Source organism: Filicampus tigris, chromosome 6 (assembly GCF_054856515.1).
Source record: "Filicampus tigris isolate MCC_2025a chromosome 6, RoL_Ftig_1.0, whole genome shotgun sequence".
In the NCBI taxonomy this organism is placed as follows: Eukaryota; Metazoa; Chordata; class Actinopteri; order Syngnathiformes; family Syngnathidae; genus Filicampus; species Filicampus tigris.
Window position 1 is genome coordinate 24,360,339 of NC_141222.1, and position 955,566 is coordinate 25,315,904.

A 955,566-nucleotide genomic window follows, 5' to 3' on the forward strand; every position below is an offset into this window, starting at 1 on the left:
TTACATTTTTTCATTACGCCTTCATATGTAGCTGCTTTTCCAACACAATAAGAGTCTCAACTTATATGTCAATATACTGTGCATGATCCAGATCAGTTAAACCCACCTAAAAATAAATGACAATAAATTCATGTTTAACATGTGACCGAAGCGCAGTTCTAAATGAAAACTGACAGGCCAGCTACCAATGTTCAGTGCGATCCAGTGATCTACATTGATGACTTTGATTCAGTAGCACTGACCAAATAGTAGAAAGTGGGACACACAGATGCCATTGCTGGACACACTCCAGACACACACACACACACACACGTGCGCCTTTTAATGATGTTCCCTGATAACAAAATAGATTACTAGGTCCTCACACACAGTATGCTCCAGTCCATTCGACAGACATATTCGCCATGCCCCCAAAGCAAAAGTTGGCAGAGACTTGACAGCTCAGTAACTAACCTTGAAGCCGCCTTCAATTTATGATGAAGAATGACGATTTTTAATACGACTTCCAACCCGCGCTCAATAAAACAGGTCCCACGGTTCTTGCAGAAAATATGAAGCTAAACTTGTTTTTCTGGCAAATTGTAAGATTGCTCCTAGCTTGAGTGTTTTGCTCCTCTTCAAGGACACATTTGTCCAAACATGCCCTTGAAAATTCAACACATTTAAACCCAAATAATGAGCTCTCCTTGAACACATTCCGTTGTGTTTTTAAGCCTCAGCAGACCTGAATCACACAGTGATTCATTGTAAAATGTTACCACTGGAAATTGCAGCAAAAGAGCTCACTGGAGCTTCAGTGCTCTCACAGCAGCATTACATCAATACATAATATTATATTTGCTATGATACATTGCATTTAAACTTATTCTACCTGGCCTTGCGAGAAAGCACTTTAACTAGAAGTCAATTCCAAAGAGAGAGCTAAACAGAAATTATGTATGACTGAGTGGAGCCTGGAGTGCCATTGGATGCAAAAGCTAAACTGTGCTGAAAAATTTAACGTCAGCAATGCAAGGCATGCTGCAAAGGAGCCTTTTGTGCGCAAAGGGAATGTGCCCTCAACTAATGTGCAGTTGTCCTTGCACTCCCGTTGCCATGCCAGTCCATCATGTCATTGAGTATATTTGCAACTTGGTTCCAAAACATTTGTGACTCATCTATGTACTTCTTTGCAAAATTTAATTTGGCCTTCTGATCCGTTTTGCTGGTGAGTGCTTTGCACCGCAGTTTGTGGGTGAAAATGTGCATTTTGCGCTTCGTTACAACACATTGAATAGCAAAACTGAGAATCAAGACAACTTTCAAAAGAAAGAAGAAGAAAACCCAACAAGACGCTTCCAAAAAAGCTTCGCTGGGCTCACGTCACCTACCGCAGGTAGTCGGAAATTGAAGCTCTGTGCTACTTACGCGGAAGCAACTAGCTAGCAAAAACATCGGTTGGCGACTAGTGCGCTAAACACGTTGCAAAGTGGCTCCGAAGTCAGTAATCATCGCCTATGCGGTGGTGACTAAGCTACATTTTGGACAAGGGTCAGACTCACGAAGGGATGATGAGAAATGACGGAGAAGCCATGATAAATGCTAAGCTAACCTAAATTGACACAACTAGCATGTTTAACACCACAATTAAGTGCTTATGAAGGTGATTGACTCCACTTTTCACAGATGTCTGGCTGGCCCCACGTTAAAGCGGAGAACATCCAACTTTTAACAGCAAAATAGCAGGCAAATTAATAGTAGCAGGCGAATTATCAAGTGCCTGGATTCTAACGAGAAAGTCACTTAACTGAACCGGAACCGGAAATGAACTCACTTGACAGTGTGCGTCAGCGAGGAGTAATGGTCTATGTTAAAAATCTGTTAATACAGTATGAAATATTTAGAATACATCAGTAATGTTATTTGTTTGTTTTCACAATAGAGTCATGAGTTTTGACTTTGAGGTCAGCACTAAATGTTTTCAAAACAATATTACAGCAGAGCTTTTTATTTTTATTTTTTTTTTTGGAATAAATTTAGCTTTGCTTTTAGACAAGAAAAGAAAGTTTGATGCTCCACACAATGTGGGACAAAAAATAAAAACTGTTGATTCTGTTAAAAACAAAAAAAAGAAAATAAATTGTTCATCCATTACATTGTCATATCGTTATTGTTTAATGAAAGCTTTGTTTCAGATCCCTGGTATTAACCTGAAAAAAAAAAAAAAAAAAAAGCTGATTCCCAAAACTTCAACTGCTCTACAAAGGGGAAAATGCCATCATCATCATAAATTATTCTTATCATTATTATTGTTATTATCATTTGTAATACTGTTGCTGTAGAGCTAAAACAAATCTTCTCCGTGATTAACGCCTTTCCTATCCCAGTGATGACCAGGAGAGAGACCGTTGTGCGGTCGAGCGAAATGATCGCGGCCGACTGAGGAATATCCTTCTAAATGAAGGAGAAACAGATGTGGGGTTGTCGTTTGTGATTAATTGTCAGACGCTCGGCACATATTTTCACATAAAGCACATCGAGGAGCGTCAGAGCAGCCATCTGTAATTGATGATGAGAATAGAGAATTGTGCAGACAGTCTGCATGAGTGCAAGAAGAGCTCACTCCCTTGCACTTGTTTAACATAAAAAATGGCTTTAATTTCAGTTCTTTAACAAGGAGAGCCTTAATGCAGCCCAAAGGTCGTTAAGTTGGGGGTTTCAAATGAAAAGGCTTTAGCTTTGAGCGTGCGTGCACTTTTCTGTTAATTGCGTGCTTCATGTGCAGCATCACCGCTGATGCATTCCTCTCTGGCTACATGCATCACCTCGAGTTCATGTGCTCATTTTGTCTGTGTGCGGGAAATTTGAATTGATGTTTATGTCCTCAATGACATGCACAAGGTCAGTGCCTCTGCTGCAAATGTAACTTTCACTGTCTGCTTTACAGCTATTGTTGCATTCTGCTTGTCACTAGATGGCGATGTGGAGCTACGCTGAAGCCAAGTGGACTCATCCTGAAGTACCATTTTCTGCCCTTCAACTTTGTGTTTACTATTGATTCTATTTGAGACGTGTCCGTTCCTCCTTGTCATTGTGGCCCCACAGAGATTGTTTTTGGTGATACTCAACTGTGACACTAAAAAATGCTACCAGAGAATTTGGATCAGTACGGAATTGTGCGCCTTCCTCCTTCACATTTAAATGACTCATGCATTATTCAGTGAGAAAAATGAAAATTGTTCAAAAAGGTGAGGGTAACAATGTTAATGAACGTGAAAGGAAAGGTGACCCAATTGGAGGTAATTAATATCTTTCTTAATAGCATCAATCATCTGGATTTTCTTCACAGCTATTTTCATTCATACTCCACCAAAGCTTCATCATCACATGCGAGTTGCATCAGAACAATTCCAGGACTGTTGTCACAAGGGCGCTCCAGCACGGCAATGCTCTTCTCGTCCAGGAACTGTCAGATGCTCGGTGTTGTGGGCAGGCTTGTCATCACGGTGAAGTAATCGCAAGTTGTCCTTCTACAAATCTCACCTCTTCTCACGCACTGAACAAAGCAAATGCCACAGCATCTCTTTGTAGATGTGCTGGTTGATATTTTGGCCCCTACATTGAAAGGGAAAACTCATAGTGTGTTGTTTGAGTTTGAAATACATGTTTGAATGATCAGGATCGTTATCCAGCTTCTGCAGACCTTGCTGATTAAGAATGAGAGAAAACAGGCAGGACAGCGGCCCTCGAGGAACAGGATTGAAGACCCTTGCGCAAGAGAAAGCGGTTGGATGGATAGTGACTTTGCAAGTCACTGATAGTGTAATGGTTCACTCATCTCACTTCCATATAAGCAGCATGGATTCAGTTACCACTCAAATGACGGTGTGAAATTGAGAGTGGATGGCCATGTGTCTTGATACAGTATGTGTCCTGTGACCACCCTGTGGTGTTGTCTGCCTTTGAACCAGAGTAAGATGCGGATAGGCAGCAGCTCCCCGTGACCCCAGACAGGATAAATGGTTACAGAAAATGAATGGATTGATGGATGTGGAAGTCATTTTTTAGGAAAAATATGCCTCTAAAATAGACTGAACTTCAAATTCCGTCTCAAGACGTCAGTTCAGACCAATCAGGAGATTACTGCGCTGTGTTTTGATTGATTGACTGGTATTTATTCGGTTTTTGAACAGGCCAGCACAAACATCTCATTTTTTGAAGAAACCAAACAACAGTGTAGTACAGTAATAACAAACAAACAGAAAAAAATGATCATGGCAAAAAAAAAACCCCAAAAAACATAACCAGTAGCAATAGCTAGGCATGTGCTGCTCAAAAAAGGAGCGGGAAGTAGAAAATGTATAAAATCCCACCATCTCACATTTATACTACAAGCCAACATACTAATCAAGGGCGGAGCCATGAGTGGGCCTGGGTGTACACAGGCCCACGCAGATTGACAGACTGCCCTCCCACTGAGATTCATGAAAAATAAATATGTATTTTAAAATTATTATTACATTAGTATTCAATTATTTTTTGAATTTGCATTTTGTTGGTTTTTTTATTTTTTATTTTATTGAATATTAAGAATGGCATAATTGTGGTTGTCTAAGGATCTGAACTTCATATTATTCAGTTTGTCATTTTATTTGAATATACGATGTGTCAAAATTCAGGCCCACCCTGATTTTTCCAGGCCCATCCATTAGCCCCGTTCTAGCTCTGACACTGACTCACGTCCGTTTCCTTAATGGTTAAGTTACACCTATACAAGCCCCACTAATACAAATAACGGATTAAGAAAACTGATATATAGTACATATGGTTACTATCAAAATAATGGTCTGCATAATTTAAAGTATTGTATATTTCAGCAATAATTACATACCAACAATGGTAATAGGAATAATATATACCAACATGGTAAACAACGAGCAAATTCGAACGAGGTTATGGAAATGACACATGCCAACAAGACAAGTGTCAACAAGCACATACCGACAATGGAAAGAAAGAGCCGGTGACTTCAATTGTTTCGCTTTTTCTTTGGCTTTTTTGAGACACCAACAGAGCCCCAATATGGTGTGTTTGAGAAGATGAATTTGAGAAGAAAAATAGAAGCATTCTTTACAGGAAATCAACCCAGGGTGCACCCATCACAAGCACAATGTCAGTTGGGATAGGCTGCAGGCCAGCTCACCCGTGACCCTAATGAGGAAAAGCGGTGTCGGAAATGGAAGGATGGATGTGTTCCACTGCATGGAAACAGCCGCGATTGAAAGACTACAAACTAATTTGCACGCAAACTTCAAAACATAGATGTTAGCACTTTTTTTTTTTTTTTTTTTTAAATGTGGCCATGGCTCCTTTTAAGGGTTGCCAAGGTGATTGTGAAGGTTACACAGTGAACCTCTGTCATACTTTTTAAAGGTCTTTTTACAATACAGAAGAAGCCTAAAACTTTGCCACTCAATTTAAAGTTGAAAGGGTGTTTTACAGTGAAGTGTGATTCAGTAAGGGGACTCCGTGGAAGTGCATTTGATCTTTCTTCGTCCAATTATCTTGTTCGGTTGCCTAGCAGACATTTGTACAATCACTCAAAATACCAAGCAGAAAAAAAAAACACTAGCTTTAATTGCATTGCATGGAAGAATAATAATGGCTGTAAGGCAGAAAATGATAAATGTGTTCATATGTGCAGTGCACATTATTCTTGGATTCCAGGTGTGTGTGTATCACTTTCGTTCCGCACACAAATTGATTGGCGTACATAGTTCACACATCCAGATGGCCAATATACGTTTGCGTATTCATCTGCAATTATTCAGAAGCACAACATACTGTAGGTATAGACAAATATGACATTGACAATCTGCTCCCCATGTGCAGTGCATAAACCAAAAACAAGGCTATTATTTATTTCACGGCTGTATTTTGCAGTCAAGGTCTCCTCGAACAAAATGTCGGCAACATTTTCTACACCCACCCCAGAAGAGTTTTTCATGTCCTTGTATGATCCAAACAAACTCATTAAGACGTTGCTTTACTGTAGAGGTCGTTGACATGCTTCAGATTCATCCCAAGTGGTTACGTGTCATTGAATAGCACCTGTGGATGTTTTGGTATGTTGCTTGAATGCTTTCTGCAACTGTCAAATGTCGCGTTGCCAACAGACATCACGTTTGTAAAATGATTTTTGCTCCACTTATTGCAGTTTCTTTTATACAAAGAAGAGAACGCCATTAGTTCTTACAAAGGAGAATGTTAGGGCCACACTGAAAAGAAAATTAAATCATTCTACTCAGAGAATGAAACACATTTTTTTTTCTTATAAGAATAAAGTTGCCGACTATGAATATCAACATATTCCGACTGTATATGAAGATAAGTACTGTCAAAGATCTTGTCAAGTAACACTTTCTGTTACGCAAAGGAACATTTTTCCTGTGCAGGTGTTAAAGTTTCATCATGATATTACACATACTGCCAGGTGGCAAAAGCACAAGTAATCTTCAATTGTATCATTAGTAAACAAACCCTTCTAAGCCGTTTGACCAAAACAGGTCGATTAAGCAAATACTGTACGTAAATTGCTTAAGCGATGATTTAGTTTGAACGTGTCAAAAAAAAAAAAAAAGTCGACATAAGCTGGTTGAAAGTGAGACCCAACACCGGCCGTAATTTACATTTCAAAAGGTAAAAAAATAAAATAAAATAAGACAAGTGAGAAATTCAGACACAATCATTCATTGAGGGACTGTTTTCTTTTCTATTGCTCGGATAAATGTATGTGCCGTTGAAATGGCTAATGCGCTGATGTCGCTGATGGATAGCTATTATGTTTTGCTAAATTCCTTAAGGAGAACCCAACTCCACGTTTTGTAGCTACCTGTGAGAAAATGCCCTCCACGAAGCAGATAATAGAGGTTTGGTTCTCCCAGTCTGTCCTTTTAGAAGTGGCTATTCGGCCACCAGGCAGTCCTGCAGTGTTCTCTCTCCAACTCGATTTATCCTCTTCACCCACAGTTTTTTTTTTTTTTTTAAAGTGAAAGTCAAGCCTAACAATTTTTTCAAGAATATGTTCGAGTGTCCAACTAGTTGAAACTAGGCATTCTGATAAATATTGCATTTGTGGAATATGAGTTAATCCACCAGTTTTTAGCCATCTCGGGGGGCGGCCATTTTGTCACTTCTGTCGAGCTGAAAATGACATCACAGTTGCTCGGGGCTCAGGTAACGACCAAGCACAGCTCACCTGTTTTCTGAAGCTGAGTCGTGATTGGTCATTATCTGAGCCCTGAGGGTGTGTGTTGTCATTTTCAGTCGACAGAAGTGACAAAATGGCCGCCCCCTCAGATAGCTGAAAATGGATTTTGCCGATGAACTCATATTTTATATTGATCGTACTGCCTTGTTTCAACTAGTGGGCGTGCATAGAACATATTCTTGAAACAAATATATTTGGGTTGATTTCCTTCTTTAAGGAACTTGATGGTAACCACTAAAAGTATTGAGTTATATCTGGCATGTCAAACCCAAACACAGTTTTGTCATTGTTTTTGTTTTAGTTCAGCAGGAGTCAATCCCTAATTTACTACCACCTGCAAGTATTCCTGTCCTTTATACTTTCTTATTTTAAATGTATGATTTCAATGGGAAAAAAACCCTGCCTCAAGATCTATACCAAAAGGTTGCTTGGTAACTAAAGGCAAACACTCATCTAATACCAGGTCTTAATGAAAATATTAAGTACTACAGTGCACGGATGGGAGGTTTTTTTTTTCCCAGGCAAATCTAGGGAGGTTGCTCAACGACATATTTCCACTCAATTAGTGAAAAAGCGAGCGAAGGGGTCGGCCTCAAGCGGCGTATTTTTAATTGTCTTTGAGTTGCCACTAAACCTCGAGGATCAACAAGAATCTCATTTAAATATTTGACATCTTTGTTACAGCCACATCATCACCTATTAATTACAATTTTAGCCGACTTTAGCCACAAGCCGGTTTGCTACATTGAAGTAATTAGCCCTCAAGGACGAACGCCCCTTTGGACATGACAAACGGAAACACACTTTATATAGGAAGTGCTTTTGCATGCTCTAGTGGGTACGCCGTCGGAATATGGAGCAACAGAGGGGGAAAAAGGCTCAGATTAAATACACTCAACGGGCACAGGATAATGAATTCCAACACGAGATCACAACAAAATCACCCGAACAAACGTCTTACGAGTTGAGTTGAGTTGGTCTATATGTATCCTGTGATTGGCTGGCCATGGTGTACCCCGCCTCTCACTCTAAAGTCAGCTGGGATAGGATCCAGCCCACTTATGACCCTGGCGAGGATACAGTAAGAAGACGGATGAGTTACATTAGAGGGACATGTTTAGGAGTTTGACATTGGGAAATATCTGCGTTCGACTGAGTACCATTCTGGTAATCTTTGTAAGGGTTCTTGTATTCAATCTCATTAGACTGCACAGGTTGTACAATAGACACCAGAATGCCAAAAGATGAAGTAAAAAACAGAACAAAAGCTGTTCTTCACACCATGACTTCCCATCAAGGTCAATTTGTGAAGCTTTATCGTAATTGCCTCTAGTGCACGATACCGCACAGCAGGACTCAGAGTGTGCGTACGATATTTTCTTATCAGGAAGACAGAGCAGCTCTGCAGAAGTTGTGTTTGTCACTGTGGAGCAGCAGACACATTAATGAGGGTGTCTCCCACTTAACAACCTTCGCACGGACACACATGAAGACATTAGAGTGGAACCTCGAAAGTCCATTTCTAAAATGTATTTTCCCTCGTAGGAAATATAATATAAAGTAAATTATTTTTTCACCGGATTCAAACTGTGACGATTTAGAATTTGCGTGGTGGAGTTTGGAGCCAAATGCAGGCAAGGCAGGAGTTCTCACAAAAAAATAGTTAATTTAATTTCAAATTGAAATTTGATTTCAAAATAACCAAAAGGCAAACACGGTAAATGTAATCAAAAAGTACTATCAACAGATGTCCAAAAATGAGATAAAGTAACTCACTAAATCAGGGAATAAACCAACTACTTAAAGTAAACAAGGCATGAACTGAAAAAAATGTGACAGAGACAGAAACAGCAAACACAATGAATCCAAAAAGACAGCAAGAAGCAAGGAAACACAATTCAGGCAAATGATGAGCCAACGAGGAACACCTGGACAAGTCACGAATGGCTGAGGGATGCCCAAAAAAACAACGAGCAGGACAAGACACGAACCACGAGAAAAGGAGACACAACATGAGACAAAACCAAGTACAAGTCCAAACAAATAAAAACACGGATCATGATCAAACTGCCACAATCCTAAAACTTTTATTACCTGCACAATTAATGCTTTAATAACATTTTTGGAACATTTTTTAACTCTCATGCAAGCAAAGAAAAAAAATAACGTTAAACTATACTCACCTCCCTCTTCCGAGCTCCAGTTAGGAGGTGAGCAGCAGTATTTTGGACCAACTGGAGACGCTTGAGGGAGGACTGGCCGACTCCAAACTAAAGTGCGCTACAGTAATCTAGCCGAGATGTAACAAAGGCATGGGTTACTGTTTCTAAATGCTGTTGCGAAAGGAACCCTAAAAATATACCCTAAAAATGCATCAGTTTCAAAAACAGTCGTTACCAACAAACAGGCAGAATGTCAACGCAACACAATACCGTTTACTCAAGTTCCACACTGTCCATAACAGGACAATACATTGGCAGAAAAAAAAAATCAGTTTTGTTCACTACATTTTGAGTCCACGAGGTACCTCTGATGGTTTACAACTGTATATAATCTTGTGCTTCCGCTGGAACTACTTTGGAAAGTAGGCCCGGAAGTTCAGAGGTTTCGCTTTAAAATCTGGCGTTAATATGTTAAAGAAAAAGTTTTTGTTCATTCAGTGATGACTGAGTAGTTTACGCGTCCAGCGTGGTGTCTCAAAATTGCCCATATGTTTCAACGTGAGTATGAGTGGCTGTTTGTTGTACAGTTTGTGGATGTGGATGGAAAGTTGACTAAACAAAAATATTGTGCGACATTTTGGGCCTTCAACTTTGGAGCTACCAGTTTCAAATGCATGACGGCATTCAGAACAAACACACACACGACTGGTTTTCACCATGCCCCACCTGGGCTCAATCAGTGCCAAAGAGATTTGACCAAAATCCCACACTGACTCTCTGGACGCCATGCCTGCGTGTTTCAGAGCACCAGCCTAAATAGTTTCCTACCCATTAGCCTTATTAATCTTTTTTAATCATTTGAGTGTTCATACCCATTAGTGTCAGGTTGAGTGAGCCGCATGCCGACCTGACGGAGATTAGCAGTCAGCAGGTTGAGTCACGGCGATGTTGAGTGCAGACTCACAAGCCAAACACCTCCCATTAGCGGCACGTAGGTGACTCGCTCTCAATTACTGACCGATACAAGATAATCACACGGGGTGACATTTTAGAGAGAGGCTAAATGAGGAACACACACACACACACACACACACACGCACACATTGCAAAGATGCGTGCACACGCATAGTGGAGAAGAAGTGGAGCAGGTTAAATGAAGCGAGGGAGACATGGAGGGATGAGTTAAATGAGCGAGAGAGGAGTAGCTTTCCCCTCCACCTTCTGTGATTGTATCCATCGAAAGAAAAAGTCTGAGGCCAGATGGTCAGCAACGACACGGCACACAAATACACGCCCATGCACGCGCAGGCGCACTCAAGGATTCCGAGAAGAATGCATCTGGAAGGTGTAGTGAAAAGTGCCTTTGCTCAAACGAGCCAACAAAAAAGCCCATTGGAGGTAAGAGAAAGGGAAAAACACACTTCGACTGGCACACTGGAATACAGATCCCCACCAAGGCCAAACAAGTTCCACTTTCCCGAATACACTCATCCTACATTTGACTGAATGTTGTCTTTCATGCATGCTTTATTCTTTGAGTATTATGGAAAATAAACAGGTAGGATGTGTTGCTTTCGTGATCGATCTATCTATCTATCTATCTATCTATCTATCTATCTATCTATCTATCTATCTATCTATCTATCTATCTATCTATCTATCTAGCTAGCTAGCTAGCTAGCTAGCTAGCTATCTATCTATCTAGCTAGCTATCTATCTATCTATCTATCTATCTATCTATCTATCTATCTAGCTAGCTAGCTAGCTAGCTATCTATCTATCCATCTAGCTAGCTAGCGATCATCCATCCATCCATCCATCCATCCATCCATCTTTAAAATGACAACTTCTCATACTTATTTTTTTAAACAATATACTTATAATAATCAATCATACTCCTTGGCATTAACCCCGCCCGTCCAAAAGTTAATGTGGAAGTTGCTTCTCTAAAATCCTGCAAACAAACAAATGAAAACATAAAAAGATGCTCATGAAAACCTAATCACTTTGGTGATGATTATATCCTTATTCATCTAATTATATGAAAAAAAATAAATGCAAGACGGAGAAAATGGTGGCATCAAGATAGATAGAGGAGGAGGAAAATAAAGGACAAAATAAGACTTCCTTTTCATCTGCACTTGTGTTGTTTCCTCATGCGACTGTTTGGAGCCGCTGGCGAAAGGGCTTGTGTTCAATCACACTTTCCTCTGAGACAGAAATTAGAGTGGAGGCGCATCACACACACGTACGCAAACACACGCTCACACACTGCCTTCAGCACACCGACTCATATGCATCTACACACACACATGCTTGTCTCTAACCAAAGAATTCCCCCCCCCCCGCCCCACACTCCCTCCTCCCTGCTGGCTGGCTGATGCCAAGGGGCAGGTCCAACATGAATGCTGTCTCATAGCCGTTTGTCCACGATGATAATTCAATTAGTGAGGAGGATGGCCAGTGCGCTGCAGCACACGGCGGTCAGAAGTTGTGCCAGAACCCCAGGCCAGGTTACAATGAGAAAGGGAGAAGGGGGGTTCTATTACCTGATGTTACCTGCATGTCATAACAAGAAGAGACAAGGTCCAACCTGTGGGGCTAACCTATCTTTGCCGGCTCACTTGCAATATACTGTAGGGCAGTCAGAGTGCTTGGATCACCGCACATACACAGACACATATTACACTTCTGTCACTGTAACAAATATGCTTCATTTGTAAAGGGCAGGACACATTTTGGTAAGATGAAATGGATGCCTCTATATTGAACATGTTGCATTTCCAAGGTGGTCCACCAACACTACATGCCGTCAGGTTATCTGTATGGCTCTAATTTAAAGGGATAGGAACATGAACACAATTTTGATGCTTTGATTTTAAGAGGAGTTAGTGCATACAGATGAGTTCATGTTACCTCAAATATCCTGTATCAGGGACGCGCAACTTGAATACTGGAGGGGGCCACAATTTTTCATCATTGCGACGAAGGGGCCACATGACGACACATTTCCTAACCAGATGTATGACAAAAATGCTATTTTAAATATGGATAAAAAGTGTGTGTATATTACATTTTTGTTTGCATAAATGATCCACCATCCTAACCTAACAACAACGAGTTTGAAGCAAACAACAAAACAACAATATATTGTATTTTTTTTTCCAGTGCAATGGGCTCTCTTGCATAAAAATTACAATTCAACAAGGGCACAAAACTTAAAAAATTAATCATGTTGTACATGTTTTTCACATAAATCAACACACTCAAATTGTAATATTATTGAAATAAAATGTTTGTCCCGCATATTATTCCAAATACGCATACAATTATTAGGCCTACTCACAAGCGCAACTAAAACACATCTGCTATCTGGTGGTTATTGATGGTATTACAAGTTAAAACTACAGTTGAGCCCTGCATATTCGCAGTACGGCACCCACAGATTTACATATTCACAAATTCTTTTGTTTTTTCAATATTTTTTTTCAAATTTGGATTTTTTCCCCCCATTTTTTTCTGGTTCCCCACCGCCCAAAAAATTCTCCTCCGTTTTCTGTCGAAAAAAATACAATGAATATCCTTGAGATTCTTGAAGATTTTTGGAGGGTCGTAAAAAAAAATATATATATATATATATTGTTGTTCTTGTTGTTGTTTTTTGTTTTAAATTAAATCAAGAGCCACCCAGAGTACAGTTGCAGGCGGACTGCGGACTGCTGGTTCAATGGAGATTAAGTGGAATTAATACGGCTTTTATTGTAGTTAAAGAAGGAATCCAGTAAGACAAAACATAAGCTGGAAGTGAATACTGCAGGAAATTGAAACTACAAAGGAAGCCTCAGCCACAGCTCAGTGGAAGAATGTATGTCAACATATGTAGGTTTACGGTTAACCCTAACCCTGAGATCCCAAATGATTTCTAAAACCAAGCATACACTTTTTGCAAAGTGCTTTTAGAAAAGAGGTTATTTGTTCCACCCAAACAATTAGAGATCTGACTTCAATGTCAAGCTACGAGGCCATCCCTTATATATAAACATTCTCTATTTGAAATAATACAGTTCATGCTTTTATGCTGGTTTATTGATTTCCATAATGGCAAAAAAAAAAATCAAGAAAGAATTGCAATAAGAAGCATGTGCAACAGCTCGCACACGGTCATTAATACAAGAGCACACACGGAGGTAACATATGGTCATCTGTATTGTAAGACACGCACGCATGCACACACACATATGCACAAGTGCATGTGCGCACGCCCACACAATAAACCATATACACTAATGCAATGCCTCACATGTCTTGCCCTCCTTCTACTCCGCTGCTCTCCTAATATCATTCTTGACATGACACCAATGTTTTTTTTTTTTACCTCCTCTATACATGCTGAGAGGAGCGCTGAGCATGGTGTCCTCTTAACTGGGGCAGCCAGACGGACAGTGTAGACGTGTGTACGTGTGTGTGTGCGTGTGTAGCACAGTGTCTTTAAAAGGGCACACTATTGTTGGAGGGGAGATGGTGCCTCATAAAGTCGCCCCCCCGCCCCTCCAAAAAACAAACAAAAAAAAATCACTCAGGAAGCATTTGTTCCGGGAGCAGATGACTACGGAGATGAGTTGTTTTTCTTATATAGACAGTGAAGTGCACATACACAGATGCACCGACTACAAGCTCACTACACCTCCTTACACACTTACACGCACCTCTCCCGAGGCAGTGAGAGGGAAGATGAGTTGATGGAGGATTGCAGGTAGTGGATGTTATTAAAGGCATCCTATTTTTAGTGGAGAATGGAGGCTGAAGTATTAGAATGCAAGGCTTTCCTGCGAGAAAACTACACAAGAGGCATGAAAAATAGATGAATGGAAGGCTTCCATATCCGTAATCATATAGGCATTGAGGTTGAGAAAGACAACAGCGTGGTAATGACTCAAGATCGAGGTTATTTTTCCTTCCGTTAAGTGGTTTTAACGTGACTCCCCCCCCACCCCCTCACCCACCCGCCACGCATGAACACACCTAAGGGCACTTTTAGCCTTCCAGTGCGCACACATTTGCGCTCGGTTCACAAGTTCAACAATGTCCCGTTAACATGTGAACTGATCACATATGGCGCTCTTTACGAGGTCAGGCGGACGAGTGTAAACCTGTAGCTTTTATTTTGGCGGGATATTCCACTGAGATGGGATGAAAGCCGAGCTGACAACGTAGCAGGACACGGACACCCTGCAAAGCTATTGAGCGGTGCGTCTTGTGAGGCAAACACAGGAAGTGGCCCACGGCCACACAATTGGAGGACTGTAAGAATTCTCACTCCCAACACTTTGCGCTCACTGCTTTGCTTGTATTCAAATATAACTTTGAAACAGAGTTGTCAAAAACCACCAGTAAATGATAGACATTAGTTGCTTTTGGAATATAACAGCTTTTAGAATACATAACCTTAGAGGTAAAACACTAACTATTCTAAGATGCATGGCAATCTCTGATTTGGTCAGGTTTCAAAATAATAATTTTCGATATATAGTAAATTCTCAAAATACTTAGTGCCATAGTCAGAACAGCATAATATTAATTGTTGAAACAATAAAATGCGCCTGAAATTAAAGATGAAAGACAAATTGTGAAGGTGATTGTCTTAGAGATGACTTTATTTCTTATTGTCACACAGGTGTAAAAAAAAAAAAACATTTGCTGCTGTTAGTACTAAATTAAAATAAAAAAATAAAGAATACAACCCTCTGCTTTGTTAACAAGCAATGACTCAACGTTGACTGGAAGAGTCTTATTTGGTTATGGAGCTGGAGAAGGAAGTGACCGTTATGCCATTAAAAAGAGAGCTTGATCATGAGAGAAATATATTGAAGATTTATTTTAGAATGTTAAGGAAACACAGCGAGCCTTATCAGCAGAGGTGGGCATTTTACTAAAAAAAATCCCCGTTCGTTTATCGCCTTCCTTTGCAGCCTGGGTCCGTCTATCCGCCTTTTTGTCAGATAGACTTTTTAGGACTGTTATACTACAAAGTGGGGACATAATTATATATTTTAAAAAAATACCTGTGCATGTGTACATATCTTTCACTTATCTATACCGTATAATGCTTTGAACCTTAAAAATCAATTTGTTCATCCAATTATGCATGCAATGAAGAAGTTTAGCTTTAATCCATTCTTACTGCACATTTCAACATTTCATTAATATTTAGGACATTTGAATTACATACAGCAATTGCTGCAGATGCACGTATACGTCGCCGGGCGAGCTGTGATGTTAGTGCGCATTTGCGTGTGCGTGGAGGTGGGGCGTGTGTGCGCGCATGAGTGTGTGTCATTCGGTCTGCGCTGGGACTTTGATGTGATCTGATCACTTGTGATTTGTGCTTTGGGGGCCCTCAGTGGCTTGTGGGAGAAAAAACACGATGGTGTCATCATGTTTCAAATCTCTTTCTTCTGCTCTGCTAATTGGTAAGAGCCACGGGCTCTACTACAAGACAGATGCAGCGCCATCGCGCCCACTGGGACGGTCGTGTGTGTGCGCGCGTGCGTTTGATTGCAGGTGGGCGACGGATTTGGCATTCGATGCAGACCGTTTGCGCGCGTGCGTGTGGGGATGCGTTTGCTGCGAGATCGCCGATGACTTTTCCTGATATGAATATTTTGTCGGATGTGTGAGGCCTGTCATGTCTATCGAGGGTTATTACCTGTCATATCCTTTTGCCGCCAACAATTTGTGATTGTCCTTTCTTGTCTGTGTGCATACAACCCGGCGTTAGTACTAGTGAGTCTGTTGCTGTCGGGATTGCATTACAGCTCAAGATGTTCGGTGCCGGGATCATCCGGTCTACAGCTCTTGACAGCATGCTCGAGGTGGAGGAGGTCAACTTCTGCAGTTCCTCGCAACGGCGATTCATTCTTTAAATGGCCCCCCTCAGAGCATCCCGCAGTGGTTATGTACTGCCCGGTTTGACTCTTACTGCTCAAGCAAATCGCTTGCAAGGGAAAGTCAAATGGAGTGGCGGTGCCTCATCTGAAAAGGTTGGTAGGGTAGCCAAAAATGTTACTTACGTAAGAGTACTGTTATCTTAGAAAACTACAAGTCAAGTATACTGTATGTAAAAAGGAGTAATCCGAATCACTGGCAAAGCTGTGTGTGTGTGTGTGGGGGGGGCATTGCCTGCTCAGAGAACATTGGACAATATTATAGACGTCTAGTTTTGGACATATGGACATCAAGAACATGATTGTTCTGCATCACATGGTGGTACCGTATTGGGGCCATGAATCATGAGGGGATGCAGAGGGAGGGGAGCTCGAGAAAGTGTATACCCGGGCAAAAGGAGCCTCTAAAAAGCAAAGAGGATAGGAAAGGATAGATGATGAAGTAGTGGAAGTGAGGGAGGGTGTGAGTGGGCAGAATGTGTGACATCTGGAAAGTAAATGGAGGATTAGGAGGATGGGATGACACGAAATGAGGGTAAAATTCGGCACAATGTAAAAGGAGAGTTGCCAGGTGTTTGAGCCGAAGGGGTAACGTCAAGGTGACGGGGGAGGGAAAAAAACTTGAAAGTGCTCAAAGGGAAGAGGTGAGTCAAAGGAAGATAAGAAAATGCGGAAAAAGCACACTGATAACCCTCCTCCGTGTCTTGTGAGCAAAAGGTGGGCGGGTCTTGTGAGAAAGTGGAGGTGGTGGGTCAGGTAGGTTCAACATCAGCCAAACAGAGGTGAAGTTGGGTTCGCCGCTTACACATTCAAACATCAGATCTATAGGGCTGATAGAATGTAGACACTACTAGAAAGTCAAAGGTGACAAGAAGATACAAGAAGATGGAGAGAGCTCATGTCAGCAAAAGGGAAAAGAAAAATGTTTTGCGTAAAGAGTAGTAACTTATTCCTGGATAAAACTGACAAGAAATTTTCATTCTCTCCAAAATGCGTGACTGTTCATAGATTCTGCTGCGATGGAGATTGCCGTAAGGATTAAAGCGCCTGAAAGAAGCATAAGAATTTGTGGCATTGATGTGATGGGACCCAAAGTGTTGTTATTTTTCTCTCACGGGGTTTCAAATCTCTGGCGGATATTAAAAATAAGCCCCTCTGGAACTACTCTCTGGTTGGTTTCGCACATTTTAAGAGCTTTGAGACAATGACATGACATCATTGATGAGGCACAGTGATGCCTGCCCATGAGTTCACCTCTAATGGTCTTACAATAAAAAGTGTGTTTATCGCCCCCAATGTAGGACTTTAATAGCAGTATGGTTTGACACCAAAATGCTTCCTTTCCATAGAATGGTGCCTGCTTGGCTTGCCAGGTCTACTGGCAACACCAGTGGTCAGGATTCTACTTATATCAGTTTTGTGGCACCTTGACTTACAAGTGAGCTGACTTCAACGTTTTGTGAGCCGTCGGTCTGCCAATTTTTTTTGCCCTGAGTTGTTGTTGTGTTGAGTGATAGATGGTGCCAGTGAACTTCACAGCAACTAGCAGTTTGGCATATAGTGAACAATCCTTCACGAGAAAGAGGCCAAATGCATGTTTTCAAAACAAACAGAATGGCACGTTGTGTATTTCAACAAATTCCATAACCTTGTCTTATAAGAGTCCACTAGCTTCATGCTAATGCTAATAAAAAATGTTGTAGAAGGGGCTGACGAAACTCGCAGTGAGAGTCAACCCGAGAGAATTAAGCACACGCGGGGCTTACTGTGGCTGGGCCTGGACGCTGCGATATTAAACTCCACAATCTCCACTTGGCTGCATTGCTGTTTTCTTGATGCCTGCAGTTCTCCGCTTGAACGGAATGTATTTCCTTATGCTGAGGAGTAAATACAAGAGACCCTTTCATTGTTATTGTATCTTACATTGTTATTGTATCTGGCTATTATTACTGATGCTTTAATGAGGCATGCTTTTCAGTCTCCCAGGATACCCTTTGAGGAGGACATCAACTGTCCCAAGCCGAGGCCAATAGAGCCGAGTTGTGAGGCGTCAAGTGGAAAATAGGTATTGGTAAATTCTTTACTTTGATAGGGTCATACTTTGTTGTGCTATTACTTTTAGACTCAAAGTTAAGTTTTCGAACAACTATTTTAAAAATGTGCCGAGGATTTTCGAAGGCTGTGCAAAGTGCTAAGAAAAACATTATTTTACAGTTGTCCCGGTCGAGTTTATTCGTCTGTAAAAAGAAATGACTTGTCTTTAGCAAAACTGATTATATGATTCTTGTTCAGGCAGCTCTCACAATAAAAATAAAAATAATGACAAAACATCTGTTGATGGCAATTTGAGCAAGATAGCAGCAATCACATGTCAATATAACCATTAGAAAATCATCAGAAAGCTTATCTTCAGTTTTGATCTTTTATATTAAGTATTAGGACTTTTTTAGGTTCAAGTTAAATAATACAAGTAGGGTAGAATCCCAAAACAATTAAAATGATTGATGCCCGGGGCCTTATTTTTGTGCCAGGCACAAGTCCATCGCAAAGCGCAGTCAAACTCTGCACACGAGTGGCATTTTCCTTTATTTTGGTATTTTCAGACGTGCGCAGTTACAAAGGGATGTTTGCGCCACTGTGGGAGTAAACACAGCCAAATGACTTTCTAGCCAATCAAAGTATCAACGTTCCATCAAAGTCTCGCATTAGAGGCGCATGCATGTCATTTGACATTGCGAAAACAGAAATAGACTCGCTGGAAATGTGCAGGGTGCGTTTATAAGGGACTGCAAGCAGACCTCCGCGGGTGGATGATGTAAAGTGTCAGTGTGTGACAACCCCATCCAGCAATGGTGAGAATGTTCTCACTACACACATTGACATCACAGGTGACCTTTAAAAGCTGGAGAGCGTGCCTGTAATATAACCCCCCCCCCCACCATCCTCCGTCCTCCATGCATTACCCTTCTTTTATATGAAAGAAGCAATTATTTCTCATCTTATCTAGAACCTCCCCCTCCCATTCTCATTGAGTCCCTTTCCCTTTTCCTGCATCACTAAATTTCTCAAACGTCTCCTCCTCTGCCGCTATCGTCAACTAGCCAACGCAAAAAGTACAGCATGTCTGATTTGCCTAAAAGCTGCTGGTGATTTGGCACCGGGTCATTACGGTTAATGCCGTTTCGAGTTTCCATCTTTATTGGACTGTATTGTGAGGTGTTTGATCTATACGTACACTTCTAAGCATCCCCTCTTCTCTATTCCACCGCAAAGATCTGTGACAGGCGTAGAAATGAGACGGAAGACGCTAAGAGACTTTTCAATCTCTTCTGAAAAGGAAATTGGAGCAAAGAGGCGGGGTGCTTGGAGAATGGGGCCAAATCTCATACATTTCTGGAGTTTTCATAAGTTTATTTCATGGCAGAATGGTGTTTTTTAATATTTCAGCTCCCCAATTGAGGGATCACGGTTGAGGACTGTATTAGAACTTCCACACAAGCCTTGTGCTTGCAATATCCTCCCAATTCAATTGAAATGAATTCAATTTTTGGGTCATGTTTTGAGCTCTTATATGTGGGACTAAGAAATGTGAAGATTTGACATTACAACCTTGATAAGGGAACATTCACACAAAACAGTTTTGGTCTGAAAACTGGTTTTGGTCGTTTTTTTATACAACACAGCTGTGAAGTGTATTTCAAAGTCACTTTTGAGGCTGCATAGATGTAGTCTTGTTTCAAAAAGTGACATTTTGTGGCATGTTCCTTAATACTTACAATCATTTGAATAACGGATGTTTTTATGTTTTTTTTTTTTTTTTTATAAATGGTGATCTTCATTTGACTTTGACTTGGTAATCGTGAGACTTGACATGACTCATACATAACACGTCTCACCTGATTGCATTTGAAAATCTGCATTTTCAAGATAGTGTGCCAATTTTGTATTTGTGTAGTGCAAGCAAACATGGCATCCAAAAAGTATGCTGTGAATTAAAAAAGTATGCTGTGAATTGAACTGCAGCATTAAAATTGTGAATTTGTTAAAGTGGAAGTCAACACAAAAATGTTCTTGACAATAATAGGTTTGACGTGCCCCCACTGCACTGAAAAAAATGATTTTTGAATTTACTCAATTGTATTTTGTTAGGTGGTTGCACAAATTAAAATCATCTGTATCCAGATACATTTTTAAAATGTGTATAGGCTTCTTAAAAAAATCTATCTGGATTCAGATGATTTTTTTTCGTGCAACCACTTGACGAAATAAAATTGAGTAAATGATGCACAAACACGGCATTCTGATTCATATTTTGTTTGTGGAATATGAGTTAAGCAGCAAAATCCACCCATTTTTATCCATGTCCGGGGGCGGCCATTTTGTCACTCTCTATCAACTAAAAATGACATCATAGTTACTCTGGGCTCAGGTAAAGACCAATCACAGCTCACTGTTTTCTGAAGCTGAGCCATGATTGGTCATTACCTTAGCCCTGAACAACTGTGATGTTATTTTCAGTCGACAGAAGTTACAAAATGGTTGCCCCCTGAGATGGACAAAAATGGATGGATTTTAGTGCTTGACTCATATTCCACAAACAAAATATGAATCAGAATGTCGTGTTTCGACTAGTGGGGTTGCATCGAACATATTCTTGTAAAGAAATTTTGGGATTGACTTCACTTTTAAACATTCACATAGCTACCTAACGTAAGTACAGAATACTCAAAGTGCAAAGTGGCTTCGTTTCAAATACATGTCGCGACTGAGCAAGATTGTATGACTGTATTCGTGACTTGCAAACCCCGAGTAATGACTTGCTTGATTTTTTTCCACAATCACTCGGGACTTGCCTACATTTGACTTACTGCCACCTCTGTCTTGAGTTGACACTGGAAAAACCTCAAGAAAACTGATAGCTATTATTATTGCATGGAATCGCGTGAACGTAGCCCAAGAAAACAATCGACCGCAACAGGTTTAAATTTCGCCTGTTGGTGTTGTGGTGAGCAACAAATCAGTTGAATAAAGAAGAAAAAGCTCTTGGAAGTTTGATGAAGAGGGGGCCGATAAGCGAAGGAGATGTGTTTCAAAGGTGTTAACCTGTCAGGTGGTAATGAAAGTGTGACATCTGTACCTCTATTAAAAACTCCTTTAGAGCTATCACAATTACATCTCCTCCACACTCTCGTTTACTCTGCTCGCACCTCTAATTGCTGCGTGGGACGTCACCTTTAACTGTCAAGCGTGCCTGTATATCTACACAACTCTAAAACAAGATCAATTCACCAAAATAGGATCAGTTTAATGTATTCCATGAGATGTGCTTAAAGGGATGCAATCACGCGGCGGTTGCAAACCCAGCACCCAACCTTTTTATTTTATTTTCGAGGCGTGGGTGGATCCTTCGCTGGCAGTCTTGATAAACAGCACATGCACTTTTAATGAACTACATCGGGCTACGATGGCGAGGCACTAACAAGAACAATGACACTCAATCATGGTCGAGTGTTTTCTCATGTGTGTGCGTTATTGCAAGTCTGTGTTCCCCCCCCCCCCCTTGTTCCCGCACAGGGCCTGTGCGTCCAGAATTAGCGGCGAGACATAATTGCATGAAAACTAATTTCATTTCTGAAAACCTCACTTAATAGAGATTTCATTGTCTCATCCTCTGTGGTTATAAATTATGTGAATCACGGCTCTTTTTTTTGCCTATAAGTATATATGAAAATTAAGCTCCTTAGTGGATAATCGTTACTGTTTGAATAATGATGACTTGTAATACATTATGGGTTATCTCACGTACTTCAGTGGGCCGTGCGGAGGAATTTTCAACAGTCATTTCTATCTTCATTTCATCCTGGTTTGCTTTGTGGGGCTGATTTGCTTTTAATGGCCATTTAAAAGTCTGCCAGAAGCATCAATATGTAGTCATTTCACCAGCATCAAATCAAATTCCAATTACCATAGTTGCTTTAATTCAGATTACACTTCACTACTGCAGGGGGAGCGCTTTGGCACGAGAGTTTTCTATAGCATACGCTATGTTGGTGACGCCATTTCCACCAGACAGAGTTTTTTTTTTTTTTTCTTAATTTTTGGGCAAAGGCAACTTCATGAATCATTCAAGAGGTAGACCTTATAAATGTTTAAGTGTTTTTCTCGGGTGGTGCTTGCCATATTGATTCAATGCCATAGTAACCTTTTCAGCTATTAGGGCTTGTTGCACCTCATACGACCAAACGCCCCAACAAGCTTTTGGAGGAACACTGTAAGAACAAAAACACTGAGTGTATTTTTGCATGGATCTCTTTTGGCAACTTGGTGTTCCTGATAGCGTTATTTTCACGTATTCATTTTTAGTTTCTGATATGCTTGGTTTTGTTTTGTTCAAAAGAATGACACATTTGAACAGCAATCTTTCAAGTACGAGCAATTTGTTAATGACAATGCTCCGTGAAAGTGTGAGTTGTTGGCGGGGGGGGGATCGGGGCGGGTTGGGGGTTATGTGGTTATATTCAAATGCCTTCCATGACTTCATCAACATTAATCATGACACGGGCCACCGCTAATTTTCACACTGCAGCCATAATTGTCGACTACGGACGTGTTCAGGGGAGGCAGAATCTTGAAGAGTAAAAACCTAAAAAGTGATTTAATCATTTCTTTTCAATGCAATCCTCTGGTCCGTGCTTTATATTGATTTTGTTCCATCCATCCAGTTTTATGCTGCGTAGCTGGTTCAGGGTCACAGGGAGCAGGAGCCTACTAGTCGACTTGACGCAATAGGTGGGCTACACTGGACCGTTTGTCAGCAGGTAGAGGCAGACAAACATTCACTATCACATTTACACTGTCGATAAGTGGGGACTGACCCATCCACTGCCCGACAAGAAACCACATTTTTCGTTTGTAAATCTGATGTGTAAATCAGAGTCCAATGTCACACCAGCCTCGAACCTCGCTGCACATAATTGCTACTTCATAAACGGATTTCATAAATGTCCTTGAGGTTCTTCAGATACCTTCAAGCGGAAATCAACCCAAACAATTTTTTTTCAAGAATGTGTTCCCAGCAGGCACACTAGTTGAATTACAGTATTCTGATCAATATTGCATTTGTGGAATAGGAGTTAAGCAGCAAAATCTCCCCCTTTTTATCCATTTCAAGGAGTGGCCATTTTGTCACTTGTGTCGACTGAAAATGACATCACAACTACTCAGGGCTCAGGAGGTAACGACCAATAACGGCTGTTACCTCCTGAGCCCTGAGTAGTTGTGATGTCATTTTCAGTCGACACAAGTGACAAAATGGCCACCAACGGAGATAGCTAAAAACGGGTGGATTAACTCTTATTCCACAAACGCAATATTTCTCAGAATGCCTTGTTTCAGCTAGTGGGCTTTCTAAGAACATATTCTTGAAAAAAATATGTTTGGGTTGACTTCCGCTTTAAGGGTGACTAGAGATCCTGTTTTCCATGGACATGTCCAACCAGCCATTTTCATATCATAATGAAATTCTTTAGTAGTAGGAATGCAGTCTACCATTTGGCTGTGTAGTGCCATGACGGTTATAACACACAGGAACCAGTGACTTTCACTCTTTATTGGTTCTCATCTCATCAGCTACATTGTTTAAAGAAACATGTTTAATGATTTATTTATTTAATTCCCAGGGCCAAACACTAAGTAGAAACTATTTGAATTTGTTTTGAAAAGACATCTATTAGAAATAGGCCCTGGCAAAAAATCCTCGGAAGGACGGAAATGTCCGTTATAATTTTGGGAGAAATCAACACGTACTGAGACTGTAATCAAATGAATGCATTAGTGAGACTTATGATGATGACAGCGGGGCCATGTTGCCACAGGCCACAATTTTCTCAGTGAAAATGGAGTGTCACCAAATGGGCATAGGTGCCCATTTTGACTGATGTCTGGAGCAATTATAAAGGACGGATCATCTTCCAATGGTGACTACACGCTAAAGCAACCAAAACATTGCTGGATTGCGGCCCAGACGCTAAGAGCCATTATTATGCGTACAGACTCCCTCTACAGCAGGCTGAAGCACTGTATAATCAATAAACTGGCAAGCCTTTGATTCATCTCCTCTCTCTCTCTCTTTCTCTGATTTTATGCATGTTATAGGCAGTGAACGTTGTAGATTTATTTATTCGGGCCGACTTTTTTTTGTCTGTGTGTTTGTTTGTTCTCATCTCTATATCTATTTCAATGCAATTGCACATTGATTTTGATATCAAGGATGAAAAGTTTCTCCACTACAGCTTCACAATTACATTTACAACGCCTGAGATTTCTATTGTGATTTTGTCCCACTTTGACAGCCAAAGACATTCCCACAATGCTTGTTTTTTTATGTTCCTTTCTGGAACAGCTTTGTTTGATTGCTGTGTTCTTGGCAAAGATGCACTTACATTTGAATCGTAAGCTAATGTTCTTTCCCCCTTGTGTCTGTCTGTATGTATGTGTGTTTGTGCTTTGGTGTCTGGGAGAGAGAATTTCTGAGAAAGTCAAAGAAAAACAACAACATGAGTGAGCCAAGTCACACAGAAAAAAATTCAAATATATGATTTCAGAATATTATGCTGAGCTGATGTTTTCACGTAATCGATGCCTCTAGGAATAAATTGGGCTCAGCAAATCATCAATTTTCTTGGACAGGACGGCGGTACATAATTTTATGCTGCTTGACAAGATAATGATCATTAATACAGTACATGCATGTGAGCTTGATGGCCAAATGAGTAACCAGATGAAAGATCAGCAGAAAGTGTTAAATTAATTGAAATTGAGTTTCAGTGTCATTGATAGTGTCTAAGGTCGATACGTAAATTTCAACTATAATGAAATACGGCTGTGGTTTTACAATGGGTACCAGTAAAAGTGGGCACCGGGAGGTTTCCAGGCAACCTGGAGAGATGACCTATGCACTGGCGAAAGTGTGAACTCTTATTACAGTCATCTCATCGTACCTCTTTGCAACCAAAAGAAAAATTTAAAAAAAAATAGCTTTTTGATTAAAACAGTTCTTAAATGGTAATATATGGAACTGACACAACAGTTATTATGTCACTGTTTTATATTTAGTCCTTTTTGATGGGGCAAGCTGTTAAATGTCAAGTGTCAAGGCAGCAGCACCACAACAAGAAGCCATTTTACCTCTAAAAGTAGATCAAAATTAAATCAAATTTTTTGCGCTTTGACTCAGATGTACCGGACACAAAAATTTGGGCTGCATTTGTGAAACTGAAACAAAAGTCCCCAAGTACAATTTTCTCTTCTTGTCAGGACAAAAAATTCTATCTGCAAATATGAAGGACATGCTGAGTGAATTAAATATATTAGAAACCATGCTTTTGGATTGAAGATGACTTTCAAGAATGAATGCGTGACTGTATCTGATTTTTCACATGCATTTTCTTCAGAACAATTTCCCCCAAAACTTGATGAATGTGGTCCAAGTGAATAATCAAATTAACAGTCGACGCTCAAGTTCACTGCAACCAAAATCAAAGTACAAATCCGCAAATGAAAATACGAACATTTAGTAGATGAGAAATAAACACTACCGGTAATTAGGAGTGTGTTTGTTAATCTATCTTTGTTTTAAAGGTGAAGTCAACCCAAACAAATTTATTTTTCAGAATATGTTCTATGCAGGCCCACTAGTTGAACTACGGCACTGATTAACATTGTGTTTGTGGAATATAAATTAAGCAGCAAAATCCACCCACTTTTAGCCATCTCATTTTGTCAACCATTAAAAAACTTGAAAAAACGTGATCTGAATCTAGTGTCACCAAACCTGCTGTTTACTTCTTCTCTGCAGCGTTAATGTCGATGGGAAATGCTTATTTCACATGGAAGCACATGCTTCATAAATGTGTGTTTCTTCAAAACAAACCCAGCATGTTTCAAAGGCTGCGTGTTGACAGTATGTGTGTGTTTGCAAGTGTTTCTTGTCTACATAGCTCATGATAGAACATTTGATATAAATGTTTCAATTGATGAATATCTGTCTTTAGATCCATCAATCACTTTCCCAGAAGGCATCGCTCCCTGTGGGGTGTTCAGGGCCCCACTGTAGTGTCTGTAATGTGTGTTCAAGTGTACATCGCAGCTTTTCTTGTTCATCATGGATGAAATATAGCACGCTTAGATTGAAACTTCCCCCGACAAAGCTCCAACTCATACTTTTTATTATATTGACATTCTTTTCTATAATATTTCCCATCCACTATGTACTGTACCCAGATCTCTAGCCGGTTAATAAAATTGCACTGCACTTTATTATGAGCCACAGTGTGCTGACAAGTCTTTGGCACGGCACGATTCTTCACTTTGTTCTGTGCAATCAAAATGCTTTAAAGCTGAAGTGGAGGACCTTACCCTCTCAAGTCAATGTAATCTTGATCCTACAATTTCTAGAGAAATCTCGCAATATGCTGAAATCCTAACACTGACATGGTATCATTTAATATGAAACCATATGTTAAAAAATTAACTCATTCACTGCCATTTGACGGATTTACTTGTTTTTTCACAGTCCAGCCATTCAATCCAGGAATTTATTGATATTTTTTTCAATTTTTTTCAAACGTTAGGGTAAAAGAGGGTCTGAAAATGTCTGGCAGTGAATGAGTTAAACACTCATGTTCGAGAATGAATTTTTTTTTTTAATCCAGCTAAATGAGCAACGTTCATTTTTTGGTTATGAAACACTATTCAATTTTTTGTATGAGAGGCTGACTAATGCAACATAATGACAGGGAATTATCAATTGGGGACACATTGGTTTTAGTTGTTTATCCCACTTTAGGTAGATTGAGGTCTAAATAACAGTAATTGTGCTTTAATTTACCCAATAATTAAATAAGAACATTTTGTCTAAAGCCCATTCTTAATTGATAAAATAGACACGGTGTTAATACATCTTTGTCTTATACACTTATAAAGTAGAAATGTGCATTCGTAGCTTAATATGTTTCTTATTTTTATTTTGTGCAAGCTGGATATGTCTGATAACAATGAAAACATTAATTGAATTGAAAATACCTCAGGAAATAAATATGAATGCTAAGACAACTGCTGTGAAGCTGAACTTGTTTTCTTGCACAAATTCACCTTCGCTTGCAGAAAACAATAATCCAATAATGTAACAGATAACTGTAAGAAATGATAATCATCCCCCTGGCCTGAGGTGCACGACCGGCTTTTTTGATTGAGTTCTGTATTGCAGGTTGAAATCTTAATGACAGCATACAGCAAGAACACTCAATATTACCTTGACCAAAAGTGACAAAAATATATTCATATTTTTCACTATGGTTCTGCAATAGCTACAATGAATTAGTGTATTAAAGATCAGCGCAGATGTGCTGATAGATATATATATTAGTGCTGTCAAGCGATTACAATTTTAATCGTAGTCAATCGCATTTTTTATAGTTAACTCGTAGTTAATCGCATATTTTATTAATTTATTTTTTTAATTTTTCTGTCCGATTATTTTCTTGAATTTTAATACCCTTAACATGAAAAAGAGGATTGATTTTGTTATGCAAATACTTTATTCAAGCAAAGTCAACCCAAACATATTGTTTTTTAAGAATATGCTCCATGCAAGCCCACTAGTTGAAACAAGGCATTCTGAAAAATATTGCGTTTGTGGAATAAGAGTTAATCCACCTGTTTTTAGTCATCACTGGGAGCGGCCATTTCGTCACGTTTTTCAACTGAAAATGATATCACAGTTGCTCAGGGCTCACGTAACGACCAATCACAGCTCACCTGTTTTCTGAAACCTAGCCATGATTGGTCGTTATTTGAGCCCTTAGTGCATCTGTGATGTCATTTTCAGTCGACAGAAGTAATAAAAAGTAATATATATATATATATATATATATATATATATATATATATATATCTATAATATATATGTATATATAGCAGGACACACATAAATTTACCCGTGCTGGAGAAGATTTTTCTTGAATCTGAAGACTTCCCAGTGCATGGAAATTGAATCATAATTGATAACTGTTCATGGTATGTTTGTGGATTGTATAAACAAAACAAGACCAAGCCTTATTTCACTCTAAAAACAGTCCAAAGTAACCCAAATTGGGCCAAAAAGGGACAGACACGTTGACCCCAAAAGGTTGGCTCAAATTAATAACCCAAAAAAGAACCCAATTTTTGGTTGGGTTGTTTAGTAGAAACAAACAGCTTTTTGAGTAGTTTTATGGGTTATTCATTTGACCAACTTTTTGGCTTAAATGAGTGATTCAAAAAGTTGAACTAGTTCCTTTTTGACCCAATTTGGGTTACTGTGGGCATAACTGTATTTAGAATGTAGCAATAGCCAAAGAAGACACAGTTTACAAGTCGATTTACCGTACTAGGTTTACCAAGCGTGTCTAGAAGTAGCTTTTACTGGAGTACTCTTACTAATATGATAAATCCAATAAAAACGGCAACATGGTCTTACAGGTGTGGGCTGCTCTAATGTGTTGTACCGTAGTACTGGAATAGGAAATCCACTTTCCATATTGACAGTCTGTTGTGCATTTGCAGCAACTGATACAAATAATAACTTGCACTTTATTTTTTCATTTCGTGAATATCTCCTTTTTTCTCTTGAGTTACATGGATACAAAACAATTCAAGGTCATGTTTAAAAAGATGAGATCTGTCCCCAATGTTAATTGATAATGGCATTGAATCAAAGGGCTGAAAACCTGTGTTTTTTTTAATCCGTATTTCAAAAATATTTCCATCAAAGTAAGGAGGTGTTTATACTGCCATGGGGAGTGAGGGTCACATTGAATATTCAGATCACAATAAAGCACTTTGTAGAACTTGCCTATGGTAATTTATTGATGATAACGTTGCTATTTGAAGTGTTGCTTCCGGTGTTACATTTGCCAGAGCTCTGAAGCCAAAAACAAAGCCGCAGGTAGCAATTCCTCACCTACAAACAGGCACTCACTGCCCACTGCTTTCACTCGTCTCATATGTACAGCTGGACGAAATTGAGGCTAACTAAAGCGTCAACATGGAGTCAAACCACCTGGTCCAACTCGTCTGGATGCTTTTTCACAGGGCTAAAAGCAGAAATCCCTGCGGCACTCCAAACATAAAAAGCCCTTTGTGAACTGCAAAAGAGCATAAACGTGTTGAAAAAAATCTGCACAGAGAAGGTAGCGGCATTGATTCGAAAATGTTTATGTTCAAACACAACCAAATGTCAGATTTTTGAACAAGCCATCTGTGCTGCTTCGTATCAGTTAGACATTATTTTGTGTGCTTACATGATAGCCTGAAGTTGCAAAATTATATTTTGAATCCGTTCAGAGAATTCAGACAGACACACAGTAAAAATAAGCCATATGCTCACTTTTGGAAAAAACACACATCATATGGGCCTAATTTTGGGCAAGTTCACCTGAAGTGAATTGAAATGCTCTTTCTGCACACTCTGACAATAGTGGCCCTTTTAAGTGGGTGGCAGACAGCAATCACCTTGAGATGGAGTCCGCAGATATGGACGGATAAGATAAAAAGAAGATGTGCGGGAGATAAGTCTTTAACGGACAGCAAAAGGATCTAATTAGTACAATGACGATTTGCTTTGCCATTCAGCTGAGTCAGCCCTCCTGCTGCCAACCTTTTGCGTTGGGAGAGCAAAAGTATTGTAAAGTACAGTATTTAGTGATGGGGAATGTCTACTTGCAATAGCCCTCTAAAATATACATTGATGCCACAGCTCTTGCTTTTTTTTTTTTAAACTCAGTGCTCAACATGCATCCCACTAGTCATCATGATAAATACAAAATCCATACTTGCTATTGGCCCAGCCGTATATCACTGGTGTCAGGCCAAAACTTCCCATGTCCAAATTTAGTGAAGTTCTTATTTTTTTCCCACAAATGAATACTGTTTGTCAATCACAAAATCTATTCATACGTAACAATTGGAAACATTGATTTTTGTTTGTTCCTGCTTGTATTATGAGCGTGTTGGGCAAGGTTCTGTTATATGTGTCATCTTCCAAACCGCTTATCCTGTACAGGGTCGCGGGGAGGTGCTGGAGCCTAGCCCAGCTGACAATGGGCGAAAGGCAGACTACACCCTGAATTGGTCGCCAGCCAGTCGCAGGGGACACGCAGACGCCGTCACTGAGCGGGAACCGATCCCACGCTGCCTGCGCACAACTCGGGCATGTGTACCACTACGCCATCAGTGACGTTGTGTATATGTGTGCATTTTATTTTAAGAAACCGTGACCGAAACCATGTTGTTTGCTTATGTGAAACTAATGGTTTTGATTGATGTTGACTTTAAGGATTGAAATGTACTAAAGTCAGCTTCTTTTAGAGCAGGGGTGCCCAAGTCTGAGCTCATCAGCAAGCTCAGAGAAGCCTGATAATGATACTGATCATTTGAATCTAAAACAGGCTGGATAGGAGCCCTGGAGGGCCAGACTTGGGCCCCCCCACTTTAGAGTTTGCATTCAGATCAAATGCGTATTTATTCCATGCAGTTAATACAAATTTCCCCTTGGTGTGGGAGTCGCCAGGGGCATGTGCCAGAGACTGACAAGGGGTGGCCCTGGCCACCATGTAGCTCCGCCCCGAATGTTAATGCATCGACAAACCTGCTGTTATTTTTGTTACATTTTATTTTATCTTTTTGGTTCCTAAAAAGTGATCATTTTGGAAATGCAAGGATTCTTCCTGATGAGACAAGGCTGCGCCTTTGAAACAGGATAATTTCAGCAAGCCCAAAAAATAAAAAAGTGTGCTCTAAGTCTTAAAGTCCAAGGGAAGTTTGGCATCAGCATGTCAGATTTACATTTAAAATGGGACTACCTGGGAATTGCTTTTAAATTGTGAAAAAAATGCTTCCTTTAACATACAGTACAATAGCCCCCCCCCCCCAAAAAAAAAAAAAAAAACTACAAGCCATTAATCCAATATCCAAATGCCTTAAATAACATGCTATGAGTGACACAAAGTTTAAAACACAAAATTTTTCTAAGGGATTAATTTCTGGTGGAGTAAAGGATTAATTTCTGGTGGAGACAGTTTGCCCCCTCTGCGGATGTCAGGTGATCGACAGTCGGCACAGTAGAGGTGTGAAATGCTATGAATAAATTCAGCTGCCAATTAGACAACAATGACACAGCAGCTCTATGAAATCTAATTAACTTCACTGTTTATTGAGATGGATTACCAAACGAAAGCAATTTTCGAGTCTATGATAGTACGGATTTAATTACTTTTGCCTTCTTTCAAAACAAAACAAGCCCTAATATCTTAACTGCATGGATCGTTTTTACAGGCCAGTAAAGGGGGAGCTACTGAGTTACTCACTACAATTTTCTGAGAGAGAGAGAGAGAGAGAGAGAGAGAGAGAGAGAGAGAGAGAGAGAGAGAGAGAGAGAGAGACCTGATTAGCCCTTAATATTTTGTATATATTTTTTTCACTTTCTGTGCTTTTCCATCAGCTATTTTCCAGATGTAGTGATGAAACCAACCATCTGTTGTGCCAATTACTACCCTCTGTTGTAGCAGAGGAAAGTAAAGAACAAAGTGGATTTGGATTTATACTTGGCAGAGTTTCCGCTTCCAATTATTCTTGCTTTACATGCTACAACAGGGAATCGCTACACTTTTTGGATTAAAAAAAAAAGAGTTAAAACTTAATCACAGCTTTATACTTTCAGTATAGTGTAAATATAAGAGGGTGAGCAACAGATCTAACACGCACATCTTCAATAGACTGAACAACGTGATGCATTGCCAAGCTAAACACTCTGGTACCAAACAACACATTCAATATCACAACAGGACAATCACTCATTTGGGCTGCAATTAATTAACGTAGAACCTTTTTAATCCCGCTTGGGCGGCTCAGGTATTAATGATGCAGAGGCAAAATCAAGCAGGGTTGATATGTCTAAATTAAACTAAACCTTTTTTTTGTGCTCTGCTGGTCTGATGAGACAAATCATATTTCCTTGCTATCCTTTTGTGGGAAGGAATTTTACTTAAGGCATGTCGACGGTTCCTCTTCTTTTTGCACTTAACAACATCGCACGCTACTGTGGCCTTGGCGTCTGTCACACATGCCTGCTTTATTTTAGTTTTTAATCTTTCCCTAATCTGCTTAATGGAGGATTTCTGGCAAGGGAAATGATGAAAATATTTGGCCCGCACACAGATTGCACAGTGGCCTTGACGCTCTGAAACATGAACCCAACAAAGGTGCACGTCAAAATGTTTTTCAGAAAGTCTCGGAGCTTCTGTGTTTGTAACAAAATATAGTGTCTTTTCCTCAAAGTCTAAAGACCCAAAAGTGGTATAATTTGCAAATATTAGGAAAGATCTCAAGTTTATCAACACAAATTAATCTAATGAATTGCCACCGTTAATTCCAATTTGTAGTCCGAATAAGCTCTTCAAACTGTGTCTCGTGTGAGACGAAATGTAAACATTTTGTTTGTTTCTTCACCATGCCCTTCTAGGCTGTTACCTTGAAGAACGAGTTGAGGTAAAGGTTCTATCCTAGCTCATAAATATGTAAGCCCAGGTCGTGGCCGCTCTTGTCAGACAATATGACTTGTGTGATATTTTACCACTGATGCAGTTATTTTTTCATTAGCATCTTGGACACACCGCTGTGACTCACCGTTGTGGTCTCAGAATGAAAATATCGGCCCCCGCACATAAAAAAAAAAATAAGAGGCACAATCTGAATTTAGCCATTTATAGCCTCAGGTATTTCACTGACAAAAACACTTTCTTTTGATTATCGTCATCTAAGGTTTATCAAAAGCAAATTAGGCAACTTCATTAACCTATTTCATAGGACTACTCTTCCAGTTAGCTTAAATTTCCTCACAAAATTAATAAATAAATTAAAGTGGAGACATAAATCTTCATCAGAAGTGAAACGTTTCTAGTGCAACACAATTTATTGAGAAAAGCTGCTTGATTTCATTACAGGGTATTTAATCCAAAATTATTAAGGGTGGTTATTAACCTTTTGCACCTCCGTCAGTTATTAAAGTTTTTATTTCACTCGTGTTAGGCAAGCATAATGAAGCAGAAAGCTTGCCAAATCTTAGCCGGCAAGATAGCTTAATTAGCTCAGGTGCTGCAGAAACGATGGCTCTTTGTCAACAAATACATTCTCTGGACATGTTGAACTTTTACACTTATTCAATTTAAGAACTAAGTTTATTCCTATTTTATGTTAAATTTGTATTTGGAACATGCACCCTTTATGAAGCCGGGTAATTGGTTTGGTTACCGACTGCTTCCATGAAGTTCTAATAATAATCCATATGACAATCTGTTGTGACATCCGAATTTAGCAAAATTAAGAACGGCTCACTCGCAGACACATTTTCAGAAGTACTGTATTTAATTGTTAAGGCTAAAATATTGGTGGCATGAGGGGGTGCGCAGCCAGTCCCCCACAGAAGTCACCAACCCCCTTTGAAAATGTTCTGGGTTGATCTGTTGCCTTCAAAAATGTTTGCCGAAGTTATGGCAGTTATGCGACCCTATTTTGGTAAACTGGCGCCTGTGCGCTGAGCATAAAAACAGACGTAACTTCAATTTCATGCCAGCACAAGTCTAGTGTTTTTGGGGCCATGTCGCGCTGGGCGTTTTGGCGGACGGAGTTGCTTCACTTTGGCATAGAAATTTCGTGCAGGGTGATTTTTGATGTACCACTTGGGGTCAACATAATTATAGGCTATTAGGTGTACGATGATCGGCTGATCAATAAGAGATTAATGTGCGCGTTGCTTGGGATAGAGGGGGTGTATACTTCGAGAAAGGTACATCCACATCCCGAATATGAAAATGTAGAGTGACCCCAAAAAAATTGAATTTTTGCATGCATTCATACAGGAAGACATCATTTAAAAAAACAACCAAAAAAATCAAGAGAATTCCGTCGTTTCTTAAATGGCATGTTTTAAGGTTTCAATTACTATGAATAAAATATTTTTCTTCCGTCACTCTTGTTTTTTTTTTGATTGTTAAAAAGTTCCCGTTTTTTTGTGTCACCCTGTATTTTGGGTAATGTATAACAGATGCCAGCCTGAGTTGTACCTTCCATTGCGGTTATAAGGCGATTAGGTGAACCGGCAACCCGGACTTTTAGCTCAGCGGTCTTCTGTGACTGACCTGGCCCACTTTAAATTAACCACCTGTTTAGATTTGCTTGCAGTTCCTTATAAATGTGCCCGCTTCGATCGTCTGCATGGACTCGAGTGAGTCTATTTCTGCTACTGCAATGACAAAGAATGTTCGCCTCTCGCGTGCTAATTTTAAAGGCAATGGGAAGAGCCGCTTCCATTGGCCGGGAAGATGGTCAGCTATGTTCACACCCACAACGGTGCAAACGCAAACTACACTCGTCTGGAAAACTATCCAAAGAAAATTCCACCCACACAGTTAGACCACACTTTGCATTGGACTTCCACTGGCCACAATAATAAAGCCTTGATTGTGAGTCTGCTTACTTCACACAAATATTTTTTTTTTCCCTCGTTCCGGAATAAGTGCCACACAAAAAAAGCGCAGAAGTTTGCTAACGTGTGAGGATTTGTGAGGTACGCTGACATATGACCGTTGTTTTGAATGCTAAAAGGTTTTCTCCAAATTTTGATTGAATTCCAACTCGCGTCACCTCAGGGGCACTGAACTTTAAAAGTTGTGCTGTTCCTTGATATTCTTTGTTAGGACTCTACCAGACACAATTTTCAATGTGCAGTGTGCACACTTTTTTTTTTGCAATGTTCCATCATCTGAAACAGATTGTCCTTGCCCCTTATCAGTGTTCACACCGCCAAAGCAGTTGTTATTTCTCACTTGTAGCACTTTCATGTTTGACACCTTCCTTGAATCACGCTCGCTCATCTGTATTATGCGCCCAGGCCCATTTGGTGTAACTGCCTCATACTTTTTACTCTACCCAAGTCCCACAACAGATTTTCACACTTTTTAGTGTATTTCCTCATCTCACCTAATTGTCATCGGTCCCTTAACAGCATACCTAATTAAACATTTTTTTCCCTCATCCAGCACTCCCTTTATGCTTGTACGTCATCATTTTGTTTCACTTTTCTATGCAGGCATCCTCATTCCCACTGCGGTTGCCTCACTGCATAACCAGAATTATATCCTGGTTTGGGGAAGGTCATGTTTTTGTCACTGTGGTGGTTATACCTAGTACAGACTAATTATGAAGTCCTCGATGCCTTAGTACAGAGAGCGAGGGTACCAAAATATCATGGGGTTATGAACAAATTGGTTCCGGAGGGAGATGGAGGACAGGAAGCAGCCTTTGATAAATGAACCAATGAAAGAACTGAAATGGAGACTATTACACAGGAAGTGTGACTGACTGACATATAACAAAATTGTGGAAGAATTGTCATAAACAGAAGCACCTTGGACTACTTCTCTCGGAAAAGCAACGTGTTTGTAAAGTCTCTATCTATTTATTCAAGTCTAGATTTTGATTTGAGATTCTGAGACCTAAGATTTTATTTGGGTTGCATTTTTTCGGATTATTCTTCCTTCCTATTTGGGATTAGTAGAATCTGAGAACGATAAAATCCAGACCTCATCTGTTAACTGCAAAACGTATTTGAAAAAAAAGGGGGATTTATATGTTTTTTTTTACCGTGTTGGAAGTGCAGGAGTCACCAAGTTTTTTGAAAGTGAAAACTACTTCTCGTGTACTGAGTAATGCAAAGCGCTGCCCCTTTAACTCATTCACTGCCATTGACATATTTATTTGTCTTTTCACAGTCCAGCCATTCAATCCCAGGAGTTTATTTTTATTTTTTTCAAACGTTAGGGTAAAAGAGGGTCTGAAATTAGTTAACGTTTTCATGTGTGTAATTGGTCAACTTTGGAGCTCCATGAGCTTTTTAAGTACTAGTGCTCCAAACATCTCATAGGTTGTCATTTGATAACGGTATTTTGGAAAATGTGAGATTTCATGCTCGGTTTTAGACTAAACTCACAACGATCCTATTTTATCTACCTACTATCCTACATTGAACTCAAAATGTTGCATTAAAAAAGACGGTTGACATTAAGATTGCAATTGCTTTATTCGTGAAGAGAGAGTTTGAATGTCGCCAGTCCTGACAACTGTGAATCTTTTTCATGGCCGTGATATTTTTTTTTTCATGAAATTATATAATGCATAAAGGTCATCACATCTTATCTTGCACACCAAATTCTGCGATATCCAGTGCAACAAATTAATGCATATGCATATATTTTCTTAAAAAAAATATATATATATAAATAATTAATAACTTTGACTCCTGTGTGGCATTCCATTGCACTTTTCCTACAGAGGTCTGGAATTTCTACTTCCCAGTTTTTATTTTTTCAATACAGCATTATTCTTTCATCCGACATCATTCGCAATAAAACCCACTTCCTGCTCGGAGCGGTGACTTATTTGTGGAAACCCACTAGGGCTTATGGCTACGCAAATTCAGCAGATCTTTACACTTTCTCCGCATTGCACCTGATCAAGGGGCAGGAGAGGGGGAGGGGAGGGGGGGGGGCGAAATCCCCACACATGCACGTTTCCAATCTCCTAATCCTCCCTCTGCTCCCCGCTTTCCGCCGTGCCTTTACCCTTGCTTTCCCCAGCTGGATGAGGTGCCATTCAGAACACAATCAAGCAAAGGATGCCAATACAAAGCAGAGCTGAATCGCATGCACGCAAACATACACAAACGATCACAAAAAGGTTTAGCGATGATGAGCCAGTCGAGTGCTGCACTTGTGACATTCATACGCTTCCGCGCACAAAGTGATGCATGCTGACTTGAATCTCTGCTAAGGATGATGAGGGATGCAAGTGTAGAGTCCTCTTAAACACTTGCTTATGCATGAAAAAAAAAAAAAATCAAATTTTTGAAGTAGCTACTTTAACTTGTGTGTCCTTGACTCACATGAACGCACACATGCTCTTTATGAATGTGTGTGTATGGAGGCTTGGCGGGTAATTTACTTGACTTTCTTCATGTTACTGAAAGTGTTCTGTTTTACATTGTCCGGATCAGATTCAAAGAGGACGAGTTTAAAGCGTCACTTTGGACTGCCTCACCTGCTATTCAACACAAAAGGAACCAAACAGGCCAATGTGATCTCGCAATCTACTGTTTGATACGAGCACTATTATGTTGTCAACATTTAACTGTAGAACCAAGGCAGGAGATATGTCATGAAAGATTAATAGCTCAGTGGTGGAAAACCTCCGCATATTAGATAAGTGGATCGGACTGCATATGATTTTTTTTTTTTTTTGACTCAACACAAAACAACTGTTGAGTCCACTACTCGAGTAGTACATTTTTGTTCAGTGAATGTAAATGTACAGTGGAGCCTCAGAAGTCCCTAGCCAGCCAACCAATACCTAAATTCTGAATACATTTTATCCAAACGAAAGACTGAAAATTGAATGAAGCCTTTGCAGGGGTTAAATCTTTGAAGGCAAAAAACATTCCAAATGCAGTACGGTACCTGTATCATTTTAACATTCAAAATAGTCAATTTCCACGTCCATTGTCAAAATATAAATTATGTAGTCTAATTAGCACTCAACCCTGACAGCAACCACAACATGAGTGGAAACACTTTAGAAGTAAGTTCTATTCTTTGTCCGACTTCACTATCTTCCCCATAGTGTTCTTTAAATATTTGGTCAAATTTGAAGCTGTCACACTGCCAAACCATTCAAGTTCCAAGTGACCTCTGTGTTTCACTTAAATGAGAAGTCAACCCAAACACATATTTTCAAGAATATGTTATATGCAGACCCACTAGTTGAAACATGACATTCTAATTAATATTGTGTTTGTGGAATATAGCAAAATCCACCCGTTTTCAGCCGTCTCACGGGGTGGCCATTTTGTAACTTCTGTCGACTGAAGAGACATCACAGTTGCTCAGGGAACGACCAATCACAGTTCACCTGTTTTCTGAAGCTGAGCCATGAGTCACAAAGGTCCGAGTACAAGTCCGCAAGGTCCAAGTCCTTGTCCAGATGAGATCAAGAGTTAACAGTAAGTCCAGAAAAAAAAAAAAAAAAACTATTTTCACGACCACAAAATTAGAAAAATGTCATTATACTCAAGACTCTCCTTAGATGGCATGGAACACTTTGCTTTATCAAGTGTGTGTGCTGATAAACAACAGAAACAACTTCAAAAACAATGCTGCTTTATTAATGGTGGTTGACCTCGGGCGAGAGACGAGGAGGAGATTGGGCACCGGGGAGCAGCAAACTGTACCGAGCAGTGAGAGGCGACTACAAAACAGCGCCGTACTCAAAGCTAATGAATGAACACGAACGTGTCACTGCGGCAGGGTTTGCTGTCGCGGTCAGGTTAACCAATCGGATGGCTATTTTGATCATCTAAAAAACTTGATTTCAAGTCCAACGGTTGATTCCAAGACAAGTCCGAGTCAAATGTCACGGAGTCCCAGACAAGAAATCGATTCTTGACACGAGTACTACAAGCCCCTGCTTGGTGGTATCTTGCATACTCTATGTCTCATAGTACATATCAGGATGTGTTGTTTTGTGCAGTTTGACATTTAATTTGAAGCTCCATACATCTTGGATGTTACAAACGATTGCATTTCGTGGGAATTGCCGCTTATTCCATAAACTAGCATGACAGCCACAATAAAACTGACTTGAATTTTAGAGAACATTAAGTGGATATTTTTTTTTTTTTCACTATTTTCATAACATTGGAATTGGCCTCAAACATAAGTCACGCTACAATAAATTCAGTCAAGTGAAAAAAAAAAAAAAAAAAAATGCAGTTATTCTTTAACAAGCTTGCCATGACCTTGCAAACGCACATCTGCTTTCAAGTATCTCACGCAGGTGGGGCGGTGACTAAGAGGGCCGCTGCAACATCCCCTCATATTTGTTTATCTTTGTGACTCATGAACATAATTAAGCGTAGCTGTGCATTGAAAAGTGCCATAAACTCACACAGCTGTTTCATGGCTCATCAAAATCAATATCAATTTGATCAAATAGAACCAGCGCTCCTCTCCCAAGTGAAAATAATCACTCTGACAACGACATTAATGCACACTTACAAAATCGAACGAGATCGAGAACGACGTACATAAGACACTTACAACCGAATGTCACTTTTAAAAGAAATATCCCCCTAATATCTTAATGACATTTTCAAAAAGTCATTGTACAATGTTCGTGAGCTAAACGTTTGATGGCGGGTCCGGCACTAAAATTGTTTATCACAGCCCATGGTTGGTTTTCCTATTACCATTGCAACATTGGATGTAAATCCTTTCAAAGCTCCCTTTGGGAAATAAAACTTTGATCCATTTTATCATAGCTGCAGGTACCTTTGAAAGTTTAAAAATTCTTTTGTTTTATTTTTCTCATGCAGCTACGCATTAAAGTATTTGATGCGCCTCACACTTTATAAAAAAAAAAAAAACATTATGAGTGCAAAAGTAAGTAATCAGAGGTGAAGGAGGTTCAGATGATTACCACATAAGATTGTTGTTCAAATCCCCTAAGACCAAACGGCAATTTAAGTTGGTTTTTTTCGTACTTACCGCCATCGCTCTCGCTCTCCTTTTTACTTTTATAAGTTACAAGAAAAGCTCCAGTTCACTGGACTTTTATCTGACCTATATGGTGTTTTGTTGGAGGACTTGTTACGAGTCTGACTGACGTCCCCCTCCTGAGGGGACAGCTCATGTACATACACACTCGTACACACTCAGTCATGCACTCAGTGAAACTGCTCAGGGCCATTGTTGGCTTTGACTGATGTGACGGCCGCGTTGCGTTGACACCTCCCCGACACACTATCTTTTTCGGACGCGCTTCGCTGTTTGTCAACCACTTTGAGCAGAAGGCCTAATTTGAACACATATGTGTCTGCGCGCATATGCTTTCGGCACGTTTGGCCGGCATCATTACTACGCTTTCCTTGTTTCACTTCTGAATCGCTGTTTGCACATCTAATCCAAGCCAAGCTGCGTTTCTGGCCCTTTGTGTTTGTGAGCGGGTGCTCGTGCTCTGTGCACATTGTGCCACTGTGGTGTCACTATGTGAGGGTTGTTTGCTGTTGTTCTCAGACTAGATCAGGGGAAAGGCAATGTTAGCGTAGCCCAATGCATGGACGTTGTTTAAATGCAAATACACTGTAGTGCCGGGATAGCAACTGGGAATAGAAGACTGGCAGGGCTGGGAAGAGCACAGAGAGGGAGAGGTGAAAAACAGGAGTTGCATTTGCAAATCCCGCCTTAATAGTAATAATAGAACAAACACACTTTCACCTTTACAAAGCCAAATGTTGTGTATATACTGTCTATTAATATCAGTATGTATGAGGAGCATTTTTAATATCTTGGCCTGTGCCTAATAACCACTACATTTAACCAAAATTGGCACTCTTGTTTTTAATAGTGCAAACTACAATTAAATAGTAGTAACAATTAATTACATTAAAGAGAAAGTCAAATAATGTCTTTGCAAGAATAGGTTCAATGCAGGGCCGCTAGTCAAAACATGGCATTCTGATTAATATTGTGTTTGTGGAATATGAGTTAAGCAGCAAAATGCACCCGCTTTTAGCCATCTCAGGGGGCGGCCATTTTGCCACTTGCCGTCGACCGAAAATGACATCCCAGTTACTCAGGGCTCGGATAACGACCAATCACGGCTCAGTTTCAGAAAACAGGTGAGCCGTGATTGATTGTAACCTGAGCCCTGAGCAACTGTGATGTCATTTTGAGTCGACAGAAGTGACAAAATGGCCGCCCCCTGACATGTCTAAAAACGGGTGGATTTTGCTGCTTAATTCATATTCCACAAACGCAACATTAATCAGAATGCCATGATTAGAAAAGTGAAGGCGCATTGAACATATCATGTAAGTAATTTTTGGGGGTTGACTCCCCTTTAATACATTAAGATCAATCAAAAGCATTATTATGCTGAATTTTCGCCTGCAGTTCTTTTCAGTCTCATTGTGCAGGTGCACCTAAAATTCTGGCCAGCGTAGGTCATTCCTGTTGTTTGCTGTTGTTCTCAGACTAGATCAAGAGGAAGGTAAATGTTACTGTGGCCCCATGTACATGTTTTAAATGCAAATGCAGTGTGATGATGAGGACAGGGAATAGAGGACAGGCAGAGCAGAGAAGGGCAGGGACAGGTGGAGGCGACGAAGAGGGAATAAAAATTTTGGTGTGGAGGAGGTAAAGCTGAACATACAGAATGGGAGATGATGCACTGATGGGGGAGTTTGGTCAGGGATGATGAGACAAGAGGTCATAAAAGAAGAGAAAAGTGGGTATTTTCGAGAGAAGGGACAGGTGGAAAATGGATGCTGAAAGAGAGTAATGGAAAAGCCCACTGTGAGGAACTAAAGTGGAGGACTGAGCTGTGACTGAAGCATCATCGATTACTTTGCGGTGTCACCGGGTGTGAACATTAGTGAGTGCTTTTGAGTGTGTGATATTTGCGCTTGTGTGTGGGATTTGATATTTAACCAATGAGATATGGAATAAAAGTTAATGAGGCTAGTATGTGTTTGTCTGCGCCAACAATAATGTACGCTGTCTGTGTAACTTCTACAGTATATATTTGTACAGTATAATAATAATTTTACCCAGCTCTGTCGTTTCTATGACACGCCCATATCATCTGCTTTAATCCTCCTTCATATTAGTAGACCAGCCAGGACACTTCTCATGTTGTGTACACTCTAGAATCGGTGCTAAGGAGAAGCAAAATTTTCTTTTCTCATCTTCTGTGTATTGGAACAACTGGGGCTGCTTAATTAAAAAAAAAAGTTTTCCGTGCTACATATGTCTCTACTTGACATTGAGCATTCATCCAATGTTTACAAAAGCAAATATCTCTCAGCACTGGGAATCAGTGGAGCCACAGTTAAAAAAATTTGGAAGCCAAATGGAGAGAGACTTTTTGGAGACGCTCCATAAACAGCAGATGGAAAGCTAACTTTTTCATCAAATGTTTTTTTTTTTTTTTTTGTTTTTTTTTTAACATAACCGTGAAATGAGGGGAGGAATTTGGTGAGCTGGATTCCTAAAATCTGCCACCAATGACTCTATGACACCCCCCAAAAATAGATTGTATAATTAATGAAATACATATAAATCTATTTTATCTGGGTTGTTTAATCAATGAAATATACATACAAATGTATTTTATCCGTCCCACACAATCCAATACAGGCCTAAGGTGATGCATGTGGTTGCTTGCGCCACAATGGCATTAGCACAGCTATAACAAATGGCACCGTGTTACCCTCCTACACACTCATATTGCCCACCCACACATTCGGTGATGTTATTGTCAGCCATCCCCTAAGTGAAGCAATGACTCCTAACAGGCTTGCTTTTGTCAGCAAAAAAAACCAACCCAGCTCAGTTTCTTAGCTGGTGCATGACCCACGTATATTTGACACTTTTAGCTCGCCGGCCACCCATTTTTAAGTAACCGTACAACGATATACATTACCCCAATCTTTTGTACATTTGTACACTGTGTGTGTGAGTAATGAAAGGGTTATCGTCGCTTGCAGTCTATGAGCTCATGTAAGTGGCCTCAATGGCCAGCCCACACACAACGTACTGTAGCGCGCTTGTTAATGTGGCCAGTATACGGCAGATTCATGTATATGGCACATTTATGTATGGAAACAGTGGTGGAGTCCGTGTTATACACCAACCTACTCTGTGTAAACTATAGCACATTTCTACTCTGTAAAAAAATATTTTGGGGCGGCTAGAACAGTAATTTAAGTTGAAACAAATTTAAAATATAAATGATTGTTGGATAAGCCAACAAAGCAAGCAAGTTGTCTGCTCCAAAATAATTGTTGAGTTGCTTTTACCTGTTTCTTTAAGTTGTGCAATACAAGGAGCAATTAGATCTGTAAACTCTTATTTCTTTGTTGTAAAATACAAAACTTAAAATATTTTGTTGAATTACCCAACTTCAAATTTTATCAAAGTTTGTTGCCTTGAGATTTTGGGTTCACTCAACTTTTTTTTTTTTTTTTTTTTGCTCTTCTGTAATTTGTTGTTCAGTGGTGCCCAGAGATATGAGTGACTTAATTTATCGACGCGAGTTCTTTTTCTTCTTTTTAGACACGAGCCATCATTTGACCCATTTTTTTTTCTTTGAATTGCGAGCAAACATAAGATAGCCTGCTAGAGAGTGTATTTAAAACAAGAGCATAAAGCAACTTTGCATTAAAGTCTGTTAGCTCAATGCTAACATATAATGGGCAACAGCTATTTAAACACAAATGGTGCAGCAATAGCAAGTAGTCCCTTATTTAAAAATAAAAAAAATTACAAATGTTTTTGACTGAAACAAATTAATAGCATTTCCATTCATTTCAATGGGGAAAGATGATTTGAAATATATTTGAAATTAAATTAGTATCTTAAGGTACCACTGTAGTTGCAAAACCCTTTTTCCATACAATATCATGTAAAGTGAATTAAATGTTTCAGGCTCAAATTGTTGCCATCAAAAAACAAAAGCAAAAAAACAAAAATACAGTTAATGTTGAAAGCAACATTTTAAGATTCTGTCAAATGAGTGTACACATCATTTAAGCTCTGTAAAATAAAAGAAAAACAGGTAGAACATTTGAAAATGCCTTCCAGACCTACCATGAAAAGGAAACAGGAAGCGATGCTGTTACCCAATGACCTTTAGTTTGTCGGATATGCATCGTTTGAGTAATCGTATTGTCAGCATGTTATCTGCTTGGCAAAATCTGCTTTTCCTATAGTGCAGTTTTCAGCATCGCTGGTGGTATCATAAACAAACAAAAAGGAAAAAACAAAGAAAAATCAAAGTAGACTTTTGCGGGTTAATCCTTAGATGTTCCCTGAGCTGATGTCTCAAAAGCTTTCCTGCCTTCTCACATGAGGATTTGGCCTCTTTTTGCTTGTAGAGCTTCCTCTGTTCATCAATCAAAACAACAAATACATTGTTAACTTTTTAAAGCTGCCAAATTAATATGCAAACAGTCTAAAAAGAAATAAATAGCTTCATTCATGAGCACATTTTGAGGGAAGAATGACAGGTGGCACACCAGCAAGAAGAAAACATGCTTGTATTTTGAGCTTCAAACCCTCACACTCCCCAAATGTGTCTCCAAATTTGGTGACATTTATTTAATTTTTTTGGGGCCCCCAAATATCTTGTGTTTTGAGTAAACAAAAATACAAATGAAAGTGATGGGGTTTTTTTTTCATTCTGCAGCGATTTTAATTATGCAAGTGTGTTGTATTGCCTTGTTACAGAATATTAACACAGCAGTTTGTTAAATGCTGCCCGCTCCTCGAGACATAATTTGTCATCATTTTGTCAATATGCTGTGCAAGATTATAATATTACATTCTTTGAGATGTGAAAACATGGTAAAATCTGAATCTTTTAAACTGCACCAAATCAACACTATGAAAACATTATAAATTATATTAAAATTAAAATACTGAGTCAAGCACCGAAATGACTTTTTTTATGGTCCTCTGTGAAAAGAAATGGTGCATAAGCATTATTAAGCAGCAATTAAAATAAATGTTTCTGAAAAGTAGGCCCATCTACAATATGTTGTAGTTTAAAAAAAAACAAAAAAACTCACATTATGTTAACGTACACATTATGGGACACTTACAATATCGGTTATCAGATGATCAATATCAATCAGGATATTGATTTGCCCTAAAGACAAGTGTTCTAAATGAAGTCAAATGTGGCCACGTTTGCAGTCTGCTGTCTATGTGTGGCCTTAAACGACCAATACAATTAATTGTACATTCTCTTGCTGTGCTTTGCCATATTGCCCTAATCTCTATTCTCAACATGCCAGCACCCGATTTCCCAGGTTGCTGCAAATTTCCTTCACAGAATCTATCTGAACTTTTGATAGAAGAGAAGTATTTAATTCTCTGTGATGGTTTACGGTCTGTGCTTTCATAACTGCCCATTTCCAGTGAGAGCACTGCAGTCGGGAGTGGAGGGTCTATTTTAAGTGAAGCGAGATAGCTATATGGCACTGTGGCTATATTTAATAAAGCCTCCCGAACTGCGCCAATCTCCCTTCCCGGGGCTATTTTCTCGTTCGACTGGCTATGAATGCTTCTGTTTAATGCAGAGTGGTGGCCAGAAGATGTCATTCTATTGCTGTCGCTATTTAAAATTCTGTCAATAAACGCAAGAAACAATTAGAGGAGCAGGAAAGGATAGAAGGTCATTTTAGGACCTTTCGGGTTGGTCTACACCACTTGGTGAAGTTTAGCCCAAGTCATTTTGGCAAATTCACTGCTTCAAAGTTTGTGGGAAAATTTCGGGTAAGGCATTTTTCTGTTCCCGGTGTGCAATGGAAGGTCCATAAAGGCATGGCACCTTTTCGATGAGGTAACATAGAGATCTTGCAATCCCAAATTCTCACATTGTCGAAAATCCTATAGCGTGGCTTCACTTCTTACCTCGTGGCAATATCTTCCTAAATTTTAAGTCAATAAATTACATAGTGGTGAAGCAAAACTATTTCAATCAATATATTCTTCACCTTCTATCTTTAAATCCATCTCTAACATATCTCTTGCAGTTCACTATCAATACACTAGCAATTGAGATTGATAACACTGCTCTGTTATCCAAGAACTTTAATTCAAGGGGGATTGATGTAAATGTTTTTACAGTCCTACATTCTATGTGGCCCCCTGTATCTAAACACTGTATTCCGATTAATATTATGTTTGTGGAATATGAATTAAGGAGCAAAATCCAACTCAGGAAGCTGCCATTTTGCCACTTTCTGAAAATGACATTACAGTTGCTCATGGCTCAGGTAACGACCAATCACGGCTCATCTTGCGAATGTCACATCTCAAAAGTCGGAAAACTTGCTGTCGACTAAAAATGACATCACAGTACCCAAGGACTCAGTCTGTGAACGTCACATGGCCAAACCCAGGAAACGGGTGAGCCATGAGCCCTTGGGCACTGTGATGTCATTTTCAGTCGACAGCAAGTGGCACACTGTAAAAATAGTTGGGTTAAAAATAACACAATTTTGGGCCAAAAATTGACCGATCCGCTACTTGGGTCAATTTGACCAAACTTTCTGGGTTGTTTTCTGCAAAAACAACCCCAGAAATGCATAGATTTGAACAAAACAACCCCAAAAATTGGACTGTTTTGTACAAAACAACGCAAGTGGGTTAAATTGACCCAAATGTGTAGCTTTGAACAAAACAACCCCAAAAATTGGACTGTTTTGTACAAAACAACGCAAGTGGGTCAAATTGACCCGAATAGTGGATCGGTCCTTTTTGACCCCAAATTATGTTATTTTTCACCCAACTGTTTTTAGAGTGCAGTACAAGGCAAAATGGCTGCTCCTTGAGATGGATGAAAACTGGTAAATTTTCTGCTTGCTTCATATTCTATTAAACAATATTAATCAGAATACCTTGGTTAGTGTGCACACATGCGCAACATCAAGCCTTATAAACAGGTGTGCCATGGCAGGCAAAAAAACATATGGCATAGCTTTAGAAGACTTGATGTGTTGAGCGTGTCCCTCCTATATGTGACAGTGTCCTTCCACTCGTATTTGCATTTTCAGGTTACGTCTCTCAAATGTCAGCTGAACAAACAGGCCCTTTCATTTTATAGAGCATTGTGCGCCCGTGGTCTGATAACAACACGCTTCTCAGAGTGGGGAATTGATTCTCGCACATTGCCGTGGAGGCACCAAATGTTTGAAATCAGAACAGCTTACTCGACACCGATATCAGATGCGAGTGTGTGTACAGTGTTTTGAGGGTGGAATGGCTGGGGTGGTAAAGTGGTTGTCTCCCAACCCAAAGGTTGTGGGTTTGATCCTGGGTGTCCTTGAGCAAGATACTGAACCCACAGTTGCTCCTGATGCTGCATTAATACAGTGGGTACATGAGGAGAAGATAGTGTTCAAGCGCTTTGTGTATGTTGAACGTAGAAAGCAAAAGCCGATTTGCTTTGACGTGAAGTGCCCATATGCTAATGAGCAACACCGTTTTCCCTTTTTTTTTATATTGTTTTGATTCTTTTTTTTTTTCAAATCTTAATCTCACTGTTAGCGGTTTAAACAAATTTACAAATAGGTTAAAAACATTTCAAGTTTGTAATAAAAAAGCTACACAATGCAGCGGACGGGTTAGCAGCAAATTATAGTTAACAGAAACTCATTAAATAACAACAATTAAAGTTAAAAAAAACTACTTTAGTTAACGAAATAAAATAAACAAAACTAAAATGCTTTAAAAAAAACTAAATCCAAACCTAATCTAACTAATCTAAAACTACATCTTGTGTTTATAAAACTAGCGACATTTTGTTTTAAATACTCTATTTAAAAAAAAACTAACACTAATACTCAAACTAATAAAATCTAAACTAAAATGAAGCATTTCCAAAGAAAAAGAAAAACTAATAAAAATGTACAAACCTCTCCTAAAAAGGAATTAAAAGTAGCTGAATTAAATTTAAGTCAAAATGAAATTTAAAAAAAGCTAGAATCTTAAAACTATTATTTAACTGAATGTCATTCTCATCCATTAAAGCCATAAACGTTGTTTTATTTGATTCTACAGTATGTCTCTCCTGCAACATTTAGCGTTGTTGCAGTGCTCCCCCACACCAACACCCCCACTATACATTTCTACCTATAAACAGATCCAACACCAGCATTCCGCCCTCAGGCTTCATTTCGCCACTGCATCACTTCTGTACGTCAGTGTCATCCGTGTGACTCAGTTCCAAATATTTCTGCAGAGCCCCACATCTCTATATATGGTTCGCCTGCGGACCGGAGCTGCATGGGTGTGACTCTGACTCTGTGCCGCATCACTTTGTCTACCTGCAGTACAACTGTGCGCCACTCCGCAACATGAAATATCCATAAGTCAGCTTGGGCTGTGCAGATGCCACTGTACACGCTGAGCCCCTTAACAGGGGGGGGGATAGTGTGTGTTTGTGATTTGTAGATGGAAAAGAGAGCGAGTTCAGAGGAAGGTACATCTGTCATCTTCTACCCCTGCAGAGTGGAGTGAGGCATTGGCGTTTTTTTTGGGGGGGGGAGAGGGTGTCAGAGCATGTGTGTGTGTGGCGCTAATCAGCTATCAGAGCGGCAGCACAGGAACCAGAGTGAGCCAAACAAAGTTGGACAGAAGGATAGGTGGCGAGTACAAGGGCTGCATCTGTCAACCTATCGGTTCCCTGCACGCGTGGGTGTTTGTGTACAGCGCCAGAGTCTTTGTTACATTGCAAATGAAGGAAAATGGTGGAAAGGGCAATTGAGGATTACAACGAGTTGAAGAGGCGGTTGGAGAATTGATAGTCACTTTTGTGGAACTGCAGAGGATGGAGGGTGGCGCGATGGGAGGTCAGAGGGGAGCGCAGCAGGTAGAGCGTACATCTGTCACCTTCTGCTCCAGGCTAGCAATACTCCAGAGGAACAGAAGGGGAGAGGGGCAGGAGGGTTTAGGAGCAGGGAGGGTGGGGTTGTATCACCAGAAGAACATCGCTTAAAGGGCTTATGATTACACCTATTTCCAAGCTGCATCCCTGTTGTTTCTATTGGTAAAACCCCTAAAATATAGGCAAGCGAAGCATGGACTTTTTTTTTTTTTTTTTAATCCTCCAACAATTGAGATGGCGGATGTTTGAGGTAGCTGCAGTCAAAAGGTTGTGCAAGCATTGTCTCTCTATCAGAGTACTCTATCAGGTAACGACCAATCGCAGCTCACCTGTTTTCTGAAGATGAGCCATCAGGTTGGAGCCCCTGAGCACCTGTGATGTCATTTGAAGTCAACAGAAGTGACAAAATGGCCGCCCCCTGAAATGGACTAAAATGGGTGGGTTTTACTGCTTAGCTCATATTCCACAAACGCAACATCAATCAGAATATCGTTATAGACTAGTGCGGCCGGATAGAACATATTATTGAAAGAAAACTTTTGGGTTGTCTTCCTCTTCAAGCAATATTCCAATTCGTTCTAGATGATGTACAGCACGAGGTCGGCTGAGGTAGATAGATAATAAAGTTCGTAACGGTTCTTTTTTTTTTTTTCATGTCAGGCTGCTACTTGATATGATTTACTGATCGTGTTGAAATTTTCAGTAAGAACCAATAACTTGTATAGCATAGGGCCACTTTATTTGGGGGGATAATTGGAAATACAACATTTGTGCAAGTTCATTTTCTCCCTACACGGCTAATAAGTACGTCATTGCTAAATAGAGTTGCAGTCAATTTTTCACCAATTTATTTTCTTGAATTTTGGTCTTGATGCTGTTGGTAAAAATGTCAGGCAAATCCAGTCACATAAAAGAAGTGAGCAAACGCAACAAGACGACAGGTAGGGAGAGAGAGAGAGAGAGGGAGAGAGAAGAGGAGGTCTACTGAGGATGACATTGTCCCAGAAACTTATGAATAACATCCCAGTGTGTCAACTGCTCTCTGAGTGTGTGTGCGTGATGAAGCAGAAGAAGTCATAGGCTTAGCTGTTGTCTGTCGTGCAGGGTCCTCGTCTTAGTTTGGTCCACTGGGACTGCGAGCCAAATAGAATGACCCAGAAAGGCAGGACAACACAGCTGTCCGGACGTCAGAATATCAAGGCAATGACTCCGCTCACATCAGTCTCTGCACAGCTTGCCTCTGTCTGCCTGAGTCATTTACGCAGCCGCCACGCTAAAGAGGACGGACAGACATTTGTTTTTCGCGGCTTCAATTAGATGCCTTCTCTCTGTATGTCATTACATTACAGAATGCAGGAAACATTTTTTTTTTTTCCCACCACCCAACTTACTATCACATCATGAAAATTACAAATTTCAGTTTGCGCATAAATTGTGATATGCTGAGTTACATTGATGACGTGGAAAAAAATGAGCAGCCATTTCTATGCATGTAGACGGATGGATGGACGGGGTGAACAGATTGATAGATTGATAGGTAGATGGATGGATGGATGGATGGATGGATGGATGGATGGATGGATGGATGGATGGATGGATGGATGGATGGATGGATGGATGGATGGATGGATGGATGGATAGATAGATAGATCATATTAATATGACATACTGATAGTAAGCCTTAGTAAACTATGCAATCTTAAAACACTGTGTTCTTATTTGCAGTTTTGTGCAGTAGTCTTTCCGCTGAGCAACTGTAAAGCATTGTCCCATATCATAAAAATATGTGTTTTAAGATGATCAAGAAATGGCTCATTTTTCCCAAATGAACTGCACATTTTGCAGGTTCTGGTTGATGAAATAAAAATGGACAGAACAGAAATAATAGTACATTTTGAAAAAGATGGAACAAGAAAAATGTGGTTTATTATAACAATAGCTCATGGTTTATTTTCTGCATTCACACAATAAACCTTTATTACCTGCTATGGTTTTGGAATCAAATAAAACGGTCGATATTAGCAAAAGTCATACAAGCATTGCTTCATATTTCCCAGTAAGTTTGAATTCAATATGTTCAGCTTCAGTATCTGATGTGCATGGCTGGCACAGACAACCGCACATTGGAAATAAAATTAATTTTGTGGATATTTCAGAAAATAAACGCCTGCGTTGCTTGCAGCGTGAAGTGTTTTCCACCCTTCTCAAAGTCATCGCCACAGCCCGTCTGTTCGGCTCAGTCAAGTGCGGGAGAAATTAATGTTTGTGCGATGAGCGAGCAACAGTATGTGTGTCGAGCATCAGGTGCGAGTCAAGCGTTTTTCAGATGCTCTCGGGGCACCGTAAACACTTTCTGAGGGGTGAAAATGAAAATGAGGTGACCGGTGAGCTTGTTAATCACTCAAAAAGGTTGAGCGATGATGTCCGGCTTTAGTGAACAAGAATCGGCGGAGTCACCATCATGCATGTTGGACTGGAATACAATGGAGGGTCACATAACAATCCGTTATGCGAGAAACAGTATGTGTGTCGAGCTTCAGCTGCGAGCCAAGCAATCTGTTATGTGACAAACTAGTTGCTGTATAACCCCTGTTATATAGTGGTTCATCGATTTTTAGGTCATCGTTTTTGAGGTTTTATAGTACACACAAGGGTGGAAACTATGTCGGTGGGTTTGCAACGGTGTAATAGAGGCGTAAATCCCCCCCGAAATGAAAGAAATACAAATTATATACATATATATAATTATATACATATACATAATTATATATAATTATATACATATACATAATTTTATATATATATATATATATATATATATATATATATATATATATATATATATATATATATATATATATATATATATTTCAAGATTTTACTCAAGTGAATATCGGTTCCAAGCTTTGTGAAAAAAAAATGAAAAAATTAACTGATAATTGTTTTGCGATTAATTAGTTAAGAAAATGTCATATATATATATATTTTTTTTTTGGGGGGGGGGGGGGGAATTTTGGGGTCACCGTTGAAGTCCATCAACAGAACAAATGAAATAGCAAACATTTTGTTTGTCAGGTGGCGCTACAAGTCTACATCCTGGCAACACTTGAGATGCCCTTGAGCAATGCACTGGCCCCCAGGGTCATAGCAATGTTTGTGCCCGTCACATTGACATCTCCCTGCATTACTGTATGTGTGTGGTCTGAATATGTGTGGCGTACAACTTAAAAAAACAGCCATAGAGAGGATGAATTGAATTGATTGATTTGTACACTGAATTCGAGTTTCACCGGCGTCACACTTGGCGATGGTCTGCGGTTCGAATTGCAAAGTCAAAGGCAACCACTCGTGAGGTTCCGATGAACGAGTGGTAACAAAAGTCGATTGCAGCCTTACTGGTCTTCATTATTCATTGTCTTGATCTGTTTTTCTCTGAAGCCATTTGCTCGCATCTTTCGTTTTATCATTTCCAAATTCAATCTTTTTAATGAAGTTAAGAGGGAAAAAAACAAATGATGCAAGAAGAAGCAATGTATTGGTTTTGGCCTCAGCGGAATAGAGCGGAAAAAGTCAATATGTCAATTGGTTAACTGATGACAGCAATTCAGGTTTGCATCACCACTTTCTTTCTGAAATAGGGCGATCTGTTGACAAAATGTGATGTAAAAATGGGGTAGGTTTCCTTTTAAAGATGCTGCATAATTTTGCAGCACTGCCTAACACCAAGACGTGTATTGGGTTCTTCTCAGGATAGGCAACTAAGCACTCATTTATCAATAAGCACTCAACAATTTCGCGTTAGCGCCACCTGCTTTGTAGCACAGTTTTGCCCCTCAGAACTGCTGAAGTGTCCGATATTTACTGACACGTGTCTGGGGACGAACTTTAAATCAATATTGTGGTTCATTGATTGTGAGGGTGCGTGTGTGTACATTAAATTCTCTTGAATCCGTTCAATAGATTTTGTTTCCTCGTGTAAGAAATGCGCATAGTATAAGTGAGTGTTCAGGTTTCCGTGTGTGTGAAAGTATGCATGCTCGGACATCCATCTTTGCGAAAAACGATCATTTGCGCGTGTCAGCGTGTGCGTCATGGCCACTTGATAAAAGGCCCAACAGCCTAATTGAAGATCTCATTGACTCAGTTGTGGGTCACGATCGGTGTGCAAATGCATTCATTCCATTCTAATTGCCGGCATCACTCACGGCTCTTCCTGGTTTGCGGGGAGCAACATTGCGCCGTGAGCACAATCAAAGAGAACAACTTCAAATTGAATACTTTTCCTTGCTATTTTGTGCGTGTATGAAACGCTTAATAGCAAATTTGAATGCTTGGCTATCAGACCGTAACAATGGAATTTTCGCGGACTGCATGGATGAACCTAATAAAGTGGCATTCTTAGGAAGATGGGTGTGACCTAACTTTGTTTGATAGAGCATTGTGTGTGTGTGTGTGTGTGTGTGCATGTGGGAGTGTGTGTGTGCGTGTTATATATTCGTTAAGCTTGGTTGGCTTCACGCTGTTAGGGGTCGAGCATAGAAAATCGCAAATGAAGCATGTGCACATCCAAATGTGTTGATCGGTCATACAATATGAGTATGTGCCCAGAGGTGAGAATTTTAATGTGTATGATATATACACAGTATGTGCACGCACACATGTTATGATGAAGACTTGGGGTGCTTATTTGTATCTTTAGACTCATCTGTTACGTAAAACAGTTAGCTTGACGGTACATTGGTCTCGAGGGTCACACGTCCAAATTGTGGTCTCCAGTTTAACAGCAAGGTGCACATTAAAACACAGTAGTTCAATACAGCCCATGAAAACCGAGGCAGAGGCTTTATTCCGAAAGCTCAACTCAGTTTTATTTATAGATCGCTTAAGAAACACACACAGCTGATACTTTGTGTATATGTAATATTATTGTGAGTCACTGTGACATTATGCACAGTTAACAATAACACAGCAAACATGAACGCTGCGTTTGAATATAGGAAAAGTAAATAACTTTACTTAATTATTACTTAAAGTAGTAACCCCAAATTTTTTTCAAGAATAAGTTCCCAGCAGGGCCACCAGTTGAAACACAGCATTCTCATTCATATTGCGTTCGTGGTGGCCATTTTATAATTTCTGTCAACTGAAAATGGCATCACAACTACTCGGGGCTCATGCTTTAAAACATAAGTTAAATAAAAATGATGGTGAGTTTGACCTTTTACATTGTTTACCATATTTCCGTTGTCCTAATATTTCATTTCTGAAAAACCATCGACCAGCAACTTCCAGGTATGGATAGTTTGACCTTGGAAGTACCACTGTATTTCTTACATCTGTGTTAATTTTACCCAATTGCACCTGCAATTGCACGCCCACATGCCCAATAGATTGCCCGCTGTCCAGATTATTGCCACACATTTTCAGCACAATTTTTCCCAAGTAACATAATTACTTTTTTCCCATTAGCAGCAATGTGAGAAGAGCATCTTAATTCCAAAATAATGAATAAAACTGTCGCTTTATCTTTGTTTGACAAATAATTAGTTTCAAAACATGGCCTTACCAGAAAACATAATGTTGCGAAAAGAAGTGAAAAGCGTGCACATTAATTTTTCACTGTTTGGATGGTAGAAAAGTGCATGTGGTGATGCGGCAGCTAAAGTAGACACGGTGTTTTCCTGTGCTTTATCATTGTCCCGTGCTGTCTAAAGTTACACATTGCTTCTGCATCCAGTGTTTGGCTTGCAAAGGGTGTAACATAAATTAAACAAAAAAAGCATTGCCGTGCCTGTCCAAAAAAGGTGCCTGTTTGAAAAGTAGAGCTTGAGCAATTCAAGAAAAAATGACTTTTATTTCATATTTTGTAATATAATGCTGCTTCAACAGAACTACCCGGTTGTGGTACCATAAAAAAAACAAAAAACATCAATTGTTTCAATATAACAGATCAAGACTGGATAAGCCTATCCACCTATTTTGTCTATACTATTGAACTATTGATTTCAAATCATGACACAAGGAATTTGAGGGACTGGAGTTAAAGTTCACGTTCATTTTTTTACAGCTGCAACACCAGACTATTTTTGCAAACTTCATAGTGTTTAAGATGGGTACACGCATCCTGATCTTTCAACATCTCAACCAATGTTCAAGACGTGTGGAAACAAATACACACGACAAGAAGAAAATCATCATGCTAGCTGCTCTTGTGGTGTGCGGTGTTCTCGACATATCCAAAACACTGCACAACACATACATAACAATGTTGATGACAAAAGATTTGCGAGCGGTAATATTGAACAGATTTATCATTTACTGTTGTTGGCCTCATCGTTTTCCGAGCAGTGACGGGGGTGCTATTAAAATAATCTTTAAGATGATAATTATTCAAATTTATTCAATGAATTAATTCCTACAATGATTCAGAGGGATTGTCCCATGCAAGTTTGATATTTATGAAGGAAATACCATGAGGTCCACCACGCACGTCCACGGAGCGCCGGATCTGTCTGCCCGCGCCTCAATGAAATACACCAAAATTGCATTAGACCACCGCTGCAAAATAGACCAACCTTTAGCCAGTCTAAAATTTTGTCTACTTTATGTCACCAAATTGCGAGACGCGCCGGGGGGCGAGGCAGAAAACAGCTCGTGAGGCGTAATGCGTCTACCAAACTCACAAACGCTGAATTAGTCCATTGTTCCGACATGAAAATGCGCAAAATGCGCACGTTTTTACTTTGCCAGTCCACCAAAATAGGGTTTATTCCCCAGATTCAAATTTGGAGTGTATTTTAGAACTTTTATGACAGTAAAGAATGCTGAAAGGTTATTCATAATTTGCCTGTCAACTTAATTTCTGTACTTGACAATGTTTTTTGATGGCATCAGTTTAACTCTGGAATAAATTATCCCAGCAATCATTCTTTCTTGTGGGTAATGAAAATTGAACAAATGGGCCGATAACTAATGTTACTTTTTGAGCGCAATTAAGTACACACCCCCGTGGCTAAATAGCTCTTTATTTGTGAAGGGTTCCATGAGCGTCTGAACTTACACTATACCGTACAGTAAGACGAGTGTCCATGTTATCGCCGAAGGACCACTTTGAGGGGGCATATAAAGTAATACTGTACTTAGTTAGTAAACTCCTGGTTGGAGCGATAGCTTTTCTTCCGTTTGCTTGTGCCCTTGTCTGCAGCAGCACAAAATACGTTTGTGTGTGTTTGTGTAAAGTATCTACAGCACATGAATCACCCGACGCTCTTATCCTGTCACAAGAGAGGAGGAAGCGAGCGAAGGAAGTGCAGCAAGAAAGGAGAGGATAGCCAGGGTGCACACAGAGGCTAATCTGGAAAAGCGCTTCGAAAAGGTAATGAGAAAACTGGCAAAAGATAAAGAGTCATGCACAAAGCATTTATGGGCTTTGTGCAGGTTAAGAGGGAAACAATAGACGGCTTAGGACATTTCAGATGTTTGAAGATAGCTACAGTGACCACAGTAAAAATCAGTTTCACACCTCTTGAATGTATTTATAATGTGATGCAACTATTTCAGGGAGGTTTGCTTCATCCCTGCTTGAGAGCTGAAAATAAAATCTGAAGTGTTGTCATGAAAATAAGCAGTAATGAGAAGAGCTGTTGTACCTAATAATGCAAAAAATGCAAGGACATTTTGAGATGATCTGAAATGAAAACTTACAAAACAATTTACAGCGTAACAAGCTTTTTTACTTGTTTAAAACTGCGACAGAGCAAAGGATAAATTAGTTACCGCAAATCAATGGGGCTCATTCCTCCGGTACAGCTGCTGGTGCTTTGTGACTAAAGTGAATTACTGTTGCCTCTAGTCTGGAGGATTAAAGTGATATTAAGATGGGCATACCCCGTCGGCTTTTGGTTGTGTGGGAATTTGCTTTGGAAATATCCAGTAAGTAACTGGTAATATTACAAATGCGTAGTTTTGTGGTTAAAGGACCACGTTGATGTAATCACTTTCTTTATGTGTGTGTTAGCAATAATAGCATAGTGTCTAACTTGAATCTTTTAAAGTGAAAGTCAACCTAAGCATATTTTTTTCAAGAATATGTCCTATGCAAGCCCACTAGTTGAAACAAGGCATTCTGACAAATATTGCGTTTGTGCAATATGAGTTAAACCACTCGTTCTTAGCCATCTCCGGGGGCGGCCATTTTGTCACTTCTGTCGACCGAAAATGACATCATAACTGCTCACGATGACCAATCACGGCTGACCTGTTTTCTGAAGTCTGAGCCATGATTGGTCGTTACCTGAGCCCTGAGTAGTTGTCATTTTCAGTCGACAGAAATAACAAAATGGCCGCCCCCTGAGATAGCTAAAAACGTGTGGATTTTGTTGCTCAACTCATATTCTACAAACGTAATATTAATCAGAATGCCGTGTTTCAACTAGTGGGCCTGCATGGGAACATATTCTTGAAAAAAATATGTTTTTCCGTTGATTTCCACTTTAACTTGAAAGCAATCGGAGTGAGCTTTGTGCACAAACTAAAATGACAATTTCTGCCATTATAAAAAATATATGTGATTAATGAAAACGTTAGTTATTTAATTATTTCAGTCATACTGTAAATTACATTAAAAAAAAAAACAGTACTACTGTACTGTGTTTTTGTGGGCATGAGTGCACTTTTGCACTCACCGTTAAGTGTGCTCTAATTCTTTATCCATGGGGAATTTTCACAAATGTATGTCATAGAGATGTTAAGACACGTGACCTATTAAGTTATTGAAAAAAGGCATATGTCTCCATGTTGTGTATTTGTTTCCCACTATAATAATACAAATCCAGTAGTATAATATTTTGATTCAATTTGAAATCTTAATGTCAACCATTAAAAAAAAATGAGCCACTGCTTGCTTCAGAATTAGGCAAATAGAATTAGACAGAGGGAGGTGAGGAAAAAAAAGAAGACAAACGTTTGAAGACAGAGTGGTGGGCAGGCTGTGCTGGTGATGGATGACACTCTAGGGGAGAGTTAGACTTGATGCGGTGCGATTCTGTATATTTATTTTGAAGGCAGTGTGCTATACTTCTCCGAAGGGTGAAAAGGAGAGATGGAGGCGGGTAAAGTGGTGACATTAGATTGCAATCGCAAACCGTATATGTCAGTCAGTTGAGATGCTCCTCAGTCAACAAACATTTCATTTGCATGTTTGTCCTTTATCACAATACAGTGGAACCTACAAGGTCAAACACCAGGAGAGTGCTGCGATTTGGAGTTTAACCCGTATTTCACCCAAGATGTCAGCAAATCTAATGAGACTCGGCAAGTATCTAAAGCAGTGGTTGTCAGACGTTTTCCACCAAGTACCACCTACATTTTTTTTAATACTGCTCTCCAAGTATGATCATCATTGCCAACATTAAAATACAGTGGCGTAGTAGTCATACGTGTTCATCTAAAACGTGACTTTTTTTTTTATCCTGATAAAAGATACTGTACTTAATGATTCAACTATTTCACTTAATTTTAAAGAATAAATGCAAATGCATTTACTTAAAAGTTAAATACAACTGAACTGTACTCAGGCATTGTTTCTGTTGTATACCACTAGAGGGAGCCCGTGTACCACTAATGGTACTTGTATTACACTTTGCAAGCATTATCTCCTTGGTGTTGCTACTATCTTGTGGTATATGTAATTAGACAACCCTTTTGGAGGGTTTTCTGATTTTCACTATTCATGACAGAACGTCAGGGCTTCACTGTACATTACTTCCTGTGTGTGTGTTTCTCTTTTGAAATTATAACAACTAGGAAAGCTTCACAGAACGTATTTTGTTTAGCTTCTGATCTTGTATATACTATCTGTATATTTGTCAAAAAGCCATTATGTTTTTTTGGGAAAGCATGTGTGTTGATGTTTGTGATCTCGTCTGCAGTGAGAGAAATTAATCTTTTTTTTTCACCCCCTATTGCTCTACTATGCCTGTGTGTTTGTGTGCTTGTTTGTGTGTGCGCCCATGTGTGGGCAGTCAAGTGTATGAGTGTGAAAACTGGATTTAAGAAAAAAAAAAAAAAACTGAGCCAACTCCTGTGCTGAACTTTTCACAGTTGCACAGTAGTGGCTATATAACACAAACACAACGCACACAAACTTCCCTGTGGCCAAAAGGCGCACGCATTACACCCTTCAAGAAATTAAAGCACTTGAGCAATATCTCCGTATCCAATCACAAGTCTTAAGATTATGGCCGTGACCAATGAGGATAAAGCGCTTTAACTGTGTGTATCTGTCAGATATTCAAACGCCCATGTTTGGCTAACAGGGCATGGAAATCCTAAATCTCCATAACCAATTGCAAAGCATTCAGGTGAATTAAATTTAAATTATTTGCCCAGGCATTAAATGGCTCGCAGATTATAAAATGTGTACATTCATCATTTAATCTCAAATTGGTAAAAAAAAATGAAAAAAAATAATTTGGTGCGACCAAAAAGCAGAAATAAGATTTGTGTCTCTCTCTCTCTCTCTCTCCACACCAAAGCAATAAAAGTAATGAGTGCACTCCAACTGGCATTGATTACTGTGCTCATTAGTTAATTTAAGTTAGATACGCTCTCAGTTCACAACAAGCTTGGATGATTTACTCGAAATTTATTCGAAGATGATTTGACCATATTACGATGCTTTTATGAACTGGTTTACAACCTGCTATATTGAGCCGAGTTCTATTTCAAGGCCATTCATGACGGAAGTTGTGGATTGCTCATCAGTGTATGGGCTTGTACACAAAGAGACAGAGGCACCCATTCAGGAAAGACCAACAAAGGCAAAAGCACACGTGAGGCCGCACACAATACAATGGAGCTGTGATCACGACAGGAGCCATAATAAAAGCTCACAGGAGAATCGCCCATGGCAAATCTTAACAAGCATGACTGAGATGCGATAGATACGTAGAATGCATGCATACTGTGTACAAAACATCAGAAGGCTTAAAGATAAGCACATACGCAGCAAACATAGGCACTTTTTTTTTGTTTTTTTTCTGTCCCCGTGCGTGCAGAGTGGTCGGAATCTTCCCTTTGTATGAATGGCTGCATGTCTCAGTCTGGGAGTGTTTACAAGCGATGCAGGCCAGTTAATAATGCAGCACCTGAGGAGATGAAGTAGCCTTCACTTTGGTGGAAGAGTGCAGATAGAAACAGGTTTGCAAAAACAATGTTTTTACGGATATGACTGCCATTTAAAACTGACGTTGAATGCACGGGTAAATCTGTTTTATGGAAATATAAGTCACTCCCGAGACAATAAACAAGCTTTCTTATCCGCTCATTCATGAGAAACTGCAACGTGTTCAAAAAAGATTTGCCAAAAATAAACTGGCGGAGCCAAAATGCCAAAGATTGCATCAGGAACAATATTGTGCTTAAATACACTGTGGAACATTTTTTTGTTTATGTTTTGGTCGGGGTCGATGATGACAACACCTGTCTCAGAAAAAGCCACATATTTCGTTTTCCATTTGTTTGAATCTGTTGAGAAATGGTGTTAAAACCATCAAACTTTATGAATGGGAAATTATGTTTTCGAAAATGCAATTAAGTCCGGGCTGGTAGGCAGCATATACACTCCTACGCTTAAATGATCTGCTCTGCAATAGGGATGCGCATCTTATTTTGGAATGTTTTAAATGATACTACCGAATAATATGAAAAAAAAAGGAAAAAAAAAAGAATGATGCTTTCTTATATATCTTGTTTTTAGCTAGAAGTACAGCAACTTCTGCAAGAAACTTACTCATTCAATAATTCTTTTCATCATTTACATATTTTCTGATATCATGACATACTTGGTACATATCACTGCTCAAATAATACAATCCCAATCCTCCATTGAAATATGCTGCCATTTTATGCACATTGTCCTTGATTACTGCATATCTAGAAGTATTACTAGTGGAATACTGTAATGACATTGTCAGACTTTCGTCATACAAGCGCTTGTAGGCTACATATTAATTAAGGAATCCAGTTGAGAATCACCGGTGTAGTTGTTTACTCGCTTGACAACTGGTCTGACTGCATGCGTTCATCTATGAATGTCAATGTTTGTCTGTCCCTATATGTGCTTTGTGATTAACTAGCGACCCGTCCAGGGTGTAGTCTGCCTTGCACACACAGATAGCTGGGAAAGGCTCCAGCTACCTTGTGACCTATAGAGCAGGATAAGCAGTATAGAAAATGGATGATAGATGGAATGCTGATGAGAGAAAACAATATAGTACAAAATAAGGATTAAAGTGGAAGTCAATCCAAACATATTTTTTTCAAGGATGTATTCTATGTAGGCCCACTAGTTGAAACACGGCATTCTGATTAATATCGTGTTTGGGGAATATGAGTTAAAGAGCAAAATCCACCCCTTTTTAGCTATCCCAGGGCAGCCATTTTGTCACTTCTATTGACTGAAAGTGACATCACAACTGCTCAGGGCTCAGGTAACGGCCAATCACGCTCAGCTTCAGAAAACAAGTCAGCCATGATTGGTCGTTACCTGAGCCCTGGGTAGTTGTGATTTCATTTTCAGTCGATGGAAGTGACAAAATGGCCGCCCCCAGAGATGGCTAAAAACGGGTGGATTAACCCTTATTCCACAAACGCAATGTTTATCAGAATGCCTTGTGGGCCTGTATAGAACATATTCTCGAAAAAATATGTTTGGGTTGACTTGAGTGTAATTACAGGGTTGATTGTAATTCTTTCATATTCAATGTAAAGAATTTTCTCTGCTTAAACTCATCCCCAGGTAGGTGACATCAATTATGTTAAAAGTAGAGAGAAGGATATGATGTAAAAAAAAAAAAAAAAAGCTTCTGCTCTATTGGGAGACGTGTTTGAGGTCGAGGTGGAAGAGAGCAGAGAGCCACACATCCAGACAGAATGAATAAGATTAAAGGGGTCATAAGGGGCAAGATCATTTTATTGCCTGTTTATAGGGATGCGAGCCTACAGCAAAGCAATGATGGGATGAGAAGTGGGCGGGTGGTGTTAGGTGGGTGCGGGTGGGTGATGGCAGTGGCCATGGTAGAGCATGGGAAAGAAGGAGGCATGAAGGTAGAGCCAGCCTCTGGGGCGTAAGAGTGAAACGGTGGACGTACGCGTCAGCACACGCTGACTGCTCAGTCTAACCCACTGGCCCGAGCAGTGTGGCATGCAGCCAAACAGGAAGTGGGAAGAGTGTCGCGCATGTGTGCGTGCGTGCGCGCACGCGCGTGTGTGGGAGAAGGTGTGATTAGCAAAGCGCGAAAGCGACGTGATGGGGATGAGTGCCAGAGTGTGTGTGCGTTTGACAATGACTAGTGGTGCAGAGTGGGAAAATTAAGGAGCCGTGCAGTTTTTTTTTTTACAGACAATGGCCAAGGTTCAAGCTCAAGAAATCGGAGAATGGAGAGGAAAGGGGCATGTAGGAGGGAAGAGGCAGTGCGGTGGTTGTGGATGTATAGGAGGAGACAGCTGGATGTGCATTTAGGGGGGAAAAAAAAACACTGAGCATGCTGATTGTGGAGGATGATGATAAAGGGACAGAAAGGAAAGAGCAAGGTAATGATGGCCAAAAGGTGGGGCGATTGGATGGGCAAGGGTTGTGAGGCACAGGAGGGGGGCGGTGTTTAGATCTCTGTGCAGACAATGAGCCAAAAACACTGCAGCTAGGACTGCAGAGAAAAGTTGCAGTTGATTTTTTTATTAAAGATTTGCTTGGACATTAAAAAAAATGCTGTAACTTCATGGCAACATCCCTCCATGAAGACACTACGCTATACAGTAGGAACAAATAACTCAGTCAGACACTGCAGACTGATGTTTAGACATAATTTAAAAAAAAATCCAAGTAAAGTTTAATCTGTAAATAGTGAATGTATTTTTTAATTCATTCATTTTTTTCCCAGATCCATAGGTGCGTGTTGATCCACTTAACGCGTATTCACATCCTCTGTTTTTGCAGACAACAATTTACACATTTACTGTACACTGAAAAAAATGTCGTGTTGAATTTACTCAATTTTATTTCATCAGGTGATTAAATAAAATAAAATAATATGGATCCATATTCATTTTTTAAATTGACGTATAATCCACTTAAAAATGTATCTGGATGATTGTATTTCGTCAACCATTTGATGAAATGAAATTGAGTAAATTCAACAAAAACATTTTTCAGTGTACATAGAAACTTTAAGCAATTGTAATTTGTTTTTATCTATATATTTTTTATTTATTTATTTATTTTTTTTAACTACAAGATGCTGTTGTCATGTATTCCCTTGAAAATAATATTGTGTGATTTTTCTTTTCTTTTTTTTTTTTTTTTTAACCAAGCATGGTTGATTGGTTGATTTTGGTACACTTAAATTGAATTTTATTTCATCAAGTGATATAGAAAAATAATCCCGATACAGTTTAAGTAGATGTATAGTCTACTTCAGAAAAGTATCTGGATACAGATGATTAGATTTAGTGCAACCACTTCACAAATTAAAATTGAGTAAATTCAACCCTCCCCGCCCCCCCCAAAAAATCAGTGTAGAAGGTGGAGCTACACCACCTTTTTCCATGTTCTAATGGAATAATTGAATGGCAAGAAAACCAAAAGAACATTTCAAAGATTAAGATTAAGACCAAACCCACCAAGGCTGTGGTGAATCATAGCGCTTGTTGGAAATCCGGCTATACAGTATGAGTAAGGTCCACGTTTGCAGCAGAGTGAAACAAAAGGTGTGTTTGTACCACAATGGTCGTACCGCGGCTTGAACGACTTGGAATCTCCGACGCGGAGTGGCAGTTGGTGGGAACCGAACAGGAAAATGAAAGATTGCCGAAAACACAGATTAAACCGAGAGACGAGGACCAAAAAAAATGCCGGAAGATGAAGAAGACACCAAGTGTAACTAAGTGAGCGAAGTTATGATGGAGACAAAGCGAGATAGAGGGCAGGGGGAGGGCAGGAGAAGGGGATGGGAAGCAGGGCGCAAGAGATGCGAGAGTTGGATTAATGAAATAAATGCAGCGGACGGCTCTGGAGAAAACAGAAGAGTTGCAAAGGGAAAGAGAGCAGATTTGGGGATGTATGGGGGTAGCGCAGAGGCAGAGATGAATCGTTTTGTAGATGTGCTTTTGTGTTGCCAACTTGCCACCTCAAGAGTAATGCCTTTTTCCCGTTAATTCTTCCTCCCATCCTCCTATATTCCCTTTTTGAAATAGAGCCCATGCTCGCACACATGTATGCGCATTGCCACACTCTCACAATGAATATCTGCGGTGATTCATGTAAGCTGTCTCCATTCCAGTGAGCATTTGCCAGCTCGCTAATAGGAGAAATTCTTTAATACCGCGCCACTGTGGATTTCAAAGCCACTTACTTGGTTTCCCATGTCCCCCGACGCACTCAGAAGGGCCCCAGCTACAATCTATCGCGATAAATAACCACGATGCAAGGGCGGGTCGGTGCAACGGAAGAATAGGGTTGACTTGTGGACATGCAGGTGAACAAAAAGGGATATCTGCGCGCAGGCATGTAAGGGTACGGTCACGCAAGCAGCACGCTAAGTGCGGTATTCCCATCTGGAAGAGTTTTTAGTGGGTTACTTTGATCTTGGTGCTTATGATTAATTACTGTGTCTGTCAGCGCCACTGAGGGCCATTCAGCTCAATATCCACCATGAACTGCATCAGCATGTTCAAAGCTCAACTTGGTATCTCTTCTTTCTACACTACGGAGGGTGGGGAGAGCTGCCCACATTGTTACTTGATTAACAATTTAATGGGCAAGGAGCCATGTTTCGTCACATGAAGGGCATTCAAAATGGCCCCGCATCATTCAGCGTGATGCGATTTCGTTCAACCTCACTAATTTATGAAAAAAAATTGAAAATGAAATGTGAAACGATGGACCTTTTAATTTGCCCACAACCTGGCCCAGGACTTTTGATTTAAAATTTCCTCCGCCAGCAATAACGCACATAGAATTATTCTTTTTCATTCATCATCCTAAATTTATGATTACCATACTGTCTGAAGGTTTCAAGTGACATTTTAGCATCGATCATGCGGCGTACCAACAAAGACACTTGTCTTAGCTGTTATTAATAAAACGTCGAATCAATAAAAGCAACACTGACTACGTTTACATGCAGTCAATATCCGGGTTAAGGGTAAAATTCTGACATCTGAAATTTTTGGAATAATCAGTGAGCGGACAGAGTTACTCCCGTATTTGAATAACCTGATTTAAGCGGCGACGTCGTGATGTAAATAGACGTCATTTCCGCTTGTTACTTATTATCGTCAATAAAATACATTAGATTTATTTATGTCATTCACCACACGAATGAAGGTCGCTCCAAAAGTGTGGTGTCATACTTACTTTGGCTTTCGCCATGTTTTGTTTATCACTCATTGTGTATTTATGGTGGGTTGTTCGCCCGGCACCGTGCATACGAGCGCTTTCTGCACTACAAAGAAAAGGATTCTTTGCGGTTGAGCATGCGCAGAGTGTCCCGTGCAAACGGGGTATTCCGATCGGCGTCTACATGGGCGCATGTTCGTGTTAGAAAACGAGTAACCCAGGCATGATATTCGGAATTTCAAAAACCTGAATAATTGCGTGTATTTACATTGCTTTTAAAAACCCGAATACAGCCAATATTCAGGGTTTATAAGCGTTATTGACTGCATGTAAATGTAGTCACTGAAAAACAATTGTTTGGATTTACTTAATTCGAACGTGTATATCGGTTCGCATGACTAAAAATGTGGTAAGCCTATGTAATTTTCCCGTGTTTTTCTCAAAAATAAACAAATGATGTGTATTATAGTTTAACACGTTTTAATCATATGCAACCGAAAATCAAGATTTTTTTTTCAGTGAACTTAGAAAGACATGCCGTTAAGTATAACTATTTCCTTTTTGCCCCCCGGTGTTATCGTTGTCATTACCATTTTTTTTCTTTGCCTTATCATCCTTGATAACCTTGTGAAAGGGTAGGCCTATACACACCAAAAACACACACACAAACACACACACACCCACACAAAGTAGATGGCGATTATCTGGAGAAAGCGAAGGCCTTTTTTTTTCTTCATCCCATTTTGCCCATTATTGTTCAGAACACTTGTTTAACGTATTATTGTGATTTAGTTTGAACCACTGGACTATACTAAAATAACAATGCATACATGCATTTATTTATTTTTGAAAAACTCACCAATATAAGGAATAACATGAAATACATATCAATAATAAACGTTCGTATAAACGGATGCCATAAAAATGTCCTGATACAAACGCTAAACTCTGAACGTCTGAAGCCTGACTCGGTTTGCATAAAAATGAAATCTGCACGCGAAGTATGTCATTTGAAAAGTGTGTCCTTGTTTCCATAAAAGGTATCTTGAAAAGTCTTTCATTTAAATGACATTCATAAAAAAAAGTAACCTTTATCAAATTATGTTAATGGCAATGTAAAACATTCATAGCTGATAGTACCAAGACTACATTTGGATTCTTCTGACTCAGTCTTTAGGGCTCACCTGCAGGAACGTCGTGTTCCTGCAACTCAAGTGGAGCCCCGGCGTCATTAATATTTAGCCGCGCAATGCTAATGATCTCCCTGAATCGTATCATTGCACGGCACCCTCCAATTAACCTCCCCCAGAACTCCATCGGCTTCCATCCTCTTTGCCATCCCCCTCCCCTCACGTACCCCGGTTGACTTTGGGTCTCTCTTGCTCTTCACTGTGTCGATTCTCAGTCTCTCTCTGGGACTCGCGCCGCCTTTGCCTCCCTAACCTCTTTTTCATCTGCAACTCTCTTTGGCATATTTTGCCTCTCAAAGAACGTGTGCTCAGACACTTTTGCCTCTCTTCTGTATGTGTGTGTCAGCATGTGCGCCCCGGGTTTTATGCTATCCAAAAGTAAGAAAGACACGCCGTGCCTTTTAGAGTTCACATGCTCTCCTTAGAGATCCAAAGCCCAGTCCTTCGTTTGTCCTTGGTACATTTTTTATAAAGCCAATCCACGATTGGTTGGATGAACCTGCTTGTCATGTTATGTATTTATTCATTTATTTATTCATTTATTTCACTGTGCTCGGCAGAGCTCCCGCGACACTGAATGTGGCTCCATAGAGTTTCTAAAGGCTTAATTTAAGTTTGACTTCAATGTCCTGCTGCCCATGCACCGCGTGGCCTATCAGATAAGAACATTTCAAAAGCCTCAGTATGAGAGTATGTGTGGTATTTTGGTGGGACGCAACTATTATCGTCAGTGGAAAGAGTGGATGAATTTGACTTTTTTCTTTTTTCTTTTTAGGGCTTTGTCATTCCATCACACCATTAATAATTTCTCTTGACTTGGGTCTATTTTCGATACCAAAACCTACCAATCGGCATTAAGGCTATTTAGGGTTTACTAACCTTGAGACCGCAGCTACGCAAATGTACTGCCATTGTGATTGCCATAAAAACATAATTCTTGTAAAGAAAAAGCATGACTGATACGTAAACAGGTCTTTTGTTCCGTTCTCAGAAAAAAGCAGCAAATCTCCGATGATCATAAAAATGCGCCTGCAAGTCGTCCACACAAAGGCTTGATGATGAATACACAAAACTAAGCAACGTCGAAAAACAAAGAGGTGAAAATGTGTTTTTCTGATTCATGTCCCTCAGCCTGACGAAGCATTTTGTCATTCTTACTTTGAATAAGTGTTTTCCAGATGGAGGGAAACAAACGCTCATGATTTTAATTTCATTTGAGAACCCGCAACTTGAATTGCCAAATATTTCACTTGAAACATCAACTAAAAAAGAAGACAGGCAAGCGACTGCGTTGGGTTTACTTTGTCCTCAGCTCAGTGTGTTGACAACTCAGGTTTTGCTTGAGTACAGTTCAGAGTTCAACTGAAGAAAATGCCTCAGAAGTCAAACAACACATTGGAGAATGTCAAACAAGATGTCTCGTGTAATGCCAGCAAAATCTTGCGAGACTTATATGCACACACATACATATCTAAGTACATTACCGCTGGCATTGGGCCGAAACCTCCTACGTCCGATTTTTTTCACAAATCAATATGATTGGTCAGTCCCCACGTGAGTTTGCTAGTTTTACAAATGATTCACCAATATGATATGTTGAAAATGGGTTTGCTCTGGTGCCCGGTTCTAAATGTATAAACAGGCAGACACTATTAGGTACACATGATGCACAAAGAACTGTATTAAACATTCAAGCATTTAGATTGATGCCTCAAAGGTAAGTCAACCCCAAAACTATTTTTACAATAATACGTTCAATGCACCTTCACTTAGTCTAAACACGGCATTTGGATTAATATTGCATTTGCGGAATATGAGTTAAGCATCAACATCCACCCGTTTTAGCCATCTCAGGGGGCGGCGGCCATTTTGCCACTTTCTGTCAACTGAAAATGAAAATGAAAATGACATCACAGATGCTCAGGGCTCAGGTAACGAGCAATCACGGCTCACCTGTTTTCCGAAGCTGAGCCGTGATTGGTCGTTACCCGAGCCCTGAGCAAATGTGATGTCATTTTCAGTCGACAGAAGTGACAAAATGGCCGCCCCCTGAGGTGGACAAAAACGGGTGGATTTTGCTGCTTAACTCATACTACACAAACACAATATTAATCAGAATGGTGTGTTTTGGGGACTGCCTAGAACAACAAAAGAAAAAGTTTTGTCCGTGTAGTTTTTGTTCTACGTAGTGGTTAACTGCACTACATGTGCAAAGAGATTTTGCTAATATCTTGGCTATTACTTTATCGACTACCATTCATCATGAAGAATTGAGTTAAGTGGCATTGATTGTTAATTAAAACGAATGGATCTTGAAGACATCGGGAAAACACTACTTGGCCACATCCAGCAAAGGTGCTGTTGTCTGCTTTTTTTTGTGGCTTTTTCCCAGCTTGTTGTCCTGTGTGAGCTACCAATGAAGAATACGTGAGATAGAAGTCGACCTATACATTTTCCAGCTTCTGAGTTAGCATCAGGGGCGATTAGTTGGTAGTAATTCAACTTCCCTCCTACACTAGAGTGGGGAAAATCTGCATTTTGTGTGCACGCATGGGCAGCCTGAATATCTGAAGGTACAAAGCCACGACGACTGCGCGAACATAAAGCAATGTCCACGCTCAGGGAATTCTGTCTGATGTGCCAATTTGCCATGAAGGCAGTGTGAAAGTGGCTTTAGTCGACACTAGTTTTTTTTTTGTCTGAAGAGCAACATGACGTCCGCGATGGGACGTTGGAAAACATCCACGCACACCTCCGCAATGGAGGCAGCATTGTTCTGCCGAATATGACGCTGGCATGGAAAAAGCAATTAATAACATTTAGAGCTATATTCTTGCACATTTAATTCCACATAAACATTGACCATTATTATATTTGTAAAAACAATTTTCGATACAGCTCTTGTATTGAATTGTCTCTTAATACATTTATTCCACTCCTGCTAATGTATGACGCTACTTATTCTTCCCTGCATCTCCCCCATTCGTTTTTTTTTCTGCCTCCCTCTCTTTTTGTAGCAGTGATTGTGATGAATAGAGTCATCTTAAGTGTTTCCTCTCTTTTCGCATCCCGGGAGGAATTTAATCCCCCTCGATTTCTGCCCCCCGCTCTCTCCGCTCCTCCCACCGAATCCCCGTGACTTGGTGTAGAATCATCACTCCACCCTTTTAATGCAGATGCACCCGCTACCTCCCTCCACCCTTGGCCCACCCTCTTTACTCTTCCACTAATCAAATCACAAGCATTCTCCCACACTTGCTTCCACCGCAACCTCCCCTACTGCCCTCCAGTAAGCAGGTGATTTGCAGGATGGCGTCTGAATGCGTATTAATAGCAGTCGTATACTGCTCATGAGCTAAGAGCAGCCTGCGAGGATGGTTTTAATGTGCACGCAGGCACACTACACAAACAAATCCCCATGTAGTTCCACAGCACTGCAGTCATTCACCAAGGTTGCGACCTCCAGTCGCGATGCATCATAACAAGCGGGAACATTCAGGCAGAATTTTAATCAACCGATCTGTGCCATCAAAGAAGCAGCATCATGACCGCTGACGCATGACGACTTTAATGTCTTACTCTCTGACTTTTTGAGGCACTTGGACCCTTGAAGGTAGCGTTAACGGACAATTATATTTAACTAGGGATGTAACGATTAATCGGAAATCGCATTTAAAACTATTCGCCTTGATTAATCGATTAATCGCATCAACTAATCGATTAATTGAGATGCTTAAATGATGTCTTGAAAATGATGTCTTTTTTCATTCCAGATGCATTGCACATTTTGAATGTGTAGATCAAATTATGCTTTTGTGACAAACATCATTGCGTATTGCGTTTGTGGATGGCTGCAGAACCACAATAGTGCACAGAGACAAGCATGGTAGCAATTTTTTAAAAATCGAGTCAAATCGAAAATCGGGAACTGAAAATCGCAAATAGAGTCGGGGCTATATTTAACCCAATTATGGCGTGATTTTTCTGGGATGCCTGTCATATTTCTGACACTTGCACCAAGCTGGCTTGTAATACAGAGACCAATGTTTCCATGGTGACCCCTTGGTGGTTGATAATAAAGGTAGCCCGGGCAGGACACCACTTGTTGTGATAGTGCAAGTGTGTCACGCTCAATCGCTCAGGAGGTCAAAAGTCAAAGCGGACCGAACGGAGGGCCATATTTTCCCCTGTGCGTAGCTCGAAAAGGCACCGGGCCCTATGTTTATCTGGGCGCGCGTATTCTCCCATCCACGCAAATTTGTCATTTATCAACCTGGGTAGAGCAAAACTGCAATGTGGGCGTTCCCGGTCAAATATAGCCCTATGCACATGCTGCACATATTCACCTGTGAATTGGATCGCCAGGCACCGACTTGATGCAGCAATGCAGAGTAAGCTACAGATATCCTTGCAAAAATAATGCAAACATCGTACACAATAGATACATTGGAGTCCGCCCCTTAAACGGGTAGGGTGTGGCGTCGTTTCAGTCCGTGCTACCACAACATTTGACACAACTCTGTCACTGCTACAACAATATTTCTTTTGTCAGTTTTCTAAATTAAATATATATACTATTATGAATAACTTTTCTTCTTCGAGGAACTATTTTGCTAACCATTGACTTAATTTGAGGAGAAAATTGTTTGCAGGTTAATCTCAGGAACCCGAAGCAAGGGTTTTATTGTGTGTGTACTACTTGGCTAATGCTAATGCTACTAGTCAGAATTTAAGGGTATGAGGAAGGATGGCGGCCACATCAGGAGAATGTTTTTTTTTTGGGGGGGGGGAGGTTGGTGCAAAATTCCCCAAACTGAAAAAAAATTATACAATGATGCTTCTTTAATTTGCGACCATGACTTCATTAGTTGACAGACGCAAAGTGTTGATTTTTATGTTCCACGGAGATTAAGAATATTACACTTTCCAATTGTGGGTGAAGCCCAGCAGCAACGGTATCTACCGGTAATGTAACTGTAAATCAGGAAAAACTAGCAGTTGCCCAAAACTTTGAATTCAGGAAAATAAATAAATAAACGGAACACTTTCCCGGAGTCTTCACTAGTCACTTCCAGGCAGCTTTAGAAGACTTTTTGTCACCATGCGCTGAGCAGGGTTTAGCTAAATGGAGCAGAGCAATTTGGTATGAAATGTATCTGCATTACAGCACTTGGCGGTACATGCCTTTGATTTGCCAGTCAAGATGCTGACGGCCGGCTCTGTGTGGCGTCAACAGCAAAGGCTGGCGGTGTTCAAAGCCAGGGGAGTGACTCCGTTTAACAGGCTCAGTGTGTCGTTGCTCCCGGTTTTAAAGCAACGACATCAGAACTTGGCAGTGTACGTTGCTTTGAATACATTTGGAGCTGTCCAATCTTCATTATATGGACTTGAGAAATACACACCTGCAGCAAAACATGCACACAAGTCACAAATAATGCGCCTCCTCCTGCGGATGTGGGAGTAAACACACTGCAGCTTGCTGTGCTGGATGTTTTGGCAGAAGCAATGTTTAACACTGCCTCATCTGCTCTCTGCTTTGCCAGCACTGCCATGGGACACATCCAGGTGCAAGGGGAGAGAGAGAGAGAGAGAGAGAGAGAGAGCGAGAGAACGAGGAGGGGAAATAGAGATATTGGAGAGTACCGCCATTAAGACAAGGGAGAGCCGCAAATACGGCAGAGCAGCAGTTCAAGTTCAAGGAGTAAAAACAAAAGGACATGGGGGAAGAACAATAGTTGGGAGAGCACAAGCGCCAAAAAACAATTGGCTGACACGTCAAATATAGAAGGTGGAGGTTAAGCTCGAATAAGCAGGTGTTGATCACAATACCGCACCCGTACTGACACCTCAACAGATCAAACAAATGGTGTCATCAGAGCCAGCAGCAGCAAGTGCGACAGAAACAGATGACTATAGAATTCAAGAAATGAAACGGATGTTAATAAGACATTTATCAGGATAGTGCGTCTTGGTGCAGTAAAAGATAGACACATGAAAGAAAGACAATTGCTTTCTTATATTCCACCCAACGAGCAGGTGTCGGGTAGCTGTCATCACTCCATCTCTGGGTCATATGCTACTACAATGCACATTCAGGAGTACAAACACAAAATCTCTCAATTCTAGGGTTGCAACGATTAATCGAAAATCTAGTAAAAAACGATTCAAACTGATTAATCGAACAATCGACAAACATCATTGTGTATAGCATTTGTGGATGGCTGCAGCACCACACGAGCGCACAGAGACAAGCATGGTAGTGATTTTTTAAAAATCAAATCAAATCGAAAATCGGTAACTGAAAATCGAAAATCGAATCGGTGTTTCAGTGAATCGTGACATCCCTATTAAATATACATACTACCAGAGCTGGGCGTTCCATATCTAACGGACCGGTCCGTTTATCCGTCAGTGACGGATGCCCGTTTTGCTAATAGACGGATTAAGTATCGACGGAAACCCCTTTATTCCGTCATGCCATCTGTCATGAGTCTATTTTTCGCGGCGAGGCTTCGATGGCTACGGGGAGGAAAATAGTGAGTTGTTGTTGCTTGAGGGGCAGCTTTGAGTGAGGGATCAGGCTGTGAAGAGGCTTCCAAAGCGCAGTGAGTCACTATTTCTCTTCAAACATCACCCAGCGGGGGGTGCTAGTGAAAGTTTAATCGGACTCGCCGACGGACGCCCGCTTAAAATTAGAGGCGGACCGGCCTATACACGGGTACTATTTAACCCCCCCCCCCCCGGAAAAAAAGGCCAATGACGGGCGACGGAAGGGTATCCTTGCTGCAGACGGATACCGGACGTTCAATTTTTTTGTAAAATTCCCAGCTCTGCATACTGCAATATTGTATTTTCATTTTTTTTTATGCCAACAGTTGTAGCAGATTAACTGCTAAGTGAACAAAGCACAGCTCTTTGTTTTATTATTTCCATAACTGGAAATTTTATAGCTAGGCAATGTATGCCAAGTTATAATACATGTAGATTATTGTTGACTCAAGGCAAACTCTGTTTCATATCCTAACTGAAGTTGGAACAAAGACATAACACAGGTAAATGAAACACAAACCTCCTGCAGTCTGTAATCGAGCAATGCGTTGATGAATGTTTTATTCCAAAGGACACCAAAGAACGAGTGGGTTGAATGTAATCTCTGAGTTGACATCTTATTTTTCGTGATTTTATTTGTTAAAGGCCAAACCCTAACATGTGAGGACATAAAAATTGTAAGGTAAAAGTCCTGGAATAAGTTAAAACATTCACAGAAACAGAAAGATCTACCTAGAGGAAGAAAGTCCAGAAGGCTAAAAGCAGCAGGAAATGACTCATTTTTAGCATGCATGAATCCAGCGGGGACGTACATGTTTGCTTCTGGATTTGTTGTCAACTCTTCATCTGCCAACAACACTGGCAGCAATATATGGAGTTGCACTTTATTTGTTGGGAAAAATATTGGCTTATTACCCCCCAATATGATAAAAAAAAATCAAAACGCGTCCTCAATACTTCTTTTGTATGTCAGCATAGCAGATTAGCCCTTCAGTGAATACTCATTTGCACTCGTGTAAATTTATTTTCATGAGGTTTTCAAAAATAAAGTTCTAGTGAAAGTCAGGGAGGAAAAAGCCCTATAAATAAAATTTCATAAATTTGACATTAATACTTGTTAAATAAAATAACATTATGAGAAATCCATAGTAAAATCAATTAAAAAGCAGTGAAAAATCAACAGAAATAAATCTGTAGACAAGTTCAAATGAGTTCAACCCAAAACTAACAGGTTAGCGTCTCCATTTAAACCATTAGTGTCCTAACTTTTTATAAGGGCCACGTAGAGAAAAATCAAAGGCGAAAAGGGCGGCTTTGACATCTTTCATGAACACTAAGCTATAATATATTTATTTTTATGTCTTTTTATTTATATTTGAATAAAAACAGATCGGTAATAAAGACAGATTTGTCATGGCCGCTGGTCCTACCAAATGATGACTGATTGGTTGAAAACGTGGAAGTGAGAGATGAGAGCAAACGTGCCGCTCTGTGTAAAACTTAAGTACCATAGCACAAAGCAGGCAAATAAAAACAAACGTTATTTCCGTCTGTGTTGTGAGCTTCTAAAAATGAATGGCCGTAGTTTGGGCACCCGGAAAAGAATCAAAATTGAGAATCGTTTGGGACTGGGATCGAAACGAGAAACCGGAATCGTTCAAATTCAAGTGACTCCCAAACTGGCGCTAGGTTTTGCCCTTATCATTTGAACACCTGTGCCCTAACGCTACATAATGATGTTTACGAGTCACCAGCAAATGTGGCAAAAAGGTTCATTTAGAAACCTGCATACATATATTTTCATTTTTTTTTATGACATTCCATTTTCATGATTTAATTGTTGTCTCATTGAAGATGGCTGGACATTAAACGGCCTCGTCTCAGTCTTTTGTTCCCAGTGATGAAAACAGCTCATCAATGACAGCATCATTATGTATCAGTGTGCAATTTTGGGACTGCTACAGCACTCAGTTGAGCACAGACCTCTGCCAAGGACAAACGCTCCAAATTTGGATCGTCACCAAATTGTGCTCCAAAAAGATACCAACCAATTTTGTTGTTAAGATTCATGCATTATTCACTGAGAAATTAGGGATTAGGCGTGTTGAAAAATGCAACCTTAACAAAAATGGAAAGAAAAGAAAAACTGGGTATGCAGAAATATTTAATCAATTCTTGGTCAACACCCTATCACTTCACAAACTTTTATGGGAATTGATTGAGTAAATCTAAATCAGCAGAAATATATTTAACCACACAAGAAGGTCTACTTATCGATATGGCAGTTGCCATAAATACAATTTAGTTAAATCATGATTGCGGCACGGTGGTCGACTGGTTAGCACGTCCGCCTCATAGTTCAGAGGTTGTGGGTTCCAACCCGGCTCCGGCCTCCCTGTGTGGGGTTTGCATGTTCTCCCCGTGCCTGCGTGGGTTTTCTCCGGGTACTCCGGTTTCCTCCCACATTCCAAAAACATGCTTGGTAGGTTGATTGGACACTCTAAATTGCCGCTAGGTGCGATTGTGAGTGCGGATGTTTGTCTCTGTGTGCCCTGCGATTGGCTGGCAACCAGTTCGGGGTGTCCTCCGCCTATTGCCCGATGATAGCTGGGATAGGCGTCAGCACGCCCGAGACCCTTGTGAGGAGAAGCGGTGTAAATAATGGATGGATGGATACATCTTGATTTTCTGGGGTGGCATGCTGGGTCATCACTTTACAACAAGAAGAACTCCAGTTCTAAATTCTTGACTAGGGGCCTTTTGGAGCCTGGTGGGATGCATGCTTAATCAAAACAAAGATTTTCTGCAATTTCTATTGCCAAGGACTCAAAATCAGTAGCCAACAGGTTAACCTAAAATTGGGAATTACACTTCGCATAATCAGTTCAAAGTCTCAGAGTCAGCGTCCTCAAGAGTTTCGGGCTCAAATTCTTTAATTACGAGGCCACCCGAATGCGTTGTTGAAAAAGCACGGGCGGCACTTCTACTTTTCATTACCAGTGGCTGTGCATCCTCTCACATCCATTCATCTGCTTGTGGAGGTCAGACTCTTGAGGCTGACATTTCGAAACTGTCACGCAGAATGCTGTCAAAGTGTGCGTTGTTGTGTGACATGTCTGTAAGTGGTGCGTTTTTCCATTTGTTTTTTGAGAGCAAAGTTTTCAGTGTGTTTTGCTTGTGTGTACAGAGGTGTTAATTGAAATGTAATTGTGGTTTTGATTTTGGATTCGCTCGACCTCTAAAACAATTTAATTGGAGACAAACGATTCATGTGCAGAAAGGCGTGGTGCATTAGCAAGTTCCCGACGGGAAAGTAACCTAAATGCACCATGTCGCCTGTGTAGCAAGCATGTAGCTAATGTGATTCTGACGTCCCTGAGCGTGAGCTGTTTAATGACGTCCCAGTTGGAGTTTGCTGTAAAATTAACCACATAACAAAAAGAATTACACGCGGTGTATATTCAAACACAAGAGATGCCTCGTTTTTAAAACATCGCTAACGCTAATGCTTAAAAGGGAAGTCAACCCAAACATGTTTTTTTTTCAAGAATATGTTCTATGCCAGCCCACTAGTAGAAACAAGGCATTCTGATAAATATTGCGTTTGCGGAATAAGAGTTAATCCACCTGTTTTTAGCTAGCTCAGGAGGCAGCCATTTCGTCACTTCTGTCAACTGAAAATGACATCACAACTGCTCAGGGCTCAGGTAACGACCAATCACGGCTCACCTTTTTTCTGAAGCTGAGCCGTGATTGGTTGTTACCTGAGCCCTGGGCAACTGTGTTGTCATTTTCAGTCGACAGAAGTGACAAAATGGCCGCCCCCTGAGATGGCTAAAAGCGGGTGGATTTGACTGATTAACTCATATTCCACAAACAAAATAGCAATCAGAATGCCATGTTTCAACTAGTGGGCCTGCTGGGAACATATTCTTGAAAAAAATATGTTTGGTTGACTTGCACGTTAAGCGGTAGGAATAGTTATTGAGTGTGATAAAATGTACTGTTCTCTTTCCTACATATTTTAGTCTTGAACCAGCTTGCATCATTACCTATATAAATGTAATAAAAAGTAAATAAATCACAAATCAAATGACAACAACTCAAAGTTCAATGCTTTTCAATGAGCGTAGAGTTTGTTTTCACCGACTTGACCGCCACCTTGACTTGTGACATCATTTTGACGTAAGCCCAGAATTGGTCATAGAATCACCCTCTAATACCTGCGTGTTTCCCGAAAATTAAACACCTGCAAAATATTTCAGCCCTTGTAGCAGATTTTTTTCATTTGAGAGTTTAGACATGTGGCTTTCACACAGGCCTGAGTTTATTATTATTTACTGTTTCAATAAAACGAAATAATATATAACATATAATAATAAATATTATGTTTTGAAATCAGTGAATAATCATTTTAATGATCTGTTTTCAATCTCCATCAAAATAAATTGTGATTATTATTTCCAAAATGTTCAGCCATAGTGTGTGTGTGCAGATTACTTGCCAACACAGATCCACACACAAAGACACTTTGCCATCACTGCACAAACACAGACCGCACGCGCACACACGCACACACACAGACACTTATGGAATTAAATAAAGTCAGCATTTTGCAGCCAGTCGGATGCAGGGAAATAAAACACCATGTCATTTAGTGCTGATGGGATGGAGCCGCTATAAATAGTCATTTCCTGCTTGGCTTTAATTAAGTGGCACCACTGTCAGCTGTCACGGAGCACAATTATCAAGCAGACCCATTTAGCCAGCTAACCCTTTCCGTGTCTCTGTCGGTTTCATCCCTCCATCGGTCTGCACCTCATCTCTGTGGGCTGTCTGCTTTCATGTCCACTTCCCCATCCCCATTATCCCCTTTGCTCGGTTTTACTCCGCTACCTTGATCAAACCAGACTATGAGTGTTTACCTTGTTTTATTCCTCCTCATATTCTTCTCCCTCGCAAGCCTTTTGTCTTTTTCTGTTTGCTTTGCCCAGTGCCCCCTATCTCTTTCTTTCTCATCTAATCTGCTGCAAGTTTTACTCTCCGACAGCTTGTTTCATCTCTCTGCCTCTGTACTGCACTCTGGCTTTTGTAGGTGATTTTTCTCTGTGGTTCACATTCACCCTGCAAACCCCCCCCCCCCGTTTGCTCAACTCCCTGTATGTATGGAGCCACGTCTAAATTTGAGCGTCATACTTTGTGTCACTGAGTTCTCCTTGCTCCCCTATGTGTGTGTGTGTGTGTGTGCGTGTGCGTGCGACAATGTTGCTGCGGTGTTTACTTAAAAGGTCTGGTGCAGTTCTGATCGAAGCTACTCCCTCTGTCTTCATCTGAAAGCTCTGATGCATGTTATTCCCTCGGTACAGAAAGTTAGAGAGCAAAAAAAAAAGGAAGGAAGGAAGGAAGGGGGAGAGGGTGTAGTCGAGAATGAACAGTGAAAGTGGAAAGGGGAGGAGGGAGGGGATTGAGGAAGTAAGGCCATGCAGGAGAATGGAGATGGTGCGCGTAGGAAAAAAGGAGAAGGGCATTGCAAGGACAGTGCAGAGGAACGAGCGAGAGAGGAGCTGGAATGCGCTCAGGGACACGCAAAACAGAGAGCGCACGCATCCAGCATCCACCTCTGTATGCATTACTAGTATCTACAACCACACATAACTGGCCTCATGGCACACTTGATGACAACACACAATAAGTCTTTGCAATTTGAGTCAATCCCAAGACTCCTGTTTGCCCTTATTTCCTCTGACACGCTAGCATAAATACAGCGCGCTACCAGGAGAATTAAGTATATCATTTGACAAATACTAAATCACTCCTATATTATGCTCATAACCGGTCTATTTACCAGCCGCACGAGTGTCTCTTTCCTCAGCGAGCCCCACAGCCACTACAAAAAAAAAAAAAAAAAAGATAAATCCTGCCACAACATGCAGCAAAACACAGCGTACAAGTACGTTGCTTTGCCGGATTTACATTTTGTATAAAATCCCATTAAATTGCTATTTAAAAGAGCCAAGCCGACCGATTGGTTTGAGACCAAATAACAAAATGATTTCAATGCTACCTCAGACAGTCAGCTAATAAATGTATAATTATTGTGTGTTACTTTTTTGTCTGGAGGCTTACTAAATCAGGACCTAACTCAGCCAAGGCACATATTTCACATGGGAAAAAATTTCACGGCACAGCACCCGTGATGATGTCTGACGGCATACCGATGTGCCACATCACACTGGTTGAGAATCACTGACCTAACTGATTGGCAGAGGTGGGTCGAGTAGCCAAAAAAATGTACTCAAGTAAAAGTGCTGTTACTTCAGATTAATATGACTCAAGTAGAAGTAAAAAGTAGTCATTCAAATAATTACTTGAGTGACAGTAAAAAAAAGTATTTGGTGGAAAAAACTACTCAAGTACTGAGTAACTGTAGCAACGTCTCATTTTTTAATTTTTTTTTGAAACAACCATTCAATCAGACGAAAATACAAAATAATCATCTTCAGGAAAATTAAAGCTCATCCAATCAATAAAATGAATAACATTTAATATAAAGTATATCTTAAAATAATCTTAAGGTAAATTCAAGTACTTAACAATAAAATAATAATAGTATAAATAAAAGAAATACATTAAGCACAAATAGCACAAAATTTCAGCCGATGTACTTTGTTTTAAGGTAGCCCATGAACTCGTCTAAACTGTGTGTGTGCGTGTGCGTGCGTGTGTTTCAGTCTGTATGTACGTGACAAAACATGCAAAACAAACATTTCACTCAGTGATGTCTACTAAGCTTTAACAGTTGTTGGCTCTCAAGGTTCTTGCAGTGAAGCTGTGATCGTTGAGCAGTGAACAGGAGTCCAGCATGACTGAAACGTCTCTCACAGGCTGCAGACGCAGACATTTTCGATCCATTTCATCCGAAAACAACTCTTTCCCGGAGCTGAAGTTGAATATGATCGCGTGACGAGACGGCCATACGGCTACGGAGTAAATGTAACTCGTTACTACCCACCTGTGCTGATTGGACTCTTTTAAACCATATTCCAATCAAACACTAAATATAACGGAAAATAAATGTGATCTTTGAATGCAAATGCTTTTTTTTTTTATATAAACTTAAAAGTTTTCATGGAACAATATACACTCCCGTCAATTTAGTGTCTGAAAAAGAATGGCACTTATAGCCAGTGGCTGAGCTCGACTTCTTTGGTCTGCTAAACCACCACAAATGTTTTTACAAACCCCCCAAATTATTGAGAAAACGCTGATAAAGATTCATGATATATACTCTACGGAGAATGGGGGGAAATGTGGAAAAGAATTCCCGGAAAAAAAATAATAAATCAACTATCTGGCCAAGCACCTGGGGGGTCCAATCATATTTCGGGGGGGCAGTGCCCCCACTGCCCCCCTCTACCTCCGCCAGTGCTTATAGCATACAGACTGTAAACAACAACTTGTACATGCTCATCGAAAGCCACCTCCGACATAACCTTTGCAAGATTCATGTATTCTTCACTCAAAAAGTCTGGTAAAAATGTCATGTAGTTTTTGCATGGATTGTATTCAACTAACAAACACCCCAGCGCATCACCAGAATTTGCTGGGGGTGTTTGTTTTGTGGCGAAAGTCTTGAGCCGCCTTGAACTTTCTTGTATTCGGACCATTTTCACAGCAGACATTTTAACAAAGTAAAGCACGAAATAAATCGGACAAATACGATGAGCAGGATGACTCCATGAAACTTTGTCGTGGGCTGGTGCATTAATTAGCAGTTTTCACCACATGTGATCTCACAACCTGTCTGCTCATCATCCTCCATGAACCATGAGTAGTCTTAGGTCATTTTTTTTTATGTAATGCTGCCACCTCACAAAAAACACAGACACAATCATGGCTTTGCTCGATTGAGTTAATTATTTATTTGGCCAACCTCTGCATGTAAAAGGAAGCGTGCTACATGCTTAATGTTTACACACATTGAATCACATTTAAAAAAAAAAAAAAAACCTCACGGGAGGCGAAGGCGAAAGTGAACCATAGTTTGTCATAACTGGTGCGTCAGTGAATTTATCATCCAAGAAGTGCACCACGCTTTCTCCCATAGTGGAAGGACATCAGAGACATACACACATAAACTCTCTCAGTAGCCATTTTTTGTGTGGGGGTGTGTGTGTGTGTGTGTGTGTATAGTCATGTCCATGTACACACATTTTGCTTGACTCTCCCATCCCTACACTTACACACATAAATACACACACACTGAGATGAGAAAGTCCAATTATCAGCTGGCATTCCTCTCTCGGGGTAATTTAATGCATTGGGTGAGAGCTTCTCATTTATGTTTGGTAATTACACTCTCTCTGCTTTACACTCCCTTTAATAAGCTTTAACTTCACTGCATAAACCCAAAGATTACACGCGCGCACACGCACGCATGCAGATGGACATTTAAAGACATAGTATTTGCTGCTATTTTATGATCTATAGAGACCTGCATGTACACGCACACCCACGTGTCAACTCTAGCTGCTGATGTCCCAAAATTCGCCCCCCACCCCATTATCATTCATTACATTATTGCACTGTTACTATTATTTATTTATTTGCTGGTGTGCGTGTTTTGGTGCGGGACTCGCTATTATTCCTTGGCAGGATTCATTCCTGCACCTGAACTTTCATAAGAGATCATGTTTTGCATTGTGAAAATGCTTATGAAAGCCATTCTTTACGGGGTTTCACGACTGCCTTTGAATTTATGTATGCGTTTGTGTAATACGTTTGTATTTGAAAACTCTTAAGTCCACGTAGGGATTAAACAGATGCAAAAGTTACGAGTGCACACTTTTGCGCGCGCGTTTGTGTGTGTGCGTGTGAGCTTGCATATTTCCTCGACTTGAGAAGTCGTGACTCTCCATCAGCAGCCGAGAGAGGAGGCGCGAGTGTGTGTGTGTGTGTGGGTGTGTGCGTGTGTGTGCCGCGACTGTCAATGGAACATCTGAGAGACCAAATTATAGCTGTGTCATCCGCCTCAGTTCTTGTTTGAGAAATCCACTGCATAATCATCCAAGTCGTTCCCATTTGTGATGAAAATATAAACACGAAATTGCCCCGTGTCGGCTTTTAAACAATAATGGAGCGCAAAAACACAGATAATGATTTGGGCACAGGCTCTTCAACTCCTGCACGTTGCTCGTCAAATAATTTCCACGGATCAAACGAAATTTCATGAACTCCAAGTTGCTTTTTAGTGCAATCAAAACACCACTTCACTGCGGCTAACTTTTATTGTTTTTATTGAAGATGAGAATGCCTTTGACAGCAAAATGACTTCAGGTAGCACTCCATCCTGGGTTGATTTTTTTTTCCCCTGGTCTAATTATATTCCATCTATCAGACCACCTGAGTGCCAGAGATCCCCTACTTGAAGGTATTCTGTGTTCATCCCTCAAGCACATGTTGTTATTTAACTAAAGGATATGCAGGCTTTTGCATTTGCTCTTTTAGTTTCAGTATTATGTTGATGGAAAACGTCGATTTGTAATACGGAGAATAAAAAATACGAGCCCATTGTGTGTTTTTTGACTGATATGTTTTGAGGTAGAACTGTGTAAGCTCCAAGTGAGCTTTCTGACTCCCTAGCTGTGTTCGATTATGACCGTGACTTTGTGTCTTTAATTTCCTTCGGCTTGATGTTAGGCTGGCATTGGATATTCAACAGATTTTCTCCGCTAAGTGAATAATAAATTATTAAAACAATGACCAGCAATATGAAGAGTTGTGCGCTCGTTGGTCAAATTAACCCAAGCAGTGGATCAGTCCCTTTTTGACCCAAAATTGTGTTATTTTTAACCCGACTGTTTTTAGAGTGGAGGCTTTTTCAAATCAGTTCTTTTAATTGCTTCTTATTAACGCGTCCAGTGGTACCTAAGTGTCATTGTTATTTCCATTCATGCAATATGCCTATGAGATGCTCTGCTCTGGTCCAAATATGAAATCCCTAAGTTCATCCATCCTTTGCCACAACAGATTGCCACGTCCTTCTGTTCACGTTAACTGGAGGCTTTTAATTGTAAGTGCTTCAGAAAGTGTCAGCACACACACAAACATAGCTACTCATTAGTCCTTGGCAGTCAGCGCTGCAGGTGCAAGGGGGAATCACCTGACTGCATTTGAATAATGTAATAATTTGCTCCGATCCCTCTTTCCTGGCTCCATGCATCTCTCCATCTTGACTTAGACCCAGTACTTTACTCATCCGTCACCAATATCTTCATCCTGACATTCAATGTTACGTTTCCTGAAGCATTAAATGTTCTGTCTGATTTCCAACTTGCCTCCGTCTCCATTTGTGCAAACGCAGCCCACCGTGGGGCCAACCTGGACCTTTTCACAGACAAATAACTCTTTGACAGCTGAATATTGAAAGGCTATTCGTGAACAGTGGTGCCAAATTGAAATCATGATTGAAATGTTAACGCAATTGGTATTGGCTGGCCGAATACCTGCACTGAAGCACACGCTGACAATCATGTGAAGGTCCTCGGTACACAAAGAATGCTGCAGAGGGAGCGGACGGTCAATTCTGTCTAATAGCAAGGCTACCTTTTTATCTTCCCACGGGGATGCTGGCATTCAATTAGCAGTTTATATACCTCTCGCCCTTCTGCTACATATCGACATCAGTAGTGACAAATTAGTGGCGCCACCTATTATTGCATATTTACAGTTACACGGCAACTTTGGAGAGCACTGGCGCAACAAAGTGTTTACCGTGGGAAACAACCCCAAAAATGGGCAGCTTTGTAAAAAACAACCCCAAAAATGGGCAGTTTTGTAAAAAAAACAACCCCAAAATGTGGGCTGTTTTATACAAAACAACGCAAGAAAGTGGGTCTTATTGATATTTGTGGAACGGTCCATTTTTTATTTTTTTAATTTTTTTATCAAAAATGTTATTATTTTGAAACTAACTGTTTTTAGAGTGTAGTTGAAACTCTGTCAAATTAGAGAACTCTCACTTAACCCTTAGAACACTAACGTTAAAATTAGTAACACCATCACTAACATCGGGTACATTGAAGCGGATAAAATATAGTTTTCATCAATTTATGTAAAAGTACAACACTGTATGGCAAATTGGAAGTTTTCGTCTTTAATTTCACGATACGAAATATCACAGAAAAAATTGTGTGGGTGAAAACACCCGGCGTTAATGTTCTAGGGTTAAGAACATTGTTTACACTGGACAGTTAAAAATGACTAACTGTACATTCTGAACAGTTTGACCCTGGAACACAAATCCCATTTATAGTATTTACTAAGAGCACCACACACCACAACTTCATATTGCACGTGAAGAACTTTTGATTTACCCAAGGACGGTTGAGAAAAAGAGTGCTGCTCATCTGAAAAATCACTCAGGTATCAAGCGCAAATGGAACTCAATTCCTCCATTTATGGGCCATCGTGTTTAACTTTAACTTTAGTTTGGTTGCCTTCCATCCCCATTCTCTCTCTTGAGGGAATAGGATAAATATCGACGTGGACGTGTCGTGGAAAAGCTGCGCTGAGCTGACTCTTTGCAGTTCACTCATGCTCCGACAGGCCTTTTCAAGTCCGTTTCCGTACAGAGGATGTTTAAAAGTAGGCACAGGACACTTTCAAATTAAAAACTTGATAATGAGCGACAGCACCTGAAATAATTGAAAACATACATACAAACACCAGATATTTGCAGTGCAGGAAAAAAAACAATGACACTCAAAATAAAAACTATCACTTTAATGACTTGCTCCATTAGATGAATACATACTTTATCCTTTCTGGTGGAGGAAAAATAAGACAACACAAATAAGTACAAAGAAGTAGCTGGGGTGGCAATTATCACATTTGATGAAAATCTGCACCTCCTTTACATGAATTAAATTGATCTCAATTAGAAGAACAAATGAAACTATTTGGCTTGTTCTTTTCTGCAGACACATTGTGATTTTGACCTTTTTATCTTTGATTTGCAGTAATGCACGAACTTCATTTAGAGTGTATTCCACTGCAGGGCACCCAGGACTGTTTTGTACTTCCCGCAGGGATGTAAATTGCAGAAACAGAAACAATTAAATCCATGTGGAGATGTGTGTATACATATGCTGTAGTGTATTTCTGACCATTGTTTATTTGAGTAATTGAGGGTGCAGGCAGAGGTGGGCACCATTCCGTCAGACTAACGGACCACTCCGTCAGTCCGTCACTGAGGGATTCCCGTAGTTTTAAAAATAACTGACTACTGACGGAAGTGGATTTTTGTCTGCCAAATTAAACACTAACCGCATTCGGATCTGGTCACTCCGATTGGCTGTTAGCTAGCAAATCAGTGCTCGGAGGACCAACGGGAAGTGACAAATGCAGAAAAACAGTGAGCACGCCTCCGCTGCCTTAATCTTCTTACAAGTACAAGAGCGAGGGTTGACAATGTAAGTATTTCACAATACCGTGTCAAGAACGTGATTGTTTACTTGGCGTGGGAGTTCATCGTGAGCGAAGAATATAGCTGAATGCATTGTTTACGTTTTTATAATCCGCCCCCGGCCAACAGCTTTCCGGTTGGAGTTTTCTAACCATGAGAAATGGTGACTACCGCCGCCGATGGTATGGAAGGGTATTACATCTTATGCATGCGCAGAAGGTACTTTAATGGTCGGCGCCGCTGTCTGTCATTGCGGTGTATTCCCCCAGCCTGACGTGGCGACAGCCAGCCGGACGCCACAGGGGGTGTCTGTCTCTGTTGGCCAGCGTCTTTTTGGTCTATCAGGGCCATAACTGACGGACTGACCAACGAGCGATTATGGTTCGGTTCACCGTGAAAAATGATGGACTGGCGAATGACGGACCAGCAAAATGTTAAAACGTGTTAAAAGCTTCCAAATCAATTCAGTTTTTATTGCAGAAGCATAATCTAATACTGAAAATTGAGACAGAATCAAGCCAGCCAATTAATTGGTCTGGAGTGACCCCCTCTCCCCTCCATTTGATTATATTTTTCTCTTTCTGCTGCCATCATGCACATCTGGAATGTTTTACCCGAACCTTGAAGTGTAATTTCAACCTAGTTTCCTATTAAGTTCCCGAGTCTAAATAGTAAATAAGGTAGTGGTTGATTAAGTTGCTCAGTGAATGACTGAGTCTAAGTTGAAAGTTTGTGAATGAGTGGGTGACTGGGCAAGTGAGTGATTGTGGTTATGGATAAAGTAGGGATGAGGAACTCGGTAAATGTGTGAGTAGGTGGTTGAGTGAGTAGATTTATCGGATCACGGAAGTGACTCAGTCTAACTTTATCTATCGAGCATGTGAGTGAGTTCATAAAAACTGGATAAATCACGAAAGCATGTACCTATTTGGAAACATTTGATAAATAAAAGTAACATGAGATTGTGGTTATCCAAATTCTGTACAAATTGAAGTTTGCCACCAATCACTTCACTGTGGACAGAAAGTCTGCCATTCAAACAATGTGCTATCACACAGAAAGTAATCAATTACACGAGTAAACCAATGCTTTGAAATGATCTTCCTTGTCAAGCTCGGATGCCGGCAGTTGCTGAGGATGAAGTATCATCTCTTCAGAATGTTAATACTGTGAGTGTGATAACAAACGGGCTCTTTAAGGGAAACGAGAAATTGAATCAAACTGAGAAAAGTAGGAGAGAAAATATTAAAAATGTTCACTTCTCCGTGCTTTTCCCAAGTCCACAGCGGTGTGTTTGAGCTGAATATAATTCAAACAACCCCCTAAAGCCTTTATGATATTACTGCTAGAAATAATACAGTAATAATGGATTGAATGTTCATTTTCCTGCAGGTTATGATGGAGCATTTCGATAGGGTGGCTATGATCTCACAGGATCTTATGTATGTGAAATGGAGTGACTTGATTCTGCCTGAGTGTTGCAACAATTTCATAGTGGATGCACAGGGCCTTGGAGAGAAAGAGAGTGATGGGAGGGGAAAGAAAGGGAAGAGCAGGGGTCAATCCTTTCCAAAGTAGACCTGTGGGTGTTCACGGTAGTTAAGTGACAAAGTCCTCGGGCTCTCGCTGCACGCATGGCAGACACCGTTCCAAAGAGTTTCCATGCAAAGAATACAGAGAGGTAGAGGTTTCCATGGATTCTTTATTTCTTATTTCTATTTGGGTTTTTATTTACAATGAATTAGAGTAACAAAACTGTAGCAGGCAGAATGTCAGGGAAGGACGGACCAACTTTTGTTTGGTTGCCAGTCAACAGCAAATCAGACATTGCATTCCATTTTCTATGGTCCACAAGTGTACTTTTTTTTTTTTTTTCCAAACACAAAGCACCTGATTTACGAAGATCACAAATAGCGGTTGCTAAACTGCGTGGTCACGCTAACAGACTGAACACCAAGTTGGTGGGCAAAAGGATCGCTTCCTCTCCATTGCCTTATTTTTTTTTTTTTTTGCCAGTGCGTTCTATCGCCATAGAAATGCACTAATTGTTACCTGCACTTTCTTTCAGATACAGTATTTATTTTTTTATTTTTTGCATGATTCATATTATTATTATTCTGTGGAGGTGGTGGGCGGGGTGGGGGGAGTGAACGATTCGGTGAACAAATCTTTTAAATGAGCGTTTTAAATGAACACTCAATTTCTCGAGATTAACATGCACCCAAGTGTATCACCCCCATGCCCCCGCACACACCAGGTGCCCTTCAAAAGCATTCTTTTTCTTTGTGCTCATGTATTATACGGCCCCACGATTTGCTGGTATCCATGCTCAAAAAGTGGCATACTACCTGCATAGGATTTGATGGGTCGAGATTTCTTGTGTTCAGAAACATGTTTTTTTTTTTTTAGTGTAACGGGTTCTCTTACCTTGCAAACAGTTTCCGCTGTCATAAATTTTGCTTCACACTATACGAATGATGGCCCACGAATGGATTTGTGCCAAAATGGGTCAGGGTGAGGAACAAAATAATGGCTGTATACAAAAACCCGATGTTGTGGGCTCAGATCAGACTGACCCTCGCTAATTTGTGAGCTATCCTCGAATCTGTCGCCGCTTCCGGTTGTGAAACCAAGTCCTCTCATAAGAATCGTGATACCCCTTCGAGCTTGTGAATGCACACACCCAAGGGCTAAGGGGCGAAACAAGAACAAAGGGGTGGAATTGGGATCGGCCCTAAATTTATTGCCGACAAGAAGCTTGTTAGCCCGTAAAAATCTATAAATTGACTGCATCATTTAATCCACCGGATTCAAAATGTGTGGGAAAAAAGTATCAGAAATTACAGTATTTCTACCATTTTAGTTTTTGTAAAAAACATATCGAGTGTAATAAGATATTGCATCCCTTAAGGTACGGCCGCTCTAGATCTTGTGAGACATTTGGGGACGTTGACAAATTTTGCGAGTCTTCATCCAGCCTTACAGAATCAGGGAAACAATTGTTTACCCTGGAGGTTCCACCATATTTCAATTCTAAGAATGGTTCTAAAGTTGCTGGTGATAATGGTGGATTAACATCAGCTCTCTCTTGCTTATCTTTAACAAACTAATTTTAGCATGGGTTTATTATTGTCCCTTTACTGTGTCCTGCTTGAACAGAAAAGGGCCTTCTCCAAACTTCCCCCACAAAAATGAGACAACAGAATTGTTTTAAATGTCTTGGGAAAATAAAGGAAACAAGATTTAGCAGGATCTAAGTGGCCCGGTCCAACCTCCTGATGGATTCTTAAAATGATTAAGAGGCATGTGTGAGGACCTTTGATTGACTGCTGACCAACCAAGGATGTCCCTTGCCTTGTGACTAAAGTCAGCTGGGATAGGCCCCAGCTTACCTACGATCCTAATAAAGACAGGCAATATTGAAAATGTATTCATTAAAATGTTTGTGGATGATGTGATACACACACATTAATCATTAGTTAACTGGTTGTGTTGCTGCTAAGCATATGCTGTAAAAATAAAATGCGCGAGGAAATCAATTCCCTTAAAAGGTATCCAAAATGCTTGAATGTTGTTTAGTTTTATGCAAACGTCTTTGAATTTACTGGAATGGCTTTTTTAATATGCGGCCAAATGCTACAGGTAAGAAAAGAGCAGGCCATTAAAATGTGCCGCCGCAGAGAAATCCTTGTGTTGGTGCATTATATGAACACGGTGTTCCTTATTAACCGTGTGACAGTTCTGTCGAAGCTGTGCGGCGCAAGGTGTTCTCTTCCTTGGATTTGAAAGTTAAGTTTTAAGCTGCAGCTTGACACTACAAATATGTGACGTTACCACAGCAGCTAGCGTCTTTGAACTTCATCCAAAACCTGCTGTGTATTCAAGCCTCCTTTTAAAATGACCGTAGAATCTTCGGTGTTTCATAACAACACAGACGTTTTGGTTTCGCTTTGTTTCAGCCGTTTCGCTCTTGTTAAGTCCTTGAAAAAGTCTGAAAGAGTGTGTTATCTCCAAGCAGCGTGAAGGATGCCTGCACTGATACTCAATTACACGTCCTGTTTATAAATTCAAGACAGGCTGTTCGAGGAGGTTATTTGTCTGGATTTAGAAGCATTTTTTTTAATAGCAAATAATGGAACTTAAATCAGTTGGAGGCTCATACTGTCACCGTCAGCATTTTTAAGTGACATAGGGACCGTCTTTGAATTAATGTTTCAGCCGTGATTTTTTTCACACCAGAAGTTTTTTGTTGAAGTTTTTTTGGGGGGCAAATTCAGAAATGTACGACCTTAAGGTTTTCTATTATTTAAGTTTCCACTTTATGGGTATGAGCATGAAGGTATGTGAGTAATGGACGCTTTCGTGCCTATCATCAGTTATTAGACTGAAAATGAGTGTGAGCTTTAAGACATTTCTATGGTTATGCGGGAGGGGGCACACATGCACGCCCGCACTCTCGCACACACACACACACACATATGATAATTCAGTCATGTTCAGCAGGAAAGGTGTCATAAGAAATTGAATTCACCAGAGGCAGAGACTCCCGAGCTCAATTTTAACTCAATTCCAAACCCATGAGGGAATATGTAAATGTATGCGCCACGCTAGAGTATTTGAATGTCTCACTGTTCCACGTAGTTGCAGAGAACACCCACACCTCGCTATCAAATTGCTTTTAACGTAGCAAAGCCATAACTGTGGCCTTCTAACAAGCTACCACTAGGACACTGATGCTGTGTACGCTCCCGCATTTTACAACATTATGGCAAGCCTGTTTCCGTCCCATTTGACTGGCGTGCTGTTCGACTGTGAACTTTGCATCACCTCCAGAATGGCAGCCACATGCTGTTTAGTTGTAAGACGGCTGTGTTTACACGTGTATGATGACATAAAGTACTGAAGACAAACGTAAAAAGATTCCATCCTAGTTACTGAATCGTGGCCGCCGTCAGCTTTGTGAATCAAAAGGCATATTTCTTTCAAACGATTTGTATATAATCGAAATGAAGTCTTAAATCATGTTTGCGTCATGTTTCCCTAATGACATGAAAAGCTGGCCTGGGTCCCATCCCCATTAATGGAGGAGGCGAACGAAACGTGACAGTGTTCACAATGCCGGGATGAAAAATGTCCACGAAGGTGTGCCGTTAAACTGACATGACACCGCCGATACGGAAGCGATTAGGTCATGCTCGATCAGGCACGTGCGCGCCCACACGCACGAGTCAAATTAAAGTACGCGCACACTAAGATAAACGTTCTCTAATTTTCACGTGTCCTTGTGTTGGGACTCTTCCATTTTTATTCGAAGCTACTAATTGTCTGTTAATCAGTCACTGTTAATTGGTAATTAAGCATTAAGATAACACTTGCTGTTAAATATGTGATTGAAATAATGGATTGCATGGGATCAAACCGTGTTTATGTGCTCGCATAGAATTAGAACCTGCTCTCCTTCATCAACCGCCACTGAATGAGAGCTAAGCGCCTTTGCTCATCTGTCTGTAATGGAGATGGAATGAAGGAAGACAAAAAATACAAAGGGGCTATATTAATGTTTAACACAAAGATGAAATGGAAAATGATTCGGAGAGGGATAGGGCAATGCCTACGGGCAAAGAAGAGAGGCAAGGAGGAGATGGAGTTTGGGGACAAAGACGGAGGAAATAATTTAGAAGGATTTAAAACCCTGGAACACTTAATTAGGTAGCAGTACTCAACCAACTTGGGACTCTGCAGCCTTGCAAGCGCCTCACGAAATGAATGAATACATAATCTGATGTTTCCTATTGACAGACTGCTTGTACGTTCGCAGCAAAAACAACAGGCCTTGTTTGAGGATTGGAAGTCGCATTGATTGAAGACAAAAAGGGAGGTGCTACAATGTTGCACTTATAGAACACAATGCACAGTTTATGAAATGGGATTTTGCCAAACACGGAGGGAAACAAACAACTTGTAAAGTCTGATCATAACATTAAACCTCCAACACAGTGAGACTTTGCTGCAGAGGAACAATTCTTCCTAAAGATCATCTGTAAATTATGACTGGGTTGAGTGGCTGTAAAAGAACCATATTTAACCTTTGACCTCAGCTACGATACCTCAGCCACCAACCATTGGTGTGTCATTCATTCAAACTGAAAAGGCTGTTGAAGCGGTGACATAGATCAGTCATCCTTTTAGAAAGAAAGAAAATGTTAAGGTTGAGTAATTTGGCTCCAAGAGAGCGCGCTTTGACCTTTGAGCCCAACGACTTGAAGGAACCCATATTGGATATATCATTCAAGCTCAATAGGATTCCTGCTTTCTGCATTACAGGAAGTCCTGTCACTGGGGCGACAGTAACGATGGGCAAAACACAGCTTGACTAACTGGTGATGTACTCTAAGGCTAAAGCATCGAAGCAACAAATCTTCAGGACCAAATCCATTCATTCCATTCCATGCAATTGGTGTTGATCTAAATTTGTATTACCGGTGTTAGGCCTGGTTATTCTTTACTAAGTACTGTTCCGGTTATTAAGATGAGCGAGAGGCTTCGGGTCTCAGTAGGAATGATTAGAGAAAACAACAGGCTGTACCTGCTTACATTTTCCAAAAGTCAGAACAGCTGTTATTTTGAGTTGGGTTTGCCAAACTACTTGGGGTCAATTTATTAATGATATGCCCAATGTATCTCATCCAGAGTAACTTTTCAATGCTCTTTGCGGTGAAAATGATTAACTTGTAACACAAACAAAAGCTCTGTAGGGCATACACAAATGTGATATTCACTGTGAATAACTTATTTTTGCCAATGATTAATGTGTGAGAGACAACTGTCTTTGCTGCTTTGTTAGCATGTCAAAAAGCCTTTTCATATTTTTTTTGTGTATATTTTACAGTGACTATTTGAATATTCTGATGTTAACTGTGGTTTGGGTCATTGTCTTGTTGACAGGTGGCTTTTATGATACTTGAACATATTTGAACAACAGTGTAGCCATTGTTATTATGAAACACACCCACATCCCGAGATATTTGAATGTGTCGACAAAAACACATGCTAATTAGACAGCTACAGACACAAAGACGTGCCACCCCTGCACACCCGACTAGAGACAGGGAGGCTGGTTGGCACCCACTGATGGAGTGCTGAAGCCTTGATAGTGACAGTTGCCCAGGGCTGTAGCACAACATTGTGGGTCCTTCACATAAGCAGATTGCCTTTGCTAGCTTTTACCACTCCAATGCATTTTTTGGAAGCTGCTTTCGTCATACAAAACACTGCTAATGACATTGTGTGAATTTGGTTGTTATCTATTCGACAAAAATGGTTCAAATGTATCTTTTAAATGTATACACTGTTTTAAGAGCCATACCTGGTGAAATTGCAGTAAGTAGCTCAAATACAGTATTGTATTATGATGTTTTGCTAGCTGCAACAATGACTACGTTTGCATGGAGTCAATATTCGGGTTAAGGTCAAAATTCCGATTTCGGAGTCATCTGGAATAAGCTATTTTCATGGCTTGAGCTGACAGAGTTACCCCCCACATTTAAAATAACCTGATTGAAACAGCGACGCATGGACGTCATGACACTATTATACATCATCTGAGCTTGTTCTTCCACTTACTTCCTCTCCTCGCTCCAAAAGTGTGGTTTCGTACTTTCGCTTTCGCCGTGTTTTGTTTATCATTAATTGTGTATTTCCAGTGGCCAAACACCGCGCATTCAAGCTGTCAGGTTCATCAATTAGACATTTCATAACACAACACCAATGAAGAGGAAGACACTCAGTTCCTTGTTACCATCTCATGAGGAGAGCGGAGAGATAGCTCCATTTCTGCTTCCTGCCGTCCTCGTGAGGAGAATGCCTCATACGTTCTAACCTTATCTCTCCGTAACATCCCTTTATTAACTTTCAGGATTCCCCGGTTACATGGGTGTTTCCAATCTCAGGGGCGGGGAATTTATGCAAGCCTTTGGAAACACTTGGACTTGTTTCTCTGTGTGTGTATGTGAGTGAAAGGTTACTGTGTCCATGCGTCATAATTACGCCAAAAAATTACATTGCAAAAACATTCAGTCACATCCACAGCCTTCTAAACCTTATCAGATGGTGTCAACAAGTCTGCTATAGATAGATATGAAAGCAGAAGCAATTTCTTCATTGCGAGCACATACACGAGCGTAAGCGATATTCTTCTTTGCAGGCAAATATCACATCGTTCTTATGTTTAGTTTACAATACACATATATATTGTAAACTAAATCACTCGAACATTTGTTCATTTAGCGTAATCAGCAAATGTGTGATAACTATTTTAATTATTCCTTCACAAGCACTTCCTGTACTACAAAGACCACGTGTCCTTGCGGTTGAACATGTGCACAGTGTCCCCCGTACAATCGGGGTATTCCGATCGGCGTATACATGTGCATATATTGGATTTAGAAAAGGAATAACCCATGCATGATATTCGGAATTTTAAAAAACAGAATAAGGGCATATTCGGGTTATTGTGCACATTTACATGGCTTTTAAAAACCGAATACTGCCAATATGCAGGATTTAAAAGGGTTATTGACTGCATGTAAACGTAGTCGATAACTCATTAAATATTCTTAGCAATTATCAATACAGCATGTAGGTGGTAAACATATTCGATACCTAGAGTTGGGAAAGTTAATTTTCTACACAAACTAATTCAAATTTCAGCTCTTCATATTATAAAATGAACTAGTCCAGTTCATGATTCATATTAACCTCTGATTGCTGAGTCACACTTTGCCAGAATGTCTATGCTCGCAAGCGTCTTCGTCTGTCACTCTACGAGTGTCGAGTCCAGCCCTGCCCTTTGTTGTTCATTTTGTTTGTGCTATTCACTGCCTGTTGGGTGATTTTGGTTTATACTTTCGTATATAAAGACTTTAACTTTGCCACTTCCGTGTCCTGTCTGATTCTGGATCCAAATTCTGCTCCTTACATCACAGTCAACTTACTATGAGTGGTAAATGGAAGCGGTGGGAACTTTACCCAATTTTGCCGGTCCATCCTACGTCCGTGACAGAGACGTGGCAGAGATTTCATAATTTATAAACATTATTTAAAGCTCATTGGCTGGCTAATTTCAGATTCACAGCCACTTACGGCTGGGAGTATCTTGTGAGTGGTCACCAGACTGACTGGCAATGTCAACTTTTTTTGATGGAGGATAAGTGCTACACTACAGAACCTATCACGGGACATCACGAGAATATTTAAGATTGTGTTAGAATGCAATACTTCACAATATAACGCAATCATTAAGCGAAATTTTGCAATAGTATTGCGTTATAACAGAATAGGTTTTCCGTTTTTAATAGCGGTGTTTTGCAATAAAAATAATTATTGCAAAATAATGCAATGCTATTTGAGGAGGAAGATGAAAGATTCCCACTTCGGAATCGTAGCTTTAAGTGTAAAGCAGTCCCGGCATGAGCATGATTGATGATTTGAAGAGATTTTTTACACTCTAGAGACGTCCCAGACATGGACAAAGGATGCACAGGGATAAGGTATGTACTAAATGTTAATAGTTAGTCAAAACAAAATTGCTATCCCTCTTTTTCCTACGCACCATACATACCTCATCCCGGATTACACACGCAAAACAGGTTGGGCGTGTTTCTGTCAGTCAGAAGTGAAATGGGCATCCTGTGGCATAATCCATGGTATTACATGCATTGAACCACTAGAGGGCAGACTACGCCTGTGAGTACAATGTTACTGCAGGGAACTCACATGAAAAAGAAAAAGAATGACTCTACAGTGTTGTTAGAGGCAGTTAATAAAGATTGTTCCGTGGGAATGCAGAAGAGAACATTGGTCTTTCGTTTTCAAAGAACCTAACGCAACATGTCAGTCGGTACTTGACCAGGTTAGGGACGATTACTGGGATGGACAAAAATCCACTTCCGTCCTTTTTAAAAAACACAGACCATTCCGTCCCTGGGGACCATCTCTGGTAAATGGTTTCACAGTGTCCTTATATTGTGGCCAGTGACTGTATAGCTTTCTATAAACTCATTCTAAAAACCAGACACCAACATTCCTATTTGATCCTCTCTTTCTTTTTAGGTGATGATTCAAACACGACTTAAGACAGAAGCATTGTGTGCACATCTCCTGACACCAAACGTTCGTCTGACACTCAAACGCTGCTGACTGACAGCAGCGACACACTTTTCTGACAGATCAAACCTGATTTACGATGCATGCGTGCCGTCTGCTTGTGCACGTGGTTCATTCCGAGAGCCAGAGACGAGTCAGGGGAATTAGGGGTCACCATTGAAAATTGCATTGTCACATATGGCTTGTAGCTGCTGGGTAGTTACTACCCAGAACTCCCTGCCCTCAAACACATTGAGGCATCACATTTTGACTTTGCTTCTTTTTTTCTTGTTCAGTTCCATTGAAGGACTTCATTATTTGTCCCCTTCTGGATTTATCGACACAGGAAGTGGGCCATGGCTCCAAAAAGGCAAATGTAGTAATCAAATCCATTGACCACCAAAGTGTAACCATCACCACTGTATGTATTTTTACGTAATCCTGCTAAAACACACAAACATCAAGTTTCATGGATTATTTACCAAGAGACTGGCACGTTTTGTAAAATGCCCCTGTAAAACTCACATGAAATAAAATATAGATCTTGGCTCATTCTACGCCGCTCCACAATGTTCTGTGAAAATCATCATCAATTATATGAAAGCCTCGAAGTGGAAATTCTTTCATATACTCCTAAAGTCAAATAATTTGAAAGCACACCATATTTTGGGAAGAAAATATCAAAGTCAACATCAACAATACAGTTAAGAAAACGTATGTGCATGAGAACACGTGCACGGGAAGGCTGCGAGTAAACAAATCTGAAATGATGAGCCACAGGAGAAACGGATTGTACTCGTAAAATACTGTAAAAACATATCGCAACCCTAATTTCTGGAGGAGAGCAACTTGTTTTGATACAGCAGCTCCTCAACATACATTGACAGTATCCACGCTTCTGGAGCAAACCAGACCCCAAAAGTGAGTTTGTGTTGTAGCACGTTTTTAGAAAGGCAGTCTCTCGCTGAACTTCTCCGACTCATATAGTGAAATTAAGCAAATCGTACCTGAATCTTGATTGATTGATTGATTTATTGGTTCTTGTTTGCCAAAAAACAATCTTTTATCCATGAAGTGTCATTTCTGTCCATACGCTAGACAGTAGCAGCACTATAGGTTTTAATATTAACACATAAACATTGCATAAGCTTGTTTCTCTTCTTCTGGTCAAAAAAACAGTGGGATGTCTACAATCTGACCACTAGTACCGTTTCCTGATTGAACAATACATCTAAAAAAAAAAATGACATGGTGTAATGTGTTGCTATTGAGTTGTGCAAGGTAAGACATTTGTCAGATATATCTTAGCTAAAGGGTATTATTTAGCTTTTAGCCATGTTAAAATGCTAATTCCTCACCAAGACAACCCACAAAGTGGTACTTTCCTCCATTCAGCCATCTCTTAGCATCGCTGCTTTCTAAGCACCAGCTCTGCCCAATTCAAGAACATGATAGAGTCCTCAATCGTCTACGTATAAGATCCAGGAGCCAGCCCCCATGCCGCCCCCGGACAGACTAAACACACACACTCCCTTGCTCGAGCAGTCAGCATGCCCGACAAGCGTGTCCGGGAAAGAGGCGCTATATGTGCGGTCACCTCGGCCGAGGCGCCGGCGACAGACCATTCTGCAGGTATTTGTCTGTGATCGTCATTTCTCAGAGGACTGCTTGGTGAACCTTAGCCAGTACAAAAGTGGATTGGCCAGGAGAGGCCAGAACCGTAAGTAAATCAAACCGCTAACTAAATGATGACATAATATTAGCTTTAATGTACTAACATTAGCTTCGTTGTCAAGCACTATGTATTTTGTTGGCAACTCAGTGGTCAACTCGGGAGAATCCTCCACACAGGAAGGCTGGGGCCCAGATTCAAACCCTGATCCTTAGAACTGTGAGGCAGATGTGCTAACCACTAACACAATAATGAACAAGTAGAAAATCTAACAAATAACCACAACATCCAAAAAGAAATTAAATATAGTATCAAGTAAAATATTATATAATTCTCAATTTGAAACTAAATCTAACAGACTATTCACGACAGGAACACAGATGACTGACAGATATGTAAAATGAGAAACACGTACTTTACATTTGGGAGACTATTCAATCTAGAGTTGGAGCCCAGAAAGTGAGTGAGGAATGTAAAGTACCAAAGTGACAGGGTGCCAATGATTATTCCACATCAGCGTTGTGTATAAACTGCATGGAGACGAAGTGATGTCTTTAAATGTTATGTTGATGTTCTGCAGATGTAGTAGTAAATAGTGCAGAATAATTGTGGTTGTGGAAGTGGGCTCATTCATGACACAGATGCTGTGGACAAACTTCCGTTACCAAAGAGCAGATTGCTACATAAAATGACTTGCTGGGTCAGCATTTTGCCAATGAGGACCAGTTTGGCGTAAACAAGCAAAGGTGGTACGATGGGAGACTTCTTCTAACAACTTCAGTGCAGCCATCGTGATGTGAATTTTAATAGGGAACAATGACACCCAGTAGAGCACGGACCACAGCAAAGGATCAAAAAAAATAATTTGGAGAAGCACCAAATTGTACCCACCTCCTGCATATGCTTGAATTTTGTCATTAAGATTCATGCATTATTCACTGGAAAATTACTGCATTCTGGGTCTGCACCAAAACGTTTTTCTTCCTTGCCTTGTGCCCTGACCTTTAACTCATTCAGTCCCAAGGACATATTTATACGTCCTAACATATAAATATGCCTTTGGGATTGAATGAGTTAATCAATCAATATTTATTCAACTCATTCACTGCCAATAAGATATTTATTTGTCTTTTCACAGTCCAGCCATTCAATCCCAGGAATTTATTTAGATATTTTACATATTTTTCAAACGTGAGGGTAAAAGAGGGTCTGAAAATGACTGGCACTGAATGAGTTAATGAACATATCGACGATATCTCTGTTTCTCCAATGTTATTATTATTATTATTATCATTATTATTATTATCATTATTATTATTGTTGTTGTGTCTCCATGTAGGCAGGTTGGTTGGAATGCTGGATGACAGCTCGATTTTTTACACTTTTAAAAACCAATTTCTAGACTTTTTTTCTGGAAACCTTTAAACAAAGCAAGGCTTGTAGCTAAAATACATTTCCATTTCAAAGGTGTACTTTCCTCCCACACCCCTCATTAATATATGAATGTGGCAGAATGTGTCAAGTCGAATGAGACACAGATTAAAAATAAACAGAATTAGCATGTCAGGAGTGTGTAATGGTTCTGTCAATCTTAGCTGTGATGTGCTGAGCATTCGACGGCAATGACATGCAAACGGAAATTGTTCCTTGCACCGTCATATTTGAACCAAAATGGGTAAATACAAGGAGAGCTACTGTATAGAATGCTGTCAATTATGCATCTATATTGTGGAGTTTCTCTAGGTGTTACATGAAAGCAGGGTGAGTAAGTCTGCGTGAGTATGTGGCCTCAGGCGGTCAATGAAAGGTGCTGCTGAGGGAATTCCCCCAAAGGCAGAGATCCTCAGTTAAAAGAAAAATCTTGCGTCTCTACCGCTTCTTGCGTGCCACAGATGCACAAGCGCATCCTTTTTGACTCTCAAGGCTAGGGCACAAACACACGGAGCCATGCATTCAATGAAGTCATATGTGTAGCCTTGCTTTTCAACATTGCAAACACACAGAGAATCGCAGAGAATTAAGTGCTAATGCAAAAAAAAAAAAGACGAAACATCAACCATAACAATCAACATACTTTGGAATATTTATTTTTCAATAAGTCGAACATAACCAAACGTTGGTCAACCTCCTATTGGTTAACATTTCATAACTATTTCCCCAATTAAAACAGATGGTTAATCATTAGGTGCTGGCTGAGCTGAGGTCTTGAAAAACGAAATACTTGATGGTGTTATGAACTCTGAAAGTTTGTGTGATTTTACATACCAATTCCCCCCAGAAAGTTTTGGTTGATTTCTGAATTGTACTACCTCTGTTGCATTCCACTTCAGCTGTTCCTTATAAACACAAATTGAAGACACATTACAAAGGGTATTTCTACAGATACACACCACGATCAAAATCCTAGCTCTGACAAAGTGATCCATTTGTAGATTCTCCCGAACAAATTTTTTTGAGTCAAGATTAGCGTCTGAGGTTTTGTTATACCCCCACGCGGATCACCGGTCTCTCAATTAAGGCACCCCTGCTGTGATTGAGCAACACGCAACAATCTGTCAAACTAGTTCACAACGCCGAAAATATGGTGGCACTCGTAGAAATGAAGCCAGAGCAGGGTGGGCTGTCATCCTGTTTTTATAGATGGGTGTGAGTCGTATAATGTGATACATCACTGCTTTGGTCTGTGAGCAGCAAAAAATAAAGCATGTTGAGAAGTTTGAATCCAGATTTGACCTTATTTCCGCATATACGCATAATATACAGGTTATACTGTACCGCACATCCAACAAAGGCACAAAAACATCCGGACCCATTCCCCCACCCGAAGGCGGAGGGAGGCTACCCTCTCATGTCTCTTACCGTGGGCTCTTGAGAAGAGGACTGGTACCAGAGACCAAGCTGTGTATGGAGACTAGCCCAACTGTATTGTATCTAATCAGATCTTCTCAACCTCGCACACCATCTCAGGCTCTTTCCCTGCCAGAGAGGTGACATTCCCCATCCGTAGAGCCAGTTTCTGTAGCCGGGGTTCGGACTGCCACGGCCCCTGCCATAGGGGGTCTGCGGGGGGTAGTTGGTAGTTGGAAACGCAAACAGAAGCCTGTTTAAAATGATAGTTGGAGCGGCTTTCAGGCGATTACTATTTTGGTCAAGCCGGACAAAATGGTGTAGGTGGAAGGCGGTAAACGGACCATGCCCTTGAACCAGATTTTTTTGTAACATGTTGCAGGCATCAAATTAAAAATGAGTGAATAATTGCAACAACAAAAAAAATACATTTATCAATTTGAACATTAACCCATTGTCTTTGGAGTGTATTCAGTTGAATATGTTGAAAAGGATTTGCAAAATCAATGTATTTCACACAACGTCACAATTTCATTGCAATTGGGATCTATAACATCAATACGTGTACTGAAAAATGTTCTAATCTCATATCATGCATATCCAGGTTTTACAGAGACACTTGTTTCGCAAAAGGGTATTTGCTCAGCGAGCATGTAGTTTTTCGCCGGACACATTAAATAGGAGGCCTCTCATGGTTGCATTAGCTTGGTTGTGTTTTTCAAAGTGCTCACGGCAATGTCTAGAGTTCACATTGTGGGTCTGTGCGTGCATGTTTGTGTCGCTCGGGCCGCAGGGGTCACCCTTGTATGTGTCTTCATTTAGCTGCAGCACTGTTAACTAATTCTGACATATGTGGCTTCGCATGTGCATGGCTAAGCGTGTTGTTTTGTGTGTCGACGCCTGTTCACCCGACCGACTCCGCTGTGTTTAAATGACATTTTCAGCACTTTGCTCCATTTCTTCAGCTCCATTTTTCACCGCCGTTCTCCATTTTAGGGTTTTATTAGATAGGACGACTCTTGCCGCCGGCAATTGTCATCGCAGCACTCTACATTCAAAGGCGTGTGTGTTTTGGAAAGCAGTGTGTGTGTGCCGAGTGCGCGCGTGTGCTTACTTACTCCCGGCTTCCTGAAATGTACACTAAGTCTGCTTAAGGTGGATTTGGTGTTTTCTAAGATCGCATAAATCCGTGAAAGTTTGATATTCCTTCCGCATTGCCCTTGACTCCGTCTTCCACAATGCATTATGCTTCAACTTATCATTCCATGTATTCTACTATCACTTTGGACCCTGAATCCGCATTTCTGTCATCACGCATACACACGCATGCGCACCCGTGTGCACACACACACCCACGCACGCACACAGCCCGGGGGCTTCATCTATTAGAGATCCATCCATCACATATAACTTTAATACGTGAGGAATAAAAAGATGCTTACACAGCCAAATGAGAAATTTCTGAGAGTTGCTTGACGGAAACCCGCACAGACACTTGAACACACACACACATATTTAACAAGGTCAAATGCACTGAACCAATTACGAATATCGAGATGATACTTTCTGCCATATGTGTGTGAATATATCTTATAGTAGTGAGTTGTTGTTGCTTGGGGGGGCAGATTCGAGTGAGGGACTTGGCTGTGAACAGGTTACCAAAGCGCAGTGAGGCACTAACTCGCCAACGGACTGCCGTTTAAAATTAGAGGCGGACCAGACTATAGACAGGAACGATTCAATTTTCAGTCAAATGCCCAGCTCTGATGATTACATGGCTGTATACTGTATGTGTTGTTTTCTAAAGCTGACCAAGGGCATATACGGCATAGGCTAAAGCATGTATTCAGATGTCAAAGTCATCTTTTCTGCTTTTCTTTTGACCGCTTTCAATGTTGTTTTCGTTCTCAAGGTTTTTCCTCCACCCACATGGTTGCTTGGGATTTGTAGAGTAAACTCTTCTGTCTACGTTTTGATTGAACGCAAGGATGCGCGGCCACACAGGATCACTGCGAATGCTCGCTTTTATATTGACAAAAGGATTTCATTCATAGCAAATTATATGCACATTGATTCGAAATAATGTTAATACTCTGAGAATTCCGCATGCAGTTCAGCAATCAATAGATAATTTAATCCCCATCTCTAAATAGAAGTGACCCGAGAATGGTCTAAACCAGAAAACACCTATTTAATAGATAATTTATTCCCCATCTCTAAATAGAAGTGACCCAAGAATGGTCTAAACCAGAAAACACCTATTTAATACCCTCTTGAATATGAAATACATTTCTTGTTGTTATTATTAAATGATCATTCTGGAAATTGTTATTTAACTCCTGACCTCGGAATCTTTACCTTTCAAAGTTAGCTTTTCATTTCCTTGAAATGTTTTGAATGAGAAAGCATTCAATGATGTTTGTTTTCCACTGCTCGGCTTACTAGTTAAAATGACTAAATAAATCCAGTTTATGTTAATTATCATTCATACAGCCTCAGTCACGGTTGGTTTTGAAACACCTCTTTTCATAGCAATACGGTACTTTTTCTTTTTTTTTTTACTACAGGACACAGTCAACATTTAAATGCCCATCTGAGGGAGTTCTACTAAGTCTTTCAAAAGTTATTGCCATTTCACATCATGAAATTGACCAATCTCGTTTTATTCCTCCCTTTTGTTAACCTCGCCACAAAATAGCAAAATCGTTAGAACCTGGAGGGTGCTTGCCACAGTCAGCTGCAAACGTACAAGCATTGTTTTTGCCCAATAAACGTTACCTGAGCCTAAGGGGGGATATTTGAGCTGAGGGATGTGCAATAAAGATGAGCATGGATGGCAGCGTCAAACATACCCAAACAAATCTATTATGAGCTATATTGATCCATACTGAGCGATAGGCACCTTGCTGCAGTACTGTGATTTTAGCTCTACAGTTTGAAGGTGAGGGGGGGGAATAAAAGAATTTCCCATGAGATGTTAGATGTAATGGAGCAAAGTATGCCCAATGTTTTTGCCATTTGGATTGCTGATGATTAAAACTGCCATTGTGTTATGCGATTCTGTGCTGCATAATGCGATACGGACATTGTTACCGTGTAATGGTACCTATGCCTGTTTTACATGCATTCAGCGCCCTGCACATCTCTTCTGTTGTGCAAAATAAGAAAACAGAAAAGCATGTTTTAGAAACTTTTTATCCACCTGCTATGTATGCAATTGAAAACATAACAGGAAATATGTTGGATGTTTAAACCGTAACTGCTTCATTTAGCAAGATAATTCCAAGCCACACTTGCACGTGTTACAAAAAAGTGGCTTCAAAAAACAGAGTGCCAGCAGTCAAGATATGTCTCCCACTTAAAATGTGTGGTGCATTATGCAGCACCAAATGAAACAACAGATGCTGCACATCACGCAAGAATGGGAAATAATTCCAGAAGCTTCAACAATTTGTTTCATTGTTTTAAAATGTTAGCCAGAAACGTAAAATAACACAGTGGTAAATCTGTCTTGGTTTCCGCTTTTTAAAAGATGTTTTGCCGGCATTCAAATGACTCATTTTGAATTTGATTCATCAAAAAGAGCGTATACAACCTTTATAAATCTTGAACAGGCAACACGGTGACAGTAGTTGACTGATGCTTTACTTCACAAGTGCGATATTAGCTGTCAAAGTTGCTAGCTTAACAGCATCCCCGATATCACTGAAAGTGTACTGATTTGATCATTCTTATCATTAGTCCCGTTTGGGTTCATTTATCAATCTGTGATCTGTTATTATTTCTCTCCTAGAAACACACACACACACTGTACATCCCACACAAACAAGAAATGGAGGAAAAGCAAAAAAAAAACAACAAAAAAAACATGTATCTGCCGCAGTGAATTTCTTTCCTTCGTTCCTCTGAGTCTGGCCACAAGTGTTGTTCTGGCAGACACACTGATGCGAAAACAGCTGCACTTACCTGACCTGGCAACAGAGGACAATACCTCCACTACATAGCATGGGTCACTCAAAAGGCACTGCTGCTGGTGCAATTTTAAACGTTTTAAACTCCATTTTGGATGAATTCACATATTGACACTCTAACAGCAGTAGGAGCCTAGATTGCACGAAAAAAGGCATGTTTCAAAAGAACCGCAGTAGTAGACAATGAAAATAACCGATGGCACGGACTTACAAAAGTACATTTTTCCTTCTTTCTTGTGGCATTTTATCCATCCATTATCTGTACCGCTTCTCCTCACAAGGGTCGCGGGGCGTGCTGGAGCCTATCCCAGCTGTCTTTGGGCAGTAGGCGGGGGACACCCTGAACTGGTTGCCAGCCAATCGCAGGGCACACAGAGACAAACATCCGCACTCACAATCACACCTAGGGGCAATTTAGAGTATCCAATCAACTTACCATGCATGTTTTTGGAATGTGGGAAGAAACCGGAGTGCCCGGAGAAAACCCACGCAGGCACGGGGAGAACATGCAAACTCCACACAGGGAGGCCGGAGCCGGGATCGAACCCACGACCTCTGAACTGTGAGGCGGACGTGCTAACCGGTCGACCACCGTGCCGCCGTGGCATTTTATGTTTATATTTAAAAAGAAAATTGTTCTTCACCTTCTCCTGATATTTCGAGTCATGTTTTTTTTTTATTCAACCATTTATTGAAATGTTTTTTTTGAGAGGCGGGGGGGGATGAATGAAAATGACAAAAAAAGCCCTTATTGTATCTTTTGTAGGCCTTTAAGATGTGTATTTGAGTACTCCGAAAACATACTGCATGTGTCCAGCTCACACATGTCCCTAATGAGGTTGAGTAGTATAGAAAATGGATATTTTGAACATTAAACATCTTGCCTTTGTCGCGTATCGAATTTAATATGGGCTGAGAAGGTCTTCAAATCATTGTATTCATTTTTATTTACAGTTTACTTCATTTGAATTGCTTACACAGTATATCATGTTTCCCGTTGACGTAAACGTATAACCAAGGTCACGCACAATGCTTAAACAGTAGCTATAAAACCTAATTTGCTGCCAGTACTGCGCTGAGGTGTACTAACCATCTGTTTTTATTTACTGAACATAATACAAGAATAGGTGAAAAAAACAAGAATGTCCTTGTCATTCTTGGTCTATCAACAACAAAAACGATGGAAGTGAAACTGTACGAGGATGTAGTTTGTCTCTCCCTTTGCAGCTACAACAGTTTCCTACAAGATTTGGGTGTCTGTTTATCTGGAAGAACATGTTGGGGGTCATTCAGTGTACTAGATACGGTACCGCGCCTTCGAAGCATTGAACTTGCTGCATCCCACAGGCATTTTGTGTGCAACAATTCCTGAGATTCAATTCCTTTCTTCAATTAATATGAAGTTGTGACGGGGATTTTTCATAGAGTCGGTGTGATTCAAAACACAATTTAACTAACTTTATGAATTGAACCAGATTTTTTGGGGTGGTGGACAACAATTTGCCGGGCAACATTTTGGGTGAATAAGTACTGTATATACACAAAGAGAGATACACTAAAACAATTACTCACAGCTGCCTGATTTGTTACCATTTGGAGTCATGTCTATTGATATTAAAGACTTTCTGGCTTTATTACTGAGCGATCACACAAAATTGTTTCATCTTAGGTTGCATCTCAAACCATTTCCCTGCTATCAAGTCTCATCAAGGCTCAAAGAACTAACCAGTGTCCAGTGTTTGTCTACATTTTCTACATATCGAGAAAATTCGGCCAAGTCGATTTATAAAACATTCCATGCTGCCGTCAAGTACATCTGCTGCACAAACTACTTAAATACCCATCTGAAATAGTGTACACTACCTGGAGTAAAATAAGCAAAGTATTGCGTGAGCAGCTCAGTTCATTCGATGGCTTTACCGAACACCATTGCCTTGTAAAATTCATACCGCATCTTATTGCGGGTGAATCATATCATCTACCATTGAGAATTGCGTAACACATTTCAGATTTGACCTGAGTATTAATAGGGTACCTGCCATATCGGTGGTAGTGTGTCAGCCTCAGTGATGTTGATGAACATCACTAAACATTTACATTTACAGTATGTGATCAAAAAGGTAAAAAAAATACTACTAATAATAATGTTTATGCGCGTTACATTGTGGTCACCTTTGACAATAAAATCCTGGTCCATTAAGAGGCGTGCCCAAGATGTTTTTCAATACATTACAGTACAGGTACATTACATTAAATAGGAGCCCAAATGTCTGCACCTTCTTCGTTGGAAGATTTTCACCAAGCCATGTCTGCTGCATCCAGTGCCATCACTTTCTGTCTCACAGTAAATTATTCAAAGCTTTTTTTCGCTTCAAAATCTCGCTGCTGTTCTTTGGTATGCATCTGATGTGGCATACTTTATGTGTCTCGTGGTACTCCCTATTGATTTCACACTTGTTTGCCATACGCCATGCCTTTGATAGAATCACTTTCCCCTCTCTCTCTTTCTCATTTACCTTTGAAAGGAGGTATTTATCCGAATTAAGTGGAGCACACTCAAGTCCACCATTAGAGACGGAGATATCACACGCGATGGCGTGCGTGTGATGGATGTGTTTGGTGGTGGGGGTGTTGGTCAAAGAGGTCACGTGGATGATATGTTGTCATAGTCTCTCCTCTCTCTCCCTCCTTCACCGTGCCCCCGTGTCTTGGAATTGCTGAGTCGGGATTCTATAATGAGAGAACAGTGACGTGGAGGAGGAGTAAAAAAGGAAAACTAAGCAGAGTGGCTTGCGGGAGTAACAAGGGGGGGGAGAGGGTCAGGGATGGAGAGATGAGGAGTCATGAGATCACCTTATAGGGAGAGAACATTCTTGGTCAAGGTCTTCCCTAATGAACAAATTATCATGCAGCGACTCACTCTGCACCTCCACCCTCTAGGGGCTTGCATCCTGTATCTTGTCTACCCCCCTTTCCCATCTCTTTCACTCTCCACACATTGTCACTCATTCACTTTGACCCTCCTTTCTTACCTTGCTCACCTTTATCTCTCACTCTGCACTTGCTCTACTCGGCCAGTTTGACCTTGGCTCCTGCCTCTCTCAAATCCCCTCCCTTTTTCATGTTTATTTTCTGCCGCATTCCTGTTTTCTTTATCTATGTTGCTTTCCCTCCTTTCCACTATTTACACCGCCGCACCCCAACGGCCCCATCCCCCTATCCCCCACGCCCTCCTCCTTTCCAAGTTCTTCCAGGCCTGAGGCAGTAGTCTGCTACTTGAAAACCTCTCTATCAGCACATCCCTGCAATAGTCAGGGCTGACAGTCATTTTCACTGCAGAATTGGCTGATTTACCACATAGTCGCACACGTGCACACACGTACAAGCACTTACCGTTATGTGCGCCGATAACAAATAAGTATGTGCGGACGCGTATCTTCTACATCACTAATAACGGCAATGGAATCTCATCCATGAATACTTCATTTCAAATGTGCTTGAAGGTTATGTTTGCTTCAAGGTGCGTCTGGTCCCCCGGTGGGTACCCTCCGCTTCCTTCATCTCTGCATTAATAGACATTACAAGTAGTCATGTATAGCTCAGACATTTCAGATACTTTTGATTCCAGTCTGTTCAGTAAGAGGGCTGTATTTACTGTTCTCAATCCCAGACTTGGTGTGACATTCATGTGGCCCGGGGGCTACATCATCGCTACAGTGGTGCAGCATTGTGCCATGCTGCACTGGGCAGACACAGGGTGTAGTACATGCTATGAACTTGTTCAACATCCCCACATAGTGTAGATGGGAAAGAACACTAAGAGAAATTTCCCAGTAGTGTACGATGAGAACATTTTTGTAAATTTGTTGTGGAGAATTCTGGTACATCGATAAAAAGGTCTGAATCTGCAGAATTGTGTTCTTATTTATTTATTTTTTTTTGTCATAAAGGTGCTAGCGCGTAGTTGCTGGACTAAAAGAATGCTTTGTCATGTATTCAGACATACAAACTAAAGAAATAGGTTATTTTTTAGTGTAGTTGAAATAAAATGCCTTTATATTTAAAAAAGAGCAAAATCAGAGCTGAAGATAGCCGGGCTGCTACACAAAGTTGAAGTGAATAAATATCAAAAGTTGTCCATCATTTAGTACTGTATATAATGACAAAGGTTCAGGACAAAAATCAGTGATTTGAAGTCATAATAAGGGCATGAGCCTAACAATGTTGGCACGCAAAGGTTTCTAAGTAGATTTTCCGTCTATAAGCCGGGGTGCCTCTATTTTTAAACGGCCGTCCGTCAGTGAGTCCGACGACACTTTCACTTTCACTATATATATATATATATATATATATATATATATATATATATATATATATATATATATATATATATATATATATATATATATATATATACACACACATATATATATATATATATATATACACACACATATATATATATTTGTATAGCACTTTTCAGACATAAAAATGCAACTCAAAGTGCTGTAAAACATCCAAAGCAAAACATAAAATATAGATAGATAGATAGATAGATAGATAGATAGATAGATAGATAGATAGATAGATAGATAGATAGATAGATAGATAGATAGATAGATAGATAGATAGATAGATAGATAGATAGATAGATATAGATATATATACATATATATACTTGTATATGACAGCATATATTTTACCTGTCTGAGTTTGGAATGTTGTTGTTTTTCTTGTTTGATAAAAACAGTGATATGTCTCGCGAGTGAACCTTGAGGTACAGCATTGCATCTAAGTCCAGTGTCATAGTGTCATATATTGTATTTCAAAGCAGGTTGCATATCTTCTGCAGGAATTCAAATCTTGCACTTTAGCGACATCCTTCTTTGTCATCCATGACACATTATGTCAGTATAGAGGTGTAGGCATGGAAGAAAGCAGTTTTTCTGTCTGAATCATTCCAAGAAGCTATTGCAATTACATATAAGAAGGCAAGAACAAACAGAAAATACAATACAGAAAATCCAGAGGTGCAACAAAAGAGGAAAGGACTCGCTCTATTGATGAAGCACAGCAGTGACAGACCTCGGTGCATGATAAAACATAACACCCAAGGGAAGGAAGGATGACAGTGGAAAAAGAAAGAAATCCACAAATATTTTTCCGCAGCATTCTCTCTCTCTGCTAATCTAACAATGTGATGAGCTCAACCATTTCTGTAAATATTTTAATGGTTACTAAATGTAGTCCAATCAAACACAGATAATATATTCACATTCTCCTCATTTTGCCCTAAGTGACCATTATGAATAATGGACCCAGAGCGTCCAACAGTGTGTGACTTTTTGAAAGGCTCACAAACATTGGCAGACGGTCATGGAACAACCAACGTTAGGGTTAGAGACTTTTATTCAGGGACAAAAGGCCTCAAAGGGCATGTATCATTGCAAACATTTTACATCAGATCAGATGGAATGAAACTGAATTGAAATTGTAACGAGATTTAAAAACGTTCTTGTGTTTTTTGGCAACATGAAATAACTGCATATCTGGCCTCGGATGAAACAAGCAGGAAGGTTTTACTCACCGTTGTACAAATTTCTCTCATTGGTATTTTGGTTTGTAGAAAACATCTCTTAGTATTCAGTTCCAATTTCTAAGGGAAGTTAACTTTTTGTTGATTTTAATTTGACCTTTTATTCTCTTTCTGTGAGTGATGCTTACACCTACTGTGGTCCTTAGTTTTCTTCTTCAATAACCGTTTTAAAACAAGGATATTGGCAGTATTCGTTTTCTTAAAGATCATGTAATCACGCACAAAACCTCAAATATTCTCTATTTCGGTTTTTGAAAACCCAAATAAGACCCAGGAGTTTTTAACCAAAGAGATTTGGTTTCCTCTTGTCGAACGGGGCATTGATATGTGTTCTTCGCATGCTCTTGCTCTATCCGCATGGAATCTGAAGTACTTGTATGTGTTTATGTGCACTCTTGCGGTAGCGAACTAAACTTGAATACGTTGATTTCTCCTCGGCATTTTCATGTTATTTTCCAGACGTAGGCATTCAGACTGACGGACCGATTCGTCAATCCATCACTGACGTACGCCCGTTGACGAATGACGGCACACCTTTTAAAAATGATGGAATGACGAATGGCGTAAGTGGGTTTTCATCCGTCAGCGTAATCATCACCAACCGTGTCCGTCGGTGATGTTCCGTTTTCTGTTTTTCTGACATTTTTGGAGGTGACCGACCGACGGACAAACGGACCAACAGACTTCGGACGGACTTAAACGATGGACTGACTGACGGACTGACGATTACTATTCAGTTTGTCTCAAAACATGATGGACTGACGAATGACGGACGGGTACCCTGGCCGCTGACGGGTGACAGACCTAGAAAGCAACAAGTGGAAATGGCGTCTATTTGCGTAAAAATAACCGTGCGTCGCCGTTTAAATCAGGTTATTCAAATGCAGTAACTCTGTCCGCCTACGCATGTAAACGGGTTATTCCCAATGTTCCAGAAACCATAGTTTTGACCTTAACCCGACTATTGACTGCATGTAAAAGTAGACAGTCTCATCATCCATATCTGTATACAAATAATTCCTACTATAAAAGTGATACCCCCAGCAACAAAACCTGTGTGGGGGAGTCTCAACACAACTGTCTAAAAACTGCCTCCGAGAGCGAACAAAAGGAAGTACTTTCACCACAAGAAGCTTGACTCTACTACCTTAAATTCCCTTCAGCCAGCCTCCAAAAGTATGACAGCACTCGGCTGGATGCAGCCACCTCAATCCTTTCATGAACACAAAATCCTCAATGATGACCTTTGGTGCTAGCACCCAAAGAATATTTTCCCACATGTTGCAAAGCTTCAAATCCAGGGACATGTCCCTGTAATCAAGTTAGCTGGCTTTGCAAAAAAATATAGTGTAAGCAGTCTCACAAATCAGTTTTAGCGCTGTAAAAAATGGGTAGGACCACTCACTCCTTTGAAGAGATAGTGGCCAAAAGCAAAATGCAATTGCAAACGCTGCAGGGCAAAGATGCTGTCAAAACAGCCGTTTTATCGGAACTTGAGATCATGTACCGAAGGTCTTGCTTCTCTCTTCTCCTTAGTGGATTCAAGCAACAGAGACATTTGCTGCACGTCAAAGTTATTCTTTTACCGTTGCCGAACGTTTTGCGAACATTTGCGACATTGAACGAACCCTGACGAACTCTGACGTGAACACAACATTCACTGCCTTTGAAAACACTGAATTGTTCGCCGCTCAGTGGGAGACGGGCTTTAGTTAAAACAGCATAAGAAGCCTTTTAGTGAGATGAAGGCGCCTCAGATTATACAAAGATATGGTATATATACGGTATATATAAGCAAGCAATTTTGAGCTGATTTCCATGAAATTGGGTAGGGCTACATGTGCTTGGATTAAAAAAAAAAACATGTGATTTTGGTGAGGATCATACAGGAATTTATTTGTATTTTCATTACAGGACTCAAGTCCATGAACCAGAAAGCAGCTTGCGAACTAACTAACAGATCTTGGCAGAGGTCATGTCCTGCACTGAGTTACTGTTATGTAAGGTCATTAAAGAACTGCCAAAACAAAACAAAAATCTAATGGGTTGTAAGACAGTACTACATGCCAGAAACTCACTTGCTTGTTTTAATTCCAGGACAAGAGAGCAAAAAGGAATTTTGTATCTTCTCATTTTTGGAGGTGGGTTGATGTTACTTCAACATTTTTTTCTTGTAATTTATTACTATTTTCACTTCTGAACTATAAAGAAAGAAAACGCTAACACTTTTTGGGGGAAAAGTTCGGACATTTTAGTATGCCATAAATCAAAATCCTGGAGCGAGTGATCTGTCTTCCCCAGATCAATTTATGAGATTTGTATAAGCAACAATCTACGATGGCATGTGAATATACCTTCCGCTCCGAAAACCCATCCACAGTTCTTTCAGTATCAGAAAGTAATAACATCACAATCCCAAATGACCTCGGGGTTGTGATTCTCTTATAAGACTCGAATCAAAAAGCACACAGCAGACAATGACGAATTGGTGATGCAAACGTATCCATTATGAACATCATCTATTAGCATACAGAATTCTTCAGTACTCTATCAATATTCTTCCCAATCAAAGCGTTCTTATAGAATGACTGGATGATCATCTTTCAAGGCAGATCATTGGAAAACAACTTTATGCACCTCTGTCAGCTGAAACGTGTCATAAATGTGATCGGTTTTCCTTCTCAGTGGAAGCGTAACGCTATTCCCTTTTACCAGTTTTTGACTTCATCCGACTTTAGAACGCAAGCCGCCTGCAGAGCACCGTCACCGCCTGCTCTAAAATGATCACACTCGCTCTCAGAGGCCTCTTCAGCCTCGAAGCAGACTAAGGTCGGCTGGAAGCATCATCTCGCATCCTGAAAACCTCCTGTTCTCCACCTTTGTCGCCCTGGGTGGTGGGATACTGAGAACAGTTGGAGGACCTTTGGCCCCAAGGTGTCTTGTTTAGCTCCTCATCTCCCCGCCTACCATCTAAATCGCAACCGTATGTATTCCGCACAACCTTCGTGACTCTTCAACACATAGTAATCACACGACAAATGCTTCTTCAAGTTCTTCCTGTGGTTTAATATTTGGGGTCAATTCGGACTTCCAAAAATAATCAGAGATCCTCTCATTTGAAATGGAAATTCGTGTTGAAAAACAACACATGAAACCCCTCGCTGTGAAATAGAGGTGGGATAAATAATTAATTGTTGTTTTTTATGTATTTGTTGCTGATATGAGACAGATTGGGGGCTGATTTCAATCCCACCATAACGTTTGGTTTTTTTTTTTTTTTCCCAGATAAAGGATGTTCATTACTGGCAAACTACAATGCAAACAGAGCAAATGCTAAACCGTCCCAATGCGGTCCCAGCCTTGAGGTTTGTCATTTGCCTTTGTTTGAATAGGACTCTCTTGTTCTTGCCACTGTTTAGCGCGTGTCTCAGCAGCCGCCACAGTTCAACGTGTGCTGCTTCTATGTTATCTTAAGTGCCTTTTCTCCCCCGGGGCATATGAGAAAGCAAGATGTGGGGTGATACCAGGGCCAGGAAATCAAAAATGAATATATCAAAGTAAGTGTGGCGCATATGTGGCATATAATGCGTGTCAATGTGAGACAGCGCGTATGTGTGTGTGGTTCAATTATCCGCATGCAGTGGCTGCCTGTTTACCTCTTTGTGTAACCGTTGAGATGTGTGTCCGTATTTTATCATGGCCCAGATGATTCAGGGTAATTGCTCCTTATATGGTGACCTGTCACTTCACATCACTGTGACTGAGGAAGGGGCAAGAGGGGCAATTTATTCCACCTTCCTATCACCCCTCTTCTCTCCTTTTAATGGCGATTATAAATGATTTATTCTCTACGACCACATATATGTGTCTGCATTCTACAGTGAGGTGTTAATGTGCTCATGAGTAAATTCTGAAGGTAGCGATTCACCAGTGGCATTTTGTGTGTGGTTTTTTTTTTGTTTTTTTGCGGTGGATAAATTAGGAGTAGCACATGCGGTGCCCTTTCATATTTGGCATTTGCCTCTGTTCTTGTACAATATGTATTTTATATTTAGGATTCAATTGCAAAATGAATCTGGATAAAGTTCGTCTCACAATCCGTTGCCTTTTCAGATTCATTTCCTTAGTTTGAGAACCACAGCCTAGATCTGCACCCAGACTCCTTTGATACTTTTAATCAATGATGATGTTTGACTTTCTAATTTTGCAAAACATTTTTTCCCATAGGAAAAGGGATTAGCCAAATGAATTCATTTGTTGCAGGCTCAAACCATCGTGATAAGGTAAAATCTTTTGTTCCTGCATAATACATCTATCCCGTTATATTCTACTCAACCTCAGAAGCGGCCATGGAATATGAGAAATGCACCTGTTTTTAGGTATCTCAGGGCTCAGCCATTTTGTCACTGTCTATCCACTGAAAATGACATCACAGTTGCTAGGGGCTTGGATAACGACCAATAACGGTGCAGCTTCAGGAAACAGGTGAGCCGTGATTGGTCGTTACCTGAGCCCTGAGCCACTTTGATGTCATTTTCAGGCGACAGAAGTCACAAAATGGCCGCCCCCTGAGATGGCTGAAAACGGGTGCATTTTGCTGATGAACTCATGTTCCACAATCAGAATATTAATCAGAATGCCTTGTTTCAAACAGTAGGCCTGCGTCGAACATATTCTGTAAAAAAATATATGTTTGGGTTGACTTCCACTTTAAGTTATCATATGCTATTCAGTGGCCTACATTTGGGTTTGCCGCCCCACCTATTCTTTTTCACGACTGCGTTTTTCGTCTGCCTACCTCTTACTGCGCTTACTTAACTCTCATCATTAAAGACTCGCTCTCACTTTTGGTGGATATGGTTTGGTAGTGGAACATTTGGTTTGTTGCTCTCTGAAAGTGTGACTGTGAAGCCGCTGGGATTTGGTGGAACATTAAAAGACAGAAGGATTATTGTGTGTTCAAACAGATGAGAAATAAGGATTAACAGACACATAGCCGGAGCTGGTGGGAGGGAGGACATTAGACATGAAAGAAAAAGCAAGAGAAACCGCATGTGTGTGGAACAACATACTCATATGTGTATATACTGTATGTGCTATTGTGCATTCTCTATTTTATGGAGCCTTTCATCCATGGCCCAGCGGTAGTTGTAATTGGTCTCTGATGGGAAAGACCCACTGGGTTTGAGACAGACGTTGAATGGCGCCTTTAAATATTTCAGCCTGGCCAAACGTGAGGTCTCTCGCCTCGGGCTCACTTAGCCGGCTGACCTCGCTTCTGACAGAGAGCAAGGAAGAGAACCTCATAGGCAAAAACGTGACATCTTGAGATGTTTTCATATGCTCAAAAACCTTTGGAGGTGGGGGTGAAAGTATGAGTCACAATTGGAGCAACTGATATTTAGCATTTAACATATGACTCGAGTCGTTGAGCCATGCAGTGCAGCTGTCTTAGCGTTGCACACACGCTAGCACAATCTATAAGGACCAGTTTACTTCCTGACCACTGGAGAAGGGAGTATAATTGATTAAACAATTAATTTACTGTAAAAAAAAAAAAAATGTAGTCAGTTTTTAAATGTATTTTTCCATTAATTGTGTATTGAACAATTGAAGCAAATTGAGTGCACTATACTTGGCTTGATCTGCCACTGCCAGCGGTGCTTTTTCATAATATAACGAGATTCAAAAGTAGCAGTTTATAAAAACAAAATCTACCTTTTCAAAGTAATATTGTCTATGTTTTACGTATACCATCAGAAAGATATCAATTCAATAACAACTGTAATCTGATAGTGCAGTTGCACTCTTTTACATTAGAACGTAATTGATGGACGGATGGATAATCTTGAGTGAATTTATTTCCCTTTTAGTAATAAAGTCCTCATTTAACCTCAAGCCAATCAAAGTCTTTAACACGACACCGCCAACAATACACCTGCCAACTTGCAAAATGTCATTATTCTGATAAGTAGCAGGTGATTTCTTCCCGCCTAACATTTGCTACTTGATGGCTGTGATCTGAATGGCAAGTGTGTCACAGTTTTGTAAGAAATTAATGAGAAAATGTCACTCTAATGAAGCTGACCTCCCTTAGCATGGACATTTTGGGGGGGTTTTCTAATTTCTAAAATATTTCTGAATTCCCCCCCTTAATTAAATGATCAATCAGTAAATTCCCGTTAAATCTCGAATGGTTCATCTCATCATGACATTTTCGACAAATGGATATTTTCAACTTAGTGTTAACATTTTGGGGAACAAGGCCCATTTCTGTTTCCAGTGTACCAAGCAAGGCCCACAATGGCAAACATGGGAGGACCATGAGGAATGAACTACAGCAAACTTTGTGACCCTTTCTCCGGTCACACGTCAATGATCTCTCGGCTCTGTTATGTTCCTCTGGATGAGTCAAAAAAAAATCAATTTTCACTTTGGTCTGGCGTCCCTATAAAGTCAACTCGGTTCAGTCAAAAGGTACTATCCAAGGTGATGGAGTGCAACGTTTGATCCGTCTAATAAGGTTTAATGCGTTTGATTAAGGCTGCGCAGATGTCCAATTTATTTGGGCCTTGCGTGCGGCCATCATAAAGATAGAGGTGAGCTCAGACCGCCATGCGTGGTGCTTCTGCTGCTCTGTTGTCGAGCACTCAATCATTTGCCAACTCTGTGACACGCTGTCATTAAATTGTTGTCTAAACTCCAGGTTAAGCCGCTTCCCCCGAATCTTTCCTGTGAAACGCGTCCTCATTAAAGCGTGTCTGCCTGCGCCTTGTTAAACGAAACGGGCATCTTATTTTGCACATCAGTGCCACGGCGCGCAGCATAACACCAGATATTTGTCTTGCCTTTAAACTTTACCGGCAGCCCCTTTCCCATGGTGTTCTGCATCTCTCTATTTTACTTTCCCGTGCCTCCCTCTCGATCCGTCTTTTTGTACGCCTTTCTGTCACTCTTTTTCTTGCCGTCTACCCACTCACTCCAACTTTTTGTCCCATCCTCCTCCGTCTCCTCCTCTGTGGATGTATTCTCCCTCCCTCTCCAGCCTATTCATGCGCCGTGCACAGATCCCAGGCACAGGGAAACAGATAATTCCCTGATTCTCTACAGAGGTGCAGCATGTAAAAATAGAGAAGGTTACCTTTCATGTTCAATTTTTAAAGGAATGTCAGAGATTTCCTCAAGATGATTAAAAAGGAGCACTGCTGACAAGGTCATACGGAGACACGCTCACGCGGAGATGCTGGTCCTAAGAACCCTTTGCGATCTGATGCTGTTTCCGAGACATAAAACAGCAAAGCAAAAACTGGAGGGACGGGGGAAGGAAGGGGGGTAAAGTGAGAACATGAATGTCTCACAGCCAGGACAGTGTGTTTGCATTGCTCCTTCTCCCAGGAAAGTGGTAGACTTAACTCGGCTATTAAATATTTCTCTTAGCTGCTGTCATGTTTGTTGTGATAACACAAATTATTGCCATATGCGTTGCCTCATTTCTGCATAGGAACATTTATTGGTGCTTGTGTGTGAAGCCTTATGAAGGTTTAATGTTTTAGCTTTAAGCAGCCTGGTATCACTGGAGACCAATTATCTGCCAGGGTTAAGGAAAAAAAACCCAGTACCAGAGACGGTAGATTGTGTGGGGTTCTGACAAGGCTCCAGCATATTTCCTTCGGCAGGCTGTTTGTGTATCCTGCATGTATATGCATGTGTGTCTGCATTATTAATCATTAGAAAAACTCATTAGCTGACACATTTATAATAAACACAGCCACTTTTATCATGTTTACTATCCCCCAAACGTAACAACGCAACAGATTTCAACCAAATCATGCTAATGCCAGGAGTTGAGGTCATGCACTGCAATTTAGCCGTGCACCCCCACCGCCACCCCCCCCCCCACCCATAATCTTAACATATTCCGAATGCGTCCCAACACTCTAACTATAGCAAAGACTGACAGGGTTGCAGTGGGACAAAGTGGAGTTGGCGTTTGGAATCTTGCATTCAGAGTGCGTCCGTCTCCAGAGGCATGGATGAATGGCCTGATTCTCTCTCCACCTCACTTTTTCTCCATGACTTCCCGGACCTCTCTCTGTCTCTTTCAAACTTTCTCAGCAGCCCCTTGCTCAGGATTTGTGCATTGTGTCTCTTTTACATCCCTTTTCATATCCAGGCACTCGAAAATAGCTTTACAAAGCTGGTTGATAGACTTTATGGCATAGCGCTACATGAAATCAATTCATTTACATGAAATACAATTATTCAGATCCAAATACGTACAGTAGCACCTTGGTTCATGAACAATGTTGTTTACCAGGAAGAATTTAAAACAAATATTGATTCCCTTCAAAAACGGTCTTGGAATTCACATGGAACGCTCACCTGTGTAAACATCGTTTGCTGCATGTCAACGGGTGGACTGGCCGTCGGGTATTCGCCCAGTGGGCCGGCAGTCCTCTGAGGCCGATCGCGACGGTGTTGTTTTTGTCCGAAAAGACCGGCCCACAAATTTGAGGGGGTGGCCTACTCAATCAACCTCAATCAGTATATAGCAAGTTATATTCAGATGTGCCAAATCCACATCCAGAAAGTGAAAAACATTTTTTTTTTTCAATTTTCTTATTTTTGCGTGAATGGTGTTTTCGCGTTACAGACATCGCATTAACATGAATTTTATTTATTTTTTTTTCAAAATTGGACATTGGAAGTGTTTTTCACAGGACAGCGACGATACAATTACATGAAAAGTAAGCATGTCTTGCAATGGTGAAACGCAAAACTGAAAAAAGGTTGGTGCGTGGATGTTGCGCAATATTGAAGAATCTCAGCTTAGATGTTGCAAAATGTGCAAAAATCCTAAATATGTTCACTTGAGGAACTCTTCTAGCCTCCACGTCTGTGAGCGGGAAAGTCGAACTGCTGGTAAGCAGGTTGTAATGTTTGAATATATTTTATAAAAAAGGACTTTGAGTGGCTTTTTTGAGCTTTGAGCTAGCATCCATTACATGTCTTGAGCAATTGTAATTGATTAGTATTTCCAATTAACAATAATACTAACCAATTACCATTACCGATTACCAAAACCCACGCAGGCACGGGGAGAACATGCAAACTCCACACAGGGATGCCGGGGCCGGGATCGAACCCACGACCTCTGAACCGGGAGGCGGACTCGCTGTGCTAACCAGTCGACCACCTTGTTTCAAATGTAATTTTTTTAAACTATGTTTTCAATTCACCACTTTATAATTTGTAATCTGAAATTTGAATTTAATATGAATATTTACCATGTCTATACACTTATATGTCCGTCAGATATGATCACATAAGGCTTTCATCGGTCATGCTTTTGCAGGATTGTAATAGCTAAAAGGAAGTAGCATTTTTATACACATTCTGAATAGTCTGTCGAGTCAAGGGAACAAAATGTCAATACACAGTCACACTCATTGATTTTAGAGGTGAAGTGTTTGTTTCTTTCTTTCTTTCCTCTTAATTCTTGAGATCTGCACTCTTGTTGTGATGATGACAGCTTGGTTTGTCAGTTTAAGGAGAACTGTCCGCTTGCCTTAAAATCAAATGTATGCAAAGTGTTATCGCAAATTGTGATACTTTTGACTGCAGTACTTGCAAATGTCCCAATTGTGTGCATCAGGCATCATTTATTGTTGAGGTGGACAGAATGTGAAAGGTCTCTGCTGTTTGTCTGCTGAGTCATGCTTTATCTCACTACCCTCAAGTGGAGCACTGACATCTCTAGGACATTAGGCCCGGCAGAGAACAATCTTACCATGAGTCATCTGGACACATTCTGATTGCAGCTCTAATTAATAGCGGCAATGTATGCATGTACATACCGGGTGTGCATTAAAAATCACAGCATACCTATCTAAGTTGACGTACCATCTAAGTCCCAGTAGATGCAAGCATTACTGACTTCTTTGTGGTGCATGTTTCTGTTTGATTTTATTCAGATTGTAGTCACAGTTTATTTCCTGATGCATCAACCATCAGTCAAGTCAAACAAAGGCAGAGCAGGAGGTATTCACTCATTGCTATCACAGACTGATTATCCCCACTTTTCTCATTTCTGGTGGTAACAGCAAGGCATCAAAGAACACTTGCCAATTTAGCGTGCGGATCTTTTTATCAAAGGGCACATTGGCAAATATAGGTAGCTTCGTCTCATAGAACAAAATGAAACATACTTAAAGCAGCACTGGGCAAGAATTCAACCTTAATAAAAAATGTTCACAACTCTTTTGATGAAACATTGACGTACAAGTAGTTGAATGGGACTTTTGTCATGCCCTGGGGGGGGGGGGGTCTGTATCATTTTTACTGGCACTAAGCAACTTTGAGGAGGATGGGAGCAACCCTGGCACACAAAAAAATACAAATGTCCTGAATAGCTTTACGGCATACTCACTTCCTCCTTTCGCCATAAGGACGGAAGTCGGTTCGAACATCACGACACTACGCGCTGGCGCGCATGGGAAATGTGGTTGACTTGTCAAAACACTACCACGTTTGTCTACATGGCGCCGCCATAATCAACAAAATCTGACATACTACACAGTGTTGCTTTAAAATAACATTTTGTCGCCTTCCATTGACCATGTTGTACTGTCAGCACTTTCACATTCACACAATTATGTTTTACTATTTCATCCTTTTCTGGATCTCAGCTGGCGATACAGAACACATGTGCCTCCATTCATTTGGTTTGCAAGAGACTCTTGAGCAGACAACTTTTGATAGTAAACATGATGTTCTGAAATGATTATTGACAATGCTGGCCTAATTTTCCAAACTGAGAATGATGTTCATGAATAAAACCAGATGGATAAATTGGCAATTAGCTTTTTAATTTATATTTCTTTAGAAGTATCAATGCAGTACTCAAAGGCAGTTTGAGCTTTGGGCCAAATCACAAATCACCTTGCTGCCTTTGCATTAAAAACTGAGGAGATGAATAGAGAAAGTTGTTATTAAAATATTGTCGTACATGTGCTAGGTTAGATAAAACATTAAAGATACACATACAACATACGCGGATGTCAAAGGTAAATCTTTTAAATTCTTATTCATTCTTTTAATTCTGACTGTTTTTTTGGGGGTTTTTTTTGCTGCTGACTTGTTTTTGACAATATAAATATTGTTAATAAATGCATGGTGTACCTAGGCACTGTAAATAAGTGCATTTGGTCTAATTTATACTAGTGCTACATAACATAATACCATCTGTCAAATTAATATTGTACAATAAATATTTATGTATGTCTATAGGATCATAAATACGCCCCATAAATACTATAGTTGTAAGGTGCTGGAAAAGCTTGAAAAATGATATTAAAACAGTTTGAATTTGACCTTGTGTACTGAACAACATCATCTGTTGTACAATTTATGTCGACACTCTGGGTACATGCTGCAACATTCTTTCCCCCAACTGATTTAGTGTACTGTTTGAAGCACCGGCATTTTTATTTATTTATTTCTTTGCTTCTCTCGTCCTTGAGTTGATTTTAAGAGGATTTTGCTTAAAAGTAAAGCCAGCCGAGAGAATATTTTCTTCAAGTGTGCATGCGCAAGTTTACTGTACTGTATATCCTGAAATTATTGTTGTTTTTTATTTTTTCTGACTTTATTTTATGTTAAGATACAGCATTACAGCATGTGAAATAAAATCCCTGATAACTTTCTATGACTCAAAAGATGTATGCCAAAGCTTTTAAAAAAGTCTTCCGAAATGACAAATGTGTATCCATTGTTATCCCCATTTGTCCAATTACTGCATCGTACTTCTTTATCTCTTCGAGTGAGGCGATTTTTGAGCATTGTCTGACACTCTTTCCCTTAGACATTCTGCAAAGCCTTTTTTTTTTTTTTTTTCCAACCGTAGCCCAAGCTGAAAACCTGAGTCACTTCACTGTCTCCCAACACTGCATTTCCTTTTCCCCATCCCTCTCAACTTACTTTGTGTGCATCACTCCTCCTCCTCCTCACCTCCCCTTTCACCTAATGACTCCCTGGAGTCCAACCACACTCCCACGACCGTCTACATGTTTATTTTAAATCTCTTCCAGTCTCTACTTTCTTATCTCCTTAACATCCAAAATGGTTAAAAAAAACACCTTGAGGGGGGAATACATGTGAGAATAACTTCAATGAGGCTTCAGAAGGCAGGTGTGCATACGTGCATACATAAGGAGATAAATGCGCATACCTATTTACTAACTGTATTGCTGGATGGATGGCCCTATGCGCAAGCCACGATTCAAACTCTCCAGAGAAAAGGGACGTTAGCACTCAGGACACATACACATTCAAAGACCAGTCCATCGGGTTCACACGTCTCCTAAAATTAGAATGCAGGTCAATGCAAAAACTTTGCAGCGTCAGCAGCTCTGTTGCAGACTGTAGTGAAATCACACAATGGGGCAGAGGACTAAGTCGTGGTTTTTAAAATTGTGTTCCCCACACCAGAAGAAAAAGGGAAAGATTAGATTATATTTGTGCACTGTGTGGCATTTTTCTGATCCATCTGTGACTTTGTTTGGAAGTGTGCAGAGAAGAGGCTGCGAGAAAGCAGCTTGGTACAGCCTTGGTTTGTTTTTATATACTTTTTTTTTAAATTTTGGTTGCGTGCTAATATGCATAACTGTTTACCATACAGTTCCTTCCAATTTTTGACGGACGCCGCATAAGATGTTTGCAGCCTCTTTTCTTCCATTAACCAAATTGGCATCTTTTCCCCCTCAAAGTTTTAGTATGTACGATATCCACTAAAGTGGTGGTGAAGTAATTATGCTGAAGACTGTCCTAATGCATATTGAGTTCATTAGCACTTTTTGAAGAATGATTGGGATTTGTGGATAAATAAATAAACCAGTATTTTATTTTATTGGTTTAAAGTAATCAACAGGCCATGCGGCCGGCGGGTCGCCAGTTGCCCATCCGTGAATTGGACAGACTTTATGGTTAATGACCTAACATAATACAGCAGTGTGTACAGAATGAAATATTTTCACGTGGCCAATTGTTTAGCAAAATTGGTGGTGTTTAAGCCTCAAAGTGTCAGTGTGACCATCTCTCATCTCCCAAAGCAAGATGAGACACTCAAACACTGTGTCAGCATTTTAACCTGCAACTCTGTCTGCGCTAAATGGGAACGTGATCTATAATTTATGTCCGCTTCTTATGAGCATCTGTCAGGATGTTTAGTAAATGTGCGCATGTATGTGTGCGTGTATGTTTAAAATGTCTTTATGGTAAGGGCTTTACAGACTAGTCAACAAATGACATATAGAGATTGACTCGTTGCTTATAACGGTGTTTTTCAAACTTTCAAGGCACATTTATTTCATTGAAAAAATCATGCGGCACACCACCAGCTGAAATAGTGGGGGAAAAAAAATCTTATTTTAACAATACAAGCGTTATTTTGTTTGTGTAAGCGTTTTTTTTAACATTGAAGAATGACGTTATATTATAATGTTTTGAACAGGCATTAAATAAACACAAAGAAAAAAAGTATTTTATAATGTATATTGATACTTACTCAGTGTGAAACATGGACCTGTTTGGATAAACATGCGTCACTAATTCGCTTGTCTCTCAACAAGGACAATTAGCTACCTGCTGCTGCTGCTGCTGCTACCTACTGGTACGGAAGAGTACTACAATGTAGTAACTACATGATTACGCTGCCCGGCGCTAGACCGCACAGACACACAAATTAGATTATTTCCCACGGCACACCTGACAATATCTCACAGTTTGAAAAACACTGTCTTAAAACATGTTTTTTGACCTGCTTGATTTTAGCAACGGATGCGTGTATGAATGGAATGAGTCGGACATCTTAACTGATTTCTGAACGCGCAGCTTTGGTAAGAGATGGAGAACTAGGGGATGGGAAAACAAGCTAGGCTCCTGCAGGATTTTCAACAATTTTCTGGGGAGGGAGAGTTGGAATTATTTAACAGCATATGAGGAGGTCCGTGACTTTTTGCAAATTCTGCAAGTCTCCACAATGCAGAACCCACAGCTGTGTTTAGCCCAGAAAGAGGACAAGTTTCACTTTTGGACAAGTTGTGCAAATTTTACCTGGCTGTCCCAGCGGCAAACACAACGTGCAAGATGATTATTTTTTTTCTCTGATTGGATAAGCTATCACACCACAGCGAGTAGCCTGCACCCATGTCAAAGCTTTACAATGGTTTTGTGTTGTTGTTGACTTTTTTCTGTGTACATTTGAAGTTTGAACCGTCCCTTGTCAGTGAACTTTGATTATTGTAGGACTAATGGTTATTTCAATAATTGATCAAGCTGCCACCTGATTCAAATGATCAGCTCAAGCTCTGAGAAGCCTGATAACGATCCTGATGATTTGAATCAGGTGTGTTGGAGGATGGAAGACGTCTAAAACATGCTGGATAGGGGCTTTTGAGGTCCGGTGCTGGACACCCCTGGTCTAGCCCGACCCTGCACAAATTTAGACTTCGCACCAGTCTTGCACTGGCGGCATGAAAACAGAGCTCTGTTACATTATGTCCCATGGACATGCTTTGATGTCCTACTTGTGAACTCAGTTGCCAGCAGTTTCAAGGTGGTCATGGCAACATTGTTACTAAGGCTTTGCTAGAAGATATGTAGACAGCGGAAGTGAGCCAAAATGAAGAGTTGTGTTTTTTGGGAGTTTTTTCCCTTTGCACCCGGAGAACATTTGGTAAAGCTGTGAGTCATGTTAAACTGTTATTGTAATCTTGAGAGGTTCGCATGTTAAAAGCATGTTAAAACATATTGGACCTGCACACAGATCCACACATGTATGATACAAGTTTATATGAATAAACAACAAGTTCATTAAACCACATCTCAATTTTACGCATTACTTTCATTTCTTTGTTTTTGTTGAGATATATATATATATATATATATATCGTGGGATAGATTATTTCTATTTCCATGTTCCCGTTTGCTACGGAAATTTTTTTTTCCAAATACCAACAAAGTGACCAGGGAATGACTTGTGATGAACTTAGAGGTTCAGCAGTGTTTCAAAAGCAGAACTATGAGAATAATAACAGATAATTACTCAGAAATATGAATTACACACACATACACAAAAACATGTCTTCACCAAAACACCATCAGATGGATTTAGTGGGGCATTGCCACACTTGCCCCTTTGCATGTAGGCTACCGGTTGAAGCCTTTGATGATGATACTGAAAATGATTCACATGTTGAAGTTGTCTTATTTTTTTGTTGAGACTATTTTATGTGATAGTGATATCACAATGTAATGACCAACATCATATAGCTTTGAATTACATTTCATTCTGTTTTGGAATTGAATATGTGATATTGTTATATTGTTTGCTGTTTTGTATTCAATACAGGTTGTTAAAAAAAAAAAAAAAAAAAGGGGGGGGGGCGTTACCTTGTTGCCTGTGCATATGTCGGCATGCATATGCCTGCATGTTGTACGTTGAAAAGACAAAGAGTAAGAAGTACAGACATATATTCCCTGGATATAAATATAGCAGACTATAAAAGCCATACCCACACAACAGAACATGTCCAGAAGGCTCCAAAAGAACAGAACTTGAAGACGAAGAACCTTGCATGGAAAACAAGCCCGCACGCTTGCGTTCACATATGCAAAATAGTTGCATTATTCATTTGATCATATATTTATAATACCAATCAATTATTAAAAGCGGTAATGCAGTGATGCAGTTGCAATTAGCAGCAGACCATTTTTATCGTGTTTTTTTATCGTTCCTCCTCTCTTGTTACAATGTGGCCTTTCGCAGCTTTTCCCCCATTGTTAAACAGCACCCACTTTTTAGGAAAATATTGTGTGTTGAGTGCGTATTGATCTTCAGCCAGGTCGCAGCCCGCGGGATACATAGACACGCACGTGCCGTAGCTGTACACAATACACAATCACGGGCAGGAAGTCGGGATGTTGTACCACTCGCCCCGCAAGTTCAGAAACACTCTCTCTCGCTCGGGTGCACACACATCTACACACCCCTACACACACACACACACACACACACACACACACGCGGAGGTACAGAGCTATTCATCTCTCTGGAGGAGGTCAAGCTTTGAGTTATGCCAGGATCTCCTGGCCCGGCCACAACAACCTAAGCGTGGGTGGTCGAGGTGAGTGTGCGTGCGTGCGCGTGTGTGCGCGCGCGTGTGTGTCAAGAGGACAGGGGCAGAAATGTAATGAGTGTATGGGGCTTTCGCAGGGCGATTAAGGTGGAAAGGGGAAAGCAAAAGGTGTGAGAAGAGGTCCAGCAGTTCAGCTGGGCCTGTGTGATCGCTTGAAGGAAAGTCCAATGAAGTGGAGGCCTGCAGCATTTCATATTAGAGAGGCAGAGAGGCTTACAGAGGTCAACGACGAATGAGCAAGAATACCTAAGCCGTACCAGGTTGGTACAAAGATGCCGCAGCTGCAAAATGTGAACTCAGGATGTATTTAATGTGCATATTTAGAAGCGCATCGCTGTGTATGTAAGGAAGTCCATCAAGCGCATGTGTGTGTGTGTGTGTGTGTGTGTCCTGGCAACAGCAGAGGGGCAGATGCTGTCGGCACTGCAGGCCCACTGCTTTACAGCCTTCTGCGGAAATGTTTCAGTGCCAACCTGAGCTCTCATCCACAACCAATAATGTGCCGAAGCCCACAGCGGAAACTCGGCTAATGTACACACACAGGTCATGTACACGCTGAAAGTAAAAATGGATTCTATTCTGTTTGTTCATACCTCAATTCAGGTCACTGAAAACAAACTTTTTGGCATCTATAATCAGGGTGCACCATTTGCGTAAGGACTTCAAAAACTGAAACCGGATCCAACTTTTTGGGGAAGGGGCTTCTCTCGTCGGTATGATCTGATGGTGTGTTATCATGTGTGTGTGTTAGGGAGAGTTGCATGGCTTAAGTGTGGAAGGAGGTTAACTACTGTGCAACTTAAAAATAACACACTTAAGAATAAGGGTTGACATATTACATGTCACCATGGCGGCGAGTTTAAAAGCCAAAAGTTTTATATGAAAATTAGGGACAAAATAGTCAAAGTATTTTTTGAATGAATTCCAAATTGTACACGCTAATGACCACTGAAATACGTTTATTGCACACAGTAAGGAAAATGCATAAGGAATAATGTAGTAAGTTTCTCATATGTCTGGATCTTAATATAAACGCTCCTGTACTTTTTCCAAAGTCACTGCGTAAATGTTTCCATCCATCCATTATCTATACCGTAAGTTAGCTAAATGAGCAGTAAGGTGAATGTGGTCCGTTATTAAAAAGAATGCACTACGTACAAAGTTAACACACAGTGTAATTACAGTACACCGTTACAGAAAGGCTCACGCAAACATGCGTGGCGACTCCCTAATGAGGGACAAGTCTAATAAATGGAAGCTTGGGTGACTGTTCATTGAAATTCAAGAAACAGTTCCTGCAATCAGGAGGGGGATGTTGAAACACACTCTAGCGCCCTCATGCACACTAGCCAGGGGGGCTGCCTAAAGCGACATTCAGGCATATTTTATGAGTGGCAATTTAAACCATTCAAACATCAGAGCTACTGTGGCATTTAACATGTGGAACATGGCTCGGCAAACTGCCCATACCTATATTTTACTGAGCACCTTTCTCTACTGTTGTCTTTTTTTTTTCTTTTTTTTTTTTTCTTTTTTATGACTCCTATCAGCTGTCATTTTCCAGAGTGGTCGAACTCGATCCGAGCATGTCTGCTGGCCATCTCACATCATCCTGTCCAATATGAGGCTGTCACTTGCCTGCTGCTGTAGCCTCGATCACTTTACAGGACTCCATCAAGAATTGAGGAGGGTGCGTTGTCACCAAAGAACACCCGCCACGTCAGTATCAAAACGTCTACATTACCTGTCAATTGAATACATTTTCCCATTGTAGAAAAGTAATGACGTAATTGAAGATCTGGCAGGTTGAAACCATATAATTTAAAGTATGAATCCTCAAAAACAAACTTTTTTATTCAACAAACTTCAAAGAAAAATCACTGTATATTTCTTGCAATTTGTATCCAGTTGGGGGGGACCAAGGACAACATGGTCAAAAATTTGCTTGGATCATTTCACATGGACTCATACCTCACATTAAAGCCAATGGCCCAACAGTATATGAACAGTTTTGGCGAAATGTCATACTACAACAAAAGGAAGCATAAAGAGTCACACTTCTTAACCCATTCACTGCCAGACATTTACAGACCCTATTTTACCCTAACGGTCGAAAAAATGTGAAAAAAATATATAAATAAATTCTTGGGATTGAATGGCTGGACTGTTAAAAGACAAGTAAATTCATCAATGGCAGTGAATGAGTTAAAACAGACATGACACATTTTAAGCAAACACAATTCAGATAGGTTAGGTTAGGTCAGGTTTTTAGTTTGTTTGTTCATGAGCATGAGTAGGCAAAACGTATTCGACCAATGTCCATGAAATGTTGTTCAGTGACTAAAACGATCTTAAACGATTAACCCAAACATATTTTTTCCAAGAATATGTTCCCAGCAGGCCCAATAGTTGAACCATGGCATTCTGATTATTTTGCGTTTGTGGCATATAAGTTAAACAGCAAAATGCACTCATTTTAGGCATCTATGGGGACGGCCATGTTGCCTTATGTCGACTGAAAATGGCATCACAACTGCTCACAACGACCAATCATGGCCGACCTGTTTTCTGAATCTGAGCCGTGATTGGTCGCTGGTAGCAGTTGTGATGTCATTTTCAGTCGACAGAAGACAAAATGGCCGCCCCCAGAGATGGCTAAAAACGAGTGGATTAACGCTTTTTCCACAAACGCAATATTTATCAGAATGCCTTGTTTCAACCAGTGGGCTTGCATAGAACATATTCTTGACAAAAAAAAATTGTGTTGACTTTCCGGTTTGATAACAAAACTCAGGCATGTGAGGAAAGTTGTCTTAGAAGGTGTGCAATTTAAGGCTGACGCAAAGACCGTTGCACCTTGACAGATGTCTACACTCCACGTCAACGTTCAAGACGTAAGGCTTCTTGTCTCTGTCTGACAACAAATTACTAGTAGCAATGATTTTTATAGTGTGGGAAGTGGCAAATCACTAATGCAGTGATTCATTGATTCGTCTAACAGACCATGCAGGCTGCGAGCGTTTTGCCACTCTTTGACAGAGTGAATGGTTGTCTTACTGTATATGTACCCTGTGATTGGCGGCTGACCAGTCCGGGGTGTGATCTACCTTTCACCCAAAGTCATCCAGGGTAGGCTCTGCCTCCCTTTGACTCTGAACAGTTTAAGCTGTATAGAACATGTGATGGATGGATATCATAAAATTGAATTACACTTCCAGAAAGGACAGCAGTATAAAAAAAAAGTCAAGTGAACAAACTAAAAGTTACCACGATTCTATTTTCAGAAAGAAATACAACACTGGAAAATACAATACGTTTTGGGGAGAAGCGAAGGAAGTCAGAGAGGACGATAAGGGGAATGGAGGATAGCTATGGAGGAAAAAGAAGGCATATAACAGACGGATGCTGATGACAAACTTGCAAGAAGAGGAGAATGTGAGTGAAACAGAAGGAGAGGTGAAAGGCTGAGAGAGGTAGATGGATCACGACCAAGCTAAGAAGAGCCAACAGCTGTGAGAGCGCAATTTGATCCTGTGGGGCCCGCACACACACACCACACAGTGTGCGTGGGTGTGCGTGTGTGTGCGTGTGTGTGTGTGTGTGTATACGCAAAAATGCACAGGGGCACAAACACATGCTCACACGATCCAAAAGAGCCACATTACACATGAAATATTAATGGGGCAAAGCAATCAGCAAAAATGGAGATGGAGGAGACAGCGAGTAGGGCTAGGGGTGACAACGAGAAGGACGAAAGCAAATATGTCTCCTTCCGGTCCTGCAGGTGAAGTGTAGACTATCAGCAAATTGATATGCATTTTGAATAAATGCATAATTAACTTGCACAAACAGCATATCGTCGCTGTCCTGTGAAAAACAATTATGTCTGATTTTTGAAAATGTGTTAATTTTCACGTTATGTCTGTTACGATGTCTGTAACGTAGACATTCACGTAAAAATATTTTTTTTTTATCTTTAAAAACGAACATGTTTATCTCAGGACAGCGACGACATTTAGAATGAAGTGTTCACAACATTAGATGAAGTGACATAATCGAAGAAAACAGCCTCTGGAATGACCTTCCATTAAATGTTAGGCAAGCCACCCTCTCTGCGCATTTTTAAAACTCGTTTGAAAATGTATTCTTATTATTATTTTTTATCTTTGGCTTTTGACCCGACGTGAGACTGACACTTTTCTGCAGTTTTCCGGCGTCTATATTGTATATAAGTATCATTAATTTGTGCAGCAGCTGTTATGAAATGTGGTATATAAATACAATTTTATTGTATTGTATTGTATAAAAAAATAACAGTAAGAAACAGTCATGTGAAGAAATCAAATAAGAGCTTATAGTAACTATAAAAGCACTATGTACTGTAGCTGGAAAAAAAAAAAACAACTGGAAAAAGAAATTATAGGAGCTGCTGGTGTCTTGGAAGTGCCCAAAACTCAGTGCAGAATCCTCCAAATGCTTTCAGTCATTCAGACTGTATTCTGGCCACCCTTAACCGGTCTCATAGGAAAACAATTTGTCATGACCTCATAAAAACAATGAGTGTTTTTGTAGTAGTCGAAGTATTGATGAATCCCAATCAACTTGGGATGGTCCATATGAATGGCGTTAGATGGTTGGTGGGTAGCCACCATGTCCAAACAAGGCTGTGACGCGAGCAAGGACGTGATGCTTTGGCCTGGAATTTAATATATGGAATGAGCTAAGTAGGCCCCGATAGCTTGTGTGGAGTTTTTCTTTTTTAATTTTTTTTTTAGGGGTTAGGGATAGGGAAAATCCTTACAGGAATGCATGAAGGCATAGCCAACAAGGCTAGGAAAGTGTTTTAAAATCCAGTGGAGTTACTTTGAAGGGAAAAACTTTGGATTTGAAATATTGAGTATCTTTCTTCTGACACGCCTCACACTTTTAAAGGGGCAATTTTTACAATGTTTTTTCTTCCCTGTCCTTCAGTTCGCTAAAAATGGGAAGCGACTTTGTAACAATGTGGGTTCCGGGATGACAAGAGCTGAGAACCTCTGTGCTAAAGCATCAAGCAAATAGATTTTCAAATAGATCAAAATCATGTCTGTGTCTATAGGAATACTGTGATGTCACGCAAATATTAGCTTAGTTTCAAAGGGAGAGATTAACTGTGATTGCCTCGGCTAATCAAAATGCGCGTGTTTCATGTTTGTGTGCGTCGGTGGATGTGTGAGCGCGCGTGCCTGCGCATGTGCGCGCGTGTAAATGAGAAAGAGAGTGCATCTATGTGTTAATTCATGATGATGAAGCACTAACAGTCAGGTGTGTTTGTTCACTTACGCTCCTTACTGCCCCTTAAAAGCTTTGAGTAATAACGCCATCAATCAGCAGGCGCGGCACCAACATGTGCGAGTGTGACAGAAAGGTCAAAAACACGGGGAGGTTGCGCAGAGCACAGGCGGTATCGCTTCACCGCAGGAGTTTAATCAGAGGGAGAAAATATGGCCGCCTGTTCACGCGCTCACGTATACACGAACAGTGAGGACATGAGCGTGAGTGGAGAACATGCATTAGCGCACAGCAGTAGCTCGCCTCTAATGAAGACAGGAAACATTGTGGAACAGAGTGTCTAGGCAGGTGTGATGAGAAAAGAAGCAAATAATGAGATCAGCGCTGCCAAGATTACAACACTTTCATTGCCGTTCTTAATCTGCTCAACCGACTTTTCTTTATCACGGAGGATCATCTTCCCGCTTTTAATTTCCTGAACGGTATGGCTGAGGCTTTGTGTTACGGTCAATATACAACATCCAATGCCATATTGTGCAGTGCTGTTCTCTTATGGTGAACTGAAGTGAAAAAATAGATGTGTAAAGCCCCTATACCACTAAGGGGCGAACATTTCTGACTGTTGGCGAAGGTAGAAAAATGCGCGTTCACGTCAGGGTTCGTCAGGGATCGTTCGTTCGTAAATGTTTGCCAAAGCGACGTCAGACGTTCGACAGACATTCTCCTGCTCTATTATTCTCGCAAGGAAATTTTTAACATGTGCTGGTCTGGGCTGTGCAATATGACCTAAAATTTATATTACCATATAATTGAATCCTTCACACTAATGATATATATCGCTATATCCAATTTAGGTGTGAAAAATTCTAGTGGACATATTTCTGAATGGGTTGCACATTTTTTCATCAAAGCTAAATTGATAATAGAGCCGAACAACAAAAAGCAGATGAATGTCATTTTAATTTCATGGGCAGATATCAAAACGCAACATAAGAATTCTGCCTTCCTTGGTGCAAAGGAGCACAATTAAGATTGCTGATATTATAAATGTTTAGTACTCTATAAATTGATGCGGTGACCATACTGCAGATTCCTCCTACTTGAGCAATTTATGTTTTTTAAATACAGAGACGGACGACGACAACAAGCGTTACCACAATTGGTCAGTAAAGTCCAAATCTATACCGTCAGGCCAAATTAATACCGTCTTCCAAATATATAGTGTATACTGTGCACCAAACACGTTGCCAAACATCAGTCTTGAGCATATAAGAAGCAAGCCCAGTTATTAATACCCGACAGATAATTGGTACGCTTTTATGTTAAATTCATTCATGGAGAGTTGGTGGCGTGACGGCTAATTTGTTTCGTCTTCGCCTCCATAACAAATTGTTGCCTCCAACATCAACACGCCATCCTGAAATTCTGTTCAATCACTAATTTAGGATGCTAAAAAAAAACTTCAATTAATTACACTAACATTGTATAATACGGCACTTGTGACAGCATTAGTGGCTAGTGGCTAGCAGCTAGCCGCTAAGCGAGTGCCCGCTATAGGTTGGTAAGAGCCAACAAACTACTTTGCAAAGGCAGTTTGTGAAACGGACTCGAATTGCACACATTATTACTGGCAGCTTGACACCGTTGAGGCTCCTGCTGATCAATTTTTAACAAACCAGGCGTACTCAAATATACTGTTTTAGTTAAATTGGTATTGTGGTTCTGATGTCACCTTGTCCCATAGCCCAAAATCTCACTTACGAATATTTCAAGAGAAGAAAATAGTTTGCTGCTATGCACGGTTAAAATTTAAGAAAACATTGTGATTAAGAAAAAAATTGTGTTCATAATTGTCCTTTAACCAAGCAAAAATAGATTTTTTTTAATGTTATCCGTATACTCGATTATTCAATGGAAATTTCAGTAAGATGTCCGAATATCAAAATATTCGAAAGCTGCAGCCCTATACTGAACCATTACTTTTGATTGTATGTCTGTCTACGAATTTACGAATATTTGCAGATCTCTTTTATGGCTAACCACATCCAATGCCCTGTTGTATCGCACATAAAGGACCACCCTCTGAAATAAAAAACAAAGAAAAGATAAGCCATCTTCATTGAAGTCAAAACAGTTTTATGGCTCCTGTGTTTTCTGTATGAAAAGGGTTCAAATGTGTAATGTGTCCCTCCTTACTTGCCTTACTATGCATGCGCCAGTCTACCCGGGGTCCACGTTTGACTCTCATTATGTGTGCATACTTTAAAGATGTGCAATGCCATTACATAATTCCACAAGAAAAACATACTTGCAGATTCACTTTTGAAAGCTGCGTGCCAACATCGACATATTTATCAGGTGAGGCCTACGGACCTAAATGAAATATTTTCAGTAAGGCCGTAACAGACGAGACTGGCCATCAATCAAACAAAATCTCACCATTCATTCAACAGTCAGACAGAAATAAACGATATGGACAAACAGGTCGGATTTTGGGCTATTACAGAGCTGGTGAGGTTGGGTTGCCATTAGCAACTTCTATTTTTCTGAGACGTCACCGAGAATTTGCGACCGTTCATTCAGGAGAACATTTGTGAGATAAGAAGTCACTGATGCTCTGTCGTAGTTCCTCCCCAGGGTCAAATTATTTCTTACCAAACTCATCCAAGCGTGCCTTTGTGGACCTCGCTGTTTGCATTGGGAATGTAAAAGGGCCTTCCCCAAATTGTTCCCTCAAAGTTAGACGTGTTTGTCATGGTAAGATGGGGGCGGGAGGGGGGTGGGGGGGGCAAGGTCTCTGCAAATAGGTGTTCTCTCAATATCTGTGTTCAGATATTGTAAGCGAACTGATGATATCTTTTTAATATCATATCAAACAGGTTTTATTTTTCAGTAGTGAAGTACTGTGTCATACTGCTAGATGTTTCTGATACTACTTTGTTTCAATGAAACAAAGTAATGGAAAAGCAAAGGAAGAATTCCATGACTGCAAGTGGACCGAAACAAGTGTCAAATGGATGCATATGAACCCTTAAAAATTTCTGGTTCAATATGAAAAGTACAATGTTTACACGGATATCTCATATTTTTTACTGAAACCCAAATAAATCAATACAATTTAATCACATTCTGACTTCAGCTGTGTTTTTTTTCTGGCGTGAATGTATAATCGGGCGTTGCTGTCTCTTTGCTGAATGATTGAATGTTTCGTTTCATTTAGTATTCAACACCTCACTGGGTGTTGAACGTTGTACATCAATACTGGCAGGGAAAACCTGCTCCAAGCAAATAAAGAGGAAGTGTCAAGTAAAAATCAGCTCCGGCCCTGCCTTTTATTTGCCAACAATCTGTAACTTTCTGACAACCTTTGTGTAGTGCGCAACATTTCCAGAGGCTTGGCATGCTTGTTATTCCAAGACGGAGGGAAAAGGAGGAGGAAAGGCTCCATGATCTTCATTAGAAATGACTCAGCTGCTTTTTGCGGCTGTCAGCATTTCCAAAACCTGATGGCGTTGTGTCAGGGGCTTGCTAGGGAAGCTGGTCAAAAGAGGAACGGAGAGTTTTGTACCAAGTGAGGCAAACTAAGATATCACATGATCCAAAGAAATACAAGAACAGATGAGAAATAAAGTGATTGACATATATCAGTTTGGAAAGGGTAAGAAAGAAGTTCCTGCAACTTTTGGAGTCCAGCAAACCATGGCGAGAGCCATTATCCACAAATAGAGATTGCATGTAATGGCAATGAACACCCGGCCTTCAAAAATGACCCCAAGGGAGCAGCGACGACTCATCCAGGAGGTCGCAAAGGAACCCGGGACAACTTATAAAGAACTGCAGGCCTCCCTCACCTCAGTTAAGGTTCATGACTCCATGAATGACATCCATGGCAGAGTTCCAAGGCGAAAACCACTGCTGACCAAAGAGAACACGGCATTGTAACGGTCTGTGGCTGCTTTGGACCTGGACAATTTGTTGTGATTGATGGAATCATGAGTTTTGCACTATACCAAAAAATCCTGAGGAAGACTATTTGACCATCAGGTTGATCAGGGTTGATGATGGGTGTTCTGCATGCAACACATGACGCAGATCCCCTATACTAATTGACACTTTTATAAAGTGTAATGTATGAAGTGCTGTCTTCACAAATGAAAATGCCTTCATTTTCTTTACAGGCGCTTGCCTTTTTCCGCATTCTGGGCTTTGCTTCCGCAAGGAGAAGCTGTTTTCCTCTTTGGTCGTCATGGTAATGAAAGCAGAACTTGGCATTGGTTTCGTAGTAGAGTGTGGGGGGGTTGGGTTAGGTAAAGCTAGTTTGAGAAATAATAACAATGGCAGGGACTGGTATCCTTCAATGGGTAAAAACACAAATACGAATCTGACGACAAACAAAACCCACTAAATTCAGACAAGATTTGCTGTGGTAAGTGTTTGTACACCAATGGGGGGGATTTTAGAACTACTGTGTCTCATAGTGTATCTAAATAAAATATCCAACACCTCTTACCAGTTAAAATTGAGCACAATTATCTTCACAAGGGCAGAATGTACGGAAATATTATTTCACAGCTCTTGAATTGGATCCCTGCGCCAAATGAAGCATCCTGTGAAATTCAGTAATAATGATTCAATAACTCTGATGAAATTCATTTTGGTAGGGATTTCCTGTAAAAAAAAAAAAAAAAAATCTGAAAGATCATTTGAAGAATAAATGAGAGTGGTGCAAATTATTTCCCAGCAATCAGCAAGACAAAAATAGGCAATTGTTAAGGTAATGGCACAAAATGATTCGGTTGATTTAATGTCATCAATCCAGGATGCGTTTCACTCTCGGGATTTGCTTTCAAGCAGGCAACATTTAAACACCTCTTTGGATCAGAGCAGCTAAGGCAGTTAATGACTGTGCTCCCTGTTTGTTAAAACCTTACCCAACAACGCGTCTATTTGGCGCGTAAAGTGCCGCCAGCGCGACGTAAACACTCAGCCGACAAAGTGCTATTTGTCATTACGGCGACGCAATGAAGCAGACATTTCACAGGGTTCTTTATCGTTTGTGTACATGCTTTTCAGAGGGGATTAGTGTTTGACCACTTACATCACATCGGTAGGATACCTTAAGAGCCTAAAGGTGCAAATAAAGAGGGGGATAAAAACGTGAGCAGATGTGCCAGAGTAAGCCAGAGGCAGAACATCTCCCACCTGACACGAGGATTGCGTTCGGGGATAAGCAAAGGATTTGGGATCGTTCCACTCTGTAGTATGTTTCAACAATGGTCCCCGCTGTTACATGGCTTTGTTTGTGGAGCAGTATGGACATTTTGTGCATGTTTGAACTGTGAGAAACAATATACTGTATAACAATACAGCTTTGACTTGGACTGGATGTACCTTTGTGGCATGCACATTGCGCACATATCCTGATGGGAAATGTCACTTTGCACAGCAGCCGCTGCATTCATGCAGGAGGGAAGTTCCCCACCGGTTGACAATGTTTTGCTCTTTTTCCCTAATACAAATTTTATCTTATAGTATATTACACACAGAGAGCAGCGATTCAATCATGAAATGACATTGTATGAATAAATAATCATCGGGAATATGTTTAACCAGCACGGCCATGTGTTTAAGCATATAATGTTTTACAAAAAGGGTTAGCTGGTCAATGCTTAATTTTGAATGACACTGTCAGAGAAGTGTTGAATGTGTTGATTATTGCGCTTATATTTGGCAACCATCCATTTTCTTTCCCTCATGCGGGTCTTTGATGAGCTGGAGCTCATCCCAGCTGACTGAAAGGTCAAACAAATTTGAAGAAATTCAAAACCATTTTCCCAATGAATAAATGAGTAAATTGTCATTGTTTGTTCAAGGGACATGATAAGACCTTGATTAATCAACGTACGATGGTTTAAGTAACAAGTAAACATGTCTGACTGTCATACAAGTGCAAAATATTTTTTTTAGAACTACTGGGGAAGTCAACCCAAACATATTTTTTCAAGATTATGTTCTATGCAAGCCCACTAGTTGAAACAAGGCATTCTGATAAATATTGTGTTTGTGGAATAAGAGTTAATCCACTCGTTTTTAGCCATCTCCGGGGGCGGCCATTTTGTCACTTCTGTCCACTGAAAATGACATCACAACTGCTCATGGCTCAGGTAATGACCAACCAAGGCTGAACTGTTTTCTGAAGATGAGCCGTGATTGGTCGATCCTGAGCCCCGAGGAGTTGTGATGTCATTTTCAGTCGACAGAAGTGACAAAATGGCCACCCCCTTAGATGGATAAAAAAATGTGTATTTTTCTTCTTAACTCATATTCCACAAACGCCATATTAACCAGAATGCCGTGTTTCAACTAGTGGGCCTGCTGGGAACATATTCTTTAAAAAAAATATGTTTGGGTTGATTTCCACTTTAAGATTAAAATACAATCACACACATACACACACACACACAACGCCCAGCAGAGTTGATTCACCTTGGTTGCTGCATCTCACTTTCTTGTTCGACAAGGATAATAAGTTAACTACAATTCAAATAAATAAATAAAATAAACAACAAAACACTTAAATTTAATACTAAATGAGGCTGTGTGTATTATAATCTTGCAGCTTTACTGCCTTTTTATTTCTTTTTTTTTTTCTGGTCTCATACTTACAACGTGTCCTGGTGTACTTTATTGCTATTGCAGCAGAAGTAGCCATGCTCTAAAATGCAAGACATCAAAGCTAAATGGCTCATGAATAGCAAATTAGGCTGAAGTTACATAGGACCAGTGCTCCGAGGTCAGACAAATCGAGCACAAACAGAACGCAGGACATCAAGCAATTTCAATCCCTGAAACCTAATTTGAATATCAGATGCTGTTGCTAAATGCTATTAAATACGTCACTCTCTTCATTTTCTCTACACTTATCCTTTTTGGCCATGTGCTGGAGCTCCAATCCTCTTTTGTTGCAGCACAAACACTAGATAAGGTCTTTAGCAGGGAAGGGAAGTCAACACGGGTTAAGTTTCCCCCCCCTCGCACACACACAGACACACACAAATGCACTTTACATTCAATATGCAAAATGAAAGAGCGGTTCATTTAGTAATGAAAGAGGATTCACTCGGTTATATCTTAATGGTTGGGGCATGGCAACATCACGTTTTATTTTGTTACAGCTATAGCTGGTATGAAATGCGCTGTATAAATAAAGTTGTATTGTATTGTATTCATTGGGGCAGTAGAAAAAAAAAAAGTGGCCTGAGGTGACCCTATGCAGGTAGGAGAACCTGAAAATGTGCTCATACTGTGCCGCGATTGCTCTGGGTATTAGTCGCATTCATGTTATCAACACAAACACACACGGGATGGCAAAATAAAAAAAAAAAGGTGTGTGGGTCAAGCAACAGGGGGCGTAAGTGAGCCTTTCAAGTTTCACCCCAGCACAATAGTGAGAGTGCGTACGTGTAGGAGTGTACGTGTGACCTCTCTGCAGTTTGTCAGGTTGTGTTTACCCTCTGCCAGCCGCAAACAGTTCACTTATCGTGCTCGCACAAAACTCCATCCAAGTAAATAACATTGTTTCACTGATGCCAGATACTCGGATAGCTTTCTGCGGGGGATTTCACCTGAAAAGGCCTGGCAGACCTGATGGGGGAAATTAGAAATGCAGAGGGGGTTTAACAGAGCGGCGGCGTGGAAGCACCGGCAGGGTTCAATATAACAGCAGCAGCGGCAGCCCGCTACTGCATTGCGTTCCTCACTGAGCAGCTCGCTTCAACTCAAGACAGCATCACCACCGCAGATACTACTTAGAACAGACTGCGTGTTTATCCTGAGTTACATCCACAACATTGGGTAGCCTACACCTGCACAAGGGAATGACATCTAATATAAGAACTGTGAAATCAAAATAAAAACATATATAATACGGCTCATTATTACTGTCGGACAGGCTGTGTCAAAAAAATACATCAATAGCCTTCGTTTAGATTAGGGATGGACCAATTATCGGCCGGGCCGATTATCTGCGCCGATATTCAGTATTTTGACGATTATTTAAATATTCAGTGAACTTTATAAGAGATTCTACTGACCCTGGGAACACATTGAACTTTTTTTTTAATTTGAAGTGAATACAATGCAATATCTCTTTTTGTTAGAATTTTACAACAAAGATGGCCACATTGCCAAACATTTATAATAATGACTTTTTTTTAAATTGTTATGCAAATCTGAAAAATTATTCAATAAACATGGTCAAAGATGATTAAACAAAGTTCAGAGGGTTTTTTTTCATTTTTATTTTGACACAAATATTTTCCTTTTTAGTGAAAATGAATATCGGCCCCTAATATCGGTTATCGGCCTCCTTGACTACTAATAATTGGTATCGGTATCGGCCTTGAATAAAACATATCGGTCTATCTCTAGTTTAAATCCATATATCTGTTTTCTCTATTATACTGTCCAGGGTCACAGGGAGCTGATGCCTATCTGCGTTGATTACACCCTGGACCGGTCGCCAGGGTCAGTCACTGGGAACATAATAGTAAATAAACAGAAAAGCATTCACACTCACAGTGACATTGTCACTGCGTGGGAACGGAGCCCACACTGTCTGCACTGAAAGAGGCGAATATACTTTCAGTGACTTCATCCTTGATTTCACCAGATGAGAGCATATTTTCCTGCATTTGAGACATTTGTTACATTTGTGGTGCGAAATGTATCTTTTCTGTCAGTGCACCAAGTAAAGGGATGGGACTAATGAAGGGTTCCAAATAACAGTCAATATTGCCACAAAATATGCAAATGTGCTGCCAAAACTGGACACTTTCTTATGCACCCATATCCAGAAGTTTTGGAATGGCCCAGCCAAAGCACAGACCTAAAGCCTGTGGGGTGAACTGAAGGGGACTGTGCACAAGAGATGAGAAATGTGACACTGCTTTGGCGAGGAAGAGTGCGCAATTATTGCCATGCTAAAGGATGGACTCCTAATCAAGACTCAATGATGTCATCAAAGCAAAAGGCTTCAATAAAGTATTCGTTTAGGGTTTCAGGGAAAATTTGCCTTCAAATAAAGTGGCAGGAGAAGAACAAAAGGAACACGGGAAGTTGGGCATTGTAAGCAGACTCTAGACTCCTGCGTGCGCCAAAGGAGTGTCCAGCGCATTTCAGTGCCATGCCAGCTGGAGATGATGCAACAATGAGGAGTTGACTATTAGTAAGCATGTGGATGATGGAACAGAAGTAGCATGAGTAAAGCGAGTGGGAGACACTTAAAGGTGATGAGGTTGACAGCAAACGTTAGTCACAACTTGATTGTCTGGTTGCTGTCTCTTGATTAAAAAAAATTGTATTTTCTTTTTTGTCTTACTGTTTTGTGACAACTGTGAATTCAAAAAAAATAAACAAGCTATTGTTCATAATTAAGTTGTAGGAGTCGTGCTTTAGTGCAATAATGAATGAAAATTACAGCATTTAACTTATCTTTATACTTGCATTGTCATTAAGAATGTTAAATTGTTTCCTTAAAAAATACCGGCAGAGTTATTTAAGGTTGCAGATAGTTTTCCCCTGAGGGATTAGTTTTGTTTTGTTTTTCTTTTCATGTGACATGCTCAGGTTATAGAGGCAACTTTTATGTTTTATTGTACTCTATTTTTATTTTTATTTTATTTTTTTCCATCTAAAAAACCTGGTTTGTTCCACGGTAGGACTTACAGGAGCATTGTGTTGCAATGCATTGTCTAGGCTGACTACCATTGGCCACTGCAGGCTTAAGCCCAGTATAAATTACTGCAGCATGCCACTGTTATGATTTCCCACTAGGATGTGTGCCAATGAACGCCTCTTTGACACAAAGAATGAATGAAGCCTTTCCCCACTGTTGTGTGCCACCGCCAGTCCCCCCACCCCACCCACCAAACAACCACCCACCACCAAAATAGCTGCACCAGCACAAATATGACACGGGTCTACAATGGGCTGACAAAGCTTCATCACTCTCCTTTTATTTCATGAATATGAGAATAAAGATGTGAAGCCAGCAGGCATGGACGGGGCGAGAGGGGTGTCAGCAGCCGGGACAGCAAGCCATTTAATCTCACTATATGACAGCATGCAGGCAGGGATAGGGGGATGCAGCTAAATGAATTGTGTGTGTGTGTATGGGGGGGGGGGGTTGAAGGTCTTTCCTCTGCAACCCACAAACACACACAACGACCCAACACCGCCTCTGCTTCCTCTGTTCCAGCCCAGTGGATGAGTTAGGGCAGAGAATGTTGCAGGGGAGAGAGCGAGAGGGAGAGAGAGAGACAGAGAGACAGAGAGAGAAAGAGACAGAGAGAGAGACAGAGAGAGAGACAGAGAGAGAGAGAGAGAGAGAGAGAGAGAGAGAGAGACAGAGAGAGAGAGAGAGAGAGAGACTGCAGCATCGCCAGCTACAGCAGCAGTCCTGAGCAGTGCAGGTGAGAGGGGGAAAAAGCCAAAAGAGGAGGAGGAGGAATAGGAGGTGCAAGTTGAGAGAGAGAGAGAGGGAGGGAGAGAGAGAGAGAGAGAGAGAGAGAGAATGCGGGACTCTTGGAAAAAGACGCATCTTCACTCGGTCCATTTCCGACATCCCGAGCAGAGTGCTGGCGAGGATTAACGCGTAATTGATGCCCGTGCTGGGATCTCCCGCTTTAGCTCGTCAAGACAGGCGCTAAATTAGCAGCCTCGCTTGGTTACTTTTTAACCGTTGGCATTTAATAAAGTGGCTGCGGGAAGCACTGGTGTCCCCTTCCAACTTGCGCGTCGGAATCCGATGGCTTGGCACGTTGCTCCGCCACTGCGGGGAAAGAAAGCAAAGGCATCCGCCGGCTCTCCAGGTAAGAAAAGAATCTACAGGAAAATACTTTTTCGCCCTTGAGTGATTTTAGATTTTAGATTTGACTTATTACTGGTCTTTCTTTGCGGTGTCCATGAGTAGGGAAGCGCAGCTCGCCTCCTCTTTTGTGTAGACTGGAGGTGCTGCATTGCAGTTTCGGTAAAGTGAGACACGCGAGAAAAAGCTGCTGTCCCATATGTGACTGGAATAATGAAAAGTGACGACTATAACACAGCTGTAACGTTTGAGTGGTGCGTCAGTTAATCAAGGGTTTCTTTTTGTTCCTGCAGCACGTTGGATTTCTGTATAAATATATCACGCGGTTTGAAGAGCCCAGCAAGAACAGGACCGAGTTGCAATAGAAGTTGGAAAGACAGGAGGAGAATAAAGGAAAATAGTAAGACATCAGCCAACAGAAACAAAGAGTGTCAGTCAAAAAAGGGAGAAAGAATAAATCAAACACCCACACTGTGGGCTACAACACATCACTAAAGAGCGATAAAGAAAGAAGAGGCAGGCCTGCCACTGCCAGTGATTCAGGAGGCAAAACTGTGAGGAGAGAGGCAAGCAGAGCAGGACGGAGCTATGCATACACTTGGTGCAGTGCACTCTTCGGCGCAGGCTTTCAGCCTCGTGGTCTTGCTGCTGCTGCTGACTCAGCTGCCAGGTGCACGCTCAGCTCTCCGGTACCGGGTAGCGGAGGAGGGCCCCCCTGACGTCAAGATAGGCAACGTGGCCGCAGACCTGGGCCTCACGGCGGGTACGGGCAGCGGGGATGTCACCTTTGCCCTGGAGAGCGGCTCCGAGTTCTTCAAGATCGACAACGTGACCGGTGAGCTGACGACAGGGCCGAGGCGTATCGACAGGGAGAAGCTGCCCCAGTGCCAGATGATTTTTGACGAAAATGAGTGCTTCTTGGACTTTGAGGTGTCTGTGATTGGCCCCCTGCAAAGCTGGGTGGACTTGTTCGAAGGCCGCGTCGTCATAACGGACATCAATGACAACACTCCTTCCTTCCCATCGCCGGTTCTCCAGCTCTCAGTGGAGGAAAATCGCCCAATTGGCACACTTTACCTTCTACCCACCGCTACAGATAGGGATTTTGGGCGGAACGGTATCGACCGCTACGAGCTGATCCAAGAAGGTGCAACTGGGTCAAGTTCCGCAAGGCGCACAACGGGAGGAAACCCCATCGGTAGAGTAGATGGGCTTGGGGATAGTAGGAGAGGCAGGAGTGGAGATAATGTGGGAGGAGCCAGGAGCACTGTGTTTGAACTCCAAGTGGCAGATATACCAGACGGTGAAAAGCAACCTCAACTCATTGTCAAAGGTACGTTGGACCGCGAACAAAAAGACTCATATGAACTGATACTACGGGTTCGAGATGGAGGGAACCCCCCACGATCATCTCAAGCTCTCCTGCGGGTTTCCATCACGGACGTAAACGACAACAGCCCGCTGTTTGAAAGGCCCACATATGAGGCGGAAATGGCAGAAAATGCCCCTCCAGGAACGCCAGTACTTCAGGTGAGGGCTTCAGACCGTGACATTGGTGTGAACGGGCAGGTGGAGTACGTTTTTGGAGCGGCCACAGAATCGGTCAGGCGGCTGCTGCGACTGGACGAGGCAACTGGATGGCTGAGCGTTCTTCACAGGATTGACAGGGAAGAGGTGGCCCAGCTAAGGTTCACGGTCACGGCTCGGGACCGGGGCCAGCCGCCACGCAGTGATCGAACCACGGTCATTTTGGCAGTCCGAGATGAAAACGACAACGTCCCGGTTGTAGAGATTCGAAAGATTGGACGAATCCCAGTGCGAGATGGAGCAGCATTGGTACCTGAGAACGTTCTGGTAGACACACCAGTCGCTCTGGTTCAGGTTTCGGACCGAGACCAAGGAGAAAACGGGGCTGTGACCTGCACAGTTGTAGGCGATGTCCCATTCACTCTGAAGCCAGCTGGTGAAACGGCTCTCCCACCCTTACCTGCAGATGAAGCCTTTGACAGGTGAGTCAGAAATGGTGATTTGTTCATAAACAGGAAACTTAATTAGTTCCAAAATATCGACTGTAGTTATTCTTATAAGATGATACAAATACTCAATGATAGAAGCAGTAATAAGGCATACTGAGTAATGGGGATGAAGATGATATAGCACATTATCTGAAAAAGAACAAAACCTATGCAGTACAAGTGATTGTCCCCACATTGTTGCACCAAAAAGAATCAGAGAATCCAGAGAAGAGTACCTGAAGTGTTGTTTCATGCTGTTTTTATTCAATTCAGTTCAAGTAGGCCACTCATTCACTAAAACCAGAGAGTGGATAAAATGTCACGCTATCTGTAAAATTGGATCATAAATATTCAATAAAGTCAAGGGTTTTCCGACTCATTTAGTAGTATTATTGCAACAGGGCATACTCTAAATGTCAGCGCTTTCAAGTCAGTTGTAAAACTATTTTCTGAAGACATTGACGAGCGAGTGAGAAAAACACGAGGCAGAGTAAGCACGAGGCAGAGTATTGTGGCTACCACAATACTTGCTTAAACAGTGTTACAGTTATTGTACCGAGTGTTATCATTGTCCTTGACAAGAAGCTCATGAGATAATGAGTCAGGGAAAGAAGCTCAATAATTATGCCCCTCTGCAGTTATCACTTGTGCTGACTTATCGACTACAGGCCCAAAACAATGTGAATGTAAACAGTCAACACACTGTATTATGGAATGTGCATTCTTTTAACGATCTTAAAAAGCACCTGGATACATGTACTGGATACTACATGAATATCAATAAAGATGTGTTGTATTGTATTGTATAAATGTGTGCTTGACATTTTTTTTCACAGGAACAAGAAGAAATTCTTCCTGCATACCTCAGCCTTGCTGGACTACGAGGTCACAAAAGAGTACAGCGTGACTATTGTGGCCGTAGATTCTGGAAGCCCTAGTCTTTCCAGCAACAGTTCACTGATGGTGCGAGTTGTCGATTACAATGACCATCCCCCAGTCTTTGCCCAAAGTGTAGTGGAGGTCCACTTTGCAGAAAACAACTCTCCCAACGAAAGGGTCGTCACAGTGGTGGCCGCAGATGCAGACAGTGGCAAGAATGCAGAGATCGCGTATTCACTGGACCCCGTTTCAAACGGGCCATTCTATATAGATCCGGACAATGGAGATATTCGTGCCACTGGCATCCTGGACCGAGAACAGCGAGAGAGGTATGAACTCAAAGTTATTGCCAAGGACAAGGGCACCCCCCCTTTACAAGGTTCAGCGACTGTTGTTATTCAGGTGACCGACCGCAATGACAATGCGCCGAAGTTTGTCCAGGAAGTTTTTACGTTCTATGTCAAAGAAAACCTGCTTGCCAACAGCCCAGTCGGCATGGTCACCGTGACGGATGCCGATGAAGGTGAGAATGCAGAACTCACCCTCTTTGTAGAAATGGACGGACTGGACGACAAGCAGTCAGGGGAGAAAAGTGCGGGGGACAATGGAGAGAAGGAGCAAGAAGAGGTGTTCTCCATTGAGAACAACACAGGCACCATCTTCTCCACTTTGTCATTTGACCGTGAAAAGCTTTCCACCTACACCTTCCGCGTACGTGCTGTGGACGGAGGAGAGCCTCGCAAAACCGCCACGGCCACCGTGTCACTTTTTGTGACCGATGAGAACGACAACGCCCCCGACGTCACCTCCCCAGCCAACGATTCCTACACGCTGCTCCCGCCCGCAAGTAGTGCCCGCACTATAGTCAGGACTGTGACAGCCGTAGACTCAGACACTGGCCCGAATGCGGACCTTCACTATGCATTGGTTGGGGGGAATCCCTTCAGATTGTTTGAGATCGGCCACTCCAATGGTGTGATCACACTGGCAGAGCCACTGGAGCGCCGCCACAAAGGTCTGCATCGCCTGGTGGTCAGGGTCAATGACAGCGGGGCCCCCTCGCTGTGCGCCACCGCCTTGGTCCATGTCTTCATCAACGAGAGCTTGGTCAACGCCTCCCTGGTGGACGCACAGGTAATATTTCCATGCACTATTGCACCTATGCCCGCACAGGAAGCTTGTTCAAGTAGGCAGAACTTGAATGAAAAGAATCTTAATTGGAAGAGGCAATGATCTGTCCTGTTTTGGTTTGTGCAGATTGTTCTACCGAGATGGTAATGATATCCAGACATGATTCTGTCCTCTGATCCATTCCAATAATGGGCTACACTGATATCGCATTACAAAAGAGGAGGGTACTAATTAAAACTGATTGTAGCTGTTTAAACTAAAGTGGGAAGGCGATTATTTTCTTGATAGAATTAAATAAATGGATTCTCCACTCTGGGTTTGCAGTTTTTTGGACCTCTTTAGGACTTTAATTGTGTGTATATTTGTCCCAGATAAAGAATCACGTTTATCTTTTGAGGACTATTGGCAGCGCTGATTTCTTTGTTGTTTGAATCCTGCAGGAGTGTGTTCTTAGTCCAATATGACTTCTTATAATGACTGCGTAGTTAAAATAACGGTTATTACTGAAGTGGCTCTTCTTTTACGGTACATTGAACGCAGAGCCGAGGGAAATAGGTGTGTGTGTGTGTGTAAGAGTGTGTGTGTGCGTTAGCGGTGATATTGTGTTCGAGGCAGACAGAGAGAGACTCACTGGCCCAGTTTTGGCCTTCCAGAGTCTGTTGAAGTATGTTCATTTGACTGGAAGCTGCACTTAAGCAGGGTAGCTTCGCTATAGTAGGCCTGAATATTGATGAGGTTTAGGCGTTTCTGTTGTATCATGCTGCACACGCTGTGCATTAGTATTCAGACATAAAACAAAGTACCTGAGAACAAGGTCCAACTCTAAATAAGTCATTTTCCAAGAGGAATGAGCAGAATGTGAAGAAATAAAACATCTGCGCTCATCAAAATGCGTGGTCTCGCGGAACAAAAAAGTTTACAAGTACAACTGGCTTGTAGAGCAAATTGACTAAACATAACAACATTACTGTTACAGCAGAAGCAACCACAGCAGTGCAAATTAAGATTGTGTACTGCTGGTACAAACCCCGTTTTTCCTCCCGTCCTCATTATATTAACAAAATCCCCATCCCATTATGCTAGAAAAAAATGTCTCAGTTAATCTACAAATGCTGAAAAGTAATAAGTTCCACAAAAAATTCCCTCTCTGGTGTGCATCAAGTAAATTGAATTGGCTAGTAATTAAATCGGCTCAGGGGCTACGTGGGTATGTTCCAAAAAGTATGTTGTTTTATCCCACAAGGTGATCTAGTTTGGAGAGTTTAACTCCAAAGCAAAGGTCTCCAACTGTCAGGTCTGTGAATTTACAGTGATGTGAACAGTGAACAACTACAACGGCTTGGAGGCATTTGCAAGGAAAAGGACAGTCCCTCCCTGATAGCATTGGACTTTTGACTTAATGTCCGCCATTGACTACAAGTTACCAATCTATTGATGTTTGTTTTTAAGATATTTTAATGGGATTGGTGAATATCTCTCTTTGCATTCTGAATGCTAATAAATAAACTCGTACAGGCTCAACCATCAACCTATACTAGCCTAAACTAGTATAGGCTGAATCGACAACCCTACCCCATTTTAACTAACTTCGTGTAGACAACAACTTTGCCTCCGGCAAAAGTTGGGCAACAACTGAGCGAAGAAACATATTCCGACACAAGCCAGTACACCTCAGTAATATGAAGGTTTCACTCAAGAGTAGAATGACAAGGTCAAATTGAACAACAAGAGAGCGTTGGAGGCTATTACAACAGAACATTTGGAAAGTGTTCTAACAATAGTGGTGACAGGAGGAATAGAAGACAATGGGCCTAAATGACCGGCACGGTGGTCGACTGGTTAGCACGTCCGCCTCACAGTTCAGAGGTCGTGGGTTCGATCCCGGCTCCGGCCTCCCTGTGTGGAGTTTGCATGTTCTCCCCGTGCCTGCGTGGGTTTTCTCCGGGCACTCCGGTTTCCTCCCACATTCCAAAAACATGCATGGTAAGTTGATTGGATACTCTAAATTGCCCCTAGGTGTGATTGTGAGTGAGGATGTTTGTCTCTGTGTGCCCTGCGATTGGCTGGCAACCAGTTCAGGGTGTCCCCCGCCTACTGCCCAAAGACAGCTGGGATAGGCTCCAGCACGCCCCGCGACCCTTGTGAGGAGAAGCGGTACAGATAATGGATGGATGGATGGGCCTAAATGACCACAGCCATTGAGTCCAACAATAGGCTATAATGAGTCCAAACTGGTATAAATTGTGTCTTTGATTACAATACATGCATAGCTTATAGTATGATTGCAGGGAGCGATTTGTTGGAGAAATTGAGTAGAACTCAGGAAAGAGACAATACCTCCATTTCATAATGAAGTCAAACAGTGGTGGATAGATGCCAGATGTAATTAGGCAGGGAAAACGCCTGCTAGTGCCACCGCATCATGACAGGAAGTTGGTCTTTTTTTTATTCAGCAGCACTGGTGTTCGCTCATTAGCAACAATACAACGATGCTGTCGGAGCTAGTTATTTTAGACGTTGTTGTCATGGTACAACTTAAGCATCCTTTATACATCAGACTTGCACTGTTTTGTAAATGCGAATCGAGATTTGGAGATCATGATTACGCGGGCAAATTTCCACATAACTCCGTGTTGTGTTAAAGCATGAGTCCGGAGAAAAAGGCACATTTCACATTTCACCAGATGGGTTAGATTGTTGATTTAATATGAATATTTTATGGCATACAAAATGAATGGGACCCTACGGGAGAGCTGAAACAAATTCTTCACACAAACTCAACTTTAAAAGCTCGCTGCTCTGACATGGAGTACATGTGACCAAAGACTTAATTAAGACTTTGAAGACAAAACTCAACCCTTTGGTTTTTCAGTGGTGTAATGTGTTATACAATGTTCGTTGACCTCAAACCCATCTCGATGTATTTCAAAGTGGAATGATTCAATTCCACTCGCACCTTTTAAATCAAAAAACGATTTTCTGATTCAAAGATGGCAATTAATTTATGAAATTGACCAGATAGTTGTTGCGGTCACCCGAGTGTTGATTTACAACAGGATATAGCAAGACGATCTCTACTAGCTGCGGTTCAATCCGCAATAGCAGAACATGAGGTTTTTTTTTTTTTTTTTTTTCTTATTTGTCAAAGCGCACGACGAGCAAACGGTAGGAGAAACATGATGCTGTATACCAAGCATAGTCTAGCATATCACTTAGAGGCATAATTTGATTTCTACTGTATGGACTCAGCACCCAAAGAGACATTATAGTGTGTGAATACACTAGGTTAGTTGGGCATGCAAACCCAAGTAAGGTGCTAATATTTCCTACAACTAGAGCGACGGTCACCGACGTGGTGGCACCCAAGGACCACATGAGTTGGCCAGTCATAGCTCAGCTTCAGAAAACAGGTGAGCCGTGATTGGTCGTTATCCGAGCCCCAAGGGTCTGTGGTGTCATTTTCAGTCGACAGAAGTGACAAAATAACCACCCCCTGAGATGGCTAAAAACGGGTGGATTTTGCTGCTTAACTTATATTTCCTATTAATCATTTTGCCTTGTTTCAACTAGTGTTGTGTTTGGGTTGACATCTTCTTTAAGAGAAAGAAGTCAATGTGGAATAATATTACACAAGAAACAACGTTTTTTGCCCCCACGCTCCAAATAAAGAAATATGACTTAAAGACATGCAGAAGCTGTCTTTCTCTAGTGACATGCTATATATTCTAAATTAACTAATTGTTTAAAATACTTCTAGCTGCTGGATTAATATTAAATTATTGAATCCCATGCAGTTGTATAATTTCCCCATAAAACTAAAACATTGCTTGTTTCCTTGGGATTTTAAAGCTATCAATATTTTTGTTTCCGTGTGTGTGGTTTACAATGTAGCTTGACATATCTGCATGGGCGCCTTGGCGCAAGGCTTTTTTATCCTTCATCATTAAAAGAAGTGGTACTTGACACTAGCCTTGGGAGAGGTTTTACACTTTACACATTCCCCACCTGGATAATTAAGTGATGAATTAATTATAAGAGCTGACGCCACCAAACTGCAGCTCTCTTGCAAATACACCCAGCTACAACAGAGCTCCAAATTTGGATCAATAGTGTGGTCAGAAGAGAACATGTCATGGTTGCAGCATCTGCATCCGTAGTGGGAATCAGATCATTCTCAGGAGAGCACAAGATGTACAGTATGCAGACAAGATATATATATGTATATATATATAAAATTTTAGAACGCATTAAAAAAAAAATACTCCGTTTTATTTACTTCCTGTGGCACCTTCCCTCTTCCCACTTTGCAGCCAAACTTAGAGGAGAGTCACTGTCACAAAGACAGACTTTTACGTAGTTTTACTTTAAAAAGTAAGACGGCTCATTGGAGAAATGCAAAATAATTAGCACACATTAGTTGTACGTCTTTGATGTATCGTTCAACAGTTGTATTTTACAGGAAAAGCATTGTATTCAACGATAAAAAAAAAGAAAAAGATTTAAGAACAGACTTTGGATCAACATATACTTTAATTTTTTTCCATATCCCTTCCCAAGTTTTACTCAAGTAAATAACAGATCCAAGCTTTGTAAAAAAAAAAATTGTAGTTGACAAATACGATTAATCGTGATTAATTAGTTAAAAGATTTTAATCATTTGACAAATATATATATATATATATATATATATATATATATATATATATATATTACTACTAATTAAGTATTAGTATTAAGCAAGTTACACAGAGTAGTACTCACTGAAGCATTCATTATAAGTATTGCAGGGGAAGAGTCTTTTCTTGCGGGTTACTGCAAACCCCGGACCACACACTCACCTTCACCCTTGCTATTTCTGCAATTCATTCGCGCAAAGTCTTATTATTAAGCCGGCAGAATGTTGCAGGGATTACTTGAGTATATCATTTCCAGCCTTGACAGAGGAGAAGAAATTGTCATATGAGCTTTGAGACTACATGTCAGGGCTGCATAATGAGGTGTCTAACGAACAGACAGCTTACACTGTGGAGTCATGTAAGTGCGGACATATATAGCATATCAGCATGTGTCTCTGTTTCTCTGTTCTCTACGCAAAATGATTTTCCGAGCATTGCTTTATATCAATTGGTCAGGTATCTTCAGATTGGTGACTAGACAAGCAGAACTACAAAAGCTCATTTGTCACCCAGAGCTAAGGTCCATAAACCAGCCATAAATGTGTTCCTTGAAACAATCATGTTACGAGAGTAGGCTACGGGTGTGCATTGATATCAGTGTTGAGCATAGCTGGAAGATCACAGTCTTGGAATCATGTTTCAAGTGCAAAACATATTGCATTCGAATAGCCTCACATGGACGTCAGAAATGTATCGCCACCTTACGCATAACTATCCTTCCAAATCTCCATTGAAAAAAAGGGATAACGAATCTTGCATAAATCCACTCCCACACTTGCCTTCACAATTCCAGCATTTGTCTTTTGAAGAGACAAGGCTTGTAATGGGGATACAGTCATTTTCTGCCATTTAGGTTTTTGTGTTTGTCTCTTTTTGTGCACGTGTATTGACTGCCGTTGCTGCTTTCACTGCGCGACCTTGAAGCCTGTACTTTGCTTTTTCTCATAACGTCGTCTTTAAACGACTTAATCTGGGCTATTTCCTGTACGACCTAGATGATGCGCACAATCGGATTACGGGCGCAATTTAAAATGCTACAACCTCGACGCAAGACAAATTATATATTTAGTGACACTCCATGTGTCTGGGAATAACGGAAAGGATCCCCATAAAACACAGTGATGGGTTTAATTAAGCTGAAGATGCTGTTTGATGTTTCTCTGTGTCTCACACCTACTGTGCCATTCTCGATTAAGGCCTTTTTTTTTAAGACTCATCTGTGATTTGTCTCTTGGCAGCACAGTGGGGGACAGCTAGAATGCTTTGTGTGGGATTTTATTTTGGCTCAGGCCTTTTCTGTGTGGAGTTTGCATGTTCTTCCCGTGTATCAGTGGGGTCCACAAACAGTTAGCTTAGTTTGTCAACACCATTCAAAACTTTTATGGACATTCGACTTTTGAGGTTTTACGGTATTACAAATGAAATGCGCCTTATCCATTTTGGTAATTGCCGTTCGGTGTTGGTTCACTGTACATTTGTCATTCCCTTCTCGGTGTACCAGCTTTGTTTGTTTGCTTCTGAGTCCCTTCTTACTGGAGCAACAAAGCAGCATGCACAATTTATAGCCAAATCCAATTTGCTTTTGAATGGCTCAATGTACAACAGTTGGGTTAAAAATACCAATTTGGGGTAATAAATGGACCGATCCATAAATTGGCCCACCTTCTTTGTTTTGTACAAAACAGCCCAGTTTTGGGGGTTGTTTTATACAAAACTACCCATTTTTCAAGTTGTTTTCTCCAAAAACAACTCAGAAGGTTGTTTCAAATTGACCCAAGTAGTGGATCGTTCCGTTTTTGACCCAAAATTGTGTTATTTTTAACACAATATCAGCCCAGCTAACTAAATAGAGAGCAATTTTTTTTAATTTGCCCTGTTAAATTATGCGTCAGCGTGGGGTGATTGACCCGTAATCAGTCCAGGTGATACCCCAGCTCTCACGCTTATTCAATTTCGAGACTGATGAACCCTGTGGCCCTGAATGGAGTAAGCACTGTGGACATGAACGTATCGGTTTTAGCTCTTGGTTTTTATTCCCCCCTTGTAACTTTGTGGCTATCTGTTGTTGTTCTCATTCCAGGTAAGCCGAAGCTTGCTGGCTCCACTGTCACTGGACATTGCGGGTGACCCCGACAGTGAGCGTGCATTAGGTAAACAGCGCCTCAGCGTCGCCATCGGTGTCCTGGCCGGAGCCGCGGCCGTCATCCTGGTCATCCTCCTCGTAGTCACGGCAAGGCAGTGTGGCGCTCAAGGCAAGAATGGCTACGAAGCTGGTAAGAAGGAACCGGAAGAAGATTTCTTCAGTCCATCGGGGGCCCAACCGCAGGTCGGCCGCGGCGGCGGATCCGACCGAGGCCGCAAACCTCGACGGGACAAGCGCAGTGGAAACGGTTCCGGCACAGCAGCCGGAGCTGGCAAGTCAGACAGGTCACTCTACAGCGGTATCGTCACCGTAAACGGGCTTCGCCGCCACGCCAATGATGACGAGGAGGAGGATATTAGCAGTGCGAGTGAGCGCCTGGCAGCTCGTTACTGCGCCGTGGACGGTGACCCCGGCAGCCCGAGGATGGGCGGTGGAAGGAGGCACCAGTCAAGCCCGGATTTGGCCAGGCACTACAAGTCCAGCTCGCCTCTCCCCGCAGTCAATCTCCAACCGCACTCTCCTCCGGCTGAAGGGAAGAAGCATCAGGCAGTCCAGGAGCTGCCGCCCTCCAACACCTTTGTGGGCAGCGGCGGCTGCGTGGGGAGCACCGGCTCCAGCAGCAGCAGCAGCGGGGGCAGCGGAAGTGGAGACGCCATGTCCCTGGGATCGGACCAGTGCTCGGAGTACGGGTGCCAGACTGGCAACAAGTACAACAAACAGGTTTGAGAAGTCACTCGTGTCATATTCACACTCATTCGCTTTGACTCTGCTCCCCTTGCGCTCGTTTCAATTCCAAACCGTGCTGAATATTGACGCTAAGCCACTTCTCTCCGTCTGGCTGTCGTGCTCTTTGTCCGCCTCATGCCGCCTGATCGCTGTCGACTCCTCCCCCGGCTTCAAGTCTTCTTATTTACACATCAGCTGACATACTGTACCGCACACCCCGCAGCTCACATCTAAACACCGTTTTATCTCCGCAAAATAGCACACACACACACACATACAGTACACATTTCAGCATCCTAAGCCTGTGAGCCACGTGTCGGTACCCCGCTGTCTAAATGTGTGTGCGCTCAGCATCGTGTATTAGCAGGATCTAACGCGAGGGACAATGAAGTCGAACCCCCCACAGAACGACAGCGTGTGAATGCGCATGTTTTTGTTTGTGTATAGGGGTAACCCCCTGAGGAGTTCAGAGCGTGGATGTCCACGGAAGGAGTGGGCGCGTAGTTGCCACCAACAGGATAATTGGTCATGTTACAGTATAGTTCATTTCATTTCGTCTTGTCGCGCGCTTCTTCTTCTTGACTTTAGAAATAAATGTGCATTCATTAAGCCATGCGTACGCAACGCTCGTAAAAGCGGTGCCAAGACGATGCGGTTAAAAGCCCAAGTCCGGCTGACAAATAAATACTGCATCAAGACCGGCCGAGTCCACCTCCTGCCCACACACGTAGGCCTCATCTATCATCTCGGATGCACTGACACAGCATGGTCTCACAAGTCCAAGGGGAGTGCTGCCCTGAGTGATGCTTGAGTGACAGCTCAACCCCTCTTAAAGGGGCAGCGTCTTGTTTGCGTGACTGACGGCTCCAGATTTATCCTCCCTGTGGTGAAAAAGTGCTGATGTGGTCATTAAAAGAGAACCAGAGGAGCTTCTTAGGCTAATCAATTCATACACAGGACCCGCTGATCCTGCTGAACACACACACACACACACACACACACGAAGGAGTGCGCACAAAATAATGCGCACACACTTATGAGGTTAATCCATTACGGAGTCAATCCTCTTAATCTGCCTTTCCCAGGGTAAGAAAATGCTTACTGGGAGAGTTTTGGTCTTGATGCTTACGTGCACTCAAAACATGCCAGCACACATTGAGGGACGCGCAGACACACAAACTGACAGCGTAATGAATTATTGATCGTGCGGAGTAATTAACTCCTCCGCAGCCTGCCTAGGGTGCACCATCCACCATCCCGAGTCCACCTCCAGAAGATCTCACACCCAGTCATTCCTCGCCCTAAAGACTGTGGGTTCTTGTACGCGTCTGAATTTGTTAACACAAACAGTTTCCACACATGGGTTTGTGTTGGTGGGGGCCTGACTTTCTGCTCGGGAGGATTACTTCATTCAAATGCATTTTCTATGTGAATGCAAGTGAGAGATAGACTCGGGGACTATAAGGTGGCGGGCCTGTGCAAAATGTGGGAGGCTGGGGCGTTGACAGAATTGGGAGCAGCAGCACAGCGGCGGTGGAAGGGAATTAGAGGACGTTACAAAGTGGGAAGATGAAGTAAACGAGATGGGAGGACAAAGTTTAAAATTCGCAGCTATTTAAATGCGTCAGTAAAAGCAGTACAAAAGAAAAATCATCAAGTGATGTCAGCACATCATGATACTCGCTAGGGAGTTCCAAATAATGAGTAAAATGGCTGATAGAAACAATTGGGCGTCCTGGATGAGGGGGCTGGATTGCATCAGAAAAAAAAAAAAAAAAAAAAAACAACATGGAAAAGCTGTCCAGTCAGTGGCTTTTGCGCTTTAAATACCTCGGCCAGAGGCACTTTGTTCTTGTGTTGTCCATCTGTCCCTGCCATGCTTTTGAATGTTATATCTCAACAACACCTGGAGCAAATTTTGTTGCATCTGGCACAGATGTCTATTAAAGGATGAACTGATGATGGCGTTTGGAGGATGAGGTCAAGGGCACAGGGAGTTCACATTCTTTTGTGTGGGTGTGTGTGTGTACAGTACCTCCGAAATGCTTGTACTGATAAACTAACTGAATAAAATGAAGAAAAATTGTCTTTATGAAGAAAAAATACTTCGTTTTAATTGACAATGTTATTATACACATTTTTCAGGGTACATTGAACTCTAAAAAAGGGTATATTTGGTTCCACTAAACAAAGTAAAATTCTCAGAGTGATTTAGAGAATTTACGCTGAATATTTTAATCTAAAATGTTACTCTGTTTACTGGGGCCAAATATAGTCTTTTTAGAGTAAAATGTACTCTATGAAATCTATTGTGTAGTAGTAGTACAGGATGAAAAGAAAAAAAAAAACGGCCCCAACTTTCAATAGACATCATTTCTTAAAATAAAAAAAAATACGGAATCAAATGCAACTTGAGGTATAACTAGTTTATTGTGTTTAGAAAATCACATTAAAACATTATACTCCTTGGCCTTTTCTTCTTCAGAAATCCATTTCAAATTTCCAAATCCAATCTTCTTACAGGTCAGCCTGTATTGGCAGCTGTTGTAGTTTCCAGTCTCATCTAGCTACTAAAATAAAGAAATCAAAAATACTAGACACACTCATGAGTTTGCATTGTAGTTCCATACCACTGCAACGACGATAATGATCATATAGTTAAATAAAAAGCTCCATAAAAACCGAGAACGATCATAAATACCACTCGTGAATCAAATTATATTGTAAAAAAGGTGGGTAAGAAGTCAAGAAGATGCTACGTGATACTGGCACATAATTGACTACCACTTAACAAATGAATAAAAAGGTGGGCCATTAAAAAAAAGGGTCGCATTCTTTCAGTAGGCATCTTTTCATGCTCGTTGCAACATTTTTTCGGTCAGTACCAAAAATACCCATTAAAAGTAGAATCGTTGCCTGATGGCTTCGGAGCAAATGGAGAGGGGGAGATAGAGTGGCAGAGAGAAAGAGCGGGGTGGGGGGTGGGCGGGGGGGCCGGTTTGGGTGGCAGCCAAAGTGCGAGAGTGGACTGCTGAGATGTGGGTCATCAGGATACCCGGTGGCATCAGGACACATTAATGATCACAGCGGTCACATGGCACTGCAGTCAATATGGGCAAAGTGGCCTCGTTTTGCCCTCAAACCACTGGCACCACACACACACACACACACACACACACACACACAAACGCACACACACCAAAGCATTCTTCCTGGCTAATGTCCACCATGGTTTCTCAGCGGTGTCCATTCATTTATTTGCGGTTCTCGCGTTTCATTTCTGTTACTCTTCATATCACTTCAACGTATAATGTCACCTTGAGGAATCGGTTTCACTCTATCGCAGCAATTTCCCCCCCCCCCCCCCCCCTTTTTTTACCTCCAGTTCGACTTTCACCTTTGGCGCTTGTTTTGTTCCCCCGCTGTATCTGCCATATGTGTGGGCAGGCTACCTTTGTGCCGTCCCTCGCCCCGCTCTGACCTCAAATAGATCGACTCAGCGTTTTCGCAACTTCTTATACCGTAGTGAGCATTTTCTGACTCGGACTGTGTCCGTCGGGTGAGAGGGCCACAAAGGCATTATCGAACCAGGGACAAACACACACACACGCACACGCGCGCACGCACACGCATCCGTGGAGTAATCAATGGCACCTTAACAAGGCCGAGACCGCAGGTGGGTTGACAGTGCAGTTTTTAGTTCCTTAAACGACAGAACAGGAGAAGGTCATTGCTAGCTTCTCAGCACATCAGGCCCCTCTGTGATTGGACAGGCCAAGGACAAACTACCATGATGAGTTTTCCGCAAATAATCCGGACAGTCTTGTTCATCTAATTGGACTGTATGGACGGATGTGGGTGAAGCGATTAGGTCTAAAGGATTATAAAATTGAAAAGCAGCTTTTCATTTCTGCAAAATCCCCCTCGGGATTAAATATGATGAGCGTCTGTCATGGACTGACACCCGGACGCGGCATGTCACTTGAGCACATCCGCACAGGCGCCCGCATTAAAGGTCGAAGGGGTGAAGGCGCTGTCAGCCATGTAAGCGGGAAGCGCACAAGCCGCCCCTGTCCCTGTCTTCTTTCGCGGCTGTTACACAGCCGCCGTAACCGACCCGTAACCCCCTGTCAGGATGATACCAAAACACTGACACATTCATTAAAGTCACGGTGAGTTCAGGGCACGCACTCGGCCGTACGCTTGGGGAGGGGGAGTCAGGTGGGAAAGGTGAGGAGTTGAGAGCAAGCGAGAGGCAAGCAGGACAAGGTAAGCAAAGCGTAGATGGGCCAATGAGCCCGAGCCCGAGCGAAAACGGATGTAGTGACCTGGAGACCAAGGGTGAGAGGCAGGGAGGGTGGTTGTGGGCCTTGGTGCAGTCAGCAGACATCAGGGTGGGAACATGAGCCACAAGTGTGGGAGAGGATTGGGAGACAAGGTTGAAGAAAGGTTCAAATGGATCCAGATGCTTGTTTTTGTTTCAGCGCCTTGTGAATATCGATTTACACTTGACTCATATGGGAACACAAGGGAATATTTGGGGGTGAAAAAAATGCCTCCACAGCTCTTGTTGTTCAAAGAAAAGATTTACTCCAGCACTTTTACATCCCACATTCACTCTTGAGGTCAGTTCAGAAATCGCGTGGACTCGTTTGATTTATACTTATAAAAAAAAAAAAAAAACTCAACAGTAAACTATTAATGGGAAGAATCAGACTAAGGGTGCGGCGGCCTTGGCGTGATCCTTCTTCTCTGACTTTTTAAACTTGAGCTTATGGTTTTGCTAGCTGACAAAGTGTGACAAAGCTGACAAATTTAGCTGTTGACACACGATATGCAGGTCAGAGGTCTCTTGCTCTCATTCGCACAAAAAAATGTTGATATAGATACCATGAATATCAGTTGCAGTCAATTGCTTTGTTGCCGTAGCCACATTTCCAGACAGTACAATAAATGGCATACCAGATTAAAGTAAGACAAATTATAAATGGCCACGTTTTTAGTTAAAGCGGAAGTAAACCCCTAAAAATGATTTGCAATCATATGTTCTATGTGCCTTCACTAATCTATGGCAAAGCAGCAAAATCCAACCATTCTTAACCATCTCAGGGGGCAGCCATTTTGCCACTTGCTGTCAGCTGAAAATGACATCACAGTTACTCAGGGCTCTGGTAAGGACCAATCACGGCTCACCTGTTTTCTGAAGCTGAGCCACGATTGGTCGTTAGCAGAGCACTGAGCAACCGTCATGTCATTTTAATCTGACAGCAAGTGGCAAAATGGCTGCCCCCTGAGATGTACAAAAACAGGTGAATTTGACTGCTTAACTCATATTCCACAAACGCAATATTAATCAGAATGTTGTGTTTTGGGGCTGCATATATCATATTATTGTAAAGACAATTTTGGGGTTGACTTCCCGTTGAATGTCTTCTGGCAAAAAATGACAACAGTGAATACATTCTATTTGAGTTCCAATTCATCCAGGCATGCCTTTACAGATATTTTATACACTGGGGAAGAGAAAGGGCCTTTCTCTAAACTGTTCCTACAATTTGCCCATCCCCTAATTTAATCATGAATTCCCAATACTACATTGCAGACGTTGGTTGCCACAGGTCTCCACATCCACTTTAGAAAGGGACGGAGAGCCGCCGCTGCTGCAGCTGCTGTGCTGCTTCTCACACACATCATCATCATGTAAATCCACATGTCCTCCACGGGATATGAGGATTAGACCTCAAAAGGTTTTATTGAGGTATTTAGGTAAGGGTTAAGGCTACTTTATAGGCTTCCCAGAATGAAAGTCAGCGGTAAGTCCTTGCTATAGATGACATTCAGTCACCACTGGTGAGTTGTTTCTGTTAGACAAAGCCCCCCCCCAAAAAAGAGAGAGAATTGGAAGGCTTGCAAGAGTCAGAGAGTCAGAAGTGGTCTCCCCCCCCCCCCCCCCCCCCCGCACATCAAGGTCACCCTGGGCTGCAATGTGATTGCAAGTTGCATGTCTGTCTAGTCTGTTGAGCGCAGCAGATAAAACACACATGCTGATAATGTCACTGTGGTAGCGACTCCTCTCCTTGGCCTTTGTTTCAAGTTCCCTGAGAAAATGGCAAGAATGCCGGAATGTCATTCCCACTCACAGCTCACAGACAAGCCGAGGCATGGGATACGCACCGCAGACTCCGTCAGATGTGTGATTGCAACACACACACAGACACAAAGGGACCAGCCCAGTAAAACACGCTCTTATGAGTACATAATGATGCATAATTACACACATCCATTCTTTCTGCACATACTCCCCCTTCCACCACAAAGCTCTGATAAGAATGTGATGACACACAAGTCAGGATAAAAAGTTTGCCAGCTCTTACATCAGTTTCTACTTGCATTCCCTCTAGATGGAAACACACACGCGCCGCAGACACGCGTGCAGTGGAGTACACAAAATGATCTACATAGCAAGCCCCACACTGAGATGCTGCCTTTTATTTGCTTTCTTCAAGGCTCTATGCTTTAGTATGTATCTCTGCATTCAGCTTGTGTGCCTTACAGCATTATCTTAATGGCTGTCTGGGGGTTGAACAACATTGCCCAATATCTCTAAACAAAAGACAACCTCCCTCGCAGCGGACCAGGAATCCAAATAGTTTAGCTAGCCCGAGACTGGCATTCTCCTCCTACACAAATGTCTCTTTAGCGCATTAAGTGTTGGTTTGAATTTACGGGAAAGAAATAGATTTTGAATTGAAGTGAAACCGGTTGAAACCCAGCTAAATTGCGCGGCGTCAGATGAGGTCAAGTCAAAGCAAATGAGACGCACGTGAGGTGGTGTGTGTTTGCTGACCCCGCCGGAATGCCGGATCAACTGGGATTTTAGTGGGCCGGGTGGGGTGGAGGGGGGGATGATTGACATTATTGCCTTTCTACTATCAACTTTGTGTTGCTACAAAGAATCATTACCATCGCCTGTGAGGTTCTGTTACTGACAGTGAGATTAGACAAAATCAAATATTGCCCAAAGGAATGAGCTGTTGGGAAAAGAAATGAGCTGTTGGGAAAAGAATAGGCACAAAACAACAAAGGTGACTGGATGGATTTCCCAGAGGTGGGCATTCAGTCAGAGTGACGCGTCACGCCCGTTTTGCGATTCACGAATGATGGGGCACCGCGTAATCATCGCTAACTGCATCCATCAGCGATGGTTCGTCAGTCCATTTTCTGAGGTTCTTTTGGAGGACCGACAGACCGACCGACGAACTTCTGACCGAAACGACGGATGGACGATTACAATTCAGTTCATCACGAAAAATAACGGACTGATGAATGGCGGACTGTTACACTGGCCGCTGACGGACAACGAATGATGGACAAACAGCAAAATTGAGTAAACTGCCCATCTCTGCCACTTCCTCTGCCTCATTATCGCAAGACAGTCATGGTAATTTATTATAAGCTTTGATGATGATTTGGCAATGACTAAAATCGGATGTTCACGAACTTTGCTGTATTTAACATCATATTTTACAGGATCCACCTTCTACAGACCTTCTGTAGTTCAATCAGGGACACCAATAATGACAATTATGATTATGATAGACGAGTATATATATGTCATTTGTTGCTCATAAAAATCATATTTTTAAGTGCTCACAACAGTTATAAGATATGAGTTGCATGTCGTCGCTGTCCTGTGAAAAACACTTATCTCCAATTTTGGAAACTTTTATAATTTTCACTTTAATGCGACTTCTGCCACGCGGAAACACGATTCAGGAAAAAAATAAGAAAAAGGGAAAAAAATGGAGATAAGTGTTTTTCACATGAAAGCGACAATATACATGTATACCGTGTACACATGGTAGGTAAACTTGCACTTTGCTCTTCAATATCGACCTCCCTTATGTCTATTCCAGCGCTTGGAGTTTAATCAACTCGCACAAAGGAACAAAGAAGAGTATGTGGTGCACTCAGTTGGACAGTACATGCAAAAAGGTGATGGAAATAGTTATGCAAAGACTAAAAATAGCTTGAAGGTTGAATCGTGCAGTGCGCTTGCACTCCAGGACCAGCAGTACATAACGCGACTATTTTTGCTAACGGCGACGAAAACAAGACTACTTTTGAAGCCGTCTATTATGAATGACTGTCTGTTCCATAAACTGTACACCTGCACTCTCTGCTTCTGAACCAAATGCTCTGTAAATCAGCCAGTAAAAGGGGGCTCTTTCCAATGCTCCCCCCTGCACTCCTACATAACCATCCTTCCTTTGCCACATCAACACGCACACTTCATCCACCGTCTGTCTTCCTTTTGATTGATCTCTCGGTTCCCTCAGAGTGGTTCATTTCTTTTCATTGCTCTCCATCTGGATATCTGGAGCCATCTTTTAAAAACCTGTTTTTTTAATGACATCGAAGATTTTTTTTTTTTTTTTAATACAGCTTAATGGTGTCTTTAAATATAACAAATGGCTCCTAACAATCCACCCACACCCCCTTCTGTTTTTAGGCTGTTGTTTAAGTCGGCCACAGTGCTTTCATTTCTCTGATTTAGTTGAAGGAACAAAGGAACAAGCCTTAAGTGGGAATATGCGTAAGATGCCGTGTCTTTCTATTAATTTTTGCTTCTGGCAAATCTGAGCACATTTCTCACCGGGTATCGGCTTATTAGATCTCGTGTGAGCGTGAAAGACTGGCCATGGTAGAGCTCTAGTCCAAAGTCAATGTTGTAGCCCCGGGCTAAATGTAGCCATCTGTTTTTCGAATTGTTAGTGGAAGATAGATAAATCGCAAGATCAAAATGGAGATAGAAGAAGTGCGGTGCGGGTGCGCGGGGGGGGGGGGGGGGGCATTCAGAAACTGAGTGGGAAAGACTCACAGGATTATTGGTCAGTGGCCACGAGTGAGAGAGTGATGCTGCGTATAGGGAGATCAAAAGATGAAATCAGATGACTTGGGCAAAAACATGATTCTTCAGTGCAATGTGTGGTTGGGGCGCAAGGAGCGAGAAGCTGCAAAACTATCTCGCGATGGAATGAAAAAGATAGCGGTAAGTTGGGTCTCAGGTTAGCGAGGAGGGGGACAGAGGTGGCTTAAGTCCACAAGTAAAGCCACGCTCAATGAAGAAAGAATGAAAAGCCTTCTACCTGCGGTGTGGAGGTTACATAAATTTGAGTGGGCAGGCCTCGGCCTGCGGTGATGTTCCGGGCAGTGTTATTGACCCATGCCTTTCTTCATAGGCGTAAGCCGGTATTTATGAGAGGAAGTGGCCATGTTTTTCCTGATTCTGTTCAACCCCACTTTGCTATTCAGTGCACAAGTAGAAATTGGTCCAGCCAAGACCAATTGTCTTTACATGTTCTTCTCTTAACACCTACGCCCTCTTTAGGGAAAAATTCAAGAAAATACAAAACGTAATTATTTGATTCTTGCCAACGTTATTGTGGTTAATAAAAACTAACTGAAAAACTAAGGCTAAATTAAAAAAAAAAACGTTTTTTTTAAACAAAGTAAAATAAAATAAATGCTTGAACTAACTGAAACTACATCTCACGTTTAGAACACTAACCAGAATTAAAGCAAAAAATGTCCTTTGTTTTCATCTTTTTCCATCAATTAATATCATGCATGAGCTTTTGGAGTTCATTTTAGATGTATTTATCCTGGTAGAAGAAGGAAGGACAAACAGCTGTTTGAGAACTGTAGTTTATTTTAATTACACAATACATAGCCTTTTTTTTTTTTTTTATATATATATATCTTGCTCTCGAAAAATACTCCGTACAATAATATTACATGGGCTAAAAATAAAAAAGGGCAGTACCATTGTGATTCTGTACAAATACACAAAATTGAACTTCACATTTTATTTTCCGTCGACAAGTTAGTCACTTGCCAAAACTGACTGATCTTTGATCATTTTAACAACAGCTTGGCCCCAGTTCAGCAGACCAATTTCAAAGTATTGTAGCAAAGTCGGTATTTAATGGATCAACACTGCACCGGTGCAAATCACTTGTGCATTATTTAAAAGTCTCTGTTCTCTTGTTTTGAAAATACACACAGCTATTATGTAGATAGCCACTCACAGCCCTTAAGGTAAAAAGGGGGAAATGATATCAACCAAAAAAAAAAAAAAAAAAAAAAACACAGCCATCTTATTGAATATCAGATGTGAAGATATAACACAAACATGTTTTAATCAAAGTCATGCAAATGTACCAGCCAAATTAGGGCTCCTGAGAGGTTTCCATGTGGATGAAACAGCAACCTTTAATCGTGTGGATGAAAGAATGCTTGACAAACTGAAATGCTATACCTGATGTATGGGCACAGGCACACAAACATTTAGATGCATAAATGCGACACACAGTATCACACACAGTAAGATTAGAAGCAAGGATAGAGTGTGTTGACACCAATATTTCCTCACACACACACACACAGTCAAGCTCTCTCTCTCGCTCTCTCTCTCTCTCTCTCTCTCACCGTCTCACCGGTCAGTCCCTTTTTAAAGCCTGAGTAAAGAAGCGGCTGTGATGCCGTGTTAACATGAAAGCTTTCATGGATGTTAAAAAGAGCCGACTTTGATTAGAATGTGATTTGCGAAAGCGTTCTTAATGCTGTCCGCTGCTGACGACGATGCTTTTTAATCCAGCGAAACCGTGGCAGGGTAGCCCTCTGTCAAAAAATGTTGAATTGTTGAAGTATTTCACCTCCACATCTTTTTTCTTTCTTTGAATCCATCTTATACAAGCCCACTGTACCAGATTTATATGGTCACACTCGCAGGAAATTACAACCACAAAGCGACACCACTTTCAAAAGCGATCAAACGCCTTATTTGAAATAATTGAGTACACACTGCTAATTGAATATCAAAAGGGGTTGCTATTATTTCCATGTTCATCTTAATACTCACTGTGAGTTTTATGAAACAATGTGACTATCACATGATCACTGGGAAATATGAATCATTCTTACGACAGAGAAAACAAAAGTAAAGTGGTAGCTTGATTCATTCTGAGACTATTATCTGCCATATTGTGGTTAACACTGGTATAAAATGTTTGTTTGTTTTCCCCTAAAATTATCAAGGGCTAAAGTTTACAATTACCATTTGGACATTTATAGTGAAAGAAAAGTCACGGAAATCGACTCGCTGCACTCCGAAAGCACGTTTATACTGTAAGGAACTGCAAGATCTCCACTTGCGGATGGTGTAAAGTTGGCCGTTGTAAAAAGGGTGTGCCTTCCATGCCTGATTGTGTGTCTGTGTGTGGCAATCCTACCCCATAATAATAATAACAACAATAACAATAATAATGCATTCAATGAACTGATTCCTTCAATGATTTAGAGCCTTTGATGCATTCTGTCTGCTGTCTGCTGTCTGCGTGCACCTGGATCAAATCCGCTAATATTAAACCGCCTGTGTCACAACTTAGACCTGCTTTCACCCGGTCTAAATTGTAGTCCACCAAATTGTCAGGTGCGCCGGATAGAAATAATAGAAAACGTGCTTGGTCTGCTAAATTCTCTAACGCGGTAAACTAGATTTGCCCTAACACGAAAATGAAGATATGCCAATTTGCATGCCGTGCATTGTCTATGAAAATAGGGCCCTCTGTGTTTCCTCAGTATCATGGGCAGTTCAAAATTGACATGATCCAGGGAAACATTTTACTTCATCCCACACAGAAACAATGACATGTTTGCTGCTATGTGAGCAGCCTTGGGCCTTTCTGCAATCACTCCCCTGCACTCAATAGCACTATGTTTTGTGTAGCCGCCCCATAACGACTGCTCACACAATTATTTTAGACAGCTTGGATATGAATGTAGTGCAATGTTTTGCTTGGACAGTTCACCCTGGGAAGACTAGAGCTAACTTCATTTATATAAGCCATGTGTGAGACCCTCAGGGAAGTGTGACCCTTGTTTGTCGGAGCCTGCACATGGATGGAGCACTGGCCTATGGGGGAAGCATGTAGAGATAGTTTAGCAATATTTGTGTGAATCACATGAAGATGGGGGTGTCATCAACATGAGTCATTCTGTTGGCGTACTGTATACCAAAAACGTAAACCATTAAAACTCTCTTCATGGAACTTTCACCCTATATTAATAATAATGCTTAATGCTTATGAATGGTGTTACCGCACGCTCAATGAAAATTGATACCTGGAATGAAAAGTCTACAGTGGCAACAGGGCATGTGACTGATAGGAGGGAGGGAGATGCTTCCAATTAGAGTGTTGCTCTAAATGCAGCCAACATCAGCAGCCCGGTGAGTTTCTTTCACACGCTCACGCCTTGCGCAGAAAATCAATTTCCAATTTCCAATATCCCGGAGTGAGTCGCTTCCACAATTTGAAAGCTCCACAAGTGAGATTATGAATAGGATGCAGCACAAAGACTCGTAACCGATGATTGGGAAGACTAATAAAAGTAAACAATGACTGCTTTCTCCATTTTTCATCCTCATAAAATACCCGTATTTGTTGTGCTGGAGGATTTTGTTTTTTTTCCTCCGAACCAACGGGATCTCACCTAACCAAAATAAATGCATTGGTCAGCGGTGTTACATTCAAATGAATGCATCAACCCAAATATATTTGTCTGCAACTGGCGGTGATGTTTGTTAAACTTGGGTCATCATTATCGTCCATATTTTTGATTAGCAGTATTTGCTGCACAATAAACTCCTGCTGTTGTGGTTATCATGCTGTGTTAGTGGGGAAGACGCAGCAGGCAACTGACTGGATGCTGTGCCAGACACTGTATAAATTACAAATAACTAGTAAATAATATGTATTTTTGCTTGCTGTGTCAGTCTCAGATAAACTGTTTTCTCAGCATTGGGCAGTAGCAGCATTACAAGTAGCAAAGTTACTAGTTTAATTCCGTTTCTCAGTCGCGTGGTCATCACGTGAAGCTCCTTTCCTGATCTAATAACTCTTAAGCAGCCACAGAAGCTACGTTTCCCCAAGCAGTACTGAAACCTAAATGCATATCTTCCATTCGACATGATGTAGATATCTGCTTTAGGGTATAAAAAGATTCCCCGGAATTGTCTGATAATGCAGGATAAAGCGCGAACAACTGGAGACAATGGCGGGGGGGGGCAGAGTGTGTGTTCTGTACGTGTGTTCCTGTATCTCAGGAATCCCCATGATCATACCTTAACAAACTCATGCTACACTGAAAAAAGTTTATTGAGAATTTACTCCATTTTATTTGTTCAATATACTAATATAGGTCCCTGCTTATAAGTTATATAAGTAGACTATACATCTACTAAATAAATGTATCTGGATCCAGATGATTTTATTTTGGGCAACCTCTTGACGAAATAAAAGTGAGTAAATTCAGCACACAATTTTTCCAATGTACTTATCGAGTCCTCACCGAACAATTATACCGCTGAGAAAGCTTCTTTCAACATTCGAGATGTCCAACACAAATTTAGGATACAAATTTGTGTGTTTCAGAAAGTTAATAACAATTGCCAGCTAAGATAGAAATCAAATCTCAGTCAGCAAACATCAACGGCTAACATAGTGTAGCGCCTCTCTAGCATGTGTCACTATATTGAGAGGTGGCTAACCTGAGTTCTTAACTTCTATCAAGAATATGCCAAATTTTAACAAACAACAAACAAAGTCCCCGCGATTATAGTATGTGCATCTATTTAAGCTTTGTCAAAACTTGCTTGTGTACGCAGTAGCCTCAAACAAAATGGCTCCTTCACCCAAAGGCAAAAATAAACATAGGTACCTTTCAATTAAGCAGGTTCACTCCTGTGGTCCAAATGGCAGGAATGAGGAAAGCAAGAGATGAGACTCCACATTCAACACGCAATGTCAGTCAAGTCCTCCCAGTCCACAACGCTGCGCGGCTCCGGCCAGGTCCTTGCCGTCCTCGGCAACGTAATAATCCACGCAGGCCTCAGTTGTTGTGTTAGCTTGTTGCTAGCGACGTAGCAAAGTCCATGCGCACTGATTAGCCTCTGTGTTAGGGACTAATTCCCCGAACGGAAGCCTTCTGCTGAATAGTCCACTCAAACTGACCAACTCTATCACTGCCAACGTTTTCCAAAGAGTCCTGGTCGAACACTTTCGCCAACAGTGATATAAGTACACTTTCTCTACACTTCTACACGTTACTCCACTCATCGGCCATCTTCGTCCTCTCTCTCTCTCTCTCTCTCCCGCCTTTTTGATCTCTGTCCCAAACTCACTTCCTGTCGCCTGACCCGGACATGATTCGCTCATTTACATAAGAAAAGAAATAAAATAATGTACAGAATAAAACTGCATGTATTTCATATATATCATGTGCTATTATTAAACAAAATGCATTTCAACAGAAAATATTATACAACAATTTATTTGATATTCACTAACATTATCCAATATACAACCTTCCAATATTGAGAAACCTCATTACCTTATTGCTGGTAAATATATTTTAATGTTAAACATAATTCCTATTTGTTAAACTATGAATTTATGAATCTACATTAACTTGAAACAATTAAGTAAATTTGAACTCGGTTTCAATAGCATTAGCTAGCGCAATAAATATGAGAAGACAGATGAATATTATTTATTTAATAAATATTATTTTTGCAGGTTATTTCGTTTATCAAGGTAGTTTGGTGTTTTTTTTAACTCTTTAATTTTTTTTAGCTACTTTTGACATTGTATTATTGCTTATCTTAGTTTGTACATTACTCACGTGGGTAGCTTCAGGGCACCGAAGTTTAATGTTTAAATAACTTTTTTGCGCACTAAAAAGTATAGTTTTAGCTCACTACATTTTCCAACCACGCAGTCAACCACGGAGGGAGCGCAAAACACTTAATGAACCAAATGATTAATTGGAAAAATGATTGTCAGATTATATATTATTAATTTCCTAATATAGTTTCTGTGGTCAGTGTCCTTGTTTGTTTTTTTTTTCATCATAATGGCACGAATCTGCTAACAGGTTTCCACAAAAGGATATCAAAGTGAGTGTACATACAGATGTTTTCTCTCGTGAATGTCTTCAATGTGGGACGTGGCGGTTTTCATATTTTTTCTATATTTCCAGTAAAAACTGCACCATTCAGATGAAAAGTGTGAATTTCACATTTTGAAAACGTTATTTTACTTGCCTTCCTAATGAAAGTAATGTTCCCCTATGCGTTTTTTTCCTCTCTCTATCCATCCAAAAAAAACAATTCACATCTCTCACACATAAAATATGGAGATCAAATTTTTTTGGTAGGCAGATAAAATATTCAGAATGTGGGTATCTAAGAAGGTGTACAGTTTGGTGCTGATCCAAATTAGTCATTGGCAGAGGTTCACGCGCTACTGAGTGCCAATTTCATTTCATTTTGTGTTTGTTTGCATAATTATGCGACAACTATAGAACCGATTCTCGTAAAACTTTTGAGCAAGGTTGAGGACTGTGCCAAGGAAGAACCCATTAGATTTTGGTCTTCATCCAAAAAAGAAAGAAATAAACTTGTTCCGATACCAACATTCTGTTTCCTTTCATTCATCTTGCAGAAATCACCACAGTACGACGCAGGAGATAGGTTTACAACGATAACGTGTGCAATTTGGTCCTAATTAGAGTGTTTGGCCTTGGCAGAGGGCTGCACTCTAACTAATGCCATTTTAGTTTACATAAAATAATGTCCTTATATGGGGTTGAGGATGAAACTCACTGATCCATTTCCACTACATAAGCAGACATAAAGACTCACTGACTTGAGCCAACGGTTCATTTCAAATGTGCCTTCGTTCTTTCATCCAGGCTGAGGTCGCAACGGTTGATAATCATTATTCCTTATCGGTTAGGGATATTACAATAATATCTACATGTGAATTAACTGCTAGCAAATTGCCAATTCATACTGCTGAGCAAAACAGACATACATTGTAAAGCAAGAGTGAGTAATGAAAATAGCTCATTAGTTTTTAGTGTTCACCTGTAGGTTCGGTATGCAACAAACATTACTTTCAGGCCCGGCATAACTATCTCACTATAGAGAACGTGGAATAATTTGCATTTTTAAGCATTATCTTTTAATGCCAGAAGTCGCATATTAATCAGTCCGACTCCTCGGCGAAAGGCTCGGCTCAGCGTCGGATGCGACAGCAGAGTAATTTCTTAATGCCCGACTGTAATTTTCAAAGGCAATTTGCGAAACTGGAGCCAAAGTAGCAAAGTGTGATGTAAGGTTATTGATGGGAATGGGCCGAATCCTCCCCTGCCTTCTCATTAACTCGCCTCTTTTCCTTCTTCTTCCTCCGTTCGATGGCCCGGCTGTGCGCTATCTGTCTCTGGTGTATCGAATGGCACATGCACGCGAAGCGCCATACACATCAACACACATTAACGCGCACGCACGCGCATGCAAGAAGTCTGTTTGCATACCAAAAGCATATTTCATAGCTCAAAGAAATTGAAAGCCATATTAATTATGCAGACTACACACGCACACACGCAGACACACACATATGGAAAGAAAGAGTGAGGGTGCACTTGTGCTCCATTCTTCCTCTGCGTCAAAGGAGTCAGAGTGTGAGAATGATTGAGTCGCTCTGCGTCAGGGAGAGAGCGAATGAGAAATTGTGCAGTGAGAGAGAAAGAGTGCACTGTCCTTAACCGTGCACGCTCATGTTTATGTGTGCGTGTGTGTGTTTTGTCTCGCCAGTATAACGCCCTCTCTGTGTCCCCCAAGCCACTCAGTGTCACTCACACACACTGAGGCTATTGTCAAGACGTTGGCCGATGCGCCCCCCAAGGCCATTTGTGTGCCACTCTGTCCATCACAAAAGGGCAGAGAGGGCTTCACTTAAGTCAGTGGTGTCCAAACTCCAACCCTTGGGCCACATGCGGCCCGTGTCCCATTTTTAACAAACCGGCAAACCAACTGGCCACAAATTCTAAAGTTATTGTGACACACAATGCATATGCTTGACATTACTGTACTTCCGCTTGTCCTACGTTATAGTACCAGCTCAGCTCCACTCCCCTTTGTTTGAGCTTTTGGTTTTGTGCTTCGAAATAGTACCTTGTCACAGTGATCGCATCATTTCAAACGAGACACAACCGTCAACTACGTTTTTTGTGGGAATAGGTGGGGAAAAGGCTTGGGAAGCTCTGATTTGTTTGTTGAGCTGCAGTAACCAAAAGTAACCATGGCCAGCAGATGGCAGCATTGTGTCTCGATGCAATCAGCTTGTCGCAATGGAATCTTTAGGAAATACGAAGTTACAACTCCTCGTGATTGATCAAACGTTTTGCCACGTTAAATCTCCCCCAAAGAGTGCCACAAAAGAGAGAAAAGACGATGGAGATTTAAATTTAGAAGTAGAAGCGATTATGTAATGTATGTACACACACACGCATGCATGCACACGCACGCTACTTAATACTACTACTACTATTAAGTAACGTGCAGATAGTTTGTAAACTTTGTCAAATGCAAAATTCTTACACTGGTGATTTTTGAAAGTTACTCGATGGCTCATTGGAAAAATCCCAATTAATTTGTGCGCTTTGCAAAGCCAAATTCAAATACCGTATTACACTTTTGGTGTATCGTTCAACAGTTGTATTTCACAGAAAAATAATCGTATTCAATGATAAAAAGAAAGCTATTAGAACTTTCCTTGAATAGAAATATACTTTAATTTTTTTCCACATTAATCCAAGATTTTACTCAAGTAAATATCAGTTTCAAGCGAGTTGAAAAATACGATTAATCACGATCGATTATGGAAACATTTGCGATTAATTAGTTAAACTTTTTAAATCGTTTGACAGCACTAATATACTATGTATATAAAACAGGGAACAGGCATATGTAGATTTTTTTATCTCCACCGTACTTCCTTGATAACTTTACTATACTTTCCGATTTACACAGTGCTTAGGACGTTTCAGAAAGAGCACAAAAACGTGAATACTTCATCTGAGTTTTTAGCCAAAACCTAGGTACGCGTTCCACAGAAAAAAAAATGCAAATACTGTACGGGAATGAAGTTTATCTTCATAGTATCTAGCCGTGTACATGTACATTTCATTGACATGGCGATAACAACTCAGTTGGACCAAGCGTTGATTTAAATGACATTTAGGTTTTTTTGGACTATGGAGATTTTGCTGTATCTTTATGCGCATTTATGAATTGGAGTGTGTGGTCTTGGCGGGGCCAAGGCCAACACTGCGTTTTCTTCTATCTGACAGCACATTAGGCCAAGCTCTGTTTAACCTTGTAGCATGAGCGACGCTGATTCTAAACTGGCGGGATGGATTTCAGTTTGTTGTGGCGCGCCGTCACGTCACCCTTCTCTCGGTTCAGCCCGTCGAGCATCACAACACGACGACTTGATGTGGGCGAGAGCGAGGCCGGCGAGAGATGTGAGGCAAAAGACGTGGCCAGATATGATAAACGACACAGCGTGCAATGCGAAAAAGACAAGTGTGACTTGTCGGAGATAAAAGTGACAGCATATGGAAAGAGAGAGTGGACAGAATGCGAGCAAATAAGAAGCGTGCGTTTGGTAGGTGGAGGAGAGTCCTTGCGGTCAGATATCCGCCATCCTTTATTGACTGTCTATTGTTCACAGCGGCACTCCTAATTACTCTCAACAGGACGCACGTGTGTGTTTTGCCGTATGCGCGCTTATGTGTGTGAGTGACTACATCCTCATCCTCACTTTTACGCTACCATTCACTGCCTCCCCACAGTGATGCCATTGTCCAACCTCCTCTGGTCAAGCCTTAATGGACATTAGCAACGCTCCTAACGCGCACACAATTAGAGTCTAATGGTCCACGCAAGTCGAGAGCAGTCATACATATGTATGGACGCCGCTCGCACGCACGCGCGCACAGAGGGTCCCTTGTGCGCCACCATCCTGTTGGCGTCTTTTTCCCACAATGGTCGTTGTCATGGATATTTATAAGAGAATGACTGTTATAGGGATGAGCCGTGGAAAGCCATGAGCATCACGAGTGAGCCGCACACACACACACACAAAAAAAAAAAAAACACTGCAACAAAAGGAGCTAATCTGAGTCATGGGCATTTGTCCGGTAAGCCTGGCCTCACATCACACTCTATGAGCTTTTGTTGCCGTTTTGTTTTCAACCCCCTATACATGGCCCGGGTTGCACAAAGGGATAAACATTTCAAAAGCCTGCGAACAGAGTCAGTGATTTTCACTGTTTTTCGGTGCGTGTGTGTGTGTGTGTGTGTGTGTGTGTGTGTGTGTGTGTGTGTGTGTGTGTGTGCGCGTGCGTGCGCGAGCCCAGATGGAGGCTGGGAGTGGGCAAGTTTGGCCGATGCCAAAATGGACAGCTTGTTGGTAACAAAGCTGTGGTGGGTAGCAATGCGGTAGGCCACGAAGTGATCACGCTCCACACACACACACACACACACACGCACGCACACTTGTACAGTAAATAGTTAGCGCTATTCTTAAGAGTTAAGTGGACACGAGCTGCGGTTCAGCTTTAATTGCTCCCAGCAAGAGGAAGTGATCTACGGTCTTTCTGCACTGCACTGCACTGCAACGGTGTTTATCAGGCAGCGGGGATGGGTAGTACCAGTGGTGCCCGCATGAGGGGCCCGCACTGCTGCAGTGGAGAGAGAGAGAGAGAGAGAGAGAGAGAGAGAGAGAGTGAGAGAGACTGCATCAGGGCGATCAGATGACCTCGCTGCTGCAGTTAATGTTCTCTGGCACTCAAACACTAAGGCGCTCCCTCATACCGCGGGGCCGCTGTACTACAAGTTAACGCGTGCGTGCATGCGTGTGTGGGTGCATGTGGCGGGAACAAGGGGACCGTGCCACAAAGTAGGTATAAGTAGCGAACGCAGTTCTTTATTTCTTTCTCTAGCTCTTTATTGAGTCCTTCTGTACTTGTGCCGCACTCCCGCCCCCTCCCCCTCCGCTTTCTCCGCACCTCGTGCCCCCCTCTTCCTCCCTCCCAACCCTCTCCGCCTCTCCTTAGCTCCCCCTCTTCTTCCTCTCTCTGCAGTGCAGCATGGTGATTATCATTCCTCTCACAGAGTCAGGCCTGATAGTCAGATACTGCTGAGCACCCTTCTACATCACCTGCTCCTAGAGGGAGCAATGGAGGGGAGGCAGACGCACAGAGAAGAGAGGAGTGAAGGAGGAGGCCTGCCTGCCTGCCGAGAGAGAGAGACAGAGAGACAGAGAGAGAGAGAGAGAGAGAGAGAGAGAGTGTCTGGAGGAGAGGCGAGAAACGTGGATAGGAAGATGCTAGGTGTTAGAGTGCAGGAGGATGAAAAAGGGACGACGGCTCGAGCTGCAAAGGTGGTCCCACTGCAACAAACTGCATATAAACGTGTGTGTGTGTGTGTGTGTGCCCGCGCGCACACGCCTGCAAATAAAGTGCGCCTAATGTGTATATCATTCCACCATTCGCACGGCGGCCGAGTATTTGTTATGGCAACACGGCGCCCTGGCTCATCAACATGTGGGAGCAGACAGTTGCTGTTTGTTTGGCGTCGTCCTTCCTCCCGCCAGCTGTTTCAACTTGCTCCAAGTCATCTTCTGCATTCTGCAAATACCACGAGAGTCTCGCCAAAAAAGGCCCCTTATAGCCACCCCACTGCTGGTCAGAGTCTGTCAACGCACCGGCGAGAACTATTTCTTTCGTTTTACCTCCACCGAGGAGGCGATGTTTTACTTGTTTGTCAGCAGAATTACATGAAAACGTCTCGCAGGGGAGGGGTATGGGGCCAAGAGGACCCAGGACGTTTTAGTACATATTTTGAGGATGTTTTTTTTTTATGTCATTCATTCTTTAAAAGAAACAATGTTTGGATTATGATCTGTAAAACTGTTGTCTAGGTTTTACAGTCTTTTTATAAAAAAGAATCAAGAAGTCAACATTTGCAAAGGTAGCCCCCCCTCCAGAACTTTTTTTTTTTTGTTTCATTCGATGCGATAAGTGAGTGGCCATTAACAAAAAATATTGAAACGATATAAAACATAAACATGAAAACTGAAGCTAGAAAGTCAGTGATACTCCAGATTGTAGTGACTAATCATAAATGGCACCAACTCTTATATTTGATTGAATATTAAGAATGGCATAATTGTGGTCTGAACTTCATATTATTCATTTTTTGGACTATACGATGCTCCGTAAGAGAAACATTCAGGCCCACTCGGATTTTTCCAGGCCCACCCATTAGCCAACTTCAGGCTCCGCCCCTGCTGTGCAAGTGTACAATATAGTGTGCTGTTTCCCTCATTTATCCGATGTTTTTCTTCATCTCCTTCCCGTTTGTCTACCTGTCCGCTTGACCTCACGCTTAACGCTCAGTAAACAACACGTCTGTTCTTTGCAGCCAGGCCTCCAGGGGAAACGCATTCCATGCCGCTAACACACACACACACACACATATACACTGCTATATTTAAATTAGTCGTGTAAATATATCACTTTCAAATGAATTGTTAACACATCCGTCTCGTTCGAGTGGCTTATTGTGGAATGCTTCCTGTCAGCATATTATGTCTCCTTCTTTCATATTATGTCTCCTTCTTTGCATAACTCGACAAAAGCCGCTTCAAAAGATTCACATATGAACGTTTCATGAACAAGCCTAAAACTCACAACAAAGCCTGTGAGTGCACTCAATCACACAGGAGGTCAAAGGTGAGTTTGCTCTATTCGCAGGCCCCCTTTGGCGAAGTGATAAAACAGACAAGTAAAGTGACGATAACAAAGCAGCGTTAAGACTTACGGACTAGTTTGTGTTGATGAGATAAAACAAAGCATCAAAGATATTCATCTTCATATCTCACCAGCTAATTTCACACTTAAGGCACATGTGGGGGGGAAAAAAGAGAAAATAAGCCCTGGTGGATCTAATGAAATATTCATGGTGAAATGCTAAGGAGTGCAAGAAGTATGTAAAATGGTTGAACATTTTAGAAGACCCCAATTTCTCTCTCGTTTTCAGTGGAAATCAAGCGGTTCAAATCCCTTAATCAAAGCAATGTAGAAAGCAAAGCAACCTCTTCCTGTTGTGAAGTGTCATTATTTTTAAGCCACTGCACCGAGTACAAATCGAGAATCATTTGTTATCAAGCTAACAGCCATTAAGTCAGTTTGCTGCCGGAGAGACATTGGACCTTACTTTCGCAGACAGGCGCACGTGCGCTCGGCATAAAAACTGCCGCATCTTCATTTTCGTGCCGCAGCAAGTCTAGTTGACTGTGTTTGGGAATTTGGCAGACCGGCTACGCTTCGCTGGGCGTTCTGGCGGACGGAGGGTGTTTCGTATGGCACGCCAATGACAATTTGGTGACAGAAAGTAGAACGGGTTTGGGCCAGGTGGTGTAACATGATTTTGGTGGATTTGGCAGACATATTCTGTGTGTCCTCATATTTCATTCATCAATCTGACATCGGCGTCCATCGAACCCTCGGAATCGTTGTAGAAATCAATTAATTGAATGAATTATTATTATTATTACTATTATTATTATCATCGTTATTTCTTTGTGGGACGCACGATCAGTAGTTGGACTCCAAGTGTCCACTTCGCAGCGGTCAACTTTACATCATCCGCGAATGGACATCTTTTTGCAGTTCCTTATAAAGGTACTTTGTGTGCACCAATCTCCTGCACGGACTCCAGTGAGTCAGTTCTGCTTCCGCCTTGTCAACTGTCAGCTGTGTTCACTCCAACAACGGCGCAAACCAGGGCCAGAGCCATGGGTGGGCCTGGGTGTGCACAGGCCCACCCAGATTGAGAGACTGCCCACCCAGTGAGATTCATGAAAAAAAAAAATACTTTTACATTTTTAGTAAATTATGAAATTATTTGTGTTTTGTTTTTTTTCATTGAATATTAAGAATGGCATAATTGTGGTTGTCTAAGGAAGATCTGAACTTCATGTTATTCGGTTTGTCATTTTATTTGAATATACGATGTGTCGGGACAGGAGGATTGTGTGAAGTGAGAGAAATATTCAGGCCCACCCTGATTTTTCCAGGCCCACCCATTAGCCACATTCTGGCTCCGCCCCTGGCGCAAACGCCCATTTATAACGACGGTCGTCTACGAAAATGTCAAAAGGAAGAGCACTCCTCTCCTGCACACAGTTAGACTGCACTTTGTGCTAGATTTCCGCTAGCCACAAAAATAATGCCCAATAACTCAAGACAAAAAAGTGTCTTTGTGACCTATTGGTTCAAATTATTTGCTGTGTCACTCCCCACTGAGGATGCAGTACTTTACAGTGCATATTTGTGTCTAGGTTACTAAAAAATTCACTTAGTTGGAAACATTTTATGAAGCAAACAATTTCCATTTCTCTGTTTGACGGCTTACTTTTCCAGTTTTAGCCATTACTGTATCTTGACAGTATTTCAGTGCAGAAAAGCACCGTCATTGCAACAAAAACGGCTAGTAAGGAAGTTGTTTTGGTCGTAAGGATGTTTTTTAGAGAAACAGCAAGCAGAAATCAAGATTACAGTAATTCCCACAGGACTGAGATCCACATGGTTCTGCCAGCAGTTCCAAGATTCTCAGGGATTCTTCATAGTAAATACGGTTTAGCAAAAAGAGAAATAGCAAGGAAATGTCATGATTTATTTTCATGTTTATCACAATGAGCGACGTCCAGTGTCCAGTGTACTGGCACTAAAAAGTCTGGGTACTGCTGCCTTTCAACTAAACTATGAATGTGTGTGCATGTGCTTGGGTGTGCATTTTTGGAATGCCAGTGCTAAGTAAATATTTTAATAATTTGGTGTTTGAGTCATCCTTTGAAGCATTAATATTAGGAGGGATATAGATATATATAGATGTTCCTGACAGTTAATTTAATAATATGAAAATCTTTTTTCTGGACGTGAATTTCTGTATGTTGCCAGCTCTGCATCAGTTAGCTGTCTTAGTAGTACTTTGCAAGAATACTGTAGACATTGACTTACCCATTCAGTTTTGTCCAGTGCAGTATTTATTCTATTAACCTAATTTTCATATTTGCTAATATGGCTGAAACAAGCCACACAATGACTAGGTCTTCCCTCTCTTTAGGGACCGCTAAGCGCCCTCAAAGTATTTGGTAAATCTGGCCTTTAATTGAGTCTTACAATATCCCATGTGGATAGCTATGATCCACTTTTTGCAAAGACATGTCCACGAAATGAACTCGACTCTTAAGAACGGCAAGCAGCGTAATTAGGATGCAAAGTTTCACCCCTCAATCTCTGTTAGGAAAATATCAGCTACCTGACAGGCGAGATTGCAAAGAGGATGTCAGGTGTCTGTTCGATTGACGGCCGGCCTTTGGCTGATTCCACGCAAAAGCACAACAGCACCAGCAGAAAAATAACTCAGTAACAAATGCGGCCGTGTGTTGATAAAAGAGGTATCCCTTGTGATAGCGGCCAGTGGCTAGTTAGGATTTGTGTGAGGAAAGTGCGTATTGTCATCCATCCTTAGACATTAAAAGTATGGATGCCTAAAAGCCTCAAAGCCTCCAGTCTGCTCTACATTTCAAGTGATCACATGGGTGTAGACTTGTATGAACCGGTCTAAAGTCATAAGTGACGTAGCCTACGTTGATAGAGCTCCAGACGTCACCTGACTGGTGTTGTTTACACCGCAGTGCTAGCAAGAGAAGCAGCAGCTAAAATGAATGGCGCCAGCATCAGATTCAAGCCATCAGAATTTACTACGCGTTTCATTCACATTTATATTGAACAATACCACCCAAAATTTAAACATAACCGAAATGTATAACGTGCTTTTTACATCAATGAGTCATTCATAATGAAATGGGTTCAAGTTTAGCGCAGTATTCGGATATATACTAGTACTTCATTCATCTTCAAAAGCAGCGGTACAAATGGATGAAATCCAGATTCGTAATGACCCTTCAACTTTGGTATCTACCTGCTAAAGATAGTGTTGTCACTAGCAGGATAAGTATTCCTTCATGTAACTCTAGCCGTTAGCATTTAGCAACAGGAAGGGTAACACGGGGAACTTGCTAATAATAATAGTTTACTACCCCTTTGTTGATATACAATTTATTTATCTTTTTTTTTACTTTACATATTGTCACTTGATGACCAGTTGGTGATTAGCAAGGCTGGAGTGGGACAAAATAATCTCCCCTTTCATTTTGTCTTAAAGTAGCCCCTCACAATTTGCACGGCGCAACCGACTTGGAGGCTTTAGCTGGTCATATTTGCTGCTGGTTATGCTTATTGTGATGATTACATGTGGCAGCACTGCCCGAAGAGTGTATAGCCTACAGTGTAGGCTACCAATAATTGGACCTCTCATACATTTCGTATGCCCCTCGTTAATACTGAGGTCTGATGATGTGTCTGGATGGACAACTCCTTGTTGTCAAACCCCAAATTTATGCAGAATATGCAGAGATCCCAAAGGACGGCGCTTCTCATCCAGACAAGCATGTTTGTTGTTTTACTGCGTCTGAAGCTCGTCCTGTTGATTCATTATGCAGGCCAGCATGTAGCAGGACACAAACTCCACATCCAACTGCAGCGCACGATTCACACAAACGCTAGCGCGCGCAGATGTTGTCTGTATACAAACACATGTGTTGAATATGCAGACACATGTAACAAGAAGAGAGGGGAGACTGTTAATTAACTCGAGATCGTTAATTCTCTTTGAACCGACTGGTGAGGAGGTTTACACACTAATTACCTTGATGGCTGAAGCAACCTGTGCGCGTACACACACATGCAAATCCTCACATTAAAGACGTAGCGGGCGCATCCTCACAGGCTGACATAACACATCTTGCGGGCTTTGAAAGCCTTATGCATGCCTTTAAAGCGCGCTTACACAAAGGTGCGAAGTCTAGCTCGTCTAGCCTATGTATACACTCAAGAGAGACACGCACACACACATGCTAGTAGCGTAAATGGCATGAAAATGAAAGCTATTTTAAGATTGTTTTGTATTATTCCAATCAGGGCCACCATACTTCTGTTCGACACACAAAAAGTGCACAAACCGTGTCAGGGTTCCGATTGCATATGTTTGTACAGTGCAGCTGCATTGCATGCACACATTATACACACTTGCACACACGCACAGTGGAATGGAGCTCCCATGTCACTATTGAACACTAATGGCCTGTGTAAGATGTACGGGAGGGGTTTTTTAATGTCCTCTGTCAAACTCAATTAATATTCCATCAGGCGTGAATTCATAGGCAAAGACTGCACCTTTCTCACCATTCATCAGCGCGTGTGCATGTGTGTGGCTTTATGCGTAATGCAGACACTCGTAAAGCTGAAGAGCAGCTACAATAGCACCCCGGGGCCTAGCATTTCTCATTTGTATCAGCAAAAAGTTGCACACGCACATAGACGGGCGCTATATTCATAGACAGCGCAGCTGCACTCAGGCGTAAAAACTGACACATCTTGATTTTCATGCCGGTGCAAGCCTCTTTTGGCTTGTTTGGGAATTGGCCAGCCCGCTCTGCGCCGCGTTCTGGCGTACCGAGAGCATTTCCTTTGACGTGTGCCTGGCGCACATAAAGTCGTGTGAACTTTACGCTTGCTAGAACCATTGTCGAACTGTTGGTGCAACTCTGCTGATTAAGAAAAAAAAAAAAAAAAAAAAAAACATGCTCACCAGCGTTTCATTGCTGGTTTTGCTAGTATCACCCACGGACACGATCGATCGGGGTGGGAGGCGGTCTCCAAGTGCCCACTTCACAGATATGTGATCACCCGAACCAAATTTATATCATCCAACAACGGAGGTCTGCTTGCAGTTCCTTATAAACGTACTTTGTCTAGGGTACAAGCAAATCAGTTTCTTTTTCCGCCATGTCCAGGACTAGCAACGTGCCTCTTGCATATTTCGAGGGAATGATAGGAGCTGCTTCGATTGGTGGTTAATCAGGTCATCTGTGTTCATGCCCACAACGGCGCTAAACGCCCTTTCTAAAATGTGCCACACTGCACCTACTTGCACAGGCCTGCAATAATACCAAAAGTTGGTCTAACCCACCTCCGTGCAGTTAGACTGCACCTAAGTGGAGGACATCTTTTGACCACAACTTTTGAAACCCAATGACCTAGAAACTCAGAACCAACATCAACTCCATTTTCAGCACCCCAGAACACGCTTTACAAGCTTTCATGGCTCCACAACCCTCTCTTCATCCAGAATGTATGTCAAATGGTCGTTTTTATCACTTCTGTCAAACAGTTCTTAGCTCCGCCCCGACTGACCACGGTTGAGTGTTTGCAATATTTGATGCTCAATAAAGTGTTAAAAAGTAAATGTGACGTCATAAGATGTTGCAACATCAAAACCTCCAAGGAAATAGTTTAAACCCCCAAAAAAGAAAGAAAAAAGGCTCTTTGAATCCCTGTGGGCGGAGTCAAATGTTTAGGCGTACCCCACGTTGAGCCACGCCTTGAACTGCGATCTGCAGCCAGGGCTACTCGACAAAAACAGCAAATAGGTGACTTTTTCAGTGAATAACAAAGGATTGGTTGCAAAAACACTTACTCCACCAAAATACAATCGGTTCAGCATTTCACCTCACCCAGAATGTTTTACAAACAAGTTTGCTAGCATAATTCTGACAAACGTCAATGGGTTTTCATGAGCAAAGTCAAAGGAGTAGTTTTCAAAACACAACTTTGACATCAAATTATAGACTTGAAGTTTAAAGTCTAATTAAAAAAAATAAAAGTGGTAGTAGCAGCTGGGACTAGATGAAAAGCAAAAGCATGAAGGTCAAAACACATTCAGTTTGGACACTAATTGAATTTAATGAATCAAATTTTTGCTAAAGACTCATGTCGATTTTTTTTTTTTTCAGAGGTTGAGAGTGAGCAAGGCAAAAAGTGCGAAGGCGTTATGGCAATAAAGCCTGCCGTAGGGAAGAAGAAAGGGACTCATAACGAGGTCAAGGACGAATTATTGATCGATACATCATAAGTCTGACTAGTACAGAGAAGAAGTGGAAGACCGGAGGCTCGAAAGAAGCTAGTCCAAAGAGAAGAGTGAGAGTTACTGTTGTGAGAAGCAGAGTTGACTGCATTCAGAAGGATGGCTGGGGGAGGAGTTTCATTGGGGCGCTTGAGTGGAGTGGAGGGGAAATAAAATTAGCAGGGTGAAAGAATGAAAGAGGGCACCTCAGACCAGCAAAGGAACCAGAGGGAAATTGAATTACACTGAATTATGGCTGAACTGATGAAATCTGTAGCGGAACAGACTCACGCACGCGTACACCAACACACACACTCGAGGCACCGAGAGATCATCCATTGAAAAAAAACAAATTACACATTTTTCAAGTTGTAAATCTAAACTCTGCAGCAAAACTACTTTTATTTTTACATCCCCATCTTTTTGTTTTTTTTATGATCCCAAACAGTTGAATTCTTGCTCCCGTTCATCATTCTTAATGCTGTGATGAATTAAAATAATTATTAACTTTTTTTTCATGAATTACCTCAAAAGTTGAATGTAATTTGTTCCAGGAAGATGGTCCAACTCTAATTTATTCCAACTTTCCAAAAGAAATAATCATTTAGAAAAAAACTCTTCCAATTGTAATTACCGTCGAGGCACAACATTGTAAAGTTCGTAACTCATACAAGTGTACAAATAAGTTAACCAGCGTAAAGAAATAAGAACAATCAAAGGTTAACTTTGATACATGAGTGATGGACTCGCTTATGGAGCATTCCTGCTTTTACTTGGAAGGTGAGCCTCCATGTCTCTTCTTTTTTTTTTTTTTGTCTTAGTTGTATAGTAATGAGCATCAGCAACGGAGTGTACCACTTTACGCAATATGTTCCTTTTCCAGTCCCACGGTCGTTGCCACACTTGAGCAAAAAAAAAAAAAAAAAAAAAAAGAAATGTTTTTTTTTTTAAACAAATTGTCCTGAGGTGTGAGTGCGAGCATAAATGATTATTTGTCTCTACAGTATGTGCCTTTTGATTGGCTGACAGCCAGTCCAGGGTGTAGCATATCGCCCAAAGTCAGCTAAGAATTTCATATTATACATGTTTGCTTCGTTTCAGAGTTTCCACTTTCTTAATTCCCAAAGGGCAGTTCTCGAATAGCCGAAGAAAATGTCACAGTGAAGGGCTCCTCCTTAGCTCAACCTGCCCTTCAGTTTCATTTTGAATCTGCAATATTTTCAAAACTATGTTCCTACATTTTTTGTTATTCCATTCCCCCTGCGACCATAACCAGATGTGACAAACTGTTTGTTTTTTTTATCTAATGTATTTGCTTTAAGCCAGGAGTGGAGAAGGTAATGTGACTGTGAATTAACCTGTGCTCAGTTGCCATAGCTACATACTCTCGAGTCTAAACTTGGATGTTTTTCAGAGAAGGCATCCAATGTCTGGCTTGTGTACATAGTAAAAGGGCATCGGGGTCCCGCCTTTTCATTTAGATATGAGAGGAAAACAGTTTGACGGCAGGTCCGGATCAATTATTAGTGACGTCAACATCCCCGACGTCAGAAAAACAAACCTGTTGACTCAAACCACTCAAATAAGAAAAAAATCGATTTTAGCTTTGTAATGTCAAATCTTCGTCTTCCTCATGTTGTAATCAAATAAGCAAAGCCCAATAGAAACAATATCTGGTCTTGTTCATCCCCCAAATGTTTGATAAGCGCTGAAACCATAGATTTGTCCAAAATATAACTTGGGTCTTGAACTAGAACTAATATAGCTAATGTAATTAATTTATCAAGAGTAAATTCCAAATATATTTGTCTCTATAGTCGTGCCTCCCAAATGAAGCTACTATGAAAACAGCTTTCATCTCAAGGCAAGGTTGGGACCGTCTTCTTAATTAATTTTGCTGTCTTTTACTCTTTAATCTTTATTAGGTGAGATGTTGAAATATTCCCTCTATGTCTGGAAGAAAAGAATACGACTTTTTATCCCAGCCGTCCGTCACGTTTCCCTCCAGATTATCCCGAGGCGACATTGTATCAAGCCGTGGTTTTTCCCGCCCTAATCTGTATTTTTTTTTTTTTTTTTTTTGCTTCTTCCTCCCTCGCACACGGCGTGTTTCGAAGCTGATGGAAATTGAAAGGGTTTTAACGTTGGGGTGTTCGGGTAAACGGGTTTGAGAAGAGCTATGCGCTGTGTGTTCTAGAAATTGGCTTCTGGGTGCCGAGTGATCCCTCAGGGCCACAAGGAGTCGTTTAACACTCTGTGATGTACGCTTCTTCGACTCCATTCGCTACACGGAGGTGATTTGTGTGTTGGAAATCACAGCAGGTGTGATGCCGGCTTTGAGGGAATGATGTGGACTTACTGATTCATCGTTTCCCCCGGAGCTTTGTCATTGGTGATTCTTTACAGCCCACTGTTGGGACACATCCTGATTGCATTGAAATGTTGTTGCAAATTACAAAAATGTTTTTTTATGGTAGTCAAACTACGGATGTATTTGTAACTGCTCGTCATATGATGCTTCAAGTTCAGTCTCAGTGCAAAGCCCTACTCACGCTTATGTAAACGAAGAAATGTTTGATATGATAAAACATACTTAAAGTGGAAATCTACCCAAACACATTTTTCCCAAGAATATGTTCCCAGCAGGCCCACTCGTTGAAACAAGGCATTCTGATTAATATTGCGTTTGTGGAATATGAGTTAATCAGCAAAATCCACCCCTTTTTAGCCATCTGAGGGGGCGGCCAGTTTGTCACTTTCTGTCCACTGAAAATGACATCGCAACTACTCAGGGCTCGGGTAACAACCAATCGCGGCTAACCTGCTTTCTGAAGCTGAGCTTTAAAAAGAATGCACAGTAAAAAAGACCGCTGAAATATTGGGGGTGCTATCATTCTCATTGGGGGTGCTATCATTCACTTTAGGGGTGCTTCGGCACCCCCGAAAATGGCCTCAAAACACGCCTGTGGTACCTAATCTTGTGTCCAGTAAATGTGCCAAATACAAGTTTGTTTTTAAAGTACTGTAAATTCCCCAGCTGCTGCAGCAATGTCAAGATCCAAATCATGAATAAACGCTTCAGGGCAGGCTAAAAGGTTTGTCAACACCAGCCACTGCCCAACAGTTTTAATCTAAACGGGATTACTCAAAAAGTTTGAAAAGCCGCCGTGATTGGTGGATGACATTATCCTGCATTGTATCCGCGTGCACATAAACACCATCAGATAATCTCAATATGTCTTTGCAGACCACTGCCCATACCAAATCCCCAGATTGAGAATCTCCGATTAGGAGTCTCCCGGATGATTAATCCCATATTGTTTGTGTTTTGTGTGTGCATTTGCCCCGCAGGGGACGCTTCGCCGGGTGACCTTCTCAGTGGTAAGCCAGGCCCAGGATGCCGGTTGCTATGACAGCGGCCTGGAGGACTCGGAGACCCCCAGCAGCAAGAGTTCATCTGGGCCACGTTTGGGAGCCCTGCCGCTGCCCGAGGAGGGTTACGAGCGCACCACACCCGAGGGCAGTGTGGGGGAGGAGGAGCATGTGGAGAACGGTCAGTGGGCATACGCGCACACACGCAAAATCCATCTAATGGGCTGAAAGCAACTCACGCTAGCATTTTTCTTACCCGGATAAACCAACGTGTGTGCATGCAGCGCCACTGGGATGTCAACGGTTGTGCCATTGAAAGAACGTAAAGATCTCACCCAAATATCGTTTTTGAACTCATTTATGAGAACAAGCAGAATATTGTGTATATCGTGTAATATTATGTTCTGTTTCTCAAGGCTTTTTGCACACTCATTTTTATTTTTCACGTGAACACCTTTTTCTACCCTTGACTCAAATGTTTGTATTATTTGTACTGCACATGCAGAATATATGACTTCTTATGTTATTTATGTCTTTATTTATTTATTTATTTGAACCTTTGTATGTCTGACCGCAGGTAAAATCTTTTGTTTCGAAAAGAAACTTCTCGTTGTTTTTCAAATCAAGTCACTACCAAGGTATCGGAAAGACAAAACTTGTTCATTCTCATCTTTCCCCCTGCACAGTTTATGGACATGACAGAGCTGGAAGAACTTTGGTAATGCATAAAGGTCATTGTGACCTCAAATCCTTTTGGGTCTGTGCATGCGGTTTAATGCTGCTTTCACACAGACAGGAGAATTCTGGAGATTGTTTTTTTTTTTTTTCAGGTTTAATAACTTTTCGCCACAGTCAGATGAAAAGGGGGATTTAGCATGGAGACATTTTAATGTTTGTTTAGGCTCTACCTAGAAGTACTTTGAGACGGGGAGCCTACTGAGAGAAATATTTCTTTTTTTTGTTTGTTTCATTTCATTTCGGCATTATTACAAAATTATTTTTTTAATGTGAATGTTGTCATTCAGTATGTGAACAATAGGAGTGCTCAGATCACAATATTAAGTGTAGAGCACCTTGCAGTTGCAATTTTACAACGTCCGCAAGTGGATATCTTCTTTCAGTTCTTTGTAAACGTACTTTACTCGTTCCATGGACTCCAGCAAGTCCGTTTCTGAATTCAAAGGGAACGAGAGAAGGCCCTTGCATTGTCTGGAAAGCAAGTCAGCTGTGTTCACTCCCACAATGGCGCAAACGCCAGTTTTACAAAAATACCAAAAGAAAGATAACTAACTAAACTGATGCACACAGTAAGACCACGCTTTGCGCTAGACATGCGCTAGGCATGAAAAGTGAGTCTTCAATGAACCTAACATGTTTTTGGAATGTGGGAGGAACATGCTGCCCTTGCCTAAAAATAAACACCATATACTCAAAAATGTCTGCTTGGGCAACTATTTTTGATAAAAATCTGTAGTACAACTTTGTCACTTTTGGCATTTGCAGCTGAATAACCATTCAACAAATAAACTTTAACAAAAAAAAAAAATCTAATGAATAATACCGAACAATTGAGAAATATACAAACAAATATTTTGTTGCCCAAATAATCGTAGCACTTTGCCTCTCAGGGTTAGAAGACAATTTTAGAAAACAATAATAAACTGCCTTTAAGACTTTAAATACAATTCTGACTGTAACGCAACCTCATCTATCATCTTTATTATTCCTGATTTAAAGTAATTGAACATGATCTCACAATTGATCCAGTTGTGACTGCTTTACAAAGATAATAATGCTAACCTTTGTCATCGGGTCTGAGGGGGCATGACTAACCTCTTGAAACAGCACTCACGGGATATTAAAGGATTTGATACGCAACCTAATATATTCCTTGCATGTCATTAAATTCGAATTTGTCATCCTGATTTTTTTAATAACGCTCCTCTGTCTCAGCAATGGTTTCCGTTTCCAGCCGACCTTTCACCTTTCAAGCAATAATGCTGCCCAACGTTTTCACTTTGATCTTTTCCCTGTTTTCTTTTACTCTTTACTTTCGTAAGTGAATATGTGATGACAGTGGTACCTTGACTTACAGGTTTAATTGGTTCCGTGATCAAGCTGGTAACGCTATTTAGTTGAAGATCAAATCAATTTTTAAATGAATTGATATGCCATTAATATTAAATGGCATTAATATGCCATTATGGTCCCCCCGCCCCCCGCCCCCAAAAAAGATGACAAATAACACTGCACAGTAAAATAGAAGTAATAACATATAATAAATAAGAATGTAATAAAGAAATAAGCAGATTTCATGGTGTAATTATGCACTGAAAGTCACACACATTCACTGTAGTATTCGTGTGTTGACATGTGCCTTTTTAGTTTGTGATGAGCTCTGACTCCAGCTCCGGTTGGCTATCTTGTCCACACTGCTTACAGGTGTTTTTATTTTCCATTTGTGTATTTGTCTCGTTTCAATAAATGGCTGATTTCCATCAGCGACTATCGTTCTTTTCATTGTACCTTTTTTTTTTTTTCACTTCACTCTAGCAGCAGCATAGCTTAAGCTCCCTTTTAATGGCATTTTTTGCACCAACACAAAGCAAAAAAAATCTACTATGTGACAGCTCGTAACCCGAAAAGCTCAAAGTTTGGGGCTCTTGTAAGTCAAGATACTACTACACCTTTTTGTTTGTTTTTTCTGAGTTGCTTTTTCTTGTGCGTTCAGATGCCAGGCAGCTGCCAGATGTGGCTCTAACCGGAAAGTGCACGCGGGAATGCGATGAATTCGGCCACTCCGACACGTGCTGGATGCCCGTCCGCCCGTCCCCTCGCCAGCGCCAACGCCACGGCAGCGACCCCCCGCGGCTCTCCACCTTCGCCCCCGGCGACGACAACAACAACCTGCGCAGAAACGACCACGAGAGCGACAGCGAGAGCGCGGGCAGCGCCGGGAGCTCGGAAGCGGGCGTGGTTATGGCGGGAGAAGGTCAGCGGTTACCACTAGTCAACGGCGATCCTCTGGGCACCCTGGGAAGAGCCAACAAGAACATGGGCGATCACAATCGGAACCTTCTCAACCGTAAGATGACCTCGGCGTCGTACGACACCTTCAGCAGCGCTGGCTTCGGGAGGCGCCATCAAGCTGAGGAAGGAGGAGAGGGAGGGCCCAACCCGGCGGAGGTCATACCGCTGACCCGGACTGGAGGGGACTACAAGACCACATCCTGCCTCACGTTGTCACGCCGCGAAGTCTACCTGTGACCTCCTCCCCATGCGGCAATCACCCCCAGTGGCCCATCGCCACATCCCGAGGACTTGTTAGGATGTGAAAATGTTGATTGGGTTCTCGAAAGTTGTACATGCGTTTGAAACTTCAGGATTCTAATATTTATAGGCACTTAAACTTTAGCGAGTGATGGATCAACTATTTTGAGAGCTCCTGTACTTTCCTTTCAAAAACAAACGAAACAAGAAGAAAACAACGTGTGGAAGTTGCCTGCAGGCAATGATTCTATTACGTCCATGTGGGGGAGGAAGACTTCGTCCCTTCTTCTTTTTTTACCTGAACCTGACGCATGCCTGACCTTCTGCCACTGAGGCAACTGTGTGAAGTATAGAGAGCGTGAAAGAGAGAGAGACTGAGTAAATCACAACGCCATAAAGGCTCCAGTATAAAATAAAACTTTTAGGACTACATCGTCAAACATTCAGTCACGTCCAGTCAGAGTAATAAGGACAGCAAAAAAATGACTGGGGCATTTCGGTTTTATTCCCGCATTTATTAGCGCCACACTGGAAAGCAAAACAAAAAGAAAAGTAAAATGAGAAGAAAAAAAAAGTTGTTCAAAGATAAAAACTTGATATTTGTGATGTTTCAAGAATAAAGTCATTGTGTTACAATAAAACTGTTGTAATATTAGAGGGGAGTTGCAAAACGTGATATAAGAATAAGCATGTAATACAAAAATATTGCAATTGCAAGGCATCATTTTATGAGAATTAAGTTGTAAAGTTCCAAGGACAAACTCATCATCTTCGGATAAAATGTGAATTTGACCTTTTAATGAGTGAATTCCCACGAAGACATGAGCGCGACCGTCTAAGATTAATATATCTCTCTGTAGAGGCCCTCTGTATATTTATCAGATGATATCACTAAATCCATAAATAGCTAAATACGAAAGATTTCTAGGTATTGATTGTATAATGTCAACTAATGAAGCGATTTCAGTGAGGTCACTTCTTTCTTCGAAATAGTCATTCACGCAATCACATTAAACTGTACATCGTCATACAATTATGACTTTGTCCTAAAATTATCACTTTGTTCTCATAAAAATTCATGTTTCCCTGTAATATTACAACATGTGATTTGATTCTCAGAATATTTTGACTTTATTCTCCTTCCTAAAAAGGAAGTCAAGTTTCATCACAAGAATATGTTCTATGCAGCCCCACTAGTTGAAACATACCGCGTTTGTGGAGTATGAGTTAAGCAGTAAAATCCACCTGTTTTTGTCCATCTCAGGGGGCGGCCATTTTGCCACTTTCTTTCTACTGAAAATGACATCACAGTTGGTCAGGGCTCAGGTAACGACCAATCATGACTCATCTTCAGAAAACAGGTGCACCCTGATTAGTCGTTACCTGAGCCCTGAGTAACTGTGATGTCATTTTCAGTCTGCAGATGGTGACAAAATTTGTGGAATAAGAGTTAATCCACCTGTTTTTAGCCATCTCTGGTGGCGGCCATTTTGTCAGTTCTGTCAACTGAAAATGACATCACAACTGTTCAGGGCTCAGGTAACAACCAATCACCAACCAATGCTGACTTGCTTTCTGAAGCTGAGCAGTGATTGGTCGTTATCTGAGCCCTGAGCAGTTGTGATGTCATTTGCAGTTGACAGAAAGTGACAAAATGGCCACCCCCTGAGATGGCTAAAAACGGGTGAATTTTGCTGCTTAACTCATATTCCACAAACTCAATATTAATCAGAATGCCATGATTACACTATTGGAGGCGCATAGAACATATTCTTGTCAAATAAATGTATTAGGTTGACTTACATTTTAAGTCTATTTTTGTGTGTGGCCCTAATACTGTGCTGTTTGATTCATACCAGTTAGACAAAACACATAGATAATAAAAACACAAATATATTGAAATACCTTGAGGAGTACCTTACACCTAGAGCTTGGAGACATACTTTGTACCTTGATGGATAAAATTGTAAGACTATAACTGTACTTTGACTTCTGACACTGTACCGATGAACAAGTGTACAGTTACATCAGAAATGATCTTTATGAATCTGAAAGCAGGTTCGCCTTCATTTGTAATAACAGACTGCACCAATGTGATTTCTTTTTTATGATACAATGTAACCACTCAGAACACAGAGCATCAATAGTATCACAGCGCGTTTAACATATTGCCTTCGCATCCAGCCTGTATGTATATAAAGTATGCGTGTGTTAGAGAACAAAGCAGCGTTTTATGCTCACCTACATGACCCGTGACCCCCGCGTGAGCGCGAGCACGCCAACACACACGCGCTTGCGGGCATGTCAAGATAGATCCGTGCAAAAGCATTTACGCATTCTGGAATACATGTGCATACTTTCAGTGACATTGTAACATAAAGACAAATGGGCATTCGCTTTCATGCAGAAACAAGCACACGATCATTAGGAGGATGTGCAGTCATTATGCACTGTTTAAGTGCAACACTTTGCCTGATCCCCTCAAGCCAATATTTAAACATGAAATATATTCAAATCAAATCCTGCTCCATTAAAGAGAATTCCATCTACTGTATGTAACATTAGCGAACGTGCAGATAAGACGTATTCAGCATAGTGTAAGTAGGACTCATAGGAAAAGGACTAAAAATAAAAGCTGACTCTGCATGAAAGATAATGCTAACTACTTCTTTGCTCTTTAAAAAAAAAAAAAAAAAAAAAAAAAAAAAAAAAAAGAAAGAAAGAAAGAAAACCATGAGCCTTTTTTGGATAACATGCCTATTTGGATACATCTGTAATATAAGTGTGTGCTTACCGGGGAATGGAGATAATGTTGGCAGAAAGAGGTGACATCTTGAAAACAATCTGGAATTCAGCACCTTTTTTTATTTGAGCAAATGGTGCCAACCCGACCCGAGCGTGCGTGAACTCCCTCGTCCTTCCCGCGAAGGAGCGGCGGAGGATCGAGGCCAGCACATCTTAATTCCCATCATCAGAGCGCGGATAGGGATAATAGGGTTAGCACGTCCCTCTGGTCTTAATGAGTTCCTTTTCTGGCTCTTCTCCTCCCTTGATCTACACATATCTTATTATGAACGTCTCAATACGTGAATGTAACCGGAAATTGTCGGGAAGTGTGTTTCCTCATTGTTCTGGAAGAACGGACTTTTCAAAGGTTGCGCCGCGGTTTCACAAAGATTCCAATGGAGGATGAGAGTCTTGATACGGAACTTAACGCAGGAAATACAATGATGACATCAAAGCCGGTAGGGGGCACATTTTAGGTGCACAGTGACACTTTGTATACATGTATATAACTTCACGTCAACAAATACGTGACGGACAACCCTGCCCTTGATTTTCAACTGTCCCTTTCTGGAGTTATCTTTATCTCCAAATCTACTGAGCTTTGCCCCTGATGGACCGAGGATCAATCCACTGACATGGACACGGTAATGAGACGGGATTGTTGGAAATGGTCATGTCTTATCGGGTCTCGTGACAGAAAAGATGATAAATGACTTTTTTTTTTCTTTTTTTTTTGCCCCAACTCTGCTCTTCAAACTGCTGTTTTAAGGCAGTTTCAGTAATCGCACCTTTCAAGAAGGGAACTTACTGTAAATGAATCCGTGTGGGTGTGTATCTTTTTTTTATAATATACTGCACGTTTAAACATGTTTCACTACTGCAAAAAACAAGAGGGGAGACTTTAATGAGGACATTTTGTCAGACAACAGTGGACATTTGTCATCCCTCTTGTGCTGTTTCTCTTATAGCCATGTACAGATGAAACTACACTGTAGAACACACAACTGGAAACCATAAAGGACAATGGCATGCTTAAGCTCTTCAAATCTGCACTTACAGTGAACAAAAAAAAAAAAAATGGGGGGAAGATTTTTTTTTTATTATTATTCTTGTTATTATTTTTCTCTTCTTGTTTTCTTTTCTTACGCGGCTCACTGTTTTTTGCTGTTCCCTTCCTCTTATTGATATGAGAACTAATTGCATTTGCTATGACAAGGTTGAAAAAGGACCTGTGGGCACATGGTTTGGTATGAAGACGAATCCTGTAAAAGTTTGAATTTGACATTAAAAATGTCAAACACTCACACGTCTGCTCTTTGATGGCGACTATTTGACCTCCCACATTCGCAAAGTGGTGAAGAAGCGAGAAATGATTGAATTTGAAGCTCTCATTTGATAAGCTTGCCTGCACGCTGAATTCTCGCGGTATCACAAAGCAACTGTGTGTTTGGGGGCGGGATATGCGGCTATGACGAAAAATTTTCTCGGTTGACTAATCGGCTTGTGTTATTTAAGACATTTTATAGGCATATTTACATTGCCAAAAACATCAACTATCACTCAACGCCATGATGCCATCCGTGCCAAATGTACGACTTTTGGGGCATTAACATTAAAGAAGAGAAGAATTTGAAGAATACAAGAATATGTTCCCAGCAGGCCCACAAGTTGAAACGTGGCATTCTGATTAATATTGCGTTTGTGGAATAAGAGTTAAGCAGCAAAATCCAACCGTTTTAGCCATCTCAGAGAGCGTCCATTTTCTCACTTCTGTCGACTGATAATGACATCACAACTACTCGGGGCTCAGGTAACGACCAATCACAGTTCATCCGTTTTCTGAAGCTGAGCTATGATTGGTCGTTATCTGAGCCAGAGGGTGTGTGATGTCATTTTCAATCGACAGAAGTGACAAAATGGCCGCCCCCAGAGATGGCTAAAAACAGGGGGATTAATTCTTATTCCACAAATTTATCAGAATGCCTTGTTTCAACTAGTGGATTTGCATAGAACATATTCTTGAAAAAAAATACGTTTGTTTTGACTGACTGATAGTAAGCTACAAAGCAGTTTTGTTGAGCATTAAAGGAGATGTATCATGCTATTCTAAGATTCCTACTGTTAACTATTGGCATTTACATGATGATATATTATTACCTTTAGCATAATGGCGATCAAATTTCTGATGAAATATGGTTCACCAAAACCCCGCCTCTCCCAGTGGTGCCTCTTTCATGACGTCGTCCCAATGGCAGCAGTGCAGAGCCCACCAAACAGGAACTGCTGGCTTCTGGAGAAAGTGGGCATGTGTTTACTCGGCAGGGGCGGTACAGGGGTGGAGCTTCACATTGTGACGTCACAATGCGAGGACCTGGTCGTTTTCTTGGGTCGGCCATGGCTGGTGCTTGGAGAGGAGGAATAAACAGGAATGCTTTAAGATGGATGAACGGAGGAAAAGATTTTAACATGGCTAAAAGCTAAAAAAAGAAAAAAAAAAAAAGTTGATTCACCATAAACTCCTTAATTTATCCACTTGAAAAGTCGGCTTTGTCATCATTTGGCATTTCATTTCAAAACCTATATTTATTTCATTTTCTTCCCCCACCCCCAAAAAAATAAATAAAAGTCTGCCGTCCATACAGATGCACATTTTAATTTCAACACCTTAATTAACATGTATGAATAATATAATTACAGACATGGCATGTATTCTTCTCATAATTCCTGGTAATGTTAAGGTTGTCCTTCATATTGGTGTTAACGGTATTGAAACACAATCTTCGGTCCAAGATACGAAATCTTATTGATCTCCAGAGGCGAAATTCAAGTGAGCTGTATCACATGATAAATTTAAACACGTAGAATTAGGATTATTATCTTTGTGAATGCAGGTATTTGAAGCACCTCATATCTTATTACACAGTGCAGTGTACCTAATGAGGTTTCTGGTCTTCCTATAGCCATTAATTAACAAATGTAATACGTTTCATTCATGGCACTGAAATCAATTTTAATGTCTCTATTTCCTTCCATGGGTTTACTGTCTGTAGCTGTTTCGACATGGTGAATGAAGATTATTATTGGTGAAATGTCATTCTGCTACATACAAGACAAATTCACTGAAAAGAGATGATTGTGCCATTGTCATTCCAAGGTTGAAAATGTGACTAATCTAAAACCAAATCCTTTCCTATTACTCAATCCACATGATTTACATTGTTACATTTAAAAAAAAATATATATATATATATATATATATATATATATATATATATATATATATATATATATATATATATATATATATATATATATATTACATTTGAGCAATAAAGCCATGGGTAAACTGAATATTAATCTGAAAGAAAATAAATATAGTTTGAACGGAAGACTTGCATACAGGCTTGAATTGCACTAATCTAAGCGTGAAGGACTCCAAATGTCATCAGGTCCTGCAAGCAATTTGCTTTGGTTGAATATGCAACGCTGACACCTTGTGGTCGTTTACAGGTTTGCTACTGCTTCTACAACAATTTTAACAGACAAGGGGATGCAGCTGTGATTGTATTTTTTATTATTATTTTCGTTTCAATAAGAATGGAAGAATAAAAAGCCTTGAGTCCTAAAGCTTTGTGCTTAAAATGTCTGTTTAGTGTGTGTCTTATTACCAAGACTGCCCTTACACATCCTGCTGTTAAGATAGAAAGGTGATACAGAATTCATGGCACTACTGGTTAGCACGTCCGCCTCACAGTTCAGAGGTCGTCGGTTCAATCCCGGCTCCGGCCTCCCTGTGTGGAGTTTGCATGTTCTTCCCGTGCCTGCGTGGGTTTTCTCCGGGTACTCCGGTTTCCTCCCACATTCCAAAAACATGCATGGGAAGTTGATTGGACACTCTAAATTGCCCCTAGCTATGATTGTGAGTGCGGATGTTTGTCTCTGTGTGTGCTGCGATTGGCTGGCAACCAATTCAGGGTGTCCCCCGCCTACTGCCCGAAGACAGCTGGGATGGGCTCCGGCACGCCCCGCGACCCTTGTGAGGAGAAGCGGTATGGATCATGGATGGATGGATACAGAATTCACACATTGATCATTTAGGAATACAAACTCCTGTTCCTAAACATTTTATGGAATATGTGGTATAAAGATAAAAAATAAAAAAAAGAGCGGCACATGAAGTAGTTGTAATTCACGATTGTTTTTGAGGGAAAGAGGTGTGAAATCTGTACTGTTGACTAGCCAGTAAACTTTCCATATGATGAAATAGCACTTATACATCATAATTGTTGTTATGCTTCTTTTAATGAGCACAAACCTATCATTTGGGGAAAATGATGGATGGATGGATGGATGGATGGATAATATACAATTACAGTAATCTAATTAAAGGCCACAGTTCAAATCTATTAGCGAGCATGACATGACATCCCTAAGGACTAATTTTCTTTTGACCATGAACAATGTCATGCAAGTATGCCTAGTAAGATGTATTATAAGCACCCTTTATTAAAAGGTCTAACTGATGACCTATCACAACCTAACTCAATTTTGTTGTTCCCCAACAAATATAAACAATAACTGCAGTGGGCTTTGCAGATAAATCACCAGATAAGTGGACAAGTGCTGTGTAAAACTAAAATAATAGCCAGCCGTCTCAGGAGCCTCAATGAAATTCCAGAGCTAGACTCAGTGGATGTGTTTTTCTTTTTTCTTTTTTTTACTTATTTTTTTATTTTTTATTATTGATTTCATACAGATAGTAGAACATATTGCAAGGGTGGAGCCCTAATACACTAGCTAGTGTATCAAATGGTCTTTTGCGCTGTCGAAAGCCACGAGGATTTAATTAGAGGAAAGTGCCATGCCTTTGAATTTGTTCTATGCGTCGATCGAAAAGATATCATTGTGGATATGGTTATTACATTTCCTTATCTTGCTTCCATTTTGCATATCCCGCATAAATCATACTTAACATCACAAGCAGGCTGTCAACACCAAAGTCCAGGATCATTGCTGCGGCGATAGGGTGAAACCTGTCAGGTTGTTGTGTTTGTCTATTGAGGAAAGCCTTGCAGCAGAGCCGTAAACAGGCGCTTTCGCTGATGTGCCACGCTCTTGATGTGCTATTTGATCCTCTGTAGGCTTTTTCATTTTCTGCCTCTTCATCTTTTTTCCACGGCCACATCGGCCTGAGCGCATCAAACGACTGCCCTCCTTGATAGAAAAATGACATGTTATCACATTGGAGCAAACTGAATCCTTTAGCAAAGTATACACATGGGAGCCTAAAGACGCAGTGTGACATGACAGGTGACAACTGAAGGATTATTTACTCTACGGTAGCAGGATTAGGTTTGGGATACGTTCTGGGTTAGTGGAGGTTAAGGGATAAGGGTTAGAGGGTTAGAGTTGCGTCAGGTTGTTGATTGGGTTTGTTGTAGCAATTTGGGTTGGATTAGGGCAACATTACGGGATATAAATTAGGAATTGAGTGGGAACTTGGTTTGTGGTTCAGTGTTGGTTTGGTTGCGTTGTTAAACTTGCATCAGGTTTAATATACAGCGTGGTTGTGGTTTGGTCTATTTTTGCATTTGTTTTGGTGAGAGAAGATTATTTAGGGGGGGGCGGGGTTAGGATTAGGGTTTGGGTAGGGCTAGGGTTAGATTTAAAAAATGCTGAGTTTTTGGAGCCAGTTCAATAGACTTGCACCATTTAGGAGGGTCAGAGTGATGCAATGATTTAAATAAAAAATAAAATAATGATCATATTTCATTCAGGTATTATTTGTTACATGCAATTTTCAGTTTCTAAAATTGTCAGATAATTTTCTTTTCTCTTGTTGGATCTCATTCATTAATGAAATGTGCAATAATGTGCAGATTTTCGGCAAACCTTCAGGGGTTATCTGAACGCAAAAAAACATTGTGGTTTTAAAAATTGTATGGCCTTTTATTATGGAGTTTTTTAAATACAATTCATCCTTATGTTTGTCTGCACGACAAACACGGCAACAATAACAATTACATTTGACTGCTCAAATCATTTTGCCTTCATGGACATCACAGGTAAGCATTCCTAGAAATGGTTAGTGGTGGAAATAAGGCTTCATTTTTGTACAAGCTTGATGCATTTTTAGGCTATGCATATAGCGGAGGCCTGAGGGACTATCAGCACTAACATCACAGCTGGCTCAGTAAATTGCCCAAATGCCATTTCCCTCCTGAACAGCTGCCCGATGCTCTCAAGGAATGACAAATATCGGCATTGTTATAGCACATTTTCACACAGTTACGCCACTCTCGCACACAGTTTTCAGTTTATATCATTTTATGACCTGCTGCTGTATATGGATAATTTGCATTTTGTTTGCCTCACAAACTTGACATTACATCACTTTGGTTCAGTCCCCACAGCAGATGGCCGTGCAGCGAGCACGTCTGTGTGAAGGTGACGCCGTCTGAAGAAATTCTCCTCTTGAGGAATCTCGACAATGCGTGCGGACGGGGTTAACGAAACATTAGAAACAGTAAGATGTGATGCAGTTGAACCTGCGAACACAATGTAAAAAAAAAGGAGGCCGAGGTCATCCTTGGAAAGATGACACATTTGGTGTGATTTTGATTAGAATGGATTATACTGTAGGTTCTCTAAGATTGTGAAGGTAATGTAACCGGTGAATTATTGTATTGATGTTCATCAAAACAACAAAAGCGCAGATGCTCAAAGCGAATGTGAATGACGTCATACACTTAAGCATGACGTTTTTATATTTTCTTTTTTATTACCCATTTAAAAATCGCAGCTAATGACTCCAACAAGCCAATAATCAAGTGCTGTCATACTCTCACCTCTGCGTGCAAATTAAACGTGACCAATCTTCACAGGAATCACCGGAGACTTAAAAAGAAGTCTGCCGGATAAAACCTTACAATTAAGCAGAGTAAATTAGCTGTTTTGTGTTGAGGCGTGCAGTATGGCTAACAGCCCTCTGGGATCCCAGATGGGTTGAAATACAGATGCAGCAACACTGATTACACTGTGTTGGAACACACTGCGGTGGATCATTACAAGATGATAACCGCCAGTAATAGATTCAAGCATACATATGACTTGCATCATGTTGCATAGTGTAAATTTCATAAAAATAATCATTGTTATCATCATCATCATCAATTAAAGCCATCAGGGTTTTAATAATATCATCTCTGCTCGGATTAGTCCTGGTACTTGAGTTAACGACAGTCCGGCACACTAGTGGCCGGACTGTAGTTAACTTTGGTTACAGGTTACATCACAGGTTTGCATCCAACAGGAGCGTAAAATAGTATTTTCTGTTTGATTAGAGCATTAACCACAGCATTGGGTACACCACCTGTAATATCTAATGATAGCAAATGATTACGTTTGACTGACACTGTCAAAGCTATTCATTTAGCAAAGTTGATCATAGTGGTTATAGTGCTATAGAACTGCACTGCATTGTAGTCAGGGTGTTTTTTATGCACAGTTCTAGCATTTGACCTAATTAGATTTGCAGGTGCAACTGCTGTGGCCGGTGAGTTTGTTATGCAAATTTGCATGAAAGTGTTCAGACTCTCCATTTCTGTCAACAGTCTTTATTATTCATCAATGAATGGCTCAGACAACAGCAAAAAAAGTGTCATGTAAATGATAAATATCATACCATACACACCAACAGCAACAATAACAAATAAACAAGGACATTTGAGTACAAACAGCCCGAACAGATTTTTCATTAAAAATGTATATGAGAGCCAAAAAGACGATTAAAAAAAAATCTAGTATGAGTGGTTGGCCGAAAGCTATAACACACGTCAATTATTTACTGCATGATTCTATAACTCAATGAATGATCATTGTATTTATTGCAGTGGCGTAAAGCCTTGTTCACCTTTGTATTTTGCAATACTGTGAAGAAATCGCCTTGCTTAAGTGAAAATGCTTTTTTTTTTTTTTAACGAACATCAAAGAGCGCCCAAATCTTACAAGCAGCATCTGAATGCAATTGCGCACAACAGTGTAACATTTAAAGGGATGTCCATGCAATAGGATCTCGATGAGTCACATTGAATCAAAGCTCATGTGCAGATGATGCGGATACAGAGGCCAGCAGCAACAGCGCCATCGTGTGGGGAACACCTAGTGGAAGTTGTGCGATTTAAAAGGAGATAGCACTGTGTGTGTGTGTGTGTGTGTGTGTGTGTGTCTGTGTGTGTTATATTGGAAATGGGGAAAAGGGTGCGCCATCTTAAAGTGAGTTAGTTTGTGAATGTTAACGTTATTGATTGTAGATCACACTAATATGTGCATATTCTTACAGAGTGTGTAGTCACAAGGCAGATCGTTAGGGTGCGATTTGTGCGTGCTACATTGATGTAACAAAGGAAACATAACGCATGCTCACACTCTCAGTGATGCGCAGTGGCGAAACCCCGCAAAATCCCCAAAACTGCGCATGGTGTTCAACCAAGGCTGGTAATGTTGGAGCGACCACCAGGGGGTGCTACAATACGATGGCCAGACCTGCGAGGGATGTTGTCATCAATCTGAGCCCCTGTGAATTTAAATCAATAGAGACAATGAGTACAATACAGTAAGAGAATTAAACGTGTGACAAAAATGTTGTATCCTCATACTACTGTGTAATAAAATGGGGCTCAGTTAGTCTTTGACGTGAAGAGTGAGGTCTTTGGCCTGCTCCACTTGTAAAGTGCATTTCAAAAACTTCTGTTGTGATTTGGTTTTTAAAAATAAAAGTGAGTTGAATTGAATTAAATATATCACATCAAATAATGGTACTACCGGTACTATTTTAAAATTAAATATAAATTAATAGTGGAGTAGATAGTGTAATATTTCAAGTCGTATTATTATTTCACAAAAGTATCAAGAAATATTTTATTACACAAAAGTTTGGGGTCACTTAAAACGGTCATAATTTTTGAAAGTTTTTTTCAATGACAATAACTTTAAATTAATAAATAGATAAATCGGTCCTTAAAACTTTAAAACTTCATACGTCAAAAATGAGGACATTATTTTAAATTACATTTGCAAAAAAATATTGAATTGCACTTTCAATGCTCCCAAATGTGTTTTTTTGCCCATTATAGAGCTACATAACATTTAGCAAAACCAACATATAGAATACAAAAAAATAAACCATTGTGTCTAACCTGATAGGCTGAAGTTGGACTGGTGAAGGTTGCGCACTGGTGGAGGCTGGTGCGAGGTCGGTGAAGTTTTGGCCGAAGGTGAAGGTGTGATATATTTCGGGGTTGGATCGACATCACACACAGGCCCATCATACATCCCACGTGTGACCCCTTTGTCCTTAATCTGTTCAGAGGCATGGGAAATGTTGCGCCGATACTGCATACAGAATTTATTTCAAACTCTCATTTCTGTACTGTACCTGGTTCCTGAACTTTAAACGTTGGTAAGCAAAATCTGGGAAGGGCTTGCGGGGGATGAATCGGCCAGTACCCTGCTGAACTTGAAGCTTTCCTTCCTCAAAAACCACTCGGCCTTGACTCAACACCAGCATTGCAGCCCCACGACATTCCAGACCCTCAAAGATGTTATATTCTGCAGACTGTGAGAAGTACATATTAGGCCTACAAACATGAGAAATTCTGCGCAGCGATGGAAAATGTTGTATAAAGAAATATATCGAGGGTAATAATACATATCGTAGCATAATGAGATGCAAATATTCCTCAACTATGACCAATTCTAATAAACAATAGTAGTAAATCTTCTTGCCAAGACAAGAAGTGTTTGGGCTGAGATTAACGATAGCTCATATCACAGAACACACACACACACATATACTATTTATTAGCCCAGAAAAAAATAAAACAAAGAGCAAGGAGGGTTTATTTCTGCAAGCAGAGCATCAGAGAGAATAATGCATGCAGTAAAACTGCAGCATTTGAGAAGATGGGGGATGAAGGGAGAGAAAGGCTCGGGGCAGAGAGCAATATGATAAAAACAGGGGGAGGGGGTAGAAAGATGCCAGTGCGGGGTGGGTGAAGGGGTGCAGGGTGGGGGGATTAGACCCGAAAGCCGACAGCAGTCTGGATTACAGTCTCTGAAAGATGGGTGCTAGACGAAATATATCAAATACTGCCTGATGTTGCGAACCGTGAATTCCATTTAAATTCATGTAAGGTCATTTAAATGCATGCTACCTTCAATAAAGGATTTTTTTTTTTTTTTTTACAGGACAGAGAGCAGTGTATCAGTGCATCTATTGAAATTTTAATGGTATCTTTAATGACTTCACTAAATTGTCAGGGGAAATTGACAATTCTCCCTTTGTGGTGTCAGCCCTGCGTGTCTAATGCCTGTAATTTCTGGCACATTAGCACATGCAGGATGGCCCCTTTGATATTTTATTTGTTTTTTTTAATCCTGTTCACGCTCATCCTGCCGCCTGTCCTCCCCCCACTGCTTCAACTTTATTCATCCTGCGTCGTTCTCACCGACTGTTGTAGTTTGGACGTGATGGTTTTGGTGCTGTCGGGGTCCCAGATCACGACGTCTGCGTCAGAGCCCACCGCTATCCGACCTTTACGGGGGTATAGATTGAAGACTTTGGCGGCGTTGGTAGACGTGACAGCCACAAACTGGTTCTCGTCCATTTTACCCATGGCCTGGGAGGAGGTGTGGGGGACAAGAGGTACAGCAGATCAGAAGTAAATATAGAGGAGTCCCAAATATTAAAATTATTGAAAATAAGGGCCAAGAAAAAGAGGCAGTCCTGTCAGGGAATTTTTAAGTGGAATTTTATTCATGTAAAAAAAAATAACACACACACACATGCACACGCACACACATATTTGTTTGCTCTTACCACAGCTTTGTCCCAAACAAAACTCATCCTCTCCTCCACTCCATTGGTGCCCTCTGGGATTAAGGTGAAGTCTTCTTTGCCAATTGCTTTCTGAGAGGTGCTGTATGCGCAGTGAGCGCTGCCCACCACCTGCAGGTCGCCACTGTGTCATAACATGATACATTGTTACCAACACACACTTAGCACTGCAACAGAATTGAGTTGTACGGTACAGTTTAATGCTGTAGTCTATTATCCTTACAGATTATACTGTAATTGGATTTGATCATTTAAAAAATTACAATCAAACAAAATTAATCACAGGATTTGAAGTGAAGTCAAAAGTATTTCAATGATCTGTCGTAGGGATGGGCAAAAAATTTGTTGCATTAATTTAGACTACATTTTTTGCTGAATTTTTTAAATCAAAATGTATGTAATTTTTAATTTATAAATTGCCTATTATTTATGTCATTAAATTGATTCACTGATTTATTGTAAAATCGATTTTTTCTTTTTTAAATAGTAAAACTATTTTTTTTCATATGCACGGTACATAATCATTTTTACTTTACTTAAATAATTAGTTCATTATTTTTTATAATTTTAAGTAATTTAATCAAAAAAATCTAGTTCAACATCCTCCATGAACCAGGAAGTAGTCTGCTAAAAAGAAACAGACCTTTGCACAATGCTGTAATTTGTATAAACGAGTTAACTTGTTCTGTTTAATTGCCCACCCCTCAGACATCCCATTAATGGCCACCAGGTGTCCTCACTGAGCGTACCAAAAAAAACAACTGAAAGTCAATCATACAACAATGCAACTTTAAGTCATGATCACAATTTCTCACTGTGTCTTCAAAATTAAAACAGCCATTATAATACGTTCTTCACTACATCGTGATCGTCGTTTATTGATTACAGTAAGCGCATTAGGCTGGATAATTGTATTATGGTGTAATCAAGTTGAAAGATGGTTATAAAGATAGGGCATGTAAGTACCCTGACTTTTGTGAAAAATAACCTAAAAATACATGCTTTCAGTTAAAAAAAAGAAGGTGCCGTGGGACTAGCTTGAAAACCCACAGTGGAGGACCAGAGAGGAGTGAGGAGGACAGAGGCACTTGGTATCCAAGGCAACAGATGATGGAGAATTCACATTCCTGTGCTATTTATAGAATTAGCGGCACTAAAAAAAATGTACAGTAAGAGATTTTGTACATTCTATTCAGAGAACTGTCTGACTTCGTAAAGTGTATAAATTCATAGCATTTCCTTATTCCAGTCTTTTTGTTTGCCCCTCTTCTTGTCAAGCAATGACCTCAACTCTTTTTATTAAAACAAGTTTGACACTGTGCATCGTGTGAGCAGCTGCTGTTACTGGAATACCAAACAGGTAATGAGCATTAAAACCTTGCCTGCGTATCCTTTGGTGTCACTGATCTGTTTTAAAATTCACATTATGCGGCGCTTACAGCTATAAATAACTCAGCGTTCATTTCAAAGTTTGTAAACCCACTGAGGGCTTCATTATCCCGATCACATCCCAGTCAAGTCCTACCAGGCCAGAAGTGTGTGGAGGTGGTCTGGGGTCGTGGGATCAGGACTCAGAGGTGGGGAGGTCACATAAGCAGCAGCTTTGGCCCAGTTCTTGCTCCAGTAATGCGAACCATCGGTGGCCAGGCTGGCTGTGATTGGCTCTCCAAAAACGACAGAACCTGGCGATTCAACCGAAAAGGGATTCACAACTATTTATGTAATACAGCATTTATAATGTAGACAGGCATGAGGATTTCCTGTGGTGCTGTGTAATGAAGTATAATTGGGGATGGCGGAACGAGAGAGCCACCTTTCCTCCGGGCCTGGGTGATGGTGTCGGCCGCACTCTTACTCATCACCTTGGTGATGTAGACAGGACAATTCACGCGGTTGCCAAGGGTGATCGCACGAAACACCGCCTCAGCCTCCACCTGTACTTGGAAGAAGCAAGGGCGCATCAGAGCTAGTCGATGGTTTGATGGATGGATACAGTGACGCCATTTTGTCACTTCTGTCCACTGAAAATGACATCACAACTACGCAGGGCTCAGGTAACGACCAATAACGGCTCAACTTTTTTCTGAAGCTGAGCCATGATTGGTCGTTATGTAAGCCCTGAGCATCTGTGATGTCATTTTCAGTCGACAGAAGTGACAAAATGGCCGCCCCCAGAGATGGCTAAAAGTGGGTGCATTTTGTTGCTTAGTTTATATTGCACAAAGGCAATATTTTTTAACACGCTATGTTAATTATTTCACACGACATCCTGTCCTGTTAGGATCTATTTAAAAGGGAGAGACCTTTTTTTTTAAATTACGGTAGTTTATTTTTAAGATCAAAATTCGGGGCACAGGGCTCCCCCAAGGTATGCCAGTCAGTCATTTGGATCAGAGGGATGTTGGATTGGAATTTTGGTTGTATGGACAGGTGGTTATCAGATGGCCAGAATGAGGGACGGGCATCTGTGTTTTGATAGACCGATGGATGGCATCACCTCTTCAGGACGACTCAGAGGATGGCCTTCAGGTCCTGTGATTCCCATTCCAAGGATTTTGGATTGCTCCTAAATCATGGATAAAAAAAAAATAATAAATGCATGAGGTTGGTCACAGCCTTTAAGGGCGTCTGACATACAGTGTAATTTTTAAAGCAGAAGAGACTGCTACATTGAGTCAACATTTAGTTAAGAACTGAGAAGCTGCCATTATAGCCACGAAAGAAAGATACATTCGGCTCCACTTACCTGAGCAATCAAATCTCCATTTTCAGCATGAACTAACACCACAGCTCCAATCTGTTTCAAGAAGGAGAAGGCCTCGTATAGCTGAAAAAGCGAGCAAATATAACATATTAATGACATAAGAATAGCGTCTATCATAAATGAATGTTGGTATATGTAAGATTATTATTAGACCTGAGAATCTGTCATCTGGTACACATCCTTGTAGGCCATGTACACCTGGAAGGAGTTGATACCTGACAAAAGTGGGAACAAAATGAACTTCACATTGACAACATTCACAAAATTAATGAAAAATGTTAATTTTTCATGATATGAATGTGATTTTGCGTCTACATTTTGGCATAATCCTGTTCTGTTTGGGTTTTTTTTCCATCTGGAGTGGTGGGCGGTTCCCTCGAGGGGCACACCTGCAACTCATTTTAATCAGCCTTGTATAAAAGGACTGCTAAGTTGTTTGCTCCTTGTCGGAGCATTCCTCTGCTTGCTCCTGACCATAGTACCAAGTATTGAATTTTCTAGATGTCATCTTTTGTTCTTGTTATGTATTTTGCTCTCCTTGTTTCTTTGAGTTTTTTGCCATATAAGTATTGAATCTTTTGTTATTAAAGATATCCTCTGTTGTACTTTCCGAATTTGGAGTGATCTTGTCTTTTCACGACAAGAAATTTTAGTTATTTTCTTGCCTTTAGCAAGCATTTTGGGTTATTCTAGTTTTCCCGTTTTGTTTTTTTTTCCATACCAGCGCTCTTTTTTTAATTTTTTTAACTTTGTCGGCTTTGCACATTTTTGTTTAATTGTAAATAAATTGTTTTTGTCAAAGTCTATCTGGTTTCCTGCTTTTGAGTCTTTTTCGGATAACTCCGGAATCGTAACATATTTGTTTGAAGGGCATGAGTCACATAAGCATCTGTTTTGTTCCAGAACAAAAGTGATTGTTTTTTTTTTTTGTGCTTTGAAAAATTGGCTTACATGCAGACGAATAAGGAGGACAGTGCATTTCCTCTGTGCTTTCCCTCTAAGAGGATTCAGAGCAAGGCCAAATTGTTGCAAATGTGTCTCTGGTGTTCTTTCCAAAGTAGGGATTAACAACAATTGACCACAATTAGCCACCAGCACTTTAGAATATGTTTTTTTTTTTTTAAAGTGAAGACAGATGTACCTTTCTCCTGCACCAGCATCTCCAGCTCATCTTTAACGGTTTCATTCCACTGAGGGATGTCAACGTGGAGGGAGTAGTCACAACACGCCCTCTTATCTGCAGCCTCCTGCCAGACTTCAAACGCCTCCAGCAGGCTGTCCCCGAGCTCGGGCGTCACATGGTCAACTGGAATAGTGGCGGGTCGGAGCTCAAGAGCGTGCATGGCCTTTACATGGTTGCTGTATCGTCACGTCTCATGCAGACTCACTGATCATGGTCGTGCCTCCGGCAAGCGCCGCTTTGGTGCCTTGCAAGAAGTCATCGACGGGGCGTACGCCCAGGTAGGGCTTCATCAAACAGGTGTTGACATCAATCCCACCGGGGATCACCATGCGGCCGTTGGCCTCGATCACTTTGATACCATCGGGGACCACTAGATTTTCCCCTACTTGCCTTCGGATAAAATAAGGGGCGGTGCAATCAAGGTGGAGAAGGGCCATATATAGTTAGTTGTTGTAACGCGGATAAAACATATTTAATGATGGCCTAAGACATTTGCACAGTGAAAAGTAGCAGCAAGATATATTTATATTGTGTATACGTACTTAATGAGCCCATCTTCAATGTACACATCTGCGTAAAGCGACTGGTCATCATTGACCACTCGCCCTCCTTTAATCAGCAGGCTGTCACCCTATAAGGGGAAAAGGAAATCAGGAGTGAACAGATGGCATTATGGTGCACATATTAGTTGTGTTAGGCTCATTTTGTCTTCTTTATATTTTTGATTGATTCATTTATAACAGACAATAGCGTTTAGGTCGTTTAATTACCTGACATGTTCATCATCAGAGTGTACGGACAGGCGGAAGTAACACGCCGAAACATGTCAGGTCATCAAACGACCTGAACACTATTTTCTGTTATAAATGAATCGGTCAAAAAAAAAAAAAAAAAAAAAAAAAAAAACATTGTACGTATTGCTTTGGTCATAGATGGCATTCATGCTAAGGTGAATGCAATCCGTCTCATATTATTTTATATATTATCTGGTTGCTGGAGGATTGCCGTTTGGAAGAACAGGATGGATAGTTGGAGAGAGCGAGAGAGAGATGAAAAGGAATGAGCACGTGTTGATAATGCTGTCTAAGTATGCACACACTTTTCCACAGAGGACACCTAGCAACAGTGGAAAATGTTATGTCTCCATGGTAACCGCGGTAGAGGCGGGAAATCGTTGTATATTTAAAGGTCTTTGCCATGAAATGTTCGGCATTTGGTGTTGGGCCATTGGTACTTATATTAATCCATCTGAACGATAAAAAGATTTCAGTGAAAGCCTGACGCTACTCCCAGCTCAAATCCGAGTTCCATCCTCACGACACGCAAATGTAACAAAAATTTAAACAGCGTTCCTGTGCACGTCTGTGCACATTCAATGTGAAATTGACAATTCCAAGTGAAGAGGCTTCGTGATACAGGACAGTATTTTCAGCCTCGCTAAGAATTTAATCTCCTCTTCCGGCATTGGCAGCAGGGATTTCCAACAGCTCCATCTTACCGTCACATGGGGGAGGTTGTTCTCCTGGCAACTGGTTCCAGACATGATGGTTTCTTCCCCCGGGGTGCAGTCTACTCACTCGCGGTGCCCCCCTTTTGTTACCCCCACTGTAAAACGCGGTGTCGGCGTGAACGCGCCCAGAGAAAAAGGCAAGCGACTATAGCGCTGTGTGCGTGCTCGCACACGGAGTAAATGTGCACGTGCACAGGAAAAGCGGCGTGCACACGAGCGCCCTCACACTTCACCACAGTGATTGCAACACTGAACTGTCACGTTAGAACAGCTAGTGGCGCACGCACGAGCACTCAACACACGACAATGGCAGTTTATTTGCATGGTTGCTGTCCACTTCAGCACCACAACGTCCCGACGTGACTGCGCACTTTCTGGGGAGACATTTGGTAGTTTGAGGCACAAATGCATGTATAGGTGGACATGCATGCATGTATGGTGCCCTTTCTTTCTTTCTTTCTTTCTTTCTTTTTCTTTCTTCTTGCCTCTCTATCCTCCACCCCCTCTCTCTCTCTCTCTCTCTCTCTCTCTCTCTCTCTCTCTCTCTCTCTCTCTCTCTCTCTCTCTCTCTCTCTCTCTCTCTCTCTCTCTCTCTCTCTCATCATAGCCTATCAACCAAGGCCCAAGTTTTGGTCGGTCACGTCGTTATAGCTGGTCCAGGCCCTGAAGTAAATAAAGTGTGTCTAATTCATGGTATTTGCTGAATGAATTTTTTTTTTCATTCAATCTATTCCAAATATTCCAAATATTCTAAACTTTTAACATGCATAGCAATTGTTGTTTCCCCCCACCATATCCCGTTTGAGCAATAGGTGTAGCCTTCTGTGTATTTGGTTTTCACTATTTTCCAAGACTTCTCATTTAAGTCGGGGGGGGGGGGGGGTTTCTACAATAATAATAACAACAATTGCACGGGCAGGTGTGTTTATGTATGACTATCTTTTTATATGATTTTGACAGCCATAATGTGCCTAGCGATAACTGACACCATAGAGTAGGCCTATATGCAATATGAATGAATGAATGAATGGATGAATGAATGAATGAATGAATTAATTAATCTATCTATCTATCAATCAATCAATCAATCAATCAATCAATCTGTCTCAGAAGTTACCTTTCCATGTGTGGTTTCCATCCCCGAGGGAAACGCCGTCTCGACCCCTGCACAGCCACGTTCTCCCTTGGGGGAGGTGGTCCGTGAACCCATTCGGGCTTCACCAGAGGTTTTGCCGCCGGTGGAGTCGCAGATATCCAGGAGTCTCTCCCGGCTCCCGCTCCTCGGGGTGCGGCCCCCTTTCCTTCCAACAGCGCAACTGTCGAAGTCGATGGTTTTGCTTTCAAACGCCCCCTCCACGGAGTCGAACATGCCGTAGCTCTTGCGCTGGTTCGGCCCCGTGGCGATGGGGGCGGCAAAGTAGACCGGTAGCTCATCTTCCCGGTTCCACTGCCTCCTGCAGTCCGACATCGTGACTTCCACCCGAGGCTTCGGCTACACTGTGAGAGAGGATGGAGACAGTAACACGCGATGTAACCGGGCACAGACGGTCCCGCCTCCTCTTGTGATACTGGTTGGACTGTACTTGTCTCAGGGCTAAATGGAGGAGGATTCAATCCCCACAAAAAAGGATGATGCCGTTTTTATGTAATTTTGATGTAACCTCCGCCGCAAGTATCCAGATAGGTGGCTCTTTGTTCCCCTCTCCCTCCAAAGCCTAAAGTGGGAGTGATGAGAGGATTAAAGCAGCACATCTGGAAGGACAGATTTGAATATGCTTCAAATGCCCTCACTTATGTGTCACATACGTCCTCCTGCAAAAAAAAACATGCAGGTACCCGCAAGTCAGGTAAAAGGTCAGGTAAAATATCCCTTGATATTTTAGGAGATTTTATTTATTTGTACTAGTCTGAACACTGACCTGCGTGCTGATTGGATCAGTTCTACTGATGAGAGCCGCCTGTATGGTTCTGTTTCTTTTCAAGCTTGCAGTGAAGCTGCGAGGATGCAAATATGCATGGGACCCAAACAATACAATACAATACAATTTTATTTATATAGCGCATTTCATAACAGCCAGAGCTGTTACAAAGCACTTTTCAAAACAATAAAAGGCTGTGATACATTCTCACTTAAACAGGAGCCAGACATTTTTAACGCGAGAGGAAGCTATCAAATCAGACGAAGCCAACGTTTGATTGTCGTTCCTTTTAGCCAATAGGAAAAGAGTATGTTTTAAGAGGGCGGGGCATAAGTTAGTGTTTATGGACTGGAGCGTTTAACCGAGACGCGTGAGAGATTTACCGTCAGTGTTCCGCGCTTTGGTACCACAAGAACACTAAACTTCTTTTTATTTTGAAGATATCAGGTGATTTTGAGTTTATGTTTGTTCGAGCTTGTGCTGTCTTGAGGTTTCATTTCTTTCAATCAGTTGGCATGCTTATTGTTGAGGCGAGTTAGTTGTAACATACACGAGAATGGTTGTTATTTTTTATTTTTTTTTGCATGTAAATGCACTGAATATTTCCACTCCATGCTTTCTCCCTTCAAGTTACCAGCTGCTACGTACTTATGTGGCTCTCTTATTTCAGCTGCACGTTGTTGCCCACTACACCCAACGGCCACTTCATAAGGTAGCCTACATCTACACACTGAAACTCATTGCTAGTTGTATCAAATAAACTTTGCTTCTACACAGACAGCGACTGTCACTTGTTATTGGCGCTGTCGTATAGGCATTCATTTTATGATTTATATAAAATGAATACATAAATATTTTTTTTAATTATGATTGTGGTCGTAGTTCACAATGTTTTGCAACTGCAGTGCATCATATGAAGTGCTTCAAATGGTGCTTTGAAATGACGTGATTTTGCTACATGCGAGGTACAATGTCAGTTAAACCTGAGCAGTCCTTCTGCAAAGACAGAATGGATGGTGGTATCACACTGTCTCATGTTGTGCTCATGTACGGTTTACCTCGTCATTAATAACTCTTGGCATACTGGAGCCGTACAGTGGTCAAATGAGGTTTCAATAAGGTATATCGTTTTAGCGTTAAATGAATGGATCCTGCATGTGGCTGTTTCAATGGATTTACAGCTCTTATATGACTCCTTCCCACATTTCTCATTTCAGGACAGACAAAAGGAGGACTTTGTAGATTTGCTGACCACTTTCAACACCCAGGAGTTATGCTATGTCCTGAATGGACACACGCTCCCTATTCACCCCAAAGTTCCTTCTCCTGTCTCCAATAAATTCAACTCTCACCCTCACAAACTACTCCTCTCTATACGGATGGAGTCCACACTTTCCTCAGATGAACTTTTCTCTCCTGACACGGTCCCAAAAAACAAATCCATGGAGGTCTCCTCTGAGCCTTTGTCTGAATCATCCCCCATTCCCAACCCTGCTTCTGCTGGCCCGAACTGTAGCAACCCCACACCCTCCACAGATTCTTGCCAATCTAACATCCCTAGGAGAAGAACCTTTGCCTCTGTAGCTAAGCGAGTGATAATAGAGGAAAGACTTAGAAAAGCAGAAGAGGAAGATGACACTGATGAAGAAGAAGGTGAGATAGAGGTTAAAATGATGCATTATCAGGTTACAGAACAAAGATGTTTTGTTTCTCGTCACCCAGGTTTTGGGCCAAAACTTAATGTGAAAGTCAACCCAAACATATTTTTTTTAAGAATATGTTCTATGCAGGCCCACTAGTTGAAACACAGCATTCTGATTAATATTGTGCTTGTGGAATATGAGTAAGCAAAAAAATCCACCCGTTTTTAACCATCTCTGGGGGCAGCCATTTTGTCACTTGGTGACATCAAAATGACATCACACAGCCTCAGGGCTCAGATAACGACCAATCATAGCTCAGCTTCAGAAAACAGGTGAGCCGTGAGGGTCTGTGATGTAATTTTCAGTCGATAGAAGTGACAAAATGGCCGCCCCCTGAGATGGCTAAAAACGGGTGAATTTTGCTGCTTAACTCATATTTCGTATTGATCATATTGCCTTATTTCAACTAGTGGTCCTACATAAAACATAACCTTGAAAAAAATATGTTTGGGTTGACTTTAAGGTTGTTTTTGTTATTACTTGCCTTTGGACCAGCATTGATATAAGCTATAATATAGCCTTACTGATAAATACATAACCAAGATACCACTGTCTTCCCCTCCAGATGAGGAACCAGAAGACCTAGCTAAGGACCAGATCGAAGAGAAAGCCAAAGCGGGTGATGCCAGAGCTCAGACCCGGGTGAGTGGAGGCACATGCTCACAAGATGGACTCTTGGCATTGTTTTCAACTGTGCTGGTGCACTGCGTGCTGTCTACTTCTGTGTGAGTGTCTATTTTTATCCACTTGCAACATGATGCCATGCGTCCAGCATGATACATAAGATGTTGCTTTGCCTTCAAACGTGGTTTCACCAAGTGTTAAAGCCTACAAATGATGTGCTTTTTCTGTGTAATAATCATGTTAAATTAAAGATAGCAGATGTACTTACCTGTACAAATATTAGAACATAAAACTACGGGGAGTAATGGGAAAATGAATGTGGGTCTAGACTTTTGAAAAGCCACCAAGCTCGAGTCCCGCGTGCATGGTACTTATTCAAAGGAGTGTATCATGTATTTGGACATACCAAGCACTTAAATAACCACAGCGGGTGTGTGCATGTGAACAGTGATTTCATACATTCACAATACTTCACACATCATTGATGGATGGAACGTATTGCCATGATTTCAAACAAGATAAGAGTCTGTGTTCCCATTCCTCAGCAAACACATTTAATAGTGTCAGGAGACGGTTATAAAATGTCTGTTAATATTAGCAAATTGTCACCTGAAACCCTCCGATGGCCTCCTCCACCCCTGCAGATGGAAATGTCTGTGCCTGAAGTATAAGGAAATGTTGGATTTTGAATTAATCTGTGTGATTCATTAACCTCAATGTGGGATTTTTAGATTACAGTCGTCTTTGTCTTGCGTTCTGGATCGTCAAGGAGAGGTCAGTTCTGTGACCTTTTGTCACTTAAGGGGTGAAATTCACATTAGGTTTACCGACACAATATAATGAAGTCCAACAGAATATAATGTTACCATCTGTCTTTACAAAATTGAGCATTTATTTGTTTATTTATTTTAAACTTGGAGTTTGCTGTTGAAAAAAAAATGCATCATATCAAACATACACATCTAGCAAGGCGTATCTTAGTGGATCTCATTTCACTTTGAGCAAGGCACCAAAACCCTAAAACTGCTCACATTCTCTGGATACTAAGTGTAAAATTCATAAAAATAAAGACAAAACGCTTCGTATTGGATCACACTGGATTGTGAAGTTGTACCCAATATCACCTAATGTATATTAAAATCCCAATTACATTTCTTTTTTTATTTTGCTTAAAACTCAGCTACAGCTCTAACCGTCATAATGTTCTTATTGTTCTTTGTATTTAGGTTAGGCAACAGCACACACAGTGAATTAATCTTCTTTACGTCTCTTCTGTCCATCAGCTGGGTCAGCACTACTTGATTCTTGCCGAAGAGGAGGATAGAGATCTAAACAATCGTCTGGCTGTTAATTGGTTGATAAAAGCTGCAAAACAGGGAAGAAAGACTGCAGCAAGAGCCTTGCAGCGCTGTTGGATGCGGAAAATAGGTTATTGTGCCAACACATATGTGGATCTGTGTGTGGTGTGTGTGTGTGGGGGAGTGTGTGTGTGCGTGGGTGGGTTGGGGATGGGGGCAGGGGGAGATTTGCATCCTTGATTTTTTTTTTTTGGTGGTCTCTGGCATCCTCACCCAGGAATCACTGCAGAGAACGAGGAAGATGTTCGTAAACTGTCGGCGGAGAGTAAGTTTGAGAGGGCGGTGCGTAAAGCAGCCATGATGATGTACTGGAAGCTTAATCCAGAGAAGAAATCTAAAGTGGCCATGACTGAGATGCTGGAGAATGTCAGTCAGGCCAACAAAGGACTCGGTAGGAGCCACCCACACACATTCAGTACATGATATGATCAATGAGATGTACGGATAGCATTTTTTCAGCCTGAATACAACTACAAGTAGTTACATTTGAGTATTTGCCAATACTGAGTACCAATAGCCGATAATGTAATTTCATTTTGCCATTGGGATGGAAATCTAGTTTTATTGTAATCACATATTGTTGTATAAAAGTACAGTATTGGGACCTATACCAATATTTCGGTGCATCTCTAATAATCAACACAACATTAAAACGGCAGGTTTATCCGTCAAAGTTAAATGAATATAGGTTTAAGTATTACAATAAACAAAACCTGACAATGATAGTCCCAAGTTTCTTTGGTATATTGTAGTCGAATGGCTTTGAACAATACTTCACATTGAGTAAGGGCATGCCTGCAAATCACTTTTTAATTGTCCCCAAACATTAGGAGACGCTGCAAAAAGGATGTCTGGCCCCACCTCAGACGAGACTCAGAAAATACTGGAAAACATGGTCGGCAGTGAGAGTGAGTATCCTTTGAGGCTTCATGGTTACGGTACTGTCGCTTATGGACCACAATCCGTTTTGTCTCCCCAGCCAATCAGCTGGTGGACTTGGACGACTTTGTTGAGATGACTAAAAACTACGCGCAAGGTATTGTTCCCTCATCGCCCGGGACAGAAAACCCTGATGGCACGGAGGTAAAAAAAAAAGAAAAACAAGAAAGAAAAGAACATCATAACGGAAGCATACAGTTAATAAACATTCATGCGGTGTGAAAAGTGTTATATCTGTGTTTTGACGTGCAAGGCTGAGCTGGCCCCTTTAGAAGACAAGAAGCACCAAGGCGGGTCTTGGAGTTTTGGCAGAAGGGGGATGATGCTGGACCCAAAGCAGACCAGCGCCCTTAAAAAAGCAATAGATATGAAATCCCGCTTGATGGTATCGTCTTGAACATCATCGTTGATGTTGATGTTGGTATTATTTCTTCAAGCGGTGTCTCTGGTGTCATCAGATGCTGCACTATCCGGTTGATAGTGTGATGGAGGTCAAGGAGCACCTGGTGGACTGGGCATCGCGGGCCGGCGTCCAGTGGCTGAGCACCATCATCCCTACGCAACATGTCAACACGCTTATCTTCTTCTTCATCATCAGTAACCTCACCATTGACTTGTTTTCCTTTGTCATCCCGCTATTGGTCTTCTATCTCTCCTTCATCTCCATGATTATTTGCACACTGCGTGTTTTTCAGAGTAGTAAGGTGAGTTCTTTTCTTTTAGCGTATGAAGTGTGTAGAAATAGCATCATTTGTGATTGGCTAGACTTGAGGATTTTTAACAGCTATCAAGAGGTGAAGCTTTATTCAGATTTGAGAATACAAAGGAATGGAATATACCTGTAATAAGATTTGACTTACTGTATATACACACTCTAAAAATAACACAATTTTGGGTAAAAAATGGACCGATCCACAACTTGGGTCAATTTGACCCAACTTTCTTGGTTGTTTTTGCAGAAAACAACCCCAAAAATGGGCTGTTTTGTACAAAACAATGCAAGAAAGTGGGTCAAATTGACCCAATTTGTGTATCGGTTATTTTTAACCCAACTGTTTTTAAAGTGTAAAGGTATCACATACTGTTCGGGTGATAAGTCTGAAGGCTAAATTTGAAATGCTGCAAAATGTTTGACGCTTTCTAATACTGCCAACGCAGCAAATATTGTTCATATGAGAGAAGATCGGACAAAATATGTTTGCTATTTTTAATATGTTTTGCCTATTGTAAAGCTTGATGACACTCTAAAAAGAGTTGGGTTCAAAATAACACAATTTTGGGTCAAAAATGGACCGATCCACTACTTGGGTCAATTTGACACAACTTTCTAGATTATTCTGCAGAAAGCATCCCCCCAAAATTGGTAGTTTTGTTCAAAACAACCCCAAAAATGAGGCTGTTTTGTACAAATCAACTCAAGAACGTGGGTCAAATTGACCCAATTCGTGGATCGGTCCAATTTTTACCCCAAATTGAGTTATTTTTAACCCAACTGTATTTAAAGTATATATTGATAGAAAACAATCGGAAGAATGCCTGCTCTTTATAAAAACCCATGTGGTTGTTTAAAAAAGAAAAATCTCATATGTGGGAAAGTAGTCTTTCATTTTACTCTTAATTCTCCTTGCTTTTACAGACCTGGGAGAACTTTCGAACTCTGACATCTCTCCTGACCCGCTTCGAACCTGGCCTGGATGTTGAGCAGGCAGAGAACGACTTTGGATGGAATAACCTCGAGCCATACCTCTATTTTATATTGTCAGTCTTCTTCGTCATATTCTCGTTCCCTGTTGCTGACAAGGGCTGGATCCCCTGTTCGGAGCTGTCTACGGTGGCCATCTTCTTCACGGCCGTCAGCTACCAGAGCCTCAGTCCCATGGCTGCGACATATGCACGACGAGCAATGGTCATAGAGGTGAGAGGGGTAACACGCCATTCATTTCATTTCATGCATTTGTCTGTTTTTGAGCAGAATGAAACACACTTTTCACATATAGAGGCCAAATAATAACGCAAATGCATTAATAAACAAAAATGATCAAGGCAAAAGAGTAATTGCCATGTACGCTAGCCAAAACAAAGTGAGTTCTATGTGTGCTGCTCAAAAAAGGAACAAGAAGAAGAGAACGTATGTTAAATGCCACTCCCATTGAAAGATACCAAGATGTGTTTAAAACGAGTAAAGAAAACAGGACACTTTTTGCAGTTGTTAAGGGACCAAAATAGCTGCACCACATTGTACCAACTAATGTTACCATACTGATGTCACATCAACTTCAATGGCACATTCTTAGAGACAATCTCCGATTGGCACATTCTTAAAGAGACAGTCTCCCACGCCCCACATAATTAGGCAACCCAGTTAACTCAATTAGCTCACCAACACCAGGTCAAACGAGTATGTTCAGAAATTAATTGTCACAAAGTGGCATATTTGGGTTCTTGTTGAAAATAAGACAATGACTAAAATCATCGTTTCCCATTCTTGAAATGACATTGAAAAAAAGTTACAATTTGGATGTAAAACAGTTAATTTTATTAAAACAATAAGAATTCTAGGGCTTGCCGCATGTGGCCCATGCGCCATACTTTGGTACTCAACTCTGTGACCCATTTTGGGGTTTTTGTGTGTGTGTGTGTGTGTGTGTGTTTGGCAGACCAGCTATGTAGTTTTTGGGGTTATCTTCATCTTAAAAGAAAATCATTGTTTATTATTTCAGGTTGCGTCGTCTCTTTGTGGCCTGACTCAGCTCCTGCCTGAAAACATGACAGTGCTTGGCACCTTGGGACGCACCTTTGCAACTTTGCCTCTAGGGGAGTCAGTCGTGCTTCAGCTCAGTATTCCCTGCTTGCTGTATGTTTGCCTTTTTTACCTGTTCTTCAGGTAAGCAACCTAGTGAGCATCTTTATTCTAGATAATTGTTATACGGACAGTGTTTCCTTCTTGGACGGCTGCGATTGCATGTTCCAAATAGCTTTATGAGATTACATTTTTGCAACGTATTAATTCATTTTCTCCTTTCTTTCTGCGGCTAGCATGGCCCGAAAGCGTGGCTTTCGGGGGACATACTGCATCCTGGTGCCCTACCTCGTGTGTTTCATGTGGTGTGAATTCTCAGTGGTGCTCCTCCAGAATTCCACGGCTGTGGGTATAATCCGCACCTGCGTGGCCTATTTCCTCTTCCTGTTTGCTCTGCCCGTTCTGGCAGTGGGCCTTGCCATCATGCTCTTAATCCAGCTCTTCAAGTGGTTCCTGGAGCTAGAGCTCACCAAGATGATCGTTACTTTAGTCGTATGCGCCATCCCCGTCATCCTCCGGCTCTGGACGCGGTTCAGCACGTCTATTCTGGGTGTTTTCCGCTCAGTCACGCACCGCGGCCCTGTTAAGTTCATCTTACTTTGTATCTCCATGGTGATCCTCTTCTTCTCGATCTATGTGTATCACTCGGAAGGTCAAAAAGTCTACAACTCCACCTTGACGTGGGACCAGTACAGTCAGGTGTGCGGACCTCCTGCCTGGCAATCCAAAGGTATGGCCAAGACGCAGATCTTCTGCAGCCACCTACAGGGACACAGGGTCACCTGGACAGGCCGCTTTAGGCACGTCACTGTGGCTGAGACGGAGAATGGGGCGCAGTCGGTCATTAACATGTTGCCTGTGTTTCTTGGGGACTGGCTGCGATGCCTCTATGGTGAGAGATACCCGAAATGTGAGCCAAAGAATGTGACGAATCCAACGGTTTCCAGCTCTACGCCAGTTCAGGTCTCTTTGCCTATGCTGCTACGAATTCAAGAAGAGGAAGAGATGTGTCAGATCAAGGCTCTGGCCAAACACACCTGTCATGTCAAGCGCTTTGACAGCTACCGGTTCCAAGTGACCGTAGGGATGATCAGGAACCAAAGCTCAGAAGCGGACGATCAAGGCAGGGATATCGTGCTCATGGCCAGCCACGAATTCCGACAGGTCCTGCTCAATCTGGAACCGGGTAATATGGTGGAGTTCTGCACCAAGCTGGAGGGCCGTCTCGGAACCAAGGCCCCGGCCTTGGAAATGAAGGCTATCAACTGTCTGGACTGTGTTTCTCCACTTTTGCCTGGTGGCAGGCAGGTAAAAATCGAGAGGGACTGGAGACGTACGACAATGCGAGCCCTGAATTTTGCATTTGATTTCTTCTTTTCTCCCTTCCTGTCAGCAAAGATCACTGGCTGAGAACAGACCCAAAAAGGGCACCAGCGCCAAAAGTGACAAACTGTTTTGTTCAAACTTAAGCTTCCCTATAGAGCCACCTTGAATGTCCTTTTGTGATGAGATTCACGCATATCAACCAACAGACATGATTGTGATAAAAGTAATGTTTACTTTTGAGTGGGGATGAGTTTATACAGCAAATGCCAAACTAGCCAAAGTTTGGCTATAAAAATCTACACTTCCTCAGCGTGCAGGATAATGTGTGTGTTTTTAATCTATTCTTTTTCTGGATTGCTTATATTGTTAAGAGTCACAGGGAAGCTGTGGTCTGGTAAAGTACAAACCCCACCCTGGTCCCAGTCATCCACAGGGAATTGTAAAGAGTGGTAATTGATCACATGCAAGCTGTCCAAAATGTATCTAGAGACCCTTAGTGCTGATGTCATTTTACCCACAATGCTTAGTTTAATGTCAACGTGGTAAAGGGCATGTACAAAGAAAAGGAAAACGCGAAGACAAGCCTTATCTTAAGTTATCGGTCATCGGTCTAATGTCTAGTTTCGTGAAAAAGGTCCCTATTAGGACACCTGTCTGTTTCATCGACCCTTTGGAACCACTCGTTCGAAGTCGATATGTAGAAAAACTACATTTGCAAAATCAGACAGGTCAAATGAAGCCAGTTTGTTCCCTGAAGTGAGCTATCGCAACATCAAGAACATTGCCAACACCTGAGAGGACTTTGATGCTGTCAAGGGCCTGGACTCTTATAATTACTTTGTGTCTGGATGTTTGCTGCATTCAACACAACAATCTTTTCTCATGACAGCAAAGGTATATTGCCTTTGGTTAAAAAGTATGTCCGTCACTACTTTATGTCAAACGCCCGTTCATTAAATTGTTTGTATCCGGATAAACTCGTCTTGCTGTATATTGAAGCCTTTCAAGCTAGCTTGGCTTGCTAGCTGCTAACAAAGAGATTTCTTATCTTTAGTCACATCTCAAATTTACAGTGGCCTACAATGTTAAAAAGGTTAATCCTATGACCCACTGCACGTGAAAAAAAAAAGGACCTGAAAGTGATCAGAGCATATCTTTGTACAATGTGATTATGTAACATGGTCACGTCGAAGATTTAATAGCCATTGTGCTCGTCGTCTTTCACACAGATTATTCGTTTTAATAATTTCTTTTAATGGATTGGTGAAAACGAAATCTAATTGGATGTTGTATTAGTTTTTGAAAAGTTTTATTTTGGAACAAAAAAAGGATTTAGTGCTAGTTTTGTTGTTTATGTTACACATGCTACATGTCTTATCTGAGGACGTATCTTACTATGGATGTCACTTCATCAGAAAGTTAACCAGAGGAGGATTCATCGTTTTACAGTAACTCACTGGTCAATATTTTTTCTGTTTTATACAATATTATGATACTGCCAACATTTTAGATTAAGCATACCAGTCAAAAGATTTAATGGTGTCCGTTATTTATTATGAAATGGAGTCAGTATACATTTTGCCCTCCTACTGTATATTGCAATGTAATATATTGCAAGGTCTACTTTACATGGGTGCACTACTGAAGTGAAACCTTGACTTTTATGTGACAAACTGGTACTTCACTTGTACACTGAATATAAGTGGCTTCTTTATTTTGCCTTTATGGATGTGTGCAATGACTATAAAAGTGCTTGACTATCGAAAGGCACTCCATTTGTATGTTTGTTATTATTTTTGAAAGCTATTGTTACTACAGCTTGTGCTTGTATGCTTTGAATTAGGAAGCCCACACACTATAATTTTACTTATTAACCAAAAGGATTACAATGTGGTTCACATACCTGTATCACACACCTCTTGACTCATTTGTTGCCCGGTTTCTTACCAAGCTATTAGGTCCCTAAGTCTTTAATTTGTTGTAATTTCTTTTATTGACAACCTTTTATCCTCTCACTCCGAAAAGATAAAGAAAGAATACAACCCAATGAAATCAGATTCAATCATTTTATTAATGCACATTCCATCAGTCACATTTTTTTTTTTTTCTTCAATCTTTAAACATTTTTTGTAAGTATTATAAGATATACAATTGAGTAGCATTGAGTAGTGGCAACATGCTGCTGCTGCACCCCTGAACACAAAATCCTCTCTCGGGTTGTATATGATGATGTAATCACAACTGACTGGTCGCAACTCACTATTGGAGCGCTAAGTCCCGGAACTTATATAATGTTTTCTATTACATAAAACATTTCCTTGTGGGTAATGGATTATATTTTGCCAAACCAGTTAGTTCAAGCTCTACATCCGAGATACCAGGTAGACACCAATAGGGGTACTGTAGTTTCAATGTGTGAACGATTGTGTGAAGAGTGAGGAAAAGCTAGTCACGTTCAAGCGATTGCTTTTTTTTTTTGGATGCATGGTTTCGCACAATGAACCCTTTTTGGCAGCAACTATGAAACACGAACCATTCCAACCCTGCACTGCCACCGTCCCACATCCTAAACCACGAACAACAGTCGCATTAGGACCAAGGTCACTTAAAAACAAAGCACTTCACTGTAAACAATCAATGTGTGACCGGGCCACACAGTTACGTCCAACACGTCACCTCATTACAACACCTTACTGTACATTGTGGCTTTCGGCGGTCCACCCCAGCATAGCGTGTGGCACTGTGAGGTAAAGAGTGCGATGACAATAACAACCGTAATTTCAATGATAGTACATTTACATGACATTGTTGTTTTATGTTTGAGTTATGGCATTCATAATGACCTCTGACCTTCATGCATATGAAACCTCAGTCCTTGTGACAATTTGCTGAATCTAGGGGCTTATTTATGCGCCGTTTGCTTAGATTCCTCAGTTTTAAAGGGGAAATCAACACAAACATATATTTTTTTCAAGAATATGTACTACGCAAGCCATTCTGATAAATATTACGTTTGTGGAATATGAGTTAATCCACTTGTTTTTAGCCATCTCCGAGGGCGGCCATTTTGTCACTTCTGTCGACTGAAAATGACGTCACAACTACCCTGGGCTCAGGTAATGCCCAATCACGGCTCAGCTATAGAAAACAGGCGAGCTGTGATTGGTCGTTCCCTGAGCCCTGGGTAGTTGTGATGTCATATTCAGTCGACAGAAATGACAAAATGGCCGCCCCCTGAGATGGCTAAAAGTGGGTGGATTTTGCATCTTAACTCATATTGCACAAACGCACTATTAATCAGAATGCCGTGTTTAAACTTGTGGGCCTGTTGGGAACATATTCTTGAAAAAAATACGTTTGGGTTGATTCACTTTAATGATTGTAAACTTTACATTCGCATTTAAACATACATTTGTGACAAACTACAACTTTAGGCCATTGTTCATTGACTGGCCTTAATGTGGCCAAGTTTGATCTTAAATACAAGGTGTCTGCATAACTTTTTTTTCCCACAAGGAGAATTCTTTGAAATAGCATCTTAACACAAGCCCAACACAGCAATTCTGTACAATAAATTCAAATGTTGATTTGTGCATAATATCTCTCTCTGTTTAACCAGCAATACTTATACATATACCAAAGCTATTGCATCAAGTTTTCTTCTGGATTAGTGAGTTGCTTTTATAAATGAGGTTCATGTTCACTCATAGTGTATTTAACAATCTATTTTATACGTTTAGCACTCTAGAAACAAAAGTGGCAGTGGCATAAAAAATAACACTGACTATTTACAGCATTAGGTAAAAAGTGTACACATTTGTTACCTGCAGAAGAGCTCACGATTTTAAAGCAGAAATACTGCCACACTGTTTTAAATTGCTATTATTGCAAAGTGGACAAGATAATGGGTCACTTTTTGCGTGCAATCTCCAAGAGCGCTGCTCTAAACGGAGAGAGATTCTGCTGCAACTGTCACCAAAAAAAAAAAAAAAAAGAATTAAAAAAATGGAATAAATTCTGGTTATTGTGGTCACCATACAAGATCACCACTACCACGATGTAATACTTGTGGCGAGTGAACACCACCACAGTTTAGCCATCGTTTTGTCGTATCAAACAATCCTGTTGTGCTGCTACCCAACACACTGAGTCCAGTCTTGCCAAACGTTTCTAGAGCACATCAGTGAGGAGACAACATTTCATGGTCATTGCAGATGGAGAGATGTCCCTGCACCTCTATTAGAAAACGTGTATGGGATGGGTAGGAGACACACAATTCAGAGGCTCAAATAAATGTCATTGTTCATTGGTTATTCCTCAAAGTCTCACTGTGCGTTTGTGACAACTGATGCAAAGGAAAATATTTGTCCATTGTTCACTTTGTTGCCCATCCCTGTCACTGTGTCTCCGGGTTGACACGGTCCTGGAAAATGTACAGGTTGTTGGTGGCCGCTATAGCGATGATATTCTCTGATGGATGCCAAGCCATGTGCAGGATCTTCTTGCTGAAGTCCAAGCTATCAACGCCTACATCTCCACGGCGGCGTTTTCCTCCGGTGTAAACCCGGCGGGTACGTAACACAGCCCGGGGCTTGCTGCTCTCCCGCCAGGCCTCAAGGGTCACACCCCGTCCCGTCTCCCTGTCAAACATCTGGAAGAAGCTGTTGTATGCCCCCGTCATGATAACGCTGTCAATAGAAAGGAAAAGATGAATGACATACTTTTCGGATTCCAGAATGTGTGTGAAATTGTCTCTTGGGTCGACAACAGAGGAGACAAATGATATTTATTGGAACTACAGTGGAACCTCTAATGCTGCAGTTGTACTAATTAGTGAAAAATTAGGGGGAGAAAACTCATCTAAAATTTGACTCTCGAGCAGCCGTAATACATGACATCAGGTCTTTGTATATTTTGCAAGACCACAGTGGGCTACATCTTGCAAAGGAGAAGCAAAAGTGAGAATCTAAAAGCTCTTCAAAATGAAATGCTCAGCGAGCTGTAAATTGGGGGTCCACAAAATAACGTGTAATAAATTATTATGGTGTATCATTATTAAAATAGGGCATACCTTCATACCGCAGCTTTTCAACACTTTATATTGTTAAATAATTTCTTTTAAAAAAAAATTAAAAAACGTGGCAATTGACCAATAGTATCGATTTGTGAAAAAAATATTAAATTTACCACATTTTGACAGAGGATGTTTCGACCACACGCCAGAGATTTCAGCACCAATTAAAAATAAACATACTAGACAAAGTGCTCGTTGGAACCAATTAAAAGCTCTGATATGAATTTGTGACGTATCGCATTTAGTTACTGTGACATCGTTGCCTGTATCTCTCCCACACTCTTCGCATGTAAAGTTGTACAACTGAGGCAAGGCAAGCTCGAATCAAAAGTTTCAAACGTGGATAAATCACTGCTTTGGCAACTCACTTGGAGTTCCCTTATGTCAAACAGATTATGTATATTTTGGTTGAAATGTGACAGCTATATTCCATGGGTATCTTGTGGTGTATAATGTACTTTTTCTCCCTTGTAAATGGTTTCTGGACCCCAAATGTTTGAGAGCCCTTGATTTAGTATTAACTCCACTGGTGGGTTTTTTCCCCTTATTTTGTTTTGTTTTGCTTTTGTAATGCCACACCTGAAGAAAGCCAGTGAGAGAAAAAGGAATAAGTGTTATACACAGAATCTAGCAGCAGAGGAACACGTCTCAGTCTTGGTAAGGTAAAATGTTACCAGAGAGACACTAAAAATACAAGACAGATGATGTAAAAGAAGAATGAAAAGTAAGAAAGTGAGCTGCATTTATGAGATGAAACCATAATTGAGTTTTACGAAACAGCAACGAACGTCTTTGAACTCTCTAATCTGACAGTTACCAATGCTAAAATAGGTTCACTGGTGACAGTTCGACATCTCGTTCATTTCATTTCCATGAACTGGTCAAATGTTGACCAGTGATCCTGAAACAGATTTTGTTAGACTTCAGATATTCCACTGTATTGGAATGAGAGGAATCATGAATGTTTAAATTCCATCTCTCACAAGCATCATCTTCAAACTTGGGTCATTTAAACTTCATTCAGGAAATAAAATTATGAAATAAATACAGATTATTGCCTTTAACACTGCGTGTCTCATTTGATAACTCACCTGTCCGAACTGTTCCAAACACACTCGAACTTGTCAAAGATGCAGTCATTCTCATAGAGTGAGCACAGCTTACTCCTTAGGTATTCGTGGACCTGGATAGAGGGAAAATTAAGAAGCCTGCATTTGTGGAGAGGTATCTTTTCCAACCACAATTTAGTCACAATTCTCTCTTGCATTCCACTTTTGCTGACACTCTTTACTGTGACTCACAGGGTACCACATTCTTACCTGATACGTCTCGACGGGGCCTTTGTCCATGTTCAAGTCCCACACCTTTGCGGTGAGGTAATCTCTGGTCAGCAGGTAGCGTCCACTGTGACTGAATTTGACATCTGACACAGAGGAGATGATTTCGGAAAAGAAGGAGCGGCTCCCTGGATCTTCAGGTTCTTCAAACACTGGACAAACAGTTTGACGTTCATGGGAGACACAATACAGTGACGTCTGACATGTTTTCTACTGTTATGAACACTTTATCCCTTTTTTTTTTTTTTTTTTAAAGAATGTAAGCGGCTTACATTTTGTGTGTTTGTCACAAAGCGCAGAAGACCTCATGTCACAGAGGCGCAGGGTGCCCTTACTACTGCTGTACACAAAGAGGTGACAGTGTTGAGGGTGGAACTCTGCCGCCGTTATTACCTCTGTAAGATCCTCCATGTTGGTTGGCTTTATGTCCACAATGTCTAGCAAAATGCACTGTAAGGAGTCACACATTGCACTGGAACATTGTTGATCAGTCTCAATGGCATGGGTGGTCTACTTCCTTAGTTCAGTGAGAGGTACTAAATATTTAGAGGGGTCAACCACAAAATTGTATTTACAATATGATCCATGCATCCCCACTAGTCTAAACATTCTGATTAATATTGCATTTGTGTAATATGAGTTAAGCAGTAAAATCCACCGATTTGTGTCCATCTCAGGGGGCGGCCATTTTGCCACTCTCTGTTGACCGAAAATGACATCACAGTTGCTCAGGGCTCAGGTAACAACCAATCACGACTCAGCTTCAGAAAAAGGGTGAGCCATGATTGGTTGTTACCTGAGGCCTGGACAACTGTGATGTCATATTCAGTCGACAGAACTGGCAAAATGTCCACCCTCTGAAGTCGACAAAAACAGGTGGATTTTGCTGCTTAACTCATATTCCACAAACACAATATTAATAAGAATGCCTTGTTTAGACTACTGGGGCTGCATAGAACATATTATTGTAAAGAATATTTTGGGGTTGACTTCCCCTATTAATATTTTGGACCTCTCACTGAACTAAGGAGGAAGACCACTGCAAAACCTCAATAATACACTTGCAACCACACTTATCGTTGACAGGAAGCACAATTAAATGATTTTCCATCAGATGGCACAAGGAGGATAATCAACCTGTGTATCCACATGTTGCCATTCGTACAACAGATAAGTCAAGACACACACACACTGAATTAAGTATGCTTTTTGTAACATTTTTCTTCGGTGGTGTGCCGTGAGATTTTTCTAATGTAAAAATATAGGCACCATAGTAACACTGCTTTTAAAATACTAGAAGTGTGATGATATTTAAATTTTGGGCTGGTGTACCTGATGTTGTGGCTGGCCAGTAAGTAGTATCCCTATATATGGTCAACATATTTGTCCAACATGCACATCCCACATTTTAATAGCCCAGCTCACACCTCAGCACTTAATCAGGAGCCAAACATACGCCTCAACCAACCCCAGCATGCATGCACACGCTGCTCCTCTCTCTGTTCTATTTGTGGTGTCCCCGAGTGGTTCAGAAGAGCGTGTACTTGCCCTGTGAATTATTGAAACCCTTCTTCCACACTAGAAGAAGAATCTGATTTTCTAGGTCATCTTATGTTTTAATGGGGAATTACCAACTGCACCCCTTGAAAGACTGCAGCGGCGCAGCATGTACTGGATGCATACTCGGTATAAATCAAAACATGCTGGTTATTTTAAAGATAATGTGGAATTTATATTACAAGAAATGTATGATTTTAGTACTGCAGACACTATATTTCAAGGGGTGTATCCCGGATGGTAACTGTTCAGTTTAGATACTCGCACTCAAAGCAACTAAAAAATGCAAACTTGGCACTTTGCTGGGTGTGTCATGCAGAAGCATTAGCTATTCAAACAAGTGCATGTAGATACATGCATGTGTTGCAGCAACAATGCTCAATGATCTGCTTCTTTATCAAATGTGAGTATTTTCTATCGGACATTTTTTTTTCTTGTAAAGCATTCTATGCAGAATAAATAATGCATTAACATGAATAAAAGGTGTCCATTTTAGTTGGGAAAAAATAAACGGATCAATAAGTAACAACGAATGAGCCCGCAGACGAATAAAATAGATTAGGAAACCAAGCAAGGATACTGAAGCTGCGGTCAGTGATGCCCAGATGCCACATATTGATGCGGAGGTCATCAGCTGACAGGTAGGTCTCCCCGTCACTGTTGACTGATATGGAGTTGACATGGTAGGTGTGACCATTGGAGAACACGCGTCTGGGGCGGACCTCGACCATCAGATCTGTGGGCCTCAGTACTGGCACCTAAAAGACGGATGAAAATGAATTACAGTACAATGCATCTGAGCCGAGATGTGTTTGTGTGCGCGCACACGTGCATGTGTGTACCTGCAGGGAGGTGATGGTGGAAATGTCCTTGAGGCGGCCCTCCTCATCTTTCAGATTATATCCCTCTGGTCTCTTGTCTCTTTCACTCACCTTCCACAGTTTAATTGTCTTATCTGTGGCATGCAAAATCACATTTTCACATCGTTTGGAGTTGAGTTAAGTCCAGGAGGAAAAAATTAATCAAAATATAACCATATAAAATATAAAAGCAGTCAGTGCGATGGCTACTGATGTCGAAACTGTGAAAGTACTCGAGGTGATGACTGAATTCTTCAATCGTATTATTTTTTTTTTTTAATTAATAATAACAGAATGCAATTCCCTTATTTTGCTGAACGCCAAAGAGATGAGTTGGAGATACGTCACAACATGTCATAGCAATCGCTAGATACCATACAAGCATGCCCCCCAGAGGCTGTCGGCAGTATACAGACTTCTGTGCAATATCATGGAAGGCGTAAAGTGGAAATCAACCCAACCATATTTTTTTAAAGAATATTTTCCCAGCAGGCCCACTAGTTGAAACACGGCATTCTGATTAATTTTGCGTTTGTGGAATATGAGTTAAATAGCAAAATCCACCTGTTTTTAGCCATCTCAGGGGGCAGCCATTTTGTCACTTCTGTCGACTGAAAATGACATCACAACTACCCAGGGCTCGGGGAACGACCAATCACAGCTCACCTGTTTTCTAAAGCTAAGCCGTGATTGGTCGTGATGTCATTTTCAGTCGACAGAAGTGACAAAATGGCCGCCCCCAGAGATGGCTAAAAATGACTGGATTAACTCTTATTCCACAAATGCAACATTTATCAGAATGCCTTGTTTCAACTAGTGGGCTTGCATAGAACATATTCTTTAAAAAAATATGTTTGGGTTGATTTCCACTTCAATACGTATTTTCAGATGGTGCCATGGCATCATTACCATATAATTTATTTTTCGTCTATGAACTCCGTCAGTTGCAACTAATATTTGCCATTCAAACAGCCTAATGGGCATGGCAGCCATATGTTGTTGTTTTAATTTTTTTTTTCAATATACTATGGGACTGTTGTGCTCCAGCTCATTCAATTCTGCCTTCCAACAAGTGGCCGAACAGGACATGGCCTGGACCAGAATTGTGTTGATCTACATTGCTGCATACTATATTAGTTACATTTAACTCATTCACTGACAGACATTTTCAGACCTTCTTTTACGCTAACGATTGAAAAAATTTGAAAAATTTAAATTCCAGGGATTGAATGGCTGGACTGTGAAAAGACAAATACATTTGTTGTAACTAGTTGAAACAAGGCATTCTGATAAATGTTGCGTTTGTGGAATAAGAGTTAATCCAGTCATTTTTAGCCATCTCAGGGGGCGGCCATTTTGTCACTTCTGTCGACTGAAAATGACATCACGACCAACAAATGCAGTGAATGAGTTAAATTCAGATGTGAGATTTCACAACAAATGATGAATGATCTGCGTTTTATTTGCAATTTAAATTGAATTCTCACCATTGGTGGAGAGGAGAAAATGTGCAGCATTCTGTTGTGAGAGCCATTTAATCTTGTTGATTTTCTCTTCGATCTCCAGACTCTTCAGGTAGTCAAAGTCTGGCTCGTGACTCTGGAAGGTGCTGTATACATTATACTCCCCTGAGTCCCCTGTCTCCAACACCTCCTCGGACTCCCCTTTAGACTGGCAAATAGTTGGAAGAATCAAATGCTGATTTAACCCCACTGAGGTTTGTACAGTAGGTGCTGACATATTTTGTGAGTAATTCTGTATGCTTCTGTGCTGACCTCTGTTTCTCTCTGGAAGATGACCACTCGGCCTCCTTTATCCCCCGTGGCCAGTAGGTCCCCTGTCTGGTTGAACTCCACCGTGGAGATGACATCAGCTTGGAACAGAATAAAATGGGAGTGATTAACCCGAAAAAAAAAAAAAAAAACTGGATTCATCATCCATTTGCACAAAGATGGATTCCGCCTGTCGGGCCATACAAAACGGAGACTCAAGAGGCAGATCACACGCCATCTGTTCTACCTTCAGTGACATAGTCTCGTAGGAAGGTGTGGTTGATCTTGGGGCTCTCAGCGTCCTCGCCCATCTGAAGCTGAAGGAGGGTGACCCGCCAGCGTGCCCGTCCTGAGGGGAAGGGTCCGATCCGTTCTCTCGCTTCCCACCCAGGCTCCGCCCATGCTGCTAAGGCCTAACGTAGGGGCCTGGAACAAGGCATCCTGGGTAACCAGCAGGCCAGGGGGGAAATGGGAAAAGGTGGTAGCGAGCAGATGGAGACTGATAATGAGCTTGAGGGGAGAAGTTTAAGGATGCCGGAATGTGGAAAGCAGTGGGGGAAAAGATGGAGGAAGAGAAGTTGAGAGGTAGAGGAGGGGAGAAATTAATGTAATTGCTAGTGATGAACATAAGAACAAATAGGCACGTCGAAAGGCAGGCTGACAAAGCATGGACACAGCACGTCAAAAGTTATGACCTTTAGTGTTACGCGCCCCTTTGTGAAGACACACTTGTGTCTTTGCAAAAGGTCCAATAATGTGCAGTAGCAGCAAATCCCTCAGGTGAGGGAGGGAAAATGACAATATGTTCCACCATATCTGGATTGTGAATCTTGTACATATACTGTAGCTGAGATAAATACAAATATTTACTGTATTCATCCTATGGTGGTCTGCCAGTAAATACAAGGGTGTGGTAGCTTTCCCTGCGTACTTTCCAGTTCACTGCCCACACTCTCTCTCACACACACTGTCAAATAGATAGTCCTTGATGGAGAGCAAAGGAGAACATGATGTCTTGCCTGTGCTGCAGGAGGACGGGTGGCACGGAGGTAGACAGGCCTCAGCACACCTTCAAGATCGACTGCTGCCGTGGATGCTAGATTCCTGACGTGGTCTGAGGGTCCTCCGCAGTGTGCCCGGGAGAGGATGACAGGGGAGGCAGAATGGCGGTGAGAAGAGGGGAGGAAAAGGTGGGGGAAAACGAGCACGAGAGGGGGATAACTAGGAGGATGTGGATTCACTGTGCAATGATGCTGCTGAAGTGATCCTGTGCAGCATCCACTGTGTCATGGCAGCCTTCTTTAAAGGCAGCCAATCACAGAGCCGATGTCCTCGGAGAGCCCTCCCACTGCAGCTGATGAGGTGGAAGAGGCCAGCAGGGGGAGCATGTGTACCCTCAATGATGCGTAACATGGCTGGAATCAGGGATGTCTCTTTTTTTTCTAAGAACATGAAAATTAGAATTCATTGATTTCATGACGCCTTGAAATAATTGATTGGCCAGGTATCCATAACCTAATTAAAACAACAACAACAATATGACCCCTTTTGACTCAGAGACTCGCTGTCTCTTCATCGAAAATCTGGAAGGTACCATTGCTTCATAATGACAAGTAAGCAATTTCTTTCCAACTGCGGTCAGATCAGTTTTCATTCCTCACTATCTCCCCTTGCAGAGACCCTATAGTGAAAAAAGCGGACCTGTAATGGTCTTTACCATCTATGAGTCGGAAGTTTAACACCATAGCATGCACGCACAGGATCCAAAGTTTAAGTGAGTCACGTTACGTCACCATCCATCCATCCATTATTTATACCGTCACGTCACGTTAAAACGCTGATAATCATTTAATATACGTTTTCCACAAAAAAAAAAACAGAGGGGATGGGGGGAAAAAAATTCTGGCAAAAATGGGGGGGAAAATCCATGAAACAACACTGAAAAAGAAAAAGACAAGACATTTGCGAATAGGCCATAATCCACGGGTGACGATCTGCAGAGGTCAACTGTAGTTTTAATTTGTAATATTACCAATCACCACTAGATGTCTTAGTTGCACTTGCACCTTCTTATACTGCCCTATATGACAACGTTAGTAGAGTAGGCCTAATATTTTTGGGTGGATTTAGAATGATATGCAGGACAAACAGTACCTAAATAATACTACAATGTTGAGTTTACTTTTGTTAAAAAATGCAAGGGGTTTGAACATACCTGTATTTATTTACTCACATTGTCCTCTAGATGGCAGTAGTTCTTTTACGTAGGGCGCAGTGGCTGTATATTATATTCCGTCGAGGGAGAACTCGGTCAAGCGACCGTGGGGGAAAAAAATGACAGGGCGCGCAAAAAGAAAGCCCAAATCCATTCAGGTAAATTCTCGTCACCTTACCCTTCCTCCTTTGTACACACGCATACTGATTCAAAAAGTGATACTCACGCTGGAGAGTTGATGCACGTGGTGTTTCGAATAGGTTGCAAAGTGCTTCGTGTTTGGGTCTGTTTGGCATGCTGTCTGGACAGCGGTGCACCAACATGGCAGCAGCACGGCACAGAGCGGACTCGTGGGCAAAAAACATAGAAATAACGGCGTCACCGTTTCGCAGCTATTGTTGACTTGTCTGTCTCGTGTGTGCTGTAGCTCAATGAGAATGCATGGTAGTCATGAGTTACAAAATGCTCTATACGCCGCTATTGTGCTAGCAAAACTAATCAAATATACTTTACTCGAAGCTATGATTTATGTCCTTCAAGGGAATGGGTAAGCCGCCAGTGCCCGCAAAGCATTTTCTACACGTTCAAAATACAATTTTTACAACACAAACTGTAAAACAGTATTTGTTTCATTCATTAGTAATAATGTCGTTGTGACGCCATATTCGTTGCGGATATTTCGGTTGAGCCTCTTCCGGTTTGGCGAAGTACGACAGCCGTGCCTTGACTAAACAGCTGAGGCTAAGATTTTTTTTTTTTCAAATTCCAAAAGCAACACTATACCATATAAATGGTTGTGTTCCAATGTCCTCTTTGACATCAAAGTACCTAGAAATCAACTCTACATTTGGATCACATTAGATTCGCCGTAGACTGGGAAAAGGTACCCAAAACATTAAGCAACCGTACTTTTACACTGAACATTTTTAGTGCTTTGTGGATTTTGAAACATATAGCCTTTACACTAAAAAAACAAAACAGAAAAGAACTTAGGTACACAGTACACAATGTTAAATATTGTCTAAATGGAAATGTTCATACTAATACAATACAATATTTTTTTGTTTATACTGTGCATTTCATAACAGATAGAGCTGTAACAAAGCACTTTACATACAAACAATAAAAAGGCCATAATACAACAAGTGGAATCAATAAATTAACAAAAAACACTATACAATAGACACCGGTAAAGAACCGAAAATTTCAGGTATGTTGGCATACATTGGATTGCAATTTCTCAGTTGCTCTGTTTTTGTCAGGAGTCGGGAGAAGGCAATGGAGAGGTGAAGAAACTGTGTCTTGATGATGTCAAGACCCCGGCCCCGTCTAAGGTGTCTCCACAGCAACGTGATGAGATGCTGCAGCTCTACAAATTGCAAATGCCTGAGGACCTGTACCATTTCTGGGATTTGTGCAAGGAGCTTTGCCCAGACAACCCCTGTGGTAAGATCATCGTTGTTCTAACCACTCTACCAGTGGACTAAGTTAACTAACTAACTAACTAACTTGCAGAGATTAATACATTGGGTTTTTAATTTTGGGATGGGCTAATGAATTACGAGTCCAGTTTTACAAGGAACGGCATAAGACAAGTGATCCTAATTTATTAAAATACTTTACAGCACAGGTCACCATAGTTGGGCCCTTGATTAAAATCTGTTAGTAGGTAAACATGCTGAATCACATGACCATAGAAGGACTGTAAAAGTGTGTTTTTCTCTAAATGGGCCTGTGTTATGGAAAATAATTATTTAGCAAGCAACAGCATAACATTTTTGTTGTTTATTTAGGCCACCTGATACAGTATACATACTGTTAGTTACAGCATACAATACAGTTACGCAAGTAGGATTTATGATTGAACATAGTTTAAAATCTCAATATTTAGATGTTAAATTATTAATTAAATATGAAATAAGCTATTTTACAAAAAGAACATCTTTAAATACATCTGCGCTTAACTCTACAGAATATTGCATACAAGCCTCAGTGGCCACTCTGTATATCTACTAATGGATAATTTATTTACAATATACATATTTTTTTCTAGGTGCCCTGAAAGACACACTTGGTTTACAGTTAGTTGGTCCCTTTGACATCTTGGCTGGAGCTCACAAACACTGCAAAAATGCCTCTCCTAACTTCCACCTTCACTGGAGGTATTTCTACGACCCACCAGAATTCCAGACCATTCTACAGGGCAGTGGAGAAAGCCAGCATCACATCGGCTACTACAGGTACTAAAATTTACACCTTACTTACCTCTGGAAATGATTTAACTTGGTCAGCTAAAGTAACAGCTCGAGTGAACAGGCTTTCTGGCAAGGGAGAAATGGACACAACTATTAATCATTGTAAAACATATGGTAACTACGTGTTTGTTTCTTCTTCAAACTTTTAATAGAGATAATCCAGACTCACTTCCATCCTTTGTTGGGGAGAACGAAGCCAAGAAAGGCTGCACTATAACACAGATGGGAGACAACGTGTTTGCTGCTGTTCAGTAAGTACTGTTAGAGCTCATGCCATGCTTCCTTGCTTAGCAGACCAAACAACACTCCTTGTTAGAGACCAATCGTATTGTAATCGATTAACTAAAATGATGTGATTGTAGAAAGCGATGTCAGCAGTTCAAGTAACTACAGGCAGTGGGAAAAGGCAAAAATATGCTTTTGGTGCTATGAAAGCTTGGTGGAAGAACATTGGCTACATTTACATGGACACATTTGCTCGGATTAAAAGCCTGATCGGAATAAAAATGCTTCATGTACACGCCCCGTTCGGAATATTCTGACTCGATCCAGCCAACGCCGATCAAGATTTTATTCCGAACGAGAGAGGTGGTTTATGTCGATTGATAATCCGCTCGGTACGCATGAAAACACTTATTCCGAAATTTCGGAACAAAACGACTTTACCGTGCATGTCCGTGATGTAAGTATATGCGTTTCTGTTATTCCTGCAATAGAAGAAGAGCGAGCGAAACACATGGTAAATGGGGAAAAATATGCAAAATGATGCTGACGTTTAAAGTAGAAAAAGTCGCTATGGCTTCTCCGTCAGTGACAATCTGACACTACGTCACTGCCGGACGCCCATTTTGATGACATTTTTGTTGTGTGGTTGGGGGGGGGGACCTAACAGGCCGACAGACTAACTGATGTGCTTAACTGACTGACAAACTGCCGATTACAATTCAAAATGACGGACTGACGACTGACAGACCAACGAAATTTAGTAAAATGCCCACTTCTGGACCATCTGTATTCTTTGTGTAAGTCAAGACACACTTTGAACTACAATATATGTTTTACTGCTTGACAGTCTGTTCCTGCTAAGGAAGAAGAAGGAGAAGGGCAGGCAGAAAACGGGGGAAGACAATTTAGAAAGCCTGGCGGCAAAGCTGAGTGAGCGAGCGGAGACTCTAAACTTGTCTCTAGAGCAGAAGACCAAAAGCATGAAGCAGCGGGACAAGAAGGTATCTCCCCCAAAGTTAGTCGTGTTGTAACCTCACTCATACTACACCTAAGCTTACTGTATGCCCTCCTTTTATGCTTTTCAAAATACATTTGTGATGTTTGCACTTGTTCGTGTGGTATATGTTTAGCATAACGAGGTTAAGTGTCTTTCTTTCCGTGGGACATTGGCAACATTATCACATCACATCAAAGCCGCCCCCAAGGATCACGCTTTAAATACTAATATTTAATACTTTGATGACCTGCCGAAATGACATCTTAAATTTTCCCTAGGTTGTCACCAGAACATTCCACGGTGCTGGCATTGTTGTACCTGTTGACAAGAATGATGTGGGATACAGAGAACTTCCAGAAACTGACGGTCAGTCAATACGTATACAGTGGCACCTTCATTTACGAGTTCTATTTACTCTGATATGAATTCAATTTCCTCATTGAAGTTGAAATGCTATTAATCGGTTCCAGTAAGTTTCAGTAAAATAGCCCTATATTGGAAAGAAACAAGAAAAAAAAGGTTTTATACCGTTTAATTACTACATACACTGTAGTATTTGTGTATTCGAGATCTGCCTTTAACGTGGAAGTCAACTAAAAAATTTTGTTTGCAAAATTATGTTCTGTGTGGCCCCATTAGTCTAATGGGACGGCTCAGCTTGCGAAAGTCACATGACCAAACTCAGCAAGCAGGTGAGCTGTGATTGGTCATTACCTGAGCTCTAAGCAACTGTGGCATTTTGACTCGACAGCAAGTGGCAAAATGGGCCCTGCCCGAGATGGACAAAAACAGGTGGATTTTGCTTCTTAACTCATACTCCACAAACACGATATTAATCAAAATATCAAATTTAGACTAGTGCAGCTGCATAGAACATAGTATTGTAAAAAAAAAAAAAAAAGACTTGACTTCCACTTTAAGGGGTGTGGCCTAGTGAGGGACATGAGGAGATGAAGCAGGTCAGTCTGTGTGTATTCTTTTGGTTTTGTGTCTGACTCCCCTCGCCCCACATGCATTACACTAACTTTATTGCTAAAAACACCATAAAATATTGGAAAAAAAAAATGAGACTATGCAAATCCATGGCTGCCAAACTGCAAGTAGGTGGGGGAGTCCAATGTACTTTTGAAACTGTAATAAGGGAAGGTCCCTGTGTCCTTCCGCATTAGCGATCTGTATGGTGCTTTTGAGGAATTATTCTTTCGTCTCTTTATTCTGCATCCAGCTGCTCTGAAAAAGATCTGCAAGGCCATTGCCGAAGCACGGAATGATGAGGAGCGCGTCAAAGCCTTTGGTCCTCTCCAGGAGATAATCACGTTTGTTCAGTTTGCCAACGATGAATGTGACTACGGTATGGGCTATGAGCTCGGAGTTGACCTTTTCTGTTTCGGATCCCACGTGAGTATTGTGGAATAAAATGTGCATGCAATTTGGGCAGCAACTAACGATTTTTTTAATCATTGATTAATCTGTTGATTTTGTCGACTAATTGACAATGGGTTAAGAAAGACATTTCTTAATACCTACCCCTTTGTTCCAAAACAGGGCATTATTTCAAATTGACAGTGCAGAAAATGTACTAACATACATTTGATTATTGTTCAGTTACTGATGTAGTCCATAACATGTCAAAAAATAGGCAAAAATGTTTTGGGTTTTTTTGTTTGTTTTTTTTAATCATTTTTTTTTTAAATGTTGCACACATATAATCAGTCTGCTTTCATGGAAGCATATAGAAAATATAAATTACATACTTAAATTCAGAGGATTTTTTAAATTACCGGAACATAGGGTCTCAAAACCTTGCACGCCTACATGCTATTAAATTCTACTTCCCGTTCATGCTTATGTTACTCGCTTCAGTTTAGTTTTGTTCTTAAAGGTAGATAACGACAATGTGAGAAATTCTGGTCAAACTTATGTCATTAATTGTCTCCTCTTTCTCCAATAGTACTTCCACAAGGTTGTCAAGCAACTTCTACCCATGGCCTACAATTTACTAAAAAGGAATTTGTTTATAGAGATTCTGGAGGCCCACCTCACCAGCCGTAGCCATGACAACCTGGATCAGCTCTCATCTTGTTAAATATGTCATGAGTACATCACAGTCCATTTCCCCTCCTTGTGTGTCAATGTTCATCAACCCTGGTTTTATTGGTGCTGCTGTTATTAATTGTTTGTTCGTTGTTTTTTTTCCAATGTAAAATAAAGTATTTTTTATATTTTTAACATTGGTCCTGTCTTTATTCTTGATAATGTTTTGTAAATATATGATCACTGCAATATGTTGACATTTCATGTTTCCATTGTAGAGTGACAACATTTTATAGGGCACGTGTCTTGCATAATTAGAAGACGTAGTCATTCGTTTAATGATCGTGATCCCATGTGGAAGAGTCAGGGGGCAGTGTTATACAGTTAACGGTAGCTGAATGACTCGCTAAAAACAAGTCTGCAACTGAAGTTGCACTGCTAGCCATTCACTAAACGCAATGTGTAGACCTAAATGAATGCAAACGATATAAAACGATCATTAAATTTACCATTTTAAGTTCTAGGTTGTGTGCCTAAACTTAGTGAAACTGGATTTAAAAAAAACGTCTTTGTCCAGCCATAACGCATGCCACTTTGCTCGACTGTACCCAAGACTTATTGATTTATTATTATTATTTTCCTGGCAGCCGACATTAATTCTGTTGCTCCGTGAAGGGACTCAGGCCAAGGTGGGGGCGTAAGGACACAAGGAGGAAGCTTTTATAAGCTTGCTGAACCCAGTGTACCTGGCACCTATGTATCTCTGTTTAATAAAAACAGTTTTTTGATGTGAGGACTCCACAAGCAATTAACTTTTCCCTCCATGGACACTGCAGTAGAATATATGAGGGGTGGAGGCACCCTTCGCAAAACAAGAATGCAATGGGTCCCGCATGTCGTTGCATTTAAAGTCCATCGGCGATAGGTGAATTACACAAGGTCCAGTTTGAAAAGTAACGTGTAACCTCGCCAGATGTTTCCATAAGGGACTACGTTTTCTTTCCTCTACAACTGCGTAGTGTAATTTGGGGGAAAAGAGAAAATACAAGCTTTATTTGATGCCTGATACAAATTGTTTTGATTTGGTATGTTTGAGTTTTCAGAGTTACTGATTGACCCTGAAAGCATCATCGATTCTGCAGCGTTTCGGGGAAGCGCGTCAGAGGCGCGTTCTCGTCCACGCGCTCAAGCCACAGAGCAGCATCCCATGAACACAGGAAGCGCTTCGTTTGCCTTTTAAAACAACACCAGCGTTTGTCCTCCGTCGTCACAGACTGCTCACAACGCCACGGGATGAACACCTGCGAGCCGTGTGGATTCTGAGGCCCGCGCGCTGACATCCATCTTGGACCGGCTCAAGGACCCCCCCCCCCCCGCGCCATTCCTCGACTTTTGACCGCGTCGCTCCCAGCTGCAGACAGACAGAATGTCCAGCAGCCCCGAAGACGCTTTCTCCGGGGGCGGCGGCTCCGACTTAAAACTCGCCTCCTCGAACAACTCGTCCCCGGAGGGTGGACAACCGCCGCCGCTGCACCAGGGCCGAATACGGCAGGTGGGTGTCAACCGGTCCGTGGGACCGCTCAATGATGCTGAGGTGGCATCAGTGATAGGCGTTGCCGTGTCTTCTCACATCTGCGCAACTCACGTATACCGCCACCCAGATGTTACAGTTACCATGTGTGGAGAAGGTTCTTTACAGTGAAAACAACTGCGATGAGTGATTGTGTATCAGGGGGAGTGTCGGAGGTAACTGAGCGAGTTGTCAACAACACAAGGCCTGTACCGACACTATAGTCCCCATTAAGAGAGGATGAGACACTTGCAGTTTGCATTTGTGTCCAAACAAGACCTCCATTATATAAAATGTCAACATACAATTAGCCTGGAGGACCTGGTGTAGTCATGTGTATTTATTTGGTGATGTAAGGCAGTTGATTGTGGATGTTTTTTTTCCCCTATTATGTTTCTGCCTTGGCACTAATGTGATTTCAGTAATGGACTGTAGTGCTAAGCACACTTTACTACTCCATCATTGCTGGGTGGGGCCACTGAGCTCACTTACTGTACTTGGATGCGATCAGGAGACTTGAGTATGAAAAAAACCTTGAAATATTAATTGCTATGATTTCATTCAGTCTTCGCGATGTAGCATGCGCCATAAAATTAAGATTTTCATTCTTCTATAGCTAATAATACCTGGAGCCTAGCCACCTTTGTGCAGTCTGCTCGCATCGTCACCCAGAAAAATGTTTGTTTTCTTGTTGTTGTTGTTGTTGTTTTAAGACTTTTGGTTCTCAGCTTGTTTTTTAATCACTGTTTGGAGTTATATCCGTTTTGTCGTGACACAATAGCAGAAAATACACGCTGATTTATAGGACATCAGGGTAAATGTTTGTAACTTTAAATGTGCATGGTTGTAGTGCTTTAAAGCGTTCCACCCCAGTGACAAGTCAATGCAACTAAAACTACTTTTTTTTCTGAGAGTGTCGTGTTGACAGCATGTAGGACAGCCAGTATTTTGTGGATGTGTAATCAACTTTCCCCAACTGACCCTACCATGTGGTCATGGTTAATAAACACAATTAGTCCCCTTTCCTTTAGCCCCAAAAATACTTTTATATACACCAATATTTGGCACGTGTCCCTCGAAATTCTTTTTTTTTTTAAACTGAACATATGTAATGCTTGATGGAAGCAGAAGTGTCTTCTATGATCCAGCAATAAACTGCTTTTGCCTTACAGTTGTCATAAAAGTCACTCCAGTCAGATTGGCGCCTTAATGAAGGATCAGCACAACAATTTTTCCCTTAAACCTGGGACTTAGCATTAATTCAAATGACAGGCTGGAAATATGCATGTTTTTTTTTTTTTTTAAGACTCTAAATTGTAGTTAAGTGTGGATTTAAATGTGCAGGGTTATTTGTCCTTCTGTGACCTACGATTGGCTGGTAACCAGTCCAATATGTACCCACATCTTGCCCTCAGTCAGCCGTGTTAGGCTCCAACACACCCATGACCCTATTCAAGACGAGCAGTATAGAATATGGACTCCTTCAGTGATGTTTGTTTTCAAAGGGTCATATTAGGGCTGTGCAATTAATCGAAATTCAATTACACTTACAATTATTACACTTCACGATTACAAAATTGGCATAATTGTAAAGAAAAAAAAAAAGATTATTAATATGCATTCATATCCAACTTTGTTTACACACAAGGAAATTATACTTGAATTTATACATTTCCACTTTTTATTTTTGCTTTTTAATAACTAATTCTATAAAATTTGTTTGGAACTTACATAGTGGTGGTGTTTCAAAGAAATTTATTTGTCTTTATATTTTTTGCGTTTAAATATTTCCTTGTTTTGTACCCAAAAATAAATGATCGTTTGAATAATCGTAATCGTGATTCCTATTTTTTTCATAATCGAGCAGCCCTAGGTCATACGCTAAATGAACATTTTTAGATTTTAGCCATGTTGAAATGCTAATTCCTCACCAAAACCCCCCCCAAAGTGGTGTTTTCCTCCATTCTATTCACCAATCTCGGAGCATTCCTGCTCTCTAAACACCAAATGGTGCCTCATCCTTGAGTTTGACACATGCGTCAAAGAGAATATTCATGTTTCCAATTAAATACCCTCTGCTGTCTGAATTTCGAGCTTGTCCATTTTCTGTGTGAATGTGATGATGTTGCAAGGTGACGAGTTTTGTGAGGATGCTGGTCTCAGGTGGCGGAGAACATGAGAGTAAACAAGGCAAAGCCTTTGAAAGGGCAGAGATGCTTCAATATAATGAATGCAGTCATCACTCATTGTAACAATAGCAGTCAGCAGTGTAAAGAAGAATGGCGACGTGGAAACCGTGTGATGCAGTACACGTCCTAAAGACAGATAGCTTCGTCTCGGCCAAGTGTGCGCGCAAATGTTGACTGTTCGAGAACAGACAACAATCTTTGTTCGAGTTCATCTCAAATGTGTTTGGGGTTCTTGCTAGACGTGCAATAATGAATCAATTAATCGTATAGAGACCTCATTTAACTTGAAATTGTCCAAAATTACATTCCAGCTTCTCAACAGTAAATATTCTTAGTGTAAGCTTCTGTGAAAGCAGTCTGATTATACAACGGGACCACAATTTTTGTTGCGTTAGGTCCGTCTGTCTGTCAACTGTATTTAATTTGGATAATTTTATTTGAATCATTATTTAAATACATGTTTTTTTTTCTTTTTTCTATATTCAATTGCAGTATTAGTGTTCAAATTGTGCATAATGATAGAGTAGCTTATAATAATACTGTATATCCTTTTCTGAAAATAAAACCTCTTTCTCATTTTGACGAACACTTAGGCCTACTATGCTACTGCGGTTAATTGTTGGTCATAATTGGTGATACTTGGAGAGCAGAAGTATTTCTTTTCGGTGGTACTTGGTTTAATGTATGTATGGATGGATGGATGGATGGATGGATGGATGACTGCAATTTTGCAGCATTTGATACAGATGCTGATTCTCCAGATAGGAAGGTCTGGCGCTTGCCAGCTTCTAGTCAAACATTTAAAGACGTTTTCGACTAGACAACATGACCTATTTCTTTCTTGGGAGGAAGCAAAGTTTTTCTCTGAGTACTGTTTTTTTTTAAAATAGCTCCTCCTTCACCAAATGCACTCCTGACTGCCTGCACCTCTTGTTATATACTACGGCTTATCCTCACTTCCTCTCACTGCCTTAAATCGTGACTTGAATCATTTTTTATTATTTACCCTTCATTTCTCATTGTCTCTGGCTTTCTTCCCAATATATCCATCACATTGTCTATTCTCGCCATCACCTGCCTTTCTTTCTCCAGTGTGGTGGGACTTTTGCAGGAAAGAATAATGCACGGAGACCTGGATCCCCATTACTTTTCGCTTTCATTAACTATTGCCGCATGCTCAACCACAGCACCGCAACAGTCTTGCATTTTGTGAAGCCTCACGCGGATGTTTGCCAAGTTGTGGTTTCTGTCTGATGTACGCATGTACACATACACACATTAATAGTTGTAGTTTGTATTTAAAAGAGCAATAAAATAGTCTGAACAGCTCTCAGGAAAAAAAAAAAAAAAGTAACCACTGAAGTAAGAATCAACGGACGGCCTCCAGCACTGGAAGGAACAGATGTGATTAAGATCTGTGTAGAATATATTTAGACATTATCTTAGGTATATAAATGGCTTGATAATTCTAATTTTGACTGATTAACTCTGCCAAGGAGGCAATTTCTTTGTGTGTCCGTCAGTTTTACGTAAAGACAGTCAGGATCGGGCGATTTTCATCGAGTCAAAGTATACAGCGTGACTCAATAGAAATATTTACTTTGTGGGCTGATTTGAAAAATATTTTCTCTTTTTCAGTTAAATATGGTGTTCCATAGGAGATCAATTTAGGGAAACTGGGATTACTTTGGAGGAGTTTTGCATATTAAGGATTGTAAGTCTGATCAAATTCAATACGTGAAGTAATTGGGTGGATGTGGGTTGACGTTTGAGTTTGACATTTATTTTAGCATCCAATTGAAAACATAGAGGAAAACAGAAGTGTTCATATCTCCATAGCCTTTGAAGCTTGAAGCAGCCTGGCGCCAGACCTGACGCAATGTGCCACAGCAGACTTATTGTTATCTGGTTTCTTATAAGTGTCCGGTGGCTATTAGAACTGTAATAATATTCCCGTCTGCAGTCCAGAATATTTACAGAGCATCTGCCTGTTTATATTTGGGTAGAAATGCCATCGTGTCACTCCGGAACATGAGCTGTATACTTCATAACTATCTTAGGTGACCTAGTTATGATGTCATCTTACTTACCCTCTCAGGAACGTTTGGAAGGAAGCATTATAAATTAGGATTGGCCTAACTTGTATGTTTTATAGAGTAAAAAATGTTCATGACAATCAGCACATACTAAATCAAAATATCATTTAAAGAGGGAGGCAACCCCCCAAAATGTTTTACAATATTATGCTCTATGTATCACCACGGGTCTAAACATGGCATTCTGTTTACTATTACGTTTGTGGAGTATGAGTTAATCAGTTAAAATCCACCCGTTTTTGTCCATCTTTGTCCATTTTGCCACTTCCTGTCGACTGAAAATGACATCACAGTTGCTCAGGGGTTAGGTAACGACCAATCTTGACTCAGCTCCAGAAAACAGGTGAGCCAAGATTAGTCGTTACCTGAGCCTTGAGCAACTGTGATGTCATTTTAAGTCGACAGAAAGTAACAAAATGGCCGCCCCCTGAAATGGACGAAAATCGGCGGATCGGCTGTGCAACTCATATTCCTTAAACATAATATTAATCAGAAAGCCGTCTTTCAACTAGTGGATGCACATAGAACACATTTTTGTCAAGAATTGTTTGGGGTTGACTTTTTTTCTTTAAGAACACGTATTTAATGACCACCTCTGTGAGCGATAAGGATACACTGTATGGAACACCAACAAAGGAGACAGTGGAGATTGTCATATTCCATAGAGGCCAAGTATTTTTTGACCTGCCGCAGGACACATTTAGATGTGAATTATTCATTATGGCCTTCGCGTTGTGTTTCCTGCTGGAGATGAGCAGGAAGATAAAGAGGATGGCTTGTGATCAATTGCCGTCTTAGAAGCTCTCCCCCACTGCCTAAATGTTGGAAGCCTCCCACCAGAAGCTCAGAGCAACTCTCATCACGGTTAGTTATCGTTAAACAGATCTATTAGAAAGATGAAGTGCTCATATTTTGTTTAATTGCCTGCCTTCATGAACCCTTTTTCCCCAGTGTGTGTGTGTGTGTGTGTGTGTGTGTGTATGAAGGCTTCACTCAGGCTTCCGGGTATGGCTGCGTTGCTGCTGCAGTGAGCATTAGGTCACACGCTTCACTATTTGTGATACATTCAACTTGGAGGTGAAATCACTTTATGCCTCAGTAAATTGAGCCAGCTGACGCCAGATGAGATCAGCCTTCCGATGGGAATATAGTCTCTCTCTTTTAAATCATTTTGCGCACAAACAGTAGTTTGGAACGGTAAAACAAAATCAAAAGTCACCCAGTCTCCTCTTTTTATGGTCATATGATGTATTCCACGTAAATGATAGTTGATGGACTCGCAACCGGTCCAGGGTGTACCCCACGGCTCCTCTCACCAAAAGTCAACTGGGCTAAGCTCCAGCTCATTTTAGCCTGAACAGGATACACGGTTATAGAAAATGGATGTACCCTATGTGATTGCAACTTAATGTATATAATAGGAATGACAATACAGTACATATTAAAATATGCACCTGGTAAATAAAAGTGAGATTGAGCAGAGGGCCCTCCTTGCAGTAATAAGCTACAGTACCTGATTATTTAACTCATTCACTGCCATTGATGAATTTACTTGTCTTTTCACAGTCCAGCCATTCAATCCCAGCAATGTATTTTTATTTTTTTCTAATTTTTTCAAACGTTAGGCTAAAAGAGGGTCTGAAAATGTCTGTAGATGAATGAATGAATCGACTCACTTTATTACAAGATTAGAAATATCAGTGTGAATGTGATTAGTACATGTATTGCAGGTTGGAATAGGATTTTTTTTTCCTAACTGATGATTAGTGAGAAATTTAATTAGGGCGACACAGAACGACACTTTCCTGCTTTTTCGATCCATACAAGATTGCATTGTGATTAGCAATTGTTCATTAATGACTTGGTCTACACAGCAGTATTCTCAGCCTGCTCACAAATGTCCAAATTTGTCCACTTTTGCTGCTAACGGTTTTAATTCTACTTTCGAACCACTTCAGCATTTAAACGAGCCTTTTTGAGGTATTTTTTCCCCCTCCGTTGTCCCAACACGCAAAACAGGAATATGGTTGTTGAGTTCCCACTGGGCTATAGCCTATAGGGCCTGTTCTCTTATTAATGTGAATGGCAATCAGACATCATACCCAAGGGACAAGCGTTATACTTCAAAGACAAAGTCAAATATTAATAGAACGACTATAGCAGCCCAAAGGGACCTTATTGATATTGGTTATACTTGCATGTTTTGCATTCGACTGACAGTGGCGTGTCATATTTAACAACGCATAAATCAGGTATTATTTGGAGGAAGTGAGGAATGTTCTTATTGGCGTAAAAACCTGTGTACGCTGCGTATTTGACCATATAGATTCTTTTAGACTGCTCGAGACTACTTTGCTGTGGGGAAGGAAAAAAAAAGCACTGTGATGTATGTGGCTCGATGTAGCAAAAGCAATCAGTTAATGCGGCGCTCTGCCTGGAAGGCTGCTGCTCGTCTGCCTGTGCACTGGGAAGCCTTGTTTACTCAACGGCAACAACACTGAAGGACGTCGTGTTACTGATAATGTCATCCATCAGATGTTTCGGAAAGCTGTCTAAGCATGACTTGGCTGCTACAGGGTGTGGTCTTTTAGGCTGACCCCCCCCCACTACACCCACCCCTCCAACCTGTTTTCTCCAGGGACCTCCATCAAGGTTTTTAAGGCCCCTGCTTTCCCCCCCACCAGCCTGGTCTCCATGTTGTTTCATGGGCGTGGTCCCACGGGGGTGGCTCATGTACCACGTGGTGTTAGATTTGATTCAGTGAATTGGTTTCATGGGAGAGACTGCTTGCACTCTGCGCGCTTTACGACCCTGACCTTTTAAAGCTATGAGAGGCCCGTAAAATGACATTTAAATCATATCTGCGAACGCATGCATCCATTGCAGGAATCGGGAGTGTGTTGGTTGTGTTGGCGCTAGCAAACATCATTTAGAGGCTTGTATTTTAGTCCCTACCAATATTTACAAGAATTCCTGTCATAAAAGGGCTTGGCTGTCGATGGCTAACAGTCATCGATCGCCGAGTCTGGGCTGGTGTGACATCATCGCCGTGAGGGGCCCTTCCACCTCTAGGAAATTACACACAAACACTGCCACACCCAGTACTTCGCCAAATTGTCTGTTCGGCCAGTTAAAAGAAACATCAATTAAAGCTTTGCTGGGAAAAAAATAAATTAAGCTTTATTCACAGAACCGTTTTGCATTCTGTCTACTATCAGTCCGTCTGGCTGTCAATAATGTCACCTCACAAGTCAAGCTCAGTCCGTTCTGGGAATGGTTCCTCAAACGTGTGTCAAACTCAGATTCAGATTCTGTCCACCACATCATTTCATGTGGTTGACAAAGGCAAATCACGTGTGTCGACTTCCTGTGTCTTGCTAAAATACCAAAATTGCAAATTGTCTTAAATGTTAATAATAGAGAGATATTCCAAACATTTTTCCCCTTTCAAAACAACTTGAAAAATAGTTGAAAACTGGATTCTGTTGCGTATATGTGATAATGAGGTATCGTACATTTATATGGGTTCAACGTCATAATGCAAAACTATGATGCGGCCGGTGACAAAAATGAGTTTGCCACCCCTGCTCTGACACATCAGTTTTTCCATTCAGAATAATAGAAATACAAATAGTCTGATCCAGGATTGAAACTGCCACCTTAAAAAAGATTTAGGTATAGACATGAACTGTCATATAAGTGTGAGCATTAACACCCAATGTCAGGGGTGCCCTTAAGCTAGTCACCACCCCTCCAACACAAAATATACAGCAGAGTGTGAAGTGAATTTCTCCTTGGGTGATTATGATGAGTATGAAAAAAATAAAATAATTACATTCAAAATATATTTATCACTCAATCTGTGGTAATATTATGAATAAATTACTTCAACGTCTAGTGCATCTCTATCCAATGTTACATGTACAGTATTTTCCACCTCTGTAACATTTGGTGACTTTGGTAATAATCAGCTCTTGTGCAAGCCTGACAAACACACACTAAGACTGGTACAGTACGGTTAAATCTTTTTCAGGCATCAGTCATGTGATACAGGCTCGCAATCAATATCCTGAGGGGAGAGAACATCTGCGTATAAATTCATTGCGGGCGCTCCCATGTCTCCAGTATAGATTGTGTAATGCCGTATCTTGTAGGAGGTTATGTTTCCATTAGGAAGCTCTTGAGTTTGATGGATGTGTGTGCGTAGTGGTTTTGCGCACTGTGATGGGTGCAAAAGAAATACAAAAAAAATAATAATACTTATCATTTTGGGATATCATTGATTATGTCATGCTCTTGCCAGGAGTTATGCAAGATTATTACCACTCTGAATGTCCGATAGGGAGCTGTAGCTGATGAGTGAGGGACAAAAGTACAAAAAGAGAAGCTACTGTACTTCGCTTTGCAAATTTTCTATGCTAAATGTCGAAGCTCGACCGGAGGTCTGACCTTCAATAAATGGAATACAGTTGTCGGGACATAAAAATGTTTACTTCAACATCCTAATGGTTTGCTTTTAATGTAAATATAAGTTAGGAACAGAAGGATGTGTTTGTCTCATATCTTTAAATTTATGAGTAAAATTCAAATTGGAAGTCAGTATTTAATTTGAAAGCAAGGATGTGATTTCAGTAATGTATAATGATAATGATCATAACAATATAGGTCTGAGTTGGAAAATAATTGTGTAATAATCAGAATTGCACTGCTGATGAGGCCATCCAGTATATTTGGTTGCCTTTTTGATAAAACAATGACATGTTAAATACATGAAGAACATTATAATAAACAAGTTGCCCTGATATCCTACATATATTTAACATTTCGCAGTGATTGGGTTAATGTCTAATATCGTGAACACGATTTGTCCTTGCTTTCCTCAAGAGATGCTAACGAAAATGGGAAGCCCTTTCAGATCATTTCCGGCATGTAAGTGTCTTGCTCTCGCAAGCGTAACCTGGTTAACATTATGTCTCCCTTAAGCCTAACCAATGTAAGAACTAATGAAAACGAGCATTTCCGATGAAGGGAGCAGCGGTGAGCGTTGGGGGTCGTCGTCGTGTAAAACGCACGGCCTTTTCAACGTCTAAACGAGCAGTCTCAAAGCAAGACCCTCCCTCCATTAAATCACGGATGCATTGTAATGCTGTCGGATCGCCGTGAGTCAGAGCTGCACCTCCATTAGCGGCAGGACACATCATAAACAACAGTCATAATAATATCAGGAATATTCATAATAAAATGCAGCCGATGTTTCTGGGTTATTTTAAGGAATCGATCTTAATTGTAAAGCACAACAAGCTTGTTTTTCTCCTCACTGTGAAGTCTGCAGGTTTATTCTAGTTCAGGTCAGAATGTTCTAAAAATAAACCTGCAAGATGCTTAAAGGCAGTTGAAGTTAGATTGTTGCCTGGTGATGGAGCACTCTTTGCATGTGTGAATGTGTCTGCGCTTTGGGGGTGTTTTCATTGTTGTAATAGTGCTTAATTGCCACATGGTGGAGAGTTGAAATATTCAACACTAAGTGGCAGCACAAGTGCTGTGAAACACTGAATGTAGATGCATTTTAGTTTTCTATTCTCGCATCGATACACGATAATCAGGGTGTGGATGCTGGCACAGTTTGACCTTCATACTTTATAGTTTGATTGTTTTCCCATCATCGTTATCTGAAAGTTAGACAGCAGACAGAATGTGTTAACCGCTTCATAACAGGATCAAAAAGCCTTAAAACCTTACCTTAAAGTGGAAGTCAACCCAAACATATTTTTTTTCCAGAATATGTGCTATGCAGGCCCACTAGTTGAAACAATGCAATATGATTAATATGAAATATGAGTTAAGCAGCAAAATGCAGCCACTTTTACCCAACTCAGGGGGCGGCCATTTTGTCACTTCTGTCAATTGAAAATGACATTGAAGTTGCTCAGGGCTCAGATAACAACCAATCACGGCTGACCTGTTTTCTGAAGCCGAGCCATGATTGGTCGTTATCTGAGCTCTGAGTAACTGTGATGTCATTTTCACTCACACAGAAGTGACAAAGTGGCCGCCCCCCGAGTTAGCTAAAAATGGGTGGATTCCTCATATTCCACAAACATATTCTGGAATAAAATATGTTTGGGTTGACTTCCCCTTTAAATTGGATACAGACACTTGCCATGTACACTCACTTACCACTGCAACCACTCAAACTTCTTGGATGAGATCCTGCTGTATGCTGAGAAGAAATAGACTTTATGAAGGTAATATTGCTAAGCTTTTGATGTGCAAACTGCAATCAAAATATTGATCAAAACAAGGCATTTATTAGCATTCATTATCTTTGTCAAGACAGAATTGGTGTTGGATCTCATTAGATTGTGCGGGTATACCTAGTGAATGTATCCTCCGTTTAGTCCGGTAGGTATTCTCCTAAATGTCATTATCTCATGATAGGAATGCAATGGAAAGGATCAATAATAGACATTGATCAGCACTTGATGCATACACGCAAAATGTATTGTAGTAATAACAACACACACGCATTATTTATATAAAATTGAAATCCTATACTTTTTTTCCTCCCAATCTTGCACAATCGTTGAACCTAAGGGATTCTGATCCTTGTGTGTCACCCAAGCCCCACCTCCTCTTAAAACACACATACAGCAATCTACTCTTAGTGCACTATTTTAGGATCAGCTTACATGCTAATCGATCCGTTTATTGATTTTTCTCAGTGAAATGTGGGCCCGAGATGGGCATTACAGTAACTGTGGCTGCATTTAATTAAACTTTAAGTAGGTCAACTACTTTAATGTTTGTAAAGTATGAGTCACAAAAATGTCACATACTCAATTTGGGATAAAAAGACAGGCTTCTTGGTCAGAACTGAAAGATGGAAGGTGGGATGGATTTGTATAAATACATTTAAAAAAAAAAATAATAAAATATATACAGTATATATTGTTTTAGGGTTGCCTTCTAGCCCGGTGTGTATTTGAATATTATACCTCCACTGCTGAGCTTTTTCAAATTATGGTCACAAGCACTGCATAATATGCTTGAATTTGATGTCACCAGCAGGAGGCGCTAAAGGTGCAGCTCTCGTCCACAGGAAGGTTCATCCTCTTCTGCCTAGTGCAAGTCCAGCATACAGTGCTAGCAGATAACAGTCACTAATGGTGGAGTGATTCAGCATATTAGCGCCGGTCAAGATTGATGACATTTTGTTTTGTTGACTAAAACTTGTAACCGTAATTGGACAATTTGACAAAGCACTTGACACACATGTACACTTATTGGCTTGCGGGCACACATCCGCTCAACCTGTCAAACCACGTTCCCTCAGTGGTGTGGAGGGTGCAATGCAGTTGAGATGCAGACTGAGCCACTTAACTACCATGCTTGGGGGGGGGTAGGATATCAGCAAGTTGTCAGCAAGCCAGCAATGCTTGTCCACTGTTGGCACCCCTCTTGCAGCCTAAGTGGTATGCGCCATCATCTCTGCCGGTTCATAGAAAGACACTGTGTACCCAAGTTCACCCTCTGTCTCCCTCCTCTTCTTCCTATATGCCTTTGATGCATTCTTACAGCATCGAAGGGGGCGGGGTTGGGGGCATTATGTTGTATTGCGCAAATGATTGATTTCAGCCGGATGACAAGAAAAGATGGCAAGTAATGTAAAAATTGCTTCTCTTGCAACGAGCAGCCGTTTATAGTGATTTATCTTACGGAAGCCTTCGAAGCTACAGATTCAGCACACTGCAATTCACTACAAAGATGAGGGCCAGAAGCAGTCATGTGAATCCAAAGATAGCTTGTCAGACACGTTTGCATTTTAAGGGGGCAGTCTGAGGGTAGCTTCTTTGATACGACCACTAGGAGGCGCTATATTGAGAAAATTGTACATCGTGCCTCTGTTCAGTCTGCGCAGGGTTTGAGGGGAACGTATTCCACGTGACACCCTGGTGACCTGTCAATCACAGTGGTGTACACATATAAACAAGCATCTCTCAACGCTCACTTTCCCAATGTGGTCTTTAATTAATCCAACAATAATGTTTTGGATTGTGTGAGAAAGACTCAGATAAAATTTCCAGTGCGTTACGTTGCAGCCATATTGGACACGGAAAAGTGAAGTGATTATGAAGATGCCTTGTTCATTTGCTGTTTGGAGACGTATCAACCGTTTTACACTCAAAACCAGAAATTTACATATTGCACAGAAACGGCCACCCCCTCAAGGCGGTGTCTGCAGCATAAATTAAAAAAAAAAAAAAAGGAAAATGATCTTCATTTTAGATGCCAAAAAGGTTGTGGTGCGGTGTTTTCTTTTTTCTGTATGAAACAGGTTCAAATGGCTCCTTCAGTCGCCGACGCCTGCCCTATACTAATACAATACAATTTTATTTATGTAGCACATTTCATAACAGCTACAGCTGTAACAAAGCACTTTACAAACAACAAAATAGCCATGAAGCAACAAAATGGAATCAATAAATTAACATAATGCCCAGAACTGGACAGTCCGCCTATGTGACGGACCGGTCCGTCTATCCGCCTATGACAGCCCATTTTGTAGGTTTCAGTCCTTTGCAGATTACATTGGCTCTAAAAAAAAATATATTTTTTTTTAAATCACACCATTGTTCTTTAGATTTGCGACTGGTATTTCCTAACACAAAAAATAGCTACTATGATAATATTAGATAATAATTAGATTACTTTTTTTTACGCACGGGCCTCTATGGCACCACCCATGTCGATAGGTGTGCTCTCATATATCATACTGAACAAAACGTCATACACACTGAAGGACGTGTTTCACTATTGTCTATGAGAGTGTTTACATTGTGGATGTGTGAGAGTCTTTCAGCATTGTGTGAGTGAAAAAACAAATCAGTTGCGGGTATGAAAGCAGAAGCCCTGTTTCACTAGTGTGTGTCAGCGTTTCATTAGTGTGCGTGAGAGACTTTCAGTAGTGCCTGTGATTATGTGCGTGCGTGTGAGAAGTAATCCTGAATATTGCCCCTGATGGCCCCTCATAATGAATTATTACCCTCTAAAGTAATCAAGCTTTTGACTTCTCATGCCACACCGTAAGGATTTCTATTTTTTTTAAATGTGTGTTTTTGACACAAAAGCAGAGAGATTAGCTTTGGCTGTAGCGGTAGTTTGACTGTTGGCTTGCAGCTGCGCTAAACCCCTTACACACTGAAAACTGCAAACGCGCACATGCACACACACAAATGCATTGCAGAACACACGTTTTAAAGCCACATCTGTTCACATGGAAAGAAGGGTTTTCATGTACTGTACATCTGGACTGGGTCATATCCTGTGCGTATGTGTGTGTGTGTGTGAGGTTAAATAATGACCGAATGGATGAGTCTTACTGTCATCATTCACCACCCCTTTTCTGTCATTATGTCCTTCCCTCGTGCTTGGTTGGACACACAAATGCTTCATTTGCGCTCTGCATAACTAGATGTGTGTGTATGTGTTTTGAGATGTGAAAATCCTCCAGCGTTATCCTGTGGGAGCGTCTTCATTTTTCTACAAGGACACAGTGAAGATAAAAGTAAAGGATGAGAGGAGTTGAAGGGGATTTTTTAAGTCGGATAGTCCAGTAGGGGTCATTTTGGAGACACTTCCCTCACAGGATTTTTTTTTTTTTTTTAGATCCTAAAGTCCAACTTGGATTAATTTACATCAGAAAACGTTCTGTCTTTTCGCTTTGAACTTTAAGTATTAAAATACTTAATACATAAGGTGTTATTGGTACTTATTGGCACCTGCTACGTTGAGAGACATTTTTTGCACTTATTCATTGATTGGTAGAGACAGTCCTAGTTAGGAAATTGCAGTCATGGCCCATGCTGCTGCCCACTTGAAGAAGGCGCGAGAGCTCGAGCTTCATCCAGAGTACAAGGCGCTGCAGAAAGCCCGGGAGAGGCGGCGGCGCCAGCGGGAGAGAGCTGAGCGAAAACGGCAGGTAAAGCACGTCTGTCACAGCTATTAATCAGAATAGTGGGGGCGCATAGAACATATTCCAAAGAAATGTTTTGACTTGACCTCCCCTAATGCGGGAAAAAAAGAAGAGTTTATTCTCTTACGCATAATAAACCCAGTGAGATGTTGCACAATACACTGAGGTCTGACATGAGGCATATTTTTGAAAATATTAAGTTTGTTGTTTGATGCACTGTTGCAATGCAGAAAAGCAAATTGTGTTAAGTATCAGTGCTCAAGCACGTCAGTTCACTTGAATCATTATCACGTCATGTCAAGTGGCCAATTACAAAAGCCTTATCTGAGATGAGATTCAGATGAGCGATAGCACACTAATAATAGGTACGATTTCGCAGAGATAACTCAAGTAAATATAGAGTTCAATTTAAACGGATGATTTTATTTAACTGGGCAAAAATCCAGTCCTTCCTGGCCCTGTGTGGGAGATAATCATGCAAAACCATCTAAAATCAGATGTTTAATTTCACTGAATATCCATAGCTGCTGTTTGTTTTAGCCACAAAGATAAGAAGCAGCATTTTCATACAACATAAAATCAGAATGTGGCCTAATGTACGCTAAAGTTAAGCTTGCATTTTAATGATACTGCATTGCAGTTAAGATGCTTCAGTATTAGCATATACACAGGAAGAGTCTGTATAATCCAGTATCATTCGTTAGATGACTGACAAATCCTGTACAGTAGTACAGATTACAGCTGCTTTTCAATCAAGTCAATCTTTGTTTGGAATTCTCTTTTGTCAGTATACTCTGGACACGCACACACATTCGCATATATTTCCATATGCCACGGATGTTACTCATAACCAGATTAAGAGTACTTGCCGGAATGGTGTTGTTGTTATTAGGTTTAGTTCATTGAGAGTTTATTTTGTATTGTCTGGGATGTCCTCTTTCATTGGCAGTCCTTGAATGCACCTTATGCTCATTCAAAAGTGAAACTGGTGTTTCTGCTTTTTGCCTGTTGCAACTTCTAACAGCCTGTGTATCGGGTGTGTATCGCTCAACAGAAGACAATTCGATACGTTTTTTTTTATATATGGGTTGAGAAACGATTCAAGGATAGTTGGATTTGAAAGTGGAATGATTTGATTCTGTTCGATTTAGTGGGATTAGGATTCAATTCCATATGGTACGGATCAGTTCGAGAGGGTATGATGCAATTACTTTTTTGTTGTCATTTTACATGCATTTATATGTACTTTTTAGTACTGTAAATGAGTACTGTAAATTAGAGCTAATACCCTGCACACACTCTGACAATGAGAGCGCCACTGCCACCTATTGTAGTGGATATGCAATTACACTTTATTCTAGTACAGTGGAAAAAAAATAAACCCTCCCCCTATTTAGGAAGGACTGTGCTAGAAGCATGGTGTAGATGTTTTATGATCCTCTCGTCTTAAGTGCTTTGCTGCCATCTTGTAGCATCAGCTTGTCTAGATGGCACTGTTGGTTTAAAAAAAAAAGGGTAACTCAGTGTGCTTTCAGCCATATGTTGAACAGAGAGTGCCATCTTGAGGGCTCAATAAACAACCACTGGTTCATGAATCATTTTGAAGCCTCATTTTCCCATCACTACTCACTCCTAGAATTCTTCCACAGTCTGATTCTGGAGTACAGTTTTCAATTATTTGAATATATAATGAATATTTTATTTAAAGCAACACTGTGTAACCTTAAGTTTTCATTGATTATGGCGGCGCAAAAAGTGGTAGTGTTTTGAGTGAAGTCAACCGCATTTCCCATGAGCGCCAGCGGCGCAGCACATAGTGTACTGTCAGGAAATCCTGAGCTCTCGCACGGCTGCATTTGGACATATCTGTTTCTAGTGGCTGTGTTTAGGATAAATGGTGATGATGTCGTGAATCAAATTGTGTCTAAACAATATACTATAATGAAGTTTTGTCTTTATAACGAATGGGGAAAGGAGCGAAGTGTCATATGGTGTAAAGCAGTCTGCATATTTGTAGGTTTTTTTTTGTGTGGCAGGGTTTTTGGTTTTCTCCTCAAAGTTGCCTAGTGCCAGTAAAAGCGATACAGAACCCCTCAGGCCATGACCATTCATCAGTTGTAAGTCGATGTTTCATCAGAAGAGTTATGAAAATATTTTGTTAAGGTCAAGTACTTACACGGTGTTGCTTTAATATGTTTCATTTGATATTGCTAACATACTTATTGCATCATTTCCTACAGAAGATACCGATTCAACAAATTGAAACTAACTCCAAATTTGTCCGGGGCGTGAATAATTTGGTGTTTCACCGTAAATGGTAAATTACTTGTATTTTAAAAGCAGTAAAACCCAAACCAAGCCATGCAACAGACACCCAACCAACTGTGGTTTTCCATGGTGTTTCCATAAGATTTCCAAAATACTGAAACCGGACCTGTGTCATTTGTCCAGGCGTGACCTCCTGCACCCCATCATGACTTTTGACGTTCCTGAAGAGTAGTAGTAGTGAAGTCCGTGCACGCTCCAGTCCAAGTCAAGCCCAGCTGTCATGCACGCCACTCTGGGCACACACAATGGTGGAAGAGACGGTCTGGAAGGGTAAAAATAACCAAGGCAGGAGAGTTGACAGTTGTTATCATGCTGACTGGGAGAGAGCATTGGTAGACGAAGAGGAGGCTGGACTGTGGGCCTTGGCGAGAACTCAGAATATGCCAGGGAAATGGGAGGCTGAAGGGTCTTTTGGCTGAGAGGGGACAGAGTGATGTTATTACTGAACACTGTGGATGAGATTCAGCATGTAGCAGCGGCGGGTTGAAAACATGGACACATTTAATGTCCTGTAGGATTTATCGACCATTTGTCAGCCTAATGTCCGGAAATTGGGCTTGAGTGGGAAGACTTGCACAGAAGGATTGCGTATCAAGTCACTTTCAGGTTTCAGTTTTCAAGTTGACAAGTGACTTTTGGACCTAATTTGCTCATCATGGGCAACGCGGCAACTTGTATGTCCTGTAGATCAGATAAAATCTTAAAAACTACTTGGAGTGAACAAGATTTGAATCAACAAGGCGACCTGGGCGGGGCATCTGGATCTAATGAGTCACTGGTAAGAGACCAGTAGGTTCTGTTTCTGTAATGTACTTTTTTTTCTTGACTTCTTTTTCCACAGTCAAAATGGATCTTTTACATGAAAGGTGGGCTTTGTCTGTGAGTTGTGAAATCTCATGTGATAGTTGGCCCTTGTTCCTGCACAGGGGGTGTGGCTTTATGCCATATGCAATTGAGTTTGAGTCTGATGTTCTGAGAGTTTGACAGTTTGCATAATGTAATTTGTACAATCTGTACTTAAATACCAAGTCAAAAAACTAAGAATGCATATTAGAGTACATTAGCATAAAGAATAAGGACTTTAAGTAACAATTTGCTAATGTTTTGCACCCGGCTGTGGAAATGCTAAACATGAACAAAACTTGAGTAATCCCATCATGTCTTAAAGTAAATATTGTGTCATTTAACTCTGTTATCGCACTACATGAGAGATGACCTGGCTGGTCCACCAGTATTACAGACCACTGAAGTATGTGATCTGGGGTTGCTAAGGCGATTGCATGTAGGCTATGTGCTCCATGAAACAAGCCAGTGAAGTTGTTATGTTAAGATACATTTTGCATGTATTGCTCATTTAATTTTAATTTCCAGATATTTTTTTTTTCATGTTGTCATATCTGATCAAACAGTCTGATGCCTGCACCCATTATGCAACTGTATATGTAAGTTTATGTGCAAGCAGTAATACCCATGAGTGTGCATGGATTGAATGTTATAAAAAATATTTTTGTCATGAACATATTAATTCATTCACTGCCATTTACAGATCCACTTTTACCGTAAGGTTTGAAAAAATGTGAAAAAAAATATAAATAAATTCCAGAGATTGAATGGTTGGACTGTGAAAAGACAAATAAACACGTAAATGGCAGTGAATGAGTTAATGATAGTAATAATGATAAGAAGAAATATGTGATAACATAACAACGTGATAAAATACTAAAACAAAATATATTTAAATGCAGCAATGTGCAACTGCGCACAGCAGGAAGAGTAATGCGTTAATAGTACTGTACTGAAACTGGAATTTATGTTAACCTAATGTTAGACATGAACAGGTTCGAACATGTAAATATATATTGACTTTCCAAAAATAGAAAATAATTTTGTGTTGATACCCCAACTGGTCTGGACATTTGTAACTTATGTTACAGTGAGCTAGTTCGAAGGACTCGGGTTGTCCTGCAGAATATTTCTGGATGATACAGAATCCAGGTCAGAGGATGAGGATCCCGCTGACCATCTGAACCACGTCACTCGTCTCCTTTCCAGCCTAGACGATAACTAGGTTAGCGTTCGTCGAGTAAATATATTCCCGCAAAATGTGTAAACTTTCATTACAAAACTTTTCAAACAAACTTTTTGCAGTCTTGCTGTCAAGACAGTGTATAAAGATACACATCATTCAAAATGTTTAAATCAACTCTTATGATGAATGCAACAGACAAAGAGCTATGAAACAGGGCTATTCAACATTCTAATAAGCACTTCAATGTGTTTCCTCCTTCCAGTCGGACAGCAACACCAGCTTCCTTCGGGCTGCCAGGGCTGGAAACATCGATAAAGTACTTGAGTTCTTGAAAAACGGAGTTGACATTAGCACCTGCAACCAGGTAAGGAAGCTAAACATTCTCATCAGAGTTTGTCTTTGTTTGATTCGTTGACAACAAAGGGATTATTAATTGAATGAACAACTTTTTAGATAAATGATAACTCATTTAGAGGGCTTGTGAACATTAGAATTGTCCAAATACTCTTATCATATTTCTGTAGTTCTCAATGAAAGAAAATGGATTGTCTTTGTGTTTAATCAATAAAGACATTTCCAAACATCTGCTTTTAAAGGGGAAGTCAACCCAAACATATATATTTTTTCAAGAATATGTTCTATGCAGGCCCACTATTCTGATTAATATTGTGTTTGTGGAATATGAGTTAAGCAACAAAATCCAAAATCAGAAAGCTGTTTCAACTACTTGCCCTGCATAGAACATATTCTGCTTTAATTTAGAAAACCAGGAACAATGGACAAAACCAGGACCTGTATCATAATTGATGTCTGTGCATTTTTCTATCATTTTCTAACCCTTGTTAGAAGGGTTCCCATCCATCCATTATCTGAGCCACTTTATCCTTACGAGGGTCGCGGGCGTGCTGGAGCCCGTCCCAGCTGACTTCGGGCAGCTGGCAGGGTACACCCTGAACGGGTTGCCAGCCAATCGCAGGGCACCCATAGACAAACAAGCATTCACACTCACAATCACACCTAAGGACAATTTAGAGTGTTCGATGAACCTATCATGCATATTTTTGGAATGTGGGAGGAAACCGGAGTACTCGAAGAAAACCCACACATGCAAACTCTACAGAGGAAGGCCGGAGCCGTATTCGAACCCTTGACCTCTGCACTGCGAAGCAGACGTGCTAAACAGTTTATCACCGTGCTGCCCACCCTTAAATTCAATTTCAATGCATTAATGATGTAGTTATGTTTGCATAAAAGATACCTGTTTTTTTTTATTGCTTAAATCTTTGTGTGTGTTATTTTTTTTTTAAAATAACAAAAATATACAGTGCTGTGTCACGGTGACTTCACACAAAAAAGCCTGCTCAGCATCTCGATCTAATCCAACCCCCACCACATTAACAAATCCTTCCCCGTGCCTCTGCAACGCACCACTCTCTTTCTTCCCACCAATAACAGCCGTATCCCCCCCACCCCTCCCCCCAACAGCTGGTCTTTGCTTCCTACTTGCACCCAACCTCAACCGCATTCCACATAAGAGTAAGGAAAGAGGAGCGTGCAAAATATCTTACCACCTAAAAGTCAGACACCAACATGATTTACAGTTGTCACAAGGTGGATTAAAGCATTGGAGGGCGAGGTGTGTGTCTTGTGTGTCAAAGCAAATAGCTGTGTCATTACACTGATATCTCTTGATAGCAACTATTTATACTCTGGGCTCTAATTGGTCAGCTGAGTGGAAGTGGCTGCTACCCACCTCTAACTGCTGTTTGCTGTCCCTATCACCATGGCTGTTGTTTGTACTCAGCCTGCTCATTCATGCGCACACACACATATCTCCCGAACACACAAACACACACACAGGGTCCACCTTGCTCTCTGCAACAAGAGAACACTGCCCTTCATAATATCCGTCATGTGTCAGATGATCAAATTTGAGCCCTTGTCAGGTGACCAAAAAGTGTATGACATTTTATTTATACCCATGTGCATGTGCGTGTGCATGTGTAAAGGCAAAGGTGTAAGTGTAACATTATATAAAGCAATAGAAAGATTAAAGCTTAAATAAACCCCCACATTTTCTTGACAATAATATGTTGGATGTGCCTTCACTCGTCTAAACACGGCATTTTGATTAATATCGCACTTGTGGAATATGAGTTAAGCAGCAAAATCCACCCGTTTTTAGCGTTCTCAGGGGGCGGCCATTTTGCCACTTTCTGTCGACTGAAAATGACATCACAGTTGGTCAGGGCTCAGGTAACGCGCAATCACGGCTCACCTGTTTTATGAAGCTGAGTCATGATTGGTAGTTACCTGAGCCCTGAGCAACTGTGATGTCATTTTCCGTCAACAGGAAGTGACAAAATGGCCGCCCCCTGAGATGGACAAAAACAGGTGGATTTTGCCGCTTAACTCACTCATATTCCACAAACGCAATTGTAATCAGAATGCTGTGTTTAGACTAGTGGAGGTGCATAGAACATAATATTGTAAAGAACATTTTGAGGTTGCCTCCCCCTTTAAACTCAACTGTAAATTACAGATTTTCTGTTGCCATACGTGATCTGCAGGTGGTAAGAACAAATAGTGGTGGTAGTGACCCCACCTAGTATTTTATCCCAACATAGACAAAAGGACGGGTCTTTTGGGGGTCCGAATTCATTTATTCTAGTGAGCGATGCTGCATTAGGGCACAGGTTCTATTAGAGCAGAGGCGCTCCACTCTTGGGGATTACGTTAACCTCTTCAAAGGTTTTTATTGCTTTCGAAACAGCGCAATACACTATGACTTCGAGACGCGTCACCACACGTGACATCGCAGACAGCAGACCCGCTTACATGCGCGTCACCTTAGGAGCCCTATGGATAAAGGATTGTTTTACCCGTGATGAGCGGAGATATTATTGGTTGCAAGGAAATGAGCAGAAATGATGCCTGTGGAAAAGCACTCAATGCAATTACAGGGCCATTATCCGCAGTGGTCAGCAGAGATTATATAACCAAAACCTGTAATGGACTTCATGGAGCTGATTGTTCAGAGTTTATCACTGCACATAGTGTATGTTCCTCACTAATCTATTCAAATATGTTGAGTTAATATTTATCTACCAACATGAGTGGGTACATTAGTTCAGTGAGATCCAGGAAAAGTGGCATTAGTAGATTCTTACAGGTGGTATGACGACATACGTTCATTTATAAGTGAATCCAAAGATCTTGGAAAGCAGCAGCGAGATCAAGTGTGTCGCCAAAAAGCCAAAGGCTGCCAAGTTAGTTTGGAGTCAGAGATACTCCTCGTGACTGCCAAAACAAGAGTCCTCACGGATTTCATGAATGAGGCAAACAAAAACAGATCTTCATAGGGCTGCTCAATTATGAAAAAAAAAATAGTAATCACGATCATTTTGGTAATAATTGAAATCATTTATTTTTTTGGGACAAAACAAGAAAATGGTTAAATGTAAAAAAAATATGAAGACAAATAAATTTTTTTGAAACACTATAATTATATAAGTTCCTTTTGGACCAAATAAAAATGTGTACAATTAGTTATTATAAAATAGGTTAAATAAATAAATAAAATGCAAGTATGATTTCCGTGTGTAAACAAACAGTGCATTGGATATAAATGCATATAAAATAATCATATAATAATGGTAATTTAAAATTTCAATTAATTGCACAACCTAGATCTTCATTTATTTGTTGACAGACCATTGAGTTCTGTTAAAACATGGGAATTTATATTATGTTAATGTTTGGGCCAGGCCTGTGTGCTTGTCATCTGTTTCGTGCTCACATTTCCACAATTAAAAGGCCATTCCTCCCCTCTAATCCGCCCAAATGTTAATCCTCTGTCAGTGATATTACTCTTAAACCTACTTGTGTTGACATTATTTCCTCTACTGTACTTGTGTATTATTTAAATTCACGAGATGCTTTGGACTATAGGACATTAGTTAGCATGTGGTAAGGTCGCGTGAACATTCCGTTTAATCTCACTCGACTGGAGTTCACTTAAATGTCGTCGATTTGCTAGCAGCTAATGTCCATTAGCTAAATGAAGCTTTTAGTTAAGGCTCAGAGGAAAAAGAGATTTACTGTGCATGTGTGTGCGCACGCTATTGTCTCTCCATCTTTGTGGGGCACAAAATTTTACATTCCACCTTTATTACGTCATTGCGTGGACATTTTGACTGATCCACACAAGAACTGTGTGACTGTGTAGGTTTCATGTTTTACTGAATTTTTGGACTATATTACTTTCCGTCTATATTCACGAGGGCCAGCTTAACCTTCTTTAATGAGCATCGAATGCAAATTGAAGTTATAGTAAGTTTTGGCTACACCGAATGTGCTATGCGTGAAATGTCCCCAAAAACATGTATGTTAATGTGTGGGATTTGCTTGCGTCCTTTTGATGACAAGTTAAAACCTGCGAGGCTGCATGCACATCCAAATGCGCAGTGAGGATCATCTTGACGCACATTTGGAAGCTGCTTCATTTTTGCCTTTTGGCACTGCAGTGACAAAAATATCGCTGACTCACTAGGCTGTGTGATTTATAATTCATTGATGGGACGGCATTAGAGCCCTGGCAATGTGACCACACGAATGCTGTTATGCGTTATGATGAGCTCAGCGTAACCACGCCAACCTGACTGTAGCAATGACGATTATGATGTTGTATTGCACGTTATGCAATACACTCACTAAGCGTATTGTTAGGCACACTTGCACACTCTGCTTTTGCAACGATAGTAATAATAGAAATATTTAATAATATGTGCCTGATATGGATCATCAAATTAATATGTATAGTAGGGCTGTGCAATTAATCGAAATTCAATTACAATTACAATGAATACACTCCACGATTATAAAAGTGGCATAATCGTAAGAAACGATTTTTAATATGCGTTTCTATCAAAATTTCTATCAAATGCACTATGTTTATTTATACAAGGAAATCATACTTGAATTTATACATTGGCACCTTTTTTTGTTTTATAATAACTGATTTGATCAATTTTGTTTGGTCCATAAGGAACTTACATAGTGTTTCAAATAAATTTATGTGTCCCTATATTTTTTACCTTTAAACATTTTTCTTGTTATGTACCTCAAAAAATGCTGAATAATCACGATTTCAATTATTACCAAAATAATCGTAATTAATATTTTTTTCATAATCAAGCAGCCTTAATGCACAGTACCTGTATATATATATTTTTAGAATGCAATGAATTCAAATTCAATTCAATATGAAAGTAGTGACTGATGGTGTAGGTGTGTACTTGTCTGAATTCTGTGCAGGCAGCGTGGGCTCACTTGCCTGTTTAGTGACGGTGTAAATTTGAGTGTGAATGGATGTCGGACTCTCTATGTGTCCTGGTTTACTCGCAACCAATCCTGGGTGTAGTCTGCCCAAAGTTTGATGTGATAGGGTAGAATTGATACTTGAATGGATACTTCGCTTTGTTTAATGGCCACGCATTTAATTGAAGTATTGTTGTGATATGTGTACATTATACATGCGTGAGATTATTCGGGCCCCAACAAAAAAGTCAAGTTACGTAGCAAACAAATGTGGGAAAATGCGTTACCTTTCAATTTCGATCCACTTTCTGGCTATAATTTGTTTGCAAACACACTGCTGCTCATCACCAAAGGAACACCATCCCTACAGTGAAGCATGGTGCCTGGCAGAATCATGTTTTGGGTTGGTTTTTCTTCAACTGGGATTGGGGGGGTTTAGTCAAAATATAGTACGTAGCAATCAGCAGTGACAAACAGTAACAAAAGCATCAGGCTTCCGCAAGAAAGTAAAAAATAGGCGGGAAAAGATTACTAGAACAACTGGAGTTTATTTGTGATTAAGCAGAGTCCTTTAAATGGTAGGTGTGTGCTGACTACTGTTTAGAGAGTGAGTTTGAATGTGATTCATTGTTAATTCTAAATGCAGCCACATCCCAGCTGTAAGAGGATTTGCACAGGTGTGCAACCGCATTATTTCAGTTGTTTATTTTTACTTTCCGTCTCGAAATTATTTAAAAAAATAATCTGTTGAGTTGTGCAAGTTTTAGGTTTTACAATTATCTTAGTATCGTCTTTATTTTAAATGACAAAAACCTGGCACTTGACCAGGGGTGTGTTTACTTTTCATAACCACTGTCAGTTTATGCTCGACTTTATCCTCATAAATTATTTTTTCTCATTTTACAGTTTTACCCTTGTAAAATTATGACTGTTTTCCTACGGTATTACAAATATATTTCTGTACAATTGTAACTTTATTTTCACCGTATTTGTATTTTTTTAAGAATTTTTTTAGTTTTCCTGAATTCAAATGGTTGTTTTAAAATGTTGACTTTTTTTTGTAAAATTTAAACACCATACAAGGGTTAATTTACCACTCTAAATTTAAATTTGCAAAGTATAATGTTTTTGCTCTGTGTGGCCTCCTACGTCTTTGTAGTGGTCAGATAAAGATACAATATTTGACTCTGCATCCATTTTTTAGTGCTTATCCTATCCAGGGTCATGGGTGAGCTGAAATGTTTCCCTTTTTGATATGTAAACTGACATTTTAGACAAACAACCAATCACATTCACATGCATAGAAGTCGTGGCAATTCCACATTTGGCTAATTAAAGATATATCGATAGAACTATATCTCAATTAAAAAGGGGCTGCATTAGATTGAGAATGTATTTGCACATGCATTTTTATTTTTTTTTTGTACAGAGCATAATGGCAACCTTCAAACGAACCCTTTTAAAGTCACTCAAGTTGCTCACTGATCCACACTGTGATGGGCATAGCTTGCTCCCTGAGGACTGCCCTCTTTTCTTTTTGAAAGGATGACATTTAAGTTGCCTCTAAATATGAGTACCCCTGTTTATGTACTTTGGTGCCCTACTTACCCTCTATGAGTGTGCAGAAATGGAGCAGTAACATGACACCCCTTGTGGCATTTAGGAACTCAAGTCTTACCCCTGTGCATGTCTGCGCGTCCACATTTTGAAAAAAAAAAAGTGGGCCTTCGTCTGTGCGTATGTGTGTGTGTGTGTGCATGTCATACGTGCGCAAGTGAAGAAAGCGGGTGCCGGTAGTGGAGTTGTTAGCAACATCGCAGCTCCTCTTTGACATCAGTGCCAGGCTAATCGTCAGAGCCAGCAGGCACGGACGGGGAAGAGGAGGAGGACGCGCCCGCAACTTTGGACCTAAACCCGTGGACCGTTGTTGATAGTTTGTGCTCCATCATTCCAGAATTTGGCTGGAAGCATAGTTTAGGAAGGCGTAAGAAGGAATTTTGGGGAAGAACTGAAAAGATAAAGACACTGGTTTGACAAGAGGGGAGTGTGAACGGTAGAGGCAAGACTGCAGTGAACGACTTTTGTAGCTAGAAGAAAACAGTGCACAATGGAAGAAGAGGAAGATGAGGTGAATATGCAATTTTGTACATTATTTTACACTGAGTGCCATTTATAAAGTGGAAGTAGAATGTCTCCCTTGGATGTTGTATTCACAAAAGTTTGTCGAGGGCTGCGCTGTGATCCAATGAGGACATTTTCAAATTCCGGTGTGGATCCAGGATTTGTTTTGCATCAACTCTGCCAACTACAAATCCAAAGGTTTCTTTTTAAGTTGGGTTTATTGCCATCATAACTGAAAAGCAACGATTACTACTACTACTCCTTAGAATATCCACAACATTTTATGATGTGGATCCAGGATTCCTTATCAAGCACTGATTCGTGAACAACATAAGACGGTGGACATTTCCGCTAACTACGGGACACTGCTGTATGATCCTGGTGTTGTTGAGGAATTGTAAACAAAATGACAGTAATTGTACATTTTCTGTCATGTCTGGAAACTGCATTGCAATTCTTCGGTTATCTTGAGTGACTGCCACTCCATGTCAAGTTGACTAATCTCCATCAATGAAATCTAAAGGATTCGTAAGATCTATATATAAATGCCATAGATATGCTACTGTATCAAAATGTAACATTTCATGTACTCTTTGTGTTTGTTATCCTTGTAGAATGGTTTGAATGCTTTGCATTTGGCGGCCAAAGAGGGACACCAGGATCTAGTGGACGAACTGTTGGAGAGAGGAGCACCAGTTGACTCATCCACTAAGGTGTAGTTTCATATAGATATCCTTCAATATAAAGTGGAACTTCAAGTTACAAACTTAACTGGTTAAGTGAGCCTGTTCGTAACTTGAAAAGTTCAGAAATCAAGGTCATTTTCCCCAGTGAAATAAATGGAAATGCAATTATCCGTTCCAGCCCCAAAACTAAATTATACTTACCCCCGACCCCCCTGCCTTTTTTTTTTCTTAAACCAGTGTATGGTTAAAAATCAACATTCAATATAGAAAAAAAATGAAAACACACTATTGTAAAGAAATAGAACATTTTAAAAACATACTATTTATTGCTCATTTACTTTAACTAAGGAGGGGAAAAGGGGGAGGAGGATTGTGACACTGGACTTGTGACAGGAGTGAATGTCAGACAAGCTGTTTGTTATGTGACTCCCTCCATGCCTCATGCTCGGCTCTTGACAGCCAGCAGGGAATCCGTTGCTCAAGTCCTTTCATTGACACCGGTGTGGCCTTTGATATTAGCTTTTCAGGAACCCAAAATAAAAGCATCAATCATTGTAACATTTGGTTCATTTTAGTCACCAACATTTGATACTAGAATTGTATATTTCATTGAGCAACCGTTCCGTCACATACTGTTGATACTAAAATAAAATTGAACTAAATAAGGAAGAGCTTCACGTTGGATATCATGCACGGGAATTTGTTTTTAACCTTACAGTATATCATGGGGTGCATCTATTTAAAAAAAAATATAGGCAACGTAAGTCGGATTTTAACATTCTTAACTGACTGTGATATTAAGTTAGACTAGGACTGGACAGGCTTTTGTGCTCAAGGGCCACACTTGATTTTGAAAACGGTCAGATTAGCCTGGTCATTCGTAGAGGAGTTGAAAAACTTGCCTGAAAAATATGTAAAATTAGTTGATTTTGTTAAATCAATTCTCATTTTTTCTGCACTGGTGATCCTGCAAACGCCTGGTGGGCCGGATTAAAGAATGAAGCGGGTCGTATGTGGCCCTTGTGCCACACTTTGCCCTCCGGGATTGAACTAATAAAACACTTACTTTTGGGACTTTTGAAGCATTCTGCTGTAATTAGTTGCAGCTGGCAACTACCTATTTAACCTATAGGATGCAGTAGGGTGCGTCTCACAAAAAATCCTGATAGAATAATGGATAGAAAGAAGACCAATGTATAAACATCCCACTTAACCTTTACTTCACTCCACAGAAAGGAAACACCGCCCTTCACATTGCCTCGCTGGCTGGGCAAAAAGAAGTAGTCCGACTCCTGGTGAAGCGAGGAGCTGATGTAAACTCGCAGTCTCAGGTGAGAAGTCTTAGGCTTGATCACAATCGGGTTGATTGAGACACAAACAGTATCATTTGTGAACTCAACTGCGTGCATCGACTGCATCCACACAGAATGGCTTCACTCCACTCTACATGGCTGCGCAGGAGAATCACTTGGAAGTTGTACGATATTTGCTGGAAAATGATGGAAACCAGAGTATTGCAACAGAGGTAACTTTATGGAAATGAATCAATATGTGTTGATTGAACTCTACAAACACCTTGTATAGTAGCCAGGGTAGGCGTTATTCACGCAATTGCTGAGATTAGCAGATGACAATCAGAATAAACTGTTTACAGGGGTGAGGTGTTTTTGTTGGTTGTGTTTGGGGTATTTCTTAAAAAGTTGGGCCACAATATCTGTAAGTCACTATCTGAAGATTTTTTTTTTTTTTTTTAACATTCACAACCCATTTTGCGTGAATGTGACGTCCGCATTTCCCTCTTGTCTTTGCTCCTAAAAGGATGGCTTCACCCCACTTGCCATCGCACTCCAGCAGGGTCACAACGCAGTGGTGTCCCTGCTGCTGGAGCACGACACTAAAGGCAAAGTGCGCCTGCCCGCCTTGCACATCGCGGCCCGCAAGGACGACACCAAGTCGGCCGCTCTGCTGCTCCAGAACGACCACAACGCTGACGTCCAGTCCAAGGTGAGCGGGTGCCACACTGCTGGATTTATGGCGGAGCGTAGCGAGTGTAGGGCAGAGGTCAACAACCTTTATGAAATTGAGAGCTACATAATATTGGGCACTGATTAATGTGAAGGGCCGCCAGTTTGATACACACAATTTTGAAATGACAAATTTGCTCAAATTACATCATTTTGTGTTATTCTTGATAATTAGTGATTTGTTTATGCAAAGACACTTATCAAGTTAATGATTTCTAAAAATAGTTATTAATAATAACACTGGTCCATAAATGTTTCCTATTTTTTTTTTTAACTCATTCACTGCCAGACATTTCCAGACAATCTTTTATCCTAACCTTTGAAAAAATTCAAAAAATATATAAATAAATTTGTGGCATTGAATGGCTGGAGTGGGAAAAGACAAATACATTTGTCAATGGCAGTGAATGAATTAATCAGAGATGCAGGTAAACTTTTCTAGATGACATTTTTGGGCTGATTTTGCATCTGCTCTAGTTTTTTTCTCTAGCACATCAGGTTTTCATAATAATACTATAATATAATAACAATAATATAGCAAATGTTCAGTAATAATTATGAATTCAGGGTTACATTAAGTAACAGATGATTTTTTTTCTGAAATGTCATAGCTATAAATTATATTGCTTGCTAAAATCCGTATTGCACAAGCTTTATAGGTAAAATGAAAAAAATGAAAAAAAATGAATTTGTCTCAAAGACCCGATGTGCTAGGAAAAAAAAGTAAAGACATTTTAGGAATCTGCGTCAAGCCATCTCTGATTAAAATTTGCTGTTGACCAGTGTAATTACAAAAAGTGAGAAACGGATACATAAGTATTTATACTCAGATTTCTCTGCAAGTTTAAAATTTTTTTTTAGTTATCACTTCTACAACGTCCTGGAAATCACAGTGTCCCATCTTTGGTGAGCTATTTTAGAGCAGGCCAACAGGCTATTCATGTGTTGGCACCAGTTTGGTGACCCCTGATTTAGGGAAAAGGAGGAGGTATAACAATGGACAGCAAAGGCAAATAACAGCCTCCTAAAGTTAGTGCATCAACATGAATGCAATTGAATACATTGATCCAGTGAAGCCAAGGTCTGCAAACTTTCATTTTAGAAGTTAAATGAATGTGTAATTCTCAAATGATCGTCAACGTTTCTGGAAAAAAATGTTCTGCCAAGGTCAGGAGGACAGTATTTTTAAAAGGATATCGGATCTAACTCTGATCAGATGATGAGGAAACTGTTCCTTAGCATCTTTAAAAATCAAAGGAGGAACCCTATTGATTTCATCAGTTTCATCAGGAAGTCAACCCAAACATTTTTTTCAAGAATATGTTCCCGCTAGTAGAAATACGGCATTGATTAATTTTGCGTTTGTGGAATATAAATTAAGCAGCAAAATGCACTCGTTTTTAGCCATCCCTGGGGCAGCCATTTTGTCTTCTGTCGACGGAAAATGACATCACAACTGCTCACAACGACCAATCACGGCTGACCTGTTTCCTGTCTCGGAGCCGCGATTGGTCGTTGTGAGCAGTTGTGATGTCATTTTCAGTCGACAGAAGACAAAATGGCCGCCCCCAAAGACGGCTAAAAACGAGTGGATTAACACTTCTTCCACAAACGCAATATTTATCAGAATGGCCTGTTTCAACTAGTGGGCTTGAATAGAACATATTCTTGAAAAATAAAAAAGCGTTTGCGTTACCTTCCCCTTTAAGAGTGCACTACCAACGACTTCCATGTCTTTTCCTGTGTGACTTTGTTGACTTTCCTTGTTATGTGGTGGCGAAAGCACTTTCCTTACCAACCCAAAACCCTATCCTCCCATTTCTCTATGCCTACTAACCAGATGATGGTCAATAGAACCACCGAGGTACACTTACCGACTCATCGCCGCTCTCTCTTAATTCATTTGTGTCTCCTTTGACCATCTCTTGAAGCTTTGTTGTTTTTAGCGTTCCCCTTTTCAGGCCCTTGTAGTCAGGCATGCTAAAATGACACTTATAACACACAATAATACGACTGCATGTATTTATACCCCGGCATGGCTCACACTTTTATACGTTTACCGTCTGTATACAAGCAAATCTTATTGCCACATGCGATGTGCTTTAATCACGTGTATTTAAAATTCCGCTCTTTTTACTAGTAGTTACTTGTTAGCAAAAATGTTATTTCGCTACTGCTCTTTTTCTCTCCATCACCTGCAGCATGCGTGCACCTAAGCCCGATGATATCTGATGTGTTTTTTCGATCTTTAAGTTAACTCTGTTTCTTAATCAAATTGCACCATGTCTATCAGAATGGGAAGGTAAGGAGTGAACACATCTACGACTGACTGTACTGTAGTTTAGCGCTTATACCGATCAGTGTCCATTTGTCTGTGGGCAGATTCACGAGTAGATGCTTTGTGCAGTTTGCTGTTGTTTGGTTTTTTTGTCGTACAAGCTTTGACTTTTTCACCAAAATCGCAGTAAAGAAAACTTTGCATGCGTTATTCTGGGCATGTTAATTTTTTTTGGGGTGCTTTTTCTTATGTCTACGTGTGTGTGTGTGTGTGTGTGGGGTTCTATTAAGCATGCTGCCTTACAGTAATGCAAGTACAGTTGGATGAGATTTCTGTTCTTTACCAGCTTTTCTTTTTCTTTCTTTTGCAAGTGTTCTCCTGTTTTCACCTGCTGTTTCCACCATTACTCCCTCTCCTTTCCTTCTTGTCTTCTCCTCTGCTCTCCTGAACCCCCGCCCCCCCTGTCTCAAACAGAGTGGTTTCACCCCTCTGCACATCGCCGCTCACTATGGCAACGTGAATGTCTCCACCCTGTTGCTGAACAGAGGAGCCGCTGTGGACTTCACAGCCAGGGTAGCCGCGCTATTCCATTTTCTCTAATCACATCAAGGCACTTGGTTGTGTGTGCGTTTACTCAGCAGCTACAGCCATTATACTTCAACTCAAAATTAAGGCACTGGCATTTTCTCATAGGCTGTTGAAATGTACAATTTAATGTTTTCATCGAGAGTACGGTACCAGAAGTAAGACCGGCGACTAAAGTTTTCTTGTCATTGGGAGTTGGATGTCTTCACTAAATCTCTGCGAGGTGTCCATGAGATGGTCACCACACATGAAATGCATATTATTTTATCCACCCCTGTGTTCTCTCTTCTCCTTTTTTTCACATTTTTCCATTTCCTGTTATTGCCAGGAGTCTATTGTTTGTTGATGCTTTCTTATTGAAAGAGCTTGTTATTTATTTGTATGACTTTGTAAATTCTTTTTACGATTCAGTATTTTAAAGCCAATATCTGGGCTGTGCCTGAAAGTCACTGAGTTGCTGTAATCTTGTAATAGCATTCACGTCCTTCCCACTGTGTTCTCGTCTATCCTGTCAGAATGGAATAACGCCTCTGCACGTGGCCTCAAAGAGAGGCAACACCAACATGGTGGCCCTGCTGTTGGACCGAGGAGCTCAGATCGATGCTAAAACCAGGGTGAGTCAGCAAACCGGCTTTTGCAAAACAGTCAACATAGCAGCCGTTTAGCCTTTGTTCCAGCGTACCTTGAGCCAAGACACATATTTTACATTTTCCAGAAAAATCACACCACCGCACACCAGCAAACAAAAATGTCACGTGAAGCTCTAAGTCAATATTCTTCCTAATGTTGTGGTGACGTTACATTAGATAGGTTAGCAATAAGCTAATAAATGATCCCGTTTGGTCATAGAACATCCATATGGTATTGTTTTAATGTTACTATGAACATTTCCTGTTATTTAAGGTGAAAATGTCAAAAGTTTTGTTGCGTGTGTATTTAAGTTCTTGTTTTGTTAGTTTTTTTTTTATCTGTGTTTGGCATTATTAGTGTGTACGTACTTATCCGTAGTTATTTACGTACAGTATATAACGATGTTATAGTTGGATGTGCACTTCGGACCACAATGTTCATGGTGTTGTTTGTATTGCTGTTTAAAAAAAAAAAGTCTTTCATAAGGCTTATACTCAACTGTTTACTCAAGAATTTAGATGCTAAACCGTGACGCTGTATGCTAAGAGCTCATTGGCCATTCTGCCCTCTAGTGGAAACATGTTTCATGGTTCTGCTGTCATTATATGTCACTGATATAGATGGAATAAATGAACAATCATTTTTGCACCTATTACGTAAAATTTAATATCCTCCTGATGCTCTCTCACGGTTACCAAATGCGCTGCTCTATTCAAGTCAACCATCTTAACTCACTTGAACTTGATCATCGTAGGATGGGCTTACGCCTCTACACTGTGCAGCCAGGAGTGGACATGACCCAGCAGTTGAGTTGCTGCTGGAGAAAGGAGCGCCTATTTTAGCCAGAACAAAGGTACTACTCCACTAATATACTCATATTTTGTGATCGGCAACTATGGTGTAATCTATTAGAGACACCGAAGAAACGGTAAAAAAGAGAGCACTCGTATCTACAAGAAATGCATTATATTGTGCCAGCGTGCCTTATGAAGTGTCACGCTGTATGACAAAGGGAACATAGTACATGAAACAAAGAGACACTCTTCCAGATCATAAATCAAAGCCCTATAACGAGCCGTTTCTCTCATTACATCGTGTACCTGCCTGGTAACTGGTAAGGGCATGATAGAAGATGATGCTATGTTTCTTCATCAACCACAGAATGGATTGTCCCCACTGCACATGTCAGCCCAGGGCGACCACGTGGAATGTGTGAAGCTGCTGCTGCAGGACAAGGCTCCAGTGGACGATGTCACATTGGACTACCTCACAGCGCTGCACGTCGCAGCTCATTGTGGCCACTACAGGGTCACCAAGCTGCTGCTCGATAAGAAGGCCAATCCCAATGCCAGAGCGCTAGTATGCACACATATTGGGCACGAACGTGACAGCGGGTCGCATGAGTTTGAAATACATCTTTCTCTCGCTATTAGAATGGATTCACTCCCCTACACATCGCTTGTAAAAAGAATAGGGTGAAAGTGATGGAATTGCTGGTGAAATATGGAGCATCCATCCAGGCTATTACTGAGGTGAGACGCTCGGATGTTTTTTTTAAGTCCAATAATTGATGCTAAGTAACCATGGGATATATAACCATCTTTGCTCCAATGATTTTCTTTTTTAGTCTGGTTTGACACCCATCCATGTCGCTGCCTTCATGGGCCACCTCAACATTGTTCTACTTCTACTGCAGAATGGAGCCTCTCCTGATGTCCGCAACATTGTAAGTTTGGCGCTATATCAGGGTGATTGAAAAGTAACTCCCTATTTTTAAATTATGCATTTATTGAGTGGTTTTTTTCCCTCATTTTTTTTGTTCTTTATTGTATGCATTTTTAGAAGGAATTGATTAATTGACCATTAAATACATTGTCTTTGTAGTGCATTCAAATGATTATAGGTTGGAAAGGATTTGCAAATCATTGTATTTTGTTTTTATTTACATTTTACACAATGTCCCAACTTCACTGGAATTTGGGTGCGTACAATAGAAGGGATATATATATATATATATATATAAGCAATCTCTGTCATAAAGCATTAAGACACACCTCTTAACCAATGAAATAACAGTCAAATCAAATCTGGCATTGGACAGCTTGGTTCTCTCTGATTCTTATAGGGGAAGTCAACCCAAACATATTTTTTCCAGAATATGTTCAATGCAGGTGGAGTTGTCATATTCCACAAACGCAATATTAACCAGAATGCCGTGTTTAGACTAGCGTGCCTGCGTACAACATATTCTGCAAAAAAAAAAAAAAAAAATGTTTGGGTTGACTTCTTCTTTCCAAGACAAAACAATAATTCTGCCTTGCATAACAATGTTCCGTCTTTGGTCAAAAGCGTGGCGAGACAGCTCTACACATGGCGGCCCGAGCAGGCCAGATGGAGGTGGTGCGCTGTTTGCTGAGAAATGGAGCACTTGTGGATGCCATGGCCAGGGTGAGTCAGCACTGACCATATTTCTGCTTCAGTACACCTGTACAATCTAATAAGAACTGAACTGTTCTTGTTGTGGACCTCATTAAGACTGTGTGTGCGTAGCTAATGTTGTGCTGAGTGTACATCTCATAACCCAAGTTCATCCTGCAATCACAGGAGGACCAGACTCCCCTCCACATTGCATCCCGATTAGGCAAAACCGACATTGTCCAGCTGCTCCTGCAGCACATGGCCCACCCGGATGCTGCCACCGTCAATGGTTACACCCCACTCCACATTTCAGCCAGAGAGGGCCAAGTGGAGACAGCCGCCGTGCTGCTGGAGGCCGGGGCTTCACACTCGATGGCCACCAAGGTGAACAAAAGAATGAGTCTTACAATACACAGCTAAACATGACTTCAATTTACTTGTTATATATTTTTTTTCTATTCTGGTTTTCCCACTACCACAGAAAGGATTTACTCCATTACATGTAGCCGCTAAGTACGGAAGCCTTGATGTGGCAAAACTACTACTTCAACGCAAAGCTCTCCCTGATGATGCGGGCAAGGTGAGGTGAAGCTGTTGTTTGGGATTTTTTTTTTTCTTTTACTTTTTACCTCTATACAGAATGTTGCTTTAAAGACAATCACTAAAATGATTGTTGATAACCTGTGTAATTTCTAACCTGTGTCTATGTAAAGATGGTTTGTTGATTTGTTTGACTTATTCAGCAGTATGATAATATACTATACCAGTCAGATTTCGATATGATGCTGTGTAATTCTGCAGTTCTATAGTATTCATCATCAACAGGCCTCACTTGGTAAATAAAGCATGACAAATTTATTTATATTGCACCATACACAGAACAGATAACATGAAAAAATAGTATATTTAAAGCAGAAGTCAAACCAAACATATTTTTTTCAAGAATATGTTCTATGCACTCCCACTAATTGAAACACAGCATTCTCATTAATATTGTGTTTGTGGAATATGAGTTAAGCAACAAAATCCACCCGTTTTTAGCCATCTCTGCGGGGGGGGGGGCATTTTGTCACTTCTGTCGACTGAAAATGACATGACGGTGCCTCAGGGCTCAGATAACGACCAATCATAGCTCAGCTTCAGAAAACAGGTGAGCCGTGATTTCCGTGTTTCAACTAGTGGGCCTGCATACAACATATTCTTGAAAAAAATATGTTTGGGTTGACTTCCCCTTTAAAAAGAAAAAAATGAAAGGGACAAAAGATATCAAATTGTTTTTCTGTATAAAAAGACGAAGGCAAAAATAATTCTAATTATTATTATTAATGAATTTGTGAAGGGCGGCACGGTGGTCGACTGGTTAGCACGTCCGCCTCACAGTTCAGAGGTCGTGGGTTCGATCCCGGCTCCGGCCTCCCTGTGTGGAGTTTGCATGTTCTCCCCGTGCCTGCGTGGGTTTGCTCCGGGTACTCCGGTTTCCTCCCACATTCCAAAAACATGCATGGTAAGTTGATTGGACACTCTAAATTGCCCCTAGCTATGATTGGGAGTGCGGATGTTTGTCTCCGTGTGCCCTGCGATTGGCTGGCAACCAATTCAGGGTGTCCCCCGCCTACTGCCCAAAGACAGCTGGGATAGGCTCCAGCACGCCCGCGACCCTTGTGAGGATAAGCGGTATAGCTAATGGATGGATGGATGAATTTGTGAAGGCATCATTTTTTATTGTTGTGGATTCTTTATTAGATGTAGATGTATGCAGATGCAGCTGATGCAGTTTATCAGTGAATATGTCTAAGGAATTATAGACCTACAGAACTGTTTCATGCAACTCAATCGTGTAACAAAATGCTTACTCATACAGAATGGACTAACGCCGCTCCATGTAGCGGCTCATTATGACAACCAAGAGGTGGCGCTCCTGCTGCTGGACAAAGGGGCCTCACCGCATGCTACTGCAAAGGTGAGGACTACTGCCTCACAGTATTGATGTATGGCTGAACCTTGTTAGTTAGCATAAACCACACATTTGATTGCAAAGTTGCAGAGGGTTCTGCTTTACTCGTGATGAGGAATTCATTTTGCCGCTGTTTGCTTTTATTTCTACAGAATGGCTACACTCCCCTTCACATCGCGGCCAAAAAGAACCAGACTAACATTGCGCTAGCCCTGCTGCATTATGGTGCAGAGACCAATGTTCTGACCAAACAGGGAGTCAGTCCTCTTCACCTGGCTGCACAGGAGGGACACGCCGAGATGGCCAGCTTGCTTCTGGGCAAAGGAGCTCACATCAACACAGCAACCAAGGTCCCAGAAATAGTTTGGTGTCGATGCTCATAGAGTCAAGCTGGTATTTTTTTGTCTGCCCAAATACATATGGTATTGAACTTTTTCTACTCATACAATCCCTGTCAGAAATTAGGATTCACCATTCTCAGAGGATGTTCATTTAGTTGTTTAACTTTGTAGGAAAAAAGACATGACACTAAAGTTATTTCAAATGGCAAGGTTCTTTTTTTTTTAAGAAACACTGAAAGAATTCAAGGAAAAAAAAAAAGTGGCATTCAACGATAACGGCGATTTTTATATTGTCATCACATTACAATATTACAACATCTCCATCGTGATGTGATCAACATAGACCATGATACTTTGTGCCACTGAGCCAAGTGGAACACATGAGAAGAAAATGACTGGCCAAGTCTATTTCTTTGTCACTGCTGTGATCATGTACAAAAACGTAATATCGTGACATTTGGATATCATGACATCCCCCGTAGTCCGCAACTATTACTTGTTTAGACCAAGCAGAGGGGAAAAATACGGAATCACTCAATTCTGAGGGAAAAAAATATGCAATCGTGAAAAAACAACAAAAGAGCACACCGCTAGTACTCTGTTGCACCACTTCTGGCTTTTCTAATAGCTGGCAGTCTCGGAGGCATGGACTTGAATGAATGATAAACAACTCTTCATCATCCTGGCTCCAACTTTCTCATCACTTTTGCCAGATCAGCTTTGCAGATAGCCACTGCATGTGTAACGAACCGATCATTGCTGTTTATGGTGACCCACAGTGTCTTTTTGTGTTACAGAGCGGACTGACTCCTCTGCATCTCACAGCACAAGAGGACAGGGTCAGTGCTGCAGAAGTATTAGCCAAACATGATGCCAACCTGGACCAGCAAACAAAGGTACACACGCAAAAACACATCTTAGCAGGTGTTTTTAATCAAATTATAGCTCTTCACCCTTGGGATATTTGACAAAAGCATGCTGCAGACATGTTATTAGGATGACTGTTTTAAAGAGTTTAAAAAAAAAAAAAAAAAACACGACCCCCTAAGAGTCGAATAGAGATTCTGCCATTTACTGGCCTCATTGACGTACCGCCATTTTTTAATGCTGTGCATTGTGTATATTCTTCAAAAGTAACAAATTAGTTTAATGGTCACATCTCACGTCAGCCACAAAATCAGGATTAGTATGACTTTTTCTTTTTCCTTTTTTCTGTTAGGTAACACATTGAGCTGCACCAAATAGCACATTTTGATAGCTCATGAAGAAAGAGTGACAACTTGACATTGGTAAATTGACAATAAGTCGTAAACTCTGCTATTATTTTTTTCCACACGTCAGCTTGGCTATACACCTCTAATAGTAGCCTGTCACTATGGAAATGCCAAGATGGTCAACTTCCTGTTACAGCAAGGTGCCAGTGTCAACGCCAAAACAAAGGTAAGATCCAGGTAGCTGTATTAGGGCACTGATAAATATTTGAGTTTTCATTGTAAAAACGATTAAACACTTGTGTTCCATCTGCCCTGTAGAACGGATACACACCTCTCCACCAGGCAGCACAACAAGGGAACACGCATATAATCAATGTTTTGTTGCAGCACGGGGCCAAACCGAGTGCTACTACAGTGGTGAGAAAAACGGCAAAAGTCTTGGCAAATATTTTGTGGCCCAAAAATAAGAAATCAATTATTTTTCCTCATTTTAGAATGGAAACACTGCTCTATCCATTGCCAGGCGTCTGGGTTACATCTCAGTGGTGGACACGCTGAAAGTGGTCACTGAGGAAGTCATCACTACCACAACAGTAACTGCTTTGAATGTTTGATTACCAGTAAATTGATTTTAAAATGCATGCCATGCGCTAACATTTTTTTCTGTCCTCTCAGACGGTCACAGAGAAACACAAACTCAATGTCCCAGAGACCATGACGGAAATCCTTGATGTGTCTGATGAAGAAGGTGAGGATTTATTGTTTTTTTTTTTTTTTTGGTCTTTCATTTAACCATTGACTGCAGTTTACATGTTGTGGATTATGTAGTGTTAAAAGAATTATGTTTCATAGCTCTGGGGTTTGAAGACGATCCTTGCTCTGAGCTGGAAGGTACCGCTGCATTTTGTCGGTCCACCTGGTGTTAATTATACTAATTTGTTATGCTCAACTACCATTATGTTCAAATTCGATGTGTTTTACCACAGGTATTCTCCGATTTTTTTTTCTTTTTCCACAGTGTGTTGCTTGTGTAATTGTATAGAACAATCTTGTGTCACTATTCCCTCTCAGGGACCTAAACATTTAAAACACAAACAGAAAACGTCATGCTAAAATTGACACTACTTTGTTTTATTCGCACTACACTACTTATTATCCCTATTTAACATGTTTTATTTAATGAAAACAAAAACTAAATAAATAAAAGTAATCTATTCCTACTCATCATAATCAACAATCTAATTTTTTACAACAATCTAAAAGCACAGTGTGACATTGTGAGAACTCTTAAATCATATCACAGCGCATCTGTTTTTCATATTAGCATCTCAACACTTTGTAAACAAAACATTTTGTTTACATAGACGTGTTTATTTGCATGCGTTTTCTCCCAGACTCCAGTCTATTCTCTCAGCATTTTGCCTTTAACATGTCTGAAGTCATCATCACTGTTTCAAAAAAATGTCTGTATTAAGATGCTGCATCACCTGCACACTCTCAGAATCACAAAACCACAAGCTTCGTGCTGTTATATTCAAATTCAAGTCCGAGTTGGTGTCCCTCAGCAAATAGAATATAATATTACAATGTAACTTTTCATATTCATAATGACCGAAAACTGAATTAACATGTGAAAAACTAAAAAAAGAAGAAATGAAACTTATAAGATGAGCAGGCACTGCCGTGGGGTGACAGATTAAGATTATTTTTTTTAATTGAATGCTATACTTGAGAGGTGCAAACATAAAAAGGTTGTATTAATGTCAGATGAGTAATCATGCAAATATGTCATGTTGAAATGAAATATGTACTGTTGTACTTGCTGACACCGCAAACATGTCTCTTGTGCAGGTGAGGACACTATGACAGGCGACGGAGGCGAGTACCTGAGAGCAGAGGATCTCCGAGAGCTTGGCGATGACTCTCTACCAGGACACTATTTGGACAGCTTCAGCTACATGAGCCACAACCTGGACAGGTCGCAAATAAATACAAAACACCACACACTGAGCAATGCAGTAGAACATATACACCAAAAAAAAGGGGGACGTTTTAACAGTCCGATAAAACCAAGAGTGATGTAAGAAAAATATTTTATTCATAATAATTCAAACCTAAAAGGGGGAATCAACCCACACAGATTTTTTTTCTAAAATATGTTCTATGCAGGCCCACTAGTAGAAACACAGCATTCTGATTAATATAGCGTTTGTGGAATATGAGTTAAGCAGCAAAAGCCATCTCAGGGGGTGGCCATTTTGTCACTTCTGTCGCCTGAAAATGACACACATATATATATATATATATATATATATATATATATTTTTTTTATACAGTATATTGATTTGTTTGTTTATTTATTATCCACACATGTTGTGAATAAATAAATGTGTCAAACAGGCCTCAGCACCAAAGCTTCCATCAGAGGGATGGCGTTCTCATTGAGGACATGATTACCAGCCATCAAGTGAGGATAAATTATATTTAAAAACAATAGAATACACTGACACGTTTTGCGAATTATCGTCAAAGACAAGTATCGTTTTGTTGGTCTGTAGGTGTCGGCGCTGTCGAGGGAGCAAGACAAGGACTCGTTCCGCTTGAGCTGGGGGGCTGAGCACCTTGATAATGTGGTGTTGTCGTCCAGTCTGCTGCACTCTGGGTATGACTTCACACACGCGCACACACCGTTACTGGTTTCTTGGTGAAGTGACACTGCAGCAGTGTTATATCATTTAAATGAGGCTGCTCACACACATTTAATGGCGTTGTACGTTTAGATTGAGTCCCTTTTTTACTTTTGTCTTTTATTTTTCTCACTTTAATTCACTTTTCAGTTATTTTTTTTCCCTCTTTTTTATTGTCTTGTGGCTTCTGTGTGCACACACTCGTCTGTTGTGATTTGTGATAGCGTGTTGTTGTTGTATTCTGCTTTTAGCCATTCGTCTCCTTGCCTAGACCATGACAACAGCAGGTGATTCTCTTTTGTTTTGCCTTCGTTCTCTGCCTCCTCTCCTCTTTGCCCTTTTACTCATATGCTCTTCGATTTGCCTTATCATAAAAGTAAAAACGTTCCTCCATCTCCATATTACTCCATGCATGGTTTGCTAATGCACGATTTTGCACATCTTGTTAACTACAGATTCCCCAGATTGGTCAATTACAGGTCATCGTAATCTGGTACACAATCCAATACAAGATCTGAATCCTAGATTCTGATCATTAAGATTAGTGTTGATTGACACTTTCTGAGATTCATTTACAGTACGTTTATTACTGTGCTTGTACATAGTTTGATCAGCATCATACAGTGAAATGTTTGTAATATTTCACCTTATTTCTATGTTGTATTAATAATAGCCGGATGAACAATGCTATGTAACAACAATAAGAATAATAATTCATATTTTTAATAATTAATATTGTTTATTAAGGCAAGTGTAATGAGAAATACATACAGCGTATCTATTCAGTGTGAGTTATCGTGTTTAATTATTGTGGGCATCTTAAACTTAGTGTGGAGAGAATTTGCAGAACGCTTTTTTAGAGGGGAAATCAACCCAAACACAGTTTTTTTCAAGAATATGTTTCCAGCAGGCCCTCTAGTTGAAACACGGCATTCTGATTAATATTGCGTTTGTGGAATATGAGTCAAGCTGCAAAATCCACCCATTTTTAGCCATCTCAGGGGCGAGACCATTTTGTCACTTCTGTCGATTGAAAATGCTCAGCTTCAGAAAACAGGTCAGCCATAATAGGTCGTTACCTGAGCCCTGAGCAGTTGTGATGTCATTTTCAGTCGATGGAAGTGACAAAATGGCCGCCCCCAGAGACGGCTAAAAACGGGTGGATTAACTCTTATTCAACAAACGCAATATTTATCAGAATGCCTTGTTTCAACTATAACACATATTCTTGAAAAAAATATGTTTGGGTTGACTTCCCTCTTTAAATTGTTGATTTTTTTTTTTTTTTCGACAGATGTATAATTCTTCCGAAAGAAAATTGTTATTTGCCTGCCTTGCTTGCAACTAACATATTGAGTGGAATGAAACTTGAGAATTGCCTTGAACCAACTGTGACCATAGTGTCCTTGTTTTCATATCAATGCTGAACGTTGATGAAACTTGAACCCCTTTTTACCGTCTTTGCTTTGTCTGCATGGAGTTGCTTAGTCAACAAAATTATTTTACAATCTACCAGCTTTTATGCTAATTGTGGTACGTGCCTGTCTTTTAGCTTTCTGGTCAGTTTCATGGTAGACGCAAGAGGCGGGGCTATGCGAGGCTGCCGTCATAATGGCCTAAGAATCATCGTGCCGCCAAGGAAGTGTTCTGCACCTACCAGGGTGACATGCAGGCTAGTGAAAAGACACCGTCTGGCCTCCATGCCCCCGATGGTCGAAGGTGAGGGGCTAGCTGGTCGCATCATTGAAGTGGGACCCACCGGAGCCCAGTTCCTGGGGTAAGTGTGTGTTGGACTCGGGGTCAGTGTGAGTGGCTGTCGGGGTGTGTGTGTGGGTGGTTTTACGCTGGTGTGTTCTGTTCATACTGTCTTCTTCACTCCTTCCTGTGCTGCACATGGATCAGTAAGCTTCACCTTCCCACAGCTCCGCCCCCTCTGAATGAGGGCGAGAGCCTGGTCAGTCGCATCCTGCAACTAGGCCCTCCAGGAACCAAGTTCCTCGGGTAGGAGGGGTTCACCCTGCCCACCCCAAGATCCAGTATTCATCCAAGATTCTTTCTTTTTTTTTCCTTTTTTTTTTATGTTGTTGTGTCTTTCATGATAGGGTTAAAGGTATAATTTGTCTGGATGAGCAATTGATTATTATTGCACTCCAAACCAGTAAGGGGGCGGCACTACAGTGTCTAAGTTATTCAGCCTGGTTGAAAGATGGGCCGGTATACAATCGGCATGAGATTATGCATTCAGCTCCCTTCCTTAGGTTTCGAGTAAATAAATAATGTTCATTTCAATGTATCATTTTAATCTGCGTATCATTTGGCTTTTCCATATTCGGTTGGCAATCGTCAAAGAAAAAAGTGTGGAAAAAGTAACTGATTATTTTGTTCTGTAGTTAGTAATATGAAATGTAAGATTTTTCATATTTCAATTTTAGGCTTATATATACTTTTTTAAATTATTAATGGTAAAATTTAAGAAAAAGAACAAAAGAAATAGCCATTTTTTCATTTGTTTATTTTTTGATTGCCAGTTGAAAAAGAAAGTACAAATGATTATGGAATTGGCTTTTGCTTCTTCTGGCCACAGCGCTTTGAGGAACAATGTGGCACTGCAAGACAACCAACTAGTGGGTTTTTTTCAGACTAAAATTATGCCTTTAGAAAGGTTCCAAGCACCAGTCTAAAATATTTTTTTTTGTTGCCTCTTATATTGTTGAATTATTCCTGTGTTTTTTTTTATACTGCACATCCACTGATCTTGTTTTGTTATTTTGCTTTTGGTGTGTTAATAGAGAACGAAATATTTTTCTTTTCTTTTTTTTAATATAAGAAATGCCTTTTAATGTTTTCCTGCATGACTTACGCCCAATATTATTTGAAATTCTGTTATTTTTCTTTTGAAAATGGTTCATACTTTATTGCACATATCACATTAGCTTTGACATATTGTAACTATATTTCTCAAGTAATTCTAATTCGCTTATTTTGTTTCTCCCATTAGTCCTGTGATTGTGGAGATCCCACATTTTGCTGCTCTGAGGGGCACCGAGAGGGAGTTGGTCATCTTGAGGAGTGAAACGGGAGAAAACTGGAGGGAGCACCACTGTGATTTCACCGAAGAGGAGCTCAACCAGATACTTAATGGAATGGATGAAAGTAAGGGATCAAAGCAGTTGAGTCACTGATGGGATGCCAATCGTGCAGGTTAAAAAAAAAAAAGGGTGTATAATGACTAACAACGTTGCAGCACAGTCACAGTAACATTTGTGTGACTTTAATGCCACTTTTTGGAGATGATTTTAAAAATACATATTTTACATCAATGCATACATCTTGGAAAGAAGCTCCCAAATCACTGCCAAACACAGTCGCTGTTGAAGCTGTTATCATACCATGAACTTTATGAACTATAATGTTATTTTCGGGAAGAGGTGAGATCTCCTGAGATTTGCAGACATATGACACTTGGTATGTGTGATAGAGTGCAAATTCTTAAATTATGGGCAATGTTACAGTCATATTTTTCCTGGAACATTCTAGTCAAATCACAAATTCTAAATTATGTATGCATTCACATTTTGATGACAAAGGGGTTCTCATATCTTGTAGTACTCAGACTTGGTCTGAAGACCACTTTTGGAGGGGTGTGAAAGTGGGGTTGTTCTCTCGCTCAGACTCAACTGCAAGTCATACATATGAGAAACATCTACTATGTTATTTCTACAGATGGTTTCGTCAAGCTTTTACCTGATCTTGGGTTGAACTTTCCTGAATCTTTGTGTTTCAAAGACTTGTTCTTGTCTTGAGTTTTTGAATGTAAAATTTCAACACCATTGGTCATAAAACTTGCGATTCTCCGTTGCTAATGTTGAGTATGTATGGATTTCATAGAACTGGATTCCCCCGAAGAGCTCGAGAAGAAAAGAATCTGCCGCATCATCACGCGGGACTTCCCACAGTATTTTGCCGTGGTTTCTAGGATAAAGCAGGACAGCCATCTGATCGGTCCAGAGGGCGGCGTCCTCAGTAGCACTCTTGTTCCTCAGGTGCAGGCTGTCTTCCCTGAGGGAGCCCTCACCAAGAAGATCCGAGTTGGGCTACAGGTCTGTACCGTACACGCATGCGATGTGGGCCATGAGATGACACATGTTCATGGCTTTTGGTAAATGTCTCAGGCTCAACCCATTGAAGTTGACATGGTGAGAAAGATCCTTGGTAACAAGGCGACATTCAGTCCAATTGTCACACTGGAACCAAGAAGAAGGAAGTTCCACAAGCCAATCACCATGACAATCCCGATTCCCAAGAGCTCAAACAATGAAGGAGTCGGACCTGTGTATAGCGGGGAAACGCCAACTTTACGTTTGCTTTGCAGTATTACGGGTAAGTCTGGGGAATTTTTTATTTTTTTTTCACTCAAATAACAAAACCTGTTTCTGTTTCAGGCGGGACAACACCGGCTCAATGGGAAGACATCACCGGCTCTACACCTCTTACCTTTGTGAATCAGTGTGTTTCCTTCACGACCAATGTGTCAGCAAGGTAACGATCATGTGTAGTGCATGTTTTCGTTCATTTACCGTGAATAATATTACACTGTCATGTCACTGACTCTTAAGTGTCTTTCGCGTTTTTAGATTCTGGCTGATAGACTGTCGACAAGTCCAGGATTCTGTTAGTTTTGGCTCTCAGTTGTACAGAGAGATCATTTGTGTCCCCTATATGGCCAAGTTTGTCATCTTTGCCAAGACCTTGGACCCCATTGAAGCACGCCTTCGCTGTTTCTGCATGACTGATGACAAAATGGACAAGACGCTGGAGCAGCAAGAGAACTTCACAGAAGTTGCACGAAGCCGAGATGTTGAGGTGCAGTGTGACACTGAGTGGGAGGAGTTAAATCTAGAAGAGGGACTCTTCTAGAGTGTGATCAACATTTAGGATTGGCTTTTGAGTTTAAAATAATAATCTATTTAATGAAAAACAAGCAGTGGAGTGACACCAACTCACCAGGATGGCTGTCAGCCATAAGTGACTGTTCACAGGACAACCTCGTCATATTTCCAAGTTTGCCGTTGTACTTTTTTCGTTTAAGAATCCCACATACATCTGCTAACCATCAGAACACATAATGTGATATAGATACATATATTTCCCTGCTTGAGTGTATGCTTCAGATTAACCGCCACGGTGAAGTCTTCCTACTCCCACTGTAAGCAGTTGGCAAACAGGTGGGAATCTAAAATGGTTCACCGCTACCCTCTGTTGGTAGTTTGGCTCATTACCACTTCTCAAATGCGTGCAATTTAAGGGCAAGCACATCAGACCCACATTAACCCCTCCCAATGAAAAAAAACTCAAGCAACATATCTCGACCTTGGCGCTGGATGAATAATGATAATTCTTGTTATATTAACTCAGGTCCTGGAAGGAAAACCAATATTTGCTGACTGTTTTGGAAATCTGGTGCCTCTAACGAAGAGTGGGCAGCATCATGTCTTCAGCTTCTTTGCCTTCAAAGAAAACCGACTAGCCCTTTTCATTAAAGTATGTCAGCGCACAGGGTTTTACACATTTAAACTTTCTACCAGTTTATTCAGTGAGTCAATTGTGTTTTTGAATTGATTCACAGATTAGGGACACAGCACAGGAGCCATGTGGTCGGCTTTCCTTCACCAAAGAACCACGCACATACCGCAGTCTGAACCATAATGCAATCTGCAACCTTAACATAACCCTCCCAACATATTCCAAGGTCAGTCTAAAATTGAATTAAAATCATACTAGATGTGAAATATGTCATTGTTGAACATTTCTTGTTTCCTTCCTTCTCGTAGGAGTCCGATTCAGAGCAAGACATTGATGACGAGGTAAACAAAGCCTTCCTCATGCACTATCACAGCAATAAATATAATATTGTTGATCAATATGTTTTTTTCTACTTTACCATGCAGAGTGAGAAGAGTGACAAGAAATGTAAGTGAAGCTTTTACAGTTTAAAGAAATGTATTGAAATAGTTCAGGTGATCAGCATCACTGGCGTTACCATTTAAATGTCATTTTATGTCATCTGATACATAATATGAAATTATGACATTCTATTCTATATCAGTTGTCACTGTCTAATGGAAAGCACATGCAGTGGTGTCTTGAAATACAAGTGACCTGACTCAAGAGTTTTTTGAGATATGAGCTGTCATGCGGATGATTTTTTCGCTTTTATTTGTGAGCTTGAACTTGAGATTTGAGCGCTTTATAGTAGCAGTGAACACAATTCAACTCACTTCACAACAAGTAGCAGTTTGGCAAATGTTGACCAATTTAAAAAAAAAAAAAAAAAAAGAGGATTCAAGCTGTTTAACTCATTCACTGACATTTTCAGACCCACTTTTACCGTAACGTTTGAAAACATTTGAAAAAAATACAAATGAGTTCCTGGGATTGAATGGCTGGGCTGTGAAAAGACAAATAAATACGTCAATGACAGTGAATGAGTTGATGCCACTTGCAGTTGAGTTTACTGTCGCACTAATCATACAACTAAGAGAATTACACCTCGTAACAGCATCTTTTTCAGGGACATATCTGCATATTCATTGGAATTGGAGTTTGTAAAACAACATACTGTAGCTTTCTTAGAAAAATGTCCGTTTAGCTTGATGCTAACAAACAATGAAGATCTCCATTGGCATGCTAATGGGTGGCATCGACAGTGTCAGTTTTAGAAGAAACGCATATTCGAACGCAAACGGTGGAACAGTTCAACAGACAGATCATTTAACAACACTTTGACATATATCCTCTATGAGAAATAACTAATATCCAGCATTTTACTGAATCACTCACAGTAGTAGTAGAAAAAAATCTCTTCTTTTCCGGTTATGTCTTTATGACAGCGCAGTATAATACTGTCTCCTGGTGGCCAAGGCCAGAACAGCACAATGAATCGAATTGCAGCATTGAATCATGATGCACAAATTGTTTGATTCTTGACCATCTATTTAATTCTGTTATTATTCTACAGTTTTATAAAACGCAATATTATAGAGTGCTATTTCTCCTCGTTAAAAACGTGAACACATTTTGGGGGGTGAGGCTGGAACAAATACATTTCCATACATTTCAATACACCACTGTACTGTTTCTCTCAATATTTCATCTGAAACATCAAACAACACAATGATATTTGTGATCTTTTTGTATTCAAACTAAATTTGGACATGTGCTTTTCATTTGTAATTCCATGTTGTAGAACACATTTTATAAACATGGTGACGGTGACATTATTGACAGATGATAATTGGTCATAAAGGTTGTGACATACAGTGTTAACCATAGAAAACATGTATATGCCAAGATATGCACTGTTTGATGTGTTGCTTAAAATTTGAATGGCCCTTGCTGTCTTACTTTTCTATACTAACATGTCTTTACTGGTAGCTACGCTCTGGCTGTGCATTTCTCTTTCTCTAATTCCTCCATAGTGGCTCTTTCTTTGCTTCTCTTACCCTCTTTCATTTTTTTAAAGGTCTTTGAAATGTACTTATTTAAATCTACTTAAACCAGTTTAGATGTCACGCTATTCGAGCTTGATCTTATACCTTGAGAATCGCAGTCTTATTTAAAAATAGTGCAGCAATATAAGTGCTATTTATAGGAACCAGGAGCAAATTTGTGTTGTTCTGTCCAGAAATAATAGTAACAATATATTTGTTGTCTTGCATAATTATTTTAAATGTAATTTTAGCCTCTGTTATCACTGCAACTATAGAATTATCTTTTTATTTACTGGTTATTCAGTTACATTTCATCTAATCAACTGCACTGTAAATTACATCCATAGTCACATTTTATCATAACTGTTAAGTGAGACTGTGCAGCTCATTGGATTTTACTCACCCCACTCACCAGTTTTATTTATTAATTATTTTAGATTACACTATGTTATCTGTATTTAAGTTATTTATCTTACAAAATAGTAGTGGAAATACAGATCAAGTTTTTATCACAAATACCATATTTTCTTTTGAGTTCTGGATTCATTAACAAGTCACTAAAAATCTTTATACTAATAGGCTGTAGTTCTTGATTTCTTACCAGACATGACTCTCCATGTCAGTAGCAATCTTGAGAGATTTTTGTTTGTCGGTTCTCCATCCCTGTCCCTTTGTTCCGTACAATGTTTTTTTTGTTCTTGTTTGTTTTTGTTCTGTTTAGTGGTTTGATTTTTGTTATGTTTAATTTCCGCTCACATTAATTGGGACACTGCTATTATTATCAGTTGTTATTAAAGGCATTCAAACTCCTTAAATACTTTTCTTAGCTTTGCTTATGCTATTGCTGCTCTACTCACCTAAAACTCTTCTGGATCACTTTTTCCTGTTTTTTGGTCCTTTTTTTTCATCTTTTGGTCTCTGAAGACTTCCTTATTCTCTGTCCTGTCCTATCCGTCCTTCCTTGATTTCTGAACTCAGTCTGGATTTTAACAGCATTGTCTTGATCAAAGTTTTCTGATGTCTCTCCTCCCCACTTTATTTGTCCCCTATGTCATTTACCCTTTTTGGTTGATGAACTTTTTTAACTGAAGACGATGAATCTGAATCAATGGAGACATTCTCACTGAAAACGAGTCAACCTCTGGACCCTGCAACCCTTGCAAGCCCGGATCTTCTCTCTGACATGTCAGACATAAAAATGCCTGTTTTGAATTCTGAGCAATTAGATCACTTGAAAAAATTGGAGGCAGATGGTTCTGGATGGAATGAAGAAAAGGAAACTCCTGCCACCTATGAACTCCAAGAGAGGCGTGGAATGGTTGGAGGGATTCAGAGTAACCGGAGTAGTAATGCTAAGGAGGACGTGCAAGAGGATAGTGCACAAAAAGCAAAGAGGTTCTCGGTTTTAGAGTCACTTGAGGAAAGCAATGTTGAGACAAAGAGCACTTTAAGCAGACTTGCCACAGAGGATGCAGACATGACATTCTTGGAGGCATACGTTGGCATCGACAAAAAGTTGGAGCAGCAAGCTGCATTGATGGATGATTCTCAGGAGAACGTAGTCCAAGAAACTGTTGAACAGATTCTTGTGAAGTCTGATGGTAAACGAAGGCCCCCTGACATCAAGAAACCTATTAGGAGGAAGATACGAGACAGAGAACGTTCTGGACACAGTAGCTCTGAGGGAGAGCTGGAAAGGATGAGCTCTGAGGAGTCTTTAGACGGGGATGCTGTTCTGAATGACAGTGACCTTGTCCTTGCACCAGCGATAGATCCGCCACCTTCTCCTCATGTGGTTGAGACACCAATAGGATCAATAAAGGACCGGGTTAAAGCCTTACAAAACAAAGTTGACGAGGAGGAAGTACAGATTTCAAGATCGTCCCTTACAAAAACAAAAACGGAGAATGAAATGCCACAGCTCCCCAGCGTTCCCAAATCCCCCAGATCTCAGACGGAAAGATTAGAAGAGACCATGTCTGTTAAGGAGCTGATGAAAGCATTCCAGACTGGCCAGGACCCTTCAAAAAATAAATCAGGGCTTTTTGAGCACAAAGCATTGGCGTCTTGTGATTCCACACCAACAAGTGAATTAGCAGATTTTGAAGATAAAAAGGGGACTGACCAAAGTCCAAAATCTCCACCACAACACAAAAGTCAACACCTCAGAGTTCCCCATCATGAGAATGACTTTCAGAGAAGTGACAACGCTGACTCTGAAAATCCACCAACAGGCATACTTAAAGATACCTCTAAGGAATCGCTCCTAATATCTGATGCAAATGTTGGAAAGACCGTCACATTTTGTGATGACAGAGATATTCACACATACAGAAAGTCAACTGAGCCTTTTGAAAAGCAAAGTATGTCTGTTAAAGAGCTAACAAGAGCTTACCAGTTTGGGAACGAGTCTTCAAAAAGTCAAGATGGGCTTTTTAAATACAACTCCAATGCTCCTCCAAGTAGTTTGTCACCGGAAGCAGTCACTCTCAAAGAAGCCACTCGCCCACGGGAAGCAAAATCTCAAATTCAAACTACAAATTACAAGTCCCTCGATGCATCAGAGTTAATATCAGATGTTGTTTGTTTCGGGAACAAGGTAGACAGGGCCGATACAATTCAGCATGACAAAGGGAGTACTACTCCTCAGAGAGAACTATTAAAGGGGAGGGGCTGGGGAATGCAGGTTGAAGAGCAATCTATCTGCACAGGTATGGCTTTATCTGAAGATTTGCAGATAAGCCCTGACCGTAGGCCTTCTGAGGACTTCAGTGCTGACATCAAGGCTGAGCTTGAAGAAAGTCCTGAGTACCAGCTATTCAAGCAAACATCTACAGCCTTAGATGTGAGCTTTCAACTGGAGAAATCTGATGTGGAGTCAATGGTTGATAGACGACTAATCTGCAGTTCACTCAGGGAACCTATTTCTCCTATTGATGAAAGATTTGCATTTACCCATCAGATGAACAATGATAATGAAGTTAAAGAAATCACAGTTGAGGAACCAATACTGGAAGAAGTCCACATTAGTAGGAAAACGGATAAGCAGGTATGCACATCAGCAAAAGATATGTCAGGAATGACATCCTTTATGAAAACAGACTTGGATCAGTATCTCCAAACCAAGTCTGTACCAAATCAGCCACCACATGAGTTTATTACTGAGGAAAATTTTGAACAAATTATCCTAATTAAGAAAAAAGAAAAAGATATCTGTACATTTTCATCTGGTAGTATTGATGTTGGTACAGAACAAGAAACTGATCATAAAAAGATGAAAGATCAGTCTTTGAAAATGGAAGCAGAGGATGATGGGCTGTCATCAAACAATGCATTTTTTTCACAATATGATAGTGAAACTGAAAAAATCATAATTGAGGAACCATTAATTCAGGAAGTACACATTGGCAGGAACACAGATTACCAGCAACCGGCGACAGTGAAAGAGATGTCAGGGTTGGTGTCCTTAATGAAAAATGACTTGGATCAAAGTGTAGAAACAAGGTTTGTACCAGACCAACCACCACAAGAGAGTATAATTGAAGAAAATTTTGAACAAATTATCCTAATAAAGGGAACAGACTTTCATCCATTTGCTGGGTTTGGCACAGAAGAGAAACATTTTGAAGAAACTGATATGAGAGAGGACAAAAATAAGACACCCCGTTCCAGTTTGGGAGATGACTATGAAGAACTTACAGTGGCCCCCCAGATGAACAGTGATGATGAAGAAATCACTATTGATGAACCACTACTTGAAGAAGTTCATATTGCCAAGAAAACAGACAACCGGGCACCCACAGCAGTGAAAGATATGTCAGGGTTGGTGTCCTTAATGGAAAGTGACTTGGATCAAAGTCTAGAAACGAGGTCTGTACCAGATCAACCACTACAAAAGATTGTCATTGAGGAACATTTTGAAGAAATGATCCGAACAAAGGGAACAGAGAAAAATATTCACTCATTTGCTTCCGATGAGGCTGGGTTTCGCAGAGAGCAGAAATATTTTGAAGAAACTGATATAAGAGAAGACAGAAATAAGACACCTCGTTCCAGTTTGGGAGATGACTACGATGAGCTTACAGTGGCCCCTCAGATGAACAACTATAATGAAGAAATTGTAATGGATGAACCACAACTTGAAGAAGTCCATATTGGCAAGAAAACCAATAACCTGGCACCCACACCAGCTAAAGAGATGTCAGGGTTGGTGTCCTTAATGAAAAATGACTTGGATCAAAGTGTAGAAACAAAGCTTCTACCAGACCAACCACCACAAGAGAATATAATTGAGGAAGATTTTGAACAAATTATCCTAATAAGGGGAATAGATGAAGACTTTCATCCATTTGCTTCTGATGAGGCTGGGTTTGGCACAGAAGAGAAACATTTTGAAGAAACTGATATGAGAGAGGACAAAAATAAGACACCCCGTTCAAGTTTGGGAGATGACTATGAAGAACAAACAGTGACCCCCCAGATGACCAATGATAATGAAGAAATCCCAATTGATGAACCACTACTTGAAGAAGTTCATATTGCCAAGAAAACTGATAACCAGGCACCCACGGCACTGAAAGCTATGTCAGGATTGATGTCCTTAATGAAAAGTGACTTGGATCAAAGTCTAGAAACGAGGTCTGCGCCAGGTCAACCACCACAAAAGATTGTCATTGAGGAAAATTTTGAAGAAATCATCCGAACAAAAGGAACAGAGGAAGATATTCACTCATTTGCTTCCGATGAGGATGGGTTTGGCAGAGAGCAGAAATATTTTGAAGAAACTGATATAAGAGAAGACAGAAATAAGACACCTCGTTCCAGTTTGGGAGATGACTACGATGAGCTCACAGTGGCCCCTCAGATGAACAATTATAATGAAGAAATTGTAATGGATGAACCACAACTTGAAGAAGTCCATATTGGCAAGAAAACCAATAACCTGGCACCCACACCAGCTAAAGAGATGTCAGGGTTGGTGTCCTTAATGGAAAATGACTTGGATCAAAGTGTAGAAACAAGGTTTGTACCAGACCAACCACCACAAGAGAATATAATTGAGGAAAATTTTGAACAAATTATCCTAACAAGGGGAATAGATAAAGACTTTCACCCATTTGCTTATGATGAGGCTGGGTTCGCCACAGAAGAGAAACATTTAGAAGAAAATGATATGAGAGAGGACAGAAATAAGACACCTCGTTCCAGTTTGGGAGATGACTATGAAGAACTTACAGTGGCCCCCCAGATGAACAGTGATGATGAAGAAATCACATTTGATGAACCACACTTTGAAGAAGTCCATATTGCCAAGAAAACTGATAACCAGGCAGCCACAACAGCTAAAGAGATGTCAGGGTTGGTGTCCTTAATGGAAAATGACTTGAATCAAAGTGTAGAAACAAGGTTTGTACCAGACCAACCACCACAAGAGAATATAATTGAGGAAAATTTTGAACAAATTATCCTAATAAAGGGAATAGATAAAGACGTTCACCCATTTGCTTCTGATGAGGCTGGGTTCGCCACAGAAGAAAAAAATTTGGAGGAAACTGATATGAGAGAGGACAGAAATAAGACACCTCGTTCCAGTTTGGGAGATGACTATGAAGAACTTACAGTGCCCCCCCAGATGAACAGTGATGATGAAGAAATCACTATTGATGAACCACTACTTGAAGGTCATATTGCCAAGAAAACTGATATCCAGGCACCCACAACAGTGAAAGATATATCAGGGTTGGTGTCCTTAATGAAAAGTGACTTGGATCAAAGTCTAGAAACGAGGTCTGTATCAGATCAACCACTACAAAAGATTGTCATTGAGGAAAATTTTGAAGAAATGATCCGAACAAAGGGAACAGAGAAAGATATTCACTCATTTGCTTCCGATGAGGCTGGGTTTGGCGGAGAGCAGAAATATGTTGAAGAAACTGATATAAGAGAAGACAGAAATAAGACACCTCGTTCCAGTTTGGGGGATGACTACGATGAGCTTACAGTGGCCCCTCAGATGAACAACTATAATGAAGAAATTGTAATGGATGAACCACAACTTGAAGAAGTCCATATTGGCAAGAAAACCAATAACCTGGCACCCACACCAGCTAAAGAGATGTCAGGGTTGGTGTCCTTAATGGAAAATGACTTGGATCAAAGTGTAGAAACAAGGTTTGTACCAGACCAACCACCACAAGAGAATATAATTGAGGACAATTTTGAACAAATTATCCTAATAAAGGGAATAGATAAAGACGTTCACCCATTTGCTTCTGATGAGGCTGGGTTCGCCACAGAAGAAAACAATTTGGAGGAAACTGATATGAGAGAGGACAGAAATAAGACACCTCGTTCCAGTTTGGGAGATGACTATGAAGAACTTACAGTGGCCCCCCAGATGAACAGTGATGATGAAGAAATCACAATTGATGAACCACTACTTGAAGAAGTTCATATTGCCAAGAAAACTGATAACCAAGCGTCCACAGCAGTGAAAGAAATATCAAGGTTGGTGTCCTTAATGAATAGTGACTTGGATCAAAGTCTAAAAACAAATTCTGTACCAGATCATCCACCACAAGAGAATATTATTGAAGAAAATTTCGAACAACTCATCTTAACAAAGGTAAACAAGAAAGACATTCACTGTTTTGCCTTAGATAAAGTTGATCTTGACGAAGAAGTGAAACATTCGGAAGAAACTTTTATAATAAAAGACAAAATTAAGACACCTCGTTCCAGTTTGGGAGAGGACTGCAAAGAACTTGCACCATTCCAGGACGTTTCCATTGATGAAAAGAAATACACTGAGAGGGATATGTCAGGCATGTTGTCACTCCTTAGTGGTGATTTATACCATTATTTAAAGGAAGAACCAGTACTGACGCAGTGCCACCCAGAAGTGGAAATTGTCCATGAGGATTGCAAACAAGTAATAATATCAAAAGACACTGACAGAGAAGCTGAAAGCACAAAGCCATCAGATGATACCGTATCAAAGCAAAAGGAATGCAAGACTTATTCACATGAAGTGATGGACGAAAGTTGTAACAGCTTCCTGGTGGAAGAGGATGTGTCTAAAATGTCTCCTGATGTAGAGTCACATTTTAGTGACTACAGTGAAAATACTGAGAAATTTACAAAGTCATATGAAACAATGGATGAATGCAAGAATGAATATAAAGAAGATATGAATTTTGGTGCCACTGGCCCATTTATACCACAAAGGCCAGTTGATTTAAAGAACCTTGACACTGACGGTTTTGTTGAACCAGTTAAGGAGCTTTATCCACAAGACTCTCTGGAGGCAAGCCCGGTCTTGGAAGATATATCTTCAAAGAAATCCCCTGATTCCATTGAGCCAAGCCCTACTAGAGAATCTCCTTGTCAAGACTCTCTTGAAGGAAGCCCCACTCAATCAGAGGACGCTGGAGACAGGATATTGCCAGCCAAGGCAGCTGTGTATGAGGATTATGCATCACAACTTAAAGCGTGTTTGGCTTTTGACACAAATATGTGCAAAGATGAAAATGAATCAGAAAACTTTATGCAAATGGAGGGTGATAAATTCCATGAAGATGAAAAGGAGGATTATTCCACAAGCAATCGATTTACACCAGAGGAGGAGATGTTTAAAATGGCAGCAAGGATCAAAACTTTTGATGAAATGGAACAGGAAGCAAAAACAAAGAGAGATATATCCCCATATACACCATCAGAGACAAGTGATCATGAGGATGTTGAGCTAGACATACAAACGGCCCCAGCTACAGATAAACCAGAAGAATATTCTGAAAAAACTGTTGCAGAAACAGATATTGGTTCAAGTCATAGTATACATGAAGAGAGGGAAGAATTTGAATCACAAATACTCACAGAGTTTCCAGGATGTGAAGAGTCTCCACAACCCTGCGAAGAAAGCCCATCTGAAATACATGACGACGATAGTAATTCAAACAGTGGTGCTGTTGATTCACATTTTTATAGCTTTGTCACAGAACACCTCCATCCAGATAATGACAAAAATGATAACCTACTGCCAGGAATTACTGAACATTCAACTATAGTGTATACTAAAGAAACCCAATATTTTACATCCAGGTTTGACGATTCTGTAGCCCACAATGGACGAGCTGATGAACAGAGGATTTATGATTATAATGATGCAGAGGACAGGCTAACACTTCATAAATCACCTCCTCAATCACCAAGTGATGACAAAACCTCTGATCAATTTCAATTTGAAGAGGGAAAGTTATTTGAAATGACCAGAGGGGGCGCAATTGATCTAACAAGAAGTTTTGATGAAGATGTTGAAGGATATGTATTTCTTCAAAGAGAGCGACATCCAGTTGATGAAGTTGTTTCAGAAGAGACTGGGAAAGAGCAAAGCACCTTGTCCAAATTTGACAATTGTGATTCAGTTGGAGAGGAAACTCTACAGATTCCAACAAAGCACATTGTTCCTACTCCCAAGCCCAGAACTCTCATGGCACACTCATGTGAGAAGTCAAAGAGTGACAAGCACCTTTCTGATCTTGGTAGCTCAACAGAAGTTCAGCTCGGTTCCCCCACAGGTTTGCAGAAGCTAACAATTCTTGAATGTGATGACAAAAGCGTTCTAAACTATCCTGACTCTAAAATTGCCGATCCTCAGTCAAGCACAAACACTGATACATTAGCATACCCAAAGCAAAGCTGTGATTTATTATATTCCTCTGCTGATGAAGATGAGGAAGAAGATCAGTGCTCGGTCATTGAAATGTCTTTTTCAGGTGCACAGACTATTGCCAATCAAGGCAGCGTAACAAAGGAAGCTAATCAATTCAAACTGGAAAGATCCCATAAGTGTGAGCCAGACTTGGTTAGCAAAACAGAAGACCCAACCGTGATTCGCAGAACAAGATCGGAGACAGATGGTGGTCCATGTAAAGCCTCTGGTAAAAACAGCAGGAGTTGTTCGGACAGTTCAAAGCCCACATTTGAATCTAGCCTTTCCTCAACCAGACCTCTTGCCACAACAAAACAAATGAAAGGGATCCAAATATGTAAGACTGAAGAATCATCTATTTCTTTGGATACTGATGACATCAGCAGCTCAAGTCACAAGAGTCCAGATTCTGTCATCTTTATGTACGACATCCCAACCTCAAGCAGTTTCGACTTGGATCCTTTGACGGTCGTGCAACCGTCTTCTGGTACAGTGGATTTGTTTGAATCCAGGCCTACCTGGGATGACACGATGGAAAATCAGATGCAGAGAATCACCGATGAACAAACTCCAGAGTGCATGGCAGGTATGCCCAGGTCAACACAGGCTTTTGCTTTCCTAGTTCTTCTCCCTGGCAGCAAAAACTCTTTTCTTCTTCGTAAGAGCAGTCTGCCATCGCGTGTGTGCATGTTGTGGTGTTTTGCATGTTGAATAGTTAGTTACATGTCCATCTCATCTGTGTCTGTGTCCTATCTCAAGATTGAATGGTCATGTTGGTTTTAGTTCACAAGCTTACTTTAATGCAGACTATTGGTATCGCTGATACTAATTTTGCTTGGCTTATATTACTAAACTTCATCTGCTGATCTTGACCATATAAATCATATTTTGGATACTCTTTTAAGAGTGATGAATCCAACCTTTATCTTTTCATCAATGTCAACATTACATTTCCACATTTAATTTCAGCTGTGTTATAATCAGTAAAGCCATAGTCCTTAGGAAAATAACACATGCAGTACAAGTGCAAGTACAGTTAAAAATATTTAATTTTAATGTGATGGCATTTTAGTGGATTGGCAGGATGATGCTGACAGGAAAGAGGAGACATTAACAATCATTGCAGATCTCCTTGGCTTCAGCTGGACTGGTAAGCTGTCATTTGTGGAGATTCTCTTTTTTTAATCAAAATCTGTTTTGATCATGCTAATATTTATGTAAAACACTGAAATGTATGTTATTATTTTGTCAGCAAAAACATTTACCATTCCTTTCATATGTTGTTGTTTATTACCCCAGAGCTGGCAAGGGAACTGGAATTCAATGAGGATGATATCCAATTAGTTAGAACACAGAATCCCAATTCACTTCAAGAACAGAGTCATGCCTTACTTCAACACTGGGTTGAACGGGAAGGCAAACATGCCACAGGTACATATTATTTCTGCCTTATTCGAAAAGACAAACTAGGAGTAGTTGTCAACTCTGAATATCGGAAATCACTGCATTTCAAGTTACATGTTAAAGACCCTGTAAAATGATTTCAGTGTTTTCTTTCTGTATACATTGAATATGTTTTAAGATAAGTGCTGAACATGCCAAGACAGAGAGCAATTTAGTCATGGGTTGTTGAGATAAGGCGTTAAACCTAAGTTACTTGTAATGATAACTTAATCCATTTCTATCTTCCACTACAGCATGCAGTTAGCAAACAAGCAGTGCTAAAAATGCACCTCCGCTGGAGTATTGTGTTTAACTGTATGTTATTTGGGCAACATTTTCTCAGTTGTGTGAACCCATGCGTGTCCTATGGTTAACTGTTTATTATGTTCGCTAACTACCACATAACAGACACTTAAGGAAAAGTAAACTGCTTATTAAAGTCAGTGGCGCGCGTTATTCAGCATGTAGACCACATTGACAGTCATTTGAGCACATACTGTACGAATGAATGTATTTGACTGAGAGTTTGTTGCGAGTTAAGGGCATGTTTTCAGCAGACAAATCCTCATTCTATATACTTTTAGATGCTATATACTTTGTTTTCCCATTCAAATATGGCAGGCTTGTTAACACTCTTCTCAATGGTGTGTCAACTTTATAAGACCTTTTATTTTCATTTTACAGAGACTTTGTTTTAAAAAATAATTTTTGATTAACATACTGCAGCTATACAATGCATATACTGTACATGCTTCTGACAATCATTGTGAAATAATTCCACAGAAGACTGCCTGATTCAGAGACTGACCAAGATCAACCGGATGGATATTGTTCATCTAATCGAAACCCAGATGAACAAGTCAATTCAAGAACAAACCTCCAGAACATATGCAGAGATTGAGAAGACACTGGACCATAGTGAAGGTAGTTTTAGGATATTTTTTTCTGTCAAAGCATGTTCAATCAGTATACTAAATTAGTATTTGTAATATACTAATATATATTTTTTTCCAGTGTCAGTGGCTCTGTCTTCAGTGCAAGAAGACGTGGATAGCCCCAGGATTGTGAGAATGGTTGAATCAGATCGCAAACCTCCCCCAGCTGTTTCGGAAGAGGACCTCTCTGTAGCTTCTCTACTTGACATTCCTTCATGGGCAGAGCCTGCTGGACATACCCACTCAGAGAGCATGCATGGTGACCTTTTGGAGGAACTTGAGATCTCACAGTAAATTGGCAGTTTTATTCATTTGATTTCTAAATATGTGACGTACTGTATATTAAGGCTGGATGATTATGGAAAAATGATAATCAGGATTATTTTTATTGAGATTGACATCATGAGCTCACCTGTTTTCTGAAGCTGAACCATGATTGGACGTTATCTGAGCCCTGAGCAACTGTGATGTCATTTTCAGTCAACAGCAAGTGGCAAAATAGCCACCCCCTGAGATGGAGAAAAATGGGTGGATTTTACTGCTTAACTCATATTCCACAATATTGAACATCTAGTGTAGTGATTTCCAACCAGTGTACCGTGTCACATTAGCGTGCCATCAGAGACCATTAATATCGCCACAGGAAATATCCAATTTCACCTAAATGGTCAGGAAATTATTAATTTATGACAAAGAATATACCTTGGCTCATCTACAGTATCAATGCCAGTGGCATATCATGTAGTGACTGGGAAAAAACAATTGAATTTTCTTCCATTAGATTGCCGAAGATACTTTGACCAGCGCATCTACCTTTTCTATAGCATTTTTGGTTGGTGGTGTGTCATGAGAATTTTCTAGTGTAAAGTGTGTGCCTTGTCTCGATAAACGTTGGAAACACTTGTCTATTGCCCTTACAAAATTGTACTGATTATACCGTTGAGACCATTTTTAAATAATGTTCATTAAGAGTGCTGAAAAGTAACTTCCCAGTGGCCTTACCCTTGATGTCAGTTAATTCATTTTGAATTCATTCAATTGAGACTCAAACTCTCCGGCATTTTGTGTAAACTGCTTTTGTACTTAGTGTAAATGCCTCTACAGTTTAGGGATTTTACATATGATTTATATATATAAATATATATATATCATTTGAAGGCTTAATTTGTGCCTGTGTCTGCTTTGTGTATTGCAGTGAACTCAACCCTAACCTGTGGACTTCAGACGATGTAATTTCACAGGAACGTACACGCTATGTCAACCTGGAAGAGCAAGTAAGTACTCTTCCCATCAAAACAGAAGCAGCAATGAAGAGCAAAGCACCTCGAGTTTATGATGTTGAGTACAAAGTGAAAGACCAGCAGATTTCCTGCAATGTTGAAATTCAGGTCTCCAAGCCGTTTTGTGGTATTGGTCAATGCCAAGTAAAAGAGAAATGCAGGCAAAACCTCTCTGGGACATTTGTTGCTAAAGAGGATCAGTGGTCACCTGAAAGTTTGAAGTTGCCATCATCTGGATCTATCAGTGACATTAGTCTGATCTTATCTGAGTCAGATCAAGCTGAGACTGACTTTGAAGAGATTCATGAATACTGTATTTCCCAGATTGGCGCTCTAAATTACTCCAAAGAGAAGTTGAGAGGAAACTCTGGTCATACCATGTTTGCTTCACCAAAGATTCACCAAGCAACTCTCGCAATAACTGAAGAAAACACAGATATAGATAGAAAAAGTGAAGTCTTACAGAAGTGTGTTGCTGAACTCACAACCCAATTCTTCAAGGAATTCCACGGTCATCCCAAGAGCCAACAGATTCCTGTGAACATGGGCTATGATCAATTTACATCAAGCAATGAAAAAACAAAAACCCAAGTTAATACTAATGTTGGGTTTCAGGATAACATGTCCTTCATTGATGATGATGATGATGATGATGATGACGACGATCATGATGATGATGATGATGTCCAGACAGTTGAATCCATTGTTCCCACAGCCAAGTACCAACTAACGGATGATAGTAAAAACACTATGGCCTGTGACTCAACCGAGAGCGCTGATATTTGTAGTTCAATTAGTCCAGACAGCGAGAAATACAGGGCAAAGACTGTCTCTTCCAGCCTTTATCTGCCTATCTATGCACAACAGACATCTGAGCAAAATGAAACATTGTCTCCCACGTCCATAGATTATGACACTTGTGTCTATGAAAAAGGTTTCTCACCAGAAGAATTTTGGACATTAAGTGACACTTTACCGAGACTCTCATCACCCGAATCTGTCATGTCGATCAGTGATTACAGGGCAATGTCTCCTGACTCTCCTCTTAGCAAAAGGAAGGGTTTTACGGCAGATCTTCCAATAATTGATGTTAGTTGGGCACTTTTTTCAAGCACTGATGAATGTACTTCTCCCAAAATCACTGAAAATAATACAGATCCCAATCCTTCAAGTATGTGTGATAGTAGACTGCAATTTGTTGGAAGAGACAAACCTACACAGAACTTTGACTCTCGAGTTGAAAAACACAGTCCCCTTTTACCTGACAATCTACTTACCCAGCAAGAAATTACAGGTTTGACTTCCAACACTGTGCCTTCTGATTTGCATGAAGTAATCTCTGTAAATCGAAAGGCCTTGCGAGATTTAGGCACAAATAATCATGAATATGAGTTGTCAGATATGGAATTCCGTCCATTTTCACCACAATCTCAGACTTCTCAGTGCAGTTTCTCATTCCTTGAGCTCTTGCTCTCTGAAGCAACTCGTTCCCAACTTCAAGGTCAGTATTGTGATTATTTTTTAAAGTATTCGGGGGGTACTCCAACCTTACCACAAATGATACAACATCACAAAGAACAGCTCAAGGTTAGCACTTTGGAAACAAAATTGCCTTTTGATCATATTTATCTGCAAAATGACAATGACGAAATGTCAAATGCTTATCAGTTACCACGTGTGTCACATTCAGTACATAAAACTGATCTCCAGTATAACATGAATGAGCCCTCATCAAATCTGATTGAATGTTATGATGCGAACAACCTCAATGCAAATGACCCTGAATCACGACAAAGTGATGTGACAATCGATAAAGGGGGAATAGACTATGTAAATGAAAAGGAAATATTTCAGTGTGGTACTCAAGTCCTTAAGGAAGAGAAAGAAAGTAAGGAATCATTTCTTGATTATTGGTTTTCCAAGTTGGCACCTCAACCTTCTGTCTTACGACCATCAACATATGATCCAGATTCTTGTAAAACACAGTTAAGAAAAAATACAGCAAAAAACAATCAAATGAAAGATTATGTAGATTCTAGTTGGATGAACGAATCAACAGAAACAAATATTTATTCAGAACACAAATTTCACAAACCACCTCTGGAGACGGCAAGAAGTTTATCAGAAATACAAGAAAATAAACCAGTTGTCTTTAACTTTGTGGAAAGACCAAAGTACACTTTAGAGTTTCCAAAGGGTCAAACAATCGCAGTATGCAAAGGTCAACTTTCCAATGTAGAGTATTTGATCCAAAACAACAGGCAAGAAAATATCATGTCATCCTCTACAAAGGTAGAAGTGTCAATTCGGAAGTGTCCTCTATGTTCTGAACTGATTGAAAATGAAGTAGAGACGCATTGCAACTTTTTCTTAAACTACATTGAAGATAAAATACAACCAAGAAACATATACTCAAATCTATGTCTCAAACATAGTTTTGAAAACAGGGAGCCAAAAATACAACATTACTCGTTTTCAGAAAAAGCAGCTGGACGAAGCCTTAGTATTATAAGGAAACCCCATGGAAAGTCTTTAGTCAAATATTTTACATATGACGAAGTTTTGTGTGGCAATACTGATGAAAACAAAGCAGATGCCATGTCTGAAGAAGTTGAGTCGAGACCGAGTTTGGTGCTTCCTGGTTCCTGGTTTTCTGACACAGATGAGTTGGCCATGGAGGGGAGATCTCCTTCTAGAGAGTGTGAAGCATCTTATTGTGAACACATGGATCATTCTCCTGATTCACCTGTTCCACATTTTAACAGAGTCCAAATTGAGAATTATGACCAATGCTTTAACCAAACGCCATACACACCACAATTGAGTATTTCAGATTGGGAAGGTCGTGATTTGTGTCTCACCAAACTTTTAGATGAGACCAGACCGCTGTCTCCACAGTCAGTTTCATCAGGCATAGAGTTAGATCACTTATTGAGCTGCAGGGTGTTGTCTCCAGATTCTGTTTCTTCAGATCTTGACACATCGCTACTGCGGGACTGGCTGTTGGACTTTAGAGCGTCCTCCCCAGATTCTGCGGCATCAGTTGAGGCATGTTCATTTAGTCCTGATACGATTGTTTTTCAAAACAACAGACAACATTGTAATTATTACTTAAGCTATTCTGAAGATAGGCCAGCTTCTCCTCTGTCTACATTGTCTGATGTTGAGTATTCAGAACTTTGTCTCAAGGATGTCTTTGAAGACAGCAGGCCAGAATCGCCAGATTCGGGATCGGCAGAACATTTCACAAGAGAAACTAAAGTCTCTATGATTGCAGGACAAACTCAGACATGTGCACGACCTTTCACATATGCAGATGTGGTTCGTGGCTTTACACATGAAAAGCCAGCAGATGCCATGTCTGAAGTCACGGCTTTTGAGTCCAGGCCTATTTTGCTGCCATCTGATTCCTTTGACGAGTTGTCTGAGTCTTCCATAGCTGAGATTGCCCTGGAGGTGAGACCATATTCTCCAGCGTCTGTAGCATCTCACTGTGAACTCAGGGCTCTGTCTCCTGACTCCCCTGTTCCTCATTTTGACATAGCCCAAATTGAGAATTATGACCAATGCTTTAACCAAAGGTCATACACACCACAATCGAGTGTTTCGGATTGGGAAGGTCATGATTTGTGTCTCACCAACCTTTTTGATGAGTCCAGACCCCTGTCTCCACAGTCTGTTTTATCAGACATGGAGTTAGATCTCTTATTTAGCAGCAGAGCGTTGTCTCCAGATTCTGTTTCTTCAGATCTAGACACGTCGCTACTGCGGGACTGGCTGTTGTACTTTAGAGCGTCCTCCCCAGATTCTGCGGCATCAATTGAGGAATATTCATTTTGTCCTGATACGATTTTTGTTCAAAACAACAGACAGCATTGTAATTATTACTTAAGATATTCTGAAGGGAGGCCAGCTTCTCCTCTGTCAACATTGTCTGATGTTGAGTATTCAGAACTTTGTCTCAAGGATGTCTTTGAAGACAGCAGGCCAGAATCGCCGGATTCAGGATCGACAGAACATTTCACAAGAGAAACTAAAGTCTCTATAATTGCAGAACAAACTCAGACATGTGCACGGCCTTTTACATATGCCGATGTGGTCCGTGGCTTTACACATGAAAAGCAAGCAGATGCCATGTCTGAAGTTAGGGCTATTGAGTCCAGGCCTATTTTGCTGCCATCTGATTCCTTTGACAAGTTGTCTGAGTCTTCCATGTCTGAGATGGCCCTGGAGGTGAGACCATATTCTCCAGAGTCTATAGCATCTCACTGTGAACTCAGGGCTCTGTCTCCTGACTCCCCTGTTCCTCATTTTGACATAGCCCAAATTGAGAATTATGACCAATGCTTTAACCAAAGGTCATACACACCACAATCGAGTGTTTCAGATTGGGAAGGTCATGATTTGTGTCTCACCAACCTTTTTGATGATTCCAGACCCCTGTCTCCACAGTCTGTTTTATCAGACATGGAGTTAGATCTCTTATTTAACAGCAGAGCGTTGTCTCCAGATTCTGTTTCTTCAGATCTAGACACGTCGCTACTGCGGGACTGGCTGTTGTACTTTAGAGCGTCCTCCCCAGATTCTGCGGCATCAATTGAGGAATATTCATTTTGTCCTGATACGATTTTTGTTCAAAACAACAGACAGCATTGTAATTATTACTTAAAATATTCTGAAGGGAGGCCAGCTTCTCCTCTGTCAACATTGTCTGATGTTGAGTATTCAGAACTTTGTCTCAAGGATGTCTTTCAAGACAGCAGGCCAGAATCGCCGGATTCAGGATCGACAGAACATTTCACAAGAGAAACTAAAGTCTCTATAATTGCAGAACAAACTCAGACATGTGCACGGCCTTTTACATATGCCGATGTGGTCCGTGGCTTTACACATGAAAAGCAAGCAGATGCCATGTCTGAAGTTAGGGCTATTGAGTCCAGGCCTATTTTGCTGCCATCTGATTCCTTTGACGAGTTGTCTGAGTCTTCCATGTCTGAGATGGCCCTGGAGGTGAGACCATATTCTCCAGAGTCTGTAGCATCTCACTGTGAACTCAGGGCTCTGTCTCCTGACTCCCCTGTTCCTCATTTTGACATAGCCCAAATTGAGAATTATGACCAATGCTTTAACCAAAGGTCATACACACCACAATCGAGTGTTTCAGATTGGGAAGGTCATGATTTGTGTCTCACCAACCTTTTTGATGATTCCAGACCCCTGTCTCCACAGTCTGTTTTATCAGACATGGAGTTAGAGCTCTTATTTAGCAGCAGAGCGTTGTCTCGGGATTCTGTTTCTTCAGATTTAGACACGTCGCTACTGCGGGACTGGCTATTGGACTTTAGAGCGTCCTCCCCAGATTCTGCGGCATCAGTTGAGGCATGTTCATTTAGTCCTGATACGATTGTTTATCAAAACAACAGACAACATTGTAATTATTACTTAAGCTATTCTGAAGATAGGCCAGCTTCTCCTCTGTCTACATTGTCTGATGTTGAGTATTCAGAACTTTGTCTCAAGGATGTCTTTGAAGACAGCAGGCCAGAATCGCCAGATTCGGGATCGGCAGAACATTTCACAAGAGAAACTAAAATCTCTGTAATTGCAGGACAAACTCAGACATGTGCACGACCTTTCACATATGCAGATGTGGTTCGTGGCTTTACACGTGAAAAGCCAGCAGATGCCATGTCTGAAGTCACGGCTTTTGAGTCCAGGCCTATTTTGCTGCCGTCTGATTCCTTTGACGAGTTGTCTGAGTCTTCCATAGCTGAGATTGCCCTGGAGGTGAGACCATATTCTCCAGCGTCTGTAGCATCTCACTGTGAACTCAGGGCTCTGTCTCCTGACTCCCCTGTTCCTCATTTTGACATAGTCCAAATCGAGAATTATGACCAATGCTTTAACCAAAGGTCATACACACCACAATCGAGTGTTTCAGATTGGGAAGGTCATGATTTGTGTCTCACCAACCTTTTTGATGAGTCCAGACCCCTGTCTCCACAGTCTGTTTTATCAGACATGGAGTTAGAGCTCTTATTTAGCAGCAGAGCGTTGTCTCCAGATTCTGTTTCTTCAGATTTAGACACGTCGCTACTGCGGGACTGGCTGTTGGACTTTCGAACCTCCTCCCCAGATTCTGCGGCATCAGTTGCGGCATGTTCATTTAGTCCTGATACGATTGTTTTTCAAAACAACAGACAACATTGTAATTATTACTTAAGCTATTCTGAATATAGGCCAGCTTCTCCTCTGTCTACATTGTCTGATGTTGAGTATTCAGAACTTTGTCTCAAGGATGTCTTTCAAGACAGCAGGCCAGAATCACCAGATTCGGGATCAGCAGAACATTTCACAAGAGAAACTAAAGTCTGTATAATTGCAGGACAAACTCAGACATGTGCACGACCTTTTACATATGCAGATGTGGTGCGTGGCTTTACACATGAAAAGCAAGCAGATACCATGTCTGAAGTTACGGCTATTGAGTCCAGGCCTATTTTGCTGACGTCTGATTCCTTTGACGAGTTGTCTGAGTCTTCCATAGCTGAGATTGCTCTGGAGGTGAGACCATGTTCTCCAGCGTCTGTAGCATCTCACTGTGAACTCAGAGCTCTGTCTCCTGACTCCCCTGTTCCTCATTTTGACATAGTCCAAATCGAGAATTATGACCAATGCTTTAACCAAAGGTCATACACACCACAATCGAGTGTTTCAGATTGGGAAGGTCATGATTTGTGTCTCACCAACCTTTTTGATGAGTCCAGACCCCTGTCTCCAAAGTCTGTTTCATCAGACATGGAGTTAGAGCTCTTATTTAGCAGCAGAGCGTTGTCTCCAGATTCTGTTTCTTCAGATTTAGACACGTCGCTACTGCGGGACTGGCTGTTGGACTTTCGAACCTCCTCCCCAGATTCTGCGGCATCAGTTGCGGCATGTTCATTTAGTCCTGATACGATTGTTTTTCAAAACAACAGACAACATTGTAATTATTACTTAAGCTATTCTGAATATAGGCCAGCTTCTCCTCTGTCTACATTGTCTGATGTTGAGTATTCAGAACTTTGTCTCAAGGATGTCTTTCAAGACAGCAGGCCAGAATCACCAGATTCGGGATCAGCAGAACATTTCACAAGAGAAACTAAAGTCTGTATAATTGCAGGACAAACTCAGACATGTGCACGACCTTTTACATATGCAGATGTGGTGCGTGGCTTTACACATGAAAAGCAAGCAGATGCTCTGTCTGAAGTTAGGGCTATTGAGTCCAGGCCTGTTTTGCTGCCATCTGATTCCTTTGACGAGTTGTCTGAGTCTTCCATAGCTGAGATGGCCCTGGAGGTGAGACCATATTCTCCAGCGTCTGTAGCATCTCACTGTGAACTCAGAGCTCTGTCTCCTGATTCCCCTGTTCCTCATTTTGACATAGCCCAAATCGACAATTATGACCAATGCTTCAACCAAAGGTCATACACACCACAATCGAGTGTTTCGGATTGGGAAGGTCATGATTTGTGTCTCACCGACCTTTTTGATGAGTCCAGACCCCTGTCTCCACAGTCTGTTTTATCAGACATGGAGTTAGATCTCTTATTTAGCAGCAGAGCGTTGTCTCCAGATTCTGTTTCTTCAGATCTTGACACATCGCTACTGCGGGACTGGCTGTTGGACTTTAGAGCGTCCTCCCCAGATTCTGCGGCATCAGTTGAGGCATGTTCATTTAGTCCTGATGCGATTGTTGTTCAAAACAACAGACAACATTGTAATTATTACTTAAGCTATTCTGAAGATAGGCCAGCTTCTCCTCTATCAACATTGTCTGATATTGAGTATTCAGAACCTTGTCTTAACGATGTCTTTGAAGACAGCAGGCCAGAATCGCCAGATTCGGGATCGGCAGAACATTTCACAAGAGAAACTAAAATCTCTGTATTTGCAGGACAAATTCAGACATGTGCACGGCCTTTTACATATGCAGATGTGGTGCGTGGCTTTACACATGAAAAGCAAGCAGATGCCATGTCTGAAGTTACGGCTATTGAGTCCAGGCCTATTTTGCTGCCGTCTGATTCCTTTGACGAGTTGTCTGAGTCTTCCATAGCTGAGATTGCCCTGGAGGTGAGACCATATTCTCCAGCGTCTGTAGCATCTCACTGTGAACTCAGGGCTCTGTCTCCTGACTCCCCTGTTCCTCATTTTGACATAGTCCAAATCGAGAATTATGACCAATGCTTCAACCAAAGGTCATACACACCACAATCGAGTGTTTCAGATTGGGAAGGTCATGATTTGTGTCTCACCAACCTTTTTGATGAGTCCAGACCCCTGTCTCCACAGTCTGTTTCATCAGACATGGAGTTAGATCTCTTATTTAACAGCAGAGCGTTGTCTCCAGATTCTGTTTCTTCAGATCTAGACACGTCGCTACTGCGGGACTGGCTGTTGGACTTTAGAGCGTCCTCCCCAGATTCTGCGGCATCAGTTGAGGCATGTTCATTTAGTCCTGATACGATTGTTTTTCAAAATAACAGACAACATTGTAATTATTACTTAAGCTATTCTGAATATAGGCCAGCTTCTCCTCTGTCTACATTGTCTGATGTTGAGTATTCAGAACTTTGTCTCAAGGATGTCTTTCAAGACAGCAGGCCAGAATCACCAGATTCGGGATCAGCAGAACATTTCACAAGAGAAACTAAAGTCTGTATAATTGCAGGACAAACTCAGACATGTGCACGACCTTTTACATATGCAGATGTGGTGCGTGGCTTTACACATGAAAAGCAAGCAGATGCCATGTCTGAAGTTAGGGCTATTGAGTCCAGGCCTATTTTGCTGCCATCTGATTCCTTTGACGAGTTGTCTGAGTCTTCCATAGCTGAGATGGCCCTGGAGGTGAGACCATATTCTCCAGCGTCTGTAGCATCTCACTGTGAACTCAGAGCTCTGTCTCCTGATTCCCCTGTTCCTCATTTTGACATAGCCCAAATCGACAATTATGACCAATGCTTCAACCAAAGGTCATACACACCACAATCGAGTGTTTCGGATTGGGAAGGTCGTGATTTGTGTCTCACCGACCTTTTTGATGAGTCCAGACCCCTGTCTCCACAGTCTGTTTTATCAGACATGGAGTTAGATCTCTTATTTAGCAGCAGAGCGTTGTCTCCAGATTCTGTTTCTTCAGATCTTGACACATCGCTACTGCGGGACTGGCTGTTGGACTTTAGAGCGTCCTCCCCAGATTCTGCGGCATCAGTTGAGGCATGTTCATTTAGTCCTGATGCGATTGTTGTTCAAAACAACAGACAACATTGTAATTATTACTTAAGCTATTCTGAAGATAGGCCAGCTTCTCCTCTATCAACATTGTCTGATATTGAGTATTCAGAACCTTGTCTTAACGATGTCTTTGAAGACAGCAGGCCAGAATCGCCAGATTCGGGATCGGCAGAACATTTCACAAGAGAAACTAAAATCTCTGTATTTGCAGGACAAATTCAGACATGTGCACGGCCTTTTACATATGCAGATGTGGTGCGTGGCTTTACACATGAAAAGCAAGCAGATGCCATGTCTGAAGTTACGGCTATTGAGTCCAGGCCTATTTTGCTGCCGTCTGATTCCTTTGACGAGTTGTCTGAGTCTTCCATAGCTGAGATTGCCCTGGAGGTGAGACCATATTCTCCAGCGTCTGTAGCATCTCACTGTGAACTCAGGGCTCTGTCTCCTGACTCCCCTGTTCCTCATTTTGACATAGTCCAAATCGAGAATTATGACCAATGCTTCAACCAAAGGTCATACACACCACAATCGAGTGTTTCAGATTGGGAAGGTCATGATTTGTGTCTCACCAACCTTTTTGATGAGTCCAGACCCCTGTCTCCACAGTCTGTTTCATCAGACATGGAGTTAGATCTCTTATTTAACAGCAGAGCGTTGTCTCCAGATTCTGTTTCTTCAGATCTAGACACGTCGCTACTGCGGGACTGGCTGTTGGACTTTAGAGCGTCCTCCCCAGATTCTGCGGCATCAGTTGAGGCATGTTCATTTAGTCCTGATACGATTGTTTTTCAAAATAACAGACAACATTGTAATTATTACTTAAGCTATTCTGAATATAGGCCAGCTTCTCCTCTGTCTACATTGTCTGATGTTGAGTATTCAGAACTTTGTCTCAAGGATGTCTTTCAAGACAGCAGGCCAGAATCACCAGATTCGGGATCAGCAGAACATTTCACAAGAGAAACTAAAGTCTGTATAATTGCAGGACAAACTCAGACATGTGCACGACCTTTTACATATGCAGATGTGGTGCGTGGCTTTACACATGAAAAGCAAGCAGATGCCATGTCTGAAGTTAGGGCTATTGAGTCCAGGCCTATTTTGCTGCCATCTGATTCCTTTGACGAGTTGTCTGAGTCTTCCATAGCTGAGATGGCCCTGGAGGTGAGACCATATTCTCCAGCGTCTGTAGCATCTCACTGTGAACTCAGAGCTCTGTCTCCTGATTCCCCTGTTCCTCATTTTGACATAGCCCAAATCGACAATTATGACCAATGCTTCAACCAAAGGTCATACACACCACAATCGAGTGTTTCGGATTGGGAAGGTCGTGATTTGTGTCTCACCGACCTTTTTGATGAGTCCAGACCCCTGTCTCCACAGTCTGTTTTATCAGACATGGAGTTAGATCTCTTATTTAGCAGCAGAGCGTTGTCTCCAGATTCTGTTTCTTCAGATCTTGACACATCGCTACTGCGGGACTGGCTGTTGGACTTTAGAGCGTCCTCCCCAGATTCTGCGGCATCAGTTGAGGCATGTTCATTTAGTCCTGATGCGATTGTTGTTCAAAACAACAGACAACATTGTAATTATTACTTAAGCTATTCTGAAGATAGGCCAGCTTCTCCTCTATCAACATTGTCTGATATTGAGTATTCAGAACCTTGTCTTAACGATGTCTTTGAAGACAGCAGGCCAGAATCGCCAGATTCGGGATCGGCAGAACATTTCACAAGAGAAACCAAAATCTCTGTATTTGCAGGACAAATTCAGACATGTGCACGGCCTTTTACATATGCAGATGTGGTGCGTGGCTTTACACATGAAAAGCAAGCAGATGCCATGTCTGAAGTTACGGCTATTGAGTCCAGGCCTATTTTGCTGCCGTCTGATTCCTTTGACGAGTTGTCTGAGTTTTCCATAGCTGAGATTGCCCTGGAGGTGAGACCATATTCTCCAGCGTCTGTAGCATCTCACTGTGAACTCAGGGCTCTGTCTCCTGACTCCCCTGTTCCTCATTTTGACATAGTCCAAATCGAGAATTATGACCAATGCTTCAACCAAAGGTCATACACACCACAATCGAGTGTTTCAGATTGGGAAGGTCACGATTTGTGTCTCACCAACCTTTTTGATGAGTCCAGACCCCTGTCTCCACAGTCTGTTTTATCAGACATGGAGTTAGATCTCTTATTCAGCAGCAGAGCGTTGTCTCCAGATTCTGTTTCTTCAGATCTTGACACATCGCTACTTCGGGACTGGCTGTTGGACTTTAGAGCGTCCTCCCCAGATTCTGCGGCATTAGTTGAGGCATGTTCATTTAGTCCTGATACGATTGTTTTTCAAAACAACAGACAACATTGTAAGTATTACTTAAGCTATTCTGAAGACAGGCCAGCTTCTCCTCTGTCTACATTGTCTGATGTTGAGTATTCAGAACTTTGTCTCAAGGATGTCTTTGGAGACAGCAGGCCAGAATCGCCAGATTCGGGATCGGCAGAACATTTCACAAGAGAAACTAAAGTCTCTATAATTGCAGGACAAACTCAGACATGTGCACGACCTTTTACATATGCAGATGTGGTCCGTGGCTTTACACATGAAAAGCAACTAGATGACATGTGTGAAGTTACGGCTATTGATTCCAGGCCTATTTTGCTACCATCGGATTCCTTTGACGAGTTGTCTGAGTATTCCATAGCTGAGATGGCCCTGGAGGTGAGACCATGTTCTCCAGCATCTGAAGCATCTCACTGTGAACTCAGGGCTCTGTCTCCTGACTCCCCTGTTCCTCATTTTGACATAGCCCAAATCGACAATTATGACCAATGCTTCAACCAAAGGTCATACACACCACTATCAAGTGTTTCGGATTGGGAAGGTCATGATTTGTGTCTCACCGACCTTTTTGATGAGTCCAGACCCCTGTCTCCACAGTCTGTTTTATCAGACATGGAGTTAGATCTCTTATTTAGCAGCAGAGCGTTGTCTCCAGATTCTGTTTCTTCAGATTTAGACACGTCGCTACTGCGGGACTGGCTGTTGGACTTTAGAGCGCCCTCCCCAGATTCTGCGGCATCAGTTGAGGAATGTTCATTTAGTCCTGATGCGGTTGTAGTTCAAAACAACAGACAACATTGTAATTATTACTTAAGCTATTCTGAAGATAGGCCAGCTTCTCCTCTATCAACATTGTCTGATATTGAGTATTCAGAACCTTGTCTTAACGATGTCTTTGAAAAGAGCAGGCCAGAATCGCCAGATTCGGGATCGGCAGAACATTTCACAAGAGAAACTAAAATCTCTGTAATTGCAGGACAAATTCAGATATGTGCACGGCCTTTTACATATGCAGATGTGGTGCGTGGCTTTACACATGAAAAGCAAGCAGATACCATGTCTGAAGTTACGGCTATTGAGTCCAGGCCTATTTTGCTGACGTCTGATTCCTTTGACGAGTTGTCTGAGTCTTCCATAGCTGAGATTGCTCTGGAGGTGAGACCATATTCTCCAGCGTCTGTAGCATCTCACTGTGAACTCAGAGCTCTGTCTCCTGACTCCCCTGTTCCTCATTTTGACATAGTCCAAATCGAGAATTATGACCAATGCTTTAACCAAAGGTCATACACACCACAATCGAGTGTTTCAGATTGGGAAGGTCATGATTTGTGTCTCACCAACCTTTTTGATGAGTCCAGACCCCTGTCTCCACAGTCTGTTTTATCAGACATGGAGTTAGATCTCTTATTTAACAGCAGAGCGTTGTCTCCAGATTCTGTTTCTTCAGATCTTGACACATCGCTACTGCGGGACTGGCTGTTGGACTTTAGAGCGTCCTCCCCAGATTCTGCGGCATCAGTTGAGGCATGCTCATTTAGTCCTGATACAATTGTTTTTCAAAACAACAGACAACATTGTAATTATTACTTAAGCTATTCTGAAGATAGGCCAGCTTCTCCTCTGTCTACATTGTCTGATGTTGAGTATTCAGAACTTTGTCTCAAGGATGTCTTTGAAAAGAGCAGGCCAGAATCGCCAGATTCAGGATCGGCAGAACATTTCACAAGAGAAACTAAAATCTCTGTAATTGCAGGACAAATTCAGATATGTGCACGGCCTTTTACATATGCAGATGTGGTGCGTGGCTTTACACATGAAAAGCAAGCAGATGCCATGTCTGAAGTTACGGCTATTGAGTCCAGGCCTATTTTGCTGCCGTCTGATTCCTTTGACGAGTCGTTTGAGTCTTCCATAGCTGAGATGGCCCTGGAGGTGAGACCATATTCTCCAGCGTCTGAAGCATCTCACTGTGAACTCAGGGCTCTGTCTCCTGACTCCCCTGTTCCTCATTTTGACATAGTCCAAATCGAGAATTATGACCAATGCTTCAACCAAAGGTCATACACACCACAATCGAGTGTTTCAGATTGGGAAGGTCATGATTTGTGTCTCACCAACCTTTTTGATGAGTCCAGACCCCTGTCTCCACAGTCTGTTTTATCAGACATGGAGTTAGATTTCTTATTTAGCAGCAGAGCATTGTCTCCAGATTCTGTTTCTTCAGATCTTGACACATCGCTACTGCGGGACTGGCTGTTGGACTTTAGAGCGTCCTCCCCAGATTCTGCGGCATCAGTTGAGGCATGTTCATTTAGTCCTTATACGATTGTTTTTCAAAACAACAGACAACATTGTAATTATTACTTAAGCTATTCTGAAGATAGGCCAGCTTCTCCTCTGTCTACATTGTCTGATGTTGAGTATTCAGAACTTTGTCTCAAGGATGTCTTTGAAGACAGCAGGCCAGAATCGCCAGATTCGGGATCGGCAGAACATTTCACAAGAGAAACTAAAGTCTCTATAATTGCAGGACAAACTCAGACATGTGCACGACCTTTTACATATGCAGATGTGGTTCGTGGCTTTACACGTGAAAAGCCAGCAGATGCCATGTCTGAAGTCACGGCTTTTGAGTCCAGGCCTATTTTGCTGCCGTCTGATTCCTTTGACGAGTTGTCTGAGTCTTCCATAGCTGAGATTGCCCTGGAGGTGAGACCATATTCTCCAGCGTCTGTAGCATCTCACTGTGAACTCAGGGCTCTGTCTCCTGACTCCCCTGTTCCTCATTTTGACATAGACGAAATTGAGAATTATGACCAATGCTTTAACCAAAGGTCATACACCCCACAATCGAGTGTTTCAGATTGGGAAGGTGGTGATTTGTGTCTCACCAACCTTTTTGATGAGTCCAGACCCCTGTCTCCACAGTCTGTTTCATCAGACATGGAGTTAGATCTCTTATTTAACAGCAGAGCGTTGTCTCCAGATTCTGTTTCTTCAGATTTAGACACGTCGCTACTGCGGGACTGGCTGTTGGACTTTCGAGCCTCCTCCCCAGATTCTGCGGCATCTGTTGAGCCATGTTCATTTAGTCCTGGTGCGATTTTTGTTCGAAACAGCAGACAGCATTGTAATTATTACTTAAGCTATTCTGAAGATAGGCCAGCTTCTCCTCTGTCAACATTGTCTGATGTTGAGTATTCAGAACTTTGTCTCAAGGATGTCTTTGGAGACAGCAGGCCAGAATCGCCAGATTTGGGATCGGCAGAACATTTCACAAGAGAAACTAAAGTCTCTATAATTGCAGGACAAACTCAGACATGTGCACGACCTTTTACATATGCAGATGTGGTTCGTGGCTTTACACATGAAAAGCAACTAGATGCCATGTGTGAAGTTACGGCTATTGATTCCAGGCCTATTTTGCTACCATCGGATTCCTTTGACGAGTTGTCTGAGTCTTCCATAGCTGACATTGCCCTGGAGGTGAGACCATATTCTCCAGCGTCTGTAGCATCTCACTGTGAACTCAGGGCTCTGTCTCCTGACTCCCCTGTTCCTCATTTTGACATAGTCCAAATCGAGAATTATGACCAATGCTTCAACCAAAGGTCATACACACCACTATCAAGTGTTTCGGATTGGGAAGGTCATGATTTGTGTCTCACCGACCTTTTTGATGAGTCCAGACCCCTGTCTCCACAGTCTGTTTTATCAGACATGGAGTTAGATCTCTTATTTAGCAGCAGAGCGTTGTCTCCAGATTCTGTTTCTTCAGATCTAGACACGTCGCTACTGCGGGACTGGCTGTTGGACTTTAGAGCGTCCTCCCCAGATTCTGCGGCATCAGTTGCGGCATGTTCATTTAGTCCTGATACGATTGTTGTTCAAAACAACAGACAACATTGTAATTATTACTTAAGCTATTCTGAAGATAGGCCAGCTTCTCCTCTGTCTACATTGTCTGATGTTGAGTATTCAGAACTTTGTCCCAAGGATGTCTTTGAAGACAGCAGGCCAGAATCGCCAGATTCGGAATCGGCAGAACATTTCACAAGAGAAATTAAAGTCCCTGTAATTGCAGGACAAACTCAGACATGTGCACATCCTTTTACATATGCAGATGTGGTCCGTGGTTTTACACATGAAAAGCCAGCAGATGCCATGTCTGAAGTCACGGCTTTTGAATCCAGGCCTATTTTGCTGCCGTCTGATTCTTTTGACGAGTTGTCTGAGTCTTCCATAGCTGAGATGGCCCTGGAGGTGAGACCATATTCTCCAGAGTCTGTAGCATCGCACTGTGAACTCAGGGCTCTGTTTCTTGACTCCCCTGTTCCTCATTTTGACATAGCCCTCATCGAGAATTATGACCAATGCTTTAACCAAAGGTCATATACACCACAATCGAGTGTTTCAGATTGGGAAGGTGGTGATTTGTGTCTCACCAATCTTTTTGATGAGTCCAGACCCCTGTCTCCACAGTCTGTTTTATCAGACATGGAGTTAGATTTCTTATTTAGCAGCAGAGCGTTGTCTCTAGATTCTGTTTCTTCAGATCTTGACACATCGCTACTGCGGGACTGGCTGTTGGACTTTAGAGCGTCCTCCCCAGATTCTGCGGCATCAGTTGAGGCATGTTCATTTAGTCCTGATATGATTTTTGTTCAAAACTACAGACAACATTGTAATTATTACTTAAGCTATTCTGAAGATAGGCCAGCTTCTCCTCTGTCTACATTGTCTGATGTTGATTATTCAGAACTTTGTCTCAAGGATGTCTTTGACGACAGCAGGCCAGAATCGCCAGACTCAGTGCCTTCCGATAATTTTGATTCAGTAAATTGTGCCTTAAATGCAGTCTGTCCGTCTCATGCAAACCCTTTTACACTTGCAGATGTGTCATCATTGTGCCCAGTATTTACTGCCCTCCATCCTTATAAAAGGTTAATTTCACCTTTGTTTGATCCCCTTTACAATGAAAAATGTTTCTCTTTCAAAATGCCTTTTAAATTTGATGAAGTACAACAGTATGTTCATTATCCACAACTAGTCCCTTCCTTTTTTACACCAGAATATTCTTCCCAACCTGCTGAGGAATATAAATTCAATGAATCACATTCACAATCACATAATATTCAATGTTATCAATTATCAGAAACTGTATCTGTTTCGCCAGGTGCATCTGTATTGAATCAAAATTATGTTGATCCATGTCATGATGAGATCAAACCAGATTCTTCTAAATCTCTTGTCCTCGTCAGTGAAACTCAAAACACAATACTCCAACAAAACATGGCTATAGATTCATTTAGTGACCACTCTTTGTCTAATTTAAGACCATCTGCCCCTGGAATTCTTGATTCACCAGAATGTTTAAACCACCAACAATCTGAACAATGTCTCATCAATCAAAGCGTTGACACAGACCAAAGTCTTGTATACAAGCCATTCCACAGGAGATTAACGGCACACATATATGATCCAGTCTGTAGGGGAAAACATGTCTGCCACACAGTCATGTTAGGTGTAACTGATAAAGGCTTTGAAAAGACTTCTGAGAAAAGTAACGTTGATTGTTTAACAGCTACTCGGGAGGAGCAATTTCTTAAACAAGCTAGTAATTTCAAAAACATAAACCGCTTCAAGCCTCGACTGAATGAGGTCATGACTGGCAATAATAGCCAGCCAGAGTTGAGTCGCATGCCATCTGTGAAAGAAAACATGGACATTCATGACACTGTCAAAGTCACAGAAGCCTTCAGTAAACCAACTCAAACAAGAAATGAAACAATGGAACAAAGACTACTTTTCAATGAGCATAAAGGGACAGACTCTATATCCCCATTAACGATGACATACACCCAAGATGTGCTTTTTAAAGACATGACAAGACAGTCGGCGAGAATGGACAAAAGTTCCTTTCTGCCGGTAAGACAGCAAAAGGTCTTGCAATGCAGAGAATGCAGTGTGGCTTCCATAATTCATAATTTTGGCCGTATACTGTATATTGTTGGAATGAACCTTTTACTTCAAGCTTTTACTAATTGCACACAATGGCCCCACTACCATGGCGTGTTTGCATTAAAGCAGAAGGAATGGTTTCTTTAGGGATTGCCATACAGCTGTAGCACAGCAGTTATTGTTATAGTTATAAAGTATTGCGCTCAGCATTTTAATGGCGAATGTGGTGCTCTCTGCACTGATGTTGTAACAGAGCATCAGCCATTTACAGGGGGTCCTTGGTTTACGACGGTCCCGACATACGAGGTTATTAATGCAATTAACTAGTTTGCACAGACGATTAAGAATACGTTGTCACGTGCAGGGATGGGGTACCTTTCACATTTAAACCTGGTTCGGTTCTGTACCGGGAATCAATAACGGTACTCAATGGTACAACTTTTAAGGATTTTTGGGGTGTTGTTAGTCGTAATAAATTATCATTTGTTCAACATTAAAATCTTTTTTTTTTAATATACATTTTGACTAATAACAAAAAGGCATCATGAATTTCAAACAAATGAGCAAAATAGTATGGAGTAAAAAATAAGAACATTTTACAAATAATAACATTTAAATAATACAAACAATATATTAATAATATAAAATACAAAGTGTGAAGTAAACTATCCCGTACTTTGCCATGTCCACCCCTGCGCTCAATTGAAGCATGCTAGGAATTGTGAGGCTTCACCATCGCTACAATACACTTCATTAATACTTCTTTAACTATATTTTTTGGGCTTGCCGGCAGACGAATCCCGCTGGCTTCCAGTAATGTATGTTTAGCCTGTGTGAATTCCTGCGTGAGTGGATGACGTCGTTACGCTGGTGTGCATGCACTGCTGCGTTCAAGTGCGTCATGTAATAACGCCAACGCTTCCACTCCCACGCAGTCACATCTTAGAAAGACGTGCTTCAGAACTGAAACATGTCACAGTTTGATTTCACATGAATTGGTCCAATTTCATACAAATGCTTAGCTGTAATTGTGACATTAATGTGTAAATGTAAGTTACTGATAGACTATGACACTTTCAGACTTGCGTACAAATTCAGCTTGCATCACCGGCTTACGAACAGAATTGCCGTCGTAAACTGACGACCCCCAGAAAATATAAAAGCTGCATGTTCCACCTTCACGTAACACATACTGTAATACACATTTTGACACAAGAATCACTTGTGCCCCCCTCCCTGCAAAATGTCATTGTATTTTCAATGGCATATTCTGATTTAGTGTACTCTTGATAGTCAAAGGAAATTTCTCAATCACTTATCAAATGATGTAATGTGTTTGATTTGGATATGTTTTTGTAGTTATTAACAGTTATAAAATGCCACTAGAATGATATCTTGTAAATGCTAGTGGGCTATAAGTGAATTTTTGCAACAGAGAGACACCGCTCTGAAACCTGGCCTTGGAAAAAAAAAATGCATGTTTCATTCGGGTCTTCATTTTTCATCAATCACAAATCATTTTCATTTGTTTCCATTTCATCATTTCCTACAGGTGTCAACATCATCTTCCAAGACAAATCTTTCCCAGTATAAAGAGCAAAAAGATCCTGGTTTGGAGTGCTCTGTAACAAGCATACAGTCAATGCATTGTAATGCAAACACAGTCTCAGAAAATATAGAATTACCCACTGCAGATATTTTTGATCAAAGTAAAACAAAATCTGAAGTCTCACCGACTACTGAAACTAGCTCACCAAAAAACACCGAAAAAGAAGGTCTAATATTCCTTGAACAAAGTGAAGGGTTCAGCTCAATGACCAAAGACTCAGTTCAAGATAGTGGTGAGGAGGAAATGATCACATCAAACCCTACACCAACTCTACCAGGTTCTGGATCAATGTTGTCAGATCTAGAAGAGATGAAAATTACACAAGATGAAAAGTTTAGAACAAAGATCCTTTGTCCATCTTTATCACAATCCAATGACAAAAGATCTGAAGCTGATCAGACTCACAAATGCAATGTCCTTCAACTTGAAGTTGAATGTCCCAATGATAATCTAAGTGTCGGACTGCAGCGAGAAGATCCAAAAAATATCAATGCGTCAATCACATGGCCTACACATCAAATATCTGACCAAGTCGTCACTGAAGAAGTCTCAGTTGATCCAACAATCACAAAATCAACCCTTGATGGACAAACTAATCTCTCACCAACTCAGAACCTGTCAAGTGCAGAATCTTCCAAAAGAGGTCATGACATTTTGGAGCACTCGCTGAGTGTTACTTCAGATATAGGTACACCAAATTTGCTGTCCTGTGAAAGGGAAGAACCAACAAGGAAGAGTCTCCAAGATTTATGCAAGGAAACTTCAGATGTGCCGAGCCAAGAAACGGCTATTTTTGCAAGACGGTTCAGCTTTGAAGAACTGATACCGTGCTCCACCTCAGCTAAATTAGAGCCGTCCTCAAATGACAGTAGTGCACTGGCTTGTGTGCATCATCTGGAAACAGCAACCTCTGGAAGACAGTTCATTTTTGAGGATCCAATGCAGACTGAGCATTACTCAGATGAGGTTAACCAAAGAGCTCAGTTGCAACACCTGGAAGAATCTCTGGCTCCATTAGACAATGATGTACCTGATTCCGAACCTGGCTCCGTTGAAACAAAAACCGCAATGACTTCATTCACCTGTAATGAGGAGTACGCCATCCTCCCTGGCTATGCAGCGACCTCCACAACCGCCTTTACCCACACCCCCGCATCACATGAAGATGTTTTCGACAGTGGTACACATCGTCCAGCCTCTGAATATTCAGATCCGGAACCTTACTTTGACTGTAGGCAGACTGCATCAGATTTCTCAGAGACTGAGACGGATGAACCAGAGTTAGCGTCCAGCTCAAGTAATAATCAGCTTCGCTGTAACCTCAGTTGCCCCAGAGAGAAAGAAACTCTGTATAGACGAGTGCTGCTCTCCTCTGGGAGTGAAGATTTTGAGGATGCTTATGTTGTTCAAGACGTTCTCCCAGTCGAGAGTGAAGATGTATTATTCCATTCAGAGGCGTCTGCTGAAGAATTCACCCTGAGTGAACTGCCCAACTCCAAAATGAGAGCATATGACGATGCAAATTCTCTGACAAGGGTAAGGCCAGATTTAGTGGACCCTCCTGGCCTTGCAAAATTTTCTCAAGGCTGATCTTAACTATATTTACTTCATAAAGGAATGGCTGCTAACCCTCTGGTCACATGGATGAAATCTTCATAACCCCCAGTTTGATGTGGGATTACTCATTTTACCAGTCCTAATTTGGGATGAAATTTTGATAACCCCCGGTTTGATTTGGGATTTCTCATTTTACCAGTCCTAACTTTGCATGCATCATTCTCTCCATGAGAGCAAAGCCACAGCTTTCATAATCCCCTTTCTGTTCATGAAGCAAACACAAGCATGTTATGTATTTAGCATTTTGTTGTTGTTGTTGTTTTTATCAGCCTAACAAACTGTTATGTTGTACCATCCAGGGTATGAAATGTAACAAATCTCTGGAAAGTACACCATACCTCTTTGTTTCTTGCTTGCTTTGCTTAAAAAAAAACATCATTTTGAATTTGGATGCGTTCTTTCATTTAATCGTAACGGATTTTGTTCTACTTGGTCAGGAGATCAGCGCAGAGATTGACTCAATGTCTGAAAGTTCTGATGATGAATTTTTGAGTACCAGAATTGTGCGAAGGAGAGTTGTCATTCAGGTATCCACCGCAACATGATTGATGGTGGATGGATGGAGCATGAAGGGTGTGATATTTAACCACACTAGGTTTTCAGTGTCGACTTGAAATTGCCGGTCTAACAGTTTTAGACTAATCCAAGTGGATAAAATATGGAGTATAAAGTGTGATATTGTGTTTATCAGTGCTTATTTCTTCATTAGCGCACATATTTTTCCCTGAGAATGCAACTTGAATGTGCATTTCCTGTCTTTGACATGCTTTGAAATTTTACTTTCCTCATATCCGAGTTTCATTCTGGAAATCTGTCTCCTTTTCCATTACAGTCTGATGAAATGCCTGACGTTCCAACTCAGACTGTGACAGAAGAAAAGTACAAAGATGAAAATGGACACATTGTAGTCAGAAAGGTACAGTAGGATTATCTGTAAAGACTTGGCACATTGAAAATGACATACTGTAAAGTGTAAAAACCTTAAACCACCTCAAGCGTTGTTTTAACTCCCTTTTCACAGTCAGTAAAATTCTAAAGAGTAGTACAGATCTAGTTATCAGGATGGCCCAAATACAACAACCTTTTTCTGAGAAAAAGGTTTAGCGCATTGGCCATGGAAGAACCCATTAAATACTGGTGAGGATGTTTATCAAGGTGCAAATGCAAACATTTGAGACTTTGCATTTGAAGTGTGGGGAATTTAGTTTGAATAATTTAGTATTGATCCATACAAGCGTCACTGCTACTTGCAAACATTGACCTCTGATTTCAAGGTGAATTTTTGACCTTTCTCAGGTGACTCGAAAGATTATTCGCAAGTGTGTTTCCTCGGATGGTGTGGAGCGGGAGGAGGTCTCAATAGAGGGATCCCCCCAGAGGTCCATAAGTGTTGCAGAGGGAGATGGATACTCCAAAGTGGTGAAACGCACTGTTCTAAAGAGCGAGGGAGACCATACAGAGGTATGTGTGTGTACTCTGTTAGGGTTAGGGTTAGGCCTGAAACTCATAATCACCGTAAAGGTTGAATCTCCTCTCTGTCACACTATACAGTGGTGATATCACAATATCGGCAATATCGTGATATCGCGATATTGAAATTGCCGCAATGTATCGTCGTCAAGTCACAATATTGATAGCAGCAAATCTGTTTAAAAGCCCAAGTTGTTTTCCATTTGTGCAGTTCCAGCACCCTCTAGTGGTTAGTTTATTAGTGCGGTTTAATTTGATGCATGACTGGCCAAGCCTATTTCTTTGTGAATTCTCTGAAATACAAGACACAACCTCATTTTTGTGAGTTGGGCTTTTGTCCTGATGTCAATTGTTTTGTTGCCTAGGTTACATTTGCAGAAAGTGAGGGGTTCTCCGCATCACAAGCGACTGCTGAGGTGCGTAAAGTCAGTCTAGCGGAGAGAACCACTATGGTAGAGGGTAAAAGAACAGTGACACACAAAGGGGACTTGTCTTTGGCTTCTGATCTCCCCTCAGCCCAAGAGGACTTCAACCAGGTTTGTCCACACACACACATTTGTTTAAAAATGAAAATGCAATTAAAAGGAATGTATTTATTGAATTCAAGTGCATTGCAGTCAGTGATTTGTTACTTCCTTCAATGCCACCAGGCACTAGGTTATATTGGTGATTTTACCAGAGCAGAGCTCCCCCATGTGGTTGAAAGTGAGACTGTCAAAGATGACGGCACTGTGGTCAGGAGGTGTGTGGGAGCTGGAGCGAATGCGTTTGGTTTTATTCACACGCTCTCACTTTCGGACTTGTTTGGTATAGTTTGTAGTGATTGCGGTGATGTGGCTTTATTACTAACAATTCTGTCTTGGTCTGACTTAGGAGCTGTTTTATTCTCATACGTTATACTGACATATTAGAGCACAGGTGTCAAAGTCAAGGCCCGGGGGCCAGATCCGGCTTGCAACCTCATTTTATGTGTCCCGCAAAGGCAAATCATGTCCGTCAATCACGTTTCTTGCAAATTGTTTTCATTTTTAACAACACTGAGATATGAGCTACTGCAATGTGTTATTTTTTTTTTACCAATCCTCCCCTATAAAATAAATTGAAAAATAATTGAACAATGGCTTACCGGCTTCTCATTTGAAATCTCGCTATCCATCAATTTGTTGCGAAAATGCGATCATAGAAGGCGATCGTACATTTATATGCGTTCACAGTCATAACGGCCCTGCAAGGGACACCATAACTACAATGTAGTCCCGACAAAAAATGAGTTTGACAGCCCTGTATTAGACAAAGAGAACCCAAGTAGACGTTAGTTTTAAAAATGATTTTATTTACTAAAGGGAAAAAAAACCCAAACATATTTTTTTCAAGAATATGTTCTCAGCAGGTCCACTAGTTTCAACACGGCATTCTGATTAATATTGCGTTTGTGGAATATGAGCCAAGCAGCCAAATCCACCCATTTTTAGCCATCTCAGGGGGCGGCCATTTTGTGATTTCTGTCGCCTGAAAATTACGTCACAACTACCCAGATCTCAGGGAACGACCAATCACAGCTCGCCTGTTTTCTAAAGCTGAGCCGTGATTGGTCCTTACCTGAGCCCTGGGTAGTTGTGATGTCATTTTCAGGCGACAGAAGTGACAAAATGGCCGCCTCCAGGGATTGTTAAAAACGAGTGGATTCACTCTTATTCCACAAACGCAACATATATCAGAATGCCTTGTTTCAAATACTGGGCTTGCATTGAACATATCCTTGAAATAAAATAAGTTTGGGTTGGTTTAAGCAAACCTGGCCCTGTGTGAAAAAGTAACAAATCCTTATACTTCTCACGTGGTATCTTTGCACGGTATCTAAGGCTTGCTATATGTTGTGCTGTGATGCAGTAACCAGGCGTATAGTTCTCAGTTTTCCTTTCCAACAATTTCCTGGGTAATGACTTCCCTGTTTTGTTTTTTTTCTATGTACAGGGCCCACATGCGTAAAGGTCAGACCCTCAGACGGACAGTGGTGCAGGGAGGTGGGCAGCGCAAACAGGTCCTTCTTGAGCAAATGGACGGCCCCGCCAAAGGTTCCAAACCGCACGAACTCCAGCAGCATCTGCACCAGCTGTTTCACCACTACTACGAAGAACACCAGGAGGACCACGACGACGCTAATGAAGAAGAGGAAGAGAAACAATAGAAGAATGTGTAACACACTCCCTTGCTACACTAATTATCCTATGCATTTGCCACATGCAATCCCAGCGTGCACCTCAAAGCTACCACAGTCTTCCCATTTTCGTCCTGAAAGATTTTTGAACATTTTTTTTTCACTTTCCCTCCCTTTGATGGTGTTACATATTCATTCATTTCTTTGTCCTGAAGGTGTCGGGTTTGTTTTTATTTTTGATATTTTTTTTTTTGTGACCAAAGAATATCTTTCCTGATCAATTTTTAGGTTTTGTGTCAACATAGTCTTCATTTTTTTTTCCATCTTTGTTATGTGGTAGAGTAACAAAAACATCAGAAAAGGAAAAAATCAGTTCTAGCCCTTACTGAACACTTCACCCCTCCAAAAAAAACTCTCCTGAGTGGGTGCTTGAACTGAAAAACAAAAAAACGAAACAAGAAAAACAACGATTCACGCCACACTGCCTCTCACCGCCAGACTTAGTGAGATCATCTTGGCTAGGAAAAGTCACTGTACTAGAGTCAAATTAAACATGCCTGTATTTATTTAACTACTACTACTGCTGCTGCTGTTGTGTTTTTGTGTAGGCTATGTGTAATGTGTCTTTCGGGCATTCTGATAGTATCTAACCTAATCTAGATAATACTGACATCTGTAGCCTAAGAATGATTAATCAATCATGTGAAGTAGGACGGGCATGACTAATCAACATTTGTCATTATGATTCCGACTTTGTGTTTTTTTTCCATTTTGACCCCTCGTGTCGCTCCTTTTGTTATGTTTTATTCAAACAGACTTTTGTTGGCACTGTGTCCTAAATTATTGATCACGGCTCTTCTGGTATGAATGGTGAGTGTGTGTGAGGACGTTTCACTGTACTGTTGGTCTCCTCTCCGTCTTGATTGAGTTTTCTCAAGCACATTTGATGTCTTATTTTAGAGGGTTATTTTGTGTATACAATTAGAAAAGAGGGCACTAAGGTGGTAAATTACTCCGTTGGATTCCCACCGCACCCATAAATTCTGACGGTGTAAAGTTTTGAGGTTTTTTTTGTTTGGTTTTTTTTTTGCCAGTGACAAGCTATTTATCGGAAAAGAAAGGCACATGTTGCAAAGTGATGCTGGTTCCAATGTATTTATGTATTTATTATGCTGGTTTGGCGTTGATTGTGTGATTGTGAGTGAAAGTTCTTCTTGGGAGTGAGCAAGAGGATGCACTAGTTTATGTACGCAAAGTAAAGAAAGAGATTTATTTTACACAACCCGTATTTACACTCCCGAATGTCAGGATGGAACGCTTCCATGCTTTTAGTGCGCCCGCTGTGTTACAGTCAAGTAGAACTTTTTTGTCTCATTCTTTCGCAGGACAAATGGAGAGAGTACTTCTAAGATTGTGACACAAAGCGTAATGAGAACGTTAGAGAGCTTCAATAAACCGTTATTCCCGCTCAAGAGTATCACGACTGTATGGAACTCAAACATTTTTTTTTCACTTCACTATTTAGGAAGGGGAAAAAAACTTGTGGAAGATCACTGTGACAGGTATAGCATACATTTAATTTGATAAATCAGCACCCCCTTTCTTCTGTGATGCAGACAGTTATATACTCATACGATGCATATGTGTAAACTTCTATAAGGGCATGTATTGCTGTTCAAAACTCCAAAAAAATAAATAAAAACAAAATGGCTGCAGTGTGTTTATGGCTGATAGAGAATAAAAGTCTACAAAGTAAGTGTCTTTTGGTGCTCATCTTTTCTGTTGTGTCTCTCCAAAACCATTCATGTCAGTCAGTCTCTGCTGAAGGTCAGCGGTGTATTTACTTGACGGAACACGGAATCAACAATTTAAATAAACACTCAGTGTAATAAAACAAGTTTGGTACACTATGTTCGCAAAAAAATGAACATTTTTAAGGTGGTGTTTACCAATACCAATTCCCCACCTCCAGGTATGACCAAAACACCTTGATAAAAATGATTCATCTGTTCTAATGCAGACAAAGTAAAACAGCTTTCACCATCTTTGCTATCCGTGGCAGAATTTAAAAACAAAAACTGGGTGAGGAAGCCGACTCTGCTAACAACTCTTCAAAGTTAGGGAGTTCAGCATTTCCCAACGCCAAGAAACCTGTTTTACATCGGACAAATTGCACAGCATACCACCAAACCAAAATGTCCCAAAACCTACACATTTAAAAATAACGGCGATCTCATCTAAATTTTCTCACAAATGTAATTGCTGGTTTTTAATCATAGTTTAATCCCCTACTTTGAAACCCTACCTCTAATTTGAAAATCTAGTGTGAAACCCCTAACCCTTCTTTGAAACCCTAGTTTGAAACCCTAACCGTAGTTTAAAACATTCATCCATCCATCCACTATCGATACCGTTTATCCTCACAAGGGTCGCGGGGCGTGCCGGAGCCCATCCCAGCTGTCTTCGGGCAGTAGGCGGGGGACACCCTGAATTGGTTGCCAGCCAATCGCAGGGCACACAAAGACAAACATCCGCGCTCACAATCACACTTAGGGGCAATTTAGAGAGTCCGATCAACTTACCATGCATGTTTTTGGAATGTGGGAGGAAACCGGAGTACCCGGAGAAAACCCACGCAGGCACGGGGAGAACATGCAAACGCCACACAGGGGGGCCATGGCCGGGATCGAACCCGACTTTATAACCCTAACCCGAGTTTAATACCCTACTTTGAAACCCTAACCCTAGTTTGGAACCCTAGTTGGAAACCCTGACCCTAGTTTAAAACCCGAGTTGGAAACCCTAACCCTAGTTTTAAACCCTATTTTGAAACCCTAACCCTAGTTTGAAACCCTGACCCTAGTTTGAAAACCTAACCCTAGTTTGAAAACCTAACCCTTGTGTGAAACCCGAACGTTAGTTTGAAACCCTAATCTGACACCCTAACCCTAATTTGAAACCCTAACCCTAATTTGAAACCCTAACCCTAGTTTGAAACCCCAATTTGAAACCCTAACCCTAGTTTGAAACCCTAACCCTAGTTTGAAACCCTAACCCTAGTTTGAAGCCCTAGTTTGAAACCCTAATTTGAAACCCTAACCCTAGTTTGAAACCCTAACCCTAGTTTGAAACCCCAGTTTGAAACCCTAACCCTAGTTTGAAACCCTAACCCTAGTTTGAAACCCTAGCCCTAATTTGAAACCCTAACCCTAGTTTGAAACCCTAACCCTAGTTTGAAACCCTAACCCTAGTTTGAAGCCCTAGTTTGAAACCCTAACCCTAGTTTGAAACACTAATTTGAAACCCTAACCCTAGTTTGAAACCCTAACCCTAGTTTGAAACCCTAACCCTAGTTTGAAGCCCTAGTTTGAAACGCTAATTTGAAACCCTAACCCTAGTTTGAAACCCTAACCCTGGTTTGAAACCCCAGTTTGAAACCCTAACCCTAGTTTGAAACCCTAACCCTAGTTTGAAAACCTAACCCTAGTTTGAAGCCCTAGTTTGAAACCCTAACCCTAGTTTGAAACCCTAATTTGAAACCCTAACCCTAGTTTGAAACCCTAACCCTAGTTTGAAACCCTAACCCTAGTTTGAAACCCTAGTTTGAAACCCTAACCCTAGTTTGAAACCCTAACCCTAGTTTGAAACCCTAATTTGAAACCCTAACCCTAGTTTGAAACCCTAACCCTAGTTTGAAACCCTAATTTGAAACCCTAACCCTAGTTTGGAACCCTAACCCTAGTTTGAAACCCTAACCCTAGTTTGAAACCCTAATTTGAAACCCTAACCCTAGTTTGAAACCCTAACCCTAGTTTGAAACCCTAATTTGAAACCCTAACCCTAGTTTGGAACCCTAACCCTAGTTTGAAACCCTAACCCTAGTTTGAAACCCTAATTTGAAACCCTAACCCTAGTTTGAAACCCTAACCCTAGTTTGAAACCCTAACCCTAGTTAGAAACCCTAATTTGAAACCCTAACCCTAGTTTGAAACCCTAACCCTAGTTTGAAACCCTAGTTTGAAACCCTAACCCTAGTTTGAAACCCTAGTTTGAAACCCTAACCCTAGTTTGAAACCCTAACCCTAGTTTGAAACCCTAGTTTGAAACCCTAACCCTAGTTTGAAACCCTAACCCTAGTTTGAAACCCTAACCCGAGTTTGAAACCCTAGTTTGAAACCCTAACCCTAGTTTGAAACCCTAACCCTAGTTTGAAACCCTAGTTTGAAACCCTAACCCTAATTAGGGTGTCACATTAGGGTTAGGGATCCAAACTAGGTTTAGGGTTTCAAACTAGGGTCAGGGTTTCAAACTAGGGTTTCAAACTAGGGTTAGGGTTACAAATTGGGGTTAGGGTTTTAAACTAGGGTTTCAAACTAGGGTTAGGGTTTCAAACTAGGGTTTCAAACTAGGGTTAGGGTTACAAACTGGGGTTAGGGTTTTAAACTAGGGTTTCAAACTAGGGTTAGGGTTTCAAACTACCGTTAGGGTTTCCAATTAGGGTTTCAAACTAGGGTTAGGGTTTCAAATTAGGGTTTCAAACTAGGGTTAGGGTTTCAAACTAGGGTTTCAAACTAGTGTTAGGGTTTCAAACTAGGGTTAGGTTTTCAAATTAGGGTTTCAAACTAGGGTTAGGGTTTCAAACTAGGGTTAGGTTTTCAAATTAGGGTTAGGGTTTCAAACTAGGGTTTCGAACTAGGGTTAGGGTTTCAAATTAGGGTTTCGAACTAGGGTTAGGGTTTCAAACTAGGGCTTCAAACTAGGGTTAGGGTTTCAAACTAGGGTTAGGGTTTCAAACTAGGGTTAGGGTTTCAAACTAGGGTTAGGGTTTCAAACTAGGGCTTCAAACTAGGGTTAGGGTTTCAAACTAGGGTTAGGGTTTCAAACTAGGGTTAGGGTTTCAAATTAGGGTTTCAAACTAGGGTTAGGGTTTCAAACTAGGGTTTCAAACTAGGGTTAGGGTTTCAAACTAGGGTTAGGGTTTCAAACTAGGGTTAGGGTTTCAAATTAGGGTTTCAAACTAGGGTTAGGGTTTCAAACTAGGGTTAGGGTTTCAAACTGGGGTTTTAAACTAGGGTTAGGGTTTCAAACTAGGGTTAGGGTTTCAAATTAGGGTTTCAAACTAGGGTTAGGGTTTCAAACTAGGGCTTCAAACTAGGGTTAGGGTTTCAAACTAGGGTTAGGGTTTCAAACTAGGGTTAGGGTTTCAAACTAGGGTTAGGGTTTCAAACCGGGGTTTCAAACTAGGGTTAGGGTTTCAAACTAGGGTTAGGGTTTCAAATTAGGGTTTCAAACTAGGGTTAGGGTTTCAAACTAGGGTTAGGGTTTCAAATTAGGGTTTCAAACTAGGGTTAGGGTTTCAAACTAGGGTTAGGGTTTCAAACTAGGGTTAGGGTTTCAAATTAGGGTTTCAAACTAGGGTAAGGGTTTCAAACTAGGGCTTCAAACTAGGGTTAGGGTTTCAAACTAGGGTTAGGGTTTCAAACTAGGGTTTCAAGATAGGGTTAGGGTTTCAAACTAGGGTTAGGGTTTCAAATTAGGATTTCAAATTAGGGTTAGGGTTTCAAACTAGGGTTTCAAACTAGGGTTAGGGTTTCAAACTAGGGTTAGGGTTTCAAACTAGGGTTTCAAACTAGGGTTAGGGTTTCAAATTACGGTTTTAAACTACGGTTAGGGTTTCAAACTACTGTTTCAAATTAGGGTTAGGGTTTCAAACTAGGGCTTCAAACTAGGGTTAGGGTTTCAAACTAGGGTTAGGGTTTCAAACTAGGGTTAGGGTTTCAAACTAGGGTTAGGGTTTCAAATTAGGGTTTCAAACTAGGGTTAGGGTTTGAAATTAGGGTTTCAAACTAGGGTTAGGGTTTCAAACTAGGGCTTCAAACTAGGGTTAGGGTTTCAAACTAGGGTTAGGGTTTGAAACTAGGGTTAGGGTTTGAAATTAGGGTTTCAAACTAGGGTTAGGGTTTCAAACTAGGGCTTCAAACTAGGGTTAGGGTTTCAAACTAGGGTTAGGGTTTCAAACTAGGGTTTCAACCTAGGGTTAGGGTTTCAAACTAGGGTTAGGGTTTCAAATTAGGATTTCAAACTAGGGTTAGGGTTTCAAACTAGGGTTTCAAACTAGGGTTAGGGTTTCAAACTAGGGTTAGGGTTTCAAACTAGGGTTTCAAACTAGGGTTAGGGTTTCAAACTAGGGTTTCAAACTAGGGTTAGGGTTTCAAACTAGGGTTAGGGTTTCAAATTAGGGTTTCTAACTAGGGTTAGGGTTTCAAACTAGGGTTAGGGTTTCAAACTAGGGTTAGGGTTTCAAATTAGGGTTTCAAACTAGGGTTAGGGTTTCAAACTAGGGTTAGGGTTCCAAACTAGGGTTAGGGTTTCAAATTAGGGTTTCAAACTAGGGTTAGGGTTTCAAACTAGGGTTAGGGTTTCAAATTAGGGTTTCAAACTAGGGTTAGGGTTTCAAACTAGGGTTAGGGTTTCAAACTAGGGTTAGGGTTTCAAATTAGGGTTTCAAACTAGGGTTAGGGTTTCAAACTAGGGCTTCAAACTAGGGTTAGGGTTTCAAACTAGGGTTAGGGTTTCAAACTGGGGTTTCAAACTAGGGTTAGGGTTTCAAACTAGGGTTAGGGTTTCAAATTAGGGTTTCAAACTAGGGTTAGGGTTTCAAACTAGGGCTTCAAACTAGGGTTAGGGTTTCAAACTAGGGTTAGGGTTTCAAACTGGGGTTTCAAACTAGGGTTAGGGTTTCAAACTAGGGTTAGGGTTTCAAATTAGGGTTTCAAACTAGGGTTAGGGTTTCAAACTAGGGCTTCAAACTAGGGTTAGGGTTTCAAACTAGGGTTAGGGTTTCAAACTAGGGTTAGGGTTTCAAATTAGGGTTTCAAACTAGGGTTAGGGTTTCAAACTAGGGCTTCAAACTAGGGTTAGGGTTTCAAACTAGGGTTTGGGTTTCAAACTAGGGTTAGGGTTTCAAATTAGGGTTTCAAACTAGGGTTAGGGTTTCAAACTAGGGCTTCAAACTAGGGTTAGGGTTTCAAACTAGGGTTAGGGTTTCAAACTAGGGTTAGGGTTTCAAACTAGGGTTAGGGTTTCAAACCGGGGTTTCAAACTAGGGTTAGGGTTTCAAACTAGGGTTAGGGTTTCAAATTAGGGTTTCAAACTAGGGTTAGGGTTTCAAACTAGGGTTAGGGTTTCAAATTAGGGTTTCAAACTAGGGTTAGGGTTTCAAACTAGGGTTAGGGTTTCAAACTAGGGTTAGGGTTTCAAATTAGGGTTTCAAACTAGGGTAAGGGTTTCAAACTAGGGCTTCAAACTAGGGTTAGGGTTTCAAACTAGGGTTAGGGTTTCAAACTAGGGTTTCAAGATAGGGTTAGGGTTTCAAACTAGGGTTAGGGTTTCAAATTAGGATTTCAAATTAGGGTTAGGGTTTCAAACTAGGGTTTCAAACTAGGGTTAGGGTTTCAGACTAGGGTTAGGGTTTCAAACTAGGGTTTCAAACTAGGGTTAGGGTTTCAAACTAGGGTTTCAAACTAGGGTTAGGGTTTCAAATTACGGTTTTAAACTACGGTTAGGGTTTCAAACTACTGTTTCAAATTAGGGTTAGGGTTTCAAACTAGGGCTTCAAACTAGGGTTAGGGTTTCAAACTAGGGTTAGGGTTTCAAACTAGGGTTAGGGTTTCAAACTAGGGTTAGGGTTTCAAATTAGGGTTTCAAACTAGGGTTAGGGTTTCAAATTAGGGTTTCAAACTAGGGTTAGGGTTTCAAACTAGGGCTTCAAACTAGGGTTAGGGTTTCAAACTAGGGTTAGGGTTTGAAACTAGGGTTAGGGTTTGAAATTAGGGTTTCAAACTAGGGTTAGGGTTTCAAACTAGGGCTTCAAACTAGGGTTAGGGTTTCAAACTAGGGTTAGGGTTTCAAACTAGGGTTTCAACCTAGGGTTAGGGTTTCAAACTAGGGTTAGGGTTTCAAATTAGGATTTCAAACTAGGGTTAGGGTTTCAAACTAGGGTTTCAAACTAGGGTTAGGGTTTCAGACTAGGGTTAGGGTTTCAAACTAGGGTTTCAAACTAGGGCTAGGGTTTCAAACTAGGGTTAGGGTTTCAAATTACGGTTTCAAACTACGGTTAGGGTTTCAAACTACTGTTTCAAACTAGGGTTAGGGTTTCAAACTAGGGCTTCAAATTAGGGTTAGGGTTTCAAACTAGGGCTTCAAACTAGGGTTAGGGTTTCAAACTAGGGTTTCAAACTAGGGTTAGGGTTTCAAACTAGGGCTTCAAACTAGGGTTAGGGTTTCAAACTAGGGTTAGGGTTTGAAATTAGGGTTTCAAACTAGGGTTAGGGTTTCAAACTAGGGCTTCAAACTAGGGTTAGGGTTTCAAACTAGGGTTAGGGTTTCAAACTAGGGTTAGGGTTTCAAACTAGGGTTAGGGTTTCAAATTAGGGTTTCAAACTAGGGTTAGGGTTTCAAACTAGGGTTTCAAACTAGGGTTAGGGTTTCAAACTACGGTTTCAAACTAGGGTTAGGGTTTCAAACTAGGGTTTCAAACTAGGGTTAGGGTTTCAAACTACGGTTTCAAACTAGGGTTAGGGTTTCAAACTAAGGTTTCAAACTAGGGTTAGGGTTTCAAACTAGGGTTTCAAACTAGGGTTAGGGTTTCAAACTAGGGTTAGGGTTTCAAATTAGGATTTCAAACTAGGGTTAGGGTTTCAAACTAGGGTTTCAAACTAGGGTTAGGGTTTCAGACTAGGGTTAGGGTTTCAAACTAGGGTTTCAAACTAGGGTTAGGGTTTCAAACTAGGGTTTCAAACTAGGGTTAGGGTTTTAAATTACAGTTTCAAACTACGGTTAGGGTTTCAAACTACTGTTTCAAACTAGGGTTAGGGTTTCAAACTAGGGTTTCAAACTAGGGTTAGGGTTTCAAATTAGGGTTTCAAATTAGGGTTTCAAACTAGGGTTAGGGTTTCAAACTAGGGATAGGGTTTCAAACATCATCATTATCATTCCTTTTTTTGGGGGGACGGGTTAAATTAATTTATACATGTGATTTTGTTTGATATTTCTAGCTAATTTTGTACTATATATATATATATATATATATATATATATATATTTTTTTTTTTTTTTTCAATAATATTGACATAAATGCATTCCAGATGACACTGTTTAGCTCATTTATTTACTTCTTAAACATTATAAGCCATCCATTGCCGTGCCGACAACAGTTCCACACCAGTTAAGGAGCTGTGCATTGAATTGACATCGTACGCTTCATCAAAAGGAAGGTTTTCTGTGTTTTGCCATTTAAAAAAAAAAAAAAAAAAGCGACAAATCATTTGGGAAGATGATGTGGACACCGTTGTTGTTCTGCTCGTAACGCTCAAGGAAAACATCCCTCACATCTCTTGTCTGATTACGCCTTTCATGCAGGTTGAGCAAAGTTGACAATTGATGTGAAGATGCCAGCTCTTTCTTCTTCGTCATCATCTCTGTGCAATTGGCAATGTAACACACTGGAAAAATGACAACAGAAAAGCCTATACGTACAAGTCATACAATACACAAGTACAAACATTATGAAAAAAATGAGCTTACTTCCTAAACATGTTTATACAAAATCTAAGAGGTGCTTTTTTTTTTTTTCTTCTTCTTCTTCTTCCTCCTCCACAATACCCCCCACCCCCGAGCCCCCACCCCCTCGATACGCAGCTTTGAACTTTATTGTGTTCTTGTTTTGACAACAGTTCCATGATACTGGAGGACAGTAGAAACATTTGGGACAGGACTGGTGCACAACATTAACAAACAAGTCAGTGAGTCACAACTCAAAACAGAAGATATTATAGTTTCATATGATCTTACTCAATATTTCCCCCCCCCCGCCCCATGCACTACACAATAGTCTTGGATGTTCATATATTACATATATGCTACATTCTCGTATTTCTTATATCACTGATATAAAGGCAAACATGTTCCAATGCAAAGTGTAAGCTCTGCTTTCTTTACATTTAAATTAGTATTATATGTTGAAGTCAGACGATTCAAACAGTATGACTTATAGCTCATAGCAAACATAAATATAGTCTGTAAATTGGATTTGACAAACTCTTAATTCCTCTGATAGCAAGAATAGCAATTTCAACGTTTGTTTTTTTGTTTTCTTCAACGATCACAATGTGTATATATATATACATCACCAGAACTAAAGCAAGCTCAATTTGAACATTCGGATCTTCCAATTGTTTTTGTTTCGTGTTACACGCACAGAAATACACATGAAAAATACACAATTGATTTCCAGGAGAGGTTACAGCAGTTGATTTCTAATTGATATATTTCAAATGCATACCAAAACGTCTTAAAAAACAAAACCAGGGAAAAAAAAGTTGCTCATATGCTCGTTTCATACTGTCCTAATACTGTGTGCAGCCACTCGCAGGTGGTTTCATAAGAATGAAGTCCATTGATTAAATGCCGTAACTGTAAAATGTATTGATACTTGTGTCCTGTGCCATGTCTTTAGAGGGTCAAAGGTCGCAGAGCAGTCATCACTGGTTGGCTTAACTGCCCTACTCACACACTTGCTGATGGGATGGGATTTTCTTCTCTCTTTAGTAACCATGCGATAATCCATTAACTGCAAATCACACAAAGCGAGAGCGTCAAGTAGAGCAAATTCAAACATACAAGGACAGGAAGTAGTTTTGTTTTCAAGGATGACCAAGCAGTTTGAGATTCACTGGAAATCTGGACCAGCCTTGGAAAAAGTCACAAAGAATACCGTGGAATGTCCCTGAGACGTTCAAAAATTGGGAGTTTGTCCACAATTTTCTGGGGGGAAAAAATACACCTCAAAAGTCGGCCTCGTGTGTGATGATGACCACAGAATTGGAAAAGGACGAGGACCCCGCACGTGCATGTTTGTGAGGCAGCTTGCATCCTAAATTTCACATTGTCATTTGTTATTAAAGTTGCTGGTTTGTATTTGTTTTAGTGTTTCTTTATCCAGGTAAGGCAATTGAGAACATATTCTCATTCATAATGCCGATCTGGCAGCAGAGTAAATAAAGTAAAATAAAAGCACAAATGAATAAATTATAAATCATATTTTTACATTATTATTTTTATAGTATTAAGATACATTATGTATTCATTTATTTTTAAACAGTACGATTATTTAGAAAAAATAAAAAGTAAAACAATAAAAAGTTAAGCGAGGCCGCTCCGTGAGCTGCAAACAAAAACTAAAGAAATAACTATAACTGAAATTGAAAAAAAACCCATTATCGTTTAAAAATAAAAAAAAATAAATAAATAAACCTAACTGAAACTACATTTTACGTTTACAAAACTAAGACTAACTATAATTATAACGAAAATGCCTTTCTTTTTTGTCTTCGGCAATTACTTTAATACACGAGCCTTTGGGGTTGATTTTAAACGTATTTTTTTCGATATTAACAGCACGTCCATTCGCCGGAAGAAAAGAAGGTCGAACAGTTGTAGTCTTCTTAATGTTTGTCGCACAGATGCGACGTCATCAAGCAGCAACCACCGGATGACGTTGCTCCTGAGAGACAAGTTTGCGTGTAGCTTTGGCTCGAATGGCTCAAACACAACACTAGATAAAAAGTGCTTTCCTTTTTTTGGTTCATACGTATGAAAAAAATATATACAATATATGTAAAAAAAAAAAAATTGTTCACTATTCAACGGGAGGAACAAGGAACAAATCCACTTTAGAAGTTGACAACTTGGTAAACAAGGCATCCTAACTTTATTATACTGTAATTAGGACGCATCCATGCATGCCTGCATCTAACTTTACAAGTACGGTATGCACTGCGCAAAATAAAATGCATGGCCCCACATTTACACATGTGCAAATGGAAAGAATGTTACGTTACTTAAAATAATGAATGTGCAGCAAGTCATGACTTTAATATACCACTAGAGGGCAGCAAAACCTTTTCACATTTTCCACTGCTGTTTTGGGCGCTGTCAGTGGTAGTAAGCGTTTCTTACTGGGAGGGGATGCTGGGTGAGCCGGAACGGTGGAAGTGGATGTTCTGCCACTTGCCGTCACGGCGGTGCCACACGCGGGTCTCCTCGGACTGCATGGTGCGCGGCATGCCGCTGCCGTCCATGTACTGGGTCAGGCGAATGTAGGCGATGCACGCCGCGTTCTCGCCGATCAGGTGGACGTGTGGGTTCAAGAGAATGGTGTGCACTGGCTTGTTCCCTTTAGACAGGGCTGCAAATTGAGCAGTGAGAGCAGATGTCATTGACGCGTGAATAGCGTTCGGTGATAAGAGCTGGGCAACATGGCCTGAACATTTCATCTCAGATTCAATACCCAATGCTTTATTTCTCCCAAAACCTGACAATTGCATAAACATTTTATTTCTCCAAGCATCAACTTGCAGCAGCCTCAGAAATATTATTATTTATTATTATTATTATTATTGTTGTTGTTGTAGGTATTATTATTATTTTTTTTATTTTATTTATTTATTTATTTTCTTTAACGGACTATGGAAAAACAAGTGCTTCTGCTTGGAAAAATATCCCTTTTGTTAAAACGTGTACTGTGCATCACTGTTTGAAAGTCTGGGGTCAGTTGGAAATACTTTTTTTTTCAATTAAGGTGATATTAAATCAATCGCAAATTCACAAGACATTGTTCATGTGACTTTTTTTGAAGTGCTTTTCTTTCAAAAATAATGACATTTCTAAGTGACAACAAAATGAAAAGGATATTTCCAGGATATGTTAAATAGTCATAGTGTCCCCTGCTGATGTGCACTGCTTACACTAAAAAGATCATTGCGAACAGGGGAGCTAGTTTACAACAGCAGAGTCGATGTTGGCAACTTCTGCATCCCCTCTGCTGTTGTAAACTAGCTCCCGTGTTCACAATGATCTTTTTAGTGTAAGCAGTGCACATCAGCACACACTTTCAACTATGGAAACTGCTCAACATTTTTGTCCTGGCCAATAAAACCAAATGAATCGCTTAAAAAGTTGAATTGGCAAGCCCTATCTGAAATGCAGCTGTGACTATTGCGAAACCAAGGTTCGCAGTAAGGTAAGGTTGCTCCATACAAGCAATGCCAACTTGATGTGGAAATATGAGGAACTCTATACAGTATTATGTTGACGTTGGCTTGCCAAGCCATTGAGGTTTCTGGGACATAACCAGTTTATCTGAACTATTTTTACCTCGGCCGCAGACATTTCACCATTTATAGCAACAGTCATTATTCTTTGGGGAATTTGATCCCAAGATCTGAGCGTACCTGCAGCAGCTATGATCTGATTAGAATGAATAGTGACGCAGCCAACAATAGGATTAGGCTAGAGACCATTTCCATGTAGCCTGCAGTATACATTTATTGAATCTGATCTTTTTTTTTTTTTTTTTTTTTTAAACTATACCCCCCGTTATTGTACCTAAAATGCATTGGCCCATTGACACTTTTCAAATCACAGGGAACTTCCTCCCCCATTGCCAAACATGCAAGGTAGTTTAGTTCATCAATATTAAGATAAACATCATACTGGACATCATACTGGACAAAATTATATTTTTTTCTAGTTTTTTTTTTTTTTTTTTTTTTCAAACGTTAGGGTAAAAGAGGGTCTGAAAATGCCTGGCAGTTAATGAGCTAATGGGCGGTTTAATTTACATGTTGGGCAGTTTGTCGGCTTGAGGCTGCCGCTTGCACCGCTTGAAGGACATCATCATTTATCTCCGGCGAACTCACCATTCTCAAAGTAAAAGCGGTGGAAGTCGTGTCCTTCCACCAGATTTCCCAGTGCCTCGGGCTCAAAGGAAGTCAGACCCGGATCGCAAATCTTCCTGTGACAGAAAAGACGGAAGAATGAGCAAAGAGAGCCCGCCCACTCAACAAATCATGATCGTGCACGGCCTGGAAAAACGACTTACGCGTAGGCCTCAAAGTCTCCATTGTTGATGGACTCAATCAACTGCTCGGTGACTTTGATAATTTCCTGTTTGCGAGCTGAAACAGAAGAGCACAAGACAACCGAAACTGCACTAAACTGATGTGAAATGACTTGGCAAGTCGAGTTCAAAGTGCATCTGATATCAAATCGACCTCAGATGATGTTCTGCTCTAAAAATTATTAGAAATGGAAGGCACTTAGAATCATAATTTTACATATATATATATATATATATATATATATATATATATATATATATATATATATATATATCTCTGTTGTTCCTTGTATATGTATCAAAGCAGGAAGCCTCCCATGACTAATAGTGACAGAGGGGTCCGGAATTGACGATGGCACAATTCCTTTCACCCAACAAAATGAACAAAATCAAAACTAGTACTATTTGACTACGGAACGTGTTGAATTACCTTTAGTGTTATTGGTGCAGGCTGGGGGATATTGAAAACATGACTTATTTCATGCAACAAAAAGCATTTGTTATAAGGTACTGTATAGGGCCCGACCAATATGGATTTTTGGCATACCCATTACCAATCAATCTGCCGATGAATTAAAACATTTATAACCTATTCACAGGCCGACCTGGTCCCCTATTCACTGCGAATAGCAGGGGCGAACTGTAAATATATGGGTAAAAAAAATAGAACTTTCTTTTTCAGTTCCTTCGAATGCATTGCGTGGCACAAATGCATTTCATTAATGAAGTTATGAGGAGATTAATCCTTGTCATATGTGTGTTTGTGTTACCAGTAGTTTGTGTGTCATATCTCACACATCTATGTTCTATTTATGTTGCACTACGTTTTTGTGTTATAATTAAAAAAAAAAAAAAAAATTATGGCTTTATGTTGTGTGTAAAATTGTGACATCCAGGTACATTCTTTGCACAACTTGTTCTGTTCACCTCAGCATTGCTTGTAAAAAATAAGAGTTGCTTTGTTTTGAATGACATGTCCATAGAATGACCTTATCAACAACTTTCATTAGATATATTTAAAGAGGAATTTAACCCAAACATATTTTTTTCAAGAATATATTCTAGAATTAAAGAGTAAAATCCACCCGTTTTTAGCCATCAAAAAACGTCATTTTCAGTTGACAGAAGTGACAAAATGGCCGCCCCCTGAGATGGCGAAAACAAGTGGATTAACTCTTATTCTACAAACGCAATAATTATCAGAATGCCATGTTTCAACTAGTGGGCCTTCATAGAACATATTCTTGAAAAAAATATGCTTGGGTTGACTTACAAGGTTATATAATAGATTTATGTGTAGTAAATAACGATAGACGTATTACAGCTGCTGGAGTATATGAAGGTAAAAACAATCTGCAAACATCGGCCGTTTGGCCGATGTTTGAAGGGCCATAATCGTCCGATTTAATCGGCCGGACGATTAATTGGTCGGGCCCTAATACATATGGTACTTTGACGAGCACAGTATAGAACAGTTAGGGTAAGAGGGGGATAGGGTATTTTTCTTCAACCACAATACAAACGCTGGGAAGCAATGCAAGTCATCAAAATCAATTTGAGGGGGGGGGGGGGGGGGGGGAAGCAATGTGGAAAATGGAGAAGTCAACATAGACCATACATCATGATAGTCGAATCTAATTTCTAATAGGAGGAACATGATGGGGTTTTGAGGCACGTTACATTGCGCGAGCAGTTTTCTTCCAGTTGACGGCTGGGTGACACAAGAGGAACCAGGCGGCGCATCCGCCCTCCACAGCACATCACAACAGAGGGACTTACTTTGAAATGAGGAGGTGGGAGTCTGCCTTGACTCAGACATCTGCGACGAGCGGCTCTTAGAGCTCAAGATACCGCTCACTAAGCTGCCCAGTCGAAGGGCTGCGAGAGGTTGCACGAGTGTGTGTTCGTGTTTGCGTAAGGAAAACATAGATAAGGATTACGTGGGAAGAAAAATTATATCCTAGGCAAAAAAAACATAAGAAAGGACGGAGGGGGGTAAAAAAAAAAAAAAAAAGGAGAAGCATGTATGCAAAACCGACGTCGTTGCATGCGTGACGCACATAAACCAGCAAAGAAAAGAATGCAAGGAATGGTGTGACAGTTTGAGCGAAGGGAAATTCCGCAGTTTGCTGTTAAGTGGAAACAAGGTGCAGTGCGCCCACGTTGTCGGTTGGGGAAAGGGAATCAAGGGAAGCGCACAGTGGGAACGATCCCCCGCGGAACTGCGCAGCTGCGGACCGGCTGCCGTAGCCGCACAGTGTGAAGTGTGAAGTGCTGACAACTCGTCCTACCTTTCACGTCCTCGTCTTCTATGGTGGTGTTGGCACTCTCAATGGACTCCTTAAACAAACAAACAAAAAAATAGCAGTCATTAACAATAAGAGTGGACATGTGCGGCCATTCATAACTATAAAAGTAATATAATATGGGAATAAAGTCAAAGCAATTTTATTTTCTGAGAAAAGAGTCAAAACATGACACTAATAAAGGTGTAACATTCTCCCAAAATGTTTCACTGCATTTCAAATAAAATCGTGTACCCGACAAGACATATTTTGTTTGTCTAATAGCATTAAAACTTGTCATTTTTGACTTATGTACTCATGTGTAGATTCTCAGTCCCCCATCATGATCATCTGCAAATCTTGACTCAAGGCAACTTTTAATAGTCTTTTGTCTTGTTTTCGGGAAAACGGCCAAAACGACTCAGGCAGTTATGCTATGAGGCAAAGCGGATTGAGTTTTTTGAAAGAAGAAGAAAAAAAAAAATCGAAAGGGTTACCTTGTTTCCATCCACAGGATTGTGGATCACAGTCGTCTGTGGTTCCTAAAAAGAGCATGTGAGAACACGTGTGACTTACTCAATCATAATTCATCAAAATCATCATCATCATCATCATCATCATCCCGCCACAGAATGTCTTTGTAGTTATCGAAACAAAGTCGACAGTGTACTAATAGATGAGTCTGGATTTGCGTTTGTGCGTTGTGTGCCAAATGTGGTAACTGCTTCCACCATTACAGCATTCTTATAGTACAAGTAGTAGCAGTAGACTAGTAAGGTTAAAGGCAGTCTGTTCCATGCATCTATCTAATCAAATGTCTTGGCTTTTGTAGAATCCCTCCCACTGGCCAACTCTGACCTTCTAATCACTCAGACGGATTACACTAGATTACGACATCATTGCGCGCGCGCGTGTGCCTGCGTGTGTATTTGAATACATAAAAGAGAAGAGAGAGCAAGAAAGCGATGTCCCCACGTGCATGCGGCAATCAGCTGGAGAGCAAATAGGTAGCACAGAGTCTTTCGACAACATGCGAAGCGGCGGCTTTGTGACCCGATACGCTGGACCAATCACAGCACGGGCACAGAATCCAACTATCAGGGTACAGTATGCACACCGAGCCGAGGAGGCGTCACCCTCGCGCGCCAATCGCACACGCATACGAAGCGGCAATCACAGGGCATGCCTTCTTGTCGTGAATCACGGGCAAACACTGATGAAGATAGAATTGACATATATGATTCTGAATTAATACATGCGTGTGTGGGTGTCTATGAATGGAGGGGAGGAAGCAGGAGAGGCAATCTGTCAGGGAAAAGTGCTTTTGAGGTAGCGGCTGCCCCCTTACTACAGATTTAAAAACCACGGCAATCAAACCGAATTAAAGGAGGAAGGAGTCGTTTCAATTTCTTAAGTGACCAACATGCATGGGTTTTTTTTTTTTTTCATTCCGATGTAGCACAGCCGTAAAAGATAGTTCATTCAGGGATAGCCCAAACATGGCCGACATAGTTTCGCCCCATCTAAATGAGCCCGGATAGTTCAACGGCCGCAACATTAGGTACACATGGAAATTCAAATGAGGCCCAATACAGGAATGGTATCAAAATTCACACAGGTGCATTAACAGGGATGATCATTCTCAGTGTTAAAACATTTCTTTCACTACATTTTATGATGGCTCATACAATGGTGTATTAGGGCCAATAGGAAGATTACCAGAATCCAGTTGTAACATTGTTAAAAAAAAACCAAAACATTTTTGACCGACTTTGCAAGAATAAATAACCTTTTAAAAATGGATTATCTTTGTTGTCATGAATTTTACAAGTAAATATTCACAAAAGTGATCCTTTACACAAAAAAAATTGTGAGGGCGGCCATTTTGTCACTTCTGTCGACTGAAAATGACATCACACACCCTCAGGGCTCAGATAACGACCAATCATAGCTCAGTTTCAGAAAACAGGTGAGCTGTTTAACTTCTCCTTTGAACACCAGTACAAGTATGCACAGTTTAATGCGCATATTTGCTTATATAAATGTGTTTGTATATTTCAGACAATCACCTAATAGCAAGAACACCTCTCAGTTTTAGCCATCACAGTTCTAAACTACAGTACCCCCTTTGTTGAATGAATACCTCAATCATTTTATTTTAATGATCTAGTTTCAATAGTTTATGTATTGGCTCTCATTCAAATCTGCGTGTGCACCTCATGGAGGGACATATCTAAGTGTGTTATCAAGTGATATGGTCGACAAGGGGAAAAAAATGATGTGAGACAAAGGTGAACCTGTACCTCATCCACACTTGGGAATGAGAAAGGGGAGGGAGCAGTGAGGGTGACGGTTGGTTGGTTGGTTGGTTATGGAATGCACACATTTGTGGATGAAGGTGTGGGTGTGGGTGAGTGTGTATACCAGTGCAGGGGCAGGGCCAGTGTCTTTAGGACTGGTCGCTGTGTTTGCTTTGTTGTTTACCTGCAAGGGGGCAGTGTAGAGGGAATATGACACTCATACACGCCTCACACAAACACACACGTGCACTCTCGCATTTTTTTGTACACAACCTGAGCGCAGACCACAGTGATTGACCTAACCTATGAGTCCCAAATTGATCACCTTCAGTGTTTTTCATCAGATCTACAAGGATATAATGTGGATATGTCCAACATTGCCACTGTGGTTATAAATCTTGACGACTACGCATCTCCCAAAAACAAATCGTCCATCATAGATGGTTTCTACGGTGAAACATTTAAATTGGAGCAAATCCTAGAAATGCTAACTAACCACTGGAACTGCCGCAAGATCTCATTAGATCTCAGCAATCTCCCGAGACTTCAATTAATCCTGCGAGACTTCAACACAGTGAATGTCTAAAGAATTAACTCCACAAATGTGTCGTTTTTTTTTTGTTCTCTGTGGCTAAATTTATGTAAGGGGACCAATAATGGCAAGGAGAAAAACTGTGATTGTCGTACAACCAAAAATTCACATTTGTAATGACTTACTGTAACGTAGGAAAGTGACAACAATAAGCCGACGATAACAATGAAAGAATTAATTGCGCGCACACAAGTCTGGTATAGTGTGTTTGGGGTCACGTTGTGCCTCACTGGGTTGTCCGGCACATGGAGCCGCCGCGCCCCCGACGCAACTGACGATTTGGTCATAGAAAGTAGACTGCACTTGGCGTAAAAACAGACGCATCTCCATTTTCATGCTGGGGCTAGTCTAGGTTAGCGTGTTTGTGAATTTGGCAGACGCGCTACGCATTGGTGGTCGTTCCGGGTGACATTGCTGCCTCGCCCCCGGCGCATATCGTAATTTGGTGACAAAAAGTAGACTACATTTTAGACCGCCTACTGTGTGGTGCAGGTGGTATAACGCGATTTGGGTGAATTTGATCGAGGCACAGACAGACAGATTCGGCACTCTGCAGGCATTTGTGGTGGATGTACTGTATGACACCAGTGTGGGACAATCCCTCTGAATCATTGTGGAAATCAATTCATTGAACAAATAATAATCATCATCATAAAAGCATCGCTGTGACCGTATGGCGCTATTTTGTCACGGTCATGGATGCACGGTCATGGGTGCAAGGCGGTCTCCGATTGCTCACGTCCCATGTGAAGCCAACTACTTCATCCGCAAGGGGAGATCTTGCGGTTTACCTGCCAATGTCATGCTCCGACCCCAGCCAGTGTATTTCTGATTCCACAATGTCAAGCACCGTGTGCGACCGCCCTGATTTGAATGCAAATGAGGGATGACGCCACGATTGGCAGGGAAAAAGGTTACGTTTCATCCCACACCGGCGCAAACTCCCCGTTACGCCCAATTTTGCCTGTGCAAAGTCGAGCAAAATACCAAAAGAATGAGAACTCAACCCATGTGCACAGTCGGACTGCGCTTTACGCTAGACTTGCGCTGGGAACGAAAATACAGCCCAAAAGGTCATCTTTGATTATATATTGCTGTTGACTAGTGATAATAACAGCGCTTAACTTCTTTTTACACTTTTCAAACATGTTAACATGTTAACGTTACTCAAAACATTGCCCGTAGAGTAAATAAAGGTTTAAAATGGCAACATTTGACTTGATCAGAAGAAAGAAACGAAAACATCTGTAAGCCACCGATATTTATTATTAGGTAAAAATACAGTCAACGCATCGTTTTTGCGGAAGTCATTTTTACTCTGTGGTCCTTTTTACGACTATGTGAGGATTAGTTCGATTTTTGCTGTAATGGGATGAGGTCACATGGATGATGGATTAATTCCCATTGCAGTGTGATAATATTGTCAGCCAGAGTGCGACCGGGAGAAGAGAAGAAAAGAATCCTACAAGAAATGTACCTCAGCCAATGTTGTCTGCGTCACCACTGTGAGATCAAGCAAATAAATAACCATCGCCCGCCGCCTGGCGTGACTTTCCCTGAATGATGATGTCGCTAAGTGCACAATGCATAATAATTATCTTTTATGCTCCTCAGACAGCAAACGTTCCATCAGAATTATGCATGAAAAAAAGCTTTCACTTCACTATGCGTATGAGCCACTCACCTTAACGCCGTCCGACTTTTTGTTCAGCAAACTCTTGGCTGCTGTGGGCCAACAAGACAGAAAACAAACTTCAGCACAAAAGCGAGAGTATGACAATTTGAGAGCTTCAGGAGTCACTAACATGCAGCAAGCATATCGGTACATTGCGCTCAGACACAAAATCATCTGCAAACTCTCAAATCCAAAGCAGCATTTGCTTCTGATGCATTTCGACAAGGTTATTTTTCTTCCAGGTATTAATTCACACGGATGCACGGTGGATTGGGTGTATTTAGCAAGTGACAATTTCCGAGGCTCCCGCAGGAGTGATAAGTTGGTGATTTGCACTCACATTAGCATGCTCTTATCCTCTACAGGGACATTTGTCAGAGCTGAAAGAGCGTCTTAAAACTGCATGCTATATCCGGCTAAAGATTTTCCTTTAATCATATATGGTAGTCGCATTTTTGCAAGCGTGCAGTGCCTTAAGCAATCAATCATTTTGTCTCCATGCATACTGTAAGGGATTGTCTGTTAGGACTAAGAAAAAAAAAATAAAAAGTAACATATTAATGATTAGGCACATTCCTGCTTCCCCAAAATTCCTTACCTCAAATTGAAACCACAATCCAAACAAAAGGAAAAGAAATTTGGAAAAAAAAGAAAAGAAAAAAAAAAGGAAGAAAATGATGAATAAAAAGTGACAAAAATGCTCTTGACATGTTACGGTAGAATAGAGAGAGGAAAGCATGCAAGCAAAAGACTGGGAAAAAAACTGTGAAATGTCGTGAAAAAAACGGTAACACGTAACAGCACAGATGGATTTCAGCTCAGGGAGGGATGAGAAAGAGAAACGAATGTTTATCTATGGCATCTTGGCGTCAGGAATCTTTGTAGCTACTGTGTATAAATACATTTGAAAAAACACACATATCTAAGGCGTTCCAAATTAGGTTATGAATTTATTTATTCAAAGACTTTGATCAGCATTTTGTAACATAATAATGCATCAAAATTTTAACACCAAATGAGGAAGATTTTGGTTTGTTCTTTGTTATATTCAGGGATGACCCTACAGTTGTGAAGTGTAATTTACTTAAAAAAAAAAAAAATCAGCATCAGCAAAGTAAATCTGCATTTGCTGAAACTTGGATTATGGCGAAATTAATTTGAGATTAAAGACATACAGAAAACTACAAAACTCCTCAAGAAAAAAAGTAACTTGGCATTTGTAAAGACACTTGAAACAAAGGAAAAACTTTTTTCACATTACAGTATTAGTGTTACACTATTTATAATTTGCTTTGTAGAGAACAGTAGTTCAACTTCCACTATCTAAGTCACTTCAAGGAAATGGGAGCAACAACAAAAAAAAACGATTCCGTGGAAGCTAATCAAGTCAAAGAAAGAAAATCTAAGAATAAATTGTCAACGTTATCATAATTATGCGTTGCACATGACTTTGGATCTGCACCAAAATTAGCACTAACATGATCTAGCATTATTTTCCCAACCTTCACTGATCTTGAGCACATATTCTACATTACAAATTCATACCACCAAACAAAAATGTCATCTTTTTTGCCATCAGGAAGAGCATTTCATTGTTCCGCCTGTTTCTATACGTCACTGGTAGCTCAACAAAGATACCTTGTTCGTAGGACCAATTAAGTGAAACTGGATGATTTCCCGCGGCAGTCCGGATGACCTCAGTGTTTGGAAATCACTGATATAGACCATTAAAGTATAGTATATAATGACCAAGGTGCTTTGCTAACAGGTTGATCCACTTTCTATCTCGGGCTTGAACAGCACACAGAAAGAAGAGACATACCTGAGAAGTTTCTTGTGACCAGCAAAGTGGTCAGTATGGCTCCCTGCAGTGACAGGAAGGGAAAGAAAGGGCAGGCAATGGTGACGGTAGGAAGGGAGGAGAAGACAGGATGGCTGATTAGAAGGTTACAGCAAGAAAAAGGAGTCTGGCACTTTGAGGGTTTCGGAAAGTGAGTCATTACTTTTATGTTGTGTTAGCGGAGTCTTGAGGGTCAAAGACATAGAGATAGAAGTCAAAGATGGCTAACAGGAGTTGCAGAAATAGAAAGACCCTGTCTCGCCAGACGTCTCACCTTGAGTTTCCTCCGAGCGTTGAATTTTTTCAGGCACTCCACAGTCTCCTGCCTGTGCATCATGGAAGCTACGGTGGACCGTTGCTACAGGAGGAGGAACATTGGAGGATTACGAGACGGAGCAAAAAAAGTTGCGGCTACGCCTGCGGTCGCGTGACACATACGCAGATCCAGGGATGTTTGAGGGCCTCTGAGGCAGTGATGCGTTTACTGGGGTTGATGGTGAGCATCTTGTTGATCAGATCTTTGGCCTCGGGAGTTACGGTGTCCCACTCGGGGGATGGGAACTGTCAGACAACAACAAAGACTCAAAACGTGGACGACACTGGTAAAGATAATTAAGTCAAACTTAAAAAAAAGCTACCATCATATATATATATATATATATATATATATATATATATATATATATTTATTTATTTATTTTTTTTTTCATTTAAATTTATACTTTTGGTCAAATGCGGGTCTGCTATTCGTACAAAATACTGATCAATCAGTGATGGATTGGTTTCCATCACTGCCATGCCAGACACTTTCAATTATTTAACTGTGTGTGTCCGTCTGCTTGCATGTGTATGATTGTACTTACGTCATAGGCCCCAGCCTTGATTTGTTGATAAAGGCGGTGCTGATCTTCATCCCAGAATGGAGGGTAGCCCACCAGCAGAATGTACAAAATCACTCCTGGGGTGGTATGACAATTGAGGTTTAATACACAAAGAGCAAATATATAGTGCAATGTCTCTAAATTTGACTTCCCGGTCACATTAAAAAGATGAAATAGAATTCTGGAGGTTTGTGTTTTGTGTATCATGTACGTATTATAGTATTGAAAATGAGTGAGGCTTGCTTCAATTCATACAAACAGCAGCTTATTTACCGCAGGCCCACATATCCACTGGTTTCCCATATGGATCTTTCCTCAAAACCTCAGGAGACAAGTACCCTGGGGTACCAGCAAAGCCTGGAGAAGTGAAATAAAGTCATGGAAGAGATGTGAAGAATGGTCTACCGAGACTGTGACAAAGCAACGAATGAGTCCGTTTGGAAAACTGATTTGCGAATACTCACCAAACCATGCCTGCTGGTCCCCCTGAACCTCGATAGCCAGCCCAAAGTCAGCTAACTTGACAGCCGCCCCCTTCAGCTTACTGGCCAATAGAAGGTTCTCAGGCTGCAGGGGGGCGGAGTCAAACAGGTTAGAGGTGAGCGGTCACACACCCTTTGCAACAAGAGGCCCCAAGATACGGATCTAAAACCAGATCAGTCCGACCAAATCCTAATCAAAAGTATTAGGGGTGAAAAAACTAAAGTGCTCTTAAATCAGTGCCTTGGGGGACTCCCTTGCTGCCACTTACGCTGCTCAGGGTTGTGGTGAACTGAAGCCTGAAGGCCAGGTGGACTACGCCCTGGACTGAGGGCAATCACAGGGCTATTGTGAATGGTACGCCGACCGGGAATCGGGCATATCCCAGCTCCATGAAAGACAACTATTTGAACCACTACACTACTAACGGCCTATGACATACGCATTGTCAAAACCGGTAAACCATACCAAAACGTGTACATTCTTAAATTTGGTCCAGCGCATTGACAGGCTGTCACCGAACGGTCACTTCAGCGCGTCAACAAGAACGGAAGGGAAGGAAAACTTGACCGTGATGCGAGAATTAACTGTTGGGTTATACTCTGTCACACTGTTATGACGTCACACTATTTACATAGCCAACCCATAAACGTACGTCCATGTAGGGAGTATACGCGGGATCAGTGTTTGCCGCACTAAGCTGAACCGAACTTTAACGCTTGGCAGAAACGCAGCACCAGATACAGATGTAGAAAAGGTCTTTTTCAACCTCGGGCCATTTTAGACAGCACTGTGTCATGAATTATACATTTTCTAACATTTGCAGAATCTAAGCTCAAATACCCTGTAAAATTGACAGAACAGACTGGGGGCTCGGGAAAGACAAATGGACATGCCGGCATAAAACGCCTAATTAAAAAAGCATCTGAAATCGTCAAGCGCAAACTGGCGGCTGATGACAGTCGTTCAGCATTATTCCGTTTCCTGTCGCACATGTTCCGAACCCGCTAGAACATAATCACGAGTGCTTTCAGGCTGCCTGTTTCCTTCACATACAAGCACCCCGCCGCGGGAGGTTTTAAGCATGCAGACGAGCGACGGAATATTCATGACCAAGGAAAATCATTCAAATCACAGCATGGTTTTTACATAATTATGTAAACGGCGTCCTGATTTGTGATTGCGCCTGTTCCCGTCACTCCAGCGCTACGATTTAGACAACAGCCTTGACAAATAAACGACAAACAATAGAGCTTGTGATTCTATGCGACTATTATGAACAAATGATCATTATTATTTATCTTGACAAGAGTATGTCTTGAGCCAAGAATGACAACTCAAGAAACGCTTTACAACTGCAAAAGGGCTGAATTGTTGCAAAGTGAAATTGAGATTGAATCAACCCTCATAAACTCATCAGAACTCTGAAAATGCTGAAAAAAATATAGTTATTTTCACATGGAAACTAAAAGGAGTTTTCTTTTTAATTAATTATTTAACTGATAGCAAGGCAGAGCATGTTTTTCTCCCCAGTTACTCCGGTCCGGCTTCAACCGGCGTTCCTGAAAAATGCATGTCGGGGGAAATGCGCACTAGACATAGTCCGTATTTGTGAATGCGATTGGTTGTTTGTCAATATGTGTAATGTGATTGGCTGCCGACCAGTCCAGGGTGTAGCCTGCCTCTGGGCCAAAATCAATTTATAGGCTCCAGCTCATACGCAACCCTAATGAGGACGAGTTGAAATAGAAAATGGACGGATGGATGGATGGAGGGATGGATGGATGGATATACATCAAATAAGTTCACAATGTTGGGGACGAAAAAAACGTTAACGGGACCATATCATGCTGTTTCGAGCTTTCCACAGTTACCTATAAAGCACATACGTGATTATATATTATTACCCTTGGCACAATGGCGATCTAATTTCTTAGGAAATACGAATTATTTTGACGGCTATTTTTCTAACTCGGAACTAAGACGCCCGGTTCACTAAAACCCCGACACTTCCCGTGTGGCTGCCGCACTCCTTTCACGACTTTATCCTAAAGCTGGCTGCTGCAGGCACCACCCACAAAACAGTAATGAACAGTTTATTATCACTCGGGAGACTATTGGCAACGAGCTCACTGTCATTCATTTGGCCGCCCCTCCGAGTCAAAGGCTCGTCGTCTTCACTCTCCGAAGCCGGTCGGCAGCCGCCCAAAGCCGCCATGCCCGAGGCAGGAGCCCGGGAAGCGGCAAACACTTCGCTCTGGCGCCCGGAGACTTCACATTTCAAGTGAATGGGAGCCAGTGTGTGTGAAAGGAGCCACTTCTGTCCAACCCCGGTGCAAAAATGAAAGTGTTTAATAATTGGTGGCCGCTCGAGAGAGTAGAAATGTAGAAAAGTGAGGACCCAGTCGTTTTCTCGGATTGGGCGGAGCTGTTGTTTAGAGAGGTGGAATGAGCAAGAATGCTCAGAGATGGCTGAATGGAGGAAAACACCACTTCGGGGGTGTTTTAGGTGAGGAAGTAGCATTTTAAACATGGCTAAAAGCTAAAAAAAAAACAAAGGGGATCTAGCACGATATGGCCCCTTAAAAAAAATTACCTGTGTTATTTTTCTCACTGAATCGACAGTTTCTTCCGATCAATTAATTAGAATGATTAATGATTCAATTAAAACACAGAAGGGATCTTTTTGTGATGGCGCCTGTTGAAATTAAGATGTATTATTGTTTGTAACCAGTGCATTGAGGATACTGTATAGAGTACACGCAGCGTCCATTACATTTGGTATAAGCAAGCTGGGCATTTTACAAAAATTTCCCGGTCCGTTTACCGCCTTCCTCTTACAGCCGGGGTACCCATGCGCCTTTTTGTGCGGCTGGAGTAAATAGTAATCACCTGTAGGTCAGCGCTATCATTTTAAAAGGGCTTCCCTTTGAGTTTCCGTCTACAAAGTTCGACCACTTTCCACTCGTTCCCTCCCCCGCCCTCCTGTCTCTCGTTTATCGCCGACAAAACGGGCGTCCGACATCGGTGGATAGACGGAGCGGTCCGTCAAATAGGCGCAATGCCCAGCTCCGTGCATACACACAATCTAATAAGAGCCACTGAAAACAGAAAAAGACTTGGATTAAAATTCCCTTATTTACTGTACCTACAAAAATCTATTAAATGCACTGAACAATACAACTAAAACAATAAACAATGTAAAATGAATATCTCTCTGTGCCATTCAAAATACAGCATCATTATCTTATAAAGTCACCATGTTTTGATAGCGCACTTGTGCTGGATCTCATTAGGTTGTGCAGGTGTACATCAGCAGCAGAGGGTGTCTACCAAAGGAGGAAATATCACACTATACCTCTTAATGTTGTTCCACCGCTACTGTCTCTTTGAATATACTGTAACTGTCTGTTACAGAAGGCGGAGACAGTAACCAAGGGGCGAAAGGGCAGGGGACATACAAACCTTCAAATCCCTGTGGACGATCCCATTAACATGGCAGTGATGGACACTCTCCAGAATCTGTTGGATGCAGTGGCTGAGGGCAGAAGGAGAACAGGAAATAAGCGTACGAGCGATGTTATATAATAGTATACAGTACGTATGGCAAGGACATGAAGGGGCGAGGAAACGAGACCAATTCATCACGTCCTCTTCATCAGACATTTATGTATGATGTTGTCGGCAAACCAAAGCTACGGCACAAGAACACTCTTATCCCGTGTCTCGTCCTCCCACCGTCTCCGGAGAAATAGCTGGCGCGGTGAGGTAGGCAGCGTATGATTAATACCGGAGGCTATATGTCGTTAATCACCTTTATAAATAGCTCAGAGAGATGCCTCCGAGGAGAGGCAGCTGCATCACACCTAAGAGACGACCATACGTGAAACACACCGATACACAAAGACCCGCGCGCGGTTGTTTTGCCGCAAGAAAAGCCGGACGCGCGCGGTGGCCCGAGACGAATGCGCGAGTTACCTGGCATCGGCCTCGCTGTAGTACTCGCGGGCCACGATGTCCTCGAAGAGCTCCCCTCCCGTCACGCTGACCGACACAAAACAACACGTTAGCGTGTTTTTATTCAACGCAGTGACTCAGGATACTCAGCTATCAAATACATGCCGCTCCATTTCATTTTGGGTTATTAATAATGTCGCTAACAATTGCCTAGCGAGAAAGACGAAACGTAGGTTATGTTTTGATGGTCATTTGCTAGTTTGAAAAAGATTAGAATAGTTACAGGGGAAATGAAATTCAGCAACAATGCATCCATTGCTAACCGAACAATGGCGCAAATTAATCATTAAGTTTATTATACTTAAAGTGGAAATCAACCCAAACACCATTTTTTTTTCAAAGAATATGTTTCCAGCAGGCCCACTAGTCAAAACACGGTATTCTGATTAATATTGCGTTTATGGAATATGAGTTAAGCAGCAAAATACATCCCTTTTTAGCTATCTCGGGGGCGGCCATTTTGTCACTTCTGTCGACTGAAAATGACATCACACACACACAGGGCTCAGGTAATGACCAATCGCGGCTCAGCTCCAGAAAACAGGTCAGCCGTGATTGGTCGTGACCTGAGCCCTGAGTAGTTGTGATGTCAACAGAAGTGACAAAATGGCCGCCCCTAGAGATGGCTAAAAACGGGTGGATTAATTCTTATTCCACAAACGCAAAATTTATCAGAATGCCTCAACTAGTGGGCTTGCATAGAACATATTCTTGAAAAAATGTTTGGGTTGACTTCATCTTTAGAGAATTTATCATGAAATATTTTGTACAGGAGTAATGTGATACGGTATTACAAATACATATGAACAGAACTCAATAGACTACTAAACAGATCTCCACGAAAACTCATGAAGAGGGCTGGTGCAATTGCCAGAAAGGACCAACTCAAATATTCTTGCAAATCCAGATTACATTAGAACCATTTCTCTTTTCATTTAAAAATATATCTGACACAATATGGACGAGAAAACTAAGGATAAATGCTAAACAGGTGAATTTTTGTTCCCAACTTTTCTACTGATTGCGTTTTTTTTGTTTGTTTTTTTTTTAAAGATCCTCTTATAATGTTGAGAATTTCTAGTGTTTTATGTTGTCATGGGATTCAAAAGCTGTGCAAAAAAAAAATATCTAAAAATAACACCATGACTTAACTGTAAAAGACTCTTGTTTACTTGTGACAAATGAGCGACTTACAGATCAAACACCAAATAGTGGAAGCCCTCCTCTGATATGCTGTCATGGAGGCGCACTGTAGAGATGAAGAAAACAAAGATGGAAGAGCTTTTTTTTTTTTTACTTTAAAAAGGCATAAATATTGTCCCACTTTCACGTCAAGGTTTTCTCTCCTTTCTGACTACACTGTATAGCAAAGTAAAAAGCTAATGTCCTGAAGCTGTTGGTCATTGCGGTGTAAAAATTTAAATGACATAATTGTAATTGGCTTGTACGCGGTTATGCAGACATGCGGACATTCTTGTGAATTCCTACTAGATGTGTATACTAAACGTCACTTTTGATAGGCTGTCGTTAAAGTTATTGATTTAAGAACAAGATATTTGCGTGGTTAAAATTTGCAGTGGCATCATGCCTACCTGGTGTACCTAATATAGTGGTCTGTGACTGTTTAAATATATCGAGAGGGTGCAGTTATTTTAAATATTTACAGTCAATGCGAATATACAGCGAATCATATGCACAACTCAAATGAAAGTACCTGTCGAAAAAAAAAAAAAAAAAAAAAGGAAGTCCCCCCCCCACCCCTCCAAAAAATAAAACATTGTTTTGTAGGGTCATAGAGGTTCTTGCTGTAACTATAGTTCAGCGGTTTGTTAAATGAGGAAAGGAGAAATGGCGATGGGTTCATTGCGGTTTCAAGGGGAAGCAAAAGTGTGATGCTTCTATGTCTTTTTGATGACTCAGCTGCGAGATTGCGCACATAAATCATCATTAGGTACTACGTGCGCACACATAGACGCCGCACGTGTTTTTTTTTTTTTTTTTTGTTTTGTTTTTTTTTTCAGACGCTTGCTGTCCAGAAAAAGCACAACTGGGAAACACCACGTCAACGTGCACGTTGTATTTAGCGAGGCGGCAATCACGGCTCACCAATATTGGGGTGCTTCAGTAAACGGCAGATCCTCGCCTCTCTCTCCAGCTTTTGATGATCTGGAAGAGAAACACAAGCGACACAAACACAGAGTTATTTTTAGCACAGTGATTGGCTTTCTGAATCATCTGACGTGGCGGCGGCTGCATTGTTGTCACCGTGTGAGTCTCGGCATTGTGGCGTGCGTGTTCGTGTACCAATGTACAGAAGGGTATCTTAATATATTTCAATTTTCAAATGCATATAGAAAAGATCCACTGCTCAACTACAAAAAATAACCTCATACTGTGATTCCCCCCCCCCCCCACTGTGCAAAGGGCTCTCTTGCATAAAAATTCCCATTCAAAAATGGCACAAAACTGCTAAACAGCAATCCAACCTCAAATGCAAGTATTACTGAAACTACAAAACTATTTGTTGTATTACTGTGAAAATTACGATACCACCAAAATCGGCAAGAAATGCTTTTCTTAAAATTGTTATTATTGTTATGATGGTGCCCATTACCACCATCACCATTTACAACAGGGATGGGCAATTTAAATAAGGGAGGGGGCCACAATTTTTCACCAGCGCTACACATAGGACCACATACTTCCTAACCAGATATATTTGCATATTTGTGGATATTTTTTTTTAATGTTTTTTTTCCCATATTTTAGATTTTTCCAGTTTTTCGTGGTAAACGTATATTGACTATTCATCAGTATTTTTTGAAGGATTGTTGTGGTTTTTCTTTTGTGTTTTTTTCTTTTTAAATTAATCAAGGTGCCGTTCAGAGTGTAGTTGCCTAAATTGCCCATCTTTGATTTAGCAGCATTTTGTTTTTTCAAAATAAGATAGAGATACCATGTTTGGCCCATCTTTTAAGTCGTTGTGAACATGAATAAATCCAATGTGCTTGCATGCATTTGCGTATAAGAATGCATGATAAAAATCCAGAGACTGTGCAGCTACACCTATGCATTATTTTAATCAAGACATCATTTTTTTGATGCAGCTCTTGTAGTGGATGTGCAGTTGTAGAGTGCCAATTGAAGTTGGGAGTCAGTGTACTTTGTTGGAACACGAAATCTGCTGATTCCCATTTGGAACAAACGATTGGAAGGCGCTGTGGTTAAAATGAGTGATGAAGCACGGTGTTGAGGCGACCCACTTCACAGCTTTGCCTCGGGACACAGCTAGCAAGAAAAAAAAGAGGGAGGGGGAGGGAAAAAGAGCAGAGGGTTCTACTTTCCTTCTTTTTTTTTTTCCAAAATAAAATAGGACACCTATTTTTTACTCCCACCCTTTTCTCCTTTCTCTGCTCTTTTTTTTTTTTTTTTTTTTTTTTAATGAGTTCAGCTCAGAATACCAGCTGACTTCTTGGCATCATTAGTGTTTGTTTATGTGCTGCATCTTCCCAGAGCAGCATGCAAAATTGAGAATGCAGCTTATTTACAGTTAAGCTGGGCGCCGGGCGGAAATTGTCACACGGAAAGCAAAAACTAGAGGAGAAATGCAGAGAATAGTGCAGTTAAGAAGAGACCATCAAAACACAAATGCATCCCTCCCTGAGCCATGGACCAAGAGGTGGATTTGTGCCAGCTGCTTTGTTAATCTTACATTCATTATCCTTCCTATCATTTCAGTTTGAATCGAGTCATTCCTCCCAATTAACGAAGCTGTACATGTTTCACTCAACATATGTGCCTTACAAATGTGTTTTATTGCCGCCATCTATTTTTATCGCATATCATGACATTTTGGCATATGTTGGCTTCTGCATGAAAAGAAAATTGGAGAGGACAGCATGATTACTTCCAGTACATGTGACCTACTTGCTTGATGCTGTATTGCCGTCGAGAACATTGTGAATGTGGTGTTTGGAATGCAAGCATCGGCCCTAAAGACAAATACAGGCAGGCTGAAGGGCCGTCCCGGGCAGGCGACAGGGGCCGCTCAGTCAACACATGAGTGGATGATGAGTGGGAACCCTTTAAGCAAGGTCACTTGCATATCTCTCCATCTCAGCCTCGGTCTTTCGCTGTAACTTCATGACACTAAATCCCTTTGTATTGCATCCATTCATTTTCTCCCGCGCTCCTCATTAATATCATGGGTGAGCTAGAGGCTAGCTGACTTTGGGCGAGAGGCAGGGCGCATGCTGGTCGTCGCCAGTGGAATCGCTGGGCACAGACAATCATTCCTCAGACTCATACACTCGAATTAAATTTGGTTTACAGTGAATTTGCAACAGTAAATTATTGTTGGTTGTTTTTTTATAATAATTGTAAAATGCAAGTGATGTAATGATTCACTCAAGCCCCGATTCGATTCGATTTTCGATTTTCAGTCCCCGATGTTCGATTCGATTGGATTTTTTGAAAAATCGCTACCGTGCTTGTCTCTGTGCGCTAGTGCACAAACGCAATACACAAAAGCATAATTTGATCCACACATTGAAAATGTGTTTCAAGACATCATTTTCTGGATGATTAATCGAAAAGATGAATCGATTGATCGGGGCGAATCGATTTAAAATCGATTTTCGATTAATCGTTACATCCCTGTAAAATGCTGTTAAATATTCATCTTGTAATTTAACAGTTAAATCAGTCATAATATCTTCGCTGTCCTGTGAAAAACACTTATCTCATTTTTTTTTTTCATTTTTCTTATTTTTACATGAATGGTGTTTCTGCGTGACAAAGTTTCCAAAATTGGAGATACGTGTTTTTTCACAGGACAGCGACGATATGTAGACTTGCTTGCATTCAAATTTGCAAGCACTTCCTGACATGTACTCTCAATGTACCCCAAAAGTGAATTCCTGCGTGTTTATCACATACTTAAACTTCCTTAATCCATCTGCTCATTTTCTACTTTCACTTTTATCTTTGCTTTCAATCGTCCACAGGTAGTACACCCCCCCCCCCCCCCCGCCAGCCTGCTGGACATCTGTTGTCTAGCAACTCCACGACCAATCAGATCTGCCAGGCCTCTCCTCTCCTCTCTCCGCAGTGGAACCAGCCTTGCATGCAAATGGCCGACACTGAGAGTTTGCTCCAAACTATCAAACTCCACGCGAGTGAAGACAGAGAAACCCCAAAACAAAAAGCCTTTACAACACATCCATCCTGAACAACCTCTTCTGCAAATTAGTGACAGTACACAGTGCAACGCTAAAGAGCAGTTAGAAATGTCTGGAAGAAATTCTACGAAACTTGAGCGCTTCCAAACTGAGGTGTTGTTATCTTGGTGGATAGAGTTTGGTCCCAGACTGTGGAGATACTGCATCGCCACTGGTTGCGGAATCTCATCTCAATATCTGCCGGCCTTCAATGAGCCTCATTTTTCCAACGTGGGAGACGGCGCCCCACACCGTCACATAGCATCCGCCAGAAGGTTTTTACTCTAACTGTGAAGCAATCAGCATAGCCTTCTCGACGAATTCTCCAAGCTTTGACTCTGTGATGGACTCATCGCTCAACATAGAATTCCCCCCCACGGGTTCCTGTGCGAATGTTGCTGGCACCAGAGCCAGTACCGAAAGCAACAGCAGAAAAAAAAGTAGAAATGGGGCAAATAGGTGCATATTTTGTACACTGAGTCTATGTAATTGCTGTTTTTTTTAAATGATAGTATGCAATTAGAAAACGAAAAGATCCAAAAGATGGAAAAAATACGTTGATGTTGAAATGGTGAATACAGAGATCAGGTGAGCCGTGATTGGTCGTTACCCGAGCCCCGAGCAACTGTGACGTCATTTTCACTCGACGGGAGTGACAAAATGGCCGCCCCCAGAGATGGCTAAAAATGGGCGGATTAACTCTTATTCCTCAAATACAATATTTATCCGAATGCCTTGTTTCAACTAGTGGGCTTGCGTCGAACATATTCTTGAAAAAAAACAAAACATGTTTGGATTGACTTCCCTTTTAAGAATATGTTCCTTGCAGGCTCACTCGTTGAAACAAGGCGTTCTGATTAATATTGCGTTTGTGCAATATGAGTTAAGGAACAAAATCCACCCGTTTTTTTAGCCATCTCAGGGGGGCGGCCATTTTGTCACTTCTGCCGACTGAAAATGACATCACACACCCTCAGGGCTCCGATAACGACCAATCACAGTTCAACTTGAGAAAACAGGTGAGCAGGACGACGGACGGGGACCCACGCTGCAGACGGATGCCGGGTGATTTTTTTTTTTTTTTTTTTCTCGTCACGCGTGGGGTTTATCAGACTTTGAATAGTCGGCCGAAAATGTAAAAATCTTGCCGCGTGAACCAGGCGTTAGCGGATGTCGTCCCCCCCCACCATCCCAAATAGCACGCAACACACACATGCAGGAATTGCTTTCGTCTAATTTAATTAAGTGTTTAAATGAAAACGATGTTGTGTGGTAACTGCGACATCCTCCGCCAGCCAGCGGGCTAAATAGTCCTCCTCCATATGGTTGCACCGTAGCCCCGCAGAAGCCGGCGGTTCTAATGAAACCCTGAGGGACAATGAAAAGCTGCCACTCTCCTCTAGTTCCCAATAGAGGAAGAATTATGAGACTGATTACTCCCTCGCTTTCTCCTCGGAGGAGAAACCAAATGTGGCTGGTGCCAGAGATAAAACTGTCCCCGGAGTACCGGTGGGAGCCTCGTAATGTACTGTACGTATGCGTCATACGTACACGCACACGCAGCCGCACAAGAGATGAATGTGCAAACATACCAAGGAGACTCACAGAAGGCAAAATGCTGCAGATTAAACACCCTAATTCAAACACAAGGAAAACCAACACAACGCTCGGATGCTCCCGCCATAAATTCAAATCGAATGAGATGCAATGCAAGTGCTGTGTATCAAGCGCAATCCCGATTTGGTTTATTTCCCCCCGACAGTGCCGATCCAAACGGATTTATTGTTACCGATCAACAGATTACGCAGGCGGGCCCACGTTTCGGCTCAGGTCAATTGTCCCAACGAACTTATGGCGACATGACCGTCCGCCCGTCCGTCGTTTGCCTTCCGCGGCACCCACTTTCAGCGAGGCGACAGTGCTATCGCTGTATCGTCATATCTGTGTCCCCAGTCTATTAATACTTGATCACCCCGGACCGTCGTGAATGCCACGACTCCTAAACACTCAGCGAGGGCGACCGGATTTTAAAAACGACGGGACCACGTGAGGCCGAGGAAAAGGAATCGATTTGGATATTTTTTTTATTTTTTTTTTTTTAGTCGATTTGGATTGAAATCCCGACGTGTATTTTCAAAGATACATTTTGATATGCGACAGTTAACTCATTCATTGCCATTGACGAGTTTATTTGTCTTTCCACACTCCAGCCATTCGATCCCAGGAATTTATTTATATCGTTTTTTTTTTTTTCAATTTTTTTTCAAACGTTAGGGTAAAAGACGGTGCGAAAATGTCTGGCGGCGATTGGGTTGAAGCACAGGTAGCGAATGCTGGCTTTGTTTCAAGACTTCTACGGATGTGAGGTGTGATTTACTTTTAAGCCACAGCAGTAAATACCAATGGTCAAGCCAATAAATCACATGCTGGAGTATGTACAGGCTCTGCGCACAACTATGCATGGTAACATTAGCGCTGATGATAGGTCTGACCAAATTGAGATGTGTCCCGGCTGGTTCACCAATGCAAATTTATTACCAAAGTTAGGGCTGTGTGGTTGTCAAGAACTGCATTTTTTTTTTAAGCCAGTGGACTAGCCAAAAAATGTGGCCACCACTAAACTTTTATTAACCACATCGTGTGATGTCTTAGTAACATTTTACCATTTAACAACTTAGAGGTTCCGCTGTCATTTTAATTCATATTTGTATTTTTGTATGTTAGTTTAGATCAGTGTTATGTGTCCTCTGTGTTCACAGATCTGCTGCCATCTGGTGGTGGAATATAAAACAGCTTCTTTTTTTTTCTTTTTTTTTTTTAACATGTGTATTTTGTACCGTGGTCAACGGTACTCACGGGCCACTCATTATTAATTTTATGCCAGAGGCTGCGGGCCGGTACACATTTGAACGCGGACCGCATTTGGCCCCCGTGCCGGATTTTGGACATTCCTTATTTAGGTTCTAGAAATTGCCTAAATGATCCATGTGCAAAAACGCACAAAGACGGGTGCTTTTCTTTAAGTTTGTGATTCAGTCTCACACTTGCACACTTGAAATCCAGCTGGCCGGACAAGTAAGCAGTGAATGAAATAAATCAAATCAACCTGTCTTATTTCTAAAGATGAAATCACTGTGTTGTGTGTCAGCGTGTATGTGCGCGTGTGAGCATGTGTGTGGACGAGCGAGAGAGAGAGAGAGAGACAGGAGAAAAATCAACATATATTTTTAGCTTGAAGTACCCAGTGAGTCATTTGAGCCCTCGATCTCTCCCTACTTTCTCTCCCCAATCCATCCCTTCTGTCCCTCCTCTTCTTTCCTTCTTTTTTTTTTTTATTTCAAAGGCGCGCTTGGCAGATAGACGATAAGACAGACGAGAGGAAGAAGGAGCAGGAGGACCAATCTTTATGTGACGTCTATACTATTGAGGCTGTGGCATACAGGCCATTTCTGTTACCAATGACGTCAAAATGATTCAAATAAAACGACACTGGTTGACCAGAGAAAATATTCACTATGAATGAAAGACATTTTCCTAACGATAGCTGTTTCATTGCATCTGGTGTCGTTATCAGTGTCCGCCCCCCCCCCCCCACAATGCTTTGCAAATTTAACACGTGAGTAGGGCAAATGTGAGACGTCTTTATTGCCCGGACAAAACAGCTGAGGCAAGGTGAGAGGGTCACATAGCCGGGAAGTGAAGTCAGCGCACAGACATACAAACAAGGAGACTCATATGCATATAAACAAACACATAAACAGATGAGGCACTGCAAAGACACACGGGGCCAGCCCCGTGCTGCCCATCGCCAGCAAATACGAAGTGACAAAAGCTGGCAGACAGGGTCGCCGTGACACTGATGCACGCATAAGAGGAGAGGGCGGATATGCTGTGAGGAATATGGCGCGCGCACACGCCCGCACACACGCGTTGGATGCTGTAATGCTCACTCTCTCTCCTTCCCGGCCTTTGCGTCCTCTCTTTTTCTTGCTTCCCTTCTCATGCGTTGAGACAACGGATGCCGCGATCGGAATGCTACATAATCTGGATTGCAGATTGAAGGAAAAAAAAAAAAAAAACACACACACAATACAGGCATACTGCACACTGCATTAATGCCGCGTTTCGCCCAACACGAAACCGCTTCCGATTCTTTATATTTTACACACGCACGCAGGAATGCTTGGGCAAGCACACACGCACAAACACGCTGAGGTAATGGGTCAGGGTAGGTGGGGGGGGGGGGGGGGGGGCGGCCCTGATTCTGCCAGAGAGAAGCGGAATCGGCAATGCAACTCTAGGGCTTATCGCGGAAAGAGGGTAAGACCATATCTGACACGCCAGCATGCCGGCTATGTACGCACAAATGGAGGAAGAAAAAAAAAAAAAAACAGAGCTATAGTGTGTGTAAGTGTGTGTGTGTGTGTGAGCCGAATGCATACGCGGTGAGGTATTCCTTTGCGGCTATTTTTAAATCTTTCCCAGCATGCACGGGGAGGATCGCTGATCCTGCAGCAAAGGTGTCTATTACCAACGGCGGGATCACATGAGCGAGCGAAAGAGCAAATTGTTGCGGAAAGAAAAGGGGCGGAGTCGGCGAGGAGGCTCGAAACATGGCGTGACAAGGGGATGAAGACAGGAATAGACGGTGACATGTTAGTCTTGGAAGAAATATGCAAATTGCAGGCAGAAGGCAGGAACCATAGCAAAGGAACAAGAGCGCAATCTCAATGGTCAAGGAGTCGATAGATGAAAATTGGAGGGGATGCACAATCTTGGCCGTCCCCAGAGATGACTAAAAACGAGTGCATTTTGCTGCTTAATTTATATTCCACAAACTCAAAATTAATCAGAATTTAGTTTCAACTAGGCGGCACGGTGGTCGACTGGTTAGCACGTCCACCTCACAGTTCAGAGGTCGTGGGTTCGATCCCGGCTCCGGCCTCCCTGTGTGGAGTTTGCATGTTCTCCCCGTGCCTGCGTGGGTTTTCTCCGGGCACTCCGGTTTCCTCCCACATTCCAAAAACATGCATGGTAAGTTGATTGGATACTCTAAATTGCCCCTAGGTGTGATTGTGAGTGCGGTTGTTTGTCTCTGTGTGCCCTGCGATTGGCTGGCAACCAGTTCAGGGTGTCCCCCGCCTACTGCCCAAAGACAGCTGGGATAGGCTCCAGCACGCCCTGCGACCCTTGTGAGGAGAAGCGGTACCGATAATGGATGGATGGATAGTTTCAACTAGTGGGCCTGCTGGGAACATATTCTTGAAAAAAATATGTTTGGGTTGACTTTCACTTTAAGTATTGGTGGCTGTTATCGGCAGCTTACGTGAGGACCCGATATCTTAAAATAAGGCCAGTATCTGCCCGATACAGATACCTGGTATCAGCATTCACCTTAATATCAATGAAAACAAGATTTTTGATGAAAGCATGCCATGGATTACCCTGCACTCTGGTCCCTGGGCCGTGTGTGATTTTATTTGTGACCGTATAGGTGTGAATTAGGGGTGTGATCAAAAAAAAAAAAAGATATAAATCGGAAAAAATCGGTTCTGATTTAAAATAGTGCATCGGATCGAATCCAATCAAACGGAATCTTTCTCCTTTAAATTACATTGGGATACGTATCATATTGTATTTTATTGGATAGTGTCTAACTTTGAAGGAAAGGCCACATTTGGAGTAACCTACTTACAAGTCCTCATCGCACATTGCATCACACCCTCTCGAACTGAGCCGCACCATACCGAATCGAATTGTAATCGCACTCAATTGAACTGAGTCGAATCGTTCCATTTTAAAATCAAACGTTCCTGAATCGTATCGCGCCCCATACGTTGACATACGCATCAACTTGTCTTTTAATTGGAGAGCAGGCACAACCAGCGTGTATATGTATGTCAGTGTAAGGCGTAATAAAGTGTAAGAATGTACCTGTACATACGTATGTGCGTATTTACGCCTCAAGCTCGCTTGCAACCGGGCCAGTGGCTACAATTACAGTGACGGATCTGAAAGAACTGGGTCGGCTTTCCGAGAGCTCTGCCCCCTGGGATGCCAGGACCAGCCAGAGCTCTGAATCGATTCAGAACACATGCGCACGCACGCGCACAAGTAATATACTGCCCTTTCCTGTGTGCAAGTCATATAAAAAAAACATGATCGAGTGGAAAAAAAAAAATCACGGTGATTCTGTGTCTCCTCCTTCCCACAAACACACACACACACACACTTTCTCTCTCTAAGAGCCCAAAGCGCCGTCAACCAGGGGCTGCAATATTCACACTTCATGCATGCGTAACTCGGCTGCACATGGGACGCGTTCTCCTGCTCGAGCGCCACTGCGCATGTTTGTTTGTTGGCAGCCTACCTCTGGCAGAGAGCTTCTTGGTGTTGATGATTTTGGCAGCATACTCTTGACCAGAGGAGATCTTCACGCACCTTCTGACCACAGAAAAGGCTCCCCTGGACAAAACGGTATCAAAATGGGTCATGGTGTCGTGTCTGTTTTATGAACAAGGCACAATAAGTAAAGGAGAGAAAGAAAAGGAAATACATTGTTTGTTTTTTTGAGGCGCAAAGCATGTGTTAAAGCAGCACTGAGCAAGAATTCGACCTGAATACATTTTTTTTCACAACTCTTTTGATGAAACATTGACTTACAAGTAGTTGAATGGGACTTTTGTCATGCCCTGGGGGGAGGGGGGGGGGGGTCTGTATCGTTTTTACTGGCGCTAAGCAACTTTGAGGAGGATGGGAGTAACCCTGGCACACAAAAAAAAATAAAAAATGCAAACGTCCTGAATTGCTTTACGGCATACTCACTTCCTCCTTTCGCAACAAGGACGGAAGTCGATTCGTCTACGCGCTATTACTGGTGTCATGGCAGAATCCCCAAAACAAACAAAAACAAAAGTATTGTTTAACCAAATTAGATTTATGACCTCATCGCTATTCATCTTTCACACAGCCACTTGAAATAGAAATGTAATTCAGTCCAACTTGCAGGCCAGATCTCACGACACTACTCGTGTCAAAACACTACCGCTTTTGTCCACATGGCGCCGCCATAATCAACAAAAACTGACATGACACAGTGTTGCTTTAATCGGGGGTATTTGCTCATTGCTAGTTGTTGTAGTTGTGTGCGACTATTCTGTCTTTTGTTTTGTGGTAAAATTATGACGTTGTCGGTTTCATGACAGTGCTAAAAGTATTGCATAAATGCACAGTAGTTCTTCTAATCCAACACGGGGGGGGGGGGGGGCGGTGGGGGTGATGCGATGGGCACTGTAATTCAAGCTTCAGTGGCACCAGGAGATATTGGTAGTTAGCTGTAGTTTTAGGTTAAGCCTGATTTAGTGAGCCTGTCAAACTTTATGAAGCAGCCCTCAGCTGCCACGGGGGAGTCACCTCTGCGTTGGGCTGAGTTAAAAATAAATCATTTACAGTCGCATTTCAGCATCGCAAAGGTGGGCTTTGCAGGCGCTGCGCAGCTCGGGTACATGGCGTCCAGACCCGGGGGGTGGGGGGGGGGGTCAAATTAGACCATTAGACCAGACAAAGGTGGCTAGTAAAATGATTGCGATGAGTGTATGCTGTCGTGCTGATTGGGGCACATGTGTGAAGACCACCAAAAAGTAGGTCAGCTATATTTGAGGGAGCCGCATCCCTAAACGCAGCCTTGGACAGGACTGCCTGCCTCAGCTCCTCTCAGCCTCGACACACACAGAGCATTTTGCTATTCATCCTCCGTCTCGCTCTGTGCCCTTTCCCGTCTTTTCCTTCCCCCCCCCCCAACTCAAGACTTTTTCTAACCTCTGACCATCAGAACGGGCCATTAAAAAGCAGCGGGTGAGGGTGATGGGAGGGCTTCTCATAACGCGCACCTCACGTGAAAGCTGGTCAACCCAGTTCTGATTGTACAACTGAATTAGGTGCTGAAGTGCACTAAAACAACATTGTCATAGGGAGAAAAAAAAAAACGGAGATGTGTAGCTTGTTGTATTGCATTCTGCAAAGTGAGCAGCTTGCCACTAAAGCTTACCTCCGCATTTTATAAGGGATTTGCTGAAGAAATGTTAAAAGCGTAGCATGTTACGTAACGCCTGTACTTGTCTACGCCATGGATTGACTGTGAAGTGCAAGTGTCAAGTGCATCTGTGTGTGGCTGAGCTTGGCTTGACAGCAAATGTTTTGGTTTGGGAAGTCAAATGAGGCAAAGCTCTCCAGACAAAGGCGTACCATGAGGGCTTGGGATACTTCTGAGTGTTTTTGCTAGACAGATACCGTCGCAATATGTAAAATGCTCCCAAATGGCTGGAAATACATAGCTTTGCATTAGCTTAAAGTGGAAGTCAACCCATAGATATATTTTTTCAAGAATATGTTCTATGCAGGCCCACTAGTTGAAACAAGGCATTCTGATAGATATTGCATTTGTGGAATAAGAGTTAATCCACACGTTTTTAGCCATCTGTGGGGGCGGCCATTTTGTCAATTCTGCCCACTGAAAATGACATCACAGCAATCGTGGCTGACCTGTTTTCTGAAGCTGAGCCGTGATTGGTCGTTACCTGAGCCCTGAGCAGTTGTGATGTCATTTTCAGTCGACAGAAATGACAAAATGGCCGCCACCGGAGATGGCTAAAAAACAAGTGGATTAACTCTTGTTCCGCAAACACAATATTAATCAGAATGCCGTGTTTCAACTAGCGGGCCCGCATAGAACATATTCTTGAAAAAAAAAATGCTTGGGTTGATTTACACTTTAAGAAAGGCAGGTAGGTGTCTTATTCAATCCTATACAAAAAAATGTATCAGAAATTCTGCCTTTATGAATACAGACACGATAATAAACGTTAGAGATTGGCATCTGACTATATTTTCCTTGAGGAACATTAAGAATCAATTAAGTATAATCTCAATAGGACAGGAGAATCTCGACATAATGTTCTGAACTCCTCTTTCAATGGCGCTGTCATATTGAGCAGAATAATGCTACCCGGAGGAGTTGCCAAAGCATGGATGTGTGTTGACGTAACATGTTTCTTTCACATTGTCTTCACTTTGCACACCACATATGAGATATTGCAAACATTTGTTGCCAATCCCTGCTTTAAAATAAATTGAAAAGAGTTGAACAAAGTATTTACTAGCTTCTGATTTCAAAATTAGTTTGTTGTGTATATCGTCGTTGTCCTGTGAAAAACACGCGTGTCCAATTTTGGGAACTTTTTTTAAAATGTCCACATTAATGCGATGTCTGTAAAGTGGAAACAACATTCATGTAAAAAATAAGAAAATACGAAAAAAATGGAGATAAGTGTTTTTCACAGGACAGCGACGATATGTGATAATATAAGGTGATCATACATTTCTACGGGTTCACGCGGTTTGCGCAGCGGGCTGAGAACATCATCATACTGCACAACAATATTTTATTGTTTATAATTCATGATTTAGACTCGTTTTCCATGCATATCTATTTTCAATTCTGACTTCATTACTATGTTGGCATACAGTAGGTAAATGTTAGACAATCAGAAATGTCGCAAAAAGTTGGCTACGCGGGTACATTAGCCTTGAACTGTTTTGCCTGTCACTGCATTGCTTGCATAGATAGATGAACAAAAATGAATTATTTCTAGTAAATACATTTCTGACCAATTAGGGGGAATTGAAATAATTCCCCACGGCGCACCAGAGCATCTCTCACGGCACATTCATGTGTTGTGGCACAGTGGTTGGAAATAACTCATTTGGGTTACTTCGCCACTGTAGAAACGGAATTCCTGAGGATTTTTTTTGTGTTATGCTCTCTGAATAAGTATCATAAGCGCCGGTTATGTGGCAAAATGCATTTCACGTTTTGTATTTTTTATGCTGACAAACAAATTCAAGAATATCTACAAATGGGAGAGGGCGGGGATAAGGGAATCAGGTGAGTTCAAAGGTCTTATAAGTGATATGGCAGCATTAACACGGGAGGCTTTCGGAGCTGATTGGTCTTCATTTTCATAAGAACTATAAGCTTTCAGGCTTTAGGGTGGGGGGTGGGGGGGGGGGTGTTTATGGAGGGGGATTGTTCCATTTCGCTTTGCACACGCTGAGAAAGGGGTGCTGGGCAAGTCAGCCAGTGAATGACCACACATGCACGTTGAGAGGTTTGCTCTTGTGCACAAAATAATAATTTCATCACATTCTATGATGATAGGTGGGGTGAGTTAGAGATTGTATGTTTCTGTCCTTTCAGGAATGTGTGAAATCGGTCCGCTCCGCACATGGGGACTGGAGTTGGAATATGGGGGCCCTATTGGCGGTGGCACCGTAAATATTGGGCACTGTACATGATGAGGTATACTGTAGTGACATTAACGTTTATGCAAACGACGTAAACATGGCTTGGAATAAAATGTGGGATTAAGACGAATGGGATGCGACTGAACATCCCTGCATTAAACAGGGCAATGCACCCCCCCCCCCGCCCCCAACACACACACCCACGCGCGCGCGCGCGCGCGCACACACCCACGCACTCATGTCCCTCATGTTCAATACGCACACGCGCAGCCATTCACGCACGCGCTTCAGGGAAGGCGGGGTGGGGGGGGGGGGGGTTGGTTGAGGCGGGGGGGCTCGGAATCTGTGTCCTTAAACCAAGGCGGCCTATTACGTAACATGCTGACATTTTAATACAGCAATGACGCAACATGCTGGTGATGGTGGTGATGATGATGATGATGATGATAATAATAATAGTGATTGCTTACTTCCCCAGCTCCTCAAACAGCTGATATTCGTCGGTAAATCTCGTGCAGATCGTTAACGCCATGGTGGAAGGGGGCGCCCAGGGTTGTATTCTCTCTCTCTTTCTCTCTCCCTCTGTCAAACCCACCACACGCAATCGTCCGGTTTTGTCGTCGAAGCTGCCAGTGAGCCTTTCATGCACACACGGCGCTCATCTGCAGGAGGTCTGATGATGAAGAGGAGGAGGAGGAGGAGGAGGAGGACTAGGAGGAGGAGGAGTGAGGAGTGAGGAGGATGGTTGGTTGCAGCAAAAAATAAAAAATAAAAGCGCTCCACTTAGGACGAGTACACTTCCGGTGGTATGAGTAGCCGCGTTGGTGTTATTCGTCGACTAGTCGCGGACGCAGCATGTATTGGCGCATTTCGGAGACGGCGTGCAGTGTGTGCTGCGAGGCTGGTGTCTTTGCGCGCACCACAGCGCCGCACGAGCGCACCTACCCCCGGCTGTGCTCTCAGTCCCGCCCCCTCGGCCGCAGCACTTTGGCCACACACACAATTAATCTTTACAGCCCAGGCGCCTGTGAATTAGATGCATGCTATCCTGGCCATTCAAAGAAAGGATATAAACAATTCTTCCTTCATAACCCCAGAAAAAAAGATTTGATAACATTCACTATAAATGCTGAGAGATGCTGTTGCGGAGTTGAAATGCCACAAGGAAACGGATTGTGGGCTAAAGCGGATGGTTCAAACATCGCAATTTATCATGGCATTATATCAGCCATTCCCAGATACTGTACTTTACAATTACGCCCTCAAGTGGCCACGCGTAACATCGGCAATAGGGGTGAAATCGGAGCTGTAGTCACTGCTATAATCTTTCAAAACACCAAGGCATCATTGTATAATTGAGCTTCTTGATTAACATTTGATCAGATTAGTAATGACTTACTGTTATGTGTGCTGCTAACTACCATTTTAAAATAGTAATCCCCTGCTACCCCGCCCACACATGGCTATAACCCACTTTTTCATGATAGTGAAAAACGTTATTGAAAACGTGAGTAATTTCACTCATTTGACATTACCCTTAAAAATAAAGGCTCTCATATTATTTTATTTAAAAAAAAATAGCATGAATATATGCACGTATGGCAAAGACTCTCTTGTAACATCTTCCACTAACAATTAAGACTCCTCCAACTTACAATGCAAGTCCAGCCAATATACCTATTGAACACCATTGTACTCAATTCCAATTAGACAGAGGTATGGTTCCGTCTTGTGCCAATTTAGAGCGGTTCAGAAAGAACAAAAAAAAAAAAAAAAAAAAAAGCTGGGCACAAAGCACACAGAGGCAGAATGAACCACTACACCATCAGGGATTGCACCATAATAACAACAATCAGGGCTGCCATCAGGAATTTGAGGCTTGTCAGTTATTGGCCCAATGGTAACCATTTCACCGCACCCGTTAAGGTGCCACTCGTAATAAAACAAATAAAAAGAAGGGAATGAGTTCAATTCCCACTCGGATTGCATGTGAACTCTAAAAAATGCCACCATTGATCTGAAATTCAAATTCATGTCAAATCATATCAATACATCACAGCAAATAGAGCCAAACATATTAACAATTTGGAGATACGTGGTTTTCATTGGACAGCAAGAAATGAATTAAGGGATGTGCTGTGTGTTGCATCGCAGTGTTTCTTAGCAATTCACAGATTTGAGAAGTCACCGAATCGCTCTTTGACTGAAATGTGGAGCTGTTATTAACTGATATAAAAGAGAATATAAAATTAACTTGCCTCGGAAATTGTATATAATGACTGACAATGACAAAGAAATCAAATTGAGGGCTACACTATGATAGAGAAAAATCAAATCAATTTTAAATATCGCTGGCGTCGGGCCAAAACGTAAGTAAGAAAGAAAGAATGGTGAATGCAGCGGGATTTTTTTTTTTCAATTTAATCAATTTTATTACGACAAGTGGTTGCATGAAATAAAATCATTTGGATCCAGATACAATTTTTTTTTAGGTAGTTTATACTGTACATCCACTTAGAAAAATGTATCTGGATCAAGATTATTTTATTTTTTGCAGCCACTTGATGAAATAAAATTGAGTAAATTCAACACAGCATTCTTTCAGTGTACTATTCTCTGCCATTTAGCAGTTTACAATCAACAACAACTCTATCAGCATAATAAATACCATGTTTGAACTCAAACACCAGCGTCATGGCTGTCTTACAGCCATGCAGAGTTGATGAGTCGGTAAGAAGGAAGAAAGCGACATTATTCATATCATACCTGCTTGGGAGAAATTATTTTCAATAAAAGATCACAATTATTTTTTGTCATGAGGAAAAAAATTGCCCTTAAAATGTCAGTCAGTCCAAACTGATCATTATCTTGCATTAATACATCCGATATAAGAATCTGTATTTTGCTTTGCACAAGTGTCAGACAGATTCATGAAACTATGTTTGTTCTCCATTGTTGCTGTCGAGATGGTCATGTAGTTATGCTCTTTTGGGTAAAATGGCTAGTATTTGCGAAGGCAGAATTTCTGACTAAGCTCATATATTGGCTCTTATGATATCGTGCAGGTGTCCCGAATGCGATCAATAAGGTTTGTTACCAGGTGAATTCGGGGGTATTTACATCTTATCATCTTTTCAAATAAATGTTTGCACTTAAGTGGAACTCAATGACATGTGAAAAAGGACAAATAACATATGTTAACTTAGTGTGTTTTATTATTCATCAAGAGGGTGTAGAAAAAGATACAAACATTGCAATCAGATAGATAAACGTTTCATAAATACATTAAATATGGTGAGCATAAGTTAAAGCAATAATAGTAACAGTTGATAGCAGCTCGATTTAAGCGAGGAGGCTGCAACACAGACTGCGGGTGTCCAAACACATTCGCACTTGAAAATAAATAACATATGTTTGATACAAACATAATTTGTCTGTTGATGGCTTCAACAGTCGAATGAACACTTTTTTGGGCACTTGTTACAAGTTTTCGTAAAAGCAGCTCGTGGAGAATTCGTCCCCCTTTGCGCGGACGGCTGTTCAGCGTCTTTTGCTGCTGGAAAAAGAGAAGGATATCCTTTTTAACTTTTTTATTTCAGTTGACACTGGCTGGACGGTCTATTCGGTACACATGCGCAATGGAATGAGTTTCAAGTGTGTCTTTTAGTTTCAACTACAGTATTGACAGTATTACATCTTTAAAAATGCACTTTGTGACCGTTGCCTGTTTGTAAAGACCGCTTTTTTGATACACCTCTGATATTGGATCTCAGCGGACTATGCAGGTGTTATGGTATGAATATTCACGGTAAAAGTAGTTGAATGGATATGAACTTACTTATTCAGGATCCTCTCAATGACTCTCTTCACCCAGTGAGCCTCGGGGTCAAGGCACACCTCCTGGCCAGTCTTTTTCAGTGTAGCACTGCAAGGCAACAAACAGAGGTGCCTTTAGAACAAGCACACTTGGATGGATGGTGACCCCGCCCCCAAACAAGGTTGTTCCACCTTTGAAAGGTGGCATCAGCGTCAAAACTGGGGAAAAAAAAAAAAAAAGTTCTTACATGATCTCGGTCTCCTCGCAGTGAGAGTTGGCCGGAATCAGCTCCACTTTCTCGATGTGGCGGCCGATGGGTCTGCTCTCCGTCTGGATGCAGCGGCAGTGCAGCTCGACTCCCAAACTTCTCAGAGTCATTCCTGCGAGGAAACAATCGGGGGGGGGGGGGGAATGCGGTTAAATGCAAAAGCTGAGATGCTCGTCTTTGATCAGTTTGCATGTAGTGGAAAATCTAAATATGCAAGAGCAACAATTCAGCAGCTGCATGATACAACAACAAAGTACGCTTACCTTCACTGATAGCCACAGAAGCCAGCAGGACCACCAAAGCAGCGAGGATCACTTTGCTCATCATTTTCTCGTTCTCAAATGGTACAATAGCTCAAGCTTCAAAGTGAAGAAGTTGCCGTTTGGAAAATCTTCGGCGAAGAAGTGACAATGCAGTTTGTTGACTCGGTACCTTCCTTTTCTCTGCTTTCTAGTCGCTTTGAGCTCTGCTGTTTGAGTGTAGTCCTGAAGAGGAGAGTTCCTCCTTTTATAGAGCCTCGCATGAGTCACGTCACATGCAGATATTGCGTAAATTGGGATTACTGGCAGGCGAGTGGGAATTTACAACGTGTGCAGCAAGTAAGGTGATTTGACTGACAGGTTCGACATATGAGACACCCTCGTATATCAGCATTCGTCACTGATAAAAAAAATTTTTTTTTAAAATCATCATTTGTAAAACACACGAGTGAATAATGTAGTAATCCGTCACTTTGTGATTGGAATGATTGGCATGTTTGAAATTCTTTTCATTTTACTGGTGCTCAGACTCATGTCTGATACATATTGATCAACGACTACCTGATTCACAGGTGACATATCATTAAAGGTGTGCTTGATATGAGGAAGAAAGAGGTCCTCATCAGATAATATAAAAGAATATTTTGACTAAAAGATACACACGTCTCCCTTTGCTTACTTGTAAACCAAAACAACAATGTTTTTATACCAATATGACCTGTTAACGATTCATCTGTTTACGGAGCCTTTTCAACTGGTGTTATTTGAGCCCCCTGCGACTTTCCCAGGCTATCCCAGTTACCATTGTTCTACTTTCTTTGGAACGTCATGCCGGCATCCAATTCAGTATTATAGCGCCTTCACAAAAACACCATAACCTAAAAACATATTAAATGATGCTGTGATCATTTGCAGCATCGTTTATGTTTGCAGTCTAATAAATCCAATAAAAGATCTGTCTGGCTCTCAAAGGAATTAACACAAAGTTTTCACCGACACTGATGTGATGCCCATCTAGGTTAATGTTCATAAAATGAAAACAAATAATGATATAAATAATATGTATGATAAAAACGAATAGATAAAATGTTCTGAGTGATTAATACGTAGGATTTTTTTTTTTGAGGAAGGGCGGGGGGTAACAGTCCGGATGTACGCATCAAAGTAAGGTGGGATAGGGTCCAGCTCCCCCTGCAACTCTGACGACAACCGCGACAGAAAACGGATGCATGGCTGAATAACAAGGGAACTCCCTTTATTGCGCAAGAATCATATACAGTCAAACCTCTGAAGTTAAACAAGCCTTAAGTCGTCAGAATTTGACAAAAAATTTCACGGGGAAAAGTCACTAATTTCAGTGAGCATCAAAGAATTAACTTGTCTTGCTTGTTCTTTAAATTTTGCCAGCATTATTGCTACGGTTGTTCCACAACAACGACTAGACACAAAAAGGGGTTTTAGTACAACAAAAACATAAGTGAAGGAAAACATATTTTACGGAGCCCCGAAGGTGACATGGAAGGGAAAAAAAACCTTGGCATTCCAAATGTTTTTGCGAGGGAACGCATTTTTTTTTTTTTTAACTTAGTTACAGTCAAGAATGTTAAAATATTACCTTAGAAATCCTGCACAGGTTTTACAATGGCTACTAATAGATTTTCCTACATGCTCAATACAACAATGGCACATGGAAACAGAAGCTCAGAACATTCAAAGAGAGATTCTATAGATGTTAGTGTGGAAGAAAATATTTGTGGCTTTTCACTGCTGTAACAGCTGAAGAGCTCTGAAATTCAAACAATAATAATAATAATAAGATTTTCCATGCACCATCGTATTATTCAAAAGAATCATTTTCGTTGAAATTCAAATGTACTGAAAATATTTGGACGTATATTGGAATATTTGCAATCAAGCTGAATCACGATGAAAGCGATCACTTCAACTGATACGATGGGGCCGCTTTTCATTCAAATGAACATTGCGCACATGATTGCTCATGTCATGAAAAGTTCACTAAAATGTGACAGTACAAATGTAATGACATGGTACGGCATCTGATGACTGATGCCGACGGTTGTGTGACCCCCAAATAAAGTAAAAGTTTCCTAAAGCTTCAACAATTGTGGCAATTGTAGTTGCCTGCGGGCTACACATGACAAAAGCCGTGGAAAGTGAGATCTGACGCAAACTGGGCAAGCTGAGACGTGTAAAATCACAGTCATCAAAGCAACCCGCGACGCCGCGCAACAGGAAGTATGGTGCAACCGTTGCAATGGTGGTGCATTTATGCTTAATATTGGCTCAAAGACGCACTCAAAAACCACAAGATGCGGTAAAAAAAAAAAAAAAAAAAAAAAAAAGACATTTTTGTTATGTTCCTCTAAATGATAATAGAGGAAGTAGATGTGAATGTCTCATGAGTAGGGGATTAACTTCATTTGCACATAATAATTTCACTGCGCTGTTTATAGCTGCTGTAGGCTATTTTGTGCAATGTTGTCCTACAATAGCACATTCTTCTCTAATTCTTTATAGTGCAGTATGCATAGCATTGATTGTTTGGATTGTTTCTTGTTTAAATAAGATAAAGCGAAGGTTTTGAACCATCATCTGTGGCAAATTTAATTTCTGCAACTCATGCACGCATGACAGTGACATTCCATACGGCGACATGATACATGCCGAAACTTCCTGTTGACCTCAAGCAAAACTTTCCCCATTGCAGCGAAAAGGCACTTAACAGTTACAAACATGTCAGAGTCTCTGTCCCATAAACATGACTCATCGTTTTAAAACACTTTACAATTCAACATGATAGCGGGACTACGGGCAATACTTATCTACTGGTTTGAGTAAATAATGACACAACTAGATAAATAAATTCCTATTTCAGTTTGGCTAAAGTGATCCAACTTTTCTGTTGGAACTATGAACTTGAATTGGCATGTCAAGACCAGTACGGACCTTTGAGTGTGGTGGCTATGGGAAATTGTGATGAGGCTTCTGACTAAGAATGGGCGTAATAATTGATTAATTGATCATTAAGAATGTGGTCAAGTAGTTTTTAGGTAGTTATCTGTCTAAAGAAGACTGACATATTGTCAGCTAAGGGATGCTGAGATGCATTCATGCAGACATATATATATATATATATATATATATATATATATATATATATATATATATATATATATATATATATATATAAAAATGTGGCCCATAGTCGATTCGTACTAGGGAGGTGACATTGCATAATACATCCGGTCTGAATTCTGAAAACACACATTATTTTGATTAAATATAACATAAATATAATCAGTTTACAAGGTTTCTCTACCTGCTTCTGTGCCACCATGACCTTTACATGTGTAAACATGTCCGGACGTAAGATGAAATAAAATGTTGATTACACTCCCGCAGGCGCAATGTTTGGTGAGTGCAGAGCGGGGGCTTGAGCTGCATGTCGTTTGTAATCAAACTGCAATATTTTGTTAGGATTGTCAACCCAGTGTGAGAATTCCCCTTCATTTGACTAATAATAAACATTTTCTACAAAAGAAAGTCTTCTGGTATTTCGACATGCAAATACAGATCTTGTCTGCAAAGCAGTCACCATTAGATAGTGGCTATCTTATCCCATAGACCCACTTTGTATTGTCTACTATTGCACAATTAAGGAACAATTGCGACATACTGGATTATTGTGTGTGTGTGCGTGCATGTGCCTGAATTTGAAGGAAATGCATCATTCTTTCTCTGCCTTTTACTTGATTTTTTTTCCCCATGCTGAAAAGTGTGATATATTGGATGATTGAATTTTGAAAATGATGCATATATTTATTTTCAAGTCTTTAACGACATTTTAGTTTCTGCATGCAAAATAACGTCTTGGGTGCATCACATTTTGCAACACACTAAATCCGAGCAGGGGCTCACTGGAGCTATAGCCTGGCTGACTTTGGGCGAGAGGTAGGGGTACACCCTGAACTGGTCACCAGACAATCACAGTGCACATATAGAAAAACAACCATTCACACTCACATTTATACCTAACAGACAATTTAGACTCTTCGGTTCACCTACAATGTGTGTTTTTGGAATGTGGGAGGAAACTGGAGTACGGAGAGAACGCCAAACTCCACCAAGTAAGGCTGGAGCGCAGATTTGAACCAATGACCTCTGAACTGTGAGGCCAGTCTGCCACCCTTGCCCAGAATGAAACATATGCTAATGCTAATTAGGGCTGCAGCTATCTAATATTTTGGTATTCGGATATCCTACTGAAAATTCTAATTGAATAGTCGGGTTTTTGGATAAAAATGACTTTTTTTTTTTTGCTTGGTTACAGAGACAGAAGACCAAAAAACACATTTCCACTTAATAAACGGACAGCCGGTTTTCATTTTTAGATAATCAATATTTTATACTCAACTTTAAACACCTGATTTATCAAAAAGTGATCAGTCGGAACAGCAACTGTGTCAGGGCTCTCAGCATCATGCCATTTAGGTCTATTAATATCAACAACTTCAGCGCTGCCAGCCCTGCTAGCGTGGCTATTGCGGCTAGCACTGCTAGCACTGTACAATACAGTGTCAGCGTAATCAAGTCTTTTTTTTGGCGCCCGTAATTAGCAAATGAACATTATTTCACGACATCATTGTAATGTTGTCGTCGGAAGCAACACAGGGTGACGACAATAAACGGCCCCGTCCAAACAGTCTGGAAAACGAGTCAAGTCAGCCCTTGCGCCGCGACACACAACTTAAAAAAAACAAAACAAAAGCGCACCTTGGCACTGATGTCCATATATTATTTGGTAACTAAGGTTTATTTTGAAATTGTCCTTCTTAACGGCGCGTTACTCTCATGTATAGCATGAACAAGTGTGGCTGCGGTTAGCTTGGTTCTTCTTCCTGACCATGAAGCAGGTACTCGAGGCAGAAAAAAAATGCCTCGAGCATTTTTCTTTAAATGGTACTCGAATTACTCGAGGATCCGCTTCAGCCCTAATCCTACTATACAACATAAAATGTCTTTGTAGCTGCAATTGCTCTGGCTCGGCATGACTTCTCCAGTGCATACTACGATTGGAAACACCACAACAGCCCATTGCGCACTAAGCATGCAAGGAAGATGTTTCACAACAGTACACATGGTTTGCATAATTATTTGCCTAATTCTTTTGTTATATTTATTTTCTATTTAGCTTGACATTGCCTCTTTGTGAAGTACAATCCAAACAGGATTTAGATAAGTGGCCCGGAAAAGGAGTCGATACTGCATGCAAAGATTTAAATGACGGTAAGACCAGAAGCTAGAACAAAAATCACACATGAGTCATAGAGCTAACTTAATTGTTTGGTTTCCATTCTCATTTTTTTCTTTTTTTTTATCTTTGAGGGGTAAACTGACAGGGATACTGGAGCTTTATTGTGCAGTGTGGGATCTGAAAAATACCGTATTATATTATACAATAACCACAGACTTATAATGTGCCAACTGTTTCTTTTTTTTTTTTTTTTTTTTTAATTTGACTCAGAGTGAGCCAACATGAGGAAGTCAGGACGTGCTCAACAAAACGCTGATGAGCAGCCGCTGGGCATTTCTGGAGAAGAGTAGGAGTCATGCTCCTTTTATGGTCCTTGGGAGTTTTGAGTCGGGGGTTCCAGCTGTGCAGGATGCCCTATTTGCATTCCACGTGTTGAAAACCTTGTGACGTCTAATTTCGTGCTTGGACAGGTTTGCCGGCTGAACATAACGTAATCATATGCACGGACTTTTAGCATTTCACGTCATTTAATGAGCTGTACACATACAGCCGTTCTTAAGAATATGATAATACATGGGAAATCGCTATCTTATGTCAACATTGTGCTCAATATGAGTCATACACTGGCTGAATAAAAACTTGTTAAATTTCATTATAGTATAGTGAAAATGGGTGCGTCTTAGCTGGATATGACATAAAAAGACTAAGATATCATTAAGTACTGTATATACTGTGCACATACTGTATTCATACTTTTTTTTTCTTTCATCTGGTGTAATAAAGGAAGGTTTGATTAGAAGGTTCCAAAGAAATGATGAGGATCCTTTAGAAAGGTGGAAGAAACTGTATTCAGTCCAAATTGTCCAATAAGATCAAGTATATTACCGGTAATACATTTTCAAACATAAAAATAGATAAATATACTGTTGTGTCATTTCAGGCCAGAAGATACCCTTTCAGCATATGAAAAAAAAAAAATCACAAAATTTTGCCAAGGTATGAATCATTTTGAGAGTCACTTTGTCTTGCAAAACGTTTGCGGGCTGTGAATGTAAAAAAAAAAAAAGACTGAATATTCCATACTGAGAGCCTCCATAATACAGTGAAACAGGTCAAGCAAAAACAGGTAAAAAAAAACAAACTTGGTTTTCAAATTTTCAAACTTTTCCCAACATAATCAAAATGGAATGAATCGAAACTGTTACTGTTGTTTACCGTTTATAGGCAATGTTTTAAATAACAATCAGTCACACGTGTAAAAAGATGCTAACCAGCCTATGAGATTCTAGTGCGATTTTCAAAAGTTCAGATATTCCAGTGACTAGGTTGCCTGAACTTCCTGAACTTGGAGGTGGCAGGTGTGTGATGACTCCAGTTAACATTAGTTTGAATGTGATTGGTTATTTATGAACAACCATCCCCTGTCATTATGGGATGTGCACACATTTTCAACTACATTCGGGGTCTCCAAGTTTGGTCCTCAGAAGCCCCTATCCGGCCTGTTTTAGATGTTTCTCTAGCTATAACACACCTGATTGAAATCAGGGATCATGTTTGTGCAAAGCTTTCTGATGAATTGTGCCTGGACAAGTTTGCTGGCAATTGGACAATTTGGACTGAATATATTGCACACACATGCAGGTAAACATTTTGACATAACATGAGCCACTTTGAAATTATTTATTTTTGTCAGTTTTTTTTATACATCACAAAAACCTGGCCTTTGAACAGCCTGGGTTATGTCGACTTTTTATATCAACTATACGTAAGAAAATCAAAGGAAAACAACTCTACAGTACATAGCTGTACTCTATTGGATCTTAGAAGAACTTTTTTTTTTACCAGAAGGCGGCAATGTATATATCTTCTAAGCATGGTATTAGCCACAACATTACTTCCTCACCCTTAAGAGACAATAAAGTATTGGTTACGTTCATAACAAGCCCAAACATATATTGTTTATGAAATTGTGGGACACGCATGTTTGAATTCTATTGGATCTTTTTTTTATTTTCAGTCAGTTGGTGACATCTGCATGAAAGGATTAAAAATTCCCACATTCCAAAGTCTTACTGGTAGAGTGAAAGCTGTTATAGCTTCACAGTATGGGGTATGAACAACTCGGCCTGTTTTTTTGTACCAAAACTATTGCTCATAGTTTTGCGTGGTTCTGCTCTTGAGGTGTTTCTTCATTCCATAATACCTCTTTCACTTGTTAACCATTAGCCTTCTTTCTGGAAGGATAAATTATACCAGATATGGGCAACTTAAATACTGGACGGGGCCACAGTTTTTCATCACTGCTACTGGGGGGCCACATGCAGATGTATGACAAAAAAGCTATTGGACAAAATGCGTGCTCTTAATATATTTCATTTTTGAAAACACATTTTTCAATGCATGGATAAAAGATACACTACAAGATATCCTAACCCAACAACATAGGGCTTGACGCAAACAACAAAATAACCACATACTGTATTGTTTTTCCAGTGCAAAGGGCTCGCTTGCATATGACAGTTCAAGGATGGCACAAAACTGCTAAACAAGAAACCAACATTAAGTGCGAGAACACGTTTTGTAATTATTTTCACAAAAATCAATTCACTCAAATTTGTAATCTTATTGAGGGATGTTTGTTCTTCATATAAAAAAAAAATCCCCCCCCCCCCCCCCCACACACACACACACACACACACCACATATTTGAAACGAAAGCCTCACCGCGGCCAGACTAAATGTGTCTCCTCTTAGCATAGTAGGTAGTTTGACGAATTTGGTAGTCGCAAACGCTAACGGAAGCCCGTTTAAAATGATAATCGGACCGGCCTATAGGCAATTACGAGTTGGTCCGGCCAGACAAAATGGCGGATAAATGGACGCTGGAAGGGTACCCCGGCTGTAGGCGGAAGGTGATAAACGAACTGCAATTTTTTTTGTAAAATGCCCAGCTTTGCAAATTAACAATAGTCGAAACAAATTTACATTTGAGAAAACAAATTAAAAGCCAAAACACATTTACATTTAAGTAAACACATTAACAAAAGCTGAAACAAATGTACATTTCAGAAAAGAAATTCATCCATCCATCCATTTTCTATAACGCTTCTCCTCACAATGGTCGCGGGGCGCGCTGGAGCCAATCCCAGCTGTCTTCGGGCAGTAGGCGGGGGACACCCTGAATTGGTTGCCAGCCAATCACAGGGCAAGAAAAGAAATTCCCAAAAGTCAAACCGCATTTACATTTAAGAAAACAAATTCACAAAATCAGAAACACATTTATACTTAAGATAACAAATTAAAAGCCAAAACACATTTACATTTAAGAAAAGACTTTAACAAATGCTGTAACAAATTTACATTTAAGGGTCCAGGTAATGTTTGGTGGTCAAAAATGAAGTCACTTTACGCTGTTTTGTATGTCATGTGGTCGCTCTTTAGAGTGTTTAAAATGCACTGAACAGAGCGATTTAACATTTGCTGGATGTTCAATATTTGCTTAACATTCTGTCCTTCCATGCTCGTACTCTGCCTCACAGCACCATTTGCGACTGTTATGACATGCGTAGCACAGTAGGACAATATCGGGAACTGTCTGTCCAGAGATGGTGTCTGCATTTATTTTCACTATAGGAGCGGGCAAGGGAAGGACGGCCGATGCCACCCGAACCACCTGCGCGAGGCCGGGTGCCCCCTGACGGCGCGTGTCGCGGCCGCCGGTTGGTGTGGCGGTGGTGGTGGCTGGGACGCCAGCTGACCGGTGCGTCACGCCGGTCGATCCGCCGAGGGCGCTTGTCCAAGCTGAGGGAGGGAATGTGGAGCAGTGTTTTCGGGCCACTGCTAAAAACCTGAAGTCCCGGTACCGTTCCAAAATGACTGATGTCCATGGCAGGTGTGCGCAAAAAGATCGGTATCAGCAGCTCCTTCACGCCCGGACTCCGGATTTCTGCAGCTGAGGCTGTGATGACGCATGTCGCTTTACCGAGAAGTGGTTCACGTGCTGGCATACCCATCTAAATAATGGAAATTGCCCTGTTGGAACTTGTACAATTTTCGTGACAAATACGTTTATTCATGGAATACAACGCACTGAGTAAATCTCAACAAGGCATCGTTCATCATACCTGTTTCCTGTGAAATATGTTACAAGTAACTGGTGCAACTCCAGGTTACTCAACAGATTTAACAAGTACTACTACTAGAATCTGAATCTTTTTTTAAAAATTCCAATTCAAAGTTTTTGTTGTTCTCCAATCATTTCTGAAAGTATTACCTCTTTTTTTAAGAATTGTTTTTCCCCCTTAGGTAACAAACAGGTTTAATTCCAAAGTACAGCGACACATCAGAGACCCCAACATTGGCAAAATTGTTTAGTATAAGTGTAGAAATAAGTCTAAATTTAATTTAAAAAATAATTTACAATACCCTTTAAGTCAGGCTAAGGTGCATATAGGCTATCTAAGCTAATACGTGAAGAAATAATAAAAAAGCATTCATAAAACACAAACACCAATTTGATCATAAACATAGCATGCCATCTGTTAATTTCATACCAAATCATTAACCACAAATAAATCATGGAATCATAGACAGATTACATAAATGAACCCCAGTCCAGCAGATCTAAATTTGGTGTTTTGATTCCAGTTGTTATTTTCATGCGGACACTCTTATCAGACTGGGGGGAAAAAAAAGCAATCACACAGTTCAAATGACCATCAAGACTTTGACCATGGGGGGACAGAGGGAGGAGGGGGGGTTCAACATACCTGGTATTGGAGTAAACCAAAAGTAATTCAACATATTCATGTTACATTAATTTAGTATTATGGCACTTTGATTACATTACTAACTACGTTTTTAACAGGTAACCATAACTGTACGTATCCACGACCCGTCAGCCAACGCCCACCCACCCAACATATACATTTCAGGCCATGAAAAACGGTAATACCGTATCGGTCTGGGGGGCACCATCTGACTTTTCAGTTTAGGGCACCCAAAGGGGTAGCAATGGCCCTGACTACAACATGAGTAGGCCTAATAAATGTTGCGTATTTGGAATGATATGATGGACAGACATAGTACTTCCAAATTTTGAGGGAATTGTTTTTGTGAAAAAAAATTACAAAATGAGTTTAATGTTGGTTTCAGCAGCTTTGTGCCGTCCTTATATGCAAGAGAGCCCTAAAATATATAGTTGTGGGTAATTTGCCGTTTGCTTCAAGCCCTTTGTTGTTGGGTTTGGATAGTATATCTGTTATATGCATTGAAAAATGTATTATCAAAGATGAAATATACCGAAGGCACATATTTTGCACTTATGCACATATTTTGTCCAATAGTATTGTTCTGGTTAGGAAGTGTGTGGTCCTATTTGTGGCCCCCCAGTAGCAGAGATGAAAAAATGTGGCCCAATCCAGCATTTAAGTTGACCATGGCTGGTGTAATTTATTGTTCAAGGAAGAAGGCTAATGATTAACAAGCACTAGAAACCCTCCAAAGAACACAACCACGCAGTGATTTTCACAAAGTGAGCAATAGTTTTGGTATAATACCTTTTTTTTTTTTTTTTAAATAGACCGTGTTGGTATCCCGATTCCCACTTTTGCAGCTATAACAGCTCTCACTCTACCGGGAAGTAATGTGATGTGGGAATTTTTGTCCATTCATGTAGATGTCACCAACTGACTATCACAATAAAAGATCCAACCGCATTGCAACTTGTGAGTCCCACGATTTAATAAACAACATATGTTCAGGCTTGTGTTGAAGCTAACACATACCTTGTGGTCTATTAATAGAAGGATGAGGAAGCAATGCAAAAGCCAAAAGCCTGCTGAGTGGATAGACATTGCCACCTTCTGGTCAGAAAGCTCGGCTGTTCTAAGATATAAAGAGATATATAGATATATAGATATATAGATATATAGATAGATAGATAGATAACTGACAAAGATAAATAATTTCAAAATGTTTTCCGCCATTACCAACTACCTGTGTACTTCCTTTCCCTATTTACCTCTGTGATGTGTGTGCACACAATATGTACCTGTACAACTCAAATGAAAAACAAATCTTTCCTGGAGGGGAAAGTAAAAATAAGCAACTAAAATAATGTAGTTGAACAAGTGCGCACACCCCCGCTTTTGACCGGGGATGATTGTTGTTCATAAACAACCAATCGCATTCAAAATAATGATAACTGGAGTCACCATTTAAGATGTTCTGATTGAGCCCAAAGAAAGTTCAGATGTTCTTGTTACTAGAACGTTTTCTAGTTACTCGAACATCTGAACTTTTGAAAAGTGAACTACAATCTAGTAGGGTTTTATTTTTCTGCTGTCTCGAAGAAGCCTGAAGGCTTTTTGCTTGCACTGACAGGTGTTTGGAATTACCCCTTATCTCCCCCTTGACTAATGCTGCATTCGAGGAAGGTGGGAAGTCTGACTTTTACGATCACCGACCAGGAAAAGTGCACTGGAATGCCCCTTTGAACTAAAGGTCCGAATTGCAAAGTCGGGGGGGGGGAAGGACACCGACTTCATCCCCCGGATTCAATTTGACGTCTCCCAACAGCTTTGACTACCCGCCACCCCCCATGGAGACACTGACCATGGCAAAACAGAATTTACAAGATTGTAAACATATATGTTTATCTATCTGCATCTATTATTACAAAGTACATTCATTTAGTTTTTCCAAATAACTTCACGTGACACAATGTGATTTGTACTCACTGTGTGAGCATATGCCGTTAACTTCCTGCACAAAGTCATTTTTGGTGAAATTAATTAAATGCTTTGAAGATGAGATATTGATATTGCTTTATTTATATACAAAGTAAATAAAGGAAATAGAACAACAAACAATTTATCGGAATCGGACCCCTTTGTTGTTAACATTCACATCGAACGCTTTGAGGTCGAAACTAGTACAATTCGAGTGGGATAAATCAGACTTCCTGGAATGCAGCATAAGCGCCGGTTTCAGCTGAAGAAAAACAGACATGATTCTGCCAACAACATGCTTTATTGTAGGTATGGTGTTTTGGTAATGAACAGTGCTGTGTTTGTGTCTTAATATCTTTTAGAATTAGTGCCAAGACGCTCTACCTTAACCCTTGCATGGAGTTCGTATTTTTGTTTCTCAGCCAGTGTTGATGGGTCTGGTGGACCCGCTAGAGTTTGGGGTTTTCAAAACAACACAAGCAAATAATTCTCGGTTAAAATAATCAACATATGTTTATGTACAGTATAGGAAAATCCCATAACAGTGTTAGAGCACCATGATATGATATGCCAGGGATCATTTGGGTTTTTTTTTGTTTTGTTTGTTTTTTTACATTTTTTATTTATAATTTCCAACTTTTCCAAAACAAAACAAAAACAAACAAAAAAAAAAACCCTCTCTCTCCACGAAACAACAATAAATTCTAGATATAGAAAACATAATGAAGAACAAACAGGGACTCTGTTTAGTTCAATAACATTTCAAGCTGGGTCACAATGTTCAAAGGTCACAATGTTCATCTATTAATAGATTTGATTTTTTTTTTTAAATAAAAACTGAACACGGGTCACACAGACACGTGAACACCATACAAGGGTTAATTAATATCATCGGACAGTAATGCATTTTCCAACAAGTGTTGAGATTTCAAGTGTGTTTTTGCCAAATGTAGTTCGGCTTGAATGGTTTTCTTTATAAGAAAAGGTCGTCCTACCCCATAGTGCAGAATTATGAAGAGGGTACGTGATTGCTGTCCCACTTACAGTAGTTAACAGCCAGTACTTTTCATAAACTGCTGTAGCTCCTTCAATGTTCCTGTCAGCCTCTCTGACTAGTTTTCTTCTCATCTTTACATCAAATTTTTGGTCACATTTTCTTCACTGTATTGCATGGTATATTTCATGCCTTGGAAATTCTTATGTACCCTTCTTCTGACTGATACAGTTAAATCAGAGGTCTCAAACTCATCTTATGTGAGGGCCGCTGGGCGTGCCTGGGCCGCATCAAGTATTCCACCGAAAAGTGTTCAAGTATTTAAAAAAAAACGTTCATTTAAAAAGTGGAACTAATGTGAAAATGTAAGTATTAAACTGGTAAACTACATTTCAGGGGGAGTGGGCGGTGTTATAACTACTAACAACTAGTAAGATTTGCATACAGCCTCACTCCACTAATGCCTCCCCCACCCGAGTCTCTGCCCAAAGCCGCGCCCCTCAATAACTTGCACTGTATGTAACACGCACTGTAAACAAGACGTTAGCCACATCTGCTACGTTGATAGCATGACATTCATAATGGAGTGTTCCTGTAACACAAAATGTTTTCGGTTTGAAGCTTTATTTTTTGGGAATGTAAAATGGATTAAAAAAAAAAAAATCCAAAAAGAGGTGATGAATTTACCTGTTGAGCATAAATGTTGCTAATTCCACATTGCTTCAGAATTCTCTCGGCTGTCCAGGCAGGTCCCTCCACCTCTGAAAGGCAACGCTTATGCAGTGGCAATTCAGCGCTCGGGCGCCGCCAACCCGCCAAACTGAGTCACCTTCAAAGGGACGAAAATGAAATCATGACTATTAAATATTATCATAAAAACACTTTGAAATATATGTTTATCCGTTTTTTTTATTTTATATGAGCATGACAAATAGTTTACAGTTATTGATGGGTAAAATGTATTGATTGTTTATCATTATTGTATTGATCTCTGGCGTCTCAAAAGATGATTAAACTTCCAGTTTGAGCACACAATAATGCTGATAGATTCTTGTTATAGGTTTGACCTGCACAATTGGTCCTTGTACAAAACACAAGACAGTGTGGAGGTGATGAATTCCAGCAGACACTAGCCAATAGCGTTTAACGTGCCATGAAACCCTCCCACCAGATCCGAGTCAGTCTATTTGTCTATATATATATATATTTTTTCGTCTCATAATCTGTCCAATTCCTTCTTTTGTAGTTTCTTTGCTTTTTTTTTTCTAGTCTCATGCCCGGTTGTTGGTAAACAATATATTGACACTCTTTTACTTTCCTGATGGGGATATTCCGCCTTAGTTTCAGCAAAGCTCCAAAAACCAAAGGTAATAAATAGGTCATCGCGAGCCTGTTGGCGTGTGCCCATTATGAGTCTGCCTGTGAGTGCATGAGAAATAATTGATGCCTCAGTCACGCATCTCTTATTGGTTGTTTTTCCTCGGGTGCTGTGTTGTCTTGAAAATCCAAGTAGAGGCACAAGATGGGGCCAGAGAGGAATGTTTTGGGTTTTTTTCCCTGTTACTTAAGTACTACTGTCAAGCAATATTGACAACTTTGACAAATGTGATGGTGTTTTTTTTAATTGTAATTGCCGTTTTAAAATGTTGATTAATGTTCTCATCAATTGCAGGCAATGCATTCACGTGATTGACTTGTTCATGATCTCATCTTCAAGGATTTTAATGACTTTATCTAGCTCTAGAAATAAAAGAATTGTCTTCACACTTTTTATTTGAGGATAAATAATTTTCAAAATCTTTACAGTACACGGGTGTGGCGGGCCCCATAACTGCGTTTGCCTTGAGCCCCCAAGTAGCGACCCTGTTGATAAGCAGTGTGGAGGGGAGGCAGAATGTGAGGAGGACGACGGTTGCTGTCTTGTGACACTCACTCGTCTTGGGAAAGCGACAAAAGCCCGATCCGGACTTTCCAAGGAGAAGGAATGACTGTTATGTTCCCAATTCCGCTAGTATGGCGCTTTCGCACTTCGCAGCAGCCTGCCTGTACGCTTTGTTTTGAACTCTACAAGCAACTGGACGAAAGTCGCAGTCTTGTGCATCATGAGGGCGGACGGCTCCGAACCGTGAGTTCGTCGTGTTGACTCGATGTCTAAACAAGGCACAGCGGGTAAATTAAAATGGTAGGACTTTACCTTGGTAACGGATCTGCGTGAACATGTTAACTTTATAGTTAGCGCGGTTGACTGTTAACTAGCTTGCTAGGCTACTCGCTCAATCGATTGATTAGCGTCACGCGCATTTGACGGAATAGTGTACCGTACATGGTTTGTTAAGTCTATTTTCTTAACATAATAACTACAATGTCCCTCCCTTCGTTTTCACGCCAGCTGTTGTGTAACGGCTAACGGTTCACTGTTGTTTGGCGCGTGTGTGTGTATGTTGTCTCCTTGTGCAGCACCCCCGGCCCTGCTGTCATGGAGGTGGGCAGCCTCCCAGTGGAGCTGTGGAGGGTTATCTTAGCCTACCTGCCTCTCGCCGACCTGGGCCGCTGCTGCCAGGTGTGCCGCGCCTGGAGGGAGCTGGTCCTCTCTCTTGATAACACCCGCTGGAGGCAGCTGTGCCTCGGCTGCCCGGAGTGCCGACACCCCAACTGGCCCAGTAAGCCTCACCTGGAGCCCCCGTCGTGGAGGGAGGCCCTCAAGCAGCACGCCCTGGCCACCCGCACCTGGACTCAAAATGGACCGGAGCATCAGCCGACCGCCTGCCTCCTTTTATTCAGGCGTCGGAAAGACCGCAAGGTTTGGCATGTGGGTCCTGGGTTTGAGTTTGAGACCCTGCGTGGAGCTCTTGGGGTGGCGGGGCCTTATGACCGATTGGTTCTCCATCCGGGGGTGTATGAAGAGCAGGCTGAGGTGGCCCTCAAGGTGCCCGTGGAGCTGGTTGGACTGGGCAGGCTGGGTGAGGTGGCCCTCTTGGTGTGTATGGAACAGCAGTGCCCTACTGCCAGGCTGTGTAATCTGGTTTTCATGCCACCCTGGTTCTCCACCGTGGTCTATAAGGTGAGATAGTTTTTAGTTTAATCCATAACCACTGCTTTAGAATAATGACTCAAGTAAATGTAAACAGTAGTCCTTCAAGTAGCTACTTGAATATTTTAAGAGTGGAAAAAGTTCTGTGGGAAAAAAACTACTCAAGTACTGTGTAATTGGTGAGTAACTTTGCTTGTTTATTGAACAAACAAGTAATAAAAAATATTGCGAAGTAAAAACGATTTCAAAGTAGAGAAAGCACTTATTAGTCATCGTTAAACACAGATTACATGTTTAAAAGGAAGTTGGAAAAAGTAAAAAAAAAAAAAAACATATTTGTCCCTTGTTCTTGCATGACTTAATTTGTAACACAATAGGCAATTTCATATAGTGTATGCCAAAGAAAAAAAAGTCAACATATAAACATGCACATTTAGTGTGTATAACTGCACTTACAAATGTGTGTACATACAGTACTTGTATGTCAACAGCAGTTGAATGTTTGTGTTTTGAGTACAGGAAGTACTTGTATGCACAGCAATGCTGATTGCTCGTCGGAGTAACAAGTCTTTGTATGTGTAAACAATCTAAACTAGCATCTTTAGAGAGTCTCTGCTACTATTTTGTACTTATTTAATGTATGATTGTTAGGCCTTGGCAAAGGTCTGAACTTAGTGCTTTTCTAGTTAAAAGAATAAGGAATAGGCACAATCAAACTTTTTTTTTTTTTTTTTTTTAAACAAATGACGCATCATGCTGGTATTTCTAAAGAAATAGTTGGTGATAGTGTATGTGTAATTTGGTGTTTCTTTTCCGCCCTTTGTTGTAGACATCATGGGGTCATGTCCAACTGGATAACTGCAATTTTGAGGGAGCTCAACTGCAAGTCCGCGGGCCCGGGACTTGCCAGGCACGCTTTTGCTCCTTCTCGAAGGGCAGCTCTGTACATTTGCTCAGTGTGGCTCTCAGCCTACTGGACAGCTGTGACTTTTCTGGAAGCGATGCCGCTTCCGTCACCGTGGAAGGTTCACCCGTGTCCGAAAAGAACTGGGCTTGTAAATATATGGCTGCCCTGGCCAGGACATTTTCACCGTGTGGGAGCAATAATGGTGGCCCCCACAGAGGGAACTCCACTGATGGACCTTGTTCCGATGCTACTGTTAAAAAGGAGGACTGGAAGCAGGAAAATGGATTGGGTGCAGATGATCAGGGCACAGTGATCGTAGATGGATGGAGTGAAGTTGAGGATGGTGGGAACAAAGAGGGAGGTATCACCAAAACCACACTTTCACCGGATTATAAAATCCCATGTGACAACCATGGACTGGCCTACTTACTGAAGCCCCGTGCAGATGGCTCTCTGCCATCCGCCTCCTCCCCAAATCCCCCATGCGTGACTCCGGAACCCCTCACCCTTCAGCAGGAACTGGAGAGGGACCCAGATGCTCAGATGTTTGTGTCGTCCACTCTCGGCTGCCTCGTCCGGCGTTGTCTCTTCAGGGACGGGAAGGGAGGAGTGCATATGTCTAATTACGGACAAGCTCGACTGGAGGGCAACGTTTTCCGCTGTCTGAACTATGCTGTCAGATGCATCCAGAACTCCATAGTAAATATGGCCATGATTCAGGGGAACCATTGAAATCAAACACAATCCATTGCAGAAAGTAATCCATATAGAACTAGATTTGAATATAGACAGCTGATGTGGGGTTTTTTTTCCACGGTTGGGCAAGTCATCCGTGTCAGGAGGAATTTCGTCTTTGTCCGCAATTTGTGTCATTGTGTTAAATAAAATGTTATACATCAATAGTATTGATTTCAGTCGTGGACTTTTAACGTTCACGCTGCATGCATTTGCTCAGGCAAACCAACCACATACCTGCTTTCAAGTTTGCCATTGATCGACAGCTAGAGCTAGCCAAGGACAATCGTCTTATGGAGAGTGGGAGGGAGAGAAACGCACACAAGCACACATGCCCAGCACACACACACTAAAAATTGTGTGCCATGGGCGAGCAGAGACAGACGTGAGCCGTCAAGCCATACAAATGCAGTATATACAGTACACATATTGTGTTTTTCAACAATACTTAAGCATATTTATAATTTACCGGTGGATGAAATAGAAAAGAGGCATGGGCAAGGAAATTAAATGTTTTTTCAAAACTGCAAAGCTTAATCTGTCAAATGCTTATGGCCTCACGTCTGTCCATATGATACTTGATCAAGAAAAAAGTTGCCTTTTTTTTTTTTAAATACATCAGTTGTTATAATCAGGATTGAGGCAAAAAGCCAAAGAAAATCGACTTTAAACTCAGAAGTTTCATGCAAATTGTATATCTAATGGAGTGTTCAACCTCAGAGGTTCCCCTGGATCTTCTATCGTTCATATTCCTATTTAGAGCCGAATGGAAGGTCATTTATAGATGCAGCTGAGAACCCAATCAACCGAGCTCTCTTGTCAACCTCTTATAGATAGTGATGCTGCGAAACGAAGTGTGTGAGTGCAGAGCATCAGGCGTGTTCCTGCGGCTGTCGGCTCAGGGCCTCATCGCTGAAAATGACATCCACTCAAACGGGGAGGCCGGGTTGGACATCAGGAAAGGAGCAAACCCCATCATTGTGGTAACCGTCACACGGATTCCTTGAGCTGATGCAGCAGTGTTTTCATACTGCAGTTTGAGATTTTTCAGCGTAGTAGTTACTTTTTATTTTCATTTTGACTTTTAATTGTCAATTTGAGTTAGTAGTACGGTAATTCGTTTTTAGAGTGGTTAGGTTTTTTTCCGAAAATGCTTCGTTTCAGTTGACTTTTTATTAGTTTTAGTATTTGTTTTATACATGCAGTATTTATCGAGTGCATGAGTTAAAAAAAAAATAAAAAAGGTCCCAATTAGTATTGGGTAATAAAATAAAAAATTCCCAAACAGCTGTTCGACCTTCCTTCTTCCATACAGTCGTACAGTAATAATTTAAAATCAACCCTGAAAGTTCATGTATGAAATTAATTGACAAAATGTAGGACATTTTTCTTGAATTATAGTTTGTTAGTTTATGAAAATATGCTGTGTATGTGTAATTTCTGAAGGAACCACAATTGTGAATTTTTAGTTTCATTCAAGACAAGTGGAATCCTTGTTTCATTATTAAATTAAGTCGGTTGCATTCGTTTCTAAATTATAACTGACCTGTTTTACACCGTGCTTCTTTTTTTTTTTTTTTTCCCCTCTCTCTCCCTCAATCCCTTAGTGTAACAGAATACACAGTGGCTTGCGCTCTGGGGTTGTTGTGCTTGGCAATGGAAAGGGCTCACTTCGGAGCAACCGGATCTATAACAACAAGGAAGCAGGCGTGTATATCCTCTTCAGTGGGAACCCTGTTGTCTGGTAAGTGCAATCCCACATTGCATTTAATTATTTGCTTTGTTCTCACATTGTACAAAAAAAGCATTACTGTATGAAAACATTGGCGCACAAAGACCAGAAATACACAAAAAGCACATAGTGACTTTTAAGGGCAGGATTTTGAACAATTTTCGGGGTCACGCTATCAATGTTGAAGGTGGACGGGGAATTATTCCATCGCACACGAGATCTGTGATTATTTGCATACGCCGCAAATTCCCACCACGTAGAACCCGCTGCTGGGGTTGACTTAGAACGAGGACGGTTTTGCCCATGTGGCCAAGTTGTGCACCTACGCCTGCTGCTGGGACTGCCGAGTAACACCGAGTGAGAGGATATTTATATTTTTGGGGCAGGAAATGCCTTCGCCCGACAGCGAGCGAGCATTCAGCGGCTCATGACGACGCTCTTCTGTTCCGATGTTCTATTTTTATTCAGCGCTCTCAAAACAGTTGGGTTGAAAATAACACAATTTTGGGTCAAAAATGGACCAAAACACAAATCTCTTTCTTGCATTGTTTTGTACAAAACAGACCATTTTTGGGGTTGTTTTACACAAAACTAAACAACCAAGAAAGTTGGGTCAAATTGACCCAAGTTGTGCATCGGTCCATTTTTGACCCGAAATTGTGTTATTTTTAACCCGACTGTTTTTAGAGTGAGTATATGAACAGTCCATTATCCGTGAATATAGATTATTGCAAAGCGTTTTCTCTTCCCGTGAATTTTATTTCATTATATTATTAATACTTTATTATATTACATTTCTAGTTCCTTCCTTCATGTGCACCCTCTCTCTTAGTGGGAACCACATCTTCCAAGGGCAGGCAGCAGGAATTGCTATAAATGAGAATGGCAGAGGCATGGTTACGGGTAAGTCCAGCATTGGGGTGTATTTAATTTTATTTTTTTTCTTCCCCCCAGTGTGGCAAATGAAAACACATAAAGCACTCAGTCAACTTTTTATGATCAATTCCAGAAAATGTCATCAAGGAAAATCAGTGGGGAGGTGTTGACATCCGCAGAGGAGGTGACCCAGTCCTGAGGAATAACTACATCTGTCATGGGTACTCTGATGGCATTGTGGTGGGGGAGCGTGGCCGGGGACTCATTGAGGGGAACCATGTCTACTGTATGTTATCCCCTGATTTGATGTCAGTATCAGCAGCCACCGTCCTCTCCGTTTCGATGTTTGATTGTTTTTTTTTTGGTTTGTTTTTTTCTCGTTCTTTTCACTCGTTAGGCAACAAAGGCTGCGGCGTGTGGGTTATGTCCTCCAGCCTCCCGCAGCTCCTCGGAAACTACATCACCCACAACTGCATGTACGGCCTGGCCGTGTTCTGCAGGAAGGACCCAGAGAACATAGAAGCCCGGGAGGGGAATTGGCTGGCACACGATGGGGTCGGCGGGGACGACAGCGGTGACAGGAGGGGGATAGTAGAAGAAGACGGGAGGGAAGAGCAGGAGAACTTACATGAGGAAGGGGAACTCTTTGCGTGGGAGAGCGACCTTGACAGTGAGGATGAACGCCACTCAGCACGCCGCTCCATCAGTGTGGCGCTGGTGGAGAGCAATTGCATGAGCTTCAACGGAGGTAAATAAACATCCTTTGTACGTTTTGTTTTTAATTCCCATTTTCAATATTATATGTTTTCCCCATATTTCTCTCGCCCTCTGCGTAGCCGTGGGTCTGTATGTTAAAACCAGTGAGCCGCTCAATGTTTATGCCAACCTCGTCAACCGAAACAGGGGCGATGGCATTGCCCTGCTACAGAGCAGTCATCTGACCCGCCTGGTTGCCAACTGCGTTCTTGCAAACGTACGAGGGGGCGTTACAGTGGAGAAAGACTCCCGCGCGGAGCTTCGCAGTAACGGTATATACGAAAACAACGGCCACGGCGTCAACTTCGCCGGGATCGGACAGGTGGTGGAGAACGACGTGGTCGGAAACTGTGGCTACGGGATCCAAGTGTCTGGATGCGGCGATGTCAAGGTGTCGCATTCATATATTTTGACATTATCTGTCAAAACATTTTCATCAACGATATGACCGTCCACTTGTCATTTGCAGGTGCTGCGCAACCGTGTCCAACCAGCACTGGGTTGTGGCATCTCGATACTTGGACCAGTAAAAGCGGTGGTCACCGATAACCAGCTGTTCCAGGGCCACCCAGATAGCAAAAAAAGCCTTTTATACTTGGACCCTGGCAATGAGAGCTGTGTGTTACGCAACAACAGTATTTCAAGACATAATAGCAGGTATCTAGGCAACCCACGGTGTGCCAGACTGTCTCCAACACTGCATGTGCACTGAGCCAATGTTTTTTTTTTTATCTCTTCTTTTTTTTTTTTTTTTTTTTTTTTTTTTATAGCTGTACATCTGTCCCTCCTTGGGTTCTGGAAAACCCTCCCCCCCGTCCACCGGCTAGCTCACCTTCGGGCCTCTCCTCCTCCCAGTACCCTTCACGACTGGGAATCTCCATGACAACCAGGATCAGCGCCACTGTGGAGAGCGGTTGCCACAGTGGCAGCATGTTCTGCTCTATCCTGTGATAAAACTCAGAAGCACTTAAAAGTTTTTATTGAAAGAGGAAATCAACCCAAACATTTTTTTGGGGGGGGGGGGGGCGTGTCAGTGCACAGCAATTTTTAGATCCCTCCAGAGACGCTCAATCAGATTCAAGTCTGGACTCACAGAGTTGTGCTGAAGTCACTCCTTTGGGGTTGGCTGTGTGCTTACGGTCATCTTTTGGAAAGTAAAGCTTCGCCCCAGTCTGAGGTACTAAGCACTCTGGTGCAGGTTTTCATCCACGGTGTCTCTGTACATTACTACATTCATCTTTCCCTCATTCCTGAGTCCTGACTAGTCTCCCAGTTCCTACTGCTGAAAAAAATCCCCACATCATGATGCTGCCACCGCCATGCTTCACTGTAGGAATGGTATAGTCACTTTTTTTTAATGATTAACTCATTAAGTACCAGGCATTTTTAGACACTCTTTTACCGTAACGTTTGGAAAAAAAATATAAAACAAATTCCTGGGATTGAATGGCTGGACTGTGAAAAGACATGTATGTCTTTGGGATTGAATGCATTAATACATTTTACCCCCACCCCCCCAAAAAAAATCACTTTGTTGTGTTGTGTATTGAATTTTCAGGGGGGAAAAAAATGCAATTTTGGAATGAGGCTGTAATATAGAATGTGGAAAATTGAAAGTGCTGTGAATACTTTCCAGGTGCACTGTATCCTCTCGAGCGCTATGGGATCATTTCTGTGGCCACAGAAGATTCCTGATTTTGAATCATTTAGGCTTAATGTCAACCGAGTACAGTGTACTCGCGCTACATTAGCCAGCATACACCAGTATTTGGTGCAATTACACAAATGTCAATTTTGCACCGCAGGCCATAGTAGGCATCAAAAAAATTGAATGGTGATTCATGTTGAATATTATTAAAAGTGAATTTCATTTATATATCATAATATCCGGTTGAGATAATGTCTCTCTTGGTCTTTAAAACTTGGCCAGCAGCCACTAGCTTTGGTGAACCCGATGGACACAAAAAAAACGTATCTTAACCTCCGATTGCTTCTTATCACAACAAAGAATCTTGTCTTGACTTTAAAGGGTATCTTTATAGTTATTTTTTTTCCAGTGTTTGACCAATAGTAATCCCTAACTGACTTTTCTCACTAATTTGTGGTTGGTTGTCGAGTTTCTGTGACATAATCACAAAACATCACTGCATTAAATGTCAGATCTCTTATATTGTGTTTTTGTGTTGATACTGTCACAGCTGCTTCGAATTGACATTACAAGAAGTAGTCAGGTGGTCAAGTATGCTTTGTCCACAATTGGTCAAGTTTCAGACAAATATTTATAGTCGTTTATTGCTTTATGTCGACTTGCTTTGTTGTGTTCTGACCTTCATTCATGAAGGTTCTGGAAGGTAGTGGATTATCAAGGTGAAGTGTCTTAATTTTTCTATTCAAAATGACAGTGAGGGTCCAGTTTTAAAATGTTCTCTTTTTTTCATGCAAATAAGTGCTGGGTCCAGTTTTAAAATGTTCTCTTTTTTTTTTTTTTCATGCAAAATAAGTGGTGTAACTGTTTCTGTTCTGTTTGCTTGAACGACACGTGTACGTTTTCAAAGCCAAACAAGTCAGAGATGCCGCCTTCAATGTACGAGGTAAAGCTGTGCCTTGTTTGACCTTTAATGATAGTCGGAGGATGACCTTTATATGCAGAAAAAGCCAAGCTCTTGCTCCAGTCACTCTTAATAAATATCCTATCTTCGTGTGAGTCTCTGCTCCTGCAACCAAATCATTCAAATTCTTTCACACATTTGAATTTTTGTCACAGACGACCGAGGTGACAACCACCTAAAGAGGGTAGGACATGTTTAATGTGCAATATATGACATCGACTAATGTGCCTCTACGTTTTCCACCATCTAAGCTATATGCACGCTTATATAAATGCATTTACATTTGTCTTTGTGTCTGTCAGAGCCGCAACCGCAGAACATGACTTGCAATCACATTTTCACTTTATTTGTCCACAAATAAACAATTCTCATCTTTGCTTCTGTCGGTCCTCAATGCATCTTCTTGCGTTTCCTTCTCTCCATAAACTGTTCGTATTTGACTAGAGGGAGGATGAGGGAAGCCTGTTTGTGTTCATCATGCAGGCCGGCCGTGATGTTCTTTCCACGCGGTGGCTTCGCCAGGGTCAGCCCCATTGACTTCGCAACTTCGACTATCCTATAAAACCACAGAAAAGTCCGTTACAGCTCCCTACGGAGTTACAATTACGTACACCTGCACAAATCTAAAGGCGTCCGATATAATGAGCTGTATCGCTAACTATACATAGAAAAAGAAAAAAAAAGGAAAAAACACGTTCACCCATGATTAGTGTTTCTAGAGCGTGACGAGTGTATATGCATTCTCAGCAAAACAGGAGGTGACTTCAATCATTTGTAATGTTGGCAATTGTGAGTCATCTCAGATTTAGAAGGCGTGCTATAACATTTTGGCCGATACATCTTTTAATATCTCGACACCGCAACACCCACCTGGCCTCAGTGAATCCCATGTCCCGATGCAATAATGTGAGATCAACAGTCATGTCACCCATATGGAGCAGCAGAACCAGGCAGTACGCTGCTAATTTGACACGCATTGAAGCAGACACCATGTTGAGGACCCTGAGAGGTGACAAAATGTTACTGTGATCATCTTGAACGTGGAGGTTTCTGATACCTTAAATACAGAGGTGAGCATTTTAAAGAATCAGTCCGTCATGTTATTTTAACCGCGCTTCCGTCAGTAAACAAAGGTCCGCCAGTCCGTCAATCCGGAAAAAAAACAAAACAGGTCCAACAGATAAGCATCCATCCATCCATTATCTGAACCGATTTGATTAAAATGGTAAATGGAGTGCACTTCGTACATCATAATGTGTCGGCTTGCCGCTCAAACAGTTTTGCACTCACCATACATTTGACATTTCACATTGGCAAGTAAGCGTCGGCTATCTATTGAACTGTTAAGCGGGAGCCGCTTTAACTCTTAAAAGTCTAACTTGAATGTTTTGCTAACCTTAATCAGAATCCCGTGCCACATTGTTGCCAAAGGTACAATCCTGGTGGATTAAAATTCTTCCCTAGTTCTTGTGCAAACTGACATAAAGTTGCCATGACATGTTTTTCCTTCAACGTCGCGTCATCTCATCGTCTTCCTCTTCTTCTGTCTTTAAGTGGTTGGCAAACAACTTTTGGTGCATTACTGCAACCTTTTGAAATGGAGTGTGACTTTATTACCATAGCTCGTTAATTTGTTGTTGCCCATCCAACATAATTCATGATTCTCTCTTTGGTGCATACAGCCACCTACTGTACATATACAGTCAATGCAGTGTATTCAAGTAAGCATGCCGTCATCAACACACGCAAGACACGCGTTTCTGTCTCACGTCTGCAAAATGGGCGTCCGGACCGGTCCGGCACTGATTAAATAGCAATACTGTAATGTGTTGATAAATTCAACTAGGGGGGATCACCATTTATACCTGCCATTGTTGAACGTCTCCACTGTGAATGTCCTGAATATTTTGTTTTGCACAATGTGAGGGCAGTCGTTCTCCTTGCCAACTGTAAACACACAAACGTGACTATTTGAGAAAGGCACAAAGTGCTGCTTTTTCGGGGGCGACGGTGTGAGTTCACTGACACTTGCGGCTGATGCTCTTCTGCCGTGACAGTTTGAGAAGCATGGAAAGGTAATAAGCACAGCACGCCATCTTCTTTCGGGCTTCATCATCACTGGGCAGGTTCTCCAGGTGCTTCACGACACACATAACCCTGAACCAAAGGAAATTTAAAGTTTTTTTTAAGTTAAGAAAATACAAACAAACAAAGTTGCTCTTTTCATTTCAACTCCACCAAGGAGTACAGTCTGTTCTATTTATTTTTTGGCACCCTTCTATTGGGGTTCCCAACACAGTTATGTGGTGCCGAAAGACTAGCGCAAGAGACACGTTGCAATCTGAGTGGTTGGCAGAAAATTGTCACCAAATACGAACACTAAACTATCGAAACTAACTACGATAATCTTTTTGCTTACTGTGTTTAGCGAGTTATTCTCCTCTTTGGTGACTTCATGTGCATATTTGTTCAGCTCTATGCCACTAATGTATAATGACAGGCTGAAAAATTCAATGCTTTTCCACTAAGCGAGCAGGGGGTATAATTTACCCGTTGCCGTTCAAATAACAGAACAATAGTTTTGTTTTCAACTAGACAGGCCGACATTGTGAGTAAATTGAGATCCTTTTTGTGTGTATAGTTTTTGTGACATTTTTGTTTGGCGGTGTGTCGTGAGATTTTTCAGATTTAAATTATGTGCCTAACTCATTAATAGTTGGTGAACGCTGAGTCAGGATGTGTAATTCTGAAATTATGTCACACTATTTACATCCGAAGCAAACGGTGGCACACTAAATTGAACTCTACCGCTTGGTGGAAACATGACTTAAGTCATCCTACCCTCCGCCCTCTCTCATAGTCTGCAGCTCTTCAGCAGTGAGCGCTGCCATCTTGGAACCAGCCTCTTCTAATGCCTTGAATTCCACTGGACTGAGGACTGTGGGTATTCATAAGGGGAAAAAAAGAAGACTCAAACACAGTTGTGGTTTTCGATGTCGACGTCACCCGCAAAGGAGTGGAGTTAGGAAGGATACGTTTATCCAATGGGTAGACATTCTCAGGCGTGTCTGCGTCTAAGTTCGATGGAGGAAGGTGGAGAGCAGAATCTCCCTGTGACTCCGTCTCAGCAACTTCCTGTTGCAGAGCTGTGGAGAGAAACAAGGATATAGACCTGAAAAAAATAAATAAATAAATAAAAAAGCATTGAGCTGATGCTAAGCCGTTTTACCAGTTTTGTTTAGTTTGATAGCTTTTGTCAAAACATCTCAGGTGCAGTGTACAAAAGTGCTGGTCAGTGTGTGTCAAGTGTTATGCATATTTATATTTTGTTACGTTCTAAGGAGAATAAAAAATTATTGAATGTTTGTTTTTTACAGACTTTTCCATATGTCAAAATCATAAAGAAACGTTTGGAACAATTCTACTATGACATGAATTCAGCCCACGTCATTAAAACTTACACCATTTTAGAAGACGACAATAATTAATGTCCCATCACTTAAACACATAAAGCCTGAAATGAACTGTGATGTATTACTAATCCCAGTGTTTATTTTATGAGTAAAAACATTGATGATTTAAAATAAAGCTTGAAAAGAAAAAAAGATCAAGTCTTTTGAACAGCTCTTTTAGGTGAACGGCTCCTGAATGAACGGCTCCCTTTAAAAAGCCAAAAGTTCCATCAATAATAATTCCTCAAGTGCCTTCTTGCTCCTTTTGCTTACCATCCAGACCCTTCTCATCAATGACGGTGTTGGCAGCCCTCATGACAGCCTGTTGCAACATGTCGCTGTCCACCTTGTTCAGTCTGCGAGAGTTCAGAGCTTTCTTCTGTTTGTTGGTACCAAACGCCTCGATCAGAGAGTCAACCTGCACAGAGGATTTAAGACATTACTAACAAACGTATTTACTTTAAAAACATTTGTGAAAGTGCATTGTACAATGTTTCAGGTATCATTTTGATGAGTTCAGTTTACATAGGAGTTACTTTTGATTGTGTGGGATGCATCTTTAACAAGTGCTGTACTGCATAGAATTTGGAAATACTTTTTCTTAATGATTCCAATGTGCACAGGCACATAAAAGTAGGAACAGAAACCAATTGACCCACTAATTGAAGTACCGGTAGCTACTTAGATATAAGATGATGTTTCGCGGTTGGTGTTGTTAAATCTTTATGCACGGCATGGTTTGTTTAAGAATACGCTTATTTATTTAGCAGATGGAACAGGAAATTTGTGTTGCCAAAGTCAAAGCTCATATTACCCCCAGACCCCAAACACTAGTCCGTAAATAAACAAGAACATGTCGAGTTACCTTGTCTTTGTAGGTTTGAATCGCATCATTATCAGTCATCACTGTTGCTTCTCCTGGTGTAAAGATTAGTTTGGTTGGGTAAAACACACAACATAATCTTCATACGGCAGTGTTAAACAAAGTACAACTCATAATATTTCTGGAGCCACGTGTTATACATTTTTCATCTTACCTGGTATAACAGGTTGCATGTTGAAGAGTTGTGCACTGTGCAGTTCCATTTGCATTGTCTGTTTGTTCAATACTCCAACATAATAGCTAACCAACAAAAACATGATAAACAGTGAAAATGCAGTGATGACAGTTGCACACAGACATTCTTCATAACCTAATTCAACCTACTTGCAAAGACTGTTGCATTTAAGGGCTCCGGTTCCAAAATTTTGCCCAACATAAGACAGCCTTTCTGATTCTGCCACCTAAACAAAAAGAAACACATCAAGAAAATTCTCACCAACAAAATGAAACTGGAAGAGACAAAGGTCACTAATCTCTCACCAGCATCCGCCTAGTTTTTTTCCGAGGGTTAACCTCATCCGCACTCCTGTACATTGTGAAGTCCAGTTTCTCTGCATTTTGGACGCTGCCATTGGAAAATCGAACTAAAGTAAATATATAAATAAATAATCATAATTACAGGGGAGAACACAATCGATTCCGTTAGTCAGTGGGAAAGTGAGGACGAAAACTTTTCACAGATTCTTACAGCCTGCATATGCAATAAAAAGAGAAGATAAAATGATGATACATCACAACAAACTCGAATAGATCCATGACCTGGTTTCACAAATTCTTAAACATAAAATAAAATATTTACATATCACTGCTTTATCCGACTCTCTCTCGTCTTCGCAGCACACTATCGAACAGGAGGCCGCCATCTTTGTTGTGTTTGTGGCAAAAGACTTCCGGGTAAGAACGTCTAACTCAGTTTACGTCAGCTTTTTCCAAGTTTGCGGGAGCCCTAAAAAATTGAAAGATGTATGAAGAGTATTGTTTAGTATTTCATTACGGAACAATTAAGTCGATTTGTCCCTTGTATATATGTAATATTTATTTTTCTGACGACTATTTACTTTTACTCCCCATTTCAAAACGGATTGCTTTGTTAGAATAGGCTCATTACCCTTTTCAACTTTCATCAGAATAAAAAAAAAAAGATCTAAAGATAAAGGGGTAAAGTCAACCGTGTTTGAGATCTTGATTGATTGAAATTTTTGAAACTTAATTTTCCCCAACAGGGACTTCAGCGATATGGAAGAACGTGAATTAGCATGCTCGATGATGACACGATTTGGAGAGGCAAGATATTGCCCATCCATGGCCTTATTTGGGGAATTGTTTGGTATTAAATACCACCAGTTTCTGACCTTCAAAAATTGTCCAGCTTATCTGAAAAAAACAACAACAACATACCATTACAGTGAAAAAAGAGTGCTTAGTTTACACTTTTAAGACAGTATGGACATCCGTTGCATGCATTAAAATCATGCTTCACCAATATGATTTTGTTTTGTGCAATATGTATGTATCTGTACTTCTAAGTGCAGAGTGGGTACTTTTCACCAAATTTGCAAATGAATTTACCGTGCAGTTATTCCGATAAATCGTTTTAAATGTTTAAACCAATCAAATTGTATGAATATTAAATATATTCAAATAATACACAAACTTGTTATTATTCCGTGTTATTACGGTATTCAATGTTATTGTCGAACATTCTTTCTCAGGTCTGTCATCTTTGTATGCTATGGTTGAGTCGGCAGTAGTGACACCTAGTGATCGATCTTTGAACTGCGGGTGCTCCCCTCAGCGAGGTCAATGAGCACAGCGCCGCCCTGTGAGTCTGGTCGGGAAAATCTGTCTGAAAAGTAAAAGGAATGTATACTTGCTTTTAAAATACACACGTCGTAGCTATCTGTTTCACCATCAGTAGTTTTTATTTCTAACAGTCCCTCCGAGTGAAACTACAATCGGCTGAGGACGTTACACTTGCCGGAGTGAACAAGACCCATTTGGCTCCCTCGCCCCCTCAAGGCAGGCTGCCATAGATACGAGTAAATCCCTCGGGGACGTGGATCCTGGAGGCAAAGATTTTTTTTTAACCAGCTTGAACGACATTTAACTCGTCAAGACACTCAAGTCGCCGATTTAAAAACACGCCACACCAGTGGTTCCGATTTAATGCGTCTCCTCCCATCAGCTTGCTGGCAATTAGCTGGTCAATAGCCAGCTAACTTTAGCCTCGCCGGGGCCCGAATTCTGCTGCTTTTTTATCCATCTTTTGACTTTTCAAGGTAATGTGAAGTTATACCTTACGTCAACATGCAATGTTTGCTGTGTATTTAGATGAACTCACAGTTACATGTGCGTCATTACGCACTAGCTAGCTATTAACCATTTATATCATTGGCACTGCTATAAAGCTGTCGTGCAAATGATGCTGTCATATGGATACAAGTATTGAAACACTCGGTCGTTACTCTAACAAGAAGCTAACGAGATAAAATGGTCAAATTTGATCTAGTTCGTTGTACAAAAGAGGTCTGTTGCTTTCTAATAATGACTCCAGTTAAAATAAAAGTACACTTCCAAATTACTTCAGCAAGAGTCATAAAGTACTCTATAGAAAAACTACTCAAGTACTCAAGCGTTACCACTTTTAATCAGCAATACAGGCTCACCAAGAAGAGAGTTAAAATATTTTTTGTGATGATCAGATGAAGATAAATCATTTCAAAACCTTTTGTGTCATTGTCATTTCTAACCTGTAAAACTAAAAAAAAACCGCTTTGCTATGGGAGGTAAAAAAAAATAAATAAACAACTGAAGTAATGTGGTTTCATAAGTGTAGTGGCTAAGTTTGATGTGGCTGTGTTCGTAATTAACCGCTCACATTAAGACTCATGTTAAATGGGAGTTCACACACACCTGTCACTGTTTCAAGAGCCTAAAGTTGTTGCATTGGACTGGTGTTGGAATGGTCAAACAGCAACCGAGGAGGAAGTCTTGCAGACAAACCATAAATAATCACTCGCGCCAGCAATTATTGATAGATAAATAAAAATAGTAATAAATAATAATAATAAAATAAAAGTGGAATGTAGCTCAATGTAATGCTGTAAAAGTATTGTTTATTCTCAACATAAATACTCCAAAGTATGTTTCATGAAAACTATTTTGACAAGTACAATTCATCCAAAAAGTTGCTTCAGTAACTGTCACGGAGTAAATCTAGCACGTTACTACCCACCTCTTTATATGTGTAGTACGTATGAATATAACACCTCAAATGTGTAATTCAGCACACCTTCAGGCTTGAATATGACGGAAAAGTATTTGCATTTGACCCTAAAATGCAAATGGGCAACTGACTGTAAACCACTACAACACTGGAATAAACCGAATTTATTGGCTCATACACCATCAATCTGTTTATATCTTGTCGTCAGGCGGAGTATGGACTTTCCGAGCCACTTTGAGCAAATCTTCCAGCAGCTCAACTATCAGAGGTTGCACGGTCAGCTGTGTGATTGTGTCATTGTGGTGGGCAGCCGACACTTCAAGGCCCATCGCTCCGTGCTGGCGGCCTGCAGCACCCACTTCAGAGCGTTGTTCACGGTTGCAGAGGGAGATGCCAGCATGAATATGATCCAGCTGGACAGCGAGGTGAGAACCCTCGTGATAAATGCAGCGGTAACTCGGTGTTCCATCGCAAGCTGTTACGTGATGCTGGTCCGCCGCTGAGAGAAATGTCTTAGTTTGCAGCATAAAATGTATTCATTGGAGTTGGGGGTCTTTTTTTTTTTTTTTTTTCACCCCACTTATGGAAAAGTTCAAGGCATATTTTTCTTATAAACTATATTAAGGCGTCTGACATTTGAGCTTCCACTATGCACGCAACCAAACAACAGCATCGTGTGTTTGCAGGTGGTGACAGCAGAAGCATTTGCCGCCCTGGTGGACATGATGTACACATCTACCCTAATGCTGGGAGAGAGCAACGTGATGGACATCCTGCTCGCCGCCTCCCACCTGCACCTCAACAATGTGGTCAAAGCCTGCAAACACTACCTGACCACACGAACCCTGCCCATGTCCCCATCGCGTGACAGACCCCCACCTCAACGCCAACAGGAGCAGCAGAGGCACAGGCAGCAGGTCGCAGACTTGGCGAACCCCGCTTTAGCCACCAATGCGAACCTCGCCTCAAATGCCGCCGCCGCCTCAAAGCTGCAGCGCTCCTTCTTGCTGCAGCAGCTCGGCCTCAGCTTGGTGAGTTCTGCTTTAGGCGGGATGGAGGAGGACAGCGCGGGCGGCAGAGCGGTGGAACAAAGAGCCTCGTTCCCTATATGCCGTTTCCACAAGCGCAAAGCCTCCCCGGGTTTGTCGGAGGAGAGGCCCAGACAGAGGCAGCGCCCCTCTGCCCCGAACTTGGGGTTACTTTCGGAAGAGGGCGTGAACACCGGTCGGGAGGAAGGAGCGCTTCTCTCGCCGGATTCCCACAAGATGGGGGATGACTCCAAACTGGATGCAGGCGTGCTATGCGCCGCTCAGGACGATCCTCAGATGCCGAGCCAGTCAGACAGTGGGCGGTGTGAGGGGAACGACATGGGGATCATGCAGGGTGGGGTGGGCAAGGAGGAGGACATGGAGGACGGAGACCACCAGAGCAACAGGCTGAAGATCAAATCAGGGAGTGAGGGGGAGGAGGAGGAGGAGGCAGAAGAACCAGAGCAGAAGGTACGTTGTTTTGTTTTTTTTCCTTTTCAGATTCAAGATTCTAATTAAAAATGTGGTTCTTACTTTCTATCTAGCATCTAAACTTAGAAAAAAAAATAATGATTGCCAAAACATTGAGATATATAAATGAATGATAATGAACACAACAGCCATTCATTTACCACAACAAACATTGACGAAAAAAGCCATCAATGACCTCGACTGCATTTTAAATAGACAATGAATTCCCCAATATCATTTTTTTTTTTCTCAATTTGGGTCAGAACCATCATTTGAAATACTATGGTGTGATGTGAATGACCCTTCCAGAGAAATTGGATCGGATCGACAGATATTTTGCTTTTTATGCAAGATCGGTGATCGGCTGTATTGTCATCATTTGCGGATCGATCAATGACAACATTGATTGTATCGGCAGAATAAGACATTACACAAACACTTCAAGGACGTTCCGTGCCAAGTTTCTCAACATACACTGGATTGCAGATGTTTTTGGCTCAGACTGTTTGTACGTGCTACACCTAGCGATAGCTGACGATTTGTAATAAGCTATAAAATGTCGGCTGAATAGATTCCCTTTCGCGTCTTCCTCAGGTGCTGGTCAAACAAGAGCCGCTGAGCTCGCCCGAGCCCGCAGATGAAATTAGTGATGTGACGTCACAGGCAGAAGGCAGTGACCCAGCCGAGCTAGCGAGCCAGGAGGAAGAGGAGAAGGCGGAGCTGAGTCCGGAGAGCAGCGACCGCAGCTTCACCTCAGAACCGCAGCCCAGCTCCAACTCGCTGCTGCAGTCCGGCTCGCAGCTTCTCCTCAAGAGCAGCATGGGAGGAAGCGGGGGAGGTTTCGGGTGCAGTAACGCGCTGAGCAGCAAACCGGATTTCAGCATCTCTAGTTTCCTCGGCCCAAAGAATTTTGGGAGCGGCGGTGCTGGTTTGATGGGTGGAGAGGATGACCTTCCCAACACCACCACTGGCGATGCCGTTGCTCATAACTTCCTGTTGACGCAGGAGGCTTCCGGACCGTCCGCTTCTGCCCCGTCCTCTTTGCTGCATTCCAGTCCACTCGGCGGTGACGGTTGTACCCGTTTTGGAAACAACGATTCCCTCTTCCTTCGCCCCCTTCATGACAGTTATGGGAACCCGCGAGGAAGCGGGGGGAGTGAGGGCCGTGGAGGAGTTGATCCATTTGGTTTGGACTTCCAGCGCTCCAGTCTGGGGCTACACTCCCTGGGGAGACCCCCGCGAGGTGCCGGTGGGGCCGCGCCCACCGTTCTGGGTTACCGCGGCTACAGGCGCATCGCCCCAAAGATGAGCAACGGCATGGGGAGGGAGGAGGGCGGCGCACTCCAGGACCCCGCCTCTTCCTCGTCCAGCCTGGCGAGCCCCATGCTCCTTAATGACAATTCGGGGTACAGCATGGCTAGCGGCAGGCCCACCTCCCTCCCGCCCCAGCTGACACGCGCCTCGGCGGACGTGCTGTCCAAGTGCAAGAAGGCTTTGTTGGAGCACAACGTCCTGGTGGTGGAGGGCGCTCGCAAGTACGCCTGCAAGATCTGCTGCAAAACCTTCCTGACGCTGACCGACTGCAAGAAACACATCCGAGTGCACACGGGAGAGAAACCCTACGCTTGCCTCAAGTGCGGCAAGCGTTTCAGCCAATCGTCACACCTCTACAAGCATTCAAAGACCACCTGCCTCCGCTGGCGGAACAGCAACATGTCCAACGCTCTACTGTAGAGCTTTTGTTGTTCCCGAGAAGGATGCTTGAAGTTGAAGCCAGTCTTGGTCAGAGCGCATATTGGTGGTTGCCCCGTCACATTGTGAACAGTTGCCCTGAACAAAGTTAGCGAAAGACGCGATAATGTCAAAGCGGGACTGGTGACGTGTCATGACTATTGGCCTATTAAGTCACATGGTTCGACAATGTGTCTCCCTGTCGGTTACCAAGAGGAACTTTACATACAGCCCAGAGACTTGCGCAATCAGTAAGATATGTTGTCTGTAAAATCAACTGAACCCCGAGTGCCGGGGGGATACGTTTGCACCTTTGACTTTTCAGTTTACTGATGGGACTTTTAAGTCCTAGCCACCCGAGAAGTGCACCTGTCCAGTAAAAGTGCGCGGTACTGTGTAGTTTAGGAATCGTCACATTTCACTGTAAAATGCAAGCGCACCTTGATTTGCATTCAGAAGTATGACGAGAATTTCTAGCCTTAATTGTTACTGATGGGAATTGAAAGCGAAGCAATTTTATCAGCGCTGTGAAAGAAAACTGCCACTCAGCGAGATTTCTGTAATGTAATTATCGAGCATTTGTGGATCAATGTGTCATTTTTTTTCTCAGAAAAAGAAGTTGTATGCCTAAATGTTTACTGTGCTCCATTTCAGTGCTTTTAAATGTGTCTCGTGCATCTGTCATTGTGCACGTGTTACCTGAGACAAGTCATTGAATGTCTTCTTTTCATTATGACTGTTAAAAAGGTGGGCAGCTTTGTTGCGTTCTTCTCTGCCCATTTCTGTGACCTTTTATTTAAAGAAAAAAAGAGAGAGGGAGAAACCTTTCCCAATTGTTTTACAGTATTTGCACCAATTTTATGTGTTATTATATCTACCTGTGACCAGTTGACCAATTAATTGTCCAAGGCTTGGTGTTTCTTGTTATCATTCAAATCACAGAACCTTATTAAGTATGCCGGAGGTTTGGCAGGTTGTAAATAAGAGCAGACTTGTTGTTGGGTAGAAATCATGTTCGCTCAGTGTTACTTATGTGAACCAAAATTGAGTTTTTTTTTAAAATAAGTTGATTGAGACGTTTTATTTTTTTTTTTGGTATTACTGAAGGCTCTGTGGGAATCACAATCATTCCTGTTGCGCACCTTATTGAATGTGTTCCTACGAGAATTTAGTTGAAAACCTTCACAGAAGCACTCAAAACGTCTATATGAAACACACCCTAAATGTTTTAGAAACGATTCAAATGCTGTATAAGTCACAAAATGTTTTGATGTGATATTTCGCCGTGTATTTTTCATTGGTTGTTAACACTATTGTTGTTTTTTTTTGTTGTTGTTGTTTTTTAATTCAAAACCCACCAGAACATGCGCGAATGTTAGTACTCCATAAATACCATCGTAATTCTTGTGCGAAGTTCCAGTTAAATTCTACCAACACAACTTGCATAATGAATGGCTTCTCATCATTGTATGTTATGCTCTTCCTGTAAACACGAGCAATTTTTGCTGATTTCTATGGATTCTTGTCGTCTAAAGTCAAAGGTAATTGGTCAGTAGTAAGTACTGATAGATATTTGCGCCGGTCGCTCACATTTAACATCCTCACTTGAGCGCCAGAGTAGTGATATTATTGATCACACGAAACAAAATATATGCTAAGTCCCAACAAGCCCTAAATTGATGATTCTGGTTGTTGCCTTAGGCCTTTTTGCTTGAAAAGCTTTTTGTGATTGAGGCCAAACTATAAGGATTTCTTGTGTTCGTTTGCTGTAATGTTAACATAGCGTGACCATATAGAAGAACCAAGGAGTCTTGTTGATTGTAAAGTCTATTCAGTTGTACAATCACACTGAATTAAAAAAAACAAAAACAATGAAATATAATGGTTTGTGATTTTTTTTAATTTTTTTTTTATGAACAACTTTTCTATAAATGCAAATATGGGGAGCTGCTTCAGTTTGATTTGATCTTTTGTTGCCAGTTCTACTGAGCAGAACCAGTTCCAGCTCACAGTTTTAGCTCTTTAATCATCGGTTCACCACGGAGGCCAAGCAGGAGGTTGTTTGCCGCCAGGCTGGACATGGCGTTGCGGGTGCTGTAGGAAGCGCTGGCGACGTGTGGCAAAATCACTGTCGGAGGAGCAAACGTTCGGCACGTTATTTCCAGTTGTGCCTTCCTTGAAATATGCATTTTGCAAACTCAAAACACTCCAATCTCAAACCATCTTTCCCCGCTAAAATGAACAGAAATGCCATTCATCGGTTCCAGCCTCCCTTGTCGTAAACAAACGATCATTTTCTGAGCAATTAAGTGAAAAAGTTTCATTTCTCGTGGCACACCAAATGATTTCTCATAGCGTATAATAGTTGTGATCCACTCCCCTCGGACAACTATGTACAATTATAACAAACTTACCACAGTTTTTGAGGGTAAACAGTGGATGGTCAGTGGGTAGGGGCTCAGGGGCAGTCACGTCGAGTCCCGCACCAGCGATCTGATTAGTGGCCAGTGCCTCATACAGGTCCTCTTGATTCACCACGCCGCCTCTGAAACAACAATAGGTGTTAAGAGAGAAGCGTTGACACAAGGACTTCTAGTTCATGTAACGTTTTGAACTCAAGCGGATTTTTTGATCAATGCCACTCAGGTTTACGACCTAATCACAGTACAGAAACAGCTCTTATTAAAGGGCTAAAAGATGTAAGATTGAACACACACTGCTCATCTTATTGGATCTCAGCGCAGCATTCGATGAAATTGATCATAATATACTGTTGAACAGGTTGGAAACTTGGGTGGGAATAAATGGAACACTAAATGGCCGTGACGTGTGGGGTCCCTCAAGGGTCAATCCTTGGACCCCTTTTGTTCAGTCTGTATATGTTATCTTTGGGTCAAATGCTTCAGAACGCCAATGTTGGCTATCATAGTTGTGCGGATGACACACAGCTATAACAACTAGGTGGACCACAGTTTCCTTCAGATAAACCAAAACAACACTGAAGTAATTGTTTTCGGCAATCCTGCAATACTGCACTCCCTCAAAAGAGCATCAAGTCGTCAGTCAGAGCGCTGCAGCTCGGGTTCCCACCAGAACAAACATTGTTTGGGTCTTACCTGCTTGTGTTGATGAAGATGGAGTTTGTTTTCATCTTGGAGAAAAGGTTCTTGTTGCAGATCTTATGTGTTTCAGGTGTTAAAGCGCAACACGCTAACAGGAAATCTGACTGCTTTGCCAGCTCATCAAAAGACACTAGAGCAAAGGGAACGGTCGTGATTTGCACGAGAGCAGTTTGACAATATCCCATAGAGAGGATTCCGAATTCTAAGTCTATAGGCATCAGACTGGCACTTACCATACTCTGCATTAATGTCACTGGCCAGGTCAGGCCGGGGGGCCATGTCAGTGTAGATGAACTTTTTCACTTTAAAGGGAGCCAGGCGTTCAGCAATAGCAACACCTTAATAACCAAACGTATACCGTGTCAGATAAGTCCACATATTACTGAAAGGTTATCATGTTTGTTGTCTGGAGTTCTCACCAATCCTCCCCAGGCCTAAAATACCCACAGTGCTGTTGGCCAGCTCATGTCCACACAGCCACAGAGTTCTCCAAGTCCCCCAACCTCCACTGAAGTCCAGGGTTAAAAGGATCCCAAGTGGTACAAGACCGCTTACAATGTGTGCCTGGTGGATTTGAGGAAATGCAAGAGCGTGTGCGTGCAAATTACGTCTTGGCTTCGTGCGTGGCCTCGATGAGCCTCCTGGAAGTTGCTAACAGCAGAGCGACAGTCAGTTCAGCCACGGCATCTGTCAGAACGTCAGGTGTGTAACCCACGCGGATTCCTCTGCATGGACACACAACCCTTATTAATAGAACATCATTTTATTTTATTTTATTTTATTTTATTTTATTTTATTTTACTTTACTGTATTTTATTTTATTTTGTTTTATTTGATTTTATTATTAATATTATTATTATTATTCTCAGGGGACCGTGTATGCGTGTGATATGTGAATTGGTTCTTTGAGTCGTGTCACGTATGTAACAGAAAATCTACAGCAAGAGAAAACATACAGTTTTAAAATCATCTTTGATGGTTTGGTTTCTTCTTTTTGATTTCATTTTGAACTTGTTTATCATGGGGGTTAACGGGGTTTTGCGGACGAAAATCCACAAAGTAAACAACCAACTATTCATTGAATTATTCATATTTTTTAAGATTCATGCTTTTGCAATACCAACATATGCATGTCAGGTGCAGGTATTAATTTAGTCCACGTGAGGTCTACCACTGAGCCGTGCCGCCCCCAGTAGGCAGTATAGGGATCCAATAGTTCTGTTTTCTAAATCCGACCATGATGGTTGATGAGTGCGTGACATCAGAATCACCTTTTCTTCAGCTCCTCCAGAGAGAGGTGGTCAAAGCCCACGGACATGGTGCTAAGGACCTTCAGGTTGGGACCTGCGGGGGCACAACCCGCACATTCATGTGTGTATGAGAACGTGTGAGATCAGTTACGTTGAGCGTGGGCAGTCCTCAAACCTGCGGCATCCAACAATTCGGCATCAATCTTCTCAGTCAGTACGCAGAGGAGGGCATCGACACCTTTGACCTTCTCAAGAAGTTCCTTCCTTGGTACCGGGACGTCATCGGAGTCCCACAGCTCAAACTGCACTCTGGTGAAAATACAGATCATGATTATTTCATTGCAATGACGTTTACAAAGAAAATATATGTCAATTGAAATCAAACCAATCTAGCCAAAATAATGTTAATTTTTTTGTATAGTGTGTCTTTTTATTTCAGTCACTACATGTGGAGATACCCTTGCCCTCTACATGTCTTATCTCACCTACTGAGTGACAAACAGCACCCCCCACCTCGAACCTCCCCCACAGTTTACTCCACTTTTCCCTTTGTGTTTGAATTCTTAAAGGTGCTATGTGACATCGAAAAATTAACCATCTACAACATTCCTTATAATTTTACAGGATCCTGGGTTACTCACTGTCCAGATTCGTGGAGGATCCTCAGCCCCTCTGGTGGGATCTGGCGGGTGACATACACCCGTGGTAGAGTTGACATGTCCCTCTGTATGAAGCCTACTGGAGCCCCAGTGAGTGTCAGCGGCTTGACGGTAGCCCTCCGGAGCTGACGCAGTGCCACGCGACTGCACCACATTTCTAACAGAAAGTAAACCAGGAGGGAGGTTACAGTCGGAGAGATGGCGGTGATACTTTGAGGTTGTGAACCTGCTGCGTGCCGACGTCGGCCTCTGCTTGAGTGGGAGGTGCCTGCAGGTCACTGGCCAATATGATTAGAGGGAGGATGTCTCTAAAGTCTGAAGGTGAAGGGGACTGTGTCATGTTTTCAGTATTAAGCAATATTATAGTCTACCGGACGTTGTATTTGACAACAGAAAACTAACACAATAGAGAACAACATTTGGCTCCCTTATATCAACAGTCTGAATGAGGGTCAGGACGATGTAAATGTTTCACGTGAATGTTGAACTTTGCTTCTTCAAATAGGAAAGTTTCCAAATTCCAAAAGTCTGGCCATGACTAGTAGTGCAATCTTACTTGATCAAACAGAACACACACAAAACAAAAGAATGAATTTGCTACGTGTGTGGCTACTGTCGGGTGTCCTGTTGTGTAAACACTCGACTCAACTTTGGGTACTGCTCCACACTCTAATGAGCTCCAATGCAAGACCTGTGCCAAAATGTTTCCCTCTTTACATAAATAATAAGTTGACAATAATAGAAAAATGCTTAGTTTTGATGGACACTGTCACCGTGATATGATTTAATTAACAAACAATATGCATATTTAGAGTCCAGCCTTATTGATTTGTCACTTTATTTTTAAAACATGAAACATGAAATCCTTTTTTTGAAAATGCTATAGTACTGTGCATTGTGCATATCCTAATTAATTCCTAATCTTTAAGGATAAACAAAAAGAAAAACACATAGCCTACATTTTTTACAATCAAAAAAAGATACATAGAAATGAAAAAATAATTAATTTGGGGATTTTTTTCAATGAATTCAACTTTAAAAAATGAACAAAGTTATTGAGGTCTGTGAATTCAAACTAACGTGTATCTAGTGTTAAATTATCTAGTGTTAAATACAGTGTGACCCCAAAAAACGGGAATTTTTGAGTGCATTCGGACAGGAGGGCGACATCTACTGGACGTAATTTAAAAAAAGTGAAAATTCCATCATGTTTTAAGGTTACACTTACTATGAATAAAACATTTTTCTAACATCACTATTGGTTTTATTAGATTGTTAAAAAGTTCCCATATTTTTGTGTCACCCTGTTTATGATCGTTGTTTATAATTAAGGAAAGAGGACAAATATGTCAGAGGTTATTGATGTCCGGCAATTGTTTTTTTGCAGGAACAATACGAACGCTATTTTTTTGTTAACTATAATTGAATCACTCTTCATTCAATGTTTGCAGGTCTTTGATTAAAGCGCACAAGGCTTGAAACGTATGTCACAAGAATTTTACTTTGGCGAGTTCATTCGACAAACCCGACCACGTGATCTTGGTAACCCGGAAACGTTCCAAATTTCTAACCAATCACAACCATTCACTCACCACCTCTCCTCGCGCACACTGACAAGTCTCTACGTATGAACGATTTCTTCATCTTAACAGTGTTAACAACGATTTTGTATCTAGTTCTTTCCGAAATATCATACCTTTACCAGCTGCCTTTTTCGGCAGTGAGACTATATGAATCGGGTGGTAGACTTTCAACTAATTTACGCACGCCCCATGTCGGTGCTCGTCACCGGTATCAGTCACTGGTACTACGATAGCTAGCTGCACCTACTCACATAGAGCTTTTCTAAGCTATGTTCTTTAATGCATATCGTGTGTTTGTGTCAGGTAAAGAGAAGCTGTTTTAATAGTCTGCTAAATAAGTGAGTATTTGGCAAATGCCACTTTAGCGACCACTACAGTTAGCTGGAGTGTAGCTAGCCATTGAGCTACAACCACGGTGCGCTGTATTTTTATTTCTAATTATTATTGGAAGCCGCCACATTTGTGACAGCTCATCTGCTCTCACTGTTTTAATAGGTCGCATCGTTATCTCTCAAGCAGTCGATTTCCTACCCTCTTCCCCTCCCAGCATGGCTGAAGACTCGATGGAAATAGATGACTCTCTTTACAGGCAAGTGGTGTCATGAGGAAACGCCATTTATTCACTGTTGATTGGGATCCAAATAACTTCAAAGCTACGGTGAAGGAGTGGGACATTACACAATTGCCAAGAACAATGTGTTGGGTAACTACACTCATATAAAAAGCATATTACTGTACTGTTTTTTTGTTTGTTTTTTTACCCCACTGTCCAGTCGTCAGCGCTATGTGTTGGGAGACAGTGCCATGCACCAGATGGCCCAGTCCGCAGTGTTTCTCAGTGGATTGGGAGGGCTGGGAATAGAGATAGGTAGACTATCACACCATTTGTAGTATATACATTCACTGACCACAACATTAGGTACACTTGCACAATTGTGCGATTGTATTGGTCAGCGCCAATACAATAGCCGCATCAAAGATTCTGCCTTACGATGAAAATGCTATTGCTGAGTATTATCAATGTGGTTGTTGTTTACAGTACAATACTGTATCCCTTTGATAGTTATTCCGAATATGTCGTTTGCCTTTTTGAACCACCTGTATGGCAAGATATTCAAAATACACCTCTGCATAATCATGTGGTGTAGTTCTACTGTACTCGTTAAATTATAAACATTATTGAAAGAATGACTCTGTCGGCGTTGATCATAAATTGGCATTATGGAAAGAATAGTTTTTTGTTTTTTTTTAAATTTAAAAAGCAATTTTATTTGATCATTAAATTGTGCTAGTGTACCCAATGAAGTTTCAATTATGTCTACCACATACATGATCAAGCAAATGGAGATATGACAATAGGTGTCTTTGTTTTCACAGCAAAGAACATTGTCCTGGCTGGTGTGAAGGTAGGCGCCGTCTTAACATTTAATTTGCGTAATATTGTGAATAGGGCATTCCGGGAGTAGTGAATAACGTGTTAAGTAAAGACAAATAATTGTTCATAGGAGTGAATGTGAGTGTGAATGGTTGGTTGTTTACACTGTATGTACCCTGTGATTGTCAGGCGACCAGTCCAGGGTGTAGCCCACCTGTCACCAAAAATCAGTTACGGCTCACTCGTGACCCTAATTGTAACGTGGTGTTGAAAATGGATGAATGTGATCGACGTCTTGTGAAATTGTTTCTTGTTGCCATAATTGTTAAGACATTATGAGACTGTAGTGTATGTTCTGTATGTACAGGCAGTCACCCTCCATGACACAAAGCAGTGTGAGAACTGGGATCTGGGCTCCAACTTCTTTATTCACAAAGAGGATGTGTTGAGCCAGCGGAAAAGGTAATGGGCATCAGAGACAAGCCATCTACTGTATCTTTCCTCACACGACACAGTGTTGCACATACACGCCGATCCCTTAAGTCCTTTTCTATCCATTCTTAAGGGCAGAGGCGGTTTGCCCTCGGGTTGCGGAGTTGAACCCTTATGTCCATGTTGACACATCCGTCTCCGCTCTGGATGACAACACAGATCTCAGCTTTCTCCAAAAGTATCAGGTATGTGCAGGCGTACCTAATGGGAAAGTAGAAGGTCCACTGTACAAGACTAGGATGTTCACCAGAAAAATAGACAAGACTGCATTTGTTGAAATCGGTATGTTTAATGTCCGACAATTTTTTTTTTCTTCTTTTTTGTAGTGTGTGATTCTGACCGAAGCCAGACTGAGCCTTCTGAAGAGAGTGAACGAGTTTTGCCACTCGCATCGCCCCCCCATCAGAGTAGGGCTTTTTAACACAATGGAGCAACAACAAGATGCCTATCCTACAAATGCAGATCGGACAGACTGTGAAATGTTAACGCCAAGTACACTGTCTCGGTAGTTCGTTGGATGCGACACATACGGCATCTGCGTGCGGGTGTTCTGTGATTTCGGCGAGGAGTTTGAAGTGTTCGATCCCACAGGGGAGGAACCCAAGGAGATTTTCATCCAAAGCATCACTCAGGTGAGCAGGGAAAAGTTTCTCCGGCAAATATTTCAAGTGACTTTGCAGGAACAAACTGGATTCGACAAACCGTTGGAGAAATATTTGATTATTTATTTCAATGTTTTTCTGCTCAGGACAATCCTGGTGTGGTCACCTGCCTGGACAACCAGCCTCATGGCCTCCAGACTGGCCAGAGTGTCGTCTTCAGAGAAGTCAATGGCATGGTGGAACTCAATGGCAATGCAAGACAGGTTTCAGGTATTTGCATTCATTCTGGCAACAACGTTTTTCCGCACAAGCTTTCATCATAGTGAAGATGAGTGAGATGTTTTCTTTTATTTGTGTCTATCGTTAGTCCTTTCCCCTCACAGTTTTGCAATAGGAGACACGTCCCAGCTACAAGCCTATGCTTATGGCGGTTTCTTTGTCCTTATGAAAACCCCAAAGATATACACATTTGTAAGTAAAAAGCGTTGAATAATGAATAACGGTTCATACTTGGAAAAAAAAACGTCTTGTTTTTGTCTCTGAATTTATCCACGCTATTTTAGGAAACACTCGAGAGACAGCTGTGGGATCCTCAGGTCTTGACTCCAGACTTCAGTAAACCGGAGGTGACTTAAACGGCGGGTGTTGGGGTTGCACTGTAGTCTATAATACAACTTGTAATCTATTTTTGGTCACACAGAAGCACCACGCCCTTTCTTTCACACTCCAAAATATTGGTACAGCGTTTCCCGCATTTTTCAGGGGATAGGGACCGAGACAAAGATTCACAAGTAATAGCCCGGCCCCCGCAAAAAAAAAAAAAAAAAAAAATACAATTGTCCATAGAAGCCACAAGATGGTGACAAAACACCATTTAAAAAAAAAATTCTATTATCTGCATGTAGCTCCTCATCTCACCGCTACATAGTTCCATGGCTCCAAAATGAGCACAAAAACAGTAAATAAGTGAGTTTTGCCACGACTTTTGAGGATAGATTCTAAAATAAATCAGTGAGAGGGGGGGGGGGCACTGTAGTTCCGATTCAAAGTAAAAGTAACCAGAAACCTTTACTTCTGCTGCCGCCTCAACAAAATTGACATGCTACCTTCCCATCAGGCGCCACTCCAGATCCATGCGGCCATGTTGGCTCTGGACACCTTTCAGGAACAGCACAATAGACTTCCCAACACTGGGTAATCAAAACATTTCTACATCCAATCTTCCTTTTGTATGGAACACATTTCTGTGTGTGTGTGTGTGTAAAATTGTTGTCATATGAATTCATGAAAGATTTTACTTTACGCCGCCCAGCTGTTTACAGGACGCTGAGACTCTACTGAAGTTAACTGAGGAAGTGAATGTATCACTCAGGAACAAAGTGAGTTCTTTTTTTTTTTTTTTTTTTGGAATGTTTTTGGAATGTTTCGTGCGTTTCATGTCATTCGCGTAAAACATCAAATGTTCATTCATCTCAGAGTGACGATGCCTCTCTGTGTTTAGGCTCCTGTGAACGCAGAGTTGGTGCAATGGCTGGCGAGGACGGCGAAGGGGACCCTTCCTCCATTAGCAGCCGCCGTCGGAGGCCTCGCCAGTCAGGAGGTTCTTAAAGCCATCACGGGGAAGTTTGCACCCCTGCAGCAGTGGGTAGGTTGCATCAATTCATCATCTCATGAGGATTTGCCACTCCCGACGTGATGTTTTATATCTTGTCGTCGCCTGTTGTTTACTTGTCTTTGGTGCAGTTTTATCTCGATGCCATTGAGGTAGTAAAGCCGCTTCAGAGTCTGCCCGCCGAAGAGTTTCTTCCTCGGGGAGACCGTTACGATGGACTGCGAGCCTGTATTGGGAAATCGTTGTGCGGGGAGCTGCACAAGCTCAGGGTCTTCATGGTAAGTTTTGTTCAATCAAAAGCTGAGGTGGCTCGCATTCCGATTCGTTCAAGACGCATGCTGGATTTGCACCCTCGCAGGTGGGCTGCGGCGCCATAGGCTGCGAAATGCTGAAAAACCTCGCCCTGCTCGGAGTGGGATTGGCTCAGAGCTCGGGACAGGTGGGCGCTTTACTTCCCCCGGCTTGGTTTTAACTGCATATCTGTCACGTAATGATTTTTTTTTTTTTTTTTTCACAATCTGAAAAAATATTATTCCCGCATTTGTCTTCAGGTGTGTATCACAGATCCAGACCTCATAGAAAAGTCCAACCTGAATAGGCAGTTTCTCTTCAGACCGCAGCATATACAGGTGACATGTTCATTACAATTAGTCTTGACGTTTTTTTCAAAGTTTGACTTGCATGTACTTTTAAGTATTCAGGATTATTATTTTGTTTATCATTTTATTTCATATTTGTTTGTATTCATCAATATATATATACTGGTACATATCTATCATTTGTCATGATTTCACATTATTATGATATTATGGCTTATTTACGTACAGTGGTACCTCGACTCTGCGTCGATTATGTTTTTCTTGAGTTACGAGCATTTGCTAGCCGGGTTTGCTTTTTTCGTTTTGAGCACGCCACCAAATTGTACTCCCAACTCAATATTGGTGGCCTAGCCTCTCTCCCCGAACTCCCTACACTTAAAAAAAAATTAAAAAAAATGTTTTTTCCTTCATGTCAGAAACCAAAGAGTACGACAGCAGCAGAAGCCACTCTGAAGATCAACCCAGACCTGCAATTGGACGCTCACCTCAATAAGGTGTGTCCTGCTACGGAGAGCATCTACAATGACTCCTTCTACTCACGCTTGAACCTGGTGGTCACTGCACTGGACAATGTAGAGGCCCGGAGATACGTGGACAGGTGAGCCAAAACTAGCTAGCATCCCAAAGCTCCGCGGTAAATAATTCATCATCGTGATAAATATTGCGCCCTTGAAAAGGGCCTCAATTGATTTGTGTTGGACGGTTTTTCAGCCGCTGTGTATCCAATCAGAGAGCGCTCCTGGACTCTGGGACCATGGGAACTAAAGGGCACACAGAGATCATTGTGCCAAATTTGACTGAGTCCTACAATAGCCACGTGAGTGTACTTGCAGGCATGCGCTTCCTGTCTAATTTGCACCCTTCTTAAAGATACAAAACGATCTTTACTCCCCGAACTTTGTTCACCAGAGGGATCCCCCAGAAGAGGAAATCCCCTTCTGCACCCTCAAGTCATTCCCTTCGGTCATAGAGCACACCATCCAGTGGGCGAGGGATAAGGTAGGTAAAGCCCATCAGAATACGTTCCCGCCATTTTTACCAAAAATTGTGGTGGTTAATCCTGTTGCCCTGATTTCTTTTTCACCATCTAGTTTGAGAATGCGTTTGTCCAGAAGCCCACCATGTACAACTCTTTCTGGCAGACCCACAAATCAGCTGAATGTGTGCTACAGGTGCCCAAAACAGTCTTTTTGTTATTACCTCATTCACTGCCAGACATTGTCAGACTCTCTTTTACCCTAACGTTTGAAAAAAAAAATAAAAAATAAAAAATACAAATTCCTGGGAGTGAATGTGAAAAGACAAGTAAATCCGTCAATGGCAATTGGCGTTTCATTCTAATGATTCCATGACTTTTGTGTACAGAGGATGCAGGCGGGTGAAAGTTTGGAGGGCTCATTTGAAGTCATTAAGCTGCTTAACAGGCGGCCCCATTGTTGGGAACAGTGCATAACCTTGGCTCGGCTTAAATTTGAAAAGTATTTCAAGAGAAAGGTAAGGACTCTTGCGCAGTCTTCATGTTCAAAATCACCGCGCAAATCATTAGGTCCACCTGCTTCACGTACACTGTACACTGACACCTTGTGTTGAAATTGTCATTCATTTAACAATATGCCTTTTTTTTTTTCCTAATGCGTTAGATTGCATTTTGCAAGGTCGTAGAATTGCACTGTATAGTAATACGGCTGACCTGTTTTGTGAAGCGGCGCCGCGATTGGTCGTGACCTGAGCCCCGAGCAGTTGTGATGTCATTTTCGGTCGGCAGAAGTGACAAAATGGCCGCCCCCCTGAGGTGGCTAAAAAGGGGTGGATTTTGCTGCTTGACTCCTATTCCACAAACATAATATTCATCAGAATGCCGTGTTTCAACTAGTGGGCCTGCTGGGAACATATTCTTGAGAAAAAAAAAAAAATGTATTTGGGTTGACTTGCGCTTTCATTCCGATTTTGAAATATATCTGTTCATGTAGGCCCTGCAACTCCTGCATGCTTTCCCACTGGACACGAGGTTAAAAGACGGAAGTAAGTTTTCAATCAATTCCCATAGAAGCAGGTTATACACTTGGCAGCAAAACACCCCTCTCTCTCTCTCTCTCTCTCTCTCTGTCGTTTGTCAGGTTTATTTTGGCAGTCGCCCAAAAGGCCGCCAGCTCCCATTGATTTTGACTTACAAGACCCCCTGTGAGTAAACTGCTTCGACATTACTGGTGTTGTGTACTGCACAACTCATCTTAAGGCGCCGTTCCCTCCTTTCCCCTTCAGGCACTTCAGCTTTATCGTCAGCACGGCCCGGCTCTTTGCTGGCATTTATAACATTCCTTACTCGGAGAAGGTCAGTCGCCGACCTATATACGCGCAAGAGCGTACATAGCACACATGGCGGGCGGCGGGCGGAATCCTCGTACCTCCAAAATCATCACTTTTTCACCTTTGTTGAGCCATTAACTCATTCACTGCCAGACATTTTCAGACCCTCTTTTACCCTAAAGATTGGGGGGGGAAATTACTGCGATTGAATGGCTGTACTGTGAAAAGACAAATAAATCCGTCAATGGCAGTGAATGAGTTAACATTGCGTCATTGCTCACCAATTTTTGAAAGTAAAAGATGCACGTGAAAAAAAAAAAAAAAGAATTAATCAAGTTGGAGGTTTCATCCCGATGCCAGCGAAATGTTAACGCATACGCAGACTGCTTCCTTCATTGTTGTGTTTTTCACCCCCCCCCCCCCCCCCCCCCTTTCAGGATCTTTGTGAAGAGGTAGTGGCTGAAATCCTCTCCCGCGTGAAGATCCCCGAATACCAGCCCTCTGTCAAAGTACGCAACAATGTCACCTATATGGATTTGACCGGAAGGGCTAATGAGCTCAGTTGATCTCATCATCGCCTCCTTCGCAGTGCATCGAGACGGACGAGTCGGCAAAGAAGCCCGATCAACTGAAGATGCCTCTAAGCAGCGAAGAGGAGAGGGCGGCCATCGGTCAGCTGCAGTATGCCATCGCTGGCGACTTCGTCAAAGCGGGTACGCTCAGGAAAACGGCGCATTTCCTTTCGTTTTTCGGATATTTAACAATAAGGATCAGTACCGGGTCGATCGTCGACTTCCGTATTCTGTAACGAAGGTTATAGCTTGAGGTCGATGAATCGGCGTCAAATAAGTCTATCCCGCTCACATGACGAGTATTGCGCCGGTAACTCCGAAAGTGGTGGCGGTTCTCCTGCGATATGTAGACAGGTTGCGGATGTCGGCGCTGCAGTTTGAGAAGGACGACGACAGCAACGGCCACTTGGACTTTGTCACGTCGGCGTCCGCCCTCAGAGCCAAAATGTACTCCATCGAGCCCGCCGACAGATTCAAGACCAAACGCATTGCCGGTAAAATCATCCCTGCCATCGCCACAGCGACGGCAGCCGTGGCCGGACTGGTGAGAAGATCGCTCGGTGCAGTACTTTCCGTCTCGAAATTATTCGGTTGCGTTTGGAGTGATTACAAATGACGCAGCGGATGTCACATAATTACGTCACGCAGTTGTTTGGTTTGCTTGATTGTAATCCCATCCGACTGCTCGTTCTGGCTTAGGTGGCCCTGGAGCTGATCAAGATAGTCGGGGGCTTCGGCTTTGAATCGTTGAAAAACTGCTTTTTCAACTTGGCCCTCCCTGTCGTGGTCTTCACGGAGCCGGCGGCTGTCAAACGGGCACTCATCAGGTAGCGCCCCCTGTGGTTTTGTTGTCATACATGGGGGGGGGCTGTCACGAGCAAATCAATTGTCCTCTCGCGTATTCCATTGATTACTAATAAGCAAAAAAATGAAGGGATGAAGGATTCACATGTGCCACGTGATTATGATTAGGTACACCGGAATAATCTATTGCGGACCAATATAAGAGCTGTATCTTAAATTTACAAAGATAACTGAAAATGCGTGAACGTAGATGACCGCAATGTATTCCTTCGGACTGTATTTTCCATATGAAAATGCAGTGGACCTTTGAGATAAGAGTGCCTTGACTTAGGAGTTTTTCAAGATATGAACGATTTATTTATTGGTCCAAAGATTATGAGCAAAAAAAAAAAAAATTGAAGCGTGAGTGTGCTTCAGGCCACCACCGCTAGATGGCGCCAGCAAACTTCACAGTATCTGGCCAACATCGATTCACATCAAATGAAATCTCAATTGGTGACAGTAATGCACGAGTAAGCTCTACAAGACACCACAGAAGAAGAGCTTTTTTTTTTTTTTTTTTCCTTGAGGTGGGGGGTGTGGTCATCCGGTTGGCGAATGAATTGCATTTCCTTTTCCATTTCAATACAATCGTTCTACGTTGTGGGGAAGTTGACAAATGTCGGTTTCATAAACGTTTTGACCACATTTTTACAAATATAATTTTCCACCGTATACCAGCTGCTTAGAGTAACGCTCAGTTCTGATTGACGCTTTCAGAAGAGCTAATGGTTAGCACTCACACATTCCGCCCCAAAAACATGCTGGGTGCACCCCGCCTCTGAGGTCGAGCATTTTAGAAAAGTGAGCAGTAATATGGTGGCATCCTCTTGATGTTTCTTTCAGGGAGAACATTTACTTTTCCATCTGGGACTGCTGGACTATCAGCGGCCACGTGGACTTCACCTTGTCTGACTTCATGAATGCAGTCAGGGTGCGAAAACACTGCCGGAGTCACAATTTGCTGTGGCGCTCCCTTTTATTCCGAACGTCCTTTGGCGTTTATGATGCGCTTTTTTTTTTTCTGTATTTCAGGAGAAGTATGGAATCGAACCCACGATGGTCGTCCACGGTGTGAAGATGCTCTATGTGCCTGTGATCCCAGGGCACTCAAAGAGACTTAAACTGACGTGAGTGCTTCACTGAGAGCTTTTCTTTGTATTTCTTCGCTCCAATAGGTCATCGAAGGCATTCGTGATCCAGTTTCCATTTTGTGGAGATTCCTTGCTAAATAACACCGGTCAACAGCAAATAATTTCCTTCTTTGTACGGCCGATACCGATAACCGACCGATGGCTTGTTGAAGTGCAGCTATGATGAGTGATTTTTTTTTTTTGGGGGGGGGGGGGGGGGTTGTTTTGGTCCTTGAAAATGTCTTGAAGATGAAAATGAGCAGAAGCGCTCAAATGTTTGCCTAAACTTGTCCTACTTTCAGCATGTTGGCATTTCTTTCCATCATAATTGACGTGTCAAAATCTGTTAGTCATTACAGTGGTGGAAAAACATTTATTTATTTTTTTTTCATCAGTTGTGATGTCACCACAGCTCGTTTGAAGTAGCAGACTTGTTCACCCTGAGAGCATGGCACCATCACTGATGGAAATCCTTCTCACTTGCCGACGCGCTTAACGATCCAAAACGGCCGCCTGTGTTTTGCGCGCGCAGGATGCAGAAGCTGATCAAGCCATCGGCCGGCCGCCGATATGTCGACCTCACGGTATCGTTTGCTCCGGAGAGAGCCGAAGAAGAGGATCTCGCCGGTCCTCCCGTCAGGTATTTCTTCAGCCGCGACGAACAAATGCCCTGACGACGTCGCGCTTCCTGCCTCCTTCATGTACGCCATCGGAATGACCAGGAAGTGGTCGCAGCACACACACTCCCTCCTCAGCCTTGGTTCCTGGTTTTCTTGCCTCTGATCCAACCAGAGGAACATGAAGGTCCCCGGGTAGCACTTAACTGTATTTGTGTACATACAGTATGCTTTTTTTTTTTTTTTTTACTCTGATGATAAAGTGGACAGCGCCGCCTGTGCTGATGCCTTAAGACCCTCTTTTGTTTGTGGTACTAAAGCCTGATTTAAAAAAAAAAAAAAAGTGTTTACAGAATCATGTGCACACCACACAGCACGATTTTTCGCATTGGTGACAAGTTGTCTATTGCCTGGATTTAAGGACGCGGTCAAATTTCGATTAGAGGTCATGTCAGTGGACAACGTGTGCTACTCACGTTTCCAAGCATTGTTTGATCATCGTCATCACTGCACTCGCGTCTATGCTTGCTAAGTTCTACACGGATTTCCGTTAGCCTCATGCTGCTATCACTTCTGGGATCACGAGCAACCTTTTCTAGATTTTTATTCTGGATTTCTGTTTTTTCCGGACCAGACGTCGCATTTATTTAGTCATTAGACTTGGCGTCCGTTTTTGTTGTGTGGGTGAATTGTCAGGTTAAAGTCCGTTAAGTGTTGCACATCACGTCTGTTGGAAGCTGTTTTGAAGAGGGATTGTTGATGAAAAATAACGTGGCGTTGGAATTCCACTTACTCAAAAGTCTGTTCCACATCATTATTTGCAGTAAATGTCCCCAATTGGAAATGAAAATAAAAGTGTCAATGAGCAGTGTTGATACTGTTTGTTCTTGTGACATACGAGTCAGTGGTTCAATAAAAATGTGAGTTCTCAGGCTGTTAAACCTGCGAGTCTTTTTCTGTTTTAAAGCACCATGCGCTTACGATGTCAAGATTCATTTATTTCGTTGCTCAGAGTCATGGATACGCATGTTAAGATACTAGTCAATACAGTTTGTTTTTTTAAAAATCTCAAGTTGACAGTATTCAAAATAAATATGTTCACCCAGTTCATTTACCTTAAAAAGTGCAATCATTCCATTGTTTATGCTGTGATTAAAAATATTGTAGTTAAATAAGACACAAAAGAGTACAATTCATTAAATAAGACACCAAAGAGTACAATTCATTAAATATCCAAGTCCTGCAAATTCCCCCAGCTGGGTCCTGCTTTTACTTTGGCTTTTAGCTTCACGTAAAGTTTTATTGCTGACTCCATCTCCCTCTTCACTATCTGAGCCACCTGGAAGGAAAAAAAAAAACAGGACATTGTTAACCTCTTAAGGCCCAAGAGGGGTTTTTTTTACATGCATTTTTTTATTTGTTTTTGCTATTTGGGCTTATTGGACCCTAATTAGAAGAAAAACTAAGCATCATCCTTCAGTTTTTTTTGTATTGTATACTGTATTTTGACTGTAGTATGTAATACTCTTCTGAGACCACAAGATGTAACTGCCCACATGTGTGTCCAAAACACCTACAGTTCCACAGTGCACACGCTTGTGGACACAAGAGCTAGACAATGCTGTCCACGTACGTGGCCACTGAGCCTTGGGAGGTTACGGAAAACCATAATTACCCTTTCAGCCATATTAAGTTACCCACAAGGATGCTACATAGCCAAAATGATGTATGACACTTACCACCATATTTCAATGCAAATATCTTAATACCATCATCTTTGTAAAGGCAGAAATGTTTGATAGCCGCTCTTGTACTAGATCTCATTTGAAAGTGACGCGGCACGGTTGGGCGTACATTCGTCATCTCCAACACTCTCCTACCTGTATGAGATTCTCCTCTGTAGTTTCATAGAACAGTTCATCGTGAAGCTGCAGGACAAAGTAGGCGCCTCTCCGAGGATGACTGCCCGTACCTACGGTAGACACTTCCACATGACACGTGCGCGACAGGTGGACCTGAATGCGGCTGTGCCTTACCTGCGCGCTCGTGCTCGTGAGAGAGTGGAGCTTTGGGGTATGTTTTTCTCAGCCGCCTGTGGATGTTGATGGTGGCGCGTTTAACGATGTCTGCTGCTGAGCCCTGGACGGTTGTGTTCACTGCCTGACGCTCCGCCTGGATAGGACAGGAAATTATCGGGGCGTATTATAATTCTGCCTATCTAGTCTATCGTCATGATCAATATGCAACAAACTCCCCCCCCCAGCCCAAAAAAACCATTCTTATGGTAATCTGGGTTTTTACTTTGTTAGAGCGCCCTGAATCGAGATGAAAATGAAAAATATTTCAAGTTTCTACAAACTGATCTGCTGTGAAATAGGATTTTCCACGATACATTGTTGCCATTCTTCTCTACTTGACTCGAATGCATACGTGTGCTTTGACATGAGGACTCGCGCTGGTGATCCCGGGAAGGTATCTGCGACGTCCCATCAGAGTTTCAACGTAACCATCCTTGATGCACTTCTTCACCGTTTCTCGGAGGAAACAGTTGATCCCTTCACACACAGAGCAGTCGCATGAGATCCAGTGCGCGGGAAGTCTCCAAAATTTGAGTTCTTCATTTCGAAACGATTCTTTTTGCGGTTGAAGCGTGTACTGCATTATACTGAAAATGCTTTCGAAATGTTTAGGGTTACCATTCGTGTTCGTTATGTGAACACGTGAATTTCTGAAGGCAAAGTTGGGTGTTGTTTTAAATATAGGACATGTGTAATTTTTGTAACTTTGTCTTATGTTTAGTTTGACGGTAAACTTCGTCCGGGCGGGGCAATAAACTTGAAACCTCTTTTTTGAAGAATCTGCCAAAGTGCTGCTAAAAGTGAGTTGAGGTGAGTTCACTGCCACAATACAGCGCTCGTATCAAGTTTGCACTTGCAATTCAAAGGAGAGAAAAAAAAAAAAAAAAAAAAAAAAAATTAATCAGCCCAAACACCTCATATGTGTACATCATTAGTGTACAAAACGAAACGATAACTTTCAGACCAATTACGTGAAATAGGAGAATTGATCTCTGGAGACACGCCTACCTTTGTATCTGGCCTTAAAACTCTCGATATAGCAGGCCGCGTCGTTCTCCTCCACGCCCATCTGCTCCCCTAAAGACTTGGCTCCCATCCCGTAAACGATGCCGTAGCAAATCTGGACAAAACAAACGAGACGGACTTGAGGGCTCATTGATTTGTCCGCGTTGCCACAGGCGAACCTCGACGCACCTGTTTGGCCTGCTGTCTGAGGTTGTCGTCGACGGTGTCTGGATCGAGGCTTTTCCATTCGGCGGCGATGCAGCGAAACACGTCGGCCCCCCCATTTAGCACCTGGCACACAAACGCACACGCGCCCACATTTTTCTTTCCGTTTCTCTCAAGTGTTGACTGCGCCATCCGTCCGGACCTGCAAAAGCCGTCGGTCTTTGGACAGGTGAGCCAGCACCCTCAACTCCAGCTGGGAATAATCGACCGCCAATATCATCCCGCCTGCAGCAAAACGAGGGCGAGCGCGACAAAATGTGAGACGCGGGAAAGATCACAGGTGAAAGGTCAAGGCCTCGGCCAAAACGCATCGCGGACCTGAGAAAGGTACAAAAGCGTGTCTCATGCTGACGGAGAACGACGGGCCTCGATTAGCAGTCTCGCTGGTGGGAACCGGCGGGGCCAAAGAACTTCTCTTCTCTCTGCAACAGAAAAATCTGGGTTCACACAAAAATGTACTCACAAAGCATGTGCAAATAGGAGCATCTCTGTTTTGCTTCTGTGATGCTGAATGACGTGACGTCAACCCAAACATTTTTTTTCGATGCAGGCTCACTAGTTGAAACAAGGCATTCTTGATTAATATTGCGTTTGTGGAATAAGAGTTAATCCACCTGTTTTTAGGTGTGTCAGGGGGCGGCCATTTTGTCACTTCTGTCGACTGAAAATGACATCACAACTGCTCAGGCCTGAGCAGTCGACAGAAGTGACAAAATGGCCGCCCCCAGACATGGCTAAAAACGGGTGGATTAACTCTTATTCCACAAACGCAATATTAATCAAGTTGTTTCAACGAGTGAGCCTGCGTGGAATAAAAATATGTTTGGGTTGACTTCCGCTTTAAGAATATCCATTTCAATGGACTAATGTGAAAGCAAAATTAATATGAATGGTGATTTTTAAATCATTCCTTAAAACCCCCCGACCACAAAAAAAAAAAAAAAAAGGAAAAAGTTCAGTAAAAGTAAGTTAATTGCTCAGCCCTATTTCGAAATGTGGCCGTGAAACAGAGTACAGTCTGAGGAGAGAGCCCACGCAAGCAAACTCCACATAGGAATGACCTCTGAACTGTAAGAACTGTTCAACCTGTCATGTCGCTAACCAACCTGATGGATCAGTTGTTGACGTACCCATGTTTGCTCTTGTAGCGGCCATCTTGTGAAGGCGGGCTCTCTCCCGCCACAATGGGCATGTAAATGTCAAAGTCTTTGGGCACGTTCTGTATGTTAGGCTCTGTAAAGCTCACTCGACCTAAATCAAAAGGAAAAAAAAAAAAAAAAAAAAAAAAAAAAAAAGAATACGGATACATATGAATATTTTCCATGTCCGTCTTGAAGCAGCGACGCACGTGCACGCGTGTACCCGTAGCCGTGTGCGTCTGGGCCACGGGGTAGATTCTATCCATGGCCAGCGCCGCGTGGTACTGCTTCTCCCTCTGCAGCGGGAAAACCACTTTGGTCAAAGCGTTGGTGATCCTCCTCCACTCCAGAATCACGCCAGGCAGCGGATGCAGAGGGCGGAGCTTCTCCAGAACATCCTGACAACAGCAGTTCAGTTAGGACGTCCCCGGGGACTCTCTCGCGCCATCTTCGGGTCGAAATAGGCGGTTCACCTTGGTCGTGCTGAACCGTTTCCCGAGCCGGACTCTGGCTCCGCCTCTGCGGGTGTATCCGAGGGTCTTCTTGCTCTTTGATGTGCCCACGTCACCGTTTGGAGGCAGGTGGAGCTCTAAGAACAAAACCTACAAAAGCAGGGAATTGTTTGCCATTTTGATTGCAAAAAAATATACAGTATATTTAATGACCTTTTTTTTTTTTTTTTTTTTTTTTTTTTTTTTAAATTCGGCCCCCAAAATGTTCCCTTTGCATTTCAGTGGGCATTAAACTACAGTGTTTTGTCTGTATTTAAAATTGAATTTTTGTCATAAATCTGGTTAGGCCCAACCATACATCACTTAAATTGCCCCTCCCTGGATTAAACTATTCATATGAACATTTCAATTCCATCACTTACCAGCCTTTTTTTTTTCTTTTTTTTTTTAATGGCAGAGCTCAATCCCTATCACCCAAAAACAAAGGTTTACTGTACTTCAAAAAATAAAGAAATAAAAAATAAATAAAATAAAACAGAATCAGACCTGCGCGATGTCGTCGATACATGTAAGTGAGAAGCTGTGCCCCGCCAGCTCGTACGCTTCAGATTCCAGCGCTGCCAGTTTGGCTTGCATCACGTGCTTTTGTCTCTCACATTCGTCGACACTGAATCCCAATCCGTTGAGTTCCAGCAGAGCCAGACACACTTGCGAGGGCATCTCGACGCCCCCGAAGGATTCTGCGCAGGCCGTGACAGGTCAAAGTCAAAATTGCTCAGGGTCGCGATTCTTTCATACGATCTTATCGAATCTTACCGAGCATGCCGTCTTTGTCCAGCAGAGTGTTGAGACGGTTCATGACGGCGTACACGAGCACACTCGTGGTCGCCGCCCTCACGCGGGGGCAGTGGACGTGCGCACTCCCGAGGCCGTCCAACAGAGGGAGCTCTTCTGGACAGTAGACGGCGATCATGTTGGCCAGAGTCCTCTCCTCAGTGCCAGGGTCCATCAGCCAACATGCCACCTGGGGGGAAAACATCAGCAGGGATCAAGAAAGACAGAAAATGGTTACTGAAGATGAATTTTATCACGCATGATTATGATATACGGTCTGGCTTTATAGGGGGAGAAACAAGATCTGGTCATGGATGCCACATATCTCACCGTATAGAAGTACAACCATATCGTTTTTCCCAGCCAACTAAGCAAAGAAAGGTAATGATATCAATGAAAAATACATAATGGAAAAAAAAGTGGATATTACGCCGAATCGTTATTATTGATCATTTCCAAAAAGGGATCTTAATTGAAGGCGTTTTATTTTGAAATGTCAATGAAAGAGTACGAATGACACTTGACCTACCTATGAGAATACAAACTTCCTGATCCAAAGTAGGATTGTTCGGCCTTGACAGAAATCTGCGCTTGACTACATTCCATTTCTGATGGCCCCAACAAAATGTAATCTTCATTCCCCTTTACAATGTTGAGCAAGAACCCGATTCATTTTTAAAGCTACTGGCACAAGATGGCAAAGGTAGCTGAGGTCAAAAGTCAACAAATTCCATCTTGCTTGTCTTGAGAAATGATTTTTATCTTGTGCTAATATCTTCAGGGATTATTTGAAATAGCTCTTGATTCATTTAAATGTGTTAAAACAACTTTGTAAACATACTGTAAAATGATATGAAGACAGAAAAAAAAAAAAATTGCAACTGCCTGGTGTAGTGTGACATTGGCATTTGTGTGAGCATCTGGGCGTGAGCTGTGGCCGACGTCAGATACGAAGTGTGGCCATTTTCTACCGAATGTGTTGTACTGTTCTTCCCAGATTCTAAAAATGGCAGAAAAGTGCATCAGCAACTGTGGCTCTCCTTTCCTACATGTACCCTTACCCCTGGTAAGTGTACAATGGCATCTTGAATTATGAGTTTATAAAAAATCTAAATCCCCCCCCCCCCCAATTTTTTTTTTTTTTAAATGAGGGAAAACAACACTCTACAGTGTCTGCACTCTTACCTTGGGGTCTTCACAATTTCCCTCCAAGCTGATGCCGCAGCTCAACACCAGCTTTTTGTACACCTGGATGACATCATAGGTGACGAGCGTGCCGGCTGAAGGCCGGCCGAGAAGAGCCTTCACGTGCGCTAGCCTCTCCCCCACTGGCAAAGCGTCGTCCGGATCCGGAGGGGCGAGACTTGAACTCAAACCTGGCAAGCAATGAAAACCGCATGACCTCATTCCTGTGTGTGCGTGTGTGTGTGTGTGTGCGTTTCTACCTTTGTTCTGCTTTTGCTGAAAGGATATGTAGAAAGCGTCTCTGGCTCCCCAGCAGACAGACAGCCCAATCAGCAGCAGCCCATCACTGCCCCTTACAGGAAACCCGTCAGCTGCTTGGAGCTTCTGTTGCGCTGTTTACACAAAGGGCATCCACACTGTGGTCCGACTCGACTTACGGAACACACTCTAATCACATTTTCCAGCAAATGCAAAAAAAAACAACAACAACAACAAAAAAAAAAAACAACAGCATTGATTACTTGGGATGGACCTATTATCGGCCGGGTCGATTATCGGCACCGATATTTGGCGTTTTTGATGAATATCGCCATTTTTTTTTTTTTTTTTTTTAATCTGATGGCCGATAATCAATTTTAAGTTAAGTTGAAATCAAAACAAAGACGTGAATGTTTAACATTTGTCATTTAGAAATTTTGGAGAACTTCATTTAGTGTAGCTAGCTCCCTGAACTTTTTGTTTGAATTTTATATCAAAAATGTACTGTATATTGTCAAAAATTTCTTTATAATATTTTAAAATAATTTAAGAAATCAATGTTATGCACATCTGAAAAATTGTAGAATAAACATATGCTTAAAGACGTTGAAAGTTCTTTTTTTTTTTTTAGATTTTGACGCCATTTTTTTCCTTTCTACTGAAAACGAATATCGGCTCCAAATATCGGTTATCGGCCTCCTTGACTACTAATAATCGGTATCGGCCCTGGAAAAAAAAAAAAGCACATCTCTATTCGATCTCTATTGATTACCTCTCTTATGTTTCCCTCCTATTTCCTCTTCGGGCTGCTGCTGGCGCCCGACCACTTCACAGGCCAAAGCCAGGGAGTAGCGTTCTTTCGTTTTCCATTCCGTGACGAACGTGTGGAAAAGGCGCTTGTCACTCGAAACGTCGATGATGGAGAAGGCGCCGCAGTTGCTGGAGGAGAGCGACGCATCTTGGGAGAGCTGAAGAGAGAAGCCCTCGTAGGAGTCCGGCGACACGCTCTCGGGGGCCGGCCGCAGCGCGGCGCCGTCGGGAGAAGGGCTTCGATCCGCGCGAGTCCGGCGTCTGGACCGGGGCGTTCCCTTGCTCCGCTGCTTTGATTCACATTCTGGACGTCTGCCAGACGGGACGCCTGACTCATTCAGCGGCGGGACGGTGTGAGACGTAGTGGTGAGCTTGATTCTGGGCGTCACAGGCGGCGTCTCCTGAGTGGGCGGGATCAAGTCCCCAGCAGAGCCGGGCCTCTGCGTTTGGCTCTCCGTTGCCTCTCTTGATGCTCGTGGCTCAACGGAATCTGACTTTGTATTGGCAGGCTTTGGGTATTTTTTCCGCCCCTGCATGGACGGAGGGGACTCTTCGGGGGCCTGCACACGATACGAAGGAGGAATTTGTTTACTACCGTCTACGTGGCCCAATGTAGAGTCTTGCACAGGCTGATCAGACATACTGGGCCAGCAATCGAAGATGGCCTGCAAACCGGGACTGCAATAAAAGTTGCTCTGAGGTGCAGCGTCGGCATGTGATTGTTTTGAAATGACATCATCCGACGGTACGCAGATGACTTCCCGTTCCTGCTTGTTACATTCCGCACTCAGCCTTCCCCGGCCGGTTCCGGGCAGTGGAAATTGCGGCGATGTTAGTTGCTCCTCAGGAAGAACGTCACCTTCCAGGCGAAAGGCCTCCCGTCTTTCCAGGAAATGCTCGCCCACCAGCAACGAGTCGCCCCACTCCGACAGGTTGAAAGAAGACTCGCCCCAGCGGATGGCTTCGTGGTCATCGGCCGCCCGGTTGACAAGGGGCTCGCTGCGACGTTTTTCCCGGGGGTGGATGCCTCTCGCCTGCTGGCTGCCCTGCGCCGCGCAGGCTAATACGTCCTGGTCCGTCTGGCGTGGGCTCGGAGAGTTCTCATACAGGCTGTCGAACAAGAAGCTGCTGCTTCTGTTCGGATCCTCCTCGGCAGCAGTAACGCTGTTACGGTCATCCGCGTTATTGACAGTAGGATTCTGCAAAAACATCAAGAACCCCTGGATATAACATTCATTGCCATTTGTTTCTACTGACATTGAACACACATTAAGAAATCAACCCAAACATGTTTTTTTTTTTTTTCAAGAATATTTTCCAGCAGGCCTACTAGTTGAAACACGGCATTCTGATTAATATTGCGTTTGTGGAATTATGAGTTAAGCAGCAAAATCCACCCCTTTTTAGCCATCTCCGGGGGCGGCCATTTTGTCACTTCTGTCGACTGAAAATGACATCACAACCTGTGATGCTGTGATGTCATTTTCAGTCGACAGAAGTGACAAAATGGCCGCCCCCAGAGATGGCTAAAAAGGAGTGGATTAACTCTTATTCCACAAACGCAATATTTATCAGAATGCCTTGTTTCAACTAGAGGGCTTGCATCAAACAAATTCTTGAAAAAATGATTAAGTACTTTTTTTGCGGCTTCACTGCACCCAATACAGTACAAAATTGTTTAATTTTTTTTTCGGACTAAAAATACCCAGTAGTGTACAAAAATATTTTAAATGAATACATGAAAACAAAAAAAAAAACTGAAACTGTTTGAAAAGTTTTAAACAAACTTATCATGTTGGTGCTTGGGGGGGAAGGACAACGGCAAACATCTGGTCGTGTTCATGAGCTACAGTGCGCTTACTTTTTTCACCTCTGTTACTATTATATGCCATAGATGAGGGCTTTACAAAAAACACCTGTGTACTGTATCAAAAACAGCATGTCCAAGAGACGTGTTGAGTAAATAAAAAAACAACAATAAATATGAATAAGGCTCCTTTTGAGCTGTGTGCTTAAGAGCGATGCATTAGCTTAGCATCGCTGTGCATTTGATGGGACAGCCCGGCTAACATGGCCGCTCTGTTTTGTACATGTGTGAGTTTTGATGGGAAAGTCGCCCCCGCCAAAATGGCCGCCACATTGATGCTCTACTCCACTCGAGAGCAGTGCAAACCGGAAACTCTTCACCAGTCTTTGGCCGTTAAATTGCGGCCAATTCTGGAAGTGGAACAGACTTCGAAAGGTACTGAGCAAAGGTCAGTTTTGAGTGGACAAGAGACTATTTTCTGTCCGTTGGTTCCGGGTCGGTGAAATCAAGGTTCCGCTGTATTTATTTGCATTTAGTAGCATTTGTTGGCAACAAGTACATGTGGAAATATGATTGATTTCATCACTCACCTGATGACTGTCGTTAAGGATGAGCTCCATCTGGCTATCGGTCAGAGAAATATTGAACGAGGGGCATTTGCCGTTCACGGCTTCAAATCCGGCACGTCCTCCGCCTTTGTTTTCCTGCTCCGCACCAGCTTCTGCCATGGCCTCGTTTTCAATACGACCCCGTTCGTTCGAGTCCCGCGGACGTCCGCCGTTTCCGTGGCCGTGTTCCAATTCTGGCCGGACAATTATCCGTTCGGTCCGAGCGTCCAGTTGGAAACTGTCACCAAACGTCTCTTCTCCCGGTTTGACCTCTGGCTGCACGTCATCGTTTCCTTCTTCTCCAGCGTAGAGCTCTGGGGACGAAAACGGGTCCGCCCGCGCGGCCTCCGCCCACCTTTGCTCGGTCTCCGGCGAGAATGCCGGAGCAGGACGAGAGGAGTGTGACGCGTCTGCTTGTTTCTCCAGACCGAGCGTGGGCGGAGCCTCTTGAGCGGGGCCAGGCGCAAAATCGGCGGCGCGCGAAGCCAGTCCGATCGAGTCTTGTGGCTTTTTGTCACTTTGAATGGATTGAAGGACTTTGTTTAGGATCCTTGAATGCTTGAGCTTCCCCGGCTGCATTGGCGACGCGCCAAGCCTCGAAGCGTTGCCAATGTCTGCCGTCTTTTGTTCGTCGTCCGACCTGGAACTTGGCGCTCTCAACCGGCAAAGAGGCATTAGCGGGGGATCTGGTTCAGGAGGTTGTTGGAGTCGAAGCGTCGGGCTGGACACAATCTCGGCCAGTTCTTGTGTCAGGCTTCTCGCTGGAACATCAGGCTGACGAGTTTCTTTTCCGGTGACAACTTCACTTTTTGTTTCATCGGCTTTGGGTCCTTTTCCCTGCTTACTCGAGTCGATAATGCTTTGCCGATCTAGTTTTGTCTTGATATCTGTCATCTCGGGTTTGCAATTGCCACAACCTCCTCGAGGTTCTCCTTGATCCCGCCGTGAAGTTGTATCGGCGGCCGCCGCCTTGTTTTTGCCAACGGTATCTTGCTCTTGGTGGCTTTCAACGCCATCAGCCTGACCGCCGGAGGGAATCGTTGCTGGGTCCCACTGAATGCCCAGCTGTGCCAAATCTCCTTGAAGAAGGAGCTTTGCCTCGGATACGATGGCAACGGCCGCTTCCTGCTCGGTCAGAGCCCGCCCGCCACTCGCCCACACGCAGCGGAGGTTCCGTCGCTCCACAGCCTCCACTTCGCTTTCATCCGCCGCTCGCTTGGAGCTGAGGGAGAACAGTCGACTTACATCCAACCATCCATTACAATTACAATAGCTCATGAGTTCAATTTGTGATTCATTGGTTGTACAATGGCTGCCTATTCATCACAGGATTTACATTACAGACCCACCCACAACAGCTGTGAGATTTTTTTTTTTTTTTTTTTTAGATTTAGATTTTTATAGTTTAAAGTGGAAGTCAACCCAAACATCTTTTTTCCAAGAATATGTTCTATGCAAGCGCACTAGTTGAAACAAGGCATTCTGATAAACATTGCGCAGGTGGAATTAGAGTTAATCCACCCGTTTTTAGCCATCTCCGGGGGCGGCCATTTTGTCACTTCTGTCGACTGAAAATGACATCACAACAGCTCAGGGCTCAGGTAACAACCGATCACGGTTGAGCCGTTTTCTGAAGCCCAACCGTGATTGGTCGTTACCCGAGCAGTTGTGATGTCATTTTTAGTCGACAGAAATGACAAAATGGCTGCCCCCAGAGACAGCTAAAAACGGGTGGATGAACAAATATTGCGCAAACGCAATATTAATCAGAATGCCTTGTTTCAACTAGCGGGCCTGCTGGGAACATATTCTTGAAAAAAGGTGCGCCATGATCGGTCGTTACCTGAGCCCTTAGCAACTGTGATGTCATTTTCAGTCGACAGCAAGTGGCAAAATGGCCGCCCCCTGAGATGGCTAAAAATGGGCAGATTTTGATGCTTAACTCATATTCCACAAACTCAACATTAATCAGAATGCCGTGTTTAGACTAATGAAGGTGCATAGAACATTGTAAAAATAATATAATAATAATAATAATTTGGGGTTTAATTCCCTATAAATACATTTGAACTAATCAAAACACACTTTTTAGACACATTGTGAACATGCATTTTCGGGCGTTGAAATTCGTTCAACAGAATAACCCGCAACACAGCGGGACCGTGATAGGTGAACTGCGATATTGCAAGGGATGTTGGCAGTTACGCAGAGTTTTAAAACATGTTTATAAATACTCTATAATAAAATGTTGCCAATGAACCACACTTGGAGCACATTTTTCCCACGCTCAAACCCTCCTACCTCTTAAATGGGACAGCGTTCCTCAGCGCTTTCTCCACATCGGCTACCGAAGCCCTGGCGAGTTCAGCCACAGTGCACAAGCCTTGTGCGTAGAGAGCTCGGGCCCGTGTCGCAGTCAGAAGGGAAACCCTCACTAGGTCCACAAGTTCACGTTGGACGCCGAAGCTCAGCCTGGTCTGGTACTGCGACAGCAGCAGCTCCATGTTGCCCCAGCCCAGACGCCTGCAGAACACTGTCACCATACCTTTGGGATGAATCAAGCAGCCATTAAAAAATAATGGCGTGCCTTTGGTCGACTTGACTCATTCGCTGCCATTGACGTATTTACACGTCTTTTCACAGTCCAGCCACGCAATCCCGGGAACTTCTTTTTTTTTTTTTACTTCAATTTTTTTCAAACGTTAGAGTAAAAGAGGGTTTGAAAATGTCTGGCAGTGGATGAGATAAAGCAAGCTCTATTTGCTGTATTTTCTGAATCCGGCGGAATTCGCACACATTAGAATGTGATGTGCAGAATTTGATGTTGAAATAATTGGTATCTGCTATTCCCATCCACATTTTGTCATCCGGTCACGAGTACCTGCATATGTGGCAGCAGATTGTTGGAGAGACTGCAGCTGCCCACGATTGCAGCTGTATTTGGATGCCACTGCTGCCAAAGGCACCTCTTGCACCAGATCCTGCAGCACCAGAGTGGTGAAGAACCTGTGAAGGCATACAAAAGACAGATGTCGTTTTTTTTTTTTAATTCACGCAAACATTTTGAAATTAGTGAATGTACATTTGGTTTTGATAATCAGAAATCAATCAATCATTCATCCACATTTAGATCAACGTTGATATTTTCTCTTGAGGGAGAATATAAAGCTTGTATTAGCATTAAGCTAACTCTTTCTGCATTGAGCCAAGCAGTGCATATTAACACATCCTGCAATTATTGCTGGCATCTTGACATCAATGTTTGCATTGCCTTTTATGAATTGCCATTTGTCTGCGTTGCTTCTCAGTCTTGGCGACAAGTTTTCCCCCGACCGAGCGAGCCAGGAAACCCTCCTGGACGCCCACCGACTCAGCCACTCTCTTCATCGATGACGACAGCTGCTCCCACAGACGGAAGAACTGATACCAATCTATTGTGGTCCACTCTGCATACAATGGAGTGATCTGGCGGGGAAAGTTTTCGAGAGCATTTCTGCATTTGCACTTTGTCCCTATGGATCCTCGGTTGTACAATCACTGGCGCGAGTGGAAATGGGTTTTGAAAAACGATTATACCAGGTAGAGAACGTGCAGGTCATTTTCCAGCACAAAGCCTTTCATAGCCCGCTGCAGATCTGCAAATATTCCCAGCGCCTCGGTAGGAGAGAGGGAGGATGACAGCGTGGCGGCACCGAGTTGAGTGGGACAGTATTGCTCCTCTGTGAATGCGCACACACAACCAGCGGGTCAGAAGGATTTTATGAGGACGCAAAAAAAGACAAGGAGATTGCTGCTTCAAAGTCCCCACTCAAGAGTTAATCTCAAATAAATGTGTCTTGTGGAAGAGAGGTTTTGGTCAGTGTCACAAACAATTTGTGAATAACAACATGGTTATTCCATCCATCCCAGCTTTCTTTGGGCAGTGGGCAGGGTACCACCTGAATTGGTCACCAACCAATAGCAGACAATGGTTCGTTATTAGGGTTATAATTTGTGATGTGATAATCGTACCGTATCATATTTGTTTTTTTCTAATATATTTGCAAAAACGGAATATTTACGGTAATCCGCCTTGTATATTAGAGTGTCTTGGCTTGTGCAGCTGTACCTAATGAAATGTCTGGTCAGAAATACTACGCCACCAGTCTTATTTGTATTTGGTATTTGTTGTTTTAGCTATGCTATCATGAGCATTTATCATTACTTCTCAGTCTTTTGATTTGAAATAGAATTAAATCAAAGAAGAAACATGTTCCCTATAGGTTCAAGTGTCAAACATTTTTGTGTGAAGTCGACCCACCCACGCTTGAGGAATTACAGTCTCTGTTCAACCAAAACGGAACGTGTCCTTAGGGCTGTGCAACGAATCGGAATTTAATTACGATCACGATTATTACACTCCACAATTACAAAATGTGCATCGTCGTAAACAAATATTTTTAATATTCATTTACATCCAACGCACTATGTTTGTTTACACAAAGAAATGATACATTTACACATTTTTTATTTTATAATAACTAATTTGATCAATTTTGTTTGGTCCAAAATGAACTTACACGGTGTTTCAAAGAAATGTATTTGTCCTCCTATTTTTTTACGTTTTAAAAAATAAACGATCGTCTGAATAATCGTGATTGAAATCATTACCAAAATAGTCGTGATTAAAACATTTTTCGTAAATCGAGCAGCCCTGCGCGTCCTACGATTCAATCAAAACATCTCCTCGAGAAAAGGCAAGAAAAACAATGGCAGCTTGTGCTGCCTTTTGCACCCTACTTACCTTCGCTGTTTTTTTGGACATTGATAAATTCATTCTCCATGAGCCAGTCAACACAGGCCTCAATTGCCCCCTTATTGCTCTCTTCCTTCGACTCCTGTTGGCTGTTGCATTTCGTGCTGGCAGCCAGAAGTGAACATGAGGCATATAATCTCACATCCTGGGGAGTGCTGGCTACTCCTCCCACAATGATCTGCAGGTAGGGGTGACGTCATGAGTAAAAATCGGAGATAGACCGATATGTTCTTTTTTTTTAGGGCCGATACCGATTATTACTAGTCAAGGCTACCGATAACCGATATTTGGAGCCGATATTAATTTTTCGTAAAAAAGAAAATATTCGCATCAAAATTTTATTTAAAAAAAAAAAAAAAATCTTAATTTTGTTAAAACGTCTTTAAAAAGGGAAGTCAACGCAAACATTTTTTTTTCCAAGAATATGTTCTATGCAAGCCCACTAGTTGAAAGAGGGTATTCTGATAAATATTGCGTTTGTGGAATAAGTGTTAATCCACTCGTTTTCAGCCATCTCTGGGGGCGGCCATTTTGTCTTCTGTCGACTGAAAATGACATCACAACTGCTCACAACTACCAATCACGGCTCACCTGTTCTCTGAATCTGAGCCGTGATTGGTTGTTGTGAGCAGTTGTGATGCCATTTTCAGTCGACAGAAGACAAAATGGCCGCCCCCAGTCATGGCTAAAAACGAGTGCATTTTGCTGCTTAACTCATATTCCACAAACGTTAATCAGAATGCTGTGTTTCAACTAGAGGGCCTGCTGGGAACATATTCTTGAAAAAAATATGTTTGGGTTGACTTCCGCTTTAAGCATATGTTTATTTCATATTTTTTCAGATTTGCATAATGTAGATTTTTTCGGGTGTTATTATTACTCAAATTTTTTGACAATACTGTATACATTTTTGTTACCAAATTGCAACAAAATGTTCGGGGATCACCCAGGGTCCTCAGCATGTCTTAAAAAGTGAAATGAAAACACTTAAAATAAAAATAGCTCCATATAGTTTTCGACAATAAATGAAGTTCTCCGAAATTTCAAAATGACAGAAAATTGAACTTTCACACAGTTTTAAATTGATTGATTATCGGCCATCAGATGTTTTAAAAAGGCGGATGCCGATATTCGTCAAGACGCAGAATATCGGCGCCGATAATCGGCCCGGTCGATAATCGGTCCATCATCATGACATCAATGTGGTCAATGAGTGACATTCAGACCTCCAGAATGGCTCGCAGCATGCTGGTGGTGACACCGTCTCCCTCGCTTCTCACCAAGCAGCTCCTGATTGGCTGAAGATCACCTGTGAGGAGACTGATACCTTTCTGACGCTCCGCCTCCTTACACACCAGCACACTCTCACCTGGAACGAGGACAAAGACGTCATGATCCAACAAATGCGATCGTTTTCCCGGACTTGTCGTCTTTCGTACCCGTGGTGTCCACTCCTTTCCTCCCCGCCCGTCCGGCCATCTGTTTGTACGTAAGCGGGTCCAGCAGGCGTCCGTTGAAGGTCGGAGTTCGAATGATGACCCGGCGGGCGGGGAGGTTGACCCCAGACGAGAGAGTGGAGGTGGCGGCCAAGATCCTGACCACGCCCTGACGGAAAGCTCCCTCCAACACGTCACGTTCGTCAAACGTCAAACCTGCAGAGACCCGTTTTATTCCGAATGAACTCAGCAGAGGAGATGAGAATTTTTCATTCGCTCAATTTCCGACATCAAGATTTTCGAGCGCCTTGCAGCTGTAGTCAATTTTATGTATATATTAAAGTGGACATATTGTGGAAATTTTACTTGCAAGAATTATGGAGGAGGACTTGGAACGCTCCTTGCGGTCGAAACGTCCTCTTTTGCTTAGCACTCAGATGTCTTTCGCTTATTTGGAAACTGTGCTGAATATCAAGAACTCATGCGATTGTATTTCAAAGCAATTCAATTGAACTCGCCTACGGGTGAAAACGCTCCCATTGTTGCTTTTGTTTACCCGGAAAGATGACCCAGAAGTACATAAACATGCATTTAAAAAAAAAACAAAAAAAAAAAAAAAAAAAGCGTTCACTTGCAGAAAAAAAACTTTGCAATGGAACGCAAACTTTGCAAGGGAACGCAAAGTTATTTTTTTTACTTCCATGTCACCTTAGGGGCTCCGTATTAAGTTCAGAAAAGGCAAGAAAAAAATAAATAAAATAAAATTTAAAAAAAAAAAAAATGGATGGTGGGGAGAGGGCAGCACGGACTGTCTATTCTCCAAAAATAAATGTTGGTAACTAATCTATTCAATGACACCACGCTTGCTAATCAGCACTAGCTTTGCAGTTAGCAAAAAAAAACTTAGCATAAGTTGAAAGGCTTCGTATACTTTCCAATATTTCCCCATTTGTTCAAGTCACTTTTTAAATACCGTCCCACCAGGATACCGTTTGCTTGTGCGCGCCACATCCAGTCGCTCGTCATAAGTAGGACGGCACCGTCTTCCTATTGGTCAATGCCGAAGAACCAATCGAAGGACGACGTAGGACATGTCACACTACGCGGCAAGGCGAACAAAAATTCTGACACGGCAGAATTTCGTGGTGGTGGTCGTGAAGCGTCCCAAACGACCAATCGTTGATGACGTCACACAACGATGCTTCAAGGCAACTCAAAATCGGCTACGAGCGCCTACGTTTGCGTCTGCCGGCCCAAAATCGGGCGATATTCGTGTAGTCTGACATCGGCCAAAGTGGTTGTGTGTTTACCAGCATGGTGAAAGGCCACCCCCCACGGCACAGTGCGCTTCAGAATTGGATCCAATCCGGCTGGAGTCCGACTCAACTGGGCTATGACATCCACTAGACGCTCCTGATCCAAGCACACTGGTTGGGGTTCGGAATCACCTTCACGTTCTGAAACATATTCAGATGAGAAATACAGTTGAAACCTTTGCATATTCACGGTTCGGTATTAGCCGATTCATCTTTTTTAACCGAGCTATTTCGTGGCATTTATTGGCAATTAAACTCCCTTTGAGGATGTGTCAATTATTGTCATATTTTCACGATTTGTGGCAGGGCTCGGTCCCGGTGTATATTGTATTATATTTAAAAAAAAGAATGCTTTTTTTTTTTTTTTTTTTTTTTTTTTTTACATTCACAGACTGTAACAACATGATGATGACCAAGAAAACAAGAGAACTGATTATTAATTGAAAATCATTTCGCTTCGTCAATCGTTAATTGAGACGTTTAACTCTAAGGCGCTGACTTTTTCTTTTATAACTCAAACATAAAAATAAATACTATGTTGCCTTGAAAATACAGTAAAAATGTCATTCTGTATTGTATTGTCTAAATGTGTGAATCAGGAAATTACCAGCATGTTTGAGGTTGTAGAACTCTCGGGCAATACTGTCGGCCAGTTTCTCACACCAGTTCTTGGAGGGGCAGAAGAGCAACACGGAATGGCCCTCCCGCACCGTCTCATAACACAAACTGACTATGTGCTCGTCATCGCCCTGAATGAATGTACAGTAGCGGTTATTTTTTTTTTTTTAACGAGTCACACATGAACCTTACACTCGGTATCATTTACCTTTATTGAGAGTGCTGGAGTGAATTTTCGAACCACGGAGAGGCTCTTGTCGTAGATGCTGCAGCCCACCTTTAGATGCTCCTGCAAGGGCACCGGTCTGTAGTTGGTCTGGTAAAGCTCTGCACCTAACCACTTGGCCAGGAGGGACAAGTTGGGCAAAGTGGCACTCATACCTACTATCTGCACCCCTTCGGAAAGTGACCTATCGGAACAGGAAATCTTGTCAGAAATAAAAAAATAAAAAAAAAATGCAAAAACACAAGACACAAACCCGACGGTGTTGCGCTTCTGCGCAACGTAGCGAATTTTGGTCAAGAGAAGTTCAAGCAGATATCCCCTTCCGGAATCTCCAACCATGTGCAACTCATCCACCACGACCATACCTAGAGGCAGAAATATCAACATGTCCAAGTCACGCACGACGGGCACTGGCAAGCTAACTTTCGCAGTGGTATTACCTAGCGAAGCCATGTTGCCTTCTTCTAGTAGTCTGTTAATGAGAGAGTTGGCCTTCTCTATGGTGCAGACGGCCACATCCACGGCGGTCAAACCGCCAGCGGCTGATGTGTTTCCCATGAAGCCATCCACACGTACGCCAGCCTCTTGAAATATGCTCTGCAGGGTCACATAAAGCTATGAACTACACCGTTTACTAGGGATGGAATAATTAATCGAAAATCGATTTAAAATTGACTCGCCCCGATTAATCGACACGATTAATCGAAAAATCGAGTTGAGTTGATTAGATTTGTCTAGAAAATTATGTCCCGAAAGCCAAATGTCATTGCGTATTGCGTTTGTGGATGGCTACAGAACCACACTCGTGTACGGAGACAAACATGGTAGAATTTTTTTTAAAAAATCGAATCGAATCGAAAATCGGGAACTGAAAATCGAATCGAGTCGGGGCCTGAGTGAATCGTTACATCACTACCACTTACACAAGTATTTACCATAACCTGCCTGATGCTCTTCACCTGAAGGTAGGACTGCTCGATTATGAAAAAATATATATTAATCACAATTACTTTGGTAATAACTCAAATCACGATTTTCAATCACTTTTTGGTACAAAACAAGAAAACGGTTAAGCGTAAAAAAGACAAATACATTTTTTAGAAACACTATAATTATGTAAGTTCCTTTTGGACTGAACAAAATGTATAAAATGAGTTATGAAATTAAAAAAAAGGTGCAAATACATGAATTCACGTAAACAGTGTGTTGGATATAAAAGCATGTTAATCATTTGGTTTTTTTTACGATGATGCCAATTTTGTAATCGTGGAGTGTAATAATCGTAATTGTAATTGAATTTCGTTTAATTGCCCAACCTGAAGGTAGTGCATCTTCTCCTTGGCCACAGAAACAAATGGCAAAATCAGGAGGGCTTTTCTTTTAGTCTCCAACACACGCTTCAGCATCAGCAACTCAGACACCAGAGTCTTTCCAGCACTGGTCGGAGCTATAAAATGAGAAGAATACATCCATTTTTTTAAAAAAAAATAATAATAAAATACTTAAAATGGCTTGTTTTAACTCAATGGAGATGTACAATGCCTTACCAGAGTAGACCAGGTTCCCTCCGTGCACAACCTGACCAAGGCTGAGGCACTGAGCCTGCCAGTCAAACATGTGGGTTACGCGGTGTTTGTGGTAACACTCCAAGACTGGAGTGGGTAAACCCCAACTGGATAACAACAGCTTGTCCGACTGTGCGTCAGGAACACGCAAAGCCAAGCCTGTGCAGGGGAGTACGCACCCATCAAGCAGAGTCAAATGTTTGAAGTTGAATGATGCTCTAAACTTTTAGTTGATACAGAACCCATGACAAATTGATCTTAGGCTGTTTTACCTGGCTGAGGTAAGGTGTCATTTAAAGTACAGAGCTCTAAGCCGCTGGGAATTGTCAGCACGGAGGCCGACTGATTCTGCGGTGACTGCTGCAGTTTGGACCTCTTCACGGCAGCAGCCACGTGTGTGGGACTGAACAAAATGTAGTCCCCAGAAACATCATGAGACTGACCTACACTCGTATTCTCAAGTCCTTTTCTATCCTTGTTGGAGGAAAGCTTCTGCCTGCTGAAATGCAAACAGTAAGATATCAACAGCAAAAAGCAAACATATGTGCTAAGCGCAAGTTAAGACTCACAAAGTGGATGTTTGAGCCTCTTCTCTGACACTTGCAGACGCTGGTGCTGAAATATTGCTCTTCTGATACCCAACAGTCTGTTGTGATTCCTCCGAGTCCTCGCTGAAAAGAAGCCGTTGAGCGAGGTCTTTGCAGTCGGCTCGGCTAGATGGTTTCTTGCGATTTTGTTTCAAGGCATTTTCCTGGGTGCTGTGAAATTCAGAGTCTGCAGAAACGTGTGCCTCCTTCTGTGCATCAGATACATTCTTCCCAGGGTCGTTCACCTGCATTACATTCAAGATCTCTTCATCGAGAGCCAGCGTGGAGTCTCCGAGCGCGACACCCTGCAGGATACAAACCAGTGATCTCTTGTGTAAGGATGTGTCATTCCACAAATACAATACACTGATGTCCAACTCACCATTGTGCCTGACGGACAATGGGTTGTCTTTAACAAGTCGTCACTGTGAGCGGGCTCGTCGCTGGTATGCCGGATAGCAAAAAGTTATCATATTTCTCCGCGAAAAGATGTAATCGTGCATATCTTTAAAACCTACTCAAGAAAACTTACAACTTTTTCTTCTTGATCTTGTGCTGACCCATGTAGCATTTTCTTTTCAAAGGAGGACCACCGGGAGCACTCATGTTGTGCTGAATTTGATGAGCGCGTTTGAAGGCTGCCGTTACTTAGCATGACATCAGTTTGTTTTCCGTCACCGATTTTAAAAATACTTTTGAATAACGGGAGAAAACAACTGGCGAAAAAGTAAAACAACCTAGAACTGCTGTGATTTGTGAGAGGAAACATATATACGTTGCTTGCGCATTACCACGAATTCAAAAGTTCCGCTGGTTGTTCCACAGAAAATAGTCCGACGGGAAATTTTAGGAGCACGTAAAAGTTCCTGCACATTTTTTTTTTTTAACAAAACATTGTCTTCCGACAGATTTTATGTGACTGCTGCTGCTTAATTTAGTCGTTGTCTTTCCTAAATTAACATAATCTGCAACTGTTTGGCGTGCACCAGTTGAGTACTGTATTGTACGCGTTGTAAAGAGAAGAAGCACGCGTAAAAAAACCCAATCTTGTGTGTGCGTGTGGACGGTAAATATGACTATTTACGCAATCCAGTTGTCCTACAATCATCAACAATTTGCCTATTTTCTGACATGTTACACAACAAATCAGTAAATGAATCAGAAATAACAGTGGGGAACAATTTTGGGGAAAAAAATCTGTTGTTACATTTTCATGCTGAATCAAACTAAAATTGGCATGCAAAATTGCAGTTGTTTTTTTTTTCTTTTCATTTTTTTCTCCACAGCTTACCAGATAAGCAAAATTCCATTTATTAGCTGTAGTAAGAGCTGCCAGCCCATTACAATTGCACTCATCTACGGCTATGTGGCAACTTGTTTGTGCAGTCACAATTGAGACAGTGTGGTGAGAGGTGTGTGCAGCTCCCAATAGGTCTGTACTATAAATATCTGCAAACCGAAAGCTCTCATTGTCTTTTCTCTTAACCTTGCAACCATTGACATACCGTTGTTAAGTTCCATTTTGTTTTATGTTCAAGTTGGCCAAAATCCTTCGCAAGCCATTGATATGAAGATGAAGACTAGATAGGCCAGCACAGCGTCACTGCCAGCTAACCGATGCGCGTATGTGGCGGCCATGTTGGTGGAAGTCGATATTCCCATTATAGGCAACGCATGGACATTGCAATTAATTGCAATCTGCTAATTTCTCAACCGATTGTCATGAGGTTGACCATTTTGTCAACGCCAAAAAAACTAGCCCCCCCCCCCAAAAAAAAAAATTTTTACCTGTGAAAGGTTGCTCCCTGTTAGCTTATCGTAATTGTATGTGTCATCTTCCAAACCACTCATCCTGTAATGTACCTATTGGAATCTGGGCACCGTACACTACAATGTAGTAGTACAGAGAAAAAAACGCTTTTTGAGGGCACGTGTAATATTCAAGTGTATGTTATTCTTGAGAAATGACGGTACTACAGCTGTGCATCATAAGATTGCTGCCGTGCTCAGAGTCCTTTAGATGGGCATCTGCTTTGCTAAAAATCTGTCATCTGTCGTACAGCGTACCGCCACTATTGCTGGGATAGAGCGAAAGCCAGCCCACGAATACAGAAAATGAGCATATGATTAATTGCCCACTATAAATGCATTTTCCTTTTTTTTTTTTTCACTATTGCTGGGATAGAGAGAAAGCCAGCCCACAAATACAGAAAATGAGCATATGATTAATTGCTCACTATAAATGCATTTTCCTTTTTTTTTTTAAACTTTAACCCCCAAAATTCTTGAAGAAACAGGGAGATCATATCAATAGACATTTCAGGAGTGTGTGTGTGTGTGTGTGTGTGTAAGGAATGTAGACAACTTGTCAGTGAAAGTTTGGCTTTATCTTTTTATTGTGCATTTAATTCATCTTGACTGGTTCCTCAGCATCCTCTTAACTTGTTTGGCAGTTTTTGAAATTCTACTCTTCAAGCTTTGTGTTCCTGCCTGGTCCCCCAATTCCTGCTTTTCCTGCTCCGCGTCGCTTCTATACCGCCTCCGTGTGCGGTGACGGTTCATTGCAAATGTCTGTCATCGGCATGCTGCAGTTGCCCGACTCCACCTTCTGTAGTTGTTGTTGCTTCCGCGTCTTTTTTTTGGGAAAACAGAAAAAATCCACGGACCAAATGACCAGGGCGAAGGCCGCATAAGGGATTATGCCAATGTAGTATACTAGGAGTTTTCCCAAGACAATATCCCAGGTTAGGTGTGCGGAAGGAGGCAAATCATTGTTGGTGGTGTTCGTTGATGTGATGTTGGCCATGATTCCTGGTTGGAAATCAAATAAGTGGGAAGATAGTTATTACAGTATTTACTTAATTTCCTTGACTGAATGTGGGGAATGCTGATCAATAACTTTCTTTAAAATATTATTTTGTAAATGGTTGGGATAACTCCTGTTTTTTTTTTTTTTTTCCACAATGAGCAGAATAACGTTGCCCATAGGATATGTAATAATGGCCGTGGCTGTATGTGAGCTCATGGGACGTCGATGACAACCTACTTGAGACTGAATCAACAGTGCCTGTGTTGGGTGCAGCAAAGGAGTGCATTCTATTTTGCCTCTTGCGACAAGATACATAAACCGCAATATCGATACGTACGTTGGTCTTTTATTGATATTGCTCCATGTTGGAGGTATTTTCAGGCTCAAAATGATAGTCACAATCATTTGTAATAAGGGGGTAAACTATTGTGTAAAAATAATACATTTCTTCCAACATTTAACAGATTGCCTCGCAGACTAACTATGAGCTGCAGAAGCGGAGAGGAAGAGAAATCCCCTAGCCCCGGGTCTCAGCAGACCTCCTGCCCAGACACAGAGTTAACTGTTAGAGGAATTCAAACAATAGAACACAGCTGAGATTTGATTGAATACAAACACTTTTTTTTAAACTGTGAAAGGGATGATGTATAAATGCTGTATTGACGCTATAGCAAGTGAACAAAAACGTACTTTTACTATCACGATAAAATAAAGTATTTTGTATTTATTCAGCTTTTACACGTAAACGTACTCCGAACGTTAAAGGTTGATACACCTATTCATTACGCCCATCTCTACCTTTGATATGTTAACTTGAAAACTGCCGAAAGGTCAGTCAGCATGCACGCAAAGATCCAACTACTAATAATCGGTATCGTATCAGCTCTGAAAAAAGCATATCGGTCTATCTCTGATTCTGACCTCTTTGTTATTCCTTTTGAGCTAACGCCTAATGTTTAAAATACTCAGGGAGCAATATGCCAGCGTCTACACTGAATCCACACACACACAGAATTACAGACACCGAGACAGACACATACACGCTTGACACACATACACTCAAGACATTGTAAGTCACGTACTGCAGCTGACCTAGTTTCCTCAAGCAAGATTCATGGGGAAAAAAAAAAAAAAAAAGAATTTCGCAGGTTCCTATGTTGACAAACGTGTTTTTCATTATGATGAGAACATGCTTTTCGTGTGACTGAAAGTACCGTTTTCCATGTTAACTGAAACAGTTACATGATAACCTGTGGTAGCGGCCGCAGTTGGTTCAAGAGGCCATATACGCTTCGGCCTAAGAAATGAGACATTGATAAACACGCTTGGCCTAATTTTCTATTTCTAATTTTCGAGTTACTTCATTGCACATAAAAGAATACTCTTGCTAGCTAAAACATTTGGTGTAACCACAATGTCAATTCTAGTGTATCAAGTTAATGTTTTTATGTCAGTCAAAACTATTTATCAGTATCAAATATATTAGTAAAAACTGGTTTAAAGTACCTGATAAAAAGTCTGGCAAGCAGGACAATTTAAGAAAAGATTGAATTGCGATTTTTCTTTTTCTTCAGATTCACAATTCTCCTCTAAACGAGCTTCGGTGCAATATTCACTTTGGACAGTAACATTTACAAGCATCAACAAAATAACATCATGCCATCAAAACATTAAAGCTGTTACTCTAGTAACGCAAAGGGTTGGGCGATACTGGGAATTTTGGTATTGATCCGTTACCAAATAAATACAGGGTAGTATCGGCCGATACGATACCGATACTTTTTGCTTGGAAATGTTATGATCCCCTTGAGTTTGTATATTATGTTTACATATATATAATATATATATATATATAATATATATATGTTTGTATATATGTATGTATATATGTATGTATATATATGTGTATATATAAATGTGTATATATATATGTGTATGTGTATATATGTATATATATGTGTATATGTATGTGTATATATATATATATATATATATGTATGTGTATATATGTGTCTATGTATATATATATATATATGTGTATATATATATATATATATGTGTCTATATATGTAGATATATATGTGTCTATATATGTATATATATATATATATATATATATATATATATATATATATATGTGTATATAGATGAATGTATATATATATATATGTAGCAGACAAGATTAAGAAAACCTTATCAACAAGTTTTTATTAAACGCAGGATGGAATGGCCCCGCAAAGTGAAACAACTTAAATATTAACATGTTGACATCAAATATGATCCATACTGGATGACATCTGTGAGGCTCAACACAAATCTTCTGCACTTTTTTTTTTTTTTTTTTTTGGTAAGGGTGAACTATCTATAACTATCTATTATCTATAATATCCATAACTGTATTTAAGAAGCATTGCTGAAAATATCTTCCCTATACACACTTTTGTGTCGAAGTATAATAAAGCAAAAACTATTTACACACATTTCAGCTTGGTTTTGTTTGTAAAGCGGTGTTAGCCCCTTCAAAGATGGCTTTTTCTGAAAGGATCTTAGGTAATTGATATCCTGTCTTCAAGCGTCCTTCTGGCTCAATAGCTAAAATGGATACCACAAAGTAGTCACTATTCACAAGGACCACGAAAGGAGCAAAACAAGCTAATACAGTATTTGAGCCGTCCGTCTTCCAAGTGTTTAATTTCACTTTTTGACTGGCACACCATCTGCATAGTCCTCCAGTACTCCTGCCAAATGGTTGTTGTGGGTCTTGAAGTGTCTCTTTCGCTGACCAGCTTGCTTCTTCCTCTTTTGAACTGGCAACTGCAGGGAGCACATCAACAGTCAGGCTTGGCAGTGATGTTTACAACGAATGTTTTGTTTTTCATTCATTTCCAGTGAAATATGAGAGACAATCGAAGCTTCAGCGGAGAGAAGCTTGGCCGAAGCTTTCGAGGCAGATGGACTCAAACGAATCCATCCTTTCCGAGCTTCGGGACGATTACATTGTGACCCCTCGAAAAATAATGGGGCTAATCAGCATCTTTTAATGTTGGCTACAAATAATTCAGTAATCATTGCGAGTGTGCATTTGCAAATTCCAGTGATTGAACAACAAAGTTCTAATATTGTATCTATGTACACGGTTTCTGTTAGTAGTGTATTGGCTGGCAGGGACCAAAAATTGCAAGTTCCTTGAATATTTTGAAACCCTCACACCAGTTTGACTGTATTCAGGGGTGCACGAAACAATTTTCCTTTGGTGCTCAAAGCCACGATTCCCTGAAACCCCCTCAAAAATCCAAAATGTCTGCCATTTTTTAAGGTTTTTCAAAAGAAGTAATGCAAATAGTTACTTTCTCTGGCAACTAATTCTATTGACAAGGAGTAATTTACTATTTGGAGCTCAAACTAATTAGAAACCAGTAAGATACTGACCACTTTCTTTGGCCCTGATTCCTGCATGGAGGTGATACCTTGCTTTTTTAAGTATTCCTCAATCTTCTCTTCATCCATGGAATCCACTGGAACACTCCTCCATAGTTTCTGAAATTCTACCATGAGGGAATTGAAACGGAAAACACATTTTTGACCGAATTCATAAACTCTTACGTTGATATAACTGAAGCACTGTTAGAGTAGTGTTTACCATTTTGTGGCAGAATGTTGCTTTTTATACGACAGTTATGAAAATATCAGTATTTATACTATATCAAAGTACATTTAATACGGTTTAGAAAACAAAAAAGTGGGAGTGGTGGAAGGCCTACAGAAGAGGAGATTGAAGGGAGAAACTCCAAGAAATAAACAGGAACTGAAAGAGGCTGCAGTAAAGGCCTGGAAAAGCATGTCAAATGAAATTGCATGAATTAATTGTATTTCATTAATTGAATTATCTCGTTTTACTTTAATTGGAAAGCCAAATGTCTTCAATATACAACATAAACAAATGTATTTATCTTGCCATTCCGATACTTTTGGAGGAGACTGTATAATCAATACTGCTACTGCCTAAATGAACAAAAACTTGACTGGCAGACACACACAAAGACCCATGTAAACACTGACCTTCATCCATTAGAAATTGGCAGTGTTTATCGTTGTAGAACAGAATCTTCTTCTTATCTGGTCTTGTCACAAATGTGATCTGATCCCCCAAAGCCTAAAAACAACCATTTGAGAATGACTTTCTCCGTCGTATGGGAAAGATGTACTTTGCTGTTAAAGGAAAATTATCAAAATAAAGGGGATGTTTGATTGGACTTACCTTGATGGCCTTAGCCGAGTTGGGCAGCCCCTCCTCGACTTCGTCCAGCAGCACTCCTCCCAGGCCCAGCTGGTCATGTTTGTCCAGCAGCCTCAGTAAAGCTTTTTTGTCCTTCAGGTTGTACTTGGGCTTGAAGCCATATGTGCCATCCCGGACCTCAATTTTGGGATTACTGACCAAAGCCTGCAGTGAGGAGAGAATGCACAGCGTCCAAGATTCGGCAGGAAAAGAGGCACTAGCAGAACACGGCAAAGACAAGCGATGAATGACAATAATTTGGATAATCGGTGTATGCAGACCTCAGTCATGAGCCACTGCTTTTGTTTCATGCTGATGTCGAGAAGTTTGGTCTCATCCAGAATTTCCTCTAATGTCAGGTAGTGCGTGTCGCCATTCTGATGTCTTGTCTGTGAAAACATAACAGATCACCAATCAGTGAAAAATAAAAAAAAAGTACAAATAAATAAATAAATACAATAACACATGACGGATCTGATCACAAGATGGAGCAATATGTGTATTTAAATAACTTGTTTATTAACTGTACACTTAAAACTGTATTAGGCTTTACACAATCAGGATTATTGGGGATGATCAGTGAATTTAAAAACAACGATAACTGATCACCGATCCGATCACAAAATGGTAGTACGAACGTGCCTGCTTAGAACATATTCTTGAAAAAAAATGTCTCAAAAGTGTTGACTACCACCTATAAATTAATACCTTTCTTACAATATCAATCAAAATTGTGCAACACTATTACTGCATTTTAATGACGGACAACTTTTGGACAGAATCTCATAGATTGTGTGCACCAAAGTGCACCGAATCCTAATCTTGTGGGTGTGAGTGTATTTGCACCTGAAATAGAGAGTAGCTACATTTAAGGGAGGTCAAATAGTTTCCACCTGAACCTTACCTTCATGTAATTGACTATCTTTGCAAGACAACCAAACTTGTAGCCGGAGCTGGTCTTAATGTTGAAACTGCCATTACTAGACTCTGGAAAGAAATTTGGGAAGATAAATTAGATGAGATGAAATGAAATAAAACGCTATACAATATTAACAACAATAATCTCAAAAGTAGTAACGGTCGTGATAACAGTAAACACAAGTGACAACCAGTGGCCCTAACATGAAATGAAAATGGTTGACTGAACAATAACAAATGCAGTATAAATCTCATAAAAGAGTAAAGAAATTAGTTCATGTGGATGGAAAAAGCACATCAAATTTGGAATACTACTATGGATAGATATTTATTTATCATTTCAATGAATTTTTAACTAAAGCCCAGCGATAGGCTAAAAAGGATTAAATGGAGAGGAGAAGTTTGCATTTGAATTGTAACTAGTTTCAGAGGAATTGATAAAAAAAACAAGTTATGTGCAAGATCAATCAATCTGACAACTGAATGTTTTGTATTTTTGCGTAATCGAACTCCGGGCAATTGAAGCAAAATGGGGGTAACCAGCAGACGCTCTGATTGAGTCCAAACGAAGCTGCTGTCTTAAGAACATATCAAGCTACAATCCATTTTACCCTCATATGATAATGTACACTGTTCATTTGAAGTGACTTGCAAAGCAGTACAGTATGCAAAACAAGATCATCCTTCTCAACTTGTCCCTTTATATGCTGGGAGTCCAATGAGAAAGCTCAGCCCGTTGGAGGCTGCGGAGACGGTCCAATCCGAGCAGAGAGGTGCACTGATTCATGAACGATTAACAGAGTGGGCGGGAGCAACGATGACCGTTTGAGCTGCTCTGTGGGCAGGCCGCTGGAATTGTGACAGGCCGGGTAACAAATGGCTCGGAGACAGAGCCAGGGGAAACTAGCCAATGGCTGAGAGTAGACCGTTCTCAGCCATGAGGTTCTGTAAGGAGTGGCGGCCGGTGCTGAATGAGAGCGCTGACAAGGAGTGAACGCAAAGGGAGGGAGAAAGCGGGAGGAGAGGACATAGGTGGGGCAACCAAAAGGAAGAAAGAGCATCAATTGACTTGCATCCTCACAAGAAGCGCCATCACTAACGGGGGGCGAGGAAATGCACGCTAAGCATGCAACACAGCTAGCAAGAAGAGAACGTGATAAGGTGGAAAAATTCATGCTAATCGCTAATGTGAAATGCAAAGTCGGGAAAAGGCCAAAATAAATGCTTAAAGCGGAAGTCAACCCAAACGTATATTTTTTTTTTTCAAGAATATGTTCCCAGCAGGCCCACTAGTTGAAACACGGCATTCTAATTAATTTTGCGTTTGTGGAATATAAGTTAAGCAGCAAAATCCACTCGTTTTTAGCCATCCCCGGGGGCGGCCATTTTGTCTTCTATCGTCTGAAAATGACATCACTGCTGCTCACAACGACCAATCACGGCTGACCTGTTTCTGAATATATATATATATATATATATATATACATATATATATATACGTACACATATATATATATATATACGTACATATATATATATATACGTACACATATATATATATATATATACGTACATATATATATATATACACACGTACATATATATAGGTACACACACACACATATATATATATATATATATATATATATACGTACACATATATACGTACACATATATACATACACATATATACATACACATATATACACGTACACATATATATATATATATTTACATACACATATACATTTACATACACATATATATATACACATATATATTTACATACACATATACATATACACACATATATTTACATACACATATACATATATATATACACATATATATTTACATACATATATACATACATATATATTTACATACATATATACATACATATACACATATACACATACATATACATACATACATATATATACATAAATATACACATATATACATAAATATACACATATATACATACATATACATACATATATACATACATATACATACATACATATACACATACATATACATACATACATATATACATACATATATACATACATATAACATTTCCAAGCAAAAAGTATTGGTATCGTATCGGCCGATACTACCCTGTATTTACTTGGTAACGGATCAATACCAAAATTCCCAGTATCGCCCAACCCTTTGCGTTACTAGAGTAACAGCTTTAATGTTTTGATGACATGATGTTATTTTGTTGATGCTTGTAAATGTTACTGTCCAAAGTGAATATTGCACCGAAGCTCGTTTAGAGGAGAATTGTGAATCTGAAGAAAAGGAAAAATCGCAATTCAATCTTTTCTTAAATTGTCCTGCTTGCCAGACTTTTTATCAGGTACTGTAAACCAGTTTTTACTAATATATTTGATACTGATAAATAGTTTTGACTGACATAAAAACATTAACTTGATACACTAGAATTGACATTGTGGTTACACCAAATGTTTTAGCTAGCAAGAGTATTCTTTTATGTGCAATGAAGTAACTCGAAAATTAGAAATAGAAAATTAGGCCAAGCGTGTTTATCAATGTCTCTTTTCTTAGGCCGAAGCGTATATGGCCTCTTGAACCAACTGCGGCCGCTACCACAGGTTATCATGTAACTGTTTCAGTTAACATGGAAAACGGTACTTTCAGTCACACGAAAAGCATGTTCTCATCATAATGAAAAACACGTTTGTCAACATAGGAACCTGCGAAATTCTTTTTTTTTTTTCCCATGAATCTTGCTTGAGGAAACTAGGTCAGCTGCAGTACGTGACTTACAATGTCTTGAGTGTATGTGTGTCAAGCGTGTATGTGTCTGTCTCGGTGTCTGTAATTCTGTGTGTGTGTGGATTCAGTGTAGATGCTGGCATATTGCTCCCTGAGTATTTTAAACATTAGGCCTTAGCTCAAAAGGAATAACAAAGAGGTCAGAATCAGAGATAGACCGATATGCTTTTTTCAGAGCTGATACGATACCGATTATTAGTAGTTGGATCTTTGCGTGCATACTGACTGACCTTTCGGCAGTTTTCAAGTTAACATATCAAAGCTAGAGATGGGCGTAATGAATAGGTGTATCAACCTTTAACGTTCGGAGTACGTTTATGTGTAAAAGCTGAATAAATACAAAATACTTTATTTTATCGTGATAGTAAAAGTACGTTTTTGTTTACTTGCTATAGCGTCAATACAGCATTTATACATCATCCCTTTCACAGTTTAAAAAAAAAGTGTTTGTATTCAATCAAATCTCAGCTGTGTTCTATTGTTTGAATTCCTCTAACAGTTAACTCTGTGTCTGGGCAGGAGGTCTGCTGAGACCCGGGGCTAGGGGATTTCTCTTCCTCTCCGCTTCTGCAGCTCATAGTTAGTCTGCGAGGCAATCTGTTAAATGTTGGAAGAAATGTATTATTTTTACACAATAGTTTACCCCCTTATTACAGATTGTGACTATCATTTTGAGCCTGAAAATACCTCCAACATGGAGCAATATCAATAAAAGACCAACGTACGTATCGATATTGCGGTTTATGTATCTTGTCGCAAGAGGCAAAATAGAATGCACTCCTTTGCTGCACCCAACACAGGCACTGTTGATTCAGTCTCAAGTAGGTTGTCATCGACGTCCCATGAGCTCACATACAGCCACGGCCATTATTACATATCCTATGGGCAACGTTATTCTGCTCATTGTGGAAAAAAAAAAAAAAACCAGGAGTTATCCCAACCATTTACAAAATAATATTTTAAAGAAAGTTATTGATCAGCATTCCCCACATTCAGTCAAGGAAATTAAGTAAATACTGTAATAACTATCTTCCCACTTATTTGATTTCCAACCAGGAATCATGGCCAACATCACATCAACGAACACCACCAACAATGATTTGCCTCCTTCCGCACACCTAACCTGGGATATTGTCTTGGGAAAACTCCTAGTATACTACATTGGCATAATCCCTTATGCGGCCTTCGCCCTGGTCATTTGGTCCGTGGATTTTTTCTGTTTTCCCAAAAAAAAGACGCGGAAGCAACAACAACTACAGAAGGTGGAGTCGGGCAACTGCAGCATGCCGATGACAGACATTTGCAATGAATCGTCACCGCACACGGAGGCGGTATAGAAGCGACGCGGAGCAGGAAAAGCAGGAATTGGGGGACCAGGCAGGAACACAAAGCTTGAGGAGTAGAATTTCAAAAACTGCCAAACAAGTTAAGAGGATGCTGAGGAACCAGTCAAGATGAACTAAATGCACAATAAAAAGATAAAGCCAAACTTTCACTGACAAGTTGTCTACATTCCTTACACACACACACACACACACACACACACACTCCTGAAATGTCTATTGATATGATCTCCTTGTTTCTTCAAGAATTTTGGGGGTTAAAGTTTTAAAAAAAAAAAAAGGAAAATGCATTTATAGTGAGCAATTAATCATATGCTCATTTTCTGTATTTGTGGGCTGGCTTTCTCTCTATCCCAGCAATAGTGAAAAAAAAAAAAAAGGAAAATGCATTTATAGTGGGCAATTAATCATATGCTCATTTTCTGTATTCGTGGGCTGGCTTTCGCTCTATCCCAGCAATAGTGGCGGTACGCTGTACGACAGATGACAGATTTTTAGCAAAGCAGATGCCCATCTAAAGGACTCTGAGCACGGCAGCAATCTTATGATGCACAGCTGTAGTACCGTCATTTCTCAAGAATAACATACACTTGAATATTACACGTGCCCTCAAAAAGCGTTTTTTTCTCTGTACTACTACATTGTAGTGTACGGTGCCCAGATTCCAATAGGTACATTACAGGATGAGTGGTTTGGAAGATGACACATACAATTACGATAAGCAAACAGGGAGCAACCTTTCAGAGGTAAAAATATTTTTTTTTGGGGGGGGGGGGGGGGGGTGGTTTTTTTAGCGTTGACAAAATGGTCAACCTCCTGACAATCGGTTGAGAAATTAGCAGATTGCAATTAATTGCAATGTCCATGCGTTGCCTATAATGGGAATATCGACTTCCACCAACATGGCCGCCACATACGCGCATCGGTTAGCTGGCAGTGACGCTGTGCTGGCCTATCTAGTCTTCATCTTCATATCAATGGCTTGCGAAGGATTTTGGCCAACTTGAACATAAAACAAAATGGAACTTAACAACGGTATGTCAATGGTTAGAAGGTTAAGAGAAAAGACTATGAGAGCTTTCGGTTCGCAGATATTTATAGTACAGACCTATTGGGAGCTGCACACACCTCTCACCACACTGTCTCAATTGTGACTGCACAAACAAGTTGCCACATAGCCGTAGATGAGTGCAATTGTAATGGGCTGGCATATCTTACTACAGCTAATAAGTGGAATTTTGCTTATCTGGTAAGCTGTGGAGAAAAAACTGAAAAGAAAAAAAAAAAAAACTGCAATTTTGCATGCCAATTTTAATTTGATTCAGCATGAAAATGTAACAACAGATTTTTTTTCCAAAATTGTTCCCCACTGTTATTTCTGATTCAGTTACTGATTTGTTGTGTAACATGTCAGAAAATAGGCAAATTGTTGATAATTGTAGGACAACTGGATTGCGTAAATAGTCATATTTTATGGACGACTGTGGATAATACAAGGAGTAACACTGAGGGTTATAAAAGTTTAAGGCACAATGCAGGAAATGTACTTTCGGTAGGTCTCATGATTCACTCACCAGCACTCTGTTTAGAACCTGATGAGCCCTCCTTTTCTATTCGGGGCTTCTTTTTCTTGTGTGATCCAGAATCTAATGGAGCTGGTCTCTTCTCTACAACCGGCGTGGACAAAGCTCTCTTCTTGAAGAGCTCCCTCTCCCTCAGAAGAGCAGGATCCATTCTGAACAACTGTCAAAATATTTAGCTCATTAGTAACTGAAGCCTATCCCAGGAGACTTGGTCGAGACGGCAGGGTACATCGTGGACTGGTCACCAGATCATATATTCGACAAAACAAAATCAAGTCACACTCAATTTCAAATTTATGGGCAATTTCAAATCGGCAATTCACCTGACACGCATGTTTTTATTTTTATTTATTCTTTATTAAATCATTCAGAAATCAAATTAAAATGAATTAGTTACACAATATTTGAAGAACGCTTTAATGGAGCGAGACAAGGAAACTGGCAAGATTTCCTGGTCATTTCTATGCTAGCTGATTGAATGCTAACTTAGCATCATTTCATCCGCCTACTTCCCCATATCCTGGGTCAAGTCGCGGGGCAACACGCAATGCAGGGAAGCCCAGACTTCACTCTGCAAAGCTATGCATTGAGCCATGCATTGTTTGGTAGTTTGGTATCTCACCTATGACCTGTTTGGGTGAACCTAGTAGTGACATAAAGCCCCTGACAATTTACTCTTGTCCCCAAGAAGTACTGTAGCTCTCACTTTCAAAAAGGTCGGTGACCCTGCTGTGCAGTTTACTAATCAATATAAGCTGTACGATTTTAATGATGGGCGGCACGGTGGTCGACTGGTTAGCACGTCCGCCTCACAGTTCAGAGGTCGTGGGTTCGATCCCGGCTCCGGCCTCCCTGTGTGGAGTTTGCATGTTCTCCCCGTGCCTGCGTGGGTTTTCTCCGGGTACTCCGGTTTCCTCCCACATTCCAAAAACATGCATGGTAAGTTGATTGGATACTCTAAATTGCCCCTAGGTGTGATTGTGAGTGCGGATGTTTGTCTCTGTGTGCCCTGCGATTGGCTGGCAACCGGTTCAGGGTGTCCCCCGCCTACTGCCCAAAGACAGCTGGGATAGGCTCCAGCACGCCCCGCGACCCTTGTGAGGAGAAGCAGTACAGATAGTGGATGGATTTAATGATCATATAAAACGGGGAGCACCAATACAATTAACACCATAAAATGCAAATGGTTCATCATTTAAACGTTTATGTCTCATTGTTGACACACGAATTACGTTCGAGCAACAGTACAAACAAAAGACCATATACACATAATATAAAACGTAGACAATGAAATAAGATCAGCCGAGACATTATACTAAACCAAGGTTTTTAAAAAATGCATTTAATGGCAATATTTGAGCTAAAATATGACATATCACTCCGGTTGCAAGCTGAGGTTTTGCTAGTTGCAGGTGCGTGTTAAATTTTGCGCCATCTAAACCCTCCAAATAACAGTCTAACCGTGTGAGTTTTATGAATGACCAGTAAACTAACAATACGCATTAACTAAGAAAACCATAATGGCTTGTCCGTCACTTTGATATTGTTCTCAGCCCAATGTTAGCAAACTAGTGTGCTTACCAGACAAGACACTAATGTTGCTCTCCGGGGTTTAGTCCGGGAGGACGAGCGTAAAACGTCGTCCTTTTAAACTTAAAAAGCAATTTGCTATTGCGCCTTTCGTCCCTACTTTAATGTTTGCAAGACTTTACTCAAAAACGAAATAAAAGTAATCAATTGTTTGGCTTTGTGGCGCTTCCGTCAATCTTGCTCTACTTCTTCTTCAGTGCGGCTTAAAAGGTGACGCTAGCCAACTTTTGAACTCATCAGTGTCTCACACTGGTTGTGCGTGTGTATCGCAGCACGTATGCTGCATTCGAGGAAGGTGGGAAGTCAGACTTCGTCACACGTCCCTGCGAGTGAACGTGTTGGAGCACGCGGGCTTGTCTATCATGCGGAGAAGGGCGTGAGCAGGCAGCTGGTGGGCGTGCCCTCACTGCCCCGCCCTCCTCCCCGTTGCGACGTTGCTGAGGCTTCAAGATGGCGGAAGCCCTGACAACTCAGGAGCGCCTGGTAAGCGTCTTTTTACAGAGTTTTCTCATGCTTCTATTCAGTGTGTACCTTACAACTTTATACAGTTAATTGAAACAACAACTAACGAGTTGCCGTACCATTCTATGCCACTGACTGCTCCGGGTAACGATGAGATCCCATGGCCCGATCGCACCCTCCTTCAGGGCGACTGACTCTGGTGTGCCTGACAGCAGTTAGCATGAGCTAGCATAGCGACGTTTGCTAATCCAAACTGCGGACGCTTACAGCAGATTCATTCGTTATCTATAGCGCTTATTCTCACAAGGGTCGCGGGGAGTCTATCCCAGCAATCTTCGGGCAGTAGGCGGGGGACACCCTGAATTGGTTGCCAGCCAATCGCAGGGCACACAGAGGCAAACAAACATCCGCACTCACAATTACACTTAGAGTGTCCACTTAACCTACCAAGCATGTTTTTGGAATGTGGGAGGAAACCGAAGTACCCGGAGAAAACCCCCGCAGGCGCGGGGAGAACACGCACACTCCACACAGGTAGGCCGGAGCCGGGATCGAACCCACGACCTCTGAACTGTGAGGCGGACGTGCTAACCAGTCGACCACCGTGCCACCCGCCTGCAGCAGATTATTTATTTATATTCCCCTTAAACTGTCCATTCCCCACAGCCTTACAAGTGTCGTTCATGTTTAACGGAGGTACGTCTTTTTTGAGTATTTCGATCAACGTGGCGTAAAGTGCCCGTGCAGCTTTCGTTAGCATTCGGCTACCACATGCCACTTACCCCCCCTAGCAAATGCTCACAGCTACTGCAGAAAGGGAATTCTTTCACAGTGGTCTTTCTTAAAATATAATTTGCTTCCTGCTTAGAGGGCGATGCTCGTTTTAAAATGTCGTCATACAGATAAACGCTACAGGTGTTGTTGTTTATGTCTTGTAACAAGTATTTCGCGGAGAGCTAGCAGTCAAGTAGTGTCATAATATACCTATGAGAATTCTCAGAAGTGACTCTCCCGATTCTCGGCATCGATGTTGCTGTCAATAGAGTATCTGTATTACAAGTCCAGAAGGCCTGTCATCAACAGCACGGCACGACATTTTTAACCAAGCTGTACAATACAAGGCAAAGCGGGCATGCCGAATTACTTATAATAACGATGTGAAAACTGTTAATCATAGTGTCTAAAGATCATCTAGATCACCGAACTTTGTATCCATGCCTTTTTTGAAGTACAGGAATAAAAATAAAAGTCATAATTCTTGTGTAGTCTGAAAAGTTGTGTGAAGGTGCATGGTGATCAGATGTTGACAATACAGTACTGAGGGGAATGTTTTATTAGCGTTTCCCTTCCAATGGGGAATTAAAAAGCTGCTTGGCATGGGGTAAGGAAGGATTTCCTCAGTCTGTCAGTGGAGCCGGGCAGTGACAGCAGCCTGTCAGTGAAGCTGCTCCTCCGCCTGGGGATGGTGCTGTGCTGTGGATGCTGTGGATTGTCCGTGATGGACAGTCGATTGTTCGACATCCTCCTTTCTGCTGTAGATGTCGGGTTGTCCGAGTAGTATGCGCCCACAATAGATTGATTCCGTGTCACCTGCTGCGTGAAAGGCCCTACAATAACTGTGCTGACTTGTAATGACTCCGGTATTGTTTTTCCCTCGTGAACTGAATTGGTCGGAGGTTGCTTACACTTTAAATCCCTTCAATACCTGGTCAAAATCGAGTGACCGAAGAGTGACATTTTGATGCACACTTGCGTACACAGTATGTCTTATGCTTGGTCCCAGGTAAGGATAATTACGTGCATTGATTGATGAGCTATACAATACCACAATATTGATTGACATTAAAATGCAAGAAGTGTGATTTATGTTGCTGAATCAAAGCATGTGGATATTTGTCTGCATCTATAAACAAATCTTACATCAGCAGTGAGGACCATTTGTTGCTCTGCTTCTCTGAAATTTGTGATCGTAAAATCCGGTCTTGTTGTAGGTCATTGCCCTCCTTGTGCCGGATCTAAATTGGAGGACAAATGCGGCTCAGTTGGCTGGTAAACAAGCAGACTGTTGTGGCCGCCCGCTTTCATCCATGTTATCTTTCCGCCGGGCGCAGCATATGCGTCTGGCATAATTATTGCACGGGAATGTGTCATAGCTTCATTAAGGAAAAAGTTGCCTGGTAGACCTAATACTTTGATCCCAGGTGTCTTCTCTCTGTTTGGACCAGCATCTGCTTATCCTGTTTCTACGTTCTACGTATCTGCATGCACACACACACACAGACAGTTTTCACAGAAGTTTCTTTTCCTTCCCTCTTTATCGATGTCACGTTCCAGGCCGTGGAGGAGTTCCTGAGCGAGGTGCGTCGCAGGGAGCAGCTTCACTGCGCCGGGCTTGTCTCCCAACCCACAGCTGTTAAGTTTCTTATGGCCCGCAAGTTTGAAGTCTCCCGAGCCGTCAACCTCCTCCAAGCATACAAGGTACAGCTGGGCCCAGAGTGGGGACGCCAATGAAATACCCTTTTCAGCTGTCAGTGAGACACCCTACAGCCTCTCGAGTATGTCTTATCGCACTGCAAACTACTGACCTTATTCTCCTCTCCTGCCACGAACATCGTGCATCAGAACACAAGAATCAAAGAAGGGATCATCAATATAAACCCCGACGAGGAGCCGCTCCGTTCTGAGCTGCTCAGCGGCAAATTCACCGTCCTGGTGAGTGCTGGCGATGAACCAGAAAGTAGCTCAAGAGCTAAACCCCGCCGAGATTTTTTTTTTTTTTTTTATACCTACCACCTTTGTACAAAAAGATGTCTTATCAAATATACGGACATATTCTGATCATTTGACTTGGATTGACATTTCCTGTTGCCCCCAGCCCGGACGTGACGCAAATGGCGCTGCGCTGGCGCTCTTCACAGCTCGCCTTCATCGGCCAGACGTGACCACTCACAAAGCTGTGCTGCAGGCCATCATTTATCAGCTTGATAAAGCCATAGACAGGTGACGCACCCCCAACCACTAGAAACCCCCCCCATTTTATTTACAGTTAGCGTCCCGATCGGGAACCTGTTGTCCATTTCTAAGTGGTCTTTTGTTTCTTCCCAGTGTTCAAACCCAGAGGGACGGACTTATATTTATTTATGACATGACCAAATCCAGTTATGGGAATTTTGACTATGATCTCTGTGTCAAGATCCTCAATTTGCTCAAGGTAAGTAAAATGAATTGGGTTTTGCAGCGTGTCCGGATCAGTGATTCCCAACCACTTTGCTGCGGCACTTTAGTGCGCCACCAGAGATCTTCAGGTGGGCCACGGGAAATGATGACCTTTATTGTTGCAAAATTTAAAATCACAGTGTGTGTCTTTATCGATAATAAATTAAAAAAAAAAAAAAAAAAAAAACATCTAAACAAGCCTAGATATCATAGAATTCACATTATGTCGATTATGTATGTCTATATAGTTTTCTTGACACCCTTGTTTGGTGGTGTCAAGAAATATCCAAGTTTAAAAAAAAAAAAAAAAAAAAAAAAAACAATCGGCAAATTTGTCAGTCACATATGCAGCACAAATATGTACTGTAGTTGTGCTGTCTCAAATTTTAGGGGCACAATGCCACTATTTAGTGGCAGTCTGGAGCCTTGGGTGTGCTGTAAGATTTTGCCAATGTAAAGGTTGGGAAACGCTGGTGTTTTTTTTTAAGAAAAGTCACTGATTAGCGATGTCCCGTTTGCTTCCCCTAGGGGGCGTTTCCTGCTCGTTTAAAATGCGTCTTCATCGTGTCCTCGCCTCTTTGGTTTCGAGCACCTTTTGCAGTTCTGCGCCTCTTTGTGCGTGAGAAGCTGAGAGAACGGGTACGTCTGTTTTCGCCAAGGAGGCCATCGTTTATCTTTCCGACAGCACATCATCTTTTGCTCTGAAGTGTCCCCCCCCCCCCCTGTTTATTCCAGGTCATACATTCTCATCCGACTTGCAATAATTGAAAATATCTCTTACTGTGTGTAGAAACCATTAGTTTTTTTTATTTTTTTTTTATATAGTTTGACCCTCCTACATGCTTTAAACACATTTAAACGTATCAAAAAACACTTTAAAACACATTTGAAGCATATTTGAACACAGCAAAAAATTGCAAGTGTAAAATACCAGTATGTCATATTTTATAGAAAATACCGTACAGTACTGCGGTGACTAGCAGCGGCTTGTTTATTTTTATTTTTATTTTTTTTTACAAATGTTTTGAAAAGTGCTGTGTACGGCAGAATATCTCTAGATTGCTGTATGTTGAGACTCGAGACGTCCTTCCTGTCTCACGTTGTCAATACAGCAGCTGCATAAATCTATTCTTCCCAAACTATATATATCGTCAGCCTCTTCAAATAATAAACTCAAAGTCATATTTTGACTAAAATGTATTATTATTTTTTCCTTAAACATCTCTTCAAGATGCTGGCCACCTCTCCTAAAATCGTCTGCATCCTTAGTTAAAAAGATTATTCAATTCTACGGCTGACATGAAATTATCAATACATATCAGATAATCAGAATGTGGTTCAGTTTTACCTGTTTTCTAAAAAAAAAAAAAAAAAAAAAAGACTTGTGCCAGTATTTTAACTCGTTGACATATTCTGACCCTCTTTTACTCTAACATTTGAAAAAATTATATACGGTAAATACATTCCCGGAATGGAATGGCTGGACTGTGAAAAGACAAGTAAATTCATCAATGGAAATGAATGAGTGAAGTGAGCGACGATATAGAAGTTTTATCTTCTCCTTGATGGACAGCATTTTCCTCTGGCCCTTTGACTTTCAACACCAAATTATAACCAATATTTGTGTTTTGAATATTGTGTAGCATTCATACAGTATCAACACAAAAAAAAAGTTGTAAAACCATTAAAAAAAACATCACTGTATAAGGCAAAAAAAAAAAAGTCGAGTTGTTTACTGTATATAGGTCCATCCATTGCAATATATTTACTATCTTTTCCATCTTCCAGGTGTGTACAGTGAAGGCTCACGAGCTGTCCGGTCACATCCCAGTCTCCTCCCTCCCTGAGCACCTCGGCGGTACATCCCAGTACAGCCATGTGGCCTGGATCCAATCCTGCATCAACGCAAACACGGCGGAGGGCGACACGCAAGCGCACGACTGCGTGGCAAGCCTGCTGCGCTCTTACAGCCTCGAGCGCGGGGACCCGAGCCTTGGCGCCGCGCCCGCCCGCGGCGATTCGAGCACCGGTCCGGCGGGCCGCGAGCTCGCCGCGGCTAACTCCAACTTGTACGACGATAGCAACGCCAACCCGCACAAGCGCTGCGGCGCGGACGAGGGCGGGACTCCGACTCCGGGCCACCCTCAGCCGAGCCCGCGTTCTGCCGCGAACAGGCTGCTGGGCAACCACCAACACTGGAACGGCTCAGCTGGGAGTGCGAACGACATTGCCGGCAGTGGCTTGAACCCCAATTCGAACGTGAATGGCCGCGGACGGCAAGCTCCGCCCCAGTCGGACACGCCTCCTGACACGCCGCTCTCTCACAAGGGCGATGCAGACGCAATGGACTCGGATCGCGGCGCTCGGAGTGAGCATATTAAAGAGGTGGATGACGACGACGACGATGAGGAGGAGGAGGAGGAGGAGGAGGAGGAGGAGGAGGGCGGCGTGCCACCGTTGCCCCAGAAATCTTTGCCTCGACCGCCCCAGCAGCCCGCCTCCCAGACATCGCCCTTGTCCTCGTCGTGGGGTCCTGACGACGAGGGCCGCCGCACGGAGGAGTCCGTTCACATGCCGGAGCAGGGAGGCATGGCCATGCACGAGCTGGTGGATCATGTGAAGAGGAAGAAGAAGAAAGGGATCTATCAGGAATATGAGGAGATTCGCAAGGAGCCACCGGCAGGCACTTTTGACTACTCCAAGTAAGATATCGTCCGGCGACGCTAGGGCTGCTCGGAGAAAATATGAATCACGGTCATTGTGGTCATAATTGGAATCAGGATTATCCAAACGCTCATTTATTTTGGGGGTACAAAATAGGAAAGTGCTTAAACGTCCAAAATATAAAGACACGTTTCTTTGAAACGCTATAATTATGTACGGTCATTACGGACCAAACAGAATTGATAAAATTAGTTATTATAGATGAAAAAGTGCGATTATATACGTTCATGTATGATTTCCTTTTGTAAACGGTGTGTTGGATATAAAAGCATATTGATAATCCTTTTTTATGATGATGGCAATTTTTGTAATCCTGGAGTGTAATCGTTATTGAATTTCGATTAATTGCACAGCCCTAGACGATTCTTATTTTCACATTGACCTTTTGGTCAAATATGATGACTATTATTTGCTCTTAGGCTTAATGTCAGCATTTGTATAGTGTTCCCCTATCATTCGGGGGCGATGGGGCCCGAGACCTGCAGCGAAGAGCCAAACTGCGGAAGTAGTTGATGCCCTCCCAAAAAGGTTTGCCAAAACATGCCACAAGATGGCTCGGAATCCATTTTTGTCTTTCAGGCAAGACTAAATGATGCTCTTCCTCCTACTTGAATGTTTGCCTGGCCCCAAAATGCCACGAGTGCATTATTATTATTATTATTATTATAACAGAAATGGTGAGCACAAAAATGACAAATGGGTGAGTTTTTTTTTTTTTTTTTTTTTAGCAAATAGCGGAGGATTGGTTCCTAAAAAAAAAAAAAAGATCTGAACTTCAGAATTCCTGTCAAGGTGTTCACTGTGTGGGAAGGAATAAGAGGCAAAGCATGCTTGATTGACGCTGTTTACTGGTCACTCCCAGTTGAAGTTACACGTAGCATAAGACTATGTAAATACGATATGTATCCGATGTGACTGCAGTATGGAAGCTCAGCTCGCTTATACGTCAACAAAAGCCAAATGTGTACTGCGGGGGGGGGGGGGGGGGAGATGGGTTTAGGGCAGGCTTTCCCGGATCGTCCTTAGCTCCGCAAAGTGCGAGGAGTCGTGGTGTTCGTTATTACACTCCACGATTACAAAATTGGCATAATCGTAAAAAAAAAAAAACGATCCTTTATATTCATTTATATCCAATGCACTATGTTTGTTTACACAAGGAAATCATACTTGCATTTATTTATTTTTTTTTAAATGTTAGAATAACTACCGGTAATTTTATAGATTTTTTTTGGGGTCCAAAAGGAACTTACTTACATTTATTAGTTTTGTTCCATTTTCTTGTTTTGTACCAAAAAATAAATGATCGCGTGAAGTATCGTGATGTCAATTATTACCAAAAATAATCATGATTCATATTTTTTTTTTTCCATAATCTCGCAGCCCTACCCACTTGAGATGTATGCATGGGGACCTTCTCTGCCTTTTAGTCTTGCTGCTTGATCACGCTTCAGCTCTTCAAGTCAACGTCCAAGATGGTGATATTTTACAGTTTGCGTGTTCATTTCCAGGAAACTCTCCAATCAGCTCAAGAACCGGTACAGCGATGTCCTGTGTCTGGACCAGTCCAGAGTGAGACTCTGCCAGATCTGCGATGACGAGGATGAGGTAATGGCCGATCCGTCTAAAGCCGACTGTCGCGCGCGCGTGCCGAGGATTGTCGCACCAAGCTCTTTTGCGATGCGTCCCGCAGACTTCAGATTACATTAATGCAAGCTTCATGGATGGCTACAAGAGGAGAAAGGCATACATTGCTACTCAGGGTACGGAGCGCACGATCCTACTCATGATATACACTTGCCGCTCCTAGGAGTGTTTCAGAAAAAAAAAATCGGATGCTATTTGTGTTCCTCAGGTCCTTTGCCCAAAACGTTTGGGGACTTTTGGCGAATGGTGTGGGAGCAGATGGTACTTATCATTGTCATGACAACGAGGTGAATTCTTTTTTTTTTTTTTTCTTTCAAAATTTCATTCCCAACTTGTGCTCATACATGTACATTTTGTCTGTACCAGAGTGGTGGAGCGAGGGCGTGTCAAGTGCGGTCAGTATTGGCCACTGGAGGAAGGCAAAACAGAGCAACACGGATGTTTCCTTGTCAGGAACACCCACATTCAGGTCTTCCACGACTTCAAACTCTCACATCTGGAGCTCTATAATACTCAAGTGAGTTCTTACCATCAACAGTATGAGCAGTCCTGCACCACTTTTTTTGAACGGCCCTTTCGGCCATATCTGTAAAAACGCATAAAAAATGTGATATCATTTCAGTGATGGACATTTAACATTTTTATATGAACTCATTAACTGCCAGACATTTTCAGACCCTCCTTTACCCAACAACAAAACCAAGAAAAAAAAAGGAAAAAAAAATTGTTCTGTCAAGCGATTAAAATCTGTTACCTAATTAATCGCAAAATTTTCCATAATTAATCACAATTAATCACATTTTTCAACTACATTTTTTTACGAAGCTTGGAACCGATATTAGTTTGATTAAAATCTTGGAATTAATGTCGGAAAAAAAAAAAAGGATATTTTTCGATTCAAAGACTGTTCTAATAGCTTTCTTTGATCCTTCAATACGATTCCTTTCCTGTAAAACACAACAGTTCAACGACCAAAAATGTACAGCTCATATGGTATTTGAATTTGGCTTTGCAGAGTGTGCAAAATATTTTGGATTTTTCCAATGAGAACATCGAGCAACTTTTTAAAGTAAAACTATGTAAAAGTCCGTCCTTGCGACAGTGAGTCTCCTCTAATTTGGGCTGCACATTGAGCAGAGGTCAGCTGCTACAGGAAGTAAATAAAACTGAGTTAACTGAGCCAATTTTTTCGATGCATTATTAAATTCAAATTAATCTCCATAGTTAATGCTTTAACTTTGACAGCCCTAAATAAAATATGAATACATTCCTGTGATTGAATGGCTGCACTGTGAAAAGAAATATAAAAACGTTTTTAATTGTCATCTATTTGTCAAGTCTGGGGAGAGACGGGATGTTTGCCACTACCTCTACGTCAGCTGGCCCGACTTCGGAGTACCCAAGAGTGCGTCGGCCATGTTGGACTTCCGCGAGCATGTACTTCAGAGGCGGGACGTCGCAGTCCAGAGTCTGGGCTCCAGTTGGAAGGGGTCTCCCGGGGGCCCTCCAGTGGTGGTACACTGCAGTGCGGGCATCGGCCGAACAGGTAGATGCAAATAAGATTCGTATTCTCAAAGTCTAGTAGTTTTCAGAATGGGAGTTGTTTGAACAAATTTCTAGCATTCTTGTGTTTTGCCATGCGCTATTATAAATGATGTAATATGTTCAGGATACGCAAGTTAAACAGGGTTTTAGGATTGTTTGATTTTATAATTTTTTTCAAAACCAAAGTTAAAAAAAAAAAAAAATACCAACCAATACTGGAGCAACAAAATGCAGTTTGGCATCTAACTGTGTGGAGAAAAAAAAAAAAAGCAGTGAAGTACCATGTGGCGTGTACAGTATTTATAATACATTATGAAAGATTAAAAAAAATAGAATAAAAAAAAAAAAAAGCAATTTGCTGTGTAAACAGTCAATTTGAGCAGTAATAGACTTTCAAATGTGTGCTGTTGTCCTCTAATTACAGGGTTAGACAAGAGTGACAATGTCAGGAAGACGGTGCAAATTCACTACCAGTTCAGGGAGTGGCTACGAGAAATGCCTGGAGATGCGTGTAGGGCCCATTTGCAAGCGCTGCAGGAAGTCTTTTGATATTAGCAACATGGGTGTCTTGATTCTGTTGGCTGGTGAACCATTTCTACACTTTTCAGTATCAGAGTAGGCTTGCGCAATAAAAATGGAATTTATTTGAAAGGGGAAGTCGACCGAAAATGACGTCGCAGTTGCGGAGGACTCTGGTAACAACTCATCACGGCTCGGCTTGCGAACGTCACGCGACCAAACTCAGAAAAGAGGATTTCCGTGATTGGTCCATACCCGAGTCCTGAGCAACTGTGATGTTCAAAGTAGAAGCAGATGTCTGCAAACGTCTTATTTTACGTGAACACAAAAGGTAATCAAGTCCGCTTTCAGAAAATCTGAATAATTACTGCTGAGAGGCTGAAATTTTAAGGACAATTTTCATTTAAACAATGGCTTAAACGATTACCGATACTTTGATTATCGATTAGTTGTCGATTAATGTTGACGCCTGGAGTGCGTACTGTGACCCACGAATGTAACGGAAATGCGATAAGTTTACAGAAATGAACATCAAATTCAATCGGTTCTGATAATGTGGGTTAATGGTTTATTTGAAGCAGTTTTGTGTTGCAATATTGATGAGCTAATGCAGCATCTATTTTCTCCTAACTGTGTCTCGCCACCTGGCACGCAGTTCCCTTTTATTTTTACCCGTATTGATTTCCCTCTTTATCCGGGCATTCTTCCTGGCTTTAGGCACCTTCTGCACACTGGACATCTGCCTGTCCCGGCTGGAGGACATCGGCACAGTGGACGTCCACCAGACTGTGCGGCGCATGCGCACGCAGAGAGCGTTCAGCATCCAGACGTGGGACCAGTACTACTTCTGCTACACGGCCGTCATCGAATATGCCATGCGCCGCGGCAAGCTGAGCCCGGTGCAGTGGTCCGACTCGGACATAGAGACCGACAGCGAGTGAGGGACACAAAAAGGGGGGGGGGCGGGAAGTCGAACGAAGCCGACGTCAGCGCGGAACCTCTGGCGATAGGAGGGTGAAGGAGACGTCTCCGACCGCCGTGACAAAAGAGAGAAGCGGACGTCGCGGTTTGGCTCTTGATGTAATGACGCTCCAATCCACGTCGGCCCCTTCGTGCGAATGAACAGACGCACAGGGAGACCCGAAGAGCTCTCTTTAAGAAAACGCGTGGAGGGTCGTGCCGATTTCAGAGCAAATGGCGGGGGAGCTCCGCCTGCCCTGCACTTGTCCTCTTGACAAGAACCTTGTAGCATTTTTTCTATTGACTTGCACATGAGGAATGGCAAACTTGAATCCACCGAAAACCTTTATATCCTTTTCACCCTCAAACTGCCATTGTCTTTTTCAGGGGGGGGGGGGGGGGGTGCTTTTGAGTAAGACACGTTGCGGCAGATTATTGTGTGAGCCATTTCAGAATTTTATTTGTTCTTTTTGTCCCATGATGTTTTGGGTTTTTTTTTTGTTATTTTTTGTTTTTTTCTTCCTATGGTGCATTTTCTACACGTTTCATATTGCGTGCATATGTAGACTAACTTTCCAAAGCCAAAGTCGTCGCCCCGAATGCTTGGATGTACTCCTTACTAAGATATTATAGACTGAAAACATGTATATTCTTGTAACATACAGCTCCATTTATACATCATTGTGCATAATAACCTCTTGAAGAAGTGCAAAAATGCCTTGTTTTAATATAATGGTTTTAAAGCTGGACAGGTGCATTCTGTAGCAAGCCAGGCTATATAAAAAAAAAAAATTATTAAAAAGTAGGGACGTAACGATGAATCGAAAATCGATTCGTCTTGATAAATCGATTCGATAAATTGAAAAATCGAGTTGATTACGTCCATCCAGAAAATGGTGTCTTGAAGCGTTTTTCCATTCCGGATGCATAGCACATTTTGAATGTGTAGATCAAATTACGCGCTTGCACCAAAAATCACTGCCTATTGCGTTTGTGGGTGGCTGCAGAACCACAGTAGTGGACAGAGACAAGCATGGTAGCAATTAAAAAAAAAAAAAAATTGAATCGAAAATCGGGAACTGAAAATCGAATCCAATCGGGGCTTGAGTGAATCGTTACATCCCTAATTAAAAGTGATGTCATGCCAAGTCTGACATTTTTACTCTTCTTTGATTGATACTATTTTAAAGTAATTTGACCTTAAACGTATTTCATCTTCCCTTATTCCGTAACGCTGTCCAGTATTACTCCTTACTCTTGAGACATCTTCTGCCTCGGATAATTGTGCCTTCAGGTTGTTCTTTTTGTTTAATGTCACAGTGCAGCAGATCTAGTAATAATGACAGCCAAGCTTGTGCACTTGCATAGGACACGACACACTTTCTTGCCTTCAGTGCTGCCACTTAGGAATAATATGAAAGTCATGAGTGAGCAAAGTTCTGGTTCCTCTTATCATTTGACCTCAGGGGCAATTTTTTTGGGTTTCTTGTAATATCCGTTAATGCATTTTGCATCTAAATGATCATACAACCTATATCTTTATTTTGTATTTTCACTGTATTTTATCCTGCTATATTTATGTCTTTGTAAAAAAAAAAAAAAAAAAAAAAAGAAAAAAAAGAAAAGTACAGGTTCAAAATCATTGAATGTTGGTATAACACCACAGCAGAATCATGCGATAAGCTGAACAAATCAGATGGAAGTTGAACTATATATATATATATATATATATATATATATATATATATATATATATATATATATATATATATATTATTTTTTGTTAAATTGGTGTGTGTTGGAGAATACCCTACCATAGTATTTTTTCGAACTGACTCAGATAATTGCTGATTGTTCAAATGCTTTTGGGAGTATTTTTAGGAAGAGGGTTGCTTGACAATATATTAGTCTGGCCAAGGAAAGAGGGGTACCGGAACAAAACAGATGAGGTCCTGCTGTGTGACTTCGACAGAAGTGACAAAATGGCCGCCCCCTGAGCTAGCTAAAAAGGGTTAAAAGTATTTTCGGAATTAACCTAAAAAACAGATTCAAATCAAAATGGATTGATTTGCTTTGTTAGCATGAACACAAGAGTCTTGAATGTTTTGAGGGGCTGCTATTTCATTCATGTTTGCGTATTTGGACCCCTCCGTGCCAAAGGCCAAGGCTCACCTTTTAATGTATCCTCAGCATGGACCTCCCGATGCAGCCTCACACCCATCCATACAACGCAGAGAGTCTCAGGAGCACGTCTCATGACAAACGTCACGCTAGAGCTAGAAAGCGCAAGAGTGTGCAATTTGTCTGGATTGGCCCATGTTTTTACGTTGTCATATGAGGTGTGCATAAAAAAACAAGATCACGTGTCATCTTTGTTTGAAATGTTCCCGTGTATATCTTGTGATTGAATGTTGTTGGCCTTTTTACACCCTGTACGCCTGGCTGGCCCATTAAAGCAATGCTATCACTATCCGGAAAGTGTACAAAATATGTGCAGTTGGGTGTTATTTATTATCTAAATGTACTTAAAGTCTCTACTATTGTCTTTAAATCAAACTTTATAAATGTAAAGTAGTATAGTCTGGGAAAACTTATTCTGGTTAAACTTGGTGTTTAAATGTGTGTCTCTACTCTCCATACATTGAACCATTTTCTAAACAGATATAGTCATGTTTATTATGCATAAATATACAAAGAACATCAAGTGATTGGTCCAAAGTAATGTAAAAAAAAATACAAATGGTAGTACATGTTATGTACTATACTTAAAACGCAGATTTTTTTTGCCCCATCTATTTAAAAACTGATTTAGTAAATTACTTATAAAAGAGTATTGCAAAACATTGAAAAGAGCTAAAAGTATAGGAGACAGAAAAAAAAGCAGTGAATGTGTTCAAATGAATTTGTAATTTTACATTAAAAACAAGCTTACAAGATTTTTTATTTTTTTTACTGTACCAATGCTGACATTAAGCCAAATAGGCATCATATTTGTCCAGAAGTTATCTGTCAAAAATATTACAATAAGATTTTATTTATTTGAGAGGAAGCTGTAATTTTACAAGAGCAATGTACCAAAAGATTGAGTGCTGTAGTTCAGCGTTTGTGACAACCCCAAAAGATTCTTTGTAATAATATGTTCGATGCGCCTTCGCTACTCTAAAAATGGTATTCAGATTAATATTGCATTTGTGGAATATGAGTTAAGCGGCAAAATCCACCCCTTTTTCGCCATCTCAGGTGGCGGCCATTTTGTCACTTCCGTCGACTGAAAATGACATCACAGAGCTCAGGTAGCGACCAATCACGGCTCGCCTATTTTCTGAAGCTGAGGCATGATTGGTCGCCAGCTGAGCCCCGAGCAGTTGTGATGTCATTTTCAGTCGACAGAAGTAACAAAATGGCCGCCCCCTGAGCTAGCTAAAAAGGGTTCAAACTATTTTCTGAATTAACCTTAAAACAGATTCAAAATTGCATTTCCGTGCTATTCAACCCCCAGAGCGGCATCACCTGCGTAAATTCTTTTGAAAATGATTAGGGATTCTCCTCTGGGCTCGACTACATGAGGCACAGCAGACACTTGTGTAGTAGGAATAAATGCAGAGGCGGGCTTGAACTACCACCATGCAGTTGTGATACTGGTCACTGCAGGATGGCACTGCAAAAAAAAACAAAAAAAACATAAGAATCAAGTAGAAAGACAGTAGCAAGGGTTGACACATCTTACTTGTGTCAGCTCCGCAAGGCTGCGTGTTGCATTCTTCTCGACTCCCTGGGGTCAAAGCAGGGTCACACTGTTCACTCGGAGCGATGTTGTCGGTGAGACAACGCACCTCACGCACGCGATAGCCACCGTTGCAGGAACGAGAACACTGGTGACACACGGCAGCAGCGATAGTTTACAACAGAATACAGCAACGACTTGTGTTTGCAAGACAGCATGACTGTGACACAAACGGTTATGTCCCCGACGTTTGCGATACACGCGACAAATTGTTGAATACTTGTACATGACTTTCTGGGTTTATTTTTAATTGTAGGCTATTTATTATCGGTTTTACTGAACGGCCTTTCAGAAGAAAGAGCGTTGGACAGTCGTTTAGGAATTGCAGTTTACTTTGGTATACAATGCTTTGTGAACTTTTTTTTTTTTTTAAATCTTGCATTCCACAAATGCACCATATATTTAAAAAAAATTGAAAAATAACAACGAACAAATACACTGTGAAATTGAATTACCGGTAAACTAACTGAATTTAAAACACTAACTCAAAACCAAAATAAAAACGAACTCTAATGAATAATCCAAAACTATTATAACCCTCATGTACACTCAATAAATTAAGTTTGTTATACGTATATTTTTTAAGAAATAAAATAAAATTAGTGCTGTCAAACGATTGAAATTTTTGAACTAATTAATCGTAACATTTTCCATAATTAATCGCGATTAATCGTACTTTTCAACTACAATTTTTTACAAAGCGTGGGACCGATATTAACCTGAGTAAAATCTTGGAACTAATATAGAAACAAATTAAAAGTATATTTTGATTCAAAGACTGTTCTAATAGCTTTCTTTGATCATTGAATACGATTCTTTTCCAGTTTTTGATCTGACGTGAGACTGAAAGTCTTCTGCTGTTTTCCGGTGTCTATTGTAAATAGTATTTTGTGTTTTAATTTAAAGTTAAAGTGAGTTAACTGAGTTATTTTTTTTTTTTTGTGCGTTATAAAATTTGAATTAATCTCCATAGTTAATGCTTTAAAATTTGACAGCCCTAAATAAAATAAAACTATTGACTGAAGGGAAACTAATTCTGAATTAAAGTGGGTCCGGAAACGTACCGTGCTCCACTCCGTGACATACCACTGAACACCACATGGCTTCAGCATGCAGGGCTGAGCTGTGATTGGCCGAGGCCTAGCAGAACATTTCATTGGGACCACCACTTCCATGCGACCTTCGTTTTGAAGAATACAAGCCACGCTCCGAGTCCGAGTGCCATTTCCGCACTCTGCAGAGCACTTTAATGACACGTGAAATGTCATTCAAGCAGTTTGTTTTTTTTTTTTTTTTGTTTTTTTTTACAGTGAGTGTGTGCAGGTGTATTACCTGACCCCAGGGTCCAGTGTACCACTCGAGACGGTTTTGGCAAGGACCGGAATTACATGAGGTCACTTCCTGTGGGCGTTCGCCTTGGCAGCCGTCCAACGGGAGGTCGGTCACGTGGTTCGTCAGACATACGGTTGCTCTGGTTCGGTTGCCTTGACCGCATTCTGCAGAACACTAAGAGGCATCACATGCAAACGCACACATTAAATTTGAAAAGCAAACAAACACACACGACAGTATCCAGCAGCGCGGTACTTCAAACCGAGGTGCACATTCTCAGATAGTACAGGCACGGACAAACAAAACAAGGAAGCCAATACAAGAATGTTGCTGTTGGAGAGTCATGGAGTGTGTTTGTGATATCGTAGCACTTTTCGGTCCGATTATCTCCTTCAAGTGCGCAAACGCGAGGCAGAGGTATTGCCTGGATTAGTGATTGTCAAAGTGTGGCTCAACATGGAATCCAACTAGTGGAATGTTGGGTCTTTAAATTGTGTTCCCTATCGTCAAGTACAGTGTTACTGTTCAAACTGGGCATGATGTTACTGTGGCTCGCATTAATATCAAAGAGGGAAGTCAACCCAAACATATTTTTTCCAACAATGTGTTCTATGCAGGCCCGCAATGTGATTGATATGAAATATGAGTTAGTAGCCCATTTTTAGCCATCAGTGGGGGCGGCCATTTTGTCACATCTGTCGACTGAAAATGACATCACAGACCCTCAGGGCTCGGATAACGACCAATCACGGCTCACGTGTTTTCTGAAGCTGAGCTATGATTGGTCGTTTTTTGAGCCCTGAGGGTGTGTGATGTCATTTTCAGTCGACAGAAGTGACAAAATGGCCGCCCCCCGGAGATAGCTTCAAACAGGTGGATTTTGTTGTTTAACTCATACTCAGAATGCTGTGTTTCAACTAGTGGGCCTGCATAGAACATATTCTTTCCAAAAAATATGTTTGGGTTGACTTCTGCTTTAAATATACTGTTTAGGAATAAAATCACTGTCTTCTTTGCTGTTTTTGTTTTTTGGGTGAGCACGTAGGCCTGTTAGACTTTGTTGTAATGTTGGTCACAATGTGAGAGCTAATATTATTTTAGGTGGTGCTTGGTGTAAAGTTTTGAGAACCACCGTCTTAGATTGCTAGCTCCTTTGTTCGTTTGTTAGCAAGAACGCATTGTAAATACAAAAATAGTAATCCATGTTGACTTTTCTCTGTTACAATCCACTTGCATTGGAGGCAGGTTGTGTAGTGACCAATTTGGTCCAGCAGATGGAGATGCACCAAGAGGAAAAGTATGGCCTTTCGTGTAACTTGAGATATGAATTTAGGAATGTTTGGCAGTGGCATAGGTCCGCACGGTTTTGAATGTTGATTTTTGTATTTTATTTCGATGAACAATATGGTGACGCTAGTGATTAGCACATCTGCGTCACAGTTGCGGGGTTCTGGGTTTGAATCTTTGAGTTAATTGAAGACTTTAAACCACAAGTGTGAGTGGGAACTGAACCTAAGTGGCATTCCACTGTTAGTTACGATTGTGTAAGATGTGTGGATCTGCTCGGCAAACTGTGTTTTTTACCTGCTGGCTCCACCGGCTCGTGAACCAGCTACGTGCGCATGTCCCCATGTCACAATTTTGTAGTCCATCTGGCTTGAGGTTCATGTTGCACTCCTCGTCTGGTTCTACCTCACCCTGGTTGCTCACACATGCCACTTTCCTGCTACGCTGACCCACCCCACAAGGCACCGAACACTAAGGGGGAGGAGAAAACAGAGACGTATGTGATATCGTTTTTGCTGATTGTCTTTTTTTCTACACATTAACACATTACAACATAAAACAAAGATAATCTTATATACCCCCCCAAAAAAAAAAATCTGTGGATTTTTGCCAATCCACACCACTAGTCAAAACACAGTATTCTGAATAATATTGTATTTTTGGAATATGAGTTAAGCAGCAAAATCCACCTGTTTTTGTCCATCTCAGGGGCAGCCATTTTGTCACTTCAAGTGGACTGAAAATGACATCACAGTTGCTCAGGGCTCGTGAACAACCAATCACGGCTCACCTGTTTTTTTAGCTGAGCCATGGTTGGTTGTTAGAGGAACTGTGCTGTCATTTTCAGTCGACAGGAAGTGACAAAATGGCCGCCGCCTCAGATGGACAAAAACGAATGAATTTGACTACTTAACTCATATTCCACAAACACAATATCGATCAGAACGCCATGTTTAGAGTAGTGCATTATTGTTAAGAAAATTTGTCTTGAAAATTTAATGTCAAAGAGTCAAATGTTCTATTTGTAATTCATATCTTTACTGTTGTAAGCATTAAGGGATACAAAAAGAAGTTATTTTTTTCATTAAATATATGTTTTTAAACAAATCGTCCAATTAATCAGTTATCGAAATTTTAGTCGGCTGAATATCAGACTGTGAAATCTGCCTTAAAAAAAAATCCATATTGTTCCAGCCCTACTTTTTACATCATAACCAGGTTTAAAATAGTTGATCTCACCGCGCTCCACTCAGATCTTATCTCCCACTGGCTGCAGATTTTGAGCTGACAGGAAGATTTGGTCAGCGTTTCATCGGCTGAACCACACAGTCGAGGCGCCGCTGTCACGGAGGTTTCGGTTCCATTGGAGTGAACACGGGTGACCTGCCGGCAGATGACCTGCCGGTGCTGAGTGCCCAGGCCACACTTCTTGCTGCACTCTGACCACTCCCCCACATCCCAGCTGTCAGCCAATCACAAGAGAGAGGAAGAGATTGAAAGTTGGGGTCCATCTCAGCCATTTTGCGTTTGTTCCAACTCCGAATCTCGATTTATAGTCAGTTGTCCCAAATCTGTAAATGGCCCTTTCGGTTAATTAGGGGACTATTCAGCTTATGAAACACTTGTTGCCTGTCACTTCCGTTTGCATCTCGGTTACTGTTAGACCAGAGACATGAAAAGCAAAGGGAGACAGTACTCACTATGCAGGACATGGCTGGACGTTACAGTCTTCTTCTTGGTTTGAAGGTTTACTCATTGGAGAACAAAATTCTGTAGGAACACTTCGGAGATCTTTGTCAACACACTCCCACAGCACCCGACGCCTACCTGGGACATAAACACACACATGCGCAATTTTTCAGTAAGTCATGCAGAATTATTGTGTGACTACTGAAAAAAAATAAATAAATCAAGAATTGACACTCATGTTACATTTGCATTTTAACCTGAGCATTAATCAAATGCAAACTATAACGTTAAAAAGATTAAGTGAGTGTAACAGTTAATATTGCTTGTAATCCACGTTAGGTGAGGACCAATTAAGCCATTGATGTTTTCATTTGCTCACCAGTGCCACATGTGCTGCTGCACTCTGTGTAGCCTTTCTCTGTCCAGGTGTAGACAGGCTGGGGACGGGGGGTTTGATTTGGCTGTGAGGGCACCAGGTCTGGGCGGGGCTTCTCTTTGACAATGTCATTGGTTGCCACGCCCACTAACTGCACCTTCTCATCTGCAAATGGAAGTTATTAGATGACATACTGTTACTGCTGAGAAATGTTAAAAAAAAAAAAAAAATCCATGTACAGTGGTGCCTTAACTAACAAGTTTAATTTGTGCTGTGACAACGCTCGTAACTCAAATCATGCGTATCTCAAACATTTCCCAATTGAAAGCAGCAACCCAAAGGAATATGAGTTAATCTACTCGTTTTTAGCCATGTCTGGGGGTGGCCATTTTGTCACTCCTGTCGACTGAAAATGACATCACAGTTGCTCGGGGCTCATGTAACGACTAATTACAGCTCACCTGTTTTCTGAAGCTGAGCCATGATTGGTCCTTATCTGAGCCCTGAGGGTGTGTGATGTCATTTTCAGGCGACAAAAGTGACAAAATGCCCCCCGCCCAGAGATGGCTAAAAACGGGTGGATTTTGCTGCTTAACTCATATTCCACAAATTTTATCAGAATGCCATGTTTCAATTAGCAGGCCTGTATAGAACATATTCTTGACAAAAATATGTTTTGGTTGACTTCCGCTTTAAGCCATCTGTTTTTAGCCATCTCAGGTGGCGGCCATTTTGTCACTTTTGTCGACTGAATATGACATCACAGTTGCTCAGGGCTCAGACAATGACCAATCATGGCTCAGCCTCATAAAACAGCTTAGCTGCAATTGCTTGTTTCCTATTCTTGAAAAAAAAAATGTTTGGGGTAACTTCCACTTGAAAAACTCCCAAGTCCGGTCACTCATAAATTGAGGTACCACTGTAACACTGAATTGTAACAAGTATAAAAGGTACTTTACTTGCCACAGATGGCACTCTGGTGATGGTGGTCCAAGGCTTCGGAGTTGTGTTTGTGTTTTTTAGAGGTAAAACATACTCATAGTAAACACTGGGAGATGGTTGCTGGTAAATTAACTATGGAGCCGAAAAAAAGAAAAAAGTTTGTTGCAGTATTCCGATGTACCGTAAACATTCAATAACCGTGCTATTTCATGTTGGCAGTATTTGAGTGTGCGTCTCACATAAACATGCAAGTCGTCAGTCAGCGGGCCGGGCGCCGCGATGGACTCGCCGGCGCGAGAACGGACCTCATTGGGTCGTCGGTACGTGAGCTGTGTTCCCACTGCGGTGAAGATGCCAGGCCTGTCAATCACCCAGCGGCCATTGATGATATGCTCCCCATTTGAAGTCTGCAGAGCTGAAGAAACACACAATGCCCAGATATAGCGTTTGAAAATGTACCCGCTGCTCTGTTGGAGGACGTGCGTGTTCGGACGCGCGAGTTCGGACGCGCACGTACCCAGGTAGTTCCGGCTCTTTTTTGTTTCTCGGATGCTGATATTATACGCTCCCGAGGGAATCACCGCTATCTTATGATAGCCGACGCGGAGGAACATCCGAGAGAAATTCCCCTTCACCACCTCCAAGCCCTGCAAGTAGACACATTCACATGCATGGACACTTGTGCCCAAAATCGTCTTGTATCATACACAGGCTACACTCACAAATTACGTTTGTCTTTCGACTACTTCATCATTACAACTAGATGATGTCATTCATATTCTTTTCTTTTGTGCGGGTATCCCCACTACCCTACACCATTTTGTGTCACATGTTCGCTGTGTGTTGTTATATGTTCATTATTTAATGCTAGTTAAACTCCAAACAGGACGGTGCAGTTTGGTTGTGGAATAGATTGACATCTTTTGCCATCAACATCTATTGTTGTTGTTTCAAAATCTGGACTGCAGTGTTTAATCAGCATTCCAAAAACAGGTTGTGTTCAACCTCATTTGACAACAACTAAAATATGATTCACATGGCAAAGATCCACATCAGATCTGATATACTTATTGGTTAATTAGACCGTACAGATTAGCTTGGTACAGATTCTGAAACGTAACACTGACAATAATTGTTAGCTTTAAAGCGGAAGTCAACCCAAACATATTTTTTTCCAGAATATGTTCTATGCAGGCCCACTAGTTGAAACATGGTATTCCGATAAATATTGCGTTTGTGGGATAGGGCTTAATCCACCTGTTTTTGGCCATCTCTAGGGGCTGCCATTTTGTCACTTCTGTCGACTGAAAATGACATCACAAATGCTCAGGGCTCAGGTAGCGACTAATCACAGCTCACCTGTTTTCTGAAGCTGAGCCATGATTAGTCGTTTTCTGAGCCCTGAGTGTTTTTTTCAGTCAACAGAAGTGACAAAATGGCCGCCGCTGAGATGGCGGATTTTGTATTTTAATTCATATTCCACAAAGGCAATATGAATCAGAATGCCTTTTTTCAACTAGTGGGCCCGCAGAGAACATATTTTTGAAAAAAAAAAAATGTTTGGGTTGACTTCCACTTAAAGGTTTTATTAATTGTTTAGACACTGGTTGTTAATGAGTCTTTTAAAAATATGTTCAAAAGCCAAACAAACTGATTAGTCATATGCAAAATATCAATTCCCGTTCATAACCAATTTCTAATCCAGTGAAAAAGTGCCCCAAAAAAGAACAATTTTAAACAATCAAATATGCATTTTGTTACTACCTTGGCTCCAGTATTCCCAGCGGCAACACCTGATGTTGGCTGAAGAAGACAAAAGAATTGGAGAAGAGCCAGCTGCAGGGAGCAGAGGTGCTGCCACAACCCAGCCATGGAGAGACTGAGGGAGGAAGACACTGTCAGTCTCACACACACACGCGCACCCACACACATGCACGCGTGCACTCTCTTTTTTAAAGACTTTCTTTTTCCCCACCCACATTGTCATTACTCTTCTCACCCAAAAATCCAACCCCGTCTCATCTATTACACACACCCTTCTGTGCATGTGTGTGTGTGTGTGTGGGGGGGGGGGGGGTGCGTGCGTGTGTCAAATGCCATAAGGCACTACTCACACTCAATACTTACCCAAAACTCTCAAAAATCGTCACGCTTAATAAATATCACACTGGCTGTACATTTCAAGTCTTTTGAAGTTTCCACATATTGTTCCAGTCATCTGATTAACATGTGAAGAAAGAGGCATGAAAATAACTTATGTCACAGTTAAATACAATGAGAAAATCATTTGTGTAGAAGCAGTGGGGAGAAAGTACAAATTAGAGTTTTGGCATGTTATCTGTATTTTACTTGTACAGGTAATTTCTTTTCTTTTTTTTTTTTGGGATGAATTTTTACTTTTACTCCCTTCATTTCAAAACAGATACTTTCTTTCCTGACTTTGCCAGAATAGACTTTTTTTTCCCAACCTCCGTGGATGACGACAACAGAGCTGGGTCAAGTCAACCACGGGTGAGATTTGATTGGGACAGCTGACAGCAGGAATATGGAACAAAGTGAACCAGGGCCAATAGCGCCCACTGAATGATGAAAAAAATTTGGGAGAAGCGAATTATTCTCAATCCTTGGCCTTTTTTAAGACAATTATTTGAGGTTGTCAGCTACAAGGATGATTTGTGCTAAAATCCTCCAGCTTTAGACATTCAAAAATTCTCTGTCTAGTTTTACGAAAACACATACAGGTGAAGTGTATTCTTTTGTTATCTTTTTGTTATCATAATCTTAATCAGCATGTTTTTGTTAGTCAGTTCACAAGATTAGCAAAGATACGTTGTTCTGATGCGGCACGGTGGTCGACTGGTTAGCACGTCCGCCTCACAGTTCAGAGGTTGTGGGTTCGATCCCGGCTCCGGCCTCCCTGTGTGGAGTTTGCATGTTCTCCCCGTGCCTGCGTGGGTTTTCTCCGGGCACTCCGGTTTCCTCCCACATTCCAAAAACATGCATGGTAAGTTGATTGGATACTCTAAATTGCCCCTAGGTGTGATTGTGAGTGCGGTTGTTTGTCTCTGTGTGCCCTGCGATTGGCTGGCAACCAGTTCAGGGTGTCCCCCGCCTACTGCCCAAAGACAGCTGGGATAGGCTCCAGCACGCCCCGCGACCCTTGTGAGGAGAAGCGGTACAGATAATGGATGGATGGATGGACGTTGTTCTGATAGCATAAAAGCCTGAGCAGCGCTAGCTGGCTTTTTTTTCCTTCTCAGTAAGAGAACTGTGAAAGTTACTGTAAATGAAGTGGGAAACTATTTTGTGTGAATACAACTTTTGTCTGTTTTCCTTCTGCCAAATTATCAAAACAGGTTTTGGATATAATTGACAGTTGTGAGTAATTTTGCTAGCGCTGCTGTGTACAGGAATAATTATTGGATGGTCAAATAACATTTGGGAGGGACAAAAAAAAAAATTACAGGTACCAAGATGTAAAAGTCAAGTAAGAACAATACAAGTGATAAATTACGTTTGTGGAATAAGAGTTAATTCACCCGTTTTTAGCCATCTCTGGGGCGGCCATTTTATCACTTTTTCTACTGAAAATGACATCACAACTTCACGACTGATCTGTTGTGATGTCATTTTCATTGAGATGGCTAAAAATGGGTGGATATTGCTGCTTAAAGCGGAAGTCAAACCAAACAGATTTTTTTTTCAAGAATATGTTCCCAGCAGGCCCACTAGTCGACAGAAAACAAAATGGCCGCCCCCAGAGATGGCTAAAAACGGATGGATTTTGCTACTTAACTCATATTACACAAACGCAATATTAATCAGAATGCTGTGTTTCAACTAGTGGGCCTGCTGGAAACATATTCTTGAAAAAAAAAATGTGTTTGGGTTGATTTAATACTTGTATCTGACTTTTGCCACCTCAGAGACATTCAACTTTAGAGTTTTTTTTTCCGCTACATTTTCCCAGTACCACCACCGCAGTATCAAGACATCACATTACTGTGACAGCAGACGACTGCACTGTGATTCACTGAAAACACAACTCTGGTAAGAATGTCCACTCAGCATTGAGTCACTCTTTTGGGACTCACATTTTTTTTAATGACTCAATCACCATATGGGAAACTATGACCGTGATTCAGAGGTGACTATTAAATCCAACGGCCACAAATCAAGATGGCATCAATAAGACGACCAGAACTTAACATGTGGTTACATTTGGAGAAATTCAAATACAGATGACACACTGACTAAATGTTTTTAGTCTGAGTGCAGTTCTGCTTGGAATCCTATAAAACATAATGTAGCATAACTCACATAACTTTCAACTATTAAGTTGAGGGTAAGTTAGACAAAGCAATGGACTCATTTTTTTTTTCAAACCATTTTGTGCATTTGTCAAGTGCGTCAAGGTGGAAATCACAGCGACGGGCAGAAAATGTTCACCTCAGATTTCTTCTTGAGCGACATAACAGCTGGACACAGTATGGGTGTGAAATTGCCAGAGTGGAGAAGTTTGCAACTACTTACACTTACAGTATATAGAGTGCTGTACAATGACTTTATTTTTGTGCTATCTGGAACGTGTTGCCATAGACTTGCCAACGTTGAAACGGATTAGTAGCTAATAAGAACAATTGAAAGAAATGCATAATATCGCCATGTGTTTATTTTATGTTAGATGATCATTTTTGAATGCCAGATGTTTGTGGTTTTGATACTGGCACGATAAGACAACGTCAAACAATTTGTAATTGTAATTTGTAATTTAATTGTTTAAAAGGGGCAGTGCATATTCATGAACACATTTGAAATCTCTCAAATGTATGTGGTAAAATTTACTATGGTTAGAATAAACCAAGGTTGAAGTTGTTGGCCAGAATTCCCCAAAATATGTTTGGCACATGGTTAAGCAGTGTGGCGACAGCATTGTGCTTTGGGACTATTTTCTTTAGTTCGGCCTAGGGCATAAGTCAAGTTGAAGGGAGGTAGGAAATGTTCGCAGAGGCTTTTGCTAAATAGCTAAAAAAAAAAAAAAAACTCAGGAAAAGCCTGCTAGAACACCTGAAGTTCATTTGGGGTTAGCTAGAGGCACTTTAAATAGTGACAGGTGTTTCAATGTGATCGGTTCATTCTGAACACAGCCACATCCCAATTATAGGAGGGTGTGCACACTTGTGCAACCACGTGATCCCAGTTGTTTGTTTTTATTTCCCCTCGTGAAAACGTTTTATTAGTATTTTTTTCTATTGAGTTATGCAGGATATAGGCCACATTGATGATGTGAAAAAATGTTGAAATGATTTATCTTGCACTCATTTCTTTCATCACAAAAATCCGGCATTTGAACAGGGGTGTGTAGACTTTTTATATCCACTGTATATACAGAAAGCACACGTGTACAATCCTTTTTGTACTGTCTGTCTGGCACATGGCCAATTCTGAGACGCAATTTGCAATTACTGTGTTGGAAAAAAAAGAGCATGACAATAACAGCAAGAGAAATGTTTGCACTTGTGTGGTTGTTTGATTTTCTGCATTCTCACAATAAGCACTCTTTTAGACAATTCCGAGTTTGGTGTCTTTTGCCTGTTAAATAAATGAGCGTGTGTGTTTTGGTTTTCTCCACTCATTCACCTTCCCCTGTTAACTCTCTTCCAGATGTGGCCTGTTTGATGTCTGGACGTCCAGTCCAGGCAGGCCAGCTGAAACCTACAAACCAAATGAGCGGCTTGTGACTTCCCTCTGACAGCTGAACGTCCCCTAACCATCGGTTACTTCGCTAACAACTATATGGGAAACACTGGATGCTGAAAAACAATCAATCACTCACATTCCTCAGTCTCCCTCTCTCATTCCATGTTGGCTCAGTCACCGTTTTAGGAAATGTTCATTTTAGTTTTAAAAGCTGAGTGTAAGACCTGGACTGCATGTTGGACGCACATAAACCATCTTGATGTTCAATCCATTGATTGAATCCATTGATGTTCAACCCTGAGTTGAAACCTAAATCTGATTCGGGGAAAAAGGCAGGCTTGCAACCTGTCGAGATTCAAATACCGAACCTCGGAACTGTCAGTCAGAAGTGGAAACCAAAGTTAGATCGCCGTGCTGCCTTGAGACTACAGAAATTGAATTCTATGGAAGCATTTGCGTGAAATTGAGGATCGTCATAATAATCGCGACAGTAGCAAATTCGGCCACTCGAGGGCGGTCACGAGTCAAACCGGAAGCAGGAAGTCGAGGTTTAACGAGCGAAATTCAAATTGGTCTGGCAAAACATTCCTAGCTGGCACTAGTCTCTTTTCTGTACTTCCATTGTTAGTTGACGGATTTACCATTCTCATTTGACGCATCGGCACACATTCTGGTGACCGAGAGAAACGCTATCGGTACGGACGTGAGTTTTTTTTCTTACGTAAGTGAGATTACTTTTGCTGGTCGTAACCGTGAAGTGAACACAATTGGAGAGCTATGAATCGGTCTTTGCGGTCGTATAACTTTAGCGACTTACTGTTTATTATGTTAGGCTTTTCACATCTCCCGATTGACTTCTTGGTCGCTTCGGTTGTTGTTGTCTCTGGCAGGCGGCTGAAGCAGGCAAGATGCCGGTGGAGAGGACGGAGCCCCGCGGGGCCAAAGAGCTTCACAAATACTACGAAGTTTATGAGACTATCGGCTCAGGTAATTTGTTGAAAGAACAAGCTGTGGCGACAGTTTGTCTTGCCCAATTCTTAAACGTGTTTGTTTGTTTATTTATTTATTTATTTTCAGGGGGATTCGCTAAAGTGAAGCTGGGCCGTCACATCCTGACAGGAGAGAAGGTGGCCATTAAGATCATGAGCAAGAAGGATCTTGGGGTGAGTCTTTTAGATGCAAATGTGTTCAAAAACGGCAAATATTGTGTTGAATTACTTTTTGTGGTCTTTTTAATTTGTCCAGAACACCTCTGTGTAAAAGTTTGAACTGTTAAAGTCTTGAGTTCGTGAAAATCATTTTTACATAGAGTTCATTGAGATTTTAACTCGATCACCAATAAGGACATTTAAATTCTATAGCAGTACACACCAGATGTGTTGAACAGAATAAATATGAATAGAATACTACTAAATACAGTGAATTTTATATGAGATAAAGTGAGAGTGGTCGATGTAGCAGCAGATTAAAAACAGATTGGCTACACCAGTTCTGTTGTTTTTGTTTTACTCATTAAGGACATTCTGTTTTTATGCTGTAGGCAAGCCAAGTATATTTGTATACCACCTTCCATGTACAAGACGATACAAAGTGCTTTACATAAAAGATTAAAAGCATTACAGAAAAAGAAACAAAATATCAAGACATTACAAAAATCACAATAAAATCATCAAAATAATTAGATGAAAATGATAAGAACCAAGTATCATCCTCGATAAAGGTTTTTGACAATATGCTTTTTGTACGATACGTGGGGCACTGTAAAGATGAAAATGTCAGCTAAAACCGGTTTACATCATTTCCTAGGATGATCTCCCTCGCGTGAAGGTGGAGATCGAGGCCATGAAGAACCTTAGTCATCAGCACATCTGCCGTCTCTACCAAGTCATTGAGTCTCCCGAGCAGATCTTCATGATACTTGAAGTGAGCACACGGGGAAGTCGATAAACTGCAGTTGTGCATTTGTCTTCCTTGCCTACTCCTCCGGTGTTGGTCCCTGTATCTGTATTTCTTGCAGTACTGTCCGGGAGGGGAGTTGTTCGACTACATTATAGCAAAGGACCGGCTGTCAGAGGAGGAGACAAGAGTGTTTTTCAGACAAATTGTGTCTGCCATGGCCTACGTCCACAGCCAGGGTTATGCACACAGGGACCTAAAACCGGTAAAACCATTGTGCATGAGTGGAAGTGGTTAATGTGCCTACTTATGGGCCTTTTGAATTGCAAATCTCATATCTGCTGTCTCTCTCAATATTTAGGAGAACTTGTTGATAGATGGCGACCACAACTTGAAGCTCATAGATTTTGGCTTATGTGCCAAGCCTAAGGTACTTCAACATGTTTACGCTTTAGTGTGAGATCCAATGGAAGAGCAATAATCATTCTCAATTTTGACTGGCACTGTCAGAGAGGTCAATTAACTGTTTGTTTGATTGTTTTTGAAGTTTGGAGTGCTTTTTGATCTGTACTTCACATTGAGAGCTGTTCCGAAAGTTTACAGAGGCTGATGCAGTGACGTTGTATACCGCGGCAAGTTTTTTTCCGCAATAAGCACATTATTGACTTAAAGTGAAAGTCAACCCAAACATATTTTTTTTCATGAATATGTTCTACGCAAGCCCACTAGTTGAAACAAGGCATTCGGATAAATATTGCGTTTGTGGAATAAGAGTTAATCCACCCGTTTTTAGCCATCTCAAGGGGCGGCCATTTTGTCACTTCTGTCGACTGAAAATGACATCACAACTGCTCAGTGCTCAGGTAACGACCAATCACGGCTCAGCTGCAGAAAACAGGTCAGCCGTGATTGGTCGTTACCTGAGCCCTCATCAGTTGTGATGTCATTTTCAGTCGACAGCAGTGACAAAATGGCCGCCCCCTGAGATGGCGACAAAGGGCTGGATTTTGCTGCTTAACTCATATTCCACAAACGCAATATTAATCAGAATGACGTATTTCAACTAGTGATCCTGCTGCTAAGATATTTTTAAAAAGATATACGTTTGGGTTGATTTCCACTTTAAGGCCTCTCTGACCATGTCAATTAAGACTTTGTTTCGGCAGAATATTTCTATTGGATATCCTTATATTGTGCAAGTGGTCATAATGTGTCCTATGTGTATGTGGCATTTGGTGTAATGTGCGGTCGTGTGTCACAGGGAGGCCTTGGTTACGAGTTGATGACTTGTTGTGGAAGTCCGGCATATGCTGCTCCCGAGCTCATCCAGGGAAAAGCTTATATTGGCTCAGAGGCGAGTCCTTCACTTTTTTTATTTTTATTTATTTTTTTTTTTTTTGTGTCTTTCAACTGATCATAAAAAGCCTTATTTTCCTGTACCTTGTCTTGATGCCCTAAAGTAGGATTGAATGATTTTGAACAAGCGATGCTGTGTTCCAGGCCGACGTGTGGAGTATGGGCGTGCTGCTGTTCGCTCTGCTCTGTGGCTATCTGCCCTTTGATGACGACAACTGCATGGTCCTCTACAGGAAAATTACTGTAAGAGCTGACTTTTCATTTTTATTGTTTCATCACCTTTCCTTTTTTTTTTTTTTTTTCTTCTTCTGCAAAAGTGGACTAGACTGTAACTGAGAGAAGTTATTGATAGTTATAGAACGCACGGCACAAATTGTGTCGAATGTCTAACCTACTTATGTTCCAAACACGTGTTACTAGTCTTGCAGTCTTTGACACATGCTTTTACAGTGATTACAGATGCATGGGTAAGTGTTAAACCAGTTTTTTTTTAAGTGTCAAACTGATGCTAATTCATCATCTTGTGAAGGGAAGACTTCCAAGTCAGGACAAGAAGAAAAACACGTTCTTGCTTGAAGAGCTGCTCCAAATATTTTCTCATCATTTTTACTGAGGTCACTTCCTGGACATTACCTATAAAGCTTATCCAGAAAAAAAAAACAAAAAAACCAGAAACACCAGATGTTAGTTCATATTTCAAGTTTATTACTGCACCCCAATATATATGACAAATGTACTTTCAGAGAGGAAAGTATGACAACCCTTCATGGCTATCACCAGGAAGCATCCTCCTGCTCAATCAAATGTTGCAGGTATGATTACATGTATCATAATGGGGGGCGGGGGTGAAATATTGTCAGTGTATTCATATTTGATTGCAGTTACCATTTTGTCCTTAAGGTGGACCCCAAGTTGCGTCTGCCAGTGCAGCATCTGCTTGAGCACCCCTGGGTAATGAAAGACTACAACAGCCCTGTGGAGTGGTGCAGCAGGCAGCCGGTAGCCTCACAAATAAATATGTGCATCTGTTAACGTATACATAGTGCATATTCGCAGATGTAATTTAACAAAGCTCAATAAGTTCAACTTTTTTTGTGCTCACAGTGCCGTTCGGGCTAAATTGGTGGTGTTTGTTTTTATAGTTGGGTCACATAGACGAGGACTGCATTACTGAAATGGCAGTCAACATGAAGCGTTCCAGAGAAAGCACCACAGCCCTTGTTAAGGAGGTATGTGACACTTTTTTTCTTCGCTCGTGCATATGGGAAAACAGAGGAAATATATATAAAAAAAAAACATTCTCCCATTTGTCTACCCCCAACCACCATTGTTCTTAACTTGACATTTGTCATTGAGCTATCATGCAACTACGGGGTCCATTTGCTCTGCTTATATTTTATTTTATACAGGTACCATGGAACCTCTCCCTTTGTAATTCGACCAAAGTCTTGGGGGAAATTTTGTGTCTAAAACATTAGACGGTGAACACCGTCACGCATGACGTCACACGAGATTAAATTTGACATTAGTATACGGCAGTTCACCTCTTCACACCCTCACGATCAGAGTTGCTTTTTTTTGGCTGTTGTTTTAATACTGGTGCCCTGACTCACGAGTTTAATTCCAACCATGACCACACCCGTTACTCAAAACGCACACATTGCAAATCATGTTTACTGACTTAAATGGATAGACATGTAGTTAATAAATACAATTAATACACCCACATAAAATGTTTTCAACATGTTTTTAACACAACAAAATAACACTTAACCGTACAGACATTGCACATTATTACAACTTGCAGTAATAGCGTAATTAAATAGAAAGTAAAGAATTGGTTTGCGCACCCTGATAATTAATTAGCCACCAGGGGGCAGTATAATGCAGACATTCTTTTGATAACGAAACAGAAGACTGTCCCAGCTAAGCTGCGATCACTTTTTTGCCACCACAGTGAGCGCGTATAACTCAAATTGTTTTGCTTCCCAATTAAGACAAAAAAATTGACTGATGGACAACTCGTAAAACTTGTGAGTCTGGCCAAGTCGTAAGTTAAGTCGAGCGTACCTGTCTACCCCGGGCTGTGCTGAATCTTACAAAAGTTGTAATTTGCCCGTACATTTCTGTATATAATCTTACAAAGTATCTATATATAATCTTGCGCAGTATTTCTCGCTCAGCGGGAGAGGTGGGGGAAACGGAACGGACATTTCTATATAGAATCATTCAGTGTTTATCGCCCCCCGAGGGGGGGGGGGTTAGAGGGGGGCGAAAGCTATGCTAGTGAAAGTCGACCAAAGTTTACAGTCGCAATCGCTAACGGGCGCTCCGTATTAGAGCCGAAATGGGCAAGACGAGATCGGTCTAACAAAAAAAACGAGTTTTTAATTTATTTATTTTCCCCGTACAAAAAATGTTGTACGGCGTACACAATTTAAAATGATAAAAAAAAAACGTATAAAATACGGGGAAAACGTATAAATTGACAGGTATGGTCGAGGTAGCGCTTCTCCTATGGAAAATTATTCGTAAATATGTGCCAAACCAGAAAGCATCCGTGTCACGTGAGACATTTTACTTTCCTAAATTGTATACAGTCGTTGAGAAAACTCTGAACGTTAGTGTGCAACAAAGCCGATCCTGCAGTGCATTGATTTCAACGAGGTGTCATGTGTGCAGTGGCGCTACGACCACACCACAGCCACATACTTGCTCCTGCTGTCGAAGAAGCAGAGAGGCAAGCCGGTGCGCCTCCACATGGAGCACCACGTCACAGAAGATGCCTTCTCTCCGCTACAGAGCCGATTGCAGGTCCGACTGCAACTCCCAGCATGCCTTTCCAGCTCGATGTCTAGTCCTCAGCCACTAGAATAAATAGTTGTCCCTTTTCCAGGCTACGAAATCTCTTCACTTTGCTGAAGACGATGACGCTGTAATTCTGGGTTCTTTGGATCTTTGCTCGGACTACATAGACGATTGTCCGTGGGTGCCCGTCTCGCGTCATTCACCTAAAGGGGTACGCGAGAAGACGGAACGAATTACAGACAACAAGGTTGGTTCAAGTAGGCTGAACAAATTTGAAAAATAATTGAATTGTGATTTTGGATTAATTTTGTTTTTTATTCCCTCAAAATTGCTGTTGCGTTTATTTTATTTTTTTGAAGGTCCTCGTTCCATTTTTTTTTTTTTAACCAGTGTTACATAAACAGATGCATTACATAATCAGATTTATTATACATCAAAGTTGTTGATCTTGTAGGTTACCCTAAAATGAGGCAAATGAACCACGAATTAATACGAAAGACAGTTTTACTATGTACTAGTATGTACTTTAACCATTGACTGAAATTAAACTTTTTTTTTTCTCTCCTCCAAATTGCAGCTTTTCCGATTTGGAAATAGCATTCTACTACCATGTCGTTTTGAATTTGATTAATTGTTCAGGGGGCAAATGTGTCTATTATGCTTCACCCGTGAAATATGCTAATACAACATGTATTTCTACAGAGGTCTGCATCTCCATTAGAGAAAAGATGTGTTCGGAGCCCACAGCCCGAGAGAGGTCAAGTGACAGGCCAGCACCAGCAGGAGAGGAGGCACAAAGAGCACCAACAAGCCAGTGAGAACAAAGAAAATGTTGCCCAGCAGGAGAAAGATGCGGAGATGTTTGCACCGCCTCCACCTCGCACTCCTTCCTCCAGCAAGAAGAACGCGCGCCCCAAGAATGTGTTGACCACACCCAATCAAAATGTGTCCAATGGCACCAGAAGCACACCAAAAGGTTGGAACACGATTCTCTTATTTTGCTTCATCAGCTTCGAGGAGGTCGAAGTACTCTACAAAGGTTATAATATATTTTAAGTTCATCCGTAAAGTTCACCCGAAAGCCAATTATTTTAAACAACATTTTGCGAGTGATTTATGATTTCAGCTTTGTGGGAGAACTTTGGGGAAGGCCTTTTTTTTTTTTTTTTTTTTTTTTTTTTCTCCCCCATGTATGCGTGCACAAAGCAAAATCTATAAAGGCATGCTTGGGTGAGTTTGGTGGAAGAGTTTGCGAGCCCTGAACCCAACCCCATCAAACAAAATTTGGGGATGAGCAAGAGGAGAGATTAGCCAGCAGGCCTTTTCTCAGGTCCAACATCAATGTTGCTTGGATGAATAGTTCAAAGATTCCAGCAGACAGACCCTCAAAAAGTTCAAGTCCTCCCAAGCGAGTCAAACATTTTATAGTGCAAAGGGTTGGTGGAATGGCCGGGTGTCCCATTACTTTTGTCCATCCGGTCATTTTGTTTGTATTTCCATGGAACATTCATATGTTTGTCTTCTTGATTCTCTTATCACCACAGCACCACAAACCACATGGCACACATTTGCAAATAAATTGTCTTGTGGTAATAGTCTTTTTTTTGGGGGGGGGGGAGTGGGGAGGGTGTAATTGTTTTGTCCTCCTTGTAATTTTTTTTTTTCCCCCGTTTCTATGATTTCCCCGTTATTAGGCCTTTGAAAGTGTCCAGGCGCACTTAGCACCGTCAACTGGATACTCAGCTTATCGTGAGGCTAATTCTATTGGCTCAAAAGATGGACGCTAATAGAAATGGCAGATCATTACAACTTTAATTATGCGCTAAGCAGAATCTGATGCGGATATTGTGTCCGCCTGAACATTTATTTTCTTTTTTTTTTACCACCTCAGTTGTGGCTGCTCACATCAAAATTCTTGTGTACTGTATCACCTTGGTGAAACTTTGAATCCAAAAGTTGTTCCTGCAGGCAGCAATTCACATACTGCATTTTTTTAACTCCACCTATAGGGGGCCACACGTCTCCCTCTTCTCCTCTGGTCAATCTAACCGTAAGTTAGTGCTCGCACTGCAGTAGACCAAGTTTGGCTTATAAGAGCTGAGCATTGTCTTATAAAGTCTCTCCTCCATGCTGTAGTATTGACATTTTGGACTCACACACGAACACACACACCATAAGGTGTGTGAGTCTGTGCGCCATGTAAAAGGTGTCGTGTTGGGATAGTTTCATTAAAAAAAAAAAAAGACAAATTAGATGCACCCTTTTTTTTCCTCCTTAAGTCGTTCGCTGCCAGATATTTTCGGACCCTCTTTTACCCTAATGTTTGGAAAAAAAATTGGGAAAAAAATTCCTGAGATTGAATGGCTGGACTGTGAAAAGACGTGTAAATTCGTCAATGGCAGTGAATGAGTACATTGCCGAGGTATCGGGTCGGGACTTGGTATAGGCAGATCCTCAAAATCGGGTGGCTGAAATGCAACAAAAAAAAAGAAAAAAATTAATTGGGACATCCCTAATTATCATCGTCGTTGTTGTTGTTATGATGATCCTAAGATGGTGATATCCCATTCAGTGTGTCTGTGTGTGTTGCAGCTGAAGCTAGTGGTTCTAAAGAGCCTGTTAAGAGGAGAGCGGCAGAGAGCAAAGAGTCCACCAGCATTGAGATGCTTGCCTTTAGTCCTGAAAGAAGGCAAGTCTCACAACAGTGTAGGAAATAAAAAAATAAAATAAAAATAAAAAAAAACCTGAACACCGACACCATCTGTTAAAGTTTTTGTCTGCGTCTTCCTCCACAGGTCTCGCTCCTTGGACATGGCCGGTAGCGGAGACAGCGGAAAGAAGCGAAGGGGAGGGCGAGTGTTTGGCTCCCTGGAGAGGGGCCTGGACAAGGTGATCACCATGCTCACCCCCAGCAAGAGACGAGCGCTGCGAGACAACCCGCGCAAGATCAAGGTACGCGCCTCCCGAATGAAATGAACACGCCGTTGCGTCTGTGCCGTGTCTGACTGCGCGCGCTTCGTCTCCCCGCAGGCCCAGTACAACGTGACCCTGACGGGGCAGACCAACCCGGACCAGGTGCTGAACCAGATCCTCTCGGCCCTGCCTGAGAAAAATGTCGAATTCAGTCAGAAAGGGTAAGAAATGTCTCCACCTGCCTCCCTCCCTCGCCCGGAATATTAATGCCACACGGAGAGACCTTCTTTTCCTTTTGTCCAGCTACACCGTGAAGTGCCGGACCTGGGATGACTTTGGCAAGGTGACCATGGCCTTTGAGCTGGAGGTGTGCCTGCTGCACAGGCCAGAAGTGGTCGGCGTACGTCGTCAGCGACTAAAAGGAGACGCTTGGGTCTACAAGCGCCTGGTGGAGGACATCCTCTCCACATCCAGCATCTGAGCGTTACAAGTCACTGCTTTTTAATACTGGCGAGCCTCAAAACAAACATTTATATGTATCATGTGCAGTCAGCCCCCAGCCCACCAACCCCAACCCTAACCCCATATCATACCTTTTTTTTTTTTTTTACTTCTTGTCAGCTCACGAGAGAATAATGTATGAATTTTATTTACTGTACAGCTCTTTATCTGGATTTCTGGATGTTTTTAACTACTAAATCTGCTTGATTTAGTTGCATAAAGAAAGCACAATTTACTAATTTGATGTCATTGTTTTTTGTTTTTTTTTAATGTTTACAATTGTTAGTTTTCGTGTATCAATGTTCGTCCGGCATGTTTGTGACTATGTAAAGGGAGCAAAATAAATGGTTTCTGCATCTAGATGGAAGTCATTTATTTGCATAATAGGAAAAAAAAAAAAAAAAGGAAATATGCCATTTATCACAGGGGGAGAGTTGAAATGCCACACCCCTTTCTTAGTGGGTCCTGAAGTGACCTTACAATAAAAAAATTAAAAAAACATGTCAGTGTTGTGTCACTGTGCCTCCATACAGACAGGTGGCGCTCTAATTCCAGGCCTGCGGCTGTTTCACAACTTGAGAGTTCTTATTTTGCAACCTAAGAAGATTAAAAGTGAGGAATGTGAAGGGCCACAGAGAGTTGAAATCATTCCAAATGGTCCGGTCTTGAGCTGGAAATCAAGTTGTTTGCAGTTGTGAGTGTTGGAGAAAGATGAGACTTCTGCTGGCAGTCGCTCTCATTGTGCTCTTCTCGTGTAAGCTTAGAGTCATATTTGTACTTTAATGTGGTGTAATATTTGACGCTGCTGTTTTGAGATGTGTCGTTGTTTGTTTGTGGGCGACGACAGGGCTGCACAGGGCCTGGATTTCTAACAGCACCGTGCATGTAACCCCATGTCAGGTATGTAGCAAAAAGCTTTTGGCCTGCATGTGAACTATGATTTGGATTGACCCATTTGGTGACAAGATTTTTGGGTGGTTGACTTCCACTTTCAACTATCAATTGCACTGTTTCCTTGGCCAATTAGATTTCAAATTGATTCTCACGAGGGAAATGGTATTCTAAAGGTTTCACTCAATGATGATTTTTTTTCATTAGCATGTCCATAGGATTTTTCATTGACTGCTAGGGCTAGCATTAGCTTTGACGATGTTTTAAACAAAATATGTCTTGCATTTAAAAAGTGTGTGTCATTGTTTTCGTTGTGTTTTAAGTTTTATGCAGGCCCACTAGTTGAAACAGGTTAATATGATTAATATGAAATATGAGTTAAGCGGCAAAATCCACCCGTTTTCAGCCATCTCAGGATGGCGGCCATTTTGTCACTTCTGTCGACTGAAAATGACATCACAGTTGCTCAAAGCTCAGGCAACAACCAATCGCAGCTCGCCTGTTTTCTGAAGCTGAGCCACGATTGGTCGTTATCTGAGCCCTGAGCATCTGTGATGTCATTTTCAGTCGACAGAATTCCAAAAATGGCCGCTCAGATAGATGGCTGAAAAGGGGTTTATTTTGCTGCTTAACTCATATTTCACAAACGCAATATTGTTTCAACTAGTGGGCCTGCTGGGGAACATATTTTTGAAAAAAAAAACGTTTGGGTTGACTTCCACTTTGAAGCACGCTCAGCGAGGGCAGAATCACATCCGTCACATGCTTACTGCACTCGGTGCATTCAGGGTGCTTTCACAACGCAAGAACTTTCAAACACGTAGCACCCGCTAGCACATGAATAGTTTTTCCTCCAACTCTTAATGCTTTTATAATTGTGAGAAGTCAAAATCATGATTCAACGTGGCTAAATTGCCAAGGCCTCATGGTTAGGAGTGCATTTGTTTTTCCCGCAGGGATCCTCAATGAGCGAGACAGTGGTCTCGCTCCTCTTGTCTCCACTGTCTCTGTACTCCAGCCTGACGTCCACTCTGGTCGCACTGATCCTTTCCGTCCCGCCGCTGGTCTTCAGCGCCGTCCGTCACTCGGTGTTGCTGCTGGTGGCGACGCCGGTGTGCGCGCTCAGCCTCTTCATGTCGGCGCTGCTCACCTGTGTGCGCGTGGGCCTCTACCTGCTGCATATGGCTTTGGTGGGGGGCGTGGCCATTTGGACGCTCACGCACCAACCCGCAGATGAGAAGGTCAAGCACCAGGAGAAAAAGCGACTTCGAATTTTTGGTTGTGTCAAGCAAACCTAAGATGTTTTTTTTTTTTTTTTGGAACTTAGCAATAAAAACACATCCCTCCTGCTTTTGCCTTCATTCATTTAATCAGTATACAACTTGATTTATGAGCTCCATAGACTCTCTCTGTTTAAATTGGCTCTGCAACAGGCCTGGCCTAAATGAGGGTGAAAATATGAGCTGCTTGTGCCTAAAGCCGACTGCTGTCCACTTATGGATCTCTTTCCTTCTCCCTCTCCAGCTCTCTTTCAACGCGCACCCCCAATTATGTGCGGATTGTTTCCTTGCTTTCTCATCATTAGCCTTGTCTGTCATATGGAGAAGAACGGACGTGAGAAAAAAAAAAAACAAGAACATTTCTTATGTATTCAAGTGTTGCTTTGTTTGCGCGTACAAAACACGAGCTGAAAAACGACTAAAGCGAACTAACGGCCAGAGAAACTACTGTGGAGATGTTGGAGGCTGCTCGCTTAATTCAAAGTGGCAAAAATCAATTTTCGACCCGGTATATTTACACAGCAGCCGCACAGCGCCGACATAAAAAGTAATGAGTGAACTTTGTGCCCGAAAGAGACAGACAGAGGGGGAAATGAGGCAGGATCATAGAGATTTATGACATGTCCGCGGCCTTCTAATTAGCATAAAGACTGGACCGGCCCACTCAAGCAGAGAATTAAAAAGCCTAATTGTGCTGTCAGCCTTCCCCTCTCGCTCTAGCTGTTGACTCGACTTCATTGCGCTCGCCATTCGTCTCCTCGGCGTTCCCGCGTTCCTTTATGAAGGAGGCCTGCGCTGATGTAGATTAATTGTCGGCGATAAATGGGTGCCGGCTTGTTTGTAATTGTCTCTCCGATGGCCCGTAGGAGAAGGAGGAGAAGAGTCATGAGACACGATGACTGAGCAGTATTGGGCCTCATTCAATTGTGCAGGCGCACCTCAAGTTTTTATTTTTATTTATTTATTTTTTTTTTATGACTACATTCCGCACATCTTAATGATGAGCTTTTTTTTTTATGGGCGTGGCCTGCTTTTTTTTTTTTTTTTTTTTTGGGAGGAGCCAAGCATCCTAATATGAATCCCTGGCTTTCTTTGTCACGTTCTGTTTGAAAATGGCGACCGATAGTCGCCAAAATTCACTTGCGCATCCCCACGCACGCTCACTTCAAGCTGTGAAAATATAAAAAGCCATCGACGCATTGTTTTGGATTTTATTGACATTGAAGCCACCTGTGCAGATTTAAAAAAATATATATTTTTACAGGTTGAAATTGAGAAGAGTAGGAATGCGCAAATGAATTTTCAGACCTCTCTGCATCAACGTGTCACAAAAAGGTGATTCAAATCAGGCTTTTTAGCAAATGGCAACGCAATCTCTATCATAACTGTGATTTCGCCCCACAGGTACTAATTTCTTCCCCCCCCCCCCCCCCTGTAAACTGGACTGATCGACTTATGCCTTCATTCCCTAAATATTCGGTTATTGGAGGACCCTAAATTGCGTTTATGTCTAAAATATGTGAATGTGAGCGTGAATGCTGCGATTGATCAGCAGACAGTCCGGGACAGGGGCGGAGCCAGATCATGGCTAATCTTTTTTTTTTTTTTTTTTTCCAAATGTGCGCGTATTTCCGAGGAAGCGAAGGAGAATGAAGAGGAAAGACCTTGTCCTGTTTGTGCATCCCCGCCGCCAAAAGCCTTCCTTGGTAGCGGCAGCAGACGAGGTTACCGCTTTGAGGCCTCCCATCACTTCTTCTTCTCCCACACACACGTCCACACACCCGCACCCACACACTTGTAGACAACATTACTCCCTTCAACTTTCCACTTTTGCCCCAATCCCTCTACCTGCTTTTTAACCTCCCTGCCCTTCCTCTCCAGCCCACTTTTCCCCTCTTGTGATCTTCCTCCTCCCTTTCTTTTTCTCCTTCCGCTCCCTCACTCTAATTGGTCTGCGCTAGGTTAGCTTGGACAGGCCTATTCATCATAGCACCATCCTCGGAGACAAACCCTCAGGGAGTCTGCGGGGATGGACAGAATCAGACGGGATGGGCGAGAGGGTCTGACGCTTGTCAACCACTTCCTCGTCTTCTAGCTCTCCCTTAGGGGAAAAAAAAAAAAAAAAATCTCACCACTTTGCGATCACATCATAGATGTCAATTTCGCAGGGAAAGACAAAGCGGAGGGGGGAGGGGCAATGTTGACGCGTTAATAAGGCTGTTAGTGAAACATGCTCGTCGAGTGTGCGCGGTACTCAACGGCTGACATTTGGTCCACGCGCTGTTTGTGTGATATGGACCTAAATGTGTGTGTGTGGGAAGGGGTGGGGCCTGGGGGGGGCTACTGCATTAGCACTAGATTTTTACCACTGTGCACTGTGTGTGTGTGGCCGGCTGCAAAGGGCAATGAGAAGCATGTAACGACTGATTCTGTGTGGTCCAAATGTCTGCAGTGATAAGGTCAAACTAGATGTTTTTCCACTTTGAGTGAGCGCGCGTGTTGTGGGTGTGTGGGAGTGTGTATGCGAGAGAGAGAGAGAGAGAGAGAGAAAGAGAGAGAGAGTGAGAGGAGCTTCTCTTCTTCTGATAATTAGACAGCCTGATCAGCCTCTCACTGAGTTTTTCCATAGATATATATTTTTTAAACGGTGGTGTCTTGAGAAACGAGTTGACTTCAGTTGAGTTAACTCAAAAAACCTGTATCTGAAATGATCTTTACCCATTAAACCGGTTCCAGCCCAAATCCATCAAAAATTGTTCTATTGTGTATTTTTTTAGTGCTGTCAAACGATCATTTTTTTTCAAACAAATTAATCGCAAAAGTTTCCATAGTTAATCGCGATTAATCATATTTTTCAACTACAATTTTTTTTACAAAGCTTGGAACCGATATTTACTTGAGTAAAACGTTTGAATTAATATGGAAAAAATTACAAGTACATTTTGATTCAAAGACTGTTCTAGTAGCTTCTTTTTTTTTTATCGTTGAATGCGGTGCTTTTCCTGTAAAATACAACTGTTGAACGATACACCAAAGACGTACAGCTAATATGATATTTGCATTTGGCTTTGCAAAGTGCGCAAATTATTTTGGATCTCTCCAATGAGCCATCGAGCAACTTTTTAAAGTAAAGCTACATAAAAGTCCGTCTTTGCGACAGTGACTCTTGTTGTTTGGCTGCACAGGGGCTGCCACAGGAAGTAAATCAAACTGAGTTAACTGAGTTAATTTTTTTTTTTTTCATGCGTTATAAAATGTAAATTAATCTCCATAGTTAACGATTAAATGTTTTTTTTCATGCGTTATAAAATGTAAATTAATCTCCATAGTTAAGGGTTTAACTTTGACAGCCCCTGTATTTTTATGAGGAAAACGTAGTACTCCATAACATTATACCGCTGGCGTCGAGCCTAACCTTGTACCTCCGAAATAGTCACTTTTCAGGAGACCTCAAAAATGGAGAGTTTGCTCAACCATGAATATTGCATCGTGAAAGAGAGCGAGCCATTTTTAACACTTTAGATTGGTCAATAATGTGTAAAACTAACACCCACGGATGTGGACTGGCCAATAGTATATAGATTTTTGAAAAAAGATGAAATTCACCAAATGTGACTCGTGAGGTTTTAGTTTGACAGTAAATATCAAGTGGGAGGAGCAATAAACAGCTTCGACAGTGAAAAAAAAGATAAACACTTTGCCGCAATTCAAAGTTGTAAGTGTACAGTTTGCACAATAGTGTAAATATACTGTCCCGTCAAAATAACTCAAAACACAACTATTGATATCTAAATTGCTGGCAACAAATGTGAGTGCACCCCGAAGTGAAAATGTCCAAATTGTGCCCAAAATGTCAATATTTTGTTTGGCCAAGAAGGCCATGGAATTCGTCGGAGCTTCACTGGTTGCCATTGGAATCTTCTTCCACTCCACCGTGATCTCAATTATCTATTTTATCTATCTTATCTATCGAATCGAATCCGTCTCAGTGATGAATAGGCACCGTGCGCATTATTTCATGTTGTGATCTCGCCCACTCTTTTGCGTGCGTTGTCAGTTTCTCCCGCTCTCTGCTGTCTCATATCTCCTGAGCATCGCTCCTTCTTCCGCATTCGTTGGTTCGTTGGCTAATCAGCCAAGGCCCAATTATACTCCGTTGGCCCCCACACCTCCTCTCTTAACGGGGCTCTGGAGGGCCAAAAAGTACACGTGCTGATTGACGTTAATTTGCATGACTCCTTGGCCTCCGTGAGTACCACTGTTGTCTGTCTTCTCATTTGTAGAGGAAGAGTGGAGGAGGAGGAGGAGGAAGGGGGGGTAGGGGGCTGGGTGGTAGGCTCGGGGGGGGGGGGGGGGGGGGTTGAATGTCAAGTTATGTAATCTGGAATGATTTAAGTAGGGAGATCAAAAGTTGGAATCACACTTCATGACTTCATGAGTTGGTAAAATGCGAATGATTAAGGTAACAAAAGCAAAAGTTGACACCCCCAGTGTCAGATTGTGCAACTTCTTCACTGTTCCGCAAACTTGTTATAAAACATGACATCACCTGTTTGTACCAGGAAGTCAATGCAAACATGTTTTTTTTTCAAGAATATGTTCCACTGCATTCTGATGAATATTGCGTTTGTGGAACAGGAGTTAAGCAGCAAAATCCAGCCGTTTTTAGCCATCTCAGGGGGCGGCCATTTTGTCATTTCTGTCGACTGAAAATGACATCATAGAGCTCAGGTAACGACCAATCACGGCACAGCTTCAGAAAACAGGTCAGCAGTGATTGATCGTTACCTGAGCCCTGAGTAGTTGTGATGCCATTATTCAGTCGACAGAAGTGACAAAATGGCCGCCCCCTGAGATGGCTAAAAACGGGTGGATTAACTCTTATTCCACAAACGCAATATTTATCCGAATGCCTTGTGGGCTAGCATAGAACGTACTCTTGGAAAAAAATATGTTTGGGTTGACTTCCCCTTGAAGTGCTCAAGTCCACATTTCATCTTTAAAATGGACAACAGAGAGCCTGGTCATTTGTGGATGAGATATTCAAAAAAGAACATCGTGTGTGTAAACAAATTCAATTTTAAATGATAAATTATATATACATAAAGGGCACGGTGGTCGACTGGTTAGCACGTCCGCCTCACAGTTCAGAGGTTGTGGGTTCGATCCCGGCTCCGGCCTCCCTGTGTGGAGTTTGCATGTACTCCCCGTGCCTGCGTGGGTTTTCTCCGGGTACTCCGGTTTCCTCCCACATTCCAAAAACATGCCTGGTAAGTTGATTGGACACTCTCAATTGCACCTAGGTGTGAGCCTATGTGCTTGTTTGTCTCTGTGTGCCCTGCGATTGGCTGGCAACCAGTTCGGGGTGTCCCCCGCCGAATATATTTTAATTAACCACTTTTTTTTTGAGGGGGGCGGGTGCTGCTATATAAATGCAAACAAATACCGGACTCTTGAAATGCAAATGCTTGGTGGGCTGGATTTAATAATAAAGAAGGCCCCCCCAGCTCATACTTGGCTCACCCCTCCTTTATAGGAAACATCCACTCACAAAACGTTGCTCTCAATAAACTCAAACTAAAGATCTGATTGGCTGACTCGTGTCATGTAGGATGATTTAGAAGGAGAGGTTTGTGTATTTTATTGTGTGGATGCTTTAATAGCATGTGTGGGTTGAAATGAAACTACTACTACCACGAATCCCATAAAGGTTGCAGCGAGTAAATGAAAAGTAAATGATCTAATAATAGCTTCGGGTCCATATAGGAAGGCGACCGGGTTCCACATTGAGCTTAGAGTCAGCCTATAGGCGTCATGCTTTACTATATGAAGCTTAATGGATTGGCTTCAGCTGGCAAGGACCCAAAAGCAGAACACGCACACACAAACGCTCACCTCATTTTTCCTTTTGTGGCATCTGGGCAGACACCCAAAGTGCGACCAGCCCGGCCTTTGTCTCAAGCTGGCAATGTGCTGTTTTTGGTGCGTGTGCCGTGTTGTCGCCATGTCACCGCTTGTGTCCTATTATCACCCCCCCCCCCCCGCCCCCTCCGCCACGCTCCCCCCCCCCCCTTGTTTCAGCCACATCTACAGGACATAGGTGCGTGGATTCGGCCAACAGCCAAGAAGAGAGCCACGGGACGCTTCACCCGCCCCCCTCCTCTCATTTTGTGGCGTTCAAAAGGGGGGGGGGCGTAAAACTGCATGTCTGTATGTCTCGACTGAGGCTGGGAATGTGTCAAGGAATGTGAGATTCACGCCAGTGGGTTGTTTTCGTGTATTCGTGTTGCACCAAAACACTCACACTTCCCCCAAAAATTTATCATTTTTTATTCTGAAGGACCAATAAAATTATGGCAACTATTTACAAATAATTACTTCTTCGCTTCACATTACAGGTACATAAATGGAATAAATCACCAACCACAGTCACTCAGGCGGACGAATGGACGAATACACAGACGCAAAAGATGCATCAAGGGAACTGTCAGTGAGTAATTCAACTCATTGCCAAATAAGAAAGAATAAAATAAAATGACAATAATATTACCAATATAAATGTACAAAAAAAAAAAAAAAAAGATAATTTCTCCACTATTTATATCTTGTTTTTATGAACAACGATAGGGCAGTCAAAGCAACTGGCAAAGCAAAAGGCGAGGTCTCAAGTGATATGATATCTTTGGCAAATTGGCACTGCAGTCAAATACATTCAAAATATTCAGACAACACACGAAACACAAAAAAGAGAAAAAACACCAAGTTTTGTCTTGCAACTACTAAAAAAGTGAATAGAAAACATACACACTTTCTTAAAAGAAGTTTTCCTTTTACGTCTTGTTTAAAATCCTCCCTCTCCCTTCTAGGATATTTGAAGGCATTTCTTGTCTTCCAAAGGTTTTTTTTTTTTTTTTAAACATTTTTATTTTATTTTATTTATCTTTTTTTTTTTTCTTTTTTTTTTACAAGAGTTTCAAACAGGCATCACAGGCTTTGGTGAACATTACAGATATGTTGTCTTTTGAGAATGGTGAAGAATTTGTTTGTGTTGTTCTTGTTACTCACTCTTAGGGATGAGCATTAAATTTCCATTCTCGTCAATTGCTTCAATACGATGAACGAACTATCAATCGATTCCACACGATTGACAGAATTTTTAACAAGTGAACTCTTATGCCCGTTCCTAATGTAAACATCTCTCTAACACCCCAGATAGGAAGCCATGATGTAAAATAAAGTCCATATTCTTATACAAAAGGCCACAGTGAGGTGAAAAAAAAAAAAAAAAATCATCCTTTATTTTATTTTTTTTTTTTACACTCATTTTTATGTGAGCTGAGTCTTGTTTATGAATAAAATTAAGACGTACACAACATGGCTACACTTCACTATGAGATCTGTCCAGAGCGCGGTTCATATCGGCAAGCGGCAAACAGATTGTGCCACTAATTGCTGTCAAGTTGTGATGCTGAAATCCCCTCAGGTTTTATAAGGCGGCGGCGGCCATCTTCATGAATTCATGTTGAGGCTGCACGCGCACTCCGAAAAATACAAATAAAAAAAAAAAAAAAAAAAAAGCTCATTTGCCTTTATTTTAATCCAGAAAAAAAAAAAAAAAAAAAAAAACCATCACGTAAGCGGACTTAATGGTGAGAGGAAACATCTTGAGACGCAACTTTTGCCATTGAAATGACCTCGCTTTGGCACAAAAAAAAGCCTGACTTTGAGTCCTTTTATGAATTTCTCACAGGACAGCGAGCATCGCGACTGAATAGTCAGTGAGAGAAAAGTACGAGAAAGGATTAATAGGTTGTCCGGAGAAAGAGGGAGAAGGTCACGAGGCTGAAATCCAACAGAATAGTTGAATGTTCCTAATCCTGGTGGTGTGGTGGCGCTACAGGAGGGAGGCGAGGACATATGATGAGATTAGAGTTGGGCGAGAGAAGACGGGATGAGCTTCTGATGGCGCAGCAGCTTCGGCCTCCCTAGGGGGGGCGGGGGGGGGGGACACGGGGGCACGGAAGTGGGGGGTGGTGGGGGTTCATCCCACCCGGCAAAGGACAAAAGGAGCGGGTGTGTTCTTCAAGCTAAGTGCCACTGGTACCACCCACAGAGGCACCCCCCCCACCCCCCCCATCCCTGCTCAATGTCATGGCTGCCGTTCGGGTGGGCCAATGAGGGGCCGCTCTCAGCCAGTGTGAGCCAATTAGGTCATAGCAATGGCAAGGTATGCTGTGTGGCTATGCTTTTGTTGACAAATAATCCTGTTAATGTATCAGCGGGCTCAGTCGGGGCCTCCCCCGGTGCTGAGGCGTCTACAAGTGAGGACAGGAGGCGCCTCTGGCTTCACCTCCACAAGGAGAATGGCCTTCGATCAATATGGTTGAAGTGCGTGGGTGTTTGTGAAGGGGAAAAAAAAAAAAAGATGTTCGGCTTGGATTAAATGAGAGGATATGTGTCACTCGCTTGGCTCTTTTTTTTTTTAAATATAGTTTGTGCCATTTTAGTGTCACTTGTCATTAACATAGTGAGGCCCATCTAGCCCTAATGTAAATGTATACTGTGTTCTCTGAGTGTAGGCTGTGTATGAGCATATTTTGCAAATTATGGCTCCAGCAAGGACATTTCAGTCACCTCCTCCGATCATATTCTTAGTAAAAACTAACAACTCAACTGTTTGGTTAGATGAAAATAAAATAAAATGAAATAAAGAGTACTACAATGTGTAAATGATGGATTAGTAAATAGTTCGATCATGGTGTGTATTCAATGGCATGGCATCAAGTAAATCATATATGGTAGAGTGGTACCATGACTTATGAATTTAACCCATTCACTGCCAGACATTTTCAGACCCTCTTTTACCCTAGCGTTTGAAACAATTAGAAAAAAATACAAGTAAATTCCTGGGATTGAATATCTGGACTCTGAAAAGATCAAGTAAATTCATCAATGGCAGTGCATGAGTTAATTCATTCCATGACTGAAGCTTGATCGTTCCTTGGAAAAATATTGTAAGTTGAAGCACTGTAAATAAAGGTACATATTATGCATAAAGGGGTATATGGTAGGACATAGCGTCAGTTTTAAACTATAGTGATCAAACATCAGCCAGTTACGAGTGGAGCATATATTTTCTGGTAAATTATATGGTGCATATAACAATACATTGTATATTGTAAGCTACACACCGTAGCAATTATATTGTAAGATGTAAAGTACAACACTACATGGTACATACAGTACTAAATGTTATATGATATGGCATGTTATGGTAGACTGTGGTACATGTACCTTCATAAATGATGTATGATATAGTATATGCTGTGCAGCTGTCAATGGTATATGTTAATGTACATTCAGTATCAAATAGTGTATGTTAATAATACAGTATACATTGTATACACTATGGTAAATTGTGTGGTGTATACAATAACAAATTGTCTAATATATGGTATTCAATAGCAAGTCCTTTCGTGCAGTTTATGGTATGGTACATGCTTTAGTAAATGGTACAGGATGTATATGCTAATTCCCAACCACTGTGCCATGGCATCTTAGTTTTCCAAGAGAGCTCATGTAGTCTGTCGGTGGAAATTACAGTGGTACCTCTACTTAGGAACGTCTCCCCATACGACATTTTTAGGTTACGAAACGCCTCAACATGAAAATATTGCCTCTTGTTACGAAAGAAATGACAAGCTACGAAAGGTAAAAATAGAGCATGGGCTGCCATTCGCAGCTCCGGAGTTTTCTGAACGCAACATACTCGTAGCTGCTCTGCCATTGGCTAGCCTAGCATCTTCCTGGCATCCCATTGGCTAAGAGGGACCTCTACCGTGTTTATGTGTGTAGATAGACAGGTAGATAGATAGATATGTGATAGATATGTCTACGAAGCGTCCTCGTCAGTCGCCCCTCGTGTCATGAGGTGTTCCGATAGTTTTACGTGAATTAGAAACGAGGAAAAGAAAAAAAGAATCGTTTTTTTTTTGTCCATACAAACCAAGCGAGAGAGAATAGAAAAGCATGAAATGGGGATGCGTTTGGTTGATCTCGCCAAAGAATATGACCGTAATGTATCGACAGTCGCCACGTTATTATTTCAGTTCTTTACAAAACGCCAGGCAAAAACCACTTCTGAGAGAGAACATGAACCAAAGAGGGCAAAAAGCGACGAGGACAGCAATGAAAAGGTAAACGACCATCATTTTTTATTCTTTACTCTATTCTTAGTTTTTTTTTTCTTTTACATTATGCACAACTCTCATTTATTGTGCAATAATCTAATTGTAACATGTATTTGTTGCATGTTTTGATGCATTTTTATGCCTTATAAAATATTTAAGTATGAATATTGGGGGTCTTGGAACGGATTATGGCATTTACATGGAAAACGCATCTCTACTTACAAAATGTTCTACTTAAGATATTTCTTCCAGAACTAATTAATTTCGTAAGTAGAGGTACCACTGTACTCATTTGCACTTAATTGGTAAAACAAAGAATATTTGTTCCTTTTTCTATGCCAGCGACGTATAGTGACATACAGAACATTTAAATAGAACAACAATATCTACTAGATGGCAGAAGGTACATAACTAACGTGCTTTTTTTGGTAACATTTTTTGATTGATGGTATGCCATGAGATTTTTTTTAAATAATATGCATTTTGGGCTGAGTAAGGGTTGGGAAACACTGCTGTAGGGCATGACACGATAAATGCCGGATAAAACTGTACATGCAGTTTAAAATTCTGCATGGCACGGTAACAGTTTGACTTGAATGGGTCCAAATCAGCTTCACGGGTACTGATGAATGCAAAAGGCTACACACTTCTGAAATAATTTACTCAATTGACCTTTAATTATATGTTGATAATTAACTCATTCACTGCCAAACATTTTCCGGACCGTCTCTTACACTAACGTTTGAAAACATTTGAAAAAAAATATAAATAAATTCCTGGGATTGAATGGCTGGACTGTGAAAAGATGAGTAAAATCGTCAATGGCAGTGAATGAGTTAATGGTATTTTTCATCCATGTGTAGACGATGATCATAAATGAAACGATTTCTCGCAATAATCCCAACATTGAATTAACAACGTAGGGGGAAATAATCTTATGCAACACTTAATAAATCTCTGCAAGAGTTTGCATTTTTAAATGATCATTTCTGCGACACCCCTTGGAAATCACAATATCCCACCACTGGCGAGCAATTTTTTAGAACAGGCTACTCATATGGTCCTTGGGGGCTACCTGGCGACTGCGGGCACCATGGTGGCGACCCCTTGTCTAAAGCATTCCTGTTCACCGACTAACACTGAATACTCGAGTTCAATTTTACCGCAAAAGAAGTGACTGAAATGTCCACGTTGGGCCCGATGTCCATTCGGTGTAACTGGAATGCAAATGAGTGTCCGTCCTATTGTAGTTTGCGACCTTGTATTGGCTTGTTTGGAATTTTTTTTGTTTTTTTTTTTTGTTCAGGAGGCTTGTTTTTCATGACATGCGGTCATGTTGAAGGGGGTGTTAAAGGCACTGTCCTCCTTTTCAGCTGGTGCGGTTCAGGTTTAATAATGCCTCAGAAAGATCTCGACAGAAAGAGAGAACTGAGAGAAGGCTTCTGCTGTGGCGTCTGTGCTGGCAGCACAATAAGAGAGCTGACAGGGGATTTCTCTTTAGAGTTGTGCACACACAACTTTCAAGGCCTACTAATACAAAAAGAATACGCTCAATTCTTATTTTCAATCTGAGGACTGACAAAGGCTGAAAAGCTCACGCTGGTCATATATTTTGGGATTTGGTGCATGCAATCTATCAGAGTAGCGGTGAAGCGCTGCAATGAAACAAACTAACACCAGAAATGTCTTTGTGATTTCAACCACAAGGAATTCATCAATTATCATTACCCAAATCTCAATTCAAAATGTGAATAATTGATATTTTGATGCCTCGTCTCTTTCCGTCATTGTGGTATATATTTTGTCGGATATAAGTCAGGAAGCACATAGGAAGATTCTGCCCATGACCACAGACCAGCGTTGTGGTCTTCGCCCACTGACTTTAGATCCATGTTGACGGGCCAATCAATTTTCTACCGTGTGTACCCCGGATAGTGATAAGGCCTCAACCCTGGCGTCGTAAATTGTCACAGCGCAGAACTCACATGGGAGACGAAACAAAACCTGTTTGTTGTATTTTTTTTTCCTTTTTTTTTTTTTTTTTTCCCACAAAAGCAATATTTTGACTGAAACAATTTTGGGATGTCAAACAGCAGAAGGCCAAGTAATCCAAACATCATTGATAAGAAGAAGTCCTACTCCATTTAATAAGAAAGTCCCAAAACTAAAATGGCGCCTTGAACAATGATTGAGTCTCTTTGTGCTTTTGTACTTAGTCAGCCGATCCACTAGGGGGGGCCCATCTTTGGGGAAGTTAAAGAGACAGCGCAGGAGAGCGAGAGAGCGTGTGAGAGAAAGACAGAGAGAAAGTGAAATTGGGGTGTCTCCACTTCCTGATTTCCTGACTCTTCTTTGTGAATAAACAGGAAGTGGATAAAATGGCTATGGACTAATATTTTTTTCAACAAGAAAACCTCAGTCGGAACACATTTATAAACAAACAATCGTTCTCGTGGTTTTTTTTGTTGTTGTTTTTTTTTTGAAGACTTTACTGCATCATCATCACTATTCTAGCACAACAGCATGACACATTATAAATGGTTACAGGCATTCACTCATCGCAGAGTGCGGCGCAGAAAAGCTTCTCAATATATTACTCTTTCTCCACCATTATAAATAGCTCTTGATGACTACTAAATCTTAGCGGGGGAGGTTGGATAGCACCCTCCGGTATGGTAACACTCCCTGTTTGAGTTGAGTTGGGCCTTATTTCAACATAGTCCCGAATTCTTTTGACACTTGAGGTCTGTGCTTTGTCAGAAAGGCTCATCTTTGTCATCGATTCGGTTAGTTTATTGTCATCCAGGGGTGGGGAACCTACTGTATCTGGGGCCTGTTTCAATTGACTCACTAAAGCAAGTGAAGTGTGTCTACTTCATGTTTGTAGCTAAATTGATTTGTTCTTGTCACTTTGGCAGAAAATGTGTACCGAAGTTGACGGTTTTCGTCACTTTATATACCGTAGGTATTAGGGCTGTGCAATGAATCGAAATTCAATTACAATTACGATCATGACGCTCCACGAACAAAATGACAAAATTGGCATAATCGTAAAAAAAAACGATTATCAATATATTGTCGCTGTCCTGTGAAAAACACTGATCTCCAATTTTGGATTTTTTTTCAATGTTCACTTTAATGCAATGTCTGTAACGCAGAAACACCATTCATGTAAAAATAAGAAAATGAAAAAATGTCGATAAGTGTTTTTCACATGACAGTGACAAATTATGTAAAAGGAAACAATACTTGAGTACATTTGCACCTTTTGTTTATTTTATAACAACTAATTTTCTGAATTTTGTTTGGTCCAAAGGTTTACATAGTTATAGTGTTATACATTTTCTTGTTTTGTACCAAAAAATAACTGATCGTTTGAATCATCGTGATTTCAACTATTACCAAAATAATCATGATGAATATTTTTTTTTTCATAATCGAGCAGCCCTAGTAGGTATACATTTTTTTTTAACCAAAGCTCTTTTTAACATCAATTGAATAATAGTCAGTTTGACTTAAATCTGTTGTAAAAAAAAAAAAAAAAATTAATTTCAAAAAAGTAAAAAAAATACATACAACAACCATGAAATGCAGGTGAAATTATGACGCAATATAATCAAGGTCATATTACATTTATATGAACTTGACGATGTGGCTGGCAGTAAAAACTAGTTTGACACCCCTGATATTTGATTGGCTGGCAAACAGTCCAGGGTGTACCCTGCCTCTTGCCCAAAGTTTGTGGTATAGAAAATGGCTGGCTGGATAAATTATAAACAACTGGAGATAATTTGGAGCATTTTATTTAGCCGTTGGGGGAAAAAAAATGCTCTCATGGCCCGATACGGCCCACAAACTGTAGGTTCCCCACCCGTGTTGTAATCCAAGAGGCTGGCGTTAAAAGGGTTTGGTCATTTAAAGTTATGCAAGTTGGATTGTCTTTACTTCAGCGTAACATGGCATAGAACTTTGAATTGATTGACCACTGGTTTCAAAAAAAAGCGTGGTCTGATTTTGCTCTAGCCAAGGCCACGCTGTATCATCAGAAAAAGAATAATCCCAACCGTCACGCACAAAGCAATTAGCCCACAAAAATCACGACACGCTCAATCGCGGTTTGCGGATGTGTCTCTCGGATTGGTTCGTGGTTGAAAATAATCATAGCCGCGTTTGATGTAGTCGAAGGGTCCTCGGAGTTGCAAAAAAAGATGTACTTGAAATGCATGGATGGCGCCTACCTGTCGCACCGCATCAAGCGTGTCCTCTCGTAAGCCTTTTTTTTTTTTTTTTTTTTTAAACAGGCTGGCAGTGCGTAGGTCGGTTTCAACGGCAGTCCAAAAAGGATTCACAATTGTCAAAATGTGAGTGGGCCGTGCACGGGGCCGGGCGGGCTTGTTGAACTGAGCGGTGCTGGTGCTATCCTTTCCCTCCCTCCTTTCCCTTGCCTCTTGTCAGCGGGCGCGGTCAGTGGCGGTCGTACGCCGCGGCGGTGGCCGTGGCGGCGGGTCCAGCCCCACGTGATGTCGCGCTGTAGTAGTACGGTGACCCTGAGGCGGCGGGAAACACACGGCGGGAAACACACGGGAGTGTTTCAATTGCAACGAAACTCAGCAGCAGCAAAATGTCTCTCAGTATGATTATTTTCTAATTATTCTTCTCATATTAAACTGTTAAACGATTTTAATGTGCTTTTTATCAATTAGCTTCAAAGCCAATGTCAATCGCAGTGCTTAAACCACTCTAAAAACAATTGGGTTAAAGATTTTAGGTCAAAATGAGACGATACACTACTTTTTGGTTGTTCTTGCAGAAAACAACCCCCAAAATGTGTAGTTTTATACAAAACAATCGTCAAATTGGGCTGTTTTGTACAAAACAACTTAAAGCGGAAGTCAACCCAAACATATTTTTTTCAAGAATATGTTTTATGCAAGCCCACTGGTTGAAACACGGCGTTCTGATAAATATTGCGTTTGTGGAATAAGAGTTGATCCACCCGTTTTTAGCCATCTCTGCTGGCGGCCATTTTTGTCACGCCTGTCGACTGAAAATGACATCACAACTGCTCAGGGCTCAGATCACGACCAATCACGGATCAGCTTCAGAAAACAGGTCAGCCGTGATTGGTCAAGCAACAGTGAGCTATGATTAAATGCAGCAAAAATGAGGAATGGCAACGACAAAAGTGAGTTATTATTATCAAAACTCAGCTAAAACAAAGCATGAAAAAAAAAAAAATCAACTAAAACTAATCCGCTCTGAAAACCAATTCAAATTTAACTGAATTTAAAAAATCAATCTAAACACAAAATAAAAAGTCACCATAATGAAAATTCCCAAACTATTATAACCCTGACTCACTCACAAATCACCACACACACACACACACACACACGTGACAGTCGAAGCTGACACTCAGAGTACAGCTCTACTACTGCTCCTGATCCCTTGAGTCCATTCGCTCCGTAGGGAAGAGGTCAATTCGATACTGTAACCTGGCAGATGCACTTGAACTCTCTCGCTGAGGCTCCACACGCACACACACACACACACGCACACACACACGCCTGTCTATGTGGCATCCATCAATCTAGGCTGGCTGTGCGCTGACAGGTTATGTCCACAGTCCAGGTAATCTCAGGAGACTCTTTGGGGAAGTGAAGCATTAAGCCGCCTTGACAAACTATTTAGTCGCACTCGTGACTTCAGGCTCCCTCACTCGCCACTAACGCAACTTTCTTTCATTTGTCACCTTCACTCACATCCTGTGCCTCATTACGGGAGCCTCGTCTTTTACCTTGTCATCAGCGCTAAACCCCTCAGCGTCTCTGAAAGTGCCTAAAGTACTCGAAGGGGGGAGTCAACGTAAACATTTTTTATTTTTTTTTCCAAGACTATGTTCTATGTAAGCCCACTAGTTGAAACGGGACATTCTGATAAATATTGCGTTTGTGGAATGAGTGTTCATCAACTCGTTTTTAGCCATCTCTGGGGGCGGCCATTTTGTCTTGTGAAAACGACATCACAGCTGCTCACAACGACCAATCGCGGCTCAGATTCAGAAAACAGGTCAGTCGTGATTGGCCGCTGTGAGCAGTTGTGATGTCATTTCCAGTCGACAGAAGTGACAAAATGGCCGCCGCTGAGCTAGCCAAAAACGGGTGGATTTTGCTGCTTAACTTATATCCCACAAACAAAATGAATCAGAATGTCGTGTTTCAACTAGTGGGCCTGCTGGGAACATATTCTTGAAAAAAAAAAAAAAAGATGTTTGGGTTGACTTCTGCTTTAAAGAAGTAAAGTAAAAAGTGATTTATCTCATTTTTTTTTTGTTTTGTTTGTTTTGCACCTACCTTGCATCTGTCCCGCCTGGCTGGTGAAGAGACCGGAGGAACAGCCGATTTCAGTACCCAAGAGGGAGCCGTAATCTTGCTGAAACACTGAGGACAGAGGAAGGGAGACGGGTGAGTTAATGGACCAGTAAGTAAGCAGAGCCTGACCGCTGTCTTCATTGTCGTATGTTTAAATGGAACCCACTCAAACGACTCTCTCCAATGAACTTGACAATGACCGGCTCAATCGCTTACAGGACCGCGTTGGCGTTCAATATAGTTCCAAGTGGCAGAATCGTATTTTGGAAGGTATAATTGCACTCAAGTCCAAAGCTATTGTGACCATAGGGAAGTCAAACACAATCGTTCCCGGGAGACACTCGATCTTGTTCTGACTAAACCTACTCTATATGTTGTTAAATGACAATAATCTGCTATTCCCCCCCCACCCCCCCCCCCCTTACATATAATTTCATGTTGAAGCATACCTAATAAACTGGGGTTAGGAAATCTCCAGGATTCGTTGTATGTGGAATACTGAGGATGGGAATAAGGGCTTCCAGAGAAATCTCCTCCTGAAAAGGGATGATAAAAGGGGAAGCACGTCAAACAACAATTCAACAAATTGTCTAGTAGTTAATGAAAAAAAAAACAACTAAATGAGACAGTCGGAGCATATTATTTGTTTACCTTCAGCATTAACACACTGTCAAAGTCTTACTCAGAATCGTCATGAGTCCATCTGAGCTCGCGAGCACTGAAAATCTACCATCATGCTTGAATTGTGCCGCACAAATTAAGTGCAGTGTGACATATTCTTGAAAAAAAAAAAAAAATGTTTGGTTTGATTTCCTCTTTAAGCAGCAAAATCCGCCTCTGTTTAGCCATCTGTGGGGGCGTCCATTTTGTCGCTTTCTGTCGACTGAAAATGACATCACGACCGCTCAGGTCACGACCAACCAACCTCAGAAAACAGGTGAGCGGTGATTGGTCCTTAAGCCCTGAGCGACTGTGATGTCGTTTTCAGGCGACAGAAGTGACAAAATGGCCGCCCCCTGAGCTAGCTAAAACGGGCGGATTTTGCTGCTAAACACCATATTCCACAAATGCAATATTAATCAGAATGCCATGTTTAGACCAGGGGCGGAGCCATGGGTGGGCCTGGGTGTGCACAGGCCCGCCCAGATTGACAGACTGCCCACCCAATGAGATTCATGGAAAAAAAAAAATGTACTTTTTAAATTTTTAGTTAAATTATGAAATTATTTTTGAATTTGTGTTTTTTATTTGATTGAATATCAAGAATGGCATAATTGTGGTTGTCTAAGGAAGATCTGAACTTCACATTATTCAGTCGATCGTTTTATTTGAATATACAATGTTTCGGGATTGTGCTCAATGAGAGAAATACTCATTAGCCACGTTTTGGCTCCGCCCCTGGTTTACACTAGTGGAGGCGCAGAGACCATATTGTTGAAAAAAAAAATATATATGTTTGGGTTGATTTCTCCTTTAAAACCTAGAGGCAAGTGAAAGGGAATAACAGATGAACCCGGGTGTGAATTTGTCCCCGGGCTGCAGAGACAACATCCAAGTTTTCCTGGCAGTCCAGTTTGCAGTCTAGCTGCAGAGCGAGTGCGAGCCGTGCAGCGGATGATAGCGTAGCTTTTCTCCCTCATTTACTACCTACTGTCTGGGGTTTACTCATTCTCTTGTCTCCGCTTCACCCCCCCCCCCCCCCCCCCCCCCCCCCCCCCCCCCCCCCGCCGTATTCTTCTCCCTCCTCCTCTCCCACTTCGGACCCGCCTGCATGGCTACAGTTGGTCCATCACCCTTCACATCAAAACAACATTCTTCCTCCATTTCTTCTCCTCCGTTTCCCCCTCTCCTCGCCCCGCTGCTGACTTGCGCTTTTTTCAATCTTTTCCTCTCTCCTGAACCCTCAACTTCTCCCGGGGGATCCCTCTCCCATCGCTGACAGTCACAGACCCTGGTGCAACATACCCCCCCCCCCCCTACCGACACCACCTCCATCCCTCCTCTCCCTCTCGCTCTGTCGGTTCTGCCTCAGTGCTCTCCAACACCCCCTCTGAGTGTCAGCCCCCTGCTGCACTGAGAGAGAGAGAGAGAAAGTGTGAGGGAGGGAAGAACAGAAGAGAGTTGCTTACTTAATGAAGGTATGATATTAGACAGGGTGGACCGAAAAAAAAAAAAGGGTAATTTAGCGGCGATGAAACACCGCCAAGGCAGAGGAGCAAAGTTTGCAGATGATCTCCATCTCAGCTCGGAATGTTTATGTAATTCGACTTTGCCAGAAAGTTATCCTCCCCACATTACCACAAGTACAAGAATGTGTGTGTGTGTGTGTGTGTGTGTGTGTGTTTGTCTGCAACTGTCAGGTGGGGTCGGGATGCGGTCTCCATGGCATCCCCGGGTGCGAACATCCTCCCCTTGTCATCACCGTGGTGACGGCAACATGTCAGGTTGTTTAGGAGACAAGGGTGTGGGAGCGAGGCGAGGGGAGGGGGGGAGGTAAGGAGGAGAGATGAGGCTCGCGGGTCTCCCTGGTGTAGCGCCGTGTCAAGGTCGCACACGCACTCTGTCAAAAAACACGGGCGCGCGCGTGCGCACACACGCCGACGGCGCACAAGCCAAGACGCTCCCAAATATGCTGTCAAACCTGAGGACAGGATGGGGTGAGGGCGACGGGGACAGGGCGACAGGGTTAGCCATCTTGAGACGGGCTGTTGCGACACGTCCGCCGAGACTGCGCGTGCGTGCGCGACAAGCGCGCGCGTGTCCCAAACCAAATGGTTTTGGGCCGCGTCGAAGCAAACGCTCGCAAACAACATTACTCCAGCATTTTGGTTTCCCGCTCCTCCTTTTTTCTTCTCTGTCAGCGCATTTTCCTGCCCGGCTGAAAATTGGTGAGCGCCAGGCAGCGGCAAGGAGCAACCAGAGCGAGCGTGGCGGCCCAGGATTGAAACACAAAAGCGGCGAAGAAGGCAGAGTGGAAGGGAATGAATGAATTAGTCGTGGGTCACTGGTGATTCTCATTAAAAACAAATTACTAATGTTGAGGAGGGACAGCTGCGCTACTGTGGCTGCTTTCTAATGATACACACACACACACGCGCGCGCGCCACCCACGGGGAGCACTGTCAGCCGTAGCATTGGCAGACAAAACAAGAGGAAACGGCAACGCTTGATGAACATCCCGAAAAGCACCCAACCCACACGTATCCACCCTCAGATGTTCGGCAAGAGATGCGGGTGTAAAGTTGTGAGTACCTGGTACCATGCCAGTGAGGGAGGGGGTGGAGTAGCTGCCCTGTCCCGTGGGGGGAACATGAGGAGGGTAGCCCGGCAGGGTGGTGCTGGCGAGGTCTCGACCTGCAATGAGGGCGCACATCAATCAGCTGACTGATATGATCAACAGTTAGAAAAGTATTTTTTTTTTTCCAAGAATATGTTCCCAGCAGGCTCACTAGTTGAAACACGGCATTCTGATTAATATTGCTTTTGTGGAATATGAGTTCAGCAGAAAAATTCTGCCGTTTTTAGCCATCTCAGGGGGCGGCCATTTTGTCATTTCTGTCGACTGAAAATGATATCACAGCTCAGCTTCACAAAACAGGTCAGCCGTGATTGGTCGTTACCTGATCCCTGAGCAGTTGTGATGTCATTTTCAGTCGACAGAAGTGACAAAATGGCTGCCCCCAGAGATAGCTAAAAACTCTTATTCAACAAACGCAATATTTATCAGAATGCCTTGTTTCAACTCGTGGGATTGCAATATGTTCCCAGCAGGCCCACAAATTGAAACATGGCATTCGGATTAATTTTGCGTTTGTGGATTATATATTAAGCAGTAAAATGCACTCGTTTTTAGCCATCTCTGGGGGCGGCCATTTTGTCATTTCTGTCGACTGAAAATGATATCATAACATTTTGTCTTCTGAAAATGACATCACAACTGCTCACAACGACCAATGACGGCCGTGATTGGTTCTTGTGAGCAGTTGTGATGTCATTTTCAGTCGACAGAAGTGACAAAATGGCCGCCCCAGAGATGGCGACAAACGAGTGGATTAACTCTTATTCTACAAAAGCAATATTTATCCGAATGCCGTGTTTCAACTTCAACTCGTGGGCCTGCATAGAACATATTCTTGAAAAAAATATGGTTGGGTTGACTTCCACTTAAAGTGCATTTTTGAAGTGTAAAATAAACAGTAGCAGTACATTTTGTGCCGTAAATGTTGAAAATGTGTGACCGTAATTGAACGGTAGCTGTTTGCCAACCACAGCTGCCGGTGTTTTACTGTAAAAACAGCATTTTTTTTTCTTTTCTCTTCTTTGTTTTTTTTTTTTTTATAGTGTAGAAATTCATCAATTGAATTAGCAGAGGTTACATTCGGGTATTTGGGATGTTGATTTCAAATGTTGGTTTTATTGACTTGATCCCTGTTTAGTTTCAATTTTGGTGAGTGTTTCAGCTAGCACAAAATTAGCATCCTGAGGTGTGATTTGTGCTCTCTGTAACATGCTTATTGCTCTTCACTCTTTTTTCCCCCCTCCATTTGCTGTCTTCTATTCATTTACAAACTCATCCCATTGCGCCCATTAATAGAGCCAAAGCCCCCCCCCAGCCCCTCCGACTGCCAGTAGCTGGATAACCGCAATAGACTACATGACAGTGTGTCGGCCCGAATCATTTCTCTCTGTTTGCATGGTGCATCGTGGTCCGTGTGAATGCGTGTGTGCGTGGAGAGCGAGCCCTCCATTCATCATCATCATCATCATCGTACACAAGCGCACCTACACATGCGTCACCAGCCTCCTGCGCACGCATTTATCATCATCATAAATAGCTCACATGCTAACATCATCAATCCCATTCACTTCCTCTGCACTTAACCACAACAAGCGGGGAAGGAGAGGAGGATGACGAGACAGGAAGGTGTTGGGAAAAGGGGAAAACCATGACATTTAAAAAATGAGTAAAAAAAAAAAAAGTGAGCAATTGTAGAGTACTACATTAACATTGCCAATATAGACGTGTCCATAAAAATATATTTGCGTATTGGATGGACCAAAGTTTGATTAGGCGTGATGAGGAGTGATGTGATTTTTAAATAATAATGCTGTAATAAATTTAATAATTAAAAAAACAAGGCAAGCATTTTCTTTCTCTCGCTTTCTTTCTTTCTTTCCTTCTTTAAAGGGGAAATCAGAACAAACATTTTTTTTTTCAAAAATATGTTCCCAACAGGCCCACTAATTGAAACTCTTGATTAATATTGCATTTGTGGTATATGAGTTAAGCAGCAAAATCCACCCCTTTTTTAGGCATCTCAGGGGGCGGCCATTTTGTTTTCCGTCGCCTGAAAATGACATCACAACTGCTCACAACGACCAATCACGGCTGACCTGTTTTCTGAATCGGAGCCGTGATTGGTCGTTGGGAGCAGTTGTGATGTCATTTTCAGAAGACAAAATGGCCGCCCCCAGAGATGGCTAAAAACGAGTGGATTCACTTATTCCACAAGCGCAATATTTATCAGAATACCTTGTTTCAACTAGTGGGCTTGCATAGAACATATTCTTGAAAAAAAATATGCTTGGGTTGACTTCCGCTTTAACCACAAATAATCATTAAAATCCATGACAACATCTCCTAACGTGAGCCTTTACAAAGACACAAAACTCAAAGGATTAAGACAAGATAACCCTCAACAATGCCCACTAGAGATTTTTCATGCCCATTTATCTGCTATTGAGCAAAGACTAATTCAAACACGATTTGAATGAACACAGCTCACTGTCATTTCGCACTTCATAGTACACAAGTATTAATAACAAAATTCAACTGTATTCAGGAGGTGGACAATTCAGTGTTGATGCAAATTAGGAACGTTGAACCATGCTAGCAGCCTAGACTTTAATGAGCGTCATTCCGGTTTCACATGGAAATCGTCCCAGCCATTATATTACCAAGTCTTAACAAAAACAGATTAATGAGTGTTGAGGTAGAACTTTGAAATTGAGTTGAGAAGTAATGCAGCCGAGAAAAGAGACAGTAATGAAATAAGGACCAATTGTGCAATTCTTTCAATTCAAACATTTTTTTTTTTTTTACGCTAGCGTAACCCCCCCCCGCCCCCCCCCCAGGTGGATCGAGCACTGTACCGACTGCACGTTTTCGACTCTGCCTGCCCGATCCCCCTCCTCCTCTGTCCCTCTCCGCCTCATCTTTGCTGTCTTAGTGTAGTAAAGTTTTTCTCAGCCTTTGACGCGACAGCGAGGCATTAGCGCAGGCGGGCTGCTCATCCGCTCAGGGTCAGTGCGCAGGGCAAAAGGAGGTGGGAGGAAGGAGAGAGGTTGAAACAGAGCAGGGATGGACTCTGCGGCCCGACTTCGAGGGGGGCAGACAGGCAGGGCCAGATCCTCGGAGGTGTGCGTCTACGTGTCTTTGTGTACGTGCGCTTGCTTGATGTTTCTGTTGTTGTCCACAGCTTTGCCGCGTGGACGTGACCTCGTAGTCCCGAACACACGTGCTCACTATATGGGCAAAACGATTGGGACACACACTTCAAGCTGACAATTCTATTGTTCAATACTTGGGGGAGCATTTTCGCAAGGATCTTTTCTGCTCCCAGTGCGCAAGCAAAAGGGAAGAGCGGTGTGTAGTAACATGCTCCAGGTACTCTTTGATATTGACTCAAGTAACTTTTGGGATAAATTGTACCGCTTGTTAAAAATCCTTTTTACTTTAACGTCAGTATTTTTGTTAAAGAGGAAGTCTACCCAAACTTTTTTTTTTTTGTTTTTTTTTCATAAATATGTTGTATGCAGGCCCACTAGTTGAAACAAGGCATTCTGATAAATATTATGGAATAAGAGTTAATCCACCTGTTTTTAGCCATCTCTGGGGGCGGCCATTTTGTCACTTCTGTCGACTGAATATGACATCACACACCCCCAGGGCTCAAATAACGGCATATCATAGCTCAGCTTCAGAAAACAGGTGAGCCGTGATTGGTCGTTATCTGAGCCCTGAAGATGTGTGATGTCATTTTCAGTCGACAGAAGTGACAAAATGGCCGCCCCCTGAGATGGCTAAAAACGAGTGGATTTTGCTGCTTAACTCATATTTCATATTAATCATATTGCTTTGTTTCAACTAGTGGTAGAACATATTCCTGAAAAAAATATGTTTGGGTTGACTTCCTCTTTCAGCAGCGAAATTCAACTGATTTTAGCCATGTCGGGGGGCGGCCATTTTATCACTTTCTGTCGACTGAAAATGTCATCACAGTTGATCAGGGCTCAGGTAACGACCAATCACGGCTCAGCTGTTTTCTGAAGCTTCTGAAGAAGTGACAAAATGGCCGCCCCCTGAGATGGCTCAAAAGGGGTGGATTTTGCTGCTTTACCTCATATTCCACAAAACAATATTAATCAAAATGGCGTGTTTCGACTAGTGGGGCTGCATAGGACATATTCTCGTAAGGAAACATTTTGGATTGACTTTCCCTTCAAAGCTGCAAAGGAGCAAACACACCTCATCTTGCATCCATCCATTTTCCTGTTCTGGCTCACAGATTCGCTATAGCCCATCTCAGATGACTTCGGGCAAAACGCGGACTCCGCCCACAATGGTCACCAGTGAGTCGCATGGCACATGAGATGGATAATCCATCAGAGCAAAACATGCCAAACATGATGGGAACATGCTTTTATTTTTTTTTTTTTTTCCCACATGTATTTGCACCCAAGTGCCAAGGGCCAAAACAAACCCCACTTGAGATTGAAGACAACAAAAAGAACCAAAATCCAATCAGCCATGCCGAGTAGCAACACTTTTGGCACCAAAACACGTCGGCGTCGCAGCCCCTAGAGGGAGCCCTCTTCCGAGGGGAAAAGACAGCCCGTGAATGTGATGCATAATATTCCAAACACGTGCGCGGGAATATGACCGCGTGCATGCATAAGCAGAAATGGAAATGTCTTTTTCTATCACCGTCTCTCCTCCGCCAGGTATTATTCCTCTGTGGTCTCGGACGGCCAAAAAAGAGGCAATTCCCAGATATCCCAAATTCCCAGCTCTATGATTCCCCTCATTACCGATGGGAGCGCCGAAGCCTTGTCCGAGTGCTCCCTGGTCTACTCTTAATTAACAACTGCCTCTCCCGGCGTCCCTAAATGAAGACAAGCTTTTTTTTTTTTTTTTCTCTCCATACAGCCTCTCTATCTGTCCATCTTCCTTGCCACTCTTTCCTTCAGGCATGTCTCTCTGGAGATCGAAGGCACTGAGCTCTTTTATAGACATTAAAACACTTTCAAAGTGCGGAGCCCACGGCGCAGCTCAAGTAGACTTTATAAGGATTACAGTATTTGGCATATTGAATGACTTTATTTCTTCATCTAATACGTGGATTAAACGTGTGCACTGGGGGTTTAAGCATGATTGAAAAACATTGCCGGTAAAGGTTTTTTTTTGTTTTTTTTTTTGTGCATATATACAGATTTAATAGTGTTTGCACAACTAAATTGTCCTCCTGTCACACTGACATACTGAACACGCACACACACACACACGTGCATAGTATGTAGTGCATATGGAAGTGGACTATCTCTTAAATGGATTAGAGAGACAGAGGCCGTACATTAGAATCAAGTCAGTGGCACATTTACATTACATCAGTTGTGTTAGCTCCTCAACAGCAACAATCCGCATGGTCCCATGCTTACCTAAACCAATGAATAATTAAATGCATAAGTTGAGATCCGGATGCATCCAATTTTCCACTTCAACATTACGTTGAGGCAAATATCTTGGTAGCGGTCCGAAGAAAGATGTCGGATTATCGCAAATTTCAATGGGAATATTTTACGGCCCCGATGTGGAAAATGACACACACTGCAATGCAGGGGTCCCCGAATATATTCTGTACATGCAAATTGATTATTAACTCATTCGCCGCCATTGACGGATTCGCTCGTCTTTTCACAGTCCAGCCATTCATCCATCCATCCATTATCGATACCGCTTATCCTCACAAGGGTCGCGGGGAGTGCTGGAGCCTATCCCAGCAGTCTTCGGGCAGTCGGCGGGGGACACCCTGACTTGGTTGCCAGCCAATCGCAGGGCACACAGAGACAAATAAACATCCGCACTCACAATCACACCTAGGGGCAATTTAGAGTATCCAATTAACCTACCAAGCATGTTTTTGGAATGTGGGAGGAAACCGGAGTACCCGAAGAAAACCCACGCAGGCACGGGGAGAGCATGCAAACTCCACACAGGGAGGCCGAAATATTGCCATCTCAGCCCTAAAATTAATCAACAAAAATGTTTGTTTACCATATTTCTATTTTTTTTTATCTTTATCATGTATTTCAGGTGTGTCAAGATCATTTTTGTCGCGGGCCACATCGTAGTTCTGATTTCACTCGGAGGGCCGTTATGACTGTTAACCCGTATAAATGTATGATCGCCTTATACACAACTAATTGATGGATCGGTTTTGAAATCAGAAGCCAGTAAATAGTTCGTTCAACAATTTTCCAATACGTTTAAATGAAAGGATTGGTAACAAACGCTAGAAATATTGAATATGTTGCGTTAACAGTGAAGACGATTAAAAAAAAAAAACATGTCAAGTCAACACATGATTTGTCTTTGCGGGCCACATAAAATGACGTCGCGGTCCGGATGTGGCCCCCGGGCCTTGAGTTTGACACCTTATGTCTCCCTTACCTGGAACGAGTGAATAGGACTGTGGGCCGGCCACGCTGGCTCCTAATTCCGCCCCGGTGCCGGGATTGGCCAAAGTGTTCTTCATCTCGTCCAGTCCGCTTGCTAGCGAGGCCATGGAGGAGTAATCCGATGTCTGGGCACAAACAGGAAGTGGAGGAGGAATCTTAAAAACATCATGACGTTATCTGCCAACCAGACACGTGCAACGCATTAATGCAGCATTTTGATCCTGCTGCGTGTCACCGCTTCCTTCTTCAGGACTCGGTTGATGTTCAAACATACATGGACACACACGTGCACGCGTGTGTGTGTGTGTGTGTGTGTGTGTGTGTGTGTGTGTGTGTGTGTGTGTGCACGCCCCCACCTACTCGCACGCTCACAACAGAGAGTCTATTGATCTGTTTACAAAGACAAGGATTTACTCTACAACCAAGTCCAACAGTTTATAACCGCAGGATCAACTTGCTGTTTTTCTTCATCCATCTCTGTTGCACTCTCCCCCCCACATTTCTCTCTCTCTCTTTCTCACACGCACACACACACACACACACACACACACACACACACACGTATCGTACACCACACCTAACACAAAGCTTCTTGCCTCCCAAGACAAAAAGAGTAAGAACTGTGATCATTTCAGCACACGTTCACTCATCCAATGTCCTATACACAAACATACACACACACACACACACACACACACACACACACACACACACACACACACACACACACTGCAGAAGGTAAATCCAAAGAAGAGATGAGATGATGGTAACATGTTTTTTTTTATTTTCAGTTTGTCAATTTCAAATCTTCTTGCACTTAAATGACTGTAATGAGGTTGAAATTATTGTGGCGTTTGCACACCCACTCGGATCACCCAGATTTTATTTTACCAAGACCTGCTCAGCTTGCCCCAAAAAATTTCTACTAGTGTATTGTCAGAAACAGCGAATGACCTTTAGATCATGTAGTTTCATAAACGGCAATCGATCGCCATCAGCAGCTGTTTATGAAGTCATAGCTGCCGCTGACAGCACGCTAGCCCCATTTGACAAAATGCGGACACGCTGAGAGATTATGGTCACGTCCGCCTGAGCCTGACCTGTGTTTGACCCCATGCAACCAATTTATCATCAGTCACCGATAATAGGTATGGACACAGATATCGGTATAGTCAATCAAGTACAGGATATACAAAAAAAATGAGTCAATAGATACACAGCGTGCAATACATCTCAATGTTTAAGAATGTTTTTAAGAAGTTGAAAATTTGAAGATGTAAAAATGACTTTCAGTCTGAAACAGGATGAGGAACTCATGTCACAAATGTCTTCAAAGTTCAAGATAAATGTAGGATGGTTACTCTTGAAAAAACGGGAATGTCATTGGTTGAGTTCCATTGTATTTATATTAGTGCTGTTAAAAGATTAATCGCGATTAATCGCATTTTTCAACTACATTTTTTACGAAGCTTTGAACCGTTATTTACTTGTGTAAAATCTAGGAATTAATTTGGAAAAAAAGTATTTCAATTCAAAGACTGCTCTATTAGCTTTCTTTGATCATTGAATACAATTCTTTTCCTGTGAAATACAACAGTTGAACGATACACCAAAGATGTACAACAAATGTGGTATTTCAATTTGACTGCGCAAAGTGTGCAAATTATTTTGGATTTCTCCAATGAGCCGTAGTAACTTTTTTAAGTAAAACTACGTAAAAGTCCATATTTGCAATTAATCGCGATTAATCTTTTGACAGCACTAATTTATATAATTGTATTCATTACTATTATTAAAATAAGCCATTCCTGTCTCCGCCTGAGAAGTGCGCGTGTGTCTTTTTGTGCGTTTGCAGATTGTGGACACTCACGACAGCGGTCAGAACTTCCTTTGGGCGATGAGGTGAGCGTTTTGCAGTGACCCCTTTAACACCTCTGAATCTGTTTGAAAGTGTAAGTGCGGGCGTCTATTTGTGCTCACCGACCTCTTCAACACCTCTGTGCTCGTCGGCACACAACACAACCACTGGACTGTGACCTGCCAAATAAGTGCTTAGCCCGCACGCGCACGCACCTGCCCGGCCATTCTCTCTCTCTTAAGACTTGGCGCACATTTTAAGCTTCCACTCTTAATGACTCCTACCTCAACTCCCCCCCCTCCCCCCTGCATTCATACATCACACCTGTATTTTTTTTCTCATTCCAGCAACCACCCCCCTTCATTTCTTGGCTGCCGTCAGTCTTATTATAATGGAGTCTAATGAGTCCATGTATCCATGTAGATGGGGGGGGGGGGGGGGGGGGGGGTTTAGAGGCAGCAGTGGAGAAGAAGGGGACTGCTGTGGTAATTGGCCATGATGAAGTTTGGCCAGTGGGGTGACAGGCTCGCTAAGGAAGATGGATCATTCTCATTCGCACCCGTAAATGTTGTCAATTCTGCCGCTCATACGGCACCATCAGCCCTCATCAAAAGAGGAGGGACGCAGCTGCGGGGGCCACGCAGGGATTTTGGGGGTGGGGGGGGGGGTGAGGGGTAGGATTTTCTGGGCAGGCTGGTGGGTTGAAAGAAATGGAGACAACATAGGCGTGTGTTTCGGAGAGGGAAGTTGGTGGATGTGAGATCAGTGGCTAAAGTTTGAGAGATTGAACGGCAACATCTTTCAGCACCTTGGAGAGAGATCTCATTTTTCAGCAGTCAGGGACGACACTTATTTACCAAAGAGTAAGATGAGATCCTGCACAGACAAAGTGTCAAAAATAATGTTGTTGTTTTTTTTTTCAAATGTGTCTTCAAGATTCAGTTTGAACTAAAATAAAAGTGTCACAAAAATCCTGAATTTAGGGTTAGGTTTAGGGCTAGAAAAATACGATGAAATAGAAAAAGTCTTCTTTAGCCTGCATAATCCCGATTACACACACAATTATAAAATATATAAATATTACCACATTGGTATGCGATTTAATACCACGATAATAAATGTCTGATCATGTCAACCGGAAAACAAGTATTATTATGTATGTACAGGCAGAATCTTTGATACCAATCTTTTGGGGGATTTCATAAGATTGACTGCGATGTATCTAACGTTGCCTCTGTGGGTATAGAACATTGCTATAAATGGGTCACAATGAAAATGTAAATAATATATCAAGATTTCAAAAGTGAAGAACGATTGTGTGGTGGCAAAACGCTGGCGACAGCCTAACGAAAGAAAATTCATCACAGCACTGTGACATGTTTGGTTATTTGACATTTTGCCTCATCAGTGGCCATTCAGATATTGCTCCCTACAGGTGGCGAGGTAATGCTTTGGTCCAGATCAGATCTCACATCAATAAGTGATGAGGCTAAATCGAGCCTCCGCCACACACTCACACGCATGCACCTCGCCATGTTGCAGTGGGGCATTTGCATAATGGTATTTCCCCTTTTTCCCATTTGCCAAATTGCCCCCCCCCCCTTTCCCCATCTCTGTCTTTGCCGCTCCCTCTCTCCACATTCTTGTGTTCTCCTGATGGAAAAAAGGCTTGACTGTAAACAAATACAATTCACACAGATGGCCTGAGAAAGGGAGTCGGAGGAAGGGAATCAAAATCGGGCAAGGGGGCTGCATGGGAATGTGCATTTCAGCTCCAGTCTGCAGACGGACTGGAATAGTTTTGAGATTTTGAGATACATTTTGACAAGATCAATTAAGAAATGTTATTTCTATTACCGGAATTTTTTATACAGCTCTTATATCGTGTCGAAAAAATTCTTTGAATGAGTCCATAACTCATTCACTGGCAGACATTTTCTTTTACCCTAACGTTTGAGAACATTTGAAAAAATTGATAAATAGGTTCTTGGGATTGAATGGCTGGACTGTGCACTTGAAAAACAGTTGGGTAAAAAATAACAACATTTTGGGTCAAAAATGGACCGATCCACAAGTTGGTCAATTTGACCCAACTTTTTTCATTGTTTTTGCGGAAAACAACCTAAAAAATGTGTAGTTTTGTCAAACCCCCCCCCCCCATAATTGGCTGTTTTGTACAAAACAATGCAAGAAAGTGGGTCAAATTGAGCCAATTTGTGTATCGGTCCATTTTTGACGCAGAATTTTGTTATTTTCAACCCAACTGTTTTTAGAGTGTGCAAAGACAAATAATTACGTCAATGGCAGTGAATGAGTTAACATAAAAAATCTTATAAATATATATTTTAAGAATTTTTTAAAAATAACTCCATGTTCTGAAATAAAACAAAAAAGTTATTTTTCATCTTCACATTCTTGGTATCAATGTAAAATAATCTATTCATATAGTAGTCCAAATATCACTCTGGCATTTTGATGTTTTTGATTAACTGCTTGATATTTAAGCAACTGAATCATGACAATCACTTTTTTTCAGCTTTCCAGTTGGAAAGCATGACAGGAAAAAAAACACACAAAAAAACGCTTTGTCGTTATTTTTCTGAAAACGGGGACAGGCTTTGGGACCCAGCATGATATAGATGGGTGGGAGTTGCCATCATCTGAGCTGATTTATCACCTGACTAATGGGAAGTGATTGAAGGGAAATTCAAATGAACTCTGTCTGACAAGCACACGTGCAGACACACCCTCCGCCATGCGCACCACAAATTAATTGTCTGGCTTAATAGACTATGGTGAGAGGGAGAACAAGAGCGAGGAAAAAAAAAGATGAAAGAAAGGATGGACCAGTGTGTTTTGATGACAGACGAAGAAATATCTGCTCATTACTACTCAAATGAGGCGCTTAAAAAAAAAAAACATTTCAAATGACTTCATTACTAACAAGACAAAACGTAGCACAGGGGTCACCAAGAACCACATGAGTAGCCTGCATGCCTGTTTGAAAAATAGCTCATCAGTGATGGGACGTTGTGATTTCCTAGTAAAGTTGCAGACGTGATCATTTGCAAAATGAAAACACAAATTTGTGGGAATGAAGTATTGCATGTTGATATTTACGTTTCCTACCATGTATATGAAAATGTTGAGTTTCATTTTGGGAATGAATTAGCATGATAAGCGTCTTCGCATAGATGAAGTTCATTTATTATTAACACTGAAATCCCAAAGTAACTTTAAAATGAAGCCCAACTATACCCAATTTCAGTGGCCTCATTAACTGTGCCCAGATTCACATTTGGTCCCCACAAAGATAGAAAAACAAGAACCCTGCACACACAGTCACACACACGCTCGGCATCAACTGCAGGTCCTAAGACTCCTTGGCATCTTTTAGCGGGGTCTGTCACAATGCAGCATGACCCTCCTTGACCACGCACAAACACACACACACACACACCCCCCACACACACACACACGCACGCATGTACACACAAAGATCCGGGCCCAAATAGCAAAGGAGCTGAGCTGTGGCTGTCAGTGTTAAGCATATGACTGTCAATCATTCCCTCTGGGAAATTCAGGCTGGGGGGAAAAAAAAAAAAAAATTGTGACGGGGGTCAGTTTAGTTGACTAGAGCAGATGATAGAGGGGAGCGGAGGTAGAGGCACGGATCGGAATGCAGCCTTTAACGCGTGCGTGTGTGTGTGCGCACCCGCGCCTCTTTGTCATCACAATGCGCCTCCTAAAGCCAGTCTGACCCCAGGGCGACCCAGCGTTTAACAGCCCTGTCTGCCACCAGACCCCAGTGGCTCGACTCGGCTCAGAGAGGACATTGACCTATGAGTCATGGGTATTATACTCTTGACTGCAAGTCCATAGAGCGACTTCAGCCAATCCCCGCCGACCTCTCGCCCTGTGCCACTCCGCGCGCCGTGTTGGTCCAAACAAAAATGAATGGGCTAAAAAGGCCAAGTCTGCCCTTAAGGTCTAAGGCTGTAGCCTATCTGTGTTTCCTACATGCCATGACTCTTAGCGGCGTGTTTGTCCTCTTGCCCTTGACACTGCTCAAATCAATAAAAGTGAAAGAGGCACGTATTCAAAGGCGGGACAATGATAATTGTCATTTTGCGACTTTGCCAAATGTATTTCCTTAATATCAACCGGGTGCGCTTTTAGAAGCATCTGACTGAATACAAATGCTAGGTTCTTGCTGTTTTGTTATTACACCTGTCCATTCCACTCACATTTATATTATTGTACGGCTGGCAAAGGGCGTGAGGTCAATTTAAATGCAACAACAAGATGCAGCAGACGCACCTTGACGCGAGGTCTTTTTGCCGATGCTCCGTGTTGAATATTCCCCAGCATGCATCAGTGAGAAGGAAGCTCTTCTCACTGTCAGAAGAGAGTGACCGAGAGCCAGCTAATTAACATTTTCAGTGGCGTTCCCTTAGCCGGCCAATAACGCAAAGTTGATGAGGGGGAGCTAGTTGTGGCAATTATTTAGTTCGAAATTACATGCTGGGGTTTATCAGGCTGTTTTTAAAGGGGAAGTCAACAAAAACATATGTTCCCAGCAGGCCCACTAGTTGAAACACGGCATTCTGATAAATATTGCGTTTGTGGTATAAGTGTTAATCCACTTGTTTTTTTGCCATCTGCGGGGGCGGCCATTTTGTCTTCTGTCGAATTGAAAATGACATCACAGCCGCTCACAATGACCAAACACGGCTGACCTGTTTTCCGAATCTGAGCCGTGATTGGTCGTTGTGAGCAGTTGTGATGTCATTTTCAGTCGACAGAAGACAAAATGGCCGCCCTCGGCGATGGCAAAAAACAAGTGGATTAACACTTATACCACAAACGCAGAATGCCCTGTTTCAAATAGTGGGCTTACATAACATATTCTTGAAATAAAATGTTTGCGTTGACTTCCTCTTTAAGATCATTGTCGTGCAAATATTTTTTCTGACGCTCGCAGAGGACGACATCCAATCATGCATGTGTGGCAGTTTTTGGAAAAAATGGTACGGTCTGAAACGATTCCCTTTAAGAATGATGCTGATCGTGTCGGATTAATTGCATCGGAACATTCGAAGACATTCTCTTCACTCGGCACTTATAAAAAAAAAAAAATTAAAAAAAAATTTAAAAATTGCCCATGAAAAAATGCCCATGAAAGTGACGTCCTACGGCCTTAGTGGCCTGCACGTGACCTTTGCCCCAAACTCTGCACTGTGCCACGCCCTTACCTTGCCAGGGTCTGGGCTCGCATAGAGCTCAGAGCTGGATTGGATCGGACAGGATGGCTGTCTGTCAAACAGGCGGTCCAATACCTCGATCTGCTGCGGCGAGAACAGCTCCCCTCTCATCTGCTTCCTGAGGAAGTCCCGCCCACTGTGGCTGTGCCCATTGGCCAGCGGCGACTCCTGCAGACCTAAAAGGGAGCGAGCGAGGAAACGTTGACGTTGAGAAGCGCTGCGGACAGAGGCCATTTACAGGATGGAATTCAAGAAGGGATATAAGTAGGGTGTTAGTGGTTCTGGTGCGGATATCAGATTGGGGAAATTTGACGGAGGCGGGCGGAGAGAGGTGGCCCGATATCAAAAATCGCCACAAAAGAATCGAATGAACCTCAGCGGGGGTGATTTGAAAGCCATCGATTGCGGAGGGTGCAAGAAAAGGCGATCCAAATGCAAGCCATTAGCAGGCATACGCCGTCTCTCCTTTTTTTTTTTTTTTTTTTTGATCCGGCAGCAGCCCGCCCCGCTCTCTTCTCCATCATTCTGGGCGCAACACACCCCGACGCCGAAATATATATTGCCCCGGTATCAGTATTAGACGGTGAGCTCTCGTATCCTGCAGTTATTGCGAGGCTGAAGGAGCGAACGAGACAATTATAAGAACTCTGAAAAGTCGCAGGGCGCAAATGATTAGAAACGGAAGAACCAGAGAAATAGATAAAGGGGAAAAAGGGGAAAGGTGGGGATGAGGGTGAAAATCCTCCTCAATTCATTGCTCCAAACTGCTCCTGAGAGCCTATTTGAGTCGCGGGGTCACTGCGTGCGAGTGTGTTTGTTCAGTGGGGATATGACAGACGGGCAGCGAAGGCGGCTCAGGCACCGCCAAATATTTCTTTCTTCGATTTAGACGCAAAATGCATTCGAGCAGTCTGATCGACAAGAATAACAATTGAGTTTGGGGTTGTGAAAAACGGGAGGCATAGGGAGAAAAGAATACATTTTTCTGGCCATCCTGTCTATTGGATAAACACACACTCATGACAGAATGCTAAAATATGTAAATAGTGACGTTAGATGTCTCGAAAGTCACTCTACTCTTCCTTTTTTCAGTATCATTCAGACGGACGTGAGGCGGCTTGGTCGTTGCAATTTTTGTATCGTTGCCTTGCCTATGGCTCGCCAATTGCCATTTTTTTTGTGGCGTTGCCAAAAAAAAAAAAAAAGGATAACGTTTTTATATCCCCCACTGCAGTTCAGTACCGATTTGAAAAGCCATTACAGCCATCACACTACTCCAACGTGTGGTACAATTTAGGTAAAAAAATGTCCATGAAACTTTGTGACACACACGGAAAAAAAAAAAAAGAAGTCGCATTTTAGCTCTATGGACTGAGTAATTCATTTTCACTTTTTGTCTGTTAGTCTTTGCTTGGATTGCGGTCAAGCAAATCTTTTTTTTTTTTTTTAATGTGAAGTCAACACCAAAACATCATCATGTCATCTTCCAAACCGCCTATCCTATACAGGGTCGCGGGGAGTTGCTGGAGCCTATCCCAGCCGTCAACGGGCGAAGGCAGATTACACCCCGAACTGGTCGCCAGCCAGTCGCAGGGCACACACAGACACCGCCACTGAGCGGGAATCGATCCCACGCTGCCCGCACACAACTCAGGCGTGTGTACCACTACACTATCAGTGACCCACACCAAAACATTATTTGCAATAATATGTTCTATACTCTTTCACTAGTGTGAACGTGGCATTCTGATTGAGATTTTGTGTTTCTGGAATATGAGTTAAAGCGGAAGTCAAACCAAACATATTTTTTTCAAGAATATGTTCCCAGCAGGCCCACTAGTTGAAACACAGCATTCTGATTAATTTTGAGTTTGTGGAATATAAATTAAGCAGCAAAATGCACTTGTTTTTAGCCATCTCTGGTGGCGGCCATTTTGTCTTCTGTCGACTGAAAATGACATCACAACTGCTCGCGGCGACTAATCACGGCTGACCTGTTTTCTGAATCTGAACCGTGATTGGTCGTTGTGAGCAGTTGTGATGTCATTTTCAGTCGACAGAAGACAAAATGGCCGCCCCCAAAGATGGCTAAAAACGAGTGGATTAACACTTATTCCACAAACACAATATTTATCAGAATGCCTTGTTTCAACTAGTGGGCTTGCATAGAACATATTCTTGAAAAAAAAAAAGTGTTTGCGTTGACTTCCGCTTTAAGCAGTCAAATCCACCCGTTTTTCGCCATCTCAGGGGGCGGCCATTTTGTCACTCCTGTGGACCGAAAATGACATCACAGTTGCTCAGGGGTTCAGGTAACGACCAATCACGGCCCACCTGTTTTCTGAAGCTGAGCCATGATTGGTTGGCTGAGAAGTTGTGATGTCATTTTCAGCCCACAGAGGTAACAAAATGGCCGCCCCCAGAGATGGCTAACACCGGGTGGATTAACTCTTATCCCACAAACGCAATATTTTGCAGAACGCCTTGTTTCAACTAGTGGGCCTGCATAGAACATATTCTTGAAAAAAAATATGTTTGGGCTGCCTTCCTATTTAAGATTAACTGGTAGTTTCGCTATCTGTGTGATGTCAAGGGTGAGTCTTACAGTCTAACAGACACCAACCGCTGTCAGTATCATTCTTGGTGGCTCGACCTCACAATATAGCGCAGCTGTGGGGGGAAAAAAAAAAAAAAGTCGCCATACCTTCAGTACACAAACCTCTTTCATCTACTCTGACAAACACACTCCTTGATCATAATCTCTCTTTCTCCACTACTTCTCCCCATAACGCACACACGCCACCGCACACACGCGCGGCCGGCGCAGTGCGGGTGTAAGGTCGGCAGGTCTCTGGTGGTGACAGACCAATCAGGCTGGAGATAAAGCCAGTATGATGCTTTAGCCTGGTAACCCACGGCGACCCATTTAATCCTACCGGCCGGTCCCCATGATGGAATTCAATTGATCAATCATGTAGCTCTGATGGCACCATTTCAGACAGCTTATTGCTTTCTGCTGTCTCTCCGTCACTCGCTCGCACACACACACACACACACACGTACAAATAGACACTCTCAAAAGTCGGACCGGCGCTCGGCCAGATTGTGCGACCACAAAGCGCAAGACGAAAAAAGAGGGCTTCGAGAAACAACACAAACTACAAGTAAGAACGAAGCTTTGTGTTTATGATGATCAATATTGTCCATTCATCTGGATGAGTGCGCGTGCGTGCGTGCGTGCGTGCGCGCGTGGAAGTGTTTGTGTGGCTGTGTGGCGGGATGGGCGGGTGCGTAGCTTGATATCCGGCTGGTTTCATTGTATCCATGGATGGGTAAAGAAACTCATTGCCGTGACGGGTTAAATCCTATTCACCACTGGACACGCACATGCGCGCGCCCGGACGCACACACAGCTGCCTCTATCTCCGTGAGTCCGTCTCAGAAGGGAAGTGTTTCTCTTCCCTCTTCTTCAGAGCAGAACAAAACAAACAATGAGCCATTATTGTTCTATCCTTTGCCTTTTTTCCTCTCTCTCCTCCGCCTGCTTTCCCTCTCTGTCTCCCTCTATCCTCCTTTTCGCCCACTGTTGACATTTTTCAACATCCCACCGCAATAGAATACATGCAGGAAGCGGGGTCACCTGTTGAAGTATTTAAAGTCATTCAGTGCCAGACATTTTCAGACCCTCTTTTACCCTAACGTTTAGAGAAAAAAAAGAATTGAAAAAAATATAGATAAGTTCCTGGGGTTGATTGGCTGGACTGTGAAAAGATATACGAAAACGTTTTTGGCACTGAATGAGTTAAAGTGGGAGTCAACCTAAATGTTTAGTTTGTTTTTTGTAAAGATTTTTTTCTATGCAAGCCCACTAGTTGAAACACAGCATTCTGATTAATATTGTGTTTGTGGAATATGAGTTAAGCAACAAAATCCACCTGTTTTTAGCCATCTCTGGGGGCGGCCATTTTGTCGCTTCTGTCGATTGAAAATGACATCGCACACCCCCAGGGCTCAAATAACGGCATATCATAGCTCAGCTTCAGAAAACAGGTGAGCCGTGATTGGTCGTTATCTGAGCCCTGAAGATGTGTGATGTCATTTTCAGTCAACAGAAGTAACAAAATGGCCGCCGCCTGAGATGGCCACAAACGGGTGGATTTTGCTGCTTAACTCATATTTCATATTAATCATATTGCCTTGTTTCAACTAGTGGGCTTGCATAGAACATATTCTTGAAAAAAATATGTTTGGGTTGACTTCGTCTTTAAGTATCGTGTGAGTACATGTGTACATGTCTGTGTTTGCAGAGGATGCATATATCTTTTTGCACTTAAGAAAGATCTCACTGCTCACCACCGGACAAAAATGTCACAAAACGTCCAGTATGTATATACCGTCATTTCTCGAGTATGACGGTATATAAATTTTTTTGCTAAAAAAAGAAAAATCATCCAAAATCAAGGGGGCGTATTATACACGAGTACATGCGAAATTTTGAAACCTTGTCACGTTGTATAGACGATGACCGGCACCTAGACGCTGTGAAAAAGTTATACTTTAACTCAGATATGATATGGAAAGTCAAATTTTTAAATGTATATATAATAATCTAATTTTCTCTACTCACTGTGACTCACAAAGCATCGCGGGTGCCTCCATATTGATTATTTGTCGTCATGTTATATGATATCTGTTGCTATCGCGTCCGTTTGATGTAACACGGCATCGGATTTAGATTCTTACATTACTAGTAGTCAGAAATGCGTGTCATCGGAATCCCTCAGAGTACGGAAATGTTTACCCGTAACTTCTGAGGTGTCAGTGTTGTCGGAGCAAGGCAAGCATTTTCCGCTTTCGTTTTTCCTTTCGTAGGCATTTTCGCTTTTCGCCAACGTCTGAGAACTTTAAAACCTCCTAAAATACAAATGACTAAGTGGATCATAGTTCCGTTTTTGAGCCTAGATGCCATGTTAGCAGCAAGTCCTGAGACATTTTCGGGGTGGTGTAATATAAGACTAAAATAGCGATAATGACGATCTCATCTCAGTTGACTCACATTTGCTGACTCTGTTGAACATCCGGAGCGGTTTAGCTGAACGCAAAGCTGATATACTTTCGGAAATTGAAGGAGACACGCAGAGATCTTAAAGAATCCCGAGGCCAATTTTTTCCACGACACAGCCGATGATTTCTCATAGCACACAAATATGCGGCACACTAGTTGGGAATCGCTGACATGGACGGCACAAAAACTGCGAAAGTGACTTCACAGTGCATGTGAGTGTGCATGTCTTGGCTGAACTCCAGTGATCAAAGCGTTTTCTTTTTTTCTTTTCTTTTTTTTGGGGGGGCGGGGAGAGGGTGGGAGAGACTAGAGTAACTCGGGGTGAAGGGCAGAGATTCCCCCCCCTCTTCTCCTCCATCCTCCCCTCTTGACTGCACCACCTCACGCTCATTCCCAGCATCTTTTATCCGGTAAGCTGTTGCATGTCACAGTGGGTGCACAGCGGGTTCAAAGGTCAACTTGGCATGCCGGTTTAATACTCCTACTAAAATGATTTGGTTTCAAGTTTGCCTTTTAAGCAACGCTTGGATGTATTTTTCCTCATATAGTTCAAAACTGCTTGCCAAGTGTACCCAGAAAAACAACAACAATGAGAACAACAACACACACACACACACACACACACACACACACACACACACACACACACTTTGTAAGATAATAGGTCAAGATACAATAGTCCCCTTTTGGCCCCACAAGTCAAGTTCTTCCATTCAATCCCATTCATCTACATTCCCCCCCCCCACACACACACTCCCCCAAGCCCCACTTCCCCTTGCTTTGGCGGGGGGCACAGGTCATCACAGGGCTTTAGCCCCACACACTCTTCCTGCAGACACATGCGCACCCACACGGCTTTCTTTCTTGTGTGCCGTGTGCAGACGTAGCAGGTGCAGATTAATTTTGAGCGTACAAACAACATCAAAATAGCTTGGAATTTCCTGAGCACAATTTGATCCCTCTCAAATTGAGGGCCTGTGGAGCAAAGAAATAGGACAGAATCGTGGCGATATGGGATGGATGTAAAAAGTAAAAAGGGATGCTACACTCTAAAAACAGTTGGGTTCAAAATAACACAATTTGGGGTCAAAAATGGACCGATCCACTAATTGGGTGGATTTGACCCATTTTCCTGCGTTGTTTTGTACAAAACAGTCCAATTTTAGGGGTTGTTTTAAACAAAACTACCCATTTTTTGGGTTGTTTTCTGCATGAACAACCCAGAAAGTTGGGTCAAATTGACCCAAGTAGTGGATTGGTCCATTTTTGACCCCAAATTATTTTTTTTAACCCAACTATTTTTAGAATGTACAATCCGATTTGGTCCATTTTTGACCCGAAATTATTTTTTTTAACCCAACTATTTTTAGAATGTCCAATCTGATTTCTGAAAAGTTTGTGGAAGGCTAGAGCATTGGCCAAAGAAGAGCCCAGTACATTTTGATTAAGATGTGGTCAAATGTGGGCACATTCACTTATTTTTGATTCATCTAACATTGCATTGCAATTTTTTTTTTTTTAATTCATCAGTGATCAATGCATTAATGTTAATGATAAAGTATCTATAAGGGTGTACTTTTGCCAAACAGAATTGTTCATCTTTTGCTCTACTGAATTCCAATTTAGTCGTGAATGACAGCCTGATGACATCGCGACTGCCCAGGGCTCACTTAACGACCAATCACGGCTCGGCTTCAGAAAACAGGTCACCTGTGATTGGTCCCCACCTGAGCCCTGCGCAGTTGCGACGTCATTTTCAGTCGACAGAAGTGACAAAATGGCCGCACCCAGAGATGGCTAAAAACAAGTGCATTTTGCTGCTTAACTTATATTCAACAAACGCAAAATTAATCAGAATGCCATGTTTCAATTTATAGTCATCTCTGGGGGGGTGGCCATTTTGTCACTTCTGTCGACTGAATATGACATCACAGATGCTCAGGGCTCAGATAACGGCCAATCATTGGCTCAGCTTCAGAAAATAGGTGAGCTGTGATTGGTTACCTGAGCGAGTAGTTGTGATATCATTTTCAGTCGATAGAAATGACAAAATGGCCGCCCCCTCCGATGGCTAAAAACGGGTGGATTAACTCTTATTCCACAAACGCAACATTTATCAGAATGCCTTGTTTCAACTAGTGGGCTTGCATAGAACATATTCTTGAAAAAAATATGTTAGGGTTGCCTCCCCTCTTTAAGTAAGATTTTAAAATGTATTCTTCTGGTTGAGCAGCGGGGTCTTCATTTTTGCCTCCATTCATGTTCAAATGTGGCCCCAGGCCAACATATGGGGGCAAGACGAAATAATTGTGTCCTGTTTGCGTTTGTCTATGTCTATCCATGTCGCTGCATGCTGTTCCTCCTGTCGCCCCTCGCTGTGCGCGTGTGTCATTATCCGGCGGGGGTTGCTCTAATGGAAGCTGTGATTAGCAATGCTGTTAATTAGACCACCGAGTCAAGCAGGCAGACCTCTGCAGCGGCAAGGCCGGCGGCGCTTGCCCGAACAACACAAGGCAATGCAAGCGTACGCCTCCCGGATGCTTCAGCGGAACGCGCCACCGGAATTTGAAAGTTCAGCCGTGCTACACGTAAAGAACGGCGTGGAACAATGGCGCTGCTAATTAGATTACAGCACTCGTACTTGAGTCTTTGCCACAGTCGCGACGGCACGCATAATAGTTCATCCGTACAACATGACATTTGTTGTATTCGTGTCAAAGAAATACAGTTTCGAACTAAAGGATCCCAATTATGGGTCGTTTTCACCGCAGATGTTTGGACTTGTCAGCTCAAAAATAGCACAGATATTCACCGGTGCCATAATGAGGATGGCTCTGTTCCCAGTAAATGATGTCTGTTTGAAAGCATTTAAAACTGAAATGGTGTGAACAAGGTACGATGTTTAATGGGCTCGAGGGGGTGGGGGGGAATGACAAAAATCATTAGTCGAGTTAACTTGTTAAAGATCCAAGTGTACAACAAGGGTTGAACCAATTTGACTAGTTTTTTAAAGCGGAAGTCAACACAAACGTATTTTTTTCAAGGATGTGTTCCCAGCAGGCCCACTAGTTGAAACATTCTGATTAATATTGAGTTTGTGGAACAAGAGTTAATGCCCCTCTTTTTAGCCCTCTCAGGGGGGCGGCCATTTTGTTACTTCTGTCGACTGAAAATGACATCACAACTACTCAGGGCTCAGGTAACGACCAATCACAGCTCAGCTTCAGAAAACAGGTTAGCCGTGATTGGTCGTTGCCTGAGCCCTGAGCAAGTGTGATGTTATTTTCAGTCGACACAAGTGACAAAATGGCCGCCCCCAAAGATGGCTAAAAACGGGTGGATTAACTCTTATATTCCACAAACGCAATATTTATCAGAATGGCTTGTTTCAACTAGTGGGCTTGCATAGAACATATTCTTGAAAAAAAATGTTTGGGTTGACTTCCTCTTTAAGTTTTATTTCAAGTTTGAAGTCAACTAACCCCTCATCGCATGTTTTTAGCATCTCATCTTCCAATCAGCCCATTTACAGAGGATTTTTTGCTCTCATCTGCTGTTGCCACCGGACGAGCAGCAAAATGTCAGATTAATAAAGCGACACAGTCTTCATACGCCGATGCAGGTCAGAGTACGGAAATAAGGTGGCTGGGGATGAGAATAGTGGTTCGACTAGCTAGCATCGGCTAATCCGATTGCAGCTAGCTTTCACATCGTCATATCAGCGGGACCGAAAATCTTTCTACTAAAAATATGCAAGTCTATCCTCCAATATAATGAAAGCAAAAGTGAAAGAGAAATCATGTTTTTTTTTTTTTTGTTTGTTTTTTTTTTTTTTAGTGGGGGGTGGCTATAAGATCGTGTCAGACAGCACACGTCACATCCATATGTGGGACCAGCCAGCTCGTCGACTGGACACGACATCACGTACATCTGCAGAGTCTAACAAGATCTAATATATGTGCTGTAAAATCTGCCTGCTAATAAGGTTTGGTTTTGATTGGTACAGTCGGAGGGGTAAATATGCTTATTGATGTAGCTAAAATAAAGTAGTAGTAAAATAAAACCTCTTAAGATGATTTTTAAATTGACCTAGCTGACAGTGTGAATCAAAATTGCTATTTTATTAATTTTTTTTGGGGGGGGGGGGCAGCAATGGTGGGGTGGAGGCGCGGCGTCAGCCCCCAGTGGTTTTTGCCAACCCTCGAACCCCCCTGTTCAGACATCTGGTCCTGTCTCATTTACCGTAGGAGTCCGTCTGTGTGATGGCTTTTTAATGCCACTGACAGAAACACATACACACATTCTCATTAGCATACAGTCATATGTACAGTATGTGATCACCCCCACACCGGCTCCCGCCACCATTGACAGGCATACAACATTGATCAAGAGTGAAAACGATGGCGATCAATAGCGTATGAATAAACTTGCTCTTAAATGGCTCTCCAGCAGGGTTTGTGAATGAAGATGTTTGGCGTTGCGTTCAGGTGTTGCACGTGCACACACATCTGTCATTGATCGTCACGTGCGCAGCTATTCCCAACTGGGATTTTCATACTGGAAAGGAAATGCGGGAGATCCTGAGGCTATCTGTGGCGTGTTTGTGTTTGTTGCGGACTCGTGAAAATACATGCGTGAGCAGAATAAGTAAGGAGCACAAAGAGAGCAGGAATCATATAAACACACTTTGTACATGCAAAGACATTGCTTCTTTCAACTCACCTTCATCCCTCTTCCTCTTCCCAACATCAGCAGCTGAGCTGATACCCAGAATGCCGCTGATGGAGTACGAAGAGCCGGCAGAGTCGCTGGTCACTGCGGAGACCTGTGTAGCGGCCACGGATGTCGCTGTAGGCAAAGGAAGTTGGATTTTGTTGACATCTCAGGTAAACCCCCAAAAAAAGTGTTTTCTTAAAGGGAAGTCGACCCAAACGTATTTTTTTCAAGAATATGTTCTATGCATGGCCACTAGTTGAAACAAGGCATTCTGATAAATTTGTGGAATAAGAATGAATCCCCCTGTTTTTAGCCATCTCTGGGGGCGGCCATTTTGTCACTTCTGTCAAATGAAAATGACATCACAGTTGCTCAGGTAACGACCAATCACGGCTGACCTGTTTTCCGAAGCTGAGTCGTGATTGTCTGACTGAGCTTTTCTCTAAACTGCGGCATCTAGGTAAGATGCATTTTGGGGGGGGGTGGTGTAGGCGTAGCTAGCTAGCTAACTGCACGCTGTCGTAGTAGAAAGGGCCTTGTAATAGAAACAAAAGTCATTTTCAGTTAGCGCAGGAAAACCTCTGACGTGAGAAAGCACTCAAGCTGCGAGTGTGAGTGGTTGTCGTTGCCCAATCTCAGGCAACCAGTTCAGCGTGTACTACTGCCCGAAGACAGCGCTGGGATCGGCTCCAGTACGCCGGCGAGCCTCATAAGGATAAAGCGGTTCAGATCATGGATGGGTGGAAGGATATTTCAGTAGTTTGTATCAAACCCACTCAATTACTGCGGGAATCAATTCATTGAACACGTGGTTATTATCGCCATCATTATTATACACAGTATTTGAAAATCATTCTCATCTTTCCCGTTCTTCGTCAACATCTGTGACTTACGCTATTTCATTCGTCTGACTGTTTCCAAACACATTTTTCTAAGTTAACATGACCCTGAAGACTAACCAGAAGCAAGAAAAGGCCTCAGTGGGGGTGTGGGGCTCTTGTCAGTATTTTTTGAGGCGGGGGGGGGGGGGGGGGGGGGGTCAAGTTTTTCTCTGAGCGAAACACAGTAAAAACATACTTGTCATTCCTTTAGACACGCACACACATACACAACATGCAGTCACCCATGCCTGGTCTCCTTATCTGTGCCCTTATAAGCAAGCGAGGGGCTGAGTGACAGTATGGTATCCCATGAGGGACAGAAATGTGAGGGGGAAGACATCCTAATCCGCCCTCCCAGCAGACACGGCAACAACACGGAAGAACAAGAACTAGAAGAACACCCCCCCCTCCCCCCACATCAAGCCCCACCAACCCCACCCCCGCCCACGCCCCGCCTCCCGTCACACCTTCACCAACAACGTGGAGATGATAATGAATGCATATCCTACCTTTTCCTATCAGATGATTTAGCACTTCTATTATCTGATTTTCCTTTCTTCGCCACTCCACTGTTGTTTTTTTTTTTTTTTAATGCTTTTTATTCTGCAAATCCAAATGTTCAATTTTCTGCCTGCGAGTGGGAACCATTTATCTGGATAATCTGCGAGCGTGTGAGCACGTGTGTATCGGTGTGTGTGTGTAAGAGGAAGAGCCGGCAAGCCGCGCACGTGAAATTAATTTAGATGAATAGATGATGCGTGATTATGAAGATATGAGAAAGACTGAAACACAATCCGGTGTTTGAAAGTGCGAGCGTGATGAAAGGGGGGGGGGGGAGAAAGGCTCTCATATTTATTTTTGAGCAAGATAGCCAATGATGCTGCTACTTCACTCTATGGCATGATTTGGCCCGATAAAGTGATTTCACTACTTGATTTTCATCATGACTCAACTTTTAAGCAGTGTATGAAGGCAATCATTTCTTGAGAAACAAACTCTTGAGAATTCTTGAGAATCTGCTTTTAATTAGGAAATTAGGAGATTTTCACGTATTTTCTGACATGTTCAGACCAGACCAGCAACTGAATCATGATTCATTTAAGTTTGTGCATTTTCTGCACTGTCAATTTGAAATAGTGTCCTGATTTGGAAGGGGTGGAAATGAAAACATTTTTTTAATTTTTTTTATTCGATGAATCATTTAATCGATAAAATATTTGACCCATTAATTGACTATTGAAGTAATCGTTAATTGCACAATTTCCCTATAGGGGTTCAAATAAAGGTTGCCCTTTATTTATTTCTATATGTTCGATATTCAAAATGACACAGAGAAGAGACTTTTTTTTTTTGTCATTCAAAAAGCATAAACTTGAACAGAAATTTACTGCGTACATGTGGCTGCACACATCGAGTCATTTAACTCATTCACTGCCATTGACGTAGTTATTAGTCTTTTCACAGTCCAACCATTCAATCCCAAGAACTTATTTATATTTTTTTGTAAATTTGTTCAAACGTTAGGGTAAAAGAGGCTCTGAAAATGTCTGGCAGTGAATGAGTTAATAACTTCCGGTGTAAACTCCTTCTTATTGTGTTTATGTTCATAATTTCCTATATGCCACAAAAAAAAAAAAATTGACGGGCCGTCGTGATGTCGGACGTTCTATTGAATACTCTTTTGTGCCATAAAGTTATACATTAAATGATTTAATGCAAGCTTTTCCTGAGATTTAAAGTTAGCATCGGTGCTAATAGGACCGCGAGTCAGGCGCCTACCTAAGTTGTGAGCCGCTACTGAGCCCGTTTGGCCCGGTGGCTGCTGAACCTTGGTCCGAATGATCCTGCAGGAGGAGAGAGAGAGAGAGAGCGGACATTAGTTTGTGCGGAGTGGGTCATTTCCCGCGCGCGCGGCAAAGAGAGAGGGAGGCATCAAGGGCACGAGAACACGAGCGGCGTGGGAGCCACGCTCGTGCGTAGGCATGCAAGCGTGCGCGCGCCCGGGGAGGCTTGCGGCCGGCTGACATGGCAGAGGGGCCCTCACACTTCCTGCTTGGCTGCTCATGCAAGCCCCCTTTCTTCCCCTTCCCTCGCTTTTCTTTTCCGCTCCTCCCGAGCTCCTCTCCATCCTGTCCCCGTCTTCCCTTCCCTCCCTTTGCCTTTCTCGCCGTCTTCTTTTGTGCGCAGTATTCCCCTTATTCCTCCCTTTTGTCCGCCTCTTTTGCTCACCGCTTCTCTCTCCGATTTCACTGTCCCTCCCTCGCTCCTCTCGGCCTCCGTGCATGCTCGAGGGAGAGCCTTGTCATTGTATCGTCGTGTTGAACCACCGAGCTGCAGCCGCTTCATGCATATGGAGACCCGGCCGGCTCTCGGCTCGGCTTACCCTCGCGCCAGAAATACGCGCGGACGGGCACACTGCGCCATACACGCTATAAGGCGGTCCATGTCGCGTATTGGTAAACAACGAGACTTGACGCACTTATCGGAGCGTTAGTACCTGTTGATGGAGCTGACGCTGGGCACGCTGTCGTTGTCGCAGACTCGCTCAGCCAGGAGCCTGTCCCGGATCTCCCAGGCAAACATGGTGGGGTTTTGGCGTTTGTAATCGGCGATCTTGTCGACCACTTTGGGCGTAGCAACCTTTGGTTTGGATCCCCCGATGACACCTGGACGAATGCTGCCTGTTTCATAGTACCTGGTAGAGCGCAGAGGATGCGTGTGTTGGTTGTGATGCGAGATTTTCAAAGCGAAAGTCAACCGAAATATTTTTTTTAAGAATAGGTTCCATGCAGGCCCACAAGTTGAAACAAGGCATTATGATAAATATTGCGTTTGTGGAATAAGAGTTAATCCACTCGTTTTTGGCCATCTCTGGGGGCGGCTATTTTGTCACTTTTGTCGACTGAAAATGACATCACAACTGCTCGCAACGACCAATCACAGCTCACCTGTTTGCTGAAGCTGAGCCATGATTCGTCGTTGCCTGAGCCCTGAGCAGTTGTGATGTCATTTTCAGTCGACATAAGTGACAAAATGGCCGCCCCGCAATGTGACTAAAAAGCGGTTGGATTTTGCTGCTGAACTCATATCCCACAAACGCAATATTAATCAGAATGATTCAACTAGTGGGCCTGCTGTTAACATATTCTTGAAAAAAATATGTTTGGGTTGATTTTCCTCTCTAAGTCTGTTCAATAACAGTGGTCAAGAGCAAATGTTAATCAGATGTGACTTTATGTGTACCTTGATTCAAAGATTGTACAGTGCTTATTTTACCAATAAAAATATAATTTATAGCTATGATGTTTCAGAAAAAACACAATTTCACCTGTGGCTGAACCTAACATTTACCACTTGACAAAATAAAATGGACTAAATTCAACACACCATTTTTTTATAAGTGTAGTTGGCTGCGGTCACGCTCATAACGGCGCAAAACGCCCATTTCTACCTGTGCTCGTCTGCGAAAATACCAAAAGAAAGAAATTTCCACTAAAGCACACAATCACACCGCGCTTTTTGTGTTTAGTTGCTTTAACCATATTGTACCGAGCAGTGTTTATGGAGATGTTGATACAGGACAGTTGCATTTGATGCCAGGCCTTAAGTAAGCGTAGGTTTGGTTGCCTGTATCACCTTATAAATCAAACACATTTCTAGTATACAAACCAGTGTTGTTTTATCATCGCTGTCACACAGTCTCTATACCTATGTACTGCTTTCAAGGCTAGCTTAGTGCGACATTCCAATAAGGTTCGCCCCCAAAAATAAGATAAGTCAAAACACACTTTTAAGGTTTGAATCCTACGTTTTCGTGTGACTTTAGATCTCCATTTCTTCACGTTGTTTTGACTCCTGTTATTTATGAAATATTACGACCTCCCGCGCATCCGATGTGACCGCGTATCACACTGACAGTCAAATGCGAGACGAGGGTGACGCTGACAGACACGCGCGCCCCGAGATCCAGGAGTTTTCTTTCCGGCATGGCTATTTCATGAATGTATTTGCATGCGCAAGGGGCAGGTGGGCTGCGGGTTGGGGTGGGGGACTGGTGGAGGACAGCAAATGCACTACCCTGCTTGCAGAAAAGTGCGCGGGGGGGGTGGGGGGGGGGGCAGTGTGTGGATGCAAGCTGTCAGTCAGTCTTAAACCTGCTGCTCTTTCTCTCTCGCCGCGACTGCACGGTGGAGTAATCCCTTCCGTGATGTTTGTTTCCTTAAGTGTGTAGTTCCCTGGTGTGTGTGTGTGTGTGCGCGCGCGCACGCGCGCTTCCCATTTTCCACTGTCCACAGCTGGACTTTAAACACTGCTAAAGGAAAAGAACAATCTATTTTCACGCGGAAAACAATTTAAATTATTCACAGGCAAATCATTGGTGAATAAATGAGCGTGGTTATTGATATCGGATAGCCGCGCGCTCGCGCGCGCGCGCGCGCGCCCGCGGAGACAAACAAGGAGGCAGAGTTGGTGTTTTTGTTCTGCTGGCAGTGGAGAGACAGAGAGAGGAGGATAAAACAAGCCTCCCTCCTTCCTTGCATCCCTCGATCCCCTCCTCCCCCTCTCGCGGTAACGCTTCAGTGAGTTGAACGGCCAGGACAGAGGGGGGGGGGGGGATTGGGGGAGACTGGGAGAAGGAGCAAGAGAGAAAGAGAAAAGAAGCACGGGAGAACAATGAGCAACACATTTTTTGATATAGCTGAGGGTCGCTGTGGCTAATCCTTCGCCGCCGTCGCCACAAATGGTCTCTCCGTTTCTAATTCCTTTTTTACTTCCGCGTACTTCTTCGTCGGCATGGCCCCTCCCTCCTCTTTCCCCATCCTTGTCTCTATTCTCCTTTGGCTATATTTTGCGGTGCTGAAATATGGTGCCACTTTCATTTTGATGCTAATTCCAAAAAATGATGAATCTTCCCCCCCCCCCCCCCTTTTGTGCCCCTTTCTTCTCTGGCAGACGGAACGAGCCGGGATTTACTTTTGAAATTGGTTTTATAAAGGTGAAGGGAAAAGTAGTCGGACAGGAGGGGAAAAGGAAGGTGAAAAGGAGAAATGTGAGTCAGTATAAAAGGGAACGAACAAGACCGCGGAGAACGCGGAGGAGATGATGGCAGTGGAAATGTGCAAGCTCAGGGAATTGGCAACTTGGCAGCAGAGGCGATAGCAACTCCGAGGGATGACCTATCACTCTAAAAACAGTTGGGTTCAAAATAACGCCATTTTGGGTAGAATATGGACTGATCCACTACTTGGGTGAATTTGACCCAACTTTCGGGGTTTTTATTCCAGAAAACAACCCCAAAAATGGGTAGCTTTGTACAAAACAATACAAGAAGGTGGGTCGAATTGACCCAATTAGTGGATCGGTCCATAGTCTACCCAAAATGGTGTTATTTTTAACCCAACTGTTTTTAGAGTGAGTACCTTGATGATCCATCACTCCAAAAACAGTTGGGTTAAAAATAACACCATTTGGGGTCAAAAATGGACCGATCCACTACTTGGGTCAATTTGGCCCATTTTTCTGGGTTGTTTTTGCAGGGTTAGGGTTAGGATATCATATGATAATATAATGTATAGTTTTATACAAAACAACCACCCAAATTGGGCTGTTTTGTACAAAACAACATGAAAAGGTGGGTCAAATTGACCCATTTAGTGGATCAGTCCACTTTTGACCCAAATTGTGTTATTTTGAACCCAACTGTTTTTAGAGTGAAACTCTCATTAGTTTTATTATGTAGAGTAAAGCGCAAAGGCCCCGTGTGTTTGCGCATGCGTGTTTTCCGTACCTGCCCAGTATCTTGCTGACACATCCATGGCTGACGCGTAGCTGGCGGGAGATGTCGCAGGGGCGCACACCTTGGTGGGCGAGTTCAACTATTCGCTGCCGCACAACATCCGGGAGAGGTCGGCCATTTACAAAAACACCCCCAAGCTGGTTCACTCCGCCATGCCCTATAAAAAAAAAAAAAAAAAAAAAACAGACAGTTGAAGTTTGGTGGGTAGCCGGGTCAGCCCTGACCCTTTTAGCCAGGACAGAAGGCAGACAGGCAAACAGGAAGTCCAAGTCAACAACAACAACAACATGAGTAACTTCAAGCAAAGGTCAACCCAAAAATGTTCTTTACAAAAACTTGTGGTATGCGCCCCCACTAGTCTAAACACGGCGTTTTGATTACAATTGCGTTTGTGGAAGTCAACCCAAACATTTTTTTTTTTTCAAGAATATGTTCTTGCAGCCCAACTAGTTGAAACAAGGCATTCTGATTAATATTGCGTTTGTGGAATATGAGTAAAGTAGCAAAATCCATCTGTTTTTAGTCATCTCTGGGGCGGTGGCCATTTTGTCACTTCTGTCGACTGAATATGACATCACAGATGCTCAGGGCTCAGATAACGGACAATCATTGGCTCAGCTTCAAAAAATAGGTGAGCTGTGATTGGTGGTTACCTGAGCGAGTAGTTGTGATGTCATTTTCAGTCGACAGAAATGACAAAATGGCCGCCCCCTCTGATGGCTAAAAACGGGTGGATTAACTCTTATTCCACAAACGCAATATTTATCCGAATGCCTTGTTTCAACTTGTGGGCCTGCATGGAACCTATTCTTAAAAAAAATATTTCGGTTGACTTTCGCTTTAAGAAGCTAAATCGACCAGTTTTTATCCATCTCAGGGGGCGGCCATTTTGTCACTGCTGACGACTGGAAATGACGTCACAGTTGCTCAGGGCTCAGGTAAAAACCAATCAAAGCTCACCAGTTTTCTGATTGGTTATTACCTGAGCAACTGTGATGTCATTTTCAGTCGACAGCAAGTGTCAAAATGGCCGCCCCCTGAGATGGGTAAAAACAGGTGGATTTTGCTGCTTAATTCATATTCCACAATAACAACATCAATCAGAATGTCAAGTTTAGACTAGTGGGGCTGCATAGAACATATTATAAAGAAAGTGTCGAGGTTGACTTCCTCCTTAAGGCAGCTAACATGAATCCAGCATGCATGAGTGCAATGAGCAATGCATGAGGGACTGTTTCAAGAAACTGTCACTCTCGCTCCCCAACAATATGCTCATGTACAGTATATGTTGCGCCAAACGGCAATGCAGTATTTCTGTAATCCACTGCTTTTGTATTACCATAGTGATTGTGTCTTCAGGGGAAACACACACACACACACCCCCACACGCACGCGTGCGCACACACACACACACTAATCCTAGCTGCGAGGGTAATAGATTTTAAATACATGACCCCTGCAGGGATACCCCCGTACAATACAAAGCTCTCCCCTAAACCTGACCATCTCTTCCTTCTTTTCTGCGTCCCCACAAAGTAAACACGCAAGCACAACAAGCCTCCACCATCTCCAGAGCAAATACTGTACGTCTGCACGTGAGGCATAAATGCACGGGGAAAGTCTGGAGAGTCTTGCGCTTGGAAATTAAACAAAGCTATTTCACTTTCTTCCTCGCTTTATTCCTTCCTAGATAGACGGAAAGTCATTATGCAGATGCCCCGCTGCCGCCGTTTAAAAAGCAATCACTCTTTGGAAAGATAGCAACGTATGGAGTCGCTCGCATCCACCGGGGCCGTAGCCAGGAGTGCTCGTCGCTAGCAAGTGTAACTGGCAGGTGGGGAAATGTTGACACGCAGGAGCTACAAGTTCACTTGTAGTGGGGGAAAAAAAAAAAAAAAAAAAAAAAGTCATCTTGCTTGTCAAATTGGGCTATCAAGCACTTGTTATAGGACAGTATAAAGTGTAAACTTCAACCTACTTTATTCAAAATGAGTGCCGTAAAGGTAAAACAAAATTAGATTGTTGTTGTTTTTTTTTTTTGTTGGTAATCTAGAGTGTTGAGGGATGGTTATAATTAAAGACATCAATTTGGTATGAATGGAAGAATCATTCTGCCACTTGTGCACACTTTACCTTGAGCTCAGATTTCCTCTGAGGTCTTTTACCTTAAACGTGGATCAAAATTGCGGCAGTCGGATCAGGAATCAGGATACTTTTTTTTTTTTTTTTTTTTTTTAAATCTGCTGTTTGAAATGATCTCCAGATCAGCAGGGTTCTATTTGTGAAACCCTGGGGATGATTTTTTTTTTTTTTTTTTTTTTCCCCATAGTAATAATTTCTTATCCTTGGTCTAAAACACACATTTTCCTTAGGCAGCAACAGCATTCTTCATTACTTTTCAATTTTTTTTTTTTTTTTTTTAAACAAAAAGGTCAAACCAACTGATCTATCGCAATGGATTTCTCAAAAACATGACACACAGACACACCGAAAGTACACTGGAACCTCTACTGAACAAAGTCAAGAATATTCACTCTGCGCTTTACCTCTGCTTTTTTTTTTTCTGTTCAAAAAGGACCATGTTGAGGGATGAAAAATGGGAGAAAAAAAAAAGAATAAGAGTCACTAGAAGTTGAAAAGGCTTTATAAAAGTCATCACACTCTCCCAGTTAAGGTGCCAGTTACGATACAGTGTTTTAGTTGTACTTTTACTGTTAATTGTTAACACATGTTTGTGACATTTAAGAACGCTGTATAGCATTGGAATTTGTAGGGTTGTCAAAGTTAAAGCGTTAACTATGGAGATTCATTTCCATTTTATAACGCCTTAACATTTTTTTTTTTTTTTTAACTACGCTAACTCCGTTTTCTGTACTTCAGCTTCCCTCTGCTCACTTTGCGGTCAAACTTGGAGGAGAGTCGCTGTCGCAAAGACGGACTTTTACTTTAAAAAGTTGCTCGACGCCTCACTGGAGAAATCCCCCACAAAATACAAAATCTGCGCACTTTGCAAAGCCAAATTCAAACGGCAAATTAGCGTAGCTCCACGCGAGCTGCGCGCGCGCGCAATCGCGCGCTTCTCTCACCCTCTCGGCGCCCGCGATGACGCAATAGCGCCCACCACGCGCCCACATTTCATTCCTACACTCATTCCTTCATTTCCGCCCCAGTTTAATCTACAAACGGGACACTTCTCACTTCCCGTACCGTTTCAGCGGTGCGACCGAGGGCGCAAACTCCGTTGTCACGTCTGATGTTGCTCACCGTGGTCCAAGGGTTGCTCATGGACAATTAGAGGGAACATCGGTTGCACGTCTTTGGTGTATCGTTCACCGGTTGTATTTTACAGGAAGAAAATCGTATTGCATGATCAAAGATATTAGAACAGTATTTGAATCAAAATATACTTACATTTTCCCCACATTTATGCCAAGATTTTACTCAATATCTCTTCCAAGCTTAGTAAAAAAATAGTGGTTGACAAATACGATTAACCGCGACCAATTATGTAAAATGATTTTAAAAAATGTAATCGCTTGTAGCGATAATTGGCAAACGCTAAGGTCAATCAGTGTTTTATTGCTGTTACATTTTAATATGACCAATAGTTCCTTTTCAGTGACTAAAGGTTTTATGATTTTGACATTTGTCACAGGCCGGATAAAATGATGCGACGGGGGCCAGATGCGGCCCCCCGGGCCTGAGGTTGGCGCCATGCGTTTGACCTCCCATTTACAATCGTTCGATTTTGCCTGATTTGAAATTGTTTTGCAACGTGAGCAAATCAACGCTTGGAAAAGAATGGATTGGTGTTTGTCCTAACTTGTAAAAAGTCCCGCCTCATCTCATCATGATACGTTATTCAACAGAAGTCTGCCGCCGCTTCTCTCTCGTCCTCCTCCTCCTCTCTCAGATAAGAGCAAATGAAATGGTTTCTTTCACTCTTCCTATCCGGGCTGGACCATGAAAAACTTCGGCTTTGTATAGAAATGGAGAAGAATGTCTGGTGACCAGCAACAACAACAACAACAACAACAACAACAAAACTCCAGATAACTATTTATTCACTTATCTGTGTATTTACTGTTGGCATTAGAAGAGCTATTTGGATTATGTGTCCAAATTTTATTTCCCTGTCCTATAAACACTGATAAGGAAGGGCACAAAAACACAATGGATTGGACCTGCAATCGGTCGACTTCCAAGTTTTAATTTCGCACCAATTTCTCCATATGAAATAATAAGAAAGTGAATTGATTTGCTGAAAGGCTCCGACTGTCTTAATCCGAAACTTCAGTCAAGCATGTCGGCCATTTGAGAGGATTCAAAAGTCTTGGCAAACTTTAACTGTGTGATCTTTACGTTGCCATCCATTTTACCTTTGCGTCTTATATTCTTTACTTAAAGGGGAAGTCAACCCAAACTGTTTTTTTGTTTTTTTTCCAGAATATGTTCCATGCAGGCCCACAAGTCTAAACAGGACATTCTGATTAATATTGCGTTAGTGGAATATGAGAAATCCACCCGCTTTTAGCTAGCTTCGGGGGCGGCCATTTTGTCACGTCCGTCGACTGAAGATGACACCGAAGTTGCTCGGGGCTCAGATAACGACCAATCATGGCTCAGCTTCAGAAAACGAGTGAGTTGTGATTGGTCGTTATCTGAGCCCTGAGCAACTGTGATGTCATTTTCAGTCGACAGAAGTGACAAAATGGCCGCCCCGAGATGGCTAAAAGTGGCTGCATTTTGCTGCTTAACTTATATTCCACAAAGGTAATATTAATCAGAATGCCGTATTTCAAAAAGAGGGCCTGCATAGAACATATTCTGGAAAAAAAAGTTTGGGTTTACTTCCTTTTTAACCATGAAATTAAAAACGTTTTTTTCAAGTGAGACGAACAAGTGGGCAGCATTTGCTCGGTGCATGTGTCTTGCTCATCTATGGTTATCATCGCATTTCCCCATTTCTGGCATCACTGGCACACTTTTCCAGTGACAGTAAAAAAAAAAAAAAAAGCTAAAGAACAAGTAAAACAGACTTTAATCGTTCAGATATTGGCTGAGCCGAAAAAACCTTTTGTAACACCTCGTGTGATATTACAAGCGATGACATTGGATTTTTTTTTTTTTTTTTTTAAGTAGATTTGAACTCCTAACAAAAATATTCCCACGTGAGACAGCAAGCAAGATTCCAAATGACCTCCAACTTCCAAAATCAACATTTGCACACATACTGTTCGAAATCAGGGTCTGATATTCCTGACTGTGACAGATTGGTCCAGTCATTTCAAGGCACTGACCAAACAAATTAACCACTTGCTTTCAGGAATTCAATCACAGCTGGCAGCTGGGGAGGTTTTGTTGCAAATTAGATACAAAGATTTTTTTTTTTTGCCAAACCGGTGGCTCTTGGCTTCGAAAGGTCTTCCTCGAAAAGCTTGAACCTCAAGAGAGGGACGAACTCTTGGCACGTGCAGCCGGTTCATTTTCTATCCTGCAAGAATCAGAGGGGACACCGCCTGCCAGCCCGCTAGCCACGGGGACCAGGAGTCATTATGCATCCCTGTTGTATTTTCATTTATATGTCCTTTATAGGAGCTGACTTGGGAGCAAAGCGCCTCCTTAAAGGTTTGATTGATTCGCCGTTTCCGGCTGTGGAAAAAAAAAAAAAAAAAAAATACAGAGATAAAGAAGAATATATTCAAGCTCCCCCATCCAGAAAATAAGCTCCATTAGGCTCACTGTTGTCTCTCTTTTCCGGGAAACATTCCTCTGTGTCACGGCCCGAAGCCTCACAAATAAATAAATAAATACATGGAATCGCAACAAACTAACCCTTTTTTCGTTCTGTCTTTGGAAAAAAATAAATAAATAAAAATACAGACTGGCCTGCAGAGCTGTTGGAGAAGTTGTCAGTGAGAATACTGATGAAGTGAATTACGTTGAGCAAACATTGAGTAGATAGATCTGTGCGATGAGCGAGCCAGCCTACTAATATATATTTTTTTTAATTCTGTATACGTTGCTTTTTTCATAAAGGAGCATATTAAGTCTGTCTATTTATATATATATATATATAAATACGCGTTTGAATTTGTCGTTTTATTTTTTTTGCAAGTCACATTTTCCTTTTGCATTTTCTTCCGCTCACCAGCTAACAGCAGCCGCGCATATATTTAAGACGCGAGCACGCTACATTAACATTACAATATTCAGCTCATTATCATCACAATTACCTGGAACAGTTCCTTTTAAAAACGGACATATATTGTCCCGAGCTGCTCATAACACGCTCCGAACTTATTGGATCGGTCCAAGAATGTTTTCATCTTATTATTTGCAGACGGTATCACACCGGATGAAATTGCATGCTTAAATTCTGTTTGTATTAAAAAAAAAATGTAAAAAAAAGAAGAAAGTGAGATATTGGGGGAGATTAATATTAGCAACAGCGTTTGAAAATATAGACACGCACGCACGCACGCACGCACACAATACATTTCGCCCCCCCCCCACCCCCCGTACACAAACGCGCGCGCGCGCACACTCCCAAAAGAGCATTTCCACGCGTCAAAGTTGATTCATTGCAACCTCTCTCGCTCTGCCTTTTGACATTTTTAGGTGTAATCGTTTTAAAGCGTCCCAGAACTTCTCAGTTGCCTTCGAGCGCCGCGGATCATTGACTTTGGGCCAACTACTGCGAGAAGAAACACGATTTGTTCTAGCCTTTGGATGCGTGTGTGTGTGTGTGTGTGTGCGTGCGTGCGCGTGCGTGTATGTTTCACATAATACGCTTCTCCCCAGGATTCACCGCGGTGCTATAAATGACTGAATGCAATACCTATTAAATGCTTTTAAATGCCTGTTATACGCTTTGTGTGGGCTTTTAAGTCAGAAGGCCAACATGGTCACATTTTAAGATGTGTTTGTTGTGTATTTACAACTCCAAAATAGAGTTAAGGGAGCCAGAATTTTATTCAAAGTATTTATATCACAAGGACTCTGCTGCCCATTATACATTTAATGAAATGTATAAAATAAATTAGAAACACGATGTGACTATCAAGTGGATATATATATAGCTTTATAATATTTTAATACTTTCCTCTGATTTAAAGTATACTTTGAAGTTTTTTTGGTTGATAAGCTTATTTCAATCCTGACTATTTTTTTTTTTTTTTAGATGAAGGCGCACCCACCGGACAATTCATTAGGTACTCATAGGCAAAACGCGAATTTCACCATGAGGTCAACCAAAATATTCCAAACCGCCGACTCCCTCCACTCCTGCAAGAAACCACGCAATCATATGCATATTGTGTAGTGCCAATCATAACCAAGCTTTTATTTTTTTATGATTATTTTTAATAAATAACTAAAGCCATAGATGCCTGGTGCCGTGGTTTGAGTTTTCCCCTCCAGGGAACCAACGACGTCCGGTCTAGTTGTGATTGCAAGACCGCAAAAGTGCAGCTTCAGTCTGTCCGTCTAGGTTATATGCAAAAAGCACAATGGACTTCGCGTAAACGCACTCGCCTTACCTCACTCCCTCGCTCCTTTTTCTCCCCCCCCCCTTCTCTCTCTCCCTCTCTCTCTCGCTCTCTCTCTCCTGACCCCACAGACCGCCCACCCCCAACAACAACAACGTCTTTCCTTTGAAAGGAAAGTACGGTCAACAATTGAAACAACGTGCTTGACGTCAAAGTGCAATTTCAAGTTTTCTCAAACAAGTTCAGACACCCCCAAATTTAAACAAATAAAAGAAAAACATCGACGTCATTTTAAAGTTTTCCCAGCATTCTTTTTCATGTTTTTTTTCTTTTCCATATTGCAGCCAAATAATTAAAACGATTATTTCAAGATTTATATAAAATGCATTTTTTTAAAAATGTCACCACTATAGTTCCTGAAGACTTCCAGATGAAATAATAAAGAAAAAAATATGTTTTTTTGCAGTGCACCGAATACATAATGCGTTGCATTTTCGCTCAGTACGGCGTAGCTTGGTATATAGCATCGATTTCGATCTAGTGGGAACATGCAAAAAAAAAACCAAAAAATTAAAAGTTATTAACTTACTGTGCATAGCAGCAAAAGGGTCGTGCTTACAGTGGATCTCCATGTGGGCTAGGGCACGAGGGCCCCGATGTATAAATGAAATAAAATAAAATAAAACTGCGCCGTCTTGGGGCCAATCTCGATGATAGACCTCCAGTTGATGCAAAGTAGTTCCGTTAAAAAAAAAAAAAAAAAGGCGAAGTCTATTTTTGTTTGATTCGCTCTCTTGTTAGTGTCCCCAGCTCTAGTGAAACAAATGAAGCATTGCGGAATTAAAAATATGAATCAGGTTTGGAAAAGGAATGAAGGAAGTGGTGTCAAAATGATGTCCTCGCACTGTCGGTCAAAGAATTGGGACGAGATTCATCCTTGAAATGTTTTTTAACATTCACAGTGATCAGGCGAAATAAGGGGGTGGGGGCATGTAAAAAAGGATTTCAAAACATTTTTTTAAAAAAAAGAAGAAATCCCCCCCGGCCCCCACAGACTCAGTTCTCTGGTCGTGGTCCCCCTTTGGCTCAACTTTCTCCGCTCAGTCTCGCAACGAAAACAAACCAAAACAAAACAAGAAAAGAATCAAAAAACTGTTTCATTTACAAAAAAAAAAAAATATATATCACAAATCCACAAGTAGGCGTGCTTTCCATTCCTGTCTTGCGTGACGTCCCATCAATAAAACTCGAGATGGCAAGAGAGCGATCCCACGTCCGAGGGTCATATCCACCGAGCCCGGAAGAGAAGAAAACAACCCGGGGACACTTGCTCAGAACCGTTCCCGTTTTTTTTTTTTTTTGTTGTTGTTTTTTTTTAAAGCGATTCGCTGCCCAACTCCAGCTGAGCCGTCCCGCGCGAGTTGGAGAGGAGTTGCTTTTCTTCGCTCACACCCCAAAACATCACCTCGAGCGCGGCTGGCTTGCTAGTGCACCCCCGCGTTTCAGGACCTGTTCTCTTGCGGACAGCGCCGGCGCTCGCAACCCCCTGAAAGCCTGACGTCCAGCCGCCGGCCAGCTGCCTGTCACTCAGCCGCCTCCCAGCCAATCACAACGCGAGAACCGCTGCTTCGTCACTACCCGCTTTGAACAGAAAGGGCGGGGTTCTGCGCGGCTCCGATTGGCCGATGCGAATGCTAGCGGCCAATGACGCTTCGCGATCGTTTTAATCCCCGACCAATGGGTGACTTCGACCCCAGCCCTCCCTACTGAGGGAGTCGCATCGCGTCTTACGTTTAATTTCAATTAACCACGTAGAAAGCTCACGCTTTTGTGGGCATTTGCGCTCAAGTTATCCGTGTCACGGTGTCAATATTAAATATCTAATTAAATGAGTATTACCAAAATGAGGCTTTGTTGCAGCGAGGTCCCGTGACGTCTGCGTACAAGTCCACAGCATTGAAAACACGTTCAACTCCTAATTACAAGGGTTTTGTGAAGAAAAGTTTAGCGTTGACATAAAATATGTCCTTCATAAACCGCGCATATATGCTTCTGAGAGCTGACTGAAAACAACTAGCGTGTCGTCAATATTAAGTAAGCCTCCTTATAAATCTCGAGGAGAATCCACGGCATAAAAAAAAAAGCATTGCCATCCATTAGGCTGATTGCGGATTCAAACGGGCGTCGTTTTTAATGAAGTGCAATTACCTAAGTTTCTAACATCGCTCCAAAGTGCGAGGAGAGAGGGGAGGTTCAATAAATGTTCGTCCCACCTGATTTTCTAAGGCATATCGGAGACTCGGTCGTGTAATATTAAGCACACAAATAGCCTTAAGCGTGAGCCAAATTAGAAAATAGTTATTTCCATGTGCTTCCTGCTTCCAGACATTGAATCATTTCTCTCTTATTTTACATCAGATTCGCGAGCAGACGTGCATATTCCCAATCATATGACTTCCCCGAATCATTATTGACAAAACCAAGACACATGATAATATATATTTTTTTTATGTTCATTAAAAAAAGCAACCCAGCCTGAGATGTCGAGCAAAGCACGAGTTAATGGAATACTTCATGTTTTTTCAATCAATAAATGTCTTGGTTTAGCGCCACTTTCGTAAGTGTGATTTTAGTTCTAGGTGTCTAGAAGCTTTCACAGCGGTTTGGACACAAGTAATGCCAATTAAAAGAAATAGGTTGTCTGATGAATGTTTAGATTTTTTTTTTCTTTTCAGAAAACGTGTCGTGTTTGTGAGTGTGTGTGCTTCCCAGATGAGTCACCAGGGGGCGTTCGACTATGAAGGACACGTCCACATGCACAAGCAGGTACACGTTTGCGCAATACGTACGAAAAACACAACACAACTTTAGCATTGCTTATTGCGATCACGTGATCCATTTGTGCTAATTGTCGATTATCAATATCATTGTGTTGTGCAATTGCTCTGATCATTACCCCCAAAAGAACCAAACCTTCAACAAGAAAACAACAAAAAAGTTTGGATGTTACTCGTGCCACAGCATCACAATTGTTTCACATTTTATGCTTTTTTTTTTTCTTAACTGTATGAATTATAAAATATATGCGCGCGTGTTAAACAATGCTTGCTCCATATTTAGGCCGTACTTTCCTTTTTTTTTTTTTAAATGGAGACTGATAAAATGACAATTGGGCAATTTAGACGTCTACACTTGATTTGCATGCAGACACGGGCCTCCTTCATTTAGGGAACATATTGGATAGAAATAATAGTAAAATTATTATTATTATTAAGGATAATAGAAAATATTTATTCGACATGACTTTATCCAGATGTTTCAATGATGTAGTTAAAAAACAACAATTATGTTTTCTGTGTGTTCTCACTCTTGAAAACGTATTGAAATAATTCCAATATATTTTTCAAAATGTTAAGTAAAAAGACATGGCAGCATTGAATAAAGAGACTTTTAAAAATGCCCCCCCTCCCTCCAACACTGACTCCTTCTGTTTTGTGCTCAGTTTGAATTACAGATTTGGGAGCCACAAAACGCTTTCTCGTCACATGCCTCGCATTTGCAAATTAAATACATAAGCAATTAAAAACAGCCAAACACAAGCAATCATGTATACAAATTGTTGTTGCTTTAGGCTTGGAAATTTGGAGAAAACTTCCATCAGGGTGGGACGACTTTAATCCGGGGGTCCTGAGACATTACCATATTTCATTAGCCGACCTCTCAGTGTTGGAAATGGGAGCGCGGAGGAGGGAATGGGGAGATTAGACTTTCTTAAACATTAGTAAGACGAATTGTGGTCGTGATAATCATTGGGAGGCAAATTGGAGGCGATGTTGTAGTGCCTTTCTTCCTTCCCTCCATGCATCCACCGTGGAAGACTGTTTTGCCTTTTTGCGCCCGAGCCTCGAAACGGAAAAGCAATGAAAAATTAATAGCGCATGTTAACTCCACCAAGCTCGTTTATTACACGCCCGCGTGGCTGTCAACATAATGAGAAAGCCCCCTCGTATATCTCAACTCTTACGTTTCGTTTTGTTTTTGAAATATAGGTCTAGGTTCAAAATAGAAATATTAAACCCCCACTCCTCAAAAAAAATCATAAATAAAATATATGCCGACATATTGCGCAAAGGCGATTCACACTTATTGGTCCATTTGTAATGACTTGGTTGGCTGGTAATGCACCTAATGAGGAGTCAAGTGAGGCCTGACCACAAGCTCTCATGCACTTTGAGGGGCACTTGAGGTCATCTCTGCTTCTTTTCCCCACACTCCAAAAAAAAAAAAAAAACACACACACACACCTTTTTAATTTTTTTTTTATCTTGCATCGTAAAATCACATTCCTATTCATTGATGCCATGAACACACTTCCCTGATATTTGTTTATCGAAATCAAATCATTTATCAGTAATCCTGAATTAAAAAGAATAAGACTGTCGATGACATCTAATTAGGAATTCCTTTTTGACCTTAAATTACATATCATATGGAGTGCAGAGAGAAAGGGAGAGAGAGAGAGATTTTTTTGTTTATTTTGGTGTTCTCGAGAACGAGCTTTCACGCAAGGCCAACGGCTCGGGGCAGCTCTTTGCACCCTGATCACGTATTTCCTGGAGAGGTTGCAAGCAGAGGCCCTGGGCCCTCACGACTGCAGCAGTCGACGGGGAGGGCCTCCTAAAACCTTTTGATTTCCTCTGCGGTTATCATCCAATCGCAATAAATCCCTTTCCTTTTGGTGGCTAAAGCCCACTTTAAAAAGACTGGAAAAAATGAGCCACGATTTGTCTAATTGCTGATACTATACTCATATATATATATATATAACTGCTCATGAAGTATAACGCCTGCTAAATGTTAGAACTTTTTTTCTGTGTGCTTGTCCATCAACATATGAAAATAAATGATGAGGAACAATAATGAGGCTTAGCTGTCCACCTTCCAAAAGACGTTTTATCAATACAGAGCAGCAGGCATGGATATGAAATGATGTGCTATCCACTGGGTGCCATATTAAGGTCGATTGTGCTGATCTGGGAACCCCGCTGTTTTATGAATAGACTCATATAGCAGATGAACTACTTGCACTACGGAAAACACGCAGGAGCCAATTAAGTTGTTTCAGGATGTTGAAAACTGGAGTAAAATGGTGAACTAGGAGCAAAGAGACTGAACCCTTTAAAGAAGAGATTCTCAAACGTTGTCTACCAAGTACGTGTACTGTCTCAAAAAAAGTTCCACCATATTGGCCAACGTTTAAAAAAAAAAAAAAAAACAGGAGTGTAGTAGGCCCAGGTGTTCATCAAAAGATGCACCCCCCCCAACTCGCCCCAAAAAGTGCATTATTGAATATTACTGTAAACAACTGCAATGCTGCTGTGTTTGAACATAAACATTTGACTTAAATACAGGGTAAACTGTGCTTAAATAATTATACAAAAAATGTATTGCACATAAAACTTCTATTAAAACATGTAAACAAGCAAACAGTTCCAAAAGATGAAACGCAAGCAAACGTATTGTACTTAAAACTTAAATACGTATATGAAGCCACATAACATAACATATAACGTAATACTTTTAGCATTAAATTCAGCTATTTGTGAATAACACCAGAGTGGCACTACAAACCAGTACTCTTGCCACATTTTGAGAATCAAACGCAGGCTACATAAATATTTTGAATGCTAAAACCTTTGTAGTAAATTCAAGAGTTCTTTTTTTTTTATTTATTTACTTGAGTGTTTGTTGTGTTAACAATGATATGTCTTTCCGTCATCGTGTTATTTCCTTTCTTCACAGATTGGCTGACAAGAATCACGTGGTCGTACTGCCTCTTATTGGCGTCCATTTTAAAATTCCTCTCGCTAGTACCAAACGTGTTGCTATAGCCTTACAAAGTGCTACATTGCTAACTGGACATAATTGGGCTTATTCATCAAGGCACTTTGGAATGAACATATTGTCAAGCAGATCTTACTATAGAGCAAATGAAAGTGTATAAAAAGTCCCAAAACACATCATAGCATCCTAGTTTTTCATAAATTTAGTATGGCCGTCTGGACTTTATACTTTTAATGGCACCTGCAGAAGAAGTCCCCATCCCGTGCTTTGAACAAGCACACACATACCAACAGTGAAATATATGTCAACAAAACAAGCTGGTCACCAAATAAACCTTCCACTTGCAGTATCTTGCTAAAAAAAAAAAAAAAAAAAAAAAAGTCCCAAATTTGATGAGCGGCAAGTTTTGTCGCAGCCTTTGAATGACTTGCCAGGAACTTTGCAGTAAAGTTACACAACTCCGACAGCAGTTTGAATGTTTACAGGGAAATGACTTTCAATAGCGTGATCAAAACAAACAAACACGGAGATGGCGCGTGGTTCGCCTGCTCCAAAAATGAACGAAAACGAGGCGTGAGGTGGAAGTGAGCCGGTGCGAGCCTACCTGCTCTCCCCTGCCGCAGTGCACGACTCCTGGGCCCCTGCAGGTCCATCGTGATAGCCACTTAGAAGAGGAGAGGGAGGGAGGAGGGAGGGAAAAAGCAAAAAGAACAAAGTTTTTGCTATCCTCCCTCTCCACTCCCCTCTCTCTCTCTCTCTCTCTCTCTCTCTCTCTCTCTCTCGCTCGCTCTCCCTCCGACTTTGTAACACTGTTACTCGCTCTCTCTTCTTTCTGTCGTACAGTTGTTGGTGTGGGGGGGGGGTGCATTGCAGGTTGAAATAATTCGGCCCTTCCACTTTTTATTGCGCTGCCTGCAAGTGTTCACTCAGCTGCAACTAAACGCTTTATTTGTAAAAAAAAAAAAAAAAAAAAAAAAAAAAAGGAGGTTCCTCGTGGAAGGGGTGGGGGGGGGGCGTGAAATGAGTAAAAGAAGAGCCGCTCTCGCAATGTGCGCTCATGTCCTCTGCCCCTTTCCTGCCACTAAACTGCATACGCCGTTAGGCCGAATGGGTCACGCGCACGCGCGTCTGCGCATGCATGCGTGCGCGCGTACATATGCAACCTTCAAGCTTCCGCGCAGAAATAAAGCACCAAAGTTTGCCCTTCACTTTGAAGCGGTCTGTCCAGCTTGCCCTCTCTTTTGTCACTTTCAATCCAAGTAGTGCTGTTGGGGGTCAGCAAAAACAACAAAGTTTACGTAGAGTTAGTTTATCACAGTCTGGGATGAATAAGGAGGAAATCCATCTAACCGACTCATTCTAATGTGAACGTATTAACGTATTATAGTTCTACTGAGAGAAAAGTTTTCTATTTGGAATATAGAATAACCTCTATGTACTTTCGCCTCGTTGATGAATACCTGCAATCTACCTTTTTACGTCTATAAAGTCAAGTTTCTGGCCTGTAGACGGTGGCAGTCACTTTTTGCTCCACTAAAGTTACTTCCTAAGTATTTTAAATGTATTTTGACGTAATTCTAAAGCAAACAATAGAACTGTTTTCCCCCTTTTATTGTGGAATAAATGTGCTGTGTCCATAGAGTGTTGACAATTCTTCAGAAATTCTGCGTTTGGCTCAGAAATTCTGTACATTTATTTATTTATTTATTTTTTTCATTCATTCATTTTTTTTGAAAAGCAATGCCTATTACAACAATGCAGAATAAATGTGCAATGCCAAAAACAAATCAGCAAACTCACTAAAAGACAAAACATGGCAGATATTGTCTGTTTAAGTATCTGGCATGGCTTGTTGTATTTTTTTATTTGTTGGTGGATATTTGCTCACTTTTGCCTATGTAACCTTTTTAACACATAAAGTTATACTGGCGTATATACAATATAACAAACTTAAGTCATTGTGCATATTTCTCATTGCAAAAGAGCATTTTTTTTTGTGTGTGTGTTTTTTTTTTTTACTAATGTGACTCTGTAAAATAATATCATATATATATATATATTTATATACATAATTTTATTTTATTTTTTGGTTTAATATGAGCAACTTTGGCATATACCCTTGTACCGATGATGATGTTGTTGTTTTTTTCTCGCTGCAGAGGAAGATGCTTGCATTAATCATGCGATGAACCTGCATCCATATATAAGAAAAAACAAAATTTTCATAACGTGTGTCTTCGTCGTCTTTCACATTTCTGGTAAAGGAGTTTGAAAACAGATATTGCTTTGTGCATGAAGCATGTGACTCCCAAAACATAAAACGCGGCTCAGTGTACGGCGTTACACATGTCGAACTTGTCTGCAAGTCTGCAGGTCGGGTGTCAGGGTCACGCACACACCGTCCGGAAACAATTGAGCGTGGAACAAAGCGCGGACACACGTCAGTCCATTTAGTTGCCAACAACGCGGAGACCCTGCACATTCTCCTTCCAGCGCGCCAACATCATCAAATTACATTTTAGTTTATTAAGGAAATACAATAATATGATGTTATTATGATAGTAATGTATTTACTATCAAAGTCTACGTGCACCATTATATTACTTTATAGTTTTTACAGAAACATTTTTTGGGCAACCCGCTGAAACCAAGTCACATCATTTGTTTTATTTCATTCAGAAGAATAATTTGAGTGGAACTGGAACAAACCTCGAAAGAGCATGACTCCGATAACGCGAAATAATGATTTCTTAACCCCAAAACATCCAATTGTATGCATGAGCATGACAACGGTGGATTATTTAGTGCATTTCCTCATCTCACAGGAGATTATTCGAGTTATTTATTGTCATAAACGCTTTTTACTGAGCCCCCCCCACACACACGCACACGCACACAGAATAAGGAAAAAGAAAAAAATTTGATTAAAATGATCTGAGAGTAATCACAGTTAAACATTAATTGTCACTATATTATTTTTTTAGCCTATTATTATTATTATTATTATTATTATTATTATTATTATGACAAGCGTTTCGTTGCGTTATTGTTATTACTATATTTTTATCTCCATATTGTTATGTTTTTTTTCCCCACTCTACATGAGAAAAGTACATTAACAATTTTTAGGAAGTAATAATTAGTAACAAGTTAACAACATATATCGTAGCTACATTAAAATGACCGCAAACTATTACAATTCATGTAGGTTTAATTCCGTTGTTTTTATTTTCAATCTTAGTTGAGGTGCTTGCGCTGGATACCCTCAAAAAAAGAAATCCCGCACGATCTTCTAAGTAATTAATAACCACTTGTTTGTCTTTCATCCCTGTGCTAATTAATGTAATTAATACGGGGGCGGGGGGGGGGGTGCAGTTGAGGAGGGATGTTGGAGATTGGGGGAGTGGGGGCTTTGTGATCGGTGACCCGAGCTGTGACCGAGCGGAACCGGAAAGAATCGCATTAAAGGGTGAGACAAAAAGTCAACACGTAAACCACAAAGGAAGGTGCATGCGTGGTGTCTCTCAGTGTGGGATTTTTCTCCACACTGTTTGAGATGCGTTGAAAAGTGCGGCAAAATTGGTTTTTAAGACGCAAGTGAAACGTGCGAGTGAAGAGTTGGAGTCGCTAGTTTTATCCTGAAGGGAAAGTTGTCGTCACAAAAGAGCTGCATGGAAAAATCTGCCTTTACAAAGTTACTCAGTATTTCATCTGATGATTGTGCTTGTATCGAGGTGATACTATTTTGAGGGGTAACAGTGGTTTTATGAATGGGGTTATAGTTTGTAGTTAATGTAAAAAAAAACTATTAAAATAAAATACTGTATATATGCTTTTCTGTCAGTTGATTGTTTGCAAAGGCAGAGTGTTTTATATATATTTCTCTATTTCAAATATTCATTGCTTGTCCAAACCATTCGCATTTTACCTCCCTTTCAGGACAAATGTTTTTTTTTTGCGTTTTTTTTTGCTTTTAACCTATTGGTGCTTTTGCAAAGGCTAAAGTCAATTCTTCACTTTGAATCTTTCTTTATACAGCAGATTTGCGGTGTTTTGGAATTGTTTGGTGTGAATTTAACAAAGCGATACTGCCCCTTTTGTGTCTGATAATCCAATTTTTCCCCCTTATGTAAGGAAAAAAAAAAACTTCATTTCGAAACCTTGGTTGAGGACTTGTGTGTGTGCTGTGCGTCTGCTCTCCGCCCAGATGACCTCAACATCCCCGGGATGTAATTCAGAGTGGCACTTGTGTGTGGCAACACAAGATTCCCTTTCTCGCCGCCAGCCTCGCCGTTGCTGTGGCTACTCTGTCGAATGGCGGCTTAAGGGCAAGCAGGGCGGATTGAGCAATTGGACGCATTGTTTGTCCATGAAATATTAGGTGACACAACATGACACCAAGCCATTTATATGTAAAGGTATACATTTCAGCGTGACCATTCAACAAGAGCCAACAAGGTTGCTGTCACTGTTGTTTTATATTTTGCTGCCGGGGAAAGAGGTGTTGCGGCGTCAAGAAGTGCAAGTGTGTGTGAGCGCGTGAGTTCACATACGAGCTTCTGCTCACAAGTTCATCAAATCCCCATCGGCACCAGCCACAGGCCCCGCATGCACAGAAAAGGTGTTGTCAGCCTTTCTTTTTTATGCAGCATCTTCAGACTATACCGATTCTTAGTTTGACTTTAACCTTGAATGGAATTGATTTGATTAACCAGCACATGACGTCAACATGCCTCTAACCTTTTTTAGAGCCACACCCTTTCTCGCATGTGGATGTGGCGTCAGGTTGCGCAAGTCAACCGCTCCGAAAAACTTTGCAATAAGTATTATGCGCCTTCACTAGTCCAAACATGACATTCTGATTAATATTGCATTTGTGGAATACAAGTTAAGCAGCAGAATCCACCTGCTTTCAGCCATCTCATGGGCGGCCATTTTGTCACGTCTGTCGACTAAAAATGACATCACAGTTGCTCAGGTAACAACCTATCACGGCCCATGATTGGTTGTGAGCTGAGCCTTGCGCAACTGTGATGTCATTTTCAGTCGACAGCAAGTGGCAAAATGGCCGCCCACAGAGATGGCCAAAAACGGGTGGATTTTACTGCGTAACTCATATTGCACAAACACAATACCAATCAAAATGTCGTGTTTGGACTGGTGGGACTGCATAGAACATATTATTGTAAAGATTTTATTTTCGGTTGACTTCCTCTTTCAGCAGCAAATTCCACTCATTTTTAGACATCTTAGGGGTCGGCCATTTTGTCACGTCTGTCGACTGAAAATGACATCACAGTTGCTCAGGGCTCAGGTAACGACCAATCACAGTGCATTTGTTTTCTGAAGCTGAGCCATAATTGGCCGTTGTCTGAGCCCTGAGCAACTGTGATGTCATTTTCAGTCGACAGAAGATACAAAATGGCCGCCCCCAGAGATGGCCAAAGGGAGGATTTTACTGCTGAACTCATATTAATCAGAATGCCATGTTTCAACTAGTGGGCCTGCATAAATGTTTTGGGTTGACTTTGTCTTAAGGCACTCGTTAAAATGTTTAATAATTTATTGCAAGACCTTTTGAAAACAACTTTTTCCCCCCTCATAATACTGGTAATAATATCCTTGCTGTAGCCAATGATAAATACAGGACACTCGCATTCTCCTCCATTGGTGTTGTTTGTGATCCGTCTGACGACGGATGTGTTCAATGCAGCAGGCTTTCCACAGTTCCTCACTGTGTACTATTTTGAAGCCGAAAACTGACTGCTACAATGGAGCAAAACCAACACGTTACTTGTTGTAGTTCTTCCATTTCAATCACTTCTGATGTATTGCAACAACAGTTTCTCCAAATTTAGAGAGGAAAGCTTGTTTTTGTGTTATTTTGAGAACAATGTCCATAAAACCCGCCATCACCGTTTTCATCCCAACAAATGACTCCAAGCGATAGCATAGCCGAGGATCCAGTTGGGTCCTTCATAGACATCGGACGGCTGTATTTCTTAAACAAATGACCAACAGCTTCAAAATATTGGCAATAAATCCGGAGGACACATTGTGTGCCTTGGCCACAGCGACGGGTAGTGGCAGCCGTATAGTGTAAGGCGCACAAAAACACCATCAAATGAGAGCAATGACATGCTTCTTTTAACTCCTTTTCTCCAATAAAGATCATTCATCAGGCAGAACCATCCTCCAGGAATGTCTGATTGGAAATCAGGGGATTTTAAACCCCTGTCCCGGACACTCCATCCATCTTTAACACTCCACTGGTCCACGCACTTAGAGATGAACTGGTGAACCAGATGCCTCCGTTCAGCCGGTCCCCGACCTTTTCTAAAATAATAATAGTAAATACCAGCGGATGCACGGAAGTCTAAATCAGGCAGCCACATCACAATTTCACCGAGGCAGTCAGGCATCCCGAACCGGCATCCAATTTAGGGAGATATGAGGAGCGGAGGAGGCGCAGACTCCCTCCTCCTCCCACATATGCACCTCCCAAAAACAAAGCGGATGCAGGATTAGAAGCGTTTGTGCATGTGCGGGCATAGACAGCCTGAAAGAGTTGATAGTGAACCTATAGGTGCAGTCTAACCTTTGGCAGGAAACAATCCAACTCAGTGATGGCCTTTCGGTGTTGACACGCATGGGGACGCCTCAAGAATCAGATGGCATTCGCTCGCTGAATCCTTATTAGAATAGCATTCTCCGCTACCATTATGAAAGCGATTCCCATAGTTGGATCCACGGAGTTTGCAATTATTCTCTTGATATAAAGGAGAGGAAGAGGCGGATGCTAATGCAACACGGTCATGAAAGTCAGTGTGGCGTCGTTTTTGCGCGTTCACCTTGTTGTAAATACGACTGATGGCGATAGCAAGTCTGTTGGAGAACATTTACATATAGATTTCCATTCCAATCAACGTGCAATAATAGCGCGGGCTGGAGGATTCCGGGCTGTTGCTCAGACATGCGTGCACGCGGCGAGGGTCTTGTGCACATTGTGACATTTCGTATTTGGGCTGGAGTTAAGATGAAATTGGGCTGGGTGTGACTGTAGCCAAAGCAGAACATGACAAAATCGGTTTGAGTGGTGACATTTCAATAATCAAACGCTTCACAACAATGTGAGAGCAAATATATTCCGCTGGAAGTTGATATGACTTTGCATGGAATTACTGTAGAGCTGTATCAGCGGCGTTATTTACACGCAGTGTACTTTGACATTTTTGAATGGTGACAGAAAAGTGTAGATAGGAAATATACTGCTAGACTTGAACAGCCCGCAATGTCTGGAAGTATATGTCAGACAGATCGCATTATGTTTCAGGTCGACTGCAATTCAACAAATAAACATGTTGAGAGTAAAATTAAAGAGAGAATGACAGCCTCTCAACTTAAAATAAGTTCAGCAAATACAGCAGCGAGAGAGGAATAACGTAAACAGTGACTCCCAACCAGGGAAAGAGAAATGATCTAAATTTCACTTCATTTGAAAATTATTTTAGTAATTACAGATACATCTTTGTTAATCTATCTATGCCAGTGATGTATGTTGATAGGCAGACCAACTTTTGGTGAATTTCAGATTTTTTTCAAAAATATATTTTCGGTCAGTCCACACATTTTTACACATTACTTACCTAAATCTAAAGTGTTGAAAATGGCGTGCTCTCTTTCACGATGCAATGCAATTGGTTGAACTAACTTGCCATTTTTTGGGGTCTCCTGAAAAGTGACTAATTTGGAGGTACAAGGTTTCGGCCCGACGCCAGTGAAATGTTCTTCCATTAGATGGCAGAATCTACATGAATCGTATTGCCATTCATACAACAGAAGTTATGGCTTCGTACGGTATATTAATTGGTTTCAATTAAACAGGCCCTGATTTCACACTGAGTGAGTACATTGAGTACATTCTTACATTCTGTGACATTTTTGTTTTGGTTTGGTCTGTGTGTAATGAGATTTTTCTTTTGGTGCCTTGACTCAATAAATGCTGAGAAAGTATTAAGTATTATATAAACTAGTAGTGCTACTCCTAACAGCGACCACTGAGAAGGAATTCAAAGTTATAGTCCAACATAAACAACAACAAAAAAGACCTGCTAAACAGATGAACTGAATACTTTCTTCTTTAGCCACGAATCAACTTGTACAAACTAATGGCACATGATTTAGTTTGTTTACGTCCTCTGCTACAGACCCCCCCCCCCCCCCCACACACACACACAAGGCAGTTAAATATTCAAAATTTAACAATGATCACAACAATTCCAAATGTACGTAATAATATCAGTGTTACATTGTTCTCTGGCTTCCTTGGAATGCTCCTTGTAATCTCGAGTGCTGGCCAGGCAGAGTGAAACATTCTGGTTGGCCAACCTTTTTTCCGTCGACCAAACCCGGAAGTACTTCTCAGTGTCTCGGTTCAGAAGTGGGGACTTTACTTTGTATATGTGAGCACAGACGCATCAGTTTGGGGCTTTAAGGTAAGGCCGTGGATGTATATTGTATCGATAAAATTACGTCATCATGATGCAGAACACCCGCAGACATTGATATTTTCTTTCGTCAAGCGTTTTCGTGACTGATGCGCATATTGTTGTTTACATCCTGCTATGCTGTTTCGAGCACGTGGGCACAACTATAATGACACATGCTTGCCAGATCGGTCGATATTTGACAAATTAAAGCCCGCGATATTTAATTGGTCAACCAGCACGGTGGTTTGGAGTTTTGTTTGAGTTTTGTTTTACTTAAGGTGGCTGGATGTGAAAGCAAACATGCGCGACAGCGCGTCTGCCGGCTAGCTAGCACTTTGCTAGCTTAAGGCTACTGCCATACATATTCAAGATAGCTCGAGTGCGAATATTTTAGCATGTACTGATGATGAGCATTTTCGAGGATGGATGCGTGTATACAGTGTGCGATGTCCGGATACTATTAGTCATACACACATGCCTACGTTGACACGATGAATGATGTTGCGGCACGTCAACCGGTCTACTCCAAATGCAAGCAAGCCTGCTAATACACTACCAGCGTCGCAGTAGCCTACTATTTTGCCATTCTTGTGATCGGATCTCTGTACTAGAACCATCATTTTAAGCGCTTCTGCTTTATTGAATGCCCTCGTTTTATTTTCACGATTGTTGTAGTTTTAACCAGATTACAGTTTCTGTGATCCGCTCAACTTTCACACAGAGCTGACGGTTTTTGCTGCGATTGGCTGAGATTCTTCTTTTCTGTCCTGTTAATCCCCGTGGACGGCTTGTGACAGCCTAGCGTGGCGCTTCTGCAGCCGGTGGTCATTGAGAGAGGCCAATCATCTCTAGCCATCATGGTGCAGACACGCAGGACTAGACAGGGCAATGGGCCAGTACCATTTCTCAGTCCACTGTGTCTGCGTGTGCACGCAAGAGAGATTGTGCAAATTAACTTCTAACATAATTATTATCCAAGTCCACCAGATTTGTTCTTGGCCATCAATTGACACGATGTGTTTCTTTGCACGGAAGCTACAATTTAAAAGAAGAACCCCCCCCCCACCAAAAAAAAAAAGTTAAAACAAGAGGGAGGAGTGGAACTGGACCATGTTTTCCTCTGCTTGGCTAACAAGCCCACATGGATTTCAGAACCAAGACCAAAGTTTGTCCTGTAATTGATGTCAGCTTTCTAAACTCTTCTTCCTAAGCGCTGAAGATAATAGTTCAAATAGTTTTATCCAAGGGCCACTGAAATTGGTAAATTTTGACTGGAGAGATGTGGATTAATTTGAGGAACAACATACATTTTTTTTTTAATTAGAACTGCAAGTAAACCTTTCTAGATGATTTTTTTTTTTAACTGATTCAGAATCTGCCTGTTTTTTTTCTCTATCACATTTCATATCACACACCAGGTTTTGGTAAATGTAATGATTAATTTTATATAGTAATATATCTAGTAGTAGTTAGGTTCAGCAACAAGTGGATTTTCTTTTCTGAAACGTCATAATGCATGGTAAAATTAATATTGTGCAAGGTTTTTTATAGGTCAAACATAAAAGAAACAAAATAAAAATATCTGGAAAACCCACTGTGCTTGAGAAAAGTAAAGACATTTTTTAAATCCGCGTCAAAATATGTTGAGGGACACATAAATCCTTCTCGGATTTAAAATTTGCTGTTGACCAGTGTTATATGTTAAATATAGTTCTGTTTCCTAATGAATCTTAATAGCCATAACAATTATTGTGAGAACTCAAATATATTATTCCTCTATGACAAATAATCAGATGAATATGTTTTGTTGCTTAAATGTTTTCCACTTAGTTCTCTTGTTAATGTTTTAAGATTTTGCACAAAATGTAATGCACTATAATTTGCCCGCAGTTTTTTTTCAGCTCCTTGAAAAAATTGTCGGAGACTTGTACAACGGACTCTCAAAGGTAGAATGCATTAGTTTCGGATTTATTTATTTTTTTATATACTTGCCTTACAAGTGGAAAAATAAGTTAACCACTGCTTTTAGTAAAACCTAAAAATAAATAACTTAAATGGCAGTGGCAAAACACAAAGGTCACATACTGCAGCACCTCTCAGTTGTTAACATTCTTAACTCTCACACGCTAGTGTAAGAATAAGTTAATGAGTGTTTGTAAACCAAAGATGATTTTAAAACATGATCATTTTGACACCTTATTCGTTTGTGTTCATAGTGTGAGTGGCCTGGGCAGCGTGCATGTCTACATCTGTGCATCTGAGCACCTGTGTACGGAGGGTCCATTGTGGTGATGTACTGCAGCTATCAGGACCGGCAGGTGTTGGAGGATGATCTCTACCACGGCGATGGGGTGGAATCTGAGGCATCAGAGGCCATCAGTGAGCTGGAGTTCCACCTCTACAGTCAGCTCCACTACTCTTCCAACACTGTGGATTTGGAGGTGCTAGATGGAGAAGACGAGCCAAGCCAGGAGATTGATGCGGCTGACAGCAGTGCAGAGACGGCCGTTAATGTAGAACTTAAAGACTCTGCCCAAAACATACCACGATCATCGAATACTGTCGAGCTGCAGCAGCGACGCGGCTACAAGAGTGACAAGAGGGTCAAACAGAGGAAGGGGAAAAGTGGCCCTAAAGTCCGAACACCATTGCCGAGATTTGAGGAAGTCATCGTCATTGCCTCCAGCCCGGAAGTTATAACCATCTCTGAAAGTCACTCCTCTTCTGATGATGATGATGATGATGAAGGGGTTTGTGCCTCGAAGGGAGGCAGCGTAAACCGAGTGCTGACGTCCGCCCTGGCCCGAAAGGTAGTTGCATTCTGGTTTGTTACGGGGAAATCACAAATGTTCGGGGAGGACTGGACGAATTGCGCGGGAGATTAATTTGGAGTTTGCCAGTGAGCGATTGACGTATCACGCGCTTGGCCTGTAAAGTACCGCTGCTGGTAATTGACCGACATAAGATTTGGGCTCGACAAACCGACTGCGATAACGTTTGTTGATGTCATCGCATCGCCCTCCTTGTAGTGAACTCACTTCAAGCACGTCCGACCACAATAAGACTAGCGGCGATCAGGATAGCCAAAGGTAGCGATTTCGTGACTGGTGATTTATTTGACATCAAGCTTTAAAGCGGAAGTCAACCCAAACATCTTTTTTTTCAAGAATATGTTCCCAGCAGGTCCACTAGCTGAAACACGGCATTCTAATTAATTTTGCGTTTGTGGAATATAAATTTAGCAGCAAAATGCGCTCGTTTTTAGCCATCTCAGGGGGCGGCCATTTTGTCTTCTGTCGACTGAAAATGACATCGCAACTGTTCAAGTAACGACCAATCACGGCTGACCTGTTCTCTGAATCTGAGCCGGGATTGGTCGTTGTGAGCAGTTGTGATGTCATTTTCAGTCGACAGAAATGACAAAATGGCCGCCCCCAGCGATGGCTAAAAACGAATGGATTAATACTTATTCCACAAAGGCAAAATCAACCAGAATGCCGTGTTTCAACTAGTGAGCCTGCTGGGAACATATTCTCGAAAAAAAGATGTTTGGGTTGACTTCGGCTTTAAACGTCAGGGCGAAATACTAAAGTTAACTTGTCATCTTTTTGCTTCAAGCCGTAGTAGGCATGACGTCAGTTTGAGCAGAGGCCACTTGAGGAAATACAGGACATACAAATTAGGGATGTTCCGATCAGGGGTTCATAACACCGAAACCGATCATCTATGAGTCAGCGGGGTACACTGACAAGTCGATTTTCTTTTCTAAATGCAACTTAAGACTTTTTGTGTGTATTTCTTTTTATAGCCGCCCCATAAAAAGACGAATGATATTATTCCAGTGACATTGGATTCAAGCAGCTCACAATCAGATCCAGAGTTGGAATTCAAATCTGATTCAGAATTATCCCTTTCATCCACCTCCTCCCATTCGGATGTTGTGGAAAACTGGATGATCCTGGGTCAAGGCAAGCAGGATGGAGACCAGTGCATTTCACTCAACCTGGAAGGCGGTACTGACAGCAATGCAGGTGTGCATATGTGTGTGTGTGTGTATTTTGTTTAATTAGTTATTATGGCCAAGTTGTTTCTTCTTAGACCAGGGATGGGCAACTTAAATGCTGGAGGGGGTCACAGTTTTTCATCAGAGCTCCTCGGGGGGCCACATAGGACCACTCACTTCCTAACTAGATGCATGACAAAAATGCTATTTAAATATGGACAAAATATGTGCATGCCTGCAAAATACATACTCTTAGTATATCATTTTTGGTAATACATTTTTCAATGCAATGTATAAAAGATCCACTATCCTAGCCCAACAACACACAGTTTGAAGCAAACAACCAAATAACCAACCACAAATTGTATTTTTTTTTTTATCCAGTGCAAAGGGCTCTATGAAATAGAAATGGTAATGAAAATTACCATTCTAGGACGGCAAAAAACTACCGAACAAGAAGCCTCAATTTCTACATTTTTTTCCACAAAAATCAAGTCACTCAAAATTGTAATATTATTGAGGTATTGTATTTGCCTTATTACAAATCCGTAAAAAAAAATATTAGGCCTGCTCATGTTTTAGTATACTGTCGCGCAGTAACCCTAACCGTCAGTGGAAGACTTGCAATTGGATTTGTAACTTAATATGACGTATTTCTGGGAGGGGAAATATGCATTTCCTGGAAAATAAATAAACTTTGCCCTAAATTGTAAATGAAGAAGACTTATATAGCGCTTTATCTACACTAGAGGGTGACACAGGAGTGGATTTTCACTCCAGTACCATCCCACTCCCACAGAAAAAAAAATCCCATACCGTCCTGTTCCAAAATCCTGTCCCGTCCCGTCCCGTCACGTCACGGCTGTTCAGAATGACTACCATTCCAGTACTGCTCCAATTTTGGAGGTCAGCTACATAAAGAAAAAAAAAAACGCCCCAAAAACGTTTGTGGGCCCTCTTCCTCATGGACTCTCCCGCTGCCATCTGCTCCCGTGAAATTTTTATCCTGTACCGTCGCAATTCCGTGACTAAAGATAAAGTTGACTCCCATCCCGCAGGAATCCCATACGATTCTATGCAGGCCCACTAGTTGATACACATCATTCTGGTTAATATTGTGTTTCTGGAATATGAGTTAAGCAACAAAATCCACCCGTTTTTTAGAATCATACACCCTCAGAGCTCAGATGACGACCAATCATAGCTCAGCTTCAGAAAACAGGTGAGCCGTGATTGGTCGTTATCTGAGCCCTGAGCAGTTGTGATGTCATTTTTAGTCGACAGAAGTGACAAAATGCCCGCCCCCGGACATGGCTAAAAACGGGTGGATTTTGCTGCTTAACTCATATTTTATATTAATCATATTGCCTTGTTTCAACTAGTGGGCCTGCATAGAACATATTCTTGAAAAAAAAAATGTTTGTGTTGACTTCCCTTTAAGTAGAATCTCACATTGCTGTTGTGGCCAACAGTAGAATCTGGGTCAGTTATTGCACTCTTCGGTAAAATAGTGGTAAATAGTCCTCGCGCCAAACATCCTGAATGCTGGATGCTAGCCTGCCATCTAGCTAGCTAGATAGTAGCGCAAGCCTTGCCTGGTTGATGACGCGAATATAGGCACCACCATGGCTGTGTTTGGCTCCGTTCATTATAACTCATTGAATTCCTTAGCGATTTTCACGTAGATGAGGTCGTTCCAAACATCAGAAATGCAACTACGATACAAGCCACGTGTCATTTTTTTCCCCACGTGGCTTTAGTCTGTAACTGTCATAGAAAGTGAGCTCGCGCTAACAGTTACACTATGCAGGAATGGCCGAATTACCACCAATTTGTTAACAGCACTATTGTACTGTATCGGGTCTGAAAGGTCACACTCCTACTGTCCCATTTCCTGACACATAACCGTCGCCCTACCTCTCGTACAGCTCTGACACAGCCTTTGAAGGTGCGAAATTGACAGCTCAGCGTCGCCGCCGCCGCCGCCGCCATTCAGTTTGTGGCCATTATGCACAACGGTGACACAGAAAAACGTCGCCTCTCATAGGCAGTGAAAAAGGCTTGGCTTTGTGTATGTAGGATCCTTGTCGGCAAATTTGTAAGCGCCTTGCATTTGCTTCACTGTCGGCTCAGCTGCTCTACTCTGATGCATTTTTAAGTATGTTTGTGCGCATCATGTATTGATATGTACGTGGCGGGCTTGTGCGAATTTGTGTTTACGAAATATTCGACCTCTCATCGGCATGCAGGTGCCGACGCACGCACTCGTAACACTAATGCCAAAAAACAAACAAACGGAAAGACAAGAGCATCGAAGGAGGAGGTGGGGGGGGTCGAGAGAGATGGGAGTAATCAAAAAATGAATAAAAATGTTTGGCGCAAATCTCTTCAGATCTACACATTATCTTAACCTGCAGCCTCAGCAGGCCCTCCAAGCCAGCCCCGCCGTCCCACCTCCTTTCCCCCCCCCCTCCTTCCTACCTACGGCGCCTCCATCTCATTCTTTTATCCAATTTCCTCACTATTGTCCTCCCTCTCTGTCCCCCCCCCCCCCCCCCCCCGTTCTCCCTCCCTCTGTCTCTTGCACCGCTTCTTCCTCATTTGAATTTCCCTGGGCTGATGTTTCTGCAAGAGTGCTCCCTGACTTCCGCACACAGGCGTTGTAAAGGAGGGCGCCTGTAGCTGAGACTTTGGGCCTGGCTTTTTTTTGGGGGGGGGAAGGAGGATTTTGGAGCTGCGGTCTCCCCTCCTTTTGGCTGACTTTCTCACTGTGTCGTCTGGCTCCTCTCTGTGATCTTTGGAGCTTGACCTCATGTCTGCACAAGGGGGTTCACGGGCGTGGTGTGAAAGGGGTCTCGAAGTGAGTGAGGCAGGGAGGTGTATTTTGCCCCCCCCCCCCACCCCCCTCCCAGAATGAAATGAAAGTTTGAAATTTCATGGACGAGCCTCATTTGTTTTGAGCTGATGCATTTGTCACACAAGAATTGCTCCTTTTGCCATTATATGCTATATTAATCATGGAATTAAATTGAGGATCCAGGAGGCTAATGTTCCCTCAATGTCATTTCTTTGGGTAACTAAATATTTGCAAAACATTGAGCCCTTTTCATAATCAGCTTATTATTGTGTTAATCCTTGAGATTCTCACTGAGCTGAAGTCCCTCAAGGTAGGCTGTAAGGATCGCGAGAGACAGTTTTCTGTATTCAAAATTCTTCATGTGTTCTGCTTTTGTTTTAATCGGGAGCGCAGAACCGTTTTTCACTACAAGAGCTCGGAGCGCTATTGCGTCTTTCTACTTTTACAGCCAGCGTATACGTCATTTTATGTATTTATTTATTTATTTATTTTTTTAAGATATATGTTTGTAGACAATGACGATATTGACGGCTTTGTAACAGAATAGAGGATGGTAATTACCACTAGATTTTTTTTTATTTACACTTTATTGACACTTTATTTTTATATTTTCGATTGAACCGGTAAATAATAAACTAAGGCCGCGTGTAAGCCACATGTCGAAGTTCTCAAATTCTTTTGGAATTATGTTTAGGTATCTGCTAAAGTTAGTTTGTAGGTGTTGAATTTCCGGGAAAAATTCAGGTTTTAGAGTGTGATTCTAAAGTAGCCCGTAGGTTTTTGAGAGATGTTTCGCCAGGCGCTTTAAGCCTTAATGGGTTGATGAAGAAATGTAAAAGGGGAAGTCAACCCAAACATATTTTTTTCAAGAATATGTTCTATGCAAGCCCACTAGTTGAAACAAGGCACTCAGATAAATATTGCATTTGTGCAATAAAAGTTAATCCACCTGTTTTCAGCCATCTCCGGGGGCAGCCATTTTGTCACTTCTGTCGACTGAAAGTGACATCACAACTGCTCAGGGCTCAGGTAACGACTAATCACGGCTCAGCTTCACAAAACAGGTCAGCCGTGATTGGTCGTGACCTCAGCCCTGAGCAGTTGTGATGTCACTTTCAGTCGACAGAAGTGACAAAATGGCCGCCCCCTGAGATGGCTAAAAAGGGGTGGATTTTGCTGCTACACTCATAATCCACAAACGCAATATGTGGGCCTGCTGGGAACATATTCTTGAAAAAACTGTGTTTGGGTTGATTTCCACTTTAAGTACTGATAAAGCTGCTTCTTCTGTAGCATTTATGCCATGACTGTCATAGTTTCTTTTGGTGAATCCGTGTATGCCACTCTATCTCCTCAAAGAAAATGCAAATTGGTGTGGCCATCCAAAATCTAGTTAATGTGAAGTTTAGCAAAATTGATTTATGAGATTACAGTACTTGTATTCTTGCATATCTCTTCTTGTCAAGATTGAAAAACATGACTTGCTCGGCGTTTATGGAAAAAAATTGATATTGAAAGTACGTTTCATACAAACGATTATTCATTGATTTCAAAACTTGAAATTTGTTCAACTACCTAAACTCAACTACTCAAAACTACCATGATACTATCATGCCTATTCATCCCTGCGCGTCGAGCACTTTATTCATGAACACTCTATTCTTTTTGTCAAGTCCAAAATGACCCTGTAAATATGAGAAATTCAAGCCTCTTGCATTTTCATTCTGCTGCATAGATTTCTTTATCTATGTAATGTTATTGTGTTGTTCTATTTTCATTTTAACATTTCTTGGGGCGTACTCGGCTAACCTGGGACAGTTACATGTAATATCAGTATTTCATGTAATGTCATGTTGAAATGACAACGACCATAATGTTGTTGCTGTTATGAGTGGCAGTGTGGTGCCTTGCATGCATGGAGTAGTTACAACGAGATGAGGAGTAGAACAAGGAAGTTGTGATTTAGTTCTACTAATACAACCCGTTTTTCACAGATTAGGAAGACTGTCTTGGCTTTGAGTATTTGTTTATATTACCTGTATGTGTATGTTTCTGATGTGTTTGTGTCTGAATATTCGTTATTTGAAGGAATATCACTCCCGGAAGTCGATGCTAATTTTACCTTAGCATGTCAATGGTATTTTACATCAATTTTAGCATTAACACCGGCAATGAGCGGTGCCATTCAAGCTAGGACCGCCACGTGATGGCTTATGGAGTTAAACTTTGCCAAAACTGACGCCGCTGTATGTGCGTGTATTAGCTCCCGTTACTAAGAGGCACTTTTAGAGATTCGTTCTGACTTTGGGTTTGCAGGTTTCTGAAACCGGTCATTATGCTCCCATTTGTTATTCACGGTTTCTTTTCTCGTATTTTGTTTGCTTGTGTGTGTGTGTGTGTGTGTGTACTCCTAACATGTATGCAGTGTGCCTAACGGTATTTGTATGCCTTCACCTCTTCTCTGCACGCCTTTCAAATCGCATTTGCTTAACTCAGCCTCTCCCTGCTTAGCTCCTCTAAAAAGTGAGTAGAAAAAGTGTGTCAGAGTAGCGAGGTCAATCTGCATCCAAAGGCAACCAGAGGGAACAAAACCGGACCTCCCCAAAATCCGGCTTGCACCCTCAGAGGTGTGAATGAATTTGGGGCAAAAAAGGGGAGTGTGCCGAAGCTAAACTTTGAATAAGTGGTTAAACTCTCTCGCTCACTGGTCACACTCTCTTGTCTCCCTTTGCCCCTCCAGTCCTGGTAAGTGCTCACTAAACTTTGTGTGTGTGCGTGTGAGTGAGTGAATCGAAAGGAAAGGAGCATATTTTTCCGATTTTATTTATTTATTTTTTTTTCCACTTTTTCTTACTTATCTCTCCTCGTATTGTCGCCTTTGACATGAGCCAAGGCTTCAGGGACGCGTTTGTATTTGTTCTTTTGCCGCAATCTACTGCCTGTCTCCTTCGTGGGCCTGTCGTACGCTTGGAACTTTCTGGGTTCTTTCTGGCGTGCCAGGCTGCAGTGCAAATACAGGCACAAATGGGTACACCGCGTTTGTCGCTGCAGTTCTGAATGTTTGTGATTATGTTTTGGACATTGGTATTCGAAAATGAGATTACAGTAACATGTAACTGGCAGTGTCAAGAAGTGTGTGTGTGTGTGTGTGGGGGGGGGGGTGTTTGCGTGCGTGTGCACGTGGGCGGGCAGGCACTGCAGAAGGGAGGCATGGATAGGATCAGTGCTTATCTTGGCTGCCCAGTGCCACACGAGGTGTAACGCCACACCCACACTACCACACAGCGTGTTTGAACAGACACACGCACGCACACACACAGCATGAAAATGCTGTGGCACGGTTTAGATTTTTTTTTTCATTTTTTTTTTTTTTTTTTTTTTTTTTTTTTTTTTACAGAACATATGAAAACGAGAATACTGTATCAACCTTATATGAGCAAATGGTTGAATGGTAACATTCACGTGCAAGTCGTTTTAAATACAAAAATAATTTTTCAAAATTGTTGTGCGAGGCTACAGGAATGTCCTTTTTTTTTTTTTTTTAAGAAAAGAATGGCCGTTAAATGTAGCTGTTATCGTCTATATTATTCAACAATTTTAATGAAGGCACAACATGCTTCAAATGTCCACAATTATTAAATGGATTTATGAATATTTTTTTTGGTTTCAGTAATCCCGAGTAGATATTGTTTTGCTTGCGCTACATTTTATTCTTACTCAGTTAATTTTTGATGCGGTTTTGTCCCATTGATGGAAATAATCTGAACAAAAATTGAGGTTTTTGGAAATTACTTTTTGGGCTCTATTTTCATGCTTTAGGCGTATTGTCTGAAATGTTTGCTCACTGTGTGAATGACAATCAAACAATTTTTTTGGGCGATGATACTTTTGAGTTGTGTTTGGATGCGACGAAAGAAGTTGGGGCACGGCTACGCTGTTGTCGGAAGCTGGTTCATCCCCAGTCTGCGATTTTGGTTTCGTTTTGTGTCCGTTTGTTCCGTGTGTGAAACTCCTCCAGCCCGGTCAAGCAGAATGCCACACATGCACTTTTGTGGTTGCGAAAAAGTCCGTTTTTCAATCCCAATTGATGCTGCAATTTATTGTGGTACGCATCCCAGTCACATTTATTATTTTTTTTTCCACATTGTCGTGATTTATCAGTGCGACTAATTAAAGCTATGAGCGAATATAACTTATATATTTGGAACTGCATTTATTTATTTTTCTTGTTTATTCATCTCTTCTGATGTTTCAGTGCGTTTATGATTGCCAGTATTGTTTGTCGTTAGTAAATATATCGGCGCTATTAATTGATATCTAGCGAGCCGTGTTTGTCAAATAATGCATGAAAATGTCGATGCCTTTTTTTTTTTCTCCTTTCTTAGCGACTTTAAAATAACCAAAACCATCTGCAGCTGTGGTTGCAGGTGCTCATTTGTATTCATGCGGCTTTTTGCTCTTTACTATAAAGGGCAGCTTCTTAATGTAGATGAAAAATATTGAAGTGCAGCCCAGCTGTGTTCAAACTTCTTCTAATGCGCGTTGACAGTTAGTGTGCGGTTTGTACTTGTTAAGAATTTGTTTATTCGGTACATCAGCTCGTATTCTTGTGTACTTTTTGGGACACTTGCTCGTCGGAAAATACCGCCGTAAAATCGACGTGAGCCGGTGTCCCCTCAGCACGCCTGAGGTGAGCCCAATAAGCGTGCCCTCGTCCACTGAAAATCACTTTCACTGTCAGCAGTTCCTTATAGAGTCAGAATTGCTCAATTATTTTCTAGCGAGGCGCAGTTAAACTTGTTAAGGGTGCTGCGAGGTTGTTGTGCTGTGTGTTACTGTAGCCCGGCGGACGCGGTAATAAGATGTGGATCCCGATTTATGGTGGACTTTTTCTGCACGTTTTGTAACCTTTTACTTTCCCCACAATATCCCACGGCGATCTCTTTTCAGCAAACCCTCAGTGGACATTATGCCCCAAAGCTAATGGATAATACGCTCACATGAACACCCATGCAAGAAACGCACAAGATTCAATGAAATAAAAGTTAACACCTTAATCCCACATTTTCTATCGATCCCAACGACATATTTAGATGTCTTTTCACAGTCAAGCCATTCAATCCCAGGAAGTTATTTATATACATTTTTTTTTTTTTTTTTTACTTTTTTTTTTTTTCAAATGTCAGGGTAAAAGAAGGTCTGGAGATGTCTCGTACCGAATGAGTTAAGTAGCAAAAAAATCTAACAAGAATACTTATGATGTATTTGATTATGAATCTATTTTAGATTTATACAATGTTTTTAAAATAAATATTAAATATTGAAATGTTTAGGTGCAGTTATTTCATACGAAACTGGGTTAGAATAAGTGTGGTCAGTGTTTTTTTTAATTTTTTTATTCTTTTTTTAACCGCTGACTTTTTTTTGGCTCACTCAGTAGTGCAAATGTCAATTACAATTACCTAATAATAATCATGCTAATTAAGCAATCACTTGATAGGAAATACAATTATTGTTGAGGGGGGCATTCAGTAGGACGTTTGGAGCGAGGGGTGTCCCACGAGACTGTATTAATTTCTCCACTTTCATTTTGGCGAAAGAACTTTCCCCTTATTGTGCGTCTTTGATTGCGCGGGGGTGGTCAAGAGGGCTTTATTAACTAGTAGCCCTAGGTGGTGTTATATTTTGGGGGCGGGGTTGTGACATTAAAGCCAAAGGGGCTTTAGAGCTTTTTGTGTTAATATTAATGCATGTTTCAAATGAGGAACAGGAAGTTGAGGGTTGGGCTGGGAGGTGAGCAAAGCAGTCATGGATCCCTTAACGCGATTTTCTTCGTCTACCCACATTTCTGTGTGACCACCAGCAGCAAAGGGGGAGTGTTTTGTCGGAAACACAAGTTCACACACACACGTGCGCATGCACACTTGCATAATACATATGATTAGGGGACTTGGTTCTCATTTATTTTATGAATGTATTTTATTTATTTAATTATTTATTTATTTTTTTTACAAGGTCCCACTTGTGCATGTACGTGCGTGTTGAATTCTTGGCAGTGGTGTAGCCCACCTGTACACAGGCGTGTCCTCTCCAGAGGCTCCTCGCTGTGTGCACGTTGGCCGTTCCAAGACTTCTCCTGGCGTCTCTTAATTAAGGGCCTCGTCAGGCACAGACCAGCTGGGCCTGGTCTGGCTGAACTGGCACTCGCTTTAATTGAAGCGCACTGTTTCCATGTCCATCTTGGAGGCTCGGTTGAGAGTACTTTGTCAGCTGTAGTTCACTTTGGTATCCGCCACAGTGTTAACGCTTGTAGATGATACGTGTCGATGCCTTTAGTGAAACTGACAAAAGCAATGGATGTAATACATTTTTAACAATGCTTAAAATTCACTTTTTGATGTCAGATATATAAACAGTATGATTATTAAAAAAAACAAAAAAAAAACTGGACGGGACAAAAATGAGTGTGCCCTTGACTTAAAGCGGAAGTCAACCCAAACATATTTTTTTTCAAGAATATGTTCCATGCAAGCCCACTAGTTGAAACTGGGATAAATATTGCGTTTGTGGAATAAGTGTTAATCCACTCCTTTTAGCCATCTGTGGGGGCGGCCATTTTGTTTTGTGTCGACCTAAAATGACATCACAACGACCAATCACGGCTCAGATTCAGAAAACAGGTCAGCCGTGATTGGTCGTCGTGAGCTGCTGTGATGTCATTTTCAGTCGACAGAAGACAAAATGGCCGCCCCCTGAGCTAGCTAAAAACGGGTGGATTTTGATGCTTTACTGATATTCCACAAACGCAAAATTCATCAGAATGCCGTGTTTCAACTAATTTTTTTTTTTTTTTTTTTTTTTTTCTTCATTTCATTTGTGTGACCCATGTCCTGCTCCTGAGGACAAGCTTTCTGACACGTTTCCGAATTTCCCTAGTTTTTTGGTTTTTTTTCTTTTTTATGTTTATGTAGCGCCGATGCAGCCCGCGAAAAAAAAGTTGTCTAAAAAGCCATCTAGAATGTCAAACTAGAGACACACACTTTATTTTCATTTCATTTTCATCAGCGCCGCTCCACCAGCACAACTCTTTTTAAGCATTGTATGTGTCAAGTTTCAAGTCTGTGCTCGTGCACATTTTCCCGCATGCACACACGCCAGTGCATTAAAACACCAAGGCTGGCCCTTTATCCCGGGGATTACGGTTAAATGAAATGCTGAGATCGCGGCGGCCAACGGCCGATAAAGCTGAAGTCGGCGCGGGGGGGAATTAATTACAGTGGATAAAATCAGAGCCAAGGAGATAGTTACCTCCTCGTTGGGGAGTTTAGTCATTGATATTTCTGAACAGGCTGTCAGACAAACACACACTTATATACTAACACACACACACACAGACACACACTCGATTGCTGTTTAACGTGACACTAGTGTGTATATGCTGGGCTTTTCACACTTTTGGTTTCGGTGAGGCATCTTAAATTGAAAACACACTTTGGCTTTACAGAGTCTTTGGATTCATTTCAATTCTTCATTTGGACCGGATGCATTTATAGTGCTCCAACAGAATTCAGCAGAAAAAGAAGCACCCACTTGTGCTTGCTACTTCAAAAGCAAAACAATGTCGACTATAATTAAGAAACAAAGTTAAGTGTTTCTAGTTGTAATGATGCAAAGACACTTACAGTGGTTCAAATTAGAAGGCACATGGGATTTATTAGCATCAACATATGAGTTTTAGTTTTTCTGGGCAAGTTTTTTTTTTTTTTTTTTGCATGAGTTGTTTCTCCTGTCTATTTAGATCATTGTCAATCTCAGCCCAGTTTGATAAATGAGTTTCCCAGGTGAGCCTAATTGAAGACGCTGCTCCTAATTATTAAGCAAATTGAAAGAGTTGAGAGTGAGTTCAAAGAGAGCAAACGGGCTTGTTCCAATAAGAGGTAGTAAGTAGGGCCCGACCGAGATATGCTTTGCTTGAGGCTGTCGTCGATTCCGATATTGAGCAGAGTAAAATTCTGAGAACCGGTTAATCGTACAATTAATACCGTGTCTTTCTTGTGTATTCAATTGAATATCGGCTGAAATTGATTTGCGCATCGTTGTATAGTTTCTTTCGCATTTTACACAACATCCCAACTTTATTGGCATTTGAGTTTTTACATTCTTGCCCACAGTGAATGACAAAGCAATGGAGTCGGGAAATGTTCTCGTGTGGTCACTGTGAACTGTCAGGTGTGAACAAATAACCACATTTTGATCCACCAAGATTTTGTGGCTGGACAACATTTGTCAGGTGACTGGATTATTGTCCCTCTAGAGCAGACTGATCAATAGTAATTGTGTTGGACTGTCTCGGGCCTGTTTCTCTTCTTTGTGTCGTATTATAACTGGACCTTTTGTATCACAGGAGCAGGAGAGAAAAGGCATGAGGGAGTAAAAGAAAGGAAGGCCAGAGGGCTGGAGAGAATACAAATGGTTGATGTTGGATTAATTGATTTTCATTTGATTTGATTGATTGATTGAAGTGATTTGAATTTACTGCATCGACAAAATGTAAATAAGGCAAGAAATGACATCATTCGGCACAGTTTGCACGCCCTGCCCTGTATGTACTTATAAAATGCCGTCGTTGTTGGACTATAATTTACACCAGTCAAAAAATGCGTCATGAAGAAGAAAAAACACAAGCTGCTCCGGAGTATAAGTAGCCTTTTTGGGGGGAAATGTATTATTTGTTCTTAATATTTACATATAAAATATTGATCTGATTTGGGCGGGCGTGTTCATGCATCAAACCTTCGATCGAAACAAATGATTTTGACACGTGCAGATTGGCCAAATATACCGGGAATAGTAGTAGAAGAAGCCGTAGCGACTGTCAACAAAACATTGCTCCGTCCATTTCTAATCAAAACGTTAGCGTTATCCCGCTTATTTTTCCCGTTTGTACTGTTACATTGAGCTAACACTTCCTAATGGAGATACGGCCGTCATGTTTTCCGCTCGCTCTGCTAACTTCCGGGAATAACATAAACGCGTATACTGACGTCACAGACATGCGCGGTAAAGACGTTTTGTTCAGAAATTTCGGAATAATTGTTTTCATGCGCGGCGATCGGATTACCAATCGACATACACCACCCCTTTTGTTCAGAATAAACTCTTGATCGAAATGGGCTTGATCGGGTCCGAATGTTCGTAATGGGGTGTGTACGTGAAGCATTTTTATTCCGATCAGGCTTTTTAATGTAAACATAGCCATTGTTGTAGTAAAGAACATCAGAATATGTTCTGATGTCAACCCAAACATATTTTTCTCTAGAATATGTTCTATGCACGCCCACTAGTTGAAACACGGCATAGTGATTAATTTTGAGTTTGTGGAATATAAGTTAAGCAGCAAAATGCACTCGTTTTTAGCCATCTCTGGGGGCGGCCATTTTGTCTTCTGTCGACTGGAAATGACATCACAACTGCTCGCAATGACCAATCACGGCTCAGATTAAAAAAACAGGTCAGCCTTGATTGATATTTGTATGATCATTATTTTCTATCCTGTGGGAGCAATTGACTTGAGGTCCAAACCAATCGTTTAAAAGTTTTAAGGTGTTGCATCATGTCAGTGCAACACAGCATTCTGATTGATATTGTGCTTGTGGAATATGAGTTAAGCAACAAAATCCACCCGTTTTTAGCTCTCTCAGGGGGCGGCCATTTTGTCACATTTTGTCTCAGGGCTCAGATAACAACCAATCATGGCTCAGCTTCATAAAACAGGTGAGCCGTGATTGGTCGCTACCTGAGCCTTGAGCAGTTGTGATGCCATTTTCAGTCGACGGAAGTAACAAAATGGCCGCCCCCTGAAATGGCTAAAAACGGGTGTATTTTGCTGATAAACTCCTATTTCATACCAATCATATTGCCTCGTTTCAACTAGAAGCCCTGCATAGAACATATTCTTGGAAAAAAATACGTTTGGGTTGACTTCCCCTTTTAAGTCCCAATACTGTACTACCATGCTGTATTGGTGGTCCAGTGGCACAGTCTGAAGTTAAGATCCCCGCATGACACGAGGAACAAAAAGCAACGCGTTGCTTGTGGAAAAGAACAGCTGGATGCATTCATGTACTGTATTTGAATGAAGCAATAAAGGACTGTATTAGCAGCCTTGCTTCTAATCCTCTATTGTTCTGCTGTCCCTCGTCCCTGCAGAGGGGCCGCTCTAATTAAAGACTAATAATTGTATTGTTTTAGAAAGTCTTGAGGGACGCAGCTTTCTGCTCCTCAATCATTCTCTCTCCATCAAACGCTATCTCACTGGACTTCCTGGTGCGTGCGTACGTTAGCGCGCGCACGCGCGTTCCATGTGAATTAACTTTAAAGCGCCGTTATTTAATTATCCCAAAGGCTGCGGATTTGGAGGACTAAACGGAGGCTTGGTGCGTGCGCGTGGGCATGTCCGTGTGTGTCTGTGTGATGTTTGCTCATGCAAATATACGGTGCTGTCCGGGATTATTTCACTTTTTCAATTTGCCCCCATCTCTGAATGAGTGTGTGCTGTGCAGTATGTATTTGTGCGCGACTGTTATTGGTTCTTCCTTACCCACCCCGCCTTCCTACTCCTCGACCCTCCGCGCACAAACCCGCGCGCTCACACTGTACTGCCAGCAGATAAAAAGGCATTATGGTAAATTCCACTTAATGACAATTTTTTTTTTTTTTAATTTGGGGAACAGGGCCTAGTGAATGGAGCTTAATTACCGGGGCCAAAGATCCTTGGAAAATAACCCCCTCGACGTCCCCAACCGGCCCCCATAATGGAGCGCTGCACAAAATGCCTCTGATTAACCACCGCCGTTTATCTCCCACCCCGCATCCCTTCTTGCTTTGTATAATAACAAAAATAACAATCATGAAAATTCTCTGTGCCTTCCAGCCCCCCCGCCCCCCACCCCCCGCATTACTCCCACTTCCCACACCCGCTCGCGTTCCTTTCCACCCTCTCAGCCTCCGCCCGGCTCACTCCCGCAGGAGGAAATTCATCAAAATGAAATTGAGGTTGCAACTCACCGGTTTTATTAAAATCTATTTACCCCTTACAGACATTGTGTGCCACAGTATTTGTGTTCTTTGCAGCAAAAGACAACAAGAAAGGCCTGGAATATTATATTTTTTGGCCATATTTACACACTTACAGTATGTCTATAGATAGTTAGACGTACACATATACACAATTTTTGAAGTTGTAACATGTTTCTTAGTTTGACCACATTTTTTGGCCCTTTTGCTTTGGAAAGTGAGACTTAAAGAAACTTTTAGCTCTAGTTTAGTTATAGTACTAGTTTTTTTTTTGGTTTTTTTTTAAACCTGTGGGTAACTATCAAATTATTATTTATTATTATTAGTTTGTTATTTTCTAGTAAATAGTTAAAGCCTTAGTTTTTTCTTGATGAAAGTTATCATTACCTGTATTCATATTTATCATAAAATGCCCAACGCATTTTCACCCATTTGTCGTCAAAAACAATTGTTGGTTTGTGTAGCAAAGTGTCTCGTTGATCAGCATTTTAATATATTTGATTCATATTTTCCTACCGACTTTCATACTGGCGCTTTAATGTACAAATAGTATATCGTCCATTTTTTTTTTCAAAAAGTTTACATTAATGGGCTTCCCGCGTTATGGACATCCCATTAATGTGAAAATTAAAAAAAAAAAAAAAAAGATAAAAATAGACATAGGTGTTTTTCACAGGGCAGCGACGATGCATACAAATGAAAGAAAAAAAAAAAAAAAGACTCCAAAGCTTTCATTTGTATGAGTTTTGGGGCCACATTTTAAACATGCTATAACATGTTTCAGGCATGGGTCATTCAGGGTTCTGTCCTTTTATGTATTTATTTATTTATTTATTTGAAGCGCTCACGCTTGATTGGTGAAAAGCTGTCATGAGTCACATCTGTGCGGTCAGTATTAGCCAATAGATGGAGATAAACGTAGCGCTTTGAATGGAAAATTCATGTTGCAGTCAGCTAACGGATATTAAAACAACACAATGCCTACCTGCCCTTGGACACGCGAGCCGCTTTTGGATAACTTGGTCATGCCGCGTGTGTGCGCACATACACGCCAATGTGCCAGCTCACTTTTTTCTGGCCTTCCCTGGTCCCTGTTGATGAGCTCCCTGATTGGGCCATGCGGTTGCCATGCGGTTGCCAGACCGCGCCCCTGCTGCGTGGTAATTGGTGTCTATGGTGTTGCCGCGTGGCCACGGGGCTTTGATTGACAGCTTGGCCACCTGCCCTGCCATGGCTGCCAACGTGGTGTGTAAGTGAGGAAGGGTCGGGGGGGTGTCATGGACTGGCAGGGGGTGAACAGTCAGCATGTCATGAACAGGAGGGTGGCGTGGGCTGAGTTGGATAATCAGATGGGCTGGTATGAAACTCAACCAGGGTTATGGCACCTGCTTCTACGGTAGCGCCTCCAAGGTCGAACGCAGTCTGTTACGGAATGTATGCCAACCTCGAATTTTGAAGAAAAAAAAAAGAAAATCTGCATAGGAAATAATGGAAATCTGTTCCAGAGTCAAACTGTTGCCTTCATCTCGAAGGCTTCACAAGGCCACCGTTGACAAATTTTATTATCACCTGATCTTAGCCCCACAGGACGGCTAAGAAAAAAAAAAGAGAGACATCTGGAGAAAAATAGGAAAGGGGAAATCAAACCAAAAATTTTCTTTACAAAAATATGTTCTATGCAGGCCCACTAGTTGAAACAAGGCAATATGATTAATATAAAATACGAGTTAAGCAGCAAAATCCACCCGTTTTTAGCTAGCTCAGGGGGCGGCCATTTTGTCACTTCTGTCGACTGAAAATGACATCACAGTTGCTCAGGGCTCAGATACGACCAATCATGGAGCTTCAGAAAACAGGTGAGCCGCGATTGGTCGTTATCTGAGCCCTGAGCAACTTCAATGTCATCTTTAGTCGACAAAAGTGACAAAATGGCCGCCCCCTGAGATGGCTAAACGTGGGTGCATTTTGCTGCTTAACTTGTATCCCACAAATGCAATATTAATCATAGGGCCACATTTCAACTAGTGGGCCTGCATAGAACATATTGGAAAAAAATATTTTTGGGAAGTCCGCCGATTGGGGGGAATCCCTTCCAGGATGACCAGCCAAGTCTGTGTGCCACTTTTTCTAGATGTTTGGGATCAAGATGACTTTGGTAAAATTTTATCTTTATCTAGTAAGTTTCTAAACAATCCTCCCAGAATTTTTGAGGCTTTGTCTTTCTCTACTTTACGGAAAAATCCCAGCCTGGCATGCCGTGCTTACTTCTTCAGGACATTGCAATAGTACATAAGACATCCATCGTTATTTACTGATGGAATAATCAATCTAATGGGACACACTTATTAAAAAAAAACAAAAGAATCACCGCAGTTCAAACCTGGGCCACATTCTCCTGTAATTAGATGCAACAGCAGCGAAAATGCAAACATTTGATTTGCCTTTGGAACTAAAATAAAAAATATTGTGTATGAGGTTGTAAAAGTTAGAAACCCATAGAATGGATTTGAATAGACCTGGCTCCACTTTGGTTTAAAAAAAAAAAAGTATTAGGGTAAAGGAGGGTCTGAAAATGGCTGACACCGAATGAGTTAAGTCTGTAACCTGCTTTTACCGCGATTGATTTGTTTAGCTGTGCGTTAACCAGGCCACACAATGGAATGTCAAATTTGTCCTTAAATTTGTTCGCTCGTGGATTGTACCTTTCATCTTGTAAACCTTGTCATGCCCGTGCATTTCCTCCTCATGTACTTTCTCATGGGTCACGCTCACCTCACTTGTTCCCCCTCCCCTTTTGCTATTGTATTTTTACATCCTCGGCCAGACTTTTCAGACCCACAAAAAGGAACTAAAGAAAGCCGTGTGCGTTCGCTTCGCCAGCCTCTCGCCTTGTTTAACCTTGCACCGGGCCGTGCGGCGGGGCAGGGGTGATGTCACAAAGGAAACACTTTTCGCGCACACACAGACACCCTCCACGCTCCTCCCGAGCCTCGCCATTGTCATGTATAGTTTTGCTAATCCGGCCCTGTCGCTTCAGTATCAAACATAACCTCCGTTTCAGGGGCCCCACTTTCATTCCAATGTTGTGTGTGTGTGTGTGTATGCGTGTGTGTGTGTGTGTGTGTGTGCGTGCGCGTGTGTGCTTTGCTCGGTTTGTTAATGGGCCCAGTCAACAGTGTGGCACAATGAGCGGTTTGGGGTTCCTGTTTAAGTGTCTGGACAGGGACAAAGGCGGAACACTTCAAGGCTTTCATGTTTTTAGCATAGCACATCAGCTAGCTAGCGGTAATAGTTTCGCTTGCTTATTAAATGAGAGCATATTGAAGGATGGAGAATGTATCTTGGCGTTACTTGTCTCCTCCTTTTGGTTATCTGCTTTAAACCGCCGTGTCGGGGCCACTTCCCACGAGGATGGTCCCGACCGTGTTTGTGCGTGTGCGTGCGCGCATCGCCCCAGGAGAGCCGGGAGTTCACGGTTCATTAGCCGCACATACACTTCCGTTCTGTTGTCAGTGGCAGCGCGCACACACACACACACACACACACACACACACACATGTACGTCCTCCTCCTTCCCCTCTGCATCTCAGAGTAATCAGAGTACCTAAGAGGGAGACAGGTAGCATCTGTCGCTTTCTCCTTCCTGATCTTCCCTCCCCTCCGTTGTTGTGTGTCCCCCTTCTCCCATGCCATTGTTTTGAACGTCCCTTGACAGCACGCTGATGGGATCATCGGAGAGTTGTCCCTTACCAGCCAAATCGGTTTTCTTCAGATGAAGGTTCGGGACGGATTTGCTACAAAAATGTCCAGCACACACAAGAAAATAATCATGTGTTACCGCTCTTATGCGGGGGTGTGCTATTCATTCCCCCAAACCGGCAGTCTTACATGGTCAAAAGGTTAACCTGAGGTAATGCTAGCTAGCCGCAGGACATCCAGACTAGTAGTTGTTGTTAGGCGTGTTATCGTAACTTGGTTGGCGCAGACACTGCCTACATTTTTATTGACACCTTTATTTGGATTAAAAGCCCGATCGGAGTAAAAATGCATCGCGCGCACACCCCATTCGGAATATTCGGACTTGATCAAGCCGATTCCGATCAAGATTTTATTCTGAAAGAGAAGGGTGGTTTATGTCGATTGATAATCCGATCATGAAAACACTTATTATTCCCGGAAGCTAGTAGGAGCAGAGCGAGCGAAAGACATTGGTCGCCGTCAGCAGTTGTGATGTCATTTTCAGTCGACAGAAGACAAAATGGCCGCCCCCAGAGATGGCTAAAAACAAGTGCATTTTGCTGCTTAACTTATATTCCACAAACGCAAAATGTATCAGAATGCCATGTTTCAATTTGCGGGCCTGCTGGCAACATATTCTTGAAAAAAATATGTTTGGCTTGACTTCCGCTTTAAAGAAATTTTGTCCATGTAAACGTAGCCAATTTCTTGCCAGCCTTTCTTCCCACGCATTTCTATCGCGTTAAAAGACACAACCAACATTTTACGAGTTGGTCCACCATGGGGGGCAAGCCTCAGCTTGTTTACGACCATCCTTGACATTTTCCGAGCAGATAGGGGAGAAAAACTCACTCTCAACAGACCTCACGCCATAAAATAATCTGTCATCGTATGATTTGACATCCGCTAATCAGCCTACTGATGGCTTTTGTCAGAGGTGGGGAATTATCTCGCCTGGCCTGTCCCACGTTCGGGTTGGCTGAAAGGGTCTGTCGGATGCAGCCAACATGGCAGCGGTGGCATCTCTCCAGCCAGCTTAGCCGCGAAGTGAAACCACCGCCATCTGCCTCTTCACTTCCTTCACGTGTTGGGTTAGCATGTAGCTAGCAGCTCAGCTCATTCTGGTTTTGAACAGACCCTCATGGTTGATTAGCATATTTTTCCCCTCACGCAAAGACCACCACCCCCACACACCTTTTTTTTTTCCCCTCGCCAATCCTCTATTGCAACTCCACCCCCCCACCCCCCTCCCCATGCATGTGTTTGATTCCTCGGCCGTGACAAAGAGCTTCACCCTTTATCCGCGTGTGTGTTGCTGAGATGGGGGGCCCTTAGATTAAGGGAAAGCTTCCTGCTCTTTATTTGTGGAGTCCCCCCGGGAGACGCTTTTTGGAAGGACTTTTCGTCGAGTCACCAACGCCGGCACACAGAGACCCGCTCCTTGATACATGCACACACCTTTAACCTCTACCTTCTTTCAAACTACTCATTGACTCAATCCCCGGTTGTTTAAGGCCAACTATGCATGCACACATCCCACTGAGGCCCCACAACCTGTTCACAGTAGGCGAGCACCACAGAGCTTCCTAGTTCATTTCTCTGTGCTAAACTGACCAGAACTAAGTAGACTGGAATCACAACGTTCGGTGAGATGCGCGTAGCCGCACATGCAGATGGTGCGAACCGAATCAATACGAGTAAAAACCCAAAGGAAATGCGCCCGCCTAAATGTGATTGTATCCAAAGTTTTTGGACCCATAAAATCATGAGGCAAAGCTGCTGAAATTGCAAATATGAGAGATATATTTACCAAAAGTGCTATTATTGGTTTTCTTCCTTGTGATTGACCTTTGAACGTGTTTTAAAAGGAGTCACATCTGACCTACTTTCCCTTATTTACAGTATCTTTACACTCATAGAAATACTCAGCATTAAACCTTTTACGATATTCAAAAAAAGAAAAAAAAAAATCTTAGGCGGAAATCAACCCAAACATATTTTTTTCAAGAATATGTTCACAGCAGGCCCACTAGTTGAAACACGGCATTCTTATTAATATTGTGTTTGTGGCATATGAGTTAAGCAGCAAAATGCACTTGTTTTTAGCCATCTCTGGGGGCGGCCATTTTGTCTTCTATCGACTGAAAATGACATCACAACTGCTCACAACGACCAATCACCGCTGACCTGTTTTCTGAATCTGAGCCGTGATTGGTTGTACCGAGCAGTTGCGATGTCATTTTCAGTCGACAGAAGACAAAATGGCCGCCCCCGGAGATGGCTAAAAACGGGTGGATTAACTCTTACTCTACAAACGCAATATTTATCAGAATGCCTTTTTTCAACTAGTGGGCTTGCATAGAACATAGTTTTGAAAAAAATATGTTTGTCCCCTTTAAGGTGCACACAAAACAAAATGTCACTAAAAAGTGTGACACAGATGTACCTTCAACCTTCTCGTGGAAGAATATTTTATAAACTACCTGTCTTTAAACTTTTTTTTATTTTACGTCTCATCATTTGTATTAAAGAGGAAAGTCAACCCACAAATTTCCTTTACAATAATATGTTCAATGCACCCCCACTAGTCTAAACACGGCATTCTGATTGCATTTATGGAATATGACTTAAGCAGCAAAATCCACCCGTTTTTGTCCATCTCAGGGGGCGGCCATTTTGTCACTTCCTGTCAACTGAAAATGACATCACGGTTGTTCAGGGCTCAGGTAACGACCAATCACGGCTCACCTGTTTTCTGAAGCTGAGCCATAATTGGTTGTTACCTGAGCCTCGAGCAACTGTGATGTCATTTTCAGTCGACAGCAATTGGCAAAATGGCCGCTTCGGAGATGGCGAAAAACGGGTGGATTTTACTGCTTAACTCATATTCTATAAACGTAATACTAATAAGAATGTTGTGTTTAGACTAAAGGGGGTGCATAGAACATATCATTGTAAAAAAAAAAATAATAATAATAATTTGGGGTTGACTTCCGTTTTAAAACTTATTTTTAGACCAACTCAGTAAAGTAGGATAATTTCACACGGCACACCCGATCATAATTAACGCGCACTAATCTTGAAGATGTCCATTGGGATACATGACGTCATTAACGATTGCGGGTGTTGAGTTAAAGCACTACTTTTACTTGAGTCAGCGAGCGGGATGTTGTTTCGCGAGGGGAAGGTCACGGCGGAAAGAGGTGCCATCCAAACAACAGTCCTTTTAATTTGTTTGACGGGGATGAGGGCTGATAACTCCCCTTTGCCGCCGCACATCGGGACTCAGGCAGAAAACGAGGCGAGGGAGTAAAAGCAAAGAAGCGGGGCTGAGCGGAATAGCGATAAGGGCTTGGATACAGCCAGTCAGAAGACGAAAGAGGCAGAGAAGAGTGTAATATTTGATTTGGGCTCAAGGCTGCGTGTTTGTCCAAAGGCTAAAAACTGTCAAGCAGCTAATCGCCCAGATGGATGCACGGCTGTGTCTGCATGCGTGTGTGGAAGCATGCGAGCCCGTGGCGGGTCATTGCCACCGGCTCATAATTAATGCCAAGAACATGTGTCTGTGTATGTTTCTGTTACCATTTCGGGATGTCAGTTAGTGTTTTGTGCCTCTTAAGAGAATACGCTGATCTCCCCGGAGGTGCTGTTAGTGTCTCTCGTACAGATGTGCCGCGCTGCCAGTGTCAGTTTCGGTGTGCACTCGTGTGCGTGTGTGTGTGTGTGTGGGTGTGGGTGGGTGTGTGTAACTGTGTATATCCTACTCTTATGGGAAACTAAGCTCATGCCTCGGGCTTTTAAGGTCTTTATGTTTCTCTATCAGTTTTGATTCCTCTGTTTATGAGTGCTGGGACAAAATAGTTGTATCGTAATATAGCGTATTGCATCGTTGCTCTCGCACTACCATAGGAAAATCGATACAGCGGATGTCAGACACTACAGTGGATAATAATAAAGTAAAAAAAAAAAGTATACACACATATACAGCGCACAGCATAAATGAGTACACCGCCTTCGAAAAATAACACTTTAAACGACGAATATCGAGCCTGTGTATTTTCTGCTTTAAGTATCGCGCAAGTCTTTTTGGTTTGTTGTTTGTTTGTTTTTTGTATGCAGGTCATATATGTTTTATCAGTAATTTTGCTCGAAACGGATAAAAAAAGAAAGAAAGAAACAAGATGTCAATAAACGCAAAAACAATTTCCAAAATGTTGACACGCCGAAATTTGTGTAACATCTGTTTAATTTATAACATGAAATTAAGGTTAATAATGTAACTTGGAGAACAACTTTTTCAGATTTCTTGAAATAAGGGTGGTGCAAAAATGAGTACACCCTACTGAAAGACTCTGGAGCAAAGCTAGATTTTCGACTACAAATGTCCACAGATGAGTCTAATTATTCATTACACAGGTGTCAAGCAGACAGTTGACTATAAATAGGAGTTACTTAAAGAAAAACCCTTTCCCATTTCATGTTGTTAGCAATGGCACCGCACGGAATAGAAATATCACAAGACCTGTGAGAGACAATAATTTCTTAATAAAATCGGCACGCAAGTTCACTGCAGTTAGCTAAGAAAGTAGAAAGCCAAGCTGGGGTGACTGTCTCCCGTGACACAATATGGCATACGACGCAGAGGAATGGCATGAATGGGTGCCGTAAACCAAGGAAGCCTCTTCTAAAACCCGGGCATAAAAAAAAAAAAAATGCGCCAAAAGAGTTTGCCAGGGCACATGTTGACCATTGGGACTCTATGCCATGGAGAGATCACTTCGTGCCCTTGGTCGTCGCGCACTTTTCCAACATGGCAATGATCCTAAGCACAAATCTAAGGGCACTGTGGGATTTCTGAAGAAGGTGACCCAGTATGACTGCTGATGCGAACCCAATTAAACATCTATGGGGACTTTTGAAGAGACAAGTTGAGCATCACTCTCCATCCAGCATCCAGTCTCTAAAAGAGGTCATTCTTGAGTCATGGAAAACGATTGATGGAACAAAACGTTGCCAGTGTGTCCATTCCATGCCTGGAAGACTTGGTGCCGTCATTAAACATCATGGAGGCTATACAAAATACTTGATGTAGAAGTTTTTGTTGTGGGGTGTACTCATTTCTGCATCGCCCTTATTTGAGTAAAATTGAAAAACATGTCATCTAATTTATTCTAACAACCTTCATTTCATGTTATAAGTATACAAACAGATGTATTAAACATGGTCTTGGCAAAATTTTGCAAATTGTTTTTGTGTTGATTGAGATATTGTTTAAAATTTTACGTAGCAAAGGGCGTGTACTCATTTATGCTGAGCACTGTATGTATTCACACACACACATATATATATATATTTATTTATTTATTAGGACTGTCAAAATGAAAGCATTAACTATGCACACTTTGCAAAGCCAAAGTCAAATACGTTATTAGTTGTAAGTCTTTGGTGTATCCTTCAGCAATTGTATTTTACAGGAAAAGAATCATATTCAATGATCAAAGAAAGCTATTAGAACAGTCTTTGAATCGAAATATACTTTTATTTCTTTTCCCATTAATTCCAAGATTTTACTCAAGTAAATATCGGTTCCAAGCTTCGTAAAAAAATTCTATTCGAAAAATGCGATTAATAGCGATCAATGATGGAAAATGTTTTGATTCTTTAGTTAAAAAATGTTAATCGCTTGACAGCACTAATATATATGTATATATATATATATATGTGTGTATGTGTGTGTGTATATATATATATATATATATATATATATATATGTATATATACATGTGTATATATGTATATATATATGTATATGTATATGTATATGTATATATATATATTAAAAAGAAACTGGAACAAGATCATCATTTCAAAAAGGTTTCCCCATCGTTAGTCTGATGTATAACATGCACAACTCAAATGAAAAAGAAAAACAAATATTTTCGAGAGCGGTCCTAAAAATGAAGAAGTGAGATAACACGATTGTACAAGTGGGATAACTGAGTGGGGATGTAGCTGTGTTCAGAACCAACCATTCAAATCAGTGGGAGACAGGACACACCTGCCACCATTTAAAATGAACCTCAAATACAGTTCAGATGTTCTAGTAGCCTTTTCTTGGCCTTTTTTTTTTTGCTTTTGAGCAGAAAACGTGATTTTGCCGTGATTTTGTATTCACACGTGTTTAGGAGTTTTTGTTGCGGTCTGATTAAACCGAGGTGGATGTTTTTGGCCGTAATTTTGAAAAAGATAAAGTGAATACCTAAATATACAGGCAATTCTTTTTGCCTCTTTGTTGCGCCTGATCTTGGTGGTATTGCAAATGAATGATGATTTGTGTGTGTACAAAACTTGGAAAAAAAATTGGCCTACATAAAAAGTCGGATGTCAGGTCTTATTTTGCAATTTCTGGTGAAATGGTCATTTTTAAACATCATAAAGTGACCAAATAATCCTGAAGTAGTGAGATTTTCCAAATGGAACAGCAATAGCTTAATTTTGCACTATGTAATGTTTTGGGTTAATGGGTTGGCGTGAAAAACACGGACAGAAAAACCAAATTTTCCACAAATTCAGGTATTTCAATTTCTAGATTTTAGTTTGTAAATGTTCACTTTAACGGGATGTTTGTAATGTGGGAACCACAGTCATGTAAAAATTGGAAATATTGGACGTGTATTTCACTGGACAGCAATGATATAATATTTAAGATGGGATATCTAAATATAATTTGTTTGGATCACTATTTTGTTCCGCGCCACAGATAAAAAGATTTGAACCACTGCTGCGCTAGACTTATAGCCGGTCATGGTTGTGTTGGTATATTTTTATTTGAATATAATAAAAAAAAAAAAAGACAATTTGACTCTGCTCTTTTTTTTCCCCTTTGATACTTTAATATCGTGTGATATCGTCAGATAAACAAGTTTTATTTGTTCACTCCCTTGTTTTCTGGTTGCTACTTTCGATTGCTACTTTACAATCTAGAATTGAATTCCATGTGTTGTGGCGCTGCATACTGTGCTGAAAACAACGCTTTCTGTTTTTCCAGAAGTTGAAGAGGATAATGATTGCCCCTGGGTGGTTTCAGACAAGGACAGGGAGGTATGTGGGAACAATTAACGGTTGTATGACAAATAATCTGAATGGTTTGCCTTTAATTGTAAATTGATGATGTATTTGTGCGTCTTTGTTCCAGGCTCAAATCTCCAACAAAGATCGGCAAGCCAGAACAGCCATACCGCGTGTTGCCAACAGATACTACACCGACAAAAATGTCCACTGCCGAAGCTGTGATAAAATTGGACATCTTTCCAAGAACTGCCCTGATCCCAAAGTCAGTTCTTTTTTTTTTTTTTTTTTTTGGGTGGTGGGCGGGCACTTAAACACGTACATATGCGCAACTGCTTTAAAAAAAAAAAAAATGTGTGACTCTGCAGAAGTTGCCCGTTTGCTTCCTTTGTGGCGTTCCCGACCACAAGTCCGCTGAGTGTCCCCATAAGCACTGCAACAACTGCGGCCTTCCGGGTCACCTGTACATTTCCTGCATTGAGAGGCCTTACTATCACAAACAGTGCCATCGCTGCGGCATGACGGGCCACTTCTTTGATGTGAGTACAGCTTCCTGTTTTGACGGGGTGTGACGTTTACTAATTGAGCATTGAGACACACACAGCCAGAGATCTCAAAAAATAAAGTGTGTTCTCGTCTGCAGTGATTAACGCTAGCGTGTTCACAACGGGCAGATTGTGCCCACGCGCGGTTACAGCTGCTAATCGGAACTGGGTCGCCAAGTTGCTCGGCAGCGGGTCAGCCCATCGGGGGGGGGGGGGGTGGGAGCTCAGTAACATGGAAGCTCATGCGGCGATTTATTTTCATGAGGTTTTCAAAAATAAAGCTCGGTTGTGAAAGTGAAAAATGACAAAGTTATCTGTTCAAAGGTCATAGGTTTGATATTAATACTGGTTTAAAATAACCGAGTGAGAAATTCAAAGTATAAGTAATTAAAAAAAAAAAAAAAGCTGATCGAATAAAAATTTGTATTAACAAGTGAACACAAATTCATGCAAAAACAAAAAAAAAAAACGGTTAGCTTCTTCACAAAAATGTTCATTTTAGTCAATGCAACCGGCAGCTAAAAGTGGATGGCTGTAGTTTAGACTTTGGACAAACCTAATTTAATCCCTACAAACTTTTTGGACCCTGCCTCCTAAAAGAAGGAGAATTGACACTCATTTGGAACCAGAATAAAGCATGGAACCACAATCGAATCTGGAATCGTTCAAATTCAAATTCAAATTCTGCACTCTGAAACCAGAAACTGAATCACAATTCAAATGCATTTTCTGCACTGTCAATTTCAAATCATTTCATATTTCTGAATAAAAGGATGGAAATTCAAACTTTTTTTTTTTTTTTTTTTTTTTAATCCAATTCATCAATTAATCGACAAAAATAACCTTTTGGTCGCCGCCCTTCATCAATCAAAAATTCACTTTTGCCGTTTGTTGGCAAACGACCTCACCCACACTGTCCGAGTAATAATGACTCAAAGGGGGTCAGCGCACGCCGCTGTTCACATTAATTGATACACTTGAGTAATTACAGCTTAGTTATGTCTCTGCCATGCTGCATATACGGGCTGTGTGTGCGTGCGCGCGCGCGCGCGTGTGTGTCTTTGCTCACACTGAAGGGCGAATCTAATGACCATCAATGACAATTATTCCACCGCAACATCCATTACCGCGCCCACCGGCGCTATGTAGAGCCGGAAAACCCAAGCGCGTACGTAACCAGCCCGCGCGTGTGTCTCGATGTGCCTCACTTTCTTTTTTTGCACTCCGTCAGTCAGTCATGTACTGTGCCCTGCGTAATGGATGAGTAACCAGGTGAACACCAGAGGGAGAGCAGCACACGGGCAACACCCGCATTTTCTCTCACCAACAGAGCCTTTTTTTCTCATCTTACCCATGCTAGGTTTTCCAATTTGTGCACGTGAAAGTTCGGTGGAAATTGTAATTAGTTTTGCCGCGTGGTAAAACTTTATTTCTCGGACGCAATGCGTGTGCGAGTGCGTGCGTGTGCGCGCGCGCATGTGTGTTTGTGGAGAAGCGAGAGTCAGGTCTCCGTCCCTTGGGTCTTTCTGTGTCTCTCATTAAAGACAGACGGTTGACGGAGCGCAAGTGTGTCGCTCGCCTCGCCTGTCGCCCTCGACAACAACACGCCACCCTGGCGGTCTGGAGGGAGGAGCAAACGTGGGGTGTGTGCGCGGATGAGGGGGTTACGGGGGGGGGGGTTTAAAAGAACGCTTGATGAGATGGAGAACGACACAGCTGTTGAAATTCATATTTATCTTTGTGTTCATATCGAAAGTCAAAGTAGCGCCTGCTAGATGAGGCCACAACCGATTTTAATTGGGGACCTTTTCACTTTGCCCTGCCGCTGTGGAATTAATTGCTAATGTTTGTAGTTTCTGTCAGTTTAGAACTGGACAATATCATACTGAAAGCTGAAAAAAAACAAAAAATTAACTTTACAATGCGTTAAAGAAACTCAGTTAACTCAATTTGATTTACTTGCTGTGGCAGCCAACCTCTGCGCAATTTGCAGCTAAACTTAGAGGAGAGTCAGTGGCGCAAAGACGGACAAAGGCGGGGTTTCACTTTAAAAAGTTGCTTGACGGCTCATTGGAGAAATCCCAAATACTTTGCGCACTTTGCAAAGCCAAATTCAAACACCGTAATTAATTGGGCGTCTTTGGCGTATCGTTCAACAGTCGCACTTTTCGGGAAGGGAGTCGTTTTCAGGGATCAAAGAAAGCTTTGAGAACAGTCTGCGAATCGAAATATACTTTCATTTTTTTTCCCACATTAATGCCAAGATTTTAGTCACGCAAATATCTGCGACATGCTTTGTCGGAAATTGTAATCGAAAAATGAGATTAATCGCGATCAATCATGGAAAAATGTGCGATTAATGAGTTAAAAGCGTTTAATCGCTTGACAGAAAAAAAGCTTTGAGAACAGTCTTTGAATCTAAATATACTTTTTTTTTTTTTTTTTTTTCACATTAATTCGAAGATTTTAGTCAAGTAAATACCGGTATGTTACAAGCTTTGTCGGAAATTGTAGTTGATAAATGTGATTAATCACGATCAACCATGGAAAAAATTTGCGATTAATTTGTTTATATATATATATATATATATATATATATATATATATATATATATATATATATATATATATATATATATATATATTAAATGAACATCTTTCTGGCAAAACTGAGCATTATTATCTTTGTCACGGTCTTGTATTCCATCTCGCAATGTGCAAGCGGTTCTAATGTTATGTCTGGTAAATCTACCTTTCTTCACACAGTAGCTTCTACCCACAGGGTGTGTAAGTAGATAAACCTGATTGCCGGCGGCAACTGCGGCATTTTCAATTTCCCAGTGGGAAGTGGCGGCATTTGAGACAGGATGTCGGAATGCAATGGGAACAGCGTGCCAAAGCCCCGGAGATAATGCTTTAACCACACCAGGACAGAGCGACAAGACAAGGCCGAGTGAAGAGAGACTCAGTCATTGGTGGCTGAGGAAGACGGGGAGAGGTTTTGGTTGTAGCCTGTTTTCGTCGGATTTCAACGTTAAAAAAAGGTTTTTTTTGAATGACTACTTTAGCACGACTGAGCATCCGTTGCTGCCCCGTTTTGTTATTCTCTCTTCGGTCTAAAAACAAACCCCCTTTCCCCCCCCCCCTCCGGATTATTGTCACTACTTACTTCTGCTTTGTAAAATCTTTTCAGCGTTTGTGAATTTAACGAACACACTGTAACTCTGTGCCTTTTCTCCCCTCTGCAGGCATGTCCAGAGATCTGGAGACAGTACCACATCTCAGTGAGTGCCATACAGTCGAACAAAACACACAATTGTCCGTACGGAGCTAGACGCGTCACTGCTCTCACTACCTTGGTGTCGATCTTTTGCCAAAACACACTTGAAATCTCCCACATGTGGGGAAATGTGGAAACGGAGGTTGAACTTTTTTTTTTTTTTTTTGGGGAGCCACGGTGACAGCATCATGCTTCGGAGCTGGAACTGGGGCCTTTGTCAAGGTGGAGGCAATTGTGATTAGTTCCAAATAGCAGTCGGTGTTAAAAAAAAAAACAACACACTTTTAGGATTGTACTAAAAAGCAATAAATCAATAAATAAAAAATGATGATAACGTCAGTAAAAGCCTACTAATAGCTGAAATGTATTTGGGGTTAATCAGAGTGTGCACTGACTCCCATTTAACGTAGGTTTGAATGTAATTGGTGAATTCTGGACAGCCACGTCGCCATTTATAAGAGGGTGTGGACACTTGTGCAATGACATGATCTCGTTTTTTTTCTTTTTACTTTTCGAAGATTTTTTTTTTTCCATTCAGTAGTCGCACAGATTACAAGCCACATTAATGGTGGAAAAAGTTTTGAATATATATAGATATAGATATAGATATATAGATAGATAGATATAGAGAGAGATATCACCAAAATGTTGAAAGTGGGTGTGTAGACCTTCTATATCCACTGTCATACGGCCTCTGTATGTCTCTCACTTTGGCTTCATTTTTCTGCACACTACCAAGTTGTGATCGTCCCACATGGACTAAACCCACCTACAAACTTTCTAGCCAACAGATGTTGCTCTTTTTTTTTTTCTTTCCTCAGTCGTACTTTCCAGGCCATCCGTTTTTTTTTTTCCCCGCAATGCTATGTGCTAAACTTCAGCTTTACAGATGCCCTTTCTGCTCTCCAAGTTAGTGAGAGACTGTATCGCTCATAATAAAGGCAATTACAGCCACCTAGTGGCACCACGTGTTATTTTTGGGGAGGGGGGGGGGGCTGTTATTTGAGGTGCGGCATCTACAGTGTTTATTCAAGTGGAGGGCAGACCTGGAGAGTAATTGGACCATAGCGTATTATATTTAAGAAGCAAGCTATGTGAGGAAAGTGCTAACTACCTCCTTGAGAGATTTTGCTTTTTGATGCGTGCTCGGGGTTTTTATCCTATAAAAGCGCGGCAGTTAAAAGTGGCAATGCCGACAGGGGGCCATATTTGCTTATGCGTGGGCGTTCTTTTCCGAAAAGAGAAGTAAATTGCTCCGCTGTGTGCGCGTGTGCGTAGGAGAGGGTGTGATATAGACCTCAGCCTAAGAGAAAAGAGCAGCTTGTTTGTCAATTAAAAGACGTGATAAAGCATGAAATGTGCTGCCAACGCCACACGGGACAAACGAGTGAGAAAGAGGCAAAGAGGAGTGCGTATTTGCATACATCTCGCTGTGCGCTCTGTGTATGTGCGCGCGTGCTCGGGGAGGTCTGTCACTCTCCTCTGTGGAGATTAATTAGCAGGGGCTGTCTGGTGAAAAAAAAAAAAAAAAAATGGCAGCGTCGTTAGCTAGCATGGAGGGAGCGGGACCGCAAAGTTCCCGGGGAGACGCCGGCTCGGAAAAGGACAGGATTTGAGTCGAATGTTCATATTAGCGTGTTAGCACGCGGCGTCCTTTGCTCTCGGGGACCGAAAAGGAGACGGAATGAGTGTCACCGCACAAGATGATGCGAGCGTTTCATGTTTGCGCGGCGGCATGTTTTAACGGGTGGTGGATTATGACCCAGGTCTAATTGGAGTATTTAAGCCGTTTAAGCACCGGGAACAGAAGGTCGTTACACTTCCAAAACTGGCATTGTGGGGGGTGGGGTGGGGGGGGGGAGTCCGCGCCAACTAAACAAAAGCACTCGCGGCACACTCTGCATGCATACGCGGGCGCGGGGGCTCCTTCTGTTTAAGACAGCCTCATTTTATTCATGATGCCGCTTATGACCCTGAACTCCCCAATGTGAGAAGGTGTGTGCGTGTGCGTGCGCTTTGGGAGATGTGACTTCTGTCACCTTCCGCTGGGCTCAGCCAGGTGTGAAAAGGCATTCTGTCAGACCGCCCTGCAACCGCTCCTTCCCGTGTGCGCGCGCACGTGCGCTCGGTCCGTTTATCTTCCCTGGGTGTGTGCGTTGTCGAGGTGCACCTGGCCCTCGACTAACAAACTCCTCCAAACCACACGGCGTTGACCACAATGCCCTGGGGTGCTTACTAAGAATATTCTGTGAGATACGCACGCACTCACTCGCACACCAAAAAATAATTTGAGCAGCAATTGGAGTGATAATCCATCCTGAACATTTTCCGCCTTGATCTGCTTTGAAAACCTTGCGTAAGTAACAGGGATGTCACGAGTCACTCAAGCCCCGATTCGATTCGATTTTCAGCTCGCGATTTTCGATTCGATTTTTGAAAAATTGCTCGTCCCTGTGCACTTGTGTGATTCTGAAGCCGTCCGCAAACGCAATACGCAATGATGTTTGGCGCAAAAGCATAATTTGATCGACACATTCAAAATGTGCTACGCATCTGGAATGGGAAAAACGTTTCAAGACATCATTTCCGAGATGAATTTAATCAACTCGATTTTCGATTAATCAAATAAATTAATCGGGGCGAATCGCTTTGTTTTGGAGTCAGCCAGTCCTCCCTCAAACGTCTCCTGTTGGCCCAAAATGCTGCTGCCCGCCTACTAACTGGAGCTCAGAAGATGGAGCCAATTCTGGCCTCCCTTCACTGGCCCCCAGTGCATTTCAGGGTTCGATTTACGATTCTCCTATTTGTCTATAAACCATTAAATGGCCTTGCCCCGGCGTAGCTCTCTCAGGTCTGCGGACCAGGCGCTGCTCGAGGTGCCGAGGAACAAGCGGAGCCTCGGAGGGGATCAGGCTTTTTCGACCGCTGGTCCTTCCCTTTGGAATGTCCTCCCATTGGATGTTGGGCGAGCCCCCTCTCTGTCCACTTTTAAAACCCGGTTGAAGACACACTTCTATTTGCTGGCTTTTGATTAGACCTGAAATTTTTGTCCCTTTTTGGTGTATATAGTGTTTTGTGTTAATTTATTGATCAACACTGTGTATTATGGCCTTTTATAGTTTATTATTATTATTATTATTACTATTTATTTATTATTATTTATTTATTATTATTTGTTTATTGTTCGTAAAGTGCTTTGTTACAGCTCCAGCTGTTATGAAATGCGCTATATCAATAAAATGGTATTGTATCTTCTATTAGACAAACTCAATTTAAAGTCCATCAGAGTAAATATAGTCGGGTATGTGGGTATTTTGTTTATGCGCATACACTTTTTTTTTTTTGTCAATGACATCCTTTGTCTGGTTGTGATTTGAGCCTGTCCCCATTTGATACTTAGACTTTTTTACATCAAGTACTAAAAAAAAATAAAAAATACAAAAAAAAAATACTTGGCTCTCCAAGTACCATCCTAATGACCAACATTAAAGTACAGTAATGTAGTAGTTAAAATTGGTTACATCCTTAGTGAAACATTATTTCAGTTACAGTATAAGGTATGGGGTTCGAATCTTGGCTCCGGTCCACCTGTGCAGGCTTTGTATGTTCTGCCCTTGCTTGCTTGGATTTTCTTCTGGGTACTCCGGCTTCCTCCTACTTCCCCAAAACATTTGAGAGACAATATAAACAAAGGATGGATATAAAATGCAATATAATGAACCCTTTCTCTTTTAGTCATTTGGAGTTGCCTAAATATTTTCTGATTATAAACACTACGCGTCCACGAAAGTAACACTTCAAATGGCGCTAGAACAGTTTTAACATTTGTTGTCTTTACCTAAGCCAATTAACGGTGAGACAGTTCAAACGAAGTGCATTACTGTATTTTCTCCAACTCGGCGCTCTCAAACTACACGGTGTTAGAGCGCTACCCCGTGGTCAATTCCAGAACTGCATTTCAATGCACAGGACGAACTTCTCACTCGTGTTTGTTGAACGTTGTTAATTGTAATCGCTCGGATGCTTTCATTCCATTTTAACCATCTTCAACGTCTGTATGTTTGTCTTTGTGAGGGAGAATTTAAGTGAGGGCTTGGCTATATTTATAAATGGACTATTTTATTGACACTGACATCATCTATGAATCCTACAAAAGGCTATTTTGCTTTCATTTCTGAGAATAGTTATAATAAGTGAATGAAATAAGTAAAGCAACCAACAAATACGTCATTCATCAATGATTGCATCGCTTTTAGAATGTTATACTGTTATATAAACTTCCTCAGAAATCATGTTGTGGCTATAGATGCATGCATGCACTGGTTGTTATTTTTTGTACAGGTGTTATTGGATGCACTGCTTGGCTGTACGTGGCAATGCGCACGCACACGCACGCACGTGCGCGCATCGAAAGGTGCTGTGTTATCAGAGGTCTAGCAGGCTTTGCAGGTCTTTGTGCCTTTCCGCTTAGTTGGATGGTTTCGATTATGTGCGTGTGGAGGTTGAGGCGTTTGTGTGAAGTTGAGTGGCAGAGATGTCGAAAGGTTTCACCTCCGGACCGTGCGGACCGGAGGAGATTGAATCAATCGCCGTCATCATCCAAAATAGGATGGAATGATCAAACAGCTGTTTTCTATTGTGATCGTTTGCGTTTTCATTTACTTTGGTCTGTTTGTAACAGTGTGTCTTGTTTTGTTTGTAGTTAAAAATTCATATTTTGCATATTTCTAAATTTACACATTTTTGTCGGCTATTTCTCTTTTGGAGAGCATCTCCACTCCTCGAAGTTTGTCCTGGTGATTCATAGCACTAATTAACCATCCATGTTAACTTATACAGTATGCATTAGAGATGGACTGATATGCTTTTTTCAGGGCCGATACCGATTATTAGTAGTCAAGGGGGCCGATAGCCGATATTTGGAGCCGATACTCATTTTCATTAAAAAGGAAAATATTGGCTACAAAATCTAAATAAAAATAAATAAAATAAATAAATAAATACAACTTCTTTTTTTTTTAATATTTCAAGAATTTTTTGGACAATATACATCTCTGTTCTTTGAACAAAAAGTTCACGGAGCACCCGGGGTTGTCAGCATGTCTTAAAAAGGATAAACGAAAACTTAAACAATAGCTCCATGTAGTTTTCTACAGTAAATGAAAATTTCAAAATGACAGAAATGTTCAACTTTCACATATTTCTGTTTTGATTTCCATATTTTTAAATTGATTTAAAAAAAAAAAAAAAAAAAGGCAGATGCCGATATTCGTCAAAAAAGCCAAATATCGGTGCCAATAATCGGCCCGGCCGATAATCGGTCCGTCCCTTATGTGCATGGTGACAGTTCTTTCTCTTTCTCTCTCTCTCTCTCTCTCTCTCTCTCTCTCTCTCTTTTTCTCTCTCTCTCTCTTTTTCTCTCTCTCTCTACCTCTCTACCTCTCTGTCTGACTCTCTCTGTGTCACTCACAATGAGCTTCCTTTTTCAGTATGAACCCAGCAGTCATGTATTGAGAAGCTGTTCTCTATGATAAAGCGTGCAGGTTTTGTCTCTTGTCGGCCCAGTAACATATGCAAACCGTTCCCAAATGCTGCAATAACATATGCAAAATGGTGCCACTGTCCCCAGCCCACTTGGCCCCGCCCCCTTACGCACACACAAGCCTTCTTGCTTCTCAGATTGCGTGTGCGTGCGTGTGTGTGTGTGTGTTTTCCCTCCGATTGTCGTGTGTAACAGTCTAAGCTTTGTGTTGGCCGAAGGATTATCACGGCTTTGCCACCAGCAGCCAAGCAAGGACCTGAGGAGACTGGGGCTTAAAAAGACAGAGTGTTGTAGTGTCCAGACAACTGTGGGAACACAGTTTTGTGTGTGTATGGAGGGGGGGGGGTGCACATGTGTGTGTGTGTGTGTGCGTGCAGGAGAGGCCACGGTCGGCTGGTTGGCGATGTCGACACAGCGAAGCCTTTAGGTCCGAAGCTTGTGGTTCTGCCTCCTATCCACGCCCAGCCTAAACTGTGTGTTCTTTCTCATCTTTTTACTGACCGGCTCAAGTATCGCCGCTCCTCCAAGTCCTCGTGTCATCTCAGCAGGAAGTGGATCTCATTGTTCTTGCTGCCATTGCACTGGGACTCAATCTGCGCTTTCATGCGGAGAGATGCTGAGCAAAGCGGCTCTGCTAGTTGAGGCCACTTGTCGTTTTTGGCTTTCATGGAGGATGAAGTCGAATGTTCGGGAGATGGTGTCGCTTTTTAAATTCTGAACAGCGTGGAGAATTGCATTTATTGTATGATGACTGAAACCACAAAGATGTTTGTGCACACTTCATCAACTTTGGATGGATAAATAGATAGATATCATAGGATATAAAACATGATTCATTCAGGGTAAATCAAATCCATCCTGTGAAATGATTGAATTCTTAGAGGTTCACAGTAAAGTTGGTTGGATGGAAGTGGGGCTGCTCGATGATGAAAAAATTATTAATCATGATTATTTTGGTAGTAATTGAAATCACGATTATTCAAACGATCATTTATTTTTTGGCTCAAAACAAGAAAAAGTTTCAACGTAAAAAATATAAAGACAAATAAACGTAAGGAAGTTCCTTTTGGACCAAACAAAATTGATCAAATTAGTGATTATAACATATTAAAAAAGGTGTCGAAATTCAAGTATGATTTCCTTGTGTAAACAAACATAGTGCTTTGGATATAAATGAATATTTAATTTTTTTTAGCCAATTTTGTAATCATAGAGTGTAATAATCGTTATTGTAATCGAATTTCGATTAATTGCACAGCCCTACATAGATGGATCCGGGATTTTATTTACCATTAAAAGGTTCTGAGGGAAGCTTTGCCCGGTTCTTTTATCTTTAAAGAATAAGTCAACCCAAACATTTTCTTTACAATAATATGTTAATATGTGCCTCCACTAGTCTAACCACGGCATTATGATTATCGGCATTATACTATCACTTTTGGTGATAGTAGTAATTCAGCCACGGTTCAGATCGATTCATATTTTTTACTGATGTTTAGGACGTGACGTCATCGCTCGTGACGTCTCCATGAAATGAGATAGAAAAGTCTCGCCTTGTAATTTCCCCTACTGTATTTATTCCTACCTGCCACCGAATGGCTTCACTGTAGAAATTTCCCGACACGCTGGACCACATTTATTTCTGTTAATACGTCGTCTCTTCCACGCATGCGGGTCACTTTGGCGACCTATGTGCTCATACAGCATTTATAATGTACACCAAAAATATCCGATTTTTTCACAAAGGATCCAAATTGAGCATTAACCTATTAAGCTCAACAACTCCCCAAAAAAACCCTGAAAAGCCCCTGAAGTAGACAGAAACATAATTCCAAAAGAATTTCAGAGCTTAGACATGTGGCTTTCACGCAGATCCGAGTGTATTCATCTTCACTGTTTCAATCGAAGAGGTAAAAATAAAATGTCAGTGCAAGAGAGGCTTACTTTAATTTTTTTTTTTTTTTAAATCGAGTGGTAATTCCATCCTCTTTTCTGTTACAAAGACGTCGATATAGTCATTATCTACAAACATATATCTTAACCATATATCACGTTCGACTGGTTCAAAGTCCACAATCGCGTCGTCTATATCATTGCCGTTATTCATTTCAGAGCTCCCGCGATCGACGGCGTCCGCCATTACCGCTCGAAAAAATTACAAATATCCCCGGACGACACACGTCACCGTCACATGTCTGTTCTGATGCATTTCATTGGTTAAGAGACCGAGAGTTAAATAATAAATAGAAAATGACGTATATGCTCTCCCGGCTTTAAGGGTCGAAAGACGCAACAGCGCTCCCGGCTCTAGTGGTAGAAACGCGGTTATGCGCTCCCGTCGTTAATGGGTTAAGACCTGCGGCGTTGTGAACCTAGCCAAAGTTAGATATATGTGTGCCGAGGGTGGGACGTTTCCTGAAATAAATTACGGGTATATGCAATGCATACCAATCTGACGGTCTGTACTCCGCTAAATGTCATCTCGGTTTGGAAATTGCCACTTGTGAGTAATTCATTTCATTAGCCTTTTAAGGGAGTGCTGTTTAGAAAGTGTTGATGGACGCTCATAAAAAAAAAAACAACTTAGTCAAGTGTCACCGGTCGATGCTGAAATAGGAGAGGAGGAAAGAAAGAAAGAATCACAAACCCTCTGCCCGTCCACAAGTGAGATCACCATGATTGGGGGCGGGGGGGGGGGGGGTGTCTTTGTGCTGGATCCTAGCAGGTTGAGATAACACAAGCCCAAGGTCAGAGTTGCAGCGACGCAGGAAGACCTACAGCCAATTTACATGAACGCTGAATAGGTCGAGGGGCAGGGCGGGTGGAGGTCGTGGGGGGGTGGGGGGGGGATGACGAAAACTGTGATCTCCGTGCCGCGCGCGTGCGTCCGTGTGCACGCTGTGTATGCGAGTGAGCGCGCAAGAGGTCTGTGATCTCCTGGCCTTTGTGATGGAGATGGGCCCGGCCGGTCTGACCCGATAATGATGCGACGCTCTAATAGCATTCATCCTTTCTACCGCAAAACTACTCAAGCGTTAAAGAGAGAGAGAGAGAGAGAGAGAGAGAGAGAGGGAGGGATGTGGAGAGAGGGAAGCTCGGAGGAGGCTGCTAACGCTAGCTAAGCTATGTTTAAGAAATGACATGGGCCTCAAATTGTGATCTGGGAACGAGGGGGCATCTTTAGACGTGTGTGCGTGCGTGCGTGCGCGTGAGACGTCAGCGGTAAATGCACTGCGCTAGCGCGGCTCTCCTCTTGCTCTTTATCAGTGTATATTTGCTGTGCTTACTGAAGCATGCAGGGCTTTCAGAATCCTGGCCCATCGGGGACGGGACCCCGTGACACACACACACACACACACACGCACACTTATCATACGGGGGTCATTACAGGCGTCTACCTATAGCCGCCGTAATCAGCAGTCTCTATCGGCGCCCATATTCACCACAGAGGCTGGTGTCAATAGCATGGGAATGATGGGAGAGAAGCGAAAGATTAAAACACATTGTATCCAGCAGGCTTATATATACCAGCACAACCGTAGAGAGGCATTTTGAATGTTAAACCTTCTTGTCGGACTTTTTCTTTCATTTGTGTCCTCCTGTGCTTAGACCAAGAAGGGTCCTCCTCTAAAGCAGCGGCGGCAGGACAATGGCCGAAGCCCCGCCTACTGCTACAACTGTTCCAGGAAAGGACACTTTGGCCATGTGAGTAACAATGTGCGGTAGACAGTCATGTCTTTGTTGTTTTTAATGCACGGATGGACGGTGCGGATTAAAACTTTCTTTTAGAGGGCTCATAAAGAGGGAAGTCAACCCAGGAATGTTCTTTACAAGAATATGTTCTATGCAAGACCAGTAGTTGAAACAAAGCATTCTGATAAATATTGCGTTGAATAAGAGTTGATCCGCCTGTTTTTAGCCATTTCTGGGGGCGGCCATTTTGTCAGTTTCGGTCGACTGAAAATGACATCGCACCTACCCAGGGCTCAGGTAACGACAAATCACGGCTCGGCTTTAGAAAACAGGCGAGAGAAATGACAAAATGGCCGCCCCCTGAGATGGCTAAAAACGGGTGGATTTTGATGCTTAACTAATTCCGCAAACGCAATATTAATCAGAATGCTAGTGGGCCTGCTGGCCATATATTCGTGAAAAAAAAATATGTTTGGGTTGATTTTCACTTTAAGTAGTAAAGTGCACCGGTTTTTGTCCATCTCAGGGGTGGCCATTTTGTCACTTGCTGTCAACTGAAAATGACATCACAGTTGCTCAGGGTTCAGGTAACAACCAATCATGGCTCAGCTTCAGAAAACAGGCGAGCCGTGATTGGTTGTCACCTGAGCCCCCGAGCAACTGTGATGTCATTTTCAGTCGACAGAAAGTGACAAAATGGCCGCCCCCTGAGATGGCAAAAACCAGGCGGATTTTACTACTTAACCCGTGTTCCACAAATGCAATCAGAATGCCGTGTTGGAGGCGTATAGAACATATTATTGTAAAGAAAATTGTTGGCTTGACTTTCCATTTAATGCTCACTTTGACTGACCTGTGAGAGAGGTTGAACACCAACCACAGGTGTAACAAAGACATGTACGTAACATCAAAAAGATTTCATCATGGATAAAGAAAAAATAAAGTAAACATACTCGTTTGGAAAGATTTTTAATCTCTTTGTCTTCTGGAACTCAATAAAATCAATCAAGTCACTGTGCCAAGGGAGACATTGTGGTTGGTAGTCTTCATGTAATTCTTGTTTAACACGTTTACTGAGGAAGTTGTAGTGTGATTGTAATCCTGCACTGCGAGCTACGACCGCACAAATACACATATTGTAAAATTCATACATTCCTGACAACTACCTGACCTATCTGGCGACTGTACCATTGAAGTTATCACAGTGACCATTAACCTCGTATACTGCCCGTATTGACTTTTAAAAAGAAATGTTAATGATTTTAACATGCTAACTAAGGCTTCTTTCTGTGTGCGCTTCAGGGGTGCACTCAGCAGAGGATGTTCAGGGGGTCATATGCTACTACGCCCTTCATCAACTATTACGACACCCTGAAAGACATCAAACGCAGACAAAACAGGCTGAAGAGCAAGGTGGAAGGTTGGTCACACAGTAAAGGAATACATCGGGCGTTTGAAGTAATCCCGTACTACTGTGTAGGGATGGACCGATTATCGTCACCGATATTTGGCTTTTTGACGAATATCAGCATCTGCCGTTTTTAAAAACTCTGCCGGCCGATAATAAATCAATTTAAAACTGGGGAAATCAAAACAGTAATCAAAACATTTCTATCATTTTGAAATTTTCATTCAAATGTAGAAAACTACATGGCGCTATTGTTTAAGTTTTAAACTATCCTTTTTAAGACATGCTCACAATGCCAATATTTCCCTTTTTACTGAAAATGAATATCGGCTCCAAATATCGGTTATCGGCCCTGAAAAAAGCATATCGGTCTCTCTCTACTACTGCGCATCACAAAATGAAAGGCAATTTGCCAGCATTTCATCAGATTCTCGCTCTCTTCAACTTGGAGGGACAAACATACTTGCTTCTAACGTGATCCAATTCGAGAAGTGTATTATATAACGTTAATATAATCGCACCCCTCTCATTTAGCTAAATAAAATCACAAAAGTATTAAACTAAATGCAACAATAGTTGTTTTTGAATTAATATTGTTACCGTTTCCCCCCGCCCCCAGAAATGAAGAACAATGGCCTTATGCCCGACAATTCTCAGACTTGGTTTACCGTTGGACCAACGAAGAAGAAACAAAAAATCAGCCACGCAAACAATGGCCACCTCTTCAACAATAAATTTGACAGGACTGCCTGCAACGACAAAGCCAGACTCAGCCATATATTTTTTTTGGACGCAGACGACCCTAAGGCTACACTATTTCCGAAAAGTAAGTTGAACAGACACAAACAACAGGAGAGTGCAGGCAAACAGTGGAAGCCCAAGAGAACGGTGCCCAGAGAACGCCCCGCAGCACCCAAACTCATCGTGGATGAACGAGTGGATTTTCCCAGAGGGAGAAGCGGAGGAGAGAACCCGAAGAAGAAGAAGAGTAAGAAGAACAACCAAGCGTCGCCGGCGGAGCTCAAAGACGAGCGTCGTTTTAGGACGGCGTCTGGCAAGTCAAAGAAAGACAAACACGACAAGAGAAATCATCTACGCAAAAAAATGGCCGCACAAGCGTATCCAACAGACGAGAATCTGTTTAACATCAAGCAAAGGAAACGCAAGCGATAGCAGCATGAGGCTGCGTGTGTGTGCGCGCGCGCGTCTGTGTTTGAGCGTGTGTCAGGTCTGCAGACAGGGTCCGACGTTAACGGTGACCGTGTGACTCGGGCCCGGCCAAAGTTCACCGATGCTGGCCCCACCGGGCCACCAGTACCAAGTTTCGTGAATAAATGAGGCAAAAATCAACACATTTTCGCCTTTTTTTAATATCTAATATTCAATATTTTGAGTGTTATCATTTGAATTGATGAGTCATCTGTGCTCTCGTTAGATAGTCCCCATTCATTGATGCCTAGTGTGCTAGATACTAGCGTGCGTTTTGTCCACTTAGTCTACATGCTTCACTATTTCATCCACGGGTAGGCCTACATATGACGTTTTAACATTTTGTTTTAAATCACAATATCTACATACCGAGGAGTGGAGAGTGTGGATATTTTTTTTTTTTTAAGTGGCTGCCTTGACACCCCATTCTTGCGTACATTTTGGCCGCTGAGACGACACGCTTCACCATTTCATCCACAGGCAGGCCCTACGTGTATAATTCTGAATTTTGTGTTAAGTGTTGTTTTAAATCAGGGCCGGTTCCGGCAGGACCAACATAACTTGGTGGCTCGACCACGACCACCCACAAAAAGGCCTAACGTCGGACCCTGGCTGCTAGTAATTTTCGAGTTAATAAAGCTCTAATGTTATTTTGTTCTGTTTTAATTCAGTTTGTTGCCATCAAACAAAATAAATTGTTGGTGATCGGCATTCTGTTTTTATTTTTGTTTTCTCACAGTTAAAAAAAAAAAAAAATGGCTCGGCTCTAAAAGTGTTTTAATGCCACTGATTGGAATAAATTGTAATTAGCTTGGAAACAGACTTTTTTTTTTTAACTAAAATTGCCTACAGTGGTGCTTTGAGCTACGAGTTAACTGACTTGTGAGTTTTTCAAGATACAAACACCATTCGGACAATTTTTAGCTTTGACCTGTGTATTTAAAACATCCTTAGCTTTGCTTTAGGAAGGTCCGCTTAGCTTAAACTAACAAACAATGCAAAACGCCATTCACATGCAAACGGTTAGCATAGGTAGTTGCCGTTTTAGAAGCAATGCACATTTGAACACAAATGGTGGAGCAGCACATTGAGACAATGTAACAATACTCACAGGCACATTCTATCATTCTATAGTCTGTCATGAATGAAAATGAGCATATTGTGACCCTTTTCGCCAATCAAAATTGCCACGGTGGTTGCTGACGGCTTGGCTTGACTCGTGGTTGGATCGTGGTTAAATTACCAAAATGTCCACAAAAAGACTTATTTTCTTCCTATTTTGTTGAGACGGGACCAAACTTCCGCTTTTGTCTTTTCCAATATTGAAACGATATAAGAGTCCACCTATTTCCACACCACCACGGTCCAAAACCGTTTTCCCTTCCACACTCTCAACACCTGGGTCTTAATTATATAGACCCGTGGAAGTGGCAAATTGACCCCAATGCTGCCCCAAGTGGTGGGAGGTCGAATATACCAAAATAATTCCACATAACAGAAATTGCTCGTACAGAGCAATATGAAGAAAAAGTGTAATATTTATTTATATCTTATGCACAACCAACTTGAAAAACAGGACAAAGCACTTCCTTCCGGTTCAGGTCACTAGCGGAACTGTATGGCAGGAGATTGGGACAAAGCCCCTGTAGAAAAATGAGTCTGTCTTCTGCAGTTTGTCTACAGCAGAGACATGAGAGAGCGGCTGTGGGGTAACATTACGTTGCAAATTGAATCTTTTATTTTTTACAGCGATGCATAATTTAATCACTATACAGTGATTTAAAATCAGTTTGAGTCGATGAATCGTTACGTCCCTAATTGTTAACTAACTGTTTCATTCGCCAAAAATGTTTTGTTTTTTCTTGGCATAGCGCCTCAGTCATCCTGGTCATGCATCCGCAAAGGTTGAATTGAACTGTTTGTTGAATTTATTGTGCTTTGTCGTGTTTTGAAATGACTGAAAATATAGCATTCTAATTAGGCTGACGACATATGCAACTGTAATTATGCCACTGATAATATTCCCAATCACTAAATTTCAATTGATCTCAGATTTGACATGAAGGCTACGATAGTTGGTGTTACCACATTTTCCTTAGCCTGGAGGCAACACACGAGAAACTCGTGACTCGTGAGTATTTGTTCATTCATTACAATGCTTAAAGTTGGCATATCCCAAGAGTGAAAGTACGATGAAATGTAAATTTCAAAAGCGGTCAATGTTAACACCTCCAACTGATATTTTACACATGAATGTTCGTGCTCATTCAACGTTTCTCACCCATCAAAAACAAGAAATTTCCGGGGTTTACCCCCCCCCCCCCCCCCCCCCCCCCCCCAACCCCATACAACTTGGACGCAGCAGTCTCACTTCGACCAGGGAGCTCGCATTAGCGTGTGTGCGTTCTTCAGAGAGGTGGGTCGTCGTCTTGCATTTTGAACGAGCAAGACATTCTCCCTCCGTCATCGGCCAAAGCAGCAACATGGAAAACGGCTTCACCAAAACCGGGGACGCTAAACTGGACCAGGCCGTCACACAATGGCTGCAATATGACAAGGTAAGATGACAGCTAAACTGTTAGCCTGCTAGCAACCACAAGTGCTGATGTTGGTCGACATTCCTAATTTTCTCATAAAGTCCGCTGTATTTGACACGTTATCGAGATGCCGATACTTTGACCTGAAACATGCACGTAGGAAGAAAGTGGACTTTGAATGGCATGAGGACGCTTCTTACTTCCTTTAATGTTAGCTATTCCGTTAGTGTCATACACTACTGACCTAAGTGTAGTTCACATTAAAATGTCAATTCTCGGGGCATTAATTGCTAAACTCTAGGGGACGAGCCTGTCATTACATTGCGTGAGATTAAAAAAAAAATAGAAAAGACGTAAAAAAACGAATTGGTCCCAAATTGTCCCTGTTTGTACTAGCAGGGCATCTTGGATAGGTAACTAGATGGACTCTTTGAACCCCCATGAAGGTAAAGAGTGTACTCACTGACTCGACACTGTATTGGGTACAGCCTTTCTTTTAAGTGAGAGTAAGTACCAAAGTAATTTATTTCAGTGGCAGTTTGCTGAAAGGCATGTTAGGTTTGCATAGTATTATTTTTTTTCTCCGTCATTCCTGAGAAGCACACTGACCTGCATGTCTTCGTGCAAACAGACTGAGCTGTCTTCGTACAAACAGACACAGAGGATATGAATGTTCACGGGATGGTTTACGCGCTGTGCGTAATACACTTAGGTGCATGCAACTACATGGCTAGCACAAACAGTCATTTGTTGCTTCCAAGTGACAAGGGATGTATACACACACTGAAAAGGTCACATTTGAAAATGGACACAGACTCCTCTAATTGAATCAGGGCCTGACTAGAGCTGCAAGTCTGCAACTCGAAAATATTGCAAATATTAATAATGTCTTAATTTGTCGATCATTTTTTCAATTAATCATTGAATTGGATAAAGAAAAAGTGTTGTTGGTTTTTTTTCATTTTAATTCTCATCCCTTTATTTAAATACTGGACATTATTTTAAATTGGCAGTGCAGAAAAGTGCACGAATATGGTTAAAGTATTGTTGTAAAACACAATGCATGTGCCCTGTATATAGGCCTACCGCATTTTTGTTTTGCTGGCGGTTAGCTTGACTCGCTCGCTTGAACCCAGAAGTTTATTTTTCGTCTTTGTGAAAACTTCTGTGCATTTGTAGCCGGGGGGAAGTGAAAGTTTAGTCGACAGAAGCCCGTTTAAAATTAGAGACGGACCGGCCTATAGACGGCTACTATTCCCCCCCCCCCCACACACCAAAAAAAAGCAAATGACGGAAGGGTACCCTCGCTGCAGACGGATGACTAATAACGGACGCTCAATTTTTAGTAACATGCACAGCTCTGAATTGAATGCTACAGAAACGTGTTATAATATATGCATGCTGATGATACTTTTTGACGTTTTCCAACCCCAGAATCCAAAGACGGTGTCTGCGGTGAAGCAGCTGCTGAAAGACGGCGCTGTAGAGTCGCTCAAGAAGTGTTTCTCATCCAGGATGGAGTTTGGTACGGCAGGTCTGAGGGCAGCCATGGGCCCCGGCATAGCCTGTATGAATGACCTCACTATCATCCAGACTACACAGGTTGGTTAATAGATAAACGCCTTCACGTTCTTCTTTTTTTTTTTTTTTTTTTTTTTTTTTTTTTTGTGTGTGTGACATTCCAAAGGCCCGCAGACAAAACATAGTGAAAACATTATGTTTTTGTTTTTGGTCTCAAGACGAGGACGAGGTCCCGTGTTTTGATTTTGAAGGCACCGTACTAAAAGGATCTGCTTTACCATGCAAGATGAGGAATTTTATTCTCAAACCAACATTTTAAAGGTTCAAATATAAAGTGTGATGTGGTGTGGTCGGTAAAAAGCCTTCTTATCTGTCTATATGGAGGAATGTTTATTTGAAGTCATATTGCCCATTTGTATTCAGCTCATTTTCCCCATTGTTCTCCCTCGACAGGGTTTCTGTCGCTACCTGGAGGAACGTTTTGCCACCCTCAAGGAGCGAGGCGTGGTGATCGGCTACGATGCCCGAGCCCACCCTGCCAGCGGGGGCAGCAGCAAGCAGTTTGCCCGACTGGCTGCGGCTGTGTTCATCAGCCGAGGGGTTCCTGTGCACCTCTTCTCTGACATCACCCCCACTCCCTTCGTGGTAACGTTCATTCTTCCCTTTTGCAGCTGCCCGAATGACTTGATGATTTCTCCGCGACGCCAGGCTGATCTTTGCTGGTGTTTTTTTTTTTTTTTTTTAATTTAATTTTTTTTTTTTTTTTTCAGCCTTTCACAGTTTCACACCTCGGTCTGTGTGCCGGTATCATGGTGACTGCCTCACACAACCCCAAACAAGACAATGGCTACAAGGTAACACCGCATTGAAACATTTTGATTTGAACATTTGATTTGAAGAATTTTCTCAATTTTACACCTGTTTCCTCTTCATTTAGGTATACTGGGACAACGGTGCCCAGATTGTGTCCCCTCATGACAAAGGCGTCTCCAAAGCCATAGAGGAGAATCTGGAGCCTTGGTCAGAGTCCTGGAATACAGACGGGGCCCTGAAGAGCCCCCTGCTCAAAGACCCCTATGAGGACAGCCACACAAATTATTTCAAAGCCATTCAGAAGCATTGCCTTCACAGGTAGTCACGGAAATAGCAAGCAAGTGGGCTATTTAAAAAAAAAAAAAATTTTAAATACTGAAAGCAAAAAGTTGTCCGCATTAAAATGCATTTCAAAATAAAATTATATCATGCATATGAAAAAATACCGGTAGTGTAATGTTCAATGTGCATGTCATTCATGATGAGGGCCAATTTTTAAAAAAAATTATTATTGTCTTTACATTTCAGCTGCTAGCCCTGCTTACACATTTGTTTGGATCAGACAAGATTTTAAAAGGGATCTGAATTAAGTTTGGCATTGTAAGAAAAGATACACACACTAGCAAACACCACTGAAAGTCTTAAAGCGAAAGTCAACCCATTTTTTCAAGAATATGTTCTATGCAAGCCCACTAGTTGAAAGAAGGCATTCTGATAAATATTGCGTTTGTGGAATATGAGAAAGCCATCCACTTTTAGCTAGCTCAGGGGGCGGCCATTTTGTCACTTCTGTCGACTGAAAATGACATCACAACTGCTCAGGTAACGACCAATCACGGCTGATCTGTTTTCTGAAGCTGAACCGTGATTGGTCGTTACCTGAGCAGTTGTGATGTCATTTTCAGTCGACGGAAGTGACAAAATGGCCGCCCCCTGAGATGGCTAAAAAGGGGTGGATTTTGCTGTTTAACTCATATTCCACAAACGCAAAATGAATCAGAATGCCGTGTTTCAACTAGTGGGCCTGCTGGGAACATATTCTGGGAAAAAAAAAAAAAAAAAACTTTTTTTTTTTATAAACTGTCTTCATGTGGACATGGCCCGTTTTGCACATTAAACCTCCATACTCAAGCATGCTAACGCCTATAGAAAATATGCCGCTGAAAATATGCAAGGTACGCCACGCTACCTTGTTAAAACGTAGTGGGTGCGGCTCTTTCTTCTTACAGGCAATTAAACAAGAATTCTCCGGTGAAAATCGTACATACGTCAGTGCACGGCGTTGGCCACTCGTTTGTGCAGTCAGCTTTCAAGGCCTTTGACCTTCACCCACCGTACGCTGTGGCGGAGCAGAAAGACCCGGACCCCGAGTTCCCCACTGTAAAGTACCCCAATCCCGAGGAGGGGGAGGGAGTTCTGGTATGCTCAGAACAGTCATGCAAGTATGTGGACAGTCATGTCGTGTCGGTGCTGTGAGTTTGTGTATGTGCTTTGTAGACCCTCTCCTTTTCTTTGGCTGAGACAGAGGGGGCCACTGTGGTGTTGGCCAATGACCCCGATGCCGATCGGCTGGCTGTCGCTGAGAGGCAGGAGAGGTGTGTTTATATGTCATGCGACGATTGTATTGTATCATAGGGGTGGGAACGATAATCGTTTTTTTCCGATGCATCGTTCGGTGTATCAAAAAGATCCTGAATCGATTTCTAGGTATTAATAATCGATATTTAAAGTTAAGAGAAAAAACTAAAAGCATGCGCAAGTGATTAAGTGCGCTTGTACGTCAGATGTCTGTGCTAGGCTAAGCTAATGCGTGACAAGATGGTAGAAGAAGCAAAACCTCATTCGAGCGCAGCGAAGTCAAAAGTCATAAATCATTGCCCTTCCTTGAGTTGTTTTGTTTTTAAAAATGTACCAGTGTTTTGCACGGACTATAAAACGGAAGCCAACGTAGTGATGCCTCGGAATCGAATCGTAGGCCTCTGAATCGGAATTGGATCGAACCGCGGGGCCTCTGAATCGGAATCGGATCGAATTGTAAAGTAAATTCCCAGCCATAGATTCCCACCACTATTATATCAGGATTTTTATTTATTTTTAACATTGCATTAAGAGCTTTGTGAATGTCCCGTCCCGTCCCGTCCCCCGTCCCCCCCCCCCCCCATGGTCATATACCGTATATTGTCTTCTTCCTGTTTGCCAGCGGACAGTGGCGAGTGTTCAGCGGTAATGAGCTGGGAGCGTTACTGGGCTGGTGGATGTTCCATTGCTGGAAAGAGCAAACCCCTGATGGCGGCGCTGTGAAAAACGTCTACATGTTGGCGAGCACCGTTTCATCCAAGATTCTGCGTGCCATCGCGCTCAAGGAAGGCTTCCACTTTGAGGTAAGGGCTCAAAAGTGCCCTTTTGGCATGCCCTTTTAACTTGAAAAATGCGGATGGAATGATTGCGACTTTCTAAATAGGAAACACTAACAGGGTTCAAATGGATGGGAAACAGAGCCCGGGACCTTTTGGATCGAGGCAAGACTGTTCTGTTTGCCTTTGAGGAGGCCATCGGTAAACACACACACACACACAGACACTCACATATTGACCAACTAGAGAAAACATAAACGGAACAAACAAGAAGAGTCCAGTTGCTTTACAGAATACTTTACTTGGATTACTGAGAATCCATGTAGACGTAAAAAAAAAAACCAAAAAACAACAACAACTCTGTTTTCAGCAATCACATACGTTGGGTTGTGCAATTAATCGAAATTCAATTACAAATTACGATTACTGCACGCAACGATTACGAAATTGGCGTAATCGTAAAAAAACAATCATTAATATTCATTTATTTGGGTATAAGATAAGAAGGCCTTTAGTGATCCCACAGTGGGGACATTTTTAGCGTTACAGCAGCAAAGGTCACACAGAGACGGCGGCATAATGTAGCCGTTGTTTGTTTTATTTGTTTACACAAGAGAAATCATACTTGAATTTATACATTTGCGCCATCTTTTTATTTTACAATAACTAATTTTATTTTTTTAAAAATGTGATCCAAAATGAACTTACTTACATTTTTTCGTCTTTATATTTTTTACGTTTAAACAATTTCTTGTTTTTATTTTTTCGGTACAAAAACTAAATAATCATGATTTCAATTATTACCAAAATAATCATGATATTTTTTTTTTTTTGTAATCGAGCAGCGATGCACATCCGTTTTTTTTTTTTTTTGTGACCGTAAGTTAATAATGACTTTGTCAATTATCCTATTAGGGTAACGACATAAGAGAGGGGATCTCCTGGTTAAGTCTTTGTGGCGTTCAATTACAGTAATTCTAATTATCCTTCTGATGTCACAAGCTGGTTTTATTTGCGGCCTCACGAGTGTCCATGTGATTTAGATTTAGAACAACTTCCCGTTGAATTTCTGGCAGCCTCAAACAAGACTTTTAAGTGAACCGCCAGTCGGTACAAATCACTGACAGACATTTGAATCGGAGAGTCCTCATTTGAGAGCCAACGGTGTCACTTCACACGTGATGGTTGGTATGGCATGGGAAAAAAAAAAAAAAAAAAAAAACTGTGACCCTGAATTAGTTGTATGGTCAATAGATGGCACTTCACATCAAACTGAATATGTCTATACCAGCGCATTGCTCTACCCTGTGTTTTGTGTTGGATGCCAAAGCAGCAACGGTCATCAAGTTGCATTGTACGTTGTGTGTGTGCGCCCGCGCGCGTGTTGCAGGGTACATGTGCAGTCCCTCAGTGTTGGACAAAGATGGAGTGAGCGCCGCCGCAATAGCAGGAGAGCTGGTTTGCTACCTGGCTGCTAAACAGAAGAGTCTTTCTCAGCAACTTACAGCCATCTATGAAGAGTAAGATTGCGCAGTTGCGCGTTGAATGTTCCCTCCGTAAAGCACGCTGCACCGCTGGCAAAATGGCGCGACAAGATGACTAAGCAATTTCCATCAAATGAACATTTTTTTTTAAAAACCTAGACCGGTGAAGGCTGTTGGCAGTTGCAGTACAACACAATTTTGTTTTCACAATTTCATAGCAGCTAAGAGCTGTAAAAAAGCACTTTGCAAACGGTAGACAATAAATAAAGACAATGAAAGGCCGTAATACACAAGTATTCATAAATATAGAGCTAAATGATATATGATGTAAATATACAAATAAAGCCAATAAATGAACAAAAAACACAATTGACACCTGGAGAAGAGCCGAAAATTTCAGGTCTGATCAAAAGCCAGAGAATAGGAATGTGTCTTCAGCCGGGTTTTAAAAATGGACAGAAGGGGGGGATTGCCTAACATCCAATGGGACCTCCTGAAGGGGATAAATCAACAGTTGTAATTTACAAACAAGCACAGTTTAAAAAAAAAAATCATAATTTTAAACCTTCAATTATGACACTTAATAAATAGTGAATTGTTTGCAGCTTTATTTCGCTTATGTCTAGTAAACAAAAACGGATCTACCACTGTTTGGACATTATTGTTCGGTCGCATGTCCGCACTCTTAATTTGGTATCTCAACATCCGACTCATGAGACGCAAAGTTTTACACAAGTCATTCTGTCATTGGTTTAACCCGGAGCATTTCTGCTCGTGACCACAAGGTGCTTACGTGAATCTGCTCTCTCGCAGGTATGGCTACCACCTCAGTAAGAACTCTTACTTCATCTGCCATGACCAGGACGTGATCCGCAGCTTGTTTGAGCGCTTGCGCAACTACGGCGGCAAGGACTCCTACCCGAGCAAATGTGGTCCCTTCTCCATCACCGCCGTCCGCGACCTGACCACCGGCTACGACAGCAACCAGCCCGATAACAAGGCTGTATGTACCGACCTTGTTTATTTTTTGGGGGGGGTTGTTAAAAAAAAAAAAAATCAGGTAAAAGCATCACCAAAATGTGAACAAACTCAAAAGCAAAAACATTGATTAAGCCAAGGCAAATATTTGACTTTAGAAAAATATAATGTGGCACAACACCAAATAAAAATGTCCCAAAAAAGTATACCCTGAAATAACAATGGTCTCATCTCAACTGTTTTTACAAATTACGTACTGTTTATTTTGTACAAAATTTGTATTTTGTTCTATGAATGGCAACCGTTTGTCACACTGGTTAATTTGACCTTCTACCATCTACTTGTTCTGCCTGTCACTATATGTCAATGGCTTACTACATAGAGGAACAAAGATACGTTTGTCGTAAATAAATAGTTTTCGGACCGGCTCAGTGAAATTGGATCATTTTCCCAGCCTGGGACAAAGACAACACCGAACAAATGATCAGCGGTACCTCGCCATTGTGAGTATTCAAACTGGATGTTTTCAGTGGGACATGGCCACTGACTTTAGTGTCACATTGTTATCAGTAGGTTGAAGCGTCACAGAAAGACAAATTACCCCCCCCCCCCCCCCTCCCGGTACTATGCGCAGTTGAGCAAATGCCTTTCTTATTAAAAAAAAAATGGTTACTTCCTCACTGTCTATTCTCTGCCACATTGTCTGGTCCCCAGATTCTTCCCACCTCCCGTTCCAGTCAGATGATCACATTCACTTTCTCCAACGGGGGCGTGGCCACCATGAGAACCAGCGGCACCGAACCCAAAATCAAATACTACACCGAGCTGTGTGCAGCCCCTGGTAACAGGTACAAAAAGCACGACCACGCCAAATCCGTGTCAGAGAAATGTGCTCGTTCTGATGTAATGACATAATCTGTTGGCAGTGATTTGGAGCACCTGGAGAAGGAACTGGACCAGCTGGTCGACGCCATCATTGAAAACTTCTTTGAACCGCAGAAGAACAAACTGCAACCAAAGCCGGAATAGAACTGACGTGTTATTATGTCTGTGTTAATTACAAATAGGTATCACACAGACCAGAGGACCAGTAGCAATTAGTAACACGGAGAAAGTAGGGATGTCACAATATCGCGATATGAAAATTGCCACAATATATCGTCGTGGTTGTGTCACGATATTGATGGCAGCAAATCTGTTCGTTTTACATTTGTGCAGTTCCAGCACCCTCTGGTGGTTAGTTTATTGGTGCAGTTTAATTTGATGCCAATTTTTTTTGCCACCTATAATGGTTGCATAAATGTTTAAGACCCACGCTAATCGCCAGATAAAGTGGAACAAAACACCGGCGAGTTCCTTCTAGATGACCCCATTCACAATGTGTGCGTGCATTAGCAAGTAAGTGCCTCAATATTAGGTGTTCGGTCATTGTAGGTCATCTATTTCTTTGTGAATGCTGTTAAAAAAAAAAAGAATATTGTGATTTTTTTTAAATCTTTTTTTTTAACAATATAGTGAGCTTTTATACAGTATTGTGAGCGTTTAACCTCCCCACAATATTGTGATAATTATATCACGAGGCTCATATCGTGACATTCGAGTATCGTGACATCCCTACGGAACAGCATTCCTTATGGCTTAAATCACTCAAAGCAAGATTAAAAGATGTTTAAGGAGGTTATTATCTTTATCAGACTCAAGAGTCTTTATTTTTCTTAATTTAAATGGGTTTTGGAGCTTTTTATTCAGTCATCCAGCTGTCTTGATGCACGCAGTACATTTTGAGCCGTTACAATGTGTCATGAAGTTGCTGGGACTGGTTTCATGTGAACAGATAAGCATTCCTGTTTCCTGTGAGTACTGTGATAATAAACACAATTTATCCTAATTTATTTGTTCATTCTTTTCCACACTTACATCGTCTTAGTAATGGTGTTGACAGTATCCAATAGACCGCATGATAATTATTTCACATGCAGATACAGTAGTTCACCTTTTTAAAAAATTTTTTTTAAAAGAGACCTATAAATACATCATAATCTAGAGACATCATTTCCAACCACGGTGCCATGATGACCCATCAGATGTGTAGCGAGTAATTATCCACTTTCACTGAATCGGTCCAAAAATGTATTTACTGACTGCAAATAATGTGTTTATTATGCAGTGATAGGCAGAACAATTGAGTTCTCATCCACTGGATGGCAGAATGTACAATTAGCCTACTTATCCGCCTGTTGCTATTCATACAACAGAATAATAGTTTGGTTTTTTTTACCTAAAAGATTTCTCATTAAAAAAGAAGTCAACCCAAACATATTTTTTTCAAGAATATGTTCCCAGCAGGCCCACTAGCAGAAACACGTCATTCTGATTTATTTTGCGTTTGTGGAATATAAAATAAGCAGCAAAATGCACTTGTTTTTAGCCATCTCCGGGGGCGGCCATTTTGTCTTCTGTCGACTGAAAATGACATCACAACGACCAATCACGGCTGACCTGTTTTCTGAATCTGAGCCGTGATTGGTCGTTGGGAGTAGTTGTGATGTCATTTACAATGACAGAAGACAAAATGGCCGCCCCCCAGAAATGGCTAAAACTAGTGGATTAACACTTATTCCACAATATTTATCAGAATGCCCTGTTTCAACTAGTGGGATTGCATAGAACATATTCTTGAAAAAAATACGTTTGGGAGAATCATTATTCAAGTACAGTATTAGCATTTTTTGTGACACTTTTTTAATGTAAAATATGTTACTTTGCTCAAAAGTTGGTGAGCACTGGTTTAGGAGGCACTTTGGCCAAATACCGACTACAATTCAATTCTAAAAACAAATTGATTTGTTATTCGAGTCCCGAAACATTTCACCCTGAAATGGTCACCATATATTTCTTTATTAATTCAATTCATGATGCTAAATTTCCCAACCCTGGCGTACACTGTAGTACTGTACTGTGCTGTCTACACTTGACTTGGGTATCCGTGGGCGTGCCCTGAGTACTGTGCACGCAGGCTCCACGCACTTGTCATGTGTCTCGGCCTGGTGGTTGGTGGAGGCAGAGAGAAACCTCTCTTCTAAATTTAACTCCCAACTAATCACATCACCAACCCCACCTCCTCCCTCTCTCCGTCTGCTTCGTTTGTGTGCTTGTCTTCGCGGGGTTTACGAATTTCGTGGGATCTCTGGACTGGACCTGTGGTTCTTGGCTCCGCGTCAAAAGTAAACAAGTAAGGAGACGAGAGAGAAAGAGCCTCGCAGATTTGATATCGTTTAAAACGTGTGGTTAGCAAGGCGACGAATCGGTGTTCAAAGTCGCGCGTAAATGAAACAATATAAAGTTATGCTACCGCAACTGTACTACATCATTTTGTTGGCATGCTGTTGTAATGCTTCATAAACATTTACTATGGACATCAAGAGTATCATGATGCTGTCCATAATGATTTCATAATCACAGAGTGGTTGTTTGTGACAGAGTTGTAGATATTCTTCATATTTTCATGTTGAAAGGGAGATCGATCCTCATCTGTTTCCATCTGTGTCCAAATATGATCCGGGCATGCAGTATTCCTGTCACGCGTGCGTGTCCTTGTGACGGTGCAAGTGCAAACAACACCAGGTGGTCATTTCAGCACACCCTCTGAATGACCACCCATCTACCCCCTGCGCTTCCAAATACTGTCAGGGGTGGGAAATGGGAAGACTTTTCTGGGGGCTCCATGCTAGTGGGGGGCCCCTGTGAGTAACCAGAACCCACCCCCACCCCAATTGCAGCCCTTGCTATTTGAAAATTGCTTTCTGGCACATTGCAATATGTGTAATTTTCCCTGATTGTGTTTTGCAGGAAGAACCATGGAGGGACTTTATTTTGAAGTGAAGCCCACAAGAAATATGTCCCGCGGCGTTCGTTTATTTTCCGAGCGCAGTCCATCAATTTCATCTGAGGCAACTTGTGGCGATACGACGGAGGAGGCGGTGGAGGAAGTGCAGTACATGCTGACTTTAATCGGCTCCCTCCCCGTCCACCGTATGACCACCATGGCGATGCTGCCCTGGGTGGTGTCCGACATTAGCAGGTCGCGGGAGCCCGGTCGGACGGTGACGCTATGCGTGTCGCCGTCGTGGGTGCGGTGTGTTTGTGTGCGGGCCGATGGGCAGCTTTGGGACCCCCTGACTCACGTTGTGCTGTTTGAGTGCCGACCCCACCGGGTGACCAAGCTCATCCACAACAGCCGGCAGCCCAGCAGCTTTGGATGCCTGCTCAAAGACGCTCCACGCTGTGCCTGCTACGTGTTCCAGTGCCAGGATAGCGCCAAGGTAAATGCGTGTCCGTTACCCACGGATTGCTCCAATGATCAAACGACAGAGGTCTTGTTACTGCTTGACAATTGCTATTCTCGAGGAGTTCAGAACATTCAGTGAGAGATTCGTCCCTCTCGTGGTTTCGTTTCAGTGATCGTAGTGTGCGAGCAGGACTGTAGTATGTGTGACTACGATGCGTAACAAGGAGGTAGTAGCCAGCATGAACATGACCTGCGCGGTGCACTGTAAACACATGTCAGTGTGTATACATAAACAATGTCACGAGAATCGGAAAGGTTTTTCTTGCTTTGGAATGCGTCGTCTCAGCTTTGCCATAACTGACTACACCAGCACAATATATTTTAAAATAAAACAAGCAAGATGTGATTAAAGTGTAGGTATTCAACTTGGATTTAAGTGATTTCATAAAAATAGGACATTTACTATTTAGGAATTGCAGTGCTACCATTGTATGCGTAGTATAACTCCGTGTGGTGTTCCGCAGGTGTCTGTTCTCAGGGTCCCCTCTTTTCATATATAAAAAATAGTTCTGTCCTCTTTGCGCTTTTGTGGGATTTCTCTAGGTACTGCGGTTTCCTCCCACACTCCAAAAACATGCTTCTGAGGTTAACTGAACACTCTAAATCAGACTCATTTTTGACACAGGCCACATCATAGTTATGCTTTCCTTCAGATGGCCGTTTTGACTGTTAACTCAAATAAATGTATGATCGCCTAATATTACATATGCACAACTGATTGATGGATAACTCGTTTTGAAATCAGAGGCCAGTAAATATTGTGACTATAATTTTTTTTTTGTAAAAGGGGGATTGGTAACTAAACATGCTTGCAATTTATGAAAACAATTTGGCTAGTTTAGCAAGAAACATGAAGTCGATACAAATAATTTGCTTTCGCGGGCCACATGAAATGATGCGGAGGGCCAGATCTGGCCCCCCGGGCCTTGAGTTTGACACGTGTGCTCTAAATCACAGGAGACCACTTCAGGGTGTACTCCAAGTTAGTGTCACTATACTTGCTACTTAATGCTAGATAATAGCCTTTAGCCTGCTATATGATCGTAATACAGACTGCGCATTATTTTGATATTTGTCTTGGATTTATGTATATATTTTCACCTCGCAATGATTATTGTGTTCAGTACAAGCTCAGAACAGTCTGTACCAAGCAGGATGTACAACTATGTTACTATGGAGACAATTTCCTGTGGCCCTGCGGCTTTTGTGATGTTTGTTGTGGTGTTGAGTCGTGTGTGGGAGGGAGAAGGGGGGCGGTTGTGACCACCTGTCGCTCAACTCTGTCACATTGACATTGGTTTTGGTCACATACACACGCGCAGACACAAGCACGCGCACCCACAGAGGTTTACGCGGCCATCGGGCGCAGCTGTTAGGCTTTGAACTCTTACCTAAAATTTAAGACGCAGCAACAAGTAACAATGTCACACACACAGTCACGAAAAGGAAAACTGCACACACACAGACCTGTAAACACATTGACAGGAAATAACGAACCGAAAGGTTTCTCCAATCATGTGACCCCCAAAAATGGTGATCGTAGTTTTCCTTGTGCGCATTATTGACAACCTTTTTGTGGCGGCATCACAAAAACAGAAACGCACAAACAAACACAAGCAACACACACTTAGGTAAGTTAACCCTTTCGATGCTTACTGAGCTGAGGTTTTACTGTGAAAGTACATCGGTAGAGTGCTTGGAAAAAATACACTGTTTGTGTTCAGATTTGGAAATGACCATTAAAGTAACCACTAGGTGTCACTATTACCTCTTTGTTTGCAGGGATCTGTTTTCCTTCATTCACTTCTCGTTGCACAGTTAATATGAATCTGATTCTGACAAACAAGTTGATTTCATTTGATTAAGTATACAGTGTTTAGTATATGCGTACAGTGTTTCCGTTGTTTATGTTTTCATACCGCTTGACGAGGCTAATAAAAACTGTTGACTAAGATTACGGTCTCTTATAGCAGATGAGGAAATCAGTTAATCAATCTCGACAGTTATGTTATACGTTTTGATTGTGCTGCTCTACAGGATGCTGATTAAGTGTGGAGCGGTTTGGAAAATGGATGGATGATTCAAACATTCATTCTTGTGTGATTCAGAAGTGTTTTTGCACCATCCATTTTAGTGCTTGTCCTCATTTGAGTTATTGTTCAGCTACAACCTATCCCATGTTGTGTAAGAGGTGGAGTACACACTGGACTGGTCATAAAATAATGTAAACAAACAAATATTCTTACTCACATTCAGACCAACGGACAGTCTTCAATCAACCCCAAATGTATGTGTTTGGAATGTGGGAGAAGGCAGAAGAAAACCCAATCAACCAGGTGTAAAATATGACAACTCCACACAGGAAGGCTGGATTGAGCCCAGATTTGAGCTACTCAAGGTAAAAGATCACAAAACTGTTATTTATGTATTGAAAATCGGCTCCAAGAAGAGAGGCGCCTGTGAAACTTAACTTGGAGGTACCATAAATTTGTGAAATCTATTAAAGCTGAACAACCAGCCCCTATTCTTTATCTATCGTTTTTGTTGCTGTTAACATTACATGAAAAAAAGTGTGTAGTAAAAAAAAAAAAAACGACATAACTTGTAGTAGTACTGTATATCCCAGGTGGTTTGTTCTTCTGATAGGGTGTGTTCTGCACAGGAAATGTTTTACATTCATTGCTCAGTGTAACGGTGCAATTAAATCTGCCGGCAACCGTCCACTTGGAGGAGTGAGATTTGAGTGCGGGTCTTTCCTCTTATTGGCGGATTTAGCCGCATTTTGATTTGTGTTACCCGGACTGAAGGCGGAAAGGACTCTGCTTTATGTTCAAAACAAACACGCTAGCCGAGTCATATGCGAGAGGGAGAGTGTTTAAGAATCGACTGGAGGGTCTTACTTTGGAAGGTGAAAAACGGATGTGTCGAGGACACTTGTTGGCTATCTTGACGATCAGTCTCAGGCTCCTTGGAGTTTGGGAGCCAGATCAACTTTGCAATGAAATAATATTGGAGCGGGGCTTTTTTTTGTGTGCCTTTGAACAATTTAACATCAATCGCCGTGTATGCCAGGTTTATGGCGGATGGGATGAAAGCGCGACTCCAGCGATTCAACTTGTTCAACCCCAAGCAGGGACCCAAAGATGTAAGTAAAGCTCTAGGAAGTTTTTGCTGAACTTTATGGGACAGGGCGAAGTGGACTGTTTAGGCTAACAGTAGCCGACGCCGCTCCTGCTCGTTGAGTTGCAAATTGTTGCTGTTTGACTTCTATGTCGAGTTTGTGGTCGTTTATGTTTAAAAGTCAATTACGCACTATACACAACTTTGTGGCGTGACTACTAAACGGTCGCCACCTGTCGTGTAATATTGGCCGCTGTATGTTGTTTTCATTTTGCACATTAGCATGATGGCTAACTTATCACTTGACTTCAGCTGGCATCACCGTGCCAAAGTTTTGGAACGGAGCTCTTCATCCATGTGTTGCGGTTAACAGAGGTGACAAAAATGCTCGTACGTACAAGTACTGATCTATCTATCTATCTATCTATCTAACAAATTGAAGAATTTTAAAAGCACTTAAGAACAAAAGAAAGCCAAACATTTTCAGTTGATTATTTTCAATTAATGATAACTGAAAACATTTCTTCATTAGTCTGCCATAACTCATTAGCCAAACATCAGTCTTTGTAGCCAACAACATCAAACTGTTACCTTAAATAAGGCTATGGTTGTGGAATATCTTGCTTCTCTAAATCCAATGCTGTCATTGTTAATGCTTCCTGGTACGAGTTCCTCCATGTCTTTGCTTTCCCTGGTTTTTTCCCCATCTTATAGGTCCCCGCAAGCTTAATTGATTTAAATGTCATCGGACTTGTCTATTATTATTTTTTTTATGCAGAGGTTAAAAAAAAAAAGGGGGAATAATTTAGGGTTAAAATATTGTCGGCAGTTGTAAACATTTTTGAGTTGCCCATGTGCAATTTTTCACTCTTCGCATCATGGCTTGGTCTCTAATGATAGCGAATCGCAAGTCTTCCCTGTGCCATATGTACTGGATGAAGTAAGCGCAGCTGAAGACGCAGTCAACCCATAAAGTTCCAAACAAACTTTGCTGCGCTTTGGCTGTGGTGGGAAAGCAATTCGGCAACGATCCAATGGTTTCTTGTGACGTATTTTCATTTGCTTGGATTACATAGTGAGGGACAGGAAAACCAAACCGCAAGGGAATGCAAGTTTACAAACTCACGCTTAAAATTATGTGCTTGTGCTGACTTCCAGAAAAGGTCAGCACAGTGTGGAGGTATGAAAACACAATATTGATACCTATAAACAAAGTCTAGTAAGGAAATGAATAGAAATGTCTTTCATGAATATCAGTCTGCGCAAGTGAAAATCCACTGCGCAAAATCCAAATGCAAGAATGAACCCATGAGTGTTTTCATGGGGGTATCACCTCCAGAGACATTGTGCAAAACTGCAAATGCAGCATTTTGGCTGTTTTTGTGCTCTTCATTAGTCACTCAAGCTTTCACTGAAGGACCCGTATCACCATCCAACTTAATCGCTTCTGGGATGCCAGTTGACCTCCGATTTGTTATGGCTATTACAAAAAAACAAAAAAAAGACGACATTTTGGTCCATTTTCAGCAGCTGTAACTTAGACATTTACATTGGCCAGCATCTGAAGGTGCATAGTGGCAGGACACGGCGGCGGTTTGCCCACCGAGCCACTGTTGATGTTGAACATTGGATATTTATAACTGTAATCTCGAAATATTCCAGTTTTTCCCAGCCGCACGGACTTCTTGTAATCCCTCCATCTCACGTCTTTCCTTCTTGTGATGCATTCTATGAACTGTAGTAAAAAGTAGAGCTAGCTAGAGTTAGCTAGCAGCGCCTTACTGTTTTTACATCCCCGCCTGATTATAAATGACTGTTGTTAATTGTCATCATCAATATTTGAATTCACTACTGGATGAAGGCACTGTGTCTTATGGTCTAATTTCTTCATTAAGACTTTGACTTCCAAGTAGCCAACAAATTGTACCACTATTGATGCATAAGAATGCCTTCTTTATCCGGGCCGTCCTTGTTTTTTATTTTTTTTTGTAAGCTAGGCTAGCTTCTCCGCGGCGTTGGCGTGTCTCCACTGGCAAACCATTGTGAGTATCGTTTCCCGATCTCTCGTTTCTCCCTTGCTGTCCTGTCTGCTTACAGTATGTGCCTCCTGAACTTTGAGCCTGCGCGGGGCTTTGCGCTGTGCTTCACAAAGCACATGACTGCAGGGAGGTACACAAGTGGGACACAATATGCAGACTTGTGAGGATTCGCCAAGCTAGACAGAATCCAAGCGGAAAAGTTCCAAAACTAGGTTTTATATATTGTAATATGCATCGGAGCAGCCACAAAGCTTCTCAAATTGGCGCTGAAATGCATTTGGGGACAGAATTATTTATTTATTTTATTTATTTTGCTGGGTCATCCATTTTGTAAAGCTGCTCAAATGCCACGACAAGGAGGGAATGTTGTGCTTACAAAAACTTCAGCGCCTTAGCGATCATCGCTCATAGCCTCACATTTGAATGATACCTGAAACCAAATAGGCAGTGTATCGTGACTTTTGGGACACCCCCGTCTATATATCAGTGTAATAGCAATACTACAGGATATATTTTTGGGTAGGTTAGGTCTCAGGAAGCAGATTTGCAACTTGGGTCTTGAGCCGAAAGAGTTCAGGGATGCCCGTCGTTCGGTATCCTCGCTCACCCGTTGACGAACACTGGAACTTTTGCCGTTTGTCGGCCCGGATTGCAGCTTCTCTTTCGCTGTGGTGGTACTTGTGTAACTTCCCTCTTTTTGAGGTCACACATTACAGTAGCTCTATTTAATGCTGGCTTGGTCAGAGACTGTTTGCTTTTTTAGTGCTGCTCCTCTGTGAGAGCCCATGACTGTGGACGGACACACTCGGACTGTGTCCAGTGGACTTCCTGCCACAGATCAGATCCCCCTTCATGGACATATTTGTTGAGCTTTTAGCCAAGATGGCCCTTTGGGATTCTTCTCTTCAATCTACTTTACTTATTCTCCTTTGTAAACTGGGTCTTTCAGATTTTTTTTGGGGCGCCTGTTGGCTAGTATGTCCACCTTCATGACCTTAAAGCGGAAGTCAACGCAAACATATTTTTTTCAAGAATATGTTCCCAGCAGGGCCACTCGTTGAAACACGACATTCTGATTAATTTTGCGTTTGTGGAATATAAATTAGGCAGCAAAATGCACTCGTTTTTAGCCATCTCTGGTGGCGGCCATTTTGTCTTCTGTCGAATGAAAATGACATCACAACTGCTCACAACGACCAACCACGGCAGACCTATTATGTGAATCCGAGTCGTGATTGGTCGTTGTGAGCAGTTGTGATGTCATTTTCAGTCGACAGAAGGCAAAATGGCCGCCCCCAGAGATGGCTAAAAACAAGTGGATCACACTTATTCCACAAACGCAATATTCATCAGAATGACTTTTTTCAACTAGTGGGCTTGCATAGAACATATTCTTGAGAAAAATATGTTTGCGTTGACTTCCGCTTTAAGTAGAGCTGAGCTATGGAATACTAGTATCTTTTTTTTTTTTCCTCCAGGTGAACACATTTTGTCAATGAAATACACTTTGTATCTTGTCCAAAGGCGGGAATACCATTTGTTTTGGTACCATATCATTCTGATGTGGTGATATGATTATGAGAAATTCGATTTTGTGTCAGTCAGATTAAAGTGTTTAAAGTGTGGTTTCAGTCCGTGTCATCTAATAATGATTTTTTTTTTTTTTCTCCAAAGGTAAACAATACTGATTGACTGCGTTTACATGCAGTCAATATTCAGGTTGAGGTCAAAATTCCGATTTCGCAGTCATTCGGAATAACCCGTACTTTTTACTTTATTCATAATAGGATGTTGTAACATGCCCGAATGTAAACCTCTAGGACATTACGGCAAAATATCAAAGTCTAGAATGTTGCAGCGGGACTCGTTATTGTTTTTGCCGTTTGTTTGCACAGGTGCAGTGATCCTCACGCTGGTCGGGAAATCAAGATTTTCAAGCCGAGATAGTGCAGGAAAAAAACTGATTACTGTCGGGCCTATCTGGCTTTCGACTCAAAACTCAACGTGTGGTTGGTGTAATGCCGAGTAGATGAGCTTTTTAATGATAAGAAATAGCTGATGGCTTCCTTTGTGTCAGTTCAAGTCGTCGAGCGTTTCAGCACATTGTGTAATAGATTTTTTTTTTTTTTTTTTTTGATAGGGCGCAATACCGCAAGCATCCAGACTTGACTTCTTACCTCTGTGTGTCTGCTGTATGTCCTCTAAGGCAGTGTTTCTGACATTATAGAAATAGATATCAGGAGAGGTCAATCAAGCAAGGGCTGCTGTTGTTGGGCAGATAAGTGATGCCGCTCTCATGCCAGGATGAATGAAAAACAAGTCGAATCGAGGCTTCGGGGTACGAAACATTTTGCTGTTGATATCTACCAAATGTGGTCGAGAATTTTAACTACAACCACATAAACGTCCTTGCCTCGACAAGACAGAGCAGGATCTGGCAAGAAAGAAGTCAGCGGTTGTAGTTGCTGCTCGAGTACCTCATGTGCATGACATCACTCATGTGACTCAACCAAATCAACTTCCTCCACTGTCTTCCTTGCTCGGGTGGCGCAACATCGCAAGGTCAATCTGCACGGGCATGTGTCGATCAAAGGTTTCCGTGTGACTTGTGTTGTTCGCATTAAGGCGGTTGTGACATACATGGGTCATTTAAACGTGTGTTTTAGACCAGACCAGGATATGACCTCGATGGCGACAAATGGTTTCTGTTATTTGTCAATATGAGCATTTTCGGTGCGCGGATCTGATGGCCGATTGATGACTTTTTATATTGAAAGACTTCAAGCAAGAAAAGTCATAGACGCACATTTTTGTCCGTGTGGTTTCCCCCAGTAGGCCCCAGGACAATAAACCTGAATCAATGTTTTCAAAATAATCCTAGAACAATGTTGCGGCCGAGTTGCCAAGCGCTACTTTTTTTTTTTTTTTAGTCTTAATAAATGCATTTTTACCTCAACATCAAAAATTGTCGCTAAAAATGAAGGTACCGTATTTTCCCCCCTATAGGTTTTTCATAGTTTGGCCGGGGGTGCGACTTATACTCTGGAGCGACTTATGTGTGGAATTATTAACCCATTATTACCTGTATATCATTTCACATGTTATTTTAACCCACATAAAATGCTAAAGTACCTCAATGCCAGTACTGAAACATGACCATGGCAAAAGCACACACACACACACACACACACACACACACACACACACACACACACACACACAAGTGACCAATGGAATCATTGGTAGGATAATCGATCCTAAAAAGCTTAGTCAGTGAAAGGCTTTAAAACTAAACTTAAGTGGTGGTGCTGCATGGCTCAGCTTCAGAAAGCAGCTGAGCCGTGATTGGTGGTTGAGCCCTGAGCAACTGAGATGTCATTTTCAGTCGACGGCAAGTGGCAAAATGGCCGCCCCCTGAGATGGTTAAAACGGGTCAGTTTTGCTGCTTAACTCATATTCCGCAAACACAATATTAATCAGAATGCTGTGTTTAGATTAGTGGAGGCGCATAGAACATATTATTGTAAGGAACATTTTTGGGTTGACTTCCCCTTTAACTGACATGACGTTAAACTACTATTTGTATATCTTAAATTGTTGTGTATGCAGTTGCTTATAAGATGCATGAGGTCATGTTTAGTATACTAACTCATTCACTGCCATGCATTTTCAGACCTTCTTTTACCGTAACGTTTGGAAAAAAAAATTGAAAGAAATATAAATGGGTTCGTGGGATTGATTGTCTGAACTGTGAAAAGACAAATAAACGCGTCAATGGCAGTGAATGAGTTAAAAGAATTTTTTTTTTTTTTTAAAAAAGCACACCATTCATAGTGCATGTTTGTGTGTTTCAGGTCCCTGAGATCATCAGTACACTCAGGCAAGCTGGCAAAAGCTCAGCACGCAATGACGACACCGTCGCCATTGCCAGCAAGACTTTGGCCGGCCCTGCAGACGCGGCGCCATCGGAAACGCACATCCCCTTTTCTTCTCTTCCCGCGGCAGGTTCGGCGGCGAACAACCCCGCCCTATCCCCGACGACCTTTGCCAAAAAGTTCGAGGTGCTCTTTTGCGGCCGCGTGACCGTGGCTCACAAGAAGGCCCCCCCTGCACTAATTGACGAATGCATCGAGAAGTTCGGCCAGCTCGCTCGGGGCCCAGGGACCGCGAAAAGGGGGGTAAACGGCGGGGGATTAGTCGGCGGCCTGAAGAGGGCATTGGCCTTCCAGTCTAACGGACTGGGGAGTCCTACATTAGGGAACGGTGCCACCGGGAGCCCCAACAATGGAAAACGCCCACTGCTGTTCAAACGGGACCCCAGCTTCCCATCTCTGCAGGCCCTGGATGAGAATGGACTGTCACCGGAGATCTCCCATGGCAACGCTACGGAGGCACTCGCTCACTCACCTGGGGTGCAGCCCACCAGCCTGCAGGAGAACAGGACCATGCTGTTTACGGTACGATGATGACGTGATTTGGGGAGTGTTCATGACGAGGCCTCTGGAGCCCACGCCATGAAATCTGGGTGGCCCCAACGCGTTTTTTTTTTTTTTGACAGTTTAGGGGTAACACGACTAATTTTTTTAGTACTTTGGATTCATAGTCGGGGCAGACATTTTTCCTTATTAATAATAAAATCAAACACTTAACAGCTGAATTTCAGATGACATTATTATCGGAATCTGATTGCTGCATTTTTTTAGTAGGTGCTACCTATGCTTTAACAATTGGATCATGTTTTGTCGCGGGCCACATTGTAATCATAGATTCCCTCGGAGGGCCATCAGTTTGAAACCATATGTAATCATCTCCTCGTTTTATGACATATACCGTACAAAAGAAATTGATGGATAACTACATTTGAAATGAGAAGTCAAGAATAATAGTTTGTTCAAGTTGCTGTAACAAGAAAATGCTCACAATATTTATTTTTTTCAAATGACAATTTAAAATTTTGCGACAGATTTCATCAGGCATTATGGAAGTTGACCTGCTTGAGTTGCTTTCGCGGGCCACATAAAATGATGTGGCGGGCCAGATGTGGCCCCCGGGCCTTGAGTTTGAAACATTCGAATCATAAATTGGGGTCAAGTACACCCACATATCGTCGCTGTCATGTGTAAAACATCTTTTTTTTTTCATTTTCTTTTTTTTTTACCTGAATCACGTTTCCGCCCCCACAAAAATCGCATGAAAGTGAACATTTAAAAAAAGTTTCCAAAATTGGAGATAAGTGCTTTTCACAGTTTTTTTAAAAATGGTCAAATGCCCCATGACACAAATTGCATCACAATATTTTAGCATGTGTGATTATTAGTTTCGTATATGGCGCAGTTTGGGGGTGCAAGAAAGGATAATGAGCGATAGTAGCGTGTGAAGCAAACAAAAGTGGGAAAGAACAAAAAAAAAAAAAACAGCCTTGACTCAGCTCCACTAACGCTGACGGCTGCTGAACCTGAGCCAGGGCACACTGTCCTCATTGACCTTTATCTGACCTTCAGTGCCAGCACAAGTTTTCCTGTTTATCTATCATACAGGAAATGGTCGCCACCGACAAGGGAATCCAGCAGAACTCTTTTCCGTGCTCCTCAGCAGACACCAACGTTGCATTCTTTTAGTCTCCCGCTCCCGGATGAAGACGGTGACCTCATTGCGGTGATATCATTACCTCACCGTTGTTCCCTTTCCTATGAAGACTCGATAAATCCACGGCTTGTGCTTTGGTTCAAGCTGGAGCAGAGCAGTGAAGGGGAACCCCGGACAAGAATAACCTCTGATTCTGACGTGAGATCGCTAGCTCATTGGAAACCACCAAATGCCCTCTTGAGGCTCAAAATGATAGTGACTCGTGTTCTAATTACGTTTTTGAATGGGGGACATTCCCTGGAGCGGAACTATCCGAGCAGAGAAGAAATGAAACTGTCCTTTTAACACGTTGGATTTTTTTTTTTAACAGAAATGTAAAAGATTATACCGTATTTATCATGTAGTCATTAATCAAACCTTAATGCACTGGCCTAGTTCACTCTTTTTAGCAAAATTCTCTTGTGTTATCAGTTTATTCCAAACTCTTCTTTACTGTGTGATTAACTACAAGTTTTTGAGAATATGGCACATGACCAAAAGCCCCTTGGTTTAATTCCCACCACGGAAATCAGGTAATGGGTGATGTCATTCATGATTAATGTGCGTATACAGTGTCTTTTGTTTATTTTTTATTTAATTAATTTATTTATTTTTTATGCAGAATGCACGGCAATAAAAAGTGTCGTCTTCCTCTTGTAGGTGGGCAGGTCACAGATCTTTTTGGTTAGTCCAGACACTAAGAAGGTTGCCATCGAAAAGAGTTTCCGCGAAATCTCATTCTGCTCACAAGTATGTACCTTTGCTTTTTCTACACCGGTGATTCTCAACCAGTGTGCCGTGGCACATTAGTGTGCCGTGAGCGATCAACAGGTGTGCCGCGGGAAATTATCCAATATCAACTATTTTGACAAAGAAAATATATTTCTATTAGGGTGGTGCAATGAATCGAAATTCAACCACAGCTACGATTACTGCACTCCACGATTACAAAATTGGCATAATCGTAAAAAAAAAACGATTATTAATATGCATTTCTACGCAAGGAAATCATATATACATTTGCACCCTTTCTTATTTTATAATTAATTCTATCAATTTTGTTTGGTACAAAAGGAACTTACATTTATTTGTCTTTATATTTTTTACGTTCAGACATTTTCTTGTTTTGTTTAAAAAAAAAAAAAAAAAAAAATCGTTTGGATAATCGTGATTTCAATTATTACCCAAATAATCGTGATTAATTTTTTTTCATAATTTGGCAGCCCTAATAAAGTGTTTTGTTCATTTATTTATGCCAACCGCGTGTAGTAACAGGCAAAACAATCAAATGTTATTCCACTAGACGACAGAAGGTGCATCGTATCCCTGCATAGCCACTTTTTGTGAGTCGTTTTGCAAAGTGGTGCGCCGTGAAAAATGTGCCTTGGCTCAGTAAAGGTTGAGAAACACTGTTCTACACAATGCGATACCTGTCTTGTGTCACTTTGAATTCCTGATGATCTCTTTCTAGGGTATTCGCCATGTGGACCACTTTGGCTTTATTTGCCGGGAGACGGTGGAAAGAGGAAGCTGCCACTTTGTTTGCTATGTCTTTCAGTGTACGGATGAATCTCTGGTGAGATCGTGTTTTTCAAGGCACTCGAATGTGCTAAATCTGTGTTTTCTCCTGAGTCAGCTGAATGGAATGTTGGGTAAATTAAAATCCCCTTGCTATTAGATTGACATTGGTCACATGAATGGAGACCAGGTTGAAAAAAAACATTGGCCAGAAAAACAACACTGAAAATAGAGTTGGAAAATCTTAACACCAGTCAAGAGTATTCCAGGAAGCCTTTTTCTGTGTCCTTAGGGGCAATTTCCATGCTGAGAATGTAAACTAGACACCATTAAAAGTCAACATTATTTGTGGATGTGTTCTGATACATTTTGTGGTGTGTGAGTAAATTTGGGAGCGAGCTCATCTGTAAGGTCTGGAGCTTTAGAACTGGAGGTTAAAAACAAAAATGCTGCTAGTTTGAGAGGGATTATAGTCTGCATCCACACTACTGTTGAGGTGCCTTTGAGGAAGACTAAATGAATGGTAAATATACATGATTGAACAAAGCAGTATCTTTCTGTCCTCAACTTTGTGTCACTTGTTACTGTGTTGGAATTTACACCCAAAAGCCACTAATCAGCATTATTTAATGTGTTTTTTACTTTACAAAGATCATGTTCAGTTTTGGTTGACGCCCTCAGAGGTACTCCTACATTTATGTACGGTATTTTCTGGACTATACGTCGCTCCGGAGTACAAGTCGCACCAGCCATAAAATGCATAATACAGAAGAAAAAAACACATACAAGTCGCACTGGAGTATAAGTCGTCCCCCTCACACACAGACCCCCCCCCCCCCTCGGAATCCAAGTTGCCTCTGTCGTGTAACGCAAATAAATGTGTCCATATAAAATCTAATTAATAAAATTGTGCGCTTAGTACACATCATTTCCTCCGAGCTACGATGGTAACGTTTAGCTAACATCCGCACATGTAGCATTACAAGAAAGTTACGGTAAGATAACTTTAAACTCACCAAAAACGGTCGTAGATCGATTAAGTAAGTCTTTTATTTATCGCCGACCATGTAGAATGTTTCCAAGTCTCCAAAAGTATTTTTGTATTCGGTCGTAATTATCTCTTTGTTCGTCTCCTCCGCTCCATGCGTGTGTGTGTGTGGCTGGCTGATGATGCAAGACCGTGAAGTGCCAGGCACGGCGCCTTTTAAAGGAACAGTACACTATTTTGTATAGATGGATTGATAGACAGTCAAATTGTCTTTTTATCATACTATTGTAATTACTTATTTAACACAATATTAGATTTGAACTTATTCATGCATTTTAATAGCTTTTATGATTTATCTTTATGTTCTTTATGCGGGTTCAAATAATATGTGAAATGATATACAGGTAATAATGTGTTAATAATTTCACACATAAGTCTAAGTATATAGTAAGTATACGTCGCACCCCCGGCCAAACTGAAAAAAAAAATGTGACTTATAGTCCGGAAAATACGGTATATATAATATTAAAATACCTCTCTGACAATGGAAATTATGATTTGAGCGTTATTTTGGCAAAAGGAACACTTTTAATACAGCTGAGTAGATTCATTTACCATCCCTGCACGTAAGTATGCCTTTTCGAAGGTGGCATACTGTGTCATCACAGCATTGCCCGTCTTGAAAAGAAGCTCGTTTTGCCCTTGTAGGTGGACGAGATCATGCTGACCTTGAAGCAGGCCTTCGCTGTAGCAGCTGTGCAGCAGAATGCAAAGAGCCAAAGCCAACAGTGTGACACTTGTCCCATGTTGCAGCTCCACAAGCTGTGTGAGAGAGTAGAAGGTAAGAAAAAAACAAGTTACCGTATATTTCACACTGTAAATATCACATTATACCTGATTTGTGGTTCAGTTTCCGATTAGGCGCAAACAACTGACGTCGTCTTTATTCTGGATCTGTCTTTAGGTCTAAATGCGTCTAAAACCAAACTAGAGCTTCAGAGACACCTTGCTAATCTGGACAACCAGGACCAAGCTGCAGTCTTTGAGAGTACTACGGTAATTTAGACCTGGCTGCAAAGTCAAAAGTCAAGTTGGTTTGAGATATGAATCATTTTAGTTGGTAGCATGGTCACAAAATGGATGAAACTCGGGCACCGCAGTACTTTGTGATAGATAGCCACCTGGAATTTCAGTGTATGAATAAACTTTGGCTGACATCTGGTGGTGGTTTTGCTGTACTGCAATACTGCGGTGCATATTTTGGGTAGTCCTGAATAGCATTCAATTGATCAAAGCAGCAATGTGACATATTTTCAACTATTCAAAATTGGCTTTGGCCATTGTAGGACGTGTTTTAATTTAGTAAAAAAAATTCAAGTTACTGCAATCGCCCAAGAAAAAAATATGGACAATAAGAAGGCTTGAACACGTGAATATTTATAACCTTGCCTTCTGTCTTGTAGAGGTCTCGTCCAAAGAGTGAACAGGAAGAAAATGAGCTCACAATGGCGTCTTTGAGGAATTTGTATGAGGAGAGACAGAGGATTCATCATCACACTCTACCAAAGGACACCAAACAGGTCATTTTTGTATTATTTATTTATTTTTTTTAATTATCATTCGATTGTGTCAAAGTTCTAGAAGTCATATTTGGTTAGTTGGTTGATTGAGTGACTCTGGCACGTACTGCTGCTTCTAGAATGAGGAGGAGGTGCCGGCCGCTCCAGTCGAGGTGCAACAACAAAGTAGCAGTCGTCAGCGTCTTGAGCAGTTTAAGAGTCGAGCGAAACGCTCTCTAACGGAATCCTTAGAGGGCATATGGAAGGTGGGAGGATACTCTTTTAACTAGACCAGGGTTGTTTTAAAGTAGCGTTGTGTCTTTACACGATACAGGGCGGCGTTCAAAGTGTGGCTCTGCTTATATGTTCTTGGCAGGGAAGCAGCAAGGCGGTTGCTCCGAGGGGCAACAATGAAAGGAGCCATAGTGCATCCTCCATTTCTACTGTCGATAGCCGGTCCCAGGCCCACTCAGATGACACCCGATCTAACGCCTCCCAATTGCACCCCACCGGCCCGCTCAGGTGAACGCATCCGAATAAAGTCCAGACGGAACATAAAACGTCGCGCGTCTCATGTTGCTTCGAGGGAAGAAGAGGGTAGGCTCCTCCTTCTCGTCCGTCTGTCGGGGGGGAAAAAAATAAAATAAAATAGCTTGAACATTGCTGGTGGAAATGGTGACCTGTGGATTTGTTGGTTAAGTGCTACCTTTGGGTGACAGCTCAGCAGCTGTAAACAAGTCGATCCTCTCATCAAATTGGCCAACTTGCTCTCGTTCCCGGCCGGCATTTGGAAGCCGGCTGTTTTTATAGCTCCCGGTCGCACAGACCGCAACGATGCTGTCCCGTAATATTGACGGTGCTGTCGATGACACTTTCAAAACCTGAATATTAGCAGTAATCTGGGTTTTTAAAGATCATGTCAACACTCGCAAAAACCACAATATGCTCATATTAAGGTTTTTAAAAGCCCCAAAATGCCGTCTTCCGTTTTTTTTTTTTTTTTTTAACTCATTCACTGCCATCGACGAATTGACTTGTCTTTTCACAGTCCTGCCAGTCAATCCCAGGAATTTATTTATATATATTTTTCAGATTTTTTTTTTTTTTTTTCAAACGTTCTGGTAAAAGAGGGTCTGAAAACGTCTGGAAGTGAATGTGTTAATATGCTAAATATGACCTCATACATCTCATAAGCAACTGCACGCACTTTTCAGGAATCTTGGTCGTCTTTTGAGTACGGGAAATACTTGTATGTAACTTGTATGTATGATAAACAAACATGGCGAAACTCCGACACAGCACAGAATCACACTTTGGGAGTGAAGAGGAACCTGACTACTTTATTAGTGCGGTGAAAGGACTTGAATATAATGTCTTATATGGAGAGTGGAAACGACGTCTATTTACGTTACGCCGATGTCCGTGCGCCGCCGTTTAGATCGGGATATTCCAACCGATCGCGATTGCCATGTTAACTGGAATAACTCTCAATAACATGCTCACGCATGTAAATGGGTTATTCCGAGTTTGTACACAAACCGGATTTTTGACTTGACCACACAGTTTTTTTTTTATTTTTGGTTATTGTTATTTATTTGTTTTTTTGTCATGAATATGAGGGGGGCCAATGCAGGTTCTGGCAGTGCCACCACCCAACAAGTGTTACTTTATGGCTTATGTATGAACCCCAAAAGAGTCATGTGATAACCAGAACCTTGTTGAATTCCACTGAGTGCTTTATTTAGCAAACAATGTTTTTTTTTTTTTTGACCTCCTCAGGTGCCACAACTCAACAGGAGACCTGAAGCAGCTTGATCCCTTTGCTTCCCCATCTTCCTCCTCCCCACCGGCAGACGGTCGGCCGCGGCGCTTCCGCGGACGGGCCAGCACCTTCAGCCACCCCCCTACCCCGTCCCCAGCGGACGATTCACCGGCACGCACTTTAACTCATACGCCACAGCAGGACCCTGCGGCTGGTTCAAAACCCAAGCTCTTACGACACTACTCTGTCAGCACTGACACGCCGCACCAGAGCAAGTAAGAAACACACAATGATCGTTTTCACCTCTTGGTGGCATGAGGAATTGGGGTCCCTAAATCAAGTACAAATGTGTCATCCGCAAGGATCCGACATTGAAAAGAGCTGTGCTAGCTTAGCTTTGCATCAACTGGGCATTTGCTGGATACGAAATAATTGTGTGCAGGCGTCACTCACTCACTCACTCACTCCTGTGAGGCGTGTGTTTAGTTGAAAGATCGTTAGTAGGGATAGACCGATTATCGGCCGATGCCGATATTGTGCGTTTTGACGAATATCGGCATCGGCCTTTTTAAAAAAATCTGATGGCCGATAATAAATCAATTTAAAACAGCGTTGAAATAAAAACAAAGAGATGTGAAAGTTGAATTTTCTGTCATTTGGACATTTTGGAGAATTTTGTTTACTGTCGAAAACTATATGGAGCTATTTTTTTTAAGTGTTTTCATTTCACTTTTTAAGACATGCTTACGACACTGGGTGCTCCCTGAACTTTTTGTTAGAATTTGATAAAGATGTTTATTGTCAAAATATTATAGTAACAATAGTACAAAAAAAACTACATTAAGCAAATCTGAAAAATTGTTCAATAAAAATATGCTATGTTTTCTTCTCTTATTTTATTTTAATTTTTTTTAGATTTTGATGCCAATTTTTTTAGTTTATTTTTTTCCCGAAAAAATAATATCGGCTCCAAATATCGGTTATCGCCTGCCTTGACTACTAATAATCGGTATCGGCGCTGAAAAAAAGCATATCGGTCTATCTCTAATCATTCGACACTTTCCGAAGTCTCGGGTATTGTAGCGCCACCGCTGCTTTTAGTGTCCCTCAGGTGACAATGCGGACACAAGGCTTTTCATATCCTCTTTCACATTGACACAAGGACATTGAAACGTGATGATGCGGGTTATTTTTCAGTGTTTGAAATGCGCAGTCTTCTGTTATTTTTTTCACAATTTATCAACATCTTTCTAGCAGGTAAAAAAGGCAAACCTAGGTCACCTCGAACCAATCATTCAAAATGCATTTACTAAACTTTTCTTCCCAATCCTTTTTTTTTTTCTTTTTTTTATTGAGCATCATTTATATGACACAAACAATGTCTTGTATCTCTGTAAACAAATACAAAGAGAGAGAAAAAAAACAATACATAGAATAATGCCCATATTTTACCCTCCACGTTTGCGCTGCTTCTCAGAAGTGCTCCGCCCGACACCGCCCTTCCTCCCGTTCCTTACTGCTCCTCGTCCTCCTCTCCTCTGCTCCCTCCTTCCTCCCCTTCAACCGGGGCAAGGCTCAGTAAAAGACGGTGAGAATCCTTGCGCTGGTTTTGCTGGCGCTGTTGCACACAGTGTGTCATTTCTCTGTTCGGATTTGTAAGCAACCTTTTCCATGGCTTCTTCATTACTTGTTTTCCGTATATTTATGTGAGGCCTGGTTCACACAGAGAATTGCATGAATAGATTTTTTTTTTTTTTTTTTTTTTTTTTTTTATATATATATATATTTTTTTTTAAATTTAATTTAATTTTATTTTATTTGGATATATGAGGTTTGTCGGCCGCCAGCGACTATGACATGCTTATTGCAACGTGTCTCTGTGTGAACGGGACCTGTGTCTCTCTTTCCATCCGCTTCCGCTCACACCGTCATCATCATCAGTCCTCTGGGCGGACTGCGTGCTCGACTCCACTCCTCGTCGTCTGTTCCAAATTTTTTGAAATTTCAATTCCTGGCCCCTGTGGAAGAAAATGACTTCCCTGAAACAAAGAGCAGGTACACATGGATATCAAATAATCATACCAATGTCTGTGTGAAGATCCATGCTCCGTAGGCCGCTCTATATTGTGTGCTGTGTGTGTGTGTGTGTTTTCGCAGCAGATCATTGTTTATTTATTTTTTATTTTCTTTTATTTTTTTTTTTTTAAGAGATGTGGCATCCCTCTATGCATTAAGTGCAGAATGTGAAGTTGGGGAAAGCCCAATGCGCAGTCACCGACACTCCTGGAGGCAGCAGATCTTCCTGCGCGTCGCAACGCCTCAAAAAAACACAGACGTCAACGGTAAGAATCCGGAGCGAATGAATGATGAATGAAGTGAAGTTCGGCCTTCAACTGCGACATTTGCAAGTTGATTCATCTTCCATCGGCGAGCATGTTTTAATGTAAAATAATGGAAGTATTGTGATAAAAGTGAAGAATTCTTTTTAGATTTAAAAAAAAACAAAAAAACGTTTTCTCATGAAACCAGGCCTTATAAGAATGCGTTAACGCCCGTAATTATTGTGGAAGAATGAACACGTAAAAAAAAAAAAAAAAAGTATATTGATTGATTAAAAAAAAACAACAATACTTTATTCAGTCCAAGAGAAACGTGGGCTTAATCATGATAAAAGACACAGTAGACGCGAATATCGCAATTACATTGTTTGAATCACTTGAAAGCACACTGCAAAACATAATCCTTCAAGCAATGCAGTAATAGAGTCCTTCCATGTCGTGTCACTCTTTCCTCTGAAATGATATTGACGTGCGGTAAGACGAGGGGAGAGGATGCAAGTCATTTGGTCTCCTACTTGTGAGATGTCTTGGTTTTATGAATGTCACAGACAGGATAGATCATCTGCATGATTATCATTAAATGCAGGGCATTATTATTTCCTGCTGTGGTGCAATTGGTTAATCAATAAAAACCGTGATGAATTCATCAAGAACCATTCCTCCAGGTTTTAAACTTTGCTGATACTTCAACCCTTCTAACCTCAACAAACCGTCACTCTTGTTCAGGAGTGCGAATCATGCTTGTGCCTGCCCGTCTTCAGATCCTGCGTGGTGATAATTTCGCTGCGTGTTCCTGCGCCTGTGTAGCTTTGTGACACTGAATCCTTGATGGATGAGCTTGTTTGGTATGTCGCACAGCCTCATTGGTTTGAAAACGTGAATCTTGTAGGAGATAAGTTCCACAGACATCAAACGCTCTCATTATCTGTCTCACAAAGAAAGTAAAAGTAGTCAATCGTATTGTTTGTCTATATAAGACGTGTAATTTTTTTTTTTTTAATAAAGAATGTAGGCTACACATTTTTGCCCGCAATAGCGCTATTGCGCGTCTTCTTTTTCTGGTAGGTCGACAGCCAAAACTGTCAGCAAGTTGGGAACCATAATCGTTTTGTCGATGCATCGTTCGACATATTAAAAAGATTCTGAATCGATTCGTAGGAATTAATAATCGATAGTTCAAGTTTAAATAAAAAAACTAAAAGCATGCGCAAGCCATTTCATGTGATTGTACGTCAAACGTCTGTGCTAGGCTAAGCTAATACGTGACAAGATGGCGGAACAAGCAAAACCTCATATGAGCGGCGCCAAGTCAGTGTGAAATATAAATCCTTGCTCTTCCTTGAGTTTTTTTGTTTTTGTTTTAAAAAAGGTACCAATGTTTTACATGGACTATAAAACGTAAGCCGATCTAGTGATGCATCACAATCGGAATGGAATCGTGAATCGAATCGCGAGCCTCGGAATCGAATCGCGAGGTACCCATAGATTCCCACCCCTACTACGCAGTAAAAAATACATGACATTGCCTCAACACATTTAAAAAGAAATAGTTGTCATTTGATTGGTCCTGAAAACTACACCTGTTGAATTTCAAAACATGTCAGAGTTGTTTTTTTTTTTTTTTTTGTTTGTTTTTTAATCTATGGTGGTAGTGACTTGCATTAACTTGCTCCGTGATTGAAGGTGGCGAAACCTTCAATGTGATGGACTTTGTATCAACTGCTAGGACTGGGCGTGTATTTATTTATGTGTGCGGATACATACAGTACATGAGCTCATGGGTGTGTCACTGTACAGTATTTGTGTTAGGGAGGGCGTCGGAGTCTCAAGGTCGTGTTGACGGTCCACATAGACAGCGCCAAAGAAAAGCGCCAGCCTTGTTGACCCACTTTGCATGGTGTGCGTAAAGGAAAGATAAAAGGTCTAAGCTGGGAGTGTGTATTCAGGGTTTTACCCCCTTTTTTTTTTTTTTTTTTTTTTTTGCTATTAGTTTTAGGATCAACGCAGCAATTCATAATTCCAGATTCGAAAGCGTGTTGACGTCACTCTGGTTTATGGAGACAATAGCGCTTGTTGGCATTGCATGGCAACCCCAGATCACCAACTTCAGGGGTTTTCTAATTCACTTCCATCACCCACGGATAGTTCAACATTTTTTTTTCTCACTGTTCCGTGCAGGTTCATACCTGTAACAATTAATCGAAAATCGATTTTAATCCGATTAATCGAAATCGATCAATCGAAATCGATTAATCGGTTTGTGCTGTCTTGAAACTTTTTTTTTTTTTTTTTTTTTTCCATTCCAGATGCATCGCACATTTCGAATGTGTAGATCAAATGCGCTTGCGCCAAACATTGCGTATTGCGTTTGCGGATGGCTGCAGAACCACACTTAGCGCAAAGAGACAAGCGTGGTAGTGATTTTTGACAAATCGAATCGAAAATCGGCAACTGAAAATCGAATCGGATCGGGGCCTTAGTGAATCGTTACATCCCCATTCACCACTAGTTGGCACACGTACATTCATAGCTGCTTCTTTTCCTTCGGACTATTTCTGATGCTATTTGATTGTACCTCACGCTTTTTTATGCAAATGGTAATAATCGATTGGTCAATGTATGTGAAGGGAGTCGTTTTGAGTGTCACACATCGCTGAAGACTGCTTGAAGTGGTGTAGCGGTCTTTGACAAATGCATGTCTCGAAGACGTGCGTGCGTGTGTGTTAAGAGCCTTCTGTTTGCTTAGTTTGTTTCAAGTACGTCTTTGAAAGCCTCCCTGACACAGGCAGAAGGTAGACGTCAACGTCACCCTGCGGCACAAAGAACAGCATTGTTATGGTGTATTGTTGATGTTGAGTATGCAGGTGACGTGCCATGCGTCTTGTTGTCACTGGATGTCCTTCTTCCAGACAACACAGAGTATTTTGAGGTTTGGGATCCACCCTGTACTTTAGGGTGGAGTCTCACAACATTTTTTTTTTTTTTTATTCTTAGTGTTGGGTCCATTTGTGTCAAAATATACATCTATGTTTAGCTTTATTTTTTTTTTATTTTGCTTGAGTGTCCCGACGGGTTGAGAGAAGAGGGCTGCCAGACTCGTACTGTATGTTAGATTTGAACTGTCATAAAGTTTTTTTTTTTGTTTTTTTTTTTGTGAATACTACACATTCTCCTTCACCCCACATAGAGTGTATTCCATGTGGAAAATGTATTTGCAATGAACACTTTTTGACTCCCTTTTTTTCCCTGGCCATTGCCTCAGCAAACATCCTACATTTGTTGAAATGTTTTCTGATCTAGTCCCATGCCATAAAATGCTGTGTCTTTCCAGAGCGCGGGGACGGTCTAGATGGGGGTCGGCCGTGCGTGGGCCAAGTTGCCGGCGCAGGAAGCGCGGACCTGCCCATGAGGGCGCCGCCCGAAGAGCGAAGCAGACGGAGCAAAGAGGAGCTGAGGGAACTGTGGAGGACAGCCATACTGCAGCAAATCCTCCTGCAAAGGATGGAACGAGAGAACCAGAAACTGCAGGGTGAGTTGAGCGGATGAAGGGTGGAAGGGGCTGCGTTTGCTTGCACCCTTGTGACCACAGACTCGAGTTCACGCAGACAAAACGCTTTCCCAACAAGTGCCGCATCCGCGCACACAAGTTTAACCCTAGAAAATGAACGGTGAGATTAGTAGCGCCATCACTAACGTCGGGCACATTTAACCCGATATAATATTCCAGATAAAAGACAGTTTTCATCAATTGATGGAAAAGTACAATACTGTATACCAAATTGGAAGTTGTCCCCTTTAATTTCACAATAGAAGACATCACATAAAAAATATTGTTTGGGTGGAAATCACCCGACGTTAGTTTTCTAGGGTTGAAAAACGTTATGTTGTGATAATAATAGCGCTGTCAAATTGTAACTAATTAATCACAAAATTTGCCACAATTAATCGCGATTAATCGCATTTTTCAGCTACAATTTTTTACGAAGCATGGAACCGGTATTTACTTGAGTGAAATGTTGGAATTCATGTGGAAAAATAAAAGTATATTTAGATTCAAAGACTGTTCTAATAGCTTTCTATGATCCTTGAATACAATTCTTTTCCTGTAAAATACAACAGTTCAACGACCAAAAATATATACGACTAATATGGTATTTGAATTTGCCTTTGCAAAGTGTGCAAAATATTTTGGATTACTCCAATGAGTCGTAGAGCAACTTTTTCAAGTAAAACTACGTAAAAGTCCGTCTTTAAGTCCCGCAACAGGAAATAAATAAAAATGAGTTAACTGAGTTCATTTTTATTTTGGTGCATTATAAAATTTAAATTAAGCTCCCATAGTCAATGCTTTAACTTTGACAGCCCAAGTTAATAATAATAATGCAATGTAAGTCTAATCCTACGTGTGATAGTCTGCATTTGAGATATGCTTGCACATGCATGATTGGTGGTGAAGTGCACACCTGTTTTTTTTTTTTTTTTTCTTTCTTTCCTTAACCATTGAAACTCGCCACAGATGAACACATTCTAGCCTTATAGATGCATTTGCGTTTTTTTTTGGGTTTTTTTCCCGCAACTCGTTCGGTGCTTGGTACATCCCAGGGTGTGCTCAATGCCCCACCCGTTTCTTGACCTAGTTGGCTTGGATCAACACACAGCTATGTGCCACACCCCTGACTGCCTTATTGCCTACTCAACAACGTGCTGGTTGTATGCGGGCCAAGAGTGATGTAAGAAAATCAAACCTAATCTTTGACCTCTGCCTTGTTTAGCATTTTCCGATCTCTGTCACGCGCACGCCAAACATAACGTGTTTCGTTTTCTTCCCTCTGCCAGGTTGGGAAAATGTCCCGGTGGCAGTTGTGTGCCCGCATGGAACGTCTAACCGTTTTTGCCACCGCATATTAATCGGTGGAATAATATTTAGTTCCAAGGACAGACACTGAGCGTCAGAGCCACTCGAGTACAGTCGGGAATCTAAAGTTGAAAAGCGTTTCGGGAAGCTGGTTGGCTTTTGATTCGTTGGCATTTCACCTCAAAGGAAGTAATAGGGAAAAATGATAATCAGAGGTGTAACAAATACCGATTCGAGTCGGAAAATCGGTTTTGTCGTATATTGGTTTGACGTTGCTGGTGATTTGGAGAGCTTTTACATGTTGTGTATTAATAAACCGTACCCTCTTGAATCGAATCGTGCCCCCACTGAATCGAATCGTTACATTTCGAAATCGTTCCACCCTTGAATCGTATATCGAGAATCATCAAATCGTCTTTTGCGAAGAGATCCCCAGGAATAGTGCATCCAACTGTCACAACTGAAATCTGCCTCCCATCGTAAAACCACGAGTAAAGCGTGACACAATTTTATACGGGGCATTTTTTTTTTTTATAACATACCTAGTTGTCACGCAGGTGTAAATTGTTAACCGCATTAAAATAAGCAAAACACAGAACTGAGGTTCGATTATGTTCCAAATTCATTCCGCACTTATTCAAATGCTACCAATTGGGAAATGGAGGCAATTAAAAAAAGTGTGGGAGGGTTATTATTATTTTGAGCTGCGGACACATGAATTGAAGCAAAAAAATTGCCCGATGTGAAAGAAGTTGTGAGTCAGGAATTTGGTGGAAAAGCAGTGACTTACTGTACACTGTCTGTGCGTGTGTGCGTGCGTGCATGTGTCCTGGACGTAGTGTCAACAGTGCGGTTTCGCGTGTTATCAAGGGAGGAGTTTTCCAGAGAAAGACAGCTCCGCTATAAGCGCCGATAGGGTAGTGCCGGGCTTGACCGTAAGCTGGGCCACAGCCGGTGAGCGTTTCCTCATGGACGTGACTCCAGTCCGCCGATAAGACCAAAAGTTTTTCATTCTCACCATGTGTATGTCCAAACACGCGTCTTTCGATTGCCTGGAGCACAGGTGTCAAACACAAGGCCCGGGGACCAGATCCGGCCCCGCGACATCCTGTTATGTGGCCTGCGAAGGCAAATCATGTGTCCACTTCATGAATTCTTTCTCATTGACTTCAAATTTAACAACACTGTTATACGAGTTATTGAAAGATTTTATTTATTTATTTTTTTAAACCAATCCCCCCCGCCCAAAAACTGTTGAACAAACAATTTACCGGCTTCTGATTTCAAAACCAGTTATCGACCAATTTGCTGTGCGTATGTGATAATAAAAGATGATCATACATTTATATGGATTCGGCGCTCTGACGGCAACCGTAACTACGATGTGGCCCGCGACAAAAATGAGTTTGAGGCCCCTGGCCTAGAGCAGTGTTAACTAGGGATGGACCGATTATCGATTGGGCCGATTATCGGCACCGATATTTGGCTTTTTGACGAATATCGGCATTGGCCCTTTTTTAAAAGTCTGCTGGCCGATAATAAATCAATTTAAAACTGTGGAAATCAAAACAAATATATGTGAAAGTTTAACATTTCTGTCATTTTGAAATTTTCATGTATTGTAGAAAACTACATGGAGCTATTGTTTAAGTTTTCCTTTATCCTTTTTAAGACATGCTAACAGTCCTGGGCGCTCCCTGAACTTTTTGTTAGAATTTTATAGCAGAGATTTATACTGTCGAAAATTTCGTGTAATAATGATTTAAAAAGAAAAATCACCATTATGCAAACTTGAAACATTGTTCAATAAACATGCTTAACGACGTTACAACAAAGTTAAGAGTCCATTTTTCTTCAGATTTTGATGCCGATATTTTCCTTTTCGGTGAAAATGAATATCGGCTCCAAATATCGGTTATCGCCCTCCTTGACTACTAACAATCGGTATCGGTATCGGCCCTGAAAAAAGCATATCGGTCTATCTCTAGTGTTAACCAATCTTTATTCATCCAAAGCAACATCTTTGACACACCAACAAATAAGTCACACGTGTTACACTGCATACTGAAATACTGACGATATTCGGTGGCGGTGGATATTTTTCTTCCGTCATCCGGAAAAATTGCCACAAAATATGTAATGATTATAATTCGACAACGTCTCACTTCAACATTGCCGATCACAATTAAGCTTGTTACGGCTGGCGCGTTATCACAATGACATCACATCACTTATTTTTTTTTTTTTGGGCCAATTCTGGTTTGTAATCACTTTGCTTGCTTAATAACACCTAATAATCCCCGCTTTTTCCCTGGGGGGGGGGGTGGTTACGAACGCCGTTTGGATCGGGCTGCGGCCTCTTTCACGCCTCTTCTGTCCTGCAGTGATGATGTCATGGCGCTCTTAGCGCATCCGCCAAGTTGCAGCTGGTCGCGTAGTGAGGACCGCGGGACGGAGAAAAGGAGAGTGGGGAAGCAGTTGACGGACAAGACAAAATAGCGTTTGGGCGAGTCGCGTTCCAACGCGACCACGACCAGAGAAGAATGGGGCTGCGTGCGTTCAGAGATCGGGGAGGCAGCGAGAGGAAGGGTGTTGTCGAAAACAGGAACAGATTAGGCCCTGTGGGTGTGCCCTCACCTTCTTTGATCAGGGCTGTTAACGGAAACTTACAAGTTGTCCATGTATCTTTTGGTTGCTTTCTTTCTTTTTTTTTTTTTTTTTTACTTGCGTGAATGTTCAGTCAGTAGCTGCAAAGGTAACTTGCCCGGGAAACTCAACCGTCTTAATTAACTCATTCGCTGCCATTGATGAATTTGTCTTTTCACAGTCCAGCTATTCAATCCCAGGAATGTATTTCTATTTTTTTTTTTTTTTTCCACATTTTTTTCCAAGGTTAGGGTAAAAGAGAGTCTGAAAATGCCTGGCAGTGAATGAGTTAATGTACTAAACATGACCTCATGGTTAATCAAATCCTGTGTTCCTTTTCAAAATAACTTTACTGTGAATAAAATGTCATTGGCCGGAACGTAACCACTCCATCAATCGGTTGGTTGCTGCCGAGTCACATGACTGACGTGCGTTTTTTTTGTTTTGTTTTTTGCGTTGATGTTTGCAGCTTCAGAGAGTGACTTGCAGAACAAGCGTCTCAAGCTGGACTACGAGGAAATCACCCCTTGTCTCAAGGAGGTCACGTTGGTCTGGGAGAAGATGCTGGGGACTCCTGGAAGGGCAAAGGTCAAATTTGACCATGAAACCATACATTTGTCAGTCGCACAAGGTGTGTTTGCCTTTGTATATCAGTGCCGGCCTTGCCACTATGTGCAAATATTGACTAAAGCTTCGTGTATAATGCTCCTGTCGGGAACTGTGCACTGCTGCCTCTTTCCTTATCAGCTTTGGCCCTTTCCCCCAGCGCTGCAAAGGAATCTGAGTTGATCCCAATTCTTTTTTCCACTTTGAATTACTTGTTTTGTTTTGTTTTTTTCCCCCCTCTTTTCTTTGTCTAGCAGCCATGTTTTGTGCCAAGAAAAGGGAGTCTTTTGTCTGCTACTACTTGAATTAAAACCTAACTGGATCCCGTTTGTTCCGCACAATTCAACAAATTGTAATTTTTCATTGTATAGGTTTGAGGCAAAATCATGGCCGACGTGGTATTTTTTTTTTTGCTGCTGCTATTATTTGAGCAATTGGTTTGCAAAGTAATGTAAGAGAATGAATCGAAAGTAAAAGTCTGGATATTCTTATGTCTGAAGATGGAATGTTTATGAAGGACATTCTCACGGGGGAAACACAACATAAACTGGTTTGAACGGGAAAATCTTTTTTTTTTATTGAAAATGCGAGCGCATCAAATTGAATCGTTCCGCTTTGAAATATATTCAGATACGTATCGCATCGTCTTTTATATGGAAATTGAACATTAACACTATTGACGGTTTATTCACATGTAAATGAAGTGACGGCAAAAAAGTCATTGCGTCATACCGTCTCAAACTGAGCTGTGCCATATCGGCTTGAATCGTAATCCCACCGACTCAAATCGTTCCACTTTGAAACTGAACCGTTCTTGAATGGCACATCACTAGTAATGAACTTTCAATATATATATATATATATATATATATATATATATATATATTTTTTTTTTTTTTATCTCAAAACTCCAACTCAAGCAAACAAACTGACATCAGACATCGGGTATTTTTTTATTTTTTTTAGGAAGCTTTTTACACGAGCTGCACCAAGCAGTTTTCAATCCACCCTGTCCAACTCTTGTTCTACTGCCCACAGGGGTGCCGAGGCAGCATCGGGGAGAGATTTGGAAGTTCCTCTCTGAACAGTACCTGCTCAAGCAGACGGTCCCCTCTCGGCCACCGACCAATGGCAGGCCATACAAAGAGCTCCTCAAACAGCTGACCTCGCAACAGCACGCCATCCTCATCGATCTAGGTAACACAGTACGGCACAATGCGCATGGAACCTCGCTTTGCGCTGTTTGTCGCTTCAAGGTAGTCTGACAAAAAAACGGATCAGACGGAAAGCAAAGCAATATTTCCCGTGAGAAATAATTGGCCAATAAATCTGTTCCAGACACCCCAAAAATATTAAGAAAAATACATTTTATAGTCAATAAGTATAGTGTTACGTACGGAACAGTGTATATAATGTGTATATATATGTGTATATATATGTACATATATATGTACATATATACATGTATATGTGGTATATATGTATGTATATATATGTGTGTATGTATATATGTATATGTACATATATGTGTGTATGTGTATATATGTACATATATATGTTTATATACATATACGTATATATATATGTATGCTGTATATTGTGTGTGTATATATGTGTGTGATTGTGTGTGTATATGTATGTATATATATACACATATACACATATATATATATACACATATATACACATATATACACATGCATATGTGCAGTTTACGACTGATAAGTGCAACACATGCCCCTGAGATGCACAATACACACACACACATAGACTTTTCCCTCAGGCAGGGGAGGGAGTTGAGGCATAATCACAACCACCCACAAAAAAAAAAGAAGACAAAAAAAGGCCCGCAGCACATTCCACGCATACACGCGCTCACACGGTTGCCATTGTCTCTGTCGAAGTTTTGCCGTCCGTCACTGTAAGCGGAGAAGTCCTCCGCCGCAAACGGCACACACCTGCCAATTATCAACACATCCACCTCGGGATGACTTTGAGCGGTCCTCGCCACTCATTATGTTGTCGTTTTTGCCGAAAGGAGACATGTCATGTCAACTGTTTCACGTCAAGCCTTTCCAAGGAGGGTATGCGCAAAGCCACGCTCCAAAAGGCTTTTTTGCTCTCTAATTCGGGGTCAGGGTGAAACCGTGTTTGGATTTCGCCCATGGAGCCCCCGTAACAAAAGGTCACGACGTCTTGCAGCAAAAGCGTCGCCTGACTTTTGTCTCCTCCGTCAGGTCGCACTTTTCCCACTCATCCCTACTTCCAAGCCCAGCTGGGGGCGGGGCAACTGTCTCTGTATAATATCCTCAAGGCCTACTCGCTGCTGGACCCCGAGGTATCGATTTGGATCCCCCGCACGTTCCCTTGAACTCGTCCCCGAAAGTCCGCGTGAAATGTCACGTTTTGTGTCATTGGTTGCTCTAGGTGGGATACTGCCAGGGCTTGTCCTTCATCGCCGGAGTTTTGCTGTTACACATGGGGGAAGAAGACGCCTTCAACATGCTCAAATTTCTCATGTATGACGTCGGCCTCCGCAAACAGTACAGGCCCGATATGATCATCCTGCAGGTACGTGGCCCCGGCCATCCCGCCTTTATTTTTCGACAATTAAGGGATTGCGTTTGTCATGATTAAATTGTGCAAAATATATGACTGCGGGTCACGGTTCACAAGTATTTACCAACACTCCTCAAGCGGTCTCGGTGGTGAAATTGCGCGGGGGGGGGAGTGTTTTGATCCCATTCAGTCGCGAAAGATTACCGGGATTATGTTAGTCAATTATGAACAATTTTGCTTCAACGAAGCCACGCAGCAACTTGTTGCTTGGAAATGAACATGTCTGCTTGGCTTTGCTCACACCAGAGCGACTTTAGTAACACGCAGTGTTAATGTTCTTCGAGTTGTTATTAATTAGAGGCAGTTCGAAGAATGCGGTTGCCTTATTTAACAACATCAGGAAAAAAAGAAATATTTGAAACTATCACCTACTTTGAATAATGCGGTATTGTTTTTTTTTGTTTTTTTTACGCACCTGAAAAATACTCCCGGTATGGAAACGAGGGGTGCAACGGTATACGTGGGTGTATTAATACGTTTTGGTATGGTCCACTTGCGTACCGTTTCTGATCAGTCTTTATGATTGGCGCGAGCTTACGCACGAACGCTATGGACTGTTGCTGTTGGCAGCACAAAAGAGGAGCCGGTACGCCAGAAGCCGCGATAAATCACAAATGCGTGGATAAATGGCATTATTATGGCACACGCAAACAAGCCAGCTCGAAGGTCCCCGAAGGTCACTGCGGTCTCCTGTTTGGGAACATTCTGGCTCTCCTGTTAAAAATCGCCGATGGGGAAAGGTATGTGGATAAGTCCCAAAGTTGCGTGCCGACATTGCTACATGAGATCGGCGGCTATGTTGCAGGTAGCGCGTCGAAAATAACGCACTTAAAACGGCTCGGTTCTCCGACGCTCCTCTCGCTGGCCGTACGGTGCGTTCGCGAACCTCGGAAACATGACAACTCTGCAAAACGCAAATCCGACCACAACACAGGTAACCCAATTCGTTACAATATGCTGTTGAACATTCAAAGATTTCAATGCCTAAAATCGGCGCCGATATTTGGCTTTTTGACGAATATCGGCATCGGCCCTTTTCTTAAAACTCTGCTGGCCGATAATCAATTTAAAACTGTGGAAATGAAAGCAAAGATATGTGAAAGTTTAACATTTCTGTCATTTTGAAATTTTCATTGACTGTAGAAAACTACATGGAGCCATTGTTTAAATTTTCATTTATCCTTCTCAAGACATGCTGACAACCCCTCCTTGAACTTTTTGTTAGAATTTTATATCAGAGATGTTCTGTATATTGTCTAAAAATTCTTGAAATAATCATTTTAACTGAAAATGAATATCGGCTCCAACTATTGGTTATCGGCCTCCTGGACTACTAATAATCGGTATCGGCCCTGAAAAACGCATTTCGGTCTATCTACTAAAGACTTTTTTAAATTACTGGGGTTTTTTTTCATTATAAAAAGAGTTTTAAAATAGTTAGCTATAATTGTAACTGTTATGTATTTTTTTCATCACAAAAAGTGTATATATGTACTGTAATGACAACTTGTCTTCAACTTGAATATTTAAGGTGTGTCATAGGCTTTTGCTGCTGAGTGTTTAAAAAATTCAGTGTCTTAATAATTTACAAAATGAAGAGATCTTTATCGTGAGTGTATTTTTCATTCTGGTGTCATTTCTTAGAATATCACCCAAATGGTTCGCTTTTTTTTATTTTTTTCTAAAAAAAAAAATGCAGTTTACTTCATCTTTTCAAAATAAACATATTTAAAAAAAAAAAAAATCATCATTTTTGTGGTACTGAAAATCTACCGGACCGAAATGTGATTTAGCGTACCGTTACACCCCTAATGGAACCGCAAGTCAAACAAATGTTACTGTACCTTGGAAGGTGTAACTTTTGTGGCCGGTGAGTGTATAACAGAATTTGGGATTTGTCTTCCAAGCGTCCGCGAAAGTCGGCTGAAAGAAAAGCGCTCGGCAAAGCGAGGGCAAGGTGTAAAACCAGTGTTTTATGTGTGCTTCTTCGCAAGATTCAGATGTACCAACTGTCACGTCTGCTCCACGACTATCACCGGGATCTCTACAGCCATCTGGAGCAACAGGAGATCGGGCCCAGCCTGTACGCCACGCCGTGGTTCCTCACCGCCTTCGCCTCACACTTCCCCCTCGGCTTCGTGGCCAGAGTCTTCGGTAAGATTGTCCAAGATCGTTTCTTTTCTCGTTGGCGTGCAGTCAATATGTCCGAGGTTTGAATAGTACCATGTCCTTTTGTGTGAAGTTTTCATTTTTTTTTTTTCTCGATTGTCCACAGGTGTGAATGCAAACTGCTACGGTAATCTTTAGGAATCGATTATTCCATCGATTACTTTGGGGAATCTCCCCCCGAAAAAAAAAAAGACCTTTCCCGATTCTTACATTGATTTGAGATTAATGCGAGGCACTGAATTCGACCTTCCCCGTTCCGTTGCGTCCCGTGCCAAGTCAAAAAAAAAACCTGTGAAATAGTTCCACTGTCGATTATTTGCAACGCCGTCTTTTCCTCATACGTCATCTTTTTTTTCCCGTATGTAAACAGCACGACCGCACCCTTGTGTCATGCCTGTACTTTCCCTTGTTACCTTTTTTCACGCCTGATTTCTGACACGGTGCTCGGTTACCGAACGAGACTGCGCTGTCTCCTCGGGCTCATCGCAGCGTGACTGGGCGCTTTCGTATATTGGGCTTGATACCGCCACTCCCCTTTCTTTTAAATGGTTGTATGTTCTCATGTAACCCTCACCGCGCCCTCATACGTTCAAAGCATGCGTTTCACACACCTAACTCTGGCTAACCATATCATAAGTTTTCCTCATCGAGGCCAATGAAATGCACCGGTGGGGGAAAAAAAAAAAAAAAAAAAAGTCAAGTCAAGTCGGTGGCCTTTTGACACTTTTCCGTTTTCTTTGCTTTTGTCAGACATGTTGTTCCTGCAGGGGCCCGAGGTCATCTTCAAGGTGTCCCTGAGTCTCCTGGGGAGCCACAAGCCTCTCATCTTGCAGCACGACAGCCTGGAGTCCATCGTGGACTTCATCAAGACCACGCTGCCCAACCTGGGCCTGGTGCAGATGGAGAAAACCATCAATCAGGTGAGAGCGGCGAAAGCAATCGCGATAACCCTTTCGGCGCCATTATTTAGCCGCCGAGGACCAACCGCGCCAACAGCGGCGCGTCCGCAGCAGCCCCGCGACAAGCCTCAAATATTCCGGCTCGGGAACGAGGACGCCGCCGCGAGCTTGTCCTCTTAATTTCTTGGTTACCGTGGAGACGGGTGCCTCCTTTCCATGAAGTATGAGTAGTGTGTATGTGTGTGTGGGGGGGGAAGAAAAAAAAAAAATGGCCGCGATGACAGCCCACTTTGAAAGCGCTGCATCTCTTTGCTGCTCTCAACAGGCTTGTTTGAACTTGCTGCCGCCTCGAAGCCACTTCCACTCATCCGTGGGCAGGCTGCTTTTTGCATAACCCGCAGTTGTCTGATTTGGAGGTCAAACTTGGAGGAGGTCATAAATTTGGGAATAGCCAACCCCCATCTTTTTAATTTCTCGCCTCAGGTGAATAAGCACACCTTACTTTACCGCCTGTCGGGGCGTGGCGGTGCTGGCTTTTAACGCCCGCAGCCAGGAAGTCACTCTAGGGCCAAAAGCGAATATCTTGGCCAGATGTGTTGATACTGACGAGCAGGTTCTCATGGGAAACTTTTATATTTATTTATGTGTGTGTGTGTTTTTTTATTTATTTATTTATTAGGGATTTCAAAGTTAAAGCGTTAACTATGGCGATTCATTTAAATTTCAGAACGTACTAAAAGAAATGAACTCGGTTTTCTTTATTTCCTGTGACACAGCTTGCGCACTTTACAGCCAAACTTGGAGGAGATTCACTCTTGTAAAGGCGACGGACTTTTACAAGAAAAGAATCCTATTCAAGGATCAAAAAAAGCTATTAGAGCATTCTTTGAATGGAAATATACTTTTATTTTTTTTCCCACTTTATTTCCAAGATTTTACTCAAGTAAATATCGGTTTCAAGATTTGTAAAAAAAAAAAAAAAAAAAAATGTAGTTGAAAAATTCGATTAATCGCGATCAATTATGGAAAATTTTGCGATTAATTAGTTTTTAAAAAATTAACCGTTTGGCAGCACTGATTTAGGCTGCCGGTTGCCGTGACAACAACATGCGTTGTTCGCAAGAATGCCGCGTTTGGAGCCTAATATTAACTTTGTCATAAGCAAGATTGAACGTATGCTCTATTAGTCGGTGTGAACATCAGTCAAATGAATCGATCCCACTGCGCGCCGTTGCAGTGTGGTTTGTTTTCATCTTATGGCAATAGAAAATCAGTACGGCGTAGAAACCTCTTAATTGTGCTCTCATGTACTTGTTTGGAATGAATGAGCTTAAGTGGCCATCCATTAGGTCACGTAAATGTGTATGTATTTTTTTTTTTTTTTTTTTTTACGTTAAATTTCCGGAAAGAAATGCTTCCGCAGTCTTGTGTTTGAATTCACAGGTGTCATTTCACAGCATTTCACAACATTACATCATGACGCGAAAAGCTGCCCTTTTGCGTCTTGTGAGGATGCGAGCCGCCGGTGGGCGGGGGATCATTTCGTCTCCCGCGTTGGCATTAGTGGTGAAGGGAACTCGGGGAAAAAAAATCTGAAAATCATCAGCGCGGCGCTCTAAAAAAGTGGAATGACTCATCATCCACCCCTTTGGCCACGATTTTTGCTCCTTGTGTCATTATTTTGACGAATGCTTAGCGTGGTGCTAATTTGTACCTTTTGTATGAGTCCAACGTGTTATCAGGTAGCTCCGGAAGTCTGCCTTGACTTTATAATTTGAATGAAATAGCAAGTAGTGGCAAGTGAGTCAGGCGGTAGCTTGCAGGTAATTTCCCTCCGCTACCATCCGGTCACATCATGTTGACGACAGGCAGCCTGATCACATTTCCTCGTACGCCTTATAGAAAGTGAGTTTAAAAGACATTTTTAATGACGGTACAAGCCTACGAATAATTGCACCACTCACTAGCGGCTAACATTAGCAATCCACTCGACCTCTCCATCATGTTGAGGTTGTCCATTTTTTTTGCACCTGATTGTAGGTTTGTGAGATGGATGTGTCCAAACAGCTCCAGGCGTATGAGGTGGAGTACCACGTCTTGCAGGATGAACTCCTGGACACGCCCCCGACCCTCAACCAACATCAGCGCGCTGCGCAGCTGGAGAGGACCAATCAGAGCCTGAGACAGCAGAACCTTGATCTCCTCGAGGAGCTACAGGTCCATACAATGCACTCACCAATAGAACTAGGCTTGCCCCGATCACTTTTTTTTTTTTCTCAGGTCCGAGTCTTTTGGTGATCTGCCGATCCGATACCGATTCGCGTCCCGATCCGATACCTCGGCAATGCATTCCGAAAAAGAGTGCGCATCCGATTTTTCTCAAATTAATATAGAAATATACATACATCACCGTGTGTGTGTTATATGTTGTTATATATTTTACTGACCGTTCCACGAAATCAGTGCCACTTTCTTTTTGTAATACTTAAAATAAACACAGTTTGATATTTTTCTCTTTTTTTTTTTTTTTAGCACAAAATTTGATGGTACACATATTGAACAACTCAATGTGCCTTGGTTCATCTCAGAAATGGTTTTATCGTGTAGGTTTTTTTTTTGTACTCAAACTCTTACTGGGTTTTAGCCATGACATTTGCACTAATTGAATGGTAACTTTAAACAATACATATCAATGTACGGGACGCTTGATAAAAATGTGCTTTCATGTTCTTGCCTGGGAATGCAGATTTGGTTGAATGGTCCATATAAGCATTACCATAGAATCATTGATTTCTCTGTTTGACACATTTGATTTAAAGGTAAATGATGTCATCTCCAAAGTTATATTAAGGCTTGTGCAGGCTAAAATGATTTCCCAGTCAGCTCCGTATGTTGGATCCGTGCGTGACTTCTCTCCTTTACAAATGACGCAAGTGATTTATGACCTCGTTAAATGCAACCAGTGGGGGAACAAAGCTTGCTTGTCACTAAATAATTTACAGTCGTTAAAACTTCTATTTGGAGTCACGTCGTTCGGACGTGTCAACATTGCTAACCTGTCCGTCGCGCTTCTCCGCTGTCTCAACTCTTTGACGACGCCGTTTTGCGAGGAGGCTGCCTTCTTTGTATCAGGCAAGGCGGACTTAGTTAAGGAGTATCATTTTAGCTTGCCACTCGCTTCAGACGAGCTATGAGAACAAACTTACCGCTCGGTCTCTGCCTCGCTCGCTGCCGTCCGCAGCGGGGGAGAGTGACACGTCTGTTGGGTGTGTGCGTCACACAAACTACATCACGCCGGGGGAAAAGGAAAAAAAAAAAAAAACAAAGTCACGCTAATGCATACCTGTCAACTCCGGGCTGTGCTGAATCTTACAAAAGTTCTAATTTGCCCCGTACATTTCTGTATATAATCTTACAAAGTATCTATGTATAATGTTACACAGTATTTATCGCCCGGGAGGGGGGGCGAACGCTATGCTCGTGAAAGTCAACCGAAGTTTACAGTCGCTATCGCTAACGGACGCTCCGGATTAGAAGACGAGATCGGTCTAACAAAAAATTCGTTTTTAATTTTTTTTTTTTTTTTCTGTACCAAAAATTGTTATACGGCGTACACAATTTAAAATGATTTAAAAAAAAAAAAAACGGGGAAAACGTATAAATTGACAGGTATGCTAATGTTTTATTTAAAACTAAAATAATCCTGTGCTATTTGGCAATATATTTGCACATTTCTTACATTGTAGACGTAGAACTTACTTAAAAAAAAAAAAAAAAAAAAAAAAAAAAGCTCAGTGCCCGGAAACAAGTGACATTTTGTGGCCACATTATGCGCAATTTCTCCAGAGTGTCCATTTTGGGGACATTTGAACCCAGAGTCTTTGGCTAGACATGCTGCCCAGCGTTATAACATATTTAGTGGATTTATTTATACTCCCCCCCCCCCCCCCCCCCCGCACTCTTTCCCGCCCAGGTGTCGTACGCTCGGGTGTGCAGCCTGGAGAGTCGAGTGGCGGCGCTGGTGCAGTCGGAGAACAAACTAAAGGAGCAGGCTTCTTCCCTGGAGCTGGAGAAGCAGCAGCTGGCCAGCACGGCCACGCGTCTCCAGAACCTGCTCGCCAGTCTCGGCATACGAACGACCCGCGACGGCCGCGGACTGCCCCTGGCCGACGGGGAATTCGACGCACCCCAAGTCGCAGCGGGCACCACGATGGCCACGCAAGCAGGCCAGACGGAGAGGACTTTGGACTTTGGACCACCTGTGTGTGTAGTGGAAAAGGTGGTCAACGGACAGGGGGGGACTTGATTCTCTCCGTGTTACGTCCTTTGTTTCAGCTCCAGGCCTGCCAAATGAAAAGAGGAGGCAGGGCAGAGACGGGAGAATTGTTTCCAAACCCTCTTGTGTGATAAAAGAAGCGTGTGACTAGACCGGTCCGTCCCAAAGACGGCACTGCCCCAAATGGTCCTCACATTAGCACTTGTACCCGTGTCTGTGACAAGCTACAACGTGCCGGCGATTTGTTCCCAAAGAACGTGAAAGTAAGCATGTGCACGACTGAAGAAATGAATTTCACCTGGAAAACATTGAAAAGTCCAGAACGACGCAAGCGAGCGAAATGATGGTGGCTCATTGCATTTCATATTTCATTTGTGTTACAAGAAGAACCAAAGTCTGTTAGTTGTGTCTTCCAGTCAGACTTTTTTTTTTTTTAATAAACTTTAAAGTGGAAGTCAACCCAAACATATTTTTTTTCAAGAATGTGTTCTATGCAAGCCCACACAAGTTGAAACAAGGCATTCTGATCGATTTTGTGTTTGTGGAATAACATCGACTGAAAATGACACCACAGTTGCTCAGGTAACAACCAATCACGGCTGACCTGTTTTCTGAAACTGAGCCGTGATTGGTTGTTACCCAAGCCCTGAGCAGTTGTGATGTCATTTTCAGTCGCCTGAAATGACAAAATGGCCGCCCCCTGAGATGGCTAAAAACAGGTGGATTTAGCCATCTCATGGGGCGGCCATTTTGTCATTTCTGTCAACTGAAAATGTCGACTCAGGGCTCAGGTAACGACCAATCGTGGCTCAGCTTCAGAAAACAGGTGAGCTTTGATTGGTCCTTACCAGAGCAACTGTGATGTCATCTTCAGTCGACAGGAATGACAAAAGGTGGATTAACTCTTATTCCACAAACGCAATATTAACCAGAATGCCGCGTTTCAACTAGTGGGCCTGTTGGAAACATATTCTTGAAAAAAAAAAAAAAAAAGTTTTTGGGGTTGATTTTGTCTTTAAATGACCTCTTGAGTATGAACCTTTACTGTATTGGTTACACTGTATCCCTTCCACCAGACCTGCAGCTTCAAGCAATGCATGCATGTGTGTTTGTGCACTGGTTGCAACAATCAGTTGGAGTTACACTGTAAACGTATTTTAGCCCATGCACCTCTTTTGTTTTAAGTGATTACTCTATTTTTGCCAAACCATACTGAAATATATTCAATACCATTTCAACACATCCCAAACCAGTTTCCTTTGTGTTTGTGTGTAAAATACTCTCACAGGCGGTGTTTGCGTTGCTCCTGTCTAAACACGCCGAGTCACTAAACACTACCCACTTCATATGATGATTGAACATATTGGAATATAACTGCGTGACGCACAGCATTTAACGTACAAATGTATACTTGTTTCCAGGAATTCCTCGTGGTTGAACGCAGAGGCAAAAAAAAAAAAAAAAAAAAAAGAAAAGCGTGTCGAGGCAAGTCTTTTTGTTAGTATGCGTCGCACGAGTCTGCCAGCAAAAGAATACAACTGGCATTGTTAAAGCGGAAGTCAACCCAAGCATATTTTTTTAATTTATTTTTTTTATGTTCCCAGCAGGCCCACTAGTTGAAACACAGCATTCGGATTAATTTTGCGTTTGTGGAATATAAGTTAAGTAGCAAAATGCACTTGTTTTTAGCCATGTCTGGGGGCGGCCATTTTGTCTTCTGTCGACTGAAAATGACATCACAACTGCTCACAACGACCAATCACAGCTGACCTGTTCTCTGAATGTGAGCCGTGATTGGTCGTTGTGAGCAGATGTGATGTCATTTTCAGTCGACAGAAGACAAAATGGCCGCCCCCGGAGATGGCTAAAAACGAGTGGATTAACACTTATTCCACAAACGCAACATTTATCAACATTTTTCAACTAGTGGGCTTGCATAAAACATATTCTTGAAAAAAAAAAAATGTTTGCGTTGACTTCCGCTTTAAGAATGTTCAAGGTAACGCTCAAAACGCTAACATTGCTGTTCTATCCCAACACAATTCCATCATCCAAATTGACGTGATCAAAGCTCCCAAGCAATTCCTTTTGGTTGCTTCGGTTCATTGTGCAATCCAAATTTCAGTACAGTCTTGCGTCTGATAGTTTCAGTGAACGACACAAAACTCAAACATTCCGCAGCTGCGGTCAAAACTTGTAAAGCAGAAAGTAAACATAACGCACCTGTCTTTACAGGTACAATAGCGATGTCAACATGCGCCACGTTCGCTTGTGTGTGCTCCGGTTTAGTTTTGACACGCCCATCTAGGTCGTTCTTGTCGACTCCGACCATATTTTCCCGCTTGCGCGTAATTTCCACGCCAAACGTGCGCTCCTTTCATCTGCGCGTGTTCTGCCATCCAGACTTCAGTCACACCCGCCGTGCGTAGGCGTCACCCTTGAATTCTGATGATGGCTCGAACCGCCGGAATAGACGTTTGACTGAGACTGAAATATCACTGAAATCCTTTTTTTTTTTTTTTTTTTTTTTTTCCCAGGGAGCATACTTGAGATCTGAAATTAAATTCCGTAGGAGCTTTATCTTGCAAGTGAAGACATACACACCCAGGGGCGGAGCCGAGGGTGGGCCTCTGGGTGCGCACAGGCCCACCCAGATTGACAGACTGCCCACCCAGTGAGATTCATGACAAAATATATATTTTTACGTTTTTAATCAGTTGTTATGAAATTATTTTTTAAATTTGTGTTTATTTTATTGATCAAGAATGGCATGATTGTGAGATCATATGAATGTACGATGTGTCGGGACAGGAGGATTGTGCCAAGTGAGAGAAATATTCTGGCCCACCCTGATTTTTCCAGGCCCGCCCACTAGCCACGTTCTGGCTCCGCCCCCGTACACACCACTCTTCTACAATATGAACATGCATGTATCTTTTTTCTTTATGAAAGAAATCCAATAAAAGTAATATAATCAGAATGCTCTCATTTTGAGACACATTCCATAGATCAGCGATAACGTGCAGCCTTTCACTGCTCAGCGTCAGAAAACAGCCGAGCCGTGATTGGTCGTTACCCTGAGCAGTTGTGATGTCATCTTCAGTCGACAGAAGGGACAAAATGGCCGCCCCGGAGATGGCGTAAAACGGGTGGATTAACTCTTATTCCACAAACGCAATATTTATCAGAGTGTCGTGTTTCAATAGTAGGCATGCATAGAACATATTCTTGAAAAAAAAAATGTTTGAGTTGACTTCCACTATACGTAGTTAGTCCAACAAAGAATGCCTTCCTGGTCCCGACGGCTCGGCCCTCTCTTCTATGGATCAAACATCAGGCCCAATGTGGGCATTTTTTTTGCAACTCCCTTCAAGGTTGAATGCACTTTTCATGCGGGTTGTTATTCTTTGCACATTTTTGTAGAGGCCTTTTTTTTAATTTTTTTATTTTTTTTTATTTGAATGGTTCTTTTGGTGCACAATTAAAAAGCAAAGCCGGCTTTCTATTTGTTGATTTTCAGCAAAAGTGAATTAAGTTAATTTAGCGACCATTGTGCTTGGTGTTATCTTTATTTTCGAACTAAAGTGTGCCAACAATTGTCTCCCATGTGTGTAGCTATAAAGTGAATTCATGTTAGTTGATAGATAATAGCGCAGCACATGAAAATTGCCTTGAGTGGGATTCGCCCAACAAATTTGTTGACATATTTCAGCTTGGATGCATGATTGATGTCGGCCTTGAGGTGATGATAAGAAACGTTAAGAATTGGCAAGGAAGTGTGTGTGTATGTGTGTGTGTGTTTGTGTCACCCAGGGCGTTTCACCACGGCTGCGTAAGCGCACGTTTCCTCATACTCGCCAGAAGTTGCAATGTCTTACATGCCCAAACTGCTAGTTAACATGTTGTCCTTGCGTAACGTCCATTGATGCACACGTGCCGTTTGAATACAGATGCATGTATGAACAAAGAGTTTCTTGTTTTGGACTGACTTGATTTGAGAACGTGAGCTCGGGCCTTTAGCATAGATTCAAAATGAAAGCTTTGCAAAGCTGTCGCATGAACAGCACAACCGTACTTTGCCTTTAAGAGACTGGAAGACTCACAGAAAGGCAAAAGAGGTGGATGTCTGGAGAAATTCAAAGGTCAAATTTAGTTCATTTCCAAATGTACCGAGTATGAAATCCGGGCCTGTTTAGTTGAACACAAAGCTGTTATTTCCTTGTTGGAATAGCAACAAGCGGATACGCAGGTTAATTGTGCCATCCGTCATCTAGTGGAAGAGCATTTCATTGTTCCACCTGTGCGTACATGCAGATGGCGTTGATAGATGAACAAAGGTACATTATTCACAGGAAATAAATCGCAATTTCCTGGCCAATTAGGTGGAATTGAATTATGTCCAAACAAATGGTTGGGAATCACTGACCCGCGCAACCACGTTGGCGGTCATGTGACGACTCTTGTTTGGGGAGTGAGATGACATCACGGAGATAGCATATGCATTATTACAATATAGATGTAATCTGCCAAATACACATTTTTATTTTAATTAATTAATTAATTAATTGTTGTAATTTTTTGATCTGCATTTCCGTAAGCTGTAATGGTAACTCAAACATTGAGAAAAGTTGGTGTGAGCTCAAAGTAGGCAGCAAGGAAATGGCCGTTGCTGCTGTCTGCGATGAATTTTCCTAAACAACAACAAGGCCCATGTTGCGGAAGTCAACCCCCAAAAAATCTTTACAAGAATATGTTCTATGCAGGCCTACTAGTCTAAACACGACATCCTGCTTAATATTGCGTTTGTGGAATATGAGTTAAGTAGTCAAATTCGCTCGTTTTTAGCCATCGCAGGGGGCGGCCATTTTGTCACTTCTGTCGACTGAAAATGACATCACAGTTGCGCAAGGCTCAGATAACGACCAATCATGGCTCAGCTTCAGAAAATAGTTGAGCTGTGATTGGTCGTTATCTCAGCCCTGGGTAACTGTGATGTCATTGTCAAGCGACAGAAGTGACAAAATGGCCGCCCCCTGAGATGGCTAAAAACGGGTGGATTAACTCTTATTCCACAAACTCAATCTATCAGAATAACTTGTTTCAAGTAGTGGGTTTGCATAGAACATATTCTCGAAAAAAAATGGGTTGACTTTCTCCATAAGTAGTCAAATCCACCTGTTTTTAGCCATCTCAGGGGGTGGCCATTTTGCCATGAAAATGACATCACAGTTGCGCAAGGCTCAGATAACGACCAATCATAGCTCAGCTTCAGAAAACAGGCGAGCCGTGATTGGTTGTTACCCGAGCCCTATTTATTAGCCGATAAATAGCAAGAATTTAATGGACAATCTGCACCGTGTTGTAGAAGGGAGCTCTTCCTAACATCTCCCGCGCGCTATCATTAAGCGTCATGAATTATTCACGAGACACTAAATGGGAAATACTTCACGAACGCAAGAAAATATTCCACAAAAATGGATTCTATTCTTACTTGACCTCTCTCTAATGTATGTCAGTGGTGTTGCTGAGTCCTTCACAACACTTCCCCATTCCCACCTTTCCCTGTGAACTTCCACACGGACGCATGGCTGCCGTTGTCACGGCAACGTCGAGCATGTGGCCAGGAGGTGAACACGCAGCCACATTGTAGTGATCGCGCTGAGTCACACAAACACACACACAGACAGACACACAGACCCACACACCCCAATGGCCGCAGGGAGGGATGAGGTTGTACACGCATTAGTGCGTGCGTGTGTGTGCGCGAGCGCGGGCTACGTGTTTGTGTGTCAGGGTGTTACTGTTTGTCAGGCAAGGTCAGGCGCCACAGTTTGGGCGTGACCGCCTGTGTCCTGTCAGCACATCCAGCGTCCACAAAATGTCTCTCTCTCTCTTCTCCACCCTTCCTCAGAGCCAGGGTGTAACCAGGACTCCACTTGTCACTTATTCACATCTGTAACTAGCCAGGAAGGAGGGCGGGGGGTCTCTTTTTGTGTGTGCGTGCGCGTCAGAGTTTTCCGGTCCTGATGGGTCTACAAACCTGAGATTTGACTCTTTATAGCTCCCCATATAGTGACTGAAATGTGGAGGCTCAATGTCAGGGGTGTCAAACTCATTGTACTGTAGTTACAGTTTCCCGTGGTGACACCTCTGCTCTATGTGTATAAATAGTGCAAATACTTGTTAACTGTACTTAGAGGAAATCAACCAAAACACTTTTTTTTTTTTTTTCAAGAAGATGTTTTCAGCAGGCCCACTAGTTGAAACAAAGCATTCTGATTAATATTACGTTTGTGGAATATGAGACATCACAACTACCCGGGGCTCAGGTGACGACCTATCACGGCTCGGCTTCAGGCGAGCTGTGATTGGTCGTTACCTGAGCCCTGAGCAACTGTGATGTTATTTTCAATGGACTAAAGTGGCAAAATGGCCGCCCCCAGAGATATTTCATATAAATCATCATGCCTTTGTTTCAAATAGGGGGCTTGCATAGAACATATTCTTGAAAAAAACATGTTTGGGTTGACTTCCACTTTACAGGGGCAGTCAACACCCCAAAAATTCTTTACAATAATATGTTCTATGCGCCTCCACTAGTCTAAACACGGCATTCCGATGAATATTGCATTTGAGGGAATATGAGTTAAGCAGCAAAATCCACCCGTTTTTAGCCATCTCACGGGGCGGCCATTTTGTCTCTTGGTGAAAACGGCTCACACGTTTTCTGAAGCTGAGCCATGATTGGTTGTTACCCGTTGTTACTGTACATGATCTTAGCCCTGTACTGTACGTCAAACAGGCAAGATGGACCTGTCGTACTAACCCATTTTTTGCTTGCCTTTATGCTTCCGCCTTGCTTTGTTTCTTGTGGTGGCTTGCTTGACTCTCATAAAGTGCATCACGCCCTTTCTTGATGAGCGTCAAATAGCACCAAATAAATAAGTGTTCTGTGTGTGTGCGAGGGAGAGACTCTGTGAGTGACAGCAGGCTGTTTTTTTTTACACAATAAGGTTGTCTGTTGGTTATTTCTGAAGCTTGAGGAGGAAGCGCTACTCCCCACAGGGCGGGGAGGCCATTCAATGAGACGCCGCCCAGCCTGTACACACACACACACAAACAGCCATCTTTTTAACACTGTAAAAAAAGCTGGGTTAAAAATAACACAAGTCAATTTGACCCACCTTCTTGTGTTGTTGTGTACAAAACAGCCCACATTTTGGGGCGGTTTTCTACAAAATACCCATTTTTGTTGGGTCAATTTGGCCCAATTTTTTGGGGTTGTTTTGTACAAAATGACACTTTATTGGGGTTCTTTTCTACAAAACGACCTTTTTGGGTTGTTTTGTACAAAACTAACCATTTTTGTTGGGCCAATTTGACCGACCTTCTTGTGTTGTTTTGTACAAAACGGCTCAATTTTTGGCGTTGTTTTGTATAAAATACCCATTTTTTGTTGGATCGATTTGGCCCAAATTTTTGGGTTGTTTTGTACAAAACTAAATTTTTTGGGTTGTTTTGGACCAAACTACCGATTTTTGTTGGGCCAATTTGCCCCACCTTCCTGTGTTGTTTTGTACAAAACGGACCAATTTTTGGCGTTGTTTTGTACAAAATACCCATTTTGTTGGGCTAATTTGGCCCACCATCTTGCGTTGTTATGTACAAAACGGCCCAATTTTTGGGGGGTTCATTTTGTACAAAATACCCATTTTTGTTGGGTCGATTTGGCCCAAATGTTTGGGTCGTTTTGAACAAAACTACCCATTTTTGTTGGGCCAATTTGGCCCACCTTCTTGCGTTATGTACAAAAAAAACATTTTTGTTGGGTCGATTTGGCCCAAATGTTTGGGTTGTTTTGAACAAAACGACCCATTTTTGTTGGGCCAATTTTGCCCACCTTCTTGCATTATTATGTGCAAAATGGTCCAATTTTTGGGGGGTTGTTTTGCACAAAATACCCATTTTTGTTGGGCCAATTTGCCCCACCTTCTTGTGTTTTGTACAAAACAGCCCAATATTTTTAGTTGTTTTGTACAAAACTACCCATTTTTGTTGTGTCAAATTGACCCAAGTAGTGAATCGGTCCATTTTCTCCCCAAAATTGTGTTATTTTTAACCCAATTTTTTTAAGAGTGAAGGCAGCACCCAGCTCGAAGAATCCCGCAACCGCAAACCTTGTTTGAATCTTTAAATTGAATCAACAGATCCTCACTGTGACCCTCAAAAAAAACCATCAGGAGCTAATTGCCTAATGCAGACTAGTATTATAGTATGTAGTATTCTCTTTTGTTGTTGTTAACAGTGCATTCTGCTATTGTACGATAGAGTCGAATGACTGACATCTGATGACCGTATGGTGGAACCTCCAAAGTGGTACCATTTGGAGTTTATCCGAAATTGTCAGGCGAACGTATGCCTGAAAAGTCACACAAAAACCTGGATCTCGATATCGCATGGGACTCAAAGCATGGCGCCACAGAAGGGTTCCGGTCACGGCAGACCGCGGGAATGGAAATTGAATTTACTGCAACAATGGAAAATGCTGCCTGTGTCTGTCCGTCTCATTCATTCAGCTTTTTCTCATAAATGTGATTCCTAAAATATTTGACATTTTTATCCATTTATCAAACAAAATAATGGGTTGATTGATGTATTGTAAACACTATAATCAAATATTAGTCAAGTATTTCACAAATACATTTTTATTTGATTACATCCACGCTCAATTAATTATAATGACATCAATTATAGATAATAAATAATATGTAAAAATGATAACATGAATAGATAAATTAAATCACAGACTTTTTCCATGCACATTTTAACTTGTCACCTCATCAACGCTACCAATAACCCATCGGTATGTTTTCAAATCAAATGCGGCCCATGGGCACGGATGTTTGCCCCGCCCCATGATTGGTGAGCAATTACCTTATTATTATTATTAATCATGTTTGAATGAGGAAACTTGCTGCATGCAAAGCGGACAATGCGAGTGTGATGTTTTCAAGGTCATGGCAAGTCGCGCTTGTTAAATTGTCAGTGTGTGCGTGCGGCTCCAGTTTGGTGGATGGCCAGAGCACTTTGCGGGCTCGCCATCATGTTGTTTGAACAGCAAATGGAGCTGCTGACTGGGAGTGGCGCCGGACAAAGGCCGCCTGACGGGATTCCTGTCACTGCGCTCAAATAATTGTCTAACGACAGTCGCACAAGAGTGAACGCGTTTCCTCTGAGAAGTCGCGGCAGGAAGGAACTTGCTGGTCCTGCCGGCGTCGCCGAGAGAGGCCGGCATGAAAACCAGCACCTACGCTAGTCTATACTGTTTTTGTTTTGTCGCAGGGACGTCCCACACCATAAATATAATCACTCAGATTTGATTTGTGGAAAAAATGTATACAATTTGAACAAAGGAGGTTTCCATCCACAGCGGTGGAATGTTTTTCTAGCATATGCGCGGTTTGGATGATGGATGGATGGATTGCAAACAAACTACAACTTAACTCGTATTCCGCGAACGCAATATTAATCAGAATGCTGTGTTTAGACTAGTGGAGACACTTAGAACATATTATTGTCAAGAATTTTTGGGGGTTGACTTGCGCTTTAAGCAGCAAAAATCCACCCGTTTTTTTTCCATCTCAGGGGGCGGCCATTTTGTCACTTTCTGTCAGCTGAAAATGGCGTCACAGTTGCTCAGGTAACGACCAATCACAGCTCAACTATTTTCTGAAGCTGAGCCATGATTGGTCGTTATCTGAGCCTTCCGCAACTGTGATGTCATTTTCAGTCGACAGATGTGACAAAATGGCCGCCCCCAGAGATGGCTAAAAAGGGCTGGATTTTGCTGCTTAACTCATAATCCACAAACATAATATTAATCAGAATGCCGTGTTTGGACTACATAGAACATAATAATGTAAACAAAATTTGGGAGTTGAGTTCCTAGTTAAGGCAAGTTCAATTCAAGACATTTTAAAATTCCATTTCAAATTCAATTTAAGGCCAACTTCCCAATTATCCCAATGCCCCAAATGGTCCAAAATTTCTCGGGTTCATAAACGACGCGCATCTGCTCTTACTGAGTTCCGCTATCGTGAATGCCATGCGAGTCAAATGATCTTTTTTTTTTTTTTCAGGATGTTCATTTATTTTGAGATTTGTGTCCATTTACAATCATAAAATCCTACTTATAATGCGGGAACATTTTTTAAAATCTTTTGAACGATTGATTCAGATGAATTCACCCGGTGGGAACCCTGAAACACTCCAAGCTCCCTTACTTGATGGAGCCGAAAGCACCACCAAAATTAATTTGGAACAGCCTCTGGGGATCCACCCAAATTAGATTCAATGTGCTTTTTACTTACAATCAAATTCCAGCCAAAACAAATGTACGCTTCCTTGGTCCGGTCATTTTAATCCTTTTTGTCGTGTTTTATTATGCTGCTGACAAAAAAGGAAAGAAAGTTCTTGCCACAAACAATTTGACGATTAGTGTGATTTTGTGTTGCCAGGAGGCAAACCTTAGAAACACCCGCACCCATACAGGCACACCCTCAAGCACGCGTTGCCATTCGTCTTCTGGTCTACATGACAACCATTTATGGGCCCCCTTCCATAGCCCCCCCCCCCCCCCCCCCCACAATTTTCGGGACTTTACAACCTGATTAAATGGATGCAGTGAAACAATTTACATTTAACAATTCGACTACTGTTCTGGACATGTTTGACATGTGGTTGCGCCATATTAACAGCGTGTCAGCGTGTTCTGATTATTTATAAACATGATTGTTCTTCCGGGATAGGTAAATATGAGAGTCACCTTCTGTTATTGCGCAATTGGCGCTAGTCATCTGGCATATGTCAGCTGTCAGTTTTAGGCTGGAAATGATCCAATGTCCACGTTCATATAGGATACGTTGTTGTGTGTTTTATGAACACGATCAAGCGGGAAAAGTTTGGACACGCGCTAAACGTCGCTCGATCCTGCAGATTGATTGCTGATCGTAGATTCATCTCGGCTCTCGCGAAAAATGTGTGACAAAGGGAGATGTTTCGATTGACAAAAAGACAGCCACGTTGTAAAAGAACGCAGATATGCGCCGCGCTCTCCCTTTCTGTATTTCGAAACATCTCATATCAATCTCCTCGAATGACGAAGCAATCTTCTAACCAATAGACGAGGCAGCTGTTTCACTTTTGTGACGCGATTGCTTTTTTTCTTTTTTTGCCATTGCAGTCGTGATGCAGCAAGTGCTTCTGTGGAATTTGTGGGGATTACGGTTGATTAATCATGTCTCGAAGCAACTGAGACAAAGGGGACTTAACTGCAACCACTGTTGTATCAGTCTCAGCTCGTTTGCTTTCTAAAGACGACCAACATGGCGCCAGCTGCACCCTCGGCAACGGAAAATCTTCCAGGAAGCATTATTTGGGTCAATACAACACTGGCATGGAATCAGTAGCCCATAATATCCACAGAGATGTTAAAAGGTCATTTACAAACAAAAACTTGCTCAATTAATTTTGTCTTTTGTGTGGAACACACTCAAGCCTGCATGGTATGCACTACTTGTTTGCAACCAGCAGAGGCACTGTTTGATTCAGTTTCAGCTTGTTTGCGGTCTTACAGGGGAAATCACCAAAACTTTTTTTTTTTTTTTTCAAGAATATGCTACCAGCCGGCCCACTAGTAGGAACACGGCATTCTGGTTATTATTGCGTTTGTGGAATAAGAGTTAATTCACTCGTTTTTAGCCATCTCAGGGGGCAGCCATTTTGTCACTTCGACTGAAAATGACATCACAACTTCTCAGGGCTCAGGTAACGGCCAATCACGGCTCGGCTTCAGAAAACAGGTCAGCCGCGATTGGTCGTTACCTGAGCCCTGATCAGTTGCGACGTCATTTTTGGTCGACAGAGGTGACAAAATGGCCGCCCCTAGAGCTAGCTAAAAATGAGTGGAATAACTCTTGTTCCACATACGCATTATTTATCAGAATGCCTTGTTTCAACTAGTGGGTTTACATAGAACATATTCTTAAAAAAACAGGTGAGCTGTGATTGGTCGTTACCTGAGCCCTGAGCAACTGTGATGCAGGGGGCGGCCATTTTGTCACTTGTTTCACTTGTGTGACAAAATGGCCGCCCCCTGTGATAGCTAAAAATGGGTGGATTTTGCTGCTTAATAAGTCTTAATTCACAAACGCAATGCTAACCAGAATGCCTTGTTTTTAAACTAGTGGGCCGGCATAGAACATATTCTTGAAAAAAAATGTTTGGGGTTGACTTTGCTTTTAAGTTTAGGAAAGGGTTCAACTTTATGTTCACCAAAATTTCCCTAAACCAAACATTCCTGGTAATTGCGGTGTGAACGTGTTAATACCCGGGAGGCCAACATCTCATTCAACTCATAATGATCTCCTCCATTACGATAGTTACGGGAGAGGATGGTTGGCATCATCTCAAAGGCACACACGCCACCTTTTAAAACACCATTTTGGAATGTCCCTGCCACTCCTTCACGATGCCTATTGTTAATATTGTACATAAAAAAATGAAAGTCTAATTTGTATTCCATCTGTCGCTCCACTTCATTCCATTGGTTTTACCTGACGCCTTTATTACTCGGGCTGTGCACAAATCGGTGCACCGAATCGGTAAACCTATTGACTTTCCCAACCCTCTCCTAAATTTAACTGCTACTCACATTCATTCATTGTAGAACTAAGACTTAATACTCCACAACAAACATTTTATGAGATTACATATGAAATGCGCTAGATTATATTCGATTATATTCGATTAGATTCGATTAGATTAGATTATAGTTTGTCTTTAACATGATGTTACCTGTTCATGTAGCAGTACATTGTAGTACAATAGTTCTGTTTCCCATGTGGAGGCATACACATCTTGAACGGGAACTAAGAGTGTGAACAAGACTGTCACCGGAGAAAAGGTTTACATGAAGATTTTATTACCCATCAAGTAATTGCCGGAACTTGTGCAGTCACAATTAGCGTTTTAGTCAACGTGCTGTCGTTTCCGTCCACACCTTCGGTCACATTTACAACAGCGTGGAATCTATTATGCCATGATTACGCGGTGACATTTTAGGATTATATAATACACAAGTTGTACATTAGCATTCCTTCGTTTGCATAATGGTAAGGAGGACAAAAGTGTTGATGATTCAATTTTCAACTCTGAAGAGTGTCCCAAAGTGATATTTTATCTTCGTGGGGGCCCCAAATCCTTGGCTGCCTCCCTGCAAGTTGGGTGACAAATGTCCGTGAGTGGAAGGTGTGGGGGTTTACTCTCTACCCGGAGTTAAACATCTTCCATATTTCTGATTACATCTTCGGGATTTGCCTTTCTCCAGTTTGCATATTTGCACAGGTTGGCCGCTGTTATTCTTTATCAGATGGGCAAGCACTGCTTGCGTCAAAAGAGGTGGGCGGAAAAAAAGAAGAATCTAGCTGTGGAGGAGGTAGAGAGGGGTGATAAGTGAGCAGATTGTCCTTTACAGGGCAAGAACACATATTTGGTTGCTTGATGTTGAAAAAAACATCCAGTTGTACATTTTGGAAAGATATTTCACTGGAAAAAAAAAATAAAAAATGGGCCAGATTTTGTAGTTAGTAGTTAGAACCTCTGCAATGCACTGACAATGTCGCTCGAGCGAGTCTTGTCAACATGTAAAGAACAAATCAACATTATCATCGTTTTAAAATTATTGACGTACTTTGGGAATAATGAAAATCCACATGGAATTGACGGCCACTGAAAAGCATTGGGAATATATATATATATTTTTTAATTGTAATCAATTAATAAATCCCACCAAAAAACAAATCAAAGACAAAACAACTTTCAGTTTTTTTAACATTGAAAAAAATATTGGGAAAAAAAATATGTGAACAAATTAATTTGTTTCCCTTCTCCCGCCCGCCCCCATTTTTTTTTTTTTTTTTTTTTTTATTAATCACGGGGCCACTCGGAATGTGGCCCCCAGCCCTCAAGTTGCCCATCCTTGTATTACATATTTGACCCCGCGTTTGTTTATTATCATTTTGAAAAATAGTTCTGAACAGAAGTTAATCAAAAATATGAGTTTGACATCTGTGGTTTCGCCCAAAATCCAGAGAAAAACGTGATGATATATAAAAAAAAAAAATTAAAAAAAATAGGAACCTTTCATGATGCCACTTGTTATCTCAAGTCCCTTTACACTTTCTGTGTACTTTGAAGTGCGGTACATTGTGTTCCATGTCTGAGTCATGCTTGACACAGAAACCCATTTGGAATGGCGGCACTTCATCCTACACTGCAAGCCGTCACCTCATCGTATTCTCCTCATGTAATGCTCCACTTGTCACGTTGACTGAGCGCCTTGAGCCCATGCGGTTGTACTTTTAGAGTTGAAAGCCTCCTATACTCACATGTAAATCATCTGGGAAATAGCAGATGTCTCAGTTCTGCACGGTCATCACATACAGAGCGATGATGACAGATGCCACCATACCATAGCATGTTGTAACATTTGGGCTAAACATTCAAGGTATGGTACTGTAAGTCAATTTGATTGAGATTAAAGTGGTTAAAAAAATTTAAAAAAAAACTTCTCATGTTGCGACAGTGTCTGTCAGCCTATCAGTCAATGGCAGAATATACTTCATGACAGTATTTCATTATATTATCTAAACCTTTCTTACCCACAAAAATATTTTCATTAATATGCTCTATGTGCCTCCACGAGTCCAAACACGACATTATGATTAATATTGTGTTTGTGGAATATGAGTTAAGCAGCAAAATCCACCCGTTTTTAGCCATTTGAGGAGGCGTCCATTTTGTCACTTTCTGTCGACTGAAAATGACATCACGGTTGCTCAGGGCTCAGGTATCGACCAATCACGGCTCACCTGTTTTCTGATGTTGAGAAGCTGGCTGCAATTTTCCCTTGAATAGTGAACAATGTTGTATAATGTGTTGGTCATCCTCCTGGCCGAGTGTTCCTGAGAGGGCTCAAAATCAACCAGTGCTTTATAACATGATGGTAATCTCACATTCTACAGGGAGAGGATTGTAAAGGTTCAGTAAAGGGGCTGATAACATCTTCAGCAGGTGCGCAGTGGAACTAAAACAATTACGTTAATGCATTAAAAGTGTGGCCGTTTTAAGACATTAAAAGGATTTTTTCAGCGCAGCCTACTTTTGCTCTCGTAAGAATTTAAATAGGAACTGTGGTCATATAAAAAGTTCTTCAAGCAGTCTGCACCGATGGCTTTTAGGAATATTTGCAGTAGCACACGCCATAAAACTGGCGAATGTGCTGTGCTAAAAACATTAGCGCTGTAATTTCAAATGGGTGGAGATTAAGCAAAATGTTTCTGATATGATTTATCCGTTCATCCGTCAATCCGTTTTCTAGTCAGCTTGTTAGGATGACCAGGGTCATGGGGAAATCAACCTTATTGATGAAGAGTAAAAACAACACACACGCACACACTCAAACACACACAATGGAGTGGACCACCCCGCCCCGGTCCCGCCCAGCGGCCCGACCCGGCGGAGAAAACAGAGTGTGGATCATGTGACAGCAGCAGTTTCTACACCACATAACCAAGACACACGCAGACACGCAAACACAAAGCGAGTAAGTCAGTGGGTTTCGTAAGTTCGGGAAGTTGTCGACCGCTCAGCGCGTAGACACCACCGCGTGGAGCCGACTGACTTGTTCTCATGTGAGTGACGCCGAAGCAGAGTCACTTTGCAGCGGACTAAAAACGGAGAAAGTAGTTCCAAGTCCTTGTCCAGCAAGTAGACGGCTCCCGCGTCCTCGGAAAGGTGAGTTTGACCACTTTCGTCCAATAACAATATAAACAAAACAATTAAGAATGCTGACATTGGGTGGGTGTGTTGTGGCATAGAATTATCTTTAAATGGCGGTGACTGTTGTCTCATTTAGGGCTTTCTTTCACGTTGAAAATGACCCTCTTGTTAATATTAAATTAAAATAATCGTTTTAAAGAACTTTACTATTATAATTATTATTATGAATACTTATATTTTTGTAGTGTACGTGTATGTGACCATGTTGCTTTTGGACTTTTGATGTGGTGGGATCTGTGGCCAAATGGTCGTGCATGGTTCGATTCCCGGCATGTGGCATGTGTGCGTTTGTCCCACATTTAAGTGGTTACAAGTGCATTCTGTTACCAAAAGGTTGAAGGTTGGATTCCCGGGGTGTCAGAAATAGGACAGCTTCTTATGGGATGTTTTGTCCTGGAATGAAATGGGCTGTCTGTGACCAAGTGGTTGTGAATGCGCAGAGGCGATTAAGGATGTGAGGTTCGATTCCAAGACTCCCCGGATACTTTGCCTGGAACACATGAATTCACTTTTTTTTTATTTTGATAAGGACAATTAGTTGTGATTGTTTTGTTGTTGTTTTTAATCAGTTTGATTTGAAGAGGAGACCTGTAACCAGTGACGAAATGGGCCCAGGTCCAATTCATTGCATAGTTCAGGGCCAATTATGTGTGTGAGCAAGAGATGAATTCTGCAATTTTTTTTTTTTTTTTGTAAGTGTATATTTCATCGAGGACAACTGCACCATGCGACAAAATGGTCTCAATTGCCTATATAACTGCGCAGTTGTGATGTGAATTTGTCAAGTTGTACAGAAAAGCAGACTCCTCTTTAAACTCGTCACTTGGAGGGAATATGATGCCATGCCGGTGTGGACCGAGCGGGAGAGCTGAGCCCACGGTGTGAGGTGACAGGTGTGTGAGTCACACCTGATGCGCCGCGTTACCCCCCGCATCCTCTCAGCGAGGTTTCGTCCCTCCATCCCCCTGGCTGCGTGTGTCTCTCCACGTTTCCTGTGCTTTGTTTCAAGGCTGAGGCTTGCGTCACACATTCCTCTTGGCATATGAAGCCCTCATCCTGTTTAGAGGCCAACGAGCGAGAAGCGAGGGAGGAGAGAGGGATGTGGACGTGGGGGGTGGGGGGGGGGCGGATTGAGTGGAACGGGGGCAACCTCAGCCTCTTTGTCTGACTTCATAGTCCTTTGTGAGCACTGGCGGAGCTTTAAGGAAAGTTATTTATGATTATTTGGACACCAGTTGGTCTCGAGGGCCGCCACCCCCTCCGCGCAAACACGCCCACGCCCCCAATATCCCACCCACCCCTTGCACCTCTTTCCCTGAATCAACATGCTGATGTTATCTGGTGGAACAAAATGCGTGAGAGTGCAACACACACACGCACACACACACACACACACACTGCTCAAAGGGCACGTCTTGTGGAACATAAGAGCTAAACATTAAACTGGCGGCTGCCGAATATTTGGTCATCGTCGGTGAAGAAGCCGAGGAAGTGAGCACACACACGGACGGCCCCGTAAAACGAAACGCTCGCAGGCGGTTACACAACCCCTGCGTCTCAACCACCGGATCTGTCTCTTCCCGCCTCCCCCCCCCCCCCCCCCCTCCCCAAACACACACGCGCACACGCACGCACGCGCACACACACCACCTCCCCTTGTTTGAGGTTCATTAAAGTTTTGTCATATTTGCTTCTTCCAGTTGGACATAGTTTAGGTCAGAGTGGCTGTTTTTCTTCCATTCCCCTTCTCCTATTATTTAGGTAGGGAGGTGAAGTGTTTTTTTTTGGGGGGGGGGGGGGGGTGGCAGTGAGACAGGAAACCACAGGCCCCCAGCAGCAGCGTTCGCCCCCCCCCTCCTCCCTCCCCTTGTTCCCTTCCCTTTTCTCTGGCTTCCCTCTCTTCTTTAGCGCCCCCCCCCACCCCCCCGACCCATCACGCCGTGTGGAAATAATAACAGCGCGAGGGCTTCCGCCGCTCTCTGGAGAGTTTCAACTCTCTGCACGACTCGAAGAGCGCGCATGTGTCAGCGCGTGTCCGCTTGCGGCGTGTCTTTGAGTGCGTGCATGTGTGTGTAATGATAGATTTGGGTTCATCTCGCCTGACTGATGGCCCCCCTCGTGTCCGGCTCTCCCGAGACTGTCGTTCTCTGCAAGAGAGGGGCCCCGGTGCTGGTGTGAGTCAGAGGACGCGAGGGGTGATGAAGGGAGATGATCATGATAATGATGGAGATAGAAGCAACATTGGTGGATGTTGAGCTCATATATTTGAGTCTGAACGTTAAGTGGCCGTCCTGGACTGAAAACGGAGCAAAACGTTTTTGTTTGTTTACCTGATTTGGCTATCTGAAAATGCGTCCATGTTTTTTTTTTTCACACATATTTCAGATGAATGTTTGTTCAAAACTAGAGATAGACCAATGTGTTTTTTTCAGGGCCGATACCGATTATGATTAGTCAAGGGGGGCCGATATTTGGAGCCGGTATTCATTTTCAATAAAAGGAAAATATTTTATAAAATATTCAAAATCTAGAAAGTAAAATAAAACTTTTAACTTTGTTGAAACGTCACCCTCTTTTACCCTAACGTTTGAAAACAATTGAAAAAAAATATAAAAAATAAATTCCTGGGATTGAATGGCTGGACTGGGAAAAGACAAATAAATATGTCAATGGCAGTGACTGAGTTAAGCATATGATTATTTATTTGTATTTTTATTAATATTGTGATCCATTTTTGACAATATACATCTTTGTTATAAAAATCAAACGTAAAGTTCAGGGAGCACCCAGCATGTCTAAAAAAAGTTACATTAAAACTTAAACAATAGCTCCAAATACTTTTGTCCAGTAAATGTTCTCCAAAATGTTAAAATGACAGAGATTTTCAAATGTCACTTATCTTTGTTTTGATGTCAACACAGTTTTAAATTGATTTATTATCGGCCATCAGATTTAAAATAAATAAATAAATACATTTGAAAAAAGGCAGATGCCGATGCAAAAAAAATAAATAAAAAAGCTGAATATTGGCGCCGATAATCTGCCTGGCTGATGATCGGTCCATCCCTATTAAAAAAGTACTGTTTCCATGTTGTGCTAGAATCGGTCATCTGTTAAAAGTTGTGCTTGGGCATGTGGAAGTATGTCACAGTCAAAACCTTAACATGACATAAAGTCATAACATATGACCTACACAACAACAATGGAGGAGAACCGTCTCCCTTATTTATTGGCGGTAAGGGGACAAATTTCCTTCAAGACGAGTGAGGGCAGCAGAAAAACACAACACTGCACTAAGATGGAGACTGCGGAGTGCAATATCGTTGCATCCACGGCAACAGGTTAAGCTAATGTTGGCCTTTGTGTGGGTGTGTGTTCATTTTTTTTTCTTGACCACTAAACGACCAGAAGTTGATTTACCTTTTTGGTATCGCTCTGTACTTGGAGAAGTACCCGGTGGTACACATAGCACATATATATGTTGTCCAAAAGTATTTAAAAGACAGATTCATGTAGTTTGAATCCACCCGTTTTGAGCCATTTCTGAGGGCGGCCATTTTGTCACTTCTGTCGACTGAAAATGACGTCACAGTTGCTCAGAGGTCACGTAACGAGCAATCACGGCTGACTTGTTTTCTGAAGCTGAGCCATGATTGGTCCTTATCTGAGCCCTGAGCATCTGTGACGTCATTTTCAGTCGACAGAAGTGACAAAATGGCCGACCCCTGAGATGGCTAAAAAGGGGTGGATTTTGCTGCTTAACTCATATGCCACAAACGCAATGTTAATCAGAATGCCATGTTTCAACTAGTGGGCCTGCATAGAACATATTCTTGAAAAAAAAAACCCGTTTGGATTGATTTCCCGCTTTAATACACATTTGTACAAAGTGACTTACCACCTGCTGGTCCGGCATGCATGTCAATAATCACAGTGTTGTCTTCTTCCTTTTTCAGTTCTTGTGAACGGCGATCATTTTGGCAACACTGTGCGTGAAGTTAAAAAAAAAAAAATCTTTACTAGGTTGTTGTCATATAAACACCTAAGTTCAACTACTTGGGGTTGTAAATAAAAACAACTCTGATATTAGCTCACCACCTTGATGAGACCTGCAGTTAGCATCCTAAACAGTCAGCGATAATCAGTTCCGTCCTTTAAGGGTAAGTGGGGTGGATTGAAGGCGCGGGGGGGCGGTGGGGGTGTTAAAGTAAGAATGAGCTCAGAGTGGAAATGAGTCCGTGAAGACGACAAAGAATGTGGAGAAATGTGAGTTGTGGCGTGTTTCTTGGACAAAGCTGTCGTCTGGAGGTTTGCGCTCTCTCTGGTGATCTCATCATCTCCAGCAGTTTTGCCATTAGAGCGCGCACGCGCAACGACGCCCCCCCCCCCCCCCCCGTGTGTGTCTGAGTGTGTGCGCTCGCACGAGCATGTGTCCATGTCTGTTATAATTTAGGCCTTTGGTGATTTAATGTGTGTATTCTGTTGAGCAAGCAGAAACGTGGTGTGTGGTTGCGTGCTCTCCGCGACTGTGTGTGTGCGTGCGCCGACCCGTGTGCGCGTGTATTTGGGCATGCGGTTAAGTCGGTAGCCAGGGACTCCAAGCCACAATATTTTCCTCCCTCAGTCATGTTGTTCTTTATCATTCACGGAGCGAGAGGGGAGAGGAGAGCGTGCGGAGCCGATAAGTAGGAAGCGAGCTGCCGCGGAGGGGGCGTCGAAGAAGACGCGCTGGGGGTGGGAGGGGGGCTGGGGAGGAGGAGGAGGAGGTGAAAGTGGGAGGTGTCTTGCGAGGTTGAGCACACAGTAGCTCCACTGACCTAAAAGGACAATATTTGCCGACCGCACTCCACATTCACAAACACACACATGAAGAGTGCACACACAGGTAGGCGACTTTTTATTGACAAAGTAGGTGCAGCGCACACCGGCACCTCAACTGCGTGGATGTTGTGCTGCGTTGTGTAATTTCCAGCGGGTCAATTTGAGCCGATAACCAAAAAGGGAAGCTTTATACAATACAGGGCAATATAATGAGGTCAACCGAGAAAATTCAGCATCATGATGGCCAAATAATGCTCGGTTTTTATTGACACCGTCAGAGAGGCAAAATGTTCATTTTTGTGGTAGAAGTTTGTTGCGGCGTAGAGTTGTTTCTTGTATTTCGTCCCATACTTTTGTTCATCACTTCTCAGTGTTAAGATTGCTTCTTGTTTCTTTAGGCTTGTGTGGCAGTAAAGAATGTTCAAATGTAACTGCCTGTAAAGGTTTTACAACGGCACCTGAAAATGTTACATTATAGTTCCATTATTTCCAATGGGAAAAATCACATTAATGCTTGTGGGCTATCAGTTAAGCAGCAAAATCCACACGTTGGGGCGGCCATTTTGTCACTTCTGTCGCCTGAAAATGACATCACAACTGCTCAGGGCTCAGCTAACGACCAATCACAGCTCAGCTATTTTCTGAAGCTGAGCCACGAAGAAATCCACCCCTTTTTAGCTAGCTCAGGGGGCGGCCATTTTGTCGACTGAAAATGACATCGCAGTTGCTCAGGTAACAAGAAGCTGAAGCTGAGCCCCGATTGGTCATTAGCTTAGCCGTGAGCAACTGTGATGTCATTTTCAGTCGACAGAAGTGACAAAATGGCCGCCCCCTGAGCTGGCTAAAAACGGGCGTATTTCCCATATTCCACAAACACATTGAACCTATTATTGAAAAGATTTTGGGGGGTTGACTTCCCCTTTGAATATGACAAGGCAGATTTGTTTATAGTGCTGGTTAACTTTAACGACTGGCTCTGTTTAGATGTGACTGTGAGACACAAACACGACCAAACAATCGTTTTGCTGCAAATGAGAATTGAACATCAGATTCCCACTTCACGTTTGACTTGGTCAATGCTGCTACTCGCGTGGCTGCTTAGTGGTTATTGTTATTTCGTGGCCTTTCCTGGTTGACTGTCACTTTTACTTAATGTTGCCGTTTTCAAATCTGGCATGTGTTGCATCGGTCACTTCCCGTTTCGCACTCTTCTGTGTGCGAGATACAAACCTAGAGAAGAGTTTGTCTCTCGTCATGCGGACTTAAGCTTTATTATCGTTGGACCTAAAGACGCTTGACTAAATAACTCAAAAAATATGCACAACAGTGTGCATATTGCGCGTGTGTGGCCTCACATGTGTCGCCGTCAATTTTTGTTGTGTTTGTTGCACGTTTTGACAAGAAGATTGAACCCTCCGAGCATAAATCAACCTTTGACGACGCGAAATGAGCGGGGAAATGTTTGACGACCGTCTGCGTCTTTCGAGGAGTTCCAGGAATGCGGAGCACTTGGGAGGGATTTCCTGACTGTTATTTTGATCTATTTCATTTTTCAAAGTCACTTTTGAATGTATGTTACACTGAAAGTTAGGTAGGAAGAAGATGAGCTGGAGCAGCGAGCCTTTACCAGCTCCAATATCAGTGACAGACTCCAAAACTTCTCAAACGTCTTCCCAGTGTGCATTACTTTCAGCAAACGCCCCGAATTTTCACTTTCTGAAGAGTAAGTTTGAAAGTGTCCCAATATTTCAAGGGAAAGTCAACCCCCAAATGTCCTGTTCTGTGCAGCCCCACTGGTCTAAACTTCCGAATAATGTTTTAGTCGTGGAATACAAATCAAGCAGCAAAATCCACCTTTTCATCCATCGCAGGGGGCGGCCATTTTGTCATTTTGTTGTGACTGCAAATCGCAGTTGCCCAGGGCTCAGATTACAACCAATCATGGCTCAGCTTCAGACAGCAGGTGAGCAAAAACAAAAAAAATATATAATACAAAATAAAAGTAAAAATATGAAAAAATAAATAGCAAAATAAATGTGGAAATGTATATGATTTTATTTCAATTATATTTTTTTCATATTTGTCTTTATTTTCACTTTTATTTGTTTTGTATTACTTTTATTTATTTTTTTTATGTTTTTGGACACACAACCCTTTGCCGGCAGCATATTTCTGCAAACTAGCTTTTACGTACAGCATCTTTGCTAATATCAAAAGAACAAGCAAAACACGGTGTTAAAAAAACCGTTGAGGTGAAACTATTTCCTGATTGTTGAAATCACACTCAGTCCGAGCGTTGTCCAAACAGTTGGAAGGGGGCGAGGCCGTCGGAAATGTCGTCAGATAGGCTGGGCTGCGAGACGTCTGTTTGTGCTCCCCGATGTCACCTGATTGGCAACCGCGGGCGCGCGCTTGACCCGCGGCCGAACTCCGACACAATACAATGCCGCTTTAGAACGCGGATCCGCGCGCGCAGGCCACACCTGACTGCTCGCTCTTTGTTTCTCCCGAGCCGCGCCGCGGGCGAGGCCTCTGTCGTCATGTTCACGCCCTTCCTGAGCCGGCGGGCAAAGCGTCTCCCGCTCTGCCATTGGTCGGTTTGGACTCCCAGCTGGTGTGTTTGTGTGGGTCTGTTCTGGAAGGGCGTGAGGGCCTGTGTTCTTGCCCATTTGTTAATAATTAAAGGCCAACTTGTCTCCTGGCTGTGGACTTTGATCAGGTCACACACACACACACACACACACACACACACACACACGTGCACGTACACCACTCCTTTAAGGTACATTTTCAGCACAGGTCATGTTACCTAAAAGCTCGAATGAACACACACACACACTTATCTAGGAACAGTTTTTGTGGTTACACTTGGTGTGTGCGTGCATATTGTCCTGGTTTGCTCGCTACGCTTCGTTTACTTGAGGGTTGAAGCTCAGAAGGAAAACAGAAGAAGCGCTCAGATATATGGACTAGGTTTTAAATACTTGGAACGTCCTAGAGCAATGGTGTCCAGATTTTTTTCTTCTGAGGGCCACATTCATAAAAATGCAAGGATGCAAGGGCCACTTTGAAATTGTTCAACTTTGATTCATTAAACGCGCTAAAATCAGCCACGCCGGCAATTATATGTTGTTTGTAGTAAAACTGTTACATAGCAGTTTTCTGTTCAAAGCGATAAGGCGATTGTTTAGAATTTTTTTTATTTTTATTTGGGGTTGCCAACGGCCCTGTACCCCACTAGTCTAGATCCACCCCTGTACTGCCGAATCCCATCTTCACTTTAAGAACCCAAACAAGGTCAAACTGCAGTAAGCCGACCATTTTTATTTTTAAAACTGTTACTTGAGGATGACTACTGTGATACGTTCGTAAATTGGATTTTGCCACGGCAGAATGCGGAAGAAACCACTTTTGCTTCTAAAATTTCAATTAGCTTTATTCTTCAGTATTTCGAAGGAGAATTTTTTTTTTTTTTTTATTCTAGCCGTAAATAGTTTATTTGTATCTTTGCATATCTAGAAAAGCTTTACAGCATGTGAACCAATTTGTTAATAGCACCTCTGCCCTCCTCCACCTTTTTTTTTTTTTTTTTTTAAACTAGCCCTCGCATCGGCCCGTGACAAATGTCATTTTTAGTAAGAAAAATGGATGGCGGGCCGCAAATGCCCCCCCGCCCCCCCACCGCCCGGGCCGTAATTTGGACACCGCTGCCGCAGGCAATGATTTATCGTAGAGCAATGGTACAACTTTTTATTATTGTGACCTTTTGTCAAACATTGATTTCTTCATATGAAACACATAAAGTCATAACACAGGATAGCGCTTTCATCCGACCTCGTGGCTAAAACGAAAGCTTGATCTTGATCTTATGAATGCGTTCTATAAACTTGGCACCAAAATATGATGAGATCTCACGGCCGTGAGCTCCTGTAACTCCACACTGGGAGGCCGAAGCCTAGATATGAACCCCCCAATATATAACAATTTATGACATATCGTCTTTAATTCCCTTATCGAAACAGATTAAGTGTCTCAACGTATGTGTGTGTTGTGCTTTGCAGGATTTCGGCCATTGCAGCCATGCTGATGTATGATTACCCTCTGAAGACAGACATGGAGACGGTAAGGCACGCGCTGGTGTGTGTGTGTGTGTGTGTGTGCGCGCGCATCACGCCTGAGCATGTTTTTGATGCCGCGCGGTCGGTAGCCCGCACATGGCGACCCGCACTCAATGCTACGCGTCCGGACGTCCCTGTTCCCACATTCCGACTCTTCCTGGACAAACAGGCCGCACAGTACAGCGGACGTTTGCATACAATGCCAGACGGCGGCCTAATCAACACTCGCTTCTGACATTCCCGACAGCAAAAAGCCGCGGCTGACGTTTCTTGGCCGACCTGGAGTTGTTTGCGAGCCAGACGCTTGTTTTCGCCGCCGGAAACTTTCAACTCTGCTCTTTTGTTCCCTTTCCCCCCCCCCCCCCCCACCCCTCCTTCTCCTGCATCCGCCTCTCTTTTCACAGTCATTCTACTCATCGCTAGTGAAAACGCCGGAGCCGTACGGCGTCATCTTCTCCCACCCGGCCCAGCTCTACCACAGCCACATGCGGGCGCTGGCCGCGTCCCACGCCGCCGCCGGCGACGCATCGCAGCGCGCGCAGCTGGAGCCGGTGGATCTGTCCCTGAGCAAGCGCTCGTCCTCGTCCTCGTCCTCGCCTCACTGCTCGTCCGCCTCGTCGCCGGCTTCCTCGCTCAGCACGCCGCCGTCCCCTTTCAGCGCCGCCGGCCGCGCCTCCCCGCAGCTGGGCCAGCGCCACCCGTCGCCGTCCCGCGCCCTGCCGCCGGCGCCGCCGCCGGCCGCCTCGCTGACGTACCCGTCCATGGTGGCTCCTCTGATGGGCGCCGGCTCGGGCGTCATCCAGAGCTCGGGGGTGATGGTGTCTCCGGTCATGGTGCCTCTGTCCGTGCTCTACCCCTCCCCTCTCCACTTGCACCAGCCCATAATGGTGAGCCCACCCGTTACGGCGGACGAGGACCGTCATCGTCATCGAAGCAGAGAGCACAAGACGGGTGAGGCGTCGTGGGTTGCTTTTATCCACGTTGAGCGCACTCCAAAATAAAATGCACGCTCTGAAAATAGTTGGGTTAAAAAGAACACAATTTGGGGTCAAAAATGGATCAATGCACAAATTGGGTCAATTTGACCCACTTTCTTGCATTGCTCAAAACAGTTTGGGGGGTTGTTTTGTTCAAAACTACAATTTTTTTTTTTTGTAAAAGCAAAGAAAGTTGGGTCAAATTGACCCAAGTTGTGGATGGGTCCATTTTTGACCCAAAATTGTGTTATTTTTAACCCAACTGTTTTTAGAGTGCACATTATACTTCAGCATTTTCACTCATGTATCATGGAATTTTAACCGTAAAAACCAAAAATCAAAAGAAATAGGTCACAATTTAATTTCAACAGAAATCCACTGCCACAAAAACAATGCAATAAAAGCTAAGGGAATGGCTTTGGCAGCATGTGAAAAGCTTGTGGTGCTCGATTATTTAAAAAAAAAAAAAAAAATCTCACAATTATTTTGGTAATAATTTAAATCACGATTATTCAATCGTTTATTTTTGGGTGCAAAACAAGAAAATGACAAATAAATGTAAGTTCCTTTTGGACCAAACAAAATGTATAAAGTTTGCTCTTATAACATTTTTAAAAAAGGTGCAAATAAACACAGTGCATTGGATATGAATGAATATTAATCGTTTTTTTACGATTACCAATTTTGTAATCGTGGAGTGTAATAATCGTAATTGTGATTGAATTTCGATGAATTGCACAGCCCTAGCGTTTGATTCACATCAATTGTGCTGGGCACACTCCAAAAACAACTAGCAAACAGCATCTACATAAAATGTATCCATCAGCATTTCTTCAAATTTGACCCAAGTGATCCGTTGTGTGGTGGACGGTCACATCCAGGTCGGCTTCACAAATGACTTTGTCCCCGCCCAGGTCAATCCGCAAAGTCATTGGACGGGAGAGGCGACGGCCACGACGTGCACCAGCTCATCAAAAGCGAGCCTCGTCCCGAGCTCGTTCACGAGCACCACGGCAGCCACGACATGAAGTCATCGGTCATCAGGATACCGCACGACTACGAGTAAGTTTGACAACGTGTGCAGGTCACTCTCCGGCTGACCTTCACCCAACGCTAGCTGGCTGCGTATTGCTGATAACGCTATTTGCCTAAAAACTAGGGACGGACCGATTATCCGCACCGATATTTGGCTTTTTGACGAATATGACCAATATCGTCATCGGCCTTTTTTAAAACTCTGCTGGCCGCTAATAAATCAATTTAAAACTGTGGAAATCGAAACAAAGATATGTGAAAGTTGAAGTTGATATTTTGAAATTTACTGTAGAAAACTACATGGAGCTATTGTTTAAGTTTTCCTTGATCCTTTTTAAGAGATGCTGACAACCCCTCCCTGAACTTTTTGTTAGAATTTTATAACAGAGATTTCTCTAGATTAAAAATTTCTTGTAATCATTTTTTTTTTTTTTTTTTTTTTTAAAGACGTTACAACAAAGTTAAGAGTACATTTTCCTTTAGATTTTGATGCCAATATTTTTCGTTTTCACTGAATATGAATATCGGCTCGAAATCGGTTATCGGCCTCCTTGACTACTAATAATCGGTGTCGGTATCGGCCCTGAAAAAAGTCATATCGGTCCATCTCTAGTAGAAACTCACATAATCGTTATTACAGCGTAACATTGGTGCATTTTTGTAGTAAATGTGTGGAGGGGGGGGAAAAAGTGTATTTCTTTGAAACAATTATGAGGGAGGAGATACATTGGATAGCATCTCCATTCCAAATTCCTTCACGGCACCGTTTCTCCTTTTACTTGCAGTCGCCCGTCTCCTTTGCTAAGGGTCTCCATGCGACGAGGCGGCCTTACAAGTTTATATCAGCCATCCGAATCCTGTCGCCGCCACTCTTCCACTTCCTGCTCTGTCTTTCGTAACCCCCCCGCCCCCCTCCTTTTCGCTTCCTGTGTTTTTTTTTTTTTTTTTTTAGCGCTCGTCGTCTGGCGTCCGCAGGTCCCACAATCTCTCCCCGCTTCTCCTCCTATCGCTCGCCTCTTCTTATTCCTCGGCCTTTCACCCGCCACTTAATGGACGAGTGTCGTCAGGTAGTTGCGTACGTTTTGAGGCGATTGTCAGGCGCTGCCGTCGCCTCTCAAAAGTCATGCGAGCATGTACTGTGCGTGAAATATAGGTCGTGTCGGCTCACGGGATGGCTCAATGTTAAGGATTCATATGTCAACAACCTGCGTGGGCTTTTTTTTTTTTTAACCGCCACTTTATCACACCGTTGTACACGCACTCGCGCGCACGCACGCACACGCACGCCCTAATGTAGGGACCACTCCCTTTTCTTTTGAACCGATTCAAAAACAAATGTTGTCTCCCATTGTGCTCAGTGTGAAGAGCGTATATGAATGTCTTACTTTTTAAAGGGGGAAGTGAACGCAACATTTTTCAAGAATATGTTCTGTGCAAGCCCACTAGTTGAAACATTCCGATAAATATTGCGTTTGTGGAATAAGTGTTTAATCCACTCGTTTTTAGCCATCTCCGGGGGCGGCCATTTTGTCTTCTCTCAACTGCAAAATGACATGGCAACTGCTCACGACGACCAATCATGGCTCAGATTCAGAGAACAGGTCAGCCGTGACAGAAGACAAAATGGCCGCCCCTGGAGATGGCTAAAAACGAGCGCATTTTGCTGCTTAACTTGTATTCCACAAACGCAAAATGAATCGGAATGCCGTGTTTCAACTAGTGGGCCTGCTGGGAACATATTCTTGGGAAAAAAAAATATGTTTGGGTTGACTTCCATTTTAAGGCCTCAAATCAATTCCTGCAAGCAATTACAATACAGGGAAATCTCCAAATCAAACACTCTAGTAAATTTGTGGAAAATTGTGAAATTGAAAAAAAAAGTATAGTTCAGTGTCTAACATCAGCGGTATGTCATCAAATCTCATGAGACTTCCGATCAGTGAGCGCTCTTGGGCCCTAGTTTTCACTACTTTTTATTTGAATGACAGCCGTATAGTATCACATTTTTGTTGAGTTTGGTCTGACAGCTGTTTTTAATCAATTTTAAGGCAATGTGCTTGTATGTAAAAAACACTAAAATGGAATAGTTCCAAGCTTTGAAAATTTAAAAAAAAAAAAAAAAAAAAGGCATAAAAACGAAGTAGCACTTAACAGCGGTACGCCCGTGGTTTCAATGTTTTGAGAGAAAAGCCAGCGCTAATCTTTTTCATTTCCACGCTAGCTCTCTGTTTGCAGATTTTGATAGCGCTGACCGAGCGGGAGCCGCACACGCCTCTCACCACACTGTCTCAATTGTGACTGCACAAACAAGTTGCCACGTAGCAATAGATGAGTCCAATCGTAGTAAGATGGCAAGTCTTCCTGCAGCTAATCGGTGGAATTCTGCTTTTAAGCTGTGGGAAAAAAATGTGACGTCCTAGAAAAAAAACAAAAAACAAAACAGGCTGCAATTTTGGAACCAGCGTGCCAATGTTTAGTTTTAATCCGCATAAAAATCGAACTCAACAGATTTTTTTTTTTTTTTCAAATTGTTCCTCTTGCTACTTGCTACTGGCTAGAAATTGAGTTCAACTCATTCACTGCCATTGACGTATTTATTTGTCTTTTCACAGTCCAGCCATTCAATCCCAGGAATTTATTTATATCTTTTTCGATTTTTTTTTTTTTTTTTTCAAACATTACGGGTAAAAGAGGGACTGAAAATGTCTGGCAGTGAACGAGTTAATTTGCACCACGTCAGGTTATTGCAACCACCCGATCATTCATCCTCTACACAGTTTACCCTCACTCGGATAAACAAAACCACTCAAACCTTAAATACAAAGACACTCGTGCATAAAAAACTAAATAAACAACTAAAATAAATATAAAAATAGCTTTAACCCCTCAACTAGTAGTTGCATCTCTCCTATTCTAAAAATAAAGTGAGGGGAAAAAAAAGAGTGTGACCTAATTAATTACAGCCCATTATGTTCGACTATTACCGTTTAATTATGTCAAAACAAAAGGTCATTAATTAACAAAGGCAGTGGACTTGGACTATTTTTAGCCTGTTCGGAAACAAAAAGTGACGCAACAACAGCAAAAGGTGTGGTGCACTGGGAAAAAAAAAAAAAAGCGGTAGGCGTTTTTGCAACTTCCTGACGGGCAGACGTTGTGATTATTGCGCCGGAGGGCTGCTGCCGCTCGACTCCGACGGCCAATAAACAGTTCGCTGGTGCGATTTCAACCTTCCCGCAAAACGGAGGCCTCTATTATACGTGACACTGACTCCCCCTGCTGGTTCAATGCGGAACATGATCCATTCTCTCTCTTGTTCGTTGTGTGTTTAGGGGCAACAACAACCCGTCGGTTATTGTCCATTCGGCCACTCAGCACCCTCTCCCCGCCGACTCTCCAGACTCGCTGAAGAAGAGAAGAATCCACCGCTGCGATTTCTCCGGTTGCAACAAAGTCTACACGAAGAGTTCGCACCTCAAGGCGCACCGCAGGACGCACACGGGTGAGCTGTTCGGTTTTGTGTGCACGCGGAGCACAGCATTCGGTGCCGCTCCACTAGGGTTGGACCGATTTATCGGCGCCGACATTCATCAAAATGCCGATTATCTGTATCCTAAAATATATCTATGATATTCTATATTATATTAAAGTATTTGCCTTTTTTTCAAAATCTGCTGGCCGATAACAAATCCATTTTTAGAGCTGTTAAATTTTAGGAACTATTTATGTAAAATTTTCAGTTCATTTTATAAGAGATTCTAGTGACCCTGGCAACATTCGGCACCTTTTTGTTGTTGTTTGAAATCAAAACAAAGATGAGTGACATTTGAACATTTGCGTCATTTAGAAATTTTGGAGAACTTTCTTTACTTTTGAAAATATAGGGAGCTATTGTTTAAGTTTTCGTTTCACTTTTTGTAAGACGCCGGGAGCTCCCTTTTTGTTAGACTTTTACAACAACGATGTTTATTGGCAAAAATGTATGATAATCACCATTTTGCAAAACTGAAAAAAATGTTCAATAAACATACACTTGAATGCATTTAAACAAAGTTAAGAGTTAGTTGTTTTTTTTTTTTTACTTTGACGCCAATATTTTCGTTTTTGCTGAATATCGATTATCGGCCTCCTTGACTACTAATAATCGATATCGGAATAAAACATATCGGTCCATCTCTAATCTCCACACATTCAATGTCGCCCAAGACGATACCGTACAAGACTATGAAAACAACAACAAATATTTGAAGCCGTAAGCCACAACGCAGGGCTGCGCCCCAGAAAATTACAACTGCAATCACCTGCACAAAAATATATTTCGTTGACATCCTTCGATCGGTGCTACTGTTTAGGTTAGCAAAGGCCCTCAATGCATTCGATTGTGCGGCTTGCGTTGCGACACCGTTGACGCATTTTTTTTTTTTTTTTTCCATGTGCTTGTGCGTTCCTGCAGGCGAGAAACCGTACAAGTGCATGTGGGAAGGCTGCACGTGGAAGTTTGCCCGGTCGGATGAGCTGACGCGACACTTCCGCAAGCACACGGGAGTCAAACCTTTCCAGTGCCCCGACTGCGAGCGCAGCTTTTCCCGCTCCGACCACCTGGCCTTGCACAAGAAGCGCCACCTCCTGGTGTGAAACCTCAGCTCGGGACAACCCGATGGAAACCCGGTGCTGGATTCAACGTCGGACTGTACCACTTGGACTTTGAGGGAGGGCGGGGGGTGTACAGTAAATATTGGACTCCAATGTGCGGATTGGGTCAAGCTTTGACGCTTTCACCTCTTTGACCTGAATATGAGCTGGTGTCCTACTGCTTCTCACAAAAACCTCCGAATCATTCACAGCGTGTTTGCCAGTACAATTTGGGGAATCCAATCATGTTCTCTTTTGAAAGGGATCGCAACATCTCAGCTGGTTTGAGAGTGCTTCCCTCTTGCGGCCTTACAAAACACACACACACACACACACACACGAGGAAAGCCGTTGGAGCATTGATATCCAGCTTTTTGTCCCTGTACTAGTTAAAAGGGAAGTCAAGCCCATTGGTTGAAACAAGGCATTCTGATAAATATTGCATTTGCGGAATAAGAGTTGATCCACCTGTTTTTAGCCATCTCGGGGGGCGGCCATTTTGTCACTTTTGTCGACTGAAAATGACATCACAACTACTCGGGGCTCGGGTAACGGTCAATCACGGCTGATCAGTTTTCTGAAGCTAAGCAAAATCGAAAATCGATATGAAATCGACTCGCCCCAATTAATCGATTAGTGGGTTCGATTAATCGAAAAATCGAGTTGCTTAAATGTTGATGGAAAATGATGTCTTGAAACTTTTTTTTCATTCCAGATGCATAGAGCATTTTGGAAAATTATGCTTTTGCGCCAAACATCACTGCGTTTGAGGATGGCTGCAGAACCACGCTAGTACACAGAGACAAGCACGGTAGCAATTTTTTTTAAAAATCGAATCTAATCGAAAATCGGGAACTGAAAATCAAAAATCGAATCGGGGCTTGAGCGAGTCGTTACATCCCTAGTCGTTAGCTGAGCCCTGAGCGGTTGTGATGTCATATTCAGTCGACAAAAATGAGAAAATGGCCGCCCCCCTGAGATGGCTAAAAAGGGGTGCATTTTGCTGCTTAACTCATATTCCACAAACGCAATATTAATCAAAATGCCGTGTTTCTACTAGTGGGCCTGCTGGGAGCATTTTCTTGATTTCCACTTTAACGGCTACCTATGAGCATTAATTCAACATGCTACTCGTGTGCTTCATTGTCTTACTCGTGAGGACAATGGGCGCACTAGTACTGAATGCCAAGGTTGTGGAATAAATGCTCAAAGTGCTTTCCATACACATATGCGCCTTGAACAAACTTTTCGTGTCAAAAGAAACACTTTGTATTTTTACTGCCTTCAAGCGCCGATGAAATGTGAAGTTTTCCACATCACACCTATTTGTCGGCTACGTGGCTAACTCAGCTAATGCTAGTCCCCCAAATTGAAACAGCGCACACCTCATCTGCTTCAAAAAGCGTGAACGACGCGTTTTGTTGCGCGCACACTTTTATGGAACACAATGCAGGAAAAAAAAAATGCACTTAATGAAATCTGGGTTAGAAAGTATTTTTTTTTTTATTTTTTTTTTTTTTATTCAGAAATGTGAAAGCTGCTTGCACTCGGGGCATTATTGTTTCAGTGAGGACACGCATAAGGACATTAAGTGCAGCAAAATATCTCATTTCTTGTATCAAGCGTATGCAGTGTATCTATCATATGATCCCTTTGGAGGTGATGCAAATGTAAATGTAAGTTTTTATCTTGAGACACTTTTAGTTGGGTAAATGTCAGCGTTCGAGGCAAAGAACCAGACAGGACTTGTTTGCTTTCAGAATTTCAATGTACCAACGTAATTACAATCAAATTTCCCCTTATTTAGCTCTCCCTTCCTACAGCCTCCTGAGAACAAAGAAAAAAAGTGTGTGTGTGTGTGTGTGTGTGTGTGCGTGTGTGTTCATGTCTCCATGCAGTGTGCACTTTATAGGTAAGATTCAAAACAGCATTCCCAAAAGCATACATTGATCCAGTCATAAACTAAACATACTCGAATGTAGCGGCTCAACAGATCAGCATTTTTTTCCCACTTTTTGCTTGTAAAGGTTTTTGTGTGTCTGCCAATATAAGTTGTAATATATATTATACATTCATATATATTTTATAATTCTTAGACTGAAAGGGCAATTACAGGTTTTTACTAAGCATGATTTTGATACTCTTAATGAAAAATATTACACATTTCTGTTGTGTCTATCATGAACCTTATCTCCTTTTAATCTACGTTGGTAATTCAAAGGGAATGTGTTAAACTGTGAACATAACTGTACAGATCTGTCTGCAATTGTGCATTTATTCTAAAACAGACTATTCATACCACTTAATAAACTTATTGATACTATTTTTGTCGGAATTGTGGGCTTTTTGTGTTTATTCGCTGTCGTCCGTGGTAGCTCAGAAGCATTGAATCCAGATATTCATATGGAGTAGGTTTTGAAAATCACAAGCTCTACTGTAGTTTAAAACGTTTTTAACTTTGTGACATTCCAGTTCATCGATAGAAATTGGTTTGTCTAGTAATACAGAGTTTGAGAGATACTCTTAGAGCTTATGGATCAGTTAACGTTTCAAACGTGTTTTCGGGATCAATTCAACATCAAAAGAGTGGGCTCGTCCGGGATTTGAACCCGGGACCTCTCGCACCCTAAGCGAGAATCATACCCCTAGACCAACGAGCCACGTCACAGTGCGTTTTTATTCTAAATTTCTTGGGCTTTGTTTAATGCAATTGTGAGCCGTGTTTGTGTTGTCTTCTCTGACCATTACTGCCGACAAAATTCAGAGTTTTGTCACGAATCGACTGGCCTTGCACTGCACTTCCACGTCACTGTCGTCATTACCCGACCCGAAAACAAAAGTCATTGTTTTAGTCCGTGTGTGATAAAACTTAAACGGTCAGTGACTTTTAAACTCTTGGTAAAGCGTGAAGAACAGTATGATCTTGGCGGCGTTACTCGTAGGACGATAGTTGTTAGTGGCCACAGGTAAAGTACTATAGTCACATATTTTACTTTGCGGCAACTGCATCTTTACCGGGGTTTTTTTTCACATAATAATGCATACAGTTGATGTCTATGGTTCCGTGGAGGACCAGGGAAACATCTTGACGGGTTGTTACTCTTCGGCGATATTGTGTTGACTTGGAAGACGGTCGTTTGTGGAAGGCGTGACGAACACTCTTGACAATTGTTGTTACTCTTCGATGTCGAGGCTCACCGGCCTGCCGACGTGGCGGGGCGGAAGAGGAGCCGCCGGCTGGTACCAGACGGGTGAGTTGCGCTGTCACTTTCACACGCCAAAACAATGCAAAGTTGGCTGCTCCCACCAGTTTACATGACAGTCATGTTTCAATAAACGATATGCACTTTTGAAGGCGTTTTGGGGGAAATCATACGATCAGGTGGCTTGCAGTCGTGTGCGCTGCGACGTATTTGCTGTCGTTTGGAAGTTCGCATCTGCATTCGTGATTTGAATAGTTTACACAACTTCTGACACGCGGATAAGGCTTTAACTTTACTGCCTTACATTTAAATGGATGATTTGGTTTCTAATTTAAGAGAAGGTGCATACAAAGTCATTGTCCCCCAAGCCTCCTCCTTTGCGGTAATATGTGTTGATTTTAAGCACACTCGTTGAGGTCTAAAACTATTTTTTTTTTAAATCTGATCAAAGTTTGTGCACACAGCGAAGTGTAAACAAGACAGGATGACACAAGTGTTATGAATATGTGCAGTCAATAACCAGCAGGTGGCAATGTGGTACTGTTGTTTTTTTTTTTAACCAATCAAATACTGCATTTTACAAATTGTCTATCTGTAACTCGATTCCATTTTAATGGAACAAATAGCAGAATTTAGATTGTAATCGTAGGCCAGTGCTTTTAAAAAATATTTAGGCCAGCAGACTCACCGCCCACATGGATACCATACGAAATATCGTTATCAGTATATTAAAAACAGTCATTATCTGCACTTCCAGATCACGATGTCCCAGTCTGCCCCCTCTGACGCAGAGAGTCTCCCTCCACCTGCACTGACCCCTGACCCCGACCTCAGCTGTGGCCACGATGTCCCCGAAGAACCTGCAGCGCCCGCCCAAGTTCAGCAGCCTCCCCAGACCCCCGAGAGTGTCCTGCAGACCACCGAGGTGGCGAGCGAGGACACCGGAGACGTCCTAACTTCCTCTGAGACTCAGCTGGAGTCTGAGGGTCAGCTGACTGAATGTGACCAATCAGTGAGCCTGGAGCCAGACGCGACAGAGGACGAGCAGGATGGGGAGGTTGGTCATTTATCAAGAGAGATGGATGAAGTAGATTCATTTTGAGAAATGTTGTGAAGTTAAAGCAGCACTGGGCAAGATTTCGACCTTAATAAAAAAAAAATTCACAAGTAGTTGAATAGGAGTTTTGTCATGCCCCGGTGGGGGGGGGGGGGGGGGGGGTCTGTATCATTTTTACTGGCACTAATCAACTTTGAGGAGGATCGGATTGACCCTGGCACAAAAAAAAAAAAAAAAATACAAATATCCTGAATTGCTTTATGGCTTATAGCGAAAGGAGGAAGTGAGTATGGCGTAAAGCAATTCAGGACATTTGTATTTTTTTGGTGTGCCAGGGTTGCTCCCCATCCTCCTCAAAGTTGTTTCGTGCCTGTAAAAAACCATACAGCCCGCCCCCCAGGGCATGACAATAGTCCAATTCAACTACTTGTAAGTCAATATTTCATCACAAGAGTTGTGAAAAAAAAAATGATGATGGTCGAATTCTTGCCCAGTGCTGCTTTAACTATAATTTTGGCTGAAAAAAAAAAGTGAAATTGGATCATTTCCTCCAGCACACCTGATGATCTTTTGTAATGTGCTATTGGCGCAGTGGTTGTGATTGAACCAGATGATGAGACAATGTACAGGAAAACGTGCTGTTGTGTGCAGAGCTCACGTTCCGGGAATCAAGTCTGGGGAGGTTGGGGCTCCTGGGGCAAATCCATCCTGAGCAGCGCCACCTCCACAGTGGGTACGTCTCACACATGAGCTCATCCGTCCGTCTTCTGTCCCCTTGTGCCGATTTTCATCGTCTTTCTCTTGCCGCGTCACAGGTCACAGTCTGACGTCGGTCAAGGCGAAGGCGGGGGAAGCTCTGCGTCTCCGCAGGACCTCCGTGGGGGAGGAGGCCAGGGAAGAGGAGGAGGAGGTCACTGCGGAGGAGGAGGAGGAGGAGCCGGAGGGGGGAGGGGGGAGCGGCCAGCTGTCGGGCCGGGAAGGCTCGACCCCTGTCAGCGCCGCCGCCGCCGCCGCCTCCAACAGGGGCGTCTTCTCGGCTCTCTCCAATGTTGTGCAGAACACGGTGAGCGCACATCGTCACGCCGCTCGAGAAAAAAAACAACTTCTGAATCATTTCCTGTTGTTACCTCTGCCGAGGAAGTTGTGCTCGTGTGTTTGTGGACAATCCCCATCCTCACGTTTGAATCCGCGTTGTTTTTGCAGGAATCGGGCAGCTGATTAGTCGTTCAAAATACTGTCGAATATTCCCACCGTATTTTGCCGGCAATTTCAATTTAACATGAAGGATTGTATAGTGGTACCTCAAGTTACAAACTTGATTTGTTTCATGACCAGGTTTGTAACTCAAAAGGTTTGTAAATTGAAGTATGTGTTTTAGGGATAGACCGATTTTTGGCTTTTTGACGAATATCTGCCTTTTTTTTTAAACTCTGCTGGCGGATAATAAATCAATTTGAAACAGTGGAAATCAAAACAAATATATGTGAGAGTTTAATATTTCTGAAATTTTCATTTATTGTAGAAAACTACATGGAGCTATTGTTTATATATAATGATTTAAAAAGAAAAATCACCATTATGCAAACCTGTTCAATAAACACGCTTAACGACGTTTCAACAAGGTGAAGAGTCCATTTTTCTTCCGATTTTGATGCCGATATTTTCCTTTTCACTGGAAATGAATATCGGCTCCAAATATCGGTTATCGGCCTCCTTGACTACTAATAATCGGTATCGGCCCTGAAAAAAGCATCTCGGTCTATCTCTAATGTTTTCACATCCGCAGCGGCGCAAACGCCCATTTCTACCCGCGTACAAAAATACCAAAAGAAAGAAAAACTCCACCCAGGTGCACAGACTTGCGCAGGGCACAAAAATAGGGCCCTAAATGTTATCAGTTTGAAGTTTTCTTTTTGGGAATGTACAATCAATTACAATTCAACCAAAGGTGATCAATTTACCCGCCGAGCAGGAATGTTGCTAATTCTGCGCCGTTTTGGCTCCTCCTCCACTCAGCTCCCTGTGATCCCTCCACATCTGAGAAGCAGCTATGTTCAGCCTTGTTTTGTCTCGGGATATCTCCCATTCCTTCGTTTGAACTTTTCTTGCTAACCGGATGTGGATATTCCGTCCTAGTTTCAGCAAAGCTCCTCCCTCTCAGACCGCCGGGGTGCTCCACTGTGAGTGTGCCCAGCGAGTGCACGGCAATGATTGACACCTCGTCAGCCACGCCTTCCGTCTCTATGATTGGTTGTTTTTTCTTTGGGAGTGGCAGTTTCTTAAAAATATACATTTTTAAAAAACATTTCGTCATGTACTACTGGCAGATCATACTGACAGTTTTAACTCATTCACTTTCATTTTCAGACCCTCTTTTAACCTTAATGTTTGAAAAAATTTGAAAAAAAAAAATATATATATATATATATATTCCTGGGATTGAACGGCTGGACTGTGAAAAGACAAATAAATTCGTCAATGGCAGCGAATGAGGTAACGACAATGACAAAAAGGATTTAAAAAAAAAAAAAAAAAAATTTTATTGAAAACTCCCCTTTTAGTCGCCACTGTATGTATATTTACCCCCCGCCCCCACCCCAAGGAATTAAAAAAACAAAAAAAACAAAAAAACTGTTTTGTGTCACGCTGGGTCTCTCAGGGCAAATCTGTGATCAGCGGCGGTCTAGACGCTTTGGAGTTCATCGGAAAGAAGACCATGACCGTTCTGGCCGAGAGCGATCCAGGGTTCAAAAAGACCAAGACGCTGATGCAGAAAACCGCCTCGCTGAGTCAGGTATGGTCACAAAGCGCCTCCGTCACGCTCGTTGGCAGGACGTGTTGCACATTTGTCTCCGCTGTTGTTTTTGCAGATGTTGAAGGAAGCCAAGGAGAAGGAGCGCGCGCGTCTGAGCAACCAGCCCATCAGCGCGCCGACGGCTCATTACGGGATCCTTTTCGATGACTACCAGGGCTTGTCCCACCTGGAGGCTCTCGAGATCCTGTCCAACGAAAGCGAGGCCAAGGTCAAGCTGTAGTTTGGGAAAGGATGACAGATATGCGGGCCGGGGGCGCGTAACTTTGAGGAATAAAGCCAAGCTCCGCCCACAGGTCCAAGCCTACCTCTCCTCCCTCGAGGAAGAAGAGCAGGAGGAGGTGAAGAAGGAGCTGATTTTCATCAAGGGTGTCTTCATCAAGAGGGAGGGGGAAATGGAAGAGGGGAGTGGGAATGAAGAGCGGGCGAAGGGTAATTTGACAATTTGAATTGAATATCATTTTTGCCCGATTGGAAATATTGTATTGCAGGGTTGACCGCTCGCCGTCGTAAATTCTTTCCTAACTGAACCAGCCATTTGGAAGCGATAGTAGCATTTTAATTGCCGTACAAGTGGAAAAAGAAATTCCCACGCTCGTAACTGTAAACTAACTGGTGACTGTAAACTAATAAGACGGTTTATTGCGACTCAATTTGCTTTAGTTCATTGCATGTTGTATTTAAAAAAAAAAAAAAAATGTTTTAAAGTGATTTTAGTTGAATTTGCATATTCCTATTGTAAACAGTTCACTCGTTGATATTTATGCGCTTTTTAAAAAAATAAACAAATCGGGAGTTACAACACTTAATTTTACTCAAGTTGGGACCATTTTCTTTGACCAAAGTAATATTCTAAACATAATTCGGTTACCTGCGTATATTTTTTTGCTTACTCTACCCACCTTTGCAAGTCAGAATGTGCACCGCTTTATATAAAGTTGCAAAAGCATTCTTAATCGACACACAGTACACACTTTTGACCCAAATGGCAACATTAGCGGCTTTGATGACAACCATTCTTTTCAATCTGGTTACGATGGCTGCTGAGCGATGCATCTCGGGAGTTTTGCTGAAGTCTCACAAGATTAGCGGAAATCACGCGTGACATTACACGGCGACCTCGTTTGTTTTTTTGTTTTTTTTACAATGGCGGCTTTTTAAAAAATATCGTAGATATACTGTTTTTCGCTCAAAATGATTCAAGTGTCGCTGTCTATGTGTTTTTAATTTTGCAGAAACTGATGAAGAGTTTATGAGTGTGCTGACAGAGTTGCTGTTTGAGCTTCATATCGCTGCTACACCGGACAAACTCAATAAGGTACGAGATGTACACAACGCAGCTGTTTGTATTTTGGGCCACAGACGAAATGGCACCTTTGCAGTATCTACAGAAAAGGATGCATTTTTTAAATGGACACACGGATCAGGTCATTTGTATAGAGAGTTTCATTTGTTTGTTTTACCAATATTTTTAATCTTATTATTTATAATGAATCAATTAACCAATTATTTAACAAGATTGGAGCGGAAGTCAACCCAAACATTTTTTCCAAGAATATGTTCTATGCAAGCCCACTAGTTGAAACAAGGCATTCTGATAAATATTGCGTTTGTGGAATAAGAGTTATAATCCACCCGTTTTTAGCCATCTCTGGGGGCGGCCATTTTGTCTCTTCTGTCGACTGAAAATGACGTCACAACCGCAGGTAACGACAACTCACGGCTCAGCTTCAGAACACAGGTGAGCCGTGATTGGTCGTTTGGTAAAATATCCCATAATGCAAATGCCTGTTGTTTTAAGGATAAAAACTGCAGAACATTTGAGAGAAATATTGAAATATTGTGTTGACAGAAAACCAGCAGTAAGCAAGCAAGAAAAGACTTGAGCAATCTTACAAGGACAAGAAAACTCCACATTTTACTCGCCCTCATTTACAGCACAGTGGCTTATCTAAAGTACCGTACAGGCAAAATCAATCATCTGTCAATCAATTTGCATCGTTACGTCACCACGGCAGCAAATACATTTTAATCAGAAGCTGCAACGTGTCACTGTAGATACGATGACAAATTGTATCCAAATGAGATCGGCTGTCTGGTATTTCGCATATTAGCATCTAATCGTGCTAATGCACGCGATTAGAATACATCGAGATGCAGAGCTGACAGCTCGTAATTGCGCATCTCCAGGCTCGGTTGAGCGCTCACGAGTGGGTGAGCAAGGTGGAGCGGCCTGTCGCTACGGAGATAGTTGGCAGGGAGACGCAGGAGCAGCCTGGGGGAGAGAAGGGAGAGAAGGAGGAGGAGGCGGGAGACGGAGCGGCGCAGGAGGAGAAGCGTGAGGAAGAGGAGGAGGAGCCGAAGATGAAGAAAGAGGACGGGCTGACATCTGTGGAGGTGAAGTGTCGTCGCTGTGGTGGGCCAGAAATGGAATGATCAATACTTGTGATCACATTTCGTCCGTGTCCGCATCCCGTGTTTGCTCTGCAGGCCGTCTACATGTCGTCGGTGGGCAGTCTGGCGGAAGTGACAGCCCGCAGTATTGAGCAGCTCCACAAGGTGGCAGAACTGATCCTCCACGGCCAAGAGCAAGAGCAGGAGAAACCGGCGAGGGATCAGGCGCATGTCCTCACCAGGTGTGCGTTAGCATCGCTAATGAAAACTAACAAAGTAACTCTAATAAAAATTGACAAAGCGTTTTCATTGACGAGATGAGATCAAAACGAAAATGCCTTTGAAAAAGGAAAAACTGAAACGACAACTTATGGTTATCAAACTAACTGAAAGTAACTAAAATGATAGCGAAAATAAAAATTAATAAATCGAACAACTCTGCTCTAAAAACTAAATAAAATTCCGTGAACTGACTGCAGTGAGGCCTCCACTTTTTTCCTGGCAGGTTGACATGCGCCATGTGTCAGGAGGTGGAGTGTTTGGCCAGAAAGTTCTCCGATACGCTGCTCCTCGTTGGGGTAAGTATGAGCCAGTGCGTGTACGCTTTGAAATACATATACACAAAGGAGATAAGAAATTCTGTGCGAATTCACACACACTGTCGTCGTTGTCAGTGTCAGAGGAAAGCCGAGGAGCTCAGTCCGCTGGTCGACAACGTGCTGCTAGAGGTGAGAAGAAGAAGTACATAGTTTAAGAAACATTGTTGCATGTATACTGTACATATACATGAGTGTTGTTGTTGTTGTTTTTTATCGTATATATAAATGTAACCGTATCCATATTATCTTTTTCAGTTCTTCCCATAGGAAAAAAACTTGAACATAAATTCCAGTGCAAAACTGTCTATATCCTAAAACCTCAACCTTTTACACTCTCATTTAAGTTGAAATATACCAGTGTTGATATTAAAACTATTAAAGTGCCTCACGCATCAAATGATTTGTTCTTAAATGTCACGCAAGTTTAAAAAAAAAAAAAAAAAAAAAAAAAAAGTTCACAACTGTCAATTATAAACAACAAGTGACAAGTGCTAGTCTTGCTTACTGCGGTCATGCACGCTCGTGAGGACACGTTGGAGTGAACTTTCCATTTCTACAACTATGATAGTCTACCATTGATCTTTTGTCTGTAATATCATCCAAAATTCACATGGCACGACAATGGTGTTAAGTTCCCGCCTCTGCCGTCCTCAGGGCTCCAACAGTACCAACTACATCCAGAATGCCTTTCAACTTCTGCTGCCTGTCCTGCAGATCTCCCACATTGAGAGCCGACGCTGCGCCACATGCGCGGAGCCGGCAGCGCACGCGCAGCACTAACACACACACACACACACACACACACACACTCACTCAAAACTATTGTACAGAAAAGGGTTCCAAAAAAAAAAAAATCCACATGAGCTTCTATCGACATTGTCCGAAGCTGTTTATTTATGTGTATAATACAAAGTTAACATTGACGTGTTAAATGGTCCGCAGGCAGCCTCTGTGCGTGGCTGACCCCGTTGTCGTTTGTTTTTCTCGTGGAGGCTTCGAGCCACGTGCTTAATACAAAGATCATCACCCGAAAACTCAGCATAACCAAAATGGGTTGGTGTCTGTTTACATTAATAAAAATAAAAAATAAATACATATAATAAGCACACTTGCACTCAATTGCCTTGACTGGCACAAGAGGATTGTTTTCCTCTTAAAATGCCATTATTCATGATTACTGTATTTTTCTGTTTGTTATATTAGATGACATCTAACACCTCCAATCGATATCACCTTGAAGGAAATGTATTCCCCCCCCCCCCCCAACAGTCACCCTACTAGCATCCAAAGCAAATGGCATGTATAGCTATGAAATAAATAAATGCTCTGATGAGATCTCAGGTGCTTTGTTGTGTGGAAACTTCAGAACATTTGAACACCCAGACCATTTTTCCACATTTAATTAAGCCATGGACAGATGATGATGATGATGTCATTTTTTTTTTTTTTTCGGTGAAACTAAAGTTGTGTTCTGTCTGTCAGCAGCTCAGCTCCTCTGTGAAGGAAAATCACTGTTGGACGGTGATGAAGATTAGCTGTAAGAGAAATATCGTTAAAGTAATGTGAGATGCATACGGTCAGTGATACGTAAAGAAACAACTACCTGAAACTACAGCTTACGTTTATAAAGCAAAGTAAAACTCACTGTCATCATAGCAAAAATGTCATTTGTCTTTGTCAATTAATAGCAGCTTTTGCGGATCATTTCATTTCTTATTTCGGTATTGCTCTACGTCCGTAAAAAAAAAAAGTTGTTTCGTTGGCTTTACTTTATCGCACAATATTTAGTGACTTTTTTTCTTCGTGCACTCGACAAATTTGCCATACAAAAGCAATATTGAAACGAAGCATTTTCGAAAAAATAAAAACTTAACAAACCTGTCCCCGAATCCCGATTAAAACGAACTGAATTTTAAAAACCAATGTCAAAACGAAATAAAAACCAACTATCATGAAAAGAACGATTATAACCCTGCTCAGGAACCTTCTACACTGTATATTTTATAAACTGACTGCAAATGAACGTTTTACGTTACATTTTTAAAATTAATATGAAAGCATTAAATAATGGTAGCATCTTTGTCATCTTGATACTTTTTTTTTTTTACCATACACAGTTGTATGTACCTTTCTGTTAAGACGTACACTTCGATTATCTTGAAATGAAGACCCGGATGATAAAGTGTGACCGCCACTCTTTTTGAGAAATGTTTCGTCTTCGCGTCATAATCATGATTTGAACATGTTAGTTTACCAGTCACATAGCAGTGGTCCACATGTCCATCCAGTACAGTTTCTGCATCATCTGAAAAATGAAGGCGTGAGCATCGTCAATGGTAAGCTTCATCCATCCAAATTCATTTTTATGACGGTGGTTATTGTCTGTGCTGAAGTGTGTTTGGGCGTTATGATTTCCTACCAACTACTTCGACCTCTTCAATTGATGATAATCCTGTCATGAAAAAAGAAAATCAGTTACAGCAGAATTTTTTTTTTTAAAAAGCAAGCTATTAATATGGAAGTTAACCTAAACATATTTTTTTCAAGAATATGTTCTATGCAAGCCCACTAGGTGAAACAAGGCATTCTGATAAATATTGCATTTGGGTATTACGTTAATCCACCTGTTTTTAGCCGTCTCGGGGGGGGGGGGGGGGGCGGCCATTTTGTCACTTGTGTCGACTGAAAATGACATCACAGTTGCCCGTGGTTCAGGTAACGACCAATCACAGCTCTACTGTTTTCTGATGCTGAGCCACGATTGGTTGTCATCTGAGCCCTGAGCAGTTGTGTTGTCATTTTCAGCCGACAGAAGTGACAAAATGGCCGCCCCCTGAGATGGCCAAAAACAGGTGGCTTTTGCTGCTTAACTCATATTCCACAAACGCAATATTAATCAGAATGCCGTGTTTCAACTGATGGGCCTGCATTGAACATATTCTTGTAAAAAAATGTTTGGGTTGATTTGATTTTCCTCCTTAATATGTTCTTTTCTTACTGACCTGACCATGTGGGACGAGGCTCATTACTATGACGGTTTCTCCCTTAAAGCATTTGAAGTAATTAAAGTCATGTCACATTAAATGCACGCGTATGAATTTTAAAATACGTCACAAGTTACCTTTGAGAATGCTGATCTTGGTGTCCTTGCTTCCATCTAATCAAGAGGAACAACAAATTTGATCTCATCTCAAATGATAAAGTGTGACATGGAGGAAAAAACTTTAAAAGAAATATATATATATATTAGAGGTAGACCGATATGCTTTTTTCAGGGCCGATACGATACCGATTATTAGAAGTCAAGGAGGCCGATAATTGATATTTGGAGCCGATATTAATTTTCAGTGAAAAGGAAAATATTGGCATCAAAATCTGAAGAAAATTGACTCTTAACTTTGTTGTAACGTCTTTAAGCATGTTTATTGTTTCAGGTTTGCATAATGCTGATTTTAAAAAAAACCCAAAAATGATTACAAGAAATTTTTGACAGTATACATCGGCGTATACGTTATAAAATTCTAACAAAAAGTTCAGGGAGGGGTTGTCAGCATGTCTTAAAAAGGATAAAGGAAAACTTAAACAATAGCTCCATGTAGTTTTCTACAATAAATGAACATTTCAAAATGACAGAAATTTAAACTTTCTCGTATATTTGTTTTGATTTCCACAGTTTTGAATTGATTTACTATCGGCCAGCAGAGTTTTAAAAAAGGTTGATGCCGATATTCGTCAAAAAGCCAAATATCTGTATCCCTTATATATATATATATATATATATATATATATAATATATATATATATATTTTTTTAATTATTATTTAAAAAAAAAAAAATTTTCACCTTTCAACTGCTGCCCAGGGAAACCATAACCAAGATCTGATGGACAGAAGACATGTGCAGGTAAATTCTCGTAAATACGCCACTTTGAATGCGCTACGTACAATGAAGTGAATCTATGATTGTGTGTGTATGTGTGTGTGTGTGTGTGTGTGTGTGTGTCTTACTGCAACAGCGTCCACTCCGCTTCATTTGTCTGAGGAAAGCTGAGGTCAAAGTCAGCAATCCCACACACAAGAGAACCAGCCAGAGGATCGTGAACACGGCACCCCACTCGTCTGGAACGGAGACGACAAAGCCACAACACTCAATGTCAAGGATTTACCGACAGACTCAACATGGGGAACCTTTGCGCAATCGAGTAAGAACCAGTACACGAGCTGTATCGAAAAAATGCACCGATGGGTGCAATCGGCTAACTTGTCTGTGACTTTCAATCAAAACCGAGCACTCTTACAACAAGGTTGCACAGCATCCAATGACGGCACACGTTAGTCATCAATTCCCACACCAACCTTCTTGTGTCTTGAGCGACTTCTTGCTTTCTGCGGCGGAGGAAATGGTGTCATTTGACAGGCTCAAGAGACAAACGATGTGATTGGACGTCTCTGAAGTGGGTGGGCCCAGCACGCAGCAACAAGATGCCCCCCTGTGAGCTGCGTCTTCCGCCTCCTGCTCGGGTGGCTGAAGGTGGAGGGAGCTGGAATTGCTGTGGCCATATAAGGTGAGCTTCAGGAAGTGAGCATCTCCCACTTGAAGCTTCGCCGACACCTCCATGTGAACCTTTGCGGCTGGAAATGGAAACGTATCAAATGATTTTCGGATGGGGAAAAAAAAAAAAAATGGAATTTAGACCGGCTAGCAGCATTTTAAATGACAAAGGTAACCCTTTTTTTTAGCATTCCTAAATTTTTGACCGTCAGTTGTATTGTATGTTCGGATCACTGTGGTGGTTAATAACATTTGTTTAAGGAGGAAGTCAACCCAAACATATGTTTTTCAAGGATATGCTCCCAACAGGAGCACTAGTTGAAACAAAGCATTCTGATTAATATTGTGTTATTGTGTTGAGTTAATCCACTTGTTTTTAGCCATCTCAGGGGGTGGCCATTTTGTCACTTCTGTCGACACATTAACTCTTAATCCACAAACGCAATATTCATCAGAATGCCTTGTTTCAACTAGTGGGCCTGCATAAAACAAAATGTATAAACCAAAAATATGTTTGAAGTCAACGCAAACATATTTTTTTTCAAGAATATGTCCTATGCAAGCCCACTAGTTGAAACAGGGCATTCCGATAAATATTGCGTTTGTGGAATATGTGTTAATTCACTCGTTTTTAGCCATCTCTGGGGGCGGCCATTTTGTCTTCTGTCGACTGAAAATGACATCACAACTGCTCACAACGACCAATCACGGCTCAGATTCAGAGAACGGGTCAGCTGTGATTGGTCGTTGTAAGCAGTTGTGATGTCATTTTCAGTCGACAGAAGACAAAATGGCCGCCCCCAGAGATGGCTAAAAACAAGTGCATGTTGCTACTTAATTTATATTCCACAAACGCAAAATGAATCAGAATGCTGTGTTTCAACTAGTGGGCCTGCTGTGAACATTTTCTTGAAAAAATTATGCTCGGGTTGACTTTCGATTTAAAGACTATAAACATCTTCACTGGTACCTGAAGAGGAGTTGTTACTATGCAATTCTGCCACACTCCCTTGTGTTTCACACATGTACCAATTTGTGTGCGGGTCTTCACTCCTCGCATCGTCTGACGAAGGGCTGCTGTCAGCTTCTCTCTTGTCACACGTCTCACGCCATTGCTCAGCTCCCGGGATGGCAGGAGGCTCACATGACGTCTTTCTTCTCACCTCGGCATCTGCACTCCGCCAGTTCTCCCTCTTCCTCGCCCGCTTGTCCCGTCCACACGGCAAACAGACCAGGTTGACTTTTGACACTGAAAGGAGAGTGGACAATATAAATATTAGAGCCGTAATTTGAATATGAAAGAAGTGGAGGAAAAAGGAAAAAAAAAAAAAAAAACTCTCAAGTGAACTCGGAGAAGGGTATAATTAGAAATAAAACGTGTCTGACATGAAAAAGAAGACGTGAGGGAAGCACTGAGTGCGGGCATGTGGCTCAGAGCCAAGAGAGGAAATTGTGTTTTCAAAAGTTACACGGGGCGGAAATCATCGACTACCAACGTAGTGGTGGAGTGGAACTCAGGCACGAAGACGCAACGACCAAAGTCGGCGCCGTCCCGTGCATTAACATTTACACAAAAATCCTATCCAAGGCCACATTTGGAATCAAAGTACATTTTTCAGGTTTAGTGGTTTTGATGCCCTTTCTCAATACATATGTATCCAATGTTCCAAATAGTTGATTAGAATGCTCTAGATTTTTCCGAGAAGTTATACAAACATTTTGACATTTTCCTCAAAATAGCTTCAAGGATGTTACATGACCAACCCAGGAGTCGGTATGTATGATGCATGGTGGCCAGGAAGAGCAAAAAAAAAAAATGATTCCAAACTGTAAAAATTTGAGCAAAACAAATGAACAACAAGGCTGCACTACTGGATGGCTCCGCAGAGTACGATTGTGAGTGAAATGCTCAAACGTCAGAACAACGTGACAAACTTAGAAGCACTTCCCGTGGAAGGCCGTCTTTAAAAGGCACGAGCACACATTGAATAACACCTCACCTCTGTGTAGAGTGAAAAAATCTGAGAGGCAGAGGATGATGATGAGGATGACCAGGACGAGAAGCTTCGTCGCGATTGACCTTGTCATGTCCGCGCGCACACACGCACAGGCGGACGGAAACTCTCGCCTCCAGTGTGACTTTGAACCTGCGCTTTCTGCCTCCCTCTTCAGTTTCAAAACGTCCGGCCCTCTTCGTTCATCTCTTTGCTTCGGGCAGAGCCTCCAAAGGCAAAAGCTCACGGCTTAAGGGCGAGCTAGGCGATGAAGCAACAGGGCCGTTTGCACACCGCACGCTGCTGCTTCTCTTCCGCTCGTACTTCCTGTCGTGTTCACACAGACTGACCAAAAAAAAAAATGGATCTGCCGGCACAAATGTGAGTCGAAATGTGTCTCGAGTGAGAGTGTGGCGAGACTGTGATGTGCGGCATTCACGCAGGGAGCAATGGCATGCACTCAACAGTAGGTGGCCTACGGTGTGTTATGAATGAAGAGTTTTGCGTAAACGGTCGCATTGGAACGGATGTGTTACGTTTCGAGCGTCGTGTTGGAGTTATCGTCATGGTGCATTTCTCAGATCTGAATTGAATTACTCAAATGCACATCCATTTACCGGCTGGGAGTATCGTGTGAGTGGATTGAATTGTTTACAACTGTTTAACTAAGACAGCTTTTTAGCTGCCAGCAACCGCTGTGTGATGGGATGATGATGAAGATGATGATGATGATGATGATGATGATGATGGAGCCAAGAGACATCACGAGAATATTTAAGAATGCGTAATAACACAATATTAATCTACGGAAGAGGATTAGGGCCAGTGGGGGAAAAAATTGTTGGTCAGAGTCTCACTTTTATTTCAGAATTATGACTTTATTCTCAGAATTATGACTTTAAAGTGGGAATTCTGAAAAGTGAGAATTCTGACGTTATTGTCAGAATTCAGTAAAGTAAAGTCAGAATTCTGAGAATAAAGTCAGCATTCTCACTTTAAAGTCAGAATTCTGACTTTAAAGTGAGAATCTTGCCAACCAATTTTTTGCTTGACACATTCAGAAACTAGCTAGCGAGCTATGACAAAACACAGCTAGCTATGACCAACTATGTGGGACTAAATACTATACATTATGATATTCTGTGACTATAAGATTGGCAAAAAAAATCCGGAATTGAAAAGATGTGATTTGAGGAAGAATAGAGATGAAGAATCAGGGATAAATATCAGGAAATGAAAGCATGTTTTTCTATGAGAAAAGAAGGAGGAATGGGGTGGGGGGGGGAGCACAACGATTTAGTGCTGTGTTAGCAGAAAGGCGTTGCCTCTAAAGCTTTATGAATCATTATGTCGAAATGACAGGGCGATGAGGTGCTTATCGTCGGTGAAAAAGGTTGGCCTCCTCCATCTTATATTCATCTCTTCGCTTTCTGTCTGTGTGCAGTTCCAGCTTGTACTCTTTTCCATCAGGTGTATTTGTCTTCCCCTCCTTTATACCATGTTGGAATAGTCCTCTTTTATTGTACACGAAGGGTTTTCAAGGTCACTTCTTTGCTGACTAGAGTTCCTTGTGTCCCTTTTGGATCCCTTTCTGGCTCTCTCCTCTGATGCCTGTAACCTTTTATGCAGGGTGTGAAAATGCCACGTCAATAAAAATCTTTTTAACATAGCGGGGGGGGGGAAAAAAAAAATCAATGAGCTCCGAGCGCACCTCACTGAAACAAGTCTCAGTGCACTAGAAGAAAAGTGCCTTCACTCTATAAATTGACAGTGAGAAAATCCCCGTGCTTTTCAAGGTACTTGAGAATATCTAGTCGTGTTTTTATGACTCAACATAAACATTTCCACTTAAAAGGGCTCTACTGGTCTCAACTTCAACCTCAATTTTACGCGCCTCGTGGGCGAATCAATTTGTGCACGCGGAGCTCGCAATAAAACGGGGTCATTAACACAATCAAAACACAAACCAACAAACTCGAGAAAAGCGTGACAAATAGCCGATGAGCAGATGATAAGACGGCCGCGACGGGTGGACGGGTAGATGAATTCCCCGTCAGACAAGTGTGGCGCGTGTGCGTGACGGCTATATATAGAACCTTTCAAGGGGTACTGTAAAAAGCATGATGACGGATGAGCACAGCATTTTTAATGCCATTTAACTGGTGTGGTGCGTCTAGACTGCTTTTATCACAATCTCATCGGCGACAGTAAAGTGGCTCTTCTCACCGATGTACGGGGAGGTGGGGCGGAGTCGTATGGGGGGGGGGTTACATCTAACACGTTTTTATTTATTTCTGGATAATGTGATTCACGCATGTCTGGCTGGCTTTGTGAGGAATACCGTATAAAACAGAGCAAGCGCATTCCGTCAACTATCACTTCTGTTGATTGAATTCATTCTTTGACTGTGCCAGCGAAAGCTAGAGGCTCCCTGAGTAGTGAGATGATGTCCTTGGAATGACCCCCCCCCCCCCCCACCCTCCAGTAATTATCCCACACGGTGCTGATTAATGCTGAGTCACTCTCTCTGGCTAAACGCTAACAATGTGCTCATTGGTAGTCTCAACATGTTTTATCTGCCGGTTTCTTTTATCCCGCACTTAGCCACAAACTGCCTTTTGGCGATTGGAGGCCAGATTGTCCATTTTACACCCACGTCATGATAGCTTCCTGAGCCCAATGATTCGTTTTTATTATAAGCGCAGTAAAAGAAACCGCTCATGACTTTCTCACTCATTTTTGAGCTTGTTTGTAAATGTATTCGGTGGACGTTGATCGGCGGATCAATCATAGAATCGTGCGCATGTTGAAGGGGCATTTTGTTGGGATAGAGAGGGTGTCTACTTCGAGAAAGGGCCCGAATATGAAAATGTATAACGGATGTACAGCCTTAGTTGTGCCTTCCAGTGCGGCTTGAAGGCAATTCGGCGAAGCTGCGGCCCAGAGTTTGCACTTCCAAGCTGATGGCCCGGGTACAGTCCACAAGTTGGTTGTTTTTTTTTTTTTGCTTCTGCAATGTCAGTTTGCTCTTCAGCCGCCCTGATTTTGATGCAAACGAGGGACACCGCATGGTAATGGTCTACTTCCATCTCGCAACAACGCAGAAAGGTGCAAACGCCCGGTGACACCCAGTACCAAAAAAAAAAAAAAAAAAACCAAAAGAAAGAAAACTCCACAGTTAGACTGCGCTTTGCGCTAGTCTTGCGCCAGGAACAAAAATAGGGCCTGAGAAGTCTAAATTTTAGTCTATTTTTTGTAACCAAATTTGCAGACGCGCTGGGGGGCGAGGCAGAAACGCCCAGTGAGGCATAGTGAACCTACCAAATTCATCCATGGTCCTGGCACGAATTTTTTTTTTTTTTTACATTTTTACGAGTGCGGACTACTTTCTGTTACCAAATTATCAGATGACTCGGGGGCGTGCCATTTCATGCACTGAAACGCCCATATTGGCACAACACGACCCCAAAGACCATTTTTTAATTTTCTTATTTTTACGGGAATGGTGTTTCCGCGTTACAAACATCACATTAACGTGAAAATATATATATTTTTCTTCACAAAATTGGACATAAGTGTTTTTCACAGGACAGCGACAATACACAAAATAACTTTTACCGGGCGGATGCTAATCTACCAAATAACATCCATCTGAAAGCATTAAAAACTCATGCAAGCATGAACATTTTCCCTCTATTTCTACACGTCCGGATGAGTGAGTAAGAATTTTCACTTTGAGCCTTGACCAAATTAATTTTCTTAACATTTTTGTTGTCGCGAAAGACGTTTGAAAGGATATGTGTCCACGCAGCAGCAGATTGAGGTTGACTTTGTAGTATCCACAGTAGTAGAATATGGACGCTTAACTTTTCAAAACTGCACAATGTTAATTCCGCCTCGAATGTGTGATTCCCTCTCTCTGGTTTTGACATTTAATTGGGAACATTTCAGAGTCTGTGGTTGGAGCGTTTGACCTCAAATAATTCATCGTCGCACGGATGGAGGGGCTGTCGCTGACAAGCCCTATCGCTTTCTCCTTTCCACGGGAGCGGCGGGCTGTCTGTGATTGGTTTGCTGCTTCGGGGCAGATTAAATTATTAAGGCCTGCTCTTTATTTGGCCGTAAACGCTCCCTCTCATTTTCCATCTTTGCTCAGTCTCGTGCTTTCCACTTTCCTCTCCTCTCTCGGCCCATTTACAGAGAGTAGGAGCAGGAAAAGAGGGCACTGCAGCAGTACGGGGAGGGGGGAAAAAAAAATGGGGAAATGACACAGATACCATAGTTGTTTTCTTTTCAACTGGGGAGATTGGGAGACCAGATGAGAACCAGTGGAAAAAGATGGAAGGTCTTTGCAAACGGTGCGCGTCCGAGTACATGCGTGTGTGCGTGCGTGTGTGCGTGTGAGCGTCCGCATCTGTCCGTCCATCTGCGCGTGTGTGAGCGCATAACCTCGGCGCACCTAAATCGCTGCACGTATGCTGTATTGTAAACTGGGCAACAGTTGAGTGCTGCAGTCATGGGAGAGCAGTGCAGGTGCCAGATGGCTGCCGGCGAGAGAAGCGAGAGAATTACCGACGCAGAAAAAAAAAAAAAAAAAAAATGGAGTTGTTTTCATTGACATTAATAATTCAGGATGTGTGTTCTGTCCTATTGTATGCATCTGCAAACCTGGATGCCTCGGCTATTCTAAAAAAGCCGCACACAAGTGCCTATAAGCGCGCACACGCGCGCACATGCTAAAGGGGAGGGGGGGGGGGGGGATTAGGGATTGTTTGTGCAATTTATGCTAATGAGAGTTTCTCGCAGGGTAAATAGTACACTACAACCGAGCCTTGGCTTGGATATTTGTAAACTATCCGCCTTGTATTACCTCTTCGTTGTTATTAAAATAGCTGCCAGCTCCCATTATCTGGTCGATTTATGGCCGCTGTACTTTTCATTAACAACGTGTGGTCAGAGATGCCGCAAGAGGGCAGGCAAACAAGCCAATTGTCTCGCACGCCCCCGTCAGAAGGAGGCCCCGAAGAGATGGCTGACATTGGCCAATGACAAAGCGCTGCCACAATAAAGTGTCATTTGTTCCAAAAGTCCTAAGGCCCTATTTTCATTTCGGGCGCGAGTCTAGCCCAAAGTCAAACTGAGATCGACTTTTCTTTCTTTTGGTATTTTGCTAGACTTTGCGCCGGTAGAATTGGATTGCATCAAAATCATGATGGTGAAGAAGGCACGCCCGAGTACGCAGTACTTGACGTGCAGGAACAGAAATTAGACTCGGAGTTCGGAAAGCCTTTCGGAATATCTCCCCGGTGGGATGATGTCGTCGGACGTGAGCAATCGGACACCGCCTTCCATCTCGCGATCGTGCGTCCCGTGTGACCTGAAAACAGTGACGGGGTGCTGTTAAAATATTTTTTAAGGATGATAATGATTACAATGATTACAATCAGACGCGCCGGGGGCTGCGAAAGTAACACCCAGTGAGGCGTAGGCCGTCCACCAAATTCAGAAACGATCTGACCTTGACAATTACCCTGGCACAAAAATGACGATGTGCGTGTTTTTTACGTCGAGCGCGGACAATATTCTGTCAACAAATTAGCAGATGCGACGGGGGTGAGGCTGCTTCGTGCGCCGGCACGCCCAGACAGCCGTAACGCTGCCCCGAACGCGTCCGACTAGACTTGCGCTCGCACGGAAATGAAGTTACGGACGTTTTTACGCCGAGTGCACTTGTGCTACTACAAAAAATAGGGCGCCTACAGTAAAACAAAATAAAGTACGCTTTTTTTTCACTTTCGCAAAAACAAAAAACAAGAAGTTGAAAAGGAAAATGTGATGGTGATGAAATACGTGAGAAAAACAGTGATGCCAGTGATTGATTCTACTGGCTGTGTGTGTGTGTATTATATACGAATATGTAAATTCGAGGTGCGCATCTCTCGAAGCAAATACGATTTGATGCGTATCTCGACACACGGGTGCGATACAATTCAAGGATGGCACATTTTCAAGTGGAACAATCTGATTCCATTCAGTTCAGCGGGATTATGATTCGATTCAATAAGGCGCAGCTCACTTCTAGAGCGTATGAGGCAATGACTTGTCTTCATTTAAAGTGCCCTCATTTCAGGCATGTGGCGTTTCCCTCGAAGAGATTTTTCGACGACCCGGACCGCGTTCCTAGCTTTGATCGTGTTTCTTAACACGTGACATGAAAAGGACCAAACTATTCACCTTCATTCACTTCAACGACAAACAACAAATCATCGGCGACATCAAAGTGATTTATACCGACTGATCATTTTTTGATCGCTTTTTGACCAGTTCAAATTACACACACACACACACACACACACACACACACTTGGCGTTGGCTTGTTTTCTTTTTGCGTTTGTTGCTATTTCCAGAGGCCACGGGATGAATTATAGACAGTCGAGAGCTAAACAGATGCAGAGAAACAACAAATGCGGTTCAATTTGGCAGTTTGTATTCTCTCTATTTCTTCTCCTGTTTTCCTCATAAGGGACGACAGCTAGTGAGCCTGAGCAGAGCTATTATGTGCAAGGGTGTGTGCGAGAGAGAGAGAGAGAGAGAGAGAGAGAGAGAGAGAGAGAGAGAGAGAGAGAGAGAGAGAGAGAGAGAGAGAGAGAGAGAGAGAGAGAGAGAGAGAGAGAGAGAGAGAGAGAGAGAGAGAGAGAGAGAGAGAGAGAGAGAGAGAGAGAGAGAGAGAGAGAGAGAGAGAGAGAGAGAGAGAGACTTTACTCCATGTTTAACATCAAAAAAGAAATGAGGTCCTCTCGTAACATTAAAATCTGCGGCGTCTTGCGTGTTTATGAGTGAAAAAAAAGGGTGTGCGTGCGTGTGTTTGTGTGACAAAGAGAGAGAGAGCGAGCGAGAGAGAGAGTCTTTTTACTACACTTGACTTGCGCTGATTAAAGCCGCACTGGGCAAGAATTCGAGCTTAATGCATTTTTTTCACAACTCTTTTGATGAAACATTGACTTACAAGTGGTTGAATGGGACTTTTGTCATGCCCTGGGGGGGGGTCTGTATCGTTTTTTTTTTTACTGGCACTAAGCAACTTTGAGGAGGATGGGAGCAACCCTGGCACACAAAAAAAAAAAAAAAAAAATACAAATGTCCCGAATTGCTTTACGGCATACTCATTTCCTCCTTTCGTTATAAGGACGGAAGTCGATTCGAACGTCCCGCGCTATTACTGGTGTCATGCTAGAAGCCCCAAAACAAACAGAAAAACCAAAAGTATTGTTTGGACAAAATTAGATTCATTACCTCATCGCTATTCATCTTCCACACAGCCACTGGAAATAGAAATGCGATTCAGTCCAACTCGCAGGCTTTCCCGACACTACGCGCTGGCCTGGCGCGCATGGGAAATGTGGTTGACTTTTGTCAAAACACTACGGCTTTTGTCCACATGGCGCCGCCATAATCAACAAAAACCGACATGACACAGCGTTGCTTTAAACATCGAAAAAAACGAATTAAATTAAAAGTGCGCCATCTCCCTCTACACGTCCGTCTCCGAGTCATGCGTCTTTCAGTGAATTTGATGGGATAAGAAAGCTAGAAAGCAAATGTAAAAGGTAGCCTTCTAAAGCGATCCATATCACCTCCGAACACGGTCGCTTGAGAAGGCGCAACAGCAAACAACTGAGATGTGAAATGTGCTTTCCTTCCTCGGGGCGCAAGTGGCTGTAAATACATCACAGCTCTTTTGTCAGCTTTAGACAGGGTCGGGCAACGTTGCCAAATGCGACTCCTGATGCATCCGTTTACTGGAAAACTGTGCGAGCGCAGAGGTAATGTGTTTGCGTTTCCGCTTGCGAGTACACAGTCAAAGTGCTGTACGAGGGCGTGAGTAAAAATACATAGCTCCACTAAAAAGGTGTTTGGACCGCTTCGGTTTGGCGCAGTCAACATTTTTGTGCGGCGTTCTCAATTGTCCCACTTTTCAGTACGTTTTCGTCGGGTACTGCCGTCTGTTGAATTGTTTATTTTTAGAAAGGGACTGGGAACAAAACATTTTAAGTACAGTGTACGGTGCCAAAAGATTGGCAATTCAGTGGTGAAGCTTTTCCATTTTCCAGAAATGTTCTTAACTCATTCACTGCCAGACATATTCAGACCCTCTTTTTTTTTTTCACTTTTTACAAGGATTTTTTTTTTGAAAAAAATATAAACAAATTCCTAGGATTGAATGGCTGGACTGTGAAAAGACTGGTCAATTCGTCAAGGCAGTGAATGCAAAAAGTGCCCTTTTAGAATACTGCATATCGTCGCTGTCATGCGGAAAAACACGTGTGACCAATTTTGTAAAAAAAAATAAAATAATTTCCACAAATTGAAAAAAAATGAAAAGCAATGGACATAAGTGTTTTTCACAGGACAGCGACGATGTTACAATGGTATATCGATATTACTCACTAATAGAAAATTTCAGTCCACGGCTCGTTAATCTTTTTTGGGTTAAAATCATTTAAGTTACTGCTCTAAAAAGGCAACCCTGTTCATCGTTTACCACTAACAGTTGGGAAATGAAATGACGACACTGGTAGGGGAGGGGCGACTCATGCAACCACATCCTACCACTCCAGGTAGCGGAACATGATTTTGGTGGAATTTTATCCAGGTGCAGGCAGACAAATTCAATCGTGTTTGTGCTGCGTTCACATCCACAATGGCGCAAACGCCCTTTTTTGAATGCAAAACTTAGTCCAGCCCGCCCCTGCGCGGATTTAGACCGCGTCGCTTTGCAGCAATCGACTTGTATGAGGTCATGTTCATCTGCTTACATAAATATTGAGCAGACAAAGACGCGGAATAGTCAGTACACCCCGAAACCTGAAAAAGCCCACTGTTTATCAGCCTTGCTGAAAAAGCAGACTCAATTTCAGTTGTTTCGCTCAGTTATTGAACAGAGAAAAATCTGCCTTTTTATCTACGGGGGTCCAATTTATGAGTAAACAATGCAATTCAGAAAGTGACCTTAGCCGCTTGACTTTATTGATTTTGCTCGAGCGGGTCACTTCTTTTCCTGTTGATGAAAGTGCATCCAGAACTATACCATGCATCTTGGTGGTCATCCTGTGGTCATGGCAGAAAATGAGAGTCCGACTCCGAGCTCAATCTCACACTATTTCGGAAGGCTTCCACCCCTTGGGAGGAAACTCAATTTCGCCAGTTGGATCAATGACTTCATTCCTCTGGACACTGCAAATGAGGTCATTAGTTTAACGGTCTCTGCCTTGAGTTTGCGAGCGCTTCGCCAGCACAGGCCCACGCGCTGTCGAAAGATTGATTGGCAGCCCTGGTTGAAAGGTGTTCTTCAGCGTCTTATTTTCCCCTAAATAATATCGGACAATTTGTTTTAAAGTGGAAAATCCCATCTTTAATTCAAGTGCATTTATTCATTCTTACAGCAAGTCACGTTCGCACATTAGTATAATTTGACCATTCCTCTTTGCAAAATGTCTCTAAATCATCCAGCCACGTGGGTCCTCTCCTCTTTAGCTCACTCCACAGGTTTTCAATGGGGTTGATGTCTGGGGACTAAGACGGCCATGGGAGGAGCTTGATTTTGTGTCTGGTGAACCATCTCTACAATTTTCAGTATGCGTCTGCCATAAAACAATAATTGATTCGAAGGCTTCTAACACAGGAGTGGCAATAATTTTAGAGGGCACCGAATGTGCCTTGACTCAATCAAGGTTATGCGAAAGAAGAGAAAAGAGAGTGAAGTCAACGAAGAAACGCAAAGACGTCACCGAAGGAAATTGTGCGTGAGATGCTTGGCATTAACTCTGTAGAATCCCCACCAAGCCCCCCCCCCCCCCCCCCCCCCAGCTATTTCTTTCTGTCTGCTGATCGTGCGTGCTGCTCGTCAGTCCAGGAGCACTTAACGTGAACGAGGAGCGCGAGCCTCTCGGAGCTCGGCTGTAAATCGGCAGAGCGGGCACGGCCAGGCGCGCCTCTCGCCATTTCGTCCGCCTCGCAGCCGGGCTGCTATGTCTGGTGGCAGCTCGAACTCTTCCTCGCGGAAGGAGTTCGACGTCAAGCAGATCCTCAGGATCCGATGGAGGTGGTTCGGTCACCCGGCGGTGCCTCCGCCTCACTCTCCGCCGCTAAGAGACTACTTGGCCGGGAGGAGATCGGGCGGCCACTCCTCCTCCTCCCCGGAGGGACCTTCTTCATTTAGTGGGGGCAGCTCGACTTCAGCCGGCGTCGGGAGCGGCCACGGCGGGCTCGTGACGAGCGGCAGCGCCGGCTCGAACCTTTGTAACAGCAGAAAGTTTGCCGATTCGTCGGGGACGCGGAGCGGCTCGGGTGGAGCTGGAGCGACCGGGAACTCCTGCTCTCGCTCGGCGAGCCAGCCGGAGTGTAGTAGCTCCCCCGCGGCGTGGACTTCTCCGCCGCCACGTCGCCGCTCTCGCCCGGTCTCGAACATGGAGCCTCCCGGCGAGGCCCCGGTGCCGCAGCCGGGAGTCGAGAGACTCGAGACCTCGGTTCGTGTAGGCGTAGACGGGGAGGCGGCGGCGGCGGCGGCGGCGGCGGCGGCGGTCACGGCCAGCACCGAGGAGAACAACAACCACCCGGATACTGACTCCAGCTCTTGCAGGTAGGAGGCGGTGTTTTTACCTAAAAAGTGTGGAACAAGTCACTTCACTATTTGGGGGGGTAACAGACAAGAGTTGTGATGGGTCATTCTTTTATCTACTTATGGTTGTTGTAGTTCACCACAATTTAGGATCACAGAAGGAAAGGTGAGTCTACCGAGTCCTCGTAAAAAGTGCAATGGAAGTGAGCCAGTCGTGGCTGGGCAGATATGATGCAGTGGCGGAGGAGCACTCAATAAACATTGACTGACAGGGAGATGGAGCACCTTTACAAACAGCTTGTGGACCACACTTACCCCCCCTCAGTCAATATCCCTGCGGATGCTGCGTTTTATTTAGGCTTTGCTCAACTACACCCGATTTTAGCACGAATTGCAAGAAATTAACATGATACGCCAAGGCCTGGGAGAATCTTCAAGGACATAATTTCTTCAGTAATCAGTCATGGAACACTAAAAGAGGTCCCTCTCACTGCTCGTAGGCGTGATGTTTCTATGTAGCAACATGGCAATTTCCAATTCATCTTTAGCCAAAGCAGATGTACACCTTTTAATGATTGATTGGGTGAACACAAGATAATTGTTGTGGGTCAAGGTGATACATAACAACAAAACTGAATCAGTCATACAACGGATTCTGACACATGCATTATGCTTCAAGCTCTGTGTTTATGCGTACTCAATGTTCATGTTTTGTTGTTGTTGTTTTTTATTAGTAGAGAGTAACACAAGGAGGAATGTGATGGATATGTACATGCAATCAGGTCACAGCAGAGAAAAAGGAAATCCGAGGTTGTGTGGGTATTGTGCAGGCATATACTGTAGCCTTTTTTTTCCTGCACATGTTGTGGTTGCCATACCAACACACAGATGTGTTCCTCCGTGCAGCATATACTGTCTGGGCAGCTTGGAGTGCAATGAGCTATTACAATACGGACTATAAATCGGTCAGTCGTTTTTTTGTGAGCCAAAATGTAGAAGGGCGGTAGAATGGCAAATACAATTTTGTAGAATGCTAGTCGAATCCCCGGGGTGGACAGCGTACTCATCTTCTTCCTTGACGCCCTCATTTGTGAGAAAACATGGTGTGATCTGATTATGTTCTACTAATGTGGTGGCATTCGAAATGCAGTTTTTTTCCCCCCCCGAACATGGTTGCGCACTTGTGTGGTTCACTTTCAACCACTGACTGTGAGTCCAATTAAAATACTCGTTGAAATAATCATTACATCGCCTTTGCTCCTCTGCGTGGATTCAAAACTTGACCAGTAATTGACCAGCAGTAGTTTACTCACGTTATCTGCGCTGACAATCAAAATGCGTGATCGCTGATAGCCTGCAGGCTCATTAGACTAAACGATTCATCACAAAGATGTGTGTTAGAATTCCATAGCACAACAACAGCTGAGTGTGTGCGTCGTGTGCGTGTGTGCTTGCCGGGACACCAGTTTATAAACACGGTGTGGAATGGTCTTGATTTGCCACAGATTCTCTCCCTCTTCATACTGAGTGCCTGCCAGGCTCAATTAAGGGGGAACTTTTGCCCACATTAATGCATCCCCTGGGGCAGTATTTAGCCCCACCGTCTGTCTGCAGACACACACACACACACGCGCGTGCACCGTAACGCTAGTTTTGGTCACCGGGAGACGTTTAAAATGGGAACGAGAGGAAAGCATATTGGCAGATGATGTGAAAATGTGCTGATTGGAAAATAGTGAATAAGGGGTAAGCATTGCTCAAGGTATAAAAGTGAGGATGGGAGAGCATGCAAAGGCACGCTTGTACGCAGCAAATGTTAACATATTGTCTGAAAGTTTTTTTTTTTCTTTTCCCCCCACTTACACAGAGTTAATGAGAGTAGTGAGGGAGAAACAAAGCAGTAAAGTTCAGTCATTCCCTGAAAGCTGCTGTAAAAGTTCACTGCGCATCGGGTGATAAATCTCGATGGGCTAGTCGCTGCGAATGCTGCAGGCTCTCATGTGGAAGCATTCATGCGCTTTGTTGTAAATATACAAATATTGATATTTTTTTTTTGGTTACCCTTAATGACAGGACTTAAGAGGGTAAGTGATATGTGATAGCGGTTTTATATGTCAGAGTAGCACACTTGAAACCCTGCGGAAGAGACGATTGATGGATGGATGGATGGGGAAAAAATGAAGCAGCATTTGTAAAAGCACATTTTTGCTTCAATGGGAAGTCAACCCAAACATATTTTTTCAAGAATATTTTCTATGCAAGCTCACTAGTTGAAACAAGGCATTCTGATAAATATTGCGTTTGTGGAATAAGAGTTAACCCACCAGTTTTTAGCCATCTCCGGGGGCGGCCATTTTGTCACTGTAGCTGAGCCATGATTGGTCGATTACCTGAGCCCTTAGTAGTTGTGATGTCATTTTAAGTTGACAGAAATGACAAAATGGCCGCCCCCCGAGATGACTAAAAACGGTTGTATTTTGCTGCTTAACTCATATTCCACAAGCGCAATATTAATCAGAATGCCGTGTTTCAACTAGTGGGCCTTCTGGGAACATATTTTTGCAAAAAAATATGTGTGAGTTGATTTTCTTTTAAGCATTGGTACCAACGGTTGGTTATCATGATGAATGAAGACAGAAGACAATGCAGTGTATTGTTGGCGCTGCAATGGTAAAAGCAGGACGTAAGGACCTAGCAAACATTAACAAAACCGATTTTCATGTAATCCAGTCGTAATGTCCTTTGGTTATGTAGCTTCTCAGTTTTTGAATTGCAATCATCCCTAAAGGTAACATCAGTTCATTTTTCATCGCTTTGTGCTGCGACCACGGAATTCAAAAACACTCCCATCAATTAAATGCTGTCTCGGGAGTCATGACGGTTGATGATGATTCACCTGGTAGCTATACTTCATTGCTTATCTGTGACCTACACGCATCTATCTTATCACGTCAACTGGAGTTGGAACAGCACTGGCCTTCATCATTCCCACCGAAGTCTACTTGCTCGCTTCCTGTTGCAAACGATATCAGCAAAGTGGGCGGAATTTCAAGGAGCACAGCAAGTTTATGTATCATTTTCATTAGTTGAACTTTTATGTGGGCTAAATTCATGCCGATTTTGAACCCGTCATAAATCGACCATTGAAGAGCTTTTGTCTGCTTCTATAGGCTCGACCCCAACATTTTCTTGACAAGAATACTGTATGTTCTATGAAGCCCCGCTGACCCAAACACGGCATTCTGATTAACATTGTGTTTGTGAAATATGAATCAAGTGGCCAAATCCACTCGTTTTTGTCGGGCCATTTTGCCACTATCTGTCGACCGAAAATGACATCGCACTTGCTCAAGGCTCGAGTAACGACCAATCGTGACTCTGGCTTCAAAAAAACAGGTGAGCCGCCATTGGTCGTTACCTGAGCCCTGAGCAACTGTGATGTCATTTTCTGTCGACAGAAAGTGGCAAAATGGCCGCCCCCCTGAGAAGGATAAAAACGGATGGATTTGACATCTTAACTCATATTCCACAAACACAATTTTAAACCGAATATCAAGTTTTCACTAGTGGGGCTGCGTAGAACATATTCTTGTCAAGAACTTCTTTTGTTGACTTCCTCTTTCACGTATGAAGTACGAGTGCGACAAAGGTTAAATATGGAAGACAGGGCAACTGGCACAGTTTTCCCGACGCCTCGATTCGTCAACTCAAATACCGTGTGTTTGTCCGTGTGCGGGTGTGTGAATTGTTGCGGCCGCAGGACGTCCAACAGCAGTGCCACGCTGTCCTCGTGTGTGTCCATGGAGCCGTGTGCGTGTCCAGATGAGGGCTTATTCACCGCACTGTCCCATGCGGACATCACCTTCCGCAAGATGGAGGGCTACTTGAGGAGCCGACAGTTGTGTGATGTTACGCTGGTGGCTGGAGACAGGCGGATACCTGCGCACAGGTGTGGAAAAAAAGAAAAAAATCATTTGAAGAGTTGAACAAGTTATTTTTGTGTGTGTGTGTGTGAAAGCTATTTCCAAAAACTGTGTCTTTCAAGTCGAAATCAAGCCAAACACATTTTTTTCCAAGAATATGTTCCCAGCAGGCCCACTAGTCGAAACACGGCATTCTGATTAATATAGCTTTTGTGGAATATGAGAAATCCACCTGTTTTTAGCTAGCTCAGGGGGCGGCCATTTTGTCACTTCTGTCGACTGAAAATGACATCACAACTACTCAGGGCTCAGGTAACGACCAATCACGGCTCGGCTTCACAAACAGATGAGCAGTGATTGGTCGTTACATGAGCCCTGAGCATTTGTGATGTCATTTCAGTCGACAGAGAGATGCTTTTGCTTAGCTGTGATCCACATAAAGTTCTCGAGTCGCGATAGACCGATATGTTTTTTTCAGGGCCGATACCGATTGTTAGTAGTCAAGGCGGCCGATAACCGATATTTGGGGCCGATATTAATTTTTGGTAAAAAAGAAATTGGCATCAAAATCTAAAAAAAAAAATAAAAAAAAGAAGAAAGAAAATTCTTAACTTTGTTGAAACGTCTTTGAGCATATGTTTATGGAACAATTTTTCAGATTTGTATAATGTAGATTTTTGGGTGGTATTATTATAATTAATATAGATTTTTGACAATATAAATCTTTGTTATAAAATTCTAAAAAAAAGTTTAGGGAGCACCCAGGGTCGTCAGAATGTCTTAAAAAGTTAAATGAAAACACTTAAAAATAAAAAAATAAAAAAAAATAGCTCCATACAGTTTTCGTCAGTAAATGAAATTCTCCAAAATTTCAAAATGACACAAAATGAAACTTTCAAATATCTTGGTTTTGATTCCAAAACAGTTTTAAATTGATTCATTATCAGCCATCAGATGTTTTAAAAAGGCAGATAATGGGCGCCGATAATCGGCCCGGCCGATAATCGGCCCGGCCGATAATCGGTCCATCCCTATTCTCGACCCAACTTTGAAGATAGGCTGGGTGAAAATCTACATGGGAGAACTTTTTGTGTCAAACCCTAACCACCAGAGGCATCGCTGTCATTTGGAAGAATCCTCAAATCGCCAAAACCTTCATTTTTCAGGAAACTAACAAACCACAAAAACAGCATTTTTGCAGTGTCAAAGCATGCAATCCGTTTTCAACAATTGAGGTTTGGTCCAACATATGTTAAAATAACAAACCCACGTGGGAAATAGTGTGGAAAAATATGAAATTGACTAGATTTGGACTTCTCCTAAAATGTTCCTAAATTGTAAAAGTCAAACTCCCTGAAAAATCACTGGAGGAGGGAATGCCTGTAATAATATATTGGGGTGACCCTGCTACTGACTGTGTTATGTGGATTCTTGCTCGACTTCTATAAATTCTGACTGTCTGCGAGGCAGTGAATATGTCTGAGTGTGATTTGTGATTGGACGAGTGAGACTCGGGCAGGGGAGAAAAGGAGCGTGTCTGCGGGATGAAGGCTTGGGCGAAACACGATGGATGTTTTTTGGGGGGAGGGTAGTTACGGCCGATGTAGTCCGTTAATTTTCACTGGCCCGCGATCGATCACTGCTCATCACCATTTAATCGCCGAAACAGAAGCCACAGTCGCAACCGATTATCGTCCGGGCCGGTTATCGGCACCGATATTTGGCATTTTGATGAACACCGGCATATGCGTTTTTTTTTGTTTTTTTTTAATCTGATGGCTGATAATAAATCAATTTAAAATTGAGTGGAAATCAAAACGAAGATATGTGAAAGTTTAACATTTGTTATTTAGAAATTTTGGAGAACTTCATTTGGTGTAGAAAACTACATGGAACTTTTTGTTGGAATTTTATAACAAAAATGTACGAAAATTTCTTATAATAATTTAAGGAATCAACATTATGCAAATTTGAAAAATTGTTCAATAAACATATGCTTAAAGACATTTCAACAAAGTTAAAAGAGTTTAAATTTGTTTTCTAGATTTTGACGCCAGTATTTTCCTTTTTACTGAAAATGAATATCGGCTCCAAATATCGGTTATCGGCCTCCTTGACTACTCATAATCGGTATCGACCCAGAAAAAAAAAAAGCACATCGTTCCATCTCTAATATTAGCCACGTTGAACATATTTTATTTGAATTACAATTACGAAAACTAGTAGTGTCAATGAAAGTGTTCTGATGGTTGTACTCAAAACGTTGAGTTTCGTTGCTCTTTTTGGACCGGACGTCAAAATTGTCTCACTTCTCACAGGCTGGTTCTCTCATCGGTGTCTGACTACTTTGCGGCCATGTTCACCAGCGATGTGCGGGAGGCCAAACAGGATGAGGTGAAGATGGAGGGTGTCGACCCAGATGCATTGTGGGTCCTGGTGCAATATGCATACACAGGTATCATTTGTTTTCTACTGCTGACATGCGTTTCACGCATTGCAGCGTCACGCTTGGTCCTCATTTTTTGTTCAGCAAATTGCTGGCAGTAAAAGAGCGCTCGAGTTGTCTTTGGTTCAGTACTCTTACATACTGGATGTTACGTGCTAAGAAAGTAGGCGCGTGGGAGGCGGGGGCTATTTCTGTCTCTTTGCATCTGTTTGTGCGTCAGCGGGATGTTGCTTTTACCTCTCATTTGGGGTTCCTACTCGCACTATGAAATTCTTGAATTTTAATGTTGCGGTTTCAAAGGTGGACATTTTTTTTCTTTATATGTTCTTTCTCAACAATTGGCTGTTTTTCTCAATAGTTTGCTTTGAGATGTAGAAACGCAAAGTAGCAAACGGCAGCGTAAAGAAATTATAAAAACATCACTCTTTTTTTTTTTTAATTACATTTTGACGCCAAAATGTCTACATCCATTATCATTCATGCCCTCTTTCACTGCTCAGCACGCATATTGAATATTATAAATGTGTACTATAGTTAAATCAGGTTTGTAGATTACATTTATAATACAAATTACTGGTGGATCCTTTAGAACGGCGTCCTTTAGATACTTTAGAATGGCTCAAAATTGTCTGATACCATCAAGGATATGACACATACAAAAAAAATATATATATATGAGTATATTTTATATTTTAGGAAATTTCGTTAAATGATCATTTTTATTATAACTGAATTTACTGGATTATTTTGAAAATTTCTCTGGTCTTGGGTTGAGGTCCTTCACCTTTTTTTTTTTTTTTTTTTACACCACTCGCAATTGTTTATGTTTTGGTGAATTGAGAGAGCTTGTTTTGATGGTAACTTTTAAAGAAAAAGGAAACCCCAAAAGTTGTTTTACAAAATATGTTCTATGCACCTTCACTAGTCTAAACACGGCATTCTGATTAATATTGCGTTTGTGCAATATGAGTTCAGCGGCAAAATCCAGCCGTTTTTAGCCATTTCACGGGGCGGCCATTTTGTCATTTCTGTCAACTGAAAATGACATCACGACTACTCAGGGCTCAGGTAACGACCAATCACGACTCAGCTTCAGTAAACAGGTGAGCCGCGATTGGTTGTTACCTGAGCCCTGGGCAAGTGTGATGTCATTTTCAGTCGACACAATGTGACAAAATGGCCGCCTCCAGAAAGGGCTAAAAACGGCTGGATTATACTACTTAAATCATATTCCACAAGTGCAACATTAATCGGAAAGCCATGTTTCGATTAGTGGGCCTGTTCATATTCTTGTAAAGCAAATTTTGGAGTTGACCGCTTCGTTTTTTTTTTTCGTCATCCCCCTCCCCCCGTCATGTTTTTCTTCCACATCCGTGTATCTTCAGGGCGTCTGGAGTTGAGGGAAGACACCATAGAGTCTTTGCTGTCCGCCTCGTGTCTGCTGCAGTTGTCGTCTGCGGTTCAGGCTTGTTGTTCCTTCCTCCTCAAGCAGCTCCACCCCTCCAATTGCCTCGGCATTAGCTCCTACGCCAACGCTCAGGGCTGCCACGACCTGCAGAGGGCCGCTCACACCTACACCATGGTGGGTGCCCACCACTTCATCTTCACACTGAGCCGAGCTTCGTTCAGAGTCAACCCCAGAGTCACGGAAAGCAACTCCTTGGCAAAAATGAGGGACTGGAAATGATGTGAAATGTAGCATCTTTACACGTGTTACATATTACGCGCCAAGCAGGAGGACCGTGTTCTGTCGTTTAGGCGGCGGAATGAGCCGCCGCCGGCAAACTCGTAGACTGAATTTACAGTGCCTCTGTTGGTTGTAACCAACTAGCAAGCACCCCCTTGCCCCCACTATAAACAGAAATGATTTAATTATTCATCAATTAGCGGGCCCATAGTGTTGTCATGATACCAAAACTCTGACTCTGATGCTAAACCTGCGCAAAGTACTGTATCTTGATACCGTACAAAGTTACTGTACGAACGTTTTAGGGCACCAAAAGATTTGTTGTTTATTATTTAAAGGAAAATGTCAACCTAAGAAATGAACCCAAACTTTTTTTTTTCAAGAATATGTTCTATCCACTCGTTGAAACGAGGCAATGTGATTAATATGAAATATGAGTTAAGCAGCAAAAGCCACCCGTTTTTAGCTAGCTCAGGGGGCGGCCATTTTGTCACTTGTGTCGACTGAAAATGAGGTAAAGACCAATTACGGCTGACCAGTTTTCTGAAGCTGAACCGTGATTGGTCGTTACCTGAGCCCTGAGAAGTTGTGATGTCATTTTCAGTCGACACAAGTGACAAAATGGCCGCCCCCTGAGCTAGCTAAAAACGGGTGGATTTTTCTGCTTAACTCGTATTCCATAAACACAATATTAATCAGAATGCTGTGTTTCAACTAGTGGGCCTGCTGGGAACATATTCTTGACAAAAAATATGTTTGGGTTACTTCCGTTTTAAGCCTTCTGGCAGTGTAAAAAGAAAGTTTGGTATCCCGATCACGACAATGGAGGATGGAAGTGACTTGATTAGGTATTTTTACATAAGTGACCAGATGGACCACTGATTGTAATTAAGCCAAATGGCAAAGTGATTTCACCTCCATCATTCTTCCCGATCTCTCATTTCTGCCACATTTCTCACTCCCTTCAATGTTTGAGTCTGTTCATCACGCATTGCTCGACCTTCTTGTTTTGAGACCCCCAATGTCTGTTGTCACTCTTGGACCCCCCCCTCCAGGAACACTTTGTGGAGGTGGTTGGGGGCCAAGAGTTTATGCTGCTTCCAGTGGATGAGATGGAGCGGCTGCTGATGTCGGATGATATTAACGTTCGGGATGAGGAGACGGTGGTCGGCGCTTTGCTCACGTGGGTGCATCACGACGTGGCCGCCCGACAACGTCAGCTGCCTTTGCTTCTCGCTCACGTCAGACTGCCGCTGCTGCAGCCACAGGTGAGAGTTGCGCTGCTCGTTGGGCCACGACGATGTGATTTCAATTGCAATTGAATCACCCATTCAATCCCAAAGACATATTTAGATTTTTTTTTTTTTTCAAGTGTTTTTCAAACATTAGGGTAAAAGAGGGTGTGAAAATGTGTTCTATGCATCCCACTAGTCTAAACACAACATTCTGATTGCATTTGTGCAATATGAGTTGAGCAGTAAAATCCACCCCTTTTTGTCCATCTCGGGGCGGCCATTTTGCCACTTTCTGGCAGACTGAAAATGATATCACAGTTGCTCAGGGATCAGGTAACGACCAATCATGGCTCAGCTTCAGAAAACTGGTGAGCCGTGATTGGTCGTTACCCTTTTTAAATTAGATGTCAATTTTCTTTCAACGTAATCGTGAATGTTGCTGCTAGGGTTGTGCAATTCATCAAAATTCGATTACAAATACGATTATTACAATCCACGATTACATAATTGGCATAATCGTAGAAAAAACTATTATTAATATGCATTCATATCCAACGCATTGTGTTTGTTTACACGGGGAAATCATTCATTTGCAACTTTTTATTTCATTTTATAATAACAAATTTGATCAATTTTGTTTGGTCCTAAAAGGAATTTACATAATTAGACTAATAATTACATAATTTTACGTTTAAACATTTTCTCGTTTTGTGCCAAGAAATAAATGATCGTTTGTATAATCGTGATTTCAATTATTACCCAAATAATCGTGATTAATATTTTTAGGAGAATCGAGCATCCCTGTGACAGCATAATTTCCTTCATGGGATCAATTATTTTTTTAATGCGTATGATGTTATAACATCAACCTGCCACAGGCACAGATGCAAATTAGCCATTGACTATAATCTGGCATATTTACGGGAAACTATTTCATTCATATGCACTGTCCCTGTATACTTTAAAAAAAAAAAAATCAAATGCAAATACGAAATACAAAATTAGATACAGTGTCTCTATCTAGCTAATCTTACATCGCACATGTTTTTCCTAACGTTGACTTCTTCCTCTCCAAGCTAATGCAGCAGCGTCATGTTGTGTGTAAACGTTGATATGCGGTCACGGCCCAGGGCATTGGATGCACAAATACAAACACTTTGTAACTTGGTAAAGTGTCTCTCCGTAACCCCGGTCAATTCTCTAATCTCTGCAGCAGAGACACAAACCACTCCTAAGCGCCCCTGTCCCTCTTTTCACCTTATCTGCCTCCATCTCTCCATCACACCTCAGGTACCACATTGGCCCGGTCACAATCTGCCGTAACATGCAATCAGCGGCGAGACGGATAGCAGACGGGAAAGCGCGCCGCGGCGGACTGAGCGCTAGCCAGGAAGAATTGTCGCGGGAGCCATCGCCACGTCAAACTGACAAATGGGTTGACGTTGAGCGGCAGCGGGATTTGTCAAACGCCGATAAAATGCGGAGAGGAAAAAAAAAAAAAACATTCGCAGATAGACGCGTCGTAAATATTCATTCATCTCCCTATTAGCGGGTTGCCTATCTAGGCCGCCGCGCTGGGTTTACTCATCAAGAGGTGCGGCTCATTTACGGCACACACAATCTTGGTTAGGCATCGCGCGTTACCTCAGGTCAGAATTCTGCATCAAAGTTAGCATCGACTCAAATGTGTCGTCATCATCTGTCAGGATTGTGTGTTTGTCTCTGGCCTCCTTTCTGGCACACGGAAAACGGAGGCTCATTCCAATGCGTCTCTCACCCAGTGAGCTCAATTGAAGGGTTCTCTAATCCAAGCTGCTTATCCGTTTTGCTTGCCTGCTGTACGCTCTGAAAATTGATTTTATTCACAAGCCGTGTTCAATTAATTTTGGAGGCTTTTTTTTTTTTTTTTCTTTGGCGGGGAGGATTGCAGATTGCGGAATTGCCGTGTTGACCATCTGTACACAATAACGTTCAATCACAGCCATATTGACATCGATTTGAATGTGCCGCCACAGGCGGTTGGTTTGTTTCAAGTTTGGTGCATTAAAGCGTTTGTTTGTGTTCTTAAAGAGGGAGTCAACGCAAACCTATTTTTTTCAAGAATATGGTCCCAGCAGGCCCACTAGTTGAACACGGCATTCTGACTAATATTGCGTTTGTGGAATAAGAGTTAAGCAGCAAAATGCACTTGTTTTAGCTATCTCTGCGGGCGGCCATTTTGTCACTTCTGTCGATTGAAAATGTCGACTCAGGGCTCAGGTAACGACCAATCATGGCTCAGCTTCAGAAAACAGGTGATCTGTGATTGGTCCTTACCAGAGCAACTGTGATGTCATCTTCAGTCGACAGGAATGACAAAATGGCCGCCCCCCAGAGATGGCTAAAAAAGGGTGGATTAACTCTTATCCACAAATGCAATATTTATCAGAATGCCTTTTTTCAACTAGTGGGCCTGCATAGAACATATTCTTGAAAAAAATATGCTTGGGTTGAGAGAGGAAGGAGGGAGCTAATTTTTGTTTTCTCTGCTTTGCTGCGTGTTTCCAATTGCACGCGCGTGTGCGCTTAGTTCTTAGCCGACCTGGAGACGAGCCCCTTGCTCCGAGACAGCGTGGACTGCCAGCGGCTGTTGATGGAGGGAATGAAGTACCATCTCTTGCCCCACCGTCGGCCGCTGCTTCAGAGCCCGCGCACGCGGCCCCGCAAAGCCACGGTCGGGGCCATGTTTGCTGTTGGCGGAATGGACGCCACAAAAGGTCGCTCGATTATTAGCAAACACAACCCAAGTGCGTTCAATACCGATTCTTTTTGTGATGGGACTCGGCTCATTGTAAAGATTTATTAATGATATGTTAGCATTGTTTCTTCCCAATGTCTATGCAAACACATCACAATTTTGACATGAACTCATTCACTGCCATTGACGTATTTATTTGTCTTTTCTCAGTCCAGCCATTCAGTCCCAAGAATTTGCTATTTTTGTCAAATTTTTTCAAACGTTAGGGTAAAACAGTGTTTTTCAGACTTTTTTGAGTCATGGCACATTTATTTCATTGAAAAAAATCCCGCGGCAGACCAGCAGCTGAAATTGTGAAAAAAAAGAAGCTTATTTTATCAATATAAGTGTGATATTGTTTATATAAACATTTTTAAACATCGAAGAATGACATTAGGCTATATTATAACGTCTTGAATAGAAATTAAATAAACACAAAGAAAAGAGTATTTTATAATGTTTGATCCTGATACTTACTCAGTGTGAAACATGGGCCTGTTTGGATAAACATGCGTCACTAATTCGCTTGTCTCGAAACAGACAATTAGCTACCTGCTGCTGCCACCTGCTGGTATGGAAGAGTACTACACCGTATTAAAGACACATTTACGCTGCCGGGCGCTAGACCACACAGGCACACAACTTAGATCATTTCCCACGTCACACAGTTATTAGCAGGTGTGCCGTGGGAAATGATCTAATTTCCACTGATTTAATGAATTAATCAAAAGTTTGAAAAACACCGGGGTAAAAGATGGTCTGAAAATGTCTGGCAGTGAATGAGTTAAAGTTAAGCATCACTCACTCTCATCTTTGTATATTACAAATGAATGCCAATGCCTTTTAACCTTTTACTGTACTTTTTATTTTATTTTATTTTTTTTGAAATGTGGCATCCTGCAGGTGCCACTAGTATTGAGCAGTATTGTCTACGGCGGGACACATGGAAGCAAGTGGCGACCATGAGCGGTCGGAGGCTTCAGTTTGGCGTCGCCGTCCTGGATGGCCGCCTCTACGTGGTGGGGGGCCGAGACGGACTCAAGACCCTCAACACGGTGGAGTGTTACAACCCACAGTGCAAGACCTGGAGTGTCATGCCGCCGATATCAACACACAGACACGGCCTAGGTGAGGGACACAAAAGGACTCGCATGACCACCACGCTTGTTTGTCATCTTGAACTGCTTCCATCAACTGTGGCGGTAAATCTCTGTTTAGGACTGCTGATATCGTCTCTTAAATGCAGCTTGCAGGCTCTTCTGCTTCATCATTTTTGCTATTTTCCAAAAGTTATCCAAATATTTTAGTCTTTTTTTTTTTTGGCCAGCTTGTGGGCTTACTTTATTATACTGTTTATTAGGGCTGCTCGATGATGAAAAACATTAATCGTGATTATTTTGGTAATAATTGAAATCACCATCATTCAAACGATCCTTTATTTTCTGGTACAAAACAAAAAAATGTTTAAACGTAAAAATATATAAAGACAAATAAATGTAAGTAAGTTCCTTTTGGACCAAACCAAATTGATCAAATTATTGATTATAAAAAAATTTAAAAGGTGTATGATTTCCTTGTGTAAACAAACATTGGATCTGAATGAATATTAATACATTTTTTTTACGATTATGCCAATTTGTAATCATGGAGTGTCGACGCAACCTCAAGTCGAAAAAATGTTACTATTCAAGTGTGGCGTCGTGATGATGTCAGCAGAGCCATCCAATAGGAGAGAGCCTGGCGGAGTGATTTGAGACCGACCAGCGGGAAAAGCCTCCCTGTTACTTCCTGGTTCGCTCGTTAGCAAACAATTTCCAAATACAGTATGGGCAAGCTTGCACTGGGGCTTTCACGTCTTTTTTTTTTTTTTTTTTTACCATTATCATTCTTGTCACGGTCAAAGGTTGCTTTGGGGTCACCGTAGCACCTCAGCAGTCAGTGAGTCTGTGTGTTGTTGTTGTTCATACTCAATAAAGCACATCGCCGCCGCCGCCGCCGCTGCTGCTGTTTTCTTTCATGAGTGTGAGGGGAAGAAGTTGAGGGCACATCTGGCAGAACAGATGGACTAATATCTAAACTAAGTGCGGAGGTGTCGACATGCCGTAAACGCTGCACGCCGGTGCCGCGTGCGCAATAAAAGCATGTGTGGTGCCAAACCGCTGTGGGCTTTTTTGAGCTTGTAAGAATGTTTCGGTGAGTTGGTGGGAATCAGTCCCACGCAAAGCATATGTGATGGGCCGTTGCAGGTGTAGCCGTCCTTGAAGGGCCGATGTACGCGGTCGGAGGACACGACGGTTGGAGCTACCTCAGTACAGTAGAAAGGTGAGCGAGCGTTTTACACGAGATGCACATTTAAAGTTTTCTTTTTTTTTTTTTTTTGAGATTTGAAGGTTTAGCGGCCCGCGACCCACTTTTGGTTGCCAACCCACCGGTGTACCTTATTTTTGCTAGTTTCACTGTGTCTCACGAAATCGGAGCTTTGTCAAGTTATGTTTTTTTCGAGCTCTTGTAATAGTGTTTGATGAAGGCATGAAATGAGATAGTTACTTTTTCTTTTATTAGGTGGGACCCTCAAGCTCGCCAATGGAGCTTTGTTGCCAGTATGGCCACGCCCAGAAGCACTGTGGGAGTGGCAGTCCTCAATAGCAAGTAAGTTGTCATGTAAGACGCCGTATTCTACCGCAGTCAAGTCACATCACACCTGAGTACGTATAACCCACCAAAGCTCTGAAAAAAAAAAAATGCAATTTAATTGTCCGAAAAATATGGTAATCCCGTATTAATCCCACAAAATTCCCAAGTAAATTAAATACCTGTAAAAATCTGTCATGTTTGTATTGTCTTTTTTTTTTTTTGTTAATATAAAATGGCAGCACAATTTGTCCAGCTCATTGTCGTGCGAATAAAAGCAAAATGTACACTATTTATGCTTCTGCTCATCCACAAATATCTCGACAGCATCTTCCTATAAATCTTTTTTGCCGCCATGCTCCCCAATTGAGGAATTCTCGGATATAAGCTCCTCTGTTGCCTCCGAATTCCCCCGCAACAGCTGACAAGGGAAATGATTCGAATTGCAAAACGCTTCCCTTGCTTTTTGTTGTTACGCCGAGAGTTGAAAAGTTGAAAGAGGCTTCAGAGATTCTAATTAACAGAGGAACGAGTGTTTTCTTCTGAGAGTTCGACTGCGTTTGTGTGTTTGCGCTTTCTGACGGAGTTTGTTGCCGTCTTTTGCATACTGACTTTTACCATTTTCAATCTCACGCGTATTTGGCCGTCTACAGTGTCAGCCCTTTTGTGTAGTTTTAAGTTTGGGGGTCATTGTTGGTCCCCTATGATCAGAATTATTTATTTATTTTTTTTTCCTTCCCAGATTATATGCAGTTGGAGGTCGTGACGGCTCCTCGTGTCTGCGTTCAGTGGAGTGTTTTGACCCTCACACCAACCGGTCGGTCCGCATAATCTGCTTTATTCTCCGTTTGTCGCTGCTGGGCTCTTTCCTACCTCCCTGATGGTTTTTAAGCCGCTGACCTTCATCTCCAGGTGGAATGATTGCGCTCCCATGGCGAAGCGGCGCGGCGGTGTGGGCGTGGCCACGTGGCATGGCTTCCTGTACGCCATTGGCGGTCACGATGCTCCTGCATCCTCGCTAGCCTCTCGGCTAAGTGACTGCGTGGAGAGGTACCACAAAACCGTCCTATTCACATTATATTCATATTTACTCCAATAATAATATCACAAGGGAACAATTTGGAAGAAAATCCGTTTATGCCGATTAAAACTAAAATTGAAATGCTGAATCCAAAACTGCAGTCGTTTTTAAAAAAAATATATATATATATTTTCATTTTATGATTTTTTTTTTTTTTTTTTTTAATTTTGTCAAAGCTGGTAACTATTCCATTTTAGTGTTGTCTTTACATAAATACACATTTATTTCATATTTTAAAAAAAACAGGAATCCTATAGCTCAAAAACCTGACATGATATCAGCTCTGGATTCCGCACCCAAATAATTGAACAACTGCCTGACCTAACTCAACAAAAACTGTGTTCCTCAGTGTAACTATTAGTATTACCATTACTACTATGATTAACTTGTGTTATGCCCTAAATCTAAGTGCGTATGCGTGTGTACAGGTATGACCCTCAGACTGATGCGTGGACCGCAGTGGCCCCCATGAGTATCAGCAGAGACGCAGTGGGCGTTTGTCTCCTTGGCGACCGTCTGTACGCCGTAGGTGGCTACGATGGCCAAATGTATCTCAACACAGTGGAGGCTTATGACCCTCAGACCAATGAGTGGTCTCAGGTACACAAACACACACGCCACAAAAAAAAAAAAAAAAAATGAGCGTATATTCCGTGCAGCTATGATGTGCTGATGACGTGGTTCTCGCATACATCAGGTGGCGCCGTTGTGTCTGGGCCGGGCTGGAGCAAGTGTGGTGGCGGTGAAAATGTGAGAACGTAGCAGCGGGCCCGGCGAGCCGCGAGGACCAAAGCCGACAAAGTAGTGCGAGGGGACTTTTTATTAAGTGAACAATAACTCCCCAGCCTCATTTTCTGAGCGCTGACATCCCAATCTCCTCCAGCGGTGACAGCCGTGATCAAACGCTTTCTGCTGGCCTTGTCTGAGTGGGACAGCCATTTTTTTTCTTTATTTATTTTGCAGAAAAACACTCACTTGCACAGTTCTACTGATGGAACGGTGAGGCACTGTCAAGAAAGTTACACTCTTGATTTGTAACAGTCGTTTTAATGTATTCGTTGGCCAAGAGCTTTCCTGTTTCTTAGCAACTGATATAAAACAACTTCTGACATCATCAGCACAACCTGAAAGAACCATAAAACTCCTCCCCCTTGCTGCTGATTTTCCTCCTGTTGCACAGGCTCAGTAACGCTCATTTTCAGTGGAGGATGCAAAATTCAGCCGTCTATGCCGTGAAGCAAGCGTTGTTTTTATTCCCCATGCTCAAAATTATACCCCAATTTCCAAATAGAATTGTTTGAAGTTTGTTTCAGCGCCAAATGGAAATGCAAACATTAAAGTACAAATGTACTGTAATGATGTTGAAGTTGTATATTCCATCCATTTTCATTTCCAAGTCACACCACAAGCATCAACTGAAAACACTATTTTCCATTTTTTTGGGGCAAAATTACCTTTTTTTTTTTTTTTTAATGACGTAACAGTTCTTTGAATAATACAACTTTTAAGAAAAATTGTGACCCGATCTGAAAATAAGCATTTGATCAAACTACATTTGTTGAATATGTACATAAAGTTTTATTATTGCACCACAGTCTGTGATTCTTTTTTATACCATTACTGGTGTGATAAGACTTATTACAGCTAGCCTTTTTTTTTTTTAAATACCATATAAGGCACCTGATATTTGACATGATCAGTGATGTACATGTATGCGTTCACACGCTCATGGCTTGACTACAATAAAAGTCAAGAGGCCAGCACTTTTGCTCCGCCCCTGTAAAATAGCACGACACGCAGCACGGGCTCCGTGCTGTTTACGACCAGGCTGTTTCCATTTGTCAGAAACATTTCGCCGTAAAACACGGCAGAGCAAGCGTGTTGACGTTGGTCTTTTTTTGCATTAACATGGTGGACCGCCGCGAGCCAGAAGTGAAGATGAAGTGTTTGACGTTTAACAAGCGGAGCGACGGCTGACTCGGCTAACGGCGGCCAAGCCGTGAGTGAGTGAGTCTCTTTGTTATTTATGGCTGGAGAAGCTTAAACATCAGAGGATGGCGCCAGTGACCGTGAGGTCACAAATGCATCTGCAGCGAAACAAATGAAGATAGGCCGGCTCGGCTTAAAAGCTGCGACACCATCGCTACGTCCTGTTTATATGACATGCTGCGGAAATGTGAAACTACGATCGCTAAGCCAGAAGTGTGAACGGCTGCTAGTGGTAATGATCTTGAGGCCAGCATCTTTTGGCCACAAACTCATTCCCGTTGGAACGACAGACATTTTTTTTTTTTGCCCCCCGCCTTGAATTGGGAAAGTTACCGATGCGATATTAGCAACATGACCATAAAGTATTTTTATATTCCGATCTTAAAATATAGATTTTCAACAACACAAAAAAACAACAAAAAAAAAAACCACTTTTTCATAACTGTTGTTGTCTACTTTACAAAAAGGCAATTTACAACAAAAAGATGAGTGAAAAAAGTGAGCAGCCAAAAGTATCACTGGAATGTTGTTAATACTCTTTACGGCGGCAGTTCCATGATTTGGAGCCTCCCCACACACACAAACACACGATGAGGTGAACTGGTATAATCATGCTCAGGTTTTTTAAAAAAAAAAAAAAGGGCAAGGAATGTTCATGGTAAGTATGCAGCTCACATTGCTCTGTTTTACATCAACAGTCACTTTTTCGCTTTGCCCCTGCTCTTGCCCTTGCCTTTGCCCTTCCCAGAATCCTCGGCTTTTTCCTTCTTGGACTCCTTGGCGGCTTTGGTCTTCTTCTGCTGTGGGAGGGAAAACAAGCAAAGATAATATTGGATGGGATCCGTTGAGCCTGTGAACAGTTTTCTGGAACTTACTTTGATCATCGCATCCACACTGAGGCTCTCCCCCTCATCCTCAGACACCGGGGCGTCCTTCTCGGTGTCCTGCGCTTCCAGTTCAGACTCGTCGACGCCGCGCCGCCCCTTCTGGATGGCTTGCAGGGAGTACGGTGTCAGATGGACCTCCTTGTTGTACGCCCTAGTGAACGCTGCTTTCACCTGGAGAGACGGAAAGCAAGATTAGTTGTCTGAATTGCTGTTTTTTGTTTTTTTTTTTGTTTGTTTTTTTTGTGTGGAACACATCTACTGGTTCTATTGAGTTTTTACAGTACATTCATAATACAGTACAGAAGGGCTGGGCATTTCATCGAAATGTCATCTTGATTTCAATTCTGGCGTCCAGGCAGATCACGCACCGTGTGATCCGTGGCGGATGCATTGCGACATCATCGATCGAGCGGGCTTTCGCACTCCGAAACTCCTCACGCCGACAAAATATTCGACAGCGTGAAAAACAGTCGATGGCCCCTTTGCACATGGCGGTTCAATTATACGACAGCAAATCTAGACCGCGTGCCTCCGGCAGCCCTTGCTGACCTTGGAGTCCAGTTTGGAGTAGGGGTCAGGCTGTCCGCCCCACGAGCCGATCTCCATCATGTTGTCCACGTCCTCCCTGACGAGCTGGTAATCGTCCAACAGCCGCACGGCCTGACTGGCGCCCTCCGACGCCAGCTTCTGGAGCGGGTTGAGCAGAGCCTGCCGCAGGAAGTAGAGGTAGTCCAGGTTCACCGCCTGTTTGCTGCTCATCGTCCTGCATCACACACGACATTTTTTTAGCGCCTCAAGAAGAAAGAAAGAAAAGAAAGAAAAAAAAAAAGGGGGGTGGGGGGGGGGGGGCTCGTGGTTGGTAACTGGCGCTCACTTCAAAGCCATGTGCGAGGCCAGCTCCTGGACGATGCGGGAATGTTTGCCTGCCGACGAGTTTTTGCCGAGCCAGCTTGGAAAAGACGGGAAATGACTCATGTAACCTCTCATGAGTTCACCTGGGATCACGCTGGCGTAGATGGCCTGCAAACAAACATGATGGCATCATCATCAAATCAAATCAATTCTATTTATAGAGCACTTTTAAAGAGGAAGTCAACCCTAATATTTTTTTTTCCAGAATATGTTCTATGCCGGCCCGCTAGTCGAAATACGGCATTCTGATTAATATTGTGTTTGTGGAATAAAAATCAAGCCATCTCGGGGGCGGGCGGATTTTGTTACTTACATGTCACATAACGACAAATGACGGCTTGTCATCTTCAGTTGACAGAAGTGACAAAATGACCGCCCAAAAAAAAAAACCCTGAGCTAGCTAAAAACAGGTGGATTTCTCATATTCCAAACATGCAATATTAATCAGAATGCAGTTTTTCGACTAGTGGGCCTGCAAACATTAAAAAAAAAAAAAAAAAAAAAAATCCCTTTTAAAACAAACATGGCCTCTACAATGAGTAATAATATATATATATATATATTTTTTTTTAAATCAGACACAAAAGCAAAGACGGTTACAACAAATAACACAAAAACAGTAAACACCATAAAACACTAAAACAATGCCCAGTCTCATGCTGATTAACAGTTTAAAGCTTTTTTTTAAAAAATATTTACTTCCAATAATTTTGTACTGTACTGCTCATTTTTGACTATGTAAAAAAAATCGAAAATTTTGTACGACCGTGAGTGTTTTTAGGCCAATGAAAAAAGTCCTCCAAAGCAACACTGAGAAACTCCTCAACCTTCATAAAATACTCTTCTAATGAGACATTGAATGCTACCTTTGTCAAAAAAAAAAACCAAAAAACAACAACAACAACAACAACAAATGTGCTGACTGCTTTACGCCTTACGTCACCTCCCCCTTTGCGCATTCAACACACCTCCGTGTGTCAAACGTATAAACTTCTATAAAGTCTATTTGTGGTACCTGCGTGGGGAGCAGAGACCAGTTCTGCCCGGAGCGGATGCGTCGGTCCACCAGGTCGCCGTCACTGATGGAGTCGGCCGTCTTGCTGAGCAGCACGAGGTGGGACTTTGCGTCGCCGCTAAAAAAAAAAAAAAAAAGTGCACAGCGTTGTCGATTGCAGCTAACGCGCGAGCGTTCCATATGTTGAAGCGAGCAAGAGGACGGCGCGGGCGCGGGCGGGCGGGCGGGCGGGCGGCCTCGCTCACCCTGCGGCGACAGGCCGAACGTGTAGGTAATTCTCCTGGACAAAGAGGGGCGCTAGCGAGTAGTCGTGGAAGAAGAGATCGGACTTGTCAATGAGGCTCATGCGGGCCGTCTCCTCGCCGGCGGCGAACACCTTCCGGCAGACGTCAAAGGGGCCCATCTTCAGGTCCTTGCGGGCGCTGGCGGCGTCAGACTTGCACTGGTCGTAGGTCATCACTTTGTCTTTGGCCGACCACATGCTGAGGTTATGGATCACCTGGGGAAAATGCAGCCGGCACACGTTCAGACGCCAATGCTCCCGAGGCTCATTTTGCCCGTCACGATCGTTTCTCTTTTAAACCTGTCTGATGTCCTGATTGGCCGCCAAGATTATTTCATTGAGCGCCGGAGGCGGGATCTTGATTCCTTCCTTGAAAGCGATGGACATCATAGCAGCCTGGAAAAAAAGGCGGGAAAAAGGTACTTTTTGAATATTTTTGAAAGCGGCGCAAAAACGTCAAAAATGATTCTTTGTCACTTAAAACCAGTGGCAAACTTTATTGAGCCAAGGGAAACATTGAACACGTGATGTATTCTCTGAAAGTTGCCGCCAAAACATCCCCGCCGCGCCTCTGATAATACCCGTGAAGCCCGCAAGACGTCTCCTCACCTTGATCTGCTCCATTCGCGGCCTCTGGAAGCGCAGATCAAAGCAGTAGTTGGCCAACGATCTGATCTTTTGGTGGTTCCGATCGTTGCACATGCAGATGATGGGGATCTTGGAATTTTTGATGAGGCCGATCAATTCCTGCCGGAACGACACGAACGCACGTCAGCGTCAAGGGGACGAGGTGGAAATGGTTATGGAGCAAGACGCAATGCGTGCCTACCTGCATACCGCCCCGATCCTCATTGCCCGCCATGCCGTCAACCTCGTCCATGATCAAGACGTGTTTGGCGCTGACTTTGCGGGACGTGCCTGCCAATAAAACCGCCATGAAGCTTCACATCATCATTGACTCAACACTGTACTGTATTCCAAATCTGGTAAGACTTACGGTACAGTTTACCATGTGAAAAAAAATGAAACTCAACCCAAAACATTTTCTTTATAATAATATGTTCTATTCGCCTCCACGAGTCTAAACATGGCATTCTGATTAATATTGCATTTGTGGAATATGAGTTAAGCAGCAAAATCCGCCCGTTTTTAGCCATCTCAGGGGGCGGCCATTTTGTCACTTGCCGTCGACTGAAAATGACATCACAACTGCTCAGGTAACGACCAATCACGGCTCAGCTTCAGTGTCACGTCTGTCGACTGAAAATGACATCATAACTGCTCAGGTAACGACCAATCACGGTTGACCTGTTTTCTGAAGCTGAGCCGTGATTGGTCGTTAGCTGAGCCCTGAGCAGTTGTGATGTCATTTTCGGTCGACAGGAATGACAAAATGGCCGCCCCCCTGAGATGGCTAAAAACCGGGCGGATTTTGTTGCTTAACTCTTATTCCACAAACGCAATATTAATCAGAATGCTGTGTTTCAACTAGTGGGCTTGCATAGAAAATATTCTTTAAAAAAATATATGTTTGGGTTGATTATTTGCTCTATGACTCACATTCCACAAATACAATATGAATCAGAATGCCGTGTTTAGACTAGTGGGCTGCATAAATTTTTTTTGGGCTGACCTCTTTTCGTATCAATTCCACAACATTTTGCTTTTGTGTGAACAATTTTTTTTTTTTTTTTGGGCAAATCAATACAAAAAGCGTTTTCATTTATTTCAAGTTCCCATCGCCACAGAAATGAGTTCACCTTTGTAGAAGCTTTCGATGCTGGTGTTGTTGAGGGACTCGGCGACCACTTCCTTCAGGTTGTTTTTGCTGCGTGTGCAACTGGCATTCATTTCCACGTAGCTGACGCCCAACTCCTATTGGCCCGCCCCACAGCGGAACCCGGTACAGGCAAGAAAATATTTCCCAATTGCTCGGCCTGAGTGAATGCAACGCTTTGCTTCCCAACATACCTCGCAGACCAGGGCTGCTGTAGTGGTCTTCCCCACACCCGGCGGTCCGGAAAGCAGAGCAGCTTTGTATCCCGACCCATCATCTTTTCCCGCACCAAACTTTCCAAATCTGGCAACTGTACAGCAGAAAATAAGAGGCTCATATCCACTTTTGTGGAAAAAAAAAAACCCAAAAAAAAAAAACAAGTGGATGCAAAAAGACGGATAAGGCTGCACGTTACCCGGTGGCTTGGCGGCACCGCTGCTGTGATGCTTGTACCAGTTTTGCAGCCAGCGCAGCAGCTTGTTGGCGCAGCTCAGATCGCCTTGTTGGCCGATCACAGCCCTCAGAGAGCATGGGCGGTATTTGTCCACCCACAGCAGATTGGCACCTTCCTCGTTTGCCGATTTCATTTTTGGATGTGGACCAGAAGGCGCGGAGGCGGAGGAAGAGAGGCCCAATTCCCGACGAGCAGTTTGAGCCGAGCCTCTTCCGGGTGGGGTGGCACCATCCGCGCTTTTGCCACTTCGGCTGGTCGTCTGTCCGGTCTTTGAGGGACTCGGAGTGTGAGGGGACTTGGAGTTGCCTTTGGAGGGAGAGATCTTTGAAGCTTTAGGGGTGATTTTTGAGGCCCAACCCGGAGGAGTCTTGCTCTTTGAGGCTTTGCTCTAAATGATGAAACGAATACAAACAGGAAATCGCCAAAAAGATCCCAGTTCAGTTGAAATGTGTTTATATTTATTAATATTAAAAATATTTTTTTCAAGAATATGTTCTATGCAAGCTTACTAGTTGAAACAAGGCATTTTGATGACTATTGCCTTTGTGGAATAAGAGTTAATCCAGCCGTTTTTAGCCATGTCTGGGGGCAGCCATTTTGTCACTTCTGTCGACTGAAAATGACATCACACACCCTCAGGGCTTAGGTAACGACCAATCATGGCTCAGCTTCACAAACAGATGAGCCGTGATTGGTCGTTACCTGAGCCCTGAGAAATTGTGATGTCATTTTCAGTCGACAGAAGTGACAAAATGGCCGCCGCCTGAGATGGCTAAAAAACGGCTGGATTTTGCTGCTTCACTCATATTTCATCTTAATCACATTGCATTGTTTCAACTAGTGGGCCCGCTGGGAACATATTCTTGAAAAAAATATGTTTGGGTTCACTTTAAAACTAACAAAAAAAAAAAAAAAAAAACGATGAAAATACTGACTGCTGACCTCAGCCTCCGCAGCGATCTCATACTTGGACTTCTTCCCTGGTTTGGTCCGAATCAGCTCAAACAGATCATCCTCACTGAGTATTTTGGTCCCGAAACTCTCCGCCTTAGCAGAACCAGAATCGCCGAGAAAAAAAAAAATGACAAGAGTTATTACTCCAACTTGAATAATCTCATAATAAAAGTGTCCAACGCAACAACCACGTTGTCAGCTACTTGAACTGACTGACAAGTGCGCTCGAAACGATCATGACGTCGAACAGATGCGGCGTTGGCTACCTTCTCGAGCTTGGAGACGCCGCTGTCTCGACCCTGCACCAGGTGGGTGGTCTTCTTGCTGACGTTGCCGGTCACTTTCCCGCCGTAGCGCTCGATGAGGGATTTGGTGTCGTCTCTCTCGAGTGACTCCAGAACACCCGTCAGCACAAACACGCAACCTTCCAAACAGTTCTCTGCACCCTGGAGGACCGGCGACAGTTCGGCGATGAGCAACACATCGCACGAGGGTGATGAGCTCAGAGCAGTACCGTGGGGATTTCTTTGGAGCCCAGCGCTCGCGGTCCATCTCTGTTGAGGTAATTCCTGTAAGCCGAAGTGTTGAGCTTCTTCTTCTCTGCTTCATCGGGTCTTGCGCTCTAACAGGATGGAGAGAACAGAAATGAGAACGTACGCCAGGATTTGAATGTTAGCTGTTCAACATGTCTGAGTGTTGGTGCATCCGATGGATGGTTGACAGAAATGCCATTTGGATGTTTTTTTTTTTTTTTTGGGGCGACTAGTGCTGTCAAACGATTGCATTTTTTAAAACTAATTAATCGCAAAATTTTCCGTAATTAATCGCGATTAATCATATTTTTCACCTACAATTTTTTACAAAGCTCGGAACCGATATTTACTTGTTGGAATTAATATGGACATTTTTTTAAAGTATATTTTGATTTAACGACTGTTCTAATAGCTTTGTTTGACCCCTGAATACGATTCTTTTCCTGTAAAATACAACTGTTGAACGATACACCATCGACATTCAACTGATATGGTTTTTGAATTTGGCATTGCAAAGTGCGCAAATTTCTCATTTCTCCAATGAGCCGTCGAGCAACTTTTTAAAGTTAAAACTCCGTAAAAGTCCGTCTTTGCGACAGTGACTCTCCTCTGTTTGGCTGCAAAGTGAGCAGAGGGAAGCTGCCACAGGAAGCAAATCAAACTGAATTAACAGTTCATTTTTTTTAATGCGTTATAAAATTTAAGTTAGTCTCCATAGTTAACGCTTTAACTTTGAGAGCCCTATTATTTCCCCCCCCAAAAAAAGCTATGGATCGGCCATCACTCATCTTCATTTTGACGTTTGAGCAGACACTAAAGTATATTGTCTGTCTTTTCACTGTTATGAAATCGCAAAGTTGCTGACATGAGGACGAATTGCAGCTCACCGCTGGTTCAGAGGGAGAAGTTTTAAGTGCGCTTCCCATTTTGGATGCCTGCACCTTTTCGCTGCCTGGCACAGCCAGTGGCTCCTTTTTGGGAGAAATTTTCAATTTTGTCTGCGCTTTGCTCTTTGTCGCGTCGCCTTTTTCCTCATCTCTTTTCTTCATCATGCCCAGCTTGGAACTAGGTTTGACTGGAGCGGGTTTTTTCTTGGGTGAAGGGCCTATCATGTCCTCTGACATGCTGTCCTCTCTGATGTTCTTTGAAGGGCTGAGTGCAGTCCTCCTCTTTGCGAGGGATGCCTCGGCGTCTTTTTCGTCCCAGCCTTTACGAACCTGTTAAAAAAGAACACAAAACAAAAGTTGGAAAAACGCCGGCATGAAAGTTTCATTATGACTGCTTCACGTTGTTGTCATCACCTTCTTGGCCCGGGGCTCTGCGTCCAGCATGGCAAGTGTTCTTGCAAATTCTTCATCCTCATGGATCTGCTTCTCCAGCTAAGTAATTCAGAAAAAAAAAAATTCCCATTAATCAAGCTCACTAATGAAAACCATAAAGCAATAGTTTAGTCAATTACAGGGGTCGCTATAATTTACAACAGTACCGAGACATACATTTTGAGGTAAGAAACGGTGCCTAATAATTTTTTAAAAACACATTTTTGCAGCAGCGAACAATCGGCCCAAAGTTTACCTCATCATCCTCAACCATTTGAAGCTGTCGAGCAATCTGCTCATCACTCGGATCATCTGTATCCTGGACGGGCTGAGGATGAGATGAGTTGTTAGTGAGCTAAATTAGCCTTGGGTAACTACAAGTAAACATCAAATAAGTGAGACAGGGGAAAATGTTGGTCACTACTCACAGTCTTTCGCTTCGTGCTGGCGACCAGCTTCTTGCCCGAGCGCTGGATGCTTTCGTTACCAAAGTAGTCAAATACAGAGGTGGGGGTTTGTTTGGCCTGAGGGGGCGGCGCCGTCTTTGGTGTGACAGGTGTGGTGGGACATTTGGCTCCAGTTTTCAAAGGTGCAGAGGATGACTTGATGGAAGAATCTGCAGCCTCTTTTACACCTGGACTTGACCTGCTCTTTTGGGAGGCGCCATTTTGCTTGGTGATGGAGGACTTCTTCAAGGATTCAAAGTTGTCACTGTCTGAGTCTACAAATCAAAGAAAGGATGTTTCAAAATAACATTTTGTTTTGCAAAACAAGACAGAAGGATCCTTTTAAATGCTTTCTAGTATGAACAGTACAATTTAAAAATATGGCAAGCACCACTTCCCCAAATTACCTCCACTCTAGTCTTGAATAGAACCTTAAAAAAAAACAGCCAAAAATCCCAAAACACCTTTAACAACAGTTTTAAATGATTTATCTTGGTCTCATTTTCAAAAGCAAGAAAACCTGACATTTGAATAGGTATTGAGTAGACTTTTTTTTATATCCACCGTACTTACAGATGAAAGAATTCAGAAGTCCAATTAAAAATATATTCATTGTTACCCAAGTACAAGATTAAGCGAGGATACATTTCCTAACATAACCCTGACGACCATTTTACCTGTTTCCAAGACGCAGTGAACAGGCTCTTTCTTGAGAGACTTCGCAGCCTTGCTGATCTTCTGCTTCTTAGGCGATTTCTTGGACCTCCTGTTTCGCTCCTCTGAGTCAGAGTCTGAGTACCAAAAAACATGCGTGGAAGTCAAATAAATTGCTCAGTGGTGTTGGTGAATGAATAAGAAAATATGCCGTGATTCTCATCTGTGTATGACTTATTACTTGAACCTTTTCCATGTCATGGAAAACCAAGTTAACCACAGGCCGGACTTATCAAAGTGATCGTGACAAAGGCCAAATCTCAGAAACATAATTACCTGATTCTATGACTGCATGTTTTTTCCGTTTTTTGTCATGCAAACGTTTCACGTCTGTTTCTTGTTTTTTCATCTGAGGCATTAAGAAAAACAATACATGAGACAATGATAACGCATTCCAAGGAGTAAACTGGAGTTGTCAAAGTCTTGCCTTCGTCTCTTTCTTCTTTTTCAACTCTTCCTCTGAGGAAAGAGCATTCCTTGTCGTGCTAACGTTTCCATTAGAAGTCGCTTTCTGTGCTGATGGCGCAAAGAACCGCCGTATGTCCTGTGAGCAATAAAACAATATGAGCAGGGCAGTAGCCTAACGAGGCGACAGATTGACAAGAGATGCAATGAAATTTCACCCAACGCTAAATCGTTTACTGAATCGGCTCCGTGTGGTGCCTTGCACGTGAGGTTTTCTGATGATTACTTATTTCACTGAGATAAAATCATTCACCGTCTAATGTTTATGCGCTTATTGACCAGTTAAGCTAACGGCTGCATTGTTTTGAAGTTGCGACGACTTCGAGCGGATTTAGCGAGACAAAAGGACACTTTTGTTCTCATCAAATTTAGCAGTTCGTGGCAGAAAGCTTGCAGTTTCAGAAAAAGCCACGGACACAGTTACAACATTACCATTGTGAACACGTCCCCGCTCAATGTGTCAGTTTTGTTGTCAGGGAAAGTGATCAAATGCGCAGTTACTTGGCGCGAATTAGGACTCGGTTGTCGCCCGAAGATGACGTCCTTATACAACTGTGCCCATAGAAAAACATAAATAAACACCGCCTTGAACGCTTAATCGTACGTTTACACTAGCACCATATTGAATGTGCACATTGGTACAATCCGAGAAGACAAGGGGTGCGTTCGGTATTTTATTCTCTGAGTGCTCACTGCTTCCCTCCGACCCTTCGGAAAACGCAACGCGTTGCTCAAATGTGTTGTTCGGTTGTTCGGAGTGCCCGTTATTCCATTCCCGAACGCACCCTCGATATGACAAGCGCGCCCAAGTCTGGACAGTGACAGGAGAGGGCGCCATAACGTTACGCAGTCACAATACAGTGCAATACAGTGCAATTGTTTATTTCCAAAATTTATCATAAAAAAAGGGATATTTTCAACAAGAAACATCACAACATATATAGTATATTTTCTACTAATTTGCATTGCCAGTTAGTAAACTGTAAAAATGCATAGGCTACGGTTAATGGGACACTGCGGTTATTTTAAATATAGATTTATCTAAAACGTGCCGCAATTGATGTAGTTATGACACATTTATATTTAATTTGAAGTGCTATAACAATAACCAATGAAATATTTCCCAGCATATGCAGTAAATAATTTAAAAGTTAAGTCTATTGATATGACTATGATATTCAAAGGCAATGTCTTAATGTAAAAAATGTCATTTCACCACTGACCTCGTCATTGGTTTGCTGCCCATTCAACCGCCTTTTAGAGATAAAAATGTACTAGTTCTTCAGTGATCAAGCTTGATGTTGATGTCTTACAGTAGCATGCAGCGAGTCTATTATGTCTGCCACGGTTCGAAATGTTTTTTCAGCCTTGTGAGAAGCAGGTAGAGAGCAACTGTCAGTAAATTCTTTAAGATTAGTATAATTAGCATGATGCTTGTTGTTGGAGAGGGAATGTTCAGTGTCTGAACAGGCTTTCAAAAAATCCTCAAAATATGAATTGCTGTCTTCCCATACTATCGTTTTTTTCTCTTTAGCACAAGGGCTGATCGAGCACATTACAAAGTCGTGAAGAAGCAGCCTCTATACCCACCTTTCCATTCTACGTCATCCATCTATCTAAAAATGTGTGTGTGTGTGTGTGTGTGCGAAAGAAAAAGCCAAAAGACGATGAAACAATATTCCAACTTTATTGGTCATAACAGAATATGCTTGATGGATGCCATAAACAGGTTTCTGGTGTCTGAGTCAGGGTGACATGTTGGGTCATCAGGGCCACTGGGGAAATTTCAAAAATGTTACAAACCAACAGCTCCGTGTTGTGTTTCATTAAAAGCATAGAAAATCCGTTTTTTCTGACCTTGGGTGCACATTCAGATTTTACTTATCCGAGTCCACAACTGTTCCCTTCTCGGACACGTAAATGCCATCCAAGAACTTTCTGATATCCTTATTTTTGACTGTGGTGGCCTGCTGAATGAGAGCAGCTGGAAAAGAAAGGAAAAAAAAAAAAAAATCAGAAGGGCAAAGATTGCAGAGACTGTAGAGGCAGGCGAGGGCCACAGAAATAGAAACCGGTCAGTATCTTCACATGAAGCTAATGGCGGCTTGTTCCACAAAATAATTGTTTTGAAATCTCTTGCACTTGTTGGCAGTCAGAGTAAAATGATTATTGATCAATTATATCGTGTGGAGATGGCCCGTTACAACATACCTGAATTTGACACCAGCTCGATATCGTTGCCCTCCAGCACCAGCTCGTCCTTCTGGGCTGCGGAAACTGTACACATCACGCCTGGGAAAAGCAGAACAGAGCAAGTTTTACTCCGGGTACAACGTTGAAGTCAAAGCGCCGCCTTGAACAGCTTCATTGTACTTTGGTCAATCTGGCTTCATGGAACAAAAAAATGCAAAACCCAAAATTAGGCCAGACCTGAGCCAAGGCATAAACCCAATTTGAAGTTCCCAATTTCAGATCCTAAAAGGTCATCCTTTTGCCAGGTACCCACAGAGTAATTTTAATCAACGATCAGCATTGATCAGTAATTACATCCGACACCACTTAAATTGATCAGCTGCAGTGGAATGTCCAGGATACTGTAAGCACTGAACCGCTCCAAGAATACAATCCGACTAAATACCTAACTTTTCACACAGACCATCTAAGACCACCTTTCCTCAACCTGTGGGATGGCTCGCAAATTTGCTGCCTCATTCAAAGACTCACAGCCATTTGGGTTGTGATCGAGCACTCAAGCAAGTTCCGTCTGAAAAGCGGCCCAATGCTTTCATGTGTCGATTAACCCGGAAGGCAATATGAAAGGAGCTGGTGGGTGGCACACAATACTGTGACACTTCGATCCCGTTGATGGCACTTCAGTTGCCAACTGTCGCAATGTTAATTCGAATGCGAGAAAGTCTCGGTGACGCTCCCCTATCGACGACCCACATTTATATCTGTGCAGAAAAGTGGCCAAAGATGGAATGTGAAAAGTCCAGAGAACGCTCAAGTCAACAAACAAAGCCCAACATTCACCACGTACTCACCTGCCCTCATTCTGACACGACGGATGTACTTCTCACCGAGGAAATTCCTGATCTCCACCATAGTCCCGTTCTCTTGCATGACAACGTTGATGGGAAAGTGGGCATACACTGACCGCATTTTGTAACGGAAGCCCTGCAGTGGGACAGGAGGGCCGGAAACGTGAGGCACGGCGGAAGGAGCGGATGGGGGAGACAATCACCAAATACGGCAAATCGCCTTTGCCGTTTCGGGTTGAAATGATGACTTGAATAGCGGTGGTGAAAAGTCAGCATCGTCAAGTGTAAAGGTTATGATTGCGCAGTCGGTCCCGGGAATTGCAGAAGCTGAGCGACAATCTTACCAAAGTGACTCCCTTGATCATGTTCTGGACATGACTGCAGATGGTGCGAACTGTTGCCAGCTCCTTTCGGTTCCCCCACCATTTTTCTACACGCAGCTGAAAAACAGCAGTCAAGCAAAGTCAAAATGAGCAGCTTGCAGTTACAAACTCATTTGTTGCCTCTACGCGGAGGAACTTCTGAGCATCTTGGCGCAATTCAATACAGGCCGCTATTGCAGGTCTCAATGCAATTTGCTTGGTATACTGAATGCATTTTTGTAAGTTCACAAAATATGTTTACATTTGCTTTTTTTTTTTTTAATTAAAGAACTCTGCACGGGGCACAATACAAAAACAGAGCATCTCTCGTGGGGGTTGAACAATACAGACAAAATGTGTTTCTCAATACTCATACCAGATACCAATATGATTATGCGTTCATTGGCGAACTTAATTTCACCTCTCTAAACCTTTGAATGCACATTTTCAGTGTTTCACTACTTTTTGCACAAGTTGCTATTCTCTAACAATAAGCAAAGAAAATTCCCCAAAAGGTGTCTGAGCCATAAATAGATCAATCCATTTCCTGGTTCAATTACAATTGGTATTCAGACAGTCCTCTTCAATATGATGCTTATTAACATAATTAGACCAAGACAACACTGAACAATTGATCAAGAGGACTTCACCACTCCAGGGTTCTACATTAATCGAAGCCCAGAGCCACTGCGTAACAGTGTCTGGCCACCCAATATTAACTGATACCGGCCCAAATTTAATACATTAAACGTTCTTGCTTTTGTCATATTTGACTAACATTCGGTGACTAGTCTAACAGGCCTTGGTGTCTTTCTTACCTTCTTACTTTTCTTGCCTAGCAGACGGAGCTCCAGGTTGATGTGGTTGAACTCCCTGACGAGTTTGCCACGGGGACCCTTGACGGTTACTGTCCGCCCCTTCAGCTTTATCTCGACTGCAAAAGAGGCAAAGAAAGTAAGCACAAGCCACCAACGAGACGCAAAAGCAAACTGCGTTTTCTTACCATTGTCGGGAATGTCGACTGTCTGGCTGCTGAGAATGGTCTTCATTCTGTAATTGGAATGAAAAGTAATCAGTTTGTGTTAGGGTTTGAAATGCTTTGAAATCAACATCCAGATCGTAGTCAAACGCGACCAGGTTTAGTAACGCTGGCGCTGATTTGACTCAATTTGAGATGAAAACTACGAGAGGAGTCTTTGCCACACAACGGCTAAGATACCATTAGCATTATGCTAATGAGACTCCATACTCAACAGCTTCAATTCAAGTATCTTTATTGATTAATATACCGCAGAATTTGGTGAGTATCGGTAGCAGCAATGTTTCAAGTCGAAGTGTGTTAGCATACTGCGGTACTCGGCAATGTCGGCCTGAAACGGCCAACTTCGATCACGTATCAAAAACCTCCATCTATTCCCCCCAGACATGTCGACAACACAAAAATAATGCCTTCCAGCTAAAAAGCGTTTGTAGTAGCGTGAACCCCGCCAAGTGAGAAGTAAACTTAATGTGTAATTTCGACTGATGGACTTTGATTGTGTTCAATGACTGACATTTTCGGCCAACCTCACCTCGCTGGTAGTAGAGGAAAAGAGCGAGCAAAGACGTCACCGCGCTGTTGTAGCGTACGTACGTGACGTCATCAGACATAAGCAAAGGAGCTCAACGAAATGCTATTCTCCCGCAAAACGTTCAAACAGCTGACTAAAACACACAGGAAATTACTTGTTCTGAACTTTCATTGCGCTCGTTGATTTCTATGACTTTTAGTTAATGACGTTGAGATGTGTTACTCTGGTGGAAGTGAGTAATCGTAATAGTAGTCTACTAGTCTTCTCTCGGTGGAAAAAGCACCACACTAGCACCAAATACTTGAACTAATAAAAATAAAAGAAAAGAAAGAAAAGAAAGTTTTGAACTGAACATCTATGTAAAAGAGGGAAATGCGACGACAAATCTGTAATGGTTTCTGCTCCTCTGGCGCTGTCACTTGAACGCAACGCAAGACCGGAGCAATCGCTCGTCAATATCTGTTGTTCGATCTGTAGCCGGACCTGGAACTTGATAGCCGATGTTATGGCGTTGCTGAAACGAAGTTGCGTTGTAGCTGGCCGTCTCTCCGCTAATCGCACATGGCTGGGAGCGACCAGCATCTCGCACGTCAGTATTTCATTCCAACACTGTGAAATTAATTCGGTTTTTAAACATCTTTGGTGTGACTTCGAGTGGTGTAACCTTGTTCCCCGACCTGCTATTTTCATAACGGTCCGAGTAGCAAGGGCAAAGTTTACAATCAAGTCATTGGTTGCGGACATCGTCTCGACTGTGTGCATCGCGCGAGGATCTGGTCTAAAGTTATCATGTGAGCTATTTATTCATTCCCCCTGTCTCCTATAGGGCTACACAAGCGGCATATCATCTGCGGCCAAGTCCTCTCCGAATCCGGCTGACAGGGGAAAAGAGCTACTGGGCGATCATGAAGGGCCCACGCTGCAGGACTTCATTTCAGGGGAACTGTCCGAGAAAGATAACTGGGCAGAGTACAGAGGAAACTTGAAGAGGCAGAAGGGCGAGAGGTGAGTTTGTGTGTGGTTCTCACTCTTGACCCAACCCGCACCCCAAAAAATATATACATATGGAGAGTGCCGAAACTACGATACAATACACCTTTATTTACACAACGCTTTCACAACAGCGACAGCAAACCGCATTACAGAACATTTAACATCAAATAATCCAGACGGTAAGACGTACCAGTCATTTTCTGCTGTTATTTGTTTTATTTACTCGTGCAATTTTGTGGCGTTATTATGTACAGTAATAGAGCACACAAGATTGTGAATTCTTGTCTCAGCGCTATCAAAGTCAATCTTTTGCAGGCTTCGGCTGCCTCCTTGGCTCAAGACAGAAATCCCTATCGGCAAGAATTACAACAGGCTAAAGAACTCTTTGAGAGACCTCAATCTTCACACCGTAAGCTACACAAAGTGTAACCGCGTTAAACTTGGAAACTTGAGCAAGAACAGCCCTTTTTTTTCTTCTTTACATTAAGCTGGCACATATCTAGAAGTTCAAAGAGTGAATCGGTGTGTTCCAACAGGTATGTGAGGAAGCCAGGTGCCCTAACATCGGCGAATGCTGGGGTGGAGGAGAGTACTCTACAGCCACAGCCACCATCATGGTCAGTCTGTAACCTGCAATTTAGGCACCATGAACACTTTTATTTTTGAAAAGAATACATCTTCCCTGCTCCGGAGTTAAAAAAATATCTGCGTCCACACACAAGGGATGTACATGAAAAATAATTCATTGGCTGTCTTGAGCTACTTAGCCAATCAGAAGCTAGTAAAAGCTAAATGGTCTTTTCAATACCCTTTTTCAGAGTGTATGTGGAGTTACGATTTTGACGTGTGTGCGTACTGGATCTCCGCAGTTTGCTGTGAACTCGTGATGAAGTGGGATCAAACTCCTTCCCGATCTGGAGCTGGGCTGTTGTTGCACGTTGTCATTTGACTTTGACATTGGAAATATTGCATTTTCAGAACCATTTTGATCCGTTATGTTTTGTTGATTCTTCTGATGGCTAGCTGATGGGAGACACATGCACCCGCGGGTGCCGCTTTTGTTCCGTCAAGACTGCTCGCCTGCCGCCGCCTCTGGACCCCGAAGAGCCCTTCAACACCGCAAAGGCTATTGCAGCTTGGGGGCTGGACTATGTGGTGCTCACATCCGTGGACAGAGATGGTAAGATGGGCTCCTAAATTCCTGAACGCTACGAGGGATCCAAGCCGCAAATGGCAAATCTTCTTGACTGCATGTAAGCTCGGAAAATTAAAGTCTTATGTTTTTGGACACCGTGCAAACATTCTACTACCTTATTGAGTCAGCAGTTGCATTAAATGCAGCAGGAATAAAATTGTTGCCGTTTTCCAATGTGAAATCTGCCACCTGCTACCGAGCTCTAAGTAAGCTAACGGGCCGTCGATATGCTAAGGGGAAATGTGCTAATATTGCCCCAAATGTTGATGTATTGTAACTATGCTAAAGTGGTCGAAAAACATGTGATCTTTGTTGGCTTAATGTTTATTACTGTGTTGCTAAATGCAACGGACATAGCTAACACAGCTGTCAATTTTTTTTTACGTACTGTAGAAAGAGCAGAGCTGGGCATTCCGCCGATGTGACGGACCGATCAGTCTATCCACCTGTGAGACACCCATATCGTAGGCGATAAACGATAGATGGGAAACTTGAAAAAAAATAATGCACGGATGAAGCATAGTGGATAGTAGTACTAGTGGTAGTTTGTCAAAATTGGTAGTCGGAAACGCTAACGGAAAGCCATTTAAAATAATTGTCAGACCGGCCTATAGGCGATTGCTATGTAGCTCTTGGAATTAAGAGTACTTCAATGGTCTCTTCAGCATTGAAACCTGCTTCTTATTTTCGGTAGATATTGCTGATGGAGGGGCGGAACATTTTGCCAAGACTGTTTCTCACCTGAAGGAAAGGTAAACAGACTCGTTTAGGCTTCATCATCATGTCGTTCCTCGATTTTCAAACAGTGTGTTGTAAACGAAAGCGTCCGTGCCCGTTTCCTTCATGTAGGAACGCTCAGATCCTGGTTGAATGTCTGACACCTGATTTCCGGGGCGACCTCGCAGCAGTGGAGAAGGTAGCCCTGTCAGGTCTTGACGTGTACGCGCACAACGTGGAGACAGTCCGTGAGCTGCAAAGGTATCACGATGGGATGAACTTGATGGTGCGCTTTCTAGCCCGTGCTCGATTTCACACGTCTTCATGACAACATATAAGTTCTCTTACATTTTTAAAAACCCGTTTCCTACTGCCGCTTAGTCATGCAGGATGAGTGTTCTTTGTTTTTTAGTGTCAGAATATATACATAGTGGAATGGGGGAGTGACAACCTATATGACATTTGATCTGGATTGTAGACTTTAGTACATTTTGTGTCATTTTGGGGGGGTGTCAAATTCCAAGTTTACTGTAAGACCTTATAGTGTCATTTTTTTTCTTTAAAATGCCTGCATATATGCCTTATTTTTTTTCCCCCCAATTCTAGGCATGTCCGAGATCCAAGGGCCAACTTTGACCAATCTCTGAGCGTTTTGAAGCACGCTAAAAAGGCCAATCCTGCCCTACTTACCAAGACGTCCATCATGCTGGGATTGGGAGAGACTGACCAACAAATTCAAAACACACTGACTGGTACGTGCACTGGGAATGTGCAACATTTGCTATGATATGATCTGAGGTCGTAAAACAGTTTAGGGTAATGTTGCAGAGCTGCGCGAGGCAGCAGTGGATTGTCTGACGCTGGGCCAGTACATGCAACCCACTAAACGCCACCTAAAGGTAAATGCAGTCCACAACCATTCAAATCACATTTGAATTCATTCATCAAGCATGGCAATTTCAATTTGTGCGTGGGTTTAGGTGGATGAATATATCACTCCAGAGAAGTTTGCACACTGGGAGAAAGTTGGGAATGACATGGGCTTTGTCTACACTGCCAGCGGGCCGCTGGTTCGATCCTCCTACAAAGCAGGTGAGACGGCCGCCGTCGGCGATTGTTGCCGGGGCCAAATTTTGGTCCCAGTACGTCCCTGCTGACAACAGCTGTTGAATCTTACAATTACATCCCTAATCTCACCTGCGGTAAAAAGATTCAGCTAGTGAACAATTGCAATGCATTCTTCAGGAGGGGATGACGCATATAAAGCATTCGTTATGTCACCTTACACATACCGCATCTACAAAAAAAAAAAAAAAACGGCCCACCCGTCTTTTAAAAAATCAGATTTGGCCCAAGCACTCGTTTGTCCACACCAGGGTTTGATGACCTTAACTACTTTCTCTCCGCTCTCGGCAGGAGAGTTCTTCCTGAAGAATTTGCTGAAAAAGAAAAAAGCAGCGTCTGTGACGGCAGAGTGAAAAGCGACAAAACCAGCGGCTCGGTCTATAAACGCAACTCGACACCAGTGCCATCATGTATTATTTTAACAGAACGCATATGCACACCCGCACACTTCAGATCTTTTCTTTTTAAGCTGTTTAAAGTGTATGGGACACGATTTTTACAAATTGTAATACGTTGTCATAAACAGTCAAATAAAATGTCGCAATGAATGGTTTCTCGAATTGATGCATATTAGCTGAGTATTTCCTTGATTTAGCATTATGCTTTGAAAATCTTCCGGGCGGGCGAAATGGTGAAGGCGGCCGCGTCTTTGAGCACTGTGACGCGTGCTCATGGTGGTTTTTCTTCTGATTCATTTTGTTTTTCCTTTTGTAGCGACCGATACTTACCGACAGCTTGTCATTGCCATTTTCAGCGTCTGAAGACAAACGCACTGGGTCAAACCCAGCTGACGAAAATATCGAGTTTTCTGCATCTTTTTTGAAGGCTTTCATTGCTTTTTTTTTTTTTTACCAAAGTAATCATTTGGATCTTACAACTTTTTGTTTTGTGTCCCTTACACTTTAAGGGGCATTTCACTGTTTGCCCTGCCTACTGTTGGTGGGTTCATTTAATGACATTGCTTTGGCATAGCTAATTTTATTTCTTGTGCCCAAATAAATTACTACTTGCACTAAACACTTGTACAAAAGTGCCTCTTATTTCAGAAGGAACGTTTATGATACCTTCAACCCAGTTTGTGATTTAATCAAAACCTGTGCTACATTTTGAATTTGACAAGCACACATTGAGGACGTTGACATTTTATTGCATTGGCCCTTTTAGTCACAACTACTGCAGCCGCGTACAGCATTATGATTTGTAAAAAATATATAATCGTATTAAAAGCATTTGGAATGCGACTGTAAAAAGTACACTAACGTCAAGGCATGTTTAACTAACTTAACGATGTAAAACCGCTTGATAAATACGCGCGTATTCAATCAAAATGGTGAGTTTTTGAAAAGGTTCAACCATAACATGATCACAGTCGAAATTTGGGCCCACTCGTCAGCCCATTAATGGCGGCGTCATAAGTCACATGGCTGGTCTGGCTTGTTTTCGATGATAAGGCAGGATTTGACAAGAGTCCAATTACAAGGTTGAGGGAGGAATGTGTTCCGTGCCAACAGTTTTTTAGACTTTGGCTTTTTTGGCAGGAGGCTCGCTGGCACTGATGCGAGGACATACAGCAGCGGGGGTGTAGGGGATTCGTGTTGCCACCACTTTTTTTCCAATGGTCTCAATCTGCAAAAGGAAAAAAAAAACAAAAAAAACATGACACGCATGCGCGGATGATTTCCCCGAAGTGCGTTCTACCCGGGCGGTTGCGCTGCATTCCATCACGCAAACGTATCCGCGCCTGGCTTGTTTCTCACCTGGAAGCCGATGTCCTGGAGTTGTGCGTGAAGGTGGTCCAGCACTCTGCGACCGTCAAATATAAAGGCAGGCTTCAGCATCTTTTTGTAAATCTTCTCATAGTCCAGCTCCTGTGGTGACATGAGAAGCGTGACCATTTTTTTTTTTCTCTCTTCAATTATAGGCAGCAAGTAAAAAAAAAAAACTGCGATTAGTGACCTTAAACATGTCCCACTCGGTACAGATGACTAACGCATGTGCACTCTGGCAAGCATCGTAAGGGTCGGTGGTCACAGTCACCAGCTCTGAAACTGAAGTCAGAACTGTGAGTCAGCATTCCACCCCCCCCCCAAAGTTATTAGTATACACTAATCAGCCAACACAATGCTGTAAGGAGGAGGACACCCGCTTTGATCTCATTTGATCCCTTAATTACAATTAAAGGAGAATGAATCCATTGTGCAGTGCAATTTAGCAGGCAAAAGTCACACACGGCATACACCGTACCTCTTTCTGGTTCCTCGGAGATGCTGGGATGCGAGAGGTCCTGAATGATTTGCTCTTTAAGAACTTTGGGGTCATAGATGAATAGTTTGGCCCCTTCATCCATCAGATACTTGGAGATGTAAATACTGGATGACTCTCTGAGGTTACACACACACACACACACACAACAGGAAGTAATCAGGCTACGTGGAAAAGTACGAGCCTCGTAATTAGCAAGTTAGTGTGGGTTGAGGTTGAAAGAACCAGTTTGCTCCAGTCACAGACGCACAATGGCTGGTTCATGATTAACGCATAGGCGTTTACAAGGGCGGTGGCAAACTGACCTTGTGTCGCCTGTGTCTTTTTTGAAAGCGAAGCCAAGCAGAGCAATTTTCTTGCCCGTCGCCGTGTTGAAGAGGCAGTCGATGATCCTGCAGGCAAACCGCCGCCTTTGGTACTCATTCATATCGATCACCTGAGTGGTTTGGGTGGGGTGGGGGGTGGGGGGTGGGGGGGGGGCGATTGGAATAAAATGACCATTTCCAGTACACGATTAGAAAGCTTTGCTGTCCTTGCCTGTTGCCAGTAGGTGGCCACCTCGGGGAGGTTGAGGGCCTCGCACAGATACACCAGATTGAGCACGTCCTTCTGGAAACAGCTCCCACCAAAACCTGGAAAAGAGATACAAGATGCGTGCAGTTAATAATGGTGTCATAATTGCAACCGTTTTGGGCGGGGAACAATGCAATTTGCCACATTATTTCTTCTAATTTGGAAAAAAAAAAAAAATGTTTTTCCCAAATTTGAAGAGCATCGAAGTCAGCCGGCGTCACCGAACCCAGAATAGATTGCAAGAGACCTTGGAGCTGGTGTGTCATTCGTTTTTTTTTTTTTTTTATCACGAGACATATGGTAATTACCGTTTTCCTCAGAAGGCTTTTATGACTGTGAACCCATATAAATGTACGATCACCTGAGTATATTATTGTATAGAAACAGCAGGTTGAAGGATGACTAGCTTTGAAATCACACGTTAAGGAAAACGGTTTTGCTCAGCTATTGCTCAATGTGTTTTAAAAAGTGGTTCGTCACAACGGATTTAAACGCGAAGACAAATTGAAGAAACAGGACAGGAAGTAGACGCGCATAATTTGCTTTAGCAGGCTACGGAAAATGAAGTGGCAGGTCTTGAGTATGACGCGTCTTGGAGGGTCCACTGTGCACATTCCAGGGCAGGTGTCAACCTACAATATAGATTTTTTTTTTTTTTTTCCCCCACATTGGAAATAATGGAACTTGACATAACGGTAATCTGCTCAAGGGTCAAACTGTCAATCATAAAATCTTTATTATTATTTTATGGAATACTCAGACAAACATACGTTGAAACGCTGATGAATGAATGAACGAATGATTGTCAGCTGATCAGTTATCAGGTGAAAAAGATGGGCTTTGTTTTCTGAACATTACAGGAGACAAAGCTACATTTTGGGGTTTGTAAGTAACAAAACCGCAGACACTCGCACGCACAGGCAGAGCGGCAGGTTTGTCTTCATTGCTAGTTTGGAGGGAGAGGCGAGCCCAAGATACTCCGAAATAAGTTTACCTTACCTATAATGAAGAAGCCTTTTCTCTCAACAAAAAATTTTGACAACACGACAGACAGGTTAGCAATTGTGACACATCGAAACGACTGCGCTTCAGATACGAGTTCAACGAGTGGAAATGTTTCGGTGACAAGCAAGCTTGTTCCAAACGCATTGTTTCTAAAGCGTCCTGCACAATGATATGTATTCAGGGTTCTTAATGAACTTTTAATCCCCCCATCGCCAGCCAATGTGACTCTCGAAAGCGGGGGTCACCAACCTTTAATCATATTATGTGTTATTGTAATTAATTTATGATTATTTATGTGAAGTCACTAATCATGTTGATTCTCACAACATTAGGAAACAGGTAAGTACCAATATGCATCACTTTTTTTTTTTTTTTTTTAAATATAACTCTCTGCCAGTGCTGACATCATCAAATCATCACTTTTACATCATGCCTAGAAAATCACAGTGTACCATCTATCTCTGTTTTTTTCTCGCACTGGTTGCACTCTAGCGTGTAGCGTGAATTACCGGCATTCCCGCAGCCAAAGGCCGTGTTAAGCTAGCACCGTGGCACAGTATTGATTAGAAACGTAGGAGTCACTGCCAGGTAGGGTTGGGCATCGTTTGAATATAGACAATTCCGCCTCCGATTCTAAGATTCTGTGGCCATGTTAGTTTCGAGCTCGCCAGCTAGCCAGCTAGCTGGTTTGGTTCCTTAGCTTAACTGCTAAATTTCCAGAGAGTTAGCTTGCTGGCAGGTTTGGTTTGTTAGCTCAATGGCTAAATTGCCAGCCAGTTAGCTTGCTAGTTAGCCAGGTAACTGGCCAGTTTAAGTACAATTCTAGGCAAATTCAATCTCCCTAATATAAAGGCAGCGCAATTGACATGTATTGTGTACTGGATACAAGCTCGTACTGTGTGACGTATGTTAGTAAAGCCTTACATACGGTAATTATCACAAATATAGCAGTGTAACCAGTAAATTCATTAGGCCTGCCACAAATAGACGTTGGCGCCACCTGTGCACCTTTGCTGTGGGTTTTAGGTTTCATTTTAGTTGGATACAGAAATGACAGGTATGCCATCCCACAATTTATTGATGCCTGTCTGTCTTCCTACAAACTAACAGAGAGCTGCCGAGCCTCTCTTCCAGTTAAATTCTATACATTTGGCTGAAAAACAAATAAGACAACTGTTAAAGAAGGCAGCTTGGCCTACGTCAACAATAATCACCTAAGTCACCCAACATATATACCTGTCATTCCCGGGCACAAGAATGCTTGTACAGTGTACATGCACAGGTTTGCTTTACGACTATACTTTTTTGTATTGGAACCCATTTGGACCTTATATGCGGTTGAGTCAAGAGAAGTCTTCTCAATCTACAAAGCATTTTCAGCCCACATACCTCATCACCTAACCCGGCTGCCTCGGCCAAATAGGATGGACAGATAGGTGGGCCGCATGCCTTTTTACATCATGTTGATTGTTAACTGATTTGTGCACATTTGGTCCTTACTCATAATATCTCACTTGCTCTCTTGCATTCTCTCCTTTTCAGCCTGAGAAAAACATGGTGGAGAATTGATCTTACAGGGGAAGTCAACCCCAAAAAAATTCTTTGCAATATTCTATGCGCCCTAACTAGTCCAAACACGGCATTCTGAATAATATTGTGTTGTGGAATATGAATTCAACAAGCAATGAGCACCCGTTTTTTTTTTTTATCCGTCTTGCCTCTTGCTGTTGACTGAAAACGATATCGCAGTCGCCAATCACACTTGACCCGTTTTCCGAGTTTGGTCGTGTGACGTTTTCAAGATGAGCCGCGATTGGTCATTTCCTGAGCAACTGCGATGTCATTTTCGGTGGACAGCAAGTGGCAAAATGGCCGCTCCCTGAGATGGAGAAAAACGGGTGGATTTTGCTGCTTAATTCATACTCCACAAACGCAATATTAATCAGAACGCCGCGTTTACAGTAGCGGGCTCAACATTTTTTAGTCGACTTCCCCTTCAATGAGGCCAACACATCGAGGCAATGCCCTTACCACCAATACCCAAAGCACTGCCAACACGTGTGGGGATTAATACAAACAGTTGTCTATAAAATGCCAGGAATGTCCAAAGCTTACCCAAAATCTTACCACTTTTCTCGAAAGTTGAATATGTGCTTGTAAATTGAGTTAACAGCTTGTAGTGTTTGCAGGCTGTTAGCTCACCTTGATCTGACTGTTGGTACTTCTTTTGCACTAATTCTGCTACGTCTTTGGCGCCGATACTGTTCACTGTTTTGTCTGACACTGATTAGAATTTCTTGTTCCTGACAAAGTTGATTTCATCAATATTTTGCATTCAATTTGATTAACGATTCTAGTGCTGTTTATCGCAAAATACATGCTTAGACTGAGCAAATCCAGCATATATTTTGTTACCGGTTTGTAGCCGAACCGTTTCAATAGTGAGGAATGATCATCTAATGCAATAAATATCCTTAACAGCTATTACTGTAATATATTAGAATTCATTTTTGCGTATTCATGTACCCTAGCATTTGGATAGATTACTACTTACCCCAAAAAATATGTACAGTAGTTCAAACAACCCCGAATTGTAGTTAATCTGACCCAGCGTTTGGGGACAATATACAGCCATGGGAAAAACTTGAGACTACACTTGTTTCTCCAGTTTTCATTTTCATTTGAAATGCCTAGTACAATGCCTAGTGCATTTGTTTTGACTAATATATTAAATGATGGCAAAAATAGCTCATGTGAGTTGAATTTAAGAGCCAAGCGAGACATTTTCAAGTTCTTACATAAATAGCTCTGGCTTTATGCTGCCAAAATTGGTGTTTTAATGCATTCCATGTTTTCTTTCATGTCAGTTTGTCAATTGATCCAAAAGAAATTGAAGGAAACATAATAGTCTCTTCATTTTTTTTCCCATGGCTGTATAACAACACATGTAGTTGAAACAACCCAGAATTGAAGTTGATTTGATCAAACATTTGGGTAAAATATTGAACTCAACTGCTGGGTTGAATTGACCAACCCACCCTGCTGGGTGAAATTAACTACTCTTAGGATGGCGCTATAATAACCCAGCGACTGGGTTAAAAATAAACCAATTTGGGTTATTTTTGACCCGACTGTTTTTAGTGTGTACTTACCCGATTCTGACTTCGGCGCAGTCGTTGTGGTGCCAGGGTGAACATCGTAGCCGAAATTAGAGGCTGCATAGGAATGTCGCAGACGGGACATGCGGTGGCATTTTATCATATTTGTTGGGGGCAACCTCCTTTGATACTGAATGCCGTGTTGCATTAAGCAGAAGGCTAGTTTTTTTTTTTGTTTTGTTTTTTTTAAGTCAAGCATAGTTTAGCCATAGTTTTCAAAAAGCCTGAGTCTGGGCAGGATGGCCGACACCACGAAGGTCAACCGCCGCAGCTGGGGAGCTCCGCGGAAACGGCCCGACGCGTGTCTAGAGTCACTGCCGTGGAAAGCGGATCGGCCCACATGGCCCTACGTGCCGGGCCGGACTGCTGCCAACCTGCGCCGTGGCTCCGGGGATACTCATTTCCTTTTGGTAGTTCTTTGTTCATGCTGCTCATACGCGGCAAACTAGGCGTCGAAATTTCTGCATATCTAACTGCCACGATGCTTCACCGGCCAAACTGGCGACTAAGTTTTTAATAATACCCACACAACTGAATTTTAACCCGCATTTGGCGGGTGTTACCGGTAATTCAGAACACTGTATCAATGTGTCAAGGCCATAGGTCGTGTGTATTGGCTAATTTTATGCTTAAAACCCACAAAGAGTTTCAGTACAAAAAACAATGACATGAAAAAAAAAAAATTCTGAGATGGACCAATACACAATGCCTTGTTCAATATGTGTATCATCGGACTTAATTATTAATAAAAAAAAAAAAAAAAAAAAAAGAATGGAAAAAATGTACTGTGCTTATTTTGAGTTAAAAAATAAAAATAAATAAAAAATACTGCATACTGATGTATACAGACGTCTGTGTGTATTCTGTTTTAATTTGAGAAAAATCGGATGCATAATACAATACATAAATATTCTATGCATGTACATATTTATAATGATTTAAAATCGCTATTGCTTATTTTGAAAAAACACAAAGATAATCAGTCTGCTTTCATGGAAGATTACAGAAATGTGACATTGTTCAGTGGCTGAAATTTTTGAGGATTTGGACAATTTCTAATTAACTTTGAATGATCAATTTTCTAAATATTTATCGATAGTTGACAATTAATCATTGCACCTCCGCATGACACCAAAATAAAAGTTGCACATGCTGAGTTGACAACTACGTTGTTCTTCCTGTTGAAACCGGCCCTATTTGGTGTTGCACAAATGCCAATGAAAAAGTCAAATATTGTTGCTGTCCTGTGAAAAAACACATCCATTTTCCCCATTTTTTCTTATTTCTACTTGAATGGCGTTCCCGCGTTATCGCATTCACGTGAAAATCGAAAAAAAAATTGAAAAATATGTGTTTTTCACAGGACAGCGACGATATGTTCATGGTGGTGATTCAACCTCGAACATTTTTACTGACATTTGCGTGTGAATTTTAAGGCTCCACAAAGACCGCCACCCTTTTCTATAAATGCATGTTCTCAAAAGTTCATGGCGCTGCCTCTCTTACCCACGCTGGCTTTGAGAAACTTGTTTCCAATCCTCTGGTCCATGCCAACCGCCTTAGCGACCTCCTCCACATCAGCCCCGGTGGCCTCGCACAGCGCGCTGATGCTGTTGATGCTGCTGATTCGCTGCGCCAGGAATGCGTTGGCTGCCTGCAATAAACCAAGTTATTTGAAGGTGACAGCTCTCAGCAAGATTCTAATAAAGGAGGCGAGAGTTTCAAACCACGAATCTCAGAACTATGAGGCGGACATGTTTACCACTCGTGCTATCCGATTTTAATGCTAGTATCATTATTATTATTATTATTATTATTAGCCCCAAGACGCACCAGTTTGGACAGCTCTGACGACCACGTGTTGGTGGTGATGATTCTGGCCTTGGGCACCCAGTGTTCATACACGGCACATAACGCTCTGATTGCTCTTTGACCCTCTGCCGTCTCATCCCCACCAATCAGGACACGGTCGGGCTCCTTCAGATTCCTCACGGCCGTTCCCTCGGCAAGGAACTCTGGGTTGGACAGCACCTGAAGCAGAGGGCCATCGTGAGAACATAGGAGAGACCGACTTTCAATAATAACAAACACTAATACACACATGTAGGTTGAGGCTGGGCTTAGTGTTGGCGTCGAAGATCTGTCGAATACTCTCGGCAGCTCGCACGGGGACGGTGCTCTTCTCGGTGACAATCTTGTAGCCGTCAGACACCGCCACGATCCTCCGAGCGCACGCTTCGATGAATTTGAGGTCTGCGGCGCGGCCTTTCCCCATGCCGTAGGTCTTGGTGGGGGTGTTTACCTACATTGGCGTTTGTTTTAGTTTGAAGTCAAGTGAAGAGGCTGAGAATTGTGCGCGAGTGTGACCGGAAAACGCACAGAGATAAAAACAAGGTCGGCGTCCCTGATGGCTGAGTCAATGTCTGTGGAGAAGAATAAGTTCCTCCCCCTGCATGACTCGACCACATCTTTAAGGCCAGGCTGCGTGGAGAGAAACAGAGATCATTTTGGGGAAGGGGGGTCGTCACAACCGCACACTCGTCACAATGATGTAATTACAAGGCATCTGGAAGTGTTTTTTTTTTTCTTTTTTTTTTTTTTTTTCACCCCAGTGTTGAAATACTCTGGTCACAAATGGTTGCATGACGACAATTACTCAACTGAAGCCCCTCTCGAATTCTGTCCAGCTCAACACTTCCAACCACACCCCGGCTATTATGATGAGCGAAAACCTTTCAAAATCGGGCAAGGCAATAAAAGGAAGCTTGGCATGCAGCCGCTCTTTATCAGCAAGTGACGTGCATGCCACTTATCTGGATGATGAATTATTAAACCTCACCAGTGGGGTATTGTGAAGCTCTTCATAGCACACCCTTTGTCCAACACTTCAAAAGTGGTACAGTTTGGAGTTCAACCAACAAGTCTAACATGTTAGCAGAAGGCTCAACTCAGGCCTATCCTTCCAACTTATTCCAAGTTCTCTGACATGCGGTAATGTACCTACTGTGCCACATGTTCTTAAAATATCTCCATGTCCCCAATTCTTTTTTTTCTCCCCATCTCCCTGCCATTTCTCAAATGTGGTGGATGACAGGCTTTCCTTCTCCCTTCAAAGCAGTTAATATTTTGTTGAACTAATAAAAAGAAAACAAATTTGAAGTTGTGAGCTGTCAAATTTCATTTCACTGCTTCTTACTGTTTTGAATTTCTGCTGTGGTATTGTTGCCATTTTTTTTTGTCTTATTTGGGAGTGATATAATTTACCTGTTTTGTCAGCCGCTGCCTGTTTCAAACCTTGTTCTTCTACAGGAAAACGTTATGCAAATTTTATCTTGAGTCAGTGTCAATCTTTACGTCATAAGAAATACTACAGTATGCCAACCGAGATGACTATATACACATCAGCAATTACGGTCATTATGCTCTCCCGCACCCAAAAAACGAGTGTGGCAAGATCATTTGCTGGACCAACTGAAAAAGCTGGTAGCATAAGTGATGTTAGAAAAAAAAAAAAAAAAAAAAGTTGAAAATAGTGAGTCCATGAGAAATGGGAAACTACTCAATAAAAATGTAAAATGCTAAAAAAAAATTCCCCAAAGCTGACTTCCAAAATGGTCGCAGGACGGGATGGGAATCGTTTTCACCGGGACAGGACAGACTTTTTTGTTTTTTCTTCTGTGAAAGTGGGATGGGACGTGAGTGAAAATCCACTCCCTTGTCACTCTCTAGTGAACAGTTTTACTTTATTTCAGTTTGAAAGGGATTCATTTCTCTTTAGATTTGTACGACACTTAAAAATGTTTAATGTGCAACTTCAAATCTTGAGTATGCAGTTAATTATGTTTTTATAACAGTTTGAGCCTGAAATAAATTATTTGGTGTTATAGCAGAAATGAAGGTATCGTCTTCAACTATGGAAGTTGCACTGCACTATGAAATAAAGTTGACACCATACCTCATATATGGGAAGCGTGTCAGAGTTCCAGGCTTTGATTCGGGACTCGTTGATATCGACAACAGTCACTGTGATCTCGGGACACATTTGGGCAATCACACTGCACGTTGGACCTCCCACATAGCCAGCACCAATACAACAGATCCTCTTTATTTGGAACATCTGTGAATGTGAAGATAACAAAGAAACCACTGAAAGGGTTAGCATTTAATTAATTTCCAGCAATACAAAAAGGTATAATAGAGGAAAAAAGTATTGCGACAACTTTCATCATATCATTGAATAAAACAGTGATTCAATTCTCCTAACTGGTAAGTCTTCATTTTAGCAAGCCAATTATGAAGATAACACATAGAAGGAATTATTATGAAAGAATAATAGAGACAAATGTGTTGCTGTCAGCCTCCCTGACCAGTTTTTCTTTTTCATCAGTTTTGGAGGAGCGTTCAGCTCTTGGTAATGTCACTGTCGGGCCATTTTTTTCCCACTTGATGACTAAACAGACGTAAATAGAGATGTCTGAGATAACAATATATGTTGTCGATATAAAAGACTTATTCTACTGCACTTAATAAAAAAAAAAATTATACTTCCAGATTTGAACTGTATTTATTGCCCACTGAATATTTGTGTTTTATATTATTATTCTTTTACCAGTGTAAATAATGGTTATACATGTACTTATTAGAATCAGCCCAAAAACATTTTGTCATCATACTGACCAAGCTTGTATGACTTGACTTACGACTTGACTTAACAGAAATTTAGCGGGGACTCGACTTGACCAGCTTCACGTTTGCCAGAGTCACTTAAAATCTGGGACTTGTATGAAATATATACTTACTTAGCGCTTAAGCGCTAAATCCCACCTACAGTGCCAGTCGAACCGTGAAAGCCAGGTCAGATAAAGAGCCTTTCATTCCACTACAGCCAAGTTTCCCCCCCCCCCCCCCCCCCCCCCCCCACACACACACACACACACACACAGACTTTGAGGGATTTCTTTGAATCATTGGCTACAAACCGTGTGTGAGTCAACCAGCACGGTTTAGCACCACCTCATCCGTGCCGATGAAGAATTATTCGTAGTATTCGTCACATACACAGTGAATGTTACCTTCGAGGTGGGTAGCTGACTAGTTTGCCCGGGGGAACCTTATTTTACCTCTGCCAACACGACACCCAACTTCAGGAAAATCTTTAGCTTCTCTACTAAAAATGTGTCGCGAAGACAAGCGTGACGCGACGAACGCAGTACACCTGAACAACACTGATTCATTAAAAATAAAAATATAAACAATATGAGTAAATGAATACGAGTAAACTTTACCTTTCAAGTGGTGTTTAACAAGTTGGCCGCTTCAATCCTCCCGCTGATGTGAAGCGGCTCTGTCAGTGTAGTAACAAATTCAATGTGACGAATAACTGACGTACCGACGCACGTAGCACGCTTCCTGTTTGTGGATTTTCAGCGTAAAAGCGTATTCTTTTCGAGACGTCCTCGGGGCCCCGCCCAAAAATGGACAATCAAAGACATCTAATATTAAATAATTTAGATGTCAAATATTAAATAACTGACAAAGACTGAAACAAAAACAAAAACAAAAAACTAACAAAAAATAACAACCTGCATCTTGCATTGCGTTTTTACGGAGCCTCTCTGGTGCCAGGGTATGAGAATTTTTTTTTTTTTTTTTTGCTAATCTGTACCCACAGTTTAGTAATCTGTTCCCACAGTTTAGTAATATGTACCCACAGTTTACTAATCTGTACCCACAGTTAAATAAACTGTACCCACAGTTTAGCAAACCGCTTGCATTCCGCCTCCCTATAATGACAATAGGGTGATTGCTTGTGGCGAGCGAAAAAGGTTGCAAATGAATTTGACGCACGAAAAATGAAAATAAACACATTGGCTAATTGTAGCCATTCGCAGCTGCTCAAACTGCTTAAGCAACACCATAGAACTAGAGCAATATTATTTCCATTTGATATAAGGAGATGAAAGTGAAAATAAAACACGCCATGACTGCTCTAAATGTGATTCACAAAGCATTGCACTACGCTCTAGAAACAATATACCTCCTAATTGAATTTACAAACGACAGCTATACGGCTGTGTGTACGACGGAACGCAAGCAGTTTGCTAAACTGTGGGTACAGATTAGTAAACTGTGGGTACAGATTAGTAAACTGTGGGAACGGATTAGTAAACTGTGGGTACAGATTAGCAAAAAAATATTTTTTCTCACACCCTGGCACCTTAGTTTGCTCATGCAAGGAAAGAATTGGGTTAGTCTATGCGCCCTGTGGATTTAGCATGTCGTTTGATGACTCAGTAAAGAGGTGGGAGTAAAGCCTTTATTAAAAAAAAATAAATAAAATGAAATAAAAATACTGGAAAAAAAATCTAACTTTACAGCCGTGACTTATTATTATTATTATTTTACAACATACAGTAGGTGTCAAACTTAAAGGCCCGAGGGCCAGATCTGGTTTGGTACATAATTTTATGTGGCCCACAAAAGCCAATCATAATCCTTGCTAAAATCTGTACCAATATTCCAAATTACCATCTGTGATAAATAACTGAGATTTTGCAATAAATGTTTTGTTACCTTTTTCACAGTAACTTGAACAATTATCGAGCAAACTATTATCCTTGACTTTTGATTCCAAAATTAATAATACGATGAGACTATTAAACATTTACTTCATTTGACCATTATAATGGCCCTCTGAGGGAAACCGTAACTACAAAGTGGCTCGTGACCAAAATGAGTTTGACGCCCATTTCACAATATCATATTTCGTTTATAGCAAACTGCCCAGCCTAATCAATCAGAGATGCCGTTAGACGGTGACATCTGTCGTGCCCCAATGAGAAGCGCTGTCCTATTGGCACAATAATAATACAATACATTAAAAACACAAGACATGCAAGATAGCGCACTTGTCGACGGACTGTTATGAAGCGGAAAAAAATGTTGCGAGAAACGTTGCTACATGTGTTTTCCCTGCAAAGAAATCCACTGTAGTGACATAAGTGACAATAATAAAGCATGGACTTGTTTCATATTGTGCTTCAGTGGCAAAAAACATATTGTCATGGGCCAGAAGTACTATCTTTCAAGTTGTGTTGGCAGAACAGGTATGTTTAGGTTTTGTTTAACTTGATCTTAAGTGTTTAATTAACGTAATTAATGAATTAACTTAATTACTTTAATTATGGGTGGATTGTTCAGACATGGACCATGAGAGAGTTCCACCTCGTTAGCAACATACTGTGTTTGTTTGCAGTATTAAAGTCATTTTGTAAATATTTAACAAGACTTAGTTTTTATAATGGGCATACTTTGTGTCCCTTATTCAATGGTATTTTTTTTCTTTTTACAATAATAATGAAATGACAATTGTTAAGTAGAACATGTGTTCAGTGTTACGAACCAACACAATTTTGTACCGTAGTTATCGAAAAGGTAGGGGGGGTATCAATATGTTTCATGGACAGAGGGGTGTTTTCCCCCCAGGAGACGCACAGATGGACACATTTAAAAACAGTACAACACTGTGTAAAAATTGAATGTCACAATAAAATTTTATGCGTTATTTCAGTCAGTTTTATACGGTACACAAACACAGGAAGTATGTTTACAAAATTAAACACACACAAAAATGGACACATTGTATTCAGTCAGAGCTGGGTATTTTACTAAAAATTCGCGGTCCGTTTATCGCCTTGAGCCGGGGTAGCCTTCCGTCGTCCGTTTTTCGACCAAATAGTAATCGCCTATAGACCGATATGACTATCATTTTAAACCGACTTCCATAAGTTTCCTACTACCAACTTCGACAAACTACCACAAGTACTACTACTATCCACTGATGACAACCATACGTGAAGGAGCTCAACTTCTACTTCATAGTGTGAATTCAAGCATAAAGTTCACTCTAAAACCCGCTTCATCTTTATGTAAACAGCAATTTAGGAGCTTCACATGCATTGCAGACAAATTGACAAGCTATTATAAATAGCATGTGACTTTCTGCTGTTAACTGGGCCGGTGCCCTGGCTAACTATAATTATTATGACTACCAGCAGTGAGGAAGACTTATCTTGAAAAACCTTCTTGTATCCATGATTTTTTTTTTACGTTATTTTCCTCGGCCCTGTCAGCTAGCAAGAAACGCATTAAATGTACAGTACAATAAACTCAAATCGCGGCAGGTACTGGAGCATGGTCATATGGAAAACATGGAATGGATTTTCAGTAATAAGGACGTTCAAATTGAATGGATTGGAATTGGATAATGAACCAATGACAAGGGCACTCTCTACATAGCAGTATGAAGTGAAGAATTATTTTATGATTATTATATCAGTCATTAGCATCCTTCACATTATTTCCCTCATGCTGCTTTTAGATGGCAGACTCGGCACTCTTTGCTACTTAAACGCTAACGCCCGGATCTCGCCAGGACACAAAGTACTTACAACTGGTGACGCCAGTACAGGTATAGTTTTACAGGTTTAGTTTCTTTCTGTTTTTTTTTTTACCGCAGCTTAAGCATTTAAAATGTTTTAATTATAGGTAGATTGATCAGACATAGACTGTAAGAGTTGTTCCGTGTAAGGGAAATATTCATATGTGCTGCAAAGTATTATGTAAATGTTCAACAATCCTTTGTTTCTATAATACTTTGTGTACCTTATTCCATGATCTACGTTTTTTTCCCCTCCTCTTTTTTGAATATTAATGAGATGAGAATTAAGTAGAAAATGTGTTCTGTGTTTAGGACCTTTGTACCAGATTTGGCCCAGGATCAGAAAACAGGTGAGCCGTGATTGGTTGTCACCTGAGCAACTGTGATGTCATTTTCAGTTGACAGAAAGAAACAAAATGGCCGTCCGCTCAGACGGCTAAAAACGGGTGGATTTTGCTGCTTTAAAAAGCAATCAATCCAAAAATATTCTTTACTCTAATATGTTCAAGCAGCCCCACCAGTCTAAACACGGTGATCTGATTGATACAGTGTTTGTGGAATATGAGTTAAGTAGTAAAATCCACCCGTTTTTGTCCATCTCAGGGGGCGGCCATTTTGTCACCTCTGTCGACTGAAAATGACATCACAGTTGCTCAGGAGTCAAGTAACAACCAATCACGGTTCACCTGTTTTCTGAAGCTGGACTGGAGTCTGTAAAGGAATTTCATACAACAATTGTGGTGCTGCTGGTGGTGAGGAGCCTGGAGTAGACTCAAGAGATTGACTGCTGAAGTGATCTGCACTTGGAACTATAAATAAAGCTACTTTCTAATTTAAATATAAGAGTTGCCAAGGAATGATTATAGTGAAAAATACACGACTGCAATCAAGTCAGAATCGTGAAAATCCCCTAGGTAGACCCCTCACAAGTTACCCGAGGCCAAACAGACAAAAAGAACAAAAAGTGCAGATCTTTCCGTTCTGAAATATTGGACTTCACCATAAGCAAGATCCTTGATAGAAATCAAACTATGTGTAAAATATTAAAAGTGTAACTGTGTTCTCTTTTTTTGTCGGTTTAAGAAGCCTTCGCTGTTAGTTCTGTGTCTCACGTCAGCTTCTCCTCTCCTTGCGTACAACCATCCAACTCTAATGTCTCACACCTGGTTTCAATTGTCCTCCCCTCCCTGGTGTATAAAACGTCACTCTTCCTTCCCCCCCCCATCACATTACCAGGATGACGTTTTCAGTACCCTTTTATATTGCCACGCCCTTTGTGTGGAAATGTTCTGACTGTTCTAGTGAGTCAATGGCCAGACTTTTTGCCTCGCCCTGTGTTTTCTGAAGTTGTGTCTGAATGTCCAGAGGACAAAACTTGGACTGGAATAGACTCACTATGTTGCGCAATCTCACAATTTCATCACATCTCTGAAAGATCTTGACACCAAAGAATCCAGTGTGATGGCATCCGGCATACATCAGGGGAAATATTTGTTCGTTCCCCTACTGAATTTCAGGAAACGCGTGGTTAGCACATCCGCTCACAGTCCAGAGGTTGTTAGTCCCAATCCTAGCTTCGGCCTTCTTGTGAGGCTTGTTTTCCCTGTCGTTGTGTTTTCTTCGTGTGCACTCCAGCTTCTTCCCGCATTTCAGAAACATGCATGTTGTGAATGTCGAGTGTGAAAAGTTGTTTCTGTCTCTCACCAACTATTTCAACTACGCATCCCCCATTTCAGAAGTTATTTTCGAAATTGAATGGTTTTATTGGGAGGGCTCCATGGTGGAGGTGGGCTGTCTCGCAGTATCACTTGGAGTCGCCTTTCTTCTTTCTGTCGCTTTTGTTGTATATCCTTCTTCGCCTGTTTTTTAAAAAAAAGTAGAAAATCAATGATTCAAAAGCACTCCCAGACAGTCACGCAGTTCTGCTAAAAGGAGAGAAGTCATGCTAGGAGTTGATCTTTACGCAGGTAAGAAATTGTCCTCACCAGCCACTGTTCATACATCTCTAGAGCCATTTTATCCTTCTCCTCTTGGATATATCGATGCTCGTCTGCTTTATTCTTGGTCTCCTGGCGTTCCGTCGAGACTTTTTTGTACAGAGCATCCGTCTTCTTTTCGCACCTGTGGAAAATGATCACATGGCGTACGCTTATATGGAGTCAATATTCGGGCTGAGGTTAAAAAAAAATAAAATAAAATAAAAATTCAGATTTCTGAAACATTAGGAATAACTCGTTTACATGCGTGAGCGGACAGTTACTTCCGCATTGAAGTAAGTTGATTTAAAAGGCGATGCGCGGATTTTGTGATGCATACAGACCAGTGTTTTTCCAACTTTTTTGAGTCAAGGCATATTTATTTCATTGAAAAAAAAATCCCGCGTCACACCACCAGCTGAAATTGTGAAAAAAAAAGCTTATTTTAACAATATAAGTGTTATATTGTTTATATAAGCATTTTTTAACATTGAAAAATGACGTTATACTATAACGTCTTGATTAAGAATTAAATAAACGCACAAAAAAAAAGGTATTTTATAATGTTTCATATTGATACTTACTCAGTGTGAAACATGGACCTTTTTGGATAAACATGCATCACTAATTTGCTCGTCTCGAAACAAAACTACCTGCTGCTAGTGCCACCTGCTGGTATGGAAGAGTACTACAATGTAGTAAAGACATGATTACGCTGCCAGGCGCTAGACCGCACAGGCACACAAATTACATCACTTCCCACGGCACACCTGCCAATATCTCGCGGCACACTGGCACAGAATTTGAAAAACACTGATATAGACGTCATTTCCGCTTGTTACGTTCTACCGCCAATAAAACACATTATATTTATGTCACTCACCACAGGAATAAAGCAGCCGGTGTGTCTATATAAACACTGTGTCATTTTCGCCAGAGACAGAAAATCACGTGAAAATGCCGCAGAGAAAAGGGGTTCATAAAGTGATAACCCAGGGGGGTTATTCGGGTTTTTATGAGGCCCAGTTCAGAAAAAAAAACATCTTCAAGTCGCGGTCTGGAATGTGTAGCATGAATGATAATCTACTCTCAAATATTTGCATGGTGTTTGTTATGGATAATCCGTGACAAGCCCCGAGCATCTTTAGAACAGACAATCGCCTCCAGCACAATAAGGTGATGGATGGCTCGAGGGGGAGGAGTTGCTGCATTCTAGTTTGCTAAACTTAATTTATTAAAGTATAACAATATAAACAATTACAACTAAGCAGGTTTATTCTGCATTTTCTTTTTGTTTTAAAGCGGAAGTCAACCCAAACATATATTTTTTTCAAGAATATGTTCTATTCAGGCCCACTGGTTGAAACAAGGCGTTCTGATTAATATTGATAATATCCATTTTGTCACTTCTGTCGACTGAAAACGACATCACAACTGCTCTGGGCTCACGTAACAACCAATCACGGCTCAGCTTCAGAAAACAGGTGAAAACAAAATGGCTGCCGCCAGAGATGGCTAAAAACGGGTGGATTTTGTTGCTTAACTCATATTCCACAAACACAACATTAATCAGAATGCTGTGTTTCAACTAGTTGGGCCTGCATAGAACATATCTTTTAAAAAATATATCTTTGGGTTGACTTCCGCTTTAATGCTAACTCCTCCGCCAATGATGGCTCTTTGTGAAGTCAGCTTTTACATAAGGTGGCAATGATTTAAACAAGCGGTGTCAAAAATACGGCCCGTGGGCCCCCAAGGAGGTTCGATCAGGCCCGCGGGATCATTTAAATGTGAAAAAATGCATAAAAGACACGGGATTAATATCTTTAATACGATGCAATTCATAAAATATCCGCTAGGGGGCACATTGTTTTGATCAGAGTAGAAGACAATATTGTTTAAAAATTACTTTCCCTATAAAGCTCGTTTCTTAATGTGCATTACTATATTTTTCAATACTAAGTAAGTGCCTTTGTACAATCAGTGGGATCAGTTGCAATGCACATATGTGAACGATAAACGTAAATTGCATATTTGTCTAAGGAAATATAAGGTGTTTCATGAAATGTGTTGTAAAAAGAATGTTCATTAAATTTCAACATTTTCCTAATGTTCTTGTGCTTCTTTACACCAAAACAGAGGAAATACATGATATTTTGATTATTTATAGCTGAGTATGGTATCATTTTAATGGTCCGGCCCAATTGGCATCTACAGAGGCCTTATGTGGCCCACAATGCGAAATGAGTTTGACAGCCCTGCTTTAAACTTACCAGTTCGAAAAAGCCGATTTGCTGCCTCTCTTCCGTTCTTCCTCCTCCTCCTGTTTCTTCAGGGCAAGTTTCCTCTCAGTCGCTCTTTGCTGTCGACACTTTTCTCGGAGCAAGTCATCATGCTCACGCTTCCATTGATGAAACACCTGCCGGGGCATCACTTCCGATTAGAAACAGTCATTTGGACTTTTTTTTTTTTTTTTTCCCCTTCTTGATTTTGAAATATAAACATCATTTTTACTACTCTGATGACAATGTTTTTTAATCAACGACTGTGCAACATTTGGAGCTTGCTGCTTGTTTTTCAGCCCTTCACTTTTCAGTCAGTGAAAATCATGCTCCATAGCAAGCGATTCTTACCTGTTCGGCTGCTTTTCTTTTTTCCTCGACCTCTTCCACCGCCCTTTGCTCTTTCCTCATCTTTTGTTTGTCTTCCTTTGTTTTTGCTTTGAGCATCTCATCTTTCTTTTCTTTCCAAGCCTCGTAGGAAGCGGCGGCATCCTTCTTTTTTTCTTCTTCTCTCTGTTTGGTTTGAGGGAACAAAGTCAGCTGCGTGTATCAGGTGAAAGCATTTACCACGATTTTGTTTTACCGTAGTTTGGTAGAGATGGTCCCACTTTGCTGAGAGGTTCTTATCTTCTCAGCTGCTCACCTTTTTGTTTTGTTCTTGCAGAATCTTCTCTTTGTTTAAGTTCTCAGAGGACCTTTCCTTTTTCTTTCTGAGCCATTCCTTGGAGGAGTGCAAATAAGATGTGAACTGACTGACGTATAATATTGGGATGCCGTCTTCTGAAGCTAATGCTAGCAAACTGCGCGCGCTCGCTAGCTTTTCTTGATGATGACAAGACGTGCGCCATTGTTCCACTGACCTGGTAAACAGTGGCCCTGAGAGAATCGGCAGCTTGTGGTTGACAATCTTGGGAAACTTTACAATCCAGAATTTTGAGAGTTCCCAGATACTTTGATTCCACCTTCTTGGCACACACAGCGCTGGGTCTCTGAGACTGAGAACTGGATGCCCTGATATGAAAGAAAACAAAGACGCTGAAGTCACAGTTTGTTCACAAATAGACTGGCATGCGGTAGGTTAGATAGCATTACTGACCTGATATCACATTTGTTTTGATCTTGAGCAACAGAGTGTTCTTCTGAATCTCGCTGAAAAAAAGCAAGAGTAACCTTATTAAATTCAACTGTTTACATGAAGAAGGATCCTCGCCAAAAGAACATCATGACATCTTACGATAGACTCTTTCAATGATGTGGAGTTTGCTCCCCGTTGTTCTTTGGAGTCACCCGAAGTGACGCTATCTAAAAACAAGAGAAATATGTATAATACGTATGATAAAATGTTGCTTCATATAGAATCGATTTAAAATGTGGTAATGGTGTTTGACCGCTCACCTTTGGCGCATGAATCGGCACGGCATCCATCTGTCAACTAACAAACACAGCAAACATGACAAAATAAGTTTGAGACATAATTTGATAACATGAAATGATCATAATTAACTGTCACAACATTAAACTATTTCTTTGTTTCTGTTGCCAATGTTCATTAGGAATGAGCAATTTATATCTTTTATGCAAAATAAAGGACCATTCATTATTATTATTCATCGATTACATTGATCATTATTCTGGTTGTGTTTTTTTTTTAGCCATGCAGAACTGCAGTGCCCTGTGGTTCCTAATATTTTGTAAACCTTAGAGACAGGATGATCTCTAAAAACAGCAAAATTTGGGGCCAAAAATGAACCAATCCACCAATTAGGTCAATTTGACAGACCTTCTTGAATTGTTTTGTACAAAACAGTATTAATTGTTGGGGTTGTTTTGTACAAAACTACTCTTTTGGGTTTTTTTTTTTTTTCAAAAAACAAACAAACAGTTGGGGCAAATTGATTCGAGTGGTGGATCGGTCCATTTTTGACCCCCAAATATTATGTTATTTTTAACCCAACTTTTTTTAGAGTGTGGGAAGCGCAGATGATAGATAATGATTGGTAACATTGTGCAATAGGTGAATGTAAAATGTCGCACATGAGGACTGCAGCTCCTTGTGGTGATCCTTTCAGGAGATGGGATGTCAGTGATGTTGCTTGTATTGGCATCTGAAGGAGAAGTTTCGGTTTTCTCTGCCACCTGGATGTTCAACCCCAAAGTCCGTTGTCTTGGTTTGGGTCTGGGAGTCTCCCGCTCAATATCTACGCATGTATCTATGTTGTTCGAAAATGGTGTAAACTGACCAGTGGTCGTAACACATTTAATGTCAGCGTCCAATGAAGTCCGGATGCTTTCTTCACAACCTGCGTCTCCGCTCGTGTCTGCTCTACTTTCAGGCCTAATAGGCGCTGGAGATGTACTCCTGTGGAATGGTAAAGGCAAGTCCTGAGGAGCATCATCTAACTGGGAAAACAGTGATGTACTGGAGTTGTCTTTTTGGGGACAAAGGCTGTCCAATTTCACAGCATCATTTTTATACTGTATGTTGTCTTCACTAGATAACGGATAACTGTTTAAAGTCTTGTCTTCATGCTGTGGTACTATCGTGTCTCCCTCCACAGAAGTTCTTTTCAGGGATTTCAAGAAGGAAGTCCTCTTTTTCGTGCCTTGTGTTTCGTCATCATCAGAGAAGTCAAAGTCGTTGACTCTACTTGTCGTCTTGCTGGCTTTAAATGCATCAGACCTGCTTTTTCTTGATTTAAGGAGGCTGTCCAAAAAATCTGTGGCATACAGAAAATTACAAGCATAAATATAATTTCCCCTTTATTCCATCTATATAGCATACTAAAACCAATACGATCCTAGCTAGTGGACTGTTGCTGACCAAGACAACAAACAGTTCGGCAAATGGGAATGTATTACAACGTGTTTATCATCTGTTACAGCATTTTAAACAATGCAAAGAACATAACACAAGCAATAAACAGAATACAGTATTATGTTATACAGTGGTGGTGCATGCTTTCATTAATCTATCGGTGCGAGGCTTTGTAGGTAAAAAGACGACAAAAAGACACAGGGAAACTTAATTTACACCACCTTAGACTTAAAGGAATCCAAATTATGCATAGCCCTGTGTTGTTCGTAAAAACACAAACGTGTTAACTCTTATGTTCTTCAATACGTCTTACCGTCGCCATCCTCACCAAAATCTTCTGAATATAAAAGTGGTGCGGTTTTTCTAGCTCTGATCGTGAGAGCAGCTTCAAGTTCATCCTGCAAAGACAGCAACTAGGTTAAGTCGCCCGATCGAGTCAATTTCCGTACGAGGTAATCAAAGAATAGTCATAGTGTAAACTTTACCTGGAACGTTGTTCTTTTTGCTGTTTTGGGACTTTGCGAGTAAGCAAGAATGTCGAATTCTTGATTCGTCATAGCTGAAACTATAAACAGGTTTCTTGGCTAGGATTTAGCATGCTCGCTACTTTTTGCTAGCTCCAACAAGACGCCACAGAGCGCCCAGAGTTACTCATTTACATGACAACGATTATCACTCTATGTGTAGTCGTTTCTGCGAATATCCGATAGCTGTTTGAGTGAATTAAACGTAATGTTGTTAATCTCCAACAGCAACCGTGGAAATCCTATTTTGTTTACGGTAACCTAGAGAGACAGTGTTTCCGGTTTAACAATGCGCATGCGCGTTGTATTTTCAGTCTCCACCTGAAGATTTATACTGAATTAGTGACGTCACATGTATTACCAAATCAATGACGGCGGAATAATCTGATATATCGATCTTTTAATTCTAGATTAAAAGGGTAACACTTTTAAATGGCGAACAACTCTATTGGTGATTAACGTCAGTGAACGTTTTTGATACGATAACGTTTAAATGTAGCTGCCACACCAAGCCGAACTAGGGCGATTACGTTTTGTAGCGTTTGTAATAAAACAATCTCAGGGGATTCGCAATTTCCAGTTTCTCAATTTACCCGACGCGTGATTTTGGGAGAAACCCAGAGTACCCGAAGAAAACCCAGCACTGGAAGAACTTGCAAACTCCACACAGGAAAGCCCAGTCGAGATTCGAATCGAGGACCAGCTCCCAGTGAGGCAGATACAACGGCACGATCTGAATTCAGGACATTTAAAATCTATTCATCCTTTTTTTCCCCTGCCCCGCTATCAGTCAAGCCCCCTTTTAGCCTCGGAAGAGAAAAAATCCTGGAGCCTCCTCCCTTCTTAAATTAATACGTAAAACGACTGAATCGTTATTTTGGCACAAAATTACTGGGAAAAAAAGTTTTGGGTACTGGAATAAACTTTTGCTGTTGATTTGCATGTGTATGATACTCATATTGTGTTGACTTTGTTTTTTGTTTTAACTGGGTCTCGCACTGCTAAAACACTATTTTGTCTTTTGTGTGCTCCTATGGCAACACCAATTTTCCTTCATGTAACGAAGATTGTGATTCCCATAGTAACAATCCAATAGATTGTGGCTTCTTGCCTAATGTACTGATAAAATCACCCTCGCCATTTTTTTTCTTTTACAAAAATATGATTGCTGCATTTACAAAATATTATGGAAACGTTGCTGGGATTATTACCATCGATGACAATGCCAACCTGGAGGTAAATTTGGATTCAGCGTCTTGCCCAAGGTAAGTATTCAAACAATACTGTAGTGCTGTATGTGCAATAGTGTGTATATTCTCTCTCCAGTATATTTTTAAGTCTTAATGCCCTCAATGCCTAATGTACATTATGGCCTCTCCTTTGAGGGATGAACTGTTACCTAGAGATGCTAATCAATTGGATTCTTCTTCAACTAGCAGTCATATGATTTGCTTTTTCAGCAAGATGGTGCACTGCCACGTATCGGTAGCTGGCAGTAATGTTACACATCTTATATCTATTTAAAATTAGGCAGTGTTTTTGCAGACATCCTGTAATTGCCTTTGTCACAATGTGCAATTTGAGACAAAAATATTGACGCAATATTGTCGCAACCCTGGACATTTTTCATTGTGTAAAAATAAATAAAATATTCCTTCAGAACCTACCTTCAGTGTTAAATAAAATGACAGGTAATGGACAAATTAACCTGAAATTCTCAAGTTTAAATAGTACATAGTTTAAATAGCACCTCTTAAAGCTGTATTAGGCCCCCTTCCAAAAGATTTATTGAAGTGTATGTTCAACAGTCCTGTGGATCCAATGGGAGTATCTTAACTGATAGTCATCCTTCAGGCCTTGTTTTCAATAAGTGACAAATATAGTGTGTGCTTCATTTCAGTAACTTATCCTCAAAAATGATCTTTAGACAAATCATAACAGGTATAGTATACATATAGTACATATATACGTATGCACAAACACATAGCATATCACTTGTTTTCAAACATTCTTACAAAGTGACGGAAAAAAAAAAAAAAAATACAAAAAAAAAAAAAAAAAAACCATGAGCTTCAGTTGGGGTCTAGTGAAGGAGATCAAAGAGTGGAATCCTAGCACCTCTGAAATCATCACTTCTTATTGACCAAAAAGATGTCCTGTTTTTTTTTTCAACCATTAACACTGCACTGTCAAAGAAAGAAAGCCATTTTAAACTTTTTAGGGTTGTCAATAATTTTTAAAAATAAAACAAAAAAACACGCGGGGGCTGACCGGTAATATAGATTGTGAAAAAATATGAAATTCACTACATTTTGATATGGGAGATTGCCAGCAATTCTAATCCAAAGCACACTGGAATTAGAACAAACTAGGAAAAGTATATTTTAATGAAGGCTGACATGGGGCAGGTGTTATCTGTGCAGCTCCAGTTGAGCACTGTCAGGTGGGTTTCTTCTCCTAGTCAACAGCTGGTGGTTCTCTTCCACCTCTCTGCAACACAAAAATGGCTGGTAACTGTTAGGGTGGGTATGAATATGCTCTTTTTTTTTTTTTTTAAATTGAATTATGATAACAAATACACTCTTGGATTCATAATTACTGTTTCACAGTTTCAATATGCCGACCCTTTCAAATTTTCTTGAGGTGAGTTAATTTTTTTTGATGGGCAAAATTGTTTCAGCATCGTCTACTCTAGCCCAAGCACAGACATAATTCAATTTTAAAATCATTTGACAACAACATGAACACTTAGTTCAAAGTTACGGTGTATTTATTCTCAGTTGATCTGTTGGCCAGGGGAAATATATTTACAGAAAACAATTCAAAATGATTTTTTTTTTTTTTTTTTACTTTAAAAAAAATGCTGTTTTAAGACAACATTGTGCTATGCAGTTATTCCCAAACATTCTACTTTTTAAAAATGTCATTTTCCTCAATTCTATTGACTACAAATAATGCATTTGCCATTCATCAAGGCAACATATAGTAATAGGCAGAACAGTTAAATGCTCTTCCACTAGATGGAAAATTATAGAATTAGCCTTTCACATGAGTAAGTAAATTTGCAAGTACATTGAAATGATATCCTCAATACACTGTTTTTGTGACAATTTATTGGGTGGTGGTCTGTGACCTTTTTTTTTTTTTTAACTTAAAACATTTAGTTGGGAAAGACTGGTTTAATGAATGTGAAAATTACATTGCTTCACCTTCGATTAATCTGATATTACTCGTTAAAACAGACATTTGATTGACATGAAACAATTTGCACACGCCCACTTCCATGGCAATTAGAGATCAACTAAATGAGGACAACAGGTACAACTTACATTGCGTGGTTCGGTGGGTTTTTCAGTGGAGGAGAGACCTCTGAGAGTAGAAGGGCGCAGCAAGAAGAGGATCAGAGCTAGCACCATCCATCCCATCACCATAATGGGGAGGGTCAGCTCTTCCCCACCAATGAGCGAGCCACCACTCGGCCCAGGCACTGGACACAAACACAATGCTGCTCTAGCGCTATTCTACACTCCAACACTGACTGCGCCTGCATTAAGACGTCATACGCACATTCCAAAGGGCACTCTGTGTCTGTGCAGTAGAATTGAGAATTTCTGAGCTGGAAGAGAAACGATGGACTGAATGAAACAGAAAAGTAAGAGCAAGAGCACTTTGATGGTTCTTCACTCGGATTACTACAGCAGAGACAGCATTTTGTACACAAATACTGTAAATGGTCCGCGGATGGTTCAAAATGCCTGCCAGGCCAGCCACCAACTAACTAGCAGCTATACACATTGCGTATAGGTAGAGTTCCGAGCCATCAACTTTGCATATTACTTGTCCTCATCAGGGTTGTGAGTGAGATGCTTCCAATCCTAGTTAAAGAGTCAACCCTAATATCTTTTTTTCCCAGAATATGTTCTATACAAACCTACTAGTTAAAACAAGGCATTCTGATAAATATTGCGTTTGTGGAATATGAGTTAATTCACCCGTTTTTGTCCATCTCTGGGGGCGGCCATTTTGTCACCTCTGTCGACTGAAAATGACGCCACATTTGATCAGGTCTCAGGTAACGACCAATCACGGCTCAGCTTCAGAAAACAGGTGAGCCGTGATTGGCCGTTACCAGAGACCTGAGCAAATGTGGTGTCGTTTTCAGTCGACAGAAGTGACAAAATGGCCGCCCCCAGAGAGGGCTAAAAACGGGTGGATTTTGCTGCTTATAACTCATATTCCACAAACGCAATATTAAATCATAAGGCCGTGTTTCAACTAGTGGGCCTGCTGGGAACGTATTCTTGAAAAAAATATATGTTTGGGTTGATTTCCTTAACATTGGGGGAGAGGTGGTGTGCACCCTAAACTGGTTAAGCAACCCAATTGCAGCATGTAGAGGCCAACTTTTACTGACAAACAAGTATGCAGAGAGGTAATCCAAAAAGAAAGTACAACTCCTCACCATTTAAGTTGCCTGCCAGATCCAAGAATGACAACAGGAAATGTGTTGATTTCCATGCTTGTCATTAGCCACTGCCTTGATGATTTTTGTATGTACATAGACTGCATTGTTCATACTGTAGCAATAGGTTATTTTATTTTGCCGATACTTCAAACTCATTCGATAAGACGCTAACAGAGACTAGTCCCAAAACATGTTGACGTAGCACATGGTGTGAACTGAACTTGGGTTTTACTATTGAGACATACTGTAACATACTTTCCTACATTTTATTTTTTACTTTTGCTTAAATATTACAGTTGTCAACTCATGTTTACATTTGCATGACAAACGTTAAAACGTTTTATGCTAAGGCTTCAAGAGGGCAAGAGTTTGATTCTTTAAACGGACTATTTTCTCTTAACTCATTCACTGCCACTGACAAATGTACTTGTCTTTTCACAGTCCAGCCATTCAATCCCAGGAATTTATATTTTTTTCAAACGCTAGGGTAAATGAGGATCTGAAAATGTCTGGCAGTGAACGAGTTAAAAGATTCCACAGTTTTTTGTTTTTTTTGGGACAGCACCCTTCTAAAAATAATACAAATTCTTCAATCCAGGTGCATCTTACCATACAAGTTACACCTGTACAGGCTGACGAAGTCACCCGGAAACTGACAACACGCTGTTAGTTATATTCATCAATATACTGTGGACATGTTTTGAAACAGATCCTGTAACAGTACACCTTCCTTTAATACCAAATTTTGCAAACACAATGTAAAATCCGCATCGTATCGCAGCTCTCAAGACAATCATTGAGCAGGAACCAGGATGTTGTCTCAGTGTGACTTGGCACCATGCCATTTGTTTCTCCTTTTTGATAATTCAGTAAGATGTTATTTTTCTTTCCTTCTCTATACTAGCGAAATACTTTATTTCGACCCCTTAGCTTCATCCTAATCCAGAGGTGGGCATTTCCAGTCCTGCTTGTTTTCTATCTCTCCCTGCTACAACACACCTGTTTCCAAATGATCATATAATCAGCAAGGTCTGCGGAAGCTGGATAACGATCTGATCATTCGAATCAGGTGGGTTGCAGCTGGGTGACATAAAACATGCACGATACCGGACCGGAATTGCCCACCCCTGTCTAATATCCAATCCGTCACATCAAGATCCAACACTTACCAGGTTTAGGAGGCGCCTCATTGCATACTCTGTGCTGCAGATGCATTCACAAGGGTCAAAACCCCCTTCTGCCATGTCTTCAAGGTGACGTGCCCTGAGAAGAAAGCAGAAATATTCCAAACAGGACAACCAAGTACTAGAAGTGGAAACCCAACTTGCTTGTCAGAGCAGTGCACTCTGTGCGTCAAGACACACAAAAAGATCGGGGGAGGAGACTGCTCAGTTAGGAAGTGTCAGCATACCGTATTATCTCTGCAACAATTAATTTTTTGATAATTTATCGCAATGTGTCATTCTACACTATTTAATGTGGTATTTGAGTTGTATTAGTAGGTATTGGCAGGAAGTTAATTCGATTTTAGGAAGGGCATTACTTTTTTTTCCCCACTGTGTCTTTGTAGTGAGGTCCAAAGTGAAAACAGAAAGTCCCTTTCAGCAGATGTAGCACAGCTCATTAAATTGCAGCATAACATACTAATTCTTTGCTTGAAAGCTATCTTTTGTCATGCATGATTCCTTGTTCTGACCTCTTTGCGAAGATAATAGATAACAGATAAGATAAAAGCCCTATTCAACAAAGAGCCAGAGCTGCTACCCATCTTTGCCTTTCACATCAAAAAGCAGAATTATGAATATCAGGGGTGTAACGAAACTCAATTTGAATTGGCAAATCGGTTTAAAAGAAGCGAATCAGTACATTTTCCTTGAATCGCATCGTATCCCCTGCATCGAGATAGATATCAAATCGTCTCATGCTCGATGCGAACCTGTGGTTGCAGACGGGACTTTTACCCATCGGAAACTTATCGTCACCGGGGCGAGAGGTGCTGACGGAGAAAGAATGCCCACCTGCCTTGTTTGAAAGTCCAAATTAGTGAGTTTGAGGGTGATTATAATTTTGGTAATTCTAATGGTCCTTGAAAAGGAAAAATATTAAGTCTGATTTCCTGTCAGACAATTGGGGGGGGGGGGGGGTGGATGCGTGACTTTTTCATAATGTGTAAACTTCTGGTTTCAACTGTTATCTGTGCATCCCACTGGGGAACTTTTAATCTTGTCTGCTCACATTAAGCAGGTACACGTGTACCGGTACTGAATGAAACATCCAGCGAGTGGATGCTTCCATCGTTTTTGTTTTTAATGTGACATACAGTACATTCGAGAGGCTACCTCTGCTAAATTGCCAGTCCGTGTGGAAACAAAACAGGAAATAGTCGTGCATCGTACCGCGAAAATTCAAGGTAAATTCAAGGTCTGATCATACACAAATTATTTAAACTTAACATTTGATGTGCTGTTAATTTTGAAATGAACTAGCGTCTTGCTAGCCTATCTAGACGAGGCAAACAGCTGGGCAACTCCTCACAAAATGAGGTCTGTGGACCTTTAAATGATAATTAGCAAAAAACGGGACTGGAAACAGATGCGTGGATGAACTAGACCAGGGTCAAACTTACGTTGCGCTTTGAAGAGCAGGATGCACACTTTAAGTGTAGCGACGAGCTTCCAAGTTTGCCGACGTCCTCCGGGGAACGCACACAGAAAAGAAGTGGTTTGATGTGTCACATCACTGCAACGTTTGTGTTTGCCACACGTGAGCAAAGTAGCCATTCTTTACGACATACATCCGGGAACCAGAGAGGGGGGGGGGGGCGAAAGGAGAGGATTGAAAACAAAAGCATCTCATTGGTCAATGTCCTTGATATAGTGACTCTCATCCAATCATCGTATAGGACGAGTGTAGAGTGAATAGTAAACAAACAAGCATCGAGCACTGTGCTGTAATACTATCTGACAGCAACAGTGAAGATCGTTTTTTTTTCCCATATTCAAACGCTCTGTAATATGCAACCTCTAGCACAATGGGACGGAAATCAAATAAATATAGACTTAAACTATGCTGTATTTATGAATGCATTCTAGTAAATGGCGGACAAGTAAATAAGATAGTTGTTAGTTTACCTGAAAGCTAGCTCAACAAGCTAGTTTACCTATCGGTTGAGTAAAAGCACCTGTGGCTAAAGCCAGACTGACTGTGGCAGGGTTTTTACTTTCTGGACCTGGATTTCGCCATCTCTGCATAGCGTGTAACCGTAACAGAAAAAGTGGAGCATATGGGGCTAAATGAATGTTACCGCTGTCTTCAGTGCGAAAAACCGATGTAGAAAATATTTGTTAATCTTGTTTATTTTTTGAACCAGACCAGTGTAATCAGCTAGGCCAAGCATTACTGATTACAAAGGCCTTGGGTCTATAAAAAAAAAGACATTATGGCAGCACATAAAGGCTAAAATATCTGTTTGCCCCCACCCAAAAAAATAACGTCCACAAACCCCAATTCCAATGAAGATGGGACATTGTGTAAAATGTCAATAAAAACTGAATACTGTACAATGATTTATAAACCAATTTCAACCTTATATTCAGTTGAATGCACTACAGAATATATTTAATGTTCAAACTGATTCAATGTTCAATATGATTATGATTATGTGAATAGAATATGCATGAGCCCCTAGGGTGATATGGAAGAAGACAAATTAACTCTGTTTTATATACTTCCTGTGGCAGCTGACCTCTGCTTACTGGGTAGCCAAACAAAGACGGAATTGTACGTACCGGTAGTTTGATTTTAAAAGTTGCTTGACATCTCATTGGGGAAATCCCAAATAATTTGCGAACTTTGCAAGGCCAAATTCAAATACCATATTAGTTGTACAGCTTTGGTGTATCGTTCAACAGTTGTATATTGCAGGAAAATAATCATATTCAAGAATCAAAGAAAGCTATTACAACAGTCTTTGAATCGAAATATACTTTAATTTTTTCCCCACATTAATTCCAAGAGTTTACTGAAGTAAATATGGTACAAGCTTTGTAGAAAATTGAAGTTGAAAAATGCGATTACCGGTAATTGCGCAATCAGTTATGGAAAGATTTGTGATTAGTTAGTGCCTGGACAAATAATTGACAAAAAAATGTACAATTTATATTTAATTATAAAACAGGACAGACTGAAAATTATTTCATTATAGTATATACCATTTATGCACTCCAGGGTGAAGTAAAGTCTCATACCTGGACAAACAAAAGAATTACATTCAAATGAAACTGTGAAAAGTTTTTTTTTTGCTTGGTGGAGCAGGTTTGATTACATAAATGTCATTTCATTTGGTCCATTAGAAAAAGATGTCAATATTGTAACAAAGAAGTCCAAGACTAAGCACCCAAGGGTTTAAAGATAAATTCAGAAACATCTATCGTTCCTTGCAGTGTCTTGTACTGATATCTAAAGCCGTTCATTATATGTAGAAAGTACCTGTTTGAGTTAGTAATTGCGAGACAATGTTCTGTACAATTATGCCTTGACTTACATTTGACCATTCTTGTAACTCAAAACACTTCTCAAATTGTCTTTCGCCAAAAAAATGAATGGAAATGAGGGTGCATCAAACTCCCCTTTGTCATTTTTTCCCTGTCCCTAGTCTAAAAAGTTTCCATTTGAGGAGAAACCTGAAAAATATTAATTCATTTTGACCATGTTTAGGTGGGCCACAGTGCGTTAGAAAACTGCAAGGTTGCCGAATTTGGCAGGCTCAGAAAGTAAATACCATTTAATAGACTTTAGTAAAATTGTATAAGTTGCTCAAACATGTTTTATAAATCTTACACAAAATAGTTTAAGCCCAGATAAAAAAATATATAATTACTTAAATTATTATTGTGGCGGGTGGGAAATGACAAAATCTCATTAGTGCTCAACTGATGTCTGATGAGTTGCCCATTTGCACTGTTTTGAAATAAATGCACGTAAAAACATGTTTTTTTTTTTGTTGCTATCACTGATGTCTTAATGTATCATACTTGTAAAGTGAGCTGTAACTGTTACATTTCGACAGTAATTGTGCACATCTTCAAAATAATTGCTTGCAAAAGTTATGGAATGTCTCAAATCTACTAAAACATTGCCATTTTTTTAAACATTTATTTTAACAATCATTTTATAGCAAACAGTAATGAAAAAACAAATCAGTCAAAACTTTGGATTTTTGATCCTTACGAATTCGGCAGCCTTGCAAGTCAAATTTTCAAACGCCCAGTGGCCAGCATAAACAAAATAAAATTTTGCAGGACTTACTTTTTCAAAAAAGGGAAAAAGGTTAGACTAGGTATAGGTAAAAAAGCAAATATTTTTACTTTATAAATGGGGGGTTGATGCACGCTAATGGAAATGTAAATACTGTATTCCTTTCCAGCACCACACTGTGCTCCTTATGAAGTGCAAGCTTTGGCCACCAGGGGGAGTACAATAAATGAGTCAGTACGCTGCAATGATAGCCGTTTTTTTTTTTTTTTTTTATAAAGGATCAATATCCATCTGAGTATTGTTACATTGTCTGTGTTGTTGCATCGTTTGTGTTATAATATCTGTTGCTTAAAGCCTGGCAAGACTGCCACAGATGCTATTTATTAGCTCATCTATGGGATTTTGCATTGTGCGTTGGTATCAAGCTAGTGGACATTCAAAGGGATGTGGTTATTAAATACATTTTTTTTGGGTGGGGCGGGGGTGATTATGTTTAGTCTGAGAGTAAACCTAACTCTGGAGTAGCAATAAATAGCTTGAAGCTTCTTATATATTTTTTTTAAGAGTTTACCAAACTGCTGCTGACACCATTCAGTGCTCAAATCTCCAATTTTTGTCCGAGAAAAATCAGCCAAGCAACGGTTCGCACATTGAAAAAGTCGAGTCCACTCTTAAGTCACGGTACTGCTGTATATAAAATATTGATGAAGAAGCCAAGAGTCACATAGGAGGATTTTTACCAGGGAATTTAATAAGCAATAGTCATACCGGATTAAAATTTCTGTAAAATGTCCCATGATTTTTTTTTTCCTTTTCTTAAAAATGTCTCCACAAAAGAAGCATAGCATGACAAAAAAAAAAAAAAAGAAGAGGGGAAAAATATAAGTTTAAGACCTACATACAACGAGCTTCAAATTATAACTACAGCGTGTTTAGAACTTTCTAGGACATCATGATAGTCCAACGTGGGGGTAAAATGTAGATCTATGTGACGGAATTAAGAAAAGGTCCATAAATGTCCAGGAGGATGTAAACCAGAGGAACATGTACGATGGCGTGGGAGGCTTTGAAGAAATTGGGTCCTTCTACTACAGTTGTGGCTCCACTCTTTACCTTGAACACAACAAGCATCATAGAAAAGTCAATCGAATTAGAATCAAATCAAAACGGCACAAATACCAATGCCTTTTTTTTTTTTTTTTCTTCTTCCTGAGGAGATGACGAAGACATATATTGCGGAGAAGCTCATTTTGGTTTCACATGGATGACGTCTGATTTATTGAGACGAGGGCAGGTCTCCACTACAGCGCTTGTCCTCATTAGGGTTGCGGTTGAGCTGAGCTCACATGGTTCCTACATCTTAAGGCAAGGAGCAGAACCAGGATAAACAGATTTCTAACCGACCCCAAAAGCCTATGTAGGAAATGAAATGACAAAGGCAATTATAATATTTAGTTTGTTTTGATTCTAATTATGAACAGACAATGTCAGTAATTACTTTTTTTTTTTTTTTTTTCCAATTCTGGTTTTATTTAAAACAGCCTCGCAAGACCACCGTTGCAAGTCTGACTTTAAAAAGATAAGATTCACACTTCCGGTGTTAAATTGGTTCAATGGGTTTGTTGCTCCTGGACACGTTTTCGTCGATAAAATGACGTTGCAAACGTAAGTTCATTCAATTGACATTTGCGCAGAAACGCACAACGTTAGCTCGTCTCTGTTGGACTCTTACCTCTGCAGGTCCATCTGTCGATTCGTCCCCTCGTCGTTCTGCTGCTTTGACATCTTAATGGACTCCGCCGGGGTGGAGTTGGGCTCCGCTCCTCTCTTCTTGCCTCTTCCGGCCCCGCCGCCCGTCGACGCCGTGTCTTTGCTTGCCGCCGTAGGAGGAGAAACAGCCGCCGCCGCCGTTTTGGGTGGCCGGCCACGCCGTTTCGTGGGCTGCGTTTCCGTTCCAGCCTCGCCGGTCGTGTTCTTACTCGCCTCGATCTAAAACAGCGCGAGCAAGATGAAGGTGGAGCGACTATGCGGTATGAGCCGTACTTGTCGACAATCAATCCCTCCAGCGGAGCATACCTTCTTTACGTCTTCCTTCTTGATGACCGGGTTCTCATTATTTTCTTGCGTTTGACTCTCTGTGGCATCTGTGGCTGTGATGCTTTTACTGTAAGTTGAAAACCACACAAATGAAGAGGCTACATTGCTTTCACTGCCAGTGTGTGTGTGTGAATTTTGGAGTACAGAGAACCGCCGTTCATCACAGGGATTTCATTGTTGCCAAACCCGTAACAATCATTTTAAAAATGTAACAGTATTTGAACACAAAAAAATGTATAGAAAATACTGTATGCACTCTAGAGTCTAAGATACAATGGATATAAAAAGTCTACACACCCCTGTCAAATGCCAGGTACGTACTTGTAATGAAAGAATGTGACCCAGATCAATTATTTAACTTTTCCCCAACCCTCATTTGACCTCTAACTTGTATAACTCCATTTGGGAGGAGCGGGGGGAAGGAATCTTTTGGAGAGAAGAAGTGAAAATGACAGAATGTGGTTGCACAAGTATACACACCCTCATGACTGCGGATGTGGCTATTTTCAGGATTAACCGATCACATTCAAACTCATAAATCAGCACACACTTGCCACCATTTAGAGCGCCTTCGGTTGACCCCAAATTGAAATGCACTGCTTGTGTCTTTAAGAGGCGGGGTCTGGTGGGGTGGCGTATCACCATGGCGAAGCTCCATGAGTGTTTGGGTGTGAGGCATGGCTGACAGCAAAGGGCGCTAAGTGTGATCATTGTGTTTGGGTTTTACTGTTCTCCCAGCATGGCTGGAAAGAGCATCAGAAACTGGTTATCCTTTCCCACATGCAATTTTAATTACATTAATTAAAAAAAAAAAAAAATCGCAGACTTCAACGATATGGTTGTGACAGACAGCTAGATATGTTCTGCAAAAAAAAAAAAAAGAAAAAAAAGATGTGTATGGTGGGGGTAAAACCCCTATAAATTGGTTTGGAGCGTGTACCTGTTCTTGTTGACCGTGGAGGAGCTTAACGGCGAGGAGTTGGTGCTGGTATTACTTGTATCCGAGACTGCCTGGGCCTTAAAGATCTTCCTGCCTGGTACAGTCAGAGTTTTGTTGACAGTCACCAACACTGGAGCTTGCTTAGGCTGCAGAACAAGGACAACGGACAAGGTTGGCTGTAGTTAACATTACTACAGAGAGGGGGAAAAGAAACCCGATAACAGTTATGAATTAAGGTTAAGTAACTGCTCTACAGTTTGTACACTAGTAAAATGTTTGCACCTTTTAAAATTTGCACCAAAATGACATGTCGGCCAGGACATGTCGCAAAAATAAAAAAAATAAAAAAACACAGGGGTCCTCTGTGTACGACGGTATCAATAAATGACATTTCCCAGTTTAATGTGCAATTATTTTTTGCAAGGTCCTCTTCTCATGCGTTTGAAATGGCAATCAAATGTATTATTTGGGGAAATTTAAATAGTTTTTATTATAGAACATTACTCATGAGTACTGGTTTTTTTTGCTGTCTTGAATTATTTTTTTGCTCATGGGATTTTCTTCACAATGTATGTCTAGCTGATTCATTCAATTATATACAATTGTCCCAATTTATTACTATAGTTTACAATGGAATGAAATGTGTACATTTTCATACATGTTACTGCTGAGTTTTGTGCTCGTCGTTGGCAGCGTGAGTTCGATTTTTAATGATTTATTTGATCACGCGTGGCCTGGTCGACTCACTCGCTTGGCACCAGCTCCAAACATGCGTTCAGCCATGGGCACAGTATTCTAATTAAATTACTGTAACACGATTTATTAAAGCAGCACTGGGCAAGAAATCGACCTTCATAAAATGTTTTCACAACTCTCTTGATGAGACATTGACTTACAAGTACAGTAGTTGAATGGGACTTTTGTCATGCCCTGAGGGGGTCTGTATCGTTTTTACTGGCACAAAGCAATTTTGGGGAGGGTGGGCTATACCCTGGCACACAAAAAAATACAAATGTCCTGAATCGCTTTACGGCACACTCACTTCCTCCTTTCGCTATAAGGACGGCTCAGGATTTCACGACACTACGCGCTGGCACGCATGGGAAATGTGGTTGATTTTTGTCCAAACACTACCGCTTTGGTCGACATGGCACCGCCATAATCAACAAAAACTGACATATGACGCAGTGTTGCTTTAAATAGAGAATGAAAAAAAACACCCCACTCTTCTTCAAAGTAGCCTTTTAGATGAGACGTGCACACGTCAATGGTGATGATGAGGATACTTTGCAACATTTACCTTTCCCGTGAGCAGCATTTGTCTCATTTCTCCTGACAAATAGTCTTTGTCATTTTTGATGTCCTGGTGAAAAGAAAGAAAATGGTATAAAATGAGGATCAAGGATCGATTTCAAAGAGGAAGTCAACCCCAAAATTTTCTATGCCGTCCCAAAATTGCTGCCCCCTGAGACGGACAAAAACAAGTGGATTTTACTGCTTAACTCATATTCCACGAATGGAATATTAATCAGAAAGCCGTTTTTAGACTAGTGGGACCGCAAAGAACACACTATATTATTGTGAAGAACTTTTGCGGTTGACTTCCTTGTTAACGTCTTTGGTGAGTCAAAAGCAAAAATGTATAAGGTTGCTGTTAATTACAACAATGAAATGTACGCAGAGCGTGTTGTCACAACTGAATCAGCATTCCGATATTCAAGGGTTATTACCTTGTCTAGCGCGAGGAAGAACGTGGGGCATAAAACGGGGTCGCTTGGGCAATCCAGGTGACACGCGGTGCTCTTGTTAGCGATGACGAAGAGAGCGACGTCACACACGATATACAGCTTCTGAAAGTGCAAAAACAACATGAGGAAAGGCTACAAAAGGGATGCCGCTGTGTCGGTTCACATTTGTTGCTGCGTCGCGTGTACCTCGTTGGCTTTCAGGTCTTCAGGGCATTGCGCATCTTTGGTCAGTTTGATGTTCTCCACCATCTTCCGCAGGAAGGCGTGACTGTTATTCTCATTCTTGGTCATCAGCACCTCCAGCATGAACCACAGACACCTGAGCGCAGCAGGCAAAACAAAAACATTGGCTGAGGAGCAGTCCCTTGTCAGCGAACGACGCAAAAAACACACATCGCCCGCCACGCACTCTTTAATGTCTTTGAGCTGTTCATATTCCTGCGGTTTCGTAAAGTCCGGGTCATGTGCCAGCAGGTGGATCATGAAAGGAACGACGTACTCTGGGAGGAAGGAGACCATTTTTTCTGCGAAGAGAAAGAGATCAAATTCTTGATCATAGTGCTCTCTCAGACCGTGTTATTGAAAAGTGACCACGTTTACCCTGAGTGAGCGAGTTCTGCTTGATGTACTCTCGGCGCACTGAGATGTTCTTGAGTAGGCACTGTCGGGCGTGGGCGCGGCGCTCCTTCACCGGGTCCTTGGCACACAGGGCGAAGACTGCCAGGTACTCCAGCGGCAGGGAGAGCTTCGCGAGAGCCAAGTGCAACTTCTGAGCAAAGATCTGACGCACCTGGTAGCACTCGTCCTGCGTGCAGGAGGAAACGGAGCAACTCAATTACCTCAAGGCATTGGCACCATATGTCCTTGCGCTTAATGGCCTCTTTATTAGGTACACCCGCAAAATTCAATGCAAGAGCTCAAAAACGCGGGTGTTGCAAATATGTCGCAATTTTGATTTGACACCGTCGGCGGTATTAAACGGACCATGTTTGCTAATGCGGTACCACTGGCCGTGATGAATTGCACTGCATCACACAGATTTATTCCAAATATTTGGGGAAACCTGTGTAACTGCACGTTCGTCAGAATATTAGAAACATCTCCAATTGCGATGAAGCTCAGTTCGAGCCAACTGTTATCAAATAACGGCCAAAGGGTGTGCCCAACGGGAAATGCATCGACTCAGCAAAACATCCCGCTAATAAGTTTGCTTAGCGCCAATTGAAGGACAGACTGACATTGATAACAAGGCCGCACAGCTGGAACTGTTCAGGTGTGATGATTTCATGGTAACAGGGCTCCTGGGCCAGCTTCATAATGGCGCCACCTGCGGCCAGCCTTAGACGAGACATGTCTGATTTGCTGTAGGGAGAAAGAAACGGTAAGACAAAACAACCTGTTAAGAATGATTTGAAACACACTAGAGCAGTGGTCCCCCATTTGGTACCGGGCCTGGCGGACAGGCTGAGGAGGAAAAAAAAATGGGAATATAAACATTTTTTTTTTTGGTAGGGGAACATAAACTTCCAGATGGGATATATTCATCAGCAGGGCGTTGAACTTCAGTAGTCGTCCTCCATTAAAATGTAGCCATAAGTCAGTATAAGACCTACGTTTATCTACTGATGCTGATCCAGTCCTTTCCTACCTGATCTTTTTTTGCTCTGTGAGGTCTCCCTCGCTAACCAGCATGGCTGACAGCAAGCGTAACGTGGAGTTTGCCGACTTGGATTGGTTGTTCTTCATGCCGAGTAACCAACGCACCAGCAGCTTGATGGCTTGGACCTGAAGATCAGATGAACACGAATAATTAGATGAATAGTGGGGTGCATGCACTGTTGGAATGTGCCTCTTTAATTGCACAAGAAATGCATCCCACTTGCACCTAAAAGGTCTTATTCAATGAGATAAGCCCTGAAAGTGGAGCAATTGCATAAAAACTTTTATTCATTCTTAAAAAACAATTCAAAGGCAAGCAAATAAGATCCAAAAAAGGGGATTTGTGTTACTGGATCTTATCCGATTGTGCCAAAGCATCAGCATAAACTGACAAATGCTTTAAGGCGGAAGTCAACCCAAACATTTTTTTTTTTTTTTAAAGAATATGTTCTATGCAGGCCCGCTAGTTGAAACAAGGTATTCTGATAAATATTGTGTTTGCGGAATAAGAGTTAATCCATCCGTTTGTAGCCATCTCAGGGGGCGGCCATTTTGTCACTCCGGTCAAATGAAAAATTTTCTCTCTCACAGGATTTTGCAACTAAACTCATTCCATATTAATCACAATGCCTTGTTTCAATTAATGGGCTTGCATAGAACATATTCTTAGGAAAAAAAAAATGCTTGTGTTGACCTCCCTTTCAAGGTAGGTGTGTGCGCGGTGTGTCTCCCACCTTAGCCAGAACTTCAGGTGAAACTTCTTCATCAGTGGTCCACAGCTTACCATTCTTGTTTCCCACCGACTAGAGACACAAAAACACAATATAAACCCAACCTTTATTTTTAAACATACTACCACCACCTAATCAATTATTACAAAATGGGAGCACGTTCGCACACACCCTATCATTCATGAGCAGGTCTTTGACGATGAAGTTAGCCACTATGGACTTCATTGGCGAGGCAAACTGATCTGGTGCCAACATGGAAATGTGGCCGAGTGACACAAGCGGCGTGATGAGCTGCTCAGGAACGTCTGCGTTTAGACTCCGCGACAAAGGCTGCGAGTATAGAAGAGACATACCACGTCAAGATTTTTCTTTTTTTTTTCCCCCCCACCAACAAAGCATCTCAAACATGTAGGCTTTGTTTTCAGTGCTCTACCTCAAAAATTTGAGCCAACTGCACTTCCTTGTTGTTGAAGATGGCATGTATACAGTGCACAGCCTGCTTGGCCTGATGAGGTGTCCCCCTCTTAGCTTTCTGATGTAGAATGGGAATTAGAGTCCTGATGGATGCATAGGATCATTTATAAGTAAGGATGCAATTCACCATTAGGGTGTGTTGGCTGTAACACATACGATCTTATCTGTGGTAGTTCTGTCTCAATTTTCTGTCCGGTATTTCTGAATATCTGGATCGCTGCCTCGGCCACCTTGTCGTCCTCCATTTTCAGGCACTGGAGGAGAGACTCATAGGTCTCTGATGAGTGGAATGCTGTGGGGTGGGTGAACGACAGAACCTAAAAGGAGTCATAAGAATGGTTACGTAACACTGAAGACAATTTTGTCCTTTGAAAGAATTAGGATTGCTTTGAGGAATCCGATTCATTCAATACATGACAGATGATCAATTTGCAATGAACTGAAAAAAAAAAAAAAAAAATTCTAAAAATGAAATGGGATAACTTTGTGCTGTCAAGTACCTTGAGTAGCTCCAAGCCTGAGCGGATGGCTGTATCGGGGGTAACGCCCTCTTCATCGTCATCTGCAGTGCCTTCAATTGACTTGTTGAGCAGTTTTACCAAAGCACTAAAATAGAAACAGCCTAGGTTGTAAAAGGTTTAAATAACCTAAGGCGGTTTTTCATTTTTAAGACTACAACATAATAATTATGAAGTAATAGTAAAAGATAATCTATTAAACCACAGTGTTGTCTGCCCGAATGGTTATTTTCCAGAAAGGGGTTAACCTTCCAACCTAGCTGATACTGCAGTTACACCTCACAACCACATGGTGTCTCACTGAATGAGAAAAGCCAGTGGAAGGTGTTACACAATGGCAAACATGAATCCAAGTTTCATAGGTTCAACAACTGTGCTCCTATTTACACTGTACTTCCATTTGTGCACCACAGAACATTTCACAAGCGATGACAGTTTTTGTTTTTTTTAATAGTAACTTTTCACACCTGATGGCTTCAGAGTCGATGTGGACAGGGGCGATGCGTTCCAGCAGGAACTTCACCATCTCCAAGAAAGGGTTGGTCGGTTGTTTGGGAAATGTTAACTTCCGAGTGATTTCCCTCTGTAGGAACAACAAACAGTAATGGTGTTTATTTTGTCAGCTTCTAGATTAAGGCCAAGATATGAATCAATACATCTGTAACAACCTCATTTATGACGATTTGACTGGTTGTATGGCAGTTTTGCATTCATACGAGTGACAATCAAAAACGTGGAGAGAACGGGAAAATGTTCTCTACTTGTGACTACACTCATGCTCTGATTAAAGCGCCATGCCTTTTGAATACAACCACAAACGGCAAGCACGAATTCTCTCACCACACAGGTCTCCGCCTGTTTGCAAGAGCAAGTCGGACTGATGAGAATCTCAAGTTGGGCTCTGAGCTTCTCATCTTCACCAAGAACCTGGTTGAACTTTTTCATGAAATCTTGAGCTTTCCCCGCATCTGGCAGGTTCTCTGAAAAACGCACAAAAGAAAAATAGTGCTGATTTATCTGGCGATTACTGACTATCACGAAAACAACAGTCATTGAGTAGATGGGCTACTGACTTGCAATATTCATCAGCTTCCCAAACATGGCAGTGTTATTGGCTTCAGACTAAAGGCGAGAGGAAAACATGGTTACAGATAATACATCCACATCTGTGTCTGAAGACAAAGCTCATTTGAGTCAACGCACCACAGGCAGTTTGTGAAGGTCAAGCAGCTCTTTAACCAGGCCCCTCAGCATATTCTGACACTTCCACATTTCATTCAAAGCCCTGAGAGGATAAAAAGATAACAAACAAATGAGACACAATAGTGCACAAGTACGGCCTTTATTCTGCTGAGTTATTTACATTTTATAATGGTGAGCTTGTGGTACACGTATGTAATAATAATTTGGTTTATCGAGTGTCTTCACATCTCCAAAACGGGCTCCAAGCAATTTTCTTTTTTTGTGATTGTTTTGCTAAAAGTGTGATGCTGATCACGCTGGTAAACAGCCCATTTTAGTCAGAGATGGCTCTTTTGTTTAATCCATAATAAATCCTTACTATATTACATAACATTTTTATGAAAGCCTTGTGAAAGCCAAAATTTGTTGCAGGCGGTCAGCCACTCATTAAAACTAATTGCAGAGCTCCATACATTGCAGCGCAGTTCAGTGGCTTTCGGTCGCATCACTTGGTGTGCGGCCGCACCAATTAGTGGCGAGTGCCACGTTTATCACTTTTCAATTTATTGTTTTACTTTTATGACCAAGAATTATTACCAAGTATGACTTTGGGGCTGCATAAAATATATGATTGCAAAGGAAATTTTGGGGTTGACTTCCACTTCAAGGTTCCACTGTACTTTGTCCGGAAAATACAAAAATAAGACTGGTTGGTTCAGGATTACTGACTTGACAGCGTTGGTGTCCAGGCAGGCATACAGGTAATAGAGACACTTCATCTTCTCCTCTGTTTCAAGGCTGTGGGGGACCATGAAGTGGGCAAAGATCTTTTCCACTAATAACCTGCAGAACAGATTGCGAGCGTCAGAGGAAATTTCATTATTAGCCAAGATTCTGTGGTGCATTTGGAAAAAAAATCTCATCTATCGAGTCATCCTACCATTGAGGTACATTTTTTTTTAAATTTAATTTAGATCGAAATCTCACTTGTCATCAATGCTGTTCTGGTAGTAGATGTGCAGCAGCTTGTCTTTGATCCAGCTGATCAAGAGGGCAGACTCCTTCCCCGCCTCGTGGTGCAAACAGTACTTTTTATAAAGCTGAGCCAGACCCATCATCGCCTCCTTACGCACTCGCCACTGTCAGGAGTCAAATATACGCGAGAAACATGCTCAATATGCTCCATTTCATGCCCATGCATGTATTCAGAAGTCATGTGACCATGCGATTATGTTACACTGCTGCATTTATCTCACCCTCTTATCCAGCGTCCTCTCTCTTACGAAGCCCAACAGCTGGTCATTGACCAAATTCAGATCCTTCTTCCCAGCATTGATGATGGTGACGATGACATCATGACGAATGGCTTCCTCGGGGTCATGGGAACGCACTTTCAAAAACTCTTGAGTGAGGCGTTTGGAGAATGCATGTGAAGTGCATTGAATTAGGAGGAGAAAATCAAACTAATCCACTGTGTGTGTCAAGACAACGCCAAAGCATGTGCACACCTGTAAGGTCTCTGGCCAAGTCTGGGTGGTTCATGAGACAGTGGCTGGCAAACTTCACACACTCTAACCTCACCGGGACATGGATATCATTGAACCTGGCGTGGACACACAAGTTACTCTTGAACTAATTGAAAGTGAATAAAGGACGTCTTTGATGTGTCGCTCAACTGTTGTATTTTACAGGAGAAGAATCGTATTCAAGGATCAAAGAAAGCTATTAGAACAGTCTTTGAAACTAAATATTCTTTTTATTTTTTCCCCCACATGAATTCCAAGATTTTACTCAAGTACATATCGGTTCCAAGCTTCGTAAAAAAAATTGTAGTTGAAAAATACGATTAATCGAAATTATGGAAAATTTTGTGATGAATTAGTTAAAAAAATTTAATCGATTGACAGCACTAATAAATAAATACTTAAGTGACTGCTCCTTAGCCTTACCAGCATATTGCAGAGCCCCTATGTAGACAACGGACAAGCATTTAAATCCCCATAATAGACATTTGAAAAAATAAAAAATAAATGCCCTCGGGTCTTTTTGGCACCAGATTGCATAAACCCGTGTATTAGAATGCACCTCAAATTATGACACCTCAAACACATTAAATTGCACTACTTGTAATGTTTACTTTCCACTCGAAGCAGTTCAGTGGCATGACCCATGTCTGCACGGGGTCCACGCAACTCACCGTCCTAAGAAGCACTGCCACAGAGGTCTGTTATGTGAGGCCAGCTCGGAGTCTTTGGCTCCAAACAACTTAGCGAGCAAGCGTACAACGGCCAAACGCTCTTCTCCGTCATTGCTCTGCAAATAAACATGTATGGCGCGTTACATTTATTCATACTTTATCAATACGCTGTGTATAAAACAGCATATTAGTAGACAAAAAGACAAATACAAAAATCCGGAATGACTGCGGACGCTACGCCAATATCTGGATGGCATTCTTTCAAGAAATGCATCAAGTGAACTTGAGAAGTGAAAAGTTAACATTGTGTGTGTGTGTGTGTCTGTGCCATTAACCTTGAGTTTGAATTCTAGCTGTGGCATAACAGAGGTAAGCAGCAATGGATCAATGGCAAAGAGCTCTTGGATCAGGTCAAAGACATGCTCCGACAGGTCACTGACAGAGGATTTGCCCATCACTAAAACCTGATTAAAGAACTGGGGGTGGGGGGGAGACAATAAAAACATTTATTTCAAAAGGGCAGAAGTAAATGATAATCACTACGAGGTTGACAATAAAAAAATAACCCAGATTGACTCATTCACTGCCATTGATGAATTTACTCGTCCTTTCACAGTCCAAACATTCAATCCCAGGAATTTATTTATATTTTTTTTCAAATTTTTTCAAACGTTAGTGTAAAAGAGGGTCTGAAAAGGTCTGGCAGTGAATGAGTTAAGTATAGTGTAAATGCAGCCACCTACATTTGCAATGCACGTTTCTATGGTCTGGACGGTTCTCTTCAGGATAGTCTTTGCAAGATCATACGCTTGTTTGTTCAGATTCTGTTCGACAAAAAAAAAAAAAAAAAAAAAAGTTACATATTGGTGAACATTACGCAACATTGCCTTTCGCTTCTACTCCAAAATTAAAAACAACTCCCAAATTACCGGAATGAGTAAAGATATTGAAATATTCCAAATCATTTCAAGTCTAACTTCTCACCTTGTGTGCAGGGATGAGGTTAATGAGGATGCTATCCAACAGTTCCTGTGTGACTCCATCTCCCTCCATGATAATGGAACACATCAGGTCCATCATGTGCATCTGCACTTTCTGATTGTGGCTGTTACTGCAGGAAGAGGACAGGAAGACACACATGACTGGCTGAAGATCGAGTGAATTGTTTTAGAAATTACTCAAAATGTTTAACATACAGTTCTGTTTGCACAGTGAACCTGCATATTGGTGGGGAATAGCGAAATTCCACCAATAATTGAGGCTCCCTATAAAATGACTATAATTGCCTATATTTATAGTTCATACAATACAGGTCATTTTTTGCTGAAGATTTCATTAAAAAATAGGCAGAAAATCGATGGTGTGTACAATACGTGGGTACAACACCTTTGACGGGGTCGTAATACTCTTAACAGCGGCCCACTGTTTCATTGTTTAACAACCTGCTCGTAGGGCGTCACACTCTCTCTTCCCTCTCGCTCCACCCTATCGGCAAGAGCCTCCCCCACTCCGAAAATCTCTCAATGGATTTGCACTCATCAAGAATGGTCATTTTGTTCTAAAAAAAAAAAAAAGTTGGAAATCTGCCAATAGGCGGATAATTCTCAACCCTGTAATAAACAGGTTAAAGGACATTTAAGTCATTGGATCACAGTTTTAAGAAAGTATTTCTTCCTATAAATCAATCTATCAGTACAGTATATCATTCTATCCAGCCTTGGTCACTTCTTTGGGTGCATGCTTGGGCCCTCACCCACTTGTCAAGAAAGCACTCACACTGTATTTTGTTCTAATTTCATCGTAGCAAAAATAAACAAAAGCAAAAAAGACAACAACTCCAAATATGTAAGCGATATTATGAATAAACAGAGGTCTTACTTGATCACAGAGAAGAGGGTTTTGAAAAGCTGGGTGAAGATCTCATTACAGTCCTCAAGTTCAAAGCATATGTTATACGATTTAACCCATGCCAAGTTCTACAAGAGCAGAGAAGAAATCAAACGAATGAAACATTTGCGTTTTAGTCCGTTGCCTGGTTTAAATAACAGATCCGAGCATCACCTCCAGAAGGTAAAAGTATCTGTTAAACTGAGGGCTCTTGGTGTCTTCCAGTCCCTTCAGCTGCCTAGTGATAAAGAGGAAGATGTCCTAAAGGCAGAAGCACAAATCGCTTGTTAAACCTCAAATTGCCCAAGGATTTTTCACTGTACTGTGTAATATTATAACCGCTGCCAAAAGTGGGCTCCTTGCCTTGAGTTTGTCATGCGACGTGTAGGGGGCCTCGGGGGCATAGATCCTGAAGATGTCAGCCAGGCAGCAGGCGACGAGCAGCCGCACGTCTTTATTGGGGTTCCTGAGGAAGAACTCTGAGGCGAGGTGGAGTGCGAGGCCAAGATACTGCTGCTTCTCCTCTTCAGAATCTTGATCCATGTCCATGTAGGTTTTCACCACCATCTGTGTAGCATGGCAACAGTGACAAAACGTGAGGCGGAATTTATGAGAGTGCTTGAAGTCCAAAGTGCCAGGACAGCGGGGGAGAGTGCTTTATGTACAAACACATTTTCCTTTAATAATAATGAACATAAAAAAAACCACATGTTTTATGTAATTCTAACATCAAAACAATCACAATTATGGACACACAATTATGAATTGGGCCAAAATGAGGAATTATGTAATATCAATAACTTGGATAACATGAAAGAAATCTCAGATTAAAAACAAATCCAAGACTGAAAGTGAAAATTCAAGAAAGCCGTCCTTCGCTGTCTGTGTGCTCCTTTCGACTGTTGTAAAACTGTCCTCCTCTGTGCTCGCTCACCGGGGAGAGCAAACGAGGCAGACACACAAGACAGTTGCGGGAGTGGGGGGATGGGCAAATAGAGTGCACAGCACCACTTGGACGCCTTTTAGCACAAGCAGTCACAAGCTGCCTGATGCCAACATGGAGGAATTATGTGGGCACTGGATGAATGTATTCTAACAAATTGTGCAACTCTATCTCAGATATAGAGCACATTAAACCATTTTTACATGGCTGCTCTGGATTACATTCCAAAGGAGCAAGAAGTGATGCTTTCATATTTGTTTACAGCTCCTATTACAATTTTTAGGAACACAAAAATACATAGGCGAACCTATTTTGACACCCAAATTAAAAGACACTTGATAATATAAAAGCCATCACCCAGGTTATGATTATTCTAGCACGTCTGTTTTATGCATTTAAATGTGTGGGTAGTAGTTCAGCACTGCTCTCAAAAGGATCTTTTTAACTAAGCCTTATTGAAACGCCATTCGCATAAAAGACAAAAGCAATGTCAAAACAATCCCTTTTTACGATGACATGCAAAAATAAATGGAAACTGTAATATACTAACTGCCCCAATGGTTGACATTTTGTGGCATGTGCATTGACGACATTCAGTCACAAAATGGAAGTTGATCATTCTTTAATTAATCTCATTCACTGCCAGACATTTTGAGAGCCTTTTTACCCCCTAACGTTTGAAACAAATTTTGAAAAAAATATAAGTTCCTGGGATTCAATGGCTGGACTGTGAAAAGACAAGTAAATTCGTCAATGGCAGTGAATGAGTTAAAGAAGGCAGTTTCTTGATTAGGACAAGAGTTGGGGAGTGGGGGGGGGAGTTACAGAAGAGAAAAATCAAAATACAAGGCAATAAGAGATAGCAAAGTGAACACATTTTGTCCTCCAAGCAGTATTTATGGCCAGTGTTGGTGTTAGAATACGACTTAGGAACAGAAAGTCAATTTTGTCAACTGAAGCCACAAAGAGAAACGACAAGCCTCCCTAAAGGCCAGACTGAAACCACAGCTGTGTGAGGGAGCCTTGTTGTATCCGGAAAAAAATATATATATATTTTTTTTTAAAGCGTCATACCAAACACAAGTATAGTGGCGGAGTAGAACTGATTTTTTTTTGGGAGGTTTCAGGAAGACATCACGTTCATTCAAGGTAAAGGAAAAAAACCCTTGTCTGATCTCCATCAACCTGCTGTTGCAACCAGGACCAATTCTAAGAATTCTCCATCCCCGCATCGAAAGTAGACACTGTTATTTGATCTCTTTTTTGGAGGTGTTTTTTTTTTTTTTTCCCCCCACGACCTATTGAATTAAGTTCGACGCATAAAACAAAACCACAAATGGGAGTTAAAACATGTTTTTTAGCAAGGGGGCCATATTGTATTCACATACATGATAGAACAGGAATATAATATCACAAGACTTACTGTGCAATTGCATTATAATATTCATTTTAATTCAGAGTAGGGTTGTCCCAATCTCATATTTTGCACCTGAGTCCGACTCGCCAGAACATTCCTCCGCTGGCTTTGTTTACTTCCGCTGTTGCCGGTGTTGTCAAGTATAAAACGTCATTTTTTTCTTTCGGCAATATCCGTGTACCTCTGGATTCTTTTGTTGCTTTGTGGCCCTTCCTTTTTTCTTTTTAAGAATAATGTTAACAATTACTTATTTATCTTTTAAACTTAACATTGTACACTTTTCTTAATGTAACAAATATTCTATATTTCGTTTAAAAATAAACATTTTTTTTACCCAAAATATCTTTTAAAAAGGACATTTGAGAGTTGTAATTTTAATACCGTGATACAGCAATGTTTTTGCTCACGGCTATGAAAACCATCAGAATCTAATATTGGCCCATCTGAGTGTTCCTGAATGTCAACGGCAACAAGCTAAGAAGACCAACAAAACGCTAAACAAACCAATTCAATCTGAATATATTTTGCTAGTCTTTTTCTTAAGCAAACATATTTTGGGAGGAAACAAAAAACTACAAAATTACTCTATATAGAAGTAGCATCCAGATCAATCAGCCACCGATTGTGATCGGACAATTTCCGTGGAAAAGTAAGTGACTGTCATATTACGGAATCAATGTCTTTCTTTGTCAATCACAGACATAGTTTTATTTTTTTTAAACATCTGATTCATTAATAATCAAAAAACTGTAAGATTAAGCACTTATTAAAATAATTGTTATTGACCAGCGCTAAAATTGAAAAATATGCAGCTAATCCATGTGATCAGATGATCAGTAACCGAATCGGCAGCATAAAACCCTGATCGGAACACCTCTGGTATAGCGGCCGTCTGAAATCCCTGATGCACTAAATGCTCATTTTTCTCAAATATTGTGTGTCGTAATCTGTGTTAGTGAGCATGTCTCCTTTGGCGAGATAATCCATCAGAGGCGAGATAATCGCTATCACAGGCGTGGAGTTTTAAGAAGCTGATTAGATAGCGTGATTAAATGCACAGGTGTGCCTTGGGCTACACCAAAACCCATTGAAGAGGAGTGACTGAGTGAGGATGACATTTGACAGGTCACAATCAACAACCTGATCAACTCTCTTAGTGAGGCAAATGATGGTAACATAATCATGCTTTCTCATCAGCATCTATATGCCATATCTGTGAGGTGGATGGATTACTTCGGCAAAGGAGAAGTGCTCACCGACAGATCTAGATCTGTGAACAATATTCGACAGAAATAGATACATTCTGCGTGGCATTATGTATACAAAGCAAATAAGAATAAGAATAAGAATGCCTTTATTGATCCCACAGTGGGGAAATTTTCATTGTTACAGTAGCAAAGATATAGGTCACACAGGGGCGGCGGCATAATGTGGCCATTAATGTATAACATTGACGGCAAACATTTAGAATCAAACCTATGTAGATATACGCAGTAACATGTGTGTATACACATGTGTATACACACCAACCTACATCTACATAAAAAATATGAGGAACACTCATTTCGGCCTGTACATAGTACAGAGGAAAAAAATGTACTCTTTCGTGTCACATCATGGGTGCAGAGTATACACCAGAATGCAAAATACGAAAAAAAAGCATCTTGTTACCCCCTTCCACCTTTTATACAGACATTCATAACTTTATTGTTGACTGCCATTACTGCACAAATAACAATGTGCCACAATAAGTCTTAAAAACTACCTGTGGTAATGCTACTACTGAGCTTTCCTTGTCAAAATTGCGAAAGGTATTAAAAGAGACAATCAGTATTATTAAAGCTCTCACGTGTTAAAATCGGTCACCAAAATATCGGCTATGGTCTATTCTGGTACTTGAGCATCATCTCATGTGTTATCTGTGCCCTACTACTGACTGATGACCAATCCTGGGTGTGTGTACCCCACCTGTCGCGCAACATAGGCTCCAGTTATTCATAATCCTACGAAGGATAAGCGGTGTGGAAAATGGACCATCGGATGGATGTTTGTCTTTCTTATAGTCACACAGTGGGATGCCCACAGATTTCTATGTTTAAAAGAGCTGCGCAGTTTAAATCAATCCATCCACCCTCCTCTACACTGCTTGCCCTCATTAGGCTCGTGGGTGAGCTGGAGTCGATCTCATCTGATGTTTGGCAAGAGGAGTGAAAGAAGCAAACATTTTGTTGCAATTAATAAAAAACATAAAAACATGATTGTACAAGTTCAGGGTTGAAGAACCTGAAGCCCATGGGCCACATACAGGTGCATTTGACTGGGCTGCTCTAAAAACAAAGAGACTATTTGTTACTTCACTGCCATATTTTTTCCGAAATGTGACATGGCCCTCAGAGGACTTGACATGGAAAACAGGTTTCCAACTCCTGTGTTGGTTTGTAAAATTAGAAGTGAGTTTTGGCGTGGTGCCAGAGACCTGGCAAGGCGAAGTACAGTCCGAGCAAGAAAAGACATGTGCGTACCTTCAACCGTTTGACCACCTCATCGTTGCTGATTTTGTCCGTTATCTCTTTGACTCCGGGAGGATAGCAGATCTTGCCGTCGCCCGCCGGTTTCTGCTGTTGCGGGAACTCCATGCCGATATACGTCGGAACCAAGCGGTCTTCTACTGGCCTCTATGGGCCGGAAAACAAAAGTTCAACAGCGCCATGCTACTACACTTAAAAAAAACTCGTTATGAGCACCACTTCACTCTCTAATTGTTCCATTCCTAACACACGCTGCTCGTATGGCGTGGAACTATGTATGTTTGGAGTATGACGAACAGTTTGAACTTACAAAGCCAATATTCAAGCAGATATATGCATATTATTACCTTACAAGCTAATGCCAGCTATAGCTCAGTCCCAGGTTTCCGTAAATACAACTAAATACATCGTCTAGTTAATTAGAGCAGCAGATTTACAACACGAGTCCCATCCCGACGGACTGTGAAGAAACACATTAAATAGTACATGCGAGTCGCCTGTGTTTTACTACTGTCACACAGGTTATCAAATGAGCTAGCGAGGGAGTTCTGGAGCAAAACAGCATTGGCATTTAGCGGGAAGCACAGTTAGCTGCTAACAGCTAGTAGCTGCTACATACAGTGTGTTAGCCGACTAGCTGGCTAGTTGCTAGTGTTAGGCCGCAAACTATTCAGGTAACCATCACATCTCCCTCCTCAGACAACCACAGAGGAAGTCAAGTATGCTTTCACCTAAGCATGAAACATCCACACCGGCGGGTAGATCCCGAGGTTTCCAACAACTGTAACAACTTTCGTAAGTTTAAAAATTGAGCAAATTTACTTGCGGCTCTCTTTTTGGACTTCAACGCATCCGCCTCTAGTGAACATGCGAAGGGCTGCTACCGTTGCCCTGATCTCTCCTCTAACACCAGTAACTTGCGTCCACGGACGATTCTAAGCACCCGAAAAAATGCTACACGCCAATGTTCCCAAACGGCGCCAGTATAATCACAGCTGAATTGCACAGTAACCGTTTGCTGGTATTTACCTCTCGAGTGGGCCGATTTAATTCATTAGTCTTACACAGGTTGGGTCTAGTTTTTCGCACAAAGCTCTCTCGGTTCAGTCTGTGCTATCCGTGGGACGGCTGAGTGAAGAGCGCCCCCCTTTGGCTTCAGTGGACTCTACAGTTCCAAATGGTTGGCTGACCACAGAAGGCATTTTCAGTACAGTACAGTATATTTTACATTTGAAAGAGAACACCACTAAACATGTGCCCTGCGACTGGCTGGCGACCAGTTCGGGGTGTAGTCTGCCTTCGCCCATTGACGGCTGGGATAGGCTCCAGCAACTCCCCGCGACCCTGTTTCGGATAAGCGGTTTGGAAGATGACATGACATGACCACTAAACAAAAATGTCACAAAAGTGGATACACAGGTCATTTATGTACCAACTTTTTACATCTAATATAAGAGATTTTCCTTTTTCTGTCACTACGCGTTGTTGGCATAGATAGACCAATGAAGTAAATTTGATAATTTTCCACGGCACACTAATGTGCTGGTTGGCATTTTAGGAATGGTTGGGGATTGGGAATATTATATTATATTGTATCATTTTATATTATATTACGTTACATTACGGTACGTTACGTTACGTTACGTTACATTACATTACATTACATTACATTACATTATATTATATTATCCATCCATCCATTATCGATACCGCTTATCCTCACAAGGGTCGCGGGGCATGCTGGAGCCTATCCCAGCTGTCTTCGGGCAGTAGGCGGGGGACACCCCGAATTGGTTGCCAGCCAATCGCAGGGCACACAGAGACAAACATCCGCACTCACAATCATACCTAGGGGCAATTTAGAGTGTCCAATCAATTTACCATGCATGTTTTTGGAATGTGGGAGGAAACCGGAGTTCCCGGAGAAAACCCACGCAGGCACGGGGAGAACATGCAAACTCCACACAGGGAGGCCGGAGCCAAGATCGAACCCACGACATATTACATTATATTATATTATATTATATTATATTATATTATATTATATTATATTATATTATATTATATTATATTATATTTAGGGCAAACTGGTAAGGGGTTGGGGTTCAAACCCACTATCTGCCCTTTCTGTGTGGAGTCTGCTTGCTCTCCCGACATTCTAAAAACATACATGATAAGTTACCTGAACATTCTAAATTCAATTGTGCCTGAGCGTGATTTTTTTTTTTTTTTTTGTCTAATCGTGTCTTGTAGTTGGCTGCTGACCAGTTCAGGGTGTATTCTGCCTACTTCCCATAATCAGCTAAGATGGTCTCTAGCACACCCACGACCCTAATGATAATAATATGATGAAATGAGAATTGTTACAGAAAATGGATGGATGGATGAATGGGTAGATTACATTAAACGAATTGCCATTTTTTTGCCATACTAGAATAAAATGTTATTGCACATCCCCTACAGTAGTTGGTAGTGGCGCTGTCATTGTCTGACAAGATGTTGGGTCTTTTTGCATTGAGCATGCACATACACACAACACAGAGCAGGAGATGTGAAGTGGAGTGAACAAAACACTGTCTATTTCTACAGGTATGAATAGGCTATGTGAGTAATATAGTATGGCAGCTATACAGTATGTTAACTATACAATTCAAACATACTGTACAATGTTCAATGCAATGTGCAGTGCAAATTGCAATTATTGGAGAGGCGTTGTCCACCCTGGACTGGCATATGGACAAACTACCCTTACCACCCACATTGAGAGCTATAGACAAATTAGAGCACAGGTGTAGGTGTTAAACTCAAGACCCAAGGGCCGCATATGGCCCGCCACAGCATTCTAAGTGGCCCGCGAAGCAAATCATGTGCGTCACCTTCCATGAGTTTTACTAAAATAGTTACATAAGTTTACAATCTTCACATATAATAAATAATAACATTGAAATATTGCAAGCCTTTATTTTCTTAACAGACTTTTACAGTAAGTTGAACTACAGTTGAAAAAACGGTTATTCTTAATTCCTGCTTTCAAAATATTAATAATGTAGAAAAATATATAGAAATGATGATGCGATGAGACGTTTGGTTTTGATTGTCTATATTATTTCACACAAAATCCCATTCAGAATTTTGTGATTGTTATTTTATTTTATGGCATCGCTGTCTTTTATTTTGAAATCAGCTCCATGAGGACAGAATTAGCTTTTATTTTGTACCCACCCATCGCTACGATTTCCGAAGTCGGCCATTAACGACTGTAGCGTAAACTGCTTTTGTAGTTCCCGCTGCTTGGTCTGATGTAAACGTAATAACCTTGAAGAGTTAAACTTTGTTCACGCTTTATGATACGCAAGAACAATGGTGTCCATTCCGGAGCCGCTTTTTTTCTGCCAGGAATGTTTGCTCAAAATCAGTGTTTGTCGACAGCTTCGCAGTTAGCTTCGCGTTGCTCTAGCTAACTTGGACTAGTGAAGGATTTACCTCAAATGTGCCAACATGCCTCGGAGAAAGAAAAACGAACAGAGCCCGATCAGAGTCCCCGGCGGGCCGCCTCCCGGACCACTTCAGGGTTACGATGTCGCATTGTCGTCCAACCTTTCACCCAGCAAAGGGGACTCCGACAGGCAGAAAATCACCCAAAAGATGCGAGAGATATTCTCCCACTTGGACCCCGAAGTTATACACATCGTACTGTCTGAGGCTGACTTTAAAGGTAAAACACGTAATTGCTGGGAGTTCATTAAAAGTGCATTAAACTGCTTTGAAATAGCACAGGCGCAGCAATGCCTCGTAAATCACTAAACCGAAACGAAAACAAACGCTATTAATAGTAGTAGCGTTCTATTTTACTTAGTTTACAACCCTCAAGTCAGTCATGATTTATGGGTTACACTCTTATCTGCGCTTTAAGACATTACAAACAAATGTTTTGCCTCCATTTTGCCTCACTTGCAATAGAGAAGCATTCATTTTCACACAAGCCAGATTCTTCTTTTCATGCCATTATCTATGTCAAATGTTTAATAATGGTAATTTAAGTGGTAAAATTGGAACAATCACGTTAGACTAATTGTCGGGTTTTTGTTGCAGTCGAAAATGCCATGGATTCCCTATTGGAACTGTCAATTGCTGCTGAACTCGCAGCCCCCGCTGGATCTCCAGTGTCTGGCTTCGAGAGCACCGCTGCAGCGCTGCTTAGTCCTCGTCATGTTGCTCAACCTGTACGAGACCCTGGCTCTTCGGAAGCGTCAGGGCAACTCACCTCGCCATCGTCTACTAGTGTCCTGACGGACGAGTTGGACCTTCAAGTTGATCAGGAGCTACAAAACCTGGCTGCGCAACAAGAAGATCGGATTAATAGCCAGTGTTTGTCTGCTGACATGACGCTTTCTTCGTTACCTCCACCACAGTTTCCAGAGCAGGTCTTCCCAGAGATGCTTCAGTTCAACCGGGAGCCTCTGTGTGGGCCGGACTCCGCTGGGCGGCCGTGTCTCGAAGGAGGCTTGGTGCAGTGTGGCGCTCCCTCTCCATTTGATGGGCTCGACACTCGGGAGCGTGTCAGCGGCGATGGTCAGAAATCAGTTGTGGATTTTACCCATCTAGTGGCAGAAGATTCTGCGGACAGGCCGAAACCTCAGTTGCATCTTGCAGCTTCGGGGCGTCCGTCTGCCTTTCAGTTGTATAAAAAGAACGAGTCATCCCAAATGTTTTTACAACAGACTGGCCCCATGCCCTCTGAAAATACAGATGGAGGAGTGTGTTCTCGGGTGACCACAACCGCGTGGAACCTTCATTCACCTGCTTTCTCTCCCCGTTTACATGGAGACGAAGGACCGTGTTTTATCACTCCTATCGCACCTTCACACTGTAGAATTGGACATCCCTCGCCCTGGTCAGGCCAGGTCAGTCAAGCACCTCTTCGACATTCTGCTACGATTCCCAAATCCTGGGCTACGGCAGCATCTGGACATAGTCCAGGTGGGATTGCACCTGCTCGGTCTGGCAGGCTTCGTTTGGAAGGGATGGTGCTCGTGTTGCTACGTGGCCCACCAGGATCTGGCAAATCCACTTTGGCTCGGTACGACATGAACAATATCACCAACAAATGTATTACAGCCGATGTGAAATTTCTGTCACAGCTGCTAAAAAATGTACACCATTGGCAGTTACCAAAATGTATGTTTTTACATTTCTGTAATGCTAGTACACCAGTGTAGAAGCTCTGTAACCAAATTGGTATTATTAATAGCTGAAAATAAGATAAAAAAAATTCTACTACAGTGGAGCCATGGGATACGAGTGTCCCAAATTTACGAGTTTTGAAGATATGAGTCGTCGTTGGGCAGGATTTATTTTTAATTTTTTTGCATTGACTTGTGAGAAATAATTTGAGATTCGAAAGATGTATGGTTGCAATGGAACCAATCATAAAACAGGGAATTACACATTGTGTATTCAATGAGACCATTTTACATAATGCTAACAAACAATGCAAAACGTCACAGACGAGCTAACTAATACCATCAGTTTTGGAGTGTTTAATATAATGGGGAAGCAACACATGTAGACATAATATAACAATACTCACAGGCATATGTTCTTTATCCTTTGCAAAAAAAAAATCTAGTAATTGCATTCCTGAACATATGAAAAGTGATTAATTTCTGATCCAGCAGAGATGCCCAGCGAGCCGGATAAAATTTTGGTACGAAAAGGTCAATTCACTTTGGAGTTCCTCATTTGCGCTCAAATTAGTAACATGTCTGCAAGACATTGTACTCAAGTGCTTCATGCTGCTGAACAGCCTCTGCGACTGACAGATGGTGGTGGTCTGATAAATTTGATCCCAGATCATTGCTGATAAGCAATTCTCCATACGTCTTTATTCATGTCTGCAGAGCTCTCGTCGAACATAATCCAGGCGGGGTTGCACTCAGCACCGATGACTTCTTCACTCATCAAGGACACTATCACTTTGATCCTGCTTCTCTGGGGGAAGCTCACGAGTGGAACCACAAGCGAGGTGAGCACAGCTTTACAGTAGGTAGTTGTCATGAAATGAGATGCAGCAGTCATAAAAAAAAAAAAATGTGACCACTGAAAGAACAGATGTTTCAATGACTTCATCTGTTATTTCTCCTTCACCCAATAGCCAAAGAAGCGTTTGAGAGAGGCGCTAACCCCATCATAATTGACAACACAAACATGCAGGGCTGGGAGATGAAGCCCTACGTGGCCCAGGTCAGTCACATGCTTTCAATGCCTTTGGGAAAATGACCACTTCTTGTTCTTGTTTTCCGCAGTGTTTTATCCTCCTTTTTTTTAACCCTTTCATGCACAGTTGTCACTACGGTGGACAGCTATTTAAAAGTTGCTTTCGCCTATATTTAGTCATCTAAAAAAAATATTTATATTTTAAATAATCACATCCAATCATAATTAATGCATGAAAGGGTTCAAATATTTTTTTAAAAATTTAGATTGATTAATATAGGCGAAAGGCACTTTTAAATAGCTGTCCACTGTTGTGACCACTGTGGATGAAAGGGTTAATATGGTCCTTCTGAAAAATGTTGACTTCTACTTGTTAGGCATTGAAACATAATTACAAAGTGCTGTTTCGTGAGACGGACACTTGGTGGAAGAACAAGCCCAGAGAGCTGGAGAGGTGAGCAAGATCAAGGAATTACTTAAAGCGGAAGTCAACGCAAACATATTTTTTTCAAAAATGTGTTTTATACAAGCCCACTAGTTGAAACGGGGAATTCTGATTAATACTGCGGGCCCCCCCCCCCCCCAAAACACAACGACCAATCACGGCTCAGATTCAGAAAACAGGTCAACTGTGATTGGTCGTTGTAAGCGGTTGTGATGTCATTTTCAGTCGACAGAAGACAAAATGGCCACCCCCAGAGATGGCTAAAAACAAGTGCATTTTGCTATTTAAGTTATATTCCACAAACGCAAAATGAATCAGAATGCTGTGTTTCAACTAGCGGGCCTGCTGGGAACATATTCCTGAAAAAAAATATGCTTGGGTGGACTTCCGCTTTAACAATATAACATTTCTTTCAAAATGTCGCTCGTCAAGACAGAAATGCAATGTGAATCTTTTGTTTTTAGGTTTTGTGTCTTATTGTTTGTCCGTCCCCCCCCCTGTGCAGACGCAGCAAACACGGTGTGTCTGTGGAAACGATTCGGCGCATGCTGAATGGCTACGAGCGCTTTGTAACAGTCAAGTCCATCATGGGTGCAACAATGCCTGAGTGGAAACAATGCCTTTACTTGGACAACAGAAATGTACAGTGAGTGTCAATCACAAAATGACAGGATCCGTTTTTTCTGTAGTTTGTGGCAGATTACGATTTCCTCGCATCTGACAATCAAATACAAACATAATCATGCAATTATTCACAGAAACAAACCTGCTTTAGGTGTGCGGTGCATATTACAGCTGCGAAGCTTTGCGTTATGAGATATGTTAACATCTGCCATGTGGCTGGCTTGATGGGTCTGTTGTTGAAATTTGGGATTGCCTTTTAAGCCTACACATCTGGAAATCTGCAGCTGCAAGAAAATGGGCCTCAAAAGGCAAGGCAAGGCAGTTTTATTGACAATAAATAAGCACATTTCATACACAAGGCAACTCAATGTGCTTCACACAAACAGACACAACACCTACAGTACAGTACAAGCGTTTACAAACACAGCAGTTCACAATATTATAATTAATAATAACAGAAGTTGTCTGCAAAATTTGGCCTGTATCACCAGTACTGATATTTTTTGTTAATTTAGGTTGATGTGTCATGAAATTTCTAATCTGAATACATATTCACGACTTGTACGTGTTTTGTGTTAGTTACAAACCAGGAAATGATTTGAGAGAAGTTTATTAGTACATAGAAAATAAAACTTACTAGTTGTTCACTGTTTTTGTTATTCATTTGTTTGAGCTATCTTTGTTTTTCTATGTCTGATTTAAACTCCGTGTACAGAACTCGGTAAGCAGCAATGGTTGTTTTTAAAGTGCTCTATAAATTAAGTTGCGTTGAGTTTGTCGTTCATTGGATGTCACTGTATACACCCCTTCTTTTCTTCTGTCCCTCAGGTGTGTGACTCCTGAGGCAAAATGTCCCGACCTTGTCTATGAACCCGGACTGATGGACTGGCGTAAGAATTCCCAGCCTCATCTGTTTTCCTCTCTTCCTGATGTGTCATCTATTGATCATGCCAGTGAGGTGCGCAAATTGGAAGCCGATTTACTTGATTTCCATTCAATTGGAAGAGCTCCACAACATTTAGTCGAGGATGTTAACCTGGACTTGGGAGCTTTGGATTCTGAGCTGGACGCCCTCAATCAACCTGGTGGAGAACAGAGCATACCTGATTGTATTGTGGAATCTGTGACGAATGAAGACCACTTCAGTAATGAGCTCCCGGTGGCCTTCTCTGGGTCTATTAAACAAAGGGTGCCGAGAGAAAGGCCAACAAGGAAGTTTGATTGTACAGATCTGGTGAAAGATATCGAACAGTCAGATGTCTTGGCAGAGAAGGAAGAACAAATGAGTAAAGAAGAGGCATCAGTGGTGGGTAGGGAAGAGGGCGAGAGGTCCCGGATGTTGCATTTTGTTGGCGACTGGCCATCTGAAGGGCCACTAGAGCAGCGGCGAGCAAAGAGAAACGAAACCTATCAAGAAAGCGATGGGAGTGAAGACACAGAGGTGTCCAAAAAAGTCGGCAAGGACACAGGCAAAGTGGTGTCTGGACCTAATCTGACTGAGTTCCAGAAACTTCTTGATCTCATTCAGACTGGTGCAGTTACTTGCCAGTCTGATTCTTCTTGTTCATCACCTGTTTCTCTTTACCCAGGGCAGAATTTTGAGTCAAATGACAAGATGGAAGAATCCCTCGGCTGTAGACCTGAGAGTGAGGAAAAAGGACGGAATATGAACGCAGAGATGAGTGGTAGAGTTGATTTACCGGATTGTGTCTTTGACTGGAAAGCAGGTAATGGCGACATTTTAAAAAGTGAAAAGGAAACAACTAGAACCACCGTTTTAGACATCGGCTGCGAAACCGAATCGGATGCCGCTGCGGATACCCGGTCGGCCGTCGCAGCGTCCGAATCGACAGAGCCGAGAGAAAGCTGTGGCACTGAGCACGTTATAGAGTTGGTGTCTGGCAGCAGTACCGAGACGGACACAAAAAAATCCAAAGAGCGGGCAGACATTGAAGTGACAGAGCAGCCTCAAAGTCGACGCTCTAGTTACGGCACTGACCCTTTGGAAGTGGAGAGTTGTTTTCTTACTGGCTGCTGTCAAGAGCGAAAGCAGCGCCAGAGTCGCAGATCAGGGAAGCAGTGCAAGCTAGCCCTCACCTTCACTCAGAACTGTCTGGCCCCTTCCCGCAACACACCTGAATGTCCCAAAACTACATCACCAACGGTTGACATTGGTCAGAGTATGAGCGCAACACATTCTGACTGTGAGACCAGCCTCCGTCCTAAACTAGACTTGTGCACCAAGCTCAAAGAAGAGGTCCTTCTGCCAAGCGACTCGCCTCTCTCTTCGGATCGAGATGACCCCACCCAGACTGAACCTCGGGAATTTGCCCTTCTTTGGCGTCTTAACCATCCCGGCAGCCCAGCCGATGCCGTCGTCGCCGCCGGCGGCTACGGCAGTGACATCACGGTCCTATGTGGAATCGCCTCGCGATTCATTCCAGAGGTTGCATCCGCAGTTCGCCCGCCCACTCGCAATACAGTGCCATACCGCATGACGCACGAGAAAAGCACGCAGGTGGAGGACAAAGAATTTGTGGCAACTCAGAGCCGTCTCGAGAGCCTGACCATCCTCAGTCGTCATTTTAAGCTTGTTAGTTTGGATACATTGGAGGACTTGTATGACAAATGCCATCAAGACTTGGAATGGACAACCAACCTGTTGCTCGATTCTGGAGAAAGGCTCTTCAGAGATGAGGAGGTTTTAGAGGAGATGCATGAGGAGGAAGGTGTTAAAGTTGAACAGAGCACTACGGTAACATCGTCAGAAACCAAGATGGGGGATGAACTCCCTCACGCAAGGCCGACTACTTATGCCGACGTGCTTCAACAGTCTGCGCGCGAGGTATTTGGCGAAATTGGTGGGATCTCCGATACCGACTCGTCAGGATTTGTCGGCACGGCTTCTCCGGTCCCAGCCAAAAATCAGCTGGACACGCATTCACGCGCGGTATCGACTAGTCCCAGCCTGCCTTCTTTGGAAAAACACGTTGACATTGAACACAAAGCAGCAATCGAGGTGTCAGGTTTTGCAACTCCAGATGAGATTGCCAGTCTGGAAGAGGTCCACCGACTTCTGCAGGCCGAGCTGGATGAGTTGGAGAGAGAAGACAGGCAGAAGAAGGATGACAGGAGGTCCGCCGCAAATCGAGGCCGCCAAGCCCTGAACATTGACAGCGTGGAGCTGAAATTACCCACCGAGCTGGCATTGCAGCTAACAGAACTGTTTGGACCTGTGGGAGTCGAACCAGGTGAATGACAAATTTCATGCGAATCGCTGACTTGCATAATCAATCAAAATTCACTCTCTTTTCTATTTATGATAAACATGTGCCCCCAATATTTAGGCACATGCTCTTCTGAAGACTATGCAGTGCAGATGGACATGAACCTGGCTAAACTGCTCCACCAGAAGTGGAAAGAATCTATCCAGGTGAACAACAAACCCTTGCAAATGACCAATGGAAGCGGCAGCTGTCCAACCAAAAAGCGTCCCCCCGTTTTTCTTGTCTCAATCTGAGTGGATCCATGCATGTTAAGACTGTTCTTTCATAGGAACGGCAGAGACAAGCAACTCTTTCCAGCCAACACCTTCTGGACGGTAAGTTACAGCACGTGAACACAATCAACGGATCTCTTGACCAGTTCCTCAATCAAGCAATCAAATCCTTCTGGTTCTGAAAAGCGCTTCCATTGTAACCGCACGGTCCCGAAAAAGTGTCATGGAAAAGCAACCACGCAGGGCGTAGACGGGCCGTTTTGGGGTGGAACTGGTATAATAGCTGGAGCAAAGGTGTTTGCTTTTCAATCATGATAGGATAGCTCACCCGGTTGATTTCAAATTAGCAAGGCACTTGTGAAGTCACTGAATGCGCATTAAAACGTACAAGTCACAGCAGGAATATGCAGTGGAGGGTCCGTGGTGCCTTAAAAAAAAAAAATGGAATGCTAAAACATAATTGTACCTGCTTTAAAATAAGATTATCAATGCCGTGGTGATCACACTGATTCATATTTTCACTGATTTATGAACCATTTCATTAGGTGCAGTACCATGGAGTGACGCTCAGATGGGCAAACCGGCGTCGCATTTTGCGAGTGGCAGAGAGGCAGGGATGCCAGCGATGGACCACTGGAATATCTCCCAGCCATGTGTCTCTCTACGGAACATCATCAAAGAGGAGCTGGCTATGCAGGAGAACATGAAGAAGGTAATACGCTGTGTCATTTTTACGCTTCTCCTCGATCTGCCTTGGTGACACCTCTCGCCCCGTTTGCTTCAGTCAAGACAAAATCGAGCAGACCTAAGCAGGCGCGACGGGGCCGCCATGCTTAAAGAGGATCAGCTCTACTCCCGATTCCCCTCCATTGACAGACATTTTCTCCAGGATATTTTCAGGGATCATAAGTAGGATTCCAATCTTGCTTTGAGTTGTGTCCGTTTTCTTTGTCACCCGCTAATTCATTTGAACGAACTGTCATCCAGCAGTGAACGTCTTCGAAATGACTGATTCGTTTACGTGTTTCTTATCTGCAGCTGCTGTCTCAGCCAGACGGAGCTCTTTCTCAACTCTTTACTGGACCAGGGGCCGGTCAAGACCGTCGTCGCTCCGGAATTGCCTCCATCCGACCACCACAGAACGCCCAGCAAAGAGAGGGAAAAGGTAGCAGTCGTTTACAAACACAGCCAAAGAGATCCTCCATATGAACTGACGTATTGGGGGAGCTGGTTGTTTAAAAACGCTAACTGTAGAATGGTTGACTTCCCTCAAGATGTTGTAGTGTGTCTGTGGGAATTTTTCTCATTTAATCCAGAAAAAAAATTGAGGTTGGAGGTTACCGATTTCCTACACGAGAGAAGGCCTGGTTCACAATCACTCCGGAATCGGAAAAGCAGCCTTTGTGTCCTCTTTATGTTGTCTCTGACCCTATTCATATCCATTTGTTTTGCACCAGAAACTTCCAGACTCTGATGTAGCTCACTCCCCCAAGTATCAGGACATTGAGGATCCTGAGTACAAGGACTTCAGGGCAGAAGCCAGTCTGCAAAGAAGTCGGCAGCTTGAGAGTTTTTCCAAAGCTGCAGCAGCTTACAAACAAGGACATAAAGAGGTGGCTTCGTTTTATGGACAGCAGGTAATCAACATCATCATCATCATCATCATCATCATCAAGAGGCTTTAGCGGAGTTCTACAGTGAACACAGCAGGGTCTGTGATGCCATTTTCAGTGGACAGAAGTGACAACATGGCTGCCCCCTGAGATGGCTAAAAAAAGGGTGGATGTGGCTGCTTAACTCATATTTCATATTAATCATATTTAAACTAGTGGGCCTGCATAGAAAACATATTCTTGAAAAAAATACTTTTGGGTAAACCCAAACATATTTTTTCAAGGCCACTAGTTGAAACAGTATTCTGATTAAGACTGCGTTTGTGGAATATGACTTAAGCAGCAAAATCCACCTGTTTTTAGCCATATCTGGGGGCGGCCATTTTGTTATTTCTGTCGACTGAAAATGACATCAGGTCAGCCGGGATTGGTCGTTACCTGAAACCTGAGTAGTTGTGATGTCATTTTCAGTCGACAGAAATGACAAAATGGCCGCCCCCTGATATGGCTAAAAACAGGTGCATTAACTCACATTCCACAAACGCAATATTTATCAGAATGCCTTGTTTCAACTAGTGGGCTTGCATGGGACACATTCTTGAAAAAAATATGTTTGGGTCGACTTCCATTTCAAGGCAAGTTTCCATTGTCTTTAGCAGTGCTTTCTGCACCGCAAAAGTAATTTGTGTCGCCTTTTCCAATAGGGACACTTGCACGGGCTGCGGATGCGTGAGGCCAACCACCGCGCAGCCGTTCAGATCTTTGAGAGGGTCAACTCCTCACTTCTACCTAAGAACATCTTGGACCTCCACGGGTTGCACGTGGATGAGGCCCTGGAGCATCTGCGCCGCATCCTCCACGACAAAACAGCAGGTACACGGACTCGAGTCAGAGCATACAGTAGACGCAGCGAATAGCACGCTAGCTGGATGTTGAAAGAAGGGATGAGGTTGAATGAAAGAATAATTACAATGTCGGTGTAATTGTGCATGCTGCTTCTTTTCAAATGGATTCTTTTAACTGCTTGTGTGCAGACTGTGAACAAGGCCTGTGTCGACCGCAGCTCTCTGTCATCACAGGAAGAGGTAACCACAGCCAGGGGGGCGTGGCCCGCATTCGCCCTGCTGTTATAAACTACCTCAACAACAAACACTACAGGTACATATACACACACACACACACACACACACACGTTTGTCTCATAGTCTCGCTCCGTTCCTCATATTCCTTTTCTCGCAGGTTTACAGAACCAAAGCCGGGTCTAGTGGTGGTCTCTTTGAAATAAAAAAGAAGCAGAGGGAGAGCATGCGCGCGAAAGCAGCTACGAGGAACAACGCTAACTAATGTTGACACAGATCAGTACGGTACACTCTACCTCCTTCTCCTTGTGTCTTACGCTCTCTTGTATTGAAACAGCCCAAAAAGTAATGATTGTTTGTCAAACTGCTGTTATTGTAAATCCTAAGAGAGAAGTCCTTCTATCACTATTTCACTGTAGCAATGATTATTTTTATACATCTACAAACCAAGTATGTATGCATCTAAAACTTTTTTTTTTTTTTTTTTTTTTTTTTAAATAGTGTGCCGGCTTTACAGTTTTCTCCATGTCTTTTAAGATATTTCAAATCACAAGTCAAAGCAAAGACTTTCCTGTTCAGGCTTGTGTATATTTTTAGATGATATGATCATATGTTCACTTTGCATTTTACATTCTGTAGGTTGCACGAGTTTTACCAACGCTGTTTGTCATTAAGGTGGAAAATAACCAATACTTGGGAAATAATGCTTATTCTGCAATGTATTATAAAATCTGTAAAGCGAGGATTGTATTTTTTTTGTATGCGATGTTTAATAATTGTTGAAATGGAATTGTTGTATGAAGAATTAAACCGTTTTTTTTAAATGTTTAATTTTGCAGCTTCAGTTCATGTGTTGTTGGCAAACAACACAGTCTGTGCAGGAACAACAGTAGCCCCCACTGATCACATACAGTACTGCAAGACTTGGTATGATGGGATACCAAGTAAATACCCGGCCAATATCGAACGATACCTATATTTTTGAATAATTACGGATGACGCATCATGAAATTGCTGAATATGAATGAAATTTCATGACTTTAAAGTGCCCTATGGAAAAGGCATAATAAACAAGAAGTTCTATTAGCCTTTTCCTGACATATTGCTAAAGTACTGCTTTCTAGCTGAAGGGTTTGTGCTAACACTGTTGGCTATTTCAAACTGTAAAATTTCCTCCATTGAGAGTAAAGTCTATGTTGCATCTGAAGAAATTCAGTCCCAAAGCAAAACCACGCTCCACTGTTCTTTTGAGGATGAGCACATTGAGCAGTGATATCTTTGCCCCAAACATACCTTTTGTAATTCTGGCAAAAAAAAAAAAATCATCATTGGTTTCATTGGACTCTAACACATTTTACAAACGGGTTTGAAAGATTTTGTTCAAAGCAACATTCAAATTATAAGCGGGTGTACACACACCCGTGCTACTATACACATTTTCTGAGCCGTTTATTGTTACTTCCCTTCTTGAAAAGTTTTTTTCAGTTATGTTGTACAAATTATAGGCTGCATTAGTGGTGGAAAATAAGTGTTGAAATTCATTATACTGCAGGTCTTATTTTTTTTAAACCTATTAATGTCTGTCGACTTTTTTTTTTTTTATATTCACTGGACGCACCAAGTTCCTATATTGAACAATAGTTGAAAGAAAATAAGTGTTGTTGAAGTGATATTCCACAAATTTACTGGTACACATAGTGTTCCGTGTTGACACCAATGAGCTGAACAATCATCAAACAAGGTTGAATCTCCCACGTCAATAATGCATGAAGATAATATTTTAAATACGTTTGTGCTTGACGGCCGATGGATCGCGGTCCGCATCGTTACCACTGCTCATTACCGAACCAATTAAATTGTAAATTCACTAAATTGACGTGTTTTCTTTTTTTAATCCGAGCCTAAATTTGAAATTGTTTTGTGTGCGTGTGTGTGTGTGTTTGAATAACGATAATAATTTTTAAAAAAATCATCAATCGCTGAAGAACAAGACAGCAAGCAAATAATGTCACTGACTGCAAATTTTAAAACGCGCACAGGAGTTTGCAGTTACATTTTCCCCCCAAATTCGAGACAAACTAGTGTAATTGAAATGCAAAAATGTGATCATGTCTTGTAAAATGCCGCTTTTGTGGGGGAGGGACGTGTGACCCCCCCTCTCACCAACAAGCGGATGTGCTGTGCTTGTCAGTTTTTAGTCGCCGTCTTTTTCAGCGGCTTTTCTCTTTTGTCACTTGACAAGTGCTAAAATACATAGGCGGTACACGTACACACTTCTTAAGTGCAGTCTTCTTACTTGTTGGGGGAGTCAGGAAGTAAGTAAATAAATGGGTAACTGTTAAGTAAACGGCAAACGTTTTGAGGTGTTAATGAGCGACATTCCACTATCTGCAAAGGAGACAGCCAGCGACTAGCAAGACTTGAAAAGACTGAAGAGAATGGTACGTTTTTGAAGTACGCATACATTTAATCTGGATTTTAAATTCTGAATGTAAAATGTGACGTGAAAATCATTCAACTCAGAAGCGAATTGGTTTTTAATGTTTTCAATTTCTCCTTGTGAGAAAAGTCACAAATCCATTGAAAAGTTTGGTCTGGCAAAGTATCTATACGGTTATAGATATAGATATGTTTAAAGTTAGTTTCGTCTTACGTGTATTAATGTATCTCTGGCAAGGCTGAAGTCAAAGTTCAACGACGGAATTAAGAAAACAATTTTTTAAAAACGATTGTACTAATAACCACCAATCATAATATAGTGAGGGAAAAAAAGCTGCAATATCATAAACTGAAATTCACAACAAAGGCGATTTCGTCTTAAAATTATCCAAAAGTGTTGCCTGCTTAACATGTACACATTCATGCTTGTATCAAGACTTAAGTCTTGTAAAGTCTAAACACAACATTTTCTTGTAATTACTTTTATTTTATTTGAATGAAATTGACAACTTTATTCTTTTATTTTTACTTTATTTACCAGTATTAGGGCCACGCAGTTTGACCCTAATACTCTTGGGTAAAGCACTAATGATGGTACTAAATGTGTGACACGGAGGGGCAGGAATCTGAATATTTTACCGTTGACGTAGGGCAACGTGTATCTAGTCTGTTGGTCATATCTGTTCATCACGTCTTCCTCAGAACACCTGCCATCTGGCCTTTTTCACCTGCTGACAAACCACAGACAGAGCCCGCAAGGCCCATGTAGAAAAGACAAACCTTCCGAAGAACCGCATGCAGTGTCTTTGACGACCTTGAGGCTGTCGCGCTTCCCCGGAGCAGAAACGCACCCCTTCAGATGATCAGAGCCGGCCGTAGAAATGTCTGTCAAGTGTGTCTTGGTCGGGGACTGCGCTGTGGGAAAGACAGCCCTCCTGGTCAGCTTCACTTCAGGAACCTTCCCCGACACCTACAAGCCCACGGTGTTCGACAACACCGGGGCGGAGGTCTACTTGGACGGTGTTTTGATCAGTCTGGGCCTGTGGGACACGGCGGGCCACGACAACCTCCGCCAGATCCGACCCCGATCCTACCAGCAGGCCGACGTGGTGCTCGCGTGCTACTCGGTGGCCAACCGCAACTCTCTGGCTAGCGTGCCGAGTAAGTGGATGGCGGAGATTCGGGAGAACTTACCCGCCGTGCCGGTGCTGGTGGTGGGCACCCACACTGACCTGCGCGAGTCGGGTGCGCACCGGGGCGGCTGCATCTCGGCGGCAGAGGGGAGGCGCGTGGCTCAGGAGGTGCACGCCAAAGGCTACCTGGAGTGTTCGTCCTTGACCAAGCGAGGGGTCCAACAAGTTTTCGAGTGCGCCGTGCGGACCGCCATGAGCCACAACAGGAAGCAGGCCAGACGACGCATGTTCAGCATGAACCAGTGCAAGGTTTTTTGACCTTGTGCCTTTAATTAACCCTTTGCAAGGAACTCTTTGAAATACCAGGAATTTCACATTTTCAACCACGGACAATTACAAACCAGTTCATACCAAGACCACTTTTAGCTTTGTTACTTTGAAAGTTTGTATCGTTGCATCAGTACATGCAAATCACTGCGATGTCACATTTTTTGGTACCTTTTATTTGAAAGTTCAATTTTATAGGTATCCCCTTTTGCTGACTGGCTAGGAGTAATCACAGTATTGGGTGCGTTTTATAATATATAAATCTAAGCCGTCTTCCGACTGTCACTGATCATGGAGCGGTGCGTTTGTCTGCCTTTTGGTGTGTGATGGGTTGATTTCTCGCTCTGTGATGGTGTGAATGTTCATCTGCCTCTATATGTGCCCCGCGATTGATTGGCGACCAGGGTGTTAGTTTGCCCGAAACTTAGCTGGGACAGTCTCCAGCTTCCCGTGACATCGAGCAGGATAAGTGGTGTAGAAAATGGATCAGTGGATGCCTTCAAAATGATCCAATCACTTCAAAATGATCCAATCACTTTAATCAGTGTGGCTTTTGTGTTTCTACATCTAACTTTCAAAAATTACATGAATAATATTTTCAAATGCAAAACAAGGATAATAATGCTAGACTTTGACCGACACTGCCGAAAATATCTGTGAATTAATTGTCATTGTATTGTTTTTGTGTGGTTTGATTGAACAGAAATCTAACAATGTTAAACCATTCAAATGTGGCGCCTTAAAGACTTTCTTAAAATGGACCGGTCACCCTACAAGATTCTACCTTTTCATTTATAATTCATTATCTTGTGTTGCCTCTCTAAAAGATTTGCTTCTGAAAGTTGCTGAAAAAAAAAAAATATATATATATATATATATATATATATATATATGGTTTTTTTTTGAAACATTACAGAAATTCCACTTCTCACAAAATGCTTCGAAGCTACATCGGGGAACATTAGCAAAGTAGAGCTGATTCATTACTTTTCAGTTCTTTATATTTTGAGACGAAATAAATCTCATGACAATGCTTTATTTTTATTTCAAAGTATCTTTTTTTTTTTTTTTTTGATGCAGTGCACGCCAGCTGCTCCAAATTTGACCACTAGAGCCATGTACTTTTACAATTAAATATTGATTTTAATGTTTTGCTTTCTAGCGCCTGGTCTGCTGCGTTCTATCGTCAGGAATATAACAGTCGATTGTCACTCATTGTTGTTTAGCCTAGCGGAAGAGGGCAACTACTTGTGTCCCTGCTGTTTTGCCATTTTCGGTCATTTACTGTAGAACCTCGATATACGGTGTCTGATAAAGGGATGGACGAAAAATATATACTGTATGTGTTTGTTTTTTAAGCTTTGTCAGTGCTATCGTACCTTCCTTTGCGTTGGGTTTGAACTCCAGTTTTACACATTTATCGGGAAAGCAGTGTTGCGTTCCAAAGACAATTGTAGATTGTAAAGTGGGAATTAGATTAGCACTGGTAGAGCACCGAATTTGTAATCAAGTCACAAACCTTGCCATTTGAATCAAATCTGTATTGATCTAAACAGCAAAACTATACTGTTGCATTTAAGATTATTTCAAGGGGAGGGGAGTGGTGAACCTAAAGACGTTAAGACTGAGCAAATGACCAAGAAATAAATAGCCTCCTTCCATGTGTGCATTTTGTGCACAGCAGCTGAGGATGACACTACACTTCTTTTCAAGGATATATTCCGGAATATACCTAAACCACTTCCCACCGCACACATTTGTGCAGATACATTACCAGCCCAAGTCTTACAGTTTTGGTACAGCAGACGCTTCATTAAGTACACCTTCACGATCTAATCGGAGACAATGAAGAGATGAATAAAATACCCTGCCTTAACAAAGACAATGCCGTCACAAATATGTTTGTATTGGTACGTTAAAAACAAAAAAACCTTCATGCTGCGCCACTGCAAACTACAACAATCATTAATTGCTCAAAAATGTGTCAAACGTGTTGTCTAATTTATGAAGGCGAATGTTTCATAAATTGCAATGTTTGTTTTGTTGTCAGCAGTGTACTTTTGAATGTGCCTTGAAGTTATTCAAACGCAGAAAATTCATTTTTCACTCAAACGATATCATTAAGAGTCTGCTGTGGTCGCTTCTTTCGGCTGCCAGTGTGCTCGCATGCACTGCCGCCGCAAGGCCTCATCCCCGTCTTACATGTACACACGCACGCACGCACATACTCAAAAGCTCACACGGTTAGCGTTCTGAGCTAATGGAAGCAAATTGCCACTTTGCAGTTTATTTTGAAAATAAAGTTAAAGCACAAGTGTAACCGCGGCAACATTTCACAACCTTAGGCTGTGTCATAAACCTTCTCCATGCGGACTTGACCTTTATACCTGACAAGGCTCAGAAACAGAGCACTAATTAGATATCCAGCCATGCATCGCATTGCTTTACATGCTATTACAACACAGTAAGATGAAAATGTAAACACCGTTGCCTTTCAAGAGGTTTACATGGGGTCACCTTAGCTTTTAATAGAAATTCCTCGCATGTATCATGAGCTTCCAAATCAAACGCGTATATTCCTAGCCCTAATTTATTTGTTGTTCATTTCTTATTGGCTGCTTCGATGGATTCTTCTGAAGACTGAAACTGATTAAACTTTCTTGAATGGTATTAATTCTATGAGACAAAAATGTCATCATTTGAAAAACTGAAGAAAGGGAAATGCTTTTAACGCATGTTGAGATCTCAAGTCTGAATTCAGAAAATTGACTGGGATCCCAATGAACTGTCACCTGTGTGCTGCGCACAAAACAATCTCTGCGAGTAGAGAAGTGACAATGAATCCGGAATATCGCTTGGTGGGATAGAGTGACAATTTTATGTATGAAAAGTGCTATATAAATAAAATGTGATTGATTGATTGATTGAATGGCAGAATTTCTACAATGCACACAATGCCGAGACTCTTAAGTCAAAACAAACTGAAAGTCGCTGTGCTGAGGGCTGCTGGCAGGGGGATAAAATTGCTGACAATTCTGAGGGTCCACGACTCATTGAGAGTCGAGAAAATAGTCGTTTCAATTCGCAGTATTTAAGTGGTAGGGCCATGAGTGTTATTTTTTTTTTTTGCTCTGGCACAGGCAAATGACCCATAAAAGAACAATGCCACTCACAAAAGAACTATTTCTCAATTCGTTTTACCATTCTGACCATTTGCGTTGCGCTTCTGGTGTGCAACTTGATGCTTGTTTGCTAGTTGGTATCACAGGGGAATTGAATAATTGATACAAAACAACACCCGCATAGAAAAAGCATCCTTATAACCCACAAGTCCGCAACATTCGTTTTTGTACATGTGCGCACGCACACACATGCTTACACACACGCTCGCACACGCACGCACGCACACACAGGAAACACCTGGGATATGCAGCAGCGTTTCTTACTGACATTGACCTTAAATTGTTTGCTGTTTGTGGAGGGATCTATCTCAACCTACTTGAGTAGACCACCGAAAAGAGCGTGTGTATTAATTAAAACAGATTGAAGATAAGTGAATGTAAAAAAAAACAAATCCACACAAACCAAACCCCACAGCTTGCGCACGCCAGATATCCTGAAAGGGTGAGTAGTTTTAATTTAATATAGACGTAGTTTTATTTTACAGTAATTTACTTACGTATTTTCCGGACCATAAGCCGCTATTTTTTTTTCTTCTTTCTTCTTTATATAAAGGTGCGCTATTCTGTGATTTATTTTTTCTTCCACCACTAGGGGCGCTCTAACCGGAAATACAATACAATACAACACAATTGCCATTAACAGGATGTGACTGCAGGTGGAGGAGTTCAACAGGCGAGGGCGCTATGCACTAGGTTATGAATTAGGTGGTATGCGGAAGTGCAAGCAATAAAAGGTGGACGTAACAACAAACTGGAATGGCAGCGGGCAGTGAAATGAAGATAAGTACTGTTTCTCTTCTGTTTTAATCAGCAAAGTTGCCGCCGTGTTAAGAGGCACTGGTAGGAAAGAATCTGTTCAGGTACATACATTTACTGTACATTTACAGATCAAAATCATTCTGTAAATGCAGTAAATATCAAATTTTTCGACATAGATAGGCGCCTTATATAAAGGTGCGGGTTGTAGTTCGGAACATACGGTGTTTTTACACTTGCCCACACGATGGCAACAATTTACGCCTGCAACAGATGTACATCATGTCTTGGTTCCTACTTCCCTTATTTCACGGTGATAAACGTATTTTTACACTTGTCTTTATAGCTAATGAAAGTTTCATGGTGGAGGAGGGAAACATCTCATTCTAAAACATGCAGGATAACGGCCCTCAAGGACGGACAGAGTTGCCCATCCCTGCCATAGAGCCTGTAACTGACTATTTAAAGTGAGATGATTTCCTTTGAGAAAAATCATTTTGAAATTCGAACTTGGAACCAGCATCCCAACAGATTGTTCAGTGAGCTTCAATTTCACCTTGGCCTTCCTTTCTGATGACTGAACTTTACATTGCGAACTCTATTCTTCTTATGACGGTGCTTTTGTCAAAGACTCCCACTGCGAGCTGAAATCAGATCCTGGATCTGTGTTAAGTCCATTGGTGTGTATGACAAGTGTGTCACATGCTCCCTGACATGTGTGCTGCTGCTGACTGACCTGGCACACAGAGGGTCAGCCTGCGTGTGTGTGTGTGTGTGTGTGTGTGACTTTCATGTATGCCATTGTATTGCAGTGTGGTGTTCAGCATGTCACACAGCTGGCTGTGTTCATATACACGAGCGGCTTATGCAGCGAGCATCACGTTTCACATACTGTCTGCGATATGTGATCGGGCCATTGTACCCTTGGGGGGCGGGGGGTTGGGGTGGGGGGGTGGCGGCTCCTGTTACAGAACAGCCATCACACACATATATAAACACACTGCAACGGAGGCAAACAGCGAATAACAACTAGTGAAGCATTTGACGGCTATTACAAGCGGCACGTTTCAAGGATTTAATACATGTGGTCACTCTCAGCCTGAACAGGACAGAACGGAGTTCAAGGAAGATTGACTCTGGTTGTCTCCGCACACGCATCGCTCAAGCCACGCCCTCATCGTGTCCGAAATGAAACGGGTGGCACTGATTGCTTGGATCAGCCTTCTGGTGCAAGGTCAGTTTTGCAGTTTTCGCCCCCCGTTTGTCGTGCATATCGTGAAACTTTTTCTTGTTTCTTTGTCTTCTTCCTTTTGTGCCATCCTGTTGCTCGTCAGTATCTCAGGGCGCCCGGGGACGTTACGCTCGCAAACTTCTGAATGACCTGATGGAGGACTACTCCAACGCTTTGAGGCCTGTAGGGGACACTGACAAAGCCCTCAATGTCTCCCTTCAGATCACTCTGTCCCAGATTAAAGATATGGTGAGTGGAAAGGAAATGAGTGACCTGTCAGTATTCATCACTAAAACCTGCCCGAGCGCATCATTGAGTCATGTAATAAATGCGCAGTTAATCTACTTCAAATGAACACTCACTTGGGGTAGGGTATCAGTAGACATTGCCCATAAGACTGCGCCACAGAAAAATGAAATTGGAATACTTTAAATGATAAATTGGATAAAATGTTGCACATCATCGCTGTCGGATGATAAATATATATACATAGAAATATTTATTTTCAAGGTCGATTGAAGAAAAATGGTGAAAGCAAAGCAAAGCAAAAAACTCTGGTGCTGGATTCTGCTGCGTAACTCATATTCCACAAACACAATATTAATCAGAATGCCGTGTTTAGACTGGTGGAGGCGCATAGAACATAATGTAAAGAAAATTTGGGGGTTGACTTCTACTTTAAACGATGAGTAGGGTTGCTCGATTTTGAAAAAAAAACAGTATCATGAGTATTTTTCGTAATAATTGAAATCACGATTATTCAAACGATCATTTAATTTTTTTGTACAGGACAAGGAAATGTTTAAACCTAAAAATAAAAAGACAAATAAATCAGTTCCTTTTGGACCAAATACATTTAAAAAATGTGTTGCTATAAAATTTTTAAAAAGGTGCAAATGTATAAATTCAACCATGATTTCCTTGTGTAAACAAATATAGTGTGCTGGATATAAATGAATATCAATAATAGTTTTTTATGATTATGCCAATTTTGTAATCGCACAGTGTTATAATCGTAAAAATGTAATTGAATTTCAATTAATTGCACAGCCCTAACGATGAGTGCAATGTATTTTCTTTGTGTGCATGCAGGACGAGCGAAATCAGGTGCTAACCACATACCTGTGGATCAGGCAGGTGTGGCACGACGCCTACCTGAAGTGGAACAAGGAGGACTACGACGATCTGGAGATGATCAACATTCCGAGTGACCTGGTTTGGAAGCCTGACATCGTCCTCTATAACAAGTTGGCAAACTTACGTGCATTGTTTTCAACTGTTTTCATCACTTCCTTTAAAGCGGAAGTCAAACCAAACATATTTTTTTCAAGAATATGTTCCCACCAGGGCCACTAGTTGCATTCTGATTAATTTTGTGTTTGTGGAATATAAGTTAAGCAGTAAAATGCACTCGTTTTTAGCCATCTCTGGGGGCGGCCATTTTGTCTTCTGTCGACTGAAAATGACATCACAACTGTTCACAACGACCAATCACGGCTGACCTGTTCTCTGAATCTGAGCCGTGATTGGTCTTTGTGAGCAGTTGTGAGGTCGTTTTCAGTGGACAGAAGACAAAATGGCCGTCCCCAGAGAGGGCTAAAAACGAGTGGATTAACTCTTACTCTACAAACGCAATATTCATCAGAATGCCTTGTTTCAACTAGTGGGCTTGCATAGAACATATTTTTGAAAAAAAAAATGTTTGCGTTGACTTCCGCTTTAACCCCTCAAACAAAGCATGACTATCGTTCTGAAAAGCAGCAGTGTCTCCATCTGACGTGGGTCTGATGTGTGTTCAGAGCAGATGAGGAGTCGTCAGGTCCTTCCAACACCAACGTGAAGCTGCGCTACAACGGTGAGATCGTCTGGGACTCGCCAGCCATCACGAAGAGCACCTGCGTGGTGGATGTTTCCTACTTCCCTTTTGACTGGCAGCAGTGCAACCTCACGTTTGGCTCGTGGACATATAACGGGAACCAGGTGTGTAAAAGCAGGTTCGGTGCAAAATGAAGGTGGATAATGTGAAAGTAGGAGCCCAAACTTTTCGATGTCAACCCCAAGGGAATTGTAGCTCCTTTAGCTTCTTTGATGTACAGTACACTGAAAAAAGCTTTTGTTGACTTTGCTCAATTTTGTTTTATTTATTTTATTTCTATTTTGGGTAACCACTTGACGAAATAAAAGTGAGTAAATTCAACACACCATTTTTTTCAGTGTAGTAAAATCCACCTGTTTTTGTCCATTTCAGGGGGCGGCCATTTTGTCACTTGCTGTCAGCTGAAAATGATATCACAGTTGCTCAGGGCCAATCACGGCTCGGCTTCAGAAAACAGGTGAGCCGTGATTGGTCGTTACCGGGAGCCTTGAGCAACTGTGATGTCATTTTCAGTCGACAGAAAAAGACAAAATGGCCGCCCCTTGAGAAGGCTAAAAATGGGTGGATTTTGTTGCTTAACCCATTCCACAAATGCAATATTAACCAGAATGCCATGTTTAGATTAGTGGTTGCGCAGACAACATATTGTAAGGAAAATGTTTGGGTTGACTTCACTTTTAAAAAAATGATCTGGATGATTTTATTTTGTGCAGCCATTGACGAGTAAAGTAAACACACCATTATTTTCAATGTGCATTTTTTCATTTTATTTAGATCAGGGGTGTTAAGTCAGGTCAAGTGGCCATGTGCACAGCGGCGTCCATTTTTTCAGCAGCCCGAACCATGTTTTGAAAATAACATTAACGTGGCTACAGTATTTCATTTTATTTTATTTTTTAAAGGTGGTATAATCTATGGATGTCAAAGCGGCCCTTGCCCCCTTCAATTTTTCTGAAGGTGGCCCTCAACAGAAAGAGTTTGGACACCCCCGGTTTCATCTCTCGTTGCATTTGTTTACATTCCCGTGTGCCTTTCACGCAGGTGGACGTTAGTTTGGGCATGGACAGCGGCGACCTGTCCGACTTTGTGGAGAACGTGGAGTGGGAGTGTCACGGCATGCCGGCGGTGAGGAACGTCATGATGTACGGCTGCTGCTCGGATCCCTACACTGAAGTCACTTACACCTTGCTCCTGAAGCGCCGATCCTCCTTCTACATCTTCAATCTGCTCCTGCCTTGCTTCCTTATCTCCTTCCTGGCACCACTGGGCTTCTACCTGCCGGCTGACTCCGGAGAGAAGGTGTCGCTGGGGGTGACCGTGCTGCTGGCGCTCACTGTGTTCCAGCTGCTGGTGGCCGAGAGCATGCCGCCAGCAGAAAGCATGCCCTATATAGGTTAGTCGCAACAACATGGCACACTCTAGGTCCGACGTCCGACAGTCACGTCTCCACGGAACTACAATTATTCACCCATTTTGCGTGTTAGGTAAATGTTACATTTAAAAAAAAACAAAAAAAAACAGTGGCAAAGTAATACAAAAGAGGTGGTTAGCAATGTTCATCTCACAGTTTGGGGTTTGAATCTTGGCTCCCAAATTTCCGTGGGGCACATGTCGTTTCTTCGGGTACTACGGCTTCTTCCCACGTTCCAAAAACTTTTTGAAGACTCCAAATTGTTCCTTCAGGTATGAATGTGAGTGTGGATTGGTTGTTTGCCTTTATATGCACTGAAAAAAAAAACGTGTCGAATTTTCTCAAGTTTATTTTGTCAATTGGTTGCATGAAATTAAATCATCTGATCCAGATGTATTTTTTAAGTAGCTATGGTAGATGTATAGTCTACTTAAAGTGGAAGTAAATCCCCCAAAATTATTTCAGAGAAAATGCTCTATGCAGCCCCCACTAGTCTCAACACGACATTCTGATTAATACTGCATTTGTGGAATAAGAGTTAATCCATCAATTTTTAGCCATCTCGGGGGCCGGCCATTTTGCCACTTTCTGTCGATGGAAAATGGCATCCCAGTTGCTCAGGGTTTAGATAACGACCAAGAGTTCAGACTAGTTAAGGCACATAGAACATTTTCTTGTAAAGAACATTTTTGGGTTGACTTTACCATAATGTAAAGTCTGCTAGTAGATGTATTGTCTACTTATAACATGTTATCTGGATCAAAATGATTTTATTTTGTGCCACCACTTGTCCAAATAAAATTGTCAATTCAACAAAAACAAAATGTTCAGCGCCATGTGTCCTGAGATTGGCTGGTGAAGTCCTAACATGCCCGTTGTTTTAGTTTGGTTTCATTATTATTGCAGTCTACACAAATTCAAACTAGCCGCACAAATAAACATGATTTTTTTTTTTTTTTTTTTTAAACAAAGAAGTACAGTACACCAGCTCTTCTATTGATCTATGACTTTGCAAGTTTACTTAATATCGTTACTAGTGAGTAGCGGTGATCTGGTAATATTGCTTGTCATAAATGTACTGCTGCGTGAAAAAAGAAAACAAACAAATCCCTTCCTCTCCTCCAGGGAAGTACTACATTGCCACCATGACCATGATCACAGCTTCGACATCTCTCACCATCTTCATTATGAACATTCATTTCTGCGGAGCTGAGGCCAAGCCAGTCCCTCACTGGGCTAAAGTCCTCATCATAGATTACATGTCCAAAATATTTTTTGTCTACGAGGTCGGGGAAAATTGTACCACCCCCGAGTGTGAGAAGAGCCCTCTATACCATGACGAAAGCGCGAGTGACGCAATCTTCGACCCTCTCGACTGTGACATCCGCCACCCTGACGGCGACCCGTACAAACGTGGCAACGGCCACGGCATTCATCATCACCATCATCATCATCGTCATCATCATCGCAGCCGACATCGCATAGAAGAGGCAAATGGCAAAGTAAACAACAAACATCATCACGAGAACCGCGCCTCTCCACCGGAGCACGACCGCCGCCGTGTCACAAATGATGAGGACTGCAAAGCTGCTCCTCATCCTCCATCCCTCCAGCATTTGAACGGAGGGTTGAAGGAGCAGATCCGCTATCCAGAGGAGGAGCTTCAGATCCCGGCCGGGCCCTGCAGCTGCCCCTGCCTCCAACACAATCAGGTACAAGAGATGATCGTGGCCACTGTTCATTTAAAGTGCAGTGAAATTTAAAAGCCAAGTCAACCCCAAAAAATGTCTTTCCAATAATGTGTTCGATGCGCCTCCACTAGTCTAAACACGACATTCTGATTTAATAGTGCGTTTGTGGAATATGAGTTGAGCAGTAAAATCTACCCGTTTTTGTCCATGTTAGGTGCGGCCACTTTGCCACTTGCTGTCAACTGAAAGAATGGAATGTTTTGGCTAGTGGGGGTTCATAGGGAACCTATTTTTGTAAATAATTATTTTTTTGGGTTGACTTGCTCTCTGAAGGGATTAAAGCCGTGTTTGACTCAAAGGTACTTGCCTCAGTGCTAACCCATTGCATAACTTTCATGAAGTGACTTAAGGTTTTTGCTTATTTTGTGTGCTGTCTGCATCGCATTTATTCTTTCCGTTTTTAGTTGTCAAATCCAAAAATGAAAAAGGCACTGTTTATCTTCGCTACTTTTTTAATCTAACACAAAAACAAAACAATGACGGATTTTTCCTACTTCAATTTTAGGCTCAGGTCAAAACTCCCAAATTGAAAAATGGGCTATTTAAATCTTAATGTTCGTTTGGTTGGGGTTATGTGACCCGGAAGTTTGGTAACAACGAGCGATGGTAAAGATACGTCAGCTGCCACAATCAGTCCGGCCGTTGACCACACAATCCATCAAATGATCAGCCATATAATATCAAGGACAATTTTTTTTTTTTCGAGGCATTGTAATCGGCCTCATACGTTATTTCATGCAATACATATGACTACCACTATCCTCAGTTACGCTTTTGCTGTTATGCATATCCAGTCACATTATTGCCACTGTGAAATAATATGCGAGGAGCCATGTGTCTTTGTCTTTGTTGGTGGGCATCTCCCGTGTTGGACGTAATTACAATACAATACAATACAATTACAATCACGCATCAGTTAGACTGAAATACAAATAACAAAACAATCAGTGGCTCTTTTTTTTTTTTTTTTTTTTCCATTTCCATTTTTGAAATGGAAGGAACGAACGATACACGGATTGTTAACGCTGCCAAATCGTGGCTGTGGCTCCTTTCTCTGTCCCGCCTTTAGGTGGTGAAGAACATCCAGTACATGGCCAACTGCTTCCGTGAGCAGAGGACAACTTGCGTCAAGGCTGCCGAGTGGAAGAAAGTTGCCAAGGTGATGGATCGATTTTTCATGTGGATCTTCTTCGTCATGGTGTTCCTCATGAGCGTCCTGATTATCGCCAAGGCATCGTGACAGTTTGTTTTCAACGCTAATCCTCAATGATCCCCACCCGAGTCACCGAACTCCCATCTCAGAGGTGGAACGAATTTGAACTGCTTGTCTGCAGTACAATGAAAGGTGTTTCGTATGTCAGCTTTGCGCGGCGCTTGCATGCCGTCACTTTGTATACTGTGACGTTGTGCTTTGACACAGAAGACATCAAGAGATCAGTAAAGCAGTATAGGCCACACACCAAGAAGCTAATTGGACTCCATTATTGATGCTTTGAAAGACAGGCACTCATCCATCGGCATGACAACCCTTAATTGGGAAGTCAACGCAAAATGTTTCTTTACAAGAAAATGTTCTGTGCAGCCCCACTAGCTTAAACACAGCCTTCTGATCAACTCGTTCAATCCCAAAGACATATTTATGTCTTTTCACAGTCCAGCCATTCAATCCCAGGAATTCATTTATATATATTTTTTTCAATTTTTTTTCAAGCGTTAGGGTAAAGGAATAGGTACTGAATAAGTTAAAATTGTGTTTGTGAAATATAAATTAAAGAGGAAATTAACACAAAAATTTTCGCAGCAGGCCCACTAGTCCAAACACGACATTCTGATTAATATTGCGTTTGTGGAATATGAGTTAAACGGCAAAATCCACCCGTTTTTAGCTAGCTCAGGGGGCAGCCATTTTGTCACTTCTGTCGACTGAAAATGACATCACAACTGCCCAGGGCTCAAGTAACGACCAATCACGGCGCCCCTGTTTACTGAAGCTGAGCCGTGATTGGTCGTTGTGTAGTTGCGATGTCGTTTTAAGTCGACAGAAGTGACAAAATGGCCGCCCCCGGAGATGGCTAAAAACGAGTGGATTAACTCTTATCCCACAAACGCAATATTGTTTCAACTAGTGGGCTTGCATAGAACATACTCTTTAAGCAGCAAAATCCCCCCGTTTTTGTCCATGTCAGGGGGCGGCCATTTTGCCACTTGTTGTCGACTGAAAATCACATCATAGTTGCTCAAGTAACGACCAATCAAGGCTCACCTGCTTTCTGAAGCTGAGTCATGATTGGGCATTACCCGAGCCCTGAGCAACTGTGATGTCATTTTCAGTCGACAGAAGTGACAAAATGTCTAAAAACGGGTGCATTATGCTGCTTAATTTCTATTCCACAAATGCAATATTTTCTCAAAATGCCGTGTTTAGACGCAAAGGCGGATAGAACATATTATTGTAAATAATTTTTTGGGGGGGGGTGACTTCCCTTTGAGCTCATTGGCCACTTCATTAAGTGTACTTGCACATCCTCACGCTGTTTCACACTTGTCACTCGTTCTTAAGACCACTTCCGCCCTAACGCTTCCTGGAGTTAGTCACGACTGCTATCCATGTCGGTTAATGTAACAAAACGGTCACAAATTATCAACACACGACAAAGTAATAGTATTGTTTGATTATTTATTGTAACAGTAAGTTTGAGTATTCTTTTATTTATTGTACTAATACATCTGAATAAAGATGAAGGCACCCACGGTGCTTTCTGGAAAAGCAACCAATCGCGTTTCCTTGTTACAAAAAGAAATCAAACTGGGACTTTGATCACATTGACCGCAGGCGAGTCGTGCAACTTTCCATCCAACTGTTAGCTTGCCGGGGCTCAAATTCAACTGGACCATGGTCCTAAACTCTAATCTAAAGATAAGAAATGAGACGAGCTTACTCAAGATGTTGGAATCATGCTGATGACATCAGGTCAAGAGAGGTTTGCCGTGTCACTGACCCGACACGCCCCCATCATGCAGACCTTTATAGGAACGTGTCGTTCTTCATTCGTATCGGCTAGCGAGCGGAAGCAGCATGTCGTCCTCGAGCAAGCAACTCTCTCCCAAGACGAAAACGGGTACGTATTTTGTCATTCGTCCTCAATTTGAACAACTCAAAAACAACTCCCAAATGAATTTCAAATCCAGGTGGGAAGTCACCTTCCTTCTTGTCAGAGATCCGACTGGTTCTGCTGGGCAAGACCGGCAGTGGAAAAAGCACCACTGCCAACTTTATCTTGGGCCGTAAACTCTTTGACACAAAAGTCAGCAGCTGCTCCGTCACCCTGCGCTCTCGGAGGGCCTGCGGAGAAATCTGCGGGAGGCACCTGGTGCTCTTGGACACTCCGGGAATTCTCGCCACTTCCCAGACTCCGAAGGAGGTGCGCAAAGAGTTAAGAAAATCTGTTAGTCTCCTCTTCCCGGGCCCTCATGTCTTCCTCCTCATTATTCGGATCTCACGCTTCACTCGGGAGGAGAAAGAGGCGGTGCGTCAGTTCAAACAGGCCCTGGGTTCTCACGCGCTCCGCTTGTCCGTTGTGGTTTTTACCCACGGAGACTGCCTGGAAGATGGCGTTTCCGCGAAGCGGTGCATGATAGACATGTGCCCCTACCTGGAGGAACTGGTGACAGAATGCGGCGGGAGGTACTGCGTCTTCAACAACCAGAGCTCCGGGAGCAAGGAGCAAATAATCCAGCTGCTCGCCGTTGTGGACCGCATGATGAAGGCGAACGGAGGAGCCTGCTACACCAGCAAGATGCTTCAGAGATCAGAGGAGGACCTGGCCTGCACGCAGCGGGACGAGCGCCATTTGCTGACTCACAACGAGAAGCGGCTACAAAAGACGCAGCGGGAAGACATGAACGTGAGCGGTGAAGGAGAGAGTGAGGAACTTCAGCCAAAAAGGGAGAGAGGGACGGAGGAGCTTCAGAAACAAGATGAGAAAGAAGAAGAAGAAGAGAAACTAACAGATTTTGAGGGCAAAGAGATTCCGGAGGAGGAGGAGGAAGAGCGAGACGCTCACCAGGACAGTTTGGAAGAAATCGCCAACATACTTGTGGAAGCAGCAATGAGGGAGAAGAATCTAGGAAGTGACGTGGAGGAGACGACAATACGCAACGGGGAAAACGAAAGGAAAGAAATGGAGATCAGACCGACTGAAGAAATGAGCAGAGGGGCTTTGCGACGACAGCTGGATAAACTCTTGCAGAGTTTGGAGGAAAGGAACAAGGAGGAACGGGAGCGGATGAAGCAAATGGAGGTTTTGCTCAAACGCCAGAGAGGGGGCGAACGGGCGGCGCAAATGGAAACGCTGAGAGAGGAGAAAATCAATCTAGAATCCCTCGCGGAGCAGCTCCGACAACTCAAGGCGAAGACGGACGAGTATCAACGCAGGGAAGCGAGGCTCGGGAGGCAGCTGGAGGGGAGCGAGAGGGAGCTGTGTCGCGCGTGTTCCTCGCACGCCGCCATCAGGAAGAAACGCGAGGCGGCGCAGCACGGCGCCGTCACGCACGTGGCTGGATTTGCGCAGGAGATGGGACTGATAGGACTCAATGCATCCTTGCAGTTTGCCAGGAATGCCTGTTGTGTACAGTGACTCGGGAGTCATGCTAGCAACTAGTAATTCTTCAATAGCTCATCATTTAGCAACATCCGGCCTGTCTGCACTTTTTAATTGAGAAAACTGATTTTTGTTGTTGTTGTTGTCGATTTAAAAGTAACCTTTGATCAGTATCCACACATCGACGAAGTCGTGAAAAAGATCAATTTAAAAGGTTAAAAAAGTATATCACAACTATTCAGCCATGCACCGATCGATTCAGATGTAAACGATTTTGAACTGATTCATACATTTCAATAATCAATTATCAAATAAAGCAGGTGTCTGGTGTTGTCATTTTTCCCCACATTTACATCAATGCAATTCTGGTTTAAGTAAGAATAGAAACCAAAAAGGCAGTGGTAGTATTTTTTTCCTTAGAACAGCAACAAATTTGACCATTCTTCCCGTTCATGTACACGTCTCTTTGTAGCCAGATATTGAAGCACTATTGGAATGAAATCATTAGCATAATGTCAGTTAAAACAGATACATAACGACCTCCGGGAGCCTGTTTACGTGCCGTTTGAGTAGAAGCACCTGTGGCTAAAGCCAAACCGTGGTTTACTTTACTCAAAGTGTGTTCTGCCATCCGATTTCATTTTTTATTGAGCAACAGTGAGCAGCATCTGACAGACAACCGAATGCCCTAAGGGAGTACGCGCACCTGCAGTATCGTCGAGGGCCACGATCCTGCATGTTTTAAAATGGTTCCGTCCTGCAACAAACTTCATTCAAATGATCAGGATTGTTATCAAGCTTCTGCAAAGCTTGCTGATGAGCTGATGATTTGAATCCGGTGTGCTGAAGGAGGGAAACATATAAAACATGCAGGATGGTGGCCGTCGATGACAGGATTTGGACACCCTGAATCTCAGTTACAGCTGATGGTGTTCACCTAGTGGTACACGGGCTCCCTCTAGTGGTAAGTGAAAGAATTCCTTCCCAAGTACAGTTCAACTGTATTTAACTAAAAAAAAAAGTTTTTTAAATGTATTTGTTAAGACCTGTTTGTTGTTAATAATTTATTAAAATATTTATTTTTTACTTAACCCCCCGCCAAAAAAAATCTTTACAGTGTTATGCTCTATGCAGCCCCACTAGTCAAAATATGGCATTCTGATTGACATTGTGGAATAAGAGTTAAGAAGTAAAAGGTGCCTTACAATAATAAATACACTTTTAAGAAATAAAACCTCTGTCTCATTTCGATGAATACTCAGGCCTATTACGCTACTGTATTTTCAATCAAGTTTGGAAGTCTATAACTTTTAACTCTATAAACTATAACTTTTCCTCTTAAGTATGCTGACTGCATGGTGTCACAGCTGCTTTTAAACTAACGTTTTTGTCAAAAGTGACACTGACTCGGGAGTAACCTGGTAAGAATTGAAATAACTTTGTAATCATACTACAAGTCCAGAAATTGGTTCTTACTGTACTGTGTGGAGTGACAAATAAAATGCTGCCCACGGTTTTCTTTGTTGTTAAAATATATATATATATATATATATATATATATATATATATAGTTATAATAATTAGTTGTTAATTATCAGTTCTGTTTAGTTTTTATTTTTTTAAATAAATGAATGAATAAATAAAACCAGGGTTTATTATCGTGACAAAAAAGGCAGAGCTAAATAGTGTGAGGTAAATATTGGTTTTAATTAACAAACATCAGTCAGGTAACTGACATTAGTCTGGGGGGTAGAGACGGGATCTATAAAGCACAATGCACACACGTAGAGTTGGGGGACATGTTTATCTGTTACACAAAGTGCCCCCGTACAGTCGGAGCAGGAGATTCTATATAACATACAGATCAGGATCCAAGTCTACGGTACAAAACTTAGCAGCAACATGTTAAAACATCGGAGACCAAGGGGCTAACAAAGTAGTTTCGTTTAGAAAAAGTCACAGTATCCTTTAAGCATAAATTTGTTATAAAGGTAAAAACAGTTCTAGGCATCCTCTAGGGTCAACGCTACTCACAAGATCTGCGTGTTTCGTATACTCTAATATAAAGACCTTCTGGTAATGGCACAGTACAAACGCTCGGGAAACGTGACAAAAATATACACCGTCCTCACGTCACATTTGCAGATTAAAATGTAACCAAGGTCTCTGGCAAGCACAACAGATTCCGGAAAAAAAAAAATAAAAAAAAACACAAACGAGCAAACAAAACCAAATTGTCTTCAACAACAACAACAACAACAACAACAAAAAAATAAAATAATAAAGGACACCATTATGTTAGTTCAGCTATCTTGACAGATTATGTCTTTTTAATACAAAAATAAGGACAAATATAAATTAATATATATTAAAAGAATCAGAATTGATACATGGGGGAAGACCTACTTAAGTACAGGTATTTATGATACAATAAATACTCATGACTGGGGAGTACTGGATAGCGTAGTGAACCTGGAGGGTGACAAATAACTCTTCTATGGGTGAGAGTGTTGTTCAGTAGCTGTGTGAAAGAGTTTTGAGGATTGTGTGCGCAGTCTCTTGCGTGTGGTGGTGAGTCTATGGTGCGACCGATTCGGGGTTGTCCTACGACACGCCAATCTCAGAGGATGCCCGGGGAAAAGACGTGTGGATCCTCCAGGGAAGAGCTTGGCAGAGTCAACATGATCAATGAAACGAAGTAGATGCAAGGAAAAAGTCAACTTTTTTTTTTTTTGTCTTTTTCTCCACTTCATAATAAAAAATAAGTCTGTTTTTGTACTTTACAATACAATTCAACATCCCCACCGAGGAAGCATCAATCATCAGTCCAAGCACTGACAAGGAAAGAAACTGACGTTTCTTCTTTTTTTTTTTTTTTCCAGGGTTTTTAAAAAAAAAAAACTGATGGAGGTTTTTTTGTCAGGATCTCAAAGAAGGAGATGGGAAAAAAGTAAGGCGGGCGGGTACACAAAACGTATCTTGCAATGAGAAAAGTCTTTTTTTTTTTTTTTTTTTTCCTTTTTTGTTTTTTTTTGTTTTTTTTGTTTATGTGGAACAATTTGTACAGCCGCACTTGACAATTTTCTCCACTTCCTGAACAAAAGAGGAGCCGTCGGTGCACTGGAAGGTGTATTTCCTGCGTTTGCTGCGGAGGGGGGTGCAGCAGGTCCCTTGTCCTTCTGCTCCCCCCGGGCAGCTGCCCCTGCACTCTAGACGGGAGACCTTCTCCTGGGTTTGGCACGCCGCGTAGCCTTGCTGTCTCTGGTAGACATCTCGGACCCGTTCCCCTCTGCAGGCCACCTCTGGCAAAAATAAAAACGTCGATGATCCATTAGGTGCTTGGTTCAACCGTAAAGAAATGACGTCAAAACTTGGATTTCCATGGCAGAGAACAACACAGACAAAGTGTCGAGGATCGTAAGAAATGAAGAGCATGTTACATGGAAGGACAAAGACGATGTGATAACTAGAGATAGACCGATAATTTTTTTTTCAGGGCCGATACCGATTACTAGTAGTCAAGGGGGCCGATAACCGATATTTGGAGCCGATATTCATTTTCAGCAAAAAGGCGAAAATATTGGCGTCAAAATATATTTTAAAAAAAAATTAGTACTCTTAACTTTGTTTGAATGTATTTAAGCTTATGTTTATTGAACATTTTTTTTCCCATTATGGCAAAATGGTGATTATCATTCATTTTTGCCAATATACATACAAAAAGGGAGCTCCCAGCGTCATCCGCATGTCTTATTAAGTGAAATGAAAACTTAAACAATAGCTCCCTATATTTTATAAGAGGTGGAGAATGTTGCCAGGGTCAGCAGAATCTCTTATAAAGTTAACTGAAAATGTACATAAATAGTTCCTTGAAGTTAACACAGATTTAAATGGATTTATTATCGGCCATCACATTTGAAAAAAAGGCCGATATTCGTTAAAATGCCGAATATCGGCGCCGATAATCGGCCCGGCCTCTTTTAAATCTCTACTGTATTCTTGAACGTGAATTGCTGAGGATAAAATTAATGTTTGTAAAATTGGCAGGTTTGAATAAATAACAATTTTGTGAGAAAATCTGCAAAATGAGTACACAATACGGACAGACGTACGGACACTTTTTGGACAATTCTCTGCTTTCCACTCTGTGAAAACAATTTGGGGATAGTGTGGGCTTTTCTTTTCTTAGTCGGCCTCATTTGAAAATAACGAAAACACGATGCTCACGACGTGAAACAAAACATGTTAAATAAAACGCAGTGGATGAACACTGTACAAACTACATGGGAGGGTTAAAAAAAACCAAAACAAAACAAAAAAAAAAATCCAAAAATCAGACCACGCAGTCTCACCTGAGTTACCCCTCGCGTGGGATTAAGCGGAAGCTCGGGTGAAGCTGATTTGGAAAAGCAAGGCGTGACAAGTGTTAATGCAGAAACAAGAAACATTGTTAGAAGCGCACGCATGCCAAACGGTGTTACCGAGCGGCTTTTTATAAGGGACCTCCGCTTCAATCGAAAGCTACAGATTAGTTGGAGATTTCGATCCAGGCCATTACCATTGCATGCGCTACTTTGTAAATGTCAAGAAGCGCAATACTGCATTATGAATGCCACCTTTGTCGCATGCCTCTCCGGCGTATCCGCTGTTACACTCGCAGTATGCTTTGCCCAGGCCCGACACTCTGCATCTGCCGTGTTTGCAGCGAGACGGGCTGCACGGATTGCTTGCGTCCTGGTCCTGCTCGTCGCAGAGGACGCCGCTGAACCCGGGCTGGCAGCGGCAGGAGTACGAGTAGGAGTTGATGGCCAGGCAGGTACCATGAATACACCTGGAGATGGGGAAAAAAAAAAAAAAAAAAAATCGCATGAAACGTGTTCGCCAGAAGCTTTTGCGTCTGATTATGGAGTGCTTTTCAAATGTGTGCCGAGTATAGATTATTCCCTAGAGAGTGTCCTCAATGAATTGGGAACACAAAATGTATTTGAAAAGTAATTAACAATTGACCGGCACTCATTGGCGGAGTTAGGATTTTTTTTCCTTGGGAGGGCCGTGGGGGGGGGGGGGGGGGGGGGGTGTTCAAAGATAGCTCATGGGTTCGTACAAAAACAACAATTTGTTTTCTATAAACCCCCCAAATTATTCCGAAAACGCAGATGAAAATTCTTGAATTGTCCCCTACGCGGGACGGGGGTGGAAAAAAAAAAAATCGGAAAATACCCTTAAATCTGGTCTGGCACCTGGGGGGGTCCAAGCATATTTCGGGGGTTGCAGGGCAACACATCACAACATGGATGGATATCCGCTTTTAGCTAGCTCAAGAGGCGGCCATTTTGTCACTTTCTATCGACTGAAAATGACATCACAGTTGCTCAGGGCTCGGAAAACGACCAATCATCGCTGACCTGTTTTTTTCTGAAGCTGAGCCGTGATTGGTCGTTACCTGAGCCCTGAGCAGTTGTGATGTCATTTTTAGTCGACAGAAGTGACAAAATGGCCGCCCCCTGAGATGGACAAAAACAGATGGATTTTGCTGCTTAGCTCATATTCCACAAACGCAACCTTAATCAGAACGCCGTGTTTGGACTAGTGGGGCTGCATAGAAAATATTCTCGCAAAGAAAATTTGGGGCTTGACTTCCGCTTTAATAGTGTGCACGAGTCACATTTTCAATTCTCTTTGCAAAAATCACAATATAGTGATTAGAAAGTCGGGAATGAGTGAATGTACCCAAACACGTCCATGCTTCAGTGAACCATTTATTTTTAAGAGCTTTGCCGTATCGAAACAGTTTTTGGGATCCTTGAATTTGTTGTCCTGACCAAATCGCCCCACTCACTTGTTGCCATCACAGGGGTCGTTGACTTGCCGGTCGCAAACGGGTCCCGTCCAGCCCGGGTGGCAGGTGCAGGTAAAGCCACGATGTCCCGTGGGTTGGCAGTCGCCCTGGACGCAGGCCCCTCTCTGGCAGGGCTGGCAACCGGGCTCCACCCCTTGACCCAGCCACCGTCGAGCGGCGCCCCGCGCAGCCCCCGACGCCGGGCCCGCCCCGAGGTCCTGCAGCTTCCCGTTGATGTAGAGGTTACGGAGACATCCGTGGAAGCTGCTGCCGTTCCGTCCGGCTGAGCCGTGCTGCAGGGATGACAGGCCTCCGGATGGCGAGGCGCGCTCTGGCATGCCTGGAAGGCATTGGCACCATTCGACCATGCGTCAGGAGTGCCGTTTGAATACACAATAATCGAGTCCTCCCATGTGCAGCTCCACATCTCGACAAACTCCAATCACGATGATAACGATATTGTCCAATGGGTACACGACGCCAAGCCTGAACGTCTTGTCAGTGAAGCGAGCTGTGTGTGTGTGTGTGTGTGTGTGTTCTTACCTCCCAGGTAAAGTGGGGACTCGATGTTGAGCGTGGACTGTTTGCTGATGGAGTTGATGGATTTTGGTGCCCCGCCATCGATGGACAGAGACAAAGTTTGGTCTGATGCTACCAACTCCACCGCGTGGAAACTGCCATCATTCACGGTCTCCACACTGAGGGTCAAACGAGTGCAATCGTCTGTCATGCAAGAACTGTGTCAGTTTGTTTGTGTACCACATACCTGTATATGGCAGAGGGAGGGTAAGAGCCAGTATCATAGCTGACCCGGAGGCGCCCCCGATAAAGCTCCATTGCAATGTGATCATTGTCACCCTTATATAATAACACGCCGCTGTCCTCATCGGTAGCAATCTGAAAACACACCCGGGCCGCGATGAGAATCCATGGGAAGTTATGAGCCGATAATTACCATCCAGAGGGACGGAAAAGACACCCGCACCTGCAGGCTAATGTTGGTCTGCGGCGAGACCAGGTTGGAGGGAAGCTGCAGGTAAGACTTGCGGTCCACAAAGTTGACACTGACGAGCGTCTGGCAGCGCTCGCCCTCGTAGCCTTGGAGACATTGGCAGCGGGGGTCGGTTGCCATGACGACGCACTGCGCCCCGTTGAGGCAGTCGTGGTTGTCGCAGGGGCTGGTGCGAGGAAGGACCATTGGCGGGGGCAAGTCGCAGAATAGCCCACTGCGACAGACACACACACGCACGCACGCACGCACGCACGCGGTCATGCGTATGATGGAGATACATTTAGGAAATACATGCTGAGGATAGCCAATTGCTATTTGTGCTAAAAACCCTTTTAAAGCAATTTGTAAAGCGGAAGTCAACTCAAACATATTTTTTTAAGAATATGTTCTACGCAGGCCCACTAGTTGAAACAAGGCATTCTGATTAATATTGCATTTGTGGAATAAGAGTTAATCCACTCGTTTTTAGCCATCTCTGGGGGGGGCGGCCATTTTGTCACTTTTGTCGACTGAAAATGACATCACAACTGCTCAGGGATCAGGTCACGACCAATCACGGCTGACCTGTTTTCTGAATCTGAGCCGTGCTTGGTCGTTGTGAGCAGTTGTGATGTCATTTTCAGTCGACAGAAGTAACAAAATGGCCGCCCCCTGAGAGGGCTAAAAAGGGGTGGATTTTGCTGCATAACTCATATTCCACAAACGCAACATTAATCAGAATGCCGTGTTTCAACTAGTAAGCCTGCTGGGAACATATTCTGGAAAAAAATGTGTTTGGGTCGATTTCCACTTTAAGTACATTTGTCAAAATTCTTTTAATTCTATTAATTCTAAAAATAAGTACCCAATACTTATTTTTGTGATGACTTTTACACCCCACATTCAAAATCATCAATCTGTACTTTGTATTCCTCACTTTGTCAAAATAGGCGCTTACAACCTCCGAGGCGTAGAAAAGATGTAAATACAAAGAGGTAAAGTCAACTAGTTTTTAGATTTTGATCGATTTATTGATTGAGCTCTTGGGGACTTATAAGGCGAGAAAAACAGGAAGAGCCGCCACCTGGAGGAACCTAACGCATTCTTCTACTTAGTAAAGGAGTTGAATCAATACTCCTACTTTCACCAATCTTTTTTTGACACGAGCAAATTCATCTGCGAATGAAGAGCGTTATAATTCAATACCATACAACAGTTGTCAGCATGTCAAACACTCTACAGCGGCTTTAAGCTGCAGCTCTTAAATGAACACCAGGGGGAGCCCTCCTCCTCTAGTTCGAAAAGGACCTGCTTACGTCTATTGAACACCGAATTCAAATGACATATTTTAAGGCTGCTAATCTACACCATATTTATGATGTCATTATTTATTTATTTTTGATATAAAGTCCACACAATGCAATTTGTGTTGCTCACCTGTAGCCCTCTGGACAGACACAGGTGTAACCGTTGATGGCATCGATGCACTGACCGCCATTTTGACACTTGTTTTCATCACAGTCGTTATAGTCCAGCTCGCAGTGCTCTCCAATGTAACCCGGGGTGCACTCGCACCTACGATGCACACGCACACACACACGCACCACGTGTACTGTATTTTCGAGTGTGCGAGACATACTACTAAAGTACAATAGGAGAGTGACAAGACAGCGCTGCTAACTATGCCAATTATTTGTGTGCGTCTTGTCTACTCACTTGTATCCCTGAGGGGTCAGAATGCACTTTGAATCGTGCTGACACGGGTTCAATTCGGGAGCGCAGAAATCCAGTTTTTCTTCGCACAGCTCTCCTGGGGAACAAACGCACAAAAACACGTCCGCGGACTTTCAGCTGGAACAACTCTGACAAGTCAGCAGATACATGCGTTTGCGCTGCGTGTGTGTTCGGTTTGATGGATGACTCTCTTGTGGGCCGGGCTAACGCAGAGGTCTGACAAATGATCTCATCTCTGGGAATGTCACGTCCCTGATGATATTCCCAGGCGCATCCTCAAACTCAGAACTTTCAATTACAAGAAATCGAGAGGGAATAAAACGGAGCTCCTGACAGCGCAGCGTCCACAGTGGGGATAATTATAAAATCACTCGGGGATCCGTCTGTGACATGTGTAGCAATGTGTGATGTTTATGCCTCTTTAGAACATTTAGTGCTAAAAAGTGTTGCTAAAGTGTTGTTGCTAAAGTTTCTAAAGCAGCATTTTGGAAAAAAAAAAATTAAATATATATATGATAAGTGCTGTCTAGCGATTAAAATGTTTTAACTAATCAATCGCAAAATTTTCCATAGTTGATTGCGATTAATCACATTTTTCCACTACAATTTTTTACGAAGCTCGAAACCCGATGTTTACTTGAGGAAAATCTTGAATTAATGTGGAAAAAAAACATTCAAAGTATATTTCGATTCAAAGGCTGTTCTATTAGCATTCTTTGAGGCCAGCTGCTACAGGAAATAAATAAATTGAGTTAACTGAGTTAACTTTTTTTAGTTATAGTTTTAGTTATAAAATTTAAAATTAATCTCCATAGTTAATGCTTTAACTTCGACAGCCATTATATATATATATATATATATATATATATATATATACGCACGTAAAAAAAATGTTTCTTTTTTGTCTTTTGAAAGGCCATTTCTTTAGTGTGCAATCTTCCCATTTTGACCAATTATCCGAACCTATTCTGCAAAATTCATCACCTATCTACAATTCTGCAATATTTCTAGTCATATTCATGACAACTTAACATAATTGTACTGCAGTAAAAACACATGACAATGCACTCATAATTTCCCTGCATTTTCAAAATCACTGCTCTTGAGGCATAGTCATTTGAAGAGCAATAACATATTGTACAATATATTCGGCAGCAAGCAAAAATGACAACAAAGGTGCTACGCTAATAACAGTTGGGAATTGAGGACGTGCAATTTGAACACGGCGCACAAGCATTACATGCCTGAGTGAGCACCAAATTTCCAATTAGCACCGTGAAATCATGGAAGGAAGGAAGGCAGGAAGGCAGGAAGGAAGGAAGGAAGCAAGGGAAGGAGGAGGGAGAGAGGGACAGCGAGAAGAACCGACTAACCTCTCTCCACCTCATTGGTAGCAGCTGCAAGCACAGAAAAGACGGCGGATGGCGGGAAGCAGAGCGAGATGAGAGAGAGACAAGTGACAGCCAGACAGAGAGAGAACACCGCCACAAAGGTTAGCAGTCGCGCGTGGTTAGCGCAACGCCAAAGCAGACGCACAGCTGAGCAGTGTTAGGACAGAGTAGAGCGGCGATTCCCAACTACTGTGCCGTGAGAGATCATCACGTGTGCGCAGCAGATTCTCTCCAGTTTGGCTTCATTGCTTGGAAAATTTCTCTTTATTTACTACAAGTGGTCAACGGCAAATTTTAATCAGAGATGGCTTTATGTGTTCCTCGACGTTTTTTTGACACTGATTTCATAAATGTCTTTTTCTCAGGTTTTTGAGATCTTTGCATTTATTATTATTATTTATTATTATTATCAGCTGCAGCTACTGTCAAAGTGCGATATAAACAAAGTGGAGTTGCGTTATTATGATGAAATAATAATTTGATTTGGAATCGGTGCAAAAAAAAAAAAAAAAAAAGTTATTTGATGAAATATTAAAATATTGGATGAAATTTTTTTGGAAAGATTTGTTGACCAGTGTAATCTTTTTTCCTCAAGGTTTGCCAGTGACATACAGTGACAGGGAGAACTAATAAACTGCATATTATTAACCTGTTGCATATTTTACTATGGAATAATAATTATGTTTAACGAAACACGGCCCCGATTTTCTTTGTGAACAGCAATCCCTCGCTTAATTGCAATTCACTTTTTGCTCTTTTTTTTTCCCCCATGGAATGTATCCCCAGTTATTTGCTAAAAAAAAAAAAAAAAAAAAAAAAAGGAGGAATTGGTGTCAAGGAAGTATGCTGAAGTGACACTGCTCGACTGAGAAACAAGATTTGCATGTTCGGGGGGGAACTAAGTTTAGCCTGGGTTGTTAGTGGAAGTTACAGAGTCTTCACTGCGCGCGTCTGTTTGCGCTCTGCTTTATGACATTTCTGCATAGCGATATATCCCGTGAGATTTTTCTCACGTAAAAATATCGTACCCATGGTTGGGAAAACAGCGGCGGAGAGCGCCGATGTGAATTCGCCGCGTCTTACCTGTGTACTCCGGCGAGCACATGCACGTGTAGTTGTTGATTCCGTCGACGCACGTCGAGTTGTTCTCGCAGTCGTTGTCTTCACAGTCGTCGATGTTAAACTCGCAAGAGTCGCCCTCAAAGCCCTCGGGGCACGCGCACCTGAAAGCAGCATCGTGGACATATTCCCAGTAGAAAGTCATTAGTCTGTCGACATGAGCAGAGCGCAGTCTGCGAGGTGTATTACGGGCCTAATAAAAGCTCTCGTGCGGCATGGATGGATTAATATCTCATTTTGTTGTCAGCGGCAGCCTCTCGGCGCGACGACTCACGGCGCCCCCCCCCAATGCCGGAGAGGGAAAAGCGGCGATGCAAAAATGAAGCTACCGATGGAAAAAAAGACCGATCTTTTCATATTAAAAGTCGGGGGTGAGGGTAAGGGAGGGAGTGTGATATAAATGTGAGTTTTATTCACGTAGTTTTATTGTCCGTGCGGGCTGCTCATTTCCTTCCGGAGATGACAATTAGCATCCCGCCCGCTGATATTAAACATCCCGAATAACGAGAGGTCGGAACGCGGGAGGTTTCTCGAGCGCGGAGACAGTATGAGGAGAGGGTGGATTCCTTCCGGCGAGCGGCCGTGCGTGCTGTTGATTGGTCGGTAATCAAAATGATGATTAAAAAAAAAAAAGGATGCTGTAAATCACCAAATCTGACCTACTGATGGATATAAAATAAAGATATTATGCAAAGTGATATGTGTGGTGATTGGTGAGCGGAAGCCGATCTTTGGAAGGTTCACAGACTGTCAGAGGCATGTTTTAAAACCATTGTAACAAATGCAAATTGCTTGTGATAAATGACGGGCAAAAAAAAAAAAAAAAAAAAAAAAAAATGCATACAACATGAATGTAATTTCAAAGTGAGGGAAATAAAAGCAACAAATACCGTACATAGTCAGGAGCTAATTCGAAGTGAAAGTCAAGTCAGGTGATAAATGTACAATATCGTAGCTGTCCTGTGAAAAACACTTATTTCATTTTAAGAAAGGTTTTATGGTAATGGGGTTTCCGCATTACGGATATCCCATTAATGTGAAAATTAAAAAAAAAAAAAAAAAATTACAAAATTGGATATACGTGTTGTGACATGTCTTCAGATAATCTTTTCTTTTTATTCAGGCATAAAAAAATGACTTTGGAACTAACTTAACCCTGATCAAATTATTCATATTTTTACTATTCATATTTTTATTTTCAAATTGTCATGTTCAAAAAAATGCTCAGGGAAAGCAAATCATGTGAGAATTACATTTATTCCATTTTTTTTTTTTTTTTTTGCATTTGCTCCAAATGTTGGGACACTGAGGGTTGAGAAATAACCTTTTCACAAAAAGTCTTTATATAATTCCTGCATTAACAATGACTACAACCTGCATTTTGAAAAAAAAATAAATAAAATAAAAATGAAAATGAAAAAAAAAAGAGCATCTCACCAGAAACTACTCCCTTCGCCTTCCTTTAGATGGCAAGTTCCTCCATTCCGGCAGGGATTACTGATGCAAGCATGGATGGGCTCCTCACAGTTCTGGCCCTATTAATAACCCCCCCGCCCCAAAAGAGTCTTTCATCATTAAAAATCCTCACAACCTTCACAAACACGTTCACGTGCCGATTTATTCATGAGCTACTCCAGACCCTGCGTGTACCTTAAATCCGTAGGGACACGTGCAGCGGTAGTAGTGCACCGGGTCATTGAAGCACGTGCCGTCATTCTTGCACGGGCTGGACAGGCAGGGCTCGCATTTAGCCTGGATGTTGATATCCACCGGGCCTGTTCGATGCAAACACATCACACGCCGGCGAACGTCGCACAGATGAGCAGGTTGCGGCAAGTTAGACCGCTCGGACACGCACGCACAAACACGTGTACGCACATTCACGCACAGACGTCGACTTGCGCTGGGTGAGCGTCTTTTAATTTGAGCAGTCGGAACAATACGGGGCCAAACACGGGGGTCCAAAGAGGGGGAAAGGAGTCTGGGTGGATGAGACGGGGTGGGAGGGGGATGGAGGGTTGGGGGGGGGGGGGGGCAGGCCGGGTCAATTTCAAGGGAGTGGGGGAGGCGTGACTGAGGAGGAATATGTGATGGGCTACTTTACCTGGCACCAGAAAACCACAAGGCCCCGGGACTTCTACAGTGCGTCAGTTCGATTCGGTTAAAAATAGGATTCAGTCATGTGATCATTGTCATGAGCGATTCAGAAAAAAAAAAAAAAAAAAAAAAAGTTCACATTCAGTTGTTGGATTAGTTGACTAAAGACGAGATTCAACCAAAACGATGCTCACAAGCAAATTTGTGCCTTAAAGAGAGGGGAAGTCAACCCCCGAAAATTCTTTGCAATAATATGTTCGATGCACCTTCGTTAGTCTAAACATTCTGATTAATATTGCATTTGCGGAATATGAGTTTAGCCATCTCTGGGGGCGGCCATTTTGTCAACTTCTGTCGACCGAAAATGACATCACAACTGCTCGCAACGACCAATCGCGGCTCAGATTCAGAAAACAGGTCAACCGTGACATAAGACAAAATGGCCGCGGCCGGAGACGGCTAAAAAAAAAGTGCATTTTGCTGCTTAACTTGTATTCAACAAACGCAAAATGAATCAGAATGCCGTGTTTCAACTAGTGGGTGGGCCTGCTGGGAACATATTCTTGAAAAAAACATGTTTGGGTTGACTTCCGCTTTAATGGGGATCAACTCTTCTTTCCACTTGGGTGAAATCGTTTTTAACATCGTTTTTAGGTTTTACTACTTACACTTACACTTGAACTTATTTTGTCACTTGTATGACCATTATTAACCCTTTCATGCAAAGTGGTCACTACAGTGGACAGCTATTTAAAAGTTGCTGTCGCCTATATGAATTAATCTAAAAAATATATATTTATCTTTTAAATAACAACATGAAATCATAATTAATGCATGAAAGGGTTAAAAATGTTTTTAAAAATTTAGATGAATTAATATAGGCAACTTTTAAATAGCTGTTCACTATGCATGAAGGGTTAAGAAGGTGAAACATTTTCTTTTGCCTTTTTATGGTGACAAGTGGTCTCGAGAGTAGATTACTTTGATTTCTTTCGTTTCCAACTCGAGAAAAATAGCTTTGAAAATCCAAAATAATCAGAGCAATCGATTGTGTTTTCTACCAAATAGGTTCCACGGGTTCCCCTTAGACGTGCTGCTGTGCTGTTGAAAGTCGACTATGCGGGACGTGTGACGCGTACCTGTGCAGGTGAACTTCTTGGATGGCGTGGTGAGCAGCAGCTTGTCGGTCATGTCGCCGGGCCCAGCGCAGCGGGCGATGCCGGGCTCCTTGTAGCCGCTCTTCACCCAGTCGGACAACCACTGCACGTGGCAGTCGCAGTGCAGAGGGTTCGCGCCCAGAGCCCTGCCACAAGACGCGCACGCTCAATCTTTTATTTGCAAATATTTTCAAAAACATTTGACATTACTCAACGGCGGGTCGCTAAGCGGTTGCGTTTACATTCCGCCATTCACTCACTTTTATTTTTGCAATGTTATTACTCTTTTCTTGTAGTATGATTTTTTTTTTTTTTATCTCGCCCGCATCACAGTCCAATTTTGAATTTTGCGGAAACATAAAAACACGATCAAATTCTATAGGACGATGACGGTGGACCGGGTTCCCCTATGTAGCTAGCCACATTAGCTTTAATGCTGTCGCTAAAGAAGTGGTCGTTGTGTGTGCGCCGCTCACAAGTGTGAAAGTGACGACAGGTCTTTGAAGGCTCCTTCTGGTATGAGTGATATATCGTTTCCATGGAGGGAGCTGAGGACGAGAATTTTGTGAGAAAAGTCTTGCTTGGGTTGCTGCGCTCCAGCTTAACTTTGGGTTGATCCTCACAGCAAACGCAGAGACTTGAGTCCATCGAAGGCCCTCGCTGGTATGCACCGCAGACGGTTGTAGCTCAGGATTCTTACGACACAAATGAAACACGTCGTCGGCATGGAGACATGGACATGGGACGAGAAAATTCTTTCATGTCGTTATTTGCGGCATGGGTTGTTATGCTTTGTTGCACTCTTGTCCGCTTTCTGGACGGATGTAAATATGAATGCCTCACAAACACACAGACCCACACAGTAACACACAGTCCTTTGGTTGACATGGTTATTATCAGAGGTGGCCATTCCGGTCGACCGACAGACCGCTCCGTCTATCCTTATAACTTATAAAGAAAAAGACGGACTGAGCACAGACGGAAGTGGATTTTTATCCATCTGCGTAGTCATCACTAACTTGGTCAAGTCCGAATGGACCTCGCTGACGGACGCTCGTTTTGCTGACGTTAGATGGTAGACGGGCAACTTATATAAAAAAAAAACAAAACGGAATAAGCACAGATGGAAGTGGATTTTTGTCCGTCTGCGTAGTCATCACTAACTTGGTCAAGTCCGAACGGACCTCACTGACGGACGCTCGTTTTGCCGACGTTAGACGATAGACGGGCAACTTATATGAAAAAAAAAAAGACGGAATAAGCACAGATGGAAGTGGATTTTTGTCCATCTGCGTAATCATCACTAACTTTTTCAAATCCGAACGGACCTCACAGTTCATCATTGACGGATGCCCGTTTTGCTGACCAGAGATAGAAACGCGACCCAGGCTGCATCGGTTGTATATGTACAGCAGGTGGCGGTATGCGCCAAAGAGAGAATCAGGAGTTAGTCAGGCTGACAAAGAAGTAATGACGTGGCTTTGAATACAGAGACAGTTTTACAGAGAAATTCTTGTGCATTTCTATTTTTATTTTGGGAAAGAGTAGGAATATGGAATTTAAAGTATTTAACGTTGTTTAACGAGAATTTAACGTTTGTGGAATATGAGAAAGCCATCCGCTTTTAGCTAGCTCAGGAGGCAGCCATTTTGTCACTTCTGTCGACTGAAAATGACATCACAACTGCTCAGGGCTGAGGTAACAACCAATCATGACTCCGCTTCAGAAAACATGTAAGCCGTGATTGGTCGTTATCTGAGCCCTGAGCAGTTGTGATGTCATTTTCAGTCCACAGAAGTGACAAAATGGCCGCCCCCTGAGATGATTGTTGTTTTACATTCACTTGATTTGAGCAAACAGCATTTAGCCGGAAGACGCTGTATGTAATTTTTCAACCACATGCGCGCACACACACACAGAGCAAAGGGACTGAAGCCAGACTCACAGGGTAAGCAGCTCGGACATGTTACTGAGGCTGTGGTTGGACAGCGTGCTGATCTGGTTGTTACTCAAATCACTGAAAAGGAAAACAATAACAAGTACACAAACGCACACACACATGCTGTTCTTGTCAAAGGCGCGCCTCAGCAAATGCGCAATCCCATAATGCTCTTTTTTTTCACACAGTCGCGCGCGCAAATGCGGAATGCGAGCACTGACACTTACATGAGCGTCAAGTGTTTGTAATCAGAGAGCTCCACGGGAACCTGAGTGAAGTGGTTGCCATCCAGGTACCTTGACAGGCGGATGGAGGGAAAAAAAGAGGCAGAGGAAAAGGAAGAGCGGCAGCAAATGAGAAGGAAGAAAAAACGTTATTTAATCATGTGGGAAATTCCTCATCTCCAGCAGAGTGTTGCAGTCATTTCAGCACGAGCCATAATAAACACCGGAGTTGAATATTCCCACAGGCATCCTATTAGAGTTCAGGTAGCGTCTCTCCAGCTTGATTTCACACACACACACACACACATGCATCAAGCTGAAATCCGGCCCTGCTCTTATCAACTCACAATATTAATCGCTTATGTTAAAGCGGAAGTCAAGACAAACCTTTTTTTTTTTTAAGAATGTGTTCTATGCAGGACCATTAGTTGAAACACCGATTAATATTGTGTTTGTGGAATAAGAGTTACTCCCCTGGTTTTTAGCCATCTGTGGGGGCGGCCATTTTGTCATTTCTGTCAACAGTTGCTCAGGGCTGAGGTAACGACCAATCACCAGCTCACCTGTTTTCTGAAACTGAGCCACGATTGGTCGTTACCTGAGCCCTGAGCGGTTGTGATGTCATTTTCAGTCGACAGAACTAACAAAATGGCTGCCCCCTGAGCTAGCTAAAAACGGTGGATTTTGCTGTTTAACTCATATTCCACAAACGCAGTCTTTCAACTAGTGGGCCTGCTGGGAACATATTCTTAAAAAAATGTGTTTGGGTTGAATACCCCTTCAAGCAGCAAAATCCACCCGTTTTTAGTCATCTCAGGGGGCGGCCATTTTGTCACTTCTGTCGACTGAAAATCACATCACAACTACCCAGGGCTCAGATAACGATCAATCATGGCTCAGCTTCAAAAAACAGGTCAGCCGTGATTAGTCGTTGCCTGAGCAGTTGTGATGTCATTTTCAGTCGACAGAAGTGCCAAAATGGCCGCCCCCACAGATGGCTAAAAACAGGTGGATTAACTCTTATTTATCAGAATGCCTTGTTTCAAACTAGTGGGCCTGCGTAGAACACATTCTTGAAAAAAAATATGTTTGGGTTGACTTCCCGCTTTCAAGACTGTAAATTAACATTATGTGTCATTTTGGGTGGAATGAATAGAGTAGAGCAACATCCAAACCGAATCGGCACTGCGCTCATGAAATGTCACCGGGTTGACCGATGAAACGTGCCTGTTGCAAAACCTGCAATATACGTTCGGCGAAGTGACTCACAGCTCGGTGGTTTCTTTCGGCAGGCCTTTGGGCAGAGTGCTGAGGCCCTTGTTGCTGCAACGCACCACCGTGTCCAGGCACGAGCACTCCGCGGGGCACCTCAGCGCCGGGGAGCAGCTGTTGTCATCATTGCCTGAGTCGGGGGGGGGGGGGGGGGGGGGGGGGGGGGACGAGGGCTTTGTTCAACACAAATCTTACACACAAACTTGGTGCCGCAACAATTGTACAGTTGTTTCTACGTTTACTTATTTGCAATGTGTGCAATGACAAAAGTGTCCTAACTTTATCAAAACGGAACTAACACACAAGGGTGACCTGTGTGTTTTGGAGTTGGAGGGACGATAAGGAATCCAACACATCCCCCAGTTTTCCTGTTACTACTCATTCACTGCCATTGACGAATTTACTCGTCTTTTCACAGTCCGGCCATTCAATCCCAGGAAGTTATTCATATTTAAAAAATTTTTTTTTTCAAACCTTAGGGTAAAAGAGGGTCTGAAAATGTCTGGCAGTGAACGAGTTAATATTGCTCGGTTTGAATTAACATTGTCCGAGTGGTATTATTTTCAAAATGCAGTTTTATTCCATCTACAAACGAAAAATGAAAATGCTTTCATGAAGAATTTAGAAATTAGAATTTATAAAGTGTCTGAAGTGAGTCATAATGAACCCTCTAATTTTTTTATTATCCATCCATTATCTGAACTGTGAAAAATAGCACTTGCACTGGGAAGAAATAAACAGATTTTATGAAGTTGAATTACTCCACACTGAAAAAAATGGTGTGTTGAATTTAGTCAATTTTATTTTGTCAAGTGGGTTGATACAATCTTTCAGATTTAAATACATTTTTAAGTTGATGAAAGTCTACGTACAAAATACATCTGTATTAAGACCATTTTATTTCATACAACCACTTGACGAAATAAAAGTGAATAAATTCAATGCTCCATTTTTTTCAGTGTACATACTACAGTAGCGGAGCAACAATAATTCCATTAATCGATAACTAATCGATGATCAAATTAAGTGTTAATTTTTCCTATTATGGATTATTCACTTAAAGACCTTGTTTAATTGAAAATGATCCAAATGCTTGGAATTTCAGCCTGCATGAAAGCCAAATGATTATCTTTTGTGTTTTTTCCAAAAGAAATATTTGCAAACATCTTTACTTTGGAAAACAAAGATCCGCATTTTTGCCGATTTTCTCATGGATGTTACGGACCAAACTAGTAAATGAATCCAATGATCGCAACTACGGCTTGTGGAAAAAAAAAAAAAAAAAAATCCCAAATCGAAGTAGCACCAGGGATGGGGAGTAATCAAAAGAAACTATTGAAAGTAATTGTAACTTGTAACTGTAAGCGATTACATTTCCAAAGCAATCTTCCCAACTCTGGGTGCCAATGTCATGGAAATGAGAAACAAGCTAATAAAGAGTATCCGCCCGATATGCCGATCAATTCTGGCTCCGTCCTACCGTCTTCGCAAGCAAAGTCTTGAACCGCCACATCCTGGATGGGGATCTCTTTCAGGAAGTACGGACTCTGGCAGCGAGGGTTGCCCGTGACGATGCGTTTCCTCCTCAGCCAATCGCCGAGCCAGGCCAGGTGACAGTTGCAGTTGAACGGATTGGCCAGAAGGTTGCTGGAGATGGCAAGGTGGCCCGTCATGCATTTATTGACTCGGATTCGTTTTGTTTTTTTTGGGGGGGGGGACTTTTCCGGTTGGTACTCACAGAGTGGAGAGGGAGTGCAGCGTGTCGAAGGCGCCGGGGTTCATGGAGGTGATCTGGTTGTCGTAGAGCGACAGCAGACGCACCGAGCTCAAACCCACAAAGCTGCTGTTGCTCACGCAGCTGATGCGATTGCTCCGCAGCATGCTACTCACGCGCCAGACACAAACAACGACACACAGTTCAAATGGCTGACGAAACATTCCCACCATCGAATATTCCGACTGGATTTGCTACACAATATCGTTAATTGACCGGGACTCCAAGCAAGTACACGTACCGGAAGTCAAAATGGATGAAAATCGTGTCCACTCTTCTAGGAAGATTTTCGATTTTCCGATTGCATTTTGTGGTGTTTCCATTCCGCGGTTGTAATAATTTTAGTTTGGTTGATTTTTCATGATAGCTAATTTGCATTTTTTTATTGCATTGGTTTATTAGGTTTTTTTTTTTCTTAAATGCTTCATTTTTGTTTATTTGTAATTACTTTGAGTATTAGTTTTATTTTTTTCCCCTATCAAATATACTGAGTATCTGTGGATGAGACATAAAAAAAAAGGTTCGTCGGTATTGTGTAATACAATAAACTACAATCCCCAAACAACCGTTTGACCTTCTTCCTTCTATTCGGCTGAACAGTAACACAGAAAAAAAAACATTTCAAATGAACCCCTGAAAGCTAATTAAAATTCATTGCACAACTTTGTGTGTCAATTTTTCTGTGATTTTTTTTTAAATAAAAAAAAATGTACCTAAATAAATGTTTGAAAACTGTTTGTAAAAAAATAAATGCAAAAACACTATACCGAATACTGAACAAAAGTAAAGAAATAAAAAAAAAAAAAAATCATGCACATGATGACCAGCTTGAACATTGAATTCAGTGATTTCTTTTTTTCCACATACCACTAGAGGGAGCCTGCTTGGTCGGCGTAATATTGTACTTTAAAAACGACTGTTGTAGACCATCCCAGATAAACACTAATCCCATCTCCTACCCCAAACTCATCCAAACCAGACTTTACGGACTTTGCTTTGTGCATTGGGAACAGAAACGGGCAAAAGTATACAATTGCCCAAAATGTCTTTTGGTACATTTTCTAATATGACGAAAACCATTACGATCTCCCACCTACTTTTTGAGGGGTCCCATCATACATGACATAATCGCAGTAAGGTAAAATTCTAGTTCAGTTTGGAACTAGGTCCATCCTTTCATAATTGAACTGATTAAGAGTTGTACGTCAGTACTTCCATCCAGATGGTGTATTCACAAATGCAACCATGCGCGCGCGCGTATACCCACAGCGTGCGCAGGCCACCGAGTCCCTTCAGCATGCGGTGATGTACATTTTCCAATCTGTTGGAGGTCAAAATGAGCTCATTGACCCCCGAAGCTCCTTCGAAAGTGCCCTCCTCGATGTCGGTGATGCGGTTATTACTCAGGTTACTTGTGCAGGAGGAAGAAGAGCAAAAGACAAGACCAAAGAAACGTGAGACATTCCAGGCTGGGGCCAACATTCGAGACTGGCGAGGGAGTGAACCCTCCGCAAAAACGACCCCTTTCTCGTCATGACCCGAACGTGACTTGCGTATAGCGACGGCGCTCCACTTAGGCCTCGCTGACTCACATCTTCCTCAGATGGGGTAACTTTTTGAAGATCCCTGTCGCCTCCAGGACAGTAAATTCATTGTTGTTCAGACGCCTGAAGGGAGAGAGAGAGAGAGAGAGAGAGAGAGAGAGAGAGAGAATATGTTCAGCGGAGAACCACAGAAGGAGACGGAGATGAAGGCTGATGCAATCTCTTGGTAAAGCCACACGCTGATGGATGCGCTCGGCCGTCGGCGGCAGGAAGTGACTCACAGTTCGGCGGTGTATTGAGGGATGTGGTCTGGTATTTTGGCGAGCTTTTGGTTGGAGCAGTCCACCGCCGTGCCCTCGCAGCGGCACTTCTCGGGGCAGGCCAGGTCGGCGAAGCAGTCCCCTCCCAGCTTGCTGCGGTAATCCTCCGTACCTGGTGACAATCACAAGGCCAGCGTCACCGAACTGTCGGCGCGTTCGCCGCGCCAGGGTCCAACCCCTCCCCCCCGCTCGCCGTTTGCTGGCCGTGGCCTCAAAAGTCCACAAGAACGAGGGATGCTCTTTTTTCCTGTCAAACGCAGGGGGCGCAATTCAAAGCGCTGGCGCACGCCGGCGCTCGTTTTCGTACGGGACGCGCACACACGCACGCACGCACGCACGCACACACAGAGTTGACACATTGCTGTGTCTTGCATCTTGGCCATGCTGTAGGGATTGGCAGTGCCGTTCCATGGTGCTTGACAGAACCATGTTCCACTTTTAGGAACCTGGCAGCCACATGGTTAGATCAAGCACAAAGGAACAACCCGCTGACTGACTGCTCCTCCGCCGGAACACGGGGGTGGGGAGGGTAGTGGCAGCGAGCGAGGATCGGGGGGAGGAAGAGGAAAGGAAGAGTCATTTCCCACAAAGTTTGCTCCAAATAAAAAAAATAAATTAAAAAAAAAATCCGCACAGAAATTTGTGTCACGAGGCCAATTTTTTCGACCCCTGAGGGATGCTTTGGGTACAACTGGTGTCATGCCTCCAGTTCATAGTAAACACAACATAATAAAACGCTAGGGCTGTAACGATTCACTCAAGCCCCGATTCGATTCCATTTTCAGTTCCCGATTTTCGATTCCATTTTTAAAAAATCGCTGCCATGCTTGTCTCTTTGCGCCAGTGTGGTTCTGCAGCCAACCCCAAATGCAATACGCCATGATGTTTGGCGCAAGCGCTTTGTTTGATCTACACTTTCAAAATGTGCTATGCACCTGGAATGAAAAAAAAAAAAAAAACGTTTCAAGACGTCATTTGAATCAAACCGTGATAAATCGATTAATTGGTTTGATTCAAATGACGACTTGAAACTTTTTTTTTTTCATCAATCGATTTATCAAATCGATTAACCAATTGATCTGGGCGAATTGATTGAAAATGGATTTTCGATTAATCGTGACATCCCTACAAACACAATAAGACCATTACAGGACAAATGGACATACCTCAACCGAGAGGTTTATGAAGACAATTATTTATACGGTGCCAAAAAGGATGCTGCTATGTCGATTCGATTGAATTGAATTCAACAAGTGCACTTACTTAAAAACAGCTGGGTTAAAAATAACGATTGACTAATTGGGTCAGTTTGACCCGTCTTCTTGCATGTTGTTCAAAACTACCCATTTTGGGGGTTGTTTTTCCGCAGAAAGTGAGTGGATGACTCCATTTTGGACCCAAAATTGTGTTATTGCCAAGCCAACTGTTTACAAAAAGTAAGGACAAAAATGCATCATGGCAGCCATGAAAAATCTCGCCGTCATCTCCGCTTATTTGTTTTTCGACCAAACTTGTGAGAATCGTCTTGTAAAAGGAAAGAGCGATGGGAGGAGACGCCAGTCAGTTTTGGTACAAATGCAAAGGAAAGGAGTTCAAGGCATGTCGGAGGCAAAGGACGAGACACAAGTGGACCGCAATCTCAAGTAAGAAATATGACAGGTGAAAACTGAGGAATGAGGAGAATTTTATTGAGAAAAATAGAGGAGGCTGCCTTCATCCAGGGGATGGAATGAAAGAAAGAAGGGAGGGGGGGGGGGAAGCCGAAATGAGGACCGATCAATAAAAAGCAGGGGACGCGGAACGCGAGACGACGTCCGGGTTGACAGACACAAGAAACAGGGAGTAAAAGTGATTGCGGGAGTGGGAGGAGAGTTACAGCACCATTGAAACCAAGAGAAGCTCAGTCTTCTAGGAACGCACACACGCACACACACACACACACACACACACACACACACGGAAACAGATCAACCGCTGCGTGTCAGGGCCACTGTCTCCTTGTTGTTGTTGTTGTTGAGAGACGTACAAGGGGGGGGGGGGCACAGGGGTCGGGTCAAAGGAGGGAGTAAGGTGCGTTTGGACGCAAAATGGCGTCTATTTTGCGCGCGCGTGTTACTTACAGCCCACGTGGCGTACTCCTGAGTGTGTGAGAGAGGCAGTCCAGGGGAGAGAAGAAGGGAGTTTACTTATTTATTCAAGCAGGAGGCAGAAAACTGATCAAAAGCGGAGGGAAAAGAAAGTTTGGCCCGCGGTTTCTTTTCACGGGCAGGGATTTTCATCCATCCATCCATTCATTCTTATTTGGCTTTCAGGGAATTCGTGTGTGAATTGTGAGCGTGCGTGTTGGCAAAATGCGACACTGACATCCAACGCACTCATTTGCTTGCTCTCCAACCACAAAAAAACAAAACATTCCATCCCATGAACAGCTGCCTTTCATTCCAAACTTGAGATAAGAGTCCATTCCACTCATCCACTCATACTTCCACGCAAGCCATGTACAGCTTTTAACAAGTTACCAGAGAGAAATGAGCAACAACATCCAGACTATTGTTTGTCGAATAGCAGTTAATCCATCCGTTTTTAGCCATGTCTTGGGGGCGGCCATTTTGTCACTTCTGGCGACTGAAAATGACATCACAGTTGCTGAGGTCACGACCAATCACGGCTGACTTGGTTTGTGAAGCTGAGCCGCGATTGGTCCTTATCTGAGCCCTGACCATTTGTGATTTCTCATTTTCCGTGGACAGAAGTGACAAAATGGCCGCCCCCCCCGAGCTAGCTAAAAACGGCTGGATTTTGCTGCTTAACTCATATTCCACAAACGCAGTCTTAATCAAAATGCCGTGTTTCAACTGGCGGGCCTGCTGGGAAGATATCCTTGAAAAAAAAAAATGTGTTTGGGTTGATTTCCTCTCTTTAACAAGCAAGGGAATCTATTGTGCCGCATGTAAGGATTTGGAATCCTAATGAGCTGTATGAAAACGTTGTCAACTTTTAAACGGACGATGATCTTCAGATATTCATCTTTTCTCGCCATGTGGTATCTGCGCTTTAAAACCTCCGTCCCCCGGCCGGCTTCAGAGTTACGGTAATGACTGCAGTGATCACACACGCTCGCGCCCCAACACACACACACACACACACACACACGCACACGCACACGCGCGCTGCTGCAGTAATGACGGCCGGCAGCATCCCCCCCCCCCGCAACTGATGTCGGATTTGCATATTTCCCAGCAGCCATCTGCGCACGGCAAGCGGGTGACCTTTTGATGTTGCACAGCGGACAAAACAGACACCGCCGCGACGTCTTTTCATTTGCGCCTGTGAAGTGGGCCGCCGGTTAATAAAGTTTGTCCCGCTCGCGCCGCAGGTCCACGTGCGACGCGCGCCGAGTCTGACATGCCGAGCTGGCAAATCAAACGGTCGCCATGGATGTGATCATCTCCCGACGCGTTCAAGTGTAAGGTCAAAGGTCACACGAATGCAGGTATTTGGAAAAAAAAAAAAAAAAAAAAAATGCACATACTTCCATGCGTTGTGACTTGCCTTCCGCACAGAAATTGTTTGAGGGCAGTAAAAGTTAAGCTTTTGAAAAAATGGATGCCATTCTAAAACGGTCGACCGGCCCGTTCGGTAAACTCCCGAAATTCTCGATGGCCACCACGCCCCTTGACCCCGCCCATCAATCCAAAGAGGCTGGGCTAGGCTCCGGGGATGCGTGGATGGACATGAAAAGGATAGTAAAGTATTCATTTGATATGATATTCATATTCCAAAAAAAGAAAATCACCAATCAGGGGCCAGCACTCCCTCTCAAGGAACGCATGAATCAGGTAATGATTTAAAAAAAGAAAACAGTACTGTTTGGATAAAGCTGGTCAACACATTTTTATAAAATGTTTAAATCAGAGATGCGAGTAAACTTTTTTTAGATGATTTTCATAATAATAATAATAATAATAATTAAAAAAACAGAAAAATAAATAATAATAAGAATGATAAATGATAAATAATAAGAATGATAAATGGGCACTTTTTTGCCGTTCCCGACCTGTGCACCTTTCCGTCATCGTCCCTCCGTTCTTATTCATAAAAATTACCGTCCTCCGACTCTGTCCGTCCCTGTCCTTTTATAGCCCTTCCGTCCTTACACTTCACCCCCCCCCCCCCAAAAAAAAGTGTCCGTGCACGAGGCCATGGCTAACAGCGGCCGTTTCATATCAATCAAATTCAATCAAATTTATTTATATGGCACTTTTCATACAAAAAAAAAAAAAAAATGCAACTCAAAGTGCTGTGCAATAAAAATGTCCAAAACACAACATAAAAGGAATAGATTGGCATCATTTTTATAACAATTCACGATTTGAACATACTCAAATGCCGATTAGCTTATCCATCGCTATATTGAGGAACAGAAGCGCCAGTGTGTTTTTTTTTTTTTTTTTTTTTTTTTCTCTCTCAGGCTTCTGATCAGATAATTAGCAGCTGACTGCCAAAGAAAGAAAGTGCAAGGCCACATGGGCAATGAGTGGACAGGATGCATCTTTTAGTGGGGAAGAGACGCAATTTCAAACCGTCCCCGTGTACACGTGATGACCCGACCGTTGTGTGAAAATCGGCACAGCCGCGTGAAGCATTTCAAAGTTGTGAGTGAAAGCACGGCACTCCAAAGCGTGAGGGCATATCGTTAGCCGCGTCGGATTGACGCACGCACTTCACTCACGCGCGCACACACACACACACACACACACACACGCATGCTTGATGTACAATACCTGGGATGAAATACTGTTCTCTAGCTATTGCAAAGGAAACAAAGACAGAGTCAAAGCGAAGGAAAACAACACAACCAATCAAAAGTGTGGATTCCAAGAAAGTACACTTTGCTTCTTTGTGTGTGTTCGGTGCGAGTTTGTGTGTGTGTGTATGTTGGGACCAAAAAGTCTGGGTGGGAGGGGGCGGTGGTGGGGGACGGAAATCCCAAGCAGGAAGACACAGTGTGAAAGCAAGAGCAAGACGGGAGCTTGTCAGTTTGGATATCGTGAGCGCCCGTGTGTGCGTGGGTGAATGTTCAGTCAGAGGAAGGAGGAGGAACCCCCCCCCCGGGGGTGGCTCACGCGGCGCCTTGGTTCCTACCTGAGCAGCGGAACTTCTTGCTCTTGATTTGCCCAATTCGCTTGTTGGCGAGCCGCCGAGGGCTGGTGCAGCGGGCGCCGCTGGTCTCGATGGGATTGTCCTGCAAGTAGTCGGCCAGCCATTTCAGGTGGCAGTCGCAGATGAAGGGGTTTTGGGCTAAATGTCTGCAACACGCACACGCAGGTGTGTGAATCATGGTATCGGGTACTTGTGTTACATTGCACAAGCACAAAGCATCCAGAGGGTTTGCGTTTCATATTTGATACGGAGTAGTGATTCGCGATTGCGTGAAAAGGACGTCTCGCACCCACGGGGCCCGGATAACGACCAATCACCTGTTTTCTGAAGCTGAGACATGATTGGTCGCTATCTGAGCCCCGAGTAGTTGTGATGTCGTTTTCGGTTGACAGAGGTGACAAAATGGCCGCCCCCTGAAATAGAACGGGGGGGGTTTTGCAATATTAATCGGAATGCCTTGTTTCAACTAGTGGGCTTGCATAAAACATACTCTTGGAAAAAAAAAAAAAATGTTAGAGTTGACTTCCTCCCAAACACGGCATTCTGATTAATTTTGCGTCTGTGGAAAATAAGTTAAGCAGCAAAATGCACTCGTTTTTAGCCATCTCCGGGGGCGGCCATTTTGTCTTCTGTCGACTGAAAATGACATCACAACCGCTCGCAACGACCAATCACGGCTGACCTGTTTTCTGAATCTGAGCCGTGATTGGTCGTTGTGAGCGGTTGTGATGTCATTTTCAGTCGACAGAAGACAAAATGGCCGCCCCCGGAGATGGCTAAAAACAAGTGGATTAACACTTATTCCACAAACGCAATATTTATCAGAATGCCGTGTTTCAACTAGTGGGCTTGCATAGAACCTATTCTTGAAAAAAATATGCTCGCGTTGACTTCCCCTTTAACACACACATTCACTCCTATGTGCAATCTGGGGTCTTCGGCGAGCCTAATGCACAAAGATTTACAAATTACTCGGCATTCGATAATTACAAATGTGGACCGGTGCTCAGTTTGCTTTGCTCAGGGGTAAGAGTTTGTTCACATACAGCGTCTGTATGGCCCTCAGTGATGAAAAGGTTCCCTTGGCGATGGTCTGGAGCTTGTTGTCATATAGTGACAGAAGGTTGAGATTGTGGAGGTCCTGAAAGGCATCCACACGCAGACACGCTATCTTATTTGCATTCAGTAACCTGAAAGACAGGAAAGGTGCATTCAACGTCGGCGAATAATGACAATGACTGCTTTTCCTGTGATTATTCTCCCACGAATGTTTCCTCAGGTCAGCTGTGATGATTTTTCAACAAAATGAGCACTTTTCAGCCGAATATCAATTGCATGCAAATAAAAAAAAAATGTGTGCATGCGCGTCTACTCACAATAGCTGCAGAGAAAACAGCCCTTCAAACAGCCCTTTGGAGATCTCGGTAATTTTATTGCCGTACAGAACGCTGGAGAGAACAAACACACATTCAAAAATTAGGATTATTCATATTTTTAATAAGAATGTTATGTATATTATATCCACAGTGGATAAAATGAGTCTCAACTAAAAAAAAAAAAAAAGGAGAGGGCTAGAAAAAAAAAATCAATAAATAAGATATTGTGTAAACTGGGGATGTGACTGCGTTCAGAATTATCCAATCGCATTCAAAGTCAACTGCCAACAATTGAAGTGCCTCCCAAATAACGTTCAGATGTTCTAGTAAGGTTTTCCTCAGATTTTTGCTATTTCCAACTGGTTTATAATTCCTTATGCACGGCCCCAGTTCCAGCTGAAGAAAAACAGCCCCAAAGCATGATGCTTCCTCCACCATACACTACTTTGGTATGATGTTCCTTTGGGGACCAGCAGTGTTGTGTTTGCACCAAACGGTTTTTAAAAAAAAATTTTTTTTTTTAAGTTTACAACCCAAAACTTCAGCCTTGATTTCATCAGTCCATAACACGCTTCCTCACATGCTCTTTGGAGATTTTTCAAGTGTGTTTTTGTTGTTGTTGTTCTTTCAGTTGTGCCGTATTTTTTCCCACTTGATGTTGACCTTCTTCACGGCATTCCATGTTATTATTATTAACTCTGAAATTCTTTCGTACCCTTTTCCTGACTGATACCGACTAACAATGACAGCTTTCCGATACTGTGGAAACTGTCTGCAGATCGGGACTTTTGCTGTAAGACGTTGATCGCCAGGAAATGCCGAAAAGAAAAGCTGGACTTTATTCGGGGTTAAACAGAAGCACTTTAAATGGCGGCATGTGTGTGTTGACTCCAATTTGAATGTGATTGGCGAATTATGAACACAGCCACATAAGAGGGTGTACAACTTGTGAAACCACATTACCCCAGGTGATTATTTTTACTTCCCTCGCAAATGTTTTTTTTTTTTTTTTCCAATCGTTCTACAGGTGGTCGCATTAGTGGTAAAAAGAAAAAAAAACGAAATGATTTATCTCAGTCTTGTATTTTGAACAGGGATGTGAAGACTTTTTATATCTAGTGTTTTAAGTTTGTTGAGCATAAAATTATGCTAGCTATTGTGTTAGTAAATGCTTGTAGGTGTTTTGTCTTGTGTGAAGCACATCGAGTTTGCCTTGTTTGAAATGTGCTGTATAAATAAAACTGCCATGCCTTGCCTACAAAATACAAAACGATCAGTTGGTATGTCTCGAAAAATGTTTTCTTTCGTTGCTTATGCAGTACTTAACGTCACAAGTATGCGTTAGTCTTTCCACATCCAAAAGTAATCATAACAAGAGATACGATCTTGTCCAGAACGCTCTGTTTGTTTCTGGGAAATGAACTTACACGCATTCCTTCGTAGCATATCAGACTTGTTATATTTTCAGTTATATTCTCTGATGTTTTTGGTAGAAGTTTGCAAAAGCTCTCGTCGGCATAGATGAACAGCCACCTCGGGCTCTCTCGAAAACTTGACGGAAAGACTATTAGAAAAAAATGTCATAATATAGCGTTCTTTTAAGGAATGGCAAGCTGTTTGGACTGAGAACGGTCATTTCAGTCTTTGTGAAATGTACACTCACAATGTTTGTATTATGACGTTATTGATGTTAAATGGTCATTTTCTTGACGTTTTGCCACACTCTTACCCTGAGTAAATCATGCTAGCAATGTAGTAGCCGTGGCTAAGGTCGCCTTGTTTTTGGTCAGAGACTTGAGGAGTGGATTGAGGCTACATTCAAATCTTAGTAGCGGTTTGAAAACGGCAAACTCCATTTTCTTGACGTTTTGCCACACTCTTACCCTGAGTAAAGCATGCTAGCAATGTAGCGATCGTGGCTAAGGTCGCCTTGTTTTTGGTCAGTGACTTGAGGAGTGGATTGAGGCTACATTCAAATCTTTTCTAGCAGTTTGAAAACTGCAAACTCCATTTTCTTGACGTTTTGCCAATTACCCTGAGTAAATCATGCTAGCAATGTAGCAGTCGTGGCCAAGGTCGCCTTGTTTTTGGTCAGAGACTTGAAGAGTGAATTGAGGCAACATTCAAATCTTGCTAGCAGTTTGAAAACGGCGAACTCCATTTTCTTGATGTTTTGCCACACTCTTACCCTGAGTAAATCATGCTAGCAATGTAGCAGTCGTGGCCAAGGTCGCCTTGTTTTTGGTCAGAGACTTGAAGAGTGAATTGAGGCAACATTCAAATCTTGCTAGCAGTTTGAAAACGGCGAACTCCATTTTCTTGATGTTTTGCCACACTCTTACCCTGAGTAAATCATGCTAGCAATGTAGCAATCGTGGCTAAGTTCGCCTTGTTTTTGGTCAGAGACTTGAGGAGTGAATTGAGGCTACATTCAAATCTTGCTAGCAGTTTGAAAACTGCGAACTCCATTTTCTTGATGTTTTGCCACACTCTTACCCTGAGTAAATCATGCTAGCAATGTAGCAATTGTGGCTAAGTTCGCCTTGTTTTTGGTCAGAGACTTGAGGAGTGAATTGAGGCTAAATTCAAATCTTGCTAGCAGTTTGAAAACTGCAAACCCCCCTTTACTAAGATCCCTTCACAGTATTAATTGTCCCACAACCCAAAACATGTCGGTAAGACGACATGGCAAACGGAGGCCCTTGATAAAGAATGGGTCTCCCTTCTTTCCATTGGAAGGATTTTCAACTCTGACAACGTGCCAACCACTCCGTTCATGTCAACATATTTAAGACATAAAGTACATTTAGTGGTGAAACAAAAGCCTCCATAAATCTGCCGACCATCACGCCGTGAGGAATGTACGCTGTTATCGGGGGGGTAAAAAAAAAAAAAAAAACCTCTTTACGCTTACTTCACACACAGGTCATGAACACAAACTCCTTTCTCAACAAAATACCCCCGCGCACAAATGCAGTTATTGGTCACTGCGATGCTGCATGCGTGTGTACGGACATGTGTTTCCAATTGTCTTTTATGTCGTTGTGCCGAGCGGCAAGCCGCGGGAAACCTGAGTCTGGGAAACAGCGCAGCACACTTACACACAAACACGCACAGACACAATCGATGGCTCATATAAATCGACGTAACGCGCAATGTACGCGTCCTGCAGCCTAATGTAGGAGTCGTGCTGTAAGTGATGTGTCAGCACGAAGGTGGGCGTCCCATTCATTGGCTGGGTGGTGAAAGTGTAATGAGGTGGCAGAAGCCTCCATTCAGCAATCCAGCATTTATGAATTATTGATTGTGGAGAGACGAGATCTTAATATAACTCCTTCACACAATAAGCCCGCATCGCCTTCCGCCCTCTCGTCTGCCTCGGCGCGGCCTCACACGCAAACCTGACTGTTGGGCCAGCGATGAGGTCGTTCTTTTCAAAAGCGCACGGAGATTAGCGATCAAATGTCCGCTTCGATCAGGTTTACTTGACACGCCGACACAAAGAGCAGAAGTCTTCCCGCCATGACTGCAAATATTTACGAGTCGATTCCAGGTCATGCTCTCCTCTGTCAGACGGGCCATATAAACATTTGGTCCTGGGTTCCATCAGATTGCTTGTGACTCATCCAAAACTTGCTTCGCTATTTATTAGTGCATGTTTGTGAAGCAGCTGGAATTGGCCAAAAAAACATGCACATCACTTGCTTAAAGCAGAAGTCAACCCAAACATATTAATATTGCGTTTGTGGGGTATAAGTTAAGCAGCAAAAGGCACCCGTTTTTAGCTAGCTCAGGGGGCGGCCATTTTGTCAATTCTGTCGACTGAAAATGACATCAGAGTTGCTCACATCTCACCTGTTTCCTGAAGCTGAGCCATGATTGGTCGCTGCCTGAACCCTGAAGCAACTTCAATGTCATTTTCAGTCGACAGAAGTGACAAAATGGCCGCCCCCTGAGCTAGCTAAAAACAGGTGGATTTCTCATATTCCACAAAAGCTATATTAATCAGAATACCGTGTTTGGACTAGTGGGCCTGAATTTAACATTTATTTAAAAAAATACATATGTTTGGGTTGACTTCCACTTTAAGTAAGGACCACGGTGAATACTTACAGAGAGTTGAGGGATCGCAGACCTTGGAAGGCGTCGGGAGCCAACTCTGAAATCTGATTGTTACTCAAGTCTCTGTAGAAAGCAGAGCAGTGAAAATAACATTTTATTTAAAAAAATGCATACATTAATACTGGTCAGTGTGATTATTACATCTGCTCATCTCCTCACATTCTTCGCAGTTTCTTATAAGACGAGAAGGCCGCGGCTGGGATCACCTTGATGGCGTTCTGCTCCAATCGTCTGGAACCAAAAATACACAAGGCATTCATGGCTGATAATTTAACATTGAAATTGTTTCGCTATCCTTAATTAGGGCGGGTGCTTTGGAGGTACAATTTGCGATAAAAACCCTTTGATGATGGCTGCCAAAGTATACGGGGGGTGGGGGGCTCAAATGACGGAGCAGATTTTCAAAACATTTCACATCACTGTGATTAGAGCGACCGTTTGCAAGCCAACTATTGGACTGTGAAATATTCCCTCCCAGTGAGTTTTGTTTTCCATTTGCACTTCTCTACTACACCGCGTTGCACTGCTGTGCGTTCGCAGCACCGTCGCGCCTCCATTATGGAAGTGATATTTTCGGTGGAAGAAACAATTTTGAGGAGTGGATTTTGATGGAATTCTGGTGCAGTACGGGGGGGTGGTGGGGGCGTCTGTGATCGGATTTTGAGACGGAGCCAGGAAACAAGAGTTCATCCCGCAAAAGCAAGGAATCATCTTATATTTTCATCATTTCGGGCACATACATCATCGTTATTAGATCCATAGCCATTCATTTTGACCACCCCGACTATTAGTGGTAAAACGATGGCTCCAAAACGCCACTGGTGTGTTTTAAGACGCCAAATGTGTGCATAAGGTTCGAAGCGCTGTAATATTAGTGGTTGCCTGTCATAACTGAAATATGCGTTCTTTTATTTTGTATTGTATTACAACAATAACTCTGTACGAGTACAAGACCGGTTTGAACAGTCTCAAATCACTGGAGGCATGTCTGAGACCACATCGAGGTCACGGGATGCCAAAATAGATTTGGGTGTTTTACAGCTGTCCACAAGACAAGGTTATTTGTCTCATCATATTTTGTCACAGCAGTGACGTCTCTGAAGTCAACTTTCAAGTCTTTTCTAATTCCCCCCAAAAGTCACAGATAGGTCGTTTTTGGAGCCTTGCCGAGTCAGACCTAATCTGTGATCATAAATCCCCAAATTAATTTCGAGCGTTAGGATTTATAAGTGAATACATCGAGGTAAACGCGGTGACACTTTTTATGGGCACGGGTGAGATAGGCCAACGCCAATAAAAATGTTCTTATCTATACATTATTGAGTCACGGAAAATCTATGAAGTGAAAACTCTCACGCTGAATGCCACAGAGGTTGAAAAATTCAAAGGACAACCATCACTTTCAGGAAAACTATCTAGTTGCATTCATTCATGCACGGTAAAGACGGTTTGTTCCGAAATTTCGGAATAAGTGTTTTCATGCCCGCCCATCGGATTATCAATTTACAGAAACCACCCCTCTCGTCAGGAATAAAATCGGAATGCGCTTGATCGTGTCAGAATATTCCGAATGGGATGTCCACATGAAGCATTTTTATTCCAAATAAACGTTAACGTAGCCGCTGATACCGATAAGACCAAAGTAAGTGTTTTATTATTTTACTCTTATAAAAACACTTGAATATGAATGTTCCGCGTATTAAAATTAAGGTCAGATGATGCAGTGTGACATTGGGACTGATTATTTCCCTTTCAATTACGCCTATGGGTCAAAAATGGAAAACATTGAAATTTGAGGCGGTCCATCCCGTCGTTTGCAAAGTTGCGAGTCAAGTTCTGCCACTTTAAATCTGGCCGCCGTGCTTTTCAGATAAAGATATGATCTGCCCCGTCCTTCAGATTGAGCTTTTAATTCTCTCTCGCTCATCCCGTCATTACTGTCTTTAATCAGAGAAGAGCTGCATGACCGGGATTTCTCATTTCACAGCTGTGTGGTTTTATGCCACCGCAGTGAGAGAGACAAGCTGTGCGCGAGAACCGTGCACCACAGATGGACACACTGCCACGCAGAGCGGCACCTTAGCAAAGGGTCCGAGAATTCTCCCCCGTTGCCGAGCGTGTGTGTCGTCTGTGCCCGCACGCAAAGTGAAGTGTGTCCGCGTTGCGCGTCTTACATCTCAGTAATGGTTTCAGGGAGGTTGGTGGGTATTTCGGTCAGACCCTTCCCTCTGCAGTCCACAATGTTGTTGCTGCAGGTGCACGACTCAGGACACTGCAACACGCTGCAGGACGAAGACGACGACTGGTAACCTAAACGGAGACACGCGGTCGACATTATGCTTTGGCAATGAATCCCCATCGTGGATATTCAATCAAACAGAATGAACTCATTCAATGCCATTGACGACTTTACTCGTCTTTTCACAGTCCGGCCATTCAATCCCAGGAACAATTTTTTTTTTCAAACGTTTGGGTAAAAGAGGCTCTGAAAAATGTCTGGCAGCGATTAAGAATGAAAGAGCGAAACAACCGAACTTGAGGCAAAGATGCTTACGGTCTGTATCAGGTGTGCTTTCTACAATCACAGGTGTAATGTGTGCGGTTACAATAAGTCACAATATGCGCGGTAAGTTGAATACTTGCCTTCATCTTGATAAGGATGAGCGACAGACGGTAAGGAAGAAACAATAAGACAAAGCAAACATTTTTGGGCAGAAGAGTCGATACAGCCAGAAAATAGTCTGCACCACAGACGGATATTCGACTGTTTCCTTTGGTCGACCACGCAGAATATCTCGGATCAATATATTATTTGCAGTATATCCAACCATCCGTTTTCTGTCGCATTTGTCTTCATTACGCTTGCGCGGGAGCTCGAGCCTATCGCAGCTGACTTTGCGTGACGACGGTACAGCCCGGAGTGATCGCCACTTGATCCCACGGTTTATTTCGAAAAACAAACATTCGCACTTCTATTCATACCCATGGATAGTTTAGATACAATATCCGACATTGACGTCATCCGGAGCCCAAGATGCGCAGAGAGGAAACTGCTGGCAGCCGGGGGATCGAATCTGCAAAGTTGTTTTGAGTAACACTTTATATTTGACTCTAATTCAATCCCGCTCGAAACACGAAGTATAAAGTGGACATTTATGGCGATCGTAGTAATCCGGCCACGGTTCGGATCGATTCACTTTTGTACGCACGCTTATGACGTCGCCGTCAGTGATGTCTCCACGAAATGAGATATCAAAGCTAATTATCCAACGTACCTGTGCAGACAAACTCCTTCTTCTGCACTTCTGCAACATTGTGCCCCCTCAAGTGCGGCGGGGCCATGCACTGCGTGTAAAGCCCCAGACGGGGGCGCTGCCGCAGCCACTCCGACAGCCAGGCCACGTGGCAGTCACATTGCAGGTTGTTGGAGTGCAGGCGACTGGAGGGGGGCGGGGGGGGGGGCGGTGGACGGTGTTGAAGTGGCAAGATGGGGTGATGGATTTAGATGGATTTGAGGATGTGCGGCAAAAGGGGAAAGGCGGGGACACGATGAAGGAGAGGTGAGGTGAAGCAATCATTTGTACAAACAAGCCGGGTGAGATGAGGACTCATCTACACCCCCCCCCCCACCGCCCCCCCCCCCTCCCTCGGGGGCTTGTGTTGTGTACTCTGCGGTGTGACTTACAAGGTCCTCAGCTTGGGCATGTGGTTGAAACTGGCCACTGACAGTCGGCTGATGTTGTTGTTGTTGAGGGTGCTGAGGAGGGAGGACAACGTCAATCTCATTCTCTCTCTCTCTCTCTCTCTCGATTTGTTAAAGTTGCCGCAGCTGATCCAATGTGTCGCATTTGATGGCGCATCATGAAAAGTGATGATTCTAACATGATCTAGACCAGGGGGTGTCCGAGTGGGGTCCTCGAGAGGCCCTAGCCAGCCCGATTTCCATGTGACCCTCTTCCAGCACACCGGATTCAAATGATCAGCGCGTCAGCAAGCTCTGAGAAGCCAGATAAAAATCCTAATGATTTGGATCAGGTGTGTTGGGGCAGGGAGACATGTAAAGCGGGCTGGATCGGGGCTCTCGAGGACCGGACATGGGCACCCCTGAGCTAAACAGAGAGAGGGCACAGTATTTGCCTCCAGTAAAATTACACTGGTCAACTTTTTTTCTTTCTTTTTTTTTCTTACTAAATACTTTAATCAGAGAAGTCAACTTTTTAGATGATTTTTTTTTTTCCCCCGCGCTGATTTTGTATCTGCCCACATTTTTTCTGTAGCACATCAGGTTTTCATAAGAATAAAAATAAGATTAAGAATATAACAGTAATCTTATATGTAATATATTTAAAAATATTTATGAATAAAGGGGTTAGGTTCAGCAACAGGTGGCTTTTTTTTTTTCTTTTCTGAAAGGTCATCGATATAAATTTACAACGCGTGGTCAAATCCGTGCTGCACAGGTCAAACATAAGAAGAAAATGAATGAGAATATCTTAAAAACTTGTCTTTTCTTGAAACAACAAAGTTTTTTTTTTAATTCACCCATTAACATAAATAATAAAAAAAACTCTCAAAAACCTGAAATTTGACCATTTTTTTTCATATGGGCATCAAAAATACTTTTGAGGACACATAAAGCCATCTCTGATGAAAGTTTGCTCTTGGTCAGACCAATAAATACATGAAATTGAACTTTCAGAAAAAAAATACCTGTAATAACTTAACAGTGTGTGCCACCTTCCAACATCAGTTACGATTATCATGTCTAATAACACATACACAAGATGATTTGAGCCTCGACTGTAAATACGTTCCCAATAAAGGCCATTAGGGCCATTCTAAATGGCATGAATTTCAATTGCAGCTTCGCTTACAGCCTTCTCGCTCAACTGTTACTCACAGCACTTCCAGGTCGCGTAACGCTCGGAAGGCTCCGTCTTCGATACAGCTGATGTGGTTGTAGTCCAGCTGGCTGCGCACAAGCGCACACAAAAAGACAAGTTGTGCTTTGTTCAATGCTAATATGCCTTACACAGAGAGTATGTTCAGGTCAAAGTCAAGCCAAGTGGAAATTGCGGCTCCTTTTGTCTCCGCGGCTCTTTGTTCTTTGCCCACGCGGTTAATTCTTTACCTCTTGTGCGCACTCCTTCTTCATCTATACGGTGCTTCATTTGTATGCATTGCCTTTTACTCTCTCTCTCTCTCTCTCTCTCTCTCTCACTCTCTCTTTACATACACACAGACAGACAATTTCTTGCCCATTTACTTATTATAATTGCAGACTATTCCAACAAAAATGATCCGACGTCAAACAATCCATATTTACAAAAAGGCCGCTGCGCAAAACGACTCGACCTTGCAAAAATCACCGACAATTATCTTTCATCAAGTCTGAATGAGGCAAAACTGAGATTAGAACAGAAATGCCGCTTGCGTCCCACAGTGCACACGCAAACACGCGCGCGCGCACACACCTTCGCACACGGGGTTATTAATGATCAGTCAATACGGCAAGCGGGAGGGCACCTGACATTTAAGGCAATTAAATATTGATGCACAGGCACATTAGTAAAGAGACACACAAACAGACAGACGGACGGACACACACGGGTCTCCAAAGCTTTCGCCAAAGTGGCGCCAACTTACAGATTCTTTATTTCCACGGCTCCCCTGAAGGCTTTCCTGGGCACCCCTTGAATCTGGTTCTCGCTGAGATCACTGGACGGAGTGAAAGGGGGGGAGACAAGACATGGGGGCAGAGGGTTATTAAAGCCGAGCCACCTCGGAGACACTTGTTTATAGCACGACGTCTGGCAAATGTAGTAGGAAAGCCGCGGGGCATACAAAGCACTCCTGCCCAACAACACGCCAGGGGGGGGGGGGGGTTGGGGGGGGTCCAACTTAGTACACTTTCGGCATTTGTGCAGGGAGACAAATGTTATTTGGCTCTGAAAAGCCAACATCAGATAAACTGTGAGGAGTGTTCGGAACGACCTTTAGGGGGCACTGGTGACCTCAGATTGCCTGAGAGTTTTGCACGCTCAGACTGACTGACGTGAGGATGACGGCAGACATTCGAAGAAGTTAGCGTTTTGACCGTTTTAACTGAGACGCAGCTTGAGGACAGTGGTAAAAATCCTGGGAAAAAAAAAAAGATTCAATCTTGAGCATGATGCGGTACGGTTCTACGAGCAATCTCGATAGATCAGTGTTTCGGAACCTTCTCCCTAAAAATAGTTGGGTTGAAAAGAACACAATTTGGGGTCAAAAATGGACTTATCCACTACTCGGGTCTATTTGACCCAACTTTCTGGGTTATTTTGCAGAAAACAACCCGAAAAAAAATGGGTTGTTTTGTACAAAACAACTCAAGTAGGTGGGTCAAATTGACCCAATAAGTGGATCGGTCCATATTCTAGCCAAAATTGTGTTATTTTAAACCCAACTGTTTTTAGAGTGTGTACCTAGACTCCAAAAACGGTTGGGTTAAAGAATAACACCATTTTAGGTCAAATTGACCCAATTTGTGGATCGGTCCATTTTTGACCCAAAATGTTGTTATTTTTAACCCAACTGCTTTTAGAGTGAAAAGTCCCAACAAAAAGGATACAAACAGTGGATAGAGTACACAGATTAATTGTCGTGTCTGTCACTATACATTGCTGGCATAGTTAAATAGAGAAAGATAAATTTGCAGTAAATACATAATAGTGGGACCAGTGAAGTTCAACTGGATGTTTTTTCGCGGCACCCCTGACGATCTCTCACAGCACTCACTGGTTGGGAATCACTGCAATAGATTGTGCAAGTGTACCTAATGTTGTGGCCAGTTTGTGTTGATTCATACGTTTGCAGCAAAGTGAAAAACAACTTCATTTAGTACACTCTTAAAACAGTTGGGTTAAAAATAACACCATTTTGGGGCAAAAAAGGACCGATCCACTATTTTGGGTCAATTTGACCCACTTTCTTGCATTGTTTTGTACAAAACAGTCCAATTTTGTTTTGTTCAAAGCTAGCCATTTTTGGGGTTGTTTTCTGAAAAAAAAACAACCCAGAAAGTTGGTTCAAATTGACCCAAGTGGTGGATCGGTCCATTTTCGATTCCCCGATTGTGTTATTTTGAACCCAACTGTTTTTAGAGCGTCACCACAATCTGTGCCAGTGAGCGCACGCTATAATAGTCAAACAAATGAGGTGTTGATCATATCATCATAGGCAGAGGGACGTGCGGGTATAAATAAAGGCAAGTGAATGAGATTGCGTAGCTGAGAATGGATGCAGCTGCTGTGGGACGTTAGGAACACATCACAGTGGCATTTCTTTACAAGAGTCACGGAAACTGGATGCTCGATGGAAAAAAGGCCGGCGAAGCGGCTGGCCGCGCGTTTGAGTCGTCGGCCGTCGGGCTAATCCAGGCCACGTTCCAGACGGACTATTTGACCTTTCACCGCTGGCCCCCGCCACCCGACCACCGCCGCCAGCTCTTGACCCCCGCCGCTGCTCCACGACCTCCGGCGTGCTAATCGGCTAACAGCTAATGCCCGCTGACATTCCTCACATTCTTGAGTCTGCGATCTTACAATTAGCCGCTCGGGTATCGTCCGCCTCGTGCGCCTGCTGCTACTGCTACAAACGGAAACGTTGGAAACATTAAGTGGGATTCAGAAGTCTTAAAAGAGACACTCGATTGGGCGGAATATTGGCACTTTTACACGGTAATAGGTCAAGCTTAAAAGCATGAAGTGAAAAGTAAATGCAGTACAGACTTGAGGGGTGTTGATTGACAGATGAGACAGCGTGGGTACAAGGATGCATTGTCAGCAAATCCTTTCAAGAAAACTATAGCGCACTTAACAAGCTACAAGGAACTAAAGGTACATTCCAACAGCGATCATGTTCAGGATTTCTCACAATAATTATCATCAGTCATTTAAAAGACAAAATTAACCCAAGAATAATTTCCCAGCAGGCCCACTAGTTGAAACACGGCATTCTGATTAATATCGTGTTTGTGGAACAAGAGTTAATCCACCCCTTTTTAGCCCTCTCAGGGGGCGGCCATTTTGTCACTTCCGTCGACTGAAAATGACATCACAACTACTCGGGGCTCTCGTCACGACCAATCACAGCTCAGCTTCAGAAAACAGGTCAGCCGTGATTGGTCGTGACCTGAGCAGTTGTGATGTCATTTTCAGTCGACAGAAGTGACAAAGTTAAATTCAAATTCACATACAAAGGGGGCCACATCATAGCTCTGGTGTCCCCCCCGGAGGGCCGTTATGACTCCCGCATTAACAGTATGATCGCCTTATATGATCACATTTACACAACAAATGGATGGATGGATAGCTAGTTTTGAAATTAGAAGCAGGTACGTAATTGTTCATTTATTTTTCCAATTATTTTTAAAGGGGGAGTATTGGTGACGAATAACACATTGCAGTATCGTCAGTATCTCGGTGTTGCTAAAAGTGAAAACAATTTGCATTTGTGGCGCTTACTATGGTAAACAAACACGACACACATGCACACCAACTGATTGTCCTTCCTGACCAAATGGTCCATTGTACAACGGTGGGTGGACAAGCTGTGCGTGACCTTTTCGTCACAAGAACATCGCCGCTTACAGCCGCAACAGTAACAATAGGAGGTGATGGAAGAACATGCTAATCGAACAGAAACATTATCAACCCCAGCGTGCGCGTAATGACAGACCAGGCAATAAGGGGCCCAAACCCTTCTTTGATTGCGGTGCAGATTATCAGAGAAAATGCCATAAACGCCGTTATTGACTCGCGGCAAATGTCATCCTTTTTTGTTGGAAATGAATTTCCTTCGTTCTTTAACGCACGCCGGCGCATGCAGGCTACGATATTTTCCCAAGTCCCGCCCATTTGTGCAAGTCACAAAAAAAAAAAAAAAAAAAAAAAAAAAGATGTTGGATTACACACACACACGCACAGGCGTACGCTATAAACACACACACACACACACACACTCCTCGCCCGAAACTGACCAAGAGTATCCCGACACTGTTTTTACACGAGCAGAGGGGCTATGAAAGCAGCCCTGCTCTTTTAACCGCCGCGACTTTCAAACCAAATAAACAGTCTTGCTCTCTGCAAGCTACTGTCTGCTTCCGCGGCGTGAGGTAGAAATCCGACGTGTCTTAAGTGCCTGTTGAAGTGTGTGCGTCTTTTTTCGCACCTTACGTCATGCAGCGAGACAGAGAGGCGTGCAAATATTTGTGTGATCCGTTTCGGGTGGAGGTGAGGTTCTGCGCGGTAAGATGATGCACTCATAATCTCTGACACTTCATTCGGATGATCCAAAGTGGTGAACAAATGGATTGGTGACCTTATTGAGGTCCAAAAAAAAAATAAAAAAAAATCTCCCGATATTTCAGTGCAGTTAAAGTGGAAGTCAACCAAAACGTATTTTTTTCAAGAAAATGTTCTATACAAGACCACTACTGTATTGCGTTTGTGGAATAAGAGTTAATCCACATGTTTTTTTAGCCATCTCAGGGGGCGGCCATTTTGTCACTAAGGTCGACCGGAAATGACATCGCAACCGCTCAGGTAACAACCAATCACGGCTGACTTGTTTTCTGAAGCTGAGCCGTGATTGGTCGTCACCTGAGCCCTGAGCAGTTGTGATGTCATTTTCAGTGGACAGAAGTGACAAAATGGCCGCCCCCTGAGCTGGCTAAAAAGGGCTGGATTTGACTACTTAACTCATATTCCACAAACGCAACATTAATCAGAATGCCGTGTTTCAACTAGTGGGCCTGCTGGGAACATATTCTTGAAAAAAATATGTTTGGATTGATTTCGACTTGAACTCATTCACTTTTTTATTTTTATTTTTTTGACGTTATTTATTTGTCTTTTCACAGTCCAGCCGTTCAATCCCAGGAACATATTTATATTTTTTTTTTCTATTTTTTTTTTTCCAAACGTTAGGGTAAAAGAGGACCTGCAAATGTTTGTCGGTGAATGCGTGAAGTGCATCGCTGATAACGTGTTTATTTAAAGTGGGGATAAAAAGTGAGCGTGATCATCTTTGCAAAGGCACGTGTGATACATGTCCCGTCTTGCATCCCGTACAGACATGCTGCACCTAACAAAGGGCAGGAAGATGCGACATTGATTTTCGTGTGTCTTAAATGAACATTTTACGACGGTATGGATTCATATGGTGACACACACACACACACACTGAGACGCAGGCATGCGCACGCACACGCACGCTTCCGCCGACCGGCAAATTCACGCGATTGACCTTGGCAGTAAATGTGCGCTTTTAAAGCCTTGTCAGTATTCTGCGGGAATCAACCCACTTTTTTTTTTTTTTTTTTTACTCCAGTTAGGAAATTGACTTCTTAGGGTCTTACGGGCGGATTTCGCTCCACAGTTTGCCTCCAAGGCATCTCATTCAATTTCATCTCCCTTTAAAACATTTTGGGGGGAATGTCAAAAGCACAACTTTCCCTCTCCTGCACTTGGCGGCTTCTCTTACTTAGAACTCTCCCGCCTCCACGTTCTCCTTTCTTTCACCCCGTTCTTCCTCTTCCTAACGTGGCCTGTTTTCTTTTTAGACTTCCCCGAGGTTCAACCCTTAACCTCTGCCCCACCCATGCGCCTAAACCGGGGGGGTTACCTTCATTAAAAGCGTCTCCAACTGAGCCCTGTTTGTGTGCGTGTGTGTGAGTGGCTTTTTGTTTGATCAAACCGGAGGTATAAAAGCCACACAGGAACTGTATCACGCTGCCAAGCTAGGAACCCCCTCTGAAAGTGGAAGTGCACCCCCCCCCCACTCCCCCAACCACACACACACACACACACACATAGACAAACACACAAGATGCTGCTAAAACAGACGGCCACAGACTTTGTCCGCCACTTCTAAAACCGCACGCCCACACCACAGGGGTCAGTTTTGAAAAAAAAAAAAAAAAAAAAAAATGGATGGCAAAAAGAAAAAAAATGTGATGATGATGATAAACATAGAAGCACAAAATATAGGTTATTGCAAGTCGTAAAAACAGGACTCTGCCCTGGTTGCTCAGTACAACATGCTTTGAGAAATTGAGAAAGTTGACATGATTATAAAAGGGAAAGTGATACTTTACTCAATGCTGATGTTGACTTTTTACTTTTGCTTCCACTCCCTACAATCCCTCCCTTGAAAACTGATATCTGTACTCAAACACTTGACTTTTGTCAAAATAGGCTCGTTCGTTTTTGCAGTATGTGCGGATGACGACGTGATGTTAAAAAAAAAAAAAAAAAAAAAAAAAAAAGGCCGAAAAATAGGGACAGCAGCGTCATGGAGGAACACCGAGCATTTACCAACAAGGCAATATTAAATATATTTTGAGTATTTCATTTTTTTCCGCATTGTGCCAAGTTATCAAAATGTGTCGTATTGCACATTATGGCAGCAAAAAAAAATTTTTTTAAAGATCAATTTTTACAATTCACTTTATTACTTGAGACATTTCGGAGTTTCAACTTTTTTTTAATTTGTAAATAAAGGAGCCTAATCTGTGCTTGTTTTGCAGATTTATAAATTTGCCTAGTTGACTTCTTTTTCCTTTGTGTGTCTTTTTCTCATCTTTGGTGGCGCAAAGTGTGTGTGTGTGCGCATGTGTGTGTGTGTGTGTGTGTGTGTGTGTCAGAGTCAGGTCTCCCATGTGAAGAGCTTAGTGCTGCTTTTCTAAAGAGTCTTTTGAGAGTGAGAGGGGCTTTTGACGCCCTGTGTGTCTTAGAAGAGACCTGGCCATGAAAGAGCGCCACTCAATTCTCACACATGCACCCCTCATCAAACCCCCGCCCCCGCCCCCTCTCTCACACTGGACACAACTCACACGCACGCGCGCGCAAGCAAGCTCCCGTGCTTACAGTTATGCCGTTTGGGGAAAATCCTTTGTCCGCCACCTCACGGTTACGAGATCTTTCCCGTGAGGGACAAACCGGGATTCCCGCGAGCGGCAGGTCGAAGTTGGCGGAGCAGTATTTCAACTAATCATCTTGTTCAAATCCCCTCGGCAGACCTTAATCCTATTAAGTATAAGAATGTGTGAATGGGCAAAGAGCAGAGCTGCAAAGAGTCAAAAAAAAAAAAAAAAAAAAAAAGTGTACAATGAAAAAAAAAAAAAAAAAAAAAAAGGTGGGGGGGGGGGGGGGGGGACCAAGACGTTGGCATGGAGAGGTTCGGGCACACGGAGAGGATGAGATGCCCTGGGAGAGTGTGGACATGCGTGCGTGTGTGATCTTCAGCTAAGTCAAGGAGAAACATCATGAAGTGGACCCCCAAAGATCACAGTGGTGTGAGTGAGAGCAATTAGCAGGGGGTGGACCCCCACCGACAAAGGGGCGGAGCTGAGGCGGGAAAGGAAGAAGGAGAAAAGGCAAAGTGAAACGAGGCATTTTGGACAGCGGTGAATCAGTCATCGGCAATTTAATAACTCTATCGTATGGGATGGATCTAGAACCCCCCCCCCCCATGTCCCCCCTCCAAAGATGAAAAATTCAACAAATCTTTGTCTGAGGTCAGCCAGCTATTACTGTATATAAAAACGCACGCGCGCACACACACACATATCCACACTTCTCTTCTAAACTAATATTGACTTGTTGAATGATAGACGTGTGCCCCCCACCCCTCCATCTCATCATTTGCATCTCTCATTTGGTACATTAATACTTGAAATGCCTGTTACAATGGTTGCCATGGCTACGGCACCACGGCTGGACACCTTGTGGGGTGTCGCCTATCCTGTCTGGTGACCGGACTGGCGACCCACGATATGTGTGTGTGTGTGTGTGTGTGTGTTTTCTTGCTGCATTGCGACATAGTCTTGTAGCACTTTAACCCCTTTACGTGGCAACAGACCATTTGTTGTGATTTCATAGCTTTGACAAAAAAGACTCTGCGCATCTCACTATTAGGCAGCAGGACCACTAATTCATTCATGCATGTTCCGTACCACCTTTCAGGGTGACAGGGAAGCTTGAGCCTGACTTTGGTGTACCTGGTCTGACTGATCCCAGAGAAAAATATACAAGTTAAAAAAAACAAAAAAACAGCCATTTTTCAAATGAGCAAACGTATTGGAATGGACATTATTAAAGCGGCACTGGGCAAGAATTCGACTTCAATAAAAATTTTTCACAACTATTTTGATGAAACATTGACTCACAAGTAGTTGAATGGGACTTTTGTCATGACCTGGGGGGGGGGGGGGGGGGGGGGGTCTGTATCGTTTTTACTGGCACTAAGCAACTTTGAGGAGGATGGGAGCAACCCTGGCACACAAAAAAAACATACAAATACCCTGAATTGCTTTACGGCATACTCACTTCCGCCTTTCGCTATAAGGACTGAAGTCGATTCGAACGTCTACGCGCTATTACTGGTGTCATGGCAGAAGCCCCAAAATAAAAACAAAAACACAAAAGTGCTGTTTAAAAAAAAATATATATTCGAGAGCGAGAGCTCAGGATTTCACAACACTACGCGCTGGCGCGCATGGGAAATGTGGTTGACTATCGTCAAAACAGTACCGCTTTTGTCCACACGGCGCCGCCATAATCAACAAAAACTGACATATGACACGGTGTTGCTTTAAATGAACTTACTGTAAATTGAATTAACGGGACCAATCACGACTCACCTGTTGTCTGAAGCTGAGCCATGATTGGTCGTTACCTGAGCCCCGAGCAACTTTGATGTCATCTTCAGTCGACAGAAGTGACAAAGCTGAGCTAGCTAAAAACGGGTGGATTTCTCATATTCCACAAACGCAATATTAATCCGAATGCCGTGTTTAGACTAGTGTGGGCTTGCATACATGCAACATATCCTGGAAGAAAATACGTTTGGGTGGACTTCCGCTTTAAAATGACATGAAATTTATCGTGTTATAATGTGACATTGAAGGCTTTGTTTTGTATTCCGTAAACCTTCAATCACCCCCTCCCGGATCAAGGAAATCCAATTCGCTTCAGACTGAGTGGGATGGCCAATAACGAGAAGAAACATCATGAAAAACGCACAATAATCAAACCTCACATTCTGAGACTTGACCCTGGCCTTGAGTTTGCTTGCGTGTCTTATCTCCAGATACAAAACGCCCCCCAAAAAAACAAAAAAAAACAACAACAAACCTTCCGGCATAAAATCTCTTTTTGGGTGAGTTGCTGACTGTTTTACGGTGAGCTTCGAGCTACAAAACTGCTTGTGCAGCTCTCCAATTTGGTTTGTGGTGAAAAAAAAAACAAAACAAAACAACAACTGATCTTGTATAGCAACTGCTCCAGAACATGGGCAGTCTAATGCTCCTAACATCTCTTTTCAACCCTGAAACACATTAGTCGGCGGTCTGAGAGCATGACATCATCCCCAAATGTTTACACATATAATTAGAGATGAGCGAGGATCGGGAATACATCTGTCGTTTGTACGCACAAGAAATGGATGGATGTTCAGTAATTATAGATTCGACAGGACACGGTCATCCGACTGCTTTCTAATGATGATATTTAGACTTGGGCTGCGCACACACAAAGACACGACTCGTGCGCGTCGCTTTGCAGGCACCTGCAGACTCAGCATCACACTGAAAAATGTCCCGTCGGCGGTTTTGGAGCTGGCGAACCATCCCGCGTCAGAGCGCGCCTTGATCTCGTCGGCTCAAGGTCTTCGTGACCCCCAACGAGATCGGCTGTACAGAGGACGGAGGGATGCCTATACCGTATACTTGATGAAGTGTCCTCTAAAAAAAAAAAAAAAAAAAAGGAACTGGGATTGGTGGCGCTCGCTGTCTTAAATAAGAAGGGATTTATGAGACTATAAAGAATTCTGACAGTTTTATAGTGTGGGAACTATGGGAACTATGCCCCGTGCAAACATTTTAGGAATGGCTCTTTTTTTTTTTTTTTTTTTGTGGAATTTGCCATAAAAATGAAACAACCACACTTGCGCAGAAGATAACTTCTTTTGGGCCGCTGGAATACAAAACGAGTGGGAACGAAACACAGAAAGGTTTACGCTGAGGATACACATACAGCGCTCACATATTTAATCGGAATGTAAGATAGACATAATAATCAATGAATTGACTGATCGTTAAGAGTTCTATTACTTGTGTGGGATTAAAGTAATTGAGGATAAATAGTAGGGATGGGCGAGTGCCGATACCGGGTGCTGGTTGCAGGCCGATACCGGCCTTACTTTATGGTATCACGATACCATCTGTCGATATCAGCAACTGATATAAGCAACCGATCTTACGTTGAGGAAGTCCTTGAGTACATTTTAGTCTAAGAAAGACTATATTTGGTCGCAGTAAACAGAGGAAAATTTGAGCGTAAAACATTCTGCGTAAAATATACTCTTGAGAATTTTACCCTGACTATTTTCACTTTGAATTTGAATGTAAGAAATTGTATTCATTGTTAATTAAAAAAATATTTCTTTTATTTAATTAATTGTAGTGATCATTCGTTGATTAATTACATTTTTATTTAATTAATTTAAAATGATTTTTTACTAGATAAAAAAACAGTCAGCGTAAATTTTTTTTCGAAAAGTCAAAGTAAATTCTACGCGGAATATTTCACTCTCAAATTTTTCTCTGTTTACTGGGACCAAATTGCCTTTTTTTTCATTTTAGAATAAAATGTACTCTACGAAATTGACTGTGTAGTCGCCACCGGACTGCGGCGGTTTGACACTTCGCTGAATCATTTGCCTTCTGAGTACTCCAAGTGTAAATACTGGCACTGGTATCGGTCTGAAAAAAAAGTGGTATCGAACATCCCTACTTTCCTTTCGTAGAGATGAACCGTCTCTGTTTATGCAGTCAGCGGAAAAGATCTTGTTTTGGATCACTTTGGATCCTGCAGGTCTACCTAATGAAAAGTCCACCCGTCCTCCCCTTCCGCCACAACTTTGTCTCGCTCAACCTCAGCTCTCCCCACCCTGCACCACCCGCCCATGCCCCGCTCCCCCCTGTAATGACTTTAATCCATCAGCCGGACAGTATTCATCGTATTCCGATACCAGCGTTCGCTCATTGCTCCGCGCTGTCTCTGTCTTTATGAGTCAATAGCGCTAAATCTAACACCTACACGTCGACTATGACAGCGGGCCAGCGCGCGTGCGTGTGAATTTAAAGCACCCAGCTCAGCACTAAAAGTAAACGCACTGCGGCCTCGGACCCGGCCGAGTGTCCAAAACACACATGCGGAGTAGACGCGGAGTAGACGCGCCGCAGCTAAAAGAGCCACGGCCGGACGTCCCGCCAGACCACTTGGTGGCCACATGACATCATATCCTTTTTCCCGTTTGCATTTTACATGCGCTATACTAAATGGAAGGGATAAAATAGTTTGCAGACGGCACGCGGACGCACGGCTCACCATTTGTGTGTTGGTCTGAGTGCGCGCGGGTGTTTTTTTTTTTTGTCTTTTCACTAACTCCATGACCCGATAAACTGGGGCAGCGGGTAACTGGCTTTAAAGCAACATTGTGTCATATGTCGGTTTTTGTTGATTATGGCGACGCCATGTGGACTAAAGTGTTGCGTTGAAGCGTTTGCAAAATGCACTTGTTTAAGCCGTCCCCGGGGGCGGCCATTTTGTCACTTCTGTCGACTGAAAATGACATCACAACCGTTCACAACGACCAATCAGGGCTGACCCGCTTTCTCAATCTGAGCCGTGATTGGTCGTTGTGAGCGGTTGTGATGTCATTTTCAGTCGACAGAAGTGACAAAATGGCCGCCCCCGGAGATGGCTAAAAACGAGTGGATTAACGCTTATTCCACAAACGCGATATTTATCAGCATTTCAACTAGTGGGCTTGCATAGAACGTATTCTTGAAAAAAAAAAAAAAAGTTTGCGTTAACTTACGCTTCAAACAATACTTTAGTTTTTTTGTTTGTTTTGGGGCTTCTGCCATGACACCAGTAATAGCACGTAGACGTTTGAATCGACTTCCGTCCTTATAGCGAAAGGAGGAAGTGAGTATGCCGTAAAGCAATTCAGGACATTTGTATGTGTTTTGTGTGCCAGGGTTGCTCCCATCCTCCTCAAAGTTGCTTAGTGCCAGTAAAAATTATACAGAACCCCCCGGGCATGACAAAAGTCCCATTCAACTACTTGCACGTCAATGTTTCATCAAAAGAGTTGTGAACATTTTTCATCAAGGTCGAATTCTTGCCCAGTGCTGCTTTAACGTATTGTTGTGATACCACACACACACAAAAAAAAAAAAAAAATACTTTGCTTTTTTGTCTACTTCTCTGCCTGTGCGATTAGTTTCATCGATCAATCATATTGCACCATTCTGCCCGTCACTCACTCGTTGCTCTCTCGCTCCTGTCATCCATCAGTCATTCCCTCTTTCTCTTCAAATGTCATCCGGCTTCCAGCTCGGGCGCACGAGCAAAGGAATGGAGATGAAAGTCGAAGCGGTAGAAATTCGACGAGGCTGAGCAGTGAAAACGGCTGGCCACGTGCTAATGCTGCACATTCGTCTCGCAAGGCCGACGCTTCCTCATAAACCTTAACAGTCCATACGCTCTTTTGGGTGTGATCTGCAAACAAGCTTTAAGACCGAAAATAGCTTAAAATAAAAAAGGATTTAAATCACTTAACAAACATGAAATAAGATATCTTACTTCCCTTGAGTATTCTCTGTGATTGACAGCTGAGCTCTGGAAGACAGCCTTTGTGGTTCGAGAGAATTTGTTAGGAATGAAGGGGAAAGTAGCATATTATTGGCATAACCACAGTGTGTGCGTGTGTGTGTGTGTGACCTGTCATGCTTTGAAAAAAAAAAAAAAGAAAAAAAAAAAGGACTAATTACACAAGGGTAAACGCGTACACACAAGCACGTCATGGGCCATCGTGATGCAAACCGTCTATTTGCAGCCCGTCCAGTTCACATTTTCCAACCAGAGAAGCTCGTATTTAGTTCTAATTCGTCTGAGTGAAATGTGAACTTATTTTCAAACCAAACCAGCAGCAAAATGTTACAATGGATGCAGGAAGGGGTTCGCTGTATATGTAGACCCTAACCCCAAGCCTAAAGGTACACTCTGCAGTAATGTGCCCCCAAAGGGACAATTTGGGGGACTTAATGGTAACGATAGCTTTTCAGGACCAATGTCTACTCCCAAAAAGTGTTAAATGTCCAAAAACAACAAAAGTGGAAAGTCGCATGTTTATGACTGCAACTGATCATTTACTTTGTCTTCTGCTACCTTGTTTTTAAAGTATAGTTGCCTTTGTTACTTGAGTGGCTTTTCAATTTGCAACGTCAGTGATTGATGGTTAACATGTTTTCAATTTGACTCTGCTCGAATTTCTGTTTTTCTTTTCTGTGATGATCTGGCTACCATTCCAAAGTGTTTCTTCGATTAAAAACAACGGACATTGTAATTCCTTTTGTACACGCCCCAATAATGTAAATAATACATATATATATTAGTGCTGTCAAGCAATTACATTTTTTCAACTAATTAATTGCAAATTTTTCCTGAATTGATCGCAATTAATCGTATTTTTCAACTACTTTTTTTTTTTTTACGAAGCTTGGACGCGTATTTACTTGAGTGAAATCTGTGAATGAATGTGGGAAAAAAATGTAAAAGTATATTTTGATTCAAATACTCTTCTATTAGCTTTCATTGATGCTTGAATACGATTTTTAAATAGAACTGCTGAGCGATACACCAAAGACGTACAACTCATATGGCATTTGAATTTGACTTTGCAAAGTGCGCAAATTATTTTGGATTTCTCCATTGAGCCGACGAACAGCTTTTTAAATTCAAACTACGTAAAAGTCCGTCTTTGCGAAAGTGACTCTCCTCTACGTTTGGCTGCAAAGTGAGCAGAGGTCAGCTGCCACGGGAAGTAAATAAAACGGAGTTCATTTTTTTTCGTGCACTATAAAATTTAAATGAATCTCCATATATATACATATATATGTTGGACATACACTCACGCAATGTGAGCAGGAATGTCGTTGACTTTGGGCTAGAGGCGGAGAACACCCCGCACTGGTCAAATCCCGCAAATGGCGGAACATTTTTGGAATTTATTTCTTTTGGAATTTATTTCTCCGAAAACATTTTCACATTTGGCTTGGGCTGTATTTTCCGGAAACAAAAAATTGAAGAGCGGGTTTTTGGCTTTGCTGCCTGTTTATTCGACGCACGCGTTCCCACCATCCCGTCTGAAAAGATGGCTCTGATAAAACACGCGACTTTTCCTAATGTATTACCCTCCATGTTTTAGGTGTTCCGTCCAGTTCGCAGGACCGTGTCCCTGCATGCAAATGTCCACTCGCCTGGAAAAAATGCGCTAGGCGGAGGCACATTTGAAGGCATAATGAGAGGTGGTCATTGAGGCTTCAGAACTGGAGCAGAAGAAGGTCAGGTTGGGATGGTTTTTTGTCACGTGTGCTCCACGACGGAGTCCCCCCCCCCCCCCCCCCCTATTTGAGGCTGATTAGCCGGTGAGGGTTCACAAGCAGCGGGGTCGACACCTGCGCGATGCCGTTTGGACCGGACGAGGTCGTGGATGAGGGGGCGGGGCCAGAGAGGCCGACGAAAAACACGGACCATTTGTGACCATTTGGAAAGAAATCGAAGCGCTATTGAGCAAAAAAAAAAAAAAAAAAAGGAACCAACCGTCAGAAAGCATCTAGCTTGTGCTCCCTTTTATCAGCGCTCCACCTCTTTGTCTTTCTCGAGCTCCAAATCTATTCAAGATGTCTCCGCGGACCCCCAACCCGCCGCTTGGCCTCTGTTTGCCAGCTCCTGGCAATGGCGGACTAGCTGAAATATTCCTCTTCAAATACTTTCTCTCCGTCAATGTTGTCTTTCTTTCTTTCAGCGCCGCAGAGGCTCGGGTCGCACACACTTGTCACCCCGGCCCAGCTGTCCCGCGCCATCTGTCCGCCGGCCCGCGCCGCAGCCCTGGCACTTGAAGGCGGCACTTACTGGCAGAGGCCGACGCCTGAGAACAATTTGTGTTTATTGGGCTGTGTCAAAACAAATACAATATGTGGAGATTATGGCAGGGAGGCCAAGAGCGAGAGGCTACGCAAAAAAAAAAAAAAAAGCTGAGGGGTGAATTTGCAAAGCACGAGCTGGACGACGTGTACATAATCATGGTCGGTTGTTGAGGCTTTTTGTTGAGCAAAACGCTTTGTGATGAATTGAGCAAAAAAATACTGTGTGTGTGTGGGGGTGTGTGTGTGTTTGCGCGCGTGCGCGCATGCGTGTCTGTATGTCGTCTGGCTGGTGCCCAGGAGACTGTTTGCCTTTGCGGCCCCGTCTTTCCAACCTGCTGCTCACAGGAATGCGACACAGAGGCAAACACACTTGGACACACACACACACACACACACACTTTAAATTTAACAATTCGCTTTGGCATGTTAGAATTGCTACACCCACCCACTCAGATTTTTTTTGATGCTAGCTTGTCGCTACTGCCACAACGACATTTAGACGCACCGCTGTTTGTCCGTGATGTTGACTTTTTTTTTTAGCTCCAAGAGCAGGGTAAATATTAAAATCCTCAGACGTTATCGTTTGGACTCACCCCTGAAAGCGGAAGTCAACCCAAACATATCATGATGAATATTGCGTTTGTGGAATAAGAGTGAATCCAGCCGTTTTTAGCCATCTCTGGGGGCGGCCATTTTGTCACTTCTGTCGACTGAAAATGACGTCACAGTTGCTCAGATGTCAAGTAACGAGCAATCGCGGCTGACTTGTTTTTTCGAAGTTGAGCCATGATTGGTCGTTACCTGAGCCCTGAGCAGTTGTGATGTCATCTTCAGTCGACAGAAGTGAGAAAATGGCCGCCGACTGAGATGGCTAAAAAGGGGTGTAATTTTTTTGCTTAACTCACATTCCACAAACACAATATTAGTCCGAATGCCGTGTATCAACTAGTGGGCCTCCAAAATATATTTGGGTTGACTTTGACTTTAAGCCTGCTGTTTGGTGTTGTTACCACCAAACTACATTTCTATCCATTTCAAGCAACTTATGCTAAACTCAGGGTGAGGACCCGAGAGTGAATTTTTATTGGCTTACAGAATGTCCTTTTTATTTGATTGATTATCAAGCAGTTTGGGACCTTTTTTTGTTTTTGTTATCATTATTATTATTCTCATTGTGATTAGTGGTGTTCAGCGTTTTCTGACGGCTTCGAAAAATGTTCATGACTATTGGCTATTTTTTTTGTAAAAGTCTTCACACAGAAAACCTTGCCTTTTTTTCCATTTTTTTTTTTTTTTATTACAAAACATCCTTCTTCCCTGACCCATAAATCATGCGGTCGAGGCTCATTTAGCACGGCGTAGCTCATTTCCACGGGACAAGTGGCGGCGGCGAGCATTTGACGTGGGCGGCGGCGGCGCTAAGTGATGCCGCTCTTCCGTTGACCAACCGCGGCATTAGACAAGCTGTTTGGTTTGAAACACCAGCCGCCTGGCTACGGGCTCCTCCAAATATAGCTAATGCGCTCCCGTCCGAGCTTGACGAGTGACTTTTGACGGGCTGCATTCCAGCGACGAGGGCATAGGGGGCGCTAGTTCGGCTCGCGGACGCTTTTTGAGGGCCGTTGGCAAAATTAGATTAGCGCTGTCCGTGCGAGTGGGTAATGCTTTGAACAGCTGTGAAGCGCATACACAAGCGCCCACCCACACCCGCGTGCGCGCGCACAAATGCACACAGAGTGATTAACATGATCCCTCGCTCTGAGGCCTCAGCCTTGCGAAAATGATGGACAAGGGGCCTGTTTTTACACATTCGAGTGGGCACAAGTATGTGTTAGTGCAAGTCGAGTCCATGCTGTATTATATGTCCACTGTGTGTGTTCCTAATGGATAAAGTGGAATGATGTAATGAAGCTGTAATAAAGTTGAAGCTTAATCCCGGTGAGGACGGACACTGACCCCTCTCACTCTTAACACACACGCACACACACACACATGTCTTGTTTTTTTGTTTTTTTTCTCCAAATGTGTTTGCTTTGACTTTCTCCTGATCTTACCACAGAAACTTCCTCGACATTTCCTTCCTCTTCAAATTTTACCGGTCGCTCAGCACCCTGGGTTGTCCGCTTCCCGCTATTCCCCTTTTCCTCATTTCCTTGCTACAATGACGAATGAGTTGCGTTTCTTTGTCCTGACGCGCTTTCCCGTCGCCCGCGCTCCATATCGGGCTCCGCTTCTTCTTCCTGCATTCTTCTCCACTTCCTTTGAACCCTCTCATGCAAAGTGGTCACTAAAGTGGGCAGCTATTTAAAAGTCGCTTTCGCCTATATTAATTCAACTAAAAAAAAATATTTATATTTTAAATAAGAACATTAAATCAAAATTAATGCATGTAAGGGTTAAAAATGTTTTTTTAAATGCAACTTTTTGACTTTTCGCCTCCTCGTTCCTTCCTTCATTTCCTCGAAAGTCTTTTTTTTTCGACTTCACGCGCTTCCTCGGTAGCCTGCTGAATACCAAAGAGGGTGAGCGTGCTTTCTTTAAAGAGGACGCATATGTCCTACGCGGCCCCACTAGTCGAAACACGGCATTCGGATCAATATTGCGTTTGTGGAATAAGAGTTAACCCACCCGTTTTTAGCCATCGGAGGGGGCGGCCATTTTGTCGCCTCTGTGGACCGAAAATGACATCACGGTTTCTCAGGGCTCGGATAACGAGCAATCGGTGGCTACCCAAAAAAACGGATCCTCTGTGGCACCGTTGCCACAAATTTAAGTCCACCATATTTAGTCCATAAACACCTTACGACGGCAATTTTCCCAACGGCGTTGACGAAATCAAAGCAGCAATTATGGAGTCACTATTAATTCTGCTGCACAGACATCGGCTAGACAGTCTGCATGTAAGCGAGACAGGAAGTTTGGCCATGTGGAGAATTGCATATGCAACGCGAGTCTGTTCCGGACGCATTACATCATAACCACTAGAGTCAACTCATCCATACGATTTGCTTTAGTCTGCAACATGAACAGTGGAAGAGTCGCTCTCATTTTTCTTGGCAGACACTTTGCAGGGAATCAGGTGATAGTTCACCTTGTTAACATGCAGTCTACATGCCCTCTTTAAATGCAAGTTTTTCGGACTCTGCGGTCTTGGTCATCTGTTCTTTCCCTGTCCATGAGAATGATGTCAAAAGTCAAGGGAAACCACAAAATTGCGCAAATGTTTCTTAAAGGAGAGAAAATTGTCCAATCGCGCCAATTTCTGTTAGCGGTTGCTTGGTAACTTTGCTTTATTTTCGTGTCGCGTCGTCCACGTCCCCGCAAAACAACCTCAGGGGTTCTATTTGAAAGTGACATACATATTTCCAGGAAAAAAAAGAAAAAGAAAAAAAAAAAAACTGCTGCGGAGCACATGCAGGAAGCGATACGCTTAATGTTTCCAGCAGCAGGAATGGCGGTTTGCTTGGAGTACGCACTCTAACCGCTGCGGCCGACGACAGACAAAATTGCGCGAGCTGCCACTTTGCCAGTTCACAACGTGGTAAAAACATGTCTGCGCATCTGGGAGGGGATCCGACTGGCTCCGACTGTGTGCTCCTGGAGGCCCAGACTACATTTCAAGCGGAAGTCAACCCAAACATGTTCTTTTCAAGAATAGGTTCAATGCAAGCCCGCTAGTTGAAACACGGCACTCGGATTAATTTTGTGTTTGTGGAATAGGGGTTATTCCACCTGTTTTTAAGCCATCTCAGGGGGCGGCCATTTTGTCACTTCTGTCGACTGAAAATGACATCGAAGATGCTCAGGGCTCAGGTAACGACCAATCACGGCTCAGCTTCAGAAAACAGGTCAGCCGTGATTGGTTGTGACCTGAGCTAGGGCTGCTCGATGATGAGAAAACAATATGAATCATGATTATTTTTCGTAATAATTGAAATCAGGATTATTCAAACGATCATTAATTTTTTTGGTGGGAAACAAGAAAATGTTTAAACGTAAAAAATATATCAGGACAAACAAATGTAAGTAAGTTCCTTGTGGACCAAACAACATTGATAAAATTAGTTATTATAAAACAAAAAAAAGGTTTATGATTTCCTTGTCTTGGAAATAAATGACTATTAATAATCGTTTTTTTACAATTATGCTATTTTTTAAAATCGTGGAGTGTAATAATCGTTATTGTAATTGAGTTTCGATTAATTCATAACCTGAGCCCTGAGCAACTGTGATGTCATTTTCAGGCGACAGAAGTGACAAAATGGCCGCCCCCTGAGATGGCTAAAAATGGTTGGATTAACTCTTATTCCACAAACGCAAAATTAATCAGAACGCCTTGTTTCAACCAGTGGGCTTGCATTGAACATATTCTTGAAAAAAAAAAAAAACATGTTTGAGTTGACTTCCTCCTTGAAAGGTATGTAATGCTCCCTTTGTTTTTTTTGTTTTTAATGTACTGGCATTAAAAACATTAGAGACAACTTGATTGACAGACGCTAACAGGAAGCGCAGTGTTAAAAGCAGCCTTGTCGAAAATGTGTGCAATAGCGCAAACTCTCATCAGAGTGCTTGTGTGAATGGTGTTGGTGGAGAAGGTTGTGTTGGTCCTTTGTACCACAGGGGTCTTTGGAGGCCACATCGGAGGTGCCCGACTAAAAAGGGAACATTCCGAAAAGTGGCATGCAGCACTTGAGGGCCTGAGAGTAAAGAGGGGGTGGGTGGTGGTGGTGGTGGTGGTGGGGGGCGGGGGTTGGGGGTGGGGTCCTGCTGAGCAATTGTCGCTTCTCACACAGGTTAACAACATGTTAACACCAGCGTCCGACTTCTCGTCATCACTTTGCCCTCGCACATGCTCACCTGCGTGACCCAGCCAAGACCTTCAGCCACCCAATTTCCTCAATCGGTGACCTGCACCCAAGTAGCGCTGGATACGCTTCACTTCACCCAAAGAGGCGAGACTTGCAAAACGGACATGTTTTTGCCGCATATGTGGACGATAAGGGCCTGATGTACTCGAGGTTTTGCTAATTCAAAAATGGCCGCAAACTTGATTGCCCAACTACTCACCGCTCATAATTCCAACACACTCATTTTGCATGAGTATATCGTCGCTGTGCCGTGGAAAACACTCATGTTCAATTTTGGATTTTTTTTTTTTTTTTAAAATGCTCACATTAATGCGATGTCTGTAACGTGGAAACACCATTCACGTAAAAATAAGAACATTGGTAAAAAAATGGGCACACTGTAGGTGTTTTTCACAGGACAGCGATGAAATGCAAATACGTTCATTACTTATGAATCCCACTGAGCAACGAACATATGCGACTGTTGACGAAGGAAGCGAAATGAGCGTCCGCAGCGGCGTTCGTTCAAGGTCAAAAATGTTCGCAAAACGTTCGCCAAACGTTCACCAACATTTTTTTTGTCTTTTTTCTTGTTTGCGAGGAAATTTTGAACATGTCGCAAAGGACGACACGTCTGGCGAACGCTTGGCGAATATTTGCGCAAGGAAATTTTGAACATGTCGCAAAGGATGACACGTCTGGCGAACGCTTGGCGAATATTTGCGCAAGGAAATTTTGAACATGTCGCAAGGACGACACGTCTGGCGAACGCTTGGCGAATATTTGCGAACTTTGGCGAGAACGCAACATTGGCTCCCTTCGCGAACACTCCCAAATGTTCTCCGCTCAGTGGGATGGGGGCTTTAGCACGAGCAATGTGATTTGTCAAAAGAGCACAGCTGTGCGAAACCATGACGAGTAAGCGCAAGAAAAATGAGATTTGACGGGGAGAGAACGAGTCTTTTCCGTTTTTTTTTTTTTTTTTTTTTACTGGTGACTGATCTTAGGGCGAACTTGGAGCTAGTCACAAGAAGGAGTCATGCCATATCAGTACGACAAAACCCCTTTCAACTTTGTATTTTTCCTTGAATCTGGATCATTTCACTGCACATTGCGTGGCACTGGCCTTCCCTGGAACGGTTTTCCGTCGTGCCAAAACGTGTTTTCTATGAGGTGGCTTGCTTCCCCCAAATTTCCAGAAGAACATATTTCTTTTCTGTAACGCTGTAATATTTGTTTTGCCTTCCACAAACACTTCCAACTCCATCACTTCAAACTGCATTTTGCAATTGCCGCGCTCCGCCCAAATGTTCCGCGGCGTAAAGCATCAGCCCCCTCGTTTATACCGTATACGGCGGTCCCCGCCACTTTTACAGCTGTTCCCAACAGAGCGTGTCATCTGTTAAGAGCGAGCGAACGTGCAATTTGGCACCCGCTCGGATCCGAGTAAAAGAACGCAATGTCAGTAAATCACACGCAACATGCCCACCAACAGAGTGAGCACAATTTCAGGGCCGGGGGAAAGAGCTAACGGATGATTTCATTTGCACTCTGTTGGCTACATTGTGCTCACTAATGGTGGAGCGGTACACTCGCCTGACTTCGGTCGGTTCACTTGCGAAGCCGAGCGTGTGACCTGCATGAGACCGGCGACCGGCCCAGGGTGTTGTCTCCCTTTTGGCCAAAGTCAGCCATGATGAGTTCTAGCACCCCGGTGGCGTGTAGAGAACGGACGGATGAGTGTTTGCTTACTTCGCCGCTAACCAAAACAGCAGCACCTACCAAGCCACATAGAAGTGTGGAGCCTGCTACTCGAAAGATGTACACGAGCCCCCTGCGCAGTGATAAAATGATCGGAGCTGGACATTTGACACATTTTGACTAAAAATTGAGCGTCTGTTATTCGGCATCTGTCTGCAGCGTCGTACGTCATTCGCCTTTTTTTTTTCCAGGGGGCAAAAAAAAAAAAAAAAATAGTACCCATCTATGGGCCGGTCCGCCTTCGATTTTAAACCGACTAAACTTTCAGATGAAATCCATACTACGCATACCTGTATATAAAATAATAATAATGATAATAATAATATAAAAATATATAAAATAATAACACATAAAAAAATAATAATAAATAATAATAAAAAAAGGCGGCACGGTGGTCGACTGGTTAGCACGTCCGCCTCACAGTTCAGAGGTCGTGGGTTCGATCCCGGCTCCGGCCTCCCTGTGTGGAGTTTGCATGTTCTCCCCGTGCCTGCGTGGGTTTTCTCCGGGCACTCCGGTTTCCTCCCACATTCCAAAAAACATGCATGGTAAGTTGATTGGATACTCTAAATTGCCCCTAGGTGTGATTGTGAGTGTGGTTGTTTGTCTCTGTGTGCCCTGCGATTGGCTGGCAACCAGTTCAGGGTGTCCCCCGCCTACTGCCCAAAGACAGCTGGGATAGGCTCCAGCACGCCCCGCGACCCTTGTGAGGAGAAGCGGTACAGATAATGGATGGATGGAATAATAAAAAAAAAACAACCGTTACTTTTTTCTTACCAACTCAAGAAAATCTAAAAAAAAAAAAAAAAAACGAAAAAAAACGCTGATAAGCAAAAGGCACACTGCTGCACAACATAAAACAAAAACCTCCTGCCGCCAATAGATTCCTGCATTTGAATCGTTTTGCTCAATATCCCTCTTATTTAGACAGATCACGATAACAAGAGCAGCGCAAAGAGCTAGGATGGGTCTCTCACCTCCAGTAATGGCTTTATTCCCCTTACACGCTGCTTTTTTTTTATTGAAATGGGCCGCCCTGGCTTTGATTGTGCTCATCCGTCCTCACGTCTTTGTCGGTCCCTGCCTCACATTGCCTCACTCCGCGGCTCGTAACCATTGATAACGCAAGCTTATCATTTCAAAAGGCTTTCACTTGGAGCCTTCCGCACAGGAGACATCATAAAGAGGTTTGCCCAGGGGCCTGCACACACACACACACACACACAAAAAAAATTGGGCACGTGCGCTGAAGCGTTTCGCCTTCCGTGTCAACAAAGTAGACCGATTGCACAAAGTGGTTTTGGAAGCAAAACACACATGCCCTCTTCTTACTCAGGTAAATATACACACACTGAGCGGCACCTCTCTGTAATTTCCCCGATACACGCACGCACACGCACCAACACAGCAAGGGAAGGGAAACCCCAAAGACTGTTTGTTTGCTCCGTAGAAATAACTTTTTTTTTTTTTTTTTTTTAATGACTTTTTTTTATTCCTCTCCCATCCAGATCGTCATTTTATTCACTCTCTCATTTACACTTTGGTGTGTCTTGTTCTCTGCGTGATGCCTCACTGTCTGTCTGTCTGTCTGTCAGGCGGCCATGCCTGATTGCCAGATTGTCAACAGTCCCCCGTTGCTCTTTCTTTAAAAGCTCTTAGCTGCCCTCAGGGCTCAACTTATAATATTACAGCCACCTTCCAAGTCTCTCTCAGCCCCCGTCTACACAAAGACGCGCGCGCGCGCACGCAGACGGTACACTGCGTGACACAAATGTGAGCATGACATACAATAGCAGCACAAAGTGAGCAAAGAGCCGGAGGACGCGAAAAGACGAAGCATCTTAAAAAGCCTCGGGGATGCGCTTTTGTGCACGTTTGTGTGTCCCTCTCAACCGCGCGCGTGTATTCAGTTACACTAATCCAAAAAGGATGAAGACCCTGGCCAAATTATTTTAGTGGCTGGGTATCTTTTAGCTGGAAATGACACGAGAAAAAGGGCAAAAGACACGGAGGAAGTCGTGTCAAGAGATGGCGATATGAATAATTGACTATCTAATGAATGATAATGATATGAATAATTGACTATGTAATACAACTTCTGATAGTCTTTTGTCAACTTTCAACAAAGACACCCATTGAACAAATATGGTGTCACTATTGTGTATGAACAATTTTTCCGCACGACTGCACAGAGACGCGCACAAGGTCACCAATGAATAAAAGTCAGGCGTGGGGCGGACTAATAAATGTGTTACCATCGAGGTGATGAACACAAAGTGGCCTAAAGTCCAACATATTTACCTCTAGATGCAGGAAATCACATATGAAGATGCTAACTGCTAACGTGCTAAATCCAAAACCTGTCCGGTGGTTGTTTACACACTTCTCCTTTAAAGCGGGAGTCAACCCAAACATAGTTTTTTTCAAGATTATGTGCGATGCAAACCCACTAGTTGAAATAATGCATTCTGATGAATATTGCCATTGCGGAATAAGAGTTAATCCATCTGTTTTTAGCCATCTCCGGGGGCGACCATTTTGTCACTTGCTGTCGACGTCACAATTGCTCAGGGCTCAGGTAACGACCAATCACAGCTCGCCTGTTTTTCTGATTGGAAGCTGAGCTTTAGAAAACAGGTCAGCCGTGATTGGTCGTTACCTGAGCCCTGAGTAGTTGTGATGTCACTTTCAGTCGACACAAGTGACAAAATGGCCGCCCCCAGAGATGGCTAAAAAGGGGTGCATTTTGCTGCTTAACTCTTATTCCACAAACAGAATATTAACCAGAATGCCGTGTTTCAACTAGTTGGCCTGCTGGGAACATATTCTTGACAAAAAAAAAGTGTTTGGGTTGATTTTCCACTTTATGTAACAATAATGTAAAGGAGATTTGCCAGCACTGCATCCTATTAAACTTTAAAAACAGTTGGGTTCAAAATAACACAATTTGGGGTAATTTTGGACAAAAATGGACCGATCCACAACTTGGGTCAATTCGACCCAACTTTCTCGGTTGTTTACAACCCCAAAAATTGGTAGTCTTGTCCAAAACAATGCAAGAAAGTGGGTCAAATTGACCCAATTTGTGTATCGGTCCATTTTTGACCCCAAACGGTGTTATTTTGAACCCAACTGTTTTGAGCGTGTACATTCAGTGTATGCATGAGAGACTAAAAAAAAAAAAAAAAAAAAAAGTGAGCGTGTGCGTGTGTGAACCACACAACAGCAAACCGCATCACACCCTAATCACGGGAAATACCCACGGCGCGTTTCAACTAATTATGCATCCGTGTTTGTGTGTTTACGCGTGTGTACGTGCATGCATAAGCGTGGCGGGGCGTTGGGCGCCGCTCTATTGATGAGAGAATGAAGTCATTTTTCAATGTGGGGTTAAGCGCTGCATTATTGCCGCCTCATTTGGCTCCTGTGGGCCACCATAGCCCTCCCGTCTGGTTTCCATGGCACGGAGAGGGAACAGAGAGGGGAATGTCCCTGCTTACCAGACTGCAAGTTCATCCATCAGCTCTCTCTCTCTCTCTCTCTCTCTCTCTCTCTCTACACACACACACACACACACAAACGCACACACACGTTTTGAGAGGCAGGCAATGCGAGGTTCGCCAATCGAGCGCAAGCGTTGAGGAGCAAAGTCACATTGTTCGACACTACGAACATCCGGTGCATTGTTGTAAACGTCTCGTCCGAACACGAAGGCGTAATAATAATAAAAATGTAGCGAAAGTTACAAGCGTTGAATTGCTCCCGACTGGCACGATGTGTGCGCGCACGTTGATGGGAGGCGCAGGTTTGGCGCTCCGCTGAATAATGCAAACACTGTGCAGTAATGGCATTGTTGGAACATTTCCACCTCTCTGCACGGCGTGAAAATGAAACAAAAACAAATGTCGCAGGATGTCAAGCAAATGCCAGAGCAAAAGTTGGCGCGGTAACTCCAAATCATAAGGCCATTTCAAGAAAGTTATTTCCATAAAAGGCGCGCGGATAACAATGGGAAAAACCAAGGCAAAAGGAGACTGCTGGCGCCCAGAGTGTCGTTAAAGTGGTGTCGCGAATATGACACCGCTTTGATTGTTTTCAACAATGAATCCCATTTCACGTAAAATAAGCAAATTGAAGGCGCTTTAGTTGATCCCTCTAAGATGGGAGAATGAATCTGGAATTTTCTGGCAGCGTATGCCTCCACACTCTAAAAACAGTTGGGTTAAAAATAACACAATTTGGGGTAAAAAAAAAAGGACAGATCCACCGCTTGGGTCAATTTGACCCGACTTTCTGGGTTGTTTTCTGCAAAAACAGGCGCAGAAATGGATAGTTTTGTACAAAACAACCCCCAAAACATGGTTGTTTTGTACAAAACAATGCAAGATGGTGGGTCAAATTGACCCAATTTGTGGATTGGTTCATTTTTGAGCCCAAATTGTTTTATTTTTAACCCAACTGTTTTTAGAGTGCACAGTCACTGGAATATAAGACTAAGGGCCCTATTTACTACAAAATGCAGTCTAAAGTGTTCGCAACGGTGGATTTTTTGTCCACACCACAACTGCTCACGACGACAAATCACGCCCCAGTCTCAGAAAAGAGGTCAGCCGCGATTGGTCGTTGTGAGCAGTTGTGATGTCATTTTCAGAAGACAAAATGGCCGCCCCCGGAGATGGCTAAAAACAAGAGCATTTTGCTGCTTAACTTACATTCCACAAACGCAAAATGAATCAGAATGCCGTGTTTTCAACTAGCGGGCCTGCTGGGAGCATATTCTTGAAAAAAAAAAAAGATGTTTGGATTGACTTCCGCTTTAAAGTTGGCGTTATATAGAAAAAGCCTCCATTCTACGTTTTTTTTGGAGGTGACACAGGGACCAAACATCTTCAGTGTCGCTTGTGTGTGCGCCTGCAGGAGTGCGTGTTGTCATCGCTTTAGGCCTTTCTGACATGTTAAACAAATTCCCCCATTCAACATACCTCCTGTAATAATAACACATCAGCACGCCGGAGCGCCCATGGCAACTGGGTGGCATCCGTTCAAAGCGCGTGCGTAACTTTATTAACTCACATGCAGTGTGGCACTTCTGCGCAAGCAGCGGGGTCACCTGTCACCCCAATAATATAACTTTGTTCGCTGGCCAATTGGCTCCGCTCGGGCCGACCGCATCGCAAGCTCATTAAGCGGCCTGACCTTCAAAATAAGACGACTTCATTAAAGGCTGCAATGCCAGGCGAGAGGACAGCACTTGTCCTTTTGTCCAAGCTGCTCAAGGAACAGGCGACGCGCTCGAGGAAAACAACTATAACGATGAGGAAAAAGTTCATCCGATGAGAGCAAAGTCATAAATTCAACACGAGAATGTCAAATATGCCATTCGTGGGTTTTTACGCTGTGCAGGCTGGTCCGAATTGAGAGTTGCAGGCCTTCACATATGTTAGCGTCTACCTAGCGGACTTTGGATCGGATGAGCATTTTACTGTTTCAATACACAATGTTTAATTCTGCTTTGGTTTCAGTGCCAGTTTTAAAGTGAACTTCAAATGGGACTGACTCTTATTTGAGGAATTGTGCGAGAAAGTGAGAACAGGCATTAAAGTGGAAGTCAATCCAAACATTTTTTTTTTTCCCTAAGAATATGTTCTATGCAAGCCCGGTAGTTGAAACAAGGCATTCGGATAAATATTGCGTTTGTGGAATAAGAGTTAATGCACCCGTTTTTAGCCGTCTCACGGGGCGGCCATTTTATCACTTCTGTCGACTGAAAATGACATCACAATTTCTCAGGGCTCAGGTTGAGCAGTTGTGATGTCATTTTTAGTCGACAGAAGTGACAAAATGGCCGCCCCCTGACATGGCTAAAAAGATGTGGATTTTGCTGCTTAACTCATATTCCACAAACGTAATATTTATGAGAATGCCGTGTTTCAACCGGTGGGTCTGCTGGGAACATATTCTTGAAAAAATGTTTGGGTTGGTTTCCGCTTGAAGGAATACTTTATAAGGGGTGTTTCAGTAAGGTTAAAGTCTCTGTGAATCTGGAAAACAAAAATGTCTCGTAAATTTGGCACATTACAGAACAGTGGTGTCAACAACCCTGCCAAATTTGAACGGTTATAAAAATGGTCAAGTACATAAAATGAGGCTTCGGAAACGTTAAAAACCAAGCGACGGTTGGCTTGGGGCATGCCCGCTGAATGTGGTGAAATAAGGCCCTACTCGACTGCCAACTATTAATGAAATAGTACATCTACAACCTGGAAAAATGGATGTTGCTTCATCTAGCATCTTTCGAACACATAACCATGCTGCGAAAAGGTCACACCGGGTCATCGCGGGGCTTTTGCCCGCCGCAACAATGAGGCACTCTATCGTGGCCACGGCAGCCCGTTTCACATTTTCCGCAACTATCTTCAAAAATTGACACTGTATTTAGAAACAAATCCTCCAATTCACTTTACATGGTCTTAAAAGGTCTTCGAAGCATGTGGGAGAGGAAAAACTATTATTATTATTATTTTTTAATACGGTCTCTCTATATCGCAGCTATCAGCTATTACAAGTGGGTTTGGAAGGCATCGCCTGCGATGAATGAGGGTTCACTGTCATCTTCTTTTCTTTTCAGTGTGCACATCACACATCCAAATTGCCGCCTCTCTCTCTCCACGCACAGTTGGATTCCTTGACTTAGTAGCATGTGGCATTTGCTTATTGAACGTTTACCTACGGAACGCATCCAGAATAAATAGACGTTGCGACCGTCTGGACAAAATTACATCGCCGCTCTTTCTATTACCTTTTATCCGTCAACATCCCTTTTGAGGTGCGATATCAAACAAAGCCAATCATGGCTTCGCAAAACAAGAAAATGACTCGTCATAATGCACTCGATTGAACCGGAGAGAGTCCTATCGCTGTGCTTTTTCTCTCTATTTCCCTGGGCTTTTCGTAGTAAGTGATGTTACTAATTGACCAATCAGGTCGCACTAACAAGGCTGTCGGAGCGCATTAGCGTCAGCTGCCAATCGTGGCCGGCCGAGTCGTCTCCCAGGGCAACAGTTAGCCAATGACCTGCAAGAGTCTGACTCCGAGCGATGGCAATCCAGCCCCCCCACGAGCCGATACACAAAGTCAAAATGCGCACGGCGGCGCGAGTGCAGTCACGGAGGCTCGTCGTTGCGCAGGGGGAGCTCAAAATGCCACGCTACTCAGGAACAAAGACTTTACTGGCCATTAGTGGCCCAAAGCTCGAGGGCAGGAGCGCAAACATGCACTCTCACTTATAGAAACACACACGCAGTTTTGTGAATCTTCTAAGATCATCGCTGCCTCGGGCGCGCCAAAACATCCCGGCGAGCCTTTTCATGCTGCCATATTGTAGGCCTCTTTCAGCTTAACCTCTTTGGCCCGCCCCCTTTTACACGGCACTTCTCTCATTAGTAAATACAACTATGACTGTTCACTCATTCACTGCCATTAACGAATTTGCACGTCTTTTCACAGTCCAGCCATTAGGGCTGTGCGATTAATCGAAATTCAATTACAATTACGATTATTACACTCCATGTTTACAAAATTGGCAGAATCGTAAAAAACGATTATTAATACACATTTAGATCCAACGGACTACATTTGTTTACGAAAGGAAATTATACCTGAATTTATACATTTGCACCTTTTTTTAAAATTCTATAATAGCTAATTTTATAAATTTTGTTTGTTCCAAAAGAATCTTACATAATTATAGGGTTTCAAAGAAATGCATTTGTCGTTATATTTTTTACATTTAAACATTTTCTTGTTTTGTACCAAAAAAATAAATCACGGTTTGTATAATCGCGATTTCAATTATCACCAAAATAATCGTAATTAATATATTTTTCATAATCGAGCAGCCCTACCATCCATTCAAGCCCAGGAATTTATTTCTATTTTTTTCAAACATTAGGGCAAAAGAGGGTCTGAAAATGTCTGGCAGTGTTAATGGGATGTCTGTAAATGCGGAAAACCCATTCACGTAAAAATCTAAAAAAAAAAAATGGACATAAGCGTTTTTCACGAGACAGCGACGACATATCACATTTTTACATCTTTAATAGGTAACTCATCCGACGCAATATTTGAAGGGAGCGAAGTAAAGCTCTCCTATGCGTTGCCTCCTCGTGCGGTAGTCAGTGGAGCCTATGTTAATAACACACACACACACATTCGCCAAATGCTCTCCCATTCGGCCCCCATCGTCCCACGACGGAGCGCTAATCAAAGACTGACACACAAACAAACACACATATGCACAGGCAGCTTTTAGCTATGTTAATTTCCACTGTGCATATGAATGATCATCTGAGTGCAAACAAGCACATACAGCAGCCATCTGCTCCAATATGCAAGTGTGCGTGCGTGCGTGCGTGCGTGCGTGCGTGTCCTTACATGTGTGTGTCTGTTTAGATGTCACTTTTTGTGTCAGGGTGGAAACAGTCGCTTCTTTGTTTGCACTCTGCGTATTTACTCTGTTGTATTTGCCCGCTCGCGACAAAAGAGCAAAAGGAGCGAGAAGATGCGTTTGTAATGCAGACATGGAAAGCGCTAATCCTAATTTGATTTTTCCAGCGGCAAAGTGGATTAGAGGAGGATTAGGAAAGTATCATGACAAGATTATGACATATACGAGGCTCCGCTGCGCTAAAAACATTAGCCTCTTTTATATCATCCACGCGCGCGTGCCTTTCTGCTGCGCCTTCGATAAGAAACGCAGCTTGAAAGATCATTTGTGTCGCGACCGGTTCGTTGCGATGCTCGGGACGTGTCCTCACAAAAAAACACGCGTGTGCGTGCGGTTGCGTGTCTGCATCAATACATTCTACAGGAAGAAAACGTGTGGAGCCTGCTGTTAGGCCTCCCTGGGGAGAGGACAGAGCGTGTGTGTGCGCGTGTGCGTGTGTGCATTGTGGGTGCACACTGGGTTGGGGGGTTCAGATGTATTTAAGATGCTTCATGCCACATATGGGTCATTGCTGCCATGAGCCTCAAGGGTTCTGAGGGGGGGTTAGATATTGGGGGTTCAGGAAGGGGGATGATATATTCGTAGTATTAAAAAGGGAAGTCAACCCAAACATGTTTTTTTCAAGAATATGTTCCATGCAAGCCCAATAAGAGTTAATCCACTCGTTTTAGCCATTTCAGGGGGCGGCCATTTTGTCACTTCTGTCGACTGAAAATGACACCACAACTGCTCGCAACGACCAATCACGACTGACCTGTTTTCTGAAGCTGAGCTGTGATTGGTCGTGACCTGAGCCCTGAGTAGTTGTGATGTCATTTGCAGCCGACAGGAATGACAAAATGGCCGCCTCCCTGAGGTGGCTAAAAACGGGTGGATTTTGCTGCTCAACTCATATTCCGCAAACGCAATATTCATCAGAACGACGTGTTTCAACTACTGGGCCTGCTGGGAACATATCGGTTGATTTCCCCCTTTAAATCAGTGTCGCAAACAAGAAACGCCGAGCTTTTCAATGATGAGCTGTTAACTTGCACTATGGAGAGTCAGTCATGAGTGAATTACATGTAGGTGGAACAAACGGGCCCAGACAGTTGACTACAGTCAGTGAGCACAGTGTGTGTACATGCGTGTAAGTGTGTGTGTGTGTGTGTGTTGTGCGTGTGTACGGTGAGGCAGGCAAAGCGGCGAGCTGTTAAGTTTATGGGCAATGTGAGACGGGAGCTGCAAGAGGCCTGACAGGGTGTTGTTATTTTTGGTGCAGGCTTCTTCGGTAACTGAAGTCGAGACGGACGCACAGACAAACTGAAGCGGGCGGACTTGCATGAGCGGAAACTTAAAGCCCCCCTACCACTTTTAGTATGCGCGGGGACTAATCGCGCGCTCCAAAGAGTAATGCTAGTGCTAACAGAACATGATATGTTTCCTGTTTGGTCCAGCAATATTCCAGGCGACTAAAGAAGGTGATCCAAAGTTGTCATGGCAATGACAAAGATGCTAGCTAGCTTGTGGCAAGCCAGTGGTACCATTAACATGATTTTGAAGCAGTTACTTGAAGGCCATTTGGCGCATCGCGTTGCTGTCGGCAAACATTAATCATGCGCTAGCTTAGCATGTCTCACTAAAGCCCAGCTAAAGGCTCTTTGCGGTTGTATTTGAATGTACTGTTGACGTGGTGGTGAAGTACTGCCGCTATGAGTGAGGATACAATTGTGATCCACCATAGCGAATTGAGTCACAGTGACCCAATATGTTTCTGCCTGCAATGGGAAAGTCACCCCTGTCAACATGGCTGCCATGTAGGAACGGCGGTTAGCCGTGCGGCTGCAGCGTGCTGGAGTGTAACTGTGATTATTACGCATTGTGCTACTCGAAGGAATGGCGATAGACCAAGCAAAGGATGGTATTTTTGAGGTCATGAACTCTAGCATAGCAACAGTTGCTAAGCTAGAGTTCATGGTGATTGTTGAAAATCCTGGCTAATTTTAGCCCATGATGACTTAGCATTATCAAAATGAGTATGTAATTAGCAAAAGGGAATCATTAGCTTTATACCGATACGGATATCTACGAAAACGACAAGGTGATGAGCGATTGTTTTGCGATATTTTGAGATAATTACTGACTTCTTTATTTGTGTTACATGATTTGATTTTTGAACACTTCACAGTGTTTATTTGCTGAAAATGAAACATGTGTTGTAAAATTCTTGATTGATGGGGGATTGCGAAATTGTGGAAAAAGTGGTACAATATGCTCCCTTCAAGTTATTTTTACATTTGAATGACAATTTTAGAATTTAAAAATGTTAAAAACGTTGACATTTAGAACATCGTCATACACCTGGCCATTAAGACTCTTAGTCACTGAAAAATGAAGGAATACTGCACAAACTAACTTCCAAATCTGCGCCAAATCTTCAACGGAACACGCCTCGGTTTTATGTTTTGTGCAAAATCCCGCCCACAATCAAACCAACGGCGAACCAACGCCCAATGAACGTTTTGCTTTCTTGATGGAGGCCCTCGACATGGATGAAGGATGGCGGCGGCATGAAAGTGTTTGGGATATTCATCAAAACCCGAACGCGGGGAGACTTTCAACTATCACAAACGTATTGATCCCTCAAAGGGACAAACACAGAGGCAAATAGATAGTTTTCCCTTGCCTCAATCAATACTCATCCCAAGCAAAAGACAGGGTGAAGGTGAAGGAAGAAGAATGGAGTAGAGAGCAACGACATACGGCTTTCTCTCGGGGAAATGGAGGGAGGCAGACAACATGACGCGAGGGATGAAGGATGGCGGCGCCATGTTATGACAAATGTCGTTAACCAATTAGACAGGGTGTTACAGGAGAGTGCTCCCAGCAGCCACTAAAAGCCTCAGTGTCGCTGACCCCAGGAAGAGAATTTAATAACAAACACTCTCTCTTTTCTGTTTTTTTTCCACTGTCATCTTTCTTTTCTCTGACAGCCACTTTGGCCATCTTTTGTCTTTGCTGGAGTGTGCGACTCGAATTTACGTCGGGCTCGGCAAAGCTGACGCCAGGTTGGGGACATCATCTAACTTTGGCTTGGTGGACGCGTGAGCAGACTAGCAATTAGCTTTGGTCAACTTGGTGAGGTCTTAGGTGATCATTTAGAACACAGGTGTCAAACTCAAGGCCAGGGGGGGCTCGATCCGTCCCGCTAACTCATTTTACGCAGCCCGCGAAGCAGAACGTGGCTAATGGGTGGGCCAGGAAAAATTCAAAAATAATTTACTAAAAATTTTTAAAGTATATATTCTTTCATGAATCTCAACTGGGTGGGCAGTCTGTCAGTCTGGGTGCACACCCAGGCCCACCCATAGCTCCGCCCCTGCCGGGAAAGGCAAATCATGCGCGGCAACTTCACGTTTCTTGCTAATTGTTTTCACTTTTAACAACACCGAGATACGACCCACCGCAATGTGTTCTTTGTTCCAAATGCTCCCCTTGAAAATAAATTGAAAAATACTCAAACGATTACTTACCGGCTTCTAATTTCAAAACTAGCTATCATCTATAATTTATTGTGTATATGTATAAGGCGGCCGTACGGGGGTTCACAATCGGCCCTCCGTATGCGATCATATAAGGCGGCCGTACATTTCTATAAGTTCACAATCGGCCCTCCGTATGCGATCATATAAGGCGGCCGTACATTTATATGGGTTCACAAACGGCCCTCCAAGCGACACCGTAATTATGATGTGGCCCCCGACAAAAAATGAGTTTGACGCCCCTGATTTAGAAAAACCTCAAAACTCGAAAGATCTCGATCCGTTCTGTCCATTACGGGCAAATCACAATGGCTGGTTGCCAATATGCCAAAAGATGAAAACGCACACCGCTATCTTGAATAGCTCTTTTGTTCTTTGCTCTTCTTTTCCAGTGGAAATTTTTAAGCCAACGGCGATGAAACTGCCCCGCTGGTAACCGCAGTAGTTTTATCTGAACTGGTAGCCCACAACCTGTATCTCCTCACAAGCTGCTGATGGGTGACTCATGTCCCCCCCCCCCAACTGTCTCACCTTAAAAATATGGACTTGTAGGATTTCACACATATCATTTTGCAAATCCTAACACGCTAAGACTACAGCGGAGAATCACTGAACTCGGTTTAAAACGGTGGCTGCAATCGAAATCGAGCATATAATGTGGATGAGGTATTTAAGAGCACGTTTGAATCTAATTTTAAAGTGTATTATGTACTTCTTTCTAAAAGGTGTCCCGGTGCTGCTCGCACGTGCGGTTACAACACAAGAACAGCTGAGCTTCAGAAGGCTCCACAATCCCCCCGCCCCCACATGAGAGCCTGAGTGTGGGCCAGTAGGGTGAATAAAACTTACCACCTGCTACTGTTAGTCCTCACACACACACACACACACTTCTCACTCACATCTGCCTCGCCACTCCCTCGTGTTTTGCCAACACCGGAAACTTTCAGCCTAATAGTCACAGCTCGAAGCTGCCCAACACTTTCCAAGCTTTTAATGGCGGCTCGCCTTACTTCGGTAATACATATCAATCAGCGTAAACACGCACACACATGCACACAGCGGGCTTTCTATCATTGAGCTGTGAAGAACAGAGCTGAACGCCTCCTCTTGCAGTGACTATTGAGCTGTTGGCGCCCAGGAAGAGAAAGCAGAAGGATGTGAGCTGGAGGAATTTAGTCACGCAGTGGAATCTAGCAACTCCAAAGCTCCGGGGTTGTATGGATTTTGATACGAATTTTAAGGGGGGGGGGGGGGGGGGGAATCTAAGGTCGGATAATTTGTGACATGAGAGTAGCCGCTTATCAAGTCAACTGTGTTCACACCCATCACGGCGCAAAACGGCGTCTGTTTTTAACGGCAACAAGATGAGTGGCAAAATATCGAAACTCAGTCTAGTCTGCCCCTGCGCAGATTTACACCGCACATTGCACGGCGTTTGCACCGGCCGTGAAAATAGAGGTTTTAATCATCCTTCTTTTAAAAACTTGAATGACAATCAAGAATAATTAAGAATGGACGACATGACACGTTTCCGCAACTCGACTATTGTCATTTGTTATTGTTTTTCATCATAACAGTGGTTAAATTATTTTCACGCTTCTGTGGCAATTATTAATTTTATGTATGAGGTGTATCAGCACCCAACGAATAACTGTGTTCGACCACACATACTTGGAGAAACGCAAGTCATCCATTCATCCGTTTTCTAGAAGGCTTATCCTCACGAAGGTTGCGGGCGAGCTAGAGCCTCTCCCAGTACAGGTACAGGTACACACACAACCCAGGTACACCAAGCAGGAATGCCGGAGTTCACGTTCGATCCTCGAACCTCAGCTGCCGTGCTACCTCGAAAAAACACTTTACGCACAAAATGATTTTAGAACTTTTTCCTAATGGAAATGTTCCCCCCAAAAATGCGCAGTTGCTTTTACCGAAAAGGTGACAAAAAATCGGGAATTTTCGCCTCACTATAATTTATTCATCTTACTGAGAATGCTATTCCAATTCCGACTTTATGGAAATAATTTTGGAGACGTCATTCTTATCCTTAGCAAATTTACTTGGTATGTGAGGATTGCTATGATATGATGTGGTTGATTAACTTCAATAAAAGCGTGTCAGGAATGTGAAACAATTGGAAAAATCGGGCGACAACAATTAATAATCACTACTTAGCGACATAGGAAGAAAATTCCTCAGCTCTCCATTGCAATGTATAAGGGAATTACTAATTGGAGTAGAAATACAACTAGCCTCAAAACTTCTGTTGTACGCTGTTGTTGAAAAAAGATGAACACATTCACTTTCAAACACACACATAGTAATGGTCTGGTCCAGTCATGCTCATCCGTCCGTCTTTCATCTTTGCATGCTAAATAAGCTTGACCTGAAGAAACCTCACAGCGCTTAATTGCTACCATGGAAACGGCTGTTCTGCCACCCCCCCCCCCCCCGCCCCCCACTTCAATTAGAAGCATCCATTCTGCTTGACTAGCAGCCGTCATCACCTAACAACGCGTCACCTGTGGGAAGGCGGGGAAGGAGCAGCTTGTCAGAAGAGCTCAACAACGTTGTCGTTTAAATGCGAGTAAAAGGACATCAGGAGAGATGGTTAAGGTTCGAGCCGGAAAGAAAGAAAGTGGAGGCAGCCAAGCCAGTCTGATGGCCTCTATCTCCCCAATGAGATGATTGTGGGTCAGTGATGACTGGGGGAAGCGAAGCAGGAGTTGATGGGAGCACAAAGACATTTTGAGACGTGCCCTAAAAGATGCTTTTGGAAGCGACACATAAACACGCACACAACGTAGGCTACACACCGGCAACATAGGCATTCAGTTGAAATGAGCCTTGTCACGGTGACATCACGACTTATGAACCTCTACACACACGCACGCGCACACACCCACACACACACACCCACACACATACTAAGAGACACAGCTATTACCTATATATGGGTTTTGTCTGTACATGCAGGCTGTCAGGCCGTAAAGTGGTTAATAACGCTTTCCCCTCCCCTCAAGTCAATCGCCCCCACCAACACCCTCAACCTTCACCCTCTCCCCCATTTTCATCGTGTTCGAGTCAGTTCTCACAACACAAGAATGCAACCAAGAGTATGATTTTCTGGCAATTTGAAGAACGTCAGTTCAAATTGATTCAATTCAATTCAAATATATGTTTATTAAATTCACAGGTGATCACAAGTTTAAGGTAAGTCACGTTAGGGCTGTGCGATTAATCGAAACTCGATTACAATTACGATCATTACACTCCATTATTACAAAATTGGCATAATCCTAAAAACCATTTATTGATATATCCAACGCAATATGTTTGTTTACACAAGGAAATCATACTTGAAGTTATGCATTTGAACCTTTTCAAAAAATAAATAAATAAATTATAACTAATTTTATAAATGTAGTTTGGTCCGAAAGGAACTTATTTACATTTACTTGCCTTTATATTTTTTTAGATTTAAATATTTTCTTGCTTTGTATTCCTGCTTCCTTCCACATTTCAAAAACATCCATGTTAGCTTATCTCAAGATTCTAAATTGTCCGTAGGTGTGAGCGTGAAGGATTCTTTGTCCACAGTATGTGCCTTCGAGTAGCTGCGGACCAGTCCAGGGTGTGTCCCGCCTCTGGCACAAAATCAGCTGCTGGGACAATTTAGAGTCTTCAGTGAATCAGACATGCACGTTTTTGGAATGTAGACGGAAACCCGAGTACCTGGAGAAAACCCACACAAGCTACGGGAGAACATGCAAACTCCACACAGGAATGCCGGCGCCCCGATTTGAACCCACAACATCTGGGATATTCCTAATGTTTCTATATTATGACTGAAATTCTAGAGAAAATGTACAGCAAGACTAATGAATGCGCTATTTCCTTGCAGTTGTACATTTTGACAATAAATTCCATGTCAAACATCTTTCATATTCTTTCTTAACTCATGCACTGCCATTGACGAATTTACTCGTCTTTTCACAGTCCGACCATTCAATCGCAGGAACTTATTTATATATATTTTTTCAAACGTTAGGGTAAATGAGGGTCTGAAAATGTCTGGCAGAGTTAATATAGGTGTGTTCAATGTTTAATCAAAAGGAAAGGTTGCGTTGACTCCAAAAGATATCCGCTGAACAAATTTCCTGTTTAACTCAAAAATGATGCCAGGGTACACTGAAAAAAAGTTTTTGTTGAATTTACATCAAATGTTTGCCTGAAATAAAATCCTCTGGATCCAGCTACTTTTTGGAAGTAGACTATACTTCTACTAAAAAAAAAAAATACCTGGATCTAGAGGATTTTATTTTGTGCAATCACTTTCTGAAATAAAATGGAGTAAATTCAACACGCCGTTTTTTTCAGTGGTATAAAAATAATGTTGGTCTGTATAGGTACAGATTAAAGTGGGAGCACATTAGGTTTTGAGATACATTTTTGAGTTTTTAAGTTTGAACTAAGCTTGCGCAACATGGATTGTATACATTGTTCTTTATAGCCACAATATTCCAGAAAAAAAACCAAATACATTTTGCTGAAACGCAATTCATATATAATACTAAATATTTAACTATATTGTTATTATTATTATTATTATTATTATGAAAACCTGCCTGATGTGCTTACATGACATGATATTATATGATGATGTGATTAGAGGGCAGATTCAGAATTAGTGCAAAAAAAATTCCTCTAGAAAAGTTCACTTGCATCTTTCATTAAAAAAAAAATGGTAAAAATGTGTTGCCCAGACTGAAATTGCTTTATTCTTCCCAACTGTTATCATTTGCTCACCTATTCAAAACAGCCGACGAAACGTGTATGTAAAGCCGCCGATGCTGAGAAAGTAATTGTACGAGGCGGCGAATGTGAAACATATGTGCCGCTTTGTCAAAAAAGAGCCACTTTTTTTTTTTTTTTTTCTCTTTCTCATGTGTTTTTATGCTGTGAATATTTCAGTGAAGACAGCTTTCAAACACAGATGGATTGGATATGGCGATAAAGTTTCACTATTGGGTGGGGAAATTGTGCAAACAAAGCCAAGCAATGAACGTTTCTGAGCACGCCAATGTGGTTTGGATTCATAGAAAGGAACTTTGGGCAGGTGAACAATCACCTCGGGAAAAAAAAGAGCAAAAAACAAAAAAAACCCCGCAATTTATGATTGGCTTCCTTCACAGATCAATATATTGATTTGACAACATGAACAAATGTTACCTTTGCCGGTCACTATGGCATCTCGGAAAATGTCATTCTGCTAACTACTGGACACACACACACTCACACATTGACAGTAACCCACTTGCTAAGGGCTCTTGCTTACACTACAATTATGAGACTTGTAAAACGGGCTGACATCATCGCGCTGTCTCTTTTTCAAGCACATTACGGTAAAACGTGCCTATTTTTTTTGGAGCCGCAGGTGTCTAAATCCCACTGCTGACTTCAGTCGCACCGGAAGAGCCCACCCTCCTCGCTGCATTGAACCATCCGTCGTTTACCTTTTTGCCTCGTCAAAGTCGGCAATGCACTCAATTACAGCACACCGAAGGATAATGGAAAGGAGAATGAACCAAACAAAGAGGCAAATGAAGGCGGAGCCAAAGAGCAACGCATAAACACATCATTGCTATCACTTTTTTCTGCTGTCGCTGCGCCAAAACCAGATCAGGCAGTCCAAGTTACAATATAAACGACTAATAATTACAAGCGACCAAAAGTATTTCTACAGCTGAGAAGTAAGAGCGATGGAGGGCAAAGGTTACAGCCACTTGTTTGACAGCTTTAATGATGACAAAAAAATTGGATTCATCGTTTATTTATCCCCGGCTCCGAGGAAGGGATGGTTGGAATTCCTCTTTGTGTGCTAATAAGAGAGTCTGCCAATGAGCTGTCAGGACGCAGGCCGCAGCATCTGACCCAGGAACAGGAAGGGACCTGAACATAACACGCAGACGTGCAACACACACACACACACACACACACCTCCTGTTTCTCCCCGCTTTCCCTTCCTTCCTCCGTTCTCCCCCCTCCCTTGTGTCTCTACACGCCTGCCAATTGTCCATAATTGAATTTCCCCGAAGGACGAAGATCCGTCTTTGTATTTCCATCGCGCTGAAAGTCATAAAGTTGAAGAAGTCCCTCGTTAAAACAAGGGCGGGAGAATGACTGAAGTCCGCTGTGGCGTGGTGTGTGAGTGCGTGTGTGAAATGTTTCAAAGGCCAAGCGGGTTCAAGGGAATACTTGGTTTGGACTTTTCTTTAAAAACTATTGAGTGCTACTAAATGGTTCAGCAAGCGCAAGACGCGGCTTCGACGCTAGGATTAGGGTTACAGTTTTCGGTAGTCTTTATTTTAACGCATATGTTTGTTTTGGACTTTATTCTGATTAATGTACTCGTTGGAATTGGTTCCGGAAAATTTACAACTATTCCTCACAATGCAGTGAATTTATTCTAGTAAGATATTATAATAATTAAAAAAAAAAAAATCTTGCAATATCACGACTTTATTCCCCCACCCCAAAAAAAATGACGGTTGTCTTTCTCATTATTCTGTTCTTATCAAATTAATTCATTAAAATGGAAATCAACCCAAACATATTTTTTCAACAATATGTTCTATGCTATCCCACAAGGCATTCTGATAAATATTGCGTTTGTGGAATAAGAGTTAATCCGCCCGTTTTTAGCTATCTCCGGGGGCGGCCATTTTGTCACTTCTGTCGACTGAAAATGACATCACAACTACTCAGGGCTCAGCTTCAGAAAACAGGTCAGCCGCGATTAGTCGTTACCTGACCAGTTGTGATGTCATTTTTAGTCGACAGAAGTGACAAAATGGCCGCCCTCAGAGATAGCTAAAAACGGGTGGATTAACTCTTATTTCACAAAGGCAATATTTATCAGAATGCCTTGTTTCAACAAGTGGGCTTGCATATTCTTGAGAAAAAAAAATATTTGGGTTGACTTCCACCTTTAAATAAGAAATTCTCTAACTTCATTGCTGTGGTATTTTGTACCGTGAGGAATTTTTCCCAAAATTCGCAGCTATTATTGCCGAATAGATTACTATAGAAACAAGTAAACAAACACGGTGGTGATAGAGGGAGAAGGCAATAAATGATCAGCGTCCTAACTTGTCTCGCATAGTTTATTGGATCACTCGTTGAGATAGCATCTGTTTTATTCGACATTACCCAATCTCGTTGGCATGTGCTGAAGTGCGTGTACTTTTGTGCCAGGCGCTCGCAGGGAGGTCAATGTCCTATAAGAGCAAGCCGTTGAATTGGGGAGGCGTGCTTGGTGGGTTTTGCGGTGCACTTTAGTGTTCCCGTCAAAATGACAGCGAAGAGTTATGGGATGAGAACGCCTCTGAGGCGGAAGCTGTCATTAGACACTCTAAACGGTTGGGTTAAAAATAACCACATTTGGGTTAAAAATGGACTGATCCACGACATGGGTCAATTTGACCCAGCTTTCCCATAAAATGAGTTGTCTTGTACAAAAAAATAAATAAAATCATCCGACCCAAATTGGGTAATTTTTGACCCAATTGTTTTTCGAGGGGACGCTAGCTAACGCCGCTACGCTTTTGCGCTGTTCTTCTCGCGGCACCGATCGTCTCGTTGCTATTCAAAAGCATCCCATTCTGACAGCGGGCGACGCGCTGCAGCTCTCAAGCCCGGCCTCGTGATGCGTTTTAATGAGGCTAAGTCGCCGCGGTCAATTCAAAACACACTCGGCTTTAGGGCCCAAAGAATGCCAGAGACTTGAAACTTGTGAGCAACATCGCAGGGAGGGATCACCGGTCAGCTTCCAGTTTCCTCTTTTGCATTGTTCCCATGCATGAGGGTCTTGCGTAAGCCTCTCCAAACCAACGCATGGGATGGAGGGGGAGAGAAAGAAGATGGAGGGATGAAGGAGAGCGATGGAGAGGAAGAAGATACGAGTGACCAAGAAGGAGAATGAGGGATCTTTTTGAGAGTGACGGGGGGGGGGGGCAATGGCCGGCGATGACGGTCCCGCTGGAGAATGCCGACTATGCCTGTGGAGTGGCACTAATGGAGCCAGAGAGGCGATGCAGTTGCCTGCCCTGGAGGCGGGATATTGTGCAATTGGACAAGGCTGCTTGACATGTAGCCAAGATGGAGGATTAGAGGAGAGGGAGGAGGCCGGCACCCGCAGGCGGGGAGAGACGGCCATGTTAGGTCTGCTGACTGATTGACATCAACGCAAGCATTCCCCTCGCACGGTGACCGCCCCTATTTCGCCCCTGCCACACATTTTTTCGGGATGTTTTTCGATGCTGCTGTCAGGTAAATTTAGAGTCTTTAAAGAGAAGTCAACCCAAATATTTTTTTTTTTTTCAAGAATATGTTCAATGCAGGCCTACTAGTTGAAACGAGGCAATATGATTAATATGAAATATGAGTGAAGCAGAAAAATCCACCTGTTTTTAGCCATCTCAGGGGGCGGCCATTTTGTCACTTCTGTCGACTGAAAATGACATCGCAGTTGCTCTGGGCTCAGATAAGGACCAATCACGGCTCAGCTTCGGAAAACAGGCGAGCCGTGATTGGCCTGAGCCCTGAGCAACTGTGCTGTCATTTTCCGGGTAAACAAAAGCAACAAAGGGAGCGTTTTCAGCTGTGGGTGGATTTTATGCAATTGCTTTGAAATTCGCTTGTAAAGACACCCAAAGACCTAAAATCAGTTTTTGATATCAAGCACGGTTTCTCCGTCTCTGACCTACTGTCGTCTCTCAAACAGAAGCGCAATAGTGGCTAGGCTAGGCTAGCTGCTAAACTGACCCGGAAGTACATAAACACGCATTTTAAAAAAATGCGTTCCCTCGCAAAAAACGTTTTTTTTTTCATGTCACCTTAGGGGCTCCGTATCATTCCACACGCGCGGGTGTTATTTATTTTTATTAATTTTTTTTACAACTTATTAACTGATTTAAAGTGCTAAAAATGACTTGCTGTTTTTGATGATGCAATGTTAATGGTTGAACACGCATGTCGTTTTTGGAGCCTCCTGATTTTTTTTTTTTTTCTTTGGTGGTGTGCGGCGAAATTTTTCAAATGTAAATTATGTGGCTCAGGCTGGGAAACACTACACCGAGCCTCAGCGCGTGTTGAAAGCAAGCAAGTCCAAAAATATTTGATCCATCACACCAGGAACTGGAAGTGATACAGCGTATTTGCGGTATATATTCCGCTTCAGAGAGTTCGGTGTAAAAAGGCGCGGGGCGGATAAAGTCCTCATGTACGCTTACGGGGCATTTTGCGGAAATCCTGCCGGGATCGCTATGCGTGACGGCTTCTGTGATTAAGAATCAGAATGGCTTTGAGTTGGGTTCGCATCTGATGAAATATTACCGACTCCTGCGATAAGGCCTAAGTGCCTCTCCAATGACTAATTACGCAATGATTATTTGGTCATTTAAAAGACAATCTCGACACTTTATTAGCGCACGAGAGCTATAACGCCCAGGTCAATACCGCTGAGTGGATGCGATTTGGCCGAGCGGAGGAGCCGCGCATGATAAATTGTCCTGATTACTCCATAATCCCTGGCATAACTCATCGAGCGGGCCCCGCGCATCCATCGACACGCCGCGCTCGGATCCGTACCTGCCGACGGCCCGCGGAGGGAAGCCGGCCGGAGGAAGACGAGCTTAAGCACAGAGCGCTAAGTGGCAAACTGGTAGGCGGCATGGAACGGGAAAAATGATTTACGCGCTTGGTGGGCGGAGCCAGCGCACGCAGGGAACGCTGATAACTCGCCAGTGAGGTTGATTTTCTGTCAACCTCCAAAAAAAGTACTCGTTCGTACGGGCACGCGCACAACTTGAGTTGTTGCTGGCGTTGCGTATGTAGCGCTGCATATCATGCATGCTCAAGTTACACACACACACACACACATCTGAATAATTGTGTATGACAGACATGCAGGCTCCAGGCTTCAGACTACCTGCCATCGGCAGTGATGGTTGATAAAGCCACCTCCTTCACCTCCTCCTCGTCTTCTTTCGTTACTTTCTCTGCATGTCCTGTTCACAGCTCACTCACAACGTACAAAAGACTTCTGTCATCACTTCGTTGTCCCCCGCCACTCCCCACCCCACCCCCCCACCCCCGCCCCACACCATTTAAGACAGCAAACACATCTCTAATCTTGGCGTTAAAAATGTAAAATGCAAGACTGTAAACAAAGAACAGAATGTACACATATTTCATTTTTAACAGCAGTTACATGTACACTTGGCAGCTAAGAATGTTAAAATGTTACGATGCGATGGTAAAGCTCTGGACCTGATTTTTTTCCCCCTTTCCATTATTTCCCACGGGAGAAATACGTCAAGCATTTTATACCTCTTCGGAGTATCTCATTGCAAGACGCATTCAAAGTCTCATTAGACTCCCGTAATTTTGCTGGGCGGCACTTAATGAAGCGACCAACGGCGCACACACTACTAAATACTACTACTACTAATTTTTAGATAGCATACAAATACTTTGTAAAGTTTGTTAAATGTAAAATTGTCACTGCCGCTATATTTCATTGTTGCCATCGGTATTTAACGCATGCAACCTGCCTGGGAAAATCTATTTTAAAATGAATCAACGGCAGCTGGCGGCCCATCCTATCCGACTGCGCTTCTTTCGGCTCATCCGGAAACAAATTTGTTCTGGCTGTGATCAAATTCAAGCAGGGCGTTTCAGTTCACGTTTACATTTTGTGTGCATAACCTCATCTTTTTGTACAGGTGCCATGTCAATAATGCCACTCTGGCTTTGGCAAAGGCCTCTCCGAATCCCTTGAGAATGAATTGCAGCATTGTGTCGGGATATGAATGGTAAAAAAAAAAAAAAAAAAAAAAAAAAAAAAAATCACTACTTAGGAATGAGTGGCCTTGAGCAATTCAGACGTCAATCATGTTACTCATGCAAAGGCAAATGAATGACTCACTGACATTCAGCACCTTCATGCTGTTGTAAGCGCTTGTTTGCACTCGAGGTGATTCCTCGTGTGAGAACACATCACATGGAAATACCTAAATTTAAAAAAAAAAAAAAAAAAAAGAACAAATAAAAGTATTTTCCCAGTTCAGTTGGACGCTTCCCGTGAGTCCGAATGCCGCGTGGACTGTTGGAAAGCATCTGCCGGGAAGATGTGAAAAGGGAGATTTCGTTTTTATGTGAGCGTGTGCATGAGGATTTTTATATCTGTTAAAGTGCATTCAAAGAAGCGGGAGGGGGCAGGAAATCGGGGGGCTGAATGCTGAAGTGGTGAGTTGCTGCAAGTGTGTGCGTGCGTGCGTGCGTGCGTGTTTGTTCACAATGGGAAGGAGACCAAGACGCTTAGGGGGATTTACATCATTCCCCCGGGTGGCCACCATGACATGTTTATATACTGCATCATACGTAAACAATCGCTCAATGTATCTTCATTCATCACATTGAGCAAAATTAGTCATGCTTGTAAAGCATACCAGGCAGCGTTCACATGAAAAAAAAAGAAAATGTTCCCCTCCCACTTGCTCTCTTCTTTGGCTGTCATATCTAATAATGGCACAAAGCCCCCCCAAAAATAAACAGCAAAATCACACCCAATATTTGAATTACTTTAGTGTCAAATGCTCTTCGGTTGCCAAATAATGCAGATGCGTTCCCAACAGCTGTTTCATTTTGTCACCATTATTGTAAATGTTTAGAAGGACACATTCCACCTTGGACATGCCACCTCCGGCTTAGATCTGGAACATTCTTCACCTTTCACCTCTCTTGGACCCAAGAGGTCATCGTCACTGTGGCAACTGAAAGCACCGGATTGCTTTCCTCTTAATTAAAAAAAAACAAAAAAACCCGTCATTTACCAAGAAAAAAAAAATTGCTCTCCCTCTGACCCGCCACCATTTCCCGTTCTCTTCGTTTTCCTCCTCCGTGTGTGAGTTAACTGTCGACACGCCAGGAAGAGCCACTTCTTCCCAAACATTTGCACCCTTTGAATCGTTGTGCAGAGTTTGTCGTCTCGACCGAGGTGGCAAGTGCATGTGTGTGTGTATCAGGATTTACAAAAGACAAAAGCTCAAGCTACTAGGCTGCTAAGCAACAATGCTGCTTGGTAAAGCCTCATCATGGCACAGTTTAGCTGAGGATTAACCGCTATTACATGCACAAACATATACGCGCACGCACACACACACACACTCCATTTTCGGAGACAGCACATGTGCGTTCGGTGTATAAACTGGCCTGTCTTGATTTTCGTGTCGGCGCGTGTCGAGTTCATCGTGTTTGGGAATTTGTCAGACCGCGCCGCCTGACAATTTGGGAAGTCGACTGCAGACCGGCTTGGAGCGGGTCTAAGTTGTGGCGCGGGTGGCGTAACGTAATTTGGATTTTCCGCGCTTCTGATATGCGCGGCGGATGTCATCGAATTTCAGTCATAAACCCGCTGAATCATTGTAGAAATTATGATCACCTTAAATATATTTTAAAAAAAATCCCCCCGCCGGCTGTCACACACAGACGCATGATCGGGTGTGGAAGTCTTCCAAATGCCCACTTCAGATCGGACAACCTTACATCATCCGCAAGTGGCGATCCCACAGTTCCTTATGTCGACTCCAGCGAGTCCGTTATACTTCCGCCATGTAGGCCGCACGCCTCTTTTTGCGTTGTGTTTAAAGGGAATGAGACGAGTGGCTTCCACTGGCCAGGAAGCAAATCGACCGCGTTCACGCCCACAACGGCGCAAACGCCCGTTTCTAACTGGGCGCGTCTGTGAAAATGGCAAAAGAAAGAAAGCTTCCCCCCGTGCACACTGTTAGGCTGCGCTTTGCACTGGATTTACGCTGGGCGTGACCCTAAATGTCACATCATCACGCTAAATCAATCCCCATTCCAGTTTTATATCCGAAGCTAGTGAGTGTGTGTGCCACAATTGCAAGAAAGGCAAAACAATTGTTGAGAATAAAGTGATGTTTTTTGGGGAGAACGCAGACGTACCAGTTTCAAGGGCGTCAAGTATAACTTTAGTCTAAGTTGAACGAATAAAATGTACGTTTACTCACATCAACAACATCGTTCGTATGAACATTTTTTTTTTTTTTTTTAAAAGGCCTACAACTGGAAATGCAATCACCTTTTTTATTGGATTTGTGCTAACATCTGAATACATTTTTAGCTAATACTAAATGATCATAATTGCTATGGGAGATTTGGAGAGAAAATCAGTGACAAGCTAAAAGTATGAATTGAATTCTCCGAATAGTATGAGTTTTTTAAATTTTTATTATACAAACGCATCTTCTAAAAGCAGCACAGTGACCTTGCGGGGAGCACATCTGCCTGCTAGTTCTTCGATTCAGGGCTCAAATCTCAACTCCTTTACGGAGATTTGGGGGGCTCTATCTTCATAACCGGCCTAAATCCCGCGCTACGCATGTTTGCGCAGAGGCGGGTCAGACCCGATGTTGGCAATTTCGCAGACGAGCGAGCGCAGGGCGGCGGATACGCGCGGGGGAGGGTTGCGCTGCTGTCGGAGTAGTCACAGCCGACTTCAATCGCGGCCAATTTAAATGTGGCGGCGTGCTAGTTTCAACGTGGCAGCCTTGACTGTTCATGTGCCCACATGTGTGCCACCCGGTAGGATGATTTAAAAAAAAAAAAAAAAAAATCTGTGTGGGCCTTAGTCTGCACTCTAAAAACAGTTGGATTAAAAATAAGACAATTTTAGGTTGAAATGGTCCGATCCACAAAATGGGTCAATTTGACCCACCTTTTTGTGTTGTTTTGTACAAAACAGCTCAATTTTTGGGGTTGTTTTGTACGAAACAACCAATTTTTTTTTGGGGGGGGGGTGGTTGTTTTCTGCAAAATAACCCACAAAGTTGGGTCAGATTGACCCAAGTAGTGGATCGTTCCATTTCCGACCCCAAATTGTCTTATTGTTAACCCAACTGTTTTTGGAATGGTAAGAACTGATGATGAGAATCAGTCCGACCTGTTGTTTCAACTCTTGTTTCAAAGAAAAACGCAAAAAAAAAACAAAAAAAAAAAAGCAAAAACAACAAACCCACAATAAAATCCAAACATCCCATCAATCTGAAGTCACTCACAGCAAAACCAAAGCAGACTTGTGGAATTAGAGAACGCTCTCTTTTCATCTGCCACGCCATCCTTTCATCAATCCCCAAGCATTTAACTTTACAGTTTTAATAAAAGCAGAGTGTCATAAAAGGTGCCCGAAGTGAACCACTTCGGCGGTCATAAAGTCCACGACTGCGCTCGCGCACACACGCACGTCTGTATGTGAGTCGGAAACGGCCGACTTGCGCGGCGGCTCTGCGGTTGTCCGGATCGTCTTGGCAAAACGCGCCGATCTTTTAGCCATCATGTTTTACAGAGTCCATCTAATGAACTCGCTCTGTTGGACCCAATCACCTTCTCGTTCCGTCTCTCAGCTCTCGCTTGGAGCAAACAGTCACAGCTGCGGTTCTCAGCACTCGTCAATAGAATACAGGGGCACGGGCGCGTGCGCGTGCGTGTGCGTGTAGGTGTGTGTGCCATGGCAAATCCAGAGAGACACGGTTACTGGGGTGCTTGCTGCCCGCCACATGGCGTCTCCAGATGTGCGTTAACCCAACGCAGTCTGTGCCCTGCGGTATCGGGTGAACGTTTGCGTCGGGGACGCAGGTGTTTTTTTCGAATGATGCGAAACGGACATTTTAATTGCTCGCGCACAAACGTCGTTTGGCGTGCGTGAAATTGTGAAATTGCACAACTGACTAGTTTGGGGTAAATGTGTCTGTGAACAAGCGGTTCGGGTTTTGGCCCCAATTGTGACGTCTGCAGAGTGTCCGCTGCGTGTTGGCTCGGACCGGAAATGCAATCACGACATTGAAATAAATTCGCCAAATGAGATGTCAGCAGAGGATTCGGGATTGGTTTCGGCTTTTTGGATTATTATTACTAGCTTGCTTTTTCACTTGTATGACAGTTTTAAGACTGTTGGTCAATATTTCGGCCGAAAATTGCGCTTACATGTAGTGGAGACAGGATTGAAAATGGTGGCCGTTTTAGCCTAGAACAGATTCGTTCGATTTTTATTTCCAACCAGAACATTTCATTCTAAAGATGAACAAATTGGCAATCGGCAGAACGGAATGTGTTCGTCATTTGCGTTTGCTATCAACAGGACCCCACAATGTGACCAACTTTTTCAACTTAAAGTGGAAATCAACCCAAAGATATTTTTTTCAAGAATATATTCCATGCAGGTCCACTAGTTGAAACACAGCATTCTGATTAATATTGCGTTTGCGGAATAGGAGTTATTGCACCCGTTTTTAGCCATCTCAGGGGGCGGCCATTTTGTCATTTCTGTCGACCGAAAATGACATCACGACTGCTCAGGGCTTAGATAACGACCAATCACGGCTCAGCTTCAGAAAACAGGTCAACCGTGATTGGTCGTTACCTGAGATTTTTCATTGTTCATTCGCAGCAATTTTAATTTGAGATCTTAAGGGTATGTAGCAAAGACTGTGATCCTTCCTTTATTCCTTTTTGAGAGTTTTACTCTTGTAATACGTTATAGTGCTCCATGCAGTCAAAACTGCGGTAGTATAGTGAGAAAAAGAAGAAAAAAAAATAGGATATATCATTTACAGGAAAACTGAGGACGCGAAGCCTTCGACTAGTGATCTAAGTAAAGGTCAAAAGCATAACACAGACACACACGTACAATTTCAAGCTGTAACAAAAATGTTCATAATAGCAGGTTGAGTAAGTGTTCATATATATAGCAGCACTCTTGGAAGAAGCAGAGACTTCGCACATACCATCTGACCTCAATAGAAAACTTGACGCGATTCCACTTCCACATGGAGATTCTCAAGGGTTTCATGTTAGGTTTTGTAAAAAATATAATCAGATGCTGCATAGGGCAAAAACGCACACAAAAGAATTCATATCGACTTCAGCTTTGCGGTTGGAACGCACACGGAATGGCTTCAATACGTCTGACCAATGTGCTCTGTGGCCGCCGAGGCGCCGGCTTGGCAACGACTTTTTTTCGTTGTCCACGAGCTCACTTGTTGTCTTTTTCTGTGTATTTTCATCATCTGTCTCACGTTAGCAAACTTATCACAGCCAATACCACCACTCAATACAACGATGTTAAGGAGGAAGTCAACCCAAACGTATTTTTTTCCAGAATATGGTCTGTGCAGGCCCACTAGTTGAGACAAGGCATTGTGATTAATATTGCGTTCGTAGAATATGAGTTAAGCAGCAAAATCCACCTGCTTTTAGCCATCTCAGCGGGCGGCCATTTTGTCACTTCTGTCGACTCAAAATGACATCACACACCCTCGGGGCTCAGGTAACTACCATTCATAGCTTATCTTCAGAACAAAAGGTGAGCGGTGATTGGTCGTTATTTGACCCCTGCGATGTCATTTTCAGTCGGCGGAAGTGACAAAATGGCCACTCCCTGAGATGGCTAAAAACGGGTAGATTTTGCTGCTTAAAGTGGAAGTCAACCCAAACGTATTTTTGTCAAGAATATGTTGTATGCAGGCCCACTAGTTGAAACAAGGCATTCTAATAAATATTGCGTCTGTGGAATTAGAGTTAAACAGCAGCTGTTTTTAACCATCTCAGGGGTGCGCCATCTCCGGGGGCGGCCATTTTGTCATTTCTGTCAACTGAACTACTCAGGGCTCAGATAATGACCCATCATGGTTTAGCTTCGGAAAACAGGTGAGCTGTGATTGGTCGTTACCTGAGCCCGGAAACACTGAGATGTCATTTTCAGTCGACAGAAGTGACAAAATGGCCGCCCCCGGAGATGGCCCAAAACGAGTGGATTAATTCTTATTTCGCAAACGCAATATTAATCAGAATGCCTTGTTCCAACTAGTGGGCCTGCATCGAAAACATTCATGAAAAAAAAAAATGTTTGGATTACCTTCCCTCTTTAAGATGGTGGAGGAAGACTGGTTCGCGGACGTTGTGCCGCCGGCGGCGATTCAGACGCACGCAACCACCGCTACGCAAACGTATGCTGGCGCACGCAGGGGCCGGTGGTCTGCGACAGCTGAGCGGAGAGAAGTATAGCCGGCGATGTATTTTTACCTTTGGCCCACACGCTAAGCAAAATACCAAGTCTTGGCCTTGAGCAACGCGGGCGCACACATGCGCGCACGCGGCTGGGCGCGGGCAGACGCACAACCTCAGACATGACAGGTCGAGCGGAGCCGACCGCCGGAGCAGCCGCAGAACATCAACAACGTTCACGCAATGTGAATCATCCGAGCGTGTCAATATTGTTTCAGATAAATATATGCGGCTGCATTTACAGCATATATAAATATATATATATATATATATATATATACAGTATAGACGACACCATCATTTGCCCCCCCCCCCCCCCCCCCTGGACCACAAACAACCATGACGAGTAGTTAGTTCCCACAGTCCGAGATGTACAGATGCTTTTACGCTAAGCACCGCGGCAGAGCGCAGAGCTGGAAGGCGCTGGAACAATCAGCGGCGCACGCCGATGAATGTGACTGTTGATTATCTGTGACTGAAACGATTTGGTACCCGTGAAAGGCCAAATGTAACTTTAGAGGAGAAACCCGATTCATCACGAGCGGGCGCGCGCAGGCACGCGCACGCGCACGCAGTCGACAGCAGCTGTTGGGGTGCTAATCTCCATTAGCTACTGAACTGGCCTCAATGGAGGGAGCCATTGAAAATCACGCGTGTGCTTCTCATTCGTCCATTTTGCGCCGCCATCATTGTTGAGGAGCTTCCGGCAGCACCGGACCAACGTGGACGGTTCGGTTTGCAGTTTGCTTGTTTTCACGCGAGGTACACGACGCGGGCAAAAGGATCGGGATTGTGGGACTGAGGAAAGTGGAGTGTGAAAGAAAACGAGAAGGCGGAGTCACTGATGGTGTCGAGCAGAGGGGTCAAACTCAGGCCTGGGCGGCCAGATTTGGGGCACCACGAAATTTGATGTGGCCTGCGAAAGCCAATCTTGTAATTCAACTTTCACGATGCTAGCTAAAATCTACCCAAATTTCAAATCGTCATACGTAAAAATAAAAATCTTCGGATAGCGCAGCATTTTTTTTTTGGGTGACCAAACCGCTTTTTAAAGTAACTTCAAACTATTATCGTCTTTGTAACAGAATAGAGGGTGGTATTTACTACTCTTTTTTTTTTTTTTAATTAAAAATAGTGCTTCTCTTGCACTGATAAAAAAAAAAAAAATTGACCTCTTGGATTGAAACAGTAACGGTTAATAAGCTCGGTCCAGTTTGAAAGCTATTGTCAGATTCATCCAGAGGAGCGTTTGTAGAACCGTCACTGATATTGAACCCGAGAGAGGGCCGAGTGTTTGTTCCAGTTCATCACAAAGATGTTTGATGGGGTTGAGGTCAAGGTTCACAAATCCTTCCACTCCCAACTCATCCAACGCCTTCATCAACCTTGCGTAGCGCAGTATCGGAAAAGAAAAAGACTTTCCCCACATCGTTTCCCCAAAGCTGGAATTGCCGAATTAGCCAAAATGATTTGATGAGATGAGATGAATAATCGAGACTGAGGGGTGGACTAAGGTGTTCAAATCATGATTGATGAATTGAATGATTAAGACATGTAGACTTTTGTCCATGTTGAGTTTATCAGTGGATTGTTTGGAGATCATTTCAACACATCTTACAGCAAGCCGCACTGATTAGAATTTATTTTGCAAAAGGCCAAAGTGGCCACAATATCCATCCTCGGCCATTAGTTGAATAAAGATGCGGACAGATTTGTGTAGAAATATACAAAAGGAAAATAGTCTACATTTCGAAGCCTCGGAAAGAGTTGCGCAAACAGTTCAAGTCCAATCGACGATGACACCACGGGGAACATTTGTGTGGATTGTACCCGGTGGAACAGATACGGATTCTTCACGGAACCTATTTGTAGCAAGCGTGGAACTGTCTTTGGCATTTTTGTCCAAAATGATGTCATCATTGTGTCACCAAGCCATTCGTCATCTAAATGATGTCAGGCCTTCAATAATAACAACCACGCAGAGCAGCTTAGCGATTGGTTGGAAAGGACAAAGAAAAACAGCACTTACAGTCGATGAAGCTTCGTCGTTCCCAGGAAGAGCAGCTCAGGAAAAACGGCCAGATTATTCCGATTCAGGCGCCTGAAAAAGGCAGAACGTGTATTAGGAAACAGAGGAAAGAGCGTAGGTGTTTGTGGATAGATGTACTCGATAGCATTCATAAGCTTGCGATAAACAGTCAAATAATTAGCAAGCTTAAAGCGCCAGCCAAAGCTACATTTTCTGCAGCTTACAAAACTGCACCACCGTTTGCCATAAAAATTGCAAATCTCAAATCTGGATAAACAGAAATAAGAGGACTTGGTTTCTCATTTTGCCATTTGAATCGCAATGGCCCCACGCCACACCCCGAAACCCAGCCACTGCTCCAAAATAACCCTATTGGTCTATTTGGCGCATTTTCAACCACACTCTAAAAACAGTTGGGTTAAAAATAACACCATTTTGGGTCAGAAATGGACCGATCCAATGTATGGGTCAATTTGACCCACTTTCTTGCGTTGTTTTGTACCAAAAACAGTCCAATTTGGGGGTTTGTTTCCCAGAGTTGGATCAAATTGACTTATAGTGGATTGGTCCATTGTTGACTCCAAAATTATGTTATTTTTAACCCAGTTTTTAGAGTGCAGGATGGAGCCTGAGTAACAAACTGATGAATCATCCCCCCCCCCCCCCTCACCCGTGTAGCCGAAAATGGTACAGTCCAGTAATCTTGTGTGATCGTCCACAAAGACGTAGCTTGCAAGCATACAAACGGGCAAACAATATTGGCACGCTAAAAACTGTTGGGTTAAAAAGAACACAATTTTGGGTCAAAAAAGGACCGATGCACTACTTGGGTCAGTTGGACCCAACTTTCCAAAAAGTGGCTGCAGCCCCAGAAATTGCTCAGTTTTGTACAAAATAACGCAAGAAAGCGGGTCAAATTGACCCAATTTGTGTATCGGTCCATTTTTGACCCCAAATTGTGTTCTTTTTAACCCAACTGTTTTTAGAGTGTTTTAGTGTGTGTGTGTGTGTGTTTTGTGTGGCGTTGGTGCCGTGCTGCGCTCTACTCGAGTGAAGAAGAATCACATTGATGCGGTTCCTGTCTTCGGTTCCATTAGATTGTGCGGAGTGCACCTAATGCTATCGGGTGACGGTCGACCAAAAGAAACAGACTCCAGGTTCGTCTTGATGGCGACATGGCTGCCGGGCAAAACAGTGAAGCGGAGAAGGTGGAAGTCAGGCAAGGCATGGGGAGAAAAGACGAGAGTTCCAATGTAGGCAAGGGGGGAGATTTCCCTTTAACCACAAAGGGAGAGAGAGGAGAAGACGATGTGGGAAAAACAAACAGGCGGTCTGGCCGGGCTACCGAATGTGTGAAAGGGACCCCGCTGAGTAAACAAGGCCCTCACTAGGGGAAGAACTCACAACGGCCCGTCATGGCGCACACACATCCACGTACAAATAGAAGCGTTGAGAGAACTCGGGCGAGTTTAATAACGTGGGCCCGATCATTTAACCCTGCTCGAGTGGAGTGAAGAGGTTTGTGTGCCGATGTCTGCGGGCGGATGTGCCTTGATGCGAGTCGGGGGAAGAGTGAGGCAACTGAGTGACACGGTGAGTGAAAGGCTTGCTGAAACTGTTTAACCTCGACACGCACGCGCGCATTGGCGGGCCCGGGCAACAGATGCCGTGGCAGCCGTGACTGGAAGGCGATGAAGAGAAGGAAAAAAAATTGGGGATCAACAGAAAAATGTGACCCCCGGACTAGTAATGGCGGGTCGCGTATTTGGTACCTGGGCCATCCTACCTGACTGAATCCACCTCTTAATATTACCGCGGTTATATTGTCATGAGGGAAACCATCGGTGCTGTGTTAAAATGCAATTCAACAGCACGCAAGCGAAGCGGCTCAGCATCAACGGAAAAAAAGCCGAAAATGAAATAAATGACACACGGCGGAGACGCTGATTATAAATTGTATTTATGTGCGCAGATTGCTATCGATGTGTTTGGCGAGTCAAACTTGGCTTGCTTTGAACAACCAATCAGAGGGCGGAAAAACTGCTGATGTCATTGGTTAAAGATGAACTCTTAGTTGGAGTGACATCAGCCAGCACCTGATTCTAAAGGGCCTGGGCAGATTACATTGACATGGCAGCACACAGAGGCTATAAAATGTGACCCCCGCCCCAAAAAAAGTTCCATCCACGGCCGCTTTTGTTGCTTAAAGAGGAAAGTCAACGCAAACATTTTTTTTTTCAAGAATATGTTCTATGCAAGCCCACTAGTTGAAACATTGCATTCTGAAAAATGGAGCATTTGTAGAATAAGTGTAAACCCACTTATTTTTAGCCATCTCCGGGGGCGGCCATTTTGTCACTTCTGTCGACTGAAAATAACTTCACAACTGCTCACAACGACCAATCACGGCTCACATTCAGCACACGTCAGCCGTGATTGGTCGTTGCGAGCAGTTGTGATGTCATTTTCAGTCGACAGAAGACAAAATGGCCGCCCCCAGAGATGGCTAAAAATGACTGCATTTTTCCTGCTTAACTTATATTCCACGAACACAAAATTAATCATAATGCAGTGTTTCAACTAATGGGCCTGCTGGGAACATATTCTCGAAAAAAAATATGTTTGGGTTGACTTGCGCTTGAACTCATATTCCACAAACACAATATTAATTGTGATGTCATTTTCAAATCGACAGAAGTGACAAAATGGCCGCCCCCGGAGGTGGCAGAAAAACGAGTGAAATAACTCCTATTCCACAAACGCAATATTTATAAGAATGCCTTGTTTCAACTAGTGGGCCTGCATAGAAGATATTCTTCCAAAAAAACACGCCAATTAACCGATTGATGTCATTCATCATCTTTTTACAACCGCCCATCATTGTTCAGCCCTCTGCACGCATCCCCCAGTGACAAAACGCCTTCAGACGCGTGCACACAGCTTCACCTTCGCAGTTACATCAGAGGCCTATTATATAAATATTTAACATGCGGCAGAAGTGATGTTTCTAAATTATTCACCCCTCTTCCCTTAACAGCTGCTCTGGAGGCTAAGAGGCTAAGAGCCCCCCCGCATCCTGCAGAGAGGCGCCGGCGATCCCGGCAGGTCTCGCCTGGTCAGGAGTGCCCGTTTGGTGGGCTACACTTCCCCTGAGGCTGCTGCTGCTTCTGATGGAGGTGTGGAGGAGAAGGACTATGAGCTCATCCTCCTAAAATAGACGTGATGCTGTCAGACTAACTAACCGCCTGAGAATGGAAGATGCGAACCAGACTGGTGCGTCGATACACGTTTGACTTCCGTTAATCACATGCGGGAAGTAGCCGAAACATTAGGTGCACCTGCACACTTGCTATATTGTTCCAATACTGTGTCGGAAATTCTGCTTTTACAAAAGGCACACCTTGACTTTGGAGTCCAATTTGTTCGGCGACAGAGCTCGTCACTCAATTCACCCAATTAAATCAGTTGCCCACATTGAAATGGATTTAAATGGCAGTAAACTCAGCCAGTCCAGCCAAAAAGGCATTTTGGTTAACCTTTTTAAAAAAGAATCTATGTATATGTATATCTGTGCGCCTTCACTAGTCTAAACGTGGCGTTCTGATGAATATTGCGTTTGTGGAATATGAGTTAAGCAGCAAAATCCAGCCCTTTTTAGCCATCTGAGGGGGCGGCCATTTTGTCATTTCTGTCGACTGAAAATGACGTCCTGGAGCTCAGGTAACGACCAATCACGGCTCACCTGTTTTCTGAAGCTGAGCCACGATTGGTTAGCTGAGCCCTGAGCAACTGTGATGTCACTTTCAGTGGTGAGAAAGAGGCAAAATGGCCGCCCCCTGAGATGGCTAAAAAGGGGTGGAGTTTGCTGCTTAACTCATATTCCACAAACGCAATATTAATCAGAATGACGTGTTTCAACTAGTAAGACTGCATATAACATATTCTTGTAAAGAAAATGTTTGGGTTGACTTTCTCTTTCTGTGAACGAGCGACGTCACTATCTGAATTCAGTTCATCTGCGTGAGCCCATCTAGGGGTGAGTTGGTGCCGACAAAAGCTTCTTCAACGTGTTCTCATTTTGTATTTTATTTTTTTGTTTACTTGGCTCTTTGTCCCGTTCAATAAACAGATGAAAGTGCATCGCCGATTGCGGCTCTCCTTGCCCAGATGCGAGGGCATTATAGTACCTTAGTTTCTCCAATTTTACATTTTTTTTTTTTGGTTCACTTGAGCAGCGTATACGATGATCGCTCATAACTTGAGTTTGGGCCCCACGACAGAAGTCCCCAAAAAACTCCTTGTGGATCAATGCACCACTGCAATACTCAATTTAGATCGACACAGTCGGAGAGGTATTCATTTAACGATTCTCAGGGCATCGAATCAATCACAACTGGACTGTTCTGATCATTTAACAATATGGTTGATATTGGGCGCGTGTGTGTTTGGGTGTGCAGTTGCATTACTGTATGCTATTAGAGGCAAAGTGTGTCCCAAAGTGGATGAAGACAGAGAAGTCGGAGGCGTGAGAGTCCCTGCAACTAGTGAATGCCTCGCTGCAGCATGGCGATAATCCCCGCAGTCATAAACAGATGCTAGAGCGACGCAAACTACACAGTAAATACCCACAAGCTCGCACATACGCATTTCTGCCAACACCGTGTGGCATTTTGTGCGGCCGAGCTTTCAAAAACATATTAAACACACACGCGCGCGCGCGCTCACTCCGTTTTCACAGCTCAGAGCCTCGCTGATATGAAGTGAGTCGCAGTCTGCGGCTGGCAAAGGAAAAATAACAAATCACCCCGGAAAGCAATTATTACACCGCCAACACCGGTAGTGTTGTTAACACATTTTGAAATTTTGTACCAACAAACACAGTCAATCGCAAATACACAAAAGCTAGTTATTGCCTAAGCCCTTGACTAAACTTTACTCCCAGGAATGTCGTTGACTTTGGGCTAGAGGCGGAGTACACCCCGCACTGGTCAAATCCAGCAAATGGCGGAACATTTTTGGAATTTATTTCTTTTGGAATTTATTTCTCTGAAAACATTTTCATATTTGGCTTGGGCTGTATTTTCCGGACAAAAAAATGAATTGAGTGGGTTTTTGGCTTTGCTGCCTGTTTATTCGACGCACGTGTTCCCATCGTCCCGTCTTTTTTTTTTTTTTTTTTTTTTCATCATAGGTAAGAAGATTGTTTCCGCCATGGGATTTATTCCATTTTTATTTATTTATTTTTTTTTTTTTTTAGTACAGCTGGTAAAAAAAAAACAAAATAAAAAAATCGACTGGCGGAAACAGGCTTTTGCAATAAAAAAAATATTTCTTTTTTTTAATTTTAATATATATATATATATATATATATATATATATATATATATATATATATATATATATATATATATATATATAGAGAGAGAGAGAGAGAGAGAGAGAGAGAGAGAGAGAGAGAGGGCTTCCATACAAATAAGAATTTGCTAGATAAAAAAGAAAAATGCTAAATTTGATGACATTCTCATCAAATTACACATTTACATACACTACTACTTTTTTCTTGTAAAATTACTCGCAAAAATAATTGAGCATTATTGCCTTTGTGAAGGCAGATTTCTGGCGCCTCTCTTGTAATGAATCTCAGGGTGAACCTAACGTTGTCAGTCTTACGGCAATGTTTGCGGTTGGCACTGCGAAAAAAGATCCTTCAATGCACTCGAGGTTTTAGCCCATCTTTATCTGATCTCCAAAAGAATGGCAGATAACATCAACGCATTCGGACCCTTCATCTTGGCTGCGAATTCCTTGACCGGCAAGCGTCATTCAAATTCATTAAGCCCTCCTCTGATAAAAGCAAACAAGTGTTTAGCAACAAATACAAAAACTTGGCTGCTGCAGTGCGCACAATGGGGAAATCTATCTCCAATTCCTTTTAAGAAAGGAGCGCGCGGCGCAAGTAATTTCAGGCTCCGCTGCTCAATAAACAAACCACACACACACACACACACACACACACACACAAAGACTTTGCTCAGAGATGATCAACCGCAACAACGCTATGACTCAAAGCTCCAGCGAATACTTCAAGTAGTACATTATTTCGAAATCATTCTATCTAAGGACAGACAAATTATTCGGTGCTATTGACTGTGTCAAAGCAATACAACGCAATCGCTCGCATTCAATCTCTTGTGTAACCTCGTTTGATAGGCACGTCTCAAGGCTTGTCATAAGACTTCGGCAATTACTCTCCTCACCGCTGTCAGTTTGATCCTTGACATGTGATCACTCAATTACCGGCTAATTATCCTGTTCTTTATCTCTAATGTGCTACGAAATCCCATAATGTCCGATTCTCGCTCAGTCTGTGACCGTTCACAGGTTTTGGATGGCCGCCGCAAACTATTCAAATGTTAGATCACGATAAGAGGATCAAGTAGTCGCCTTCCTTTTCTACCCAGAGGGGAAGAATGTATGACATTCCAATACGCGCAGGATAATGGAAATCGAGAGGGAGTGATGGGCGGGTATTGAAAAATATCACAAGAAAGCGGAGAAGAAAGCGTGTGTCACTCTAAAAACAGTTGGGTTAAAAATAACACAATTATGGGTCCAAAAAGAAACGATCGACTACTTGGGTCAATTTGACCCGACTTTCATACAAAAATGTGCAATTTTGGACAAAACAACCTTCAAATGTGGGCTGTTTTGTACAAAACAAAGCAAGATGGTGGGTTAAATTGACCAAATTTGTGGATCGGTCCATTTTTGACCCAAAATTGTGTTATTTCTAACCCAACTGTTTTTAGAATGTTCCCACTGATCCACTACTTGGGTCAATTTAACCCAACTTTCTGGGTTGTTTTGCAGTTTTGTACAAAATAACTTCCAAATTTGGGCTGTTTTGTACAAAACAAAGCAAGAAGGTGGGTTAAATTGACCAAATTTGTGAATCGGTCCATTTTTGACCCAAAATTGTGTTTTTTTTAGCACAACTGTTTTTAGAGTGTGTGTGTTTCTGGTTCCGACTGATCTACTACTTGGGTCAATTTGACCCAACTTTCCGGGTTGTTTTGCAGTTTTGTACAAAATAACCTCCACATTTGGGGTGTTTTGTACAAAACAACGCAAGAAGTTGGGTTAAATTGACCAAATTTGTGGATTGTCCGTTTTTGACCCAAAATGTGTTATTTTTAACCCAAATGTTTTTAGAGTGTGTGTGTTTCTGGTTTCGACTGATCTACTACTTGGGTCAATTTGACCCAACTTTCTGTGTGGTTTTGCAGAAAACTACCCCAAACATTGGCAGTTTTGATACAAAACAACCCCAACATTTGATCTGTTTTGTACAAAACAATGCAAGAAGGTGCGTCAAATCCACCCAATTTGCGGATCGGTGCGTTTTTGACCCCAAATTGTGTTCTTTTTAACCCAACTGTTTTCCGAGTGTTTTTGGAGGGGGGGGGGGAGAGTAGAACTGATAGTGACAGTGCAGCCTTGCGAAAGAGAATGCACATGCATGAGTGTATCCAAACCTGCAAGGGTGTTAGTGTATGTGCATGCGTATGTTGTGACATGCCTATCTCCTCCACACCTCCTTACACCCCACCTCCACACCCTCCAGCTACTGCCCCACACCTGACCCCACCCGGGCTGAGCCCCGCAGGGCCTGTCACACACAAAAAAAAAAAAATACGAGAGAGGGGGAGGAACCGTTTTCCAACCCGGTGGGGGGCAGTCACTGAGGATCCGTCAGCCCAGCTTAGGAGCCTCTCCTGTGGGCAGCGGTGCCCAGCAGGCTCCCTGCGGCCTCCCGGCGGACGGAGGCCTTTGAAATCAGCCCTCGACTCCAGACTCGGAAGATGTGCCATTGTCCGGCGGCTGCGGGGGGGCGGGCATTGACGACCGGCTCCATCTTTGTGTTTGTGAACATGCAACGCCAGAGATGGCGAATTACAGTTGAAGACCCTCGCGGAGGACTAAAGAAAGGCGCATGTCGTGTCGGAAAGTTAGCAGCCGTCAAAGGTGTTTGTCGCCTTTGGAGGCAAAACAAACGGGCGCGTCCTGTTCGACGGCACAGAAGTGCGATTGCTCTTTGTTCAGTTGTCTGTTTCGATCTCAGAAGTCGGTGCGGGAGGTCAGTCTAAGACTGGACATCGGCTGTTAAAGTGGACTACGCTTTTTCATACAGCAGCCCTTGTCCGCTCATGCCACGGAACAAAACAAGATCCTCCAAACTCCTATTTCGCTTCGCTAAGCGGCGCGGCATATTCTGGATTCGACAGTTATCTATTTGAGTACATACATACAAAAAAAAAACCAAAAAAAAATGGTCAGTCTAACTTTGACTTATTTTCATTCAATTGTATTTTAACAGCCCGTTTGATTCCATTGCGCAAGGCACTATCGCTGTCAAAGGCCCTTGGCAAAGTTTTAGCATAGTTAACTATTTCCCTCTTTGTCTCCGGCCACAAGCAGCAATTCTGTGAGAGCAAAAAAAAAAAAAAACTTTTGCAAGACAAACTCAAGCGCATAGTTTTCTTTCTCTCTGTGTCAACAAGGAGCAATTACAATACAGAGAAAGACACGGCAGCCACAACATGACGCCTACTGGAGGATTTTCAAGTCAGCCTGCGTACTGTTTAGGGAAAGGGACACCTGATCATGACAACAAGAAAGGAAATGGAATCGGGAGTTTTTACCCCATTGGCAGCTTCCACTCATCCGGACAGATTGTCGAGAAAACTTTGGAGCGTGTCATTTCAGGGGTCGGAGGTCGGTCGGTGATTTTCGACGTGAGAGAGGCTCTGGCTCACAATTTCTGTTGCTACTTCATTGGAGATGTGACCAAAATTCCAAAATGGACCGCTTTGTGCGCCGAGGCCCGGTCACGTAACCCAAACAGGTCTGCAGACATGCACGTGTAACGTATTCAGAAACAAAAATGACTTTACGGCGACTTTAAAATTGGGAAGCGCGAACGGGATTAGCTCAACTCCTGATGGATTTCTGAATTGATTAAAGGATTTTTACCGAATCGCATTTTCTCCCCCCCCCCCTCTAATGGGGTTGAATTTAAGCATTTTCATGATCCCCCCTGGAGCAGGAGTAAATCTTCAGAATGGATCAAAATCTCTTCGATCAGAGTTCATGAAGCCCCGCCCTCTCCTCTCATCGATGTAAAAGTAACTTATGTTCTCACCCAATTTTTTTTTTTTTTGCTGTACAATTAATCCGCTAATTTGAGTCAAATTTACTCATGCGTGTTTTACTCTCTTCCAAGTTTAAATTCTACTCTGTTTAGACCGGGATCAAATATAGTCTTTTCCCAAGTAGAATTTTCTATAAAATGCACTCTCCGAAAATGACTGCGTACTTGCCTGCGGTTCTGTCGTTTCTCGACGCGTCTTAAAAGCTTGCCTCCAAACCCCGACTGACTCGGTAACAGTCGAGCGCATTCCAGTGTGTCATTGCTTGTTGGTCGGACAACACACAGGCACGCGCACACACATTTAGATATACAAGTTGCTCAAACATCAAGCAAAGGTTGACAGTCCACACAATGGACGTTTCACCAGTCAGGGGTCCACATCCCCCTTCCCTCTTGCTGTTGTCTCCATGCCAGACTCGCTGTGCCGCTTTCAGGCTAGCGGGGCTTAATTATGCCATAACTGCCTGAGGCTTGGATGCTAAATACCAGCGAATGCACCATCGCACCCCAACGACCTTTCGCTGCTGCTTACTTGCAGCTCGGTGTCTTCATCTCCAAATCGTCCTCTCAGACTTGAGACATGGTCCGGTTAAACTCGTATATATATGACATGTATGTGTGATTGGAGGGACTTAGTTCAATGTTTGGGTTTCCATCACCATTTGTTTTTTTCGTCAACAGACTTGTCCATTCACCCTCATTGAATATTTTGAAATATTTGTTGAAGGGGAAGTCAACCCAAACATGGTTTTTTTTCAAGAATATGTTCGATGCTAGCCCACAAGGCATTCGGATAAATATTGCGTTTGTGGGATAAGAGTTAATCCACTCGTTTATCAGCCATCTCAGGGGGCGGCCATTTTGTCACTTCTGTCGACTGAAAATGACATCACAACTAACGACCAATCACGGCTGATCTGTTTTCTGAAGCTGAGCCGTGATTGGCCGTTACCTGAGCCCTGAGAAGTTGTGATGTCATTTTCGGTCGACAGAAGTGACAAAATGGCCGCCCACCGAGATGGCTAAAAACGGGCGGATTTTGCTGCTTAACTCATGTTCCGCAAACGCAAAATTAATCAGAATGCCGTGTTTCAACTAGTGGGCCTGCTGGGAACATATTCTTGAAAAAAAAAAAACAATATTTGGGTTGATTTCAACTTTAACTCATTCTATCCCAATGACATATTGACGTCATTTCACAAAGGGTCTGAAAAAGTCTGGTAGTGAATGAGTTAAGGAGTGTCAAACTCATTTTTTGTCACATGCACCGTGGTTTTCTTCCGAGGTTTGTTATGATTGTGATTGTGAAACCGCACAAACGTGTGATCGCCTCGTCGTGTTCTTACATACACACAACCAATTGATGAATTACTGTTTTGAAAACAGATTTCAACGACAATAGTTTGTTGAACTGTTGTTTCGTTTAAAACTTCAAAGGTAACAGAAATGCTTGCAAGACCTCAAGGTTACTACGAGACACTTTGCAATTTTAGCGCAGATTTTTGGCAAGAAGCATCACGCACGTGATTTGTTTTAACGGGCTACAGAAAAAGATGTGGCGCCGTGGCCACCGCCCGAGTTGTGCCTGTTTAAAAAAAAAGTCTACAATTTGATACTGAATTGGGTCGGCAGTTGTTTTGATACGCACAAACCCCCTCAAAAAAGGTCACTCACAGTCTCTCCAGCTCCTTCAGGTCCTGGAAAGCTCCTCGCTCGATTGTGGCGATTTTGTTCTCCATAAGCTGCCTGGAGGGACAAGCAAAAAAAAAAAGAAAAAAAAAAAGAGTGAGATGGTTTGCGAGAAGACTTGGGAGAAAAAAAAAAAAAAAAAAAATCAGAGGCTCAAATGAGTGAGGAAAGTGTCTTGATGGAGTGAGGAAAAAAAGAGTTTTACAAGAAGTCACAATAGATGGGATCTGAGATGAAAGTGGAAGAGGTGGAAAGGAAAGAGATTGATGGAGATGAAAGGCGATAGACTGTTGAAACAGCATCAGGGAGAGAGGAAGAAAAGACAATCAGCCGGCGGTCGATAGCCACCTAGCATTTACTTTAAAACTGAACGCGGACTCATCTATCATCCAATCGAGTCGGTGTCTAACCTTCTCGCTGTGACTACTCATTCACTTACACCGGAATGCTGACCAAGCCCCCTTGCGCAAGATCACATTTTGATGCAATCACATGATAAACGCAAGGGTGCGCACTCATCTGATGACCGGAAGAACGGAAACAAGCATTATAAGAACACACAAGCACACGAATACTCACTCAATAAGGACATAATCTCCTGAGGAATTCTAACAATGTGCCATTCACTTTTGGATGTTGAGTCACACACACACACACACACGCGCGCGCGCGCGCGCACGCGCACTTCTGTAAGCAACCTGTTCTTACTTGATTCTCCCTTTCACCCTCCCCTCATCCATCCCTTCATTCGTGGTTGCGCGTAATGACAACCTTCTTCCCTCCACACCATCTATCACTTCCTCGCCAGCGCGTTAATCACTACAGCACATGGAGCCCCCCGGGGCCCTACCGTTTTAAAATAAGACCCCCACCCCCCCCCTACCCCGACAGTTCCACTGGCGGATTAACAGGTGCCCAGGGTAAGATGCACGCATGCATGACTCGATCGTTTGCAGCGCACTCGCTGAGTCTGGCGCATTGCGCGTCGTGGAAGTGTGCAACAAGAGAAGGAAGTGCGAGTGCAAAAGGACGGAGAGTTACAGGAGAAAAACTCAAAAAAAAAATAAATAAATAAATAAATAAACACTTACAGCACGCGCAGATTTCTCAGTCCAGCAAAATCGGCCTTGGTGATTTTTGTCAGGTTGTTAGCGTTCAGATCCCTGAAAGAGAAAACGGTGAAAATAACAATGCAGCCTGTCGAATACTTCTTTTCTCTCGATGAAACTTGCACATTGGCCCGCATGTCGAAATATAATTTAAACGTCTCCTCCATCGGGGGAGATGGAGGTCGAGCTGCGGCTGTTGCCGCTGCACTGCAGGCAGGGCCCGTTTTAATTTGATCGTTGCCTAATAGAATACAGCCTGTTTAACTGGAAGCCCGTGCACTTGGCTTCCAAATCCGTTTTTGATTAACTCGCTGGTCTACAGACAAAACCGACGCGGTGTCGGGTGCAGCGCTAATGCAACAGTGCGAAACCACCAAACACGACCACATCACGCATGCATTGGCCCTTCACTTGTCTCTCTCGGTCCCCACGGTGAAATCATACTTTGCTGGGCGTTTTCACACGTCGATTCCAGTCATGATTTGTAGAATAAAGTGAGTTTACTCAGGGGGGATAAATTCACTTTCATTACACCGTAACTCGGGGTTACAATCACTTGATTGCAAGCCAACGTTAGATGTGATATCGAATCAAAAATGATGAGCAAAGGCGTGCATTCAAAGTGAAGTCAAAGTAGGCGCTTACAGTCTCTCAGTGTTGCGGGGTATATTCCTGGGCACGCTGCGGAGCCCTTGGCCGTGACAGTCCACTGTGGTCCCCGTGCAGGAGCACTGAGTCGGGCACGGTTGTCCGGCTGCGCCCCGGCCGGCCAGAGCGACGGCCAGGACGGCCGCCAGCAGCCCCGCCGCGGAACACCGAGCTCGGCCGAGGCCCGCGGGATTCGGGGCTCCCAGCATTGCGGCAAGTGGGAAAGTGACGGGCAAAATAGCGAGAGAATGAAAAAGATCCTGCAAAGTGTTCGGCAAACTCAGCGGGCCAACCGTCCTCCTCGTCGTCTGGAAAATTTCACGTCCTAAAATTTACATTTGGGATCTCCTTAATGGGGGCTGCGATGGGTTAAGAACCGGGAGAGTGGGGTCCCCCAAGAAGGGAGCTCGGAGAGGCGGTGGGGCGACTCTCTGGCTGCGCTACAGCGGCACCAACTTCCACATGTCCGCGGCATGCGGCGGCTGAATCCCCCCCCAACCCCGCCGCCGCCCCCCCCCCCGGCACCTCGATCCTTCTTGTCCCGATCCACAGAAGCCTCTCGCACTCGCACACTTTGAGTGCACCCCTGCACACGCGCGCACACTCCCTCACACGCACATACTCCAGGTAAGGGCTTTCTTGTGGTGATTGATTCACAACAACGTCCAGCGAAGAACAGAAGCGTTTCGTCTACTTCCCCAAAAACAAAAAACAAAAAACAAAAAAAAAAAAAACGGCTTAGGAGAGGTGATATGGACGTAGTGTTTCTGAACGCTCGTCAGTGAGTCACAGGTACCCGGTAGTGGGGTCGGTAACGTGAGGGAAGGAGGACACGAGTCCGCCAGAGAGCTGAGCGCAACACCACAATCCAAATGAGCGAGCCTGGTGCGTCAAAGCGCTGCAGCCCACACTGTGTGGTCGAGAGACACCGGAGGAGACAGGGAGAGAGAGACACAGAGAGAGAGACACAGAGAGAGAGAGAGAGAGAGAGAGAGAGAGGGAGGGAGAGAGCGAGAGAGAGAAAGAGAGCAAGGCTATGACACTTAAGAGGAGAACGATACAGCAACAGTGTGAGAGAGACACGCAGCAGATGTGGGAAATAGTACTCTCGTTTAGGTACAAGTACAGGTACTTGAGTAAAAAAAGATTGGTGAAAGAGGAAGTCCTGCTGAGCTCTATATTAGTAAAAGGAAAGTACACACTGAAACGTATTTTTTTCAAGAATATGTCCTATGCAGGCCCACTAGTTGAAACAAGGCATTTTGAGAAATATTGTATTTGTGGAATAAGAGTTAATCCACCCGTTTTTAGCCATCTCCGGGGGCGGCCATTTTGTCACTTCCCGTCGACTGAAAATGACATCACAACTGCTCAGGTAGCGACCCATCACGGCTGAGCTGTTTTCTGAAATTGAGCCATGATTGTTCGTTACCTGAGCCCTGAGTAGTTGTGATGTCATTTTCAGTCGACGGGAAATGACAAAATGGCTGCCCACTGAGATGGGTAAAAAATGGGTAAATTTCCCCCTTTAATTCAATCTAAAGAAAAAAACTTTTTTTTTTTTTTTAACTGTCATTTCACTGCCCGTTTTGATAACTTGGCACACCAACAACAACATCCCCAGCAAACAAAATTGCTTCCCACTTTTATTATCTCAGGCTTTAAAAGCTGTCAAAACAACCAGAGCGTTACTAACATTATGAACAGACTAACAAAAAAAAAGTTAGTTATTTTAGTCAACTACTTTTACTTGGCCTATAAAGGTCTTACATTCTTGGGTCAATTTGACCCATTTTCTGGTTTGTTTTGTACAAAACTACCGGCATCAATTTTTGGGGTCATTTTCTGCAAAAACAACCAAGAAAGTTGGGACAAATTGACCCAAGTTGTGGATCGGTCCATTTTTGACCCCAAATTGTGTTATTTTTAACCCAACTGCTTTTCGAGTGTGAAATGCAATGTACAAATAAAGCTGCGTCACCGTGCCTAAATAAGATAACAATTACAACTATAAAAATAAACCTTAGCTGCATGTGCTTTTCATACTACAGAGATTTTTTGGCTGTGAGATGCCGGCGGTTAATAACTGGCACAGGACACGACGCATCGGCTACGAATCATCCTCGGAGCCGACGGCGTTAATCGAGGACGGGGAATATCTTGCATCTCCAAATCGGCTGCGTCATTGTTCACATTCCTCCACGTCTCTTCTATCCCTCAAGATCTCAAGCGAGGTCGATTTCAGTTGAGATCTTTATAACGCTGTGCTGTCATCTGCTGAGGTTTGAAAAAAAAAAAAAAAAAAAAAAAGGACAAAGTAAGGGGTAAAAAGTACCGATATCCGATTTCCAATGTTGGGAGTAAAAATCAAAAGTCGTCAGAAAAATTAGGCCTAAGGATACCTGTAAATTGTAACTTTAGCGCAATAACATATTTGTACTAATGAGACGTAGCGAGCATGGGGTGAGAAAAGGAGACCATAAAAGAGAGTCACATTTAGAGGGAGAGACAGTGAGACAAGACATACAAACGCGCCTACACCTGATGCTTTCTTTAGCCGTCTCCTCCGAGGCGACAAAATGGGGGACGCCCGCCCGACACCGGGGTTCAGTTGCAGGACTTTCCAAGTAGCCAAATAATCATGTGCTGTATCAAAGACACCGAGAGGCCGCGTTGCTTTTTTAGCATGCTAGGGGCGTCGGTGTGTAGTTTGCGGGACACATTATTAGGACCGCGTGAGGATTTGCACTTGGCTTTTAACACACGATATCACAAGAACAAGGAGAGCTGCATTCACGTTTGGTCTATTTTCAGCAACGCGCCTCGTCAATAAAAGGATGAACTATTTATAGACATGACTACATTGGAAATAGTGGTGCCTACCAAGGAAATTGTAAATAGGCCTCTGGATAATACGTCGCAGAAGTTATGGCTTGATCTGCTATTAGATATTTGAGCCAGGTATTTTTTTTTTTGCCATTGTCACCTACACTATAGGCTGAACGCGCGCACACGCACAAATTTGTGCAGAGTCACAGTATGATAGAACTGGCCCAGCGTGAGTGTTACCACGGAGTTGGTCACAACGGAATACTCGATATTTATCGCATTTAGATGTCACTCGTAGCACAACAGAAGCCGGATCAAATAAAGGAGCTGTGTTATTGATTCGGTTGTATTATAGCAATGATAATTTACGAGGACATGTTTGTAATACATTCATATTACCAGGCTGGTGACCTTGGGCTTGCGTCTCTCGGAAATGGGCTCGTCAATCTTAATTAACGATGAAACACATGACGGCAGCAGTAAAATTGAATATACGAGCCGGCAGCCACATTTTGTCACGATTTTCGCCAAGAGGGTTTCAATCAAATTGGGAGATCCTTCATCATGCAGGAAGAGAATGAGCCAAACACACTGACGAATAAATAGAGGGTTCATGACGGGGCGAAAAAGGGGAAGAAGGTTTTAGATGGGCCAAGTCAGTCTACAGACTTAAACCCTATGGAGAATGGCAAAGGAGATTGAAGGGGAGTAACTCTAAAACAGTGTTTGTTAAGCTCGTTGGGCGCACTGAACCGAGCAAGTTATAAACCAAACCCTTGGCAATTGAAAAAAAAAAAAAACGTTTTTTTTTTTTTTTTTTAATCAAAAACCTAGCTACATATTATATCAGTGGCCGAAATCACGGTTTTCAAAGAACAAAACCAACAAATTAATTTCACCCAAAAAATGAACTCAAGGGTTACGATATTCATTGCGAATCAAAGTAACTTTTGCTGTGCCCTCACAGAGAGAAGTTCAGGAAGTGCCACAAGTGCCTGACTTTTCTTTTCTTTTTTTTTTTCTTTTGTCCGCAAAAAAGGTCCGCATTTTTTTTTCAAGAATACATTCTATGCAAGTCCACTAGTTGAAACAGGACATTCTGATAAATATTGTGTTTGTGGAATAAGCGTTAATCTGCTCGTTTTTAGCCACCTCATGGGGCGGCCATTTTGTCACTTCTGTCGACTGAAAATGACATCACAACTGCACACAACGACCAATCACGGCTCAGATTGAGAAAACACGTCAGCCGCGATTTGTCGTTGTGGGCGGTTGTGATGTCATTTTCAGTCGACAGAAGTGACAAAATGGCCGCGCCCTGAGATGGCTAAGAAGGGGTGGAATTTGCTGCTTAACTCATATTCCACAAACGCAATATTAATCCGAATGCCGTGTTTCGACTAGTGGGCCTGCTGGGAACATATTCTTGAAAAAAATACGTTTGGGCTGATTTCCCTCTTTGAAGGTGTTTAACTTTGACGGCTATTGAGAGGTTGTGACTGGAGGGTGACTGGTGGCAATGATTCAAATAGGAAGTGAGGGAAGAGCAAAAGAAGAAAGCGAAAGACATGTTAGTGCTTCGGGGGACGAGACCTGTTTGGACATACCTGACATGACCTGCGCTAACATTCTACATGTGCACACACAACATTGCCTCAACACCTGAAACACAAGTCAACAACTACAAATACACACCGTCTGAATTAGATCGCGCAAATGGACGTTTTCTCACACTTGTGAGCAATAAACCATCCACTTCCTTTCATTACACTACGAGCAAATATGCGTCACAATGTCTGTCAATCCAACACGAGACCCCCAAAATATCACACAAGTGCTACGATGACTGCTCTGAAAAGTCTTAACAGAATACTTATTTCCCCGTTGTGCCACCAGGAAGTTTGCTTGGTTACTCATGCTAAACGATGTTTTAGGGCCGCTCGATGATGAAAAAAATATGAATCACGATCATTTGGGTAATAACTGAAATCATGATTATTCCAACGAGCATTTATCTTTTGGTACAAAACATGAAAATGTTTTAACGTTAAGAAATATAAAGCCCAAGGCATTTCCTTGAAACACTAAAATGATGTAAGTTCCTTCTGGACAAAATGTATAAAACTAGTTATTATAGAATTAAAAAACAAAAAGTGCAAACGTATGAATTCAAGTATGATTTCCTTGTGTAAACAAACAGTGTGTTGGATATAAAATGTAAATTACCGTTTTTTTTTTGTTTTTTTTACGATTATGCCAATTTTGTAATCGTGGAGTGTAATAATCGTAATTGTAATTGACTTTCGATTAATTGCACAGCCCTACGATGTGTATAAAACTTTTAGGACACACGTCTTAATCAATTAAACTATCAACTCGGGTCTGGGCTTGATCGTTTAGTCATCTTGGAATCTTCATTGATTATTTTTAGTTTTGAACTATTGCATGCATCCAACAGTTTGGGGAAGGCCATTTTGTGTTCTAGCATGACCTTGCCCCAGTCCACCAATCTTGGTCCAAAGGCATGAACTGGACGAATCCGAAAAGGCAAACGTCCAACACTTGCCAGAAGAGAATCAAGAGAAACACACTATTCCATTTTCAGTCAATATCTACGCGTTGTGCATCCTCCATCATTTAGCAAGCAGACTACTCGGCGCAAAAAAAGTGAGCGTGATGTGATCCCGTAGGATGTGTCATAATGGCCTTTGTGATCCACTGACCTTTAGCAGCTGCCGGTGTGTCAGGAATTGCTTAGAGGGATGCACCAAGGCACTGGAGAGCTAATCAGTGGGATAACAGCTGGTCTGCAATTGGTAAACCAAGAACCTCCCCCACCTCCTCCTGCGGATGGAATTGTTCTAATAACACCAGTCAACAAATTGTTACAATTACCGTATTTTCTGGGTATAAGCCGCACCTTTATATAAGGCGCATCCATTCTATTTTTAAAAAATGAATAATGAAAAAACAATATATAAGACCACCGGGTTGTAAGCATCCATCTATGTTGAAAAATTAGATATTTAAAGTATTCACAGAATGATTTTGAACTGTAAAGGAACATGTATGTACCTGAACAGATTCTTTCCTAACAGTGCCTTTTAACATGGCGGATCTTCATTTCACTTCCAACGTCTCACCGTAGATTCATTGACGCTGAGCTTGCGTGCAGCAGCGCGGTTCCCTTTCTGGATAGCAAGATCGATGGCCTTCAACTTATAACTCGCATCATGCGAACTTCTTCGCGTGGGTTGCGTGATGAAGGGGCGAGGATTTGAAAAATAATTAACTGTTTGTAATTTTTGTCGTCCGTGTTCTATCCGCTAAAGAAAAAGTAGCGTGTTCTTCTTTGCATTGATTTTTTTCTTAGTTTTGATTCTAATTCCGATTAGAGCGCCCCTAGCGGTGGAAGAAAAATCCACAGAATAACCGCACCTTTATATAAACCGCGTGGTTCAAAACCTAGGAAAAGAGTAGCGGCTTATAGTCCGGAAAATACGTTTTTTATTTTAATTTTATTCAGACATGCAAGTAAACCTATGCAGATGATTTTTTTTTTGTGTTGATTCTGAATCTGCCCTATTTTTTTCTCTAACACATAAGCTCTTCCTAATAATAATAATAATAATAATAATAATAATAATAATAACAATAATAATGATCATAATAATAATGTAGTACTGTAATGAAACGTCCTAGCAATAAATGACAACACATGGTAAAATCGGTACTGCGCAAGCTTTTACGTGTCAACATAAAAAGCAAAAAATGAAAATACAGATGTGCTAAAATTGAAGACATTTTACATCAGCATCTCTGTATTTATTAAATACACAATGGAAACGCACGTGCTCCTTCAAAGTTGCCCTTTCGATGAGCCGTGCATGTCAATCAGAGACAATCAGTATATAACATCCAGATCAAAACACAGTTTGATTTCACATTTGAAGTTTGACATATATTCCAAATGGATTACCCCTTCCCCTAACAATTTTACACAACTATATTAAATTCATGTGAAGTAAACGCAAAATGTTAATTGAGAATTGTAGAAACAGAAGTGTATGAAACGGGTTGAGGTGAAAATACAAATTCATTTAAGGTTTCGTTTTTTTTTTTCTGCGTGCATTGGTTCGTACCTCCGCTGCTTTAATTATAAGTCAAAGGAGAAAAACAAGTTCCAGTATTAAACGTACACTGATGTGGAATTTGGCAGCTCGGAAGTACTGAATGGCTGCTAATGAGATTCTCTGTCCAATACGATGTTGATGCTCCTCAATCAAGTGTGTTGATTTAGAAGCTGTTTGTGTTTGTTTTATGGCCACGCAATAAAGTCGAAGGTGTAGGGGTCAGCCTGCGTGCGTGTGCGCGTGCGTGTGTGCATGTGTGTGTGTAGGTCAGCCACCTGGCCTCAAAACAGCTGCTACTGAGATACAAAGCTCATACTTACGCACAAACATATAAACACACACAGTCACAGGGCATAGCGTGTATTAATTAACCACATTTACGTGTGTGCGTTTTGCCGCCTGATTATCACATCATTAAAAACCAATGCTGTTTGTGTTTGGTCTGCCACTGTCAACACAGACGTTGGTTACACAGCTGTATGAAGACACAGGCAGACACACACGCGCGCGCGCGCACACACCCAGGAAGATGCAAACAGAGCCATGCCAAAACACACAAACAACAGCATTACAATAAAAGCCCAAAACTCCTCGATGCGATGGAACCGACGCACGCGCGCACCACCGCGCACGTGCGCAGGCGCGCGGGGGAGATGCTAAGAAGGGTGAATGGGATCCGCATGAGGGGACTGGTATGTCGGAAACGGTCCCTTGTTGTTGGAGGAAGGCGTGTCAGGTTTCGCATGTCAGTTGAGCCCGCGCTTGGAAAATAATCCATCACTGCACGTCGCAGGGAAGACAATGTCGTGAAGCCAAACTACAAGAGGGATTCGTACTTCTCATTTCGAAAAATAAGATGCATTTCTCAGTCGGGCGTATCGGGCGCCATATTCTTTAAAGGGGAAGTCGACCCCCGGATTGTCTTTACAATAATATATTCTACGCAGCCCACCCAGTGGCGCTCAGCTTCAGAAAAGAATACATTTTTATTGATATAGCGCATTTCGTAACAGCTAGCCCGCAAGTACAAAAACAAACGCATGTGTGAAGCGAATTGTGTGCTGTCTAGTGCGGGCCTTGTTGAGATGCAACACCGAGACAAGAGATTAAACATCCCTCTGAATCCAAACCCAAATTGAGACTAGACTAGACTACTAATGACACTTTTATTTCTTTGTCTTCCCTCTCTGTGCCAATGTTGGGTTTTTTTTGGTTATTTTACTCAATTTTGATGGTCCGGCATTCATCATCCGTCAGTGGCCCGGCCACTGGTTAGTACGTCATTTTCTGTGACGAAGCGAATTCAGTTGGTCAGTACGTCAGTTAAAGGGGGAAACCAACCCAACCATATTTTTTTCCAGAATATGTTCCTAGCAGGCCAGTTTCTGATTAATATTGTTTTTTGTGGAATATGAGTTAAGCAGCAAAATCCAGCCCTTTTTAGCCATCTCAGGGGGCGGCCATTTTGTCACTTCTGTCGAGTGAAAATGACATCACAACTACTCGGGGCTCAGGTAACGACCAATCACGGCTGACCTGTTTTCTGAAGCTGAGCCGTGATTGGTCGTTACCTGAGCCCCGAGTAACCGAGATGTCATTTTCAGTCGACAGAAGTGACAAAATGGCCGCCCCCAGAGATGGCTAAAAACGGATGGATTAAATCTTATTCCACAAACGCAATATTTATCAGAATGCTATGTTTCAACTAGTGGGCTTTCATAGAACATGTTCTTGAAAAATATATGTTTGGGAGTGACTTCCCTTTAAGTCCGTCAGAAGTCCATCAGAGGTCGGTCGGTTCATCCCCCCACCACCCCAAAAACATCAGCAAAACGGGCGCCCGTCACTGACAGACGCGGTTAGCGACGATTACACTGATGGACGAAAATCCACTTCCGTCAGCTCTCAGTCCATCATTTTTTTTTTTTAAAAAGTGTCCCGTCATTCGTCAACCGTCATCAAAACGGTCAGTGACGGATTGACGGATGCCCACCTCTGGAGCGTTTAGCCCATTTAAAAGTTGGCTCACATTCGCCACAGTTGTTTAATATCTAGCGAACGGGAGAAAAACAATTATTCCACACTGATGCTTGTCGTCCCTTTTTTTTTTTCCCCATCTTCGACGCATACCTTGGAGAGTAGCGATCGGCGGCAGTGAGTGAATGAGTTACAGCGCTTGTAAGCTGTAAGACATGGGTCTTAACTTCTGACGCGCTGTATAAATCACGCATCTCCTTGCAGATGAGTCTTCATATGAGACGACTCTTTTTGTCTGTCAGATGATGTGAAGGATGAAGTGCGGAGTCCTGCGTCCTGAGAGAGTGTGAGTAGTTCACGCCTAAATAAATCATTCAAGACGCATGAAGCACACTGCAAGGGGCCCAACAAACTGCGAGATGCTTCGAGTAGAGGGGATAATAGGAGAAGAAAAAAAAAAAAAAAAGCAAAAAGGAGCAAAAAAGGGTAAGGTTTGAGAAAAGGGTAACAATCGTAGAGAGGTCGGGACGGGACGGGAAAATATGTAGGGACCTTTGGAGGGAGCGAGAGGGGAAAACGCGGGAGGCGAGGGAGCGAGGAAGAGCAGTGTGGGAAGAATCAATAAGCTCTGTGGAGTGACTAAAAAAGACAATGTGTCCTGCCTGACCCTCCGCTCGCCTTGGCGCTAATGTGTGTTTGTCCCTGCGAGCACACTTGTAAATAACATATTTGCACATTGATTTTGAGTCGGAGGTGGCTCGATATTCCTTCCTGGCTTTAATCGCACGCGATATAAAGACCCAAAAGTCTTTTGGACAGATGTCTAATCAGTTAATCAATCAGTCCTGAATCGGAATTTTTGTCGCAGCAGTTCGGTGGAGACCCGTCGTGGGGGTCCTCTGCTTCTAACTACGGAAAGGTTTTTCTTTTTAGTTTAAAATGGCTTACCTTAACAAGAATCTTGCGTCGCATTGTGGCCAAAGGTAGAATCCTGGTCGGTTATTACGACTTTTGGCGCCGTAAATCCTTGTTGTGGCATACTAGAGATATGGTATTTTTGGCCTATTACCACCACTATTATATGTCTACTCTTCTTTTTCCATTTCTTCCTCTACTTTATTTTGGCAGTTGGCAAAAACATTTGGTGCATTACCAACACCTTCTTGCCACTGGCGGTAATGCACCAAAAGTATTTGCCAAACTCCAAAAGCAAGTCAACACGATTAGAAAACGGGGATTTGGGGTGCCGGCCCAAGCTCTAATTTTGATATCGTCGCACCTGAGCATAAGTCGCAGGACAAGCCAAACTATGAAAAAGAGTGACTGCAATGCCGCCTCCATGCACTCGACTTTATACAGCGTTCAAATGTTTGGACAGCATCGTCTGTGTCTCATCTAAGCAGGCATCAGATTTTTATTCAATGTCGCCGGTCTTTGCTGCTGCTGCTTTACAGGCTGAAATATTCTGCCCGTGTTCATTTAAGAGCAATGTGGCATAGCAGTTGTGCAGCATTCTCAGCACGGAACAGCTGAATTAAACAGGCTCCTGACTTTTATTTCATTAATGGGCCTCAACTTGCGTGCCATCTGTGAATAACAGTTGTACCGTTTGAAGACAATATTGTGCTTTCAGGTATGACTTGTTTGTAAGGATAAATAACTGGGATTGGTTGTAGTTCTAGACACATGCAACCCATATCCCAATTGTTTGGATAACGTCAGCATAGAAGTACCCTACATGGGGGGAAAGTACTGAAACACATCTAAATTCTTTAATCGGGCCTCTCAGTTAACTGACACAGGGCCATGGGTGCGGTCTCTACTTGCCCGCGTCACACGCTGGCCAACTACATCATCCGCAAGGGGGTATCTTGCAGTTTAACCTGGCATTGTCAAGCACGGACCCCAGCGAGTCTATTTCTGTTTCTGTCAAGCACATCATACTGAGCCTCGATTTTAATGCAAATGA

The 955,566-nt window shown here is 42.0% G+C and overlaps 39 protein-coding genes, 5 long non-coding RNA genes, 1 other non-coding gene and 1 pseudogene across 115 annotated transcripts; 24 read left to right on the top strand and 22 right to left on the bottom strand.

Moving 5' to 3' along the window:
* The first annotated feature begins 141,775 nt into the window (after positions 1 to 141,775).
* pcdh7a (protocadherin 7a) lies at positions 141,776 to 192,426 on the top strand. The gene is made up of 6 exons (XM_086033871.1): positions 141,776 to 142,121; positions 142,411 to 144,126; positions 144,969 to 146,145; positions 152,899 to 153,681; positions 185,045 to 185,246; positions 187,797 to 192,426. The coding sequence occupies exons 2-6, from the start codon at positions 142,706 to 142,708 to the stop codon at positions 188,330 to 188,332; spliced, it is 4,119 nt and encodes a 1,372-aa protein (XP_085889997.1). The 5' UTR covers positions 141,776 to 142,121; positions 142,411 to 142,705; the 3' UTR covers positions 188,333 to 192,426.
* Positions 192,427 to 197,436: 5,010 nt separating this feature from the next.
* On the bottom strand, positions 197,437 to 209,268 carry crmp1 (collapsin response mediator protein 1). 3 transcript variants are annotated; one of them, XR_015087171.1, is made up of 15 exons: positions 208,594 to 209,268; positions 206,509 to 206,597; positions 206,172 to 206,356; positions 205,925 to 206,089; positions 204,937 to 204,998; positions 204,766 to 204,846; positions 204,517 to 204,585; positions 203,833 to 203,953; positions 203,545 to 203,701; positions 202,002 to 202,143; positions 201,631 to 201,801; positions 200,559 to 200,738; positions 200,320 to 200,482; positions 199,548 to 199,697; positions 197,437 to 197,670 (listed from the first exon to the last, which is right to left on the bottom strand). XR_015087171.1 is itself a non-coding variant. In XM_086033751.1 (14 exons), exons 1-14 carry the CDS (start codon positions 208,942 to 208,944, stop codon positions 199,606 to 199,608), a joined length of 2,028 nt encoding a protein of 675 aa, XP_085889877.1. In that variant the 5' UTR covers positions 208,945 to 209,268; the 3' UTR covers positions 198,723 to 199,605. The 3 variants fall into 3 exon arrangements, 2 of the variants coding, with proteins under 2 accessions (XP_085889877.1, XP_085889878.1); XM_086033751.1 differs by lacking the exon at positions 197,437 to 197,670 and having other exon boundaries at positions 198,723 to 199,697; XM_086033752.1 differs by lacking the exons at positions 197,437 to 197,670; positions 208,594 to 209,268 and adding an exon at positions 207,465 to 207,688 and having other exon boundaries at positions 198,723 to 199,697.
* Positions 209,269 to 209,728: 460 nt separating this feature from the next.
* On the top strand, positions 209,729 to 219,915 carry wfs1a (Wolfram syndrome 1a (wolframin)). 6 transcript variants are annotated; one of them, XM_086033159.1, is made up of 13 exons: positions 209,729 to 209,842; positions 210,026 to 210,107; positions 210,613 to 211,048; positions 211,664 to 211,740; positions 213,006 to 213,150; positions 213,298 to 213,471; positions 213,911 to 213,988; positions 214,060 to 214,163; positions 214,273 to 214,404; positions 214,478 to 214,723; positions 215,656 to 215,934; positions 216,740 to 216,903; positions 217,056 to 219,915. In XM_086033159.1, exons 3-13 carry the CDS (start codon positions 210,775 to 210,777, stop codon positions 218,227 to 218,229), a joined length of 2,847 nt encoding a protein of 948 aa, XP_085889285.1. In that variant the 5' UTR covers positions 209,729 to 209,842; positions 210,026 to 210,107; positions 210,613 to 210,774; the 3' UTR covers positions 218,230 to 219,915. The 6 variants fall into 6 exon arrangements, with proteins under 6 accessions (XP_085889285.1, XP_085889286.1, XP_085889284.1 ...); XM_086033160.1 differs by having other exon boundaries at positions 209,738 to 209,842; positions 210,066 to 210,107; XM_086033158.1 differs by having other exon boundaries at positions 209,753 to 210,107.
* A 282-nt stretch (positions 219,916 to 220,197) lies between these two features.
* ppp2r2ca (protein phosphatase 2, regulatory subunit B, gamma a) lies at positions 220,198 to 230,039 on the bottom strand. 2 transcript variants are annotated; one of them, XM_086033166.1, is made up of 10 exons: positions 229,765 to 230,039; positions 228,993 to 229,171; positions 228,749 to 228,846; positions 228,461 to 228,644; positions 226,956 to 227,068; positions 226,694 to 226,871; positions 224,829 to 224,993; positions 224,539 to 224,708; positions 224,311 to 224,402; positions 220,198 to 222,833 (listed from the first exon to the last, which is right to left on the bottom strand). In XM_086033166.1, exons 2-10 carry the CDS (start codon positions 229,054 to 229,056, stop codon positions 222,542 to 222,544), a joined length of 1,356 nt encoding a protein of 451 aa, XP_085889292.1. In that variant the 5' UTR covers positions 229,057 to 229,171; positions 229,765 to 230,039; the 3' UTR covers positions 220,198 to 222,541. The 2 variants fall into 2 exon arrangements, with proteins under 2 accessions (XP_085889292.1, XP_085889291.1); XM_086033165.1 differs by having other exon boundaries at positions 228,993 to 229,255; positions 229,765 to 230,038.
* A 954-nt stretch (positions 230,040 to 230,993) lies between these two features.
* hpf1 (histone PARylation factor 1) lies at positions 230,994 to 236,666 on the top strand. Of its 2 annotated transcripts, none has more exons than XM_086034721.1 (8): positions 230,994 to 231,118; positions 232,223 to 232,406; positions 233,014 to 233,200; positions 233,368 to 233,466; positions 234,288 to 234,441; positions 234,716 to 234,803; positions 235,663 to 235,835; positions 236,389 to 236,666. In XM_086034721.1, exons 1-8 carry the CDS (start codon positions 231,080 to 231,082, stop codon positions 236,521 to 236,523), a joined length of 1,059 nt encoding a protein of 352 aa, XP_085890847.1. In that variant the 5' UTR covers positions 230,994 to 231,079; the 3' UTR covers positions 236,524 to 236,666. The 2 variants fall into 2 exon arrangements, with proteins under 2 accessions (XP_085890847.1, XP_085890848.1); XM_086034722.1 differs by having other exon boundaries at positions 231,050 to 231,118; positions 232,226 to 232,406.
* Positions 236,667 to 237,625: 959 nt separating this feature from the next.
* ank2a (ankyrin 2a, neuronal) lies at positions 237,626 to 324,967 on the top strand. 6 transcript variants are annotated; one of them, XM_086032402.1, is made up of 49 exons: positions 237,626 to 238,023; positions 256,919 to 257,020; positions 264,711 to 264,809; positions 266,015 to 266,113; positions 266,209 to 266,307; positions 266,601 to 266,786; positions 268,647 to 268,670; positions 269,559 to 269,657; positions 270,185 to 270,283; positions 271,054 to 271,152; positions 271,461 to 271,658; positions 271,733 to 271,831; positions 271,927 to 272,025; positions 272,649 to 272,747; positions 272,904 to 273,101; positions 273,199 to 273,297; positions 274,579 to 274,677; positions 274,824 to 275,021; positions 275,810 to 275,908; positions 276,354 to 276,452; positions 276,545 to 276,643; positions 276,721 to 276,819; positions 276,902 to 276,974; positions 278,078 to 278,204; positions 278,627 to 278,693; positions 278,785 to 278,888; positions 279,165 to 279,200; positions 280,466 to 280,690; positions 280,816 to 280,914; positions 281,912 to 282,066; positions 282,802 to 283,013; positions 283,086 to 283,293; positions 283,356 to 283,452; positions 283,548 to 283,776; positions 284,329 to 284,454; positions 284,540 to 284,662; positions 284,745 to 284,777; positions 284,862 to 284,883; positions 287,495 to 295,699; positions 296,186 to 296,263; positions 296,413 to 296,544; positions 297,340 to 297,480; positions 297,571 to 297,781; positions 298,687 to 298,765; positions 320,416 to 320,499; positions 320,880 to 321,044; positions 321,419 to 321,589; positions 321,704 to 321,795; positions 323,028 to 324,967. In XM_086032402.1, exons 1-49 carry the CDS (start codon positions 237,898 to 237,900, stop codon positions 323,239 to 323,241), a joined length of 14,025 nt encoding a protein of 4,674 aa, XP_085888528.1. In that variant the 5' UTR covers positions 237,626 to 237,897; the 3' UTR covers positions 323,242 to 324,967. The 6 variants fall into 6 exon arrangements, with proteins under 6 accessions (XP_085888528.1, XP_085888524.1, XP_085888522.1 ...); XM_086032398.1 differs by lacking the exon at positions 321,704 to 321,795 and having other exon boundaries at positions 323,028 to 323,192; XM_086032396.1 differs by lacking the exons at positions 237,626 to 238,023; positions 321,704 to 321,795 and adding an exon at positions 251,741 to 252,305 and having other exon boundaries at positions 323,028 to 323,192.
* LOC147146372 (uncharacterized) lies at positions 298,799 to 318,068 on the top strand. Its single transcript, XM_086032395.1, has 9 exons — positions 298,799 to 301,157; positions 301,638 to 304,131; positions 304,579 to 304,908; positions 305,356 to 306,462; positions 306,910 to 308,016; positions 308,464 to 309,570; positions 310,018 to 310,393; position 311,040; positions 311,175 to 318,068. The coding sequence occupies exons 1-9, from the start codon at positions 298,799 to 298,801 to the stop codon at positions 316,502 to 316,504; spliced, it is 14,211 nt and encodes a 4,736-aa protein (XP_085888521.1). The 3' UTR covers positions 316,505 to 318,068.
* A 7,394-nt stretch (positions 324,968 to 332,361) lies between the features above and the next one.
* camk2d2 (calcium/calmodulin-dependent protein kinase (CaM kinase) II delta 2) lies at positions 332,362 to 367,690 on the bottom strand. 14 transcript variants are annotated; one of them, XM_086032719.1, is made up of 22 exons: positions 367,233 to 367,689; positions 362,831 to 362,925; positions 353,348 to 353,407; positions 352,436 to 352,490; positions 351,203 to 351,268; positions 350,690 to 350,762; positions 347,209 to 347,311; positions 347,018 to 347,101; positions 346,727 to 346,821; positions 346,302 to 346,424; positions 346,138 to 346,221; positions 345,846 to 345,888; positions 344,033 to 344,070; positions 341,881 to 341,940; positions 339,954 to 339,998; positions 339,463 to 339,511; positions 338,951 to 339,049; positions 337,602 to 337,622; positions 337,154 to 337,229; positions 336,972 to 337,066; positions 335,230 to 335,458; positions 332,362 to 333,841 (listed from the first exon to the last, which is right to left on the bottom strand). In XM_086032719.1, the coding sequence occupies exons 1-22, from the start codon at positions 367,292 to 367,294 to the stop codon at positions 333,838 to 333,840; spliced, it is 1,659 nt and encodes a 552-aa protein (XP_085888845.1). In that variant the 5' UTR covers positions 367,295 to 367,689; the 3' UTR covers positions 332,362 to 333,837. The 14 variants fall into 14 exon arrangements, with proteins under 14 accessions (XP_085888845.1, XP_085888843.1, XP_085888847.1 ...); XM_086032717.1 differs by having other exon boundaries at positions 344,033 to 344,073; XM_086032721.1 differs by lacking the exon at positions 341,881 to 341,940.
* Positions 367,691 to 369,959: 2,269 nt separating this feature from the next.
* Positions 369,960 to 371,340, bottom strand: cxcl8a (chemokine (C-X-C motif) ligand 8a). Of its 3 annotated transcripts, none has more exons than XM_086033087.1 (4): positions 371,111 to 371,340; positions 370,827 to 370,959; positions 370,601 to 370,687; positions 369,960 to 370,315 (listed from the first exon to the last, which is right to left on the bottom strand). In XM_086033087.1, exons 1-4 carry the CDS (start codon positions 371,172 to 371,174, stop codon positions 370,303 to 370,305), a joined length of 297 nt encoding a protein of 98 aa, XP_085889213.1. In that variant the 5' UTR covers positions 371,175 to 371,340; the 3' UTR covers positions 369,960 to 370,302. The 3 variants fall into 3 exon arrangements, with proteins under 3 accessions (XP_085889213.1, XP_085889212.1, XP_085889214.1); XM_086033086.1 differs by having other exon boundaries at positions 369,960 to 370,318; XM_086033088.1 differs by lacking the exon at positions 369,960 to 370,315 and having other exon boundaries at positions 370,326 to 370,687.
* Positions 371,341 to 383,350: 12,010 nt separating this feature from the next.
* On the bottom strand, positions 383,351 to 387,038 carry LOC147146375 (uncharacterized). The gene is made up of 3 exons (XR_015087182.1): positions 386,635 to 387,038; positions 384,795 to 384,936; positions 383,351 to 384,699 (listed from the first exon to the last, which is right to left on the bottom strand). It is a non-coding gene; the product is annotated as an uncharacterized LOC147146375 (long non-coding RNA).
* fbxo10 (F-box protein 10) lies at positions 385,944 to 394,848 on the top strand. Of its 3 annotated transcripts, none has more exons than XM_086033831.1 (11): positions 385,944 to 386,289; positions 386,565 to 387,168; positions 387,968 to 388,744; positions 389,614 to 389,763; positions 390,388 to 390,524; positions 391,345 to 391,415; positions 391,522 to 391,674; positions 391,786 to 392,136; positions 392,225 to 392,535; positions 392,614 to 392,801; positions 392,915 to 394,848. In XM_086033831.1, the coding sequence occupies exons 1-11, from the start codon at positions 386,255 to 386,257 to the stop codon at positions 393,093 to 393,095; spliced, it is 2,958 nt and encodes a 985-aa protein (XP_085889957.1). In that variant the 5' UTR covers positions 385,944 to 386,254; the 3' UTR covers positions 393,096 to 394,848. The 3 variants fall into 3 exon arrangements, with proteins under 3 accessions (XP_085889957.1, XP_085889959.1, XP_085889958.1); XM_086033833.1 differs by having other exon boundaries at positions 385,944 to 386,276; XM_086033832.1 differs by having other exon boundaries at positions 385,944 to 386,232.
* A 229-nt stretch (positions 394,849 to 395,077) lies between these two features.
* On the bottom strand, positions 395,078 to 400,015 carry polr1e (RNA polymerase I subunit E). Of its 2 annotated transcripts, none has more exons than XM_086033835.1 (12): positions 399,888 to 400,015; positions 399,569 to 399,672; positions 399,413 to 399,489; positions 399,243 to 399,328; positions 399,071 to 399,123; positions 398,479 to 398,623; positions 397,789 to 397,899; positions 397,595 to 397,691; positions 396,780 to 396,910; positions 396,619 to 396,700; positions 395,624 to 395,755; positions 395,078 to 395,309 (listed from the first exon to the last, which is right to left on the bottom strand). In XM_086033835.1, exons 1-12 carry the CDS (start codon positions 399,949 to 399,951, stop codon positions 395,144 to 395,146), a joined length of 1,248 nt encoding a protein of 415 aa, XP_085889961.1. In that variant the 5' UTR covers positions 399,952 to 400,015; the 3' UTR covers positions 395,078 to 395,143. The 2 variants fall into 2 exon arrangements, with proteins under 2 accessions (XP_085889961.1, XP_085889962.1); XM_086033836.1 differs by having other exon boundaries at positions 399,569 to 399,653; positions 399,888 to 399,963.
* Positions 400,016 to 400,890: 875 nt separating this feature from the next.
* On the top strand, positions 400,891 to 407,398 carry zbtb5 (zinc finger and BTB domain containing 5). The gene is made up of 4 exons (XM_086032691.1): positions 400,891 to 401,367; positions 402,523 to 402,739; positions 403,001 to 403,813; positions 404,408 to 407,398. Exons 2-4 carry the CDS (start codon positions 402,530 to 402,532, stop codon positions 405,545 to 405,547), a joined length of 2,163 nt encoding a protein of 720 aa, XP_085888817.1. The 5' UTR covers positions 400,891 to 401,367; positions 402,523 to 402,529; the 3' UTR covers positions 405,548 to 407,398.
* A 25-nt stretch (positions 407,399 to 407,423) lies between these two features.
* On the bottom strand, positions 407,424 to 412,784 carry grhprb (glyoxylate reductase/hydroxypyruvate reductase b). The gene is made up of 10 exons (XM_086032697.1): positions 412,690 to 412,784; positions 410,558 to 410,732; positions 410,092 to 410,225; positions 409,938 to 410,010; positions 409,275 to 409,391; positions 409,086 to 409,174; positions 408,900 to 409,004; positions 408,661 to 408,796; positions 407,959 to 408,089; positions 407,424 to 407,672 (listed from the first exon to the last, which is right to left on the bottom strand). The coding sequence occupies exons 1-10, from the start codon at positions 412,706 to 412,708 to the stop codon at positions 407,551 to 407,553; spliced, it is 1,101 nt and encodes a 366-aa protein (XP_085888823.1). The 5' UTR covers positions 412,709 to 412,784; the 3' UTR covers positions 407,424 to 407,550.
* Positions 412,114 to 423,251, top strand: uba6 (ubiquitin like modifier activating enzyme 6). 2 transcript variants are annotated; one of them, XM_086032695.1, is made up of 32 exons: positions 412,114 to 412,200; positions 412,654 to 412,747; positions 412,932 to 413,026; positions 413,536 to 413,564; positions 413,901 to 413,995; positions 414,099 to 414,210; positions 414,352 to 414,432; positions 414,535 to 414,657; positions 414,774 to 414,897; positions 414,995 to 415,098; positions 415,191 to 415,253; positions 415,745 to 415,821; positions 415,940 to 416,006; positions 416,129 to 416,272; positions 416,371 to 416,517; positions 416,598 to 416,678; positions 416,791 to 416,868; positions 417,255 to 417,436; positions 417,550 to 417,655; positions 417,748 to 417,837; positions 417,930 to 418,010; positions 418,204 to 418,332; positions 418,809 to 418,860; positions 418,956 to 419,019; positions 419,101 to 419,170; positions 419,583 to 419,654; positions 419,735 to 419,858; positions 420,068 to 420,261; positions 420,417 to 420,544; positions 421,407 to 421,494; positions 421,596 to 421,690; positions 422,226 to 423,251. In XM_086032695.1, the coding sequence occupies exons 2-32, from the start codon at positions 412,707 to 412,709 to the stop codon at positions 422,365 to 422,367; spliced, it is 3,078 nt and encodes a 1,025-aa protein (XP_085888821.1). In that variant the 5' UTR covers positions 412,114 to 412,200; positions 412,654 to 412,706; the 3' UTR covers positions 422,368 to 423,251. The 2 variants fall into 2 exon arrangements, with proteins under 2 accessions (XP_085888821.1, XP_085888822.1); XM_086032696.1 differs by lacking the exon at positions 412,114 to 412,200 and adding an exon at positions 412,207 to 412,573.
* Positions 423,252 to 423,287: 36 nt separating this feature from the next.
* polq (polymerase (DNA directed), theta) lies at positions 423,288 to 444,069 on the bottom strand. Of its 4 annotated transcripts, none has more exons than XM_086032693.1 (35): positions 443,787 to 444,069; positions 443,637 to 443,697; positions 443,237 to 443,559; positions 442,940 to 443,163; positions 442,650 to 442,826; positions 442,419 to 442,549; positions 441,543 to 441,699; positions 441,356 to 441,467; positions 441,085 to 441,286; positions 440,866 to 441,007; positions 440,253 to 440,399; positions 438,946 to 439,158; positions 438,733 to 438,875; positions 437,495 to 437,684; positions 436,288 to 436,430; positions 435,983 to 436,176; positions 435,593 to 435,717; positions 435,013 to 435,256; positions 432,694 to 433,933; positions 430,259 to 431,495; positions 429,489 to 429,620; positions 429,229 to 429,419; positions 428,026 to 428,233; positions 427,756 to 427,949; positions 427,231 to 427,359; positions 426,981 to 427,155; positions 426,749 to 426,869; positions 425,937 to 426,040; positions 425,761 to 425,843; positions 425,583 to 425,684; positions 425,397 to 425,508; positions 424,741 to 424,865; positions 424,347 to 424,482; positions 424,191 to 424,282; positions 423,288 to 423,649 (listed from the first exon to the last, which is right to left on the bottom strand). In XM_086032693.1, exons 1-35 carry the CDS (start codon positions 443,858 to 443,860, stop codon positions 423,536 to 423,538), a joined length of 7,497 nt encoding a protein of 2,498 aa, XP_085888819.1. In that variant the 5' UTR covers positions 443,861 to 444,069; the 3' UTR covers positions 423,288 to 423,535. The 4 variants fall into 4 exon arrangements, 2 of the variants coding, with proteins under 2 accessions (XP_085888819.1, XP_085888818.1); XM_086032692.1 differs by having other exon boundaries at positions 442,940 to 443,166; XR_015087078.1 differs by lacking the exons at positions 423,288 to 423,649; positions 424,741 to 424,865 and having other exon boundaries at positions 442,940 to 443,166.
* Positions 444,070 to 448,254: 4,185 nt separating this feature from the next.
* On the bottom strand, positions 448,255 to 458,862 carry LOC147146382 (general transcription factor IIE subunit 2-like). 2 transcript variants are annotated; one of them, XM_086033174.1, is made up of 8 exons: positions 458,573 to 458,862; positions 456,983 to 457,151; positions 451,244 to 451,326; positions 450,621 to 450,728; positions 450,322 to 450,504; positions 450,123 to 450,216; positions 449,531 to 449,608; positions 448,255 to 448,877 (listed from the first exon to the last, which is right to left on the bottom strand). In XM_086033174.1, the coding sequence occupies exons 2-8, from the start codon at positions 457,140 to 457,142 to the stop codon at positions 448,546 to 448,548; spliced, it is 1,038 nt and encodes a 345-aa protein (XP_085889300.1). In that variant the 5' UTR covers positions 457,143 to 457,151; positions 458,573 to 458,862; the 3' UTR covers positions 448,255 to 448,545. The 2 variants fall into 2 exon arrangements, with proteins under 2 accessions (XP_085889300.1, XP_085889301.1); XM_086033175.1 differs by having other exon boundaries at positions 448,722 to 448,877; positions 449,493 to 449,608; positions 458,573 to 458,845.
* On the top strand, positions 453,480 to 455,560 carry LOC147146383 (uncharacterized). Its single transcript, XR_015087179.1, has 2 exons — positions 453,480 to 453,625; positions 455,122 to 455,560. It is a non-coding gene; the product is annotated as an uncharacterized LOC147146383 (long non-coding RNA).
* Positions 458,863 to 458,902: 40 nt separating the features above from the next.
* On the top strand, positions 458,903 to 470,044 carry ptpn9b (protein tyrosine phosphatase non-receptor type 9b). The gene is made up of 13 exons (XM_086033167.1): positions 458,903 to 459,064; positions 461,378 to 461,521; positions 461,666 to 461,755; positions 461,919 to 462,043; positions 462,149 to 462,254; positions 462,788 to 462,898; positions 464,048 to 464,961; positions 466,492 to 466,588; positions 466,674 to 466,743; positions 466,836 to 466,914; positions 466,994 to 467,144; positions 467,966 to 468,173; positions 469,409 to 470,044. The coding sequence occupies exons 1-13, from the start codon at positions 459,032 to 459,034 to the stop codon at positions 469,630 to 469,632; spliced, it is 2,352 nt and encodes a 783-aa protein (XP_085889293.1). The 5' UTR covers positions 458,903 to 459,031; the 3' UTR covers positions 469,633 to 470,044.
* A 2,304-nt stretch (positions 470,045 to 472,348) lies between these two features.
* On the bottom strand, positions 472,349 to 479,704 carry adamtsl7 (ADAMTS-like 7). The gene is made up of 11 exons (XM_086033172.1): positions 479,579 to 479,704; positions 479,301 to 479,476; positions 479,079 to 479,193; positions 478,123 to 478,284; positions 477,755 to 477,881; positions 477,294 to 477,516; positions 476,352 to 476,525; positions 474,768 to 474,941; positions 474,500 to 474,679; positions 473,379 to 473,523; positions 472,349 to 473,309 (listed from the first exon to the last, which is right to left on the bottom strand). Exons 1-11 carry the CDS (start codon positions 479,673 to 479,675, stop codon positions 473,158 to 473,160), a joined length of 1,725 nt encoding a protein of 574 aa, XP_085889298.1. The 5' UTR covers positions 479,676 to 479,704; the 3' UTR covers positions 472,349 to 473,157.
* On the top strand, positions 479,323 to 494,595 carry melk (maternal embryonic leucine zipper kinase). Of its 4 annotated transcripts, XM_086033169.1 has the most exons (22): positions 479,323 to 479,710; positions 480,837 to 480,958; positions 481,509 to 481,572; positions 483,032 to 483,111; positions 484,726 to 485,464; positions 485,652 to 485,748; positions 485,839 to 485,924; positions 486,568 to 486,684; positions 486,779 to 486,922; positions 487,019 to 487,087; positions 487,919 to 488,011; positions 488,158 to 488,256; positions 488,757 to 488,825; positions 488,914 to 489,012; positions 489,156 to 489,242; positions 490,696 to 490,827; positions 490,910 to 491,068; positions 491,524 to 491,797; positions 493,414 to 493,510; positions 493,617 to 493,773; positions 493,852 to 493,955; positions 494,038 to 494,595. In XM_086033169.1, the coding sequence occupies exons 6-22, from the start codon at positions 485,670 to 485,672 to the stop codon at positions 494,213 to 494,215; spliced, it is 2,043 nt and encodes a 680-aa protein (XP_085889295.1). In that variant the 5' UTR covers positions 479,323 to 479,710; positions 480,837 to 480,958; positions 481,509 to 481,572; positions 483,032 to 483,111; positions 484,726 to 485,464; positions 485,652 to 485,669; the 3' UTR covers positions 494,216 to 494,595. The 4 variants fall into 4 exon arrangements, with proteins under 4 accessions (XP_085889295.1, XP_085889297.1, XP_085889294.1 ...); XM_086033171.1 differs by lacking the exons at positions 479,323 to 479,710; positions 480,837 to 480,958 and having other exon boundaries at positions 481,503 to 481,572; positions 484,726 to 485,456; XM_086033168.1 differs by lacking the exons at positions 479,323 to 479,710; positions 480,837 to 480,958 and having other exon boundaries at positions 481,504 to 481,572.
* Positions 494,596 to 494,820: 225 nt separating this feature from the next.
* Positions 494,821 to 496,462, top strand: LOC147146387 (uncharacterized). The gene is made up of 3 exons (XM_086034181.1): positions 494,821 to 494,989; positions 495,083 to 495,135; positions 496,083 to 496,462. The coding sequence occupies exons 1-3, from the start codon at positions 494,947 to 494,949 to the stop codon at positions 496,422 to 496,424; spliced, it is 438 nt and encodes a 145-aa protein (XP_085890307.1). The 5' UTR covers positions 494,821 to 494,946; the 3' UTR covers positions 496,425 to 496,462.
* Positions 496,463 to 506,304: 9,842 nt separating this feature from the next.
* Positions 506,305 to 560,008, top strand: LOC147146388 (uncharacterized). 3 transcript variants are annotated; one of them, XR_015087272.1, is made up of 7 exons: positions 506,305 to 506,602; positions 510,898 to 510,957; positions 512,979 to 513,060; positions 524,561 to 524,607; positions 539,645 to 539,778; positions 556,512 to 556,602; positions 559,579 to 560,008. It is a non-coding gene; the product is annotated as an uncharacterized LOC147146388 (long non-coding RNA). The 3 variants fall into 3 exon arrangements; XR_015087270.1 differs by lacking the exon at positions 510,898 to 510,957; XR_015087271.1 differs by lacking the exons at positions 510,898 to 510,957; positions 556,512 to 556,602; positions 559,579 to 560,008 and adding an exon at positions 553,470 to 553,587.
* pax5 (paired box 5) lies at positions 508,633 to 554,497 on the bottom strand. Its single transcript, XM_086033130.1, has 11 exons — positions 554,366 to 554,497; positions 546,278 to 546,443; positions 542,987 to 543,184; positions 542,269 to 542,333; positions 539,615 to 539,740; positions 529,903 to 530,003; positions 522,698 to 522,830; positions 516,220 to 516,321; positions 513,417 to 513,503; positions 512,950 to 513,036; positions 508,633 to 511,143 (listed from the first exon to the last, which is right to left on the bottom strand). Exons 1-11 carry the CDS (start codon positions 554,406 to 554,408, stop codon positions 511,061 to 511,063), a joined length of 1,191 nt encoding a protein of 396 aa, XP_085889256.1. The 5' UTR covers positions 554,409 to 554,497; the 3' UTR covers positions 508,633 to 511,060.
* A 7,958-nt stretch (positions 560,009 to 567,966) lies between the features above and the next one.
* Positions 567,967 to 613,239, top strand: zcchc7 (zinc finger, CCHC domain containing 7). The gene is made up of 10 exons (XM_086034097.1): positions 567,967 to 568,115; positions 570,326 to 570,919; positions 571,918 to 572,140; positions 596,832 to 596,884; positions 596,979 to 597,116; positions 597,220 to 597,390; positions 600,645 to 600,680; positions 609,828 to 609,923; positions 611,214 to 611,331; positions 611,939 to 613,239. The coding sequence occupies exons 2-10, from the start codon at positions 570,401 to 570,403 to the stop codon at positions 612,490 to 612,492; spliced, it is 1,908 nt and encodes a 635-aa protein (XP_085890223.1). The 5' UTR covers positions 567,967 to 568,115; positions 570,326 to 570,400; the 3' UTR covers positions 612,493 to 613,239.
* Positions 613,240 to 614,854: 1,615 nt separating this feature from the next.
* On the top strand, positions 614,855 to 624,103 carry pgm2 (phosphoglucomutase 2). Its single transcript, XM_086034437.1, has 13 exons — positions 614,855 to 615,086; positions 616,500 to 616,667; positions 617,040 to 617,231; positions 617,357 to 617,440; positions 617,524 to 617,717; positions 618,629 to 618,818; positions 618,897 to 618,994; positions 619,600 to 619,780; positions 619,861 to 619,954; positions 621,144 to 621,273; positions 622,051 to 622,240; positions 622,930 to 623,063; positions 623,142 to 624,103. Exons 1-13 carry the CDS (start codon positions 615,012 to 615,014, stop codon positions 623,242 to 623,244), a joined length of 1,833 nt encoding a protein of 610 aa, XP_085890563.1. The 5' UTR covers positions 614,855 to 615,011; the 3' UTR covers positions 623,245 to 624,103.
* Positions 624,104 to 625,255: 1,152 nt separating this feature from the next.
* On the top strand, positions 625,256 to 664,825 carry tbc1d1 (TBC1 (tre-2/USP6, BUB2, cdc16) domain family, member 1). 6 transcript variants are annotated; one of them, XM_086033352.1, is made up of 24 exons: positions 626,391 to 626,537; positions 628,820 to 628,961; positions 629,636 to 629,708; positions 635,577 to 636,179; positions 638,008 to 638,097; positions 638,819 to 638,923; positions 640,562 to 640,694; positions 640,818 to 640,909; positions 641,317 to 641,433; positions 641,553 to 641,678; positions 641,789 to 641,934; positions 643,192 to 643,449; positions 644,652 to 644,762; positions 645,116 to 645,229; positions 645,383 to 645,516; positions 648,845 to 649,042; positions 653,484 to 653,645; positions 654,659 to 654,817; positions 655,858 to 655,958; positions 656,048 to 656,191; positions 658,234 to 658,393; positions 659,159 to 659,328; positions 661,348 to 661,524; positions 663,281 to 664,825. In XM_086033352.1, exons 2-24 carry the CDS (start codon positions 628,909 to 628,911, stop codon positions 663,611 to 663,613), a joined length of 3,759 nt encoding a protein of 1,252 aa, XP_085889478.1. In that variant the 5' UTR covers positions 626,391 to 626,537; positions 628,820 to 628,908; the 3' UTR covers positions 663,614 to 664,825. The 6 variants fall into 6 exon arrangements, with proteins under 6 accessions (XP_085889473.1, XP_085889474.1, XP_085889477.1 ...); XM_086033353.1 differs by lacking the exon at positions 626,391 to 626,537 and adding an exon at positions 627,856 to 628,194; XM_086033347.1 differs by lacking the exons at positions 628,820 to 628,961; positions 629,636 to 629,708 and adding an exon at positions 625,256 to 625,447 and having other exon boundaries at positions 626,065 to 626,537.
* On the bottom strand, positions 659,121 to 662,563 carry LOC147146393 (uncharacterized). Its single transcript, XR_015087118.1, has 4 exons — positions 662,514 to 662,563; positions 661,338 to 661,464; positions 661,022 to 661,202; positions 659,121 to 659,298 (listed from the first exon to the last, which is right to left on the bottom strand). It is a non-coding gene; the product is annotated as an uncharacterized LOC147146393 (long non-coding RNA).
* Positions 664,826 to 676,579: 11,754 nt separating the features above from the next.
* LOC147146394 (uncharacterized) lies at positions 676,580 to 679,849 on the bottom strand. Its single transcript, XR_015087148.1, has 3 exons — positions 679,811 to 679,849; positions 678,514 to 678,606; positions 676,580 to 677,067 (listed from the first exon to the last, which is right to left on the bottom strand). It is a non-coding gene; the product is annotated as an uncharacterized LOC147146394 (long non-coding RNA).
* klf3 (Kruppel like factor 3 (basic)) lies at positions 679,185 to 697,389 on the top strand. Of its 4 annotated transcripts, XM_086033643.1 has the most exons (7): positions 684,310 to 684,368; positions 686,176 to 686,267; positions 688,366 to 688,426; positions 688,827 to 689,373; positions 690,314 to 690,461; positions 693,767 to 693,936; positions 694,888 to 697,389. In XM_086033643.1, the coding sequence occupies exons 3-7, from the start codon at positions 688,385 to 688,387 to the stop codon at positions 695,067 to 695,069; spliced, it is 1,089 nt and encodes a 362-aa protein (XP_085889769.1). In that variant the 5' UTR covers positions 684,310 to 684,368; positions 686,176 to 686,267; positions 688,366 to 688,384; the 3' UTR covers positions 695,070 to 697,389. The 4 variants fall into 4 exon arrangements, with proteins under 4 accessions (XP_085889766.1, XP_085889767.1, XP_085889769.1 ...); XM_086033640.1 differs by lacking the exons at positions 684,310 to 684,368; positions 686,176 to 686,267 and adding an exon at positions 679,185 to 679,438; XM_086033641.1 differs by lacking the exon at positions 686,176 to 686,267 and having other exon boundaries at positions 684,249 to 684,368.
* Positions 697,390 to 697,654: 265 nt separating this feature from the next.
* On the bottom strand, positions 697,655 to 697,726 carry trnap-agg (transfer RNA proline (anticodon AGG)). The gene has a single exon. It is a non-coding gene; the product is annotated as a tRNA-Pro (tRNA).
* Positions 697,727 to 698,195: 469 nt separating this feature from the next.
* On the top strand, positions 698,196 to 706,057 carry fam114a1 (family with sequence similarity 114 member A1). Of its 2 annotated transcripts, XM_086032539.1 has the most exons (13): positions 698,196 to 698,317; positions 699,027 to 699,326; positions 699,978 to 700,059; positions 700,142 to 700,389; positions 701,986 to 702,120; positions 702,197 to 702,349; positions 702,435 to 702,570; positions 703,374 to 703,456; positions 704,329 to 704,535; positions 704,629 to 704,774; positions 705,038 to 705,110; positions 705,207 to 705,260; positions 705,786 to 706,057. In XM_086032539.1, exons 2-13 carry the CDS (start codon positions 699,033 to 699,035, stop codon positions 705,909 to 705,911), a joined length of 1,737 nt encoding a protein of 578 aa, XP_085888665.1. In that variant the 5' UTR covers positions 698,196 to 698,317; positions 699,027 to 699,032; the 3' UTR covers positions 705,912 to 706,057. The 2 variants fall into 2 exon arrangements, with proteins under 2 accessions (XP_085888665.1, XP_085888666.1); XM_086032540.1 differs by lacking the exons at positions 704,329 to 704,535; positions 704,629 to 704,774; positions 705,038 to 705,110; positions 705,207 to 705,260; positions 705,786 to 706,057 and adding exons at positions 703,784 to 703,879; positions 703,991 to 704,234.
* LOC147146398 (uncharacterized) lies at positions 705,971 to 712,294 on the bottom strand (annotated as a pseudogene). Its single transcript, XR_015087050.1, has 10 exons — positions 711,683 to 712,294; positions 710,653 to 710,931; positions 709,487 to 709,762; positions 709,139 to 709,249; positions 708,975 to 709,010; positions 708,253 to 708,288; positions 708,134 to 708,175; positions 707,551 to 707,583; positions 707,386 to 707,436; positions 705,971 to 706,666 (listed from the first exon to the last, which is right to left on the bottom strand). The product of XR_015087050.1 is annotated as an uncharacterized LOC147146398 (transcript).
* Positions 712,295 to 721,543: 9,249 nt separating this feature from the next.
* Positions 721,544 to 739,663, top strand: klhl5 (kelch-like family member 5). Its single transcript, XM_086032538.1, has 13 exons — positions 721,544 to 722,316; positions 726,056 to 726,244; positions 728,537 to 728,673; positions 730,050 to 730,246; positions 731,407 to 731,619; positions 734,156 to 734,342; positions 735,266 to 735,490; positions 736,609 to 736,684; positions 736,925 to 737,011; positions 737,736 to 737,810; positions 737,906 to 738,043; positions 738,503 to 738,674; positions 738,772 to 739,663. Exons 1-13 carry the CDS (start codon positions 721,706 to 721,708, stop codon positions 738,826 to 738,828), a joined length of 2,364 nt encoding a protein of 787 aa, XP_085888664.1. The 5' UTR covers positions 721,544 to 721,705; the 3' UTR covers positions 738,829 to 739,663.
* Positions 739,664 to 740,492: 829 nt separating this feature from the next.
* Positions 740,493 to 750,457, bottom strand: rfc1 (replication factor C (activator 1) 1). Of its 2 annotated transcripts, none has more exons than XM_086032537.1 (23): positions 750,255 to 750,457; positions 749,785 to 749,901; positions 749,634 to 749,706; positions 749,321 to 749,434; positions 748,626 to 748,918; positions 748,454 to 748,525; positions 748,180 to 748,257; positions 747,766 to 748,095; positions 746,860 to 746,967; positions 746,612 to 746,791; positions 746,334 to 746,438; positions 745,353 to 745,779; positions 745,132 to 745,247; positions 744,921 to 745,035; positions 743,990 to 744,078; positions 743,770 to 743,907; positions 743,461 to 743,556; positions 743,123 to 743,376; positions 742,878 to 742,995; positions 741,825 to 741,970; positions 741,500 to 741,713; positions 740,939 to 741,121; positions 740,493 to 740,860 (listed from the first exon to the last, which is right to left on the bottom strand). In XM_086032537.1, exons 1-23 carry the CDS (start codon positions 750,255 to 750,257, stop codon positions 740,762 to 740,764), a joined length of 3,468 nt encoding a protein of 1,155 aa, XP_085888663.1. In that variant the 5' UTR covers positions 750,258 to 750,457; the 3' UTR covers positions 740,493 to 740,761. The 2 variants fall into 2 exon arrangements, with proteins under 2 accessions (XP_085888663.1, XP_085888662.1); XM_086032536.1 differs by having other exon boundaries at positions 740,493 to 740,863.
* A 1,038-nt stretch (positions 750,458 to 751,495) lies between these two features.
* On the bottom strand, positions 751,496 to 754,894 carry rpl9 (ribosomal protein L9). Of its 2 annotated transcripts, none has more exons than XM_086033092.1 (8): positions 754,797 to 754,894; positions 754,229 to 754,275; positions 754,044 to 754,159; positions 753,208 to 753,303; positions 752,867 to 752,999; positions 752,034 to 752,114; positions 751,680 to 751,806; positions 751,496 to 751,597 (listed from the first exon to the last, which is right to left on the bottom strand). In XM_086033092.1, the coding sequence occupies exons 2-7, from the start codon at positions 754,272 to 754,274 to the stop codon at positions 751,700 to 751,702; spliced, it is 579 nt and encodes a 192-aa protein (XP_085889218.1). In that variant the 5' UTR covers position 754,275; positions 754,797 to 754,894; the 3' UTR covers positions 751,496 to 751,597; positions 751,680 to 751,699. The 2 variants fall into 2 exon arrangements, with proteins under 2 accessions (XP_085889218.1, XP_085889219.1); XM_086033093.1 differs by having other exon boundaries at positions 754,779 to 754,807.
* Positions 754,895 to 755,218: 324 nt separating this feature from the next.
* Positions 755,219 to 759,843, top strand: lias (lipoic acid synthetase). The gene is made up of 11 exons (XM_086033091.1): positions 755,219 to 755,385; positions 755,623 to 755,801; positions 756,105 to 756,198; positions 756,326 to 756,406; positions 756,813 to 756,969; positions 757,679 to 757,736; positions 757,834 to 757,962; positions 758,308 to 758,453; positions 758,530 to 758,600; positions 758,682 to 758,793; positions 759,118 to 759,843. The coding sequence occupies exons 1-11, from the start codon at positions 755,302 to 755,304 to the stop codon at positions 759,177 to 759,179; spliced, it is 1,173 nt and encodes a 390-aa protein (XP_085889217.1). The 5' UTR covers positions 755,219 to 755,301; the 3' UTR covers positions 759,180 to 759,843.
* Positions 759,844 to 759,956: 113 nt separating this feature from the next.
* Positions 759,957 to 771,251, bottom strand: ugdh (UDP-glucose 6-dehydrogenase). 2 transcript variants are annotated; one of them, XM_086033089.1, is made up of 13 exons: positions 771,110 to 771,251; positions 769,780 to 769,941; positions 768,204 to 768,305; positions 767,926 to 768,126; positions 767,658 to 767,855; positions 767,331 to 767,478; positions 765,819 to 765,881; positions 761,626 to 761,720; positions 761,394 to 761,524; positions 761,071 to 761,207; positions 760,783 to 760,874; positions 760,584 to 760,694; positions 759,957 to 760,452 (listed from the first exon to the last, which is right to left on the bottom strand). In XM_086033089.1, exons 2-13 carry the CDS (start codon positions 769,939 to 769,941, stop codon positions 760,342 to 760,344), a joined length of 1,551 nt encoding a protein of 516 aa, XP_085889215.1. In that variant the 5' UTR covers positions 771,110 to 771,251; the 3' UTR covers positions 759,957 to 760,341. The 2 variants fall into 2 exon arrangements, with proteins under 2 accessions (XP_085889215.1, XP_085889216.1); XM_086033090.1 differs by lacking the exon at positions 765,819 to 765,881.
* A 2,101-nt stretch (positions 771,252 to 773,352) lies between these two features.
* On the bottom strand, positions 773,353 to 783,482 carry map9 (microtubule-associated protein 9). Its single transcript, XM_086034008.1, has 12 exons — positions 781,823 to 783,482; positions 781,651 to 781,735; positions 780,557 to 781,239; positions 779,918 to 779,954; positions 779,757 to 779,824; positions 779,619 to 779,671; positions 779,383 to 779,533; positions 779,166 to 779,243; positions 778,874 to 779,035; positions 778,514 to 778,659; positions 776,250 to 776,385; positions 773,353 to 776,123 (listed from the first exon to the last, which is right to left on the bottom strand). The coding sequence occupies exons 1-12, from the start codon at positions 781,892 to 781,894 to the stop codon at positions 776,004 to 776,006; spliced, it is 1,791 nt and encodes a 596-aa protein (XP_085890134.1). The 5' UTR covers positions 781,895 to 783,482; the 3' UTR covers positions 773,353 to 776,003.
* A 143-nt stretch (positions 783,483 to 783,625) lies between these two features.
* Positions 783,626 to 789,155, bottom strand: smim14 (small integral membrane protein 14). The gene is made up of 5 exons (XM_086034009.1): positions 788,953 to 789,155; positions 787,496 to 787,589; positions 785,429 to 785,477; positions 785,191 to 785,348; positions 783,626 to 784,351 (listed from the first exon to the last, which is right to left on the bottom strand). The coding sequence occupies exons 2-5, from the start codon at positions 787,568 to 787,570 to the stop codon at positions 784,319 to 784,321; spliced, it is 315 nt and encodes a 104-aa protein (XP_085890135.1). The 5' UTR covers positions 787,571 to 787,589; positions 788,953 to 789,155; the 3' UTR covers positions 783,626 to 784,318.
* Positions 789,156 to 792,309: 3,154 nt separating this feature from the next.
* pds5a (PDS5 cohesin associated factor A) lies at positions 792,310 to 813,561 on the bottom strand. Of its 6 annotated transcripts, none has more exons than XM_086032803.1 (33): positions 813,387 to 813,561; positions 809,898 to 810,050; positions 805,379 to 805,582; positions 805,190 to 805,276; positions 805,007 to 805,104; positions 804,113 to 804,239; positions 803,872 to 803,952; positions 803,464 to 803,604; positions 803,129 to 803,244; positions 802,440 to 802,534; positions 802,188 to 802,333; positions 801,919 to 802,070; positions 801,661 to 801,774; positions 800,953 to 801,034; positions 800,823 to 800,871; positions 800,590 to 800,729; positions 800,217 to 800,332; positions 799,732 to 799,837; positions 799,388 to 799,548; positions 799,191 to 799,314; positions 798,929 to 799,087; positions 798,761 to 798,829; positions 798,016 to 798,152; positions 797,606 to 797,729; positions 796,968 to 797,172; positions 796,777 to 796,891; positions 796,554 to 796,686; positions 796,350 to 796,469; positions 795,920 to 795,982; positions 794,620 to 794,765; positions 793,659 to 793,746; positions 793,315 to 793,571; positions 792,310 to 792,695 (listed from the first exon to the last, which is right to left on the bottom strand). In XM_086032803.1, the coding sequence occupies exons 2-33, from the start codon at positions 810,009 to 810,011 to the stop codon at positions 792,692 to 792,694; spliced, it is 3,873 nt and encodes a 1,290-aa protein (XP_085888929.1). In that variant the 5' UTR covers positions 810,012 to 810,050; positions 813,387 to 813,561; the 3' UTR covers positions 792,310 to 792,691. The 6 variants fall into 6 exon arrangements, with proteins under 6 accessions (XP_085888929.1, XP_085888925.1, XP_085888927.1 ...); XM_086032799.1 differs by lacking the exon at positions 813,387 to 813,561 and adding an exon at positions 810,933 to 811,087; XM_086032801.1 differs by lacking the exon at positions 813,387 to 813,561 and adding an exon at positions 810,726 to 810,917.
* Positions 813,152 to 824,210, top strand: n4bp2 (NEDD4 binding protein 2). 2 transcript variants are annotated; one of them, XM_086032797.1, is made up of 16 exons: positions 813,152 to 813,618; positions 813,996 to 814,983; positions 815,804 to 815,928; positions 816,058 to 816,146; positions 816,497 to 816,573; positions 817,070 to 817,210; positions 818,017 to 820,439; positions 820,536 to 820,621; positions 820,744 to 820,789; positions 821,233 to 821,399; positions 821,472 to 821,596; positions 821,726 to 821,852; positions 822,145 to 822,324; positions 823,005 to 823,173; positions 823,335 to 823,458; positions 823,540 to 824,210. In XM_086032797.1, exons 1-16 carry the CDS (start codon positions 813,402 to 813,404, stop codon positions 823,583 to 823,585), a joined length of 5,130 nt encoding a protein of 1,709 aa, XP_085888923.1. In that variant the 5' UTR covers positions 813,152 to 813,401; the 3' UTR covers positions 823,586 to 824,210. The 2 variants fall into 2 exon arrangements, with proteins under 2 accessions (XP_085888923.1, XP_085888924.1); XM_086032798.1 differs by lacking the exons at positions 821,472 to 821,596; positions 823,005 to 823,173; positions 823,335 to 823,458; positions 823,540 to 824,210 and having other exon boundaries at positions 822,145 to 822,318.
* Positions 824,211 to 825,545: 1,335 nt separating this feature from the next.
* rhoh (ras homolog family member H) lies at positions 825,546 to 830,198 on the top strand. The gene is made up of 2 exons (XM_086032806.1): positions 825,546 to 825,820; positions 826,521 to 830,198. Exon 2 carries the CDS (start codon positions 826,700 to 826,702, stop codon positions 827,267 to 827,269), a length of 570 nt encoding a protein of 189 aa, XP_085888932.1. The 5' UTR covers positions 825,546 to 825,820; positions 826,521 to 826,699; the 3' UTR covers positions 827,270 to 830,198.
* Positions 830,199 to 830,728: 530 nt separating this feature from the next.
* On the top strand, positions 830,729 to 840,256 carry chrna9a (cholinergic receptor, nicotinic, alpha 9a). 4 transcript variants are annotated; one of them, XM_086034367.1, is made up of 9 exons: positions 830,729 to 830,902; positions 831,053 to 832,450; positions 832,551 to 832,696; positions 833,540 to 833,694; positions 834,247 to 834,427; positions 835,365 to 835,448; positions 835,521 to 835,716; positions 836,860 to 837,446; positions 838,555 to 840,256. In XM_086034367.1, the coding sequence occupies exons 2-9, from the start codon at positions 832,405 to 832,407 to the stop codon at positions 838,723 to 838,725; spliced, it is 1,566 nt and encodes a 521-aa protein (XP_085890493.1). In that variant the 5' UTR covers positions 830,729 to 830,902; positions 831,053 to 832,404; the 3' UTR covers positions 838,726 to 840,256. The 4 variants fall into 4 exon arrangements, with proteins under 4 accessions (XP_085890493.1, XP_085890494.1, XP_085890492.1 ...); XM_086034368.1 differs by having other exon boundaries at positions 835,623 to 835,716; XM_086034366.1 differs by having other exon boundaries at positions 830,732 to 830,902; positions 831,053 to 831,683; positions 832,315 to 832,450; positions 835,365 to 835,716.
* Positions 840,257 to 840,561: 305 nt separating this feature from the next.
* On the top strand, positions 840,562 to 842,379 carry LOC147146410 (uncharacterized). The gene is made up of 2 exons (XM_086032823.1): positions 840,562 to 840,604; positions 840,675 to 842,379. The coding sequence occupies exons 1-2, from the start codon at positions 840,562 to 840,564 to the stop codon at positions 842,120 to 842,122; spliced, it is 1,491 nt and encodes a 496-aa protein (XP_085888949.1). The 3' UTR covers positions 842,123 to 842,379.
* Positions 842,380 to 843,871: 1,492 nt separating this feature from the next.
* On the bottom strand, positions 843,872 to 945,551 carry slit2 (slit homolog 2 (Drosophila)). 7 transcript variants are annotated; one of them, XM_086032915.1, is made up of 40 exons: positions 944,656 to 945,551; positions 943,993 to 944,064; positions 942,887 to 942,958; positions 932,002 to 932,073; positions 879,795 to 879,866; positions 879,049 to 879,120; positions 877,834 to 877,905; positions 877,424 to 877,587; positions 876,323 to 876,458; positions 874,308 to 874,379; positions 874,140 to 874,211; positions 870,027 to 870,098; positions 869,697 to 869,840; positions 868,633 to 868,796; positions 865,608 to 865,625; positions 863,449 to 863,599; positions 863,216 to 863,290; positions 862,891 to 863,034; positions 861,588 to 861,731; positions 861,330 to 861,496; positions 859,847 to 859,979; positions 858,581 to 858,649; positions 858,360 to 858,431; positions 857,038 to 857,109; positions 856,891 to 856,962; positions 856,397 to 856,560; positions 855,265 to 855,297; positions 854,811 to 854,935; positions 854,598 to 854,695; positions 853,125 to 853,264; positions 852,024 to 852,047; positions 850,633 to 850,726; positions 850,354 to 850,491; positions 848,911 to 849,151; positions 848,692 to 848,822; positions 848,469 to 848,623; positions 847,926 to 848,265; positions 846,703 to 846,917; positions 846,439 to 846,482; positions 845,153 to 845,388 (listed from the first exon to the last, which is right to left on the bottom strand). In XM_086032915.1, exons 1-40 carry the CDS (start codon positions 944,865 to 944,867, stop codon positions 845,296 to 845,298), a joined length of 4,620 nt encoding a protein of 1,539 aa, XP_085889041.1. In that variant the 5' UTR covers positions 944,868 to 945,551; the 3' UTR covers positions 845,153 to 845,295. The 7 variants fall into 7 exon arrangements, with proteins under 7 accessions (XP_085889033.1, XP_085889035.1, XP_085889034.1 ...); XM_086032907.1 differs by lacking the exon at positions 846,439 to 846,482 and having other exon boundaries at positions 843,872 to 845,388; XM_086032909.1 differs by lacking the exons at positions 846,439 to 846,482; positions 852,024 to 852,047 and having other exon boundaries at positions 843,872 to 845,388.
* Positions 945,552 to 955,566: the final 10,015 nt, after the last annotated feature.

Excerpts from the sequence above, each read along its gene's own strand:
- pgm2 (XM_086034437.1), top strand. The coding sequence starts at position 615,012 with ATGGAAAACGGCTTCACCAAAACCGGGGACGCTAAACTGGACCAGGCC. Across the intron at positions 619,955-621,143 it reads TGCCTTTGAGGAGGCCATCG|GGTACATGTGCAGTCCCTCA; the intron begins GTAAACACACAC and ends CGCGTGTTGCAG. Across the intron at positions 621,274-622,050 it reads CTTACAGCCATCTATGAAGA|GTATGGCTACCACCTCAGTA; the intron begins GTAAGATTGCGC and ends GCTCTCTCGCAG.
- crmp1 (XM_086033751.1), bottom strand. The coding sequence starts at position 208,944 with ATGTCGGACTGCAGGAGGCAGTGGAACCGGGAAGATGAGCTACCGGTC. Across the intron at positions 206,090-206,171 it reads CGGAGGCACGACCATGATCA|TTGACCATGTGACGCCCGAG; the intron begins GTGAGTCTGCAT and ends CCACTATTCCAG. Across the intron at positions 200,483-200,558 it reads GTTTAAAGTTCAGGAACCAG|ATTAAGGACAAAGGGGTCAC; the intron begins GTACAGTACAGA and ends GCCTCTGAACAG.
- ugdh (XM_086033089.1), bottom strand. The coding sequence starts at position 769,941 with ATGTTCCAAATAAAGAGGATCTGTTGTATTGGTGCTGGCTATGTGGGA. Across the intron at positions 761,721-765,818 it reads TGCGCCGAAGTCAGAATCGG|GTTTTGGTGGGAGCTGTTTC; the intron begins GTAAGTACACAC and ends TCTCTTTTCCAG. Across the intron at positions 760,875-761,070 it reads CTCCGAGGAACCAGAAAGAG|TTTCAGAGCTGGTGACTGTG; the intron begins GTACGGTGTATG and ends TTCTGACTTCAG.
- uba6 (XM_086032695.1), top strand. The coding sequence starts at position 412,707 with ATGGCTGAAGACTCGATGGAAATAGATGACTCTCTTTACAG. Across the intron at positions 419,020-419,100 it reads TTTGACTTACAAGACCCCCT|GCACTTCAGCTTTATCGTCA; the intron begins GTGAGTAAACTG and ends TTTCCCCTTCAG. Across the intron at positions 421,495-421,595 it reads ACTTCATGAATGCAGTCAGG|GAGAAGTATGGAATCGAACC; the intron begins GTGCGAAAACAC and ends TCTGTATTTCAG.
- rfc1 (XM_086032536.1), bottom strand. Across the intron at positions 746,968-747,765 it reads CTTCTCCCTCTGAACCAGCG|AGCGCAAGACCCGATGAAGC; the intron begins GTGAGCTGCAAT and ends CCATCCTGTTAG. Across the intron at positions 743,557-743,769 it reads CGCGAATGGAGCAGATCAAG|GCTGCTATGATGTCCATCGC; the intron begins GTGAGGAGACGT and ends CTTTTTTTCCAG.
- pds5a (XM_086032803.1), bottom strand. The coding sequence starts at position 810,011 with ATGGAGTTCCCGCAACAGCAGAAACCGGCGGGCGACGGCAAGATCTGC. Across the intron at positions 803,605-803,871 it reads TAGAAACGTGCATTGCAAAT|TTCTTTAATCAGGTTTTAGT; the intron begins GTAGGTGGCTGC and ends CCCCACCCCCAG. Across the intron at positions 802,334-802,439 it reads CTTGGCCAGAGACCTTACAG|AGTTTTTGAAAGTGCGTTCC; the intron begins GTGTGCACATGC and ends GCCTCACTCAAG.
- map9 (XM_086034008.1), bottom strand. The coding sequence starts at position 781,894 with ATGACGAATCAAGAATTCGACATTCTTGCTTACTCGCAAAGTCCCAAA. Across the intron at positions 781,240-781,650 it reads TTTTGGTGAGGATGGCGACG|ATTTTTTGGACAGCCTCCTT; the intron begins GTAAGACGTATT and ends TGTATGCCACAG. Across the intron at positions 778,660-778,873 it reads AAAGAAAAGCAGCCGAACAG|GTGTTTCATCAATGGAAGCG; the intron begins GTAAGAATCGCT and ends ATGCCCCGGCAG.
- smim14 (XM_086034009.1), bottom strand. The coding sequence starts at position 787,570 with ATGGCAGAAGGGGGTTTTGACCCTTGTGAATGCATCTGCAGCACAGAG. Across the intron at positions 785,349-785,428 it reads CACAGAGTGCCCTTTGGAAT|TGCCTGGGCCGAGTGGTGGC; the intron begins GTGCGTATGACG and ends GTTTGTGTCCAG. Across the intron at positions 784,352-785,190 it reads AACCCACCGAACCACGCAAT|AGAGGTGGAAGAGAACCACC; the intron begins GTAAGTTGTACC and ends TTTGTGTTGCAG.
- pax5 (XM_086033130.1), bottom strand. The coding sequence starts at position 554,408 with ATGGAGATCCACTGTAAGCACGACCCTTTTGCTGCTATGCACA. Across the intron at positions 539,741-542,268 it reads AGTAGCGGCTCACAACTTAG|CGACATCCGTGGCCGCTACA; the intron begins GTAGGCGCCTGA and ends CTTTGCCTACAG. Across the intron at positions 522,831-529,902 it reads TCTCGCCGCAGCAGATCGAG|ACATCGGATTACTCCTCCAT; the intron begins GTATTGGACCGC and ends GTTTGTGCCCAG.
- fbxo10 (XM_086033831.1), top strand. The coding sequence starts at position 386,255 with ATGTCTAAACAAGGCACAGCGGGTAAATTAAAATG. Across the intron at positions 388,745-389,613 it reads GATGCATCCAGAACTCCATA|ATAGTGATGCTGCGAAACGA; the intron begins GTAAATATGGCC and ends AACCTCTTATAG. Across the intron at positions 391,675-391,785 it reads TGAGGGGAACCATGTCTACT|GCAACAAAGGCTGCGGCGTG; the intron begins GTATGTTATCCC and ends TTCACTCGTTAG.
- adamtsl7 (XM_086033172.1), bottom strand. The coding sequence starts at position 479,675 with ATGTTCCTCCGCGTCGGCTATCATAAGATAGCGGTGATTCCCTCGGGA. Across the intron at positions 479,194-479,300 it reads CTGACGACTTGCATGTTTAT|TTAATTTACCAGCAACCATC; the intron begins GTGAGACGCACA and ends TCGGCTCCATAG. Across the intron at positions 474,680-474,767 it reads ACACTGGACCCTGGGGTCAG|TGCTCTGCAGAGTGCGGAAA; the intron begins GTAATACACCTG and ends GTGTCATTAAAG.
- melk (XM_086033169.1), top strand. The coding sequence starts at position 485,670 with ATGCCGGTGGAGAGGACGGAGCCCCGCGGGGCCAAAGAGCTTCACAAA. Across the intron at positions 485,749-485,838 it reads TTATGAGACTATCGGCTCAG|GGGGATTCGCTAAAGTGAAG; the intron begins GTAATTTGTTGA and ends ATTTATTTTCAG. Across the intron at positions 493,511-493,616 it reads GCCTTTAGTCCTGAAAGAAG|GTCTCGCTCCTTGGACATGG; the intron begins GCAAGTCTCACA and ends CTTCCTCCACAG.
- n4bp2 (XM_086032797.1), top strand. The coding sequence starts at position 813,402 with ATGCCTCGGAGAAAGAAAAACGAACAGAGCCCGATCAGAGTCCCCGGC. Across the intron at positions 822,325-823,004 it reads CTTCGTTTTATGGACAGCAG|GGACACTTGCACGGGCTGCG; the intron begins GTAATCAACATC and ends CTTTTCCAATAG. Across the intron at positions 823,174-823,334 it reads CCTCCACGACAAAACAGCAG|ACTGTGAACAAGGCCTGTGT; the intron begins GTACACGGACTC and ends GCTTGTGTGCAG.
- ptpn9b (XM_086033167.1), top strand. The coding sequence starts at position 459,032 with ATGGCGGAAGCCCTGACAACTCAGGAGCGCCTG. Across the intron at positions 459,065-461,377 it reads TGACAACTCAGGAGCGCCTG|GCCGTGGAGGAGTTCCTGAG; the intron begins GTAAGCGTCTTT and ends GTCACGTTCCAG. Across the intron at positions 461,756-461,918 it reads GCGGCAAATTCACCGTCCTG|CCCGGACGTGACGCAAATGG; the intron begins GTGAGTGCTGGC and ends TGTTGCCCCCAG.
- klhl5 (XM_086032538.1), top strand. The coding sequence starts at position 721,706 with ATGTCTGGTGGCAGCTCGAACTCTTCCTCGCGGAAGGAGTTCGACGTC. Across the intron at positions 728,674-730,049 it reads GGTGCAATATGCATACACAG|GGCGTCTGGAGTTGAGGGAA; the intron begins GTATCATTTGTT and ends GTGTATCTTCAG. Across the intron at positions 735,491-736,608 it reads AACACACAGACACGGCCTAG|GTGTAGCCGTCCTTGAAGGG; the intron begins GTGAGGGACACA and ends GGGCCGTTGCAG.
- chrna9a (XM_086034365.1), top strand. The coding sequence starts at position 832,405 with ATGAAACGGGTGGCACTGATTGCTTGGATCAGCCTTCTGGTGCAAG. Across the intron at positions 832,697-833,539 it reads TGTCCCAGATTAAAGATATG|GACGAGCGAAATCAGGTGCT; the intron begins GTGAGTGGAAAG and ends GTGTGCATGCAG. Across the intron at positions 834,428-835,364 it reads GGACATATAACGGGAACCAG|GTGGACGTTAGTTTGGGCAT; the intron begins GTGTGTAAAAGC and ends CCTTTCACGCAG.
- fam114a1 (XM_086032539.1), top strand. The coding sequence starts at position 699,033 with ATGTCCCAGTCTGCCCCCTCTGACGCAGAGAGTCTCCCTCCACCTGCA. Across the intron at positions 700,060-700,141 it reads CAGCGCCACCTCCACAGTGG|GTCACAGTCTGACGTCGGTC; the intron begins GTACGTCTCACA and ends GCCGCGTCACAG. Across the intron at positions 704,775-705,037 it reads CAGGCGCATGTCCTCACCAG|GTTGACATGCGCCATGTGTC; the intron begins GTGTGCGTTAGC and ends TTTTCCTGGCAG.
- camk2d2 (XM_086032717.1), bottom strand. The coding sequence starts at position 367,294 with ATGGCGTTAACGATCTGCACGAGATTTACCGACGAATATCAGCTGTTT. Across the intron at positions 347,312-350,689 it reads TCGTCCACAGGGATTTGAAG|CCTGAGAACCTTCTATTGGC; the intron begins GTTTGTATGTCC and ends GCCCCCCTGCAG. Across the intron at positions 337,623-338,950 it reads TCCCACCTCCTCATTTCAAA|CCTGCACCAATAACACTAAA; the intron begins GTAAGTCCCTCT and ends AATATCCCCCAG.
- tbc1d1 (XM_086033347.1), top strand. The coding sequence starts at position 626,073 with ATGGAGGGACTTTATTTTGAAGTGAAGCCCACAAGAAATATGTCCCGC. Across the intron at positions 640,910-641,316 it reads CAGTCTTTGAGAGTACTACG|AGGTCTCGTCCAAAGAGTGA; the intron begins GTAATTTAGACC and ends TCTGTCTTGTAG. Across the intron at positions 659,329-661,347 it reads TGGAGAAAACCATCAATCAG|GTTTGTGAGATGGATGTGTC; the intron begins GTGAGAGCGGCG and ends ACCTGATTGTAG.
- hpf1 (XM_086034721.1), top strand. The coding sequence starts at position 231,080 with ATGACAGGGCGCGCAAAAAGAAAGCCCAAATCCATTCAG. Across the intron at positions 233,201-233,367 it reads CATCACATCGGCTACTACAG|AGATAATCCAGACTCACTTC; the intron begins GTACTAAAATTT and ends AACTTTTAATAG. Across the intron at positions 233,467-234,287 it reads AACGTGTTTGCTGCTGTTCA|TCTGTTCCTGCTAAGGAAGA; the intron begins GTAAGTACTGTT and ends ACTGCTTGACAG.
- LOC147146410 (XM_086032823.1), top strand. The coding sequence starts at position 840,562 with ATGTCGTCCTCGAGCAAGCAACTCTCTCCCAAGACGAAAACGG. Across the intron at positions 840,605-840,674 it reads CTCTCCCAAGACGAAAACGG|GTGGGAAGTCACCTTCCTTC; the intron begins GTACGTATTTTG and ends TTTCAAATCCAG.
- slit2 (XM_086032907.1), bottom strand. The coding sequence starts at position 944,867 with ATGCTGGGAGCCCCGAATCCCGCGGGCCTCGGCCGAGCTCGGTGTTCC. Across the intron at positions 877,906-879,048 it reads TTACGCGACCTGGAAGTGCT|CACCCTCAACAACAACAACA; the intron begins GTGAGTAACAGT and ends CTCCCTCCTCAG. Across the intron at positions 854,936-855,264 it reads TTGTGGTTTTCTGGTGCCAG|GCCCGGTGGATATCAACATC; the intron begins GTAAAGTAGCCC and ends TGCATCGAACAG.
- LOC147146387 (XM_086034181.1), top strand. The coding sequence starts at position 494,947 with ATGAGACTTCTGCTGGCAGTCGCTCTCATTGTGCTCTTCTCGT. Across the intron at positions 494,990-495,082 it reads TCTCATTGTGCTCTTCTCGT|GGCTGCACAGGGCCTGGATT; the intron begins GTAAGCTTAGAG and ends GGGCGACGACAG. Across the intron at positions 495,136-496,082 it reads TGCATGTAACCCCATGTCAG|GGATCCTCAATGAGCGAGAC; the intron begins GTATGTAGCAAA and ends TTTTTCCCGCAG.
- rhoh (XM_086032806.1), top strand. The coding sequence starts at position 826,700 with ATGTCTGTCAAGTGTGTCTTGGTCGGGGACTGCGCTGTGGGAAAGACA.
- grhprb (XM_086032697.1), bottom strand. Across the intron at positions 409,175-409,274 it reads GCCACGCACGAAGCCAAGAC|TGGAGGTTGGGGGACTTGGA; the intron begins GTAATTTGCACG and ends CCTGGACTTCAG. Across the intron at positions 407,673-407,958 it reads GTTTACCCTCAAAAACTGTG|TGATTTTGCCACACGTCGCC; the intron begins GTAAGTTTGTTA and ends CTCCTCCGACAG.
- ppp2r2ca (XM_086033166.1), bottom strand. The coding sequence starts at position 229,056 with ATGGGCGAGGACGCTGAGAGCCCCAAGATCAACCACACCTTCCTACGA. Across the intron at positions 228,847-228,992 it reads ACGAGACTATGTCACTGAAG|CTGATGTCATCTCCACGGTG; the intron begins GTAGAACAGATG and ends TTCTGTTCCAAG. Across the intron at positions 224,994-226,693 it reads CATCACTGACCGCAGCTTCA|ACATTGTGGACATAAAGCCA; the intron begins GTATCCTTGCTT and ends GCATTTTGCTAG.
- LOC147146382 (XM_086033174.1), bottom strand. The coding sequence starts at position 457,142 with ATGGATCCTGCTCTTCTGAGGGAGAGGGAGCTCTTCAAGAAGAGAGCT. Across the intron at positions 451,327-456,982 it reads AGGTTCTAAACAGAGTGCTG|AGTCTAGTAATGGCAGTTTC; the intron begins GTGAGTGAATCA and ends ATTTCTTTCCAG. Across the intron at positions 450,729-451,243 it reads AGATAGTCAATTACATGAAG|ACAAGACATCAGAATGGCGA; the intron begins GTAAGGTTCAGG and ends ATGTTTTCACAG.
- lias (XM_086033091.1), top strand. The coding sequence starts at position 755,302 with ATGGCGTTGCTGAAACGAAGTTGCGTTGTAGCTGGCCGTCTCTCCGCT. Across the intron at positions 756,199-756,325 it reads GAGACCTCAATCTTCACACC|GTATGTGAGGAAGCCAGGTG; the intron begins GTAAGCTACACA and ends GTGTTCCAACAG. Across the intron at positions 758,454-758,529 it reads AATTCAAAACACACTGACTG|AGCTGCGCGAGGCAGCAGTG; the intron begins GTACGTGCACTG and ends GTAATGTTGCAG.
- zbtb5 (XM_086032691.1), top strand. The coding sequence starts at position 402,530 with ATGGACTTTCCGAGCCACTTTGAGCAAATCTTCCAGCAGCTCAACTAT. Across the intron at positions 402,740-403,000 it reads TGATCCAGCTGGACAGCGAG|GTGGTGACAGCAGAAGCATT; the intron begins GTGAGAACCCTC and ends GTGTGTTTGCAG. Across the intron at positions 403,814-404,407 it reads CAGAAGAACCAGAGCAGAAG|GTGCTGGTCAAACAAGAGCC; the intron begins GTACGTTGTTTT and ends CGTCTTCCTCAG.
- zcchc7 (XM_086034097.1), top strand. The coding sequence starts at position 570,401 with ATGTACTGCAGCTATCAGGACCGGCAGGTGTTGGAGGATGATCTCTAC. Across the intron at positions 570,920-571,917 it reads CGTCCGCCCTGGCCCGAAAG|CCGCCCCATAAAAAGACGAA; the intron begins GTAGTTGCATTC and ends TTCTTTTTATAG. Across the intron at positions 597,391-600,644 it reads TGACGGGCCACTTCTTTGAT|GCATGTCCAGAGATCTGGAG; the intron begins GTGAGTACAGCT and ends TCCCCTCTGCAG.
- polq (XM_086032692.1), bottom strand. The coding sequence starts at position 443,860 with ATGAGTGCTCCCGGTGGTCCTCCTTTGAAAAGAAAATGCTACATGGGT. Across the intron at positions 436,431-437,494 it reads TGTCCAAAAAAACAGCGAAG|AGGAGCAATACTGTCCCACT; the intron begins GTAAGTAGGGTG and ends GCGCATTCACAG. Across the intron at positions 427,156-427,230 it reads AACGGTTCAGCACGACCAAG|GATGTTCTGGAGAAGCTCCG; the intron begins GTGAACCGCCTA and ends TGCTGTTGTCAG.
- wfs1a (XM_086033158.1), top strand. The coding sequence starts at position 209,952 with ATGGTTGTTATTTTTTATTTTTTTTTGCATGTAAATGCACTGAATATT. Across the intron at positions 211,049-211,663 it reads TGACACTGATGAAGAAGAAG|ATGAGGAACCAGAAGACCTA; the intron begins GTGAGATAGAGG and ends CTTCCCCTCCAG. Across the intron at positions 214,405-214,477 it reads ATATGAAATCCCGCTTGATG|ATGCTGCACTATCCGGTTGA; the intron begins GTATCGTCTTGA and ends TGGTGTCATCAG.
- polr1e (XM_086033835.1), bottom strand. The coding sequence starts at position 399,951 with ATGGCGGCCTCCTGTTCGATAGTGTGCTGCGAAGACGAGAGAGAGTCG. Across the intron at positions 398,624-399,070 it reads TTCAAACCTACAAAGACAAG|GTTGACTCTCTGATCGAGGC; the intron begins GTAACTCGACAT and ends TCCTCTGTGCAG. Across the intron at positions 396,701-396,779 it reads GAAGAGCATCAGCCGCAAGT|TTGGCAAGGAGAACGACTGC; the intron begins GTCAGTGAACTC and ends GTGTGTTTACAG.
- rpl9 (XM_086033092.1), bottom strand. The coding sequence starts at position 754,274 with ATGAAGACCATTCTCAGCAGCCAGACAGTCGACATTCCCGACAATG. Across the intron at positions 754,160-754,228 it reads AGTCGACATTCCCGACAATG|TCGAGATAAAGCTGAAGGGG; the intron begins GTAAGAAAACGC and ends CCTCTTTTGCAG. Across the intron at positions 751,807-752,033 it reads CGAGCTGGTGTCAAATTCAG|CTGCTCTCATTCAGCAGGCC; the intron begins GTATGTTGTAAC and ends TTTCTTTTCCAG.
- cxcl8a (XM_086033086.1), bottom strand. The coding sequence starts at position 371,174 with ATGATGAGCAAAGTGATCCTCGCTGCTTTGGTGGTCCTGCTGGCTTCT. Across the intron at positions 370,960-371,110 it reads TTCTGTGGCTATCAGTGAAG|GAATGACTCTGAGAAGTTTG; the intron begins GTAAGCGTACTT and ends GTTTCCTCGCAG. Across the intron at positions 370,688-370,826 it reads TGCGAGGAGACCGAGATCAT|TGCTACACTGAAAAAGACTG; the intron begins GTAAGAACTTTT and ends GTTGCCTTGCAG.
- klf3 (XM_086033640.1), top strand. The coding sequence starts at position 688,385 with ATGCTGATGTATGATTACCCTCTGAAGACAGACATGGAGACG. Across the intron at positions 689,374-690,313 it reads AAGCAGAGAGCACAAGACGG|GTCAATCCGCAAAGTCATTG; the intron begins GTGAGGCGTCGT and ends GTCCCCGCCCAG. Across the intron at positions 693,937-694,887 it reads GCACCGCAGGACGCACACGG|GCGAGAAACCGTACAAGTGC; the intron begins GTGAGCTGTTCG and ends GCGTTCCTGCAG.
- ank2a (XM_086032402.1), top strand. The coding sequence starts at position 237,898 with ATGTCCAGCAGCCCCGAAGACGCTTTCTCCGGGGGCGGCGGCTCCGAC. Across the intron at positions 278,889-279,164 it reads TCCAGTCTGCTGCACTCTGG|CCATTCGTCTCCTTGCCTAG; the intron begins GTATGACTTCAC and ends TTCTGCTTTTAG. Across the intron at positions 296,264-296,412 it reads CCTTGGCTTCAGCTGGACTG|AGCTGGCAAGGGAACTGGAA; the intron begins GTAAGCTGTCAT and ends TTATTACCCCAG.
- pcdh7a (XM_086033871.1), top strand. The coding sequence starts at position 142,706 with ATGCATACACTTGGTGCAGTGCACTCTTCGGCGCAGGCTTTCAGCCTC. Across the intron at positions 144,127-144,968 it reads GCAGATGAAGCCTTTGACAG|GAACAAGAAGAAATTCTTCC; the intron begins GTGAGTCAGAAA and ends TTTTTTTCACAG. Across the intron at positions 146,146-152,898 it reads CCTCCCTGGTGGACGCACAG|GTAAGCCGAAGCTTGCTGGC; the intron begins GTAATATTTCCA and ends TTCTCATTCCAG.
- LOC147146372 (XM_086032395.1), top strand. The coding sequence starts at position 298,799 with ATGAAGAGCAAAGCACCTCGAGTTTATGATGTTGAGTACAAAGTGAAA. Across the intron at positions 304,132-304,578 it reads TTTAGAGCGTCCTCCCCAGA|GTCTGTAGCATCTCACTGTG; the intron begins TTCTGCGGCATC and ends ATATTCTCCAGC. Across the intron at positions 308,017-308,463 it reads TTTAGAGCGTCCTCCCCAGA|GTCTGTAGCATCTCACTGTG; the intron begins TTCTGCGGCATC and ends ATATTCTCCAGC.